Source organism: Camponotus vicinus, unplaced genomic scaffold (assembly GCF_025532165.1).
Source record: "Camponotus vicinus isolate PSW18456_S1 unplaced genomic scaffold, iyCamVici1.0 SCAF_5, whole genome shotgun sequence".
Taxonomy (NCBI): Eukaryota; Metazoa; Arthropoda; class Insecta; order Hymenoptera; family Formicidae; genus Camponotus; species Camponotus vicinus.
The window spans coordinates 18,626,421-19,627,768 of record NW_028141977.1 but is presented as its reverse complement, the minus strand read 5'-3'; the positions used below and the strand labels follow the sequence as shown (position 1 = coordinate 19,627,768).

The window sequence follows — 1,001,348 nt, the reverse complement described above, 5'->3', positions numbered from 1 at the left end:
ACGCGAGCTACCCCCTTCATCATAATACCTGAGAGCGCAAGGGGGGAAGGGGGAAAGAGAGGGATGCGCGAAGATAGGACACTTGGCATCTGTGGTATATCGTTAATTCGAAAAAACGAATTTATCTCCGGCTATTTTTTCTCTCGATGGATAAATGTTTGCGCAGGTACTCTTGCAGCGCGTGAAGTTGATCGAATTATTGGAAATAAGTTTTCCAATCGTCGAAATCGATAATTTGTTGTAAAAATATCAAGAACGGCAATAATAAATATCTATTTTTTTTGCAACGGATGTGATAAACTTATTAAAACTTTATACGTAGTTTAATCGAATGCATATTAGATAAGTATATAATATAGTTACATATTTATTAACTTTTTCCATATACATCGTATGTATAAAATATAAAAAGTTACTCAAATATGTGCATATTTTACGAAATTAATTAACTCTTATTAATTTATATTTATCGCAAAACATTTATTATCAAAAATTAAAAGTTCGTGGTTAGAGATGGAAGAATCGGATCAGGAGATGAAACCAGGAACTGGCTAAGAATGCTCTCGCCAAGAGCCATCTAAAGAGCCAAGAGAGAGAAATTTCACTCTAGATCCTAAACTGTGGATCGTACTAAACACTTTTCTCTCTCATGGCCCCTTACTGGCGCTAAAGCCACCTCCGTTCTTACGAGTATTCGTCCTAATAAAAGTAACCGTTTGGCCGGCGAATCTCTGCCGACGCGCCGGCAAAAAGTCGTCGAAACTCTCGAAAAGTTTTCCACCTTCGTTCAACAATATATTTCATTGTCGGCTGCCATATAAATTGTGAGAGATCTGCGCGGTGTAAGGTTTAGCTTGTGATATAGGAAACGTTCCGGACGCGGCTTTCAAGAGAGATCAAATCCCCGGGAATCAACGGGGTACTCGGACTTGAAGATCTCGGAAGTCCCACGTGATTTAGAAAAGTTTTCAGCTCCGCCGAAAGTTTTTGTATCTCCGACTTTTCTCTCGAAACTTTTTCGGAGCCCCTCTCCGCACGCATCCGCATACCAAATGCATATCACGTACATTCATATGAATATCCGACCGACGTATATAATGGTTCCGTGACGTATTTGGATAACGCAAGGAATGAAATAAAATCAGACGTTTTTCATCGAAAGTTTCTCGTGTCAGGAATATCAGCTTCGCGATTATGTACGACCTTTTTTTTTCCAATTGAATATTTTGCGTCAATTTTATGCAATTTGTACATTCGCGAATGTTTACACAACTTTAGTATTTTTTTATCGCAAAACAACTAACTATTTTTTGTGAGACAATCGTGCAATATTAGTTTATTGTATCCTTTTGTTGTGTTGTTTTTTTTGTTGTTAAAATTTTCATCTCGATATTTTTTATCTGTTAATAAAAAGGAACAAAATATATGTGAAAAGTTTTATCGTGCAATTTTTTATCTGTATGTGTGTGTTTATAAATTATTACAAAACGCATTTAAACGGATTTATTAATTTTTTATATTTTTATCATTTATTTTATCATTTTCATTTATTTGTTTGAAAAAGATTTCATATGAGAGATAAAAATTTGCAATATTTAATAAAAAATTTTAGAATTAAAATTTTAGAATAACAATTTGCAACTTGACCGAACTATTCATCAAACATTAAAAGGCTTCCTCGCTTTTCGATAAATAAACATGCTCTAAAAGCTTCGACATATGTTTCACGGTGTTTACATTTGTTCTTTTGCTTTGTAATCCGAGTGACGTGAGTGTATGTGAAAGTATATAAATCGGGAAAGTATATATAAATGACAACAACATGGTATTAGTCCGTAAATCACAACGAGTGGGATAAGTTTGGAGCATAAAGGAAGTAAGTTTTTGCGAAAAACATGGAAAGCTTCTCGAAATTGGTGATAAATTCGTGACTCGCCGTTTGTTTGAACTACTCATATGCAAAGACATCTTATATACACAGCTACGTTACAATGTTTTGCCAGAGTAAAAACATAATTGTATACGATACGCATAAACTATACTTCCAGAGATTATATCAGAAATTTATCAGCAGACATGATTGCGATTTGCAGCACATGAGAGAGAGAAAAACATGCATATACTTAATTTATATACGAGATATAATAGTACGTGATGTGGTACACATCATCAGACAGGTTCATTTTTATGCATGAAATCTTGTAAATTCATTAGTCGCTATCGATGAAGTATGTCAAATGTCAATTCGATTCGTTTCATGCTTCGCTGATTCTTTTTCTTTAGTTACTGGTCCTTTTTTTAAATACCAATTAGTTTTTCCTAAATATTTTGTAAAAAAAAGATACACAAACATACATTTTCTTCGAGAAAAAAAATCAAGATTTTATATTAATATATAATATAAAAACACACAATATTCATTTGCAATTTCATTGCATTTTTAATTAACAAAGGCAGCTTAAATGTGCAAATATTTAACTAATTTAATTAATAAAATATGTGCGCATTTAAGCGGCCTTTATATCATGTTAAAGCATATTTGCGATACTAATTACAGTATATTTTATCAAATAAATCACTAATAATACTACTAGATTTGAAGGAAGGAGTTAGAGATTAAAGTGCCTTGCCTAGAGCATTAAAAATTGATATTTTTACGCAGACGATATGGTGTAAACAACGTATATGTATTTTATTTCAGACAAATATCTCAACATTGAACATTGACTAATGTATAAGTACATCGTTTACTCGTTTATGTCGCAGTGTGTGTGGTAGTGTGATATATTTTCGTTTAATATGTTATATATTTCTCTATCTATCGCTGATCTCTACGGGTTCCTTTACAAACTAATCGCTTAATATCGATTATACGCAATAATGATTTTTATCCCTTATGTAATATCTTTATCATCCCTGTATGCAGTTATTTTTTTACTCACGAGATAATCTGTCTCTTATCTACTGGTAGGATCGTCGTTGTAATCCGCGTCGACGATCATTATATCGTACGTAACGTTTTTACCTACTAATTAACTAATTTCTTTTATCACAATTACGGTATTATTATTAAAGCCGTTAGAGCGCCGGGCGAATCTTGCCGGAACACTTTGATGATCCGTTTATTTCTGTATGAGAATAATTATCGAAGATAATCACCTCCCCCCTTTCCCCTATACGCTCGTCTAGGGGTTTTATTCCTCGAGTAATTTACTTTCGATTGTTCTTAACAAAAATTTCACCGCTAACTTAATTGATGAAACGTTTACAAAGGAGAAAAAAATTATAAATGCTTCTTTATAAAATCTTAGATATAAACAATAGAAGATTGATGTCTAATTAAATTTAATTTTAATCAATTAGATTTATTAGACTTTTAATTTTCTATGAATTTAAAAATTAATAAATCTTAATTTAAATTGAATTAATTAAATGAAATTTAATTAAATTTCGTTGAATATAATTATTTAAACGCATAAACATGAAAAATTGAAAAATATCATGACCAATACCTGAATCGCAAATTTTCTAAGAACAAAGATTTTCTCGATTGCAAATTTCTCGAAGGACAATATTTTGCCATCATCTTTGTATCATCTTTTTCAATCTGTATATTGTATTAAGAGAGACGTCATTTTTTTCTATAGTCACATAATATTAACGTCTATAATGTTTCTTTCGCTGTCGTTATTCCATCTTCTAATATTGCTTTAAATATTTTTTTTTTGCATACAAAGCAAGCAACGAAATCGGCATCAAAGTTTCTGTATTTGCGTATTTGCCGAATCGCTGGCGCCCGATCGGCGAGCGCGATATTTAACATCTTGGATCACTTTCTTGGCGCTTTTTCATTAAACAATAATATATATTTCATTAATTAACAGTATCGCTTATTGCTGCTGTTTCGTGCATTGACTTGAAGGTGATGCCTTTCTGAGAACGAACCAAGCTGCGTATCGTGGTAATCTACTTGAACTTAATTAGAATCATAAGATGATAGGTTCAGATACAAATAGGTATTATTTTACAGATATACGAATCAAAAAGAAAAATAAAATTAAACAAAATGAGACATTACATATAAACTAACAATATACAGTAATATATATAGTATATATAAAATTAAACAAAATCTTGACATTATATATAAACTAACGATATACATTAACATATATAATATATAAAAGTATATCTAAATTAGAAAAATTTACAATAGAAATATATATTTAGGAAAGATAAATATATAGAACTCTTAAAAAAATCAGAGGATCATTGGTCTTATTGTATAGATCTCTTTCCTTCCTGATATATTTCTAATTGAATACTTACGAGAGGCAGTCTGCGCTTAATTCACTTTTGATAACATAAATTACGAAAGCTAAAAAAGAAGCTGCAGGAACTGAAAATCTTGGGATCGAACGAAAATAAAGGTAGACGTAGAAACAAAATAATTCATGGATTTATTAAAAATAACACAGAAGTTCGAAATGACACAACAAATCAGAACAATAAGCCGCGCTAACGGATTAAGAAGTCTGACGATTATTATAGCGTATCACAATCGCGGGATCATTACACGAAGATCGATCAGGTGGCTCGATCTTTGAGAAATTCCCTCGATGATATTGCCAACGATTTCAAGGAAAGCTTTGCGTCACGTGGTTCACGGTTTTCGATCGCTATCGGAATAACACTTTCGAGACATTTATGTAAATATATTCTCTCATGCCCACATTTCTTACTTATTAATCTATTATTGCATAAATATGTTTCACTAGCCGCTCAGCGGAATATTTTTGCATCGTTGAATCTATCTCTAAGGGTTATAGTGCACATAAATCGCATTCACCTTTCACCACTTATCTAGCTAAAGCAATCCCTGAAAAAGTGTTCAAAATAGATAACATGTATCGTATAATTTGCCAAATGAATAATGTCTCTTATTAATTCCTGTACAGAAGAGGATTGAAAAATAACAATGATAAATATTTTTCCGGGGATTTTTTTAAGTATTAAATTACAATTTTCAAAACTGAAAGAAAAGAAAGAGAATATTAAATTTATCATATTTGTAAATATATTGTGTCGCATAAGATAATTCGCGATTTTCGCAATTAGAATTTCTATTATAAATGGTAAACTAAATTCGAATGACCTAAATGAACGAAATATTTATTGCTAATTAAAAGTATTACGATACCACGTGACGCTACTTTTCCTGGCGAATAGTCTCTTTGGAAATCTCAGAAACTGTTGAAATCACACACAGAATCTCTTGAAATACTCTTAATTCTTTAAACAAAATTCCTTAATAACGATTGTATATGGCTCTCTCTATCGCAATTTTTCAAAGAATTTCCAAAAACTTGTTCGCCTCGAAGCTACGAGTATGAAATAATCTACGAGGGATTCAACCCTAAACAAGTGTAAGATTCTGTGACCGGTCCTTTTCACTTTTTACAAAACAAAATTTTCACCGCAAAAGATAATATTTTATCAATTCATATTTTTATCCCCTCTATTGTATTCATATAAACATATATATACAAATACATAAATAATATATTATAAATAAGCAAATGAAACTTGTAATGTCCAAACGCAAATATCGTAAAATTCATTTACATCAACAATATAAAGTCATTTTTACCATGTATGCAAGGTCTGCCAGTCTCTCTTACACTTTCTGTAAGTAAAGTATATCATTTAGGGTTAATATTTAACGAGTAAGGTCCGCAAAAACAAACATCCGTATCCAGGATGACTTACCGTCTATCATGAATTGTGTACCTAAATAAATATTTAACGTTCGATATATTTTCTCGCTATCGTTTTCACAGCTTCTAAGGACTACGCGTTACCTACGGGAGAAAGCGCTCGATGTGTTCTGTTACACGGTAACCGTAAGAATTGCGATTATCTTTGGACAAATTGCTCATAGTTGATGTTGCGCGTGTAAACATAGAAGAAACATTGTAATGTCAACATTTATTGCTAAATTGCTCAATTAATCGCATAATCCAGAGAGACATTTGCACTGCAACCACTTCTAATGTAAATTTGATTTGACAGAAAACCGATTCGTCGCACATTGTGGAGATCTTGAAAGATCTAATTGGAAATACTAATATCACTCGCGTTAAAATAATTTAACTCTTAATACAATTTTTTAAAATACAATACGCGATCTCCAAGTGCAAATGACTGACGAACAATCTAACACTGAAAATAAAACGGGAGTGCAAAGATGATCCAAAGCGTACAATCCTACTCCCTCCTCCTCGAGATTACTTCGTCAGCCCGTAAAGCAATTAGAAACTACACCAAATCACGCAGCATCGTTCGACTTAGCGGCATCACTTTCCCTACTACATTTTTAGGGATGCTCACTACTCGCTACAATTTAAAAAAAACAAAAGCGCACGATGAATGAAACAAATTTTCGGATACTGGTAATATCACTGACATTTTCCCCGATTTTTGTATTGTTTTATTTTCTCTCTTTATGTTATCCAATCACTATATTTTATTTAATATTGTATTATGATTTTAAAAAATGCCTCTAATAGTATATATAAATAAAATTATCAATTCGCATGGAAACAGAGTACACAAAATTTGATGAGAGAATTATTAATTTCGATCATCATGCGCTTTTGGTCGTCCAGATATTGCGATTAGCGGTCACTTGTCATCTACAAAGTCACGCACATAACGCTGGGAAAATTCATAAAACGCCGTCTAAAAATTTGTTAATCTCACAAAGCTCTACTATTTCTTTCTCTCTTTCCCTCTCTATGTCATCTTCAAATGGTATTACGATGAATAAACATTTTTTTTTGTTTCATTTTAACAATCTACGAGTTCCCATCGCCAAGTGCGCTAGAACAATACGGTGTCTCTATAGCTCTTACGAATAATTCGCTAATTAAATAGATCTATCTATGCTTACGCATACTTGTATTATCTATTATTATAAGGCATGGAGTATATTATACTTGTCCAGTCAACCCTTTCCTTTCTTACACATTTTCGCGACTTTCGCTCATGCTCTCTCACTCTCTCAATTTCTTTCTCCCTCTCTTACTAATTTAACTCCATCGTGCGATACCCTTTTTTTCGTTTTTAAAATTATTCCGCGAGTTATCTCTACGTGTAAGTGTTATAACGATTCCGTTTCTTTAATATTCTTCGTTGGAAACTAGTTTCTTACTTACGGTATGCTTAGCACGCGGATAAGTATGCATACGCTACCCTCTCGTGATCCGAAAAGAGAATTAGACTCTGAGAATTTTGCACACGCCTCTATGTATTGGCACTATCTTTCTTTTTGTTAAAGATATTTTTTGGCCGAGGTTCCCTACAACCTCGTATGAATTCGACTCGCTTAAATTTATTCCGTTCCGAAATTTTTGCGCGACTAAAATGAACAGCTCGTGTCATTTCCATCCTTGTAGCTTGCACAATGCGGTCCATTCTCTGTTCAGAGCGACACGTATTAATAATCGTAGGCGCTTAGTAAGATGAGGGGCTCCGCTCGAGAGAGGAACTCCTCTCCTTTACATCTCCTTTCACTCTCGTAATTATCGTACATTACCACATCGTACGTTAACATTCGATGATTATTTACAAGCTCGTTTATCTACTAGGATGACTATGTAAACGATCGAAGAGTCGAAACGCTAAGCATGTAAATACCTCTATGTTGTCGCGTGTCTTTTGCATGCGCGTATGTAAAGATACGAAGTTGCGATTCTGTTCGCGAAAACGACAAATAAGATAATGCGTTTATAAAATAATGCAAAGAAAAAAAGCTTTAAGAAATCAAAAAAAAAACGCACATTGTTGTAAAAAGTAAACAGCATTGTTGGAGCGATAATGTGAAGTATTAAATTGTGTCGTCTTTCTCTGTACTGGTTTTGACATTTACCTTGATCGCGATTTTTCCCGTCGTCAAGTACGATTCGCGATGTACGTAATAATAACAGCAATCGATACATTTGATATTTCTTAAATAAACGTTTCCGCGATTGTTTTTTTGTAATTAGAAAAAATCTTTTTTTTAGCAATAATCACAATTTAAAGTAATGATGTAATTTTATTTTAATTAATTAAGCGGATCAAATCTATCATTGAGAAAATTGTCGGGAGCCTATCTTGACTTCGCGAGCTAAATGAAAACGAGTATCATCTATTGTTCTATCGATGCGCAAATTCGTAAACACGAGGAGTTTGCTGCGTGACTGAGTGTACGTATGAATGTGAGTTGTATTGTACGTTACGCGATGTGCATGCATGAATACATATATATTCATCTATACACATGCGCCGAACGGATTTCTGCAAGAGACTGTAGTGAGTATCGGTAATTAAGGCCGATTCAGTGTTTCTCGCCTACTTTTCTCCTTCTCTCGCTAAACGATACATATCTCTGTCTCGTAATATACTAAATTAAAACACATTAATTGTGTTAAATCAAATAAATTTTTTCCTCTCTTTTTTAGTCCACATGTGGTTAAACGAAAAAACGACTATGCCGTGTAAATAAAATATAATTTCACTAGCAAACTTAATAATTCTAAAAAAATATCATCAATTGAACCCGTTATATTATAAGTAACGTTAGGCCAGCAATAAAAGAATATATTGCTCTTTCATATTAAATGATTCGATTAATTACGATTACATAAACGAGCAGTAACAAATTACATATGTACGTTATACATACTAATAATAAGTTTAATATCCCCTTCTAAATTAAACATTAATACCGTTCATTAGGAAATTTTTATTAAAATAATGATACTTAATTTCGTGTTTTAATTATTTCTTTTCCATCGCTGTTGGTTATTACTAGTTTTACGAGTACATTCCTTTTCACTTTCGTTGTTGATGAAACGAAAACAGGTAATCTGAACCGAGCTTAATCAATCGACCAATTTCGTAACTTAATAAATCGCAATCGTAGATCGCAGAACAGGCTGTTTCAGGCCAGATGAGAGAATCGATAAAAATCACCGTGTCTTAGAAAATAGATTTTGCAAAATCGCACTTATCGAACTGCTCCGATAATGATCAGATCGATAATGAGATGCGATTGTGCGAGAACACTTTAAATGTTTCGTATTATATATATCGTCATTAAAATTTGTATGCGTTCATGTCCATTCTTCGCTGTGATTCTTTTTTTTCGTTTTCTTTTTCGAAACGCTTTTATAGGCCGGCCTCTCCATGCCGCGCGCGCGAACCTTTATAAAAATCATATATATTATTATTATACATATATATATATATATATATATATATATATTTATCACCAAATCAACAAATAAATATCCTAAATATATTAAATATGTGTAATATATATATGTAATATGTTCTCCCAACAAATAATATATATATATATAAGTTCATCTATTTCGTTAATAATATAGTTTTTAATATATATAGTAATACATGTATGTATATTACTATATATATATATATATATTTATTTATAATATATTTATATATTACTTTTCGTTTATATATACATGCACATATATATATATATATATATATATATATATATATATATATATATACACATATATGTTTATATATTAGGCATACTCTATATGTGAAAGTCTACCCTTGTATCCCGGTAGGATCAGACTAATCCGTCCGACCTTGCTATTTTTTAATAATATTTCTTTCTTTCTCCTTTCTTCTTTTATAATATTGCCTTCTCACTATTTATCACTCACCTTCACTCTAGAAGGATACGTTCTCTTTCAATAGAACCACACGGATCTCCTCCTTAGCATGTGGTCGTAGCTCACAGCCGAAACCAAATAAATTCAAATGCATTCTTGCACAGAATCGTTCCTTCGTGACGCGTCTCTCAATGCCTTTGTATGCTTTGTTTCTTACGCATAAAAAATTCATATTATCGCACAGACGAAAAGAGATGCATTATTTATCAGAAGCACTTATATTTATAGAAGGAACGCATGTATACGAAGGAATGATTTTTTTTCAGGCAAGAACGCATCCACTAATAATCCCTCGTCGTGTTAACTTTGTTATCTCAAATATTTATAAACGTAATAGACTTGCCATTACAATCAAATGTCCATACTGTATAAATTAGTTGAATGTCCGTAAAGTAAACTTCTTCTCCTACGTTTCCTTTCGTCTGTTACGTAACCACGCTCGCTATTAGAAGAAAAGGAAATTTAGAGGAGAAACTTTACGATAGGGAAATTTACGATAAATTCACAATGTAAATATAATGTACAGTCTAAACGTAATAGCCTGATACTGATGATTTTTTTTCCTACTCAAAGTATGAAGTTTTATGAAGCTGTTAGTCACGATCCATTTTAATACATGATTAATCTTGCATTAAAATTTTACCAATCACACTTGTTTCCATCCGTCTTAATTTTTCTTCTACTCTCGAAACGCTTCTATTATTTTTCATGAACTTGTTATACACGTTCTACTCAACAGATTTATCCATCACGCTTATCCTTCGCTTCCATATCTTTTTTTTGTATATGTAAGCATGTTAAATCTTTCTTTGTAGAACATTTCAGAAAAAAATCAACCATCCCCGCCATTAAAATCTCCGCGATTTTCATGACAAGAAGGAAATAAAGAAAGTTAATGAATATCCTGAAATATCGTCTAAATCGTGCAATGAAACGATCAGAAATATTTCAGTTCTTTTTTTTATCAAACCTTGTCTGTCATCTTTGTATTGCCGCCCTACCCTTGTGGGATTACATCTTCTCGATCGATGTGCAACTGGTTAAACCAGTAATTAAATGTATGAGGCCGTCGCCGTTCGTAGGGTGGAATGAAATGCGCCGTGAAGCGTGTGCAGAGGCATCAGCTTTTCAAGATCTGCCGGCGCGGATAACGCGGGAGACAAATCGCCTCCGTGCCCTTCCTCGTGCCTGCGTCGTAGATGCACGTTGACGCACTGTTTGTCACTATTATTATTACGATAATCGCCACGATCTTGCTGCGAACGTTGAGGCGAGTAAACCGTATTGGATGGAGGGTGCGGGAGGACGCGACGAAACTGAGAGGCGGGCTGCACCCTGCACGCACCCTGTACCCCCTCTCACTTGTCCTCGGACTCACCCCGCGGTGACGTGTCCGTATCCTGTCTATCGCTGTTATCAGATACGGAGAGAGTATAAAGAAAAATCGTTGTAATTTTTTTTAGTACGCAAAACTTTATCCTTGTATACGCGAATGATCATAGTATGATAAGAATTCGTCAAGACTTACCATATGTATCGTATAGACTTCATCTTGAGAGCCGTGGAGTTCTCTTTGCATTTGTATGCTAAGACCTGCTTCACGCTGCTGACGTCCACTGACGGAAACCTCGACGTCACATAAGCTGTAACAGCAAAGACAAACTAATTTAATTTACAAGGAAATGAAAGTTTATAGAAATATGTGCATTTATGTACGCGTCGTGCTAAAAAGGAGCATTTTCTAAATTATTCGTCGAAGTATTTTCAATGTTTCATCGTGCATACTTACATATAATGGCTTGAACCTTAGCCTTGTCGAGGGCAGGTTTGACAGGACGTTCGGTAGCTGTGCCGGCGCGGCTCCAACGTTGACCGGTGACGGAGCACGTCGCCAGCTCTGTCGGGCTGAACAATATCGCGGCTAATCCGCGTGTCAACTTGCGATAATCACTCCATTTAACAGCCCTCAGTTGCTCCTCGCAGACAGCTATACCCTCACCCAAGTGGACCTACAAGAGAAACATGCCAAAGTTATGACACCGTTATTATTTACATATTTTTGAGAAGAGAGTTTCTTTATAAAAAAATAAGATATGCGAAGACATTTGCATGAAGAAAATACTGATGGATAATTATGGGAGAAATTCATTGGTACTGACCACACCATCCGACGAAGACTCTTCGAATCCACGGAAGGCAGGCATCGCAGTTGGCGGAGTCGTTCTCATGTCCAGGGGCAGCCAATCGCTCCTGGAGGGCGAATTTCTGCGAACGGATGGCGACGGATGTTTGCCACCTCTGGTTCCGAGTCGCGGTCTACCGCGACGTACTCTTCGCGCTGCAATCATCAATCATGAAAACGTATGCGTTTAATTTTATTTTTTTTTCAGCATCGTATGAGAAGCCTTGGAGAAGAAATGTTGAGGAAATGATGTGATTTGATCTGTTACAATATGCAATTATTTTTGTAACAGACATTAAATTTCTGACTTTGAGAAACAAAAAAAAAAGATTGCTATTACATAAACAATAATGTCATTATATTTATTTTATGAAAAAATATATAAATGATACATTTTTATAATATATAATGTATGAAAATAAGTTAGAAAAGATATATGTTATTCAGAGATGCTCTAACAAGAACAAAGAGTATTATCAGCTGATTAAACCTTTTCGGACATGAGCCGAGTATACATACAAGTTTGTTCTTCGAAAGAATACGTTTATTTCTTTTATTATAAAAAATGACAAATCATATTCGTTTAACCTAAAATTATATAATATTTTCAAAAATGTGGAAATGTGGAAATGACAGTTTTCAATTCAATACATAATAATACTTCATGCTCTATTATAACACTTTTAAAAATTGTAGGAATGATTGTGTACGAATAAAATAATTATTTTCAAAAAAAAAAATTTGGCCACTGGAGAAATATTCCCTTCATATAAAAGGATATCGGTAACATTGTCACAACAATCTCTTAATCGCTTATTGCAATTATTGCGCCGATTTATCAGTCTGCAGATATACATATATAGAGGAACTTGAATAAAACACCCCAAACTTTCCATTAACTATCAAACATTCATAGAATCCAACTTGGCTTTCTAAGAAAACGATCGTCTCGCAATCCTTTCTCGTTCCCATAAATTAAAATTAGTAAATTCAATAATCTCTTAAAATTAATAAATTCAATCAAGCACTCTCCTTCCCTTATCAATGACGTGATAATAATCAAAGCTATTAATTCTTTCTATCGATATATCATTTTAATATCAAGAATGGTGTTGCTCATTGTGCTCGTTAAAAATATCCATCTTCGTCGAAGAAACTCGCAAGTTGACTCGTCCATATGATATTACGATCCCAAGAACGTCATTTTAACAATATCCCCTGGCATTATCATCATAGGGCATCTGATGTATTGATAATTTGATAGAATCAAGATTATGATCCAATGACCTCCTCTTCTGAGGAGGAAGGGGATTCGGCGAAGAACAGGGAGGACCGCAGCACCATGCTTTTCCGTTGCAGCGATGTCAGCTCGAGGAGGTCGGGAGCGGTCGCGTGGGCCGACCTGAGGTGTCTCCGTAGATTACTGTTGTTGCTGTAGACGCGGGCGCAACGGGGGCAAGGTCGCGGATTATGCCAGGTGCAGACCGCGGCGCTGGAAACACTCGATATTTTTAACGTCGACGACGACGATGGTGATCCCGTTCCCTCCGAGTCGGTGGCGGCTGCAACATACCAGCCGACCAATCTAGATTAGTTTCTCCATCCGTCCGTCGTCGTCAGCCAAAAATCACCCTTTTCCGCCTCCTCTCCTATCCCATTTCTCTCTCTCTTTTTTTTTTATATTTCCTCCGTCCCTTTCTCATCACATTCTTGACCGCTAAGACCGTTCAAGTTTACGGTCTATAAAGCCGATTTCCCAATCGTCCCGACAATTACAATATGAAAATATCTTGAGGTGATGTGCTTGGAGAATATAAATTGAAGATCCAGCTAAAGATCGTTTTAAAAATCATTTTTTCTCTGGGTATCTCCATCGTTATTGCATTTTAATATAGAATTATACTATTTCAAACATGTTCCTCTATATGTGCCGTCGAGTATCTCGACATATTATCTTACGTATGCTTAAAGATTATTATTATATGGATTTATTATATATAATATGTATCAGTGGGGTTGAAGATTGATTTAATGCAGCATATCCGATTTGCTCCTTCGCACAATCTCGTATAAAAATAACATAATACATATTCCGTACAAATGTGAATTACTTTATTCAAATGTGTCGTTTGACAAAATTTCGGATACAGAACGAATCGCTACGACGGGATATTGCGCTCTAAGCCAGACGAAAAGTCTCTCGTATTCGCGATTGCAACAGGAATTCGTTTTCGTAGCCGAAAAAAGTTCGCGTTAAGTTATATCTTTTCGTAGTCGAAACGTACAAAGGCGCGAACGTAAAATAGGAACGTCGCTATTATGGTAGGATTACGCTTTTAGTAAGTCGCGTGTTTTGCATGGTTTTGCGAAACCCCGTCAACGAGTATAACGATGACGAGGGCCTCGTCGCACATTGATATTGCAATTAAATAGTGAGACTCGCATGTTGCGTCTACGCGTCGCAACAACGGGAGCGGGGGCGAGGAGCGAGGTGAGGAAAAAAGCACACTCGATTACAGATCTATGGCTACTTGATTGATGCATCTGTCGCTAGCGAAATTAACGCACGTGTTTGTTTATATGTGTATAGGTTCCTACGTGCTGCGCGACTCGACAATGTCGCGCGATCCTTCGCAAGCTTCCTTCTAATTGACCATTTGTGCACTTCTCCGGACAGATTCAGATTTCCCAATTTAGAGTAGCAACGGAACAAAAACATTTTTTTTTCATCAAGCGATAAATTGTAGCTCGGCTAATCAATACGTGCTACTTTCATTTTTTAGATAAATGTTTAATTCCAATAATTTTCTTATTCGTTCACATATTTAGTTCATTATTAATTCACATCCCGATTAAAGAACGATTATTGGCCGATCGTGATATTTTTCTTCTGATGTTTGCCACGATTATTTCTTTTAAATCTTTTAAATCATATACATCTCTAGAAAATAAAATTAATACGTTTAATATTTGTTTATGGAATTGAAATATGTTGAGATGTATTATAATTAATTAATGTATGTTATTATAAATAATTAACATCAGTACACACAAATGTAATCGAAATAAATCAGCCACGAAGAAATGGACGGCAACATATAATACTATTTACCTTTGCAAATATTATAATTCTCCGTGCGCGAATATCTTATATTTTAATCCTTTCTCTCTTGCAGTCTCTCTCTCTCGCACGCGTGTGCGATAATGATTACATTACGACTTCAAAAATAAATGTAAAAGTCTATCATAACGAATAATGATGCGAATAAAACTTCTAATACAATATTTCACGATTTCACATTCATTTGATAATTACGGGGATTTTTATTCGCTGGGACGCGAATAGTCGTGATAATTTTGGAGAATATCAAAGAGAAATTAATCAAAAAGTTATTCGCGGCATTCATCATCGTGCACAAAGGTTCGAGTCTTGCTCCAGATAATTTCTGATAAATTAAGTGCAGCGTATGTGCAGTAAATTGCAAGCGCACTCGATGCAAGCTTAAGCTACTTGTAGTGTTGGGCCTCGGATACATGCGCACACGAATAATATTTTCTATATATGTAACTATGTCTAGACATTTCCATCAAAATGACAAGTCAGTTTGAAATAAAATAAATGAATAGAAAAACTTATCATAAAGGAACACAATTGTATCTGAAAAAAGTATTGTTTCTTATATATGTAATTTAAAAATTAAACAAAATTAATTATCACATTATTGAAAGTAACAATTACACATATTGGCAAGTATATTTTCTTACAATCGATACAATATAATAATTCAACGATTAATTTTTAATGTCCAACGTGAACTTTTTGGACAGAGATCCAAACTTATAAAAATATTAAAAATAAACATAGATTTAATATATTTATAAAAATAAACATAGTTTAAATAAATTTCAAGAGGGTAGTGCCCGCACATGTATCCAAATACTGTCATACCATTTTGCGCCCACCACTTACTGCTAGTCAGTTAAATATAACGCAGTGCCGCATATAATAAATAAATTACCGTGGCGTATCAAATGTGAAGAAAACATTGTGGAAACGTTAGCCGAAAGTAAAATATACGTCTCTCGATAAATGTTTCATTATGAATTCGAATTCTTTTTTGATGCAGAGCTCATTCTGTCCAGATAATTGTTTGTTGAAAAAAAGTCTATATACCTTGAAGCATAAATCAGAAAATTTGCATTATTTTCCGCCAACTTTCTAACATATTTATATTAAGCCAATAATAAGTCACTTTCGTGGAGCCCACAGCTCAGTCTAAAAAGAGCACTTTATCAATTTTTTTTGTTCTTTTAATCGGTTTTGTCATTACAAAATTGATATGCTTGATCCTGATAGAAATTAACAAGAGCATCTCTATTTTTAAACGTTAAACTTGCATCATTCTTGAATAAATATAACAATTGAAGCGATTGCATTGTCGTAAAGTTTACCCGAATGTCTAATAAAAATTTATTGGATCAACAAAATCATATATACACATTTCCTGTATTATCTAATTTAAATTGTATAAACTATTAAATATAAAAATCGAAGAATTTTGACATGTTAGAAAACTATGTGCAAATAAAAATTTGTATTCTCTCTATATATTAATTTATATGTAAATTTTATTTTATGAATGACCTGGAAATTTCTATCAGGAATTCCGATAGATTCCTTCTTGCACGTGCAATGCATATATTTTTCTCCACGCGTGACAAAGAGAGACATTCACGAAGCCAATACGCGAATTTTTTTTTCCATCAATTATCTGCTCAGAAATTCCGCCAAGTACAAGGTACTTTACTTTCCTGTTTTTTCTTTCATCTCTCTTAGACGCCTTAATACAGTACATACCGCGCATACACACACACACATACACACACAAACATACACATTCGCACTCATTGAAAATCAGTCGTATATATACTTTTTTTGCAATGCGATTGCCATTATATAATATGTGGGATAGCACGAGACGCTATTGACCTGCCCGTTTATTTAGAGAATAAGTTACTTCGGATACGCCATGATTCGAATAAATATCATACGTAAATATTAGCGTGTGATGACTACATCAGAAGCGAAATATTCGTATTCTCGATACAGTCGTATTGGAAAAATTGCCCCGCTATTTACATCGAAAATTTCGCACTTTTGCTTTTCGCGCATACTAAAATCTAACACTATCTTAAGCTTATATATTTTTTGAAAAAGTACACTCGGAAAAGATCGACACGTCGATCGGGAACAGAATTTACATAAAAAATTATGTAGAATATATTGCGTTAAAAAAATGCGGCTTCTCACTCGAACGAAGAAACGATGCCTCTTTTTGCGCTGCAATATTTTCAAAAAATTTCACACAATACTTTTTAATATATATATTTTTTAAAATATATAACTTTTCAAATAGTTATTATTATGTTATGCAAACAATTCTATCAATTACATCAAATTTATGTTTTATTTTTTTTTTTTCCCAACACGTATAAGATTAAGAGTTTATTTTAAAAATTAATAATTCGATCGTATATATAATAATAACAAGATAATAATTAAAAATATTAAGTACTACGTATTCTTTCACGCTAAGCTTATCTCTTCTTAAATCATATATATAATAATAATACATTAAAAATATATTTAATAGTCAGAAGTGTATAATTTAAAATCATAATACGTATTAAAAAACTTTTAAAAAACATATTTTCTTAAAATAAAAAATAAAAAACGAATTTTAATACTGTGTTTCGACCTTTCAATTATATAAATATTACTTTTAAAACTAACACTGACTATACATAATGATACATCACGTTTTTTAACAAATAATAATACAGATTACCTCAACTGCATAAATAATGTTATTTTTATTGACTAGATTAAATTTTTCATTTCGAATGATCAAATAAATAATAATGTAAATCAAATGAAAAGTGCGAAATATGCCTCGCGATATTACGTATATAAGAATATGTCCATCGTTCAAATGAGAAACCATGTATATTACCTTCATTTAAGGTAATATTTCCTATAGCTACACCTATATATTAACAACTAGCGATCGAATATATGAGTTATTTTTTGTAATGTGACGCGCGTACAAATTACATAATAATTTACATATATACAACACATAATTAAACGCGCTAAAAGATACTGATTTTTATGAAGAAAGACGACGCACAAGCCGAAAGCCGTACGACGCGGGAAACCGAAATATACATCCTCTTTCGAACATAAAATATCTTCGAAACAGCAGACGCATACATGCATCCAAAGTTTTAAATTAACGACGGCAATAATAGTTGTAATTGTAGTAGGAGAATAGTAATAGTAGTAGTAATAGAGTAGTAGTAGTAGTAGTAATAGTAGTAATAGTAGTAGTAATAGCAGTAGTGTGGTATTGATAATAAGATTCGATTGATAATAATAGCGATAGAATAGTTATCGTAATAGCAATAATAATCGTAACAACGCATAATACAAATGCTAAAATCGCAGTTTATAGGATAAAGTTAAAACTTATTATCGCAGACAAAAGATACTTTTTCAGTGAGCTTTTCTGTACTTATTCATCAAGTTCTTTTGGAAAAACTGGCAAGTACTGTTGGTATTTTTCATCACAAAGAGATACTTTTTACGACCACGCGATGTATGTCTGTCGATATCTCTTTTCATTTAATTTACAGTAAATTGTGTATTGTTAGACCCAGAAAAAATACTAAAATATTGCGGGGTTTTCTTCGAGTATTATTTCCTATAAGCTGTAAGTGTGCTTGTTATCGATAAAACTGTCGTTTTCTATTTTTCTCCTTTTCTTTCTCTCTTTTTGCTCTTTGCTGTCTCCGTGCAGAATTACGGAATGTTTGCACACACCATTTCTGAATTCGTAATAATATAATCGTAATTATAACAGTGAATGTTCGGAATTGTATTGTGATATTAGCTATGTAACCGGTTTTTAATGCCCAGCGAAGTCCGGCCTGTCAAATGATGCTTACTATTATGTGACATTCTGTAACACATCACTCTGATATACACAGTATATGGGATCTCAGGCAAAGGATCGAGTAGACACTAAAATGACTGAAAGCAAAAATATCGAAAGTAGCAAAACTTTTATAAATAATATCAATAGCAGATCTTATTAACACGATAAAAACTAAATGGAACAATAAACATGAAAATCTATTAAATAGTGTATCAAAAAAATAATGTACTAAATCTACACTTCTTATTCTACAAGACACTGCATTGTAAAATTCAACAGCTGAATTTTCACAATTGAAAATTATATATAGTATTATAATGTGTGAAAAATGTACCATTATAAGAAATTACATTACTCTGTATTGGTGAGAGAAGCAGAATGAAATCTCTGTATATGATCCAAAGCCTGAGAGTTGATGAATGTAACACTGCTTGACAAATGTATAACAATATTATAATATGATATGCAACATTTATAATCTAATCTTATTTCGGTACTAATTGTCAGTTGTGCTGGGCATCCATTCATATCGTAAACGAAAATCTCGAATGTACATTCGTAGTACATTTTTAACGTGTAAAAAAACATTGCAATCACTTACCAATGTAATAACAGATAATAAAAACCGTTTGTATAATATCGGCAATCTGTGTTCTGGCAGTTGCAGTTGTTGCAACTTTTTCCAGTACTATTGTAAATTGTATTGTATGTAAATATATTATAATATATAGCTGCATCTGTTTAGTAATTTGATTGTATGTGAGGTAAGGAGCCTGTTTATATGAATGGTACGACTTAAAAGGTTACGATTCTAGAGGACATATCCTGTGCCCCATTTACTAGAATCGCTATTATAAATCGTACTTATGGAACTATTGTCATCTGTAAAATATAATATAAAAGATCCTGAGTTGTACTGTGTGGTACTATGGCTATGGAATTGTGCGGCAGATATCTGTGCTGGTTTATTTTTATAGAAGGCTTGAATTTAAATGTTTCTAATAAAAAGATAAAAGCAAATTATGGCAGAAATTGTCAAAACTCAATATAGCAGAATTGATTATCGACATTATTCTCAAAAATAGTTAAAAACTGTATAAGTGCTAAAGCTATGATATAAATGCATCTGAAAAATACAAGATATATTTCTGATAAAAGTTTATAAAAAAAAATATAATTAATTATTGCCAAAATATTATTGCCCTTTTTCTTTCCATAAAGATATAAAGATATACTATAGAGTTTCTCTAGTAAAACTGTTGCTACATGTATGAATTTTACATAAAATGCTATTGTATTTTTTGACACTTTAAGAATTTTTTGTATTTGAAAATTAATAAATATAAATTAAAAATATATACAACTTAAAAAAGATATATGACTTATATATAAATTATATATAGATATATGATATATATAAATTATATATAAACTATATATAATTAAGAACTATATCATTTAAGAACGTTGTTTGAGCATTATAATCTTTCTACACAAGAATAGTGAAATAAAAATATCTTTATAGTATTGTCATTAAACATATGTATCACTGAGATAGAGCAAAACACTCTTGCACGGATATGCTTATAGACAAGAAACCAGCAGAGACATTGCCTTCTTATTATATATTGTTAAATTCAATCTGCTGCATTATTGCGATCACGGTTTGTTGATAACTGTTAATAATAAATATTATTACTCTGTTGAGCTGTCAATTGGCTGTATATTGCAATGTATGCATGTGAAAAATATATCATGTACGAGCTATGTCATTGCACATTGCGTTGCAATAATAAAGTAAATATAATCCTCTGTAAGAATATAATATTGTTGTAAATATCTGTAGTCTGTATAACACTGTATAGCATTAAATAAAACAACAAGTATCCGGCTGCAGAATTATCAGTACGAGGTGGGATGGCTGCTCCACCATCGGCATTTTAGTCGTTCTCTCCCTCATCATTAGCGTTCATCTTTACGATGAATAGGCACGGGACTTTATATGTAAACTAGTCTCCCAAACCTATATACACTGTCGACCTTCGTATGAATTATCATTCGAATGATCTTTATAGGCGTCTTATTACGGACGAAAACAATCAAGTGCGCGACTGTCAATCGTATTTGACTTCTTGTCTTCCATTCGTGTTTGTGCGACAAGAATTGCATACACGTTTCTCAAAAAGATTTAAAATTATAAATTACACCCGTGCACACACATACACACCACTGTGCACAGGATCTGGATTATTAAATACAGAATCAGCCTTGTGTCGTAACGTTATTTCTAGCTACTTGTCGGTCAACTATGAAGATACGTTCCCTATTGAATCACAAGTTCACTAAACAATAAAGATAAACTTGATTAACTATAAGAAATTAGGCTCTGTATATTGAAAATATAAACTTAAATTTAAACGGGCCATCAGAGCTAAACGCGGATGGTAGTGCGTAAGTTCAACGAGAATTAAGTTTTCGTTGAAACTTTATTTGTGTGCACGGGGCACAAAATTTTCTTGGTACGATACCAAGCGAATTTAAATAATTTTCAATTCGAGAAATTATTTAATTATCCCTCTTTTCCCCCCGGAAAATTTAAGTTTATATTTTCAATATACAGAACCTAATTTCTTATAGTTATTTAATTCACGCCGGCGGAAGATGGCGTTATTCCTTAATTTAATATATATTTGTAGGCGACCGAGAAGTATCGAGTTGAAGGGTCTGAATAGCTCAGTGGTAAGAGCAGTCGCCCGGCAAGCGAAAGACTCGGGTTCGATTCCCGATTCAGCGACTTTCAGCCCGATATTTTTCTCGCCTACAGAGGGGTAAAAACAAGTTACAATATAAACTTGATTGTTACTATATCACAAAATGATACAACAAACTGGGCACGAGATATTAGATTAAAAAATAAATAAACATCCTGTACACATTAGTGATACGTAGCATCGAATTGCAACATCCCACTAGCAAAATGCTTTGAATCACTAATCTGCGCCACCTCTACCGAATAAGCATTATCGCCAGCTTGTGTCTGATACGATCTGAGCTTTGGTTCCGTGGTGCCACCACCACCACTGCTAGCCCCACCTTCCTCGGTGATATTCCGAGAAGATGGAGCAGGAGCTGCTAAAAGCACCTTATTATCCACCTGAGTCTGAGCTTGAATCTGAGCTTGTGTTTGAGCCTGAACTTGTGTTTGAGTTTGAGTTTGAGTCTGAGCTCCTGCCTGAACCTGCGTTTGTCCCTGTCCCTGTCCCTGTCCCTGGACCTGAACCTTAACTTGATGTTGGTAGATTTCTTCCTGACGTTGCCTGTCTGCCACACTGAGGTCGTGGAAACTGACCAGGTGACGCTTCAGGTACAGCTTGGTCTTGAATGGCTTGTTACATAGAGGGCAAGTGACACTCTGAGGGTTGTGGATGAGGCGCATGTGCTGCCGCAGGTTGGACAAGTTACTGTACATGCGGTTGCACACAGGACAGGGGCGTGGGTCCAGCGAGTGCAGTTTACGCAGGTCAGCTGCAACACACACACAACTTGCTCTAACCGGTAGCAGCCCACAGCATTGCACGTTACCACAGCATAGCACCACGCCTTTTCACACCACGTATAATATCAGAATGATACCACCCACCACAGGACAGCAACAACCAGCAAACAACCCTATTTTTAGCGCTACCCAATTTTTGCTGCCTGCACGGTACAGTACAAAAAGAGTACCCCCCGCAAGAGTATCACTTGCAAGGATGCAATGAGTCAAATATGTTTGGCAGACAAAACAATGGTAATGCAGTAAGAAAAAACATATAGTTTGAAAACAATGGTAAGCATGAATCGATGAATGACAACTAGTTAAAATCTCTTGTTTATATGTTTATTGTGTATTTTTGTAATTTTGTTTTTATGTAGAACAATACTTTTCTTTGCAGTAGAAGATTAAATGTGTTAGACACAAATTTGTTTTTATATATGACATATAATAAAACATGATAAAAATTTCTATTCAAAAATTACTTTAAAAGAGAACATATATAGATTTTTATTAATAATAAGATTTGATGTCTTTATAGTTAGAAGAAAAGATATTGATTAAAAATTATTTTGTGTACAAAAAAAAACAACATCACTATGATTGAAACAACATTATTTATAGAATGTGAAATTTATTATAATTTGGCACATTATTCATATTTCTACTTTTTTATTCATTAACAATAATTATAAATTAATAAATATTTATTAATAAATTCTTTAATGCAATTATATTGTGCTTAAAAAATAAATGACACCACATAAACATATTCATATTGTATTTAATCCAAAGCAATATGTACAAGCCGATTTGAAAATTTGTCATATGTATGTATGGCATTTATAATGAATAAACGAGAAAGCAAATGATTAAAAGATAGTCTTTTTTATTTGAGCGTTAACTTTTTAATAAGCAATTATCTTTTATATTAAACACTTTTTTCAGAGTTAGATCTAATTCAGTGTATGTATGCTTAATATACACATATATGTGTATATGCATTAATATATACGTAAAGCAGGAAAACAAAAGATTATAAAGCATTTTGGGATGGGGTTGTTTCTTGAATATGTACACGCAGGACTTAATTGTTAATGATTCAAGTTTTTCCGGGCTATTTCGGTAACGTTCATACAACACAGCTGCTTAACTGCAAACTGCACTCTGTGGACTCAGGCCTATTGCAGCCTCCGAGTGTCAAATGTCTCCTACCGCCTACCAAGACCTACCGAGCTACACACGAGCTTACCATTTCAAACCATCAAGATTCCTTTCTGCTTCCTTGTTTCTATTCACATTTGACATTTGTGATGTAATGGCTAGGTTGTTGCTGTTTGTAATGGTGCTCGCACTACCAACAAATAATAAATTCTGACTCACCTTGCTGCTCCTGGTTTAATTCCGTAGTCCCATGCGATGGACCTGGCATTCCTCCTTCCACATTTTGGTTTCCTAAAATAGAGATGTTAATATGAATTTGGATTTTTTTAAATAAAGATGTTAACATGAATTTTAGCACAATTTAAGATTTATATTATATGATAAAATTTAAAAAAAAAGAAAAAATTTATACATTTAGAAGATTCAATTACATATCGCAAAACAATTATATAAAATGTTTAGTTTTAAATTTTAACATTAATTTTTAATTTCAATTTTTTCAGAATAAACACATTTTGTAAAATGATTACCTTGATAAGATGATGGATAAGATGGTAATACTTCCATACCACTATCCAAGCTGAGAAATCCACTGGGTAATGTATTAGCTTCTGGTTTAGGTGAGCAATCGTCATCACTGCCATATTCAGGTAATTCTATTTTTGGCTGAAGGTAAAAAAAGTTAAAAATAAATATCATAAGAATCTTTATATATATGCAATACATTGACATGATCAAAAATATTTATGATATAATGTGAATAAGAATATATACCTCAACAACATCGAGATCTTTATAACAATCGAGCTGAACTTGAGGCTCGATAAGCGGGCGCGAGCGAGGTGCAATAGTAGCACAAGGCGGTATAGAGGGTGTTGGACTAGAAATTGGAGGTGAATCACTTTTTTTACACAGCCTTTTCAGTGGTGGAGGGCTTGAAGGTGGTGGAGTTCTACTGCGTTCATCGTCAAAGCTCGGTGAGATCAGACCACGGCCATTTGATGTATGGATGTTATTTGTCTTCAAATGCTGCAAATTATTAAAATTATACATTACAATATATGCATTACATGTATATATGAACACAATGGCACAATAGGAGACATATATTGTATATCCTCAAATTTATATCAAACAAACCTTTTCATTGTTGTGCTGATTACTTTGGGAGTCGGTGAGGCCACGAATTTGAAGAGATTCAGCAGTACGTAGAAATGTAGGTAATTCGGCCTGCGAGATATTTACCTCTCCGGCGTACATAAATTCCAATAGCGACTGTAGATGTTCAAACTCAACATCTCGCATGAAAATTATTGGATGCTTGCAAGGATTTGTCTGCAAAATAAATTCTATGTAATACTATTAATTTTATACTACTTCATTATTACTTATTAATTACAGATTTTGAAATATTTATAGAAGCAAAAGAAATCAAAATAACATATTAAAAAAAATGTTCTCTCTTTATTAATCTTTTTTTATTTTAATTATCAAGTCTATATTATTACAATTTTCCTTGATAAATTAACTGTATTTATTTTACAATATCTATCTTTCATAAATAATTGTAATATTACATAATAAATATATAAATGATTTTTTATACATACATACATACATACATACATATATATATATATATATATATATGCATCACGAGAAAAGCAATGTTTTTATTATAATAATACAATTTTAGAGATATTTAATTTATTCTCCTTTATTTCAATTTTTTAATTAATACTTATAATCGTGCGAGCGTAAAAAATTATCGATATCTTTAAAATTCATTATGATTATGATTCTTCTATTTTACAAGAAACATATTCATATTTAATTATAAATATCTCATTTAGATAATCGAATTTCTTTTTCTTTTTTTTTTTTTTTGAAAAAATGCACGAGAGATAACGGAGTAGATTACTGTTGCATAATTTTGTCTGTGAAACGCGAGTACGTTTAATTGAACAAACATATACGACGAATACGTCATCCATTTATCGACCTCCCCCCCGGGTCTTGGCAGGCGCGTTAATTGCCGGTCAGCAATTACAAATTTTATTCGGCGCGGTCGCAAAAGCCTGCGGCGATGGCGATGGCGGTCGGGAGGCGAGGGAGGGAGGGGAGGGGAGGGGGAATCAACCGAGGGTGAAAAATACATGCAAATATCATGACGTAATCGCGAGCACAAATATACGCCTCGCTTTGAAATGAGGCGCGACGAAAAAGATAAGACGCGTAAGAGGTCGTCATGTAAATAGGTATTGTGTAATTTTGGAATTATTCATCGCGAGATGAGACGAAGGAAATGCATGTACGTGCGCGCACACACACACGCACACACGCTTGTCGCGGATGGAGGGGGAAACAGAGCGACAGAAACGAACAGGAGGAGGCAACAGAGACAGAGAGAGAGAGAGAGAGAGAGAGAGAGAGAGAGAGAGAGAGAGGGACGAGGAGCAGACGGGAGAGGACGGACGGGGGAGGGGAGGGGGAGGGCGGCCGCCGCGCCGGAGGACGCGAAGGGGGAAGAAGGCTGAGGGGTGCAGAAGAGGGGAGGGAGGACGGAAGGCGGGGAGGAGGGGGATCACGACGTCTAAGGTGGGGAGCGAGAAGAAAATGGTTTTCTAACCTTGAACAGCTCCTTGAAGTAAGGGCTGCACGCGGAAAGGACGACCTTGTGCGCCTGGAGTCGCCTGCCGTCGCACGCGAAGGTAACGTCGACGAAGTCCTCGTCATCTCGCAGCGCCTCGAACTGGCTCGTGATGTTCGCCTGAAAGTTATTCCACCGCAAGCAAAACTGCTGCTGACTATCCGTCATTCTCTTCGCACGCTCGACTCCCCTTCAACAACACCTATGATCACACATGTGGGGGCTAACTTAGAGTACCATACGCCCGTGGGAAAAACTTAACTCTCTCATTACTGTAAAAATGTAAAATGTAAAAAGAGTGAATCGATGACTGAAGAGGAAACGTACGATATAAATAATGACAATCGATATCCAGGTTGCCAGCTGTCGGGCAGAAAAATTCTCTAGGCGACGAACGGCGGTCGCGCCTCTCGCGAGGCGCGAGAAAACGCCGTGATTCGGTACTCGCGGATATCAATTCCGCCAGTGATTTGCTTACGCTTTTGGCGTACAAATTGCACAAGGACATTGTGAAATTTGATGAATAATATTTTTTTATATAAATTCAAGGAAATTCTATATATTTATCAGAGATCAAATAATTTTAAAATTTGTCTATTATTTATATCGTATAAAATAATGCGAATTTTAAATATTAAAAGTGTCATCAAATGTAGATGGCCATTCTCATTTTCATCCCGGAGACAATCGAATCATTATTCTTAAGTGCTTAATTTAAAAAAAAAATAAAAATAAAAATCTGGACAAAAATTTTGTTTTTTCAAATGCACACCTCATTTATTCGATTCGGAATCAGGAATGAAAAATGATTAGTTTCTCAATCAAAGCAGATTTCAATGTTAATATACGGCAATTGTCTTTCTATTCATTGAGGATAACAAAAATTAGCGTAACTTACATATTTATCCTTAAACTGTATTATTCGCAATAACAAAAATTGAAATAACACCTTTTTATGGCACGCGTATCGAAAACGAAATGCACAGTGATTACCCGTGACATGAATGCCCATTTCATATTCATGGGCGGCGAATACGTCGTACATTGAACGAATTATCCCTAGCCGTCTCATCCAGTTACGAAGTTCGGACGGCGCATGCGCCGTCGACGACGCGCGCTCTCGCGCCGACTGTCGAAACTGACGGCGGACGAAACGGATATCGAATTTTCGGAAATAATAAGCTACACATGCAACAATACTTCGATCCTGCTGCGAGTACACATGTGCATGCGTGTTGCGTAATTACGAATGCTCGTTTGTGGTATATGTGCGATGCAAAAATATGGCGGCTCCGTTGCGGAAACAAAAAAGCATATTATCAAATCGTGCAATGATTAATGCAACACGAATTATAGATTAACGAGAGATTTTGAAATAATAATTAAAAGATAAAAAAAGAAGAACATTAACATTCTTGCTGACAGAATAATGTTTAATTTTTCTTATTTTAGGGAGGTGTATTTTATATATATATATATATATATATATATATATATATATATATATATATATATATATATATATAAAATATAATTTGAAAAGAAAATGTTTGGAATATTCAGCGAGCGTGCATTTAAAAATATATAATGTTAAATAAAAAATTCAATATTTTTATATTAAAGAAACAAAATTATTTGAAAGATTATTATTCGAGCACTTTATTAGAAAGAGAGAGAGATTTGATCAAGTAGTAAAAATTATAAAATCTCGTTCGAAAAAATAATATAAATATTAAATAATTAATATATATTTGATCATATTAAATGCAACATTTATTTTTCTATTTAATATGACAGGGGCCACCGCTTGACCGAGCGTTGGAGTTGCTCGACATGAAGTTAGTCGAAAGAACGCTCGAAAGGCATACGTACAATTATATCACCCGCGAAATTTGATACCCGGCATGATAAAGCGGCGTTCGTGCTTCGATACTCATCTTAAGCGAGGCATTTTTTAATCGAATGCACCGTCTAGGTATTTGTGCACCATGATTGATGAATTAAATCAAGTCCACAGAAAACTAATATTTTATCGATCAATTTAATATCGTAAAACTTTGTTATTCATCTTTTACAATGTATATTCAATTTGTCATGTGTCAAACAGTGACTCAAAATGACAGTCAAACGTAAATTACATCGTACTATACGTCGTATATATACGCGAGTATGTATTTTGAGTCATAGCGCACATAATACCTAAGTACGACGTCGGTTCGATCCACCAGCGGCCAACTTCAGACTTCGGATTCTCCGTCTGAATGCATAAACGACGCCGAGTATACTCTCGGTCGTGTGCGCATCCCGTGAGGCGCTCGTGGATCTCTCGTAGGCCGCACACGATTTTATCCTATATTTAACGCGTTCTCTCTCAAGTCCGGACTGACGTCTCGCGTCTTATCCGCGTGCGTCTCCCTCGAAGCCGCGACTCTCGCTTGACTTCGCGTCGTTCTTGCTCGCGACGGTACACGACGGAACGCGACACGCGGGAGTGCGGTGTCCCGAGTTTACGGAAAATATGTCAGTGACGTGAACGTGCACGCGGTAGCCTCTGCATCAAGCTCCCTTGCGTTTCACGAGCAACGAGAATGTGCGCCAGGCATCGACGCACGGTAAGAATGGATCGAATCCGTCTCCGTTTCTCGTCGCGATTCCGCCTTCCTTTAACCTATCCCGCCCTTAGGCTCTCTTATTGTCAGGTTACTGCGGGAATATTCAATCGATACGTACATTAAAAGAGGCACTCGAGCGACCTCGAGCTCGGTCACGCGAATATATCGCGCTCGGTTCGATGCACGCGTTGCCGATTCGCGACGTCAACAGCTGATCGGATCCTTTGGCCCGATTCGCTCTCTCGGGCTTTATCACCTGTGCACCCGTGCTGTGATACGCAAAGGGAGGGGGCGGACAGGTGTATCTGGGAGAATCAAAGCATTTAGCGTGATCACGCGTACCTTGTACTTTGCACCGGGTTTTTTTTTTTTTTTTCCACGAGATATAGCGCTCCTATAACCTAAAAGATGAACTCCAGTTACAGTCGCAGGCTTCCCTCCGTCATATGTCCCCTCCCTCTCCTCATTCCGCTTTTTATCGTCTATGCACTTTACTCTTTTTCTGCAGAATTTCTGCATTATAGACTGTTCGATGATTTCTTTATGATGCATGATTTATGTAACGCCGATATGGTCACTGTGAGAGAATTCCTGCGAGATATGTGTGAGAATGGTCATTGTGTCACAATGACCATTCTCACACATTTGTACTCTCAACAAAGTAGATTTGTTTTTATTATATTGATATGGAGACATGGAGAATGACAAAACGAGGAATAGCAATTCTATGAAATAATTAATAGAGAAAAAGTAAAATAAAAAAAGAGGTGTAACCATTATGAGAATTGCATAACTTGTGAATTTTAAGATGGTCTCTTTAATAGTGTGCAATCAAATATAATTTAAAATCAATAGATTATAAAATAATATATATGTACATAAAAAAATAGAAAAAAGTTTTAGTGTAAAATTTCTCAACAATTTATATTAATTTATATTTTTGTATGTGATTTCAGTATCTGCACAACTTCTTTCATTGGTGATTGTGGTGGTTTCCCATAGTGGAAACCAAAAATTTTATACTACGTTACGGTGAGTAATTTTTAATTTATCTTTTGAAAAAAAAAATATATATATATGAAATTATTTATTTAATATATTTTCCTAATTGCTTCAAGACCTAGTTAAAAATCAGTATTTTCAGCCAATGTTGCACAGCCTCTATTTTTTTATATTAATATTTGTAATATTTAAAAAAGTAGTTATAAAAATAGATGAATATAAATCATATAAATTATTCCCTTCAAAATTCTTAATTCTCAAAAATGTAAATTTTTTTCATTCCTATCTGGCTTTCCTAAAGATGACACACTAATCTTATCTCCGTTTAAATAAACAGTGTTAAACATGTGCGAATTATACGACAAGGGATGATAGGCTCGTACCTTTTTACGATTCCAAATATTACTCTAAGGCTTCATGAATCTCGCGGCCATCCAGCGGAAGCACCATAGAGCACTGAAAAGACTACATAACTATTGTATCATATCAACCGAGCATTACCTTAATCTTGGTAGGAGTCGAACGGACTTGGCAATGTACAGTCTGTGCAGAAAATGACACGATCCAAATGAGTATCGGTTCTGTTAATGAGATGTTCACTTCTCCGGAATTACTTCATTCCTATTCAGTCAGTTTGCTCTTCGTTCTTGAGACTAAAGTATGCTCTTGCAATTACAATCCATTCTAAACAATGTAAAGTATCTTTTTCAGCAGGGGAATTAAATTACAAAAAAATTACACGTGTGTCTATGACAATAATAAAAATTCATATTTATCAACGATAAAAAAAACGTGCAAGTAGCGCTTCTAGAAGTTTAAAAGTTATTTATCGTGTGTGTAAATTATTTTTATTCCATTTTAAAAAATTATTTATATCTACTTATTTATTTCTAGTGATTTTTTAAGTGAAAATCCAGAGATAAGTACAATTATAGTACAGCAATTATAAGTACAGAACAATTATAAGTACAGAGTTACATGTTGCAAGTGATTGTGACAAATATATAGGATATTTCACATAGGTGTTTTCTTCAAAACTTGACATTGTTCAAAAAATGTTTTAGATAAAATTGATAGGATTTTGAGAGAAAAGAGACATTTAATCACCTTGAAAAATGACCTTGGTTAAAATTCAAGCTTATCAATTTTTTTCCTCCTCAAAATTCTATCAATTTTGTCTGAAATTTTTTTTGTATAATGTCAAGTTTTGAAAAATATACCTTGTTTATAAGTATTTTACATAAAGTATTCTGTATAAAATAAATGCTAATTCTTTTTTTATCTTAACTACTATGTCTACATAGTTACATTGCATTTTTTGCATTAATCTGCTACATGTGTTACATGTATTATCTAGAGATATTATTGGATGCTTTTTAATAACAGATTCTCTGGCTAACTTGAAGGCAATTTTTCTTTAATGAAAATATCGAGGAAGATTATCACTTTTTGCAAGTTTCAAATTTTTTCCATCATGCATTTTTATTATTTATTGTTTCAAATTAAAATTTTGTTAAACTTTGCTTAAAATTAAAGAATATAATTTTATTATAAATGCCATACAAATTATTGTGCGAACAGCTTTTTTTCTCAATTATAATTATAATTTATAATTTGAAAATTATCGATACTTTGATATTCTTACTAACAATAAGAAAACACCATCTATTTGGTTATAAAATTTGGAAAATATCTGATTAGCTATTAAAAAATATCTGATGATTTTGAGACACTTTGTACAGCTAAATAAGAATCGCTTGCATAATAATAAAGTGTTCGATCTTAATCATGATTTTAATAAGGAACTTATATACTCCAGATTTATAATTTTCACATAATCTCTAGGAATATAATTTATACTTGGATATATTTTTCTAAATCCATGCAACGTACTTATTACGTTACGATATACATAATGAAGAATATGTGTACAAAGTCATCTGAGACCTGCAATTTTAAATTGCTTGATTAAATGCAAGAGTTTTGCAAAAAATGTACGTGCAATTTAATATACAGGATAAATAATGGATGAAAAAAAATCTATATGGATTAGTATCAACCGATACAAAATTATTAAACATTGCTTTCAATCAATGAGTAATGTCTTTGATCAATGATGATAAAATGAATAATGATGTATATCAATTTTTTGTGTCACGACATTTTTTGTATTTACGTTGTTGTAAACTATGTACAAATTTGCATGCAAAACATTGCTAATGAGTTTCAAGAAGTCTGATGCAATCTCGTTATCAGGAAATTTGCAACAAATATTTAAACAATAATATTTGAAATAATTCACATATATCGAATAATGCAAAATAGAATCAAATGTGTAAAAGCGCATTTTACACTTTGTTACTTGGGAAAAATATATTATTTTTTATTACAATCATAAATCTCTCCCTTTCTCTTCTTTCATTTTTTTCTTGCATTTAATATAACATACAATAAAACATGCATTTCGAACGAGTATTTTTAGCAAGATTGTACCACTTGTTATCAGTCAGAGATAAGAAAAAAATTCATATTGCTTATATATCGGATCGACGTACATCCTGCAGAACCTAATCAAGTTATCCAAGTGAAGGATCGAATTCGTGACTTTGCGTTTTGCGAATTTTCGCACTTCATCCCGCGTATCGCGAATTGCAATTTCGACAATTGCAATTTGCTCGATTCGCGTCTCGGCGTTTTAATGTTTAAATTACATCAGCTGTACAATTGGAAGCACCGCGCGCGGTCGAGCAACAGCTGCTCTTTATCACCGAAGGCTGAAAGTGAGAGATCGCGGCTTCTTTATTTGCTTCGTGATAAACGCTTTTCCGTCTCGGTTTGACGTTTGCGGATCGCGCCCGCGATGTTGCTGCGCGGAATTGCATTCGCGGAGGCGCGACGTAATTCGGCGCGGCGCGTCTTCAAGAATCGCGACAAAACGCAGAGCAGCAACGGATGCGAGAGAGACGTCGCGTCGGATCTCTCCTACGATGGACCATTGACGCGACATATGCGCACGATGACAATGATGGTTCGGCAGTCCCCGGAACAGCCACTGTCCCCCGTTTCCCCGCTCCCGTTTGTAAGTTGGAAATAAATGTAAATTGAAAATTGGGGGGATAATAAATAAGATACACGTCTTAAATAAGAAGAATTCATTATGTCTGTGCATAATTTCGTATATATACATATATTGAGCCGATGTTATTGCCACCGGTTGCGTCAGCGACTTAGATTACGTCACATTGTAAGGTTTCTGAATTTTTTAAATATAGAATATTTTGTTCATTTTTAATTTCTCAAATAATTTGTATTGAATTACGAGACAGAATCGCAATTAATCTGGTCGACGATGAATATGAAATTTCCATTTATGTACATTGAAATGATAATAAGCGAACCCGTTTCTCCCACTCCGTGAAAGCTGCCATTCACATCTCAAAGAGATTTTCTTACCTCACATCTGAATTTAGTAATGGAATATTGATCACGTTGAACTCATTTAAAGTACGAAATACAGTGTGCGATCAATGCTCGTGTAATCGATTGGTTTACATTTGAGATAGACGAAAGCTACACCCATTGATGATTTTTTATTTCGCGAAATTAAACCAAAGATCTTTCAATATTTTATTTGCTATTACTCAGAGAATTTGCCGTGAATAATTGGCTTCTCAATTTCAGTTCCATCTCTTAAGAATTAAAGTATTTAAAATAATTGAAGAGATTGAAACGTTTGAAATAATTCGCTGTCAAATATATCAACATTTTCGTGGACTTTTTAGTCTTCCTTTACTTTTCAAAATTCTCTTTTAGCTACGTCGTCAGAATTATTATTCATTACTGGAGTCATTAAAATTTGCACTTATTTATATTTACATTTAAAGTGTGCTTTTTATTTGTAATTACTTAATTAAATTAATTAAATTTATTAAATTATTTTTTTCTTTATTTTTACACATTTTGTGCGAGAGTAACTTTGTTCGCAATCGTTTATATTAATCTTTGAGGAAATCATTAATTGAGGGTAGAGTCGGCACAGATCGATTATCTGTCTATGACATCTTCACGTTTCGCGTTTTTCTAGCGTAGGATATAACATTGTTTTTCATTCAACCTTGCATCACGTTGCATTGTGAAGCTAGAACCGGCCAGGAAGATCGAAAAGTGAAATTGACGACGAAGCACTAACGAGCCTTGACTGACATGTAGAAAGAAAATGTGTAAAATGCGTTTCGGGCCACTTCCGATCGCGCAGCTGCACCGTGTCTATTATAACGTTGTTCATAAATACCTTCCGCAAATTTACATAACGCCCGCGTTTACCTTCTTTTTCTAGACTTTATTGATTGCGATCCGCGTAAATCAAAGGGAAACGCATCGCGAAATTAAACGTCCTCTCCGATGTGCCAACTCTTGACGATAACAATATAATTCTGATTCTATACATGTTTGCGATTGTAGCTGCAATATAATCGCGATTAGAATTATCAACGATACGGTTATCGCACTGATACGATATCGATGAAATGAACTATCGAGAAAAAGGAAATGAGGTTGTTATAAAACACTTATCAGCTGTTTCTGTTTCTGCAAAATAAATCATTTATTATGTTTATTTATGTTATTATATTTGATTATTTAATTAATTAATTTATTTTATTATATTTTATTACATTTATTATATATTTATTTTATATATAATAATCATCTAAATTTATTCTCACTTTTTTATTTATGTGCACATAATATCGATTCTGGGATTTTTTTTCAATAGAGCCTGAGTTTTATTGTAAATTTAATTCTTGAATTAAAAGTCTGCATTGATCTTTCAAATATTGTCATTGATACAATCAATGCGATCTTTGTTACTGCGCGGAACACGGTAGACAATATTGTTGCAGGAACAGTCGAAATGATTCGTGCTGTCTCGAGTCAGTGTCCTGAAATAAACTCGATAGAACCGGAAGACGAGCAAAATGAACGCGTCCGCAAATGCGCTACCGGTCTAAATAAGCGCGATGACTTAAATACGTGTACCCCCCACGTGTATTTAAGTGTTGGGGCTCGGTAATTGCGAAATCTTCCCTTCAAAAACATTCGCACTTATTTTAACTCTGACATACAAGAAGAAAAAATGTGTCTTGCTCTTTAAAATTATACATCTGTCATACAATTCAGCTGTAAAGTTTACTTAAGTCATAATATATATTAAATCACTGAAAAATTTATTTTTTAAATTAAAAAAAATGATTTTATAAAATTTTGTAGGAAAAATCTCTCTAATCTGTAAAAGCACTTTACAAAAAAAATTAATTAAAATAAATTTTAGGAGGATCCCTCAAATTTAGGAAGATTCTTTTTAATTAAACCAATCAATATTTAATTTCAGGAAAGCGAGGCGATATCGTTCGTCGCCACAGCGTCCAAGCTGGCCACCGTGGAAGATGTGGGTCCAAAGCGGCCCGAAGGCCCCATCCGACCATCCGCCGCCTCCCTAAAGGTATCACCCACGGCCAGGGCGACTCTCCAGGCGATACGGTCACCGAAGAGCAAGCTAGTCATTCCCGTTAGTACCCGCGACGCTGAGACCATCACGGGTAAGAGAGAAGACACATATATTTATGTACGTACCAGCTGTGCTGCTTGGACGATGCTGTGGGACAGTGTTCAAGGTTCGATCGGTTTTTTTTTCTTGTTTCTTTTCACAAGATATCTCTCCGATTATACTAGTTACACAAGAGAGTCACAATGTCACGTACGCTTAATGATAATTACAAATGGTATTTACGATCAAAATAAACACACGTGCAAATATGATGATAATTTTAATCGAATGGTGATTATTTGAAATGAAGAGAACGAGAACAAATTTTGTTTTCAAGAAGAGAATTTTTTGTAAACGAACGTTTATTAAAAACAATTTGCGCGTTGATCTTGCGATCTTTTAAGTATCTTGGCAAACAGGATATGCACGGATTCACTACATCTGACGTTGAAAGCGTACGAGGAGAAACTGTCTTTGACGATGCTAGTACGAGGAGTTTTATAAAGTGCTCTACGACTTACCTGTTCCAAGCCTCATGGTGTTTCCCATTGGCCTGAGCTAAATGATGATTACTCCTGCCCGGCGGATAATACGCCACGCTTCATTCTCGTCATCATGATCGTCATCATCATTATCGTTATAGTCATCATCATCATCATCATCATCATCATCATGAATTTTTGTTGTCAGCATCATCATCATCATCATCAGCATCAGCATCATAATCATCATGATGGCTAAAATGATTATTGTCGTTACAATTATACTTGCGTTATCAAATATATTTCTGATACGTATTGATTGTGACATCGAAAATGCGTTCGATAAAATTCTCGGAACAACTTTCAAATGAATATTATTATATTTCGCGATCCGCGGCTGAAATATCGAGAACACATTAATGCAAATCTAAAAATAGGCGACCTACAAAGGGCTAGTTTCGTAAACGTTTCTAAAATTTAAGCCAAGATTTTTACATTAATTAAGTCATAGTACTTTTCAATCAGTCAACATGCAAAATTTTGTGTTAATGATTTAGCTAATACGTAAACGATGAAGGTCTCTCGTACGCGCAATTAAGATTTATATTATTAGACATTACTAGTTTATTTTTGTCCATTATATAATGCAAATGTATGCGTACTTGCGTTTTTTTGGGGAGGTTTAGTTGACATCGTGTCGTTTGCCAGCAACCTTGTCGAGATTTACTGCTACATTAAGTGAAGATATAAATGATCGATCGTTTGTTCCATCTGAAATATCATTTTATTTTAAGAACTGAATAAAAGATTTTTTCCTCTTAATAATTTATTATCTTTAGTTTATGCAAGTGTCGAAGAAGAATCACCATAATCATTAATATCGTTATTCTTAGAATATATTTTTAGATACGATCTGTTAGAGAAAATCTAGGAGAGAGATATCAATTAGAAAAAACATTGTTTTTTCAAAAAACAATTAATCATAGATTAATTACATGCATAAAAGTTTTCCTTATGAATAATATATATTATTTTTAAATTTACCCGACAAAGATTTAGCATTTTAATTAGACTTGTTTTGGATAAATGTCTCGATCGCAGGAATCGAAATTGGCCAAGCTCCAACTATACCGGTCGCTGCTATTTTCCTCCATCGCAACGTCCGTTCGAAGGAGTTGTTCGGCGGCTCGCGACTCAAAAAGAACGTTTCCCGAGTTTGCGAACGATCGCCGTCGATGATAGATCGCGAGGAGTTTCGCTTGTCGTGTAATCGTCGAAAATAAGAATTGCCGGACACCGGTGTCGTTCGTTGTGAATTAGCTGTCATGTTAGAGCACGTCATATGATCGTGACCAATACTGTCGATTACGCCATCCGTTTCGCCATCATTCTGCGCATTGATAAGGTGGACTCTCACGAACGGTTTAAACTTAATTCTTCGCAGCTGTCGGGATAAAAGAATTTTAAACAAATTCTCTGGAATCTCATTCACACAGATGACGCATCGCAAACACACTCCATGAATTGTTGGATCATATGTTCTTATTTCTATATCGATAATTAAATTAATTTAACTCGAAATGCGACGCTTTCTCCTATTTGCTATATTACGTAAAAAAAAACATTGACTTTAATACTGATATGCTACATAATTCAAAGACAAGGAACTTTACGAATTATTTTGTAGGGAAAAGTTTTATTTGCAAAAAGGGAAAAGATTCTTTGTGTACATCTTGCGAAACATTCTGTGTCATTACACTCATAAAGCATATCGCACTATCGGTTATTAAGCAATCCGGATCGTATAAATGTCTCGGAGGTCGTTGTCTCGGCAGTTAATTACGCAAGCCTCTTGGCACGTCGATTTTCAATTCAATCGGACAATTTGGGCGCTCGCAAAAGTCGAGAAACTTGAGTCGTTGATGCCTCTAGTGGATCACCGCCAGTTCGGTTTTACGTAATTCATGAGTTTCGGGATCGAATTTCCTGAATTTCGCGGACGGAAAATTCGAGCTCGCCGACACGTACAGCGCTATAAGGCCTTAATGAAGACAAGAGGGCGGGGAATTTGGCGAGTGCCGGACGTGAGATTATGTACCTAGGTGGGAAGGAGATGAGAAGGCCCAAGGGCCCGGCGAAACTCAAAGGCATTCTCGAGAAGCGCGACGCCATCCTTAGCAAGTGGCGAGATGGTAGGATATTTGCTCGTAGTGTTCTTATTCGAATTTTGCGTGCGAATTATCAATTCTTCCGCTATCAGCATATTAAATCGTCTCGTGTTTTTATTAGGTGGGCGAAAAAAATAAAACGTTATTGAAAGCAGGATCATTTTAAAAAATGATGAATAAAGTATTTTGATTTTTTTTTATTACGAGAGAGATTTTTGGTGAGTTAACAACTGATCGATTCGATTGGGTATAATTGACTACTATTTGTGACAATTAATTATTAATTATGTGATTAAGTAATAATTTATTGCCAATTATCATAAATATTAAATAAATTATAATACGTATATATTTAAATAAATTTTTAATGATAAAAGTTATTTATATAAAATATATATAATGCATTATATTTACACATTGTATTCCGCATGCAAATTATATTATTTTTAGATTTATTAATATGAATATTGTGGAAATACGGCATACATATGAATGATATATAGTTATATGTATAAAATTGAGATATATAATATTTTTTTACGTGTCTATCAATATTTCATCTACGTTATCAATGCAATCTGCAGTTGGTAATATCAACAATATTAAATATCTATTATCTTCTGCAGTAGGTATGTCGGTGATTTATCTTCTTACGTGTGATGGCCGATGTGTGGCAGCACGTGTTCTGCATTTAAGCTATTCTCATCATATGATCAATGTTTTCCCACACAGCTGATACTGAGAAAGTCGGATATAATCTCACGTGCAAGAATTTTAAATTAACAATATTTTTCTCTGGTCACATACCCAAAATATAGAAAAGATAACGGAAAGTGATAGGTATAAAATTTAAATTTCATATTTTATATTTATATTTCATGCTCTTTTTTCGGCAAAACCAACAAGATTAACTATAAAACATTGATGCGAAAGAAATTGTATGAGAACAACATCCAAATAATTTGCGAGACAATATTATGTGTAATAAAATTTCCTCGCATAATATTGATGATTGTGAATCGCAAATAAAACTTTTCATTTCGCACAAACATTTGATACGAGCAATCCACTCGCAAAAGATATCGATGCGCAAATATAAATCATCTTGTGTCTTCGATTAATTATATTATTAGAACTAGAATTATATTATTAGATTATTAGAACACTTTATCTACTTTCGCATGAACTCGTCCATTATATTTGAGTCTAATGCGCGAGAAGAGAAATATTTCATCTACGCATTTTTTATTATTAGAACTAGAATTTTTACTATTAAAACTAGATATTTTTATTATTAGAACTAGAATTATATTATTAGATTATTAGAACACTTTATCTACTTTCGCATGAACTCGTCCATTATATTTGAGTCTAATGTGCGAGGAGAGAAATATTTCATCTACGCATTTTTTATTAGAATTAGAATTTTTATTATTAAAACTAGATATTTTTATTATTAGAACTAGAATTATATTATTAGATTATTAGAATATTTTATCTACTTTCGCATGAACTCGTCCATTATATTTGAGTCTAATGTGCGAGAAGAGAAATATTTCAACTACGCATTTTTTAAAGCTCATTATATTCTTGTTCGACATACTCTCAATGTAACTCCGCATAAAAATCTGCCAGATACACAAGTCCCACATGCACGATCCAGTTTCCATAATTCAATTCGAACGAGGGTGTTGAGAACCAGCTGCGCGAACCTAACTGTCTCTCGTTAATATAATCTGGGAAATTTTCGCGAAAAGCGCGCGGCTCGCGCTCGACTTGGTCGAACAATCGCGAGGGCATCGTAATCGGAGGCGTCATCTCGATTATGTGTTAAACCGCGATAATTCTATGCGAGGCTCGATGATCCTTTCCGCACGGGTCATCTCGGTCTCACGAGAGACGAAAGTACAAAGTTCAGGCGAAGCGAGGTCTACGTCGCTTCTCGGTGCAGTCAGTATCAGCAGTTGCGACATTACATAGGCGTTGTATAGATTATGCCGTGCTTTCCTGAGAAAAAAAATGCGACTTCGCCCCTCGCAATTTTTCTTCATTCGCCATAACATGTTTTATCGCCATGTGACTGCCATGATTATCTCTCGCTAAGAATCCGCGCATATAATATCAGGTTAGTAGTGTGACTTTGTCGTGAGCTGCAATATTATATAATTGCAGTCTAGTTGCATCGACAAATTTTAATGACAATCGTAAAGTGCATCTTTTCTTGAAAAAACATTAGACGTATTAATTAAAGTTTCAATTAAATTAAAATTTCTTTATTGAATTAAATTTTTGAAGAAAGTAAATTAATTGTAAGATGGCATTTAAACGTTAAATTGATATTTAATTGACATTCGCTGCGATATATATAGGGTTTTTTAAAAAAAAATTAGAATTGCATGACATGGCAATGTTCCCTCAAGAATCTGCGTATAATATCAGGTGATCTGATTTTATCGTGATCTGCAATATATACCGCGCAATATTGTATAATTGCAGTCTAGTTGCATCGACAAATTTTAATGACAAACATAAAGTGCATCTTTTCTTGAAAAAAATTAGACGTATTAATTAAAGTTTCAATTAAATTAAAATTACTTTATTGAATTAAATTTTTGAAGAAAATAATTAATTGTAAGATGACATTTAAACATGAAATTGACATTTAACTGATTTGCTGCGATATATATAGGTTTTTTTAAAAAAAATTAGAGTTGCATGACATGACAACGTTCCCTCAAGAATCCGCGTATATAATATAGTTGCATCGACAAATTTTAATGACAATCATAAAGTGCATCTTTTCTTAAAAAAAATTATACGTATTAAAAGTTTCACGATAAATTAAAATTTCTTTATTGAATTAAATTTTTGAAGAAAATAATTAATTGTAAGATGAGATTTAAACGTTAAATTGACATTTAACTGACATTCGCTGCGATATATATAGGGTTTTTTAAAAAAAATTAGAGTTGTATGACATGACAACGTTCCCTCAAGAATTTTCGCTTATTATCGGGAGACGTCCGGTTTAGAATCTTGGGAGAATCTGTTATTAGAGTTTACTGCATACATGATGCATGATGCATGATCGTCAGCTTCGAAGCGCATCTACATGCGCGCCTCGCGCATTTATGCTCGTTTTCCATCAAAGGGCTCCTCTCGTCTCTCGTTTGCGGTTAACCGCGAATCTCCCTCTCCTCTTGCTGTACCGTAAGCGACTTTTTGTCACCCAGGTCACGTACACTCATCTTACATCGCGCAGGTACAAGATTTTAACGCGTGATTTTAGCACATTGAAATAACTTTACAACATATGTAACGTTATATTGTTCTGTTATATAACAGAAATATAACAGAATATAACAGATATATAATAGAAATATAATAATAATAATCATAATAAATCAATATAATAATATGTATATCTCGTGTGTCATGTGCGTCAAAAAATAATAATTGAAAAAATATAATTGACAAGTACAATATAAAATTCACACGCTTGCACGCTGCGATTGCGCATGTGTATTTACGGAATTTCACCTGCTCCTCTCTCTTATATCATTCCCTTTCATGAAAACGAAGTGCTTACCGAATGTTTTTATCGCGTAAATTCGTTCTTTCTCGCTTCTCATGACAAACTATTACGCCAACGCTATTATTAAATCACACTGTCACCATCCCGACACTCGCTCGCAACACGAGCAACGACGGAGAGAGTGATATCTCGCGATTTCTCGCGTTCTGGCCGCGCAGTGAGCTTAACGCAACGAGGAGACGCGTACGCGTTTCGTAGCGTCGTAATTCGAGCATACACGTTACGGGTCGACGCGCGGGATGACGTTGCGCGATGCGTATGTACACGTTGTATATATAATTATGCACGCTCGAGTATGTGCGTGATTGAAACCGGAACGGCAATTTGTAGCGCGGGCTATAATTGACGCCTTCGTACTTAGTAACGCCATGGTGGATGCTGCTTAATTGTTACAGACGTATGCAGCGGAGAAGAGCTACCAGAAGTCGAGATAATCAGTCTGTTGGAGGAGCAAATACCCAGGTATCGTCTTCGAGCCGACACCTTAACGCAATTTCAAGGTGAGCTGTCTGCTTCTTCTTTTTCCTCCTCTTAAATAAGCTCGTTACGTCAAACTTATACGTTTAGCATGAAGCAAAAAAAATATACAAATAGCGTTCTAAAGATCCGTTTTATTTAAAATAAAGTTTCGTAGCATTTTATTTGAATATTTCAGATAATGTACATTTCTTAAATATTATCACATTGAATTCATATCACATGAAATAATTTATCCGTAGCAATAAAAAGTAACTAATAAATATTTCAATAATGATCGATGAATATCAGATAAATTCGACAAGTTATATCAACGGTTCGCGATTAAATCGACAAGGAAAGTGTGTGTATAACCATTTTACATGAACGTTATTCTCGAGAGGTCTCTTGATACACACACAATTTTATCGATATAATTTTATCGATAATCTCTCTCATATGTTTCTTTCTAGTAATGACGCATTTGATATAAAAGTACATGATAGTGAAAATCTAAATGAATAAAGAAAACCTTAGAATGCTAAAGGGGGTGCATCTCGTGCACCCGATCGAATGTCGTGCATTCTAATTAAACAAGGAAGCCTGTTACGATGACCGTACCTAGAAGAAAAGTTTAACAACATCATTGCGGAACTTTGGGGTTTCGTGTACTGAAAATAAGGGTTTCATCAAGCATGTTAATTTTGCGCTACTAACTTATATATGCATTTTACTTGTCCATTTAATCGACGCAAAACGTTGATATAATTTGTCGAATTACTTTTATAGATTCATCAATCAGCTGATCATTATTGATACGTTTATTGCAATTATTTTTATGTTGCCATGAATAAATTATGTCAATTATTACGAATATGAATTTAATAAGATAATTGCGAAATATTTGCACTAAAAATGAGAAAAGTTCCATGTAAAAAAATATGTTGGAAATGAAATAAGCATAAAAATGAAAAAGAATGATAAACAATATTGTGGAGAAGTAGAAAAAAATTTATTCGTCTACTAAGGAAGTGCAAAAAAAACACATAGTACATCGGACGTAAAGAATATCATTATTTTCGCATCGTTTTCCATGAACGCGTTAGCCAAAGGATGCCGATTGATTAATCATTAATTTGATCATAATGACCCGTACCGTGTGTTCCGTCAATAAAACAAAAGGTACGCCTCCCTCCAGGGCCGCGCCTAATGCACGCGTGTATTTACTAATTAGCTACAGCACATTTAGCTCGCCTCGCGCGAATCCATAACACGCGAGCAAACGCGTTTTTTCGTTACTCGTCTTCGGAACGAATATGATTAGCGCATTAATTAGCACGATAATACGTTGCCCTCGTGTGTACGCTCGATGTTTTATCATAATATGCAGACCGAGGCGTTTAACACATTTTTGCAATCTCCGTTGCAGCGGATGGGCAAACTAGATTGTTGCCCGCGAATTCGGAACACGTCGATTCTTCACGTAACTTAGATTAGGCTGATTACGATAAGATGTATTAAAAAGAGGGTATATTTACAGGATACGAGAACGCCGATTGGTTCATTCCGTCACCTGCGCTCAAATCGGAGGACGTCGATTTGAAACTATCGCCGGATCAGATCCGGGAGACTCTTAACTACTTCAGTAAGTGCAAGTTTCAACTTTATTTATATTGATGTTTGTGGAGTTTTTTTTTCTATAGATGGTATAAATGTTGAATATATAATAACATATGTAAATCGAACAAATAATTCAAAGCAGAGAGGCCGGAAATGCGCGATTATTTTATCGTGTATGAATTAAGAGCAATTTTTTCAACGCTTTAATAAAAGATCGAGTCTTTCTCTCTGTGCGCATTTTCGACGCAAAAATGCAATTTCTGTTTTTATTACTAAAATAATATTTTCGTAATTGCGTAATTATTCGTAATTTCACGCGCTTACGCAATTACAATCTAATTACACTGCATTATCATAATAATTAAGACATAATAGGGTAGAAATTGAAGAGATACTGTAACGTGAAAAACGGAAATGAAGGAAGTAGAATCCATCAATCATATACAGCAGATCGCATATTAATGCAATAAGCCTCCTAATCGAAAACCATCGACGCACGCAGGACAAAGGCAATCGCTGTTTGTTCGCGCGAGTGCAATTCCACGATGCGTGGAAAATGCACAATGCAGAACGCGAAGAGAGACGTACATCCTGCTAAACGGGATGGAAAAATGAAGAATTATCATCGGGTGGGCGTCCAGGTGTTGAATCGCGCGCCTCGATTATTACAACTCGCGGAAACTGACTTTGCGGACTTTTCTCTCCTTCGTAAACAAGAGAAAGAAAGAGAGAACAGCTTGACATAATTTTCCCGCACGAGCGAGAAACAATTCGCTACGCGATGCGGGTGCAAGTGTCGCGACGAGATATCTCGCGTGTCACTGATTACCACTGTCTCTCCATATTCCTGAAGCACATGTAGAGAAATAATGTCGCGATTTTATTTTCATTTACATGCTCTAGATACCACGTGGAGAAGTAACATCTGATTATCGAGCGATCGCATTGTACGCTATAAAATCACGTTTAATGGGGGAATTTGCATTTGTGTGCTTTATTTTTTCCGCGACAAGAATTGTTGGGGGTTCTCGGAATATTCATCATTTAATATATTCTATTTCTCGCATATATAATGCGTAAGTATTCTATTTAAATATCTTACATGCATGAAGAATTAAATACTAATTTTATTCATAATTATGTATTCATAAATATGTAATGTTACGCGAAATTCACACAAACGTTTATTTTTAAAATTATTTAACTTTGCTCAAAGCTGATATTCTCCTTGGCAGTTTAAGAGAGATAAATCATTTTGCGACCTTTCAACTTCTTCACGGAACATCTCGTTCCGCGGAAGGAGTCGATATTTATGCAGCCAGGTCAGACGTTCTTATGACTATCGACGAATACAGGAGAGAACGGTAATCTAAGATGTACCAGTCTATTTAGTAATTGGTACGCGAAAGTATCTCCCTTTCTCCCTATCTCTATCATTCATTATTGAGCCTTTCGTCCGTCTCGTTTCTTCTCACACTATATGTCTATTTATCAAAATTTATCGATATAATGAAATATATTTTTCTTTTATAATTAAAATTATAAAATCATGACAAAACTGGATTAATAATATATGTAAAAAAGGTGATATTATTTATGTAAATTATATTCATTTCTTATGTAATCTTAATGAAGTTTTATATTTATTTCTTAAGAATAATCGCGATTATATATTTCATTGTATACAATAATTTATAATAAACGTGCATTTAATGATGCGATTTACTTTGAAAAAGCAGTATTCAAGAGCAATAATAATAGGAAGAATGTGAAAAAAACTAGCAATAACAATAGAGACACACCCAATATCGATTAGATTCATCCTATAGGGAGTGTCTAGGTTTATTGCTACCATCAACAAATATTTTGCATACATATTTTCTCTCTCTCTTTCATGAAGTTATTTGCAAAAATAATCATCTATCCATTCATGCGCCCTTTATCGCTGGACGAATTTATTCGCGCATCTCTCTATCGAATGATAATTAAAACTTCTTGTTCCGCCTCTCTCCTAGTCTCCCACATTGAATTTAGTTATATTATCATCGGAGGCCACCCCATTTACACAACTAATCATCGTTTTCCGTGTTATTAGAAGATAATAATGAGAATCCTCTCACAGTTATGGGGTGGAAGAACGGGCGAGATTTCATTGTTAGCGCGACACACGTGACGCATCCTCTAATCGTTCCACTTTTCTTATTCTATTTTGCATATACGTCACCTTTTCCTCGAGCACAGCATAAAATGGTGAAATTTTAGCAGACAGAAGAGGAGAATGATACGACAATTTCTTCTCTCGTTTCTCGTTCTTTTTCGGTTCTCACGGCAATTCCCTCATTCTTGCCTTCTGTGACGTCGCGCGTGATTTCTCCATTCAACCTTTCGTCGCATCCGATGTAGAAAGTTGTTTGCAGGTTTGTCGTTTAATTGCAGTATCAGTTGTTATCCCTCCTTCCCTTCCCTGTCTGGTTCTCCGATTGATTGGACACGCCGCTTTTCTCATCGGTTGAAGAAACAAGGAAGTCAAACATTTCTAAATATTGCGACATTAAACATAGAAAATATTAATGCGTTTGTTAAGTGGTTAATGATTTTATTTGATTACCTGTCATTTAATAATCAAACCGTGAAAATATCTCGGTTTTTACCGCAATATTTCTTTTCCGGTAATAAAGGAAAAATCAGCCTCGAGTTCTTTAATGATAGGAATGGTAGATTTCTACTATATTGAATGAGAAATGTTATTTATATTAGAGAGTAGAGATAAGATGTACAATGAGCTATTTAATATAATTACCTACAAGATATCACTTCCGACGTTATTCCTCCAATCTCTTATTAAGAAGATTAATGTGCTTTATTCAGAGATTTTTATAATTGTATATAAATAATTGATCATATTTTCATGTATTCTAAAAATCAAATATTATAAAAATTATTAATTGTATTGTATGCAATTAATAATTTGGAATTATTCCAAAAAATTTAATTCGGAAATACTGTAAGCTGTTTATACAAATATCGTCACATGTGATAAGATTTATCGTTTTAAAAATCTCTCATATAATATTTAAATAAGAAATAAAATATAAAGTATTAGTTTTTTTGTTAGATAATATTTATATAATATTATATTAGATAATATTTATATAATATTATATTATATAATATTTTAATATAATATTTATTAATAAATATATTTTTTATTTAGTAATAAAATATATTATTTATATATTTATTAATAAATAATATATATACATATATATTAATGGATATATTAATAACTAAAAATGTTTTTTTTAGTAAGTGAGACTCGCAGATGCCATTTGCACTTTAAGGGTCACAATTATCCGTTAGGTTGTTCAGCAAAGAGCAATGCTTTCTCAAGCAATATCTTTCAAGCGCACTCACAGTATTCTAAAAGATCATGTCCTGAAAATGTCGGATACCCCTGCGCCCACCTGCACTTAATATTTTTTATCATCAATAGTCGAACAATGCAATTTCTTTTGCCAGTCACGATTGCTTTACTCAGAAAGGATTATCGCTTATCGCAAAATATAAATCAATTTTGACTTATTGTCAAACATTTTACATAGTACAATTGCGCATTTAAAAATAATTACGTAACATATAATCATTATTATCACACCTGCTGAAGAAAAAATATCGATCAGAAAGTCAGATATATATGTAAATAAAAAATATATATATGTAAATAAAAAAAAATATATATATATATATATATGTAAATAATAAAAATAATATACACATATATTAATATTTTTAATAATATATAAATATTGAGGAAATTCTCTGAGAGAAAAAGAGAAAGAGAGAGAGAGAATATTGTTGTCATCTGTAATTGTTGATAATTAAAAACGATATACTTAAGTCATCATACACATTACAACGACACGATACGACACAAACCTTGATCTAATTTTCCTCATGTGATATCGCATGTCGCTGTCTCGCCGCATTGCGTACATATCTACGCGCATCTTTTCCCACGAATTCGCAATTTTATGAGTTTTTTTAATCATAATTAAGATGAATATCTAATTTTGTAGATCTTACACATTTTCGATTCATCAAAAATTTCAACGAGCATTGATCTTTACGTATGTTTACGATTTTAATTCTGGATTTAAAAAAATATATATATATTTAGCTTCAGATTAATGATATCGAGCGCGTACGTGCTCTGATAATATTGTCCTCATCTTATCACCGTCAGTTTGCTTCACCAGAGGGGTCGCGATCAACTCGCTCCGTTTAATCAAGCTCTCCTCGCTCGTGCTATCCACCTCGCACGTTCAACGCACTCGACGGACGGACAGGAGCGGCCTCGGCCAATCACGTGGCGCGACACTTGAAAACGAACGCTCGCCGGCCGCTTCACGTCAGTCGCGACAGCCGCGCGTGGCTCAGTCACGCTCGTGCAGCCGCGACGCTTGCCTCGCCCGTGGCGTTTGGCGCGCTCGCGTCGTCGACTTGCTCACGTCCGATTTTTCGCCGGTGAGGTTAAGTGCGCGAGGCGACCACGTTCCCCGGATTACTTGCGCCGAGAGACGCTTGACGCAGCGACGAGAGCATTCGTCGGTCCATAGTTGCGGTACGTCGAGCATGCGCGACAGAAGCCGTTCTCTGGTAGTCGCCACCCGTATCCGGATTCTGCAAGATCCTCCGAGAGTCCCGCTCATCCGCGCGTAACGGAGGGAGGTTCCTTCGAGGCGCGAGATGCGTCGCGACTCGATCGCGTTATCGCGTTATCGTCCACGCTCGAGCATCGTTATCGTTGACCTTCCCTCGGCGGACGAGCGGAAGCTGGATTGCCGAGAATCCCGAGGCCCGGCTCGAGCTCGACGATCCGGTGCGTTGCCTAGGTTAAGTCGCTCCGGGAGAAGGAAATTGGCTGCGAATTGGATCTCGAATCCTCTCTTTTCCATCGTCGTAGGTACACGTGCCTCCAAGAATTGTCACTTTCATCGGGAGATTCGTGCCACGTGCTCATGATTTTTCGAGAGAATGAAATGTGAAGGAATGCCACGAGGTGTGGTGACGAAGAATCGAAGTAACGATCGTTTGCGAGCGAGCATCGAAAAATTATCGCCGAGAGCGACGAGTGAAAGTCTCGCACTCCTTTTTCATTCGCCCAAATTTTATTAATTATAATTCCATCGGCGAAGGAGGGAAAGGGTCGGTGAGTTTTTACCAAGGAATAGAGTCAACTTTGCTATAAACTGCTTCTAAATTATCATTATGCTTCATTTTTATAATTATTTTATATTTTATAGAGATTACATTACTTTCTTATTACTCTTTTTATTTCTAAAAAATCGATTGTTGTCTTTATTTTCCACGCAAAATTTAAGGCGTGTTTATCTCCGCGTGCATCACGATTCTCGTAAGGGTTGAGTCTCGCCGATTGCAGGGGATAATGACCTTCGCTCTCAAAATATGAGAGAAACAGACGACGACGACGACGATCTTTCACTCGGACTCGCGTTGCGCTTTTCCATGAAATTCTATTTCCGTCCTTCTCGCGAGGCGTCACGAAAGTGCGGCCTTGAAATTCTCACAGGGGATGACCTAATCCTACCCGACCCAACCCTTGGATAATTTATTCCTTCGGAAACACGTTACCTCAGATTTCATGCGAGGACTCGGAGACGCAATTCTCGACTCTTTCTTTTTCCTTTCTAGACCGCACGATTATTAATGAAACGCGATTGATTCCGCTGCCGCTAGATGTTAGATAGCATTCCTCTCGCATCAGCGATCACGGCTAAAAGTTAAGCATTGTTACCGTTACGCAAAGAGTTCGCTGCTCCTGCCGGCCGCAATGCGTAATTAACGTTGCACACGTCGATATCGCTCGTATCCTGGCACTGATCGATCGAAATTCCTCCGAGCCTAATTGATTCTTAGCATTTCTGATTCACGCAATTTCTATTTGACACATATAAAAGTGGATATTGCCAAATAACATATTTTTATATTCTCTATTTATCTTTTTTAAATTTTATTTAATTCATTCATTCATTTTATTTTATTAATTCGAGATAACTATGAATTTGCACCGAGCATTTAAATGTCAAACGATTTTATCGATTGATAAGAGCAATCTATAATCCGAAAAAATCTTGGATAAAATATCAAACAGTATCATCGAGTAGTTGTTTTTTTTTCAATATTACTTTTCAATGTTATGTATGCGTTAAACACACGTTAGTTGACTATGCTAACAATCGTCAACCGAAGGAGCTGCGTATATATTTTACATTTCCATTAGCATTGCTGTCACGTGTAAGGGGAAAAGGCGTAGTTACGAGTTAACGATGCGTATGGCAATCAAAAAATCCTCGTTATAATACAATCAAATATTGTATCTCTCTCTCGAAACTATATGAATTTGTATATAAATATTCATTATAGTTTCTTTTGCATTTATTTCGTAGCAATTATTCTTCAAACATACCGTTAGAGAAAGTGGAAAAATGTAAATAGCTTTGTGTACAATCATTCTCTATCTCATTGTACTTATACGGTGCTCTTATCGGGAAATTTTTTCCTATCTATCGCTGTTTGATATCAGTTTAGCGTCTCTCGATTACGCAGCCGTTTAATCACGATGAAATGTTTCCGTCGCGCGATTTTTCGTTCTTATCTTTCGCATTGTTTATTCTTAAATTCATTTTCCAAGAGAGAAATCGTTATCACCGGCAATTCTGTCGTTCATGATCCGTGATCTCTACCTTGACACGAGTTTTATACACGATAAACAAACATATATTACGCGATGCGTACGATAATAGTCATCAATTGTATTTTTTTTGTCTCCATAAAAAAGTCTATTATAGATTCGAAATAAATTTATTTTTCCAATAATGGGGGTCCAATAATGGTGAAATCGACCCCCCGATTTTTCAAATAATATTTTCGTTGCTTTAAATGACAGAATTCTTTCTAAAGTGATTATGGAGATAAATACAATTATTTAAAAAAATGCAATTTTGTGACTATTATCATACTCAGAATTCTAATTTTTTTTTTTAATTTTAAAAATGGGAGCCTACTTCGCGAAGGTGAAGTTCCCTCTTCCTCTACTTTGTCTGAGCTATTTGACACTATCTCCAAGAATATCGCTTCAAATTATTTTTAGAATTGTACGACGTTATACTTTACTACGCACATAGCGAATAAATTTTCTCCGTGCATATGAATGTGGAACGTATATTCGCTTGCAAGTTCATGACAGAATGACCGTTTTTTTTTTCGCGCGAAATTATTGCTCTCCGGCAATCATTGCGCAATGAGACGTGACGATGACGATTAACGTTAATAGCGTATATCGTTTACGATCCGTTCACCTACGTTCACCTGCGATCGCAACAGGACGCGCAAAATTTATCCGACACATTTAATCTGTAACGATTTTTTGCTAACTATTTTTTCTCTTTACTTTTTACCTTTTCATTCAAGTAACAAGTATGTTCCAAGCTCGTAGCGAGTGTAATTTTGATCGGACATCTGCCTCGAAGAGAGCGGATTTTCCCTTCGTCTTCCCTTCGTACTTTCTCCGATTCGCGCTATCCTTAAATTCGCACGTGCATTCGGCAGTTTCGATAAACGAATCCGTCGCAAAAAAAAAACCTGCTCGCCTTCGAGCGGCGAAAGCGCTCTTCGTCGAGACGATTTAGGGCGATCGATCTCTTGGGCTGAAATTATCGCAAAAGGGGATCGCTCGATACCGTCCGTTATGCTATATTCACAAAGTTGAATATATACGTAGCACTTGTTTCTCTTTCGGATTATACTTTTCGAGTACATCCGCTCATCATTAATGCCCGGAATTTTGTATTTTCATGAATATCATAATAATAATATCACAATAATAATATAATAAATATTAATGAGAGCTCTCTTTCATCGCGAATCGTTTTACAAGTTTTATTATTGTGGACGCTTTCAAAAAAAAAAAGTGATACTAATTGTTAAAATTATTCGTGCCAATTTTTACATAAATAGATCGAGTATTTTTTTTAAATCTCGAAAAATGAGATTTCTAGTTTCTAAAGATTTTTTTTCAATGGAAAATATCCAAGATGTTTTACTTAACGATATAATTACGTGCGTGTTCTTATATGTGTATATAGAATTTTTATTTATAATATACAATGTATTAGGACAATCGATTGTCAAAGAGATTTTTTTTTGGAACATGCATTGCGTCATTGCGTTGTTATCCGTTTTCTGGCGTCTTGAACCTCGAAACGTTGTGAAATGAATACTGATCGGTGACTCACGATCGATTTCGATGCTCCGTTTAGATAAACTTTGCTTCTTTCTACCTTTGCCACCATGTCGAGAGAACCTTTCTTTTTCACCTACTTACATTATTTGATGGGTGTTATCGTTCAATAGCACCGCAAACTGTACATTTGAATGTACAGCGTGACATAAACAATGTTTAATATACGAAATTCTCGATTTTGTTATATAATTATAATTAGATAATTGTTTTATAAAAATTTTTAATCCAGGAATGGGTAAAATTTGACCGTCTAATCTTTCACGTAAATCAAAATAGCGGTTCATTCCTTCGCAGCCAATTTCCAAGCGACTCATGCTTGTAAACGACGATTTGCTCGTATTGCTTATCAGACCTTGAATTTCTAATCTGTGCTAAAATTATTTGTGGCTCGAATCAAGCGTTCTCAGTTTTATCGTACTAAAAATTCTAACCACTAAATATGTGACGTAAAATTTTGCGGAAAAATATTTTATTATAAAAAATATTATACGTCAAAAAGAGAATTCTATGAAATGACAAAATATATATATTTCTTTTTTTTTCTTTTTAGTTTTTTTCTTTTTATCATGAAAATAATTGGAATTCCTGAATTGACTCTCCTCTTAATCTCCGGAAATGCTTGACATTCTAATAATAGATCATTGCATCATTTCCTGATTCGCGATCGAGTCAAGCAACTACCGTCCATCAACGATAAAAGTGTAAAAAGTGCAACGACATGGACTAGTTTAATGAGGAAAATGCAACCTATGACGTACATGTGCAGGTTTATATGTATGGACTCCAAAGACTGGATAAATCTATATGTGCTATAGCAAAATTATGTTGACTTCTTGTTTTTCCAATAAGAGACTAGTATACATGTGAAACGTTCGTAGAAAAATACGATAATAATCGAACCAGCGTAAGATAAAAAATTTATCAAATGAGAACATGAAAAAATTTATCGAATGAGAAGAAACATCAAATTATAAACTTCGATAATTTTATGGAAAATCAAGATTTGGACAAAAGTGAAATATGTCTTTTTTTTAATTAGAAAACTAGATTCATATAAAAAATTAAACAATGGATATCTCCGCGTTTTCTTTGGGATATTTACTGATACATCTGGTACATTTGATTTGCTGACAACAATATTGGACCAACGGAACAAGATCAAGATAGCGAGGAAACGATTTTCATAAAGCATTTTGAACTTGCTATTCGAAGGAGCTTTAAGTCTCCCAAAATCTCGATCGTTCATGAACAGGATCATGTGAAGGTCATGAACAGCTCGACCCCCCTTCGTGCAAACAGCGACGCATCTCCGAGTCCTCTGCATTCGCCTTTAGATCAGCATGATGAGGCTACCCCGTCAACCTCGAGAGGGAGAAGTATCGGTTCCATTATCACTCTCGGCGAATCAACCTTCGATAGTCTCGCATTGGACGTTTCCTACGCTGGTCTCGACGTATCCGGAAGTGATCTTGTTGATTTTGGCAGTCAACGAACGCGACTGAAAGATTCCTCGCGAGAGAATGCGTCGAATTCGCCGCAATTTTGGGAAGATATTGGAGTGGTCGATTATCTCGACAGGAAGCTGGGTCGTCCCGACGACAGCACTCCGGAAGAACGCGTCGAGACGCTCCGGGAGATCCTCGCCGAGAGGACAGACATTCACGAAGGCGATGGCAATCTCTCGGATTTCCTCTTCCACGTCGCGCGGACTAAACACGGCAAGATCTACATAAGAGTTATCCGGACCTTGCTGTTGAACAGAGGTAAACACAGATTTAAGTTGCGCCGAATCTCTATCAATTGCGTTCTTGAATATGCGACGTAGCGCATGATCTTTTGTCAAAGGGTTATTGCGTATTTGAATCTGTTTTTATATTCAACGAATATTTAGTAATTATCTTATTATAATAGCATTTTTTGTAGTCAATTTATTAAGCTTATAGAATCTGAAGAAAGGATATTTGATAACAATATTATTTTTTTTATATTCCGCTATTTTTGCGGATGACATTTTCAAATTAAAAATATAACACTAAACTTAATTAACGAAATACAATTATCAAACTACATTTTCATAAAAAGATTAAATAATCAACAATACAAATAATAAAATGAAAATATAAATTTGAACAATCTTTAGTTTAAAAAAATGATTTCTTTCTCTCTTCTGATATTAAATAAGTTATTATTAAAATATAAAAAATATAAAAATAACAAAAAAATATAAAAATATAAAAAATATAAAAAAATAAATTACTATTTTCTCTTATTAAAAATTGGTAAAAAGAAAAAGATTTCTTTTACATATACTTGTATATATGTATAACGCGTATATGAAGTATCGCGATGTTTATCGAAAAATCGACGTTCTTTTATTATTCCTTTCATTTCTTAATCGTGATTCTGTTGTTTTCCTATACATCGATTCAATATACGTTGCGTAGTTTCGGGAATTTCGCGATTGCATATTAGTGACGATATCCTCGAGTTCACCCAGTATGTCGGAAATAATTACGCAAACTGTGTCGAAAACGGACGATGATGATAATGATTGTATCATCAGTCTGGAACTCCTTGCCGATCCTTGCGGCAATAATGCGCAGATCCCCTTCGATCCTAAGAGCCATGGACTCTCCGCGGATTTTCAGTTAACGAAATTCAGCGATCCGCGAAGGAAGAGCTTGCAATTGGAGCGACAGGAGAGGCAGTCGCTACTCGACCTTTTTCACGGAAAAGAGGTGATTTTCTCGATGCGGAATAGCATTGGTAGGGAAGGATTTTTGCAATGGAAATAACTGTCAGTCTTTATTTAGATATTTTCGTCAATTAAACTCTTTTACATTTACAACATTTATTTATCAAAAATTATACAATCTGTCTGATAGTTAATATTTTGTAGCTTTAATAGAAGCTTGTTATTCGTCAGAATAATTATGAAAATTTATTTAAAAAGAGTATTCTGCGTTACTCTTGCAGTTACATGCATTATATCTCTCCTATATTTAACGAAACGTTGCGGAAACGACTTCGAAAAAAGCTTAACTAGTCGTTTCTTCACTCTCTATAAAAGTTCCACAAACTTCTTGGTACGTGCAGAATGAAAAAACGAATCCTTACTCTGCGACGTGCATTCACGAGAACACTCGCGTGACAAAGTTGAACGAAGCTGGCGGAATGATGCTGGTGGAAACGTTCAACGTTATCCCCGCAGTCGTCGATGACCCATACGTGATGGGCAAGATCGCTTACGCCGTCACCCATGGAGGTATTCACTCGCTGGGTCTCGCCAGATGCTCCAGCAGTAGGATGATCCTGGGCGTTTCCGACGTTATGAAGGACGACGAGAGGAAGACGGTGGCGTCCATAGCCATACACGGTTACGCAGACGCGGCAAAGGTGGACATCAAGGATTGTCAGGTCTTCCACAACCCGTGGTGCCTGTTCGGAGGAACCGCCACGGTGGTGTGCCACCCTTACGAGATAGTCCAGCCCGTGGACGCAACCGTCGGTGATGTCATAGTGCTCACGAAGCCACTCGGCACGACGGTGGCACTTACCATATCAGAATGGATGAAGCAGCCTGAAAAGAGGAGTAGATTAATGTTGACCATCACCGAAGAGAGCGCCGAGAAAGCTCGCTCCCGAGCCATCGACTGCATGATCAGGACTAATCAAATCGCCGCTATGCTCATGCGAAAGGTTTGCCACTTCAAAATTTAATCGGATCTTCTCAATCTGATGCGATATATGACATACGTTCTAAAGGACTCTTGTTGAATTAATAGACAAAGGATATTAATACCAAAACTCTTCTTTAGAAGTAATAGATTAATCGTTAATAGATTGATAGAATCTTCGATTTTAGGAGAAATCACGTGAAAGTGTCATTTAATTACAAATTGATTATTTACTATTAATCAGAGATTAATATCTTATCGAGCATGTGTCACGCGATTAGTGTTTCATTCATAATCTTGATAGCTTGAAGGCGAACATCAGCACGTACAACTCATTAATCAATCCTTGAATGTCAGTATAATGCGCACGCCGCCTGCGAGGTAGGATCCTACGGTATCCTGGGCCACGCGAATCTCCTGGCGCGACGACAGACGAACGACGTCAGTTTTATAATCCACAACATGCCGGTGATCGCGCGGATGAACGCGACGTCGAAGATGACGGGGAACGCGTTGCCTCTCCTGCAGGGTGAGATGCCCGAGGTGTCGGGAGGGCTGCTGGTCGTGTTACCCCGGGAACAAGCCGCCGCGTATTGCAAGGCCCTGGAGAAGCTGGAGCGCAGACAAGCGTGGATCGTCGGGATCGTCGAGAGCGGCGATCGCACCGCACGAGTGATCGAGAGACCGCGGGTGATCGAGGTGCCTGCTAAGGATAACGGTGTCTTCTTATGGTAAACCGCCGAAGGATCGTGAGATATCGCTCGTTAAGAACGAAAGAAAAAAATCTCGGTCGCTGAGATACAATTTTACGTTCTACTCTTTACGGAATAGAGATATTTTTCCTGAATTATGTGGAATAGATGGAGTTTAATACAGTAATAGAGTAGCTCTACTTAAGGCAGATTACGAGATGTATTTTACAAGTTGAGTAGATTTAATAAAGTTACATATTTATATAAGATATATCTCTTACACTTTTAATGTATCTGGAGTATAATAACGGGTTAGAGGATATTTATAAGACAGATTACAAAATGCATTTTCACACACTGACAAATTGATCTAATAAAGTTACGTTGGCATGTTTATATAAGATATATCTTGCACTTTTAATACATTTGAAATATAATAACGGGTTGGAGGATATTTAATAGAATTTCAATTCAATTCTCGAGACATGAGGAAGTGAGAAGTAATCTCCATATTTATTCGCGACAATAAAAATATAATTAACGTAAGGCTTCGCAAACTTGTCGGAGATTGAATTTATCGAAATTGCAAGAGTCTGAATCTTGCTACATACACTTTACAGTTATTTTCATCTCGCGACTGCGTTAAATCGCGATGAAATGCGACCGTTCGTATCACGTGCGTCTAATAGAGACATGTAATTAACAATAATTTGCGGTTAACGAAGCATTAACATCTTCTTATGCATCGTCCTTCCGGTTCGCGGGTCATGTGAAATCCGTGAACTCGTCTCGTACATTTACGCGCGTCTATCTTTTTATCTCTTCCCACAATTACTACTTTACATGGCACTTTGCACGCGTATTATATAGCGCGAGTTCCTTGACGCCTGCCGCTCTTGATTACAATGTTATCATTTTACGCTCGATAATTTTACATCGATTTATCTTATTTTTCCGCTCTAGGATATCTATCTTTTTAAAATAACTTTATCTCATTTTTCTTGATTAATCACATCTTTCACCAATATAAATGATAGAGATTAAATTGATTTATTTTTATCGATTCTTATAATTCTTTAAATCATAACTTAATAATACTAAACAAACTCTCTCTCTCTTTTTTTTCTCTTTCTCTGGTTCTTTCTTTCTACTTTTTGATTACATAAAAATAGTAATTTGCAAATTTATTTATTTTTTTTTCGATACATTGAAAGAATTTGATTGCAATGTTATCATTTTACTCTCGATAATTTTATATCGATTTATCTTATTTTTCCGCTAGGATATCTATGTCTTTAAAATAACTTTATCTCATTTTTTTCTTCATTAATCACATGCTTCACCAATATAAAATTTTAATAGAGATTAAATTGATTTATTTGTATCGATTCTTAAAATCATAACTTAATAATTCTTTAAATCATAACTTAATAATACTGAACAAACTCTCTCTTTCTCTCTCTTTCTTTCTCTTTCTCTGTTTCTTTCTTTCTACTTTTTGATCACATAAAAATAGCAGTTTGCAAACGAATTTATTTATTTATTTTTTTTTTTCGATAAAAATAATCTGAAAGTTATTTTTTGACGACAAAGTTAATAAATCCGAGAAACATAATATATTCGTGTGCCATTTCTCATCTCTCTGAGGTATAGACGGGAACTTGTTTTTTTTTTTCATCTTTTCGTCGGCGAGAGCTGGAACCAGAACGCGCGACCTCGCGTTAACCTCGAATTGTCAGCGGTCGTATTTTTTTTCCTTTTTTAAAACTCGCGAAGTATAACGCCGCGCACGAAATATTCGACACGCTCGAGAAATCGATCGGATCTGCGCGACTTGCGGGCGAAAAGACCGCGTCGAGACTGTGAAAATTTGATTTTCATGGTGTATTATCCCGCTGATGGGCAAGGAGGAGGATGTCGAAGAGGAGGAGGAGGAGGAGCGTTTCTCTTCGCGCTACTTCCAGCACCCCGTTTCGTTTATTCCGCGTCCTCCGCAACAGGATGCAATTTTGCAAAAATCGCATAGCGCACGATATCGCGCATAATAGCAGTATTATCGATCTCCAACGGCCACAGGATATAATGTTGTATAATGTTGCGCTAACATGTAACGCAACACGATCCCGTTTCCCGAGATGCGATTTGATATTCACCCGTGAAATATTCGCAACGGCTGTCAAAATATTGCAGAAGCTAGCGAAGAGAGTCGGATTATCGGCTACTTTTACATGGCCACCTTGATGTTTATTATATCGTCGTTCGCGTCAATATGCCGTGAGTCTGTTAAATCTGTTCGCTTATTCGTGGAAAGGTCAAAATATCAATGTCGAGTCGCTTTCAAATGCACAGATTCCCTTTAATATCACCGATCATGATGGCTTCGTTTTCCCTTTCATTGCGTCATCCGGGCTTAAACTTCAGAAACAAATGATATCGCGCATTAATATGACGTTCACTCAATTTCCAATGCAGGTTTAGTTGCCAAACATTTTCCGCGTTTTAATCTCAATTATATTTATATCAGATAACATATATATAATATACATAATAATATATATATTATTATTATTATTATATTTTTATTATATAATTATATATAATATAATAAAATATATAAAATATATATTATTAAAATCACAGGCGCGTGTGTTCCATAAAATAAAAAATTAAAAATAGCAATTAATATTTTTTTCGCACAGATTCCGCAAATTGTACATTTTCTTAAAATATCTATATTTTTTATTGCATATTATTATATATAATATATATTTTAAATTCACAGGCGCGTGTGTTCCATAAAATAGTTCCATTAAATTAATTTAAAAAAAATAGCAATTAATATTCGCACTGGTTCCGCGAATTTTCTTAAAATATTTTTAGAATACTAAATAAATAAAAGAAATTAAAAAAAGAATTGCACACGCACGTACATACGCATTCACACAAAGCCTACATACATAAGGAGTGTCAAAGCGAGCCCGATTGTCGGATTAATTAAAGCTCGAAGCGCATCGCGCGCCAAGGTCGAGGGGTGCAAACCTTCGAGGGTTCGGATTTTTTTCTCTCTTTTTATAGTTGGCGGGGTTGCGCGCGCGCGTCCCCCGTCCGGTCGGTCCCATTCCGCGTTCCGCGTCTCGTTCCATCCCGTTCCGCCCGTCCGGCCGCTCCTATTCCGTCCGCGGCGGCACGGACGCTTTAACATGGCGCATTGATCCTGGTCGCGTGACGTTTCCGCTCGTCGTTCCGCGATCTCGGCGCGAATCGCGGCGAATCTCGCGCGCTCCCGGCCAGATTGTCTCTTTTCTCTTCACCTAGGACTGCGCGAATCTGTGCGGAACGCAAGACGAAATCCGTGATTCGCGATGCACTCGCGTCTCGCCGACGTCGCCGAGTCACGCACGCTGAGGTGAAGTCTATCGTAACGTGACGTCACGCTCGCCCGCTGCCGGCTTCGCCTCTATCCGGCGGAATAACGCGTTGAATGGTAAATATATTACTATACAAGGCTGCACGTACTACCTACATCGCTGGCACAGGCGTCCATTAATCGTTCGGACCGCGACAGCTCGCATCGCGATTGGCTGCGTCGAGGGCGAGAAATAACGTCGTGTCGCGACCCCGACTAGACGTTTGATATCGTGCCTGTCTCTCTGTCCCTTTCTCACAGTCACTCCGTTTCTTTCTCTCTCCTTCTCTGTCTTTAGTTAGCGTCGCGACCGCGTGATTATTACGATGCATTTTGCGTCGTTTAACACTTTTTACTCGATATCTTTTCTTGGCGAAAAATTATTAGGAAAGAAACAATTTAGCGAAAAGTATGCTTCTGCATATTTCTCATGAATTATATATTTTCATTCATACACGGTTACATTTGCACGTATTTTTAACATTCATAGATATTAATAATTAAAATAAATGTGACTGAGTTTTATTCATATTTATTTATTTTTTTTTATTCGATGTTATTTCGAAATTTATTGCATTGCTTTATGTTTTTTGCGATATTATAAACAGTGATAATTGTAAATTAATTTATACGACTCAGTTTTACGCGTAATCCAACAGTTTACATGCAAAACATTCAAAATCTCAATAATGTAACTCTCGGGTTTACGTAACATTCCGATAAGACGGATTCAAATTAGCGTCTTATGAGTGTGTTAAACGTTTGTTTCACTTTTTGCGCACAATATTAATTCAAGGTCGCTGATAGCATAATATCGAGTTCAATAAATCATATGGTATATAAAGCATCGTTTTAATTATCGATCTGTCATTCTCGGTCTTATTTATGTTTGGATTTATTGGAAAATAATATTCGCACATTCACGAACAAAGTTGCTTTGCCAAGTAAAATAAAATAATGAAAACCAATGCCCGTGAGAGAATAAAAAGAACATAAAAGTCTCTTTAACACAACTTGCAATATTTAATGTTTGCTGTTTGAACTCTCTTTTAATTTTAATATTTTTCCTAGCTAATTCCTGTAAACTAATATATTATTTTTACGAGAAGATTTCTTACAAAAGATAGAAATAATTTTTTTTTTTTCATGTAAGAAGTATTTCGGTGTCTTACTGTGAAACAAGCGCGAATGCGGTAAATAGTTGCACACGAAAATTACACATCACCGTCTTGAGCATTGCAAGCCGCAGAAATGGGACATAAAACACAATGAATGGCATTGATAACAGAAACGCAGGTTTCGTAATCCAATTATTTTACAATAGGTACCTTGCATTCGTGTCGTACAAGCAGGAAACTCAAAATGATACTCATTATACGATAATCATCGAGAGCTCTAGGACTGTGGATCTTTAATTTTTTTAAATCTTAAAAGCGCACGTGCGATAGAATATATCGAGAAAAATTACAATAATATTATAAAAATTATAATGTATGTTTTTGAAAATTAAAAACACATAAGATGAGACAAAATTAATAAATTCTTAAAAATATATATCAAATACGTTACATGATATATGATGCATCAAGAGAAACATATTTCATACAAAATTACCTCTGTTGATTCTATTATATAATACTATTTGTTCGCTGTACGCATTTTTTAAGTTCCGCAAGGTTTTGTAGATCCTCTTATCTGCAGATTCTTATGCAAGCGCGGTAAGAAAATCAATAATTACCTGCTCATCTTTACCCTAAGTTGCTATACTAGCGCAATGTTACACAACCAATTTTTTATATGAGCTCAAAATGTTGACACATTATCTTTAATATTATATATCCTGTTTATTATTTTTTGTTTAATATTCGTTTTCTGAAAAATTAGAAAAAAAAAACATTTAAAACTCATTCATGGATAGTTGATTTGAATGAAATAAAAATTAATATTGCGTAATTATTCATATATATATATATACAGGGTGACCCATTTTAACTTAGGCAGCCAAATAACTCGAAAAATAAGCAAGATAGAGAAAAATGTTTTAGACAAAAGTTGTATGGTTTCGAGGGGGCCATAAGATGGTATCATTGGTTTGACCTTGAAGAGTCATTTGAAGGTCACGTGAAGGTCACTTCAATTTTTTTAAATGGAATACCCTATATATTTTTGTACATTCTTGTAGCTTATTTCGAGAGCTTTCCAAAACACTATAATTAAGTACCTTTCCGTTAAGTACTTTTTGAGTTATGATGCTTGAAATAATTTCTTAATTTTACATAAACCGTAAAATATCTTGTAAAATATTCATTTTTCGATTACCTTACCTTAATAGTTTTATGTACAAAATAATGAGAGGAATCAATTGGTGTAAAGAAAACACATAGTTGTTTCGAAGAAAAAATATGTAATTTGCAATTAACAATTCCATATTTTCTCTTAAAAACAACTATGTGTTTTCTTTACACCAATTGATTCCTCTCATTATTTTGTACATAAAAGTATTAAGGTAAGATAATCGAAAAATGAATATTTTACAAGATATTTTACGGTTTATGTAAAATTAAGAAATTATTTCAAGCATCATAACTCAAAAAGTACTTAACGGAAAAGTACTTAATTATAGTGTTTTGGAAAGCTCTCGAAATAAGCTACAAGAATGTACAAAAATATATAGGGTATTCCATTTAAAAAAATTGAAGTGACCTTCACGTGACCTTCAAATGACTCTTCAAGGTCAAACCAATGATATCATCTTATGGCCCCCTCGAAACCATACAACTTTTGTCTAAAACATTTTTCTCTATCTTGCTTATTTTTCGAGTTATTTGGCTGCCTAAGTTAAAATGGGTCACCCTGTATATATATATATATATATATATATAAATATGAATAATTACGCAATATTAATTTTCAACATCAGTGAATGGTAAAGATAGAATAATGTTTGTGTCGATTTGTGTCGCTAAATGGGAAGCACCCAATGTAATTATAATATATATATATATATTCACTGATGTTGAAAAAGGACAGGATGACAATGTCGATTTGTATCGTTAAATGGAAAGCACCCATTATGTGCTATTAAAATATCATTTCTATATTATTTGAAATGTGTAATTAATAATTTACAATAATTTCTCTCGAAAGCTTTTTAATGTCAATTACAAACAAAATTAGAAACAAAATATCCAATAAATGTAAAACTATTGGATTAAAATTGTGACATCAAATTTTTGTTTGTATACTAAATTGATAAAGCGTTGGAAAATGATGAAAAAAATTAAATGACAAAAATTTAAAATCTCCAAAAATGTAGTCATAATGCTATTCATTGTGTCGTAAATGAATTTAAATATTTCAAAGTGATTCTGAGAAAGAAAGTCAACGGAGATTAAAATCATTACGTTGCGTAATTTACGTAGGAACGATATGAAAGGGAAAGCACAATGGGAAATGGTAACAAAAGACGCTTATCGATCGACCGTAATTAGCGATCAAAAGTTACGGATGACAGAAACGTTAATTCGAATTCCGTCATGCGGAATGTGTCATGATTTTGAAATGATTTCGATTGCTTTGATCACTAATCAAAATGCACAACCGAAACAAAAATTTATTTCTATTTTTTAATTATTTCTATTTTAATTATTTCTATTATTCAATTATTTCTATTTTAATCATACACATTTTTCCCAAGTTAAAATTTAATACAGCCTCCATTTCTCGAGATTACGCATAATACACGATACAATATTTCATAGCAAAAAAAGAGTAATTTATTTATACGTAATAAATCGCCGTCCGAACGGATGTAGACGTGGCCCATTAGACGACAATCGCAAAGACTATTTACGGCAGCTCTTGGTCCCGGAACCGGTCCACGGACCACGCGTATACCCTGGAGGAGGACACCGCGGCCCGTGAAGAGAGCACGCCGACGCCGGACGTCGTGGAGCCGGGGGAGCCCGGTCGCGTGCACGACGATCCGCAGGAGGATGATCCGTACGAGTACGACGACGACATCAGGCTGCCGACGACCTCCGGCGAGCGTCGCGACGTCGATTCCGATGACGACGACGAGCGTCTGTCTCTGTTCGAGGCGGCGAATTACCTCGTCTCGACTTCCTCGGTGCCGACCACGAGAGTCGGTGCACCCTGTTGGACGTGCAAGAGCTGCGCCGTCGAGGGCTTGCCGTTGTTCCTCCTCGGCTCGCCGACGGCGGAGGCATCCCGCACGTGCACCTCCTGTCAGTAAATCCGCCTTGTTACTGTAATCGATGTGTCGTTCGCGTCCGCACTGCGTCTGGATTGTAGCGTTAATAAGGATTGATTTTTCCGATGACTCAATCATTAAATCGTCTCTTGTTATATCACAATTTTAAAATCGATACTAGCATTTTGAATGCGCACAGAAAAAATGGACATTCTTGTTTTGAAAATATCTTTAATTTTAAGATGAAAATCTTGAAATGAGATTATATTGCGTTAATTTAAAAAAATTTAATTATTTAAATAATTGCTTGCTTGAATGAAGTCATTTTATATAGTTCAATCAAGAAAAATATATTCTTATGATTTAAGATTTAATTTTCTTGAGTGAGAAGGAAACAATATAATATTTTAAAGTAGAATTAAATAATTATATATTCTTGAGATGACAATTACAATATTGAAATAAGACTATAATATTGTTGAAATTTAAAATTATTAAATACTTCTAAGAAGATTATAGATTGTCGCGTATATACGAAACAATGAATGCGTTAATTTAAGTATATAAGTTTTGATTTGTTTTTTTTCTGTGCGAGATTCGAATTATTATGAGAATTAATCGCGTAACATATATTTTGATATAAAGTTACTTTTTAGTTTATATTTGTTCTATCCATTCTTTTTCTATCAATTTTTACAATTTGTTACACATTTAATTAAAGAATAAAGTGTCATCTCACGTCCACTTTTTAAATGTTATAAGTGCTTGATGCGCATATAAAAAAATTATAAAATGTAGATATTATTTATGTGGAGGTAAAAACACAAGAGTCTAATAAACTTATACTATAGAGTTTAAAATTGACAGATGTTTCTTCGATCAATCTTTTATGTTTATTGACGGACATACGTCGCAAATTATATAACTACTTTCTCTTGACATTATAAATGGATGATACTTTGTATTCTAATCACTCTGATTGTTGCGCGATGATTATGAAATATACTTTTGTAATATTTAATAATCCAAGTCCTCCTCTTTTCATACACACTTGCATGTCAGTCTACATCATATTATGTCTACACACATATACCTGTATATCATATCTACACACATACACATATGCACTCAATTAGTTAGTTAGTTTCTTTATTCTTCAGCTTTTGTGCCAAGAAGGGACTTGATTACAAAATTTCTACTCATTCATCCGTCCATACCTTTTACATCTAAAACATAAATCGCTAATTCTTATACATTTCTATATTTCTATCTTTATACCTTTTACATTTTCTTTTTACATATATATTTCACTTATATTTATTTATTTAACTTATAACTTATTATTTCCTTTATACTTTATTTATTTACCTCGTTATTATCTTTATCTATCTTTTATTTTCTACTTCCATTTCTTTCCTACCCTCCTTTTTTTATACACACATGCATTCATAATTGTGAGATATATTTTTGTAATAATTAATAATTCAAATATTTTGAGATTTTTTTTTGTAATATTTAATAATTCCTCCTTTTTTCATTTTCTACACACATATGCACATTACTTTATACACATACATGTGTGTGTGTGTGTGTGCATTCGCAAAATATTTAGCGAGTCAATATTTATCCGACGCAGTGTGGACGTTTCTAAGTGACATCGTCGTCATCTGTCTCTCGACGTTGTGCATTCCACCTATTTTTATATTCTAAACTTCGTCGCACCGTTTTCCGTGCTGCTTTGAATTTTATTTTCGCCTGATCACTCGCTTTTGAAAATATCCGACACCGAGATTTCGAAATTATATAGCTTATATACACTATAGGCTATAAATTATATATAATATAATATAATCGTATCTTTATTTATTATATATAATTATACACAATAAATAAAGAGCAATGCACATACCTTAGATAAGGTACATTAGACATTGATCATAAAGGATAAAATTGTCTCGATAAAATTAGATAAGATTTAATCCATCTAGATGTGCAATCTTTCTTGCGAATATTGTGACGCAGTTAGTTTTTATTACAAGTGCAAGCTGCTTTTTATTATCACATCATGTGGAGTTATTTTATGATTAGCTATGTGCACGTACCACTAAGTTTGCTTTAAAATGCTTTTGTAGAAAAATTTACTTTAAAATTAGAATATTATTATTCTTATATTAAAATTTACTTTAAAATTAGAATATTATTCTTATATTAAAATTTACTTTAAAATTAGAATATTATTACGAAGACATTTTTATTAATATATATATTCTAAAAGATCTGTTGGTGTGTATATTGTCAAGTTAGAAAAATTTATAGTTTTTTATTAGCTTAATATATTGTGTTTTTCCCCGAAATTCTGCGAATATTTAATAATAAACTCTTCAGGAAATGATGAATTTTGTCTTTATATCCGGGAATGAATTAACGCATATAGGACGCTACTTGAGCGCATCCTCGTGTTTCTTCAGCATCGGGAGGGAGGGAAGAAAAGTTTATCTGCATTCCGATCGTACTAGATCGACGAGTCTGCCGTAGTGAATGAAAAAGAAGCACTCGAGACCGATTTTAAAGTCCTGTATAGAATAATCATATAGTATCAATATCAATATAATCTGATGTTATAATCTCATATTCGATATTTTTGTTAAGTAAAGATAAAATATTTATTGTTATGTAAGAGGAGTAAAGAGAAACTCACGATTAAAACAAATTTTATAATCAAATCTTATTCTTAGTAATATTGCTTTTCATTGAAAAGTTGATTAATTCTTTATTTATATCTCGTCACGTAACTGGAACATAATAAATTATCTAAAAAAAGTGACAAACATTACCTCTTCGAGAGATATTATAGATCAATATAATTTAATCTATGACATATATGAGTTTTAAAAGCTAAACTACAAAAAATTTACAAAAGAAATTTATAAAAGTGGAATGTTGATCAGTTTAATTTCTGAGAGGCTCATTAGCATCCAAAAAAAGTAACAAAATTATAATGAAATAGAGAAAACATGTTTATTATTAGATTAGATATTTTCTGTATTAGATTGAGTGAAATTACTAGTTGCGTTCAACTGTATCCGTCATCAAGGATAACAGGAACGCATAAAATCACGTGGTCTTTGAGTTAGCGGTATTTTAGCCACATGGTCTATGATTTCTAATCGCATTTGCAGTAAAGTAAATATTAAAAATATCAAAAATGTATTGAGTTGCAAACGTTACACTTTGTTAACAAGAATATTCGATTTCATAAGTTTTCTCGATCATCTTTTCATAATAAATGAAATGCTTTTTTATCAAAGAAAATATATACAAAGAGAACATGATGCAATCATTTAATTAAGGAAAAACATCAATATTTAAGGAAAGAAAGTAAAATGCATTTTTAAATTATATACAGATGGTGGAACCAGATTTAAAGCATAGAATTTTATTTGAGAAAACATTTCTCTTGATAAATCTTTTTTTGATGAAGCTTTTTATCACAGGCAAGATTTAGAAACTAACGTTAAAAGTCCTTGTAAATTTTCAAAATTCAACAAATCGAGGAGAAAAGATAGAATTGCAAGTCGACTATTGTTTCTCAGATCGGCCCGAGATATTTTAATTCCTATATTCTTTGCTCGGTAGGGAAATTGTCTTGTCGAGGAATTTGCGGCACTTTCTGAAAACTCACTCATCAATCATTGCGATCAATTGGCCATGAAGGTGTCTGTTAACGTAATTCGTTCGTGAAGACATCTCCGTTATGAAGACGATGACGAAGAATTCATTCGAAATGCAGTGATGGGCATCGAAGCGCGCGTCTCTCGTTAGAACTGAAAGTGGCCCATTATTTTCGTTTAGTCTCGCCTCTTTGATTATACAGTAACTCCAGCCACCCCTTTCAGTAAAGAAATAATCATGAAAATCAATTATGTAATGAAGGCAGGCGTAAAGTTTGTACCTCTCGTCGAGATATTACAGCTATCTTATTTATTTCGCTTACGTCATTCTCCTCTCTCTCTTTCTCTTCCTTATTATTGCATTTAATATTTTATAACAACCTACCACAACTGAGAAAAATCTATGTAACATTTTAGAAAATAAAAATATTAATATTATAAACGTTTCTCACGAGGTGCGTCCCGCTTTTCTTGTTACATGATTGATTACATGACAAATTATTAATTGGTATAATTTATAATATATCAATTTTAAACTAATAATAGTTTAGTGCTAAATTAAACGATCACTTTAAGAGATTAATTCATAATAGAACTGAATACACATATGATTAAATATATAGTTTCAATATATTTCTTTTGACGTTTAACCTGGTGGTTACATTTCAAAACTTTATTGCAAAGTCAATTCTTTTCAAGTATTTCCTTTGAAAATAAAATTCTCGTTGCACGAGAGGAGAGCTTCGAAAGCGAAACGAAAATTGCGTCTGCGCTTCTAAACAACCGGCAAAGTCGATCGATAGGAGGGAAGCAAAGGATTCTATTCGACTATCTTATAAGAACGAGAGCGACATTTCGTCTCCACGCTTTCCTCTTCTTTTCGTTCGCGTGCCACATTTTCTCGCTGCTTTCATTATATATCGCATCCCGCGACATAAGACACGCGATGTCGTGTCTCCTGCTATTTTCTCGCGATTTTCTTCGCAAAGTCCATCTCGCGCGCGGAACCAACGATCAGTTGCTGGGAATGCGCGATGAGCATCCGCTGCCTGTTGCTTTTTTGTGAAAGATTGAGAAGAATAGAGTTAATATTACAATCTTTGTGTTGTGATTTTGAAAAAGATTATTAGCGAAACATGGCGAAAACATCGAGTGCATTAAAATCAGTTTATTTCATTTACATCTTACATCAGTTTGAATTCTTTTATGTTGGGAATTTAAGATAAGAATAGGAGATAATTTATTTATATAACATAAGAATAGGAGATAACAATTTATTTATATAAGATAAGAATAGGAGATAACAATTTATTTATATGGGCATGGATAATTTTTACGAAAATTAAAATTGAATCTAGTGAAATATTTCAAGCTTAAAACTTCCACATTTTGAAAATATCATGTTTGCACGTACTTTTGGCGCAATCATATTGCGAAATCACGAGTGTATGAAATATACCGGAATCCTTTAACTTGATAATATCAGGTAATTTATTAAATATTCAATATTATCAGGTAATTTATTAAATGTTATATTAAAGAGCAGAAAATATTAATATATTTTAATAAATAAAAGAATATTATGACATCTCTATATATTTCAAACATTTTTTGAAACAAGAAGCACAATGATAACATACATTTTACTAAATAATATATTTTTGAAGAAAAAATTATGATTTATAAAATTATATTAATATAATTATAATATATAAATATAATTATAATTTTATTATAATTTATTATAATTATAATAAATGATAATAAAATTATATTAAATTGTTATTAAAAAACATCATAATATTAAAATATAAAAATATTAAAACTAGCGAAATAATAACTTAATATTTAGAGGAAATAAGCAAAAACAGATTTAAGCGCATGCAGACGTATTTTTGATGAAAAAATAGTTCTTAATTAAAAATTTTTGGACTAATAAAGTTTAAAACTTTATAAGGTTCATTAACAAGATTAAAATGTATTTCGCTTGAACTAGAATGACAATATATCTGCTTGTACTGATTCTTATTGATAAAAATTAAATGAGTTCAAAGAATACAATGCGTTTTGCTATTCATAACAGAATCGCTACATTTTAGATATCGGGATTCGGGATACTTACCAATATATGAAATTATAAATAGCAGAAAACCGATTATCGGCAACAAGGTAGTAGTATAAAAAGATCTAACGTTATTCTCTCTTTAATTCTCGACTTGTTTCCGGGACGAGTAAAATCTCAGTTTCTAATACAACAATCTTTTTTCATATCGCAAAACAAAATTCAGATTGATATAATTTTAAGTTCAATTCTTGATACGATAGGTAAAAAGAAAAATCAACTTTTACATATCATTTATCGCGAATGATCGTCGAAATTTTATATACCATCCTGAAATTTTAACTAGTTGAAATTACACCCAAGTTTCAATTACTATCGTATAACGCATCATCGATACGTAAATAGATCGCGTACGAAGCATCATTCAACGAAAGAAATATGATATCATATTCATCGAATGTGCGTGCCATAAAAATCGTAGAAGACATTGTATCGCACACAATGCGATCTTATACGTTACTTAGGCGACAGTATGAGGGGATAGGAAATTTTAATATTAAAAATTAAATATAAACGATATATTTATATAACAAATCTTTAAAATGTATAATATTATAAAAATGATTTATATGCGAGATTAGAAATGTATATAAGAAAAATATTATATGATGAATAACACGTGTATTTATAATAAAATATAAAACACATTTTAGACTGTGATATTTTTTGCGAAAATAAAAGAAAATACACAGGTATAAAATGAAGTCTATCCAGTGTTGTTTTTACAGAAATGTAATTAAATGTAATCCAGCCTCTCTGCTATATTTCTTCATTAAAGTGCTATGACATCTTTTATTATCTCATTTAAGTTTAATAATAAAATATTATTCGACTGTTACAGTCTTATGCAGCAACCGGGTGAGCCAAATGACCAAGACCTATAATGACATAGAGGCAGTTACAAGGCTTCTAGAGGAGGTAAGTTTGATCGAGGGATACAAAAGTTAAGCTAGTGGAAACTAAGCTCCGCGACGTGTATAATATCGTATCGTTAAAGTTTTACGAGTCGTAATGCCCGCATCTAAAAAAACATTAATGAGACGTCCATAACAAATCGATAAGTACAGAGAATGTATGTCGAGCTATTAAAATTTATATTTAAAATTTAATTCTGTTATACTTATAGATTACATTTAAAAAAAGAAAACTTTTTTTAAATCTTGCTAATTTACAAATAATTATTAAAATTCTTTAAATAAAATTTTTATTAAGGCAATGATAAAAATACTGTGTTATGCAAGAAGAAAGCTAAGTAATAATTCGACAATAAATTAATAATAATTGTATACAAGAAATCTCGAGTTAGAATAACGACGAAAGATTTTTTTTTTGTTGACAGAAAGAAAAAGACTTGGAACTGACAGCACGTATCGGCAAGGAACTGCTGGCACACAATCAGAAACTCGAGAATACAGTGAACGCGTTAGAAGCTGAACTCAAAGAAGCTAACGAGAAAATCACCCAGTTGAATCATGAGGTATTGAAGAAGACCGAGCTGATACAGATACTAACTAATGATGTGGATGAATCTAGTTCGGAGGCCGGGACTCCCACCGGTCTCCGTGGAATTAATTTGGAGATGCTGCAGAGGAAGGTTGGCTCTCTGGAAGACGAAAATAAGCAGCTACGCAACGAATTCGCCAAACTGGTGCATGATACCGACAATTCCGAGAAAAAGGAGGCACGCCTTGTAGAAGACATTGCAGCGCAATTAGGTATATATCCTTATTTTTACACAAACCATTATTTGTGTTTGTTGAAAATTTTTTGATATTAAATAAAGCGTGGATCAATCTTTTTGACACAAAATTAAACTTTAATAGACAATATAAAATTATATATAAAATTTTATAAATATCGAGGAGTACATTCAAAAACTGAAAATAATAATATGATTTATATTTTTGAGATGATATATTTTTATGATTTAATATGTTTTTGAATAATAGCAAGTGCCAATATGGAGGTAGATGGTATAGCGGATGAACTTGGTCGCCAAAAGGAGGAAAATCGATTGCAGCACGAGCAAATAGTCAGCCTCACTGCAAAATTAGCTGAGACGGAGCTTAGGCTCGCTCAGCTTACGGCGGAACACGATGAGGTGGGAACGACTCTAGTCATTACTAGGGATAATCAAAATACACTTGCTAATGAACTAGCCGAATTCAAGGAGCGATATGCGGAGGTACGTTTTTTCTAAAATTAAACATATAAAACAAGATGAGTATAATGAACTATTCTTTAAAGTTTCATGTGTGAAAAAATCATGAATCATAATATAAGATAATATATATACGTACACTTAAAATTAATGAAGTAAAATAATCTAAATTATTGTTTCTTCCTTGTATAAACCCATTGAGAACGCTGAAATGTTGAAACGCTTCATATTATTTGTGTGCACCAGGTTGTGAACCTTTTAGCTGAAACTCAAGAACAATTACGAAAACAGAGGAAACGCGGAATGCCGACTGTACGCGGTGGATCGCTGTTTCCGTCGATGGGCGCAGCACCTCAACCGGATTCTATCGCTTCGGAATTGGAATCGTCTCTATATTCGGAATTGAGTCTTGATTCTGGAATTTGTACGGGCGACAGAATGTACGTTACAAAGTTTTGCTTGATCCTCTATTATCCTTAGAATTAAAATTATAATCATATAAATAATACATTCTCGCATAATCACAAGAAATCATCAGAAATAATTATTTCAATATTTATTTAATAACGAAACAATTCGTATTACTTTTGTTCTATAGATCAACTTACAAAAAGGTATTCGAAACCGTTCGTACCGCATCCCGAGCATCGTACGCGGGTATGGATCCGAATCAATTCCCTAGGTTAGGCTCTATGACGACGTCGACGTTATCTAGTAGCTCTGCCGGTCCGCGGATGAGTTGTGGACAAATACGGCCGCAGGCGTCTACATTTCCTAGCTTGGATTCCACCGGTCACAGTGAGAGCGAAGGCTCTTTACTTGCCGAATCGGAAGATTATCCGTATGTATTTATTTTTTGTTTTATTTCTTTACAAAAATATATTTTATTATAGTCGATTTTATTTTTTTATAATCTTGATGAAACCTTCTACGATGTTTCAGGGGGCCACAACGAACGGGTGTTCCTGGTGCTCCTGGTGCAGCTGATCTGGAAGCCGCCTTGCGGCGTCTGACGCCGGCTGAGGTATTGGCCAGACGTGCTTGTCTTAGTACAGGCGCAGGTTACAATTTTGATTACGATGGTGGCATGTTACATTCCCCGTCAACCTTCTTGCCATTCGACTGTCGCACACCCGACAGTATTATGTCGACCGGCAGTAGCGGTAATCTAAGCGGTTTTAGTGGTAACGCTTGGCGTATCCCACAGAAACTGCAGATAGTTAAACCGATGGAAGGTTCTCAAACGTTGCATCATTGGTCGCGATTAGCGACGCCGACGCTGGGTGGATTATTGGAGGACAGGCCAGGTGTGAAAACCAGAGGTGGTCGCGCTCTCGAGGATCTTGGTCTTGTTACGTTTACTTTAAGCGATCTGGAAGAGGACGAGGAATACACAAATCCCGGTAAACCTTTCCAAGATACCGGTTCTGTTTACACATTTACTAACAGCACTGTAATGCATCCGGACGATCATACCACTAGCAGCGTGACACCGAGCATCGTCGGCAGCCGCGTCGCTACTGCACCCAACAGCGGTATGAATTCTGGTATGAGTACTCCTCGCACTCACAGTCGCCGTAATTCAACGTCAACCTTCTCTACCACGCTTGGACTAGCCAAAATGTTGAACGAGAGAGGAATCAAAGCCGTTACGCCTTCGTGCGTAGCTACACCTACTGACGAGCGAAATTTCTCGCCGACTGCCACACCGTGCAATAGCCCGGATGCGAGTCTATCTCCTACGAGATCGTCATCGCCGCCGCCATCATCGGAAAGCGGTTCTCTAACATTAGGATTGCTCAGCAGCGGCGCGGAATTATTGAGGCGTACTTTCAGTTACGAGGTACCAGCAGCGCAGTCTAAGTCTAAGAAAAGAAAGTCAACGATTACGCGCTCCGATAAGAAGGCTCTCACGGGAATACGTCTGGTCGAGAAATTGGAAAGAATCGGAATTGATACGATTATGGCTACCACAGTTAGCTCGTCGATCTCGCCGCTAGCTCTACAAGGTGCTTTATATACACGTCGTTCGACTGGAAGTCCAATGGCACAATTGACTTTCCTCAAAACTTCCATGTCCTCCAGTACCAGCCAAGAGAAGCTAATATCTCCCTCATCTTCAACATCCTCCGCCAGTGATGAGTCTCCGTTGGGCAAACCGCTATTACCGGGTAAACGGGACAACAGCAAGGAGTTCGAATCTAGTGTGCCCGGTTCCAATTTGGCATTTAACTCAAGAGCAGCGGGTCAATCGCCGGATCGACAACGACGATCAGGTGCTAAAGCGACGAGACCCGATCTGGGACGAGTTAAGCCGCCAGTGTCAACGCCCGTTACTAAAGAATCTACCAAACAGTCGGCATTAGGAGCTATAAGCTCACTTCTTTTTGGTCGTAAGGGCGGCTTACTATGAATATTTTATAGAATCTGTAAAAATGAATTGATTAATTATACCGGATTAATTTTTAACAAAAATTTGCAAAAAAATGTACATTTTTTTATTACATTTTATTGAATGCGTGATATGCGCCTGTTGTCAGTATTGTTGATCGTCTGCATTTTGACTTATTTGCTAATTCGTATAACACAATTTTCTTAAATCCATCGTTATGAATTATAGAGACAAGAATGTTAAATAATCTTGATGATGAATGCGATAACTTCAATAATTTTTCATTCAATCAGGTTACTTGTACACACAATAAACATATCTTATTTGAAATTTTATTATAAAAATTAATAAATTAAAAATGCAAATATAAAAAAAAATGGATTTATTAAATAGGGAGCCTGAAATTATGTCCTAAGTTTGTAAATTAAAAATCTTGTAAATTAGAAATGAAACAGATATACATACAGGGAAAGCTGGACGTTTTGATAATTTGTGATAAATGAATGAAAACGAAATCTATCGAAAAAATAAAAAGAATAAATGGGATTATGCAAACTATTAGCTCAAAAATGGAGATACTAAAGATTATTTTAACCTGTGATTGCGTTATAAAATCTTTGACTGTGTATCTATAGACTGCTAGTTTTGCTTTCACGCACCTTATATTCTAGCAATACAACAAACTAAGAGCTAAAATGTGTATATTATGTATAATTTGTGCGCGTATGAGTGATTCATAAGATTTGTAAAATTAAAATTTAAAAAAATAGCTTAAAAAAAGAAGAATGTTATATACAAAAATTAGTATAAATATTTAAATATTTTTTAATAGGTATTTATTATTTTTGTATTTTTTTTGTTTAAAAGTGTCAAAAAGTAATGATTATATTGTTATTTATATTAGAAAACTATTATTTTATATAAAAAAGTATAATACAATATTTTATAATTTATATATATATATAAAATAATTATATATATATATATATATATATATATATTTATTTATTTATATGTACATACATATAATTCATATATATATAATTTATATAATTATATATATATATATATATACATTTATATATGTGTATATATATATATATATATATATATATATATATATATATATTTATATTTATATTTATATTTATATATACATACATACATATAATTCATATATATATATATATAAATTATAAAATTATATTTATATGTAAGATAAAAATCGGCAACAAGATGGAAGATTCACAGCTTATAATTAATATAACTTTAATTATTGCATTTATTTATTTTTTCTTTACATTCAATATCTATAATCGAAATAAATATCTAAGTTTTACGCAAATTTGATACATCAAACATCTACTACATTTGGAAACACTGCTAAATTTTGCTGTAAATGCAATTCTTTTAACATGTGCAGTTTATATTTATACAGTTGAAGGTTGAAAATATAGATATTTTTAATGATATATAACGCGAGTTACAAATTAAAGAAACTATATAATGGCAGAATAGATAATAAAATGAATATCATGTATTTAAAATTCGGAGTAATGATTGTGAAGAATATATTATTATTATTATTATGTGAATATAATATAAATAATACACAAAGAAGAAAGAATGCTGAGAATATGATGCGTTTTGCTACAACACATTTTATGCAATTTAGCACGAAGTCAATCAAACTGGTGCTTTATTTATTTTTTTTTAACGATTATTTAATGTTGTAGTATCATCAATACTATTGTCAGTCTTTGAATGTGGAAGATTGTACATTTAGTATTGATCATCAAATACTGTACATAATTGGAATGTAGCAGAATAAAGGGTTTTTTTTAAGTATGCAGTAACTTATTGCAGCTTTTTATTTCTCGTAAGTGGGACTGAATTTTATGTAAAAAGATTGTAACGTGTATTATAGAAAGGAAGGATATTTAGCTCGATGCAACTTTATAATTGCATTGAAAATAATTGTGTTGCTATCCTACTGTTCGCATTTTCTAGTATTTCCTTATATTGTTCTTTTGGTCGTTTGAAAGGCCTAGTCGGAAAAATTATAACAATGTAATAATTATGTGCGTTATTGTAAATAGAGCGATTCTGAAGCAAATAAAAACATTATGTTTTACTGCAATTACACATTGTATACTAATATATGAAGAATGCAGTTTCAATGAAAATATGTTTGAACATATTCTGATAATGATTTATTCCCGCAAGTTAGTGTTGGATATTTTAGAGATGTGATTCTGAAGAGAAAATTATTGAGCTTATCTTATTCATGAAAGGTGAATTATGAACAAGATGAAAATAGATATACTGCATGAAAGATTTAGAGTGTATTAAAAATGCATTTAGATAGTTTGTAGATTTCTCGCAAAATAGCAGATGTATCATATCTTCATTACAGAGTGTATTACTAAGAATCACAGTAATTGCGGTAAAATCAAATAAATGTACGACCATTTAATGAAATGAATAACAAAGCATTGCAATATATATAAATTTAGTCGATTTCCTATGAAAACTGATAAAATCTATAGAAACTACACATTACATGAATGATGTAAAATAAGCAAAATGCAAAAATAAAAAATTACACCAATTTAATTCATTGAAAGTTTTTACACAATTAAATAATCTGACAACCAAAATAGGTTTTACACTTCAGTTTTCACAGTAAACAGACAATACATGTAATATAAATGCAATGTATTTTAATGAATCGAGAAGTGTAGATTAATTTTCGTGATTACAAGAATTGAAAAATTGTGTTGTTTCGAGAATGTCACTCTGGAGAAAACGATTGTTGGAGCTAAGTAAGACGTCAATGTATTGCTATGTAATGATCATGTACATTGATGTCTGTTAGATTTACTATAAATAATGAGGCCTTAGTACCTGTAAAGCTTTTGTTCAATGTCTGATATTTTATTTCAGATTGTGATATCTTTATGTCTGGCATGTACTTGAATTTCATGTACTTATCAAATGATTTGCGTTGATTCGATTATGTTTACGACAGGAAGCCCTTTAATGAAGGTGCTATGTAATCATTTTAGGTAGTAGAGATATGTCGTACCTCCAAATTGAACAATAAATATATTTAAATACTAATGGCGCATTCTTTCTTACACAAGTATTATTTATCTCAAATTTTACGAAGATTTTTTTATAACACCTTTGATTCTTTATTTTATTTATTTACAAAAGAAATCCAATTCACTCTAGAAGATTTAATAGTTATATAATAAATTGTTATTCATGCTCATATATGCAACTTTGCACCGTATATGTCTTCAATTTTTTTATTTAATCCTAATTAATTCTATTTTATTTCAAATAGATAATTTTATCAAATTTATCATATTTTTAACGTAATATAAAAATATATTTTTTTATACGTTCACTATACATAAACGATTTGACACACAGAATTGTCTAATTCAAAATTTTTTCAGGGAAGTTTGTATATCTCTTCAGGATAATTATGAAATTATACGCCAAGTTGTCTTGAAACTTATCTAGCTTTTGGGCAAAAAATATCCAGAAAAGACAGTAATATATAGAAAAAGATATATATATATATCGCCACCATAAATTATCTTTTTATGTGTATCAACAGTTTGCTGACAATCCAACTCGTTAGCCTCAAGATAAAGAAAATATTAATAATTGTTAGGCACAACATTAAATGCATCCATACGTAACATTATCCTTAGTATTGCAACTTCTTGGTCATCCTTTCTGTGATACATCCGAATCAGATGTGGATGAATCTTCTTTTATATATGTATTGCACAAATATCTTAGATCTTGATTCAAATTGTATTCAATATTCATTGCATGCCATATATTAATAAATATTATAAATTAAGACATCATTATATCTCATTACGTATTTTTATTTACTAATTAAATTCATCAGTTAGATAAACTTTTAAAATAATATTACATATATAATACTGACAAAATATCAATCCTCTATGGTCTCTTATACCTATTGTAAATGTATATCTATTTTTTTATATGTAAAGTTAAAAATCTTATATCGCTATGCGCTAGTATGTGTACAAAAGTTGTTTGAAAGATAAAAAATTAAAAAATGTATATTAATATAATTAAAGTCAAAATATTAGAATTTAAGTCAGATATTATCCTGAATATCTAAAATAAACAAATTAATAGCAATAAGGAAAAACATCATCCATAGAGTATTAATCTAATTGTGCATACAACATTTTTGTTACATAATTTATAATTCTCACACATCGATACATATTTATTTTAATAATTTTAATTATTAAATTAACAAAAATATTTTATGTATATATATGCAAATATATATACATATACATACATACATACATACATACATACATACATACATACATACATACATACATACATACATACATACATACATACATACATACATACATACATACATACATATATATATATATATATATATATATATATATATATATATATATGTAATAAAACATATAAATATGTATCAACGTATTATATTTACACACTCTATATGTATCATAAAATAAAATAGATTAAAAACCAAACAATGACTTAAGATCATTGAGAGTGAGTTTTGTAGCACCATTATTTTTGTCGCCACTTAGCACATTGCTTGCTATCTCAAGTTTTCGATCTTGCAAAACCTTTATGCGTTCTTCTATTGTATTAACGCAAATGAATCTAAAATTAAAAATACAATATTAAAAAGAACAATGCACGAGAAAATTAAATGCAAAATGTACTAACTTGTAAACATAGACATCTTTTTTCTGACCAAAGCGATAAATCCTGTCTTGCGCTTGTGTCTCCAATTGTGGATTCCAATGAATGTCGAATAATAATAAATGATTAGCACCTACTAAATTTAATCCTACTCCACCAGCTGTAAGTGAGAGCAGCAAGATTCTCGGGCCGGAATTTCGGCTATTAAAAGAATCTATTATATTCTGTAGCAAAAAAGATTACATATAAATATCAATTTTTTTTAAATATAATAAAAATTACATGCTTAAATAGCAATTTCTATCATCTACAACATACTTGGCGATCTTTAATGGCGACATTTCCGGTAAATTTGCTAAATGTAGCACCTTTTATTGAAGACAGGTGCGATGCTATAACGTTTAGCAGAGCAGTCCATTGAGAAACGATAATAAGTTTATCCTCATCCTTTTGTAAAATTTCTTTAACCATATTAAGCAAAGTCCTCATCTGAATTATATATCACATTAATTGCAAATAATAGCATAGATTTTTTTATAAATTATACTATTGTCACTCACTTTAGAACTAATACGATCATCATGAAATATCGGATTTTCAGCAGTAAGTAGATTCTCAGCTATTCTGCTATCAATATCAACTTCCTTTTTCTCTTCCTTATCGATTTCATTAAGCGATATATTGCTCATTTGTGATAATAAATCAGAATCCACATTTTCTATATCCGTTATCTCATTATGTCTTATATCATCCTGATCCAACATTGCGTGGATCAATGGCGGATGACAACATAACTGACGCAATCGTAATAAAAGCACCAAAATCTGATGCGTTTTTACATCGGCATGCATCGCTATTAACTCATTTTGAGCTTTCGAAAATTGCTTATCTTTAAATAGAAAAACAAGGAACAGGTAATAATTGTATGCATAAAATGTATTGAGAATTTTTAATATTTATATAAGTATTAGTATCTTACTTCAAATTCAATATTTAGCTTACTTGGATTTGAAAGATAGGCAAGTCCATTATTTCCACTATACAAATTAGACATATGTTCTTTCTCTGCTTTTTGAACTAAGAACTGTGCAAATAGAGTACGGGAATAAATTAAAACTTTTTCGTATACAAGTTGTTCCTGTGGATCGAGTTTTACTATCACCTCTTCGATAAATTTATCGGGTAAACTTTCTAAATCCCCTTTTTCTATTAATTCTTGTTTAGTTCTTCTCAACATCAAAGACTTCATAACTGTCGCCAATCTTTGATTGCCTGCAGCATTTTTGTTATCTACCCATCGTTTCCAGACACGTAAATCATCAAATGGTGAGCATTTGAGAAACTTTAAAATAGAATACAAGTCCATTGCTTTATTCTGTATAGGTGTGCCAGTAAGAGCCCATCGTTTATTTGCTTTAAGTTCGCAAACAGCTAATGATGCTTGACTCTTAGGGTTCCTTATTACATGAGCTTCATCAAGTATCACTCTTTTCCAGTTAATCTACAATAAAATTTTTAATTGTTAAAACTTAGAATAGATTCCTTTGATTTATTTGCATTGATATAATTTTTTATATTTTTGTCTATTTATTATAAATAATATTTCTAGGCTTCAATATACCTTATATAATGTAGATCTGGTTTTATGTTCTCGACCTAATATATTGTACGTCGTTATAACTATGTCATTTTTCGATAAGCGTTTAGGAACACTCTCTCGATTGCTACCATGATATATCTCGACGGTTAACAGACCGCGTTTGCATCTGTTTTGCACTTCATTATCCCATTGAAATAATAAAGATGCAGGACATACCACTAGAGTACCACCTTTATGATCTGCAGATAATAATCAAATACAGTTATTTTAATAGTATATAATAATTAATATAAAAATTAATTGAATTATATTAAATACTTATCTTATTAATTTAAATAATTCACGAAAAAAAAGAAAAACAGTTATTTCAAGAAGAGCAGAAAATATAGATTTTTCTCTGCTAAAATAAAGTTGTACATACATAAAGGTTTATGATCATTGCTCCATTCATCATCATCACTGTCATCACTTTCATCTATTGAGTCTTTTTGAGCCAGAGTAGCCATAATCAAAGATATCATAGTCAATGTTTTACCTAAACCCATATCATCAGCTGTAATAAAAAAAATTCAAGGAAAATTTATTTTCTCTGACAATAGAAATATAATAAATAATAGAATAGAATAAATCGCTCCTTGTTAAATATTCACCTAAAACGCCACCAGCCGGCCTCTGTTGTTCCCTCCACAGAAGCCAAGCAAGAGCATGTTGTTGGTGTGGCATTAATTGTACTTTTAATCCTCTTGGATCCTTTGCTTTTTCGTTCTCTGTTGGACGAGCGACAAGTGATCCATGCAAATCTTGTAATCGTTCGACCGTTAGAGCAAGCTCTCTATCTCTTGTAGCTTGTGCCTTTTCGCCCAGTTTTCTTAATTCGGGAGATGTGGTCGGTTTCAATGGTATGTTATTAATGTCCAAATATGAATAATCAGAATGATCTGAGTATGGTTCATCTTTAATGGGCAATGATTCTTTTTTTGCCGAATGCGATTCTTTGGATACTTTATTTTCTTGGATATTTAAGCTTTGCACTAAAGGTGTTTTCTCCAATTCCAGTGTCAACTTCTCAATTTCTGTTTCTTGTTCACGTATACTTTTATGTAGTCTTTCTCCTTTATCAGGTAATATTTCAATGTTTCCTTGAGTAAGTAATAACTAAAAAAAAAAAGTTTTCTTTATATCTAAGAAAAATGTTTCTTTTTTATATACAGAAATTATTCATAATATTTATTTTATTAATTTAAATACACAATTACATATAAAAATAGTTGTTTCTCTTCTTTCAATATTGCTATATTAACTATAAGTGAACTAAATAAGGGAATTAAATATTTTCTTATATTTACTTTTGTTTTAGTTAATTGATTTTTAAGCTGTTCTAATTTGCAAACCATAACTGCTCTTTTTTGTGCTACTAATGGATCTATATTTCCAACACCAATTTCTTGTTTCGCAAAAGATAATGCTACTTCGGATTCACTGTTTCTTTCAGAACTGGAATCTACAAATTACAGAGTTATATAAAAAAATTAATCTAGCCTTATATATATATATATATATATATATATATATATATAAAATCAATCTGTATATATTTGATATTAAATAAAAATACCTGTATCATGTACAATAGTCACTACATCATGAAACGTTTCAATTTGCTGCACTTCATGATCTGATATTTCATGATCTGATATTTCATGATCTGATATTTCATGACCTGATATTTCATGATCTGATATTTCATGACCTGATATTTCATGATCTGATATTTCATGATCTGATATTTTATAATCTGCTATTTCATAAATAATTTCATCATTTTGCTTATGTGAATTATTAACAAGAGATTTATTAGAATAGTTGAGTTTTAATCCTTTTATTTCTGCTTTAGTGCTATTGTGAATGTCTTTCTTTTTACTACCATTGTTTTCAATTGGTGAATATGAAATAGAGTCTATAAAACAGTATAATTGAGTGAAAATACATAATTCTGTGATATTATTTTAAAATAAATATCTTTAAATATCTTAAAATATATAAAGTTGTAAAATATATTATATTGGATAAAATACCATAAATACCATAAATAATCTTTACCTGCAAAATTTTCTTTATCTGAATCAGAATTATGCAAATGGTTAAATGTATGATATTCTTCTTCGCTATCATCAGCACTCTCATCAGAATCTATTATTTTGATCTTCCTCTGAACTACACGTTTGGTTAGAGAAGCAACTGGTGTACTATAATCACCAATAGATTTATTTCTGTGAACATATATTTGTAAGAAAATATTCATCTTTATCAATATTTTTTAATAATATAAGATAATAAAAGATAATATAAGATTTTAATAATATAAGAATTTAACATATGATTATATTTATTACGTGTAATAATAGATATAATAAAATTATGTCTAAAAAGAATAAAGAAAAAAGACATAAATTTTTATAAAATGGTATTAAAATAAGAGTGATAAATATAAGTAATATAATATGAAGAAATATATATATATATATATATATGAGAAGAGGCAGAATATAAAATGATAGAATATAAAAATTGTAAATGAGTATGTATGCACTATTTGAAAAGTCAAGTAAACATTACGTAAAATCAGAGGCTCGTTCTGTGCCTGTATGTGTTAATGTATTATAGAAATATTATAAATAAACTATATATGTATATCAAGAAAGATAAAATATTAAAATTTATACCTAGCAAAAATAATTCTAAGGATAATTCTATAAAGATAAATGGAATAGTATGATTCTTTATATAGTAACTTCTTATACTAAATATAAGTCCAATAAAAATATTTATAATTTTTTTTATATGTAGAAAATATTTTTATTTAAATATCTATTTATTCGAAAAGATAAATCTGGAAAATTCAATCACGCGTAAACTTTTAAAGTGCAATATCGTGCATTTCTTTTTTAATTGCCATTCCTATTCTTACGCGGACTTCTAAATATTTTGATTTTTTATTTGCCCTTGTTTTTCATTTTATCTATTATTTATCAGTCTATATATAAAAATCATCTCAATGATCAATTGTGATAACGGACAAAGCGCCCTTGAATTTTTAAAATCAAAAACGGAGAATCTTTATAAAGAGAAAAATTATTTTATAATTTGACATATATATCGATTGCATTATCGATCGCTGAATCAATACATAGTTCGTCATCGGTGTTTGATCTCGAAAGAAAGAATAACGGACGAAATATCTCACTGTTTTGGTGTCGAAATCCCTGAAATATCGGTATCCTCGTCGCAACTTTCGACGACGACTGCACGTCTGTTACTTGCCACTGTAACGGAATTCTCGACGACGTCCTCGTCGCTGTCGGAAATTACGATGGAATCGCCGACATATCGGTCTTCCGAATTATCCCAATTTTCAAAACTCTGATCCATTGTTGACGATTACACGCTGCAAATTGTATATAAATTAATATCTTAAATTTTAAATTTAGATTTAAGAAATTATAAATTAATACACTGCACTGTATGTTCGTTGTTCCAAAATCTTGACTTACAATCGTCTTGCGGTTTCACCGACTTCTAAAATTTCTAATGCTGTCAATCCCGTTCGCTTCTTGCTTCGCCAACTAACATCACTAACATGTACGCGACACGCGGGACAACTGAATTCTGAACAATTCTGAATTTTGAATCTGCTGCCAACCATTTATATTCGGGACATAAACCACAGTTGACAAGATACGCTTTGACACTAAAAATGTCGAACTGTTTAATTGACCAATCAGAGGAAAAAGCTCGTTGTCTCTTCATTCTAATTGGGTGCATCCAGAAGCACAACCGCTCACTGAGCGGCTAAGTAGCAATTGAATGTGATTGGTTTCTATCTTTGAATTCACCAATCACAGTCGAGTGCTACTTAGGCCCATATTCTGAATCCTCTTTTATCGATAAAAGTGCCTCTAAAAGTGGCATATAAGCCTTCTGATTGGCTACAGGCCGCTTTTAGGAGCACTTTTATCGATAAAAGAGGATTCAGAATATGGGCCTTAGGTCCGAATTCATAGTCGTTTCTCAAATCTTAAGACTAGAGAATTTCTTAAATCTATCCTAATAGGACCATTTCATTGGTTGAGCTATCCTATTCAACCAATGAAATGGTCGCATTAGGATAGATTTAAGAAATTCTCTAGTCTTAAGATTTGAGAAACGACTATGAATTCGGACCTTAGCCGCTCAGTGAGCGGTTGTGCTTCTGGATGCACCCATTGGTGTCAATCGAGGAGAAGTTCTTGGTCTAAATATTGGCCCATATTCTGAATCCTCTTTTATCGATAAAAGTGCCTCTAAAAGTGGCTCATAGCCAATCAAAAGGCTTATAAGCCATTTTTAGAGGCACTTTTATCGTTAAAAGAGGATTCAAAATATGGACCATTGGCTTTATAGTTCATGTTCACGTTTTTAATATCCACAGAGGGCGTATGCGCTGTGATGGTGGGAGATCGTTCTCATGCGCGCATAAACTGCGCATGAAGTAAAATGGAACGATTCTCATGTTGCTCATGCGCATCATACGCGAAATGGAACAAACGGAACGCACTCTAGTTTTCATCGTAACATCGTGCCGCGTTAATTCCATCTTTTCTCTTCATCATGGCGGTGAGTTTTCTTTGCCCCGAAATGCTTACTTTGATCCGATTGTATCTCTTACATCGTTCAATTCTGTTAAATATCATCTTATATGGAAATAGCTCATATCAATAATAAATTGACGATTATGTTCGTTTTTTGCAAAAGCGACGATATTACAAATAGTCGGTGTGACACATGGATGAGATCGCACGCTTGTCTTTGATCGAACATCGGCTCGTATTTAATTTATTGCTGTTATAAGCTTGTTTAATAATAAATTTTTGCTTCCCTTAATGAATTTTTCTTTTAAATAATATTGTTTTTTTTTAATTCATACACATCAATGATTTACTGAAAATACGTTTTATCGATATCGATTAGATAGGTTAGGAGAGTACTGGTCCACGTATGATAAATTTTATGTAATAAACTATATTGTTTTACTTGTAGGATGTGAAGAAAGTACCCGAGAAGAAGGTCGAAAAGAAGACCGACAAAAAGGTGAAGAGAGAACCGAAAGACGCGTCCAAGAATGTAATGCGCGAAGTACGAATCCGCAAGCTCTGCTTGAACATTTGTGTCGGAGAGTCTGGTGATAGGCTGACGCGCGCTGCCAAGGTAAGTTTTACAAGCGATTTTTATTTTAATTGAGATATCTTTGATATATTTAATTATTAAAATTAATCCTTTATACACATAGGTCTTGGAGCAACTGACTGGTCAACAACCTGTGTTCTCCAAAGCGAGATATACAGTACGTTCTTTTGGCATAAGGCGTAACGAGAAGATAGCTGTACATTGTACTGTCCGTGGTGCAAAAGCTGAGGAAATTCTCGAACGCGGCCTAAAGGTGAGTCGAGGAATCTCTCTCTCTCTCTTCCCCTTTTTTTCTTTTTGTGATTGTAATATTATTTGATTACAGGTGCGAGAATATGAACTGAAAAAAGAGAACTTCTCGGGCACTGGAAATTTTGGCTTTGGCATTCAAGAACACATCGATTTGGGAATCAAATATGATCCCAGTATTGGTATCTACGGATTAGACTTCTACGTTGTTCTTGGGCGTCCAGGTTAGCAATATAACTTTTTAAACACATATTAGACATTAGCACATTATCTGGTATCATATAGATATCTGTTTTGTATATAGCGATATCTATAATTATTAAATATGTGCTAGAGGAAATGCTTCATATTTGCAACTCATACCCACTTCATTTTACTGGGTGTGTTACTTAATTGATGCTACAATTAAACAATATTTCTATAAAATTATTAATGAAATTTAGAAAGTTTCATATTCTTTTTATAACTATAAAATACAAGTTATTGAATTTATATTTAATTTGTAGGATTTAATGTGGCACATCGGAGAAGAAAAACAGGCAAAGTTGGTTTCCAGCATAGGCTAACCAAAGAAGATGCTATGAAATGGTTCCAGCAGAAATATGATGGAATCATTATAGCAGGAAAAAAGTGATATTTCTGCATAATACTTCATCTTTTGCAAAATCATTAAAAACTTTAACAAAAATCTTACTGTGTAATAATCTAAATGCCCCTCGTATTATAAAGCCTTGATCATACTTTCAAACTATTCAAGATTCTAGATAATTAATTATTTAGTAAATTAGCATGAAATTTTGAAAGAACAAATGCATTATATATATTAATATATATATTTAAATTTTTTATCTTAACTTTTCACATGCTATTACAATACGATCAAAACACTAATGTGAAGCTAAATTAAGAAGATGTAATGTTCCTGCAATGCATAAGAACAATAAACAAGAATAAAAAGATGGAGTTTATTTTGCACTGTATGTAATTATTAAATTCGCAGAAAAAACTTATAAAAAATCATTTTTTAAATTCTTAAAAAATGAGATTTTTTTTAACATTTCAAGACTTGTCTCTTGCATTATCAGTAACATTTCTGATGGAATGACATATTGGAATTTTATTATAGTCAAGCTTATTTAGGCCTAAGCATCATAACATTTGCCAAAGGAACTTTATTACAAGATGAATATTATCTATGACAAAAGTTTTCAGAATTAGAAATATAATTGCTTACACTTTATATGAAATTAGATTTCTTAACCTTGGACGTTTTGATATAATATTACTGGCAATATTTCTGTTTTTCGATTTATAAAATAGTGTAGGAGAATGTAGCTTCAAAAAGCAATTTATATGTAGTATGAATATTCACATTATTATTGGCACCTCAGATATGCGTTTTTTTTCTTCAAGCTAATTATGTGAAATTATAAAAACAAACTCTAGCTTTGAAATAATTTTTATTTTTATCTATAGAGACTAAAATAATATTAAAAATTGAAGAAATAAAAATTATTCATTTGGTTTGAATAATATTCATATTGCTAAACACCTAGCAAAAATTTTAATTATTAAAGTAACTTTAAGCTAATAGTTGATGCCACAATTATAAATCATAATCATAATCAAACATTCGTGCACAATAATTGACCAACTGCCCGACTTATTTTCAATTTTAATTAAAATACACGAATCTGAGAAATGAATAATTATAATTATAATTGTAATTACAGTAAGATAGGAATTGTGCTTATTGAGAAGTTTACTAGTAGTTGCACTTGAATATCCTTTTACAAGATCTACTTAACTTGAAGTTACAAGCAGATAAAAAGGCAAGATATATCCTTCAGTCTCTATGTTGTTACTTTATCCGGACGTTATATCACCAGACTTTGATATAGATAAGTATATGCAGGATGGTTTGGAGTTACTATGCATACAAGACATAAGTACAATTAAATCGTGTTTTTAGTTATTTCAAAATCATGTCTTTCCACTTGAAGATTTGAAAGATTAGTAGAAACTCCGATTCATCCTGAATATATATGTATATTTGTATATAGATATATATATTCATTTTTATTTATAACAAGTAAATATATAAATAAATTTATTAATCTATGTTCTCGGGAATTACGACGTAATAACGAGAAAAATATATTCAGCTTTCGTACTCATACATGGGCACATGCATTTCAAATAATTATATAAATTCTTGAAATTTAACTTTAAATTTCTTCTTAATCACTTCTTTCACCTGTATCACATATTTCTTGCTCAATTTTGGAATACTTGTTATGATATACACAATGCATGCATTAATTATATTATTGAAGTAAAATATATGATTTGCAATAACTATGCAATATATATTCTTTCAAATATAACTAGAATATACTTACATACTAGTTTAGAGCATGTAAGTTGCACGCGTGATACGCGTAATATTAAATTTGTAATACATGGCCATTGTACACATGTAGCATCGATGTTACATACACAGTTGCAAATAAATTCAGTCGCTACCCAAGCCGCATATACATATAATTTACGATTTTAAATCCCCTCAGAACTTTAAATATATATTAAAAAAATAAAAGCAATTTGATTTGTCCGAAATCGTCAACTATCATGTAATAAAAACATGACATATGTGTGCGAAAGAGAACTATAAAATATTATATATTCCTAACAAAATTGTCATACTTAGATTTCCCGAATGTTTGGTTTATATATTTGTTTCATACTATTATAAAATGTGCTTTTTTTTTTTAGATCTTTTGTACTGTACATAAATAACACTTAATGAGAAAATATGTAAGGTGTGTCTGCCAAAGATTTATATGAACTTTATGATTAAGTTTGGAAAAATTGAGAAGAATGAAAATTGTAAATCAAAAAATATAATAAAGAAAAATATAATTTGTTTTCTCATTATGAAATTATAATATATAAATTAATTTTTACGATAAATTTTTTTTGCGTTGCTAATTAAAAACTATCTAAAGTTGATATAAATCTTTTAGACACACAAACTAAAAAGTTTATTTTAAAGAATTTATCAATAAAATGAAAATGTTAACATTCGGGTGTTAAATCTGATAATGTAACACCTTTCGTCAACAGTGATATTATTTTTTAATATTGAAGAATTTTTAAAAAGTATTACTTCCTCGCTGATCGATAAAACCTGTCGATGTTATGCTTCTCCGTGTCTGTGAAGCCTAGGATACTTTCAATAGCATTTAAGTGACCGTGTTGATTCTCCTTATCAGTTAGAAAATAATAGATCGCCGACTTTAGGAACTGCAGGGTAATTTCTGGATCGAGAGTACCCTGACTGCTTCTCGCCTCTACAATACGCCGATACATTGCCTAAACAAAATAGAATGACATTATTAAATAATGTAACTAGAATATTGTGACATGTAAAAAAATATATAGAAAATATATAAATGTTTAAATATATATGTATATGTTATATGAATCAATTTTGAATCCAGATACATTCATATTTATCATTTTTAACGTTTGCAAATATCAAGAATTTTCAATGATTAGAACACATGTGTATTAATATATATGTATATATGTATAATTGGAAGTTACACACATGTATGTATTTTATATCAAGGTACAATAACACCACTGACTTTAAAATGTCAACTGGAATCAAAACAATTCACCTCAACTCAAAGATATGATATACACATCTTATACGCAATAGTGGAGAAGCGTGCATTGGCTGTAAGCACGTGCAAACTTACATTGACCGAAGGTATAAGAGGCTGTTTCTTCCAGGTGTACTGGATAATATCGCCCGATCTAAGAGCAACCAGTATGAAAGTATCAACTATCTACATTTGTGCCTCATGATTCACATGCAATTGTTGCAGCAAAGCATTCACTAACGCGAATGTAAAAGAAAGAGAGATACGAACGCAATTGTATTCTTTCCACACGCCCATATCAAGAACTGAATGTCGCCAACTCGCGCATAAGATACATCTTTGAAGTTTTAATATATTTCTTAATAAGTTATAGAATAATTCAAGTCGAACAAACAAATTACAAAACAATTAATTGATTACTGTATCTCTAATTAATTCTATTTTCAACTTAAAGAATTCTTATAAAAAATTTAACATATAAGAGTTTAATTCTTATAAAAGTTTATGTAAGAGGAAGGACTATAGCGAACATTATGTTTATATCGGAATATCAGTTCTTGATATAATAAAACACTGATAAAAGATCGGTGCATATTATATGAAGAAATGCTACATTTACGGGCGTTAAAAAGTGGAAAATTGCGTCACGTGACAATCGAATTAAGATACAGACCTTACGTGTGCCAAGGACCCAGAGAGAAACAGCCTCTTGAGCGCTTAATAAACTTTGGCTACGTTCGGCTGAAATGTGAGGTTCAGGCGAGTAGCTTGTGTCCTGGAGTGTGAGCGGCGACCAAAAAAAGTGGCACATCGTTAGTACAAGAGTATCGTGAACTACGAGAATGCTCGAAATGTGATGTACGTACGCCTTACAAGTGTGTGATAATGTAAAAAAAAAATGAATAAACGATGTGTCTCTGAGAAACAAATATAAAAGCTGATTAGACTGCGTAAAAAAACACTTCGAGATTCAGGCATGTTATTGTGTTAGCATGATTAAGATCGCGAGAAAATCTCTCTTTCGCAAACGTGAGAAAATCCATAAGATTATGAACGCAAATTTCAGATGTTATGCCTTAAGTAAAAAATGCATATCTACTAGAAAAAAATACTAATGATCAAGCGAGAGAAAGAATGCAAATGTCAAACTAATAAAGAACTCTAATTACCCAGATATAATCAAACGTGATTAATCATAATTAATCATATTACTGTTATGTTGATTAATATGATTAATGATATTACTATACATATTGCCAACAATAATACAACAATTGTTAGCAACATGACAGCAAATTCACAGATAATTAACTATCTAGGTAAATGTAAATGTTACGATGCATTATGAAAGCTTAATGACAACAAAAACGATGAAAAATTGTTGCTGAAAAAAAACTGTATTAATAATAATCTCTAGATAATAATGTCTCGAAACATTTAATTCTGTATATTTCAAATTAATATCAGTTTAAAATAATTTTGCACAAAATATACGAAATAAAATTTTGATCAAACTGCAACATTTTATTATCCTATTGATATATTTGTTTAGTTTTAAAAATAGAGTGCAAATAAATTACGTCTCACCTTAATATTTTCTAATTCAGCTTGTGTAACGGTTAGTTGTTGAAGAAGTTCTGCGACGGTAACTTTAGGCGGTGATTGATGTGCCTGCACGAATATCTGTAATTTTACGAAAGAGATTGAAATAGTATCAAATTTAGTTATATATATAACTAAATTTGATATTTTATATATATATATATATATATATATATATATATATATATATATAATACATATATATATATTTTTGTTTTTGTTACTTTATGTCGTACCTGATCAGCTTGTTCCATGCGCGCGGCTTCTTGACCTTTGGCATACATTTTCAGGTACATTTGCTTATTTCTTTCCTCCTGTTCGCTTAAGAGCGCTTTCTGTTCATTAAACTCAGTCTTCACAGCCTCCAATTCCGTTTCTAATTCACGTACACGAGCCTCCGCAGTATCTACGGCTGGCCGCACCTCGCAGTAACGTGTGTTGACCTCAGATAATTGATTGAGCAAACTTTCCACCTGGATAATAAATTTGTTACCAATACCACGCGTAAAATTGTACATTCTTTAAATTCATGTGATAAAACGAGAAAAGAAATTGCATAATGTGTCTATCAAATAAAAGATCTTCACCTTGTCATTGTGCTTTTGCTTGACATCCTGCAACTCGTCAACGTGCCGTCTATGCATATCTTCAATTCTATTTTCATAATGACTAACCAATCGACGTCTCTCCTCATCTCGTTCGATGCTCGTTACAGGAGTTACAGAAATTGCATCGGAAACAATATCGCTGGATGGTACTCCATTAGGCGTACTGATAACAATCTCCGGCTGCGGCTCAGGCAGACACACAGAGTCTTTCGAATGGACGGAACCATCTTCGAAGTGACCGGAATCAGCCAACGACGGGGGAAGATCTGTGTGTAAACGCTTCTCCGGCGTTTCCGGACTGGTGACAGATTTCTCCGCGATACTCTCATCCGGAAGATCTTTGCTCGGTGATTCTGGTGAGAAGGGATTGTTCTCACGCACAGTGAGAGCGTCGCTGCTATCTGTTCGCTCATCCGGACTGTTCAGAGAAGCCTTGTACAGCCTCAATTCTACAACTTCCTTCGTCAATCGCAAGAGCTCTCGGTCCTTCTCCTCGATCTCTTTACGCGCTTCTTTCAATAGAGCCTATAGAGACAGATAGAGATGCAAACAGCTGCTTAATTTCAACAAACGAAAAGAGAAATAATTTAATTATTAAATATAGAATGTCTCAAGACTATCAGATATTCTTTTAATGGACTCTCGGTGATTTTGCGACATACTGTGCGTGCATAATTAATTATTCAAGCCAAGTTTTCTCACCAATTACAAATTTTAAATTTAAATTTAAAAGATTTATAAAAATTATATTCTTCAAGACTCAAATAAGATATTATTAATCGGGGAGATAAAAAATATATCTCGTATACCATGTTCAACATCAGCAGGGAGCTAATGAAATAGCGTGTAAAAGCGAAACAAACAATAGAACAAATATAACTGCAAATATATCTTGTTGTTAGCTTAATTACCTGAAACTTCCTGACTTGTCTAGCCGCTCTTTGAGTAGGCGTGAGATACTGTTCATTGTCGCCGACGTTATTTGAGCAGTGCACAACATATTTCCGCGATCGACCGGACCAAGTGGTGCCATTCAACGCGAAGGAGGCGTGCTCGCAGGCGCTCGCCGTGCTGCAAGCGCTACTATAACTCTTCACACTCTCGGCATCGCTGTCATCGACAATTCCTGTCGTCGTTCCTCCAGAGGCCGCGTGACCTGGCCGCGGCCTCACCGGTGTCAGTGAGAGACTCTGAACGGTACATCATTCAATTAACTCATCCGTTAGCGTGATTCATTTAAAAACTGAGCAGACAATGCACATTACTGTTAAATGAATTTTGACAGAATACAATCATTCAGTTGAATGAGAAAAAAACAATGGTTCCTTTAAGAAATGTATAAAGAAACTATTCATAGGAATTCAGAAAGACATCATGTTTATGTATAAATATGTTTTAAAAAAGCGTCTTTTAAAAGAGACTATATATACATGAATCATTTATAATAGTAATAAACTTGCTTCAAGTCAAGTATAATATGAAATTTATGAGATTAATTATTAAACAAGTATAAAAAGAGCTCTTCAAAGCATTAAAAAATTATTTGCTAATTTTCGTTGAAAATTCGCATTGTCAATTTTCTTTAGACTTTTTAGGTTCTTAAAATGAAAAGAATAAAAAAAGATACAAGGTAACTGATGTATACGATAGTTCACGATACGATAAAAGTCGATACGTGGGCGGATTTATAACGAGGTGCCTACCTGTTGGATTATTTCTTATATTGCGCACTTAGGGATAATGACACTTGTCCGGAATATATCTGTCACGCGAGGGGAACAGATCCGACTACTATGACCTACCGTGTAAATTAGCTTGACAAGTCAACGGAACTTCTAAGTTACGGTTAGCGAAGGTAAAGGTAAAGATTTCCATACGGATTCCGACGTATAACCGCATGCAAAAGTCAGAGATCAATTCCTTCGTGCTATAGACTTTGTCGAGTACCTTGGCGGATCTTGGAAAAACGAGAGCGGCGATATTCTTCGTTCTAGTAGCTCTAGCAATAATTACGCTTTCTATTACATCGTGTAAACGAATATATAAGACTCAAATATTTTTTTTATCGAATGTTCAGGATAAAATATTCAGCATATGTACTTTTGTGCGTCGAGCAAAGTGCGCAGATCAGTCTCGGGTCGTTCAATTTTGAATGTCAATCAGGACTGTCATTCGTGCTTCATCATCTTTTGCTCTCGTTCTTTTCGCGAAAATTATCGCTGCGTACAATCGTAAATGTCAAACTTGACTTGAAGAGGAGTCCGTTTACAGTGCGACCGATCTACGTCTAGTGTGCGATGATATTGACAGCGTTTGGAGATAACGCGACCTTCCAAAGCAGCCGGATGGTACTCACGAGGGATCGTTGTCGCGGCGAGTCGGTTCCATTCTCCGTGATGACCGGGAAGATACAATGATCCGGATGCTGATGCTGCTGCGACGATTGCAGGAGGTGGTTGTGACGACGGTGATGCTGTTGGTGGCCGATCAGGGCCGCGGCGGTGGTGGCTCGCGGATGATGTGGTGGTAGTATCCGTTCGCCGCGCACGCGCAAGCTGGCGGCACGACGCAGAGCCGACGGCGATGGCCTCGGTATACGGGAGTCCAGCGAAGACGGCGGCGAGGTCGCGGCTACTCCACATGCGTGATCGTTCCATTAATTATTATGTCGTGGAAAATAAATGATTGCGATGGGTAGCGGCGCGAGGATAATTGCGGGGGGAAATCGTCGTTCTGAGATCAAATATTTTGTAGTTTGTACAAGTTTTGAAAATAAAAAAGGATTCGATAATCTTTGATAGACTCGTTTTAGAAATTTGAGAAAGAGCTAGATTTCTTAATTACTAATTATTAAATTGGGTCTTTTCTTTTTTCAACGAACGTAAATCAGGATAAAATTGAACAATAAAACCAGAATACATTAATTATATGTCATTGTATGTATTTCTCATTTTTATTCTTTGTGTACTTATCATGGAACAGCAGCTTTTAATTTTTTTATTATGTTCCGATTTTAATTGTAAAAAATTTTTTATTGAGATTTTATTCTAATCATCACATCTTAATCGTTTATTTTATTGATAAATTCTTGAATTCAGTTACAGTGCTTTAATATATAAAATATCACATAAAATTTCGATAGCAAATTTCCCACAAAATTTCTAAATTTTCTCGAAATTATTTAAGCCTTTCAAAAATTATTTGTTAGGATATTTATAAACACGCGATATACTAGAAGTAAATAAAAAAATAATTAATGACCTTGTGGATGAAAAGATACTTTAAGATATTATAGATAATGTAAATTACAAAAACAAACAAAAGGAAACATGAAAAAGAAACAATAAAACTGATATGTAAAAGTAACATTAGTATCGATACAAGATTAATCATACAAAATAATAGAAGAAAGTCACTTCTGTGGATAATTTCATAAATCAAATGAAATGCCAGCGATTTAAAATATTCGAGAAATTAATTTCTAAATATCTATTAATTTCGAAATGGAATGAAATTTCAAGAAATTCTTAACTGTTTCGAGAAAGTGCATTTCAAATCAACTATATAATTTATATCAACTATTTATATCAACTATTATAATTAAATATCCTCGTAAACTTTTCCATCGACTTACTAGGACTGCCAGGTGATCCGACACTTGGCACGTGGATAGCACTGGTGGCAGCGACCTTGGTCAGGGTGATAGCGCACGTTGTCGTCGGCGTTGTGGGAGACGTCGAGGCGGCAGCGTGAGTTGAGTGACCGGGGTACAGGGAATGCAAGGATCTCTCGCTGCCGTAACGAGCCATTCCGTCCATTCAGTTTATCTCCGGCGCATCACACGACGATTGTCACCTGATACCACACACGTTCCAAAAATATTCGATTACAAAGAAATATTTCCACCACAAATATTAAGTGATCGTTATCGAAGTGTCTTATCTGACAATGAGATAATATTGCACTCCGATATATATAATAAAGTATCGTTGATTTCCAAAACTTGACAATTAAATGACACAAAAGAGCATAAATATAAAATTTGTAAACTGAGACTTAAAAAAATATGCAAAGCATATAAGTTGAAAAATTTACCATCAATATACCTATGTTTTACATAACTGACTATACCGTCAATAATAATACCGTCTACTATACCGTCAATACTAATACCGTCAATATACCTATGTTTTACATAACTGACTCGATTAATCAAATATAAATGGAATATTTTAACCAATTTTATTTTGTCTTATCGAATGAATTATATGTTATCGCATCACGCATTGAAATTTTCTGGCTTTAATTTCGCTTAAAAATTTGGAAAACAACTTATTTTCCCAGAAATGCTCGTAACGAAATCATTCAAGCAAGAAAGAAAGACATTAGCCAGGGTCGAGGACGTATCGATTAGATGAAGCGCTGTCTCGTACGCTGAACCTAGGTCAGTTGTCTCTCGAAATGATTGTTCCTTAATTTCAGCGTGATATTTTCTGCGTGAACTTGGACGAGTCTCAAAATTCGTTTCCTCTGAGGACGCGAGATTGAATTTTATTTAAATTCCCGACCATGGAATGCAAGATATTACGATCCGTTGTGCAATAAACCACTTTGAAATCGATGAAAAAATTTTTAAAAATATAAGAATATAATATAAGCGTAACAACGATTATTTTTAATTATTAATAAATTACATTCTGACAAAAACAGAGGAGAAACATAAAAATGCATGTCGTGCGTTGCATATAAAAAATTTAAAAAAAATCAACTGTATCTCTTTGTCAATTAAAAAATTCTATTTCTTTTATATAAATTATTTTTTTATTCTACCCTCTAATTAAAAGAGAATATCTCGCAAATAAATGATAGAACGGAAATTTGACGTACATGAAATCGCAGACATCTACAAAATGGTACGACCTCGACATTATTCGCACAATTATCAAGTGCTTTAAAGCGTGCTCTACGCGGTTGTTAACTTCGCGTGTATTTCGTCCTTGTACGCGGAAGCCGGATGCGAACCGTAATTTTATGGCGCTCCTTGGAATAAATACGCAGAATTGCGTAAAACGATTTCAAAGTGCAGTTTGTAAGTCCCGAACGCACCTTGATACCTGACTCTTTCAAACGATACAAAAATATCGTAAAAAAGCGTACCCAACGCGAAATTACAATATGCAATTTTCACGATTATTTTCAACGCAATATAATTTCAATGTAATTTCAAATTATAAATAAATTATATAAATTGTAAAATAACAGTTCGATGATGATTACTTCAAATTACTGTAAATTATTGTAAATTACATATTTTGACAAAAATAAAGGAAAGTAAGGCTCGAAAAATCGTTCGCTTTGATATATTTGTCAAATTTACATAATTGTAGAAAAAAATCTGAAAAATATTATAACAGGAAACTTTAGCAATTATTTTTACACATGAAATTTGTTATATATAATTTACTATTAATTTTTAAATTATACCCATACATTTATTTTTAAATAAAAATTATTTAGATAAATATAATATACGTAAATGTTACATACGAAGAATGAATTCATCTATATTTATTTCACCTACGAAAATTTCTTTTGTGAAATTCCAAGCTATTTTCCATATATCTTTTGAAAAAAATATCTATAAATTTCTTTTTTTAAAAAAACAAGATTTTAAAGTTTATAATGAAAATAATTGAACACATTTCGCAACATTTAGAAGACTTATTATGTAAATACTCGATAATTTCGACAGCGTCCAGCTGACGAAATCGCCAAGAATGACTTGGAGTGACTGTAATAACTGTAATGATCGTAATAAGCGATAGCAAGAAGACGAAAAATCGAAATGGTTGAAATGAAGTGAATGGCGCGAGGAGGAAACTGCCGCTTTTATCGAAATAAAATAATCGATCATGTCCACGTTCTATTTCAAGGATATGCTGCGGCTTTATGCAGCGTTTACACATCGACGAATCACATCGACACGAAAATTTTACGTCAATAAAAGAGAGATCCGCGCGATATCAGGTCTATAAATATCTTCATGTAAACAATTATATATTTGTAAACATATATTTTTGTAATATGTAAAATTATTCATTTCTTTCTTACTTCCTCCGTAAAAATCACATTGAGATAAAATTTTAGTAACGATTCGTATTTTAGTAGAGGACGAATAATAACAACATTATATTTCTTTTGATTAGATTGTGTTCTATAATTTCGAAAATTTTTATATTTTAGTAGCCAAAGCGACAATGCTTTAAATGCAATAAAAGATGACACATGAATATTTTCTTATGTATATTACTCTTTCATATACGTAAATAATTGATATGGTGTGCGACAAATATTTTCAACAAAAGTCTCACATCGAACAAATAAAAGAAATAAATCTTTCAAAAAAAGGTTCAAAGATTACACTTTACACATACTTTTAACCGGTCAACTATTGTGGACATAGCGTGTTACATAACACAAATAGATAAATTATACATAAACCGAGGGGTTAATGAGTTAGGGACTCTACGCTTGAAATTTATTTGTCGAGATATGCCAAGAGCATTAATATTTGCGCTGCGCAAAAGCAGATATAATTATCGATACTGATGTTTATTATACTTAAATCTTTTGTGAAAAATATCGATACACTGTAGACGATTGTGTGTGTATTGGCCATGTATTTTTAATGTTCCACGATATCTCGCGATAATACATTATACATTTAAGCATTACACTTTTGTTTTTTTAGCTGTATTATATTACACTTTCGAAATAGCCATCAAGCGTTGGAAGGAAAAAGATAGAGATTGACAGGAGGAAAAAAAGCAGTTGAAAAAAAGCAGACCTATTGTCAATTTCCCGCGAACAATTCGTCCTTCTCATCGCATGACATTCGAAAACATTTTCGCGGCGTCTACGCTTTCATCTCTCTCTCTTTTTTTTCTCTCGAACGAGCACCGCGTACGTAACATATGCACTTGATCACAGATCTAAAGACTCGAAAGGATCGAGAGGATCGCGGGCACTCACCTCGGTGAAAAACATCGATATCGTAGGGACCACTATCGCTCGTTTACTCGTCCAAAACTGAATCTCCCAACAGCTGCTCGGTAGCTACGACCTGTTCACAGCTAACGATATCGTCCCCCGAAGCAGAATGATCGGCGAATGAACGACGGCGCCTGACGAACGTCAATCCTCGTACACTGACGGACAGCCACTGTCAGATATGGACGGGCCACGTGGGCTCTCGGTTCCTTCCGGGTCGGGGGATCCGTCTCCCGCCTTCGAACAGATGAATTCGAACGACGTGAACGGTACCGAACGTAAAATTCACGCGACAAACTGTCGCGTCGAAGGCCGTGACACGAATCACCGCACGTGACGTTAGCGAAAAGTTGCGATGATGTATGTATCAGAGCGATCTCTTGATCCAATTCGGACAATAGTGGACTGCACGCGGCATCTGCCGATCACGAAGCGAACGTTCGATGGCGTGATTTATCTTTTTTTTACATCGTCAACACGCGATATTATTTTTCCAATAATATTGTAGGTCGAGGATATTTTTATCCTCTTTCGTTACAAAGCAATAATAGATTGCAATTGGGTGATAAACATTGTTTATCATGCGAGCTAATTATAATTATATATTGTAATATACATTGTGACGTCGATATATAAAAATATTTTTTGCATTCCTTGCTGACAGTGTGTTTAGAAATCTACACATACCTGAAACAGCGCAAGATGCTATCAAGGATCACGTGTGTTAATGATTGCGTCCAGAAAACAATGATTGTGCAATCGTCGATGAAGATCGCCTGCGATTGGTGTCTGGATCTACCAATCGGATCAATTTTCAAAAACAGGTTGCTCAATCGTTGTTTTCTGAACGTAGCCATTTTATTGCTATCTATCCAGTAAATTTCGCATTTCGGTTGATTAAAGTTGGCTAAACTGATTGCGTAACCGTAGACATGGCTGCTTCCTTGATTAGGACATGTACGGAGTTCAGGTACTCATTTTTTTAGTCAAAGAGACGATGTCATGACGATTAAAATCGTATCTTCAAAAATTTACTGCGAAATCCGTCCAATACGTCAATATTGTTAGAAAATACAAGTTCCTTAAGAAATTAGAAACATAACCTATCCTATTGTATATCCTATGATAGTCTGCTTTAATTATCTTGTATTTTTATTATATAATTTACAGTTTACTGAGGCAACAACTCTACGAATTTGTCAGAAGTGACAATGCAAGGAAACATGTCTTGCCCACTTTATTTTTCACATGTATGCAATGCCAGCATTATCATGTGACGCTACAATACTTCAAAAATGCACCAAAACTAAGGGTAAATTTCCAATTTTTTATATACATTATTTTATTCAATTACTACTAATTCAATTTTTTTAATATTATATATATATGTATTATATCAAAATAGAAATTACTTATAGAACCAGAATAGTTTCACACAATTGAAGTCAAAAAAGAAATTGCCAGTTGTGGATGTATGGAGCAGAATGACAGTATCGGAGCTGGCGGAATCTGCAAAAAAGGACATAGATGATATTTTTGAAGCAATTTTTATGTCCGATTCAGTTAGAAATTATAATAAAAATACTGTCATAGAAGATCAGAATGTATTGTATAGTGCTGTACGGAAACTTGGGGCAAAATTTAGAGTAATTTCTAAACCAGATAACAAAGTAGAAAAGGACAAAAAAGATTATGATGCAGTCAAACGGTATTAAATAATAAAATTAGAATAGAATTAATCAATCAATAGGATAAAAGAGGCCATATTATTATATTATTTATATCTTACTCATCAGGTCTCTACCAGATGAATCTGTACTGATAAAACGTCATCCAATAGTAACAATTATGGGTCATGTTGATCATGGAAAAACTACATTGTTAGATACATTACGCAATACATCTGTTGTGGAAACAGAATTTGGTGGTATCACTCAACATATTGGAGCCTTCAATGGTAAATGCGATTTTGTTTATTATTATGTATAATGTATTAATAATTTATTACATCATATATGTGCAATTATATTGTATAATAAATTTTCGCGATTTTATTTTTGTAACTTGTAACCAACAGTAACATTAGAAACTGGAGAAAGAGTTACGTTTTTGGATACTCCCGGACATGCTGCGTTTAATCTTATGCGAATGAGAGGCGCGCAGGTAACTGACATTGTGGTACTTGTGGTGGCAGCGGACGATGGTGTTATGGAACAGACTGTAGAAAGTATACAAATGGCAAAAGCCGCGAATGTTCCAATTATTGTGGCCATCAATAAAATCGATAAACCTGAAGCTGACATTGTAAGTTATCGCCGGTTCATAAAGAACAAGAAGCAGAATTAATATAGTTTACTATCTGAAAATGATAATGAAAATTGTAATTTATAATGTCTATTTTAGATGAGAACACAAAATATGCTGGCACAACAGGAAATTCAGGTAGAGGCATTAGGTGGAGATATTCAGTGTGTTAATATTTCGGCGTTACATGGGACTAACATAAATACTTTGACAGAGACTATAGCATTACAAGCCGAGCTCATAGAATTAAAGGGCGATCCGACAGGATTAGTTGAAGCTGTTATAATCGAATCCTCTGTCGATCATCATCGCGGAAAATTAGCGACAGTTTTAATTCAACGCGGCACTTTGAGAAAAGGCGCATTACTTGGTAATGGGTATTTCAATCTAAAAAAAAAAAACATGTATAGAATTCAGAAAGGAATATAACGCATGAATTTTATTGGAAAAAGTTAATTATTTTTAAAAACAAATTTTTTTCTGCTCTTTTTTTAAGTTTCAAATATACAATAAGATAAATTCAAAACGGATAATGTGTGAAACATTCTACAAGTTTGAATATACAATATAGTTTAAAATTTTACATATTTGATTACTTTTTTGTTCAATAATAGTGAGTGGGTTAGTATGGGCTAAAGTGAGAGCCATGTTCGATCATTCCGGGAATCCAGTTGCGGAAGCTAAATTGTCCGACGCAGTGCAGGTTATTGGTTGGAGAGATTTACCTTCTACTGGAGATGAGGTGTTAGAAGTTGAGAGCGAGAAGAGAGTACATATGGTAATGCGATATAGAGAAGCCCAAAAAGCTACGCAGCTAGCGCAGGAGCATAAAATTGCAGCAGATAAGAAGCATGAAGAACATTTGAAAGTAAATTTCTGTTAACAAAACTTTGTATAACTAAATTATATTATGATAGAGATGTTAAGATCGCCTTATTTATCTTATTATCTGACTATTGTAGGAATATAAGGAACTTCGAGAAAAGAGAAGATCGCTTGGAAGATATTACAAATTAGCAAGTCCTGTTAAAGTAGAAGAACCTGACGGAATACCTAGAATCAATATTATCGTAAAAGGCGACGTTGTCGGTTCTGTAGAAGCTATATTAGATGTTTTTAATACGTACGGAAGCGATGACAAATGTCGATTGAGCGTCGTCCATTATGGCGTTGGACCTATCACAGAGACAGATTTGCAAATAGCAGACGCATTCAGTGGTAAGAATATATCTCATAAAGAATCGGCTAATATTATCTCTTTTATAAATATCAACATCATGTGAAATCTTTACAGCCATCATATATCCTTTTAATGTGGGCGTATCGAAAGACTTGAAACAAGAAGCTGATAAAAAAAATATATCGATCCGTCCATACAATGTGATATATAAACTTATTGACGATGTTAAAAAGGAAATAAATACTAAATTACCGCCGTTAGATACTGAAGAAATAATAGGTACGAAAAAAGTATAAACAATTAAAACAGGTCGGCTAAATTTGTTGCCATAAACTCGTTTTGATTTTTTAATCTCTCTGTAGGCGAAGCAAACGTACTGCAAGAGTTCGAAATAACAGAAAAGAAAAAAAAAGTAAAGGTTGCAGGTTGTCGGTGCACCAAAGGCAGTCTAAAAAGAAATGCAATGTATCGATTAATACGTGAACAGGAAACTCTCTGTACTGGTAAAAGACAATATTTGACTGAAAATTGTAAAAGATAGAAAGCGAGGAAAAGAGAGGAGAAAAAAAGGAAAAGCTGAAATAATATTTATCTTTTAGGAAAATTGGCATCGATGAGACATATGAAAACTGAAACAGATACCATCAAGACTAATGTAGAATGTGGTTTGAGATTTGAAGATCCTACATTGTCTTTCAAACCTGGAGATGTTCTCGTTTGTTATGAGATAGGTCAGAAATCGCAAGAGACTGATTGGGATCCTGGATTTTAATCTTAAAAATTATAAAGCTAAATCAGGTAAAACATGATCATAGAGTTTCACAGTCATTGCCTTGCTTACCCATTAAGAGAATGAAATATTCTTGAATTAAGTACAAATTTTTATTTATTATTGCCTGAGAGAATCTTTTTTTTCACATTCTTTTTACATCTTTTACTCATACAGTCTATAGTAATTTCGCTTTATGAGGAAGATATCAAATTCTTGAATGCATCTTATGAAATTAAGACGAATAAGTTATACTGTTTAAATTTGTTTAAAAGAATTAAAATCAACTTTGCTCTGCTTGCGTTTTAAGTGGAATGAACATTATGTGCATTCTTTAAATTTTTTTCTTTTACAATATGCCTCAAATGATATGCAATAACAATATATGTACAGTCAATCAAATTTTGAAAGGTAATCTGCTGTAATCTTTCACTGTCCGCAATTTTCAATAATGTAAGATTAAATTTCTTTAAAATTTCCGCAGTTCCATCTTTACTCCAATCCAATGAGTCCGTGAAAATTTAATTTTTAATTTTGGTTTGGCAATATAGATCACCTTAACAAGATATCTGGGGGAATCACGTGGAGTATATTAAGATGCATAAGTTTCGCGAAATCGTCGTTGAAGATGCTGATACGCCGAGAGAACACTACGTTTCTTCTTTTGGAGACGGCAAGGGATCGATTCCTGGTTGGCTGTAGTGATGTTTGTCTCTAACGGTTCGATGGGGACATTATCGTCCGGGTGTACAAAAAAGGCGACGGAGTGACGACCGCGACTGCAAAGTTCTGGCATAACGACGCGATGTCTAAGTGCTGGAAGCTGTTCATTAGTCCAATGCGCCAGTAGTTCGCCAGTATTCACCAATATGGCGCCTGGCAGATGGCCCACTCTAGCCCATCGTTCTCCATCGTTCCCATGTGGAATTTGTATTTCAAGACCGCCTTCGCAATCCTTGAAAAACATTTTATTGTTATAAATAAATTATTGAATGTAATCACAATGATACTAAAAGTAGACACAATTTGTATATATATGTATACATAATATAATATTACTTTTATATTGACTTTACATTTCATATTTCTTAATCGGGGTCTTCATATCATATATTACGTATGCATCACGTGTGCAATTATCTTTATTTTAATGTTTAATAATTATTCGTTATCTTTTAACACGCACGTGCTTAATATGTCTTTTTCTCTCCTAAATATTTTCATATTTTAACGGTGTGGAGTTGCTTATCACAAAGTGATTGTGCGTTGTATTATGTGAACAATCGTGTCGAGATATCTCTCAGTTTTGACGAAATTATAAAGATACATAACATTTACGACATTTTTTTAGACGTGAAATGTGTAAAGTATATGTATTTTGTAGAATATGATTTGCGATCGTGTAATCATCTCTCTTCAATGACGAGACGGCTATATTAAGAATCGAGCTTCAAGCATGTAATGTAATGCTGCAATCTGCATACTTGCGCCAACAAAGTGAAAGTGCCATAGTCGCAGTGAGCGCCGCATCGGGTCAGGCCATGTACCGGTGCACCGAGTGGCGGATAGTAAAGAAGACGTAGGGTGGACGCGTTGCCAGGGCCGAGCATATGCGCGTGCTTGGACAGCAGGAAGTCGTGGGACTGTTCCAAACCCACAGATAGAGCCTGCAACACGAACGGGACTTTTCAATGTTTATTGGTTCTTCTGTACAGATTAGATTTTATTATCGCGAGTCTTATGAAATCTCGTTGAAAATTACAATGTACTTCCGTTCAAAGGTCAAGAGTGTGGAATGGATCTTCCTTGAGTGCGGAAAAAATGGATAGATAAGGATGTGAAGTAGAGGAGTATTTCCAGGGAAAGATAAAATAATAGAATGAATCTCTAAGAATGTTAAATTCATAATGAGAAGAGATATATGCACGCGAAAAAGTAAAATATAATAAAATATATTCGAGAATATATTTAATTAATAATAACGAGAGAATGAAATACAATAAATCAAGAATTATTACAGTAAGAAGCATGGAGGCCAATTGCTTGAAATCGCGTGCCAATTCCTCTACTGCTGATCTAAATCCATGAACCTCATCCTCCGGCAGAGTTCCTTCATATCCGGTTACATTGAATGCGTGACGAAATTCCATCTCGTCTGAAAATCTAATTGCATAAGACAATTAGATTAGAAACTATAAACACAAACATGTATGTGAAAACTTGAATAAAACAATATTTACAAATCATAAAACAAATCTTAAAAAAATATATGCAACACTAAAAGAATATTTAAAATAAAGATTCATTTATAAATACATATATAATCTCTCGTTTGCATTTTAGGGTAACATTAAATATATACACAATACATAATATATTAATATTTATAATTACATAATTATAATATAATATAATTAAATATAATTCTATTTTCTATGATTCTTTCATTAAATAATTTCAGCAGCGTACGGTTAATATAATTATTTTAAATAATTTTAAATAATTTTAAATTATTTTTAGGAGTTTTATCATAGATTAAATTCAAATGATATATATTGTTTTTTGTACTATCATCATATTACAAATGGCAGTCGGTTAATAGAACATTCATCAAGTTGAATTGCAATAAATTACGGAAATAATTTGCAAATCTTTCAACTTACTTTTCCATGCCTGGTTTAATGTAACCGTGATTATCTGGCGAAACGCGCTCGTATTTTGCTCGCGTGTCATCTGGTAGCTCGCAAAATGTATCTAGAGCTCTGTAAGCAGCCTTCATCTATAAAAATATGGAACACACAATTTTGACGAAGCCAAAGCGACAATGTATAAAGTCTTTTCGTGCGCGTTTTCATATCTGTTATTGAAAACGCAACGCAAAAATAAATATCTACGTAATGATAAGAAAATTTGCCTTCAACAAAAATTATCATTCCATGAGAAAATGGAAATTTTTCTTTCGCGTATCTCATATCTCGACATCTATAATCGCATCTTTCACACTTCATGATATTCTTTCGAAGATAATGCGTAACACTTGGAGATATTGTAAATGTACACACATCCATATAATTCCGGTAAATCGAAAATAAACAATTTTGCGAATAGCGAAATAAATATTAAATATATATTGCCTAATAAAAAAAAATTTCGCTCGTCGACCGGGAATAAATCGCACAGAAAAAAATTGCGTTTCAAAACAATATTTTCGTAAAGAAAAATATATCACAAGTCTCAATTTGCCATATGTCTCTCCATCGTCACATTTGTACAAACATTTAATATGAAATGAGCAAACAATATCTGTAAGCAGTTTTTTATACACTTTTTTTCTAAATGTTTTTCACATGAATAATTTTATCTTTAATGTGTATTTAATAATTTAAAATGAATTGCAAGAATTGCTTGATTGAGTCAATATTTTCTTAGTGAAAATTTAATTGGATCTCTCCTTCTTAAAATCATATTTACAATTTTTTAAATATTAATCACACGTGTCTTTAGATAATATATACATTCTAGAGATAAGACTTTATATTGCATAAGCACGATACATTCGTGTTTGCATAGTTTCTAATCTCTCGAATTACAAGGTAATTTTGAAAAAGGGATATCTGAATAAGAGGACAAGGAATGATTCACACACGCTGACGTATGGGTCAGATGTCGCGTGTGACGCCGCGACGGTTTCTTTACAAACATATTTTTACGAGGATGATCGAGTACACACGCGACGTGTATTCTAGCACTATCGATGCTGTAATATTGCATGATTTCGTTATGTAATGTTAGAAAAGAACCGTCGCAAAGGAAAAAACCGAGAATGATCGCTCTTCTAATTCTGCGAAATAATCGTATCGTTGCATGCGCGAGTGTCGTGTATGTGTGCGCGTGTGTACGCGTGTGTGTCGCTTATCCGCGAGCTATTTTAATGCTGGAAATGGAAACCAATGCAGAACAAAGTATATTATTGTCATATAATAAGCATAGTTTCATTCTAGTATATTCCACGGTTTTTTTATTGTACAAACTACAACAATTTATCGTTTCATTGCAAATTATACTAACAATCTCCAGGAAAATTATAGAAGATGCACGAACCCATGATTCTTTTGGAAAATTTCTGATAAATTTCAAAATTTCACCTTATCTTATCGTCGAAAAAATATCACTCAAGATATGTCAAAATAAAACAAGAGATAGAATCAAATTAATTTCATTTTCGATAAGATTTAATTCTTTAATTTTTCTTTCCATCTAGAAAAAGTATTAAAATACTCACATTATTATAATATAATTTAGGCGTTATCGATTGATAAAAATCGAATCCTTAAATTAATCGACAAATACGAGGTGCATGCTATTTAACTCAGAATTGTCATCATGTGCATTTACTTTGCGATAAGCGATTATTCATGCTTTAATGAACCTTCTGGTTTACGCTGATTAGTACTCAAAGACTGAATTAAGATCTCGCAGTTTCACACACTTGGCAACTTTTATATAACTATCCTTGACAAAAATCGTCTTATTTTGATTCGACCGCACGCATATTTTTGTACACATGTTTTCCGCTACAAACGAGAATAATATTATTATATTATTCTCGACACGTAGTCCTGTTACTCATCGAGACATATGTACGTCATATATATAAATTCGGTTTTATATATAAATCCGTATAAGTCTAATATTACATTTGTCGCACGACAAATTTTTTAAGCATATTGATTGGCTGCGGGATAGAAAGTTTCTAAAGATTCAAAAAATTATTATCCCGCAGCCAATCAATGTGATTAAAAAATTTGTCGTACGACAAATGTAATATCGGCCTAAATCACAAGTCAAATTGCGCGAAACTGCAACATACCGTATCGCGGTATCGCCCGCAAGTTTCCGATAACGGCGTACAAATGCCAAGGTCATCGCGAGCAATAATATAAAAAAAAAACTCGACCATTCTCTAATCAATATGCTCGAGATATCGAAGCATGTTCGATAATAAAAGAGAGAACAATTATTATATCAGTGTAAAATTTGATAAAAGAGTTTCATTTATAGAAATTTCTCTGCCATTTAAAGAAAAAAATTATTAATAATAAATTATTATTAATAATTTTATAATAATATTTTATAATAATATTATATATAATAATAATAAATTATTATTGATGTCATTGAATTCCATGAAATTACAAGGGCTCTCTGCCACATATTCTCCCTTACGTCAAAGTAACACATTACAGACAATTCAACTTTGATATATCACGTTTCTTCTATCACACTTTAATTATTTTGACTTATATTTTGACTTAGATTTCAACTAAGATTAAAATCATAAAGATAATCCAATTGAGACTAAAGATTATGATTAAAGTGAGCAAATGCGTTTTTTTAATGCGACGAAAATTTCTTCGTAAAATTTTATAAAAGAATATTTCATTTATAGAAATTTCTCTGCCATTTAAAGAAGAAAATTATTAATTACTGATGTCATTGAACTCCATGAGATTACGATGGCTCTCTGTGACAAATTCTCCCTTACATCAAAGTAACGTTACAGACAATTCAACTTTGATATATCGCGTTTCTTATCACACTTTAATTATTTTGACTAATATTTGCAGATTCCTATTAAGATTAAAAATAATAAAGATAATCCAATTAAGACTAAAAATTATGATTAAAATGAGCAAATGCGACGAAAATTTCTTCGTCCCTTAAAAAGATCTCAAACAGTTGATATCCTCAAATATATTTGCACAAAACAATTCGTGATTTTTTAGCATATTTTTTCTTTATAACGCCATTCATTTTAACGTTATAAAAACGCCGCGAGTTTAATCGACCCACTTTCGATCGGTGTGCCAAATTATTCGTCGCGACATTAAATTGCGAGAGCGCGTGATATCGTCCACATTTATAGCGATGGAAATCGGCAAGACCCGGTAATACCGGCGCCTGATCAATTAAAGGAAGCCTCGAGACTTAATCATTTTCGCACGCAAGGGAACCTCTCCCTCGTTCACGTCGTACCTTGCACTCTGGAATGCCGTGGTTGACGAGGAAGGCCAATCCTTTCTCGGACAGCGCCCTTAGCAGTTTCGAGGCCACCTGCTTTACGACTCCCTTCTGGGGGCATCTCTCTGTACCTATGATCACAAGAAACGTAAATATAATACAGAGAGAAAGAGAGAAAATGAAGAATACGCAGGAAGAAGTTGCTGTTTTTTTATATATTTATTTTTGAAAAAAAATTGATTTCATTGACTCAATTTTCAGAAATTTTTAAGCGCAATCGATTAGCTTAATGTTCCCCAAAAATGCAGGATGATGTCAACTTTTATTTATTGTCGCGATCATCAAGCGCGATAAATTTATCAGTTTAACATATCGTGTGCAAATGAGAGGCTTCAGATTTCGCGAAAGATTACAACTAAATGTGCTGATTGTGTCATTTGAAGGATTAAGGAAGTTAAGGTATTTAGTATTAAGTTTCTCGGCTCTCTTCTCTCTTTCTTTCGAGCGATACGCGACACCGATGTCAGCTGCACTGATGATCGATCGATTATGCCTTTCGCTCAATGAGCGTTCATTGAACGTTGAGAGACCGAGATATCGTGATAGTGAAATAAAAACAAAACCGGCAGATAGGCTCTCATCTTTCTGTCTTATAAATGATATTTATATTATACACGGAATTGTAATTATAACTCATGATTACAATTAAATGGTATTTAATTTCTTATTTTTTTACTTTTTATTAATACTTGATAATAAAATTAAATATGTGTAGCTATATCGCATTCGCTACCATAATACATAAAAATGCTCTCTTATTTAATACATTTTCATAATAATATTATGTCGAAATAGGAAATTAGTATTATTATTATTATTAATTAATTATTAATTATATATCGAAATAGAAAATGCTGATAATTTTTGCATATGCATTCATAAGAAGCAATTTTACTATGCGTTAATCAAAAGTCAATAAAAACAAACGCGCGCGTAGGAAGTAACGTTAAATCATCTGCGTTGTGTGATGTTACGTTGTCGATTTAGGTGAGCGAAAATCAAAAATGGTTAACGGCGCACACAAGCCTTGGATCATAACGCGAGGTCATGATTCTCGAGAAAGCCATCGTCCCCGAGCCTTTCGTGTCGTAACGAGATCCGTCCATGAGCGATGAGGAGAGAAACAAACTGCAGATTTATACTCTGCACGCGCTCTTATCACATGACACTGACAATTATTACGAACGTAGTACTCAGCTAGAATTCCCTTAGATTAATTTTCGTTTCCGGGTAGACACTCTCGGCACAATTATCTTCAGCTCCTCAACAACAGTCATTTAGAATTTTTCGCGTATTTTTTTTTTAATCGATCGATCGTAATTAATGAAAAAGTTTGGAATTTTTTTACTTTAATTTTTCTAATAAATATTGATAATATATATAGATAGGAAATGTCATCTTTAATCCTGCAACGCATATGGTATTTTAATTTTCCTTTCTCAAATAATTATTCTCGTTTATATTTATATTCTTTTATTATTATTTTTATTTTCTCGTTTTTTTATTATTATTTTTATTATTCTATTTATTATTCTATTATTTTATTATTATTTTTATTATTCTCGTTTATAATTATATTCCTTTAAATAAATATAAATAATTAATTAAACATAAAAGCTGTGTGATATTAAAGGAGAAACATCATTTTTTATCTTTTATTGTGAATACGACTTTTTTACACATACTGATTTCTTCGTCGACAAAAGTATTGAATGTGATGCAATATTTTAATAAACTTTTCGACGTATTTCACGCAGCTGACGTCTGCGGGACGTTCACTCTGTCTACTTTGTACGCTATTTTGGCGACAGCGCGACGTCACGATGACGACAGAAAGTCGGCAGAAGACTTTCGTTTCCTCGAAATATATAACATCGGTTACGGGCACTGCGCCAAAATCGCCTTGTGCGAAAGATGAGAGTCAAAGCCGACAGAAAAATCGTATTAATATCATGAAACAATGAGAGAAACATTTTTCAAAACGAACCTGAAATGTGTTTAATCTCTCGATCAAATCCCATAAACGATCAGCTGATGATACTTAAATTATTATCTAATCTATTCGTCTGTTCTAATCTCTCGATTGTGCTTACAAAAAAATGATATGAAATATGATATGAAATGAAACTCATCTTACCACGTGGCAGAAATATATACAATCGAACCGCAACAATGAAAGATTGGTTTATAGGATCATTCGTGAGCTATATCGGGAATAAGACTCAAAGAATTATTTTGGTACTCTTTATTTGTGAAAGCACGCTTCTCTTCCTTGTATATTTCGAATGATACTCTCTGTGAGATCAAAGAGTTTTTTTCCCTCGTTTTTAAATATTAATCTTTCAATAATTAAATATCGCTCGGATTGACATTCCTTTTCTCATTGACAGATAATGGTTTCGAAAGATCCAGTATCATCCGATATTTTCTCTAAAAAAAGAAAGTCAAAATCACAATTACTGTTAATTATTGTTTCAATAAATGTTTCAAAACGTTTTTACAGCTTTTAAAATAGAATTATCGAATGAATAAATTTGATTAAGTGCCGTTTGATTTGACTTTAAAGTATGCGTGCTGATACGCAATCATCGCCGAAAGCATGATTTCATGAGGAAAAGAAGAATATGCGCTACCAAGAATTAATGATACGAAAGTAAGGGGGATATACAAGGCTGACGTGTGACGTGAAACAAATTTTTAACGTACAAACAAGGCTCGTGTATCTTGCTACGTCGATACGTAATAAATACAGTTAAAGACTCTGTAAAGAAGACGTTCGTTTCTAGGGTGTATGTATACAATTGAATAAGAGAAAATATTTCTTAGAGTTTCTCCTGGTAGCGACAGACTGCCCCCTGATACTTTCGCCTAGCGATCGAATACACCGTTACCGGACATCGACTCTAAAGGTGCGCGATATACAGTCCATTAGCACAAGTGCGACACGTCATTAAATACCTATGCAAATATATTTTTGTTAGACGGAGTATTCGATTCATGTACTGAGAAAAAACAGTCATTAACTTGGCTAAATGCGTTTTTAATTAACATTTTTTATCACATCCCTTTAATATAATTAATTTAAATATTTAAGTCACACAAATCATATTTGAATCAAATACTTGAATATTCCCTAAAAAAATGATAATCGATTAAACGCGTTCAGTCGAATTAATCGATTTTCTTTTCAATGTATAGCGTCATTATTATTTAATTTCATGTATATACTCCACGTGTAAATTAACAATCCATCTGATATAATGTTAATACAGCTTCTTAGAATTTTCTTAAGATTACTTTACCTATAATTTGTGATAAAATTCAGCAAGAAAAGTTCCATTTATGATGTTATATAATAATGTAATACGCAAAAAAACTGAAAGAGAGAGAGAGAGAGAGAGCAAAGTATTCATATACAAAACAGAATATACATCGAGATATGCAGCGTATAAAATTATAAATATATACGCTTATAATTCAGAGATTCTGATCAGTACCTGCTAATATTGTTTTGTATCCGTCATGTTTAGGTGTTTGCGTTGCATAGGCTCGTGAAAAAGAGAATGAATAAACTCATGAAAATTACATAAACGAGTTTTATCTCCGCGTTTCGTAAGTTCTGTGAGTTTCGAAGTATTCGCCGGCGAAGAGACCGCGTTTCGTGGAAGTTTTCCTGGTGCGTGATCGATGCGTGAAAAAGCCGCGATGAGTTATCTTCATAGGCGAGAGGAAAAAACAGTTTTAGATATAGCGAGGGCGATAAGGAAAGATCTCGACGTTCGATAATTCAAAGTGCGATGCATCGGGGTCGCGTCGATTTACATTTTCGCGTATTTAACAGCTGATTTTGCGGCGTGGCTTCTTTTAATTCATTGCACGAATAAATCGCACGTCAAGATTTTATTTTGAATCGCGCTTGTGTACGTGTGTGTGTGTATGCGTATGTGTGTGTGTTTAAACGGATATGTAGCGATCGGAAGTTTTCTTTCTATTCGCTTTACTCGCTATAATGCAATTTCCGGCGGGTTTTTCGTCATTTAACATTCGCACAATCTCCTACGCGAGTGCAAAGTTAATACTTGCGAAACGAGGCGAAATCGCAATATTTTTTTCCAATGTGCGTTATCAATTCAACGATGCCAAGGTCGAGTTTTCGACGTCATCGCGCGCAATAGGATGTTTTGCAATTTTCCCGTATCTTTTCTTTGTGGACTTCATTTTGAGATTTACGCCAATTAAGTATAGAGCTTCTCTAAATCACAAGAGTAAAAAAACTAGCGAACTTTAGCATTTGTGTTTTTTTCGTCTGTAATTTTTTACATCTCTATAAAAAATTTAGAACTTTTAAGCCGGATCGCGAATGCGTCTCTCATACATTTTTATTATCTCTCGTTAATTTATATCTGCTTCATTGACATTTTCGATCGTATAAAATACTCGCGTTCTCACAGATATCTCTCGAGTCCGTCTCGTGCTTAACGTGCACATATTCATATTCGCCTGACATCGAGATATCAACAATCTTGCAATCTTACACGTAGCTTGTAGCTACAATCCCGCAACTTCAAACACACACGTTTCGCGTTCTCGGCGTCTCATATTTCTACTTGCCACAGCTATCCTATCGCGTCAGCGCAAATTTCGTAGGCCTTGAGGTCTTGCCTATCGCATCAAAATTTCGTAATCCAGCTGGCATGGTCATTAGCCTGACGCACGTGTGTACATACATGACGTGTGCGAATTATCAACGTACAGATATGACAATGAAATAAAGGAAAGCGGTAACCTTCTCCCTCCGCTGTACGAGATAATCTGTTATTAAATTCTCTAAAAGCATTCAGCGAAATGGAATAAAGTGGAAATTAATTGGATGAAAATGTATTCGCGTTATACGAATAAATTAAGTTTCTATACAATTTTTTAAATTATTTTCCCTCTATAATTATTTTAATTTACATAAATAAATTAAAATATGTGATACTTTAATTTTTTTTAATACAATATAATAAATAAAAATAAAGAATATAACAAATTATATAAACTGTAATTATGTGAAAATAAGCTAAAATAAATTATTAGGAAAAATAATATAAAAGATAAAAAAATTTATAGAATATTAATTGCTATCTCCATAAATTATTAATTTCTGGGGAAAGAGATTTTTCGCGTATACGGAAATATATGAAATAATCCGAAGAGTGCAAACGTGGAAAAATGGAGCGTAAGACGCGCGTTAACGACGAAAGATCGCGGTCAGATATCGAGATGCGCACAAATACCGCGACGCGCTTTTCTCTCACGCAATCTCGCTAACTATACACGCGGACCATTATATCTGCAACTCTCGTTCGGCGCGCTCACGAATCATTATTAACACCGTCGCGGAGATATTTTATTGGCGTGCGTGCCACCGTGTTACATTGCTTTAAATTGCTACTTAAGACGCGTGCAAACTTTCGGCCGCACGCACGGGTGTTCCATTTTTGTTTCGCACGCGATAGCATTAGCGAGACTCTTATCGCGAATGATAAAACACGCGTGATGATACTTAAAAAATATTTAAAAATACCGGACACCGAAGAAGATAAAAAGGAAACTGTGCAACGATATGTGTAATTATGTGGCAAAATAAATTAATGATCACATTGCAAAGCGATGAGAAGAAAAATGGAGTGAATATTCATTTAATGATCGAAATAATAGTGTAAATTTTTTACATCGCGGGAAAATATTTACTCGGAACATATTATGTACACGAATGAGGAGAATGGTATTTCTCGATATACCTAAATATATCTATGGATTATAGAACGTACGTAACTGTTAAATTATAGGTGATCAAAGTGTAGTGCGTAAGTGTCGGTTGGGCAAAACGCGTGATATTTAAATGGTAACGAACATTATGACAGATACATGATTTGTTAACTTTATTCTTATATAATTTAATAAGAAGACACGCTACACAGAAAAAAAATAAGTGTCAAATCAAAATTTATATACTTAAACTAATGCGTTCATTATTTCGTATATACGTAACAATTTATAATCTTCTCTTAGAAGAATTTAATAATTTTAAATTTCAACAATATTATAGTCTTATTTCAATATTGTAATTGTCACCTAGAATATATAATTATTTAATTCTACTTTAAGAAAATTATAATCTTTGATTTAAAAATGTTATTTTCTATTCAACATTGTTTCTTTTCTATTCAAGAAAATTAAATCGTAAATCGTAAGAATATATTTTTCTTGATTGAACTGTATAAAATGACTTTATTCAAGTAAGCAATTATTCAAGCAATTATATTTTTCTTTAATTAACGCAATATAATCTCATTTCCATGTTAAAACTAAATATATTTTCAAAACAAGAATGTCCTTTTTCCTGTATAATCTTAATGTATAACGTTTCGTTTGAAATTTGGTGCATATTAGGCAAAAGTGGGACATTATTTTTAGCTCAGACATATCCGGTTAGATTCTATTACTGGTCGACTTAGAATTCCGAGGGCTTCACTAGGAATGGTATTTAAAAGTCTCCAATGATGCTTAATTGATCCTGCAATTTATATTATTGAAAACATTCCAAAATAATTATTAAACATACACAGAAAAAAATAAGTGTCAAATCAAAACTTATATACTTAAACTAACGAGTTCATTGTTTCGTATATACGCAACAATTTATAATCTTCTCTTAGAAGAATTTAATAATTTTAAATTTCAACAATATTATAGTCTTATTTTAATATTGTAATTGTCACCTCAAAAATATATAATTATTTAATTCTACTTTAAGAAAATATAATCTTTGATTTAAAAATGTTATTTTCTATCTAACATTGTTTCTTTTCCATTCAAGAAAATTAAATCTTAAATTATAAGAATATATTTTTCTTGATTAAACTATATTAAAATGGCTTCATTCAAGTAAACAATTATTCAAGCAATTATATTTTCTTTAATTAACGCAATATAATCTCATTTCAAGATTTCCATGTTAAAACTAAATATATTTTCAAAACAAGAATGTCCTTTTCTTCTGTGTAAGCGCATTTTATTTTGTGATAACATCTGACGATAATAAAAATAATCGAAAATTATAGGATTATTAGGAGGATTTTTCTCAATGAATCACTATGTTGCTGTTTAACATTCTCGCTTCGTGAAATGGTGCTTAATGAGTAGCTGCAAGTCGACTCATCGCGTGTTTACTCAACTGTGTGTGTACGCGACTTTATATGCTACTTTCGTATACAATCGCCACGCCGCCCATTAACGGCAACTCGCGACGAGGAAGGAAAAAAAGGCGATTTTTCACGCCCAAGGACTCTTGCCGCTTTATAGGAATATTTAACGTACAAGTGTCTCTAAAAATATACACTACAATACATAAAAGCGAGAAAGAATAAACGAAAAGAAAATAAAGAAGAACCCGATTGTTGGGAAAATAACGTTGCACTGTAAATTCTTCCGCAATAATTACTCAGCTAAACAACATCAGGATGTTGTTCTAACATTTTAGCATAACATTTTTGCCGTGCAAATTAATCCAATCAACGTTGTTTTCTCGGTAAACTTTGCACATGAGATCAGTCCGCAAGTCCATACATTTGTGTGTCATAATTAATTTCTACACAAATGATTGAATAATATAAAACGTGTTTTATTCGCCTCGATTAAATTGGTTAAATTTAACTTGGAATCGAAGCTCTCGCGGAGCTAAAATTCGAGAGCATCGAAGCGAGCGAGTTTGCCCGACTTCGAAAGGATGATGCACCACGTCGCGAACCTGGTGATTGTGTCGCACGGAATTTCGAGGATTCGAGAAAGAAAGAAAGAAAGAAAGACGACGGTTTTACGGCTGCTTGGCAACGAGGCCAGGCACCTAGCCAGACAAACCAGCCAACGGCAACCGGAGGCGCCTACCGCGAGTCCGACGATCCGTTGAGGTCAGAGCCCCTCTCACAAAGAAGGGCCCCTCCCTTGGCGCCCTCGAACGTTTATACAGGGTGTCCTACTACTGCCGACGTATTACTGTCGCCCCGAGACGCGAAATGGTACATTTCGGTCATTTCAAAACTCGCTCGACCGAGTCAGCTGATGACCGCAAACAAGTTTACTGTAAAAATTGGGGAAAATATTTGACTAATAAAAAATGTTAAGATTATTTAGGTTTATTTTCGACAGCACATCTTGCTAATTAATAAGAAATACTATTCGCATAATATTTCGAAATTAAATTAAGTCTAAAGTGATAAAATAAAATTTACCTTTGGAAAAATATTGAAATCTGAGAATAATTTTGAAAATATGTTAAAAAAAACATTGCAAATATACCAGTTTATAATGAATAAAGTGTGCTTAAAGCGACTAATGATTATGGATAGTAATTATGGATTGATTGGAATTTTTATTAGATGTGACGGTAAATGTTTACTTTACGTCACACAGCTCGAAAAATTTTTATTTTCACATATGTTGCCGGTAGTCCTCGTTGTGGACCTCGCTTTACAACTTACAGCATATATGCATTGTGATTGAACTCTTCGCAATGCGTCCCCTACCGGCGGGGTGGTTGCGGGAGGGGGGGCCGAAGGCCCCCCTTGCACCCCCGCGTGTGTGTGTGTGTGTGTGTGTGTGCCTATATTTCTTCTTAAACATACATGATGTGGTAAAATTATATTGTATTCTTGAAACACATACATTTGTGATATTTCTATAGCTTAGACATGGAAGTCACAACGAGCAAACGTAAACAAAAAAATATAAACACACAAGGAAAATATAATACGAAACCGTGTTGAGCAAATGTAAACAAAAAATGTAAACACATAAATAGGATATAACGAAAAGATGACATGAAAGTATGAAACTTCAAAATTGTATATCTCAGGAACGAAGAGAGAGCGCCACAAAATTCAAACGGTGTATTACTTAGGAATATATCCTCTACAACATATGTGAAAATAAAAATTTTTCGAGCTGTGTGACGTAAAGTAAACATTTACCGATATGACAATAAATAAATGCTACTTATTTTATCATGTAATTGTGAAAAATCGTTTACATGAGCTGATATAATTATCGATGTTCCTGTTGTAAAATAAAAAACAAGTAGATTTCATGTAAAAAATGACAAATACACGTCATTCAAACCTTGTCGAAAACCTCAGATCTTATCATAGCACAAATATATGTTACGATACGCGATATGCCAATAATTGAATCATTCGCTAGATTTCTAGATAAAGATTGTGACAAATAAAATAAAATAAAGTTGAGTCATAAGGTTCGATATATATGTATCTCTTATACATATATGTATATATATATATATATATATATATATGTGTGTGTGTGTGTGTGTGTGTGTGTATGTACCTCCTATAAAAAAGATAAAACTTTTTTTTCACGATGCGAAACATATATATTTCTGGTTTCAAAGTGCAAATTGAAAAGTCATTAATAAACAATGATATAAAAAAGTAAGGCGATTTCAGAGTACAAGGTCGGAGTATTAATAAAGAATACTAGCATCTATCATATACACATACACATACATTTAACAATGATTTCAATTTAGGTTTATGGTCGTTACGGTATTAATTTCTTGCCCAAGGTTTTTGTCACGAATATTACTATCAATTTAATGAAATATTACTATACTGATTATTAATAATAATGCATTATTAGGCGAATTAATGCTCAAGGTTCCGATCGGAGATATATTCAAGCAACAATACGCGCGACTCTTGGCACGGATCTCGAACTGTCAAATGCGTTAAAAGCGCTACGCGTTCCCTGCGTTTGCCGCACAGAATTTCGAGGTACCACCACAGTCTAGTTTTGCCACGCTACGTTAATTTCGTCATCGGGGAGACGACCTATGACCGACTTTGCGACACCCAGCAACGACATGTTTCGCGTGCCGAGGCCGAAGCCAACTTCGCATTCCGCGATCGCCGCGTCGCTTTACGACGACCCGCGAGTGGGAATAACCGTTTATCGCTCGTAAACAAATCTCGAAATGCCGTTCCCGGCGAAACAGGTCGGGCCGTGGATGCGGGGCCCAGTTTTACGATCGAATTACGCGAAGCGAATACGTCGACGGTTACTGCCGGCGTCTCTCGCCGAAACCGCGCGCGCGCGCGCGCGCGCGAAGCATGCGGATTTCAAAAAGAGAAAAACTCCATATGCTCACCCATATGAGCGAGATCGATGATCGGGATCTCGCACTTGCTGACAAGGGTCTCGCAGGTCTGCGTAACCATAGGCGCACTGGTGCAGCAGCTCATGGTGACAACCGTCGAGTCCTCTTCTCGGAAATCAGTCGATCCTTTGAACAAACACTGCGCGCCCTTTCCTTCTCCCCCTCGTCCACGACTCTGGTTGTCGTATCGGCCCGACTCTCGACTTTCTCTATCTCCCTTTTTTATCGCCGCGCACAGCCGTTAGCGATAGATCGAAGGAACGAGCCGTTACTTCGAGCGCGCGGTCGACTCGGCCACCCGGTATAGGGGCTCGCTACGAGGACTCACTGGAATATCCAAGAGATCATACTATCACCGCACACACGATCATCCGAACACTCTCGACGGGCGCGATGAGTCAAAAAGAAGCGACGCTATTTCTTTATCACGAAAGCGCGAAAGTGAGAATCGCGGAGATATGGCTGTTCGTCTAACGGTAGCCGTAAGAGACGAGTTTATTGCACGATTGACGATGCGCTAAGTAGTATACGTGATTCCGGACTAGTGGGCACATGCTACGACGGCGAAATGGCGGTCGGAAGCAGTCACTCGGCCCTAACTCGAAATACCGTAAGTGAGAACCGAACTGTGCTAACGCATGGCTGTTCGCGAACTGACAAACGATTATTCAAGCGGCGAGATCGGGCTGGCGCGCGTCGTCGAACGGACCCGACTAGGCCCGAGCGCTCCCGAGCTGGCCCGAGCGCTCCCGAGCTGGCCCGAGCGCTCCCGAGCTGGCCCGAGCGCTTCCGAGCTGGCCCGAGCGCTCCCGAACTGGCCCGAGCACTCCCCAGTTGAAGCATGCTGAGACTTACGAGAAATCCGCGCGCGAAAAATGTACTAATATACATATAAGCAGATTATCCGCCATCTCTTTTATGTTAATTTTCTTAAAGCGGATCTGGCACCAAAGCTGGTTTTACATTAAGACAATGAAGCCTGGCAATTATACGTGCGACGAATTATGCGCGATTACCGCGTCTGAAACACCTCTGACAAAAGCGATTTTTTTCAGTTTGTATCGTTGCGTCATCTAATTACATTCGATATTATGTTTAAATTGATATTAGAAAATTTTTTTAAGCGAGTGTATTTGTAGGAATTTTTTTTAAATTTTTGTAAATATCTTTTTGTAAATAAAAATATGTTTAAGTTATGTAAATACTCTCGTTATTCATTTGCTTTAACTATTTTTTTTATAAGTCTATTACGAAGGGAAAAGAATTGGTTATATGCATTATGCATCTAATATTAATATATGATGTGATATTAAGTAGTTAAGAAGGAAGTTATGTTAAGTGTATTTTATTTTATTTTGTTTGGTTTATATTTCTGATTTTGATTGCGATTTTATATTTTATTTAATTTTGATTTCGAATTTGTATTTTGTTTCGATTTTGATTTGATTTTATATTTTGTATTCTGGTCCTGATGGACTTTCGGTTGATAGCTTTAGAGATTAGATATTAGACTTAAGTTTCTAGATTTTAGAATTTAGATTTAAATTTAGAATTTTAAATGTTAGATTTTAGATTTTAAGAATATTAGAATAGAATAGAAATATCAGGAGCATTAGAATGTTTAGGGAAATAAAGAGAATAGGATAGCGTATAGCGGTATAAAAGAAAGTAAAGAAGAGAAAGAAAGAGAAGAAGAAGTGAGGAATTGTAAGCAGAAAAGAGTGAAAGAAAGTAACGATAGAAAAACAGTAAAGCAAGGTAGAAAAAGAGAATTATACAGAAGAAGCACAGAGAAGAGAAAGAACCAAGAATAAAAGAGAAAAATCAGCAGAATAGGAAGGAGGAAAGAAGATGAATCTAAAAAATGGAGAAGCTAATAGGAGACAAGAAGAAAAGAAATAGTGAACAGAGTACAGAAGAAAGCAAAGAAGAAAAAGAAGAAGAATGTGGAATTACAAACAAGAAAAGAAGGCAAAATAATTAAAATAGGTAGTAGAGATAAAATAGAAATGATTAGAAATGACTAAGAGAAGTAGGAAGAGATAAGGATAAGATGAGAGTGGAATCCAGGTAGCACACGTCATTTTGACATTCCAAATTGGTCATATTTTGTCATATGTCGTCAAAATGACTAATTTGTTATATAACTTTATATTGATGTCTTGATATAACATTATTTAGACATTATATTTCAGTCATGAACTGGCGATTATTTTATTATTAATGTGATTAGTTAGTACATCGATCTCACAAAAAAATCTTTTAAAATTTTTTATATAAAATGACTCGCTATCAAACCTTAACAATTTGTCTTTCGACGCGTTTATCTGTGACTCATGTTGCTTAATTATTCAAGTGTTCATTAAATTAGTGCGCAGTGAAAATATTAGCTACTATATCAATCGAGTGTAATTAAAGTACCAAAAAATATACACATTTTTTTATGATACAGTTGATTGGCAAAATATATTTTTATAAAACGCAGGCAACGGAAGACATTTTATTTGTTGAAATTTTATATGATATTAGAAGTAAGTTTTTATTTATGTTTAAATAAAATAATAATAACAAATATAAAACTTGTGACCTATTTTCCTATCATATTTGTGTTTCTCAGCGTTTTCAAATAAAACAGTTTAATCGATCCGAAATTCCTCTGAAGAATAGAATGGCTGTAATTATTCAATGATGCTCTCGAATCGGTTAATCTAATTTATTCGACAACGCTATTAAATACATAATTATACTAAGAAAAAGATGTCAAAATATGGTACATTTTATGACGTCAAAATGCGATACATGTCATGACGTCAAGAATAGTCAAGAATCTGTGACATTAGACCGTCACTTTTATGTCATAGAAAGGTCAACTCGTGATGTCAAGAATAGTCAGTGAATGACCAATTTGAAATGTCAAAATGACATGTGCTTGTTACTTGGGAAGAATAAATGAGAATAAGAAATGTATTATAAACCAAATCCCATCCGAAGTCAAAAGGCATAACTTACGAAATAAATAAAAATAAAGTATAATTCTATTAGTTGATACGAACATTGCACTCACATAATATATCTATATATTTCTATATACACATTTAATATATTTTTAAATCCGTTTTATTTTTAAATCTATTTGAATGCACTATATTAACAAGGAGGACAATCTGTAAATTGACATATAGCTTATTTATCTGTTTGTTTCTTTGAAACATGCGTAATACGGAAGATTGTTGCTAGACAAAACAACGTCTTGTTATTATTTCTATAATTGTCCGTCATAGAAATTTCACTAATGTTTTGCATCAAAGTTAATTTCTTCTCTTTACATACATCTATTTATATACGAAAAATCTGTTTTATAATTTTTATGTTCTTATTCTTCATAATTTTTATTTCAAAATTTAATCTTTTTTAGATATAGTAATTAGTAAAAGTATATGGCTTATCAAGAAATTATAATATATTTTTTTTATATATACGTTATATATTTAAAGAGTTTGTTTCAGAATTAAATGATAGAATGTAATATAATAAAAAATGTAAATATTAAGCTAAAATAAATTATTTAATTTTTTTAAAGAAAAGTATTGAATTAATAGCATTTTATCTTATCATTATTAATTTATCAAAACTGTGAATTCTATATTTGATTGTGTTGATAATTTCAAATTACGCACGAATCATTTTTTCCGGGAAATTTCAATTTGTAAAAATTGATTACTTGCAAAAGAAGGATAATAAGTTTATGCTATGAGATATCATTCTATTACATTCGCTAATCCATAAAAGCGCAACAAAAAATTATGTGAGATTAACGCGTGTCAAATCGCAAGTGAGTTTCAAAAATTATGTGTCAGCATCTAAACTATTAATATATTCAGGATAAAATAACGATTACATAATTGTAATTCAAATTTAAATAATAATTATATATTGTGTTTTAAATAAATATAAATTTGTAATAAAAAATTTCAAAGTGCATTAATGATAAAATGTTATTAATTATATACTTTAAATAAGCAGTATTAAATGAAACGAAATTATCGTAAATATTAGAAGATACAGGAAAGATATTGTTGTTTGAACAAACCTAACAAGCAGATACGCGGTTGAGTTACAAGCACTTAAGTAGCAATAAGGTTAATGACGAAGTCATTTGTTACCATTTAATGTTTATAACTGCACTGAGCTTCTATATTATGTAGGTCAATAACTTTTTAATTTAAAAAAAAAAGTTATCACGTATTATTTATTCCTAAGCCGCTCATTGTATTGTGCTCATTGTATTGTGTGTATATGTATGTGTGCATATGCACAGTGATACGACTTACCTCTAATCATTGTAATTAATATTTTACCATCATTAATGCGCAGTTTATTCGAAAGAACTGCGTTGCTCTAATGGCTAAATGGATCTATGAATCATTAGCACAGCAGGAGTTTCAACGTGTACGTTTGTTGCGAAGACACTTCACAGATATTCTATGCTCTTCGTGAACGCTCGGTTTAATCTTTGCCACGTCCCAAGTATTGCTGAGCAAAGTACTATCTCATTACTTTTATATTTGCAATCACAATTCTATATCATATAATTAAAGAATTAATATTACATATAATTTTTATTCGGAATAATTTCTTATTATAAAATTATTTTAAAATAATATTCTTATTATAAAATCTTAATCAAATATCTTGTTCTTATTATGTATGATATTTTTATGGTAAAATTTCTTATTCAAAAATATTTCCGATTCTTGTCAAATTACACCTATCAAATATACACATATTAATTCGATATTTAAATATTTAAAAAAATATTTTTGTATGAAAAAATAAGCAATTGCATTAAAAAAAGATTATTGAAAAGTTATTTAATTAAAAAATTGATAATATATAGTAAAATTTATAGTAACAATATATATGCAATTCCATAGTTTAATTATATTAAAAGTTATATTAAAAAAGTTTAATTATATTTTTTCTCTCACCAATTTCTGTAATTCAAAATAGAACTGCTTCTTCTAAGTTTTTTGTTTTCCTTGATATCAACGTCATTCGTGGACAATGGACGACGACGCATCGTTTTTTTACGCCAGATGGATTTCTCAACCGAAGAAAATTGTTGCACATAAGGCCTTGGAAGTGTGTCTATAATGGTGAATGGCGCAGCAGTACATCTTATCCGGGGAGAGGACGTTTGGAGAGGTACGAATCTGCAGACCATCTGTGACAATAAGTTTAATATGTTTGAACTATTAAAAGAATATTTCGTCTTATACAGGATGATTCCAGAAAAACTATAAATTTGTAAAACTTATATAATAATTATTTTCCTTGTTTATTTTTTTTTTACAAATGTATGTAATTTGATGACCAAAGTGATTATATAAAATTTAAAATTAAATCCATAGATCATGAATATTCCATTCCGTTGCATTTAATTTTACAGCAAAATCGCATTTTTAAATAATAATATAATTAAATATTTAAAAATAATTATTTTTTATACATTTATCATTTTCTTTTATAAAATGTAAAATAAATTATTCATTAAAGAACTTCAGATGCGGCAATACTCATTAAGATATAATCTTTGTTTTGTAAGCACTTGATGAGGATAAGATTAAGTAAGATAACGCACTCTAGTAATTAAAAAGACCAGTAACACTTGTATAATGATTAAAGTGCTAGTCATGACATAAGCGACTATGACGATTCTGAGAAGAATGGGGCTGATAACTTCCGCGCAGCCGTTCACATTTATAGTTTTGTCATCTGTTATTTGCATGTGCATACAAGGTGCCACAACGCGTAAATTACAGCAACTAAAAGGGACTGCAAGATCTCTATAGTCCTCATCCGAGATTCTGCTTTGTCCTGCCATTTCCTCCCGAGACGCGTAATCCACCTTCTTTTATCGAAAATAATATCACCTCAATATTATTTGTATATATATATATATATATATATATATATATATATTCTTTCTTCTTAAAAAAAAGAAAAAAATATATATTTAGTTATTTATTTATTTATATTCTTTCTTCTTAACTCCTTTTAAAAAATTTATTATAGAAAAAAATATTAAATAAAAATATTACATAAATTACAAAATAATATTAATCAATTTATAGATATTTCGCATAACATTAGAAATTAACATAAAAATATTATGAATTTTACCTAATAAAATTCTTAAAGATATTAAATATGATAAAATGTAATATTACAAAGTGATATCAAACTACCATAATACGAATGAATAAAATGGGTCGATTATTTATCGATTTATTTAGTTAGGATAGTTCTGCGAATCTGATAGTTGCAATCGAAGCAAAGAAAGATATGTGAAAAGTTTACCTGCCAATCGAAGAGAAACCAGTCAGTATAAGAAGTGTGACCGCAACACTGTAATACGAATTGGATTTCATCAATCGCATACTTGTACGACGCTACACTGACGTACAGGCGCATGGATGTATTGAAGACGTCGACTAGCGTCTTTTGCCTCACACTGACATGATACCCTATTGAGGCTAAGGTCGCTGTGTTCATAGCGGTACATATAATTATTATTATCAAAAGACATCTTAGCACTAGCTTAGTCTTCAAGCGAAAACTCGGTAAGTTGCGTCTGCAAAAACCGTTTTTTTTTATTATAATTCGCAATATTTTATCATAATTTGTATATCATAATATCAAGAAAATACAAAAAAAAATTATAACGAGGATAATTAATTATTAATATAAGTATCTATCTTATTATTAATATAATTATTAATTAATTATTAATATAATTATCTGTCTTATTTATTTCTCCACGAGATATATAAATGGCTTGTTATGAGATTTGATTAAGTGAAAGATGATATATATATATATATATATATATATATATATATACAGGGTGTCTGATTCGAGGGACCAAACGAAAAGTGATGATAGATTGGGTCAAACTAAGAAGAAAAGTCCTCTACCATTTTGCAAAATTCGCAATAATTATTAAGTAATAAGCAAAAATGTCCCGGCGCATGAGAAGCGGTAAACCGCTTGTAGTGTGTGATTATTAAGTGATCAAACGAAAAGTGGTGATAGATTGGGTCAAACTGAAAAGAAAAGTTCTCTACCATATTGCAAAATTCGCAATAATTATTAAGTTATAGGCAAAAATGTCTCAGAGTATAAGAAGCGGTAGACATCGCTTCTCATGCGCTGAGATATTTTTGCCTATAACTTAATAATTATTGCGAATTTTGCAATATGGTAGAGAACTTTTCTTTTCAGTTTGACCCAATCTATCACCACTTTTCGTTTGATCACTTAATAATCACACACTACAAGCGGTTTACCGCTTCTCATGCGCCGGGACATTTTTGCTTATTACTTAATAATTATTGCGAATTTTGCAAAATGGTAGAGGACTTTTCTTCTTAGTTTGACCCAATCTATCATCATTTTTCGTTTGGTCCCTCACGAATCGGACACCCTGTATATATGCAAAAAGAGAAAGTGATACGTCTTACTCCGATTATTTTTCGTGTATAATTCTTAAACTTATTTATATATCGCTACTGAATAAATGAACGTTACCTGCGTATGGTGCGTACTGTTATAAGGGCGCATGGCAATCCCAGAGCCACCTCCGCTAAGGTGAGGGCGACCGGCTGGAAACCACCTGCGAATCGGATTACCTGCCACTCCGCGAATATCTCCAAGGCGAGCACGAGGAGACGTTTCACCTCGAAGACGGCCAGCGTAAATGCCACGCCGTAACCGAACTTTACGTCCCATCCGCAGGTGCAATTTGTATTTTTGCGGTAAATTGGCCTGCGACTGTCTTCCGTTGTCATTCAAATGATGCCGTGCCTATTTCATTTGTCGTCAATTTTTTATTATTCTCTTAAAGTATCTCTCTTTTTCACGCATATATAAAATAATATATGAAATGCGCTCAAATTTTAAACTATAATATTATTTTATTTGCGGTAATTTTTTATTAGATATATGCATATTAATAAATCAAATTAATTAATTAAATTTATGAATAAATTTTACGATAATAAATAATTTTATATATTTTGTCCTCGCCATACTTTTTAAAATTTACAAATTTATGTGAAATATTTTACATTTTCTATACTTTTTTTATATAGAAAGCAAGATTCATGTGTAAATAAAGTGTATTTTTTTTATATTTATATCAACTATTTACATCAATATAATCTCATTACGCAATTACAGCTTCATCTATTTAACGATAATGTTTTGGTGCATAATATTAGTTCGCAATATCGAATTGTTGCCGATATACATCGTTCTTTTGTGCGCCGTTCATTAATCATCGCTGTTACATATACCGGAAAAGGTACACAAACGGAAAAATTGTTTTGACGAGATATAATTAAACGTGCTGTGGAACTATAATTATTGTGGCATTTTAAATGAGTCACGTTTGCAAGTGTCTCACTATGAAATGGTTACAATATATATAAAGTAATTCATTCTTTTTTAATAAAATATACCTATAAAATATTATATTATTTATTTCTAGTTGTAATTTTGTTAACTGTACTAATTATTTGGTGATGTATAATTTAATCTAATAAATCTAATAAATAATAGTATAAATAATTAACTTGACAAAAAACTCTTAGAAGTACTTTGAATTATCCGTTAATGTCATCTCAATCATCATTACATTAATTATTATATAAAAAGATTATATTTAAAAGAAAACTGTATATATTGTATGTAAATTAATATGTTATATTTTTAACAATATATATATTATAAGTATTTAATATCATAGCCATAACTTAATTCTTTTTAGCGCACTTAACATTGGATATCAATTAAACGATTGAAAGATTCAGAATCGACTTTAAATTTTAAAAAATGTTAGAGGGACCTACCAGCAGGCATCGTGTATTAAGACGGAATGATTTCCCGAAATTTCAAAAGAAATATTTTTAATCGTTACAGTTATGATTATATGGTTATTGTCGGAAAATATAAAACGTATAACGTGAAATGTGTCTAACGTAATAATCATTGTTTTCGCTGATATCGATATCTCGATATTTTGATATGATTTTAATATAAAATACAATATATGTGTTGTATATAAGAATATTTTTTAAATTATAACTAAAATTTAGACATTATATTAATCAATTTAATTTATTTCTTTTTTAAGTTTTATTATAATTTCAGAACCTTTTACGCAGAATTTTTATTTTTATTTTTTTGATGTTAATTAGAGATGCAAAATGTCTTTATATTGATTAAACTGTGATGACATATTTTTTGCAAAGTAGAAAATTTTATAAAAATAATTTTATAAAAATAATTTTTTTTTCTTATTAGTAGATCACATTTTAGAACATATATTTTATGCATACACAGACAAGCTTCTTTCATTTTTACTTATAAAATATTGCATGTACAAGCAAATTTTCTCTTTATTTTTACTTATATTTTAAAATATATTGTCCAAATATATTTATTTAATTGAAAAATATTTTACATAAAAAATTATATAAACCTATATATATTCTATACATTTTTAATAATCAGATTCAAAAGTATATATAATAATTTGCTTATTAATCTTAATCATTAAATTAAAAAATTTAAAGTAATAACAATATGGTTTATGATTAAGCACCGTAAAATTATAAAAATATATATTTTGGACATTGTGTTATGTATGTAACATCTGAAAAAATATTTGAACTATTGCAAGTGAGTGTAACTAACATTGTCTTGAATATTTTTTTTATTTTTATATATTACGCAGTTATATTAAGTCTCAATATAGTTTATCTTAATGATTATAATTGTATTGTTAATTCAATTATTATAATTACAAGTCTTATTACGTTACTGGCTGCCTTTCTTCTCATATTAGCTTTTAAAGGCCGCAATAATTCTTTATTTTTTTCCAATATCATCTCGATCATAATCTCAACACGAATGTCGACATATACATATATATTTTTTCGTTTTCTTTCTTTTTGTATAAAAAATATGATTTTTCTTGATGAGCAATCTTTACCCTGTTTATATACGTATATAATACTAAATTAACTATTATTATATACATGTCATATCATAGATCTTTTTTTACATGGAGTTTCATAATTTGAATAACTATAAGAAATTAGGCTCTGTATATTAAAACATACTATAAACTTAAATTTAAACGGGCAGTAAGAGCCAAACGCGGATGGTAGTGCGTAAGTTCAACGAGAATTAAGTTTTCGTTGAAACTTATTTGTGTGCACAGGGCACAAATTTTCTTGGTACGAGCAAATTTAAAATAATTCTCAATTCGAGACTTTATTTTAATTATTATCCCTCTTTTCCCCCCTGTAATGTTGTAGGCGAGAAAAATATCGGGCCGAAAGTCGCTGAATCGGGAATCGAACCCGAGTCTTTCGCTTGCCGGGCGACTACTCTGGAGGCCTGCCCCGGCCCTATCTTAGGGTCCATCCGCCACTGCTATTTGGTACAGTGGGGATTTTAGTATATACTAGAGGGATCTTGGGGGATGTGGTCACTCTACGGCGTTGTGCTCGTCGGTGCCGTTTCATACGGAAGGCCAGTCGGAAGCCAGCATGCACGCGAATACCTCCACCGGCACTTATTTGGTCAGCGAGCGACCTTTCAGGGATCCTCCGTGGCAATCGGCATTGCATCCATCGAGTGAGATACCAACATCGCTCTGGAGTCGCATATCACTGTGTTAAAAAGCAGCATTAGGTCTGGATAGCTCAGTGGTCTAGAGCAGTTGCCCGGAAAGCGAAAGACTCGGGTTCGATTCCCGATCCAGCCACTTGCGCCTCACATATTTTTCTAGTCTGCGAATATTGTTTTCTAGCAATTATTCGTTAGGCTGAAGAATGTGTGAATGCTCTCTCCACAGGATATGCGTCAATGCCGTTGCCACGGATGGATTCTGTCGCTCGTTGATCAAATGGGCGTAAAGACACGTCCGACCTCCTCCCACATACATCCCTATCTTTCCCTATCTTTCATAATTTGAATTTTATAAAACTGATATCCTTCTTATTATTTCGATTAAGTATTCAATCGAAGTGATAATGAAAAATACTAACATTAGCATATTCCTTTCCAAATTTCCAATAAGCGAGAAAGGGATATTTTTCCAATAAGAAGATCGATAAACGCATTAAACCATTAAAAAATGCGCGGAAAATTGAAGACCACCAAGCACTAGGTCGCATTAAGTATTTCAGCACAAAGTGTTGCAGATTGAACAGGTACCAGCTGTAAAATGGCATGGTCGAAGTATCTGAAAATATATTTTATGTTATTGTTGTGTAAATGATACATTGTATATATCTACAATGTTAGAAATTTATCGTCTCTTATACTTAAAATCAATACTATTTATTTTTTAGTTATAAAAAACCCCTTTCTGAAGAAAGAGTATGTATGTATACTTTAGTGAACTTTTTTGTTATTTATTTCATTTTCTTAATTTCACATACTTTTCCAAAATTTAAAAATTTTATTTGAGCTTGAAAAGAACTACCTATTTCGATAGAGTGATTATTGTTACGCGCAGTCGAAGAGGCCAGATAAAGTGTGAATGCTGTGAATGCTAATGGTTCAATATTGAAATTGATGGGCCAGAGGCTCTGCAACATCGCGTTGCCCATTTCTTCAAAGTGCTCATTCTTTTTCGTCAGAGAGGGCATGAACACATCTTCCAATACTTTTTGGCAAAGAGCGCGAGTTTCTTCAACTGTTCCCGTGCAAAGGTTGAATCTAGAAGAACAAAAAAATGTTTATGAACATCACATCAATATATATATATATATATATATAATCAATATATATGTGGGTCGTTTGATAAGTTTGGTAAATTTCCGTGAAATTGCGTCACAATCCATTTGGTGACTTGTTGCTTGTAAAGTTCCCTTTTTCGTACCCCTCCAAAAAAAATTTCAAGCAAAAGTAACGCGTTGTTTACGTTCGATAGTCATTTGAAGCGAGTGGTTTGGCTGTTGTTACAAAAATGGAAAAAAAAAACAAAAATTGGCAAAATTACACGAATTGGATTTCGAATTAATTCCTCATCCACACATCCTATTCTCCGGATTTGGTTCCGCGCGAGTTCTTCCTGTTTCCAAATTTAAAAATTTAGCTCGGTGGAAAGAAATTCTCGTTGAACGAGGAGGTTGTCGCCGTCAACGAGTATTTTGCAGGCTTTGAGACAGTCTATTTTTCCGACGGTATTAAAAAATTGGAAATTCGTTGGACCAAGTGTATAGACCTCAATGGAGACTATGTTGAGAAATAACGTAGATTTTTTCCAAAAATAATGTGTTTTACTTGCTTTTTCAAACTTATCAAACGACCCTCGTATATATAATAATATAATAATATAAATTATATATATATATATATATATATATATATATATATATATATATATATATATATATACAGGGTGAGTTTTATTTCGTGTGTCAATCTTTTTATCATGCGGGAGATTATCGACGGCATAATAAATTGATCGGTACATAAATGTCAATTATTTGGATCGATCGTATCAAAGGCTCGAATATAATGTGTAAAATTAAAGCAAATTAAAAGCTGAACTTATGTAATATGGATTTATTATTATTATTATTATTAAAGCTACGTATTTATTATTATTATTATTATTATTATTATTGTACACATTATATTCGAACCTTCGATACGGTCGATCAAAAAAATTGACATTTATGTACCGATCAATTTATTATGCAGTCGATAATCTCCCGCATGATAAAAAGATTGACACACGAAATAAAACTCACCCTGTATATATATAATATATCACATCATTATATCACATCAATATATATATAGAAGCGAATAATTGAAAAATTAAATTATTATTAATATATATATATATATATATATATATATATATATATATATATATATATATATACAGAGTGTTCTAAAAAGGTATGTCAAAAATTTAAGGAGATATTCCTCACACCTGAAGGATGAAAAAATGTTATATGGACATAGGTGCGGAAATGCTTATTTCAGGAGTTATGTTGAAAATACTGTTAGCTGTATTACTTACACAAGGAAAAATTTAGGATTAATTATTGTAGACGACAATCGTTTAATTAGGCTTATTTACATTTGGTTTTAATGTGACCTTGAGTATGTTACAATAAATGTTGAAAATGTTCACCATTTTCCTGAATGCAGTGCCACGTCGACGCATCGATTCACGGACACGTTCAAAAATGCCTGGCGTACAGCGGATTGTCTCGCAACCTGCAGTGATACGGTCACGAAGATCTTGAATATCACGCACTGGTGTAGCATGTACGATTGTCTTTAAATGTCCCCACAAATAAAAGTCTATCGGATTGAGATCCGGGGAACGTGGAGACTACAAAGTAGATCCACCTCTTCCTATCCACCGATCACCGTAAGTTTGATTCAGAAAATCACGACTAATACGGCTGAAATGAGGAGAAGCTCCAACATTAAAGGGCATTTTTGAACGTGTCCGTGAATCGACGTGTCACTGCTTCTATTCAGGAAAATGGTAAACATTTTCAACATTTATTGTAACATACTCAAGGTCACATTAAAACCAAGTGTAAATAAGCCTAATTAAACGATTGTCGTCTACAATAATTAATCGTAAATTTTTCCTTGTGTAAGTAATACAGCTAACAGTATTTTCAACATAACTCCTGAAATAAGCATTTCCGCACCTATGTCCATATAACATTTTTTCATCCTTCAGGTGTGAAGAATATCTCCTTAAATTTTTGACATACCTTTTTAGAACACCCTGTATATACATATATATTAATAATAATTTAATTTTTCAATTATTCGCTTCTGCTTACATTTTCATTATCTTACTGTACGCAATAAAAGACAAATAGAGATACCGACTTATCGTCCATCCCAAGCATGCTCCCGATGACTCTCCAGAGGTGTACTACGCCTTCCATTTCTTCAGAAGTAGTTTTTATTCCTAAATATTCTCCGCTTATCATAGTATATCCGATGAATCCGAACTGAGCGAGTGCCATATCCAATTGCGTTGGTTTATGAACGCCAGCCTCAGTACTTTGCCGGAATGCAACACAGTGTTTTCTCCGCACGATTTTCAAGGACTCCAAGAATCTACAATGAGTTCATGATACTATATATACATATGTACCATAAAGGAGGTAGAAATAAATTTATAAGTACATTGTATTGTGTACTATGTTAGAAAAATATTTGAAAAGATATATATAAATAATATTATTTATTTACATTAATTAATAAGATATATTCTCAAAGAATTATTCAATATCAACGTCTAAAGTTTAATTCAAATTTAATTACTCGAATACTTGTTTAAATAATTGTTTAAATAATTATTTAAATAATTTGCTACATAGGTTGAAAGTCTCACATTTATATAAAGTTGTATTTTTATACAATTCCAAATTTTTGTCAAGATAGATGTACGCAATCTCTTTTTGAAAACGTTAATTACTTTAATTATTTTAATTCTGTTTATTTTATATAAAACTAATAAAAATTATAATTATACAAATTTTATAAAAATTAATAAAGTAGATTTATATGTGTTTATAAAATTATCGTATCAACAGTTTTCATTATTAGCAATTTTATAAATTTATAACTTTATAATATATCGCGTATGTCTCATATTCGAATCAGATAATTTTTATTTATTACTTTTATATTTTAATATAAATCTCTTTCTTTTGTTTTTCTTGTATTGCGAAATTTCATGTTCACTTATTTGTCTTACGTACTCGTTGGGTTTTCCGTGAGGATCCTTTTTATGCCATACAATTGTGTGAAGAACTGTCGATGCATATCTACGATAAGCCAAACAAGGAGTTCCGCTTTTTTTGGTGAACATAACTACGTTAAGTATGGTCGAAATTGCCAGGAGAGATACTAAACCGCAAAGTTTCGCGATCATCATAGAAAAGATATTATTGTAGAAGGCTTGCTGCCCAAGTCGAAATTTTTTCTCATCGTAGAACGATGGTAATTCTGGTTTTACACATTCGAAATTCATCGGAGTCTCAGCACCTTCCTTAAGAATGATGCGCATTCGTTTCTCTGCTACGTCTAGAAATTCATCGAAAAAATTATGCTTTCTAATGAAAATTAGAACAATCTAAAAATTTAAAACAATCTAGCAAAAAATTGTCATATTCCAAATATTATCATTTATAAATTTTAACTCACGCATGTGCATATTCGAACATAATAATCCCATACAGCACAGGTAGATCCTGAATATGTACTCAGTATATCGCAAACGTAGATTGTGTATATCCCACTAATATTCGATATACGTATTATGATATTTTGAGAATGTACAAAGGATGTTCCTATGTCTGCCTTAGAAATCTAGTCAATATATACTCAGAATATTTCTTGGTATATTACGAGTATATTTTTAGAATATCTTAAGCATATTTTTACATTAATAAATTATATACGAGTATATTTTTAGAATATCTTAAGCATATTTTTACATTAATAAATTATATACGAGTATATTTTTAGAATATCTTAAGCATATTTTTACATTAATAAATTATATATGAATATAGAAGACAGTTGGATTGTATGTAGAATAAAAAATAGATTCTTCATGTAAAAAATAAATAAAAATGTGAAATTATTTACTTTATAAACAAAGCTTCAGATAAAAATGTTATTTCTAATAGATAAATATAAAACGTTTAAAAAATACCTATTAGTGTTTATTAAATGATTCTTATTGAAATATTTATCTCGATAATCTCGAATATGTACAATTATGTAAGTACACTCGGCAATAGAAATACTTTAATAAACGCAGTAAATGGATTATTTCTCACTTTAATTTTAAATAATTTGTTTAATATTCTGAATTCCAACAAGGAATCCAGATTATTAGACAAACTACTTTAAATTTAAAGTTTATTATAAATTAAACTGACTAAAAAGAATAAAAGAAGAAACTTTGGAACTTATGTTAGTACCAGTCCTTTATGTCTATTTCATGAAAAATTGAGTATGAGTTTGGTAGCGCGCGTAGCAGCAAAAAGAAGAAACACATGCAATATTATAGAGTATCCTGAAAATATACGAGAAATAATATACTAATAAGAGATATTCAAAGTATATTCTGAGAATATATGAGAAATAATATACAACAAGAGGATGTTATGGAAATGTTCTCAGTATGTTACATCTGTAACGTATGTTCACAGTATAGGTGTAGAATATTCGAATAATATCATGTGCTGTATGAGATGCTAACAAAAATATGCTATTTGTTCCCAATTTGTAGATTCTGCCAATATTTTTATTTAAAAAAAATTAATTTAAATATAAATATATTTTTTTGACCAGGCATTTTAAAGGGATTTCTTTCGAATCACCCAGTGTGTGAATCACATAATGATATTTCTAAAAGCCACGCTTGGCAGAACAAGGAGGATGCGTGTAACGAGGTTGTACGATCGCGATAACACAAGTCGCGATTGAGAACACGTTTTGCATGTAAAAATGCCGAAATCAACGTTGACATTTGTGGATGTGCACGTGAACGGAATCAAAACAACTCAGAATTTTAACAATCTGACATAACGCGTACATCCTATGCAATGTATATGGCAAGATATGATTATTTCTCGGATAACAATTAAAAATAGAATGAATTTAATTACCGTGCAAAAATAATTATAAAACTTACAGTCGTATAACTATCTCTTATTAATGTTAAAAATATTTAATATTATCATACATATATTTTTTTTTCAATAAATGTTTTAAAAGAAAGTAATATATGTATAAATCTTATAAAAATTTAAAAACTTATTACTATAGCTTTATACTATATTACTACGTTTATTACTATATCTTATTACTACATCTTGATTTTATTACAGCCTTAAAAACGTTAAAATGCTAAGAGTTGGCATTGACGAATCATCCAAAAATTTACATCAATTGGAATATATTTATATATATAAAATTATAAAATTATAATTAAATAATACACTGACATTGAATTTTTCTTCAGCATTTAAATTTTCATTTCTCGAATGGAAACTTTACTATCTAGATATTCTACTATTTGCATATATTGTGCAATGTTTATCCATAAAATAGAATATTATCTTAACATGAATATATAAGGTCAAGACTATGCGATTCTTCATTTCAAAATACTTAAGGTTTTACATGATAAATGAGAATGAAATTAATATATATAATTGATATATTCTGTATAATTAACAAATTTCTTGAACGCAGGATTTATAAACTTATAAACAAATCTTATAAATCTCTATTTTATTCTCTCAAATAAATAAAGAGTTCAACACGAGAAAAATAATTATTCTAAAATTTACTTAGCCTGTATTGATATATCAATATAAACATATTAAATAAAATATCATATAAATATGCTATTACAAGTTTACTTAACCCGTCGACCGCAATCGACGATCGAATTCTTTTACTTAATCAGAAATATAATAGTTAATATGATGTTGCAATAACGTTGAAAAGCAAATGTTACATAAATCAATATTGACTCTGATAATAAATGTTATATCATAAACTCAAAAAATTATGACTTGCAAAAATGGTTTTATAAAACCAGTCATGGTTTTATAAAACAGTTTCTGTTAATTCACATAATTGGCTAGATATGCACACACACACAACGTGTAGAATATTTAATAAAGCTTAAAAAAATAGTTTAAAATCAATATTGACTCTGATAATAAATGCAAAGTACACTTAAAATTTAGTTTTTATTTCAGTTTATAATTTGTAAGAGCAAATATTTTGCAATTTACTATTAATTTATGCAAATTTTAAGTGTACTTTGCATTTATTATCAGGGTCCATATTGACTTTAAATCTATTTTTTTAAATCTTTTCAAGATCCTTTTCAATGTTCAAAAAGTCGTTAGAAAATAAACAAAATTAAAATTTAAAATAATAATAACAAAGCGCGATTAAACAAGGATAAGCGCGATAGGAAACAAATAGACCTTGTGTACAATAATAACGGTCGCAAAATTTAAAACGCTAACAATTGATGTAACGAATGAAAGCGCATAGACAGTTAGCAAACTAAAAAACTAAAGTCTGGCCATAAGCTAAATTTTCTGAAAGAAGACCAACGCTCACCTCTTCATCAGAAAAAAGACGCAATAAAACCGCATACGTGAAAATTATTCTCCACAAATTTGTATTATGTGACGATCCCCCGATGAAAAAAGTCACCAAATCTTTTCAAATAAGTCATGAAGTCGTAAGGATAAAATTGAGCTTGATCAAAAAATTTTTTTAAAAAATTCAGGAATCTCTCCGGATAGAAGATCCACAAAAGAGTCGGTAGAAACAAATTGAACCCCTAATCGATGAACGAGGTAGATGCCTATGTAAAAAATACAAGAGAAAGAAAGAAAACAATACATATCAAGAAACAAAGAAACACATATCAAGCATAAAAGTAATCACAAAAAACCGTTAACAAAATTGAAAACATTAGTTATAGAAGCGAATAATGTACATAATATTATGCAAAAGACATGGGAACAAATTAATTTAGAGCGGAATCGAGAGTCTAAGCTAGATACTTACAAAGATGGAAAACAGAGAATCGAGATAAATCCAGGCAAAACCATGTCTAAAGGTGAAGCGTTGGCCTTCTTTCAGAAAATTTAGCTTATGGCGAGACATTAGTTTTTTAGTTTGCTAACTGTCTATGCGCTTTCATTCGTTACATCAATTGTTAGCGTTTTAAATTTTGCGACCGTTATTATTGTACACAAGGTCTATTTGTTTCCTATCGCGCTTGTCCTTGTTTAATCGCGCTCTGTTATTATTATTTTAAATTTTAATTTTGTTTATTTTCTAACGACTTCTTGAACATTGAAAAGGATCTTGAAAAGATCGAAACGTACGTATGTATTTTGATATCTAACTGATTATTAATATATTATGTATCTTACTTAGAGTCTTTTATTATTACTTCTATTTCTTACGCTCTAACATCTTGCGCCACGATCTTTTAGCCTTTCTTTTTTATTGCGTTTTGTTATCATCCGGACCGTATATTGTTTTTGTCATTTTATTTCATTAAATATCTTTTAACTTTCAAAATTCAAAGTTATCCCAATTAAGAAATTTTTCCAATTCTAATTAAAAGAGTTAGAGTTCATCGAATTGTTTTCATTCGCAAACTTAAAAGAATTCATAAGTTAAAAGAATTATTCATTGGATCAGCATTTTCATTCACACTTTACAAGTGTGTGATTTCTTTTAGCATTCCGTAATTTTAATGGGACAAGTACTGCAGCGATAAATACCAGTCAATATAAATTGAGGTCGCATTCTATTCGTACTTTCATTAGACAAGCTGTGGTTCTTTCAATGCAAGATGAAAACAAAAGGGAAATCTTTTTTACATAAATTCTTACTGTTGTACCTGTGTCATTAAACATATATCCTGTAGTAAATAAGTGACTTTGCGCGTATTAATTCCATATTAATTTTCTAAATGAATATTTTATAATATAATATATTTTTTATAAATGTTCTAATAATCATCTAATTGTTTTCTCTAATTAAATTAAAACAAAATAATGTAATAATTTTTATCATTTTTTTATGATTAGTGCGAATTATAATAATAATAATGCATTGTTTTGCACAAATATATATAATATGTTTTGATATTTTTTGATAATTCCGAAGAAAAAGCTTTTATTGTATAAATTTCGACATTTATTCGATCATTTATTATATAATTTAGCATACGATTCGAAAGTCTTATATAATATTTCATAGTAAATATATAAAAGAGAGAAAAAAACTGTTTCTCTGAACCTCTTTCCATCTACAACCTTGTCTATTACAACTTTGAAATAGAATGGTGAATTCTAATGATATTTATATTAAACTTCTTGTGTTACTTCATAATTAACATTTTATTATAATTGCTATGTTTTCTATTTCTTAGACTAATAGTTTTCTTTCTTATATATTGCATGCATGTACTTATAAATATAATATATTCGTAGATATACAATTAAAATTATATAAATATATAAAATAAATATATAAATATATAAAATAGAATCTCACACAAATTAAAAATCTAATAAAAAAATTTATTTTAATTTAAAAAAAATAGAATTAATCAAAGAAACTAAATTATTGAAATTAATGTGTCATTCTAAGACATCTCGTGTAATAAAAAAATTGAAAGTGGCCGATAAATCTTTTCTATCGCAATTAAAAATCATCTCTTTTATACAAAATAACTGACCTTCCACAGAAACATTATCCGGTAACTTTTCTGTCATTTTGGTCACTTTTGTTTTGACATCAGAGCACTATAATACTTAGGATAATACTTGGATGATGATTCTTGCAATGCAGCGCTGACTTCAATGGATAGGATAAAAGATGATTAGATGAATAGAATAATAGAACAAGATTTCTTGTGCGCTTGCGAGATGTTGTTCTTGCAAGTCTCGATATTGTACTAACTATATTTAGAGTCCTTGCTACATAGAGGAGCTCTCTGAAGCAGGTTTTTAATCGTACCTCCTCTGGAGAAAGGCACCCCTTCCACTTTCTCTTTCCCTTCCACATACAGTTCGTAATGGATGCTGTCTTATACAATGTATTCTTCTGTAAAAACAAAATATGTTTCGCACGATGAAAAGAGATCAAATTTAAAATTCTTACAAAATATTCTATAACTTCTTTTGTAAATTTTCCAAATAATCTTTTTTGATGTATATTTGACTTAGAAAAGAAACTATTTTTTTTCTTTAAAAAAAAATAATTTATATATTATAAATTATAATCCGCGATTGTGAAACAAGTTAAAAATTCGATTTTTTATTTACAAGGTACTTTTTACATTTACTGGTATGAGAAAGTCAGTCATTAAGACACTTAGCACAGGTTTTTGGATCATTTAGCACAATTCACTGCAACATGCGATTTGTAAATGAAACCTTGTTTATTTTACGTTACATAATGCATGTCCAAATCTATTTTCGAATGCATGAGGTAGGAGTGGCACGTGATATCACGACACTTTCACAATAAAACACGGAAGATATTTCTAATCGTCGAATCGGATGTAAGTGTCGCGCGAATGCACTCGCGGATGTGTCTCGCGTTAAAATTTCGTCACTTTCAATCTCGCTGAAAGGAAGTCTAGACTCTTGGAATTTTTGCACTTCACTATTCACTGACGATAAATTATGATTGCTCATATAAATTGCCATTGCACACCGGAAAAGCCCGAGTCACTGTTGCAAATTGACCAACGTCGACAGATGGTCGACGAAAATCGACTTCGTTTTGCGGGAATAGAACGTACGTCTAGTGAGTGAGAGTTATAGCATGGCTCGTTTGACACAAACGGAAGAGAAAAGTCCTCCCACCTTCGTTCTTCCCACACAAAGTTTCTCTCTCTACACGAAATTAAGTATCGAAATGGTCCTTCCTCATGTTAGTGAAAGCATAATTGATCATTACATTACAAGTCTGCGATATTTTTCGATCTGTTGATGTAATCTGTCTATTCATTTTCACATTTTTAAAAAATATAAATATAAGATTATGAAGCGCGTGAATATGAATTAGTGTTGTATTATGTATTATCTTTCGAAAAAATTCATTTTCATCGAGCAAAATTTATATTTTATAATATCAAATATATTATATAATATATGAGCCAGGTCATACATAAATTTGTGTACATTTATAGACATATGAATGTATATATGTATTCACAAATGTTTATTATATAATCGTATTATATAATGTATTCACAAATGTTTGTATATAATCGATTTTTATAATATTATACATGAAATAAAAATATTGCCAATAAAATTGCAAAAAGTTATTGAATGGAAAAATATGTATCATTGCTTAAAAAATTAACTGCTAATTTATTTCAAAAAATATGCATGAATTTCTGATTGATGCAATGCAACACACAGCCAATATTTATATATGCTAATTTCAATATGACAGATAACATCTTCTCGTGACATCTTCATTAAAAAAAATTACTTTTAAATTATCTTAGGATAGAAAATAAGAAAATAAATTATCAGATCACTATTATGAAAAAATGAATCGGTTCAGTTAAACTGTAAAATTAAGCGGATAAAACGAGCAATGATACTAGATAGACTTTGAAAAAATCATATATTATAGAATAATAATAGAGTACAATGTTCGTGGCAATAATAATATAATAAATCATAATATATTTATATGTACCTGACAATATAATAAGAATCTAAAATAACACAAATACTGAATACATATTATTAACAATAATCAGATAAGAGGCGGCGTCAAGGAAGTTTTGGCAGAGAAACGGGCCAGGCCGCTATAGAATTGTAATTAATTAAAAGAAAAAAAATGCCGTGATAAAGTCATAAAACTGACAAAATTTGTGTCGGCATTTGAATGCGCTGCTTTGTCTCTCTCTTTCTGAAGACTTAAAAGAAGTACTTAAAATCACGCTGTTTCAATATCATTATTAAAGATCTGTAAGACATACGCAAATTTAAATACGCAAATTTTATCTAAATAAACTTATAAATAAACTTCCGCCAATACACACTAAGCGCCATCGTGTATTTGAATAAAAAAGAAAATTGAAAAAAAAACAAACATTTGATATTCACTTTCATTGATAATCAACAGAATCAAAATTACATGTAGTCAGAAATCATCTACACCTGTGTAAATAATTTCATATGAGAATAAATCTCATTTTTTTGTTTAAAACAACACTTTTCTTCATTGACGAAGCTTGGTTTTTCGCTAGAATTGCGAATATTTTGAATTTTAATAAAGCATATTCATACACTTAGGAAGAGAAAGAGAAATGCGATGAAAAACATAAATCGCGTCTTATAAATTCATTATCGTCATTCGATCTCTGATTTTTATACGATTATCCCATTTAGAATTTTATATTCAATTGTGTAAAAATTGCGCGCGATATAACACATTGATTCGCTTGCCATAGCTCGACTTAGTCTTCGCTTATTAGAAGACGCTTAGTGTGTACTAAATAAAACAATACTTATATCATGTATAGAGAAGGGACTCAGGTCGCAATATAATAATTACACAGCCTTATTCCCACATCGTTTCCAGGAGAATTCAGCCGATTGTAAAATCGCAATTTTCCACAGTAATCGAGGTATTTTCGCATCACATTTTATGTGACATGTTTCATCTTCTCCCCTCGCTTTTATATAATTTCATGTCTCTCTGCGGATTATGGTCCTTTCCACGCTACCGTATATAAACAAATAACTAATCACGCGAGCTGAGATCTTTAATATTACTAACAAAGCACCTCGAGAATACGCTGAACAAACATGACTAATGTTTGGAAATAAAATTCGAGAGTAGGCGGTTCTTCAAATAGTTGACAAGTACATTTTAAAATATCGAAACATGCGAGGATCATGATAAAAGTGCGGTTCGCAAATTTAAATAGTTGCAAAGAGTCTCCCTGTAATAATCCGAATCGGATCTCTTAAAACTACTAATATATGATAATATACCTAGATTATGTATTCAGAGAACGGTAAAATTTCCGCGAAGAGGATTTCTCCGGTAAAAATGCCGTTTTCAAATGCCATTAACTTGCTAACTCTCGTATATAGGTGATATTCAAAAATTATATTATTAGTCTAAAAATATAATCATACTTTTATAATTTTCGTTAATAATTATAACTAGTTTTTAAAAGTTTTTTATAATGAAAACGCAGTAAAATTGCGCTTTTCTTTAGAATAAAAGTTACCAAAATATTGCGCACGCATTTAATATCTGTATTCAAAAGTTATAATATATTAGAAATTAAAGATGTGTGCAAATAAAAATAAAAAATAAACTCATAAATTAAATAACATAATTTATAACAAAAATTGAAAAAATATATAACGTAATTAATAATAATAATAATAATAATAATAATAATTTAATTTTGCACTGCATGGTAGAAGAATTTTATATTCATGTTATAATCTTTTGTGTTTGAGTAAAAAAATAATGCTTTTTTCTGAGAATTATCTCACAATTCCTAAAGTTATATTCTCAGCTGAAAATCCCCACTAGAAGTATAAAAATATATTTTTAATAAAACATCGACCTTGAAGTGACGCGTAAGAGCGGTTGGCAAATCTCGTTAAATACAAATATCACTTGTTCTTATCACAAAACTAGGAAATCAAGTGAAGGAAGGCTCATCCTGAATTATAAAGTTCAGGAAAAAGAAGAAGAAGAAGAAAATCGACTTGATCGAAATGATAATTAGATTTAAGAATTGATTATTACACATTCGTGCACTATTTGCGCGATTAAAAATCGACTCTTTCCAACTATTTCAATTTAAAAATGGCAGCTTTATCCGCCACTCTTATCGTGGCAGCAATTGTGTGAAAACTGTTAGAATATAAATGACAGTTTATCGTCTACAATAGAGGCCAAACACTATTTTTATCCTTAGAAGACTGTTAGCATTAGGTGGCTACTTAACGCTTTAAACATTATGTTTCGCTAAAACTGTTTAGTTTTTGTTCATCTTTCGGGGACAAGGTCGCTAATGTGCGATGTCACTTAACGCATTAAATAGGAAAATAATATGCGCGACCCAGTCTTAACTAATCGAGGGCTAATTGGGCGATTATGTTTATAGGCGCAATAATTGACCGATTAGTCTCGATCAGACCGTATGTGATGCATATTTCTCTTCTTAGGCTGATAAAACTGGCAGAGTATCCAACTGAGAAGCGTATTTCTTCAGATGGGTTACTTTACGATATCCCTGTACACTCTTTCAACTATAAGATTATACGGTGAGTTTGTGTGATGGCAGATTTTCCGTCTTCTGTAAATTGCATAATTGGCTTTGAGTATTTGACGCGTAGAAGACGATCGTTCAAAGTGAAAGATGAATGAATCGAAGGAACTGAAATGCAATCAATTTGCAATTGAGAATTTAGATGGAAGTTTTTTGATCATGAACGTGATCAGCGAGTCATTGTCCGATTTTTTTTCGGAAATTAATTATTTCGATAAAATATTAAAATGTCAAAAAATTGTTCGAATTAAATTCTATAATATATATATAAATATAAATTGTGTAATATACAAATAACAGATCCTTATTAAAAGATGTGATATTTCTTGATAACCAATGATAGATAAGATTAAAGAACGACTCTCGCTGACTGTACGTTCTTAAAGGAGAAGTTATACAAATTTTGATAGGAACTTCTCCGATTGCTTTGTAGGAAGATAAGTACGAGCGATGATCAAATTATACATTCTATGATAAAATGCTTCTTTCCTCGTTAATCTACGGCAACACTCGTTTCGCAATAATTACACGTTATTCCGGCTAAAATCTACCATCTCTCCCTAATGGTAGATTGTCGGCAATATCGCTGCATACTTAACGGAGCTGGGTAAAACATTGGTTCACACGTTTCAATCACAGAACGAATCTCTAAATAGCTATTGGCGATGAACTATCACATGATCCGTTAATCAGCGAAAATTCCCAATATCATAGAAGTAATTTCGCGTACATCTGTGATTATATCGGATGTTTCATCCCGATGATTTATCGAGGCGATAAACTTCGCGTCACAATATTCGGAGACCGCTGTTCTAAATAGCACACATGTATCCACTCGCTCATCTATCGCGCTTATTTTAATCAGCTTTAGCGCTCAGTCAAATCCAAAGCGAATCTCAATTCATGTTCGTGCGTAGAGACGATGCTAGGCAGCGTTCCAGGTTCCAGATTATCTCATACACTTAAAAGTATTTTAATATCACTCTCTTTGTTTATCCGACTACCCTCTGCCGAGAGATATTGGAAGCAGATTATTAGATAGATGGAATTCAATTAACAAACGTGAGCTCAAAATGATTCGTTGCCATAGTGGGTACAGTAATAATATACAGTAATAATATCAAACAAATCATTTAGTTTTGTTCAGTTATACACATATACACACAAATACACACATACATTCATTCACTCACTCATTTTATATATATATCTGTTTTAAATCAAAACTTAAACATTTAACAAATTATGTGTCATCGCTTTATATAAGAGATAACACTTATTTTTCTATAAAATCTAGAATAGAAAGAAAACTGAATTCGTCATTTAATCGGCTAATTCAATTAAACAAAAATCTAATAAATTCCACCGTATGAATGTCTCTCGACATTTTGGAATTTTTTGTAACATCTTTGTAGTAGTAGCTACAGAGATATTACGAAAATTATAATTGAATTATATTGAATTTCTATTAAAAACAAAATAGAAGAAAATAATCTATGTTTTAAATATGGCCATTGTAAAAAAAGTGATTAATTAATCAAACTATACATTAAAATTCAAATTGTACCCAAACGAATGGCTTTCTTGACATTTCCATAGTCGACGATAGCTGATAAATAGACACGATGATTTTACTCTAGTACTGTTACTCTAGTATGATCATATACACTATGCTTGCAACAGTTTTCACAGCCTGCTGATTAATTCTTAATGATCCACTTTGCTATCTTATTTCTTTCGAACTCTGAACTTACTCCAATCCTTCAAGAAGCATAAATTCTTTGAAAATAAAAGAACTTCAAAGTACATTATACGATTATCTCTGAAAAATTGTGGATCGCCAAGAATTAAAATATCGACTATCGAAGTGTCTCTTGTAGATGAATGTTTTCAGATACCGACTATCGAAAAATTCAACGGCATTGTGACAATGATTCGTCGCATATGTAGAATTACACACACTATAATGTCCATAATGTTAGCTATTTGCGCGATGATATCTGACCGTCAAAATTTTCCCAAAGGAAGACGCGTAGATTCCGAATGAAAGGACTCGAAATATTTCTTCTGTAAATGTTTCGATCGTCAAAGGCAGGTCTCCTCCTTTCTTCCTCTCTCTCCAGTATCTTTCATTTTCTTGTGACTTCTCTATCGAATAATGTTCTATTTATTTACATCAAAGCTCTCGATCGCGTGACAGCACAGCTGCGTACCAGCCGTAGATCAGGCTATCACGAGAGCACGGGACCGACTTCGGTCGCGTCCTTGCAGTCTTGAATGGATATCTGAGCAATCTCGCTCACTATTTCCTCCTGAGCCTCCTTCTTTAATATCGTGTATCCTTGCCCTTGTTCCTCATTCTCGCACGTTTTACCATTAGCTGTCTTCGTTTGACCGTTTACTTTTCTTTTGTTGGACGTTTCTTCACCAGACCCGCTCGCATTAATCTTGAACACGCTCTTGATAATGCTGTTCATCGTTGGCTGCGAGCGCTTCGGACTATCCGATACAAGAGAATTATGCTTATCATTTTTCATCATTTTTCGCGTTTTAGCATTGTTTCTGGCAAACTTGTTGGGATTCTTTTGAACAGTTGATTGTTGCATTGCTGGCGCTTCTGTCTCTTTTATTTCTGAAGGCTTATCTATTTTTACAGGATTCTTCTCTTCGCATGGCGGCGGATCATCAATGGTACATGCCTTTTCTGGATTATCGAGATCTTCTTTTTCCAACGTATCCACAACCACATTTTCATCTTTTTTAAAATCCTCATTTAGATCTGTCACTAAAGCAGTCTTTGATTCCTCTGTTTTTTCTGTTGAAACTTTATTATTCTCCGTATGATTAGTTATATCCTGCCGCTCCATCAGTGTTTCTCTTTGGAGAACTTTGACAGGACTTTTCGGTTTCGTGAAGGATTGATCTTCCTTTGTTTGACAATTTGTACAAGAAGTGTGCATAGGTGAATTCTGCCTTTTAGTAGCATTGTTTTTCTGAACTACTCCCATATGCGGTCTACCCGTCCTGTGCGCATTATTTTGTACATTGAACGACCCAGGCTGTTCGTGCTGTGGCTGTACAGTATTCAAGTGCATTTGTGATTGCTGCTGTTGTTGTTGCTGCATCCTGCGCATATCAATGTGCATTACGTTGTCCATGCGCGGCTGCTGTTGCTGTTGTTGCTGATAAGGGGCATATGGCTGAAAAGGCTTGATCAGGCTCGGAGGATTAATCACTGGAGGAGTATTTGTAGCTGGTCCGTATGGCAGATTCGAGTTTGGATGCATATATTTAGTATTCACATACTGCGGCCATGCTTGTCTAGGTTGAAACTGGTGCTGCGCCGTAATAATATTTTGCACGATTTGATCTTCTCTACCATGTTCCCGATAATTATAACGATCAAGTGAGAGTACTTGAGGAACTTTACCATGATACTGTTGTGACATAATAGGACCTGATATGAAGATCGGCTCGTTTTTGGAAATTATCGAACTCTGAGGCTGATGACCGTAATTGTCATAGTGCATATTTTCATTACCAATAGTTCTGCCATATGCAATGCTCGAATGATACTGTGGCGGTTGTGGGGTATACTCTTGTTGCTGCTGTTGTTGTTCCGGATACTGAGGATATTGCGATACAGAAGGTTGAGCGTCGATCCAGGTTTCCTGCTGAGGCGGACGCTGCTCGCTATCACGAATGGCTAATACGGCGTTCCAAACTTCCTTCAACTCGCCCGTAATATCTCGATCTTTTAAAATTGTATAATGACGACTGAAGAAAACTCCTGTGTTCATTGCTTCTACAAAGTCTAGTAGTAACTCGATAAAGCTCATACGCTTCTGTTGGAAAAAATAACATATGCAATAAATGAGTCATTGAGAATTAATAAGAAATAATTGTAATAGAAATTTCATTATTCTCCAGATAATTTTATAAATGTAAAAACATTATTTACCTTTGGATCCTGAGCGTTCTTGCCACTCATTCGTAAGACTTCTGGATTAGCCATTACAGCAAACACAATGGCTTCTGTTTTTGTGCGAGGTGGTGGCACTCTCATACCTCCGTAGAGCGGCACGGGCAGTGAAGGCTTGCGAGGCATCGCAATTTTATCCCAAGACAGTACGTTCACGTAACATGGTGCAGTAGTGCCCTTGATGGAGAAAATTAACATTTATATAACATTCGTGCTATCCATTCCAGCACGCAATCTAAACAATATATTCTTACAATAATCGTACTGCTATTATAACAATATAATACCTGTATAAAATCTTGTATGCACATATGCGGCTGTGGAGGATTCTTAAAAAGTCGCGCACCATTGCGCTTCATTCTGGGCACACTACCCTCTGTCATTTTGCAGCTGAAAAATAAGCGATCGGATCATAAAAATTCCATACAAGTAACTTTTCACCTGCGCTGTCAAAATGCCATTTCTCTCGCATAGAATCTTCAATGTCAGCGATACGATCGACGAATAGAAGACAAACGATTGACTTCTCTCTCATAATTATTTACTTCAAATACAGTCAATACGGCTCACAATTTTCATCTCCGATAACGCGTAAACATCTACGGATGAAACCATTAGACCTCAAAATTATTTTCGAATCGATGCAACTTATCGTACATATCGCATGTGCACTTTTCATCGCTCAAGATTCCGTGTCTCGACAATTCCTACTTCGCGATCCGCGGGATTCGCCGACAAAACTGCAAAACACTCGAGAAACACGGATTCGCAGTCATAAAAACACTTTGCTATCAATATGGCGCGATACCGAGCGGTCGGAATATCACGTTATGACAGATCGCGAATCCCGGGGTAAGCCATAAATGTTCGCTCGAACAGACGGGCGAACAATTATGTAACGCGATACGAAGGGAGAAGGACGATTTTGCGAGCGTTTCCGACCAATCGAGGTCGTTCGCGCGCGGCCAAGGCTACGCGCGCCTCGTCGACATAACCTCAAAAATCGCGACGACACTCGCGTCTACTCCGAACTGTCGGCGTTCGAAATCCCGAGTCGCGGTTTTCGAGCGGCCAGATACGGCACATTTTCTCGCTTCCTCGTAGTAGACTTACCCCCGTGGTGGTGGTCTTTCGTTCAAGTAAAAGCTCAAACAACCACGAACCCGACGAGACACATTACCGGACAGATTCACGGGAGACGATCCCCCATCGTTCCTTTTGTTTATTATCTTCCCGGAGGCTTGCGCGCGGATCATGCGCAGATCGGACACCGCGCGCCCTCTTCGCGGCTGCGACGCGATTCAAGTTTCAAGATGGCGCCCGACGTGGCGGCACGCACCGGAAGCACCTCTCGCAGAATCAGCTCGCAAATTCCCTAGAACGCGTGTAACGTGCGCTTTTACGATTTCGGCGGGACAAGTTGGTCGCGCGCAACTTCGGATCGTCGTCGGTTTGTTAATTACGCACGCGAATTCCGTTAATTCCGCGTCATTGTGTTATTTCGCCGAGATTGTGATCGATCACAATGGAACGATGTAAACACGATGGATCGCAAACACGGTAATTGTTGTCCTTGTTTCTTTTTTTATCAAAGATTCTCGCGCAATTGTCTGCAATTCTGGAATCAAACATCAATTTATACTTGATTCCAGTTAGAAAAAATATGGCGGATGTATCATATACACGCACAATATTGAATGAGAAAATCCGATATTTATTTATATTTAGAGAGTAATATTATAAATCATTGCAGGTGCCTACGAGAGGGAACTATACGAGATTGGAGGCTGTATCAAGATTACAGAATCTGCGACATGATTCACCTACAAATGTGAGTAATTTTTAAACAATAGCATATATTATACACAATATATATGTGTACTAATAGTCCGAATTGAAATTTTTCCCCTACTTCGATCTCAATGTCAATCTAATGTCAATCTATACTTTGACACTTTAAATACATCAGCATATACAAATATTACCGTCTTTAAAATTATTTAATCTATATTTACGTCGAAAACTTTTTTTTGAAATTTTCAAATGGACAACTGTTTGTTTATTATCTATTTGAGTAGAACGTAAAGAGTAAAAGTTTAATTTCTATATAAATCTATCGAAATTCGTTAGAATTTATAAACACGAGAAAATTGATGTTGAAAATAGGAGAAAAATTTCGAGTTTAAATACAAAAATTCGAAACTTGTCAAAGTTTCAAAAAACGATCGATTTACATTTTAAAAACCTATTGTTTCTATAAATTCAATCGTGCAATTTTACTCCGGCTTTGATAAATCGCAGATATGTATAAATTGTGTTTAATAATTATTTATCAAATAATACGAAATCAGAAAATTACGACGAAAATTTTTTTATCGAAATCAAAATATTACGTCGAAAATTTTTTTATCGTTTAACAATTTCACGCACGTATATGTTTATCCTTGACAAAGACAACAAAAAACAGCGTCAAAAAAATTCGCTAAATGTAAAAACTCGAAACTTGTTCGTGGAAAGACACTCGATTATATCTTAAGAATCTATTGTCTCTATAAATTTACAATCGTGCAATTTTATTCCGGCTTTGATAAATCGTAGATACGTACAAATTGCTCGACAATTATTTATCAAAAAATACAAAATCAAGATATTACGGACGAAATTTATGGACAATTTCGCGCTCGCGTTTATGTTTATCCTTGACAAAAGCAACAAAAAAAATAGCGAGTCGAATAGCGTTAAAAGAGAAAAAAAGTAATAAACAAACGCTTGCGAGTGACGGTCGAAGAGAAGCGCCTGAAACTTGCTGTAGAACTTGTAAGAACGGGCGGCTCGGAGGACTGTAGTTAGCGACTATTAATATCATCGATCGGGATCGATAGTTCTGCCTGCGAGGCGTCATAATGATATGGTGGATGGTGCGGACCTCTCTGATACTCGGCCGATACGTCACGTACACCGGTAACGATGTACAAGTGGCGTCAATAATGCTCGCAAACATCGCGCCCTGTTGTACAATCTGTTATCGTTAACTCGCTCTCTCGGAAACCCCGTCCGCTAATGCCCGCCGCTAATGATCCGATATTAAGAAATAAAAAGATGGTGTTACAACGACGCGATATAACATTATTGGCGTTAAAATCCTCATCCCGCGAGAAAATATTCATGCCGTAAACAAGTTTCGCAAGTTTCTTTTTTCTCTGAGACAGAGAAACCGATAGGTATATAAATTTGTCGAAATATATGACGTTTAATCTAAACTTTACATCGATTTTGTTTTTGACATGTAATTTCAAGTAAATTTTTCATTAATAAACTACTATTTAAAGGTTCACTAAGAATATATAAGAGCGCGTGCAAAGTTAGATTTCAATATCTATAGATTTTCAAATAAATTTTTGAAACTTTTTTCTTTTGTAAATTATTCAAGTATATTTGAATATGAAATCTCATCTATTTTAAAGAGAGAAGAAATTATTTCGTTTAAAAATGCAATTGTTTTATAAATAAATTATCTCGTCAAAGTTTTTCGATAAATACGAAATCTCATTTAAAATTTGCTTTACAAAAGAGAAAAAGTTGTAAACTTATTTCTCGTACTTTTTGCACGTGCGTTTAAAAACGTGGTTGTTTTAATTTGTAAATAAATCTTCTCGTCAAAGTTTTTCAACGATATTGCGGAGAAAAGAAAATTGGAAAGCATGTTATATCGATTGTCGTGTGTCGCGAAATTTGTACGTAAATCGCGCGAATTCTCGCGTCTTTAATGCGCGCCTCGATCGTTCCGCTCGATCCGCACGACCGGCACGATCTTACCTCTCGTAAGGACCCTGTAATGCGGAATAATGGGTATCCACCCACTCGATGAAAATTACATGAGACGCTCGGGCCCCTCTCGTTCGAGCGGGCACTTTCTCCATCTGAGGGGCACGTATCGCCGGGGCGCGAAAAACGCGAGGGAAGAATTAAGGCGCTGTAGAAAGAGGATGCGCACGTACAATACACATACGAGACTGAGAATAATTGTTTACTAGGTGCAAACACTGTAATTAAAATCTAAGAGGATACAGAGATCCGAGATAACAAACAGCTTTGTATTGCCGCAAAATCGGCGCAGGTGGTGGAACATTCGCACATCTGTTTTACGCCTCGTGCTTACGTCATTCATTTTTTTTTAATTTTTTAATTTTTTTAATTTTTTTTTTGCAAAGCAAAAACTTTGTTGTCGGGTCAAAACGTAATGAAAATCTTGGAAAGGATTTTGCAGTTTAAGTTGGATTAAATAACTTTAAATGCAAAAGATGAAAAATTTACATTTATTATGTATTTTATGTGAAATAGAGAGACATAATATATATTTTTAAATATAATATAAATTTTTATAATCTTTCACGCACGTATTTGCATTCGCAATTGCGAAATTGATATTTTTATATTTTCTGTTGAAGCTGATATTTATATACGTACTAATAGATTTTTACGAAATTTTTACTCACATTTAATATTTGTGAGGTATGTTTAGATACATACACATGTTATATAAATATTAAAACGTATGAATTTATATAAATAGATATCTATATTATATTTATAAATACATTTTATAATGTACGTGTGTAAAGAATTCTCAGAATTTACACTTCGTTGCACATTCTTGTTGTGTCGTAACGTGAATAATAATAGGTAAAAATATGGGTAATATATGATATATATGGATATATATATAATAGGTAAATATATTTTGAGAAAAAGGAAATCACCAGGTGCGTTGTTACACGGTCGGCCCCACATGGCTCGTCATTTAAATTAGTCAAGAGCAGTCTCCTTTCGGAAATTAATTGACGTATCGATTGGGCCGCAGGCACATTGTATCGATGTCGGTGATGCCAAGGTTTCAGCTCATTCTATGTATCCACCGCATATAAAATGGTTGAATAATGACGTCGCGTTTTTTTATTCAACCATAAGATGCATAGTATTAAAAAAGTGGAAATTATATATATTCTCTCTCTCTCTATTCAATTATATTAATGAAAAAAAATTATAATTATAATTATCTTATTGTGAAACAAATATTATATTTAAATATTATATTGTCTGTAATAATTTTAATATCCATCGAAGCTAAGTTTCAATTGCAACTGCGACATAGGAGTATAATGCAATGTGATGAATGTGAAAACATAGTGACATACACAGAATCAACTATTTATCTCGCATTTCGAGATAACCGCAAAAAAACCGGAAAAAAAAAACAACAACGAAGCGAATCCTGTATAGTGCAATTTTTCGACCCGTCATGCGACGCTTTTGGCGACGAGGCGAAAAGAAACGTCGCTCTCGTTGCCTTCGTCCTTCGTCCTCGCCGGCAAAAATGTCGAGCGCGCGACTCGGTGCGCGATTGGGACGCGCCGGATAATATAATAACGAACGCACAAGGTAGACACACGCGCGGATATAAAAATAAATGGCCGTGGGGAGAGAGAACGCGGCAACACGACGCGCCACACGCAGAGACCGCGCGCGCGAGACGTGTTTATAGTAATGAGCCTTGTCGTTATTTGTCCAGCGAAGGGGATTTATCGAGATACCTCGTGAGATCTTGTTGCTCGATCTTCCTCCCTCGATGTCCGCTTATTTTCTCCGCCGTTCTCCGCTCGTTCTCCTCGTTCCCGCTAGGTTGTTAACCCTCTCGTGTCTGTATAGAAAAAAAACCAACGAAGGGTTTGATTTTATTGGTGACGAAAAAAGTAAGATTTGTATGGAGTGTCGCGCGATATATCTCCACGTCTGACAAATTTTTATGACGGATTCTTCGGTCGAGTTGAAGATTAATATTTTACTACACAGAAAAAAAATAAGTGTCAAGTCAAAACTTATATACTTAAACTAACGCGTTCATTGTTTTGTGTATGCGGAACAATTTATAATCTTTTTAGAAGAATTTAATAATTTTAAATTTTAAGAATATTATAATCTTACTTTAATATTGTAATTGCCACCTCAAGAATACATAATTATTTAATTCTACTTTAAGAGAATTATAATCTTTGATTTAAAAATGTTATTTTCTATCTAACATTGTTTCTTTTCCATTCAAGAAAATTAAATCTTAAATCATAAGAATACATTTTTCTTGATTAAACTATATAAAATGGCTTCATTCAAGTAAGCAATTATTCAAGCAATTATATTTTTCTTTAATTAACGCAATATGATCTCATTTCAAGATTTCCATGTTAAAACTAAATATATTTTCTAAATATATTTTCTAAATATATTTTTTAAATATATTTTCTAAATATATTTTCTAAAATTAAATATATTTAAACTAAATATATTTTCAAAACAAGAATGTCCTTTTTTTCTGTGTAACTAAAAATGTCGAATTATTAATACAAATCTTTTTTAGTTAATTGAAAAAATGTAAGGCTTTTAAACGATGCTTGTATGCCGAGTTTTCAATCGAAATAAAAGGAATATAATATGAAGATAAACGTGTGAAAATAAAGAGAGAAATTTTGTCATTTCCATTAACAACTGATTATAATATTTTAATTATCCGTAATTATATTTGAAAATAAAATGTGTAATCTTATCGCGTAATAACGTTAATCGAGCGCATAATTCGCGATTTAATATCCGCATGATGTTTTTGCAACAAATGAGAAAGCTTAAACTGGAACATATAAATTATTTGTCACGCAGCTTTTCGTAACAAATTGCAATAATATTTGTGAATCCGGTTGTTTACAACGCTCTCCGCTATTTATTGACCTTTCTCATTCGGTGGTAAAAATAAATTAATAATTTCATAAAATGTGATTGTACTTTTGTTGTATATTTATGAGAAATAAAATATCGCGATATTTGCCGGAAGGTATTCGCCGATTTGCGAGAGTATCGACTATAAAATCGCGGGGACTTGGCAAATTTCAACGATCGCACGGCCGAGCCCTGAGCATCAAAGATCGAGATGCGCTCGCTCGATACGAGATTATCGTTGCAATGAATTTCGCACGCGATACACTTGTGTATCTTACCCCCCTCACCTCGGGAAAGAAAAACGGCAAGCGCGACGTAAGAAATTATCGGCAGTTTAAAAGATGATTTTGCGTTCGACGCTCTCTTAGCCTCGATATATACCCTGCACTTTTAGGATCCTGGCTGTTATGATTATCTCGCGAATCACTGTAATACGCCTGTAATGTGTGACATTCCGATGAGCTTTTCGATATGATATGAAGTCATTAATTCGCCATATAACGCACGTTATTTATCGTTGGCACGGAAATTAATTCTTCTTTTAGATAACTTTTCAACTGTCTAAATATTTAGTTTAAGCGAGAAGATGCGAAAAAATTGATACAAATATTAATAATTTCACGTGGCGGATAATTAAATAATTATTGTTTTAATTCTTGAAAAATGTCTTAAAATTTTATACATTTTTATAAAAGCTTTAAAATTTTTTAGATTTTATTACTAAATAATTTATTAAATGTGATATTTTCTATCATCATATTTCTAATATATTTTAGTTCCTTAATTCTAAATAATATATTTAATATATTATTTAGAATTAATGAACTAAAATATATTAGAAATGCGATAATAGAAAATATCACATTTAAAATAAATAAGTGAAAGATAATCTTTAAGATACTTTAAACAAGAGATGATTAAGTTTAGCAAAAATTATCAGCAAAGATAAAAATACAAACAATAGACACATGTAGCTTTTCTATATAAAATTCCATTGTATCTTGTTTTATTTAAAATAATTCATATTGAATATAATTGATTTTTCTAAAATACATACTAAATAATTTGAAATAAAGCAATGAAAAATCGATGCGAAATGTTTTGCTTATCGAACAGTCCTTGACAATTCTTTGTCTGACAGCTCGCTATCGTGGCTTATAACCGCAAAGTTTCAATAAGGAGGCGAACCGACACAGGTCGCCGTGCATGCACGGGATATCGCGCCTTATTCGCGAATAAGGTGCACGTCAACGTGACTAAAGAGGCCTCGTTACCATAATCGTCCAGGCTCGAGGTGTATTCTTAAATCTGGCAAGCCAACACCTAAACACGGTCATCATCGCTCCGCGGTATAATAAGATCACATCGCACTAGGCCCAAACGGTCCTCCCCTCGTGACCCTTGTGGCCCAAGATACGCGTCAGGTCGATTCAGTCGGAATGACTTCTCTCTCTCGCGAGCATTATTTTTTGCGAAAAACTACATGCACTAAACGGAATATCGTCAACGAATTTTTCTGCCCGCGAATATATCACAATTTTATTGGAAATTGTTCAATATATATATTTATCGTTTTAATTATCCGAATTATTTTTTAATATCCAAATTATTTTTTGATATCCAAATTATCCGAATTATTTTTTGGAGGAAAATAGATTTAATTCTTAATGCAATAAGAATTAAACTTGCACATTTTGAATCGAATAAATTTTATTTTCTTTCATTTTTATAAAAGTATGTCCGTAAATTTTAATTAAATTTGGATAGTTGGGTATATGAAAATTTATGACAATGCACATGATACGCAATACAATGATGATATCAATATTGAATAATTAAAAAATTAACATATTTACATATAAAAAAATTTGTTAATTTTCAAAATTACAACCTGAAAACTTGCTAGTTTGGGCAAATATTCGGGCAAATTGTAAAAATGTATGCGCGAGTTTTATTGTTATTCCCGAAATTTGACTTTTCAACGGTATATAAAGAGAGAGATGTAGTCTCTGGATCGGCCCAACGTTATTTGAGAGCGACGAGATGGACGAGCGAGATGATTACCAGCGGTTTAAAGACGATCCGCCGATCGAGGGACGCCTACTCGGGATACCTGCAGTTTGCTGCGCGCTTATTAAGATTATCCTCCCGTCGGATCACTGTAATACGCTCGTAATGTGTGACAATTCGGAGATGATTTGCATCCCTGGATACGGAAGACATAAAGCCATCAAGCGGCTCGCAATCTCGCAGCTCCATCGTTCTATGAGGCGTCTTTGCAAAAACTGCAAGACGCACGTGTGTGCTCGATGGGTCGAATTACTTGCGGGTATTCCTTTTTTTTCCCCTCGCTCGCGCACGAGTTCCTTTTTTAATTTCATACATGCGTCCACATTCACGGAGGGAAAAAATTGATTCGCGAACGGGTAGACGGAAGACCCGAGGGGCACACTATTGGCTTCGCGAAAACGACGGGGCTCGTATAATAATGATCAGACACGAAACGCCCGGAGTTACGTGCGTAATTGTAAATTACTGTTCTCTCGGAATAAATAATTCGTTCCGTGCGTCACAATAATGCTTCTCTCTCTCTCTCTCTCTCTTTCTCTCTCTCTCTCTTCTTTTCCACAAAAATAATAATACTTTTTAACAAAAGGAAAAAAGATATAACAATTTTAAATGTGCCATGATTTATTAAATTCTCGCTTGTTTTTATATTACATCAATATATATAAATCTAAAAAATTAGACATCTGACAACTATCTCCTTTTCATCTATCAAAACAGTTTTTATCTATTAATAAGGAGGCAGTCTCGTTTTAATTATTTGCAATGTCAAAATTTATAAAATTTAATCGATAGAAATAGATGCATTTTCGCAAGTAAGATACTTCCGATCGAATCCCGTGCAAAAGCCGTCAGCTAACAATGAGCAGGAAAGGTGGTGTCGTGGGATTTCTCACGAATTGTCGAGACATAACTGGTCATCGTATTGGCCGGAGGAGGCGTTCGAAGTTGCAGGTACGCGCAGACGCGTTAATGGCAGCGAGAGAGGAAGAGAGAGAAAGAGAGAGAGAGAGAGAGAAATCTCGATGTCATTTCTTGTTTGCGATGTGTTGTTGCCGGCGTGAGATATATCGGGCCTAATGACAGGCCGCTTCGCGCCGCCATCGGTATCCCCACGCCCTACGAGAGCGTCCGGTTTTTTACTTCCCATCCGCAAAATTTTCCCTTCCGTTGCCCACCATCCGAGCTTCGAACTCGTTACTCTGCCTCTGAGGAAGAGCAATGTGCATATATAATTGATTTAATTACGAGAATATTGTTTTGAATAATAATTTATATTCCACGACGGTCGTGTACACAAGCCATAATTTATTCAACGATCTGAGGAAATCTCGATTGATTTATTTACGCAATAATTCTAATGCTATTGAGAAATTTGATATAAATACAGAGAGCAGAAAGAAAGTTTAATCTAAGAAAGAACTGCTTGTATAACAAGGTAATGCGCAGTACTTATGGCGACAACGAACATAAATTAAGAGTAGTTTCTGTTCACGTCGACGCACCTCCGGCGTACTAAACAGCGCTCGTTTATATCCCCTGTCGCTGCTTCGAAGAGTCAACGCTAAATGGATGTTCTTGTAATGAACGAGGATCGATTGGATTGTGTTCAGGGGCGGACCGAGGCGTTTGATGCCTCCAACAGGATATACAATGTCGAGCACAGCCACAAGCAGAATATCTATGAATATATATGCATGGAAATTAATAAAGAAATTGAAATTTAGCGGAGATGACGACCTAATTAAATCAAAACGTCTGTAAAAGAAAAGAGATTTTCAAGGCAAACAAAATTATTTTAGTTTTAAATATTTGCGTATAACATGTTATATGATAAAATAATATAACGCATTGAAAATATTGAAAGTCAGGCAAATTTTCAAATATATTAAGAGAGATTACACGCACGCACACATAGATTACATATACGTCAATAAACATTTAGTCGAGCACAGCCACAAACAGAATATCTATGAATATATATACATGGAAATTAATAATGAAATTGAAATTTAGCGGAGATGACGACCTAATTAAATCAAAACGTCTGTAAAAGAAAAGAGATTTTCAAGGCAAACAAAATTATTTTAGTTTTAAATATTTGCGTATAACATGTTATATGATAAAATAATATAACGCATTGAAAATATTGAAAGTCAGGCAAATTTTCAAATATATTAAGAGATTACATGCACGCACACATAAATTACACATACGTCAATAAACATTTAGTCGAGCACAGCCACAAACAGAATATCTATGAATATATATACATGGAAATTAATAATGAAATTGAAATTTAGCGGAGATGACGACCTAATTAAATCAAAACGTCTGTAATAGAAAAGAGACATTTTCAAGGCAAACAAAATTATTTTAGTTTTAAATATTTGCGTATAACATGTTATATGATAAAATAATATAACGCATTGAAAATATTGAAAGTCAGGCAAATTTTCAAATATATTAAAGGAGATTACACGCACGCACACATAGATTACACATACGTCAATAAACATTTAGTCGAGCACAGCCACAAACAGAATACCTATGAATATATATACATGGAAATTAATAATGAAATTGAAATTTAGCGGAGATGACGACCTAATTAAATCAAAACGTCTGTAATAGAAAAGAGACATTTTCAAGGCAAACAAAATTATTTTAGTTTTAAATATTTGCGTATAACATGTTATATGATAAAATAATATAACGCATTGAAAATATTGAAAGTCAGGCAAATTTTCAAATATATTAAAGGAGATTACACGCACGCACACATAGATTACACATACGTCAATGAACATTTAGTCAAGCACGCCGTAATAACGGCAGCGCGTATCGGGAGCGAGGGAAAAAAATGCGCTCTTTAATGGAAGTGGAGAAGAGTGGTATGAATGTTAAACCGGCAAAGTATCACGTCGGTGGAGGTAAGTGGCAAGGGGGAGTGCAAGGCGAGGAGAACGAGCGAGGGGCGCGTCTCGGGCCCTCGGGGCCCGTCATAAACAATAGCGGAGGAGTAATTGATTCTCTAATAACTTAACGCGCGCCAGCACGAGTCGGCCACTAACAGCCTTAGGTAGGCATAATGTATTATGGCCGGCAACGGCTCGGCTGCCACGCCGGGAGAAGGCTCCGACGAGGAGCATCACAGGGTCTGTTGCGGGTGTGGGGCCCCGGAGATTTAATGCCGCGCGCCGATAATAAAGCAGCCAGCCCTCGGAAAATGCCGTGCTCTCGCTCTCGCGCGAGGAAACCACCTCCGCTCGAGATATACACGATCGGAACGATCACGGATGCGCCTCGATCGCGCTAATCTCCCATTTTTCTCGCATTTCCGAGTCAGTATGAAGAACGTGTATGAGGAGAATAAAAAGAATCTAAAAAGTAAAATATAACAATGTAAAAATGGTTCAAACGATGCAAATCGAATAAGAAGCAAAGGAAGGCTAGAAACCAAAAAACGCAGTTAACAGTGCGTGTTAATTAAACAATGTATTATGATAAAAAATTTTGAAAATATTAATAATACATAGCAATAAAAAGCACAAAATAAAAATATAAATATAATGTCGGCGACGAAAAAGAATCTAATTTTTATTGAAATTATAAAAATGATGACGATTTGAGAGATATAGAGAAAAGATGTAAATATTTACTTTTAAAAAATCGACATATATTTCTGTTTCTGAATAATTAAATACTGCGTTTTATTAGAGTTAATATGAAGTTTGGCTTGCTTGGTTCGTTTTATCCCCAGAAGTCTATAATTTTTGCATTTATGGTTTGTTTGTATGTGCTAAGTCAATTTGTATCGAAAATTCTAATTCTCAAAATTCTTATTTTGTTCCCTATAACTGTCTTCATATCTACTCTAAACAGCAGCGCAATATCAAAGTTTTTGATATTACATTTTTCTACATGTTTGTAGATTTTTCTAAATCTGTTTCATTTTTATTGTTATTTTTTTTCTCCATGATTTTCACTATCATGTTTCTATGGGGTAGGTTTTGGGAACCAATTTTTTTTCGTTTATTTTCAAAGAGATTATTTACGAAGAGAAAGAAAAAAAAGTTTGAAACAGTATTATCAAAACTGTGATACAAGCTGCTGCAGAACAGTCTGGTAATAAATATTTTTGAGTACAAGTTTCGATCTTCAACTTTCAGCTAGAATTCAAGAATAAAATGTTATTGTTCTATACGTGAACCACCAGAGAGACGATATTATTAATTAAATTACTGTACATATATTAAAAATTACACTAAAAAAACTGGCATAAAATGGAAAGCAATTTTAACGTACGTTAAAAAAAAAATCAATTCTCCGCGCGTCATGACCCTCCATTGTCCATAGATCTCGTCGTCTAGATCGACCTCCCTTTCTAATTCGACATCTCTAAGCGATCCTCAAAGTGCAATCCTCGAGCCGCACTGCGACATGATCGCACGTCCGTTGCAGCTCTGCTCCGGACACGAAAACCGCGGCTGCGATGGGTGGTCGATCGCGCATGAATGTTTCATGGCTCCTAACTATCCACGAAAGATGATCGATGGCCGGTTAGCACTCCACTCTCGCCGACCCTCGCGAGCGCATCCGCTACGAGGCGAACCCAACACACGAGAGCGCGTGCGGGTGTGCGCCGCGCCTGCAACCAACAGGCGTAGTTCATAAATACGCGGCCATTTGGTAGTAAATCTTGGTAGCCACCGGAGAGATCGGTGGTCTCTCTCTCGTTCTCTCCTTCTCTCTCGCTCTCGTCGATTCTCCGCGGCGTTTCTCGTTGTTAATTACCGTGTTTTAACACCTAGACCCCACACTACCTTTTCGCCCCGAGCTCTTCGTCTCCTTCTCCCCTCTGCTCCCGGTTATTCTCCCGCGATTTCCCTCGCCAAGGTTGTCTATAGGTGCGGACCTCATTCAATGTACGGACTTATACGGCCTCGTACGCCTGGAGTTCCCAACATGGAATTTTACATGGAATTTCACGTTACATTTAACCTGATGTTGGATAGAGCGCGTATGTTGATGTATGTTATGCTAGTTTATTCGATTTTAATACTATGAGCGACTTTGATTGCTATTTCATGAATATCTTAATAGTACACAGTAAAAAATTATGCGTCCATATGTTAAAATTTTCTTGTGTTATCACGTTTTGATTTAGTACTTTAATGTAAAATTAACGTACGACTTATGTGTTATTATTTTTATAACGTTTTCATGTGTTACATTTATGTCAACTTCATAACTTAACACTTTGTATATGTCTTAAAAATGGAATATTATTTTGAGTGTTTTTAATATAATCATTTTAAACAATCAACATGTCTCAAAGTCAGTTTAATATTCTAAAAAAAGTTAAAGTAACACTTTTAGTTTGTCAATAAGTAACATACGACGAATCAGTTATTTTAACTTAAAATTTAGAGTGGATTTTCTGGGTGTGAAAAATGTTATAATTAACATTTTATTTTTTTACTGTGTAGTAATATCTTTGACAGAATATACACAGAAATATGAGTTTGCAGAAATTTATTAGTATAATTAAAAATATATTAATGATCTGCATTTATTAAGAGAAATGTAAAAGAAGTTTTTCTTTAACTGAGAATTAATTTCTCTTATGTTATCTATTATATGATATATCGCGAATAAAAGATTGCGGAATATGAGAGATAGAAGCAGATCGGAATGGAAAGTGGGAGAGAAACAGAGATTCACTCAATTATTCACAGAATAGTAATTAAACTTAGTCGTAACTCGCGTCTGACATTTTCGGTAATCGATATTCCCTCGTTAGAAGTATCTTTGCTATTCGATATTAACGATCATTTCTTGTTTCACATATATAATATATTCATTTGATTACTGATTTGCATGACTATCTGCCTAGTGAATGTCTTTACTACATTATATCTGATCACAATTTATAGAATCCCAATATCTTATATCTTATATCGATAAAATAGAATAAAAAAATAAAGAAAGAGAAGATAGACTTCCATAAATATAATTTTATCGTGTACGTGTCACATATTTCAATTAATTATGTACACACACATATTCAAGTAGCATGATAATGTTGTGTATATAATTAATTGAAATGTGTTACATCGTATATTAAATTAATTTACGTATTCAGAAGCTCTTTGTATAACTAAGTGTTTTATTTATATATATTTATATATGTTTTTTTTATATATATTGACTACCATACTGATGGTAGCGATCGAAGGAATCAATCGTTATTTATCGTCATTAATCAAAGGAAGCAATCGCGTTCAATGAGTTTCGGTTTATTTTTTCTTTTCCTTTTTTTAAGGAGGGCGCAACCTCATTGTACCACTATTAATTATAAATTTTTGGCAAATGTTATTACCTACTATAAATCCACATTATCATAAAAAAAATCTTCAGACGATTGGATCGAAATATTCACAAATTTTATCAGTTGTAAAACAAGCCGCCAGTCGATTGTTTGTACGCAGTTGCCTTACAGCCGATAGTTGATGTATTTTGTTTTCCAATGAGTGCGGAAAATAAAATAACGTGCAACGTTTTTGCAGATCTGAACTTGTGTGAAAATATATTTCAGGATTAATCTGCCTATTTTTTTCTAAAATATATCAATAATTAGAGAAAAAATTGTAACAATAACGAAGAAGATAATTTAATTATTATATTTAGTTTTTCATATTATATCATATTTAAGAATATGTGGTTATCTATTTCTCCAAAAATTGCACTTATTAATATGTATTTATTCTTAGCCATCCTTTTAACAAATAAAACTGTTTAAGAGATTATACATTTTTTCTGTTTTAACATTTTGAAATATAAAACTGGTTGGTCTAAAAAAAATAATTGTATTGTATACAACACTATTATCCGACCAACTGTATTCGTAACATATTTCAACTATTTACAATCAAAATCCGCAAACTGTTTGCAAGTATTTTTTGTATTATATAAATTAGATTTTATGTTCTATATACGTAGAACTATTTAATTGAATGATAAAGCAAAATTGATATATACATCTTAATTTAAAAATTATATAATAAATATATGTCTTTTAATTTAAATTTTTTAATGATAAATATAAATGAAAAAAAAACACAATATTTCTCCACAATTAAAGACAAAAATGAAGATAAATTAATACAACCAGAGAAATATATATATGATCGAATAATTAAATAAATCATACAAAGCACAAATATAGCAAACGTTGCAGTAGACGTTGCGATAAACATTCATCAATTTCACGTGTATGATGAAAACTCTGGACTACATCGACCCGCTCCGCGAATTTTTGCGGATACTCGTGAAATTTATGGCGTAAAATATTTCAGTTCGCGCAATACAATCCGCGGTAGGGTTTTGAATATATTAGATAGAAGTTGTACGCGGGGGTTGGAAGGGGGTGAGTATTGGCCGGGTGTATATGCCACATTCGCCATATTGCCGCCACGGTCGACAGATAATAACCGAGCGTCTCGTATCTCTCTAATTACAAACGAAGGACGTAGTGCTGTAGGCCTCCCTTTTTGGCGATCCCGCCTCGCGCCGGATAAGAGATAAACATCGATGAAGGTTGCGAGATGCTAAGTCCGCCAGCCACTTTAGTCGATCTCGTGCCTCCAATTTGCATTTGTAGTCCAAAGTATCCGTTTAACTTACACTCTAGCTAAAGAAATCGAGGCACTCGTCGAAAAATCAATATACAATTTATTAGAAATTTTTTAAGAAAAAAAAAAGATTAAATTCTTTTCATTAACAATATCCAGAAACAAAATAGATGAAATCTTTTGTTTTAATATGATAATATAATTATAAATTAAATCCTTAGATGCAAATATAATTTGATTGTTTCTTTTCTGATAGTTTTAAATTTAAAAATTATGATATATATAAAAAAATAGAATAAGTAATATTTACGAATTAATTTATAGTCAACTGGCATTGAGATGAAGTATTAAATCAGACGAGAATGAAAATCTATACAATGATGATAAATCATTTTGTAACAAGCATGGTATATATGAGAAAATAAAAATCACCACATCCTTCAAAGATTTAATAAGTCGCGCCAAAACGGATCTCGCACGATCTATCGATCGTGTCGCGCACAACGTCGTCAACACCGTATATTTCGAGAAGCCCCGTGAATTTCCGGTCGTATCTCGGCGTAATATCTCTCTCTCTCTCTCTTTCTCTTCGTCTTCGCCTCCGCAGTTCGCGAAGGAGAGAGAAACAGAAAAGAAACACGCGCTACACACCCTATAAATACGAGCGAGTAATTGATTCAGTAATAACTAACTCAAGCGAGTCCTTCCTCCTCCATCGTCGACCTTTCTCACCCTCCTCCACCTTCGCGCATAAATATGTATGCAGGCAATAATATAAGCAGCGTTTCAGAAGAGACGCCTTCCAGGACCCCGAGGTGTACTATACGTCACATTCTTTTTCTCACGCGTCACGACGCCGATGCTGTGCATTTCTCACGTATTTACTTAATCTATTATCCATTTTTCCTCTCTATTCTCTTAAACTAAAATGGTCACTGCTTAAAATAGCGGTCGCAAGATTTCATCGATGAATGTATTACTGATGTGTTTCGATGAAAATTCTCATATTTCGCCTGTTCGATCTATGTTCCATATTTAGCTTCAATCTTGTCGTCATTTTTCTCTTGATCGAAAAATTAAAAAATGCGACAATTAAATCAGTCCGTAATTTTCATTTATCTTAGAATTATTTCACTCTCTTCTTCTAACTTTTAACGTACAATATCTAAATAATTAATTAATTTTACGAAATCGTCCAATCTGCGTGTCCTGCGATATATCCGATTTAAGTATCTGGCGATAAACAATCGAATCGGGACGCATAAATTTAATAACAGTAAGTCGGGATGAGAGTTAAACGCGCACGACTCAGATCTATCGCGAACCTGTCGCGTATCTACAAACACGGCGAGGGCGTACGAGGACGGAAAAATTGTTAATGCGTGCACGGAAGTTTTCCGTAACCGATACCTGGCTCCGGTTCTCCGGTTACCGGAGAAGCGGAGCGCACTTGGTACCGTGAATGTCGTCCGGTTGTCCCGCTGCTCGAACGTGCAATTTCGCGGACCGATCCTTCTCTTCCGCCCCCGATATCTGTCCTCGATATTCACCGTCCAAGTTTGACAATTTCTCTCTCGAGCTCGTCCTTTGATCATGAATCAATACATTGATACACAGCTTCTTGTTGCGGAATTTTTCATCCGACATGAGTCACAGCTTCTCCGGAAGCCATTGAGATTTTATATCATTTTTATATAACTCTTATTATTTTGAAAAATTTAAGAAGAGTTTCTTTCAAGAAAGAGACAGATTAATATTTCTCTTTGAAAGATGATTGATAATTAAATTGATATAATTACAAAGAGCAAATTAATAAGATGTTTATATTGCATAAAAAATTATAATTATTTTACAGAAAATTATATAACGTTAAAAATCTCATGCGTGTTCTCAGATAGGAATTTCGTTCATCTCAATTTTTATTCTCTCGTACGAGCGATGTGAGAGCTTTTATTAGTAATTCGACGTCCGCTTATGTACCTAGCAAGAAAAATAATTAATACACGTTGGAAATAGCCGTGTTATCTAATTGTTAATTTACACGCGTAATGCTCGAAACGGGAGAAAAACAAGACGAACAAATCGCGAACAATTCTATTGCGTTGGATTAATGGCTCTCAACGGGATGACCGGCAATAACGGCGCAACGGCGGGCCGACAGGAGGCAAAAGGAGGCAAAAGGAGGACCACCGCGCCTCCTTCTCGCGCCCCGAGTAAGTAGGTAGCCCCGGCTATTTATGACTATTGCGTCCTGCCCACCTCGTTTCATTACCGATGCATTGCCGGATGCCAGTATTGCCAGCGGCGGCGTGCCGGTCCCCAAAGTCACGCGACCATAATGCGCCGACTCGTAAATGCGCGCCGCGACGCCACCCTGGAAATTGGATTTTAGATTACGATTTTGCAAATCTCTCTCTCTGAGTGAATTTCGGTTATTCGTTAAAAATTAAATCGAAATTGGAAAATTAGAGCCACAGCGCGGTAGTTGGAGCAGGGAAGCAACACTTCCTTTTCTCTGATTGTATATATTTTAAATTAGAAATATTAATAAAATTATATTAACAAAAAAACGTTTTTTGTTAATGTGTAATTATTTTTAATTTGAATCAGAAAGAAGGAAGCGTTGTTTCTTCTGCGCTTCAACTATCGCGCTATGGCTCTAATTTGCCAATTTTAATTTAATTTTTAATTATTATTATTTGAGCCAAATTTCAATTTATTTAATTTTTGATTACTCGATTTTACATGGAATGTATAAAGACCGCGAGATTCGAGTACGCAAGATATTAATAGCGCAATAGACACTTAAAAATATATTAATGCGTTAAAAAATAAAGAAGAATGAAGTTTTAAATTAAATTGTAAAATATATTTGAAACATGTATATTATATCATGAATGTCTATTAAATTGAGAAGCGCATTTATATTTGAATATGAAAGGGATTCAATATATAATAAAAATGAATTTAATAAGAAGTAAAAGAAGGCTAAGAATCAAAAATGCAGATATGATAGTGCGTGATAGAGTAATAATATATTATGATAGAAACTTTGTTATTCAGCTTACATACGATAAGAAGCAAAAATATATGTTTAATAAAGTGTGCTGTTGACGACGTTTCGATCCTGCTCTGGATCCTTTTCAAAGTCAAATAATATTATTTGACATTGACTTATTTCTTTTATTATTCAGTTAGCTGATTTAAATAATATTATATTTTTCTTATTCGACTTCTTTCTTGCCTTCTTTTACTTCTTATTAGATTTGTATCATTTGAACCATTTTTATACATATTAAAAATTTTTACTTATTTAAAAATTTTTTACATTTATTTCATAATTTTTTAATTTATTTCATAAATGTAAAAAAAATAAGCAGATTTCACGAAGAAATTTCTCATATGTATATTTATAATTTAACATTTACTTTAAATTTACATTTTACTATGAAAATAATTTTTAAATAAATAGAGTCACACACACACACACACACACACACAAATTATTATTACGCTATATTATTATATATTAGTGCGTATTTCTATATTTCTCTGTTTAAACATTGTAATTAAAAAACTCAAGACTGCTTTATTCCGATCGCTATGTTTCGATACGAGACATTGAAACGTGTAGGATGTACATACAAGGTGCGTAAGGGATATACTCTTCCGTGTTTAGATCGTGCAAGAAGGTGTCTAACGGGGAAGTTGGACAGCGTAATGGGAAATTCGCGGCACGTGATCGACGCGAGAAGCACGTGTCGGCGGCCCATCATGAGCGATTTGGGTTTTAGATACCACCGATACTCGGCTGAATGGAAGGGTACCGGCAGGAGGAAGCCACGTGGTACGGGCACCGACACGCGCTCAATCCGCTCGTCTTAATGACCCCCTCATTATTGTGTCTCGACAAATTAGTCTTGTTATTCCCGCACCGAGTGCATGATCCTTTCTCTCTCCCTCTTTCTCTAGCAAGACTATCCTTCAATCTCTCGCGCGTCAACATTGATATTATCTCGAATCTCGAGGGAAAAAGTAATAATCAAGAATAACCTTTGGGAACTCTCGGCTGTCTCGTGAATTTTCAGGTAATATCTTGTAATGCAATCAGAAATATCAAGTATATGAGTCCAAAAGAAAGAGAGAGAGAGAGAGATGTTTCACATGTATAATTATTTTATTACAATTTATTTATACCTCGCATGTGATATGTTGTAAGAATAATTCTAGTATATTGTGCCCCTCTATTTTATTTATATTTTATCAATTCGGATTCTCATCTTGTTTTACCTGAGGAGGAGTGGCAGAAGGGGAGAATTATAATATATAGTTGCTAGAACAAGATGATTAATCGAGGAGGATTATGATGGTGAGGAGGTTACCTTTCTTGTACGAGACATTTTCTCGGTGCCGTGATCTTGTTACGCACGCGACACCCTCCCGTGTATTTATCATCCTTTTACAACCTCCAGCGCGGCATGATCTATGGGAATACGGTGTGCACGCGGATTGTGCGTAGATGCACGTGGATCAACACGTGGCTAGAGGCGACGGGCCGATAATAGGTTCGGAGAGAGCCTGTCGATCATAATCGTCGATGGGCGACAGACTGATAAACTACGACTGCTCGCTAATCTGTTTTATGATTTTCTATCCGCGATGAGGAAAAAAAAGAAAAAAAAGAGAGATGCAGAGATAATTTTTTTTCACTTTTATTTATTTAATTTAAATTTATTTTTCGTTAATTAATTAATTAATTTTTGAATGTACTTTTTTGAGATTTTTTTTTTAAAGAGATAAAATCTTTTATTGAATTATTGTATTGTGGCGTTAATTTTATAAAGTCAAGGAGTAATTTTGAAAATATCGTGGCAAAATCCACGCGAAACTTTACGCTATTTTCACGATAATAAAAGTCGAAACTATCAGGACCTGGCAAAGAGACTTTTAAAGAGATAAAATCTTGTATTGAATTATTGTATTGTGGCGTTAATTTTATAAAGTCAAGGAGTAATTTTGAAAATATCGTGGCCAAATCCACGCGAAACTTTACGCTATTTTCACGATAATAAAAGTCGAAACTATCAGGACCCGGCAAAGAGACTTTTATCCATCTTACTCTCTTCGAGGCACGAGAGGAGCTTAACGAGAACGGAGACCGTAATTCGCGAAAAGTGCACTTGGCGCGCGCGAGAGGCGACTGGTGCTCATCCCACGCGGACATAATTGAGTCCTCTCCTCCGTCTCTCGCGGACCTTCCTTCGTCGACGAGTGCGCGTGGAGAAAAAAGGAGATTTGTCTCTCTACGCGAGCACTCCGGTGGATTCGCGGATGTGTCCACGGGAGGACGAGCCGACGAGGTTGGCAGAGGGGGTGGCAGCAAGAGGGACGGGGGCGAGTAAAGGGGCTCTCACGTTACCGACGCTGCGGCCGGGTGTCGGGTTACCTCCGACCTCATCTTCCTCGGTGCCTCCGCGAGTTTGCCACCATCGATATCGTCCGTCCGTTCGTCCGTGTGTCCTCGCGTCTACCGTCCGACGCTCCCGACACCGATTTTTGACATCCCCCGTTGTTTTTTTCCCTCTCTGTCCAAAGCGCGGATCTGTGTGAGAACTTAATGAAACTCAAGCTCCGGGAGCCCGAAACTCTCTGTCCAGGTGGCTCGCGGAACAATCTCATTCGCAGGTGGAATTATCAGTTATTAGCTACGAAAAATTATTATCCGCAATTTATAGAAGTAAATGTTTTATTCGAAATAAAAACAGAATTTCCAATAATTTTAGAATCTGTTTTGACGTTCGAAAAAAAATGTTAACGAAAATATATGTCGAAATTAAAAATACGACGAAGTACGCCCTTGATTGCACGTATCTATATCCGTCGCATGCGTATCTTATCGGTTCAAATAACGATTACGTATTACGTTCTGATCGACTTGCAACGATTACGCTTATCGCGTAATTAATTATCTATGACGCGCGCGCGTTTATTACGCAAATGAAAATCATCGCTGCGCATCTAGGTTACCCCTGTGGTTGTTTACGGAAGGAAAATGTATGTATATTTAGGGGATACGCGTATTGTCGGAAAGGGTGGGTGTTTCCCGTTATGGACACCCCTCGATGTCAGTATCGATTATACACCCTCCGACGTATTACGGGGGTACGAGAAGCGCGCGCGGTGAAGCGCCGAAGAGAGGGACCGTTTTAATTATCTACTGAAGTAATTATATATAAAAGGGCTGCGCGCGTATGCGTGTGTACGTGTGTGTATACATGTGCGCGCGCGCGCGTGCGAATCGATAAGTCAAGGGCAGGAACATCGCGAAGCCGAAAGTTTCCGAAGATACTTGTTGGGGGTTGCCGTAGATCATTCGTCGAACAAAAGAGTTGCGAGGGGAATCGTACTTAAAGATATACTTGTTAGACATTTTTAGACAGATTTTTACGGATGTAACTGGGATGGACTTGTCAAGATTTTTGTCTTAGGTTGTTTGATAGTTTTTAATTTCGCTAGCTCTCTCGAACTCTTTTCTCTTCAGCTCTTATGATTCTCTCCATTTCGATATATTTGTATTAAATATGATGTTCATCAGAGATGAGTTTTGATAGTTATAAACCATTCTGACGTTGTATTATTGAAGCTGAAAATTAGGAAGGAATAAGACAAATCTATAATTTAATAAAGTGTAAAAATTTAATAATAAATATCACATCAGATATGAAGAGTCTCATATCTCTACTTCACTCTTGAATAAAGCTCTTCAATTATTTATATCTAAAAATGAATATTTTCAAAAACTGAGAAAAAGGTAAGATTTATTTTTTCAAAAATTCTCTTTTATATTACATAAAAAAATTCACTTACGTGAGACAAATAGGAAGTTCGATTTGTCGTCGCACTTTTCGGATATAATCCCATCGACGGAGAAACCGAGAGACGCATCGTAGGAAGGATGCAGCGGGGGAGGAGTGGAAAAAGTGAGCGAGACAGAGGGAAAGAGAGAGAGAGAAGCACGGGGTAATTTAACACCGGAAGCGTCTTGAGCGTGACGCCACCCTGAAGGTGCAGGATACGCGGCATGGATAGGTAGGCAGAAGGTGGGGCGAAGAAGGTGGAGACGACGGCGATGGTGCAGCCAGCCGGTGGGAGTCGGTCGGTACTCGAGGCCGCCATGCAAGGCGAGCTTCCTTCGTATTTCTCTTCTATATCTCACCTCCCTCCTCTTTCCCCCTTTGTCGTTCCGCACAAGCTTTCCCTCTCCACCCTGTCTTTCGCTTGATATCTCTTTTTTTCTCCTCTTTTAATTAGAACAAGGTGATTTCTCTTACTGTATACTCGGTATTTTCTCTCCTAGTTCTAGATTTCTCGACAATTCTTTTTTTATTTTCCTTTGGTAAAACACGAATCTATTCTTTTGATAAGAGAGAATTGTAAGAAAAAGAGACATTGGTGCAAAAATTCATCAATTTTCTCGATTTCACGATTTTTCAATACATTTTACTTATTCTAAAAATTTAATATCTTAATCTACATTCAAATCCTAGCATAAGATGCTTATTAGACCGAATAGAACAAGCAACTTTGAATAATCGTATCAAACAAATCTCTAACAAAAACTCTTTTAACATATTAAAATATATCTAAAATTGTCTCGTTTTTATTTTATCCGAACCAATTCATCTCGTATGAAAAGAACCATAACAAATTTAACTTTGGTTTATTTAAAAACTTGAGGACGTGAATTATACGATTCGTTTATACGATAGCTGCCGTAATCGATACTATTATTTGCATTAGCTCGACAGTTACCGGATCAACAATCTACACACAAATCCTCCCTCCCTTTTTTTCCAATTAGCCCCCTCCCGACATCCAGCCTCCTTCGTTTTAGATCACCGCACCGACGTCGAAACACTTTTCTCTATTCTCTCCCGCTGTCCTCGTCCTTTTGCACCGGTGTGTGGCCGGTCTTATAACGTACATGCTCTCACATAAGTACGTACGCACCTACCTACGTCCAGGAAGATTGAATTACCACCGCGAGCCCCTATGTGTGGCAACTCTCTTACTTAACCTACCGTCTGTCGGGAACCGTATCGGCACATTTTTCCTCCACAGGGTGTCCCGCAAACGGGCCGGCCTTCTTTAAACCGGGTACGCAGCTTGTCGCGTGCGAATGCGCGATCGTTTCATGAAAAACTAGATCTACAGACATTACGGTCGATCAGGCTAACGTATAAAATCAGACGTCTAATTTCATGTCTGGAACTTTTGGCGTATCGCAATTTTACAGATATTTGTTTTTTTTATTTTGAAATTTATTGACGAATTTTATTTGTTTTTAAAGAAAGATTCTTCTTAAAAATTAATCAAGTTTCAAGAAAATAAATAATCGTGATATATAGAGTTCTATTATCCTTTGAATTTCGGGAGGATTTTATTTCCAACGATTGCACGGGTGTTTCGGCCTATGAAATTACGTTTTTCACCAAAAAAAATCGATCATCGAGTTTCGCAGCTTGTCGCGTGCGAATGCGCGATCGTTTCATGAAAAACTAGATCTACAGACATTACGGTCGATCAGGCTAACGTATAAAATCAGACGTCTAATTTCATGTCTGGAACTTTTGGCGTATCGCAATTTTACAGATATTTATGTTTTTTTTATTTTGAAATTTATTGACGAATTTTACTTATATGTTTTTAAAGAAAGATTCTTCTTAAAAATTAATTAAGTTTCAAGAAAATAAATAATCGTGATATATAGCGTTCTATTATTCTTTGAATTTCGGGAGGATTTTATTTCCAACGATTGCACGGGTGTTCCGGCCTATGAAATTACGTTTTTGACCAAAAAAAATCGATCATCGAGTTTCGCGATGCATTCGCGCGAGAGGACCTCTGATGCATCGCGTGCACACTCTGATGTAGGCGACACAGTGCGATGGGTTAAGGTGTCCCGTGCAAAGCGAAGCAAGGTATATTTTTTTATACCCATGGGGGGCCACGCAGAGGGGGATAAAGGGGGAGGCCCGCCCACATCGCAGCGCGAGGGGGGCTCCCTTTCCCTTTCCTCGCCAAAATCTTCGATCTGTCAGACTCGATAAGAGACCGCCGACCGGATATTTATTATTTGTAATTTACATGACGAGGTACGCCTCGTTAAGTCGCTAAGGGACTAGAGCGTGTGGCGAATTTCATGCGTGTACGCACACGCACGGTACAATCGCTCGATGCAAAATTTAAATAATTTTTGTCTCGACTTTGTCTTGTTGATCGAGGTGATTTCGGATTTGCCATACATCTTGCCATAATTCTTATTCATTTGTAAAAGAATAATCTATCTATACTAGAATTCTTTTTCTATTTATATTAAATATGATATTTTCATTCCAAAAATAATATTCTGATAAAAATAGATTGTCTAAAATGAGTAAAGTTTAAGCTATGTAATGATATATAAGCGTGCTTTGAATGTCCAAGACATGAAATGCAATCAGATAAAGAATTTCACAAAGAATCATATTTTTCCGAAATATTTAAAAATAAATATAGAATTTTTTAAATTAAATAAAAGATGTACGAAATTTATGTATATATCGAAATACACACGTGAAACATAAAATGAGAAATATATTTCTATTTAAAAATCTGTCGGGAATTATAAACCGTTTAAAGTAGACTTTACATCACACAAAAACATATTTAATAGAGTTATCTCTCTATAAAGTCAGCAGAATCTCAATTTACAGCAAAGAGAAAGAGATTGCCTTTGCGATGTTGTCATTGGCGAGGGAAGGATGGGAGGAGGATTACAGCCTATCCATTGATGCTAATAGATTTTCCCGAGGGTGTGAGAAAATCTGAGGGAGGGGGGGGAGAGCTGCATCCGAGGCGCTGGCGCAGAGAGAAAGGATAAAAAGTCCAAATGAGATAGAGAGGAGAGAGGAACAAAACGAGACAGAGACGCGCTGTCTGGCCACTCTATAATTTGTCGGGCTGAGTTACCGCCCTTGTCTTTGCTTAGCGCTGGGCGTTTGTTCGGTTCTCTCTCCGGTGATGCTATCGGTGCATACCTCGCTAGACAGGTGGCCACCCCGTGACACCCACATATACACGCACACGCGTACACGCTTGACGCGACGCATCGGTGTGCATCGCCAGAATTCGGCGCCCTTTATTCCGCATGCGCGACGAACGGCGAGTGATGCGTAAGGGCAGATAAAACTGACTCGTTCCATTCGTCCTGCTGTCACGTATACATTACGTAATGCGCGAATTGAACCTCGCACACGCGGCCGATCGTTGTCCGACGTTTAAGAATAACTTTGTTCGCCGTCTAATTTGTAAGATTTTAATGGCCCTGTCAATGAGATGAAATTCACTGAATTTTTTTTCCTATTTGAATAAAATATTAGGCACCGAGTTGGACATCTATCATTTCGTGATTCTCGCGATTGAAAGAAAATCCGCAATTATAAAATAGTAAAGAGTCAAGATATATAACTTAATTCAAAGTGTATATATTTAATTAATTTTTCTTAAGCTGCTGTGTTCATTATTTAATGAAAAATCTATTGTTAAGTAATCTATATATCAACTATTAAAATATATGACTAGACAGAAATATATACACTTTGAATTAAGTTATTCACTTTGAGTTAAGATCTCAAAAAACATAAAGGTAATATATTTTTGCTGTATCATATTCTATTGTATTCGGAAGAAACATGTATATTTTATACTTAATGTCAGCGATTTTAAGACGAATTCACTCTATCCTTTTCAAGCGACAACCAAGTGGCCTGCCATTACCTCCTCCGAGGAATCTTTTATTAAGTTACGGAGGAATTGCTCGCGAGAGAGAGTTTCCATTTCAAGTTAGCGCGATGCCTGTCGCGTCTGCGTTCGATCGCCAGGCGATAGAGTTAAGATCGAGGGATCCAGCACGGTAGTTCGCACCCGTGGAAACCGTCTGTGTGGTCTGCATGGGTTCCTACCATCCGTTTCGAGCCCCCCTTCCCTCTCGTCCTCTCTTCCGAGTGCTTCGCCAACGATGACGTTAGTAATACGATATCCGCCCCATCCGCGGCCCCCGCAGACGGCTTCCATACGGATGTTCCAAAGGGAATAGGACCGAGGAGGTGGCGTAGCATTATCCGTTTATGGAACCGCGGTGACGCCCAGTACCGATAACGGTAATCAGTTTTGCCGTACGCGCGACGAATCGGCGACAATTCGATGCATTCGCGACCGTACAAGAGCGATATAGGGTTGTGTACCGGCAACGGAGAGAGCTGACGTTAACCCAGGTTGACCCTAAACTCGCAAGGTAAAACTGGAGGAACAAACCTTTTGAAATTATATCGCGATGCAATTTACTAAGCGGTTTTTTTTCTACTGTTCCGCTGCCAAATTAATTCTCTACATATTTTATTCCGTTCGAGAATTCTAATAATTCGTTATATGAGGGTGATTGATGTAAAATACTTTGGATACTGTTTTCTCGAAAGTTATTAAGCATGTTTTTATTTCAAGTTTCCTTGAGTCTTTATTTTTTACAGAAAAAATGCATCATTCAGGGAAGTAAGAGAGAGTAATTCTCTTATTTTCTTGAGTGAAACATCTTTCCTTACATAATCTCTTCATCATTCCGCGTAAAATTGAAATCGCGAGAAAATAAATATTTTATGTGGGAATTGTTTTATATTCACACCTTTCGATCTTGGTACTTTTACACGTAGGAGAATCAATTTACGTAAGAAAAAGCAGACACGCGGTTCCGTTTTAAAAAATGAGGGAACTGCGTTTCCTCGAGTTCCCCTCTTGCCTTCTTGCCCTCTTTCAAGAGTCCAGCAACGCAGAACCCTATTTGTTCTATGGACCTTAAGGAACCTAACCAAAGAAAAATGTTGTCGCCATCCCTAATAATTTCCGAGAAAACAGCTTTACACGTAATGCTTTACGTGGACCACCCTGCATGTCCTCGGTCCATCTATTATCAATGCACGTGCCGCGCAAGAAAGTACGCGCTTTCGCTCGTCATTGATTGTCAGGGCGATAAAGGGCAGAATGATCGTCTCGAGAAAACATTATAGATATGTATTCGAGCCAGGAAGGGGGTCGGTTGACTGAATTCAAAGAATGCTCGCGATTCTTGGTAATGTTGAGCAGAAGCCAGGTAAGAGAGCGAGAGAGAAGGTGGAGGAGAAGGTGGAAGAAGACTTGGAGAGATGGAGGAGGAGGGCAGACGGCAGACAAATGAGTCGGGCCGCGAGACCCTGCGACTCGTTTAATCAAAGTTTGGGATGCGTGCCGCTCGGTTCCGAACTAACTACGTTCGATCATGCTACGAAGCCAGGCCTTGCTATATACACCGCCTCGTGCCAGACACTCGTAGACGTTACCGTGCAAGTCTACCTGCGACTCCACCTTTGGATTTAGTTCCTTGGCGGAACCTCGATCCTGTCTTCTCTCCGACATTGTTGATTTTCATCGCTGTTTTTAATCGCAATAGAGAGTAGCTAACTAAAAGGCTATTTAAACCCTGCCTAATTTTATCTATACGTTTCTTCAAAATATTTTGCGACTCTATCATTCACGATATATTTATTTATTTATTGACAATTTATTTATTGACAATATATTTATTGACAATTTTCTTCACGACTCTAATAAATTAATGTTTAATGTCTTGATTATTTTAAATTGAAAACAGAGATTGAATCTCCTCACTCTTAGCTATTTAGAGAAAAGCCTGTTGGATTAAATTGAATTTTCCAACGTTATCTCTCGTATGTGATAACGATGAAAGATATCAATTCCCGAGCGCGGGAGGAGGCGCCACCGGAATTCCCCATGCGACGATAGAGAGAGAGGAAAAAGGGTACGATTTGTATACGAGGCTCCTACCGACGATAAACGTTCCAAAGTCGAGTGATGGGCGAACACGTGAGGACCGCGTTACAGCGCGTGTTTCGTGGGGCGAGACATAAAGTAAGCGGATATAGCCCGGTCCCGGTGCGTGCAGGCACCTCGTAGATAAGCAATTACGATGGAATCCGCAGATAAGACGACAAATTCGAATTCCGAGATTCGGGGCCCCGATACGATCGACACGGGGCGTTCTCTTGGTTGCCTCTCTTTCCCTCACCGTCAGATTCCACAGGAGGACTCCTCGTGTCTCGCGAATCGCGCAAATTTGCCAAACGATAAATCGCAAACGTTAAACGACCGATATCGATATCGAAGATATCTCTTTGAGTTGAAGAAAATTTGCACATGCTAGAAATTATAAATCGCGGGATATACAAGATTAAAAAAAGCGCGTGAATCTTGAAAACCAGAGATGGAGTTAAATATATATTCGGATAAATATTATACAATAATTCTGTTATTTATTAAATAAAATGTATCTGTTAAATAGAATCAGTGGTATTTTCACTGATTCAGTTTAAGAAAGCAAGGGGCAAATTCTACAATGTAATATTTCTCTATTTTTATTATTACATAACACAAATATATCTCTTTTTTTTCTTTCTTCAAATAATATATATTTATAATCTTATAATTATAATTTTAATTAGTTATAAGTAATAATTATTATATATTAATTTTATTATATTTATTATATTTTATTATATTATATAATAATCTATCAATTTTTTATCTTTAATAATTTTATATTTAATAATAATAATAATTTTCTTTTTATATAGAGTTTTTGTCAAGAGAAGAATCGTTTGAGCCATTTCGAGCGCGCTTTCCGACAAACTCGGAATGGCTTACGAAAACCATTGCAAAAAATCGCTGCGATTTGTCTTATCGGGAGTGGAAAGCCCGGGTGGACTACCTCTCGATTTGATTTTTCGATCGCGGCGTCACGTGTCGCGCCGTTTGTTTTTAGCTAATGTAAACGGTGTTGTTGTCGTGCGAAGCGATTTTCGTAAACTACGCCAGCGCGACGATGCGTCGCGTCGTCCGGATGTCAATCACGCACACGCGCTCGCGGCGTATATCGCGCTGATGCGTGCTAGTTGATTTCGCGTGCACGCTCTCTGCCATCCGAAACTGATAATGGGCGTTGCTCCCACAGGTAATGCGATACGTTTGTGCGTCGTACGCGTTATGTACGTATATGTGCGTGCGTGTGTGTTTTGGTTGCCGCGCATATTTAGTCATAAGATCAAACTCAAACGACTTTGCTATTATTTTAAACTCCAAACGCGATGCAGCATCGCGCGTTTGTCGCGGATTTGAAAGGCACGATACGTATGTTATATATATATTACATGTATATATTACAAAATACGTCATGTGTTTGTATGACAAGGATAACGATTGAGAGGTGATGATGATTACACGCCGAATTATATAGGACTGCGTAACGCTTGATGAAATTATAATACGATTTTATATGAAATATTATGTAAAAAAGAATCTCGATATCACGTACACGATTATACAAATTATACAAATGATTATATTTTATTTATTGATCAACATTATATTCCTTTTTCCCGTTTCATTATTTTCTACGTATTTTATTTTACTTGTTACACGCAGTTTTACAGTATGTTATAAAATATATAATATTGCATAATTACAATACGTTACAAATATCTTTGCCGAATTGCAGTTATAGATTGACAGTATCGAATATGTGCGTAAAATTACAATTTTACGTGAAAAAAAAGAGAATCGAAATATCTTGAGATTATATTTTGTTCAATAATCAAGATTATTTTGGTTTTATTATTTTACAAATATTTTATTATATTTATTGCGTGTAGTTTTAATTAAGAATGAAAAGAGAGAAAAATTAAAACTTATATTTAGTAGCAAGATTTATCGCGCTTCAAGTGTGGCTCCGATACTCACGCCCACAGTGACAATAGATTATCGCGGTATCTTTATCGAGATCACTATGCATCCTATGTTTAATATCGAGATTTATGAATTATGCAAACAAGAAAGTTTCTCATCGAAATTGAAGAAAATGGATCCGCTCGTTTTCCTTTTTTCATATGTAAATTAATTTTATACAAGTCTTATTTACTCCTTTTTAATCCTTCTTATTGCCTCATGAGAGAATTTAATTTACATCATATGTTATCAAGACACTAATGGATATTATTGATTATTTATGATAATTATTTAATATATATATATTACACATATATATAATTTTTTAAATTTATTACTTAATCATTGGTGGGCAAAGTTGCATGTTTAATGATATTTTATATCAAAATGCATCTTATATAAAGAAAGACAAATTATAAAAATCAACGATAGAGCGCATAATGAATTTAAGTAGGAGAGTCACGATATTATACAAAAATGAAATATCAAGCATATTTGGCATATTTGAAAGATTACGAGTTACGAATAAATAAATTATGATACGATTGGTCGACCGCGTGGGTGGCAAAAGCAGGTGCGCCTGTCCAAAAAGGAGAGTAGCCTCTTCGCATTGGTCCATCCGTGGTTTCCATGGACGCGAATAATCGATCTGTTCGCCGCTGACGTTTGTCTCTTCCACAGAGCATGCTCCAATGAAACTCGGCTCTCCTCGGTCGAGGCATTGCGTAATCGTGTTACGTAATAATATGCACTACATCTAAGACGCGTACAAAGTAATGAGTTGGCGATTGAAAAAGTTGAATTTTAATTTTCTATCTTGAAATTGACCCTAGAATTAATTTCAAGCGGAAATTAGTATAAAGATTTCTACCATCGAGTGTAAAAACAAATGTGTATTATTATGATTGAGAGAAGGATATTTTTAAATTCTTTACGCAACAATTACCATAATATTTATAACGTCCGAATATATTGATATATATTGACAATTAATATTATTTATAATATTTATTATAATCCCCCTTAATACACACAAATAACAAAATATTCATTTACTGTCGTATTATTTACGTTAATTATTAATTTCGTTATTGATATACTTGTCGTTTAATTGCACGAGTGCACGTGCTCCCATGTATACCAGATTACATTATTATTCTTCAACTCTATTTATGTAACGTTCTCCGGCTCGATATGTTACATACATGCATACATTGAAATTTATTCGTAATTTAATTTTGCCTCGTATAAACCCAGCTGTGCGCGGACAATCGGATGCGCCGACCGATTTTGTTTCGGGCTTGCTGTCAGATCGCTCACAGGTAGCCTGACTCCGTATTACGTTACTCGCTCTGCACTCGCTCGATTGCGCCCGTTCGCTCGCACTGCCGGCTTGGACACGTCACCTGACTTTAACTTTGTTCCGAATTAATCGAATTCGAGGCGTCCCTCTTCGCGCGCGACCGTCGTTCGTTAAGTTAAAATTGATTACACTTGTATCGCGAGCGAGCCGAATTACTATTAAATATTGTTGAAATACGCCAATCAAACAAATCCTGAATAAAGATTGATTTTTTTTTACAAAACGAATAATAAAAAACACAATTTCTTTATTCAATGATCCAACCGTTTTTTGATGAATTAACGTCGATTATAAATGAATCAGTGATCGGTTGATTGCGCTGCTTATTTTAATTTTGCTAATTAATCTTGAAATCATATATATATATATATATATATATATATATATATATATAATATATATATTTATATAATATATATTTAAATATAATAAATATTATAAATATTTAAATATAATAAATTTAATAAATATTTAATATATATTTAATATATATTTAGAATAATACGTTGATGTTTGTTTTCAGAAATCATAGAGATCGCGGTGAAAATATTTGAGCGCGAGCACGATCGTGTTTTAAATCCTCGTTTTGATACACGACTTTCTCGTGCAACTTGGTGCTTTCGTCCCAACGTTTTGGCAAACTGCTTCGCCAATTCTACTCATTAACTATGTTGCGCCGTCTGCAACAAAGTGCGCGCTTAAATTACTCGCCGCGAGTATCAGCCGTCAACGGTGAGAACTTGGCTCGTTAATGCGGTCGGAAACGACGTAGACCAAGTTCCAAGTTCTGCAACACCCTTACACGGATTAAGTAACGCTTCGTTGATGTACGCTTCTACCTTTGGATGAGCGGTATTGTGCAACGCGGCGATTGCAGCGTTCTACTCTTCATAAATGACAGCATACACGCGATAATGCGCATGCAATATGAATTTCGTGTTATTTAATAGAGTGTAGATAGAATACAAAACGCGCGTGAATCATTGCAAAGAAATTGTACGCAAATGAAATTCGTCCATCTCTTTCATTCTTTAAAAATCATGCTTATAGTTTTATAAATGCACATCTTTGTCTAAATATTAATAATACATATATTGATATGTATGTATGTATTATATATCATATTTTATATTAGGCTAATGTTACATTTGTCGTACGACAAATTTTTTAAGCATATTGATTGGCTGCGGGATAGTAATTTTTTTATTCTTCAGAAACTTTCTATTCTGCAGCCAATTAATATGTTTAAAAAGTTTGTCGTACGACAAATGTAATATTAGAGATAAATAATGGAAACATGTACATCTTGAAATTTCGCTCGTGATTTGTTTTGCAATGTGAAACGATGGAGCATTTTTTTGGTTATAAAAAAAGTGAAAAAATTTTTCCGAGGTTACAAGTTATATATATCTAATCTAAATATATTAGACATGAATACAAGTTGGATCTATGCATCACAAAGATTGCTTCCTATTTTCAAGAGATTTAATAGATCGCTTTCCATCCTCAAAAACGCCACATTGGTAAAAGCAATGTTAATTTTATGTTTCATTTTGATAAACATTAAAGTCCAAAGAATTTTTCGAATAATTTTTTTGTCTCCCTCTCTCTCTCTCTCTCTTCCTCTAGATTCATACGCGTGATAATAACAAGATAAAGTTACGAGATCCATTTCGCTCGATTTTCGATCAATGGAGAACGGTCAAGAGCGAATACTGTTGGATAGAAGTTTGTGTACCGCGCGAGTCCTCTCATCAAAACAGAATCAGAACCAATCAACTGTCGCATCTCAATGCCAAGTAAACCTCAAAACTCATTAATGCCAAGAGCAATCTTCTTCCACCAAGATAAAAATTCTTATCACGAGTACAGAATTTTAAAATTTACAATTTGTAAATTATAGATATTCTGTGCAATTATAATTTTTCAATATAAATTATAATTTACGATAAAAAGGAATTTTATACAATTTTTCGATAAATTACGTATTTATGATAAATGCAGGGTGAACTTTGGAGTTCGCTGCAACAGACCACGTCCGACGATAGCGCGAAAGATGGCGATGGATTCGCAAGGGAGGAACATTCTGGCGAACATCACGAGGCTTTGAAGTTCGCGTTTCCCAAGAAGGTCAAGGCTCATGGAAGAAGAAAAGCGAACGCCAGCAAGCGTAGAGTCACGTTCGCTGATCATTAAACTCGTTCGCGCGGCGAGCATTGCATTACATTACAATAAAAACTGCAGCAAATGCAGATATTGTATTACATCCGTTCGTCCGACGTCCGATCAGATTTTCCCGCGTAATAAGATTTTTCGATCAAAGGTGCGAGACCGGATAATGCAGTTTCATTGTCAGAAAATTCTGTAACTCTCTGATATTTGTTAAATGATATCTTTGTGACCCATCGATCATTAAAGAAAAGATACGAAATTATCATCATTAGTGTTACTTATTATAAAAATTATAATAAGATAAAGATGATAATGACTAGAAGAGTTATTTATTATTATATTTTTTACTTCTCTATATTTGAATATCATATTTTATTATTCGATATATATTATTTGACGTTAGCTAGATCGATGGATTGTCGATTGTCGAATGCAATATCACTTTTCGAACGATCTGCTGAAACTTCAGATTATTCCTGACATTGCAATAAAATTTTCCGATATTTCGGTTCCTCAAAATTTCAAGTGAAATTTTATATTTACATACATTTTAATTAAATTTATATTGATTAAGCAAGCATGAATGGATTTAAGATATTGGCGTTGCAAGATCTATCACACAGACTGCCTGTTAAATGTCTGCAGGTATCCATCAAGTTCATTATAATCATTATAAAAATTAATTGTTTAATTATAAATAATATATAATAAAATATTAGAGAAAGAGAGATAGAGATATGTTAATAATATAACATTCCAAAAAATTTTGGTATAGTTTGTATTCATCTTTAAAATTTAATTTAACAATATATGTTCTACAACTTATATATTGAAAATAATTAACGTTTTGTGTAAAATCTCGTATTTTTTAAATTAACGCACAAATAAAAAATATATAGAGACAAAGTTAAAAATATATATTTTTTAGATTATGTAAAAATATGCGTTCTCAGATTTATTAACATTTTTATTATGAAAATAAATTAGCATGAAATACACATACTCACGAGCATAATTACACGTCATTTTTGGAGCTTACTCGACTCTTCTCGTAAAGAAAAAAATGCTCGTGAAAGCAGGAGAGTCAATTCATTAAAACTTTCCAACGATGTGAAATCCATCTTTACGACGCAGATGACTTCATCTGAAATCGCGGCGATAATTCTCAATACTCGATCGCCCATGCACTTTTTAAATTTCGAAACGCATACGAAGATGGAACGTCCGAGAGCATTGATGGATGTAAATCCAGCTAGTAATTACGGTCTTATACATGGCGACAGAAATGTAACTACTAATAAAGTCTACTACGATGATTGCGCTTCAAAAGTTTCCACGCTTCAAGAAAGTCAAGAGCCTGCAATTGATGATACGATCGAGCAAGTGCAGACTGATAATTTGTCGACCGGTATCGCTTCGAGAAACGTGGATTCCCTGCCTCCTGTAAAATCGGAATCGAAAACACCGGAGATCAATCAGCAGCGATCGCGAGACGGGTTCAAATTACCGGACGATCAACATTTACAAGAATATGATATATCGTCGCAATCTTCGGAATTGCAAGATTACACGCACAAAGATTCTGTTTCGTATACGGATCGACTTCAGCAGCAATCGCGAATTACTCGGTGCATCTTGCGAATGCTTGCAATCATCTCCAAGCCGTTATCACCTTCATTTCAAATACTTGAGGAGGCAAATACGACAAAGAGATGGCAAGAATGCGGGAAAAATTCTACAAAATCATCCCCGATATTTGCAGAAATAGGTAAAGACGTTTGCAACTTTAACTTACGCTAATTGATGTAATGTGAAATATTACATAATTTATATATTATAGATATACCGCGGAATATTTCGTTGAGATCTTCCATGAAGCAGCCATGTCCTCGTCGTGAATATCACACGTGGAAAATTCCTGAAATCAAAAATGACATGAAATATGATGATTTCGTTGCTTCCAATACTCGAGCGATACAACGAGAACAAAGTGCATATGGATTATCTCGATTCGATGAGTTGATTCGTTCCGGAAGTTGGGGAAATCAAGAGTCTCGAAATCCTTTATTTTTTGCACGTCGCGGTTTCTCCTCGAAAAGTTGCACCGCGATCCAGAATTCTGTTCGAAAAATCGAAACTTCGGAGAAGGATTTGCTTAACGCGAATCTATCGACCATTCGCTTGAGAGGTACGCTAGAAACGTTTTAAAATCCTAGATAATGATTGATTTAAAATCCTAGGTAATGATTTGATTTCTGAAACTTATAATCTAAATAATTTTTAATTTGAAATGACACATGTGACATATAGAATATATTCAATTTTTTGTTCGTAGATATAATTTTTCTAAATATATATGAAAAATTAAGATGAAAAATGGCATCTAATGAAAATAAGTACATTCTAATACATTTAGCTTGTAATTAATGTCACAGACTTGAATAATCAATGAATGCCGATTGCAGGTCCTGTATTTCTGGCAAAATTGCGATCATTTTCTTGCGACGCTTCGAAAAAATCCTCGAGAGAGAATGATGAATGTAAATCGCAACAAAGATGCAAAGACGAGAGCGAAGACCGTGGCTCGTGTTCTCGGAAGGTTGCCAGGAGTCGTTGTGGAGACAAAGACGAAAAGAAGTGCGAGAAAACGCGCTCGCGACGGAAAGACGCGTGCGGTCGTGATAGCCGCGTCTCATCTCGAAATGACAAGACGTGTGAAAAACAAGAGGAGAGCGAATCCAAGCCATGCGAGCATTACATGTGTCCCGAAATGCACAAACGGAAGTGCATTTGGGAGGAGGAATTGGAAGATCCTAGTTGTTTGCGGAAACAGGATATTGACAGATGTAGTCAAAGTAAAGTGGAATCCCGGAATTACTTTATTATACTGTTATAGTACCGTAGTTATCTTAATTCAAACTTAATTTTTACACGATGTGTCTTGTACAAAAAATAGTTTAAATCAAAAACACAAAGCAATAAAGGCAAAGAATCCCAGACAGGTGGTAGTGTGTGAAGGAATTTTTTTAACAAATTATAAATTGTATTAGAAATATACAGTTATATACAACCCTTCGCATATTACAAATTTTCAATTCAACATACAAAATATTATTATGATAAACGTTTCAACCTCATCACCAAGTCCTTTTCAATGTCGACAAGTTAATGACTTGACGTGAACCTGGATTTGGGGTTCTTTGCCTTTATTGCTTTGTGTTTTTTATTTATATCATATGAGCCTCTCATTGCATTCTCTTATTTATTTTATTAATAAAATATTTTAAATTAATATCTCAGATTCGCATAAAATAAAATAGAAATTATTGTTTCTTTTTATCGCTATTCGATTTTAATATGGATGGAGTATTTATTTGTACATTTCTTCAGTTTTTCAATTTTTCTCATTTTGCGTGTACTTGTATTATTTTATCTGACAATTTCGCGTTTAAAATGTACTTCTATCTTTAACTCTCCGATATGTCAATCGTCAGAACAACGAGCGAAATCGTGCACACGGCGTAAAGATTGCGAGGAACCGCCGCGCGTGGTCTGTAAAAAGAAAAAGAATTGTCAATCAAAATCCGATAAGAAGCGATGCGTAAAACCTGAGAAAGAACGGCCAAAGTGCACCGGGAATAATCAAAAACGATCCGAAAGTTGTCGAAAAAGAAAGCTTTCTCGAAGCAGCGATAAGAACTGCGGCAAGATAGATGGAAAACGACATTACTCGCAACAATCAATTTTCTCCGTTTCGCGAAATCATAGATCTTTCTCCACCATGATTCCCAATATCGTTCTCTACACAGATGCGAGAAAAACGAAGGCATCTAGCTACGACAAAAAAAACGAGAAAAAGGATCCAAAGCAGAGCTTATCTTGCGAGAAACCAAAGAGAAAGTGCGAGACGACGAAAAAAGATGAAACTAAAAGGAAGTGTGTGAAAGGTCCAGCCAAGTGCTTGTCAAGAAAATCGATCGCCGACAAGATGCAAACCTGTCAGTCTACGCAAAGAGGTAAAGATAAAGAATTACGCGAACCCGAAAAATTGTGCAATCACGCAGAATACTGTGCCAACAGAAAGTTAGAATCTATTACAATAGGTAAATATTCTGTGTGTAAATTATAAGTTCCTTCCTTCTATTTATATATATTCTTAATTAATTTCAATTTTTTAATTTTTCTTTGCAGACAAGAAACCGACAGAAAAATTAGCGAAAGAAAAGGCATCGGTTACCGAGAAAGGTAGTCTATGAATTTTTAATTATCTCTTTGTATTATATATCATAATTTACAGAAAACAAAAACCTCCATACCAAATTACTAATTAATTTTAATTTTTTTTTTGCAGATAAAAAACCTTTGGCAGAGTCGATGAAAGAACAAATAGATCGCGAATATAAAGAGATAGATGAATGTAAAAAAGATAAAGTGAAAGAGAAAAAAGAGAAGAAAGATAAGACAACCAAGGAGGCTTCTACAGACTACAAACCAACGGGCTTGGATCGCGTAATCAGTCCGTGTAAACAACAAGAAACAAAAGATGGTAAAAAATTAACAAGTACGCCGAAGGAGCCAATCTTTTCTCATTCTATGAAAACCGCATACAAGATGCTGAGCACTCGATCTGGTATCATCAATAGCGAGATTTCAATTATCCCCAAGTTAGTATTTTAACTTAAATCACACTTCCATAGTTACTATCTCTTTAGAATTCAAAAATCAATTTAAAATTTAGAGAGAGAGAAAGAGGAGATAAGAGAAATTTATGTTAAATATGTACATTATATAATTATAAAGATAAAAATACATAATTATAAAAAAATAGCTTTACATTAAAAATATCATACATACACATACATATATATCTTTTAATATTTCATATTCTAATTTCTGATTTTGTAATTTATAATTATTAGAATTTTAGAATTACAATTGTTGCAATTATTCATATTATATTACAACTTTTATATTATTATTTGCAATCAATGATCCATTATTGTTTATAATAATAAGTTATTTCATACGATGCAATTAGGGATATCAAACTCTTGAATGGGATGTTTGATCGATCATTCTCTGTCACAAAAGTGAGTTATCAGGATGATTTTACTGTCAAGCAAACTACGGGTCATAATAAAACGGTTCAGAATTGTTCTGCAAATAATAGCGATTTTATTCACGGGGATGAATTGCCGAGTTATATCGAAGTAGAAGACAATGAGGAAGAGGACGAGTATGATTGGATCATTGGTCGACCGACTTTTGGAATCAATTGAATTAAAGGTCAGAATAAATTATATACATATATTAATATCATATTAAATATAGCGCAATTATAAATAATAAATTTTGTACGTGTTAATATATATTCAAGTAATATAAAAATTTATTATATATTTTATATCTTTCATAATAATATATTTGCAAAACAGTGATGATTCAATAAAAGATAAGATACAGGCAAAATTTGCATACCGCATAATTTGAGCATTTGCGTCTATGCTTTCCTTTCTCTTTCTTGTCCCAAAAACTCGAAAACTTGCTTCAAATATTGCGACATTCGTAAATAATTTTTTCGTGATGAAAGAATATAAATATATTTTCTTAATTTATGATATAAATATATAATGATATTAATAAATATACATTTAAGCGCGAAGATATCTTGGCGAAAAAATATAATTCTTCTGATACAATAATCAATTATTCCGCGATACTTGTTTGAGTCACCTTGCCTTAGATGATGGTCGATTGTTCCCCGATATTGCTTAACTCTGTTTCGTTATAGATGGTAACTCAATTATTCTTCGACTCGGACGAGCATTCAATTATTCCCCAAAGGACGAAAGGACATCGTGCGAGCAACGCGCCTCGCGTAGCCTCACCGGGGTGTTCTCGCGCGCCTTCACGAGATGTCTTTGTAGCACGACGGAGGTGTGAATGGCACGGTGGGCCAGGAGGCCCAATTACGAGTTTATTCAGTCGTCGCCACGGGGTATCGCGGTGCCGCTCATAGGCACCTACCTGGCGCCTGTCCCTTTATCTCCAAGGTAAGAGCGAGAAAGAACAGCACGTCCCGAGTGAGTGAGACTGGGGGAGGGGGGCAGGGGGCGGGAGGGGCAACGTTGAAACGCGGAACGGGGGGTAGAGAACGTGAGGACGTCTCTGCGGGATTCCCGCCGCCACTTATGGGAATGTGATACGAGCTTTTCGTCGGATGCTCTCTTGCGTTTTCGCATTGTTACGCAACCGTCCTTCTCGCGTCCGCGTCACCCTCGTGCACCCCGACAAAGGGAATCAATGTCAATGCGCGCTGCGCCTTGCCGCGTACACGACGACGGGAGAATGCGGAGAGGGAGAAGCGCCGAAATAATGATCGCGAGCGTGTAATAAGCGCGCAAATGCATGTGAATGCAAACCGAATCGGACCGTTGTATGTATGTTGTAATGATTGCGCGAGGCATCGAGAGTTTACGTCTCGCGAGCCGATCAATTTTTTAAAATCGTTCGGTGAGGTAAAATTCTTATCATTTTACTATCATGTCGCTAGATTCTGGAAACTGCTATATTTATTATCACATTCCCTCATCTCGAAATATTAACATTTGTTTAATTCTAATCATTTTTAATTAATTAAATTTATTTAATTAACTATATATACTGCTTAACTAATCTATCGTAATTAGTATTGTATTCTTTTGCCTCCTTATCATAAGATATACATATATATATTTGAAATAAATAAGATATATTTTTTTTGTAATACTTTCTATAATATTTTTTATATAATACTTTTTTAATGAAAATTTGATCACTTTGTGTTATTAAGTTTTGTGTCTGCTCTTCTAAAATCATTTTTGTCTTGCTAATATCAATTAAATTGTGTTAAAAAAATATAAAATAATTTTACATGTCCTTGCATATGTATAGGTATATACTTTTTAATCTCGATTTATATTTCCCTTTTTATTCATTTTTCATAAAGCTGTTTACATCGTGTTCAATCAGATACGCGAAATAAACTGACGATAAGTCGGAACGATTACAGATCGACGCGGACTTGTCCCATCAGCAAGATCGAGCGGTCGATTTGGTAGCTCTTTACGGCGAAATCCCAGGAGAATCCCTTAGACATCGCATTATGGTGTCAACGACTTCATCGTGGACCACAAACCGCTGGTATCCGTGTGTCGGGGATGAATGGCGACACGCCACGGGTGGCAGGGAGATGCGTACAATCCGAATAAAATGTGTCAATTCCGTCATCGTGATGCCGGGCTTCCTCAAGATTCGATTGTGATGCGCTTTACGAAGGAAGGAAGTCTCGCGCAACGGACTTCTTTTGATTATTACGTGAAGAAAAACTTGCGACACAATATTATATTGCTAAACTCCGTATATAAGTATAAAGGAGGATAAATATGTAAATTACACAACGAGCGAGAATATTGTTAAACAAATCATCAGGTGCAAGTGATGTATACATTTTTGTCTAAACAATTATAATCATATCGATTTAAATCTCCAATATATTTATTAATAATATTAATGAGGAAGAATCCGAGCATATAAAGATTACTCTCGCGTAAGAGACAATCCGTTTGAAGTTGCATCCGTCGGTGTTGCACTGCCGTCGGTGCATCGAGATGATGCAAGATTCTGCATTACAAGATAGTTTCTTTACATCAGATCTTCTTCAATAATTCTTGCTTTGTTGATTGTCATTCAATGCGTCGAATTAACGTGTCTTTGTAACGTAATACATGATTGCAAAACGATTGCTGTAACTGGAAACGTCAAAGTCGACGGACAATTTCAAAAGGACAGATTTTTTCCCCGACGCGTTCGCATTCGTCTTTTTTCAAGTTCCAATGTTGTCGATAGCAAGGGCCGCGAAAAGGGCGGAAGGGTTAGATTAGGTTCCACCTTGGGCACTCTGACAATCGACGAATGTCAATCTCACGTCAGGCCCTTCTTCGCTCATCGTGCAAGCCAAATGGCATTCTTCTCTCAAGTGCTCTAGGTATGTGGAAAAATCTGTCACACATGCATTATTTTAAGCTTGTTTTTCCAAAAAACCCTACACCTCTGAGAAAACATGACGTCGCGACATTTTCCTGCTTGTTCTACGTAATTGTTTACATTCGTTATATGATTTGCCAATGAATGGCTTCAATAGAGAAACCGCAGGTTCTATATATTTTAAAATGCTGTCAGATCTCTGTATTTTGAAAATTTTTAGCTTTTAGAGAATTTTATTCTAATTACAAACCGCAGAAGATCTTGTTTAAATAATATTTTATTCATTTCTTGACAAATTTATTTTCATAATTTATAATTAACCTAGTGATCGAAATTAATTATAAAAATAATCATTTTTAGGAAATTCAAGAAATGATAAAAGTTTATTTTTATTTTTATAATTTATTTCAATTTCAATTTTTTCTAATTATTTCTAGAAAAATTCAAGGATCAACATGTTTATTTCTGTCTTATTTTTTCCAGGTTTTTTTCCGGATACAAGAGAGATATTGTAAAGAGTCGCACCTATTCGCCGTCGTCGCTTTCTTACGTTAAATCGGACGAGGTCGGCGATTTCGCTGCAGCAAGGAGACTGCGGGACGTGTGTTATTCCAGCCCGAATACAACGACGAGCGTACAGTGCCTTAAGTAACGCAAAAACGCAAGCGAGCGCTCTGTCCGTGAAACTTTATCCAACTTCTGTTGTAAGTAGCTTCTAAGCGACGTACCTTTCTTCCGTGGGGGCGTTCATAAACCCCCGCGAGTGCTATATAAATCGATTTTTCCCCGGGGAGGATAAGCCGTTGCCTTCCCTTCCCTCTCTCTCTCTCTCTCTTCGCGCTCCTCTCTCAACCCTCTCCATCTTCCTTCTCATTCTTACGCCAACGCGCCCAATAGGTCGACGCTAATAACGAGATCTTTAACGTGCTTCCCATTTATTTTCTTACGCGCGTCCTTTTTCCTTGTAATTCGCTCACGTAATGAATAATAATGCCGCGACATGACAGCTCGTTTGACTCGTGACAATGTTTCTTGGCAGCGTGATGGCGTCATAAACGATTGTTTTATCGGCGCTATTAATTTTATAATAGATATAAATTTGCCACGATGAATCTGACTTGATATTCTCTCGCTTGGACAAATCTGTTTTCTTCCAAATATCGCACTCTATCCTTTACTATACCCTCATCTCTATTTTATCTCTCGTTTAATCTCAGCTGTAATAAATCTCACGATGCAAATATCAAACTGCGCAACAATAACGACGATACGTTGTTTAATTCTTAGCCCGGTCACGCTGGTTGGCAAGCAACACCGGATAACGGTGAAAAACTGTTTTGTACGTCATCGCGTAATTTGGAGATTTATATTCGGATGTAACATTTGCCACGCATATCGACGTAAAAGTCGTCGTCGTCCCGGCTTGCGCGTCATTAAGAGAACAGACATCCAGAGAAGTCCGGAATTTAACGAGCTCCTCGGAAGGATCCGCGGTCTGGATGCAATTCGCTCGCGTGTCTCCTCTCTCCCTCTCTCTTTCTCTCTCTTTTTCTCTCTACGCGTTATAGCACGCTCGCGCCGGATGTTCGTAACGAGGCTCATTTGGTGGCGCGCGCGCGCGACCAATGGCGCGGCGGTATGGTGGCGGTATGGTGTCCAGCGTCCAATAGCGTCGCGCGTCATGCAGCTGTCAGCGTGGCCACGCCCCTCGCCAATCCGCGCTGCACCGCGCATGACGCGCTCGGCTCGTCTCGCCGACACGCCGCATCGCCAGTCCCTTCTGGTGCGCGCGCGAGGAGAGTGTCTCTCTCTCGCGTGGCTGCGAGAGAGACAGAACGGCCCATTGATCCGCCGCCTCGAGGCTGCCTCTCGTCCCGAGTGATCTGGAATCGCGATCGGAATCGCTTTGAAAGACGATCTCGCGCGCGAGTCGAGTAGTCGTGCGTTCGGCAAATTCGAGAACGAAAGAGAAGTAATCGCGAGGAGCCTGCTTTCCCGAGCATCGTCGGTGTGTTTTCTTCTCTCTCTCTCGATAAGGTATACTTTTCAAATCGCGCGCTGTGCGTGGCCGAGTGTCTCGATCGAGTGAATCGTCGAACGGGTAGAATTTTCCGGGACACTTTGTACGAAGCCGAAGGCGCGGTCCTGAAAAAGACTACAATTGAGTCTCGCTTGAAGATTGGTCGGACAAGATTATCGGCTTCTTAGATCACGTTGAAAGTTTGTCAGAGTGCGACAGAGTTTCTCGCGTAGTGTACAGAGAATATGAGACTTCAGCTACCGAAGAATCGTCTTATTAAGGAAAGAGCGAGAGAGAGAGGGGTATTGTGTACATGAAATTCTGCTTCTCTTCAACGTATAAGCGGCGTTAAATTGTCGAGAGGTGTTCGAGAAGGTGGCAATCGGAAGGTGCGAGCGATTTGATGACATTTTCGAAAAGAGGCGTCGATGGGATTGAAGGAGCGCGGGGGGGACGCTCGTTAAGGCGCCTCTAATAATAGCGGCGCGCTCGCGAGTGTACCAAGCGATCTATAAATAGCGGTCTCTGGCCCCGTGGAAACACGAGCCCGTGGATTTCACGGTGCAACCTGTGTGCCGACAGCGAAAACGGGAGAGAGAAAGAGGAGGGAATCGCCGAGAGAAGAATCAGTGCGGCCGATTTGGATAGATAAGGCCATCGAGGACTTAATGTACGGATTGATTTGTGAAGTTGAAGAGTTCTCGAGAAGAGTGTGATTTAATCGGCGATATTGTGCGACGAGTATTTCGGAGAATGATCCCGGATCGCTAGAACCCGAGCTAGAACGAGAGACGAAAATCGACAGAGGCAGAGATCGTCGTCCAGGATGTGATTCAATTTTCGACTTGTGGAATCCACTTGTCGCAAGCTACAATACGTCAAACGATATCTAATTTGAGACGAGAGAAATGTTCGGAAACAATCCACAAGGTTGGAATCGTTTTATTTATTCTTGATTTTTCAAGACTGACTTGCGTTGGATCGGAAATCAGTGAGAAAGACAGAGATTCTCTTGAAGCCAGGGTGAATCGGCCGTCGGCTGGAAGCTAATCGAGACTGATATCAAGACGAAACTCTTCCGTGGAGCTTCCTATTTTACTTTTTCATCGTGACATCTCAGTTCAGCTGGTGTGATCCAAAGATATCGTACGCTTCGTGAAAAGTTTGACGCAGTCCTGGTGAATGCGATCATCCGAGATCGAAGGGACATCAAAGTGCAACCGTCGAGTATCGATGCCTTGGAACAACATCCGATCATTTCGACGCAACCGACACAACCGGTTTATCAAACGGAATGCGAAGAAGCTTCACAGTGTTTTCTTTCCTGCTTCGAGTACAGTGCACAGTTTACATACTTAATATTTAAAATTTATTTAGCATGATTTAATTACACGTGCAACACTAGAAAAGTACATTTTACGCATTAAACTGGTGATTAGCTTTGACAAACGACTGATAATAAATGTGCTATTGGACTACTATTAATATATACTCGGATCATTGAGTTACTCTCTCGAGTTGTTTACGTGGGTTTGATTCCATCGTACGTGCTCTTCATCTTCCACCGTTGACACATCATTGCAAAGTCGCAATTGCAGAGCAAGACTGACCCGAAACTCTAATCCGAGTTATCCATCTTTTTAGTCTTACAGTATTTATATTAAAAAAAAAATATTTGTGGACAGCCAAGTCTCTCCAAGAGATCCCAGATCCCTCGCGATGCCCTCGTCCGGACGCTCCAGGGACTCGCAGTGATACCGCGGAGGGCGATCTTCCACCCCAGCGGAAGATGAGCGGCGAGTGAGAGGAAGAGGCTGCCCCCCTCGAGCGACGGGGACCGTCGGGGATCGACATCCGGTCGCGAACGCGAAGCGGGTAGGACGCTCGCGCGGGGTCAGCGGCACGGTGGAGAGCGGTGCCACGGTGCGGGGGGTCGTGGTGGACCCCGGCGATGACACAGCCATGATGGCCTACGGTGGCACCGCTGGTAACGGGGGCGCGATGGGCCCCACGGCCGGTGGCGGCGGCAACGCCGGTGGCGCGGACGTTCTCGGCACCGCCGCCGGCGACTACAGCCCCCAGAGCACGCCCACGCCCTTAACCGGGCACACGACGACGAGCGGCTCGGTGGAGAACGCTTACACCCCCGGCACCACCGGGGCGGCCAGCTACAGTCCTCAGGACAGCCCGGCGAGCTCCGCCGGGGGCAGCGGCAACGGCCAGCTGCCGAGTTTCGGCTTCACCCAGGAGCAGGTCGCGTGTGTCTGCGAGGTAAGTCGTGTCAGGTCGCGCCTCGATTTTTCGAGAGAGCCCCTCCGGTGAGATCGCGGGTCGAGTGACGTGAGATTAGAGATGAGAAGCGGTCTCTCGAGGTGCCCGAGGTATCTTCGAAGAGACAAGCGCGACCTTTGATTTTTAAATAATTAAAATGATTTGCGTCGTTTGATATTTAAATTCGAACATTCTTGGCTCGTGACTTATCGGAGGGTCTCTAATATCGCTTGACTCGCGCCTGTTGCCATCAGCCGCTCGATGCTGTCACGTTAGAAAACGGTCCATTGACATTCCGATTAAAGTTCACACAGTTCGAGGTATAAACGTAATAGTGTTACACTCGCGATAAACACTAAGATACCAATCTTGAAAATAGTAATATAAAATGTAACATGTTTTATATAATTAAACTAAATGTATCATTCACGCTGCAAAAGAACAGCATTGCTTTTACAATTTTATTGCATTGTATGAAGAGAAATATAAAAGAACTGTTATAATTGAAAATATATATGTTTGCGATGCATAGTTGACGAGCGGTTGATGGCGAGATGACTAGCAATCGCTGTACTTTTCTCGGCGAAATAACACCAGTCGATTTGTAGCCCTCGCCAAATTTAAGAGCAAAATTATACATGTAATTTTATAATTATTCGCGATGAAAAACGCGCAATGAATATCGCAGAAATTTCATTTCTTGTTTGCAAGATTTTTTTTTAATGTTGCACATTCAGATCATTTTCTCGAACACAACCTTCCACAATCTTTTGTCATCATTTTTCTAAATATCTTGTTACTATAATTTTGCGTTTTTTTTAAATATTTTTTTATTTAAAGCCAATTATTATCTTATAATGATCACATTATTTGTTTTTATTTTTTTATATTTTGTTATATGGCTATTGTAGTATATTTAAATGTTCGAAGGAATGCTCTATCGCGTAAATATTTCATAAAATATCTATTCAGTAAAATTACACGTATAAAATACATCCATGCTGTCATTGCGTTAACTGTCATTTAAAAATGTGGAAACGCCAAAGATCTTATATTGCCGCGATGATGAAATTGTCGCCGCGACAATGCAATCGTTATATCGCCGACAATGTACAGCGTTATGCGCCAAGATTTGCTTGCATGTCGCACGCTTAATGGAATCTGCACGATTTTACTGTAACCATAAATTGTTTTGCGCGCGACGTTTACGTCCCTCATATCGAACGTCCCACGTATTAATTCATCCTGTTCGAAAGAGAGAAAAAGAGAGAGAGAAAGAAAGAGATGATTTTCGCGAAGACGCTTCCCGCATACGTTTGGCAAAATTCTCCATCCATTCTTTATTGCACACTTATCAAACTGCATTCTTTGTCAAGATGCAGTTTCAAATTGTTCATTTACGAAAGTCGTTATTAATATATGTATAATAAAATAGTAAACTTGCATAGAAATATCTTATCCAAATTTAATAAATTAATTCTTACGTCAGAATCGTTTGTATTATTAACATTGAAAAATACAATCAAGATTTTTTATTGTAGTGTTATATTTATTTTATCAATTATATATAGACATTGTTTGGCTGACGAAATTTATACTTTTTAATCCGACGAAAAACGTTTAAAATGTATCTCGAGTTTTGAAATGGATATCTTCTAAATTTTCGAATTATTTACTTTATATACTTAATTTTGGACTTTTTATATCGTGAGTGTATATTAGAAATTTATATTTATGTTTATTTATTTTTATTATTTATATTTATTTACTAAAATTAATTTTTGAATCAGGCACAAAAAAGTGAAAGTTATTTGACGATAACTAAATAACTTTCACCTTTATAAAGGTGAAGTTTATTCGTGAACGATTGTAACGATGTATGATGATTTCCACACGTGGAGTGCGACCATTATAAGATAATAATCGACCGTGTGTGAGGAAAGATGAGTTTGCCAAACGCGAAAGTAATCGATCGCACAAGACGTTTTTGCACGTGCATACCCCTCTGTATGTGTGTGCGTGTGCTAGCGCTATAATTAATATAATTATGCGGCTAGACTTTTAACTCCTTGCCCACGTCGCACAGAAGGATTACGATGTAGAAATTTTGCGAGTGAATTTTATAGAATGCGAAGATCCTCCTCGTCTAGTATGAGACGCGAAATTGGGTCGCTATCGCGTATCGATCTGTTCAAAAATATAATGATTGTTGCCATACTTTCTGTGACACGTGGGCGCTAGTTGTCTTGTATCATTCGAGGTATTATATCTATCGATAGATCTGTTTTCGAACCATGAAAGAAATCGTTTCACCGAATGTCGACCGAACCTGAATGTCGCTCGATCTGAAATCCCGAGATCAATCGTATATTTGAGAAAAAGAGAAATCGTAGAACCGAATAATTTTCCCCTGATTCTGGTTAAATTATTCTTGAATATCAATTTCGCTCCCTAGTTTTAATAGCATTAGTTCAATGTATTCAATTTATAATTCGGATCTAATATTTTTTTCCTTTATAACTCTATTAACTTTTTAAATGTCTACATTCATTGAATATCTGTATAAATTATTCGTATAAATTATATTCGAGATTCAGTGGAAAGATTGAGGATATGATGATACTTTTCAGTAAAATCATCTAACAAATCTGAAATGAGGGGCGCGGAAAAATTTCTGGTTATATGTCCCTTCCTTTTCGTACATTTATTTTTCAGTATCACATCGAAAAGTTATTCGGTTCTAGAAGAAAATGGAATGAAATTGCATAATTTCTGATGGCGGTAGCTGCATTAAATTGCAGTTAGTTCGCGCGCGCGCGCGCTCGCAATCTCGAGATCTATGTCGTACATTTCTCTTCACTCTCGGTGACGCGACATTCATTTCTCATTATGCCGCGCGGCCAAGATTAATCGGCCATACCGCGGAAATTCGGCGACATCCGGCGACGACGGCGAGCAGACAAAGATGACAGGTGTACAGAGCTCATATTGCCAATTAAGCGGTGATTAAAGATCCATCCGCGTATGATCGGCGATGTCTTAATTGCATGTCGTACTTTCGCTGCAATTAATTTTGCGCGCAAGAGATAAACTCATATCGCTTCTGAAACAGTCGGTTAATCGTAAAGTAATTTTACGCGTCTTGCATTGTTTGCACGAATTTTTTTTAGCGAGGAAAAAAACGAAAAGAGTAAAGAAATAAGAGAAACGCGAAATTTGAAGTACCATAGTATGTGATAAATTAAATTCCTTCAAGCAGAAAAATATAAAGGATTTATATTTTAAGTCATGAAAATTTTATTACTTATAAATTTTATTATTAATATTATTGAAATATAAAAGGATGCAATATGTAATGAAAATTTATATAATTTATATTTGAAGGACGAATAAATGACACAGTTTACGAGTGCATAGAATTTCTTTTTCATTATACGTATAAAGCTCATTATTTATTGCAACGTATATATATTGATTTTGTACGATAGTATCGCGCTTTCAGAAATTAATCATGTGTAAATTAAAAATACCTAAGACGGTATCTAGACTGACAATGTAAAATATATGGAGCTTGATATCGAATAAACGTCACGACATATGCATATAGATATCGGCAAATAAATAACTCATTTCTCAAGCAGAATTTACGATGGTTATTTATGTCATCGCAAAAAATAAACAAAAAAACCTAACACAATTTGTGTTGATGAAACAGACTGAAGTATAGAATGATATATCGACGTATGGTTTGGCTTAAAATCATATTGCACAAACGTTTAAATTCATTAGTGATTATTTTGAGAAACTATACGAGGAAAATAAACGTAAAAGATATACACCTTAAGTGTTTTACTTATACTAGTAATTAAGTTTTACTAAATTGGAATTTTTGAAATTAAAAACATAATAATTTTACAGATTTTCATTCAACCGAATTTCATATTAGTAAGATCTTTTTCATTCCGTAGTTTTGAATTATAATTTTACATACATTTATATTTGCAAAAGAAATTCTATAAACTAAATATGCAAAATTTTCACTTGTAATTATTGATTTTAACATTATATTGATAGAGGGAATTACCGATTGTCTGAAAATGTTCATGTGTATGTTCCATGAAATACATGTCGATTTATTTTAATCGCTCTGAAACACGAAAATCATTTTTGCGTGCTCGCAGAAATTCGATTAATTGAAACTCGTGATATATCAGCATAGGAAATAGACATCCTGATTTATCCATTCCTTCAAATTTAATATTTGATACTTTAATCCCGATTTAATATTTCTCATCCGGTTGAGAGAAGTCCTAAGTAGATATTCATTCATATTTTACCTTCTTAAATTATAAACAATATATTTTATGATTTAGCAATTCTAAATTTATTTTGTTTTTATAAAAAAGGTACAATACTCTTTTAAGAAAAAATATCTACAAAATTTAAATAATTTCTTTATTAATATAATATCTCTTGAAAAATAACTAGCGCTGATTTTGCTAAGAAAAAAAAAGAATCGTTAGTAATGTAATAGATCTTCACACTCTAGTTACTTTTTATGAAAAAAGTTATTTCAAGACTATAGAGTTGAACAAAATTTAATCTGAATAATCATCGTTTCAAAAATGATTAAAGTTTTAAATATAAATTAGTTTCATCTGGAATTATGACAAGATCAATTTAAAAATTCACCATCTTTTAATTTTCCCGAAATTTAAAAAAAAAAATAGATTCTTGCGCATAGTCTATCAATTTTTATATCTTCATCCCAATCCTTAATTCCCTCAGTCACGCGAAAATAGTCGCGATTGACTAATCTGCTAGATAATCGCTGTCCGAGTTGTCTTTCTCGAAACAAAACGCTCAGCTCTGAGAGAGGTGAATGCGAGACATATACAAGATACACTAGAATAAGAGGAGACCCGGGATGAGTTTTGCCGACTAACAGTGTGCCCCCCCTGTCTATCGTCTTCAAGGCGATGGTGTCGAATGTCCAGGTTCTCCAGCAGGCGGGCTCCGTGGAGAGGCTCAGCAGATTTCTCTGGTCCCTACCGGCATGCACCAGGTTGCATCGGCACGAGAGCGTCCTCAAGGCAAAGGCGATCGTCGCCTTCCATCGGGGCCAATTTAAGGAGCTCTACAGGATCCTGGAGAGTCATACCTTCAGCCCCAACAATCATCCCAAGCTACAAGCCCTCTGGCTCAAGGCCCACTACATCGAGGCTGAGAGGCTACGTGGCAGGCCCCTCGGCGCAGTCGGTTAGTAAGAATCTTTTAACGATCTTCTCATTTTCTTTATGGCACACGCGAAGAGTAAGATCAATCGAAATTATTCACGATAAAAATTTGAAAATGTATTGTCTCACAAATCATTCTTAATAATATCAATTCGATGAGGCATCTTTCATTTTTAGTGATCATTATTAGACTTGCAATGGAAAAGTATTTTCGTAGATAGACTGATACTAATGAGAGAGAGACGTAAATTGAATGCAATTCTCTAAGTGTAGATAAATTAATCGTGCAACATTAGATAGATTAAGGGATTCTTGAAAGTACAAGCAACTGTTTAGATCGATTACGTTATTAAAGAAAACCCAAGAATAAAATTTGTAAATATAGATATTAAATGTTTATCGAACTTTCCACATGTGCGAGTACATTTATCGAAGATACTAATGCCCGATTTCATCAACCGCGTTTAACTTTAATCTTAGTTCAACTCACTCTTTGTCTCTTTCTAAAGGAAGAATTAAAAGTGAGATAAAGAGTGAGTTAAACTAAGATTAAAGTTAAACGCGGTTGGTGAAATCGGGCATTAGTGTGTTAATCATTTTAGGATATGTCATTTTATTTACTTTCTATCTGTTAAGTTGTAAAATTTCTAAACAAAATTTATATGGTATACAATATTATATTGTATTTTTTTATATAATTTGGGGAATATAATTACTAAATATACTTGGATATTTCTACTATCTTTTTCTTATATTATCGCACAAAATAATGTAAGAGGGAAATATATATTGAAATATTATTATAATTACGTGACTTCTCCGCGTGATAATGGAAATTCTCCATTATTTCATGCAGCCCGCGGCTTGATCATTCGTTCATTATGATAGCTTATACGTTATTTATATATCTGTTATTCGAAATATATATATATATATATATATATATATATATATATATATATACATAGAATTGGCGTGAAATATTATTTCGCAAATGAAACTTAAACAATATCGGCGAGCGGCGTTTAAATCTCACGTTGCGTGGGCGCCACGTTTATTTTCGCGCTTAATGTTTATTGCGCGCGGCGATTAATAACGCGCGCGCGTTAGCAACGTAACGTTAACGGACGGAGTAAGTTAGCAGCGAGTGCAATTCGAGCTAATGAGCGGTATAGACTTGGCCCTATTTTACTCGCTCGGTCTTATTTGCGAGCGACGCGCGTAGAAGCCGTCGACGCCGTCGACCCGTTGCGCTCGTCCCAGAAACCAAATCCGTCCCTGAAAAAAGACAAGCTGAACAACAAAGCGCGCCTCTCGACTCGCATGCTAGCGGAATCAAAGTGCACGCTCTACGACGCCGCTTCCTCTTCCGTTCGTCCCGTAAATTCGACGCGATCGCCAGACGATGTCTCATTCATCGAGATATACAGATGTTTTATCAAAATATATCAAATTTTGAAAATGTTGATTTTCTTGACGATCAATAATCTTTTTTATCTTGAGATAAGATAAATTGTTATAGGTATTAAAAATGTTGATTTTTTTTTAAGACACAAAGGCCCGGTTGCACCAACATTATTTTAGCTTTAAGCGAAACTTAAATATATGTCTGTCTTTATTTATTTAGAAAAAAAGATAAAGATAGACATATATTTAAATCTCGCTTAAAGTTAAAATAACGTTGGTGCAACCGGGCCTAGTAGCCTCGCAATGACATTCTGGATCTTGAGATAAGGATGAAATATGCCAGCGAGATGTTCAAAATTAATGCTCTTGTTAATTCATTCTTTTGATGTTGATTTATCGAGAGATCAATGGAAATTATTTCTCCCTTTTCAGGAAAGTATCGAGTGCGTCGTAAGTTTCCGCTACCGCGCACTATCTGGGACGGCGAGGAAACGTCTTACTGCTTTAAGGAAAAGTCCAGGAGCGTTCTGAGGGATTGGTACGCCACCAATCCTTATCCGTCGCCGCGCGAAAAGCGAGAATTGGCGGAGAGCACTGGTCTCACCACCACGCAAGTCAGCAATTGGTTCAAAAACCGGAGGCAGAGAGACCGCGCCGCCGAGCACAGGTGAGTCTTTGATGCGTCAAGAGCCTTCAATTTCTAGTTTTAATTAATCGTCAACGATTCTTTTCGAAAAAAAGAGAAACATAGGACGAAATGTATTTTATATTGAAAAAATTCTCTAGAGCAAAGACGACAATATATATGATCAAAATATAATTATTTAATAGTGATAATAAATAGCCCTTAAAATTGAACGTTTCTTTTCTGTTGGACATATGCTCGGATTTTCACTATAAAATTTAATTATATTAAAAGTTGTTATTATTGAATTACTTTACTAAATAAATCAACTGAAATAATGTTAAATCGGGGGGTTGAAGCGATTCTCAAAGTACAAATGCGGCTGATTTAATCACAATTAGTGATTAAAAAATTTAAATTAAAATTCTTGACGGTAACAAACAGCTGTTTTATTAGACATTTTATTTAGACATCCGAGCGATGAAGTTACTCGAAGCGTCCGACGAAATAATCGTATAATTGACGAACGTTAGCGCGTGGAATTTTCGTCCGCGCGCGGAATAGGAGCGCCCGCCCGTAGGAAAGTCCCCGTGTTGTTTGGAAGGTCGTTGCTCTACATCCGATTTTAGAAACGAGCGGAGGCCCCATAACTATGTACGTAACGCGATGCCTTCCGCCGCGTAGCATCGTGTCGCATGCATTCGTTCGCGGCGGGCCGTCCTCTTCTTCTCTCTTCACCCGCGAGCGAATAATAAATAAATAACTATCAGCTCGGCCATCTGGCCACGCTGACAGAACCGCCGATCTCTCGTGAATTCTTTCGCGTAACTTTGAATTGCGAAACGATGGAAATCCCTTGGAAGAGTCGAAAAATACGGTCGGATGCTAAATAAGTGAAATAAGATATATAAATCTTTCAATCTTCTTAGTTTTGAGTGTCATATATTAAGATATATTTTTACAAATTTAAGTTACAAGTGCAAAACTTTTTTCCAAAAATAAGAAAAATTATAATTTTCTAATGAATCAAGTTAAAATTCGATATTAATAATAAATAATTGAATAGTGTAACATTAGAGTCTAAAATTCTTTCAAGAGATCTATATAAAGTAATCCGTTATAATAATTCGAAAAGGCAAACATGCGAAAGAGTAATTAAATGAATAATATATTGAAGTGATACGAAGACGTAGATGTTTTGTAGAATTTCCTGTAATTAATATGCGGCGAACGATACGTCTATATTTGCGATAATACCCTTCTAAAGCTATCGGATAGATCTATAGCATCTGCCAACTCATCTATAGGGTTCGTAAATATTCGTAAATTTTTGGATACGAACTTTATTCTGGAATTAATATTTCGTATATTCAGCGAATAATCGGTTGGATTTGCGCAGAGCAAACATTTCTTACACAAATAAGAATTTCTGCCAAAGTAAATAGTAACCCACAATTTTTTTAACCACGAAATCAGTAATTTCATTTGATTCAAGTTTCGATCGTTGAAAACGAATATTACGTTTATTCTTGACAAGAATACAATTGTTGCACAATTACAATATTAAAAATTTTTGGATACGAACTTTCTTCTGGAATTAATATTTCGTATATTCAGCGAACAATTGATTGAATTTGTCCAAAGCAAACATTTCTTACACAAATAGGAATTTCTGCCAAAGTAAACAGTAGCACACAATTTCTTAAACCACGAAATCAGTAGGTTCATTCGATTCAAATTTCGATCGTTGAAAACGAATATTACGTTTACTCTTGACAAGAATACAGTTTTCCAAAATTACAATATTAAAAATTGAATTTTAATTCGTCGACGATCTCGAACGTCACCGCGTTTTGATTCTGCGAACGTTAATTCGCGAACATCTCGTAGACGCGCACGCATCTCTGACCTCCTGCCTCTGTCCATGGGAATACACAGAAGCCATAAGAAATTCGATATGTTCCCCATGGCATGACGTGTGCCCTGCCACGGTGGTGCTTCCCACTTCCTCCCTCGCGAGAAGACGTAACCACGATTCGTATGGATGTATGTATCCTTCGATAAAGATGCTCTTTGCTAACGTTCTCGTTAACATATGGTCAGCAGAAATATTGAAAGACGTATTATTTTGTGGAATACTTTTCTACGGATTCATTTCTAATTTCTGATAAGTCTCACGTCAGTCGCGGGCAATAAAGTGATCATTTTTATAAAACATAAAATACATTAAACGTAGTCGATGTATTCATCTCATATAAATATATATACTTCAATTATTATTATTATTGAGTTGTTTGGCAAGTTTTCTTAATTGTTTATATTTTTTTATCTCATGTATATTTTATAAATAGAAATAAAATTATAAAAGTCTTTCGGAAGAATGTAATAGAATATATTATTATTACAAACAAATTCGCTAAAGAACGAAAGGAAGTTTCAATAATTTTGACGTTAATTGCAGATTCACTGAAACAGATATTATGCGTAATACGAGTTAATTATTTATTTATTACTTCGATTCGCGTCCTGTCAGGCTTGACTAAAAGATAGTGAAAATTCTCAGACCTGATTCAAAAAAAGCTTCTTGTGTTTCTATTTATTTCAATATAATATTTATAACAACGGAATATATAATGCACGCGTGAATAATACGTTAAAGGGCTGTAATTATTTGGCTGCTTAACGTCCGCACGCTGTCGGAAATTAAGTCGATCTCGCAGACGCAGGGGCGGCGTTTCCCCCCCGGGGACAGGGGCGTCTCGTGGGCGTCTGCGGCAGGCAAAAAACGTCAAATACGGGACCGTAGTCCTCCCCCGGGAGCTGTTATCGAACGATTTAACTACCTCGTTTCAACACGATATAACGCGCACGCTCGACGAAACGCAGGCTATGATCGTAAAAAAAGAGCGAGACAAATTAATAAGAGATAATGAATTAATTATGTATAGTTTGCGGCAACGCGTAGCGTCTCACGCATTTATCAAAGCGATGGTTGATTTTTGATACGAATTCTGTCACGCCATGAGGGTCGTGAAAGGATTTGAATAGCAATAATAAATACACAACAATAATTAATAACAAAAATAATATAAAAATATAACAACAGTAATTAATAACAAAAATAATATAAAAATATAACAACAGTAATTAATAACAAAAATATAAAAATATAACAAGAATAATTAATAACAAAAATAATATAAAAATATAACGAATAAATTAGCGATATTAATTTCCGGATCGTAATTTAATTCGCGTCAATTTTTTCCCTTACAAATTGTTTACGTGTCTTATCGCATAATTACAACGATGAACAATTGTATAGCAATTTGAGAACAATGCGTGCGTTCTACTGCGATTCATCGAGTGAACAGTCAAATGAATTAGTATCGGTAATCGATCCCGATTACAGATGCACGCGTAGCGCGACAAACTCGAGCGGAAGTATATAAGGTCGAAATCGCGTTAAAGATAAGCTCGGATCCATATAAACACCGTGAATTCTCGAAACATCCGGAACACCGTTCGCTCTCCCCACGACTCACGTTCTCTTCCCGTCGTAACGGACTTTAAACAATGAAACGTCAATCGAGATAAATCCTGTGGACGGTATGTTTTGCATACCGAAAAAAAAAATCGTCGATAAGAGGGAGGAAGGGAGGGAAGGTGACGGGCTCTACCCTTCTCTCTCTCTCTCTCTCTCTCTCTCTCTCTCTCTCTCTCTCTCTCTCTCTCTCTCTCTCTCTCTCCTCCCCGATCCTACTCTTAATTATCAGCGCGATTATTCGCGCCGACCGAGGCAGATACAGAATCGTCAGCATCCTGCGCGCGGCAAAGTGCATCCGTTGCACTTTGAGAAACGCACGATGCGCAAGTCAAGACGGGGCGACGTGTCACCGATCGACGGGGGGGGGGGGGGGGTGCGACGGCGTCACCCGTTGCAGCCGCATCGCTGCCGACGATAACGGAACCGCTGTCGCTGTTCTTGGTACTCGGTGTCCGGTGACGACGGAACGTGCGTGTATCGCCCAAACGCGAGATAACGTGCGTTGATGCTGATTAAGATGATCGGCGCCGCCGCCGGATAATCCCCCCCGGACTTGCCCCCCTCGTCGCGTCGTTTCTCGAAATTTTCCGACGAACGTCGGTATCGCGTTGCAATAGAGCGAGGGGGGGAAGAGGCTGCTTCCGCGCTACTTGAATTCGCTGAAAGCTTACCTTGATCCCGGGCTAAAAATGATATAAATAAATGGGACGGTCGCGCACATCGTCTCGTAATTTGACGTATTCTTGCGTATTTTAAGGATCTTACCTAAGATACGGAAAGGGTTGCGATTATGCCTCGCGATTAGGAAAGTGAAATTCGATAATACGTGTATCGAGTTTCCCTTAATGAAAGTTACTTCTTCGAGCTTCTCCCTTCGAGAGAACGATAGAGAAAAAATCGGCCAGCGTGGTTTATTGATTGTAACGGATATAAAAAGTGCCAGTATTAAAACTGGCCGTGTTGCTCTTGAGGATTGAAAAGCATGTTTTTTTTTCCTCCTCTTTTGCTCGAGTATCGATTTTATTGCTCGGCTTGAAAAATAAATGCCGCGTGTTTCGCGTTGGATCATTTTTTCCGCCTCGTCGAAAAGCGCCGCGCTATATGTCACTTAAAATGTGTCGATTTCGATCATCGAAACGAAAAACAAAAGGAACATGGAGAAGAGAGGGGGGCGAAGGGGGAGCGGATGCTGGTGCATCCACGAGTGCATTGTGCCTTCATTCTTCACGGTCGAAAATAAACTCCCGGCTGCACGCGCTGGTCGCACCGTGTATATTTTTTTGCTCTTTCTCTCTCCCCCTCTCTTTCTCTCTTTTTCTGTTTCTCTAGAGAGCGACCGCGTTTGTATATATGGCGCTTAAAACATCTTTATTACTGTCGCGCTGGTCCCGTTGATGGAAAGTCGCACCATCGTGATCTTCGAAGGGCTCGCTCTGAAGGACCAAGGACAATAACGCATGGTGCTGGAAATAAATAAGGAGCAAAATGCATGGATATCTTCCCTTTATGGTCGTAAAACTCTTCTTCGATTTATCGTTTCTCGAATTTATTATTCTTTGACCGAATTATTTAGCTGAGATTATTGGCAATTAAAACGAGAGTGTTTGAGTTACCGAAGCATATTTAGATATCAAAACGCGATCTTTCTGATGAATGCTTTTATTTTCTCCTTTACTCAATAAGAATTTATTATATAAAGCACGCGGCAATGTTATATAATTGTCATAATCGACATAATAGAAGCAAAATTAGCTTGCGAAATTGTAAAAATTGCAAAAGTTTTTCCAAGGATTCTGAAATTTATATTATAATAGATCTGTAAAAAATGAAATAAAATATGAGAATTAAAAATTATATTATAATAGACTTGTAAAAAATGAAATAAAATATGAGAATTAAAAATTATATTATAATATTGTAAAAATGAAATAAAATGTGAGAATTAAAAATTTCAACAATAATTTTACGAGACATAATAACGCGTTTCGATAATATTATAAAAGGAGATGGCACAGTCGCTTCGATGGCTGGGTTTGCCGTCCGCTTTCTCGATAGATCGAAGGGCTATATCACGCTGGCAGAAGCCAGTAATGGCTTCGTCGTTGTTCTCCAATGTCAACAAAACATTGCTAATGTACCAACCCTCGAACGCTCGCCCTCGCCCTCATCCTCGCCCTCGTCTTTTCGCCTCTTCCCCTTCATCCGACGACGCAGACAGAAAAATGGAGAGAGAGAAAACGGGAGAGACGTTATTTCCAGCCAACCCGTCTTATCTCGTGCGATCGATTTGTTGTTAAAATTTTAAATCGTCTTACAAGGACCGATCTAAGCGATGACTCCTCTCAGTTGACCTCGATTCGATCGATCGATGCCATGAAATATAGAAATTATATATACTTAGATACTATAAATTACATACTTAAATAAAGTTTTTACGTTGTCTAGAAATTAGCATCGTTGCGATTAATTTTTCACGCATATATAATTTTAAGTAACTTAATAAAACTTTTCAATCGTGCGGAATTTAAAAGCATCTTGTTATATTTTACATATATATATATATATATATATATATATATATATATATATATATATATATATAATTAGACATTTAATAATTTTATAATATTTTTTAATTTTCATGCTGTTTTTTTTATACACGAGTTTCATATACGGATGATAAATTTATTTACAATTCAAAGGATGGTGTATAAGAAAAGGATACCTACCTAGTTTCGGCTTATTACGGATTAATACGTAAATTGTAAACACAGCGAGATTGTGTTCCATGGCCGTCGCTTGGAAACTACTGGCAGGAAGATTAACGTCTCTCTTATTCGCCGCCGGTACCGTCAGATTGTCCACTTTAGATTAGATTAGATTAGGGGCGGACGTTTTATTCGCGCGCCGCATAAGCGAAACGCACGCCGGAGAGAGGAAGGCGCCCCGGCTGCTCACCGCGTTTGTTTGTGGCGACGTTTTATCGGGCGACGTGTGCGGTTCTTCTGACGTTTTCTACGAACTGGACTCACTCGATGATCCGCCGTATCATTGTCGTAAAATTCTACGCGTGAACAAAGAAGGAGCGGCGTGCATAACGATTAAATCTGTATATTTTAGAAATATAAAAGCTGTTGCGAGAGAAACGATAATTAATCGAAGGCAATTGTAATATTAAATGTACCAAAGAAAAAAAGACAACTTTCGACAGATATTTATCTGAAACTTAATTAGTTTCATATTTTTATAGTTGCAATCGAATAGTTTTACAGAAAATCAAAGAGAGAGAAAGAAAAGAGATCTTTATATTTTAATTATAATATTATTAATTTAAAAAATCTTTTAATTATAATATAATCATAACGTTATTTTTCGCAATGTATTATAACTTTAAGTTTTTAAGTTTCAAACAAATAATCAGATAAATATATATATTAATAGAAAATATATGAGATACACGTATGATTGTGAGCATATTATAGGGAAGTAATTAAGAAATAATAATTATCAATTATTATTGAATACTAGTATCATAATTATTTCTCGATCGAGCTTTTATCATTAGAAAAAGAGTAGATAAAAAAAATGCAAGATAAAATTAAAGCAGACTAAAAATAAAATTCAAGTTAAAATCATAATAGAGTGCACGAGAGATATTTTTAATAGATAATTTTTAGCAATATTTTACATTTCTACAATTTTGATGATAAAATTTATAAGGATTAAGTTTCAGTAACTCCGATGCTTTTACTGTATAATGATGTAAAAATACATATCAATAACGCGTTGCACTTTTTCCAAAGTTACACAGTATTACAATATGGAATAAAAATGAAATACGATACGATTTTATGTTTAATACGATTTAATGTTTATTTTATTAATATATTCTTCACCTCATTGTGAATAATATGTATATATTTTATTGAAATTTTTGCGAGTATAAAATTTTTAATCATTACTTTATTAAACAGAATAATAGGCAGACTCGAGGAGCGAATGTGTTTGTGCAATATATTAAATAAAAATATTAAACAGTTCACCAGAATCTTAATGAATTATAAAATTTATTAAGAATAATACTTGTGACTAAAAATAAACGTACAGCAAATTTGTCATTATTTTTGTGCGATTTGCGACATTTTTGTTTTTAGTCATAAATATTATTCTTATTGAATTTTAATTTGCTGAGGTTCTTGTGAATTGTTTACATAATTTTCTATTTCATATATATTGTGCATACACCTACTCTATTTGCTTCTCGAATCTGGATATTATGTTGATTATTTTCATCGGAATCTTTTTCATAATCCCTTTATTACTTGTGAAACATGCACCGTGTTAAAGTTTAACGAAAACAATGATTCTTACCGTCGTTTAATCCGATTAATTTCGATTCATCCGTCTCACTCACATTTCTCGGTAATATCTATTAATATTTTTAAATGGCATTCAAATAGCACTTGGCTCATATATATGCATATATATACTTTCTCATTCTAGATATATAATATTGATGACATATGTAATATCTACATTCTCGATTCCTAAGATGGAAAGTAAGTTCGCGCTTAAGTTTTCATCCACCGTTAAACTTTAACGACACAATTTCGCTTATTCGATTATCGTACGGTTGATTAACCGCGCGTAGCTATCGATTCGCGGACAAGGGAGTTAAAAATAATCGAAGTGGCGGCTTCTCCTGGAAGGGACAGTATGCCTTTGGCCGGATGTGGAAAGAAACAGATGGGGGAGTCAGCGTCGAGGGGGCGTAACGGCTGCGGGGGTGGCCGATAAGGGTTAGACACGGGGGTGGCTGCGCCAATATTGACTGCTTCTGAAAAGCAGAGACTCGCCGGTGACACAAAAGAGGGTGGCGCTACTTTACTTCGCCCTTCGTACAACTCCTACGTATTCTTTCGGCTTTCGACATGGCGTCTGACTGGCTAACTTCGTCTGTCATCATTAATCACTCCAAGCTTCGAAATACTCTCGAGAGGACTTTCTCTCTTTCAAGCGATTAAATCGATATCGGACGAGAAAAAATCTAACCCTGGATATTTTTTTAAAAAAGAAGAAAAATTTGATTTGATTATCTTTGACTTTAGGTATATATGTAATGTAAAAATTTCGAATTATAGATCTACGTAATTATAAATGTAATTAATGCTCCCCTAAATTAATGCTCCAATTAATATTCCTCCAAGTCATATAAATTATATTATATAAATTATATCATATAAATTATAAATTAGACATTGATCTTTTGATATTCAGTTTTACATAATCCACGCAATATTGAACACGATCTAATATATGCATGATTTGTTTTATTATTTGACATCTTCAATTTCGCTAATAATAAACATAGGGTTTCGACCGATATAATTATGAAATATATTTTTCAACTAATTAAAATCCACTTTGGATTCATTCACGTTTGATAACATTTTGTTCGCGCAGCTGATTCATAAACGTCAGTCGCGATTTGGATGACAGCAGTTTTTATCGCCAAATCCTCACGGGATTCGCGATGATATATCCGATGGGGGATCGACGTTTGGTTGAGGCACGTGAATTTTTTCGACATCGATCACGCGAAAGACGAACGCGAATTTTCGCGCGCGAATAAAGACGCTTTCGGGTCAAGCGGAAGGAGACACTCGTTTAGATTGTAACGCCGCGACATGGCCCCGAAATAGCCGCGCGAATACTGGTACCATTCCCCGGTTTACGGTTACAGCGGGCACGGTGTCTGGGCAGCGCGCTGCCCGTGTCTGTAACCAGAGAACCCATTTCAACGCCGTATGCCGTCGCCGTATATCCGCTTCCGAGATTTCTTGACTACAAATGTCAAATTCTCGGCGTTGATTAATCCCCCCGACCACATTATGTCGTAATTAAAACGACAAATTGCATCATAAAAATTCGCGCATCGCGGCAAAAAATCGGTACCTTGCTCCTTAAAATTGTATCGTGATATATATTTATTTTGTTAATTGTATTAAAAATAATTATACATATATCTAATGAATATTCGTTATCAAAATTGTCTGATATTGATCATTTCGATCTCCTCCGGTCGATGTTACTCGATCTAAATCCTCCGCTACTAGCGCGTAGTTCTGTATTCGTTTATATTTTTGCATCGATTGTGTAATCAGAGACAGCTCTCGAAAGAGCGTGGTAAGAGAGGAGAAGACAGACTCAAGGAAATCGTTGAGACGCCGAGCAATTTTCCGCGACGAAGCGTCACTTCCATGTCATGCGGGAATTGGGCGCGGCTCAACGTCGCCAAGGTCGAACCAAGATACTTGGCTTATGCAATTTTCACGATATAAAAATGTGTTTATTTTCCCGAAACTATGTTGACACCAGTCTAAAAAAGAGACGCATCCGTTGTACTTGTAGATTGAATTTTCGGGAATGTATCGACATTTTTTTATATTTCTTTTTTGTCTCTTAATTTTTCAATATTTTTTATTTCTCACTTCCTTCAAGGTCTGTAAGGATTTTTCTATACTTGTCTCACGCTTGATTTTATGATGACAAACTTTTCGACAAGAGTGGGATCGATTTTTTCAAGATAAATTTTAAAGGATCAGTATTTAATTTTTATAATTTTATCTATATAATTTTGACAAAACTGGAAACACTTGATAATGATTGATATCAAAGTATGCAAAGCCTTCCTCCCCCACAAGTAGGTGATCCGCCAAAAAAATATCAAGACATTTTATTATCATACCTTATTATATGTCTTGTTTCTGAATTAATTCAGTAGATATTTTATTAACAATAATTTTTATTAATTTTTAATTACAGCGAAATTTATTTTATGTAGAAACATATTTCCTCGTAATTTTTTTCTCTACTTCTCTCCTAAAAACTCGTACATATATTTTTTTATTTTTAAAAAATACGGAAAAACAATATAATTAACGAGAAAAGAAAAACCTACAACAATAATATTGGCATTTTTAAAAATTTTCTGTGCTATTACTATATAATATATAATATTTATTCCACCATTTCTTCGATTCGATTCGTTTTCCGGCGGATTCACGTAGTGAAAATAGTCCTATCCTCTCCGCCATGTCCTTCCATGCGGACCCCCTCCAAGGGGCCCCATGCGTGTAGCGGACACATTCGCACGCGCGTTGCATTCTGGGAATGCGTGCATGAATGAATGCCCCTCTGTCCCCCACGGTTCTGAACAAGAAGAAGAGGAAGAGACGAGGGATCGCGGGGGGGTGCGGAGGGGAACGAAGGGGGATTCGAGCGGCTCGTTCTCTTTTTCAACGGCAGCGGGAACGAGGCGGGCCCTTTCGGCCCTTACGTGCCCACATGTGGACCCTTCCCGCGAGCTGTCAGATTTGACGTGGTCTTCTTCAAAGCGGTTTTCACCGAGCGTACCTCCCCCTCCCCCCTATCCCGTCTTTTTTCGTCCCCAAAAATGGCTGAGACGATTCAACATGGCCGTGTTCGTCTCTTTCTTTCTCGCTCTCGCGTGTTTTTCCTTTTTTCTTTTTTTTTTCTTCGGCAAAAGGGCGGTCGAGGGGCATTGCGCATTCAGTGGCGCCTTTCAATCTCAGACGAATCCTTTGTAGTGGTTTGCGGTTGGGCGTTCATCCTCTTCGATCAGCGCGCGAGCGTGTCCTTCGAGAGAAAGGGAATACGTATCACGTATAATCGGCCAAATTGAGATGCACGTTCAATTCGGAACATATGACGAAATCAAGTAATTCTAAACTTTGTTTATTCTCTTTTTTTTCTCTCTTTCTAAAATAAGAATTCTCGTTAATAAAATATCCACCGTGAATTAAATCAAGAAGACGTAATAAGATCTCTGTTATACTTATATTTTTAATTTTTTTTGCGAATCATCTATTTAGGATTTTGCCTACTTTGATATCAAATCATTATCGGGTATTTCTAGTTTTGTCAATTGTACACGTGATAATAAGTCTGGAAATCTCGAGGATTCGTGCTGGGTGTCCCTTTGGGGCTTCTTCCGGAATTAAATCCGGGATTAATTCACACACGACGCCGACGGATTGACGAGACGAGATGATGACAGAGATCCCCATTCGCTCGTGTGTGACACACTCGCGGTACATCGAAAACTACCGGCGTACCGGCAGGTTCGGCGTAATCCGGATTAAAAAATCCCAAAACAGCAAAAGCGTTTTAACTTCCTAATACGAGCGCGGGGACGCGTCCCCTATCTGCGGGGATCTCGTCGATCCGTCGTAAATAACGGTGCGTCTCTGATAGATCTATGGAAAATAGCGAGCTGGACCGGCCACCGAGTCGACGACCACCACGGTTGGTGGCGCGTTCAAATAGAGAAAAAGAAATGGAATGAACGGGCTTTCATTTTTTATCGAAATCTTTTTTATGCCGTACAAGGGGATTGTTCCTTTTAATACGGACGTGGAAGCTTCTTTAGTGTAATAAGAATTTATAGAATATTAATTTTATATTACAATATATATTTGTTACAATAATAAGTAATATACATTGTAATATACTGGATGTAAGTCTTTCTTTTGTCGATGAATTCTTCATAATAAACAATTAGGTAATAGAATTTTTTTTCAAATAATTTGTCTAGACTTCTCTTTAATAGAACCTTAATTCGAAGATTAATCAGAAAAATATTTAATATAAAGAATTAGAACCTGGATATTTAATTCTGGAAATAAAAATTGATCAAATTCGTTTAACTTATTATTATTATTATTAATATATGATTCAATGAAAAAGAGTAAAAAAGATTATATATAATATAATATACTATAATATTATAATATAAAAATAAAATTAGCTCCCTATTTTTCAATCCCTTAAAGAAATAATCGCTTTGTTTCGCTCTTATTGCTAGAATAATTAAGAGTTTATTGCAAACGATTTAGCAGAATTTATGAGTTATCCATTACATCGCAAGACAACATGTGTTATGCTGCAAAACTGGTACAATCTCCCCCAATATATTGTTGATTTTTGAATTGAATTTAGGCGGATTTCAAATTCGTACATTTGGCACGAGAACGTGAATTCTTTGGCACATTCTTTACGATGCATTACGTTAAATTAAATCAAATCACGATAATTAAAATACTATGATGTGCGTCATTTATCGAAATAATTGTTGACATGCACTAATGAATGTCAAATCGTAATTCTTTCTTATTTAATTTATATCCTTTTTATACGAGAATCTTTGCTCTTCGCAAACAAGCATTTTGTTAGAAGATTATCAATTAGAAGCTATGAACTAAACAAACTTTATAAATCTTTCGCATAATAATCTACCGACGAAAAAAATTGACTTTTATTATCGGCATAATAATTCTAGATATCTTAAAACAATAAAATATAATTTTAATTACTATTATTATTAATCTTAATGATTATTATTTTCTGGCGAATATACCATTTTTTATTTAGGAGAAATTGATTTTGTATTTACATATCATAATAGAAATATCGTCAACCTCTCGATTATAGTTTGAGATATTTATCATTTCCATTACCGGAAATCGAACCTGTCGAAATTGCATCATTTATAATCCCTGACGGATTTTTTTGCGCTAGTGAATTTCGTGCAGATGATCCCGTGTCCGCGCGAGAAATTCACCCGGACAGATTCGAGAGTCTGCAGGTAGAGAGAAGGCGAGAGCCATAGTTTACAAACAGAGGCTCGTACGGTGTGTACACGGTACGCTGCCTCCCATTATTTTAGGCCCGGGAAACTCTCCTTCCCTATCTGCTTATGGAATCAGCTGCCAGTAACTTCCTCGGCGCGTTCACCTGCCGAGAGGAGTGGACGCGGGATCCTTCAGCCCCCGGAGTTTCCACAGGAAAATCCGCCGTTTCTTTCCTCGAGATTCCGAGGCCGACAAACGAGTCAGCCGATCTTCAATTTGCTCTCCACGGGCCCCGGAGTTTGCCTTTCTGCCTTCCTCAGCGAGTTAAGTAATCCCGGAGGCAAAACTGGCGGTCTCTTCGAGAGCGAAACGCGAGGGTTGCGTGGGATATTTGGAATGCGAAAAATAAATTTGGAAATTTCATAGAAGAACACGCTAATTTAAACTGACTTGTAGATTTAGAGGTTGCTGGTCCAGTAAAATTTTTCTCACGTACGTTGCAAGATTCTCGATATATCACATTCGGCTCTCGAAGAATTCAAGTCCCTATTTATTTGGATACTATTAATGACACGGGAAAATAAAAAGAGAGAGAAATAAACGGAGAGAAAGAGAAAGGGCTCGTTATGACTCGGCAATCGCACTCTGACCCAAACTCGTTTCTACGGGAGAGAATATCGCACGTAGGCTAGAATAAAGTGTGCGACAACACAGAGGCGACAGAGCCGATATAATCTGATTTTATGAGGAAACCATGGCATAGAAAGAGAGAAGGCGAGAGGAGGGGGAAGATGCTATCGGGTCTCGTATACTGGTCCCAAGCGATATAAACTTAGACACGCGAATTAGCGATGCCGCGATAGCATCTCATTTCGAGGCGAGCGTGCGATCGGGAATTTATCGAGAAATTAAATTAGAAATTATGCTAATTTGCGACGGCCTATATATATACGTGTAAGTAATACTACACATAGACATGGCCCTTTTCTCACCCCGAAATCGATCGTCATGAATGAGCGGCTGCGGCGTCGCGTTTCCTTAGTTATTTATACGTGATTTGCGCTACTCAATTAAAGACAGCTTCTATAAGATCGCTCGTACAGTATGCGCGATGTAATTTCGCTCGTTCCTAAAGTTTGCATAATGCAAATTTCTAAGACAATTTTATCAAAGTTAAAAGGAAATGTGAGACAAAAAATATGTATTTACGGATTTTATATGTAATCTGATTAGATAGATTAAATCTGTTTATATAGATTATCGATTAATTATGTGGAATAAATTAAATTATATTAGGTATGTTCAACTCAAACGACTGAGATATTGAAATATATCATAATATTATATCAAATATAAAATAGATAATTGAAACAGTTAATAAATTAATAAAATTAATAAACAAAATAATTAATAAAAGAGTAATTAATATTATTTTATATGGATAATCTAAATTTGCCGTAAAAAATTTACTCGTGCGATTATTTACTTTCTTCAATGACTTAATAACCAGAGTCGTCGATCTCAGATTTGACGAAGAAGATAATGATCGGCGAAGGCGCGGCTATGGTTTAATCGGCCGGTTTGTAAATAAGTATTTACTTCGAAATTCCGCGGCGGTCGCCAAGATCGATTCGTTCATTTTTCGTGAGACAACGGCAACTCACGTAGAACCGTCCGCAGATAAAATCTCGTCGCATTCCTGGCATTTTTTATAATCCTTGACATTGATCTCGACGTGGTCGCGCGCGCAACAGAAACATAAACGGAATGTCCAAAATGAAAAATTTATTACTTTTGTATAATAACGCAATATTATATAATGTACGCTCATTAAACACATAAAATATCTCTTATTTTACTTAACTAATTTTAATGTAAATGTTTTCATTATAAAATTTATTTCCATTAATTGGATTTAATTAAAAGGAGTATCCCATTAAAATGTAGCTTGCAACGTTTTCAATTAAGGATCATTGAAATTGATTAACGCTGATTCTTTATGATACTTTGTGCATTTCGCGCGATCGATTATTTTTTACGATAACGAGATGCTTGATTAAATTTAAATTTAAGATTGATGCCTATCGTTATGTAAAGAATTTGAAGAAAATAACTGATACGAGGCGATTGAAGAGACTCGCAAGAATTTATTTAAATATGATAAATTGCATAAAGATAATTATTAATTATTTCCTTCGGAGTCGTATCAAGTCGAAACATCCAACATTTAAAAGGCCCGCAACCTTTCGATCCTACATCGCGCCGAAGAGAAGAAAAAGAGCAGAGAGAAAGAAGAGAGTCGATCCGGAGACGTGGAGTAGGTGTCACGGCTTGAAAATAAATGCCTTTTGCACGCGATGAGTCACAAATTCTAATGAAAATAATAATAACCCCGAAAGATTCCGTTCTTTTTCGTGGCAACGCGGATAAATTTACTGCGCGATCCACGGACAGATAAGGCATACCTGGGGACACCTCCATCCGGTTATAGGTTCCACCATGTAACGGGTGGTACGAAAAAAGATCAATGCGATAGACTCGGTCCTGTATCGTTTCGGAGTGTCCGGGGAATCTCGTCTTAATGCTAGAATACAAAAGGCGACGTCTCGACTAATTAGACATTTTATCTCTCGCGTGCAGGAATTGGAAACCAGTACATAATTACGATCATATAGATAGCATCTCGTAACGGGTGGTATGAAAAAGATCAACGCGATAAACGCACTTCTAAACGTCGCCTCGGTGTGCACAGAAAATATATCTTTTTCTTATCATATACGTATGACAATATTATAAAAATTGGAATTCTATTAATTAAGGTCTTGCATCTTTATATGAAAATTTCGATGAGTGTAATTTTCATGTAGTTTGCGTACGTATAAAAATATAAATTTTACATTAATATCACAATTGTTTTCTCTCATTCATAAAGATATTAATATTAATATTTAAAGATTATTAATAAAGATATTAATAATAATTATTATTAATAAAGATATTAATAATAATATTTTTTGTATCCAACATTTGAATTTATCGAAGCATTTTAAACTTGCAATATGTTGACTTTAAATCCTTACTTTTGTATATTAATAAACTTTTGTAATATCTAAAAAATTGAAGTGTATAATATATTTAAAATTATATGCACGTGTTTATATTTAAATGTCACACAACATCTGAATCTATTTACTTTATCTCAATTTTATGTAATTAAGTATAAAATAATTAAGTATAAAATAATCCGGAAAGTTTTTGCAGTGATATAATTTTGCTGTACAATGTTGAGAGATGTCTCTTCCGTGTTCTCTTATCACTTCGGTAGTTCCTCTCTCGTGTTCGAGGACCGGTTCTCGAAAACACCCCGTAGAGACAAGTGTCACAGCACTTGGCTCGAACGGTGCGATATCACCGGTCTCGCGTCTAAACGACTTGTAAAACAAGCGCTTAACGATTGCTGGGTACCTGGAGGAGATAGACAAAGAGGGGGAGAGAGGAAAAGGTAGAAAGAGAGGTAAACGAAGGGGGAAGCTCAGCCGGACCCGTGGGTCCCCACGTGCTTCGAGGAGGTCCAGCTTGCTAAATTGAGTTTACGAGACGCCAAGAGCGTCTTTCTCTTTTCCCTCTTCTTTTTTTTTCTTCCGTCCTCTTTTCCTTTCCGTTGCGCGCCTCTTTAAAACCCTACTCTCCCTCCCCACACTCGGTGTCCGCCCTTAATTCACAAGTACGAGAGAGACTGGATATACCCTTTTCTCGGTACTTTACGCGCCTGTGCTGGTGTTATCTTAGGCGATATTATTTCGATTCCCCAGTCGATCGACGTCGCCGGATTATCGCGAGGCGGCGTTTTAACGCGACGCTCGCGAACGCAATTAAATCGAGCCCCTGAGATGTCTTTATAATGAAATTATGGAGAATGTGTGGCTAATAAGGACTGATCGATGACGAACGTATATTAATATTTATGTCGACTTCGCTCGACAGATATATATTCGATGAGACAACAAAATTCCGCTTGAAATAATTAGGAGATTTAAGCTAATAATATTTTAATTCTTTCACAATGAAAGGGTAATAATTTTTCAAACATAAGCGGTAGCGTGAATAAAAGAGAGAGGAGATAGATATATGAAATGACCGCTAAAGATTATTTATTTGATAACGTCGAAATATAATAGGGTGTAATTAGCATAACAACTTAAACGCGATGTATGATAATGATATAATTAACATAAAAATTTGTTTAAACCGGCTTGTGTCCAATCGGAGGTCTTTGTCCGCAACTTGCTTCGCACAACGCGTTTTCATTTATGCAAAATATAAATCTTCAAAAGAAAAGAGAAAGAAAGATTAGCTGTCTTTTTTTAAAAAGCAAACACCGATTTGCTGTTTCAGTGGACAAAGGGAGGACAAGACTCACGGCGGGGGTTTAGGAGACTCCAGCAGCGAGAGCGGCGACGAGACGAAGCGACAATCCGGGCAGCAGCCGCAGCAACAGCCATCCTCTTGCGCTGTTCAGCAGCAGCAGCAACAACAGCAGCAGCAGCAGATGGTGGACCACCAGCAAACCTCCGGCATGTACCAGCTTCCGCCTCCGGTCACGGTCTCCAGCCCGCATTCGTATCACCAGAGTCACGGCACGTCCTTGAGCCACCCGCACATGCAACACCACGACACGAGCAGCGAGAGCGGCGATGACAAGAGGAACCTCCATCATCAGTTGCAGCATCATCTCCAAGTCGGCACCCACAGTGCCCACGGTCTCGTTCATCCCACCGCTACTTTGCCACCACCACCGCCCAGCTGCGCTCAACAGAAGAGCCAGCTGGATTACATGCAGTACTACAGCCCGCAGGTAAGAAATATTTTTTCATGTTTGTTTCAATTTATGTTCGTTATAACAAAGATCTCTCACATCTTTTTCCGCGCGCGTGTTCTTAAAAAAAACATTACGGGGTTTGTCTTATAGGAAACAAAAATATTATATTGTTTTATAAAGAAAATTAAATATTCAAAGATATGAAATTTTAAAAAATATACTCAATATTCAAGAATTTACAAATATAAGGATCTTTAGATTCTTCTCAAGAATTTTTAAGAATTTGAATACATATATAAACACACGTGTCCTACATCTCACGATTATCCTCTCGTGGAAACGAATGAAACAAATATGAAGAAATCATTTTTTTTTTCTCCGATAGGACTATTTAATCGGCACGCCGACCTCCGCGGATCTGCAAAAATCCTTGCCGCATACGGCAACGTCGATGCAGATGGGCGCGATCGCGCCTTCCATGGGTGGGTTGAGCCCGATGGGTCCTTCGACGATGCTGTCCAACACCATGCAGGGTGTCAACACCATGAACACCATGTCGATGAACGGCATGGGCATGGGCGCTTATCAGGGCATGAGTTCCATGGGGATGTCGACGTCGCACGCGAGTTACCATAGCGGCCTCGTGTTGGGCGAATACCATTCCTTGTGACCTTGGGCCCCAAGCACCCAAAGCAAAAGGAGCCAGGAGAAGACTTAATGCACATCGGTGAGGCGCAAGACTTCCGGTCGATCAAGGTATTCTTGAATGGTTTGCTGTGATATTATTTGGATCGTCAATAAATTATTATCACCAAAGAAAGATAAAAAATATTATCTTGATATTGAAATTTGCTTAACGTATTATAAAAGGATACGAAATTATTAAAAATGTTAAGAAAAGTCATTATTAAATACAACCCAGTGAGCGATCTCAAATTCATTGTTTTTTAATGCAATTATTATTAAATAATGAATTTATTAAATAATGAAAGAGCTTTAAGTCAAAAATATCTTTTTTATCGCGATAATAATTCCTTGGCGACCCAGTAATGTTCAGATAAATAGGAAGGAGAGTTCTCCACGGATATATCGTTTCGTTCTCCGTGAGCTTTTCTCGGTGGGTATTTTAAAGCGTATGAAGAGCGTCAAAAATAACTGTCTGTTAAACCGTCGCGTCTGCCTCGGCGTTCAGAAACATTTTTTAATTGCGTAAATAAATACCTTTTTTTATACACATAAAAAATAAACGTAAATACGTATAATTAATTATACGTATATTTAAGAAAGCAACTTTTTTTTAATATACTAGTTATATATTTAAATAACTTTATAATATGTATTATAAAATTATTTAAATAAATTAAATACATAACTTTTAATATGAATTAGTATATTGTGTTTTAATGAAATAATCAAGATTTGAAGAAGGAAAAGAGAGATTTGTTTAATTAAAATTATTCGTTTAATTTTCAACAACAAAAAAATAGTTTTTTATCTATATATAAAAAATTTCATTTTCTATGAAGATTCTCTTCAGATCTCTTATTCTAACAATATCCGTGAGAATCGGTATCAAAGGATACCGAGGCGACGATGACGTTTCCGAACGAAATATAGCAAAAGACATATTAGCATTTTACTTTCCCAGTTCGTAAACTCTCGTGGCAAGCCGGCTAGACCGGCTTGTGTTTACCGCTATTTCCATAAGTAAACAACGGGGCGAAAAATCCTGCGTCTAGTTTCTCTGTTTCGTATACTTGGCGCCGTACTTTTCCGTTTTTCTGCCCGAGCGGAATAAAAGATTGCACAAAGATGTTTATTTTTTTTTTCTTTTTTTTAACACACGCAGAATACAAGCGACAGAATACAATTCATTTCCACCCTACCATCCCCTCCCCTGCCTCCCTTAATTCATAGATTTGACTCGCCTACTAATTAATTAGCCGTAATCAACTACGCTCCTCTTACACCGTACGCTTTTGTGTTTGTCCTGTATGTATATATGTATAATACACACGCATTCGACATATTATTAAGTTAATCTCGTCCTTGTTCGCTGCCTACCGGGTGTTACCAAATGTTGATTGGATTTCGTGATTAAACAATTACGAAATTTTAGATTTAGATATTTTAGCCATTAAAGTTAATCCATAATTCTCATGTTCGACAATTTGAAGAATTCTGATTTAATAATTTTCTTGGCAAAAAGATACAGAAAATTTCTAAAAACGAACAACGAGACATGGACAAAAGATAAAATATTTCAAATTGCAAGATGTTTTATTATTTCTGCAGCTCACATTCCATAGATGCGTGGTTTGTGCGGAAAATGAGAAAGTATAGTTATTATTAAAAAAATCTCATTATCACCAAAATATATATTATATCAAGAGTAATTATTATTGATAAAAAATGTGATATCGCGTATAATGTTTAAATTGAATAACAGCAATTAGGGATGAAGATGAAACTTTAGAGTACTCCCAGTAGACAGTGAATGCTCGTCGCATCATATAAGATAGAGCGCGTAAGTTATCATTTATTCACAGTTCGCAGTCTGTACATAAATATATCTAAAGACAAAAAAATGAGAGAAAGAGGGAGGATGTATATGTTGCGCGAAAAGAAAAGAATGTAAGAGGGAAGAGGACGGAGAAAGGTATTATGCGAGCGTATGACAGAGAAAAGTCGAGATATTGAGATGAATCGTTAATTTGTTATTCAGGCGAAAAGTATATTAAATTGCTTTCTTGCTCATAAAAATGTTTTTTTTTTTATTCCCAAGCATCGTGATTATTTTTTTACGATGCGATTTTTATTTTTTGATGAAAAAATAAAACTAATTTTTATTAAAATACGCTTAATACTTTTTGTTTATAATAATTTGTATTACGTAGAAATTACGTATTACATTTAAATAATTTCTATTGAGTAGAAAATAATGTAGAGAAATTACTGAAACTTGTATAAAGTGCTGTTAGAATAGCGTTTTGATTCATCTCGAAAATGTCGACTTTTTATTCGTAAAGTATCTCGCGTGCCTGATGTCCTGAGTATTCCGTTAGCTGCGACATTGCCTTGTAGATTCTTATCTAGGATGTCAAGAAGAGAAAGGATTTCCCTTACGAGAGAGTCCTCGGGACGAAACAGGGTAGGGGATAGAATGGAGGTGAAAGGAAAGAGATAGACGTAGGGTGAAAAATAATAATATCTTCGATCTTATGGCACACAATACCTACCGTCATTATTTTCATTTTGCACCTTTCACATTCATCGCGTTCTGCGTGTTTTTCATTTTTACAAAAATAATCACGCACCCACAAAACTACATTATAATATTTATTCGACAATTCGAAAGTGCCACATTACGCGTTACAATAGAGAGAATATTAACGACTCGTAAAACGAATCGATTAGTATAGAATGTATCTGAGTGAAGAGAGATAAAAGAAACACACGTAACAATAATTCTAAGGATGCTTCCGCTATTTGACAGAATTCACGACGCAATTAAATAACTTCGTGTATTCGGGGCAAAAATTTTTTTTTTTAATTATTCGGAATATTTCTGAAATAGAAAGATTCCTTTTTTATTCTTTTTTAAAATGATTTGTGTTGAACAGTTTAAAAGCTCAAAGTTAAAGTCAATTTCGCTAGATCGTACGTTTTATCAAAGACATACATTAGATGTAAGGATCAATCGAAAGCATGCAACAAGCCATCGCTCTTTTGCAGTTTCGCGTTCGTAAAAACACGATAGTTTTAATCAAGCTTTACGTTAGTGTCTTATACAATAAGCCAATTATGCTCTCTTAAACGGACAAATTATTGATAAAATTATAAACTGTTTTAATGTGTGTGTGCTTTTTGGCTGATGGACGCTGGGCAAATTAAAACTGGAACGATTATTATTTTGTTTTCTCATTTAAAGTATCATTCAAGAGTATCCACAAAAGTATACACAAGTTGGTGCACAAATGAGTAGATACACTGACTCTTTCTCAATTCTTCCTTTTTTTTTTTTTTTTCTTCCGGAGGTTGCTTTTCTTCCATTTCACGTATTTTGTCGTTACTTTCGAGGTATTCTTTTTAGGCTGGCAAAGCAGTAATAATCGAAAGTTACTTGAGAAATTTTCTACGAAACGAACGCTGCGATTCGACCAAAGTTAAAGAATTAATTTTTACTAATAGGATGTTAATCGTAATGATGAGACTCTTGCACAAATTACGCACTCGCACGTAACTCGCGCATATAAGCGGAAGAGCGTTGAAGGAGCGAATGTAATGAACGAGACGAGAATCGCGCGCGCGCGACGCAAGGACGATTATTAATGATCATTATCATCCATCTTGGTCCTCTCCAGTTTTCATTCGTGTATTTTAGCGGACAAACCTAACGTTGCACAACTAACTAAGACGAATTGCCGAGAATGAATTTGAACGTCGTTATCCATGAGCGTGTTGTGTATGTGTGTGTGTGTGCATCAGCGAGCTGTATGTGTAAGTGTGCGTATGTGTACGTAAACGCGAGAGAAGATGGAAAGGGAGATGAGATGATGCGTAAGTAGATATAAGTTAAGAGATCACGATGTACGATCGAACTGTAATCGAGTAAAGTTGATGTTATTTAAAGTAATAACAGATGCAAATGTTATCTGCGTTTATCCTCTTACAATATCCTGTATCTTTTGCTCACAAATTAGATGCTGCTGAGTTCTAAAAGGGGTAAGTATCACGTGTCGCGATAGTACATTTAATCTACAAAATAATAAAATTATTTTGCAGACAACAGGTACTAATTAATAAAGTCTAGATATAACTCTCGATATCTTTGTGAATAAATGTGTAATCTGTTTCGAATATCACATGATATATCTTAAAATTTGACCGTTTACCTCTACATTCAAGTTAATATTTTCGGACTTATCCACATGTTCAAGTCTGCATTTATCACATTTACATCCACGTATCTACGTTTCCTTCCAAATTCAAGTTATATTAATCCAAGTGTTTTGTATAGATATTTAAGTCTATTATTTTTATATTCACATTTAAGTTCACGTTTTTGTTCTTGTTCATCTCTAAATCCATATTAAAGTTTCCGTCTTCATCCAAGTCCATTATTAGATTTATATATAAACATTCACACACACACACATTTAAAACATGCACACTACGTTTATTAAATCCATACTTCGCATACAATTATATTCCTCCGAAAATTCTAATCGTTGTTACTACTTTATCGTCAATTTCCAAAGATCCTGAATTTAATACAATAATTGATGAAATAATAAAATCTGTGATTTGAATTTATATTTGCCGAATTTATTTTTTCGCGTTATAAACATGCGAAAGTGAATCTTTTATCAGTAACATTGCAACGAATAAATGGAGATAAATTTTCCCAACGAGGAGATGCAAATTTCACGAGAATATACTTTCAGTTCCTAACGAAGAATCGCAATAATAGTCGCGATATAATGCAACGATATTGAGTAAAAATCTTTTCCAAGATTACGTTCTCGTGATCGGCGCAATCGTAACGAGAATCGTACGCGGGCAAGAGAGCGCGATGTGAAAAAGGCAAGTGTCTGAAGATCGTTTTCCCCTCGCTGTTGGCGCAGCGCGCTAACAAGTAGCCATTGTGAGCCCCGTGTCAAGATGCTACTTGACAGTATACTCTCTTTCTTTTTCTCTCGTTCTCTCTCCGCAGACCCTCTTCAACGGGGGCCCACTCTCGCCCCCGTTCCACCACGTCACGCACCGGCGTATGCTGCGTATACGCATACAAACGCGTACACACACGTGAATATCTCTGTGGGGTCCGTGCTTAACTTTACGATCTCCGAAAATCCCTTCGGAGCTTAGGGCCCCGTCGCGCGCGGCTAATAGAACCGAAATTATAACAGGCCGATGAGCATGCGTCGACTGCTCTTATTCCGCCTCGCTGACGGATTCAGAAAAACTGTGAGGGAGGCCGCACCAGAAATCAACGTGAGGAAATGATGAATTTGAAGAATTTTATTCCGTTTAACGTCTTATTTACGATCTTCTTCTAAACGATGATCCAATTTTGTAGGAACATGTGTGATTTTCATATTACTCTTATCATCGAAATAACAATATATTAATAAAAGGGTTGATTTTTCTTAGAAAATAATTTCGTGCATTTTTTTGCAATTTTCACGTAAAATGTTTACTCATTCAATTTTTATCGTTCATGATTTAATTATTTTGTATATATATATATATTCATATTTATTTTCTTCACGAAGTTGGAAGAGATATAATGACTCAGAAAAAATTAGAAATATTAATTAGACTTGTATAAATTTAATCTCTGAGCGAAACGTCAAAGCGTTACAACTTTATAGCGTTCCGATGAATTCGATCGAACTCTGGCTGCGATCATCTCCACGATAAGAAAGAAATCGAACACAAAGGGACGTCCGGTCACGTGGAGAAGCCAGATGCTCTCTTTCAGGCTCGAAGAGGATATTATCTGAAGTACGCTGGTAAATATCGACACAAAAAGGAGGACAAAGATCTTATCTGCTTCATCGCGATCGTTGATAGACCTAATAGCGAGCCGAAGGACGGTCGTTTTGAAATAATTACCGGTTCGTATCCGTAGCACCGATCTTTCCGGGTTCATTCGGATATATTGTAAGATCAAAGGACGATGTTCTCTTCTTCGCCGCTATCTCTTTATTTTGCGGAAAAAAATACTGTTATTAGAAAAATTTTATACTTATATACATTTATATATCTTTCTCTATAAAATAATTTTTTTAAATATCTTTGAAACTGAGCAATATTAAATTTTTAAATTATATGGATAATTTATTTTTGAATTACATATATAATTGAAAAATGTTCACACATATGGAAAGGCACGAAGCTTATGATATATCCAAATATACCGTTTTTTGTCTTCTGTGGCGCATCCCCGTTAGAGTGAAAATAATAAGTTTTATTCTGTTACAATGCGATCATTACACGCCGGTAATGACGGTGCATTCAGGCACGAGAATTGCAACGCACCACCGGCCTTTCCTCGCATCTGCTCAATTGTAACAATGGGTGTGCGATACGCCACCCCACGAAGTTTCGAACAGTATGCGATGATGTTCTCGAAACATCAAGTCCGAATCGGAAAAAAGTTCTACTCACATTTATGTAACAAATCACACGTTATATTTTTTTACGACGGTAATTTTGTCTTTATTTTACCATTCGATAAAATTATCTCTATTTTCAAAGCAACCGAGAGAGCTAAAATTATTCTTTACTATTCTCATCCTTGAAAGTCTATTTATAAAATGAATAAAGTTGTAAAACAACATTTTGATTACATGTATAATGCATTTTTTTTTTCAAAAATTTATTCAAAAATTACAGAAAAACATACAGAATTTAATTAAATTAAATTATAGTAATAATTTAATTTATAAAAATTATATATATTAGATATAAATTTACATTAAATGATAGTAACTCTCTAAAGTAATCTATTATTCGCGTAACAAGCACGAATGAAAAATACTTGTGTAATCAATGATGAAAACATTCTTCTTTCTATACAATTTGTACAAATTTCTCTTACACGACGGAGAAGAAAAACGAGTTTCGATTACGGGATACTTCTCGAGCGAGCACGAGATCGAATTTGAGGATCATTGACGCGGCGTATAAATCCATTAAGTCCGCCACTTATGGGCGATCGATGTAAATTACGACGTCGGTTAACGCGCTTGTAAGCGAACTTAGACGGGCGCCGCGAAGACGAGCGGTGGAGCGATTTCGAAGGGGGGGGGGGGGGGGAGGGGAGATATTTATGGGCAGACCGACTGAAATTAATTTATGCAGCCGCATAGGCTGCCACGTAATTTATTCGCGGGCCTCGCGACGATCACTCACTCTCCTCGCGGGCTTTTGTGTGTAAGGAAATCCCGGGCCATTAGAAACGGGCACGAAGAGCCTCCGCGTGTCGATCCCTCTTCGGGCCCTCCTTCCGAGTCTCGCTGCTCGATCGAGTTCGTTGTTTCGCGAGCACGACTCGTCCGGCAGTACCCCGGAAAACGAGCACCTGGTTGGGGAAGTGAGAGATCTTCGTCGAATCCTGCGTCTTAATATCGCGATTCAATCTATATCGCAGGATCTCCGTTAGATAGTAGAAAATATCGCGTTGCTATGTCGATTTTATATTATTATTATTATTATTATTATTATTATTATTATTATTATTATTATTATTATTGGCACAATCTAGGAAGATATTATTATTTAAAAATAAAGTGAGATTAAGAAGAGATTCACAAGATATCAATCAAAACAAATTGCAGAAGGCTAAAAACCAAGCGCCGATGTAAAAACGTAAAAAAAAATATAATTATTATTAATAAATCACATTAAATATAATAAATCAGAGAAAAGATCGAAATACATAATATAAAATAGAAAAGCGTGACAAACTTCGGTCTACTCCAGGCCCTTATCAATTATTACAAAAATAGTGTGAGCGAAAATAAAATTAAAATAAAATAAAAACATATGTCAAAAATTAGAAAAAATGAGAGACATGATCAACGGTAAGAAAGTTGTAAAATTATAAGCAAAAGTCAATGTATGATCGCAAAAACGAACGCATAAAGGAACGCAAGAAAAATAATAATGTCAAAATTGAAAAAATAATTTTAAAAAATTGCAATTACACGTCGCAATCTACGGAACAGGCAGCTTACCTTATTATTATTTTCATTATCACCATATTATTTTTTTTATAGCCTGTTTCGTAATCTTGTAAAAAAGGAAAATTACTATTAAAACAAATAAGTAATAGTATCTAATCGTGTAACATCCTTGTAGTGTGTATTATAATTGTAGAAATTTAGATTCATTCTCTTAAGTTTCAAGTGCCTTAGTTTGAAAGATCTTGAAGAGATCTTCGGAATCGAGTAATAGTGCGTGGCGACGTGTCGTGCATTCACAACGACGACGATGCGGCCGCGTTTCCACCATCGGGGCGAGATCCAGGAAGGATTCGCAAGCAGCGCGCGGCTGAAACAAGAGGGATCGCGTCTCAAGGAAGGCTCTTCCGAGGCGAGGATCTCGCGGCGAGATCTGCGATGCACCCGCGTTATGATTTGTGGGCATCCAGATCGTGATCCTGTCCTGGCCGGGCGGTTGGTGGAGTAGAGTAGAATAGAGAGAGGGCACCCACGCTTTCCAAGAACCGTCCGCGTGGCGCGCGAGGAAGGAAGAGCGTAAGATCCGCACGGGAGAGATCAGCCGGTCCCGATTACGCCGAGGGTGTAATGGACAGACTAATTTGTGAAATTTAAATTCCGTCCCCGACGTTTTGCCGCGAGGCGAGATGAGGCGGAGGCCGGGGTCGCGGGGAGAGAAGGGGACCCGGGGGAGGGAAGAGAGCGAGATAAATCGCGGCGTCCTCCCCCCGGGGGGGCCGATGGCGGATCTTTCTGGAAAATCGTAGGTGGATAGGTACCTCGTGTCGCGACACGTTTCATGGGTGGCGTAGAGATGTAGATGTACGTGCGCATCGCCAAAATAATTCCCGGTGAGATTCAAATCGGATAAAAAAGACTTGTGGAAAAGGCATTGGGGCTTTAAGAAAATAATCCGCGGTGAGATTAAAATCGGTTAATAAAAATCTCGCTAGAGATGGAATCATGTTTATTTTTTATTGTTTAGATTACGTACGTTATTGAATAAAGAAATCAGTTGTCTTTTTCTTTGATTTATTATTTTGCTACAAGCACTTTGTAATTTCTCGTTAAACATGTACATTATTTTCAAATCCTCACACGATCATATTTTTCACATCATCAATATTATAGTCATTCATTATTTAAAGTGTAATTTCTATTACGTATTACGTGCAACAAAGTGTTATTTAAAATTAAAAGTCCTAAGTCTACAATCCACTCATTTATAGACATTTTTTATTCAAAATAGCGATATTTTTTTCTGTGCTATTTCGATAGAAAAAATATTTAGCTGCTCTAAAAATACAAATTTTTGCAAAAGTTTCATCGAAAGAAAACCAAAGTAAAAGAAGACAAAGACGGAGAGATAATGAGCAAGATGTTTAAGCGGTGGCGGATTAGGGGCAGCTTCTCGCTGCTCGGTGAGAAGCGGGAGGGAGAGAGGTCTATTGTCGGGCCGCATAATACGGTTATGATTTAGTTTGGGACGTGAGGATGCGAGCGAACGAATGAACGAACAGACCATGGGGGCCTGACTAGATGGACGGGGGGAAGAGGGAGGAGGGAGGAAGAGGGCCATTGGTGTCAGATTACCGGGGCCCGGGCCCCGTCTGGAACATCCACACGTCCGCGAAAGGACTCACACGCAATACTGGGCCCCCTTTAAGCGTACGTGTGCGTGTATACGTTCTTTTTTCTCCAGAAAGATTGTCCCCGCTTTACTCGCTCCCCTTCCCGGCTCTTCTCCTCTCTCTCTTTCATGTATATCTCTCGCGCGGACATTTTTTTATTGTTTAAAATATAGTTTGATCGCTGCACGCAATTGTCCAAGAAGATATCGATAAGGTATCTTTAATTGTAAAGTACAATAACATAGAAAATAATGCAAAGTTGTCAGAAAGGAAAAGTGTCAGAAAATTATAATAGTTTGATCATTCATTCTTTTTTATATTTAGGATTATTTTGTTTAATTATTATATGTGATGTAATATTTTTATACTTTGTTTATATACGAAAATCTGAAGTGTATAACTCATTATCATATGATAAGATATCAGTTATAATTTCACATAATATATATCGATATTTTCAATAGATTCACGAGGATAAAATACAAAGGTAAAGAAGAAAGCTAGACACCTGTAATTTATGGAAAATTGAAGATGTAATCTTACGATCGTTGTCGAAAGCATTACATCTTTTGTAATGGACATAATTTATTCTTTAAAAATTCTAAATCTTATTCTATGTCATTTATAGATATAATAAATCAAAGTTTAAAACGAAAAAATAGTAAAATAAAAAAAAACATGTTTTCAGTCATGCGCTAGATTTCCCAATCTTTCTCTAACGTCGATGATTAATATATACATACACCATAATTTATCAAATAACTCTGTCTCTCGCCGGAGCGTCGAAAATCATTCAAACATCTTGGACTTTAATATTACAAAAGAGGCGACCACCATCTTTCGGCGGCGGATCTTTCTTCGTCGCGAACTCGGACGCGGGTTCTGCGAACTCGCGAATTATGAATATGATTATCTCGGACGTGCTCTTGACGGGAAGCCAGACCTGTCCCGGAGGTGTCACCTTACACCCTTTCCCGCCCTCGCATCGGATCCTGACTTGGCGCCCCGACACATTGTTCCCCGTAACCGAATCTCGCGAATAATTGGACCTCCTTCCGATCGCGAGAACGTCGACGATAAATAATAAAGCTGCTATCGATCTTACGTATCGAAGGAACCGCACGCGTCAGGCGCTTCGTAAATTAGGGGTTAAAACCCGATATATAATTTCATTAAACTCAGATGCAAAATTCGATTAAAAAAGTATTTTTTTTTCTTCTCTCATTCGTGCAAAATATGATAAATGATGCAAAGAAAAATTCTCTTTTTGTAATATGTCATTAAAAATTACTTTATATTATGGAGATTATATACATGTACCGGTTTCGTGCAATTCTTATGCCATAAATCGGTAGCGAAAACCAGTTCCACCCTCTTATTTATTCTCTTACAGCGAAATGGAAACGCCAGCCCACTAAACATATGTCGAACATCTCGAGAACCCTTTGTACAATGACACCCTGAATTTTTGTGTTCAGGGATTGGCCGGGCGATCCATCCAATAGAGTTCGCCCGTAGACAACTCTCGGGGATTGACAGCTTCCATGGGGTCGGAGTCTATAGGATTAGGCCAAGCGGTGACGCAAACGTAATGTCATTACGACAAATTGCGAGCCTCCCGTGGGATAAACGCTGAAGCCAATTGGAATATATCGGATGAATTAATAGGATATTATTATAGCGCACGAATATGGGGAAAACATGGAAATCCCATAATGTTGGCTATTAATTGATTATTAAAATTAAATTTTTGAATTGGTTTCATCGTTTATAATTCAATTTTTTTATCATTATTTTTTAATCATTTTTAATTCAAAGTTTCTTGCATAAAATTCATAATATACATGTCATTACGAAATATTTATAGAAAAATATGTTTATGTCATTATAGCAACATAAATTTTAAAATTTTATAATCTTATGTTAGAGAGAGAAAAAATTAAAAGCTATAATAAAGATAAATATAATATAAATTTTAATACTAGTTGATTTTAATATTACTAGTCAATAATAGAATAACAAATATCAAATGGCATATAAAGGTAACTCCTAAAATAGACTTGGTGAATTTCCGACATATTATGTAATAAATATTATTATTTCAAATCGTTTTCACTCGACTTAAAGTTGACAAGAGAGTAGGAAGAAGAGAGTACGTACTTCGGACGCTTATTTCGCTCTCCTGGGGTTGCTAAGAGAGTCGGCATTAGCTACGATATGGGACTCTCGCCCTTATCCGCCATCTGTATACAACGGGGTGTTGGAATTCGATTCATAAACGTCAAACGTGACTGTTTACGCTGTTCGCACCTCCATTGTCGCCCTTCGATTTCGGGATGCCGACCTGCCGATCGTTCCGCACCCCGGGATACAATAAATACATCCATCTCCGTATCGTATAATGCGCGAAAGGGGCCCGCGCGGCCGAGTGGCTCTCTCTCTCTCTCTCTCTCTCTCTCTCTCTCTCTCTCTCTCTCTCTCTCTCTCTCGTATCTCCGATACGATCGGTAGTTACTTAGCACTTCCACGATGCTCGATGGTTCGATGCTTATCGAACCGGCCCTCGTTGAATTTATTGCGAGCCCCTGCGGAAAAGAGGCTGACGGCCCATCTGCATCTTCTCCTCCTCAGCACGATCTACCTCTTTTTTTTTTCGTTGGCCAGGATCAGTCGCTCTATTATACCTCTTTGCGATACTTGCAGACACAATGGAGGAACGGTAATGTCGCGGAAGATTACATCGTCTCACTTCGGACCGATATAATGGCAGAGAATTAATTTTCATTTTGACATTTTAATATCTTTTTATCGAATGCGTGAGAGAAAATAATATAATACAAACGCGATAATCATTATTAAATAATAGCACCTTTTGTTTTATTATATGCCTCAAAGTATGAAAAGATTGTTAATTTATATTACATAAAGAGGTGATAATTATTCTCCTTTCTATAAATTAGCTGAGTTTTAAAATTATAATTAAATAATGCAAATTATTTTAAGACAAGTTTACACTTTGAGTACGACTTTCCATGTTAAAACAAGAGTAATTATCTATTTCCATAATCATTAAATCTTAATATGGAATTAAATTTTTGTCAAGTATTTAGGTCGAAATACTTAAAGTAGACTTTGAAGAACACTTGCTCCAATTTTGAAAGTTGTATCGCATATCGGAGCAAACGGAAACTACGACGAAATCGGTTCATTCAGAAATGTCAGTCAAGGAATGTTCTTCTACAAGGAATTACACGCGTGTGCACACGTATACGACACTCGCGCGGCGTGACCTACCCCACTGAGAATCGTGTTTCAATACAGAAACCGAAAACCATATCATTACGTAGAAGCTCCGTTTCGCGCCGGTGTTGCATTGTCAAGAACTGCATGTCGTTTCAGCGGCCGATTCGCAAATTGTTTCCAGGGTGTAGAGGGGGAGAAAGAGAGAGAAAGCTATCATTTTACACTCATTTTGAAGAAGATTGATCATTTTTCATTAAATTCTTTTTTCCATTTCGATAATGTAAGGTACTTGTGTTTTGCCAATAGAAGCGAATACATATTTTGATTATCCTTTTGGAAATAATTGATTCCGACATCTCCAGAAGATTGCGGCGCCTCAGGATCTCTAGAACCCCGTTCAAATTCCTCCCTCTATTTACATATATAAATATCTATTTATATAAGAATTTTAAATTATCCCTAAATATAGTATAAATATTATAAGATTCTACTCATGATTTCAAAGAAGACTATTATATTCATCATGTAATATAAAAACATATACATGAATCATTCGCAAGAAAGTATCCTTAATCGGTATAATTTATCGCGATTGAAAAACTAGTGGTAGAAATTTTGCTGGATTATCGTAGAAAATGATTTTTCCATGTCGCGAATTAACGAGGATCGCTGTATTTATATAAGAATTTTAAAAATTATCTCTAAATATAATATAAATATTATAAGATTCTACTCATGATTTCAAAGAAGACTATTATATTCATCATGTAATATAAAAAAACATATACATGAATCATTCGCAAGAAAGTACCCTTGTTAATCGGTATAATTTATCGCAATTGAAAAACTAGAAACTTTGCTAGATTATCGTAGAAAATGATTTTTCCATGTCGCGAATTAACGAGGATCGCTGCATTTATATAAGAATTTTAAATTATCTCTAAATATAGTATAAATATTATAAGATTCTACTCACGATTTCAAAGAAGGCTATTATATTCATCATATAATATAAAAACATATACATGAATCATTCGCAAGAAAGTACCCTTAATCGGTATAATTTCGCGATTGAAAAACTAGTGGTAGAAATTTTGCTAGATTATCGTAGAAAATGATTTTTCCATGTCGCGAATTAACGAGGATTGCTGCAGAATACAAAGATTTCACGTGCAATTTGTGACGTGAAAAAATCTGAAATTTCGCTATGCGATACAGGCGCAAAGTTCGGCGTCCTAAATGTCCGATGAAATGTACGGAGGAAGTGAAGTCTCGCGCGGAGGGTTGGCGACAAGTTAAAGTATTAAGTAGCCCGTGCGTCGCCGCGTCCGCTGTCAGTCTCCGCTCTAATTAATCGTAATTGACGGCCGCGCGAAGCCTCGCACACATTGCCTCCTCCTCGTCGTAACACTGCATAATCGTACACGGCAGGCTCTTCCGTTGCTCGGAGAAATCTGTCGATGGAATTTCATCTGCGCCCGCGCTTGCACTTGGCCGAAATATAAATGCTATTTCTTGTTTAAACGAAGAGCAGTCTCGTCTGATGACAAGTTGAGTCTCTTAAGATACACATAATGTATGTTCCTAAGAAACGCGAAACACATGTATTTCAAGATATTTTTTAGATATTTTTTTTAGAAATTCTTGAGATTTTTATCTCTGAGAGATATTTGTGCGATCCGCTTTCTCTGCGTCGAAAATTCAAGAATATAAATTTCTTTCCTCAGGCTTTTACGTTTCGCGTCGAGTTCAATTTATCAAAGCGGAAACAGAGGAAATATTGAAGACAGCAAAGGGGAAGGGGAAATTCGTAATGCACTCCATTATTTGTAGCATCGTTACGTATTTCGATATTTGCTTGTAACGATAATGAATAAAAAGCGATAATGAACATTATCCCGCTTACGTAACATATGCAACTAGATAATTACGAGTGTAAGGTATCGGTTAATGACTGCGATCGTGTTCGCGACGCGCAAACAAAATCAGTTAATTATAATAATGATAAAAACATGCGTTATACGCGCTCGAGGCGTGTCATTTAAATGCGTCGGTTATCAGTTGCGGAGAAAGAGACTCGTGCCAAGTCAACTTTTATACAAATTGACCCACAAATTCGATTAAAAATTCTATTATTCAATAGCTCGAATAAAGTAGCAAAAAAAAAAGGCTGACACGCGTAAAGATGGAACGGGAGTTGCGCAATTTGTCGAGCAATTTGCATGATTAAGTTCACCCATTTTTTTTTCTCCCCTGCTTCGGTCTGTCCGCGCACCAGATACTGGATTCTCACGGTACGCCAATTGGAGTCAACTCATCTAAATACCCGGGCTACCCGGTCGCCGCTATTACGGACGCGCGAGAGGAGGCCCATTATGTAACCGACGTGGACAATGTTGCCCCGCATTCGCCAATTGGCCCAACGTCGCGAACCTTTTTCAACGAATGTCCCACTTTAGAATTATGAATGAGAGTCTCGTAAAGGCGAGCGCTAAATCTATCGCGATACCATACTTATCTACGTTGCTGACAAATAATAATGAGATGATTTAATAATTTAACGTACTTATATTTTAACGAATTAATTTTAGATGTAGCTAATTTTTCTGTTACTTCGAAAAATTCACTCTTATATTAAATTTTAAATTTTATAGATTTTAAGAAGTCAATAAAATCGACGTAAATGGAAATTAATGCGAGAGGTGCGATTGAAATGTCGATGGAAATTTATTGCTTAATAAAGGAAAAAATATGCATCGCAGAATACATGGAAAATTTTGAGATTTAACGCGCAGCGATATTTGAATGATTCTCCTCCACCTCACTAATAAAGCCATTGTCTAGGTCCGGTTAGGCACGTCTAAAAGCCTAATGACTGTTTCCTAGAGAGACGCGCCAGTCCGAATACAGAGCGAATTAGAATAATTCGTTCCGTCTGGCTGCGTCACTATGCCTATGTATCGCGTAAGATTGTCGTCGTTGTCGTCTGTTGATTGCAGTGCCTCCCATTGTATATAAACACAGTTTTCCACTTGAATATTCATGATACAGATAATTCATTTTACGCTCTGAAAAAGAGTGCTTGTCATTTCGCGGAAAATTGAAGCCGTCAAGCGCAAGATCGCGCTATATTTCACGCTCTAGGAATCGTTCATCTCACAGAATGTCCGTTTTACTGGAAATTATTTCGTATCAATCGAGTTTTACAAGTGTATCTCATCCGTATCTCATCCAAGAAAGACTAAGTTATAAGAATGTTAAGAAAAAATGCCTACAAAAAGTTTTCGCAAATTTAAGGACCATGTAATTTTGTTTGCATGTGCATCTTGTGATTTCAAATGTCATTTCAATACTTATTCTGCGTTTAATTATTTAATGAATAATTTCTGATTAACCCATCCGTCAGTAATAATAACATAATAATACTTTATTATTAATAATGTATTTAATAATGCGATTCCAAATAAATTTGATGCAAATGTGAACGATGATATCGAATTGATTGCATCGCGAAAATAGTATCGGTGGAGAAAAAGAGAAAACAGATTCTGATCTAAAATATGAATTTCCGTGGGAAGAGCAGGCTCTCTTCGAAAGAACGAAACACTCTTCCCGACAGAAAAATTTCTATTCGATGCCCACGCCAGAAGGAAATCGTTTTTTCTACATTGGCGCAATTTGCCATGTAAATTCGATCGTAACATGATTACACGCCTTGGCAAACTATAACCGGCCTCGTCGCCGCCGTCGATTGTCGAAGCTAGACGTCGTTCCATCTTGATCGATCTTGCGATCGATCTTTCGATACGCATATAGATATAGATCCTACCGGAGATCGTGCCAGATGGCCTATGGGACGGGACCAGGCCATTATGCGGTCGTCCGAGAATCCGTAATGAAATTAGAAATTAAAGAGAGAGAGAGAGAGAAAGAGAGAGAATCTCCGAGGTCGATCTGAATTTTCCTGGAATTTCTCGGCCGCCTTCGTATATGAAGAGCTTTGATAGGATAATCTTCTCTTACACGATTGGCGATAGCTAAAGAGAAAATGGTAAAAAATTGCGTGGGTGATTATTAGTTTAATTTAATGTGTCGTAGAGAGTTTATAGCGAAGAAGTATAATATCTGAAACGTAATATTTAAAACTATTTCTGTATAAATTGATCTCCGGATTCAAAGAATTCACTATAAAATTATTTCCACATAAAACTTGCTTTTTATCTATGATTGTCTACCTATGTTCGTAGACAAATAGCCCGAAATAAAAATTCAAAGAGAGAAAGAGAAAAGAAGGTAAAATCCAACAGAGACGAAGTCTGAGATAAATTCTCGATTCTTAACTTCAACGTCCTTATGATGCATTGTCATCTCGCGTCGCTGGATTTAACGTTTGAGAGCAGGCCACGAGGAGAATAACATTGTACGGCGATCAAATGTAATAAAAAAAAGTCGTTACCGGTTGTCACATGTCGCGGATAAAAAGTGTCGGTGCCGCAGGAGAGAGGAGAACTCGCGTACACAAAACCCCGACGCGCACTGCGAGCAAGGCGTATACGATCGTGTTCGGTCACCCGTTAAGAAGGAAGCTCTCGAGGGGCCCCGATGTCCAAGATAAGACGGACGTTCCCCTCACGCCGTAGTTTCGGGGACCAGCGGCCACCTCACGTAATCCACGAGTACGTCGCGACGAATTTGTTCACCTGCCCAATGAGCCATGATGCGCCCCCACGATCCCTCCTGGACCCCTTCTTCCACATCACGACGAAGAAGCCGCGAAACTGGGCCCGCGTGCTTCAAAATGGCTACCGCATCATTGGGTCCGATCGATGGGCGAAGGTACATGAAATTAAAAAAAAAAACGATTACGGAAAAATCTATGCGTCTCTCGCGAGAATCTTTTTCCCATGCGATATGTAAATTTATATGTAATTATGAAACCTTTGCAATTAGTGAGAATCGAACAAACGCGCACAAACTGTATACGTTACCGTAATATTAATATAAATATATCAACAATGTTTAATTTATATAAATCAGTTTTCCATATAATGTGATATTTATCGTTGAGAATTTACCTGGCAGATATAACGGAAGAGAGGGACGGTATACCTTGCGATATCGATACTTATCGGAAAATATGAATCGTGACGCACACGCTGGCGAAGAAAATATTAACAAAACGTATCATGCATTAGTAATTTTTACACGCAATGCGAAAATTCTGCGGACGCGGCCAATTAAATGAACGAGTTGCAATATTTAACGAAAATATACAATATACGTCGAAATATCATAAATAAGATAAATTTACATTATTATTACATTCCAAATAATTTATTTACAGATCCTTGATTTCTTATCGATTTAATTTTTATCTCGTGCATCTTTTATCTTTAATGTTATTTATATGTTATACGATATATTATATGTTCTACAATACGTCATAATTATTTGAACACCTTTGAAAAAGATTTATTTATTGAATGTTTAAGCTTTCTATAAGGATGACCTTGTTAAGCGCGGATTCCTGTTTGTCACACGTGTTCGAGGTAATTGACGCACCGGGGTCATTTGTTATCGTGCAAATAAAAAGTATCGAATCCGGCCCGAAAGCGCGAGGCCGTTGGTGTGTAATTTGTCGATCGAATAATGCGATGTTAATAGAATGGTATATTGGGTACAGCGACCTCATAAATCATTGTTAATTTGGCAGAGCCTCCTCCTATTCAATCGCCGAGCCTCCTCCTATTTCCCTCTCTCTCTCTCTCTCACTTCTTCTTCTTTCCTCGCCGGCGATCCTTCGACTGTTCCTCTTCGTACCGGCTCCTGCCGGTTGAAGGGATCCGAAACGATCGTAAAAAGCGAGGGCCTCTTCGATGACCGCTGGTGAATGTGGTCGTCCGCGAAATTGCCCCTCTATTTTTGTAACCTACCTACTGCACACGCTCCCGTTCGCCTTTTTGTTTCCGCGCATTTTGTTGGCTGACCTCCTTTTTTTCTTCGCAAAATTCACCTTCGTGATCATCGATATATTACGCAATTAATAATCAACGGATGACCATCTCTTACCGCTGATGAATCGATGATGTTTACTGAGATGTTTATTCATGCGAATATCATTAAATATCTCGAAATGCGATCCAAGCAAATAGATTGTACGCGATAATACATAAGAAGCCGCATGATATGTATATTATTGCTTAAATTAATAAGCTAGCGTGGCAGATACATTAATTAAGTAATACATGTAGTCACTAATTAACGATTCTTTAGCAAACAGATAATTTGAGTAGGATCTACCTGCCAAAAGCTCGAAGGAGAAATTAGGTTGCTACGACAGCGCAAATTAGGTGCTTGTCGGTCTCGTCTTTGTTCTTGCCTTACAAGAGAAGAGATCTCTTCTTCTTAAGAATCTAAATGACGTATCAGGACCCGATGCGAACTTTCACCAATCGATAAGTCAGCGGACGAGTCGGACACATTCAACATTGTGCGTCGACTCGCGGTTGAACATGGTGGAAACGGTTATCCCGAATTTTTGCACCATCGACCTGCGAACGTCGAGCGACACGATTGGCGGAATCATCGCGGTACTTTCATACTGGAAAAAGGTACGCCGGGAGGAAGGGAGACATTGACGAGGAGGATGCACGGATGGCGAACGCGAGGGGGAGAGAAAGAGAGAGGAAGAGAGATGGAGACAGAGAGGGGAAAAGGAGAGTACGAGGCTCGTGTTTCCGGCCGGGTGAACAACAATGCCCGCAGACAAATGAGCATCCCGCCTCCATTGTTCGCCTGATCGGCACGGCGCAGCCTCATCCCGGTTCCGCTTGCGCTACTCCGGACCTCCCTATGTCGTCGTCAGGCCCATGTCGTCCTCCAACACCCGGTTGGGGGGTCCTCGATCAACCTGATGCGGGCCAACACCGATTAAACATCGCTGCTTCGTCGAATCCCCGTCAACGGGAATCTCCTCGTTCTTCTCCTTCTTTTCTCTTTCTCCCTCTCTCTCTCTCTCTTTCTCCACCCCCGCTCTCTTTATCTCTCCATCCATCCGATTCCTTCTGCTTCTTTTGTACTATCTCTTGATCATTCTCTTACCTGCTTTTGTCTCTATGTTCACTCTCTCGTGTCCTGCGTCATTCTTCTTCTATCAGCGCGTTTATTATGCTCCAGGTGGTGCGGTGCCATCGCGGGAAAAGTACAGAAACCGGGACAAGTGACGACTCTCGTGTGACATGCCAGACACCAGGATTATGTGGACTGGTTGCGAAAATACTGTAAATTATAAAAAACGGTAAATGTGATGAGAGAAACGCACAAAAAATATAAAGATGCAAAAGTAATACGAGATAAATAAGAAAGTTTACGCGGTTTCCTTTATGAAAAATAATACATTGAAATAATGAAAATGTGAAATAATTATAAAGTCATGTGCAGCAATCCTTAATAATCTGCACAGTGTCAATACTGTTATGTCATAGACTATATTGTTATAAATGTATTTCTAAAACACCGCACAAACTTTTATACTTAATGAAAACATAAAGATCTCTTGAAACTTTATGTCTAAAATATTCTTATTGCATCTCTTTGTGTATCTTACATTCCAATCATATTCTATATTTCTATGATTATAATTTATTTTTTATAGCTAGTATATATTACATGATTTTATGCGCATCATATTTCTTGTTTCTCTTTTCAAAACGATGTGATATCTTTGATTAAAATCGTTATCGCCCGTAAATTATAGAGTATCACCGTAGCAATAACTTAAAATTTAATTATCAGTCGTCCTTGGTCATTATATTTAGATATGTTTCGGGATATATTATCGAGAATTAGTTCTCCATTTGAGAATATTATTCAACTAATTACGGCTAGACACGTTCAATTTAGCTCTCGCGTAAATAATTACTTCAAAAACCAATAACGGTATGTGCCAATATTCTGTTATAACTTATCGTTAGATCTGATGATATCTTACACTATCATATTTACAGTATTGTATTATTTATGTACATCGAACTTTGGCGATATAGAGATGAAAGGCTATTTCACAAAACCGCTCGACCCTGAAATAGTTATCGGGTCACTTTTATGAGATATTATGGATACGCATTGCATCGCACATACACGACGATGTACGGGTGCGGTTTCGATGGTCGATTTCCGGCGCGGGGTCCCCGATCGAGAAACTTGCGAGACAATGGACCATTCGTCCATCGCCCCGGAGACAAATGGTCCGCGTGTAATGGCATGAGCGAGAAAAAAAGGCAGATCGAGGCGAAACGGAAGAGTCTCTCTCCCTCCTTTCTTGCGACGCACAAACGATCACTTGCGATTATTACCCATGGGAAGGTAAATGCTGACCGAATCGATAGTTGCTTGACTGAACCGGACTTCCGGTTGTATTTTGCTCGAGGCTGTCGATACGATACGATTCGATCTATTTTTCGAATATGATACTATAAAATATATTTTCGATTTTTCTCAATAAAAAATAAAGATATCGTAAGAGATACTTATGTCAAATTTGACTTTGCTACTTATTGTCAATTAATATATATAGAAAAATATGCGAATTATTGAACAAATTAAATAGAAGAATATATATAAGCGTTTTTAAAGTAAATGCGATTTCTATCATAATATGATTCAATTTTATAGCTATAAAATCAGAAGACTTTCATCATTTCATTAAATAATTCATTAAATAAATATTCTGATACGCATACCTTTTTTCTAAATATTATTCGATTTAAAATAGATAAATAACACAAAAGAATTTAATTTTAACGAATGATGAGAAATATTGAGAATATAATAATTAAAAACTAAGTTGATTAATTAAACGAAACACAACACTTGAAAAATTTAATGCAACAATGGACCAAACAATTGTTTTAAGAAACTAATCTTTTGAGTCTCGAGCAAATTCGATAAACTATTTATCACAAGTCCTTAGAAAAAAAATAGATTGGACTATCGCTATATTGTACTCTTCAACGATAAAAATATCTTGAAAAAGTCCAGCGAGGTTCCCAGTTGACACAAAGTATCTCACTTGTACTTGATCAACTGACAATAAGAAGATGATGTCGTCAGTTGGAGGAGGCCAGATGTCGCGTAAGGATTCAGGATCCGCCGATCCATTCACAGCAGCTCCCGTAACGCAGCGCACCTTGCTCGAAACAACGTCGACCTCCAGGACTAAGGAAATTCGATACACCACCACAGTACCCGGAGAAATGTGCGCTACCCTACTCATCTATATTCTGGCCCGCTCCAATTCCATTAAACAACTGACAATCTCGAAACGGAGCTTGGCCTTCGTGTGTTGCGAGTAAACGTTGTAATTGCTGCCATCGACTGATGTATTGCTTATTTTCGAGCAGTTTAAAAATGTGTGGTCAGATATTATATGTTATATCGAGACATCTTGCACATTATCTATCGTATGATCGACGTGTCCTTATAACATATTTTTTTTTTATAATGAAAAAATCACGCGATAATTTTTATAGATAAACGCGTGTGTAATTTTTTTTATTGATTTATGAATTTAAAATTGAAATCGAGAAATTAAACATTGACGGAATCGTCGAATACGTTTCACGGGATGCTAGCCGATGTGTAAGTAACGATTATTTTTTCGTTTTTGCATAATAGGAGTTGCATTGATTAAATCTATCTCCGGCATAAGGTGCTTCGCATTGATTCGCGCCACGACTTTTCTGACGCTCGTCGAAAGCCTTCATGTCGGCGTTCAATTCCTCGTACGGCTGCGTCACGGTATCGGCCAGATCCTCGCATCTACGATCGTTTGAAAAGAAATGATCTCGAGCTGTTCATTTCAATAAATTAAGTCGTTTCAATAAATCGTACCGAATCGTTTTGTACATCTGACAGGGTCGACATCTTTTATCAGCCGCGAGTGCAGTCTTATCCAGGCCGAGTTGTTGAAAGACCTTCAAGCCTTTCCGCCAAATATCCTTTTCTTTCATAGCTTCATCCACACTCGATACCGGCGATTCCGCTTCCGACGACGATTCATACTCCAATGTACCTTTGCAACAACATATTTCATCTTATGATTAGTTTATATTTTCGATTAATTTTTCATTCTGCTTTTATACATAATTTTATATAACAAATATAAAAATGAATTTGACATAAAGCACGTCTTGTGTAAATAAGTTACTGTAACGAAGTTTTCGATATATATTTTTATACAAGAAATAACATTTAACACAACACATACACACACATATACATGCAATATCTTATTAACTTTATATATAATCGATTATAACTCTAAATACATTTTTTTTATTACATTATAATAACACAATTTATGAATTTATGGCGTATTAAATCTTTTACAAATTATGACAGATATCATATAGTAAAATGAAAAAACACATTTTGCCGAATATATATTATAATAACCTAATTATTTATATGTATCTCATCTCGTACCTTTGTGAGGTTGCAAGCAATTCTGACCGTCTAAAAATTTCCAGAACGCTTTCACCTTTTCCTGTCGACTTGAACTCTCTTCTCTAACAAATACGAATTTCATACAAGATTCTTCATCTTCCGATAAATTCATGTTGAAATCGCGCGAAAGCGCGTACGATTAATTTGATATAACTACGCCATTGACGTCACTTCCGCTCGTTCAAGCGCAGCCACACGTGCAAACTGACACGTCTAGTAACATCGAATATTGATCTGGTTACAGATACTACTCGATCGATAAATAATTATTTTTTATTAGAAATTGAGCATCGTCGTTTATCTTGTTTTTCATAAAACTAAATATAACATTCCCTTTTATAAATAAAATCTGATAATGATTTAAATTAAATATATACACGTAATAACACAAATGAATTTCATCTCGATAGAATTGGCGGCAAATTCAAAATTTTGATCCGCGATTCATGTCACACGAATAACAAATAATACAAATAAACGGTAAATATTTTTATCTCGTGCATCGTCTATTTTCAGTCAAAATATTTTGCAAACGTTATAAATAGAAGCGCCAGGAATTTTAACTCGGAGAATTATAACCTCATCTCAAGTTCGATACCGAAGGAAAAAAAACAACAAAATGAGTCTTACGATAATCCTGCGACATTTGACAATTGAATCTGCAGCGATCGTTATAATTGTCAATTCTAATTTCCTCGGATATTGTATACCTGTCCTCGATCTCTCCGGTCGAGCAAATTGGATGACGGATGATGTCATTGCCCCCCGAGGTACCGTGCGCATCGTTGACGCGCAGCCTCTCAAGATGGCCGTCACGTACATCTGATCGGAGGTGTGTGTGCGAAATTCGACGCCGATTTGACGTGATAAAGGTTGAGCCATGCACGCTGGCGCCTCGCGTCGCTGGCAGGATGATAGCGCGTTAGTCAATTAATCGGCATCGCTATCGATGTGGACCATCTCCTGGGCGCCGTCGTGTCGATGGTTGTTCCTGTCCTCGCGGCCGCCGGCGGCTCGCATTGAACCATGTTCAGCAAGAAACTTCATGTGGACGTCAAGAAGTCGACGCTCAAAATCCAGGATGTTAAGAAGGACAGTGCGACGCGATTCAAGCACCTCAAGATCGTGCTAGGTGAGAAGGCTAATCTCTTCACGCTTTAGTCCAAGTCGCGAATAATCGGCGACCGATCGGTGAGGGAGCTTGTCTGGAGAGAGGATGATTGTGTGATGTGTGTAAGAGCTGACCTTTGGTAGTTAGCTTACTCCCACACGCTCGTTGAGGACTCTTTAAAATGGAATCTAACGATTCTCGTACGAGGAAGTGTTGATACTTGTTTGGCTTTGTATCGTATTCTTTGACAAGTGACACTTCTCACTCCCTGTACGCTTATATGAATCTGGGAGAGTAGATATTATTTTTATATTACTTTTTGTTGCTAAAAGAGAAATATAATTTGCTTATTATCATTAAAATTTATCTAACTTTAAGATATTAAGAACGACATGAAAAATATGGCTATCGTTAAAATGGAGTATTTGAATTAATTATTAAGTAACAATAATACAAGGATTTTTTAAAATTATAATTTTTATGAGTCTCTCTTTCTCCAAATGTAACAGTATTATAAAAATATATTATGCATGTGTACTTTACATATGCAATGTCAAATTTTATGTATGTTTTAGAAATTTTCCAAAATGCATCTCATATAATATTTGATAATTTTAAAAACAAAAACAAGAAATAAGTATATTTTTTATACTCGGATCTTTGCAAGAAATATGGTTTACATCATATTTGCGTGTCCTAATTAAAAAGATTTTAATCCAGTCATAAGATTGTGGTCTCTCAATATTATGAAAGATAGTCAGTATCTAATCACCAAACCACATGACCACATTGACCAACTTCTATGGCCTCCATCTCCAGCTAAAGTTACATTGTTGTTACTAGTTTCATGTATCTTTATATATGGAATTATATAAATACAAGTTCCATATATCTATACGTGTCCCTCTATTCCATTTCTTATTATTAAACTGCTGATAAGTTATCTATAATTTTAAATGTTTCATATATAATTTTGATATTTATAGATATAGATATTTTATAAATATTGTAAATATTTTATTATATTTACAGAACAAATATTTCTGTTGTATTATTTGTTGTGATTTAATTTTTATTCTATTTATGTCTGGAATGTCATAATATGTAATTATGCCATATCTATCTGTTCCTTTCATAATAAACATATAAGGAAAAAGAAAAGAAACTACTATATAAGTACAGGTGTCCAATACCACTTATGATGTAATAGCATTTCTACATTTCTCTGTATAAGGCACATCATGAGAGAGAAAAATCTCTTTTCCTTATTTCAGTTCTATTCAATTAATATAGATTATGCCTTTAAATATTTCATAATATATTATTTTATTTCATAATATGTTACAAGACACATATATTAATATGTGCATATTTTTATATTGAAGAAAATGTGGATACTGACGAGGCAAAGGGCTTTTTTGAGGGTAACTTCAGCCATGTGTACTTCATCTTGTATGATTGTTTCGTATCTGCTGAAGCAAATCTTCGACAACGTGGTAAGTTGAAGATAAAACTGATACTAAAATAATATAAGTACTAAAAAAGCTATCTCTTATCGCTATATAACTTTGAAAAGTTTCATACTAAAGTATATATCATATAATTATATCACATGCAACTTAACATTAAACATATAATATACCTCATTGCTTTTAAAATTATAATAAATTTTTTTTATTAACCGTGCAATACTCACACATTATTACTTTATTATCATCTCTTTCATTTCTTTCCATTCTGCTGCCAGAGCTTTCCTTCCATATTGGTAAGTCATATATTATATTATTCTTAGTTTAGAGGTTTTATTACATTCTATTGGTTTCTTAGATATAATTTAAAATTTTTAATTATTAATTATAATGTATAATTATTTCTTTTAATTTATAATTTTCTTTGATTGAATTATACAATTATAAAAAAAATTGTGCAAATAACGTTCTCACATTGATTGTTTTATTTTTATGATAATTTCTACAAAATATGTGTTTTATATAACTTGAAGATAAAGAACAGTCTATTTTTTGTTTATAGTGCATAAAGCACACAGAGAGGAGTTAGAACAAGTATTGCAGCTTCTGGAAAAAGTTTTAACTCTTCTTCCGGAGCTGCTCAACAGACGATGGCAGTGTCATAGTTTAGCACGAATTCTGCAGAAGCTCTTACATCCTGGTAATAGTTGGAAACTTCGTAGACAAGCCATAAGGTACATAGTAATCGATCTCTCAAAGCGTATTACATATATTTATTTAAAATGATGTATTTATATATTTAACATATATAAATGTTTTAGGTACTTTGTTTTGTGGTATCAAGCCCTTGGCGAAAATGCTCCCGAGCATATACATCAGATGTTTGCCAGTTTGGTGCCTGGATTTCCACCGCATCAAGCGTCGCCTTACAAATGCGATCGTAAAACAGAGGGCAAGAAAGAAAAACTCGTGAAAGCAGCTAATTCGGAAGAGAAAGACAAGAGAGAATTCTATGATACACAACTTGGACAAAGTACTTTTCATGACAATGGATCAAATCAATGTCCTATCAGCCAAGTTGACGGCGGACCTATTTTACCACCGCAAAGTGGAGAAAAGCCGCTCGATAATGAGACTGTTAGGTTTTTGGAAGCGTTGCTCGAATTTATGGTCACTCAAGTACTCTATTCATTTGTCATTCTTTAGAAATATTTCACTAAAAATGATTATTTAATAATAATTATTTTTTTGATATTTATTGCTTAATAAAGTTATTCATTTATTAATTATTAATTACAGGTAGTGAAAATAGAATGGCGAGATAAATCCACGCGACAATACAAAACTTTTCAATTTTTGCTAGAACGCTTCAAAGCAACGTATCTTCGTCACATTTGTCCGGAATTCGATGACAATTTTTCGCTTTACAAACCTAATCTGGAATTACCTACAATGCGGAAACCGATGAATCAAAATCAGAATAACTATGTGCTCTGTAAAGTCGCTGTAATCAAATGGATCGCAAGCTTCACTCATGTTGCTAGAAAAGATGGGCTTTTTGCACACCTTTCGCAAAGGTAATCTATTCTAAAGGCAATATATCATATTTCTGCACAATTTTCTAATATTTCCGTGTAATTTTAATTCTTATCAAAATCTATAGTACAACACCGAATGAGGAAAATGTCGAATCAGAATTACGCCGTGTATCTGTTACTCAAAATTCTACAGACTCAAATTTACTATCACCCGAATCGACTATGTCTCAGCAAGATAGTCAGAGTCAAGAAGACAATACCGTTTCGGCGATTATGTTAGTCAGAGAGGTTTTATATGGGAATAGAGATAATGTGAACTTTGTACACGAATTGTACAGACAGGCGTTTCTCCTGGATTTTAATCATGCAGCAGCTATAAGAAAAGCTATTGCCGTTTATAAAGATTGGATTCAAATGAACGTGAGTTCTGTAAACACAATCTAAAATAATATATCTCATATATAAATTTGTGTGTATAAATTATTTTATCTCAATATACTTTTATAGGAAATCCCTCCGTTTATGTTGGAACCGTTGGACACTCATAAGGATCGGGACGCAGAAGAGAGTCAAAGAAAGGATGCCAATGAAACGGAGAAAAGTCCTTCCGAAAGTTATCGACAGACAAGATTAAGAAACGATTCTTATCTTGGCGCTATACATCGGGAGAATTTATTTATTAGAGCAGGCTTGCAGAATGTTTTACAAATTTTCATCACTCAAGCATCAAATGTATTTTTCTTAGAGAATTCGGGACCTAATGCGTCTCCAACATTACTCGAAGAACAAACGGACAGTTGTAAAAGAGTCTTAAATGTATATCGTTATGTTGTTATGCACTCCAGACTGGAACCAGCAACTTGGGAACAGTTACTTAGGTATATTCACGATTTAATTTCTCTTTCAATTTTCTCTTTCACGATTCAAATTTGTTCGCAACGATTAATTTCGATTTCTTGGCTCTATCAGAGTGTTACTTCAAATTACATCGCTTGTATTGAGCGAGAAATCGTCTCGTCGCAAACATCAAGAAACTATCGGCGGAAAACTTGCTCCTGCGATATTCCAAACTTTAATCGTTACATGGATCAAGGCTAACTTAAACGTGATTATTTCTACGCAATTGTGGGACCAGTTTCTAGAAGTGTTAACGTCGTTAACACAATGGGAAGAACTGATTCGAGAGTGGGCGGTAAGTAAGTGACGAATATATCGCGAATTCTCATTCGTGAAACTTGTGAAATAATGTTTCTTTTATATATTCATATAGAAAACTCTGGACACGCTAACGAGAGTGTTGGCGCGACACGTGTACAACTTGGACTTGAACGATCTACCTTTGGATAGACTCAGCGAACAAAAATCAAAAAAGCGACGCGGAGTCGGAAGTCGTGCGGCATCAACAGGAAGCGTACAACCACCTCGAAAAGGCAGTGTCGATCAAGAGAACAGTGCTGTGCCGAAAGAAAGCATCGCAGGTGTAGAAAATATACATATATGTTATTTTATCTCATTATTTTATCTCGCACAAGATAAGATTTAACAAAAGAGTTTCTTGACTTTTATCAGATCATCCTCTACGCGACATGAGGAAAGTGCGACCGTTGCCGCGCAGCGCGAGCGACAACACTATATACAACGGCAAGACTCGTACAAAATTACACAGACAACGCACGCATACAATGCACAGCGGCATTCCCGGTAAGTAAAAATTAGCACGATTAACATAGTTTTTGGTTTTTATTTTTCGAAATTATATCTCTGCCCTCTGTGTTGCTGTGTGACAGTGTGCGCAGTTTTATTTATAACCGTGTCCCTGTCTTTCTTTCGCTTTGACGCTGACCGTGCCGAGTTAAAAATAACTTGTTCTGGTACCATAACAGACGGACCTAGCAGACAGACGAAACAGTAATCTTCGCATCGTTCTTTCTCATAGATCTATCACATTTGTAACTGAGCGCCCATTGTCGTCGCTTGTTCTAATATTCAATTGTGACATGCCGTTCATAAGATTGATTTTAACTAAACAATACATTCAAGTACATCTCCGCAGTGTCTGTCCTACTCTTGTTTGATTAAGTACGAACAATTTCCACACGTGCAGTACTCCCCCTATCGATAGAACAAGATATGGCGCGGTTACTATCAAGCAGCTCGTCATCGGCGACCAGTCGGAAGATGTTACCCAGCAGACGTGCCAAATCTTTGGATAGCATTGTTATAGTCGATAGCGAACCACCGTCACCACGATGCCCATCGCCGACACCCAGCAGTGGCGTCGACAGCAACAAAGATAGCCCCATACAGATAGAAAATATTGATGGTAGCAGTATCGGTATGTATGGTCTATCATATATAATATTTATGTAATATTACAAACGAACACGTACACAAGTTTGTTTTATAAAGTGTTTGGACATTTCCAAAAAATTGTTTTGTTATATATTTGTCTTACACTCTAATAACCACTTTATAACATCTCATATTAATATCGAATGTTTTATTAATAATACATTACGCTTTAGTGTCCGCTCGTGCAGTAAAGGCCAGATATTCTAAATGATACTGAAGCATCAATAAAATATTCTCTTTATTGAAGCCTCTGCTTTTCAAATATATAGTTTTCTGCTTTGTGGATTTATACCATTGAATTAAATATTGAGCTTGTAACAATTTTGAGCTTATAACAATTTTTCTTGTTGCACAACATTAGAAGGTATAAAGCTTGATTTTGCACATGGCAATTTTATAAATTATCAATTTAATAATATTTAATTCTATTTGAATCTTGTATACATTTGTATAGCTAAAATTTTAATAGATTTATTATATATATGTACACATATACACATACATATCTTTCTACAGATATTATTGTTTTGCAGATACAAATGATGCATCTGAAAGGAGATCAGTTATGGCAGGTGGAGGAGTACGTGGATGGTTACCAGATGTGGCTGTTGTTTTATGGCGACGTATGCTGTCGGCACTAGGGGATGTCAATAATATTCAAGATCCTGTTTTACATGGCCAAGTGATGGATTATCTCGTGCAACTCACACAAACATTGATTAAGGTAAAGAAAAAACAAGGACTACTTTAAAATATTAAATAATTATATTAAAATATTAAATAATATTAAATATTAAAATAATTATATTATTTATCTGATTTCTATTTAGATACGTTTAAACCAAGGAGTATCCGGAGATAATCAAGTAACACCTCCAGCACCAGAATTGATTCCACCTTTGACAGTCATCGCACCTTGGTGCTTTAAGGTACATATATGTAAAGCACAAAGTATAATACACACATAAATCGATAGTTTTCAATATTTATCTATGTATTTTTTTGCAGGCGATTCAACTTCCCGAGAAATATGAAAGTGGCAAATTGGCCGCATATCGTCTCATATGTCTCTTAACTGTGCAGCCGTTGGATATCAGTTTACCGAAGCAGCATCTTACGCTCTTCTATCGCGCTGTTCACAGTGGAATCGCTAGTAATGACGATAAAGTATTGCATGTACTCGTGAAGTACACAGGACCCAGATTATTTAGTTTGAATCTACCTGGATCGAGTCTCTTAATCCTGGACTACATACATGCCGCTAATGTGATACTTAGCAGTCAAGACATCGAGGTATTAAATTTTGATGTAATTTTCTCTCTTTGAAATAATCTAACGTTTATTCTTTTACCTATATCATTTTTCAGGCTCCAAGGACAGAAGCTGTTTCTATTATCGGTTCGTTGTTATCTCTACCCGTTGCAACGGTCAAACTACCCATGTTACAACCAAATGGACCTGACATTGTAACTATGACGTGTCCAGAAGCAAAAGTAATACTATCATTGTGTATGATTTAATGGCATAATTGATCACTTGTCAGAAATGATAGATTTTTGTAATTTTATGCCTATTTTGGGTTTCAGGAGCATATTGTAACGATACTCTTGCGAAGCTGTCGACGAGAACCCACCGGGATTGCGAGATGCTTGGCCTTATCAAGTATTGCGATGTTTGCATATAAAGAGTTGTCTTATAAAACGCAACATCCAAGAGTTCCAGAAGCTGTCACAGTTCTTCTTCTTGCACTTAGAGTAAGTTGAAAATTTTTCCATGTAAAAATTATAAATTTTTATTAGATGTCTTTGTGACAGACGATAATGCGAAATCACAAAAATAGCTAAAAATGCATTGGTTTTAACAAAAATGCCTGTAGAACTTTGAATATATAGAGCATGATGTAGAAAATTCTTTATTGAGTTGTTTGACAATCTGCACTTGGAATATTGTCTCGAGTTAAACAACAATATATAAGATGCACTGCAACTTATTTAAATGTATATTGTTTTAAGAATAAGACCTATTTAATATTTTTGAGCTAAGCTAAAAGCAGGTGTGTTGCGATAGTAGTAGTAAGATGAAAGCAAATATCTCTTTCATTGAGTGTCATTGGCAGCAAATGCAAGGAACGGAGCGTCGCAGAACTGGTTTCTGTTTTCCTCTAATGGATCAGGTAGTCCTACCAATTTTTTTGTCTTAATGTACTAGCTGTGTCGGCCATTTATTATGTGATGTTGACAGTTTTTGGACTGTTGCCTGCCTGATATCTTATGAGGATATCGTTGATTTTTGCATGGCCTACCGCTATATGTATGTCTGTAATAATAAAACTGTTTCAGTCTGCAATGGTATCCTTTTACCTTGACATTCTGTATACCTGCTAATGAGCAAACTCTTTACTTGTTATTAACTCGATGTTGATGAATTATATAAAATCATCTTCATAAAAAACATATTCTGTACTTGTCCAGAATTGATATTTAATGATTTTATCTACCTTCTGTCTTCAGGCATCGCACGTCACGGTTGCGCAGGTTGCGTGTGATTCTTTGTTACTTCTCTGCGATAAAGCCGATGTGCTGCTAGAATTGTATCCTAATGTGCCATCTAAGATAATACAGGTATATTAACAGCTAATATATTCTATATTAAGAAACATTTGTTGGTCTAAGAGAGTAACGAGAGTTTTTATTGTTTGATATTTAGATCTTATCGGATACACTTGGGCGAATGACAACGCGAGAAAGACGCGGATCATTGACAATATCGATGCTATTTTGCTTGGGTGAATGGGCTATGCACTTAGGACCGACAGTATTATTACAGGTGTTTCAAGGAAAACCTCTTCTGATGACCTTATTCACAGTTAGTATATTATGCCTTCTTATATAAATTATTTTGTCCGATTTCTACATCGTGTTTAATTTTATATTATGTATAGGTGTTAAACAATATAGTGCAAAATAAAATTGGAAAAGAATTTATGAAAACCGCTAAGAGTAATCCAGAAGATGATGATGATTTTGATCCTAACATTACATTGGATAATTTAGTCAATGTGCCCTCCTCGAAATCGCCTCACAAAGGAAATATTCAGTCTGTACAATTGGCAGCGAAAATGGTAAGCTTTGTAATCTATTATACCTACATAAGCATGCATGTATAATTTACACGATATCTTAACACATACAGGTAATGATGCATTTAATCAATCATCTGGGACATTTTCCGATGGGTATCGGAGCCGCGCGTCTCTCGTCGCTGGTCGTCGAGTTGGACGACGTTCCTGGAATCGATGGGGATGAGTTGTCCTCCGCTATTTTTCAAGCGCCTAATATACAGCTCTTGATGCTCTCTAATTCGATCATAATGTCGCTGGTAGAATTGGCAGCACTAGATGCACCCGGTGGAGGAGTCACAGCTGGTTTGACTACGGCGCCTTCCTTGGTCAGGGTCTTGTTGCGCGATCTCGCTGGAAAAGCTTCTTGGGACAGTTCTATCTTATACAGCCAACCCTTTGTCGAGGACGATCTACCGTTGCCATTTGCAAAACCTGGTAAATTAATAATAATTTATACAAGTTGTGATAGTTTTTCGGCTAAAAAGGCAAATTATAATGTATATCATCTCTTACTCATTTCAGTTGATTGGAACGCGAAATTACATACGGACGATTTGAACAGTGTCATCACACCTCATAATTGTACACCTAGACATACGATACGACATCGTGAGCCTCACATATTACCGACTTTTGCAAATGCCGCAAGCGATATGGACAACTTGGATGATGTGAGTTATAGCAAAGTTAACTTATTTTTTTAATTTATAATAATTGTTATTAAATAGTTTTATGTTCTTAGCTCCTTCAGTATATAGGACACACCAGTCCAGAAGTTTTGACCAACCCGGAGATTGCTCTCAATGCGCCCGCTAATCCACCCCAGGGACACTATCTCGAAAGCGAGACTATCGCGACGATTCTGAATCAAAGAAATTCCGAGCAAGAACACGTGAATAATTGGAGTCAACACATTAGGTTGCGTGTTCTACCATTTCTGAATTAGATTAACGATCGATCGCAATTAAAGTACTTTCGGGAGACTTATAAAATTAAATTATATTTAATTTTAATGTTGCAAATTTCTCTCAATTTCAGTATGAGCGCATCGGCAGTTAGCCCGCCATCGTGCCACCCACCTCCGGCGCCGTTTCATCACTGCCGCCTTCTATTCTCGCATTTAGGCCTGTCTGGTTGGGAGCTGCGCAAAAGATTGCATTTGCTGGCGAAAAATGAGAAGCTCGTACGTGAGCTTCGTAATCTCGATAGCCAACGATCCAGAGAAACGCACAAGATAGCAGTGATTTACGTCAGCCAGGGTCAAGAAGACAAGAACTCCATTCTAAGTAACATCACTGCCAGTAAAGAATATGAAAGTTTCATCGCGAGACTCGCTTGGGAAGTTGAACTGGAATCACACACGGGTTTTCTCGGCGGCCTGGTGCCCGGCAAAGCATCTGGTGTTACCGCGCCATACTACGCTACATCGTTCACCGAAATCCTCTTCCATGTTGCTACGAGAATGCCATCGGACAGTCCCGAAAGTTTATTGCAAAAGGTATATGATTTTCGATAATATTTATATAAGAAACATTTCCAGAATATTCACACAATCCTTGCTTTCAGACGCGACATCTTGGCAATGATGAAATCCACATAGTCTGGTCGGAACACTGGCGAGACTATCGTAGAGACATCATACCCACAGAGTTTTGCGATGTTTTAATAGTTATTTATCCACTACAAAATAAGCTATATCGAATACAGATCTCACGAAAATCGGAGATTCCGTTTTTTGGACCTTTATTCGATGAGTGCGTCGTGGAAGATAAGGTATTGCCAGGTTTAGTAAGAACGACCGCATTGGCGGCGAGTAGAGCTAAACGGTCTACGCTTACATTATATCAAAATTAGTAAGTAACCTGTTCATAAGTCGCAATATTACAAGAGAAAGGAAAAGAGTAGAATATTGAATTGAATGCTATTAAATGTAAATTTCAGTTACGAGGAAAGAGCTCGATCCATCGATACCGTTATGAGAAATCATAAAGAACCTACAACGTTCGAAGAATTTGCGGCTAATGTTTACTCACCGGTACAACCGCCGAGCCCGTTCAGCGGAACTTCATCTGTCTCTGGTATATAAACTATTTAAGGCACATTAAATCAAAGTATTATAATTATCGTATAGTTTAATTTATACAAACAAACTTTTTGCTTTTTCACTATCTCACGTTTGCCTTTTAAGTATGCATATAGAATGAAAATGTTATGCGCACGATTATAATATTTTCATTCTGTGCTTGTGCCGTTAGACTCACAAAGTGTTAAGAATATGAAGGTTCAATTATATTAATTTTCTAATTTTTATTCATTTTTTACAATGATTTTTACACGTGATGCGCAGAAAGTTATGTGTCTCTTTAGAATTCTGCGTGTATATATGTTATTACAATATAATTTATATTTACAAAAGTTATTATTTTTATCGATATACTATCAGGCTCTACAACAAGCGTGCAATCCACAGCATCGTCAAATCTTGCGGCAGCGCTTATTGATTCGCATCAGGGACGTTCCGGTCTGCGCAGCACTTCGACAGCGAGCAGTGACAATCGTGCGAATAGAGGTGACTAATTCAGTCCACTAACCCCCATCCACCTTGTAACACCATTGGACAAGGTAGTATTATTAGTTTATTTTATTATTTCCATGCTGTTTTTTCACAGCCTCTTATCTGACATTGTATCCTACGTCTCTATCTATCTGTTAAGTATACGTCTTACAATCGTCTTATCACGATTCAGACAGTGATATTCCGTGAAATATCCGCTACAGGTTGCTCGGAAGTAAATATCTTGTAAGATGAAAATGTGTAATTTTTTTCTTTTTTTCATAATCCTGATTCCAACTTTTATGTTCGATGCTTTATTGTACATGTGCAATAATAAAACAGTAAATAGAATTGCAAGATTTAATCTGCTGAATATATCACGTGACGAAATATAAAAATTTCAATCAACTCTTTCTTTCACATTTCTGTGTCTCTTAATCAACTCTTTGTTTGGCAGTCTTGCAAAATATATTCAGAGGTAATCTTTCCAATCTATGAACATTTAAGATAGCATGTTTGAGTATTTCTTTTTTTTATATTTACATAAAATATGTTTTTATATGCCGTGTTTTAAACATTGCTTTGAAGGAAGTTATATACAATATGCGAAATATGCGATAACGCTCTTTTTTTTCAATTGCACGCTTAATTTTTCTAATAAAATATCTGCCTAATATATCACAAGCAGCTACTTCCTAGCTAAAATTTTCTGTATTCTCACTTCTTGATCGATAATATATGAAATTATAATTAATGAATAATTTTTGCATTTGTTTTCAGTTTCCGACGGAAGCAGAGTGTGGTTTAGCAATGACACCCCCGAGAGCACTACACTTCACGGAATTTCACCGAGACCCGTAAAAAAGATGTCCTTTAAAACTGGACCAAAGCAGAGAGCTAATACGCAATCTACTCCACCGGATAGTCCGAGATACAAATAAAAGGTTTTTTCATTCACATCGGTAAAAGTGCTCTGCGCAACTGATTTTCGGTAGACTCACCGAGCGTTACACTTTAAAGGAACTTATCGGGTAAAAGTTAAAATAACAAATAATTATATAATAAGATATTCCACTGTTAGTATTTCGCGCGTAATGTGAATTAAAAAAAAAAGAATATATATATATATATATATATATATATATATATATATATATATGTATGTATGTATATATATGTATCAACAATGATTGGCAATTCGATAACTTTTGCCAACTGATTACATTTTATTCACAGTGGAGATTGAATATCCGATTAGCGTTTTCTGTTTTCCGTCCTTAGGTTTAATTTTTATATTAAATGTACAGATCGTTGTTTTATTTGTTGCAACGTGAATATTAATTTATTGGAAAGTGAATATATAATAAATTTATTAAATCATAGATATATACAATTAAGTATATTTCTTATAGAGACTTATCGATGTCGAGAGACAGCTATTTACATATATATTGTACAGCACTTTCTCAAAATTGATTTATCCTACTTCAACATAACTTTGATAACTAGGATAATTCTCTGTCTGATGAAAGAGGGGGGGAAGAGGTATCTAAAATATGTCTGTCTTAAATGAAAAATAAGCATAGAAATACTAACATTGTCAGAATGCTCTGCGATACTGCTACATGGCCTTGTAACTATCTTATTTATCACAATATACACATAGAGCAACTATTTTATTATTAATTGGCAAGAGATAAACGCAGGAGAATTTACAATTAAATGTTATTCGCGATAAAGCTTATTAGCATATACATTAACATTACTATGGGACTAATATAAATATGATAATTGCTTTAGCCTGATTTGAAGCAAAACAATAATGATTATTATGTTTGAATAAAGCGATAAACCAGGTTTTTTTTCCTCATGAAAGAACACTTAAAAGTTATACATTCCATGTGCATATATCATTGTGTTTTTAATCTATATTAATTTGCATTATATAAAATTCATTTATATATTTATATTACGTATCTATATATAAATGAATTTCTGTGAGCCATTCCATTTTCGAAGTTATATGCACCTACTTTTTATATGTTTTATAATATATCAATGTAGAATCTCTTTCATTTTACTTGATAACATGAAGAGATTGCAATCGCCGAATCATTTTATTTTCATACCAAAGTCGAAGATGCTTGATATTTTATAATATGAGCGAATTAAATATTTTGTATGATAATATAAAACAGAAAATATATAATTACAACAAATCTCCAGCCGAGATATAAGAGAGAAGATTAAATTTGAAATTGAAAGTAATTTAATCCATTCTTTAAAGCAATAGCAATTTGTTTTATACAAATCACATCTTCTCTATATCTCTCTTTCTCATGCAGTGATAATAATCAAAGTATTAATATTATCTATTAACGAACGGCAGACTACAATATGGGATTATATTGTGGTAACGACGCGGTATTTGAAATGAGATTTTTCTAGAGGTATACACTTCGCGATGGTAAACTCTGTGTATAAGTAGAATTTTTTGACTATTTTGAAGACTATTTCATGAAACACATTCAAAAACGTAGGTATTAGCAACGAAGAGGTAGTTAATAATTACTGATGCGCAGATCATGGCCAAAGCAGCATTATTTTTTCACTAATTTATAATAAGATAGAAACTGTGTGTATGTATTGTATATAAATTGTTAAGCGTATAAAATGGTTCCAAAGTCGTTTAAAATTATTCCAAATGTACGTCATGTTATATTGCTATATCATTATATAATATGATATATTTAATTAAACATACACACACATAACACACATACGCGATATACATAAAATTCACTTATTATCATCATATACATATATATATATATATGCTTTTACTGATTGTATTTATATACATACATAATATTGTACTTAATTAAACACCTTCATTAGTATTGCTACTATTGCTATTATTATGCTATTATTTAATTTTTTTAAATGAATTGCTCTTAATATATTAGAACATTTTCTTGTATTACGTTTAATTTTGGCAGATAAAAAGATTAGTGAATTAATAACAATAGTGCACAAATGTAAAGATTTTTTGTTGAAAGATGAACTTGAATAATTCTTTTCTTTTTTTAAAAAAAAAGGATATATATATATTCGAGAAGAAAAGAAACCTAAAGAGAATTATACCAATGCCTCTTAATTGTTTCTTGTACAAGAGTAAAATTGTATTCTATATCTACCTATATGTAAAGATATTGTGCAGATGTTTACATATATTGATATTTGTACGGAATAACATGTAAAATGATCTTATAGAAAATATTTCTCCATTTGCAAAGAAATTATTTCCAGGAGTTAAAAATAAGGCATATATAAGATGTCTTACAAATGCAGTGATTCTATATTAATAAACAGAAAAAAGGAGAAAAAAAGAGTATTGATACTAATATATATTATTTTCTACAGAAAAGCAAACTAAACCGAATGTATATTTATCTTATAATTATGTATAATTATCTTTTTATCTATGTAATTGATCTTACATTGTATGATAATAACTTTGGCTAGGCTCAGCTTAAAGAGCAGTTATATGTGTGCATTTTATTCTCAATATTTATATGATGTATAAAAAATTCATAAAATTTGAATTTTAGCATCAAATTATGTACAGCGTTATTATACAACTTTTGAAGGAAATACCAATGATTTTCTTGCACAAACTTTACTACATAATCGACTCTTCTCTAAAATTTTATGCGGTACAGTAATTCAATAATTGCATTTGCTTCGATATCTGTACAGCATTCAAAGGTGTTCGAAAGATGTTATTCTTCTGCCATGGAAATCTCTGTTATTATACATATTAATTGTACACATTTCTGTAATGGACTGTACATTTTACTGCACAATAAAATTGTGATGAATTACAGCGCGAGAGAGAAAGAAATTGAGAGTAATTTTCATTTTTCTATTTATGTAATATATAAAAATATTCAAATATAATTTAAAAAACATAACGATTTATAATTTACGATTTCAATTTTTAGCTTAATGCTTCTGGTAAATTGTGTATATCGAACCTTTTATAGCGTATGTCATAAATGGATATTTAGAGACGTTCTCGTCATCGATAATTTTCTTAATAACAAAAAATGTAAATATAGATGTGATAAATATTTAGCTGGATCCATTAGTTTTAAATTTCGGTTAAATACGCCCGTTCTTTTGTGTAAATACGAGGATTTCCACGTGACATGAAAAATGTAAAATTTTCCTGTCGCTTTAAAAAAAAACGGATCTTCATATAAAATCTATTTAAATTAGCTACCGATAAAAAAATGATGATAAAACAAAATGCTAAATACGTGTACTTTACAAAGTTTCCATCATTGACACGAGAAACTTGTTAAGGCTTATCCAGATAACCGTATAAAAAAAGATCCCAGAAGAGCCCAGAGGAATTCACCAATAACGTATCCAACGTGCCGGATGCCATATTGCCGTATTCTTCATGTTCGACACGTGACTGGTTGATTTTTCCGTGCCAAGAGACGTACGTCCAAATGCGTAATCGAGCGTAAAATCAAGCCACTTGACGCGATATCGAGCATACGACAGACGACACACGATACGCGCGTGTATATTAGTCCCACGATACTTGTCGGAGGATAAGGAGGAGGTGATGTAGCGTGGAGCGCATCGTCTTACGAGTAAGAGGTGTTTATATAAACATCGACAGGGTTCTCTCTTCGCTGCGAAAGTCGATTTACGTTAAAGCGAGATCCCTGACATTGGGCACGCGACGAAAATAACATCGTCGTAGAAGGGAGCTTGCGACAAAACTGGAGCACATATGATCGCTCTCGCGATACACATGTAAGTAGCCACGGATCTCTTTATTCGCTATAGAAAGTCGTCACGCATTCAAATGCAAATGCGAAGCGATAAATGCCTTTGTTATTCTCAACCGATTCCTCTCCCCCTCGTCCCCTAATATTATACGTCCCACTAATTATACGTCCTTTTTTACAGTTGAAAGAAATTGCAACAGTCCTGCCGGTAAATCTCAAAGGCGCGACTTGTGGCGTGTAAGAGGTTAGGTAGAATGTCAATCGAAGTATATCTCGTCGAGATAGTCGTCTAACAACGAATGCTATCGTGCAGTCGTGGGGAAGATACGTAGAAATATGATACGATTTTCGATGTCCCGGGATCGCGAGTTGACACGAACAACAAATCACGAACTCGGGAGACGAAAATCTCGTTAATTGATATATCGGTGCAATAAATAATGTACACTGTCGGAGGAGATGTGCGGTGTTGATCCGACATCACACGTTCGCCTTATTAAACTGCCAAAGATAGTGCGGTGCTAATCTGTGTTTCTCTCCTTTTTACACGAGTTTGCCAAAAAACGGTGTCGAGATATCGGGCAGACTGTGATGAGTTACACCAACTTTGGCCGAGGAAGGGGCTTTGGGCCACGAGGTTCGCGAGCTACCGCAAGTTCGTTCGGTAGACCCCGATTCCTACCTCCACCCTTCCGACATGTAGGCCCACCAAGGCCAGGGCGTCCATTCATGCCCTGGCAACCGAACAATATGTTTTTTCAGCCCCACTTGTTACGTGGTAATCCACAGTTCAGACCAGGTGGTAGGAGAAAAAATTTCTGTGGCTACAATACTCGATTACCCGCTCCCAATAGACTGCCCGTGCCTCCGGATTACGAGGATGTCATTATTTCACCGGATTTAAATAGTCTGCAGATAGAGAATAATCAGACCGAAGCTACGCCGCAGATTCCCCTGCCTGGTTCTGAAGAAGAGCGACAGCAAAAGATAGCGGAAACGGCAGATCGATTAAAGCAAAAACTATCTTGTTTCAGCAGCAGTGAAATGAGAAATATTTGGAGCGACGACAAGCCGTTTTCGTCCAACGTTGCGGAAGACAATTGTACAAACAACACAAATATTGCTGCGCTCAGGTATCAACAAGTTGAACTCAATCTGACATCCAATGATCTGACAGATATTGAGAAAATAAATCCTGACGATTCAAGACTCGATAACACGCAATATATATCTAATGATACTAATAATACAAATACCGATATGGTAATATTAGAAGAAAATGAAAATGAATCTCAACTAGCAACGATACCTAACAATCAAATGACAAATTTGTCTGTCGAGAATGAATATTTGGAAATGGACAACTGGCTTCATGAGTCAGTCGATAATTTGGAACAATCAGATTTACATAAAGATCACAATGTTGAAAGTGGATTATTAGACTCGGATCTTCAGTGTCAGTTTAATACACCTTTGGTTAATATTCCGCAAGATTGTTGCGATCAACAACAGGATATCTCTCAGGGAAATGAAATATATCCCACAAGTGCTACGATAGAACAAGATGTGTCTAAAACGTCAAGTTTACAGGATATACCACTTCCAACTTATTTGACAGATCAGGATATTTTGCAAACAAATGTATCACAAAGTGAACAAGAACTAGTGACTACAAATTTAGAAGTTCAAGAAAACATTTTAGAATCCCAGGTTCCCACAATAAGTTCAAGTAGTAATAATTGTACATTATCACAATCAACAGTAGCTCATGCATCAGTATTAAATAATATTACATCGGATAATCAAGTGCCGAAAATAAAGAAAAATTCTTTTCATAGTGGACCACCAAAATTATCACCGCATATCGAGCAAGGAGAATTGCCAGTTGATTTTGATCCAAGTACTCCGCCACCGATACTTGTGAAGCAAGATGAATCACGTATTATGCCTCCGCCTCCAGTATCTGATGTGTTACCATTATTTAATCCTACAGAACCACCACCGAATATCAGACATTTATTACAATCAACATCTAAAGGAAAAGAAATTCCCATGTGGAATAATATAAATGTCCAAAATTCGGCACCTATCACTTATAACAGAGAAACGCATACAGAATTAAATACAAATGGAGGATTTATATCTCAACAATTACCACTAGAAAGCCAAAGTAACGTTTTTTTGCCACCTCATATCGATACAATCCAATTTTCTCCACGATTTTCTGTGCCGTCAGGCAGTCGTCCTGTCATCAATCCAAATGTTTCATCGCGTGCAATATTTCCAACACGTGCAATGTCCCATAATACTTATGCACCTTCATCTCCTTCGTCAGAACTCTTACCGCTCTCTGATTGCAATACGAGCAAGGACGATGGTTTAAATGACATGCAGGAAGCTTTGAAATTTGCAAAACAAATGACCAGCATAACGGAAAAAAGAGAGAAAGAGTCGAGTTCTAAATCTCTTTGTGAAAGTAGTACCATAGTTAATTCAATTAGCAATGTAGGGTCTATATCTTTGCCTCCAGGAGAACCAAAAACCAAAACTACGTTGAAGAGAACAAAACGAAATGATATTCATAATAAAAAAATATCTCAGGAACAAAAAGTGTCAGATCATCTGCCATTAGAAGAAATGGTGGTACAAGATGCGAGATCTGTGGATATGTCACTGATCAATGAACAAGAGCGTCCTAAGGTAGTATTTAATTTAAATAATAAAACGAAAATAGTAACTACTAGGGCTGGATGGCGAGAGAATACTGAGAAAAGAAACGGCATAAAGCAATTTATGGAATCGGAGAAGACGCCTTCAATTTCTAAGAAAAATTTGGAAAGTACATTAAAACGAAATAAAGAAGAGCGAAAGAATTTAAAGAAGAATGAGAATAATTCAGGAAATACAGCATCATCTAAATCAATTGCAAATCAAAATACTGTATCGTCTCATAAAAAAATACAAAAAAATGCTAATGTAGAAAAATCTCTTGCTAATATTTCATTGTCGTCGAAAATCAACATGCAAAAATCAATGAGTTGTGCAGAGAAGAACGAAAATTCTACTTCGGAAACTTCTTGGAAGAACAAAATCATCAGCCGATTTTTGAAGATGAGTAAAAATGACATCTTCAACATGGTGAATAATACTAGTCTTCGAAAGTTTGATGTTATAATGAAGCGTCTAGTCAAAGAAAAAAAGTCCTCATTATCCTTGGAGATGAGACACGCCGAGAACGAAAAGATGAAGCTGTACGATCAGCAGGAGTTTATAAAGCAGTTGAACACGATGCTGGAGACTGATGCCACTGTATCTGTTACAGATCTACCTACAGAATTTATACATCATTTAAACGAAGTATTACAACTAGATGTACAACTGGACAATCAGGTCGAATCTGCAACAGCAGCAACTTCGAGTAGCCAGAACAGTCACTTGGAAGATGCAAATCATGTATTTAGTCCCGTAACATTATTTATTTCAGAATACCCAAATAGAACAACAGCACATAATTATATAAATCAAGAATGCGAGAGAAATAAAAGTCATATGATAAGAACGGGACATGACAGAGATGCGCAGATGCATCATATTAGCAGAAGTAACGATTTTAATTTGAAAGACGACACTTGTAGTACTATCGTATCCAATAAGTCTAGCATTAGTAGTAAATTATCGGCTTTACAACATGATCTAGATGATATATTTTCAGAGGTGACTAAGAAAAATCAAACTCCCGCGGCAATAAAGGAACGTAAGTATTGTAGCGTGAATCAACGAAATGCAAAGAAATTTGACGATGATGCAAGTACAAGGAGCGCGGAGAACGATACGCCTTTGGAAGATGACAGAATGCATAAATCGGAAAATTGCGCACGCTGGATCGAAAGATGCGATAAGTGGAAGAGAAAGGAACGAGAAGATCCACATGCATACAGGAATCTTACCAAAGAAGAGTGGGAAGCGAAATATGGAACCCAAGCAGACTCGATATCTTCGTCTTCTTTTACAAGAAAAATTAATACTAACAAGAATCCATCACACAGAGGGCGTAAAAAATCTTACCCACGACGCCGTCATTCATCTGAATCTTCAAAGCATATAAGAACCACAAGACACAGAACTTTGGAAAAGGACAAACATAAAAGGTCTAGGCGACACAGTGATGATAGAAGACATAGTGTAGGATATTCGGAATATAATAATGATAATAATGATCGCAACGAGGATAATACCAGCAGCAGCAGCAGCAATAGTAATAATAGCAGTAGCAGAACCAGCAATACCACCAACAGCAGTAGCAGCAGCAGTAGCAATGATAGTAATGGCAACACGGAACCAAATGTTACAAAGCTGTTGAGAGCGATAAAAGAGAAAGAGAAAGTTGCCAAGAAAATGTCGTTGAACGAAACGATAAGAGATGAGGTGAACGCCGAGATAGAACGGGAACGAAAACAAAAGTCAAGGAAATCACGAAAATATAAAAAATGGCGAAAAGAAAAAAAATTGCATCATAAGAAGAAGAAGAAGAAACAACAGCAAAGTAAGAAGACAACAAATTTCTTTGATTCCGCCTCAGATAAAGACGACAATGAGGAAATAACAAAATTACTGACGGAAAACGAAATTAAGAAAGAAATTGTGGAAAATGAAATTACGCAAGAGGTGATTGTTAAAGAAGAATTGGACATCAGTCAAGAGAATACCAGAGACGCTGAATTTGCGAAAGCTTCAAGTCACGTGGAAAATAAAACGATGCGTTCGCTCCCAGAATCTAACGATACACTAGAATCTTCTCTTTTAACAACACAAGAGACTCCACTGACAATTGTCAATCAACCTCACGTTGAAGATAGACCGCCGACAGCCTCTCCGACGCAACCGAAAACTAAAGCACAACTGAAGCAAATGCCAGAAGCGGCTGATACGAATGATAACAAAATTTTCCTCAAGATATTTACGACCCTACCAGAGGATTGGAACACGATTAGTCCAACGGAATGCTCGGAGAATTTGAATAATTCTTATCAAGTAACTGACATCAACTATAATCGGGATGAAACTGAAGTTCCGGCAATTGACAATTTCGCGAGCAATATAAAAAATTGCGAGCATCTGCGCGAAAGTTCTAATGAAAATGCAATATCCCGAGAATCGGATGTATACACTTCTAGCGACTCGTTTATCAATCCTACTAAAATAAAAGGTGATACTAATATCTCTTCCGCTAACATATCAAATAAAGCGGCGATCATTGCCGCGTCAACATCAGCTATTGCATTAGATGTACCGATTATGAGTAACGTAAGTCGAAAATCTAGAATGGCTTCGAAAAAGATCGACATAAAGACATACTATGAGCGCACGATACAACGTCGTATGAACGTGCAAGAAGAATCGAAGAAATTCGCAGAAAATCCTACAACGTCGACTCAAGATTTATCTTCCACGTCTAAGATTGTCAAGCCAGAAATTCCAATCAACAAATCTACACCCATACTTACGTATGACGGCTCCATTCAGGATCCACGATTATTTTCGGCGGCAAGATTAGCCGCTATTTCCTGTCAAATGAATAGTAAAGATAACGAAATTGCATTAAGAAACGATGTTCGGCAAAAAGAGAGACAAACAAGGAAGACATCTAAGATCGCAAAGATAGCATCGAAACCTGTAGAAGAAAATTTGAATCGTGTCACTGATACCGGTAGTACTGTTGAGAAAATTAATCAGGATACATCGAAAGATAAACATCCATTTATCGCTAACACAAATGTCAATGTACTGTCTAACGTAACGACTAACACCATATCATCGGAATCTAATACAGGAAATGTAATGGATAAAAAATTGCAAAGCAGAGTTGCGTCCGATTCTAAAAAATTTAAGAATATTCGATCGGAAGGAAGCAAAGAATTGAAACTGAAAAAGGAAATAACAAAGACACGAAAAACGAAAAAGAAACCTGGAATAGCATTAAAATCCATTAGTCTCCTTCCAACAAAAATATACTATCCTTTGGTGAAGACAACTGAGAATGCGAACGAGGTGAGTGAAGAAAAGAAAATTGATAATGCAAGTGACAACAGAATGAAAATTGAACAGAATCCTTGCGAAAGTAAGGTAAACAATAATGGTAGTAATAACGCGGAGATGAAAGTATCCACAATTTTTTCGGAAAATACCGATAATAATAACGAATCGCAAAGCGTTGATGAAGCGAAAGAAAGTTTTTCGAGCTTAGAATTTATTAGAGAAGAAAATACTGAAAAAGATGTAGGCAGTAATATTGAAAGCACTGATTTATCTGAGACGATGCGAAATGAAGAAGCTCATAACGTAGAAAGTGCAAATAATACAGCAAGTATCGAGATCACGAATAAAGAAGAGCAGAATATGGGAGAAATTTTTAATGTCGTTTCTAAATCCGATGCTTCGGCAGCCTCTATCGAAATCTCAAACGATATTGTAAAAGTAGTTCAAGAGGATATCTCTACGTCGGATAAAGAATTTAATGCAACGAATGATGCAACGGAGTTCTTGGATCAAATTCAAGTTGAAAAGTCAAATAATCAAGATCTATCGGAGAGCACGGATAATCCGGTCTTTGAGGATACGCTCGAAAAAGGCGATATGAGCAACATTCCTGAATTGGATATGGCATCTCGACCGGATATTATCGACGATAGCCGGAAAGATCAGCCATTAATAAATACAAATGTGGTAAATGATGTCGAGATTAATGATAGTAAAGAAAACAATATGGAATCGATCGTAATGGACAGCACGTGCAAATCTGTGAGTGCGGAGGAAGATAATTCTCTACCTAGGAAAACCGTCGAACTGTCGTCGGCTTCGATTGAAAACTCAACACAGCAGCAAGATACGGGAAATAGCGTCATTTCTCCTGAAAGCGTGGGTAGTCCGTTCAAAGGTTTCCTTCCAGAGACCATGATAGATTTTGAGCAGCCTGATTTGTTCAATCTAGAATTACACGAAAAGGACAAGTTATTCTTAAATGATTGTAATGTAAATCACGCGACGCGTGAAGAGAAAGCGGAGATCGCAAAGCAACAGAATTACGAGTCGTTAGAATGTAATGCTAATAACATGAGTATCAACGAGAACTTTAACGTCACTTTCGGCGATACTTTACTTGCTTCAGATAAGGAACGTGCGACGAGCGACAAATCTGGATTAATGGCGGATGAAAATAGACAAGGACAAATGGAGACGTCTTCGTGCGAAATAGTCACCGCTACGTTACACGAGGACGACAATATCGATACCGGCGAAGGTGATGAAGCGGATAAAGGCTTAATAAGCGAATCGCAATTAACTATCAAGGATTCCATGTTCATTAACGAGGAGGAGATGATTCAGGATGAAAATGGGTCAAAGGATCTTACGAGTAAACTCACGACTACGACCGATCCTAGCTTGTCTGACGCCTTGGACGATGCTGCGATTTCGGACGACGCATTGAGATTAGCAGAAACTCAGAGCGCGGAGCATCTCAACAATCATAATATGTATTTAGAAGCAAATATATCTACGGAGAAAATCTCTTGCGACAAGCTGCCGGGTTTCGATTCCGATGAACACCTGGACAACGACATGTTTTACTTGGACGATCGTTTGCAAAGTGCTGCAACGTTCGATAACAAGGATGAGGCGTCCTTTTCTATTCATCAAGAAACGAGCCCTCGGTATGACATTATTCCACCAACTGTCACTCCAGAACCGACAATGATAACATCTTGCGCGGATTTATCGCCCGATGAGATACAAGAAGAACGATATAAATTTGATTTGAAGCATATTTCGTCGACAGACAATTCAGACTTACTCGCGAGAGTACCGTCGATGGAACATTCGCCGATTGTAATTGATACACCGCCAAGAACGTTAAACATCCCGACCAAAGCCGCCTTGAAAGAAGCTGCGACGAATCATTTTTTGAAATCTCCTAATAATTCATTGATCAAGGAAACGACGCAGGGGATATTGGAGAAGACACAACAAAGCGAAACAGACAGTGTGAGTTACCAAATACCAGCGTGGCATGTGGATATATATCAGGGTACAAAAACGCATTCTTTAGACACCCACACTAACAACTGTGTAAATGTAAACACGATATCGTCGACGCAAAATAATACGCACGACGAACGCGTTCATACGAACATCGATGTCGATCAGAATAAGACGTCAATAACATCTCCCAATAACGAAAAGTGTCTACGCAGCAGTGATATGCAACATAATCCGGTTGTGGAGTTAAGAAAGATGAAAGAACTTGACTCGAGAATGATGAATGAGAAGAAGACGCAAGAAAAAACGAGAGAGGACGTGTATAAAGATCGAAAGAAGCGCAACGGTACGCTATTGCATAAATTGAAAAATAAACGGCAAATGAAGTATCGAGCTCAGAGGATTGATCTGAATAGAAATAGTTTAACGAGGAAGCTTAAAAATATGAAACACTTTACCGGCGCTATAAATTCGAGAGAAGCGATTCTGGCTAGAATGTTGGAGATCGATCTGGAGATGCATAAGCTGGCCACGGAAAAACTAAAGTTGCACGAGTTGTTGCAGAGTAATGTTGAAAGTGCTGTGACGAATAATGAGGCAACGAGAGAAAACGACGTGATTTCTGATCAAATTGGAGTAGTCTCGACATTAACGTCGCAATTACCGCAAAACACCAAAATAAACAGTGCCAAACGAAAGAAACACCATTCGTCATCGTCGAAACAATCTCTGATTAAGCGGAAAAAAATCGTGTCTCGCAGTTCGGAGGATGATGAGATTACACGTTACACGCAGAAGAAAATGCCTGTAATTAGATGGAAGAAAACACCGCGATTAGAATATATAATTAACAGACAGGAAGAGGATCTCGAAGAGGAGAATAATCTTGATGAGACAATGGAACAGCCCTTGACGACTTTTGCGAATAAAGAGGTAAACATTTCTTCGGTCTTGGACACATCTGAAGATGCTACGATACAGAAACCTGAATCGAATACACCTGAAGATGCTACGATACAGAAACCTGAGTCGAACGCATTTGAAGACGCATCTGAAGATGCTACGATACAGAAGCTTGAATCGAATGCTATGATAGATCATGATGTACAAGTGCAAGAGACTACGGAGAACCACGAAAAGGCTAATTGTGATGTGATCGATGAATCTTTGAAGCCTACGATCGATAGATCTAGTCTAGATAAAAGTGCGGATAATCATACAGAGGATTCTACTGAACGAGAGCACGCGGAATGCTTCGATATCGATAAGAGAAATGATATTTCAATACCAAGCAAGGCAGCAAATTCTCAGCCGGCGAGCGTACAATTGCGCAGTACACCAGAATCTTTGTCTATATATTCTGATGACAGCACATGGGACTTGGTACAGAACACCGCATCGGAAATGCAGGAGAACAGGAATGTAACGGGCCTCGTTCTACTAGACGAGAAACTTAAGAAAGAACAAGCCAGGACACGAAAATTGAAGGCGATTGTGCGCAAGAAGAAGAAGGAACAGCTGAACAACTATCTGAAGAGAGTCAATAACTTGACGATGGAGGAGGAAGAGCTGCCCTTGTCTAAGTTATACATCAGAAAATTGCAACAGAAGCGAGATCTGCTCGACTTGCTCAGTCAAAGAAAGGAAGACGCGAACATAGATGTCGATCCGGAGGTCTTAAAGAATGTGGACGAGGTGATAAACGCGGTGGCGGAGAACAGAGTGGAGGGTCTTTACGAGCCTCAGACGCAGAACGTTTGTGACATTCCGACGTCCAATCTCTTGTCGCAGCCTGAGGAACATCAGTTTTACGTCGACGCCGAAGCGGCCAATTCGGACTGGCCCTGTCGAGAGAAGGAAAATATAGAGGAGGCCGCGGAACAACAGCAAGACAGTAACAATGCACCCACTAACGACGAATCAAATCATGTCTTTAAAGTCGTGAATCAGAACAAGACTCCTTTCCACGATGAACATAATGTAGAGCCTGACAGCAGCGTCACTCCTGAAGAAACTTTAATCGAGAGCCATTCCTTGGATTGCGAACATGTCCCGCCAAAGGATAACGTTGCGTTGCGAAATTTCGATATTAAAGTATCCGTGCCTAAGATTTTGATAAAAGATGATTTCAGTTTAGGATTGTTGCAGAAATTTAAAGACACGGAGGGCGTCATCGGCACCGAACTAGTCGACTCTACGACAAATGTGCTTGCAACTAACGCTGAGAAATCAATTGAGAAAAATGAGGATACTTCATTGATTGCCAAGTCGATCCAAGTCGTGGAAGAAGATAAAAGAAAAGAGGAGAGTGAAACGAATTTAATCAAGGAGAAGGATAAACAAGCGGTAGACGTGAGTGATAGGCAGAAAGTGTGCGAATTGCAAAAAGACGAGACAATTAATAACGTAAAAGATACACAAAATGCACCGCAATCAAATACCACAAAATCCGAATACACCGATACTATTGAGAACGAAGATACAAGTGATAGCGTCGCATCTAACAATAAGATAACGATGGCAAATGTAACGCATGACTCGAGTGTCTCGGATCCTATCGTAGAAAAAGTCAATGCGAGAGAGAAAAAATCAGATACCGAATCCGAGCAACTTTCATGCGACGCGATTGCTCTGAAACAAGACTCCCGGGATGCGAAGAATGCGAACGCTAAAGAAAAAGAAAGAAGTGATAATCCTGAAAGCGGATCACGTATATTCGAAGCGATTATGGATAATGATCAAAATACCCGCAGTTCCATTTCGATTGATCGAGCAAGCGAAAAATCGGAAGAATCCACCGACACGTCCGTTGATCAGAGATCTAGTCTGGAACGCACTACTACTACCGTCTTTTTGTTCGACAAGATAACCGCGAAGAGTATGGAAACGAGTAAATCACGGTCTCGTAAAAAATCCGGCATGTCAGCACCAGTACGTAGAAGCACTAGGTATACCAATGAGAATGTCAAGCCTAATAAAATGAGCGAAGTTGATTCTAATTCGAACAGTAGCGAACAATTGAACGTTCACGAAAGAGATCTAATAACGCAATGCAGGAGCAGATCGCCTTCGTGGACAATGCGCGATGAAAAAATCTTAAATAACATTAAAAGGAATCGTGCTGCTCAAAAAACGCAAACCACAGCTAATCGAAAAGTATCGATTATTGATTGTGAAACCAAGATTGAGAATCAAGCGAAATCGCGTCTTTCTGCTGAACCCGCATCGTCGAAGAACAAGACTCCGATAAAGAGAAAACACACGGAATGGCAAATGATGAACTGTAAAGTGAGGCTGATCGACTGTAAACCTATCCTGTTTAAACAAAATGTCAATCGGGAGATTTTAGATAAACTTGGAATAATCGCTATCGATCCCTCCGTATCAAGTGATATATCCCATGTGCAACGTGCCACATGCAATCAAGATATGGCAGTAAATCCTGCCGCGACTTCAGAACAAAGCTCTCACTTTCTTTCGGAAAAATCCTGCGATAAAAAAAATACCGAGATTGAAATCTTGGAAGAGAGACCAATTAAACAAAATAACGACGATGATTCCGCTCAAGGAGCCGCTTCGATGGAGATTGATGAACAAGAGGAAGCAATGAAAATGCAATACACAGTCCACAAAGGTCCTATCTTAGATATCAAGGTATATACTTTTACATAAGATATACTTTTATATAGATTAGCTAAATAAATAAATAATTTTTATTCTCGTTTTTTCTCCAGATCTTTGAAAACTCTTTCCTAGCAGCAAGTGAAGACGGCAAGATATATAGATATAGCCAAACATCTAACGGAATATTGAATATCTACAAAGGTCACAAATCTGCGGTTACTTGTCTGCATATCTACAAATCGGAGATTGCAGGCGCTAACAAGGATGTAGTTATGTATTCCGGTTCCTTAGATGGCACTTTGCGTTGTTACAATATAATGGTAAAATTAATGTTTTGAGCTATAAACAGTGTTATAGCTATAACAAGTGTTTATTGGAAAACTAAAAAAAATACTGCTGTTTTTCAGACGGGTGCATTGATAAAGAATCCAGTGCAGATAAACAGTCCGATTCAGTGCATGGATCAATCGTGGGGAATGATTTTTATCGGGACTAAATCTGGACATGTTTCGCGTTTTCATATCAAGGTAAAATACGTGTCTTTGTTTTAATTCTAAAACTATTTTTCTTTAAATGCAGAGGAATTGAATAATAATGAAATATTTGTATGAAAACTATTTGTAATATTAACAAATTAAATTTATATGTTTAATGTACTTATGTGTAAACGAATTTTTTTTACACAGACTAGTAGTATTAAAGGAAGCAGTATAGGGTTTTCGGACAAATCTGTCCTTGCTCTTAAAGCGACGAATGAAGGCGCGCGAAGAATTCTCATCGTAGCCTCTCGAAATCAGCCGATAACAATACGAGACGCGCAGACCGGCTTGTTTCTTCGTACGATTAGCGGCCAAAAGAATCACACGGTTTACAGCTTGATGCGTCATAATAATCTAATCTATTGTGGTACGAGTAGCACGTCCATCAATGTTTTTGATTTCACGGTAAGCGCGGTGTATAATAATTTTATTAATTTTACATCTTTCAAAATAGGGTTGAATTGAATTGTCATTCATAAAATATATAATTACAGACGGGTGAACAAACAATTCAATATGATGCTGGAGTCGGTATCGTATGTATGCGGCTTTACGGACAATTATTGTTTGCAGGCTGTTACGACGGCAATATCTACGTTTTTGATACAAGGGTAAATGTTATATCGCTTTTATCGCAAATTATATAATTAATTAATTACAACTGATCATGCTCTATGTCATTTATATTCAATTAAATCTGTTTACAGAACCACAAATTAGTATGTAGTATACCTGGCCCAGGAAATATGTTATTAAGTATAGAAGTTGTAAATAATAAGGTATGTATAAAAGCTTAAACTATCTCTTGTTACAACCATTTATCTCACTAGTATTTTTTCTTGAATTTTTGTATTATTTTTCTTTTTAAATTATGTTTTTTTATAAATCAATAAAATATTTATTTTTATTATATATATTTTTAATTATATTTTTATTATATTAATTTTTAATTAAATAAAAAATATAGTGTATAAAGATAAAATGCTATTAAATACGTATCAATCGAACTATGTTATCTTTCAGATTATAGCAGGAAGTAAAGACAAACGTTTGTATTCGTGGCAAATGCCCATTCAAGTGCGTGCCTTACTGTAAAAGATATCATGCATAGCATGCCTAGGAATTCTCTACTTTGAAAATAATTATGTTGAAACTGAAAGGCAGTCAGTTAACAGCCCAAATAATACTAGATGGAACAAGAGATTCACTTGGCATCGAAGATATGACGACATAACAAATGTGTGTGTGTGTGTTTAACTTTTTCACTATAAATAGCATTATGCTATTATCACATTTCCTGAATTGCTTTTATTTATGTGTTATACATTTAGTGAATATTTGCTAGATTTAGAACATGAAATATTAAGTAAAATAATTTTATTTATCATTTTTATAATAGATTCACAGATTATGACACAGATGTAAAAACTATTTATAGTGGGAAAGTACTGGCTGTTACGAAATTGTTACCAATTATATGCTCTGTATGAAAGATTACAATGTACACAACTTGTGTAAAAGTGTAAAATGTACATTTGTAAAGAATTTAGATTGAATTGACGCAAAAATGAAAATTATGTATGTCTTGTGCAAAAGCAAAACTTTTAGTTTTATGTACGCATTCAAAAATATCGCGACACTTAAGATTATGCATAAAATGAAATTTTTTGTCAATAAACGTAAACCTTTTAATAAGCAGTTTAATAGCAGTTTAAATATATGTGGAGACTGGATACACATTGAGAATACATGCACTTAATAATTTATATGAACTGTTATGCTCTTGTTCATTGTTGTGTTTCACAAATATTCGTTATTCTGTATTAACAGTTCTTAGAAAGCTACATGATTTTTACAAAAGTATCAATTTTAATGTTTATAATGACAATGATATTGCGCTTAATTCAATATTTAATTTGTGATACACATTTTTAAGATATGGAAAAAATACATTATCATTTTATAACATTTACTTCATTTTTTGCCAGACATTAAACATGTTTATGTATTTAAGAAATCGTACCCCAAAATGTGCGATAAGCCATAATCAATGTGAAATTAATCAAAGAATAGATATATGTTTTTGCGCGTACATGCAAATGTTAACATGAGGAAATAAACAAGAAAACTCGTGGTTACATTTAATAAATTTTAAACTTAAGCTTTGAGGCAAATTTCTTATTATTAATGAAACAAATTATTGTTTTTATGATTGTATTATTTTTATGATAATGAATATGTTATATTGAGATTATGTATATGCGATAATTATTATGTATAGATATAATAATTATATCGTGCATATTTTATTTCTGTAAAAATTAAGAAATGTACACTAAATTAGGGAATTACTGCCATTACTTAGATAGTGATTTGACAACATTAATTCTCCATTGTGCAAAGTTTTTTAATAGATCGTAATGTAGAGATTTTATGATTTTTTTTCTAAAGGAGAGGTGAGAAGGTAATAGATGGAAAATATTAATTTTTCAGTTTTGTCAAACAAAACTATTATATCGCAATAAAAGCTTAAAATTGTAAGTGCAATTTTAATATATTTTTCGTATTTAGAGGAAAGAATGTATATTATACATATGGTGTTCACATATTTACATATTGTAAATATAAATATAATAGATTTAGAATCTATAAAAATCTTTATATTGTACTGAAATTATAAGCTGTGAATAAAATTACGATTTTAATTGAGGCGTCTAATTGCAAATTTAAATAAAATTATTAGAGGAAATATAAAAAAAGAAAATACATGTAAAAATTATGAAATGTTTAAATAATTTTGAAATACTTTCAACTTTTGATAGTGTCAAGTATTTAAATAAAACAAAACTAGTCCAAATTAAAACATTTTTAAATGTTCGATTTAACGAATTTTGCAACTGCACGCCTTAGTTACCATTGTCAGTGAAACTATATTATTCTGGCGGTAAACCTGTTAAATCAATAGTAGTTTGCTGTCTTCTATACAAGTATGCGATTCTCTCCTATAAATGTGAAGACTATAACATATATAATATATATATATATATATTTATTTATTTATTCACAGTCAGACGATTCATAGTCTTAACGCAAAAAGTGAGCGATATTCGACGGAGCTTTAAATACGAAAAAGAAATGTGTCTCTGCCTTGGACCATTTAAATCGGGCAAAACTCTCTTAATGAAAAGTCTTCAAGGAGACGAGATCGATGATGCGACTTACACTGTACCTACCAATGGGATAAATTTGTTTACTGTAAAAAACGATACTGGGGAATTCGACATGGTAATCAAAGAAATCGGAGGTAGCATGGCACCGATATGGAAGCATTACTTTGACAAGGTATCGCAAAATAATCGCGTCACAATAAACTCGCGCATGATACAATTTAAAAATAATTGTTACGATACATTGTTGTTAGATTCATAAAATAATCTACGTAGTAGATACGAGTAATCTTTGTCAAATAAGCGCAGCGGGTGTATTGCTCTATTCCTTCCTGGTGGAACCGAGATTACGAAACGCAAGAGTCGCGCTTATTTTGAACAAGATGGATGTTTCATACCGTCAAATGAGAAACGAAGCTTTGTTGATGCTGCAATACGCACGTTTACAAAAAGAAGTAACGCAGAAGATTACCGTATTGGAAACCAGTGGAATGACGGGTCAAGGTGTAGAAGATCTACGCGGCTGGTTATTCGACCCGGAAACACTGAAAGCTACGATCAATGCTAATAAATGAGCAATTATTATGTCGTTATGCGATGAGAAAGAATGTTATTTTAAAGTGCCTCGTCCTTCTTTATTTACACTCGATCTTACAAAGTTATAAAAGTATACTACAAATTCGAGTACTCTTTAAAGATAATATATTAACTCGTGTCATCATATACAGTCTACGTCTTTCATGTGCAATTTTAAAAGAAAATATTGTTTGTCATTAAGGATACTAAAAAACGTGCGATAAACGAACGATGGAGGAATCTTAATTTTTTTCGCAATCTTTAACATCGCTAAAACAACATTGGTACCGTACTGTATATATTCGGATGTATACGAAAGGATATAGAGATCGCGAAAGAGAAGATTTACGTTATTACTTACATTATTGCTTCTGTAATGCCGTTAAATTGCTATCAATGATAACAAAGATAACTATATAAACGTTTGCCTTCCCGCTTAAATCGTCGTTTGACTATCTCTTATATCTTCTCGTATCCTTACAGATACTTTTCACAGAGACTTATAATATTATTTATTTTTTAATGTTATTTATTTTTGTTTACTATAACATTTAATGTATTCTTGTGAGATCCTCTACTATTTTTACAAGATCGTCTACTGTTGCTTCTTTCTTCATTCCACTGCCATCATCCATCTATGAAAAAAATATAATAAATATTTTAAGATATTTTTGAAAATTATTTTGAAAATTATAATCTATGATTTATTTATAAATATACACTTGAAAGGAAACATAATATTGAGTTACCATAAGGCCCATCGCAACTTCCGCCATTTTGTCGTGGCTTAAATCGAGGAAAGATTCTATTAAATCACCATCTATAAATCCTTCGCATTGCTCAATTTTTAAATCCGTCTTGAAACTCCTCCAAAAGTTGTGTTCTATTTTGCCTACGCTTTTTATTACGCTAGTTAATTTGTCCTCCAAATTACGCAGAAATTCGTAAAATCCAAACGGAATTTGCGTCACAAGACCGATCGCACCGCTAACAGTCCCGAACAATACGCAACCTTGGGTAGGTGTGCTTGATTCTCCCAAATTCTGCATCACTAATGAACCATGCCGAAAGACATTGACCATGTCACCTAGATGAAACTGACCTACTTCCTGCATTTGTTGTCTCTCATCTTCTGACGTCGCGGCACTAAAAACAACATTATATTTGTTGCCTATTAAAAGTCTCATAAACTTAAATATTTTTGTAAACACAATAAGCACATACCTATCCTTTTGACATATAAAAAGATTGAAACAATTTTCAGCTCCTAGGAAAGTATCGTCATCTAATATCTCAATAGAAGTCATCCAATTGGGATTGTAGTCTCTAGCTATCTCCTCGAAACTGCCTTCCATAGTTTTGTACTGAAGTAATGTGAGGGATCTCATAAGATCACCCACCAAGACAAAGTCACTCTTAGTTTTTAAATAAAGCGCTATAATGTTATTGAAGTGGCTGCATTCCAATCTGAGCTCTTTTTCTGCGGTCCATTCGAACAATCGTACTGTACTATTGATACTCGCTAAAAGTTTCCCGTTAAATTCTACTAGAGAATAACAAGAACCCTTGATTTCCTTCTCTGCAACCTGCGAGAGCTTTCCGTCGCTCCAATGAAACAAAAGTATTCGACCCATTTTCGGCTCAGTCTCGTCAGGATTTATAAACGCAGTTCCGACTACATAATAAGAAGTCGAATCTTCGCCCAATCTCGTCGAGATCAGTGATAACGCGTACTCGGTCGGCATTAGTGTATGAGCGTGCAGGACCTCAAAAGTGTGCTGGTCGATAATGAGAAGATTATGTACCTCGATCTCTTGGCCAATCTCACTGGCTGTATGTCCGCTAGGTTTGTTATGCGACGCGATGCCACTGGATAGGGAAGCTGCCTGAGTGGATGCAGAATGCCTGACGATGCTCACACCGCTGCTCTCTTGAACGTCGACGCGCATTGTAATGACGCCGAACGTTTGAGAGCTTTCTTGATAAGCGATTCTCCTCGGAGACTCGCCGAGTGGAACCGTTCTTATGTGCAATTTCTGAATTTCGTCGATTGTACCAATCGTGACGGTGCTATCTGTTGCTAATGCCAGACTGTCGGGATACGATTCCGCGTTCAGAGAACACATATGATTCACTTCCTTGAGATTGACATTGCTAAAGACAAGTTTGTGATTTGAAGAATAAATTACGGTGGGTCTGTCTGAGCATGCGAATACATTCGTCGTTGAGAGCGATCGAAAGGTTCTGAGAACCGTAGGCTGCGTTCCTAAAGTGACTCTCTTTTTATCCGAGAGCACACCGTTTTGTTTGTACAGAGTGAAATAATACATGCTGCCATCACCCAGGGCACAAAGTAAGTACGTGTTGCCCTCGAAACAAGTCATTAAAATAGATCTGGGTATAATTTCACCTCCAAGAAGCTCCTTATTGATTTCTTCTAAACCAGGAAGAGTCAAAATACGAACAGATATGTCTGTCCAAAGTCCAACAGCGACAATCTTGGCCTCATTTACACCATCCAGAGGGGAAATATCTAAGCATGCTACTTCGTGCTGCAATGTGGCAAATCCTTTGGGTACAATTTGATTGCATGAAATTTCCATATAAAACAGATCATTTCCTGTGGCGCAAAGAACTTGGGTGCCATTGCAGGCTACTACACTGATGGTTCTTTTATTTTGCGGTTCCCATTCAGAAACTACCATTTTGCTTTCATGCGAGATCAATCTAGCGGATGTTGGAGTTATTTGAATAAATAAATCATTAGTGACATTGCCTGTATGAAATGTTTGCTCATCTGCAACAAAACCTGGTATATCTGTTTCTTCAACTTCTTCCCCGTTTAAAGTCAAGATCCTAGTCTGTCCAACAAATGATAATACTAATGTATTATCAAAATTGCCACCACCAACTTTTAGAGCCCACATGCCTTTAATTCCTGGTAAGTCGATACTTGCGTGTTCTTGTATGCCAATGCCGTTTCTAATAATTCTAAGGGAACCTTCTTTAAAAGCGCCCGAACAAGTTACCATCTGTCCTTGGCCCTGTCTTTCGAGATCTACTACAGCCATATCAACAATAGGTGCTAGATTGGTGAAAGTTTCCATAGGTACACAATAAGATCCATTTTCATCTGCTTTTGTAATTAATTTGATCAATTGAGAATCACCTAAACGGCTACCGACATATATTACGCCATTATCCAAATAAGTTATGCATTCTGGTATACTGATTTCGCCTAATAATTCGACTTTTAAATCTTTCACCACTTGCGTCCCATCGGGCTTCTTTTCTAGCTCTAAAAATAACATAAACAAATGGCCAGCCATATCTCCCAATAAATATCTTAATCCTTGATTATCCACTTTGGCGTAGCAAGTAATAGTGCTTTGCTTTATAATTGGTGGTACTACGGCAACATATGTAGTACCATCATGATATAAAATACTTTCCTGTCCTATTATGATGGCACCACATATAGGTGACGGTACAGGAATGACCATCATAGCTTCTCGCTCTACATTGTCTTGTCTCCATGGTATTTTTGAAAATTCTTTTTCTCTTAAGTTGATTTCATGTGTTTTCACATGTCTACCATTAATATCTTGATGAATTAATATTAATGTAGGATTAGTACATCCATGAAGAAAATTGACATCTTGCACTTGTTGCTCATCCATACGAATGGAAGATGCTTTCAATTCTGGATTATCTTTGTCCAAGGGTATAATTTTAAAAAGACCATCGTATAATCTGAGACCGATAACTCGAGCTTTCGGATCAATAACAGCTTTAATCCCAGTTTCAGAAGCTTTTCCAATACGATCTGCCACATTTCCATGAGCCTTTGTTATAATTTCTATATCTTCTCCTTCGCCCATACATTCCAAGATCATAGCATTGTAACTTGTCGTTAATAGAAACAGGAGATCTTTCTTTTCATGCTGTTAAAAAATAAAAATTTTATAAATATTATAATGTAAAATTTAATCTTATACTGAATTAAATTTTCTAAACGATCTTTAGGAGACAATGTTATAGCTATGCACAATTGTTTATATAATAGATTTTTATATATTTTTTCTCTCTCTTAGAGAGAAGTTTTTCTATCCATGTTCTCTTTCTCATTAAAAATATATAAAAGAGTCTAATTCATACAAATTGCTGAAAATTGAAATAATTATTTCTTAAATTTTTTATTTCGTAAATCTCTTATTAGTAAAAGAAAGATGAAAAAAGATTTGATATAAACAGAAAACATAACCGATATAAATATGAGTTTTGATACATATACATACACACACACACACACAAAACATCGTACATAAAGATAACCTTACCGGCGGTCTGAAGAATTTTATGACTGCTATTTTACCATAGATACCAACTTCTTTTAAGGGTCTTAGACCTTCTGGTGTTACAAGATATATCTCCAAACGTACATTCTTAGCCAATATCAGATTCAAGTCAGTAGGCGAAGTAAAATTACCTTGTGAAGTAGAATGCAACGAAAGGATTACAAAAAAGCTGTATCAACTTTCGCCCTTTAATTTCATGGAATTTATTAACTTACCAGTCACGCAGGCAGTAACAGCGGTTGGTTTGTGCGCCGTCACTATGTAATGATGGGACATTGCTTTCATAATATACGGGGTCTGAGAGCCGATACTCTCTCTAATGTCCGATCACAAATTTCAACTGAGCGCTCTCCCTTTGGTCGTGTGCTTTTCGATTTATCGCACCATGAAGTTGGTCACATCTCAAGCGTGTTAAGCTGTTTTACAACGCATGTCCGTTGAGGATGCCAACTTAAGGAATAACTGGACAGATATTTGTAAATCGCGGAAAATTCTGAAAATTTTTAAAATAACTTTTTTCTTTATCATAAAAATTTACAAGCATTCCGATTCGATTGTCTATTTGATATAAAAGCTATAAATTATTAAAATTTGTTTTAACGTTGCATATAATTTGTATATTATTCGATGTAGATTGATATTTTAGCTAAAATCGAAAAAATCGTTTTTACAAATATACTTTTTTACTACATTTTTTTTCAATAATAAACTTGTTTCAATTTCGGTATTACAAATCACACTAAAGTTAATCTTTAAAATTAAAAATCTCAATATACAACATGATTTATATAACATAATAAAAAATTATTCCATTTCACTTTTATTTATTTTTTCCATTTTTAGATTATAAATTACTCTTGTATCATATAAATTAAAATTTTTATTTTTATGAATTTTTGCGTCATATAGTTAAAATCGTAGTTAGTCAATATAAAAATGATAATATATAGATATATATGATTATAATATTTAGAATTTTGAGGTGAAATTACATACAGAGCAAATCTTTACTTTAACAAATTAATTATTAATTTTATATTTTAAAAGATTAAAAGAGTAAATTGTACAATGTTAAATTCACAAATCTCGAAATGCATTAGATTTATTAACTTCTGATATGACTGATTATATAATGACCGTATAATTCATCCTTAAATCCGATTTTCAAATTCAAAAGTATAAAGCTACACTTGACGCTTCAAAATGAAAATAGCATCAAACAGAATGCATTCAATGTCATATATTTTATAAATAACAATCATATAATAATTATTATTAAAATTACTATATATTATACTCTTTTTTTATATATAGATTTTCTAAGTTAAAATTTAAAAATTAATTTATATATTTACTAATTCATCACTTTACTCGCGCAAATTTTTTTGATGTAATTATTCACGTACTGTACTTTTTATATATATCTGATTTATTTCATTCATATTATATATCTAAGAATGTTCACATTTTCATTTTCATTATATTTGCTGACAAAATATTTGTTTAATTATTGATTGTAAAATGGAAAAATGGACACAGCATGCTTATTTTCCATTACACTGTTATGTATATTAGATTTTTTCCAGACTTTTATTTCTAGAAATATATGCCTATGTAGAAATAATAAAATCACTCATTAATGTTACTTTCACAGAAATTTAAAAGAATCAATCCAATCAGTTTAAATTTCGTATGCAAATATGATTATCTTTTTTAGTTTTCTAATATTTCCAATAATAAATTTGTTTCAACTTCGATATTTAGTCAATTTACTAATTCATGTTTTTTAACTTGTAGGAAAAATTTTCATTTCATTACAATTCTTTGACGGTTAATACAATTAAATTTAATGAATACAATAATCAATCCTTTTCTTAGAATTTTCTAAAATAAATTGAAATATTTTATTATATACATATTGCAAAATATTTCAATTTATTCTGAAAATTATTATAGTATTTTATATAATGTTATGAGATTTTCAGTTTAAAATCAAGCTGTGTCCGGTCTCTAATTTGAGAATAAAAATATATGTATACATTAGAGTAGAACTTAAGATTTATTAAAAATCTCGGAAATGTTGTAAAACATATTTTTGCATATCTTACATTTTCAGACCATAAACTAACATTTTTTGTCTTACTTTCTAAAACTATACAATTGTACAAAGATTTAATATATATTTTTAATATATATTTCTTCTATAATATAATTTTCATCACATATTTTCAGTATATTACATATAATACATATTTTTTTAATGAATAAAAAAAAGAGAGAATTGTTTTTATGTACTCATGTGCATATATGTACATAAATCTGTGTTAGTTGATGGTCTGTAGACCGCCTATTTATAAACTTAGCATTTGTAATTGGCAGTATGCAAAAAAATAAAATCAGGCTGAGGAAATGTAATTAAAGTGCATTATATGTGATACTAAATTGGAGAAAAAAGCAATACATGATATATATGGTAAATATTTTTTAAAACAAATAAGAAAAGAACAAATAGATGCAAAAGTAATTTTGCAGAAGATAGAGATTAGGTTCTCCTATTAATCCTACATTTATCATTGTTATACATATGTGAATCCATATAACTGTATATGTATGTAAGTATATATATATATATATATATATATATATATATATATATATATATATATATATGTATATATGTATGTATATATATATATATATATATATATATATATATATATAAATATATATATGTAAGTGTGTATATATATATATATACATACATACATATATATGTGTATATATACACACACACACACACACACACACACACACACACACACACACACACACACACACACACACACACACACACACACACACACACACACACACATACATATATATATATATATATATATATATGTATGTATGTATGTATGTATGTATGTATGTATGTATGTATATATGTATATATGTGTGTATATGTGTGTGTGTGTATATGTGTGTGTGTGTGTGTGTGTGTGTGTGTGTGTGTGTGTGTGTGTGTGTGTGTGTGTGTGTGTGTGTGTGTGTGTACAGCATACAGACATACACAGTCTTAAAGGAAAAAAGAGCGTGAAAAGCAAATTACAATAAAATATTAAATAATAGTCTAACCAGATTTAGCAGATATCAGAGAGAGATTGAGAATGCTGTTACAACAAAGTTTACTGAAAACTTCGCTATTTTTAAATATATATGTAAGGTACATATATTGAATAAATGCATACAATGTATGCTTCACTATTCATAATTTCACAATATTGAATGCAATGTTAATATACATTTAATTGGCCGTATATAAATACAGATCTGTTGTTTGCTGATTCAATGCATTTTTTAATTTGATTCAAGAGAAAGTAGAATTTATGTAGGAAAACTACCTGTTTCATTCATAACTACGTGCCTGTTAGAGAAATTAGTAGGTGTTATAGATGTTCTGGGGCTTCCGCTTTGGCTAGTATCGCAGCTATCGTTTTTTTTATCTGTTCTTATATTATTATCTAATCTAGGTTTGTAAGTATGCTTGGGAGATGTTCCTGGACTTGAAAGAGAGCAACTACATCCACTTTGGTTGCTATTGCTAGAACTGTCGCTGTCGCTTTCACTATCGACACTAGACTCTGAACTGCTCGCGCATAATCTTTTTTCAGTACGTAACATTTCGTTTTCCCGTCTTAGCTGCTCGTTTTGTTGTATTAGATCATCAATTCGTTGTTGACATAACTTTAATTTCTTCGCTATCTCAGAATCTGTAGTAGATACGTTTTTACTTTCCGAATCTCTTTCTTCTATTTGATGAATGCTCTTATTACGTAATCTTTTTGTTAATGAATCCATTTTAGCTTCTAAATGTCTGTATTCTTGTATTAATTCTGTTTTTGTTAAAGTGCTCAATCTTTCTTCGTGAAGGTCTTCGTATGCAGTCGAAAATTCTTTTGTTAAAAACTCCTCTTCATCTTCTGGAGATGAATAAAAATAATCTTCGTCGGAATCTACACTAAAACTGGAATCACGAGTGCGCGGCGGCGCTGGTGGTTTCTGAAACATGGCAGGTACTTCCAATGATGCCGCTTCTGATAATTTTTGTTCAAGATCAGGTAGATCACTATGATCATCCATAAGGAATTGTGTAGTATTATATAGAGCTGGTGGTTGTCTATTAGTTTTTGCAATTCTACCGATACACCTGTTGCTCCGCAACTGTTGCTGATAAGATAATTGTTTCAAATATGGTTTTAACTTCCTGTGCTTAGGTTTACCCCTGCGAGTTTTCCTCTTTTTTGCTGCGATATCTTCATGTTGACCGCCGTCTTGATCACCGCTACCGCTACCGCTTTCCAATCTTCCATAGTTTTTTATAAGTGATGTTTTATGCTGTAAAACATACAAGAAACAAAATTATCATCATCATTAGATGAATTTAACACGAATATAATAGTTAAATCTTACAAATGTTTGCTGTATATTTATAATATGTTCGAGATAAAAGAAAGCATAAACAAATTTAATAAAATAAAAAAATTTCAAAATATTTACATTTTAAATTTAGACTATACTACACAAGAAACTGTTACTAGATGCAAATTGCTATTATTAATGATTCATTATTTGTCATTCGTGATGACCGTCATTCATTAATTATTCATCAGTCAAGATAAAAGAAAGCATAAACAAATTTAATAGAATGAAAAAATTTCAAAATATTTACATTTCAAATCTAGACTATACTACACAAGAATAAACTGTTACTATACGTAAATTTATTAATTATTCATCAATCAAATATGTCGATGTTATTAAAATACAAAACAGTGATTTACACAGGGTACAACATTTATCCATAAATTATAATATGCATGAGTAATGTAAATTATGTTTAATATGTCATTTATGTCAACAATTAATAATTTATGAAATATGGTTTATCAGAGATGTTTTGTTTATGTTATATATGATTTAAATATATAACAAGGATATACAACAATTTTATAATATCCAAAAAATCAAATAAAGAATTTAACTTGATTTCATACTGATAAAAAAAATGTACTTATATTATTATATTGTATAAATATATTGGAACCTCGCTAAAGTAGACCTACGAGGCTTTCATATATTCTAATGAGACTATTCCCATTATGTTTAGGACTATAGAAATAGTTTCACACAATGATTAAGACTCTTGCACAATACTAGGCAACAGGCAATAGGAATAGGGAATAGAAAATATTCATCAATAGAAACAGAGGATAGATACTATTTTCTCATTGCTTATTGCCTAGGATTGTAAAAGGGCTCTTCGCGAGACTTGCATGAACATTTTTTTTCTACACTGCCTAGGAGTCCAGGAGGCGGTATTGCGCCCACAGCTTTACACAGCTTGCTGAGCTGGACCATTACCACTTCCATGTCATCATCCATGTGGGGGAGTGGCTTAGCACACGGTTAAAGAACCGTCTATAATGGAGGTAGTAAGATCAGAGTAGGAAATAAGGCAGTTTTACTGGAATAAAATTAGGAATAAACCAAATGGTTCCCATTTCTTATTATCTATTGCCTCATTGTCAGCTAATCAAAGACTTATCCTAATCTTTGATTTTACTACCTCCATTGTGGACGGTCCTTTAGCGCGTGCGAGGGATGCTACCCTCACGCTTTACTTTTATAAGGCTTCAATGTATTATATTATACTAACACTATTTTATAACAGTTTTGTAGCAATTATTCTCTTTCGCATTGTGACGTTTAATTTAGAATAGTTTATATATTTAGATGAAAAAAAGTTTACGTGAATTATTTACTGCGTATGTAAGAATCACATAATCAATACATAAATAATTCATAAACATAATTTTGAAATCTACGGCAACCCTGGTTTCACACGTCAGCGATGAGTCTCATTTATCATCAGATGTTAATGACGATAGTTCCTTACCTTATTCCCGTTCGAGCGATCCACGTTTGGTTCGCGTTCCGCGCTGCCGCCGACAGATCGCGGCACCCGTCCGGAAAGTGGGCGTGATGACGTCGCAGGCGTTGGCTCCGCTATTACGGAGTACACGACGCCCTTCGCGTCATATATTCCGCTATCAATACCAACGCCACCCGACGCTTTTTCCGTCGTCGTTTCCGCCTCGCACGTCTCCATGCTCACGATATCCAGCGAAATCCGTCAATTCACGATGGCACAAGCGCGCTCCGCCGTTAGAAAGTCCCTCTCGTGCACTGGTACACGCCGCCAGAGCGCTAGAAGCCGTCTGCTCTCACCGTAAACAGCGACTGAATCGCCATGTTTGATCTGTCCGTGATTCTCCGCGCGATAGCGAGGCGGAACACGCTGACGTATGGTCCCTACTCCGGCCCACCTCACGACTCTCCTCCTCTCCTTGCGTTTCGTACAGCGCAAGGCAGCGCAGTTGCGTTCCGTTCCTCCCAATTCGCGCCGCCTCATCTCGCGCACGGCGCACGTTGCTTCGATCTCGCTGGATCGCGCGGTCCGCGCTCTCCTCGTATCATTTATCATTAATATAATATGTACATACATGTATTAACACATGGTCTCTCTCCTCTTAATATACATCGCACACATTTATCCATTATAATGATTATATCCTGCAATTTATGTCGAGATAGAGTAACAGTTTTACAAGACCATAAACCGGTGGTTTCCATGCCAGGACTTTTGCGATATATATATATATATATATATGCGATGTATATATATTTATTTTATGAAGTTTAATGGGCCATAAAAAATAAGTAATATGAATCTAATTTTGCGTGACGCGAGACTCATTAAATTAAGATATATATGTTTTAATAAATTAAATATGTTTTAATAAATTAAATTATTGTATTTTTGATTAAAAAAAATTGCTAAAACGTCGACTCTGTTATTATGCATACGGTATACCGTTCGTACTGATCGAAAGATATACCACGTAAGTGCGCATTGCCTATTGCCTCATCGTCCTTGCACCCACGAACGCAGACGATATAAAATTTTTATTCCGCGATGATCTCTCTGGTATTATTCTTAATCCTCGTAAAAAAACTGATTTCGCTTTTTCTCGAGGCAAATAAGTCTATTCTTAATCTCTCGAATTTTCTGAATTTATACTAATAAAGGTATATTTATATCGTTCGCTCATTTGTAAAGATTACAAAATTATACAACGTAACGCACGTGTTTGTAAAATTACGTGTTGTTAAGTAATAATCTACACTCGAGACCCATCTTTTCATTTTGTTCACGTGCTCAAATTGTCATTATATTCGGTGACTTTGTGAATCGCATAAATCGTACATAAAAGAACGTTCATTTTACAAGCGAAACCGCTCCATTAAATCAAAATGCGCATTACACGTTACATTGACTTGGTGTATGCACCCGAGCCGTGGTAAAACACGACTTTCGCAATGCCAGTGTACAACATCCTTTATTGTAAAATGCAATTTCACGTCGAGTCATCGTACTCTGTTATCTTCCGCGAATCGATGATCCGCCCCCTGAAAAAAATGAAATCATTTCTCGCAAGAACAACAAAGGGGAACAATAAAGCGATAACGCTCGCCGATACAAGATCCAACGTATCTTTCAATTAAACAAAATACAAAACGTACGTCAATTTATTTATCGGTATCGATAATATTCCGCCGATATTCTTCGGTAAAATTGAAGAGAAATAAGACAAGATCATCAGTCGCGAGAAAGAAAAAGAATCTCTTGCGAGTAATTTTGAGGAGGAGGAAAGACGGACGATATGAAAACGAAACAATAGACTAAATGTCCTGACCCTCGCGTCGACTGTCAGGGGCCTCTCGCGTCGTTAGAGAATGCATCCGTTTATTTTAACGTACATACAAGAGCGCGTAACATTACGTACACCCGTTACACGATTCGCGAGCTCGAACACACATACAAATATATATATATATATTCCTGGACAAAATTAACGCATAATTTTTTTTCATTTTTCTTTAAAAGCTGATATTTAAATTTTAACGAAAAATTTTAAAGAAAAAGTGAAAAAAAATTAAACGTTAATTTTGTCCAGGAGTATATATACAGGGTGTCCCAGAGCACTATATACAAGCGCTTGTGAGGAGATAGAGACCAGTAAACTGAACAGAAAAGTCTTATATCATTTTACAATTTTTGCAATAATAACAGAAATATTAAATATTAAAATCGGACGAATGAAAGGAGCGCTCGAGCGGCTGAGTGCTCCTTTAATATTTCTGTTATTATTGTGAAAATTGTAACACGGTGGGCCGTATTATAGCTCGAACGGCTGAGCGTTTCTCATCCGATCTTAATATTTAATATTTCTGTTATTATTGCGAAAATCGTAAAGCAGTATAAAGCATCGTCTACAATGGTCGTAGCATAAGGTTGTAAGGCCGTAGTCGTAAGAAATTGACCAATCCCAGTTGAAGTTCAGGAGAATAATCAACTGGGATTGGTCAATTTCTTACGACCTTACAACCTTATGCTACGGCCATTATAGACGACCCTTAAGACTTTTCTATTTAGTTTACTGCACTCTACCTCCTCACAAGCGCTTGTATATAGTCCTCTGGGACACCCTGTATATATATATATATATATATATATATATATATATATATATATATATATGTATGACCGATGCAATTCGCCACGGGAGCAACGCGGGGACTATAAATACGAGGAGTCGACCACGTGGGGGAGTCGCGTATCCCATCCTTGTAGTTTGTTTCTTCTTTTTCTTTTCGGCTTCTCTTCCGTCTCTAAATGTGCCGATGCTATTCCTCGCCTTCCTCCGAGGGGTATTTAACTTCACTCTCACTCGTCCGTGCGAGCGAGCGCACGCGCGCGCGCGCGCGGTCGCGCTATCGGAGGGACAAACAAAAGAGAGACGTTTATGCCCGTGGGACAAGCATCGTCGCGCGTAAAGTGCACACAAGCCCGTGTAAACATCTTGAGCCATACATGTAAACACGCTCGGCGTATAAATACGCGTATACTCGTCTCGATAGACGCGACGACTCGTATCGAGCGCGCGTGTCACGCTAACCTAACTATTTACGTGTCCCGCGTATGTCAATTTCATGGTCTTAAAATGGCTGTGTCGCACACGAATCTAGGCGAGAGTGTAAGTATCGTGGCGTACAAATGTGTCGCGAGACGACTAGAAAGGAGAAACCTCGGCATAAATGTTGCAAAAGAATACGATGACTTTTGTAACGACAATTTTTCGTTGGTCCCAAACGTTTAATGCGGACACGCTCTTTCGCGGCCTTTCGAGAAGGTCGCACACATACACACACACATACACAAGTGTGCACACATATATAAACGAATAATCGTAGCAGATGAGAACATCTATCCTCTCTCTAAAAATTCTGTCGACGTAAAATTCGGGCGTGCGTTAATTTCGAGCGTCCCCCACGAAAGTTGAATCTCCGTGATATATTATATGCACGCCGAGAGATACAATACATGCTCCCGCTCCTCGATTCGCGCGTGTGCCATGGTCCACTATGATTTTAAATCGCCAACGGGCGCGCGCATCCCTCGCCCCGCGCGAGGTGATCATCATTCGCGCACACATCCTCGTGCTCGTTCATCCGTGGGTCTACCACGCGCTATCTTTTCACGCAGAACCTACTTTTCGCTCTCTATGTGTTTGCATATGTATGTATGCGTGTTTATGCTGGCAGTCTCGCAGCGCAGATGTAATACATTTACAATAGCATCGGGCGAGTGGATAGAACGATGCGGCGCACATTTTCCCTCTTCGCCCGATTTTGGTGAGGAAAAATCGGATGACCTTATATGATGTTTCCTTCCTTAATAGTGTTAGGAAAAGGGACGAATCTGACGAAATTTCACGTGCCGGATTCTACTTTCTTATGTCAAAATATGATGGAGCCTTTTCAAGTAACAGGTAGTTATTTTGATGTAATTTGACGTTAAAATAATTACTTTTGCTACCTGGATTATGCTCGAAATATGACAGTTATGTCCTAGTGCAGCGATTACTTGTGTTTCTGATTCATAATCTTATTTATAATACAAAGCCAGAGATCAGAACCAAGATATACATGCAACTTTAGAACGAGACGAAGAAATGCACTTCATTTTAGGATGTTACTGTCACGAGTAATAAGATATAGAGATAGCGATCTCTCGTAATTAGGCAGCTACGACGGCATTTGAAAGTATTTCGCCTTCTTCAGGATTTTACTGGAGATCAGGTTCAACGGCAACTGATATTTATAAGCGTACGAAATGCGCCTCGTGTATTTCGCAACACCATACACATTCGTTATACACATATACATATACATATACACATATACATTCACACATATACGAATGTAATCGACCAATGTACTCGCGCGCACCTGGTAGCTCTTGTAGTCGCGTCTTTGCATGTGTACACTTGGTACAAAACTTAAACACTTGATAGGAAAAAAAGGTTGAAGAATCCGTGTGCCCTTCGTTCGACTTCTTTTAATGACATCGAAAAGCTGAAATTCAAAACGACACGCAAATAACATCTAAAACCTGAAATCAACCGACATTGAGCAACGACCATCATCTATTTTCAGAATAAAGTTCTCATACGTTATGTCTCTGTATAATTGTTTATGTATAAAGAACTTTCTCGTGACATAAACTTTCGATTCACAAAACATCCATCCGTTTCGGCTCTACTCTCTCTATCCTTATTTTTCTCTCTATTTAAAATGTGAGATACGTCGTTCTTTTCTTTCTCTTTTCATATACAAAAAATTTCAAAGTTTATCTCAAGTATATCTAAAAGAGATAGAGCTCTCTGTTTTCTTCAATGCATTTGGTTTATATATTTTACGTACATGTTTTATTACACACCTTATATATTTAAGATGTAACAGGGATATTTTCAGCAAAGTTTAAAAATGAAAATAGAGATGAAAAAACTACATGAAATAAATCTAATACATGTACAAGGGATTCTATAAAATTCGATAAAAATCTATGTAATGTCTGAGAGATGTATGCAAGGTCGATAATGCAGTGTAACAATCTTATCACGAACGATAATCATCTTCAAAGACAGCAATAGATGGAGCGAATGTAGCTCGTTAGCACGCTACGAAAATATTTTTCGTCCCGGTGTACTACGTACAAAATTACGTCTGCTGTTTTGAAGCTAAATAAAATGGTAAGAATTCTTTTCAGACGATTTCATCGAGAAGTATCTAAAATTGTATTCTGTATATTGTAAAAATGTAAACTAAATTTCTATTAAATTTCTATTCCTTCGAGAAATATAAAAACGGATAAATTCAATGTCAAGACTATCGAAGGTATTCAAGTATTTCATCACTTTTTTATGTCAATAAACATATATTATTATTGTAAAATAAAAAGAATTTTACTGTGAAAACAGCTGTACAGTTTCTATTAGATGTTAATACTGATATAGCGTTAATAATTTTAAAATTAACAACTAAAGGTTAAGTTTATGATATATACTTGTATCCTTTATGATATATATTTTTGTTCTTTATTAAGACATTTTATTATATTTGCGACTTTAAATTTAAAATGTTACAAAAGCTCATTTTTCTTTAGGCAAGTACTGTTGTGGCAGCAGGTATTGGCCTTGCTGCTGTAGGCTTTGCTGGTCGTTATCTGCTCAAGAGAATGCCAAACTTATCGCAGAAAATGGCTGAGACAGTGAAAAAGCTAGATTCGCAGGTAGAAATGCTTATTTTTCTTAACTAATTTTATAACTATAGTTGCATGCACATGAAAGTATTGACACTGTTTAACATTTATAGTCACTAGCAAGCAGCAAGTATTATAAGGGTGGCTTTGAACCAAAAATGACCAGGCGAGAAGCTAGTTTAATCTTGGGGGTGTCGCCTACAGCTAGTAAAGCAAAAGTAAAAGAACAATTTAAAAAAGTGATGGCTGTAAATCATCCAGACCGTGGTGGATCTCCATATATTGCTGCAAAAGTTAATGAAGCAAAGGATACACTTGAGAAATAATAAAAGGAGATCATGTAGTACACATTTGTAATATATCTGATGTTTACTTTAGGAAAAACCAAATTTTAATGTACATAGTTATTAATATTATTTTATCTTATATCTTATTTATCTACTCTCGATAATAAATAAACTATTTTTTTAACTGTATTCATTAGACCAGTTAATTTTACCATGTAATTTCAATATCCTCGATATTCAGATTAAAAATTTTGCAAAAAGCTTGTATACATAAACAAAAGTATATATATGTATATAAACTTGATATTAAATATAATAAAATATTAAGAGAGGAATTGTTTTTTTAATTATTTAATTAATATTTCTATGTCATCTCTCTCTAAAATGTCACAATTATATAATTTTTATTATATTTTATATCACAATTATACTTTATATATCATTGATAAAGTATTTATATTTTCTAGTTTTTTATTTTATATTCTATATACAATAATAAGCTAAAATAAACATAGAATAATTGAGAAGATATGTTATCTATAGTTTCTTACATTGCTAAATAAATTTCTTGTATTTACAGCAATAGAGCATAGAATAATTATGCAATAACAAAATATATATAATACAATTTTACACGCATTCATTTTGCAAAAGATGCAAATGAATAATGACTAGAATATTTCGGTGTATTGTGAAAAAATCGGTCAATAATACTATCGTCCTAGCTTATCTTGCTTTTGTTCTATACGTTGTTGCGTTACTTTTGTTCTTAATTTTGTTATTGTGTTACCAGGCAGTGATCCAGGTACTTTAAAAATGCTCTGTGAAATGAAAAAAAAATTTATCAATATACATTTGTTTTTACTCATATAGCTATCTAATAATATTACACAGCAAAAAAATATTTGATTTACTTATTTATAATAAGTCTACCTAATCAATATTTGAGTTACATGCACTGTACAATGCTATATACCTGCATAAATTCGTGACATCGTAAAACAATACTGTCTTTTGTAATTTCCTTGAAACATTCAGCTAATGTTGTAAAATCTTGGCAAGCTAACAGATTAGATCGGTTCCTTTTTATAAGTGTTAATGCAACACGAAAGATAATCTTGGTACCCTCATAAAAGAGGCAGTCCCAAATACGTAGAGTAGTCTGAATTTAAAAGCATTTAATATTTCCAATTATGCCACAAGTATGTTGGAAAAATTTGTGTATGTATTTTTAAAATTATATTCAATATTTTAATAATATACCTCTATAGGTAAGACTTCTGCGAATAAGCACACAAACCACTTTGTTGTAATTACTGCCCAAGGCAATCCTAAGTTTGTTACATGTTGATAAACATCAGGCATTTTTATCCTATATGCATAAATAATATACAGATACATGTAAATATTATTGACAAATGATATTTCAGTACATTTTGTTATGTTTTACCTTACTAATTCTGCAAGCACATCAATATCAGTAAGTAAACCATCCATAGTGCGCGTGTAATAATCTGGTAAGATTTTGTCAATTAACACTTTTAATAACCAAAATGCTGTCTCTTCGCTTTTTGTTACAAGTAAAAGTAAACCTGCTATATAATTTAAACCCTAAAAAATATAAATGTACTATAAAATAAGATGCAATAAGCAAACATTTTGCTTGAAGCTCTCATTATAAAACAACTTGTATATTTATTTGTTTTGAAAAGTATTTGTATTTGTATATTTGAGAGTGCGCATTTTGGATGTTACCTGACAATATCCAACAGTTTTATTTTGATGAGCAAAAGCCAACAATACATTGTATAATTGATGCTGCTGATTCTCTGTATTATTAAAGAATATATTATCTGGAAATGTCCTTGGGAGGTCAGTTTTTATAATTTCAGCAATTTCTGTATTATGCGGACCTTGCAATAATTTTTGATAGAGTTCCGGCGACACATTTTTTATTCCTTCCCCGCCACTCACAGCGAGCCATACCTAGGATTCCCAATTTATCTTAAATATTTAAATTTGAGGCACAATAGATGAAACTTTATAATATGTATTACCAATCCTCTATGTTCTCCTGGAATACCTTTACGAACATATTTCTTTATAGTAATGCTTCGCTGTAACGATTTTCCTTCGCCAATAATTTTTGCCCATTTCTTGGCCATTTTTGCGAGAACCTTAAGGTACTCTGACATAAAATCTTCATAAGTTTCATAATCGAAATCGTGTGGTCGTTCAAAACCATATTCGTCCACATCACTAGGAACAAATGTATAAGATATGTATTTCAAATCTTATACAATAAATAAATAAATAAAACTTTACAATATAATTAATCAATATATTGATTAATTAATTGTAAACAGATGATAGAACAAGTAGACTTCTCACTTTCATGTTGCTTTAAATATGATATAAACGATCCATATAAATTGATATATAACAGGGAATGGAAACAATGAAAAATATATAAATTTTATTAAATAAAAAATAGAAGAAATTAATAGAGAGCTTCTCCTATTCAAATTCGTCCACACAAAGGGGCGTGTGCACAAGAGAAATCTAACCTCGATAAAAGGAAAACAAAATAAAATAGATGCGATATTTTCATTGCATTCGCGCAGAATTTATCGCTGATGTTCACAGAATACGATCAGCGCAACGTGCATGATATCGTTGAATAAAATTAACAAATAACACTCACCTGAAGCATGAACTTGCCATGCCCTACGTAATTCGGCAGGTGTCAAGTGGATCTGCGTGATCGCATACAACTCCGTCCATAGATATTCTACGTACGTCTACGAAGCTATACGTTTAGTTGAGCGAGCATCGATCACAGAAATATTTCGGAGCACTGTGCGTTGCTTTTATCACTCGCGGAACACAATACAATGCACGATACAATGGGTCTTATGGCGCGCGCGGTTCACTCTACCACGCGTATTTCGAATAACAATGAGACAGATTTTGCTCGTTGAGTCAGGCACAACAGCTTTCTGTCAGATTACAGAAATTTACTATCGCGATATATATCGTATAGCCGAAAAACAACACATTTAATATTTCGTAACCATGTTTCTAAATATAGAAATCGTCCCTTGTTCCTCTTGTAAAGTACAATCACTTATAACGAGATGATACTATACGATTGATATATCGAATCGAAGGTGCGGATTAATCATGCAAGTGGAGCGCGCGACTCATTCGTGATATATTTCGCGAATCACCGCGCATCAAAGTATTTTCGAGAGTCGCGTCCTGTCAGTATTCAAATATTAATTTGAAAAACGCGTCGATCGATCGCATATCGAAGGGACGCGTGACATTTAATTTAATGTAAATATTTAATAATTAATAGTAAACATAGTTTATATATGAAATGTTCCTGTAAACAATATATAAACCGTAGATGTGATATAAACAATTCATGTAAATGTAATTTCGAAAATTTCCTTGCAACTGGGTTGGACATGCATTGAATTTGTCACGATGCGATCGCATGTGCCGGAAGTGCCCAATTTCAGATCATAGTCGTACGTAGTAGTAGTAATGTCGACGATACCACATGGTAACGGTGGTAAGATGGCTTCGCTGATTCCCTGCGTTGCTGGTAAGCATTTTCTCAGGTTTTTAGGTTTTATATGCGTTTCGCGAGAGTGTCAATCGTTGATCGAACGTACGATCATCCGGAGTAATTCCCTCCTCAAGGATGCGCGTATCCATTTCCAACCCCTGTTACACGACGTTCCAGATAGAGCACTGTTTCTCGCGATAAACGTGTTGGACATGTGTCTCGTGGCATCGAATAATTTGGATGTATTTAGGGTAACAGCGATGTTCAAACGAATGTTGACATTATAATGTTTGTAAATAATAAACGCGCGGCAAGATGCACAAAATCTCGAAATACTATATTCTAACCTGTAACTGCTGACGTGTTACTTTCCGAATGCCAACTGTTGATGCAAGTTTTGCGAGAGCAAATAAGAAAAAAATTATTGGATCACGTTTTTAGCTTGATACATTCATTTGTGTCACAAAAGTTTATAAATTTGATATTTTCCTTTGGAAATTCTATTCAATAAATATGTACAAGCATATGTAGTCTAGTTATTATTTGTATTGTTATCATGTACAAGAGGAGAAAGATATTAATGTTTTTTTAATGTATAGTGAGAGGGTCCACTGGTATAAATCTAGCCCAAGGTCCACCGTCTTACGAACCGGTCAAAACATTTCCCAAAGATGACAGCAGAACCTGTAAGGCTATGCTCTTTAGTCCAGATGGCCGGTACTTTGCGTGGATTAATGCGGTTGGTGTTAAAATTGTATTATGCGAGACCTGGAAAGCTGTTGCTGAAATTGCAAGACCTAAGATCTGCGCTATTCAATTCTCTACTCGTAGTACATATCTAGCAACTTGGGAACCATCTTTTGGTAATTAATCTCAAATAATATACATGTATATGAAATATATAGATAAATGCTAACTTCAAATGCTAATTTTATTATAACTAATAGTGAAAATATTGTAATATATTTTCAGTAACGCAAACAAATCCTCAGGGAACACAAAATCTTCACATATGGAAGTCTGAAAATGGTGAATTAGTTCACAGTTTTGTGCAGAAGAAACAAATTAATTGGTAATATATCATACATTTTATTTATATTATAATCCTATTTCTTTTTTATTATTATATAAATTTAAAGAGTTAGAGTTTAATAACTATATGTAATAATAATATAAACATCAAATGACAATCCACCTAGAAATACATTGCTGACATTGGTATTATTAAATATATCTATGATCTATAAGAAATAATTTCAAATTTATTTCAATAATAGGGAACCACAGTGGTCAAGTGATGAGAAACTCTGTGGATTATTGAGTGGTGTAAATGTTCTTTTATATGAAGATAATAATTTTGATAGATATGTACACAAGATAAGTGTAGCCAAAGTTGCCAAGTTTAGTATAGCACCTGGTAATGCTCCCTACCATATTCTCTGCTACATGCCTGGTAATTATATTTATTATTATAGTACAATATTTTTTTTCTATATAACAATATATATAGTCAGTATTAATTATTATATAATAGGATATTAAGTTTGTGAAGATAATTATATCTATATATCTTAAAAATATATATAACAGTTTCATAAAATAATTGCATTCATTGTTGAAACATGATGAGAATATTATAATGAGACATAAATAGTATTATATAGAAGAAATTTATCTTGATAATATTTAGTTAAATGAAATGATTTGGAAATAATACAATTGCATTGTGATTTCATTATGCTATAGCTTACAAACTTCTACTTTATTTCAGTTTTACTTGTTTTAAGCATATATGTATTTGATAAAAATATAGTAAAGTGAAGATTTGAAAGTAATTTTCTGACCATATATATTGTTTTATGATATTAAAAAAACAACAATAATAGACACACATATTGACATTTTCCCAAAACACTCAAGTATGAAACAGGATCTACTATGGAAAATTTTCCTAATTATTATACAGCATACGATTTGTAAGTATTTTCTTTAAATAGAAAAATTATATTGCTATATGTAACAGAATTGCACCATGTGGTTTCTAAACATTAAACATTTATCTAAATTCATCTAAAAAATATTCAAAATAATTTAATTTATATTTATATTGAATCATATATGCTTATACAAGTAAATAGCGCAACAAATAAATACGATACAATTATAATATAAGTAATGTAATATAATTATATTACACATCATCACTAGTTATACTTATTTGTAAATTCAACAAAATGAAATTTATGCATTGCTATTGTTATTACTAGCACTTTCCATATAATATCTTAATATAATAATTAATAATAATTAATAATTAATGATTTGTTATTTAAAAATGTATTTAAAAAATTATTAAATATGTGTATCTTTAAATTAAAACCATTGATGTTGTTTCATAAAATTTTAAATATGTATTTAAATTAAAGAGTTTTTTAATATATATTTTAGGAAAGCCTGGTCAACCCTCATTTGGAAGATTATTTCAATATCCAAAATTTGAGATTGGAGAAGCACTTGCGAGCAAAAGCTTTTTTCAGGTAAATCATTGAACGTATCTTAATTGTACAAATATTTGCATATGTCTTCTCCTTTTATTCAACATTACTTTGCGATTTTTAGGCAGATAAAGTTGATATCTATTGGCATCAACGAGGGACAAATGCATTATTGATGGCAAGTACTGAAGTTGATAAGAGTGGTGCATCATATTACGGAAAACAGACATTGCATTATCTTAGCACAAAAGGAGATACTGCTATGGTTACGCTCAGTAAGTTCAAAAAGAATTATTCTTTTCTTGTATTAACAATTTATAATGTCTAAAACTAATTTGCATAACAATATTATATTAATGGAAACTCTTCTAATTAGGTAAAGAAGGTCCTATACATGCGGTAGAATGGTCTCCCAAAAATACAGAATTTTGTGTGATATATGGTTTTATGCCAGCTAAAGCAACATTGTTTAATGTTAAATGTGAAGCCATTTTTGAGTTTGGAACATTACATAGAAATAGCATATATTACAATCCATATGGAAATAATATCCTTTTACTACTTTAACATGTATTGATAAATCCACATATGTCTCATCAGTATTTAATTAGTATTTGTAATAGAAAATCATAATATGTATTAATTTCCTTGACTACTGTGTACTATTGCTTTTGGCCGGATTTGGCAATCTCAGAGGTAGCATTGAATTATGGGATATTGCTAATAGAAAACTTATTGCTAAAATTGATGCACCAGATACTACACTACTCCAGTGGTCACCAGATGGTGAACATTTTGTGACAGCAACTACAGCACCTAGATTACGAATTGGCAATGGGTAAAAATAAACGTATAAAAAGAGATTATGTTCAATTTTAAATACATTGTACATACTGTAAATTAATGGGCGTGTATTATTAGATTCAAGATTTGGCATTACACTGGCTCATTAGTATATCAACGACCTTGGAATAACCAAGAGGAATTATGGGAGGTGATTTGGCAAAACTTTCCTTTGAATACTTTTTCACCAAAACCTATTAGTTACAAAGCAGTTGAGGGTATTATCTCTAATCCTAGTCAATCGCAAGGTAACTTATTTTTATGAATATTTTAAGAATAAATAAGTATACAGATCTAATTTCAGAACATATATATATAATATCGATTTGTTTTTTTAAAGCACCGAAAGAAGCATATAGACCACCATGTGCCAGAGGACAAAATATTACATTTAGATTACACGATGATATAGAGCCACCTTCCAAACCTACCGTAGAATGTAAGTATGTACAAACACATATTAAATATTTCATTATTATCTGAAATTTATTTGTAGCAAATCCATCAAAAGCTGCACTGAAAATGAAGAAAAACCGGGAAGCGAAAAAGGCTAAGAAAGAATTAGAATCTAACAATTCCACTGTTAATGGACAAGTTACAAGCGCAACGACAAGTATAAAAATGGAATTAACAGATGATCCTGAAAAGAATAAAAAAATAAAGAAAGTGAAGAGTGTAAGTATATATTTAATAGCTATTTTGTTTTTTTTTCTATTATAACTAGAAAATAAGAATTTATGGTAATAATTTCGATTTATGTCACAGAAATTAGATCAAATTTCTAAATTAAAGGAGCAATTAAAATCGGGAAAACAATTAGAAATTAATCAACTAGATAAGATCAAGAAAGAAGATGAATTGCTAAAAGAACTTGAAGAACTTACTTTATGATAAACAATCTCTAGATATCAAACAGAATTAACTTGCTAAACAAAGAAAAAAGAAATTGCGAGCAAATTCTTTTTTTTTTAAACAATTGTAAAAAAAAACACCTACGAGTGTAAATCAAATTTATCCTGACAACCTGAAAAAATGGAGAAATTACATATATCACATGCGTGATATCATAGATAAAAATAAGCGGGAATCTCTCGAGATATACATAAATTGAATTGATACTACATCCACAAAGATTGTGTTCGCGCGCATATAAGAGTAGATGATCATATTCATTTTAATAGCAATCTAATAGTATTCTATCAAATATTATTAGAGAAATATGTTTATATATTCTTATATACTTTATGATTTTGCTAAAAATTAATAATGATAGACATAGTAGCAGTGTTTATTATCAATCTTAGTAAGAAATCATAAATGATTGTGTGCAATCTAATAATTATGATCAAAATAAAAACTGTCTACTGTGTAGTAGACAATTCACTACTATAGCTAACACTTTATCAGATCTTTTCCGATAGAAATATGAAAAATAAATGTAAAAAATGAAAATATTGGAAATGTATAATTTATTTATTTTATTTTTTCTTCTCTATAAAAGATTATAGTTTTAAAACATAAAGTAATCTAATATTTTTATAGCGCTGTAAATTTTGCATTTAAACATGAGATTGGCATTCTGCACAAAACTATTATCTAATATAGCTTTTCATAAATTATAAACTTTAGATGTAGAGATTAATCTCTATAATATTTCAGGAAAATAAACTTTAAATATCAGTTTTTAACAGCATTTAATATTTAAAATTTTTCTATATATTATTGTTTTAATTATATTTAATATTCAATATTCAATATTATATTCAAAATATTTTTAGGTGATTCAAAAAAAATTAATTCCTTTTTATATTATATACGATACAAAATCAAGATATAAATTTTCTTGCAATTTTTAAAGAAGTATATGCGTATGAATAAGTTTAATTACATAATTATTATATAATTAGTATAAAAAAATTATATAAAAAGCATAGAATTTTTTTTTTTTTCAAAAAAACGAAACTTGTTCAATCGAATGAAATAAGGTCCATGTAAGATTGTATATTTGTAGCGTGGTACGTGTGTGTGTATGTATGTATTTGGATATGTGTATATGTAACTGCATTAAAGAATATATGCAAATTACGTATCTCATCGATTACATAGTAAGTCTATTATGATATAGACAGGAATAGTAAAAGCATAATGTACGGATGTTATGTACAGTGACATGAAATTTATGGAAATAAATTATTAAAGAAAACAGTGCTTGTATGGGGATACTAATATTGATAAATATTTTGTGTGTGTGTGTGTGTATATACATACCCTATTATTATATCTACATTTAAGAAACATGATTCGCATGCAACAAAATCGTCTTTTAATTTAATATACCAATATAAAAAAAATAGCGTCTACTTATAAAAATTTAGAATTAATCTTCACACAAAGGAGTTAAAAGTAATGATCTTGAATTATAAATTTTTTATTGTGTATCTTCGCAAAAACGGAGTTATTTATATATTTTATTTGTTTTTTTTTTCTCCCCAATCGGGAAGAAATCTTTACTAGCGCAGAAATGTACTTTGAAAAGCGTGAAAATATGAATCTTGGTCTTATGTTGTATATACGCGATTTGCTTTAATTTGACGCGAAAAAAAATTCCGAGGCAATAACAAGTACAAATTTGCCGATCGTTCGTAATTCTTTTCGCGATTGGCGCGTGAAGGTTCTCGCGGCCAGTCAGCAGCGTCGGCGACGACGGACGACGGGCGATGGTGCGACGTGCGGTCCAATCGTAGCCGTTGCTCGTCACCCTGTCGTGCACGCACGTCGTCTCGGATGGCATCGCAGCGCCGCGACAGTCGTGTTTACAGATTTGCTAGTTGAGTTCCGTAACGTCACGTCAAAAAAGTGCAACACACGAATTTCTACAACGTTTACTATGTAAAGGTGCGTTCCCCGGTGATGGAAATACGACGCGCCGATCGTTCCCCGGTGCGGTGCGATCGTCGGCGCAGCTTGACGCCGCCCGCGGACGGTTATCGGGCCGAAATATCGGCGCTTTCGTTAATATACGGCAGTGCCAATCGTTAGGATAGTCGCCATTTTGTCCGGAGAGGTAGCCCGGTCGCGGCGAACGTGCAGCGAAAATAGGCGCTGCCTGGACCCGCGAGGATTATCGCGACTTGTGTAGGTAGCGGACCGCGTGATCGTCGTCGTCGGGCGTCTTCCGACGAGCGAGAGATCGACGTGTCTCGACGATGGTTCATCCCCCCGCGACGATCCGAGGTTCCAACGAGTCTTCCCCCGTTGTGTGCGAGCGCTCGCTCGTTTCGTTTGCTCTCGTTCTCGGTCGCGGGGTAGACTTTTCGTTCTCTCTGCTAGACGGTACGCGCGCCTTTGTCCTCGGGACTCGATCGCCGGATACGACTTCTCGGCGAAGACGTTGCGACGTCTGACCTGTCTCGGGCGACCGGCGCGGCGGCCGCTCCCCGTCATCTTCGTCGTCGCCGTCGTCGCCGTCGTCGTCGTCTGCAACGATCGCGACGACCGCGACCGCGGCTCGCCAACGATTGACAGCTCGCGCTGCGTGTCTACGATGCGGCGGTGACTCGAGATCGTAATCTTGCGCGATCGCACGATCCTGAGAATATATACACCACTCGCCCTGCAACGGCAGGAAAATTTCACTCGTCTTGTCCGCCTCCTAAAATCGCGTGACGCTACGTTAAAAATGCTCGCTTTATAATGCGCGTCGATGCACGAAGTCCTAACGTGATCACGCTGTCATGCGACTTCCGCGGATGTATTCGGATACACTCGACCGACTATTACATCGAGGAATTTTACTGACTGCGATGGATACGTCGATTTATTGGCCGATCGCATCCGCGACTTTCTTTCTGGAAAATATAGATAATAATTATATTAGAATATGACTCACGAATTTATCATCTTGCAAGCTGTCATTTTTGTTATAACTTGGAAAGTACATATTTATGTATTTTTTGTTATACAGCTGTGAAATTTACAAATTCTTTTATGCTTGAATCTCGTAAGCTGAATTGTCATTGTTGATGGCATATGTGCGCTACACAGGACTCTGTTAATTATTTCTCAGCAAATTCTTAAGAGTGTAACGTTAAGATTGTGCCCTCTCTTTGTTTCAGATAATGTAGGTATAGTTTATTAAAACAAGGCCTTTAGGATACAATTATATTTAATGTCAGTATATAAGCTGGATGCTTGTTATTGGTGGTGTAATCATTGGACCAAGAGATATTCAAACAATTAAGGTGTAAGAAAGGACGTGTAAAATGACGATTGCCACTAGGGGCCAGGGAGTTGGCATAGACCCTCCCGACAGCCAGCAAAATACACAAGTATGTGTATAAATTATAAAATCATAATAGTTTAAAATACATCTCGATTACATTTAATAAAATGTATGAAAAATCTGCCTCGTGTAGATGCACAGTCCACCAGGTCCGCAACAATTGGCTGACACCATGTCGGGACTTCAACTCACTGAGAATGTGGTACAAACAGAATGCAACAATGACGCTATTGCTACAGTGGAAGATAGCAGTCAGCTTCATGGAGAACCTGATTTTCCTATTTCCAAACTTAATATGCTTCATGAAAAGATATCTAGTCCACGATGGGTTGTACCAGTTCTACCCGAACAAGAATTAGAGTGCCTGTTACAAGCCAGTATCGAACTTTGTAAAAAAGGTAATATATTGCTTATAAATTTTTCACAGATATTTATTTATTTATATGTATTATATGTATTATTGTATTTCTACATCAATACAATTAAGCATTTAAATCATATAATAACATTTGTTTTTTGCTATATGTTAGGATTTTGTTTATAATAATTTTTTTATGTTTGCTATATTGCAGGAATTGATGTACAAAGCGAAGCGTGTCAACGCTTTTTTCGAGAAGGTCTCACAATCTCATTTACTAAGATATTAACAGATGATGCGGTAAACAGTTGGAAATTAAATATTCACAATTGTATTAATGCTAATTGTGCACGTTTGGTGGAACTATGTGTCCTAAAATTAGATGAAGATTGGTTTCCTCTACTTGATTTATTGGCAATGGTTTTTAATCCTAGTAATAAGTAAGTATTTTGATTCTTTTATCGATTACGAAATATGAACTTTAAATATGATTATACTTGTAAAAATTTATTTTTCTAGATTTCACACATTTAATGCAGTAAGAGCTTCTGAAACCGTTCCTCCTGGTAGCGATATTCCTGATGAGGAACTTTATGCTCGCCCACCACCCGATTCGCGTAGTCCTCGTGGTTGGCTAGTAGATCTTATAAACAGGTATATTTTTTATATACATATGTACAAATGTGTTTTATATTTATAAATTAATATAAACCCTTATTACAGATTCGGGAGTCTCAATGGATTTGAAATTTTGCTCTCTAGATTTCAGAGTGGACGTAATTTAACAGTGCCAGTTATTTATGCTTTAATCAGACCTTTTGGCTTATGTTACGAACTATTGACTATTCATACAATAGTTAAATATTTGATGCCTATTGTTGTAAGCATTTCCTCTTCATTTATTATTCATCATTTATTATACAAGTTTCAAAGAACATTGTTATGTATAGGAAATGGTACCTCTTATTTTGAATAACTTAACTGATGATGAGTTGAAAAAGGAGGCGAAAAACGAATCAAAAAACGACGCAATATCAGCCATAATCAAAGCCGCTAAATGCTTGGTGTCACGAGTACCTCATCAGGAAGAGATGATAAAGAACTTGGAAATACTGAGACTGAAAATGATATTGAGACTCTTACAAATTTCTTCTTTTAATGGGAAGATGAATGCTTTAAATGAAGTTAATAAAGTAATATCTAGTGTTAGTTATCATCAGCATCGTAATACAATAGTGGAGGAGGAAGAATGGCTTACAGCAGAGCGTATGGCAGTAAGTTTTGCCTAAAACTCGACATAATATTATATATATAATTATATATCTTATTTTAATATAATAATGCTTAAATTAAAGTAAGGAATAAGTGTATCATATTAAATGCATGTGTGTGTGAATATTATGCCATATTATAAGTTTGACAATTATATTATAAATTTTGTAAAGATTTATAAGGATTATTTATTTGTGATAGAAATGGATTAAAGACAATGGTGTATTGGAAATTGTACTGAGAGATTCATTGCATCAGCCGCAATATGTCGAAAAACTGGAGAAAATTTTACGCTTTATCATAAAAGAACGTGCACTTACATTAGAAGACTTGGATGCTGTTTGGGCGGCTCAAGCTGGTAAACACGAGGCGATTGTGAAAAACGTTCATGATTTGTTAGCTAAATTAGCTTGGGATTTTAGTCCTGAACAACTTGACCATTTATTTGAGTGTTTTCAGGTATTTATCACAATAATGTAATGATACTCTATTACAAAATTTAAATTGCATAAAGTTTAACAATTAAATTTGCAATTTTTTTAGACAAGTTGGAGGACTGCTAATAAAAAACAACGGGAAAAATTATTAGAATTGATTAGGAGACTCGCGGAGGATGATAAGGATGGCGTTATGGCACATAAGGTGAGATGAATCTTAAGTTATATATATATATATATATATATATATATATATATATATATATATATATATTTATATATATATATATTTATATATATATATATTTATATATTTATATATTTATATTTATATATTTTCATATATATAAATATATAAATGTATCTCGGAGATTTTGAAATGCTTTTTTATTGTTATTACTACTAGGTGTTGACACTTTTTTGGACTTTGGCTCATTCCGATGAAGTCCCTACAGAAATTATGGATCAGGCGTTGAATGCTCATGTAAAGATTCTTGATTACTCATGTTCGCAAGAAAGAGATGCGCAGAAGACAATCTGGCTGGATAAGTGTGTTGAAGAATTGAAAAATGGCGATAAGTGGGCTCTCCCTGCATTAAAGCAAATTCGTGAAATATGTTGCCTTTATGAACCAAATCCCAACTTGGGTCATAGTCAACGTAGTCATCATTTGCATTACAGGTTTGATTTATATATTACAGTTATGCATATATTATATATATGTAGATACAAATAGATAATAGATAGCAAATATATGTAGATACATTGCATTATTATATTAATTATGCTCTTGATTATTACTATATAGGCAAGAAGTAATTGAGCGTTTACAAAGCGAACATTCAGTAGTGATACTTGTAACAAATAGCTTAACAAATTATATGGATAAAGTGCGACAATTGGTAAAGGAAAATCCTGAAATCGATGCGAATACTTTTATGCCTGATGGTCGATACAATCACATTATGCAAGTGCAGGAAAGATTGAATTTTTTGCGTTTTCTTCTAAAGGTACATTCCAGATCTTGGAATAATAGATAAGAGAAAGAGAGAGCATAAATGTTAAAAAATACATTGGATAATGTATGAATTTTCCAGGATGGGCAATTATGGTTATGCGCCGATCAAGCGGAGCAGATTTGGCAATGTTTAGCCGAGCAAGGTGTATTTGTTTCGGATCGTGAAGCGTGCTTTAAATGGTTTTCCAAGCTTATGGGAGACGAGCCAGATCTAGATCCAGCAATAAACAAAGACTTTTTCCAAAATAATATACTGCAATTAGATCCGACATTACTTACAGAAAGCGGTATTAAATGTTACGAGAGATTTTTTAAAGCTGTAAATTCTAAGGAAGGAAAATTGAAACTGAAACGTAGAACATTTCTCATGGATGATGTGGATTTAATTGGGACTGATTATTTGTGGAGAGTATGTAACACTATATTAGAATTTATATTTCCAATTTTGATATTATAATTCTAAAGGATTTTCACATTTTTCCGTCTTATTTTTTTATATGTATGTATATATTTTTGTGTAACAGTGATAATCTTATTTATCTACAGGTAGTAACAAATAGTCCAGAGGAAATTGCAAACAGAGGCATAGAACTCTTAAAGGAAGTGAATACCAATTTAGGACCGCGACTACACTCGTCTGTTTTGGCATTTCATGAAACATATATAGCGGAATGTATGGACAGACTGAAAGCTCATTATGATACTGTGACTGTTTTAAGCAGAGTATATTTGGAGGGAAAAGATGAACGTGAAGAACAAATGACAAATAAAATTAAAATGGAAGCCATAAAAATGTGTCGCGTTATGAAAGTTTTGCAGGAATATATAAATGAATGCGATACAGCTTTCCCAGGGGAACGGAAAATATTACCATTGCATAGGTACAATTATAGTTTTATATAATGAGAATGTTTCTTCAAACACATACAGCACAAATGCAGCATCTATTCCGATTACAGAGCAGCTCGTGGCAAGCATCTGTCACTTGTCATTCGTTTTGCGAGTCCCGGACGAAACGTCGATGACATAGATATCTTCACGCATAGTAATGACACATTAGCTTCATTGAGACGTCAGATATTACGTAGGATTAAAGCAAGCGGGACGAATGTGAAACTCGATTTATTTATTAATGGAGATTCGCTGGAACAGTCCGATGATAGGAAACTCCTTTCTCAGATTCCATTGAGGGACAAAATGGTGAATATTAGTAGAAGACAAAGTTTTTAAAAAGTTTAGTGTATAAAAAATGTGCGATTCACATGTTTTTTGTTTAGTTGTTATCTGCAAAGCTAAGTCAAGTAAATAGCAATATGCCGAGCTCACCGGATAGTAGCTCTGATAGCTCTACTAGTTCCCCGCACCATCCATACGACGGGTTGAATGTAGAGGCAGAGAACAGTTTGCCCGGTGTGGTAAGTTTATTAATGTAAAATTTCTAAATTTAGTTATTGCATCCCGCATTTTATATTCTTCTAATGGTGTAATTTCATTCTCAGGTTATGTCGCAGAGATCGCAATACGCGACATTCTTTTTTCAATTGGCAGATCTTGGCTGTTCGCTTCCACATTCGCAATTGCGTGATGGTGCGCGAAATCTCTTACAATTGGTGCCGCCAGATACCTATACTGTAACAAGATTACAGTGGTTATTTGGTCATTACAAAGACGACGAAGCTTTACAGAACCCCTCTCAGTATCATTGTAACGAGCAGAATACGACGGTAGATTCTCTATTTTTTACTGCGAGTCCTAGCCAAGTTTTATACAATTTAGAGGTGAGCGTGCGTGTTTTATAAATTTTTATCCTTTTGTTCTTGTCAGTAACACTACCTTTTTTTTTATTTTTAGGTGTTGTATACTTTGTTAATGCCGGCTCTCGACCCTATGTCGGATAGAGCGTTTGAATTTCAATATAATTTCATAAAAAGTGGCGAAGCGGGCGTTATCCTCGATATGCTAACCAAAAACAAATTTTTACCAAATGCGGATGAAACTACGAAACGCTCGGCGTATCTAACGGTGCTGAGACTGTGTAAACTGCTTCTGACAGTGATGGGTAATGTGATGGCTTGCGTGATGGACGAGGTTCAACAAACTGGAACTCCGGAGAATCATGACAATCACGTTAACAATCGCGGTCGAGTAGCGGTACTGAAACAGGCTCTTCAGAGTGTACCGAATCAAAGTACCGAGTACATGTTGAGAAGCGTAGCGGCTAAACTGGCGCAGCCTCTGTCCCATCGAATGCTATCTGGCGGGCCAGAAGCCGATCGATGTCGGCAGCTCTTTGTGCAGGCCCTTTCGTGGGAATTACCGGATGTGGCTACTATACGTGCCATAATTAGATTAGCGTGGGCCGCATCCACGGGTAACTTGAACAACATTAACGCATCAAACGAGGTTCTTCACTCGATGCACGAGATCAATCAGAAAGAACAGAGAAATCCCGATAATAACGATGTTCTTGTGTGTAAGGAAGCGCTTGAAGTACTGACAATCGCCCTTGTGTTGAATCCATCGGCGTTAGAAACATTATCGCGTGACAAAATATGGCATACCTTCCTGATAGATCTGGTGCTACTTAGTACGTCGAGGGCCATTAGAATTGCCGCTGGCGAACAGTTTTTTCTTATCTCGACATGGTGCAGTGGCGGACATCAAACACTATTAGTCACCATAACTCTTCTCTTCGCCGTTTTAAATACCATCGTTACGGAAAACGCGAAACAGAGTCATGAATATTTTCAGCTTTTGTGCCGGCTATTGAACTTTACGCATATGTCAGGTTGCTCTTTGGCAACCGCGGAAACGTTATTAAACGTAGAAATTGCCTGGTTGAAGAAAGTTCGGGACAACATGAAAGAAACTGGAGAAACTCAGGTAGACGAAGCCTTACTCGAGGGTCACCTCGGTCTAACCAAGGAACTGTTGGCCTTTTTGCCATCTCACCAAAAATACGAGATCGGCTCCGACGAAAAGCACGGAATTAACTTGATCAAGGAGTTGGTCGAAGACTTTGTGTTCCCTGCGTCTCGCCTGATGCTGCAGCTTCGTAGTACTGGCGAATTGAGCCCATCGCAAGCGTGTCCGGTTTGCAGCACTCCTCAATCGACTAGCGCCGCGTTCGACTTGCTCGTAGGTCTTTGCGTAGGCTGTGTATCCAACATGAAACTTCTAGTCACAATGCTCACCGACATGTTCTACTCTGAGAAGGACGAACCGTTAGCAGAATGGGATTATTTACCGCCTGTGGGACATAGACCACTTAAAGGCTTCGTAGGCTTGAAGAATGCGGGAGCAACTTGCTACATGAATTCAGTATTACAGCAATTGTACATGGTGGAGAGCATTAGAGTCGGACTTTTGGCAGCGGAGGGCGCGGCGACTGATTTAAATGAGGATTTCTCGGGCGAGGAGAGGATTGAAGGGGAGCAAACAATCGAGACGAACGACAATGATACGAATGAAGAAAAATGCGGTGCCGATGAATCTAGAAAAGAATATAATATCGGTATATTAAAACAAGTACAAGCGATATTTGGTCACTTGGCTTATAGCAAATTACAATATTACATACCTAGAGGATTATGGAAGCATTTCAAGTAAGAATAAATACAATTTTATTTTTACAGGTTAAAAGAAAAATTAACATAATGACTTGCATCTATTATAAATGTAGTTTTACAAACTTTGATGTATTTCATATGTGTGTTAAATGATTAATAAGAGAATTTGATCTTTATAGGCTTCAAGGAGAACCTGTAAATCTTAGAGAACAACAGGACGCGGTAGAATTTTTCATGAGTCTGGTAGAGAGTTTAGACGAGGCATTGAAAGCCTTGGGACACGAGCAGATAATGGGCAAGATTCTTGGTGGCTCGTATAGCGACCAGAAAATCTGCAAAGGTTGCCCTCATAGGTACCTTTTTAGTTCTTACATTTTGCTTTCTTCGGTAAACTGTAATACCGCATTACATTTTCTTCAGATATTCCAAAGAGGAACCATTCAGCGTGATAAGTGTGGACATACGGAATCATAGTAATTTATTGGATTCTCTTGAGCAATACGTAAAGGGTGAATTGCTAGAAGGTGCAGACGCCTATCATTGTGATAAGTGTAACAAAAAAGTATGATTCTGTGCGATAATATTTCTTCTCACGAAAATAAAAATAAAAATAATATATAAATAATATATAAAAGATCCTTTGAAAGTAAACTAATGAAAATAATTTGTCCAAAGAGAGATATAATGACATGATAATTTATCAGCCTTAGGAATATTATATTATAAGGCACAAACAACGGATCTTTTGTACTTAAAAGCAAGCCAAAGGCAAAGTTTAACTCGATCAAATTTGATATATTTTGTGTTTTATGTTTAGGTCGTAACAGTGAAAAGGTTGTGCGTAAAAAAACTGCCACCCATTTTAGCGATTCAATTGAAAAGATTCGAATATGATTTTGAACGCGTATGCGCCATAAAATTCAACGATTATTTCGAGTTTCCGCGAGATCTGGATATGGAACCTTATACTGTTTCTGGTTTAGCCAAACTGGAGGGAGAAGTCATAGATTGTGATTATGAGGAATCTGTGAAAGGAACATGCACGAAATATCAATTAACTGGTATAGTGGTTCATAGTGGTCAGGCTAGCGGTGGCCATTACTACTCTTACATCCTGCATAGGTATTTTAAATATGCGAAATACGTATGTACGTGTAATAGACAAATGAAAACTATATTCAATAATTTTACAGGTTAAACGATGGTACTGCCAAGTGGTACAAGTTCGATGATGGCGATGTGACGGAGTGTAAAATGGAGGAGGAGGAAGAAATGAAATCTCAATGCTTCGGCGGTGATTATTTAGGAGAAGTGTTTGATCATATGCTCAAGCGGATGAGTTACCGCAAACAGAAACGATGGTGGAACGCATACATGTTGTTTTATACAAGACTAGATGTAGAAGAGAATTCTCTAATGAAGAGTGTAAATGAATTGTCATTGTGTAAGTAATCGATAGACTCTGTAAGATTGATCTCTCAGCTACCGTATCGTCTCTATTATCGCGATCGTTTCTTTTCAGATACGAAACTAGGAGTTATGAAAATGCCATCGGCGATAGAATATAGCGTGCGGAAGCAGAATATAAAATTTATGCATCATCGAAATCAATTTAGCGCCGAATACTTTCAATTTATCAAAAAATTGGTATTCTGTAATCCACATAATATTAACAGACAGAATCTGAATGAGAAACTTGTAAGTATATGACGCATATATACATTTTCTTAACGGATTTCTTCATTTAATAATCATCATATTCGCATGCTTTTAGAGTCCCGATGCGGAAGAACTTGCGATGCTGTCGATTCAATTAGCATCGAGATTTCTTTTCTATACAGGTTTTCACACTAAAAAAACATTACGCGGAACGGCGACAGATTGGTATGACATTATATGCCATCATTTGCGAAGCACTAAATCAGTGCGTTCTTGGTTCGCCAATGAAGTATTATTTAATCATCCACATAGGTAATTCAACAGATTTTTCTAAATACATAATATGCACAGAAAGATAGAGAGAAAAAGAAAATGAAAGGAAAACATTTGGATTTTAATAATATTAATAATTTGTTATCCATATAGATTTTGTGAATACCTCTTGAGTTGCCCGAGTACGGAAGTACGCACTGCTTTTCTCAAGATTTTGGTATTCCTTGCACACGTTTCTCTACAAGATGGTCCATGCGCTCCACCTAGCCTAAATGCACCGAGTGAGTACTGAAACAGAAGTGATAAATACGCCACTTTATACGTTTTTTTATAATTTGTGAACATGGTTTTTTTTGTTAGCTATACTCTTGGATCCGGTAGCAACGCTCAGCGATCATCTGTTACACGCGGTACTATCGTTACTGCACCGCGAAATTTCAGATCACGGGCGTCATCTTCCTCATTATTTTTCCCTCTTTCACGCCTATGCTTCACTCGGCCTTGCCGAGAAGGCGCAATTGCTTAAGGTAAAAAAAATATAGATACATATTAGATGTATAAACCACACACACATTGATATTATTATCGCGCAGGACGTGTATTTAACTTTAAAATCAATTTTTCTCGTTGCAGCTGAATGTCCCAGTTACATTCATGTTGGTTGCCATTGATGAAGGACCGGGTCCTACTATAAAGTATCAGTATCCCGAATTGACTAAACTGCATCAAGTGGTAAGCATGTTGATACGGTGCTGCGATGTGTCGTCGAAAGCGCATTCGAGTCAGACGCAAACCCGTGCAGAACCCTTACCGAATCCGTACGGAGATCCCGCGTGTCAATCAGAATATCTTATGCCCATCCAACCGCAAGCAGCTGATATATTGTTTGTTCGTACTAGGTGAGAATTCATATTTTTAATAGCGAAAAAAATAAAAAATATGAAATTTTTGTACAACTGTATGCACTTGTTCTGTCCTGGAAACAGTTACATCAAAAAATTGATCGAGGACGCTAATGTGACTGAAGACACTATCAAATTATTGCAATATTGTTGTTGGGAGAATCCACACTTATCGCGAACGGTGCTTAGTGAACTATTGTGGCAAATAGGTTTTGCATATACTCATGAGTTGAGGCATCACACAGATCTGCTACTTACGATATTATTAATGGAAGATTCGTGGCAGACACATCGCGTGCACAATGCGCTCAAGGGTAAGTTTGTTCTTTTGCGTGAAATATTAAAGTTAGTAACACCAAGACTTTTTTCAGGAGTTCCTGATGAGCGAGAAGGTTTATTCGAAACGATCCAAAGAAGTAAAAACCATTATCAAAAGAGGGCTTACCAATGTATTAAATGCATGGTACAACTTTTTAGTAAATGTAGACCTGCTCATCAGCTTTTACATCACAGTCCAGAACTGAAAAGAAAATGGAGTCATGCCATAGATTGGCTCCATGACGAACTCGACAAAGTATGTGACGCGAAAATTAAATAGTAGTTTAATGTACAATATTATTTAGATAATTACAAAAATCGAATAAATTATTTTCAGAGACCATATGCCTCCACGGCGCCTTATACACATGCGTACAATAACTGGTCTCCGCCAGCACAATCCAATGATTCTGCGAATGGGTATGTCCTGGAACGTAGCAATAGCGCGAGAAAGACATTGGAGCGAGCGTGCGAATTATGTCCCGATGATGAGCCAGAAGTTGAAGACACGAGCGAGGATTGCGCGGAAGAATCTGATAAATGTGTGTTGCAGAATATCAATTCATATAGAATGAATATTTTTCCCGAAGCAAAATATTCCGAGTCAACAAAATATTCATTCCATTCAAAATATACATCCAAAAGGCGTAATAACAGAGCCTTAGGATGGGCATCTATGGAGTAAGTTGTATAAGTATAATATAAACACTTATACACGCACACAGCAGAAATTTTTACCAGATCCATCCTGTATAATAAATATATATATATATATATATATATATATATATATATATTTATATGTATATATATATATAATAAGGGGGTAATAAATAGAAAATACTTTATTTACATATATAAATTTCTCTATATATATATTATAAAAAAATATTTAACATATTGCAACTTAGAATTTATCAATGAGAATGCCTTAAATATTGAATTTTATCTAACAGCTTTCATTTTTATAAACAATATTGTTATTTTTTATGAGACGCAAATTTACAATTGCTTGTTTTCTTTTTATAGTTATCCCGATTTTACCGTAATTCAACAAATGCAAGAAGAACAACAGCCCCAACCAGGACCTTCTCCAGTACACACACCCCACTTAGCGCTTCAAATGCATAATCCGCAAAACTGTGAGTCGTCACAAAATACCAGTCAGGATCCATAATGAATGTTGAACACTGATGTTCTACCAAGTTGCTGCCTCAGTGAAATGATTTCAGAATACTTAGATATTACTGCGCCAGAAGCTTGGTGGCGAACAGTAGCAGCATATGTACAGATATAACAAGTGAGGGTTTGTCTTTTTTTAGTGACCTTTAATAAATTCGTGCTAATCTCTTAGTTTCATTGTGGGTAGTTATTTTGATAATGTGACGCGCTATAAATGTTCGAATCGCAAACGAAGAAACGAAATGGGAAACGATTCCGACTGAGAACTGAATTAACGCATGCTGGTTGAGGCAATCAATTCTCAACAAGGTTTTTTCTCCTTAATCTTGACATTGTTCATCATTCTGTTTGTGTCTCCCGACAACTGTTTGGCTTCCAATTCTAGAAGTGACAATTTGACAAAGGAAAAGAAATATATAAAGATGCGCGCGCTTTCTCTCTCTCTCTTTCTCTTTCTCTCTCTCTCTCTTTTTGAGGGAGTTCGATAAAACTAGTACAGCTAAGAGTTTCATTTGCCTCGATTAATGCATGTCGATTCAAGCTTAATGAGTACCATAAGATTGTATAAATGTATAGCATAGTGTTACGAATCCCATTCTCTGCCGATTAGAAAACAAGAATATAAACCATAATTTTCCGTATGCCTATGTAAATTTGTTATTAATAAAAAGAAAAGTTGAAATAGAACTTTCTAATGATCGAAAGATACAATTACAAAAAATAAAAAAGAGAGAAACGAGCTAGTATATTCTCATCTTATTCAAAGAAAGCACAGTTTTCACGAAGCTATGGTCTAACATATGTATGTATGTATATACATATATATATGCATATATACATATATTTTATATGTATGTATGTATGTATGTATGTATTTATGTGCATATAGTTATGTGCTATATATGTATAACATAGCTTTTGCTATTTAATCTTTTAATAACAATAAAAGAATTCTTCTTGTACTTAATAAACTCGAGCATTCTGGAAGAAAGACACTTATCTGGCGGCCTGCCGTGCTGCTAAAATTTCAACAAATGCCAATGATGCCTCCTGTTGTGCTTTCTTTCAGTTCGACCGATTTGAAAGAGTTGTGCCTTCGACATTGTGCGACTCCATTGTACTTTTAGGTAGATATTTAAGAATCAAGTTGTTGCTTCAAATTTAAGTGCTTATACTTCGCTTGTTGAGTTGACTATGAAAAAGAAAGGGAAAAAAAAACTAGAAGTTTATCAGGAAATTTGCGTGAGACTCGATATAATATTCATCGAGAGATTAATACAATCGTTAAAACGTATTTCAGAACCTGAAACGTAATTGCTGTGGGCAATTTTAATTTATCATGACGCACGCATATACGTTAATAAATACGATATCGAGTTATTCAAAGGATAATTGTTTAAGAATGAAAACATTGTCCTAATTCGCAGCGCAAATTTTTACGAAGAAAAGGAATTGAAAAAACCCGTGACGCAAGTAATAAGACGCAAAGAGGATATGGAGCAAACAAATAGCTAGTTTGTATCGTTGTATGGTACGACCTATATCGTTGATAGGACGATGTGATCTTTTCGCAAAAGTTGCGAAAATGATCATCGTTTTGATAAAATCGTCCGGCATACTACAAGAGTAACAGAAAAGTATTCTACGAGAAAGAATAAGAAATATAGACACACGGAGAACGACAAAGTGACGAACGATCTTTGAATTTATCAACTGGCCATTGCTCTGACTTATTGAATAAAGAAAGGAACGTGTGTGTGTGTATTATATATAGAATATTATAAAAATAATCTTAAAACAAGAAAAAAAAAGAGAATTAAAATCACATGTAACGTGGAAATAAACAAGCAGTGTGTATAATAAGATTTCGTGCGAAAAACCAACGACTATGTCAAGACACCAGGAAATAATGAAACGTATTGATTATTATTGTTCGTATTTATCGAATAACCGAGTTAAACACAGTGTACCAAATTATATAATAGCTTCTATTAGTTAAAAATAATAATGGTACCTAATCTTACTCAGACATGTACATATATAGACATTACACAGACAACCGCTTTTTATATGTGATAAAAAAATTATTATATTCCTATTATATATACATTGAGATTTAGAAAAACGCTATTGTAAATCCTGGTTTTTGTACACAGACTGTATGCTAAGTTCAATTTTGTTAACACGAGATGTAGTCTAATTATTTAATATTTAATTTTATCCCTGCTAAATAATAAGCGCGTATAATATCGTGTATAAAAGATATTTCATTTTCTTCTTTTTTTTAATTATTCGAGAGATTCACAAAAACTGGAAGTGTCATGATACTAGTGTCATTTATCTTATGCGTGGTATAGAAATAAGGGAGACAAGCTGTGTACGATAGCCGAGCGCATATTATATACGTAATATAAAATCGTCGTCGGAATCGTCGTTTTTGCCATCAGATGAGATAGCGCTCGGCGTTGTAATATAAAAAAAAGAAGGAGGAAGAGAGATACGCAAGGGACAGTAGAGATTGCGACGGAATGTCATTTTCCTGCGTACATATATCATTTAAGATTAGTGTAATTTCACTGAATACATATTTCGAGGATGCTACAGACACAAAGCGAAAAATCGTCTCTGCTTGTATTTTTGCGAAAATAATGAAACGTATTTATATTGGAAATTTGAACTCACCGAAATTATACTGATTCCTACAATGCTTGTGTACGTAATAAAGTAAAGGGAGGAGAGGAACGAAAGAAAGGATTGTGCACCAATTTTATGGTATGCGTGATCCTATCTTGCAGATATAATTGACGAAGCATAAAATTTACTATTAATTACGTTATTGTTCGTATGTGTATTAACACGGCACACTGCGACTTTACGTTCGTTTTCGAGAGTCATCGGATAAAAGTCAAAAAGTTCAAAGGCAAATGCGTGGACTGAGCCATGCACTAACGGAAGAATAGTGTGGTCGTTGTTTTTAAGACCGCGCGTTTGCTCGTATAAAGCTAATTCTCATAAACAGAAAAAAAAACAAAGAATCTGTCTCATCGACGTTTCTTTAGTTTTAGTTTTAAAGGTAATTTTATTTGTATTTAGCGCGAATAACGCTCTAGTCAATAAAATTACAAATAAAGAAAAAGATTTACTAATTTCATTCACATTTAATATGATCTGTGGGATGTTCTCAAAGCGTCCTATAAGATTAATAAGAAAAATAAAATTAACACCGCGACAAAAAATTGTACTCTGTCGTCATTGTCATTAATTTTTTCATTAACGTACTGAACCGCGAACGTTTCTGTAGATTTTGATGCGTTCTCTGTATTTTCTCATTTGCCTTTGACATGTGAACGACTCGTCATTTGTAAACTACCTCGACTACTTGCAAGTAGTCAATATATATTTACGCTATGCTTTGTTTTAGCAATACCGCCTTGTGGAAGAGACACGATCGCGAGCGCTGGTGCATTGAGTGCACTTTCTTTTTTCACAATCCCATTGTTAAAAAATATTTCCATATTAAAATCCATTGGAAGAATTTGTTTAAATTTTTTCGTCATATTTAATAAAATTCTAAATGTTTTAAAGAAAGGAAAAAGGAATATATCATTTTCTTTTGATTAAACATTTAACAATATTACTTTATGCACTAGCGTGATCGTTCGAATCGTCACAATATCGCTTACGAAACTATTTAATTAGTTACCATCTAAGGAACACGAATTTGTCAAACAGCGTTGGTCACGAGATTGCGTTCAGGCTAATGATTAGAATTCACCGAAGTGATACGGGTTTTAAACTTAGACATGAATCCTGATGCACGATCCTCGGGTCAGTCTGTGTTTCGTAAACATAATCCTTACCAAAGTTAAATACGAGATGCATATGTTTTCGCACTTTTATTCGCATGCTGTACGTTTAACATTTGCATAAACATCTTTTTATACGCTCGTAGATTTTTTAAAGACGAGTGCAGATCATATGATTGCGCTTTCAACACTGAAAATACGTTAATTAATTTATCTCTTTCGCTGCATTTAATAAATGCTAAGTATTTTTATTCCAAGCTGTTTTTGATCGTGTATCTTTGAAAGTTTTAAGAATGAAAGGAAAGTAAAACAAAAACTTACATCGAAAAAAAAACTTTAATCAAGATTATACAATATTCTCAAAATGAGAGAAGCTCTAAAAAAGCTTCTCTCATGGCTGGTTGATTTGATCACACATATATACACACACACAATATTCCCAAATATATATATATATATATATCTTTTTTTGTCCAAAAGTTCCATTTAATATCATCAATTTTGAAATATATGATCAAAATATATCTCTCCTATTTTGAAGCGATTGTGTTCTATTAATGCGTGAAATATTACACAACTTATGTTCGTGCATATATATGTGTAACAGGTTTGTCCCGTTGCATGTCTCTAGTTTCTACGCTTTCTTCACACGATACCAAATACGCATAATGTGTTTTTGAAGAAAGAGAATGAGTGAGAGAATGAATGAAAGCGAGAGAGAGAGAGAGAGAGAGAGGAAGAGAGATACAATAAAAGTGTAGAAACATGTGCGACACCACCCACGAATAAAAAAATTAAACCGAATAATTTATTGTCTCGGACTCTCTTTGAGTTTGAATCGTGTCATGGCGAAAGAGTTAAAGAGTAAAATCTACGTGAATCGAGCGTGCAATTAATATAAATGCCATTGCGCTATTATTTTCACCGTAGCATCAATTAATCGCAATGCGATAAAGAGCTAGGAAAATAATTATCTATTATACATAGTATACATTAAGAAGCTTCTAGTTTCCGTATACTGTTATTTAACGTTTGCCCCAGCGAAACTTTGGAAATTGTCATTCCGTTCAATTTAATACTACGTGAAACCTGAATTAGACGCAAAATATATAAGAAAAATGATAATGTGTATACAGAACGTGATTATTAAGATGGAATCTCATTGAAGGGACGCCATTAACCGATAAACAATTTCGACGGCACGTTAATAATACTAGATTTAACAGAAAGGAAAAAAGGCCCGATTCGAAGCCTCCTCTTATGGATATGACATTTATAATATTGGAATTTGGTTGGATAGATGTTAGCAATTAAAGAGAGAATTTTTGCGCTTAGGCAAGATACGGCAGGACAAATGCACATAAATGTAAGGAATTGTGCAGGATTATTAACGTGTTTACTGTCCACACGACACACGAACGTGTCCTGTGAATATGTCATATGGACGCATACGATTCATGGACGTATCGCTGATAATGTTACCTATACGTTTATGATCACGTATGTATTATTAATCAATCTCTGAAATAAAAACCTTTTTTAGTCAAATACAAAAATCAAGATAGACTGTGTGATTGGTATTCGAGTAAAACAACATAATGAATGCGGTGGGCTGTGTAGAGAGCTAAAATAGATGGACAGTAAATGTGTTAAGGATACGTCGCGTGCGATAGCGAGAATAACAATGCTATCAAAACTTAAGAAAATGAAGTAAATGTAAAATTAACGCAGATGTCGCAAAGTCGCCGGAGAATGTCCACTACACTTTTGGACGTTTTTCAAACGTCTCTTGGACGATTTTTGGACTTCTGTGTTGTTTAGGATGTTAAAGTAACAAAATACGCTGAAAGGCAATGCGATTTCCGATCGTTTTCGAATCGACTCATTTCCCATCCGATTTATTTGTAACAGATGAGAGAAATATAGCATAAAGAGGTCGAGAAAAATCTGAAAAAGAAAGATCTGTTAATTTGCGAACTTTCGGCTCGAGTACCTATACAATAATAAATAAATACCACGGATAAATATAGGTCAATGTATTTCGACGAAAGAAATTTCACGCACTGTTAGTTTAAATTGTTCTAATAGAAAACACGAAGAAAAATGACAAGACTTTTCGAAACAATTCGCGACAGATTTTTAAGGAGGAGATGAACGTTGCAAGCGTATGCATAAAAAAAATTTTTATTCACATATATTATTCACATACATTATTCTTATGATGAAAAAAAATAACATTGTTTAAAATTATTACCATCACATATTCAATTTAATTTTACTAATTTCGATATATATATTTTTTTTATATTTTTAAGAACGTTATTTACGAGATAATCAGATACATTCGCGTGTATTGCGAATATTTTTGTTGGATTCTTCATTTCGTCAAAAATCATCAGCCGTTTTGCGATACAAAAAAATGAACCGGGTGAAGAAATTACGAAGTTTACGTTCTTGCTCATGATTTTGTCTTCGCGTATTTCCCAGATACTCGATTGAGAGGCTTGTCCTTTTAGAAAACTACAGGACGACGCGAACAATACAAAAATCCAAAAGACGTCCGGAAAACGTCTGAAGGACGTGTAAGAAAGAAATACTAGGATTCAAGTGTATCTCACAAAATATTATAGGATTTAATAGATCCGACAATATTAAGATCGCAGGAATTATCGGTCCTTTAGACGTCTTACCGAGGATGCCTTCTTCTAGTTCGTGTTGTTTGATAGGCGAGAATAAAACGAGAGATAGATTTGTCTCGTTGAGATGAATCTCTGCGAGACCGGAAGCCCCAAGTGAAAGAACAGAAGCGCTCAGGTCACCCTACGCGCTACATATCCATAAAAAAAAAAAAGAAAATGGCGCATTTATGCAGGCATTTTTCATTTAAACTCGTCTTATCGAGCTCGTAAACAACTCGCCAACCGATCCTGCGACCCTTCTCACGCCGCTGACCCGCGCGATTATTTATGGTCCCTCGCAGACTCTCTCTTTCGATATACATATACATATAAATATAAGTATAATTATTAAGATTGTGTATATTCTTAATTAGATGCTGGCGTGCGCGCGTGGTCGCTGGGTGACTTCAAATGAAAAAAAAATGCACATACACACGGCATATATAAACACACATATGTACACACACACGTAAATACATGAACACCGGGGGTTGCGGGCGACGGTTTGCCAATTTTCGCGGGGAGCTTTCACTTACGAACGAGCGATACCCGCACGTGTGTCCTGCGTGTTACGCAGTAAGGAGACCTCTGCTGCCTGCGGAATCTTTTGTGTATTATTTCTAACAGAATGTAATAAAGTAAAGTTTAAACAGAGATATGCGATGGCTGCGTTTCATTCTCCTTCCTCTTTTTCTTCGAATTTTCTTATTTCATAAATATACTATATTGATGTAAGTATTAAAATATAGTATCAATATGAAACTGCAAGTTTCTATTTCGTAATATTATAAATTTCGATGACAAGTTGTAATTGGAAATGATCAAGCTTAATAAATTGTTCATATTAAGATGCATACGTGACGTATAATATTAGATAGTTTATATTTGGCAGTTTGTTTGATTTGAATTATATGTGATTAATTATATTCGATAATCTATTAATGACGTAGAAAAATGCATGATTTCTAATGTACGATGACTGTTGTCGGAATATTACCATAATTAAACATTGAAAGAAGAAAGACGGTCGAAGAATTCGATACAGATTCAGAAGGCGCACAGATAGAGATAACCGATATTTTGTAAAAATTTTATCATATGACCGAACTGCTAATGTATATGTGTTCTGCCAATGTATATGTTATCTGTAATATCAGTTTATGTGAGAACAGTCAGTCGTCTGTTGGTGATCGGGATGAACAGATGAGAACAGTGAATTATTTGGACTTCGGTAAGTTTCTTCGATTTTTCTAATTTTTATGAATTTCTTAATATGATAAAGTTGATTCGTTTTTTTATTTGCGAATACTTTCGATCGAAACTATAATAATATTGTATATTGCATTATCAATAAAATTAGAATTGTAATCAAATAAAAATGACATTATCTGGACTACTACGTTGCATTACATGATATCTCGATTGTATGATATGACGATTACATATTATCTCGAGCTCTTATCATGCTATAAAATACCAATCTATCTATTAATAAATATAATAATTCTTTTGTACAAGATTTCTAAAATGATCGTATCGATACAAAAATTATAAGATAAAAGCCCAGATTATAAATTTACCAGAAGTCCCTGTATTTTATTTTTTAAAAATATAGCTTAATATATCTAAGCCTTATATTTTTACGTTTTTAAAACGTCACAATATTATTGCAATTTTGTTAAAATGATGTGATTTTATGTCTCTGTAATATCTTTATAATATTAAAATAAGAATCATAATGTAACTGAAAGATTCTATGCTACATATATAAGGCATATCGCTAAGTCATATTTGGTTTATCTCTAAATTTTCAGAAGTGCGCGCCAGCTATTGACATAACAAAATTAAAAAATGATCGAATTTATTTAATCATTGAAATTTTGATCTTTTATACATATTTTATATAATCTTCAGCGTGATTAATTATAATTAACGCATATTTATTTATCGATTTCTCTTTTACAATGCACATTCATTGTGTAACATTATTGCATGTTTGCAATGATATTACACAATAATATTGTTATTTTATACTTTATATACTATTTTAAGTATCAAATTTTTTTCTTTTTCTTTCTTTCTCGATAAATACTGATGAAATAAATCTTGTCTATGTATGTGAAATATTTCTAAAATTATCTTACTGATGTAAATTAAAAAACGAGAACATATATGTTAAAATTCATAAGCTTTTATAAACAAACTTTTCATAGCTCCATTTTTTTCAAGATAAAATATAGCAATATTTTTGTTTCAGATTGCAACAATATTAATATCATTTTATCCCAATAAAATGGCAATGTATGTGTGTGTCAAGGATTATGAGAAATATGCTCTGGAACATTTGCCTCCCTCCGTGAGAGATTATTACAAGAGCGGTGCAGGAGATGAGTATAGCCTAAAATGGAATAGGAAGGCTTTCAACAGGTATAAATCTAATGCTTATCTCAGATACCAATGAAAACTTTTTCGAGAGAAAAATAAAAGAGATAATTTGCAAATAATTGGAAAATATTTACAAAGTTGTACAAAATGCACAATTTATCTAGATATCTTCATATTGGATAATTTCTCAAGTAGTACTTTTATGTAAAAAGAATATATAATAATATATATATATTTCTAACATGTAACTCTCATGTAATGATTATTCAATTTTTAATTATTCACAGGTATAAAATACGTCCTAGATTTTTACGAGACGTGTCCAAAAGAGATATAAGCACAACGGTATTGGGACACAAAGTTTCAATGCCCTTGGGAGTCGCACCTACCGCGATGCAACGTATGGCGCATCCTGATGGAGAATGTGCTAATGCAAGGGGTAAGTAGGAATTTTACGAAATATTTATTCAATATCAGTATCAGCATAAGATTGTTGATTAGAGTTATAACTTTATTGCGTATATTGTTTCTTTATCATCAGATTGACTTATATTTATCGTAAAATATATATAAGGATTTAATGCAAATCTTTTTTCTATTAAAATCATATATAAATATGCTATAAAAATAGTAATAATAATGAAAGATTAGCTCAATACCAATGATCACAGACGATATCTCTTTTATGCAATTATCACTTCACATTTGATCCATATATGCTCAAATATAAACAAGTATATGTATTGATAAATAGAAAGCAACTAAATATATATAGTTTAAATACTCTTGTTATTTCTGTTGCAATGTCTGATAAATGCTCCGTCTTCAAGTTTGAGTATATTTTTAAATTTGAATCCTCAGTTTTATTATAAATTATAAAAAGATTTTTTAAGACAAGACCACAAAGAGTGTGTTCAATTAAAGATAAACTTTAATGAAAAGTAAAACTTAAAAAATATACATATTTTAAGAAATACTAAAAGAGAAAAACATTCTTATGCATATTTTTATGTTTTTTGTAATTTGTTATATTATAATATCTTTTTATTGTAAAAAAAATATGTCGCATTTCAAGCGACATATCGCATTTCATATTCTATAATTTACATGATGTATTAAAAGTAAGGAAACAATCGTATATATATCTTCTGACCAAAATAAACTACTTATCGTTAGATAAAAAAATAATTCATAATATAATATTTGTTCAGATATAGATTATGATATATATAAAATAATGTAGAAAAAATTATATGATTATTATCCGGTGAGTTACATGAAATATTATATAAGCTCCTTTTTCGAAAACTTAAAGATAGCAAAAAGAATTTTTCTTTAAAATTTTAAAATTTAATGAATTCTTTTGTGTAATATATAGGCCACTACTGTTCTCCTTTTTCCTCTATTAATGAGAAGAGAATTTAAAATATTAAAAAAAAAAGGAAGACTTATCCTTCTCTGCTCTCTCTTTAGAGGTGCCAATTATACATTCTATATATCACACAATGAAAATTCTAGAAGTCTAACGAATAAAAGAAAAAAAAATTTGTCATCTTTCACATCTTCGAGAAAATAATGTAATAATTTATATAACTCATTCTGTATTAGTTTCCGGTTTCTCTCAATAAACTATCTAAAACTTTGTTAGTTTTGTTTCAATAACTTACATTATAATAAACGAAATATATCAGTCCTGCTTAATAAGCAACATATTTTTAAAAAGGATATAATGACTATCGTAATATTTTTTAATTTGTGATTTTTTAAATCAAAATTTAAATATTAAGATTATGATTCGTATTACATTTTTGCATATGGCTATGTAATGTAAGGCACGATAGAGCGCTTATACGATATGTATAGATACATCCGCCGATATAAGCTTGATATCCAATCTATATATCTAAAGGAACGAAAACTTCGCTTTACACTACGTGCAAAATTACTTTGATTGGGCGATGATTCTTGTCTGTTGTCGATTAACACAAGCGCAATATGTTTGTCCAAATCGAAATTTGTGATGACTAGTAACCAGGAATAAAGGGATCGTTCCTTTCTCTATGAATAGGAATCCGGCCTACCTGTCTAAGAAAATGGCAGTACAAGAGAAAAGATAATTCACTTGAGCTTGGGTCCTATGTTTTCCCAATTATTAATGGCCTTCATGTTAACTTGCTCTATCCGCCACTTTTGAGTGGGCGACGATTTATCGCACGTGGTCACGAATACTCTCTTGCTGCCCGGATCGGTATCCAGGCACCTAGACGAATAACCGTGCTGCAACCACTGCTTTTCGATGTCGTAGCGCCACAATTGATTACCCTGTTTCCCGTGGCAAGGATACAAGCTTACAGGCGCTTTCTCCTCACCTCGGGACACATCTAAACAATCTGTGCGATCCTTCGGCCTGATATCCTTGTGCCATGTCAGTCGGAATTCTTGCTCACCCGACACTTTCGGATCGTCCTTCACGCAAGTATCCACCACGACAAGCTCGTCTCTTTTCCGTTTCTTCGAATCCAAACATAACTCGGTTGCGCCCATGTTTCTAATCTCTCCATAGGCGAAGTCGTCCGGCTCGATGGGCGGGTAAACCTCTACAAGGTCGAAGGCTATGTTTTCGATGAACCAGTTGAACGGTTTACAGTGTAATTTCGCGCGCAGGGCCTTCTGCTCCGATAAATCTCCCGGATCCAGCGCCCGTAGATGAGGTCGTCTTTTGTAGATGTATTCCGCGTATTCATCCATCCATACCTCTGCGACCCTCTTGTAATTCTTTCCTAGAAAATCGCCACGGCCGGGATTAGGGAACGGCGGAAACTTGCGGTAAATGTGGCCAACCCTGGAGCACGGCGCGTCGTACATTTGTCCACCGCACTGCCAGATTTTGAAAGATAGTTCATACTGCTCGCCGCCCCATATATCCAAGCCTGGGTCGTAACCGCCCAACTCCCAAAAGAACTTGGCACTGATGGCGAACAAACCGCCCGCCATTATAGGGCTCTTAAACGGTTCCGCGGGTCTCTTCAGGTCTTCCGGAAGCAACGGAAGTCGTTTGTAATACAACTCCCAATCGAATGCCCCTCGGGCGCCTTCGTCTTGTGCCCTATATTCGAAAGTCTCATAAGCTATCACGTCGATGAACGGACAAACGCAGGTTTTATAATTTTGAGCAATAGGCTGTAACAATGGCGGCAACCAATTGACGTTAGCCTCGCTGTGCGAGTCCAGGAATACGAGAACCTTCGCTCTAGCCGCCTTCGCGCCTGCCAATCGGCCTCTGATTAATCCCGAACGTTTTGCTAATCGTACAATCGATACTTTTGGCAAGTATTGTGCAATGTAATCGTCCAACTTCTTCTTCAACTCCACTTTCGTGCTGGCGTCGTCGACCAATATAATTTCCTCCAAGAGAGAGGGTGGTGAGCGATTAATCACGCTCCAGCAAGTTCGCATCAATGTGCTAAAGTGTTCGTTGTGAAAAGAAACTATCACAGAGACCGGATCTAGATTTTTCGAGTATTTCTTCTTCCTACAATCTGGATGGCGGATATCAGGCACTGAACGATTCAATGAGATCTCATCACTGAGAGCGGCATTGAATCCATTTACTTGATATAATTTTTCCTTTCGTGCATCGAGGGATGGCGAAAGAAAGGCTGGTCTTCCGTGTTCTCCCATTCCAGTTCGTTTCTCCTCCTCCTTAATCTTTTTGTAGTCATGCCAATCGATTTTGTCATCCTGTGAAATATAGAAATAATTACACATCAATAATTACACATGATTATTTAGTAATAGACTAATTTTCTCTATTTAAATATGTATTTAATAGATATTTATATAGATTAAAATTTCAAAAAATAATTTTCAGTTTTCCCTTATGTTTAAAAATACTATGATGATTAAAAAAGTAACAATGTAATCTATGATGCAAAGTATGTTAAACATCGATAAATGAAATTTTTATCATCACAAGAAAAAAGAACCTAACCGGTCTGGGTGCCTGATAATCTCCGTACATTCCTGGTCACTAAGAATGCAAGAGAGACCAGTTGCAATCAAACTCGTTTTCTAACTGTTGTAGAAAGAGGATTTTCGAGATGTACATAAGATTCTATATAATCTTTTCGGCATATAATCGATGAAAAAGATATTTATCAACATCGATATAAAATAGTTATTTTATCAGTTGATAAGCTACTGATAAGCAATTTTCTTTTTCCGCGTCAAATTCAATATTATACGCCAGTTCCAATTCTTCACTTGACAATTAACATAAAATCTGTTCTGATTTTTTTATAAAAAGAAAAAACTAAATTAAAAAGACAAGATATCATTTTTTTATATCTACTTGCGAGTTATAAATTAAAATCCACTTGGCCACGATGTCTCCAAGAGAGTTAAATCCCTGAATATGAGAAATTACCGATTTCAATTCCACCTGTCCTGTTCCTACCTGATCCAGATGTTCGTCGCTCCCTCGACTCTTCTCCGGACCGATGGCGACCGCTGCCGCCAATACGTCAAGCGGCGTCGTGATTTGACGGTTAGGCGGCGAGCGCATGTAACGAAACACCACGATGGTCAGGAACACCGTGAGTATCGCCAGGAGGAGAAACTTGATTAGGCTGATCACGTTCCGTCTCATCTTCGCGAGAGAAGCATGTCGCGGGCCGGCCTCCCGAGGACTTAACCTCGACCTCTCACCTCTCCTCGCGTACGTGGCGGACGAGCTCGCCGCGATGTGACAACGTCATTTGCCCGCGTTGCGGTCGGCAATCAAAAGATTTCAGCGACCGACACCTCCTCGTTGACTCTCTCTCCTGGTCCTGGCGACTCGGTGAATGCGATATACCCTGATAAGAACTTTTGTTAGCGCGATGCGTACAAGCCGTAAACATCAAACTTGACAATCCACGCGCAACTGCCACGCGATGACTGAAGCGGATCCGCGGATCGCAGATCGGAAAGTATGTTGGACAGTTGGACCCAGGCCGGTTTTTTCACGCATGCGCGTGGAATGCGGTAAAGAGTGTCATAAAAGGACTTTTTTTATTAAAAAATTAATATACATAACATATAAAAAGTTAATTAAAAGTTTATCAGTAAGGAACATAGTTTTCCTTATGTCAATTTTATAAGAATTATTTAGCACTTCATGTTATAATAATCATATTTACATGTAATGTTTTTTATCTAATTTTAAATTGCTTATTGATCATGATAAACTTTTAATTTTCAAAAACGACCAAATATCGGATCATATGGGATCCGTTTATAATTTAAACGAACGCTTTTACCGAATCATATAGATGAAAGAAACCAGGCTGATCTAACAACGTTAATCGGGAATCGGCCAAGGATCTCTCTCGCGCGTGCACTAGAAAAAACCTCGTTCTCTCGGTTCTCTCTATTGGTTAACACGCGCGTGTTCTCCTTTGACGCATTTTTGCGCATTCTTACGATCTTAACGGTTCTCTGATGCCGATCGGCATCAATCACAATCGAGGTAATATAAGTGCTAAATATAACATAAATTTAATGAAAATTATTATATATATTATATATATCTATATTATATATATTCACACAACTGAGACACATTCGTGTAACGGAAAAATATTTCTTATCGGAAAGAGAACTCAAATGATAATTGCTTTATAAAAAAAAAATAATATAAAATTCGCGGATTCTTTTTTAATGAATATTTAATTCGAGCTCTTCCAATAATTCAATGAATATATTTTTTTTTAATATTAGTTAATATATTTGACGAAGAGTAATTGATAATTATACTTAGAATTTCTAGATTTTTAATCTTTCTATATAAAATGCTTGTATGAATAAAATGAGTTTATTATAGAAATTATAGATACACGAAAGAAACAGATGTGTTACAGTTGCTATTATTTTTTTAGAAAGAGGTCACCCAACAAGTGTTATACGAATGATGCATGTAATAACAGGTCGCATGTTGCATATTGCTCGTGATGTAATCACACAGGTGAAATCGGTTGGATACTAAAATTAGTTCATAAATAGCATAGTACAATTGTGTGTGTATACATATATGTGACATGCGATATAGCGTTACGAAAATTATAGAAAAGGAGAGTAAATTAAATTATACTAAATAAAACTAAATTTATACATAATTAACTAAAATTATTTTTCTACAAGATACTAAACAAATGAAATTAATAAATTTAATTTTTATCCGTTAGATTATTCAAGCTATTCTCATGCCAAAATGTTTACATCATCTTTTTATCGCTTTGCAGCTGCTCAAGCAGCAGGGACGATTTTTATTCTTTCGACGATATCGACGAGTAGCATAGAGGAAGTGGCGGAAGCTGCTCCGAATGGTATAAAATGGTTCCAGCTCTACATTTATAACGACAGAAATGTTACCCTGAATTTGATAAGACGCGCCGAACGTGCTGGTTTCAAAGCATTGGTTTTTACTATCGATGCGCCGTTCTTTGGCGATAGACGCCCTGATATAAAAAATAAATTCGCATTACCGAGTCACTTGAGGTACCTGATCCAGATGTGTTACAGAGAAAATTGAATGCAAATATCTAAAAAATACAAAAATATATAATTATAATGAGAAATAATGAAATTTACAAAATTTACTATTAACTCTGAAGAGAACAAATAATGCAAATGAATGTATGATTGTTAAAAGAAAGCTAAATTATATTTTCAATATTTATAAAAAGAAAAAAGAAAATCAAAATCATTTTGCATATTTAAAATAAAAATTGTGAATTTCTATTATGTTATGAATTCCATTATATTTTAAATTATTACATAAAATTTATTATAAGCATACATAAATATATGCAATGTTTATATTATTTTTTAGATTTGCAAATTTCGAAGGTGAATTATCACAACGAATAAACAGCGCAAAAAACGACTCTGGTCTTAGTGAATATGTTAACTCACTGTTCGATGCGACCTTGTCCTGGGATGATGTAAAATGGCTTAAAAGGTATTCGTATCACTAGTGGAAATTTTCTTATCTTAACATATATATGGCATGTAACATTTCTTCATATTTAAGAAGCCATTTTCATATTTGATTTATGCAGAGCATATTAAATGCAAGGATTATTCTAGTTGTGTGTGTGACTTGTTGTAGAATTACAACACTACCGATAATTCTCAAAGGAATTCTAACGGCAGAAGATGCACATTTGGCCGTGGAAAGTGAGGTCGCCGGCATTATTGTTTCGAATCATGGTGCACGTCAAATAGACAGCGTTCCAGCAACGGTTGGTTTATAATTCTTGCTGAAAAAAATTGTAGGAATTTATGGGAAGAGTATTAAACAATGAAATAAAAAAATATAATATATATACAATATATGAATTTATCAAAATAATTATATCCACAGATCGAAGCATTACCTGAAATAAGCAAAGCCGTAGGAGATCAAGTCGAAATTTATATGGATGGTGGAGTGACTCAAGGTATCGACGTATTAAAAGCCTTGGCACTGGGCGCAAAAATGGTATGAATTTATCGAATGGCAGATACAAGATTTGCGCGAAAGTATTTGAATGGTTTCGTTCAATTTATGAATTAATATCGTTTTGTGATCAAATGTAATTTTTTTAATCACTGCCAAAGTTTTTTGTGCTTGTACCTTTTACATTCATCAATTGATCGCGTCCTTTTTTTTCTCAGGTATTCTTTGGTCGACCAATGTTATGGGGTTTGACGTACGATGGTGAAAAAGGTGCCTACCAAATTCTTGAACTTATGAGAAGAGAAATCGATCTAGCATTTGCATTAACTGGCAAGTCAAAACATAATTTTTAACATTTCTTATTTTTTGACCTTTTATGTTTCTTTTTTAATTTAATGAAATCTTTTTGGCTAATATTTTTCCAGGCTGCACATCAGTAAAAGATGTTACACGTGACATGGTGATTCATGCATCGTATTATAGCCATTTATAAAAATAAGTTTTATTTATAATGCAATATTAAAAAATATAATATACTTAAAATATAATATTTCTATATATGATATCTATAAATTTCTAATTTCTTAACATTTTTGTAGATATAGAATATTTATATATTATATTGTGCATTATAAATATCTAATTAATGGTAAGAATAAATAAACATTATATCGTTTTTATATTATAGATAAATGAAGATTTTGATATATGGCAATGTCAAAATTTGTATACATATATAAATGTCAAGTATGATAATGAAAAGATTAATATTAAGATAAATTGTTACCAGATTTATTATATTAACTGTGTAACAGATTTATATATAGAAGCAAAGTATAATCATTATTTAAAACTGAAATATTATTATTATATGCCTAATTATACTTTAAATATTAATAGCACAATTCTGTTATTCATTATCATGTATATTTCTTAAATCCAGAATCAATCCTAATAACTCCATACGCTTCTTTGAGACCATTTCTGTAATTATACTATAATCACAATCACTTATTTTTAAACCTTTTAGAACATACTTGGATATTAAATTTGCTAAACATAAGACAAATAAACCACAATCATAGCAATTATTTTGTTGTGGACAATCCATTTCAATGTATCTTCTTTCTCGCTTATTAAGAAAATATTTGATTACATTCCTAGCAAATTTTTCTGCGACAGATCTGTTAATACTGTTTGATGAATCATAATGATAACACATCTCATCTTTACGAGAATATATCAATAAACTCCAATGTGAGCCACCTGGCTCATTTCCATCGCAATCATTCAAAGGAAAAAATATAAAATCATAAGTTGTTGCTTCAATAGGATCAAGAAATATATTATACTGTAAAGGAGCTTGCATCTTTAATAATTGAGTCACTCCAGGATCAATAAATAATAATTGTCTCTTATTATCCTTTTTATATTGTTGATCCAAATATTCAAAATAAAACCCTATCACGATATCATTGAGCCATGTGTCATTTTTCTCCAATAGCGCAACATCAGATGATCTTACCACATAATTGTGGTAACTTAACACAATATCGTTGTCTTCCGCTAGATTCACCATATCAGCGATTAAGTGCTTTGGAAATTCAGGCAAATGCATAATACTGAAATCAGAAATTATTTAAAATCTAATATAAATTTTAATAAGTTATAATTATAGAAAATAAATTTACATCAAATGCTCGTTCAAGTTAAATATACATCAAGATGAATAGTATTATAAGGGAAACTGTAAGTGCCTGTTTTTCTAATTTATTATTGTTGTGTTTCTTTTAGGATACTTTTCTATTTTTTCTATTCTTCTATTTTTTTTCTATTCTTCTATTTTCTATTCTTTATATTCTTCTATTCATCTCTTTCTGCTGTTTTTTTTCTAATCTTCTGTTTCATTAATTTTTTTTCTTCTACAATAATATTGTCAAATATTAAGACAAGATTTCAAATATCTACGTACACACTCGATGTCTTATTGCATGAATTTGTATTTAACATATATACACATCACGTCTTGATATTTATGCACATGTGTTATGATTACACTGACTAAATATTTTTTTTTCTAATTATACTTTTTTAGGCCCAGTTCAACAGTGGCCAGTTAGCTTAACTCATTGAACTATGGGTGCGTTCCAAATTACGCATGAAGCGCGTAGACTGCATAGAAAATCGTTCCGATTTAACCAATGCGCGCATTGGTAGCGCTTTAGTAGCGCTGAGAATTCTCTAGATTGTACTAACCGTACTAAGGTCCGAATTCATAGTCGTTTCTCAAATCTTAAGACTAGAGAATTTCTTAAATCTATCCTAATGCGACCATTTCATTGGTTGAATAAGATAGCTCAACCAATGAAATGGTCGTATTAGGATAGATTTAAGAAATTCTCTAGTCTTAAGATTTGAGAAACGACTATGAATTCGGACCTAAATTCTTAGCACCCTTCCAGCGCATTGACTGCCTCTACTCTCGACTTGAGGCAGTTGATGCGTTGATGCGTTTATGCGATCTATGCGTTTTATGCGTAATTCGGAACGCAATTACAGATAACAGATTCTTTGTGACGATGGAAAAACAACAATTATATGAATTTCCAGTTTTAATTGAAGAAACTAATGCAATAATAACTTTGTTTTTAAATAAAAATGATATGGAGAAAGCAAGCCAAGCTAATATTAATATATTATTTTACCTTAATTTATTATTTCATTTTATTTATATTTATTATTTATTTATATTTATATTTATTATTATTAATATTTATTTATGTTTATATTTATTATTATTTATTTATATTTATTATTTATTTTTTTATTTTATTTGTATTTATTATTTTATTCTATTCTTATTTATTTTTTTTACTATTTTACCATTTTCAAATCGTATTAGCGCATAGAATGCGCAGACACCGTTACGAATAATTAAAGCGCTTCATGCGCATTGATAAAACGAAACGATTTCGAAGCGCTGCGCAACAGTAATGCAGTCTATGGTCCATATTCTGAATCCTCTTTTATCGATAAAAGAGGATTCAGAATATGGACCTATGGGTGCGTTCGTTTACGCAGTCGCTGCCGCACACACACACAGATGTCATTCATTTATCTATAGTGTACGTGATGTAAACTATAGATAAACAAATACATTTGCGGCAGCGACTGCATAAACGAATGCACCCTATGCGTTACATGCGTAAATCAGAACGCATCCAGTATCTATTTGGTATTGCCGTCTCTCTTTCATGTATTACCTTAGCTAAAAATATACATCTGTGCATTAAAGTTGTGTACAGACTTTTTTCACCAAAAATTTTGCAAAATAAAGCATTATTTTATTTCGTTTATTGTCGTCATTATATTTCCTTAAATAATCCATTTCATTACAATAATATTTTTTATATATTCATTGTTCGAACATATACTGACTAAGGTATGGGCACAGATAGTACGTCATGAAACTATAGGAGAAATATACTATAGCATGTTAGTGTAACAGAGAAAGCGATTCCAAATAGCGATGGCCTTCGTCGCACAGGCAGGCTCGGCTCGTAACAAAGGAGCGCTCATTCCAGTTAGTTCTATAGTTCAATGGCTTAACTAGTAGTTAAGTAGTGATGCCAACCACTGAAACAAAATTCGGTAAGCTATTTACAAGGTTAGATTTTGACAAGTTTACTCGTCCAATATCTTTAGCCAAGCCTCTTCTTTGTCTCTAACACTCACAGCATCAGTCCGCTTATTTTCTATTATCAATTTGTATTTTTTTAATGATACAAGTACCAGTTTTTCCTCATGACAAAAATTTGGTGTTCGTATACGATTTGTTTTGATATCCATTTTCGTTTTGCGATGAGGTATCGTAATGAGAACGAAGCTGAATATTAATTAAAATAGCTTGTAAATAGCTTACCGAATTTTGTTTCAGTGGTTGGCATCACTACTTAACTACTAGTTAAGCTAACTGGCCACTGTTGAACTGGGCCTTAGGCCCAGTTCCACAATTTAAGCCGACGGCACACGGTACGATTTTTCGTACTGGATTTGATAAGATTTAGTAAAATACTAAAAATGCACCAATCAGAATGCAGCATTTCTAATATTTTACTAAATCTTATCAAATCCAGTACGAAAAATTGTACCGTGTGCCGTAGGCTTTACTTTAACCGAAGTTTAACTCGTTAAAGAAGGATTTACATTGCGTTCAATGTCCGATGTATGACGTCTGATTGGATATAATGGGACGCAATGTAAATCCTCCTTTAACGAGCTAAACTTCGGTTAGAATAAGTTATGGAACTGGGCCTTACTGTTTAATTTTTAACACATATAATCTACGTATTATTACTTTTATTTGCCTTATATAGGGTCTGTTCTTTTTAGTCGCACTGCTGCACTAATGCAATAAGTTAGAAAGAGACAAACATACTTTCTTTCACTCTAACTAATTGCACTAGTGCAGTAGTGCAGCTAAAAAGAACAGGCCCATATTTAACTCTTGAGTCATGGTACATAAATATCTAGATATGCGTATCTCAATTACGTCCTGACCGCATCTGACTTCATGCGATAAAGAATCCGGAGAAATTGACCAATCACGTATGTAGTAAAGGATATTTATAGTCTTTGTAGATACGATTCATGATTAATTTCTCGCGAACATTATCGCGCAGATACAAATAAGAAAAGATATCTCTCTCACTGTATTCGATTTTTAATAATATATAAATAATGTTATAAATATAAGAATATAAGAAAATAAATTTTATAAGTACTGTTTGCATATTTTTAATTAATTTTTATAATATACAGATACTTATTCTTATATTATTATTAATTAATATGTATTATTCTTATAATAGAGAAAAATTAATCCCCTAGATACCATATTATAAAAAAGTGTCTGAATATTCACAAAATTATTGTTAATATGTAATTCTTAATTTAACATTGTATTTATTTAAATAGGTGTGTATGTATATATATATATATATATACACAAACATATAAACAGATGTATAGCAAGTTTCTTTTACTATGTATATATTTTTTAATATCTTTCTATTTTTTTATAAGATAAATTTGCAATGTCATCTTCATCACTCTATATTATATCTTTTTAAAAATAATTCATAAAAGTTATTCATAAAAAGTTAAATGTCTATCAAATATCTTTCTTTGATAGTACAAATAACAAGAGTAAAATATACTCCAAAAAAATTATAATTGTGACATATATAATATTTTCTGGCTAAATAAATTTAAACATATTCAAGAGTGCTTATTATATTATTTTTCATCGCGGCTTTATAGTAAGATATACACCTTCTTTGGACGCAAGTGTAAAGGAATCTCGATCGTAAGTTAGCGGGACCATAGTTCGGGGATCTAGTTCGAATTTGAATTTCGACAGAAGATTTATAAGTCCAACCTTGGTTTGCAAATAACCAAATTTCGAACCTAAAAATTAATAATAATAATGAGATGTAAGATTGATACATTGATAAGATAATAGCGTAATACTTCATATAGCACAGAACATTGCAGCAATATTGCGGCAACAATCTAGTTGCAATGTTACAGCAATATTTATAATATTGCTGTAATATTTTGCGGTGTATCGAACTGATAAGATATATTGATAAGGTAAAGATAATTCACATTTGTGTTATAGATATTGCATAGTAAGATGTTACACAGATATTATACAGTAAAACAATTGATATAATTTATATATAATTAAATATAAATTTTTTTTAGAATTTTTTAAAAATATTTAAAGTTAATAGCATCTCTAAATAAAATATAATCAAAATATATTTATAATATCTTAATAAATCATAATCATAAATAATTATATACAATTTATTCAATAACACTATTATAATATACATGTATTATAATATAAATGTACACTATTATAATAATAAATGAAACTCTAAATATTACAATATAAACAATTCAAAATGAGACAAATGAGAACCACAGCGCTAGGTAGAAAGCGCTAAAAAATAATTATATAACTCTTCTTAAATTAAATCATATATATTTATTCATTAAACGTTTTGATTCTGTAATGATTCAATAACTATATTGCTAAATTAATATCACAAATAAATATTAAGGAGAAAAGACTTTTGAAAAAAAGATTTAAGGAAATATATTATATTTAACTGTAAATAAAATATTTAATTATTTAATTAGATGTTTTGAAATATATGTATTAATCTATACGTGTGTTTGTTTATTCCCCATGATAATTTAATAAAAAATTACTATAAAAATATATTTTATATATATATATATATAAAAGAAGTTAATAATATAAAAAATTTAAAAAATTCGTAAATGATGAAAAAACAGATTTTATCAATTAGATAGAAAAGACTTATCTCTTTACACTCACCGATACAAATTCGTGGTCCTTCTCCAAATGGCAAATAAGTGTAAGGATGTCTGGCTGCTACCTTATCCTCGTTAAATCGTTCAGGATCAAATTTATCAGGATCTGGATATATCAATGGATCTCGATGTAATCCGAGTACCGGTATACTGATAAACATATCTTTTGGAATATGAATATTTGTCGTTGGAAGATTTATTTCCTCGGTACAGATGCGATTCAAAACAGGTAGAGGCGGATATTTTCTCATTGTCTCTAGAATATATAAAAAAATATAAAAATAATACTCCGAAATATATAATCAGTTATTATTAGCATGTTTACTTATATATATAAGAAACATCCCATACAGCACAGAACATTACACAGAATATTGCCGCAATATTGCTACAATGTTCTGTACTGTATGGGATCAGTGTGTATGTGTGTGCAAACTCCCAGTTATAAATAGACTTTGTAATCTGTTTGTAAAGGAACCTTGATAAAAATGATTCCGATGATTTTACGATATAAATTATCAACTTGCCGTTTATTACTTTGTGAAGATATGTCATTTCGTTCACAGCATTATAAGTCAATTCACCATGATTTTTTAATATTTCATCGATTTCATTGCGAAGTTTGTCCTGTATGTCTTGATGTTGAGCTAATTCGTATGAACAGAATGTTGCTGTTGTCGAAGAAGTTTCGAAGCCAGCAGCGAAAAAGACGTAAGCTTGCGCAATCGCTTCTAACAAAGTGAGCCTATTCATGCTTGCTGTATACACAAAACATTTTATTGCATAACAGGTTCAATATAAAAAATATACTCTTTTATACTAATAGACTTAGGCCCATATTCTGAATCCTCTTTTATCGATAAAAGTGCCTCTAAAAGTGGCATATAAGCCTTCTGATTGGCTACAGGCCGCTTTTAGGAGCACTTTTATCGATAAAAGAGGATTCAGAATATGGGCCTTAATGTTTCTTTTTTAGAATTATTCTAAAAGAACCCTAGTAGCACACTTTATTGGAGCAATATTGGCTAACAGTATATATCCAATATTTCCAATGTTGGTCCAATATTGCAAAGTACCCAGATAGCAAAGTCTGTAGAAAGCATATCATGCCAAGTGTCTGCTATCAACTAATGTTAGCAAAAAGGCTACAAATTTGATACTGAAGTTGTTATTACTAATTAAGTTGACAAATTGATGTCAAAAATCGAGCAGAGCCTGCTCACAGAATCTGACGCAGATTGGTGGCAAAAACCAAGCTTGATATCAGATTATCAGCAAAAATCAAGCAGAATCTGCGTGCGCGCAATTTGACTGCAGATTGATAGCAGAAGTGCAACAGGGTTTGCATGCGTGATGGCAAATTGGCAACAATCTGCATTTGATTCGATAGTTCCTTCGCTTACTGCTATGTGATGTATTTTCTCGCAATCAAATTTCTGTCAGAAATATATATAAAGTCGCGATTTTATTAATAAAAGATCAAAAATATAGTAACTATTTCTATCACTTTAAGTTTTTGATATGTGAGTACAAGTAGATAAGATTCAGAATATTAAACTGATTGGAATCAATAGGATAAATGAAAAATTATTCATTTATGCCTATTTGAAGCATAAAGGAAGAATTTAATTCTAAATAAATTATATCTCAAGTTTTATAAATTAAATTTAATTATTTTCACCATTTATTTTATTATTAATTTAATTAAATTGAACTAGTCCTTTACCATTAGATATAACTACGATATAATATATTACATATATGTTGTATTAGAAGAAAATTGTAATTAACCGATAACTCGCCGATAGTCTTATTTAGCATCTGTAATAATTAATTTTATTGTATTTATATTACTTATTTATATGAATGATCAGAAGCTGCAGATTCTGCTCGGGATCTGCTGCTAATCTGCCGTCAGATTACGCGCGCGCAGATCCTGCTCGGTTTTTGCCGACAATTTGACGTCAAGTGATGTTAGCAGATCCTGCTCGGTTTTTGCTGACAATTTGCTGTCAGATTCTGTGAGCAGGTTTTGCTAGCAAATCGCGCGCCTATTGCGGACATAACGGATGCCAATCTGCTAGTCCCACTCTCGGGTTAGGTGTTTTCCTTTTCGTCACCTAGTGCCCTGGCGAAAATAATTATCGGAGCGTAAGTTGAATGTAAGGAAAGAGTAACAGAAGTGTAAACGAAACTTCTAGGAGGCGTAAATTGAAACAACGAAACGTAAACGAAGTGTTAACGCTTCATTTACGTTTCGTTGTTTCAATTTACGCCTCCTAGAAGCTTCGTTTACACTTCTGTTACTCTTTCCTTACATTCGACTTACACTCCGATATTTATTTTCGCCAGGGTGGCGACGCGCGAAGCTCACATATAATGTGTGAACGTGCAATATTGGTATTATCATGGATGCAACCATATTGGCAACACATTTATATTTATTTAGTAGCCAATATTGGTCATCATGGGCACTGCAATATTGGCAGAACACTTGCATTTTGTTAACAACCAATATTAGTTTTACATTGGGAAATATTGGCCAAGACATTTCCAATATAACCAATATTGAGCCAAGGTATACCAATATTTTGCCAATGTTTTGTGCTACTAGGGAATATTCTAAAAGAATATTCTAAAAGAAACACTAAGTCTTTTTATATAATTATTATATACATACATATTGTTGTCTATATTTAATTAAAACAAGAATTGTATGTATTATGTTTAAAAACGAAATTGATTTTAAAAGACAAGATAAATACGATAAAAAAAATATTTAAAACAAATATATACATATTTACAAGAGTTATTGATATCTTTCATATCATCGGATTCAACGTAGCCCTTCTCCATAAGTTGTATGAGCAGATTCATAAAATCATGCTTGATGATGTTATGACTTTGCCTATATTCCACATTCTCTCGAAACGTTTTTATAAAAAAATCGTTGACACTTCGTTTATTGAAAGGAATGGAAAAGAAATTCATAATTTCGGGCATGGACACAGATAAAGCGGTCCAAAAGGGGTGTGTTTCAAAGATTTTTTTTCCCCAATATCGAAACTCATTGTCGCCTTCCTCTATGCAATTGGATTTGACTCCAAAAGCTACCGACATAATTATATCCGTTGTATATCTACAAATACATTTTCAACAAATTATTACGATAATATTAAAAAAAAAACTTTCTTTATATGTAATTTTTTTTTTAAATAATCCTTGTATGTATATATATATTCATACAAAGATTTTCTCTTTAAAAAATTTTACCTTCCAAACCAATCTTTTATATCGATTGAATCTCCTGTTTGAGTCACACTTTCTAAATTCTTCGCAAATTCATCGCCGCACATTTTCAAAATCGCAAACATTTGCTTTATTTTTCCGGAAGTAAAAGAGGGTGTCAACTTGACGCGCAATTTCCGCCACTTCTTCCCGGGCAGTACAAACAAATTACCGGTCATTGGATCAATCTTCTCGTTGTAAAACATTCCGCGATCATGGAATTTCTTGAATTCCTTTGTAAGCACTATTCGAATAAGATCAGGATCAGTAATTATCAGAGTTGGCTTGAAAAACCCGTATATTCCAAAGGCACGATGTTCCTTATATTTTACGTAGAAATCGTGGAAGAATTCGCCTGTTAAAAAAGTTTTTGTTCAATTTTACTAGTTTTCGTTTCAAATAAAATAAAAAGAGGGAACAGGGAAAAAGGAAAAGATACTAGAGATAATAAAGATTGCTTATGTAGAAATAAATATTATTAATATTATAAGAAAATATACTTGCCTATTGATACTTTCTTAGTTATTAGAGCTCCGAGATTACCAATTGGCACAACAGGTTCAATATAAAAAATATCTCTTTTGCGCCAGTAATTGAATAACACATACTTATAATAAGTATACACAATAATCGAAGTAACGATGAAAACCCCAATTAATTCCGCGATTAACATCGTAAGTTTTCGTCTAAAATAAATAAAAATAAGCCATTTCATTATATTTGATTACAATCATAAATCATATTATTTGATTATCAAGTCATACAATCAAATTCGATAATTTGATTAGAATCATAAAAATGTGAAATATATTTAGGCAGATGTAAAGCCAATAAAAAAAATTAACATATTGAACATTGAATTTATTATTAGAGAAATCAAAACAATTGATTTTTATTATTTTCTTCCTCTTGTGTGGATTATGAGAAAAATATCATATTAATATAAAAAATGTTCTTTAATTTTTGTTTATAAATCGGTTTTACTTTAATTTTAATTTTATAATATTACTTGATTGACACTTAACTCGATGAGAGTATTTAAATATTTAGATATTAAGAAATCAATAGGCAGAAAACCACAGCGCAAAGATAACAGTACGCAAAAACAAAAAAACAAAAAATTGATGACAACTAATAATTTCACAATAAAAAATTATATTAAAGGAAGGACAAACGTTTCGATCCGGTTCTGGATCATTTTCAATGTCACGCAAATTACAATAAGATAAGTATCAAAAAAGATCGTACATAAAGCAATTAAGAAAGAACAGATTAAATTAAGAAATTAAATTAAGAAAGATCAGATGGTCATGTCAATATCTTACAGAAAAAAAGGGGAATGCAAAAATCGCAGAAAGAGTGGTGACATTATAAAACGCACGCATAATTATAAATTTACAAATAAAATTCGAACATAAATCTCGCAATAACGACGGAATGACATGCAATCACGTGAAAGAAGAATGTGCAAAAACATTTAACATTTAACATTTGGAGCTACATATCTGGACCTTTTTCCTCTCTATCATGCAAGAGGTCCATTTGCACACGCTTCTTTCACGTGATTGCCTGTTCACCTTTTTTGCAGCCACACTCTCTACGCTTCTATATCATAGGTGAGCGACATGTCATTCCATCGTTATTGCGAGATTTATGTTCGAATTTTATTTGTAAATTTATAATTATGCGTGCGTTTTATAATGTCACCACTCTTTCTGCGATTTTTGCGTTCCCCTCTTTTTCTGTAAGATATTGACATGACCATCTGATCTTTCTTAATTTAATTTCTTAATTTAATCTGTTCTTTCTTAATTGCTTTATGTACGATCTTTTTTGATACTTATCTTATTGTAATTTGCGAGACATTGAAAATGATCCAGAACCGGATCGAAACGTTTGTTCTTCCTTTAATATAATTTTTTATTATGAAATTATTAGTTGTCATCAATTTTTTGTTTTTTTGTTTTTGCGTACTGTTATCTTTGCGCTGTGGTTTTCTGCCTATTGATTTCTTAATATTTGATTTATATCTTACAACCACTTTTGTATTAATATTTTCTTTTTTAAATATTTAGATATTAAAACTTAAAAACTTATGATAAATAATATTTTTGCATATTTATATTAAAAATTGACTTAACAAATAATCTATTATTATAAAAATATGCAAATTCATCTGAAATATTTTGTATATGTTAAATTTAAAAAAATTTATTACAATTATCACAGTATTACCATTTTTACATAAGAAACGTTTAAATTTTTCCGTCAAAAAGCAATCAATTGTTTGTGAGATATATTTCTGAGTGTCACGGTCACTGTATAAGTACGACCACCTATTGAATGTATATACTTTTATCAATATTTTTTACTAAAGTACTGAAAGATATCGCGGATATGCTTATATATTGAACAATTCGTTATATTATTATTTTTTATTAATATCGTATATAAAAAATATTAAAGTGCATGTGCAATAACAATACCGAATTATCCCAGAGAGCACAAAAAGACCAAAAGATGTCTTAAAGATGTTTAGAGGACTTTAAGACGTCTTTAAGTCGTCTTTTAGATGTCTTTTGGACATGTTTTTCTTCTTTGTCTTGATGATATAATATATTCATACCGACAAGAAGAGTATATGATTTTCGGATCGCCCGCACGATTCTAATGAATAAAAATTATGTTTTTCGTGCTTCTATGAATATCATTGACATCTGAATAGATAGACGGAACCTTTTGAGAGGGGTAACTGATAAATGCAGTTAGGGGGGAGTGCATGAACTTCGGTTAATTCCGTCAACGTTCGACTATATTCGGCACAATTTGACATTACATGACGATTCCATTGACATCATCGATTCTCAACTAGATTTTCACAGAAATGTTTAAAAAGTGTTTATTTAGAGAAAATCGCTAACGCCGCTAAATATAAAAATAATATGAAAATATATAATAATATTAAATAATATATATATATATAAAATATACATATACATATATATATATATACAGGGTGACCCATTTTAACTTAGGCAGCCAAATAACTCGAAAAATAAGCAAGATAGAGAAAAATGTTTTAGACAAAAGTTGTATGGTTTCGAGGGGGCCATAAGATGGTATCATTGGTTTGACCTTGAAGAGTCATTTGAAGGTCACGTGAAGGTCACTTCAATTTTTTTAAATGGAACATCCTATATATTTTTGTACATTCTTGTAGCTCATCTCGAGAGCTTTCCAAAACACTATAATTAAGTACCTTTTCGTTAAGTACTTTTTGAGTTATGAGGCTTGAAATAATTTCTTAATTTTACATAAACCGTAAAATATCTTGTAAAATATTCATTTTTCGATTACCTTACCTTAATAGTTTTATGTACAAAATAATGAGAGGAATCAATTGGTGTAAAGAAAACACATAGTTGTTTCGAAGAAAAAATATGTAATTTGCAATTAACAATTCCATATTTTTTCTTAAAAACAACTATGTGTTTTCTTTACACCAATTGATTCCTCTCATTATTTTGTACATAAAAGTATTAAGGTAAGATAATCAAAAAATGAATATTTTACAAGATATTTTACGGTTTATGTAAAATTAAGAAATTATTTCAAGCATCATAACTCAAAAAGTACTTAACGGAAAGGTACTTAATTATAGTGTTTTGGAAAGCTCTCGAAATAAGCTACAAGAATATATAGGGTATTCCATTTAAAAAAATTGAAGTGACCTTCACGTGACCTTCAAATGACTCTTCAAGGTCAAACCAATGATACCATCTTATGGCCCCCTCGAAACCATACAACTTTTGTCTAAAACATTTTTCTCTATCTTGCTTATTTTTCGAGTTATTTGGCTGCCTAAGTTAAAATGGGTCACCCTGTATATATATATATATATATATATATATATATATATATATATATATATGTATGTATGTATGTATGTATGTATGTATGTATGTATGTATGTGTGTGTATATATATATATATATATATATATATATATATATATATATATATATATATATATATATATATAATATTATGTATATATATATAATATTATGTATATATATTATTTAATAAATAAAGAAATAAAGAAATAAATATATATATTATATATTAAACAATATTAAATATATATAAATTTAAAAATAATATAATAAATATAAAAATAATATGACATTAGTCACAACACAACTTCGCACAATACATGTGAGCTGAACTGACGTTGACGTCAATGATTAGAGTTGAATTATTAACCGATCATTATCGGGAATAACCGAATTCAACCGAAGTTCATAGAGTCCTCCCTTACCGCGAATATCAAAGCCTCCCTCGTCCTAATCGATAGCTAATGCTCCGTCTATCTATTCAGATGTCAATGATGAATATCATCGTGGCTTATGTTTTGTCGATAAATCGGACAATTAATTTCATTCATTTATTTTTATTCATTTATTTTTTATCACTTAAATGTGTTTAATTTTTAAAATAATAATTTTAAATCTAATTTTGTGTGTCATTATATGTATTATAATTTCATTTTTATAATCATTTACCCATATAGCACAGAACATTGCAGCAATATTGCAATGTTGTTGCAATGTTACAACAATATTAATAATATTGCTGCAATATTCTGTGCTATATGGGTAAATGTGTTTAATTTTGTAAATAACAAACAATTTAAAATCAAATTTTGTGTGTTGTTATATATAATTTTTGCCTATTCCTATTCATTTTCAAATATTTGAAATAATAAGTTAATAGAAAAAGTGCGTCTTACAAATTAGTTATATAAGTTACTACACACTCCCAAAAATAGTTTCATTAAAATCGAAAGTCATCATTCTCCTTGTGAGTCATTTAAGATTTTATAATAAAATTATATAACGAAAAATACTGCGCAAAATATTTTCTCATTAATGTACATAACTTAATTCGTAGTAATAGCAAAGAAAAATACATACATACAAATTAATCGTACTCCTAATTTGTTTTGCAATAAACATATAAGAAAATTAATAAAAAGTATAAAATTATATTATTAATGGATTTTACGAAAATGTGAAGCAATTTATAATTAAAAATATTTAATTACATTTCATATATTTGATATAGATACTATTCTAAATTTAATTTTAGATTTACTTTATGAGAACTACGAGTGTTTATGATTCACATATTTTGCGTCCGCGGAGCGGTCTCAAAATATATCGATGCAATCGGCACTCGAACACTCGTAAATAATAATACAACTGTTAAAAGGATTTTTAAAGGGAATGTTAATAGGTATTTTAACAACGATTTTATACAAGACCTCAATAACTTACTGAATAATCACAAAACGGGCACACAAATAAACACGCGTCCGCACAGCTTGATAGTTGGCTCCAGACTTACAATCAGTGATGCCAGATTCCGGCCTTTTGGTAGCGTGCGGTAGCATGGAGGGGATAATAGAAGGAGACAAAACATGATTTTCTCTCGCTCTTCTCTGCGAGAAAATCATATTTTGTCTCCTTCTATTACCCCCTCCATGCTACCGAAAGGCCGGAATCTGGCATCACTGCTTACAATTAGACGAGATCAGATCACTATGACTACGTTTACACGGCTTCGATTTAGTAACGCTGATGTAATAACTCCTAAAGTGAGTTGCGTTTATACGTTCAAGTTTATTTTATCCCCACCAAGCTAAAATAACTTAATAACTTTCGAATGAAGTGAGTCCAAGATTTCCAGTAGTATCAATATAAAATGACGAAAAATTAGATGCTTGTTTATGGTAGGATTGTGATGTGAAAGAAGTCAAGTGATGTGTAAGTGAGTCAACAAACAAAGTGAATTTTTAGGTAGGTTACATTATGAATTTGGAAATTATTAAATATTTATTTATTCAACTAAAATGTAATATATAATTAACACGTGAAATTAAAATTTTAGATTATTTCAATTTTGAATTAAACGGAAAGAATATGGAAAAGAATATGGAAATCGCTCGCTTGTTTGTTGCCGTATACTTGAAAATTATAGAAAACATGATTATGCAATGTACAGTACACATCCAAAATATTTTAATTAAATGACGAAGACATCTGAAAAAATTATATCACAACACTTATTAAATTCAACATTACCAAATTATTTGCTTGATCTCGGACCTACCCAGATAGCAAAGTCTGTAGAAAGCATATCATGCCAAGTGTCTGCTATCAACTAATGTTAGCAAAACGGCTACAAATTTGGTACTGAAGCTGTTATTACCAATTAAGTTGACAAATTAATGTCAAAAATCGAACAGAGTCTGCTCACAGAATCTGACGCAGATTGGTGGCAGAAACCAAGCAGAATCTGCTAACATGACTTGATATCAGATTGTCGGCAAAAATCAAGCAGAATCTGCGTGCGCGCAATTTGACTGCAGATTGACAGCAGAAGTGGAACAGGGTTTGCATGCGTGATCTGATGGCAAATTGGCAACAATCTGCATTTGATTCGATAGTTCCTTCGCTTACCGCTATGTGATGTATTTTCTCGCAATCAAATTTCTGTCAGAAATATATATAAAGTCGCTATTATTAATAAAAGATCAAAAATATAATAACTATTTCTATCACTTTAATTTCTGATATGTGATACAAGCAGATAAGATTCAGAATATTAAACTGATTGGAATCAATAGGATAAATGGATAATTATTCATTTACTGCCTATTTGAAGCATAAAGGAAGAATTTAATTCTAAATAAATTATATCTCAAGTTTTATAAGTTAAATTTAATTATTTTCACCATTTACTTTATTATTAATTTAATTAAATTGAGTCCTTTACTATGTGAGATATAACTACGATATAACATATTACATATTATATGTTGTATTAGAAGAAAATTGTAATTAACCGATAACTCGCCGATAATAGTCTTATTTAACATCTGTACCCAGTGAGAAATGATAAGTCGAATAGACGTCTAAGACGTTTAATAGATGTCCAATAGACGTTTATTAAACATCTTAGACGTCTAACAAACGTCTATCCGACTTGTCATTTCTCACTGGGTAGTAATTAATTTTATTGTATTTATATTACTTATTTATATGAATGACCAGAAGCTACAGATTCTGCTCGGGATCTGCTGCCAATCTGCCGTCAGATTACGCGCGCGCAGATCCTGCTCGGTTTCTGCCGACAATTTGACAAGTGATGTTAGCAGATCCTGCTTGGTTTTTGCTAATAATCTGCTGTCAGATTCTGTGAGCAGGTTTTGCTAGCAAATCGTGAGCCTATTGCGGACATAACGGATGCCAATCTGCTAGCAACTTTTGTGGAAATCTGTCGCCAATCTGCTGGCAAATTGCGCGCATTTTGCTTACCGGGTATATTACAATTTTCACGAGAAAGGAAAATATGGATGAAAAAACGAAGTACTGATTGGTGGGATCGAATTGTTAACGATCACTTTAAAGAGGAAGACTGGTTAGAAACATTTCGAATGACAAAAACAACTTTTCTCTGGTTATGTAATCAATTACGAGAAAAACTTGCTCCAAATTTAAATAAAATAGGAACCGAGAACCAGTATCAGTGGAAAAGCAAGTTGCTATTTGTCTATACTTCTTATCTAGCTGCTGTGAATATCGCATAATCGGAAATAATTTTGGAATTCATAAGACTTTGTATATATATATATATATGTATATATGTATATATGTATAAAATTAAAATTTGTAATGGGTATTTGACGAAAATCTGTTCTAACAGATTTGGCTATCTGGGTATATAGGCCATCTTTTTCGATTAATGTAGTCTCTATATCCATCACTAGGAGGAAGAATAGGGATATGCGTCCCATCAATTGCTCCAATTAATTGTGGAATATGCGTTTTTTTTTTCGAAAGCTGCAGCTATTTTACGACACTCATTATTGTCAGGCATGGATATCCACAAACTCATTAATTCCGTATTAATTGCATCGATTACTCTGTGAATACATTTCCACACAGAGTCTTATGAATTCCAAAATTATTACAGGGTGTCCCATTTTAACTTTGACAATAAAATATCTCAAAAACTAAGCCCAGCAAACAAAAATGTTTCAGACAAAAGTTGTATGGTTTCGAGGGAGCCATAAGATGGTACCATTGGTTTGACCTTGAAGAGTTATTTGAAGGTCACATGAAGGTCACCTTCAATTTCTTAAATGGAACCTACTATTGGTCATTGCATATTCTTGTAGCTTATCTCGAGAGCTTTCCAAAACACTATAATTAAGTACCTTTTCGTTAAGTACTTTTTGAGTTATGAGGTTTGAAATAATTTCTTAATTTTACATAAACCGTAAAATATCTTGTAAAATGTTCATTTTTCGATTATCTTACCTTAATACTTTTACGTACAAAATAATGAGAGGAATCAATTGGTGTAAAGAAAACACATAGTTGTTTTGAAGAAAAAATATGTAATTTGCAATTAACAATTCCATATTTTTTCTTAAAAACAACTATGTGTTTTCTTTACACCAATTGATTCCTCTCATTATTTTGTACATAAAAGTATTAAGGTAAGATAATCGAAAAATGAATATTTTACAAGATATTTTACGGTTTATGTAAAATTAAGAAATTATTTCAAGCCTCATAACTTAAAAAGTACTTAACGAAAAGGTACTTAATTATAGTGTTTTGGAAAGCTCTCGAGATAAGCTACAAGAATGTGCAAAAATATATAGGGTGTTCCATTTAAAAAAATTAAAGTGACCTTCACGTGACCTTCAAATGACTCTTCAAGGTCAAACCAATGGTACCATCTTATGGCCTCCTCGAAACCATACAACTTTTGTCTGAGACATTTTTGTTTGCTGGGCTTAGTTTTTGAGATATTTTACTGTCCAAGTTAAAATGGGACACCCTATATATATATATATATATATATATATATATATATATATATATATATATATATATATAGGGTGAGTTTTATTTCGTGTGTCAATCTTTTTATCATGCGGGAGATTATCGACTGCGTAATAAATTGATCGGTATATAAATGTCAATTATTTGGATCGACCCTATCAAAAGCTCGAATATAATGTGTAAAATTAAAGCAAATTAAAAGCTAAACTTATGTAGTATGGATTTATTATTATTATTATTATTAAAGCTGCGTATTTATTATTATTATTATTATTGTACACATTATATTCGGACCTTCGATACGGTCGATCAAAAAAATTGACATTTATGTACTGATATATACAGGGTGTCCCAGGTATCTTCCGTCCAAAAAGAAAGACAGATTCTCTGGCCAATTTAAAAACGATTTTTCCTCAGCGAAAATGTCGAGGGAGATCATTATTTTTTGCATATTTCCAATTTTTGTCATCATGTATCTTTCTAACTAAGCCTTAAATTAAAATTCTATTAAAGTAAACTCTACCTAAAATTAACTAAAGAATGTGACTTTATTAATATTTTATTCCCATAAGCCTTAGTTTGCGAAAAACCCTTTAGCTTCAATCGTTTATAACTCGAAAACTATTAGTGCCGCGACATTTTCGCTGAGGAAAAATCGTTTTTAAATTGGCCAGAGAATCTGCCTTTTTTTTTTGGACGGAAGATACCTGGGACACCCTGTATATATATTATATATATATATATATATATATATATATATATATATATATATATAGAGAGAGAGAGAGAGAGAGAGAGAGAGAGAGAGAAAATAAAAATAATGAAATTATTCTAATCAAACCATAATTTTGTTCAAAAATTTAATGCGTAAAATACGTAATATATTAAAGACTTTTAATGCATAAAATATGTAATAATAAAATATGTAAAATATGTCTCTTTAAAATAATCAACAATTTCCTAATATATATATATTTAATTATAAGATACAAGAATATACTTTCTATACTAAAAAAAGGATATGATACAAAAAATTATATTGTACAAGATTATACTATAAGAAAGAAGAGTATTTGTACAATCATAGTACTTGCTCAATTTTGATGGTATAAGATATAGATAAATATAGCAATATATAGAAAGATAGGCACACATAGATCCAAAAATTCAAATAAAGTCAAAGAAGAGTGTAAGCAATAAGAAAAAGGGAAATTAAAATAGAAAATTCCTCGTAAAATTTGCAGAATTTCTTTTATGCGCACAATCTATTAACTTTAAAAACATTGCATATGCTACATTTCATACAAATTTTATGTTCTTTTCAAATATATTTATGTGAAATAAAAAAAAAACTATATTGTTTCTTCAATTTGTTCGACTATATGCCTCGCAACAAATTGTATATAAATTGAAACCTCTCAAACATATATCTCTAAAGAGTGTATTGCATTCCTTCGCGTTAAATCATTCTCGAGTATAGAAATAACAGCCGCGCAGCAAAAAACAGAATTGCGGGCGCAATATCCTTTTCCGGTGAAAAAACATGCAAATCTCGCGAGTAATCGTATGAAACAATATCTTCTATGGTTTTGAACGTAACATCTTGTTATAGTATATCAGAGATATATCAATACCCTTATATATGGTCTACTTTTAAGAGATTCCATTGTATTATTTACATTATAATTAAATAATTATTATGTATAACTAAACCATATTATAATATCAAAAATAATATTATATTATATATTAAATACATTAATATTATATTATATATTAAACATATAAATTTCTTGTTTTAAATACACAAAAAAGATCGTATATAAAATTTTCTCGCAATATGCGTAAGGAATAAATAAAATTTAAGGTTTTCTCATGTTATCATATTCAATGAATTGTAAAATATCGCACTTGTTCACTTTTTTATCAATATTTAGCTAATTATTTTGATACTTGATATAATTATACAATAAAATTATTCATTTAGCAAAAAAAAGACAACACATTTTATAAGGTCTATAGGTGTTTTGATAAAAAAGTTAAAAATACAAATGATTGATTATCGAGCCTTAATTATCGTAGATCGCATGGATAATGTTTTGCCAACATCTCGTTTGGTACATAATAATCCTTTTCAAATTTACAAAAATATCGACCAATCTCTTTATGTTTTATCGGAGCTGGAAAAGATTTCTTCTCCAGAGCATCTGTAGACAAAGAAGTATATTTTTTTATACATTATGTAGATAAGATTATAATAAATATACAAACATGATACGATATATACAAATGCATCAATAAAATATACAAATATATAAATATATAAATATATAATATATAAGGTGTTTTTAATAATTTGATTATACCTTCAATGGCGTAATACGCTATATCTTCGTCACAAAGAACTTTATAAAATGGTTGTGATAGAGTATTCGATCCAAGAACAGGACGATTATATAAAGGTCTGCACTGCATCCATTCCACTTCCACGCGTGGATTAAATTCCTCATCCCACCCAATAATTACACCTGACGAGGAGCGAGATGTGACTTTATTATGACATGTCACAATCATTCCGACCTTGAACATCATTTTCTTTGTTCTTTGCTCTTTTCTTTGTTTCATCACAATTATTTTATTATAAGACTAGAAAGAAAAATATATAGATTAATATCAAAATTTAATATCTCTTTTGCATTTGATACAAGATGCATTCAAGATAAATAGAATTAATTTCTATATCAGCTTAAAAATTATAGATAATTAGTGTGATTATAAATAATACAAATCATTAATAAAACTGCTTTGCTAATATATCTGTTCGACATGTGCCAAACATGCCAGTATTCATGCCAAGCATTAATGAACTTAGGAATACATATATAAAAATAACAATATCAAACAGTGTGTAAGATTAAATCTTGAATTACATATCTCTTTGTAAAATACCAATAAAAAATTCTTCAATTTTTTAATGTATAAATATTAATGATTATTATAATACAGTATATATTACCACAATTATTTCTGTATGTTTCCTGAACTTATCCAGTACCATTTCGGCGCGTCTTATTTCTGCACATCTAATATTCTTACAGTTAATCTGTAAATACATACAAATACAATATTTATTTAAAAATATTTTTTGCAACAGACTCTATTTGTGCACGCGTGTGTGAACGCACATATATATATATATTTATACAAGAATGTTTATATGAAAAACTAAAAACAATATTTTTAAGTATATCACTATATTATTATATTGAACAATTATCGCATTGTAGAGAATCAAAAGTAAAAAATCTTAGATCTAAAAATTTTTTTGTCTATATATAAATTCATTCATGTACCTGTATTTTTGTCAATTTAACCATGAGATCTGATAAATCCAAGTGATATTGCATATAATAGTGACCTAATTGCATAATCGTATCTATATTATCTGGTTCTATCAAATGTTGAAGTTCTAATAATGAACGCGTTTCTGTATAATGATGTACTTTTTGCAAATAATTGATCATCCGCAACATTACCTTAAAACAAAGATATATATATATATATAAAGCTAAGATTTACTTATAAATAAAAAATATATATTATTTTTTTCTAATTGTCTATGAAACATTCATTAATTCAGAATATATTTGCTAATCTCTCTCTTTCTCTCTCTCTCTGCAACTAATTATTATTTCTATCATTTTTATTAAGTATTGCTAAACTTAATAGAAATTATATGTATATATGTATATATATATATATATATATATATATATATATACATATAATTTCTAATATATATATATATATAAATCGCCAACCTCTATAGCACTAATCTTGCTATATGTATTGAAATTTTCTACAGGACACTTCTTAGCACCGCGAATTTTGGGACAATCATTCCTGCTTAGAATAGATCCACGATGTAGAACATCAATATAGAAGCATTCTTTATCTTTGGAATTTGTTGTATTACTGTAAACACACAATAAGAATATATATAAAATAAAAGCCGAGAAAAGTGAGATGTTTCATGAAGATTAATATTATGCTTACTATTTTGACTTCCAACTTAAAAAGAAATGACCTGGGAAAGAGCTTATATCACACCGTACGCCAAGTCTTCTTGCTACAGCTTCAAATATTATTGCCAGGGATATAGGATTACCAATTTTTCTTTCTAAAACCTATGGATTAGAAATCACAACAAAAAGAGGTTAATATTTATGAAACAACAAGTATAGAGTTATTTACAGCATAACAATATAATCATAACATTATAATTGTAATTTATAACTTACATGATCTATAAGGATATATTTTGGAGTGATCTCTGGATTTGCTAATAGTGTTCCAGAAAAACCCATTTCATCAAATAAAACTTCTCGAAGCGTATCTATAATCTGTTTCCCCTCTATGCTATCCCATTGATTATCATCAATATTATTATATTTCCAAGAAGAAAACAATTCAGTGGGCGTCGAGAAAATTGAATGCGCGGGATGTTTTCTTTTAAGACATTCCAATACTTGCTGTGCAATATTTTCCAAAGATACTGTTATATATGAGTAGGATACATATTTTTTGGGTTGATACCATTGAGTTACAAAAGTAGCTGCTTGCTCTAAAAGCTGTTGTTTATCAGAGCTATTTATAAATTTTTGCCATATATCTTTTAAATGACATTGTCGCAGGTATGGAACAAGTTTCTTGATGTAATATTCATGTGTCAAATTAGTGTCCCTAAAAAATATGCATATTAACTGTGCAATAAATCCAAACTTTGATCTAAAATATGTAAAGAATTTAAATTTTACCTTGAAGATGATTCAAGAAAACTCATTATCTCATCTGTGATGAAATAATAATTCATATAATATGTTTTTTTATTTAAATGGAACAATGAATTGAAATCCTTCATATCACTATCGGAAAGATCATCTTTATAATAATGCAATTCAGACATTTGCTTCACATAACACCATAATTCTTTCCTACATATTATATTTGCTTTTACTTCTTTTTTAAAATTTATATGTCCTTCATATTTTCGTTTATCATAAATATTCTTCAAATTAGGCCATCTAAAATTAAGATATAAGATTAATATTATAATTTTTTGAATATATAATATTATTCAGAGTAAATAAAGCAATTGCATCAACAAAGATTTCATATAAGAAAAAATTATATATTTCAAACAAATTAGAAAAATTGTATAAAATAATAATTTTCTTTTCTAATGTACAAACATTTTTTCGCGATATGATTAAATCAATAAAATATGATATCAATAAATAAAATATCACTTATATTGAGATAATGATTGCTATATTTACAAGATTGCACCATAATGAGAAATCTAATAAGGAAATAACAGTGTATCTATCATTATACATATGATACATATATGTGTAAGTAATCTGATTAATAAAATAATATCAATATTTATACAATCGTTTGTCATCATTAACAAGAAATTTAATGCAAGAATTTTATTCAACAATTTACCATTTTTTTTCTAATCTATTCTATCTTGTAATCTTATTTGCTGAATGGAAAACTGTCTTATACATATATAAGTCTAACATATACCTGATGGAAGATAAAAAATACAATTCATTACATTCTATGTCAAATAAATTGGTTAAAGCATATAAAATAATTTTTTTTATCTATACAATAGATTTAGTATAAACAATATTAGAACAATAAGAGGACGATAAAGATTAATACCTTTGATAAAGCTTGTTTTGCCAAAGTATGTTGTCCTCGTTGATCATGCTGCGAAAATGCTTACATGTGGAAGCAAAACTTATAATGTCCTCAATGCTGATATTAACATTTCCCAGGATGATGCTGATCACTTCGTCAGATAAACAAGTTATCGTAGCCATTGCGATATGTTTGACAAAGTGCGCAAAAACGATTTGCAATCTACGTTAACTCCCAGGATATGAAGACGGATGTGTCATACGTTATCGTCATATGACTAATTACGTGTAACACTTGCAGTACTATATAGTATTATACAATATTTCTGAAATATCCGAGATTAACGGCTATTTATCGTATATCATATATACAATATGTATATACATCATCTTGATCTGTTCACTGGTGTTTATACTGGTGGGCAATATCATAGGACATAAAATACAAAATACAGAGATGGAAGATTAACTGTTGACGTTGAATCATAGGTAAGGGAGGGGGATAAAGATAGATGCATCGAAATTGCGAGATCTTCTTCGGTTCCTTTCGGGTAAATTCGGTTATACCTATACTTATGCCCCTTATCACAAATCTTCCTCATCACTGAAAATAGACTCCGTTTATGTATTTTCCATGTCTGCCATGGTTTGGCGATTTGTAAAAATAGTTTGACAATTATTTGATCAATTGACAATATCAATGGATTTTTCATTTTCATTTCAGATATCAATTTTGATCTATTATAAATGTCAGATTGACAGAATATAATATAATTTTTTCATCTTTTATTGCATAACATTGCCAATTCTTTTCAGAATAGTGGTAAAAAAATATTATATAGATGCGATAAAGTTGCAATAATAATAATATATATATATATATATATATATATATATATATATATATATATATATATATATATATATATATAGTAATATTACAGTGTTTCAGAATTCTTCAAAATAAGGAGATTGTCTTTCTTTTTATTCTACATACAACGAACAAATTATATCTTTAAATATGGAAGTGGATGTTGCATTAATGTGCGTTGTGAGGACTTTCCTTGAACCATCTTCTTATATTTACGAAGACGAAAATGCGAGCATTCTACAATTAATTATGGAACAAGATTTACTAGGAATTACAGATACTGTTTCTATAACAAGAGATTATCAACGGACTGAAGACTATGTCGAACATATAATTCCATCACTTAGCAGTGCACAATTCAAATCTCACTTTCAGTATGTATTAATGTTATTGTGTATTTGTTGCATACTGTCTTAATGAAAATTAAAAATTTGTGAAGAGAGTCCACTCATATTATTTACAATATGCATTTATTTCATGACAGGATGCTACCATCAACATTTGAATTTATTCTGGATGAGATTGGAGAGAAATTAATTCGCACTACTGATGGAAATGTAATGGTGTCTGCAGATAAGCAACTGCTATTGAGTTTGTGGCGTTTTGCAACTACAGATTCATATAGGCAAGTATTGCAATTATTTAGATCGTGATATTAAATCTAAATATAGCTACATATGAAAAAAATATTCCTTTTCTTTAGTGCTATAAATCAACGATTTAATGTGGGTAAAGGCACAGCTGTACGATCCGTGCGTCGTGTTGCTAAAGCATTACGCGAGCTTTCCTCAAAATATATCGTGTGGCCTACAGGAGATAGAATACAGAATATTGTGCATGGCTTTTCTTGTGCAAGTGGTTTTCCTGATACCATTGGCGCAATAGGTGGTACCCGTATTAATATTCCTTCATCCAAGAATAATCCAGAGACTTGTGCCAATCAGAAGAGCCATTATTCAATTCAACTTCAAGTAATATCTTAATATAATACTTTTATAACATGATTACTTATATTATTTATTATATAAATTGTAACCATTAATTTAATATTTATTGTGACAAAGTTATTTATAAATAATTAACAAATTATATATTGTATTTTTTGTAGGCTATTTGTGATCACACAAAATTGTTCACACATGTTCTTGTAGGAAATGTAAGTTCAGATCATGATATTTGTGCTTTCCGTTTTTCCGCTCTTCAAGAATATATCAGTGATTCAAACAAATTTCCAAATAATACACATTTAATTGGAGATGCTGTTTATGGATTGCATGAACATCTTATGGTTCCATATCCTGATGACGAAAATCTCACAAAACAACAAAGGAATTATAATTTATGCCATTCTTCTGGCAGAATAATGATCAAACGAGCATTCGCTCTTTTAAAAGGACGTTGGAGAAGTTTATTACACGTTTTGGCAATAAGTCGCATGGATTTTACATCTGATCATATATTGGCATGTTGTGTATTACACAACATTTGTTTGCTAAAAAAGGATGAATTACAAGGGCAATTGATTATTTTAGATGCGGAAGAAACAGAACTGCAAGAAGAAAAAATAGAATATGATGATACAAATGTTGCAGAAGCTAAACGAAACGATATATGTGCCAAATTATGTATGAAAAATGTATGAATAATTAAGATATTGCAGTGTGTGTGTACACACACACACACACACACACACACACACACACACAGCTATATTCATACACACACACACACACATAGTATTCATATATTACACATATATTCATATTTATATCAATTAAAAATTTATATATATATATATATATATATATATATATAAATTTTTAATATATATATATATATATATATATATATATCATATATATATATATATATATATATATATATATATATATATATATATATCATATATATCATATATATATATATATATATATATATATATATATATATATATATATATATAAATTTTTAATATATATATATATATATATATATATATATATATATCATATATATATATATATATATATATATATATATATATATATATATAAATTTTTAATATATATATATATATATATATCATATATATATATATATATATATATATATATATATATATATATATATGTATATACAAATCATTTATAAAATATATGAATAAAACATGTTTATTAAATTTTATTACAATATGTTTTGTTAAGATAAATTATTAATTTTTCAGAATAAGCTATAAACGAAAATTTTTGATCGGTTTTTTTGATAATCCCGAATGTGTTTTCGACTGTCTTTTGAATATCTTAGGCCGGGTATTCATAGTCCGTTCTTATATTTAAGATCGTCTTAAGTTCATCTTTAGATATTGTATGTATCATTTCATTGGCTATGGATTATCTGAAGATGAACTAAAGACGATCTTAAATATAAGACCGGACTATGAATACCGGCCTTAAATACTTTTGCTTATCACCATTTCCGTGGAGCGGCGCTCTAATTAGCGCTATCTAAAGTCACTAGTGACTTTAGCGCTATCAACGTTGTCCTAAAGTACGCATGTGCAGAGCTGTGTTCCAAAAAGTTACTTCTTGGAGAGTAACGTTTGACCAATCAGGACAAAAGTTTCTTTGTCCTGATTGGCCAATCGAATGCTATTCTATTCTAAATTCTAAGGATGGGGTCCCATGGAGCGTATTACGATACGCGCGTATCGGGCATATTGAAAATCTGACCAATCGCAGACGTAACTTTCCCGTATCACAAACAGCGGAACGTCTGCGATTGGTCAGATTTTCAATACGCCCGATACGCGCGTATCGTAATACGCTCTATGGGACCCCACCCTAAGGAGTAAATTTTGGAACGTAACTCAGGGACACGCATAATTTATAATTTAATATGGCGGAAACGTTTTGACGAAGCTCAATAGTATTATTTTGTGTGCGTGGAATATATATTGATTGACAAATTCGGAGTTAAAAAATAAGAATATAAACTGTTGAAGTGATATAATCATATAATAACGGACGATAAATTCCACAGCGGCTGTTAAAAAATCATTAATATGGGCTCCAATAAACGTCATAAAACCGAGAAATCCCGCGACGCCAAGAAGAAGCGTCATCGCAGTCGTTCTAGGAGCTATACACCCGATCGCGACAAATCAGAGAAGCACAGGCATCACAAAAAACACAGGAGGAAAGAGCGCAAGGATTACGACAGCGATGGTATGAAATTCGGTCCAAAGAGTGTTTATACAAGCTTCATTATATTATATATTACCAGGAGTATGAGATCTTTTTCTTTCGTTTCCAGTTGAGATTGTTAATGCTCCACCACCGCCAAAAATATCGAAGTTATCGCATCCATCAACGCCTCCACCACCAGAAATTTCTAAACAGCGCAGTCCATCTCCTGCTAAAGGTGGAGCGTCGCAAGCTTCATTATCTATTGAGGAAACTAATAAACTTCGTGCGAAGTTAGGATTAAAGCCATTAGAGGTTGACAATGCACCGAAAGATGATCCTGATAAAATCAAGGATGATTTGGGGGAGTTTTATCATAAACCTGCACCAAATAATAATGAGAAAATAAGAGCACAGAAATTAAGGGAAAAGATAGGTACTCAAAAAGAGAAGAGACAGATTGAAGCAAATTTGTCAAAAGTGAAAAATTTGGGTGAATGCGACTCTGATGACGATACTCGAGCATGGATCAACAAATCTAGACACTTGGAGGAAGAGAAAAAGAAAGCAGAACAAAGGGTAATATCTTAATATTTTTCATAATACTTCTCTTAATTCTCGTAATTAGTACTTTTAGTATATTAGTATGTTAGTGCATAGTGCTATAGTGCTACAGTACTATTAGTATATATATATACTCACATATATATATATATTTATATATACATATTTTATAAATTACAGTTTTATTGAAGTCAAATTATATATTCTTTATACAAATACTTTATTTTAATTTGTTTTAATTTAAGGCAAAGATGTTAGATCAATTGGATGAAGAATTTGGAATTGGTAATTTGGTTAAAGAGGAAATACATACTGCGCGTAATACAGCATATACAGAAAAGGATTTGAAAGGCCTTAAAGTTGAACATCATATTGTAAGTATTAAATTAAATTAAATATATATAATGTTATTAATTATTACGAATAGAGTTTAATTACACAAGTAAATTTGGATATATATAAATTAAAAAAATCTAAGCTGTATGTTTATCACTGTTTTTTTTTTTTAATTTGTAATAAATTTTAAATAAACAATATTTTTTCTAGGAAACATTTGAAGAAGGCAAAACCTTAATTTTGACATTAAAAGATCAAGAGGTATTAGAAGAAAATGCTGATTCACTTGTGAATGTTAATATGGTTGATAATGAACGCTACAAGCGTAGTGTTTTAAATAAAATTAGAAAACCTACATATGATCCATATGCTGATGAAAATTTTGATGAACATGGATTCCCAAAAAATAAGATCTTGGAAAAGTATGACGAGGAAATCGATGGAGAGAAGAAAGACAATTTTGTATTAGGTACTAATAATGCAATAGAATTGAAACGACGTCAAATAGAGACAGTCAAGCAGCGCTTAGCAAATAAAAGACTAGAAACGCTACAGATGGCAGAACCGAAATTAGCAAGTGAATATTATAATGAAGAGGAACTTGCAAAGTTCAAGAAGCCAAAGAAAAAGGTAGAAAATTTCTTATATTTCTTCATACTCATCAAAATAGTTGCCAGAAAACAATTGTATATTTTATATTTATAGCTTGCTTTTGAGAAATGGTATTCTGTGATACACTATGATATAAAATATATGTTTTCAGATCCGAAAAATTAGAACAAAAAAGAAATTTAAGGTTGATGATTTGATACCTGTTGACAATGACTATCTTAGAGATCTTGGAAGTAGGAGAAGGAAGAAACCAGAAGATTTGAAAGATAATGATGCTTTAGATGTCGATGATTTAGAAGGTAATTATACAATTAAAGTACCCTATAATTTTATTGAAATTATTCGAGATAAATTAATTTCTTTGAGCATTAATCACTTGTAAATTGTAATTGTAATTTAAAACTTTAAAGTAAAACATTAAATTACGTTATTCACTCTATATATATATATATATATATATATATATATATATATATATATATATATAGCGTGTGTGTGTGTGTGTTTGTGTGTATATTGTATAATATGCATACATTTTTCTGTTTGTTTAAATTTTTTTTCTCTGCAAAGATAAAATATGATATATTCTTTTTCTCTCTTTTTTATTTAGCTTAAAATTAAAATTTTATACAATTATTGTGTGTATTAATAGCCCCTGCAGAAGATCTTACTGGAATAAAACTGGAAGAAGATGAAAAAGAATTGGAGTTACAATTAGCTTTAAAGAAAGCACAACGTTTAAAGGAAGGACATATAGCTGGTATTCAGAAAACTGTTGAAACAATAAAACAAGAAATTCTTAACTCAGAGGAAAATCAGGTTGGAAATATTGTTCTTAATTCTACTGCAGAATTCTGTAGAACATTGGGTGATATACCTACGTATGGACTTGCTGGAAATAGAGAAGAAAATGGACAAGAACTCATGGTATGTTGAATATGACATTATTTGATATTTATGTATTTTTGTAATCGTTTTGTGATTAAAATGTTGTAGGATTTTGAAATGGATGGAATTAAAGATGAGCCACCTATGAATGAAGATGAAGATGATGGTCGTGGCGCTTGGAATACAGTACATTTAGGTATTTTATCCTATATATTAGTGTTAAACTAATTGTAAATATACATTATAGATAAATGTAAAGATTAATATAAAAATTTATATATATATATATATATATATATATATATATATATATATATATATATATATATATATACAGGGTGGCCCATTTTAATCCATCTAGTCGAATATCTCGAAAACCAAACCCGGGAGAGAAAAATGTTTCAGACAAAAGTTGTTTGATTCCGAGGGGGCCATAAGATGGTACCATTGGTTTGACCTTGAAGAGTCATTTGAAGGTCACCTCAATTTTTTTAAATGGCACCCCCTATTTTTTATTACATATTCTTGTAGCTGACCTCGAGAGCTTTCCAAAACACTATAATTAAGTACCTTTTCGTTAAGTACTTTTTCAGTTATGAGGTTTGAAATAATTTCTTAATTTTACATAAACGGTAAAATATCTTGTAAAATATTCATTTTTCGATTATCTTACCTTAATACTTTTACGTACAAAATAATAAGAGGAATCAATTGGTGTAAAGAAAACACATAGTTGTTTTGAAGAAAAAATATGTAATTTGCAATTAACAATTCCATATTTTTTCTTAAAAACAACTATGTGTTTTCTTTACACCAATTGATTCCTCTCATTATTTTGTACATAAAAGTATTAAGGTAAGATAATCGGAAAATGAATATTTTACAAGATATTTTACGGTTTATGTAAAATTAAGAAATTATTTCAAGCCTCATAACTTAAAAAGTACTTAACGAAAAGGTACTTAATTATAGTGTTTTGGAAAGCTCTCGAGATAAGTTACAAGAATGTGCAAAAATATATAGGGTGTTCCATTTAAAAAAATTGAAGTGACCTTCACGTGACCTTCAAATGACTCTTCAAGGTCAAACCAATGGTACCATCTTATGGCCCCCTCGAAGCCAAACAACTTTTGTCTGAAACATTTTTCTCTCCCGGGCTTGGTTTTCGAGATATTCGACTGGATGGATTAAAATGGGCCACCCTGTATATATATATATATGTATATATGAGAAAGAAAGAAAGAGAGAGGCAACAAAAATTTACTCTTCGTACTATGTATAATTAATATGTTTTTCTTAACGAATTCTATGTAAATATAGATGAAAACACCTCAGAACCAGTTGTAATGGAAGCAGCAATTTTAGACGCTGAACCGTCACTCGGACACGGAGTAGGTGGAGCTTTAAAGTTAGCTATGAGTAAAGGTTATTTGCAGAAAGAAGATAGCAATCGACCTTCCGCGTCACGATTTGCACATTTGCAAGCTCAGAATTATTCAATAGAGGATAAAACATATGGGTAAGTAAATCATATATTACCGCGATTCGATATAAGATAATTTCTTACCTGTTTAAAATATATGTATATATACATATTGTGGAGAAAACATGTAAGAAATGATTCTTACGTCGAATGCGCTTCCACAAGTATTGTGTTAGACAAGTCTCTAGTGAATTTCTGAACTGTCAGTTAACAGTTTTAAATAGAGCCCGGAAATCGGTGCTCGGAACGGGTGATCCGCTACCACTACAAGAGTTTACCGCTTAATCGGAGGCGATAACAGATGACCTGAGAAGAGAGTAGGATTTGTTAAGGTATGTTATGCGGTTCAATTGCTGCAAATCGTCTTATGATTTTGAACAAGTCTATTTGGACTGTGAGAAGATCAAGATCTGCAGACGCTAAATAGCAGAATTATCAACGTCAATGGATGTTTAGAAAAAAAAATATTCTTTGTTTTTATATGATACAGTCATGATTGTCTTATATATAATTATAGAATTTGCATGTGTTTAATATAAACCAAGACAATAGACCATTTTATAAACTAGTTTAATAACTAGTTGTTTTTTATTAAATATTTAAATTATTTGAAATTTACTTAAATGAATGAATTTAAATGAATATAAAGACATAAAAAAAAAAAGAAATATTTATATACATATTTTTATGTGCATGGACATTAATATATATATATATATATATATATATATATATATATATATATATATATATATATATCCATAACATTAATATATATCCATTTTTATATTTTTGTATTATCATTATATATTATATAATACAAATTATTTTTATTTATATTTATACTAAACATGCATTGGTAAATGGTAATCAATATAAAACTTAAATAACTCAATATATTTAAAAGTTGTGTATCAAAAAATTCAGTTATATTACAATATCGATAATTGTTACTTTCAATAAGTAACTTGTTTATTTTAGTTCAATTGCTTACATAATGTAATATATTGAGGACTTATGAGTATCATTTGTAATAAAGAGTATTGATACTGGTAGTGGACACAAGTTTCAGAACACCGCATTTCAAGGGCTTTAATTTTTATCTTGCTTCTATAACATTAAGACCTAGTTAAATGAGATAATAACAGAATATAATCACGTTTTTAGCCGTTATCTTTGAAGAAAGTGGAACAATTGATAAAGAGCTTATAATTTGAAATGTTTATTTGCTCGTTCATGTTTCTTTTTGTTTCAGGGATGACGATAAATTCGGTAGAAGAGATCGTTTTAATGGACCGACGTCTGATTTTAAGGAAAAGGAAAGTTTCAAGCCAAATGTGAAGCTTGAATATATTGATGATGATGGTCATGTTTTGAGCGCCAAAGAAGCTTTTAGATATCTATCGCATAAGTTTCATGGAAAAGGCCCAGGAAAAAATAAGGTTTTTATATTAAATTCTAGAAGTTCTAAAGAACATTGCATGTACAAATTTATTAAATTGTAACATTTGTTAAAAATTTGTTTTTAAATCAAGATCAATATTCATAAAACTGTAATAATTCTTCAATATGTATATTAGGTGGAGAAAAGAATGAAAAAAGCTGAACAAGAAGTTTTAATGAAGCGAATGTCTTCAACAGATACACCTTTAGGTACACTAAATTTATTGCAAGCAAAACAGAAGGAAACTCAATCACCATACATAGTACTCAGCGGCAATAAACAGATGCAAACGTAAGGATACTCAATAAATTTATGTAATATAAGAAATAGTGATTAAAATCAGTTCATTATTTATGCTTCTTAATACATATGCTTATTTTTTTAATAATTTTTCTTTTTTTGATCATAGTTGGAAATTGATGGAAATTTTAATGTAATAAATATATTCTTTGCAGGACTAGCATAGCAAAAACAAAACATTGAAGAATAAATGGAAACAAGGATAAAAATTGTATATAATCTTACATAGTGTAGTTTCAGGAAATAAAATTCAGTTCATATAATTTCATGTAACAAGGTTTATAAATTAAGAGGGATAGAAGGGAACTTTGTATTTTTTTTAATCATTAATTGTGGATTAAATTGTGTCTATGATAATAAAGCAAATATTCAGAGATTCACAAATTCGATCAGTTTTAAACTTGCACAACTTATTTGGCTCTACAATATATTCTTGAACAAAAAACGATGAGAACGAAAGTAATGATTTTATAGATATTGCTTTATAATAAAGCATACTTCGCAAATATATGAGTATATTTTTTGATGAGTAAATATGTTTTACAGCATATTTCTAAAAAATTGATGAATAATGGAGGAAAAATTCAAATAGAAAAAAAAGGAAAAGAATAATAGTTAATAAGTCATTTCACTTAATGAATTAATGGAGAAAGCAATCACTTTGTATGTTGTTCCTTTAATTATTATTGTACATTGTGTACTCCATAAAACAATCTCATTTTCATTATATATTTGATATTTTTATTTGTTATTGTAATATAACATTAGCAAGTCAAAAAAAAATCTGAAAATCTATGTATTAAATATTTCTTGGCTCACATCTCAATACTAATACAAAATATAGTCTATTCTAATAACAACATTCACGATAGCAATAAACAATGGAACATATAGAATACTTTTATTTTTGTCATAAGATATGACTATACTTGCATTACTTTGTTACAAATTGATACAGTTATCTATAGTTACAAATAATAGTCATTAATTACTAATAGTATATTACACAGGTTCGAATACTACAAAATATAATTTTATTATGTTTATAGATATATTCCTATTTGTCAAAATGCTAGCAATTTTAAGTATCTTTTATGGAAATTGATTGATTTTAACTATTTGCTAATTTACAACATTTTTGATATGAATGTTACATGTTACTAATGCTATTTTCGTATTAACGATAGTAAAACTTCTTCATTATAAAGAACAGAGTGAGTATATGTATATATACTGTTAACTATCCCTGATATCACAAGGCTTGTTTTGTGCAAAAATAGTAATACTTATATAATTCTTTGAATCTTACAGTGCATAATAGCCATTTTAATGGCTTTCATAAATATGATTTTTTTTTCAATAACACAGCTGCTCTACGCGTATGTGTATGCAATATATGTTTATATGCACATACATATATATAACTATACAATTAAAATTGTTTTTATTTTACTATAAAATGTTTATTCTAACACAGAGAAAGTTTGGCACTTTCTTTGGCAATCTGAAACTGGTTACGCATATTATTTTTTTACCTATTTCTTTACATATTTTTTCTTAGTACCTTATTTCGATATTTATCTTATTTTCTGGATATGAGTGCAGTTTTAATGCATCTTTATAGTATGAGTCCATTCTTTATACATCTTTAAGTATTTATCTTAAGTATTTATTTGTAATCAATGGATTCTTTGTCGGTTGTATACGATATTTCTAAATGTAATATCAAATACTATACTCTTTAGTACACTTTGGTTAACTCTCATCAAGTTGTAAAAAAATTATCAGATCTCAATATAAACTAAAAAACATTGTTTCTCTTCTCTAATTAAACGAATTAAAAATTAGTTTTCAAATTTTCCCATTCAAAAACGCAGAGATAAACAATCAAATACAGATTGTATTAAGTGTCTCTACTTACCAATATCGTTTTAAATATATATTTTTTATAAAGATTCTTTTTGATAAAATACTCTTCGAAGATGCAGTCGAAAGTAATTGTTATCTATTTAAAGGATCGGAGGTCCTCTGGTCAGGCTTTTGTTTGTCATTATTACATTCTTCCTGACAACTTGGACTAGATAATCTAATAGGTTTGATGCACTTTAGTTTCGTGGTTCCGCCATATCGGAAATTCACGTCACTACAAGTGTCGAGTGGATGTACAGTTCCTGTTAGATTTGTTAACGAATCATTGCTTGTAACTTCGAGCTTGCTGGTGGGAACTTTCTTTACAGATCCTAATTCGTACGCAGACTTTGATGACTTCAACTTAAGTTTCAATGGCAATGATATCGATTTCTCCAAATTGATAGCAGGAACTTTTAAATTGTTTTCGTTTTGCGGTGCCGGATTGTTAGCCAGATTCATAGTGTCCGTAATTTGAATGTCAATGTTGCCCGTCTTGGGATCATTTTCATCATTGTTGCCCCTTACCGCTAGTTCCGAGTATTCGTTTCTGAGAGCAGCTAACTGTGCGCGTTGCTTTTGTATATGATTGTGCGAATTCGAAAAGAATGAAGAAACTTTCTCTAATTTTGTCACTAGATTAGGTTGACTCAAAGTAGATTTTAAGGGAAACGGCGTATCCATACTATTATTTCTGAGAAGATTTTGAGATTCTCTACCAGTGGAGTTACTTTTTATCATTCCATATTTGTTGTCTTCGATAACTTTTAGAGGATATGACTTGATGCCTGTGTTTCGTCGTTTCTCTACCATACCCAGCTGCGCAATTATTCGACGAACTTCACCCGGTACTTCAATATCAGCACGTGTATCCACTAATTGCTGAATAAACGCGCCTAATGTAGCTACTGTAACTTCAAGACTGCGATTCTGAGATTCGAATCTATGGACAGTTGCTTGTTGCATCGAGCGTGCCGTTTCGAGCCTGTGCAAGTTGCTCATAGCAATCTGTAACATAATTTCAATATTATAATGATTGATAGAAAACAGAGAAAAAATTAAAGAATACAACAAATAATATAATGCAAAAATGATAAATTTATAAATTCTAAATTTAGTATGAAGTTGTAACCGATATAAGAAATGTCATTAAACAACACTTAATATATTGTAATTTTGCAGCAGATTGCAATATATCCTAAAAATATCGAAAATACCATATCTTTCAATTATAATAGACGTTACTTTTTTTATTACCTCAAGTTGTTCGCTAAGTTGCGCAACTTCTTGTGTGAGTTGCTTGTTCTGTAATTTAAATTTCTCCAAATTCTCTATTTGTGGCTTTACTGAAATCATTTCCTCTTGAAGCACTTGGTATTCCACTCTGTATTCATTCAATTGTTTTGAGATTTCCAAATCAGGATAAAATACACGTTTCATTATGCGATCTAAGCTTTGTTTGTCCACCGCTGGCACACGTGTCTAAATTCAATATAATAAAAAAATAAATAAAAACATAAAAATTTATTTTAGAATATAACTTGTGATATATTCCATACCTTGAGATATTCCATAATTTCTTCAAAGTTATCGCAGTATAACAATTGATCCTGATGTTCTTCTAATAGTGCAACTGATACCCGAAAGAGGACTTCGGAGTTCTCCAGAAAAAGTAAATCTTTGAAAAAAAAAAGTCAATTATTTCAAAAGATAAAAAAAGAAATAATTTTATAAATTAATTAAATATAAATAAAGTTAAAGATTTATAGATAAGTTTATAGTTAAGAAAATATTATTCTTACCAAAAACTCTGGTGACAAAGCCCAAAGGAAATTGACTGGCAAACAAAGTTAACAACCATGGAGCAGCATATAATGTAGGTGAAACTTCATGTTTATCAAAATGGTTATAAATTGCTGGTAAGCGATCGTGTAATAGTCTAGAGAGCTGATACAAGTGCAACTGCAATGCTGCCATATCTGGCAAGTACAGTTTCCTGAGTCCTCGGCGAAACATCAAATGTCGTAATAAGAAAAAGGCTTGATCTTCTGCCATCTAATAAGTTTAAAAAATAATATTCTGTATATTCTATAAAAACTGATTATTGTAAAATAAATATAAAATTATTGTAGAATTGAACAATGCGAATTAAAATTGCACTCACATGCAATAGAAGTACTCCGGCGACGAAACTGAGACCTTGACAATAACCGACTTCGTGATCCAACAAGGAATAAGCTTTCAATAAATTGAAGAGCGCTAATTGACCAGGTCCCAAGGGTGAACTAAAGTACGGATGACTCGGAAACGTTCTCCCCAGATCGATAAGAATGGCATGTTGTTGAGATGTAAGTTGCTTCAGGAGCAATTCATAAGGTGTATTATAATTTGGAAAATCTTGAGTATCTATGGGCGGTTGTTTTAAGCAAAATTGTTCGGCTAGAAATTGCCAAACTTCACCTCTCTTCCCTTTCGGTACACCTTTAAAAAAATTTATAAAATATAGTAAAAATTAAAAAAGGATGTTTTTTAAATTTTAGAGAGAGAGAGAGAGAGAGAGAGAGAGAGAGAGAGAGAGAGAGAGAGAAATATTATATTTAATTATTGTTGAAAAATATATTGCATTTCTAGTTACCTTGTTTGATAGCGTGCAACAGCATTTGATTATCACATTTAGTTGAAACTCGCGATTCCTTGCTAACAAGAAGATCCCAAACTTCTATCACTTCACGCGCACAGCTACTGAGCTCGTCATATTCCAGTTTAATCCTTTTTACTGTTGCCTCCTCTTGACGTTCTGAAATTTCAATAGAAAATTTAGATAATGTAAAATATCTTATTATATATGTATAAAACTAAAAAATTCGCACGACATATTTCAAGATATAAAAAAAAAATTTTACCTCTAAGCTTTGCGTTTTCTTTTTCCATTCTTATTAGTATTAGTTGTTGATTAATCGCTTTCTTCCACAAGTCTCGTAATTCTTGTTTTGTTCTATGTTTAACGGACGTTTCTAAACTTTTGATGATACTAACGTTCTCAATTTCTGTACTATTATGGTCTTTACTCGGCGTCACAACTCTATTTAGTATCGTTTGCCGCCACGAACCATTGGCTTGTATCGTGTTGTTTCCGTCGGTCTCCGTGGGAGATGTTTTCGGTGAGTTACCAACTTTTAAAAAGCTATATATAAGAAATATAATAAAAATATAATAAACGGTATAATTATATTTATAATTGTATTTATATGAAAATTGACAACGCGAGAAATTGAAAATACAGTGATACTGACATGTCCATCATAGAACTCTTTGGTCCGTTATTTATAACTATCTGCTGTTCAGGCGAGACACGCAATGATCTTGGTCTACTCGATTCCGGCGAGATATCTAGTACAGATGATTGCCTCGAGTTATCTGGGCTTTGACTACCATTCTTTTGTACCGTTGCATTCAGATGATTCGAATCTCGCAATTGTGGTCCAAAACCAAAATCATCACGCGAACCTTTTCTCTTCATAAGATTGTCAAAGCTATTCGTAAGAGAGCGTTTTGCCTTCATAAAAATCGTACTACCAACGCCGACGCTTAAATATTGATTGAGAAATTCACTCCTGTAATATATAAAACATTTTATGCCAGAATATCTCGTAAAAGACATTTACATTTGTAACAATAGAAGATTCATATATAGCTGACGATGCATTACCTATTCTCAGCCGTATCATGTACGTGTCTAGCTTGTTTTAATTCGCAATGAGCACGCAACAGTCGCATTAAGAATTGATTTTGACTCATGGAGTTCGTACCAATGTTACCCGCTGCTTCGGCGCTCTTATATTTGCTCACAACAATCTCCTGCTCATCCTCCGGTAATAATTCCATACGCGATAAGATAATGCTTTGCACTTTTTTATCATTTTGTCCTAAAAATACTTCGTGTATAAAATCAAGTATACAATTGAATATTTCTCTAGAGCATAATCGATATAAATATTTTACCTTCGATTTCTTGACATAGTTTATTGTACCAGTACATAGGGCAATGTTCGCAAGAAAATATAGAGTATTTTTCTTTTCTGACAATGTTACAAGTTGTAACAAAAGCTTGGCTAATTGCTGCAAAAAAATCGAAAAATTATTATTGACATAAAAAATTAGAATTTTGATAATAAAAATGGTTCATTATATTTTATCATATTATAGAAAAATTAAAAAATCTTGCCTGCGACAAGATCATCCGCGACTGATTCGGATTGACATTTGAAAACGTATCCGATGAAACATTCTGGTTCTTTACAAATGAATCCAAAGTGATCCGGATTTTTTACACCTTGCGCACAACTGGCTATATCCTTTAATTGCTTGTGCAGAAGAACCTGCTTTCTGTCCGGGCTAATCAATCTCAAATCAAATCGCCCTACCTGAAATATAAAATTTACATATACTGTAAAATTTACTCAAAAGTTAATCTAAAATGTGTTTTTTTCTTCTCTAAAAGCAACTTTCTCTATAAACAACTTTTAACGTTCAAAAAATAATTAATGAGAGCAATAAAAATAACTAATAAAAGTAAAAAGTAATAAAACAAAGACGTTTTCATATTTCGTACTTGAAAAAGCATGGTACGATTATGATCATCGTTTCCTTTAACGGCAGAATCTCTTCTGCCATTTAAAACGCTGCCGGTAGATGCAGCGCGACTTCGCATAACTTCAGGTACAGTGATATTAAAATTAGCGACAGATTCGGATATTTGATTTCCATCGCGTCCGTCATTTTCCACAGGATTGGCGCTTGTTCTGGGAAAAGTTTCCACGGAGCTGCTTAAAACTGACGGAACTCCAAACGGATTAACGTTTGAATCTATACTGTTTCCCGACACGTTCTCAATACTGCCTGATTCACTAGCGGTAGATTCCTGAAAACGTAACGGTATACTTCCATTTTCCATAATATACTTGGCAAAGATGGAATCAAATTAATTCGTATTAATTATGTGATATAGAGATATATAAGAAGTATTTCTTGATTATTCGTCAGGAAATATCAATGTTAGAAATTTAATATAATAAAAATTTATAACACGTATCTTAATTCAATATATATCACAGAGAGGTGTAAGATAGCACAAAATTATATAACTGAGAAGATAATTACCGTACTATTTTTTCTATTAATGGAAGACATTAAAGCTTCTTGGCGTTTCAACCGTTGACAATCTGACAGAAGATTACTCGTCGAAGACCTGGATTTTTCGAGTCCATGAACGCGAAACTTTATTAGAGCCTCATCAATGAAAGATTCCGGTACTTTTGAGTGCGATACTTTTATTTTGCCGATATAGAATACCTGAAATTCAAATAATATAAGATATATAAAAATCTTTCTAATTTAGTATCAAATAAATTTTTGTCGCATAGAATTTCGTCATTTATTAAAAGTCCGATGTGCAAATATTTTTTATGAGAATAAAAAAAGGGGATAATCACCTCGAAAAATTGGGAAGAACTAGGAGATATATCGGCTATAGATGTCAGACTAGCCGCGCTGCTTTGTGATCGCTGCGGCAAATCCTTCTCTCTCTCCATTCGCTGAGCTGCTGAATGTTCCTTCATCTCTCTTTCGTCTCTTAAAAATTGTTGAATCTACAAATAAAACGAACATAATAACATTACGTAATTGCGACTAATCGTTCTGATGTCTTCGCTGTTACAAAAAACTTGTATTTATTTGAAAGGAGCCACACAAATTATCGTAAGAAAAAATTATTTACAAAAAGAAGCAAATATGATTCCTCTGTATCTTTGATTTCCTTGTTACTTCGTTAAAAGAGCTTAACGTTAAATTCCGTTTAAATTGATCAATTAGCATGTATATAGAATACATATTTTTTAAGTTATGCGTGTAATATTAAAGATATTTACACACATATCAATTGTACTGTTAAGTTTATTATTTATTATCAATAATTCTTTTTTTTTCCTTTCTTTACTATTTTTTATCTATGCAAAATCTAGGAATGATTTTGTGATAAAAAATTTCTAAAAAATATGATTCTATTATTATAATTTTTATTATTTTGTACGAGATATCAATTCGTGTCATTAACGATGCGTAATGCAATTTATTTTGCGCGAGATATATTCCCTCGAAAAGAATGTCCAATTTTTTAAAAATAATTCAAACTGCAACATTTCATACGTGACGGGATCATTGATATATCACACTAAACAGATTTCGCAAGAAAACGTGCATCGAACGTGGCTTACGGCCGTGGACCAAAATAACTCATTTCAGCAGCACTCGTGGACTGCATGGCTCTCATTCTCCGTCTTTATTAGTCCTTTCTTTCTCTCTCTTTCTCTAGTTTCTTCCAACATCTGTTGCTCATTATTTTTGTGACTTTGTCCGAAATTTTAATTTAATTCTAGAATGCATAACCAAGATGGTATGAAAATTAATAAATTAAGGTAAAAAAATAACAAACTGACTTTGGGATAAGATAGTAATTTAGATAAACAACTTAAAAAATTGATTAAAAATTATAGATTATGAAATAAAATAGACATAAAATTATAGACAATATATTATGTGAAAAGACATCTATATTTAGTCTTTTCATATAATATATTGTCTATAATTCTATGTCCATTTTATTTCATAATCTATAATTTTTAATCAATTTTATAATACAGAGTATTTAATCAATTTTATAATACAGTATGTGATTACAAAGATTCTATTTATGCATTCTAAAGTTAAATATATCTTGTTTTTCATCTACCACATGCATGTATTGCAATTTTTATTTGCAGGTTCCAGGATCTTTATTTCTATCACGTAAAATTTTAATCTTCTTATATTAACTGTAATAAAGATTGCGCGTGAAATGCTGATTTTGTCGAATTTGTGTTGGATTTCTTCGCGTTCAATGTTATTCTTGAGTATTATTTGCATTCCCATACCGTGTTTCGACGTGGGAATGAGCGCGACATAATTTTCTAATGAGCTCTTTCAACCGATGATGAAAATTATAGAGGACAAGACGATACGTTTGTACTCATGATAATGATGAAAATGTCTGGTTTTCTACAATGTTAATCGTAATCTTCGTCAACGACGGTGTCGCATATAAATGTCACGGAACGATAATCCATTCGTAAAGTTATCTCGCGACGACCATGAATATTTGACTATTTACTACGAGAAAGCACGACTATGTCTGGCGGCACAGAATGTAGATAGTTGCTTAATAGAAGGGCTTCTCGTATCCAATTAAGATACGTGCTTTATTGTGTTCCCTCTTGCGTTTCCGTAATGTTGTAACATCGTTATTGACATTCGATATATACGAACATGTGCGGTTCTTCGTTAAATTGGGCAGCTCTGTTATGTCTAAATAGTTTAGAAAGTCCTCGTTATGTCGTTATGTCCAGATACAGCATTAAAGATTCTTTAATTAGCAGATTAGAAATAATGTAAAATAATTAAATTATTGTGTAGAGCAAGAAGAAACTAAAATTTACATCCTGCTTTATAATATAATTAGACCTCCTTCATTAATGTACTCAAATATTATTATCTTTTATATCCATTTGGTGTAGAAAATACATTTATCACCGTAATGTATATGTTTAAAATTAAAGCAATGAATAAATCTCAAAGAATAAAGGCAATCAGTTCCTCTCACGCAGGCAAGTCGTGCACATATTTTTTTTTTAATAAGAACAATTCGTCAAACGCTGAAAATAGACATTCGCCTCTACTCGATGCTATTTTCTTCTAGCACTTGGCACTTTGCGTGCCTGTATACGTTCGACTTTGTCTCTGATCCCAATTGATCGAATTAAATTTGTTGGTGTACGTCATCTCCGATGATGCACGAATCGATGTCGTGAGCGTGGCGATTAGATTCACGTGCGAGGGAGCAAACTTAATGCGTGCGTGAAGCCGAGTTTCGTTCCAATTGAGACGACTGCACGAGGATACTCGGCCACTCGTTTACGGGCACATTCCTATTCAAGGACGAGAGCGCAATGTAAATTGTGCGCAAAAATACGCGAAAAGAATTAATTTCCTTCTTCATCGTTTTATTTGATTTATTTTCATTTTTAATCGAAAAGTATAAAAAAATTGTAAAAAAATGATTTCAATATATTTAGCAATTACGTAGAATAATAATAATACAAGTTAAAATACATTTTTAATTTCTAATAACCTCTCGATAAAATAAGTTTTCAATTTGTTGCTATACTATATTAAATATTTATGCATCGTGGAAGAATTAAGATAATTATTCTTTAATTATTTAAGATAATTCTTTAATAATAGTTGAAGTATTTTAATATTAACAAGAAAGTTGCTACTAATATTGCATTCTCATATTTGGTAAAAAAACTGACGTTAATAATACTAACATTCTATTAGGATTACTTTTCTAGATTAATTAATATAATGTTATCATATGCATACATACATACATACAACATGAAGGAGATTATCTTAGGATGTATATGTGCAGGTGTGTCCGTCCAGGGTCACTCATAAAAGACAACAAGAAAGGATTTGTATTTAAGTGCGATAAATTAACGATATCAAATTTAAAAAAAATTAATTTATATTTAAAACTAACGTGCGTATTGGACTCTCTGTTTCAAATATCATTATGATATTAATGTTTCAAACGAAAGAAAGACTACATAAACTTAATCAGGATCGATAAAATTGTTTTGCGAATGTATAATAATGTATTTAACATAAATATCCGATCATATTACGCAAACTTCACACATACAGAGTTATAATGCATAGAAGCAATACACAGGAAATAAGTATTTAAGTGGAAAATAATTATACTTCTTTAACATGATTCTTACTTCATCTCGTGTGGACAATTACTATTATGTACTTTTCATCGAAAGAGCTTGCTGCATGTCCTACATTGACAATCATTGTATACAATATATAGCAGAAAGGTCGAAATGCGAGGAGCTAATTTATTCCTCGTGCGAATCTTTGCCAGTACCGAGGGACGCGAAAAAGAATAATTATTGTCTTTCTTTCTCCCACGAGCGACCTCCGGCTATATGTATAATGCCTCATTAGCAGTCTCACAACATGACTATTATGTAAATGAATATTCTGGAGATGAGGATAACAACGTACTATTAATAATTAACGATAATAGGATAAGTGTGTCACTTTCGATCGACACTTGTCAAGCAATCTTTAAGATGGGATTCCCGTTTTTGTATTTTACAGAGATAGAATTTCGCAAATGTTGCAGTATTGGCAAATAGCAATTAATAATTGTCGATAGTATCAAAATTTCTGTCAAAAGGATGATTATTGAAGATTATTCGTTTTTCTCCTTTTCTTGCAAATACAATATTTCGTCCCACATTGGCAATTGATAAAGATTGTCGATTAGTGATAACACAAAATATCAGCATTGGAGATGTATCTGGGTATCTTGTGATTGACAGGAATTAGAGACAGAAAACATCTGCTTTTAAAGTAAATATTAACTCTTCGCGCACATAATTACATCCAGGTAAGTTGTCCTAATTCATTCCCGAATATAATCGAACTTTTATTTGCGAGTTAGCAAAGTTATTTGAACATTACGAGCATGATCGATGTGTACATACGACTGTATACGATATGTATACATAAGATATGTGATAGTTTCATGTTACGAAATGTTTCAGTGATATTCGATAAGTACAATTATTCGTATGCCAATATTTCAATCAATCAATCAATTAATTATTCATTATTTAAAATTGTTTTCGATGAAACTTTTAAAAGAAATTAACATAATAATATCTTTGCATACGACAGAAAAAATAAATTATATATCTTAATATTACACACTCTCTTAACTGAAATGCCTTAATTAAGAAAGTTTATATATATACACAGTCTTTATATAATTATACAAATTATAAATCAACTGGATTTCAAAGTTCCCTGAAATTAAGTTCGCATAAATCACAATATATTACATATTGATATTATGTAAAGTTGATTTCCACTGCAAAGAGGATATTAAAAAATATTCGAAGCAAAATTATAAATAGATTTGATCATGATGATAGCCGCGTTATTGAGATGCAAAATAACAATACGAGATAAATATGCGCGCGCCGGAAGGAAATGTATTTTTTATATTTATTCTACCGAGAAGCGATGTTCTTCTTGGCGCATATTAGATGAAAATAATGAAGTTTCCCAGAAAATCTCACGTAAGATGGACATAACGTAAATGTAACTTGTACGTGACCGGCGAGCTGCAACAGTGCAACAGCAAACTTACAATTAGTATAAATGCGATCTCGGATAAAAAAACTTGCTATGCTCCATTATCTACTCTCATTTGCATAAAACGAAGTAAACACGAAGTTGACGAAACAAAAAAGAAAAAAAAAGATATTAGCCTATGGCGCAGTATTTCTCAATATTATCGTTTCTTTCTTTAATAATTCTTCGATTTCTCTCTTTATGCTATCATTTTCTAATTTCCTTTGTTATCTTAATCTTTTCTCATAATTTCCCTAAATAGATACTTTCATTTCTTTCTTCGATCTTCTTCTAGTTTTATATTTCTCTTTTCACATGCTTCCATTTTTCTAACTTCCTTATCTTTTTCATTCTAATTTTTTCTCGTAGGTGTAAATAAACACTTACAAACACTTAATGAACACTTATATTGTTGGTAGAAAAGAATATTATTTACTTAAAAGTTTTTTGCATTGAGTTCAATTAAGTTCATTAATCTCTTACATTCTTAAAAACATGCGTAATCTCTTGAAAGATCGTATGACCAATGTTGAAAGCTATTATTATATTATTGATCACACACACACACAAATTATACCGTTCGATTTCATTCAATTATTTTATTATTTTACTTTTTATTATTTATCAGATCATCATTCGCGTTATTTACCGCGTTCCCAAGAACGATATACGGAGATCACGTCGAATTGACGTCACGAATGCGTTGATTCAACAGTGCAGCTTCAGTTGCTCCCAATAATTGATACGCAAGTTAAAGTTACTGTAGATTCTTAGAACGATAAGGAAGTAATAATCGTCGAATTTTTTTTTACAGCGATTGTCAAGAGACACGTGTTCGCTTATTTGCACGCGTCAAGCTTATTAAACATCGCGCATGCAACTGGCACGCTCATGTGTAAAGGTTTTAATTATAATTAGGCTCATGTAAACCATTTTAGCAAGGTTCATTATCAAGTTGATTTTTTAAGGATGTAGAAATATGTTTCATATATACGGGATTACGTATATATGAAAAATAATTTCGTCTTCAGCGTTAGTCGAACTTTGGACTAAGACTTTGGCCCAAACTTTTGGCTAGACTTTTTGGGAAATCCGTCTATGAATGAAACGACAAAATAATATTAGAAACGAAATTTTCAGCGTTAAATCGCGCACTAAATGCGCGTCATTAAATTCATAGCGTTGATTATGTAAAAGAAAAAAAAACGCGTGGAGAATCGGCAATTCGGAAAAGAAACATCGATTGGCAGAAACTTTTGTGCTTCTTACAAGGGAATCAGAATACGGTCAGTCAACGGTCTCTGGCATGCTAGCTTGGGATTTCACATCGCTTGTCCGGCGATGTAAATTTAGATCGCTGTATGCTCGGTTTTGCGAAAATACGCCTTTCTTACTAACGGAAGAAAGGGAGAAAGAAAGAAATTCTTCATAAAATTGCAACAAATCTAATTAAAAATGAAAGAGTAATTGAAGATAATTTTTAAATCTTTTCGTGGGACTTGAATTTTAGTCAAGTTTTAAGTAGTTTCCGACATTATTCGCGCTTTATCTTCTTTTGCGAATCTCGCAAATTAAAAATGCGTAAAAATATTTATATGTTTATATTTGCTAAAACAAAAAAACCTATAAAATAAAATGTGAATTCATGTGCCAAAACAAAAAAAACTATAAAATAAAATGTGAATAATTCATGTGCTAATAAAATAGCTTTGCAATTAGTTTTTTAATATTTAACGTTGTGAATTGATGAATATAAGTAAATTGAAAAAAATACTCGAATTTTCAATGCCATTCGTTAAATGGTTATTCAATCTTAAGCAAGGATAAAGCGATGAAACGAACAATAATGACTTCGAACAGATTCACTCAGAAGAAGCCTACGATGACAAATACACGATGAGGGAAATTAATAACGTCGTCATTCGTTGTAACGTATCGAAGTGACACGTTTTGCTCATAATGGCACCGACTTAGCTTTAATTAACCCTTGCCGCGCGTGTCATCAGCAACTATGGCGAAATCCCTTGATGAAGCACAACAAGTAAACAAGATTTTTAATTCGTTTTATGCAAATATCATAATTTTAAAAAAGTATCAGTGTTATAGACAATGTACAACATATACAGAATAAGACATTTAAAGGACAATCAAAAAATTATCTATTTCATTAAAAAGATCTTATTAAAAGCTAGCATTCGAACAAAATTGAATAAATATAAGATATAATAAGAAAGAAAATTCTTTTCTAATATTAATTTTTTTACACAATTATAAGTATACAAGCAATTAATATGTTTTTGCACATATATTCCTATATATTTTTAATTGTTTTATATATGGATATATATATATATATATATATATATATATTCATATATGACAAAATTATAAGTAATAAAATACGTAAAAGAGATATGTCGTTCTATTTAAAAAAATTAAATTTATGGACAATCTTTAAAAAAATAATTTAAAGTTTTCGTTTAAGTCGCATATATTATAGATTAATATGGTAATTTTTATTCGACATATTGTTTTATAATTTTTATATAAAAAAAATTATATGATATTATATAATATAAATTATATTATATATGTAATTTTTATTCGACATATTGTTTTATAATTTTTATATAAAAAAAATTATAAAACAATATGTCGAATAAAAATTACCATATTAATCTATAATATATGCGACTTAAACGAAGATTTTAAATTATTTGTTTAAAGATTGTCCATAAATTTAATTTTTTTAAATAGAACGACATCTTTTTTACGTATTTTATTATTTATAATTTTGTCATAAAGTTTTATGAGAAATTCGATAGAGTTGTTTAAAAGATATGATGTTTAAGATATGTTAAAGATGTTTAAAAGATTGTCACTTGTGTTATATTTAGGTTGATTTAGATGTTTATTTTTAGATGTGAGCGGAAAAATAAAATAATTCTATTAAGAAACTTTATTACTATTATTTTAACAAATTCTATTATTATGATTATTTAAATAAATTCTATTATTAAAAAAGATAACTGAGTGTATACCCTTGTATATCAAACACATTGTACAAAATACTTGCTGTAATAAAAATTTCGAAAAAAGAAACATACGTAAAGGAAATCATCTCAGGATTATTCTCTTACTACTTTAGAAACGCCACGTGTTTAAATTAAAGCTCGGGGAAAAAAGAGTTTCCCTTTAACATTGTCAGCTAGTATTAATTAGTTTTTAATGAAGAAATGATAAAAGACTATGGAAGCACTCATGACTCCTTTGCCTTTAGAGAATTGCGGTGAAACAAAATTATATAAAAATGACTTTAAGGAGTCTACGATATGCGATCAAATGATTCGCGAAATGCAGTTTCGTTAAAACTATCAATGACGACGAATAAGTATAGCTATGTACAACGCTAGGTATAAGATGTTAGCTATCAGTTGTGCGCTCGCTTATATAATTACAAAATTTACGTAACTCAAAAATACACCGAAGATCGTATCAAATGCGAGTTGAATGCGAGCTTTAAAAAAAAAAAATGTGTGGCTACGCTAACGACTTTAATTAGTCTCAAGCGAGTAAACACATGTTCGCGCGGAGATATATAGCGGAGAATGATCTACGGATGCACTTACCAAGGGCTTTTTGACAATTGTACTGGTGTCACTGTAGGATGTGACCTTCACATAGGGACTGGAGACTGATATCGGTACCGTTATCATTTTAATTTTTTAAGTTTTTGTCTCACGATGAATGAATTCTTAAGAGCTTATTTTACTGATTTCATATAAGATTGATTTACACACTTTACTCTATATTCAGTTATTTGTGTATTTTTTCAACAAGTGAAACAGCATGATCTTCACAGTTGATGGTCGAGATGTCATTGACCGTAGTCACGGAAACGAATCAATCTTGAAATGAGGCTCTTTGAGATTATATGTGTCGCGTTATCTTTCGCTTAATAATTTCTCACTCCGATATCGCTTTAATCTCCGATAATCTCGATTGTTTTTTATTGAAGTTACATTTTTCAAGAACAATGTCACAGAGGGTCGTGGGAAATGCCTATAGAAGTATTTTCAGAAACGTAAGCCAATCTGTTCGAGAATATGTAAATGTACGATCGCGTGAAAGTTTGATTCCAATGAAGCTAATCACAGACATCTAAAACTTTGACAAATCAATTCTTTCAATTATTTTTACGCGAATGTGTAATGCGTACGATAGACAAATCTAACTCGCAAACCGATTTAAATCGAAGTGCCTAATGCAACTTGCTCTCGACAAAAAAATTCAGCTTATTAATATAATTAAATTGCGATGATACTAATTTTTTATAATTTTTTATAATAATTTTAATCTTCCATTAAAACTCGTGCAAGTCGAAAGTTTAACCGTATCACAATCGTACGTTTTTCTTCTTCTCAATCTAGTATTTACGTCAGCGATATTGAGATTCAATTTCGAAAGAGTTCCCAACAAGCGCGACCCAAAACTAATCCTGTTTCCTCGCGTGGCACTTGCAAAATATGTTGTTTTCGCAGTTTGCGTTAATACGCGTTACGTCGCTCGTCTTTGCTGACGGTCGAGCAAACATAGACTGACATATGAGAGCGCCGCGACGCCACGAGACGAATGAAACGCTCGATTGGTGGTTGCGTGCTGTCAGGTAACGCGCGCGGTCCCTGTTTAGCATACCCAATATTCCTCAAACGTTTTCACGTATGTGGAAAGACAGTAGCGTAGCTAATTCGACTCCAATTCGCTCACGAAGGAGTCAAAAATCGCGATTTCGCGGAACAATTTCCCAAGCGAAATACATATATCTCTGACATTTTATTTCAGTGAAAAAAGAATTAGCGCTACATTAAAACCGGCACACTTTTTAATGCAAAGTTGTTGATACCAGTTTAGAATTAATAAATTTTAAATGCCAAGGTTCTCTCAGATTTATGATAAAATTACTAAGTAGCTTAAATTTAAATCAAATTTTAATCAGGAAAATTAATAGCGTGGTTTTCAAGAAACAAAGATAGACTTCTTGAGGGTAGCATTAAGTTTCAGATACGTGCCGAGTTTAACAGACGTTTGTACGCGCGTTATCATATGTTCTCTTGTCTATTATGCGGCACCTCGTCGCGATTTACATATTTGTACAATCATAGCGGTATGTCTTTCGTTAGTCGAGATGAAGCAACGAGACGATAGCGTAAAGCCCCTTGCACAATGCTAGGCAACAGGCAATAAGAACAGAAATAGTATCTATTCTCTGCTCCTATTGGCGAATATTTTCTGTTCCGCGTATTTATTGGTGAATAGTTTCTATTCCTTATTTCTATTGTCTGTTGTCCAGCATTGTGCAAGGGGCTTAACACTTGCACTAGGTGCAAGCGACACATAATCGGTTCGTTTCACTAAGCGATCGCGACTGTATCTGGAATGAGGCGATTCCTGTCTGGAATAAGATAAGAATATCAATTGCGTGCCGGTGAACCATGAAAGGTCCTTTCATTTCTTTCTTATACTTGCGTAAGCTACTTTTATGTAGTACATTACTGTTACGCTCTCGAAGGACACAATTCACGTCATATTTAGTTACTTATGCACTCAACGTTGAAAAATAAGCAAAAGTGTGAAAAATTACCTCAATGCCGTTTGAAACTAGGATCAAAAAAATTTGAAAAAATATTCGAGACTACATTATTTCGAATATTTCTATCGAGGATCTATATGATTCGATCGTGCAATAATTAATTATATTTTACTCGTTAAAACATGTAAATTGTTTAATATACAGGGTTTAGCAAAAGTGTGGAAACCCCTTAATATTTCGAAAAATACGCATTTTAAAAAAAAATGTTTCATACAAAAGTTATAGGGTTTTATGTGGCGCATTACACAGCAACATTATTATGACCTCGAATAGCGTTGTCAAGGTTATGTGAAGGTCACCTCCAACTTTTTAAATGGGACACCCTATATGCTTTTGCATATTCTTGTAGCTTATCTCGAGAGCTTTCCAAAACACTATAATTAAGTTAGTTTTCATTAAGTACTTTCCGAGTTATGAGGCTTCAAATCATTTCTTAATTTTACATAAACCATAAAATATCTTGTAAAATATTCATTTTTCGATTATCTTACCTTAATACTTTTATGTACAAAATAATGAGAGGAATCAATTGATGTAAAGAAAAAACAACTGTGTAAAATTAAGAAATGATTTGAAGCCTCATAACTCGGAAAGTACTTAATGAAAACTAACTTAATTATAGTGTTTTGGAAAGCTCTCGAGATAAGCTACAAGAATATGCAAAAGCATATAGGGTGTCCCATTTAAAAAGTTGGAGGTGACCTTCACATAACCTTGACAACGCTATTCGAGGTCATAATAATGTTGCTGTGTAATGCGCCACATAAAACCCTATAACTTTTGTATGAAACATTTTTTTTTAAAATGCGTATTTTTCGAAATATTAAGGGGTTTCCACACTTTTGCTAAACCCTGTATATTCCTGTTTTAAAATATTTATATTAAATATTTAAATATTTATTTTAATATTTAAATATTTATATAAAATATAATATTTATATAAATATTTTATTTTAATATTTAAATATTTATATTGGAAATTTATATTGGAATTTAAAAAAATTATTTATATAGTGAAATTTAAATATTTATATTTATATCGCAGCTCAAATTGGAATACACATTTTATCACAATTGAATCATTACAATTGCAAATATTTTTTTAACGTAGTCATTATGCAATCCGGAAAGAACGCGATAATGAGATAAAAAAAGGAATCATCAAAAGAATATTCTTAATAGGTTGAAACTGAAAAACTGAACAAACGTGAATAAGCAATGTACCTGGAAAATTCCGAGGATATAATCCTCTCTGATCACGTGCATTGTCCGTAAAAACCTTGCGGTGTGGCCAACACCAATCGCAACAATGAAAAGGATACGTAACATTGAATCAGTACATCGATTAAAGACTGATTAACATCGCATTTATCGACCGTCATGTAAAGCTAAATATTGTAATGGCACTGTGTTATTGATTCGAGAACGCTATCTTCTCACATCGATTGAAATCGTTGTATGAACGAGAAACTTATATGATATCGTCTTGCTTTGCTAACATTAAAAAAAATTAAATTAAATTTTTTTGGAATAATTTTGAACAATAGATACTTCAATAATTGTTGGTATTAATGACTAAATATTAATTGTCAATATATAATATCGATAAACATATTTTAATTATTTAAAACACAAAATGAAAAAATTAAATATTCACATACATAAATATATAATATATAATAATATATAAAAACAAAATATTATATATATGTGTGTGTGTGTGTGTGTGTGTGTGTGTGTATAAGATCGCATGCATAAAATATTATGATACTTCAGAATTTTCTGTTCTGTTTGCAGAAATATATAATAAATTAACCAAAGAGACGATAAACTAGTCTCTCCGTTAAACAGATATTTGTTCTCTCCGTTGATGCAACAGATCTAATTTTATGTATAAAAAGAAAATAACATACGTGTATTATATTCAGTTCATATTATTATCTTGTCGACAATGACTCATAATGAGACATCAAGAGATACGTTTCTGAAAAGTTCATTATGTATAAGTATTATAATGTATATATTGTATTGTTATATTTGATTGATTTGTTTTCTCAAACATAAAGAACTTTCACTTTAAAATCATATATATATAATGAATCATACATTCTTTATACATATAAACGATCCAACAAAATTATATTACATTACATATTTATAAGAAAGAAATTCGAAATAGATTCAAAAATAAATTTAATCCGATATTATTGTCAAAAATAATATAAATATGGTGCTATTTGTATATGAATCTCGCAATTAATTAATCTTTTTAACTTTATTTGTAATATATAAAATACGACATAAAATATTTATTTTCTGTAATCGACAGTATACGATATGCAATTTTAAATTTATTTAATGTTATAAATCCGTTTTGTGCAAAAAATACAATATTTATTTCTAAAATATTTTTAACTTTATTTTTTCGAGAAAAATTTATAATGTCGAATTGTTTTCTATAAATATGTAATGTAATCTAATTTTGTTAGATCGTATAAAAAATGTACGACTCATTTTATATGTATGATTTTAAAACCTAAATAAGAAAAAAAAAATTCCAGAAGTTATTTTTCCTCTTGTTTAATTATTTAAATTGCTTGTAAACTATCGTTTGAGTTTAATATGCGTGAATTAGTGTTGTTTATGTGCAAAATCACTTATAACTGATTTGATTTATTTATTTTTATTTTAGCTGATGAATAACAGGGCCAAAGGTAAAATAAACTTAATAACAAGCACATTATATATATAATACTGTTTATCATGCGTAAATAACACTGCGTAGCTAACGAAATCATAAATAACTGCGTACATTAACCATGTCTATGGACACTCTTTCTAAAGAAATAAAAGGATAAAACTTGCGAATGAAAATAGTAATAATGATAAATAGCAATAGAGTTCGATTTTTATTCAGTGTAGAAACAAGTATAGTTTAAACATTGGCTGCGTTCAGCAGAAAAAGCTGCTTTGCAACTGTTGTAAAATTCGTGAGCCTGATTGATGTATGCTCTTAATTTTGACTGAATCTAAGAGCATACACAAGAGTTTCTACACTGAATAAAAATCGAACTCTATTGCTATTTATCATTATTACTATTTTCATTCGCAAGTTTTATCCTTTTATTTCTTTAGAAAGAGTGTCCATGGACATGGTTAATGTACGCAGTTATTTATGATTTCGTTAGCTACGCAGTGTTATTTACGCATAATAAACAGTATTATATATATAATGTGCTTGTTATTAAGTTTATTTTACCTTTGGCCCTGTTATTTATCAGCTAAAATAAGAAGATAAATAAATCAAATCAGTTATAAGTGATTTTGCCATTTAGAAAGAAATTTGTTAAGTGAAAGTCAAAGGATTTTAGTACTCCTATATTTCAACATATATATCAATGTATATTTCAATTGTTTTTTTTAATATTTTCCGAAAACTATTTTTGTAAATAATATTGTACATACTTGCATACATAAAATATGAATAACATATAGCAATATATGCAATATGCATCTTGAGTTTTTCACTCGATTAAAAATTTGTAAGAATCGTGAGCCGAGGAATGAATGGTCGCATTTAGCTATAAATGCGAACGCACAAATTTTTGCAACGTGATTTATTTTATCAATTAATCATTGACGGATGTGCGAGGGTCACTTACCGCGAAGATGCGCCTTTGCGCTCTTTCTCTTTCTCCTTTTTTCTTATCCAAAAATCAAGCAGTCGACTTAAAGTCAAACGAACTGCTCTCGGTCGACTTTCACTGCGCGAGCCGCGAGGCGAGACGAGGCGAAACGATGCGAGACGAAGGAGGCATTCGATTTTCAAAGGCTATCTGGTCGCGGCACGTGATACGAAAGACGCGACGTGCAACTCGCGCACTGACAGCTAATGATCCGCGGCCGATAATCCTGACGATCGTTAAGGACAAACTTAATAATAGTCACGGTGAACAAACGATATATGGCACTTGTGGGCCACGATTGGCTGCCCGGCGAGTAGCGATTTCTCGGCGATTGGCCACTTTGGGAATATGTCACGATCATCGACAGCCGGAGTAAGAAACTTGCGCGCATTGAAAGAAATTAGAATGTAAAATCTATACGCGTGAGAACGACATAAAAAATACATGCATAAACATCTACGAATCTAATAATAATTTACATATGAGGGTTCTTAGAAATGTGATAAATATTTCCTCAAATAATTATATTAATAATAATAGTAATATATGTCATGTTTTATTATTATAAAAAATATTTTATAATATTAATAATAATAATAATTATAATTATAATAATAATTATTATTATTATATATGATATGTCACAAATGAAGGCTTAAAGCGTAATTCCTTCGGGACTTGTCCTGCTTCAATATTTTGATATCTGTCAAATGCTTTGAATATGCGAGTACTTTTATCGATTTTTATATAAATCTACTTCAAATTAAACGTAAATGTGAACAACTCATTTGCATAGACCTTTTCGAATATATTAATATAAAATGTCTTGCAATACCGAGCGATAACGAGCCAATGTCGCCAGCGACTTAAACATGTTCCATCGATCGCAATTACAGCGCAATCATAACGATAACGATCGCAAGTTGTGGAAACGTTTCCTGTTTACGTGTTCTACGTGCACAAGTCGCAATTATCGAAGAACAGCGTATAATCTAATAAAGCTTCAAGCGCACACGTCGTGTAAAAACATAACCTAATTTTGAGAGAAATTTCATCGGAAATTCTACTCCCTTATTATCGTGGGTATTTGACCCAAAGAACGAATGAGACGAGGTGAAAATCCGCTCGTGATCGGAAAGAGGGATAAAAGAGAGATATACCTTCATCAAGGTGTCCTTACTTTTCGCGCGAATCACTCGCCAGTAGCCGCCGAGTAGTAACCGAAATACTCCACTTTCGCGGGGAACCGCTCGATACCGGGTCCTCGTCCTTATTCGTCGTTATGTCGTTTCGTCGTCGACGATTTTGCTCTTCTCCACGTCGTCCACCGTATCCCACTGGTCGCGCGGCGCATCACTTAATCAGTCGCAGGACACAGGACCTCGTCGGATCATCGGACGCGAAAACGGAGACTGACGGAGGGACTCTAGTTACGTATCACACACATACGACGCACACCATCTTGATAATACCGTTCTGTCACTGACAAAACTCGCTTTAGCGTTTGCTGCCGCGACCGACTTGCTTTTGTTTACTCTCCGCCTCCTGCCTGTCAGCGGAGAGGAGAGAGGGCGAAGGAAAGGAGGTGGGGGAACGTCCTTTCGTGAGAAAGCTCTCCGGCATACAACAGGTATATACATAGATGTCTTTCACCCTCTCTAATCCAGGGTCAGGTGGATAGCTGGATTATGGTAGTTTTGCAGGGATGCGAAGTGATTTTGGAAATGCTCCGAGATTTCCAAGCTCTAGCTAGAAGAGATCGCGAGGCATCTACTCGATGTGTATTTGAAGATCTTTCTTGCGAATTTTCGATACTATAATAAAAAGAAAAATCAAAATTATAGAGGATTATATTATTGTCGTTTTTAAAATTGCAAGAAAAAATGAAAGAAATCTTGAAATTTTATAATTGAGAAAATTATAACAAGATTTTGTATCACGAGGCTCATTAGCCTTTTAATCCATCACTGTGCCATGTTTTTTTTTTCAAATCTTATTGCATAATGAGTTTGTCATCAATTAATACTATGTCAATAATTATATAATTTTATATTAGCCTTACCATATGAAAGGATAACACTAGTTGGATGTTGTTAATGTTGAAATCATTTAATAATAATTATAGTTTATAAGTAAATATCATTTAATAATAATAATAGTTGCGGGTTATTTTACTTGTGTATTTATGCAGAATTGTAAAATAGGTTGAAACTTCACAACACACACACTAGTAAACATAAAATATTGTAAACAGTGTAATTATCCAAAAATATATGATACGTAACATATAACATACGTAGAATTGCAGAAAAATAAAATCATCAAATCTTTAAACATGTCACGTTGCCCCCTCTTGTGACGAAGAAATAAATTTCTAGTTTTCCGCGCGTTATTCAAATGTACAAAATAATATTTAAAATCTACAAGAATTAGGATAGCTTTTGCGACAGACAAATTTATCATATTATTCTTTTCTGTTAAAATAAATAGCAATAAATACATATAAATAATAAGATTAATATAATTACTAGATTATATATATATATATACACACACACATAAATAAATATATATATATATATATATATATATATATATATATATATATATATATCTTGTATTATATGTATATATCTCATCATTAATAACATATATTCAAAATATAATTATAAATTAAATTATTCCTATCTATTATTTACTTTACATTTATATTGTTTAAATTAAATTTTTTTGTTTCCAAATTAATTTTTATCCTATTTAAAATACTAAAAACTAATCTTGTTTTGTAATATAAATTGGATTCAAGACAACCATATTAAATATGTATGATTTTATAATTATAAACAATAAAATTTATTTTATTTATTTATTATATAAGCATCTTAGACATATATGGGCCATCAAGTTCATATCCTAATTTTCTATAGTAATTACGCGTGCCAACACCTAAAAAAATAGTTTGTCATCATGAAAATTTATAAATATTTAATTAGAAATTCATGCTCAATAATAAGTGTAAATATAGATATGTAAAATATAAAGAAGATACTTTTTATATATGTATACCTGAAATTACAGAAATTTTATGAGATTTATGTTCTTCTTTTGCAATTCGTTCAGCTTCCTCCATTAATAGAGTACCAAATCCTTGGTGTTGAAACTTTGTCGGATCACGTGCGCTTACAGGCACTACACTACCATAAACATGTAGTTCTCTTACTATAGAAGTTTTTTCTTTTAATTCTGATCTACAAGAAATTATACATAATTAATTAATATATATATATATATATATATATATATATATATATATATATATATATATACTCTAGTGAATTAATCTTTTAAGATATATTAGAATCATACCTAAATGTATTATCAGAGCATTTCCTCAATCTGAGTAAACCAACTAGAATATCCTGCATAGTATCTTCATATGATAGGAATGTTTCCCATCCTTCATTAGCAACATAATCACGTCGTATAAGTTCAACTTCGTAAGGCTGCACTTTATGATGAATTTCTTGAATTCCAACTTCACGTGTCCTAACATCACGGCAATCCGTACCCAAATCCTTCATTCTGGCTAACGCTAACTCACGTAAATTTCCATGTTCTACACCAGAACTGTTTTTTTTTAAATTAAAAAAAATACATATATCAATGTATATTTTTTCTGCATAATTTGATATTGTAATATATTATATTATATTTACCTTACTAATGGCATAGGTATATCACGTTGTACACGATAAACACGTGTCCACGGTGGTATTAAGGATAAAATGCGAGCTATAAGATCGACGAGTACACTTGGCGCATAACTTTTATACCTTCCAGTTTTCCATAATTCATACAAACCAGTGCCACGTATGACAAGTGTGGGATATATTTTTAACCCATCTGCTCGAAACGCAGGATTTTTGAAAAATTCCTATAAATTTATATGACAGTATAGAAATGAGGAAATTATTATATAAATTTAAATTTAGTATAAAATGTGTATAAAAACTAGAGAAACATTACTTACAATAAACTGATAGACGTCTCGTTCAAAATCGACGTTTGGTAAGTCTGGCATCATGTGAGCTATTACTTTGAATCCAGCATCTTTAGCTAGTTGAAAACTTTCACATACAGCACGTACCGTATGTCCTCTGTTAGTATCACGTGCTACATCTTCATATATGGACTGGACACCAATCTCTAAACGCGTGCATCTGTTAGATTGATTCAATTTATTAAACTATTTATGAGTTTCGAGTATTATATCGAAAGCAGGCATACCCATAACGTAACATATCTGAAAGATGCCTCTTAAGACAATAATCAGGTCGAGTTTCAATAGTGATGCCAATACATTTTGTGTGACTACATTCAGAATATTTGACCGCTTCATCAATATTACTGCTTGTATGGCCAGATAATGCATCATGTAAATTTCGTATAAAATAATCTCTATAGTCATCTGGCAAGGACATAAAGGTACCTCCCATAACAATAAATTCAACTTTATCAACACTATGTCCTAGTTGCTTCAACTAAAAATATAACATAAAAATATATTCATAAGAATCATATTTTTTGGAATACTGAATATAAATTGAAGTTTAGCTGCAAATAAATCATAGGAAAACATACTTGTTCGATACGATGTCTAGTTTGTAAGAAAGGATTATATCTCGCACGTATTGCTCTCATTGATGTTGGTTCGTATCCTGTATAAGATTGTGTAGAATATTCAAAATCAGAATCTGGTCCTCCAGGACAATATACACAAATATTACCCGTCATATTAATATGTGGGCATCTATGTGGTTTGCACATTACAGCTACAACTGCAATCTACAATAGTTTGATTATTTTTTTCTCCTATATTACAATCATTAGCATCACATTATCAATATACAATAATAAAACACTGACTCCGCTAGCAGTCCTAACAGGTTTTGCCTTCAACTTTGGTACAAGTATATGTCTAGCATCGCTAGGCACAGCTGCAATAATATCGACTAATCTTGGAGAAGAATCCAAGCCATATTTGGAAGCAATTCTTGTTTTCAATTTGTTTAAATCGACATCTCGATTTTCGTGATGTGCCTTTAATAGATCTTGTATAATTTCTCCAATTGTCATCATCATACGTTCCTCTTTGCTCTGCTCAAACTCTGAAAAGATATATTAATTTATATATCATGTATACATGTCACATGTTATGTTTAATATAAAAAATAATGTTTCGAGAGAGAGATATATATATATTTAATATCTATAGATAATAATATATAATACTGTAAAATAAAATATATAGATAATATATACATTAATATATTGTATTAATAGATATAATGCAGGCTTACCGATTCGCTTTTTTACCATGATTGCAAAACGTATTTAAAAAATAAACACTATTTTTATTTTTTATTCTATATGTCGTAAAACCCTCGCATGCAAGTTGCACGAGATTTAAGTATTTTGGTTAGAAATATACGATTGTGTTCGGAAAATGTATTCATTAGATAGAGCAATACTAGATTGACCAATCAGCACGCAAGCCATTTCTTTCTTCCGATTGGTCAGTCAAAAGCTACTCAATTGCGACGACAGATTTCCGAACAAAGGTGAGGAGGGATTATTCCGCGCATGCGTAATTTTTAAGCGTACATATTTTATTTCTCGAGAAACATCTAGGCTCATCATAAGAAGAAAAATGAAATAGTAAGTATCTTGTAATAAACTAATAATTCCTCATATCTTTTACATTATCATTAACATGAGAAAAAACATTAAAATATTAAAAATATGCATAGATCCTCCAAAGTGTTTGCATCAAACACGAGTTTGTCGAAGGCAGCCATGTAATCAGGAAGCCGAAAGATCCCGCCAACTGAAAGTCTCGCACTTTGCTACAAGAACAATTGTGCTGTAAGAAAAATTTTCGATGTATCATCACGCAACATAATCAGTATGTATAATTATTTTTTTCTATCTATTATTAACATTATGCAGTAACTGATCAATTTTCTAAAATTAAAACACAAGAGCATTCTGCTAATTTCCAAGTTACATATAGCACATGTTGTTTTTATAAACATTTTTAATAACATTTTTATAAACATTTTTTTAATAACATTTTTATAAACATATTTAATAGTATTAAATAAATAAGGATATGTCTATAAAATCAATATGTGCTACCTGGGTGACGCTAAACACTACGATTATTTTGAAATTCAGCTATGATTTATCTTTATTCGAGGCTAACCTAACGTTAACCATAACCGCTGTTATATGCGTTCACTCAAAGACGCATTAATTTTATAGTATAGTTTTTTCTCTCTTTCTCTAACGCTTTATTATGAACTTACTTTCTCTCGCATATTGTGTGTTAAAAAGTACATAAAAAATATAACGTTAAAAAGATATTGAAAATATAAAGAAGCCATATTATGGAAACTAGAAAATTTTAAATATTAATAAAACTAAAATGGCTAATGATATCAAATAAAATTTATCTCTCTGAAAGATTATTCCTCTTTAAATTACCATTGTATAAATTTCTTGAAGTATTCATATATTTGTATATATTAGTATAGTTTATCATGAAAGCATTTTTGATTATATTTCATTGCAACAAAAATATAATCGATGAAATATTTCAATCATATGATAAGCACAGGTTTTGCACTCGATAAGGCGATTCATCGTAAGACGTTATCGCTTTCCACGATTGATCCAAATCAAAAAGCTCCTAATAGAACAGTTAATTCAAGCGGTTTCATCCGTCCCACTGATTGGACCGTCGTAAAAAATTAATCGAATCCGTAGATGTGGGTATGCGGTGCAATATCAAGGGAGCGGTTACGTGATGCAATCTCGTTCTCGGCCGATCCGGCAACCTTATGGAAAATCGAGTAGACGCGCGTACGTGTGCGTGTGTCTCTGTGAGAGATTCGGTATTTCAGCTTTGCGGTTTTACGATATTTTAATCGTTTCTCGCATACATCGACCAATTATATCGGATGCGCGGCGAGGCGACCGCGAAATGAGAAATTCTGATTTTCATCGCGATTATTGCGGTTCTGAGAGATTGGTTATTACACGTTCGCACTTTGATAAAAGAGCAACTTTCACGGTCGTGTATGTGTATATGTGAAAGCATTAATTTAATATGAAATTAATTTATAATATTTGATAATCGCATAGAAAGTATTAATTTATAACATTTGAATCGATTCCACCTTGAGAATCAGCTTTTAAAAACTTTAATAAAATTATGCTTTTAATTCGAGAATCAAACTCGTATCCGTTCTGCGCTTTATTTCGAATATAATAGCATAGATAATTTAGTTACAATAGTGAAAACGTAATTGGAATCTAAAATTGTTGTATTAATAAGATTAAAAAATACAAAATACAAATATAAAATCTATAGACAAATTTGACAGAGAGAGAAAAAGACAAAGAGACGAGAGAGATAGATGATCAATTTTCACAGATTTTATCAGCGATTTTTCTCCAGAAAAGAGGAAAGAGGAAGGAAAATACGAGGGTTACAAGAAAGAAAGAGAGATAGGATAGATTCTTTTTTTAAGACGTCAAAGTTGACGGTTTTTTTCGCATTTGATCAGGGGGTGCAACTACTGCTATCAGCTATCGGTGTTATTAAAGCCTCGGCTCCATTTTCATGCAGCTCATCGCGAAGTTGCCGATCCAAATGGCATCGGGGATGATAGGATGGAGGTCGTAAGTTACAGACGGGAAGAGGAGGAGGGGGAGGTATATCGCTCGCGGTCGGCTAAATCGGGGCCAGGTCGTATCCGACGAAGTAGTTAGAATATCGAACGGGGTCGAAAACGAGGGTGGGCCCGCTGTCGCGATTAAGTTCATGCACCCTTCTCATGTCATCTCTTCCTCCTTTCTCTCTTCTCGTTCTTCCTCTCTCTTTTTCTGCTTTTCATTTTCTATACGATCCGTACAAAGTCGTCAGAACAAATTGCGTCACGTAAGGAAATTTCTAATCGATTTTAAACTTAATGAATGAAATATCCCCAAAGCAGAATCTGAAGTTTGAAAAAACATATGAGCAAACACGGATAAATTGAATATATGATATATTAAATATATTATATAAATATATTAAATATATTATATTAAATATATTATATTATATAGATATATTATAAATATATTATATTATATAGATATCTTAAATATCTATATAAATTATATCTATAAAAAAGTATATGATTTTATGTACATATTGATCTTATATAGATTATTAAGGATATTATTATCAAAAAATTGCTATTATTATTATTATAAATGTATTATAAATGTATTATGTATATTTAGTATTTGTTGTGAGGCGGCGACGAGCAAATTCTAGAGTTGTTCTTAGTTTGTATTCTTAAAGTGTCTTCGGAGCCTTTGAAAGCTCCGAACAATATCATTAGAATCCTTTGGGACCTATCGCGAGGGAAAGATTTCCTTCCATATCCCTATGCATTCCCTATATATATATACGCCACCTTTACACCGCTCTCTTTTCTCCTCTCCTCGTCGTTTTCCTCGTCTTCTTTCTCGCACATATTCCGGCATCCAAGACGGGAATTTATGATACGTCGCACATTTATATTCCCGCGCCTCTCATAAATTCTGCTTTACGCGCATGTAAGTGGCTCCACTTTTGTTCATAGATTCCTACGACTGTCAGATTTATGCTTGCGTACGTGGCGTATGATTCGACACGCGAGAAGCAATCCAAGATTGCGGAAAGAAAGAGAGAGAGAGAGAGAGAGAGAGAGGGGGGTGCATCAGTTGAAGGAAAAATGTAGGACCAATGCAACTGCAACGAGTTTCTCGTTCATCTTCAAACCCTGCGAAGAGGGTTAATTTCTATTTAAGTTAAAATTGACACATTAAAACACACATTTATAAAACATTTATCTTTTAGATAATAAAAACTTCTTGGACTCTTCCTACGTCAGGTTCCCTAATTTTCTCGATTGGTCGTGCATCTCGACGAGCGTATCTTTCGCGCATCAATTGAGCAGATGGGATTTTCGTATGCGAACATCTTCGTGGGTGATTCCGAATTCTTTTTTCCTTCTGTCGTCGCCTCAAGGTTCGTCTGGACGTCGGGCAAGCGTCGATATATTGATGTGTACGTGTACGTGCGCAGCCGAGGACGATAGCCCGGGAGAGAAATTCAACGTCGTAAATGGGAGAACGACGGGGACCCGATATTACGTACTTCGCGATACAAGCTGAGCGAAAAACGCCCCCGGGTCTTACCGCCATCGTCGTCGCTGTACGGCACAGTAGGCTGGGATTATAATAATTCGCGTCACTGCGTCCAATTTCGATCTGGACGAGCAGGATGTATCGGCAGGAAGCAGGACTCGCCGCTTCGTTAAACGAACCCGTCACGGTGCGAGCTTTTATCACGTACTTCGTAATATATAGGTATTTTTTTTTCTGGCGATAACTCGGAACTGTGCGATATATCGAGCTCGTAACGAGTTAAAATAGAAATTATCGATTCGAATAGACAGTTTTCCCTTTTTTTTTATCTTCTACACAAACCGTCATTTGATTTAATAAAATATTAAATATTTGTGATTATCGTTACTTAACCAGAATGCAAATTCCTGATAGTAATGGCAAATTAGTGAAATTGAATCTTAAAAAAATTCTCTCATTACAGTTCACTTTCCCTCTTTCATTTCAAGATATTTTATTATCTCGTTTTATATTGTTAGGAAGCACACTTGCTTATATAAAATTATATAATTTAATATCAATAATTTAATATCAATTCAATATCAACAAATGCATTATTGATTTCTGAAAGAGCTCTAGTTGTTGCTTTAATGAGCGAGATACAAATAAACACATTATGCAGACTTTCGTTAAGACACTTGAATAAATAACGAAAACGAAAATCTCGAAGTAACAAACTGACTTGTAAATCAACTAAAGATACAAGTCATCTAAAAATATATAATTAATAGCACTGAATTATATATTTTGTGATTCATCATGTACCTAACATTTTAAATTATTGATTGTACATTGAAAAACATATCAGACATGTCTGTTTGTATGCGTACGTTTATTCGTGAAGTTATTATTTAAAAATTATTTAAAATTTTTCCTGTTAAATCCTTTTACATTCGTTTGTATGCCAAGATTTTTGCGGGAAATTGCTGCGAGTGCGCTTTGTGCGATCATCATTCTCTATTCAGGAATTGAATAGCATTCGATGTATTTGTTTATCGCTGAATTCAGCGGTGACAATAGAAATGGGAACACTCAACGGCGAACTTAATGTTCGTCAAGCATTGTGCGCAATAAGTGTTAGACCCTCTTCGTCGCATAATCCTCCTCTATGGGTCTCTCTCTCTCTCTCTCTCTCTTTCTCTCTCATTGTTACACGATCGCACACGCGTACGTCGCATGTATTTCCGTTCCTTGGAGAGTGAGTGTCCATGGCGTACGACAGGTGAACGGTCTATGGAATAAAGCCCCTCGCTGATCCCGTAGAGCGGAGATCTTCAACCTTACTGCACGACCTGCTTTACTGCCGGCCATTCTGCGCTTCCTCCGTCCTTTGACGGCGGAAGCTTGTGATCCTCCCCCAACGTCGTGATTCTATTTCTAAACACGCGGCGATTGTTGCAGCGAATACGTGTGTAAATATTTATCAATTCGGCATCGACGTTATTTTAAATATTGCAACGATAAAATTGTAAATAGATGTATTTCCTGCCACGAATTGTTGTCAAAAATATATACGTACAACATAAAGATAACTGTAAAAACATTTTTATAAATTACCTGGAATAAATTATCGAAAGAGAAAGAAATAATGAATTATGTCATCAAAAAATTATTTTCTAATAATATGCTATAAATTTAATAAATTTAAAGCGTTTAAATATATTAATTTCGTTATCGATTTATTTTCTAAATCTTTTTGATAAACAATTTAAACTATCTGTTAATATTACTATTAATGCTTCGTGTGATGATTGTATGTAATATTCTTCACTATGGAAGAGGGGTGTAAATTGAAAAAATAAATTATTCTAAATTTATAAATTGATACAAATAATAAAGTAAAAATATATTAAAATTAAAAATATATTAAAATTAAAATCTTTTTTTACAGCTCTGGTGAGAATGTGGGAAAATGGGTCGCTGCACTAGTTTTATCCGCGGGTAGAAATATCGTATCCCAAATGAACGCGTTGCGTTGCAACGCATTGCGATGCATCCATGCGCATGGTGGACCGGCAATGGCGTTCAGGACGACACACAGCCGCTATGCAACAATGCGCATCCATCTATAGCTTTTTCCTTTCTGGTCCGCGGTATCATGACGCTCTTCTAACTGTCACGATACTATGGCGCGCTGTGTGCATCAGATTTCGTCCGAGAGGTCCGGCAATTTTCCGGCTTGCGGTTTAGCTTTAATCCCCCACCGACGTCAAATTTTAATACACATACTGAAAAGCACGTATACTGAAAAGGGAGCCGAGAGCGCGGCGCTCCGAAAGAGCAGAATGCAAATGAAAGGCGTGTAACAAAATGCATCTATCTGCGCGTCGGAATCTCCCCGTTTATCTATACGTCCCTCGCGATATTCATTTAAATTTGCCATATCTCGCGTAATTATAACTTTCGGCCGGCACTTCTGTTGCGCCGAGTTTATTAGCGACAGCTGGATCCGTTAAATTACGTGTGTGATTTAATTAAATTTTCACCGGCACCGAAGCGCCGCGAGAGAAAGAGAGAAACGGAGGGATAACGATCGATATTTTCACGCTCGACGTTCGTTAACGCGGAGAAGTCTTTCCCGACGAGTCCGCGCGATCAATTTTACGGCGATTATCCGAGATATTTGTACGAGGAAATTGGACTGCCGCCGAATCTCCATAATGCCTTGCACGTGCGTTTAGTTCGCGACGCGGTTGCACGGCTCGATGGACCCAAGTTACGTCTCTTACTCTTTCGAGAATGACATTCACGCACGAGCGCACGCGACTCGGTCAACTTTAATCGATACACGAGTATTCCTTGCCCAATCATTCGGCAACACGCTCGAAATATAAATACTGTTTATATCGATCGGTTATTTGGCAGCTTGAGAATAAAATATATCGCAAAAGAGGGATGGAAAGTGCGATCCCGAGAAAAAATGGATATAATATGTTCAGATATAAATATGCATAATTAGATGCGAAAAGATCTGATGTATAATTTTATATGATTGCATATAATAATATCCGAAAATTGGCGCGATATGATTTTATATTTATATGATCATATTCGACCTGTTTTCATATATAATTAAATCTAGCTAAATATGATTACGTAAAGATAAGATCATATTATGCCAAATTTCAAATATTATTATATATGATCATATAATATATATTATTAGATCTTTTCATAACCGATAATATAGATTTACATCTGATAATGAGATCTAGCCAAATGTGATTATATAAATACACAGAGTTGGGAACGTTACTTCAAAAAAGTATCGCGTTACCGTTACCGTTACTTTTCATGAAAAGTAACTCGTTACCGTTACTCGTTACTAATTTTGAAAAGTAACTCGTTACTGTTACCGTTATTAAGAAAGTAACGATTCGTTACTTTTTCGTTACTTTTTATAATACAAAAATTAAATTAATTTATTTTAAAATATAATTATTATTTTATAGTATTTATTATATATATATATAATTTATTTTAAAATATAATTATTATTTTATAGTATTTATTATATATATATATAATTGATTTTAAAATATAATTATTACTTTTATATATTCGACAATTATAAATTATTCCATCATTGATGTTCTTCATATTCAATTTTTCATTTATTGTAATTTAGAAATTTTAGATTTATGAATACAGAGAAAAACATCATGCATGTATATAATTTTCAAAAATATTTGTAAACTGTTTTGTAATAGGAATAGATTTTTCAATTACTAAGGGGATACTATCCAGGATTACAGAATTAAAGTAACGATAAAAGTAACGGTTAAATTCGTTACCGTTATTGTAAAAATGTAACGACGTTACCGTTACCGTTACCGTTACAGACAGAAAAAAGTAACGATCGTTACCGAAAAAAAGTAACGGTAACGGTGACGACGTTACAAGTAACGCGTTACTTCCCAACTCTGTAAATACATGACCATATCGCGCTAAATTTCGGATCAAATTTTATATGGCCAATTATATGATATCTTATATAATTACATAAATCCATTTTTTCTCGGGATGACTTTTTCAGGGCATAAAAGTGACGCGAAGCTATTAACGCGCACATTTCTGGAGATATATATTCTACAACTATATAACACACTCTCTCTGAATAATTTATATTTTTGCAGCGCGTGTTTCTTCAAACAGCACTGAGATTATCGAATGTGAATTTATCTAACGCGATAGGTATACGTGTGCGCCGCGAGCGCGACTTAATTTCCGTTGTCAGGCGATCATATGGGCTGATGCATCGTCTACGAGGCGATATCTTATTCCACATCGTACCCTTCCCCGTTTGTACACAGCCGCATTTATCATACGGCGGCACGTTGTGTGCGTGATATCGGTATCGACGTGCTTTCGCGGCCGCGCATGCACCGACGACGATGCACATATCCCGTACTTCACTTAAGCTAATGATATCAGTCACCAATCAATTTATGCACTCCACGAGCGAGGGAAAAGCGATAATTTTGCATTTCCAGGAACGTTGCGTGAACACTTATCGCGAATGATTATTATTATATTATTGCACCTATGCGCGCTCTAATCAGCATATATTATACAATATATAATTATATATAATATACAATTGCATATATATAATTATATATTGTAATATACAATTATACGTAATTATCAACAATTCTTCGTTAATAATGTTATATATTTAATTATATATCATACAATATACATATTATATAACAATATATTACAATAATATAAGTAATATTTATAATAATAATAATATATTACACAGGGTGTATAAAAAGGGATGGGAAGTACCGGAACGGTGAAATATCTCGAAAACTAAGCATTTCAGAAAAAAATATTTCAGATAAAAGTTGTAGGATTTCAAAAATCCTAAAAGTAAGAAAACACATAGTTGTTTCGAAAAAAAAATATGTAATTTGCAGTTAACAATTACATATTTTTTCTTAAAAATAACTATGTGTTTTCTTTACACCAATTGATTCCTCTCATTATTTTGTACAGAAAAGTATTAAGGTAAGATAATCGAAAAATGAATATTTTACAAGATATTTTACGGTTTATGTAAAATTAAGAAATGATTTCAAGCCTCATAACTCGGAAAGTACTTAATGAAAACTAACTTAATTATAGTGTTTTGAAAAGGTCTGAAGAAGGGCTACAAGAATATGCAATAAAAATAGGGGGTCCCATTTAAAAAATTCTAGGTGACCTTGCTCTGACCTTGGCGACGCCACCCAAGGTTAAACTCATAGCGCCAGTAAATAGATCTTTTGAAATCCTACAACTTTTATCTGAAACATTTTTTTCTGAAATGCTTGGTTCTCGAGATATTTCAACGTCCCGGTACTTTTTATACACCCTGTATATTATATGTTTAATACAGTAAATAATTGTGACTAATTGTATAATCACTCACGCGAGAATTAAATATATTCATCAATATTTATCTCAATTGTGAAATTATCTCGTTCGAGGTTCACCGATTCTCCCCCCTCCCCCCTCTCCCCCATTTATTCGCTCGTTTGGAGGAGGCTCTTTAAGGTACTCGATGACGACGTTTCGCACGCACTAAAGCGTAAGTGCTCGCAACAGCCATTATATCCGCTATATTCCCCCCGCGATATAGCCCTATATCCGCGAGGGAGGGAAGGAAGGGTGAGGCCGCACGGCTGCACATGCATTCGGGCAATATGGTTACACGGCTCGCTAAAGTTAAACACGTTCCTTGCATAACAACATCTAGCGCGGCGCGAACACACGCGATATATAGGAACAACATGGATAACGCGACGCACACGAACACCCATCGGGTCGCGTCGCATCGGGTTTTCCTTACGGAGGACGCGTAACCGGGTGGAAGGGAACGCGCTTGGCGTGATGCAGCGCGGAAAGTGCCGCAGCAAGCCACCGCATCCGCTTGTCAAGTAATTGCATTACGTATTGACTTAGTTCCTGGAGGAGGAGGCCCCGGGTTATAAGCGAGCGACGACGGCAGACCACACGAGGCTAGCTTGAATATTAATTACCTGGTAATTTCGAATGGCCTCCGCTATCGCGCCACTTTTGGCCAGTTTTCAGCAATCTTCCCTCTGCTCGGATAGACGCGCTTCGTATCGATGGCGGCTTTTCTTCAAGATTAGATCGTTTGATTATTGTGTGGATGCCGGAAACGAGAAGGGATGTTTGAAAAAAATGTAGATTCCCCGATAGGTGAATTTCTTTATAGGAAGTCACATTTTTATGTTTTGCATTAAAATTGTATCTTTGAAGAGGAAAGTGTAGATAGTAATTGATCAGAATGTGATACAGACGAAAGATTATATTATTAATGATATGTAATATAACGTGAATGATATGTAATTATTAATGATATGTAATATAACGAAATGTGAAATATGCGATATTACATCTAATAACTGTTTATTATCGAAGCAAATTTATAAATTTGACATTTTATATACGTGTTACAATAATTTATAAAAGTTAATTTTCTGCCAATAATTTTGATATTTTTGTTTTCCAATATTGCACGAAGCAAGAAAAAATTGGTAAAAATTTATAACATTTGCACACACACACACACATGTGATATTTTAAAGTTAATTTTATACCTATAATTTTGCATTCCCCAATATTGCGCAAAACAAGAGGTAAATTAATAAAAAAAACAATATTATCAATAAAATGTAGGTACCCCTCTCTATAATTTAAATGGAACGATTAACTGTGTCATTTCGCGAGAGCGATAATATGGCAAACTAAAGGGAGCTTATTGAGCTGTTATTTAAATAATCGCTTCGCGCGAGCGATGATCGTTTTATCTCATTATGAGTTTATCAATTCGCGATAAGCCGTCGCCAAAAAACTTGATTTGGTCGATTTTCATGAATAAATAAACTCCTCGTCAATATGTTATGCACGATAAATATTCGTGACTTATTCAGTGTTATATTCTTTAACCTTGTGCATAATTTGTGAAAAAAATATGGGAGAGAAGGGAGGACGATGCGTCGATTTCGCGCACGTCGAACGGCGCTTTTAACGCGCGGCTGCGTTGAAAGTTTAATGCAACACAATTCGTAGCCATGAAATTTTCAATCAACAGACTTTCGTTTTATCCGAGACAGATTGTTTCCCCGTCGCAGAAAACGACACGCGCCCATCCCGTCGCGTCGATAAATCTCAATCAACACGCATTCAACGTACACAACCGTGTCCAATCTCTCGATCTAATACCGAGTAAGTGCTGCAATTTACGACGACGCGGTGCTTTATTAGAAACTTCCAAAATTCTCGAATAAAATGCAAAACCGGTAACACGGTTCTCCGAAGTGCAATCCCATTTGCATTGTATTTGGAATTGTGAATCGAGTATATATCATGAAGAAGTACTCGTGTGACACGATCGATCGATATTCTTTTTGAGTTTGTGATTATAAAGAATTTTTTGCAAATTAAGTTTCACAAAATTATTAGTGAGCGAAACAAAACTTTACTTTTTAATCAATTTTCAGTGATCTTTATTTTAATGAAATTTTGATATAGATAATTTGATTAGTGAAATGTTTGGCAATTAAAAATTAACGAATTATAAAGCATAGTGTCTCATCAAGTTATTGAGAAAGGAAAATCATAAAAGACCTGCTCAAACAGTTTGCTTTTAAAAGCAAATATTTACGTACATTAATTTAAAACATTCTATCAAGTAAAAAAAGCTCGCTATTAATTACACGTTATTTTTACTGTATACTGTTTCCATCAAAGAATTATTGCATACAGTGTATCGAACGCTAAAACTATTTTTAATTTTATCGTTTAAAATAAAAAAGAATAAAAAAAAGAGAATAGTGATCGAGGATATTTATTAATTTTAATTTTATTTAATTAATCAGATAAGTTTGTCTAATTAATGATACGAATCATATCATGTCTAATTGTAGCATTTCGTATTAAAAGAGTATTAAAGAGTATTGAAAATACTTTCTGAAAATGCCATGCACAATATTTGCCAATTTGTAATTATTACATTTAGATAAGAAATTAGTTACACGAAATTATGGCACGAATTTTTTTCCGTAGCTTCTTTTTTACGTAGAAAACAACGCGCCTGTAGAAGAGATATATGCATACCTATCGCATTTTCTCCGTGATATACATAGGTTGTGGCGAATAATGTTCTGGTCCGGGGAAAGTATATTTTACCAACATCGGGGAAATCCGTGTAGCTATTATCACATTTCACTAATTTTCTTTTTATTTTTCCGCGACGCTACGGCACCGTCTGTACTTTTTAGCGATGCATATCGCATGCTTTTGTCTCCGAATAACGTATAATGTGTAAAGCCCAACTTTCTTGCTCGCATTTTAGAACACTTTATGAAAATGTTCTGTAATATTGTGATTAACGGGATAACGAGGTGTATATATAGAGTGAAAGTTCTTTTTTTCGCTTATGCAAAGAAACGTCGCGATACGGTACAATAATTCTTTTAATTAAAGGAAAAAGTATTTATTGGAGCGAAAGCAACTAGTCTAGGACGAAACAACAATAACAATACAACAATAATAATATCACAATAATTGATATTGTTATATTTAGATGTAATGTTGCAATATATATTTTTCGATATAAATTGACAATCATCCGTTAATTTTACAGTATTATCAAAATATATAATTTTATAGTATTAACGAAATACATAATTTTTAACTATTGTATAATTATTACTAAATTTGTATCTCATTAAAAAAGTATAAATTCCAATATCGTATTTGTTCTGGTTACAAGGAAACATATAAAAAACAAATTTAAATGTTTTCCTTCACTTTCTTCAAATAAATCGCGTAAGAATTCTCTTTTTCTTATAAAATCGTTTCTATTTTTAAATTTAGCTCCTTTCATAGTGGGAGAATCTGCCTTGCGAAGCTTTTCGACCATTAGGGAAAGCCCTTCGACGGATTGACGCGAACAACATTCCTTCTTCAGAGAGGAAAAAGACACGGAGCCGGAATACAGTAGACGTTGGTAGATAGCAGTCTTTTGAATTTTGAACTTCTCATCATTCTCTTTTTCACCATCGATTCCCGCTTTTCCCCCGCTCCACCGTACTTATATACAGGTGAGTAAACGTTACATATAAGATATAGCGATATGTTTTTGCACTTCTTGCGTTGTGCCGAAAGAATGCTACGGATTCATGTTAATAGAACGAGTTTCTTTTACACATATTCCGGCGCGCAGTTTAATGCATATTTGATATCGATTTGTATACAGAATACTGTTAAATAACGCAAATATATATTAATGTGCAATAATATAATTAAAAACACAGTGTATTGCGCAATGTGTTCATTATAAGAGAAAAACATCACATATTAATATCGGGATTACGATAAAACAGTTGCATTAAATTAACGAGATATATCATTTAATTCCTTAATTTCTACGTAGTTTGAAATTTAAAATAAAATTAATTTACGTTCTAAAGTAATTATCTCTTCCAATTACATCATAATAATTTAATTATATTTCTATCGTAAATATTTAATTAACAAAGAAATGCTAGATTGCTCAGTAAAGCGATCTCTTGATAATTGAATTAAGTTTCTCAAGTTTCTTGATTTTATTATTCTGTATACGTGATCGAATAAAAAATCTGAATAGGAATAAAAGGAACTGTAATAAAAACAAATAATTGGAAAAGAGAAGGAAATAATCTTATTATAGCGGATATAGTGAAAGCTATTCTGATATTCTACTGTCCAATAAAGCAGAAAAATATTATGGGATATTAGCGCTTTGATAAATATGTATATTCAAGAAATATATATGTTTCCACCGAATGTTTTTTAGCGAAAGAAACAGGAATTGAATGATTAAACGTGGCTGTACTAATGTTTGCGTTAATAAAACGTATCAGCTTTGCGGAAAAAAACTTGCTTTGAGTCGCAACGGATATTAATACCCGGTTTGTGAACGAGCTGTGAAAAGCCTTACTTTACTGGAATATTTATCGATTGTTTTCGCGAGGTAATCTTCTAGCATAAAAATATAATAACACGGCGATTCCATTATCCGCTCTTTTGTACAATTGAAAATAAAACAGAATAGAAATTAATACGCGAGGGATTTAAAAATTAAATAATCTTCGTATAAACACTATTTCGAGAGTTATACGAGTGAGAAAACACACATAATTTAATCAGCACGATGCGTAAGCTTCGCGTCGGTGTTTAAAATTTGTCGCGATATTTGTTAAGCAGTAATTGAATAAATGATAGACCCGTGTTTCACGTTCGCGTGTTCGGCGCGCATGCGAGTGCCAAGTTCCGTGTTTCCGGGGCGGCTTCATTTCGAGGGTAATATATTTATGGCGGGGGTTGTCTCCCCTCTCATGCGCGCACACGTGTGCGTTTATTTTCGGCGAATGACGGTGTTTCCTTCGCGCGAAAACACCGATAGATGCACAATGCAAGCCGAGGGCTTGCATCAGCGAGCCGAGAAACGCCAGAAACGTCGGCATAAAACTGCGAAGCGAGAGACCGGCATCGTAATTTACTCTTTACGGCCGGACTTTCCCAAATCCTGCTCTCTCTAACGCGAACACCACTCGCGCCCATCGCGACGCTCGATTTGCGCGCGAGTGTGGTCAGGCATGGGAACGTGTACACGTGCGATGCAACCACCAGCCGGGATGTGCTTCCTGACCCTCTCTCTGATGTGTGTTGCTGAAAATTTTCCAGTAGCTATTTATCGTGTTTACGTCCCGTGTACATACAAGTGTGCGCGCGCGTGTTTGGTTACGTGTAATTTGCGATCTTCTCCGGTGCCCGCGAAATCGTGTTACTGTTGCTTATGTAAGCGAAATGGAAAAACGTCACGTACCATCATATTAATCGGCCGTGATAAATAACATTTTATAAATGAAAAAGATAGAAAAAGATGTTATAAGATATCTTTGAATTCGGAAATTTCTTCAAAATACCTAAACGAGATATTAAGAAGAGATATTATTTAAAATATTAACAATTAATAATAATTATTTAAGAGAAAGTCATATAAATTATAAAGATAAATTTCAGTAATTTTGTAATCTCACAAATCTTCATAATTTTCTATACTTTTAAAGCGTTTTTCTTCAGACTCATTAAGATATGTTTCAGTGTTGGAAGGTTGAATAGGTATCTAAAAATACCTTGTATCTAATTAGGATAGATGGTCGGATATCCTTAATGCAAATATTAAGTCAACTTTACACAAATGAAAAGAAATTTTGCTTGAAATAAATTGCAAGTTCATGTATATTGTATATTCAATATTGTTGAAGCAATTCAAGAGGCTTTGTAAGGTTTCGAGGCGAAAGAGTACCTCGAAGAAGGTAAAGGGTTTCCGGTACCGATTTCACAAGTCATTGAAAGCTTCGCTGTACCGCTATTATATTATTTATTTTGGAGCTTGGCAAGTGGAGAGAAATGTATTCAGAAATAATTTTATTTATTGCAATTCTTCAAATAATAAATTTTATAAAATATACATTAATTCCATTAAAATTTGAATATTTCTTATAAATATTATAACACATAGTTTGTATATTGTTGAATTGACAGTTATTAAAAATTTAGATTTTTTGCGAAGCTTATGCAAATCTTATGTAAAAAAACCTCGAAAAGAAGATATTAAAAAATGATTTAACGTAAAAAAAGATATTAAAAATAATTTAACAGAGTGACTATTTTTGATAAATAATTCGAGAATAACATAATGTTTTGCAGTTTTCTAAATCTTCCGGGTCTATTAAAATAATATGAGGCACGTACGCACTGTTATTCGCATCTCGATGTTTGCCAACGCGCCAGGTTTTAAAAGTCATATCCTTCCGCCGCACTTCGCGTATGTGCTTTTATTATTTGAATACTGCTCCCGTGGACGAGCGAAATAAATTTTGAAAAGAATACAGAAACGGCTATAAAAATATTTTTCCATGCGTACTCTGTTGTTATTCGCATCTATGCTGGCGAAAATAATGTCCCTTCGTTTGTGAAGTAGCGCATAAATCTGTCGTTTGCGTTGACAAAATTGTCAAATTATTATACAATAGTCACGACGAATGTATAATATTTCCTCTTGAAATAACTTGCAGATTCCCTGCAATGTTTTGCGCCCAAGATATCGCTTGTTTTCCCTTCAAAGTAAAATCCCCATCGCCACTTTGGTAAAATTATCCGAACTGTAAGTCGAGCCGAGATTAAAGTTCGTATCGAACTGAGAAACTCGCTGGGAATTGGCTTGAATTAAGGTTAATTAAGGATTAAGAGCAAGGAAGCACTTGTGTAAGATATGGGCAAAGGAGCGCGACTAAGTCTTAAATAACAGTAGTTGCATCGATAATATTGTATGCATTTTTTTAAAGGACCTCGACGTATTGTCACGGCAGTGAATATTGTCAATCCTCGAGAATCGCGTTGAAAAACTCTTTATGGTTCGTTAATTTGCGCGAGCTGCGTCATTATCGAAAGTAAATATCGTTTCGCGTAAAGGAACGATAAAAGAAATCTTTATTGCAAGAAAAGATATCTTTATTGCATACTTTTCGCAAGGAAAATATTCTCAAATTGATCTATATATTACAAAATATTCTTTCCTCGCTTCAATCGATGGGGCACAATTATGTTTCTCTCGTTTTGTGTATCGCGTTTCGTCGAAAAATAACGGACAAAAACTATTTTTAATTATGGCGATTTGTCGCAACGTAACTAAAAGTATCGTACAAGAGAGAATCTTTGATCAAAATAATAAAATTCTCATATTTCCTCTTTTTCTCTCTTACGAGTGTTTTTTTTACAAATTTATAATAAATTTAATAACAACAAATAAATAAATAAATTCACGGTACACAGTCTTTATGTAAAATGTTTGATGATAAATTAAATGTGCTGTTGAAATACTACTCCTTTTTACGTGTGTCGCATCGGCGTTCAATCGTTACGTTTATTTTTCACTCATTGCAGCAAATCGTATAGAAATACGAAACATGCTCAATTTCAAACTCGATCGCGACTACGATCAAATATATTGCGCCGTCTGTCGCAGTCTAAACAGAGGAGGAGGATATGAATTGATTGATCTCCCGACTTTGAGCACGGGACACTGTTTGCTTGCCTGTGGTATTCGCAGTTACTCGGTACTTCATCGGGTCAATGCATCGAATTGCAGTATCGAATTTCGGCCACGCAGCCGGCCACCGCGGCAACCATTAACCTGCCACACGCGAATATTATCAAATTTATACAGAATATTGTGTCGTAAACGACACATTTCGAGTATGACGTGTCGCGCTAACATATTCCGCTCGTATAACATTAAAATTAATTGAAACAATTAAAAAAGTCATACTTCAATAATAGCTTATCGTGTATGCTTAATAAAAAGTGACAGTCTTAATAAATTAACAAGAGTTTTATGAATCAAGAAATGAATGAAATACTTTAAGGATGTTTCGTACCTATTTTCAAAATATTGAGAATTTAATGAAAATTGTACAGAATGTCCTTACATATGTTTAGAATCTTCAGTACAATTTTTAAATCGATTCACTAAAGCGTTCACAAGTTATAAGGATTTTAATTTGCACCGAATTAACATGTGTTCTTATGGAAAACGTATAACCACGTCGATTCAAATGCCAAAAACACATGGAAATAATATTCAGAATTTGTTTAAAATTTGCAAAAGTGTAGTTTAGATACAGAGGAAATATTTGGTCAAATAATATTATACAAGTACTAACTGGTTAAAAAGATATTAAATATAATTCAATGAAATTAGCCATGTATCTGACACAAGGCGAAATTATCTGCCAAAAGTTAATCATTTCGATTAACAAAATTCGGAATATTTCAGTAAAAACGCAATAAATATTAAAAAATACATCTCTGCACTGTAGCTAAGATCAAATTGTAATATTCGACGCAATTTCTCATATTCAAAATACACCAAAAGTGGATATATTCGTTAATATTGATTTTCAGCTACTTTTTGCTGGGATTGTACATACAAAGCATCCTTAATAATAGCTTATCGTGTATGCTTAATAAAAAGTGACAGTCTTAATAAATTAACAAGAGTTTTATGAATCAAGAAATGAATGAAATCTCGTAGTGAGAGATTAATAAATTCTGCTTTCATAAATTTATGGATTACATTCTTTAAAAAAAATATTACGTTTATCAGATTTACAATTTTTATCAGATTTACAATTTTAACTTTAATTTTAACAAAAACTTATCCAACAAGCAAACAAGAAGTCGCGTATGTCAGACGCCAATGATTGCAAGATGAAATAACAATGGGAGCTCGCGATTAAGCTCTTCCGCTGAGGAATAAACATGCGCGTCATTTAATTGAATAGTCAATTAAATTGTTATTTAAAACAACAATTCCTCGTCGTCGACAATGATGTCATCTAATGATGTTCAGTTATGTTTGCAAGCGCGTCCGTCGATGATGAGTCACTTCGCCTCGCATAATTTAGAGTCGAACGCCATTATCCACGCGACGGCTTAACGATACACCGTGACGTAGATAATACTAGTTCTAAATCCGCGAGTAAAACTGCAAATGCCCGGCCATAGACTCTGCCACGCGCGAATACGTACATACATACAATCGCGCAAAACTGCGCCGCGGATTTGAGGATAAAAACGGATTGGCGTCCGCTTTATTTCCCCCGCTTTAAACCGCGCGAGGAAGCATGGGAGGAATATTACTCTATTATCTATAACGGTTTTTACAGCTTATCGCATTTCCCATTCGTGTGCTTTCTTCCGGCCGGTACAACGGAAAGACCACGAAGAGAGCGCGACGGATTTGCGAACGAAAATTGCGCGAAGGGTGATTTTATTTCATCGATGTCACCATGCAATTCGAGGCTCTTATAATATACAGTCGCGACTATTTGCTTCGCTATTTGCTTCACGGTTGTATATGCCTTCAGCTATGGGGATTTGCGCGAAACAAAGGGAGAGCTATAATACATCTTGAGAATAGATCAATTATTAGTTGACAGTTTGATGGCGTCAGTAATCAAGTCTGATTCATTCTCAATTATTGATTGTTTCTACCTCCTCCTATTTATGATACGGATAAAAGAATTTACTTATTTGGTCAGTGACAACATATATTCAATCAATTATTAATCACGCGAGGGAAAGCCATAAATATACATTAAAACTCCAAAATTCAAATTATAAAGTATACGAGGCGATATAAAACAGGAAATTGTAATTATAATTCGACCGAATGCGAAACACACAGTGTTATATTTTTCCATTTCGTTGGACGTTCAGTGTTTAATATAAAAGTGTGAACAAAGCGCCGATTAATTTCCTGATCGAGCCGGGGGATGAGCGGCAGGAGGGAGGCAAGGCTATTGTGTTGAACGTATCGACACTTGAAGCCGAAAGGATTGGGATGCGTCGGTTTCATCGATGCATCGTGCATGGGAGGACGGTGACAGAGAGAAAGAGGACTAGAGAGAGAGAGAGAGAGAGAGAGAGAGAGAGAGAGAGAGAGAAAGGGAGAGAGAAAGAGGGAGGAAGGGGAAGAGTATACGTATATACCGGCATACGTCGTCTATAGGCAAGCCGCGGTGTGACGGACTATTGTGTGGTTTCCTATGGCAAATATCGCGCACACACGAGGACACGGATAAACACGAGTACATACGTGTACGGGAGTAATACAGAGATAGAGAGAGAGAGGGAGAGAGAGGGAGAGAGAGACACGCGTGCGTGCGTACGCAACTGCTCGGTGTTAAACCAGCGTTAACAAGCCGGCGTTGGATCGCGCGCTTTGTGCACGGTACAGTCCTCGAGCTATCGATCGCGACCATCGAATACCATCCCATGAAATCCACTCCTGAGCCTATGACGCGAGCCGCACAATCGCGCTGCATTTTTTTTTTAAATTGTCAACATTCCGGCAAAATCATGACGCGCAGTGCATCATGACGTCATGTCTCTTAGAGAGATGTTTAAACACTTTCCGAATCGATCGTACAAATATTCTTAAGGGTTGAAATTGTGATATTCGAAATGGAAAACTTTTACATTGCTCAAGTGCGAGATGAATTAGATCCTCAGTGTATTATGATATATTAGAAAAGATAGATTTTACAATTAAATTTAGAAAAAAACGATTTAATATTCCACATAAAAAATTTAGATAAAAATTTACTTAATATAAGAGTTCGAATAAATCAAAAATCTTTAGTCATCTTGCATTGATTCAGTAATATTGAGTAGTACTTTACTCTGCATATAATTGGAATATGTCGAAAGATATCAAGTAAATTGTAATAAAAAATAATTTGTCATTCTCGCAATAAAAACCACATTAGTCCAATAAAATCGCCGAGAAGATATATACAGGGTATCAGGGCAATCTCTTCCCAAAAAGAAGCTGTTGTAGCTTACCTCGAGAGCTTTTCAAAACACTATAATAATGTAATATATAATATAATTTGCAATTAACAATTACATATTTTTTTTTTCGAAACAATTATGTGTGTTTTCTTTACCAATTGATTCCTCTCATTATTTTGTACATAAAAGTATTAAGGTAAAATAATCGAAAAATGAATATTTTACTAGATATTTTATGGTTTATGTAAAATTAAGAGCTTATTTCAAGTCTTGTAACTCGAAAAGTACTCAATGAAAAAATACTTTATTATAGTGTTTCGAAAAGCTCTCGAGGTAAGCTACAAGAGCTTTTTTAGGGGAAGAGATTGCCCTGACACTCTGTATTTATATATATTTCAGTGTGTTTAGAAAAGATGTACAAACTTCAAACGCAGTCTGCAAATTTCTCTGTTCATATCGCCGTGTACGTTCCCGAGGCGTAATTCGACGAGTATTCGGTCGAGTAACTTCCGAATGTCTACGAGTGTCCGCGTTTACCTTCATCGAGCAGGAAATGGTCACGGGGAAACCGTTTTGCCACGGTCCCCCGAGTGGCCAAAACCGATTTTGCACGCTCGGCGAAGCAATCGGCTGGCGATTCGCAACCAACGTAAGCACGTAATTTGACCGGAGACGTCGGGTCCGGTTCAACGTTATTTATGCATGCATATGTATACGTTGTAATATACTCGCAGGACGCGCCCCATGTCGCTGGCACTTGTCACATTTGCGCGATGTTTCCCATTGATAATCGCTACTATTTGGCTTACATCGCGTCTCGCCGTGAAACTGCAGCATCGCGTCCGCAATTTTCTATTACCTTTGCAAATATGCGGAATATTTTACCTTACGCATATCGGGATCTCCGTGAAATGAAGATCAAAATGTGGGCGACAATTAGCATATCCCTACGAAAACAGTTTCTACGGAAAGCAAATGGAAAATTTAGCCGAAGTTATACTAGTCTAGAATCATTCGCGAGTAAATTATTAAATTAATTACGTGAATATAAATGTGTGCGTACGTTTGCGATATTTTAGTTATTTGCGAGATAATTATTAATTTCATTATTGAAAATTTATTCTAATTTATATATATATTTACTAGCGGATTCTGACATCGATAATGAGGGGGGTTTCTGCAAAATTATTTGATTTAATATTTTTGGTTTCATGCTTACAATTTGCTTTTACTTCAGGATCAACGACGAAAACGTGATGAAACTTCTAATCCCATTTTTACTTAAAAAAATTTTTTTTTTAAATTTTTAAATTTTTAAATTTTTAAAATTTTTCATTTTTTACATATTTTTTTATTTTTTATATATTTTTATTTATATATTTTTTCTTTATTATTTAAATAAGTCTCCTCAAGTTCTGTTTAGCTAATTCATTATATTTTCATTATATTATATTTTTTTAAACCGATTCAGCAAAATTAATTTCTTTTAATTTGCAAGGGGAGGGGGGTTTAACCCCCCCCCCCCCCAGGATCCGCTAGTGTATATATTTATATCTTTCGATTTGAATCGACGGTTGGAATTTTGCACTTTTATTTTAAACATTTGTTCCTTCATCTTCGCGAAATTCATCAACGAAACGACATTACTCGTTTCTATAATTTACTTCGATTTTGCGAGTATTCAACAATGTTCGCATTTCGCGAAATCATCTACGGACAGATGCCGAGAGGCGACGACTTTTTTTCGAGAAGATAGAGACCTGTGTCACTTTAGAAGAAACTTTTCTCATTTTTCTCGTTGATTCTAAGTAATGCGTAACTGGCGAATTCTTTAGCGAAACAACGCGAAACGGCATTGAGAAACGGTGTGAGAGATTATTCCACTTTACGGGAAAGACGAGGCAGCAAAGTCAAACAAAGCAAAGTAAAAAGAAGTCTAAACGGCAATAAAGCAGAGCAGACGCGCGCGAAAACTCGATACTCATGATCGTGACTCTCTTTTTGCCGCGAAAGTGTTTTTCTATGGAAGAAGTTTCTTTCGCGCCAAAGCTTGACTTTCTTATTCCTGCCTCGGCATCATCCGGAATCGTTCTTAGTATACAAGAGAATGTTGGGATAAGAGCATTCGATCAAACTTGAAAGGTACATATACCGTGCTCTCAATAATACTGTTTCGCACGTTAATTTCGATCATCGAAAGTCGAAAATATTTATTCCGTCTAAAATATATAACATCTCATTACATTATTGTAATAATATATCACTCATGGCAAAAAAGTAAGTTAATTAAACTCTCAAAGTTATCTCGAAATCTTTCTAGTAATGTATGATTTTAAATTATTTTTCATTTCCTTGTATTGTGCAAAAAATCGACTTTTATCGGGCCAAACAACATTTTTATTTTTGTTCATCGATCTAAAGGAAGAGTTTAATTTTTATCATATAGATCGTGAAATGAAATATAATTTTTTTATAAGAACAAAATTATATATTTGTTTTAAATAATTAAAATAAACCTTCCCGTGCGTATAAATACGATTATCCCGGGATGCGTAATCACGCTTTTGCTTATTTTCCATCATCGGCATGCATCCGTATTCCCTTCGATGTTCGAATCCCCATTATCTTTCCCGTATAGAGCAAAACAGACGCTGCCATGTCAGAAGCAGTCAATACCGCGATAGAGTTCTGTCGCCGGACGAAGAGCGAATACCATACCCTATCGTACCCAGTGTATCGTGGTATCTCGTACCCCCGGGGGACGTATAGAGAGGGGTGCAAGTGGCGGGAAGGATTCGCTCGTCTCCTCCCATTACGTCGTGTGACATCCAGGCTAATATCCTTCCACTTCCTGTCATTCCATCCTCGCGCGTCTATCTCACCCGCCCGTAAGTGCAAAGTGCATATGCGTGTGCGTGTAAACGGCGTCTATAGCATCATATGCCTTTCGGGGAACGTCGGAAAACCGTGCGGAAAAATGACACTGTCGTTTGTACTTATGTACAACGTGACTTCTTTCTTCGACGCGAATCGATATTGGTCGTATATTGGCGTTTAAGAATTTAATTTGAAGTGTGTAGGCATTTTTTTACTCAAAAATAGAAGCTCATGTAACTTTGAGCGTTACTTTATGTATTATATAGATGTAGAAAAAGAGTTTAGGATAATTGTTATAAATTGTCAATTGTCGCGAATAAAGATAATAATTATTCTTAGATATATTCTTTCAATAAAATCTGCATTTTTTCATAATTATATATACCAATTAATTTTTTAAATTTGTTTTCTAACATGGTTTGAGAAAAATTGATATATCTTTCATATAAAAATTTCTGGATTATAAATGCGATTTTATTCATACAAAAAAATGCTTAAAAGAAAAAATATGCTAAATATATAATTTAACTGCTTCACATATTGCAATATATATATATATGTTTTTACGGTTTTGCAAAGAAGAAAATCTAATGTTTTATATTCCACAAAAATAATTATTTATAAAAAGCGAGATGCAGGAAAATTTCAAATTTCTCTTTCATTCATATTATTGTAGTTTCTTATAATATTTGATTTTTGAGAAGAACGCGAAATAATTCAACATAAATAATACTTCTCACATCCGATTTCAGTTCACGTGCAATATTTCAACTAATTTCAGGCAGCCCGTCTACCCAATCTAATTTCATGCTTTGATCCTCGCTTTGCATTTTAATGATTCATTTGTCTAACCAGTTTTAACTTACCCCAGTTGACAATTGCTTGTGAGACAGAAAAAAGTTGTACAAGGAGAACAATGCGTAGGACAATAAATTAAGTAATTTGAAACATTTAAGTATATTTTCGATTTTTTTTTCAATTTTTTCAACTTTTTTCTCTCTCTTTCTTCCTCTCAATAAATTTCGTATTCTCGTATTGTCGTAATTTTTTTCTCTCTCAATTTCGCTTACATTTAAAAATATATATTTATATAGCGTTTAAATAAATGTATATGTAAAAATATAACTTTTGTACAGATACTGTTAAATATTTAATGAAAATAATATTGTGTTATATTAGTAGGAATTATTCCACTTTTTATGTACATATGTATAAACATTTTTGGACAGTCTCTTTTGGAAGAACCAATTTGCTCGTCATATATTTTCTAAAACAAAGCGCACGTATTTTTTAGTCTAATAATCGTCGAGTTTTTGAACTATTAACAAACATTATTCTCAATGTCCGGATTTTGAATATGTACACGTATAATTTGCACTCATGATTAAACGTGAAATTGTACAATTGTCGCGCATTCGGGTAATTTATGATGTTAATTAATATTGCTAGATGCTTCTCGTTTGTGAGACAATTAGCAATTCGATAGTATACTTGTTACCGCTATTTAGAAAAATTCTTTCGCTAAATATTCTGTCAAAACATTTTTTTATTTGGACTTCAATTCATTTCAGTACAGTCGGTGAAAAGAAACAATACGCAAGAAACGCGCTTTTTTTAATTTAAAAAAATCACTTAATTAAGAAAAAATAATTCTTCATCTTTTGAATAGAAAAGACTAAACAATCTTTTTCAATATTGGTTGAGAAATTATTTCTCGACTTTGAAAAAAGTAACTTAAGATAGATCATTTCTTTTATATATTATAATCATTTTATAAAAGAGATCAAAAGATTAATTTATAAATAAGATTAATTTATAAATCTTTCTCGGATAGTTCCTGATTACCTGATATTCGACCAAATTAATTAGGAATTACATTAATTATGTTAATTAGATTATTAACATTGTGTTTGCAAACAGGAATAATTCGTGCACCAAAATATATGAAGCAACTACATGCGCTATCATTACGTCGAGGATTGTTTGATAATGCGGATCCCGTTTATTAATAATATCTTGTGATATCCCTGCGTTATACATGTTTCTTCATTAATAAAAGTCACCGCTATTCGTCCCTGTATTCGTATTATCGGATCCTACATATGTAGAATTTGCCATTAAAGGGGATTTCACAATAATTATCATCTACCATAGAAGAACAAGGGTCAAGTCTCCGACCTTAATTAGTACGAATCGACATTTCTCATTTTCCAGCCAATTGACCGCGTCGCTCGTGTAACACAACTTCAGGCTCATTCAATAGAAAAAGCATCGTCTGTTAAAGATCTCTGAATGTATGACATTAATTGAGAATTCGGAAACTGAGCCGTTTCGTGAAACAATACTACAAGATATTTTTCTCGTATGGTGAAAACAAAAGAAACATTTATAAAAGAGGAGCAATATTTTTTTACAATTTAACTTTAAAATATAATTTCTAATTTAAATTTCTATAATTTACATATCTATTATTATAGAGATAATATTTCTATATTTCTATAATAAAAATATAATTTTGAATTCTTATCATAAAAATATAACTTTTATATATGTATTTTAATTATATTTTATAAAAATATAATTTTATTCTCTAATGCAATATTCCTGTTTTATTTTGATATTTAATACTTGCTTATTTCTTTATAAATAATGCAAAGATCGCGTGTTAGAAATGAATATTGGGAAGTAAGACGAATCTAATTGCGGATAAGCAGCTTGGTGAATAGCGTTCGTTTAGATGAAGTTGCTTCATTTTCATATTTCCATCGCGAGCTCGTGGTGCAAATTTCATAATACGGTTAACTTTATAAAAGCCTCCGAATAAATAGGATTTCGAGACAAATTGTGCGGTAGCAACCGTAATTAAATCATTTCAATTAAATATTTCTTCTGTATCTAAAATAGAATTATCTTTATTCGAAGGAAAAATAAAAAGAGTGAAAGATTAATTAAATGCAAGCAAATAATTAATTAGTAAAAAACTATATCATATGAAAAACTGAATAATAACTAAAAATTAATTAAATACTTCATGATATTCAACTAATATCCATTAAAAATATTCACGTAAATAAAACTTATCCGTTAATATGTGATATACATATAATATATATTTAAATATATATACAAATAATATAAATATATATAAATAGTATATATGTACATATTTACATATCATGTAGAAGAAATTAAAAGTTTTCTTTTCCTGAAAAATATACATGATTTGTAATAACAAAAATTTATAAAAGATGCTATAAAATGATCGCTTCTTGCAATTACATTTGCTGAAATAACCATTTCATATTTTCCCTTATTCACCGCATGATTGTGATATCGATTTTTCTCATGACGCCAATATCATCATATTTTCTGATAATGATGAGATATCGTATTTCTTTCTTAAATTTTTTCTTGTTTCGTATTTCTTTACTAAAACAAATAGTAGAGTAGTAGAGAGTTCAAATATTGTTCCTTTTATCGTTTCGAAATATTGCGCTGTCTGTAATACGCAAGACATTTTCATTCTGTTCGCTTCTTTCTCATTGCCTCGCTCAATATCTCGATGATCTCGCGATATTCTTGTAAAATGAATCGAGAAATGGGTTCATATCGTATTTAACGATAAGGTGTCAATTTCTATATTATAGAAAAATAATTTGTTATGATTACTGCCCAAAAAAATTACATTTCGTCGCATTTTTCTCATAGATTGTTCGATATGCGTTGATTTCAATGTTAAGCTAAATAATTTGCATATGAATATCATAAAGGCAGGAAAACTTTTTCTTACTTTCATTGACTAACAAGGGAAGTTCGGCAAGTCGAAAATTCAAAAAAATCTGAAACTTGGCATAATTTTAGAGTAATATATCCTAATAACGAAACCATTTTTTGTTGGTGCTAAAAGACGGGTTTAGGGGTATAACCAACCGCTAGAAAATCGATTTTTGCGTTCCGAAGCGAATATCATCGAAACAAATAGAAATATAAAAGATTTCTATGTTCAAACAAATGTTTTATGGCTTTAAATGTACTTTACAATTGCGTACTTGGATTTTTTAAAAATGATAAAATTTTTAAAAATACCCCCACCACTCAATAATATACAAAATAGTGGTGGGGGTATTTTGAAAAATTTTATCATTTTTAAAAAATCCAAGTACGCAATTGTAAAGTACATTTAAAGCCATAAAACATTTGTTTGAACATAGAAATCTTTTATATTTCTATTCGTTTCGATGATATTCGCTTCGGAACGCAAAAATCGATTTTCTATCGGTTGGTTATATCCCTAAACCCGTTTTTTAGCACCAACAAAAAATGGTTTCGTTATTAGGATATATTACTCTAAAATTATGCCAAGTTTCAGATTTTTTTGAATTTTCGACTTGCCGAACTTCCCTTGTAAGACCCGAATACGATTAGATAAAAATAATTGTTAATCAAAGCCACACACATAAATACGCTCACAAGCAGCGCGTTAGAGAAATTACGTTGTAATTGCAAATTCTAGACAATCGCAGGGACACGTATCGATTGAATTAAATATATATTAGATCGGGGATGAAGTTTCTGCTTAGGTTGCGAGGTACGTCGCGTCGTTCATGTCTCATTCCAGCTGTCGAGACATAGTTAAGTAAGTAATAACTGGAAGTGGAAGGACAGCAATTTCGAAGGGTCGGACGGTACATCGAGGAAAGACGGGAGACAATACCGAGATGTCCGTATGCATGACGCCGCGTCGGTATTCGTCGCGAAGATGTCGTGAAATCCCGTTAGAACTGAGTGGATGGCCATTTACGAAGGCAGGCATTCTCCCTTTGGATTAGACGAGACGTTTGACTGCAGATAATCTATTCACGAGCGAGAGAATGTTCATCGAATTAGAATTCGCTTTGACGATTTGTTTTATGGTACATATTTTACGACATCAGACTTTTGATCATTGTAATTTGATTTAATTAAAATTGCCGGAGAAATTAATTATTCTAGATTAATGGAATTATTCCAAATTTTATTAAACGGTGTTATGCAAGCATGTGAATTATTTCACCATAAATAGTGCTTTTAAATCAATCAAATTTAAAATACGGAGTTTTATGCTGCTAGTTAATTTCGTTGAGCTTACCTAAAAAGTGTAATTCACTTGTTTGTATTATGTTATCATTTATAAGTCATTTTTTGCACTATATATCACATGATTATCACATAAAGTTACAATTGGTGGGATACATTTAATTACTATTTTTTATGCTATGTATATTAAAAGACACAAATAATAATATGAATATTATATAAATTCTAAATAGTCTAAAGTCATAAAAAGATGACACATTAATCATAAACAAATATTTTCATTTTTAACAGATACTTGATATTTAAAGAAAAAATTTGATGTGGGAAGAAAAATAGCAAGTTTAATATATAGTGTTTTTCCAAGTGGACTGTACTTTAGTCTTCATTTCGCCAGTGCTTTTATTAAATATTAATTATTCATTGAATCATCCATCTCCAAGATTACACTTTGGATTGCCTTAATCCGTCAAGCTGTAATCTTCGTGGCGAAAAATGATAATTGAATCGGAAATAAAACTTCTTTTGTTATTTTTTTAAATAATCAGTACAGAGAAATCTTTGTCATAATTATTGTTTCGAAAACAAACTAATTTATTTTCTATTTTTCAAGTATTTGCTTGCATATGTTTTTATTTTGGAAAGAATTCAAGAGAAAAATTATTTTATCCGAAAGAAAGAACAAAAAATATAAAGAAATGGATTAATTGTATATCACGTTTGGAAAAAAGATAGAAATTTTAGATCTCAAATTAGAGGAGATAATCGAATAACAAACTCTCTTGAGAAGTTATAACCCCTCACATTTTATACATTATATTTCTCTATATTTCGATGAGAATTAATTTGTTCTAAGAACGTAATCTTGCTGTCGGTTTTTGAATTATTCTCGAGATGCACTAGGAAATTTAATGTCGAGAGCGCAAACGCGTGGCATGAGTCGGACGTTAAAGTCAGAAACGCGCATCGTCGCTACGACTTCGCATTCCTAGAAAATTGTGCTAGACGAGAAAAGGTCCACGCTTTTCTGGCTAATTTATCATTTCTTCATCTTGCTTGAGCGTTTTATGCTCGTCGTTAAATTGTTCGTCGTTAAATTCATTTTTTACATATTCGAAATTAATATGTGCGATGCGGAAGACAAAAGGGAAATAAATTTTCTTCCGTGTTAAATTTCTCAACGCAAGATAGAAGTACGGATATACGAATGCACGAGATGTACTTATTCGGCTACAGAATCCTCTTAATTTCCGCAGCACATTTGACGAGCAGCGAACCTTTGCGCGCGCTGCACCCTCGAAATTTATTAAAGTCTAATATAACGATTTACTACTGTGCACAAAGAGCAAAGCTGATGCGAAATATCTCGTGAAAAGTTAATTAGTCGAAGCTAGACGAGATCCATGTCCAAAATATCCTTCGTTTTCATCAACATCAAATTTATTCTCTCTTTCTCTTCCGCGCATATAAATAACTTATGGATAGCAATCCACGAAATATGGCAATCAATCAAATAGAAAAGATTTTATACAGGAATATTTTTTCACAATTGTCCTAGTTGCTTTAATAATGTATTTCGAAGATTAGAAAGTCAAAAATTTTTCAATATGAAAATTCTTATATTATAGTATATCGTGACAATCAATTAATCTTTTCCAGGTTAAACAATCAAATGATGAGGCGTTAAAAATATTGAGAATTAATGAAACAAGCGTTTCTTTGACGTATAGTTGCATCGTGTATCTGTGCATTCATGCTTATAAATTTAAAATCCATCATCGGATATTCGGCATTTATTAAAGCGCGATATGTGAATTCAAGTATGATACAATCCTAGGAAGCGTACTGTGGAATCTTCTTACGCCGTAACGTTAAAGGGTTAAACGACTGAACGTCGAAGGATAAGGTAGAAAAGTGGATCGTGCTTCGTTCGCATTCCGTAGAAATTGAGCTTGTGGAGAAACGCCGACGTTTTTATTAGCTCATTCTCGTTTTTCTTTCCGCTACTTTTCGCCATCCCCTACCTTCCTTCCTTCCTTCCTTTTCTCCCTTCTGCACATTTATCGTGTTACAAGCTTATCGTGAATAACTTTCGACTACAAATAATAGAGTATTATCGCAAATACAAACGTATCTTTTGGAGAAAAAAATCAAACATATGTTTAAAACAAACGATTATATAAAAAAAACAATATTATAAGAACTTTTTGAGAAAATCGGGTTTGAAAATTTAATGCTTTTGCATTTTTTCTTTTAAGAAAAGTACATCTAATATGTAATACAAATACATAATCTGAATATTTTTTTTAGAATACATTGCAAAGGTAAAAGCGTAATTGTATTATCCAGCTCCTTATATCTTAAATAAGTCTTTTTCCTCGGTGAACTTTTCGATTCGTAAGAGTACGTGTGTGTGATTATTTATAAATTGTTTTTATAAATTGTGAACTTTCTTATTCAGCATTGTTTTATTACGTAGACTTTCCAGAGTTCCCCGGGAAATGGGTGCACTGTAATCCCACTTCTTCGTTACATTTTTCTTTTTCTTCTGTTTTTTTTTTGTTCTCGAAGCAGAACCCACGATCGCTTCAGGGAAGCGGCGAGTCCTCCCGTCGTGACTTGAACTCGCATAGGTTCACCGGGCGCGTTTACTCGCTCCTTCATCCTCTTTTTCCTCCTCGGCGAACTTCTCGGTAAAGTGCCGAAGTAATATCGACGAATTAGCAGCGACCGATAATATCGTTCCTCCGTAACCTTTCATTGGCACCCGCGATATCCCGGAAGTCAATTTTGACTTTCTCCATTTTGACGATAAACGTCTGCGCTAAGTTCGATAGTCCGTCACGCGACGCTGAATTTTCCTCTGCGAGATATGCAGTTGCGATTCAGCCCGGTTGCACCCGCGGAATCCTCCCTCACCCTTCAATCTAATTTGGCGCGGTGCGAAAGTATCTTACAATCAGGGAATAAGATTTTTATCCTCCCAATCAGACGGAAACTTGAACAAAAGCACCCGCTCCCGAATAGCGATAGTTTCTATAGACGAAAACCGATTCATCGATCATAACTTGGAGATTATTATTCCTTCTTTTTCTTCTTCTTCTTCTTCTTCTTCTCAAGTCTAAAGCATATTGCCTTTTTATCTTTTATTGCAACAAGTAATTAAATAATTATTACCATCATCAAAATAATAAGATAAAATACGTGAAAAAAATTTTGAAAAAGTTATATTACTTTAAAGTAAGTTTTATGAGCAAGAATTGATATATATTAAATTTTTATTAATTAATAAACATTGTTTTCTTTCGTTCGTTATAAAAAAACATATTTGAACAACTTATTACATTGACATTAAAAGGAGACTTATTACTCACTCGATCGCGAACTCGAACTACTTGATGCTGAAAACTAAATCCCTCGGACAATGGTTGATTCCATTCGATCACGTGAAAAAAATTCAATCAACCCACAGCAACTCAATCAACTTTCACGATAGAAAATAAAGGTATCAAATTGATCGGTATATTCCTCTTCCGACAAACTATACCAGAGAGTAATGTATAGAAAAGCTTCGTTCGGATTTAAAAGCGCGAACTAGCATGGAAGTATTGAAGCGTATTTTACAGAAGATTAATTTCACAGAGAGCGGACGATACAAAGCGATACGACGATGAAATTAAGGCTGAAACTTTTAGCAATAATTTTTTCTTATCAACAAATAATAATAAAACTAAGGGCTAGTGAAATGTGTAGAGAAAGAATGAATTATATCTATATATATTGTCTAAAAGTCGAAGTTGCCTTATATTTAAAAAATACTGGAGCATTTGGATCAATGTGTACACTTGATAATTTAAATCATTTGTCATCATCATGCTAGTATATTTTCAAAATAGCTTTGATTAATAAAGCCACATTTATTCCTTTTGACTTATTGTTAATTATCAAAAGCGGATGGCAAGAATGACATCTACACAGGCAGAAAAAAGAGCGAAAAAGCTAAAGTAGGATTCAGCAAAAGCCGGAATAACGATGTCAGTTCGGTCGAAACTAGTTTCCAAATAGTTCGACCGGATTGCCAATTGGTCGTTAGTCGTAGGGGAAAAGACTCAAAGGTCGGCTTTGGAGGGATGTACATATGTACGTACGAGACTACGAACTATGGTGACCGCCGATGTGTGAAATCGGCGTAATTTAAGCAGTTTCACGCGAGATGAAAGGGGTTTTGGCTCGCGCGGGGAGGGAGAAAGAGTGTAATTACGAAATTCCGTGAAATTAGCGGTTTTATGCTTTGTCAGATTCTACATGTGGGATGTGATATTGCGCGAAATGACACGAGACATCTATGATGAAAAGACGTTTTGAATTGCACGTTCTCTTAACTCGTTGATATTGTATAATCGATATATCTATACCAAAAAAATTTGAGATCTCTTTTGTATTCTTTCTTTTTTTCATAATATTCTTCCAATATTTCACAATAATACACAAATAACTTTAATTTTTTTTCTTTCCTCTATAAATTTAATATAAAATTATTAAAATACTATCAAAAAATAATTTCCTTAACAATCTATGTTAATTTTATTAACAAAACGTATTATAAAATATTTTAATTGTGAATTTATCAATCAATCTGGCAGTTTTGTTCTAAATGTCTTTTTTATTATATTTATCAATTAATATTTTAACAAACTGTACCTCATTTGTTGAAAAAAAGATATTAATTATCTATTTGAAGTAATATTATTTTTCACGTGTAGAAAAATTGATATTTTTACTTAATTTTTTAAGTAAAAATTGGAAATTGCTAGCATTTTCCGCTTTTTTTGAAACAAAGAATCCGAGACTTTAGAATTGATAACGAAGCTGAAAAAAGGCATGCGGTTTTATGCTGCTGACTACGTCAAAATAATATTTCATTTCGCTTTTATAACGAAATATAACGATATATAACGAAAAGTTGTACTTCTAACTGAATCGATTATGTTTTCACCATGTTCAAATATATAGATTGTATATCATGTTTTCTTCAATTATCTAATTAATATAAAAAAATCTAATTAATATAATGAACCATGCTTGCGAGTGAAATTTCATGTTCAACAGGTATGGTGTTTTAAATAATGATGATTTATTAATAATTAAGAATTTCAAGTTTTTATGAATAATATAAATTCTATTGAATTTAACGAAATTATGCGTTTAAATTAAAGAAATTCAAATTTTTGTATTTTTTTCAAATTAAAATATATATAAAGCTGTATCTATTTGCATGTGTGTGAGTTTGTGTGTTTTAATGCGGCCTCGTTTGTATCGCTAAATAAAGCTTAAAATTATTAACTTAATTAAAGAGTAACATGTTCAAGAAATAAATTTTATAAAAAGATGGGAAATATCCATATATTTATACTTTTATAAACTTAATTCTTTTACATTTAATAAAATTTACTCCTTTACATTTTTGCAATCAAGTGAATTTTAAACTTTGTTATTTACGTCTCGCATCTGTCGGTGATGTAAACGGCGTCAGGTCAAAACGCTATTGCTCTCACGTCGAAGTGAATGCATTTTAGATGCAACGTAAAAGATATTGCGCCGTAAATCGTGCTCACTCTCTGTCCACCAATCTCTTTCGCCGCCTTGAACAACCGCAGAAATTCCCACAACCTGTTAGCGAGGTAGTAAGACGGCAAAACGGTAAAGGGATGCATATTGGCGAGCTTCTCATCGACGTTAATTAAGAAGCATTAAGAGACTCCGAGAGACGCCAGTCAACTGTAATATCTGTCGGTCGACAGCCTAAGCGCGCCGATCTTCCTCCACGAGACTGACCCAGATTTCATCCTGCTTTTGCTATTCATAACGCATCACCTTCCTACTCAAGACTCTATTTACACGCGTGTGTATATCGCTCAAAAGCTTGCCAAATGGATTCTATCTAAGCTTTGCTTTAGAAAAGATAGTTGTTTGTTACAGAAACAAAAAATAATTATCTCGGAGTTTTGAATATACAATTGTTTAAAATATTTGTTATAAATAAAAATACTTGTTAAAATAAAAATAAAGATCTCGCAAAAATACAGTTTTATGATTTTTGGTTTTTACATATTTGTTAAAATAAAAATGTAATTTTTTCTCGATATATTTTTTTTTAAGATTTACATTTTATAAACAAATAAATTTTATATATTTGTTAAAATAAAAATTATTATTTCGATGATTTCGACACAAACAGTTCTTTCATCGTTTGTTTGAATTACTAACGAGATATTTACGATTTGGTTCACTAATACGTAAAACCAATATTTAATTCATATCTTTACCTCCGCTAATGCACATTGGAAAACCAGCATGAAAACATAATATAATATCATTGCGGAATGGAAAAGTAAGAGAAGGTAGAAGAGAAAAGGAGCAAGGGGAGATTAATCGTCTCCAAAGCGGTGACGCGATTACGAGTAAATTGGATCTTTCCTTTCGTTCCGTTTATCCTGTCTCTTTCCTTTTTTTAAAAGTCGAGGACAAGAAGGGGAAGAGGCCGCAAACTCGATTGAAGTGGCCATTAAACTGCCGGGAAGTAACCGCTCGGACTCGACTTGTTTCGCGAGTTTCCGACAGCCTTTATAAGCGTTTCTGCGCAGATCGAATGGCAAATGACATTAAAGTTCGACTGACAATAGATAGATATTAGAGCACAAACTAACAAAAGTGGCGATTGTTTTAATAGGGTAACATCTCGATATCACTCCGTTAAAACATGCACAGCTATTCAACTTTGAAAATTCGAAGGTTTTGGGCAAAACGAGCCTCGAGATTATAATAGAGAGCTTCTCGTGAAACTTGAGAGCAGTTCATAGATGACAAAACTTTATTCTTCGGTTAATCTTAAGCGCGCTTTACTTAAGGAGAATCGTAAGTTAAAACTTTGTTACTTTGTTGAGATAATTAATATTGAATGCTGAAAAAAAGTTGCAAAAACAGGGTAAGTAATCAAGTTTTCGTTGGTGAGAAAGTCAACGTTGGATTAATCGAAGAATATGATTATGCAGACATTTTTCGCCGACAATCTCAGATGCGCGCATACGAATTTTATACTTGAAAATATTAAATTCTTATAATCTGGACAAAAATGAGATGTAATTTTAAGATTTAAAGGAAATACCGTGCATCGCCAATCTCTAATAAAAATTTCGCCATTCAATTGAAAGTTCACGTCGTGAAAAAGTCAACTGTATATAAATAGATGTTGAATATCTTCACGGGGATGCAGTGAGGCTGAAAGAGCGTGGAACGTGCGGAATTAAAGATTAAGGTTGAGCATGTCGACCTCGAGGAGAACGAAGAAGGAGAAGGGAGAAGGGAGTTTACAACCTACAATTCACGTCGTGGTATTTACTGATCGAAAGAAAGACGAAACAGGCTTGTTTATTCTCGAGCTCGGATAGGAATCCCGGGAGACATGTAAATAGAACGGAAACACCGGCGCGTTCCAGTTTGTTCGGCGTAATTCGGAAACGATTACGGAGGTCTGAGATAAGGCAAGATATATGAACACTTTCTCGTTTAATTCGTACGATTAGATCCGTCCTGCTACAAAATTCGTCGGTTAAAATGCTCCTGTTGGTTGCCGCGGAAAGTCTCTAGATATTCAACAGCGAAATCGGAAACATGTTTATGCGAGGAGGGAGAAGGAGAGGAAGAAAAGAGGGAAGGAAGAGAGACGATGCTACAATTTCCGTGATTGCTCAACCGTTATATTAATTCGAGACACTAATATTGACGTGTGGATTACGTACATATTGCACAGAATTTATGGAGCATTCGTATTCCAGTCGGATTTTACGCTTGGTTTGAGCACGAAGTGGAACATTTATACCGAAAGTTTAAGATACAAGAGAGGCTAAAGAGAGATGGAGATAGAGAGATTTAATGATACAATAATGCTCAAAATTTAAACGAAATTTTAAACTACTTATTAAAACATAAAATTATATAAATTTCGAGATTTAATAGTAAAAATAAACTTTGCATCATTATCATGAGTTTAATTTCGCATTCACCTCAATGTTCGTAACAAGAATGAACTCAAAAATATAAATATATATTACAATTTTGTTTTTCTATTAATAAATTGTCAATATTTATTATTCGCGTTCCGTGCGCCTTCTTATCGTTTAATTTTGATGGACATTTAATTTTAAAGTTAGGAATATTTCACTCGATGCGACATCAGAAATTGATGGCACGATCAATCGACACGCGAATAATTAATAGAGCCTCCTGGACTATTCCAATGTTCATGGATTAATGCCGATTCTGTTTGCAAAGCACGGAAGCGCGCTAGATAAATCAATTGCATCTCATCCCGCGTCTCTCGATCTCTTCCGTATAATATTTATTAACGATAAAGCAAAGAACGAGGGAAACTGGGTTAAGACGGAGTTGAATGTTTTATCAGGATGCCCAATTACTGTAAGAAGGTCCCAAGGAAAAATCCAGCTCGCGGGGGAAATTGAATCTTTCGAAATACCTCCCAACGTACCGTGCTTGGACAATTTTTCATGCCGTCGCGGTAATATTTCGTCTCTCTCTTCTCAGATTCGCGGCGCGAAAAGAGTAGATCGGCGTGTGCTCTTGCACACAGCAACACAAATCGTCGCAACCGTAACGACGTCCGTCGCGTAGCGGCGTCTGTAGTGGAAAATTAAATTTACAGAAGTGCAACTGAAAGTTTTATTCCGTCGACGACGACGACAACGACGGCGACGAAGGGGCGCATTAAACCACCGGTGGCTTTTGAAAAGACTCGCGTTCGCCGGCAAGAAAGATAGCGCGATCCTCGGGACAAACGCGGAGGGGAGCATCGATCGGGACTTCTGGCTGGCAAAGTTTAGAGCGAGTACTATAAGAGCGATTATCGTAAGCGGAGGGGAGAGGAGGGACCGGAAGTGATCAACGTGTCGGTGGCACCGGCCGACAACGCGTCGGGACGGCGCTTACGCGTTTTCAGAAACGCACAATAGGCGGTCACAAAAGGATCGCGCGCTGGTGAACGGAGAGCCTTCACCACCAGCAGACGTCATAATTTTCCGCGGAGAATTCGCCGCCATTCGCGGACAACGCGGCCATGCTCTCCTTTTTCCTAAGCTAGGTTCTCCATTTGTCTCGCTTTTATTAGACGTTTGGAGCATTTCGCAATATTGCGCTAACTTGGCGCGGATGTTTAATCAGTAAACATTTTCTCGGGGAGCAAATTATACAGAGTGTAATATGAGGATCTTACATTAGAGTCGTCTTTTATTGCAATTTGAAAGGGAGAAAGAGAAAGAGGAAATTCGCTCATGTAAGGATTTTATTTTCCGAAGTTAAATATTATGGTACAAACATTTCACATAGTGCCTTTTGTTATCTTGGACGTTCTACCCTTCGCAAAGTGCGCAAAAACAGACGGTTTAACGTAGAACGTAAAAATCAATGATGTAGGAATGAAGCAATACGCTCCCGGAGAGAGATAACGCTCATATCTATGTTTCTCTGAAGTAATAATATTTTTCAGACTCATGCAAATGGAATGAATAACAAAAAAGAAGCTACATCGAGTATTATGTCCCATATAATTTTAAATATTTGGTATATTTTTTATGTATTCCTTCAAATACGATTTGCGCGTTTAATCTTAATCAAACGTCACTTTTCTTCAGATTGCTTTAAAAATGTTTATCTTTTGAAATATTTTTTGTGAATATAGGAATATCTATTATTTTATATTTTTTTATAATTTTTTAAAAGGTATATAATTAATATTTAACAAATATTTTCAAAGAATAGTTTACACTCATCATTAATATTGGATCATATATGTATATTGGACAAATATAATTTTTTCTACAAAAAAGGGTTTATACGTTTTTAAAACATACATTATAATAATCCTGAGGCGAGAGATTTGATATACGTTCAAACAAATTGCTAAAAAAGTATTTCGTGTTCTTTTATCTTTTTTCTTTTTCCAATTTTCGATCCGCCTGATCGTTTAATCGACCTCAGGAATATCGATGGTCACGTCATTTCAAATAAATCGAACTCATCTAAAGCTCAAAGTACACGCATATTTTACTTCGTTGAAAAGAACTGGGAGTGTTTTTGCAGTAACAATTTAAAATTTGTTATTAAATTTTTTGACTATTTGATATTAAATAGGCTAGTAAAAATAATTTTACAAATGAAACGATAAAATTATGATAAATAAATTTAATGTAAATACGGAAGAAAAGGAAGAAAAAATATCGAAGTTCCGAAAATATGATGAAAAATAACATGCAAAAACGGGAAATTGTTAGTACAGTTTTAAAAATATTTTTTTTTAATTTAAAAAAAACGCTTAATAGCAGTAAAATCTGTTTAGTTTGAAATAAATTTAATTTAACACTCACCGATATGATACTCCGTCGTTATTTGACACCTGCTTGGGCCTCTTCTTCTTCCTTTGCCGCTTCTTCAGAGCATTCACAAGACACTCGCGAAACACAAGTAATTTAATCACGCGCGCACTAATTAGCAATATGTGACAATCGAGCGGTACTTTATACACACTACCGAAATTAATCACGCCCAACGGACGTTTTATTATATTACGAAAAACTACAATATACAACTATTACGAAAACTATACAATATTCGAAAATTGGATATCGCCCGACTAAATTTATACTAAATTTATATCCCACTCGTTGCAATAATGCTATTTTTACTACTATCCTACATGTTTTTTAGAATAATTTTACGTCTCGAATTTACATAATATAAATGAATAAATATAAGTATAATTATGTAAACTATATGAAATGAATAAATATATAAAATCAAAGATAAATATCCACAGAATGCAATATTCGAAAATATGTATATTATCGCTTTGCCGAATATTCGCATGATTCCGATCAAATAAATCTCGCGGAACAAGCGTTTTGATAAATTACATTGATGTATAAATGCCGAATATATATATAATTATATGGTTAATAAAAATTAAAATACGCAGTTAATAACGACGGTATTTATTAATTAAATACGTCACAATGCCATTCGACAGCAGAAATCGATTCGTTCCGTATTCGAAAATGACATTGGTAATCTCATTTTGCGAAACTACGATATTATGAGAGTCGAATTTATAGCTAATTAGGGACGCGATGTCGAAAAAAAATATGAGAAAAAATATATCCAAGCATATTTAAAAGAATAATTATCGTAATAAAATAATGTTCTCTCATAAGTTTCATTATTGTTGATTTGATCCTTGTTAAAAAAATATTTATATACGCGAAATATTGTTTCGATAAATAATCATCGCACGATATCCAATATACGAATTACGCATTAATTACAAGAGTTATTTAATAACGCGGACTGCTAACCGTTAATTATAATAAACATTATCATATCTAGCGTTTCCCGATACGTTTGATTTTTCGCGATCACGTTTCAAGATATAATACGACGATATATACAAAGCGTCTCGCGCTGTGCGACCTTCTTGATCGAATCTCGCCGTGTGACTGACAAGCCCAAAGCTACTATTATTTGTTATTATTATTTTATGAAAGGGAGGTGGAAAGAAAGTGATTGTAAGAAAGAGAGGTGGGGTGCGTCATGCTACGCACAAGATGAATGAAGAAGGGGGAAAGGACAAGAACCAAAGGAGACGAAAGTATTATTATTATTCAGTTAATGTTTATATATTAAGAAAGATGTATGTATTGTATTGTCCATCAATAAAATTCTTTTATTTTGACCTTTGAAGTGAAATTCGATACATTGAGTCTTTTCATTAAATTAATTTTTCTTATACATGTTATAAGATAAATATACGAGATATTCTGAATTATATTTCAATTGTCAACTATTTTCTCAATTTCATCAATTATTTTCTTCATAAAAAATATTGATAAAATTATAATCTTTTCGTCTCTCTGCGCATTTTTTCCCCTTCTCCATATCATTTTATTGTAGTAAGTTTTGTCAACAAGTATATGTAAACAAAAAAACGTACGTTACTATTTCTTACAATTTTTAAATATAATATTGGGCGAATGTATATCCTTTTAATTTTAACTTATATTCACACTCTTAAGATCTTTTTAATACATGAAATTTTCTTTTATCGCAACATGACAAAATCACATGTTAATGTTGAGAGCACTGTACAATCCTAATCATTAGTATGTGAACATAATTAATCGTATTTTTGCGATTAAATGATAATGACATTCTAAAAAAAGCAGTAAAGGAAAAATAAAAACAAGGAAAGGAAATATCGGGCAATGATTAAACAGTCGGAGATAAGCAATTTATAATTTATTGAGCTTATCATTTATCACTTTTATAAAATTACTCTTTTATTTTCGAAAAAGATTTTTAATAGAAAAGGAAAGAACCAAAAATAAAACATTCAATTTAAAAAGAAAATATAAAATATATTCAATAAAGATATTTATATGATAATAATTAATTTTTCTGCATAGATGTATCTAAAATATATTTTAACATTATTTAAGATTTATAATTATTTCAAGTATTAAAAAATTAAATTTAATATATTTATTCATCCTATTTTATAAAAATTTCAATATTTTTTTAAATCTTATAGATATACATGCATTTTACAGACCATAATGTTGTTTTTTAGATTTTTTTATTGATTTACTTCAATTTATAACATTGTTTATCGTACAATAATTTGGTTCTTTTACATAGCCTTTTTTACATAGCCACTTCTATAAGCTTGCTTATTATAATCGAATTTTAAAATTTTGCTCTTTCAAAATACTAAAATTTTAGTGGTCATCATATTTTTTCATTTTTCTTTGTATCTCTTCTTTTTTTATCTTTTTATCTTTTTCTTTGTTTCTTTATTGATTCTTCTGGATGCTTTCGACCTCGACCTTTCTTTCTATATTACAAACTAATCCACGATTCTGGGCGATAGGAACATGGAAATCGAGCATGGAAGCGAGCCGATTGAGAGGTTTCTATCCAAATACCGCTGTTTTATTTGACTAGAAACTGCGTCGTCTGTGTATGAACAAAAAAAAAGAGAAAATGAAACGAAAGGAGATTGAAATAAATCGGCTTGTAAATATCGATAACGAATATCGTTGAAACTTTGAAATTGGAAACTTAATAATTTTTATATAAATTTTGACTATTATTTGTTGTGTGTGTGTGTAAGGGTGTATGAATATTATTAATTTCTTTTATTATCTCGTAACACATGTCAGCCTACTGACATTTTCGTTGATGAGTATTATTGGCAGATGGTGAAATTTTTTTTCTATAATATATCTCGATATGACTTACCTTTGACGGGAATTTACCTTGTATTTTCCAATTTTGTATCACATATTGATTTTATATCGTTCGCCGCTTTATTGCTGCCGACGGGGTTGCGAGTTCATAATCTAAATTGGACGTCGTGTCCTCTCATCTTGATTCCATATGCAACGTGTTATAGAATTCCGATGCAGTCGGCCGATTATGACGACGATTTTCCGCGTTTCGGCGCAAACGGAAGAAATCGCGGACGGAATATCAATTTTAACGAAATGCCGATATCTCTTGTTATTTATTGTAAAATAAGATGATATTTTTCCTCGGTCGCTGTCAAGCTAAATTCACTCGCTCGTTCGCTCGCAGCAAAATTATTTGTACAGAAAAAAGAAGGGCGGAAAATTTTATCATACCTAGAACAATGTCACCATGCACGATCAAAGAGAATCGCAAAAGAGAAAACAGTAGCGGTACATCAGACTGACTTGCACGTGGAAATACATTTGTCTCCTGTACTTGTTGTACTGATAAAACGCGAGTGAAAGTTGAAAATATCTGTTTGAATATTACGTTAGTGCAGTGCACTCACCATTTCCTGTTTTCAGAGTAAATGTAAGATATGCAAACCAAGTATATTCGTCTATGATATTGCTTTTATGAACATGGCCTTTTTCGAATAAATCTCCAATTTTCTTTAAAATATTATATATTATATATATTTACAGAGCTAAAAAAGATATTCTCTTAGCGTTATATTTCTACGTAACATTTAGCGCTCGCTTCGAACTCAATCTTGATACGATGATCTATCATTTGTGCAATTTTGCAATTATGTGACAAAGAAAAAGAAATTAATAAATTTTGAATAAAAATATTTTTTTAAAAACATTCATTTTTAAAATTTGTTCTTATATTTATGTACATTTATATATTTTGTCATTAAAAAATATAAATATATATTAAATAAAAAACAATCAGAGGCCAACGCAGATTTTATGCGCACGCATTATGTAATAACAAATAAAAAGAACAAATACAATGTATATAATTTATTCTAACATCGTTCATTTAATAAACGCGGACGTTTCGGCCCTTTTTTTGGCCATCTTCAACGCAAATGAAACCAGACAGATATACAGATAATGTCAATCTATAAATTCAAGCTGAAGTAAGACGTTCTGACGTTATTAATGTCTCTCATTATATAATTAAATTTTTCCGAGACCGAAGGTAAAAAAGGCACCGCAAAATATCCAACCGCTCCGTCACCCATGTTATCCTCGATCTTGTCTTTATTATTTGATTTATGAATTAAAAACTTTAAACGTTCGCGTATGGTCTGAAATATAAAATTTAAGGGGTAGTTATTATTTATAAGAATCTGAACAATAAGATTAAAATTTTTCTGATGGAAATTAAGATGAGACAGAGAGAAGGCTCTATCCGTTAAACCAATAATCGTGCCCTTCTTTTGGCAAAGAGGATGCTGTGATAAAAAATTGAAATATCTACCAGAAAAATGAAAAATAATATTTTTTAAATACAATGGAAAATTGGAACATATACATATAAATATATGTTCCAATTTTCCATTGTATTTAAAAAATATTATTTTTCATTTTTCAATGATGTCAATAGAAACATGAGAAATTATATTTAGTTCATGAAGCTTTCATATTACATGCCTATTCACAACGATTTCGGCGATTATGACGTAGAGCTGTTTTAAATTTGCACGATTGTACATCAATAAATACAAGTTCAGGAATACAATTTCGATTGGAATGCAATGACAAGAAATGCAACAAAGAAAGAGAGAAGGGGTGGGCAGAGGGTTGTTGCGACGAAACGAAGAAGCAAAGCAGGATCATGAGCTGCGCGCACGGGAAGAGTAGGAAAAAGGGCAGCGATTACACAGGTGGATGAAAACGCGACTCTGACCCGCGTACATGTAGGCAGGAGCTCTGGGTTAGTCACATATTTGCCGATGTACGAACGACTAAAAGCTTTTCACTCGCGGCTCTATTTTCGACCCGTAAATCGTGTTCCGTTACCGCTCTCTCGTACGTACGAAACAGCCGCGGCTCCGTTGCGTGCGAAGCAAAAAGACTCGTTCTCTCTTCCTCCTTCTCCTCTACCTCTTTCTCTTTCTCTCGAAAAAGCTCCAGATTTCAGTAACATACACGACGAGTTGCTTCATGTGTGCAAGCACTCGAAACTCGGTATTTTCGTGAATATCTCACCGCACACGCGCTGACGTAATGACAGTGGCAGGCAAACAATTAAGGTACTTAGGATCGATTACGTCAACATCGGTTAGCTTTAATCGTAGTTAGTTTTAACCATAGTTCTCATTCTCATTCGTTTCTGATCACGGTTTTTTTTTCTAGAGAGAAAGGCAGCGAATTATCGAACTTTATTTAAAATTAATTGAAGGAATCGGATTTTGAAATTTTCAGATTGACTTTAAAAGATACACGATCAAAGGGATTAAATAAATTTAAATCAAAGGAGAATATTTGGAGAAGAAAACACGCGGAAAAGAATATATTATTTCCAATATAATTCATGAAACTTTTAAATGCAAAAATAATCTCTTTTCCTGTCCTTTTTCGTTCCTTTTTTGAGGCAAGAAATACGTCTCTTATTTGTTGGTTGATATTCGAGATGTGAGTAAATATAAACGCCAGAGAAAAATATGATAACATGTAATGTAATGTACATACGAATTGTAAGCATAACTTTCAATATTGATGATGAAGAAGGTAAATAGAAATTTTGATTTACTCGCACACGTATATCTCCGAGATTCAATTCGTATGCGCATAGATAGATTTATAGAGAAAACCCGAGATATTATCTCTTTGCTTGGACATTTGTAAATTAGATCACTGATTAAATTGCTGCAATGGATGTAATGGAATTTGCGGTCCCAACATAATCTCGGAATATGATACACCCTTCGTCTCGTGAAAAGCATCCACATAATTTGTCGAATGGCATAAAAATGAAAAGAATGATAGGATTTATCTTGACCCAATTAGAGAAGTTATAAAATATCCGCATACCGATTATATACGAAATTCCAATAGTTTTTTTTTTAATTATTTTTCAGGAAGATCATCGTTTGTAACACGGTATATTGAATTTTTAATAAACTAGTTATTTATCGATAAGTAAAAAAGTGTATTAAACATCAACTATAATTAAAGGTGTAAATATTTCTCATAACAGGTATGCAGAAATAATATCTTTCAATTAATACACAATAAAAATTGTGCGTCCATATGTTAAAATTTTCTTGTGTTACCACGTTTTGATTAGTACTTTAATGTAAAATTAATATATAACCTATATGTTATTATTTTTATAACGTTTTCATGTGTTACATTTATGTCAACTTTATAACTTAACACTTTGTATATGTCTCTTAGAAATAGAATATTATTTTGAATATTTTTAACATAATCATTTTAAATAATCAACATGTCTCAAAGTCAGTTTAACATTCTAAGAAAAGTTAAAGTGAATCTTCAAATAATCTTGAACTTTGACATACAAAAATTATCAAATTTACTAAAATCAAATGTTTCTATTACAAATAATTTAAGTTAAAATAATTACTATTATATGTAAATGTCCTCAACATTTCTTACGAGTTATTGTAACTATTTTTCATGTAATTTTTAATTAATTTGTATGTTATTTTTACATTACACTTAAAGTTACAATAACAAAAATAAATGTAAAGTATTGTGTCAATTATTTAACATTTTTAGTTTGTCAATAAATAATATACGAAAATTAATTTACGAAAAATATGAAAGAATATGCTTATATATGCGCGATGAAAAAAATTAAAAGCACATGTATATTCCGACAGGAATGTGAAATAAGAATAAATATGTGAGCGAATTAGATTATGTTATTTCGGCGATAATACATAGAGAAATATTTTTAAAAATATTTTTTAAACTCACGCACTCTCTCATTTTCTCTTTGAGCCATGTTTTATTTAATTAAATTATTAATTTATCCAAGGCGTGTGTCACGCGTATCCGAATTATTCCCAATTATATCATTTTAGCGTACTAAACGTAGTAAACGTGCAATTTTGGAATTTCATTTTAATAATCCTAAACGTGAGGAAAATTTTGTGCGCGCTCAGGGGCACCGGATAAGTCGCATATTTGCCGACGTAGGAAGTACTAAAAGCTTTTCACTCTCGGCCTTATTTTCGGTTCGTGAATCGGATTCCGTTACTGCTCTTCAGACTCGAATTAAGATAGCGTCCGATGCACCGTCGAATTAAAGAGCGTTGAAACGTCAAAGAAGAATGATTATAATATTTTTATATTTCACTTCTCTCTTATTTTATTTACATGATATTGCACATAGAATATTACGATGGAACCCATGCAATAGGGACAAATAATAGGGATGTAAAATAGTGCGATAGCGTAAAGTATAAAATAGTATAAAAGCCCGCGATAACCATTTAAATATTCGCAAAGCCATCTGTTCTTTGAAACGTTTTTAGATAAATATTCCCGCTTTGAGCAATAGCCGCTTTGAGCAGCAACTGGATCAGAGTCAATTTATGAAAAAAAAAAAATGAAAAAAAAAGAAATCATCGCGTGATGCGAAAATATATACATGTCTATGTGTGTATGCGTATATATATATTCGCGGTTCGCGCTATTATATTCATAAGCGCGTGAAAACGCTCGGAAAAGCACGGCAACGGTAGGTCCGGGAAATTAAATCGAGTTCATGCGGTGCTCGAGGACGAAGCTATATATGGCTCACGTCGGATCGCAAATTATATATCGTGCGTGGAATCGCATTAAAGCGCGGCCAATCGCGAGTGAGTGGCTACGCCGCTCTTTTTTTTTTGTCCTCTCCCGTGGATCATTTCCAATCGAGAAACGTAGCCCAGAGTCTCTCGTTATTCGGGCGAACGCGAAATCGCGAATAAAAGCCGATCGGACCGGAGTTTCGCGAGCAGAACGATCGCTCGCAGTCGAAATTGAAAAGGACGCGGCGAGCCGAAAAAGAAAGAAAAAGAGGAAGATTATTGTCGAGAAAGAGGAGTGAGAGAGAGGGGGGGGGAGAGGGAGGGGGGAAACGGTGCGAGCAATTATTCTCGCGAAAAAGACAGGCCGCGTTATTAAATCGTGCAATTTCTCATCTCTCGGCGCATGTCCGCTCGGACAGAAGCCGCGGAAAGAGAGATAGATAAATAGGAAGATAATGCCGTGAGATAAAGAGGGAGACGAGAGGGAAATTAACTTTTTCTTTCTCGCGATTTTCAGCCGAGGATCCCCTCGATTCTCGCCACGCGTCTTTCACTTCTCTTCCCGGACTTTTCTGTTCCCCCGGTAATTTCCCTATAAATCCTGTCCCGTTTAATCAGCGCGCGAACATAACTTCACGTTTAGCTATCAACCACGTCTAGTTATTTGCTAGCTAAAGGGTAGGAGAGGAAACGTCGAGTCTCGAGTGTCGAACGAAAGTATCTACATCGGAAGGCGCTGAAGGGTTAAAGCTCTCACACTTGCAAATTGTTTTGCGAGTGTTGGGGGTTACGCAGTGTCGTGTTCATAGCGTAATCATCGAACGCGAGGGCATCGAATTGCAATCTCGGTTTCCAACCCCCGGTTCCATTTCCGGTCTCTCGTACGTTGTACGCTTGACGTTACACGAGAAACGCGCCATGTGTGCGTTGCGACGTGCGTGAATTCGCATTACTCGCTAGCGGTTCGAGTGTAGCAACGATAACGGGTGCACTGTCGAAGCAAGGGTAGATTCTCGGCGTTCTTCGTGGATGTTTGAGAGAGATAGTAGGATGTATCAGCAGGCACGAACCGCCAGTCTCGCTTTGGATATTCATTCTCGAGGCTCTAATCTCGCATAATGTACTGGTGATTTAATAGCGGCGCACCTCCTGCGGCATCGCATCGCGATAATCGCGTTTGCGACATCGGTGGGACGTACCGGAGACAGAGAGCGGGCTCTGATGGGCCCAAAAACGTACATCGTAAACGTGATGAAGGTCGTACTTAGGACTTCTAACGGCGGAGATGAAGGATGCGGGAGGTTTAAATAACATTACGTGCACAAAGATATGATATCTACTGCGATATTCAGTTTTATGTAATCTCATTGCTCACGAAAACGCTTCTGTGGATAAGATTGGGGATGCAATATCGAGCAAATGAGATAACATAATGACTCTTCTCAATCACGAAATTAATTTTTACTCTTTGATATAATAATTTATATTCAAATATTAAATATTTATAATAGTTATTTATAGATAAAAAATATAATAGCTATTTATAGAGAATTTTTTTTTTATTTGTAAAGACTGCAACAAATAATAAATTTATCCTAATAAAATAATATGATAAATTTATAATAATAATAAGAGAGAGAGAGAATGTATAATATCTTTTATCATTAGAAATTCATTGTACATTATCCAATAATGTCAATTATCTGAAAATGATCTTATCTTTTATTATCGGATCTTTATTGCTATCTTAATGTTCCAAACTGGTTACAAATTTTCGTGACATCTCGTAATCCGATAGCGAATTGTCTTACGTATATAAAGCAAACGTTAGATTCACGTTGACAGCCGCGGAGTAGAACTAGATATATTCCGCGACACTTTCCGAGAACCATCGGCTGTCCTGTAGGGGAAGCGCTCGCACCCCCAAGAAGAGATTTTGAGCAGAAACGAAGTTCTCGTAATTTAGCGAGCTTGTGAATATCGACAGGCGCATCTCTCCTCTTCTCCCTCTTTCTCTCTCTCTCTCTTCAACTTCTCCACTTCCACCCCCTCCGCTAGTACTCTCATAAAGTTCGTGGCTGCCGCTTCGTGTCGCAGTTGACACAAATCCAAGCGGACGACAAGCCGGAAAGCTTTTTCGTATGTGTGTCGAATCGAGGTTAGATTCGATGCCTCTGGCTCGCTATTAACGAGATCGGCCGGATACTACCCTCCCGCTCCATCACTCTTCCATCCCGCCGCCATCCCGTTCCCTTTTGTCCTTTTTCGCGCTACCGCGCGCGCATTCCTCTTTTGCGCGTCACGTTCGCCGGATGAATGATAATTTACGCGTGCTCGATTCACCGCCGGTGGGAAAAGCTTTTTCTTTCCATCCCTTCTCTTTCGTCCATCCGCCATTTCGTCGGTAGCCACGCTACAGGGATGGATCAATGTGAAAATTAATGAAATATAGCTTCGGGACATCGTCAAAAGGCTCAAATAATTTTGTTTGGGAACATTTTTCAATATAATGTTATATATTTTTGAATATATGTGTAAAAAAAAGCTCTTTCGAGAGAGAATTAATATATTTATAGATTCTACAAATTTTAAATTCCAGATTAATTATATCAGTAATAATTTAATATAAAGAAAGAATCGTTTGATAGAGTCGTTTTTTTATTATCATATATAGTTAATAAAATTTTTAGGTGCATGAGAACTGAATTTTTTTAGAGTTTTCAAACATATCTTCATTGTTCCCAAAAGAAAGATATCAGTTTCATCGAATCTTGAAAAAAAATCACCATCCATCCCTAGCGCGATATGATCCATACATGCGTGCTATAACTTCGAAAGTGATTCATTATCATTTTGCCTGTGCTCTGTGAATGCAATTCTTTTTTTCCTCCATTCAACTGGAAAAACCGCGAGACAATTCCTCGAACATTCGAGCTAAAGGGTATTCGCGCTTTTTCGCGAGATTAAAATTATAGAAACGAATTGCACGCTTGTCAGTCACGCCGAGAATTTACGTTTTCATTTCGAGACGAATATCTGCATAGTGTTTTCGAAAAAGAATTATATCGATAGGATCTTATTTTAGAGATTTACTTTATTTAAATCCTCTTCCAACAAGTGTTTTTTGTTGAAACAATTATTACTTTTTATGCTGATTTATAATAAGGTAATTTTCAAATTTTTTTCTTGCCCAATCTAAAGAGTGATTTTAATTTTAATTTTAATGGTTTTTAATTTTAATTTTACCCTTTGTGCTAAGCAACAGTATAATCTCATCTTCCTATATTTCTTAGTCTTTAATGTAAAAATATATGAAAGTATAATATTAAATAGCTCGATAATTAAACTTTAAATTAAATTCCTGCTAAGAAAGCGATTACCTGAATATAACTTAAATAAAAAAGATGAGATTCTATCTTATTCTACAGTCGCTAGAATTTTTCAATAATCATATTTCTGACTGACTTACTGACATTCTACGTCACCAATATATTGCGGCAAATGCAAGCAGTTTGCTCCGCGTCGAGTTGAATGTCCCGACTTCGTCTTTGATGGAAGATCTGTCCGTGGTAACCGTATTGAAGAGCGAAACCTCCGCACGAGATTGAAAATTATGAAAACCTAGGGCAAATGATGTGCGAACGCATAAAGAGAAGGATTTTGAACCGACTTGGCGTATACATAAACTCTACGAAAAGTCGTTGTAACGCGCATGTTTCTTCATTGCATCAGCTATGCCTTTCTTAGATTTAACTAGATTTATGTGGCCCCGTTTCCTGGTGTTTCTTTCACCGCGAGAGCTGAAAATATATGGAAGCTCTCGCATATACGAGCTGTACAGCATGACGTGGAGACTCTTTGTTCGGTGCATGATTGAATAAAAGCTTTCTGCAGGAAGTTAAATTAACGAAGAATCTCAAAACGGAAAGCATCATTAGTATTTAACAGGAATTTATCGTGATCTGGAAATAGCATTTTTTAAATATAAATATTACATTTCATGAATTTTGTAAAGAAAACTGTCAGATATCACAAAAATGTAAACGAAATTTCCTTAAAAGATACAAGCAAATAAGAGCATTGTTACAAAAATTAGGATTAATATAATATTAATGTTGATATAAAAATTAATAAAGAAAACTTTATTTGCTTTTTATTTACTTTTTATACAGTACGCTTGTATTGTTTTTTTATTATAATTGCGATTTATCATTTAATGCGAATGAATTTATTAAGAAAATTTGAAAAACTTATTTTGACTCTGTAAAATCTTAGGGAGGAACGTGTAAAACGAGTTATCCCATTCTTCTCGCATTGTTATTTCGTATAAAAGCGAGACTCGCTGTTTCGATTCAGTCGATAGGATAAAAATGGCGCGGATGTGTCGTCGCAACGTGTGTCGGTATTTATGTATGGGTGTTTGCAACATTTATATGGCCAACTAGTAGTTATTGCGGCTTAATCTAATGTGGAAAATAGAGTAATCTATGCGGACTATTGGACTATGATAATTGGGATTACGGATACGCACATTTGGATGCACGTTGCGTTGCAGTACAGTGAAATTCTGTAGTTAACGACATGTTATTATAACGCGCGCATGATAAATCGACTGGCAGAGTAATTGCATTTTGCAATGCTTTTCTACGCGCACGTCTAAACGCGTGTCATGCGTTGAAAATCAGCTTTAGAAATTTATGCAATTTTTATCGCAAACTTTAATAAAACTGATGCTTTTAATCCGGAATATCGAACGCCAAGAGATTAACAATAATTATATATTGACGTGCATAATAATATAAATTATATATAGCCAGATATTAGATTAACTATCTATAATCTAACTAAATTATCTATAATCTTTATTAAATCGCATATTGCGATAAAATTATCGCAATATGCGATTGACTTGACATTATAAATTGGATTTTTTATATTATTATATACATCTCAGTTTATGTATAAAAAAATCTCGATTTTTTTTATAGATATCCCAAATTATTATATAATCTCAAATATATGATAGAATGTGAGATATAATCATGATTGAATGAAATTAAGAGGCCAAGTGCGATACTCGTGTAAAACTTGTGAATTAAGAAAATAAGCGTTATCCTTAATCTAGGAAAACGCAAGAGTTTCGCGAGACCAATTTTATGTATCTCCGAAACAATGACGCAGGTAAAAATAAATCTCCGCTTTTACTATCAGCGTACGTGGGGAAGGTACGGAACAAGTGGTTCACTTACGACCGCGAGTAAATTAATTTCCGCAATTCCGAGCGTTTGTCCTTTTTCGAAACTTGGTTGCTCAGACATTTCGTCCGCGCTTTCGCCGTTTCGAATGAGCCACCGTTTTCTCCTCTCCACTTCGGGGAATTTGCTCGTATTTTATGAGATGCTCGAGTTGGAAGTCACGTATTCGCGTAGTCGCATCGTATCGACGTCCCGTGGAGCGGTATTAAAAAGGAAAAAAAACAACAGAAAGAGAGAGAGAGACAAGAGAGAAAGGAAGAAAAAGAGAAACAAGTCCGGGCATTAACGACCCCTTCTTTCGCGGAGGCCGCATTTCAGCCGTGCACGTTTACACCGTACCTCTTATTAATTTCCACGATGCGCATAATCCAGCCGGAATTTCCTGCCTCATTCTTTATTCCTTTCTCTCTTTCTTTCTTTTCGCGTCTTCTTTCTTGCTCGCTGTCTTGTCTCTACATTTTGTTCACTCGCGAGAGATTTGATTCAACCTACAGGCCTCTTTAATTAATAAATTAGAGACTTGGGAGCGAGGAGCGAAGATTAAATATAAAGGCTAAAGTAGAGCTAAAGTGCCATGACAATGATTTTGAAATAGTTATCTCTTGGATATAGTACGTATGCGCGCGTTTTTTTAATCATTAATTCCATTTGCTATTTTTTTTTGCATTTTCAAATTTTCGATTGTCAAACATAATCTTTTTATTTTATTTTTTATTAGAATAATTCGCTTTGTGTAGTTAAATAAATTTTTACCATCCTAATCGATTTTTCCTGAATAATCCGCTTGTCGTTTACGTTCACATATGCACAGGATATATAAATGAGAAGGGAACGCGATGACAGTCTGTCACATTGATTATAGAAATTTGACATTTCCGTAGAAAGCTTATGTATCCGTGAATAAGGTTCTTGCAGCATCAGCTTGTTTGACGGCGATCCCTTTCAATCATTTGGCGATCGTTATTAACTTGCTAGATATTTATCTACGGTGGAACGCCGGTACATTTTTTCCGCTATACATAAGAGAGATATTAAACTCTATCATCGATTTTCTACTTTTCTATTTGGTGCCCATTGAAACGCGCGGAAAAAAATAGAAGCGCAAATGCAGTCTGAAAATTGCATACATATATATATTGTGATTCGATAACGATAGAATAATAAAATAATAATTGTGGGCATCATTTTTATATATAAACATATCGCGTGACATATAAACTCTACTAGGAAAATAAATAAACGTATCAAATTTATGATTGTCTATACCAATTGTTACATATTGATGTTTGCAATTTATCTCGCAGAGCAGATTACTTGATTGTATGGAAACAATAGTTACTATAAATAATGTTTACAATACGTATAGTTATGGATTTGTCAGTTCTTGCTTTTCTCTTGTTATTAGGAAAATTGCTTATAATACATTTAATTTAATTTTACATATTTCAATAATCTCAACTTTCATCCGTTTACGAAATTTTTTTCCTTCGTGTAAATATGTTTCCGCTTTTTTTTTATTTTTCTTAAAATAATTTTAACTAATTACATCTTGAGATATACTTTTTATACGAAGTTACTTTATTTGAGTTATACTAAGTTTTTAACACGTATATATGTATAGCAACATTCTCTTTCACTTTAATATCAATTTGTTTGATATTAATTAATTAGCTATCTTGATATATATTTTTTATCACATATTTTTACGTATATATATTATATATTTTAACTATATTTTTCCTCGATATTTTTCGCGAATACATAGCACCCGCGCGTGACGTATCTTGTTATAAGAATGTTTCCATCATTTTTTCCGTTAAAAAAATTTTTCCCGTACAAACGCAAAAATTTGCCCCTCTCTCCCGCCCACCCCTCCCACTCTTTTCATCGACGACCGCGTGACGGCGTCTCGCTCGCGCCGACTGCGCGTGCTGTTGACCGGTCGTCATGGCAACCTAGCGACGAGTCTACAGTGGCCCAAGGTGGATGGACTGCGGGCTGGCGCGCCTGAACAGACAGAGGAGAAGTCAGTGCACGCGCGGACGCGGAACCGGACGTGTACGTTCGTACGTTTGACACACGCTCGCTTCTACCGTTCTCTTTTTCTCCTCTTCTCTTTCTTTCTCCCCTTCTCTCTTTCGCGCAGTTCTCCCCCTCCTCCTTTTCTCCCGATCGCGCCGCGATTCACCCCGCGTACGTGTTCATGGTGTTTGTGGTCTTGCATCCAGCCCGTCTCCAGACTACCAGAAGGGAGGCCGTAGTCAGTCGCTGACAGTGATACTATGGAGTGATTCGATCGACATCGTAGCAGGTGAGACTATATGGTTAAAAAAAGGGGTAACGAATTGATCAACGTCCGCGAGGAGCTAGATTGCTAGTCGAGACGATTCGGGATTTTGAAAATATTCTTCGTACGTTTATTTGTATAGATAATGACGTTAATAAGCGTAATAAATATGATTCAACGCGTATCTTGATTTTGATGAAATGTAACTCATCTAGCTTTTTGCGGACGATGGTGAATTAGGAACTAATGATTTGGCTATTGAAAAAAACGTGCCATTCTTTTAATTCAAGTTTTAAAAACCGTGTGATTGTCAAACAAGTCTAAGTTGCACATTATTTATCTAAGTGTTCGAATATGTTTACATGCATTGTTCTTCGTAACAAATGCGAATATGTCGTTATATTTAAAATAATTATATAATATAAATTAAAATAATTAAAATAATTATATAATAGTAACTTTTCATATTAAAATAATTTTGACATATGACAGCGTACTGTGTCTGACTAAGGAAATAAAATAAAAAAATTTGTTTAGCAGAAAGATTATTTCAAAAATAAGAGAAAGAGGGATAAAGGGCGTATCATGAAAATTATCTACGAGAAAGGATAATTTATATATAATTTAAAAAGCTATTTTAGCCTGCGTAGAGCTTAAGCAAACAGTTTGCATAATTTACACGTGAATGTTTTTACTTGCAAATGAAAAAGGATACTTCGAGAGAAGTGTTCTTTGCTGCCGCCAAGTAGATATAGTCAAATAAAGATCAGACACGCTCTATACTCGCGTGTAAATCGCATCGCTTCGCGGAATTTTAAGTTGCTTTACGTCGCGAGATTTTCGTCTTCCGCTGTTGTTTTAATAAATATTCATATCTCATCCAAATATGCTATATGTTAGGAACGTTGCCGCCTGCGATGTTAAACGTAGAATTGGTTTAATAACGATTGATGAGCGAGCTCGCGCTTCGTCCGAATGATGACTACGCATGTTGTACATAATGTTTTGTAAATTCTCGCACATAAAACGCTATATACACAGTTGTATATACACGGAATAATGTTGGATAAAAAAGAAATTTTTTGATACATGCGCGTTTGTCGCTCGCAACGGCACGTTAAATTGCGCGAATTTATCGACGATAGAATAATCCAATTATTTAAACAGTCAACGCGTGTTACGAAAAGTTTATGAATAAATTCACACATGTCGATTGTCAAAGACTCTTAAATGAAATATTATCATTAAGTTAAATGATTTACAAAGGTATACATTAATATCATTGTTTTCGAACAAATTTGATAAAAATGAAACATGGGAAAGAGATAAAAAAATTTATAAAAAGATAGGAAAATTTGATAAAAAGATCAGAATATTACAAAAAATATATAATCGATTTTGTTTATTATGTAAGGGATAAAGATTTATATATGATAACATATATGTACATTTTTTGTTTTTCACAATATTTGTCGAACGAAATTCTAACGTTTTGTTACATGACGTAATGGAATACGCGTCCACGATTTTATACGTGTAGAAATAGAGTTATTTGCTCAAATAACAGTAGTACCTCGAGTTTGCCAAGTAGTAAAGCAAGTTGGTTTTTATATAAAATGTATTATAAGAGTTCAAGTTAATTTTCAAAGAACATTTATAGCTAATTATTCGCCAATTTAAGTATTTTTATTCCGTATATTATTTTATTTAAATAGGCTTTTATTTAGTCAAGAATATAATCTTCACAGTTACTTCTTGCGTAATAAATTAATTTTAAGTTTCATTAATCATTAAAAATATTGCTATTTAAACTTTTTTCAAAAAACAGTCTTGGTCCACTATATTTTAAAATATTCGAATATCAAATTGTGTACCTGGAATTTGTAAATATTTCGCATCCTAATATTACGAAAAAAATTCAAATAAATTTGGCAAAAGGCGAGAATAGTTTACGTTTTTTGTATCATTTGGTTTGAAAAAATCGATAGTGGACAAACGGATGAGAAAGTTGCATTAGTGTTTGGAAAAGTTTAGCGCGTAAAATAGTGCGAATGATGGTTTGCGATTGCGCATTTGGCAAAGGCGAAAGATTACTTTTGATATTGCGGTCGGGTTCGATTTCAAGCCACAGCGTGGGAACTTTATCCGCTCGAGCCGGTGCCGGACTTTCAATGCATAAACGAGGTGAACTATACACGTAGCTTAGGGCTTTGCGACGCGCACGCGAGCGTGCTCCAAAGTCCGAGTTTGCTCCGAGTTTTATTGAAGCTAATGACAAACACATGGGAAACAAGTGCGATCGAATTCTCTTGATCGATATGACCTAAATATATATATATATATTTAATTACGAAATTTTACATTATCCACAAATTTCTTTATGTATATTTTATATTTTATATCTCCTTTTTATATATGTATATTTTATACATTTGAGAATTTTCTATATAATTTTAAATTATACATTACGAAATAGAGATATGTTTTAAACGCGCGAAAAGGACCAGTTATAATTAAAGGAAAATTAAATAAAAAATTAGTCATAAGTATAAAATAAAAAATAATTAAAATGAAAAATTAAATTAATTAATTAATTAAATAAGTTGAATTAAAATTAATTTAAGTTAATTAAATATTTGTTTAAATGAAACAAGACTCAGACATCGGTAAAATGGAGCGATACGAAGTAACAGAATGGAATGGTTAATTTTCTTCATATTTTTGAATGTCAAAGTTTGCAATTGCAAAAACTACCGCTTTCTAATATATAGGTATCTCGTTTTTCGCCAAGCTGCTGCTGTCTCTTCCATCGTAGTAATAAAGACCGAGTAAAGTGATACCGGTATTTGCATGTTTGCACATTTGTTGCGCGATTCCGCTGTATGCATTCTCTCCGCTGTATGCATTCCGTAAGTCACAGAATTACGTGTAGTCCCATATAGTCGCGCAAGGTGCTTCCGTAATATTAATTTATGATTTCGCATCGCTTGATCTTAACCCGTAAGCACGCACGCGGGATAACTAAGAGCCCCCAGCGTTCCCATTATCTTTCGGCAACTGCGAGAGTAGGAATTTAAATAATATATTATTGTAGAACCAGTAGAAATGTGTTATGTAATATGAAGATAATTAGTGCGAATTGAAACAAAAATAAAAAATGAATAATTTCAACTAAAAAAATTAAAATTAATTTATATAAAAGAATAATATAATTTCTCTCAAAAAATCGAAAATGTACCTGCACACATGTCAATATATGGAGCACAGGTGGTTTAACGTAATGTGATATAAAATGTAAATTGCATATTTTTTCTCTCCCCTTTTTCCCTTTTTATTGAATAAATATTAACACACATATTTTTGCATTTTAAAATTGAGTTTATACTTTTTCTGGAAGAGAGAGAGATGGAAATTCCGAAAAACTAACTTCATTGTGCAAAAGATAATTTTCGAGAGAACACTTTTAAATCTTTGTCTCGATTCCGCCATTTTTTTAATCGATTACATAAACTACGTTCGCGTTATTGATTCGCGCAGTCACTCGGTCGCCTTTCGCGGCGACTACTTTGCTTAGATTAGTGAGACAAAAGGACGATCTTCTTTTAGTCGTCGACAGAGTTTAAGTGGAAGGAAAGTCGGTGCGCACTCGTCTTCTTGTTTTGCTTCGAAGGTCAAAGGGAAGAAGCGCAACGGTTCCGGCTGTAGTTCTTAACACCTTTTCCGCTTGCCTCTCCCCCGCCTGTACTCGCTCTTTTTTCGCTTCTTGTTCTTGCTCCGGTCGCGTCGACAAGAGGATGCGAAAAGAACATCTCGGATAGCGTAAAAGCGCAATTTGTCCAGAAAAACAGTCGCTTTTATTGCGCCCATCCTTGAGTCATCCGCGGATTGAATCGGATTTGTCATTTACCTGATGATCGAAGAACTGGATGGTCTAATCTATCCACGGTTCTACTCGCGATTTACTATAAAATCGATGCTAAAACTTGTGGATTTGACTATCGATTTCTTTATAAACACGCTAAACTTAAGATAGATAGATAGATAGATAGATAGATAGATAGATAGATAGATAGGTAGATAGAGAGATAGAGAGATAGAGATAGAGATAGAGAGAGAGAGAGAGAGAAAGAGAGAAAGGGAGATAGTGTGTATGTGTGTGTGTGTGTGTCATCTCACTGATGCAAATATTTAAAGCGTGTTGGTCGACCTCGCGTATTCGCGCCAAGAAGCTACTCAACCAAGTTTCGTGGGAATAATACAGTCTCTTTGTACTTGAATGTGGAACAATTGCTTTGCAAAATTGTAGATATATTTAGTTATGAGAAATATTACTTTAATGTAGGAGAATAATGTATGATGTAACTGTGATGAGACCTACTAGCGTCTACGTGCTAGTTTCTTGGAAGTAACGGCTAATACGGTTTTAATAAATTCTGAGGAAAACTTAAGTTTCATTATAATATATATTACAGAGTAAAGCATACGGAATAATTTACTAATTTAACGATATGTCACGAATTATGATTACTTGACATATTAAATTATACACGCACACATATATTAAATTATATAAATTATATAAAAAGATGTTATATTAAATTATACAAAATTAAATTAGTGTTTGTATAATTAGTTGAATTAATTACATTACGCGAGAAAAATGTCTCGCTTTTGATATGATGTAAAAATGTTAATATTTCGAAATGATTCGTACACATGAAACGAGATATTCGTATGAAAATTCAATTATTTTTTTCGTCAACTATCGCGATTGTTTTCTCGTATATTTACATCGACCCGGAAATGCATACTCGGAATTCGAAAGAAATATAACCGCGAATATTCTCTAACGGATTGTATAACGAATTTGAAAGTATATCCGGACCGACGATTCGACGTGAGCTTCTAGCGTATTATTTGCTGGGAGGCGGTAGAAAAGCTTTAAGCCCGATCTGGCATCGAGCCAATTTTCCGCCGATGGTAACCCGTACACGTTCCGCGGGAAAAAGAGGAAACGGACGTCGTGAATAACCCCATTGATGTGTAATCAGTACGTGAAAATGTCCTACGGCGCTTTAATAAACCAATACTCTAGTTGGTTAGATCGGGAAAAATTCGTTTTGGCTACTCTGATTCAGAGGCTTGATTTCAAGCTTTTAGCTTCGACTGATAATATTATTCTGCGCGAATTCGCCACGAGAGCGTTTCAAGCGAATGGAAATGTATTACGATAATCACGAATGTTTTTTTTTTCACGATCGAGATAAATTTGTGCATCCAAAATGCAAGTTGCAAATCTCTCCCCAGATATTTAATGCATAAACAGAACGGCAATGAAATTCGAGGTAAACGGCAAATCAGTTAACGAATGATTGTTGAATTACATGAAAGATCGACTACACCGAATAAGAGTTTTTTAAACTTGTTCATTTTGAGAAAAATTTCTTTGATATATGAAAATTATTTAAAATTTATTAGTATTATTATTAATATAATTATTAATATAATAGTATTATTATTAATATTGTATTATTCTATAATTCTTATGTTGTTAATAGAGAAAAAACTATTAATTTATTTTTTAATTACTGCTAATATCTCTAAATATTATGTAAAATTAATATATATATTTTTGCCAAGCGGCTTATTTTTTTATTTAATATTTTTAATATTAATTTTTAATTTTTAATATTAAATAATTTTTTTATTATTAATGGTGCTATAATTAATTTTAACGTACTTTATGAAAATCTTCGTGACCAGAAAAAGAGGAAAACGTTTATGGAATTATAAATCTTTATCTTTTGCAACGATCCTGACTTGCCTTTCCCAACAATTAGTCGTCAGTGCTGCAGAGGTTTCATAAGAATCCTCTTAAGACAGGGGAGATTTCGCGACACGTAACCACGAAGGGTTGGCTTAAGCTCGAGAGACATAATTAAAGTGCCTTCAAGTTTTCCATTTCGCGTTAATTCCAGCTTTTATCAGTCGCTTTCCCGCCCTCACTCGCCAAAATACGTTTTAAATATCTCGGAAGAAGTTTTCCCGTTAGTCGCGCATATATATAATAACTTCGTTGTTGATGAGCACATGAATGTCGCAAAGATTTCTGCAACTTGCCTGTATAGTGGGGATTTATTTTTAAAGTTAGTTTATTAATTCCTATTATTATGATACTTTTGCGATTGTTTGTCACTTAAGAAAAAACTAATTCAAATATTTATTCAGATGTTAATATTATTTTTTACGATAATTGGAAAAAAGTATCGAAGTATGTGACACATTTCAGATAAAATTCTGTTAATTTCTATAAAGATTGCTTTTTATAGAGAAATTTGAATATTTATAATGTATGATTCTATGTGCATGATTTTTTATCTATCCTAGATTTATGACGATAAAGTTAATTGTTATTTATGTTTCAAGCGATTAAATTTAAATCATAAGTCTTTGAGCCGAGCTAATCCAAATGGTAATTTTATAGTATAATGTAGCGGAACGATAATTTGAATAGTAATTTTGTTGTCTAGAGCACATAGAATAGAACACTAATTTGAAGTATGCGTATGCGTTGAATGAATTTGCAATTCGACACGCTCCTATGCGCAGATGTTGCGCAAATGACAACATGTATAAACTAAACTTGGCATTTATAATACGCTGGAAGTAAAATGATCTACATTGGATATAAAATGACATTAAGAATTATCAGTCTCTCACTCGGTCGCGAAGCAGCTGTTCTTTTATTAACAGTTATCTTTATTAAAAAGTTCAAGAACTTTTTATGTGTTTAATTAATCTAATTTATTGATAAATTTTATTATAAAATTGAAAATGCTGAATGTTCTTAAAAAGATTATTAATTGGAGTGAAATGACATTATTTTTTTATAGATTTTATTATTTAATTTATTGTTAATTATATTATCTTTACATTACTTATGCCTTAATTCTTTTATCTGAACCATCAAATTGTTCACATTTGAATTTAATTTTTACAATAAAGATACTTAATATAATTTTTAAAGTGGAACTTTTTTCGATTTACTTTTAAATGCGAGTTATTTCATCAACAAATCGCGTTCGAAGAAAATCGTATTTCTTAATCTAACTCCCGATCCTTGTATCTACGATCGCACTACACGTTAGTTCAAGGAGCAGAAGAATCTTCGAGATTCCGCGTTGCCCTCTCCAAAGGCCATAGATACTCTGGGTAAAAGGTGCAGAGATAAAAAGGGGATTAAGACGCGGCGGTTGTAGCTCGAGCCATCCTCTCATTCTCTCTATTTCCTCCCATCCCTCCACCCCCTTCTCCCTCTTTCTCTTTCTCTTGTCCCCTCCTCATTCTTCCGTGTAATTGTAAACTTACACTCGCGCACACCATAAATTTCTCGCGTCTTGGCTTACTTTTAAAATTTAGTATTCACGCGAACCGCCTATTCCCCGAGCTGCTACCCTCTGCTCATTGTGTGCACAGGGAGAAAAGTCTAAAAAAGTTGGAGCAATTCCGCGCCGCCGTTGCTGCCGCCCCCGCGCGTACCTGATGTATTGATAAGAAAAAAAAACACGCTCCACATCCGGTCTATTGTCTTGCGCATTCTTTTATTGCCGTCGTAGCACTTTATAATATCATTCACCGTTTCTGCTGTTTTACGTGAAAGCAACTTCTCGATTATTTGCAATACCATCTGCAGTTATTATCTTTTTTTTATCCCACGTTACCTATAAAGTTATAATTTAATCATTGTTTGAACTTGTAGTATTACATCTTCTAGTATTTTTTTACCTCTCTATTTATTTCATTTTTTTATTGCTTAATTCTTTGAGTACACAATATTGTTTAACATTTATTGTTTGCTGTTGCATTATCGATTTTTGGAGGACACTTGTACTGAAATGTACATATAAATCAAACTGCAAAGAAAAATTCTCTAAAGTCAAAAGAGAACCTATGTTTCTCAATATACGATTTCTTTATTGGATCGTGAAGTTGAGCATATTTTTGCGTGATTTTTTACAGAATATTGAATTCGCGAATTTATAATATAAGCTGTTCTTTTATCTTATCTTGTCTTTTAAATAAATGCTGCAAATTAATATTTAGTAAATTTTGCTTTATCTATAGAATAATAATAATAACAACAAAAGATGTAAAAGTACTCTAGCATTAATATTTAATAATAAATAATATTCTCTTATATAGAGAAATGTGACATACAAAGATGGAAAAATCTCTGATATGTATTTACGAAATCTAAGGCTTAAAAATAATTTGATCTCGAGATGTAGTATTACGAGGATTTGAATAAATAATCAAAAGTTCGAAGTAAGCTCTAGGGAGACATTTTTTTATAAGCTAGAAACCTAACTCCTCTCCCAACGAAGGGATTCGTTACTTTCACTTTTCGCCCTCTTTTCGCACTTTCTTTTTTCGCATACCATATGTAGGAAAGGAGATTACCACCGCAAACATAATTTTCACTTCTCTCTTATTCCTCTTTCTTCCTCCTCTTTCGCTACTTTTCTTTCCCTTTCACAGATCCTGCTTTTTGGAGAGCTCGGTCTGTCTCATTTTCCGGCAAGCCCAATCCGATGAAACGAGTCACTCTCCCTCGTGTAGAAACTTGCGCATTTTCTATTCGCTGGGAAAATGAGATCATGCTGAATGACGACGAGGGTGGTATAATTTTCAACAATCCGCTTGTCCTTGTATAGGCCCCTTCCAGAATGGTATGAGAATAATATGTTTTTCTTTAATATATTCATAATATATTCATGCAAACTCGCGAACCATTTTTGCTAGTCATTTATTCGCAAAAATTTTGTTGCTGTTTATGTGATTTAAGTTTCTTTCTTCGTGGCTATATAAATTATGATACATTCTCGAAAAAGTATATACATTTTAATTATTCTGGGTATGGTAAATTATAAAACATAATTTAATGTATTTTAATTACATATAAAGTGTATATAATTCATCTGTTAGAATAAAGAATAAATTTCTACGTAGATGTGCAATTTTATATAAATTTTATTTTGAAAATATATAATAAATTTTATTAGTAAAAAAAAAATAAAATTTATTATATATTTTTACATCAATTGATTTTCATCAGTTAATTTTAACGTATAAATTTTACAAGTTGTATTTTACGTGTTACAGATTTAATTATTGAATTATTTAATATTTCAATTTTGTCACGTAATTCACAGTTGTGAATTCTATTTTACCGCGTTTGAATAAAACGTTATTACAAATAACTTCTGAATATAATGATACATTTTATTCGCTTCGTCAAACGATTTGTTTTAATTTGAGATGTGACGTAAATACAAGACAACGATAAATGCGAGGACTATACCGCGGTATTATACCGCCGCGCGATGCAACGCATAAATAAAGATTTATTCATAAATAAGAACGCGATGTAGTTTGCCGTAAGCAAACTTTGTTCGCGAGACATAATATAAAGTTTGCCGGTAAGCTTCGGCCGTCCATTCGACAAGCTCCACCACCGCTTTTTGATATCGACGATGCCGAAAGAACTGGGCGGAATCGTCCATGGAATAAATGTAAAGCGTGACTTTAAACTTGTAACCGCAACGCGGACGGACGGTACGAAATGTCATCCTTCGTATCGAGCCACAGCCCCGTTGCCCGCCTATATAGATTTTTCCCCGACTATGGGGGATTTCCCTGGAGGACAGGCGCGTAAATATCGAAAGTATGAAAAATGTACCGGGCGATGGAAAAAAAAAATTTACGCTATAAATAAAGATTTGCTTATCTCGTAAATAACACGGACGATCGCGGCGATACAAGGACTTCAAACTACGATATAAAGAGTTCAGGGGGTATCTTAAATGTCTCACCGGCAACGGGCCATATTTTTTGATACGAAATGCCTCCTCGTATGCGACCTCGAAAGTTTCCGTTGAATTTTTCCCTCAAACATAAATGATGCGAGTCTTATCTTCGAATTTTTCTTTACTTCCAGTGACAAGTCATAATATATAACCATGTGGATTTTTTCTATAAAACAAGATGACCGTGAATAATAAGGACAGGTGATTAATTCACCGTGATTAGAAAATTTTGCTTGGCTTTAAAATATTATTTCGCCGTCAGTTATAAAACACAGAGACGCGAATACAAAACTAGTATCGCGCGTTTATTTCACGAAATACAAAATCTCTCGATAGCCGACGAGTTTTCTGTATAAACAAAAAGATTTATATATGCCCTCTATAAATAAATATGAATATATCCATCCGCAGGACGGATGGGGATGGCAACAGATTGTCTTGCGCGACGTTAGCGAGTGTACCTCTGATGCGAACTCGAAAGACTCATCGTAAATTCTGTTTGAATAAATGGAAAGCCCCATTTAGAATTTCGACGAGCTCAGATGGGCCAATAGAACGTTACTTCCGGATGGAACTTTCCAACTATACTCGCCGCCACTCCGCGCTTCCTGCGACGCGGCAGCAGATTCTCCCCAGCAGCGGAGAAAATACCACCTCGAAAAGATACCCCCTCGACGATGGCAAAGGGGACGATCCAACCTAACTTAGCTACCGTGCGGCTGTATCATAGCAATAAACATTCTCCCGCAGCGCGCGAGGGTGCGAAGAAACGCGAGGAAACGCAATTGCTACTTCAGCTACTCCTCCTTTATTTCGGTACTCTCTTCTCCTTTCCTTCCAAGAAAGGGTAGTTGACCCGCCGTCGAGTTTTTTCACGAGTAAAAAATTCTCCGTTATCATATAACTAAAATTATCGCCGTCCAAACCAAGTTTTTATGGGAATTATCTCACGTAAACTCTTCTCATCTTATGTTTCCTGATAAGATAACATTTATAATTTTCATTAAAATATCATTACCAGATATTATCAAATATAATTCCATTATTTCATAATAATAATATCATTATTGAATTAATATTTTAATTATATAATGTAGTGACATTTTAAAAATTTTATACAAAAAAAAAACGATATCTGACGATAAATTGAATGCAATAGCACACAAAGAATTTGAATAGCTGATATTATCAATGACATGCGAGTAATTTAGATTAGAAGTATGTGATTGAGTTCGATTGAGACGTACTATCATTAGTGTTAATAGATAGGAAATTGCGCCCGTGCGCAGAATCCAGTAATTATTCACCTTTTAGTAGCGAGCAAAAACTGATATAAGGATAAGGAGTTTCTAAATGCAACGAAGTTGGTAACATCGCGCAGTTGCAGGTACTTTAGTGCTTCCGTTTTTGTAGCAGCCGGATGCGCCGGATATGTTTGCGAAGTTCAAAGTACGGAAAAAGCCTTTCTAGCGTGCGCGCTACGAGAAACGTTCTAGGACTGCTCCTTTTTGGCTTCCCGAACGTCATCTTCCGCAGCCAATCGACTTAAACTGCAATAACTTAGCACTTCCTATCGGTCTTAAATAGGATTTCCGGTGATGAGACGAAAACAGCGAGCGGGGCTTTGATATCGTCGCAGCCAGTTGCGATGATTCTATTAGCAAAAATCTATCGTGAAACTTTTTTTATGCTCGAATCATATTAAACAGAACAATTAATTTAAAAAGAATATTTTATAACGTTCTCTTTTTGCTTCGAAATTAAAAAGGATCTGATTTATCGATACAATTTTTATACTTTAGCAAAATTTTGGTTATAAATTTAATTTAATTTTAGCGAAAAAATTAAATTAAATTGATTAAAATTTGTAAATGCTATAAAAAATATGGGGGAGCAAATTTTGCAACAATTGTGAATAAATGTAAGGATTGTACGCGACTGTTTCTCGTCGACATCGAAGCTCGCAGGAGACGCGTATATCGATTTCAATGCCCGATTCGCATGTTTATAATCTTCGGCACGATTCGTCGAAAACTGCGTAAAAGCGATTTGCCCGTGAAAGAGTCTCGCTTCGGTATAACTTTCACGTTTATGAAGTTAGAGATACGGAAAGTTTTCCTCGCGCCGAGAGAAGAAGCGTGATCCCCAGAAGTTTCGCGGGGGAGCTTTTGTCTTCTGACAAAGTACTTTCGATGGCAATTCGGATTTTCATATCCTCCATACACAACATATTTTTATACGCGAAGTGAGAACATGGGGCTAGACACCCCGCGGGTGATTTACGGCGGAAAACAATTGGAACGACTCGACGGACAAAGAGCTGTGGCCTACGTTAAAATAAGAGCTTTTCGAAGATATTTGACATCGTGGAAGGAAAAATGTTACTTTTTATTTCTTACATTTATTACCTTTTGTTCAATATTACATGATGTATAAAAAATATTTCTACAAAAATATACCTTTTATTCTATATTATTATAAACATAATTTCTCCGGTTCTCTTTCTCGGCTGCTTATTTGATTATCCTTATATTTTCCATTTATATCGAACCGATCGAGATATTATATAATTTATTTTACAAAGAATAAAAATATGAGAATTAAAATATGTAACCAAAAATAAGAGAATGAAGAATAAATAATTTTATAAAAACGCGTGAGATTAATATTTTTTCAATGCTACAAATATAGAGTATATTTTTACTTTGTTCAGCGTAAAAGCAAAATTATCATTCCATCTTGATGTAAAATATCTCGATTCCGTTTCAAAAAACGAGAAAAAGTATCAATAGAGGAAGTTTTCGCCAAGCAAAAGAATTGGGAACTCTTGTCTTTCGACGATCTACATCGATGTACGAATTTTCCTATGGAGCGAATTTTCACATTTCAAAGAAAATACGTTAGAACAATTCAATATTCTCCAAGTTGGAGCGGTGACTGTAAGAGCTTTCAACGCTCGAATTCTCTTCCAAATATTCTTTTACATCGATCGCGCATACACACATGTCATATCGACTCTCAAATAAAGTACAATCTCGAGTAAAATAAATTAATCAAAAAGCGTTGTAAAATCTCATTCACGAAATCTTGAAAAATTTATCGAGAGATCAAGAAAGACTTTGATTTTTTTAATTAAAAAAAAGTAGAGCATTACGTAAAAAAATGTCGTTATAATCATATGTAATAATTAATATGTAGTATACAATTTTGTCCCACGGTTTTTTCTTGTTTAAAAAACGAGATATAATCTTAAATCCTTTTCAAATATACTTGAGATTATCTCAAGCGTGTTACGTTTGCTTGGAATGAAAGGAAAAACCGTGGAATAATTTACTTACAATCAGAACTGACACATACCTGCCGTATCCATATTTGCTATTCCATCGAGGACAATTTCTGTTTGCTTCCAAATTCCACGAAGAAGCTTCGTTCACATAAAGATTGCAGAAATTCACTCACACGATTATGATACGCGTTTATATGAATTTAGGCGATTTTATATATTACACTTGGGAACCTATTTTTTTGTGTATTTTTGCCGCGTATTTACTTTCGACGAAGGACGCATGATAATTTCCAGATCAAAGAGTGGCCAACAATATATTTTATTTTCAACGCATGAATTTAATATTCGTGACGCTAAATATCATGCTTTGTTTATCAATTATTAATCACTATATCGTATTAACGGAAGAGAAAATCCATATCGGATATTTTATCTAATATCCACTCATTCATTTTTCACAGCTGAAAAAAGAATTTAAAAACGTTCTCGGAACTAATTCGCACATCTGTTCCTGAAATTAACTTGACACGCACGAGAAAATACAATAATTAATATAAACATGCTTCCTTTATTCGAAAAACACGTATCGCGAAATGTTATTATGTGCTGGGAAAAAAACACGGAAACACTCGCCACAGATGATTCTGGGAATTAACGGAAAGGAAAAGAAAGAGTGGAAGCTACAACAACATCGTGTATCTGCCGTGATCAGTCTATTGAACGCGCGCTCCCGATATAGTTCGTTTGTCCGTAGAAAAAAAACTCGTAGTCTAATAATATATTATTTTTCAATCGACGGAGAGCACTGATATTGATCTATCTAGTCCATTTAATCACGTTCGATCGCCGTATCGTTCGTGTTCGATCACCGAATTTGGCAAACGATTGGCAGGTTTGTGTGGGATTCATGTACGTCATTCGCGAATGACGTATGAATTTCTCTAGAATTTTTCACGCACTTTTTTCACTAATCGTGTGTAATATTAATCAGAGATACGTAAGAGTCGGAAGAGGAAAATTTCTATTGTTAAAATAGATTATCGGACACACAGAAAAAAAAAAAGTGTCAAATCAAAACTTATATACTTAACTAACGCGTTTATTGTTTCGTATATACGCAACAATTTATAATCTTCTTAGAAGAATTTAATAATTTTAAATTTCAACAATATTATAGTCTTATTTTAATATTGTAATTGTCACCTCAAGAATATATAATTTAATTCTACTTTAAGAAAATTATAATCTTTGACTTAAAAATGTTATTTTCTATCTAACATTCTTTCTTTTTCATTCAAGAAAATTAAATCTTAAATCATAAGAATACATTTTTCTTGATTGAACTATATAAAATGGCTTCATTCAAGTAAGCAATTATTCAAGCAATTATATTTTTCTTTAATTAACGCAATATAATCTCATTTCAAGATTTCCATGTTAAAACTGAATATATTTTCAAAACAAGAATATCCTTTTTTTCTGTGTACGTCATTCGCGAATGACGTATGAATTTCTCTAGAATTTTTCATGCACTTTTTTCACTAATCGTGTGTAATATTAATCAGAGATACGTAAGAGTCGGAAGAGGAAAATTTCTATTGTTAAAATAGATTATCGGACACACATACACACAGAAAAAAAATGTGTCAAATCAAAACTTATATACTTAACTAACGCGTTCATTGTTTCGTATATACGCAACAATTTATAATCTTCTTAGAAGAATTTAATAATTTTAAATTTCAACAATATTATAGTCTTATTTTAATATTGTAATTGTCACCTCAAGAATATATAATTTAATTCTACTTTAAGAAAATTATAATCTCTGACTTAAAAATGTTATTTTCTATCTAACATTCTTTCTTTTTCATTCAAGAAAATTAAATTATAAATCATAAGAATACATTTTTCTTGATTGAACTATATAAAATGGCTTCATTCAAGTAAGCAATTATTCAAGCAATTATATTTTTCTTTAATTAACGCGATATAATTTCATTTCAAGATTTTCATGTTAAAACTAAATATATTTTCAAAACAAAAATGTCCTTTTCTTCTGTGTACGTCATTCGCGAATGATTCGGAAGAGGAAAATTTCTATTGTTAAAATGGATTATCGGACACATACATGCACTTATTTCAATTACGTCGTAATTATTGGAACTTTAATTATCAGAATTATAATACATGATTGGACGATAATTGCGCGCGCGTGATTGGCTTCGAGATTCACCACGAAATCCTTGCCGATAGCCGTGTAAACCATTTGAAGTGCGTCGCGTTTCCATTAGTCGTCGAATGACGGGCGTCGCGAGTAGCTGAATCTCGATAGCGTCGACGGCAAATCGGACGGCGATCGTCGTTATTTTTACGCGAAGAGTCTATCTTTCGGGAATGCGGTCTCGATTTAATCGACGCGCGAATCGCAATCGAGATTCTGCGACGGACACTTTAATATATCGCGTACGCGCTGCTTTAATATCGTCTTCGTTAGTTGCCGAACGGCCGCCATGACACTAGACGAATTTTAAGAGTGCCGAAGAAAATGTCGGATGATCACGATCGCATCGAGTGTCTCGCGAGTGATGATGATCGATATTTAATCGCAGAAACTTTATCTTTTCTCGATGAACGTCCTTCGTATGTCTGATTATCAAAACAGAAAGAAATTGTAAAATAATTTTTTCATCGTCACGAACCTGAACGGATATTTGCTATCCGATTCGATTTTATTTGCTCCGAAATTCCATGAAGAAAATAATTGCGAATATACACATGGATATATCGCCTGAATGATTCCTTTATAATCGTAAATTTACACGATATCCGATTTTAATATTACATATTTCCGAAGCGTATTTACTTTTGAACGTGCGTTTGTATCCTCCAGCATATTCAATTTCGACGCGAAAAATATCCCGATTATCGTGAAAAATCGCTCGTAATATTTCATTTTCTACACGTCTATTTAATATTTGTAAAACGCGATATATTTATATATCGATAAATAATTATTTATTATTATTACGTTAGAAAAATATCCACAATTTTTATCATTACGTACGTTTCACTGGTTTTCAATACTTGAGAAAAGAACAAACATTTTATCTGGAATTAACTCGACGAGGATACGCGCATATAAACATTACTCTTTATTCATCTCGATATAAACATTGTTTGGTATTCGAAAAACACGCGTACCGCGAGGCAGTGGGAAAAAAACACGGAGAGGCTCAACGCGATTCCCCGAATTGGCGGATGTGGGGTGGGAGGGGGGAGGGAGAAGGGGAAACACGAGCGCGCGACGTCACTAAACAACGTAGTTGAGTTTCGAGCGTTATATCGAGCGCGCGAAATATCGGGCGATCGTTGATTTCGTGGGAAGGTCAAGTCCCTCGCGAATAATAAGGTCGATATTGACTCGTCGGGGCGTGAGTCGCAGTTACCTCTGTCAAACCTTGGTACGTCAATTCCTCGCACGTCCATCCATCTGTCAGTCGTTAAACATCTGACAATCGTTACACGTTGCGATATTACGCGAATATGAATCGCGAATGAGAACCACTGTCGGCTCTATTTACGTTGGTCGTCGAGTGTCGAATATGCGAACGATAATGCGCGAATTTTGGAAACGCTGAGAAAAAATGTCAAGCGAAAATGTGTATAATACATATCGCGAATGCAAGCGAATACATAATGTGAGTGGAATATAATGACTGTAAAATACAAGAATAAATCCGCCTATAATGGATCGACTGTCGTCGGGAGTGCCGAATAAATGTATCGGGCGATTATTGTGGTTGTGCGAGTGCTGCGAATATAATCGACGTTCGATCGAAATTATATTAGTAAAATGAGTCGCGGGAAAATATGTGGTTTATATCGGAGTAAATAAATATATATGCAGAGTGTCGCGAAAAAGTATCGTGGCATCGTCGAATTTTAAGTATCGCGATTATCGTGAGTGATAGTGATTGATACTCATTGACTGCCAACAGCTTCAGTTGCTTGTGTGATGGATTGATCATCGAAGCTTCGAGACAGGAATGCATCAGATGATGAGAAGAAAACAGAGAGACTGGTGAGTCTATAATTATGACGATAATTATATCTCATATTTAAAATTCATATGCAAATTGATACGATATTATATATAATAATATAAAGATATAATATAACAATCATTATATTATGTAAATAAAGTGATACATAAAAATCCCATTTCTTTATGAATATATTACTGAAAAATAATGTGACAAAAATTATTTCCACGATGGCTGTCAAAAATGAGATGGATTTTTCATATTTTACATATTTTTTTATACATTACTTTATTTACATAATATAATGATTAATATATGGATTATATTAGCTTATACCGATGTATTAAATTTTGTATTGTGAAAGATGCGTACAATGTGGCATTTCTAAATTTTATAAAATTCTAATTAACAATGTGGAATCATTTTATCAAATATTAAACCGTTATATATCAAATATATTGACAAGTGTGGCGAATGATCAATCCGATTTCATTAATAGTAAATATTAATTTACTGCCAACATTATTTACTTTTGCTTTGTAAACATAGTGTATTTTCATGTTTTGTTTATTCGTGTATAATGTATATAATAGTAATTGAATTATTAATTATATGAAAAAGCAAAAGAAAAATAAAATAAATTTTATTAAATTAAAGAAATAAATGTAACAGCTGGGAACATATGTCAAACGAATGTAATTAATTTTATTCAAAAAAATCCAATTTTTTTTAAACTATCCTGTTAAACTTTGTTACCAAACAACAAGATCAGGTTGGTTTAACTTGCGCATGATTACAGGCCTCGTTATGTTTATGGTTCCCAGTGTGCGTCGAGTTAGCTTGAATTAGGGAATTTACAAAGCAATTCCTATTATCGCTGGCTACACCGCACTGAAATAATTATACTTCGATGAATATATCGCGGAACGTCGTGTCGTGCGAGCCATCGTGGCCGAAATCGCTCGCGAACTTGGTCGACGTTAATAGCCATGCCCGCGCTATTTATCGTAGTTGTTTGTCAGTATTTATGGCGCTTTGCTCCACCGATTTTTCCCGAGAAAAATAATTTATTACGCGGAAACGTCGAGCCGCCCTTTCTCCCGCTTCTCCGCCCTACTACTGTTGCGACTTCTCGAGTTCACGTTTTTACGGCGCTATCACTGTTACAGTGACATATTGGCACGTTTTCGTTTTTCAAAAAATTACCTGCACATCGCGATATTAGATCCTCGACGCTCTTTCAAATATCGCGTTAGAGGAGTAAATAGAAATATGATGTATGTGATGTATTTGGGGCATTCCACTTTAAATAAACTAAGTTTTCGACGCATGGAATGCGTTGTTTTGTTTGCAATTATTTGTGGTAACAGTAATTTTACCCGTCAAAGCCATGGAAAATTACAGCTTACGAAAACAAAAGGAAAACTCAATTTTAGGAAAAAGATAATCTGATTTCAAAATAAAACAGTTGCTGATATATTTAGAATCGTTTGTAAAAATTTGATTTTTCTTTCGCGTTTGTAAATGTACCGTTTAAAAGTCACATTACATATATTTACATATTGACGAAAAACGCAACTTTATCAGTTTTCAAGATTATCAATTTTAAATCTGCTTGCGCTATATTTTTTAGAATTATTTTTAGTTATTTATAGCGATTTTTTTCGTTTTTAATTAATTTATTTAAAATTTACAGCATATTGACAATAAGCCTAACAACGCTATAAAATTATGATGTAATTATTTAATTCAAAACGAAAAGAGAATTATTATATACAACTATAAATAAAATATTTTCTGTATTGGAAACTTAATTTATTAAAAAAAGATGTTTTCCAAATTCACCTAGATAAAAATAAAAGGATTTATGTTTTTTATATATTTATTATATTAATTTAAAATTAGACAATATTACGTGATTATAAATATAATAACAAATTACTCTTTCATAGTGTCATTATGTCGCAAATTTTTTCCTATACTCGACACATGATGCAAATGTAAATTATCTAAATTAAACAAAACTTGTGTAATTTAAACAAAACTTGTGTAATTTAAAAAATTGTAACATATGCACATTTTTTAAAAAAACATTACACAAGTTTTCAACGTGTGATAATTTAAATAATTTACATTCACATCAGTGTGAAATGTGTAGGAAAAAATTTGCGACATAAACATTACGAGTGTAATTAATTAATCGTCTAATTTTAAATTTACAATACATTTAATCAATTTTAGATTTACAATACATCATATTTGCCATGTATTATTACAATATGTGTCAATACATTTTATTTTAAGAAATATTAAATAAAGCACGAGTAGAATTTGGATTACATAATGAAGCACGTGCGCGACGTCATGACGAATAAGAGCCAGAAGGGGGGAGGAGGCGAGAGGGGGCAAAGTAAGCGTGCCAGAAAAGTTGAGCTAATCGAAAAGTCGTCGTATCTGGTTTACGGAATGAAGTTCGCATTTCTCGCATGCACAACAGACATCGCGCATCGCGAGGATATCGCGTCGAGCTGTCCCGCGCAACTTTCGTGTCTCGTTCGTATTCGACGTTAGCGCGACACAAAAATTTGCAAGTAAATGAACGAGATCTAAAACAAGTCTGTCTCTATCTTTCTCTCTCTCTCTCTCTCTTGGAGCCGCTGGTACCTCGACTCGAGTTCGTGCCAAGTAACAAAGACGAAGCTTTAAACAAAGAAGAGCGAGGGAGAGGGGGAAACGGTGAAATCTCCTGTCACGGCATTAATTAATCGTCTAAACTTTTAAGTAAATCGTCGTGCGGCATCCCTCGCCTTTCTCCTCCCCTCGCCTTTGTCCTCGCCATTCCGCACGTCACCGACCGGCATCATCGGACTATTTATTATTCGAACCGCGACGAGAATGTTTCCAAAACATAAATTTCTACCGACGTGGGGCAACTTTCGAAAAGCTGGTCGTGACCAGCGGCGACGATAAATCCCGCGATTCCAGAAATGCAGAGAGATAGGATTAAATCGAGGCAGGATGAGATTAGAAGGATAAGAAAGTATGACTAGCATTTTGGTAACGTATTGGATAGGAATTAAGAGAGAAGAAAATCTGGTCAATTTAGATTCTACTGTATATTGTTATTTAACTCGGAGAAATGCAGGGGCGTAACCAGGTAGAAATGTTAGAGCAGGCAAGAAAATTAATAGAGAAGTTTCACTGCCCGATGAGGAAAAAAAAAAGAAAAAAAAAGGAATGATATTTATGAAAAAGTATTATTGTAAATAATACAATATTACAGACAACTTGCAAATATTTGAACAAAAATTAATAGAATTAATAGAATTAATAGAAAATTATAAATTATAAATTTATAGAAAATAAAATTAATATTAATAAAATTAATAGAATTTTTAAATTGCTTGATTTTTCAAGAGCAGGCTTTGCCTGCTCTTGCCCCCTCCCCTGGCTACGCCCCTAAAGAAATGTATATTATAAATATATCTGTCTCGTTATTTATGTACAAGATCAAATTTCTCGTTAATCAAACATTAACTCTGCTTACTTGCGGAAACAAGAAAAGAATTAATGCGAAAGCATCTGTTGAGAGTGAAGTATAGCTCGATGGCAATGTAAAAACATGTCGACTGTCGTTCTCTTTGAAATCCGCGGGACGATCCTATTCTCAGCGATGTAAGAAACGGAGGGAAGGGACATTAATTTCCGGTCTCTCGTTCGCAACGAGAGCCTCGTTTTTACGGTCAGCTTTATACCGCACCACTCAAATAAGCTGAAAATTATGTGCTGTGTAAGTGGAGAAATGGGGAACTTTTCCCGAGGCAGTTCGTAAGAAAAGCTGAAAAGATATCGCGGTAATTTCATGCCGTAATGTAAAGTCAGGCCGATAAAGATAACAGAGAAGTCTATTGTGTACACAGAGAGTAATTGAATATTTCTGGAAAAAAAAGAGTTGTTCATTTCTTCCGAAATTTATTATATTTGATTAATAAAAAGTTTTTTTATACCTGAATATATATATATACAGGGTGTTTCTTAATAAGTGCGAAAAAAGAGAGTTATCCACCTAATTTCTTTAACTTGTTTCAAATTTGAGAAAAAAATAAAAACCTAATTTTTACCCTCATTTTGGGAGGAGTGTAAAGGGAGGGATGTAGGAATATATATTTATATGAAAAACCTCCCTTAATTTTCGACAAAGAATCTCCTAAAATTTTTCGCACTTAAGAAACACCTTGTATATTTTTAATTACTCAATTTTTTTCTCGTTTGCGCGTTTTTATTTCACTTAATTATCGAAATCTGTGATGTTGGTAGTACAATGTAATTAAATCAGTGCATTAATTAGATGCATATTCCCAAAGCCAATAATATTAATTATGTAGGCAGATAGAGAGAAAGCGAAGGGAAAAGGGGAGAGAGAGGGAGAGAGAAAGTGTTTATACGCGCGCTGTTCGATATATAATTTAGCACGCGATCAAGAGACCATAAAGGGTTCGGGCTAAATATCTTTGAACATACGAACAGTTTCCAAACTATTAACTCGCGCGACGAATAATAGATATTGTTCCACTTATAGTTGTCGCGCGCCACGTAGGAGTTATCGACTCCCCTGACGACTGTAATCGCAGAAGTAGTTTCAAGGATCCGTTTTCAGCGGTCGACGCTAATAGTAACGCGATATTGAGTTTCCGTTGTATTTACGAGGACCGGTCTTTGCCGCGAGGATAACATAGGTATTCCTGAGTCGTTAGGTTACCGCGACTGCGATTCCACAATGCAATATTATGCCCTACTTATATTGCGAGCGTGCCAAGTGAGCTTTGCGAATAGCGGTTTTGGATTAATTAGTTTTGGTTTAGCTCGAATCACATTCCTGTTACTCCTGTATAAGCGCGATTAATTCGCTAATGGTAATTTAACTTCCATTAATCTACAAGTTAGCGCTCTATCTAATCTCGATATAACTGGTGAAATTTCTTCTCCCCTATGAAGGGATTTTAGAGTTTCGTTATTTCGAAAAAATTTTGATAATTAAGTGTAAAAAATAAGTCTAAATATGAAGATTGGTATCAATTTTAATATTCTCGTTATATCGATAATAGCTTTTTCTATCAGGATCGATTTCCATTTTTGATAGATTGAAGTATCATCCGGAAAAAAATGCTAGATTCCTAGAAAATATTTTAATCAATGAGAATTATTTTAAGACATTGTGCATGAAAGTATAAATTATAGATGGCCTTGGCAAAAAATTTGGGACGAAATTTTTAATCTATTTTTAATTTCTTCTCTCCTATAAAAAGATTTTAGAGTTTTTTCGAAAAAATTCTAATAATTAAGTGTAAAAAATAAGTCTAAATATGAAGATTGATATCAATTTTAATATTCTCGTTATATCGATAATAGATTTTTCTATCAGGATTGATTTCCATTTTTGATAGATTGAAGTATCATCCGGAAAAAAATGCTAGATTCCTAGAAAATATTTTAATCAATGAGAATTATTTTAAGATATTGTGCATGAAAGTATAAATTATAGATGGACTTGGCAAAAAATTTGGGACGAAATTTTTAATCTATTTTTAATTTCTTCTCTCCTATAAAAAGATTTTAGAGTTTTTTCGAAAAAATTCTAATAATTAAGTGTAAAAAATAAGTCTAAATATGAAGATTGATATCAATTTTAATATTCTCATTATATCGATAATAGATTTTTCTATCAGGATTGATTTCCATTTTTGATAGATTGAAGTATCATCCGGAAAAAAATACTAGATTCCTAGAAAATATTTTAATCAATGAGAATTATTTTAAGACATTGTGCATGAAAGTATAAATTATAGATGGACTTGGCAAAAAATTTGAGACGAAATTTTTAATCTATTTTTAATTTCTTCTCTCCTATAAAGAGATTTTAGAGTTTTTTCGAAAAAATTCTAATAATTAAGTGTAAAAAATAAGTCTAAATATGAAGATTGGTATCAATTTTAATATTCTCGTTATATCGATAATAGCTTTTTCTATCAGGATCGATTTCCATTTTTGATAGATTGAAGTATCATCCGGAAAAAAATGCTAGATTCCTAGAAAATATTTTAATCAATGAGAATTATTTTAAGACATTGTGCATGAAAGTATAAATTATAGATGGACTTGGCAAAAAATTTGAGACGAAATTTTTAATCTATTTTTAATTTCTTCTCTCCTATAAAGAGATTTTAGAGTTTTTTCGAAAAAATTCTAATAATTAAGTGTAAAAAATAAGAATCTAAATATGAAGATTGGTATTAATTTTAACATTCTGGTTATATCGATAATAGCTTTTTCTATCAGGATCGATTTCCATTTTTGATAGATTGAAGTATCATCCGGGAAAAAATGCTAGATTCCTAGAAAATATTTTAATCAATGAGAATTATTTTAAGACATTGTGCATGAAAGTATAAATTATAGATGGACTTGGCAAAAAATTTGGGACGAAATTTTTAATCTATTTTTAATTTCTTCTCTCCTATAAAGAGATTTTAGAGTTTTTTCGAAAAAATTCTAATAATTAAGTGTAAAAAATAAGAATCTAAATATGAAGATTGGTATTAATTTTAACATTCTGGTTATATCGATAATAGCTTTTTCTATCAGGATCGATTTCCATTTTTGATAGATTGAAGTATCATCCGGAAAAAAATGCTAGATTCCTAGAAAATATTTTAATCAATGAGAATTATTTTAAGACATTGTGCATGAAAGTATAAATTATAGACTCGACAAAAAATTTGGGACGAAATTTTTAATCTATTTTTAATTTCTTCTCTCCTATAAAAGGATTTTAGAGTTTCGTTTTTTCGAAAAAATTCTAATAATTAAGTAAAAAATAAGAGTCTAAATATGAAGATTGGTATCAATTTTAATATTCTCGTTATATCGATAATAGTTTTTTCTATCAGGATCGATTTCCATTTTTGATAGATTGAAGTATCATCCGGAAAAAAATGCTAGATTCCTAGAAAATATTTTAATCAATGAGAATTATTTTAAGACATTGTGCATAAAAGTCGTATAAATTATAGACTCGACTAAAAATTTGGGACGAAATTTTTATAATTTAGTTTACCGCAAAAGAAACATTTAAAAAAGTATAATAATATAAAATACATATCAATGATGAGTGCATATCATAAATAGAATTATTATAAACAGAATTTATTTTATAATTATAAACAAATAAAATTAGAAACAGAATTTATTTTGTAATTGACTTTTGTCCCAAGTTTTAAATTGTCTAAGACGGTCTATTTTTAGAATTCGTAATATTATATAATTCGTAACATTATTATTTATTTATATCTATTATTAATCAAATATAGTTTGTTTATTTTTTTATAATTTTCACGCTAAAATAGTTTGTGTTACATTTGTTGTAAAATCATTTCATGTACAGTCCTACCGTTCGAATCAACACACCTGAATAAATATTGATCGACAGTGCATTTCTCTTCGTAATCTATTGAGCTAATATTTTTATTTGCATACGCATCGTATACATATTAATCCGGATTGTAATACGCGCGATCGTGTTTATTATTAATAATACATACGCAATACGTGTGTTATAATATCGCGGTTGTTAAAATCAATAATATTTGCTGTGTGAACTTGGAGTTAATGGATGCAATAATGGACCGAGAGAGCAAGTTATTCAAATCATCTGTCCACAAGTTGTTATTGTGGCATTATAATGGTATTAAATGTGTCGTAAACTGTCGTATCGATTGGTATACAGAGTATCCGTATCTCTTTTTCTTCTTTCAAAGAAAATACCTTTCATTTTGACGTCTATTAAAACTTCGTTATTCAATGTGGTCTTTTAACGGTGTTTTAGCGATGACATAATTTATCTTTTTCAATGATCGTCTCGATCATTATTGTCCCGCCATCTTATCAATTTCTTAAAATTTAATCATAAATCAGAAGAAGAAAAGATATCAGGAAACAGAGATAAAAAAGGACGACTAATTGGCCACTTGATTTATGATAATTATATACACTTATGATAATTATTTCTTTTATCTTATAAAATATAGCGAGTAGAAATAATATCCCTCAAGTATACTTTAAATTAAATAATGTATATTCGCGACAGACTGCTATCTAAATAATTTTCTGTTAATATGATTTATATCAAAATATTTTTAATGTTATATATTTTTGAAAATATATGTATATTACAATACGCGGCACACGTGGAATTATAAATAAGATTCTATACAGAATTCGTTCGAGATTTATAAATCGTCTAAAGTGAGCTTTAGAATTTCGAGTCTGTTCAGGTGATGCAAGGAAGAGTAAAGTATGTTAACAGAAGTGATGTTAGAATGCACCTTTGCATAGTCAATTTTTGTCACGTTCTCATGTATAAATGTACGTAGTTCGCGCAAAACGGAGAGCTGGTTAACTTTTGGAGCGTTTCTCGAACAATTTTTAACAGGTGCTTTTTTTCCTTTTTTTAATAATAATGCAAAAAGAAGGAAAAAATGTAGATAAAGGGAGAAATATAGATCGGAAAATAAAAATATAACAGCCCGCGGAGAGCATTCGATTCGATGCATCGCCCGTTAAAGTGATGACAAGCCAGCCTACAATAGCAGCCTACAATAGTCTCTCCGGTTCTCTACTTTTCAGTCCACTCTACCTTCTTTCAGCATCTCTCTCTTTCTCTCTCATCTTGGAATACCGCGCGTATTTCGGTTTTCTCGCTGTAACTAGAACCAGGTATCGATAAATATATTTTATTTATGCTATGAAAAAAAGATTTATATTTAAAATATAATTTTCAAGTGCTATTTAAATGTTATATTGTTTAAATTCTATTTTATTAAATATTAAATATATTGAGTTTTTCAATCAATAGATTGTTCTAGATATTCAATAAATAATCCAATAATTATAAATAATTATAAATAAAATAAATAAATAAAATTATAAATAAAATTAAAATAATTATAAATAAAAATGATAGGAGAATACATACATATTTTATGGAACAGGTTTATCATGTAAGATTATTCCCCTCTCGCCTCGATCGCTCCCGCTTATTCGATATAGTTCTCCCTTGATATGTATAATGGCACCGCGATCATTCGGCACATAATTTAATCCCAATGATCGTCTCGATCGTTAATGTCCCGTTCCCGCGGTCTCGTTAATTCTCCGGCTTGAGCCTTTATACGTCGCGCGTGCGGATGCGAGAGGAAGGAGGGGGGAGGGGGAGGGGGAGGATGACGGTAGAATTGCGGAGGCGCCATCTGTGTGGATGGGAGGACGGGGAGGGCATCGGAGAGAGAGATAGTCACTATCAATTTTCCTCTAATGGGAGTGCAGCGCCGTAACGAGGTCGTACGAGAGAACCGGGGGTACAGTGTCGCGAGCGATCGCACACTCGCGGTAACGAACTCACGACATATTGCGTCACCGACATTAATGACGTAACGAGAGAATTGACGACGCCACGCTGCTCTCAGACGTTCCAGCTTGGAAATTTTCCGAAAATTCGAGTCTCCTCAAAGATCCTCTCTCTCTCTCTCTCTCTCTCTCTCTCTTTTTCTCTCTCTTTCGCTTTTATGGTGGCCCTTTCGGGGGGAAACTCAGAAGCCGGATGACGATACTCTTAGAAATCTGGAATTATATGCGCGTTTGTGCTAGGTAATACCGAAGAAACTTGTATCAAACTTTTCTTATTAGATCTGTCATTCTAGCGCGGAGGTGACAAAGCCTCCCGAGGATGCAACTTTTATTTTTTAAAAGGCTACGTGCTCGGGCCTCTGCGGAAATAAATTCTGATTGCAAAGTACGATCGATATTTTAATCTGATAAATTGTAACTTAATTAAACAATCGTTCAGAGAGAGTTTCGGATATAAATCTTTCGGATATACAAATTGGACAAAATTATTTCTCTAGAATTTTTATCTCATATTACATGTAATAAATGTGCATAGTTGAACCTTTTCCGTTTCATTAAATGCGTCGGATGAATGTGTCTTTTGTTAGACGCGCATTGTCATCGCGGAGATATGCGAATGTGCGTACTTACGCGTGGAATTTCAGTATTTGCGTTGCGGCTGGCATCGTGTCGCTTTGATATAGGGATTTACGTGATGTTTACGGAATCCAACTCACAGTTGGTGTCACGGAAAACGACTAGTAGAATTGGAAGCTGCCATTAAATCATTGACTTACCGAGTGCAATCCTTCATTCGACTGTAAGTGCTTTTACGGTAGCACGTTTCCCACATGAGAAAGATAGAATTACTTTCTTGTGTGTAATTATGACACGCACGTTTTATACTGTATGTTATATGTATAGTTTAAGAAAATTAGAGAGAGAGTATTATTCAAGAGATCAATGTATCTTAGAGATTATGTGTGTAGATTTACACAGTAAAAAATAAAATGTTAATCGTAACATTTTTTACATGTCCCAGAAAGTCCACTCTAAATTTTAAGTTAAAATAACTCGTCGTATGTTACTTATTGACAAATTAAAAATGTTGAATAATTGACACAATACTTTACATTTATTTTTGTTATTATGACTTTAAGTGTAATGTAAAAATAACAAATTAATTAAAAATTAAATGAAAAAATAGTTACAATAACTCGTAAGAAATGTTGAGGACATTAACATGTAATAATAATTATTTTAACTTAAATTATTTGTAATAGAAACGTTTGATTTTAGTAAATTTGATTATTTTTGTATGTTAAAGTTTAAGATTATTTGAAGATTCACTTTAACTTTTCTTAGAATGTTAAACTGACTTTGAGACATGTTGATTGTTTAAAATGATTATGTTAAAAATATTCAAAATAATATTCCATTTCTAAGAGCCATATATAAAGTATTAAGTTATGAAGTTGACATAAATGTAACACATGAAAACGTTATAAAAGTAATAACATATAGGTTGTATGTTAATTTTACATTGAAGTACTAATCAAAACGCACGGTAGCACAAGGAAATTTTAACATATGCACATTTTTCTACTGTGTAGTGTACGATATGCGATAATTAAGTATATATTTTTAAAAATTTCTCAATAAAATGAAGCACGTATTCTTTCTAATACGAAAATTCAGAAAGTGAATTTAATTGATATTTATATATTATATCGAGAAAACTATGATGCCAGATGTGTAAACATGAAAAATGAAAAATTGTCCATCTCGATAGTGATTTATGGAAATCTGTTTTTTTTTTCTTTCTCTCTCTCTCTCTCTCTCTCTCACTCTTTTCCTATCCAACATTTGGTGAACGGTTGTATCGTTCGATGTAAATGCATTTCATGAATATGCATGCATGCTTTATACGCATTTCCTAATTATCGTATACACAATTTTGCTAATCGATAACATCGAGCTGGCGTATCGCAAAAACATTGTATTATATCCACGTAAAATTCGATCCTATTAATTTATGCTAATCAGTTTTGCGATCCGTAATGATATACTTTGGAGTTGGAAAAAATATATGAAGACGCTTGCGATACTTTTTTAAAAATATTTTTCAACATTAATTAAGTATTTCGATATTTCATTTTAATTAACACGTGAGATTATATTGCAAAGTAATAAAATCTACAAAATTACGATGCAAAACACACGGAAAACTCTTGGCGAAAAATTGCGAAAATTCAAAAAATCGTCCTCTTTGCCATTAACGACCAGTCATTGTAGTTTTCGTCGACAAACGCACAAAATTTCTAATTTTATTTCTATCGTCGCGACGCGCGCTTTCTAAGTCATTGTCGTCGTCGTCGTCGTCGTCAACTTTTCCGGAATTAACGAAGAAATTTTCGTAACTCTTTCCGCACACTCGCAGCGAAACGAGGGTTGGAGGACTAGCGATGAGAAAGGAGGGCCGCCGCCCGCCCCCAACCCCCAACCCCGCGGAGGATGAAGTGTCGGCTAATGGCGATAAGCCGTCCGCCGGAAACGAGCATTTCTGCGGGAAGTTGGCGAGTTCAGCGTTTTCATCCCTATCCTCGGCGCATATGCGAAAGAGAGAGGGAGAAGGAAAATGCGATCTGAAGAAAAAAAAAGGTGATAAAAACGAGCTACGCGGAATGAGAGATTTGACGAGGTAGCTGAAAACTCGCGGCGAGGAAAATTTTCAGTACGCGTCCGATGATGCTTTTTCATCGGCGCGTAATTCAGATCTTACGGTTGTTTTAAGTTTCACAACGGCTTCCTACGGAAAGAACGAATTCTCGAGGCCACCAGCGTGAATAGTTTGGCGAATATCGGGGGGGACGAGTGAGGCGAGGGCGGGAAAAACGCGGATCGCGTCGTTCCCGACATGTGGAAATTCTGTATGTGGGTCGCGCATTTTTCTCAAGAATGATAGAAGCGCCATGAATCTCGGCGGTTTCGATAAAGTCACGGCGATAAAGATCGCGTGTCTCGTAAAGATAATTATATCACATTTTAAACTTTAAATTCTCCAATGTCCCGCACATGTGCTACGTAGCTATAGTATAATAATGAGGAACGATAAAGAGAGAGAAGTAACGTAAAACGAGGATTTATATTATTCGCGAGCTTCCATACGTCTCGATAAAATTCGAGATATTGTGCGGCGTTATATCGTGGCAGGTTACGACCCAAGTTTTCACCTTTTGATTACTTGTTTCTTCCTGGCGGCGTAGTTTTATTGGCCGCACGTGACGTTCGATAGTGTGACATTTGGAAAACTTGCAAAAGAAATTACACCTGTGTCGGCGCAATAACGCGTAAATTTTTCGTTTCGACAAGTTTTCGCTGGTACGATGGCATTCTTTGAAAACTCATCGAGATAAGTGACTTGCTTTGATGCGGTCGGACCAACATTGCGGAGAATTAACGTCCGTAAAAAGAATCCAGAAGAAAAACGCTATATTTATCGAGAGCTGTCAGAGTTGTAATTTGTCGCAAAATTCACAGAGTAAATCGCTCAGAAAAATTTTGTTATATTTGAAGAAAAAGAGAGAGGAAGAGAAATATTCATTTAACTATTCATTTAATTAATTCTTCTTAATAGATTCTTATGTGCTGACCGCATGAACAGCAGTTTTGCTGATTAATTTGTTTTACGCCTGAATTTTAAAAAAATTATTAAATTATCTGGCACATTATTTATTATGATTAAAATTAGACACGATTGCACCATATTTTTCGAAATTACTATGATACTAATAATAATAATTAATAGCATATTTTTTTGGATAATGATATTTATAGCGAATATTTCTCTTTATGCTTTTATGATAGAGAAAAAATTTTTTTATTTATGAATTCAAGTTGGATAATTATGCATTTTATTAAAAGCACGAGCGATAAATTGCACCTTGGGAATCCGACTTGCTGACTAAATGTTAGATTCCGAAGGAAAAGTACGATCCCCTTAAGAAGTCATTAATTATTCTTATGAAAGTGTTACTGGGATCTTTGAGACTTTCTGCGCTGCATTTGTGATGATAGCAAATGGAAAGGAAAAAAAAACTTTTCACATTAAATATTTTCTTATTACTTATTGATCATGTTTTTAATGAGTAAGCTCGATAACAGGAAAGAATAAATTTACTCCAGAAAAAGTAAGTAGCCTTAAAATACTTTATAAGTATAATATATATAATGTTTAGAGAAAAATTTCGAAGCGTTACCAGCATAGTGAATTACCTTCAAGGAAATACAAAGCAGATGGTAATTAATTTGTCCCAAATATTCACATGCGTATATTTTTTACTCTATTATTTCTCTCTCTTTCATGAATCACAATTTTATCATAAAATTGCGATTGTTGTACATCAAAAAGTACAATGTGTCAAAAGTTTAAATATAATGTAACAATAAAAGTACGTTTTAAAAATGTTGTTTTACTATTCAATTATGTTCTGCGAAATAATATAAAATTTAAAATCTCTTTATTTTCTCTCTGCAACCGTGTTGCGTAATAATTTATACATCGAGTATCGCGAAATATCGCGGACAAAGTGCAAGATTTCGCGAAGAGGAAACTCGAAAGCAGACGAGAGTTGATTCCTCCAAAATTTATCGGAGTGAAACTACCGTATGTCGAGGTCGAGCGGAGGACGACGTCCGAAATTCACGGAAATTCGCAGTATTCCGAGCTTTTCGGTTCAACGTGACGTAAAAGCGAAACGGGAAGAGGGGGTGCAACGGGCTTCCTTTTTTTTTCGCGTTTTCTCTTTCTCGGCAGCTGACACGCGAACTACGCGCGTGGACGCGATTATTTAAGGGCGAATGTATGCGTCTACACGAGAGGGAAACTACATGCACCTCGATGTAGATGGTGTAGCGCGGGGAGAGGAAGGAGGAAGGGGGAAGGAGGAATCCGCACAAGGGAGACTGGTAGATCGGCGAAGGGAAGACTTAGTTATCCCGAAAGGAACGGCGGAATAGGATTCTCTGGTTTCCAGGCTACCCGTCGCGCGAATAACTTGCAAGGCGCACGTACCTTTTTCACGAGCACCGCTGTCGAGGTAGCTCGAGGCGATGAAAGCGCGATTGCGGGTAGGTAGGTTGACTCGCTTCGAGTGGAATTTCGCTCGCAAACGAATTATTTTACGGGAGGGAATAGCGATTGTTTGCGACCGTATCAGAGCGTTATTGAGATCCACGTAAGTAAAGTTTGTTGCCGTTAATGCGAGATAGTCGAGATTGAAATAACGATACAGCCATCTTGCCATGGGCGAAAGAATAGCGCACTCCTAAAATTTGGTCGTACTTGAAGAAAAAGAGAAAAAAGAGAGAGGAAGAGAAATATTAACTATTCACATTTAATTAATTCTTCTTATGTGTTGATTGCATGAACAGCAGTTTTGCTGAATAATTTTTTAAAAAATTATTAAATTATCTAGCGCATTATTTATTGTGATAAAAATTAAACACGATTGTGCCATAGATATTTTCTGGCTGGTCAAACTTTCTATCCTACTTTCCAACACCATCGTTTTGTTGACGCGAGATTGTCATCTTCTTTCACGCTCAATTCGGTGTCAATTATCTTTCGCGACGCGATGTCCCCGCCGACGTCTCCCCGGAGGAAAATTGAGGAAATGGAAATTCCATAAGGAATGTACAAGCGTTGAAGGAGTGGCGGCGTTCTCTAAATCCACCGTGGGAAACTGCAATTTGCGCAGCGTCGAGCGTTATCGCGTTACGATCCCTCTGAATGCTGTAACAGCTGCTTTCCGGCGTATCCGGCGGAATCGAAAGCGTTATCGGGTAAGAGATTCGTTATCGTCGCTGTCGCCGTAAGAGACATCCTCGCCTCCCTGGCGTCGTTATATCCGCGATTCGCGTCGTTACAACGAGAAAATCAAGCAAACGGCGGTTTCCGCGGACTCGGCGCTCGAGAAACGGTGGAGAGAAGCGGATAGACGGATAGATGGAGAAAGAGATGGCGCAGGAAATTCGGGAATGGCGTTTCCCCGTAGGAGCAGTCGGCGCCAGTCAGACAAACTTGTCCAAGCCGGAATAACCGACCCTTAAGAACCGTCGAGGCGACGGAGACCTACCTACGGGAGGGGAAAGACGGGTTTCCATCACTACCTCATTGTTTCCGCGCGATTCCCGAGGAATTTCTCGAATTTCCTCGCCCCTGTTCGAGGATATCGCAAAATTAGAGCATCGAATTCCGAATGATGCATGGGACCGTGGTCCCTTCGACCATCTTGCCGTTGAAAGTGTACGGAAACTCGGAATTTTAAAATATCGTTCGAAAATTTCGGATCGAGCAGCTTCCTCCCTGCAATTTTGCTTCGCGTTAAAAATGAAATATACGTCGTAGATAAACTGAGAAATAAATGGAAAATAATTCGATTGCTTTAAAAACATATTTCTAATAAATTACCGTCATTTATTGACGAGTCAGAAAAAAGTGATATGTCAATTATTTCTTCGATTGAATTTAATGTATTTAAAACATGCAAATAACCCTTTGCAGTGAAAGTAATGTGTATAAATATTTATTGATGATATATAATATAAAAATTTATAATAAAATAAATAAAATAAAATAAAATAAATAATTTGATATAAAAGTATTTTTTGATAAAAAATGTTTTTCTGTACCGAAAAGACAAAGATAGTAATCTTTTTCTTCTTTTGTGAATTCTAAATAATCGCGGGTGAAAAATCCTCGGCCTGATACATTGTCGCATTTTTCACGCGAATTTCTTTTCTTTCCGGCCTTTGGGCCTTTATCGCGCACTCTTTCCTCTTTCTTTTCCTCCGGTTTTCATGCTTTATTTCGCTGCAACTTGACCTCCTCCCAACAACCGCAATGCCGGAAATGTAAATATTTATACCAACGGGCCGACAGTTTCACACGATACTGTATCATTTTTGACACACGCGCCAACCACATAAATCTGACGAATTGATTTTCCATAGGTCCATGCGCGATGAAAGTGGAACGTGAAAAAGAACAAAAAAGAGAATAATATTTGTTCTCTATATTTTTTAGAAAATAAATTGCTCTTATAATAATCCGCATTACATTTTCAAGAATTAATAAGAAAAATATTGCAAGATTTATTATATTTGTTTTTTAAAATACACGTACGCGCACAAAAATAGATATAAACTTGTATTTCATATTTTTTCCATAAATTTTAATGCAGCAAAAAATAATGCCAATTATACATACGAACATATGACAATGTGAAATCTTTCTAACAAATTATATATTTTTATTGTAAGGAATGAGGATTAAAATTCTCAAGATCTGAATAATTTTTGGAGATTTATTTCATTTAATATTATATATGTCTAAATTTATCAAATATAATATTTGTTGTAAAAAATATATATCTCTTCTGCTATTATTGTATCTAAAAAAAATATTTATAAACGCATTGTAAGTTATAGAAAAATTGAAATTTTTTAATTGAATAATCGCATCTTCCAATTTTTTTGGTTCAATATCTATTTCCGCGTGTCTATTGTATCTGGCTGCAACAATACATTGATTTATTTTTCTCTTTTTCTAAATTAAATAAAAATTTAGCGAATATGTTATTCCGCGCTCAACTTTTTAGAGGAACGGCACACTATTTTTTTCTCCTTTTTTTCAACTCCTTATTTTCACAGACACTTGACATCCTTAACAAGTCCATAGTTAAAGCGAACTCTTTTCAATTCTGGTTTCGAGTGTCAGCAACCGTCATAATCCCGCTCCCTTACCTGTGATCGTTTTCCATTCCACCTCGGCTTCTCTCGTCATCCGAGAATGGGGTGGGATATTCGTCCGTTGGGAGAGAACTAATCTGGCTTCATCGAAGTCCTTCGATATGAAGGGTGGCGACGAGAGAGTAATCTTCCTTTAAAGTTAACGCCTTCGAAGAAGCGGGAAGGACGCGGGTTTCGCGACTTCTTTCTCAATCTCATCTCTCAATCTCGTGATTGCCTCTCTCGAGTCTACATCAAAAAGTTCCGTTTTAACTACCAAGATCTTCAATCTCTGATTCAAGAACTTGTCGATTTACATTATTTCATTTTCCTAAATTACATTGTGCTAGGAAAATTATTTATGTTGATAAATTAATTACTTAGTGATATATGAACTGGAATAATTTATATCGAAATTTATGATAAATATCATAAGATTTGTGTTATAACACTTTGTACGTATAAGATTAATCCGTCTCTAGAGGATCGTATCCAAAACTTTTCCTCTTATTTTTGTACAAATATCATCTTGTAACAATTTCGTAACAATTATTATTTAGAGGAGATACGGATCAAATTATTTGATTTATTCGAGTAATGAAGGGAGTTTGTAAATGTATGATGAATCTATTTTCACTGATTCATCAGATTTAAGATTCTTAACGTCATGAAAAGATATTCTTTGGCTTTTTCGTATCATACGAGTACAGCAGGATATTCTCTTATTGAAAGAAGTTTAATCATGCTTCATCGGAGTTTTCCGACGTCAAAAATGCCTCTTTTGAAATTAGCACCTTCGTTGAAGAGGGATAATAAGATATAATCTATAATCCACATCCTGCTGAAATCGTTTAACCTGGCGATTGCTGGTAACTTTCAGCTCCGTTTCCAAAAGTCTTTCCATTAATAATTTGAAATTAGATATTCATTCCTCTTTGGTTTAAATATAGCGATAACGAGCAAAATTCTAGTTTATAAAAGTAGATTGCAAACAAATTTTTTTTAGATTCTAATTTTTTATTATTTAGTATTCCTTTTAAAAGAGGGAAGAATACTAATAATGGGAAGAATTTACGTACTTTTGTCTTACTTGGAATGATGATGAGATCTATTATTATACGGAAAACCAATCTATCTTTATCGAAGTTTGAAGGATGCATACTCTTTTTGAAATGAATACTTTGTGAAATGAGGAAAATTTTTTATTATTATCTTACTCTCGTCATCTTTTAACTGTCTTTAATCCCTAGTTTTTTTTTTACAAAACTGCGTATCACGTTATAACAAAGATTGAGAGAGAAAATAACGAGAAAATGTCTGGATAAAATCTTTTCAAAGATTGTTCCATTATTCATATTTTGTTTTAGCTGTACTTTGATTCTCTTTTGTCCATTCATTATTAATATTAGTGTGAAATATTGTTATTAATGAAGATTAATGAAAAAACACAGCTTTTTTGCACGTTAAAAAAAAGAATTAATTTATATATGTTTTATTAAATACGTAATGATTATCTCTCTCTTAAATTTCTTTAATACGTATCCGTATTGATTTTTAAAGAAAGAAAGAGAGAGGGGAGAGGAAGAAAGAAAAAACTTATAAAATTTCTTTAATTTATTGATGATATTCCAAAATTCTTGCATAGCTTACTTGAATTGAGGAAATATGGCTGTAAAAAACAGATATTAGTCACATTAGATATTATTTTTATTTTATCTTACAAAATTACATTTGGATTTATTTACAACTTCCTTAATCATTAATAGAGTTTGTACTGTCTTTTCAAGTTAATTCATATAAATAACTTTTACAAAATAATTTACATATATATATATATATATATATATATATATATATATATAAAATATTTTAAAATTATTTTATTTACATTTCTCACATATATATATTAGTTATTTTTTTATATTTTTTCTATCATTTTCAGTAATTCAGCAACATGATATATGTTTTGGTTTCAAATCTGAAATTTTTTTAAAAAATTTGCAAATTTTTTTTGCTGCTTAAAAGAATTCGGCTTGATAAAGGAATTTGCCGAGAGACTAAAAATTCACAAGCAAGGGCAATTTCGCCGAAATTCCTTCATCAGCAGAGGGTTCTTTTCTGCGTGTTGCCGCAGCGGCCACGCGTTCATATTTCCTTTGAAGCGGTCATTAGATCAAGAAGATGCAGTGTGTCTTCGTCAGGAATCTAATCTGGCTTCCGGGAAGTGCTGCCGCGGCCTCCTTTTGAAGTTAGCTCTTGCGTGGAGAAAGAGCAAAAACCGAGCTGTTCCAGTTTCTAGCACACGCGATTTCTTTATTGCGAGAATCATCGGTTGCTCTGAGGAATTCGAGAAACTTTAAAGAAGAAGCTCTCTTGATTACTCTTATCTGCGAAAGAAGGAAGCGGAAACTTAATTGAAAACAGAATTAGCTCGGTCTTTGCTTTTTCGAGAAAGTTAAGATGCGAGACTTTTTTTAAAGAGCATTTGCAATCTCATACGATGCCATAAAACTGCTTAGAATCTTTTATTTAGAATATTATTACAATTTTATTTGTTGATTTATCATCCTTGTTGAAAATGCAATTTTTGCAATTTTTCTACTGTGACCCCGTTGTAATTTTCCCAGATTTGTTATTATCAGGTCAAGGACTCGCGAATCCTTTTAACGACATGCTTGGTATAAGAATGCTTTTGGAAGACTGCCAATCTCGAATCAGGAAGACGAGTGAGTCAGTCTCATACTGCGGTATATCGAGTTCGAAAAAACGGACTCACTTGCCGCCGGGCTTCCACAGTCAATACGTAGCCTCATGCCAAAAGGAAACCGTTTTCCCGTTTTATCTCGTTGCTCTAAAGAACGTTATGAAAAGCGTATTCGTGAGAAAATCCCGGATCGGCCCGAAGAACGTCGGTAACAAAATTGTATCTTTACGAAAAGAAATCTAGATGTACGAGCGCGCGTGTCATATTTATAAATGTGTTTAAGAATTAATATTAATTCAATATTATATAATGTAAATTTACCAGGGAATTTGTGAAAATTTTAAACATGTTCAAAAAATTTATATACTTTGAATAAGATACATGTGCAGTAAATAGTAATAATCTTTATATCTCGCATCAATTCATTATAATTATATGATTCTCATTAATGCAAAAATCTACCATTTTTTGCACACAAAGTTCATAAATATTAGAGGCGTTTAAATATATATATATATGTATATATTTTTCGGATACTGTAATATTTCTTTTTTAATTATGAGTGATTTATGAACACGACAAGTTTGTTTCGTAAAATTGATTCGTAAAATACACTGATTCAGAGCGAATAAATACTAGTATTATTGTGATAATATAACGGTTGACATTCAAGGCCGCTTTCGTAGCCATTCATTGGGTACGGGTTCCTTCTGGAGCATCGCCAACGGTCGATTTTCGAGGGATTCGCTCGACGATCTTTATAACAGTTTCCGTAAAGGAGCTTTGCAAAAGAAATTGAAGAAAAAGATGAAGGAGATAAAAAATACGGGTGCGTGTTCGTGAAGGCAATCGTGGCCAATGGGCGACCGTTCCACTTTCCGCCGACGAAAAATCGCCCTGCCTGTGCGATCGGAAAATTCGGGGGCGTGTTATCGGTTACAGGTATCAAATGAGCTGAAAACGTGACGAGAACATTGTCAACGCTCTCGTATCCCCTTCGTATCTTTGATAGCATCGCTTTTTATGATGATGGAAATCTCGGTATTCCTGGAGAAGTTTTAAAACGCGCGTAAAAAAATTGCGCAATATCAGAGCGGAACGTCGGTTTATAACGACTTCTTTTTATAACTCGTTCTATGACTCCCTTGGCAATTCACATTTATATGATCGATAATTTGCGATTTATTACCGAGCGAGCTTTTACTCGAGCAAAATATCATATGTCATTTATGTAAGATCTAGATATCAAACTATCAAGCGTACACAATTATTTATGTGAATAACAATATTATATTAGTATATTATATATCTAGAAAAAGTTTGATAAATTTTTTTATTCATATCGTTTATATACATATATTTTATTATTATTTATTATACTTGTTGCTAATGCAATACATACTTATTGCTTGATATATTTGTGGATGCGATATATATTTTCAATTTCATACATTTTTTAAAAAATATTTTAATATTTATATTTAATTATTTTAATATTTTTTTATATAGAGCATTTGATGTAGATTTTACGCGACAAATGTGCTATTCGTTATTTACGTTATCACGGGATGCATCGGTGCATCTTTTTCATCACCGGGAATCTAAGTGATCGTGGCAAGCTAGTCGGTAGCTCGTGGTAAATCCCTCGGTACCGGTGCACGTGCGCCATGCCTCATTCTCAGTCGATGGCCTCATCGGAACTATCCATCTTGGAAATTGCCGAACCTTAGTAATCTAAAGTGCCGAAGGCTGCCTCGACCAACGTTGTGAGAAATAGGAACGCTTTACCCGAGATAGACTTTTGCGTGTTAGTGTGAGCGAACATCGGCGACATAGTATAAGAATCAACTTTGACCCGCGATATTTCTGTATATCTATGTTTACCTGTATACAGGATCACGTTTAGAAATCGAGAATTCATATCGCATATATGTTACATCTTCACGTACAATTTCGGACGGAAAAACATCTTACATAAATGTGAAGCAAATGTACACACATGTGAAAAAATTGCTATATTATTTTGCAGTCGCAATTGATATTTTTTATTTACAGACGCGGCATGTATGAGAAGGGATTTTAATTACTATTTTCTTCAAAATTATTATTACCTTAATGTCTCATTCCTCTTTCTCTCTAGATTCTTCCAGAGCTTGCATGTAATAAAGAAAAGTTGTTCTGTGCAAGGTACATATAAAAGAAAAATGTCGACTGTCAGTAGCACTGCCAGTAATGCTGGGCACACATACCGTTGCCCGCGCTACAAAGTATATGGTAATCCCAGATGCTGGGAAGATTGTCGTAGGGAAGCGTCTGGTATCTTTTGCCAGGCGCATGGAGATGACTGCAATATATTAGCGTAACGTCTACGAGAATTTTCTACGATCTCGCTACGTTTTACTACACTTACCCTCTGTCTCTTTAGTCGCGCCTCTGATAATCTTTTCGTACATATATAACGTGGTTTCTCGGTTGGTTTTGCGGTATTTTCTCCAAGCTCTTAATATAAATTATATTACATATAAGTTACATCACACACGAACAATTTACATCATCAAAGAATTGCTTTTTTTTGTTTCAAGAATTAATTATATGTCATACAAACTTTTTTTAAATAAAAATTTTTAAAGCAGAAATGTAAGCATATAAATAGAAATTAATATCTTCCATTATATTTTAATTCCATTATTTATTTTATTATTCGCATATTATTCACGTAATTTTAAATTCGCAGGCTTAATTATATGTACTTCAGTACGAACAGTTTCTTTCGTTATTTTTTACATAATTATTCGATTATTACCGCCTTCTATTCGCGACGCGACGTGATGTGACATCACGTCGCAGCCACCGTTTGGCTTGGACAATCTCATCCCGCCATCGAATGAGTTTACTTTCTCGTAGACACGTGCATAGAGCAATGCATACATGCCAGGTACATAATGCAGTATGCAAATTTCCGAGGCCAGCTAATCCCCCGCCGTCTCATCCGCGCTTCTTCCGCGTTATTAACTCGGCCTAAGGTCCGCGACCTAGTTTTTGCATCGCCGAACAAAGGAGCCCGCGGATCTATTAAGATGCCGACGCCTCGGTGCTCCGGTAACTTTTGATGCATCTAGCCAACGGCGCATCTATGCACCTATAGACCCGTCCAAGTCACTCATCTTCTCCTCGACGCATTTAAAGCTTCCCTTCTCTTGCAGAGAGCGTCAACTCATCCGCTATTCACACCGCGTTTCTCGAGGAATTTTCTATTCATCGTACTTTACTCTCCGATAGTTATCACTGGAATTGTTTACGTGTAATTTCGGCTCCTTTAAAATTGGAAGAGACGTGTTCTACTTTACGGTAGAACTTACTTTTTTTCGCGCTCTCATCGCTCCTTTGTCTCGCAATCCCTCATCATCCCCTTTCATCTCCTTAAAACGTGTCCGTTTCTCCTTACTAATTTTAATTACCTTACACTTTTATTTCGAGAGATTTTACTCTCGAGCTTTCCTTTGATTTCACGAACCGTCTTTTCTCTCTTCGTCTCTGCCCTTTGTTCTGTTATTTCTTTCCTTTTTTTTTTCGATGATAAATCGTATTATCCCTGTTCGCCCACCGTAAGTCGGAAAATACGTTTCTAAGAGAGGCGCGGATATGAAATCTTCAATTCGCTCCCGAGGATTCGTCTTTGAAGTTGTAAGAAGAGCGATTCTTTAGTCAGTCTTCGCTTGAATTTTTATAATAAATCATACTTTACCGATTCTTGAAATTCCGTACATATTCCATTCGGATGAATAAATAGCGGTAGTTTTATCGCGATCTTTTTATTAGCAAATAAATTTCAACTTGCCGCTCATATTTATATATATTATTATTTATATATATTATATTTAGATATATTTAATCACAAGATTAACACAAAAGTGGATTACAATTAAATTGCAGATGCTAATTTTTATCTTCAACATTTCGTTTAAGATATTCTTAAAATATGTATCATTTTAATTTGAAAAACTGATTGGTGAAAAATTAAGAATATCTCCCTCTTCAAGTACAATGTTGGCTATCCCTTTCTTATGTTATATAAGACGAGAGAGTCAGCATTGTATCTGATATCTTTACGATCCTCTAGTACCACAAAGCCGCATGAGAGTCGTACACACAAAAGTCACCCGCGTAAACTTGGCCGCACTTGTTCCGTTCTTTTGTGTCTCTATTTCATTCTTTCTATTTTATTTCGAGTTCGCGTTCCTTTTGAGCAATGCCATTCACCTTAACTTCGACATATCCACTCGTTTCATTCTCCTTTTTGTCATTTGGGGTAGCAAATAGCCATTGTTAGTTTTAACATATCTCGACGTATAAATAAATAAGAGAGATAATAGGATGTATTATATAAATATCTCCATAACTAAAAATTAATTTAAAGAAATGATCTATTTCATGTTTAATGTTGCGCTTTACAAGTCTTTTTACATTTTTAATGTGTTACATTAAAATTCAATTTTCATTTCGGTAACGAAGTCTACGTGAGATAACAGATACAGATAATAATAGAATACTATCTGCTTATCGGCATGATTTAATTTAATTTATTTTCTCTTTTTCGTTGGTCCATTTTAGTTAACGAAATTTCTGATCGCGACAATATCTCATTTACTGTAATGTAAAAAGCCATGTGGACCCAATTCTATTTTCAGCTTGTCTCCCGGTTCGTTTCGGGTTTCTCGGCTTTATTTTCAACTTCTGTTGCTCGGCACGATTCTGTTTTTTCCTCTTCATAATATTTTTTCAATTAACTTAACTTGATACACACGTGTGCCGCATATTCTCTTCGGAGAGACAATATTGAGGGTCCTTCTCAATAACAGATACGCCTCGTTGTACGAATTTCTATTTTCCACTTTATCATTTTTCATTTCACTGCTTGTGCTCAAGCCTCTCTTATCCTGTTTTCTTCTATTCGTATATTTGATTTTCAAAAAAAAACAAGATAGTATAAAAAAATTATCTGAAATATTTTCATTGTTATTATGATAATTCCAACAAACATTTATCGACTTTAAAAATATTGAGTTCTCAAATACACAGTTGAAAATCAAATATACAACAAATAAATTACCACATAAGCGATTTAATTTGCAGCTCTTATTTCATTCAGGTGGCGTTTTTTGATTAGCTAATTCTTCTCGGGTACCTTTATTTTCACTACTAAAATAAAATAATACCTCTACTTATAAATTCCGGCTCTTAATTCTCCATTTAAGCTAGTCATTGTTTCATTTGAACGTTTCGCTTGAATCGATTATTTTTCCTGCTTCCTTATTTTTTCTTTCCTCTCATCTCTCGATATTGCAAGGACGACACAGTGGAAATCCTCATTTCATCAACCTCTCTTTCTCTCTATCGACAATCTCGCGCTATAAAGCTACGCGAAAATCCTGCAACCTCTCACACATGATCGTAACCTCACATATTGGCGCTATTGCCCTCTTTCAGTTTATTCTCCGCATCTCCTTCTTTGATTGCCGTGTCACCTCCTTATCTCTCTCTCTCTCGTTTTTCGCTGATCTTTTTTAGCGTGTCCGTCGCGTCTCTTATTATCGTAAAAGACCGCGTATACCGCGCTATAGTCGAGAGATGCTTTTGTCGCAAAAATTGCAACCGATCATGTCACAAATATCCGCGATAAATCTTGACACGAGAAAAACGGGAGCAACAAGAATTTGCATTTTATGAAAAGTCTTTTAAAATACATGCTTCGAGGATACATCAGGGGATCGATTTCTTTCATCAATGATATTCCTGTGCGAGTGACGTAGTAATAGGTAAAATATATATGTTTCACATATTAAATATTTTTAAATATTAAAAATTTGTTTAATATTAAAAGAAAATTATATATATGTTGTAATAGCATTTTTTGCAATGTAATTTATTTTATGTTATATTATATTTAATATTTGAAATATCTCTTTCTTCATCAATTTTATACATGTTTTATTGAAATAATAATTAATGATGCAAATATTGAAATTTTTGAATATTTGACGAATTTTACATTATTTTTCACATTCGATTATATATGTAGCTATATATTAGTAATATCTCTCTTTTCATCCATTCTATATACATTTCTTATTAAAATAATAATTAATGATGCAAATATTGAAATTTTTGAATATTTGACAAATTTTACATTACTTTTCACATTCGATTATATAGCTATATATTAATAATATCCAAGATTTTCTCTCCCGACTGCGTTTAATCTTCCGTGTTTATCTTCGTCGGGCCTAATTTCATTTTTTGCTTTACCCTGCGGCAAACATCGGTAAATGGTGCGCCGCTCTTTACTCTAGTGGTTTCATTTCCCTCGCATTTGTCGACCCTCTCGCTTCGCTTTACCCTACCGCATCTTGGATTGTTGACCCACCTTCGGGCGATTCTCATCGAGAGGAAAATAAACGAGCCCCACTTCATTCGTGATTTTGTGACGAAAATTTTATTGGCGTTGCGGTTTAAACCGATATTTCTTCAATTTCGCTTCTTTCTTCCTCGAGGATATAAATTTTCTTATATTTATCTCGCATTTACTTGTATCGAAGCTTTTTCTATTTCGATAGCCATTGCTCTTGAGATTGTTAATCATTGTTGATCATTGCTATTCCGCACATCCAAAACTAACATACTTTGTTGTTGTAATGACATATAAGATGTTGACACTTGAAAGAAAAAAAAATAATTTTTAATTATTAAGAAAATATGCGAGATGATAAAATTACTATTACTAATCTATCTTTAATTTATTTTGTTTCAGGTAAGATAATCATATCGCAAACATCGCCGTCAGGTTTCACCGAATCAAATTTCTGCGCCATTTGATTTTGATGTGCATCGTTTATTAATTTACATGCACGAAACTCAACAACTGTAGAGAGAGTTTACGCCGCTATATCCGTAAATCCTTTACACTATCTACGATAAATTACGCAATTGTAACGAATCTTGGGCAAAGAAAGAACTATGGAATAATCCTCTTAAAAAGATTATCGACTTCGATTTCCGGAATTCGATGCGGAAGCTTTACGTACGTATTACTGGTATAATTCTTTTCCGAGAGATATAACTCTCTTCCATTATTCTGATCACAAACAAATTCCGATATTCGGCAAAAGCCAGTGTATAAATTTTCCCTGGCTCCTCCATTTATTTTATATATAAACATGAAATATGATGAAAAAAATTGTTTTCTAAATTGGTTTCTTAAGCATATACGAGAAAATTTGTTCATCATATTTATAACAGTATAATTCAAAGTCAACGAATTCCGTGCAATTTTAAAACTTAAGAATATTTAAAAAAATTTATAAATTTGAACATAAAATCAGAGGAGCTTTGTTTTCTGTATTTATATTCATAAGTTTTATTTATAATCTATATAAATCAATTGATTTATATATAGAGAGAGAAAAGAGAGAAGAGAGAGAGAGAAAGAGAGCTCTTATTGTTTAATCTAACTGTAAATCATTTTATAAATTTACGGAGCATGAAGTTTATACAATATCAAAGCGATATTTATTAAGCAGGAAGATATAAAGTTTATTGGAATTGCGCGTGTACACACAAACCGTAATTACAAGTATCTAATTCGCTTCGAAGTACGCGTATTTACCGTAATGGAGTGTTAAATGTTTCAATTACTCGAATCCGTCACGCGTTAACATATTGCAGCAATGTAATTTGTGTTATCATTTTACGCGATATCATGTCACTTTATCGTCAGTAAAATAAATTCTGCAATTTCTTAGTGAATTAACACTATTGTGTTGAAACTGTTATGTTAACAGAGGAACATATTAAGATTAAATTATGTTTGTATGCGTGTTATCAAAGTAATTAAAGGTAAAAGCGTAGCAATTAATTTATCCAATAGGACAGTAATATATGTAATATGTTATAGTTACACAGTATAAGCTATTTTCTCTTTAGATATAAAATAATAGTGAATATATGGCCGAATTAATATCCCCTTATATTTATATATATTTATATAATATATATAAATTATAAACGTAATGAAAGTTCAGTTTCTTTTTTGCAATATTTCTCTTCCTTCGTACAAAAAAATAAAAAAAAAATAATAACAATAATTATTATTATTATTATTATTTTGTATGAAAAGAGAATTAATTTGGAAAAGAAAGTAAACTTTTATTTTTCGTTCCAGAAGGATTGTATCTAAATAAACAAACATTAAAATTGTATAATAATAAATATTATTTTCGACTTATACCACGCGCTATTCGATCTCACACGTTTTAATTACAAATTGCATTCGTATCCGTTGCAAGCGAAGAATCATACTTTTGCATTCATTTGATCCTTTAGTTTCTTGTTGTACTGTATAATCGATACAATAGAGCATTATGTCATTTTCGAGTTATTATTTATAATGCGAAACCACTTTTTGCGAGGTAAGAAAAGCTGGACATTGTCTGAGAGTGATGAGTCTTCTCCGGAAACGATGATCGGGAGCGGCAAAGTCCATATAGCTGTTTCGTATTGTACGAACTTTTTGCGGGCAACGCGTAAACGAGATTATAGCGAAGCCTGCGATTTATTTCCGTTACGAGAACGCGTCTCGTTTTGCGCTCCTTCACTGTCGCTTCGTTATTCGTTGATCCGACAGTTTCGTTTCTCGTTTCGTTCCTGCTTCTCTCTCTCTCTCTCTCTCTCATCGTACAGGCACCTTGACTTGGTTCTTTCTTTTTTTTTATTATCGAGCATTCGTTTCTCCTCGCGAAGTCGAGGGGATTTTGAAGTGCGCCAAAGGCGGCTGCGATCTATTGGCGCCATTCGTTAGATTGACAGCGTACGACTTCCGGCGACAGGGTTCAGGCCAGCGCTCCGAAGAGATCTTCTGGAGCGACTGGAAACCGAAATGGATTTTCCCGGAGATATTCGGGGCATCTTGTATCCGAACTAATATAAATGATCGCGACGAAGAGCACCGTGGTGCGCTTTTCGCGAAATCATTTCATTCTCGTCATCCTAAATTTATCCCTAAAACTCTAGCTTTTCTTGGCACCTTCGATGTAATTGAATGCAAAAATATATATTGCATCTCCGCAATCCGAGAATAGAAATTTCTAGTTCAATTTCACGAATTCGCTTAATATTACGTTACGCATGTGTGATTATGGATTACGTTTCGCCCGTTTCAGATTTCTTGGAATCCTCGAAAACTACGTTCGAAGAATTTTAATTAATTTGAAGAATAATTGGCCCAGAGTGACAGTCGGAATGAATATATGCGCGCTTAAAGTTAAAAGTGCCGTCTCCGCTCAATTACAAAGCGTGAAAGAAAACGATTTATCGAACGAGGCAGCGCTTCTTACTTATCTTCTAGTTAAGTAGTAAATCACAGCGTACTTTTATTCATTCAGGCTTTATTATAAATTCAAGAGTTAACTGGCTCCAGCGGACAGACTTTCTTGAATTCTATTACTTTTTAAACGTCGAGCTTCTATCTTCGGTAAAACGCGGACTTAAAGATTTATTCCCTTACTTAAAGCTTAATCTCTTCCGGCTTGAATCTCGCTTCCGGATGTCACATCGCTGCCACGAAGACAAAGATGTATTACATTTTTGTCCGAACGATTATATATAACACGCGTTCGCGATGCTGGATCGCAAAGTACGATTGGTATCGCGGACGATCAGAAAGTTCGTTGCTTTTAGTCGAGGACTTTTAAGCTTGCCCAGCTTTTGGGATTGGAAATTACTTTACACATTGTAGATCTTTATCCGTTTGTTTAAAGTCTGACCGGTTTGTTATAAATAGAAATTTTTCCATTTACTCTGTACATTCGCGTGATATAGATGCGACTTGTTAATGCAAGCCATTTCATTAAAAGTCCAGAGAAGCACTTTTTTTACTTTCATAAATGTCTACACACATAGAATATTAGCGAAAAAACACGAGTTTGTTATTACGAGTAAGAAAAACTTTTCTCGATATTATTTTGGAAAATTAACATTTATGTATCTCTCTCTTTATATAAACATTGCACGCACATTTACGCACAAAATGCAAATTGTATCGTCGAATGTCCTCCATGGCTCGTTTCATTAACTGCACGCATTCGTGGCGTGCGCGTACATTGACCCGCGAAATGCACACGCATATGTGTATAGATATATTGCACATGCGTGTATACCTGTGCGAGTGGGAGAGAGAGATGGAGCGGAGTGCATGCGTTTACATACGTCGACGATGTGTAAACGGCTTAAGCTATTGCATCGGCCGCGGCCAGTCGGCACGTACGTCAGTTAATTCGCCTGTATCCCGGTATATGATCCTAGAATTTACATAGTCCTCGTAGAGAGCCTGCTTGTAACGTATGTTCACATAAGTGCGTAACGCCGACGCACCGCGACCGGTACCTGGATACGCACATGTCACGTATTCTCTCGTTACCATCACGCGCAAGAGAGGAGAGAGTGCGTGTGTACATCTCGCGTGAATGGATGCATAGATAATTATTATTATGAAGCGCTTCCCGTCACGAGCGGGATTGCTTAAAGGGGATCACGCTGCGGAGAACGATTCTTCGCGAATTATCTCAATAAGCGCAGGCGCACCCGCAACGTTTGCATCCGCGACTGTTTGTTCCCGATCGATTGCGTGAATCCCATCATGCGTAATACTTGTCGCGAATTTCATCGTCTTCCGCTGCGTTGTCTATCGCGTGCGGTTCGGATTCCAGGCAGGAGACGAAAATCATACGCGATATTGAAGCGCGATCAGCGTTTATGCAATAGCAAATTGTTGAAATAATAAGAGAGAGGTGAGACTTTGCGAAAAATTTGATTCATCTTCTTACGCTTTTTTATATTTACTTGAAAAATGGAAGTCACACTGAGAAAAAATCTGGTTGCATTAATTAGAAATCTGATAGATGTCTGCTGGAAAATGGACGAATCAGAATTCCTTTAGGAATTATCAGATGAGTATGATTAATTTTTTCCTGTTAAATTTACCAGATTTTCTTGGTAATGATACTAAACTTGCAACAAAAATGACATGACTGTGTCCATGTTTAATTAATATAACAAGAATAGTTTTATAGATCCAACTAGAAAATACTAATCAAATCCTTGTAGTAAAGTCTATTTCTAGTTATAAGAAATTGAGTCTTATCGTGATAACTAAAATTCTGCTTGGTTTAATCAAAATCTATCAGATACGTCTTGTTGATAACGATTTTTCCCAGTGCAGGATTATTTTTTTGCATATGCGTCTCTCCTTACTTGATGCGTAAATTTGTTCGACATTTCCATATCGCTTTTATCGCTCGATAATAAGACTGGAAACAAAATCGTGCTGCACATTCTGTAAAAGCAGCACGCGCGCGACGGATTTATATTTCGACCTCGTGCTTTCGCGCGGCCGTGTAACCGAATCACGATTAAGATTGGATTTAATTCGAAATAATTGTCGCACATTTGCATAATCGTTCTCGTCGAGTGCCGAAAGCTGATACAGCAATCTGACTTTAATGGCACGTCGTGTCAATATTTCTGGCACGTTTCTATGTCGTTTTACGTGATCCAAAAATTGCCGTTTACGGTGTGGGTATTTGCCTTTTGTCGTAAACGTAAGCGTGACACGTTTGCGTTTGCGTTTTTGTTTGCGTGCCGGCGTGTGAATACGCACGATCGGCGCGGATAATTGTCATTTTACGGGGACGATCGCGTCGTGCATCGTTTAAAGGCGATGTGCAAGCACGACGAAGCAACATGGTGGATTAGAATTGACTGGTCCGCAGGTGAGGGCTTATACGCCATATCGCGGGATTTATCGGTATCTGTCGCGTAACGTTTATAGGTAAATAAAATTGGATTGCGCGACAGGCAGATTCCGCGGAGTTTCGATCACAAAATGCGAAAGAAATTCACCAGGCGATTATGTGTAACGTAAAAAGTTTGTCGTACACGTGACTAAGTCCTATATATACAATTTACGCTTTATCGTCGTTAAACCCCAACAGTATCTTTTCATTTTTTTGAATTTTTGAGCTCTCGTTTTAATCTTGTTAGATTCATAATTTTAAGCTGTATATCGATCCAATAATACTTGCCAATCAATAGAGTATTAAATGTAAAGATTCAATATTTTCTATACATGTACGTACATCCTTGCAAGGCATAATGACGAAAATTATTAGCTGTTTGAAAGCAGTTTATAGTAAGACATATTTATGTAAAGCGCAATGTATTGCTAAAGAGAAATATTGATGTTGTATTTGAAATAATTTCGAAATGTGTAAAACTCAATTGCATAAGGAACATTTTTTTTGTAAATTTAGCACAATTGTAATTCACAAAGATCAATTGTTTTATATCTTTTAATTATTTGTTACTCTAAATATTCTGAATCTGTTGTTTCGAATTATTGTTTACTTTTTTTTTAGAAAAAAGATGTTACAAACAAGAAAAAATCAGAGGTAAAAACAACAAGTTTATATAATAACGAGAGAGTATATAATTGATGGCGAGATGATGGGTGCTCAAATTCCGGAATGAATCCTACTCGTATCGTGTATGCATATATGTAAAATAGATCACACGCATTCTCGGATTAAAAAATAATATATTTTATATTTCACCCAAGATATACGATCTTGTTATTGCGTATCGCGACTTCACAGACCCCCTACGTATATTCACCGATTTTATTCGCCAATGATTTTGAAAATATATCACGTTGACGTCATAGACTGCGGGATTAAACTTGCGAATGTATAAAGCACGAAGATCTGTAACATAAATGCACGTGTATAAAATAGGTCATACACTCCCGGATTAAAAAGAATATTTTACACCGAATTCCAGACACACATGCATATATGTATACGATCTCGTTATGTATTCCGTGTCGCGATTTTAGGGGCTCGCTGTGTATATTTACCGATCGGTTTTGAGAATATCACGGAGAGACATCGCACGGAGAGACCCTCGGGATAACGGCCGGGTATCGATGTTGACTTGGCGAGCACTCAAGTTGTTAGTTTGGCCTCTCGAGTTCAGTAATCCCTGCGTCTACTTGTCCTTTACGGAATGTAGTTACGCGGCACGCGCGTGCAAGTGCAACGTGCTGCTAGCGGCGACAGGATCGCGTTTGAAGAGGAGCCTCGCATAGTGCGCTTTAATAGAGTACCACTCCAGAATGCACTGTCGAGATCTTGAGAAAATAAAGTTAATTGGATTACAGCGAGATAAGCAGACTTCTCTCTCTCTCTCTCTCTCTCTCTCTCTCTCTTTCTCTATCTCGTGAGTATGCTCTTCATATTTTGTCTCGTTAAAGCACTCGTAGCGTCAAGTCGTTGAAAATGAGCTGCTTACAAATTTAAAGTAATGAGATAATTTATTGATCGTGTTTGCTGTTCAACCTGGACATATTACCGTGCAAACGAACGAACGAACGAACGAACGAACCAACGATAATAATGTAAATTTTTCGATAAATTAATGCAATCTTGCCTTTAATTGAACGAAATAAATCCCGGACCGCTTGCTAAATCGTATCATACGTTAATTACGTTACAACGAAATTTTCAACAACAATGATCGCGGATGCGCCGGTAATTTCATTATTACGATTTTAATGGTTGTATATCGCTTTTATTTATTTGGCGTATTGCATATAGATGAGATATCACACTAGGGTATATCAAGTAACATTTTATATCACGCATATTACGGGGTGAAATAAACGAGGATTCTTTCGAAAATTGCAAAAGCCTTTCGCGTTATTTATTTATGGGCCGTATGAAATAAATTTAAATAACAGGTCTAATTATTTATCAAACATATTTAAACTTCTTAATAAATTTCCATTTATATGTCGCCCATTACATTTTTCAATTTAATCAACTTATTCAAAGGTAATTTCTATTAATTTATTTAAAATCTCTTTAGACTTTTTTTTATCAATTCTAATTTAATGTCATAGCCTCTCATAAATGATAAAACGATTTTGTAGATATCATTGTGATATAGAGAGATAATATCTCTAATAATCTCATAATTATTAACTTATTCTATCTTCTCTTTTCACGGTGGCTGTCGTTACAGAATTGGTTAATACACATTTAAGAGGATGCAGAGTTGTCACTTGCAGCCTCTTTTGTCGTGAGTCTGCGTTATAAAGTCTAAACGAACTGTACGGAAAAAGAGAAAGAGCCTTCTACCTTCCTCGGATTTAAATTGGCGCGCTCAAAGCGCGCATCTTGTAGTTGTTCGACGGACTTCGAGAAAAAAATCGCGACGAGCTTTGTTAAGTGTTTATGCTCCGCTCACCGCGACCGACTAAATCTCGAAAAAAGGCTCAAAAGAGCCTTTCATCTTTGGTTTCTCTCGATCTTTTTGATTTCCTTCAACGTGTATTTTATCGAAATAATAATGCTTTGCTCTATATAAATATTTGCACATGTTCTCATTAATTAAGCAATTGAATATAATAAATGTAAATCTAAAAATTCCATTCTTTCTAAAAAAAAATTAAAAATTGAATAAAATTTTTTAGGAAGAATCTTAAGGCAATTTAAATGATATAATCTAATATAAATTTCTAGTGATTGTAGATAACGATTATAGTTCATTGGATAAATATAATGCTTGTGAAACAAAGAAAAGTAACGCGCAAGTAGAAGGCAAATATTATGAATATGTACATATAGATGATATTAAGTGATGCTAAATTAAATTCGATATTCATCAACTTTGCGATAAAACGAAACACTGCTTCCTGCGAGGCAGAAATAACATTGAAATCGAACTCGGATACTCGAGCAATTATATAGCGAATATGTTTGTTGGGGTTTCAATCAGTTAGCCAGTGTATAACGGTTGCATAAATTAATCATTCGGTACGGTAATTTATTCAATTACACGATTATTGCGCCAGATCGAGTATACGATACTCGAGATACCACTCGTGAATTCTGAAGAGGAAATGCTGCGTTAATATTAATCTAAGAGAGAAAGAGAGAGAGAGAGAGAGAAAGAGTCTTTCATTAGTTTATCATTTATTCTATTTTCTTGAAACAGCAGACGTCCCAATAAAGGAAGAACGATATTCCGATAATCGTTGACTCGTGGTGATATATCTCGTCGTCCTTTCGTTTCCTCCCGCCGTTTCTTTCGATAGAGAGAAGAAAATCAGGAAAAGAAGGTTATTAATCACGGGAAATTACTCTCTCGCGATTTCTCGGTGACTGAAGGTGTCGATGAGGTCTGCACTAGAAGGGACAGGGAGAATGAAGGGAAAGATAGAGGAGAGGAACGCAAAATCTCTGCCCCCGAGCTAGGCAAGCAGTAGCCGCTAAATTAGATTGGAAGCTTCTGAAAAAGAAATCATCATTTTTATTCTATTTTTACAGACTTTTTTTTAAATTTTACTCGCAATTATAAGAACAGTAAGTAATAGAGCGATGGATGCAATAAAAAAGCTTTGTTATCTATAAAAATAAGAATAAAAAGATCAATCTTTATTATTTTTTAATAACTCTTTATGCGGTGATTATTAAATATAAAAATTAAATATATAAAATATTAAATATAAAATTAAATATAAATCTTTTTATGAGAGAATATGACGTCCTTCGAAATTATCCTTCTCTCATCTTTGTATTTCACGAAGGAATGCCTAAGAGAAGCTAGCGTAAATATGACAGGATGGCGAAGGCTTCTCGTCGTCGAACGAGGAAGCCTGATTGGATTATTTGCTTGCTACCCTCCAGCATGCCCGACTAAGGGCGTACGTGCATATATGAGGCCTTGGCAAACGGGCAATTCCTCGTTTCCCACGGAATTTCAACGATAAACGGTCCCGTGGGCATGCTCGAGCTATACCGGTGAAAGCATCGGCGAAAATGGTCCTAATCTCCGCGGTACATCCCGCAGGAAGAAGACGCTGGATTCTGATACTAAGGACGCGGCAATTTCATGTGTGTGTCGTTCGCCTTGACTACTTTCTCAAATATTATTACGTTATCAAGAATAACATTCGAGTCGCGAACTATTTCGCCGAGATACATCTAATTTCACGTTGTTATCGTGTAAAGAGCTGCTTGAGAATTTTTCGAAGGACACTTCAAAGAGGGAGTTATATCATGATTCTGTGCTTTCATGATTATCTAGGCATATCAAAAAATGAGATTTTAATTTTAGTAATTTGTTACTGTGAGCACACATTAATTTAATAATTGCATCAAGTCACTGGACAAAAGCGTCCTTTTATTAATCTAACGATGAATATCATTTATCGATAAATGTTACCGTGTTGCACCGACGTCCTGTTCATAATTATCCCCGTCATTCGACGGACCCACGATTACGCGGTTGTCTAAACACCGCATAAAATCGAAATCAACTTTTATCACTTGATTATCTAGTGATGCGTATCACGTGCGCACGTGCAATTGTAAATCGCCAAATATGTTACTCAACGAACCGAGACGACTGTCATGATCGAATGGTCCCGCGACTAAATGCGCGATTGTGGCCGATGATCGGAATAAATGCGACTGATCGCGCGACGAGCATTTATTATACGGGCCGAGCTCGTTTTCGCGTTGCATTAAAAGAGAAAAAAAAACCGGGGAGTGTCCCAGACGCGCGCCATAATGGAATTAAGCCGCTCGGCGAGTAGCGCGAAATATCCGGGGACGATTTTTCATAATTTGCCGATGAAAAACGGGCCGTCTCCCCTCCCCTTCCTCTCTTTGCGACACGAAGCACACTGTCCCCCGGGTACTTTCTGTCGCTTGATTTAGCTAGTCCCCCTCGCGCATTAATTAACGAAATATTAACGGGCAAAACCGTTTGGGTGGGAGAGGGGTGGGAGGGAGGCCTTCTCTCGTGCATCCAAAATATATCGTTGGCTTCGTCGTCGTATCGACACGATAAATCAATTATGATAATTGGCCGGCAATAAATCGCTTATTACTTTAACGAATCGTTATCTCCCGTTAATGCCGACCGCATTATTGGCTAACGTTACGTGAAGCGAGACGATGGTGGTGCGTGGTGGTTTTTGTCGAATGAAAATACGCATGGACGAACGAACGTGCGCCGCCAGCTGTGGTCGGGCATTAACCGACTGTAAAAATAATTTCGGATTGCTGTTGTCGTCTTTCTCCCCGCGTCAAAAATTTCACGACATATTTCTCGTAATAAGCGCGACAGGGAAATGCGCGAGCGCGCAAAAACCGCTTCGTCGAGATAAAACGGCGAGCTTTATTAATCTGTACGCGCGCGATGCGCCTAAGTATTTGCGATGACAATATTGTCGATGATAATGAAAGCGTACGTCTCTCATCGGCGAGCTTAATGGATCGGAAAAAGTGTTATTTCAGCTGTTATTTTTCTTTCTTTCTTTTTTTTTTATATTTTTACGAGCACGGTTGTTCCATTAATGCGGTAAAACTCGTTCATCGTGATGGAAATTGCGTCGAGTTGCGTGAAATATAATCGTCGATGAGAGATAGGGAGAGGGAAACGATGTTTTAATTATATTTCGGGAGAATTCCATAAACGCTTCGCGTTTATATGCGAAGTACGGGGAAGGAAGGGGGCGAATACATAGTTTCTCCGCGCGAATCTTGCGAATTAATGCTGTTTTATTCGACGCGACGTCTAAATTGCATTTATATAATTGCATTTATATTTGACTACTGTATCCGGCTTAAATTTCGTCAAGTTTCATCTCTGAAGCCGGAGGGAAGGGAGGAAGGGAACATGGAGTAAGCGCGCGCGTAGGTGGAAGATGGTTTCCGTAACGATAGAAGCGTAAAGCGTACAAATCACTTTACAACTTTAACAGAATAATTCTAAATTGTAATACACATAAGGTAATTATTTCTGCTGCTATATATATATATATGTGTGGCATGAAATTCGAGAAAATGATATTTGAAACTTTTTATTAAGATATAAACTTACATTTAACTGTACATTCGCTAGAAGAGACATTATCGTTAAGATTAGAGATACGAATCTTTATTTAAATTTAATTTATAAAACGATAAATTATCGTACAAAGTCTTAAAACTATATTTGTATTATTCTATTTGTTTTATACAGGGTGTTTCTTAAGTGCGAAAAATTTTAGAAGATGATTCTTTGTCGAAAATTAAGGGAGGTTTTTCATATAAACATATACTCCTACATCCTTCCCTGTGGAGTTATACTTCTCCAAAAATGGGGATAAAAATTAGGTTTTTATTTTTTTCTCTCAAATGTGAAACAAGTTAAAGAAATGAAATTAGGTGGATATTTTCTACTAGTAAAAAGGTTATTTATTAATATTTTTTTCAGCCTTCCGTATTGTTATAAGGGGATGAAACTAGCAACCCCTATTCAATTTTTTATTAAAACTTTTTAATGTTTATATGAAAAACCTCCCTTAATTTTCGACAAAGAATCATCTCTTAAAATTGTTCGCACTTATTAAGAAACACCCTGTATAATCTACGATCCACACAACTATGTATAATGAAGCGGAAAAAGTACCTTCACAAAGAGAGAGCATCCTTGCTAGAATTTAGCTTGAACCTTGTCTGCATCGCTCAAGTTAGTTCGGTCCGGAGCCAGTTTAGAGCTTAAACACAATTCTCTGGACCTATCCAGTGCACTAACCCCCGATAGTTTCGCCTAATAGTTTAGTTACTCGCAGCGTTTTCACAGAGACTCAGAGGGTCTTTTATCTCAGCAGCACCTACCTTCGCGCGTCATTGCCCAATTTTTTGCCTTTTTTACCACGATTATTTATTCCGCATACATAATTCACTCGTCCCTTTTTCTCACTGCTCGTGAGGGGTGTTAAAAAAAAAATCTGCTCAAACAAAGCCGGACGCTTGGACGCGGGAAAGCGCAGGTCGGAAAACTCGACGATGACGAGGGTTGGCTACTCGTGAAGTCGCTCTCGGATATTTGAGATTCGTGACTCCCTTTAACACGTCGCTTCGCGGACCGTAGATTTTTTTTTCGGCGAGGATAACCGAAAAACGCACGCGAGAGATGTAGAATTTCATTTTAGTTTCGAGTGCGAAATGCTCGAGAGGGGAGAAGGGGGAAAACCAGCGACCGGAAGCTGTCCCGCCGGGTCGATCGGTGGAATAGGAAACCGGATGAAGACTCTCGATCCAAAATCTTTTATTTCGCATTTCCCGTGTCAATCGACCCGTCGATGACGCAACTTCTCGTCGCCAATTTCTTCCTTCTCTCGGCAAAATAACCGATTTTACGAAAGGCTGAGTGGTTGATACAATTTTCATTGACTATTTTTTCTTTTTTTCCCTCGAAATGATGCGTTATTTATTTATTTATTTTATTCTCTTGATCCGACTTCGATATGCTCGATCGCCCGCAGCAGCTGACGGGGTAAATTGGAATTTAGTGAGATAGAATTTTTAAGAGAAACTCGGGTCTCTCTCGAAGAGTCGCGTCGAGTGGGACACGAAAATTAAGAGGAAAGTTCTAAGGTTGAGATGCAAGGAGCGAGAGCCGAGGGTGAAGAGCTTCGTAAAACCTATTTTCTTTTCTGTATAAACCGACCAAAGATACGTACGAGAGCCTTCTTGATTTCCTTCTCTCTTTCCTCGCTTTCCTCTCTACGTTAAAAGGAAGAATTCGGAGCAATCTTTATTGGCGGGATTCTGGGGCATCGGGCTCTTTTATTTTGTTCCCGATCTTCGTTTAAATGTGATCGTCGTTCGTAATGTATCGAACCTTTATTTACGACGAAGTACGGCCGAATGCTCTAATCGATCGCTCGTGGAAAAAAAATATATACGCACATACAAGAGATATAAAATTTTCCGGTTACAGTCAACTTTAATAAAACATTTTTATGCGCGTTATGAATATTTTATAATAAAATATTTCATTCAAAAAAATATATACATGTACATATTTATTTTTTTTTTAAAGATAACAGACGAAATCACGGTGTTGCCGAAACGATAATATTTTGCTTACTGTAGACTAAACGATCGTTAATGAAATGAAGATAAAAAATAAAGCGCTACATAATGTTCAATTATTATGGCGATTTTATAATTGCGTTTACATTTTTTATAATTATACATAAAGTGAACGACACGCGAGCACGCGATAATATTTTTGTATACACATGTCGCGAAGTGTTGCAAAGTGAATATTTTTCTCGTAGCGATTTCATAGGGTAAAAAATATCTTGATATAAAATCATGAGCCTTTTCTTTAGATAATAAACGGCAAGAGCTGCTGCGTCTTTTCCTCCCTCCCTCCCTCCGTTTTCTCCGACAAACGCGCTTAAGATGCAAAGTTGTCATTTTTATTTCAGCGAAGCGTTATGGAACGCAAACAATGTGTACGTGCGGCAGATGCTATGCTTGAATTAACATTCTATTTTACTATCTTTATGCAGGATCTGCCGATATTTCATGTCTTATTTTTGCGAGAAGATACGATTTAAAAAGAAAAAAAAAACTTTACTCCGAAAAGAATCTTAACGAAAACGAAATTCTTTCCGCGATTTTTGAGTTATACTTTTAACAGTTCCGTAAAGTGTTAATTTTTTAGGACAGATTTTTTTAATCAACGTGAAATCAACTGTTTCTTAACGAAAAGGAATGTCGAAAGTTTCGAGATACTTAGTTTAAGGTGATTTCGTTCCGGTATCGAGAATCTTTGCGATATTAGCTTTCCTCTTTTTGCCGACGACATCGTGTTGCGTTAAAAAAAAAGGAACCTAAAAGCACTTTTATCGACAGAATTTTCACGAGCGATGGGTTATTCTGTCTTCGAGCGTAGGTTTAATGTTATCGATCTTGAGCGATGTATATTTGAACATTAAGATCGTTCTAATATCGAGACTTTATAACTTTTAAGGATCTGGAAAATGGTTTTATATTAAACGGAAATTATAGTACAATAGTGTATATGCAATTTAAAAAACTTTGCACTTTATATGCCACTCTTTTAAATAAAATAATTAATTGGTAATGCATCTATAGAAAATGTAACATTATGCTAATAAATTAATTTTAGATAAAAAAAAGATGAGATGTAAAAATTTGAGACTCGGATATGATTTTGATTACTTCCAAAGGAATGTAAAAAATTTTTGAAGATATGATGTCCATATTATTGTGTTAATTAACACAATACACTAATTTTGATAGAAAAAAATATAATAAAAATCTTACATTATCATTTTTCCTTCTAGTAACTGCGATCTTAAAATACGTACAATTTCGATTTAATGATTGTAAAATAATTTACAGATATAAAAAATATAATAAAAAAAGAGAAAAAAACATAAAAAACAAGTTAATAAAAGCATATTACAGATTTATTTCGTAAGTAAAAGTTAAAAAATAGGAAGGCAGGAGTCGGGGAACAAAAGAAGTATGAACGGTAAAGGCGTAAACTATGGCATCATGAAAACTTGAAAACTTTCTCGATTTTTACGGTGCAATAACGGCGGCGATGCGTGTAGCATTTATTTCGGCTTACTTCGTTCTCACTCAACATTAATGGAACTTTTATTAAAAATGCAGAGCGAAAGAGTATAATTTTCCGTTGGTAATCTTCCGATTTGGCCGTTACGATATATAGAACAGCACTATCTTCCGAGAGTCTATATTAAAGGAAAAGCAACAAGACAAAATAGCTTTATCGACTTTATCGGTCTTGTTTTTTAAATTTTATTGAGTTAATTTTGTATCTCGATCATGTGACGAAGTGAAAGCCTAATTATTTTAAGGAGAAATCATGCAATATTTTTAATTGCATTTTTCGTTTGACATTTCATCTGTATATTATATTCATCTGAAATATAGATTGAGATTTTTTTGTAGAACGACGATTTAGTCTACACGTTTCAATTAAACTTATCTAATAATTTATTAATAATTATCTAATAATTTAAACCTATCTAATAATTTAATTTATAAATGATTATTATTTAAACAAAAGAGGCAGACTTTGTAGTTATATTGATTCGAGATTATCGTGAAAGATATTTATCTCAAGATTACTCCGATTTATTTTGCGCATATTATATGACGCGAAGTCTACAATTCCATGCATACACACGTACGCAGAGAGAAAAAAAGAAAGGGAAAAGTGAGACAAAGAAAAAGAAGAAATTGTACGCGGCGCCAAGTTCCCCCAGGAATAATTCCTACGAAAGTAAAGCCTCCGGGCTGAGGCAAGTGTGCTTCCCTGAATTACGGTCATCCGTTCCGCGTGCGCTCGCATGGGGAAAATAATTTTGTTGCAGGATTGTGTGTAAATGTTGAATGAGAAAGAAAGACACGTGGGAAGACTCGACGTTTGCGCGCGCAAGAGCGTAAACCTTAAACGCCCGCATTTTTCCTTCTATCTCGTGATCAAGAAATATTGGGACGAGACCCGCCGCGATATTTCGTTGATGTATGGCGCGCCCGCTGCGTTACGCACCATGATTTATCGCCTCTGTAACATGCGTTTACATTTTGTCTCTACCTCGATAAATATTTGAGAGTTTTTTTCGATATTTATGAATATATAATATGGTTTTATGGTTGCTTTTATATTATATATGTCAAATATAGAAAAAGTAGAGTCTATTATATAATCTATCATATTATCTAATTTATCTATAAAAAGCATATCCAAGAATAATATCTTTTTATAATTTATCATAGCAATTTATTATATCGAGGCATTAATCTATATTATAATATCGATGTAAATTCAATTTTATGTAAATTCAGTTTTATGTAAATTCAGTTTTAATATAATAATTTAAAAATTGTGTTTTCTTATATGGATTTTTAATTTTGAAACTTGGATTGATTGCAGTTGCATCAGAATCAATCTTGATAATGTCGTAACTTGAAAGTATTTCACAACAGTTTTGTATTTTAATATGCAAACGCAACTTTGAACACTACTCGTATTCATAAATATATAATCTAGCGCGATATACTGGAGGAAATTTCAAAATACAGCTGATACAAAATTCAGCTCGGTTTAGCCGCGACATTTACTGAATTGCAATAATTTTTGAGGATTTTATCGATACTTTTTTTTAGGGTACGCACATTACCATAATTTTAATGTAGCACGACAACCGCTTATCTTATCTCGAGACGAAATGGACTCGTGCTCTTTGTCTACAGTGGATTTGCCACAATTGTTCTGGCATACAAATGAGCTCTGACTTTAGCATTTTTTATGTTCGCGACATGTTTTATATAATCCCCGGTCCTCCATTATGATACTGTTATAATCTTGCATCACACTGAGTGAATTTGCGAGTTCTGGTTAAAACGTAATCGTTAAGCCAGCCTTTTCCATTTTTGAGGAAGCAACGAAATGGATTTATGACTCGTTCCATTAAGATTTTAACTAATTGCTTTATTATTTATCCCACACATTGTGTATTTATAAATAAGCGATAAATGATGGCGATGAAAGCGCGCGGATAATGAAATAGATTTCGTGTATCTTTGAGCGGAATTTTTAGGCGAATTAATAACGAAATTTGCGTCGGTCTTTTTACGCATACGTTTGTTAGAAATTCCCATTTTCTCATGAATATTCCGTCCTTTTTTTCGCGATTATCAGCGCGTTGCATTGAAAAAGTCCGCACGGTTGTACGAGAAGGTAAGTTTTAATTCCGCTTCGCACGCGTAATGAACGTTAACACAGTGGAGAGTAAACGGATCGAGGTAATCGGATTTAACCAATTACTGCGTCCTATACCAAACTCTCGAACTTAATGTTGTTTCATCAGCGGGACATAGGGCCACAGCCATTTGCGGGCTAACCGACTATGCAAAATTTAAAAAGGGACAATCAAATTGTATATAATAAATAATGTACATTTTTTTTTATTAATTTTTAATACTATATATAATTTTATCGTGCTTTATCGAGCTATCCGAAGCTCTGAAACTTGTCATTTTCACCAAATTGAAAAAGTGGCGTAAAACTTGCCATTCAAAGGGGATCGATGTGAAATCTGCGAGATCTACAGGTATTTTCGAAATAATTGTGTTTTCGAGGAAAGACGAAATTTGCGTATCTATCGGTGCAAAGCCGCAATTACATCGATTCTCATTAGGGCGATTTGCGGCGAGGACCCGTGAAATTAGCCCCCGCGAAACATATCGACCTTCCGGTCCCTCTCGCCCCCGCCGTCCGATCTTCGACCTACAGCTCGTCACGCATGACTACACCGCAAGATACATCGGCGGAATGCACCCGGGTGCGCCCGATCCACCCCCGTGATTCTTTCTCGTCTTCTCGCTCCCTGTCGCCGTATCCGTGACGTGCACGCGCGCACACGTGTACACGTCGAGTCGGTTCTTTATTCCGCTCGGGCACGTATATCCGCGCGAGGGAAACGTGCGACGAAAAGAAAACGTGTCGCCGCGACGCCGGCAAATTCTGTCCCGCTCACGTCGTTGGCGTAACGGCTCTTACACGATGGCGGAAAAACGCGGGACAAAATATCTGATATGTGGCCGAACCGAGTTAGCGCCGTCGGACGAAATGTATTTTTCATCTCGTATACGAACACGATTATTATCGCGATGGACCTTGCCGTCGATACAAGATGGAAGACTCGGTAGAAGAATCCGTTCCGCAAAGATTTTAATTTTCTTTGTTATTGCGACAATTGCGTCTAATTGTTATTACGCAAATACTTGTGTGATGTTAAAATTTATTATAGTATTATATTACAAATTTATTGTAGTATTATAGTATTTATTATAAATTTATTATAGTATTATTATAGTATTATATTATAAAAATCTTATATACACAACAGATACAAGATAATTGAAAATTATTAAATGATTTAAGCGATATTGATATATTTTAAATGACGTAATTTCTTGTTAAAAAATTACAAAACAACAATCTCTTTATTATTATAATATCAAAAATTGAATTTATGCCAATGTTATATTATCGATAATTAATACCTAACATTACATTATTGAAATAATTTATAAAGACACTTTAACACACACATTACTATTTAATCTACTATTTCTAGTTAAGTAGATAATATAATAGATTATTAATTTCGCGTGATGTAATATACAAGTACAAAGAGATAATATGTGTGCCTTTGTCATAAATTAGCGCAACGATATAAAGTTTTCATACAGAACTGCGTTTATTATGCATACCAAGAGTATTAAATTTTTCTTTGACCGCGTTCAACAATAGGGGTGGTCGAGTGTGAACGATGATCCCTTGTGCATATAATCCGGTACACATCGCGGACCCAGGTGTGTGTGGGCGAAATACAGGATAGCCGTGCATACACAATCGCTCGAATCTCGTGTACGTACGCGAGACGATATTTCATTAGGCGGATAGCGCGGCAAATGCTTTTATTAAAAAGTACGAACCCCCCCCCCCCACACACACACATACCCTGTAAAAGTCGCGGTGGATTTATAGTCGGGAAAATCGAGGAAAATTCCTGATCACCCCGCTCGCATTTCCACGTCTTTTCATTCGCAGCCCGTAATCGAGATACGCCCCCCGCAATATACTTAGAACTCTCTACGCAGGTTTTTTTTTATTTTCGGTTTCTTTTTTTATCTCGAACGAGTTTTACCGCATTATCTCCCCCCCCCCGCCACACAATCTCCGTGATTTAATCGTGTAGCAAACTTTTAATCTAGAATAATCTCTCTTAGATCGCGAAATCTATCTACTCTCTCTCTTTTCTTTTTAACCTTCTGCTTATTTTTATTTTTTGTTAATTTTATAAAATTATATAATATATATAATTTAATTATTTATTTATTTTTTTAATTAATTATTTATTATTTTATTATTTTTTTAATTAATTATTTATTAAATATTTAGTTTATAATTATAGTTATATAACTGTTTTTTTAAATAAAAATGGATATCTTTGAATATAGATAATAATTTAAATTTATATATGTACATAAAATTAAGCTATAGTTTGGATAATTAATTAGCAAAACTCGATGAGAATTCTAATTATAATTTTATATTGTATCATGTATAATACATAAAGTATTTAAAACATACATACATAAAAATACAGATAAGAATACACACATGTGAAGCATATAAAATTATAAATAGAACCTCCCTTGAATTTTGTCGCTAATTATCGTTTTAAATAGGTTTTATGAATTTTGTAAAACTTGTTGTTTATGTTATAATTTTTTCAATATTTTTCTTGTTGTTATCCGTCAATTAAAATAATTTTTGCTTTTTACTATAAGTTAACTATGATGGATATTTTATTAACAAAAACTAGATGAGCAAGAAATTTATTTTATTCTTTTCAGTTTAATAATTCCCTTGTCGTGTTGTTATAGCGTTGCTCGCTTTTCAGACTTTGTTGTTACAGCAGAGGAGCTATGAAAAGCCTCTCGCTTAGGTCGAAACTCTCTGATTATTATGAATTCATTTGAATTTTGCGCCAGCGGCAGTCCTGTTTTGTCGTTACCCTTTTTTACTCCGTTCGTCCATGCGTCAGGATGCATTTTGATGCGGCGCAACGTTGCATCCGTCGCTGCGGAAATATCAGTGGCGACACGCTGCGACGTGCATAAATATAGCGCATATTATTCGTTGGATATTAAAAAGAAATTTCCTTAAAACGCGAACAGAGAGTTAGCGACTTGTACAAAAATTCTTTACCGTTGGATATATTTTTTTTTATTTTTTCTTTTTTCTCCTCTCTCTCTCTCTCTCTCTCCTTTTCTCTCTCTCACGATGCGCGTAATGAAAATTTTATGAAATTCATATATATTCTTGATATCCGCTGTATAATTTCTTATGCAATTCTTCATGCAATTTTGCACGTAATTATTCAGTTGAAAAAGAGGCAATTTCGTGACGCGTGATATGGCTTTGCGCGGGAAAGGTACGATATGAAGCTGGTTTAATTATGAATAACCATGAGTATACGCGTTTCATACTACGTCGTGCGATAATTTGAGTGCTCGATATAGTTAAAGTGTCGCAATTAGCTTTATCATGATGCAAGTCATCGAATTAATGGCGATTAAATAACTCGCGATTACAGTTAATTGCGGACAGTTAAAGGAATACATTAAAACTGATGCAGTTGTATACATATAACATGTGTGCAAAATGTATATCTTTATCGTATATATTACTTTTCGTTATATTTTTACAGTTAATAAGAATTGAGACTTGTGTAATATTCAATAACAATTTGTATTATATACAAAGGAAAAAATTAATTACGAAATCAATAAATTATTTATAGACTCAGAAGTAATACTTAATTGCATATGCGTATCGTATTCTAATAGAAATAGTTATATACATATAATTTATATATATACGATTATCATATTAATTGCAGTTGCAATTAATTATTCAATTATTTTGCGACTCGTTTGAAGTTTGATCGAAAGGGACAGTGAAGTATCCCGATGAAATTTGAATAGTCGCGTTTCTGCGCGTTGCGGTGAAATTCCGTCGGAAAAATATTTTTTCCATGAAATCGTCGGAGAACGTGCATTATTTTTTTTCCTCCTTTTCCAGACCCAACAGGCTCTCCGTCCGGCGACATTCTCCAGATTTTTACTTCGTTTGCTTCCGAACCATCGATCGACCGTCCATCTCGTTGCCATCGACGGTGAGAGCACCGTAATTCTCGTTGGAGCTGCAATTTCTCTTGTTCCGGAAACATTTAAATCTAACCCGGCTCTTCTTTTTTTTTGTAATTCTCCCCGCTTGTCGTCGTTATGAATATTCTCACCTGCCTGGTACCGGCCACACGTACACGTTCGCGTACGAATGTGTGCGTAATTGTGTCCGACGCCGCTGTCGCCTCTGACGTATGCATTTCTGCGCAATATTTTGACAGTGTTTTATTTCTGTTTGTTTGTTTCATTTAATTTCAGTATCACGCGACCGCTCTCCCATTTCTCGTTGCAATTGCGTAATTCGCGGCGGCCGCTTCAAATCTCATTAAATGGCGTATTGCATTTACCTGGACACGCGTTCTCTCGTGCAAACTATCATAATACTTTACACTTGGAATTGAACTATCTGAAGCACACTTTAGATGATTTCCAATTTGCGATACAATTTGAGGGGCACAATTCTATTTATCAATTTTTATACATCCTACAAAAAATACATTTGAATAAGAGTGAAATACACACGTATACGCAATACACATGCATCCAAATACGTTGATGCATTGAAATATTAAATTATAAATAAGTTGTCTGAAATTTTGTTGTAAATTTCAGATCGTCTTAAACGGATTTAAAACTTGCCACGCATACATATTGTATAAAATACTATTATTATACACTATTATTACACTAAAAGAAGAATAAATAACACGATGTTGCTCAATTATTCTTTTTGTCGCAAAGATCTTGCAACATTCTCTTTAGTTTTATTTATAATGATTTAATAGATGATTTAATAGAAGACAATCTCGAGTGTAGAAAACAAACGAAATATGAGTTTGAGATGCTAAATCACAATTTGATGAAGCAAATGCATACGAATCTGTCTTTAACGAAAAGCATAATATTATGCAAGGCCGATATCGATTTTATATATTCGAATGAAACGAACGTGTGTATGTTACATCTGATGTATATTCAAATGTAAATAAATCATTTATGCATATCCGAACGGAAAGCACATTCGATGAACAGAAAGCCATTTTAGAAATTTATACGATAATACTGCATATCGTGTGTGCGTGAAAGGAACATATGCATTCGCGGCAAGAATTTCGGGATTAGTAAATTACTTGCTTCTCGAAAATGTGTTTCGTACAGGAAATATCGATCCGTAAGTAAATTCATTCTCTTTGAAACGGAACTGTTATCATTTATTGAAATTACACCCATTCGATAAAAAGCCAATAGAAACTTTTTAATCAGTATTCTACTTTCTTTGTAACTTTTCTTTAAAATGGATAATGTAAAATCTATGATTTTTAAAAACTGTGTGAAAAGTTTGAAATAGTTGACTTCAATAAGCGGTTATTATTAACTTCGGCAGAAAATAGAAAGAGAGATAGATGGACAAATAATGGAAAATACAGAGAGAATAAAATGCCGATTTATTTGCAGGAAAATAAAATAAATAATGTAAATCAAGAGATATAAAAAAATATTACATTTAAACTCCAATTTACTTTTTCAGATATATACACGTATAATCTTTTTTAAAATCTGTTATTACGAGCAGTAGAGCAAATATTATACAAGAAAACGCAAAATCGCACTCGCGCAATCGCGAAATTCGGTTAACGGATCTAAGTTCGCGACATACTTTCGCGGGGACAGCTTTTTTTTTACAGACATCGAGAAACTTGGACGAATAGTTCGCGTTTCGATAACATAAATGTCCTCTTTTCTTTCGCTCTTCCACCCCTGTAAAATCGGTACGGGGGAACATGTGCACCTGTACCTGCAGCTGTCGCACTTTGGAAGGAGATTCGAATAAGTTTTTTGAGAGGGAAAAAGAGAAAGACGGTTGGAGCGGAGAGGAAAGCGAATCGAGCGCGTATGTCCTATCCTTTACCGAAGTGCCAGATATAAAAGCGAGGTAGGTCGTAGAGAGTAGTGGCTCGTAAAGTCCGAACTCTGGCGAATATCCCGACTGTGATTCAACGAAAGAATATGCCTTTCGTATTATTACTTAAGAGCCGAACGATGCTATCCGAGTTCGTGGCCGGACTCTGCGCAGATCGATTCCTTATTTCGGGGCATCTGTTTATAAATAGCACCGGACAGCTAGAATGAAACATGATTCACATACAAGGTCTTATATAACGTCCTACTTTACACTCGATGCGAGCAAACTTCTAATAAAGTAGCAACTCGATAAAATGGGCCAATAAAATTACATATATTTGGAATATATTTATATATTTATCTAATTTAATTATAATATATAAATTTATCTAATTTATTAAAATATATAAATTTATCTAATTTATTAAATTTACCTGATTTATCTAATTCTTATATTTCCTGAGCCTTCGATTAAAAAATCTGATAAAAATTATTATAAAAAATATATTAAATTTTCTATGTATAATTTTATCAGATTTTTTCATCGGAAAGATCGGAAGGTATAAGGATTAGATAAATTCATGATTTATTGGGCTCACCTTGAATACAAACCCGTATCGTTCAAATAAATCTCCCGCATTAAACAAGTTTATCACAATTTTGCATCGGTGGTTACATAACGGGCGTCATCTAAATGTGGGTTAAATCAGTTCTCTGATGCGCGTATAATTGTCGGGAAAAAAAATTCTCGAGCCTGACGCCGTAAATCGAGCGTATCTGATAGATCGTAAACGCGACGCGTTCGCATTGGCTCTCTTCTAATGCGCTCGCCACCCTTCTCATCCCGACGGTGAATTGGATTTTGTCAGAATGGGTGTATTCCGCTGATAAATGAATTACGTGATATTTATCTCGGATCATCGTTCAATTACGCTCGTGCAATCGCATCGCTCGCAAATTTACAATTACGACGAGACGCATGCGCGAGCATAAATACACCCTGTGGCGATCTGTTTGTTTGTGCCGAATTTTGTTTGCCGTGTAATCGATCTCGTCTACTTATTGTTGCGTTACCGATCGATCGCGCGATATCGATGTTCGTGACCCATCGCATTAGCGTAACCGATCGACATGGCGCGATGGCGAGTGGATTTTATTACGATGATATTTTACCATCGAAATACACGAAATCTAATAATAATGATTGCTTGAATATAACATAACGCAAGATTATCGCAAGCTTTTAAATCATTCCAAAGATGACATACGACAAGCTATTACATGATTATCTTATACGCAAATAAAAAAACTCATATAATTATAATTTTATTTAAATAATTTCAAAATTCCTGATTAATTCTAGAATAATTGATATTAATTGCTAAAATTTGTACGAAAAAAATCAATATATTCATTTCTCGAATGATTGAAATATCTATTTTTACCTTATAACGCAAGTAAAAAAACTCATATAATTATAAATGTATTTTTTTTAATTATAATGTATAAATGTATTTCATATATAACAGAAAAGAATCGAAGAAAATAATGGATTTTGTTGCGATGATATTTTACCGAAATACACGAAATCCAATAATAATGATTGCTTGAATATAACATAACGCAAGATTATCGTAAGCTTCTAAATAATTCCAAAGATTTCAAAGATACGACAAGCTACAGTAAAAAATAAAGTGTTAATTATAACATTTTTCACATGTCCCAGAAAGTTCACTCTAAATTTTCAGTTAAAATAACTCATTCGTCGTATGTTACTTATTGACAACTAAAAGTGTTAAATAATTGACACAATACTTTACATTTATTTTTGTTATTGTGACTTTAAGTGTAATGTAAAAATAACATACAAATTAATTAAAAATTACATGAAAAAATAGTTACAATAACTCGTAAGAAATGTTGAGGACATTAACATATAATAGTAATTATTTTAATTTAAATTATTTGTAATAGAAACATTTGATTTTAGTAAATTTGATTATTTTTGTATGTCAAAGTTCAAAATTATTTGAAGATTCACTTTAACTTTTCTTAGAATGTGACTTTGAGACATGTTGATTGTTTAAAATGATTATGTTAAAAATATTCAAAATAATATTCCATTTCTAAGAGACATATACAAAGTATTAAGTTATGAAGTTGACATAAATGTAACACATGAAAACGTTATAAAAATAATAACATATAGGTTGCATGTTAATTTTACATTGAAGTACTAATCAAAACGTGGTCACACAAGAAAATTTTAACATATGGACGCACAATTTTTTACTGTGTATTATATGATTATCTTATAACGCAAGTAAGAAACTCATATAATTATGAATGTATTTTTTATATAAAATAAAATAATCGAAGAAAATAATTTTACTTAAATAATGTCAAAATTCCTGATTAATTTTAAAATAATTGATATTAATTGTTAAAATTTGTATGAAAAATCAATATATTCATTTCTCGAATGATTGAAATATCTATTTTTCGAAATATCTATACATCGCTAAATAGCGTCGCATATTAATAACGTAGCTTTGTGTGGAGTAACGATATTGGTTTGCCGATGACACTACAACATGGGGGAAGAAATATCAATCGATCGGTCGGGAAACGTAAATTTTGCGGATACCACGAACGTCGCGTGTCTGCCGGACAAAGTCACGAAGCACTTCGTGACTGTGCAAGCCGATGCAGTCACGTTTGCGCTTGTAACGGCATATATACTGCAAGCAGCGATATTGATGATATCGATTCCATTACGCATAATCGAGCGCATCATTGAAGAAGAACGCGAATTCCGGGACGGATTTGTCGCCCGCTCCAGACAGATATAATATTCATATCCGCAAACGCGCGCTTATCAGTAATTAACTTGGCTCGTAATTAATTATGCATGAATCTTGGTGCCGCACGTTGACGCCCGAGCATTTCCCGCAAGTTTCGACGTTTGTGTATATTTAATCGATGTATTATCGCATCAAATCATCGCTCTCGAATTTACATCTCTTATTATTTTTCAAATTTGACATAGTTTTGAATATTTAAATGATGTAATAAGTGTATAATATGATAAAATAATAAGAATGTGCCTGAAAATTACCTTTACGGAGCAATGAAAATTCTACTTATAAACGAACAACGCAAACGCCGAATGAACGTGGCGACAAAATGGCAATGTAATACACGCTAGTGTACTATAATGGTGCAGTATAATTAAAATGCACGTCAGTAGAGTTATAGTATAAGCGATGACGTAGCAGACCGATATGTGGTGACGGCTGTTGCCGGCGTTAGCACGCAGTATTGTAAATTTGTAATGGCTTTGCAAAATTCACGTCAATCGCATCTATGGAATTGATTGGAGCGATGACGTATAATGTAATGTTGGATTTACGTTGGAAAATATCCATTTTAATAGTTAGAGGGGGACGCGACATTCGGCTTTGATATTCTCGCGTTATAGCTATATATTTGAAAATCGACGTACATAAATTTACGTAATAATATTATTATCGATTCTTGAGAGCAAGAGACACGATTTTGAATTCAAAATCGGAAGGATGTATGTATATTTCGCGCACAGACCGTTTATAAATCTACCCCTTCACGATATGAACTATTTCGTACAATTTTCGTACGCGATTCTTGCCTCCTTTCAATTAATCTTCCACAAAAGTTAGATTAATATAAAGATTATAAATTTTAAATCTTCATTAGGCGTACGTATGAAAATGCTAAAAAGAGAGAAATTAAGTAACATTCAATTTGAATAGAATTCAGTGAACGCGCATCGATAATACGTGCATGATTAATTAAAATACCTATCGGGAGAGGACGAGGAGGGTGTACGTATGCGCGGAAGAGCTCTTGGTGCGCGCGCGCGTGCGTGTTAATGTAAAGGCCATGCGGGTTGAATCGCCGAAATCGATTTGATTACGACGAATTTGATCGAATGCAAATTAACGCGCTCGCGTATCGGAGCTATTCGAGGGAGCTTGATCCTCCGGCGGCTGGTTTTCGAGATTTCACCTCGATTCCCGATTCCACTTCTCTTCTTCCCCTCTCTCTCCCCTCTCTCTCTTTCTCTCTGTCGAATTGCAATCGGCGGTTGAAACTGCGCTGTGATGCGTGTAATTTCGCCAAGTCGAAACTGTGTGGTCGAGCCGAGTAAGGATGATATCCAGGATTCGAGAGATGAAGAAGAGAAATGGAAAACTCAAACGAGGCCAAAGAAACATTCTATTCTATTCCAGAATAAAGCGAAACGTACATAAAGTTCGAGGTTCATATATTAGCATTATTATTTATTTATCGTTACAGATAATATTCACGAAAGGATGACAATTGTCCGAAGAGAAGGAGCTCTCGCGAAGCTTCAAGAGAGATTATGTAATAAAGTACGATTAAAAAAAATGTGAATCTGTTAGAGATGGAAAAATGATAAAGGGAGGAAAATGGGAAGGGGAAGGAGAAGCGGCAACGAGGAGAAAGAGTCAGGGAACAAGAGAGACCTTTTTTAATCTGTCGATACTCTCGCTCCGCGACAAATTACTGCGGTACCGTCGCTCCCGAGGAAACCGTGAGGCAGTTTTACCATTTATCGTCGATAATTACCGCAGCTGCGCGCGGCCGCAGTATTTTTACTTTCGACGCTAATCGAGTTAATTATCGCCAGCCGTTTCAGTCGCATTACCGTTTCCCGCGAGATACATTTCACCCAGCTACAACATTTACAAAAATAATTCATACATTTTAAACTACCTTCTCTATCTCGTTATCGATTACTTTAAAAATATAAGTTTGTTGTTAATACATTGCAAAAGTGCGCTTGTAATAAAGTACTTATTATCGAATTAAAAAAAATAATTGTATAATGTATGAGTGTAATAATTAACGAAATTTTCTAGCACATTTTTTTCTTATTAATCTTTACTTGTTTGTTATTAATTATAAATTATTAAATTATAGAAATTATAGAAATTATTAAATTACGATAAAAATGATTTATATATTATAATAATTGACGCACATATTGATGCGCGATTTTTATGATCTATTGGAAAAAGAATGCGCGCAGTCGAACAAGATTGCAGTTTGATGAGAGAAATTGACGAAAATGTAATAGCCGCTGTTACATGTGTTCGGATATTTATTGCACTTGGATGCATGAAGTGCAACGCATCGAACGTAACATATTGATTCGGCGTCACGTCCTGTTGCTGTCAACAAGTAATCACCATTTGACGTATGGCACCGATTTTCATGGCCGCGGTAACTCGTTTTTCCATCGGTAGATCGTGCCGATTGATCCCTGTTGAGCTTCGTTGAATCTAATCGATATTGATGGTTTCAAGTGTAACAGGAAGTAAAAAGGCAAACAATTCGCGCGGTAGAAGAACGTAATACGTCAATCGAATGTCAAACAGACGTTCATAATTCATCCTCTTTCTACTTGAAAGCGTATACATTCTACAATAAATATTTATTAAAATCGTAAAATATTTGCGCGCACTATTTCAGCTTTTATTCGAAATACGAGATTTAATATATTTCGGCAATATATATTAAATAAAAAATTAAAAGAATGCATGTTTATATATATTAAATAAAAAATTAAAGGAACGTGCGGTATTTGCCGCGATGCCCGATGGCGGCGGGAAATTGGCGGGTGGAAAAATTTTCAGTCGTAAGTTGAATTTTAGATCGCGGCTTGTGTAAAATCCGACCGTGCTCCGATGATATTTATTACGATATATTTTACCGCACCGACCGTATCTTAGGATGAAAGAAAAGCTCTCAACGCCGGCGACACGACGCCAAGTCGCGCGAATTCGTGGACTAAGGCGCGATTTTTATAGCTGAGCTATCGCTGTTTCTGTCATGATGAAATATCACGACGGAAAAACTTCTGGTACAAATGCTCAAAGCGATCGTAATGGCATTCGTGCGCTATATCGTGTGTATTTCAAGTTTCAATTATTCATAAGAAATATCTAGCCAATTATCAAATCAATATGACATCTCTGGCTTTCGCCATCTGTCACCGATAGTTGTATAAATATATCTATATCATAAATCAATTTATCTATTAAATTTTAGGAAACATTTTCAGATTAAATTATCCTTTGAAAGAGAGAAATAATTGATAATAATCAATTCGTGTAGTTAAATTCGAGAGAATTTATTCATTAATTAAAGGCTCTTGTAATGTACGTCAACAATAGCGAGCACAAATAGCAAAAGAAACAACGTGAGAGAAAGTTTCGAGAGATCACCTCTCATTGATACATTCTTTGTGTCCTAACCGGAAGCCGCAGTTTCATAAAGTCCGGATGCTCTAACGAAAGCTCTCAAAAGCGGCGAGAGGACGACACGCCGGAATTCTCGGTTTGCCAGATCGCGGCGTAAAGGGCAATTTTCGCGACTGCTTCTCTCGCTTCCTTCGGTATCGACTGGATATTCCGCGACACAATGGCGGCACACGTATATATCACGATCTCGCGGATACAATCGCAGGAAAAGCCGCATGCGGACGGACACGTCCTCTTTTTGCTCCCCTTTCTGCACGGACGGATGATGGAGCTTCGACGGAAAGAGAAGAATCTGGAAAAATATCACGGCCGCGAGATCAAACGGAATGGACGGTTTGCTTCTCATCCCCCGTTACTTCCATCTCCGGGGCTACCGGAGAAAAAGACAGATGGTCGGGATGAAAGAGAGACCGGATCCGCGAGGAGGAGATGGAAAGATCGGGATGGAAAGAAAGAGAGAGACGTTTTCAATCTATAAATATAAACCATCGCGCCAATTCCAGCTGCTTTCTGTTGTCTGTATTGGATGCCAATTCCAAGTCTACACGCTGGAGTGACTGTGCACGATTTTCGTCCGCACGTCCGCGCGTCTTCTCGGTACCGTCCTTTTCACCAGTCCAGTCGTCTATCGACTTTGTTATCGTTCAACCAGGGCAAAAGGACGGTTAGGTGATCTCTCGCGCTGCATATACTTTGATTCTTTTTTCAAAAGCTCTTTCTGAAAGTTGAAACCTTTCACCTTTCGAAGTCCCGGGAATAAAATCATGATGTCGTGAAAAATGGCGAGAGGACAAATCGCGGCGTTTTGAAATTAAAAGCTGAATTTAAAACGCTCTAAAATCATTTTTCCGTTTTAATATATATTATCGATAGATTTAACGACTTGTCATCGAAAAAATATGCAACTCGATCGCATTTAAAATAAAATTTTAAATTAAGCTTTAATTTAAAATTTAAAATTAATTTAAGTTTAATTTCTCTTTTAATAATATATTATCCTTTTTCGTTGCTACGAATAATAATTATATACTATTATTGTTCTTATTATTAATATTACAAGATTTGAATTTTAGTTTCTATTATACTATTTGAAATGTGATAAATTTAATACGTAAAAATATTATTATTACTACTAGAGTTATTTAGATGTACGTTTGTACTTTTTTCATCATGTCCCTTTTTTATTTTTCACAAATTCAATCATATTGCCATCTTTTTGATTGAGATATACAAATATACATTTTTGCGCCGATGGGACGACAGCTGCGCTCTATTTCCTTTATTGGATGTCGATATCGACTGGGAATCCTCGCGACGCGGTTTTCTCTCAGGACTTCTCTTCACTTGCATTCCATCGAAACTTTCTTATCTTTCGAAGCGTTCGATGTCACACATGCGTGATAACGCGATGCGATGCACACAAGCGGAGTCGAAAGTTACATTTTTTCGCGAAAGTATCCGAGATAAGACCGGCTTCGTATTGAAAACTTTTGCACATATATTTATTGCAACAAAAAATCAATATCGTACACCTGTATTTCAATTTTTCCCCCCTCGCGATTCTTTCCTCTTTTCAATCGTTAAATAGACTAGACCATCCTGGAAACAGAGAAACCATAATTAAATTTTTCCTTTGCTCATTCTCTTTTTTTGCTGTCTTAATGTAAATATCTCGAATCTACCTAAGTAAACTCTGAAAATTTGAGTAATTCTTTTGTTGAAAACGCTAACAAAAGCAGTAGAAAATTTCATATTTTTATTCTTCGTCTTCGCTACCTGTTCTCTTTTACAAATTCGTGAAAAAAAAAACAAAGCTTGCGTCTGATTCCTAGTTTTCCCGCCTGGATGGGCGCACACTCGTTTTAACGAGAAAAAAAAGATTTGGCAAAGGAGAGAAATACAGATTCGGCTGCTTCCTGCAGGCTACAGTGCTAATTGAACCTTAAATCCGACGATTAGCCGTAGCGTGTAACTGTGAACGCCCGTAGGATATGCGGTAGCTAACGTTAATTTAATTAAATCCTGCTATCATGCACCAAGAATATCCTGACTGCGAAAAGCTTGAGAAATTCGCAATCTTGCGCGGCAGCTCTTGCACAGGGATTGAAATCGATGTAATTTCTATCAGCGAGATTATCCGTAATGTTGATACAATGGAACGCATACAGCTTACATCAATTATAACGTTTTCGTTATCGCGAGTAAAACTAAATAGACATTATTTTTGTTTATATGTTTGTATACATAGTCCCGAATTTAAATATTAAAGCTTTTGGAGCATGTGGGGAATCCCTGAACTAAGAAAAAGATTTAGAGTTTTCACTTTTGCTTCATTTTGGAAAAAATTATAAAAAAAAATAAAGTTGTTCATGTTTTCATTCTTATTTTATTACTTATTTATTTACATTTATTCATTCATGCTGTCAGTTTTTAAATAAAAGTATCATTAAAATGTATAAATGTAAAAAAAATAAACTAGAGTACAATAATCCCACACATTTATTTATAATTTTCTAATTTTATTTTAAAAGGATTTTAATTTATTCTCTTTCTTTTAATTCCATCCTTCACAATGATTATTTTATAATACTTTTCGATAAACTAATAATTTGAGTGTTTTACATTTTTTTGTGAAAACGTTTTTCTTTGATTTTTTTCAAAAATGAGCAAATCACTAAAGAATTTTTTAATTTATCGATCCTTATATAAAGTTTTGATATTAAAATTCGGGACATTCGATATATTGTATAATATAACAGAAATATATATATTACACTGAGAAATTATACTGACTTCTAATTTCGGCTTTTGAGGTTCTAGCGATGCATATGATGGAAATCTTGCTACGGAGAAAGCTCACCCCTTTTAATTGAATGCTTAATATTTAACGATGGCCTTATTTGTAACGGCCCTTGAGACCAAGTAGTTTAATTTTTTAGAGCCAAGGTTTAAGAGGGCTTACGTGGCGTCTCTCAGCTGGATGAAATGGCTACGAGCACGCCACGAGATTTTCAAATCTCAGTTTTAAATAGAAATTTATTCTTGTATTCTAAGTGTCATATGATTATTAATCACTATCATAACATTATGTAACGTATGACATGTAGCATTATATAACACATGTCCCAATTTTCTTACAAAAATATAAAAATTTCCATTTTAAATATTATTAAACTCTGAGGGAATTTAAAAAAACTAAAGATTATAAGATTAGAAAAAATACATATGGAACGCATAATTTAATCAAAATTTTATAATAATATAAAAGCAAAATAAAAATATGCGTTTTTATGAAAAATAATAATAATTCTTATTTTCCGACATATCAGAATATAATATTAAAATATTGTATATATACATATATAAAATATAAAATATTGTATATAAAAATCTTCAAGTAGAAAACACAGAATAAAACACAAATATATATTTTATGATTTTTTAATATGATTTGGACGATTCGAATAGATTTCTTCTTTTAACATTACTTAAAAACTCGGAGTGCATTTCTGTTTCAAATTTCGCCGAATACTAAGTAAGAAAATGAAGTCGTTCCATTAACATTAACGGAGCTTGTCGATTGATGTTTGCAAATGAATCCTCTCGAGAACAAAGCGAGCAGGTAAACTCGTATTAAAATGACAGCGGAATCGGCTTATTTCGGATTAAAATCTCAGCGAGACTGGATTATTGCGAGAGCATTGCAGGGCGCATTTTTCACGACAAACGTACCTCGGCCTTGTATTCCGCGACGGGAAAGCGTCGGCGTCGCAGCGTCGAGAAATAAGAGGCGAGAGCACGGGAATTCTTTTCGATAACGACCGCAATTTAGGCCGATAAAGGGAATCGACAAGGACCGCGCTTTATCTCGGTGTCTTCCCGCTCGGCGGTAATCAGTGTTTGTCAAACTGTCGTCGTGAAACGCCGCAGTACCGGTGACTGCTCCTACGGGAGCCCCCATATATAAGGAGAGGAAGAATATAAATTCTGCGCGATTTTCCATGTCACCAGGAGCGTATAAGATGAAGAAGGATTAAATTAATGGCTCCCCGCGCGAAAAAACGCGCTATTCTTTTCCTTAATATAAATAAAAAAATATAAATGAAAAAATAAACGTTCGAAATTAATTTTTACGTTTCGCTGCACGATTCGTATCTTGTGCTAATGTTGCATTATGCGCACTTTTTGACGCCCAATTTGCAGGATATATTTATTATTAAATCATAATAGCAGAAAGATAGTTTCTATATATTCTTAAAATAAATTTAATTTAATTATAAGAATCTATTTGCGACTCGATACACACGCAACGATTTATTTCAACTCGTGCAATCTTTTGAAATGTTGCCACTTGCGCTCGAGAAATTATTTTGTTACGATTTTAGCAATTTCCTTTCTTGTAGAGTCGGTTGTTATTAATTGACACTCGTAAACAATAATAAACTATAGGATTTCTGTATAATAAACATTTACTTGGGAAGCCCTTGGGGCACAAAATCCATCGCTAACCACATTTCGCTTCATCGCGAGGAGGAAACTTGCCGTCGTTTGCGCTAATCCGATTTTTCTGTCTCGCCGAAAATTTAGCGGCACCCGAGAGGAGAGAGAGGAATCGTCGTCTCCTTCCCGAGAACCGCGTTAATCGATTTCTATTAGCGGGAAACGCCGCGAGGCTGCCGCCACCTCCGTCGCAGTTAATGATAATCTACGTGATAACGGCCAGGAAAGTGTCTGGAGCTTCATTTCAGTTTAGGTCGCGCGACGTTTATCTTGCGGGGATATCCGATACCGCTTTCAGATATCTGACTTGCTGCGGATACCTCTTACCGCCGCGTCGATTATCGAGATTCGAAGAGTACACGAAGAGGACGCAATTAAATCGATTGCACGCGTAATCAAGGATTGATCAGAGCGCGTGACCAGAGACTTTTGACTCTAAGAGAATCGATAAGATTAATCTTATCTGTATTGGACGTATATATTATTGTTTTTTCTATTAGCTAAATATGATAGATTCGCGATAATGTCTCAAGAATATTTCATTTATTACATTATACTACAAATGAGGGGGACATAATAAGTTTGTGCGAAATAAGTAAACAGAGTCGTGTAGATATTGTAATAATATACAGGGTGTTTCTTAATAAGTGCGAAAAATTTTAGTAGATGATTCTTGGTCGAAAATTGAGGGAGGTTTTTCATATAAAAATTAGGTTTTTATTTTTTTCTCAAATTTGGGACAAGTTAAAGAAATGAAATTAGGTGGATATTTTCTACCAGTAAAAAGGTTATTTATTAATATTTTTTTCAGTCTCCCGTATTGTTATAAGGGGATGAAACTAGCAGCCCCTATTCAATTTTTTCTTAGAACTTTTTAATGTTTACATGAAAAACCCTTCTTAATTTTCGACAAAGAATCGTCTCCTAAAATTTTTCGTTATTAAGAAACACCCTGTACATATCTATTTTTATGAGATTAGCATTTCTGGGATTCTTTAATATGATTAATTCTTAAGCGACCTTGTTTTACTCTCCACCAATTTTCAACTTTGTTTCTGAATGTCAATTAAAATATCAGCTTTTACGTCAGCTGTAGATAACTGTGCGCTCATTGAGATCTCAATAAATGGACTAAATATCCGATACAAACGAAAGGGAAAAGAATATTTATAGAAACGGTTATGAAACACTCTAATTAGTCAACATCGCGGTGATAGGCGAGAAGAGAGAGAGAGAGGCAAAGTGTAATCACAAATTGAGCGTTGTTACACGCTCGATATGTGGGCGAGCGTAGAAAATACAGGTAATTAACGCATCCGCTTGAATTCGCAAAAGCGATCAAAAGGGAGGGGCGGAAGGGTGGGGGAGGAAGGGGGCCTGCAACGAGCGGAGCTATAGCGGCAAAACGACCGTAAATTCTCGTTCGCAGAGGGGGAGGGGGACCGCGTTGATAGCATCGGCGTCCAATGACTCGCATCGCATGTCTTTTCCAATCGGACGAAAAGCTCTCGGGGACGGATAATGAAACGCGCGCGGGTGGACGTTCGAAAAAATAAAAAAAATAGAAAAAAAATAAAAAAAGGACGGGACATAAATTCCGTACTTTCGCGCACGTCCGAAATGATTGACAGCCGGCGACGCTACAGCTGTTGTTTATCTCCCGCTACCCTTCCTTTTTTCCGGATAGATAGATGAATATGACAGATACGATTATTTATTATGCGCCATCTCGACGCCCGATCGAAACGCGCTGTAGGCAACGAACTGGAATAAAAAATTGGATCGACAAAATCTGTCGAAGTGTCGTCAATAGCGTCCACTTTTTATCTTCGTAATATATGATTGTTTTATCTTGTCTTTTCGGCGATTATGTACGAATAGAAATATGTACGCGGTATCTTTTGATGGCAAATGATAGCTCCCTTTGTAGAATTGTAAGGATGCATTAATTCATCCAGTGTGCATTCGCAAGAATACTTTGTGAGACAGTCATGCAATTTTTTTGCCAATAAGAAATGATAATAATTAATACGAAAAGTGTAGAATAGAGTATAAGAAATATATTTCTTTAATGTTGCCGAGAAATTTGATTAAAAAAGCGCACCATTATTATTATAATAATATTATTAGCTGCGCTCGATTATACGTGCTAGGATTAATGTGCATGTTTACCATTGTTTAATGATTGTTAAAGCAGAAACTTTGATAAATGAATTTGTATATATTAATATGTATATGTATATGCATGTATTAATTTTGCATCATTATTAATACAATATAATAATTATTAATTACAAAATAAAAGGAAGAGAAAACAAGCTTTCATCACTTCGAGATGTGCCTCTAAATGCTAGTAGATGCAAGTTTAAGCATTTTCGTAACACGTAAGTGCAATAATTTCTGAGAAAACGCGTAGAAGGAAAATTTCTCCTGCATACTGCAAACATAAATAATGTCCATTTAAGTAGCAGATTGTGTGACACACGTATGTGAGTTACATGATATGAGCTCCATGACATTCTATTATAAAATTCTCTTGTTTTTACGCAATAATCGATCGAAAAAAATTTTTTTTTTACATACAATCTTATATAAGAATATTATCTCTTTTTTTTTAAATCCTCGACGTGGCATATCTGTGCGTTTGTCGTAACGTTATCACGATAACGTACGGTCCGCGCGGTATTAATAATGGCATTCGATACGACCGAATTATCAAATATACCTGCGCAGTTAAATTATCCGTCACTATTAAACGCAGCGGGACGCTATCAGTCAATTTGTTTAATTTCTCGCGACGTTAACGCGTCACATTCGATAAATTCGCCGCTTTGCTTCGTTTAAACGTCGTTCTCTCGATCGAGAAATCGGAGAGAATGATCGATCGAGGAACGATTGACAATGTATCGCGGTGCCACCTGTTATTTTCCGTCTCTCGGTATCCGGAAACTGGTAGCACGCTCATAAAATCTGATTATTCCGCGTCAGGAAATTCCATTTAATTCTAAACTAGAATAGGAGCTGCGACGAAGCGTCATGGACGTGATACGCAACGTGTCTTTACGTCAGTCGGTCATAAAATTTATAATAATATTAGCAATGACGTAGGAAACATTTGTAATCACGAAGTAAGTCTTTCGTATTTCTAAATCTATGTTAATTTTTCGCTGTAACTACACTGAAAAAAAGGTTATAATAATCCAAACTTGATAAATGTTACCCACCGCTGTGGTGAAATAGTTTCAATTAAACGTATAGGTGATTAAGACGAAATTATTTAATTATTTTTAATATTTAGTGAACTCAATTAAACGTAAAATATTTATAACTATTTTTGGAAAATGTTTATAACTATTACTAAATATTTTGTTATTATTATCATACTTGATGATAAAAATTAAATATTTCAAAAAATGCATTACTAAATGCATCTCATAGATTTACCCAGAATTTTTTTTTCAGTGTAATCATATAAGTTCCAACATATAAAGTATAAGTGAAGAATCATTATCTTAAATGTATATATATATTATTTTGATATAATAAAGGAAGTATTGTTGCCTTTACGATACAACAATAAAGTCTTATTCTGAACATTTCGGTCTAAAACAAATAAATACATCCTAAAAGTGAAGCTTTTCTTTTCACGACACGATGCGTCAACGTGATTCTGCATTATTTTATTAAACTTGCAGATTTATCGGGCGTTTTTTTACATGTATAATGTTTCATATCGCGATTGTGAAACTGTGATTTTTACTATTTCGCCGCGTGTCGAAGGTATCTCATTGCTTAATAGATAATGACACTTATGGCCTTTTTGCCCTACGGAATGAATCGGTAGCCGGTTTCACCTGCGAATGGGATTTCGCGATTTATAAGTAGAGAGGCATGACAGAGATATCATATTAAAGGGTACAAATGCTTTGAACTCCGATACTTTTCACCTAAATCTAGACTACAAGTTGATATCCGCTGTGTCGAATACTCCCACACATGTCGCATGAATGTGTCGATACTCGATTTGTAACGATATCGGGGCTCGACGACATCGTTTTCGTGTTCGTTTCCATTCGTTAAACGTCGATGCATCTCGTTATCAAACGCGACAGAATTATACATGATACTTTGTCGAATTAAGCTTTTTTTATTTACATTTTTTTATCACAATCGGTGTATTATTTTAAACGATAAAAATAAAGGAGGATAATCGAAAAATAAAACATCAATAATAAAATACACATCTTATAGAAATAAAAAATATGTAGACTAATATAAATGCATAAATAAAAAGATGAGAATGATATACTACAATATTTGCATCTTGTTAAATACGTAAATAATTGATGGCGAAGGAAATTATTTCATACAGACTTCCGAGAATTAGAAAAACAAAAAATAAATTTACATAGAACAACTCATTGGTTCAAGAATTAACTATATTTTTTCATTATTAATGAATTAAAAATATTCTATAAGATAATAATAGAAATAGTACATTAGTACTATTGTACAATGAAAATAAAAATAAAAACAAAATTTGAACATTTTGAAACAATGTAAATATTTCGTTTAAAACGTGATAAATTTCACAAGCATGCTACTCTCCAGTTCCAAATATAAATAAAATCGTTCTGCGATATTTGAACCGAAATTGGGACCGAGATTGGCAACTGCTCGTTCAAGCAAGAGATATCATTTGCTAGACTAGGCAAGAGGATACGGGAGCTAACTAATTAACATGATTATACGAGATGCATGGCGGTTCGATCGGATGGACCAAAGCGTTTCCCAGCATCACCGAGATCCGAGCAAGCGAAGGAACTCGTCGCATGAGACACTATCACGTTCGGATATCTTCGATATAATATCATCTTACCCTGCATTATCGTTTTCAACTCGATAACGCTATGTTACATCAACAAATCGAATAATTGTTAGATTGTTACTAACTTTACGATCTCAAAATGCGATATAACTATTCACAATAGTTAAAAGAACAAAGTCTTATATATTATAATATTATTATAATATTCTAATAATAAATTCTTCTAATGGAAATATAAAACAAGTACGTTTTAATCTCTATAAATACGAAAATAAATATTTTTACAAATATTACAAATTAAAATATACAATATAGGGTGCAAAATAAGAAACAATCTTTTGATACATATATATACTATATAGGATAAATTTTGTATTTTTCAAAAATGTTTATATTATTCAAAATTAATGATATAAGATTTTTAATATTGGCAACATTTAAATCCCCTGTCTTAATTAACATATCAAGAATGTACGAATATAATAGATGGATGGCAATACGTTTTAGCATCATTCCTCCTATCTATAAGCATCGCTCCTCTATTTGAGAGCTGTAATTCAGAATGGCGGCAATACGAGAGAGAAAGAGAGAGAGAGAGAGAGAGAGAGAGAGAGAGAGAGAGAGAGAGAGAGAGGGAAGAGAGGGAGGGGGGTAGAAATGGGTAATTAACACGAGTATGCGTAAGGCGTGAAGACAACGAGCCCGCTGGCGGAAACCGAACGTCTATAGATTTCCGCCCAGCCGTCCGTACTAATGACCACATGCTAGTGGCTGGTGCATTTCACTGACCGATGAACACGTCCGGACAAGGCTTGCACCACCTCTCTCTCCCGTTTCCTTCTCGCGCCCGCCGCGTTATATCATTTATCAGGGGTGCGAGGATACTTTGCTTCGCGGAAATTAACCGGCGGAATTAATTAAAAATGCCGACGAAGCCCGAGTGTTCGTCTCGGAACGTTTGCGCTTCAATTATGTTATTTACAGCGAGGAGAGATCTATTGCGGCAGGACGAAGGAAAAGGAATTTTACATTTTGATATCTTGCTAATGTAATTTTGATGCCAAAATGGGACGTCAGTTTTTATCGCGACGATTGATATATATGTTTCTGAAATAAAATTGTCGAGATTAATATCGTAATTTTTTAATTTAAAAAGAAATTTTTCGAAATGTGCATACTGCTTTTTTGAGGTACTATTGAGATATATTTATACATACATGTATATATTGGAGTTCGCATATATGAAAGATGTAACGTTTTTTATCGTATCTTATATTTATATGAGATGTATATAAATCTCATTGTTGAAATTTCGCGAAATAAAAGTTTTGCATGTACTATTTTTCCAGTTTGATGCATCATGTAACATTCAGAGCACACTGACACAAACTAAAAAAACGTAAATGTAAACTGGATCTTCGGTTTGGCTAGGATGTTTTTAGTCGATGTAACAAATATCGTCACAGCTTCCAAAAAAGGATCTGTGAAAAAATAGCGTATATTTGCGATACAACGAATACAGTTGCATCTATGCACATTGTATGCGTGTGTAGTAATATGATGATATTGATAATAATTAATAATATTTGTTTAAATATATTTTATCTATAATATGATTAAAAACAACTTTACATTTAAAATATTGCCAAATAAAATTCATCGATTTTTTTAAATATTTTCTAAAAGAATCATTATATGATTTAGAATCATTAGAATCATTATGTATAATTAAGTGATGTTATATTTTACCTATATTTTAAAATAATATAATATTATAACATAAGTTGATATTTATTTTATTAAATATTTTTTAATCGTACGTTGTACCATAACTTTCCCAAAAATAATACAATAATCAATAATTAGTCTCAGATAAGTTTTAATATCTAAATCTTTCCAATATAAAAGTTTCTTCATTTTATTATTTACAGTTTTTTCAGCAAGCTTTAAAACTATTCTCTCTATATCGATTACTATAGTGTGCCTTAATGTTTTTGAAGACAAAAGTTTTAGATGGATCAGATAAAGTAAACCCACGATTAAAATAATTAATCAATGTCAGAGAAACCGCTCCTACATTTGTCATTCTCACTAATGAGAAGTATTGCCAAAAAGCCCGGCGCATTCGCAAAGATTCGCGTGTGCGTTTCTGCAGCGCGTTACAGAAAATTTATGGAAAATATTTTCCGCGTTGCAAGCGGCAGCGCTGAAAGCGACGACCGAAAGTGTCGTCGATTTTTCTCGCGCGTCAGACATCCGAGATAATTATCGGTTCTCGCGAGGATCCTGGACAAACAGGGCTGTCGCTCTCGAATCTCCTTTTTGTTCGAACTACCACTGCTACTATCACTCGGGACTTTTTCCGAGAGACCGCTGGAAAGAGGAAAGCGTTAGAAAGCATCCACGATTAATAAAACGAGCTTGATATCATTATCTCGAACTTGATTTTTACCGGCAGATTTCTTAGCGATCGATGATTTTATGCGCGCGTTTTATCGTGAAATTTAATCTTTACAGGAAACAAAAATTCTGTAAATCTATGATTGCGAAGGGAATATATTTCTGAATATTATATCTCATTTTATGAATATTATATCACTTTTATATCTCATTTTTTTTTCAGTTTTACTCCGATCACACAAATGAAATTGTGGATATAAAATTCCCTTCCTATCCACATACATGTAATTGTACTCCCGTGCAAATCTCAATTAAATTAATCTATGTGTTTCTTTCAAATCGAATTAATTTTCATTATTGTTTAACGTTTAATTCCGCGTTTATTCTTTTCAAGCGGAATTATACGGAAATCACGTATACGAAAGAGAGAAACAGAGAATCCCGCATGACAGTAGAATTACTGCGAATCGAATGAATTAGCACTTTGTTACAATCATTAGCGGATCTATTGAGTTAATTAGCGTTTGTTCGTGCAGCCTTCACCGCTAAAACATCGAGCTTTAGCAGTTAGCCGAACGGAATTCTCGCGATATTGCGTTCGCGGAGCAAATTAAAGAGCGATTACGATACATCGAGGAAACATTGCTCGCGATGGATAATATAATCAAACTCGCCGACGATCCGCGCGTGCCTCGCGACCATAGTCAACTTATGACGCAAAAGCCGTAGCAAGTTTACGAGAATTAACAACGACGAGAGACTCGGAGCGAAAATCTTCTCCCCGGGAGAGAGAGAGAGAAAGTCGAGTAAATTAATAAGTTTGGGAAGTTGCCAAGAGAGGAAGGACCGGAAGCACACGCGTCGCCAGATGGGAGAGCTTCTCTTACTTGGGCTTAGCGGTAAGAAACTTAAATGACGATTCGCTTTATCGCCATCAGAAACGGTTAACAATCGCAACGCCATAAAGTTCAGACGATAAGCATCGCGAGATCAAATATATCGAAGAAAAATTTATATAAAATACACATCAAATTTATCTGCTAGTGTATAATATCACGTTTTATTTTAAATCCTTTGATCGGTTTTGAATCGATTTCTTCTTAATCGAAGATTTCTTCTTAATTGAACTATTGATAGTCTTTAAGTGATCAGTATTGAAATATCAACGATAATAAATTTGATGTGCGCTGTTGAACGTGAATCACGAGACGTAAAGTGAAGACTATCGTTTAGAATTATTTTATGACTTTTATCTCGAGTTGAATTCCTTGCTTTGAAATTTTCCCGGAGTTTCAGGAATCGCGACATCGATTGCGTCGCATCTCGAAAATGTTCTACGAGACTTCCTAGATAAAGGCGTAACGCAATTACGACCCTTTACAAACAACAATGCAACAAAAGTGTATCACGCTGAAAGCTCTGTCGAACTCCGGAAAATGCTATAAATTGCGGTAAATACGCTACTCTTCTCTACTTCCCTGTTAATCAATGGCGAAAGTTGAGGACAGTAAACTGCACGACACATTGTCTGTATTCTTCCGAGACAATTTCTTGTCGTGAAATCATCATACGTTAAACAACAGTGAAAATTAATTGAGTCGTAAACAATGTGATTGTGTCTGAATTTATCACAAGCGACTAGAAATGTTGAATGCGGCAAATATTGTGACGATTAAACAAATTGATACAATCTCGATCTATTTTATGTTCCGCTTAACAAATTTGCATAATGTGATACTTATATTTACTATTTATCGATCAATTTATATAAATCAATTTATATAAACATCGTTTGCATTTTATGTGTGAATTCACGCGATTTATACGTAATATACAAACATTTGTATTGGGTATTTGTATTCATAGCGAATGTAAAGAAACTGTTCCTATTTGATCTAAGGTAGTTTTAAAACGTTTGCTTTATTTTGACGAATATAAATATATGAATAAACGATCGCGAATATACAAATATATAATTTATACACATAGAAACTTTGCAATTCTGAAATGCGGTTGATTTCTCGCCCGAGAGAAATACCATTAACTAGTCTTGTTTGCGCGACTGTACCTCGTTAGAGTTCCATCTCCCGAGAGGCATAACTCATTTAATTTTCATATCGAGCCGACCGACCATCGTAAATCTTACGCTTCGCGCGCATCCGCGTATAAAGTCCCGTTCGGAAATGCGTTTTAGATCCGCCGTGAGAATATATTTGCGAAGCGCGGAGCCTGTTTCGCGTCAACAGCGCGCATCAGACGACGCCATCGACGATCATAAAACGGGGGCTTCGATATTTTCTTCGCCGGCTCTCTAAAGGCCTTTAATGGTACTCGCAAGTTAAATGCTCACCACCATGAAAAACCATCCCGTTTCCCGGGAGATCACGCGGATGTCTCCAGGCGCATCGCCGATAAATGTAAGGAAAGTGCTTCTAAGAGAAAGAGTATAATGTCCTACGTTTTCCCGCAGGACGATGTCATCGCCGTTCTTGGAAACATTTTCTTTGCACGCGAACGTTACGTTAATTGCGAGTGTCTCGTCGCGTATACTTGCTGCTGCGATTAAGTTAATTTTTACGATCGACGAATAAACGTTTGAAAAACATGTAGATTGTTATCACGTAAAAATTTGGAAAATAGATTAATACAGAAATTTTGATTGCCTAATAATCGATATAAAAATTCGTGTTTGCAAAACTATCTTCTATCAACGAGTTGATGCATCTTGATCAAAAATTGTCAGAGAACTTTACGTGTTGCATATTTATTTATTATTTTTTATTCTTTTATCATTCAGTATACATGTATATGTCGCACTTAATGAAAACGACAATTAAGACACGGTGGGGATGCGCTGGCAGATCGAATTGAAAACTTTTCGCGAGACGTATTGCCGTTTTTCGCATCGAATATAGAAGGCGGAAATTCGCGACTACGTATCGCGGTGTAAGTACCGCGTTGCTCTCATGTTATTCAAATTTGAGAATAAATCAGAATCGTCGATACCCGGGCACTGCTTACAAGTTGGAATGTAAAGTTTTCGAACGTAAATTTCTCTCCGTTCCACCGCCATTCTGATGGTTCCATATCGATCGTCGATGAAATATTGCCGCGCGTCGTAATTGACTCTTCGTTAGTAGTACCACTTTGGCAAGAGCTGTGCCAGCAATCGAGTAGCGTCTGATGGCGTTTTCATAGCATTATGTCGAAGTTTAAAGTTCAATATTCGATACTTTTGATTGGTATTACGTGATAGTTTTAAAATATGCCGATGATTTTAATGATTTTCAAGAGTTATTTTTTAAAGAATATTAGAAATTGATCGTTTTGACGTTTTACATATATATTTTTGTTAATGTTTAAATAGTACAAATAGTTGATATTTTTTTTTGAATATAAAATTTTTTTTTGTTCAATATAAACCTCATGTAGTGTATTTAAAAATGACAATGTGAGATACTGCTCCTCGTGTGATTGTCTGAAGTGAAAAAATTCGCAATCTAATTTTTTATTTCGTATATTTTTGGAATACTGAACTTAATTTTACTAGAAAAAATTGAGAAAAGAAACAAAATAGTGTCATTTTAAATTTCCATATTTCAATCTTGCTGAAATTTTTTCATTTCTCGAAGATCAAAAAAATATTAAATATTAATTGTTTAAAATTCTAAATAGATTCCCAAAAATGTGCTATGGAATAAAACTATCGAGTTTGTTTTTTTATTTCAGATGAGATGGAACATGTCACCATTTCTTTTAAGTGCAAAAATTTGTATTGGACAAAAAAAGTTAAATATCTAAGGTTTAAAAATACTGATGTGTTATTTAAATATCAATAAAAAATATATGTAAAAAGCCAAAAAATCAATTTCTACTATTCTCAAAACACAAACAAATATCAACAATTTTTCACACTATTAAAAGTGTACTGGACCCAACTTGAACAGCGACAATGTAATTATCTGATGAAAAATATTTGAATCTATAAATGATTTTTCGAACACCATGTAAAGGTATCTATATATTAGAGTAATATATATTCCCACAATTATCCACCAATTTGCTTAATCTATTCCAGCCTGATTTGTCAATTTTGCGCGAGGATTATTGCAAGGATTAACCCTCGGAAGGGAACCGAGCCGGGCGCATTTGATCGTACGGTTTTAAATGGCGTAATTAAGCGCGACGCGCATCGATGATGCGGCGGTCCTCGCTGCGAATGACAGAAATAAAGGCCGAAATCGTTGCCTTGACACGAGGTAAACGCGCGCGTCAACTCGGCTCCCCCCTCGGTGATAAAATCAGCGAGGCGCGCTCTCCCTTTTCCGCTAATATTAATCGCGCATAAAGTGTTTAGCCATTTTATACGGGGGTGCGCATCAATGCGCCGGCGGCGGGCAGGTCGAAAATTACTTGCATTAAAGCTAAACAACGTAACGGCTCGCGTAATAACAATGTGTGCCTTTAGCGCTGTTGCGACCGCTCTAAAGGCACAATAATGTAGCACAGTCATGAATACTAAATGCAAATGTGTTACACGCGAATGAAACGGAGAAAGGCCGCCGCCGCCAGCGCGACACGAAACGGAGGCGAAACAGCAGTCTTGCGGTAATTGCATTAATTTTGGAGCCCTGAGACGGCTAACGCGAGTACACGTCGTGTCGGTGAGGAATGCCGAGGATCTAAATATTCCGTCGGTCGGATGCTGGTGTCAAGTCACCGGGATCCGTCGTTGCTTCGGCTGCTGCTTGCTCGTGTAAATAAGGCTTTTCTGACCTTTGTCATAGCCGCCGAAACGCGAGCACCTAATTATTTCGCTGACGCACGGAGCGTTTACCTGAGAAAGGTTTTTACTCGCTCTCTTTTTTCGCGTTTCGTTTCGAGAGAAAATGCTCTGGAAAATTGCAGTTGAGTTAAAAAGACCGCAGTATCAGGATGTTAAATATCACGTATAGAAAAATGTAAGTAATATGTATTTTTAATTTAATTTTAATTTAATTATTCTATATAATATTCTTTAAAAAAACGCAGTTATATAAGTATAAAGTAGATGATAATTAAAATAGTAGAATGTCAGATTATTACATAGGAAAATGCAATATTTTATTGAAATTTTATTCCACTAATTTTACTTAATTAAACACGTTAATTCGCGCGTGTATCTTTATTTAATCACAATAAAAGTATTATCTATTTCTTTTTTTTTGAAAAAAAATTGACAAGTCGAGTAATAATATTATATTAAAAAATTACTCCTTTTAATCGTGTAATAGTTTATATAATTTTAAATATTCAACGAGAGAAAAATCAATAAGACGAAAAGTCAAGAAAGAAATCCACGTTAAAATGTGTATTACCACTACATGTGAAAGCGCAAATTCCTTGTCGTTCGAACTTGGACGGAATTGTATTAGTTGTTTTAAACGACCTGACTGCGGGGGAGGAGGGGAGGGACTCTTTACCGGGACTTGGCCCAACTTGATTTCGCTAGCGTACCCTCTCATCTCGAAAGGAAAGTTCTTTTCCTGGAGATGATGACGATGACGGCGACGAAGCTCGCTTATAAGCCGATTCTCCGACCACGAAATTCATGAGAATTCATTTAAATCGGAAACTAGCTCCGCGGAAAATCGTCTTGAAATATTCTGGCGCGATTTACATGTTTGCGCGACGATCTGTTCTTGCACGGAACGGGAAGCTTTCTTATAGCATTTCCGTTTCCGGGTTCGTCAATGTCTCTCCACTCTTCTTCTTTCCTCCATTTCCGATTCCTTCCTGAATTTTCACAGTCGGATTCAATATCTCTTTTTCGACAAATAATACAGCGTAAGAGATATGGGTTTTTACTGCCTTTCAAATCTTTCTCTTTATAAAAATTGAAATTTCTTTATTTAATTAAATATCTCGTAAGACGATATTAATAGAGTAAATTTTACAAATTACCAACTTGAGCCACTCTCTTTGCTTTGAAGGTGAATAAACAAGAAAAGAAAAAAATTACACGCAAGAAAAATCTGGCAAATAAGAAAAATATTTCAGCAGCTCTCGAGGCGCATCCGTCTTTGAACGAAAGAAACGGATTGTCCCGGATGCTATAATGGACTTTTCGTCGCACCGACGATGACAGATCGAATGTAATCACGTTGTCGTGTGCCATGCCACGAGTCGGAAAACACGCGAGGCGGAAAAAAAAACGTAGGGACGGATGCCATGTAAATTCCGTATAACAGCCGTTGAGACGGTCCATGATACACCGACGTAGACCGAAAATTGTACAGCTCGAAATAGCGCCGTAATCGAGACGCCGAATCTTCACGTATACCTTCACGATGCGCCGTCTGTCGCAGTTAGATTTCATAATTAATCGTCTCGTCCTCGGCACAGACGTTTGTCGAGTTCTTCTTCACGGACGAATTCTACAACTTGGCTCGGATAGAGTTTCCGTTCTAAATCGTCAAACAAGATAGTCACACGCCCGGCAAATTTCGTTCCCGGCGAACGCATGAATTTTCGAATATCACGAACACGACTCGAGAATGTGTGACAAAAGCTTGAAATATACTCGCGCTTACGTCTTTCTTCCGTGAAGAATAAACGGATTACACGAATTGAATGTACATGGAACGCAACAATTCAAGAAATATTCGAAACAACGTCTGAAATAATCTTAAAGATTTTTATTCTTATTATTAATTTTCCCATCTTTATAATCTTTATAAACTTATATTCTTGTTATCAATGCTATATTATAATGCAGTTTGTTAATACATGTGTAATATTATATATGTATAAGAATTATTTTTTATATATAATAAAAAAATAATTGGAAGAAAAATTTTGTAAAAAAAATAGAAAAATTTTATTTAAAAAATAGAAGAATTAATGAAACTCTAAATTTCCTGAATGAAAATTTCGCTAACTCTTCACTAATCTAATTATGCGACTTTTTCTTTAATTAAAGAATGCCTCGAAGAAAATATTTGAGAATATTTTCCCGTCGTCGAAACGCTAAATAATACGCTAAACGACTGCTTTTAGCTGCCATGCAATTATTTTTCCAACGAAAGACCATACGTAGATCTCGTTACAAGCATAATAGCTTTTCCTTTTGTCGCTCCAACTTATCCGAAATAGCTTGACGAGCACAATGTCGGTGCGCGATTTCATGCAGTTGCAATTTACAATTATGCATAGATTAATTTCAAGGCAGCGTGACTCCATAAACGCCGGAAGACCAGTCTTATACAATTGCAAATGATTAACGGTGCAAGAAAATCTTCGGTCCAGAAAATCTTATTGTTAGTATTTAATGAGTAGAGAAATATTTATACTGATATTTTACTTCTTTTTGTTGTAAAAATTTAAAATATATTTTGTTATCGTGATTACCAACTGACCAAAAATACGTTGCATACGTTCCTGGTTGAATAGATAATTGATAATTTGCATAATGTATTAAATAATTGGTTTTTAATAGGATAATCAGAATCATATTGAAATAACCTCGCGATTTATGCACTGCTAAATATTCGCCGAATACGCGTATCAGTTTTACAGATCTTTTCATCACACAAACTTTGTTATATAATTATAATAATGTAATCAATTTATAAACCTTTTAATTTGTATAATAATATATAATTAAAATATAATATATATTTATAATATTCATTTTGCAATATGCGATTTGCATAATACAATGTAGTTAAACAATCAAACTTTCGTTTTACTCGATTCTATATGCGCGCTCACGTGGCAAATATGAAAATAGTAGGAGAAAATAGCGCACAAGCGACGAGAAAAATAATAAATATAAAATACTGCGAGTATATAAATTATACGAAAATTCGTTTGTTTTATTTATAAGAGTCATCAGATGTAATTATATTAAGTACATGTAAAATGTAAATTTTTTTATAAAAAATTGGAATGAAAAATTGAATTGGAAAGAAGCGTAAAATATTTCTAGAAATCTCGTCAGCTTTTTAACGAGATACATATTACAAACTTTCATATATTGCATCGTCCTTATATCCAACAGGTACGTTTCACATATATATTCTCCGAGAGAATAAAGCCAATGTTATTGCAACATGGCTTGACATCGTAAAATTGTTAACGATTAACTTCGAGCATTCGCTCATAACAATATACTCTATGCATGTCTCCTTAGTAATATGTCCTCGTTAGGAATTATGTATAATAATATTTGAGATTTATATAAAAATCTATTGCGTGTCATTTTTTTAATATTATAAAAATATTTAATTTCAGTGCATTTAATAAAATTATATATATTGAATTACTACATGCATATAATTTTCATAAATATTTATATAATATTTATGAAATATATGAATTATATAAATCTTTAGAAAATGTGTATAAAATATTATTTATACATGTAAATTACAAAACACTTTTTTATTTGAACGTTTTTACGCGTTTTTCTTTTTTCTTAAAGAGATTAAAATTATAATTTTTATATTCATATTTTTTATTCGTATATGAAAAAAATACACAAATATTTAAAAAAGATTATCAAAATTATATCCCTATCAATATTATATCTCAAATGACCAATTGCAAATGATTATTAAAATTTAATCTGTAGTTTGAAAAGCAATACAATGCATTCAATTGAAGAGATGGGAAAATTAATTATGCTTTATTATCTGGTTCGTTCAACATGGATTAATGCGAGAAAGAATTTATATTTAGATTTTTTTTCTCATTTCACGTTTTCGAGTCTAAACATGCAATTAAGCAGATAGCATACAATAAAGCACAGAAATGTAATTTACTTCTATGTGCGTCGCTGCAATACACTGAATTATTTAGAAATTTACCGAATAATTTACGCGCTTTATATTTCATGTCGAAACAGCATCTTAAATTGTTCGTAGATAGAGAAATATGTTTAATAAATTTCTGCAAATGCGTAGTAGCGAGAGAGAATTATTTTCTGTAATATCTTTGACATTACAGGTAAATTATTCATTACAGGAAACTAATGAACGTATATAAATGAATATAATATTATTTTGTTTTAACTTCAATATAAGGGTTGCATTAAATATTAATTTAATACTTTTCTAATGTATAATAATTATTTAATTCTATCTATGATGTAGATAGAATAATATAGATAGAATTAAATAAGTATTATATTATACATTATAGATAGTTTATCGTATATATAGATTTATTATGAGATAAATGATAGTTAATATATAATTTTAATTTTAATTTATTAATGGAAGAAAGATTATAACATTTGTTTTGATCTTTGCTATTGATATTATCCATTCTAATCTTGTATTTTTATTTTTATTACAACATTATTTAATCGAAATGATTTAATTATCAATTATATGCGAGATATTTAGCTTTATATGTATTAATATTAGGTATGTTTAAATGAAACATAGACTTTTATAGAACGACTTTTTTTAGTCGACATTTCGACATGCTATTTACATTAGAACATACTATATATATTTCTATTATATCGTGCAAACAAGATTTTGTGTGAGAAAATTTTTAAAATATATTGGTGAACATATGTGTGTGTGTGTGTGTGTGACTATATAAATCCCTTTAATCAGCTCTAACGCATTGTCGATGGTTTAAGGGTAACGTGGGTAACTTTTTCGATGTGTATAAAGTTGATTTAACGTAATTAAATCTCGCTTCAAAGTCGATCACTTTCAAAATGTTCACGTAAGTGGAACGACAAAGGGTTGCAACTTTGCCACCTTTTTCCAGTTTTGCGTTTACCAATTAATTTTCAGGGAACTTCATTACGCTTCAACAAAGACGCGTGCGTTCAATGACTTTATATTCGAGACTTTAATACTCGAGATCATCTAATAAATAATCATAATTTTAATCAGTTTTAAATATTTGTTTTATATCTTTATATTTACATTTTGACAATAATCTTTATGGAAATTGCAAATTATTCTGATTATACGAAAAACACATGTTAATAAAATAAAGATTGGAAGAAAAATTAATCAAACATGACAAATTAATAATTAGATAAATAATAAAAGTAAAATATGATGCATTTTATCATTATTCTAATCCAGAGAATTAAAAATATTTAATATATCTAAATTCAAGACAATTTAGTTTTAACAATTTTAATGCGTTTTTTGCATCGCTATCTGATATCATTGTATCTTTTGGTTTTCGATTTTTGTTGTAAAATAACAAGGTGTGCTATGACGTTCAAGTATCTCGCTGTAAAATGACGAAATTATTCTCTCGCGCGATTTTATTCATGCTTGCACGCTATTTCGTACACGCACATACATAAAATTTTATAATATATCAAATTTTATTTTGACACCGTGCGCTATTATATAATGTATTTCGAGCGCGCACACGGCAGTTTCATCTGAAAACTCTGAACGCATAGTATAAGTGTACACATATATCGCACTTTACCATTTTGTAATCGTGTGATCTTATATCGCGCATAGCAATGCCGTCGATTCCGAACGAGATTGTGAACTTTCCGAAAATCTCCATAAAATGATGGCGATGCTATTTTCGTTTCCGTCTACTTGAAACAATCGATCGCTTCGTAACATTTTTCCTGAACGCATTGCATGTTCGCGGTAAATTCAGAAATCATTTTAGGACACAACACACACACACACGCGCAGTGCTTTTGATTTGTGGCCGACTAGACAGCGACGCGGCATTTTGACACACGTTCACTGTACGATCGCCGGTAATGTCGCCGGGATTTCGGAATATCAAGGCTTCCCGACAGAAAGTCAATATGATGTCGCTGAAAATTAATGAGCCAATCGTAGGTATGTAACTGGTACTCACGCTACCGTGGAATAATTAATGATGCGAGTTCGGCTCCTCGCGAAACTTTCAACGTCGCAAACTCGCAAAAGGAAGTCGCCCCTAATCCCTGCTGACGAGAGAGTACATATTCAAATATTTCTCTCGTACGAGATGTACCAATTAATGGGGACGTAAAACAGGACGTATAAAAATGTATAAAATACGTTGAATAAATTCGAAATTTTTTAAATGAAAATATATTTGATATATTTGATGAAAGAAACATTTCTGCGGCGATCAGCGACGGAGGCTTCCTTTGACAATTATTGTACAATTCAACTAACTCTCTATGCGTAATTTAGAATTATCACAGATGCGAAGAGCAATCGTCAGTAATGCCAAATTAATTAGTCAATATTATCTCTGATATGTAGCACGATCTGACAGATTAACGAAATCCTGCTTCTATCTCCGACAATGCCTGCATTTTAGTTATCAGTATGATAAACAATGCCTTTAATGTGCATTTATCACTCCTGCTGTAGCAGAATATTAGCCCAAAGAACATTTAACGTGCGTATGTGTTGCGATTATTTGTTAAATAATCTACGTTAATGATTTAGCGATTAGAAGACTGTAATATTTCTACAATCAAAGCAAATGACTAAATCAAAAGATTTTACGTCGAAATATCCTGAGACAGATAATTATTAAGTAACTGGAATATTTATTACACGTACAATAATTAATCTAAGATAATAATTTTATTCGTGTGAAATATATCCATTATAAATAAAAAAGATATAAAACTTTCTTTACAAAGAGAAAAGTTTTGTCTATCGTTAACTTTTTGGAAAAATTATTTTTGCAAATATTATTTATCGAGAATTACTCGAGATGTGAAAGACTCTTAGAAATCAGCCAGCAGCAAAATAAAAGGAGCTCCGTAAAGGGATGCAGCGCACGAGAGAATTTGTGCGCTAAGCGCGGCGGGAGATCAAGTTACGGTGAATTTCCCTCCTCCATTATACGAGCGATAATTCCGGAAGTTCTATACGTTCTACCCGGGTCATCCAAGCCCATCGATATTCGAGCCGCGTCTTGAGCGGCCACAAATATCGACAGGTAGGGAGATAACGCGAGCACACACCTCTGCCCCATTGTTCTTTGCGGCGCGCGAGCCTCTAATTACGACGCCGGGCTTCGCTCTCGGCGTACCGCTTGATTTGCTTGGGCCACGGACCGATGGCGGCGTTACGTTAATTACACGCGGACAGGTACACGGTTTTGCCGGACACGTCAATGCTTCATTAAGCCGTACCTCGGATCCCTCGGCTGCCGCGCGTATTCCGATGAAGTCCAAGTTTCGTCGGCGATTAACGCCCACCGCACGGCTCAACTTGCCAAACTACGTCGTCGCGAAAATATATTTCGCATTCAACGAGCGCGCGTAGTAATGCAAGTTTTCATGCATGTCCGAGAATGTCGAGATCGACAACACGTCGCGTTTAATAATATGTATAACTTTCCACGAGCACGTGTAATTCAATAATTATCGGGAAAAATACGATTTGATGAGCCAAAGACGATCTAACTTGCTTTATTTTATAGAAGAGTTAAACAAATAATCTATGCGATGCGTTAAAAGAATTTAGACATTTTAATATGATAATACAGGAGTATATGTTCGATAAACAAAAAATTAATAAAAAGATATATCCAGAATTATGCGAAATATTAATTATAATTTATTTACCTCAATAGAAATTTAAAATTAGACTCAAGATTAATTTATGTTTTAGTAATATTTATAATGAAGTAAATATATCAAGATATTTTTAATGATATTAATTTGTGCAAATTTTTTACAATATTTTAAAATTATTTTAAAATTATTTTATCATTATATTTTAAAATCTACTACACCAGGCTTGTCCAAATCGGTCGCGATCGACGGTGTGATTCTTAATCTAAGAATATGCAATGAAATGTTTAATTTCTATTTTGCATATTTATGAAGCTTCCTCTTATTTAAACGCGACCAAAATTTCTCCACGCTGTAATTTGACACATGTAGAAAATTCAATGACACAAACTCTTATACATTATTCATCCAATTTTCAACTTTTAATAGATGAAGTCAGGCGCAGCCATCTTATTAATTGCAAAATAGTACGAAACTATTTTTGCAAATTTAAAAAAAAATAAATTATACGATGCAATGTCAGTCCTTATTTATTTCCTCTATAATGAGTTTCTCGTCTTTTAAACCTTAAAAAAAAGAAAAAAGTGCAATTGTCGATCGGTCATGAAAGTCGATCACACTTTAGTAAAGTTGGACAGGTCTGTACTACACAAACAAGACAATCGATAAATAACGACTATAGTGAATATAGAACGCAATCTTAGACCTTATATAGACTTTCGGTCGTGAATTTCTAATATTATCCAGTTACAATTAACCGGATTATTTACAGTTGATACAATCTTATTTTATCTTGCATCGCACCATGCAATATCGCATAAATTTAACGAAACGGCGGAAGCATAACAAAGCACCACGGAGAACAACGAGTTAATATCATCGCGCTCTGGCACGACGATCTATTTTCCCATTCAGAATTGATATTTCTGAATTATACTCGGCGGCGGGCGAATTATCATTTACGATGTCGTCCTCGCCATGGCTGTAAACATGGAAATACCACCGTCGTAGATATTATGGACACGCTATGCACGCACGTACGCACGCATGCTCACCGCACGCGTTCACGCAGCCAGATAACCACAAGCGAACATTCATTGACCTGCGGTCGAAAGTGCATCGCACGTTTCCGCTTCCGCGGCTTCGCCCTGCGTTGTTTGCGTCCTTCCTGATTAATATGCAGATGATATAATCTTTATTAAAACGACACATCTCAAAGACATAATATATAAGTAAAGCACTTCGCATAGGAATTTGGTAAAGTTTGGAGAATCGCCTGCGTCAAAATTAATATTGCTTAATTATATTTTTTTTACGTTTACTAAAATAAAAGTCATACGTGAGATTTTAATTTAAATAATGGCAACAATTGAAAAGATGCTAAGATTTTATTCAATTCATATTTTTAATCGTGACGCTATAAATTATTCGATTCAAAAAGAAGAACAAATGGAATTGATAAATAAAATTTTTTTATTTAAAAAAATAACGTTGCAGCCTATGCAAAGAACGGTTTAAAAAAATGAAAGAGAAGTAGGAAAATATAGTATTAGAATTTGACGCTATAGAATTTTTCAGAAAAAAATATCAATATATGCATAATGATTTATACAATATGTACTTGTATTAATGAGCTGTTTTGTGTTCTGAGAAAAAAAAATAATTCGGCGATAGTTTTTAATTACAATATGTATGAAGAATTACCTTTCTGATACATGATATTACAGCAGATTTAGATTCACAGTTATGTATTCAAATCACTCGAATGGCTGCGGAAAGCATATGCGCGAGTTAATTAGAAATTACAGCTTTTTGCGTGGGCATTTCGCGCAAGTTAATCCAAGGCGATAATGCAAGAAGCTAATAATACCCTTGCCAGAAGCTGCACCGAGAGTAATACAGTTGGCTCGAATAGCAACTCTACTACTGCACTAAAGAAAAGAAGATATAAACTTTTTCTTGATATAAATGATTCTCTCTTCTTCTCTTCCTCTCTCTTTTATCTCACCATATTTGATGCGCGACTTTATAATGAAAAAAAATTATATATATGTATTGTTATTATATAAAAATTACTTGTAGAGACAGAGAGAGAGAGAAAGAGATGAAAAAAAATTTGATGTAAAGTACGAAAAATGTTATAAAAAGAAAAAAAAAGAAAAAAGAAGATATAAACGACGATTACCATGTAGAAGAAAAAAAAAGATTTAAATTATGATATCACTCTCACAATATATATTTGTATAAAAAATTTACTGCGTGATCTTCTAATGAAAAGAGAGAGAGAAAGAGAGAGAGAGAGAGGGATACATAAAATTAATTGTACTATAGTTTAATATTTAATTAATAATTAATATTTAACTAGAAAGATAAAAAAAAGATTTGATTCAAAATAAAGAATTTTGTGGTAAAAAAACAATGACAGATCTCTCTAAAAAAAAAGAGAACATTTTTAACAGAACACTTTACGCTTCAACGAGCTTGCATGCATTTATAATACGATGCAGTTATATTGTATATGCATTCATTGAACGGATATGGCATACGCATTCGCCGTGCATCAGTAAATGAGTTGGTTCGACAGAGACAGACGAGCAATATAGCGAAAGAGATGGACACGATATGCATGCCGTTTGGACCACCGTAGAATGCGGATAGGGATGAGGGAACGGGTGCCTCCCTCTTCTCTTCTGCGTGTGGCGTTCACTTCTCGCGATCTCTTTGTCCGATGGTTAGTGCTCCTTTGTTCGGCTCGTGTTTTCGGGTCATCCTAGAATTTGCCGCTGAATTGTTGGCTCGCCGAGTTTCGGTTCCTATGCCACACCACGAAACCGGCGGACGCCCACGAAAACCAGCGATTTCGGTGCAACATCGTTTGTTCTCTCCACCGTTTGTCGGTCGTTTCGGTCCAGGACGCATGAGATCGAGTTTTAAACCATGGGTTAGCTATGGGAATAGTCGACTAGATGGCTTTAGTTTGATTGCGGTATACGGTTACGAAGAATTAATCTTGGAATTAATCTTCTTTCACCCATCCTCTTTTTTTTAAGTTTTGTGTAACTATGCAGAATTTGATATACGTATGTGCGAATGTTACGCACAAAAGAATGTCGCCAATGATCGCGAAAATAATCATTGAAAACACAATAAAAGACGCTATTAATAATAAAAACAATAACTCCCAAATCATCATCGACTCGAAGTTGATGAGATAATACTAGCGTGAAATTACTAACGAATATTAACGCGCCAGTTACAATTGCAAACCAATCATATAAAGTCACTCAACGTCGCATTTATAGCTAATAACGTGATCCATCGGTGCGGTATCAGCTATTAAATTCGATATCTTTTACGATTCTGATTTAAAAGCCCGTCCAAAATCGCTTCGCGACAGTTGGAGCAGAACGTAGCGTGAAGCAGCTTGAATCAAATTTTTCTCGAGGTGACTTCAACAATCACGTCATGGGATCCCAACGAGCTATTCGAATTTTCTTGCTGCTGATGGTGATTCAACTTTGCTGCGAAATTTTGCTAGCCAGGAACAGCGAAAAACATTCAAAACCTGATGTTATAATCGGAACATTAATAGGAAAGTCTAAATATTCGGGTAGAAAATATAACATAGACGATGATACAGAAGATTATTATGATACGCAATATTTGGATGATGATGACTCTGATGCGCACACAATAAAGCATTCGAATAATACGGCCAATTTGAGACTATTGTCGGATCATACAGTACATTCGGATTCTGATCCACATGTAACCAAAGTGCCGGCAAGGAGATCTCAATTCTTGGATAGCGAACACAGAGACAATTTAAGACAGTTGTCGAATAGGATGCAATATTCGGAATCTGAGCCACATGTAACCAAAGTGCCGGCAAGGAGATCTCAATTCTTGGATAGCGAACACAGAGACAATTTAAGACAGTTGTCGAATAGGATGCAATATTCGGAATCTGATCCACATGTAACCAAAGTGCCGGCAAGGAGATCTCAATTCTTGGATAGCGAATACAGGGATAATTTAAGACAATTACCGAGTCGTAGGAGGCAGTATTCGGATTCTGATCCACATGTAACCGAAGTGCCGGCAAGGAGATTTCAATCCTTGGATGGCGAATACAGGGATAATTTAAGACAATTACCGAGTCGTAGGAGGCAGTATTCGGATTCTGATCCACATGTAATCGAAATGCCGGCAAGGAGATCTCAATCCTTGGATAGCGAATACAGGGATAATTTAAGACAATTGTCGAGTCGTAGGAGGCAGTATTCGGATTCTGATCCACATGTAACCGAAGTGCCGGCAAGGAGATCTCAATCCTTGGATGGCGAATACAGGGATAATTTAAGACAATTACCGAGTCGTAGGAGGCAGTATTCGGATTCTGATCCGCATGTAACCGAAGTGCCGTCAAGAAGGTCTAAATCCTCGGATGATTTAGATGACTCGGATTATTTAGAACAATATTCGGACTTTTCTCCGATTTTAGACTTGCGTAGCAGACAATTGCAAAGAAGGAATCTTGAAATATCACCAAGACTTAAATCTAAACATTCCGATATCGAAGATACGGTCGTTCTAAATCAACCTTCGGATCATGAAAGACGATATTTGCATCCTGAAGCTGCGTATGTAATTGGTCTGGTTTCAGCAAGAAAGTTACAAGCGGCACGAAAATCTTCCTTCCGAACACCCGAATATCCTGATTCTGATTATGTTCAACAGTCAAATACTCGAGAAAACCTGAGTCCTGCGGTAGAATCTACAAAATTAGACGCGAAGGATATGGCTTTATTACCGCAAGTCTTTTTTGACGATCCAAAAAATTCGAAACGTTTTCATGAAGATATAATAATTGCGTGTCCTAGAGGAACGCAGTTTGTAGTCGATCGTTGTGAACCGATTTTCTATTCTGAAAATGTCAGTGCCAAAATCAAGAACATTATCCGTAAATCTGATACTTATTTAGACGATTACGATGAGGATAAGTAGAGATATTGCACGGATAATCCACTGTAAATAAGAAAGATAGAAATATTGTAGAGTTACCAAGATTTCGAAAAAGAATGATCGTTGTAGAAATATTGTTGAATTAAAAGTAACTAAACACTACATTTCTTTAAAATTAAAACGATAAAATTATATCTATTCTCTCTCTTATTTCTACTTTATTATAAATTTACTTAGAAGTTAAAATTATATTTAACGATGCGACAGATTAGAGAAATTTTAGAGAAAACAATAATTTCATATTTTGTACAATTATATTTTTTATCACAAAATGAACTAATGAGATAATAATTCATCGATAGTTACCGTATACACAAATTTTATTCCATACTTTAACAAATAAATAAAAAAATGTTTAACTTACATGTACACACACAAATTATTTTCCCATTAAAATATGAAATAATAATTTAAAGTAATAAAAATATTATATTATAGTCTATAAAAATATGTATATGTAAAAATATTATATATTTTATTATAAGTATTATATAGTAATAAATATATTAATAAATATATTAAAAATATTTTGTATAAATTTTATTATATTATCTTATTCATTAATTCTTACTGATATTCTGCAAATATCTTCCTCTTTCTTTCATAAAATCGCTCGGTTCTATCATTACTCGGTTTATGCAATATGCTACACGATGATAAGTCCCCAATACAAACATATCGTTTCAAGATTAATCTGCACATGTAAATGTATTCGGGTGTACACGCCATTCTGCAAATTGCTTCACGAAGCATGTCTTTCGCGCCGTTACGGGATTTGCGGCTGAATTATAGAGGAGAAAGACGAGGAGGAGGAGGAGGCTTCCACAGGAGGTGCCGAGGAGAGCCGGCGATATCTGCAAACTGCGAACTGCCGAAAGGCGACTTTATTACAATAGCGCGGGAGCTGTAAGAGAACGAGAATCGTAATCTTTGGATCGTAGGACGACGTGTCACGGCTTGGTGATTGTCGTTAGATGAAAGAGGATCTTTATAAAAACGAGTTCTTTTCGTAGAGTTATCCGATTGAACTCCTACTTTCTCGACTTACTCGGATACTTCCGCTCTTCTTCTCTCTTTTTCCTCTCTCTCATCTTGTTCTTTTGCCAGAGAACTTCCTACCGCATTCTCTTGTCCGGATAAACAATACGTGTAATGCACTTCTTTGATTCTATTATGTGGACGTTTTCTATCACGCAAGTTTTATAAGTGTTGCTAAATTAAAATGATATTAGATCTGGATATTTTTTTTAACACAACTGCAATATACAATTTTCTATTTAGAAAAGATTTTATGAGTTTTACTATTTCGAATAAATCTCTACATTTTCACAGAGCTCTCAAAATAATTGTGGACATGCATTTTAATATATATATATCTTGTTAATTGTATTCTGTATTTAATCCTTGTAATACGCTGCGTATGAGATACATATTTTATTATTTATATTTTATTATTTTAAAATATAATAAAATATAAATAAAATATAAAATATAAATAAAATAAAATATAATAAAATATAATTTTTTTTATTTATATTTTATGCAAAGCATATCGATTTGCATGTAATGATTTTGATTATCTTTATCCGTTTAGCAGGTATGAAAATGGACGCCGAGGCAGCATTGTTGGAAAATTCGCCGACTTTGTCGACGATCTCTTCGGATTCCACGGACGCGACATATTCCGGACCCGGCTCGCCCTATTCCCCGGAATCACCGATCATTGTCACGTCCTCCTATAAAAAAAAGCGTGACGATGAAGTCACACCTAGACCAACGCCCAGACATCTATCCAGGAAGCCAAGCTTCCGGATACGACCGCCCTACCTCATGATCTGCATCAGTATCATCGAGGTGAGTGAATGCCGGATGTGATAAATAATAATGTAATTACGAGATGGCATAATAATTATCGACATATCATCTACATCAGCATCATTGAGGTGAATGAATTCCGGATGCGATAAATAATTACATAATTGACGTAATAATTACCGATATAACACAGGAGCATCTTGTATCTTTAAATCACACTTGATGATAGTAATTATTTATAAAAACTTACCTTTTCTTTTTCTCTTGCATTAGGTTGTCTCATGCATTTTGTCTTTTTTTTACAACGTCTTCATATTTCTATTATGCTCGCGCAACTGCTATTCTAGCTGAAAAATAAAACTCGTGGAAATATATTACAGACATTCCGGCGGATGCAAGTCGAGCGGAAAAAAAATGGTCGCAAAGCGTAAGCTTGAGGATTTCTCATTAACAGAACCAACCGTGTCGTGTTGAGTTCTCGAGCGAGGACGAAAGGAAAGCGCAATGGGAATCCTTCCCAATTATACGCGCGAATTCACCAGAGAATATCCCAGAACGATATCCCGAGAGATATCTGATGGCGAAAACTCCAAAAAGTGCGGAATCTCTTCGTGGCCTTTTTGCTCGATAATAATCTCGGAAGCGCGCGCGCTTCATTTTGCATTTCAGCTGGAAAATGAATAAGCAGCTACGGGTACGCGCAATAAAAATGCGCGAATTTAAAACCGCAAAGTTATGCCGCAATTTCTTATTCGTTTTACCGCGGAATACGACGAAAGTTAATCACTTAGCTGCATTCTTTTTTCTTTTTGACTCGTTGCACGGGTCGCCGCGGAACGAGATCAAAGAGAATGTCCATTACAGATGCTCCTACAGTCCAAACTCATTTTGCAAAAAGATATGAGAAAATTAAGTATAAATATATTTTTTCATGCACACAATTTTTGGAGTTTGCGGTTTAAAATTTATACTGTATCATAAATGTTATTTTCATGTTTAATTAATATTATTGAAACAGTAACGTTATAATTTCGCAATCAACAATTAATTCTTTTGTGAAAGCAATTATTTTAATTTTAAAATTAATATCATACAGGCTGGTATAAAACGCTGAAAGCTCGAGACAATAGGCAAATATAATTTTGTAGAATATTTGAAAAAAAGACCCAATTGAAATTAATAATTTTCCGATTGCTGTATTGATATAAAATATAGAAATAATAAATAAAATAAAATTAGATGCGATAAAATTATCTCTGATGCTCATATAAAAAGATAATCTTGATTAAGAAAGTTTAAAAATTTATAGAAATTATAGAGAAGAGTATAAAACGGAATATACATACAAATTTTTCGTTCCTATGCCAGTATGCTAAAAAATATCATCATAACTCTCTTAAAATTTTTAAAATTTGACGTAAAAGAAAATTTAATATAGATTTATATAAAATAAAATTGTGATAATTAGAGAAAAATAATGTAGTAGAAAAATATTTTTAGATGAAAATATTTAAGTATTAAATTAATTTCTAATTTAATAATTATATATATAAAATGTCTATAAATATCTATAAATGAGGAACATGTTATGAACAGCGAGTTTCAAAACGGCGCAACGAGCCATCTCCACGTATGCTTTTATAGAAAGAGAAATGAGAGAGAGAAAGAGAATTTAATTGCGCACTTTGTGTAGTTTAATGAAGTGCTGAAAAAGTAGCGATACTCGAAAAAGAGATTGATTTTTTTCAGACTCGCATATACATCAATGTCCGAGCTGAGAAATTTTACTTGCGAAGAATTATTCGCGAACACGTGCGCTAAAGTATGTAAACCTAAAACCACGGAATTAAAGGTGGCTACTAATTCACGACCGCAGTCCGTGAATTTCAACTTTATCGCGGCAATATTGTCTGGTGAAAACTCGCTTGTTGCAAGTGGAAGATATAATTTGTAATATACGAGACAGCGTGTGTAAACACACGTTTGAGAATACACGTTGAGGCGCTTTGCACTAAGGATAGAAACAGAGAGCATCGGTGGCGTTTTGCGCGATAAAAAGGAACGAGCTGCAATATTTATCGTCTCGACGCGATTCGCCTTCGCGAATCGTTTCTCAAAATTTAAAGGACTTTGCATTCGGAATGCAGCACAAGTGTAGAACAATAAATGGAAAGAATGATAAAGCTATTACATTTCATCTCTCTTGAATAGAATTTATATAAATAATCTGCGTATGTCTCTATAAATAAAAGATTTTATATATACGCATTTTGATGTGATAAATAGAAAAATAATTATCTTTTTTAAAGAAGAAAACAGCTTTAGATGTCTTTTAATTTGTAAAGAAGATTAATGAGTTTTGGCGCCAAGAAATTTCTGATAATTTTATATAATCATACTATTATATTACTTAATCGAAATCGAGTAATATAATAGTATGATTATATACTCCTGGACAAAATCAACGCATAATTTTGTCCAGGAGTATATATAATTATCAGAATATGAAAAGGAATAGAGTGACCCGTTATCAGTAGAATGATGGCTTTCGTGAATTTCATACAAGTTTCCGTAATGATATGACGGAGCATTAATTGGCGCTTCAAATGCATAGACTCAAAATTAAATTCATTCCTTGTATGCGCATACGAGCCCGCAGAAACTGCTCTTCTGCTCTTAACATGACAAGGCCGCCAAGTATGTTAAAGGAAGATAGCATAGGAGAATGTAACCGGATAGATAGATGATGGTTCTTAATGTGTAATGAGTTCGAAGTGAGAAGCAAAATGGGACAATGAAAACAGTAAATTCCACTCCATAATATTCTCCAGATCACCGGAAATAAATGTTTAACATCGTGATTATAATACACAATGATATGAATATAATATTGATTTTTTGCGGAGTTGATGTTTCAGTTTTTAAATAAAAAAAAAAAAGAGAAGCAAAATTCGAGGAAAATATGTTTTAAGAAAGGGAGAAAAGAGACGATCATGCAATACACACGTGGTATTACTACTTAAAATGTGTAAAAATATATTTAAGATACTTAAATAACTAAATTGATATTACTCGAAATATTAAACACTTACTTGTGCTAATTTCCGGCTTATAACAAAATCAAAAGATGATGCTCGAAATTTTTGTTAAGAGAAAAATGCATCAGATAATAACAGATCACATGACGCGTTCAAATTGACAATATTCTTGCATAGAAAGGATACGATTTGAGACACGATTTGACGACGAAATCGTGAATCGTGAAGCAAACGCATATTCGCGGCTTCTCGAATTCGATTCCATGTGAAACAAAGTCTTCTTTATGTTTAACTTTAGGTGACGTGAACGTATTTCTCACTTTTACGGGGAATATCGAGATTCAACTTGGAACCTCCCTCGTGTCCCACACTTTATTGCACTCCGAGTTCCGAGTAGACGATAGCTGAAACTCGTAAAACAAACCTCTGTGATTTGTGTACCGCTTGTTGTCTGACACAGTGATCATTCCAAACAGGTTATCCAGGTTCAATCAAACTTTCTGGTAAACCATTGATTTGGCATTCTCTTTCTCTCTCTTCAATACCGTAAAAATGTCATAGTATTTGAATAGAATAAAAAAATAGTAAAAATAGAGAGTAACTGTAAGCTTTCTTACGTAATTTAATTAATATTCTTGCAATTTTTTTATTTTTATGTATCTTAAGGAATTTAATTTTGCAGACAATTAATTGCGTCAGATGTATACAATTTTGCAATTTTACAAACATTTTATACATATATATATTTAATATAATTAAAAATATTATATAACTATCAATTTTGTATATACAATTTTGTGTTTACATTTAATTTAAATATATTTGAGTAAATATTTATTTTTATAGATGTGTGAATAAAACGTTCGCGCAATATTTTAATAAATTTATAATAATAATTTTTTGATATTTATTTTCTTTCTGTTTATATTTGAAAAATATTACATTAAAATCCTGTTATACTTGGATTAATATTGCAAAATAAATTTAATTAATATCGCAAATATATCGCAAAATTATACTTCAAATACTAATCAAATTTCTTCGCACGATATATTCCAGCGTGCCGCGAATGTCGATATTCGCACCGCATCACGTGAATACTACGGGAATATTACGTTCTTCTTTTCTCACACCTTAGGAAAATGAAATTCCAATGTTGTAGGGGATGCAGACATCTCTATAATTACGAACTTCGACCAGAGTTTCCGAATGCACTTTACACACACACACACACACACGCATACACAGGCAAACACATACACACGTCATACAACCAATTATACGGGCTGCTGCAAACATTTGCTTAGAATTCAGAATTAGAACGCCGTATTGGACGAAATCACTGACTGTGACCGCGCCAGGCTGACACATGGTGCGCTTAACAATAACCATCCGATGTTGTTCGCCCTTCGCTCGAACAATCCTCCTTCATTTTAATTTGCAAGGGAATTTGGAATGACATAATTGAATCATCATTAAATAACAAGACAACTGAAATAACGTAATGGGTTTAAAATAAACAGTTATATAATTTTTCTAAAAAATTATTATGTTTGAATATCTGTTTGAATATCATTTATTTATGACGTTTAATCATAATCCGTAACATAATTGAAATAATATTTCATTAAGTCGGTTGGAAAATTATATTGTTCTATTTATTTAACAGTATATGTAGTTAACTATTTTCATACCGATATTTTATTAAATCTTGGAACATATATCATTGATCAAATAATTGAAAGAGAAATATTTTAATGTTTTAAAAATATTTTTTACTTAGGATATTAGCGTCATTGTTATTTTCTAAAGTAAAGCGCGATATAAATAAATATTTAGTTTCTAGATTTTTATATTATTTATTGCTTATAAAGAAAATATCGTGAAAAGAAATTGTGAATCCCAGAGTTAATAGCATCGTGCAGCATAATTTCACACTCGCGAACGAACAGAATTTAATCAATCTCATTCGGCTGTGCGTGTAACACAGACACATTATCAAATGAAAATATTGTTACGCGACAGATGTGATGGAAAACGATCATCTGGCGCGAGGTAAACGCTGCTGCTGCGTTTTAAACGCCCGAAAGAGATACCCGTCCGGAGATGGAGAGCGTAAAAGCGCATTAAGCACGAAACGGCGCCGAAATCTAGACGGAGAGGTCGTAAAAACTGGGACCGCCGGGATGGGAATAGCCGGGCAGAGAGGTATCCAGAGCCAAGCACTCCACCCGAAAGAGCGGCGCACCTGCTGACACGTGTGATTTACCGGCGGGAATACCCTCCCCCTTCCCCCCTCCCGCGCGTGCATTCTATGCAACGTCGTGGTACATGCAAGAGAAAAAAAAGAGCGACAGTCGTTAAGGTATTATTTCCGGTCACTCCTGCGCGCGCACATGCATCCGCCGCTCTTTATTACGATTACGATAAATTCCGGATAAAATCGGATGAGCAAGTTATTAAACGCGCTGATAAATTGCACGCCCCGACCTACGTCCAGGTGACAAATATTTTGCGGAGCGTGCGATTAATATTGAACAGAACACCCGATATCGATGATGAACATACACAGGGGCCGCTTAATAGGCTCGCTGGATCTTCGTAAATCATTGTGATCGATAATGCGATTGATCCGGTATTTGGTACGGCTCAATCGCAAGGTGTTATACGATATTGTATTATGTACATTATTGTACAGTTTATCACATACGGTGATATGAATTTATGATCGTTTGGAAAGTTTAGGCAAATTTATTAAATTTTCGTTCAATGTTTTAAAAAAGGCAGAGTTTATTTTATGTAAAAAAAATATTAATTAATTAAGCAAGATTAAAGTGTATTTTGAGAGAATTGCATAGTTTAATTATATTAATTAATACGCCGTGCATTTTTAATAAATTACAAATAGAGATATAAACTTTATAATCCTTTTTCTTTATTCAAAATAAAAAAAATATTGAGATATATTCTTATAAAAATATAAAATTAAGTGTAAAGAGCGTGTGGTCGAATCAACAATTACTTTAAATTTTATGTGACTTGCTTTAACTGTGAAGGCAATCATTTTTTTTCATTTCGGGCAGTAAGACTCCCTAACGATAAAGATACATGTAATACGTTTTCTATCTCGACGGAGGAAACCAGAGAAGACCATTTTATTTCCCAAAGAATTAAGTTTCGTTAAGGAAATACCTGGCGCACCAGTACTTTCACAGAATCTGAGATAATGTTTAATTTGTGTGTTACTGTATCTTTTTATTTAGCTTCTAAATACATACTAATCTAAATCGCTTCTCTCTAGAGGATTATGAGAAATCTGGGTGACATCAAAAGGCGTACACAGTATAATATATATTAAAACACAATTAAACATTATATTAATAATATCACAAGCTCTAATTTAATGATAAAAACTATTTTAGCAATAAAAAAATTATTATATATATTATTACTCAATTCAAATATAAAATAAATAATAAGATAATAGATAATAATATAAAATAATATAAATTAAATGATAAAATAGATATTACATTATAGTGAAAAAAATGCATAAAGATTTACGTGTAAGTGCATAAGATGATATTTGGTAAATGTATACACACACACAACGAATATTTCATTACTGCGCACGTAATAGAATTTAACGGAAACATCGTCAATCACAATTAATTTCATCTCTAGCGTCTCTGGCACGTCTGTCCACGGTGACGTATAATTATTTCCGTATCCTTGAATATTGCGCTCTTTCGCCATACGAGTTTTCCGCATATTCCGCGACAGAGGCGAGAAAAGGCACATTAAACGTGCTTTCACTCGTAACAGATAACCGTCCACTGCCTGGGAGACGAGGCGACGTTACGGAGATGGCTGGTCTACGATCCCCGTCAGAGGGTGCAGGGTTGGAGGTTCGCCTCCTACATGCTACTGCACTCGAACGCACTTCACCTCGCACTCAACGTGGTCATTCAGCTGGTCTTGGCCACTCCACTCGAGGTGAGCTAATCAAGTAAATTGCGGGAACGTCGTTCAGCTGGCCGATATCGAGACACTGCGTTTAAGAGACAGCGAAAACCTTTCTTTTCGATTGCGAACCTTTTTATCCGCAATTAGATCGGATAATATTCGTATATTGACAGATTAAATCGCTCTTATCGTACGCGAAATATATTTCGAAGCAGTTAAATACGCGAAAGCATATTTTTAGAAGATTTTTTTGAAAGATAATGACGTTTACTCGGATATAATTATATGATTATGATAAGGATAATATTTTGTTAACGATATATGAGCTTTACGAAAATTTCTTAATTTTAATTTCTTTATTATCTTTAATTAACTATATTTTTTATAAATTTTATAGTTATATATCTCTTAAAAGTTAAGAAATTTGCTAAAAATGGAGTAGATTAGCTTGATTTTCTGATTGACAAGTTTATATATATTTATTATATCAATACAAATATTGATAAAAAAATATTTTGATAAATTTTAAACATATATATTGTTATTTTTTATGTTGTTACGTAATTCGTACCAACACCAGTTACGCATAAATAAAATTCTCAAATAAGATTTCTATTACTTTATCGCGTCTGAAAATATTTCCACCAGCAATTCAACAATAAATTATTTTTGTGAGAACTTAAATAATAGAGGTTGTCATAATTTCATACTTGTAAATGGACAAGAGATTTTTACACAAGCAGATAAGGAGCGTGAAAAATTCATGGTCGCAGGTGGAGCAAGGACGAATAGGGGTAGCAACAATCTATTTGGGCGGCGGAGTTTGCGGCGCCCTGGGAGCGTCGCTTCTGCAACCCAGTCTTTACTTGGTCGGCGCTTCGGCAGGCGTTTATGCACTGCTCACGAGTCATCTTGCTCATCTTTACCTGGTAAGCGCGACAAAAAGTTTCTCCATCTCTAAGAACACGAATCTCAACTCACATAAGCCGCCCGTCAACGTCCGCCTGCTCGCTAAAAATTCATTGCGTGTGCGGTATAAAAAAATGAAAAAAGACTGAAGACTACAAAAGATGTTATATTAAAAAGTGTTGTTCAGCACGAGAAATGTTTTCGCTCGAGATATTCTATTTAATAATTGAAATCGTGAAAAATGTGATAGGAAAATCTCCGATAAAATATTTACATTTAAAGTTTTTTTCGATTACACTAATTGCTTCAAGAAAGTATTGGAATTATATACTTTTTTGAATTCATTAAGACTGAAATTTACAGATTTTTAGCTTATATATACTTATATAACTTTGTATATTTGCGACTGCATATATAATTTTGGGATTTTTTGCTCAGACTTTTCTTTTTTAAATGTCCAGTCTATTTTAGTATGAAGAATTGAGAGAGATGATTTTTAGAAGCTTTTGGAAGAATATTAAAAATTGATGTTTTTAGCATTTTGTTTTTATTAATATTTAAATAGCACGTCTATATTTTTAAATCTTGGATATTTATTTATTTATTTTTTTTTTCTAACGAGCCAACGTATTCAAATGTGACGGTATGACATGCTGCTCCTCGTGTAAATGTCTGAAATAAAAAAAAATCGGTCTAATTTTCTACTATATTTTTGGGATACTGAATTTAATTAAAATTAAAAAAATTAATATCGAGTATTTTTCCCATCTTCCAGAAATGAAACAATTTTAGCAATATTGAAATTCGAATATCTAATTTTGAAATGACATTGCTCTGTTATTTTCCAATTTTTTTAAATGAAATTTTATTCAAATTAGGTACAATTATACAAAAAGTATCATATCATATTGTCGAACTATGCACATTTTTGAATGCGCCACGTGCAAGAAACTCATATAATATACAAAATAAAATTAAATATCCAAAGGTTTAAAATTTCAATTTACTATTTAAACATCAATAAAAACATAAAACGCTAAAAGATCACACAATTTTTAATATTTACAAAAAAATATTTCTAAAAATCATTAGTTTTTCATACCGCTAGAGTAAGTTAGACCCTTAAAGAAGAAAAGTCTCAAAATTACATGCACACCCGCTCGTATACAAAGCTACACGAGCCGATCGTGTGGCATCCTTTTGTTTCTCGTTGATTTCAGTGCCACGGCGAACTACGCTACGCGGGTTGGCGTCTCGGCGCCGTATTGTTGTTGGCCGGCGCGGATGTCGCGTCGCTGCCCATCCCGGCGTTGCTCGGATGCGGCCGGGTCGGCTGGGCGGCACACGTCGCGGGCGCGCTGGCGGGTCCACTTTTGGGTCTGGCTGTGTTCCCGAACCAGAGCAAGAAGGACGCCCGTGGCCGCAGATTCGTGCGATACGCGCGGCTGCTGTCGGCCGTGAGCGTGATGCTGCTGATCGTCGGCGCCGTCCTCGGCAACGTATACCTAATCGCCCTGCCGCAGCTCAGGAAGCCATCCTGACAGAGGATCGAGATGCTCGTCAAGCTCTGCAGACGGTCCTTCCTGATCGTCAAGATCCGGGAGGCCGCCGAGAGTGTGTTCGAGTAGAGGATCTTAAGGACCGGAAAAAGGAACGGATAACGTGGAAATGAACTGAACGTCGATCTGCCAGGTGAATCTTTCCGCTCTCGAATCTCGCAGGGATCTCGTGCAATCAAATCTCGTCGGTCTATTACGAACGCGATCGCGATTTCGGCAGACGCGCGTGAAAGTTTCTCCGGAAGGGAATCACATGATCGATACGTCAAGATGCTCGTAAAGAGACTCGAGTGAAAATTCGCGCTCGGCAAGTTGGTAGGAGAACAAATACCAAAGATCAACAATTTTTCGTCGAACTCGTTCATGCTACTCGCTGCCATTAGAATCTTTAGACTCTCGAAGAGTCGCTCGATGAAATGTGCGGTAGAACGATGGGGCACTTTAAAGTGAATATAAATTGTGACTCTTCGCGTCTCCGATAACTTTGATAAATTTGATATTACAGATACTATGGAGGTAAACGTCGCAACTTTTTTACGGACAGGTAAAACGTTTAAAACTGCCGATTGTAACTTTTCGATAGGATCGAATTGTATATGATTAATACTTAGCGATACGATATGTAATAATTTCTCGTTATGTCAATCTCGCTATTATTGGCGAAAAAAAAGAGACTATGAAAGTGTGACATGCGTGTATAATAAAAATAAGAGTAATTATATAACACACAATTTAAGGTGGCTGAAACGATATGGACGCGTATGGACGGTGCAGGTAAGTTTGCCCAGCGATGGGGACGAATTAAATTTTATTAATAGAATGTGAAGAGCGAATTTATTTAAATAAAAATAGAGAAATACAGGATATTGTTATGGCTCGCGTGAGAATAAGAATCACGATTCCGAGTATATTAATGCTAGTACATCGCTAACAATGTTGAGAGAACAAGATGGAATACCTTCATCCTTTCTATTATTCATATTAACGATTTAGCGTGTACGAGATATGTAAGAAGGTGTATAAAAAAATAAAGCGATCACACAATATTATTAACGTAAACGTGTTACGATATAACGAAGATTTTAATAATGGCAAGATAAATGTATCGATCGTTAATAAAGCAAAGTTTAACAACATGCGACTGACTTTAAAAAGCGAAATTACGTAAATCTCGAATAAGCTAATTTCGCTGCTGTAGAGATATACGACATCGTAATCTTGAATTTGACGTTATCAGCTAATGTAGAGCGAGAGGGTAACGAGATGTGCAAAATAAATTTCTTCACATTAAACCACAGTCCTGCCATATTTCCCGATAGATGTCCAAGAGCGAGAGCCAATCTCTTTTATATAGCGATAATCATAAAGTAAAGATAATCGCGTTTCTATCTACGAAGCTGTAAAACTTGCAGAATATTTCTAGCGTAGTGTCTTTGTAATCACGATGTGAAGTGGTCAAGGATTCATGTGTGTTCAGATTCAGAAACGTTCATCAATTTTCTACACCCCCGTGCTGTTTTTCTCCGCTTAAATTTAATGATTAATGCATCGTACCGAGCGATAATAGATATCGTCGTTAAAGCTTGAATTAATACACAACTCGATTAAACTCGCTTAAACTCGTGCTTGTCGGAATTTTTTAACAAGCAAATCGACGAAAGTAAGGAACTTGCGATAACGCGTCGTGTCTCGTTTCTTTCGAATAAAAATCACGTTTAATAAGCGATATAATTTTTACTCGATTCTTAATTGAATATATTTCCAATGTGTGTGGGGTCGTGCATTTTTAAAGAGATTCTGTAACGTGTCGCATTTTTTGAGATTTTCAGTATTTCAGATATTAGTGTGAAAATTTTTATTGCGCGCGCTATCAAAGAAATTTATTGGTGCAGAGATGGATTGTGGCGTGCAACGCACGCAAGCATGTAACGATATAGAATGAAAAGAATTATATACATGTGCGCGGAGAAAAAATAATGTGTTCTCCTTCAGGCAATTAGTAGTATACCTACTTGTTTATCAATGTTACGAGGCAAACTGGCTGTGATTATGTTAGTGTTGTCGACACAATTACATTATGGAACCTTGTAAATAGGAATTATTAAATATATAATTACGCACATATACATACACACACACACACACACACACACCTTCGTACTGTGATTCGCCGCGAGTACATGTAATGAGGTCCCCTCCCCATTATTTCCATTGTATATCGAAACAACCGATTGCCTGCAATAAAGTCGAATGAATCGTATGATGTTTCATGATACGACCTGCAATCTCCTATCGAAATATTCTCCTCTCTGCGTTCGCATTATTAAAACTGTTCCCATTCAATATGCGCCATTATTATTCCGTTTAATAAACGAAAGCATGATGTTTCAAAGATTAAAGTTAATTAGATTGGCCATTATTTTGCGTTAATTACGATTAAACAGCACACCGCCCCTTTTACCAGAGATATTCATCTTCCCAGGCAATTTCCGATGTGTGTATATTAATCATATATATTTTAATAACATAATTGTTACTCAACATTATACTTAACATGATGTTTGTTTCGCATTAAAATAATCTTCATAGAAAACTTATTTTTTTCAAAGGCATTGAAAAAATGTTACATTTATTTGAAAAACTAGGTAAATTCATGTTAAATATGTCCCACTATACTCTATGAAAGAAAGAGGAGTGAAAAGAAAAAATAAGAAGCTGAAAATTAAATTGTGGGATGATGTATAAAAGTTTATTACATTGGGTTATATGTATATGTATAAAGTACATAAAGCCTCTATGCGGCATTCAAAATGGAACCTGTCAATTTTAAAAAATCGGTTTAGGTAAATAGTATATTATCGATAAATATAACGCGCGATGTTTTTCTTTAAGAAGAGCGAAAGATTTTATTCTTTCGTAAGGTTTGCGATAAAATTTTTACGCTCTTCAAAATGATATATAAGAATATATAAGGAAATCGCGAATTTTCTCTTCGAGAATGTGAACGCTTGTAAAAATATGTTGTGACACACATATAAAAGAGAAAACTAATACTAATAAAACTAATAAAACTAAACACGAAATATTTAATAAACGTTTTATATAAATCACAATACACCAAGCAATCTTACGACTCTCGATATAATTATAATAGTTATAACGATAGTTACAAAATACGAAATTTAACATACTTGCATTTCATAACATCTGCTTATTATTTTTAATGTTCTTCTCTCTATCGTTTTATATAAATCACAATACACCAAGCAATCTTACGACTCTCGATATAATTATAATAGTTATAACGATAGTTATAAAATACGAAATTTAACATACTTGCATTTCATAACATCTGCTTATTATTTTTAATGTTCTTCTCTCTATCCCTCTCTCTCTCTCTCTCTCTCTCTCTCTTTAACTACGGCGATTCAAAAAATAAACCTAAAAATAATGCATATAATATTAATTGAAACAGAACCTTTAAAATTACTTCAACATCATCTTCGTTGTTAACTGATTCATTCTGCTTACATATATGTATACATAATAGGCGATAATATAATTGTTCAATCAGTGATGCTATTGAGATCGTTATCATAACTTAAAAACTAACATAAGTATTCTCTCTTAAATTGTTATTCAGGTTCACATTTACAGAAAATTGCAAAATTCTGCACAAGATAAGTTAGCTCTTCTAACATCAAATAACTTTTCCAATCAGATTCTAATATTTATTTGTGTTTGAAAGGGAAAAGAAAAGATCATTTGATTCGAAGTAGATTCAACTCGTGTAAATCCACTTTTCTCTTTTGTCAACATTTTAATTTTGTATAAATGTTTATAAAAATTAATTAATAGTCGGCGTACAATAGTACACACCACAAATCTCATTAATCTACAAAAGACGTGTAATTTAGCAGAATAATTTGAATTTTGCAAGAGCATTTCTCTCTTTCCCTCTCTCTCTCTCTCTTCGCGTCTCAAATGATTATTCTTCCTTCTCCCCTACTGCCGTAGTATTCCACAACCGGGTATCTTTTGCATTCGGTTCAGTGAGATAAATTACGAAGATAAATCAAAACGACACCCCCACCTCCTCGCCATCTCTCTCAACCTGCGATATAGACGGATAATTCCCATTAAAGAGGAAAGACGGTCGGGGCGAACGAATACCGCGCTAACTTCCGCCTTCATCCACTTATCCTTCGAGGCACGGAAGAACTATTCCTCACAATTACATCCTGATCGATCCCGTCAGAACGTGGATTCTCCTAAGGCTTGCGTTTATGATCGTCGCGCGACGTCCCCGGAATAATACTCGCCGATACAAGGGAGAGAAAACGACAGACACGAAGGAAATTAGAAAGAGGAATCTGGGAATCCCAGGATAAGACGACGATCGCGGTGAACTATGGGCCGGATTACGGGCGATACCTCTAATCGAGGGAAGGATCAATTATGTGCCCGAAGAAGACGGAGGAAAATCACAAGCTGACATTAATCAATTGATAAAAAGTCCCGAAACAAGCGATTATTAAGAAAAAAGTATTCTCTACTTTCGAGTGTAATATCCAAGTTTTATTACTACTTCTCGAGAACAGTGCTATGTGCGTATTAAAACTTTGCATGACCGAAGGCCACTAAATCTCTCGCGCAACTTATACTTTTATTCCGTTTTAAACTTTGTTTTAAACGATATAATTCGCGACAAAAGTTGTATTTATAATTTTATATATTGCGTAATGCACAAGGCAGATTTAAAAAAGTACAATATACGCAAAATATACATCAGGAGTTACATTAAGATGTAACGTATAAAATTATAAATAAAATTCTATTTTTATCGCGAATTGTAAATCATTCGAAGTAGGTTTTAAGTCGGACTAAATTTTTGAAGTAAACTCTGTTAAATATATTTTTGAAAAATATTTTATCCCCAAAAGAGAATTATTCTGTCGGAATACTCTATAGGAATACTCTTCCATTAACAATTCCTCGGATCTAACGCTTGAGCTTCATTAGTTTCTATACATAAACTCGCCTGTGCGCATGCAACCGCATTCGAGAGGAAAACTCGGAGACTACTGAGACTACATAATGATCCAACCAACGCGATACAAATACGCGCGGATATTACATCCAGTTAGAGTAATCTGACCACGAACATCGGTGTCTCGTTATCGAGGGTCATCGAGACCGAGTCTATCGGTTCTGCCTGGATAATTACATAGCCCAAGTTGTCCGAAGTTTTGGCCGAAGATTCATCGCACTGTCAGAGTGTCTTAGCGGAAGATACAACAGCGAACCGTCTTGATAGTTCCAGATATTCGTGGTTTCGGACAGCATCTCTAATTATACCAATAGTGAAATATATTAAATTCTGCGGTCGCAGTAAAGGTCGAATCTTGGAGAGAAACTGCAAGAAAAATTCCTATCAACTATCTTTCTCTAATTTCATAAGTGTAAGATATAAAAATAAATGCTACAATGATCCTTTGTCAATTCGTGTTTCGTAATAAAGCTACTGATTTCATCTGGCAAGATTCATCGTGATAGATTTTTTAGACTTTTGAACTTCAAAATTTTTTTGCGAATGCATATTAAATTATTTATATTTAAATATCGTTTTTCTTTCCAAATCTTAAAATATAATTTTCTATAAAGATTTTTTTTTTTCACATACACACACACGCACACAATATATTTCAAATATTATTTTGATCCCAAAAATACTGAATTTTTCATTATTATTAATCTTTATAGATTTCAGAGTTAAACGAAAGAACGAAATTTAAAAAATGCAATTATATTGTACTAAATCATAAAATAGCTTTTTCATCGGAAATATCCTGTGCAACATATATGCACTTTCAATATTTTCGACGGGACAGTCTTATTTTATTCTCGAGTATTCGCGAAACGTTTTCTTACGATGACGTCGTTAAATCGGTACTCGATGCACGGAGGGAATCGGTGTCCGATCAACATTCTAACTGTTTGCACTGGACACCAATTTCCGTGCACCTGCACTCCATGCAAGGACTCGAGAGCTCCGTGATGATTCTACCGACGCGATACATTCGGCCGTATATATTGCAGCCCGCCAGCTTCAGCAAACTGCCCATGGACATTGGTATCTCGTTGTCGAGGACCTTCGAGGATGTCTCGACAGTTTTCATCTCCTCGGTTAACTTCTCCGCACTCGTCGATGAAGCAACAAGAGTCTTCTGACCCTCTCTTTCGCCATCCACGGAAGAAACATGTGATGTCTTCGTGGTTTCGAGCAGCTTGTTGCTAGAACTGCTATTCGAGGAGAATAGCAGCTCAAGAATACTGTCCAATGAAAAGATGGCGTCCTCGGTGGTCCTCTCGTTTTCACTCAGCGTATTATCCGACTCGGTATGATTGTCGTACTTCGTGGTATGATTGTCCACTTTGCTGGTAAAGTTTCTACCGTCGATCTCGGTTACGTTTTGTTTCACGAATTTCTGCTCCGTGATGTTACTCCGATGGAAATCGTTCTTCGAATCGTCGTTCGTACGATTTAACTTGATCAAGTGCATTCCGTAGCTGAAGACTCCTGCCATGGGATTCTCGACGGGTTTGCGATCCATGATCTGATTCTTGGAATCGTACGTTAACGAGACGATATCCTTCGAAGGCACTTCACGATTCGCTCCGTACTTCGTTTCCGGCAAGAAAGAGGAATCGACTGTTTCCTCTCTATAATCGAAAGGCAGCTGTACAAGCGACACTTGCTCCGTAAAGTCAAAGTTTGGCGGGCGTTGTAATCGATCGTCCACCAAGTTCTGAACCGATGCTGTCATAGACGTCGGTCTGGGCGTTGTGATGCCGCGTTCAACCAGGTAGGGGATCATGTCTTCGATCAGAGAAGGTAAGTCGGGGGCTGGCTCGGTCTTGATGACGTCGCGAAAGGGATCCGGAGACACTGTCGATTGTCGCTGAGAAGGCGCCGTGGCATCGGCACGATCGAGCACTACCGTTGGTGACTCGTCGGCTTCAACTATAATAGTGAATAAAATATATCATAAAAATGTGAAGATGTATATTTCAAAACTCTATATTCTTGATAAGAAAACAATTCTCGTGAATATGAATGATTTATGAACTTGACATACATTTTAGTTCTCGTGTAATATATTTTAGTAAAAAGTGTGATTGTGTCATTAACGTTTTGTTAAAAAAAAAACTATTATTATCATTAACGTTTTGTTAAAAAAATTATTATTTATTTATCAGAAAGTTTTTGATAAATTAATACCTTGTATCTAGTTCACACGTGCGTAATAATTAATTTATATGAGAGATCAGGTGAAAAGCGATTATTATAACGGTAGGAAGAATAATGAAATATATACCGCAAATGATTTTTCCGCAACATCTCTCTTCGGAATTGATCCTATGACAACCAATTTTTAAGGGGGGACATTTCTCCGAGGAACATACGACTTCTCCGTAATAACACATGCAAATTATGCAGAGACCGGCTCGTGGCAAGATCTCACCGTGATGGTACTCCATATTTTCGAAATGACATTCACTGGATAAGTCTGGTCAGGTAAAACATGTCAATTGGCGATATAAAAGGCTGTTACTATTAAAAATTTGATAGATTAACAAAAAATATCGTATATACCATGGTTTTTTCGATATGGCTTCGTAATCTGTGCTGGAACCACAGTAACTCCAGTACCAATTTCAAGATTTAAGTCTGTAGAGTGATAAGGAATATCGAAATACGGCGGCTCTCTAGGCACAAAACCACCTATATAAAGAAAGTTCTATTACTCTTTCAGATTATATTGTGTGATTAATCTTAAATTAGCAAAGTGACAGTACCAAATTTTTTTCTTCAAATACAACATAGAAAATAGCTTAATAAAAAATAATTAAATTTCCTAGAGAAGCAAAAAAATAGATATATGAAAGTAAGTATATTAAAATTTATTCTCTAATATAATTTCTCCATAAATCTAATTCTCCTTTTCTCATTCGTATGTTTTTGCTATCTCCTCATTCATTTGAGATTCCACGTAGAAAATCGTAAAATACCTTCGGTCTCTACCGGTGGGCTAAATCGGTTCTCCTGGGTTGCAATGTCGTAAAAACCGGAAGTGACGGTCGGTCGTAGCTCAGGGGACACTACTACCGAACCAGGCGGATATCCAGTCTCAGGCGAAGGTACGTCCTTGTCCTTCACCAACGCATCTGCCGCCACGAAGGGTATTATCCTACAATAGTGAAATTTAATTTTTCTGCTAGCGTGATAAATACACTCTCTAAAGTAATTTTAATTGCATTTTGGAATTATTATCGTGAGAAAAAAATAATAGATTTATAGTAAGAAAGTAACCACAGTTTTCTTTAAAGAATTATTTTTCGTATTATAATCGTTTATGTAAAAATGTGTAATAAATAAATTTGACGTAAAAAATGTTAGAGTCGCGAACAACCGAATTGGCGTTGCACATTTCCTGCCGTTGAAGCGGTAACCGCTATAAATCGGTATCAATCAGTTGTTTTCGACAAACGATTCCAATTTAATTAAACGGCAATATTCTCCGGTCAGAAAAACTCATAAAAAAAGCAGTTTCGTTAAGCGTGAAAAATTGATTGCGCCGACTAATAAAAAGAAATATATATATAACGCGCTATCGATCACATTGACCTCAATATTTCTACGCTTTAAAAATACATTGCAATTATGAAATTCATAAAAACAAAAAAAAACATTTATTCTTTCTTCGCATTCGCGGAAGTTCCAGTCAAATCACGGATTAGAGAGTGAATGATGAATCGAGATGTAATATCAGTCTCACCTGACGTTCGGCAGTGACGGCGGCAAAGTCTGCTCGCTGTAGTCGTAATCATAATCCTCGCCCTTTTCTCGATGAGTGATGTTCAGAATGGCCTCAATGTCCGGCGGAATGGCTCTAATTGGATTTATCGTGACACCTTGTATATGGCTCACCGAGACATTCGTCTTGACTGTCACGTTCATCACGAGGATGTCGTCTGGCATGAGTATCGTCGACGATGGACTGTTGACGGGTCTCTTATCAACAGCCTCCATTCTCTACGCCATAGGTGCTTAATCGTAACAAATTTACTTGCTCTCCATTCATAATGGTAAATTTTTAGTGAAATATATACATCCGGTCAATTTGCTAAATATTAGTTTTAAAGCAAGTTAAAATGATTAGTTAAGATTTTAAAATAATCAGTCTTAAAATTTTAAGTTTTCGATTTTGGAGAAGATAAGCCAAGCCCAAGTTCAAAATATATTTATTCTTCTTATTTATTTTCCTCGCTCATAATTCTAGAAGTTTTTTCATTATTAAAAGAACTTCCGCAAAGATACTTCGGCATTTCGTGATAATTTTGGAAATGTTCGGATAATATGCAACATTTAATATAGAATTAATGTAAATATTCGGCATAATCTATGTCCATAAAATAGCTCGAGAATTTATAAAAATCTCTGATCTTTTCTTGATTTTAAGAAAAATATCTCACTGATATCCACTATTTTTGCATGTATGAAAATCCTTATTCCTGCCCTCATCGTTACCTTAGTGAGCGTAGAGTTCTCGGACAATTTCTCGTCTGGGATAAGCGCGTTCCCTGCATCCGTGGAAATCACAAAAGGATGCGTCGTAGCTTTGTTTTTCTCAATTATATCCGCTTTTTCTCCCGCCTTCGTTCCCGCTTTGGTAGTCTTGTTCTTATTCCGATCCTCGTTTTCTCTCGCGTTTTTATTTTCATTGTCGTCGGTATCCTCGTTTTCATCGTTTCCATTATCGAGCATTAATTCCGTCGTCCATTCCGACGATGAGATCGTCGAACCATCCATGCTGGATGGATCCTCCGTTGATGCAATCGTGGAATCCGTAAATGTGTTCGTCGAGCACATCGTGCAGGAATCAGTGACAGAATCAGCGTCTTTAGTGGATGCCAGCGTCGACTCGAATGCTGTTGTTGATTCAGTATTACTCGATAACTGTCGAAGGGGGACAAAATAATCGTTAACGCATAAATTGATTTATCATATCAGGTTTACTGAAAAATACAGTAAACCTAAACGTTAAAATATCAAAAATTAAAACATTGTTATTGAATTTTATTAAACTTTATTAATTTGACACTATCACAATTTTTGATTGTTAATTCAGAATTATATTTATAAAATATACTCATGTTTATATGTGTCGATATATCAATAATTCACTTAAATTATCTATATTTTTGTTTTATAATACATTTTAGTATATTAAATATACTTTTTTGGTATACATATTAAAATAATTTATCAAAACTGCGTATGAATTAAAGAAAAATTTAAAAGAATAAATAAATATGTGCCTATAAATATTTATATATATATACATATGTACATATTTATATATTTATTTACTTGAAATTTTTTTAATATATATATTTTTATACTTTTATTCGTTCAAAAATTTCTCAGCTGTAAATTGTATTATAGTAATTTGTAATTTTCACAAACCGACTAAAACACTTTTGTATATGAATTATATATTATCAAATTGAAACCTCGTTTGTTAAAGTCGCCATGGTCGTCACTTCCAAGGTCGATTTGTAGTCCACCGTCCCTATCAAGATTTCATTGTCCATGATGTCGGTTTCCATGGTCGAGGGCCAAGCAGTAGAATAAGTGGTGACAAACGAGTCTTCCTCGAGATCGATCGTACTAGTGCTAATCCGTTCATCGACCACTCTGTGACCTCGTCCCTCGACGGGTAGATTCGTGGATTGATCAATTGCAGGCTAAACAATTAATAAATTCCGTACCATAATTTGGTTAGAATTATTTTACAGGGAAAGAGAAAGGAAGAGAGATTTTTATAAAATTTTATTTATGCTGGCTCCATTTTTTCTCCTAGTTATAACTCGATCGATTGAATTAATGATCTCTCAATCTCAATTGCATGCGAAATTTTTTCGACATTGAACAATTATCAGAAATCGATAATATAATATAAATTTCATAAATTGTTTAATTGTTAAAAAGCATGAATTTATATCACATTTATACACATGCAATAAGTGTTGAATAATGTAGAATTTTAATAAATGCATAACAACATCGAAAGTGAAAGCAAATGAACAAAAATCGAAACATGTAGGATAGAAAATTTTTTCGAGTAGTTAAAGAAATTAAAAAATTGCAACTTTAATAAATTAAACATATGAATACAATATTTTTTGTTTATACAATTCTTACAAAATTTATTATACATTACATATAGTGTTATAATAATAGCTTCAGAATATCTTCATGATTTCGAAGTAAGAATTATCAGAGATCTCTTTAACTCGCGATTGACGTACCCTCGCATTCAAGAATTGCGACGAACCTCGGGATCCACTGCAGTCGTCTCTATTGTCTGAGTAGATTCCCGTGTATCTCGCGAGATTCAAATTCCCCTACATAAATGGCATTCTGTACTAACGACGCTACCCATTAATAATAACGCAATACGTCCATAATAGATACATCGTCTCCCGATCGGCAACTCGTATCGCGTATTACATGATCCAATAAGGTATGCCTCATCCCTAAATTCCTGAACTAAGTCGAATGTCTAACGCGTTTATAACCAATGTTTCGGGTAAATTTCATTGATTAAATTCCGCCGACTGCATAAATCACCGTCCCTTAACTTCGATCCCGCGCGAGTTTGTTCCTACTATTTAGTAAACTTTGAGATATGGAGAATAGCGTACAACCTTATTTAGAATAGTTAGTTAGAATTAATTAGTTTTATAGCTCGAGATAGAAAAAGATGATAATTTAGATAAATATATAAATCGTAATAAAATGTAAAAACGTACGAAAAAGTTGGTCTCCTTGCGGAATTTAGCGTAGTCCTTGCTGATGAAGGCGTAGGATGCGTAGTTCTGGGTGGCCTTTACTTCGATGTTGCCGCCTTGAACGTTTCATCTCTTAGTTTATAGAACATTAATCTTTCTCTCCCTCAAGATAGGACTTTTGAATGGTAAAAAACATGCTTATAAAATAAAGACAGAGAATACTAGTGTTAGAAAAAAAATCCGGCTTGTGTTTCCCTTAACAAAACATATTGTATACTCTATTTATGCATTTCGACTAAAGAAAAATCAGACGTATCGTATCGATTTTCACAAGGATATATAAATATCCTTGTGAAAATCTGAAAAAATCTGTTGTCTCTGCTACTATTTTTTTATTATTACATAAATAATAGGCAGTATAAAAGTATACGAGGACTAAAAATATAAGAAATCAAGTATTCTAGTCGACGTACATCATATACAAAAAAATATTTTACATCATTCAAATTAATAAAGGCTAAATGAGTAGTGTTTGCATAAGACAACTGTGTAATTACAAATATAAAAATTTTTTACGTAGTGGATTTTTTTTAAACAAGACGCGATGACATTTGTTGGCGGCAGTGTACGAAACATGCTTTTAAATTATAATTTATACGTGGCCAATTTTATTCGATAGATATATATTTCTATTCGCCGCGATATTAATATCGATGGCTATCACGTTCGCGGAGCAGCCATATTGACTATCTCGAATAAACGATCCCTCGTGCGGAAATTAAATCCCATTTTAATTTGCAGATGTTTCTCGCTTCCAAGGATCGACGCGTTTAATTCGCTTACGCGCATGCAAAGCCCAACAAAATATTTTATTTTCCTTTCGCGAGTGGAGAGATATCCGGTGAAATATTTTTAAACACGGAGACGAGACGCTATTTGTTGACGGCAGCGTTCGTTATTCTCCTGCAACGGCACATGCATCAAATAAATATTTTCGCTTGCCGTCAAATATTTTTAGACTTAACCGAGCGATACTCCGACTCGGCGTTAGCCACGATCGGCTTCCATTACTATCAGCCGCGATGTTGAAAATTATGTGCGTGTTTCGAAAATATAAAAATAAAAAATAACGTTTCAGTTTCTTATTAGATAAGTGAAGAAATTGATTTTATATAATTACATAACTAACAAGAGGTTTTCTACGTAGAATTTTAATGCGAAATAAGGAATTGAAAGAAGTAAAATTCGCAGAAAATTCTGCGTAACAAAAACCCCGCAAATATTTTTATGAAAACTTAAGAGACAAAAGTATTTTTTAATTATAATATTACCGTATACATGTTTGTCATCTTCTTTTATTTATTTCATCATATTTTTAAAGGGAAAAAATCATCAGAATATTCGAAATAATATTATTTGCGATATTAATCGTCTCATATTTCACAATATACGCCGCATTTTTTTATATTTCAATCTTTAATAGAGCGATTCGAAAAAAAACATAGAAGGGGAGTCAATATTTGCGATCCCAAGAATTTCGCGATTAATTTAGGAAAACACAATCCGACCATGCGAACCGTGCGCGAACACGCCGGATGTTGCGTGTGCGGCCAGCAGGCCTGATGCGGCTTGAAAAAAAAAAAACTTGCGTGAACTCACTGCAGTTGTAGGTGGACGGGCAGCATTGTCCTTCCCGGACGATCGGGCTGCAGCCTTGAAGTGGTGGCGCGCACGCAAGCGGAACGCATCGTATGGCGCCCATCGCGCAGAAACAATTGTCGCATGCGGTCTTCCACTCGATGTCGCGAACCATCTCGCCCTCGGCGTAAGTACGCTCACCCACGCGACATCCTGGATGATCGTCCGAACCGTGAGAACGCGAAGATCTGGCTCCCGCAGACGGGACGCGATTCTCTCTCTATATTCTTGACTTATCGTCAAGGATATTAGAGGGAGATGTCCCTCGAATGTCCGGATTTTTGGAGATTTTACGGTACAGGAAAAGGAGTAGAATTATTGGTTTTTTGTCGGAATGTGCATACAATTATAGCGTAATCTATAAATCGTAATTATAATTATTATAAGGTCTAATTTCTTAATTTTTATTCTAATTTTAATCTCGCACATTTCTACATTTTCTGCAGTTTTATTTGAACAAAATTATATTTTGATGGTGATAACTGTGCTCTTTTGGTATCGTCCTATTAGACCGTAATATCCTCTTTTTAACGAGCAAACGAGACGACTTGGAGGATGTTTGTTCGGCGGGAGAATTAACGAGTGGTTGTGTGTGACTCGGGATCGTTATTTACCGACTTTTCATGATCAGTCGTTGGCGGTCGACGAGGCCCGCAACCGCCATTTGACGAGGGTGGTTTCCCGCGCGTGTGCTCGTTTAAAATTAAGTCGTCCCCGCGAATGTCCCGGCAGCCAGTGACAGCCGTCGCGTAGCGGCCGAGACTTAAGCCCGGCTTAAAATTTAAGCGGCCACGACGAAACCGGGCGTTAAATGAACTTCCGCAATCTCGGCAATTCGAAGCGTCGCAGCTTGCCCAGCTTCCGTTCCGGAGCAAGACATCGGACGGCACTAACTGACTTCTCTTTATCGCGGTGTACGGTCCTCTACCAATGTCGGGCCTCTTAACGAGAGGATCCAGGGACGATGCTCGTCCCCCGTCTTCTCTCGGGATGTTTTGAAGTCTCGCATTGTTCCCGAACCGCAAATATCGACGCAGAAATTGAGAAAAACGACGAGACACACTTTTCAAGTTATAACTTGAACGAACTAAGAAAATTAAAAAATAACGAACTTTTAATCGTCCTAGTTAGTTTTAAGTGGATTTTACTTTAAGGGAAAATTTTAATACAAGGCTCGTTAGCGCTCTGTTTGTTGATGGAGATTAAACACTTGCGGTAAAAAATCGATACTTCAAATTTATAAAAAAATCTCCAATTTCAAAGTTCTTAATTAAAAGATTTATAAGAATACCTTCCTTCTCGCTTTAAAAAAAATTATAATGCCGTGTTTAATTTAAATAATACACATTATTATAGTATTTTCTTGAAAGTTACAGCTTAAACCATACCGATGAGACTACCGAGCATTAAATGAACCTCGTCGGTTATCCGGAGGTAGGATCCTTGTGTCGTGAGGTGATATAACGTTAGCAGTAACTCTTCGTTATTAAGTTACACATTTCATCACAACTTTCGAGAGCGCGCTTCGGCGGAAAGCTTTAGTCGCATGGCGGTAAATTTCGGAATAATCCCTAATAGCCCGATTTTCTTCAAGTTTTCTACTCCCGGAGGCGAACTTTGATAAGTTACCTGCTCGTATACACAATGTCAATATATGTAAAACAATCTCCGTTTACTCGCTATTTATCATATTAAGCCAGCTCTACTAGCGTTGAATTTGTAAATCGAGAGTTTCATAGAACAAGGCTCTTACCTCAGTATCGGAAAAATTGCCAGGTACTTTTCACTTCAAAAACTTCACATCTCAAAATATTTTTTCTTCTCAGATTTGCAAAGAGAAAAGAAAGAATCGCAAAGTAAACTTCTCTACGTAAGCAATAGAGCTTGATCGAGTTTCCGGGAAATCTCTCGTCAAGCGTCATCCGCTTTTCTAGAATTCAGTTAAGAGAACTGCCTCGTAAATGCGACAACAATTCAAACTCACCGTTTCCCGATAGCGGCGCCATTGTGGACGGATGGTGGTCTTTAAAAGAAATAAAGAGGGCCATTGGTAAGATGATTTAAAGTAACTCGCGCGTCTCGCCGTGATAAAAATACACTCACGTGTGCAGTTATAGGCGACCGGGCAGCAGGAATGGGGCGCGTACAACGGGGTGCATCCCGGCAGTGGCAGCAGACACTTGGGTCGGACGCATCTCCTCGAGCCGGATATGCAGTAACAGTACTCGCATCTGCGCGAGCCCATCATCGCCGATCCTAAGCCGTATCGAATGCCCTCGTGCAGACATCCTAGTATATTTCGAATTTATTTTTCGCTTTTTTTAAATCCAACTTTAACAAAAATTATAAATATTAGTTGCAACAAAGACGGATCAAAATTTGAACGCGACAATTTTAGTAATAAAAGTCTACGTACCAAGTATATTTCTATGTAAATAATATTTTTATGCGACACCCGAGACTTCTCATCTGTCGGATAAAATCTTCAATTCTGTCAACTTACATCTCTGCTCTAATTATTTTATTTCGCGACGTGATATTTATAACGACAATCATTCGTGTGTCTTAAAGAGGGATGGAAACGTCAATATATACAATGGTTAATCTTTAATTGCAATCGAGCACTGAATGAAGTTTTTTTGTAATTTACGTTAAATTGCTCTCGTTAAGATCGTTCCTGTCTGTGAGATAGCACGTGAACTTCTCGTCGAAGTTCGGCGAAGTTCTCGGTGCCCGGTAATTTATTTAACAATGCTTTCAAGAAAGATGCACCAGCTCTATACATTTATAAAGTAATGTAACGTTGTTGTGTTTCGGGAGAAAATGCAACTCTGACGAATGCTCTATTGTATATTTTAATATTCAATATATAACTTCATCAACTTGGGATTTTTTATTTTTGGTAAACGAGAAAGGATCGTTATAAACTTTGAAGAAAAATAAAGAGGTGCTTAATTCATTGACACGAACAAAAGAATAGTACAAAAGTATTAAATAGAAATTTACAGATTATCAGCTAAAACAATCATCTTCATTATTTAAAATAAATAAAGTTAAAATGATGAAAAAATCACAAACATTGATTTAATTGCAATATACATAACACATATAAAATTTCTATCACATAGAAATTATTACTTAAAATGTAGCAATACTGAATTTAATGTTGTATCGTGGAAAGATGAAGGAATGTAAACCTTGCGACAGTAAAGAAATCTTGAATTAATTTAAAATTACTTTCGTTTCAGCAGTAACGAGCCATTTTAACCCCTTCTGTGTTATGCCCGAGTGTTCTCTACCTACCTCAATTTATTTACCCAAGTTTACTCGGGCGTAACGAGGCTCATTTATTTACCACAGAAGTAACCCAGACGCTCTTTCCAGAGATGGAGTTAGGAAGGAAATTATTAAAAATAATAGCGCACACACACCACGCGTTACTAATTTAATTAAGAATGCATTATTTAATTAGATTAGAAATAAATTATTATTTATACTATATAATAAGTTGAATCAAATTGCCATTTTGTGAAATAAATACCGTTTATGTGTTGTATATGTGCGCGCGCGCGAGTACAACTTTAAAAAAAAATTATTTGTACAACAAATACACCACGACATTTTTGCCGGAGGAGGTAAATAACAAAATATAAAATCAACAGAATAGAAATACCTTCGTGAGGTTGAGCGTGCTCCTCAGCTTCTATGTTCGTTGGTATATTGGCTGTCCGTAACATATTCTTGATGTCGCCTGTACGTCAAATAATAAATTTAAACTCTTGCTCATCACAATTAACTCTTTAATCTGCTTTGCCACAGAGCCGAAACTTTTATGCGTTTTAATGCAACGGACTCTATAAAAGGGACGAGATAAGTCTATGTATAAACACAGACATCCCCAACCAACTTCTAGTATAATAATCATTTAATTCCCTGAACAATTAAATCATATAGTTTAGAGAATTCATGATGTAAAATTTATTTTTAAAAAATGATTTATATTATATTTGAAATGAAAAAATATAAGTATGAATGTAAAAAAAAAGCCATATGCTGTAATATTTTTCTACAATTTCTTGAATTCATTCATTCATAGAAAGACCCTTCGGTTCTACAACATTTATTGATCGTAAAGGGATTACAGTATTTTCTCATTAATAGAAAAATGCTCGAAACTGATCACTGAAACAGCGAACCCGTTCTTTTTCCATAAATATTCACGGTAGTTTCCCACGAGTGGAAGCGAGACGAGAAATATATAAGAACGAGCGAGAAGGAATAAGAACGGATAATGATTTTAGCGAAGCTTGAGCAGTGGATGCCGGAAGGGGACAATTTTCTTTCTGTCAGCGAAGCGAAAAGTCTTTCCACCAACGAGATAATCCAGTAGCTATAAGTGAGATATTATCTTACTAACGTTGCTCGCCGCATACCAGCTCGGTGCAACACGCATCCTCGGCCGACGAACGAACGTGACAGCCCGTCGGTGGTGGATTCGGCAATCGCGGACACACCCGTAACCGGCATCTCAATGCGCCTTCGGTGCATCGGCACCGCAGACAGGGCTCGGATGTATTCACAGCCGTCCCTTCCTGATATCGGCGACCCTGGTATCTGCATCCTGCGATCGCAAGTATAAATTTCTCGTTGCGTAATGAAACTTTAATTATAGTGTGTCGACTGCCCCCGGGTTATCGAAACGTGCGTAGGGTCTTCAAAATTTCGGCTCTTACACTTGCGCTCTCTTATACAGGGTGTCCCAAAAGTCCCGGAACGGTCGAATATTTCATAAACTATGCACTTTAGAAAGAAATGTTTCAGACAAAAGTTGTATGGCTTGAAGGGGGCCATAAGATGGTGTCATTGGTTTGATCTCGAAAAGTCATTTGAAGGTCACGTGAAGGTCACCTTCAATTTTTTAAATGGGACCCCCTATTTTTTATTACATATTCTTGTAACTTATCTCGAAAGCTTTCCAAAACACTATAATTAAGCTAGTTTTCATTAAGTATTTTTTGAGTTATGAGGCTTGAAATAATATTTCAATTCTACGTAAACCTACGTAATTCTACGTAAATAAAATATCTAGTAAAATATTCATTTTTTGATTATCTTACTTTAATATTTCTATGTACAAAATAATGATAGGAATCAATTGTTGTAAAGAAAACACATAATTGTTTCGAAGAAAAAATATGTAATTTGCAATTAACAATTACATTTTTTTTTTCGAAACAATTATGTGTTTTCTTTACACCAATTGATTCCTATCATTATTTTGTACATAAAAATATTAAAGTAAGATAATCAAAAAATGAATATTTTACTAGATATTTTATGGTTTATGTAGAATTGAAATATTATTTCAAGCCTCATAACTCAAAAAGTACTTAATGAAAACTAACTTTTGGGACACCCTGTATATAAATTATTAATATTGTTTTTTAAACAATTTTTATGACGGAAAATATAACGTTACTCACATGTATTTGATAAAAAGAATTAAATATTTTTTTTCAGCTTTTCATTATACTTTTCGCGCTTTTTTATTTATAATAAATTCCAAATTTTCGTGCTGATCTTTAATCGGAGTGATAGAGAATGTACGATTTATATTGCTTCCTAGATGCAATTAGCAAAGTTTAATTAAGAAAGTTAACAATAAAGTTTAACGCATAGATTTAAATATCTAGAGATACACTCGTGCATAAAGAATTAGGCGCTATTTTATTTGGCGCTATTCTCGATGTACGTATAAATTTGTGGCTCGGTAACAACATTAGATCTGGACTGGTTAAATTTTTTCTTTTACTCGGTTCTCGTACCATCTCGGCAGTCAAGTCATGTCTCGTGTAATGCATTACATTAATCCGGGAAGATGCACAGCGATCCGCACGTGCACTCTCCATTAACATAGACAAAGCAACACCCGGTGAATGCACGGCAGAATCATAATTAATAAGATCCAATTAGCAGCTAATTAACGATCGCAAACATTTTGCGTGCGATACAGTCGTCAAAAATTACATCGATTAAAATAATTACTGGAAAGGACCTAGTCCGATCGCATAGTCGAAGAAGCGTTTAAGTTTTTAGTAAAAAGCAATATTCCTCCGAAACACAACAAAAATTCAAAAGATTACTCGAACACATAAAATTTTATATCTTATCGAAGTAATACGAAAATATACAAAAACGCTTTTTATAAATTTATTCCTTTTAAATTCATCAGTTGACTCTTCTCGATTTGTTTAAGAAACAGAAACTTGAAAGATCTTATATCGAATTTTCATAAGGAAACTTGAGGTTCGTCGCTGGATTATAATACAAAGATTTATAGAGCGAGATTAAATTAAATAACGCACTTCAATTTTCAAGTAATTTAATTATTCTTTTCTTCTCAACTGTACGTTTTTCATATTCAATTTCAAGATGCATAAATAAGCATTTTCAACCGCGAGTAAGGCAAGTAACAATTTTAATCGTGATAATTTGATTCTGATTCAAACAAAGCGCGTAGAAAATACCGAAAAGCTCCACTTCTATTCCAAGCGCGTACGTCGAAAATGCTACGAAAAAATCGCTACAACGTGAACTTAAACGTCGGAAATATTTGCACGTTCGCCCATGAGTGAGGAAGGCCCTTCCGAAAATGGAATTTTCAATATAAATTCCACTGTACACTCACTTCGCAACGAAAGTGCCCGAGGGTCATCAGTCAGAATTGACATTGATATCATCCTGCACATCGAGTAGCTAGAAAACAATGTTAAAAAACAAGCGACATTTAATCTAGTAGACATTTTTGAGAAAAGGCGGATATTTTGCATGTAATCGACTATAATCTTACAATTAGATGATGGGAGATACAAAACAAATTAGATGATGGGAAATAGAATAGCGCTAGATGTATTAGAAATTCACGAGAGCGTCGTAGAAGAGCCATCATCGACCAAAATTGATTGGCTTGGAAAGCTCGCAACTTCCTGTTGAGTTACTCTTCTACACGTACGTGTACATTCTTCATTTTTATTTCATTTTATTTCATTCTTTTATCTTATTTTTTTCTTTTTTTTCTTTCTTTCTCCATTTTTATTTTTCATAGTAAATTAAAAAGAAAGATTAAATTAATTATATTAATAGAATATTAATAGAGAATTTTTCTTTTTCTCATAAAGAGTTTATTCTATACTTATTGTTTTATATTCAGTTCCGAGTAACAGACAAGAATTACAACGCGATTATATATCAAAGCACGTTCTTGTATCACGTAATCGCTGTGTATATCGCGTATTTCACGGGAATGTCAAATTATCGTAATGGTATCCGAAAGCTCAATTTTCTCAAAAGATCGATTTCAATACGCGGCCTGTCAATTATCATTTTTTTACTCTATAGTTTATTGTGTGACGCGCGTTCGTTCAAAAGTGTAAGAAATTTTCTCTTTAATATAAAAAGGTTTTTTTATTCAAAGATAATTTTATTAAAAATAACGTTTTTCTCACATATAAAAAAAAATCACAGTAGAACGTTCTATAATTGGATAAACTGTCAATAATTAATTTTGGAGGCCTTTAATCTCCGCCTCTGCCATTATTTCGCCGTTAGATTGATGCATCGTGAATGCGTCAAAGAACGTGCCTAATAACCGGCTCCTCTATCCTCTCGCTTATGTCTTTAACCCTCTCGTTGCATTCTCGAGGATCGTAATGCGGATGGATGCAGCGTGCGCAATGTTGGAGCCGTCATTAGTCCCGGGAACGTAAGTACGGCAGTAAAGGATACTCCAGGCTTGGCCAGCAGAAGCCCGCACCAGGCGGAGAAACAAGCCAAGTTAGTTAATGGCGCAAAACCGGAAGTCCTCGTCGTCGAAGCAGCGAGAAGGACGCTTCTCCGAGAGGATTTTAATCCCGCTACATTGGGCAAGGAGATACTGCAGCGCCGAGATTTTGTTACGGACACTTCTAGGCGAACGTGAGAGAAAACGCGCGTCGTCGAAGCGACTGTAAGCCGCCCTCGTATGAGAGTGTTTCTGCAGATTAATTAGCGCATGTATCGTGATGTGTATCATGACATTCGTTGAAATACAAGTTGACATGTACGTGCATTAGCGCGCACGTCATTAGCCGTTATTATCCTATTTTCTGCTAATGGAAAATCACTTTCAATCCGAGTTGAAAGTACGAGAAATAAGCACCGAAATGAATTTTTGGAAACGCATGTATAAAAATGATTCGTCAATCATCTCTTTTATATATTTGATTCCTCTTAGTTTCTATAATTTACATTTAAAAAAAATAGAAACCCCTTCCTTTTAATATTATATTTCATGTGTTAATTTTTTCGAGCCGATTTATTAAACTGTGCTTTGTTATATTTATATATTTATTTTCTCATAATTCTTATAATTTATCCTCTCAATTCTTTCTTTCACATTTGTTTATTAAATTAGGAATCTTTATCATATTCATATATATTTTCTCATAATGCCTATAATTTATTCTTCCAGTTAGGCTTCTTTCTCACACTTTTTTTCTTAGTCTCTGTAATTCACAAGTTGCAAAAGAATTAAAAAATAGAAATCCCTCTCTTCATACATATATTCCTCGTGTTAATCTTTTTGTATTTTTCACTAAATTACGAATATGTCATACTTATATGTATTTTCTCATAATCCACACAATTTATATTTTTAGACACAATTTAAAACTCATACAAGAGACTTTAATATTAAAAGTGTATTGTGTGTGTGAAATTATTTTTATTAAAACTCATGTTTTCAACATCTTACAATCTCCTGTAAATAGCGTAAAAAAATGTATTTAGCCGATTGCACTTTCAAGCAGAAAGAGAGATTCGTCTATTTCCGAGCGCGCGAGAGAAAATCGTGAGGGTCACTGCATCGAGGCATCTCATTGTATCTCTCTCCGTTTCTCTCTCTCTCTCTCTCTTTTCCTTTCTCTCTCTCTTTCTGCACTCACTGCCAAGTGCAATGATGCGCTGCCGACCGATCACGTATGTACGTGCGACGGTATGAATGGAGCGAACTCTGGCCTTACATCTCCTTTCCCTCCTTCCTCCAAATCCATATCTTTCTCTTTCTCTTTCTCTACCCATGACCCTTCTTGCCCGGTTCTACATCCCCCGATGGAATAACATAAGTCGTAACGTAACCATTACATGCACGCACTTCGATCCACAGTAAGCAGCGAACGTAGGCGAAAGAAGAATTGGCGAACGTCGTGGAGGCTACTGCCGTACAGGATAATCTTTGTTTCACTCAGGCAAAATTCAAAGGATTCGAATAAATAGTATGACTGATCTTGGATCGAAACGAAAATTTAATTGTTCGAATGTTGGGATTATTAAAGAAAACTTTTAAATAAAAATAGTATTCATTGCAAAGTAACTTTTATTTGTTCTTCATATTTGTAATAGGGAATATATAGGGAATGTATTGCATGAAAATCAAAATTTGAACGGGTTTAACTATTCAAATATACCTCCAGTCCCGAATAATTTAATTCATTTCGAGCTTGAAATTCAGACTCAAACTTGCGCTTTAAAATTCCATCCAATAGTCAACAGGTCGATATTTAAGATTAAATTTTCTCCCCTTTCTTTACTCGAAGTTAAGCAATAATTACGCATGCTTCACATATTTATTCGTCATATATTATTCTAAAAGTGTACAAGGCATGCTTCTCATATATATTTAAACCCGAAATACTTCAATTATGATATCGGAAATTATTATTTCACACAGATGTGGAAGGATAAAAGAGAGAGAAAAAAAGCAAAAGAGAAAAATTCGAATTAAATTATGATAACAGGTGAAGTTTCATCATAAAGGTGATTTATTCGTTATTTGAAGAAAAATATCAATAACTCAAGAATTTATTGCATATATTTGACAAAGACCGTCGATATCTGCCGGAAGTAATGACAGCAGTTTTATCGGATTCGTTGTTCTTGAGAATCGTAGCAAACGTAAGCACACTTGATGTGCTTGCGCGGCAGCTTTTGTTTGCCTCAACCGGCCGGACATTTATTTATTTGTTGAACCTCTCCTCGGAAAGCGCGATTCAGAGGCGACTATTCGCCATGAGTAAGCAACTGTGATCGAAACGAAAGCTGATAGCCTCTCAAATACTTCGTTTCTGTCGAAAAGGCGAATCTGTTGGCGAAAACAACTTTTCAAATATAAGTCATGATGAGAATGTGAGAACAATATTTTTAGCGACAACTTTATTATCTCGCGAGACAGAGATGTCTTGATGTAAAGAATAACGAGTTATCGATCGCGGCCTGTCATATTTACTCATCGAATATTGCTTTGCTATCGTTTACGCGCAAATAAACATTTCATATTTTCAAGCCGAAATAATGAATACAAAATACAATTATTAAATGTAAAATAATAATTAATTAATTGTTAATATTACAACTTAATTTTCATTAATTCTTTTATCACTTGTTATATTAAATAATAAAAATATAAGATTAAAAATTATAAAAACAGGAATTAAGATATAAAATGCATAAAACCATCAAAGCTCTCGATATTTTTCTCAGTTTCATATTTTGACAATTGGATAAAGCTTACCGGCTATAAATGATTTAATATCGACATTTTAAATAACTTGTCTTGATAGACGACTAAATACGGTTAAAATATAAATTGACATAGAGTGTACGAATCCATCGTGTATTGCAAACAGAGTGCATCGCTGCACTCGCAATCCCGTTCTTTCGGAATGTCGCGCGAGTGAAATTGGCCAATCGGTTTCTGAATCGTGTCGATCTCCATTCGGGCCCGTGCCTGGGACACACTGATAAATCGGGTCCTCCCTGATAAATCAGCTCGTGCATGACGATAAATTCGCGGTGGGTCGACGTATCGCGAGCAAATATCGCGTGATCGCGTCCAATTAATAACCGCGCAGCTCCCCGAGATTCTTTAAAGCGGATGCCACATGTTTTAATAACGACAAATATGGAACACCTGCAGAAAATGGCATATATACATAAGGCTGTGTATGTGTGTGTGCGTATTAGAATATAATGTAATACTAAATGTGGCATTCGAATTCTTCTTTTGCCTAGATATATAAGAAAATAATGTGTTATGTATATCAAATGTCTATGTATTTTATTTAAAATTAATTTAAGTTAATAATATATTAAGTTAATATAATAATTTTAGTTATAAAAATAAATATAATAATTTAAGTTAATATATTAAATAATTCTATATGACATGTATAGAAATAAAATTAAGCAATAATCAATTGAGTCATCGTAAGCTGTTTGCTTCATAAAAAAATATTACATGATATGTTTACTCTTCAAGTTACTACATAGACATTTAAATTTAGTTTGTTGTGTTTTGCATGTGTTGGCTCTTTTTTTAAATCTATTGCTGAGAGAGAAAGAGAAAGCGAAAAAGAGAGATACCCATTATTTATTTTAAAAATATACAGATAGAAAAAAGAGAACGCATATCTCAATTAAAAACTGATTTTATAAATATTATTTTTTAGAAGATTTTATACAATCATAATATTAATCTATAATATTGGAAAAATGATAGAAAAAGATAGATAATGTATTTTTTGTTGTCCCTCTCTTTCTTTAGAAAATAATAAAAATTGTATCATTTTTCAAATAAAAATATTCTTTTAAACATTTTGAAACAAACAGGACACATTATTGCCCGGTTTAATCAAGCAAAGTTCGTTTTCGCTAAAATAATTCTATCTCGGAAAACACAATGATATATTTGAAAAAGAAATCGATGTGTGCAAAAATTTACAAATGCCAAAGTTCTCCCGAAAGCAATTATGCTGTTGAGTCACGATCGCAAATAGCGATTCGAGGAGGGATATACCAGCGGCGATACTTTTTTTTTCTTTACTTTCGACGGCACGACCTCCCTGATAAAAGACCTTGGCCTTATAGGAAGCCGAGGAGATTGTCTGACAGGACGAAAAGGCGAAAGGCGGTGGACCGAGCAGGAAGAAAAAGATCGGGCCAGGAAGAGAGGAGAGGTGAGTCGCGGCCTACCCACGACTTTTGACTCTGCTTAAAGCCACCTGGTAACCGGATACCGAGATTCTTACCGTTGGAAAACGTTGAACGACGGCGAGAGGGCTTTCGAGTAGTTAAGTAAGAGGGCAACCTATAATTAACGAATCCGCGATATGTTACACGCGAATAAACGAATGAACGATCCACCTCTGCGATGAAATTGTATTGCCCGTTACCACAATTTAATTCGAGATCTTTGTATCTCTTTCGCTCTTCTTCTTTCTCCGTCTGTTCTTTCGAGCATATCTGTGCGAAATAATAATTTTTAATATCATAATTTAAATATTTCGGCTCCCCCCCCCAAATATGTAAGAAACACACTCTAAATTAATGAAAATAAATTCATGAAAAATGTTAAAATAAAAATTGATAAGTTTGCGGAATATTAACAAAATAATGTAAAATAATCGAAATATTTATTAATAACATATATTTATAAACGAAAAACGTGAATTTAAATACATGTCTTGAAGAAAAAATATACTGTGTCGTTGTTTTGTGAATATTGATTATATATATAATTACATGAATGCAGATAGTAACTTATAATTTATGTGACCAACTTTGCAAAAATTCTGATCGCATAGAAAGGAGATTCCTTCATAGAATTGTGAACATTAAGGATTAATGTTCACGTTTCCGAGTTCTCAAGCATCGCCGACTTTGTTGACTTGCTGCCTGCATCTCAAAGCTTAAAATGTGTTACGAACGACTACGAGGCACGTAAATCGGCTTTTAAAATGTTTGCATTGCATTCGCCAGACTATTGTTAACTATATTCGAACTGAATTCTGTTTCTGTGCAATAATCAAGAATATTCAACGAAATTAAAATTAGAAGACTTATATACACATAATTTATGTGTAGTTTAAAAAATATTTTTTTTATAGAGTTGTGTCTATTTTTTTTTGCTTTCTCTTGAATTTTTATTCCTTTTTGAGAAATTGAGAAAGTGATTTCTAAAAGTGAGGAAGATATTTCTAAGAGCTTAGCTTATGTATGTGTACTAATTTTTGAGAACAATTTCTATTAACATATCAATCTTAGAAACAAAGGAGATAGAAATATTTAATTCAAGTAATAGAAAAATTTGTAAAATTTCTTGCGAAATGCATCTGTCACTGCGAATAAACACGTGACAGTGACAAATCGTCCGTCGCCAGAACGACGATGAAGCATCCTTAATCAAAACAGATGCGTGTACAAGACAAATTTCAAAGATAACGTAGGCAAGACGTATCGTTTTAGGCTATGAGTGTAACCACGTGTTACTATGAAAAATAAAAGAGAATGTTTAAGCTTACTGCTTTACTCATATCTGTGAATTATTCCTTATAATTTATTTCCAGTCTCTTTTGATAAAATACTACATAATTGTAAAAGGCAAGGTTAATTAAAAAATAACTTTTTCCATAAATTTTCTATTTAGTCTTTTTTTATATTCAAAGATTAATTCTATTATTTGATTTTAAAAATTGAATTTAAGGTAGTGAAATAAATAGAGATCGGATCTGAATAAGAATTTTAATTACAAATTCGAGTATTATTTTGAAAATGCTGAAAGGAGAATATAAAATTTAAATTGCAAACTTCTGTCATTATCATCTTCGCGAGATAAAGGTAGTCTATTGATACTTGCATCTTTGTTGCGATCCGTGAGATGAGATATTACTCCGTTTCTTTTGTTTCATTGATCGGAGAAATGGAAAAGATCGCCAATAGGTATATGTAGATCATGAGGGCATGATTTTTTGTTCTATACTTCTTCGGGTAAAATTGGATGAAAATAACGCATACATACGAAATAATATCGTTCGTTTCGAAAGAATTAAAGGGGACACATGACTTTTACTGGCGTCATGCATGATTGTTTTATAAATATAAATGCACTTAAATTTACATTTATATATTACTTTGTTAACATTTATATAATTATAAAAGTCACATTTTGATATTTAAATATGTTTGTAAATTTAAATTATTGCGTACATAATACAACAAGAATTATATTATTAACTATCTCCTGCAAATCAATAACTAAATTAATAAAACACATGAATTTTCAATACTGTCATATTTGATGATTATATCTCATCATTCTTTTATTAATATCTTTTTAAAACCACATTAAATAATAACTAATCTTTTTAAAACCTCATTAAATAATAACTCATGATAAAATTCAAAACAGAATTCTACTTATAATTTTATGCGTCACATATCAGGATGTACATATATTAAATATATTATGTACATCCTGATATATGTATATTTTGATTTGTATGTATTTTATGTATTTAAATGTTTCCTTTACATTACACAATACATAAAATTCATAAATAAAATTCTCGTCTTGAATTTTAGCATAAATTAGTATAGATTGTCTAAAGAGTTCCTTACAATATTTGTATGTATTGAAACTATAAATGTCACAATACAACATATTGACATATGTTATAGCCAATTTAAAATATACGATTTTACATTTTTATTATTTATATAGAGAGACATGGGTTTTAGAAATTACATTATAGCATTTAAATTATTCGCTGACATTATTAAATGATCGAGACAACCATGGGACAACGTTGGTCTTCGAGGCTGGTCCTGCGGTTAACGAATAACTTGTCACAATCCAAACAGGAATTGCAACTATTTACCACAGTCACAGCGGTGATATATATATATATATTGCGCTCATGTGTGTATCGCAAAATATTTAAATATGCTATCGATATCGCAAAACAAGTACAATCATAGCTCAATCAATTTCAAGCGATTATTTCATCATTTTGTTTAATTAATCATTTAATTAAGTATTAGAAATTATATTAATAAAAATTGTTAAGAAGAAAAGAAATTTCTTATTGCCTTGATCAGTATATTTATCAAATCTTTTATTATACTTCGTATCTATAGATAATGAAATATAAGGTAGTATTATGCAAATGCAAACTTTTTATAACGATGAGTAATAAATTATGAACCAATATCCCTTTCAAGCTCTTGACTAAATTCGATCATTGCATTTATCTTTCGATAAAACAATTATCTTTCGTTTTTGAAAAATAAAATCCATTTCAACGTTCGTTATAATCGCGAATAGACAAAAAAATCATTTTGCGACGAGCAAATGTACATTCGCACTTACGCCATTGCGTACGTACGTAGCTACATCTCTCATAGCCCGTCCCACGAGTCACTTTCGAAGGTATATACGAGCGAGCGGCGATGAATGGACCGGAACAGGTTCTGAATCTTATGCAATGATAAATGAGTGACCCCACGGCACATCAGCTTCACCTGCACACCTGGACGAGGCAGACTCAGCCGCGGATGGGGGGACCGCGTGATCGTGTTCGTGCGTCTGTGACGACCCCCCTGAAAATGGTTCCGCTATCACTGAATGAATCACGCCGGCGAACGAAAAAAACCCACCGTCTCTCGATCGTTCAACGTGATTTAATTGTAAATTCGTAATTAATAATTAATCGCGCTCTCGCGAAACTTTGCTTATGATTTTCGATGTGATCTCTCTGTCTTCCCGTTGAATTAATATTATCTTATAAATGATAACTATTGAGAATTTTTCTCTACCATGATAATATCGTCAATACATGAAGAAATCCTTTCCATTTCGAATGTTCGATTTCTAAGTTTAACAAGCTAAAATATCGCTCTTTCATATATCTTTCCTTATTATTATTTGTATTAATGCGTTTGAATTATTATCTCGCGAATCCATATGCAATATTAAATTAATTAAAAGAGACTTATATTGTCATAATCAGCCAATTATACGTCAATTAATAATTTATAACCATATAAATTAATTATTCGCATTATTCATCAAATATATCTGGAATTATTTTATCTCTGATACCAAAAGAAAATATTTCGCAAAATATTCCCGTCTGTCAATACGTTTCTCAGATGACGCATTTTTATTTCCAATTTTCGCCACTGGTGCTTTTTTCTTCCGTTGTCGTATGACAGGTTTCGCATTTCATGAAAACACACGTGCATCTGTCGCATAGCACTTATAAAAAAATAGACAGAGAGAGAAAAAAAAGAGAGAAAATAAAAGAGAAACAGTACTTCGGAAGAATGACAGAACGAATGACGGGACATGCGGGAGAAAGAACGGAAACTCGTCGGCGAGGCCGTTAATTTTTCACATTGCCGTGTAACGGAGCAGCTAATAGTAGCTCTCTCGTTCTCTCTTCCCTTCGTCTGGCTAGGAAGTCTCCCTTCGGCTTTCTTCTTTCTCATTGAACAATCTTCGACCTCGGTTAAGTTGCAAGGTGAATTATTCATGCGACGAATAATTAGACGCTTTATACCAACACGTGACGCGGGACCTGAATAACTGCTTGCAACAGAATATTGCATCCATATTCGCGGTTAAATTCGCATTGTGCCGTTCGCGATGGGCGATTTCGGGCAGACGGGATGCTCGAGAAAGGTTTCATTCAACCCTGACACATTTGTTGTTCGTGCCTTTTATATCTTCGCGAATTGCTGCGGCAACACCGTTTTCGAGATTCCCATCAATCTTATAATCTTATTTTCAGCTACGGGAATATATTCGTGGACCATAATTACAATATCGCTTATTAATTTATTATGAATGGAATTATTCGTAATAAATTAATATCGTAATCTCACAAAACAAAATTTATTCAATTAATAATAATTATTTAATAATTATTGTTATTAATTAAATATGAAATTTATTTAATTATTAGACTATAAAACATGAATTTTATATTCTACAAATCGTGGAAAATAGAAAACAAAAAGAAGGACAGATATAATGCAGATATTTAAAATCTTAAATGTTCAAGTGTAATGGAAACATCTATTAAAAATTTTTTAAAACTAGTAATTTATTAATTAAGACGTACTGAAAAAGTGTAATCATTTTAAATTATATTGTATATTTTTTCTTGTAAGAATAATTATATATATTCCTAATGAGAAACGTTTTATATTTCATATGAGAAATGTCTTATACTTCATATGAGAAATGTTTTAATTATTTCCGTAAAAAATATATGTATAATACATTTATATTGTACATTTTTTATAGGAATAATTAAAACATTTCTCATTGGTTTATCGCATTATAGGGACCCGCTACAAGGATAATTCTAGGTATTGTGGAGCGCTAGTTGTATACAACAGTTGTATACAACAATCGATAGTAAAAACAGGGTTGATGGATTAACCGAGCACAGGCATCACTCGTTACGGGCGAAGCAACTATAATTTTCAAGCCGGTAAATGGGACTCGCGAGGCCAAACTTCCTTCCGTTTCGAACTCCAGGCGGCATAACAAACGATCGGCGATCGAGAGCCTCGCTTCGACGGAGTTGAACTTTCTTTCTCTCCTCCCTATAATACCAAACCCCCGCCGTTCTCGTCCTTTTTTTCGCCCGCCTTAATTACATGTTAATGTCAGGATTATCAGCGTAGCCGAGCGACACGAAGTGGGAAAGTTCGTGCGGCGGTTTAAGCGTTTCTAAAGTAGTTAAACATTTTTCTAATCGACCTTAATAGAGTTCTTGCCGATCTTTTTAACTACCGCGACCGTGCGGAATCTGCCATAGTCCCCTAAGTAGCGTCTCATAACTGCCTCTTTATTTCTTCATTAACCGACCAGCTTTGAATTTACCACCCGCAAAAATCGCAAACGATCCTGATATTCCTGATATTTGTTGCAAACGCTAAGCGTCATTTGAGTGTCCTTCCGTAATTAAGTTATTTTAATTATTTTCTCTATTGGATCTATCTATTTCTATCTAATCTTTCCATCGTAAAAAAACATTCTTTGTCATGAAATATTGTAATACTTCGAATATGTGTTGTGTCGCGATATACATGTCGATTAAAGGATGACCGAAAAAAATCTTTGGAAATTAAATATATATATAAATTATATATATCCACTTTTTAACACAATTACAAAGAAAAAAAAGTGAAATATGAAACTGTAGATTTGCTTAAACATACTTCTTAAAACTTATATATTTTAAGCAAATAATGGCACGATATTAAAACTAATATTTCATCGATTTTGAAAAGTAATATATTTAGCTTCTCTCTCTCTCTCTCTCTCTTTTATAAATGCTTTTTGAAATATAAATCGGATTAAATCCGATATTTAAATTGCTTCATTTATTAATATCGTATCTTAATCGCTCCCATCTTGAACGATCTCGATCTAAAATCGATCGGAATACCTTGCATAATATATCATAAAGGGAAAGAGCGAATAATGACGGTATTGTGGAGGAGAAGCGCGCAGATGGGTCTCGAAATATTCCAAGCAAAGTATTTCAGCCCGGCGTATCTGTGTCTACAGGCGCATTCTGCTTCCCACGTTCCACGAATGCCACGACTTGTTGACTCAGGTCAGCCTTAAGGTCTTTGAAATTATACGACGGCCATCCTGTGGATGTCCCGTGACTATTCACGAAGCCGTAACCGCCGTCCGGCAGAAGATAAAGCCGGAAAGAAATCTTCGTCCGAGTTGGTGACCCACGAAAACGACACGCCGAGATAAACAATCGGCCGACGTACGTGCGCGATACACCGCACGGATTTATATCTCAACAGGGTATCCCGAACCGACCGGATGTGTTTTTTTAAAAGGGATCAGATTCCTCGAAATTTCGGGAATAAATTTTAATCGGATAAAAAAATCGTGCAACCATTATATTATAATGAATAATCCTATAATTTCACGTTAAAAAAATGTATAAATATATTAAAAAAAAATAAATTAAATATTTTAAAATTAAATAAATTTAAATTTAGCTTCGATGCAGTTAGCTTTAGTTAGATACTGCACCGCGCGTTCTTAATGAACACAGACAGCGACCAACACTTATAAGGATAATTGCAACTTAATGCGAGCGCGGATCCTTCATACCGAGGCGTTTCGCCGAGTGTTCCATCTACGCATCGTGAATACCAAATTAACACCTAGTTAAGTTTCGAAGAACACAGTCATTTGCATGTTAGACGCCGTCTATCTTTTTGTGTGCGCGCACAATTTACGGTAGGCATTAACAGTTACTGTGTAAGGATTATACTCTCTCCTCGGGCTTCTCACGAAAATTCTGAATTACGTATACACTGCGTATATATCGCGTACATGTACTTATGCGTGTCTTCGTACGTGTACGGATGTGCGATAGATGGTTGTGTTCTATTTGCACGCGTATCTAAAAGAACCGCCGTTACAAATTATCTCGAGTAACAAGAATAATTCCCCTTGCACAGTTTCGCGATGAAGATTAGTTTCGTCATTACTCGCGCGAATTACTCAGAATGATTCCAGCTAATGACGTCAACTTATTAAACTTAAACGTCTTAAAGTTTTCAAATAGAGATTGTTTCATGTCGAGTTTCGTTGACTTGCAACGCGCTTCGATAATGTCAAATTAAATATAAATAAATTCTTTACACGTGCGTCCTAGATTGATTGATTTAACCTATTAAACTGTATTCTTCAAAGAAGAGACATTAACAAGAACAGTAAAACTATTTGTCCGTATTAACGCACTAGGCAGGTGACAACGATATTTTATGTACGTGCTCTACATGTATTGCATTATTACGCAGAGTTACTTAATATGTTGTATATAAATAATGTATATTATCATCACATTATAATATTACGATTAAAATTATACAATATCAAAGAAGTTAAATGGAAAAATTTTCATTTATATTTTTAGAGCAAAAATGATTTAAATAATAAATGAATATATAATAAATAATTAATAAATAAAAATAAATAGATAAAACTACGAAAAGTGTGTATAAATTATATTCTATTGTCTATTATACTTATGTATTACTTATAAGATTATTCTATTATTATGGACACAAATTAATAATAATAATAATGATAAAAAAAAGAGAGATAGAAAAGTGGAAAATGTGTAATTTTGCAATTGCATAACAACTAGAATTGCACAAATAAATTCATAGCCTACGCTTACTGTAGAAATTACACAATTTTCCTCGCCATGAAAAAATAGTGTCGTCTCTATTAAGTCATTATGAATATTGAACAAAAATTCCGATCCTGCGAGCGAAAGGTTAGGCAACCGTCGCGGAATTCTCTCCATCACAATGAGCCGGGTAAACAATGTAAGCGAAGACTTTATGAATATTCACTCGACGTTATATACACTCTTCCTCGAAGGCGTACCGTAAAATTTCCACTAACGTGATTCTAACATTTCCATTCTACCGTTGCACCGGTGTCGAGGAAAACGTATTCTTTTCATCGGAAAAAAGTCGCAGAGAGATACGAGGGAAGGGAGAGAGAGAAAGAGAGATAGGGGAAAAAAAGTACGCAGTAATTTCAATAACATCGATGCAAGATTGTTATGAATTTTCATTGAATCCCGTTGGGGAGAGATTCCGTTACAATAACGCATCGCATGTTTGTCTCACGCGAATAAAATGACGAAAGAACGACAATGTTACGTGTGACGAAATTTCAAATCCCGGATTTTTCCGCCGAAAAATAATACAAATTCTCGTTAAAAAGAATGCATTTTTATCATTTTTTATCGGAAGGTTTCAACAAAGTAATCTCTCAAAGCGATCAGCGGAGCTTTCCCACCTGTTGTCAATGCATATTACGAAAATTGCAGTAGAGATGATGCCTCCGCTATACAAAAAACACAAAGCAGCGAGCACAATGTGGCATAATGTATCGCTAATCCAAACAATATCATCACGAATTTTCATTAATTTTAGCTTCAATGCACTATGCGCGCGAGCATCATTATTTTCACGAAAATGTGATACAGTGTGTTATAACAATATTAATTATGCTTGTATTACGGCATACGGTTATGTAATTTTTGCTTCTTCATTTACATAGAGAAGATTAACTCTTGCTATAAAACACGAAAATGAAAATATAATCTAAAGCATATAAAATAATAAATGATATCGATTTGATGCTAATATATTCAACAATCGATCTTTATAATTAATAATTGCGACACGCTCTTCTTTACAAAGACTCATATATTTGTTTTAAAATCCAACATGCGATCTGTGTATTTAATTAATTTTTAAATCATACTTCGCAAAGAAAAAAAAATCCGATAAATTCCATCGTAGTCAATTTTTTTTAATTCACTTTATTTATTATATTCATCAAAGGATGAATACTATCAAAATTGTATTCATCCCGCGTTTATGCTTTTTATATACGTCGAATGTGCGCGTCAATTTTACGTTCGTTCGATGACTTCAGATTTTGCATTAATCGAAAAATTATTGTGTATGTCAATTTTACATTCCGTGATTTCAATTTGTCGCAGTTTGCACGTTTGTAACTCGCCGCAATAACTGCTTGTTGCTTCGCTACGATAGTTCAATCACCTCACTTCTCATAGCAGCAGCAGCAGCAGCCATGACAAGTAATAACTCAAAGTGCATTACACCTTGGGACGCGCAATTACGGGCAATTACTCCTTGAAGTAACCCGGCAAGCTGCTACCAAACATTACCGGATGCGAATAGCGGAGGTGAGCACTCGACCATCGATGCCTATGGCAGCTGCCAACATTTAGTCAGATATGAACCAGAAGAAACTCATTCGCCGCACAAACATGGGTGGAGTTGCCTAGAGTTAATCGAAATTCTAGGAAAATCCCAACAGCTCAAGGGGTTGGTATATTTTGGAAACCTTTTAATTATCCCCAATATTATAGACGTGAGAAAATGTTTTGCACGCTGATGCGTTTCGTATTATTTGAATAATAAATTTCTTTGTACCTTTATACATGACATCCGAAATTACTTGAAATTATTTCAATCTTAGATTATATCTTGATTTGTGTTAAGTGCGCCTAAAAATATCTAACGTAATTTCTTTTCTTATCGAAAAATATTTTGTCTCATCATTTTTTTCTTTTCTTCGTAGAACATCCGCGCGAATTCTTATAAATATACAAGAGATTTTACAAATTTTCCCCGATAATAATCTGTCGTAAAGTCCGCCCCTGTGCACGAGAGCTCGTCGGACGATACGACGAGCGTTCACCGGGAAGCACGACAACTTTGTACTAGTTTTTCCAAGTCGATCAGCCGACATTATTATGTTTTCTCAGTAGGGGTAATTAGGGTGGACATCGGGAGAGCGCATACCGGGCACGAGGAAATTACCCGGGTTTACGACGAACATCGGGATCGACGATGTTGCCAATGACGCGAGACTTTTGTGGCGGCCTTCCGATATGAAAGGCATATCGAGAAAAATGTACAGCGTGGCCCCCAACGCACATCAATCTTTCATGATAGATTCTTCGACGATATCGGAGTTGATTTTCTCGTAACGAAAATACTGCGGCATCAATCATTTTCGAGTTATTAGCATGGGAACGTGAATAGGTTTTCAGGAATTAAGCTTCTTTCTCGAGTACTTAATTTCCAAGTATTTATTATTCGAAGCTAAAAATCAGCGGTCACGCGCTGAAAGGTGACGGCATATAAAATAATTATAAAATAATTATGAATTAAAATTATATATAAATTATATAAAAAATTATATAAAAAAATTATAAATAAAAAATTATATAAAATAATTATGAATAAAATTTTTCATTCTTTCAATTTTCTCTTTTTAGATAAGATAATACCATACAAGATATATATTTTGGAGTACACTTGCAATAGTTGATAATATTTTAAGATATTTAATTGGAAACAATGAAAGACTGACGATGCATACTTGGAAAAGATAATAAACAAAAAGCCGGATAATTGAATCGCTGTTATTTTACTGAAATTTCTCCGCAGATTCATTCGCGATCGCGACCATTGCCACATGTAATTTATCACGCAATCACATTGCGTGTCGCCGTCGTGGGATCGAAACGTTATTTATCTTAATGTTTTTCGTTATTTATGTATCAGCATCTACGGTTCGCGCAGCGTCGCATCGGTAGCGGTATAATTACTGCGTCGGATTAAATACGGGGGAAATTGCGAAGCTCCTTTTGATACTCCCCCGATGCTATTTCCCAGCGTGTCGATGTACCTTGCACATGTAAATGCATTCCTGCGGCGAGATTGGATGCCTCAAGGCGAATAAAATTATGCGAGTAGAATATTACGACTTATCCCTTTCATCTCTCGATAGGCATTGAATAAGTTTCTTTCGCGATAATTATATTTTAAGACAAAGAAGCTCTCGTAACAATAAGATCGGAATGTTCTTTCATCGCGCGAATATAAAGAATTATCGCTTCACGGGCAATCATTACGAGCGCGCGACTTACATTGTGTGACTATTATTAGCACCTGCGAAAAATATTCTTGCTTACACGCGTTATTTTTCCAGAAAGGAAAATTAATTTTCTCGAGCGCAATCTGGCTCCTCTCGAACCTGGCCAACGCGATACGTAATAACTGATGACGTAAATCCATCCGTTCACGCTTCCGGCCAGTAACTTCATCGAACGCGACAGCATGTATCCGCTTCGGTATGAGATGAAAGAGAGAGAGAAAGGACGAGATATTAGAGCAGGTGCTTGGTCGCATATGCGACATCCAATAAAGCAGGACAGTCCTCATATCGAAGTGCGGCAGCCAAGAGTTGCCAGCGGGATGTAATTTAACAATGACAACGATGAAACTGCAGCATCGCGTCTTTATTTCCGAGGGCTCGGACGGGATGGGAAAACTGAGAGGCGCCATCGCCACCGATTGGAGTTATCTTTTCAATTGGCTCGTGACAAATGGCTACATGTTGTATTACAACACATTACAATCGGTTACATACTCACGTGTGTCGCCGCGAGTGCCGGATCGAGTTAGTCGACTGCGCTCTCTCGATGATCCTTCGTTGATGTCTCTCGAGAGATTTATCGTTTAACGGGCGATCGCGAAACGCACACAAACGTGACGTTCGATAGCTCGCATAGTTTCCCCCGGGTGATGGATCGCCGTTTTAAGATTGTGGCTTTTGCTACTGCTACCTTATTCATTGGCCCTCTATTCACTCTTACGATACTGTCATATTTCTCTTGTTGAACAATAGTGGTTCCTTCTATCAAATCCCTTGTCTCAGACATTACATTGGCTGCTTATATAAAAATTTTCCATTATCCGTTAATTGCTTACGAATATACGCGGTCTATTAAGACATTTTTATCGACTAATATATTTTCATGTTTTTTCGCTTCAGTTGCGTATCACATATCAATGAAACATCATTACATTTGATTATGATTGTAATGCATTTTCTCTGAAAATTTGCTTTTTAAATAATAAGAATGTAAATGACATACGGGCGAAAGAAAATATCGAAATATATACGAGATATATTTTCAATATATATGCTTGCAAACATTTAAAAAATATTTTATATTTCTTCTTATCGAGTTTTAATAAACGACATGATGGTATTATACAATTTTATTATTTTTTGCATATGTAACATATCAATTTAATTGAAAAATTGTGAGACCTGTCAGCGTGATAATAAATGCGTAGGGAAAGGCTAATGCACGGAACTTGCTACAATGTGCAGTCTAACGAACGATTTTCATCGGGATGGCAGACGCTCGCAACTAAAGATCGTTTAAAGATTCTCCTCCGTCATGGCGCAAGATGAGCCAAACATTTTGGCACAACTCAGTAATGGCATTGCATCAATACTGTTTCATTTTGCCAAGAAATTCTTGCGCAAGATATCAAGGATCTGGCACGAGGTCATGTCGGCGAAGGGCGTGGAATTTTCTAAGAGGGATGATATATAGAACCAGTCAAGCCTGGACATCCATGTAAGATCCATTCGACAGAAAGTAAGTGGGAAAAAAATCACTTAAATGATCTGAGAGTGAGGAAAAGAAAGAGAAGGAAGAAAAAATACGAGCAAAATTGAATTGAATAAACGAAAACAATTTGGGAAAAATTTCGAGTAATCGAGATATTCTAATAGAAACAATCAAAATTGATTGTTTCATTTATATTAGTGATCTATAATATATTATCTATAATATATAATTATGCATATATATGTACATTTGATATATAAAATAATTTAAAAAATATTTATCAGTTGTCAGAAGTCAAATATATATAAGTTTCCTGAAATTGTTAAAAAGATTTTATAATCTGGCATTTTAAATTAAACGACATATATTAAGCTATATATGTATAATTCTTAGGATCTAATACATTTTTTCTAAAAAATTATAAAACTTAAAAAAAGATTCTTTTTATATATTTTAATATTAGTGCATTTACATACACATACAAATTGAAAGAAAATTTAACAGGAAAAACATTTTTATTACTTTACGTAATATAATTAAATTTTTGTGATAAACAGAAAAGTTTCTTTTTCTTGGCAGTAATTAAGCAAGAGACATACATAATGTTACTGCAGAGGTTTCCTTTTTTCACGGTGGAAGGTCGGCTCTAAAGAGAAAGGGAACGAGTTCCGAGACCGCTAAAGTGACGCGAGATAATAGATGTAAGGCAGGAAAAAGCCGAACAAGGATGGAAATCCGGCCGGGCGGCCGCGACCGAATGAGAATCCAGGAAAATCCGTCCACTCACTCTGGTGGTACGATTAATCAAAGCCACGCGACGAAAATGAAGGCCATGCAATTTAGAATGTTCTTATTTTAAAGGTAAATGAAGGACGTAATTAAATCGAAAGATTTCTTAAATACTGGAATGGTGCATGCATATTTTAATATGATAAAAAGAAATGTTGTGAATTAAACATTTTTAAGAAAACAATGACAACTAATTAAATAAATGTATCTCTTTATGAAATTAAAAACAGATAGACAATTAAAAATGGATCATTATATAAATTATTGTCAGAATAGTTGAATGCATAAATTTTATTAATATTGTTATATAAAATTAAAGTAAAATTAATCGTAATTCGATGCTCCAAAAGTCGGTGCTCATCGTGTATTAACTCTAGCCCTATAGTTGCGCAAAAGATGATCCATAGATCTCTCGATCGAAAACAATGGTCGTTAAGATAGATGTTCTCACGACACATGGGAAAAAGTATCGCTTGAGACTCATGATTTTTTAAGATATAATACCTATAGGATCATTATAAGATTTATAGACATGCATAATGATAACATCCAACGCGATGATGGTAAAGTGTAATGCAAATTTTGTTGTATCAAATGTATGTCGTTACATTTGCATAATTTGCATAAAATATATATTTCAAATCGCCGCTAAAAATACTTTTCGTTATTTTCAAAAATATTTCAAGATTGCATTGCATTTATAATTAACATATATATCTCTTTATATTCTTCATTTACGATAGCTTTGATAATTTAAAATGTTCGCGTCCACAGTATCGCAATAATTATTTTTCATTACAACATAATCAAAAGTGAATCTGGTAAAAGCTTCGTTTGAAATATTCACATTTAAATTCATACTTACACGAAGATGATAATCTGATTCGAACGGGAAAACTCATGGCGACTGGAATCGCTAATGGGGTCTCTAACGAGTTAAAAGCATGCAACCCATCACCGCACCGCTCACCTGGCTTGATCTCGCGGGGATAAGCCTGCGCCCGCGATTCATCCGCGACGAGCAGCAGCAACGGCGGCAGCACGAGGACCACCGAGATTCTAACGACGCGCCCCAAGGTCATCTTCTTGGTCCCGGCGCCGATCGAGCTCCGCGTTCTCCGGTACTGTGAAGGGTCCGGGCACGCACTGATCATCGCCGAGGCGAGGCCCTACGGCGCCCGTAGGGGGATCGGGACAATCGACAAATCAGAACCCGATACCGTGCCGTGAGAGACGCGAGTGATGACCCTCCCAGATCTCCGCACCAGAGGTCACGCGTTGGTTGCACCTGCGACCTCGAGACCTCTAAAGTCGCTGGCGGCGACGACGGCGAGATTTGACGGTGTCTGTATCGGCCGTATACTCTCGGTGCAACACGAGTATCCGCGGCAACCGGGCCGGACGAGTGAGCGAAGATCGAGTGAGTGAGGATGGACTGACAGACGTGCGGGCGTACGCACGAATCAATGAAGTGAGTGGTACTTATCCGTATAGGAGCCCTCACCTTACCCAACTCGGACCACCTCGCCACCTCACCCCGCTCCTCTTCTCTCGCACGCACGCCTCTCTTTCGCTTCTCGTGCCCGGCTCTCTTCTCCATCGTCTCTCTTCCTACTCTTCTTCTTTTTTCCGTCTTATTCTTCCTTATCCTTCTCCTACTACCGCTCATCTTCTCCTCCTCCTCCTCCTCCTCTTCCTCCTTGTCCTTCTCCTCCTTCTCCTCCATCGTCGTTTCCTCCGCGTCTCTTATTCCTCACCTCCTTCGCTTTCCTCTCCCTTTCTTGCCTTACATTCGATTTACCGTTAATTGGCGAATATTTTACGAAAAATTTCACTTCTAACGCATCCGTTTGATCGGATAATTCATAATGTCCTGAATGATTTCACTTTTCGAAATAATGTAATTAAATATTCACTTTTAATTGGGAAGATTAATTGACGTCTGAAGAACTTAAGAAGCATATTTGTATTAGATTCGTGCAAGATTATTTCCCCCTTTAATATTTTGTATCGTTTATATAATATCAAACTATATCGTAATTATGCATTGAATCGTTAGCCTCTTTCCCTCTCATTCCTCCGCAGTCTCTTTATTTCGTCAAGTTACATAGATTGCACGGACTATCAACGGAAAGTTTTCGTAAAAGCGCAACACAAAGAGTTCCAATCTCGACAGCTTCTGCACAGTCGCCTTGACACCCACTTTTATCGCGAGTCAAGAATCTTAAGAGTAATTAGCAAACTTCTCGGGCGACAAAAAGTGCAACATTATACAATATTAATCCTGCAGTGCACAATTTGATTATTATCTTTTAAATAGCACATTTATGTGTATACGTGCAAAAATTATGCATGATATTAAACGATGATGAAAATACGATGCGTCCTTTTTTAAAAAAAATTTGAATTAAATTTTTTTTAGTTATTTTTATTTTATTTGATTTTTATTTTATTTTATTTTATTTTTATTTCTTTGAGTTAATTTTATTTTATTTGATACCATATATTATACATGGCTACAGTTAACGGATGCAATATTATATTTTTTGTCAATATTATATTTTTTGCAATATTATATTTTATATTAAATAAATAATTTTTTAAATAGAAGACTATTAATGTACAAATAATAAAGAAATATACATCATTAATTAAAAAAATAAACTGCGTACATATCTTATGCCAAAAGAAATTTCTTAAAGACATATTTAAGCTTATAAACTAACTCGCTACTATTTTAATTGCTTCTGCATTTCTCGAATACATTTAACTTTATTCATATTTACATGACACACATACATCAAAGAAGATTTTTTATATTTTTACGAAAACAATAAAAATATAAAATATGCAATACAAAAAAGAGGAAAAGAAATATACAAATATTTGTATATATTTACATGAATGCATATTTCATTTTAAGATAAGTATTTTAATTATAATTAAAAAAATAGTAGAAGAAAATTTCGATGGTAAAAGTTGAGAGATTTTACGGTGAATTTCCTGCAGAAATAAGTCCTCAGAGGGGAATTGGTTAATTATAACTCAAAGAAAAAATTTAAAGGAGGACGCGGCGTATTTTTGGACACTAGCAGGTAGTGTTCTTTCGCACATTTTGCCTTTTTATTCCGGCTCCCTCGTTTACCCACCTATCTCCATCGCGTTGTGTTTCTTAGCATCCGCCGCGAGATGTGTTCCCACACGTTTAAACCCCACCGGCCACCTCTGTTTATCCGGTATCTCTCCGGTATAGAATCGCGCCGGGTAATCCTTCGCGTGCAAACATCCTCGCTCCATTCGTGCCATGGCTCTCGCACGTGCGGACGACACGCGATAATTTTATTCCGGCGCTACCTCTAAATAGCTTCGTTATTTTTGTCTCTCGAAACGAAAACAACATCTCGTTCCATCCCTTCGCGATCTCCGCCACCTTGTTCCCGTCCTCGCGCAACCGAGATTTTCCTCTTCGCGGATTTATTGAAATTTTACCGGGAAAGAACGAGGGACAAGTTCTTCTTCTCTTCTCCCGTCGTCTTTTCCCGTCCGCTTTGTCTTTTCCATGATGCAAACGCAAACCCGAGACGTCGCCTTTGTCACTTATTTCCCGCTTTTCTCGGCACAATTCCCGCAAAACGTCGCCGTCTGTCCTTTCGACGCAAAGATCTCGGACTCATTTTCCACTACTTAATTTATATAAGTATTCCTTCCTCTTTCGCGCTAAACATTGCGCGATATTTTTTCCTTGTAATTATGCCACTGTAGCCATTAAAACTATTAGAAATGTAAAAACATGAATTATTCTTCTGAAATTAAATGAAGCGCATAATCACAATCTTTAAATCAACGCAACAATTTTCCGATATAGTGGAATTAAATATAATAATATAACACATAACTAAGAGGAGGTCAATACTGGAACCTAACCCATGTGTTAAAAGAATGTGAGGCGACAAGGGATAAAATACAAAGTGAAGATTTGCTGAGCGAGGAAAGTAGAGGATTAGAAATAATGAGAAAGATAGAACGAGAAAAGAGAAAGAAGCAGGAAAAAGAAGAAAAGGACAGACATAAGGAAGCGCAAAAGAAGGAGTTCAAACTAAAGAGAAACAGGCGGAAATTTGAGACTGAAATTTATAGAGTTATGTAGTTAAAAGACTTTAAGTTTGTAAGTTTTTGAGTTTTTAGAGCTCTTGAATTTTTAAATTTTTAAGTTTTTAAGTTTTTGAGTTTTTAAGTTTTAAGTTTTTGAGTTTTTAAGTTTTCAAGTTTTAAAATTTTTAAGTTAAAATTTTAAGATTTTAAAGATTTTAAAGATTTTAAAGATTTTAAAGATCTAAAATAATAAAGACTGAGTTTATAATTTAATTACATTGTAAAATTGGTATAAATATACTGCAAAAATTGATGTATTGAACAGGAAGTCTATCCTAAGCCGAAAGACAAAGATTAGATATAAATAAATAATAATAATATAATATATAACTTATTAGAAAAATTATTTACAAAAAAATAGATATCGCTAAATAAAATAAGAAGGCGAAGCGGAATAGTGCTTCAAACATCAATTCGCATATCTAGTGTGTCGATTATATTTTCTGAGGACTCCTCCCCGTAATGGATGTCGCAATATTTTACACGTGCTTTGGCTCTCGGCCAAATATAAGTGTATTCGACGTTTTCCTCTTGGCTGCAATACCGCGACAAACTACATTGCGTTGTAAAGGCCGCACTATCAGCCGTAAAACTTTTCGCGCGAGGCATTCGCGAAATATCGATTCCTGCTGAAAGCAGTTTGGACACAGCTGAGACCATCACGGGGACGCGGATACATTTTTCCGGCGAACGCGGCGGCGCACGCATTTTCACAAATTTTCTATAATGGATAGCACAATGCATCGAAATGGCGCGCCAGTGCTTTTTCCTCGCGCGTCAGGAAAAGCTATTGTGAATAAAATGCATTAACTAGAATCGCTTCCACATGGCTTTTCGTTTACTCGCTGGGCCAAAACAGATCACTTCCAACAGTACGAGAGTCCAACAGTCCGTTCGAAGCAGGCAACTGGTGGTTGACGATTGAAAATAGAGGTGTATTGTAATTAATTTATCGGAGGAAAAATTATCAAGAGCATGTCTACTTTTTTCATTATGTAACTTGAACGAAATTTTACAGAATCAACACTCGTTTATCCGAAAGAGAAATTTTAAAAGTGCCTTGAATATATAAATATGCAAAATAAATGTTTGTGCACAAAAACTTACAGAATATTACGATAGTCGTAAAAATTTTAAAAATTATAATAATCGTACAAATATGTCATGCATATAGAGAAAATATAAATAAAATTTTTTTTTAAACTTTTACTTTAGATATTAGAATTTTTGTGTAAATCTTGCTCATTTTCATATGATATTCAACGCTACAGAAAATTTGTTTACAACAATCAATAATATTTATATCATTAAATTAATTAAACATGGCAATATCATTTTATGTTAAAACTGATCAATAAAGTAAATGTCTTTCGTAAATAATTTGTCTTTCCAAAGAAGTATCATGGAAAATATGTACATTAAAAAATTATTGGATTTTTAACATCGCTTATGCTACTTTAATTAAAAGAAAAAAAATAAATATGAGATCTGCAAAAATGTATTAAAAATCGCTTTCATAATAGGCGAGCATTACGTGAACAATTGTGACGCGAACACTCGCACATAGAATGACCAACGAGAGAAGAACTCGAGACCATAGTACGAGAGAAAAGCGTGCCATAGACAAGTCTATCCATCTTGCTCGCCTGACAAATCTGGGGAAATGGAGTCTCGAACGCACGAAGCCTCTCATAGGGCTTAATAGCAAAAAAAAACACAGTTCACTTGTAATCCTGGGAGCCGCGAGATGCCTGAATGATCTGCTCGCGCAATCATCAGCTCTCGTTGAAAAACAGAGCAACGGGCAACTTTATACAAATAAGAATATTACAATGTTGATCTCTTCTTTTAAATTTCAACTTGTGCTACAAATTAATAATATCGATCGTTAGAGCACAAATGACAGCAAACATTTATCGCTAAATGTATAGTGGATTAAAATTCACACTCTAGCATTTATATTATAATTATTATGTCTATGGTATATTAATTAAATATATTTTTGTAGGTAATTTTATATATAATTTTATTTATTTTCCCTATGTGTACATTATATTTATTTATATGTACGATTATTTGAAGTTTTTGTGCTTTTATGATTACTCTTATTTTTGTACAAATATTTATTTTATATTTATGTTCTCAATGTATTAAAAATATATGTTTAAACGAGAATAAATGCAAACATTGATCGTTACATCTGTTCGCACCCCTGTACGATTCCTCGGCTTGCAACTGCGTCTACCTATGAAGCTAATTGTGATGTCGAGACGAGAGTGAAGAGATCGTTACATCGTAGATCATCCATTTATGGCCGCGTAGCTATCTGGTCGTCCGACTTCACATGAAGATAGAGTCGTTTCAAACGAAAGCCGACCTCCCGTGAGTATCGAGTATTTTATAATGAGATGGAGGTTCATTGAGCTTTGATCGAGATTACGATTAATTTTCTCTTCTCCTTCTTTATTTTTCTCTCCGCTCCGTTCTTTTTCAGCATTCTACTCTTCTTCTTCAGTGTCATCTCAAGTTGATTTCAAAGTCTTGTTACGAAACATACTAGTTTTTTTGTACAAATATTTTCTCATCTTATATCCTCTCCAAAATGGTCTCTGTATCTAGAAAACTATATCTTGGAGTCGATTCTTTTCTTCATTGATACAAAAGAAAGATAAAAATGTGAGACAATAATTAAATTAAATCGATAAAATTACCATTTGATAAATATTTATTGTGTCCCCTCATATCGATTTTCATCGATCAAACAAGAGTCGCGCAGACCTTCTGTAATTGGTTCTGTTCGACGTTCTAGGTCGTTGTTTTCGGAATGTCAAAGATGCGAATAACTTTCGCAATCTCGTCGTCTCCCACCGAAGTAGGTGTCCATTGATCTATGCACGCGGCCTCGAACGAGAATTCATTGACTGAACGAAGAACTTCGGAGAGAGGGAAAGAGAGAGAGAAAGAGAAAGAGAAAGAGAGAGAAACAGCCGAACTCTGCGACGAAACGACTGGATTTCCGATTCTGAAATTGCAAACTTCCCACGCTTCTCGCAATAGTTGGAAGTCGGCCGACTGATTTTATGCTCCCGCGCGTTTGCGGATAGCACTTTGCTTCATTCTCTCTCTACGTGTCATTAACGTATGGAGTATGCGAAAGAGGAAGTTAGATGAGCGACGTGAATTATTTCGGGAGCCAACTGCTTCGAAGGATCTTGTTAGAAAAAATGACAACCGGAGAAACTATATTTTGAACGAAAATAGCAAGATGAAAAGTAATAGCAATTAAGAAGCTTATTAAGATAACGTCCATGATTAATAATATTAAGAATATAATAATATGATGTCAAAATAATAATAAAAATAATAATAAAAAAAATAATGATAAAATGCTAAATTTGATGGAAATTTTGCGGCAAATTTTCTCACTTGGAGATGCATCAAAATAATTGTGTTATACAATTATTATTGTTGAACCGAAATTCATACAAGAGCACAGGTACCATCTTTCATCGGCGAGTGCAGAGCATGTATCGGCGAATGCGCTAATTTCCGTGAATGCACCAGCGCCAGAAAAACGATTTCTTGTCGCGGCACGAGATCTGGTAACAGGTGGAGAGGCACGGGGAATTCCGTCGCACATAGTCACGTCGGTGATCACCGCCGACGACGACGCAGGCGGTCGGCTTCTTTCGTATAACTTCTTCGAGGGCGACTTCAGATCCATGTTTCATGAGTTACTTCGCGCAGAGAGGGATAAGGCCGGAGAGGGTTAAGGCCACCGCGGAGCAAGAGCCACGTTGGCCACGATCTACGTGGCTCCCAAGACTTACCCTTTCGTGACCGGGGAAAACTGAAAATTTCACGGAATTCTATCGAGACGTTTCCAAATGTGTAGAAAAGAATCAATCTCGATAGAATCTTTATATTCGATCAAGTCAAATTTTTATAATGTCAAGATTTATAAATATCTATAAATAAAATAATATACATATAAAAGATAATACAAATACGTATTTAAGAAAAATGAAGAAAACAATGAACAAATATTCTTAACGAATTTTTTTATTCAACATGAATTAAGTAATTAAATATGGCTGTCACTAATATTGTCAATATTGTTATAATATTGACAACTTATTTTTCGTTATAAAAAAATTTAAAGTTTTATTCTTTTCTTAAAAAATATAGATTTTTGAAATTCTTTCGTTATCATATTTGGTTCGAGTGAAATCATTAAAATTATGTCAACTGCGAAAGTTATCAACAATGCATATTAGATTGCGATGAAAATTTTAAAGAAATATTAATATAGAATTCGATATATATGTACTTATATATTATAGAAAAACAGAAAAAATGAAAATTTTGTAATTTTCTCATGATATTTACTTACAAAATAAGATGTGTACGTAATAATTGCGGATTAGGTGTAGCGGAGGGTAGTATATCTAAATTACATACCTCTAATGTCTACCCATTTAGCGAATTTATCAAGACGAAGTATGGCAAAGTTTAACAGTGCCATGTGACGCCGCGGGATAGTAAAGATTAAGGATGTCGCACACAGTGGCACTGGTGTCATTCTAAGTGCATGCAGGATTTCAAAGATGATAAACTTCAAAGGAATTTCAAATTAAAGCGAAAGAAAGTCAGACATGCTCTTTAGAATTCGCTCGAAACGCAACGAAACGAAATCATATTTAAGCTCCTGCGAAATTGGGTCGCGGGTAGTTTCGGTTACCTCGCTGAAATACATTTTATATAAAACACCGTCAAGTAAGATCTAAATAAGTAAACAAACATTGAGTATATTTTAAAGTCATTTAAATTGCACAATTCTGCGTAATTAACTTGGAATTATGCTAAATAGAAACTTCTTGCATGAAAATTCTTCGGTAAAATTTCTTTCGATGCAACGAGTGAGATTTCACTGAATCTCTTTGCTTTTCTAGAAGCAAGACTAAAGACAAATTTTTTTAAACAATGTCCTCGAAAGAACGAAAAATATAGAAATAAAATTTTCAAAAATTAAAGACTATGAAATACATAATAATTTTTGAAAATCCATACAAAATTTCTCTATATACGAAATAACGGACCCTTCTCGAGCTATTGAAAATCCGTAAATTTAGGAGGACGCAAATACTCGAAATTTCCGATTCTCCCTATGAATACAAATGTCCGCGGAGGGATCGTCTAATGTAATATCTCGTGCTTATCTCGCGCGCAATATTCCCGTATCGTAAGTCTCGTCGGTGTGCGGCGAGCTTTAAGCTCGGCACTTACCGAGGGAAGTACTGCTGCTCTGAATCACTGGCAGCACACGGCGATATTCTTTCTGATCGATGCGCTCGCGACGATACGGCGCCTGCAGTCCGTCCTTTCAGATACACGCCCGGCATTTCGAGCGAAAGCCGCATAGATGCGCACCGGAGAAAACCGGGGTAGGACTGATGATGATTAAGCTCTACGCGTCGGGTTGGTCGGACCGATCGATCGAGAAATGGAGATCTCGTTGTTTTTACGAGACTAGAAAGATCGAACGAGGTGGGACGAGTACTGGGAGAAAATGCGTACACACGAGGGAGATTAAAATCGAAAATTGAAATGCAGCTTCGTTAGGACGAATTTTCGACAAGTATGTGGAGCAATGTCTTAAAAAATACCCTTTTTTAATTAAAAATATGTAAATAATGACAAGAAAATTCGCGAGATTAGATAGAATGATAAGATGGAACGTTCGTGCAAATATTCCACGCAATTTCGAGAAATCTTTGATACGTTAATTGCCAAAATTAAAAAGATATTGCGATAAATATGTATTAAAAATGGAAATACAGCTGTTAATATCGTGTTGTGTATTAACAATAGAACAATAGAAGGGAGGAAATGAAATAATAAAAATATTGAAACGCAGAGAGAATACATGACACATTAAATTTGGCTCTAATCGTTTACTATCCCAGTTTTCCATAATGGATTTCTAGTGTAGCGGATTTAATAGACGTTTTGATACCACATGACATCGACATTGTTCCGCCCGTCAAAATGCTGCAGCAAGAGAAAACGTACCAGCTGCGATATAATAAACTTCTGCGCGTACGTTCATAAATATTGACAGCCGGCCGACATAATTATTAATTACCACATAATTACTCGCACATTTTATTGGGGCCAAATTTGCTTTGTGGAAAATAGAATGTGACAAGTAACTTATGAGCTTGCTGCGTGCATTAAAATTCTTTGACGATATATTATGCGAATTATAATATTGCGATATTATAATAATGGCAATATACTTATGTAACATTGTAATTTTATGCTTCGTATGTGCGAATAATTAAATTAAATCAAAATTAAAACAATCGACGATAAAATGCATCGTTGAGAATTGTAAAATAATTGAGCGAATGCAATTTATCTACATTTATTAACGTATCTTTAATAATATAATACAGAAATGTAAAGTACAAAATTCATGTACTAGTAGTTTAAATAAATATAATTACGATAAACACAAATTTTTCAAGCAAAAATATTGCTTCTAGATATGTCATTTATGGAAATCTAGTTTACTATATTTATATTATATAATCTTTTATATTTAAGTACACATTTACTTTCTCCAAAATAAAGATTTCATTGAAAATGTTAAAATTATAATACTAAATAAATATTGCTTAATAAATATGATATATAACTGTATCGTATTCAAATTTCCAAATTTATTAAATAATGTTTACGCAGTATCATAATTTTGATATTTTTAATGAAATCTTTGTTTTAGAGGAAGGTAAATGTGTATTTATTAAATATAGAAAATTATATGATAAATATGTAAAACTAGATTTCTATAAATGATATATGTATATAAAGGTAACATTATTACTTGAGGAATTTGATGTAATCTTATTTATTTAAACTAGTACAAGAATTTTTTCTATATTTTATATTATTAACTTTTACATTTTATTATTGGCTTTCTATTTTAATTATTCTAATTGATCGAACCATTCTAAAATCACAGAATATAACTTTTATAAGTTCCTCGCATTCCATAATTATCGTTTTTTTTATATTTCATTTATATTTCATTTCATTTCATTTATGTTTCATTTATTTACTACAATTTACAATTATTTCAAGTTTCAAATTTATTGTCAAAGAGAGATGCAAATAAACTATTTTCCAATTAATTTCACGATTATTAAATATGTAATGGAAACTACAAATTATTTAAATATATATCAGTATATAATGAAAAAATTAATATTAAAATGTAAAGAGATCTTTTCTTGCAGCATAAACTGCAAGAAGACATTATTTAAAATAAGAAGGATAAATTATAATATATAAAATCTCTTTTCAATACAATAGTCTTAAAATTTTAACAGCGGTAGAAAATTGCCAATTAATATAACATGCAGATATTGCTACCAAAATGATTTATTATTATCATTTACGATATTCACAATATAATTTATAAAAAATATGTAACCGAAAAATATATTAGAGCTGTATAAACAGCGCGTAGATAAATTTGTTCGCTTTTTAAAGATAAGTAAAGTTAGATAAGTAAAGAGATTATAAAAAAGAGATTAGGATGCTGGAACGAGACATGATTAAACGCGGCCGGAACATCGTCGTCTCTACAATACGTGGACGGAAACTACGGGGTAGATTTGAACGGAAATTCGCATTAATCCGCGACATCGTGTACTTTTCGTTTGCCGCCGCCTCCCTCGTCGGTCCACTATCCGCTTTTCGCTTCATTTCTCCGGCTCGCGTTATGATACGGCAGTATTTACCGAGATGGCATATGGCCAAGCGGAAAGGGGGAGCAGGGGTGGTTACTACTTGGCCATTTTTGCCCGATGCGCCACGACTGGACATCGGAAACGCGAAAAGCTATCGTACATCTCCCAGTTTAAATGGTACATATAACTCTAAATGCGACTTCGACGCAATTCTCTTCTCGCTTGTACGTATATAACTCGCGCGATTAAATTCTGCGGAAAATAATTTACCTTGCACGTGTCTCGCAGTCGTCGCGCCATCCCTCGATTCGTTCAATTGGAAAAGGTCTGCGTTTCTGCGACCAACGATGAGGACTTGCTCTTTTATTTCGCCATCTTTTCGAATATTTTTTTTTATCCAAGATTGCATCCATCACTTTTATCAGCTGGCATTAACTATAACAGAAAAAAATTACAATGTCTCATTCGCAAAGAGAGTGCTGGATAAATTGTTATTTTGTTATCAGTTTATATGTTATATGTTTATTATTTCATACATCGTCATTATAATTTATACAAGTTTATAAATACTGTAATATTTGAAGCGCAAATATTTACTAATGATGTGTATAAAATATCGTACATTTTCCGTAATTTTAATCTTTTACATCTATTTATTTATCGTAGAAATGTATTAGTTAATTAAACAAAAACAATCAACAACGTACCATCTACTTTTGCGTTATTAAATGTCATGCAAAGTGCTGATATTATTATTTTATTATCAATTTATTATATTTATATAATATTAAAACGTTATATACATTTAAAAATGTTGTTATCAGGCGCATGGTTTATTTACACATGGTTCATATTTATATTATTATTTCATATATCGTCATTATAATTTATACAACTTTATAAATACTGTAATTCTTGAAGCGCAAACAAATATTATTTACTAATAACATATAAAATATCGTACGTTTTCCCTAACTTTAATGTTTTTCTTTTTAACCTATTTATTTTATCGTGGAAATGTGCTAATTAATTAAACAAAAATTATCAATGTACCTACCTACTTTGCGCTGTTAAATCATGAAACCGCTTGAAATGTAGGATCAATCTGCACGAAACTTCAACGATATCCATTATTGCATAATTGCGCGAATGCAAATTTTGCGATAAATTGGTAAGCTTTGTTATCAGATACGTGGCAAAATTGATACTAGATACGCGTAATGTTTGATGTAACATCAGCGGAGAATATTCTGGCGGGAATCTAAGAAAATTTGCGCGCAAAATTATCGCGCGAGCGCTGCCATCTGGAGGAGAGAACGTGGAACTGCGTGGATAAAATAGCGAATCGCGCGCCATCTAGCCGCGGTTTGCGTAAAACAAAATTATACAACTTTTTAACCTCAAATTCGCGCGTGTGATCGCACGCACAAGTCCAGGGCAGTTCCACGATTGTCCAACATTTACTTCGCAAGGAAAGGGCGATGAGCGATGCCGAACTCCAGGAGGAGGAGAGAGAAGTATTACTCTCGATATATGACGGCGATCCGGCTTTTAAGCAGTTGACACCCACGACATTTCAATACAAGGTGCGAGAATCGCTTTCGCGTTTCCTGCTTAGGATAACTTTGTCATGATTAAATATTTTTGTATCCTGAGAAATAATTTAGCGTACAAAGAGATGGATGTAAAGGAGATTCCATCCTTTGCAACTCTTATTTCTACTCGATTATAGCTGTTCATTCCTCTCTTCATTCATAGTTTCAATATATGCTCGCTCTATTTTAATTACAGAGTAAGAAACAATTTTAAACAACATAAATGTATTTTACTTAACACGTTCAACTTCAATCGCGTCAAAATAAATATTATTATATATAGATTGTTTAGATAATGTCAATAATTGTTACGCAGTATGGAGAGGATAATGATATGAAATCATTCCTACTGGAAATATCATGGGGTGCGACATATCCTACAGAGAAACCAACCATCAATATGGATACATTTTACAATAAACATATGTAAGTGCAGACAAGCAGCCGCTCGATTATTCTTACATTCGATTACTTTGATTAAAGATGAATAATTGGAATATACAGTGTGGAAGAGGTAAAGGACAGGGTGATGAGTCTCATAGAGGCAGAGGCTGACCAATGGTTAGGTAGTGCTATGACCTATACGTTATTTCAGTCTGTCCAAGAACATTACGCAGATTTAGTGTCTATGCAACCAGACTCAGTCGTCGATATAAATTTGCATACTAGTAAATTGAAGATTACAGATGAGAATCAACAGGTATGTAAATATATATATATTGTGCAACATGTTAATATATTGCTACTAGAAAGAGTAAAGTAAGATACAGTAAAATGATGTGATCTAAGGTCGAGGAAACAATAAAAAAGCCCAAAAAGGAACATTTAAGTAAAGCACAAAAACGTAGACAATGGAATAAAGCAGATGGCAAAGGTGAAAGACCACGTGGATGGAACTGGGTGGACATAGTAAAACATCTATCACAGACTGGACCAAGATCAGAACAGGAGTCTTAGTTTGAGTCATCTATATCATTTTGTACAGTAATAAAAGGCATGTTATATTTTCATAAATTGTTGGATATAAAATCAATTTCCTTACATTTATATCTCCTAAAGTCTTTTTTTTTGTTATCAATTTCCTTATATTTATATCTCCTAAAGTCTTTTTTTCTTATTATCATATCATTAGTTTCTTACTACAATATTATGAAAAAGAAATATTATTTTAATATAAACAACATACTCTCTTTTCAGAGTTAATTATTTTTATATATTATCTTTAATAAGTTTGTATTTCTATTCTCCTTCAATACCCATGGAAAATTTCCAAGCGCCAACTGCTAACAAATTTGTATCCGTTTTCCATCCTGGAATTATTAACAATTATATTATATATGCTTATAATAGCAAATAAAAAATAAAATAAAAAAAATGCAATTATGTATATATACCATTTATGTTCAGATTCTCAAGGAATGTTTTATATTCATTAGAGACAATTAAATCTGTAGCACAGATACTTTGGATAGGTATCGACAATTGCGTATTGCTATTTGAATCCATAAATTTTTTATAAAGAATATATGTATTCAGCAATGGGTATGATGGTTCAGATGTTTCAGATTTCAATAATAAATCCTTTGTAACATTAAAATATTTATATAATAAATTACATTATACTATATTTATAACAAATAAAAAACTAAATATATATGAACACTTTTGCTACTTACAATCGGGATTTTTTTTGCTATACAAATGTAAAATCCACACATGGAAGCATAAAAATATGCTTCCAGTATTTCAGTGGCTTGTATATCCTTTTTAAGAATTACAAATATATTCCTGTTTTTGACATCTATTGCTATCAAATATTTTCTGTCCTCAAAGAACTTTAACAAAAATTCCATTTCCATAGATGAAATTACATTTTTCTTCAAGATACTTGCAAATGAAACACCAATTTTGATATTAAATCCGCATATACTCTTGGCTGAAAATAATATTCACAATTTGTTACAATTTTTTTATATGATGAAAGGGCATAGTTGTAATATCTTACTAGGATTGCTAAGTAGAGATACTGATTCTTCTTTATTTAGTCTCTTTGATTCAGGAATTCGCTCATTTATCATATAATTTTTAATGATTAAGGCCAGGCGATCTTCATTAAGTATATCTAAACACAGCACTTTAACCGCCGAATAATTCGCATAGAGATGGACTGCCACCAGGAAGAGATACAATTCTATTAAGTATCTATATGTATATAACTTCATCATTATTAATAGCATAATAATATAATAATAAAATACATAAATGTATACAGATACATACTGTCTATCATGGAACAAAGATAATATAAAGATTCCAATGAATGATGCTATTAGATTTACACACATCTCTTGACTCCCGTCTTTTGCAGCGACATCAGCCAGATTATTTCTTATTGCCTGACAGAAAAATAATATTAACAAAAATTATAATGTTTGAATTAATAAATTATTCACCTGATGTTGAGTCAATGCTACTCTCGTAGCTCCACCAGCAACACCGACCACAGATTTCATAATGGTGGAAATACACAGAATTACAACGGAATATGATGAAAAATATGACACAAGTAATTCCATTCCAGCTGCCATGTCATTCAGAATATCAGCAAATAGCCTCCATTTTTTGCATTGTCCATCTAATTTGGTTCTATAATAGAGAAAGAAACATTTTAATTAAACATTGATCAAATTTTACAATTATAAATGTATAACAAAAGTATGTACTGAAAAGTATCCATGAATCTATTCATTACCCATTCCACCATGCAAACATTATACTACCGACCATCCCTGCACCATTTTTCAAAATCCATGTTATTGCTGCTGCCAAAGGTGTAGCGTTGGACTCTCCAACTCCTATTCCTATCATTATAGAATGAGTTGCAAGTGTGTTCATTATAGTACTCGCAGAAGCCTGTAAAATATAAATTCAGTCTTCATAAATCATTGATCATATTCCTCACTGGATAATATAAAAGAGAGAGATTCTTTATAAATTTCTATGTGATAGAATTTTATCACTTTATTATTGATGCATTGAAACATATATCAAAAGTTTACTTGATTGAATTTGAACTAACCTGTATTGTATCCCATATCTGATATGCCGTGTAATCAGAATGCACACTGTCTGGGTATCCTTGCGGCAGAAATATCTCTTTAACAATGGACACGATTCGGGAACAAATGGATTGCTTTTCAGTCGAGTTAAATCTCACCTCATTCACTCCAGAACCATCTAACCAACAGGTATCATGCGGATTAATATACGATTAGTCGATGTACATATAAAAGTAATTTTCTTGATGTTTTAGAGAGAGAGAAGGTACTATGAACAAATTTTACCTTCTGATTTTACATAAATCGTTTCTTTTTCATTTCCGTAGCTTTCTCGAAATAAGACATGCATGTTTATCAAGGAGGGATTATCACACTAAAAATTTGTTGCTTGCTTTTGCCGAAATTTTGCTCTCTCTCTCTCTCTTTCTGCTTGTTATTTTTAAATAATCCTTGTTTATCACCAATATTTCATTTTCACTTCGTGAAGATAACGAATAAGCGGATAAATTAATGTAAATTGTCTTTCTCTTGAAAATTCTTTGCGGCTCATGCTTCACATCTGCGATCAGCTGTTCATCAGCTGTTCAGCTGCGCTTTTTCCCCGCTACCAAATATTACACAGGCATCACCGATAATTCCATTTAATTCAACGATGCACGAATCTAATCTTTCTTTCACTTTATTCGCGATGCTTTCTCTATCAAAATTTATAATTATTTTTTTCCGTTTCAAATTTATTTTACGATCAAAAATATTTACATTCTGCTCATGCTCGCGTTTACGAACGCCATTCATTAAATTATTTTCGAAATTGCATTCATCAGTCTCTTTTTTATTATTTTCAGAATCATCAGCGATATTGAAGTTACGTGACGATCTGTATTGCTGCGCTTTTGGATTATCATTACGCATTAAAGCTTTACTCGGCCACAATTTTTTAAGAGGATTTATTTTTACTTTACGATGATTTTTCGGATTGTTATTTTTTTTTCGTTTCTCATTGCCATCTGTATTTTGTGATCGTACGAATAATATTTTATGATTCATTCCACGTGCACAAATAATATTTCCTATTTTCTTCATACCATTTTCAAACCTTTCCTTTTTCGTATCTGTATCATTTAATTTTACATTACGAAATTCGTTGCTAATTGCTGTCGCATCTAACGATTCGTTCGCTTGGTTTCGTGATCCGATATAAAATTTCTTTTTATCCGATAGAGCTTCCTTCCTCTCCATTTTTTGCGTCAAATTATATTTCTTCGCATTCGATTTCGATCCGAAACAGCTCAGAAGAAATTGCTTGGTGTGGTTTTGACATCCGATCAAGGAGTATTGTACGCCTCTGGAGATCCTTTTCCTTTTAATTTTTGATACAGTAACATTCGGAGTGTCATAGTCGCAATACATATTATTAACGATGTCATTTTGATGCTCGTTGGGTCTCTTTAATTTTTCATCGGCAACGCATGAAATTCTTACATCCCCGATATCTCTTATATTTCTCGATTTCCCATCGATTTCTTTCCCGAATTTTTCTGCGTCCGAAATGGACTTTCGATACATTCCCGTCGCTTCAGACACGCGCGATCTATTTGGCCGTTCATCATCTTCGATTGATTTATCGTCACGCGGATAATCCTCTTTAAATACGACCGCCTCGTTCGTCGCTTTTACTTCCAGCGCACGTTTCGTGAATGATAAACGAGCGGATAAATCAGTGCCGCCTGGCGAATCGTCTCCTTTAAAATTTCTTTGCAGCTCGTACCGCGCACCCGTTCGTTTTCCCACGTTTTTCGTCGAATCGTTAAATTCCGATGGTGTCAGACTAGGAAATCAAAACGTTTTTCATGCATTAATAGATGATAAAACATGCACGCATGAAAACACATATGAATTGTAGTTTACCTCGATGATTTTAAATGGAAAAATTCGACAAGATAAAAAATTTAATCATACTTTAAGAATAAAATTAACGAATGATATTTTCGAGATTGATTTTTCAACAAGAGAGAGTTTGAAGTTGATTTTATGAAAACTATCTTAAATTTTAAACATTACGTCTAATTATATATTATTTTTATAATTATTTATATTTTATATCAAATATATTAATATTTATTTATCCGTATATTTACAAAAAATTTTGTTGGCAAGAATATTTTTTTAATTTCTCATTTATTACCTTGGTAAGTTACTTGTTACGGTTAAATAAATTTCATTTTCGTTTTTAAAAGCAATAATTTCCTTTCGTAATTGTACAATTCTGTTGTTCAATTCAGCTACAGCGATGGCGATAGTATCAATGTTAATCTCTGAGTTCTCAAATAAATGATACAGGTTGGAAGTTGTATTACAACATGCATCCATCAGTTATTTTTTTATGGCTATTTATTATGCGATATATCTAAAGGAAGAAAATAAGTAATAATAATATAATATTTAATATTTTAGTGCACACTTATATCTATACGTAGGTAATAATATAAATGATAATGAATATAAAAGATAATGACATAAATAATTTTATATTTTTAATAATATATCTAAATAATATATCTAATTAAGTATACTTGCACATGTCAAAAAATGTTACTAATTTGAAAGATTGATAGGAGAGGCTATGGAAACCTCTATTAACGGTTAGATTAATTTCTTATAAATTATGATTAAAATACAATGAATAAAAAGAAAATTCTTGTCAAAGTTTAATGCATATTTTGTAATATTTTAGTTTATTGTCAATTGTAGAGGGATAAATTGCGAAATCGTTACATATTTTATATTCGTCAAGTATGAAATATTATTTAAGTACAAAATGTTATTTTACCAAGGACTGTACGGACTCCACATTTTATTAAAAATCGCACATAAATTATTATTTTTTGTGTTGAATTACTATGATCTTAGAATATAAAAAAAGGCTATGTGTGTACATTATATATCATTCTCATATGTTTATAATTGAAAATAAATGTTGAGAATAAAAAATATATATGAGCATGTTTTTTAAGAAACTTTTCACTAACATTGCGTAATAACTCATTTTATGATCTTGCCTTGCGTCATCCAGGTGATTGTCCTGCATAATTTTTATACTTTCGCACACTGGATTCAGGATCATAATCTCGAATGACACATCAGCAACGAATCATCATGAATATGTTTTCCGATTGTTCTTTTTCTCATATAAAATTTTTTTTAAGATGCACGTTGTCATAATATTATCGATTAATTTATAGATGATTGTTAAATGCTTGTAACAATAAGTAGGTCAGCCCTACCAATAACGGATGAGTAACTCTTTACCGTAAGTCCGCAGTACGTCACGGAGTTCCTCGAGTCCACTAAGGAAACGTGAGAAACGTCACGTACGATTGGCAATCTTAAAGTGTTGTAACTTTCTCGTTAATCATATTATAAACATCGTTTCTGACATACATAAACATTAGAGACCCTCTAATAGAGAGCCTTTAATAAACATCATTCTTCAGTGAAATCTCAATTGATCGGAATTAGTATAATTTTAGTGACACTAAAATTTCGCGATAAAAACAAAATATTTAACATATATGAATTAATGAATTCATAACGAAACGATTCATGTAATAAAAATTTCCAAAATTGAGCTCATCTTAATGGAATTATAAATAAAACTTACAACATGATTGCATTGAGATTATCACAGAGTTTAAAGAAATTTCACGTATATTAAACTTAAAAAAAAAAATTATGTATACTTCCAGAGGAAATTTTTTTTTGTTTCCAAGTCTTAAATTTATATTTCAAATTTGACTATTTAATTCGGAAGCGTTCTGTTTATACATATACACATATATAAGCATGTATATGCACAAGTTCTTTCCTTTGGGAAAAAGAAAAATTTCAAGAAAATTAAGAAACAATTTTTTCAAAAAAAGAAACCTACTGGCAAGAGTGGTAACTATCAATTTATTCGAATTATTTTATTTCTATTAAGCTCTCGCATTCCAATATCTCCCACGTGTTATTATCCAACTGAAACCGCGGTTTTCTAAGAAGGTGGGTAGGGAACAGCAATGGGGAAACGGGACCAAGCAGGCAATCAGAAGGAAGATCGGTTCACCGATATACACCGGACAAAGAGAAAAATCGAAAGAGAAAGAGAGAGGTGAGTCGATGACCGTTATACGTCACATCTATGGAAGAGTCTGGAAACCTGTCTGTGTATACAGCCGATATACCATTGCAATGAAGTACAGGCGAGTCAAGGCTGAAGCAAAGTCATGGTCAGTGTTACTCTATTCTTCAAGTTATGTGATTCAGACAATTTGTCTTTATCGATCACATTTATAAACATTTTCGTCGATCGATCGATATCATCTCGTGAAGACATCTCGTAATTTAAATTGATGTAATTATGCATTGGAAGAATCATTTTCCTTTCCGAATAATCACATTTTTGCTCGTCAAAATTTTTTATTGACTATATTGTTGATGGTGTAATAATGTCTACGTTGGTATCGTTAGATCCATTTCCAGTGCCTTAAAATATAAAGAGAGCAGATTAATCTTGACACAGTTTGAATGAGGACAGGAAAAAGAGGTAAGCAAAAATCTAATTATGGTAAATACGATGTACGTATACTTGTTGTGTGTATATGTGTGATCTGTTTAACGTAAGCATTTTACATTGCATTTCAGACATGATTCTTTTAAATGCATATAATGACATCATTTATATTAAAGTTATAACATATTTTTTTATAATCTCTTCGCCATGTTTTAATTTCTACAATTTAATTAATTAAAATGTAAGTTATGACTTTCAATAATAAAATTAACAATTATCGTTTTTATTTTGTCATAAATTTCATATTAATAAACATTTTCGTACTTTAAACTTATGTTGAAACTATTTTTCCCTTCCAAAAAAATTGATTATTGAAAAAAAAGTTAAAAATGTAAGTTTTATTTATACAATTTTGGAAATACATGTATGTCAATTATAATTTATTTCATATATTTATAATCATACACGTAACACACTCGTGTAAATATATACACACACACACACATATGTATATGTATAATTAAAGATAAAAAAATTTCACATTAAGAGATAAAAATGTGAAATGTTGCTTGTAGAGGAACAAACAGGTTTCTAATACAAACTAAATGATTTTAGAAGAAGAACTAACTGGTTTACTTGCTTCCTGAAAAACGGTTATTTTACTAGTTACTATTTATATAATTAATTCCATTTATAAAATTAAAAATATATGATAATTTTATATACGTATAATCAGTTATAATAATGATTGTAATTCCAAAATATAGATTTATAAAATTGGGATAATTTATAGAATTTCCACTATCATATATTTCGCATTTTATAAACGGAATTAATTATATTATTATTATATAGCAATTATATAGTAAAACAATCGTTTTTCAGGAAGCAAGTAAATTGCAGTTTTTCTTTTCAAATCGTTTAGTTGTATTAGAAACCTCCCAAGTAGCAAGATGACGTCTAAAGACGTACTTAATGACGTACTATGACGTCCTTAAAACCATATTAAGATGTCATTCTGCCACCTGGGCTGTTTAATCCTTTACAAGCAACATTTCACATTTTTGTCTCTTAAGGTAAAATTTTTTCATCTTTAATTATATCTTAATGATGTCTTTCTGATTTAAATAAACTCTATATTTAGAATCACTATTGCAATAATTTACTGTGAGAATTAACGTATGTTCTTATATCATCTTCCCGAAACACAGATTAATTTTCCAAAATAAACATGCATTACTTATAAACTAAAAAAAATAATATAAAGTCTAAATTCAACAAATGTGAAACATTGTGGTCAATATAATTAAAAAACAATTAAATTATTAAACTAATTACCAAACAATTAAATTATTAAACAAATGTTATCGATTATTATTTGTCAAATAAAAATAAAATTTTTCTATAGAATGAAAACCTAATGAGATTGTTTAAAACACTGTCAAAGAATCCACGAAATGTTTATAAAATACTAATCCAATTGCATTTCACTTGTTTTAAATGCCATTTAAATTAGAAAGAGTTTAGATAAATAAGAATAATTACTTAATCCATGTGAATTGTTAGAGATAAAATGTATATCAATCGTCGAATTCAAATGTATTATAAAATTACTGAATATATTTTTGATCAGAGGCAAAATTCTATGTATAATTTTAAATGATAAAGCAGTGATTTTTTTTAAACTAAATTTTAACTATAATAGTTAAAAAACACGAGGGTTTGAGGCATGTTCTAATATGCACCTCTCTTTGAAATGTAAATAAAAAAGAGAAATTTTTTGTATAAATACAATTTTTAAACATTCTCATGTGTACGTTAAAGTTAGTTTAAAATTATTTAACAGTTGAAAGTTCCACGAGTAATTGATATTCACTTCGCATCGAGATCGTTCAGTCTGAGCCAGGTGGGTTGGCTCTTCGGCAATTTCTAATATGTGTGGTTGCGCACCTATCAGTTTCATTTCAACAGTACAGTGAGTCGGTCTATATTATGATCTGCCTGTTATGATATGAAAAAGACACGACAATAGTGTTGATGGGAATACATGTGAAGAGGTGCTAAAGTTATCTGGAACAAATTTATCCCGATTTTAATGATGTAAAATATTTACTTATGTGTGTTTATAATTTTAAATTCCAGCTCACTAGTCCAGTGCACTAGTAAGAAACGTTACAGTAAAATAGAATGGGTGTCGAAAGCATTTTAGCAGGAAGTTTGGCTTCAGCCACCAACGGGCTGTCATGGTTCTTTCCAATTCTTGCTGCAGTACTTGTATACTTCCAATACGAAGCTTTAAACGATGAAGCGCCACTAATCGATATGCCATCGGAGGTGCTATTGCCTTCGTATCATTTTATAGTAGTAGGCGGTGGTAGCGCAGGTGCATTCATCAGAAATTTTCATCATTAACACATAATTCCTAACATATAATCACACGTAAATATCTTCTTTTTCATGGTATCAGGAGCTGTAGTTGCGAGCCGTCTATCCGAGATCGAAGATTGGAATGTATTATTACTGGAAGCGGGTGGTGACGAAACGGAGATCTCAGATGTGCCTTTACTTGCCGCTTATCTTCAGCTTAGTCAATTGGATTGGCAGTACAAGACGGAACCACAGGGTGATGCCTGTTTAGGTAATTTCCGTAATTTTTTCATTAATTTTTTCTCTTCTTTTTTCAGTAATTTTTTCTCTCTTTCTTTATTAAAATTCATTTCTTTTTCTTCTTCTTTTTCATTTGTATATTATTAAATACTTTTAGCGATGGAGAATAACCGTTGCAATTGGCCACGTGGCAAGGTGATAGGTGGCTCATCAGTGCTGAACTATATGCTCTATATTCGTGGCAATATGCGTGATTACGACATATGGAAGCAGCAAGGTTGCACCGGCTGGGGTTCACCCGACGTCTTATACTACTTTAAAAAGAGTGAGGACAACAAAAATCCTTACTTGATTCGCACTCCGTATCACGCCAGCGACGGATACTTGACAGTGCAAGAGGCTCCGTGGCACACACCTCTGGCGACAGCCTTTGTTCAGGCTGGTCAAGAGATGGGCTATGAAAATCGTGATATTAACGGCAAGTATCAGACCGGCTTCATGATCGCTCAGGGTACCATCAGACGTGGCAGTCGATGTTCAAGTGCGAAAGCTTTTCTCAGGCCGGTCAGAATGAGAAAGAATTTGCACGTGGCAATGCATGCACAAGTGACTAAAGTGCTGGTGCACCCCGAATCAAAGCGTACTTATGGAATAGAATTCATGAGAAACGGCAAGATGTTTCGTATACGTGCTAGCAAAGAGGTAATCTTATCTGCAGGCGCGATAAATTCACCACAAATTTTGATGTTATCCGGAATCGGGCCAAAGGAACATTTACAGGAGCTTGGAATTCCCGTGCTTCAAGATAGCAGGGTTAGTGCAAGAATTTTAATATTTTTTTTTAGATTATTTTCTATTTTTAAAATATTCATTATAATTTTACACTATATTAAAAATCCTCCTCCAAATTTTTCCAACAATTTCTATTCTATTTATTGCAAATTTCTTGCTCTTCTAGGTCGGCTATAATCTCCAAGATCATGTTGGAGTAGGTGGACTCGCATTCTTGATCAACCAGAAAATATCTATAGTGCAGAATCGATTGCAAAATATACAAACAGCGATGCAATATGCTATCCTAGGTGACGGGCCCCTGACGATATTAGGCGGTGTGGAAGGTGTTGCTTTCGTAAACACCAAATACATGAATGCCTCGTTAGATTTTCCCGATATTGAACTGCATTTCGTCTCTGGCTCGACTAACTCGGACAGCGGCGTGCAAATAAGAAAGGTGCATGGTTTAACGAAGAAGTTTTACGATGCAGTTTTTGGGCCGATCAATGACAAGGATACTTGGAGCGTGATTCCTATGTTGCTGCGTCCAAAGAGTCGTGGGATGATCAAACTACGCAGCACGAATCCGTTTGATCATCCCCTCATCTATCCGAACTATTTTAAAGAGCCGGAAGACATGGCCACATTGATCGAAGGAGTAAAGATCAGCGTGGCTCTGAGCAGAACCAGTGCCTTCAAACGATTCGGAAGCGAATTAAACTCGCGACAGTTTCCAGGATGTAAACACATTCCCATGTTCACCGATCAGTATTGGGAATGTATGATCAGATTTTACAGCGTAACTATTTATCACCCTGTTGGCACTTGCAAAATGGGACCTTATACGGATCCCGAGGCCGTTGTCGATCCACAGCTCAGGGTCTACGGTGTGGCTGGGCTTCGCGTAATCGATGCCTCGATCATGCCGAATCTTGTGAGCGGAAACACAAACGCACCGGTAATCATGATTGGCGAAAAAGGCGCTGACATGATTAAGGAATATTGGTTGAAAAAGAAGATGTTTAATAAATGATAAAATATCTTGAGATTATTTATTGAATGCGTGCGCTTGTATTAAGTCATCAATAAACGAATATATTAAAGAAATTATAAATTAATTAGATATTTTATAATAAAACGATCAATAAACAACAACAAAGAATAGCTTAGAGTTGCTTAGATATTTAAATTATGAGATATTTAAATTATAAAATATTTAGATTTTTTTGCAATATTCACTCTCAGATTATTGTAAAATTTGTGTAAAAAAGAAAGTTGTGTAAAATGTACTAGATATATAAAATGTTATTAAAAAAAAAGAAGAGAGCGAATGAATGAATAAATGAATATCTAATACAGCGTTGTAATACAATGTTAATTGCATAAAACGTTAATTGCATTACATTCCATGACGTATATAGATAAATGTAAATATGTTATTTTAAATACAAGCATTAATTATACGTTTTTATTATTTATGAAAATATAAATATATTATACGTTTCTATTATTTACGAAAAAATAAATCTTATAATTAATATTAGTAAATGCTCGGCTATTTGATTGACTCGGCTACAAGTTTTTGTATTTTAATCTTAAGTCTATTTTATGTAACTTAAAATATACGAGAATACTTACTTTCGAATTATACATCGCATTAAATATACTGTAAATTAAATATGTGAAATTAGAATATTAAATTGAACTTTTTTATATATTTCTATTTTTTCAATGTCTTCAAAACTATTAATATAGAAACAATAGAGATTACTAATCGCTAATCGATGACATGCCTCGCCTCGCCAGCAAATAACATCGCATCTCGCTTAGTGTCAAAATGTGAATGATCTTCACACTGAAGATCGTTCGACCGCATTTTGTGAAAGGACTAAATTTTCAAGAGAGAAAATATAACATCTAATATAAAAATAACATTCAAGATGTAATTGTGTATCATCGAAACTCCGAAATGGCCAAAGATAGTATCGACGATATCCTGGTGCGTCTCGACGAGATCGAAAAGCTACAAGCGGAACTTCGGCATTTGGTACCACGAGTCACGAGTAACTCATCCAGACATGTCAGACACCAGGATTTATCCCGCGATACGTCCGCATCGATACGCTTTCCATCCCTCTTCACGTTCCCTGTAATTTCGAATCTTACGTCGTCCTCCAGAAACCAACACAAGTCGGCCGCGCAATTGAACTTCAATGACAAATTGTCGAGCGGTAATCAATCCTCGACAGTGAATCTGAAAAACGCGCGGGTATCTGATCAACGCGAATCATCCGCAAGAGGAACAAATATCTTTAAGAATCTATTAAAAAGCACCGATAAAAATGTTGCGAGATTGCGTGCGGGAAACTCTATGGCCTCGACTTCCGTAGCAAATTCGCAAACGTCGACGACGCCGACGAAAGGCACGAATCGCGTGGCCAGGGATTCGCAAGAAGCAATTGGAAAAAAATTAAGGAACAGGGCATCGAAGATCGTAGCTAGAGATAAAACGCAGCGTATAAATGGCGAGAGGTCGAGCATGCGGCTATCTGAAAATGAAAGTACTATGAATTCAGTAAATGGTGTAGAATCTATTTATTTTGATTAATTCATTAAATTATTAATTTTTATTATTTATGTAATTGTTCATATATATGTTATTCATATTAATATAATATTAAATAATTTATTTTATTTTATTGTAATTAATAATATAATTATTTTTAATATAATTAATTGATAAAATATAATATAATTTTATATATATATACACACACAAATAATATAAAATGTGTATATACATAATATAATGATACAATATAATAAATAAATATATCACAATATAATGAAAGAAAAATATAAAAATTTAAATTTCATTGATTTTTGAAGCGCAATTTTTCTTAGTTTCTTTCAATTCACAGTACGCTCATCTGTGCAGACACCCGCCATTCAAATTCACGTGGCAGAAACAGCGAAACCGCGAGACGTACAATTATGCCTAAGAAGAAGACGGAGTAGCGATAAAAAAGAAATATTAATGGGGACGTTTATCAAGCGAATTATGAAGAAGTTTAATTACTGCTTTGTGAACGATGACAGAGTGACCGTTCCGTACCATTATCCGGGGAATGGAAAACCCAGAAGAGTACAAGAAACAAAATCATTATTCGTAGCGAAAAGTTCCATCGATATTAAAAAGCAATAGTTATTTAAAAAAATAATTAAATATATGAAATACAACATATGTTTGCAAGTAAATAAATAATAGAGTAATTTTAAATTTTTTAACAATTAATCATAATGTAAAAATATTAATATTCTAATTTAAATACTTCTTATTAAATTTGATTGATCATTTTCTGTCATATCATAATTATTATATCATATGTTATGGAATTACCTATCTTCAACACGTAATTTGATAACATCTTTGTTAATAGTATATCGTCTATGCCTAAACCTGGTTGAACGCATCGTATCTAGATATGTATATCGTCTATGCCTAACAATAAGATTGAACGTATCATATCTACGTTTTGATGCATACATCGTGATTGTTGGCGTTTATCATGGGAAAGATAGTGTTTGACAGTGTGTAATTTTGAGGTTATTTAAAACTCAAAACCATCTATGTTGTTATTTATAAAATCGTGCTGTATTATATTGTGTCATATAACGTAAAAGTTATTACTATTTCTTTTAATGAACAGTATAATTATCCGAAAATAATGTACTTGTGATGCATTCATCGATTATCAAGAAGATGATGTTTTCTTTAGCGAACAATGTCTTTTAGAATAAATTTCTTATATTTTGTGTAATGCTATAACTGCATTTACGTTAACGAAAATGGCACTTGTCAATATCGAAGGAATTGACCCTTGGTAATTTATAAATTACGTATAATTATCCTTATACATTATTATATATATTTAGCTAATCTATTACATTTTTTTGCAAAAGTTTTAAATGACAATATTATCTCTATATATATTTTGTGTAATTAATTATTATAATTTTATTCTACATTTAAAAATTTGATTAAATTTACTGTCAATGTGTCAAATTAGGCTTACTGAATATGACGCATGTGAAAAGTTGTTCCGTGAGATTATGGAACAGCTTACTCTGCGTGAAGGAGAACCAAGGATATCAAAGCTCTATGCCAGCTTGTCTGCTAATATAAGACTGCGTATGAAACAATATACGCGGGAAGTTCAGCAATTAAAAAGCAAAGTGGAAGAAGCTTCCAAATTGAGAACAATGTATCCTTTTATTTGTATATGTAATATATGTGTATTAATTTTTTCACACTAGACTGTTTTGAAATAATTTTGAATTAATAAACTCCTTAAAATGCAATTATACGATAGAACACTTGAGGAGGCTGAACGTAGGACAAGACAAGTGGAACAATTACAAAGTAAAAACATTCAATTACAAAAATTGTATGAACCGCATACAAATGATTATATATCGTCGCGTGCTAGTTTATTAAGAGCAGGTTCGTCAGCTTTTGCCGATGGTGGCACAACTTCATGGGCTGTTGACGATGATGATGATGATGACAAACCATTAAATGTACAGGTATCTGTTTGTGACATTATGAATCATCAAGAGCAAATATTGAAAGGTAATAATAATTCTTAAACAAAATATATAATATTTCTTAAAACAAAAATTAGTCACTATATACTTTTCCATAACTTACATTGTTCAATTTCTTATAGAACAAGACAAGGGCTTAGAAGAGTTATGTAAAGTAATTGCTCGTCAAAAGGAGATTGGACAAACTATTAGCAATGAAGTGGATCATCAACATGGTAAGTAGTAGTAAATCTTGTATCGAGATAATATGTTTTTTCATATAAAAATAAATCTTTTTTAAACTTATGTTCATTGTAATATATAGAAATAATTGATGATCTGGCGGATCATATGGACAGGACTGACGAGTCTTTGATCAACAAAACCCAGCAGGTCCGTAATATTCATTCCAAAGATCGTACATGTGGTTATTGGATTGTGATAATTTTACTTTTTATCGCTATTGTTGTTGTTGCTTTAATATAATAAATTAGATATTCAGTGGATTATTTTGTCTATATTTAAAATGTACGAATTAGAAGCTTGAATATTTATAAATAAAATAATATCAATTTTAAAATAATCTCACAATTGTTCAATCGGATATTTAATATCGTATACAAAATTTTTAACATACGCTTTTAATGTTACAAATAATAAAATATGAAAGCAAAATGTTAATGAAATATTTATATTTTTATCGTTTATTAATATTAGAACCTTTTGATCGTTTATTAATATTTTTATCGTTTATTAATATTAGAACCTTTTGATTTTATAAATATATTATTTGGTATGTTCATTTTTTATATATTATATGTCGATAATATTTTAATTCTGTAAAATATTACCTAATTATAAAATTTTCAATTAACATTAAAAAATATTAATCACATAGAATTTTATAAGAATGTAGAGATATAATAAGAGACTAAGGAAGAAACACCTGTCAGATGTTGGAAATAGGAAATAAAAAGACAGTCTCAGAAATGTGGTATTACATATTTTGCATTTTTGTTTTTTATATCATAAATATCTATCCTGAATCTCTGGTTCTCTCTCTCTCTATGCGAACTTTCTCGGCGCTAGGGATATAAAGGAAAATTCTCTATTACTTCTCTGCTTATATAATCCGCGTTTAAATTAAATATATTAAAGAACTGCTTTTCGCGTGCCAGATACCCGCTTTCTCGGTTTCATCAACATCTGCAATAGATAGTATTTCAACGCTTGTTTCGATATAATATGCCATTGGTACTCGAAAGAAATATCGCTAAAACTCTTTCTTTTCTTTCTCAATCCAACGCAAAACAAAAATTGAATTACTATTGTAAACGCAGTGTCCAGCAGTTACCTATGTTATTACGAGACATGATATTTAATTGAATTATATATATATACACATTGGCGTAAAATTGTTCTCCTTTTCAGCGGATATATCACATTGTTTTGGATTTTACAAAACCGTCCAATTTTTCCCTCTTGTCTCGCAAAATTGATTTTTAATAGTTCTACTAATCGCGCCGAGCATATGTCGCTCTCTCTTTCATAACATACAGTGAGATCTCGTTACAACGCACCGCGTCGAAAATCTCTGAGCTGATATTGTTGTACTGGAAATTTCCTTACATCGAAATGCTCATGCATATTTTGGAACATTGCCATCGAGTTCAATAAAACTCTGCTCTGTCTATATTTCTGGTTTACAACAAAATTGCGCCGCGCTAGCTAGCTTGTCACTAGAACTTGGGATTTCAACACAGAAACCGCTACGAACGTTACATCAATTATGCAAATTTTTGTTACCGTGAACCAAACAGTTTCCTGATCGTATATAAGAACTGTTCTACGAATATCTGTCTACATTAACAGCCGATTAAACATTTATGCAACAGGGGATCGTTTCGCTATAAACATTAGTTAAAGTTAACTGACGTTTAAGCCGACTTGCTCTACCCCCTTTCGAAGACGGAGAGCAAGTGAAGGAAAAAAGAAGAGATAAATCACGTAGCTAAATCTCAGTTAACTTCAATTAATTTTTACGATAGCTGTTCACACACAGTGCAAAGCAAACGCAATAGAATTTTCCCCAAAGCATCGGTTGAAAACATTCAGAATTTCTCAACAAGAAACACGAGATTTTCCTTTACAAGTTGCTGTGTATAATTATACTGTAAATAGATGCACACACCGATAACGTAGCGTACACAGCGTTAATTATGTGGTTCCGTAGCGAGACCAAAGTGGCTTGTGCGCTGACAACTGCGTTAAGACCAATCATTGGCTTGTGTCTCATCTCAAACAAACTCTCTCAATTTTCTCTCTCACGCTCTTTCTCTCTCTCTCTCTCTGTAATTGATAATATATATATGTATATATATATTAGAATATTTTTTTGTAATGTGTCAAATGGGTCCCATAGCCGCTAATCACTTCACGTTTACGCCACTGGCCCTTGTTAGATGCGTCAACTCGTGTTCTCAATGACGTGCTCATTTCAACGAGGACGACAACTTTATGTAGCTAAAAACATTGAAGAACATCGAACTACTTATGCGTGTTCAAGTCTCCCTGCAGTCAGTCTGAATCTAATTGACAATGTGTATACCGAGGGTGTGTGTCTCCTTGTTGTGCTGCTTGCTTGAATTTGTCCCTCCTTTCTTTTTTCTATCTTTCATATCCTTTTCTCTTTTATTCAGTTTACTAAATTGCTACTATCGACTACATGTGTGTGTAAGTAGATATTATGCCGATACCAAGCGTACGATTTTTAGCGTGAAGAAACCCGCTAGTCTCATCTATGGTTCTTATATGTATACTCTAAATAAACTCTACATGTGATTCGTGTAGTTTTATAGAGTATAAATATATTCGGGGGGGGGGGGGGGGGGGGGGGTATAAATATGTTCCATCATTATCACAAAAACCGATCGATACTCACATACCGTCTTTTTCTTATATTTTTTATATTTAGTATTTAAACATAGATTTTCATTTTATTTTAAATGCAGAGGATATATATATATAATAGAAAAAAATACAATTAAAAAAGAACAGATCGAACAATAATTTTTTTAATAAGAAAACAAAAAAAGAATAAATTTTTGTATAACTTTAGATTAAATCGCATTTAAAAGTAATTAAAAGAATAGAATATCTTATATAGTATTTATTTATATCTGATACTTTTAATATCGAATATTTCCATAATTAAATTTCCATTAAATCTTTGTATGCAAAAAATGATTTCTAATTCAAACACATTACTACATCAGATTATATAAAAAACAAGATGGTGAGTGAAATGGAACACCCTATCCTTGTATATCAGGCTACAGTTTATCATTCTGCAGTTTGGACACAGAAGCATGAATGTATTCGCTTAGAATGCATGATAATTTTGTTCTTCTTTTTACTTTCAAGTAAATAAAATGATATTGCGTATATATTTCATCTCTAAAATATTTATAATAATAATTCATTAAAACGCATTTTTTTAAAAGAAGTGCATAATGCGCCGTGACATTTCTCTCAAGTTCGTCACACTATTCAATTTCAATGAAATAGTGTCATTAATTTTTTCCTTTCAGAAGATATAATCCGCAGTAAAATTGTATAATCATTTTTTTAATGATTTCTCGTAAGAAATCTAGTCTTAGAAATGTAAAATATATATACAATGTGAAAAATGCCAAAATCTCTCGTTACAATTAGCACTTTTTAAAATCCCGTTTTGGTACATTCAGTGGCGGATCAAAATATGAAAATGAGTGCCAGGTGATTAAAAAATCTCAATGTTTCTCTTTTAAAACAAATTTCATTCATGTAATTATCAAATCATATATTATTAAAAAAAAGATAATATTAAAATTTTTTCATTTAAAACTAAATTAGCAACACACGTATTAATTTACTATTTTTTTTAAATTTGTGAAATTGAATTATCACAAGCATAAATTTAATAATTGTACACTTGCGAAATTTTCTTATAGACAATTACCACATCAAATAAATATTCCGCCACTGAGTACACTTTAATTTACTTCTAGAGAAGCAATATCGCTTGTTTCTTTAGATAAGTCTGTATTTGTCGCGTGTATTTTTAAATTACACAAGAGACGCTTCGTGGAAGAAGAAAAGTATCGCACCCTAGAATGATAGCGAAAAGTGTCACTCACATTAATACATGGCAATGTACGATATCGACGCGTGTTTGCAATAATGGCACACGATTAAACACTAACAGTTATTAATTAACAGATCCAATATCTGTGAGTGTAAGATAAAACTTATAAATATTTTCATCGCTCTTTTGAAAGATCTCGTGCATACATTGTTACAAATTTGTATTTATGTTACAACTCGACGATTGCGAATACAATAAACGAAACATAAAAGACGCGTGCAAAACAAAAATAAATAATCAACAGAAAGTTTATTTCCCCTAGATATACTTAGTTTTATTTTTTTTTACAATGCATTAACATCTTGATTTTTTACATTAAGGCGAGGGTCACGTGAGTACTCTTTTTTTTCCTCAAGCATTTCATTTGGCTTATCATTATCGTTATCTGCCGTCGCAGATGCACATACTTCGCTTCTTTTTCGCTTTCGCGTATATAATAACTACTTACTCTTTTCACACTCTTTCAAATCCCCGGTGAAAAAAAAAATTGCTCTGTAGATTTCTCGAACAATGTTCCCGCTGTCGCACGCGCGCTTTGCAATCAAGGAAGCGGAAGAGGAAGGACCTCTATCTCGAGGGATATGTGTGTATGTGTACGTGTGGCACGTGCGCGCGTGCATGCGATGTCGCACGTGCAACTGTGTGGTACCGTCGAAGCGATCAACATATCATCTTTTTACGAAAGCGCAATTCTTTTTTTCCTTTTTTTTACTTAATATCACAATGTTACGCCTAAACTCTAATTTATGCTCTAAGCAACGCTAATCGTATGTAACGTGTTATCGTGTTGCACGTTAAAAAGTACGGTTAAAATTCAAAATTATCCCCCTAATAAGCCATAAGAATATTTTGTTTGTGCTTCGTCGAACTCACGAGAATTGAGACTGTTGTAATCTCGATAAATCGAAAGATTTCGTTAGATCTCGCGCATGCAAAATGATTTGTTTATTGTGGACTCTCTCTCACGATTTGATTGGCATATATAGTTTACTTTTTTAACGTCTATGTCGTGTCTATTTCGCATTAATACAGAAAATAAGATTCGTCAGAATCGTATCGGTCTCAATCCTAGATAGAATTATTCTTCAAATATTCCATTCAACGATCCAATCGATAGTTTTCATTGCATGTTTGCCGCTTCTTTTCTTTTAATTCATCTTATAATCAGTGCGCGAATACTTGGATCGTTCTTCTTTTGGGATATTTTAGATCAGCTGCTCAGTCTTTCGAACTCAGTTCTTTGATGACGTTACATCAGGAGAAAAGGTATGTATGTGTATATGTGTGTGTGTGTATTTGTGAGAGAGAGAAATAGATAAAGATAGATCAAAAGTTTTGTATTTTATTGTGCTCACATGTGTTGTTCAGTATAATAAGCACTCTTGGTCGTCGTTAAGCGCCCCTGTCATACGGCAATCAATCAACAGAGGAACGCCCTTGTTAAGATTAAGAACATCCGAAATCCGAAGTTTATAGAAATGATACAACGCGTGGCCGCGAAGTACAAATTTTATCTAGAGTAATTATAGGAGGGGGAGAGAGAGATATGGCGGTATTATTATTAAGTCTACGTGGTATAAAACGTGTCGTGATTCATTCAAAGTCGCGATGTGGATCACGACGTGGCACGCGCCAAGTGGGCCTTCTCAAATGATTGCAATTCAGCACAATAACTTGTGACTTAACGTTCTAGGAGAGTTCGTCCGATCTCGCGCGTGTACAAAATTTTGTTCCTTTTCTTTTTGCAAATCGACGAGGCGCGCTAAATAATGACGAGCGAGTTCACACGTTCGATTATCTCGAAAAACACTCGCGCTTCCTCGCGATATTAGCGCGATAGAGATTATAAGCTCGGACAGTGTACGATTGTGTGTGTGTATACGGTCGTACAAAGTCAGTCTAAATTTAAACGAATGCGACGATTTCTCATCCGTTCGGGATATGCTATCTCTACGACGATCGATCTTTTTTTTTTTACATCAGGGAATTCGTACGCTGGTAGTAAGATGGACTCACGCTTGAAAGTATTCGCTTCAGTAATCGCGTGGTACGTTTAACGGAGGGAGACAAAGAGAGCGAAGCAGGCACAGGCATGTGTGTTCGTTGTAGTCACTCGTGACTCCAAAGCACATTTACTAATTACTGACGACAAGATTCACGAATACGCTTCGACTCGATTCAACTCGCACATCATTGACTTCTCGTCCGCCGGTTCCTTCTAGTCCTTCTCTCATTATAAGATTAGCACGAGGTATCTCTTTCTCTGACTAAGACTATTTTATATTCTCAGATCATCCGGTTGCGTGAGAGCAACGCTTCCCGTAATCTGTGTATCAATCCCCATATGTATGCATGTAATATGTATATATGCGTGTTGTGTACATTCTTCGTGTTAATAAACATCTGCTTTATACATGACGAGCTACACAGTGTTCGGCAAAGAGTTCTCTCTACTATTGTATCGTCGAAATCAATCATAGCAATACAATCATAGTGTATATATATGTATGTATATATATATGTATATATATATAGATATATATATTTATATTTACATTTACTATCTACATTATCTACACATCAACAAACTGTTAGTTTTAGCATTTTCATCGTGTGTTGAATTGTAAATTAGATTTTCTTTCAAACACTCTATATCTCTCGCCTCGCGCATCCATATCGTTGTCAAGCATTCACACTTTCATTCTTTCATCATTATTATTATTATTATAATCTGCATTATTATCATCATTATCATTTTAATTATCATCATCATCATCATCATCATCATTATTTTTATATTAGTGTTAGAGGTGTCATAAATTCACGACTAGTTCGAAGTAACGATTATCGTATAAAGTAATCATAATTCTTCGACTCTCGGCCCACTTACAAAATCAAATTAACGAGCAAAGATCATTCGATAGAATATAAAAAAATAGAATAAATACGCAAATTTAAAAAAGACAGAGGAGTGAGGGACAATTAACGATAATCAGTAGCTACGTGATACCTATATAAATCTGCGTGTAAATGGCACGCGCTACGATTGCATAATTTCAGATGACAACCTCTTTCTTTTTACCGTCCGCATCCCTTTTGAGGCTGCTTCTCGTCAATTTCACCATCTTCAGGCAATGTCATCGTTGTCCCTTCGTGTCGACACTGACGATTCATTCTTTTCTTCTACGAGAATCATCCTGTCCAACATTGAATGAGGATTCCCCAAATGACGATCGAGATAATCGATATCGTGACAACGATACGATTTAACTTATCTGACAATCTCTTAGAATCATTAGTCTTCCTCTAATCTCTCCTAGACAAAGGGAGGGGGAGTGAAACCTTCGTGAGGCTCACGAGTTCAGGTTAAATTAGGCTGCGGTGAGGGCGAAGGAGCGACAGGTTGGGGGAATGAGGCCATGTCCTATATGAATGCCCAACATTCCAATGTCTTGACGACAAAGTCTTCGCGCGGTGCCAATGGATCGTTGCCGTACGTACTGCAGGACTGCGTTCTGCCTTGGTACAGGTCACCATCTAACCAGAGTCCGAATTTGCCACTAAAAAAAAAACCATAAAATGTACCAACTCTCAATCAACAAAAGAAGAGAAAAAAAAATGAGAAGAAGTGAAAGATGAAAAATACTTACTCTCCAGCACCGATTGCTAAGCTTTCGTTGTTGCCTTTGATGAAGTATAGATTATCACCGGTCCAGTTGAAACATTGGAACCTTGGCGTAAACCTGAAGAGCAGGGACTCGCCGGTACCATAAAAGTGATCGCTCACATGTAAAGCGCACGAGGTTAATGCACCGAATACCTGTAACAAAACAAAGTGACATATGATGTAAAATCGAAGAGAAAAATACTACATTGCGTTTGTTCGATTTAAAGAACTCGAACAAAGACCTGACTGAACCAGTGGAAAATCAATTTGAACGGATATAAAACATTCATAAAGCGAATAAACGCGCAAGCATATAATTTTGTGTGTGAATGTTTCGTTAAATGTTTCAGGTTAATTATGATGACTGCAAAGCTTTCTATCTAATTAAGCGATTGATCTCAACTTTCACTAAACCTTGTGAATGCGTCGAGATTCTTTCTATATACAATATATATCTATATATAATTGATTTTTATTATGTTTTTGATAGAAATACAAGAAATTATTTCCGTTAAATAATTACAATTTATAAAAAATATGAATATTGCAAATTTTTAATATGATATATAGAGAGAATATTATGCATACACGTTTTAACGCCATTATATAACGTAAAATATAATGTACAAATAAGTGCTCGCAGAGTCGCAAGCGTATATATTACTCTTGTATCGAGACTAATTTTAAAAAACTGCTCTCTCGATCAAATTAAAAAATCAATAGGCCTCCACTTCTCTCATTTCTATAATTTAAATTAACAAATAAGAGACTCACGTTGCCCTCGGTGTCCTCGATAACTAACAGAATCGGACTTTCGATCTTTGCCATTTTTCGATACATGCTGTTGAGGCTGAAGCCGTGCTGGCTGGTGCTGAAGACGAGAGTCCATTGATAACCTTCCGCCCTCGCGGGTAGATGATGACAGAGCTGTTCCCTATGCTCGTCGCTGAGTATTTCCGTCGTGCCAATGAGATCGGGCACGATGATGTCATTGTCCAGGGAGATGGCACTATTCGCGTAGAGAACTCGCCTCACTTCTTCGCTCATAGACAGTACCTACGAAAATTGATCATGTTAGTAACATATTTCCGAATACAATTTTCGACAATGATACGTGTACTAATCGCTAATTCTAATCGAGGAGGTAAAAAGCTGAAAATTTTCTCCAATGACGATTCTAAAATAATCATGATAGAAACGGAACTGTGCTCAGCTTTCTTTGTGTTCTGTCATCTATATAAATGTCGTTGACATTGAAGAGATATGTGTGAAATGGAAAACTCTCCTCATATATCGAATAGAAATAAAAATCATAACAACACATAATGTTTACTTTACTCTATTGTTCAATATATATGTATACGATAATAAAATACTTTAATGTTTTCTGAAAGTCTATGAAAATCATGAGGAACGTAGAATAAATTGTTATAATTGACATAACGGTTAATTATAACAATGAAATAATATGATATTGCGATCTCTAACTGAGAATACAATTGATAAGCCATTGTTTCTTACAGTAATATAACAATGTATATCCATTAAATAATAAAATATTGCTTTAACTAGACATTATTATTTTGTCTGATTTAAAATTTTGAAAAATTTTAATTTTTTATTTCTTATAAATATGAAAAAATTATATACTATCGATACAAAAAATAATTATTCTAACATCCCTTCTGCTTCTGACCTCCTCAGTTCAGCTAGCATCTAAGCACATTTAGGGCACATCCAAGTGTGTGTCGTGTTGTACTTTGTTAACATGATCTCACGTAATCGCAATGGGTGTCACGTTTATTCAAGTGAATTGCTGGATAATTACTAACGTGGGAGACCGCACCGTGTGAAATGTGTGCCGATATTGAATTACTTTTGTTCATCGACTGTCACAGAGTGATTTTGCGCGATTATGCGATACACGCGCGAGAGAGAATGCAAATTCCTCGCGGTACATCGATACGAGAAATTCGATTGAAGAACCCGAGAACCATAGAAGCTACCATTACCATGGACGGCCTTGTGGTAAATCGTATCATGTAGCGACGATTGAATTCCATTTCTATGCCGAAATCAGATACTGAATCTGAAAATCGACTAAAGCGTACACAAAAGTAGATTGTTAAATAGATAAAAAAATCTGTGAAGATATTATAATAAGAATTAAAATAGAGTAATCGCGAATGTCAAAACAAACTTAGAGATATTACTCTAAATTACTAGAAAATTATAGATAAACTAAAATATATAATTAAATTAAATAATTACTCCAAAATTATAATATAAATATTTATTCGATGATTTTCATTGTTGTCTAATTTTATATTGTCTCAATTATTTTGATTGACTTTATACTAGAACATGATGTCACACGTCAATATTTCCAATATTATGACACATACTCTTTATCTCTTCGCTCTAAAAATTTTTATTAATAAAGAAAAATTAAAAATGATAATATATACATATAAATAACAATACAATCAATCAGGCAATAAGCTTTTAAGAACACGATTAAAGTTATGACCAATTTTCACAATCATCCTCCTCATTGTAATTAATGCGAAATCACGAAAGATTCTATGCATCGTAAGATAAGAATGCAATTGACGCGGACAAACACCTCTGCGCATTATATGTAATACATGATGTTATCACACGTTGAATTATCGAGACTCTCATTATCAATTTGAATATATTTATAGATTTGATCACATGAAGATAAACTCGATAACAATTTTTTACATACGTGTCTTACTGCTGTCTCTTATATTTTATTTTATCGTTGCATTGCAATTCTTATGAAATTGGCATAATTTAATAATGATAATTCTCGATATGATATTGTGTGTTATGGCAAAATATGTGTGCTTCTGATAACTATACTTTATATTGCCCAATATAGCTTGAAGATGCAGAGACATGTGAAAGATACGTGAATGATTTAATGATCGATTATTGCTTACATTCAATAATATTCAAAGAGTGCATTATAAATGATAAGAGAGAAATAAATAAATGTATCCTTATACGTCTTCATACTTGGATGAAAAATCTATCGCGCTCGCATATTATTCTCAGATATGCGTTATTTATGAAGGAAATCTTCCTGTTTAATTCTACTCTCAATCAATGTAACTTTCGAAATTTATTTAATTTTGCTGTAATAAAGTTGCATGTACCAGAGTTTTGTTCAGCTTAAGACAGACTTCGAAATAAATCGCAAACTTTTGTTATTAACTCTAACGTTTTATTGAATATTGCATTTTCAAAGAAGATCTGAATGATGTCAAATAAAAAATAAATTGACCACTTTTTATTCATTCGATATATTCATTCGTGTTACAAAACAATACGGATCGTGCCGTGATAAATTAATATCAAATTTATATCATGGATGTAATAAGAATATCAGATGATATCATTATTATTATGAATTGTCTCTCTTATCATTTTCATTGTATTATCTATAAACTGAAAAATCATGTGCAAGAAAGATGGTATTTGTCAACATTATCAACTATTATCAAGCAAACTTGTAAAAAAAAGAGATGGAAAAAAACGATTCCGATAACCTCTGATCTCATCGTGGAAGAATTTCAATCTCTATAGGCATTTATTATTAATCAAGTTGCCTTAACTTTACCAAATGATGTTATTCTAATTTTTAAGAATCTTATGCAAAATTAAATTTAAAAATCTCTACAAATATGTAGATGCAAGTTAATAATATTAAATAAATCACTTCCCCCTCGGTCTGCCGAAGAAAAGAAAAGAGAGACAAAATCTCGAGCCTTATGCTACTTCTATATGTTTCTGTGCGCATGCGAGAAGAGAAGCCAAGTGATTTATTTATACGCAAAGATTGTATCATAAGATGCCTATCGTGCTTTTGACATTCGTCCCTTTCGACAGATATAAAAGTATCATTGCCATTCGATCGTTCTTATTCATGCTAGGAAATTTTTTAAAAATTATCGACTACTTTATCGAACGTATTGCATTAATTTGATAGCGATACGTTCCCAGATGTTCTGCGCAAACAGCTTGTATAATTATCAATTTTCTAATAAATTAACCGGGAGAACAGGGTCGTATCTCGTCACAAACAATTTCTGAACTGTTATTCGTATGAAATATCACGAGAAGATACGTCGTACTTTTATGGGAAAATTAATGGTTGAGTTTTATATTACACATAATGACTTTCTCAGTTTGTGATATATTTAATCATATCGTGAACTAATATGACTTTTCTTGCTCCAAAAAATGAATATTAAAATATTTTGGTTTTTAAAAATAATGTTAGAGGGATAGAAACAATCGTATCCGATAATCAGATAATCCAACAAATTGCAAGTTCAATCAATGTTAAAATGTCTTATATATAAAAACATAAAAACTGGATTTTCAAATGAGAAAATAATGGGTTTGTTTTTGTAATCTATACTACTGCATATTACTTAAATATTACTTAAATTCTTAAGACGAATATGAACAAACAAAATGATAAGATCGCGTGTTCTTATTTTACATACAAATCCATAGCACATAGTATCAATTAACGTTTCGCGATTAATACTCGTCTTTGCGATTATGTCGAGCAATATAACGACGTGTCTGAAAATCCGAGAAGTTTTCATCGATCTTTGTGAAATCTATATCTCTCTCTCATTATAAAATATATTAAAAGAATCTTCTGAAAACATAGGATGTCTTAAAACCATATTACTTTTAGCAATATCTTAAATGGGTTAAGAGTTAAATTTTTTCATTACAAAAATTAGGTGCTAGATATATTTTATATAGGAACATTTAAAAATATTAGAGTTAATCAATAACATCTGAGAAGGAGAATTCATCAAGACCTTTAAATAACAATTTTATTTTATAAAGAAAATGTTTTATATTTCATATATATGTAGGACATATAGGATTCTATTAATAAAAATTCAATAAACAAACATTTTTTGATTCTTGTTTTCTTTACTCTTCACTAAAGACAATAAAGAGGAAAACAATTTTATAAACAAGATGTTGCATGTGGTACATCATAAAAGGCGGAATTTTTTATATGCTTATAGGAAAAAAGCTATAAAATCATCTTTTGACAAGAATTCTCTTTTAAGAGCTAATAAGTCAAGTATCAAAATAGGACACAGAAGAACATTCCTTCGACAGTTTAACGATCATAGGAAACCTATTAGTAAAGTAAATTAATTGTGATTAGATTTTAATAACTGCAAAAGTCAACATCTTAAAAATAAAAATAATTTTCTTTGCAAAAATAATAATATATTAAATTCGACAATATACTGCAGTTATAAGAAAATCTACGTAAATGCATATCTTGTTTCTAATGTATTTTCGTTGTAAATTACTTGCTAAAAAAACGTGAAGAATAGTATCTAACTAAATTTACAGACTTATGAGAATGATTGTACGTTCACAACGAGCGCTTTTAGCTTGAAGGAAAATCCAAATGTGTAGATTTTAAAGAAGGTCACACGATATAAATCTCTTTCGAATCAGCTGGTCACAGTTGATTTGATCGAGATCGAATAATAAAGTTAATGTTATTGCGACGTTAATCACATTAATTTTATTTAATAAAATCTAATCTATATGATAACAACAAAATCACGATAATATAAATTATTTTTGCAGCACTCATCTTGCTATAATCAAAAAACAATAATTTATATTATCATTATACGATGAAAATCATGAAATCTTTCGATAGATATCGATGCATTCGATTTTATAAAGAATGTCTAAATCTATGAAATACTAAATAATCAAAGCTTAAAAAAATATGCATCACATTGCTTTAATATATTTTCTTATGTTTCAATATTGTGCAAAAAGAGAGAAAGAGAGTATTATTACTTTCTTTACATATATATCATAATGCAAATATTTTGTATTATAAAATTATAAATAAAAGATGAATTAATATAATTATTTATATTAATATAATATTATTAATTAATTAATTAATATAATATTAATATAATATAATTATTAAGAGATATATGCTCACCGTAAGCATTCTTGATGTATGTTGAAAAACATAATTAAGAATAGGACATGGATCTACAGTCATGATCAATGTAATAAAGTCTAGATATGTGTTTTCACTAATAGTTTATCACTAAATAAATAGTTTATCTCTAAGCCTTGAACTTGGATATTGTCGATAAAATATAAATATGTACTCAATGTTTACTAATAATTTCAAACCAGTATAACGTCACAAAACACGCTCTGTTTTGATATTAAACGCGCTGAAATTGATGATATAGGATTTTTTACGAAAAAAACTTTTAAAAAATTGAAATAATATCTCGGGAAAGAGAAGATTCGCGTAGAAGTCACGTTTTCGCTTTCATATAAAATTCTATATACGCAATTTTATTTATGATTCTGTACTATGTCTGTTATTATTTTCGCTGTTCATCAGAAAATCACACACGCGGCAATCTCGTGAAGCTCTTGTGCGACCGGCAGGACGAATCGATTGAGACTAAATAAGATTGGATTCAATTTCTTTCATTGTACGAGAATTTCGCAAAAACCTTTCATTCGAACCCGTCTCTCCCTTCTTCTTATTTAATGCCAAGTACACATAAATTCCCATCGAATGTCCGCGTCGACCTCGAATACATTATTCTCAAGTGCGATTGTCCTTCGATCAGCCGTCTTGATGCGACTAACAAACCAAAAGTAGAAAAGGAGAAACGCTGACGATGCCATTCGATTTGCCAAAAACGCTTTTAATGACGCCGGCGTTTTAATAACACTCGTAATAATCAACTTCCGTATGTCGTTATGAGGTTTCCGATATGAATTTCCGTGTATTTATCTTACAAATTTCAGATAATTTTCTTTCTTTTTTTATGCAAGGACACAAGATAATTTATTTGCCGAGAATTGTTTTCTGTTTATCTCTCTTAAATAAAAATATTCTTGTTATATATTATAAATATGTGATATTGGCTGCGTTCAGCAGGAAAAGCTGCTTTGTAACTGTTGTAAAATTCGTGAATCTGATTGGTGTATGCTCTTAGATTCAGTCAAAATTAAGAGCATACACCAATCAGGCTCACGAATTTTACAACAGTTGCAAAGCAGTTTTTTCTGCTGAACGCAGCCATTATTGTTATATATATTGTTATATATTATACTATATATTATCATAATATAAAAGTACAAATATATGTCAGGTTTCCAGTTAATTTAATGATATAGGTACATATAATAATATTATTTTTAAGATATATAACCTAGTAATATTTTTATAAAAAATCAATATTAATATAAATAAAATAAAATATAATACAATGGAATGATAGTGCGTATTTAATGATTTAATTATTATTTGGCAATGTTTCATGTAATAAGTGTGAAATGAATTTTGTCAAAAGGAAGTAGTAAATGAAGAGATTCTATTAATTTAAAAATAGACAAAAATAAAAGCTTAAATATAAATTTGATATTGTCTTATCGATATCGAGAAACACTATTAGATCTAGATTAGCGATTCCCAAAAGAGAACACATTACATTAATAGATAATTATAAATATCCCAGCAATATATAATATATGTGATCGCTTATCTCGTGTGTCCTTTTATCTTTCGATGAAGATTTTCCGCGATTAAAAAGAATAAATGTTAACTTAAGGTGGATTAAAATGATTGTTCGAGTGTATCGTAACTATATATTCACTTCGATTATTGTGATACGAACATGATTGTGTCCGACAACGTTTACATATGTTAATTTTATGCGTAATTCGCTCTGTACCAGGCGAGACAAGCCGCCATCAATCAGAGATGAGAAAAAACATTAAATGCCAATTTTCGTATCTGTTGATGAAGATTTCAGTATAAAATATTATGTATTCTTCGTTATTTATTATTACAGGAGAAGTAATCTGACTGATTCATGTGTATCTAATAGTTTTTTAATTGTATTTTAATTAAGATCAAGGCGAAGCGGAAACGGAATCCAGTGACTACGCAGCAATTACAAAATATAGATCATTTGTTATGGGCGAGCCTACAAATTGATTTCAATTGCGAACCGGCTACCAACGCAATACGCTAATCGAAATTTTCCGGCAGTTCGAGTAAGAGAGGAGTGTCATCGCGGAATATAATGCGTGGGACAGCGGACATTTATGTCATAAGTAGGAGTTGAGCAAAATTATATAATTATATAATTTCAATGTTACTTAATATTATGTAAGTCCAATATTTTAATGACATATATACGGAAATGTATGTCAAAACGTTTAAATGCATTATATATATAATTTTATTATTATTTTATTTATATGTTAAATTGCATAATTTTGCAAAATGTAATAATTGCATATTCATACTTAAATATAAATTATCACTCGTCATTCACATAACTTTATATATATTTAAACATTTCATTATCATAAGATTATTTAAGCTGTGCGATATATAATCGCGATAAAGCTTTCTTCTTCTTCGTGCAATTATCATAAAATACATAACGTATTTTACGAACAAATTGCTATTTGACGATCTGAAATAATTCTTTATAAAAATTTGATGATAATACACAAGGAAAGTTCGTAAAAGGCAATAAAAACCAGTCGCGAATATTAGTTATTCAAGGCGATCGGGAAATGGCTATCGAAAGATTGCGAAGGGTGACTGCGATCGTTATTGACAATCGCACGGTGTGAAAATGTCCGCCGGTTTCCTTTTACAATGCCGAGATAACGGACGGAAAATAAATATGAAAGTTAATGAGTCTGCGGCTATGAAAACTATTGAATGACAGCACCCGAATGCCGTTTCACGCTGAATGTACTGTTTTTATTATGCCGCGACATTCCTAAACAGAACGCAGCTATTATGAGATTTAATTATATAGCTTACGTCATTTTATTTTTCTAAATCGAACACAATTGCATCGGAATCGTATAATCTTTTCTATAGCTTTGTATACGTTAAGAGAAGTATTAGGTTTTATTTTTCTGCTTTATACTCATAAATAAAAAAAGATAGAATTTTTTTATGAAGAGAAATATAAAATTTATGTTTCTTAAAAGTTGTTTGTTCAGCCATAAATATAGAATGTTTAAATCACAACATCTACATGACTATATGAACTAATGTTTATATGATTATTTTTGATGAAAAAAAAATAGTAATCGCGTTATTATTGCATGAAGAAAAACATAATGGTTCATAGTATCGTTGAAAAAAATAATTAAATATTATCTAGAATATTAAATAAAAATTCACAATTTTAATTAAATCTTCCGATACTTCTCCCTTCCGATATATTCTAAGAAAAAAAAATATATAACGGATTCTTTTTTTATGCAAAATAAGTGTAATATAATTTCATTAAATTGAAGATATAAAATATCAAAAAATTATCTCATAAATATTCATAAGAATTTACAAAAGTAATTTCCGTAAATTTTAAACACAATAATATAATATACCTAAAATAATAGACATATGTTTAAATGTGAAAAGAGAAAGTATCGTATACAATTGTCTACAATGTAGAAAACGCATATCAAGAACCGTTAAAAAAGAGAAAGACTTTTAAAAAGAAAAGTTAAAAATATAAAAATAAATATTTTCAGTTTACATAAAGGGTATAAAAGTAGTGCTTAATGTGAATATGATGAGTGATTGTCATACTCGTATCGAATAAAAGTCCAGTTTACGAGCTATTAATTAAGCTAATGTAGAATAAAGTACATGTGTACGAATCGTTCTACTTTCAAATATTTTGAAGTCAAATATTTTGAAGCAACATAAAAGACCGATGTAATTAACACTAATCCAAGATTGTAATCAACTTTTTCCGTCTATATTATAGATAGAACTATACACTAGAAAAAGATTAATTTAATTAATTAGAATAAGTAGTTTTGTTGGATTATTTCGACAACTTGGTTAAAATTTTTTGTTTTTTCACAATTATTGATTCTCAAATTAGATTTAACAATAGATATAACAACAACAATAATAATAGAATATGCATTGTTAATTTTAATAATATTAAATAAATTTATATGTTCTAATACATTTGTTAAGATAGCAATTCAAAAAAAGTCGATTTTTAGTATATGAGAAGTAAGTTGAATACTATTATAAAATTTATTATTTACTTCTGTATTAATCTGTCATTCATGTGCAACAAGAAAAAGACTAAAGTGTCGGAATAAATTTTCCACGAAAAACCATTTTTTACGATTTAAGCAATAATGTTATTTGTGATTTATACGCATATAATCTTTGTCCAAAAAATTTTGAGATTAAGCTTATCGCAGATAAACCAGTAATACAGTTTGTTTTCAACGGTAATACGATGATAACGAAGATTCATTCCTTTAATGCTGTACGAATTATTTATTTAGATGTGCTTTTGTGTATCGTCTTGTCAAAAATTTGGTTATCAATTTAATTGCATCAATGAACAAATAAAGAATAAACTTTAGATTTTATATGAAGTTTATACCCAGGAATAGCTTCACGAACAAATTGTTATGATACAATTCAAGAAAAATTTTACAAAATACTATAAAAACAGTCAAGGAATTTTTTTGTTTTCTTATTCAATAAAATGCAATAAATCATTTTTTTTACTACGAGAAAACAAATTCGAAATCTTAGTATACGCTCATTGTAACTTTCAAATGTTAGCTTTCTCTTTTGTGAATTATTCAATGTTTTAAAGAAAATGCTCCATTATTTACTTGCACCAAGAAAGAAATAAATGATTCTTTGAATATAAGGAATAAATGGGATTTTTTCCGAATAATACCTGATTGTTTGCAGATTAAAATTTCTTTTCCAAGACAGAATTCACAAACATGGTCAAATATGTAGAATAATGGAGATTATGTAAAAAAAAATAAACAATGAATATTTCTTATATTTATAAAGATTTTCCTTTTTTCAAAATATCTCTTTACTTTTCGGCTTAAATAGTCTTTACAAGAATAAGCACAAGAACAGGCACTTTTTTCAAAGTTATATTTTATATTCCCATCTGTCTAAAATTGAAAAAAATAATATTGGGTAATAAAAATTGAAGAATTATTTATTTTACTGTTGTTTTACACCGAGGGGTAAACTGCTGAGGGCATTGCGGTGTACAGATTTGAGGCATTACTGGGCATTGCTTGGGCATTACTTGGGCGTTATTAGGTTTTATTGAAGTATTAATGCGTATTATGGACGTTATTAAAGTATTATTAAGTCTTTTTTTCCAAATAATAATTTTAAATTTATTAAAATTTAAATTATTAAATTTTAAAAATTTACCAGTAATGCCCAGGAATTGGGCATTAGTAGGCATTAGTGTACATAATTTTGATCAGCGGTTTACCCCTCGTTTTACACAATAAAAATATCTCTGCATATTTAAATAATACTATCTATCAAATTTGATAATTAGATTTTTCCTACACATTTAACATCAATTTTAACATATTTATTATATGCATTTTAACATTTTAACATATTTATTATATTTCTCTCTCTCTCTTTTTCTCGCTTTCACAATTGAAATTTATTTACTGTAGATAAATCTTTTTTTAAAATCCATTCGAATTCTTCTATAGTCTATTTAAAAAACCGATTTCACAAAAGAACAAAAAATTTAGAAAACTTTTTAAATCTTTTCTACATATTTTTCCTTTTCTCTTTGAAAAATTTTCTAAGTTCTGTCCATCTATTTAAAATATAAAGTCATTATATTGATAGATATATATTACTGATTTATCACAATTGCGAATAGATGCTTAAGTAAATGCTAATTCTAATCGGTACATTTCGCAGTAACTCTTTAGTTTGGTGAAAGGTGAGTTTATATAGAGTCAACTAAAGATCAGTTGTAAATACACACCTATAAATATATATAGTTGCTTTTTCAAACTATTAGTGTATAAATTATGTGAAATAGATCGTAAATGAATGCACGTGAATATGCATTCATAAATTGTTGAAATTATTTCTACCGTAAACATTATGCGAGCAAACAGAATATCATAAATAAACATTTGTTTATTTTGATAAATTTTATTTTAAATCAAGAACATTTGCAAATATATCAACAAAATAAATAAATTAATATTTTAAGTATATATTAGTATATTAGTTTAAAAATATAACAACCATATATATATATATATATATATATATATATATATATATATATATATATATATATATATATATCTTTCTTCTTTTTGGCAATAATAATTCGATTCATATCGCACATGATTATCGCAGGATGATTTTTCATTTCAATAAATATGATAGAAAATTACGATTTGGAAATCTTAGGCGCCAACAATTTAGATCTCAAGTTGTGATTTTACCCGGTACGGGTCAATGTAAATTAGATATTTCGATATGGCCGGGCTTCCAAAGAGAAACATGTTTACGTGTTACGTAACTATATATATAAATATATATATATATATATATATATATATATATATCTTTCTTCTTTTTGGTAATAATAATTCGATTCATATCGCACATGATTATCGCAGGATGATTTTTCATTTCAATAAATATGATAGAAAATTACGATTTGGAAATCTTAGGCGCCAACAATTTAGATCTCAAGTTGTGATTTTACCCGGTACGGGTCAATGTAAATTAGATATTTCGATATGGCCGGGCTTCCAAAGAGAAACATGTTTACATGTTACGTAACTCTAAACTGCATTCCTGACAATTCCATAATCAGACACATTCGCTCGGCGTAAAGAAGTGAGCGCGATTAAAAAGCGCGGTTATATTGATTTCAACTCTGACCTTTACCTTCGTTTGCTTTTTCAAGAATCTCTTGATAATCTTGGAGAGCGGATTTGGCATTTTTGACTTCGGCATCTTCGCTATCTTTGATTAGCACTGAAAGTCACGGATCGATGCACTTTTTGTCGCTGTCCTTTCTTTTTTTCGTTTACAAAATGGAAGACCGTGAAATTTGTTTACATTATGTTTTAACACTCGAACTGTAACTTCATCAAATTGTGTGCAAGAAACTTCTCCGAAGAAGCGAAAAATGCGACACACACGAGCGAGTCACAAAAAGAAGTAATTTATTTTCACTCTCTTATATATAATCACAATTCTTTAAAAAAATACCATTTCAAGCATTCGTCTCTACTGACTCTTTAACTTCTTGATCAATTTTTGTTAATCAATAAATTGTTAATCAAAATTGCGTTAAATCACTTAACGTGGTTACCGTGATCTTAACGATATTATTTACGTATTCTTTTTATACGACTCATTTGACAACACGAGCTTTACTTTGCGAGGACTACAGCCAGACTGGAGCTTTCGAAGTAAATCTAATACATTCATATAAGCGACGAAGAGCAAAAGGAGAGGGAGGAGAAAAAGAGCGACGCATATTCTTGGGCAGAGGCTTCTCTGACGATTGCGCATTCTCGATTGCGCAGCACGTGCTCCTAGCACCGTTCTAAACCTTTCGTACCTATAAATCTATTCAGCAAAGTGGACATTTCTATCTAGTATAGAATAGTATAGAAAAATGTCATTTCGGAAAATATCACCTGCTCATGAAACTTTCCCTTAAAAACTTTAATTTTTTAGAAGAAAAAAAATATTCAGTTAGAGTTGATCGTTCTTATCAATAAAAATCAGTCAATCATATCTTTTTTTATTTGAAATTATAAAATTATTGTATTTATTTTGTTAAAACGTATATAAATTATTCATCTTTCTTTTTTTAATTTATTTAACTGGATGAAATTTTTTCCGACTTTTTCCTTTAATTTTGAGAATAACTTAGCATATAATCATTATTCATTTTGAATTATTTGATGTTCAAAATTAATGATTTTTTTTAAGCATGTGGAAAGTTTTGTACATAATATATTATGTGCATCTTGTACATAACAATAGTTAAGCGAAATTTGAGCTGAGTCAGATTTTTAAGTGGTGAATTATACCGTGCTTTGAACGATGAACACCGCGCGAGACATTTAAAAATAAACGAAAGCACGTATTTTATTTTTAAATCATCAGATCGCAAAGTATTTGAGGGCAGAAAACTTTTCCAATTGCGAATATATAGATTATTCGCTTCAATTACATTAATAGAGTAACGCGTCATTTTGTCATTTTTTAAAAAGTGTTTTGAGGATATTTATAGATTCTTTTGCATTAAGTTTTAATATTTTTATCAAATCTGAATTATTTTTAATATATTTGTATTTTCTGCTGCATTTAAAAATTAGTTTCACATTAATATTGCATGTTCTGACGCAATTCCCATTATTTATTCTTGCAACTTCATACTCTTATAATAAATCCCAAGAACTTTTGTTATCTGAAATCGATATATGATTATGATCGGTATACATCATATCTTTTTTTGGTTGACAAATTGCTTTCATCCCGAGGTATTTGTGAACGCACGAGGAAATGTAATTATTTACTTTATTTTGTACCAAAAATTAAGCATTTATTAATTTCTTTTATTTATCTTTTTCGCAAAATGCGATATAAATAATAACCAAAAATGAGATATTTTCTCATCTGTAATACATCAGTTTAATTTCATCATCTGTAATACGTCAGGACGCGATTAAATTGTTCATCAACTCTTAAAATGTAAAAAAGCGTGTGTTCTGTATGTCATAAATAACAAGTAAGTGGAAATATTCTCTCAAGAAATATTATATCTACTACGTCTGTGTCAATTTACACCGACTGTGTCAATTCTCATCAATAATGCATCGTAACATTATGCAAGCGCCGGAACAGTTCATAGAGTATGACTCCTGCAACACAAGTTGGTTTACATTATTATATTTCACAAGGCATACCCACAAATATGTCCAAACTTCATTCTTTCGCGTACACGAGTACTCGCAATATTCGTCATAGATCGTTCCATAAGAAAATATTAATATTAATGGCCTTTTAATGTGTGATACACAGCAGAGAGAGAATCAAGTCCTATTATCCGGATATATCTTCTTTAAGAGAATAGAAACGCGCTTTCCACTTCTTATGCTAACAAAGTTTTCCGTTTCGAGTCCAGACGTATATATCAATAATGCAGTGTTGGTCTATTAGAATTACCATCTCGCCTTGAAATCGATAATTCTCATTATCTTTGACGCGACATCGATTTGCATGAAATCCTGCTCGTCGTGAGAATCGACTAAATATGGAAAGTACGTTCTACGAATATTTAATCAAATCGTGATAGGAGCTCACGAGAAGTCGTAAAAGGAAACACTGGAACGTATGGTGAGAGAAACAGAGAGAGAAGAAAAGAGAAACGGTAATAACAATGCGATAAAAATATTATGTGCATGCGCGAGTAGAGAGTATCGAATGAGTGCATGCTGCACATTCATCTAGATTCTAGTCGAGTATATTCTACATCGAGAAGGGGGACAGATGCATGCAATCTATTTTCGACAGTGGTGTGCGAGATTCATTATATAAGAATCGTAAAACAAATCTATCTCAAATAAGGCTCAACCGAATTAATCGTTATATAACACGAAATTGTTATTAAAGAGGAGAAAGTTTCTCTCATATTATCCATTTATCAGTGTTCCCACGTTCTTGAGAATGTGAATAAAAAAAAATTTTAAGGAACTCTATAAACAATTTTCTTTTTCGTGACAACTAATGTACGTAAATCGTGATCGAATGCACTGATGTACGAACCATCGAAGCGAGTAAAGCGGCTAAAAAAAAGGGGGAAAAGGAAAAAGAAAAACACAAAACGGTAGACACGGTCGCAACATCGCGTGACAACACGTCAGGTGCACCCGAGAGTTCTAACAAGGGTCTAGGGTGCGGCAATGTTATCTAAAAGGTGCATTGTTCAACATCGAGCAATTAGGGTGCCTATGATAGATATCGATCACCGGGCAGGAGGTAGGGATAATCGATACCTCCGAATCCTGGATCTGCTCGGAATCGGCCGATGTGCTCGAAGTCTTCAGGATGCTGTACAGCTTTACGTAGGGGGCCTTGATCAACTGTCGGCCAACCAACAATCGGCCGTCTTTAGCAGATGTTTTCGATCGCGATATCGTCGAGGTTTAACGGGCCTCGAGCGATCCTCGCGTCGAATATCGATAGAAACCGCGCATTTCAACGCGCCGACGACAATCGCGACTAACATCGAGCGAACTTTGATGTTATCGTTAACGGTGACTCATAATTCCGCGAAATATTTGGCGTGTCTCAGCACGATATGTGATAGCCGGTCGACACGAGGATCGGGTTATTAAAGAAATAAATACGAATGGTGTTGCAAAAGTTGCAAGAAAACAAAACATTGCGATTTAAAAAAAGATCGAGAATAACAACTTTTTTTCTTCAATAAAAATTATGCAATATTGCAAAGATCATAATCAATGATATATAATACATTTTATATTGAACTTGAAATTAATTTTTCTGTAAAAATTTTCGATGAGAGCTGGCAAAATTTTTGCGGTAGCTCCAAAATTCTTCACATTACATATTTTTGTTATGTGAGAAACACAACTTAAATTTCTAATTAATAACTTCAGCAATAATTTATATAATAGACTTATATAAACTATATCATAATTCAAAAAGATAATAAAAATCTACTATGTATATTTGTCTATTATATATTCATTTATCACAGACTAAAAAATCCAGAATTCTTAATTTTCAATTAAACGACTTCATAACAAACTCTATCTAGTGTTATCTAAAAAGGATCTAAAAGAATGACCAAATCTTTCTATTTTAAATTTCCGTCGCTCTATTCCATCGATATCGCGTATTGTGACATCCCAGATACGAAAAGTACAAGGTACTCACCTCCCAAGACTCCCTTGTCAATTCGGTAATGTCATCGCCTTGTCCATCACGAGCTTTACTTTCCTCCGTGGAATCCCCACCTTCGCCGCTCTCGTGGGGCGACAATTCCGGCGACAGGTCCGTGTCGGTGTCAGACAGAATGTAACCGCGTTCCAGCCAGTAATTCTCATCCAGTTCGCCGTAGAGATTCGGTACCCACGCGTGAATAAACCTATAGAGATCGTCCACTCTGTAAAGAACAAAATAAAGAGAATATATCAATTTCATATTAAATATCGAAAAAGCGCAAATTAATGTCCTTTGAGCGCAAACTTGTCAAACGTGGAGCGTTACCTGCGATGCAGGATAGGCATCGCGTTCGTCACCGCTCTTCTCACGTATCCGTCGTACATAAAATCCATCATACCGCTAAACGCGTTCATCACGACCGCGTTCACCCAATTCATAGCCACGCAACCACACGATACGTTAAAGGCGAGAGGGACGATAACGTGCGACACGAGAGAGATATAATTCCTCGAGGACGTGACAGACGACGCGCGTCAGCTGATCGCACGACGGAACGCGACAATTATCCGCGATTCACGTAAAATATCGGAGCAGCAGTCGTTATCAACTCAGAGGCCGATTTCTAACCTCCCGACAATATTTTTAGAAATTCCTGCTGCTATCGTCTGATCTTTTTTTGTTTAACTCCACGAGACCGTGTGCTAGAAATTTATATTAAGAAAAGCTCTTCCTCTCTGCCTTTTGACAGAATACACGTGGCAGTCTGAGGCGCACAAATGTGCGGGAATACGCCGAAAAATGAGCGAAAAACGTGGAACGAAACTACCAGATACGTCGCAAATGTCGAGGCGAGACTCGTTATACATGTCACGTGCTGATTTGCTCGCTTGGTACACCTGCACTCTTGTTGTTTCATATATATGCGCCACGAAACATATATGTATATATCGCACTCGCATATCGCGCTGACTGAGCATGTCTCACCCAGTACGAAGGCTTTTTTTCTTTCTAAAAGTTTTCAAAACAAAAGCAAATTCTATTTTCATTCTATTCCGTCATATATAAATAAAATAAAATAAGGTAAATAAGATAAAATAAAACAAGATAAATAAGAAATTATCTCTTTAATCTGTTTTTGAATCGAAGAGTTATTCTCTGTTTACGTCAGTTACTAAAATAGTACGATACAAAAATAAATTCTAACATTCTGTTGAAATTTATTATCAAACGTTATTATTAAACGATCTTACACGAATCATAATTTCTAAAGAGGATATTAATCGCGATAATCTGCTTTCTTATGCCAATATTGTTTTATTTGATTTCACATTTTCTATCACATGGTTGAATTTTATTTATAAACTTTTATCTTAATCTTATCTTAGTTTTATTTTAAACTATGCTCGCAGTTTATGTATAAAAAAGGCAGAAGAATATAATTTTAATTAACAAAAATGGTGTAATAATTTGTTGTAAATTAAAAAAATTAGTAAACAAATAAGTATATGTTTACATATGAATAACTATAACAAAAATATGTACATACAGAAATAGAAAAAATATATTTGATATAAAATTTATTAATTCTCTCTCTGTTTATAAATATTTTTATTATTTTTTTATACAAAAAAATTAATAAAATTTCACAGTAAAACGCAGAATTTCTCATACAGCGACAATCAGTTATTTTACTTAGCTTTGCATCAAAAGAATGCATCAAGAATTTTCTATTCTAGAAAAATCTTGGCTCATAAAATTAAAACAAATATTTCAAATCTATATAGTCCAATTAATAAGTTAATAAAAATATTTTTTTTAAGGATAAGATATATAATAGTATATAAAAAAGTATATTTTTTAGTATCATTTTATATATAAAGTTAGATATTAATGTTTTATATATAAAGTTAGATATTAATGATTTTCATTGAATCTATCACATTTAACATTATCAATGGATCGATTTTTTAGAAACACTTGTAGGAATTAATGAGATTATTTTCGACAACTTTATAATTTATGTGATAATAGGATATATAAGAATATGATTACCGAGAATTCATACTGATACGTGGAAAAACCAGGTCGCTCCCGCGCGATAAGTCTTAATCTGAGTACTCAACCAAGAACGGTCTTAATTGTCTCGATAGAACCGCGATACTGGAGAGTGATATTTGATATTTGTAAACAAGTGGCACCTCGAAAAGGTTGTCAACGAGACTTATGCGATATCATGAAATATGTAAATGACTGATTCGAAATTCTCAGAATCGCGATCGCTATCTTGATTAAACAACAATTCTCAGACTATGTAAATTAGAGATTTTTTTCTTTTTAAATTAAAGCCATAATGCCTTAATTTTTTTAAGATATAAAATAGAGATTATGTAAAATAAAAAAGATTTCAATATATAGGTCACGTATTATTTGTCCAGAAATTATATTCTTTTATTTCATTGATATTTCACTGATACAAAGTACTCACATTATTTCATTATTCTAATGATTTTTGAACACACGTTTAACACAAGTTTAAAGCAAGGAAAACACTGGTAGTCAAAATTCAGTAAAGCTTGATCAAGCATCAACGATCGTATAAATAGAAGATCCGGTGGCAGAAGCGAAAATCTATTTTACGACGTGAAGCATGTGTCTTGGTAACGTATTTTTGGATACTACTACTCTTCGCGAATGTATGCATAAGTCAACCATACACACAAAAATAATACAGATGAGATTTTTCGCTCGAAGGAAAATTACCGGCATGTTCCTACTCGAAAAAACAGCATTCGGCTGTTATATTTACTCTGGCACGATCAAGTGATTACTTATCGCAAACAATACGGTGTCTGTAACTCATCTTTTTGGCAACAACTCATTAGTTAGTAAACAAGAAAAAATATATCAGTCTCTTTTTTATATAAATGCAGATTTCAGGAATGTACAAAGAGAATTCTGATTCTCTTGTTTACACATGCATGATAACCTTGGTGATCGCCAGAGCAAGAGGAGCATTAAAATCATAATAAGTCGAAAGTATTATTCCATGATTTTTAGACTTTTTCAAAATTCCTATAGATTTTTAAAATTTATTTTTATATTTAAATTTTTGGAGTAAAATTATAACTATTAAATATAAATATAATATAAATTTTATCTGCAAAAAATTTTCAATAATTAATTTATTCAAATAATCCAATATTATTACAAGATATTGTTTAACTTTTTATACATCTTAAGATTGTAAAATTTATTACTGTTTGAAAGAGGCTATAAACACTGTTAAAAAATGATTAAAATCAAAAGTTTAAATTCGAATCCTTTTTCAACTTGTAACATTTGCATCCCTCCATTTCTCTTCTGTGTCTTACAGGAGAATTACAACAACTAAGATCGAAAGGTCACAATGTGAGAAACAATTACCTGTTGCGTGGCACGCTGAACCAGTATTCGGGACGTAGTTTCTTTTTGCCATAGCTCATAATTGGCGTCGATCGAGGTATTTTTTTATCTTTCGGTCTTCCAGTTCGTAGCCTCAGGTATAATGGTGGATCTTCGCAAGAACGTGCAGGCCGTGGAATTAATTCTGCGTAATGCGAGAAACATTTATGAATATAGATCGAGTATTCATTAATTAAAAAGAATTGCATAATTGGCGGATTTATCTTTATACATTCGATAATCCGCGAATATAGACAACATATGTGCGATTACATTGTAATAAACAAGTTTTGTTATGATAAGAAGTCTGAATTTCTTCAGGAACTAGATCATCAAACACGCAAATACACAAATATGTAGATCAAAAGTACAAATAAGTTTTGGAAAACGAGGCAAGCACATTATCACAAACAAAGGTGGAAAGATAGAGTGTCAGAGTAAGAATTATTCTGTGAAAAAAACGTTAATAAATGATGAGATAGACATATGCATGAATAGTGATTGTATAGATAGTGATTGTATAGATTGTAGAAGAATCCGAGATTATATTTATACAAAATATACGTGCAGCAAAAGATGGTGATGAAATAGAATAATAATCATTACAGTGATATAATATAATAACAGTTACCACACAGTGTAACCGCCGTGTGTAAAGTTGCGCAAATCATGTTTAATGCATGACAGGAAATAAAAAGTCGCGAATAGACAAAAACATGTTAAATATTCGACGAAAGAGACAAATGAAAAAGTGGGGATTCGTGACACGAGGAGAAGAGCAAGCTAATACTGTATGAACCTACCCAGGCCTTCGAGTTCGGGAAAATTAGGTGCTTGGACTAGAGGGACAACAGAAACAAATGACATTACTGCATTAGTATGAACCTATTGCTATCTAAATAATGAAACCCGTTGTGCTAATCTGAAATGGATGAAATATTACGAAGAGAAAAAGATAGAGAGATAATTGAGCAATCAATACAGAGAAATATACAATGACATTACTACTAAAACGTCCATAATAATCGAGCATATCACATCTTGCAGAAATATAATTTAATTTAAAATGATTATCCGATTATCAGATTATATATTAGAAGAGATTGATATATAAAATTTAAAACTCTACGCGCTTGAAATTGCAATTAAAAAGATATTATTTAAATAGTGCAAACAAGATGCGTTCGCTACATGCAATGCGGCACAAAGGGTTTCAAAATTCTAGAAATGTATTCATATGTTCTGTTTGGAAAGAGATATGTTACAAAAGTGCTTGTTGAATTACATCTTTCCATTATAAGACCTGTTTGTTGAAATATATATATTGAAATAAATGTATCTGAGATATATAGATCAGAGTTTATAAGTTAAGATTATTGATTATCAATAAAGAGTTAATTTATATAAAATAAAACATCGCATTATTTTATTACTTTATATTATTCTCCCCATAAATATTTGAGAATGTCCTATATATTTTAAAAAATAATATATAGTTCACGATAGTTAATTTCACAATCAATAAAGTGAGATACAGAATTGACAATGATAAACAATGATAATCTAAAACAATGATGAACTACTTTTTAACGTACACCAAGGAAAGCGCATTTGGTTATCAATTCCAAATCTATTTGATGATATAAGAGTTTAGAATTTAGAAAATATAAAAAATCATTTTTTGCACAAATCTGTAATAATTTATAGCCAAAAGCGCTCGAAATTTTGAGACGGGAACAATAAATTGACAAAACAACACTATTTAAAAAGCTGTCTATGCGTTTTCGGGCGAGTGCAGTGCATGATACACCTACTAATCCCGTTTATCATCCTTATCACTTATTAATTTCTTTGCATCATATATGTATAACTAATCGTTACTAATATCAATGATATATGAAAGTGTAACAATAATGAGTGTATTCTGTGTGAAAGGAATTTCTGTTGGAGTATGCCTTCACGATAATTAGACTATCCATTCCAATAAGAACATGAAATAGATTATGGATAGGTCTCTATATGTGCAATAGCGATACTTACTGTCGAAACTCACAAATAATTCTGGCATATCCTCGACCGAGACCATACTGCGATAATCCAATCGCGGCGCCATTGTCGAGGTTTTGCTACCTCGACTGCTATCGACGCTGCTGCTGCCAGAGGATGTTAAAGGTTGCTGTCTAATAAAGGTACCTACGGAAGAGCGTCTGAAAAAAAATTTGTAAAAGACGAAGTTATAAAAAAGAAAAGAAAATTTCCTCTCAGAGAACGTTACAAAAATTTTTGAACGACAAGTATATGTTAGTCAGCTATCAAAAGTGTTCTATTAAGTTCTTATATTATATTTAATTTGCACATTCTTGTAGTTCAAAAGTAATATACATATATATACATATACATATACACACATACATACATACATATATATATATATATATATATATATATATATATATAAAATACACATATTATAATAACAATAGGAATTAACAATCAGAGACTGTGTCCAGTATATATAGGAAATAATAAATTATGTGTCAGCTTGAGGGTACTAACATTGTGTTAAATTGATCATGTGGTGGCTGTAAGCGATCTGGAGAATAGCAATAAGTGTCTATCGCTGAGTTTTTGGCAAACAGTATAATTTACCTGAAAGCAGGAGTCCTCAATCCCGGAGTATCTTGAAATTTAAGAAACAATGGAAAAAAAAGAGCGTGTAAGAAAAAAAAATATTTTAACTGTAGAATCCTCGGAATATTTGTGAAATTCAGATAATTGTTAGAAAAAAATATGTATATGTATATAATTTTTTTTTTATATCTATATCAAGCTTAATCAATGCAGAATGTTTAACAGTTACAACATTGAGAGAGAATTCTACAGAAATAAAACATTCACGAATCGATAAGTATAGACATGAAAATGGATCAAGTAAATCGAATAAAAATAGAAAGGATTGCAGGAACAAGGAGATACAACAATGCAAGGTCATGTCGGGTCCAGACTCACCCAATGAGGCCTCCTGGACCAGGTGAAAAATTGCCGAAGTCCTGAGAGAGAGAGGAGGCGGTAAGCGGAGGAGTTCCACCCGCTCTACCGCCACTCTCTTCGCTGGGGGTTTTAGCAAACAGGCCGGAGCTAAAGTCACTCACCAGGTTGATCGGCGAGCTTTTTTCCACCACCATACATATTTTTTGTTAGTTATATAAGAAATGATATTAAAGCGTTAATAAGTATCTATATTTATATCGCAAGCAACGTAAGCATAAATATCTTGAAGTTTCACTCTCGTCATAATTGAGCAGTAATAATTGCCAATTTTTTTTTGGAATACTAGATTGATTATCTCTTAATGTACCTTCATACTTATATATTCCTTCCACGAGTTTTGTATCCCGTAATGTTTCATACGTGAAAAGCTCTTTCTATATAAGTAGCTAATATGCTACAACAAATGAGGCTATATTTGTGCCATAAAGATAAATTTTTAAAGTTTATTTACAGCAAAGAAACATAACATATAATCTATATAAGACACAACTTTCTACTTAGGTGTGAGTAACCTCATTTGTATTCTATATATTATTCTAAAAGTCAGCAAAAAGCAAGTTAAAATAAAAATTAGCGCGACGATAAGGTTGTTCTTTTTTCAGTAAATGCACTTCCTTGCAGAAATGTTACTCATTCTTAACACATATAAATAGAAGAGTGAAAAGATAGAAGCTGTTATAAAAGTATCGTATATTAAAAGTAACTTTTGAAGTAACGCAAGGTCTTTTTGTCAATAAATATCAATGTAATGTAATAGAATTTTGTTCACCTTGAGAAAACTTTGCTGAAAACAGAAGAGTGATGGGAATCCGCACTGTTCGGAAGGCTTGATACCTTGTCAGAAATAGATTTGCTGCTTTCATCTTCTTTTTCTCCGGTTAAACCTTCCATCCAGGACAACGGATATGATAGACGTTTCAACATCTTAAAAAAATGTTAAATTGAATAAATATATCTATAGAAAATATTACTTTGCATTGTCGCACGATGCAAATGTTAAATTTAAACATACCTTGTTCCTTCGAGTTTCTTGTTTATCATCTTCCTTATGTTCTTCATCCTTTTCAGGTTCTTCTATATTACCCTCCAAACTAAAGGATACCGAGCTGGCTTTCTTTCTGCCATTAATAGGAGTAGGACCAGCTTCTAACGAGCTTGTAACATTCGTTGGTGCTATCGTTATCGGAGGAACCCAATCTGACGATAAGACAATGTCTGCATCTGAGTACACTTTTTTCGATGGTATAGGCTGAACTATCGGAATAGGTGGATTAGGATCACGAATATCGATACCAGAATCATGGCACGACAATTTGACTAGAGATCCTTCTTCGTCCTCGGGAATGGCATTTGTTTTAGCTGGTTCCACCTGTTGCAATAATGATTTATTTTGGTTTTATTTAACTGTAATTACTTACATATAAATTTGATTAATTCTGTATACTAATTTCTGTATACTAATCCTGTATACTATTATATTAAAAGTGATTTTATTTAATTCTAGTTATTTATAAATTAACTATTAACTATAATTAATATTTCTAAAATTAACTATTTATGTATAGTAATTCTGATACATTAAAAATATTTTAAAAAATTACCTTATCAGAATTTAATGAATCTTGTTGTTCGTCGTCAACGGAAAATGTTCGATCTTTGCTAGGAACTGCCCAATGATGATCAAGCATGGAACGTCTGCGTTCTTCTAATGTTCTACTAGCTTGACCGCCACTGCAAAATTCTTTATCATTACTATCTTTCTCTTTCTCTTTATCTTTGGTAGAATTTGAATTCTCCTCCTATAACAAATATAAATAGTGTATTTATTGATAATGTTAAAATATAAAACTTCAATACTTGTCTTATACAATAAATATCAATACTGTTGCAAAAGAATACGTACACTTTGGAGATTGGTGGGAGTTACAAGTTCTCTCTCAAAGGCCTTTGGAAAAGCATCACCATCTCTCTCTGCGCAACTACATACACTCTCACTATCATCACCTGCTAATTCAGGAAAATTCTCATCCTTTCCTGGAGATTGACATTTACGATTATCTATTTGGGGTTTTTTCATATAATAAATCTCGGGTTTTTTGTCCAAATGTCCGGACTCAGTATGAGAAACTCTCATATGTGCAATGTCATAATAAATTGCAGCATTAACTACAAATTCCATTGGAGCAATCACTCCGTAAGATTCAGCACCATGTTCAATAACAAGAGGATCAGATACATTAGGATCAAACATGACTGCATTTGGCGTGACTAACAATACACCACCAACTACACCCTGAAAAAATATATAAAAATATATAAAAATATATATTAAAATATTCAGAGTTGTTAAAATACTATCAAATAAAATTTAGATATTTTAAAAAACAAAAAATATTATACACACCTGGCCATCTGTGATATGCCTAACATTGATTTTCAGAAATCTTTCTCTAAATGGTTGCTCATCATCATCTGTAGTTCCACTGGAAGTTCCAAGAGGTGTCTTTACACGCTCCATATGGCCTGGTTTTGGTGATACTGGTCTTAAATTGTCCAAAAGTTCTGTAAAATCAAATAACAAAAATAAGCGCAAAGTAGACATATGTATTTTATAAAAATATATTTTTATTATACAATATATTTTTATTATATATAAAAAAAGTGGCACTGAGAGACATTTTTATAATTCATAGTTCAATAGCTGCAGATTTTGTGTTATTTATAATCACTTTTAAAAGAATTACAATAACAAGCATATTTCAATTAATTTTATCTTCAAGCTAAATAACTATTGACAATAATAATCTTGAAAGAGAGAAAAAGATATTTCCAAAGTCTTTTTAAAAGATACATAATGTCAACTATCTAACAATGTTTTCGCAGAGACGTACGTCATGATGCTTCTTTCCCGCCTGCACATATCAGAGAGAGGTCAACCTAACCTTACATTCAGAAAATTCTGACATGACTCGTTATTTGCCGCAACGCAAGGCATGTGCATGTATAATTTCGATGGAATCAGTAATTTCATCATCTGTTTCATCCGCCACGACATCGCGGTCGGACATTATTACATTAGCTTATAGCTTATGTTCGCACGACAACGCGAACCATATGTATACACGCGCTTTGCTCTGTGGGCGATCAGCTGATCGAGTATCATATACCAGGTGATCCGTATTTTTGTCGAATTTTCGAAGTTTACGAGTTTCAAACTTAATAATTATTTAAATAAATACTTATGACAAAATGACAACGAAAAATATCATGATAAAGAATAAAAAATTAACAGTACTAAAAATGAAAAATTAAAAGCAGGTTTCTGGTTTAATTTAAAATAACATTTAAAATAATACAAAATAATATAAATTAAAGTAATTTAAAATAATTATCTTTTATTTTAAGTCTTTCTCTAGGATTATGCTAAAAATATTTTATCTCTATTTTTCTTCTCTTTTGCAGACGATCAATAATGAAAAATATTCTTACATAAAAACTAAAAGAAATTAAACTTTTAACAAAAAAATATTTATAATAATATATAAAAACATGATCTCGACAATATATAGTAATCGTTCTTATTTTTTTCGTTCTTACCACTTTATCAATCTGAATAAAATAAGTCATCCAGCTGTTTAAGGAAGAATATTTCGAGATAATTCCTACATACAATATATATTGTGCAACGTGCACACACATGTGACGCGTTAAGTTACCTTTGTGATGTAATTGTGTTTTTCGCGGTGCGTGTCGTGTCGACCATTCGAGTCGCAGATTACAGAAGATGTAAGTCCAAAATGTAAAACCGCGATCGCGCTCGGTACCGTCCTCTTTCCTCCAACCGCATCGATTTCGCAAAACGTGACAACCGGTGCATACGTTGCACGAATGTTGCGATCGCGTGTGCATGTTTCGTGCTGCGGTATAACTAGTGCGATGCGGCAACGGTGACAAAGCGCGATTCCACTCGAAGAAGACATAAATAAACCTCAAGTTGGAGTAAGTGTACGCGACAATTTGCTCTGTCTATTGTTCCCGCTAAACGGACCAACAGCCAAGTAATAAATTGCAATATTGTGTAACGTCAGAATTGAGTTTCGTATTCGCTATTAAGCGTTGAACAGAGAGAGAAAGAGAAAGAGAGAGAGAGAGTTTTCTGCCTTGCATTTACGTACAATATAATTATTAATGTGAATAATTATGAATAATTATTATTTATTATAAATAATAATTAATGTGAATAATTATGAATAATTATTATTTATGAATAATTATACATCAGAAATGCAAATTACGATTATTTATGTCTGAAAAGTTTTTCTTATATTAATTTTTAAAAGTGTATATTTGAAGTTTGTATTTTAAAAAATCATTTATTATTGTATTAATTATATTTATGCAAATTTTCATTAGTTAAATATAATAAATAATTTCTCTTGAAAATTAATTCATTTTCTCTCTTACAAAACAATATTATCTCTATATGTATATGTAAGTATATATTTAGAATTCAATTAAAAATAAGATAATGTTTAAAATATGAAAAATAATGTGCAATATTTTGACAAATTATGCGCAGTTTCGAGTTCTAAATTAATCTTTAGTTTACGCAAATACATCATAATAAATGAGTGCCTCCGCTATCTACCTTCGGTGATAATGAAAGTAGGTGGAAGTTTCTCATTCTCGGAAGCAACAATGCAAAATAATGCAAACAACAAAAGGCAAGCGTGTTAGTTACAATAGCACTACGTATCGATTTTTCGAAGACACGTAGCGCGATATGGTAACGCATCAATATTCATTCAAGCGGTTGACTTCGTTTATACATAGGCAGATAATATAACCGATATCCCAATTCTTTTCTCTAGTCGAGTGAGTCAATTTCTAGAGCCTATCTCGCGCGTAGCTGCTCTCCGGATCCTGCTGCATTATTCATGTCGCGTCGCTACGCATGTATTAAATCTGTCTTGCACATTAGCATAATGCGCAACAGGATACAGGATCTTGAACGGATATCGAATCAGCTAAGTTCAACGGGAAAGAATAAAATCACCAATAATTAATTGCACGCCCTCGTGCGTTACGTCATAAACGAGGAAAAAAAGCATTTCGTCCTTCAACAGCTGGACAGCTATGTCAACCCTGTACCTAATGTGAGCGGCCACTTTAGAGGTCATCAACAATATCTCTTCTCTTATTTCGCAAGAGCAATTAAATGATGAATGAATAGAACGAATGCAGAACGAATCATTAATTTACATCTTTGTTCTAAAGCTTGTTTCTATTAGTACATAGTTATGAAGTGTATATTGCGCGCATAATTCGTAATTAAAGTTCGCTTTATTATTTTGCATTAAACAATAATGTATCTTCTCTAGAGATTTATGGTACTTCTTCGAAAGGACTCTTCAAAATTTTCAAAAAGTTTAAAATTAGGACCTCTCCCTCCTCCTCCCCTGAACTTTAAATCCGTAAAGTTTTATGCTTGCGAGGTAAAACGATCAAGATTTATAAATTTATAATTTATTATTCATTAGATTTATAATTTTATAACTTTATTATTCGTTAAATATAAACTGAGGGAGATTTCAAGAGTCTGAGTGAATGATCTATGATATTTCAACGGTGCTAAAGAAGACTGAATAAAATGACGCCCACCTTTCTCCTCGGGTGGTAAGTCGTCCTGAGACTCATGATCGTGACAAGGATCAGGACTGGGCGCATCGGCGGTCGATCCGCCTCCAGGGCGTCCTTCTCCTTTCGTTGGAACCCATAATTGCTGACCGGAATAGATGAAAGTACTTCCGAGCCTGTTCAATTTGCTCAGCTCGGATGGCGTCGTATCGAATCGCGCCGCCACTGACGTAAGTGTGTCTCTGTCGCCCACCTGTAATTACGAAGACAAACATGTCATTAAGCATCTCAATAGTGATTGTTCAAAGGAATTCCTTCGCGTGTCTAACGTGCTTTTTTGCGTCTTGTGCAAGCAACGGAAAAATGTCATTTCTTTTCAACACGTTGCGTTTACAAATCTAATTCAATGCTTTTAATCGAATAATAATCAAAATCGATGGTAGATAAATAGAAGTGATTAAAAATAAATTTATTATTGTGTGAGACGAGTGAAAATAATTAAATTTCATTAAAATTTAATAAATATTGCAGATATTTCTAATGAAATATATCTATTCCAAAAGAATGTATGTTTTTATTTATCTCTAAACAAATCCTCTTTTATCGCTTTTTTCGCATTCACGTAGATTAGAGAGAATATATTTAAATATATATATATATGTATATATATGCTCGAAACGAACGTTGTGAGAGAATCACTCGATAAAATCTGTTATTGGGCGCATCTGAGCCTTCTAATGCATTTTGCCGCACACACGTGTCCGCGATAGCGCGCACGAGGCCATCAGCCTCATTTACATAAACTGACAGAAACGCGTTTGAGAGAGTATTGGACGACAGAAAATTGAATTCCCGGAAAAAGAGCCTTGTTATGCGGCTGCGGAGGTCACGCTCGCTCGTATGTCTTTTATGCAAATTCGTGTGCAACGACCTGTACACGAGCGATGTAATACTGTTGCGCGTACTAATCGGGCTATTTGTCGCGATCGCTTTCTCCTTGAACAATAGCGGCGGGAAAAGGGTCGGCATAAATCAATTAAAAAGCTCGTCTCTTCCCGTGCGAGCAGCCGCTGATCTCACCCACCTCGCGGCCGGTGAGTTCGCCATTTTCCACGAACATCGGCGGAAAATAGGGTTTCCGACGCTTAAAACGCGATTTATGTCCCGCCGGGAAATTCGTTAATTATTCCGCGACACTTCAACCCTCTCTCCAATTGCGCGTTGTCTACCGCTTCCCTAGTGCTCTCGTAATTCCATTAGGCGCCATGACACGGAAATCTTGCCTCGCTATTATCATTTTTCAGCGAAATTCCCCGGAGCTTAAGCTAGTCGCGCTCCAACAATTAAACTATTTATTTTCAAAGCATTTCAAATCTACAATTTTTTAAGAAAAATTATATACGTTGCCGCCATATGTGATAATGTTTTATTTTCTTTATTTTCTTAAATGAAAAGTGTGGTATAAATATATATAAAAATGATTCTTTTTTTCATTTCTTGACACGTGACACTTATTACTCTGAAAAATATTTGGAAAATTTTTTGAAAAATTTTCATTCAATAATCTCTGAACTTCAATGTTTTATTCCTCATATTTTTACAAAAATTTAATTATTAATTAGACAACAAATTAAGTTTCATTAAAACAAATCTCTACCCGACATAATTTTATTTCGAAATAATTTTTATATTCGAAATAACAATTCGTCATTTTTATAATTTTGATCTTAATTATTTATAATTTATAAAGAAATGATTGATTAAAAACATAATATTTATTTGAAGCATTTAATCGATTATTGTTTATTATATAACATAAAATATTAATTGATTATACATTTAATCGATTATTATATATTATTAAATTTTTCATTATTTATATTAGGTATTTTTTATTTACATGGCAAAAATATCTAATTTAATAGACTATTTTTCAAACACTAAAACAAAATATCAACTGTTTTCGTTTCTTAATATTCTATTTTTGACATTTTTCATTTCAAGTAAGTATAAAAACCCCAATATTAAGCAAGTGATATAAAAAACCGTTACTTTCATAAAGCAAGGCTTTTCCTTTAATTCGCATCCCATTAATAGCAGTGCAACCAAACAAGAAAAAAGCGGCCATTCTTCTGGCAGAGATTAGACGCGTGGATGACGGTTGGAAGAGGAAAGATCGATTAAAACGGGTAAAAAGCGAAAATCGCAGTGATGAAACTACCGAGAAAGGCAAAGAAAAAAGAGGGACGAGACAGAGAAGGGATGCTTTCTAAAACCGCGAAGAGCAGGAAGGCGAGCGAGAGATGGCTATTGTTTCAGCTTCCGCGTCTTTTAGCCGCGGCTTTATAATCTTCATCATCGTTTTCGTTGAACGAGAACTGCCAGACCACAAAAGATCTCTCGCGCGGGAGAAGCTCATCTTCGTGTGCCACTATATTTTTCTACTCCTCTTTAACTCTCTCTTTCTCTCTCTTTTTTTCATATTCCCCCGCATTCGTTTGCGTATCTTTACACAGTTAGAAGATTACCGAACAGTCTGCCTCTGATGCTACATTTCGTGATTAAAAAATAATCTTTTTATACAATTAATTTAAGCATTTAAAATTATTTCGCCATCGAAATTAATATATTTTGTAATTATGTAAGACTTTTTATTTAATCACATTAGCTAAGCTACTAGTATATTGAAATAATTAATTATGCCGAGATGATATATTTCTATTAGATCTATTAAATTTTTACTATTCACATTTTTACATATTTTACTGTGTTAAGTTGCGTGGTAATTTTAATTAAAAAGTTCCAGTTAAAAACTATTATCTAACTTTCAAGTAAGAAAATTTACATCGAAAATTTGCTTTGATAAGTTAAGTGGAAACACAAATGCGTTTCTACAAACTCTTTAGATGATTTCTCCACAACTAATTCCCTATATTAATCCTATTGTAGCTCATTCTCAGAGTTACAGTAACGTTAATATGAAGACGAAACTTCTTGCTTTAGATTTTCACTTGAAAGTTGATAAAATGATAAGCGTAAACTTGGAAAGTGTTGTTGTTGTTTAATGTACGCGAGCGTCATTAAGGTCGCCAGCTCGAGGAAGATAAGAGAGATTGTCAGATTACAGACGTTAATCGATCAACAGGATGCAAGAGAGCCGAAATAAGCGACATAAGCTAGGTTCTAATACAGCAGGGATTGCAGCTACCATGATTATCAGGACACAAGGATTACGTTACGACGTTAGTGATTTCGCTACCGTCAAATAGGATAACGTCAGACTGCCGGATAATGATGACCTACCAACAGATTAACATTACGTAGCTCATGAAAAGTGCATCGCTAATATCATGTGTGTATAAATATGTGAATCAAAAATTTGTAAATAATTCTGGAGATAATTTGCTCTCAAAAATTAATATAAATTTGTTTCTTCCAAGTTCTAAAATAGTTTTATTTTCCACTTATATTAATTTATGTTAATTATTAAAGAACATTAATATGTACAACGATACGATAAATTTTATCGATAAAATACAACCATATTTTATTTAGAAATAATCATCAGTCGAATCGAGTCAAATTGAGTAAATTGAACAAGATGTACATCTGCAGAACAATTGCGTATATTTACCGTTATAGATATGATAATTAGGTCAAATTTTTGTAGAATGTATTTCAAAATGCTGATATCAGTTCTTTAATCGCGTTCCAATCAAATTTTTTAAATAACTAATAATATTTCGTTCATTAAGGAAAACAGAATTTCCATTGAAGTTGGAAGAGAATGCAATGGAATGTCATGGCATCAAGCTAAACCGGTCTCACGGAGCTTCACTTCGCTCTATCCGCTCCGAAGGGAATCAGGAAGCTGCATTTTGTGCAGCAACTTCATTTCCTCATCGGATGAATGTCGCGCGGACTTCCGGTTCCCTGGAGCGAGCCTTTCACAAACGCCGCATTAGAAAAAGATTAGGATTAGATGAGAGAGAAAGGTAGGAGAAGAGAGAGGAATGCTTTCTTTCTAGAGCGCTGTTCGATCGAGAAATTTCCCCGGAGACTTATATATCTGCGCGAAATCGACAATCGACATGATAGTAACATAGTAAAGAACGCAATGTATCACACGATTATCGTGCAAAAAGACACATGAAGTAGGATATCGGAAACTTGTTAATATATATGTGTCACGTTTCATTTCATGCTTGAGTTATTATTGTTTTTATCTATTATTTGATTGCAGAAGAGCTTCGACAAGTAAGAGATAATCGAGATCCTTTAAAATAAGAACCGAAGCGTCTAAATATCGGATGTGTCACAGAAACGGGAAGATTCAAAGATCGAAACTCAAAATTATGCACCTATTCGACGCAAGATGTACCGGCCAGTAAACGGGTGTCGTCTCGAGAATCGAACGAGCCGCGATCTTTGCATGTATATGCATCGCTCTAGAATTCCAGCGATGCATCCAAGTTGCCATCTCGTGTCGTCCCGCGTCTACGAAGTTCCGAGAAAACGTATACCGGATGTCCACGATCCTTGCGAACTCGGGGCGAGCTTTCCCCACGAACGCGACCCACGAGGAAGGAACTATTTCGCTAACGAGAGTGTGTTGACTCCAGGCGAAGTAATTGGAATTCATGTCAAAATATCTCGTATCGAGAAACACGCGTTCGCGCTGATAACTGCGGTTTGACAACCGAAGCACGCGGCCAACCCAGATTCTCCCGTTAGCATTTTGTACAGCTCCTTTTGGGACAATTTTGGCGCAAGAGTTTGCATTGAGTTCGATTAGATTCGCTACGTCATTTTTAGATATGTTTAGTATGAAAAAATATTTCTTCAAACGGAATGATATATTTACAGCGATATTATCGTTAAAAAACGTAGGAAAATTTTCGGAAAATTATGCAATCATCTTTGCAGTCACATAACGGTTTCAAAAAATACCGTACTGGGGAATTTTAGCTTACGTAAAGAAGATTACGTTCTTTGAAAGATTTATGATGTTACGCAACGCTTGTTATTCTATGTTTAATTTTTATTGACGTTTCGGTTATCGACTTTATGTAAATGATCTTTTATATGATATACCTTTATATTGGTAAACTTTTGTAAGTGGAATAGATAATACAACAGAATCGGCTATGAATCTTGAGGTATTTTCCTTTGAAATGACACGGAAACAATTACGTTAAGTTAGTTCATGTATAAAAAGGGATATTTATTCGTTCGAGCAAAGGTCACGTTCGCTCTCCTTGGCATCTAATCATCTTGTCTCGACACTCGATTGCCCGTTGAAATGGTGCAAGTGCATGGTTGCATATCAAAGCTTAATATGCACTCAATTATGGCGTTTAACGTACGTATAATGTAGATATAGGGACACTTACCGTGTAGGCAATGGTGTTGATGGGCTGCGAGACGCGACCGTGCTTCTTCTCCTGCGTCGTGGAACCATCTTTGCTCTCGTTATCGGAATCTGTGCATAAAAGGCAGATTTAATCGTTATATCCTTGAACAGCATGTTGATAAACAAAATGTCTCTGGATGTAATATGTGCATTTATCTTGACTAGTTTGAGTTGCGTAGATACCCCTATCATAAATATGTCTCTCCCTCTCTTTTACGACTAATTAAATTCATTTATAAAAATTACTTTATAAGAATTTTTATAGGAATACACTTGATTGATAATTTTATAAAAATCTTGAGAGAAAGAAATTCAGACTATTTTAAATTATTCATGATATTAAACTTAAAAATATGCAAGAATATCAAAGAAAAAATATAACAGATATCTATTTATATTTTTCCTTTTTTTCCAGCAAGTTCAGACAATTTTTAATTACTGTGTCAGACATAATATATTATTAGCATACTACGATAATACACGATAGCCACATAATGTAATAATAAATAAATTTCACTTTGACAAAATGCATAATAATAATAATATAAAATAATAATAATATAAAATAATAATAAAATAATAATAATAATATCTAAAAAAAGATATGCGACGTTATAAAAATTAAATTTGTCCTTGACGAGAAGAATGGCAAATTTTTTTCGAGTTTTGACGCGATAGAGCCAATCGTCGATATCGATATCCTCGTCAGAAAAGAGAAAAAACAACCGTGAAACGCGAGATAATGAATTGTTCAACATATTTACAGAGATAAGAGCGTATTAAATTTAATTTTTGTGGTCCGCCTATCTGATTGCATTACTCAGCGCCGGTGCATCGCAGTGACTTAATGATAAACGAAGCGGCAAACACGTGTCAGTTCGCGCAAAAGTCATTCCAGGGGGTAAACTTGCTGCGCGCCAGACAAACGCGGTTAATCATTGTCAATTTAAATACTCACAGTTCAGTATCAGAGCATCGCGACCAGAATATGCGCGACAAAAAGATAATAGAGCGTGATGCTTTTGCCGTTTTACGTTGCATTTAAAATTTATTTTATCATTTTTTTAAAAATGAATGCAATTAGTATTCTCTCGATTTAACGTAGCCGTTATTCCGCAAATGTAATACTGTTAAAAAAAAACTGTGTTCTTATTAATATAAAATTTACGAATTTCAGACAAGGTATTTTACTGAAACTGAAGTAATTATTTTTCAAAAATAAATGCAGAACATGTGTTTCACATGCAGATACTTTGGGTGTAATTAGTTATAATTACAAGAGTTATTAGAAACGCCAATGTCAGATTATTCACATATCATAATTAAATGGCCGCGTTTCCTATTATTCTCAGCAACGATCGTGAGAATTAATAAATAGATTTTCTCTATTGTGTTTCGCAAACAAACGTGACAAGAGTAACGAAGAATCGTGCGACGAGAGCAATCTGAAAGATTTGTTTTTCTCCGTGGCCTTCGATAAATGATTCAGACACTTTGCTCAATTTCAACTGGCATTCAATTCCTGCTATTGCGTAATAATCTCCAGGCTGACTATGGAATGTTATTTTATCCAGCCCGACGATACGATATATGAACTTGACACTTTTACAGGTTTGCACGTTTCATTGCATCTCTCTTTTTTTCTCTCTTTCTCTCTGTGCAGAGAGCGCAGATATAATTTCAATTCACACGTGTGAAATTAATTAATATTGATCGAAGCGGTTGATTGAGAAATGAGACGTACGTAAACCAAAATAACTTTTTCACTAAATTCTTAAAAAGCTTTCATTCTTCACATATGTAATATATTTTAACTCGCAAGAAATTTCTGAATATTTTAAAATCATTATTTAATTTAACGCTGTTTGAATTTAACAACGGGAATTGTGTCCATTTTGTAAAATTTTTGGGGAGAAAATACATACTGCTGTCATATGCATTTTTTCCTTCATGTCTCAATTATATCTTGATATTTATTGCATATTGAAATTGTTTTGTCTTCATTTTTAGCAAAACGTAATATATTAAAAAATAAAATTTTAATTGTTTCTTTTTATAATACAATGAATCTAGCAAAGCGTTTTAATCAAATATAAAATAATTTATCAATTTAATTATTATTACAATTTAAAATAACCGAATAAAGTACATATTATTTTTACATTTGCTAATTAAATATAAATCAATTTTATATACTTTTGTTAAAAGAGAGATAAGATAAAATTTACAAAAGACTATATTTGAGATAGAAAAGTCCGAAAAGTTAAAGAAATTTTTATTGCACGGATAAACAATTGTGACGTGGAATATCTCGTACACCCCTTCTTATAAGTATTTTTCGCTAAAGTTTTTTCGCATTTTTCGAATACCTGTATCTAAGAAATTCTGCAAATAGAGCTGTGAATCTTCTTGCGCCACGTAATACACGACATAGTCATGGAACTCCTTCTCGTAAATATGAATGTTATTTGGCTCGTAGTCCGCATATTCCCACTGCGAGTCTGTCATGGTTGGAATGTTAAATTCCATCGTCATCAACATCTCCGGAACATTTCTCGTCTCTTTTTAAAATCACCGGAAAACGAATACTGTTTGTCACTCGATCCGCTTGCGCGAGTGCTCTGTAATATTCGTTTAATATGCCTCGATTGGCCAGTGGAATAATGTATGTGCTTCGTTTTCGTAATTGATAGATATCAGTTGTCGGAACCAAAGTCTAATTGGCAGATAAGTGGCAGATATATTGTTGACTCTTATTTTCTCGGCTTCTCGCAAATTTTATCTATACTCAAAGTTATCTCTCACTTAATAACTAATACACTTAATATTCATATAATTCAAATAAAAAGTAAAAAATATAAATTTAAATATTTCATTTGTTAAATATACATGTATCATGTAATATATTATAATTATATGCTTTAAATATAAAAAATATAATATTATAAAAACTAATAATTTTTCTCACAAAATTAACATATTCGTATAGCAAAACATTTTACAAAAGTTAATTTTATTTTCTCTTAAGCTTTTTATAAAATTAAGCTATTGTTTTGTTAAAAAGCTTGAACTCTTACAATCAGAGTTTCAAATAAGGAACTTTCTCTTATCTATACAAGCGTGCATGCAATGACAAGCGTTGTCACCGATGATACATAAAAAACTTGTATGTTTTGAGTCGAAAAAAACTCAAAATTGTCTCGCTCAATAAAATAAGCTAAACGACAGTGAACAAAATTTTTATTCAAAAATTTTAACGTTTTTAATATTAAACTTTAAATTGATTCGGAATTATCAAATTTTTATATTTATATTCTTTTCTACACTCCTATATCTACATCTTTTTCACGATATTATCTTTTGATATAGATAAAATACTATGAGTAAAGATAAAATATTTTTCTTTTCAATCTTAATTTTTTCATATATTTTAAACAAACGCGAAAATAATATAAAAATTATTTTATATATAATAATATAAAAATTATTATATATATGTATTATTTAATTATGGAATCGGAAGATACTTGAGAATAAAATTATATAGATTGATAATGAAATAAAAAAAGCACTTTGCGCAAGAAGAATCGATAGTTGACTCAACAGCTGACACTTATCACACGAAAATGATAATTAAAGCGAGATAAGACATCGGTTTCGACATCGGTTGCTTACGATGATCTCACGACTTTCGGCCGAGCGAAGCAGAATCGTCATCCGCGTTCGTGGCTGAAACTGCGCGAAAGAGGTCAAATGTGATTACGCGAATGATTAATAAACACGCGCGTACTCTCGAAAAAGTTATGGGAAGAGTCGCCGATCGAGACGATGTGTGAGAGGAACGATCGCGATGTAACTAGTTGTTCGAGTTCGAACGATGCTGACGATGATCGGAGATACACAACTTGACGCGCACTTGACAATTTACGAATAACCATAAACCTCGATCGCGGCTCCGATCCGCGCAGCTGATCGCCATGATGGATCTGGTTGACGTCACTCTTGGCGGGACTATTCAATCGCGTTTCTCGGAGCCGATAAATCGCGTAATTGATTGCGAGATTTATTTGCGAACGGTTTCTCGAGTAGATCGATCATATTGCGAAATGACTTCGCACAATTCAATATTTACGAGTATTATTATCGTCGCAATGAATTGTTTATCAATTGTCTATCAATAGTTAAATAGATTATTATAAAATACTTTAATAATTTGGTGATTTTATTTTTGTCAATTGATCGAATTTTCGCGCAAACGCGACTATAATATAGTTATGTAATAAACATGAAGAATTTAATGTCCTATAAATGAGTGTTTAGATAATGCTTTTGAACCACCCAAGAGTCATTAATCGTCGCACATGGCAAATAAACTACTGAACTATAGTGACAATATATGAGAGAATCAGAAAGAAATAAAATTTTTTATTACACTCACATTTAAATTCATGCACGAATGAATAATAATCAATAATAATTTTACGAGACAATTTGTAATAACAACCTTACAATTTTACAAGATGAAATGTCATGCATGATTATATGAGTTTAAATAATAATTAATTGTTTCTTAAAAAAATTATTATTGATATTATAATTTTATAATACATATAAATAATTTTTTAGTAATTGTGACCTCTTCCTTGAAATATTATATTTGAGTTGTCCTTACACTTTAAATATGAAATTATATTTTCGAATTAATAAAATAAAAATATGTCATATTAACTTGTTGATAGTCAAATTATTGACATTTCCATTGCAATGATATCTCAAAATTGCTAAAAACGATCGAATATATCGTATATTTGATCTAGTCATAAAAGAGATTCTGTTTTTTTTTTAAACTAGAGGAGAAAAAACAAAATTTAAACGGGCTAAGTAAAGGTTAAGACTATATTCGGCGAATTTGCTTGTTAATCATGGCGAATGTGTTTGTTAATACGAATAAATTTCTGTCGGTTTATTCCTTCGTTGTTCCGGTTTCCGAGAAACTTTCATAGCTTCGCAGATTTGATGTTCGTGCACTCGGTATAATCACAAATAAATGTTTGTACAGCCTATGTGCAACCAGTGTCGTTACAATGTAAACAGCTCTGCACACATATGTGCATATGTACTCCCAGAAACGATTCCAATAAAAACGTCAATGTAATCGACAGCTTGCATTGCGTTCGGGATATCTCGCCACTCTAGTTTTCCTCAATTTTTTTTCTCTTATGGAATCATTTTGGTGTATAATCGTATCTTAAAAATTAAATATGTAATCGATATTGTAACATTAAAGCATTAACGAAATTAAATGATTAATCTAACAGGAAATATTTAATAAATATTGAACAGGTGGTTTACCTTAAGCTGCTATAATCGGATTAATTTAATCCCATGAAATAAAATTTTCAATAATAATAATAATAATAAATTTATGCGATTTTCCGAGTTTTATTTTAATATCATACGGGAACGTTGTATTACTTTCAGCGCGGAAAATTAGACTCTCTGTCGACCGAATTATTTCTCAGACGTATAATTCCGCAAACGGCTGGCGCGGGTAATGAGATAAATTTCTAGCGATAGTTGGAAACAATTGTCCCTCTTGGTGAACCCTCGGCTCCTATTAAAGCCACACCCGCGCGTGCGCATATGTACGGAGAATGATTTAAATGTTCGCACTAGTATCTGGGTTATTCGCATGCTTGAAGCGAATTTAATAAACTGCTTGCGGGGCCATCGAGACAGAATCTAAATTTTCAGTGGCAATTTCATATACGAGAAATAGAGCGTGGCACGATGAGGTGATTTGAAATGCGCGAATGTTTCTCCATACGTGTCATAAAAATGTAAATATAACATCATAAATCAATTAAATGAATATTATAAACATTATACGCGCATATAAAAGCAAATAAAAATTAAATATAAATCATAGTCCCATAATAAATTTCTAATCTAATGTAATCTTATTATAATAAACGTATATAAACTATTATATTAGTATAAATATTTACAAAATTGTTACAAAATATTACAAAATTTTTCATTTTTCTCGTAATAAATAATAAATTTATAATAATTTCTTTTTCATAATGATTATATATATCTCGATAAATGTAGTACATATTTCGACAATTATCAGAGATGCTTTCGAAGATTAATAGTATATACATTCTGCATCCTGTTCGATTACATTAAACTGAATAAATAAATTATTCATTATTCCTGAATTATTCATTCCGATTAAAAATTAGCCGCGGGCAACAACCTACACACCCGTATTTTGCCACTGTCCATAATTTTATTCATCTTTCACGGCGTACTGTTCATCGAAACGCTGCTTCATTAATTACCATACCATTATACTTTATCCTTAAATTCGTGCGTCAATTAATGTTCATTAGATTCTCCGTTAAACGCACCAGTGTTGGTAACACGTCGATTTGAAGTACATGCGGGATATGTAGCGATCGATCACACGTGGCACTCGTGCCACTTTGAGAAAAGTAAGTCAATGTAACTCGCCCGAGTAAGGTTGCAACAGCGGCTCGAAACAGCCCGGATTCCCAACCTTCGTCTGGTCTAGAACCATCATGGTCAGCCTCTCCGATTCACTGATCTGCCCGGAACTTCCGTATCGGATCTGTCGCGGATCATTGGACGCGCGAATCTTCTCTTTGTGACATTGACGGATATTGCATTTTATTAAACGATCTCTTTTCGATGGAGCGACATTGACTTGAATTTATCGGGGAAAGAGCATATTTCACGAGGAGGCATATCGTTTGAAGATAATAAAAAGCTGTCGCGGCTACTTAATATTAAATCCACCGTGCAACAAAAATTATACGATAGATAAAATACGATCTAGATATAGTCTTGATCGTCATAAACACTTTCAAGTTTAGATAATATTTTTATAGATAATTTTATATAGATAATATTTTTCTAGAAAAATATTTAATTAACTTATAATTTATTTACAGAAAGATTGATTGATATCCTTGATAAAATGATTCCATCTTTTTAGTAACGTTTGTTTAGTTAAATGAGATAACATATGTAAACCGATAAGATTCATTCGTATAGAAAACCGACGCAAACATTTAATTATGCTTTAATTACTTAATATTTAAAAAATAACGTATGCTCACCTTTCGCGAGCTTATCCACAGATTCGAAGCGTCCTTCAACCTTGTTCCGCAAAGAATCCAAATCGAAGGGTGCCGTAAATCCATGATCCACGCTACGGCTCTTGCTCCTGTAATAGAGTAAACGTGATCGTTAATTCCTTCTCGATTATAATCTGAGCTCGTTGTGCAACAAATTTGATTAAGCAAAAAGAAATTTGCAGAAATAGATTGAAAAAGATATAATAAAACGAGAATAAATCGAGATGCAGACAATCTATTTCAAACATTTTTTTAAAAATCAATCTCTCGTTATTTCCACAAAATAACACAATATATTAATTTTTAAAACATATATATATATATACACAGGGTGTTTCTTAATAAGTGCAAAAAATTTTAGAAGATGATTCTTTGTCGAAAATTAAGGGGGGTTTTTCATATAAACATATATTTCTACATTCCTCCCTGTGGAGTTACACTCCTCCAAAAATGGGGAAAATTGTTATATATAAAAATTAGGTTTTTATTTTTTTCTCAAATTTGGATATTTTCTACTAGTAAAAAGGTTATTTAATAATATTTTTTTCAATTTCCCGCATTGTTATAAGGAGATGAAACTAGCAACTCCTATTCAACTTTTTATTAGAACTTTTTAATGTTTATATGAAAAATCCCCCTTAATTTTCGACGAAGAATCATCTCCTAAAATTTTTCGCATTTATTAAGAAACACTTTGTAAATATATTTTAAAGAAACTATGATAATTTGTAACATCGTAAAAGAATTTAGTGCAATGAAAACAAGCACATAAAATACTCTATCCAATGAAAACATATTTCCACTTACAATTTACGTTTCTGAAATGTGGAATCAAATCGCTAATACATTCGAAAATAAAGTTGAAAGAGTCCATTCGCCGCGACTTATTCTCGCAGAATATATATTGCGGGACGTATGCGTAAGTGGCTAGAGATAGGTAGATAGGTAGACGCTAATAGTTTGGCACGGCACTATTTGTAAAATACTCAAGTGTAAAAGCAATTTTGCTGAGCCATAACAAAACGCGATTCACGCAATTTCACGATGCAACGAACCATGCGAATCGTGCGAATTACCTCCATAAGTTGAGTAGTTTGCGGACGCGTGGCCGACAAAGATAAAATCCGCTAAAATTTCTGCGAATAGACCTGAATATATAGCGTAATGCTTCGCGAAATAAAAAGAGAAAAAAAGAAGACGAACATGAATGAAATATCAATATATGAATCTGATGAATAAACTTGTATTATGCTGTAAATAGCAATAACTCATTCGTCAAATTTGTCGAAATATTCCAATTAATTTCTTCTAAAACCGTTCATCGGTTAATATTTGCAGAACGCGTATTTAAAAATGCGTGCACTTTAATAAAAATATCAAGAGGTGCACATATCAATATTATCGCTAGATAGATTTCTTACCGTATAAAAAGATATCCTCGAAAAACTCATTAATATTTAATTTATTTATTTATCAATATTTCTTTCAATTATTTATTAATATTTTAAAGAGAACTTTATTTTAGTTTCTAGTATTTTTTAAGTACAATTTATATTTTTTTATTTGTAAAAATATTCCGTAATGATATACTATAATCTAAATATCAACAATATATAATAGTGGATCAGAATTATTTACGATACTTACAATTAGTTCATACTGTCCAAGTCCAAAGAAAATGAAATAAAATGACGATGAATGTGCGTGTTTTGCGTACCTGTAATACGACATTGAGAGGTTCTCCGTTGATTTCGAAGTGGTGACATCCTGAGACATTCGCCTGGACCTGGAGATGCAACAAACAATCCAAAACAAGGGTGGTGAGAATACATGCAATCTACATGCGCAGCAGAGCTTAAAAAAATTAAATTATAATTAAATCAAAAAAAGAAGGAAGCTTGCGTATGCTTAAAAAGTAATTTTTTTTCCCGAAGAAACAATTTTCCACATAGAATATTTAAAAATATTTTAACTTCTCGCGGAATTTAATAAACTTTACATGCTTGATATTTTTGTAATATACGAAGATGCGATTATAATATGTTTTTTGCAGTTTAATAATTTTTAATTTGCTCGAAAAACAAATTTCTATTCGTTTATGCCAATTTTAATTAAATTACACAATTCGAAATTCTTCCTTATTAAATAAAAATCCGCATTAACACTGCAACGTTACTTTAAATAAAATATTCGCTTTACCGTAATAACATTGTCATTTAAATGAAAACGTGAATGTTTTTTTTAGCATACGCAAAAACTGAAATTAAATTAAAAATAAGCATGGGTTGCGTAAAAAGCATTTTCCGTCAAAAGAAAACTCGCAGTGAACAATTAGGCGTATATAAATCAAATTAATCGCGAAAATGATATCGATCGAATTATAGCAGTGCAACATTCCATTGGATGCACATGCAGTTTCGTTAGGTTTCGTTCTTGAGGGGTATGAGCGTGTTATCCGTGCGAATCACGAAAACGCAATCACTTTGAACGACGGCAACTGCACTCGATTCGGTCAATTTGAGAGAAGTAACAACTGCGTGCACTTGCGTGCGCTCATGGGAGGTGCTATGTCTCTGCCCGCGCTAATTGCATCCGACATTTTAATTTGATTACATTGGCGCGGCCTAGCAAGTTTGCTCGTTACCAGGGACGCGCTTCGAAACAGCGTCTCTCAATTATCAGATGCCAGAAAATTCATTCCCTCCTCGAGACAACGTATATTTGCACATTTCTCGCAATAAAATATAACTTATAGATTTATCTTCGATGTGTAATCAACGTAAATTTTTCATTCATGCTAAATTCCGACTGATCTTTAATTAATACAAAATAAATAAAAATCATTTTTTTCGTTTTTAGAATTGAGATTTAAGGTGATTGCTCCCAAAAGTATCAGACGAAAAGAAATAAATAAGAAATGCTTTTATTAATCTTCTAAAAAAAGGCTTTAATTATTGAGTAAAATTGGCAAGTAATTTTTATTTTAATTTTAAAATGAGAGTTTCCGCCAAATTATTATTATTATACAACTGTCAGATTTTCCTGCATTTTCGATGTAATTACATTGCGAGGAAGAGAAGCGCGAGAAAAAATATATTGTCTCCTTCAACATCAGATGAAGAGAATCAAATTATTGACTGATAAATGAAGCGACGAAAATTTGGATTCTTTCAAACTGCAAACTTGTGTAAAAAATTAAGAAAGCTTTCAGAATCGCGGTCATCTCAGCACTTAGCGCTAATGCAATATTTTAGCTTCTCAGAAAAAACTCGGTAGCAAAAGATGAGCATAAGATGCGCACGTACACATAAAAGAAAATTGAGAAAATATTTCATCTTTTAAAAAGTACAAATGTCGAAACTTTATATGACGTGTATTTGGATACGGAGACGAGCCAAAAATAACTACGTATCGTATATTGTTCTTTTATATGTAATTTCATCGTGAAACAAAGTTCGCACAAAGTTGCATGAACCCTGTGACTTGTCGACGAAAAGATATATTTCATTGATGCAATTTGGCAATGCAAATTGCATTACTGCGCTTGGTCGCGCGATATGTCAATAATTAGCCAAAATAATCCGAAGGCCAGCAAAATTAATATCACCGCGCAATATTTTGCGTGGGAATAAAATGATTTATTGAACGATATTTAATTGGGCGACCTGACGGACGCGCGACGTTTTCGTCGATCTGGATAAATATATAGGTGGACAGGTATAAATAGCTTTGGCACAATTTCGCGATGATTCTTGTTTACACGCTCGCCGCTTTCACGCTCGCCGCATTACTTCGCCAAAAAACAAATATTTGTGTAATACTTCGCGATGTTGCGCGGGTAATGTTCGCGATTTTTCGCAGCAGGAGTTGAAAGTCGCCAAGATGTTTGCCGAGAACATACTCGGTTTGCGCGCGATGAGATACCGCGTAATTCACTCGTGAAAATCGATGTGGGAGTCGAGAAACCGACAATTAATAAACCGCTATTGCGAATTCTCGACCATCGGAGATATAAATAATAAACCGCGAAGGCCAAGTCTTCAATCAACCAGACTTTCAACCAAAACACGACGATTGAGACGCAATCGCCTTCGGAAATATTTACTCGCCGATACGTAAATTCGAAACCTCTCCGACCTTTTTAAGAGCATGAAGAGCGGGAAATTTCTTCAGAGTGCTGTTTATTTAAAGAATTTAATAAGAATTCGTACAAAATCTGCAAGTACAATATTTTTCTAAAATCTTCTTTTATTTAATTATATAAAATTGTTTGTTAGAATTATATGTAGCGATATAAATAATAATAATAATGAATGAGTAATAATAAAAGTAGTAATAATATTTAAGTGAGTAATAATAATAGTAATAATAAAAAAAAATTAAATAATGCAAATAATTATGTAATAAATCTCGATAATATGATCTCGATCGATATTTCATAAATACTTATTGATTTATCTTGCTTCGATTGTCACAATCGATTAATAGCGCCTAAAAGTAGGCAATTGCAGACAAATGCGTACAACGTAACCGACAGAGTAATATTTTTGCAGGCGTTCATTGTTAAAATTTTTAAGCTTGATAGAGTTTTATTCATATATTGTGGCGATAATAAAAGACAGATTGATAACAATATACATTATATCTATCATACTGATAAGAGAGCAACAATAAGATATCATCTTGATAATTTTTAATTATATACATCTTTTTTATTAGTCAAGTATTTTCTCAAAAAAAACTTTAGAATTTATAAATATTGCGTCTCTTTTTCATTTTCTCGTGTCGTAATTCAATATTACGTTAGTGAGAGGAACTGGCCTCAAGATAACCTCCTTGAGACGCGTATTTCATCAAACGACTTTCATGTACGCGCGATAATCCCAAGACGTCTATTCTCAAATCTTATAAAAAATATTCCTTGAAAATTCCCTGAAGTTGTCCTATTATCGTCCAAATCTCCTAGATAAAAAGAATATTTAAAAAATTTTTTGGTACAACTTTTTAAAATAAATTTTTTTATAATATGCGTTTTTTAATCATTTTTATTCGTACGAAGAAAAAAGACAAAGCCATTTAACTCATGCTAGATTTGCAAATGTACTGAATAAGGTAAAACAAATATTTTCCTTCATAATATTTTTAACACTTGCATAATATATTTTCATTTTTTTAAAACACTAAAATATAAAGAATATATGCTGAATATTTGCTTCATTGAGTATATAAAGGTAAATATATATATATATATATATATATATATAAAATTCATAATTTTAACAGTAGGTTGCCGAGATTGCTTACAATATCAAAACACTATTAAAAAGAATTTTTTTAAACAATTTCTCGAGTTCCAATAAAGTTTCATGAGAATTCCCTGATTTCTCCAAGTACAAAGGAAATGAAAATTTCTGAAAATTCCAGATTTTCCATGTTTTCCCAGGGAGTAAACATCCTGAGTCCGCCACTGTTGACCCGCCACAGTAGTAACAGACGGTACACACTGGCGAACAATTTCTCGAGCTACGCATCAGTCGCGTCGCGTACTACGTGACCGAGATCACGCGCAACGACTAGCGAAAAAAAAAACGAGGCGCTTCTGCTATACGCGATGGAATTTTAGACTTCCATCGAAAGGGAGAAAGGTGGCACCCAACAGCACGTGTCACATTTCAACATTTCCTGCGATCACCCGTATCCGCCGTATTCTCCGGATGACTCGCCGTGCTTTAAACGCTATCGGATACGCAATAATCAGATACGGGGATCTTTCCTATGACCGTACTCAATGTGAGGAAATCGCGAGGACGAATCATTGTCGATATTAATCGAGTGACGTAATAAAAACGATGATAATCACAATTAGATTTAAGCCAATTGCTCGAGCGGAGAATCGCGCGGGAATTATTTTGTAACGCGATGTAATCGCTCATTTCGACGAGAGATGCGTGACACGTCATTTATCAACAATGAGAAGAAAAAGAAAGCGCGATAATATTAAAAAATGACGCTTTGCTCATATTTGCATCCTTTGAAATTGATATAGACAATTTTATCTCGTGCTTTTTTCGAGAAAATATATAAATTGTATGAATGTATATAATCAAAGTAGAAGAATCGTGTCGCTAAAATGCATCCTCAGAGAGAGGGAGAGAGAAAGAGAATGTCGAGAATTGGGTTTACCCAAATTACACATTTTAATTCTTATCGAAGCGACGCATGAAATAGCGCAACTGGTGAGCCGTGTGCGTTTATTCCAATCGTATAATTATAATAAATATTATAATAAATATGCCGCTGTGTGTAATAAATCGCCAAGTTTTATACGCGTGGATTGATTTTATTTTCCTATTACCATATTTCATAATCCGCCGCGTCGCCAAATTGGCAAGACCGTGGCATCGCGCCAAAATGATTTTCCTTTCGCGACACATCGCGCACCTCGTCTCGTGAATCCGAATCGAACGTAAAATGCGATCCAAATTCGCGGCATTTTACGAGACTTCATTATGCACCTTCGTTTTCCGCAAATATAGGCAATCGTAAATCTTTTATTATTCCAGACGCGCGTTATTATTTTCCGGGAGAGAGAGGAGTTTCTTGCAAGATTTATAGGCAATAAACAATATTCCACCGGTGGACGAGATAATATCGACCATCGTCGGGAGCGATAATGTCGTTATTATACGGTTATATGATGTTTCTTCTTTTCTAAATAATAGCGGCTTCGTAATGTTCCTTTGCAGCCCGCCGATCAATCGATATCGTCGTCCATGTTTTATACGATATATACCTCGTGAAGCAACGTATTATTGCGCATCCGCTATTCGCTTCTCCATCGTTGTTTTCAATATGTTATCATACGTTTAATTATTATTGTATCGAAAAGGTGAATCGTACGTTTAATTATTATTATCGTATCGAAAAGATGAATCGTACGTTTAATTATCATCATCGTATCGAAAAGATGAGTTGCCCAAGTTTTAACAATAAGATGGGAAATGTCATTAATCGCACTTAATCGTGATGCATTTACGAGATTAGAAATTCGTTACTGGTATGTACCGATTCGATTAAAACCAAGACAAGGATTTCCCCTCGTTGTTCGCTAACGAGCCAGCAAAGCAAATACGGTGTTTCCGTCGAGCGGGAGGAAACGTGTTCTTCCCCTTCGTTCGACTCGTTTAACGATCACTTCGGAACCGCAAGGATAAAATCTCCGGGGTCCTCAACGACGACGGATCGATATATGTACGCCGCAAACTCCGGCATCGGAAGACAAACTTTAGGAAGAAAAATAGAAAGAGAGAGAGCGGAAGTAGCGTGTACGTGTGTGTACGGAGCAATCGAGTTGTTCGGGACAATGTTGCCCGCCGAGATGGAAATTTCGCCGGCTGTCGGCGTTGCTTTAACGAGACCGGGCCCCGAGAATTCGCAAAGGATAAACTCGATTTGTGCCGCTTCGTATACCGCCAACTGCGTTACTTTATGACGTAACCGCGCCCGTATAATGTAATTCGACGTAATGTACCGTACTCTCGCGAAATGCTATTCGAAACGTCGATCGTTCTATGAAAGATTGATTAAACTATTACGTAAAAATTATTATTTTCAAAACAAGTTGCCTAATCACGCACGGCTGCAAAAATAGGATACGATCAAACATTACTGTAAAAGAATTTAAGTAGACATATTAGTTAATTAATATATAATTATATATTATTAATTTTTCATGAAAAATAGTCCAAACAAAATAGGCATATATAATTAAAAAGGGAGCAATTAATTATGTAAAAAATAATAATATTTTATTAGAATATTTTACGGAACAAGTACTTCAATTCACACGATATCAAATTGCTTTCTAATCAACTAATCCTATTCTAAAATGCAATGTGTTCTTATATGGCTATTATTTTCTCATACATTACAGACAATTCTTTCGTTCACAATTAACATTCTAATCTTAAATAATAATACTGGCACGGGATTCCTTGTTGATTACCTACTGTGACTCAAAGTAACGTGGAAATTCCGTTGTAAATGGAGCGTCAGGCGTGTAATGTACTCTTCGTGTTATCGTCTTACAAATTAAGCAGAATTGCCGATAATCGTAAACGGAAGAAGAGAAGATAAATGAGAAACGCAACAGGGGATTTCATTCTCACGGAGATACCAAAGATCTTCTTACATTGAAACTTGATTTGTACAATTTACATTCTATGTATAATGCGTCAGCGTCATTCAATATATATATATAATGTAAGTCGATAATTCACACTAATTGTTTTCGATTATATACACGTGCATTACTCTCTCTCTTAATAATTGTAAATTGTACATTTTCAAATAAATATTTTTTGAAAATAGGACGCCAATAATGATTCTCAGGGACAAGTCTTGAAAAAATAGTAGTATATAGAATAAATATTTAATAAAGCTTATTTTTTTCTCCGGTATTTCTCCAGAATAGATCCTCGTGTAAATTAGGTGCGATCGTTGAATATAAATAAACAAAATGAATTATTCAAATCGTGTATTATCAGTTTCTCGTTGAAGATATATAAATTTCCGCTTTGAAAAACAACGCGAATCAAGGGCATCTTAGCTTCCTAATCAACACCAGTTCAATTAATTCAAGAAGAAACTGGCAAACGAGGTCAAAACAACACTCTTCTGTTTGCATCGGAAGATTGTACGAAGAAAAATATCATTAAGTAGAAACTATTTCGCCACGCACATTGGACTTTTTGAGATAATCAAATATTTTTTCTTGTCATACGTGAGAGAGACGTGAACTTTTATTTCTAGCTACAATAATTACGTAATTATGTTATTTTCTATAAAATGTATCAAGAAATTAAATGTAATAACTAATTAAATTAATTACTGTATCATTATATAAATGAAGTTTACTGACAGTCGGTTAATTAATTAAACTCTTGAAATGAAATATATAAAATGCATTATTGATTATAAGTATTTTTGGAACATTAATTATTAATTAATATCGCACAAAAAATAAAAATTCAAAATTTATTATATTAAAAAATTTTTTTACAAAATAATTTTAATTTGAAAGATATCAAAGTTCAAAATTATAGCATTTCCTAATTTTGGGAATTTTTCAAGGATCTATTGAAATGTATCTAGCCATTTCACGATAAGACGATATAATTTCAAGGACGATATAATTTGAAACAAAGAAATATTCGTATTATACGTATTCACAGCGCGTATGTCGACAAAGATGCGCAATTTAAATGCACGTCTCATTATATCGTTAACCAACGCGCTTTATCGATCCGTAATACCATCTACAGTGAGCAATGCTTTGAGGTGATCGACTTATTTGGCGTGCGCGATTTCCGGCGGACGGTTCCATGTATATCCACTCCGTTGATTAAAGCCCACCCGCCAAAATCGCGGCCTTCATCGATAAAATAGACTATTAAATTGGAATGGCAATTAAATCCAGGAATTAATTTCCCGGCTACGTTTTACGGTGCGTATAGCGCAAAGTCACGTGCCGTGATCATTATGCGATAATAACAAAATCATAAATCATAAACAATGCGCGGTGCACTCGTGTGTTGTAATATTGCTACAAGTGTATGAAAAATTTAAAAACGAATTCGCGAAAAATTTAGAACGACCAAAAATTAAAAACGAATATATTTTTTACACGTTGAATGACCTAATTTGAGGCACAATATGATCTAACATTTAGCTTTTTGCACATGATAATTTATAGAAAAAAATGAAAATTATTTTATCGTGAAGAAGAATATTTTTAGTTCTAATATAATTAAATATATATAAAAATTTTATTCTTATATAATTTTTATATTTCAATATAATATTCTTTATACATAATATTATTTAATGATCATATATAAAAAAAAACTAATATTAATTAATTCTAATATTAATTATCTTATAATATTTAATTATAATAAATTAGCAATATTGATGCAAAATATAAGGTACACCATGAATTATAATTAAAAAGATATTCAATATGTTACTTTAACGGTATGTATATTAAATTGCACTTTTTCATTATTCTTGCGAAACAAAAGTTCAAAGATCAGCGCTAAATTATAGTGCTATCAATAATGAAATAAAAACTTTAATATGATTATACGACAATCCTTCACGTGTGATAATTACTCCCGTGCTGTCACCTCCTATGCCGTGTAACAATTTTTTAATCTCTTCTTTGACAGCTCGTCAAACATTATTAGATACATAATTATTGCTATCAATCGCTGACTCACTTTCTATCTTACTAATCGACGACGTTTAACCGTAACTTCCGCGTGCAAAATAAATGATTTGCCGCGAGCGAAAAGTGAATGTATTACGAGACATAATGAAGTTACTGCTATTCGCTTTCGTTTTTCATTTGCCAGATATCCGGAAGAAAGAGTAAGATTTTAATACCGTTTGCACGTTTTTTTTAGAGCTTAGTCCGTAGAAATTACTCAATTTTTTGTTGTGACTCTTCAGAAATTTACGTCGCGAGATATTTTCATTAAACGAAAATCCAAATGCCAAATTAAAGATCAAGAATTTGGCGAGCGAAAGAAGATGTGATAAATGTGGAACTTTCTATGTGTACAATGTTACACAAAAATCATCGATTCAAAGATATGTAAATTTTGGTTAAAAAAAAATTCGATTTGAAATATATATAAATATCGATATTAAATGGAATTTTAGTTTGCATTTTTCATCATTACATCGAGCGATTTATAAAAAAAAAAAAAGAGAAAAATCTCGTGTCGAGCGAAATATAGAGTTACGAGGGAAAATTCCATTTCTCGTTTAGAAAATAGCGACGGCGAGAATGGAAAACGGATTAAAACTCGAGAATAATTGCATCTCGACGCAAAAGTACGTTCGCGTCGCAAACGGCGTCGTAAACTCGTTCTCGTCGAAGGAAGCCATCCCGTCGACAAACGCTCTAACTGCTCGACTATTAAGTAACAAACAGCAGCTGTTGCGTTGTTTTGGCGCCTTATTCTCGACGTGCCGTCTCCGATCGAGGTATCGGTTGCCAAGTATTCGCGAGATGCGAGGAAAGATACAGAGTCTGGGTCGCGGCCAGGTTTAACGAACGCTTTGCAAAACAAAGCCAGACGACGAGGAATAGCCATGGATATGCGCGCACAAATGCGTGTAGAAATAGGATATAGAAATAGCGGCTGTCGTCGCGATTTACAATCTGCGGATGGCGCGAATTATCGCTCGCGAGAGCGCGATAATGATAGTGTTTAGATTAATTACCGAGATCGGTCAGTTAACTCGCACAATCAATGTCATCTTGCGGTCCCTTCGACCTCGAACAGTTTCCCGTTGTTCTTAATTGACTAAATTGTTTATCATTTGCAGCTTTGCATACAGTCAACGGTTTATCGAGCATTCTCATCTAGATTCTTGCTTGCAAATTCCATGATCAACGTGTCAATCCGGAAAAATAAATTGCCTCACCGTGAGAAACATGTAGAATATATAACAAATTTTTAAATATAAAATTATAATATCAATATATACACATTTCTGAAAGCGTTGCGAAAGCTGAATTACTTCATCCTTATTATTGAAACAGCGAGACCTATTCGATTCCGGATTTACTCGGTCCGACTTTCGCAAGAAATCGCAAAACGATTGAGTAAGTACCGTTAATCGTTAGCATTTATCGGCAAAGCTAAACCATGAAACACAAAAGTCCATTGTATTCTTATGCGCATTCGCAAAATTTCATAGCAACGCACTCGCAAAATTTCGCATTTTCCCCTTAAATTTTTTTCGGCACGTTGCTAGAGAGAAAATAAAAAATCAACGCGGATTTTACATTCGCGATAACATCATGATTGACGTCATCAGTTTCGCGTTTTTTTACGTAAATACCGTGAGTTAATCAACCGCAGGGAAAAATTCCATCGACGTTCTCATTTATATTTATAGCCACGTACCGGTAAACGCGAAATTCACGCGCTGTCAAACGAACGTGCCGTTTGTTACCGATGACGTCATCCATCGTCATTATTCGATTGCAACAATGCACCATGTGTACACGCGCTCTCATTATTCTTCTTTGAATTCGCAAAACCAATTGTTGCGCATGAAACAAGTACCAACAGGAGCAATGCTAATAATAATTCTTCATTTTAACTCGAAAAAAAATTATTCATATTGTAATAACGATACTTTAAATTTCAATTTGACGTATCCTTAAAATATCACTTGTATCGCATATTCGACAAATATAAATATTTAGATCCCTTAAAATGAATTTTGTAGAGACACTTCTCCCATTATTCGCGAGCAAACTAATTCCCCATCTTCTTCAGCGTAACTTTTCGCTTTTTCCATTTTATGACGCGGCAACTTTTCGAAAAACGACGACGACGTATTAAATAAAAACGCGCGAGGGCGGACGAAAAATACGCGAGCGAGAGCGAGCGCATATTTCCCGCTATATAGTTTTTTCCCTCTTTTTTTAGCGCCCAAGCGCGAACGATTTCGTGGCAGCGACGCGTTTTCCCGAGCTGCCATTCGTTATGAAATTCGCTCGCTCGGAGAGACCCGCGTGTTTCGCCGCATTCGTAACAGGCGGCTCGACTTTCTAATAGTCTCCGCAGTCGGAATCATGCCGGTGCAAACCAGGTGCAGGGCCGAACTCCAACGCGATGCGGTCTGCCTATTGTCCACGATAATCTCGTTCGATTATTGACGCCGATATACTAAATGCATGCCAGCCGAACGCTTTAATCTAAATTAAATCCCGCGTTTTTTCATCACGTTTCAGATATCGATTACACATATCTGAGGATAATTCGTAGTAGGAGTCAAAATTAATTAACGATAAGAAGATCGTATTGACGATTCTTGTTAAAAATTCTATTAAAGATTAACGATAAACAGTGGAATTGCGATTAATTATGTTCAATCTGCGACAACAATATGATTTTGATCCTTCCGATAAGACACTCACGACTTATTCTAAGCGCTAATGTGTTGCGTCACAAGTAGAACGTTCGAGTGGCTTGCAATACGAAATATAAAAATTATATTCAGCGGATTATAAATTATATAAATGTTATAACACTCTGAGAGAGAGGTACACACGGTCTTTAAAATAATGTTTGCCGGGTGACTTTGCTTCTTTTTATTTACGCTTTCCCTATACGCTTCCTATTTTATTAAATCGGCCGTCTGTTGTGCCACGTGTAATCTGCGTTTGTCGTTCCAGTAAAGTTGCACGTTATTACACGTCGTTGTAAAAGCACTCTCTCGTCGCAACTGCATTTTTAAAGCGATAAAGCGCCGGGATGAGAATCATGTTCCGCGTGTCTCGCGGGGATGCGTCTCGCGGTTTACACCCGTCCCTGAGAAAGTCGGCCTGCGTCCAACGTGTAAAAATGAGATATCGCGTAATCTCTTCGTACCTGCTCGTTCTACCGGTCGCGAGACACGTGAGAGAGTTTATGTATTTCGTTAGCTCGCGCCTCTTTTCTTCGGTATCTTCTCTCATCCGCGCTCGATGCAAATGCAACCGCATTTCGCGCATTCATCATAGCCCGAAACTGGTTCCGAGCCGACTCGCAAAAGAAAGGGGCAAAAAACTCATCAAAAATTCAGTGAGGTTAATTACAGGTGCGTACAGGAAATGATAATGACTTTGACGAGACTGAAAATAAGTTATTTAAAAGGAAGACATAAATAAAAATTTTTTAAATTATCATATGCATAGAGATAAGCATGTATAAAAAAAATGAGTTAAATTCAAATTGAAAAAAAAAATAAATAAAACAATATTAAATTAATATAATTATAAATAATTTAATTAAATTAAAATATTATATAATAATTATAAAAGTTCAAAATAAATAACTATAAATAATTATAAAAATAATTTTATATAATATAAAAATTGCAGTATCTTTTAATTTAAGTTGCAGTTTATCACAGCAAGATATGTTCAGATTCTCTGTCCTCGATAGTTCTTGCTACTTCTTTTGCTGGCTTATTTTCTATCATCGACCGAAAACATCTGTCGTTTCTAGGATGCAGATGCCGTTACGAAGTTTAAACGCACGCGAGGCTCTCTCTCTCATCTCTAATGATTAAGCGGAGCGGTACTTAAGAGCGATTTTACTTCCGTGCTCGCGCAACGCTCTGACCTAAATTACCAATTCCTCGGAGAAAAATAACTTTTAGTTTGTTACGTGCGCCAACAAACACTGATGACAATTTCGTCCGGCATCTCGCGAGGATTGGTTCTTTCTCCAGTGCGGATACTCGCGTCAACGTGAACTCGAGAAAACGCCGAAATTGTTAAAATTGTTTTATCGCTGCTGCGATATTTATTTTTCGTTGAAACGTTCCGGCTCTATAAACCGTTCAATTTGAAAACGGCAGGAAACGAGTGGATGTTGCGTATGCATTTATCTCTGTATATTCGACTCCAAAAATTTTACATCGCTTTAAAAAAATAAAAATCATTACAGCTATTATTAAAAATCCCCAATATTTAAAAAATATAATATTAACGTACTAATTTTGATCATTGCCAATTAGTAACTACAGATAAGATAATTATCAAAATTTATTAACGATTATGTGCGCTTCGGTTCGGACGTGTACAAATATGATGGAATCGCGGTCGATATAACTTCCGTATGGAAAGTTTAATCTGTTCATGATGTGTTACGCGCTTTATGTGATTCGCGACGCTGTAAAATTCGCATCCGGTGAAATAAAAAAGGGGGCAAAGATAGCCGAAGAGACTACCAACTTAAAAGCCGTTATCGGATGCCTTGTACTTGCTCGGGTCGCCATAAAAGACGTCGGAATAATCAGAAATGGTGGAATCAGAGCGTAACGGCGTGTCCCGTCTCACTCAATTGCGTCGCACGCACTTTACGCAAGCGACTGGCGCATAAGGACACACCTTGCGTGCTTAAAGGAGTCTCACGATATAAATGGGACAAATGCTTAAGATAGCATTGTCAATCGCTCGTCTATCCGTCAAGAACATTTGTATTTCGTGTTATAAAATGTGACAAAAAATCGACCATTTTAAAATATAATGTAAGAAAAATTATTAATGAGATTTTTTTAGCTATTTAGCTCTCTCTTTTGTCTATCGAGATCTTTATAAGAGATTAGATTTTTTTTATATTTTTTTAATAATTTTAAATTTTATTGATGATGTGGTGAGCTAAGTTTTCAATAAATTATATACTTATGCGCTATGATTAAGATCAGAATAAACAAATAGAAAAGATTTTTGCAATTTTATTAAACTAATTGCATATTAGTAAAAAATACAAAATTATCCTTTTTATTTAATCTCAAACTTCCATTTAACAAACGCTCTTCTTTAATAATAAAATTTAATTTAAAAAATTTCAGAATCATATAAAGATTATTAAGAAAATTGTTTTTAACAAAAACATAAAAAATATTCTATCTTTTATGTCTACGAAATGCTTCATTTTCTTTTACCGAAGCGACTACTCGTTTCGTCGAATTCAGCACTGATACTTTGTGTGACAATAATCGTTGTCGTTTGCATAACATGTGACCAAAGCGCGATAAGATCCTCGAATAAAATACATAATCATCATCTAAAGATATTAGAGAAAGAAAAGTAATAGTCGATTGTAAACACGATTATGCAAAACCTTTTCTATAAAATGCAAAACGGGATATGATACTCGGTAATTTCATATCGATTTATAAAAAGACGATTGGAAGAGCTTGCAAATTATATAAGATCGCAATGTATTTAAATACATGTGTAACATCTGCCTTCAAGGTTCGATATCGTATTCGCTTTTATGTACGTAATTTAACTACTTTGTATAAGTAATTACTACATAAATATCCGATGCATTCATGATATCTTTGATCACATATTTACATTGCGAAAAAAATTGAAACAAAATTTCGAGAAATAAGATGTCTGCGTAAATTACTGCTATTGTACGATCAAATGTTCCGCGACTGTTTTAATTAAAATAATAATGAAATTCAAAAGTAAAAAAGCACGTGATAAGATAATGGCTTTGGAAAGTTATATATTGTGCCATCCCAAAAATGTTGAATGTTGTATTATTTCAAAGAAAAAGAATGATTACATATAAAATATAATTACATGCATCGAAATGTAATTAATGCAATTAATGAGAAGGTATTGAAGCCTAAAATATTTCGTATTTGAAAAACATTTCTTTGCTTGAAAAGAGAAAAGCGGTGAGGAGCCACGAAAGGAAAAAAAGATAACGAAAGGGAAGGCTATTTTAAGACATTCGCGACCGGTTTGAGCGACTCACAAAGAGGCTCGCCTGTATCCTTGTTCGAGTGATCCATCTTGACATCCTGACGAGTTCGAATTTTTTGAATTGCGCGAGTTTCATTCACGCAAAAAATGTTAAAAAAAGAAACACGTTAAATGATCGCGTCGAAATTAATATTTTTTTCGAACAATGTATAATAAACCGAAATATATTTCTTTAATTTCTTAGGCAATTAATTTCTAACTTTTAATCAACGTGTCAATCGAAAAGTAGTTTTAGAAGATTAAAAAAGTGCATGAATTATCTTATTATTATAAAAAAATATAATTATTTCCCCTATGTAAAAATTACGGAAAAACAAATCTAATTAAAAAAGCCGCGATTTCTCGAATCTTTGAAGTTTAAGCTGTTTTTTAACGCATAATTTTAATGTCGGTAACAATGCGTTAACAATGAGAATCGTAATGAGTTGTATATAAAACAAATGTCATCAGTATAATGCTGATTAAATAATATAAATTTATAGACGTTGTTATCAGACGATGTGTTAACGGAGTGTTGACAATTTAAAAAACGATGACGAGAGATTTGAAAGTGATTATTGTTTCCGGTTCTATTGTACAGGGAAAAACGATATCGAATGCTATTCGCGCGGTAAACAAGGATTGTTTATGATTTCTGAAAACTGTTATCGCGTGAAATATCCCGCTTTTATATTTTAGCGTTTCACTAGAAATTTAAGTGCATTTCATAGTAAATGTATACACAGTAATAAAACGTATATAAAGTAAATACAATAAAAACGGAATATGTGTATAAAACTTTATAGACACATACATATTATTATGTGCATAATGTCTTTAAAAAAAATCTTAAAATTATTTTTCAGCTTAATTAACTATTTTGCTCCAACTTAAAAAAAAATAATCCCAATACACAATAATAGTTAAACTCATTTTTAAAAGAAAAGAAATGAATCGTTAAACTTTTTATGCGAGGGAGAATTTAATTTAGTCCATCAATCAAATTAATTTTCTCTTCAAAAAAGAAAGGTTTAGACTATTTTTAAAATAGAATTCCTGCAATTAATTTATAAATAGAATAAGATCTATTTTTTTCAAGTTTGCGTAATATTCGAGAAATCGCACGTGAGTTATGTAATGCAATTAAAATCGAAACTTTCTACGTTCGATTATTCGTCAAGTATGTTCATCGGAGTAATCGTTCGGTTCCGCAAGCTTGATAAATTTTATAGCGAATTGTGAAGGCAAACTGGCGGCTCTTTTCACGATGACTTCCGCGAATAAGTCTCTCGTAGAGAAATCGCGAGATCGCAATGCAACGAGGGAACTTTCATGAAATTTTCTCGGACACTGTGTGCGTGAAGATATTAAAGTGTCGAAAATTCCATTTACTCGTAATAAAAACGTCACGTTATTTTCAGTTGGAATACTGAATGAAAACAGGATGACGTCAGAATTTAATCTCGATCTAATCGGAACATCTCGAAAATCTTATTTATTTTTATTTTACAATTAATCCCTTTGTCATATTTCTCATTCGAAATAACCGTGTTTTTGCTAATAATATTTTTCACTCTAAATTGTAAAATAAATCAATTTTTTACCCGGTATTCCTTATCCGAAAGAGTATATTTTACGGAAAAACAGATTAAGCGCTTAAACATGTGTATTCAAAGTTTGAATGCTGGTTTAGTTGTTTGGATTAAAAAAAATCTTATAATACTCTTTCTTTAGATAAGTATGATTTTTAATCGAAATTTCTCGAAATTTTCTCGTGCTCGTGCGCAAACATCTGCGATTTGTCATTATTCTCGCAAAATACCGTTACGACGAACGTGCCGTTATCTGAAACGGTGATGCTTTCTCATCGTCTGGTAAACGACAAAAGATTTCTTCTAGCCCAGATAATGATTTCGATGTGATAGCGACATTCCCAAATATTTACTTAAATAACACTTTTCCTTTCATATCGAATCGCCTACTAATATATATCAACAAACAATAATTATATATCAATACATAATAATTCCCAAAAATTTACTTAAATAACACTTTTCCTTTAAAATCGAATCGCCTACTTATATAGTATATCAACACACAATCAAAATACTGATGAAAATGTAATTTGAAAAATGAATTACGAAATTACTTATATCCACCTGATAATATAACGACGATTTGACATTATTGACGATACAATATTATTATTATAACACGATGATAATCTGAAATTATTCGGTGATACACACAAATTAATTGTAATATTATGGTTTAAAATTACATTGACATGAAATTGTGGAAGATGTAATTTTCATGGAATTATTGAAAATTATTGAGAATTAATTCAATATCGAGACTGCACGCTATCTTAATTGTCAGAATTGGAGGCAGAAACACGTACAAAATATATCAATATGAAAGTCATCGTGAATTGGATATTAAATATTTGAGAGAGATTATCGCTCGAAATATATCGGTCGTTTACAGCATTTCGTATCATTTACTTGAATTTTATCACACAATTTTTTTGCTGTTGCGAAAAATGAAGTTTTTACGTAAATTACGGCAAAGTAATCGTTTCATAAGTATTAATTACAAACGAATAAATAATTCGTTGAAATTAACTACGACATTTATTTATCAAATAATTAAATAATGTAAATATGAAATGAAATTCAGACAGTAATATTCCCCACGTGCAAATCGCAAATTCCTTTTCTTTCTTTTCCTCTCTTATTATCAAATATACAGGGTGTTTCCTAATAAGTGCGAAATATTTTAGGAGATGATTTTTTGTCGAAAATTAAGGGGGGTTTTTCATATAAATATATACTTCTATATCCCTCCCTGTGATTACACTCCACCAAAAATGGGAGTAAAAATTAGGTTTTTATTTTTTTCTCAAATTTGGAACAAGTTAAAGAAATGAAATTAGGTGGATATTTTCTACTAGTAAAGAGATTATTTATTAATATTTTTTACAGCTTCCCGTATTGGTATAAGGGGATGAAGCTAGCAACCCCTATTCACTTTTTTCTTAGAACTTTTTAATGGGCCGGGATATGATCATCTGTAAATATGTATTAAAAAGTTGATTTATTTAGAAACTTTTTTATTTCTTTTATTTTTTCCATAAAATCAGTAGTTTTCAAGAAAAATAATAAAATATGTTATCGTGCACAGTACGATGCTAAATAGCTTCGAATTACGAGTTGAACTTTAAAATAAAAATAAAATTAGAGTAAATGTTGGGAAAATTGGGACAAAAACAAAATTATAATAAAAACCTAAAAAATAAAAACCTAATTTTTATCCCCATTTTTGGAGGAGTGTAACTCCACAGAGAGAGATGTAAGAGTATATGTTTATGTGAAAAACCCTCCTTAATTTTTGACAAAGAATCATCTAAAATTTTTCGCACTTATTAAGAAACACCCTATATAGTATGTATATGTACTAATAACATTCAGAATTTAATTCACACTTTTAATTATCATCTTTTCATGTGCTTCATTTTCTTACCTCGATTATCCTTCGAAAACGAAATTACACCGGACTTCCAGAAATCGTTCCAATAACTACGCGATTATTCGTAAAGCAACGGGTATTCACTTTCCTAATAATGAAACAACAATCGCGAGATAAATAAATACCTGACAACCGAGTCCGGTACAAAGATGTTCCACCAGGACGGTCTCTTCTGACGCGAATAATTCTGCGAATAAAGCCCCTCTGTGCTGCCGGTCTGCGAGGGAATACCGGATACGCCCTTCCTCCTCTTCCTATCCAACTTGGGCGGCTTAACAAGCGGATGCCAGGACTTGCGGCGTCCCTTCTTGGCTTCCTGGACCGTGCGGTCGCAATTCTCGTTCTCCGGAATCTCCTGATTCTCCTCCAGTAGATCCTCGGACACGTAGAACACGGAATTCCTTCTGCCACTGTCGCTGCTCCTCCTCTTGTCCTTCGGCTTGTCTTTCGCATTATTGTCCTTGGCGTTATCCTTGGCGGTATCCTTGGTATTATCCTTGGTATCATCCTTGGCATTGTTCTTGGCGATGTCCTTAGCGTTGTTGTCCTTCTCGTCGAACACGCTGGCTCGACGAGCCCTCTGAAAGAGGCTGTCCCGTCGAGCTTTCAGATCCTCGAGGACGCTGTGCCGACGACTCTTAGAGGACTCCCGCAGAATCGCCGCGTTTTCGCGTTGCCTGCCGACAGCCCCGAGGATTCTCGCCAACGATGACTCCTGTTCCATCATCGCCGGGATGGAATTCGTCGAGGCGTACTTGGTGGTCGTGTGACCGTTCTGCGGCTCGTTGCTGATGTACATCTTGGCTGTTTCCATTCTAACGGCCAACGTCGTCCTTACGACGAACGAGTTCACAATCTGCGCATCGCAGAGAGCGTCGAGCTCTCGTATCTTGTATCGGGGTCACGTCGAAGGTCGACTCGCGTCTAGATTAAGTATTTACTTGACTACACATCGACCGGCGTTGAGCGATGTTAATTTCCCCGTTGATGCTCGCTAATGCCAGGCTAATGTCTTACGGTCGCGAGGTCATCGAAGGTCAGAGGGTAAAATGAATCCGCATCGAAAGGATCGCTCTCTTTCGCGAAGTCGTATATATCTTGTACACCAGCAGAGGATCGAAGAACTGTGTACAGGAGTACGTATGTATATCCACTGATTTTACAAGATAGTTCTGAAGATTTCGTCGCGAAGGCGTTGACCGAGTTAGTCGCCCGGAGATAATGCTTCTCACAGATTAGATATCCACAGATCGGGCAACCGTAAGCAAATCTCAGTGAGATTTTAAGTGTACGCGAACGAACGAATACACGCCACGAGTGTCTTGCGGTTGATTCAATATTATACAATTCAATATTATTATACACTGACGAGGTTGCTGAAGGTTACGCTGCGGTGTCCGCAAACTTTGAAAACACCAAAGGAAATCTCTCGCGGCACTCTGTCGATTTTCAATATCGTGCAGCGGATACTCGGACTATAAGATGCAATATTCTTATCGTAGCCTTTCGATAATCGACTTGGAGAAATTTATTCGATGATGATTACCGACGACGGACGAACGCCATTTTTCACAAGATGAAGAGGAGAAAGAGAAAAAGAAGACACGGACGACGAAACGGAACGTTAAAGCGCGATTGCCAGCATCAATTCCACCTGGCGCGCCTCGTCGGTGAAAGCAGCCAAAGCGGTCGACCGCCTTTTCACTCCCGACGCCGGCGACGCCGTCGACGCGGTCACTCTCGTAAAACGCACGCTATCACGTATACATGCGTGCATGCATTTTTGTGCATGTGCTCCGATCGGCGGACACGCCCGTAGACAGAAGAGCACGCGGATGGATCAGCTGTTTATCTATTTATCCTGTATGTATTTAATCTGAAGCGAACCGCTCCGTTTTTTGGATCATCTAGCGATCTAATTAGTCGATAAAAATCTTCGATGACCCTCGATTAATTATGTTCTCTTTTCTCCGCTCTTGTTTCTCTTCAAACATGTACAAGTAAGTACGAGGCCGGGCGACGAAGAGTGGCTCTTTCACGGCGTCCCCCTTTTTTCCTATTCCTTTCTCGACTCGCTCTCGTTATCGGGCGAACGGACACACACGCGTGCACAAACACGTACGCAAATACGCGAGCTCGGGTTCGCACGTCGAAAGCGCGGGAACGAAAGCGTCGAATGAGACTCGAAAGGCACGATGACTTCGATCAACGGCCGTCACGTGGATCGAGTATCGCAGCAACTAAGCGCGTACGGACGCGACCGCTTGTATTTATACGCGTACTGCCTGCCTGGTGCCTGGTTCTCACAGTCCGTCTTTCTCTTTCTCTCTCCCCTCCCCCCTCCACTCTCTTTCGCGCCGCATCCCCCACCTCAATGTCGCGATGAACACGCGTATGTACGCGGACGGGAGGATACGCACGAGATCCCGCTGATCCTGATGACGGTTCAACGTCGTCTGTGAACCAGAAGAAGCAGTCCACATTCCGCGTTTACGCGACCCTTCGAGTTCGAATATCGTTTACGCGATACCGTTGGTAAAAATACCGCGTAAAAGCGTATCGTAAAATTTTTTAAATGTTCCGCAAACATCCGCACGTGTCCTCCGACGGAGCTTTTAATGTGTGCGCGTCGGAATATTAATGCGCATCGTGCTTCCAAACGTTAAATGTCTAATTAAAAGATAAAAGTCTAATTCTCGAGGCTTTGCTTCCCTCGTGCGAGTGAGAGAATTGCAAACAATGTTAACTTTAGACGCACACGGTCATCTTTTAGCGCTACGGAATATAAATATAGTTCTGTAAATATTAAACTTTGAGAAAGACGACGAGATTATTAAAAATTTAATTGCTTTCCACATGCATCCGCTTGTATTTTCTGTGCCTAAAATACACGCGAGCATATATGGAGAAGATTGAATAAAAATCGATGAAAACTCATCGATAACTTTGAATGAAAAAAACTATTATAAATTTTAAAAAATTAATAAAAATTAATAAAATTAATAAAATAAAATAAAATAAATTATTCTTTTGCATGCATGTACACACACACACACACACACAAGATACAAATGTATAAAAAGGTACAAAGGAAAATACTGAAATAAAACAAAAATTAAAATATATATGTATATTTAATATAAACAATAGTTATACAATAAGTCCTGTCAACAGACTCAAGTTAAAATAGACCTGATTGCCGTATCTGTAAGCATATTGCAAATTTCAATATTTTCTAATGTATTTTTTATTGTGTACTTTTTTTATAGCCTTTTCCAAACGACCTTAAACTTTCAATCGAAAGTCTCGAGGATCACGTTGCGAGTTTGCCTTAATAAGATAATCTATAACCGAGTTAATCAATCCGATATAATAACCCACCCAACGATAGGACAAGGCAAGAGATAATAACGGCGATCATCTGGCAAAGAGTTATCGATAATTTCATTGAAATCATTGTTGCACGAGAAATATCTGTTTTCCGAGAGTAAATGTAAAAATTCTGATTGCATCATTTATGTTATCTTATAACGCAACATTTGTAGTGCTTTTGTAAGTGTAAGGAGATCTCAAGGGAAATTCAATTTTAGATCGCAAAATTATAAAGAATAAATAAATATTTATAATATGTACATATAGATTCATTATAAATATAATTATTACAACATCCTGATTAGTACTGTCTCTCATCACATGTTCGATTTTTCCTACGTCCAAAAGTGATAAGATTATTAATCGATATTAACGATAACGATCGTAAAATTCATGATTTATCGACGTTTAAGGGCACGTGAGTTCACCGATAAACAGATAAATAATGCCTCGTGTAATATATTTGTAGGGAAAAAAACAAAGCAAAAAAGATCGTATAAACGATGCGTCATTAATTGCGACTAATCTAGCAAGGGATAAAATCGTGACAGAAATAGAAAAACGGATTCCGAGAATCTCGATTGTGCATTTAACTATCGAGACTCGAGTGTCTCAATATTCCAGATATCGCGTTCGAGCAACCACTTAGATTGATTACGCAATTCGCGATATCGGACAGCCGTTTAATTCATGGTCGACTGCGAGATATTTTTTCCGACGTTCGCCCATACATCTCGGCGCCCCGCGCGATCTTGACCCGTTTCCGGACCAACAAGAAAATGACTACACCGTTGTTTATGCGAAACTTTCTTCAATTTATTTGGAGCTGCTCTGCATCTCGCGAATCATCGCATCGTAATTAAACGAGCGGAGCATTCTGCGTCTAAACAATGTCTTTCCTTTTTATACGCATGCTTCTTCAAAAAACAAACAATATTGATATTTTATACGATCAGAATTTTGTTAATATTATCATTATTTTATTTATTATAATTTACTTTAATTGTAACATTTATTTTATTACTTAATTGATAATTATTATAATTTTATTTATTTTATATCTTTTTATTGTAAAAATACAAATGTAATCTTAACAAATGCGCTAAATAAATGTTGCTAATAAAATTAATGAATGTGCTACATATATCAATGTATTGCTAAATTTAGCCAATTTATTTAATTATTGATTCTAATTACTTACATTAATGTCGTTATCGTTTAGCAACTTTTTTAGTTTACTCTTATGTACTCTTATTTTGTAGAATTAAATTTAAAGGATATATAAAGAATATCAAATTAATTTTGAAGAAGAATAGGGGAGAACAAGAAAAAAGGGATTCTGTAAAAGTACAGTAAATCCGACGTTTCCACAAATTATACGCTCCCCCAGTAATTATAAAAAACTTCGGTGTAGTTTTTCCTCGTCAAATATCAAATTAGAAAATAAATTTTTGATAAACATCAGAGCTTTTTCCTTATTAGATTAAATTGTCAATTGCACAACAAGGAAGCATTTTGCAAGGATCTTTACGCGAAATTACGAGTTTGACGAGTACTTTCATGCTATATATCCCATGTCTATTACTCAAGTTTTAATTGCAACTCAGACCTGCTCCCGAGAAAGAATTCAACAGACGGGAAACTTTGTTAATCAACTATATTTCGGCGATAGCAGTTCCGTATATTCAGTGCTCCGGAAGAACTTGCAGGATGCGAGAGAGACGTCACTCAACAACGAGCGATGCTGTTTGCCGCAGAAATTTTCTCTCAACGAGCGAGACGCAAGAAGCGTATTCAACCCTCTACAGACGGACAATGAGAAGATTCTAATTGGCTGAATCGAATTAAGAGTCCGACCTGGTATTTTCATCATTGCCAATTTCGTAATTGGACACGCGGTTGAATTGACCAATTGTTTCCACCGCGCTGGACATCTATCCGGTCTCTCTCTTGTTAAACGGAGCCTTCGTTAGGAAAATGCGCGGACGCGCGATGGAAATTTCGCTTCGACGGGCGAGCGACGAGCGGAAATGTCATGAAAATGTGCTATGTCTCCTTGTGGCGGCCTTGTAACTAGACAGCTGATCGCGCAGTGACATTCCCACGCTTGACGATCGATCGCCATGCGCGTGCGAAACCGCGATGTTAACTTGCTAGAAAGCGAAAGACGAACAGAAAAAAAGAGAAAAGTAGAAAGAGAGAGAGAGAGAATGCTTGAAAATTATTTTTCAAGAAATCTCAAAGATTATCTGGAGAAAAATTTATAAATTCTATATAATAAAATATAATAAAACATAATTAATACTATTTATAGTACTATATATACAATTATATAATATTTTATACAATTTGTAAATAGTATTAATAATTAATACTATTTACAAATAATTGTATAAAAATTATATATAATTGTATAAAAAATAATTTACATAAATAAAAGTAAGTATCTTATTTGTAGATATAAGGCAAAAATTCTTATAAATTGTTACAATTTTTTAATTATTGCAATAAAATAGAACAAGAAATATTATAAAAAAGTATATATGAAAAATAAGAAATAAATATATTTATTAATATATTAGGTTTTTAGAAATAAAGAAAATGGAGTAATATTTTCTGAAAATTAAGCGAATTATACTTCTGTGTGTAAAATGTTCAATGTGCAAAATAGTTTTATAATAATTAAAAAATATTGGAATTTTTATGCAACTCTCTCTTGTTCTCTCTCTTTCTCTCTCAGACTTAATCAGATCTAGTGAAAAATATACAGTGTTATCTTTGTTAAATGCATTCATTGAGACCACTCGCAGATAAATGCTTCACGGAATAATTTTGCGCATTACAAAGCTAAGCTTCTATCAACTGAGCACACCTTATCAGGTATATGTATACTCACGCGTATCGCACAGAACAAGACAGGTTTACGATAGAGCTACTGAAATCATAAACGAGACTATCTGTTTCCATTCGAAACATGACGAGAAACACGAAGCTTCTTCTTTTTATATTTAAAATAAAAAATGTTTATCTCTTTTTCTCTTTCTCTCTCTCCCTTTCACACAATAGTAAACGTATATAAATTATAGAAATAATTTTGATTTATGATACAAGTTTTATACTTGAAATGTTCGTTTTAAAAGACATTGATTTAAATAATATGATTTAGTTCAATTACCAAAGTGTTATAATTTAAAAATTGTTAAGAATCTGTATCATATTCTAAATAAAATGTTATTAATAAATTTTAAATCTGCATTATATATAATAAAAGTCGAAAACAAAATTTCTTCTTATCACCAAAACTTGTCTTATTTAATTATAACTCAATATAATCACTATATCGATCAAGAAATCGTAACAGATGTGTCCTTGATGAAGATATCTGATCGAATTAAAAAGCAATACGTAAATCAGTTATGTCAAATTTCCTGAAAGCAACAGCGTCATTTGCCAATTTCGACCGATAAGTCACGAGCATATTTTGGTGGAGCGTCGCGATAAAAGTCGCTTATTTTTCATCGCAATACGTTACCTGCACGTTCGTCGTTTCACAAATTGGAGCATGGCAAATTGTACCTACCTCGAAATGGCAAATTGTACCTTCCTATGCGGCCATCGACATGTTCGATAAACGTACCACGCTCGAAGGAGTAAACTGATGAGAATGACGAAAATAAATCGATCTATTTGTTAAAATGTCTTTTCAACTTTAAAATATACGTACATATAAATTTAAAAATAAATTTAATAATCAAAAACTCAGATTAAATTTTGTATTTAAATTCATTAAAAACAAACGCCGAACTTTTAATATCCAATTATGAAAAATTTTTATTGACTTTGTGAGATACAATGTTTTTACGATCATAAAAATTATTGCAGATAATCCAATAATAAAATAATATAACTATCACCTTCAGAATTTATATATACTATTTATACTATTTTAATTTTGAATTTAATCACGGATTTGGAAAAAAAGTATAATTTTTTTTATGGATAACTAAAAGTAAATATATATTTTCAAATAAGTAAATATATTATAACGCATTTTCCGATCATATAAAATCGTATCAAGTTGAACAAACAGAAAGATAGAGTAACGGAAAACTAAAAAAACGTAAAAAATGATATCTTCCGTTATTATGCCTACGTATTAAACGTCATTCTGGGGATATTATTGGGCAGACCTTCGTGAACTTTGTCTGTAGGTAGGATAAAAAAGATCGGTAGAACTCGTAACAGATCTGCTTGGTGCATCTCGTCATAAAACGGCGATTTACGATTCGACGGAATTATAAACTTTCATCTCTAAAATTTGCGCGAATATGTGCACAGTCGGATAAAAGGATATTTTTTCCAATGGCTTTTCGTGATTAAGCGAAAGTTGACATTTTCATTGTTATTCAAATATATTATATAATATATATAATTCCAATATAATTGTTAGATTATCTTTCACATATATACACACTTTTTTATTAGTATATCTAGCGAAATATTTTCAAAAGTCATGTAAAAATGTATATATAAAAATTTGATTTCATAAAATGTGTATTTACTTACGTTAATTACAGAGGTTGTGGGAATTATATTGATTTTAATCATTAATGTTGATACAAAAAGAGAGAGAGAGAGAGAGAGAGAGAAGAGGAAAAAAGGAGAAGAAAAAGTGCAATAGGTCAATATAATAATACCGATTATATCGTTTACCATCGATTAAATAATTGAAAATCGATAAAAAAATCATATATATGTTAGTGAAAGCCACTAATAAAAAGGGATTTAAATTTGTTTTGCTAATTGTTAAATTTTTTATCATATAATCTTCGTTCATAATTATACTTCAATAATATGGATAATCGAATCCTCAAAATCCACTCTCGATACAATTTTTCTTCTGTACGCTATTTAATAAAAATTGTAAGAAAAATTGTTATCTATTATTATTGGCTTGATTGAGTGATTATACACATACACATATACCATTATTATATTATTAATTGTCAAAGAGAACAATGAAAAATAAATAATATTAATATTATTATACATCTCTCCTCTCTGATTTAATAAATATAATTGATTCTAGCTTCGAATTTACGTATCTTAAATAAATATATTTTCCAAAAAAATATTACATATTACACGAGCTTAAAATTAATTATCTATAAAATTTTATATATAATTATATATAATTTTATATATCATGAGACAAAAACTTATTTAACATTCTGCAACGTTTAAGATAACGTTTATATACAGTCATCTTAATAGATCAAAAAATGTGTTCTTTGAGTCACATGATAAAAACTGCGTCATTCCTTATGATATCACATAATAGAAAACCACTTGTAAACATTGAATGGCAATTCCAATGTCTCATTAAGATATTGCCATCCCGCGGGTGACGCGCTGTTTGCAATAAACGAAGGGTGAAATCGCTCGTATTTACAATCGGAGACTGCTTGTTCGTGTACGTACAAAGAAGAATTCGTTGTCGCTACCACTTCTGGAGACCTCGAGAGAGAGAGAGAGAGAGAGAAGGAGAATTCCTTGTTCGGATTATCAAGAGTCCTTATGTTAGTCGATAACGAAATAAAGACAAAGAAGCATCCAGCTGCTTGAGAAAGCCTGTACCAACTAGCATCGCTTTCTGCTTGACATTCCGCACGTGCAACACTTGTCGAGGAATATTAATGACAACGCATCACACAAAAGTATGAAAGGTGTGCATTATAATGTTGCATAACAAAAACGTCCAGCAAGACCTTGTAATTATTAGCAGTATCAACATAACGCTCATTGATGAATCCACGCAATAAGAGAAAAAATTTTAAAAAAATGCCGGTAACTCTTAATTCTTCTATAATCATCTCTATCGTAATTTGTAAAATTATCAACTGTCATTAGTAATTACGGGTATTAACAAGTTAATCTCTATTATTTTAACATGTTTAATCTTAATCGATTGTTTGTATAAGATATGTTTTGTATATGATTATATCGAACTGTATCAATTTATAGTAATTTATTGATAGCTAATCTCAATGTACAGCACTTAAATCTTGTTTCTAATAATATTTATGACTAAACATTTTCTCACGATTTCGCTACGTTTCCCTTATGTATTTTAGTGCACAGAAAATAACATATTTTGTAAAGATTGTCTGGAAAGATATAAATACAAACTCAAAAATCACAATTCATATAAAATATAATTCATAAAAAAATTCTATTCTTCGAAAGAGATAAGATATTGTTCTTATCATAGACATTATATTCTTAAAATAACTGGAACTTTGTGTTTCACTATAATACTCAAGTATATAATAATATATAATTCTTAATAAACCTTCCTTATTCTTAAAATCGAAAGTACAATCTAAGTACTAATTTAGATTTCATCTAGACAGCGATTACTTCAGCAATTCTTATCGTATTTGCTACTGATAATTAATCTAAGAATGACCGTATCTTTTACACGCAATTTGTAATATAACGCAAATATGAAAAATTTTCTTGCTCGCGTATGATTTATATCTTCATTTATTTGTGCAATCAACCGACAATTCATTCAGGTAATGGATTTAAGATTATTAGGATAGATTTCTCTTATTATATGGTTGTCACGCATCACAGCAAGTCCAGTATATTTTTCTTTAATAGCGTACACAATACACCACATACAAACATGCAAATTCCAAAATAGTATTTAAAATATTAATTATAAAAAAATTGCTCACTTGAGATATTCACTTTTTCAAAAACATGTATTTTTTTCCTACAAATTCCAGGGAAAATTTTCCATCAAATTTAATTTAATTTATAAAAAAAGATATAAAAACTTTTAAATGGAAAATATTTTTAATGAAAGGAACGATTTCAAATAAGAAATTTCAAATTTTCGAGTATTTTTAAAATGTATATGTAATTTACATGTACGTATATATTTTTTAACGAATGACTTTTAAATATTTTACGAAATAGCTTGCAACTTTTTGTTTTTGCATATCATCACGTCCGAGAAAATATCCGTATTGTTTGACGCGTAAACAATTGCTTAGGATTTTCAATCACCTCCTCTTTGAACAACTGATTACAATAAGTATGCTGGTCACATAATATTTCATAAAGTATTCTAACCACAGCTTATTCCAGACGAACGACCGGCGTTCGCATTGCATGTGTAACCACGCAATCGAATCTTTCCACATTATTTATTATACTTCGCATAATTAATGGCTCCAGCGCCGATTGTTTTATACGATTTTGATGTCGATGTGATTTATTTCGATCTTAAATATTCCGCCGGTTTTGCCTTCCATTCCACTTTAATTGTCGACGCGGATGCGACGCGAGCATAAACTAATGCTGATTGGCAATGTGCCTGATAGGAAAATCTTAATTGCAATATTATATATGCATGGTATGCTACTTTCGAAACCACCGTGAAATTACCTTTAGATACAAATTTCAAATATTCTAAAGCAGATTATGTGGATTAGTAGTTATTTAGTTTACTGTATCCAATAAAACCAAAATGTACGATTAGACTTTACTAGAGAATCATACATCGATTTCTAATATTAATTTTGAAACAAACAATTTATTTTTTATAAATCAACTTTTAAAGAGAATTATATCAATATATTAAATTAATTTAAAAGATATGTAAAATAATTTATCTCATATGTTCTTATATATATATATATATAGTGCATTGTTTTCAATAAATATATAAATATATAAATGTATATACATATATACTATAGTAAAACTAGAATTATTTTTGTAAGAAAAATGCTGATTTATCACAATTATTGGATATTTTCTTTTTGTTAATCATTTTTTTATTTTTATAAAAATATTCTGTTTTTAACTATACGATTAGAGCGATAAAAGCAACGTGACAAATGAAGATTATTAATTCTTACAAAAAAATTAGCAACATCTGACACGGATATTATATGCAGGAAAATATTTTTAATAACACATTATACATAACGCGTATCATATATCGTGCCACTATGCGATACAATCTAAACTTGTGTTAATTTAATCATCATGTTACGAGCTAATTAAAACATAATTGAAATTGACCATATAATTATTCGTACCGTACTGTAAACTTTCGCCAACACCTTTTTGCGCGTGTATCAAAATTGCCAACAAAAGAGATACTCGCAATTTTGGTCCCAAATTAACGACACGCTAATAGAAACTTTACGTACGTAATTAAATACAATTTATAATTATAAGGGTCGGTTAATTTCGGGAAGGATTTCCCTGTTTCCATCGCGATGATTCTTTTTCCCGACCGCTATTTTCCTAATTAAACGCAAATATCAAGCTGCGCGTGCTTAATTGTTATTTCACAATTTGCCTTGATTGCATCTTTAATGCCAGAACCGAATAAAAGCCAATTAAATAACGTATTTGCACTCAAACGATTGTGTAATAATAATCAACGTCGATTTCGTTATTCGTTTGTCGATATCGAGCTGTAATTATTATGGCGTTTAAATTGCTGCATGAGCGATGTGCCGTTATAAAATTTCGCTAAATGTGATATAAAAATGCGAGAGCAAAATGTATATATCCTTAAATTAATAATCCTTAATTAGTAAATCCTTACAGTAATAATCCTTACAGTAGTAAATTAAAAATTAAAAATCAAGCGAACTAAAAATATGGACTTCCCAATTAATTTCCTCCGTAACTTTTACGTGTTGATTCGAATTTAAAAAATCTAAACTACGTGTTTCAAATAACTCTCGCATAAACTTTACGATGGATCTCTGAAATATTTCTTATTTTGACAGCCTATAAAATGCTTGAGAAGGATTGCTCGAGAAACGAGATGTTAAACTTCAAAAGCTTCTATAACAAACAATGTTTCAATTGTAAGTCGATCACGAATATCGTTCGACAGAATGGAATTTTATATAACTAGCCGATGCGATGCTCCCTTGCTTTCCTTTCAAGGTTGATAGCACTTGCCTGAATCGATTATCGCTCAGTACGCTTCGTTGAGTGTGAAGAAGATTGGCAGATAGGATTTGTATTAGTATGCAACGAGAATTCTCGTTCTCTTCAACGAGAGCGATAACGTAAAACTCAAAATACTCGATTACACAGTGACCGAAGAATTTGCTATCCAAAAAAACACATCAGTTTTACGACGTTTTCAGACACTTGAGAAATTTTCCCGAAGAAGAAACAATATGGACAATACAATCCCTAAAAAAATCAATAGGCAGTATTAAATATAAAAATATATATTCAATAGAATATAAAGCGTTCGATTATGCGCTTTAGAAAAAAATATTACAATAAAAAAATAATTCTATTCAATCGCGTAAAGTAAACAAGTCATTCCAAACTGCATCTGGTAAGATTTATTATGCATCTCGAAGATGAATACGTGTCATGAAAAATTAAATGGGTTTCAATTATTTCTCAGAAGATATATTTGCAGTGTCGTTTCAGAGAAATTTGTCTATGTGTCTAGTTGAAAACAAAAACAAGATAGTTCGTCATAGTTGCTTGCTCTATGTTAGCTATTAATTAAGAAAATTTCTAGGTAACTTTGCTGGATGTCGCTCTGTCGATAATGTCTGAAGAAATATTCGCAAACCAACGAGATGATGTAAAATGGAAAGTTTGGCGCGGGTAAAATCGCTTTTAGCGAAATACTGATGGCACTTCGCAGCGACTTCTTTGATAACAAGATGTCAAAAGGAGCACGTTTGATAGTAAATTATGGACTAATTATATAAGTATGTAAACATCATGAATTTATGGGTCAAGGCCTCGCTTATCATTCACTGCGATTTGCAATGCGATACTTTTCCATCGTTTGGAAAAAAACACGAGCAACATGCAGTCTCGAGGCTGCTGCTCGTGCCAACAACGGGAGCGCAGATAGGTATGCAGAAAAAAAACGCATATTGTGCGTGCCAATTGTGCATTATCATGGACTTTCTAATTCCAGTCGATGCGATCGCTCCCTTCTCAACTTTATTATCGAACGCGAGCTTGTTACGTCTATGATGTAATTGAATACACTATCGATCTTTCGTTAGAAATAACTTTGTTAAAAATATTCGGCCATAGGAATGTACGAAGAGAATTTATTTGTTCGTCCAAAAAAAAAATCAATAAGCAAACCCGGCGGAGCCAACACAGACAGGCATCGAATTAATCTTAATCTTCGGTCGACTTTACGACATCGAAATAAAACTTTCGATTCCCGTCTGACCTATTTATCGGACTCAAGGCGTTCGTTCGGCTGCATTAGCCGCTTGCAGTCTTAAAATATTGAGCGCACCTTTCCGGATGTTGATAAACATCGACGGTATTAACGTCAGTCCGGCCGCAATCATCGACTTTAACAAGGGGCTTATTCCTGCGATCTCTTGCAGTTTTCATGGAGCACCAATGTTTGAAATCATTGGCGGAACGTCGATTCGAACGCGAACGCGTTCCTTCCATTGTGTCGAGGAAATGAGCTATCGTCCAAGAAAGATAAATGCCTCCTTCCACCCCCTTTGCTTCTTTCCGCCTTCGTTGTTTCGAAACTTTATGGTTAAGATAGCCATCAGACTTCTTGGACCATATACTATCGGATTGCGCTTTTGTGTGATCTACAAAGTACCAGAGGTTTCTCGGATGTCTCGAACACTCTCCAAGCTAAAAGATTGAAAGAAAATTTCGAAACAAGGGTTGACCACGTTCATGATTCGTAAGTTTTATCTCACATCTGATTTTATGTTTTAAATCAATCTTGTAGAAGTTACAGATTTTTGAAATATATAAGATAAAATTCAGAGCAGAAGTAAATTAAACGTTGCCTCTTATACGAATATCTAACTCACTCTTGCTCTAAATAATAAATATCTATACTAATAATATACTAATAATATTGTATTATTGTAATTCTTTCTCGTATTTGTAAGCATAATTATTTAATTGCATAAACATGTTTGCAATATTTTCAATTGACATCGAAGAAAAAATTGTGTATTTATACGTCAATTATATTTATGAAAGCAATACATCACGAATATAAGAGAAATTCGGAAGTTATCGTGTTTTACTTCGCTAGACTAGAGTGATACACGACATTGCTAAGGATATAGGCCTAGATACTGCTATTTTCCGCATTCCTTTCATCAGTAGATATTTATATGAGACGTAAGAGATGGTACGTAAGAGGTTCCAAGCTTGCGATCATAATACGAAATGATCTCATCATTTAATGTACCGGTATCAATTATAGAGTGGGACCGAATGAGATCGAAAATAGATCGATGCAGTCTGCCAAAATTAAATTTATGAAAACTCAAGCAACCCGCATGACTTTGCTTATACGTTACAACGAAAATACGATTTTCTCGAATTACGCGATCCGCGCAGATTCCTATCGCGCCGAAAATATATCGCCGTGGACGATTTGCAGAAACGATATCCAGCAAACGAACAGTTTATCGGTGAAAACGGTTTGTTCGATCGCGCTGCAAGTTCGCTCGTATGTCTTGTTCGATTTCATTTGTGCATGTAAGCGAAATCTCCCGTTTGGATGAAGATGTTTACGCGCATTTTGCCAAAAAGGTCCCCACCTTTCATAAACGCGATGAAAACTCGGCGCAATAAAAGTTATTGATCCTTGTGTATATTATTCTCAAAAAATAGGTCGACTCTTCATCAAATTATAGTGGTTGAATTGAATCGTCGTATCGTATCATAGCAACGTATGTTTATACTTTCTGGAAATTAAGATTGAACTTGCTTACTAAGTATATCATAAAAATGTATTACAAATCCGCGATACACACAAGTGAACCCACACACAAGTTATCTGTGTAATATAAATTGTTTGTCTTCTATTGGAGAATTTATATCTACTATCTAAATATTATCTTTCGTTTCTAAAAGCAACATTTATTTATACATCGCAATTTCATTGTTGCGTAAAACACACTTAGTTCAATAAACCTAGTATATTTTGACCTACAATAAGAATTTATAATCTAAGAGATCAAAACTCTTGTAAATTATAAAACTCATTATAGAAATTGGTTTTTTTAGCGCGATTAATCCAGTTTAACTATCTTAGCATAATTTTTATTTAAAAAAATATTTTTTTTGTGTTCAAATGTATGCTTTTAACTAATCGATTTTAAGTACGTGCATTACGTGCGCTTTTTATCACAATAATTACCTCATAGTTGAAGAACTTACTACGTGAAAATGCATAGATTTCAATTGTAAAGAATACTTACATGCAACATATCGTTCTGCTTAGATAGATATGAAGAAACGGCATAAAGATTACTCACCTGTAAAAATAAGAGAGACGAATTAAATAATTATACATATATAAGTAAATGTATGATATTTTTTAAACAAATAAGTAAATATTTAATATTTTGTTAAATTTTTTTCATCTAAATATATCTACGTAAAAATTAATAGTAAATACAAATTTTCCTTATTTTTCTTTCGATCACCAAACTTTCTCAAAATAGATGATTTATTTTTGACGCTTGACATTCAAAAGGATTAAAAGTCGCCGTGCGTGGTAGCATTGAAAATTTCCTATAAAACTTTTTGCACTCAAAGCCTTTCGTATGCAAGAGGTTAATTAGAAAAGTTAAATAGAACAAAATATGTAAATTATGTTTAACTCTTGGCAGTAGCGCCATTGAAAACTTCTGATAAAACCCAAAGTTTTACAAGAGAGAGACTTTAAATTCCTCTCGCACCATTTAAATTTTATGCGTTCTCGAACACGTTTCTTACAATATAATTCTTTGCATCTTTCTTCAACTCCTACGTGATTGTTATGCTCTTTATTAGCCTTAGATCCTTAAAGGAGAAGAGAAATATGCGTTGAATATTTGAGAATCTGCGAGAAATGTTCGGAAACGTTCTCGTTGCGATGCAAGGCAGATCGATAAATCGCAGAGCAATTGTTTATTGTTTGCGCGACGTCCATGACTATATTTGTTTCTCGCAATACAACGGTTTTCGCAGCCACGTGTCCGTCTCGAGCGCGCAAAACACGAGCGCAGAACGTGCGTTATTGTCTCCTGCGAGGTATCGCGCGCGTGTTCCCTTTATTTTTGTCGGTGCTTTCGCATCGGAGATATGCAAGGAAGTTATTCGCGTCCACCATTCATCCTCCCACGCTCTCGACACGGCTCGAGCCGGGAAGCCGAACGGAGGAGGAAGAGGCGGCGCGAAATCATCCTGGTTTTTCGAAGGAGAAAAAGAGACATTCGATCGTCCCTTCGTTGCAATGTCCAACTGCGCTGATAAACGCTTCCGATCGCGCGGATAAAAGCGCAGTAGTCGCCATCGTTTTATCCCGTCACTTTGTATTCATAGCGCGCTGCTCGCCGTTTTTCGGTCGCTTCCGTTCGACGCGCAGAAGCGTGACGAATTCCATGAGTCGGAGAGGCGTCGAAAGCACGATTTGGATTCATTGGCACGGTGATAGAATTGAAATTTATGTTCGAGATAACGCTATTGCTAATCGTAAGATGATAGTGCGCTGGAATAATTGATGAAGAAAATATTTGAGTATCTAGATAAATTGATTTTGAGATCTCATATTTTAACTCTTATATATGATGCGATAAATTTTAAATAAATTTTAAAATGTACATACAATACCGATAAAAAGTATTGCATCACTCCCAAAAAATACAGAAAATAAATGAATAAGTTTTATATCTTTTTTTCTCTTAGCTGTTTTGTTTCATGTTCATAAAAAGCATGAAATATAATTTGATATTTATAAATGTTTTTGTTGATTATAATAACGAGAAACCTTTCTATTTCCATAAGTGATGCAATACTTTTGGTCGCTATTATATTTTCGAGTATTATAAATATTACGTTTTATTAAGAGATATTTTTTAAATATTTTTTATATAAAAAAAATCTTTTTAATCATTTTGACAAATGTCATACTCGCTTTATTTTTCGACTATTATAATAAAAAATATATTGTCATCCGAAAAATTCATCGATAAATGTGTAATTTAAAATAAAAACGAGCTCTATTTTACTGCTTATAAATGTAATTTATAATAAAAATTGTATTTTATATCACTTATAAATGTAATCCACAATAAAAATAAACTTTATATTCTATATCACTGCTAATTAAACTCATCACTTAACGACATATGAGCACTATTACACCAGCGCTAATTAGATATTCCTCTAGTGATAGTAATCCCACAAGGCCTTTAATTCTCCTTTCTTTGGTAAATACGCGAACCGCTTATCTTTCCAGCGAGCATTTTAATGTTCTTCGCAAAGAACGAAAACAAAACAGCGAGAGAGAGAGACTGCAAATCCTAACAATGCATAAAAGATAATGTTATTCCGGTTTTCTTATGCGGTAGAAGTCGCGCTGATATACGATACAGCGCTATGCAGTATGCACGACAAATCGCACAAAGGCCTGCTGGTAGGCCTGTTTGTCGCGAGAGTACCCTTGAATGGCAAGTCTCATCCGCCAAGCCGGATGAAAGGGTTGTTCGAAATTGGAGTACTTCATCAAGCCGACTACAAGAAGGTCGCGGATTTTCGCGATTATCCGGGCAAACTACTACTACTACTACTACGGGACAATTATCGACTGCATCGGAATTCTTGGCGAAGTCGACGAAGAGCCGATCGACGACCGTGGACGAAGAAACTCATCGGGACGACGAGCAACGACCGGCCGACGAGGCGGAGCTTTCTTGCATGCATGATTAGACGAGACTTGTAAAACCTGTTTGAAACCCCATGGACGCGTTCATGCGAATTAAAGAAAGAGAGACGGGGAGAAAAAGAGAGAGAGAGAGAGACTCGTTCATTCAGGTGTGTCTGGCTATAAATAGAATTCCCGGAAGGCGGCCGCAGCAGCCGATCTTCTTCTTACAGCAAAGCGCTTCTCAAGCGACATGGTTTTACACTTTATACACGATGCTTAATCAAAGATTGTAACTCGGTGACAGCGATAGAACTTTGGTTTTCCCAAGTTTTAGATGTAGGAAAGTATGCTTAATTTTGATAATGGAAACGTTTTATTCAATACAAACTGCATTTTTTTGCGTATTTATGAGACATCAAAATCTATAAAATTACACTAATTTCAATTACTATATTTCATATTAAAGAAACTGAGCACATCTTAATTAGTCGCTGACAAGAAGACAAAAGAGAAATTTATTTCCTTCTTTTTTGTCTTTTTATCAGTGAAAATATTTATAATTCGCTGTAAAAGAACAGCTTTTCACGTCACATCATATACTTTGGATCAAATAATAATGATGATCCTGAATAGGATTTTTCAAATGATAAAAATAATTCTAAATAAATTTTTCCTAAATACACAAATCCTCTAAACTATTTTCCTTTAATATTAAACGACACGATAATTCCGTGTCGCATTATATATGTCGGCCACATTATTTAACTGCATGCGATATCGTGTAAGATAAAATGCATTGCATTATTTAGTTCGTACGGATATAAAATCAGCGCGCATGCAATCGCTGCACGCGATTATCGTATTAGCGAAAATCACCGTAGTACGACAAATTGTCTGAAACGTTCGCGCATAAACAAAATCTGCGATCTCAGAGAAAAATATTGTAATACAGCCAAGTAATCGTCATTGATGATCCGCTCTGATCGGAATCAGAATCCGACGAGAAGATCGAAATGCTTAGAAACGGGATCGCGTGATCAAATCGCTCGTAAACCACTTTTAGAAGAGTCACACGGCTCGTATGTATTCTGAAAATTGCGTAAAATCCGCGACCATTAATCGCGACCGTTATTGTGCTTGGCCAGCGAATCGAGAGCTGTCGATGAAAAATCAATAGCTTCCGAGAATCCGAGAAAAAATGTTGGCGTAAAAGAAAGTCCCATTTTACCCAGAAAAATTCCATTTCAAAATAAAAATGTATTTTCCTTTCAAAGAAATGCACGAATGCTTTTCCTTGCAAAATAGAACAAAGAAGAGAGAGAAGTATGTATATATTTATCTCGCTCGTGCGCTCTCTGGACAATTTCTTTTATAAGCGGGACGATAAACACAAAATAATACTGCGATAATATAAACTTGATGGTACAAAAATAGTATCACACACAGAATAATTTGAATCGGAAAAAGATTCTCCCTCTCTCTCCTTCTCTTTCTCGGAAAATAATACTAAAACAATTCGCGGATTGCGTAGAAGAAAAATAACGTGGCAGTAATAAGTAGAAATAGGTAGGCAAAATATGTACATGTGTAAAAAGGAGAAAATATTTTTTATGGTGGTATAAAAAAAAGTTTAAACAAGAAGAGAGAGAGACAAGGAAGACGCGTAAAAAGTGGGAAACCGGAGGCACGGAATACGAAGTACGTCGGACCGGTTGAATCGCTCAAGAACAACCGCATTCCAGAGGATTTCCACAAGACTGTCGGCTAATGCAGCATCCCCTTTGGTGCATCCTGTTTGCAAGATCGCGGGCAACCGCGAGCGAGCCTCTCCCGAACTCGTCCCAAAATAACGAGGACTCTCCTCCGGAAAACTATTTTCGGCGAGCCCAGTAACGGAGCGCTTTTGCGACGAGAAATTGGAGCACGTCATGTTTCAAGGATACGTCCTGCACGTTCAATAGAAGCGAGATCGAACGTCGTAACACACGTCCGCATGCAGCTGCGTTATTGTTAGGTGCCTGCATTATGACAGGCGGCGTTCTTATTCGCCGACGTTGATCTCTATATTTGACATTCCGCGTGAATGAAGGAAATGAGATTGTGTGTCGGTACAACGTGATCGAATTAATTCAATTGATTGACAGTCGTTTACATCTTTCGCGCGTCAACCGTTCCCCCTCCTTTCCACCCCTCCTGCTGCCTTCTCTCACGCTTAGACAGAAAATTTCGAAATCAAATATCCGATCCGCGAATTGAATCGAGAAGATCGGAATCGCGATGCTCTTCGCTTCGCGATTTCGCGAAGACAGATCTTTCGGGCAGATAAAAATCGCATCGACAATTTTGACTTTGCGGACGGGATACGATATTAGAACGCGATGTAGGCGATGAATTTTAATTTTTGTCCGCACGTTAAATATTCACTGGCCTCTCGGCGGAATTTGCACCGCGACGCGGTTTTCGCTTATATTTTATTTATACCGCGATTTGGCCCGCGCTTCCCCGTTTCGCCTTCGTATTTTTCGAATAAATAAAGCAACAATCCTTCACCTCGTTGCTAGCGCAAGGAATATCCCATAGATAAATCATAGTTACAAAACGCGTAGCCTCGTACGCGTAATTTCGTAAAAAGGTGACCTATTTAGATAAAAGTTACATTTTTGAAATCATGATACATCAAGATTAATATTTTCGTATATTTATAGAAAGATATTTGTAGACCGTAGTTTTTTGTCAATGCTGCTTCTAAAAGAGACAAAAGATTTAAACGCGCATTTAAAATACCTTGTACAATTGCACACGTTACACATATAATTATTCTCGACAAAAACAACTAAATGAAGTAGGAAAATGTAAAACGCCCCACGTACACGTGCCACGTGCTGTGGTTTTACAAATTGCAACAAATTATCGAATTATTATATAACCCAATAGTCCCATCTGTTATAATACATATATATTTGCAACCATCTTTCTATGCATTGCATACATTTTCATCATCCTATCTCACAAGTTCATGGACGCGAATGGATCACGCGCGAGGGCGCGTTTAATTTGTTTACGAGCTCGCGACGCTTGCGAATTGGCGTGTTCGACAATATCAGCAAATTATGCAGCTGCATGTCCTGTATATGTACGCGTGTGCGTGCGTATACATGTGTATTATTATATGCAACGTGCGTCGCAGCTCGCGTCGCATGCCATTTGCGCTCGTCTCGCGAACGACATGTGTGCACCGCGTTAATTGCGTCCGATCGTTAATTCACGAAGACAGATTCGAGATGGAATAAACTTGCATCGCGAAAAAAAATTGTTTCAATTAAATTTATTTTAATCCTGCTTGTTTAGCGCGTTTAATTTTTTATCACATCTTATCTTCATTTTTAATATTTTATATCTTTATTTTGTACATTTATTTGTATTTTTAACATTTCATCTTTATTTTGTAATCTTTTCTTTCATTTTTCTCAATTCTGCATACACACGTTTTAAATAACAATAACATCAAAAATTTGTATTGATAAAATATTATTTCGTAAATAAAAAAAGATGAGTTTTTTTTATGAAAACGAAATAGATTGTAATCTATAAAATTATTATTCCATTAAATTAATTTAAATTAATTAAATCCCAAATGAAAAATATATTATAGGAATCTCAATATATAATATAAACATGATATAATGTAAATTTTTCTACAGAGACTGCTTTACAATCTTATTATTTTTACTAGAAATGCGTTTCAGTATTTTATGTATTTTTTCACGTTAATAAATTCGTACCTCGAAGAGAATTCGCGCTCGCCGCTATAAAATCAATCGCATGTCACGTATGATAGCAATTCGGTCGCGCTTTAACGAGGCTAATTATCCTCGTTAAACGATTAAGCCGTCGTAAAAGAGAGCTTGCATCGTCCGACTAGTAGATAAGATCTAAACGTTTCCGTCACATCAGTGTCGGTCCTAACTCACTTATATAAGAGTTTATTGCAAATTACAAGACACGCGTCCAACTGAGTGCCGCAACTTGCCATCGCTCATCTCGATGCAAGAAAGTCGCATTCTGTCAACATCGAAGACAATATTGGAGCTTAACAATCGTTTATATAATTCAATAGCGCGCGATAAAAATAAAATTTTCGTATTGTTTATTTTGCTCTATTGCTTATAAATCTTTTTATAATATAACTTTGATTAAATTTTAACGTCACACATTTATAAAGACAAAGAGCTAAGAGAGATAGATAGCATCGAGAAACAGCGCGTTCTCATCGTATAACGATATTGACCGCTTTTGTCTAGTTCAATGTTAGGTCGAGTACTCGACCTCAATGAGTCTCGATCGTGACTTAAATGCCTGAGGATCTCATCTCACTTCCGGCCAATCAATGATGAAATAATGTCACCGTGGAATTCATGAAGGTCTCGAAAGCAGCGTCTATGCTAAAGCGAGACAAGCGAATCGGTTCAAACGATGGCGACGGAGAGGCTCTTTCTATCCGAATACGGCCCGGCGATCGAGAAAGCCGTGTAACAGAATCGAATTTCCCGTTGTAAATCTACATATTTATCGGACACAGTTGTATCAGCTGATAACAACAAATAGCGGTCTTGCCATCAAAGCCAGATAGATCGAACAAAATTCCTTCACGCGATTCAAATTATGCAGAAATTCTCGTCGATTAATTTACTGTTTTATCTGTTACGTTTATAAAAACTGAGACTAAAAATAAAATCGTTTTATGGCGACATATTTATCTGTAATAAAAATTTTACGGATTTATTTATGCATAATAGAATATTTACATGCATTATATGATCTTTATTTTATATTTATTGATAAATTGTAAAATACACTATTAATATTATATTTATTATTGTATATTAAAGTGTTATTAAAATATAAAGTTCTTTCATCTTATAAGTCCTATAGAATATATATTTTACGTTGTTAATGAAAGTTTTAATTACGGTAAATATATTTGCGCGAGAATACCGTTATTACATCGGCATGCAAATTATGTAGCTTTGTTAATAAGCCTACATGAACGCTTTGCCAAGAAACAATTTTATGCAAATGTATATGCACGGCATAATAAGCCACTGACCCATATTTTCCCACGGTCAATTGTAAACTCTAGAGATTACGCTTCGTGGTTAGATACACGTGCGCGAATATTCTTCCAGCTTCCTCAATTTTTACGCTATTCCAATATAGAAAATTTAGGACATAACCGAAAACAGAACCGTTGCAGATGACACGTGATCAGCATCCATATTCGAGTTATATAAGTTTTGGATAAAATAAAATATTATATTTATATATATGTTTCGAAATATAATTCAGATTACTTTAATAAAAAGTAGGAAGAAGAAATAATTTTGCAGTATATATTCATTTTTTATTGGATAATTTAATGAATTAGTTAATTATACTTTTAGCTACAAAGGAATAATGTCATTAGAGAGCAGTTTGCTACTGAAAACAATGTAACAATTATTTTAAGCATTATTATTATTATATCATATTGGCTTTGACTGATATCATTGCTTTGATTTTTCCAAGCAAATCAATCAAATCTTACATTTCGTATCTTATCCTTATTTCTATTTTAATGAGTTCATTAGCTTCCTGTACTCTAATTGCAAGGTAGAAGAAGGAAAATGCGCAAAGTTACGGATCATATATTTGTTCACGGAATGAAGAGCGCGCATCAATGCGTCAATGGGCCGTTAAAATGGCTTCTCGTAAAAGTAGTGGAAGGGTCACATTCTCGCATGTGTCTCTTCTTTTTTACACGCTACCATAAAACAGCCGACAACTATCCGGGATTATCCTTCGGGACACGAGCGTTTTGTCGTATTTCTGTTCAGCGCGAATGGCATTTCTTTACGACCCCTAGCGAGATTCAGCAGCGTCAGTCGGAGCGCGTATTCGATTGAGGAAGAAAACTGATGGAAAGATGTCCGCTATGATAACGTCTTGATTAAAAATTGAAATTGATATAACAAGATTTAATTTTTGATGTTACAAACAGAAAAGAGATTTATTATCCGACACAATTTGCGATAAATGCATTAACATAATAAAATTATATGCTTTTCTCAAAATCATGATGTCCCGATAAATCTTTGTAAAGAATAGAAATTTATAGTGTAATAATATAACATCGCAATATTATATTGCTTTATTATACGCATATATTATTATTAATATACGTATACATATTTTTTTCATATCACATTAATTATATTTTATAATAAAACATAATAATTTACGCCAAGCATTGTTTCCTGCATCGTTCCTTAAATTATAAATAACATTTCACTTTATTTGTACGCTTTTATTCACGCGAGCTCTCTTTTTCACGCAAGACAGATTCGTGTTTTTTATTCGCTCTCCTCCCTTCTCTCCCCCGAATGACTGGACATTTGATGAAATACGAGGACATTCGGCGGACGTTGCTCTCTCAATAATCTTTTTGTGCCGAGACGACAGACGCCGTAAGAGATGAAGTATCACGACGAACGTCTCTCTCGTGTGACAAGAGGAAGGCCGACACCGCGTGGAAGGCCGAGATGTTTCGAAAGTTAATAATAACAAAGCACAGATCCAAGAGCAGAGCAAGTACGTCCACTCTTTGAATCCTTGAATCTTTCATTGACCGGCCAAATTGACCTTCCTCTGGACCCCTAAGGACCGGTTTCCTGCTATTGCGAAATTTTTGATCCTCACGAATAATAATTATTTACGTATAATGCTTATGTATAATTAAATAATGAGTAAATGTTACTTTCTCTCGCTCTCTCTCTTGATTATAAATAGTTTAATAAATAAATAATTCAACTTTTTTTTATCTGTAATATTTCATGTAGAAGTAAAATAAACCTCTTAAAATTATCGATAATTATCCAAAGAGCATGTAATGATATGTATAATGAGCTGTAGCACTTTATAATATTCTTTACAATTAATTAACCATATTATATTAATAATTAAGATATATTAAAAATTTTAGAGAAATTCTCCTGAATTAAATTTCCTATGGATTGATTTAATGATTCGAGGAAATTTGTTTTTATAATACTGAAATATTCATTAATTATATATTCAATAATAATTACGTATTAATCGTTATTAACTTGTTAAATATTAATTACTTTTAATCAATTATAAATAAATTATAATTATTAATAATTAATTATGAATCAAAATATGATAAATATTTCTAATAATATATCGATTAATATATTTTACATAGATGATGATATTAATATGTCGATATTAAAAAAATAATTGCTCGAGTCACGACATTAAGCAATACGAGATTTCACTCCGGGAAGTTTCTACTCCAAAATGATTTCGGAATAACTCTCACTTCATCTTATTTCTTGCGGTTTTCGTCGCGCGATCCAAGGGAATTCACGCAATGTTAGAATCGTTTCGCGAGTCAGCGCAACATGAAGCTACGCAACGCGGAATGGAATGCAATACGCTCACGTACGTGCGTGACTTTTGCGATTGTAAACTATGTGAGGATAAACGCGTATACTCTCCGCGATATCTAAACTAGTTTAATACGTCCAATTAATCTAATCGTGCCCGATCATTATTTACCCCGTGCGAGCGCCACTTTACGTAATACGGAGCAGAATCACCAACAATGCTCTCCGTTGCTTGTAAAGACACTAAATTGATTGTCAAAACCATCCTTATATTCTGAAATAAGTAGAAATCTCGATAATTTTACGATCATGTGTATAATAATCAAGTCTTAATTTCTTAATAAACTTTCTACTCTCAATAATCTTGTTATCATCGCTTTCAGAAGTAACATATTTTGCTCTCGACGAAGGAATATTGGAATCATTTTATAAATCATCAAAATGCAATCTTTCTTGGGATAAAGATATAAATTATTTAATCTTGAATAATTTAGCAAAAATGAGAAGCTCGAAAAATAATATGTAGAATAAATATGAAGAGGCAATTAATAAATAATTCGTATTTTTTACGCGATTTCTACCTCTGTAGATTTCGACATTCTCGATTCACTTTCATCTCTCTCCTGATTTACGTTGAATTACGATATATATGCTCTTTGAGTCTGTATATATCGGTCACGATAACATAGGTCACCATTGGAATTAAGAGGACTTGAGCAAAGCCAGGCGTAAATTCGTAAATGGACGTAAATACAACCGCGTGCACATTGATGCTTCACAAACGCGATTGCCTCGTGCAATCTGCATACCTAAGTACACGCGGCGAGTGCTTGTAAACCTACTTGACCCATTTACCCGATGACCTCGTCGCAGACGAGGAGATCCCTGAAGAGAGTATCTACCTAATGGTGCAGGCGAACTTGTTCCTCTTCGATTCAAGAACTCCAGCCGATTATCCCGCCTTTTTCTCTCGTATTTTGAGAAACAATGCTACAACAGATTCATGGCGAACGAGAGTGCACTTCAGAATTATGTATTATACATACTATGCTTCGCGAGCGACATTACTTGGACTGTAAAACAAAGCAAGAGTTTACATGTATTATTTTACGACAATAATAATGAAAGTTTGCCTCAATAGATCTAAGAAAATAATTTTTTAAAAACAAAAATTTAAAATAAAATAATAAAAAAATATATAACAAAAAAATATTTAAAATAAAATATAATAAAAAAATATATAACAAAAAAACATTTAAAATAAAATATAATAAAAAAGTTAGAGGGTTTAATAAAATGTAAAAATCGAGTTTAATAAAGCACATTTTTTCAAATTAAAATATGATATCAGAAATTATATCGTACCGTACAAATGTACGCACATAAGTTTCGACATAAAGTCGACCTAAAAGTTTGTCTGCGCTGGAACTTATAAAATTAAGTGCAAGTTCGCGTAGACTTTAAAGTCACTTGCGAGACATTTCTTACGTTCGACACTCTTAATATTGTTGAGGATAGGTAGATTTCCGGCGAATCTGTTAGAAATAGGTAAGTAGGGTATGACGACGTCATATCCTTCTCACTGTTTCTCAGTAAATCGGTCAGTCAAATCGATTCCACGGGCCAGAGAAACGTTCCATAGCTTAAGAACACGTACAGGAAGTATGAAACGAACGCCCGATAATTTAATCAAGAAAGTTCCGCCAATAGCAATTTATGCATTTCTTGCAGAAGCATCATGTGGGAGATAATTTCATGGAGATCTTAGATACATATCTGTAGTGTAATTCCCAGGACGTTCCCAGAAGCGAATCTCTTAGACTTGATACAAACAGAATGATTATGATGAAGACTTTTTAATCTATAATTCGAATTATATTCATGGACACTTATTTACAAACAAAAATCCAGGGTGAAATATTTCTTATCAGCTAACTGAAATTCTTTTTATTAAGAACAGAAATAATTGATCGTCTCACAAAATTTTATAAAAAGAGAAATATAGACAAAGATAACGCATTACAACATTAATCACTTCTAAATATTAATGATATGATAAATAATGCTAATAAATTGCGAAATATGCAATCTATCACAAGACACTATGTCACTGTTAAAATTAACATATCGAATAATAATAACTTTAATATTCGACTTTTACTGAAAGGAGAAAAATAACCAATCGCTTAAAATAAAAAGGAAAGAAACAAAAGGAGAAAAATGAAACATATCACGATAGATACTGTTTCATCTCATTCGTTTTTTAATCATTCGTTTTTTAATCATCATCATTTCGTAGGGACAATTTTGCAATACCACAAGAGGCGGTAGCGATATTATTTCCAGACAGGATTCGGTCGCCCGAATGTTTTCGCGAAGGTGAGGATCTGGGGAATGTGATCTAAATTTGCGGTCATCTTGTATGCATCATCGTGTATATTGTGGAGAGTATATGTGCGTCGATATGTATCCACGGTATGTAACATACATACATATGTATACATACGTATCCGATAGCAGACGGCAACTACTCGATAACATAGATGCACATCCCGATCGTCGTTGCTATGCATACATGCGAGTGCATAAAGGGCGGCTGCTCCTTTGTTTTTCCTCGATATAAGAGAGGCCTACCAGAACAATCGATATGTTCGTTATAGATTCAAACTCGAGATTTTGTTCGTAACCTTGATCGCCATCGCGGTAAACTTCTTCTTGAGAGGCGAAAGAGGGCAAAAACTCGTTTTTTTTCTCAATATAATATATCTATATGCGAGAAAACAATTTCAATTCTTTTATATAATTAGACGATTGTGACAAATCAATCTTTTTTTTAAACAATAAGTTACAACAAAATAATAAAAATAAAAACAATCTTTTCTGTCAAATCTTTAAATCCTCAGTCTTTGACATGTCCTACGAGACAATCCTGCAAAGTAGTCGATGTCTATAGTAGAAGTCTATTGCGCGCATTAATCAAAGTAATAGAATCGCAACTTTACTAAAAATAGAGAAACTTTTTCGCATGATTTAATACTTTATAAGCTCACAAACGGTTTATATATGAGGCATATATCCGTTCGAAATAAAAATAATGCGAGTCCATGTAACTAATCCAGCTTTGAATATAAAATTACGTATAAAGTGAAGTTTTTGCAAAAATTATGAGCAATTTTTCTTCCGAGTAGTTTATTCGACGAAATACACGTTGTCAGTGGCGAATTAAGATACTTAAGTATATCGAGAGCAAACTTAGAGAGTCATGAAATTTTAAATGCACTCTCAAGAGGTAGCTTTAATAGTTATTTTTCTCTAGATTATTAAAAAAGCAATTCTTATAATTATCAAGGAATATTTACTAAAATAAAATAGAAGCAAAAAATTTAGGTTTAGAGACTCCGAGCGTGCGATAATTCGCTTCTGGCACATATGTATACGTCAAAAAGTGAAATTGGGTCATCGAATAATTATTCCGCGCTAAGAGACGCATCGAATTATTTCATCCGTACGTTTATCAAGCGTTTCCATTCATATCAACGATAAGTGCGCTACATCCACATCAATCGCAACGTCTATTCAAAGTGACTATTTTGTTGACCGAAATTAGGATACGAATATGATGTCTCGGTCGTCTGTTCCCCATGTGTCTCTGTCGTATCCATGACACGATTCGGAAATCCATAATGTATAGTGTATAGAATTATAAACGACCGCTATGTCGCGGTTTGTTACACATTGAATCGGTAGTCACGATAGTATAATTGATAAGATAATAAAATACGCTAACATTTGACTCTCTCAATAAGTCTAATGCATTTGAGTGCGAAAGAAAAGATCATTCGATATTTTTAAATAGACGGCAGAGATTCTTTTGATCAATGACAAATATAATATTGGAAAATAAAACGAATGACGTACGTAAAAGATAAATTTATCAATATTTATAATATTATCATAATTAATGCTTATAATTATGCAACGCTTGAAAGAGAAAAAAAGTCAATATCGTCACTCGAAGATGAGATTACGCGCATAATATTCGACAACAATAATGAAAATGAAGAAGAAACGGCAAAACATCACGGATCGAGACATCGCAAGCTAATTAATTCTTATAATCAACGTCCAAGGGCGACAAAGCGAATAATACGAAAGTAAACTACTCGATCAGTTTATCCGCGCAGAATTTTCAAGTGGAAAAATAAATCCAACGCTCTGTAAAGGGGAAGTGCGCTGTTGGAGACTGCGAAAATGAAAAAAAAAATAAAATAAAATAAAATAAAGCGTACGGATCCCCTGACGATAAAGCAAATAAATGCGAGTCTGGAACTCGAGCACCGGATAATTTATGGTATCGGACGCGAAACTGGCCCAAATCCGACCACTGGCGATTTATGGCGAGGGGTCAGGGTCGTCAGGGGGCGGAGGAACGAGTTCGCCGGCCGCTATATGGGTGATGGCTATTTAATAACTTTCCCTCTCATTTTGCATGGTGAAAAAAAGAAACTCGATCGCGAAAGATTGAATAACGAGTCGCGCGCACGCGCGCGTCGAATATAATTATATAGGCCTGGAGGGAGATAAATCATTAATTCCACAGATTGCTGCGATACTTTTGCACGACAAAAGTAAGACTTGAAAAATCCCCATGACAGCGCTTAACGAATCCAAGACGAATGATCGTAATCATGAAACTTTGAGCCTACGTAATAAAATTAATACGAAAAGATGCACTTTTATCCTTGCGTCACTCTTGTATGTATTTTGTCCGAAAACAATATTTTCAACTTTTAAGCCGCTTTAACGCGATATATCCTGATTCGTTAGATATCGTCGGCTCTTTTGCAAGTGTGCCGATATAATAAAAGTGAATGATAATCAGAGTATCTACGATCGCCATCTGCTGGGCACGCTTTATACTATGCAGAGTGCGGTTTATTCTGTCTTATGGTAATGGCGATTTCACGCCGCTAATTTATTAAAATGATCGATAATCCTTACTTTTTAATATAATATGCGCCATACACTGAATTGGATACGATAATCCGTCTTGAAAAACGTATCGAGGGAAATTCTCGGGTAGAAATTATACACCGGAAATCGAGCTTATAAAACTTTCTACAGTATTAATTGCTTCTTTTTTCGACGCAACGTTGCGTGAATAACAGCGCGACGTTAAGCAGTTACTATTTCTGCAAACAATATGACGTTGCATATCGCGGAAATTATACATTAAATATCACATATAAAATGCTTTCATTGAATGCGAAATATAATGTATCTGAATAGAAAAAAACAAGCAAGTTTCGATTAAGCGCTGCTCTTCAAAATTACAACAAAATCGTGATCCAAACAATGTCTATTAATTCTCGTCTTCATTCAAGAATAACTTCATTGCTCGCCCTCCCCCCCTCTCTCTCTCTCTCTTTCTGCCAATTTGGCAAAATGTATAAGCTTGTAATATTAGATGATAAATAGAAATTAAATTTTTTACACGCTGATTTTTACGTAAATTTACGCTTTTATTAAAATAATCGATTATTTTTAATATTATTTATAAAAATAGAAATAAAAAATAAAAAAGAATTAAAAAATAAATTAAATAAAATTAAAGAATAAAAGAAATACGATCATACATACTCCTCAGCTATCGTTTAGCATTGCAATTCTTGTAACTATGTAATTGTGCCCGTTTAATGGTATAATGGAGTCAGTAGCGTTTAATAACAATCTAAGCCTAAACGTAAGCAATGTGACAAGTAAAATGTAATATGAGGGAGAAAAGATAAATCTAAATTTCCGGCCGTCCTGAAAAATTACGCCAAAATACTCACTGCCAAGCGAATCCGCCGGCGATGCCTTCTCGCAACCGATCCTTGAGACTCCGTTGTCTGGAAGGGACGGGCGGCTCTTCCGGTTTGATGGGCGGCGCGCCGCCACCGCCACCGCTTCCACCACCGGAGAATAACGCCATTCGATCCCGATAACGTTGATCCTCAAATCTGAATGACACCCGCGACACTCGTGATCCTTCTGATCCCCCTACGTCGACAGTCTCATATCGCGCATCGAGGGATCATGATTGAAGACACTGATCTCGAACCGCCTCGATCGAGTTTCAAATTTATTTAAAACCCGTCCTTTCTCTCTACTTGGAGATTCGAGTATTTGATATTTCGATTCAATCCGGGGAAACCGACTCCCGGTTTTCGATCGATTCGCGGCTATCAAAAGTTCCTCTCGAGGATATCGCGAAAGCGCGAAGCGTCAATGATGGTTGCACATCGGAATCATATGCAAGTCAATCGATCCGCGACGATGAACGGGTCGATCGGACCTCACTGACATTACTCGACGACGACGATGACAAGTGTATCGGCGGCACAGACAGGCACGGGCGAGCGCGAACTATATCGTGGCCGAGACGACATCTGATGATGACCGTTGGCAAACGACGTCACTCACCTCTCTCACGTTTCCCTCCGCGTCGCCGGTGCCTCTGACATCGCGCCAATTGCCGCGAACCCCACGGCACACCACGAGTCTACAGGAGCGACCAAATTCGGTTAACTCCTTAATCAGAGTGAAGCGAGATAGCGGATTCGCTTCATGTCATCTGTCTCTCAGGACGCGCGAGTCTCGTTTTAATTATTTGTAAAATTGCTAAAGTAAACGAATCCGTTATTATTCGTCTGACACATAAATATTTAGACGGTTCGCGAAGCTCTGAAGCATATTTAAATAGACGAAATAGTTTATGAGCAATAGTGATAAATTATTTCAAATGTATATGTATGAGAAAAATTTTTAGATATTAATTATATTAAAACTATCTCTTTCAGTATTACTATAATATTCATGATTTAGTTTTTTCCTGATATATCCTTTCATAGATCTAAATATCTTGATTTATTGATGATAATTTTGGAGCATTATTTCTTTAATTAAATATCCCATATTTTTCTCTAATTAAATATATCTTACTTAATAAATTATAAAGTAATTAGAAAATGAGAAATTTGCCGATGCATATTTTAAATCACGACTATTATAACTAATACTTAAAGATATTAATCATTAAAACTAATATCCTTAAATATTAGATATAATAATCGTTTAAAGGTTTTTCCTGGTATATATTTCACAAATCTAAATATCTTGATTTATCATGATGATAATTGATCATTGATGATAATTTTGGAGCATTATTTCTTTAATTAAATATCCCATATTTTTCTCTAATTAAATATATCTTACTTAATAAATTATAAAGTAATTAGAAAATGAGGAATTTGCCGATGCATATTTTAAATTAGAAGATTTTCTTCCTTTTATGAAAGTTTTATAAAAGGCTTAAGAATATAATATCTCTCTTTCTCTCGCGCAAAATTTATTCTCTCACTCGCATAAAATACAAAATTATTTTATGTTGACAAAATATTTGCATCTCTCTTTCTCTTTCTTCCGTTTTTCGCTTGAACATTTGAGAAGAAAATTTATTAAGCATTTTTTTTAACTTTATCGTGATGTGATCTCTACAACATTAATAATTATTATAATGTTTATAACTAAAAATCGAAAGCAGTCGCGAAAAGGACACATATATACGATACACATGAATCGATCTGTATAGAAAAATAATAATGTGATATGTTACAGCGATATTAAAAATACCAGCATCGTAAAATACTCGCATATCATCGTGTATTCTAATCTTTGCGTTATCTCGCGTCGCCAACGCAAAAACTGCACACTCATCAAAATATTAAACGTGTGTCGAAAAATGCATTAATCAACACGGTCAGAAATCAGCAAGTATGGTTACAAAACATATTGTGTTTCGACAAACATTACATTCTTTTGAACACTTTGACGTTTTTAATTCACATCAAGCAAAAAAAGAAACACGTGCTGCTTCGTATTAAAAGTATTCCCAAATCGCTTTCAGATATGTACTTGTAAATTCCGAAAAAACTAATCGGTTTTACAAATATGATTCACCATCTGTTGTCAAAACGCATACTTCGTTTTTTATCGTCGATTCTTCGCAGAAATATACGAGCGATCGAAGGTGGAGAGAAAAGAAACGAGGGCGAAGGAGTAATGCATAAAAGAACTGTCGAGAGACAGAGAGAGAAAGAAAAAAAAAAGCGAGAACCTGTCAGGAGAAATTGATCGCTGAAGATGGATCGAACACCCTCGTAAACGAAGCGACATCGCGAACATTCGCGATAATCAATCAATCGATCCCGTCGACGGACAGCTTTACTCGCAGGATAACATAACGATTTACAGATGTTCTTACAACTACTACGATATGAGGCTTTCAAAGGGAGAGTGAATTGAGTTTACGATTGTCAATCGATAAACTGCGATAATACCATGCATTTTTTTTTAACATAAAGTTCCTTACTTATGTAGTCATCTTGGATTGTTTAAATTTTAATTAAACGTGCACTAAGACTAACTATTAATTAAACATAGACAGGTGCCATTTTTTTGTAAATTTAGTATTATTACCAAGAAAATTTAATAGGAAGAAATTAATCATACTCATCTGGTAATTTCTAAAGGAATTCTGATTCGTCCATTTTCCAACAGACATACTGATTGAATCTACCAGATTTCTAATTAATGCAACCAGATTTTTTTCTCAGTGTGACAATTATATAGATTTTTCTCTTGCCCTGAGCGTTTCATATGAGGGAGAATTTTTGATGCATCGACGTATATATGGTCATCTCAGCTCTGGCACGATGATAAAATCAAGCGTAACGACTTCGCTTAAACTTTATTACGTCGAGCTGCGCACATAGTCAAGGCCGCAACGATGATAACGGTTGATCTTAATTATATGGAAATCAAGCAGTCTTATCGTCGCGCAACAATTCCCATTGAACCAGCCGCTGATCCAAATACAAAAATAATGACTCGAATTTAACAATAAAATGATATTTGATTTATTCATATCTAAAATGTACCTATTAAAATATACTAAATATTAATTTAATTTTGAAATATTAAAGCAAATGTTCATCGAAGCAATCGTGTTATCATTTCAACGATGTAATAATTTTATTATGAGTCTATTAGTTCTGAGATGGAGAAAGAGGGAATGTAGTATAAAATAAAAAAATAATTTTTTACAAGATACACGATACTCGTAATTAAAAATTTTGATTGCGCTTTGCGCGATTTAAAATTCTCATCTGCATTTATATACATATATATATTAAATTTTATAAAACATATTATATAAAAAATTTAGATGACCCAAGAGTATGATCAAAATATCTAGCGCACCTTCAAAACGTTAATTTCCGCGTGTCACGTTTCGATTTATAAAGAAAGCTTATCAAGCATGTCCAATGAATCAGAACGAACAGTTTCGAAGTAACTATCTGCTTTCAGAATCATCGTACGTTTGTCTACCCTATCCCAGGGTACCTACGTCAGCGTTTCGAGAGCCGCTTCAATGGCCTTGTAACATATACAAAGGGCGACCTATAAAATCCGCCGATGGTACGGTCGACGTTATAGCGAATGCTCGTCTCTACAGGGAGTTAAATGTGGCTACGAATTTTCCGGCGCGGAAACTGCCGTCGTTGCCGATACCACCGACGACGACGACGACAAGGCTTTTGTATCTCGCTCAAGGGTGTTATTCAAGGTTAAGGTCACAATCAAGGTCGTGTCAGTAGCAGCGGTTAATCCCGGTTCTCGTTTCTCGTGGAGAACACACCGGCCTACGCCTCTCCATGTCGAAAGCCTCCCAGTATTGATCTTCCTTCGCCCACCAAACTCGACCAATCCCAGCTGGCATTGCATGGTAACCAACACGCTCCGCCACGTTTTCCGAAGAACCAACCACCGACGGTGTCCCTACTACCTGAGCATCCGAAAAATTCCGTGATAACCGATACTAAAACCACGATTTTCTCTCCGTGTGTATCTCCGGGCGTCGTCGACCTTCGCCAAAATCGCGTGACGATCATCGTTAAAAATACTTTCAATTTACGCTCGGCACATGTACTGTTTGTGCAATTGTGTTTACTACTTTTTGAAACGGTTATTATTCTTTTATTTAACTTGTAATTTGGTAATTTAATTGAATTAAAAAATTATATGTGTAATATGTTCTACAATATCATACTCTATATAATAATTAGATACGCGATATTATTTTTTATTGTTAACTGTAGGAAAGAAAATAGAAATATGTAAAACATAAAAAAATTTATATAAAAAAAATAATTTTTTTGAAAAAATGATATAAAAATATTATAAACTTATAAACTTAAAAAATTGGAATAAAAGTAATTAAGATATATATGAAATCCGAAATATAAATATACAATGAATGCGGATTTTAAATTCTAGCTTCTTTAATTATCTCTTAAATGTAAAATCGAACCAACGTAAAGACATTCAAATTTGCAACATCATCTTCTATACAATTAATAGAAGGATACATAGAAGGTCTGCGTGCAAAGTTTCGTATCAGGCAAAATGCGAGGTAAAGTGTGACCTTGACGGCATCTGGAGCACCGAAAGCGGGTCATTCTCACGCACCCCCTTCAAGCTCCCAACACTTACGATTGGCCCACCAAGATGTTCTAGACATTGTGCGATTGTTTCTGGAAGTAGGCCATACTCGGTCTACTGCAATCGTAAGGACACTGCGCGTCGCAGTTTCACGTAAAGCTGTTGAACATGCTCGCACTCTTTTACAGCAAAATTTTATTTGGCCAAAATTTTGCAAGATTTATTAATCAGGTTTATACACAAATTTCTCTCAAAAAGAACGTCGATATTTTTCAATAAGATTTGTATTTTTTCATTGATAATTTAAATTTAATTTTATCGAAAATTTAATTGCTGCTTAATTGAAGATTAATTAAAATACTTTTAGCTCAAATAGGTTTTTATGCTGATTTATGCAGACATAATGATGTGACAAGCAAAAGATTAGCTGTAGCTCTTGATTTTTGATTTTTCTATCAATTATTAATTGCTCCAAATTTGATGCGAAACGTTAATTTCCGCGACTCGCGCACAAAAGAAACGAAGGATTGGATTTATGTTTATAATTTCAGATTTATCAACTGAATTGTAATCTCCCTCCATCTCTTGCTAATCATAATTATTAATTAACATACAATAGAAACATTTATCTCGCACAATGTCCACAGATCGTTATGTTGCACAGACCGTGTGCAACGTTATTAATAATGCTATCGAAATATAATAGACAGAGCTGTATAAATCAAAATTTAGATTGTAACAAAAACTTGCTCAGTTTGCTGATAATATTAAAACAACAGTCTTTTTATAAATTAAAACATGACCAGTAAAAATACTTTCGCGTAATATCTACTATAAATAGTATTTAAATAAACATTTTTCTGTATAAATGTATATCGTATACAAAAAAGAGAATCAAAATGTACCATAACTACATCATAAATTTGATAAATGTGAATACACATACTAAGCTCTCTGTACACCATAAAAAAACCACTATAGTTCCATTTCAATTATATAACTATGTATATAACTCACACAATTTAAAAGGATAAATGGAAATATCATACAATATGCATGTTGCGTTATATTAAAATACGTATTGCATATTGAAAACTTCACAAATACGTGCGTATGTATGAAGTTGTAAACTTCTGCTACTGACAATAAAAAAGCGACATCTACCCTCCATTCCATTAAACAACATTTTTATTGTTAACTTTTTTGTTGTCGCGACTTTATATGATTTTATTCAATTTTCTCTCTGTTTTAAAATCGCATCTATTCTATTGTATACGGCACACCAAATCGCAATAGAATTGAGACTTTGTTATGACAGTGCAGATAAGAACTTTCCTTAGCTATCGTGTAATAGAATTCTAGTGGCTTATCTCGTATCTTGGTTTCGTATTAAGCCCACAAGTATTTTGTCCTGCGAATAAATCGCACGCAAAGCTATCCTTGGGGAAATTACTACACATATATACACGCATACAAACCCGTCTTATAATCCAAAATAACGAATTAAGAAAAATATTTCGTGTAATATAATTTTCCGGCATGTTAAAAAATAAACAATTAAAATTTTGGGAAAAAAATATTTATTGTTAGTATTATTTTTTATTATATTAACAAAATATTTATATATAACAACTTTCAGAGATAAAATTTTAGAAATAATTTATTGATTAAAAACGAGTACTAAATATTTGATTGAAAATAATGTTTTAACGATAACATAATTGCAAGAAACTAATATAAAATATATTTAAATAAATATATTTTGTAAATATTGTAGATTTTATCAATATTTTAAGATTTGTCTCTAATTCGCGCGCGTTGCAAAGATTAAAAAAAAAATTAAATTTTTTAAACATCGACTTATATTAAATAAGAAGCGAGCCTATGTGATATAATTCTCTATTGAGAAGAGTATAATATGATCGTAAAATAGATTACATCAACAAACTTTAAAAATGTATTTATATTAAAAAAAATAACTGTGCCCAAACTTTTGTCAAAATCGAAATGCTAGTTGCTTCGCATCAAAAGCCGATACATGAAGCGAATCCCTCAGGAGTTTTCAAACATCTCTCAACATCTAGTTTCATGTCTTCAATTACACCTCTGCTGTATATATCATAGTAATATCAGTAGTAATTACAGTAATAATTACAGTATAGCAATAAAGTGTACGTAATAATAATGACAAATATTTTATGTGTGTGTGTGCTTTTCGCTTAAAAGCATAGTTAAAAAAATGGGAAAGAAAAAGAGAAATGAAATCGAATGCTTTTATCGCAACGATAAACTTTGGACTCATATAAAAATATACAAAAAAAATTGGGTCATAGAAATATATACATGTAGGATTAAATAATTCAGTCGTTGGTATCGCTATCATTTACAATTGCCTATCATCCCATCTCGCGTCTACATAACGCGAACATGTCACAAATGTATCTGGGCGCGATGCAATGTTTCAATAGCACGTAGCGCATATTAGATTACAATGAATCCTCTTACGACGCGGTGCAAAGCTCTCAAGGTTGCATCGTGACCTTTGCCATTATCAACAAAGAATTGCGAAAAGGTAAGCCCTTTCTATGTAACTCGGTTGCGAGGAATCCTCGGAACTTCGTCATCTTTCTTCGCGTTTCTCGTCTTATTCTGACTCGGCGCGCTGCGAAAGTATATTCCGAATATTGCGTAGTCGAATTTACTTATGACCGTTAAAATAAGGTAGCTTATGCGAGCACAAATATCGACGCAAACAATAAATATCATTCATGTTACATTATGAAGCGATTTATATTATTAGTTGTATATTTATCATAATTTTCCTTATTATATTACTATTAAATTTATTATATTAATTAAGCGCCAAGTCTTCCTATTTCACTATCATCAGTTATCAATTATAGCTCGAACAATATACGAATGAAATACAATGTTAATTTGAAGGTATTCATTTTCATTGGTCACGAATAAAACTTTAAGTATAATCTCACATTATTGATATCCAGTATTTCCTTTTGGTCCCCGGCTTTTTATCGTCGAACTCGTCAAATTCGCGCGCAGGAAACAAGCGAAAAAGCATAACTGATTTTACGCGATGTGCGAGTCGACTTCTAACGAAATATGGAACGAACGTTCCTGCAGCTGCATCTGCTTACACGCGGACGACAAGGTTTATATGTAAATGCCCTTCGTTATTATACGAGATGTCGCGACAATATAAAAATGTGACGCAGCTGCATCCGTAAAATCTTTCCCATCCATGCCGAACGCATCGGCAAAAACAAAAATAAAACAAATGAAGAAATGAAGCATTTTTGGAAAAATAGCGTGCCGAATCGCGGATTATATTTTATCATTGTTGCATTAACATTTATAGAAATATATTTGCATGTTGCGAGTCAAATACAGAGAATCCATGTGCGGCATACATATATTTTAATATTTTTTTCTTCACGCACAGAAAGTGTGTTTTCAAAAATGAAAATTTAATATTTCTCTTTTACAAGAAATTAATTCTGATAAATTGTGGAAAGAATTTTAATTTTTCAAATAGAAAATTTCCAAGATTGTTATTATTACGAGTAAAAAGTTTTATCGGCGACATCTCGAAGATGTTTTCATTAATTTTTAAATAAGTCTTGCTATACCATTACTATCTGAGCAGAAACTTGGCTCTCTTTCTTTCTCCATAATATAGTATAGATTAAGTTGTATTCCATGATATAGCTGCATTATAATATCGTAAAAATTTTTCGATTTAAAAAGTTAATAACGAAAGATAGATTGTAAGCATTATAAGGACTCGCGTTTCTATCCCGACGTTGTATATATAAAATTTAATGCTCGTGAAAAAAAAAAACGTCATGTTTTTATTCTATATGATTATCACGCTTGACAACTCATTTTTCACCGACCAAAATCACATGCATTAATCGACATCGTCACGATGCAACGCGCCGCAATATCGACTCCTTTGTCTGCAGTCGATAAGAAAAAAAGAGACGGCAAATGCGGACAAAATGGAACGCGTTAATGAATTTCCTTATCAAATCAAAACACCATCGTGCCACGAGTCGCTATTATTATCTCTCTCATCGATCAATACGACGTATAGCCATGATGCACGACTTACAAATAACATCAAAACAGCTCTGCGCGAGAACCTCATTCATTTATATCAGTGTTTTGATAAAAAAAATAAAATAAAAAATCCAAAAGAGATAGAGGATACCTATTTCGTTCGCGTTTTTAATTGGTATCGAAAAGGGGAAAACAACGAGATGGAGTTCCGTACATTTCCACCACGCGCTAAACATGGCTGTCGGTTTTTCGTTTTTTCTCCGACATCGAATATACATTTTTCACGATAGATAAATCTCAGAGCACTGCATATTTCGATGCAAAAGAGCTCGTAAATATAAAAATTATTATTTGTCTAAAAAATAATCCTTCACAAATATTGCTGTGAGATCCTAGCGGTATCTATTTTTTTTATCCTTGTTACTTGACAATATTTATCTCTCTTTCAGATAAATTTCATATTAAGCATCAATCATACTATTTTTTGCGTAGTGTATAAATTAAATTTCTCGAAATTATTTTTTTCAAATTTTAATTTCTAACATTCAATATGCATAGTCATTAACACTAAGATTAAGAATAAAACACTGACACTTAAAACAATTTCACTGAAACGTTATACGATTGTAAAAATAAAAATTCAGACCTACGTTCATATGTTACTTCCAGCAGACAGAATCTCACTTAGAAACATCTGGACGGATTAATCATCCGAGCAGGGCGGCTTCATTAATCGCGATAATTTCGTAAATGACCGCGCCTACGCTAATTTCCACAGCCGGTGTTTTTCTCAGCGGAAAATCTCATTAGTTGGAAGACATATGATGTAGACCACGAGGCAAATCGAATGACATTACGTTCGAAAATTATAAAATTGTCGCTTGAAAATTTCACTCAAACCTGGTGCCATTCTGTAACTTACATAAATTTGGTACTTTGTTAAACCAATCGCAAAAATAAAAAAAATTAAGATAGCTTTCTACTATCAAATATTTCGGATGTATCTTTTGTCAATCAGTTTTTTCGCTTTTGCGCGCAATGTTATCATATATATTGCTATGAGCCAAATATTTCTGCAAAATTCTTTGTTAACGATAATCATCATTTTTTTTCAAAAGACTCCATAGAAACGTCGAAAAAAGCGCGTCAAGTGGACTTTTGAATGTTGCCTCAGATTATCTCGACATTGTACCCCGATTTAATGAATTTAATTAATTTGATCTGGATAGTTCTCGTTATCGACAGATATAAAGTGACACGAGTAAAGGCTACAATGAGAAGACGATTTTCTGCTAATGAAATATTTTGTAACTTAAAACTTACGAGCGAGGAAAAGAAAAAGTGTGTTTTATTTCGTTGGTGTAAAAATTAAAAGCAACGAGAACAACATAAGTAAAACTCATTTGACATGTTATTAAAATTAACATATTATATTAAAACTAATTTAGCATATAATATTATCTGAATATATATATGTATATGTGTGTGTGTGTATATACATTACAATAATTCTCATCTACAGAGAACTACGAGAAGGATAGCCTTGCGTCTCGCGGGCTTCCATAGGTGCACTTGATGCACTTAGCCCTTCACAGTCGAAAGCTATTAACGAGAATCACGTATACCATCTGCGCTGCGTAAAGGCGGTTTAACTCGCCTTCCAATTAACGTTGGATTCGTCATTCCGCTTTATCGAAATTGCGACGTAATTCGCAACAAATCTGTTTCTAGGTGGATTAGAATAGGAAATTGCAATGCATAGTTTTAATAGATCGAATTGTAGTCTTTAAACATATGTAGGTATGTATGAAATAAAATTAAATGAAACAAATTAAAATCTAAATTATATGTATATATATACATGTATCAAAATTATTGTGCTAAAGCATTAATTCTTTTAACATTGCGGAATAAATTTATCGAGCGCCATAAATTTAGAAATTATGTAACTTCAAGAGTAACAGGCCATTTTTAATCATAGTATTAATTCTCTTTATTAAAGTATATAAAGCATGAGAAGGAAACTCGGGAAATATTTTATACGTGTTTGAAGAATGCGATATCTGCGCGAAAAGGAAAGCGAAAGCACACGTTTTAAATTGACGCCACGCGACACGATGCGTTGCATCGTTTTGATTCGACGTTAATGCAAAGCGTTTGAGTGATCTCCGACGAGGGTGAAGGTTATTATCCTTCGTTGGCAGGATCCCAACAGCCGGGTGCATTCGAGAAGAGTACTTAACCCTCGGTAGATTGAAGAGCGATAAAGCTCATCCTCCCCCTTTATCATTCGTCGCGACAATGCGCGCCTCAATGAATCCTGTTATTCAATCTCGGAGAAATCGACTCGGTTCTTTATCTCCCTTCTCTACCGTGACCAGTCTCAATAAAGTTTTTCCGTGGTACTACTACATCATGTCTTGTTCGACGAGAGAAAGAGAGAGAGAGAGAGAGAGAGAGAGAAAAAAGAGAATAGATTAAGAAAGAAAACAAACCAAGTCGAAGATTGTCGGACTAATCCAAATACTATATACACAGGCGGTATTTTATGCCAAGGTAAACTAAGCACATTAGATGCAATATATTGTACTGGCTTTGTTTATCTCTATTCTTATTTAGAGAGCCCTAAAAAATACACATAGCTGAGATCCATTAGAGATTTAGAGATCCATATATATCAAATAAATAAGGATAGAGATATACGTCGCATGTGTTCTCTCAATATTTCATCTAATGTGTTTGTAATATATAGTTATTTATTTAATTTTATTAATAAAATTAATTTCATTAATTTAATTTTAAGTTAAAAAGTTAATTTGCTTTATTAGGAAAAATAAATAAAATGTAAGTTCTCAGAACTTCCTGTGTTTATTATCATTCCTCTTTTAATTTTTATTTGCGCGATAAGAATAAAGCTCATCTTCTTTAAAGTATCTTTATACTCGTTTGTACTCGTATTTTCATCCAGATAATCTTTACTCTTTGGTAATCCTATCTTTATATGTTCTATCAAATATGTCTTCAAAAATATATACTTTTGTGACGCTTTCTCCAAACTACATTAAAAAAAAAAAAAAAAAAAATTTATAAATTTATATATTAAAGTAATTTTTGAGCAATTTTTAGCAAGCATATATTAGTAACACATAGAAAAAATAAATAACTATCTCATAATTAAATTAAATTATTAATAAATGCAAATAGATATTTGCCTCATTTTTACTTTAAAAATAATTATCTGCGTCTCTCTTTTTAAAATAAGATAATATATACGTAAAAAACAACTACAGATAATTACAATAAAATAGGTCGAAGTGATTAACCCATTCCGTTTTCGCTCATTCTCCACGAAATTCCTCGCCTGCGACATGCATTTTTTTGAAGCATTTTATCGACGAGGCGTAAAAGTCAATGAACAAAAGTCTGCGCGCGCGAGCGCGCGTGAGTGATTATCGTCACCGTAATTGCCCATCGTGTCGGCGTGGAAATCGTTTTTATCGGTCCCGCCATCGCACACGCGCGCGCGTAACAGCTTGTTAACGCCTATTTAATCAAGAAATACCTCGCTTCTCGACAAAAGCCCTGTTTAGACCGATCTTTTCAGATTTATTCACGTGCGCGTCAATGATGCGTCAGTGGTACGTCAATAGCGCGTATCAATGCTCTAGTATCATTGTTTACATGCAAATATGTCCCTTCGGTTTTAACACTTCAGCGAACACTTCCGATATGTACGCAGCTCTTGAGATATTATTAACGACTTTATTTTTCTCTAATAGAGATGATTAATGTAGATATTTTTTTTTAATATAAATTAGTAAAATAATTTCTCGTTATTTCAATTTTATCGAGGATAATCAATATCGAATCAAATGTACCATAATATTGTGACTACAATTATATGCGCGTCCGCTACAACAGAAAATTGCAATTGTAAATGCGAGGAAGTTAATTTTAATGGCAAACTCTTTAGCAAATTTAAATCTTCAATTAAAAAATCAACGTTCCAAAATTCTCACAAAATATTCGCTGGTCGCGAATATGCAAATTTAATGTAAAGATTTACTAGCTTCATGAATAAAATAAATAAATCTCATGCTTTATAAAAAAATAATAGAATAAAAAATAAGAAAAATAATAATGAATAAATTCGCTATTCAACAACAACAAAACAAAGTTATATATGTATCCAGTTTAACATTCTCATAACTCGATTTCTTTATCTCTATTATAAATCTCTTTTCAAGTTGTAGAAAAAATCATATGCATTTAGTATACGTTTTTATGCATATTCTGTTTTATATTTAACTTTCCATAAAGTTACGTGCATAAAGTGACAAATTTCTATTTCTTTCAAGATTATGACATTGAAAACTTTAATCAATTACGGACATAGTTAAATGACGCTGAGGAGAATCATACGCACATTCAGCATAACCCTTTCCTCATATCTGTTTTCCAGTTAGTATTGGAAGCGGAATAAAATTATCGGAGAGACAAGTGACTTGGTGATTTCTTTCAAAATCGTAGCACAGTAAGGGCTAAAATTGATCAATTTACGGATAAAGTTAACCCCCGAAGAGAACTTGTAGTTATAAATGAAAGCCCGACGTGCGATCGAGATAATACGCGGATCGTGCGCGATTCGGGCAAAGTCCTCGCGGAAGGATCGTCGCGAGGTAACTGACGTTTCACCGATGTTCAAACGGAAGCGCGCACCCTCCGCGCTTCGGGGGCACCCCTCCCGCTCTAGAGCGAGGTAACCTTTCCCACCCCTCGGGCCGAACACGTCACGGCCTAACCCACCCTCGGCGACCCCAGGACCGTAGCCACCCCACCGAGTGAAGACTCCACCTCCCTTCGCTGCTTGTATGTCTCGTCCACCCATCCCTCAACGACGCAGATAGACCGGATCTGTTGTCGACTTGCCAACGGAATGGACTCCTCCTCGTCCACCCGCCATTGTCTTACTCGTCACTGTCGCGACAGTGCATCGAGAAAAAAAAAGGAATAAAAAGAGGTCGTTGCTAATTCTTGAACGAGTACGTTCCTTTACCTCATCGTGAAAAACTCCGCCGTCACTATCGATATATCATTGTTTCAGCGGCTTCAAAAAAACGCATTAGCTTACGACGAAAAAGCGGAAATTACAGTATGCTTTAAGAGAGAGAACTTGGACTGAATGGTAGAAATGGTAGAAATGGTATCTTTAATGCAAAATCGAGAAACGAATGAATTCAAAATCAAGATGTCCTTCGTTAACGAAAAAAGGGGTCAGCATGCTTCTGATCACATCTTAATAGACAAATGATTTTCCGGTATTAAAGTCTTGCAAGATCCTACATGTCACGTGTAATACTTTCAGTGACTGGATTTACATTGATTTTCTGATACATAAACATTATTCAAGCTATAATTTCCTACATTAGCAAATGCATCGACTAATCGATAAAACTTTCCGCATTTATTCAATGATCAACAATGTACGCCCATGTGCATCGATGATAAAAATGACATACCGCGAGTGATGCAATAACGGGAATATTAAAATCATTTGAATGACACGCACAGATACTTAATTCATTCCGATTGATAATACGAGTACAAGGATCATCTCATTTTCTCGGCTGAAGGCTGAAGGCTGAAGAGCCAAGCAGCGTTGAAGGGTGGTAAGGACAAGAGAAGCGACAAAGAGAGGCGATAAGAGAGTGTAAACGGAGAAGCACTGTACATAGACTTGAAAAGCCAAGAGAAGAGCGGAAGGTTGGTCGATGCCGCAAGGTCGTTCGATATCGACGGTTTCCCCCGATCCTCCCCTAACCCAGGGTGTCCCGATCCAATCGACGTTTCGTTACTCCACCACGATTCATTGAGGGCCGGCATGTGTGACAGACATTTCTAACCATCGGTATAAATCACGCACGATGCTCCCAAAGGCGCAACTACGTCCGCTATCTTCATGTTATCCTCTTTTCATGCCGAAGCCAAGACATCGATATATTGGATCAGAGATAATTGCGATATTTTTCAACGAGATATAAATCCGATAATTGTTATAAAAATATTAAAAAGCTATAATTAATTTTTTTAGTAGATATGAAATCGTAAGAAAATATGTGACTAACTGCTAGTTATATCATTCAAAAATATCAAACGCAATTCTATAAAATATATTTCAACAATTTAATATAAAATGTTGCACTTCTTTCACTTTCTATAATTTTTGATTTAGCAAAGAATTCATGTGTCATAAAAATGTTAAAAAAAAACAATATAAAGAATAAAAAAAAATGTGAAGCTAATAATTTAATATAAATCTTTAATTGAAATTTTCAAGACTTTCTCCGTGTCAAGAGTTAGTCCTAATATTCCGATTAATCGACATAGAAACCCGATAGAATCAATCTTGAGTTTGATGTTTCATCAAGCTCGATATTAGAAAGCTCATCAGCTAATCAACCAATCGATAGTACGCATCGTTGTATAATTAAAAAGACACATATCGCAATAATCATTTGCGTAACCGGCCAGTAATAAAGTCTTGCTCGATTGTCTATTAATAGTGGAATTGCCATGATACTGTCGCATCATTATCATACAGGTGTGCATGCACCTTTGTCAATGTCAGCTTATCCATAACCTCTCGCCGCGAGTATTATTGACGTGCAATCATCCAAAAGTATAGTATTGAATGATGAATTAGCAATTAACCGAAATGATATAAATAAATGTATACATAATAGATGCGTGCATTGATAGAAAGCTAACATGTGTGCGTGTACACATGTATACATATTACACATACATTATATTTGTGCTCGCATACACGGAGACAGTTTATTGGTAAAGCATATTCTCTATACTATTATAGTAAATTTCGTCAATTATTTTATAGACAACAAAAAGAAAACTTGTGAAAAATATTAATTTTATTTGTTAATAATAATTTTGTAGGATTTACAAAAACGTGAATTCGCTATAGAAACAAATCAATTTCTATTGTGCCATGAGAACGGCGATATGTTTTTACAATAGCAAAAAAAATTTATTTGCCGAAAGCAGATTATTTTGCTTCAATAGGGAATATTTCGCGTTTGGACAAATAAATTTATTCAATCAAATTTTTGCATTCTATAAAATCAATTTTACTGTAATATCGAATAATAGCAAAGTTTTTTCGCTTTTTACATGTAATACACAGCAAAATGTTTTGCTGCGATAGCAAAATTCTCTTCCTCTATATGTATAGTTCGCAGTATAAATATCCCTGTCTAAGTATATTTTTTGCCGAATACCTATATCAGTAAATACATAGTAAAAATAAGTTAACATATGTATGTTAATGTATGTGCTTTTTACATCATTGAGTAAGGTGGTATACGTATACTTTATCATACGACGTTCCGATTGAAAACAGCTGCGCGTTGCTATTGATCGTTTATCGGTCTACCATTAGCCGACGAACGACTAATTATAATCATACCATTGAATATCTCGCGCGAGTTTTATATAAAAGCGTATCTCACGTTTCATAAAAGACCTTGGACAGCGCAACCAGGGGATATAATGAAAATATGAAACTCGGCGAACTAAAAAAAGAAAAAAGAAGGGCGTGTCGTGAGACGACAAGGCCATCTTTAATGAGAACTCGAGTGATTTTTTTCGATCCGCGTCCCGAAATTGCAACTAAAGTTCAAAAACAGAATCCAATTCGAAGAATTAATTGATTATTTTCTTGCTTGTAAAATGATTGCTTTATCCTAATTTTCTCAATATATAACATACCTTTGATAAAGTTTTTTAACAAATTATTTTATATATAATATTTCACAGATTATATTATATAATTTAACACAGATTATATAATTACTTTATTTTACAAATTTATTTTACAAATTATATTATTTTTTAGATTAATAATCATTCACAATCCATAAACTTCCACTTCTTATTTCATCAATAATATTAAAAATGTACGTTTATGTAAGATTATTTCGATTAATCTAGCTATTCTTACTATGAGTAATCAAATGAGTATGTATGGTATAAGTGCTATTTTTTATTTATTTGTTTTAATTCCGGATTTATCAAATAGTATAGAATTGATAAGCGAACAATTTTATTTGTTATAAAATAAATAATAAATTTGAAAAAATATAAATTACTCACCTTATAGTTGCCATATTGTGTCCAATGCCTTCTCTCCTCTTTTCTTATTTATCCTATATTCCTTTATGACACTCAAACGATACTCACTCGTGAAAACACTGTTAATTTCGATTGCGTGTGAAAAAATACAAAAATCACGGTTAGACGAATTTATTAAAAGCACTGAAAAGTCGCACAGCCAAATACGTAGAGTTTTCCAATATTTTACTAATTAACTTAAACACATTTCAATAATCGTATACAAGTTAACATTTTCTTCGAGAAGTAAAAAATATAACGAGTTAATATGGAATACGCGCGCGAGAGAGGCAGTTCCTACTATCTAAGGCCACGTCATGCGAATGACAACAAGATCACCGTAGGTAAACAACGTGCTACACATCGGAAAAATTCGGTGGCGCGCTATTGTTTACATACGGATCTTGTTGTCATTCATGTGACGAGCAGGAGCTGCCGCGTGTTTCAATACGTATTATTTCGTCGTATTATCTCTTGAAGAAGACGTTAAACGCGATTATTTTCTACGAGTATTACAGGTAAAATTATTGATTCGTGTGATTAATTATTTTTTGTAATTATCGCGTCTCAAGTCTCCATTAATTCCCATAATATCAAGGTAAAATTGTCGATGTCGTTTTCAAATTTCTCAAAATATACAACATTTAAAACGAAATAACTCGAATATTATTCGAAACGCGTTTAATTAATAAAATTAATCGCAAAAACTATATGCAAGTAAACATAAAAGATAGTAAACACAATCATTTGCTACGATTATTATAATTAACAATTATGAACCCGCGCGATTAATTAATTTTCGCGATTATCGCATCTCAACTAACTATTAATTCGTATAGTATATCCGCGCAGTATCAGGATAAAATTATCGATATCATTTTCGAATTTCTCACTCATTAATAAAATATCGCGATATAAAATGGATTGATTCGAGCGTTATTGAAACGCGTTTAATTAATAAGTGTAATCGTTATTGACCTCGGTATTTTAATATTTATTAACTGCGTATCATAAATTCGGTGTACTAATGATTTATTTGATCAAAAATCAATCGGTTAAGTCAACAAAGTGGTAGAATATTCTTGTATATATCTCATTCTGCAAATATCTATTTTTAATCTTAATTTGTATACATTTATTTAGTATATTATAATGAAAAGTAGAATGAAATGCATGCTATGTTATTAGTAATAAAGATAGCATTCTTCAATGCCAGGCGAATCGTAGCTTCGTGTAATTATGATTTTTGCATTCTTCCTTCACAACGTGAAATAAAATACACATCGTGTGCGATTAAGTCAAGAATGTTATGTAAAATTGTTGGGCAATCATATTCTGATTAGTACGCGCGCGATCGAAATTAATAGTGTTTTCGCGTGTGAGTGCCATAAAGATAAGAAGAAAAGAGGCCCCGGACATCAGAACAGCATGGAAACCACGAGGTGAGCAAATCATAATTTTATTAATTTATTTGTTTCTTATAAAATTAATTGCTGATGTATTATCGCAATAATAAAACGCTTGCTCTTTTAGCGTTGAAGCTGTTGCGTTTTAACTTTGAAATGTTAAACTGAATAAGTTTGCTGCTAAATCAACAAGTTGGCAATAAATTAATAAATTATACACCATACATCCGCATATAATTTCTCATATCTTCTCAATGCTAGGTTAGTGAAAATTTTCCATTGGTATTTATTTTAAAAATGAGAAAAAATCTAAAAATTGCAAATATTGAAAAATAATATAAAGCTTATATAATATTTGCTGAAGCAAAATAAGCTCGTCAATGTTATTCGTAGACTTTATCAATTAATTATAATTTATCTCTATTTACTTCGTTTTGCATGATCTATAATGCAAGTTGTAAAAGTTAGAATTATTTATAATTGAAATATATAGGTTTATATATTTAAAGTAGATTTATCTTATAATTTATAAACTTGATCCAATTTAGTCCTGAATATCTTACATAACGTCGATCAAACTATCGTTTTTTGTAAATTAATTAATTGCGACGGAAAATTAACGACGATAAAATGTCGTTTGTTTCATGTCGTACGCAGATCATCAGGTGAGATCGATCGATAAGAATTACACAACGAGAAGAACCGGTTCGCAGAAAAGTGGATACGATAGCTTATCCGACTGTGGAAACACTGTGGTACATATCCTATACACGACACGTGCGGCTTTTTGCGGCTGCACATAATGAGCCACGTATCTAAGCAAATGAACTAAAATCCACCGTTTTCACCGCGAATGCCCGAGTGTAATGAATGCGGTAAACAAACACACAAGACAGGTCGTGTCTTATCTCTCGGCCTCTTTTTGCCCCGACTCGTCTTTTGTCACGAACTTATATATCACTATGTTTTCGATAATAACTGTTAAAATTTTGCACAAATAATAAAAATAAAATTAAACGCTAAAATTTTAAAAATTAGATATATTATTTTGGTACTTTTTCTTTCTCGTTTCACATAATTTATGTAACTTTATTAATATTGTAACAATATTGGATTTATATATATATTGAAAAAAGCGGTATTTCAATGACACACGTGTAATTTACCAATATCAATTTATAGAGTAAATTTCCTAGATCGGAAGTTTTTGCCTTGGCGAGCCTTTGATACGAGATTGTTACTTTGGAGAACGAGTGGTAGAAGGTAATGTAACCTAGATCACTTTATCACATGGCATATATATCGCGATGACAAACCCCAGTATCGTTCGAAAGTCGGGATAGGTTGGCCGCTTGATCGTTGCGGCTGCACTCGCGTTAGGTTGGCTCCAGTAACCTGGCATTAATAACTGTTACACACATTGGTGCACTGTATGCGATGCACACATGGCTCGCCCTTGCATAAATCAAGCGGAATGACCGCGTAACGAAAAATCGCTTACGCTTTGTCCTACATGTCGATCCGCGTCGCGTCGTGGGTTTGTGGGCGCGATAGAAAAGTATTTATCCATCGCGATGTCGATAAATCGAAGGAAATTTTAGGCAATCTCGTAGCGTGCCATAAAAAACAATATAATCTCGGTGAATTCAATTTTCAACGCCATAGATTTCCCAACGGGAAATTAAATCTTATGCTATTGTCGCAATTTTATTGTCGCGAATGAAACGCAGAGATAGAAGTATGCTTTCGTGCATGTGTGATTGAAATTATAGATCTAATATATCTAATAATAATATAATGATATTATTTTTATTTCAATTACGCGACAGTAGTGCATGCACACAATAATTAATTAAGGTTTGTCAGAAAAAAGTGCATAAAATAGCTCATCCTTTTATCCTGCTTGCTAATTATTCAATGAGACTTAGAAAAGCGAACAGCAAAAAAGAATATTCTCAAATGTAATTTTATTTATTTAGAAAAGGTTAATATATATAAATTATTTATTTATGTATTTATAAATGCAATTATTTTCCTTCCATTTTATGCCGGCTTCTAAATTAATTCGACATAAATCTTAATGACCTTCCTGAGCCGTCTAGCAAAACTCTATGAAAGCAAATTGAACCAAATAGAATTATAACTTAATCATATCATTTATAGAGAAACGATATCCCTTGCCTCATCTTTCTTCGTTTTAAGTCAAAACGCATAAAATGAATAAATTTCAACGTTGCTTCAAATTAAAAACTGTATAATTATTAATAATTCGGAAAACGTTCGGACAATGCGATACGTGTCTTTAGTGCATTAAAAACAATTATATCAATAAGCTAGTAGCTAAAGTAGCTAAGCGACAAAATCATTAGTATGCATCTCTTATGCACTCGTTGAGCGCACGAAATCGCGTGTTACTCATACATTTAAATATCCATTAAATTCATGCTTATGTCTCTTTCCTTCACGCCATCGTTACACGAGTATGGACAATGTAATAATTTAAGAAGCGTAATACAAGCATGGATAAAAAGAAGAATCCTCCCTCTCGACAAATTAAAAAAAAAAAAATTAATGTAAACATTCTTTCGCGCAAACTTTCTCGCACAATAAATACTTTCTATAGAAAGTGAAACACAAAATGCGACACAAAAGGATACAAAATAAAAAAATAAAAAATCAGTGAGAAAAGTGGAAAATAAATAAATTTTTTTTTATTTTTTTCATCGATCTGATGTATATCATTACATCGTTCTCTTCTCTTTCCAATCCGAACAATTAATTGCTCCAACATTTTTGATAACTTCCCAAATTAGAACTTATCGGTTTTTGTTAATCAGAGAATGAACATACATATACTTGAAAATTCACTGATAAGCGATGGCAGAATTAGAACGACACTCGTAATTAACGTACAGTAGCTATACAAGATAAATGGCGTGAACAAGAAAACAAAATTTATCGACAATTTTAACATTTTTTCTCTGGTAGACATGTGTAATGAATTCCGCGAAAAAACAATTTAATCTTCAACAAAAATTTCTTTGATAAAGCATCATCTGTGTAAATAAGTATATGCAAACAAATTTTGAAGTAGAAAAAATTACAAAAAGAGATAATATCAGGATGAAAAGTCTCTTAACATTCAATTTAATACGACTTTTGATGATATAGGCCAGGGCTACATGTGGTTTCGAAAATATGTTTTCCGAATTGAGTTAATTATCAAGTCTGAAGAAAGATGTTAATTATGTCTACATTAACAAAATCGATGTGAATAATGCATAAAATTTACCATGTAAATATATGTTTCTGATATATTTATAAAGTAAAATAAATTAAGGATAATTAATATATTAAAAATATTATATGAAATTTGATAAAAATATTCAGAGAATCGTATAAAATAAGATAATTTATATTGTTAATTTACTTTTGATACGATTATAAATTACTTAATTATTATTTATAAATTACTTAATTATTTTTGATACGATTATACATATATTTGCGATGACGAATTCGTCATCGCAATATTCGATATGCAAGAATCATCCCTAACACGAAACATCTCTTGGCTCTCAATATTGCATCGTAAGACACCCGGTATATTACATGTCTCGGTATCGTATACATCTTCCAAGAAATCTAGCCCAAACATCGATCGCTATATAAAGTCCATACTTGCAGAGCATAATATATAATGCGATTCGATATATATCGTAAGATTTAACGATTATTTCGTTCAAATTCGCATAAGTAGAAACTTGATTTACCAAATCAATAAGTAATGTATTTGCGCCACAAAGGGATTCTAAAAACTCTTATCAATTATTACGAATAAAACATAATTTAATGACTTGATAATCAGATAATCGAACCGCCAATAGATTGAAAATTTATTCAAACATATTGAAAATCTCTTTCTTTCTTAAGAATGAAGGCTTCTTTTATTTGACGCATTTTACGTCAGAAAATCGTATATCAATAAACGTGGTACCGTATATCACTACCGGAGATGCGAATGTGCAGCAAAATGCAAAGTGCTGAAACTACCTAGAGAACGACATTTATAACAAAATGTCGTTTCAGATGCTACATTACCGCGTATATACGCGAACTACAGAAAAGTGCATGCGTATATGAACCAGTAAAACGCGCACATAGCGCCATGATCGTAGCAAAAGATAGGTGTGCGCCTTCCACACATCTGTATTATATACCCCATCCACTATCACAAGTTGTAACTTACAATTATCGGTAAAAATAAGAACTGGGAAAACTTTTTACGATACAAAATTTCTGAACAGAAAAATCAACTATAAAAAAATTACTTTAAATTTAATAAACAAAAAAATATGATTATTAATTATCATTTTATGTTAATAAGTATAATAAAAAATTAAAAATCCCAAATATATTATATATATATATGTGTGTACAAAATTCTTTAATTTTATCTTTGCTTTTACTATTTAAAAAAATTAAATAAAGTCTATTTCGTTCGTTCATTTGTGTTACTGCCATGGCATTTAATAATATTTATATTTCTGACAATACGTACAATTTCTTTTAAACTTTTTTCGTGTGTGCGATATCTATTTTTTATACACTATTGCCTCAGGCCCAGACTTTTTGCAACCGATCCTGCGAGCAAGTACCCATAATTTCGCGCTCATTACGTGGGCGTAGGAAGACCGCGATCCTTGTACAGAAGACGCTTCCAACCAGCTTTCAACAAGAGGCGCCTGTACAAATCCGAGGCGCTTTTCAATCCGCGATCGCGTTATTCTCATCGAAATTTACAAATAGAATTATATTATAATATATATAATAATATCGCGCGTGCAAAAGATTAATTTTATACGTTACATTTTTATGCAAAACCGTTCTAATAACGTCAGTTAAAGTTAACTAAGATTTTTTTTTTGTCTGTAATAAGCAATCAATTCGGAATAATAATCTAATTGAAATTCCTGCAAAATTCATTCAATTAGATGCTCGTAAAATGTTATTGATACTTGACATTACTTTCATTTTTATTGATACGTTATTTTCATTATGATATTTAATATTACGGGCAAAATATGAAATATATATTACAATTAAATATATCATTTAACAATTTTTGTCAATTTTCATTTAATAAAAACTTATTAATTTAGCAAAAACTTGTTGAAAAGAATTCTGAGATATATACATCACATACATATGTATAGTTACAAATAAATTATCATTATAATTAATATAATCATGATATTGATTAATATGCGCATTACGAACAAAAATGACGATATCCCGATGACGTTAACTCCATATATTGTCAACTGCATATTTTATACTGTTATTATTTCCACATGCTATTAGCTGCATATTTTATAGTGTTGTTATTTATATCTCGGCGGAATTACTCTGTAGAATTATCGAGTAGAATAAATTGTTTCGATCGAACAATTTTTTTTTCTCGAATTGCGTCATTACTTGAAATATAATACAATGTCAGATAAAATTACACATAACAAAATTTCACATGTGTGCATTTACGCATCTGTTAAATCACATAGTTAGGTAGTCAATTCATTAATCGAATGACAGATTAATTTTGTTGTCGAAGCGAAGTGTCAACTTTCGACACGACATAGAAAATATCTCACTCTTCAAAATTAATTCAATGACATATCGATGTGCACCATATTTTTATATAAAAGATCGAAACAACTTGGAATCGGTATTCGCTTCCGATCGCAAATAAATCAAAGTAAAAGCATTATAAAAATAATGATAAAAAAATTAAATCTCTGGTGCCAAATTGGCAAACTTGACCGTAATATTTTGCGTATTATTCCCACATCGCCCTGACATTTCTCCCCTGTCAAGGATAATAACGTTCGTCCCAAAGAACATTACGAATTTGGAAGCTCATTTTACAATCTATTTCACCAATGTCGGTGAAGCTTGAATAAATTTAAAGAAGGAAATTCTCATCTCTTTTTACAGCTAGAAGATAAGAAATGTCAATAAATTTTTAAGATAGTCTTATATTGTTTTCAACAAGTGACATTATAATGTTTCAAATTCCCTCAAATGTGTTGTTTATAAGAAACATTTTGTTAGAAAAATATTTTAATGCATTAATACGCTTGAAGAAATTTACTTTACCGGAGAAGTTTAATTTAAAAATTATAAGCCTTTATCTCTCTCTCTCTCTCTCTCCCGGTGTCATAAATAGAACGTTTGATTAAAAAAGGGGATAATATAAAGGATAATGATTTCTAACCCACGAGACCATTTTTAAACTAACTTGCAGGCTTAAACTATGGTTAATGCGTGGAAACCGACGTTAATGTATATGTGAGTGATGACATTGATTATTAATATCAATCAAGGAGCACCCAAGTAGTCGATATCGCGACTACAAGTCTGGTTCAATCGCACGTACCAGCGTGTCTTTTTCGGCCAAAGATTTTGCAACGCATAGAGAGATAAAGAACGCAAAAAGAGGAAAAGACATGCTCACATTTTGCCGTGGTCTGCCATGCCCGGTTAGTCGTATCCTCTGTTGGTCGCCCTCTCGAGCCCTCTCGACGATGTCGAGCCACCTCCGCCTCCCTCCCCTCCCCTCCCCTCCTCTCCTCTTCCTCCTCCTCCGACGGAGCTTCGACGCCTTTCGGCGTTGCACCCTGATGACGGAGCTTTTCCAGACGGTCGCGGATATACGGATGAACGAGGACCTCGTCCTCCGAAGACGCGATAAAAACCCGCGACGATCACGCGGTAAAATCGCGTCGCGGTTGCATAGAGCCGGTTATACACACGACAAAACACACCGCGCGACGCGAATAATGAGGGAGAACGAGCGGATAAGGGGCGGAGGGGAAGGAGGGGGGGAGGAACGGGGACGACGGCGAAAAGTGACAGGAACGCGCCGCGCGTGGCGAAATTTCTCACGATTTCGCGGCTCGATAATCCGCGACTCGCGGCTCGTAGCACACGATCGAAATATCGCGGAATCGCAACGCGATCGCGACACCAGGCGACACGCACAATTCGGCGGAAACCGAAACGCGTTTACGCACCGGTTAAAATGCGATTATACGGGACGCCTCGCGACCACTCGCGACTCGCGCGGCACGAACCATCATCGATTGTTGACGTGCGGTCCGCCTGCAACGCCAGCGACATCTGTCCGCAGCCGTGGGAACGAGCGATGGACGAGTCGATAAAACTGCAAGGAAAACGAAACACGTAAATAGTACCAGATGGTATAATCATGTTGAGAGTCAGTAATGATCGTTAGTTATTTGTTCGAATATAAAAAATTATTTAAAAATTTTTATTGTATACATACAAATTTTTATCAATTAAATATATGTAATATCAATACACACTGTGCATATTGTTGAAAGAATTTTTTCTGAAAATAGAAAAGAGTTGAGAAGTATGGGTGATGTTGAATAAATAATAAATTTATGTTATAATGAGAAAAAGAGAAGGAAAAAAAAAGTAATTGCGAAACATAAAGTAAAATATCGGTAACATCACACACATGTGTATTTACAGTTGGTAATTATTTTCTATTGCGTATTTTTTTCTAGTTATCAACTCGTGATAAGCGAATCAATTCGAACGTCTTGAACAATTCTTGTAAAAATTTCTTGTAAAAAAATTCTTGTACAAATTCTTATAAAAAAATGATTTTTTAAAAAAAATTTTATTGCAAATTTTATTCGATTCGTATTTCTGTACTTTTTAAATTGATTATAAAATTTTTTTATCAAGTAACTTTCCATCCTAGACAGCACAAAAAGGCCAAAAGACGTCTTAAAGACCCTTAAATCATCTTTTAGACATCTTTTGGACACATGTGCTGTCTGGGATTTATTATTATTACGTAGGCTTTATGATTATATGTATTCTGAAAGAGAGATTGATGTACTTTTTTAATTTTTTTAGAAGATATTCTGATAAAATTTTCTTATATAAATAAATATAAGAAAAAAAGTTCAATACAAGATCCATTTAATTTAATTTAAATGAATCAATTTGATAAACATAAAATATTATAATTAAATATCTAGAATGTGTGGTATTATATGTATAACATTTCGAAAAATTGGTATTAGCAATATATTAAGACAGACTCCTTGCAAACGAATCAAATCGTTCTAATTAGTTCAAGGTCGTTACATTATTCCTAAGTATTATGATGATGATTATTGCTCACGTACAAGAATATATCGGATTACCTTTGCATCATGGATTTTTCTGCTATCGTAAGGTGCGTTTGATTTGCGTTGGAAAGGATGTGTTTATCTGTTCATCTGACGATAGTTCTCAGTTGTCAGAAAAGAAGACAGTATGATGTAAAACGTGATAGATCGTGCCTTATCTCATCTTGTATGAACAAATCTTACTCATACTTGATAATTACGTGAGAGATTATGATTCTAATATATCTAGTTTATTGATGCAATTTATTTCTTTAAATTAGAATCGAATTTAGAGAGAAAAAAATTGTAAAAGTAATAAAATGAAAATGAAAGAAGTTATATATTTTACAATTTAAAATATATATATTTATATATAATATATAAATATATATTTTCGTATATTTTATTCCACTCTTTTCTCTCTCTCTCTCTCTCTCTCTCTCTCTCTCTTTTATTTTTTCTCTTTTTCGATTTTAAAAAAAAATTATGATAGATAAAGGTATATAAACATAGCTATATTTGTGGAAAAATCTATCTATTACACTTGCAATAAAATAAATAGTAAATGAAAGTAAATAGTGTATCGATTGAAAAATCAATATTAGTACATATTATGTTGGAACATAGTATGAAGAAAAATAAAATAATAAAAATAAAGAGAAAAAAAGTTTAAAAAAATAAATTATATATGCGTAGTTTAATAATATACAATTTTAAACTTTATTTAAAACTACATACTGCCTTTGATAAATTATTTGACCTTTATAATCAAAATAAAAGATCAAAACTCGTTTTTTTCTTTTCATTTCTTAATTTTTATTATCGTCCAATATGCCTTTCAATAATCAAACTTTTTGTAACTATGCAAGCGGTAAATGGAAAACGAATCTCGATATTGTCCCGGTTTGTAGCAAGTTGTCATCAAGGTTGCAGGTGGAAGACAATGGAATTGTCGAGTAGCCGACGGAAAAAAGGAACAAAGACATTGTACCTGGGAAAATACTTGCTTTGAAAGTGAACACAGGAATGCAGATTTTTCAAGGTTTTCTCGATTAACTAAAGTTGAGGTGATTTTAAAGTGAAAATAATCGTTTATTATAAGATGCGAATTTAAATCCTTTCTTTTTATAAAATTTTATTTTCCAAGTTTTTACTCGAAATTTCATAATCATTTGGAAATATACATATATATATTTATATTAAATTCTTAATTTTTCAAAAAAAAGTCTTGTGATATATTATGTAAATTAATATGATACTCGTTAATTACTTATTTAAATATGATAAAAATAAAGTAGTATTTTCTCATAATACATGTAAAATGTCACAATGTTTATGAATCAAATATATGAATATAACATGTTCCATCGCAGAATTAATAAATTTAAGATGACACGTCCAAAATTTTGTCAGCCTGCATTGTTATTCAGAAAAGACGAAGCTAAGAAAACAATGGGACCGCGGCTCTTTATGTGGCCCAGGGCCTAATTCAACAAGGGGCCCATTGTATGTAAAATACTTGCCGACAATAATTTAATATTCCTATCTATACGCAAGAAATTGTGACTTTGTCGCAGGCAATACTTATTTAATAAAACATATATACTAATGAACGCATTAAATTACGTATTCGCTCATCAACGCTGTCACATGGGTAAGTTGAGAGAATTTGCAGAATTTGAAATGAGATGCCAACTCTTTTTCTTTTTAACTGTTTACGAACGATAATATTACGCCGTCTGATGCAATTGATTCTTGCTACCATATCATATAGGTTTTTTCTTCTTTTTTTTTAAAATAATGATAAAAATATTTTATATATATTTTATATATATTTTATATATTTATACATTTAATCAATTTAATACATACATGATGTAACATGTAATTTTATGATTCCTTCATGTATATTTTTACTTTGCTACGTAAACAGCAACAACGCAACTTTGTTTTTTAGCTTTTAAAAGAATAAACAAACAATTTTAAAAAATTATTTTTCACAAATTTTTATTTCGATATTATTATCTGAGAAATTTTTTAATTTTTCTACTTTAAAATTTAATAGGAAATATTCCAAATATATTCCATGTATGTAATATTATTCCGTTTACTTCTATCTGATCCGCTTTACTTTGTGCTCGTCGCACAATGAACCGAACACGCACGTGCGTGTTTTCGGAAACAAGGAGCGTTGCCTGAGTCACATTTCGCGCAATTTCCGCGTAAGTTGCGGTTAGCTCTCGCAGCTGTGAGAGCAGAGTCCGCTCGAGAGTGCGACTTCGCATATATCGCTCTGCTTCCTTCTTTGTCCCGCTTTGTCCGAGAAAATATTGCAAAATCAGCAGCCACGTGATTTGACCGTCGTAAACAGTAGAAAAAAAAAAGAGTTCCGTCCAATAGAATAATCGTGAAGAATAGTGCGTATCGAGAAGTGAAGACCAGCACTAATCAGCGGTATTTATCACGAAAACATTGATATAGATGTTGCACCGGTTGTTTATACTTTTCATCTAGAAGCTATATATATATATATATATATATATATATATATATATATATATATATATATATAATTATTTGACTATTTAATTTAATTTAATTTGTATATATATTTAACAAATTTAGATACTCAAAATTGTACGCATACTAATTAAATAATATATAATTAATATATAAATTAATAAACATTTGAATTAAATTAATTATTTACAAAGAAAAATCTCTTTATAATGTGTGTACATACACACATATTTAATTATAAATAATTAAATTCATAGCACTAGGTATTTTGAAATTTATATCACTCCGGGTATGCTAACGAGGAGGAAAGAACATTGATTTATTACATTTCGCTTTGTCATACTGCGCTGTTCGTTATTATTAGGTGCAGTTTGTACGTACATCTATGTGTGTGTACGAGCGACAGAACTCTTTTATCCAAATCAAATGTCGATAAGATAAAACCGAAAGCCTGTGTGCGTTATGCCACCGATGAGGCGAAGTTGTTGTCGCTAAAAAAGAAAAAAAAAAGAAAAAAAAAACCTTTCCATGTAGGTCTTTGTGGATCTGGATCGCGAGTGATTGGCGATTTGTCAACATAGAGAGATTAGTTTTTAATTGCTCGACATAAGACCTTTGTCTTTCCGCGCAAATGATATGATATTAATATACGCGATAAAAATAGAAGCATACATTATGTATTAATATAACTTTAAAATTATTATACATGAAAATAAAAAATTCTTTTTTTAATCATTACTAAAAATAATCGAGAAAAAAATTATAAAAATATATTATTGTGTGACTTTTTGGTCATTTATTATCATTGGCTCGCTCTTGTTGAAATGTCTAAGAGAAATTATAAATAATATTTTAAGAATTATATTCACACGAAGCGAGTATATTGTATTGCATACAAATTTAATTAATAATTATTGTATTATAGAAAATTCTCTTTTTTCTCAATCATTATTGAAAACAATCGCAACAAAAGATTATAAAAATATATTGTTAACTTTTTATTCACGCACTATATTTTCTCTTATTGAAATATCAAAGAGAAATTATAAATAATATTTTAAGAATTATATTCAAAGCGAGTATATTATATTATAAATTTAATTTAGAATTATATAATACTTTTAAAATTATATAAATACATTTTTAAGTTTTCACTTACTATGTTCTCTCTTATCGAGATATTTAAAAGAAATTATAAGTAATATTTTGAGAATTATAGTCAAAGCGCAATTATATTCAAACATAATTTTGAGAATTACATTTATGATATCGCGTATAAATTTAATTTAGAATTATCATGACTTTTCGACGCGGGAGTTTTTGCTAGCTAGCTTACAATTAGATTCGATCGTGATAGTGCGATTTCAGCACAAGTGCGCAGGTGAGCGCGGCGCACACTTGGATGCACAAAGAGTTTCCCACTGAAATTTGCACAGTGCCGCGTACTTATGTTTCGCAAGTGGCGCGCGTTCGCGCTCTCTATTTTTGCAGCTGATGACTCCCCCTCGCACATGTCTCGTGACGATACACGCATATACACACATGCAGGACGCGTGCGTATCGTAGCTAAGTACGTATGCACAAAATGGCAATGACATTCCGTAGCGTCGTCCGTTTTTTTCCAATCGGCCAGCATTTGACACGCGATATCGCGGGCAGCTTAAGACGGGGCGACCTTGGCTGCAAGCAGAAGCTAGCTCAAGGATGACGGCTGCCTGTCTATTCGAATTTCATCATGGTGCGAAGCTAAGCGGGTGAATGTCAGTCTCACGAGCTTCATTACGCGCCCGTAACGAGATGTATCTTTACCGTATAAATTTGTTCCGCCGTTGCTCTTAGGCGATCTTAATTCTAGGTAGCTTGTACACCGCGCGAATTTAGATCCCTATCTTCGAGCATATGTTCGACGCGTTAAAGGGTTATTGCTCCATGATGTTTTTACAGAGTCTAACACGTTACAAAGATACTTGGAAATCCCAAGAGAATAAATTTAGACCCTAATTCTTTCGAGGAAGAAAACATATTTAAGCTTCTACAAATGATAAAATTGACAGAATAACAATTGATGATTGTATGAAGAGATGCGAGAATTTTTTTATATTGAAAAAAGCAGGTATATTAATAAAAAAATATATTCCTTTTATTTATCATAAAGATAGCTATTTTAAAAGTCGTCGCTAGATGTTTTCGCTAGAGTTGTACGAGGCCTTGAGTGGGTTAGCAATCCACGTGCTACACGTTTTCCTCGACCTATCGTTTCCTCTATTTTAATACTCTTAAATGATATCAGTGGTTTTAATACTTTTAAATGATATCGAGAGATACGAGTACGAACACTTGGGAAGCTCGCGCATTTCCAGTTACTATCGAAGCGACTATTATGTATTGTTTACAAGTTTGAATTACCAAACAAGTGTATCTGTACATATATATATATATGTGCGTGTGCGTGTGTGTGTGCGCGTTAATTATCTCGAACAATTGGACGGATTTTTCAGCCAATTAAAACCGATCGCGTCGAAATACATCTCGACTGCGATAAATAATTAAATTAAATTGTCAAATTGAAATTTCCGAGTAATTTAAGTGTCCTCTATTTTTTATAAATACTTTAACACTATATAAATAAATTGCTTTATTGATATTAATTATAACTGTATATAAATATTTTTAATCATGCTAGAACAACAATAAGCCATAAAGAAAATTGAGATGTATCTAAAAAATTATCTTTTTAAATTCTAATTTTTTTTAAATTTATAATCTATAATTTATATAATTTATATAATTAATATATAATATATAATGAATTTATAACATATAATTTATATAATATATATGTATAATTTATATATTTATAAATATTACTCATTTACCGCATGTTTTCTTCATATTCACATCTGGTTATTCTAACAATAAGTGAAAAGTATTCGCGCGAGCAGAAGTGATAGACCAATTTAACGAAGTTCCTTTTTTTTAACGGACGACATTTTGATTTCCCCCGCCCCCCGCCCCCCGCCCCCGCCCCAACGCGTCGCTATTTCTCTGTCGCTCCGACACATCACTCACATACACGTACATACACACGCACATATTGATTAGAAAAATCGTGACTAATTACAATCTTAAGAAAAAACGCGGGTCAATTAGCGCGACGCGGCTTTACTTACCGATCGATGTGTGTGTGAGACGTGTCATCTCGGTCGCTCGCTCCATCGCCTCTCCCATATTCGTTCACTTGCCGGGGCGACTCGAATTAATGCGATACGATAATCGTCCGCCACTCGATACAACACTCGCGGAAACACTTTGAGCGAATAAATCACGCGAAACACGACGATCGTTCGTCGCATCGAACGACGTACCCGACACATCCGTTACCCGCGAGCAGCACAAGATTTTTCCTGTGAAAAATTTGAACCGTGCGACAACTTCATATCTGATGCCTGATACGTGGATCGTCTAGTTTCGCTCGACGTCACGAGAGGTACCAACCGCGAGCGACCCCTTCCCCCTAAGATTTTTACTCGTATATTTGGAAATGTTCGTAAGTCACCATCAAAAACGCAAGGGAAGATAAAGAACGGACTGCAATCTATCAATCGTGAACGAAAAGGATAACGTTACTTAAGGGGTTATATCTAGTCAGCAAGTCGAAAGAAACGTATTTTTGGGGAATTTAAAAAAAACTGTTAGGTATTTTTATTTCATCGATTCTTTATCATAATATATATCTATCAAAGAAGTTTTCATAATTTTTTCAATTAAAAATATCGAGAAATGTAGGCACAGTAGCTATTTTCCAGAGACATCTTTTTTCGGAGGCGCTTGGCGGTGAGCAAGATTGCTCGGAGCTGGATCATCTGAAATAAAAAATTCAAAAGGATTTAGCTTTCGTATGAATTGATCTAGTCGGTGAACGAAGGGATTTTAATTTTGATGAAACCTTTTTTTTTTATTAACAAAAGAACGAAAAGTTTTAACACGAAAAATTCGTATTTTTGCGTCAAACGTCTGTCACATTGTCAAAAGTCAATTTTTTGTAAAATCCTTCGTTCACCGACTAGATCAATTCATACGAAAGCTGAATCCTTTTGAATTTTTTATTTCAGATGATCCAGCTCCGAGCAATCTTGCTCACCGCCAGGCGCCTCCGAAAAAAGATGTCTCTGGAAAATAGCTACTGTGCCTACATTTCTCGATATTTTTAATTGAAAAAATTATGAAAACTTCTTTGATAGATATATGTTATGATAAAGAATCGATGAAATAAAAATACCTAACAGTTTTTTTTTTAAATTCCCCAAAAATACATTTTTTTCGACTTGCTGACTAGGTATAACCTCTTAAGAGTTTGCTATTTTTCTCTAACGGGCGTCGGTTCTCTAGAAATGTTTATTTTTTCTATTTTTGATAAGAAGAGAAAACAAGACATAGTATCGTCTACAAATCTGTCCGCTTTTCCTAGATCTACTCCATTTTAGAGGGTGTCAAGTTTGCAGCTGCTGGCGAACAGGTTGGTCACCCTCGGTCTAGCAGGTTACGAGCACGAATTTTCGACATATCAGATCGATGAGTCACGCATCTCGTTCGATATGTTCCGGCTACCCCATTCGCAACCGTAGGCTCGCGCCCACGCGACCAGCCGCGTGACTCATCCGTGATTCTCGGAAACGCGCCGCCGCTCTTGGGATCTCGCTCGAGATTTTCGCCGGTGCGTTACCGGTTTTAACCGTTAGCTAGAAATTCTTTCGAGGTTCACAAGCGCGAACTATCGCCGCTTTCATCGACAAAATTGAGGTAAAATACTGAATTTTTTTTATCGCAAAAAACTAAACATGTGACGTTTAAATATATAATCTTTGTGAATAATTTTATAATTATATTTTATTGATACGAAATGTAATAATGCTAATATCTAATAATTGCAATTGACTTAATTTATTTATTAAATGTAAAGGATAATTATATAATAATTATATTTTTTATTGACAGGAAGAAATATAATAATGTTAATATCTGTGCAATCATTGCAAAATAACCTAATTTATCTATTAAATGTAATGGATCTGATCACAGTTCGCTTCTAATAAAATATGTCACTTGTGTCACGTTTAATCAATCTATCTTGAGACGCGATCACGCGCCGTTCCTTCGATTTGATAAACATCGAGCAAGCACGTGGCAATATTTTTATTCGCAAAAAGAAAGGCCGATGCAATTGTTGGCTCGCGTGAACAAATCACGAAGCTCACGTGTACGACCTCTTAATGCGTCCTTCACGGGAATGTTGAAGGTAGAAGATTATCTCGTGAAATGACACAACTCTCTCTGATGTAGCTTTGATTGTTTGAAGTATTTGATACATTCGCAGAAACATAATAATATTAATTGGAAAATTTTATCGTTCTCGTATAAAGTCCTTTTTATAATTTATCTCTATCTTTTTCATCATCTCCATTTTAAGAAGGATTAAAATAATACAAGAGATCGCGGAAGATGATTGGAGAAAGTAATAAAGTATCAACGAGAGATATAAAGATTTCTCAGAATTCAACCTGTTTCGAAAAAAATGTAGAGCGCCTGTTGGTCATCGTCGTATCGATACAAAATGATCGCAACTTTCGTCTTTAGATATTCGACACACACGTCAAGTTACAAATATACGATGTTCAATGTATCATAGTATATTTGATATTTAAAACATCTAAAATATTTTTAATATTTATTCGATATTTTTATATATGAAATCTTCTTTCGTAATTAATAAAGAGAAAATTAAGGATTAAATATATCTTAAATAAATATTTTATCCTTTCCTAAAAAAAGAGAAAATTCGCAACAATAAAAACAAACTCTTTTATTACGACTATACGAATAATCAATTTTCCATTCTTGTCCAAAACCTCGACAACTTATCGTTACATTTATGTCTTTATATGCAGAGTTAACATAATTAAAACATCGAGAGTCACCAGCAATTATAAGGGCTAAGGAGATGAAAGGCGATTTAATAATAACCAGGCGCCGCGCGATAGATAAGCTCCCTTGTTTCATGCGATAGCGCCCCGTTATCGAACATTGTGACACGGTACTGGCGCGCTCGACCGGGATTGGCCGACCGGGAATAGCCCATGACGTCATCCGCGCTCGAGAGACCTCGAGCAGCCTCGACTCTCTCCGCTGTTCGAACGCGCGCGCGAGGTATTCCCCCACGGTATGAGTCATCGGGTGCAGTTTTGCACAGTTTCGAGCAAAGGGACCTGCGATTCGTGCGTGTCGCCTTCGAGTTCCACGTAGAGTCCGTCGAGACCCGGCGCGATCCTCGCGTCGGTTTTCCCTCCTCCTCTCTCTCTCCGCTTTTCTCTCTCTTTCTCTCGCGCGCCGATTATCTTTCTCGTATTTCTGTCGCGAGAGACAAGTTGTAACCGAGAGAGGTTATAAACGACGACGTGCTCCGATTCCCGGTTTTCGGCGGGTCCGCGAGAGTGAACGGCAAGATGAAGCTGGACGTCTCCGACGTGCTGTACGACAGCTCCAGCGTGTCCAGCGACAGCGGGACCTCGCAGAGCTCCCGCGTCAGCCATGATTTTCTCTCCAGCATCGCGAGTGCAGCCGTGCTGCCCAATAACGTAAGTACCGAGCAAGGAATGTACATGTGCATGCGTGTTTCTCCTTTCGCGTCGATGATGATGCGAGTGCGAGAGCGATGCCGATCGCGAATCGTCGGCGATTACGTCGCCTCGAATTCCAACGATTCGACGTCTCGTCGTGGCTGGCGTTACGTAACGTCGCGGCAGTGTGACAATAATGCGTTAATGTTTTAAAGCGTTTATCCGCCTTTATCGCCTGCACCTGACGCAAGTGCCTCGATGCTCGATGGAGAAGACAAGCTCGCACGCGCGCGATTTACTTTTCTCTATTCTAATTCTCGCGAGTATACATCATTTTTGGAATTATGATAAAGGAGGGAAAGATGTAGGTCGATTAAGAAACTAGCATTTCAGACATTAAAGCGTAATTTAAATTAGATGTAAATTATATATAAAAAATATATATAAATTATATATAAAATATATATAATTAATATTATTATATAAATTATTATTATTATAAATTATATACATATATAATTTTTAGAAATATAATATGAAACTTGGAAGAATATGCAAAAATGTAGACAAAAATGCAGTAATTATATTGCATTGCTTTTTTATCTCGTTTACAGAACTAATAAGCAATTTAAATTTATTTCTTATTAATGTTTCTTGAAACATTAAATTGCTCATTACTTCTATAAACGAGATAAAAAAGTAATTCGATATAATTACTGCATTTTTTGTCTACATCTTTACATATATTTGTCGAAGAGAAGGAAAGGATGCATAAGATATCTCTATTTAAAACATTAAAAAATAAGAATAAGGTAACATAAACGTATCAATGCAATTTTAAAATATAAATATAGATATATATCTAGCCATGCCACATTCCAAATTTCTATTTTATCGAGAATTTAAATTCTGCTTTTATCGATTTATATCTCTCTTTCTTTTTTACTTCTCTAACAGTATGTCATGGATAAATAAAGCTTACGATAATTACTGTTGAAGTCATTCGAGCAGAAAAACATCGAAATATTATATCATTTTTAATTTAACAACTGTGTACCGAGTTAAATTAGCTCATCACCGAAAATATAGCCACGAATTTTAAAAATTCACCTGATCAAAGTATATTGAATGATAAAACGTTATCGATAACTTATGCATAATCGCAATTTTCAAGTTTGAAGAATTGATTGTTATTATATAAATCGGATGATCACAAACGATTATTTTTATAAATCGATTAAAAGTGATGCACACGATTATATGAATATATAAATGATCATATATGCATATATGATATAATCTTTATATTATTTTCTGTTAAATTTTAGCGGAATCGCTTAGAATTACGTAAAGTTAGTGGTCTCTATTACTTATAAGCTATTATATGACGCATATCAATCGTGCGCACGTCTGGAAAATGCATACTATTTCATAGAAGCATAAATTCTTAGACAAAATGTACAAGTGCCGCTTGTCAATACTGCTCGCGATGATTCATCATATTAGTGGTTTTACACAATATAAAATATGCATGATGTATGCTCTCGAAATCGATTTCAACGAAACGTGTACATTAAACGCGAACACGTATGAAAAATCAGATAAAATGTTAATATATATTATGCAATGGGATGTTATGATGAACGTAATGAATTAATTATTATGATTTTATATTTATGTTTGGATTTAATCAGTCTCTTTGCAATATTTGACAAACAATACATTATAAAGGACATTATGAAATGTTTTGACTATATTTTTTGCTGTATTTAAAGCCATTTAAAGGATTCGTAAAATTTAATCGGTTGAAAATTTTATTAATGCTATTATTTTATCTCTTAAAAATTTATATAATTCTACTTTTATATTATCGTTTAATTAAAAGATTTAATTTGTTCAATTTTCTAGAGTTTAATACAAGATTTAATATAACATCGCGTTATTATACATGTCATTATACACGTACGCATATTTTTCAGCATACACAGAGAAAAATATCATTCTACTGCCAAGAAAAGCGATTACTCAGTTTATTTTTTTTTTTTTAAGTAGTAGTTTTCTTCAACAAAGAATATATTCTTGATAATAGTCTTAAAATATACTCATCACAAGTGTTAGAAAATCCCATTATCATGTACTCAAAAGAATTTATTTTCTCTTCAAGAATATTGTAAAGTTGTATCAAAGAAAAATCAAACTTACTTTACATCAACTATGTAATAAGCAAACCAAATTTTTGTTTTAATTTAATATTCTTAACTAAAATACTGCACTTACTAAAATTCAGAATATATTCAATTAAATTTAATGCTTGTGATGAACTTGTGATATATTTGCAGATATACAAACTTATGATATATTTAAAATAAATAATATTTTTTTGAATACACACAGTATACATTTTTTTCTGTGTAGAGTTAAATTATTTTCCAATACACACACATACATACAATGCATTACAATGCAATACAACATGTCAACCATGATCCCCGTACTTTGCATTCAAGGAGCTTCTTTATCCGAGAATATTAGAAGCAGCTCTTGCTGCTAAATTTATAAAGCGCGTCATCGCTATAAACCGAACTGCTCGAGTTCAAATGAAAAACATTTTCGCGTGCCACGAATGTGTGTATGTGTGTGTGCGTGCGATCGCGCGAAAATGTCACCAACGTTATCAACAGCAAACTGCATCTTACACGTCACAGGCACGCAATGTCTATAGGTACAGAAATATTTTATTATCTAGAGATCCATAAAGTCAAGACCTACAATTCTCAAGAGACTCCAGTTATCTACAAAGAAGTGAAATTCTTGCAAAGTCTAATAATAATTAAATATCTAATAATAATCTAATAATAATTTTATTTAAAGAGATCTGAATAATAATTTTATTTAGAAAGATCCGAAAACTATGATGATCGTTTTATATAAATAATTTTATAAATATCTTTAATTCTTATTGTTATTACTCTCTATTTCTAATTCTAAAATTCATATAGACTTCGCAAGTAAATTAAACACGCCCCTACATCGCATAGATAAAGTACAACTTTCATTCCGGTTCTGCATGCATGTCCTTTTAAGGTGCATACTACGTGCATCATGCCGATAAACCTCCGAGTTACTACGGAACGATCCAATCGGGCGTTATCTTTCTTATTGCTGCGTCCATTCACCGATCGGGAGAGATCAATGGTCTCTTCAGGTCGCCAAGTGTTTGCATTTACGAGTGAGTCTTCGCGCGAACTTTAAAACGTGAGACGATGAAAGATTATTTTCCTTCCTGCGAGCTATATCTTGCGAATTACGAATGAGTCATTGACACGATGTGGTTCGATGATCAGTCTTGACAACTATAAAGGAACGTGCGACTTTGAACTGTAGACAACGAATTGTTTGTTTTTCTGGTGTCTAGACACGCCACAAAGCTTTAGAATTTCATGGAAAGGAATTTGACTGTTTTCCATAAAAAATAGAATATTTGTATATGTATAGTATATATAATATTTCTATTAAAGGAACGGAGATTATTATTGACAATATAATTATTTATCGATGTGCACTCACAAAACACCTAAGAATCGTATTTATGCATTTTTTTGATATTACAAAAGTTTTTACGTAAAAAAATAACAATATTCATAATGTTATTATCTTTTAAATTTTAATATTTTATATTGAATTTTTATATTTCACATATATGTAAGTTCTGTGATATATTTTTTATTTTTCAGAAAAATGCATGTTTTTATTATATATTTTATTAAAATTATATATATTTAAATACGCGTAATTTATATAATACAATTTAAATAGTTAGACAATCTAAAGAAATCAAATATAGAAAACTTTTTATCATATCTTACGCTCTTTGATTCGCAATTATTAGTTGTTGAGATAACTAGTTTTCTCTCTTTATTAGTTTATTTCTTACGATATCTACAATTTAGCAAAACTACACGCAAGTTCTATGTAAAAATGTTTATTAAGCGTGTTGTCAATCGCGCCATTATCTTTCCTTATAACGTATACTTATTTAATAATAACAGTATTTACTTCTGCGTGATTTATTACGACGTTATGGCATGTATATTTATAGATGCAGACAGGAAGTAGAAAATTCTCTTTGTCGCGACGGACAATATCTCTATGGCATCGACGAGGGTTAGTGGCAGTGCGTTTGTCTCTCTCTCCCTTATATAGGGTGTCCTAAAGTTGACGAAAAAAGTGAATCTATTCATTCAAATTATTATATTTCTATATTCTCTAAAATCAAAGAATCCTATGTATACTATATTGCTTAAAATTTGCAGTTTTCTTAGTAAAACATTGAAGCAAAGAATAGTTTCAAAATTATTTAACTAGATGCTTATGTTTTTCTTTTTGCTCAACTTTTGATATCATAAATATCGAAAATTAGAGGCTTTCCTTGATTAAGTATCAAAGCAGATGAATATTGCAATATTATTTATAATCTAAATTGAAACAAATTTTATTTATATATTTCTACAAGACTTATTTTGTGGCGATTATACATTGAGAAAAAAAATTCGTCAACTTGACTAAAATACATATATTTGAGATTTAAATCAAATACTTGAACATTTCAACTAAAGAAACCAAAGAAAAGAAAAGCCAACTAAACTAAACATATTTGATCAAGTTAACAATTTCCTTTTGACAATTGTAACATACAAAAGCACTTTCTAATAACGATAAGTTGTACAGAACGATAATTGTTCCTTGAAATTTCCGATAAGATAAAATTCCAAATTTGAAGAAGAATATAACCTTTGTTAATATAGCCTTTGTGTCCACGTTTCACTAATTGTGCAAGACACCCTGTACATTCCCCGCGTGTAAACAGGATGGCGATGGTATTGATCTAGCTAGCGTTTCGTTCGGCGTGCTCGGCTTTGGCTGCCTCCAACAGCTGTTTTGTAAAGAGCCGCCGCGCGCCTCGTGACAGCTCGATCATTTAAAAACACGCGTGCGGCGAGCACGCATACGCGCTCGGCGCGCGCGACACGAATCACATTCTACTGCTACGCAATAGCGCTTATGCTGCCAGATAATAACTCCCGCGCCAGCTGTTGTTATCTAATTATCTCTCCTTCTACTAATTACAGAGTTCGTACAGAGAATCGAGCGATAAAATGTAAATAATATTTATAACGAGGGGAACGAAAGTGCATCTGGCTGTTAAATTTTTTTCAATTTTCACTCGCGTTGAAGAAAATGTATACAATTGCTTCGTAAAATTTGGTAAATTCGTGTAAAAGTTTTTCCACCTCCAAGAGAAAGTTTGAAAAATCGATTGTGATTCTTGGTCTACCTCGAATAATCAATTTACGAGAGATTAAAGATCCTATCGTGGATTTTTTTTCGTGCGGGTAATACTTAAGACACAGGCACGCAGCACAAAAAAACTAACTGATTCACGGCCTTTCGCCATTTAATTTATTCCGCATTGTTCTCTTTTGAATATCGAAAATGTCTACAGGTCCTTCCCGGGTAGCGCGGTGGGATTGAAACTTTTTTTCTCGCACGAATTCGGCATCGTTTGTTAACCGCGCACGCGCGCAAACGTCGGCAGCTCGAGCGACCGAGCCGCACAATCTCCCTCCTCATTAAAATGTCTCTTTGTCGCGTGAACAAAGCCGATCTTCCGCGGATCTTCGTTCTCGTTACCCCGTTGTGCTCGTTAAGACGCATTAGGTCTTCGTTTGCCAACTCGCGTCAAGACAATGAACTTTCTGTTCCACAAAGCAAATGAACACAAACGAGAATCTATATGATGTGTATTTTAACAATAGATAATAATAATATACCGTTGTAATAATTATGACAATAATATATCGTTATAATATTTATGACAATAATATATCATTATAATAATAATTGTCATCACAATTACATATGTTTGATCATGTTCAACGTAATAAATATTTCAAAATTGAAAATAAAATAATAAATATTTCAAAACGAAGTTTCAATTTCACTCTGTTTCAATTAACTTATATGGTCAACTCTTTCTAAATTTAAAGTAAATAAAAGAGAGATTTTGTAGGACAGATAACGGTTGAATATTATCGTGTAGTAAGTTTGAAATGCGATAAGAATTATCTGGACAACAGGTTAGATTAAATGTAATTCTTTTCAAATCTCTATACGTATTATTATCGTATCCAAATTGATTTTTATTTAAAATTAAACTCATTGAATTCTTCTCTATTACAAAAAATATTTTCAAGCTATTTTTTGATTCCGATAAAAAGCCTTATTTATTTATACTCTATCTTGTATTATTCCGTGATACAGAAAGTTTTAGTCCTTATCAGTTAAAAAAAATTATTTTTGACTTATCTTAAAGAGGAATAAACTCTTATCTCTTTACATTAAATCAATATAGATCTTATTTTAAGTTAGTTACAAATGATATTTTTTTTAAGAACATGGCCACAATATATCTAATGCTTTGATTTCTTATTCAAATAATTTATTTCAAACTTTTTTTAATCCTTTAAAAAATTTTTAATGTTATCTTAAGCGTTGGTAATTAAAATATTATAGCTATCTGGGGTGAAATCGGATTTCCATTAGTCGGAGCTGTCTTTATTAGGCAAACAATTAAAATGCAATCAGGAAAAGTAAATGTTTCATAAGGTAACTAGGTCGAGACGCGCTATTGTTAAGAGTAATTAGGTGAATTGATATATCACGACATTTGTAAACTAAAAATATATTCGAATTATTCTCAATTTTTCTTCCTATGCGATTTATAAAATATTATAATTTTTTCCCCTCTTTCTCTCTCAAAATATTAACTTTGAAAATATTAAGAAATATGTGACACTTTATTAATTTATTTAGATAAGAAAAGTTCTCTTAGAACTTAATAAAAACTTGAAAAATTTGTTAGAAGTAGTATGCTTAATATAGAGAAAGCACACAATATCATTATTGCCAGAAATGTGCATAGAAAAATTTAGTACAAAGTGCATTTGATATTCCTTGAATATTTTCTAGAAGGTCGCTTTTCGTTAATAAACGCAGTTTTTATCTTTGTTTACAAATCATAAATCTTTCAGCTGAAAAAGCCATATCAATTTTTAAACAAAAGAGTTTCTATCGGAGTCTCTTATCTAGGAAACCATTTGAAAGCGTGTAAAAATAGGTAAAACATAATTTTTTTTTATGATTTTAAACGATTGGTGGACATTAATATTAATGACTTGGAATATTTTCCGATAAAGATATCAAGAGTTTTTGTTGCAATTTGTACGTAATTTTTTAGCAATTAAATATTTTTGTAAAAAAGATAAATAAAAGAGCCAACAATAATTTAATATAATTTATAACACAGCATGTTTAATAAATTAATCATTGTGTATAAAAACTTGCAATTTTAGAATTTATTTTTATTCTCTCGAGCAACTAAAATAAATTAAATTGTCGAACATGAATTAGTTCTACATTCTCAAAAAAAAATCCTATTACCAGTATGTCTTAAGTATTTGAATTATAAAAAAATAAATATAACTCGTGACCAATAAATAAAAAAAATACTAAATTTTACTAACAAATCGAAATCGTATCGCATAAATAAAATATATTTCACGCAGCTTGTAATTATCTTGTTATTTCATACAATACATAGTCTCTCATACTTGCAAAGAAATTAATTGAATTTACAATTCGAAGAACACGTGGAGCATTCGGATTGTTTTCAGTACGTCCGAAACTGCGTCGCAAACATTAGACATAGTTCCTCGCTTGCATTGCAAACGAACGCAAGAAAGCACTCGTTTTGTTGCACAAACAGATCTGGCGATATGTTGTCCCGGATAAATAATTTTTTCCCTCCCCTTTCCCCTCATCCCCCGTTCATTGGTTTGTGATTTTAAGAACGAATGTATATAACTCGTCGGGCAAATATCCACCGATCGCGTACAAACAGCTTGTAAATTACATTCGTATTCTATGGAGAGTACGTACCTTTTTACTCACGAAAGGTTCGTTGCACGCAGAAAGTGCAGTTGTAAAACGCGGCAAAGAACAAAGACGCAGAGAGAAAGAGAGAGAGAGAGAGGAAGATTGCGCACGTGCGGATTGTTTTTGTTAAACATGGTTTCTGCGATATAACGCATTCGCACGCCTATTTTAAAAATTGCAGTCAGCATCAGTGAGTCATTGCTAATCATCGCGTAATACGTTATTTGACGTAGGGAGTACTCGTGTCACGCACGTTTATAAAGAGAGACAAGCTCTAGAATTTATAATTCACAAGACGTCAAGAATCAGATCTTTCATTAAAAGGGGAAAATTCCCATCGATTCTAACGCTAATTATTTTTTATCCTCGTCACATTTTGAAACCTTAAATTTCGAATCACCCTCATCGATTCAATCAATTTCACCAACTTGCGCACATCCTGAACGTGCAAATTGCGGATCGTAATTTGCACGCTTCCGGCGTCCCGTCAAAAATTCCCCCAATCCCCCACAAACCCCCCCCTCCCCCATTTATCGGATTATGCAAGTTAGCCGCGGCACAATCGCGCTACCTAGAAAAGGGGATCTGGTTCTCCGTGCGTTCCTCGATTCCGTGAAATCGTCGTCGAAACGAGCAGCGACGCGCGAGGCTGCGTTGATTGGCCGCTCGCTATCGCGCGAATCAGCAATCAAGATGGCGATGACGTCACGCGGAGCGCGCCCGTATGCAAAGTGGTGGGGGGCGAGCGACGGTCGGCTTTCCTATATAGTTACTCAGTCACGTTGGCGGGCTCAGTCGACAGGCGTACGTAAGCATGCGCGATACTAAGTGAGCGATTAGAAGAGAGGCTTACACCGGATACGTCGAACTTTGTGACAGTGTCGAGTTGTCCGTCGTCGCGTTAAGATATCACCGAGTGTGACATTTTTCTCTTTCTCGGACGGAGTTTTCTTTCGAGTGCGTTCTATATTCGCGAGAATCGGTTAGTCACCGAGAACATCGATTCCAAATGCAACTAGCCGGAACGCAAGATTACATGATGACGCAACGGGTGCCCAGCGCCGGCTATTACGACAATATCGTCGAGGATCACAGCTACACGACGTTTTCCCTGTATCCGCCGGCCACGACTGTCGCGGATCACTGGCAGCTCACGAAGGAGGAGAATGTCATGGTAAGAAGGATGCTATCGATCGCGAAAGAATCTCGGCCGGGCAAACTATCAGATACTCTCTCGCGTGTGGTGCGATATTGTTTACCGCGATTTTTTGCTCATTATTTTTGTTATCACTTGACATTCATTGCTGAACGATACACGCAACACAGACCTAATATATGTATATCTTTATTTTGAAATTAATATAATGTCGAACGGAAAACTTGATTTGGAATTTTATCTGTTTTCGCCGAGGGGTCAACCACTATGGCAATCATTGTACGTTTCATTAGAAATATATTGCGGCAGTACAGTAAATATAATTTTAGAAAATATTTGTTTTAGAAAAATATATATTGAAATAATACTTGCAATATAAGAAAAAGAGTAATATAAAAATTAGAAATACTTTTTAATTCTGCAATACTAGCAATATTAACAATAATAAAATATATATATAATATTGATAATAAAATAATAGGAATATATACCAACAATACAAAAGCAATACAATGGTAATGTTAACAATAAAATGAACTGTATTGCTACAAATGGTAATCACTACATTTTTTGACTCGGTTTTCGTGCGAGAAGCGAGTCTTTCATCCTCAAAATATTAATATATTAAAATACATGTATAAAATATTTTAAATAAATATTTTATTATTTTCTTTGATCGATATTTCTCTCGATATACATATATATAGGAACGTTTTAAATATTTCATAATTTGACATCTCGTTATAATGAAGTGATTCGTGACATATTTTAACTTTAACGTATTTATATGAAAATTTTATACGTGATGTTTAATACGATTCTGCGATTATAATCGCTAATTCTATTCAAATAATTACTCGCGATAAAATAAATCATATGCTACGCGTGAATAACGGCAAACGAAAACATGATTGATTGTTAACGCACACAAATCATCGATTACGCGTTTCTCGTGCAGGTGTCACATGAATCGCGGTTGACTGAGTTACAGTCGATGCATTCCCTGCACGTTTTTCAAAGAAAAATAATTAATAATCAGAAAAATTAGCTTTCTTTCAAATGTCTTTGTCCGAGAAGCCCGTCTGGCGATAATCGCGTCGAACGTTTTAAGCGCGATTTTCTTCCTGTACATTTATTAAACGAGGCATGACTGCGAGACAATCTATGGTGCTCGACATCGACAAAAATAACGCACTGATTAGATAAATGTAGTGTATTGTTAGAGATGATACCGATGGATAGCCACCCGCTAAGTAAAAACGCGTGTCGAGGATATGAACAGGTTTATATCTTCTTTACATTGTAATTGTATACTTTATGATTGATAAATAGGACATATAATAGGATAGAATATTTGAACAAAGGAACGAGTAAGACTGAAAATTAATTAAGTGTCGCAAATGAGTCTAATGAAAGAATTTTTAGTGTTTTATTTTCACAGAAATATAATTCATTAATTTAGTTTCTTGACAAAGTTCTTATACAAAGTAACAAATTAATAAATCGTATTTGACAAACTTTGGCTTCTCTTTCTCTCTCTCTCGATATTTTAATTTTGTTTTTCTACTTTAAATAAGTAAAAAACTTTCGTAAAATTTTACATTAAATATTTTATCACAGACAAAAGATTTAATTATAATGACTGTATAATCATTTCTAACATTTTTTAAACATTGTAAACATAAATAATATACATTGATTTTTTTATATATTTACTCATTTAATGTTATTCATATCATAAATTTAATTCTATTAAATCGAGAAATACATACGATTAATCGCAACTTGTCATTGATATTCTTTGAACTGATTACCAGCTATTTACTCTTTCTACGAATAATCTACCGTTAAATACGTTTAATACGCACGAGTGGACAATATGAACAATCGTATAAGAAACAGTTAATAATGCGTACTTTTTATGTCGACGAATAATATCACAAAAACAGAAGGAGATAGAGAAAAAGAGACAAAGTTTTATGTGATAACGGTTTACGATTAAACTAATAATCGAGGTCATGTTTGTATGAAAACATGTTTATTTTAAGTTTTCCAAGAAGCGAGATAAAGAGATAGAGAGATAAATAGATAAAGAGAGAGAGAGAGAGAGAGAGAGTTTATCGCATTGATGCGTGCGACGCAATGGCTCTCACCTGCCGATCCCACCGATTTCATTCGACTCAGAATTCTACGAATCTCGATTCGACGTACGCATCATTCGCTCGCTTTATCGCTAAATGACACTTTCTTATTCGCCTCGAAAATATCTCGGACAAGCTTGACAAATAAATAACGCGCGAAAAAAAGAATTATTTCAATGAATACGTGAAAAAAAGAAAACATAATACAGATGCGTTTATAATCTTTCCAAATAGATTGATTCTTTTACAATTAAACTATACATCAAAATATAAATATTATTAATATAACAATAAAAAAGTAGATATTTTAATAAAATATATATTGAAAGAAATATAAATATACATGGCTATTTTAGTTTATTTACAGCGATTACAAAGAAATTTATTGTTAGCAAAATTCTGGAAATAATAATAGAAAAAATTATGAAAAAGACTTAAAAAAAATCTTTTTTTTTTTTTTAATTTTTCTATTCCATAATTTATTTTACTTAAAAGAATTTTTAAGTTATTTAAAGAAATAGTCTTTAGAACGGTACCCAAGTATTCTAGACTATTTCTTATCACTGAATATATTTTTACCGTAAATAGCATTTTCTACGACTAAGGAAGTAAGCGAAGGTCTTCCTCGAAACTGATGTTTATCAGTTTTAAGCCTGTTATGCAAGAGGTCTGCCAAGCTTTCGAAAACAATTTCCGCCTTTTGAGGAAAACGTACTTTCAGTCCTTGATCATATATCTCAGGACAATTTGGCATTATCTGTTGAAATAATGAAATCAGCTGATTTATAGAGGTTAATTTTTAAGAAGCTTTTATGAAAGAACTTAAATGTCACCTAATTTCTAATTAGATAATATTAAATAAAAATTCAAAGAATGTTATCTTTTCATTAAATTTCGATATATGTATATCGTTAAATACTAATCTAAAATATATTGTAAGATTATGTTGTAAAATGATTGTATAGAAATCGACAAAAATGCTTCCGCTCTTAATAAGTCATTAAGAGAGAAACTTCCTTTTTAATAGAAGGAATTCTTGCATATGTTGTCTGCAAAAAACCGAAGAAAAGCGGTTAAATCTGACAGGAAGCGAACAGTTAACGCTCGTTAACCCACCAATTAGAAGGTTTCGTTAAAGGCAGGGTTAAGTCTAGCGAGAGCAATACGTATAGGTCATAAGGCAAGAGGTGTCATCTTGCTCTTAATACTGAGGAAATACTTGTTGGGTGTTTCCTTATCATTTGTCTCTTTTTAAGATGCAGCTGTCGGAGATAAAAAGAGTGCGTTATTTTCAGTAGCAATTTGCAAATTTAAATATGTAGATAAATTTTCTATATGCCTCTAAATGTGCGTATTTTATATTTTCTGTCATAAACTCTATTAAGACTCTCACTTTTTTTTAGACTGAAGAGTCATAGTTTGAAAATTCCTATTTTCGATATTAAAGCATTTCTTGTCAGCGGCAAAATTTTTTCTATATATCAAGAAACGAATAAAAAATGTATTCACATTTATTTTACATCAGTTAATTAAGTAACTACATTAGTCTTTCGAGATTAATGTTTCATACATGACAGTCTATATGTATTTGATATTTTTTCTTTTCAATATGGATCCTGCAAAGGCCGGCATTGAAGAAAAATGTCGATGGAAATTTCCGGTATTTATTACTCTTTTTATTTTTAATTTTTATCGTGCTTACCTCAGTTCGCGTCTCGCGAAGAGGCGGGGCACGGATGAATCATCGCGCGTAGTCCGCCAGCGATTTATGAATGAAAATCCACGCACGTGTCGCGTGCACGTTGCCGCCTCGTAGTAGTGACATGCGACGCCCGCCATGATTATTCGCCAGTCATAAACATGTCGATTGTGCTCGAGCGCGAGATAGACCGATACCGGGAAGAAGGATGTACCATCGAGGCTTGCACTTGTAACGAGCTACGCCGCAAGTTCGCCTTCGCATTCCGGGAAGTCGATCGCTTCGTCGAGGAGGAAAACTTGCTCAAGGTTCTCGGCAAAGTAGTTTCTTTGTCTTTCAAGTCTCCAAGTAATCTCTCTTTCTCTCTCTGCCCCTCCCGCTCTCCCTCAATCTTTCTCTCTCTTTCTGTCTCAACTAAATACGACCGTTACTTTGACGTCAAAGCCAATCGGGTTACAAAATCAACTTTTTTAAAAAACAGAACTGTGTTTTTTATTTCCTTTTTCTCTAAAATATTCGCGCAAAGAGAATTGATTTTAAAGATTTATTTTAGATATAAAAGAAACAATTTAAAAATAGAATCTTTTCTCTTCGAAAAAATATCGTTTAACGATTCACTTCGATCTATCGAGATTCTCTTTACGTTCTTCGTTACAACACTGCGCGGTCGATTTGTTTTATGGCGCCGATTGCGAAAGAGGAAACGGCGCGCGCGTGTACCTCTTCCAAGTCTCTCTTGTAAGGATTTTTTTTTGCAGAGCGTAGCGAACTAGTGATCCGGTGTGGTCGACCTCGAAAGGAGGTCTCGATTCCGCAGAAAGATATCTTGCATATGAGTGACGTCAATTGGCTTAACACTTTCCCCCGAGAGAACGCTGGACCTCTTTGCGTAATCTTGCGAACTTTCCTACATTCTCGAGAAGTACTTTCTTATCTTGCAAAATATCGCCCAGATGTTGAAATACTTTTGCAAATATTGCCCAGCGTTAAACATGCATAATTCATATTTCTCTACTTCAATGGAGAATTCAGTTATTCTCGTGTATTCTGAATAAATGCAACACATGAAAAGGTAACAAGTGCCTTAAGTAATATAAAAATCTTTTCTTTAAATATAGTATTTATACATTATACATGTACAATATATTTAAAAAAAATGTAAAGTTCTCTCAACCTCAATATTTCAACATCAGCAATTAATACAATATTATAAAATATAATTATATCTCGCGAATTTCAAATATTAAAAATACATATCTTTAGATCTTTCACTAACATATAAATTCTTTCGTGTGATATATCGATAGTATTAAAAATTTTTTCATTCCTCTAATCAAATAATAATAATAATAATAATAATAATAATAATAATAATAATAATATCAATCAGTATAGAATAAAATAGTTCCAAAATACACAGAAGTCGGCATATTTTATACGGTGCGCCGACCAAGTTATATCGCTCACAATTCTTGCTTGGAGAGCCAATTTTTGCGCAAAGTCATAACACCGTCGATAATACGTCACTTATGTTAAGCGTGACGCGATAATAATGCTTGCTAATTGCGCCTTGCTTTACCTGAGAACGACGAAGACGATAGTAGTATGTGGCCGATTAAAGTAATAATATTATTACCGTTGGGTGCACATACACAGATACACACATTGGATTATAGTAAGCCATGCTCATGCGTCACACATTCGGGATTATATCTTCTTATAATAACGTCAACCGAGAGTCCGCCGTTTCTCTCGTCGTTTCTGGTACAAATGAGTACCGCTTTAACGAGACGCGATATCAGAGAAATATTACAAACGTGAAATAAAGATAAAAAATTTGCGAGACATTGAAACGCGAAATTTCGAGCATTTTCACCAAAATATGCAAGGGTTATTTATATGTGTATATATTTTTATTGAAATATGTTCAAGAAATTTAAGATATAAAAGATAATAGCCGTAACTCTTTAAAAAAACATTTAATTTAATTAATTCTCATTTAATTAAATTATTTCTGTTTAATTAAAAAAAAGATTTCTTATATGAATATAGATAATTTTTATCAGAAATTATTCAAGCAAATTTTTTACTATTAAACAACGATTAGAATTAATTATCATTGACCCATATATTCATATGTTCTCATATTGCTTTCCACAATTGTAATATTCTAAAATTTTCCAACGTCACGCTTCCTACTCGAGTGATTTACTAATGAATATCTAATGCGGTCGTTTCCACATAATAATCCGTCATAGAAACGACCGGCTATTATTCGCTGTCTAATGGATTCTCCTTTGTACGTGAAAACGAGGTATATTTCATAGAGATAAGATCTGGATTCTTTAAAAAAGAGAGAGAGAAGTTTACATTGTCGAGGAACGTTAGTAACACTTGGCAAGGAAAGAAATAGGTGAATCGAGGAGTTAAAGGGCCATAATTCAAAGCGAACTCTCCCGAATATATGATGGCATGATAAACTGGCCCGGGCTATTCGGGGCGATGCGCTCGCGAGTTCAAGAGGTCGTAGAACCCTGGGGGCCCCTTTTTTAAAGAGCGCGTTATGACGCGTGGGATAAACGTATCCAATTTCGTGGAACTATTGTCCGCGCTATCGCGACGGACACGAGGGCCACAAAAACTTCGAAGACGACACAAAGGACCGACCTGTCCGGATATCGTCAAATGGATTAGTGTAAAAGCCGAAACGCACATGCGACGTGGGAGGAGATTACAATACGGTGGGAATTTAATTCTATTGTGTCACTAGCGTTTAGGAATTGTATAAATTTTACGAGTCTCAACACCATTACAATATTAGAATTTTAAGATTTATTATATAGTATATTAGATTAAAATATTAGATTAAATTCTTTTGATTTAGATATTTTTAGATTCTTAAGAATAAATTTAATTCTTACAGTTAGATTTTAATATTAAATTCTTGACCAAAGAGGAAATATTTTGTAAAATAAAAGAGAATTTTACTTTCTTTTAGTTTTTATAAAATTTTTAATTTCTTTATAATATTTGTGTGATAGTTTTCTTATTTATTAAAAAGAAAAATAATGAATACATCAGAGTTGAATTTTCTTCTGTTCTCTCTTTCTTCTTTTAAATGTATGTACAATATATGAAAAAATATAACTATATGTAAATAAAAAAAGACTTAAAAGGAGAATAACAGGATTCTTTAAAAAATATAAAAATTAGTTGTAATTACGAGTATGTTGTATATTTTAATACAGAAATTGTCACATATGAAATATATAGTTATTATAGTCTCATTTCTCAAGACTAATCGGTATGTAATGTTACCTGTCGTTCCTGGGAAACAAAGGAGATAAAGTCAACACATGTGACAGAGATGTGAGATATGTAGTTCGTGAGAAACGAGCAAAATTCAATAAGCAAAAACAGGCACGTAATATAATTCGAAATTAGGCAGAACAATATGTTACAGACTCCGAGAGTGAAAATACAGAGACGCAAAAATTTTTTATGCGTAATAAATATACTTGACGTGAAATTTAGCCTATGATTTTCAGGAATATAGGTGAGTTTTATACAAGGTAGATAAAATCGGGCTGTGGTTGCTTTGATTAAAAACATCTTTCACATCAGACTTCTAAGAAAGAGGAGGACGAGTCGCGTCTCGAGGTCCATCTCGCATTATATACGCGATTATGTAGATATTCCTCTCCAAAGAGAAGTTGTCGAAGAGTGCAACCAGTCGGAAATGCCTTCATGATTACATCACTAGTTAGGAATTCACAGACCGTTGTGCCCTCAAAGTATTTTCTCCTTCTATATAGGAGATCGTCTTTTCTTTTTTTTATTCCATCTCCTCATCCTTAAAGCTCATCATCCTAAGGATATTTCCGAAGTCTCTCGACAGGAAGATTGATGATGGAATTTCCGAGAAGCAATACTAATTGATTTTCTTTATGAGTATATTTATTGCGATAATCTTTTTTTTACTTTGACATTTAAATTCTTTTTTTAGACAAATGCTTTATGAAATTGAAACCGATGCAATTTTATCAAGTATAATTTTTATTGCTATAAATATACAAAAGTGAAAATGTAAGTTTATTCGTCGCTGAAAGATGATATTGACTATTTGTACCATTGAACATTGGATTCATTAAAATCATATATTTTAAAATTTTTAAATTTTTAAAATTTTATTAATAACAATTCGATATTATTATTAATATTGAATTAATATTAATAATAATATTGAACTTTCTTTTATTACATTATTAATCGCTAACGCCTTCGATGATTTGATTCCCAACATCAATATCGAATATGAGAAATGAGATTGCGAGAGTATTGTGGAAAATGATAGACTTGCCATAATCTTGACAGATATTATGATAATTGCAGCATGATTTAGCAAAACAGTCAATTACTCCATATTACGCGACGCGCGTATGTCGACGTCAGCGAATTCAATTTAATCGATCATCCTGGGCGAAAAGTGAGCAATCATGCAGCCTTGAATCGGTTTCATCAGACTTCTGCATCTTTTACATCGCAAAAAATCGATTATATGCATATTATCTGCATATTATCTGCAGTGCTGGAAAATAAGATAATGAGAGATGAGAATCATCCATATAAAAATGTCAATCTGTATACTTGTTAGATTTCTGTCTCGAAAAAAGAAATTATGTTTCATATTATGAAAATACTTTATTCAGATTAATTTGTGTACAAATCATTTTTAGAAGCACTAAATGATTAAATTTGAGTCACGTCAGGCATAAGAAATAGGAGTAGGAGATATTCTTTTATGTATAAATATTAATTAGAATAAAGAATTGCGATATTTTGATTTGCAGTGAAATCGATTAACACATTAATATTAATATTATTAAGATTAAATTTTTTCAGGTTTAAAAATATGTCTTTTCAGGTTTAAAAATATGTCAGACTTAATAATTTTAACAAACTGAGATGACCGAGATGAAAGTCCGAATTGTCAATCGTGGATTCGAAACGTAAAATTTCTGTAAAGTAGACCTTGGTTGTCTCTGGAATATTTTAACGGATCTGTTTAGTGAAATCGTGACATCTTTAGCGAGATGGCGAAATCTTGGCGCAAGATTTCGCCGACACAGACAAGGCCATGGCGCGTCGCTCGCGGAATTTCCAAAATTACGCCGAACAAGCGACTCACTCTTTAGTGTCGTTCACCTCCGATCGTGACTCTGCAGCATCGTAGTATTCCGCTGGCCTTTGTTCTCGGTCTTAGTGCTAAAAACAGTCGGTGTCGAGCCATTCCAGGCTTATCTCGGTCTTTATTGAATACCGACGGAATAGTTTAGGCCATAACATTGTTCGCCGTTACGTGAGTGCTGCGTAGAATCTACTTTACATAGAAGCTAGTACAGGCCTAGAAAAATATTAATCTTTCCAATTTCGAGATTTTTTTTTATCCATCTACCATTAAAATTTTGATAGTATGCAAAATTATTTAAAAATAGATGAGAAAAAATTTACTCGGAAACCTTACATCATTTATATCCAAAATCAGCTGTTAATATTAAAAATTTATACGCAATCTTCTCGCATATTATAATACACGATAGATTTACAGAATTTCTCCAAATTTTCTCCCTTTTCTTTACTTTCTGTGTTCATTAAAAATAACGTAATAAGTACGTTCTTTAGAGAGCAGTATAAAAGATACATGGTTACAAATCTTTTAAGCTATATCGTTATGACAGAAGGATGGCGTGTGACCCACAACGAGTCGCTGTTCTCAATGATAATTATTAATCGAGACTCGGGAAAGGCCAGGCTTCAATTAGACACTCTAGGCACAATCTCAAGAATCCGTTGTGTCGAAATGATTTGAATGAGATTTGAAAAAGCTGAAATAATGGATTTAATACCCATTGATTCTACAGTGCGATATTTTTTTCATCTCTTACTTTGTCTTATTGATCTCTTATTAATTATTCAAATTATTTAATATTGTTCTGCATGATATTTGAATTTATTTCTCTTGATGCACTTTCCTTGCAAAGAAATAAAAAATTGCACGCAATCATTAATAATATTAATGTTAAATCTTGCGTACTTTCCCAACGCGACAACAAGCAAGAACTAATTCTGCTCCGAAACGCATCTCGCATCCATCTACGAAATGCATTCATGAAATGTTAGTTGATAGCATAGGATAGTTACACAGGAAGTAGTCGGTGTATGTGACGCAACGTTTCACGTTCAATTTTGCATTTCTCGGTACCGATGATTCGTTCGCGACACGAAGAAGAAACATGAATCATTCGCACCGCTGGCGCCAATCGAGATCGCGGATATACCGAGCGGATGTCTCGGATCGGTACGCGCGACAAACGCGTTTTTCCACGCGTATGCAAAGTCGATCGGCAAAATAGCTGTCATCGCTGTCGTTTGGTAGCGGCTTAAACGCGACACAACGAGGCTCCGATGAAGTCATCCCTTCAGTATCTCCTACCAGCGCGGTCGACAACGCGCGCCCCTCCCCCGCCCCCTCGCACCCGCTGCAGAGTCGAGGAGCTCCGGCGCGCCGAGCTCTCTCGACAGAGAGAGAGAGAGAGAGAGAGCGAGAGCCGAGCGCGGCCGAGCGCGGCCGAGAACAGCCGAAGCGGTGGCGACCATGTGGCGATAGCACGATGATAGAGGCACTGTCAGTGTCACTGCGACTGTCGACCGACGTGGTCGCGCGTGAAAATTTTACGTCGCGCTCGCCATTGGATTCTTTTCGCGTCCCTCTTTTTTTGTTGTCTTCTTCTTCCTCGCTCCTGCTTTCCTCTCTCTCTCTGTCTCGCCTCGTTCTCGGGGACGGCCTGTCGAATTCGCCGCAAGGTCGACAACGGTGGCGACGTTTTCTCGCACGCGCTCACGCGTGACGTCAAAACGATTGTCAGAAAACGCGCAGGGAACGTGCCTCGCTTGGTTTCTGTGAAAGGAAACACGATCGGCTCGAGTTAGGCGGCCCAGGGCCCCGACGTTAGTTTCGCGAATCGCACGAGGTCGTCCATCCGCTCTTCGTGCAAGGTGAGTCGAAAAATCATTCCCATTTTAGGTCGCTGCGAAATAAAAGCCTCAACGGCGCGTCCTTGCGCGACTCGATTTGCTACTGCGCTCTTGGTCGAGTGTCGATAATGAAGCTTATTCTCGTACGTTTAGCGGAGGCTTTCGATCGCGGGACGAATTCAATTCCGAATCGTTGCAACTCGCCGAGATCGCGCCGAGATCGCGAGATTTCGCTCTCGACCATCGTCATTTTGCGCTTCGCGATCGCGGCGGAAAATTATCGCGTGTACTGGGAAATTCCAAGCGTGCCCGATCAATCTCCATTTATGCATCGGCGAAAAAGATAATTATTGCTTGTGTTTTTCACCGTCTTATCGTCTCGCTTGCGTTTTCCTCCGTCCGCACTTTAGACTCGATTTCGCGCACGTCGTTTATATAAACATGCTTTTGACTAATTGAATAGCGCATATACGTCTTTCTGTCTCGGCGATTTTTTACGCGTAACCACTTTATAAAGTTTCGCTGCAGCCGCGAGTAATAACACACTGCAGCGTGCGTGAAAAAAAGAATATAATTTGCATAGGAAAATATTTTTTGTTATATTACATTTTTTATTTACACACTTGGCTAGTACCTACGTGCAAAAATCCAATTTTTAATTTTGTTTACACGCGTTATTGATAGAAAAAATTATTGCTCTATCAGTTCATGTATCAATGTTCGATGGGGAGAAAAAGAGGTAAATTGCATATTGAGTTTATACGTCAATATTTTTTTTACAGTGCAGATGTGCGATTCCGCGGTGTAACGTTTACTGTCGATTTGAAAAACAGCCGTATGACGACATCGCCACGCTGATTGACGTCACATCACGCTAGATAATCGCAGCGCATAATGACATATCTCACGTACATCTGCGCGGCATGTCAAGAGTTACATTTCATAAACGTTGCACAAAACATTGCAGCGAAAATTAATTTTCTGGAAAAATTATCTCGCGGAAATGTTCGACTACTTCGAATCGTGACGTTAGCCAACAGTTATGTAGATCTCGGGCAGTTGGGCCAGTAATGGTCTTCCGGGAAATCCCAATCGTGTTGTAGAGATCTGTATTTTTCTGTATATCACGTAAACATCTCGACAGGGTCCCTTTCTATCCTGAACGCGACAACTGTGGCTGGACATCATATTTTTCACACGAATCTAACGCAGTATCTGTCTCTCGCTTTCTTTTTTTCTAATATATTTAATATTTTTTCAGTATCTTTTATTCGTTTTAAAATAGTTTTGTCATTTGTTTTCTCTTTCTCTCTAATTTTCTTTTTTTTTCTTTATTCATATATTTTTTTTCAATTATGTATTTTAATTTTCACCGCGTAAAATGGTTCAATTTTCTGTCTTTCGAGCGATACGCTTTTCTATCTGCACACGTTGCTATTCGCACGCGCAAAAAATACAGAGGGCCGCGCCGTTGCGATGCATTCGGAACACGGCCGTTATCATGTTTACATTCTTTGTTCTTGACATGCCACTGGCATCGACACGTTCGCGCCGTTGAAAAAAAATTGCTCTTTTAACTCGCGGAAACTCGCCACACAAACACGTTACACAACGCGCGCGTGTATATTTCCTACAGAAATAATCCATTTATCGGTAGAAAACTTGGAATTTTTCCTCCATCGACGAGAGAGTGATGGGTATGCGTGTGAATAGCGCGGAATTACGTTACTCGAGTAATAAAAGTGTTTTCCCTTATATGGATAAAAAAGTCAGTACACAGGCAGAGAAAAATACGTTTACATTCCACTTATCGCTTCTCATTATCTTTATTGGGAACTTATTAGCGAGTTTTTAAGATGGCACACAAAGGCGAACGGAAGCGTTAAAAACAGCAAAAACGGAGGACGTGAAGATAAAGATTTCCTTTGTTATCCAAGGTTGCAGTGGCTTTCGACCGCGCTTTTTCCGGCGATTTCATAGAGCATGCTATTCTGATGTATATAATGGTACATAGTTATTATTTGCCGCGTAATATCTAGTCGCATGATTAGCCGCGTGTGCGAAGGGTAATGAAAAGAGAAGGAGGAGAAAAAAGAGAATGTTAGACGTACAAATAAATAATATATACTGCATTTGCGATTCTCGGTCCATATCGATTTACCAACTTTGTTACGCAACGTGTGCTTTATTATATTAAAATAAGCGTAATCCTTCCTTGCAAGCACGATCTGGCAAAAAAACTCGAGCCAATAACGGAAATGGGTTTACGCCTAGAATGGATCATATTCTTCGTAGACATGCATGTTTAAAAATAAATGCAATATTTTAGAATTACATTGTTATTTTAAGCATAGAAGAAAATAGAAATGGAAAATGTCGCAAAAAAATAGAAATGGAAAATTTATGAATGATAAATTTTTTAATATAAAGTTTCGATAAATTTGATTTTAAATTATACAAGTGAAACGTGTCGTCAAAATATCTTAAAAGTTCATTTGTTTTTCCTCAAGCGATCTGAAAAATTCTGAATATCGATTAAAAATTATTAACACATATGCCGTTGAATTTTTTTGGTAACATAATATAGGATACCAATCTTTCACGTACAATGGTCGTTATAGCGGCGTGTTTAGTGTTGGCGAAGCCTGTGACAGGCTCGGCTGGTCAAACACGCGGATTGTTTATCATAACCTGGTTGCCACGTGTTTTCATATCAAGGCGCGATAAGATGGTTTTAAATGTCCATATTATGTTAATAGACTCTCCCTTGTGAATAACACAAAAGCGAGTAGATTTTCGACGAGACATATTGATGTTCTGATAAATGTCAATCATGCACGTAAAAATTTTGCATCATATTCTTAATTCTCGAAATTTAATGCAGAAATTTTTATTTTCTTATCCGAGTGGGGATTAATTTTATTATTATATTTATTATAATATTTAAAAAAAAATTGTAGCTAATTTTAATAGATTTTATTGAATTGCTTATATACCGACACTTATAGTATTAAATCAATTTTTAATGAGAGACTGAGGAAGAGAGAGAACAATAAAGTTCGAAAAAATATATATTTCTAAAATAAAACTCGCTATCAACATCACGCACACACGCGGTGCTACATCACTTCTTAACGACGTGATACAAAGAGCCACATCCTGGAAATGTCCAGCATGATAGATAAACAACTCCATCCAACGTGACGTGACCGTTTTAAGCCTCCGTTTCTTCGTAAGTTTCTTCGCATGAAGAACATAAATCAAAAGAAAGTAGTCTGCACAAGAAAATACTATTTATAATTTGAGAAATATAAATTTTACATTTTTTAAAATTTATATTTTTCATATAGGTTTTTTTTTGAAAGAGATTTATGTCCCTTTTTTAGAACGTTTATTATATTTTTAATATTAATCAAAGATGTCGAGCATATAATTTTTGCGTTAATTGCACGCTAATTATTTAATAAAATTGATAATTAAATCTTTGAATGGGATCGTTAGTTGATGTAGTCGAGCAATTTCTTTTAGATACGAGTATTGTGCGAATACGCGATAAATGTATCGATTATTAATTAACACGTCTTCCTAATCTCTCGAGATTGAAGCGTTTCATGTTTGAGATCGTCGTCGAGGTGAGAGATCTTTTGGCGCCAATCCAAGTCGACGAATTCGCGGGTGCCGGCATCGACGACAAATGACTTTACACAGGTGTTAAACTTAGAACTCGGACTAATTAAGGCTCTCTAAACAGCGGCTGCGTAATAGGGAATTTCGCGAACTGGGAAAACCTCTGATTGGGGGGTCAACGTTGTCAGAAACGCCATGTCATTTTCGAAATTTTCTAACTTAAATTATAAATGATTAAACTCCTGTTACATTACATGGAACATACCTGATGCTCGATATAATTATTATTAAAATGTACATAAAATATAAAACAAATATAATCTAGTCGTGAAATATGATTAATTTTAAAAATAATTATAATTATTTATAGATGTGATGAAAGTACCTTTCTTCTTCTACAATCCGTAATTACATGTAAATTACAATCAATATAATTTTTCCATATAATATTCAAAAATTTTGCGAGCGTGATTTTTTTTAGCGGTCAATGGTCCATGCACAAGGCTGTAAATGTTATTTCTCCCCACACATTACTTCCCTCTCTCTCTTTTTCTCATCTCGTGTTCATCGCGGGGCGTACATACTCGAAATTCGAAGGTTATTTTTAGGATTAGTTTCGTCGTCGCGTAAGGCCACGACGAGAGCGGCGTCGACGTCGTTCGCTCAGTATTAAAGAGGCGTCGGTGGAGGACGCAGTGGTGACGACAAACTCTTCGACAAGTGAAGAAACGAGCTTTTTTTTTTATGCCGAGTGCGGTGCGGATATAAGGGAGGGAGATAAAGATAGAAAAACACACACGAAGCGCACACCGACGCCCTAACGATCCTACGAACGAACGATCGACTGAGATATCATTCAATTGTCATTTATTCGCTCGATTCCGACACTTTCTCAATCTCGATTCTCTTATCCTCCTCCTTTCCCATCCTCTCATTTCTTCGCCCTTGACTTTTCTCGAGATCTTCTACCCTCCGCTATATCTCACCTCGTTATATTTTCGACGTCGAACAAACGAACACTGAACGAATAACCGATCTCTCGAGCTATGGCAGCCACCGCCATGGACCCAGTCGACATTGCGAATATACTCGCCCAAGAACTGCTTTATCAGCAGGTAATGATGGAAATTATCTCTCGGAGCACAAATATCTTCCAAATACCTTCGCAAGACAAATTGCAGATTTTTTTAAAATAAGCGAAAGCAGATGATATATTGAATTATTATCATTAACACATGGAATATGATTACATAAAGCAAGTTGCATGCTTAGACTTGATGGTATTTTTATTCTCCACGGAAAAGATTTCTTTCATTACTTAACGAGATGCAATTTTTGATCCATTTCAATTCCAAGCAATCAAAGAAATTGGAAACTAATTATTTTACTCTCTACATGTTCTCACTTACTTAATGTCTAATATTTATTCTGTAGATGATCGCGACGCATCGCGATGTAGTCTAGAAAATTTATCACATGCGACCTGACAAGTTCTTGGACGCGTTCGACGAGGACGATATTCGATCTCATTGTAATCATGCGGCGCGAATAAAATGGCTCTTTGTCGACTCTACAAAGGCCTTTAAAGATGCAGAGAAGGATCTTCTCGACGATCGTTTCTAATCTGAAAATAAACGCGACGGCTGGCGCACGTTTGAGAAGCGCGATGAGAGAGCGTTCATTCATGGCGCGTTTGATTAATTTCGGCGGGTCGCGGTAGGGCTGTCTTCGGACAAGATGAACCGTCATCGTATTCAGTCTCGAGTCGCCCAATCGCAACTAAACAAACCTACCGGCGAATCTATTGGCGCGATTTCTGCGTATTTGCAGGAGAGAAAGCTCGTTTCGGAGCGCATTCGGCCAAGTCCGGCTTATGCGGGATGATGATTGCGATGTGAAGGAGCGGGGAATTGTGCAATATTGTGCAATATCGTTGGAAGTTCCACCCGCCTCGGTGAAACTATCGCAAGCGTATCGTTTACGCGACTATTTGATAGCGATAGTTTAGGAGGAATAATAAAATATGAACATCGAATCCATCGCTTGTGATCAATTTTGGGGCGAAATCAATTATTCATTTGTATCCGGGTTTCTCTCTTCTCTATAAACTGTCAGATACATGAGCTCACTTTGATATTGTTGTAATCTCAATCATATAAAAAAATGAAACTATATTTAGTTTATACTATTAATTTTTCCAAAAATTATTAAATATCCACGTATATTATGATTTGAGATGAAAAATCATTACGTTGTTTTAGTTTTTTAAATTTTGATCTTTAATGAAACTCGAATCGACGATATTTGAGATGGACGAAATGCGATCCAAGTTATTAATTTTCTCAAGAATATCTATCTATCTGGAAATATGTTAAGGACTTGATAAAATTGCGAAACGTTTTCAATTATTATTAGATCTACACACGTGAAGGCCATTAATCTGCATGACAGGACATTTCTAACTAAAATTCTTCTAAAATATCGCCAATTAATCCGACGTTGGCATGGTTACAAATTATAACAGTAATAAATTCTAAGATTTTATTTCACTTTTTCAGCTATATGTATATAAAATTATATTTTACATTTAAATTCTGTAGAACAAAGATAATAGGATGGACGATGTATTTATACATATATTCATGCATGCTGAATATTTAATAATTTATTATTAAGTACACATACACATATAATTAAAATTGATATTCTTTAATAAAAAAAGGAATCAAGAGTTTGTTTTATCAAAGAAATCTCGAACGCGATAAAATCGCACGATATCGATCGCGCAATTAGTTCTCGGTCTGGAAGCGACGCTCTATTTTCTATGGATCTATTTTCCGTGGTATAGAATTACATCGGCGGTGGTTCTCGCTTTCGCGCGTTTCCCCCGGCGTTTCGGAGCAAATCGAGCAAGCACGACCGTGGCCCATTATCTGGATGCGCGTTTCGCAACGACTTTCTGGTGGCTGATATCGCCCTTTGTCCGTAGACTCGCAACGCGCGCTCTCAGGGCAGATTAGAGAGAGAACCAGCGAATACGCATTTATTTATAGAATCGCGGACCGCGTGCGCCGTACGTGTCCAGCATACACGTGTGCGTGTGTTGTATCGTCGCATATGTGCGTATGCGTGTGTGTGTGTGTGCAACGCTTTGCGGAGGAGGAAATCGAAGGAACGAGCGAGCAAGAGTATCGCAAAACGGAAGACGCGTGTGCGAGCCAACTAGCTTTGCGAAAAAAAGCGCGACGTCTCGCTCCGTCGCAGAAGAGAAAATTCTATTAAAGCGCGATTTAGATAGCGATTCACGAAATTCTCTTCGTTTCGCGTGAAATGAGTGTAGTTTTTTCTTTCATTTTTTATTATTTTCATTATTATTTTTTTTTTATTTTGGTGATTATAGCAACGGCTCAATATTAGCTTGTCGGATGTAAATTTGCATGGATATAGTATTCTATAACTTGAAGCTGACTCTGCCTTAAAAGGAATTTTTATCGGATGTGATATTTTTCTAGATTTTAGTATATTTTGAGATATAATAGCTTCTCCAAATTAATATTTTATTAATATACATTTCATTAATATAAATATTATTCAAGTGACATTTATTTTTAATTTTTATTCGTAGAAAGATTTTTAAACTTGTTCGAAATTTTACTACTAACGGGATTTTTTAGATTTTGATATGTTTAATATGTAGAGATTTTAAAAAAGAGATTCTAACACCTTACTGCCTTTGAATCATATATTGAAATAATAAACCTGTCGAAAGGGACTCGTCGCGTGTGATACGACAATGATTCACGTGCGTTTAAGTTTAAGAGAAGACTTGTCAACACGTGTAATTTATGCGCATATGACTTATTCGAGCGAAATAATTCCATGATGAACAATACGAGTGTGAACAGTTCGAAGATCACTGAGAATGCTAGAAACTGTCAGTTCAACGACAATCATAAAAATGGAAAGACATTTCTCTCTTTTTCTCTCCTTTCCTCCCTCTTTTTTTCTCTCTTTCTCTTTTTTCTGCATTAAAAGATGTCTTTATTGTTTCTTCTAAAATTGTATATTTTTACTAAATTTATTTTTTATTTAGAAAAAAGCAAAGAGAGTGCAAAATCCTTCTATTTTTCTCCTGTCACACGCTAGAAATTACGATCATCCTATCGACACATGTTCGATACCACACCTTTCTCACGTGATATTTATTTCATTTTCGGTGATTAGGGGAAGCAAACAGTGTCCAACGATAAGCGTATTCGCTTTCGAAATTTCTCAAGATTTGTCTTCTTGTAATAACTTGTAATCTTTGTCGTATAATCCATTTCTGTGATTGTTGTAAATTTTCTATTGCGTCAAATCATAAGATGCTCGCGTAAAAAAATATCGCAATAAATTAAATTTTTTAGTCTGATTGGTCGAGATCTGAAAAAGTTGGCTAGCAGGACAATAAAAAAATGGTTAATGACTTTTCGATGTAAGGCAACGATTGATTATTGATATAATCATTAATATTATATCGCGAGAAACAGAAAAACCAATAATAAACCAATAATATAATTTTAATTATAATATTAATAATTATGATATAATTCCAATAAGCCTATAGTTATACAATTGATAGAATGTCGCGGTACACCTTTCTGAAGAATCTTACAAGTTTATAATACTCATATCATTACGCGAAATGTCAATAAGACACAATCTGACAAACGAAGAGATATCCTTCGGCTATTAAATTCGAGAAACGATCTCGATCGATCGATCGTCGCGGGCAATTTCCATAATTCCCAAGATCACCTTCGGCATTTTCTCGCACGGGACGGCGAGAAATTCCAGTGGCCGTGACGCTGCTACGCGCACGGACATGATTCGGTAACGCCTAAGTTTAACGCACCGGACATTCCTCGAGTTCCCGCGCGATGGTTCGTGATGGGTGAGAAGCAGCGTGGCCGGTGGGTGGCCGAAATCGGCCGTTCGGAGCTACGCTAACATAAGTAATTTTAGCGATGACACTTGAAGCGCCCGCTTGCCTACGGTATTTTCCTTCGCGGTGTCTGATCTCGCCGAATGAGAGATGCATTAATCGATACCGCACACACGACGCGCGCGCACTTACGCACACGTACACATCGCGAGAAACAGTCTCTCTCTGTCAACGTGGCCGGTTTTATATTGCTTTGTTTTCAAGATGATACAAATTTCAGTAAAAATTGATAGTTAGGAATTTGGCTCGAATAAAATAGAAAATTGATCAATTTTTGATTTAATTTTTAAATTTCAGTAAGAAAATATTGCTCGTATGTTGCATCCTTGATCGACCAAATTATTGAAAAATAGGAAAATATATAATCTTTTTCTTTATTTTCAGTCTCTTTGAAAATAAAAAGAAAACACTGATTCTGGCCTTTTTCATCGTAGTCGATGAATCGTCCATCTGTCTCTTTCTCTCTCGACATTACGTTATATGGTACAGATTGAGTCGTGCAACCCCGACATTCTTCATCGCCGGGAGGCCGAGACGTCGGAGGCCTTCGTTAACGGCAGGGATGGCGATTTGTAATTTTAGAAATGATAGCGAGCCGCGCGGCGCGTCTCGCTGCGAAAGAGAGAGAGCGAAGGACGCGACTTGTCCTCTCCTTTCTGCGTCCTTTTGTGCTTTCTGGGAAACGCGCAATGCGTATAGATTACGTCCCCGACTGGCGATTGGACGGTGCGATAATGGTGAGACTGTCGCTACGTGAGCTGAGATTCGAGATGCTCGTTAAATATCGTCGTAACCGAAGACCGACTCGAGCGGTCCGTTTCTTTCCTTCTCCCTCTCGCAATGAAATCGCATTCGGTTGACCGCAAATTTTTTTCTCCTTTATCGCAGCGTAATTTGTGCCGCGTAGAAACGGCGCTTTTAATTCGAAGCGAATTATACAGCATTACGTAACGTCGACGCACGTGTTACCGCGCTTTGCGTTTGTAAATTGCCGCCTGAGGCGAGAAACAACGAGGAAAAGACGCGCGAAAATTTACGCGAATTAATCGCGATACCTTGTCATGATTTCAATAATGATACACGTCCGTGGAATCGTAACTCTAACGATTTATCTGTGACTGCGGCGCGATGATACGTTATCGGCTATTGGATCATGGATATTTTTATCGGCATCTTGGCCAGATTAACTGGCTGATATCGGCTTGGAAAGTGGAAGATAACGATGCCTCTCCTATGTTAGTAGCAGGTTCTTTTCCGCAAACACAAAATCACTTCACCAGAAAATCATATTTCTATGAAAGCTCGTCATCTTCTCTTTTTAGACAAAGAAAATTTCCTCAATTCTCTATCAATTTTTGCCGATATTTATGCAAACAATTCGCATAGCTTTATTATTTTGTTTTTGATCTAAACGCATAAAGCTAGAACAGGATTTTATAATGCATGTTATTAATGTCATTTGAAACAATTTTAATATAAAACCAGATTCTCTCTTTTTAATTAATTTAATTAGATTTTTTATGTATTTTTATGTTCTCTCTTTTTTTAATTAATTTTATTAGATTTTTTATGTATGACAAGTTTTATGTATAAATAATTCACAATTTCATCATTTTGTTCGTTTATATAATAATATAAAAATAAATTTTATGATTAATCTTAATAATCTCATTATTGCAACAGTTTTAGTATAAAATCAGGTTCTCTCTTGTTTGTTTCATTTATTACACAGATAAACGTGTTTATAAAGAAAGATTTTAGATATTCTCTTCAATCAACACCTTTGTTATCTCTATGTTACAGTTGGTATCTTTAGACGGATTGCATAGCGGTGTACCGACCAGAACGACGCCGACGTTGACGCCGACCACCCTCCGCAGCATCGAGCAGACGTTCTTGGAGCTGACGAGCGAGTCAGCGACGACGCACGGTCGCGAGGCCGGCTTCGTGCCACCACTGGTAGAACCGTCACAGCCGACCCCGGCACAGACGCAAAATACGACAGCGGCGCATCTTCCGGCACCGACGACGACCACTCTTATCGAGAGCCAGCAGCAAACGCAGCCGCAACAGCAACAGCCAGTTAAACGCAATATGGGCGGTAGAAGGCCCACCAGAACGGTCGGGATGACCCCCGAGGAAGAGGAGAGGCGACAGATCCGGCGCGAAAGGAACAAGATGGCAGCGGCGAGATGCCGCAAGCGAAGAATGGATCATACCAATGCCCTACTTGAAGTAAGTGTTCATCTATAAACACAAGTGCGCACGATAGTTGCAATATTTCGTCTCATTCTTAGCGAGAAATATCGCTTCACAAATTATGGATCTCCAGTTGTTAAAATAGCACGAGTGTCTCGTTGATGAAAATAACAAGAATATTGGTTTTACAGGAGACCGAGGGTTTGGAACAGAAAAAGCAAAGCTTGCAGGATGAAATAGAACATCTGAATCAGGTCAAGGAAGAATTGGAATACATCTTAGAAACACACAGAGCTGTCTGCCGTCATTCACTGCGCTCTTCGTCCCCGCTAGATGTGAAACCCGTGATAAAGCCTGAGCTTCCGGCTGAGAATCACTTCGCCGAACCCGTCAAGCGCGACACGACAGTGGCTGCAGCAACGAGACCGAACAGACCTAATTCACTGCCGGTCGGGTTGGATAATAACAACAGACTGAATTCTTTGACGATGTTTGCCGAACCCAAAGAGAGACCGGATACGCTTGCTTTTAAAACGGTGGAAACACCGTCCTTTATGAAGCCGTCATTGGACGTGGCTGGTATGCCGATTACTACTCCGACCAGCGGTATACCATTTAACTTTGAATCCCTTATGGAGGGTGGCACCGGTCTTACACCGGTCTCGACGCCTCTGATACCATCGTGCTCGACGCAACAGAGGAACAATCTGTCAGCCGTGGATCTCAGCTCCCCGGATGCGAATCCACCGAAACTCGTGAGCTTGTGACGCCACGATGATATAGCGAACCATGGATCGAACGAGAACGATCCCGAATGAGAATGGAAGTACCATGACGCGAAAAAAGTTTAATTTTTTTTAGAAAACAAAAAGAAAAGCAAAAGTGTTATGCGCGTGCTCTTTACAACGAAATTTTTTATCGCTCTCAAAAGCTCTTTCACGTGATTTTGCTTGTTAGAAAACGTTTCTTCAAAGCATTTTATTGTGACAATTTGTCAGTGCTTATGATTTTATGAAATTTGTAAAAAATACGCATTTGTTCTTATAAAAAAAAATATATATATATATAAACATAAATTTGTTCTTGGAAAAAGAAATAAAGTAAAAAAAAATTTTGTCATTGAGACAGCGATTATTTTCATATGATACTCTGCGAATGCATTGATCTTTGATAGAAAAGAAAAAAATTTATTGTATTTAGATTTTAATGACCCTGGGCATATGCAGTCTCAGTATTTTACCCATGCGATGACAGGCCAATAGATGAGCCAATTTGAAACTTTGTATTGATCTATGATGAGATAATTATTTCCTGTGAAGATAAATTGTAGAAAAACAAGATAATCTGAAAAGAAAGAGCGCCAGATATTTGCGCCCTAAAGAAAATTATCGCAGATTTGCCATCTGCATACAAGTGATATATTTAATGTTTAAAATAATACATTAGGAATATATATATATATATGATATAAAGATTTTGTCATTTTGTAAGCAATTCAACAAAAAATGAATGAAATTTTATACTATAATTCTATACTGAGAATAGAAATTTAGATTGTAAGGAAAAAAAACAAGTTTTTAGCTCAAAACCTCTAAATACGTTAAGGAATCGTAAAAGCTCTTCGAATTGAGCGCTTAATATTGATCAATAACACAGTTCGCATAATTCAAAGGTATAGTTAATAGAGCGAGAATAAAATTAGATGAATGCGAGAATTCCTATATTTTGTCCAACATTTATAAGCTGATATTTTGTAAACTGGTATGTATAAAATGAACGATTATTGTCTCGCTTTTGTGCTATCCGCGTTGATATGAATAAGTTTTTATACGCGACTGTCGGTTTTTCCAGTCAATCTCACATTATAACATTTAATCCCTCCATATGATATAATATATATACATACATATATTTTACGATATATGACATTTTTGCATGATCTTAAGCAATATTAATATATTATGCGCGACTACTAGTGATGTATGGAAGTCGTAATAATAACAATTATACAATATTTAATTTAATTATATATTATATATATTATACATAATTATATATGATATATAATAATTTAAATACAGTTAGTGAATGACTACTCCAGCTGATTAATGAAATTTGATTGACAGATTCCCATCATACTTAGTGGTCGTGATTGAGAATCGTATATGGAGATTGTAATGCACCAATGATAATGTTGCAATATATTTTGATTAGATTGAATAAAACAAAGTGAAATTGTACTATATGTAATATTTTTTCATTATTGCTTGTAATTATATATTTTAAAATCCTTTAAGTTTCTCAATTGTTTTGTCCTCGACAGCGGCGATCATTGGCTGATAATGACTAAATTCCATTGAAAATGTAGCGGTACCCGATGTGATGATTCTCAATGTTGTTGAATATCCCAATAATTCAGATAATGGTGTAAGAGTTTTGATCACCTACAAGATGTAAAATATGAGTACCTTAATATCTAGTAATTTAAACAGTTATATTTTGTTAGGAGCAAGAGGCAAAGAATTTATATTCACCTTATTATTGCCACGCATGTCGATTTGCTGTATTTCTGCTCGTCTACGAGCGAGATCAGCATTGATACTCGGGAAATATTCCTCTGACGCAACGATTTCCAATTGCATAATAGGTTCTAGTAACATACTATTTCCATTTTGGAGCAACTGTATATATATAAAAATATTTATATTATTTAAATATCTTCAAAAGATATATAGATAATTAAGAATGTTTGATCTCTGTTTATTTATGTTGACAAGTTTATGAAGATTTAATTTTTTCCATATTTATGTTATTTATGTCTGTATCTGCATCAATTTCAATTTTCATAAACTATAATTGAATTCGTTAGACAATCTTAGACATTGTATTATTTTCTAAAAGTAATCGAATAGAAGTTTGAGATAATATCAAACAATAATAGAATTAATTTAATTAAACATTAATAGAATTAATTTATGTATATAATTTTAAATATAGACTCTGACCTTTCGAATGCATTGCGAAGCAGCGGCGGAAACTATGGTGTCCGAAGTATTGCGTCCTACCTCTAGCCAGTGCAACTTTACGCCAACATTAATTACCGGACAACTTAACTTGGTGCCGTGCAACAAGGCAGAATCAACTCCATTTTTTATTGCATTTAGTACTCGCGGATGAATGTTATCAATATTTGATGCGTTTTCAGGAGATCTATCTAGAAGCAGTTTCTTGTTTCCTTCGTAATTGGGTATCAAGGACATAGTGATATTAACTTGGTGACTTGTCTGGCCTATCCTGTGTTCCATAATTAGCGTGTCTTTAACGGCGTCCTGAATCGTTTCTTTATAGGCGATTTGCAAAGGACCTAAATCTACGTCGATTTTATACTCTTTCTTGATTCTCTCTTTAATGATCTCTATATGCAATTCTCCCATTCCCGCGAGAACGATCTGTTCCGTTTCCGGATCATTTCTTACGCGCAGACTAGGATCCTCTCTCTGCAATTCCTCAAGTGCAGTCTCTAAGGCAGACTGCGCTGACAAAGAAGGTGGTTCTATAGAACAGAAAAAGACAGGATCAAGGTTCGCTCCAGACGCGAAGAAATTATTCACGTAGTCCGGTCGGTTTAAATTCTCCTTCAGCATAATATTTTTAGCGCGACTGCCAATGGACATGCTCGTCGTCATCAGGTCGCCTGTGATGGTGCTTTTTAATCCACCTACAGACGCGATATTGCCAAGACTTACTTCGGCCACTTCTTCATAATCATCGGCGCAGGCGATGTATAGACGAGTACACTGTTCGCTTTGTTCGCGCGTCATATTATACAGCTTCTGGCCCTTCTTCATACTGCCGGAATAGATTCTAAAGAAAGTGATCGGACCTCTCTGCTTGTCATGAACAATTTTGAAAACTCTGGCTGCTAGATTGTTGTCGAAATATTTATATGGATTTAAATCTTTTATATTTGCCGGCGACGGCAGATATAGAATGACGCTATCCATTAGAGGCTGTACTCCCATATTCTTGTAGGAACTTCCCAATATTACAGGCACACCTTTCTTACTTATGGTGATTCTGCGTAACGAATCGACTAATATTTGCGATTGCACATTTTCCAGGGATTCTTGTTCTATAATGATATCAGCTAGTTTATCATCCAAGCCTGATAATCTATCAGTCAATATTCGTCGCTTTTCACTGACTATGTCCCATAGTCTTTTATCGTTATCAGTTATTTTTGTTTTTATTAGATTCATACCTTGATGTTTCTCATCAAATGTCAACTTTTCCATAGTTATTACATCTATGATACCTTTTAAGATCCCTGCTTCCTTCATGGGAATTTGAATAGGTAGTGTTTCTATGTTTAATTTGGATTCAATAGACTGTAAACTCATGTCAAAGTCAGCATCTGCTCTATCCATTTTGTTAATATAGATTATGCGAGGAATATTGTACTTGTCTGCCTGTCTGGAAACTGTTAGGGTCTGGGCTTCCACACCAGCGGAACCATCCAAAACTATAATTGCACCATCTAATATTTGCAAAGTTTGTTCAACCTCCATCGTAAAATCAATATGACCTGGAGTATCTATCAAATTAAACCGATAATCTTTCCAATTAAATGTAACAGCAGCTGAAGTGATGGTTATCCCACGCTGGCGCTCTTGCTCCATATAATCAGTTACTGTATTGCCATGATGTACTTCTCCCATATTTCTGATAAGACCAGAATAAAACAACATCCTTTCAGTTGTAGTAGTTTTTCCTAAAAAAAAAAAAAAATATATAATTATATTATATTTAAACAAATCAAGTAAATTTTGTTTATAATTAGCATAATGGAAATACTAACCAGCATCAATGTGCGCCAATATGCCAATGTTTCGTATCTTTGCAACATTACATTCTTTATCTTTAAGCTCTTCTTTTGAAATAGATGCATTTTTGTGCATGTACCGAGTGCGTAGTTTACACCACGATGTCCTTAATAAATTATTCTTTAACATTTTCTTAACGCTTGCACTCATAGAACTGACAATATTTTATAAATTACATTCTCTCTGTCCCTATTTGAACATAATTATTTTTTAAGGTACAATATCTTTTTGTTTTCTCAAGTTCTGTTCTCTTTATATTTTACTCTTTATATTATTCTCTTTATACTTTTCTCTTTATATTTTACTTGTTACTATTAGGAAAAAATTTTTAATAGTATAAATTAAATTTTATTCTATATAAACAATTGCTGTTTTCAAAAAGCAAATGTGTATTTAAAAATCGTCTTTTGTTAATTTTATTAATATTTTATTAATTTTATAATATTAATAATATTAATAATTTTAATAATATTATTATTTAAAAGAAAAATTATATACAAATATAATACATTTAATAATAACCTTGTAACCTGAAAGCACTTATATATTATTCGAATCTAAAAAATACATGTGTTAAATTTAGAATTATTGCATTTATTAGATAATCGAAACAAAGCATCACTTTTTTTTCAGCTTTGTAAGATACCTTTTATTTAAAAAACACGTAGTAAAACATAAAAGAGACAGAGAGCCACTCAAGATTACACACGTCTCTTTCTAATTCTGTGGTGATTTTCTATAGGATAAGGCCGATATTAAGCCGGATCTACATTGGTATCGTAAGGTTGTAAGGTCGTAGTCGTAAAAAATTGACCAATCACAGTTTATTCTCCTGAACTTCAACTGGGATTGGTCAATTTTTTACGACTACGACCTTACAACCTTACGATACGACCAATGTAGACCCGGCTTTACATTTGTCGTACGATAAATTTTTTAAGCATTGATTGGCTGCGGGATAATAATTTTTTGAATCTTTAGAAACTTTCTATCCCGCAGCCAATCAATATGCTTAAAAAATTTGTCGTACGACAAATGTAATATCGGCCTAATACAGAGAAAGCTCCCTCCATCCATGTTGTAGATAGAGAGCTCAGTGTGAGCAGAGAGAAGACTGAGAGATGTCATGGCCCACTTTTAGGTGATCCCTGGAAGCGATACTCCCTCTGTGGACATTAAAAACGTGAACATGAACTACAAAGCCAATGTCCACGAATGTTCTCAGAGGGTAACATATATGTCTCTCTGATAATATAAATAATATAAATAAAAATATAAATAATTTAATTAATAACAATTTATTACATAAAAATATTAGTATGTTCTCTCTTTTCACGCTATTATTTATTTATTTATTTATGTGTCTTCTTTTTTTTTCAACATTATTTATTTAATTATTTATTTATTTATTTAGCTCGCTATAAGTCAATCTTTTAAAATGCAAAACTAAATATTATAGAATTTGACTTCGGAAAAGCTCGGTAAAATAATCGAATAAATTCAAATAATTAACTCCGTGATAAATTGTTTAATAAATAATCAATTTTAATCAATAAATTAAAATACTTCCATAATTTAATATTCCACGTTAATGTGTATTTTATAATATATAAAATATTTCGGCAACGAATTATCGATAACACGGCGTTCGACTTTGGCAATATAAAATATAAACAATAGCGCGCTATACGTTACCGCTTTATCATCATTCGCACAGTGACTCTCGAATAATAAAGTAGTGGTGAGAAACGCTTCGAATATTGTAATTTTTTTACTAAACACAACTACGATTAGTATCGAAACATAATTTGCTTTAAAAATTAATAAAAATTAATTAATTAAAAAATAATTAACGACATGAAACTGTATCGCAACGATAAATCTTTATCGAATCGTAATGTTTCATTACCGCGATTAAAAATTGAAACAGGGGATACATAAAAGGGGATAAGAGATTTAATTATGTAATGATCTTTCGATCATTGATGCTAATTATAATATTTCTTTAACAATATTAGAAATAAATATATATAAATATATATTTAAATATATTTCGAACAATGCTTTAAATTTTCTCAATCCTTGTTAATTAAACAATATACAATTTAATCGAGAATCGATTAAATTATAGGAATCCAAAATATTAAATAATCACTTCGATCGTTGCGATTTTTACGGACAATAATTATTATTTTAATATTTAGTCACAAATATATTTCATCCGTTACTTTATCGTTCTACTTGACAATCTAAGTATAATTTGGATTGTGAGAGAACACGAAGCAAAACAATCGAATTATAGATGCAAATAATTAGCATAAGGAAAGGCTCCGTGATAAATTGTTTAATATAATAAATAAATAAATTGTTTAATATAATAAATAATCAATTTTAATCAATAAATTAAAATACTTCCATAATTTAATATTCCGCTTATGTATATTTTATAGTATATAAAATATTTCGGCAATGAATTATAAATAACATTATGTTCGACTTTGACGACGTAAACAATAGCGTGCTATTATCTGTACGTTACGGTTTTGCTATCATTTGTTCGGTGACATTCGAGCAGTAAAGTAATGATGGGTAATGCTTCGTATGTTAATTAATTGTTTAATAAATAATCATTTAATTAATCTATAAATTGAAAAACTTCTACAATTTAATATTTTCATGTATAATAGTACATGTTATAGTACGTAAAATATTTCGGCAACGAATTATCGATAACACGGTGTTCGACTTTGGCAATATAAACAATAGCGCGCTATTATTAATATGTTACGGCTTTATTATCATTCGCACGGTGACACTCGAGCGATACAGTAGTGGTACCAAACGCTTCGCATATTATCGAATTTTTTTTCTAAACACGATTACGATTAGTATCGAAACATAATTTGATATAATTACTAATAATTAAAAACTAATTCACTTATGATAAATGATATGAAAATGTATCGCAACGATAAATCTTTATCGAATCGCAATCATTAATTACTGCGAATAAAAATTGAAAAAGGGGATACATAAAAGGGGATAAAGAAATTAATTTTATTATGAGCTTTCGATTATTGATGCTTATTATAATAATTTCCCTAACGATACTTATTAGAATTAAATAAATTTCGACCAATGCTTTAAATTTTCTTAATCGGCAATCACTCGTAGAATATCTCAACGACGAATTATAACAATAACATAGTATAAGTCGATCTTGGCGATATAAACAGTATCGCGGTAATGTTTTTGATTTACGATCATTCGCACAGTAACCTTGAGCAGTAAAGTAGTGACGTTTCATATATTATCAAATTCTTTCTTCACATAGTCAACCTTGGCGATATAAACAGTATCGCGGTAAAGGTTTTGATTTACGATCATTCGCACAGTAACCTTAAGCAGTAAAATAGTGACGTTTCATATATTATCAAATTCTTTCTTTACATAGTCAACCTTGGCGATATAAACAGTACCACGGAAATGTTTCTGACTTACGATCATTCGCTCAGTGGCTCTTGAGCAGTGAAGTAGTGATGTGAGACGTTCCATATATTATCAAATTCTTTCTCTAAATACAATTGTAAGTGCAACGAGGAATTTTTCATGAATGAGTGTAAGTGCAACGAAGAATTCAAATGAGTGCAACGAGGATTGGAGTGCCACGAGGAAAAAGTGAAGAAAACAAAAGAAAAAAAAGGAGGTCTTGGAAATGGATGGATCAATAAGATATGATGTAAGTCATTAATATTTTAATTATTTATCACATTCATTATTTATTATATTGTTACGTCCCCGCGTCCCATCCCCTGGATGTATTCGCCACCTGTTGAATTCTTTCGGCGGAAAGTACGTCGACGGAAGATCATTTTCGCGCGCGTTGTCAAGATATTGTTATAAACAACGACTGTCAGAGAGTTTGAGCCCAGCTGTCAAGCTGTGCCGACGCGCGTCTATCTGTGATCCGTTTTACGATTATTCTGAATTCTTGTATGTTACTCGTGGTTTATTAAAGTTCTTATACCTTAAACCGCGTTATTATTTACTGCGCGAACGTCAGCGTGTGCCAATCGATTGTGTCGCGCACATTCGGTATATATCGTTCCGCGAACGCAACAATATATAAATTATTTATCAATAGTACATATTGTTGTATAACAACGATGGTCAACTGAGTCGAAGAATAGCTGTCAAGCTATCTGGACGCATTTTACATTACGGGTCGTTATCGCAAGATTTCCCCTGTTATTATTTGTTGTTTGTGTATTCTGTGTTTCTAATTAAAGTTCTTAATTTCCGTTAAGAGTGTCTTATCTTATACGCGGTCCGCGAGTACCCCATTGTGTTGAACGCGCTTCGATATCTCGAAGTCGCCGCCGCGGACGTAACAACATTCAAAATATACATATTTCTCGTTTCGTTTTATTTCTTTGATTGTGATTCAATAGTGATTTTAAATTGTGTAACATATATAATACATATACTTATAAAAAATATTCCATTTTATTTTAAAATAATTATAATATTTATAAAATGTTTATTAATTAATATTTTCAGATACTTCTTATATTTTACAAAATATTTCATATTAATATATTTATTTAAATACTTCATATATAAAAAAATAGAAATTTTTTTATTTATTATATTTTTAAAAGTTTATATCTAAGAAATATAAATTATTTTGTAATTACGCGATTTATTAATATTAACATTAAAATATATCTATTTAAAAGTAAAAATTAATTGCGCGCAATAATTAGTTTTAAAATCAATTATTTTGAACATTGCTTTATATAATAGATTTTTTCTTATCTTTTATATTTTTATTTATCGTTTATATTTGCGAATTAAAATTTATATAGTATATTACAAAATAAATTATATATTACATTATATATAAAATTATATATAATATAACCCTCCCATGGGGTACACCTTGTCGTGGTGGGAGGGCTTAGTACTTGGATGGTGCCTTGAGGTTTGTCTTAAATTTTTCTATTTATGATAAATCTTAAGGTGTCTGAATGGGAAGCTAAGTACCCTTTCGCGGCGTCGGTGCCGTCAACGTGCCGCGGACGGCAAGCGCTTCGTTACCGCGTTTTCGCGTTGTAATATTCTCGCGTCGCGTTTTCGCGAAACTTTTGGACTTTTTCATATAAAATCCCAATTTCATTTATTGTCACGAGTCTCTACTTCCGATGCCAACTAACTGAGATGTTTCGAGTTTGCACACGTTGCTATACAACGTACACTCGCGCTTCCTGCTTCGTGCTTCGTCAAGTGATTCGGCCCGAATTAGTTAGAACTCGATCGATTGCTCGGAATGGTCGTCAATGGGTCCCTTCTCTTTGCTCGTCTACAGCCACACGCACTGCGTGTGTAAACCCTGTCGAGGAGTCGAGTGGATTCCCCTAGGCACGATTTTCGCTCGGTAAAAGGGGTTGCCTCCCCATTTTCTAAATTGCTGAATGTTAGCATTTAAAAAATGTGGGTATCCTCTTCTTTTGCCGTCTACCAGCCTGGTGTAGCCATGTCCTGCAATCGCGGGAAACTTTATGTTCCGGGCGAAGCACCTGAAATCGTGCTTAGCGGGTCCAGGTTCGATATGAGATAGGATAATTATGCGCGAAAAAGAGTTGGTGAACTTCATTTTCCTCTATTTCCGTCAATCGTTTCGTCTTTTTTCCGGTTCGGGCCTAGTCGTTGCTCGTTGTATCGTTGCGTTCCCGACCTGTTGACTTGAAGTTGATTCTCGTGAAATGAAATGGGATTTTCGCTCGTACCGAAACCGGGAGTGCCGTTCAAATTATATACATATTAAGTATATACATCGCGCGATCAAATAAAAAATTTTTAATCGCATCGAAAGTGCGGAAATCGTTAAGTATCGCGCGTAAAATAGCGGAAATAGCGATATAAAAATATCGCTCGTGAGTGCGGGAGTGCCGTTCAAAGTATCGCGCGTCAACAACATGAGAGGAGGAGCAGGCCTGGGAGAGGCATCCTGCACCGGTGGAACAACCTGATGGTGAATATTATTATTTATATTAATTATTATATCACATACACATATTAATTTGGTTCATTTATTTGAATGATTTAACAAGAAAAATAAAAAAAAAGATTTTATGTAAATCCTATAAAAGTTGCTATTTAAAAAATAGTCTTTTTAGAATTTAAAAAATTATTGCAGATTTATATATTTGTTTATTATGCACGCATCGGATATAAAATTGCGTACAATAATAATTGAATTATAATGAAATATAATAAAATATTAATTATTTTAAGAGATGCTATAATTTGAATTTTATATTTGTATGTTATAGACAACGTAGCTTCAATATTGACAACTCCGCTGTTGTGCATCAGTGTCGGTGAGTGAAAAGCTTTTATTTAATTTTAAGGTAACGGAGCTTTTGTAGAGCTTGTAGATTGTCCGTTATCTTAAAATGGATGGGCTAGAACAAATTAGATAAATTACAAATTACATAACTTTTAATAGTTTTTTTCAATATATGTATATATTAATACAGTATATTACGAATGCAAATTAAAATTAAATGAATATAGAAAAAAATTTCAATTTTTTTATTATAATCAATTATTTATTTTATTTAATAAATAACGCGTTAATAATTTTATTAATATTGTACATAATAATTAATTTTTTTTATAATTCATGCTGATTTTATTTTAATTTGTTGTAGTCCATCCGTCTTTGTAGTGTAGTGTATATGCATGTCGAAAACTTTGCTTTGACTGATATAAATCTAAATTATCAATTACATCATATAAATATTTAAAAAAATTATTAAATAAATAAATTAGTATAAAGAAAAAATATAATAAATAAAAATATAAAAATGAATATTTAATTAATTTTATTTTATTACAAATTTTATTTATTTTATAAATATTATTATATATTATATATTATATAAAAATATATATTACATATAAAAATTTCAATCAATCAATTTTGATTGATAACTTAGCATTATATATTAGTTAAAGCAAAGTGTGTGTTATATTAAAACGACGTACAACAATGATCATTACATATTATGATCATAAACGAGTGTAAAATTACACTCATGCATCAAAAATAAATAACCTGCAATGAAAGGAGTTTTTCCTCCTCATTGACTTCTAATAGAGAAGTCGAATTTTTTGGCTAAAAGTAGCCAAATTAAACGCGACCGAGATCAGTAAAAAGTAAGTTTGACTTGATCCAACGAATAATTATTTTAAACAATACAGATGAGAGACCAAAATATTTATCAAAAGGCGTATAAATAAAATCTGAAAAAAAAAACGAAAAATATATATACATTTCTACGTGCACAATGGCATATAATAAAATAAACGTATAAAATAAACGGGGTAGACATAAAATAAATAATAACATTTAAAAAATAAACAGAGACGCGAAAAATAAATGAAAAAACGCTATCGACTCGCGAATAAAATCCTGATTAAAGCACATTTCTCAAATCTTGAGGAATCGCGGATTTCCGCTGGCATAATTAGTAAATAAAAGAACCGTTAGGGCTGATCGATAGGACTGTTAGGATCGGTAGGATTATTAGGATCAGAAGGACTATTAGAATCGATGGGGTTGTTAAGATTGGGGCTGTTAGGATCGATAGGATTGTTAGGATTAATAGGGCTGTTAGGATCGATTGGATCGTTAGGATTGATAGGGTTGTTAGGCTCGATAGGATTGTTAGGATCGATAAAGCTGTTAAGATCGGTAGGGTTGTAAATTGTTAGATTATAGTATTTTATATAGTATGATCGCTATATAATATACTATAAAGCATTCCTTTCTTAAAGTATAAGATTATAATTTAAGAGCGCACACTTATATGTTACTTTTAAAAATGCTGTACAATCAAGATTAATGTATGATTGATGTTTGACATCATTCTTGATTTTTTTATAAACATTTACATTACGTATATAATGTGAATTACACGTAATATGAATGTTTAATAATTGATTGTATTGTAATTACATTTTTATATTGTATGAATTTTATATATATATATATATATATATATATATATATATATATATATATATATATATATACAGGGTGAGCCATTTTAAGTTACCCATCCCAATAACTTTTTTATTTTTGAATGTACAACAAAATGTTTCAAATAAAAGTTGCTTGACTTTGAGGGGGACAGAAGATGGTGGCAAAAATTTGACCTTGGATAGTCATTTGAAGATCACATAAAGGTCACCTTCAATTTCTTAAATGGAACCTACTATTTTTCATTGCATATTCTTGTAGCTTATCTCGAGAGCTTTCCAAAACACTATAATAAAGTATTTCTTTATTCAGTACTTTTCGAGTTATGAGGCTTGAGATATAATTTCTTAATTTTATATAAACCATAAAATATCTAGTAAAATATTCATTTTTCGATTATCTTACCTTAATACTTTTATGTACAAAATAATAAGAGGAATCAATTGGTGTAAAGAAAAAACATAGTTGTTTTTAAGAAAAAATATGGAATTGTTAATTGCAAATTACATATTTTTTCTTAAAAACAACTATGTTTTTTCTTTACACCAATTGATGAAATATATTTGTGACTCTAACAATAAGTATTGAAATAATAATTATTGTCCGTGAAGATCGCAACGATCCAAGTGATTATTTAATATTTTGGATTCCTATAATTTAATCGATTCTCGATTAAATTGTGTGTTTAATTAACAAGGATTGAGTATCTCCTGTTTCAATTTTTAATCGCGGTAATGAATGATTGCGATTTGATAAAAGTTTATCGTTGCGCTACAGTTTCATGTCGTTAATTAATTTTCAATCAATTAATTTATATTACTATTTAAAGCAAATTATGTTTCGATACTAATCGTAATCGTGTTTAATAAAAAAATTATAATATACGAAGCGTTTCTCACCACTACCTTATTACTCGAGAGTCACCGTGCGAATGATGACAAAGCCGAAACATGGCGCGCTACTGTTTATGTTTTATATTGCTAAAGTCGAATACCGTGTTATCGATAATTCGTTGCCAAAATATTTTATATATTATAAAATGTACATTAAATTATAACGCGGAATATTAAATTAATGAAGTATTTTAATTTATTGATTAAAATTGATTATTTATTAAACAATTTATCTTTTCATTATGCTAATTATTTGCATCTATAATTCGATTGTTTTACTTCGTGTTCTCTCACAATCCAAATTATATTTAGATTGTCAAGTAGAACGATAAAGTAACTCGGATGGAATATATTTGTGACTCTAAGTATTAAAATAATAATTATTGTCCGTAAAAATCACAATGATTAAAGTGATTATTTAATATTTTGGATTTCTATCATTTAATCGAGTTTCGATTAAATTGTATATTGTTTAATTAACAAGGATTGAGGAAATTTAAAGCTTTGGTCGAAATATAGTTAATTCTAATATTGTTAAAGAAATATTATAATAGGCATCATTGAGCGAAAGATTATAAAATAATTAATTCTCTTATCCCCTTTTATGTATATCCTGTTCCAATTTTTATTTACAGTAATGAATGATTTCGATTCGATAAAGATTTATCATTGTGTTACAGTTTCACGTCGTTAATTAATTTTTAATTAATTAATATTTATTAATATTTATAGCAAATTATATTTTGCTACTAATCGTAATCGTGTTTAGTAAAAAAATTACAGTGAAAAATTACATATGAAGCGTTTCTCATCGTTACTTTATTACTCGAGAGTCACCGTGCGAATGATGACAAAGCCATAACATATAGCGCGCTACTGTTTATATTTTGTATTGCCAAAGTCGAACATCGTTATCGATAATTCGTTGCCGAAATATTTTATATATTATAAAATCCCCTAAAAAAAATCTTATAAAGGTAAGAAAATACGCCAAATACATAAAAAAATCAAAAAATCTAAAAGAGTGATAAAAATAAAATATTTAAAAACCGATATGAGATCAATACTATTAGCCAAGTACAATAAATTATGTGATATTAATTCGTAATCGATACTAAATGAGTTAAGATTACTTTAATTCCTAAAGCATTTTTTATATGATGTATATAATTTAAAAAAGTTTTACACAAATTCTAAATCGCATAAATGACCTTTAGGTCGAACTAAGATATGAAAACTTGGCGTGCCCCGTATTTAAATCATATAGTTTAAAACAGGAAAAAGCTAGATTTTTTGATGGGCCCAATGTAAAATTTAAAATTACACTACGGACCGCGCACGCGCGTAGCTAAATTTCGAACTTATATATCTTGTTTCCTCTGTATTACCTGGAAATCATCACATAGAGATTAGGCAAAGTCTCTTTTTTTATGAGTTTTTTTATTTTCTCTGCAAGTAAAGTTTAATTGTTGTAAGTCGGATTGAAAAGCTTCGCAGGTCGTTTCTGACCCACAGGCTGCACATTCGTAGTCTAAAGCTTATTTTATAAAAATGTAAATTGTACTTACTAAATGAAAGGATTAACAAATATATATTGTATATATGTATATTGTATAATCAAATTTTTTATTTTATTCAAGATATGTAAACGACGGAACGGGAGGGGGGTCGCTAAGTTTTCATATCTTACTTCGACCTGAAGGTCATTTATGCGATTTAGAATTTGTGTAAAACTTTTTTAAATTATATACATCATATAAAAAATACTTTAGGAATTAAAGTAATCTTAACTCATTTAGTATCGATTACGAATTAATATCAGATAATTTATTGTACTTAGCTAATAGTATTGATCTCATATCGGTTTTTAAATATTTTATTTTTATCACTCTTTTAGATTTTTTGATTTTTTTTATGTACTTGGCGTATTTTTTTACCTTTATAAGGTTTTTTTTTAGGGGATCTCACTGTTTTTTGTAAAAAATATTATTTCTACAGAAAATATATGTTAGATTTTTTAAAGATATTTTTTTATATACTTGACGTATTTTATTTTACCGTTGTAAGGTTGTTTCTAGAGGGATATCACCACCTTTTTGTAAAAATTTATATTATTTCTGCAAAAAGTATATACGCATTTTTAAAAATCTCTACTAAGGGTAAGTCGCGTATTTTTACAAGGTTTCATTTTCTAGATATTAGAGTTCACTCCCAAGGGGTGGTTTTTGAATATTGTTATAATACGATAAATTAGTCTCCTTAGAAGTCTTATCTAACGGCACAGTTTTTATATTTTTGTGATACCGTTTTCGAGATAGATTAGATTTTATCCCCAAGAGGTTTTTGAAAATTGTTATGCGATAAATTAATCTCTCACACGTATACACACACATATACACATATCACACGTATGCACACACATGTACATAAATGGTTTTGTTTCTTAAAGCATTTTTGCACACTAAAGCGAATAATCATATATACGCGGTATGAACGCAGCTTGAGGGACAAAATCGCTTTGAATGTGTGCGTGCGAAGATACGTTCATGAGTCTGAACCTTATTATGACGGAAAATGAAAAATGTCACAATTCTGACATGCGATTATCATTTCTCGGGATTGACTCCACCGATTTTATTCAAACTGGTCACAATCGAAAGCTTGTATTCATATTATATAAGAAAAATGCCGTTAGATTTTTAATTACGGCTTTAGTTTCTAAAATATTTCAATCGAAAGTTTATGTGACGTCATTCAAACGTAAAATTCCGAATAAGCTACTTGATACCCTGGCGAAAATAAATATCGGAGCGTAAGTCGAATGTAAGGAAAGAGTAACAGAAGTGTAAACGAAGCTTCTAGGAGGCGTAAATTGAAACAACGAAACGTAAATGAAGCGTTAACATTTCGTTTACGTTTCGTTGTTTCAATTTACGCCTCCTATAAGCTTCGTTTACACTTCTGTTACTCTTTCCTTACATTCGACTTACGCTCCGTTATTTATTTTCGCCAGGGTAGCACCGCGTCGAGAACAGTGACTCTCAATGCTCGGATCCAATTTTTTATCAGTTTTTTATGTACTTGGCGTCGCGACGCTACCGCGTCGCTTGATATACGCTAACGCGGAATATTAAATTATAGAAGTATTTTCATTAATTAATTAAAATTGATTATTTATTAAACAACTTATCACGGAACCTTTTGTTATGCTAATTATTTGAATTTATTCGATTATTTTATTTTCAAAGTCAAATTCTATAATATTTAGTTTTGCATTTTAGAAAACTGACTTATAGCGAGCTAAATAAATAAATAAATAAATAAATAAATAAAAAATAAATAAATGATGTTGAGAAGAAAAAGAACACGCATAAATAAATAAATAAATAATAGCGTGGAAAGAGAGAACATACTATTATTTTTACATAATAAATTATTATTAATTAAATTATTTATATTTTTATTTAATTATTTATGTTATCTACATTATCAAGAGAAGACATATATGTTACCCTCTGAAAACATTCGTGGCTTTGTAGTTCATGTCCACGTTTTTAATGTCTATAGAGGGAGTATCGCTTTTAGAGATCATCTAAAAACGGTGGCTATGGCCGGTATTCATAGTCCGATCTTATATTTAAGATTGTCTTAAGTCTGGTCCGAGGTTGACTTAAGACCTCATTCAACCAATCAAATGGCTGCGTAGCATTTCAAGCTCGAACTTAAGACGATCTCAAATATAAAGCGTTGTCTACAATGAGATTTTAAGGAGACTTAAGGCGTAAGACTTAAGAAATTGACCAATCACAGTCAAGTATTAAGAGAATACTCGACTGTGATTGGTCAATTTCTTAAATCTTACGCCTTAAGTCTCCTTAAAATCTCATTGTAGACGACGCTTAAGATCGGACTATGAATACCGGCCTATGTCACCTCTCATCTCTTCGTCTTCTCTCTGCTCGTTCTCTCCTCCCTCTACGCTATTGGCTGCGTTCAGCAGAAAAAGCTGCTTTACAACTGTTGTAAAATTCGTGAGCCTGATTGATGTATGCTCTTAATTTTGGCTGAATCTAAGGGTGCGTTCAGGGGAGACGCTATTAGCTCTGTGAGCATCATTTTGTCTTTATTGCACATCGAATATCAAACAAAGATAGAACGATGCTTTCAGCACTGAAAGCGTCCAAAACGAACGCAGCCTAAGAGTATACACCAATCAGATTCACGAATTTTACAACAGTTGCAAAGCAGCTTTTCCTGTTGAACGCAGCGATTCAAATTCAACAATTTATTTTGACAGTGTTTGACAGTACGGTTAGATTAAAATAATTGATCAAATGGACAACAACAATGAGGTATATTTATTTCTGACAGGTTTTACTTAATATAAAGACCAAAATAATGCTATAAATTTTATTATTAAAATTATACTAATATATTAGTGATATATAAATTATCAATAAATAGATATAATAGTAAAATAATGCATTAATTATATATTAATTAAATATAGGCGACATCACTTTCATACAATGACTCTATTTCTGCTGTAACTGGAATCATGAAGTGTCATAGTGAAAATATGTCTGCTGAAGAGAGTTTGTTGCTTCGACACTTGCAGAGGAGCATTTCGGAGACAACAGAGGAGAATATTACATTTACAAAAGAGATTACCAATTTATTATCCAAATTACATCTTGAAATTAAGATTCTACCCAATGATATAAAAGAAGGCTTGGAGAAATTGTCTTTGATCTTAAATGCAGAAAAGTTGTTTGAATTTGATGAAACAGCACTATGTGTAATTAGAGAACGTAAGATTATAGAAGAGGAAAGGCGACAACAAGAGGAGAAGCGGATGTCAGTGATACATGACAAATTACTTAGAAATTGCATGAGATTACAGACAAAACTCAATCATCTACAAGATGCAGTAGATTCTCTCCAGAATACTATTGACACTGCAGAGGAGAAGGATAATTTATATTGTAACAAGGTTTTCTTATCTACAAAATTGAAAGAATATCAACAAGCTGTGGAGAAATTAGAGACAGATTTAAGTGATATGCAAGTTGATGAACTATATCCCGAGAAAATATTAAATAAATATAAATTATATTTAGAAGGTACAAACAAATTGGCAGATGTTAATCAATCGCTCGCTCAATATGGTGATTTGCCACCTAATTTATTGCAGGCTAAATTATTACTAGAAAATAAAAGGAAAGAGTATGAAAATTTGGATCGACTGTTTTTAGAAAAAACTCAGTGATTTTGGTTTTTAATCTTAAACTTATTTGTACATTTCACTATCTACGATACTTTTCTTTTCATAAATGATCAAATTGTAATTATTAATATAAGACACTATACATAAAAATATAAAAATTTTTACAGAAAATCCTTTTCTTGTTCTTAGAAACCATATTTTGATTTTGCTTGTTTCCACGCCATTCTATTTTGAGACCATTGATTTTTCAGTTCTAATTCCATAGCTTTTGCTTGATGCGACAAATAAGTTATTTGATGTTTCTTCTTGGAGTGCAAGTTAATTCCACAGCTTTGCATAGATACTGGTCTCTGCACAGACTCCTCCGTCAACGCTTTCACCATCCATTCTCTTTGATCTGGTTTTATATCTTCACCGTTTATTTCGATTATATCTGCTTCCTTAAGCTTTTTGCGTTTTATACCTCGTTTTCCACAAAGATATTCAATAGCTTTTACATCAAAGACTACATTACCTTGCGTATCAACATTATATTCTTGTTCAGGAACTGGTAGTTTTGGACCAACTTCTGCTTTGTTTTTCAATAATATTTCTTCCTTAGGCAAATTTATAACATTACTTATTAATGTTTTGCTTGAGTTACTTGATTGATCATTTGTTGAAATATCAGAATTAATGGAGGAAGGATTATGTGTTGTACGATCTAAATGTTTTATAAGCGAAGCTTCCTTAGCACTTGATTTATATATGAGGTCATCTGAAGGCAACTCTAGTAATGCTGATACCGAATTGTCTGATATATTTTTATTTGTATCTAATCCAAAGAAATCTATTGATGCATCTTCTTCATCATCAAAATTTGATTCATCATACGATTCATTTAAAGTTTGTCCTTTCACTTTAGAATCATTCTGATTTGCACCAGATTTCCTCGTCATGTTTGGCTGCTGGATATTTGTTTGTATTGCTGCATTCTTAACAGTTTGAGGTATTAAAGATTTCCTTGCAAGCTCCTGTTTTGGTAATCCTAAGATTGCAAAGAGTCCACAACCTTTCTAAAATAATGAATAATTCATGAATTTTGATCTTACTTTATTTGAAATTTTATGCAAAGAAATTTTTTAAAACTTACTTGTGATGGCTGTATAATCCTAGCAGGTTTCTCCTCCCTCTCCTCCTCAAGATCCTTAAACTAATACATCAAATAATATAGATGTAATTTAATAAAGTAATTTATATTTTCTATATTTTATATGTGCTTTACCTCTGATAAAGAAGGAACCGATATCTTCACAGTTTGCTTTTTTGTTGACTTTATGAATTGATTTTCCATCTTATTTTTCAACAAAATATCATCCACAGACTGTCAGACGGAGCATGAATCATGAATTGCCATCTTAGGCAAGGGGAGTAGGTCGAAAAGCAAAGGGGGAACTGTGGGTGAAAGTGGGGAGAAACCGATGCACCTCGGTCCACTTCGGCTCCTTTCGGATATATTCGGTAAAGTTGATGCGCAGAGCGTTTTTGTCTCTCTTTCGTCTAATGACCGAATATATCCGACAAGAACCGAAAAGAACCGAAACGAACCGAAATGCATCGGCTTCCCCCTTGCCGCTACCTGTACCTTCCCTTCGGAAAAATGCTCCGTCTGGGAGTCTGTGATATCATCAGAGAGAAACCTGAGAGCCGTCATCTCGCTTCTTTTTTTTTTATTTTAGAGTATAAAAAAAAAGTCTGGCGGTTACCCATCCAGCTAAAATAAATATTTCCATAAAGTTAAGCGTAGCTAGGTGAATAAGGCGGTAGCGGTAGGAACGCAGGAACCATAGTTCGATTCCCGACGTCTTTTTTTCCAATTTTTTTTATTAACTCATTATTTCAAATATTTTAAAATGAAATATTAAAATATTTGAAATAATGAGTTAATAAAAACTCATTTTAAAACTAAGCAAAGAAATATATTTCTTAATAATGAAAGAACATGTTTTCTGACGTGCATATCAATTTCGTGAATTGAAGACAATGAGGAGGGATAATTGTTTCGTCGTTGATATATTACTGAAATCATTGCTATCGAGAATAGTCTGGAAGATCCAGGATTGGTTCCCTCCTACAGTGAAGTTCCCGACGTTCAATGGATCACTTAACTTTTCTTCGCAGATTGATCTTGCGAAATTTGATGTAGAAACAAGATGTTAATCGTTCTCCATTTTTAAGATCGCTCCTCTTTTTATCGGATATTTTTATCGGTATGTCACTCGCGTATCTCATGGCTCCGATTATTATATTATAAAAAGTATGCGCAATCGAATATTTGGAATATTATCGATTTATTTATTCGTCGCGTTTTATTGCGAATTTTAAATCGCAATTTATCTTATAAAAATTCGGAAATAAATCGGTCGGTGAATTGTATATTCGCAAACATTACAGACCTCAAATGTTTGTCGAAATATCTTTGATTTTCTATATTTACGTGATAATAATTATATCGCGCTCGTGTCTATTGAGAGCTAGGATTATTATATTATAAAAATTATACGTATCACGATCAAATATTCCACATATTATCGACTTATTTATTCGTCGCGTTTTCGCGTGAATTCAAATCGCGATTTCTCTTATAAAGATTCGCAAATGACTCGGACAGTGAGTACTATATTTGTAAACATTACAGACATCAAATTGTCTATCAAAATATTTTCGCATTTATGTGATAATAATTATATCGCGCACAATATAATAATGTCTATTATATATATCTAATGTAATTGAGGGCGCTTCGATTATTATATTATAAAAGATATACACACACGTATCGCAATCGGATATTCCGAATATTATCGATTTATTTATTCGTCGCGTTTTCTCGGGAATTTTAAATCGCGATTTATCTTATAATTTAATATTATCTTATAAATATATCTTATAATATTATCTTATAATTTAATCGTTGACTTATACATCGAAGCTTTGTCTATCTTTCCACGTCTTTGAATATTGTCTTTAATAATCCGCGTAAAATGCACTAATAATATAAATATTTTTTTCTATAATTAAAAAACGGTCGATAACTTTATTAATGACTGTTTTAATCGTGATTGTTTACACTAGATAAATCTTATTAAATTCTATTATTACATCGATTATTAGAGGGACGTTGATAAAATCATTCAATTCTCTATTAAACGTGGCGATAACACGATTTTTTAATTATATTTTAAAGCTTATAAAGCTCATTTTATCTTATTTAGCTAATCATGCGCAAGATAGGATATGTATTTTATTCTCAATCGCGAAATTCGTATAAAATCGCGTATTAATCACAAATAAATTGAACAGTGAATTTTATGTTCATAAACAATACGGACCACAAATGTTTATTAAAATATCTTCGTGTATCATCATTTGTGTGATAATAATTATGTCGCGCGCGTATCTATTGATGGTTTTGATTATCATATTATAAAAATTATACGTATATTTCTCGTAATCGAATATTCCGATTATTATCGATTTATTTATTCGCGTTTTCTCGCGAATTTTAAATCGCGATTTATTTTGTAATTTAATTGTTGATTTACATCGAAGGTTATTTTATTTTTCCGTATTTTGAATATTTCCTTTGATAATCTACACAAAATGCGCCAGTAATGCAAATACTTTCTTCTACAATTGAAGAAATGATCAATAATTTTTATTAATGACTCTTTTAATCACGATTATATATATTTACGTTACATAAAACTTATTAAATTCTATTATCGCATATCGATTATTAATGATAAATGTTGCGTAATTAATCATCGCTAATCAGGCTTGTCTGGACTATATAAAAATTTTTAGTAAATTTCATATTATACGTATATTTTTGACATTGTCGCGTAATAAATTATTCCATGTAATAAATAAAAATTACTTTGTATTAAGTTTCAAATTATATTTTACATTCACTTTTGTATTAAACCCTGTATTGAAAGAAAATAAAAATAAAATTAAAAAAAAATTTTTTCCTCCTCGTATCTCCACTTTAACGGAGGCATTTGCCGGGTGAGGAGGTTTGAGTACTTTAATGAATCTAAGAGCTATGCCGGCGGTAACGTACGCCGATATTCATATAGACTATTTTTATATTTAAAATAATCTTAAGTATCTTAGATCGCGTCTTGAGATTCCGTTCAGTTAGTAAAATAGTTGTATTTTCCAACTTACTTAAGACGATCTTAAATATAAGAGTGAATTATGAGTGCCGGCCGTAATTAGATAGGATTACCCATGCCGGACAGATCGAAGGGAAAGAGTCAGACTAAGAGAGATATCGAAATTATATATATATATATATATATATATATATATATATATATATATATATATATATATGTTATTTTTAATTATATTAATATTTTTGAATAAAATGAAAGAAAAAGAGACAGTAATTGAGAAAATAGAAAAAAGGCAACTACAGTGATTTGAATATCTCAAACCCTCTCTCCTCCTCTCTCTCTCTCTCTCTCTCTCTCTCTCTCTCTGAGTGATTTGAATATCTATACCCGAGAGAATAAATGTCCATAGAAAATATTTCGATGGACTCCATAGGAAGGAATAAGCATGACAAATGATGGTAATCCTTATGATTTTAACACAAAGGAATACAATAAACCATAATAATCCAAGAACTCGAAGAAGAGAATATATTGGATAGAAATGCATAGTGATTGGAAATGATTAGAAACTAAAAGACAGTATAAATACAACCTATTTATTAATAGTAATACTATTTTGTAATTATATTAAATTTTATAATTTAGTACATTGTATTATATAAAGTATTAAGCATAAAAATATTATGCTGGTATAAAAATTATAATAAAAATATATAAATAATGTTGGCTATATTAAAATGGAACATATGAATTCTTTATATTTTATATAAAGGAAGAGACATTTAAAATATTTTATAACATCTATATTTTTCGAATCTTAATTATAAAAACTTTAGAAGAATCAGTGATTAATTTGACAAATTTTATACATGTATTAATAATTAAATTTTTAAATAATTAAAAAAATTATTAATAAATATCAAAGATCAGTTTACTGCTAATTAAGATTTATAGAAATCTTAATTTAAAAATGTTTTTATTCCACAGCAGACATTTTGTGTTTTGTAAATAAAAATATATAAATATGGCAATGAATATAGAAAAATATTTATTTCATCTTTGAACATTACATTAGAAGATTGCAACATCTTTCGCTATTGAATAATTTATTTACTATCAATTTATATCCATAAGTATCTTGTTATACTCTGGTGCTACCGGCATTTCGTGCACATAGCACGGAACGAAATCAGAAATTGTGCACATTATATATTATCCTCTGAGAACATTCATGGACATTAGCTTTGTAGTTCATGTCGACGTTTTCAATGTCCATAGAGGGAGTATCGCTTTCAGGGATCACCTAAAAGCAGGCCATGACATCTCTCAGTCTTCTCTCTGGTGTGTCATGCGTTTACCTCGATAACGCGCATGTCTGTCAAGCGTCGTGTAAGCTCATTCAGAAAGTCCAGTTTGCGGTCATCTGTTCGCGCTCCGAAATTTATAAAAAATTTTGTTTTTAACCCCAACACTTGCATTAAAACGTTTGCGCGAGAGCCGAATTTTTTCGTCCGTTCGAATATTTTATACTTGCAAATCGAAACGCCAATCGAAAATTTATCATTATTCGTACATTATTGGCGTGAACGATCAGTCGCACGTGAATCACCGGAAAGATTTGTTAAGAGGAAAAAGCGTAGCAGGCCCAAGGTCCTTATTATGTGCGCGAAAATGGCCTTTCAACATCAGCCGGGTACTGCAATGGAGTGCCTAAGCGTATGTATCCTTAAATTCTGTAGATGTGTTATCCTGACATAAACACCTTACTAAGGACACCTCAGGGGCTCACTGTAGTGAGTATGGGCTTTAGCGAACCTAAGGTACCCGAGCTACTAAGGGGGATATTATTTCTTCTAAATATACAGTTTAACAGGCAGCATTCTTCAAATAGTAATGCTTGTATCATTATTGTTCATTGCATAATATATATGTATTTGTTAATTAATTTCAGATACCAATCACGTTACATAAAGAAACAGAAATTAATGAGAATGGCGAAGAAGTGATGAAATGTGGTTTTAAAATTGGTGGTGGGATCGATCAAGATTTCACAAAAAGTCCACAGGGTTATACAGACAATGTAAGATATTACATGATTTAAAATAAATCGCTTAGATACAATTTGTATTATTTTAAGAGAACATAAAAACTTGATATTAATTTGCTTTTCTTCTCAGGGTATATATGTAACAGAAGTACACGAAGGATCACCAGCTGCAAAAAGTGGTCTTAGGATGCATGATAAAATTTTACAGTGCAATGGATATGACTTCACAATGGTAACTCACAAGAAAGCAGTTTCTTATATAAGAAAGCATCCAGTGTTAAATCTTTTAGTAGCTCGTAAAGGTGTCACCAGTACTTAAAAATATTGCCAAAAGAGATTTTTATCTATCAATATTTATTTCCTAATAGTCTTAACTTTAAAAAGATATTTGCCTATCCAATCTATCTTTTCTGCCAAATAATATAGTAGAAAATATATTTTAGAAAAATCTTGATTTAATTCATTGTGAAGTTATTGTTAAATCATGTAGCTAAGAAAGTTTAAGTTTTTCTGTTTATTTTAGAACTGAGATAAGAAGTCATACTAACTTGATATTGTTAGTTAATATTGTTAATTTAGTTAATTTCTTCTAATTTAGAATTATCGAGATCGAATATTTCCTCTATTCCCGTATTTTTCTTCAATTTCCATTTTAATTCTAACGGCACATATGTATAATGTTGCGCGCTTTGTCTTTTACTTTCATTCACATGACAAATGTTTTGAGAAAAACGGCGAAAGAAAGAGAATTTTATTTTAGAAGAAAATAATTGAGTTAAAATAGAAGTAAAAATTAGATCAAAGGAATGCTAGATAAAAAAAAATCAACTATATCCTTATAGAAAATGTTTGAAAAGAGAAATGCCAAAGTATAATAAAATTGCATCAAGTTATATATATCTTTGACTACAGAAACATGAATTATTGACTTTTTCTCATAAAAGAGTACTGCCAAGGATTTATAGATAACATATTCTACATATGTTATATTTATTCATTCCTGATGCACTTTAGTCATTAAATTTAAATATAGCCACTCTATAATTTTTATAGTCAAAGATATACATAATAGGTACATAATATTCACTTTTATAACTATATATTCTTTAAGTTCAGCAAAGAGAATTGATATTTGTGTAGAGAAAAAGATACTTAGGAGAATTCCAAAACTTTCCAAATATTTATACTATAAGAGTTATTTGCTCTTCCTTCTAAAGTACGATATTTCTTAGAAAAATCTTAGAACAATTCAGACATGTTATTATTTTATTACATTTTTCTTGTCCATATTATTATAAAACATTATTGTGATAAATTAATCTACTCCTCTTAACTTGTATATCTAAAATTAATGTGGGGTAAAACATTCCAAGCTATTTGCCTAATACAGTTATGCATTTAATGTTGTATCATTGAATATCAACAAATCTCTAATTCTCTCCAATTAGAAACTAAATTTGCCGACGAGATTTTATATTTTTTGCATATCTTTTTTACCTACTCAACAATTTCAATTATTATGAAATGTCTGAATATGTTGAGGAGTGATAGAAATTATATATTCATATAATTTTTTTTAATTTTATATGAAAAAGAGATTATTATACATTTATATTGCATTTTTAACATTGTTTAAATAGCAAATAATCATGCTGCGAAATAATGTAATATTATATGTAAACAAAAATACCAAACATCTTTTGTACTTCGTCTCTTTGTTTTTATCCAAAGGACGAATTTTTATGTATTTTGTAATTTTTGATACGAAATTTATGAAAAGTTGAAAATAATTTTATATTTTATCTCTTTTTAAGATGGATTTTAAAAAATATTATAAAGAATCGAGAGTTCCTGCATGATATATGTAAAGCACATAGCTTTGGGAACATTATTATTACACAGTCTTATAAAATGTCAAAATTGTTTTTTATATATATATATATATATATATTATATGTACGATGGACGTATAAAATGTACAATTGCAAAGCGTATACATACATACATATATATGTACACACGCATACATACATATATATGTGTGAGTGTGTGTATGTATATATGATGTATGTATCTATATATGTACGTATCCATTTGAATATATATGTACGAATTGTAGAATACAATGTTATGAAAACCAAAGAAATTGTTAAAACCACTTTTCTTGTTATTTTATTTATCCTAATCTAAGGAGATTACTCAAGAAGTATAATTACTATTTATAAATGTTAAAACTTGGAAACAAATCTTTTTATATATGTTCAATGATAATTGGATAAATCCATTTAAACTTCATTAGCTTCAATATTGATATATGATGATAATAGAAATAACAACTACTAACTCTATTATAGTAGTAATTGATATTTTGGATCAATAGTATTTATAATGTGATTAGTTTTCGATTCAAGTAAATATCTTTAATTTCCAGTCACAAGATGCATATTACATTATAGAATAGTAATAAGTTTTATAAATATCTTTTTATTATTCAAATAATAAATTTACATATTATCTATTTCTTGCTAATAATATACTACATACACTCTTCATACATACTAATTACACAACTACATTCTAAAACAGCAATTTTTGTAGATTCTGTTGTGATGAATAACTAGTAAACTTTACATTTTTAACTTACAATTAACTATTTAACAAATATAACTGATTGATCATATTATTATTACGTCATGCTATTCTAGAAAAAACACATCTACTTTTTTGTTCATTCTAAAAATCTTCATTTGAAAAATACATTTTGTGTTTCTTTAACTAGACTCTTTGCAATTAGTCATCATCAAGACGGAATCTGTTAAGAATACATGGGAAGAATATTTCTGTTTACTGATATAGTTAATTATAAATATAATTTAAATAAAACTTATAATTTTACAAATTATATCTTAGTGATAAGATAATTTTTTATAAAAGTTTTCTCTCTGTGTGTATTTTTATAGAATGTTTTTTATCGAAAGTATGAATGTATTCCTTCAACACATTTTCTCTGTTTGTATATTATTCATTCTAACTGACTATATTTATTATACAATATATATTTTTCTCTGAGTATTTTTCATTCTGCATTTTTTAGAATTAATTTAACTAATTACACTTTATATTAATATTATTCTATATTATTAAATAATTTATACATATATTATGCATACAATTAATGATTTTTGTAGACTATCTAAAAATTAACAATAACATATTAAAATATTTTGCTGCTAAAACTTTATTCATATTCAATGAATATACGTTATATTCTGTATTAATATATTATAATTTCTCACAATTAATTTTATGTTTAATTTCGTTAATTCATTCCATTGTATTAAAAGTATTCATTAATTTTAATATTTATTGGCACATTATAAATTACTAAAAACGTATTACATGTTTCCATTAATTTTTAGATAGTTAATAACGCAGTTAGTGTATTTAACTTCTAAACATATATTAATCTAAACATATATTAATAATAAATTAATATACTCGATATATTAATTTATGTTATAACCCTACAATTTATTAATCTTATTACTATACTATATTAAGATCCTACAACTTATTAATCTTCTTGGACACTACGTTAAAAGACTCGTGGAAATATGTCAAAAATAATTTAAATATATGTTCTATCATTCAGATCAATGGAATGTTTTTTAATATAGTATAACATTACTTTTTTTATACATATTTCTTGAATAATTTGAGTAAAATGTAATCTTATGAGGGAAGAACATTTTTCGTTACCCGTCTTTATCTATAAATGTATGTGTATGTTTATATAAATTAATATTAAATCACAATTCAATTGCACAATTTGTATTACCGTCTACTTCAGAGCTGGAAATTATAATGTGCTCTTGCAACGGTGTCTTTAATCTTTATATTGCAACATGATCTATATAAAATGTACAAGATCTTATTTTGACTAAATTTCCTCTATATTTCATTTTTATATGAAAATAAAGTTTAAGTAGATAACATTATTATATATTGTATTACTGTTCAACAACTATAATTTGTCATTGGCTTTGTAATTGTCAACGTGAGTATTTTAGGCTTCAGAATTGAATTGGTGATGTATACACATAAGCAACAGTGTCAAAGAAAATTAAAATATCAGATTAAAATATCAGATTAATTAAAATCTAAATTGCATTTTTTAGCTTCCTTAAACACAAATGAGAGATTTTATAACATCCCATAACAGCACAGAAGTTTGCATCAATATTGTTGCTGTATGGGATATATTACTAAAACATTAAAACTAAAATGATTTCATGTCTCTTGCAATTCAGCATTCACTTCCATCGCTTTTCATCTAGATAATGATGAACTAGCCTCTGATCTTCCACTTATAGCAGACTGCAAACTCATCATTGAACCCCTAAAAGAAATCAATGAAAATGTCAATATAAAAAATGTTGTTCTAATAAATGAAAAATATGTATTATGTGCATTTTATATATATATATATATATATATAAAATGCACATAATACATATTTTTCATTTATTAGAACAACATTTTTTATATTGACATTTTCAATATATATATATATATTTGAAATAGTATAAAATGCAAAAAAAATATATATATATATATATTTTTGCATTTTATACTATTTCAAATATTTTATGCACCTGTAATGTGCAGATGGCAATGTTTCATAAAAATACATAAGTTGAGCCTTATGAGAACTAATAGATGGAAGAAATTCGGCTTGGTCTTCTTGATTATGCCACTGTAGTATGTAAATACCAGTATCTTGCATGATATGCGTTCCCTGTACAAGGATTAATAATTTTATAAATTATAGAAATACTATAGAAATACTATACTATAGAATCATTTACAAAGGTATTTAGGTAAATCACAAAAAGATAAAAATGTGAAGTATACTCTATGATATATAAATATATCTGTTTGTACTATTATACAAGAAACAATTATATAATTTAGATTATTTTAATTAAATTAGTACAAAAAAATTAAAACTATAACAAAAATATATTTTTTTGTGTTCTTGTCATATTTTCATCAACGATTTCACACATGTATGGAGCTATATACTTTCTCATATCAAATATCAATACATAAATTATGTAAGAGAATACATACTTGGATGCTTTCACCATCGTGACAAACTATACTAGGCTCGACTTTAACATAATTATCTTTCAATTCTTTTGCAACAATGACTTCATGGTCACCACTTATTGCAAGTTCTGAGATTTCTACAAAAATAATCAAAGGTCTCTTAGCACTGTAATATGTACGTTATGTCTCTACTTTGAGTTGTTTAAAAATGTTACTTATGTGTGATATGTAATTTCATAAATTTGTCTCTAATATTTTACCTGCAATAGCACTATTTTCGCTATTTCTTGACTTGTGAAGTACTGTGAATATAACATTATGCCGCATTACATCAAAATCCCATGTCAAAACAGCACCTGGATCATCTGATTCTATGAACACACGATGTGTTTGGCCACGGCTCAAACTGATGGAGTGGTATAAGCTATGTTCATGTTCACCAGAAGTACCCTCCAAGTCTTTGTATAAATTTTTCGGGACTACCCCACCTTCCATTATGTATGTCTGACATTTCAATAGAAATAAAAAAATTAGATATACTTATGAAAAATTAGATATACTTATAGTTTATATTATATCTTTGTTATGGGATATATACATATAAATTTATCAGATATTTAAAGTTTTCATATAATTAATAGCTAATCAAATTTCAAATACTTTGTGATTAAAAACTTAAAATTTAGATTTATCTATGTCATTTATTAATTATATACTTGGAAAACTGTTTAAAATATTTTGAAATTTAATTAGCTAGCACGCAGAATTACTTCACTTTTCATGTGCCTTGTGTTGTTCTATACTTCTTTAATTAGTGCTTGAATTTGCGTGCATTACATGGGTTTCTGATTATATTTAATGATACACATAAATAATGTCTCAATGGATTACTTTTGAAATATTTCTATGTACATTATAGAAATAAATAAAAAATAAATAAAAAAAATTATAAAGACAGTAGATGATTGATATACAGTCTGGTTTCTGATGTAGAATGGATTTGTATATAGTCTGGTCTCACAATCAGATATAGTTGATATATGATAGAAAGATAAAGGAATATACAGATGTGACACAGACAATGTATCTAGCAACTGCTAATATTACATTTAACAATTTTTCGACCAATGCTTCTTTGTTATCAAAATATAATAATGTGCATTTATAATAAATATAGACGTCACAAATAAGAATGTCACATTTTTTATCCCAAATAAGAACGTCACATTTTTTAAAGCCAGTTAGCTGCAGAGAACAACTTCTACAACATATTCAACATAAATTTTGTATCATTTTCTTACGCTGTTTGCAGTTGTGTCGAAAATGTAAAATCTTCGAGGTACCATACTATAGACTTCGCATATATTCATTTCCTAGTATTTAACATGCAATATATTACTCTAGCATGAATATTTAAAAAACGGCACTATTGTATATTTTTCAAAAAGAGAGAATGTTGAAATTCTTTTATAAAATAAATATTAAATTTAAGAGTGTTATAATAATCTGGTGTTAATTTAATTATGTATTATAGTATATATATTGCACTATATTTTGTTTATACAGTGCATAAATTATATTGGAACTTATTAACTTATATTTTTATGACATTTATATTGCCATAAAAGCATTTCATTATTATATAATAAAGTATAATAATTATATATTAACAATATATTTTTATTATTGATATGTGGAGTTTAATAATATATACAATATTTGCAATTGTAAATATTGCATCAATAATAAATATATTGTTTATATATCTTAATTTTTGCTGATATTATTGTAGTCTTACCTCTGAAGAACCACCAAGAAATTCAGGAATAAATTCTTGATTAATGTATTCACTAAGACCTCCAGAACCCTGTTCCTGATAGTCTGAACCACAATAAAAGATAAACTTTTTCCTAGTATTTTCGTCTACAATTTTAATATATATATAATTAGTAGAAAAGTAGTATTTGTAATAATTAGTTTATACATTTTAAGTTTTAATAATTATAAAATCTTACTAATAAAAGTACTGATAAGTGTCCATAAAATAGGAAAGCATCTAGGAGCACGTATGATTAAAACTCTTCCCATTGTCTCTGGATAATTTGCCTCGACTATTTCTATTATTCTTAATAATGCCTGGAGCAAATTTAAATTATTATACTTTAACAATATATAATTATTTATAAATTACATAAATTAATATTCTAGTTATAAATTATATTTGTTTCATATTGAAATATCCATACTTTTATCCCAGGTCTCCATAAATGTCTCATATTTAAACCTTCCAAATCTATCAACAAAGTCCATTGCAAGACTGGATGTTCCCAAACAGTAGTAGCTTCTTCCATCAAGTGTAAACCTTCTTCACAGATATGTAACGCCTATAGAAAAATAAAATCGAACTCTTAACTATCACTCCGAACGATTTTTTAAAATATTTTTCAAATATAACTTACTAGTAATAACAATTCATCTTCCCCAATCGATTTAAGTAGACCTTTGACATCCATTTGACCCAGTCTTAAAATATATAAAGGTCGTTCATCTATACATCAAAGGATATATAATTACAAAAAATGGTATATTATACATCATTTTATATATTACATATATTGGCATTATATTTTTTACAGCATAGATCAATGTATGACATTTGTAGCAGTTTTTTTTATTGAGTACCTTTATCAAAGTGATGCCAGCCACCAGGAAAGTAATCTTTAACTACTCGTGGCATTTCATATTCATCGAGGAGTTTATCGATTTGATGCTTTTTTCTCCAATGTAAAGACTGTGTTAACATTTCTCTAGCTTTTTCAACCGAAAATTCAGTAGCCCTCAGAAACCGTAGGAGCGTTGCATAACCCGGTACCGAGCTTCCCCTCAGTTCTTCTATACTATGTCTAAGTTGCACTAATTTGCTTTCCTGCATCATATCTAATTTTCCTAAATATCTCTCTATATAATCCGAAGATAGTTGCATTTCTGAGAAGAATTGAAGAAAATAAAAATAAATTATTACATATACACTCTATTATTTACCAAAATATGTATTAAAAAAGATAATATTCATACCTCTGTTGCTGGGCAGTTTACTGTCGACATTACATAACTCTTTGTCACTATATAACTCATTATTTTCGACCACATTTTTCCTACATAAAAAAAGTAACCATTGCAGACCGAAAATAATTGCTCAATATAAATTGTTAGTATGAATTTAGGTAAAATGTGTTAAATGTTTACTGCTGGAATTAAAATTGCAAGACGTTACAATTAGAAAGATTCTGAATATTATTTTTTTACACAGATGATTACTTGTGCTCTTGATATCTGAAGTGCTCATCCATGATGATGCTTCCTTACAAGCAATGTAAAATTTATGCAACCAAAAAATGTATAGACTCTAATATATTTATAATTTAATTTTTAATCACAGAGATATACTTACTTTTCTTCTTCAGAAGATCCTTCTTGTGGATCTTTCCAAGGAGGAACATAAGTAATGCCTTCTTCTTTCAAATCATTTATAAAGTATTCGATAATTTCTTTACCCTTTAATTATATATAATTACATTTTATATGATAATAAAATTGATATACTGTTACTGTATTATAATCATTATATCCATCATTTGTATAATAGAAAGTGTTATAAATGTGCATTACCTTAGCAATATTTTGAGCATATTGCTTCATTGCTAATTTTTCCATTGAGTTTTCAAAACCAAAAAAATTTTTAATATCTAAACTTGCTATTTGTTCAAAACAAGTCCATTCTGAATTTTCAGGATGAATCTAAAAAGAGAGAAACAAAATTAGAATCTAATTATTTTTTATATAAAGTTAGAAAATATACAATACAATACTTCTAACATATAAAAAAGTAAAGTTTTATAAAATATGTATGTGTGTGTATACGCGAATAAATCTATATCTAATACTTACAAAATATCTACATTTTTCAATAACTGTTACTCTGGTGGCGAAACTTTCGTTGTATGCTTCTATTTCTAAAACATTATTGCGTCTATCTAAAACATTCCTTTGAATGAAGTATACAAAATCTACACCAATTATCTGAAATAACAATATATTGACCATTATTTCCTGATGCATAAAAACTATTTTAATAAAATAATTTTTAATTTTATAGCTACTAATGTACAAAATCTTCAAAATCAAATAAAACTAAAAATTTCAAGTATTTTAAATCTAACAGTTAATATTTGTTAATAGTAATAATAATAATAAAAACAAATTTTTACAATAACTAAATGACAGACTGAATGTCATAATATAAGATCACCCACATATGGACAAACCTTTTTTAAGATATAAGGTGCATCGACATTTAATTTACATCGTCTTTCTGTAGTTCTAATAGCACCGTCCTCGCTTTCTTCATCTGAAATAATTTCACATCCGATAAAAACTGGTATCTGTGGACATGTTGGAAATCTACGCTCGTATGCCTGTAAACAGATAAAATGTATTCTTGTTTGCCTTGTGCATTATATAATATGATAATATGATAATTGATCCATTTCGCGAGAAAAAAATGAGGGCAATTAAATGACTTGCATGTTTAGACGTAAATTAGAAAGAAAAAAAAATGACATTTATAAGATTATCACGCTTTCTTATATGTGATTTAATATAGGTATTCATCTGATTCGACTATTGGATCGGTTTATTGGATTATCTGGGATATGCACATGTGTGCCGTGAAGGATATAGAAACACGGAGTGTTCAGTAAATATTTTATGACGGCCAAGTTCGAAGGTTGTGTAATACATAACAAACATACCATCATGACAAGAGCGAACGGATGCTTGTAAACTCGTACAGGCGACTGATATTGTTGAACCATGTTTGTTTATTTTCTTTACGCGTCTTCGCGTATTTCGGATTTGCACTGTGATTATGTATTGATTATGATATAATTCGATCACGATATATACACTATAGCCATTACAGCTAATCAATTGGTAGACGGAAGGAGACGGAATACTCTCCGAGTATGGTATAGAGAGCACTGTCGCTGTTCAGCGAGAAACGGGAAACGGGTAGGGTAGAAGCTCGCGGGCGTAAATGTCAAACGGCCGCTGTCAGTGCCGTCTTGTGACTTGGGTGCCGCAACTATCATAAAATACTGCGCAATACGATACATCTTGGTCTATATTCTGAATCCTCTTTTATCGATACAGCCAATCAGAAGGCTTATAAGCCACTTTTAAAGGCACTTTTATCAATAAAAGAGGATTCAGAATATGGACCCTTGTCTATTTATACCCCATGACTAAAACGCCCCTCTTTCCATTAATTTCGGAACGCGCAAAAATGTCGAATGTCGACATGTAAAAATATATATTTGACAGACAGGGTGTTAGTCTTGAAGAATCATTGATATATTTATAGTTCATTCTGATATATTATGTACATATATGTAATATTTTTTACATGTAGCGAAATGATTCTTCGATTTTCGCGCGTTCCAAAACCCATCAAGTAGGAATTTGTTGTAATTTTTAGGTTCTCGATTGTAGATGTATCGGTGTAATGACTGTGGAAAAACTTGGTCATATATATCACATAGTGTCTCCCATAAATTTGATTTTTCACAAATCTCGCGGAACCGCTCGATAATCTCGAGTTACAAGTGATAATTTGGATATCGGGAATCTCTCCCTCATGTGATGAGCAGCGCATGTGAGGATTCGTGTCCTTGGACGAATTATTTGCCGGAGGCGATCAATAAATGCGTGCACAACCTGTTATCGTTACTTTCGTCGACTTTTGGGCTAACCTTTAATTCCAACGATATCGTCAACTTCGATGATGATACATCGTCGAAGCTACGAGAATTTTTTCACGAACTGATAGCGTTATTAGCGTTCGACGATTTTCAGCTTCAGCTGCTCAAAGTCTTCCTGTTGACATTCCTGAGCACGGTGGCATTAATCTTTGTTGCTTGGCATATTTACGGCACTAGAATTACGGAGCAATTTATGAAAGCAGGTAAGATCGTCTGAATAATATCTTATCTTTTCTATTTTTTTTTGTCTATGATAATAATTACAAAGATTGACACAAAAAAGTAATATCACTTAAAGGTCAAAATAATGATAAGATATTATTTTAGGTACAGCTGAAGATTGTAATACATCAACTGAATAATATATTGGATATTTGATTATTATATTTTATTTATATAAATTGCAGCAACAATTTAATATCTGATAAATATGGCTGATAAAATCAAGTCTTTTTTCCAAAAAAAGAAGACAAGTGCAAAGTTTATGAAAGCAGGAAAGGGATACAAGTAATTGCAATTATATTATATATTTTTGAAACAAGTTTAGTGATAATATATTTAACAATAAAGTTTAATTATACATTATGATTTTTTTGTATATAGATTGACAGATTCTACTAGCATATGTACTGCGAGCGAATCTAAAGAACCAATTAAGAGAGCGGAACCTACAGAAGAAGCCAAAATAGCAGGTCAAGCTGCCTTAGCAAGATTAGAAGCAAAAAAAAATGATAAACCAAGATTTAATACGTATGTAATATTAATAAGCTTAATGAAATTTTTGCTCTATTAAAGATAAACTCTATTAAAGGTAATAAGATAAACTCTATTAAAGATAATAACTCTATTTACAGATCATATGCTGCTATTCAAGCACGTGTTAAACGTGAATTGGAATTAGAAAGAAAAGCACAGCAAAATTTACAACAGACAGAAAATACATCATTGAAAGAGAAAAAAGACAGAGTCGAAGATCCTTCCATTTTTGCAGTTACTGATGTATTCTTTCGTTGTCCATATTTATCCGATGAAGTATTGCTTCGAGAGGAGTGGAAAAAGAAAATTAGAGAATTTTTATACGAGCAAGTAAAAGGAGAAGAAGCAGGATTAACAGCATGTTTGATTATTCAGAATTGCAATACAGGAAAAGAAAAAATTGAAAGCTGTGTAGAAACACTTGGCAAATATTTAGATAATATCATTAACAATCCTGATGTTGAGAAATATTGGAAAATCAGGATGTGTAATAGAATATTCCAAGTAATATATTACATTTTTTTAGTTAATTTGATATAAATAATCTGATTTAAATAAAATAAAATAGCTTTTATATATAAATATGTATATACATACATCCACAAATACATAAATGTACATTTTCAGGAAAAAGTTTTGCCTATTGAAGGAGCATTAGATTTCTTAAAAGCAGCTGGTTTTGAGCAAAAGAAGTTGTTACATAATGAGAACGAAGAAGATTTCTTAGTATGGAATCCTAATAATTGTAATATTGAAAACCTTATAATATTAGATGAAGCATTGAAATCTGCAGAATCTATTCCTATTGAATTGGATAGGAATCTACAAGTATTAATGCCTAGCCAAGCTCGCATGAAAAATGAATTGCCACCTAGTTTTTTCACTATAACTCCAGAAGAACTAAAAAGAGAACAACAATTGCGGTAAGTTACATATGCTTTTGATATGATAAAATGAAAAAATATCAATGTAATATAATTAAATGAATTATTATCAGATCGGAAGCTGTAGAAAGAAATCAAATGCTAAGAACAAAAGCTATGAGAGAGAAGGATGAGCAGCGCGTACTTAGAAGATATAAATTTGCCGTACTTCGTATTAAATTTCCAGATGGAATAATATTACAAGGTACCTTTTCGGTACATGAGAAATTCCAGAATGTAATCGAATTTGTTGATGAAAATTTAATTGACGATAAAGTGTTCTTTTCTTTGGTGACACCAGACGGAATTAAGCTAATAGAAGAATGTTATGATAAGACACTTTTAGAATTACGATTAATTCCCACAGCTATATTGGAATTCTCATGGAATATTACTGATAAGGAAAATATGCCTAAGGGATATTTGAAGGAAGATGTACTGTCTTATATACAAGCTGTTTGAAAATAATACTATATTCTGATGCAGATAATAAATTAATTAAAAATGCATTTTTTAAACATAAATTTTCACAATAGCATTTTGACAAATAATAATGGAAATATGATTATATTATCATAATCACACATAGTTTTGTGACTATTCCAGTTTTTGGAAGATTTTTCTGATATTACATAAATATCTCAACTTATTATATATTATTATTTATATTAAAACCCCATGTATGTTAAAATTTATTAAAGTACATTTATTAGAGCTTTAATGCAAATAAATTTACATCATCGTATATATTACATTATTTAAAAATTTATCTATTACATGTAAATAAAATGTAAAAAATCATTTTATTTTATTATACAATTTTAGTATATATAATGTATGTTTTAAAACATTATTAACATATATGTAAATAAGTACTAATAATATTTAATTCTATATATTTTTTTGCAATAGGTTTATTTTCTCACTTGAAATAGACTTACTATATTATTCAGATATTAAAGAACAAAAAGTACAGATGATAAGTATATATATATTGATTCTTATCTGGAGTAAACAAGATTATGTGCATGCCGTTTGTGTATGTATGTGTACCAAATATCAGATTTTATGTTCAAATCTTATATTTGTTATATTTTTTTCTTTTACATTACACTAATATTCCATCCACATTTTAGCGCGCCTTTAAATACATGATACTGAAGTGTTGTTCTGTTTTCGGGGAAACCGGTTGTTCGTACAGCCATACTAAACCACAGACAGTTTTATGTCCCTCGGCAATTACTTAAAACCAGTTTGAACATCACCTCTACCGCCCTCAAAAGTATTTAGGCGTGGAATGATAATCTCTCTTTTTCTTATAACGGTACCGTGACAGTAATGTTGCATACAAAAAGTATATGGATATATGTATACTTGGGTGTACGATTCATAGAGAAAAAAAATTGATATGTTTTTATATTCGGCAAGCAAGTCTGTAATGATTAATACATTTGTTTAGCGATAGAAAATACTTGAAATTGAGAATATATATAAAACATGCATGGCAAATGAAACGTGTAAGTTTAGCGATCGAGTTGGTCGATTCGCACGCGATTTTACGAGTTGACCCGCATGTCGTGTGCAATAATCGACTGGCACTCCCAAATGCGTGCAACGCGTAAAATGCAATACGCACCGGCTGTCTCGCGGCTATTGTTGTATTTACGCTTTTTCAAGCATATTGTTTGAACCGCTCGCATTTCCTGTTGCGTGCCAGAATGGGGCTTAACGTTGCATTTGGGCGCGTGCGATTCTGCACGAGGAATTTTTGCCTTTCACAAACATATATGACACGTGGAAATCGAGAAATTTCGCAATATCGAAAATATATGATACGATTGTGTATCGCAGTCGAGAGATTTCTCCTCTTTGCCAGAATCCAAGCGATGTATGACTCTCTTGCATCTTTATACTTTCGATTTCCTGATATATTGCCAGAATAATTTATTGCAAATTGAAACTGATATTCGTAAAAATTGTATATCATTACTATTGGATTTTATAATTTGTTATGTCATATTTTCATTATTCAAAATTTAGTCATCATTGTTAGATATTTAATTTATGCTAGAATTATTGGCTCATTTTGCATTGTATTTTGTATTATATTTCTTTTTATAGGAAAAATAAATTTCCGCAGGAACTTTCGTAATAACGCAACAATAGACTTTCTTGCCAATGTTCCGCATTGTCTTTCGATTTACCGCAGTCTCGTGGTCAGTTTCTGGTGCCGATCGGCATCACGCGTTGCGGTTGGATGTATCGATGGTTCTCCGATCTGTTTTCATCTCAAAAGTGTGGATGTCGATTTAAAATACGATGAATTTATTACAACGTGTAAATGTAATAAGATTATTACACGAAAAAATGCCATTTCAATGTTTTACTTTTCCTTAACAATCTATATTTCATATTTAAATTTATATATTTCTTTATTTTTATAATAATTATTATAGAACAAGTAGCGCTCAAAAATTCAAAAATCCAAATATATCTGAAAAATAGACAAAGAAATGCAAAAATGTAAATATATATTCTCCTACTTATGTATTTTCATATTTTAAATATTACAAATATAATATTTTAAATATTATAATTAATTTTATCGATCATATCCCTATTCGTATTCTTGCCAGCTAATAAGTTTAATAATTTAATTGATAATAGTAATTAAAAGATATCGTAGCATAATCACATTCTTGTAAAAAAGATGTAGGGATATGACGATGGTAATTTTTCTATGCAAAATACGCTTTTAATTACGCTGCGCGATCGGTTGTGGGAAAATTGCGATTTAACGCGATCCGTAATGACAGAATATGATATGTTTATGATTTTCAGCGTCCGTTCGATTGTGCGATGCAATGGCCATGTAATAGAATGTGTGCGTGGCCGCGGGGGATGCGTTTATATAAATGCTCCCGTGCTCTCACGAACGTGTGCTTGTTCATATAATCTCGCATGCCGTGAATCGTCGCCCTTTTACAATCCACTTAACGATCTTGGCACACCTGTTGCAGAAACGGGTGGTAATAATTGCGAGTAAGTTTTTCTCAATTAAGGAAGAGTGATATCGCGGACGCGGAATTTCTGTCAAGAAAAATAAGAAAAATAAAGAAAAATGAGTGCTCTGAGCTTTCTCGTAAGAGCAAAAAAACTTTCAATTGCACAATAATTATATTACTCTTTATATTCTTAAAGTTTCTCTAATTTAAATTTATAGTATTAAAGCATGCAAAATTATGGAATTATAAAAAAAAGTTTATTATAATAAACCCTAATTTGTTTTTTTAATGCCCTAATTGTAAGTCAGAATTAATTAAAATTAAAAGTATTCGAAAGATTTTTTTCAGAGATATTCTGTGTATAACGGACACCGTCATTATACGCACGATGATGTCAAAATGTGTGAAACGATGAAGTTCAACGAAGGTGATATTTAACTTACACGCGAAGGAAAATGAAAAAGAATAATCTCGCGTAAGGCGTCGCCGCGTAATTGCGATCGAATAATGAAATAAAAGAGAAGAAGCTGCGCATCGGAAGCGAATGTTGCCTGAGGCGAGAGCAATCGTAGAAGGACGCGAGATGGAGCGATATAGAGACAGATAGAGCGGATTCGAGCCCATCCCTCTTAGAATCTCGCCTACCGGAAATTTGCAGTTACCTCGCATTCCTTGCAGGGTCGAACGCCCTGAAGATGCTTCCGATCTGTGAGGATCGTTAATCGCCCTGAAACGGGATTTTCAATCCGTTGCGATAATTTTCATTCATCGGGAAAATAGATTTGTCGATCAAAAATGGTGTTGAATGGTCATGAATAATTATTAATGAAAGTAGTTGCGAAAATGAGATTTGAAAATAGTAATGTTGCATTTATTTATAACTCAACTCTCTTAATGTTAACACATCACGGATAACATTGTAAAGTTCTAATTTCCATTTTTTATTCAAAATATCCTTTTTAAAAGAGCAAAGTATATAATATTTTGTTAAACTTATCCTCTGCTGCACATATTTTTATTTAAAAATATAATAATAATATTAATTAAAAAATAACATTATTATTAATATATAATAATATTAATTAAAAATATAATAATAATACATAATAGTAATATTTTTATTTAAAAACAACGTGAAACATTCGAAAGACGTGAGTCGTTGTTTCTCAATACTTAAAAAATTCAAGACATTGATTCACAATGTGTTAATATCGATAATAGTGATGATAATACTTTTATTTTATCTATTCATTTTACACTTGTAAAAAGTTTCAAAATATGTGAGTTTGTAAATATACATATATGTATATGTATTCGACATGCGACCAATGCGTGCGCGCGCCGGCGGCCATCTTGCGCGGCCTCGCTTTCGCGCCGAGTCGCGTGGCTCTCTCCGCGGCTGCATTCAGTGTGCGCCGACTGTCGCGGCTGATCGTATGGTTAGAGATTGACGCTTTTCGCTGCGGTCGACTTAGTTCGGTTTCCCGGTTTGATTCGCGGAGAAAAGTTCGCTAAAATCGATCCGTCAACGATGACAATCGGCGTTCGAAATTTTTAAGCGCGAAAGCGTCGTTTACTTGTCAGTGACAGTGACGATTGACATCGCGAGAATCGATATCGACATTCGTAAAATTCGGGACGCTGTTTCACAACTTGTGTACGAATTCGCGCGGCTCATCGATCGATGCGCGCGTTTTATCGATCACGAGACGCAAGAGTTTAGTCGTGGATTGAATTGTCGGGCGAAAACGGTACTGCGATTGTGGTCCAGCCAGTTTGTCAAGCCAGTTTGTCCACGACGTGTCTACTTGTCAATCAATCGCTTTATCGACGGTGATTATCGATGCGACGCGGAAGCTGTATAACGAGAATCGCTTCCTCGAATTCGCGGGATGAAAATTCACTAAAGGTAAGCGTGTCGTTTTCTTCAAATTGACATATAATACTATGCAAGAAAATTCGCCTATTCGAATAACTTTGAGAATAATAGAAGAAACGTATTAAATATTAACAAATATTCTTGTTTATATTTTGTGAAGCAACTTGATGTATTTGAACAAATTTTTAATATAATAATTTTATAATTAAAAATTTAATTATTAAATTTATAATTATTTATAATTTTATAATTAAATTTATTATTAAATTTAATTTAATAATTAAAAATATTTTTGATTAAAGTCTATGTATTTAAGTATGTAAAGCACACGAGAAATACGAAAGTTTTTCGTTTATACAAGTATAATGGCTGTAATTTTGTAATAAAAGATTGCATCGTTATGTACTTGCGTAACGAGGCGCGTTAATAAGGACGTAACCGCGTAAACAGCGAGGGCTACCTGCGCGCGAAAATGACAGGAATTTAAATCACACGATGATAAGCGACCTTGATTACGTAGAACGACAATGACATCTTTGTAGGGCAGAAAACATGTTGCACGTAATTTGCATTGCGTGTTTGGCGCGGAGAATTGATTCAACTATTATATATCTTATTATTTTCGACAAGATACGAATTGTCATCGTTCATTTTTTGCTTGAATATACGATACGAAATAGCTATATATAGAAAGAATAAAATTGATATTTTGAGCCTGAAAACAAAAAAATACGCTTGAATTTAAGGATTAGAATTTATTTTTGGAAATAATATCTTTAAAAAAGCTGTTTTGATATTTTAAAAAGACTTAGTTTTATTAATAATTAAAAAATAATACTTTAATTTGTAAATAATATTATTTACACTTTAATATATGTATATCTAAATCTTTTACGATTTAGAACGTGTCACACTTTCATCAAAATATCTAATTCAAATTTCAATCTTTCAATCTCAAGATTACTGTCAGATAGTAATGCAATTATAACCGGTTTATTACGCGGAAAGAACTCCATTAGCCCGCGGTCTGTACAATTAATGCCATAATTGCTTGATCTAACTATGCGTATAATTGTAGTATATCTAAAAATAAAATTTGTTATTTGTTCAACTGTCGTTCATAAATGATGGATAATTAGCAAGCGTATATCAGCTTTCAGGATCACTTAGCATATAAAAACATAATAAAAAACGATGTGTTAAAACGGAAGCGTGTAAATTATTTTTTAACAATAAGATGTTAAATGAGCCTGAAAATCTCTAAAAATCTATCGTGATGCAATCATTTGTATTAATCTTATTCTATTTTATAATACTGCCAACACATTTTATGCAACTTGAAATATCCAATTGAAAGGATAAACGTAATTTAAAACATCTGATTAAAAACATATTCTAGACGTTTTTACGGAGAAAGAGAGGTAGCAAAAATATAAATATTACAGATAGTATCTTTTTTTACTTTACGAGATATGAGTACGAAATCGCGCGAAATGACCGTCTTTTCAATCGATACAAACTTCTTTTCAATCTTTCGATTCATTGTCGTCGAGAAAATTTAGTCAATAATTTTCCTACGCATCATTGTTTCTTCTCGAAAACAATGAGCTGTTTAACGTGTACCACCGTGTACTTTTATTCGTTGTTTGCATACGAAATTCGATGAATGGAATTTATTTCGTAAAGACATAATAACAGTGCCTCAAATCATATGCAAATCATTTATTCTGTTCAATTATACGATAAAATCTGTTTTATCTGAACATTATATATTTCAGATATGTCGACAAATTTTCTATGAGTTCAATAAAGTTTCAATAAAGATATATAGATTTTGCTTGGCTTTTTACATCGTCTTTTACATCTTTTATTTATAATACAAATAAGTTTGAATAGACGGTACTTTGGTATCTAAAAGCAATATCTACTTTGATATATTTTTAACTTTTTATATATATTCGCTTCTCTAACTTTTCTCATATTTTCGCAATGTATCGCAAAAAGATTTCAAACGATATATCGCAAGTTTGACGAACCGTCACAAAAGTCTATTATTGCGAAAGTTCTTGAGAGATATAGCGATGTACATTCTTTCGAAGCAGAAGGAAAATTTTTATAATCATACATTGAGTCATATTGATTGCAAATAAACGTTCCATTTTAAATAACATACTTTTGTATTTCTTTGCTTTACTACTTATTACAAAACTGTCGATGTAGTATTCTTTTTGTAAACTCTTTGATATGCTTCTTTTGATGATATCTTGAAATGCTTTCTTGGAGGAATTTAGAAGAATTTTACTGAATTACGAAAGTGCATTTCTCAGACTTTAGAATCATATAGTTTGACAATATTAATCTCTTGCATTTATTATACCATTTTATTTCATGTGTATATTGTAATATTTTTTTGAATCGTAATATATTGACGAAAAAACTATAGTTACTTTGTTAGAAATAACTTTTCCTCCGCAGTTATACAATATTAATGCTATGTATTTTTTATCGTTTATCGTTTCTCGCTTATTTTTTTATTTGCTCTTAAAATACTAGATTGTATTCAATGGAAATTTTATGAAGATGTCAAATATTGAAATGTTTTAGAGTAGAAAATAAAAGAGAATCGTTTTGCTGCAAGGACGACATTGCCTTCATTAAAATCTAATTAAATCAAGCGAGTGTGTATGATACTCTTATCGCTGTTATCGCGATATAATATTTAAATGTCGATAAGCTCGGTTTACTCTTAAATTATTCTACAAAGCAAACGATTATGGATATTGATTGAGAGAGAAAGAGAGATAATTAAGAAGTCGGAAATTGATAATCAAAGGATATGATAATTTAAATTATTTGACCTTTTTCTATATTCTTTAAATTAATAATTACGCTTTGACATTTATTATTTTTATGGAACTAAAAAAAGGTATAATTTTTTTTAAGATACATTTATTAAATAAGATGTAAATATTTTAACAGTTATCTATATTACAAGACTTACTTAGTTTTAATGAAGTAGGTCTTAAAGATTAAAAATTTATTAAAATTGATTTGATAAAAATGTTTAAGTGCAATTTTGAGTCAGACCTACATATGACTATAACGAAGTACATGCATAAACAGTCGCATGTCGAAATATTCATGCAGCATCCTTTCCATTTTCTGCAGTCTGACTCATGCTGAACATTTTTTTAAAGTAAAGAATTTGTACAGGGTGCTCCATTCTGTGCACACTCTGCGTTTGCATAGAGACGCCGACGTTCCTTCTGTATGTGTGTTGTCTCGTCGCGAAACGCCCACCCACGCGTTGCTTTAGGCTATGGGTATATATACAGGGTGTCACGAGAGTGCATTGATCGTTGAGTATGGCTTTTGATGAGAGTGACGCCCAGAAGGCTACTGTTTCTTACGAGATATTAAAGATTTAGTTCTTCGTTACGCTCGTCGATTTCAACATAATCCTTCAAAAGCGACGTTATTTTAAGCGCGAGCAAAATTATTTAAATCGAAAGAAACGTGCACAAAGCCTCTTTCTCTCTCTTTATGACCTACATTTTCGTTTCTCGCTGTTATACTTAATATTGAAGTACAATTCTGCAGTTGCAATTGTTAAAGTATTACAGGATCTCTTTTGTTACACGGTTATTTTATTTCACGTTTATATAGTCAGAAACAATTTAGAAGATTCTTCACTGACAATGCCTCTATCTCATTCATCGCATAATAGCGGGACATTTCTCTTGAGTTTTAACACACGCCGGAGACATACATCAACTTTTTAGTCGTTCTAGCGACGAAAGATTATTCATTTCTTCATACAAGCTCCTACTGAATGCATAAATCGTTTCTCGATTCTGTTGTTTCGTCGCAAGACGCGGTGCATTAAACATAATGCAAGTATTTAATTTCAATAGTGGGTCATGTGTATGACATAGATTTATGATTTCAGTATCAATGAAAATAATAAAAAAATTAATATTATATATATATATATATATATATAATTTTACTTTTTGTTTATGATACTTTTATTCTTTTATTGATAAGATCAGTATGATTAATATTGTTTTCTATAGAAACTTTAGTCTAATTATTTTTATATTTAAAATGTTGATGTATAAAGTTCTGATTTTGTCTGCGGATGCATGTAAACACAAAAAGGAGAAGGATGTCGAAGAGAACATAACTTGAGGCGGGATCTTTCGGTTATGATTTCATTAAAACTTTCTGAAACTTTATCCAACAGAGACGATTTTGTTACCTGTAATGATTATATTAAACTTGATTTGGACAATAGTTAAAGAAAAAGAAAGAGAGAGAGGGAGAGATCGAAACAAAAGATTGTATAGATAAAAAATAATATATAATATATATATAAATAATATATTATTTCTTTTTTCTCTATTTTTACATGAATATTATCTCAACATTTTCAAAAATTTTTCGCTTTTTCTTTTGTTTGTTATCTATTTTATTTCGCTAAATAAGAATGTTTTGTTTACAAATACAAGTAAATTTCAAATCTAAAAAGCTTTCATGTGCATATAAAAGTTTTATATTAATTATTTTTAGTAACAGCTGCTTGATTTTATTAGAATAAAGTATACAACGCGCGGTCTGCAATCCGTTATCATGCAGGACGAGATGGAAGTTTTGTGTAAGATTGGCGCCGTATTTCCAAACTCATTATCTACAGCGACTACGCACCCGGATAGAAATTTCTTGAGGCTTTTCAGACACACCCGCACTTGATAAAACATTTCCCGCGATGCGCAAGTGCAGGAGTTTATCGGTGTTTGGATTAGCGAGCGTGAAAATAAAGGCGTTGATTTATATCGAAGGAAGTTTCATAAATTTTGTTCATGATGTATTTGGTAAAGTAAATATTCTTTTCTATTTTATAGCGATCGCGATTCTTTGATCATAGTACAAAACAATCATCGTTTGTCTTGAACAAAAGAAAAAAAATCATTTTTTAAAACTTTTATATATTTATCGTCAGAGTGTTATCTTTGATAACAAAATTTTTGTTAGCTTGTATTTTTATTTTTTAAACTAAACAGAGTGCAACGTAAAGAAGTACGTTAGGTCGTCTTTTGCCGGAAGGTTAATAATTAAGACGACGTACACACATACACATACACATTTCGAGTGGAAGGGGACGTAAGTCGAACAAAGCTTCGGGTGTTTGCGGTCCCTCGTCAAACTCGATGTTGATCGCAATCGATATAGTAATGCTGCTTTTTTTGACAGCAAGCGTGAATGAAGTTTCTATCCACATCACTCGATCGTTTCATTCACACGTTGTGTCGAATGTTACGTTCATTTGCATTCATCCATTCCACTGGCTATTGTAAATAATACGTCTCTATCGCTCTTCCTGTATCTCCCTACTCTCTCAATCCTTACGGTATACTTATGCATATGCATATATGCATCTGCACAATGTCGATCTTAGTAATTCTGATTCGATTTTCGCTGCGCGTTGAAATACGCTTCAGTAAGTTTCATGCATTTTATAATTCTCACGTCTTTCCAAGATCTGAAACAACAGGACAGAGTGCTAAAAATGTATTTTAATGCAGTTACGAGACGGCGGTGGCTATTGCTGTCACTGCGTTTTTAAATCGCTCGTATATTTATAGAACACGAATCACAGACATCGTCGTGAGCAACTCGCTCGTAACAGTGTTGCGAAATTTGGACGAACAAGGACGAGCCATCGTTCGTAATTTAAGCTTTTTAAAATAACTTTTTTATATGAAAAAGAAAAACCAAGATTTTCGATATCATGTGTTTACAAATAAATCAGATACTTGTGTGATTTAAAAAAAGAATTGACATAGATAATGTGTGGCATAAATAATGAAGAAAGTGAGATGCTGACATATGTAGCAACATTTCATTTATTCCACTCATTCTTGTATCATATTAAAAAAATAACGTAAGTATTTGTAAACAGAATTGTTCAATTAAAAATTAGAAAAATGATACCGAGTGACTTTAAATTTTTATAAAATTTTCTATGACTTTCTATGTATATTTGAATTTTTTATATTAAAAACTATTTTTTAAATAGTTACAGTGATATTGAAAAAAATATTATTTACTGCAAAGCGTATATATTTTTCGTTTTATTTTTTTTCGTTGATAATTTTAAGTACTAATATAATCAATTTAATGTTTATTAAATTTAATGTTTATTATATTTTTTAATAATTAATTTATAATATATTATATACACATCGAAAAATAATCTTTTTTTTATTATAATGTAAAATTTAAATTTAAATTTACGAAATTGAAATTGAAATTTACGAAGCTTAGCTGTTTGCAAAGTGCACATGTTTAGAAAGAGTAGATTTAGCTTATTCATCAAACCGGAAGTTTCTGTTTAATCGTTCTGGCTCACTGGTTTCCTGGTTCTTCGTGATCTTCCTTTTCTCTGGAGCAACGACATGTAAAACATATCTCATATTAGCAATATATACTTTACATATAGATTACTTAGATAGGGAGAGAAAAACAACATATTGCTTTTAGTTTTCTGTAAATTTTCCTAAAAAGAAATTATTGTAAAAAATTATTTTGTTTCTGAGAATTTGTTATTAATATTTACATTAATATTTACATTTTTTGGAAAATTAAATAACTTAAAAAAGTTTGATTAACTGCTCAGTCTGTACGATTTCTCGGGATAAAAATCGTGAGATTAAAAGATACAGTTATATAGATCTAAATTATTCCTTTGAGACGATGATTAAAAAGGATAATTAGCACGCAAGACACTGTAATATCACTTAAACGTGAATGGACTTTTACCAACAATTCGATATTATTTTTTTAATATTACAGCCCGATTCTTACAACTGTCGGCAAATTTCGTTTGGATGCTACAGTCAAGGAGGGAATACGAAACGAAGTCGTGAGAGGAATTCCTAATCGCGAATAGCCTAACAGATAGCTTGATAGCTATAAACACTTCAAGGTTTTATCCCTGATTTGATAAATACTTCTCGTAAAAAGGAAATGCCGTGTTATAGCTGAATGGATTTGAGGAAATGTTTTTATCTGAATCTTTTAAATTTTAATTCAGTGCACGCATTCAATACGTGATATAAGATCAAAAATATTGATAACTCTTAAGCTTTAACTTTATAGCTTTTCTCTTAAAAGATTTATTTATTATATATTTAATGCATATTTTATGATAGATATTTTATTAAATAATATCACAAAAATTTAATATTTAGTACTGCATGTATGGATAATTAAAAAGCAAAAAAATATATCAAAATATTTGTTATAATTTACATAAAACGAAATATATATCTTTTTATCTATATAAGTATATAGATAAGTAGGGCCATAAGTACAATGTGTATGGTGGTTCAACTTTTGCTGTTGGAAGAGAGACTTCAAAGGGAACTAATTTGCATACAGAGAGCTCAGTGAATTCGAAAATTTGTGTGCAGACTCTGCACGCGCGTCTCTTCTTTCTTCCTTCATGAGAGCGGATGTGCTTGCTTATTGCACACGTGAATTTTAAGTTCTTCTCAGGAATAGTAAATTATTCAAAAGCGCGATAAAAGTAAGAAATCTTGGAAGAGTGTATAAAATAGATTAGACGAGATGTCCAAATGGAGGTGTACTTTAATGTATCGTTATATGTCGGAATAGCTGTAATCTTTGTCTGTTCTTTGTCTCTTCTTTATATTATGATGGAAGTTTCATGCCGTTGACAACGTAGCATTGTCTGCAATAGAAGAAAAATTAAATTTATTTAATAGAGAGCGATAGCTAAATAAAATAAATAGATAAATTAGCTAAATAAAATAAATAAATAGCTAAATAAAATAGATAAATAAATAAATAAGATAGCTAAATAAAATAAATAAATAAGATAGCTAAATAAAATAAATAAATAAATAGCTAAATAAAATAGATAAATTTTCAGTGATATATTGCATTACTTCAAGTGCTTGACGAAATTCTTTCGATGCTATGAAACATATTATTGGCAGGATCATCGGATATATTTTAACCATCGTATAAACTATCTCTATCACAGTGTCGTTACAGCAAAACGCTGTCGATGTTAAAAGACCAATAGCTCTCACAACTCGATATGGTATCATAGTTATAAAAAATCCAATAGTAATGGCACCTGTAACGTAAATGTTACTTCGAAATCTATGAATGCTTGAATAATGTTACTTATATTTTAACATTAAAGTGAAATTTCTACTCACTTAGAAAGATGAAACATTCGATATCTTTGCTTGGCCACGTTCCGATTATTAATTTTGATATTACTAAATCATACAAAATGAAGCCGTCAAGCATAATAAAAATAAAACAAGGAAATATTAGAAACATAACGGTGGATGACACGTAAATGTCGTATACAATTTCTTCTTCATAATAATCATAGAGGTTTAATTCCATAGCTGTCACCATGATACACATTATCCATATGAATAAGATGCCTTTTATAGCTGTTGAAATTTTCACGAGCGATTTGTGAAGGGGCCAACTTTTCTGACAAATAGTAATGTACGCTTCGATATTCAATATAATTATTGTCAGAATGGATGTGCCGAAGCTCACCAAAAATATGTAGTCGAGATTCATCATCAAATTTATATGGAAAATCCAACGAAATACTTGCTGAAATGGTTCGAGTAGGATTGTCAGATTCGATAACGCCAAGCTCATTATGTAGCAATTGGCGGAGGTATACATGGAAGAATTTGATACGATAATGAGACCCAGCAAAGCATTCAGGCTAGTGCCTGCCACCAGCAACGTAAAATCCATGATATTACGCACGGCCTCGGGTATGATTGGTATAATGATGTTCATTTGGGTAGGATTCGTCGTTACAATAGAATCCGTTTGAATTCGCGGAAACCGACTCTCTAGGTATGTGTGAATGTCCTTTATATCATGCTTGTTAAACATAACGTAATGTTTATGTAAATTTATCACGTGATCTCTTATCACAGACTCGCTATTATAATCTACGAATTGAATTTTTTTTTAATCAATCATGCACTTTGAAAAATTCTACATGCACAAAACTTGCTTTTAAGAAATTTATGCACTTTTTTTTAAGACAGCGTTTGTAACAATAAGCTTTCTACGACTTATATTGCTGGAAGAAGCAGTGAAAGAAGTGAACGACAAATTGGTAGCACATGCTGCTTCAACGATCTACGCGCATATTACTGACTGACGCATATGACAAAACGGTAGTTTGTAGGATCACCACCTACATATTTATCTTCCCCTATGGGAGTGTGATGCCCTACATCATAGGCAAACACGAGCGAGTAACGATATTATACAATTTGCCGACACGCAACCATTTCATTTAATAGAGTGGCTCTTTAACGAAGTGTAAGTTGCGTTTCACCTTAACGGTGCTTATATGTATTGAATAGTCTGTAACTATGGAATAAATTTATTATTTTGACAGATACATATAACATTTACAGAAACTATTACTATATGTTTTGCTCTAAAATTATAAATACGAGTCGAATTTTATCGATTAAAAAAACGAGAAATTAAAGTTTACTCAATTTTACGCAAATAAATACAACATTGTTTAATTTGTATACATTAATAATATATTGCTGTGAGATTCAGATTTTGTATAATAAAATATGAAAATAAATATAAAAGCATGTCGAACATCTCTTGCAAAGAAGCTATGGACTTCCTTATTTACGAGAAGGAAGCGTCCTTGAGGGCTCCGCTTTCTGGCTGCAAATAATGACCAGCAAGTAGCAAATAAAAAATGATGGTACTTGAATAAATCGTGCTTTTTACGACTCGTTTATTCGAACAAGAGAAGAGATGAACAGAATAAGAAAAAAGAGAGAGAGGGAGACTTCTGCACGCGACTGTATAATACAATAAGATTTACAGGACGCCTCTGGCAAGCGGCCATGAGCGCGATATCGGTCAGCTTTTGCCGCTGATAGATTTATCGTTGGATTTATAAATCCAATTCCTTTGGCACATCGGAGTTTTGTATCTTCCTGCAAAATTGAGCGAGACTATCTGGTGCATTGTGCGCTTCGAAGATGCTTTCATCGACACGTTATCGAGAAGAAAAGAGTTGGGTGTGACATCCATTCTTATCGAATTAAAAATTGCGCGGGCGGAGTCGGATCGACACGGCAAATATTTATCGCATTCTATTCGCGACGTTAATACCTATTCAATTCCCGAATATTATAGAAGCTATATTAAGCGTTTAAGTTCCTTAAGCGAAATTTACATCGCGACGCACAGCATCATGTATTATTTATAGCGTTTATGCACATAGTAATATTCGCTTACATGTTTATGCAATAACGATTATTTATAGACTTCTTCTTTCCTCCGATGTAGATGATAACTAGAGGCATTTATAAAACTTTGCAGCCGGTCGGAGCCTCTTTTCCTTGCGGCAAGGAGTTCTGAACCAGTTTGACTACGTGTTTTCATCTTTGGACCAGGTGCGAGGGAGCGCGCGGTTAATTTTTGTGGGTTCCTTCGCGCCCTTTTTTCTTGTTTTCGTCTGCTTCGGGATCGGGTTAGTGATAGAGGGTGATCTCGGGGCCAAATAAGTACGGTGGCAGGGCCGAAGGACCCCGAGGCCACAACCGGTTCGCCGCCTGAGCATCATTACGACGTAACTCGAGCGACCCTGAGGAGGCTTCGAGCTTCACAATAATCAGCGAGCTGTATTATCGCTGCTGAATAACAACATTCCAATGATGATCTCGAAGGTGTAAAGTAGTCGTACTTCGAATGTTATATGAAGAGATCTAATAAAAGATATTATCATGTTACTTGATCACAATTGAAAAAATAAATTTACAAACAATTTAAAAAATAAATTGACTAAAGTAGGATATTGGATATTGATTATTTTTTATTATTATTATTTAATTGTTCTTATTTTTAATCTTATGATTTTTTATCTATTCGTAATTATATTGTATTTTTTTATTAAAGTTTTAAATATCTTTTATTGATTTTAAATCACAGTTTTATATTGAAATGTGTTTATGATATAAATATTTAATTAATGCGATCGGTATTTCATTTATATCTCCCAAGCTTTATCGCTCACTACACAGAAAAACGGTAACTAAAAATATACATCATATTGCGTATTTCAATAAATCTTCTCTTTTCAAGCCTCCAAACGAGAGTCTATTTCAATTAAAAATGATGATGAATTATAAAACACATTATATTCAAATATTATATCTTGATTTATTTTAATATTTATTTTAGAAAAATAAATTTTTTTTTTAAATAATTTCTATCCTGACTGTTAATAAATTTATATTAAATAAAATATATTATGTCTAATATAAAAAAAATATTTTTAATCATCTTTATTTCATTTTCCTTAATTTGTCAATATGCATAACAATTATATTGCGCATATTTTAAATGTGATCGCAAATGCATGTGCACATATAGGAAATGTATATTGCTTTAGTTGGCCATCGACCTGACGATTCGTGCAAAAGTTCATATTAAGGCCGGTTAAATGTTAGATATTAGACACGTGTGACGCACCTTCTGTCACACCTGTTAAGTTCTGTCGACCTATTTCGCACGAAATTATGCGGTCGACCATTAGTCAAAGCCAACTATGCCGTGACATGATGTTTCCTTTCTATGTTTATCATATAATCAGTCATATTGCAGCGTACTATTACGCATTTTTTCCTACGTCTGTATGATTTATGAATTAACATACCACGCGAATTAAATCATCGCATTGTGCTGTAATTTTATAGATGAATATTTGCTCGTACAGCTAGTGTATAAAAATTTAGCATATGTTTAGATATTTATTTACGGCGTTATTTATGAATCTAAAGATGTTTTTACTAAAACAGGAGTATAAGAAAATAATTCGCGTTACGTAAATTCCGCATTGCGGTGATATCATAAGAGGGTAATTTATTAAAAGCGCGTACGCGTTGCACCGCAATCGTGCGTACTTCCAAGTGTTCTGCTCCTGTTGCTCCTCGTGTCAATAGACTCGCATTTTACGATATTATGACCAGTCGGACAAGTTTTTCCGACAGGAGACCGCAAGCACGATGCACAACTTAGTTATATTCGATACTTTGCACGCAGGTGCATCGATGAAAAAATGTGCGTATTTATGCGCGAAGCTCGCGCTCTGGTTGCAGCACAAAAAATGATTAGAAGATAATGTAATATATCTTAAATCTTTCGAAAGAAAGAGAGAGAGAAACAGAGAGAGAGGGAGAGAAAGGAAAGAGTGCAGACAACTGTTGCTCAAAATTTTTCCAATTCGAGATTGGATTTCATTTTTGACTTAAAATCGACGATGCATAGATTACGAAGTTTTCGGTTGGACCGAATTATTGTTTAATTTTCATCCCTATATATACATAATAATATTTTTAAACAATATATATATATAATTTTTGGCGTATTTATAAAATTCTTTAAAAAAATAATCTTAGATCTTTTCGACAAAAATATCTATAAAATATATATATAATTTTTTGTCTGTTTTATTTTTTGAATTACAAAGCACAAAAAGATATAGAAAAAAATATTTTGATTTATAAGGATTTACGATAATTTTCTAATATCTGTATTACACGTGATCGTGCGTGCGATTTAATGTGTTAACGATCGCATGTTTCAATCGGCAATTGCACGTTGCAACATAAAAGTAGCCTTCTGAGGAATTCGGCTGTGAATTACGGGTAATTTTTGAAAAAAGAGAAATGTATTAACAAAGACGTGCACCTGTGCGAGCACTCTAAGTAAATTACAATAATCAGCTTTTTCGAAGTCGTTTGGAAGCACGAAGAAAGAGAGCCGGACGGCTTAAGTCTTTTTTCTCGTACGAAAGATCAAATTTACCGTGTTGGACTGTGATTGGACCGGTTTCGAAAGACTCTTATCATTTAATTGAACGCAAAAATCAATTTTGTAAAAATCTATAAAAAACTATGTATAGTTAAAATATTATTACTATACAGTACAAGTAAATTATATAGACATTTATATAAATTATTTGTTTACACATTAGAAACTGAATCGATCCCTTTCGACAGCTTAAGCTTTTAAATTTAAGATTTGATAGATGCGCCATAATTTGCAGTTTATCGATTAGTTTGCGCGTTATTGGCATAGAAAATTTCGACACCGCAAAAATCACAGAAAATCCTTAAATCTTTACGGTGAAGAGAGAATGACCGGTGAAATCTGAGATTATTACGTCAATCATTTTTAAATGAGATGAGCATCTCTTCTAGTGTCTAAGCTTCAATTTTCCCAGCTTATACAATATTTATGTTCTTTTTAGAATATTTTTATTGTAACTTTTTGCAGGGAAAAAGGCTTTACAATGGGAATCTTTGTTTTACAAAGTAGCATTTCTCTCGTTCTACATTCCGTACAAGGCTTTACGTCCATTTCAGAACCATTACGTCCATTTCAGAACCATTACGTCCATTTATTGTTCGTTTTTCTGTCTGATCATACGTGATATTTTCCTATCGATCACTTTACCATCTTTCAATTAGCGCGTTGATAATTTTTCTTTACTCTTTATCTTTGATTTTCTGTTTTTACATAATTGTGGGATATCATGTTATGAAATCGCAAAATCGTCGTTAAATTAATGATCGTTATTATACGTTAATTGTTGTTAAATGGCTTTTTAAGACGCTTTTTAAATTTTTTATTCGTTTCATGATCATTTTTTATTTTTCGTTAGAATCTCATTTATTTATTTTACTATCATTTTCATCTTTTCAAGACGTTCACCGCTGTGACGTCTATTCCCGTGTTACTTTGCCATGTTCGCATAAACGTAAATATAAAGTCATAGTAATCGGCGCTTTACAGGAGAGCCGCGCATATAAACCGGGAACTAACTCACGTTAACTTGCTTCACACGGTCGTGAAATACAATGCGATTCATAATTAATTCGTAGGCGTTTACCGACGAAAATACATGCGGGTTTCATTCCCGGCATAAACGTAACTACGAAAGCTCGGTTGAAACGAAAAGTAGCGAGTTACACAAGGATATTTCCGTGCTGTGCAACGTCTAGCGGTTAAACTGACATTTATGTATAATGGAATATAGGATGTAGATCTAAAATCTTATCTTATTGAGCCATCTCTTTCTGTAATGTATACAATAATTATTCTATAATGATAATTCTATAATAATTAAACAACCATCAAAAAGAAAAGTACATTTCTACGTAATAGAAATTCTTTCAAATTACAAGTTGCAATAATCGTACGGAAAGCGATCTAACGAGATCCTTCATTCAATACGGCATCATCAGATTAATGTCCGATTTCTGCAAAAATTATTTTCTCCCTCTCATTATTTCGCATCTGCCGCATAAACCGCGAACCACAATCGAAAAGAGAGTTATTCCCGCGAATGAGGAGCGTCGCGTTCTTTCCCGTCGCGACGAATATCTCCGAGGCTTTCTTTCTTTCGCGGCGAATTCTGCCAACTTTCTTTTTCCGCAATGTTCATGTATTGTTATTTGCGTCGACTGCGGTCGTTGCTGCGGGAACAAGTTTCATCGCGCTATGCTCGCAAAAAACGTCGCAATACGTCGCGATAATACGCTGACTCGGAGAAATCTATCTTGGCGGGAAAGAGGTGAGAAATGAAAGAGGGGAGAAAAATTAAGCAGCGTCTACACAAAGATTTTATATATTAAAATTTTATTGTATTGTCTCGATGACTACTGTAAAAATTAAAAAGCAGGAATGTTTTGCGAACTCAGTCCAGGGGTGCAGCCAGGTAGAGATGTTAGAGCAGGCAAGAAAACTGACAGAGAAATTTCGCTGCCTGATGGCAAAAAAAAGAGGATGATATTTATGAAAAAGTATTACTGTAAATAATACAATATTACAAACAACTTGCAAATATTTGAACAAAAATTAATAGAATTATTTTTAAATTGCTTGATTTTTCAAGAGCAGGCAAAAAACGCAGGCTTTGCTTTTACCTTCCCCTGGCTACGCCTCTGAGTCGGTCGATCCATAATCTTTATTTTCCAGTTCGTTTAAACAAACAGCTTTTACTGTGCTATTTTATTTATATATTAGACAGTCAGCATGATATTCGTCAAACGGCTCTAACTCGGCGATCGACGCAATTTGCGTATTTTTCTTTCGACGGAATGGACGTCGCAGCGCTTCCGGTTTCTTCTCTTCAGCATCTCGGGGCGGGACCATGTCGTGAACGAAACATCAACGAAAATAACCGCGCGATAGCAACGCGTTTAAACTTTATGCCATAATTCACGACGCTCCCTCTTCCCTCATTTTTCATCTTTGTCTTTCAGCACCAAGAGATCTTAGGCGTCTCTTTTCTTGCCAAGTTTATCTGCGCGCAGCTATAGTCTTCCCTCCATTTTTTCAAGGAAATTGCGTACCGTTATCACTATCGCGATGTTTGTAGGGAAAAAAAACTAAAAAGTTTTGCGTGTCTTGGATGCGAAAGAAATGAGTATAAGTACGTCGTTGCACATCCACAAGTATGCTTTCGTGCATTGTTATACGAGACGATAAAGGTGTGTTACATTAGTACGCATAACACGCATACGCAGGGAGGGGAAGGAACGATCCTTGTCGTCCAGAAAATTTTTTCTTCGGAACCTGCAAGGAATGGTGTAACATTCATTACAGGTTTCAACATATGCAGCTAACAAAGATTATAATAATAGTTTAAAATTTACATAAAACAAAATGTGGGCTTCAACAAGAAATCCTAATTTTTATTATTATTTTAATTATTATTTTACGATATAATTACTAGATATTTTTTTCAGTCATGCATAAGCAAAAATATTTTATTAAAAATTATTTCTTTTATTTCTTGAATATATATTTTTCATGATTTCTTTCATGTTAATATTTATAAATGATTATATTATTAATTATTTAAATGATTATATTATTAATTATTTAATTATACTTATAATTAATTTAAAATTTATTATATCTAACTTATAAGGAAAATAATGCTATTTTAATACAGATTTTTTTAAATAACAATTAATCTGTCACAATGTTAAAAACTATGCAAATTTTTCGATACCTTTGATTGTGACATTTCTTAATTTAAATTCTAAAATATTTGGTCTAAATATATTATATATTAAATTTGAGCAAAAAATATACATTCCGGTACCGGGAATCGAACCCGAGCCTCCTGGGTGAGAGCCAGGTATCCTAGCCACTAGACCATACCGGAGTATGGAGGCATGCTCAGTCGTGCATCTTGATGATTCTACAAGAGAAGCTGCATTTCCCTGTCGCACATTCTCACTATTGGTACCCATTGCATTCGTAATCCGGTATGGTCTAGTGGCTAGGATACCTGGCTCTCACCCAGGAGGCTCGGGTTCGATTCCCGGTACCGGAATGCATTTTTTTTGCTCAAATTTACTGTAAGATTTATGCGGGGCAAAACAGTCTCATTTTATAAATTAAAAAAAAAATATATTAGTTTGCATTACATTATGATATAACAAAGTTTTGAATAATGAATCAATAAAATAAATTTTAATTGCAAGTTGAAAACAATTGGAGAATAATTGCTGAATTATTAATAATACGTTTTCGTTAACGCTTTCGTCAAGTGTGAAAAATTACTACGTTCGATGCATCGTGATTTATATATTATATTCAGGTAGAGTGATTTAGATCCATGAGAATTAGAATCAGGTAGAGTTATTTAAAATTAAATCCATGAGAGTTATGAATAATGAATTAATAAAACAAATTTTTTAATTGCAAGTTGAAAACAGTTGGAGAATAATTGTTAAACTATTAATAATATATGCTTTCGTCAAGTGTGAAAGATTATCACGTTCGATGCATCGTGATTGATGTATTATTTTCCAGGCAAGGTGATCTAAAATTAAATCCATGAAAATCCATAAATAATTAACCTATAAATAATTAATCAATAAAGCAAATTTTAATTGCAAGTTGAAAATAGTTGGAAAATAACGTTAAGCTATTAATAATACATCGATGCTTTCGTCAAGTGTGAAAGATCACCACGTTTGACGCATCGTGGTTAACATATTATATTCACGTAGCGTGCTTATCTAAAATTAGATCCATGCATGACAATGGCTCAATTTTGGTACACGCTATCGCGCAGCGACTTCGAAAGGCGTAAAACCGACCGTGTTCTTGGTTAACGCGTCCCGTGTCGCGTAAATGAAAATTCCTTTTGCGCATCGTGCCAAGGACAGCAAACGGGGGAGGTCAACCAGTCGGCTTCTTTGCACATGGTCAATTGAAGATAGAAATATCGTTCGTCATAAATTCCTCCGGTATATTACAAGCGTGGTAAAATCACGAAAGCGTAAGTTTACGCTTGACTTATTTTATCAATGCAGCTTCCATTACGAAAAGCGACGTATCAATGTAATTGTCATCATCATTGCGCTTCATTTCCTGAATCTTTTGATGGTTTCCATTCTATTAAAACACAATACGACAATGCGACACAATGCGACCTCGTGATAGATGTGGCTCTCAACTTTTTGCTCGTCGACATTTCACGATCAGGACTATTTTGTTCGATTGATGATCTTCGACAATTTAATGCTGTCTTTTCGGAAATTTTCAATATTACTGAACAACAGGAAAAAGTGTAATATTGCTCATTATTTGATTTATAAAAAAACTCTTCTTATATCTACAGATTCTATATAAATCAGAAATTTAATAAATAAAAATACAAGTGGTGTTGTTAATTAAACAATTTATTAAGCACTTGTGTAAAGGATAATCTTAATTATTAATAAATAAATTAGTAATAAACACAATTTAGAGTTGATTGCGTTTGAAAAAATGCAAATTATTAAATATCAAATTTATAAGTTTTCGGAGTGCATGATACTGACGATTCTTTCATCGTTTACGAATTCAAAAACATAAATATAGTCAAGTTACGTCTGGTTTCTTTCTCGTAATAAACATAACACCGAGTATGGTGGAACCTCGATGTCGGGAGAGAAATGTGACCAGAGTATTGTATCCGGAGTCTGAAAACCAAGACGATGGGACTGGCGCCAGGCCTGCTCTCAAGCACGTATTTGCTTCGACCACTTTTCTCGACTCCTCGAAATTAACATCGTTCACTCAATCGTTCTAGCATTTAGCTATTATGGCACGGTTCTCTTTTTCTCAGCGCGTTTCATTCTTCATATGGCTCTTTCATGATGATTTCATTTTTTTTCGTAGCACTTCAAATAATATTTGCCTCCTCAGCCTCATGAGTCGATCTTGATGTCTCATTTTTTCTAAAAAAAAAAAAAAAAGATGTATCAAATTCATTTGAGAATTTTCAAAAGAATTGAAACTGTAATAAATTAACGTTCAATCAATGTTTTCAGCGATGCAGATCATAAAATTTTACAGCGGATTTTTATATGTGTGTAAACTGATTTTTTCGATTTTCTCCGATAATTATACTTTACAGCTTCCTTTTATTAATTCCCGCACATAATATGATTTCAATTCACTGCCACAGTTTAATACATGATAAAGAAAACTATCTTTTGCGTGTACGCAATGTAATAAGATTTTGTATAGATAATATATATCGAAAATACATATATATTTTTTAGCATGATATGAAACGCTTTATCATTGTTAAAAAAATATTCTTACATTTTTATTTTCGCACTTTATTATAAAAAAGATTTATTTTACGACATTGTAAATTATATCAAAATCTACTTTCCTAACAAAATAAAATATTGTTAGAAATGAATATATTTATTGCAAATGTTTCCAGATGACTCTACTTTGAGATCTATCGAGTATGACTTCTACAATGGGATTGCAGCAGCAGGCTGCATCCCAGGATACGGTGGATTTTGCTGGTTATTTGCAATCTACACAATGCCATCATGGAAATCAGGCGGAAGGACAGGTGCAAGGTTGTCAAAAATCACCGCATCGAGAGCATAACAGCAGCTTCACCAGCACGAAAGGCCTCCTCAATGGGCCTGGACAGAACAATTGTTTCCTCAACAGTGCCGTACAAGTAAGAAAAAAATCACAGTAGAAAATTTGCATCTAAATATCGAATATCACAAATCTTGATCCATCATAATTAAAATATTCTATATTTTTTTATTAAATTATGTTTAAAAAGTATGAATATGTCTCACGAGAGATACATATAGCTTGTGTATGTAATATTTCAATATTATCAGCAGAAAATTGAGAAGAAATTTAGAATATAACGTATATATGTGTCTATAAAATATAATTAATTTTTTTTACATAGAGTTTATTTTGAAAATAACTTTTTTTCTTTCTCTCGAGTTTATGTGCATTTTTAAAGATGAACGGGCGCCTTAACGTATGCAACCCGCTGCTCTAGCTTGTTAGTCCAATCTTCTTAGAACAGATAGGCGCGAGCCTTTTAAAGTTATATCGTCAACTATTTCTATTATTAATTACAAATAATTCGATTAATCAAATAAAAGTCGATAAACCCGATTATCAATTAATATTCAAGTAGAAAAATAAAAAAAAATTAAGATAAGATTTAATTATCTTTTATCGATGCTTTTAAATTTGAGTAATAAAACAATCGCAAAAAATGATCTCAGATTTGCAAGTAATATAAATCATATTTAAGAGTAAAGTCAAATATATATATTTGTACAAATAAAATTATGAGAATCTGCGGTCTTTGACATTCGAGAGATGCCATTTTAGCGAGAGGTATTCCTGTTGAGGTATTCCTCGCTATTTTCTCCAAGACTTTTACGAGTCTCGTCGTCTCATTTATGAGCACGATTCATTACCAAATCTTTAAACTTGCTATCCTAAGGGGTCTTTGAAGCATGCGTAAATATTCATGACTGTTAAGTGACAGGATATGTGGAATCTTTTTTTTTCAAAACGATTTTTTCAAACGATCAGACTGCTTTTAAGTCTTTCGTGAGCACATTGGCTTACCCTTCAGTTTAAACTTCTCGCTTCTTAATGGCGCGTTTCGCAATGTGTGTAATTACTTTATTCAATTAAAAACATCGATCACGAGTTTCAATACTGAGAAGAAGAGATCATGTTTGTTTGTGTGGCGCGTTAAGAAGCGGTTGGAAGTACCGCGTTAAATATGATTTATTGATCGAACAAATTTGAAGAGACAATTTTTTCCAGAATTACAACGCTCGTGTTGTTACAAAGTACGATCAAATATTTACTTTTATATTCGTTACATCTATTTATGAGCCAAAAAGAAATATATTTAATTAGCTTTCTAAACGAATAAATAATTTCTTGTCATGTCCGATTAGAGCTTATTCTCGCATGTGGTATGAGTATCATAAGATCGGTTTTATTTCGAAAAAAAACACAAATGCTAATGCATCAATAAGAGAACTAGCGTTCTGTTAGCGAGGTCGCTCAACATGAGGCACGCGTACCAATACCGTGGCTTACGTGACACGTGATACAAGTGTTTTAAACGCAAACTGTGCACACGGCCAGGGTGTGGTAACTGCTTTGTCTCGTGTTACGAATAGAAAATAAACGACATCGACGCCCATCGGGGAATTCTCCTCGTGATCGTAGTAATAGTTTTACGATATTTGCGGTCGGGACGGTATTTGCTTTATTCATTAATTCGCGATAATTGATTAATCGTAAAAATATTTTGTCGTTGTGGTATTGTAATAATTGATAGACAAATACGGATTTATGCGATTTATAGGAATGCGGAGTAGAACTGTTTATTGAATAACTAGAACTAGATGATCCCCTCTTCGGACCGCAATTTTCCTCTACGCGATGTTGATAGACCGTTTAATCGGCTTGTAAAGTTCCGAAACAGATTAAGGGAAGCTGTAGGATTATGTGTATCCAGCGTACCCATCGTTGGCGCGAGTTTACTGACGAAACGACGATACGAAACTTGTTTTGCCGGATTATCGCGATGCTTGCTGCTCGCATAACAGCCTGCTGAGCGTTTTCGATTTCGTCTAACAATCTTTAAATACCGGCGTTATCATCTACGGGCTGACAGTCATGGTGAATAACGCTCGTGATAAAAATGCATATGTATCTGGCGTTCCCATCCTCTAACGATGTAGTCACTAGCACGAATAACGTCACGATAGCACGAAGCCTGCAAACGATAACGTCGTGTGAGCGAGTACTACATGCGTTCCCGACGTGTTTGTTTTACGGCGATTATGTTAAACAAGCGTTTCTTGATGAGTATTATTAATCTTTAAGAGATAATTAGATAATCAATGTATGCGTCTATTCTAAAACTCGTGTGATTATTCTATTCTTCCACTTTCTTTCAAAATTCTCTCGATGATTGTTGTATTTTTTAATTTTAATTGTCATATTGTTAATTATGTAAAATCGACACTTTATTCGGAACAAAAACCTAACTTGAGATTTTTGATTGATTCATACTATTCTTGCAACAATGGTAACTCTTCTTGGACTGTTTCATCGAGGACGTTGAATGTTTTGCGGTGCACGGTCATAAAAATCCTCGACCAATCGAGGAATCACCGAGCGAAGAAGCATTTCATCGTTGGACGATCACAATCGTCGAGACGCGCATAAACTATTGACGACCAGAGGCAAATCATAAGTTACGACATATCCGAGCATCTCTCGCAATAGGTGTAAGATATCTTCCAAGTTCTTTACGAACCTCTAAGTTCAAGGTGACGCGATATTGATTTACGCTTCTTGCTTATCCTTCATTTTGTGTGAATAGAATTTTACTTAATCGTATTTTCATCTCTTGTAATTTATTGTAAAATTTAAAGATATGATTATTAAAAAATCTTGTCCACGATTCTTGCACATAAATAGAATTTGCAAATAATTAGAATTCCTTCTCGCAGTTTTATCGAACTCGCTCGGAGATTCTTCGAATAGTCGGGAACTTTTAAAAAATTTTGATACAATTTTTTTGTCATCGAAAAATGAGATGTTAAATTCATACATATATGTATAATTCCGTGACGTAATGTTAAAATTGCAATAGTGAGCAAAATGACAGTTCGTTTGTTTGGGAAAGTTGTGAAAAAATATATTTCTTCTTGTTGTTAAATTACTCGTGTATGTCTTTCCGTTACAAAGACTGTAGAGAAAGAATTAGTATGAGAGAATAGTCCTGTTTTTTTTAGCTGTTTATCTTGATTACCGTACGTAACGGTGTGGTGCGATGTCCAACGTTACTTTGTCACTGGTTTATATATTTTTGTATACTAATTTACTTTATTATTGTATTTACTAAAGAGTTCAAGAGATGTATTAAGGAAAAAAGCGCGCTTATTTTATATAAATTGAATATTTCGTTTTCTGCAAAAATAGTTGCTACGGTTGCTGTCAACCATTCGTAAATACGACGTATGTGTAAAACGAATGATTCACTGAGAGTTAATACTAACTCTATATATATACGTGTGCAGTAGTAATGGCATATGTAACCTGTTATTATTTTCGTGGCATCTGTCATGAAAGGTAACAACTTGTCGATCCGAGCAAAACTTCCGGAAATTATTGAGCTCTTTTTGTATTTGGAGCTGTATTCAGCTGTGCACGAATTGATTAATGCCATCTGTCTTAGTAAATGAAAAAATATATTTATCATTGTCGATTTTCAAACATTTTTAAATAACGCTATTTCTTCGTGTTAAAAATTTTAGTTTGGATTTGTATTTAATTAAAATTTGTATTTAATTAAAATTTAACAAACATCGTAAATAAATAAACTTTCGTTTTATTAGCTATGTCGATATGACGATTGTAAGCAAGTATAACAGCAAGTATAACAGCAAGAAGCATTTATATCTTTTATCTTATTTATCTTTTGAGATGATCCATGTGTCATTGTTCTCGCGTTCGTATTTCTTGCACCCACGTGCCAATTAAAGTTCAAGGTTTCTCTCGCGGTCATCTTTTATAAAGAGTAACGTAGCTTTGATATTTATCACACTGCCAATCATAAGTAATCGCAAAAAACGCGATATTGACTTGGCACGCACGTTATTTATCGATTAACATCTTTGCCGCGTTAATCCGGAAGAGCTACCCCCCTCACATCCGTATAAACGTTATCGTGTTAATTAATTCGTTCGGTTGAGCGAGTTTCCCATTCTAATTGGTTCAACACGGTGCCGTAAAAGGGTGGAAAGCAGTCCGCGTGATCCTAATGTACACACTTAATACGTTTTACTCTGCTCGCGTTACAATTGTTCCCATGGTGTAAAACACAATGGACTTTTCTCTTTTACTATTTGTCGCCGATTGTACAGCGTTTCTATTTTACGCGCTTTTCGTACATACAATGATCCGATTTCTACATTATAATTAGATCCTTTACGAGCCATTAAGATAGTTAAATCTACATGCAGCTTTTTCAAGCTTACATTACATCTCGACTCTCATATAAAGAACTTTAAACTGGTGTGGATAAAGCATTGATAATTATATAAATTATATGAATTTTAACAATCCTTCTTTATCAGTTTCTCGAAATTTATACAGTAATATAATTATTGCATAATGATGCGAATTATTATAAATATGTATATTTAATTCCTCGAAAAAATATTTTATTCGTCTCAACGAAAAATTAAAAAAAGAATCATTTCATGATATGCTTTAAATAACACAATGATTGACCACAAAAATCTATTTGAGGAGGTAAAAACGTTGTTATCCGAGATAAAAAAGGCGTATCTTCCAGCTGCCGGCACGTGATCGATGTACACCTGACCCGATCTCTCTTCGGGATTTACCCTTAGAATAAAGGTATGAGAACACTGACGCGTGCCATGCACCTCGGGACACAGCTGTTTCGCGATCCACGTGATGCAGATGTACGCCTCGTGGTGTCGAATTAAGAAGATTCGTCGGAGACAACGATCAGTTGCAATTTAGCAAATCTTGATTATTTTGATTTATCAGTTTGATCTTACTTTCACCAACTACATTGGCGCGCTTCTCTTCATCTTGATCGAATTTGGCTAGGTTTGTCTCCCATATTTTTTTGACAACGAGCAACAAGTTAAACACGATCGTGTCAACAAAGCAAGACGTCGTAGAAATAGGAGTGCCCGAAGGTTCCGTGATGTCACAAGTCGCTGGCCCATGAATCCGGGACTCATTTCGGTGACAATGGAGGAAGACGCGGAGCACACATTTATATCGAGGGCATACACAAATAGCGTCCCGACCCTTGAGGGGAGAAATACACATACACGCATACGCATACATACGTGACTAATGGCGGATGGAACCTGCTACGCGATTCTGACAGCAGGTGTCTGGGAAGCGACTTTTCTGACTCATCGCCAGGTGATATCTGCTCGATGCAAGGAAGGAACCGGAAGCTCGCCCGCAAAAGGCGTACCGCCTACTTCGCTTTCGTTCGTGAAGGAAAACGAAGCGCGCGTTTGCTCGTCTCCAGCTTTGATTTCGCGATCAAACGACCGTATCGTTACTTGGCGCATCCTTCGAACTTCATCCGCTTCGCCACGGCTTATTAACTTTACTTTGCCGATGTCGCCGCAGACTGGTTTAATATACGATTACTCGGCATATTTTATGGTCATTCGATGATTACATGACTCGCTGCTCCAGTCGATGTGAACGATAGCAAAAGTTAAATCGATATTAGTATTTATTACACGGAATGTTCTCGGAATTATTAAAATAAATCTGCCATATATTCTTTTTGTTTCAAATTTGATTAAGGAATTTTGTTTAATTTTATCGCGTTTTTTAGAATTATGTATTTATATGAAACTTACAGAATACATAAAACTTCGCGAAATAATAGTATCTGTATTTTACTAATGCTCCTCAAATTTTATTAACAATTATTAATTAACAATTTAATTGTCTATCTCATCTTGTATCGATCTGATCTCTCTAGATAGCTTCCGATTATAGATTGCGAATAAAAGTTATGCAAAAACTATATGAAAGTCATACATGACCACGTTTGCGCAACGGTTGCTCATTCGAAGAGGACGAAAAGGAATAACGAGAGAAAGAAATGGGAAAGAAATGGGGAAGTAGAGAAGACGTGCATATGGAAAGGGCAACGGTGGGGATTAAGACGGTACGAAGCCGACCTAGGAGGAGAACAGAAAAGGGAGCTCCGTGTCTAAGAACCACGTGTGGGAAAAGTCTACGATGCGAGACTGAGAAACGCGTGCGTTCGATCGTAAGTTCGCACGTGCATATGTGTGTTGCCGTAACTTACACGCACACGCAGACGCGTAGGGAGTACGCGCGAATGTGTCTCAACCGCCTACGCACGGCTTTTTTTCGCTCGGACCGTGACATATTGTCCTGTTCGTCAGACAGCACATGGAAATTGACGTGTAGTAATTGCAGGAAGCGAGAATAAATTAGTTGTTGATTTTTTAAATTGATGCAATAGGATTTATAATCCTGTTTTTGTGAATAATCGTTAAAAAAAGAAAAGCAAAACATCTCTGAAAATAAAATCTAATTGTAAGTAAATTTATAAAGGAAGAATTGTGATTATAAATCAATTTATTTTTTAATTCTATCTGCAATAATTTTTATTATTGTTCCTCTCTTAATTAAATTTGTAAATAACATGCGGATAATATTTTATAACTCTCGATTGGAATGATTTAGATATATGTGATGTATCTTGGCCATTACTCACGCACGGCCTACTGTGTTAATTTGAACTGTCTTATGGTAGGGCCTATCTAAGTTCCTATCTTTTTACTCGAGCGATTTCTTTAATGTGGATCAGCCTGTGAAATCTAACGCCTTCGACGCTTCGATGAACTTAAGAAACACTCGTCTGTTAGTGTATCTGTATTACAGTCTTGGTTTTAGTGAACCAGAACCGTTTCGCTCATCTCAAGTTCTGGGAGCTGAGAAAACCTCGTCTTTATAGAAGTTGCAGCGTTCGCACGTTTTATCTAATACTAGTGATAAATCTTGTCTCGCTGATAAACCTCTCATATGCTTGATACTTTATACATGAGGAATTATATATTATTTCTAAAATAAAAACCCACTAATATAACAGCGTAAATGTATTTTTTATCTGGATTTTTACTCTGGAATTAATTTCAAAATTAGATAGCTGCTTATTTTGCACAAAATTATACAAATTTAATATTCGAAGAGAAAATCAATTCCGTTTGTATTTTTAACACAAATTTAATTCATAACTTTTGTGATACAAATGATACATTTCGTTTTTTGGAGTTTCGTTAGAGATGTCGAAAGCAAAGCAAGCATTTATCAACACGTTTATTTTTACATAATCCATTCTTGAATGTCATTGGGATTATAATCGGCTTGTTCGTATAATAAAGGACATGACAGAAGACACGTCAAGACATATAACAGTCATTTGAAAGAATGCCGTTTAACATACGATTTAATCCACGAGAAATTCACTCTAGCGTAAAATTTAGCGCCTCTTATTTCTGACGCTGCAAATGACATCATCGCGTACTCCCACATCATCTCGATTTAGATCACCGTGATCCATGAGCGGTCATTTAGAAGAAATCGCGATATTACACGACATGACTCATGCGTTTCGACATTCTATATCTTTGAAAAATCTTTCACGTTGCCTTTCATTTTTATTGATAAATTGGAGTTTCGAAGAAACATGACGCGCTGAAAATACAAACGCTAATTTTTGCGACGAAAGGAAAAGAATATGTTAAGAAACAAAGAACTATTATCGCTTTTTTTCTATTAGTAAACGACATGTCCTGTGCGGCGGTTAACGCGCCTTACGCGGGATTTTAACGCTAAACGGGAGCATTGTGGGCGCGGTCGTGTATTAGAGTGAAGTGGCGAGTTGCAGAAGCCGGGTGAAAAAAAGGGGAAAGAAAAGAGCAGGAGTGCAACCGGCGGTTAACTGCCGCCGATAGGCGCCCGGTTATCCGTTCTTGCGGTTCTTCTAGCTACGCTGCTGCTTCGATGCATTCCCGTATTCGACAAGACACGCAAATGGAAGATATTTCCTTCTATTTTCCGCTGATCGTTATTTTTCCTCCGCTTCTTTTTATTGGCAGAGCGATTAAGCAATTTTCTTGCCTGCAATTTCCTTACATTGAATATACCTTGCGCGTGATTATTCCTCCTGATTTTTATTCGTAATGGATTCTCAGTTTTCTAATTATACTCGATATAAGTATTAATGATTAGGTTGCAATGCATGATTAGGTTCGAATGGTTGTGTTACATAATTCTTTCATTAGAAAAGTGCTCTTTAAATATCGCGCAAAAGAATATCTATAGATATATCTATAGATTATGTAAATAAATATTCGTAAATAAATATGATTATAGAATAATCATATTTATTTACGAATAAATAATAAATAATATAATATATAATATAATAATAATATTATAATATTTATTTACGATTATAATATAATAATAATATTATAATATTTATTTACGATTATAATGATAAGAATTCTCTGATTCGCGTTACACGTGCGGAAACTGAATTGCATGCATTGAAAGAAGGGAATCCTGACGCCTTCGGAGAACGCTAAGAATGCTGTAGGAAATTAGCGATGTCTCTTTGGCGTTTTTCTTCTGTAAAAAGCAATGTATTAATGATGATGATGATTTGAAAAGCTTCTCTTATTCCGAGATCGCGTCGGCGAGTAATTTGCAACGACGGGATAAGAAAGAATGAGCCGGCTTTTCAAGGAACCTGCCTTGGAAAACGCCTCTTGTATAGTCGTAAAATGCGGTTAACGCGCGTTTTTAAACTTCTTTGTGACTAAACTGTAGGTTCGAATTTTTCTAAGTTTTTTCTCTTTGAATGTTCGTCCTTGAGCGATTTCTAAAAAGCAGTAACGACTTGAAGGATTACGACGTGGTCGAAATATAATCCTCACATAATATAAGCCGTTATTTAGCTTCCTCTACGCATTAAAACAAGATTTGCTCTTTTATTTTTATGTAAATTCGCGAATCTCACATGATTATGAAGTCAATTTAATTGGAACATCCGAAATATATCCCGTTTATGATAAAATTGTAATTATATCTTCTTCAATATCTATCTTTATATCAATTGCTCTATATAATTATCGAACTGTTCGAGTTGAGAGCCAAGTTGTTGCGACTATTGCCAGGATACCTTGCCAAGAACTTTCGTAGATATTTATTTGGAAATAAATATGCTGTATCACAGCGTAAACTCCTTCACACGAAGGAGATGCATTAAAGCGAAGAAAAGGAAGTAGCCAACGCGGTAGCAAATACGGGGGCGAGTTTTGTTCTTAGTCTACTCAGGAGGAGCCTGGGCGGGTAAATATGCGTTCGTACGAGACAGTCTCGTGGGAATCCTCATGCTGAGAATCGTTAGTACTTGAATTAACGGCGGACAGGTAATCATCGTTGTAATTTTGTTGCTCTCACGAGTCAACGCAACGCGCCGTCGCTTCGCTATTACTAACGATTTGGTAAGGTAATGTAACGCGATAATGCGCACTGTGATAATATCATCACTAACAAGGGTTGCATTAAATCATAATTCTTGTTACGAATGCGTTATCGGCAGCAGCGATCGGCGAGATGTTTGGCTAAAATTCTAATTGTCATACATAATATTATAATATATGATGTCAGTTGTGTGCAATTGCGCCCTCAGTGTTTTGAATAAAATTTATGTTGTTCAGATAAGAACATTCTCTTTCTCATCCAGGTTACTTGAATAATTTTTTTCGTCGCGAGAACATTAAAATTTTATATGACGTTGGAGAGATTATAATCTCGAAAATTTTACTAATTGTAAGTTTTATGCTGTGTACTTTATTTTTGAAGATACATTTTGTGCTATGCTAGATAGTAATTCACGAGAAATACGTTGTTATCCATTGATCAATCTCAGGAATAAAGTTAGTATCGTGGACACGGTAGCTGCCTCGCGTGGGAGGATGTCTCAAAGAAGTCTGGAGTCTCCGAGTCTATCCCTAAAAGTTACTTCCTTTGATTCAGCATGACTCATTGCAATAGCACAATCTCTGATTTTCTGCCTGTTCCTAATCTTAAATTTAATTTAATGGGAAATTGGAAATCAATCGAAAAATAGATTTTTTAAATGTACATATCTGTTATTAATGTGACATTTATTATAGACATGTTATTGTATAATATGTATAAATTTGTATATAAAAAATCCACAAGAGAAAAATTACAATAATTGTATTGTAATAACAATATTGTAATAACAATAACAGGATAATTTTCTTAAATCTTAGTTTTCTTTAAATTTAGATAATGCTATCTGCTCGTAGAAAATTTACACTTTTTGATTAAAGAAAAAATGAGTAAAAGCTTGTAAGCATGATAACCTCGTTCTTAATTGAGGTTACAAGAGAGATTTTCTTTTGTAATAAGATAATGAAGGAAAATATAAAAGCGAGATCATACGAAGGAACAAGCGGCGAATTAAAGTGGAAAATAAGGGAGGCGCCACACAAACTTTTTATGCTAAATAATTCAACGGAAAAGTGAAAAACTCATCAATTTTATATGAAATTAAATCTTACATAGATCATAATTATTTATCATTTTTTAATAAATTTTCAACACATTTTACAATCAACAAATTATAATTAATTAATGAATAACAATTATTCAATAAATTTTAGAAAATTAAATTATTTACACATAATCTTTTTATAATCAAGTTGTATGAGTAAAGCATCAAGTAAAAAGTCAAGTTGATACGAAGAAAATTGCATTACGCCAAATTAAAAAAAAAATAGAGTTATACACACACACACACACACACACACGAGTATAGTGAGAGGGGATTCCACAAGAGTATATCACACTTTTATACTGTTTAGCATCAGGGCCAATCAGAGTACATATATGCCAGGGACCCCGATATTATTAAAGCACACTTGAGTTTGGTCCCACGTGGCTCAACCACCGTGACCACGTGGTAGGCAATGGTATAGTAAAATGCCCACGAGATAGGAAAGATGGTGGTTGAATGGGAGACTAAGTCGAAAGGGGAAAGGGGAGAGTGTGGAGGTCAGGTTGAACCGGAAGCCGCCACCGGAACAGCTTCTGCTTCGTAGGTTCACATGGCCGACGCTCACTCGCAGAGGTCATGATAATTTTCTCGTGTCAGTGCAAGTGTATTCGCATCAGATAAAAAGGTAGTTTCGTGTCGATGCCTATTGTTTCTACCATTCTTTCCTTCGAGTGCCAAATTCGCTCACGTAACACTCGATTCGTCTTATTAGACTTTCACAGATTATCTTGTTATCTTGTATGTTCTAGTTTCATATATATTCTGATTAAGTTTCTAATTAGTTTCTAATTAAAATGTATTCTTTTAATATCCTATATAATTATTGGCAACATTTTTAAATATTTAAATTGTTCTTATTTTGTAAAAATAGATAAATAAATAAATAAATTCATTATATTTGTGACATCTTAATAATATTCTTTAAACTTATTATTTTTCAAAGAAGATAAAATTATTATTCCTTAAAGATTATTGTTTAAAATGCTTAAATATAAATATAAGATAAAGAAATGAAATCCAGAAAAGATAAAATTCATGTTTAAGATAAAATCTTCAGTATTTTTTAGCGAATGAATCTTCCTCGCGAATGAATCTTTCTCGCGATTCATCGGTCAAAGAATCGTACGGTCGTCATATGAATATGTAAGAGATAGTAATATATAAATATGTAAATGAGGATCAAAAGCAATGTCTGCACGTACATATTACAATTCAAGACTTTAACTCACGACAGAAATTGATCATGAAAATAAATTGAATACGAATGATTATGTTGATTATGCAATGTCTAATTGTGAGATAATTCGAGTTTGATTTTTGTGTATTTATAAAGATATCAAAAAAATTATATATTTTATGTTATACTGAAGATTTTGTATTATATTATAATTAGCGTATGAAATAGTACACATACTATATAATTTGTACTGTATTATTAATTAAAGATGGATATTATAAGTAATTATATTAACTTAATTTTACAAATAATATATGATTTAAAAATAGATATTTAATTAATTATCATTTAATAATATTTTTCTCTTTAAAAAATTTTTTCATTTTTTGTTTAATCTATAAGAAGGCGAATTTTCGATAGAGTCAAATAAAAAATCGATTTGTTTCGACACTTAAACACGATAATGTGAAAAACACATCTCTTGCCAGATTTATAAATTTTAAAGGTAATGATTTAAAAAATTGTTACGGTGAGTGAAGACGTATTTGTACTGCCATCACATAAGATTAATTCAGATAAAATATTTTCGAAGAGTTTTTTAGATAATTCACGAATATAAAAACATATACTTTAAAGAAATATTTTTATACAAATAAATTTCAATACATATTTTCACACGATTACTGGAATTTATCCTTGAAACATTTAGGTTAATTAAACTTTTGAGAGAGAAGACATTAAATTAATATCCCGTCTTGTATTGAAGTAGGTCGATTAATTCATAGTAAAAAATTCTCCCACCGAAACTTTTAGAGATGTGTTTTTTTTAAATATGTAAAATTAGCTTGAATTAGAAGAACGATCGTCTCTCTCGATGGAGCTGTCTAACATTCAGCGAATGTTAATTTAAATGCTTCGTGGCGTGCCAACAGGTGTATTCGAAGATTTTAAAGCTGAGCCGGCAAGTGTGTTTTGTATTAGTAAATAGTTGATGCTGACAAGCATTCTATACTAAGTAGGTATATTCTAATCTATACTATAGTGAGTAATTGGTTGATTCGGAGAAATAAATCTATTCGTCAAGAAATGCAAAAATTGTGTGTATTACTTTGCAATGAAAGTAATAGACGAATTAATTTTATTAATAATAATAATATTAATTGCGCAAACACAAAATGATATTTTCAAAATAATTGATGGTATAAACAATTTAATATATAAATTTTAAAAAATTAAAAAGGTATTAATTAATATAATTATAAAACGCGAATATGATAAAAAAATTATATTTTACACACAGTGAAAATTAATTTTATTATTTTATTTATGAATAATTATATTTCTGATAAGTTGATATATTTACTTTGTAACTTTCTTATTGTTCTGATTCTCTTCGGATTCAATGACAATAGCTTGATACGTAATCTTATTATTGCTGATCGATTTATGTGTAATGCAATATTGATTAGCAAATATCAGTGATAAGGTACACTTGAACGCAGTCACATCTGATGCATGTAAACAATGCGCAATAATCGTAAATTATTATAATTTAGATACAATTTAATTTACCATTACTTAAACTCTCTTTTTTTCAAAACAAAAGTTCTTAAAAGGATATGATAAATTCGAGTTATATTTGCTTTACTGTTGTTGTAATAAAGATACTATAAGTTAAAGGAAAACCTCATATTATATATAATTTTGAAATTATAGTTATTCAAAGATTTTTTATAATAATTTCTTCTACCTTTTATCGAAAGAAAGATTGAATTAATTTTTTTGAAAATATCTAATAAGTTACAAGTTTGTAAGTATAAATTTATGTATGTACCACAATATGGAGACATAATTTTTTGATAAAAACAATCTTCCGCGATACGTGACTCGATATCGAGAGACGCGCACGTGCTCATGCGCTCGTATACGTCGTGCATGAGTAATATTGAGGTACCAGCTGTGAGTGTAGTACTACGATCACGTATCCCCGTGATTCAAAATGGCGATGACGGGTCAACATCCTCCCGCCCTGGAGAACGCGGTTCTTCGGAAGGCGCTTACAGCCATCGTACGGTGGCGCCGCCGAGCAGATCTTTTTAACGGAAACTGGTTTGTGGATGCTGCGACCGTGGACCACTCTCCCTCACGTTTCGTTTGACCTCGGTCCGCTCGGTCTACGGAAGAACAAAGAACCGCTCACTCGTGCTAGCCAGGAGAACTCCTTCGAATACTACGTAGTGTCCTAAATCTCCATGCAAATGATGGAGAACTACGCTTTCAGCTTGAAATTATTATTTCATAAAATTCAGGAAAAATTAAATTTTAGCACAAAATAAATATTATGCTGAAAATGGAAATTGGTTTATATTTTTTGTAAAAACAGTAACGATTATATTAATTATAACAGTAATTAATATTATGAGTTTAGACGAATGGCGTTTTAATATTCGCTCGTAAATTTTGTATTAATATCATCACGCACACATATACACAAATAAGATTTCTAATTAATTAAAATCCTTGTATTACGTTAAATAATACATTACACGTGAAATTAAGTAAAGCAATGTATGAGAGAAGATAATAAAGGATGAAAAAATAAATACATATAATTACAAGAATTAGAGAGAAATGTTAAAACTTGATTCGGTGAAAAACACTCGAAAGAGAAATATTTTTGTAAGAAGATGATTTTCCCCTTTAGCGAGGTGTGGGAGAGACGATAATAAAGAATAAAGAAATAAATACATATAATTACAAGAATTAGAGAGAAATGTTAAAACTTGATTCGGTGAAAAACACTCGAAAGAGAAATATTTTTGTAAGAAGATGATTTTCCCCTTAAGCGAGGTGTGGGAGAGAGATATTAATGTTGAGAGTAAATGCGCTTCTGATGATAATAGCATCGTGCGCAGCATGGCCGCTTCCAACAGGCCATCTTCTCTCCACGATGGTCGGCGTTGAAATCACCCTTAGTAAATTCGCAAGAACCGAGCGCCCAATGGGAATCTTTCCCGCGCAGCCTTTGTCCTTGGGCATTTTTTCACGAAAAGCAGACGCGGTGGTAAAGATCATCCCGATGGAATTATCGAGATATTCGTTGCCTTTTGCAGTTTTTGCTCACTGTACGATGCGCAATAATGTTCCTTGCTATATTCGTGGACGCTATATACGTGAGAATATATTTTTATGATTTAAAAAAATAGATATTTTTAATTATGTATATTTCTTTTTTATTTTTTACTCTTGTATATTTAATTTCTTTATTAAATTTCACATTACATTTCGGTGTAATGTATTACTTAGCAAAACGTGATACGACGATTTTAATTAATTAGAACTTTATTTGTGTATGTGCATGATGAGATTAATTAAAACAAAGTTTACAAGCGAATATTAAATCGCCATTCATCTAAACTCGTAAATATTAATTATTGTTAATTTTACAATAGCTCTTTTGTTAAAATCGATCTCGTGTTTGATCGAAAGCAACCGCGAGTAAACTTTCAATCGATTGATTTGACGGACAATGAATGCGAATAATCGTACAATAAGATATCTGATTCTTACTGTGAAAAAAGAGAGCGCAGAGTCCGATGACGCGCGCTCGAGATAAAATTTATTTCATGATAAATATCGGGTTCGGCTTTCGTTCAAACAATTTGGAACGAAACCATGAACAGCTATATCATATTGTGAATGATAATTAATGCTTAATAATCCTGTTTATGTAATCTCTTATATACTTTGCAAAAAAACTTGATCCTATTTATATCTTACATTTATTTTATTTACAAGGAAAAGGAATCTTAATGAAAAGTGATGATAATAATTTCTGTTTGAAAGAGGATAATGAGTCTAGTCTGAAAACTTGTTCACCTTTTATTGAGGAAAGGAGCGTCTAAATGACGACTCATAAAAGATGTTCCAATATTTTTATCTCGAGAAAGATCTCAAAAAATAATATATAATTGCACGCTATTTTAAAAACCATTTATTTTTAATTAACAAAATAATTCCTATTTTTTTATTTTTGCGTAGTCCCTTTTTACTGATCGATAAATATGTTTGTTTGTAGTCTCGTCGTATGTCATCATTCGTTTGTAGTCTCATATGTCATCATTTATTTAGAATCATAACTATTTCTGGGCCACCTACATATTTCAAATTGTAAACATGGAAGTGCGCGGAACAATTTGGCGAGCACATCGTCGTCGACGATGCAATACACTTTTACTCCAGTTTGAATCGTGGAACCGGTTTTCTCTCTCGTAACAGGCCACGCTGGCCTTCTTTACTACTCATATATACAACTCCACTTCGTCGCTTGCTCTTCTTACCCCTCGTAAAACCGGTTCTCTGTCGTTCCTTCTCTAGCATGTCATCTTTTCTTCTCTCTTTCTCTCTCTCTTTCTTTCTCTCTCTTCCTCTCTCTTTTGCTTCTTTCTCTTCTGGCCTTTCCACTTCTTTCTCTCCATCTTTCTATTTTTTTTCCAAGTAGTATGGCCTCCTGCAGGCGATACGAAAACAACGGGTTTTCTTCTCTCACTGAAGACTCGCGATGCGATTGTGGTTCCTCTTGCACGCGGTTAGAATGCGTGTCAGTTGTATTAACCCATCTAACGAGTACATTAAGCTCGTCCTCTTTACGTCATTTCGATATGATTCACTTCTACTTACGGTACTTTTTTTATTTTATAAAAATAATTTTATTTTATAATAAAATGCTTTATTTTTTTTAAGGATAAAAAGACAACCATAGAATGGATCGTAGATAATTGAACCGGTATGAGAACCGGTTACCATTTTAAATACATCCCATGCTTTTTATATCTTTATCAGAATGCCGCAGAGAATTAGTGCTTTCGCGAAAGTAATTTAATAGAAAATCTATGTCACATTAATATACAATGAATTCTAGTTGCATGTTGCACGATCGTGGTCGACTCTAGCGAATGCTGGAGCGGATATATGTACGTTCACTGGAGATTCCGCGTGAACCGCGCTCACGTTACGGTTGCGCATTGCAAAATTGTTTTTGCGCAATTTCCGCTCTTTCACGCGTTCGATTCACACATTTTCTCGATATCGCCTCGTGCTGCCATTAAATCAAACGATGATTCCGCTTTAATCTCGATGTACCGCCACGTGTGTGCGTTGATGACGTCTCGTGGACCATCGTAACAGCGTCGGGAAAACCAGTTTTGCTTTCGCGTTGCCCGCTCTTTCGTGCCGTCTCTTCGTGGCATTTTGTTTTCTTTTTTTTCATCATCACATCTTCGTCGTCGTCGTCTTCTTCTTCTTCTTCTTAATGCGGTGAACGGCGCACGTGCGAGTAGCTTTGGAAAGTGGAGGCTCCACTATAACACTTCGTATAAAAGGAGGGATAAACAACGGCGGCTTTCATGAAAGCCTTCGAAACTCACAGGTACTAAAATTGTAATTCTTGCTCACGTCTCTTTTTTCAAAAATTTCTTTAATGATTTCTCAAAATCTTGTACGACATGTACTATAGCACTTCGTATAAGAGGAGGGATAAACAACGGCGGCTTTCATGAAAGCTTTTAAAAAAGCTGATAAGTAATAAAATTGTAATTCTTACTCACGTCAACTTTTTTTAAAAATTTCCTTAAAAATCTCTTAAAATTTTGCAAGACATATACTATCAGGAAATAAATAAATCAGGAAACAACTTTTTTTATAGTTTATAATTTACTTATATAGCGAGAGTTTTTACTGCTACTTTAGATACTTATATTTGCAAATTGATTCATATATTGCGGTTGAATTCAATTTAGCTAATCTTTTAGGTTTAGATTTGCAATCAGGATATTTGATGAATGCTCTGCAAATACTTGTCGGTTTGATGATAATCAACGATTTTGTTGTTTTTCTCAGTGGTAATTATGTCGATTACCTTGGGCTCGTCCTCATCGAGAGGAATTCGCCTACTAAACCTTGTAGGAAGCGACTCAGCTGCAGGTGCACGCGTATGCAGTGATTGCACTTTCTTCTTACCACCATACAATTCGATATCGATATGTTTATGTATTCTCCTTACCTCTCTCTTATTTCTGTTCGGAGTAGTTATAGCACGTGCGCGTTTCACAATGTGATAAAATATTGACATCGGCGATACATGTGACTTTCAAACTGTCAGAATCTTCTTAATATATCAATGATTGCTATATTTATTTAATTGTTAATTTTTAATACAAATACTTTTAACAAATTATATTTATAAAAAGATCATATAAAAGCAACTGTCCTTTAAAAGAATGAACAATTGAATGAAACACACCAATAACAAATAAAAAATGAAAGAATTTTGGATGAAAGAAATATTTTTCAAAGTGTGTGAATAAGTGTATAAGTTTCTAAAAAACTTTATTTTACGCAGATGGATTTTAGGGAAATAATGACAAATGTCGAAACTTATTTACGGTGAGAGAACATATCGGATGTTAGCGGTATAACTTTTCAAACTGTTATCTTGTGGGAAGTGTCCGTGCATTCATTTGCCTAACAACTTTCCGGAAACAGCGAAACCAGGCGAGCTATGCAATCTCGGGTCTACAGTTATAGCAAACATCGTGCATATGTATTTTGCAAGGTTCTAGTTCGTCTAGCCTATTTTGCAATATTCACGTTTTCTCGTTTTATTAAGCATCAAGAACTAAATCAATTCTCGTAATATGATCTGCATTTTTCTATGAAAAAATTGATAATCTTCCAGAGAGAAAGAGAGAAGGAGAAGAGATTCAATTTTTTATTATTATTTTTATTCTATTGTAGGAACAAATTTATCCTCGATATATCACGGCACTCATGTATTGAGAGATTTGATAATTAGATAATCATATTACTTTGTTTTATTCGAAAGATTTATGATACACTGAGTTGTATTTCAAATTGATAAGATTACACTCTTAAGTTGTCATTCGTGAAATATAAACAGGAAACATGTATATTATCTGCTATGATTGTATATCTTCGCTTTGATTTTCGATCTGTCTATTTTCTCGCCTTATTCTTAAGCAAATAACCCAAGCGCTTATCCTACACTGCTAAATAATTCTGCAAATAAATTTTGTAAAAAAATATTTCTCTTTGACCGACTTTTTAATATTTTAAAATAATATGTACACGTGCACTGCTTAAAACGTCATTCTTCTCTTGTCGTTTTATGCGACAAAAAAAATAGCTTCGATCGTTGTTTCAATCGTGTGTTGTTTGAATTCGTTTTTTATAGTCTAGATTTTGCTGGATAACCATAACAAGATGATTGTGGAACGAATGCAAAGCGTTCACGGGGATAACTCCTGCATCATCTTCAATGAGGTTGCATAAATCATGGAAGATGAGTACAACCGCGCTGGCATTCGCGATGCACGTGAAATCTTTTCCTTTCACCGCGTTATTCGATCATGAAGATCGAGAATGTGTGACTTCGAGGTTGACATTTATTCGCTGCTCTGTCATTCGAAGACACCTGCAACTCGTCTTGATGATTTAAAATCGATCATATTCGAGACATTCAGACACAAATACATCCTTTCTCATTATTCATAAAATATTATAATAAAGAAAGATCAATAACTGAACGATTCCATAAAATATTGAAGCATCACAGACTTACTAAGCAAATTATAACAATTAATTGTTGAATTAAATTAATTATCAAATAATTAATCCGATATTGCTTTAATCAGCTTCGTATAATATTTTTTAAAAATAATGATTTATTCCTGACTCATTATTAATTATTTCTATAATAATTTATAATAGATATGAGGATATTTTTTTTCTGAAGCGTCCCGAGAATTAAACGACTTAAGAAGTCTCGCGGTCGCCGACTAAGAGTTTTTATCCGATGATAAGCGGGCGACTTAAGATTCCTCTAAAGCTGTCTCTCTCAAGTTGCGCACTCGAAACTAAACACCCGGATGCAACTGGAGTCCGTCGCTTGCGCCAGGGTATCATCTCAAATGTAAATACTTCTCACATGTGGGGTTAAAAGCGGGTCGTCGGCTACGAAGTCACACATCGCTGAATACGAATAGATGATCGCTTCCTCGATCGGCGCACCTGAGACTCCGTCTTGATCCATTCCGGCTCAGCAGTTTGGACAACTTATCGACTTCAGGTTGTTCAAAATGCAGCAGGTAGCTCGGCCGACCCTTAGCTTCGTGCTCGAATATCTTTATACCTGTTCCTTTGTACCTATTCACTGGCTTAGCCTCCCTTTCAATTCACTGGCTTAGCCTCCCTTGGATCGTGTGTGTTTAAATGAAACAGAACTTTCGTTACACCTGCAGGGTTCCACTACGTTCTTTCAAAATTTTAACGGAAAGCTCTTAGCTTTTTTATTCTAAAATTTGCAAATAAAAATGTGATCGTTCGATATTGAATTTATTGATAATTTCTATTCGGTTATGGTTAATAGAACTTTTTATTGCATCGAAGAAGGGGGAAATATTCTCTTAATCAACGTACGGCGATATTTTATTAGTTACCACCTGCATCGTAGGGTGATACTACGAGAAGGCAGATGCACTCGTGAAACCTTACAAGATATGGATCTTGGATAGCAGTTGGACTATTATCGTACTTTTGTATTTTATGTAAAAACTGCAGTAATTGTGTTTCGACGAAAATATTAATTATATATTAGATTTAAATATTAAATTTCTCACCTTAACATTTTCAATCAATTATCAGTGATGAATAGAATTTTTTCATTTTGCAGATACACTGACAGTTATTTTAGCGCCTTTACGCCCACATGAACATTTTTCCGGTGGGAAATTAACGTTCGATGCGAAGTTGTGTTTCATGCTTTGTCTCGAACAATAGAGTCTTATGCGATACGCTTGCTGATGCAAAGCGCGATGATTTGAGAACGTCTTCAAGTAATGGATCGCTGACATTTTAAAGATGATTTACTAATGCTTTCTCTTTGACGTCTTTGTCTGCAATGGAAAAAATACGACATATAATAATTCTATATTATTAGATAAGAAATATATTTCTATCATACGAGAAAAATGGAATATAAATATAAATATATTTATTCATACTTAAAATAAATCTGAGAAGTTTGTATCTCTGAATCAAAAAATCATTTAAAGTTTCTTTTATTGTTTTAACATGAAAAAAAAAATAGAGATAACAGGACGTAAAATGTAAAGCAAAATATTTCTTCAAAAAATTAAAAAGTAGAGATCCGAAAATGTTTAAGCTGGAAAAGCAGGTGTTCTCTCGGAAAATCTATGTTTGGCGTAGTCATCAAGGACGAGATTTACAACGGTCTTGCAGTTCTCTTCTTTTTTGTATCTTGTGTTTCTGAAGAAAGTTCTTCATTGTTGCCGCTCTTGACAAGTGGAGTCTGGAAAATTTCAAGCGTCTGGCCTCTTTTGTGCTTAAGAGTGTTTTATGCTAGTTAAACCAAACCGACGTTGAAAAAATTATTAGTTTGAATACTGCAGTTTTTTTTAAATATATCTTTAAGAAACAAATCGTCGAATTATAATGATTTGATATGATATTTATTCGTTACCGACTTATAATTACTAAAGTATTCGTTTATGTGTGAGTAATAGAGAGATGTGTTGCCTTCTTTTGTCACATCGAGCACCTTGTAATAAATTTACTTGAACTTTTTACATAAATCAATCAATGTCATGTTTATGCAATCTTGTGGATAAAGCATTTTAAGTTCAATCACAATTCTATTTATTCGGCACGCAATCAATGATTTATGATGTAAACGTAGTGGCGATTGTGACTCGACTAGTAAATTTCGTTCTTTTGATTACCACTATTACCATTAATATATTTTATACTTTTTATTACCATTTATTATGGATAAAAAGGTATATATTTTCACGTGGAACGCTGCGTATCATATATTTATTGCGCTTGCGATTATCGCAGCATTCTCCACATGTGACAGTTTAAGGTATCTTTGTGCACAATGCAGTTATGCTACCATGGGCCAATATGTGCTCTGTTGCAATAACTGGTATCGTAATAACTCCCCGCCTTTCTCGCCATTGTAGGCACTCGTATTGTATAGGTATTCGAAAAAAATTCGCACGCGGGTATTAATCACTATTGAAGGTATGGCCATGCAAGCGCATTTTATACTGTAAAAAAGGATCCTTATGTGTTATGCACTCTGCCATTATGTGACAGCGAAGAACTCCTCTGCCGACAGCTGCTCTCGTAGAATTGCGCAGCTAAAAGGTAGTATTTTATTGACAAATATTATGATTGCGCTTCGATAATTGTCGTATTTAAAGTCTTTATTTTAATCATCGCGAGCTCATAAACAATAACATATAATTTTGAAGTTTTCTCTTTCTTTTCAAGATTAAATGGATTGGATCTTTAAACCGTCCAATGTACGATGTGCAGTTCAAGTAACGATTTAAGAAAATATATTCTGATATATTTAGAAAATAAATTTTTATAATCTTTCATTAAATCAGATTTAATAAATCTGTATACATTTGACATTTCATATTGTTATTAAAAAAAAGAGGAATAAAAAAGAGAGAAGATATGCTATAAAACTTCATTTTTATTTTATTCTTCCTCTTAATGTATTTTTTATCAAATTTCAGATTAAATATCAAATCTGATTAATAAAATAGATAAAAATTAATTTTTTCTAAATATTAGAAAATATTTTTATAAATCATCATTTAAATCATCCATTATATACCGGACGAGTCCAAATCCATTAATTTTTATTTCATTCTTCCTCTTAATGTACTTTTTAGGGATAAAATATCAAAATGTATGTCAGATGTATGTCAGATTTATTCTGATTAATAAAATAGATAGAAATTAATTTCTTTAAAGTATTAGAAAGTATTTTCTTTAAATCGTCACTTAAATCCTACACCGGATAAGTTAAAGATCTAATCTATCAAAACCTGAGGGGAAAGAGAGAGTTCCCAAATTATACATGCCCGTTCATTCTTTCCCGAATCAAATTGCGTAACGATCTCTCGTAGCAGCGTAGCGTAACGTAAAACGTTGTCCAGTCCCATGATTCCCTCTCCTATTCTGTCTTATTCGCCATATCCCCCCACTCTTTACATTTTCGTCTTCGTCCTCTGTCCCTCACCGATGCTTTATCTCAGTATTCTACGCTCGCTGTTTCCCCTTTCCGCTCCACCGAAAACCTGGTCGCCCTTCTCCGACGCCGTTTATCCTCTCTTCTCTCCACCAGCCGACTGATCCCAGGCCTCTCACCCACGCCGCAATCTCGTAGTAAAAATGGCCGATGCTTACATAGACTGTAGTAAATGTTAGGATCGGATCTGCCTGGCATTAATCCTAGATAAATTGCATTAAATTATAATATTAATAAGATAAATTGCATTAAATTATAATATTAATATTATTAATAAGATCTCTCTTGTACAATAATTTTATTTTAATTTTTATTTTTACTTTTATTTTTATTTTTATTTTTAGTTTTATTTTTTATTTTTTATTTATTAAGTTACGTTTTGTCAAATTACCCGTGTAATATATTAATATGTAAATTTATTACAAAAATACTATATTGAAATCAATATTTAACTTTTTACATTTCTATAATTATTAATATATATATTTTTTAGGAATATATATGAAAAGGATTGAAAATTAATGTTAGAGACTCTATTTTATTTGCTCTGATATTATTTACATGCTTTCTTCGAAAATAATTTCTTGAAACACAATTAATAAATAAATAAGAACTAATATTAGATAATACACACATTCATCAAGAAAATTAATATATTATATTAATATATTAATATTAAATTGAAAATTGCTTTTAAAGGGACTCACACGCAGGTGCCTTTCTCGATGCTCACAAAAGGGGCATCGCAGAATGCGTCCCTGAAAGAGCCCGAATCCCATCGTACTACAGCGTACTATACATCGTACTATAAGCTCGTACGAGCATAATACGAGCGTACTATAGTACGCGAGCTATAGTGGGCCCACGACCACGATCACCGGTCCCCGTTCGCTTTCGTACCTGCCCGCAGGAGTCCCGCGTAGCGCTGTCATCGTTGAACTCTCCCGGCCCCGTCTGGGCATTGTTACATCGACGCCAGCTTAAGAGAGTACCTTGCGCGACCGCATCGCGTTCTGCGTTCGCGTTTCCTTTGATTATTCCGGAGTACAGTGCATAATGTACGGTGCAATTCACGATCGACACGTTTATCGATGATTCCCGAATGTTTTCTCGCGAATTTTCGTGACGAAATAGCGGTGTGACGGATCGTTCTTTCGCAAATTGGAGTAAACCGACCAATAGTTATGAAGCAGGATCAGAGGCCGCGGAGGCAGGCCCTCTTCCAGATTGCCAAGGTTCGATCCTATATTTTTTCCTCTTTTGTTGTTCTATTTATTAGGAACTCTCTTGTTTTCTAACAATGTTAAATTGATGAACGTTTGTAAGCATTGTAAGTTGCGGTTCAGTATCGCACGATAATACCGCATACCGTTATACCCATCCTACCTGTTGATTCTTATCCGTAGCGCGTAAATCATCTCGCGATTATTACATCGATATTCTCGCATTATAAAAAAAATCATGAAAATTGGCATTATTACAATTATTAGCATTATATATTTTTTTTGTGAAGAAATTGGTACGTTGATAATGTATATATTGTGTTGACAGTTAGGAATATCGTATAATGTGTAATGTCAAATTTTTCAACACGATATCATTTTCAATATAATATTAAATTGCTGATTATTATGAAGAATGATTTAAACCTTTTAAAATATTTTGTAACATAACGAGATAAAAATATTATCATCTAATTTACAGAAGCTATTTAAAAAAATAAGCCAAAAGCATTTTATCTAATCAAATATAATGAATTAAAGAAATTGTTCGCAATATCAAATTAACAAATATTATTTTACAATTTCTTGATATTTACTTTGCAATTCAAAATACTTTACAAGATAATGCAGATATCCATATATTTTTATTGAAGAGGGGTTTAAGGTCGATCTAAAGAGAGCACGGCAAACCAGTGGATAACTTATTTACGTAACTTTCTGATAATAACATTGCGGCACTTCCCGTTTGTTGTATTGCAGAAAATTCTACATGCATCGTGCGTTTTTTTTTCTGCTATCAATTCACCAGATCTAGCGCGTACCGTGCGATTTTACATGCGCGCCAATGTGTGACGCCGATCTTTCAAACTCATTGGTAAGGCGCAGAATAATTTCATATTTGATCTATCGATGAAGTCGACACGTCATAGATTAGATGATTGTAAAGAAAGTTTTGGGTGAGGCTTTCCAATTATTGTAGTCGCTTGAGGTCAGACATTTGCGGTTGCTGAAAACGCGGCAAAGCGGTTTCTGCATAGCGGTTTGTCTTTCATTATAGGATAGGTTGTGTAAGATTTTGAGAAAAAATTATCAAAGCACTAATCAAGATAGGCGCATTATTGTAATTAATAAAAAATTTTTGCATTATTTTTATCACTTTATTTGTAGATGTAGCTCATATAAAGCTTTGTAATGATAATACCGTGGAAAATATCTCGCACGATCGTCACGCAGCAGTAACTGGGTATTTGGAGCGCTTTGAAATTCTCATCAGACACAATTCATACGATCGTTGTTGAATTTTTTCTTAACGCGGTCGGGTGAACAGTAAATTATGCGAAGATTGGTGACGCACATCTTAATCATGTGCGTTTTAATTACATTTTAATTATGTACAATTATTACTATTTTATAATTAATTGTCAACAATTATATTTTGTTACGCCTTTGTTGTTGCATTGATTTAATGGATATTGTCATAAATCTCCATTTTTTTCACATTTTTTGTACAGAGTGATTATAAATCATTGATTATGCGATATGCTTGATAAACAATTGTCGGATTAATAAGCATTAACAACCGTTATTGCCAAGCCTTTCGCAATTTTTGCCGCTAATTGGTTCGTGCATCAGGTAGAAAACCAATTAACAAGTATCAAAGCACGCTTGAGATGAGTGTGCTCTATAAAATTATAACTTTACGGCAAAAATCCAGAAAAGAAGAAATATTAATTTTTGAACAACAATATAAGAATAGCAATAAGGGAACAGTATGTGTGTGTGTATTGATTTTCTTAATAATTAGTTATAAAAGTATAGGCGCGTATAATATGAATATAATATAATATAATATAAATATAATATAATGATAATTTTATATATATATATATATATATATAAATATATATATAAATATATAAATAACTTAAATATAATCAAAATATGAATACAAGAAAAATATAAGACAAGATTATATATAAATTCTATTAATATTTATATAATTTTTATTGATACAACTACTATTATAAATATTATATTGTTTTTAATGACGCATTTTTTTCTATAGAGATTCCATTCAGACTAGATTGTCCATATTTATTCTAAAGAAATCTCTTCTCTTCTCTTATTTTTTCAATCTCATAATTCTTTCAATATACGCCCATTCAATAAAAACACTTCCTGCAGAAGTATCTGCTTTAACGATGATGTAATAATAAAATAAATTTTAATTGTTTATGGTATTATATTATTATTAGAAAATTTACATTTTAGAAAATTACGTTTAAATTAATAACAAAATTTGTTTTCTTGCAGTGGACATGTACAGCACGCAATTGTAGAATATATTTTACTATGTAAAGTATGTATACTCTGGTGTAAAAATTATACCATAGAATATATTATTATGAATATTAAATTTATAAAAATTATGTCTGCGGTTTTTTACATAAAGGCTCAAATTTGATGTTATTCTCAAAGGCATCGAATATTGTTTCACATCGTAACGCAGGAAAAGGGAAGTTATGTTCCGCTATGCGGCAGAGGACATGGGCACGGAAATCGTGATTTACTTTCCCCCAGTATAATAATGCGCTCATGATACAGTGGGCTACTGTCGTATATGGGTGTAGATCGATACCATATAAAGAGTCCGACACATTTACGTTACATTATTCGTTTGTGTTACGTGTACACCCACGTGTTGCCTTTTTTGTCCCGACGTCGCACACATTAATGCAAAGGATACGATAAATTTTTCATTCAGAATCGATGCCGAAATTTAATCATGTGCATAAGGACTAATAGCGTATAATTTGATGAATAGACATAATAACGTGTAATTTGAAAAAGGAAGTAGTACATATATTAATATACATAATTGCTAAAGTTGTCACACACAAATTATAGGTACGATTATATGCATGCAGATTTTCACACAAATCTTTCGAGAATAATAAATATTATAGAAATAAATTTTTTAATAGAGAGAGAGAGAGAGAAATATAACTTTATTTTATAGACACAAAATATTCATTCTTGCTGGACATTTTCTGAAAAATTTTTATTTGAGTCAGTATAATTGTATGAAAAAATCATCATAAGATTTTTTTATTTTATTGCAGGTTTTATGGCACCTTGACATTTTTCGACGGAGTTTCAGAGAACTTTCCGGACATGCTTGCATGCGAGAATCTTGCATCTTTTGCGCACTCAAGGTAAGCGAATAAAAAAATTGTAAAGAAATTAATCTCTAATATAATTACTACCTTTTTCTATTATTATATATATTTTTTATATGTAATTTTTAACTAATTTTAGAGACTATTGAGACAAAAGTACACAACAGAGAAGTTGCTTGTAGAACTTGTAAAGCTAAATATTCATCAGCCGCTTTTCTCTTTGTCCTCCTCGCAATTATAACTTTTAGTTACAACGTACTACGAGATTGATTACAGTAGTTGTGCCTGCAACGACAAATGTCCTAAGCTGTGGTTTTTATAATGCGCTACCTTGACACTTTTACGTATCGATGAGTTCTTGCGGCTTCGCATCCTAACAAAGGGAAACAAAATAATTTAAATAATTTTCGCACAAAGAAGAAACTGAGTACTTTTTTCCGGATAAATTTTGCCCTGTATGAAATTCAAGGAAAAAATTATCTAGAAATAATCTCACAATAACAGTGAAAATGAGGTGTGATAAAATATCCTGATGTGTTTTGCTCGTAAAGAAAAGGCAAAGCTAATTATCTTCTATTCAATGCGTAAGCTATTCTCTTCGCGCTGAAATATTTACAATGAATCTGCGAGGCAAACGAATAATTTACTCGAACAATATTTACAACAAAGAAATTAACTTTGCATTAATCTGTTCATTGTTTCCTATAATTTCCCTACTAATTTTATAGCATCATTCAATTTTTATAAGCATGTTTGAATTAATATTTAATATACTAAGATTAAGTATATGAAATATTATTAACAAACTTTGCGAAATAATGCAATAGATGTTATTAATATTTATCAAAATGCAAAATGCAAATGTCTGTATGTAATGCAGTCAATTCAGAAATGTTTAAACCGGAAGTGGAAGACTTAATGATCATTTTATATTTCTAGTATGTAGCATCGATTTTTAATTGCTTTTTACCTCTAGTGTTGCACAGATCGAAAATAGAAGCCATGATTTTATTTGCTATTTATTTTCTCTGTCGCGTTCTACGCGATCACGTCGAAATATGGCTAACCATTGTAACGGGATCTATGCTTCACGGATTTTTTTGCCAATGTTCTTTCTGTTTTTGTCCATGATTGACGAGGAGCGCCGCAGGAAAACTGCGCGTTGGTCCATCGTGGCAGACGTTGTCTGTTTTTATCATGGAAGGTCAGCTTCAAAGGAAGATCCAAATCCATCACGAAAAGGAGCGAGCTATGAACTAGACGGTATTCGGTAATATCGCATATTCGAGGCTACTCGAGAAGTAGATGGAAATGCAAGTTCCTCACCGATCTTCTCACGAGGTTAATTAGCAATCTTGAAAGATAATTGCTCGAGGCGTAGGATACAGGCACGATTCGCGAGAACAATCACCGGTCGGAATACGCCTCATGTTACCAGATTCGTCTTTCAAGCGGTGCAATTTCGCCCAAAATTACCGCAATTCGAAACTATGTAACACTGAAGCTCATTTTCTCGCTCATTACAACACTTGACAATCTTGACATAAGCGTTACACAATTTATGATAACTCATTTGATGATAATTGTGTGATATGTAAATAATGATAAACAATCTTTTCATGAGAACATTATTTTATTTTAAACCTTGCATTGAATGTAAATGTCGTTTACTATTATTTTTTATTAAATTATTAAATTATTTATTTATGTTATTAATTAATTTATTTATGTTATATAATATTTGGAATATTTATATATGCATAGATATATAGACAAAGAAAAATTTTTTTTTAATATTTTGAGATAGTTTTGTTGGGCGCGCTTGCATCTTAATGTCTGAACATGTCGAGGGCTTTTACGCAGATAACTTTTAGGATCTATCTCTAAACATCCTAGACTCTCTGCACTACACAAACTAGTAATTATGACTTTCATAGAAAATCTACCTGTTACACCTACTGTATCTACCTGTTTATCGGTACGAGACAGATTTTCAAAGTATTATGGCTGAACACTTTTCGAAATAAATGCCGTGACATCTTTCCAAAAGGCATTTAGATGGGGATTAGATAAAGCTGTTTTCTTATTAAATTGTCCAAAATTTCTGGATAATTATTTCTATAGTACAGAAAGATAAATTTGTTTGTAAACAAATTTGTTTGTAAACAGATTCATGTTTATTGATATACCTTAAAATTAATAAAACAAAAATAAGAAACTAAAATCTACGAAACTAAAATCTTAAATTTTCAATATTGAATTCTAATTAATATTAAACAAAATTATTATATAGACGAGAAAAAAAATTTTTTGAATAATAAGATTACGTCCTCGCATACCCATGTAAAGGTCAATATCTATACTCGAGAAGAAATTTAACCCCAATGGAATGTCTAAAATGATTCACCACGAATGCATTTTGAGAGAGGGGGATTCTTTAATGCTGTGAGATTCCTTAGTCATATGGCACGATATTTCTCCTTATATTAATTTTTAAATAATGTATATATCAAGAAATATTTGCTGACAAAATTTTGCAACTTTTGTTAACTATGTTTGTGTGTTTTTATTTAAATTTATACAAATACCCTCAACAATATTTCTTATCAGTGGCTGATCCAATTTCCTTCAGTTAACCCAGGAAGAGAACAGAATTTCTAATGTTGCACAAACAATGTAACTTACCTTTATGATTATTTATGCGACGACATTTCTCCATAAAATATTTCCTGTCTATTTAACTCTACAATTTCTAAAGAGCCGGAAAAATGTTCAAAATTTATACAATTCTTATACCATGAAATTTAATTTCGATGCAGCTGTGTGATATGAACCGTACAGTGTCTCTAATAGCACAGATCATATCGGCAGTGTTTACGAGCATAATTCTAACATTTTTGCATGTTTCATGTTTCTGAATACAGTTAGTTAGATGGTAATGATAAATGGTGACTATACTCATAATTTTGAGAACCAATTAAGATCATTCGCTAAATAATAAACCGTCGTAATCAGTGTAATTTCCTGTATATATTTAATAATATTTTCTAAATTTATATAATAATATCCTGTATATTTAATAATATTTTATAAATAATATTAAGTAAAGTGCAAACCGTTACGTTTTCAATATATATATAATAAATTTTGCTGAGAAAAGGTGCAATTTGCAATCTTTTTTCCGTTGTGATAATTTGTCACAAAAATACATGTTATAGATTATTACTTTAATTATGGATATCCGAGATAATTTCTCGTTATTATAGAATCATTATTTATGTTGATGCCAATAATTCCTTGGAATTCTTATGTCTCGGAATATTTAGCAGTGACTTAAACTACTTTTTCTCAACTTTCATTTAATGTTATATTTTATATTTAATAACACACTCTTTTTTTATTTTACATTATTTTATTATCTAAATTAATAAGCTCAAGATACTTTCTCGCAGAAATTATTGGGGAAATTTAATTCAACTGTTGAATCTTTTTACACAACATCACATCGAAAGTACAAGCAGGTTAGCGTTTAAATATTCATTCAAAGTCGAGCGCTTTAAATAAACCTTGTCTCGCAAACGAAGGAGGTAATGTTCTAAGCCTACGTAAGTGGCTACTTCTCTTACGACAAATGCCTACACACTTCTCGATTAAATAATACCGTCAAGATTTAATCGGTGTAATTTCCTGCTCGATATTATGTGACATTAATCGCCACAATATTATACAAGTAATAATTAAATAAAGTATTCTGGTTTTTTTCTAGTTGAAATTCAAGCTTACCATTTTCGTGATTCGATTTGCTCTCGATATTTCGTTGTCAAATCTGATATGTACATATATTTGTTATGTTAATAAGAATATACACAATAGCGAGGTCGTACTTGTATCTTATATGGCAATGTATTACATCATATTTTTTTCTAACTTATTAATATTTTGTATGTATATTTATACAACCAAATATAGTCGTTCCTCAGGCCTTTCATAACTCTACTAGATGAATATCAGGAATGGAAGACGAATGTTCGTCTACGAAGGATGTTGAATTTGACAATTCGACTTGGGTGAATAAATAATTACATAAGGAAGCATCAATATTTTGAGATTCCCAGTGGAAGAGGCGAATTTGATTAATTTGAATTTCTATTATGCTTTATATATTAATCGAGAAATAACAGCATCAATATATAAATTGCATAGAAAAATGAATTTAAAACTAAAGCACATTATAGTAAATTACCACGTAGTAATGATTTTTTTTTTTCAAAAAGAGGATGCAAATTTTCACAGAAACGACGAATTGACGATTTATCATCTATTTTTCCGAAAAAACGAGTCATCCCTTCGGGATTTCAAGAAATTACAGCCCTGATTGGGCAGCTGGCGTTCAGGTAGGTAGGTGAACGTAGGATAGCTAAGCGGGTGACGTCATTGGCTCCTTGGATCTATCTGAAGGTGGGATGAAGAGAGAAAGGGGACACCGTATGGTTTCTTAGAGAGAAGAGAAAGACGAGGAGAACCAGGAAAGAGAGTGGGAGACATTTGCCAGTACACTGTGAGTCGCTGGCTTCAAGTACGGGTGCACGGCACCGCGTGCGGGCAGGTAGTTCCGTGGTCTTTCTCCACGTTTCACTACGCGATCGTGTTGTTCAAGTTACGAAGCTGTGCGCAGGAAAACGTTTCCATCCGCGCGCTTCTTCGTGACCCGGATTTGGAATGGAAGCTGTTAGCAAGGAAAGAACCTGCGACATAATCTTGTTCCATGATGATGTATCGTCTTTTTTGTGCATAAGTGTTGCCTAGTTAAATAACAATAGTGGACAGAGTAGAATCTTCATTGAATATTGAAGCACAAAGATATGGAGCAGCAATGGTTGTGATAAGAAAGTTGTTTCTCGTTCGATTGAGAAGTTAACGCAGTGGAACGAGAGAAGCACGTGGTATATCGAGATGGAACAAGGTGATTTTATGCCAATCTTCAATCCAATCATTAATTTCCAGAAGAGTAACTTTATTTGAAGAAGTAAATTTTATTATAAAACAAATTATTATAAATATTAAACGGCAAACTATTCTGCCTAAGATACGAAGAATCAGATCGTGTAGAGAAATCCTAATATAATCTTTATAAATATTCAGCGAGACTTGAAGAGAAACTTTTCTGAGCAAGCTCTTTGCCGTATCATTGCTTTAAATTCTTCCAATGAAAAATCCTCTCAGAGTGCGCTCCGGCAAACGTGGACGAGCTCCTTAAAAATATTATTTACAGACTCACTGAAGATTCTTGGAACTGTGATAATAAAAGAAACTGCGAGCTTATCACAATAACGCTAAGTTTGCGAATTGAAAGGATGGCTTTACCGGCTAAACAAGTGTTTAATCGATTCATCTGGCAACGGTTTCTACCAACTAGAATATCCGGCATGCAATTGCTGCATATAATTCTTTATAAAGAGGCATCTGCCTGACTCTCGCCTAAGATATAACTGCTTGCTCATCAACCTTCGCGTCTCTCTCCTTCGTTTCATCTTCTTAAACGCTCTCTTGTTTATTTGATCCGCTGCGATTGCGGTTGCAACGTTATTACGCAAAGTAAAATAACGTTTGTAAAATTTATTACGACATCATCTAGGAATCTAAAATAAAAAGAAAATAATATTTCAATAAAAAATAGACGGGGGACAATTGAACGCAAAAGCGGTCATTGTCCTTAATTTTATCACATATGTACTATACACAGCTTGTAAGGAATACTAAACCATTCGAGACGGCAAACAGAAGAGATAACAATGTATATTATTGCCTAAAAAGAAGGAAGATCGAAAAGGGAAGAGATTAAATACAAGGGAAAGTACAGTGTAAAGTTACAGCAAGTGTAACCAAGAGATATTATCAGACTGACATGTAATGTGTAGACATTGCAAACAACGCTATCGTGCTAAGGATCACGAAGAGTTTTTTGTTGACAATGAGTGGAAGTTTGTCTTTAACCTGTCCTGGAGGACATTTCATCTTGCACGATGTTTTTATTTCGATTTTGAAGTCTATTGACGTTCGAATGGATGCATAAAATCTTTAGAATACAAGTTTATTCGAAGATAAGCGCGTCGTCTTCACAGAATCGTAGAGCGAATCGATAGAAGGCGACGAAATTAACGTTTGTATGTAACTTTGAGTGTAGAATGAAAAAATGTTGAAGTGGATAAAAGTTCGTCAAAATACGTCGGCAACGACGCCCGTATCGGCGACGACGACGTTGTCCGTATCTCGGGAAATAAAAAACAATGGGACGAAAGTTGAAGCTAAAGTTAAGAAAGAAGAGGAAGCCGAGGACAGCGGTATGGAAAGAGAAGACTCGGTATGCAATATCGAGCTGAATGATCTGAAAAAAGTACGCTTTGTTGACTCCTTTAATTTATTAATTCATAGTAATCAATTTACAGTCGCGCATTAGAATTCTTCGAGGATCGTAGATATTCTTAATGACAAGTATTCTTAATGACAAGTAACTCTAATTAATTTAGTTACAATGAATCACTGATAATGAATATAATCATTAGGTCGAGTTAAGACAAGACTTCTGAAGATAATCCACATGTATAGTTTCTCTCAAATTATTATGTACTGTAGCTTGAGAATGCTTGATCATGCGAAGATTTCAACGCACGTGTGTAATTATAATTTACTCTCTCTCCTTCATCTAACAAGCACATAAAATATTAATGACATTGAAAGTTATTCGCTATTTTCTTAACGACTATTTTTTTATAGAATTCGATTTTTGTGATGTTTTATTTTAAAATACCGTAATAAAGAGTTTCGAAAAGTATACGACTAGAATTAATGACCGATGAAGTCGATCGCTTTCATTTCAATACAATTTCTGATGCATCCACTAAAACCGGTCGGTTTCTTCCTCGTCGGACGTCAAAGTTGTCTCGGGAACAGGTGCGATATTCTTTCCTTCCCGATATGTACACGAGACATGCCGTTACTATCATCACTTTTACGTCGACCGAGGCACGTAACACATCTGTCACTACCGTCATCGTTACCCGTACACGATATGCAGTAACTTTCATTGAAGAATTTCACTGTAGACACGAATTGACATAGTGCTAGGTCGCCGCCTCGAACGTAATACAACATGACTGATATGAACTCCGACTGAGCCATTCAAACCAGATTTTTATAGACGTTGAGTCTTTTTTATGCGTTATTCTCTATCCGTTTCTATTCATCATCCATCAGATTTTTTTATAAAAATGTTATAAAAACAAATTTGCAACTCATATCGTGATTTGCCCTGCTGTGCTTTATTTTTTTCGCGTATGATATTTTTGAAATACTGAGTTAAGCAAAACATCTCGAAGTGCTGCACCGACTTTCTAGACATGTAACCGCTGCTCATCAATCGCGCAGGGAGTTACGAAACCTGCTAAAGCCCGGCTGCTGCCAATAGATCGCAAATTACGACCGGTCTGCGTAGCATTTCTATTTGACCTCTGCCATGCATCGTAATGGCATACGACGACGCAAAACTCGAGGTAACGTTGTACGGTTGATGTCGCATCTTCAGGCCTTTACACGTCTCCCTCTCGTTGCAAAATCGCTTGCGCGGAATTACCTATGCAGAGTCCGATTATCTCTGGATATGTTGATTAGGGAAACGAAAGAAGCAGAGCAATGCGGTAGGTTTAGCGTTACATGTGATTTTATCAGAGAACCAACGGTTTTATCGTCGATGACGTAAGGACTCACGTAATTCCATGTAAGAGAATTTAAATTAATCTCCCTCTCTCTCTCTTTTTCCTTCTCTCTTTTTCTCTCTCGCTCTTTTTTGTTTATTTATAAAATATTTATACAAATCGTATCTACGGTTACATTTGCATCGTCGAAATTCAAACACAAATTTATTCGCTTAAAGTGACTAACAATAGTGTTACTAAAAGCATATAATCTCATTATCCAAAGCAAAAAAATATTCTATTATAATAAGGTCGATTTAAGATCATTTTATAGATATCAATTATTAGACATAATTAACAATTGCAGCGTGTCCGATGCTGTATTTATTAGCCAAAAAATAATCCCTTCATTTTCTGTAATGTGATGAAATTTATTTCACCTATTAATTCGCTATATTCATACCTACAGATACTTGTAGCGACTCATATTAAAATGACAAAGATATAAATAGACACATAAAACACATACTCACAGTATTAAGATTTGAATTTTTATTTTAGTTAAAAAGTGTTCTATTAAACGTTAATAATAATAATAAGCTTATTATATATGCATATAAAGATATAAAACCACACACGCAAATATATTTATATAATAAAATGTTCATTACTTATGTCATCTATTAAAGTATATATTTATGTTTCGCGATGATTTTTTTAACGTTGACGAGAAACCTTCCTTGGTAATTCCCGCATTAAATCCTCGTCACATTGTCTTGTTTCAGGACTTGTTTTCGCAGCTGCAGTTTTCGCAAGAGAGCGCTTTGCCGCCCGACACGTTGCGCCGCGCGCTCGCCGAAAGTTTTCTCGATCAGCAGAGATTTCAGCTGGGTTTCATGGACGACGCGGCGGAATGTTTCGTAAGTACTAATATTTCCAGATTCCTTATTGAAGCAAGATATCGATACGCATAATGCAATCCGTCAATTGCCAAACGATTAGACTAGAACGTGCTAAAGTTAAGACGCGCTTCTTACTCTCATTATTTTCGATAAATCACGTTCTCGATAGATGAAGCAATTTTTCAAACGACACATGGCGAAAGACTCGAGGTATAAGTCGATAATACATCTTCGACCAGGGAAAATTTATATAAATATATTCTATCAGAATAAGAAGAGAGAAATCGAACTTTCTTCCTAATAATGCAGAAGTTTTAATGGCCCAGAAACAAAAGTCGAGCCGCCAAACGTAGCTAAATTAAATCAAATCGATCTCAGATCGATTTCTTCTTATTCTACAAGAAGGAGAAAGCCATTATTTTCGTTATTGAATATTTCGAATGTTGCTAATGGTGCCTCGTTATGGACGAGATTGGACTAGCAATAATGATCTTAACTGAATCTTACCAGTACCGCTGGTATACTACTTTCTCGTTTACACAACGGTCACGTTGGACGCTAATATGTCCGTATGTATGTCAACATTAGTCGGCTTGAATAATATCACTGCAGCTTGATACTTACACAACGAAAACGCGCAGAAACAATAGATGCAAGGACGGTAATATAATCGTAGCAAACTGTTGTTCTGAATATTCTCAAACGTAAGTTTCTTATCGAATTAAACAACAGCTTTAGCTACTGTATTTTTATTATTAATTAAGTTAAATTAATAGTTTCTTCTTAACATTAATTTTTTTATTTTAATAGCGTAATTTATCTTCTATAATTATACTTATACGCACACCAAAGGTGGAAATAAATATACCCGTTTAACTTGACCTTACAAGTGCGACTATTCGAGCAGCGACAGAAAATACGAAGGAATGCACGCTCGTTAACGCGCAGTTTTCAATTTTAGGAAAACATTCTCTTACGTATACATCTCCATATTGCAAGCGGTGAGGCTGAAGATATGTGCAGTGCGAGGCATTGTGTGCCACATCAAAAGTTTGCCATGACGCTCGTCGAGCAAAGCGTCTGTGGAGCTTGCGGCGCGACGTCGGAGCCACTACCTTTTACACAGGTTCGTGTAATTACCATTACACAGGTGGTTAATATTATGCTCTCTTCTACATCCGTGCTACAGTATTACATATGAAAGAACAAAAAAAATCGTATTTGAGTAATGGGTGCGTTTTACAATATGTTACATAATATAAATAATTTTTATTACATAAACAACTTACATGATTTACAATTTAAGTTTTATTACATGAACAATTTATTATTTTTTATTTTCTGTGAAAGTTTATCTTATATATATAAAACTTTTAGATTTATACAAGCATAGATTCTTCTTATGGGGTGCAATAGTTTTGAGAAAGATATATAAGAATAAATCGCAAATGTCATCTTCGTTTCTTCGAGATGACACGTCAAATTTCACACTTTGATCGTACCTTCGAGTGATCTTTTCGCTTTTTACTCACGTCACTTTTCCACGTAGCATCGATACTGTATATTTGCACATCGATTTACCTGAAATATACATGCATAGAATTTTTGGCTTTTCTTTTCTCTTATAAATATCGATGTCAATTTACTCTGAATCTTTTTTCTATATTATTAGTTGCTATATTATTATCTATATTATCATTAATATATATATATAAAGTGACTTGATACAAAAATCCGATACAAAAACTTATATAAATTTACATTTAAAAATATTTATAGAATTATATTATTATTCTCTTTTTTCGAAAATTATTGTTTTTGATTGCTAAAATTCTATTTTGTAATTTTATTACATAATAATTGATGATTATTAATATTAAAAAAATAAAGAGAGAAGATATTCTCTATTAAATATATTTGTCTCTATAATGTTTTTTTGTTTCTAAATAAAATAAAAAATGAATGATATAGTTTGATAATCATATATACATACATAACATTTGCCATTTTATTTGTTATTTTATCACTATTGAAATATTCATATTTTCTTGTTGTCATTTTATTATAACTTACGTTGCACAACGGAAGCGGACCAACATAATACCCATATATAGTGCTCTCGTGGGTGAAGTTGATTTTTCTTAATATGGCATCGGGCATAATTGACTAGCGAACCGTAAAAAGCATGAAACTAATTGCTGTTATTTATTGAGCAAAATATTAATCTTATACATCGAGTTTAATAATAAATTTGATTCGAATATTGCATACAGATTGGTATCAATTGCATCCGCAATAAATTTCTAGCAAAGCAAGTGCATATAATATGATAGCAGAATGGACGACAGAAATCGAGAGCTACTATTTCGTAATTATTTATATATATATATATATATATATATATATATATATATATATATATTAATATTAGCATATTGACCAAGTTATTGATATCAATTTTTAATATTTCTTTTATTTGTACTTACACAACTAAATAATAAAAAAAGATATTATTATTTTGCATGCTAAATTTTATTTACAATTAATTAAATGATTACAACAGATCTCAAATGTGCTGTTAAATGATATTCGATAGATTTTTGTTTTTATCATCAATCTATTGTTATATTTAGAATATCAGAAAAGTTTTGTTTGATTTTTATTTTAATTATGAATATGACATAAATCCATCATCAAATTTATTAGCTTTTGACAAATTTAATTATTATAATATCGATTATGGGTTTTTATCTCCATTTAGAAAGAAAATTTGAACTTTGAATGAACTTTTGTTTATTATTTTACAATATATTTATAATTTTTTCTCTTTATACACATGATCTATTATATTTATAAATATTTTTTCTTAAGTTTGGAGTTATTAAATAAAGAAAAAAGAACAAATATATACATTATTTTCTCTCTCTTTATTTGCAGATGGTTCATTATGTGTCTGCATCAGCGTTAACATCTCAGGCTCATCAAACGTCGCTGAATTCTAGGAATAGTCCAGATCTTTTTGGACAACTTCTTCGAAAAGCGGGCGGAATGGGCGATATCCGAGACTGTCCGGTAAGCAAGACTAAACGAATATACATATTATACAAAATACTTGATTGAATTGTGACTAACATACTTTCAATTGTGACTAATAGACTTTCTATTTGGAGTATTATATTTTGTTATCAATTTTGTTATCAATTTTCCACTCATAGCGTTGGATTTTAAATAAGATTACGAACGACTGATTCATACAATCCTTATGAATATACTTTTTCTATAAATTTGTATCCGATGACTCTAAAACTTTCTCTCGAAAATAAAAAATCGAATAAAATGTGCACGTAATTTTAAAAATTATTTGATTACTGAAATTGTAGACAGAAAGAATAGACGATAGAGACGTTTGTATTAACAATACGTTTCCTTTCATTTCTTTTCTTCAGAGTTCTTGCGGTGCAAAAATTCAAATATGTCGGACTCTGATGAATCGACCGGAAATAGTCTCTGTCGGTGTCGTCTGGGATAGTGAACGACCATCATTGGAGCATATCATGGATGTCTTCGCGACCGTGGGCACGTCCCTTCGACTTAGCGACGTCTTCCACAGTGTGGTAGACTCTCGATGGGGTGCCTCTACCGTGCATAATCTCGTAGGAGTAGTTACCTATTATGGGAAACATTATTCTACCTTTTTCTTTCATACAAAATTAAAGGTAAGCGTGACTTAATTTTAAGTTGTTAAGCTTGCATTATAATCTGTGATTTAATTATGAAAATTTAATTTATAATACGAGTAAACAAATTTTTTCAGGTCTGGATCTATTTCGATGACGCCACTGTCAAAGAAATTGGACCTCGATGGGAGCAAGTCGTGGAAAAATGTAGGAGAGGTCGTTATCAACCTTTACTACTCTTATATGCGACGCCCGCCGGTACTCCAGTTAATACAGAGAACGCTCCAAAGACTGTTATCCCCTTTCCGAATAGTAATGGTTTAAAGACGTCCCCAAAGAATAGCGTTCGCCGTTCGATTACACCTAGTCCTGAAAAGCCATCCATCAACAGCACTGCCAGACGTGCCATCACACCCAATCCCGACAGTCCGCCCCATCTCTACACTCAACGAAGCATTTACAGTGATTATCAGAATCTCACAGACATCCAGAATAATATATTTGGCAACCAGGTTTGTTATAATAATATAAATATTTATTTTAATTTATAATATGTATAATTATTTTTTAATAATTTTTTATAAATTTATATTTTTTTCGAAAAATAGACTTATAGACTTTATGTTCTTTACTGACTTCAAACTAATATTGTTTAGAACGTGGATACGGTTGACGGCGATATAGAATCGAAATATATTAGTCGTCGCGCCGTGGAAAGTGTAATGCAACAACAGAAGAAACAACAGATGCAATTGACACGTAGTTTAAGCGTGGGATCGACTCCGCAAGACGGTATCAGCATCCCTGACCATATGAATGTGCCTCGAAGACGAGATTCCGGCAATTGGTCCGGTGATCGAAACAGCGCATCATCGAGTTCGTCAACCACGATGGACAATACATATTTATATATTGTTAATAAAATGCAAAGGAACTCAAACGTACCCAAGAGTCCTATCAAATCTGGAGAACTCTCGAGCAGCAGCAGCGGTCATTACGATGCTGGCTACGACTCATATTCTTTGTCCTCTACGGACAGTCTTCCACTTCAGCAAGGACTAAAACATAATTTACAGGTTTGTGTTTCAATAAATTTGTGTTTCAATAAAACAATATTATTATTTATTTGAAAATAATAATATTATTTTGCGAAAAAGAAAAAGAGAGCGGAAGGATATGTGTATACAAGATTTTAAATATTAATAATTTTTAATTGCTACAAGATATGTATCTACGCGCCTTTGTTAAGTTAAATGTTGTTGTTTATAGCTTGCTCAAATACCAGAAGGTTATCAACCTTCTTCCGGCGATGATTGCGAACGGTTGTGCAAGGAAACGGACGCGTTGCTGGATAAATCCCGTGCCGCCGAAGATGCTGGCGATCTTAACACTGCCGTAGCATTGTGTAATGCGGCCAGCAGTAAAGCCAGAGCCGCGATGGACGCACCGTATAATAATCCTCACACGATTACGATAGCAAGAATGAAACATAATACTTGCGTCATGAGAACGAGAAGTTTGCACAGGAGAATGTTACAAGAACAAGTGGCTGTTAATGGTGACAAAGAAGGTAAGATATCGATAAATTGTTTTGTCGAGACATGCAGAATAGAAGTATTTAACATTGTATTTTTTCTAGAAGGGATGCCTGAAGGAAGACACTCTCGAGAAAACAGTAAATCAAGCCAACATTCGAGACAGAGTTCGCGAGACAAAGGTAATCATTCTCGACAAAATAGTCGAGAGCTCCTAGTGAACACACCAGCGACGGTGGATAAACCTACCACGAAGAGTATCGAGATATATGCTACTTTACCGAAGAAGAAGACTCTACGAAGTAAAGCAACGGCAGTCAATGTTATCGAAGACGAGGAATACATGCTTTATGATCGCCCAACACAAAGGACTGGTTTGTTTAGTCGTACGAAACGCTGCGACGACGATAAGAAGGATAAGAAACGCGCGAGAAGCGAAGAGAGAAACAAGAATGTATTGAAAGATTTTTCGATTGCACCGTCTCGATTATCACCGTCTCCGAAAGGAATAAAAATTGAAAAACCGAAGGAAATCATTGAAACTAATACAAATATCAGGAGTACGCAGCTTAACAATACAACTGCAGTAGAGCAAAAACAAGGTAAGAAACAGCATAAGATACGCAGAAAATTGCTCATGGGCGGTTTGATCAAGAGGAAAAACAGGAGTATGCCAGATTTACGAGAAGGACAGGATGGCCAGACGAATGTGAACCCAGAAGGATCTTCTAATACCTTACCAAAACAGTCATTGGATGATTCCAGTGTTGGTTTAAAAGGCAACGATGTAAATCAGTCATTAAGCGGTTATTTATCAGAGGGGCATCTGGAATTTGCTGGAAACGGTGGATCTGGAAATACCAGCAATCCGAATCTCGAAAGAAGTCGTCTGATGAGAAAGAGCTTCCATGGCAATGCCGGTAAAGTGTTACATGTTGCAAAAGTACCTCCACCTCCTCCGCTCAGGACCACTTCTCAACTTAGCAAATCTAAATGTTCGGGCGAAATGCACAACGAGCAACAATCCGACAAAGTTGTATATCCTTTGCCGGATAGTCGATGCGCGCTTAATTCGTCGCAGGATCAGAACAATGCTTATTGGAATCACATAAATACGAGCAACTCATCAAATGTGGCAAACAGAAAATCAGATTATGCTGATTACTCCTCGGAATCTCATTCTCTTCCGTTTATACCGTCCTATAATGAGCAGAGCAATAATAATTCCGGGACGTGCCAACCAAACTATAATAACAAACCTAGAATTCAGGATGACGTTGTGCAATATGCTAACGGCATACTTTATGAACCGACTTTCGTCGTTACTCGTGCGGACGTACACAATGAGCAGAGTTCAGTTAAGCAACAATTTCAACTGGATTCTTTGCCGCCCTATCCCGAAAACAGTAATATTTCGCATTCGCGGCAACCGAGTGAAGATTTTCCACCACCGCCATATCCATCAATCCATTCGGTGTCGCATTCGAGACAAGCTAGCGAGGATTTTCCGCCGCCACCTCCACCGATTGATGAGCCAATTCCTCTTCAAGAAACTCAACAACATCAAATTTCTGCTCAACAACGTGCGCAACAATATGAAGCACAACAAATTAGCAACTTGTTAACGCAGTTACAAAGTAAGAGAGAGCAAATATTGACTGACTGTTCAAATGAAGAGAAACGACCAGAAGAGCACGAGGACGAAGAGAAATCATCGAGCGAAACATGGTTGAGAGAATTGCAAGCTAAACAGGCGGAGAGGAAAATGAAGAGGCAAGGATCTTTAAATCAAGACATTCCAAAAGTGAGGACTCCATCGATGCCGACGATTCAAGGACCGACTATCGCTAGGAGAACCAGCGATTTAATGATGAACAATCTCGGACAGGGATACGATCAGGGTCGTGATGTTACGGATTGTCCAAGAGTCGTTTCTTCGGTGAAAGATATGGCTGCTAGGTTTGAACAGATTAAGCTGCAACCGATAGCGAAGTCAGAAGCAGACGTGAAACCTCAATCGAAGAATGTGAATTGTGTTTCTCCAATACTAGTATCGAATATGCCTCAAGAGACATCATCGATGGAAGGAACGAAATCGGTTAACAAATTATCCTCCGAGAATTCTGTAGTCTTTACGAAGACGGAAACTCCAAGTTCTCAAGCTGTTTTGAAATCTAATTATGACTCGAATTCCAACCAGAACGCTTTTGTTGCGATGCCACCGAACAATTCCAACGTTCAACAGAGTGAATTAAATGCCGCGATATTATCCATGTCCTTGACCCTGCCACACGAGAATGGTTTGCCCACTGATAGTCCGGAAGACGATATCAGCGAAGTGGCGATGCAGAACACTATACAGAACACAACGATATTGCCAAGCGAAGAGGACATTGCCCCGAGAAAGGTGAAACGACGGATAGGGAAGAAGAAAAGCGTATCATTCTGCGACCAGGTGGTGCTTGTTGCAACAGCGGAGGACGACGAAAAGGACTCGTATATACCTAATCCTATTTTGGAGAGAGTTTTACGTTCTGCCATGAACAAACCTGAAACTGCTCAGGTGCTGCGAGAAATTAGAAGCCTTCAAGAAGCGGAGACAAATCGTGAAAATACTATCGCAAAATTTCAACAACAGACTCTTCCTTTAAAAAGTGAAGCTGATAGTATACCAGCGACACCTTTCCAGGATCAGCTGAGAAGCATTAATCCAATTCCAGATACTATTAAACCTACGTTTGGACGGCAGAATTCAAGCGATTCTATTGGATTATTAACGGATAAGAAGTCTTGTGGGAATGAAAGCAAAGACGTCGTCGATGGTAGAGAGACATATGCTGGTATCCCTGTCAACACTTCGAAAACTTCCACGTCTTATTCACCGCAACAGAATATCAGATACACACAGAATGTATACACGCAATATTTACAGTCCATGTATCCGCAGACTCAAGCACCCCATCTGAGAACTCAAATGATTCCTTTATCTCAAACCCAAAAACCAGCCAGTCCTTATCCCACGCAGATGCACGGACAGTACATACAAAATAGTATGCAGCAGACGAAAGTATTATCCCAGAAAAACGGTTACGGAACGTATTATCAACTGGAGCAACAGCATAATCAGATGAACAAGCAGGTGAGCGTTCAATCGCAACAGAACACTCTGAATCAAAGGATATCGTCTCACAACGCCAGTCCGATAACCGTTCAGCATTCGCAGCAACAGTTTTCGTATCCGCCTAATCAATCGCCGAGTCCATATCAAAGTCAATACTCTCAAAGTTCCTATCAGGGTCATCCCTATCAAGCCGTTCTTCCGCAGAATAGAGCGAGTCAACCATTACCCCAGTATCAGTCATCGTCTAGTTCACCCGCGTTTTATCAGCATCAATTGCAACAACAAAATGCACAGAATTATCAGCAGAGACATGATAATTACCAGCGGCAATTAGCACCTCAGAAAATAGATCAACAAAATTCCGTGATGCCTAATCAGACGTACCCCAAGACTCTGCAGAACGGTCAGATACAGCCGAATGTAAAATATCCGGCCTATCAACATCCTCCACTTTCCAAACAGATGCATTTTGCAATGTCTACCGCGAAAGTCGTTCCCATGGTGACGCAGCCGATAGTAACGCAGTCTTCTTTACAAGCATCGACGACTACTGTAAGAGCATGTGTGACACCCTGTAATCTCTGTCGGAAGAGAAATGTGCTGGAGCCAACGCTTTATTGCACGGACTGCGACTTTTACATGTCTCGCTTCCGACCGGCTAACAAAACCACTTGAACCGTTTCTCATTAATTAGAATTAAAAATTGAAGCGTCTTCTTTGACGAAGGAATAGCATATAGCAATAGTCATCTTCTCGTAAAAATTTAATTAATTACTGCGTCAATAAAAATAGTTATTAATGTTCACAAAAGTCCAAAACGTTTACATTTTTTATAGCATACACACACACACACACACACATACACAGAATTGTATCACAATTTAAATGATTTAGTTACAATCGCAAAAAATATAATAAAAATTAAGATTATAATGAAAATTAAGAGTGTAATATTCATGCCTCGCATGTTTAAAATCTTTTGCATACAGTTCACCGATTCTTTAAGTAACTTACACGTAAAATTAAATATTATTCCATACCATAAATAGTAATAATTTTTATTAATTTTACGAATAATAACTTTCGATGAAATAGACATAGATATATTATTCATACTGTATAAATATTAAAATTGATTCTTTCAATTGAGACCCTCATCGTGCAGCTATTATTTACACGTGCAGCTATTATGTACAATATTACCGATAATTTCATTTTTATAATTTACATTAGATATAGAAACAGATTGTACTTAATACTACATTATTTTAGGCATATTATAATGCTTGTTGAAGATTATTACTATAATGCGCAGGCTTTAACATAATTTTTAAATACATCCATTATATGTTTATATTATATACAATAACGAACTTAATCATTTGTATCATTGAGGCGTTCATGTTTGCACTATTTCTATTTGTACATAGGTGAATTTCATATCATGCTTCTTAAAATCAGCGAAACCAATAACTCCATTTTATAAGTTATATAATAATTCATTTTATAAGTTATAGTTGAGCGAACTCCGTATTTTCTATTTTTGTATACTTGTATGCTCTTTGTGCAAATTGTATTTTATTGAAAAGATGTGGATAATTGTGGAATTGTGATACTAGCCATGCTACGTATAAAACTTATCTCGTTAAGATAGAAAATATATTACAGATTGCAAGGAAAGAACTAAATAGGTAGCAGGTGAAACTTGATCTCTGAGAATGCGTGGAGTTTATTTTACGTTAATAATTCAAAGTTACATCTTCTTATGTATTAACATATATCATATGTTACATTGTACCACTTTCCAAGTGTTAGTTAAATGTACAAATGTCTGATTTTATACTTTTTGTATGTGAGTATTTTGTTTTAAAAATACTTTACTTTTATTGTACAACACATTAATAAAGCTCTACAATATTACTTCGTCGAAATTTACTTTGACCATTAGTCAAAATTGATAAGCAAAATTTACACACACATTTTCTAATTTTATAAATATATCATATCTCGTAACTATTTTTTTGTTACTTTTGAACTATATATTGCTTCTTTAAAAAAAATAATGTAATCGGAAAAATAATATTTATTATTAATTGTTATTATCTTTACACTACAAATTGCCAGTTCTATTTGTCAGTTCTATTATTTTATTTTTGATTCTATCTCTTCATGCTTCTTGGCCTCTTTGCTTTTATGATATGCTCCGAAAACAGTTTATATTTCATTGTAATCGTAAGTTTTATTGTAGACATCTCGAATTTTTCATTCAACTAAAATAGATTTTAATAAAAATTAGCTTCACACAAGAATTAGTTTTTGTAATCAGTTTATAGAACTTATGTTAAAATAGTATGGTTAAGAACAGATTAATATGTCGCCGGTATGATTTGACATATCCATATGCATATTCTTACGCTTATTAATTGTTATTCGAAAAGAAATACAAATACCATTAAATTAAGTTTAATGTTTCGGATTAGGCACTTTCATAAATAAAAATATTAAATTCTGAGACATAACAATGGGACATAATCCATTATCTAGACACAATGCATTCGATCCGAAAATGGCGCCAGAAGTGAAAGGTATTAATAACGTCTAATATATATACCTAAATAGAGATTTCCTATCGTTGTCTGCCCTTTTTAATATAAAATTCTTGTATTGTTTCTCGAAACAATTCAACTTTTTCTTATTAATATTTTTAGTTTCGTTTATCAATATAATGAACATTGCTATTTTCATCGAAAAGTTCTTCTACACGTTAGATATATTTAAAGTATATAAAATAACAGTTTTAATATTTTATAATCATTTCTCAAAATGCATCATTATTCCAAAAGCATATTCACATTCTCTAAAAAAAGTTATCGTGCCATAGTTAAGAAAATTATTATAATAATTACTTAATAAATTATTATAATATTGAAAGACCAAATGCGCACAATAGAGGAATTTTTTTCTTGAGTTTTGAATTAATAATATTTTATATTTTATACATTTAGAATGGTCTTTCATACAATTGCGGTCTAGTTGTATAATATATGTGTCTTATAACAGCGGATATAACTAAACAAAATTAAAATAAGTTTATTACATATTTGTAACATATAAATTATAGCACGTCGAATCTTATGCAATTAAATAAAAGATTTATACATTATAATGAACGAATAAAAATAATGAATGTCAATATTTGATTTTCCATGTAAGTATAATATTTTTTATATTATAACATTGCATTTACTAGTGTAATTGATTAAAATTAGATAACTTTTCTTTAAAAATCAGTTTTTGAAATACAAAACTAAAAATTATATTGTAGAATGATTTTGTGTGTGTGTATATTTGACGGAAAAGTGTAGCAAATCAATCGAATCGTAAGTTCAAGCATAACGAAAAGCTCCGTAATACATCAATTGTTTTATAAATCATTTAATTTTATAATCTTATCAAAATTAAAATATTTAAACACTTCTATAATTTAATAATATAAGGCATATCATAGAACGCGTAAGATATTTCGGCAACGAATTATTAATAATATGCTCGGCCTTGACGCGCTAATGTTTATATCTGACGGCCTTGTTATCATTCGTACCGCGACATTCGAGGAATAAAGTAGTAATTCAAAATACTTTCTATATCATCGAATTCTTGTTCTAAACGCGATCGTGATTAATATGGGAATTATATGGGATAATATAATTTATTATAATTATTATAATTAATTATATTATTAATTATATTATATTATTAATTAATATTATTAAGCCTTTGATAAACACGAAACTATTCCGGCCATAAACTTTTATTGAAACGCAATCATTCATTATTACAAATAAAAATTGAAGTAAAAGGGATAAAACAAAAGATAAATTTCGTTACAATGCTTCGATTATCGATATTTACAAATAATAATCATTTATCTAATAATTCTTGTTAAAGTAAAATATATTTTATTTGATATTTTGACTTTTAAAAAAACGAGCATAAATTAATTAAGTAAAACAATCGAATTATAGATGCAAATAATTAGCATAACGAAAGACTTTGTGACGAATTGTTTAATAAATAATCAATTTCAATCGATAAATTAAAATACTTCTATAATTTAATATTATTCCATGTTAGTGTATATTTTGTAATATATAAAATATTTCGGCAAATTATCGATAACATGGTGTTCGACTTTGGCAATATAAAATATAAACAGTAGCGCGCTATGTTATGGCTTTGTCATCATTCGCACGGTGACTCTCGAGTAATAAAGTAGTGGTGCGAAACGCCTCATATATTGTAATTTTTTTACTAAACACGATTCCGATTAGTATCGAAACATAATTTGTTATAATTATTAATAATTAAAAATTAATTAACTTCTCTTAATTATTTCTCTAAACTAATTTAATATTTCGTGTATTCATGTCATAATATATAAAATATTTTTACAACAAAGTAATAATAATTCCGTGTTCGCGATCTTTGCAACATATAGCGCATGGATATTTACGTGATTTTATTACCATTCGCACAATGATACTCGAACAGGAAAGTGACGCGAGAAGCTCCGTCAAATTCCTTTTTTAAATGCGATGGATTTGGTAAGTACATTGAGAAATAATTTGATACAATCGATACTTAATCGATACTTAATTTCATATATATGTTAAATAATACGTAAAATTACGTGTCGTGGTGATAGATCTCAAAACATTATTTTGCGATGTATAATCGAGAATCGATTAAATTATAGGAATCCAAAATATTAAATAATCACTTCGATCGTTGCGATTTTTATGGACAATAATTATTATTTTAATACTTAGAGTCACAAATATATTCCATCCGAGTTACTTTATCGTTCTTGACAATCTAAATATAATTTGGATTGTGAGAGAACACGAAGTAAAATCGAATTATAGATGCAAATAATTAGCACGAAAGACTTTATGATGAATAGTTTAATAAATAATCGATTAATCTTAATCAATAAATTAAAATACTTCTATAATTTAATATTCCGCGCGCGAATATTTTATATTACAGAAAATATTTCGGCGAGAGAATTATCAATAACACCGTGTTCGACCTTGATAAACAGTATCGCGCTATTGTTAATATGTTACACGACTTTATTATCATTCGCACAGTGACCTTGAGTAGTGATGTGAGAGACGTTTTACATATTATCAAATTTTTTCTTTACATAGTCGATCTTGGCGATATAAACAGTACCGCGGTAATGTTTCTGACTTACGATCATTCGCTCAGTGGCTCTTGAGCAGTGAAGTAGTGATGTGAGACGTTTCATATATTATCAAATTCTTTCTCTAAACACAGTGCACGAGCGTCAGCGTATGCCGATTATGTCGCGCGCGTTCGATATATATCGTTCCGCGGACGCAACAATATATAAATTATTTATCAATAGTATATATATTCAAAATATACATATTTCTCGTTTCGTTTTATTTTTTTGATAGTGATTCAATAGTGATTTTAAATTGTAACATATATAATACATATACTTATAAAAAATATTCCATTTTATTTTAAAACAATTAAAACATTTATAAAATTTTTTATTAATTAATATTTTCAGATACTTCTTATATTTTATAAAACATTTCATATTAATATATTTATTTAAATATTTCATGTATAAAAAAATAGAAATTTTTTTATTTATCATATTTTTAAAAGTTTATATCCTAGAAATATAAATTATTTTATAATTACGCGATTTATTAATATTAACATTAAAATATATCTATTTAAAAGTAAAAATTAATTGCGCGCAATAATTAGTTTTAAAATCAATTATTTTGAACATTGCTTTATATAATAGATTTTCTTTTATCTTTTATATTTTTATTTATCGTTTATATTTGCGAATTTAAATTTATGTACTATATTACAAAATAAATTTCAAATTATGTATTATATCATATATAAAATTATATATAATATAACCCTCCCATGGGGTACACCTTGTCGCGGTGGGAGGGCTTAGTACTTGGATGGTGCCTTGAGGTTTATCTTAAATTTTTCTATTTATGATAAATCTTAAGGTGTCTGAATGGGAAGCTAAGTACCCTTTCGCGGCGTCGGTGCCGTCAACGTGCCGCGGACGGCAAGTGCTTCGTTACCGCGTTTTCGCGTTGTAATATTCTCGCGTCGTCGCGTTTTCGCGAAACTTTTGGACTTTTTCATATAAAATCCCAATTTCATTTATTGTCACGAGTCTCTACTTCCGATGCTAACTAACTGAGATGTTTCGAGTTTGCACACGTTGCTATACAACGTACACTCGCGCTTCCTGCTTCGTGCTTCGTCAAGTGATTCGGCTCGAATTAGTTAGAACTCGGTCGATTGCTCGGAATGGTCGTCAATGGGTCCCTTCTCTTTGCTCGTCTACAGCCACACGCACTGCGTGTGTTAACCCTGTCGAGGAGTCGAGTGGATTCCCCTAGGCACGATTTTCGCTCGGTAAAAGGGGTTGCCTCCCCATTTTCTAAATTGCTGAATGTTAGCATTTAAAAAATGTGGGTATCCTCTTCTTTTGCCGTCTACCAGCCTGGTGTAGCCATGTCCTGCAATCGCGGGAAACTTTATGTTCCGGGCGAAGCACCTGAAATCGTGCTTAGCGGGTCCAGGTTCGATATGAGATAGGATAATTATGCGCGAAAAAGAGTTGGTGAACTTCATTTTCCTCTATTTCCGTCAATCGTTTCGTCTTCTTTCCGGTTCGGGCCTAGTCGTTGCTCGTTGTATCGTTGCATTCCCGACTTGTTGACTCGAAGTTAATTCTCGTGAAATGAAATGGGATTTTCGCTCGTACCGAAACCGGGAGTGCCGTTCAAAGTATATACATATTAAGTATATACACATCGCGCGACCAAATTTTTAATCGTACCGGTTTAATAGTGCGGGAGTGCCGGTCAGTATCGCGCGTAAAATAGCGGAAATAGCGATATAAAAATATCGCTCGTGAGTGCGGGAGTGCCGTTCAAAGAATCGCGCGTCAACAACATGAGGAGGAGGAGGTCTGGGAGAGGCATCTTGCATCGGCGGAGCAACCTGATGGTGAATATCTTATTTATTATTTATATATCAATTGTTATAAATCGTTATAAACGAACAATAAATCGATCTTATTATTTAAATGAATTAAAGAGAAAATTAGAGAGAAAGATTTTTATAAAAATCATACAAAACTTTTTATTTAAAAAACAGTCTCAAAAATTTATAAAATTTTTCCAAACGTGTTTATCTGCTTATTATTTTACACATCGGATATAAAATTCCTCACGATAAAAATTTTTTGAAATATTGATTGCATTTTGAGCATTATTATAAATGAATTTTAAATTTGTATGTTACAGACAACGTAGCTTCAACAACTCCGCTGTTGCGCATCAGTGCCGGTGAGTGAGAAAAATTTTTATTTAATTTTAAGGTAACGGATTCGTAGAGATTGTAGATGTAGATGTAGATTGTAGATTGTAGATTGTAGATTGTAGATAAATCCGTTGCCTTAAAATGGATGAGCTAGGATAGATTAAATTAAATATCTTTTAATAAGTTCTTTCGAGATGCTTTGTATCTATTACGAAAATATATTAAAGTATTAATTAAAAAAAGAAGATTAAGAAAAGATTTTTTTGTAAAGATTTCGTCTAATTTATTAATTAAAGAACACGCATTAATAATCTTATCAATTTTATCAATTTCTGATGCTATATACTTTATTTTTATAACTCGCACTTAACTTATTCTAATTTCTTAGCTCATCCATCGTAGAATTTGTTTGTAGATATGAGTTTTAAACTTTACTTTAACTTAATATAAAGCTAAATGATTAATTCATTAAATAACTTGTAACATGATAATAAATGACTTATCATATGGCCGTGTTAGCAATTTAATATAATATATAGAAATTTGTAGTTTGGCTTTATTTTAGTTAAAATAAAGTTATATTCAAATATTTAACGAACGATGGTAAAATCGAACGATCGTTGCGATGAGCATGAAATATTTATGCTCATTTGCCGGTAATTAACCGGCAAAAAAAGGAGTTTTTATCTCCTTTTTCGAGCTTTAATTAGAGATCGAGCGAGAAAGTGGTCAGGATCAACGAAAGGTAGGGTCAACTGGCCTGAAGAAAAGCTCGCATGCGGTTAGGATATGCGGTTAAGGAATGTAATTAGGGCATTGATTGAAATATATATGATTGGAGATAGGCTCCCCAAATCTCGAATAATTTTAGTTAATCAGGAAGTAGGGTTGTTAGGACTCATAGGGTTGTTAAGATCATAGGGTTGTTAGGACTCCGGCCGTAGTTACTGGCAGAATCACTCATGCCGGACAGGTCGAAGGGGAAGAGTCAGACTAAGAGAGATACCAAACTTATATATATTAATATATATTATATATATTAATTATATATATTAATTATCATATGTATATTATATATATTATTTATATATTAATATTTTTTAATAAAATTGAAGCAAAAGAGACAGAATCGAGAGAATATATTAAAGAGAAACTTCAATAATTTGAACATCTTTTAAAAATTCCTGAAAATAAATGGCCATCATATTCCGATTCCACGAGAAGGAAGAAGCACATCGCTCGATCTTGGGACGAAATACGACAGACTATAATTATCTAAAAAAATCTATAATAATTTAATAATAAAAGAAGAAAAGGGTATATGTTAAAGTAGGAATGCATGGTGATTGAAAACAAAAAGGTAATTTGCAGTTGTATAAATTTTATAATTATTATAATGAAATAATGTAAAGAAACATTTAGTATATTAGAATAGAACATTTAAATCCTTTATATTTTATATAAGGGAAGAAACATTTGAAATATGTTGCAAAATCTATATTTTTCAAGTATCTTAATACTTTATATACATATAATACATCCTTGAGAAGAATTAATTTATGATTAATTTAATAAATTTTTATACATGCATTATATCAATTAAATTCTTATTTAAATTAAAACGGTGTTTTTTATTAGACTTAAAAATCTTTATGCTATCAGTTGAGGATTTTAAATTTATACATGTTTCTTTTCATTGAAATAGTGCGTTATTTTATCAGCAGATGGTGAGGCGCATTCGTGAATGGTAAACTGTCTTGATTCATTTATAGAACAGATCAATGAATTTACATGTTTCTTTTCTTTGAAATAGTGCATTATTTTCTCAGCAGATGGCGCATCGTTAGTGAATGGCGGACCGTGTCAGTGACAGATCTCCGCGTGTTGTTATTCACTCTGTTGAAGCGTTATTTATTTATAATAATTTGAACAACATATGATTATATCGTCCAAGATCATATCGAGATGGAACCGCAGGATATTTATTATAACAAAGCCGAATATGTTGAAACGGTAATAAAATTAGCTATGCAGATTCAAGTAGATATATTAGTTATAAGATACATTTATTTCGAGAATATCTAGTAAGTCTTGAAAAACAGAAATATTACAGTTATTTTAAAAATAATGCTGATAAAAGTAATTTAACTTAATCAATTTTATTTTCGTGATAATATCGCATTTACAAACGTCGACAATGTAATAGATAACCTCATTCGTTCGGCATTTCAGGCTTCAGGAAATAAAGTGAGCAGGCTGACAGTACTATGCGGCTCGCAAAACATTGTATTACACGGAAAAGTAATAGTACAATCTGACGCTATCATTAGGGGTGATCTGGCCAATGTCAGGACTGGTCGCTATTGCATAATTAGCAAGAATGCAGTCATCCGACCACCTTTCAAAAAATTCAGCAGAGGGTGAGTCAAATTTCTGATTATATTTGCATTAGCAGCTTTCACTTACTTATTGAAGCACATCGCAATGCCAGCAAACATGTATATCCAGATGTATAATAATAGTTTGCATATCGCAAGCAAGCATATTTCTGTAATCGCATAAAATTTTAAGTACTATCAAAATATTGTTTTGTTATAAAGCGATAAACCCTTTGATTAGGGTTGCCTTTTTTCCTTTAACGATGGGAAACCATGTGTTTGTGGGAGAGCGAGCCATCGTAAATGCAGCACTAGTTGGTTCTTATGTTTACATAGGGAAGAACGCCATAATTGTATGTACCATAATCCAGTGCATGTGAGTACAAGTGCAGTTCTTTCAATCTACCATACTTGTCTCGCTGTAGGGTAGGCGATCGGTCTTAAAAGACTGTTGCTACATCGAAGATGGTGCGGTTGTGCCACCTGAGACTATTGTGCCATCCTTCACTCGTTTCGCTGGCAGTCCGGCAACATGTGTCGAAGAGCTGCCCGAGTGCACGCTGGATCTCATGGTAGACTTCACGAAGAATTATTACGAGCACTTCTTACCGGCGCGAGTTTAATCGCTTGTTCAGCGATACACGTATGGTAGTCAAAAAGTTTGTTCTTTTCAACCTATGATGCACACAGTGTCATTAAGGAAAAGATCTATTTATTACAAATATACATTTTGCTATACACATAATACACATAATACACATAATACACATAATACATATTTACTTATAATAATTTGAATAACACATGATTATATCGTCCAAAGTTATATCGAGATGGAAATGCAGGATATATTAGTATTTATAAGTAATTTATTTCACGATGTTACATAGGAAATGTTAAAATAATCTTTCTTTTAAATTATATATATAGTTTCTAAAGTAACAATTTTTTTTACACTGCATTAGTGCTCATTTAAAGGATTGGTTCACGATCTGCTGTTGCAAAGATATGGAAGCATTTAAGAAGTGAGAAGAAAAAAATTTCTTATAAAATCACTTTTAAAATCTTCTTATAAAATTAATTTAGTATATAATAAGTAACAAATGTCTTATATAACAAATCTATCTCTTATATAACAAATCGTTCTGTGATTTTTTTATAAATATACATTTCTGCTGGCATTTAATCAGAGTAATCAATGATTTTTACATCCGATATTTCTTCTGTCGCATATATATTTTGCCTATAAAAAAAGTGTAACAATAACATATTCGAAGACAAATAACGAAATTTCAATTATATTTTACTTTTTATATCACTTTATAACTCAAGCGCAAATATGATTACAATGAGAAGCATTTCATAGTCCATTATGATCAAAGGTAAATAACATTCCATAACATTGATAGTGATGAAGCTACTAACTCTGACTCAACTACGTTGACTTTCTTGTATATAAACGACATTTCACACGATATTTGAGTCTATATTCTTCTAATTTCAAAGCATAATTTTAAATTTTAAGAACACCTTTTCTGTATATTGAATTACGTAATATTAAAGTGACAGTAGCATATTAAAATGATGAGCATTAAATGATTCGAAACGAGATTCGAGCATTTCATATGCAAATCCTATAAAAAACAAATTTTATAAATTTTATATTAAACAAAATAATAGGATTTAATTCATTTGATCTTCGAAATAGTAAATTTTTGATTAAATTGTTTGAAGATGAGATTTAATCTATGTTATGTAGATATAAATCTTAAAATATTTTTATTATTCTTGAATAATATTTAGAAATCAAATTCAATGATTATATTGTCGAAAATTATCTTTTATTAATTAATATTTTCAAATTTAAAAAATTTTAACATATTAATACTTTTTAAGTAATAATTTTTTAGAAGTGTAAAAAAAAATATTTAATCTAGGTTCAGAAAAAACTACATACTATATGATAAAGGCTTATTTTTTTATTAAACATTTTTTACGTGTATTTATACGATGTATTGACAAGCAGAGAAAATTAAATAATTATGTGTTACGATGTTTGAATTAAATAACAAATATCAGATGAGAGGATCAGATTCTCAAGCAATTAATTACAGATGACGTAATAATCATCAATTTTTGTCATTTGTATGAGATAAATGACTTTATGTCAAAGACATTTTATTTAAAAAAAAAAGTATTTTATTGATATTTATTGATAGTGCCTTGTATACGAGATAAATACATAGCATTTAAAGTACAAATATTGTCATGCACGATTTATTTAATTACGCGAGCTTTATTTATACTATTTTATCGTTCATCATTGTTTGATTGAAAATGATTTGCAATCATTAGAAAATTGTTTTTGACGTAGTATACCATAATCGCTTAATTAGTAACCTCGTTAATTAACCTTGAAATTGAATTACAACTTTATTACGTTGTTTTGAGTTTTGCATTCCTTGCATTTACAATTTAAGAGTGCGTGAGAATATTCGCCAATTATCATCGTTGGCTTTCTAAGGAAAACGAGATATTAAAATATTTTGATATTTTTGTAATAATATCGAAATCGACTCACATTGCATTTATTCATTAAATGAAGCATCTATATCCAATTTTTATGATAGGATCTATGGATTTATCTTCGACGTCAATTAGATGATTGGTCGTGTTGAATCAGTTATCTGTCTCTCATTGCAATAAATATTATAAAAATATATTTATATTTCCTTTAGGTATTTATTTTTACTTTATATCAAAGACATTTTATTTAAAGTATTTTATTGATATTTATTGATGCCTTGTATATCAGATAAATACATAGATAAATACATTTAAAGTATCATGAGAGTAGATTTGAAAACTGTCTTGAAGATTTCTTCTGTACCTGTAATTCAACATCAAAAATTTTTATTCGTCATTTTCGACCATCTAATTCCCATAATTTTCTCATATCACACCTTGCTGTGAGTTCGGTATTCGGACATTAGTTAAAGAAAATTACCATCGAACTTTCGAGCAAGAATAACATTAGTATTAGAAACGATTAAACATTCAAAGACTTCCAATATTAAGTTATCGTCAAAACTAATTTGATATTATTATCGTCAAGTGATAGACAGGGTAAATCATTAGAAGCTATTGATTTAAAAAAAATAAAAGAACGTTTATTGTAAATCTGTTGTAAAATATCAGAAACGTAATATTCGTAATAAATATTCGTAAAAACGCAATCGCAATCTAAATTTAACATGTACATGTTTTAATATTCTAAATTGTCATAAACTTTCGAATTCTTTCTAAAAATTATGAATGCTATGTATCAATCGATTATTCAATAGTATTTTCAGTAATTTAATTGTCTTATCTACGAAGAAGATAACGGAATTAAAATTAGGATCCCTTAAGTATTTTTAGAATTAAATATTATTTTATTATTTAAACGCTTTATTTTTTATAATAAGAGCTGTGAAATTGTTACTGCATTATGCAATATAATTAAGTTTTTAAAAATTTTGTATATAGGCTGAATATAACTGAAAATATTAATGTCGCTAAATTAATCAATCATTTCATTTTTATTTTTATTAGTTATATAATGTAACAAATTAAGAATTTTGTATTTGTTCTCATAAATGAGAATTAATTATTTCGACATAGAATAATCGAATATGCTATCTATTTTCACCATAAAAAGAAAAGAAAACAGGGAATGAATGTGTGTGTAGATTTATAAATTCGTCTTTGTAATGGTAATTTTAAAAAATCTCTTTCTCTTCTCCTTTCTGTACGCTATGTACGCTAAATTTTTTAAACTTTTTCTTTCTCATTTAGGGGGAAAGAATAATTTTTCGAATAAGTAAGATAATCTTTCAAAAGATACTTATTACTGTTTAGCTTTCTCTTGAAGGATTATTTGTCGAAATTTTAATTATTCAAAGATGTCTTTTTTTTGACATATACATATATATTGGTGTTTAATTTCAATTTATATTATATTATGTATATTATGTATCTTAAAGAGAGAGAAACAAAAAATGGAGAGAGAGAGAGAGACAACTCGAAATTTACATATAATGTTAGTTATAAAAGTTTTGAAAATTCATAAAGCTGAAATTTGAAAATGGAGACAAGTTAGTATTTATTGACATAATTATTATAGATTTACGTCTACATTCTGGCTTTGATTGACTCTTTCCTCTTTCTGTTAGGATTTATAATATCAGAGAGAATCTTTTTTTAATTTCTTTACCAATTTATTTCGTTTTCCGCAATCGCGATTAGTTTTCATCTATCATTGTCAAAAATTTCGATTTATCATTTTTTCGTGATCGGTAATTAAGTCTTGTCGTAATAGATGCATAGTTATAGAAATATTCAGGACGGATGTCACGTTGACGATAAATCTTACGATAACATCGTAATGATGCAATTGATCACGTGATAAGACGAAAATGTGAAGGATAATTATGACCATCGCGATTGCTTTTACCTCCGCAGACCGACGACAAAAATCTTCTTTGGGATTGTTGATTTAATATCGATTATATTCGTCTACACTTCTTATTTTTTATCGTATAATTTTTCGATATAGGAGTAATTTCGTAACATCATGAATTTGTGAAGAAATGGGAAGCAATCAATAATATCTATCATTATTTTGACTCATGAAATGTTCAGAGATTATACGATGATCGTTGAATTAACGTAATATCGTGTCAACCAGATTATCTTTCATTTTCAAATCTTTTGATAATAAATTGCTTCGTAAGACTTGATTCAGCTATAACTTTTTTTCCTTTTCACGTCTCTTAGCATGCACTACTCAAGACGATAATGATAGTATAAAAAGAATTATATATAAAGAATTGATATTGTAAGAGATTAGATTATCTTGCTATATTCTTTCTTATCGCAATATAAAGATTCGCGTCTGGTCGTTGTGCTTAACATTGAATGCGATCAACATGTTAAATTCACGTTACGTTAAACGTTGTATTATAGTTAAATATAATAAAGTTAGATATAAAAAAAGCTTTTGATTAAAAGAATATTCTCATTTATTATATATGTTCTTATATATTATATATGTTCGCAATATTAATTATTGTGCTTTTCATATTAAATAAATTTAAAATGAGATGATTTTACTTAATGTTAAAAATATGTCAGGAATTTTTCTGAAGTAGTTCAAGTAATGCAAGTTGTTTTTCCTGTACTTTTTTTAATTTATTATTTGAGCGCTATTTGGAATAGATGTATTTTAAATTGTATTTACAACACATGATACTTTCTGTATAAAATTAACCTTTTTTTTATTTAAATATTTCTTTGTGTTAAATATATTTAACTAGTGCTCATCTTTATCCTCGTGCTGATATGCAAAACGATAATAAAACGTTTTATTTTCTCTCGTCTGTACATCTGCACATAACACGGTCATAAAATGATAAAGATATAGCGAACAGTTCATATAATCAGTCTTGAAAACTTCTGTTCCATGTGTATTCAGCATGTCTTGATTTAATTCTTCTAGATATCGAGCTCTCATCACTTAATTATATGAAGGATTAATACGTTGGCACAATTACTTTATATTTATACCCACGCTTTTTGTATTTAGTTACTACAGAAAGACATCGTTAATTAAATTTTTTCGAAAATTAAATGTTGATCAAGTATTCTCCAGAATAAAGTTATATTTATGTATAACGAGAATTTAACGATTACGAAAATAAGTCAACCGAACAATCTTGAATATTAGATTTTTATTATAATAAATTGTCAATCGAGCAACTTTGCAAATATGTCACGTGCGAATCATGTTTGCTTGGGGATCGTGCAACATGCCATCAATTAAATGAAGCGTTGTAATAGTCGCACACCCAGATGAGAAAGGCGCGGCAGAATCGCTCATGCAACAATATTTCACAATATTTCACAAAAGATAACAATTGCGTGACAATTCGATTTGCAATACTTGAGCACTTGAAAAAAGAAGGTTGCGTCACGTATCTCTGAATTACTTCTCCATTTTTATTAAAATTTGTCAATATATATTTAAATCTAAAATATATAAAAATAAATACTAATAATAAATAAGAATAGATAAATATGTAGATAAATGTTTAACTCCTTAGGATTTTTTCTTTGCGACCGATGTGGACTTGACATAATTTTTCAAATACTCAAGGATTACATGTAACAAATATGTGTGATATTATATATGTACATATATAATTGTGTTCTATATGAAATATTTAAAATAAAAAAATGACTATTAAATTATATAAAATTGTCTCCAAAAATAAAAAAAAAATTGATTATTAGCTTTATATTTTTATTGTAATCGTAAGGAGTTTGTAAGTGCTTTTTAACGAATGGCCGCTCGCATTGACAGCTCGCGTGATTAGCTAGTGATTGACACGTGAGACGAGCCTCCTATTGCTTCCTTATCAGCGCTTACTCACGAGATCGGTATCAGTAACATAGTTCACGACATGCGTATAGTCACGGCATCGTATGCAAATCGCACGTGCACCGAATTACTCGTCTTGTGATTGTGTCTCATGATCCGACAATCAGTTTTATTGTCGGATATTAAAACGGCTTGCGAATGTAAAACGTACGAAAGAATATTTATAATACTACTCGCGAACGAGATAATCCATTGCGCAATATAAGATGTGCGATTTCGATCACGAGAGTCGACTCGAACATCTAGGATATGCTTCTATTGTATGGAATTTCGTGCTTATACAAATTATCTGTCACGCTTCTTAACTTTATGCGAAAGCGATTGGCAGGACCGTTTGATATATTTAGTTTAGAGATTGTTTTTTCTTAATAAATTTTTTAAATAAATAGTCGCTTTTTTATATACACATTACGAAAGGATAATTTTAATCGGATCGTAAATTTATCGGCATCGAAAAAATTCTGTATTTACCGGGTATTTATTGGTCGCTTATCGATTTTATTAAAACATTCATTCTTTCTTCTCTCTCCAGAATTTAAAATTATTATTATACATATATTAAATACGTGCATTAATTCTATATCGAAATTTTGGTATGATTAATAATTAATCAATTGTGCATATTTATTTCGTTTATTAAATAATCAGTTAATTAATTTTATATTTTTTAAGATATGATTATGTATTCTCTGACTATAAAGACAATTATTTTCTATTTGGAAAAGACAATCGTAAACAAAATTCGGTCTCGCTCACTGGAAAAATATTTCGTTACATATTTACTGAATGATAATTAATAAAATGATTAGATTACAAAGTATGTGTCATATAAATTGTCTAAAGAAGAAACAGGAATCTCATTAGACGTTACACTTTCCCGCCTTTTGAAACGTTGACCCGGTATAATTGCACGCTTTCGCCGCGGAAACTTTTTAGTTCCAGTAAATGATGAACAGAGAATCATTTCCATATAAAACGCGCCGAGACCGTCGTAAATGTAATTGGCGACGATTCAACACGATAAAACACACAAGCGATATCGCGTCGCCGCTGGATTTATTGCATGAGTCATTGAAATAATCGTAACGTTAATGGAAATATATTAACGCGAATTTTTTTTCATAATTCTCTCTTTTTCTCTCTTATTGAAGACTTTAAAATCGGCAATAGAATCGTGGAGTATAAATTATCCGAAATTAAAAGATAATTTATTCGTGTGTGATTTTTAATATTTGATCTTTAATATTTAATTTACGAGATTATATATATATATATAATCTCGTAAATATTATTCTTTCGTAACACTATGCATATAAAAAAGGCTATTTATTAAAAAAATTTATTAAGAAAAATCCAGAAATCATTGTTTCTTTAAAAAATTTTAGTAATCATAATTTACAAATATCAATTAAATATTTATCAATTTCTTTATGAAAGATATTGATTTACATAAAGATACACTCTGCACCGAATATTTTAATTAATAATAATCTTAATTATATATATATATATATATATATATATATATATATATATATATAATTAAGATTATTATTAATTAAAATATTCGGTGCAGAGTGTATCTTTATGTAAATCAATATCTTTCATAAAGAAATTGATAAATATTTAATTGATATTTGTAAATTATGATTACTAAAATTTTTTAAAGAAACAATGATTTCTGGATTTTTCTTAATAAATTTTTTTAATAAATAGCCTTTTTTATATGCATAGTGTTACGAAAGAATAATTTTAATCGGATCGTAATTTTATCAGCATCGCCGAAAAAATTCTGTATTTATCAGATATTTAGTAATCGATTATCAATTTTATTAAAACATTAAGATTAGAAATAAAGCATTTAGTCAATTTTTTCATTACAAATATATCACTCGATTCTCGATTCTCGAGTGAGCATGCCATGTAGTATTAAATCTTTTTATGGCTTGTATGTCATTTGAATTGACAATGTTAAGAACCGGAATAGGCGGAAGTGGAAAGGAATTTATATAACTTGCTATTCAGGAACCGTGCCAGTTTGTCGACCTACGAACGAGGCCGCAGTGATGGGGTCTGTGGGTCAATTCGAAGCCCCTCTCCTTCCCGTTTCGATGACGATGACACGCCGTGAAGCTTCGGGGAGCGCCGCGAGAGTCATCACATAGTGAACAAGTCCTCTGTGCCGGGAATGAGTTACGATTCCGGTGTAGAGACGAGATTTACCGTGCGAATTTCTGTCCGATGATGTAGCGAGTTTTAGCGCGCGATTATCGATTTTCTGCGGAACCGGTGACGTTAAAATCGGTGATTTTCTGTAAACGCTCTTTGGCACGTTTTGCGCACTTCAGAGAAATACTTGACAGATTATTAACATATTTGTTTCGATGATTTACTTTTTCTGAGACTTTTCTTTGTTGCATTTGCGAATACTTTCTGACTTGTATGATTACCTGAAACTGTAATGAATTAAACAAAAAATAGGCGGTTCCATTTAAAAAATTGAGGGTGATCTTCACGTGACCTTCAAGTAACTATTTAAGGTCAAATTAATGACACCATCTTATGTCTCCTTTAAAATCATATAACTTTTGTCTGAAACATTTTTTCGTATCTCGCATATTTTTCAAAATATTTGCCTGTTAAGATTAAAATGAATCACCCTGTATATTTGCAGCGTAGTCATAATAATAAATAATACAACAATGATATAACATAATGTGAGAGAAATAATCTTCTGCGTAACCACATAATTATGATTATATAGTATTTCTGTAATCATAGAAGTTTATATATTTACTGCGTAGCCAAGAATGATTGTAGAAATATCATATAATCATAATTATATGGCTACGCAGAAGATTATTTCTCTCATTATGTTATACATATTATTTATTATTATGACTTTGCTGTGAATAAAAGTAATTATTATTAATAATAGAAAGAGAGAAAAGCTTACCTGTTTAAGAACATTTTCTTCAGATATATCCATATTATCCATGTTTATTTAAACTTTTTTCAATAACTTTACAATTTTTCACAATAATTTATTATCAATAATCAACAATAATAATTTGACATGTAGGCTTATGTCAATTATTATTACCGCCATTACTTCGAGATGTCTCCAACTATATTTTCCTATACGGATGCTTAGAACGAATCTTATTGGTGAATCATTTTTGCTTCTTAGATTCACTCGCAGCCAATGAGAGCACGTATAGACGAAATAATATTGTTTTTCCGCTTTTTATTAATAGAATAAAGAATGATAATTATATGTTCCAAACCATCCTTGGTTAATAAAAAATTGATGTGCAAAAGATGACACCGAATTATATTATTGTTATCGAGAAAAGCGGTAAACAACCGATTTGAGCTCGGTGAAACGCATACTCCCTCCGTCTTTTGCCAACCGTAGGTTGGGGCAGCAGTCGGGAGTAAAAATGATATAGAAAGAAAATAAGAATTTTATTTCGAAATTTTTACTCACTAAAAAATAGAAATTTATATCTATCATATCGATCTGTCATTCTTGTCTGACATATTAGATTTTTTAAGAGATTTTCGATAAGTATTAATCATAATCTTGATACCGTTTCAGTTAAATTCTCAGAATATATTTATGATGTATTTGTCAAACAGTACAATGTTTACAGAAATTAACAGAATTACAATAATGTTAACTTCGTTTTTTATTTATATATAAATTTAATTGATACAAATAACAATGATTGTATATCAACTTTTGTATATCAAATTATGTAGGATTAATCACAATTATTACTATCACAAAGTCAATGATTTCGGTTTATCAATCCTATTTGCAGTCAACAATCAATAAGCAGTAATTTTTTTACGTCTGTGAATGTTTGTCATTTATTTGAAAAAAAATGGTAAAAGCATACAATCAACAGAAATAATAAAATATTCTAATAATTTTTTGGACAAATAATTGCGAAGTAAATTTTTTAAAATTTCTCGATCAGTCAACCTTGGCACTACAAGTAGATTTGGCAATGTATGCGATGTTAGTATAAGCTCGCTAATATCGATCGTGACTAGTAAAGTGATTACTATTATTTTTTCAAGTATAACTGAACGCGGCTTGTCTTGCATACTTCTTCATTGTTCGTTAGGAATACATAGTGAACGAGTCCTCTGTGCCGGGAATGAGTTTCTTTGTGGGGAATTGTTCTTTGCTTTACCGCACGGTGGTTTACATATTAATTTTTCTCTCGAGACGGCTCGCATAGTTTTAACCAATATTTTAAGAAAAATATTGGTAATAAAATTATTGGAGAAATTACAATATTTAATAATCTTCTTTTAACATTGTGCGTTATATGTGTATATTTTTTTTAATTTTTTTAAATTTTCTAATACCTTTTATTTTTAATAAGAATTTAGTTAAAGGCGCAATCAGCTTAATTATATAAATAACATTATATCTATTTTAGATTATTATTTAGAATATTTTTCGAGATATTCCTGTCTTGCTATTATACAAACTGGCTTTAAGCCATAAAATATTTTTGCAGGAACAATTGCGCTGTGTTGGCAGACGTATTAGTCTTATCTTAAAGAAACGTGAAGCTTTTTATATCGAAATTAATTCAGTGATAACCAATCAAGCACTCGATCGTTTCAACTTACATTCCTGCTTCTGAGAAATATTGTTTATTTAATTTGAAGTGGATATTTTCTGTCAAATGGATATTTGATCAGTTTACATTTGAACTATATGCGTTATCTTTAGTGTTTCGATTCGATTTTAAATATAATATATAATCAAATTTTTTATTTACTTTATTATTATGTCGATAGTCGCGCTGATACGAGATTTCATGGATATTTTTGAACATTAGAGCTACTCGTTCTTCTTCTCGAAGTTTTATATATACGTGAAAGCATCAATTAAAGCGTTCAATTAATAGAACAGATAATGGGACGATATTGCTGACGCATGTACGACATTTATTTATATTTCTTTTTATCTAAGAACACGGTGTAATAATCTGCAATAATTTTTTGCGGTTACGTGCTTGATACGTACTTAAACTTTTTTAATTTTATAACTTGCTGATAATTAAATTAGTTATCAATATATATATGTGTATATATATATATATATATATTCTTGAACTATATATATTTTTTTTATATTTTTGAATCGATTGATTTAAATTAAAAAGTATGATTTTAATAAAATAAATTATTAATAAAACATTATTATTATAATTTATTTTATTAATATTTAATAAATATTTAGTAAATATTTATTTTATTAATTTTTAATTTTTAATTTTAATAAATTATATACTATTTATATATTTATTCTTATTTACTCAAATAGAACAGTTTATATTTTAAAGATTATTAAAGAACTATTATAGAGATTTATTATTTTGTAATATATTAAATGAATATTATTCTTTTTCACAATTTTATAATCTTGAAATGTACGCGCGCACATGAATTCTCTAACAGAGATTAAGATTCTTATGAAATAAAGACCTCTACAAATTAATCGGATATGTACAAAGTATATTATCTATTTATGATAATCTATTTTTTTTTTCCTGATTTACTCGGAAATGCACAAAATTTTATTAGATTATAATTGAAAAATAATTCTTAAATTACGAACGATTATAAATAAAATTTTCGAGATTGAAATTTAAAAAATACAAAATTATATAAATATATGAAATTTAATATTTTATTTTTAGTGGATTTTAGATAGATTTCTAATTTGAAAATTAATTATCAAGAATATTTTATACATATATGTTACAAATTTAAAATTTGTGTGACAAGAAAAAGAGAGTTATGAAATTTTAACAGAGAAAAATTTAACATAGATATAGGTATTGTTATATAGATTAATAAGACATTTTAATGAAAAAGAAAGATTTCTTAAAAATGAATAATCAAAGAATTATTAAAGATTGATTTATAGGAATATAAGAAGGAAAAACATAATTTTTTTAAATTAAAAATATTATAAATATATATTAAAATACAAAATATAAAATTTTTCTCGATAAAAATTCAATTTCGCATCGTTCAAAGATCCACAAATAAATAAAATGATAACAGCTCCTGTCTGCACATTGTCTCCGTATCTTGTACTGCATATTGATTTAAAATCTGAAACTTTCGAAGTATTTCTTCGTGTATCATTGACGTAAATTATTTAAGAAAAAAAATCACATTTTCCAAGTACGGATTGTTCTTTCCAGAAATTTCACCGCATTTTCTTTCTTTTCTCTTAATCATGTAGATACAGACAGGTGCGGGAATTCGGGAAAAACGCACCTGCGTGGGAAAGAAGGGGTGCCGCACCGGTGGGGTCTCGCTTCGTGATCTAATTGGCCGAGGTACGCGAGGTGTTCGCCTCTAAGTGTTGCGAGTTCGACCGTGTTTGTGACAGTGGCAGAGTGACCGTCACGCTGTGTACTGTACACGCGATACGAGACCTCGACGTCGATTTTCCGGACGAGAGCCGCTTCATCTCGGAGATACTTCGAGAGCCGAAGGATTCTTTTTTCTGCCAAGCGATCGCGATCCACGTGAACGACAACAACATGGTCGAGAACGGTATGACCCTGGATCGAAAGAAATCGGAGATTAAGAGACCCGAGGTTTTCAACATTGAGGTCCCGCCTCCAAAAGGTAAGTAAACAAGCGTTTCTTTCTATATGATCGCGAATTAATTTATTACCCGGAGGCGCAACTGAATTTCAAGTAACTTTCCAGACGGATCGAACTCGCAAATAGGGTAAACAAAAAATTAATTAAGTTTAATCTGTAATTCTGTAAGAACGCACGAAGTATGAATATTGTACGCATTTATTTATTACATTCTAATTGTTACAAATAAGAGGATTTTTATGTGTGTGATGCATATCGGAATCTGCGTTTTTGTTGAGATTATGTCGAATTTAATCTCTAAGACTGCCGATTTGTATAGTAAATAGGTTCTGCGTTTCGAAATTTGCTAAAAAAATGTAAACAATAAATAGATATTGCGTGGTACAAAGTGTAAGTTGACTTTCAATGTGTCGTGAATAAGTCTATGTAGAGAGAAATTAAACCAGCATAAAATGACAAGATTATATTTTTTGAAATATGAGTTTGTAGAGATAGAATCTTAATAACTCTCTGCTTCTGGGCATTATAGTATGATTATTTTAGACTAATACGTTCGATTCTTATAAAAAGGCACATTTCTAAATCTTTAAATTAATATGTAAGAAAATTAGGAAAAATAAAGATATCTTGAAAATTTTCAAGGAATTTGTCACAGATTAATTGAACAAATCAAATTATTGGTTTAATATTAATGTGAGAATTTTAAGTATCTTAATAACTTATATTGAGCGTCCGACATTTTTTCGTAATAGAATAAAATCAAAATAAAGACTTTTAAGATATATGTATAATTATAAACATTAAGTAGATTAATATTAATCTAGATACACTTGAAAAGATATTTTAGTTTCAAAAAAAGTCGAAACCAAGTAATAATAAATGCTTGATTCGATATATCATTTCGAATTCATATTAATTTGATCAACATATATTTTAAAAAAACCCTATTAATTTATTTTCTGTATTGTGCGGATATATAGACCGATATTTGCTTCTTTTCAGGAAAACTAATTTTTTTTTAACACTGTCTTACATCTAGAATATAAAACTTATGAGAAATATATTGTCTAATATATATAAAATATATGTAAAGTAAAATTATATATTTAATCCAGATAATTCTATTTATTCCTAATAAATTAGGTAATTTTTAATATAAGGAATTCTAATAATTTCTAATTAATTTGTCACAACCTGTTAGACACAGGCTGCTACATAAGCTACTCTTGTTTTTGAATACAAGGTCAATGTTAGAATAGCTATACTGTTGAAATAGATAATTAACGAGTTCATTAATTCTGTTGAATTTTGCGAGTTATTTAATGCGATCGATCACGAATTATGTGGACTCGGAAGTGATTTCTTCAATTAAAGATTACCACGAGATTACCATTTTTACGATTAAATCCTAGTTATCTACTTCAACTGATAGTGACATATTATTTTATATATCATTTATTATGTCTCAAATATATATTAAATTGCTAAATTTTCAACTAATGCCATACATCACATCATATGATTAGGGTTCATAGAAATAAATGAAAGTGTGCATGTGTGTTTCTGAAATATATTTATCAAAATTTATTGTCTATTTAAGTTTATTGTTACATAATCGATTTTTATTTTTTCTGTTTTTCATAATCGCCAAATTATTTAATTGTTTTTCGATAGGTCCATGAAATAACATTTACAATAATCTAAATTTTCTAAGCAAGAATTGATTAGATAACTAAAACTAATTTTTTTCTCTTCAAATACAACTTTACTCTTAACACTTAAATTAATTTTGACTCCATCAAAATTTTATCTTAAGGTAAATGTTGGTTAACGGCTGTGTCAAATAACGGTATCAGCATTATCTGTCTAGATTTTCTCTTTAAGAATCAATCTCGTTAAAATGAAAGTTGGAGATGAAGCTTCGAAAGGAAGAGTAGCACATAGAGTAGCACCTGCATATTTTTTTTATATCTTATGTACTTTTATATCTAGATTTCACGATAAATTAAAACGAAAAATTAAAAAGTGTGCAAAAAAGCATATCTTTTTCGATGCAGATTTCACGAGATAATAATCAGCATTTGCAATTAATTGCGAATAATATCGCGAGATATTGCATTTCTCTTTTTTAAAACAAACGAAACTTATGATACAATCTGGTTTGCGCTCATTACAACACGACCGGTATGGCGTTTACATAAGTCGGTCGATGCGAATCACTTTGTTCGATTCGCGCATAACTAATCCGGAAGTGATGGGATCACGTGACGGCATTCTCCGTGGCTGATGGGATTGCCTATAATGACAGTTAAAGCCGGCTCACTGGCGGTTTTACGTAAGATAATTACCAGGGATTCCAATTAACTCACTTTCATTACATAGCTCTCGAATCTCACGTTGTTTGTGGCTTTCAGTGAAATGTGACCCCCTCTTTTTACGCAATTCTAATTGTGTCGTGTATTCTCTCGTCGAAATGTATATCGTGGACTCGACAATGAAATCACGAGTAGGCAATGCAATGAGCTTAGACGGAGATAACAATGAAGTCGAACATTGCGTGAGGTAGTAGATATAAATTTTCTTATCGAGATTTTATCGACATTTATTTCAATTTTTTGGATATTAATTGTGTTTTTTATTTTGTAGCAAGAAAAATTTATTTGTTCTTAAAATAATAAAATTTCATTATGTTTGTATTGAAGTTTTTATTATATGAAGATTAACTTTCTACAGTTCGCAGTAATTTCTTAAAATTTAGATCGAGACCCACTTTATTGATAATTACGTGAAAGTCTTTCTTATTTATGATCAAAACTTCTAATTGTAAAAATATTTAATTTTGTCTAACGAGTAATGAAGAACAATACATATTTTTACAAAATATTTTCCTGATTAATGCAGCTTTGTGGACGTTCTTTTGTACTTTTCTCATTTCTAATGAGAAAAATACAGAAGTGGAAGCCGTAACGAACGGTGAAGAATAGCGTAACGCTTAGAAATCGTAATTGAAACACGGACAAAATTAAAAATATCAGGATACAAGATCGAGATTCACTTGAAATAATAACAAAGTCGATGTAGATGCTTTTATTTTCTATATTTTTCACAATCCACTAAATTGTGACACTGAGATCTTCGAAATCTCTTAAAATTTATTTTTATTTTTTTCTTCTTTCCATTCTCGCACCTTAAGATAATTTTCGATTTCCTTTTCCCTCTTGTTTCAACGAGCAAAAAATATTCAAGATTATCTTAAGAATCCACACACGTCAACATATATTTTGAATTCTGTCCGAATTTATTTTCTATACGATCGCTATCAGTCACGATTAAATGTTATATATCCCAACATGCATTATGATATAAAATTTATTGAAAATTTACGATGATATTAATTTGAGGAAAAATAATTCTTAATCTTCGATTAATCAATTATTAGATTAGATTTCACACGTTATACCTCTCTTATCTTTGATTATTCTTTTTATATTTTTTATTTTTTTTAGTTCGAAGTTCGAATCGATTTATTAATGCTTCTTTTGTTTTTATTTCTTCGTGAACCTACCTTAGTAAAGACAAAATGAGTGTTAACTGGTATTATTGAGAATAGCCATGTTCGTGCACGAAGATCGCTCCTCAATGAAAACAAGTGGAACGACTGTGTGAATTGGAAAGTGGTTAAAAAACGCGACAACCGTTTAATCTGTTGCAAATCAAGTTAATTTCGCGTCTTCCGGTCGAATCCTTTAATATCAAATAGACGTTGAACATACGCGTGTATTGAAGCAGCGTTTTTGAAATTAATTTGAATTGAATCTAATTATAAGCGATTTAACATGCTTGAATTACGTTCATCGCTAATCTAATCCATTAATATTCTAGACAACAAGTACAAGGTTTTCTCATTAGCAAATAATGATGTAGCGATTTATTAATCTTAAAAATAATACTTGTCAGAGACTCTTTAATTTTTATTAAAATCACGCAGTTAAAGGTGAAAAGAATAAAAAATATCGATTGGATTCCAAGAATAATATTCTGAATTATAAAAAAGATTAACTTGGCATGTTGAAAAACTTGAGACATTAATTTAATAAATGATATTTACGCCAATATAAGATGTGAGATTGATGATGTTTTTATATAAAAATATCACTTTTTAAATATTTAATCTAAAATTTAATTTCCGCTTTTTCATTACACTGAATATATCTTACAAATGCAACGCTAATATGTAAACATTGCATTTGTTTTGTAGTGACAGGAATATGTGTCTTTTTGAAAAATTCTATGCAGCATATTTATATGTGTAATAATTTAGTAAATGAATCAGTCATTGTTATAGCATACTACACGCATGCCATGTGAAATAAATGAAGGTCTCGAATTCGTCACCACATATTTTCGCATCTGCTAACTAAACTCTTTAATATGTATCTGTAGTATCTTGGAAAAACTTCCTAGCCAACATAGATTATACATCAAATCTTTTGTGTGTTATACTCGCCAAGTGATTACAAGATGCATACCAATTATTTACTTAATTATTCGTTATGACATAAATCTATATAAGATTATGTAATGCTTACATTGCATCGTTTTGTTTGTTTCTGCAAATTGGTAAGATAATCAAGATTTAATTGTTAAGGTATTTCTGCAAACAATACTTGAAATAAAGTCGGAAATAAAAACTTTTCTCGATAAATTGATGCATTTTACGATATACGATAAATTGTACTTAAAAATATAGTTTTAATTGCCAAATAAAAGACGCGTTTTAAAAGTTACATCCATTATCGAATGACTTTTTGTAAAATTTTTAAAAAATTATGCTAAATCATATTAAATCAATATTATTATTTAACATTATTTATTTTAAGTTATTAAATTTTATGATGTAACATGTAATGCCGTATAACATGTAACTGCATAAATTGTAACTGTTTTCATCTTCTGTCTTTTATAAACTTTAAATATCTCGTAAATATCTCATAACAATCTCTTGCCATTCAACTTAATGTCTCCTTTTACATTCTGAACCTTGAGAACAAATAGGAATATTAATAGGAATGTTAATGTATGCTCAGTCATATCTGTTTCTATGAATAAAGATGTTTATTTATTGCAGTCAAGTCGTCTAAAAATTTCAAAGTTTCAATTCTCTTTTTTTTACATATTTACAAGGTATGAAAATTTATCTAACCCAGAGCATTTTGTTTTTGATGAAATCTCTTTCTCACAATCCCATTCTTCCAATTTCATTTGAAAATTCTTTAAAAGCATAATTTAAATTTGTGCTAGAAGTATATTTAGATTAGTTTAGAAGTATATTCCTTAGAAATATAATAAATTTATAGAGAGAGAGAGAGAGAGAGAGTATGTGTGTTATATGTTAATATTTTATATTTTATAATAGTTAATATATATCACAATTTATTAATATGTGAAATTTTTGAATTTTTCGTAAAAATAGTTCCAAAATTCTTTTTGATGTGTGCGAAAATTCTTAGAGATATAAAGAATTCATAAAAAAAAAACGGGAATTGAATTGACAGTTAAAAATTATTTATTCTTATATTATATATTTTTTTCCTTTACAATTAATATCCTTTTTTCCCATTACAATTTAAAGGCTATCTCTCTCTCTGTTTTTTTATATTATTATATTTAGCAAGTCTTCTTTTTTTTAGCAATTCATGTTAGAGAATTTATTTTGTACCTGCGAGTTGTTTCTTAATTATAAATTCATGGAAAGAGATTTCTCAACTGCAATCTCTCATGAGACTGTACGAATATATTTTTAACTGGACGAATATATTTTTATTTTCGTTAAGGCATGTTACCGCCTATTAGTTTATAGCATTATATCAGCACTTTTTGTTTTTATCAAAACGACATTTAGATAGGATCTCACTATAGAAGTTTATCTGTGTTTTTATTATCATATAATCAGTTTTACTTACATAAGCAATTTAAAATTGAGTACGTAGGCGGATCTCGTGCTTTTCTAATCGCGTGCATCATGTCGGTTTTGATTGCGATTCTCTTATAAGTTTATTAATTTTCTTAATGGGTTGACTAATAAATTACGATTCTGCTAATTATATGAATTATTATGAACTCGAAGGAGATAATTTTTAGTAATTTTTAATCGAAATTATAGCTTTACTATCAAGAAAGAAGAGTAAAATTACTTTAAATATATTTTAAATGATTTTTAAAATCATTTAAACTGTGTTACATCATCTACATTCGTGCAATTTTATTATATTAAAATATATTGAATATATATACATTAATATTTTTTTGCTGAGATTATGAACAGAAGAAATGAAAAAATACCAACGTTTGCATCAGATCGATTATTGTTTTTTGTTGCAACATAAATAATGCATGGATACATAGTTTTCTATGCTAACGTTACATATCCATAAATTAACGGAATGATTAAAGTGAGATCAAGTTTATTAATAAAATCGAAACGTGTTCAATTAGTTTGAAATATATAAGGAATTTAGAATCCGTGAATATTTAATTATATAAATTCGCAATAAAATTTGCGAGTATTATACGGAATTGTATTGCATTGTTTCTCACTAATTTTCATAAAGATTACGTGTTTTCATTAATATTACATTTCTCTCAAAGTTCTCACGTTCTACTAATGCATTTTACATCGATACTGGAAATAATGCATTTTTTATCGTCAAGTGCACTTCTACTATAGTTAATTAATTGATTACGTTCACGTCATAACAATTAATTATAGCGATAATAAAATAATAAATGCTTTGTCATTCCATCTACCACTTCATATGGCATTTTTTGTTTCTTGTTATCAAATTAAATGATAGTTTGACCGATCGACTCAATCATTTGCTATATATAATAATTTTAATCGATTTTAAAATAAAATATTTATATACGCTTAGAAAATTTTTTGAGAAACTGAAATATGAAAAAGGCTTTTCGAATATAAAATATTTATTTAGGATAAGAATAAATTATGTATGTATATGTATGTATATTATTATAATTAATTGCCGATTAATTACAAAATACAAATGAAAGTTATAATTGATCATGAATTTATTAGAGATTCAAATAGAATTAATATAATCAATTGATGCTGATATGATACTGTTATAAAATACTGTTGATAAAATAATATATTGATAATTAATTGTGTATTCTTTAAGATATGAATTGATTCGTTAAATTTGATTACAAAATTACGGCTATTTCTAACTTCGGGAACATTTCAACGCGATGATTAAACATACTTGACATTTGAGTTGCGGTGCTCGAATATCAAACCTTGATTGATAATAGGGAAGGTGTCGCTGACACATTTATCTCCTTCGCACTAATTACGCATATAACGAGCTTATAGTAAATAACATATAATTATTACGCACTGGTAGAATTTTATCGAACCGAGTGATACCAGTAGTACGGCTTATATAATTAATTACAATTAATGACGCGAGCATAGCAACCGATCCCAATGATAACTTTAACATTGGGCTAGTTACTATGTTTTTTTTGCGCACTTGGAGAATATTATATTATAACGCGAAATAGTTCTACGACGTAGTATCACCAGTGACTCAATATACAAATTATAGTGTGGAAGAAGCTATGTGTAATTATCACTATATTTTACCACTGACAAGGATCATTATACTATACTTAATGTTTGTTTTATAGTTGTTGCTGATAAAAAAATAGTTATAATTATCATAAATATATAATTATTTTTAATGGCAACTTTTAAAGTTATATAGCAATATTTAAAGTTATTATCACTACGTACAAGGTTATTATCATCAACATTATAGTAGTAATAATTAATAAAAAAATAGAAATTTTAACTATAACTTTTTTATTGTGCAATTGCAGTTGGCCCTATTTTCAGTAAGTTTGAACACTCGAAAAAGTTATTATTGTGCGAAGATGTGATAAAGGACTCTTTTTTCAAAGTATGTTAAGTATGCTTGAAATTTTTTCTTGATAATGAAAATATATAAAATACATGATATTTTCTCTTTACAGTTTATGCATAATATGATCAACTTATACAACTTGTTTGCAGGATTATGCACTAAAATATTGAAATTTTTTTAAAGTAAATTTCAAATAAAATTGAGTTAGAAATGATTTATAATTATTTATTTTAATGAGGATTTACAAAAGCCAGTGAGGATTAACAAAAAGCCAATTAATTATTTTCATTTTATAAAAATTATGTTTATTATTAATGATTCTTGTGTTAAATAAAAAAAAATTGAAGATTAAAAATTTACGTCAGAAATTTTCTCTTTAAAATTTCCATTATATTTTAGTAAAATATCCAATGTAAAAATTTAACAAGTCAAACTATTTATTGCATTCTTGACAGACATCAATAGACGTGTAATATAATGTTAAAAGTGGTGGACGCGTTGCGATTGCGCGGTTGAAATTCCCCTTTCAAATTTTTCATTTGCGGTTTATGAATTAATTGTAAATCAACTGCAACTGCATATGATTATGTTAAAAAGATAGAATTAGACAGAGTCTCTAATTTTCGTCCAAGAACTTGGACCTTGGATAAATTGCTGGAAGGATCGCTTACACCTTGCGTCATTGTGAATAATATATGTCGCGCCGTGGCTTTATCAGTAATTCACATTTAATCTGATATTTGCGACGTAAAAAACATCAATTTCGTTGAAATTTTTTTTCCCAGATTTCTCATTACATCAAGCGAGTTTTATCTCGCCGCAAAGCAACCTGAGAAACGATTCGCATGATGTTTGCATTTCTTGCAAAACCGCAAAACGCAATTTTGAAAATTTTTATCGAATTATAATATAAAAGGATGGACATTAGACACTTGAATCAACTAAGCGAAACCACAGGATGTAATTTCGATGATGTAATTTTTTTTATTTAATGCATGAAGTTATAAATATTTCAAGCAATGAGATTTTTTTATCAATGTAAAATCATTAGAAAAATCGATTGATGTAAATTATTTCGTCTAAAAAAAGGAGAAAAAAAATTTCTCTCTTACTTTTAATTTAAAATATTTCCGCGATTACAAAATATTCATGGAATGATTGATATTTTATCTTTTTTTTATGCACTCAATTTAAATTATATATACATAAATCTCGGGATATACAAAAATTCCGGGCATTGGAATCAAATGGCTCTATCTCATCTATACTATAGAATATTATTTGCGTATAATTTTGAACGTTCAAGATGTCGAATTATTATGCGTGATTAATGATTCTTTTCTTAATTTTTAGACTGCCGGCATTTTGTCGTTAAAATAGTGGTTTTTTCCCAAAAATTTTTCTATATAAATAACACATACGCAGAATTTCGAGATTTGTTCAAAGTCACAAAAAAGTGGCTTTCCGGACAGTCTAAAGGTTAATAATGCGCATATTGATGCGTGGTGCTTATAAAATAATTTTTTTCTTCGGCTTTGGCGTAGCATGGTACCATTCGGTTCTGTTACACATTACATTGTGTTTTTCTATTGATCTCTCATCACATTGTATTCAAGATATACCGCATTGCGGCTAATCGTAATTTGATGAATATTCACGATGATTGTGTTAGATAATTTTTCTATTGCTTGTAAATTAATTTACCTATAAAATAAATTATACTGATATACAAGATAATTTAAAATGAATGCCTTGAAACATATTTATCTAGATGAGTCTCATTAAAATCTATACACGTCTATATTTCTATTTCTGTATCATAAATTATTTCTTTGTTGTTATTATTATTATATTTATTATTATTATTATTATTATTATTTTAGCATAATTTATACTTTTCGGCTTTGGCTAGACTTCCGGTTGTATCACTATGCATCTGTTTGTAGCGCATTATTACATATTAATACAAAACAAAACATACCAAACACAAAAACCACCATATCTTCATAAAACTCGCATTAGATCCGTAACTAATGTAGTAGTAAAACTGAACAATTTGCCTTTTTAATTAGAGTAAACTTCTAAATGAATTAGCTAGATATAATATACACATAAACATAATACATAAAACATAAAACACATGAAACGTAAAATATAAATTATAAATTATAAAATATAAAATGCAATACAGCATAAGCTCCAAAACACTAAACTTAGACTATCGAAATCACGTTAAAAAAAATTCTGTAAATCTCCTTAATTGAAGACTGAAAACAAAGTTGAAAATATAATTGCATTAAAACTAAAAATTAACTTAAAATTTCGTCTGTCTGATCTATACTTAAATGAAATTAGAAACTAAAAACTAAAAACTAAAAGTTATCTGCTACTCTAACTAAAAACTTACAAACGAACTAACAAAAACGAAAAACGAAAATAGATGTCTTAATCTGCAACTGTAAATCAACAATTCAGAAATTCCAAGATTAAACGAAAACTTTTACCTCTCTTCTCTCTTCTAATCTTGCACAGCCTATTCTCTCTTTCTTCTTCCATCTTTCTTAATGGTTTCAGTCCCTATCCATCTCTATCTAATCTATCTACATTCCTCTATTCTCCATACTCTTACTCTCTAAAAGTGAATCAGCGTATTATCACTGAAAAACAGTAAATAGTCACTTATTACAGCAGTTATAAGTACAGCACTGTAAATCAGTGATATTTTATTAAAAGAATCAGTTAATAATTTTGACTGTTTCAATCAGTAATATTTCTCAATATTAGTAATATTTCGTTCGTTATTGTCAGTAATATTAAATTACAATTCATCTCTCTACCTGTTTCATATAAACTTAAAAATTTTATTTATATTTACTAAATATTTATTATATTAAAAATTTTATTTTATTTATATATTACATGCATATTGAACTTGTTATTTTAAATAAATAACGAACGAATAATTTTCATTAAGTCGCCAGACATTTATTTGTCCGACTTATAAAGATCGATTTAATATCTGAAGCCTCTCTATTGAGATTGTATCAAAAATTAAATCGAAGTAATACTTCTAATTTTAAATGTCGCTTTTTGCAAACTTTATATAATTCTTATGACTAAAATTAAATACGAGAGAGATAGCGATCATAGCGGTAAACGAACGAACTAGCGATTACTGGTTTTACAGTAAAATTTACTGGTTTTATAGTAAATTTTATTTTAACTGACCATAATCAGTGAGATATAAGATAAAATAACAAAAAAGTAAGCGTTTCCACTGAAGATCAGTAAAATACTCACTGATTCTCAGTGAAATCTTATTTTACTGTGATATTTTCACTGATTCACTTTTAGAGAGTACCCTCCTAAAAATCTCTATCTACCTGCCTTTTATATCTCTTCTCCCCGCTAATCTTCCTCAGCCGCTTTCTTCCTTTCTCCCTCTATCTTCCTTAATGGTTTCAATCCCTGTTCAATCCATCGTTCCCTAAAATTTTTCTATTTCCTCTCCTTGTCTTATCCTCTCACATTCCTTTAGTACATGCCATAAACTTTCTATTTCCTCCTTACATAGTCTGCATAATTTTTCCTTCTCTTCTTTCCAATATATATATATATTCTCTTTTTCTCTCACTTATTATTATATTGTTATTATTATATATTATTATATTATATTACTATATAATATATAAGTAAAAATATGTATGTAAAAGATAATATTTGATAATTTGATTAATAAAAATAACTTGACGCAAACATTCTATTTACAGAAAAGCTAGAGATTAAATGAGAAAGAATTAAATTTCGTTTAATTAATTGACGAGTTTAACAAATAAAGTTTGCTCGATTGAATTAATTAAATTCTTTTAAAAATATTAGATTTTGCGGGGCGACGTAATAAAAATATCTTATATTTACAAGAATAAATATTATTATTTTCAATCATGCCAAATATTGTTAAAGATAATATTTAAAATTATTTTTGAAGTTATATCGTACAATCGCGGATAATAAATCATACGATTTAATATCTTTTAAAAAGACAAGATTATAATCTTTATTTAACAAGGATTTATCATCGTATTGCGATACTAATGCGATATTTTATCGAGAAATGGCAGATTAGCGATTAATTGCGACACATTCAAGCAACAACATTGATTTTTAACGAAACGAGAAAATCTTTTTGAAGACATTATAAAAAATTTGATAAATTTTTCGTATCATTTTGTTACTGTCTAAATATACACATGTCTTAGCGTGTGTCGAATTGCAATAATGATGGTTGATAAAACCAAACAAATTCCACGAGAATTCTCAGAGAGAGTATTGGCAAATTCACGTCATCAGCTAATCGAAAAAGCGAGTTATTGTAAGAAGAATAAATGATCGTAACATATCCTAAATTTACGAATAAGATTTATAGTCTATTCATTTGTAATTTTTTAATTTCTAACTCTGAAAGTTAAATTTCTACATTTTAATAAATGTGTCAAGAACTCGATGTGGAATACATCATTTTAATTCATAAAAATTTCAACATCGATGAATTAGAGTTTCACGTGCTTCACTTGATATCATTTCATGCTAATGCGTGTTATCACACATGATTGACGAAAATTACTTTGATCGGCAAAAATTAATATCCGATCTATCATTGTTATCTAAAGTGTCATTAAATATCTTAATACTGTATTAATGAATCGTATTTGTACGTAAAAAACGTGTTAGGTTCAATGGAAACACATACGTAACACGTCGAATTATCTTTACGAACGCGGAAAAAAAATATTCGAAACTTGTAACAATCGTGTAAATCATTTTTAATATCAAAGGAAAGTAAAAAGCATCGAAATCTTATGCCGATTCGCCTTTCCTGATATATCTAATTACGTTTTTGAACATTGTGGATTGTTTTTTTCTGTGGTCGAATCATTTGAAATCTTTAAAATTCTTATAACAGAGGAAAACGCGAGTTATCTTTTTATAAAGTAGTTTTGTTGGAAAGAAAATTTTATTATTTTGCAAAACATAAATTAAAAAAAGGTAATAGAAATTTATTTGATAGTTATATTGCAAATTTTCGAATCGAAATAAAAATAATTGATTGCAATTATATATCGGTTTTTTTTCTTGCTATTTTATTGTAATAAAGTAACAACAAGGAAAATAATAATAATAGGAACATGATAAATATATTGCGCTATTAATAGCTAAGTCGTTTTGTATTCTTTCACAATACGAGGACGAATTCTGGAAACTTAAGTTGCGCTCTCGAACACGGCCTCGCGCAAAAATTGCGGATATAATATGACAAATTATTGACATCATACCTTGACACGGATTATTTGTATAGTTAAAATCTTTGTATATGAAACGGATATGATGCAAGCAAATTATAATGTGTAATTTTTCGTTAATTATAATTTTTTGAAATTTTTGAAATTATTTCAAAATTTATAACGGCAAAATATATATCTCTTTCATCCTTTGCATAATGCATTTCTTTGTGCTTTGCATATTGCTGTATCTTAGAAAAGAGGCACTTTGAAAAAAAAGTAATCAAAATATTTTCTTCTATTAAAATATCTTCACAATTTTTAAAATAATAAAATCTCCATAAATATATTAATGTATAAGTTTTTATTAATGTGAAATTAATTTTCACGCTTCTTAAACATAGATCTTTTTAAATATTTTTAAACAAAACTAAGACTAGTTTTGTTTAAAATTAACTAGTTTGATGATATAGTTTTCAATGTTTTCATTTAAGAAATGAAGAGAACTTTAATTATAAAACGGAAAGGGAAATAAAAGGGAAATAAAATTTCACATGCACTTGGATTTCCTGTTGCACTTTGTATTTCCTCGTGGCATGATCAGAGTTATTTTCCACTTGAATATAGTGGATAACGAGTTTGAGGGCTTTTACGTTTCCTGTTGATGGTTTGAAACTTGAAGCATTTAAGGCCGAGTATGGTGTGAGACCCGTCCGGGTATTAAATAATGTAAAGGCCGCGTTTATTATAACTGTCCATGTGTCACACATTCACGTAAGAGGGAGCAATCAGAAAATCGTCGACATCCTACTTCCACATTTTCAGTACTCTTCCTGAGACAGGAAATATTATATTCTCTCTGGGAACAGATTTATATGTTAAAGATAAATTATTTTACGTGAGTACATTGCATTCAATCGAAGGTGGCGATGCCAGAAACATGAGAAGATTGAGAGAGAGCTAAAAAAAGAACTAGAAATGATACTTACTACAATGATTATTTTATTATGAAAAAAAATTATATCTACAAAAAAAAACAATAATAATTATTAAATAAAAATTATTTAATGATTATTTTTAAAGACATGTATGTGCAATTTATATTTGATAATTTTTATACACACTTATTTATATAATCTCAACATAATTTTGACATAATTTTGTTTATAATTTTGACATAATTTTGTTTATAATATGAGATAAAAATCCTTTCTTTTTATCGATCAATATTTTATCTTTAGAGATAATATCTTTTATTGTAGATTTCTATTTTACTGCAAAAGAGGTTAACTCGTATGATAAATAATTTAATGGAAAGCATGTTTAATTATCTATAGTAGATAGTGTATCTTCTTTATCGACGCACTCTCGCCGTCAATAAACAGAATATCTATATTATCTATATGCAGAGTACTAGCTCATCATTATAAATTAATTTATATGATTAAAAATATATATATATATATATATATATATATATATAATTAATCATATCGAATAATATGTTACATTCAATGATAATAATCGTCAGAGATAATATCCATGCAGATGGATTCACACACACATGTGTTAGAATATCTTAATACATAATTAATGATGTATAATATCGATTGTTTTTGTTATCTTAAATAAAATGTTGGAAAATTAGATTGACCACTTGCAAAATATGATATTTGCGCTAATTTAATTATACACGTCAGTAATTTAAATTTGAAAACTATCAAAAACAAAAAAGAAATATAGATTGAATTAGTTTTGATGAGAAACTTTGTTTACAAATTTCGTAAATTATTTATATCAATTACAGAAGTGTGTTGCCCTCATTGTGTTAATCAAATTTATCAGTTATATATGTAATTGCTCATTGTACATGTTTTACTTGGGAAATTGCGATTCACGCCACATGAAATTGAACGATATGTGATTCACGAACAAAAGAAAATATGCTGCGTCATGAAACGAGTCATCGATTGCACAATTAAGTGCATGCTCGAAGATCATTCAAGATTACGCTTTGTGCAATCGTTTAAAGGGAACCATTGTAAAATAATTGGCGACGATTTCTCGAATTTTGACCGTGATCTTCGCCAAAGTCATCACGATTGGAAGTTTTGTCTTTTTTCGGATTTTATAATATTTTATAATCGCTCTTATATAAGGAAACACATATAAATATATACAATAAATAAATAAATAAATAAATAAATAAATAAATAAATATATATATATATATATATATATATATATATATATATATATATATGTATAAAATTATGTGGTCCGTGTCTTTGAACGATCGGAAATGTAATTAGCTCAGCTGAGAATGTAAACACACATGAATGTATTTTTCGATGAATCATAAAGATGATTACACAAGTCGCGAATAAAAGGTAACACTATAAAAAGACTCGATAAGCCTGATTACACAATAAAATTGATGAATTATTTTTCGATGGTTCCTTTTTATTTGATTAACTTCTTTGGTGCTCGAAACACTTGTAAATCGATAAATTCAATTTTAAATTGGTTATATGATATCTTTATATCTTTGCGAATAAATGCACGATATCATAAAAATCATTCAATTATAGATTGCTTGTATTCTTCTTTTTTCTCCTCCTCATATCTTATATAAAGAGAGAGATATTAAATATTTCAATTATCACAAATCGAAATTTTGTTAAAATTTCTTTTTAGATTAAATTAAAATTAAAATCAATTTTTAAAAATTAAAAAAATAAAATTGTTTATATAAATTTAGAGGAATTTGATACAACGCGCACGAAATTTTGACTTTTGTATTCATACTGTTAATTCTTCAATAATCTTGAGGCAAACTTTTTGATTTAGTCTGCAGTCTATGGTTTCTGATAAAGACTGATAGTAATACCGAGAAATAATTGCCCGCAAGAACAAAAGGGAGATAAGCGTGGAAGAATCAGTTAATTAATACTTATCAACTTCAATTATTTAATACTGATTAAAGATAGAGAGAGAGGAGGGAAAAAGATGATGCATTACGTTTTCCACATTCCGGCGATTTCCTTCTCTGATTTGTACGAATCGCACTGTACTTTGAATAACAACATTCTGGACACATGTAGCAATCAAATCAATTATAGGCAACCAGTCCATGATGCGACACCGACGTCGCACACAGCAATAAGCTTCAAATCAAGCTTTTCGTTGCATTCTCGATTTACAACGATATACTCTTTGCAACGATATATCTGGAACGCGTATATCCAGCAGTCAACAAATATTTACTTATATTTTTGCAATTTTGGCATGGAAAATCCTGTGTATCTCCTATCTTGACACTTTGATACCCGCTGCAGATCAGAGCAAAGTTCCCGTAGATGCGAGAACATTGATAGTTTCGGTTAATTAATTTGGCTCGGTGATACTTTTCAATATTGTGAAAAAATATTAGTAAACTGATTATATTTTTCATATCGTTTGTTATCATTTCGCGCAATGATTTTATTGCCACATCGAAAAATGTAAGATTTCTTACTTGAAGAATATTTTCAAGAGCGAATTTCGCAACATTTTTCTGAGCTTTTAACTTTCAGAGAAAAGTCGATTATGTAATTTATGCTCGACGAATTGATGTTTATCTTAGAATTTATATTAATTTTAATATCGATAATTTTTCGTGAGAGATAAATGTGAGGAGATATGCTGGAGCATATCTCTTAATTGTTATCGGAAATATTAATAAAAGAAAGTGTCTTTCCAATTATGTACATGTACATCATAATCGTCAATCGTTAAAAGATGACGGAAAATTTCGTAATCATAGATAATCAAGGCCTTGAGATAAAATACTCTTTACCGGACGCAAATAGAAAATGCCTACGCATCGTCGACATATTGAGATGATTATTGATCATCAGCGGTACTTCTTCGATGTGATCAAAGCGCGATTGCATCTCGACATACGTCATATAACTCCAACGCTGGAGAAGCATGTAAATGTAGTTTGTTTCGAACGTTTTGCGAAACGATAGCCAGAAATAAAATTGCGTGGTAAGTTATTAATAACTGATCAGTTTTTAACGTGCCAAAAATCCTACGCGACTTGACGCGTATTTTGTCCCTATCTGATCGATGTCTTTTCTAATCTGCCTTTGACGGCCAGCTCGTGAATCGAAATTAAATTACATGAAATAAGAGAGTTAATTAAATTTAAATTAGCATTAATTGCGATTAATTATATTTTTCTCTTACATATGAGATGTTAAATACTGTAAATTATATTTTTTTCGATCTTTAAGAAATAATTTGCAATAATAATAATCATAAAATTCTATTATTTTATTGCAAAACTTTTAACATTGTCAAAAAAAGGAGAAAGGAAAAAATTGTAAAGAAGATAAAAAAATTAAAATTTTACATTATAATAGTTATGTAAACAAACTATGTGTTATAATTCATAATGACATAATACAGTATCAGTTTAATGGCCTTTTTTATTCATTAAAACTGTCTCCCATATAAAATTTTTTTATTCTCATAAATAATTTATTTTGATCTGCTTCACGATGAATGAAACAGAAGCTTCCAAGAGATTTTAATCAAGTATGCGAAACACTATGATACTATCTTTACAGTAACGCAGTTTTTCTTCCTTACGATATCAGATGTAATCAGGTGTTTACAGGTCTATCTTTACAATGACTCAGTTTTTCTTCCTTACGATATCTGACGTAATCAGGTGTAAATCGGAGATGTAATCTTATGCAACACATAATTTTGATTTAAATTAATTTCACCTATAACTTTCTTTTAGTTTATAAATCTTGAATTGTATCTCATGCAATTTTTCATGGAAAAATATTATTAAATAAGAAAGAATTTCCAATTTGCAGAAAAAAATATAAATATTCCTGTTTATCGTGTGAATGAATGGTAAGAATTTCCTCTGGATTTTCCTTATTTACGTTTTTTTCGTGCGAGAAATGCGTATAGAAATATTCTCAGAGTTCTCTTGAGTGAAACGCAATCTTAGAAGAATGTCTCCTATTATCTTGATACTTCTCGCTGGATGAAATTATATAATGTTATGTTGTTATATTATGTTGAAGACGCATGCCAATTTCATTTTTTTTCTGATTTTAGATAATTTATATTGATAAGCAGCGTGGAATGAATGAACAGTGATACATCTGACACGACAATAATTTACTTAATTTTCGAGTTCGTAGATCAAAAGTGAGTAATACGGTTTCATAATACGCAGATGCCTTTGTTGGAATGAAGCCCGATAGATGTTCGTTATTCATTATTCGAACTTGCAGCTCATATACATATTATCTCTACACAAACAATTGTTAAGTTATTCTTATTTTTAGTGACCTTTAAAAAGCCAACAAGTCATCTATTTATAGTACTCATTAAAACAAATCTCGAAAATATTATTAATAAAGTTATTGAAAAATTAAAACTTTTTCTTTTTGAAAATCGATTAAAAATAACAGGTTTAATCGAGAGAGAGTATTCTCTTTTTCTTCTTGGAATTAAAAAGAGAGATGAGTAAGCAATTAAACCTCATTGAATTTTATTCTATATATGTAAAATAATCTTTAAAAAAAAAATCTATAATTTTACATGTTAATATACAAAAGATGCTTTTTTTCTTCTCTTTTCATAGCGTTTTAGCTCTTTGTAATGGATTGTAATTTTTTTCTAAGATTTTATTATAACAAGAACTGCTGCTAAAAATTAAGATAGTAATGTTCTCTAAGAAACAAATGAATTTTAAGAATTATTAAGATGTATAAGCTTCTCGTTATTGGGTATTAAATGGAACGTAATTTCACTTTCAAATTCACGGAAGTGCAATTGATTTCATTAACAAAGAGAATGCGAAATACGTCGTGCAGATTTTCCTCGTCCGCACGCGTAAGTTGAATTTCGCGCCGGCGGTTGTGACTTTTGCCGCGCAGCGCTCCGATTGGCCGAGCGGTTGGCGCAGCCGGCCCGCCACGAGTCCAATCGCTCGCTCACGACCGTCATTATCGTCGTAGCAGCTAGCGAGCGACCGGCCGGTCCCGGAGTCCCGAGTCCTCGATTCGTCAGTATCGTTTCGTATCACGCGGCGACTTCACCTCGTCTACGCGCCCTCACCCTTGCCACCGTGTCACGCACGCGAATGTCGCCCGCCGTTGCCTTCCCCGACGCCGTCGTCGCCGTCGTCACCGCCATCGCCATCGCTATCGCCATCGTCGGCCGACCGGTATAAAAAAAGAACGCAGGCGCGCGCTTTCGTTCCTCGGCGCTTTTCGACTTGAGAGAGTGTTGGAGAAGCAGTAGTTTGCGCGCGTGTGAACAGTCGGCTGTTATCGCGTCAGACGCAACGTCAACGTCCGTCCGACGAGCCAGTTTCTCTTTCGTGCGTCGAGCGAGTTTTTTTCCCGAGCTTGCCCCTGTGCTTCCGAGATGAGCGGCGGCAGGATCAGCGAGAACGGGGGTCGAAACGGTCACGTGCTGGTGTGGGAGCAACCCGGGCTCGACGAGGAGGATCGGCCTGCGCGGAAAAGAAGAGGTACGTATGCACGGCCACGCGGACGTTTGCCATTTCGCGAGCGATTTCATCGACGCGATGCCAGGGAACGAGACTCGCGAGCGGGACGACGAATTTCGAGGACGTTCGAGAGTCCCCCTCGAGCTTCCTCGTGTCATTTTCTCCGCGTTTTCCTCGCTCGAATATATATATTCCGTCATTGACATCAATTGTATAAGAATAGCCGTGGCGATTAAGCGAGATTTCCACGCGTGTCTTCGTTGAATTGTGACCTTTGTAAAGGCAAGTAAAGGAAAATGGAGCATTCGTAGAAATTCGTTCTGCAATTTTCACGTAGACAGGGGGAAACGGTGTAATTCGAGACGAGACCCACGCGCGCGCGGGCGACATTTCATCAAGACGACAGAGCGTAACGACAGACCACGTGCTCGATCCGGCTGTGCGCGACATGTTTGCGCTCTTGGCGTTCCTCTCCACGAGGCCTGCGTCGTTTGAGATTATGAAGTGGGGCTAATCTCGATTCTTCGAAGCATCGAAGAGCAACGGTTATCTATATAGCCTTGTGAAAAGGATACACTGTATTTCTCTAATGTATAGTTTATTTTATAATGTAATAGATTCTATGAGATAAATTTACAGAAATTTTATATCTTAATTGCAATCTAATATATTTAAAAAATTATCAAAATCAAGCTATATCGCATATTTCGAGAATTTTAAATTTCTACTCATCTTAAACATTAAAACATCAAATTTACATTGTTTAGAATAGAATATTTTTGAAGGGAGATATATTACAATTCTGTACAGAAACACACATGCATATTCATGAGGCAAGCGTTATGCATTGATTTGTGTTTGTTGAGATCGGTATTTTCAAGTAAAATTAATTTAATAATAGTTTGAATAAAATTATTTATATAAAAAATATAAATAAGGAAATGTGTATAAATATGTATATAATATATATTTTTGTATAATTCTTAAATATTCTTCCAAAGCACGTTGTGTTTTGCAAAGTTAAGTTTTTTAAATTAAATTTAAAATCTATAAAATTGATCCAAAATTTAAAAGCTTTCAACAACATTATTATTTATGTTGCAAGTGTGCCAAATTATGCTAGCCCGGGGCACTCACACATCTTCCGGCTATACTGTTACCGACTGCTTAACATGTTTACGTAATTGTAACACACGATGATCAGCTGCTTGTCCATTTTCCCCATTGGCGGCTTTTTTTCGAATTTTATCATCTAGACATGTTTCAAAATTATAGATATTTAAATAATTACACATACCATATACACGTATTATTATAAAAATCAAATATATATAATAAAGGTATATTTTACAATTAATATTTATTAAATTAAAAGTTATTCGTAACAGATCAGACATGCATATGTATTTATCTTGTGACTAAATTCTTAATATTTCGCAACTTTTTACATACATATATTTGCATTAAAACATAGCTTTTTATTGTTCTGCGAAAAATAAACAAAAGTATGCCAAAGTTTCGTGCACTCGCATGGCTGATTGTGAATTTTAACGTTCGCTCGTTATTGTTCAACAAATATTTGTCCATCCCAAGTGTTTCGGAAATATATTTTTCAGATTTTCGCCGTTTTAATTTAATCCAGAACCCTCATTATGTAATAATATATTCATCTCGCAGATTTAATGAGATCTATATTATACCTCTGTGATAAAAATAAAACGTAGTACCACTAATACGTAGAATACCAAAATAGTCGGGATTGCAGAGCTATAATTGTAGATTGTTGTAATTATATAAGTGGTACATTCAAAGTACGAGTTTTCTCTCATTAATGAATACTTACTTACTGATATATTATTCCGCGTTCTCCTCTCGGAACAATACTAACCCGAAACTATATAATGCAATTCTGCATTCATTCTTTCTTCGACAAAAGTGTCTTGCAAAGATGCTTTCCTCAGACGAGAACAATAGTTGTTTGCTGATTTTTTGCACCAACGAACCGTTTCCGACAGGGATTATCATCTGTGTAAACAGTTACATAAATGCTCCTAATTTTTTAAGATTATAAATTGTGCTTTACAGTACAGTACAAATATGCGAAAATTGTACAGGAATTCTATGCCGCGTATTCCGACAATAATTTACAAAAAATCAAATTTATTTGACGAAGATAGTATTATAATAAAATATTTAAATTTGTAATTATTGATCTGATGCTTATGCAATATTATGCATTTTAAAAAATGATAAAGTTTTATTAGTAACAAAAAGGAAAGGACTAGATGAATGAGTATCTCGAGAAATGTGATGAGTTGTTATTTTAACGAACAACGTGTAAACAGTTATAAATAGCAATGCTGTAATAATTATTAGTATGAAAGAGATACAAAAGCGACAGTGTGGCTGATGAAAAAAAAATGTGCAGCATTTGCGAAAAAAAATTTTTATAAATGTAATATATAAAAAAATGTATATCTATCACGTTATCACGAATGATTAAATTAGCTTACATCTAGGCGACTCAAGTGGACCACCAGAAGGCACATAATGATAAGAAACGTGACACTCGCTGTCGCGAGATGATGACGCATGGGTGAGAACGACCGCAATTTGGATTGAGGTATAATGATAGATAGAAACGTAACGTTGAGCTTTATCGCGACATCCCGAGCGTAATCTGTTTGTCGGAGTGAGATTTTTCCATTGCAGGATAATCACAGCGGAATTTTTCGACATACGCGTATAAGCAACATTCGAAAACGCATGAGCGCGTTTTTCTCGTGATACGCGTCAAGGCCACCGAATGACTCGTACATTTACAATTAGTCGTTATCGCCGTGAATAATGTACAAATATACAATGCACTTACATTTAGTTCCAATACTTCCGGCATATCGATCTATCTATTTTTGTGATATAATTTAGAATTTATTTTTCTAAAAAAAATCTAAATTAGCGAGTGTTTAGATGGAAATTAATAAAGAGAAAAGATTACAAATTTTGAGGAATTTCACAAATATATGTGGAAATAAATTTTTTTTAATCTTTTATTAAATTTTCAATAAATTCAATTTTCGCAGAATCAGTTTTAATCTTAAGAAAGATTATGGAGCTGAGAGATTCTTGACAAAATTAAAATATTGGAGAAATTTTTTGTCATGATAAAGTGATTCCATAAATGAAAAAAGGCGTAAGATTCTCAACAAGTATTCTGTATGTAACGCCAATTTTTTATCGCTTTAGGGCGATTACGATAGCTTATTGCCTATCAAATTTATCGAAAGATGCAACAGAGAGGCGATAGATGACTATAAATCACCGTTAACGATAACGAAGCTTAAATCTGTAGCGATATTTTGGTCAGATCAAAGTTCAATCTTTTTCAAAAATTTTTTTCTTTTTTCTTAATGATATTCTTAATGATCGTTATTTTTGCTTCTTTTACTTTTCGTAAAAAATCATTATCATATTTAACAAATATGTTTTGTTACAAATTTTTTTCTGTCTCAAGGAATTATACTTCAATTTATCGTTACCTGGCATGGAAAAATTTATATTTACATATTTTAACATAAAACTATACGTATTTTTTTAGTGATTATGTATAATATATGTGCTATATACTTATATATATATATATAACTACTAAAATATATTTTATATTTTATTATCTCCATCAAAATGTGTGAGATGTTCTCGATATTGCTTTTTTAAGCGAGTTGCTGAACCTTAATCAATCAATATAGTCATATTGAACTGTGATGTCAAAAACGTGAAAAATTGCGTAAATTTTTTGTCTTCCATTATTAAAATATAAAATATTTTTGTTCGTATGTCATGATATACATTCAGCTCGTGATATAGTTGTTGAAAATTTATATCTATTTATTAATTCACAATCTGAAAAAAGAGTATATTGCAAGTGATGACATGTAGAAAAAGCTAATCTGTCTCGACGTATAACGCAAGAAAAGTTTTATATAATTTCTCGCTTTTGACGTCATAATTCGATACGGCTGCAACGAGAGATCCAAGGATCTTAAGCACTTCTACTGTATATCGGTTTCTTCGTTTCTACGTTTCTCAGATAGGCCTTTATCGGACAGATTACGTTCCTCCTACATGATGAACTGCTACCTCGTATCATTCTGTCGCGATTACGTGACACTAAGTGTGCGTGTAGAAGTTTTTTCTCGCTTAATGAGCTTTTATCATCAATCTAGTTATTTATGACTGTTCGACATTTGGAAAATTTATCTAAAAGTCTGTTTATCTTGGATCGTTAAATTGAAGTATACTATGTGTTGTTTTATCATAAAATTGATTATTATAAAAATATTTTTGTTGTGATGCATATATCGTCCATTAATATTACTATTTATTGGAATGCTAAAAAAATATTTCGTGAATATTTATTATTTGGAACGTACGATAATATGTAGCAATTCAATAGAATATATATATATATATATATATATATATATATATATATATATAATATATAATTTTTTATTATACATATTTTTTTTACTAATATTGAAAATTATATTTAGTAAAAAAAATATTATGTACAATAAAAAATTATATATATATATATATATATATATATATATATATTTATTTATTTATTGAAAATTATATTCAGTAATGCTATTCGTTTTGAATGCCCCTTTATGAGATTCTCCTTCGTATTCTGCAAGCTCTTCGCTACTCGCGTAATCGTCGTGCCGACATGTAGCGCGGCATGCAAGATGCATACTTTGCTGCTTGTTTGCATTGTTAGGGATGCATAGAATACATATCTTGTTCCTCGATATTAAATATGTACGACGCCTCGTATTTTATTACTACAAGCAGCTCTCTTTAATTTGATACATGTAAATATGTATCTGTGAATAATATAAAATAACAAAAATTTAATATAAATATTAATCAAATAGCATTGATTAATATATACATATATTTCTTAAAACAGATGCGAATAAAATTCGTATAATCATCGTTTTTTAGTAAGATAAATTTACTCCATTTCATAATAATTTTTCTATAATTAGCCTTGATTTTGGATTCTAATAGTGTATTTTTACATGACATAGAAACTTTCTCAGATGAATTCTGAATATCTGCATATATACACCGGCAGCTGACGCATCGCACGCGGTGCGTGTTGGTGTGTGCACGGCAATCGTGCTCACACATGTCACGAGCGACCGTCAAACGCTTCACGTGCACGAGACACGGCTATTACACCCTCCCCTCTTCCCCTGTCCTCCTGCCAATTGTCGCGGTTCGCCTCGAGTGATGCTCTCTCGTTTTGCCCCTCTTTCTTCCCTGAAGTTTTTTCGAGTTGCTCTTCTCTGTGTGCGTGTGTTTCGCGCGACAATGCGCGTCCATTGAACATACACACGCGCACACACGCGAGCGATCCTTTGTAAGATCGTAGTATGTGTCGGAGCTATTTCCACCGGCCCCACGTGCTCGACGGCTGCCGACGACGACGGACGCCGTAAGCGCCCGAGGACAACTTGGAAGTGCCCGACATCATCGCATGTGTACAGGCACTCATACTGATTGACTTATTGATCGATGTTAATCCCCTGCGCGATTGTTTCTTCTTAAGGCGGCGCCATTAGCCAGGATAACTTGTTGCGAAATCATTTTCGCGAATGACACATTCGACAAGTTTTGTTATGGGAGCCTCGAGTATATTGATATACCATTAATTTATGTGAGAGATAATTTGTAAGATTTTTTTTTATGAAAAGCAATTTATACAATTATATCATATAATTTTTTTAGTGAAATCATTAATAATTTTAATGATTAAGAATCATTTTTCTCTCCTCCCATGATAAAGTTATTTAATTAAAAATCTAATCTTCTACAAATATTTATAAAAGTTAATAATTTTTATTATATATTAATACTTTTGACGATTAATACAATTTAAAACAAATTTGTTTATATAATTTTATACGCCACATTTTTAATGCATATCCCGACACATATTTTATGTGTGTATTTTATTTCTCCACGTATCATACAAAATTATAAATGATGCATAAAATAACAAATGGTATTTTGTGAATTGCAGATCATTTAAAGCGAGTCTTGAACAAAATGCCAATTGTTTCCTTATTGCATACATACTTTCCAAATATGGTGCAAACTGATATGATGAGTAATACAATAAATACGCTCAATGTCAACAATGTCGGTATATTATCTTTCACGTGATCGATATCAATGAATGTCTCTTTCTCTCTCTCTCTCTTTATGCGAATTCTTTCTCATGCCCGATAACTAACGCATTGATCCTTACATAGCAATATTACGCCTAATAATCCATTGATAAAATTTGAAGCAATTGATTTTCCAAAATATTGCTGATGTTAATTTTTTATGCCTGCTACCGCATTCGGATGCGCTGTAAACAGGAAATTAATATGAATAAGGTGTCAAATATCGCTGAGTTTGATGAATTGTAATGTTTTTGATTCAGATGGAATGTTATAATGAATACCGTTGTAAAGAATTGTCATGCACATGTCTATGTATTGTCAAAGTTTCCTGCATTCAGCATCCAAGAGGTGACACTACGCATTTTTTCCTGATTGTCCGAGTGCAGGACAAAGTGCAGTGTATCGCAGAATCTAGAAAATTTGAAGCGGACGCTTCTTTTAATACGGAAATGACCTATCAGAGCTAGGTTACGCGCCAGAATAGAGACAGAAGCCTAATAATAATATCGAATAATACGTGACCTGTCTCTATTTTCGCTAAATGGTTCCATTATTACGCCAACGTTCTATCAGCGTCGTTTAAAGATATCCGGTTTTATGCTCTGTTTTATGATCTGTCATCATGTCTTTAAATCTTCTTCGCGTGTCACGTATTATAAGTACACAATTCTTAAACAACGAGATCAATTGAGATGCAAATAAAAATGTTACGTATAATTTTACGTAAAAATTAATCTTTTTTTATTCATTCTATTGTAAAATTTTTTTACAAGGAATAAATATAAAATATATAGATTGCGTAATTATAATAATTATATAATGATATTAATAATTATATTATAGTGATATTAATAATTAAGAGTAATCAAGATGATTTTGTTGACGACATTTTGAAAACCGAAAGAAACTCGTGCATTATTAAGTATGTAGAACAAGGCGCGTACAGATTGGACCGAGATGCCAATGTATTTTCATTTATCTGCGTACACTTATCACTTACCATATAAATGTCGCCATAAATGTCAAGGATCTCGCTTCGTTTCAATGTCTCTTTTTATAAACAATCGCTCGATGTCGATTATTATTTTATTTGCGAATTCAACACGCGTTACTTTCATCGTGTTAATTATAGTACCCGCTAATATGTCGCTTTATCGTCATTTAATTCGCTTCATTGCCGTTTCTTTTCATCGTATTTAATATAAAGTCGCATTAATAATGCAATTATGGAGATAATTGTAATATAATTATTTAAAAAACAATATTTTATTTTATTTACAATAAGCTCTTTTGGAAACTGAGCTCTTTAAAAAAATTACGTAATGTATACATATAAATATACCTTTATTTATATCTTTGTATTAAATTAAATAATAAATTAATTTTATAATTTATAATTTTGTTCAAAAAAATATATTTATAATTTCGTTTAAAAAAAGTATTAATAGTAAGAACAAAAAATATTTCAGAGAACAGATATTTGGCATTTAAGCGTAAATATATTTAATATTCAAAGCAGATTTCTCTGTGATATGATATTTATTGCGGACATTATGGGTCATCTATTCGCGTGTTGGGCTGTCATCCATCAGATTTTCATTTTGGCTCTTTTTCCTCCAATTTTGAAATGACCGATACTAGATACAATTAATAGTATGAGAACGTGTTTGTGAAGTACGCAAAAGAGTGCATTCAGTGATGTGATCACGGATAAAACGCGATTGGATCTGGGCCAATAAACTCTTCGTGACTTGGCTTTCATTTTTACTTATCAGCGAACATTCCTAGTCTTGGCTATTATTTGTCAATGATTAATATCCGCTTATTTCGGCGCGCATTTATCATATTCCAACAAAAAAGGATCCTCGCGTTTACACAGAAATATCTTATTCCCAATCATGTCAATATCTTGAAATGAATTCGATTGATCAAATGCAATAATGACTTAAGATATTTCATTACTATTACATTACAATTACGTAGTAATAATTAATACAATTAGTTAATTTTTATATAAATACAAGAGATATTTTCGAAAAAAACGACAAAAATAAAATATATCTTTCACGTTAATAATAATAATTTCTCTTCATCGAAGTTTTTTTTTAAATTAAACGATTATTCTGTTGAGTGTATTGAAGTTTTATAATAATTTCGAAACCAAGATATAATTTTAGAATTTTATTCGACAAGTAGTGTGAAATTTTATTCTTTACTTAATTTTTCGAAGTTCATGTTTACGAAGTTTTATTAATTTAAAATTTAATTACTGAAATATGTATAATGTTTATAATATTAAAAGTTCCCAAAAGGAAAAGTTGTAATAGAAGAAAAATATCAGAAAATAGAAGAAATTTAATTAGTGAAATATAAACGTATAATATTTGAAATTTCCCCAAAAAAAGTTGCAATAGAAGACAATTAATCAAATTTTTTTCGGAAGAATTGTTTCAAAATTTTGCCGATAAAAGATACTATCTTACTTAATTATCATTATATATCTTATTTTATATCGTGGTTTTTCCAGTTTCAGGTGATTTTAATATAAACGTGACTTGAAATAAACAAATAACTGTCACTGCTTTAGATTTTCATAATTAATCTTAATATTCGTACACACAATTTTTTAGAAAAGTTTTAAACTGCGAAAATACTGATTTGAATGCATTATATTTTTTTCAATTTTTAAGAAATTAATTCCCTTGAATCATTCATACTATTTTTTTCTATTATTGGATGTCACAAAAAAATTACAAAATACAATAAAATGTGTTGGATATTAAAATATGTGAAACTATTGATCTCACGAAATTAAAATAAATAATAATTTTTATAGATAGAAAAAGAAAAGTGATGAAATTAATGATAGAGAGAGAGAGAAAGAAAAAACAAAAGTAGACTGATATAACTCAAATATTTTTCTACTACATTTATGAATTATATCCGATGATTGGCTTTGACATGTTTGAGGAAAATTATAACAATATTTACTTGAATTTTTATCCTTGCGATTAATCAGCCTTAGCTAATGATTCTATGTAATTACGCTGACGTAACTATGTAAAGTCAACCAGATAATAGGAGATCGCTTTCGAACAACACTATATATCGATTCGATGATTGTCTTCAATTGAAGTGATATGCAAAACTGAACGCAAAAATTTCTCGATTATAAATAAACACGATATATATTCGCACACGCACTTCTTCAAGATAAATCGCTCGTGCAATCTTTCATAGAATTGTTGATTGTAAAATGTATACAAAAGAGTCAAGAAATTTTAAGTATACAAAAGAGTCAAGAAATTTTAAGTGGTATTTCTCGTCTGTTTAATGAGCATATTTTTGTTCTAGGAATATATAAGTACTTATTCTTACACGGAATTATTTTCTAATGTGTCGCATAAAAGACTCAAAAATTACACGCGTTTTTAAATAGCATGGTTACCGAGCACAAATTTACATAAGAAAAGTGTTTTACAATCATAGCATACAACTACGATCTTTTGTCATAATAAATAAAATGAATAGAGTACACAAGTGCAATTTTTAAGAGAACATTGGACGAGAGCAGGTTTAGAAGAAAAAAGGGAAGCGGACACGTATCATAGTAGGTTTGGATAATTTATGCGTGAGCTAAAAGAGAACTGATCGATTAAAACGACAATGTCGTCCGATGTCAATCGACTTAAGCAGGTTCGACGAGCGAGAGTACAGACTTCAAAATTTATTCCTAGAAATACTTGCGCGAATTAAGGCGAATGAATCCAACGCGTGACGAGCATTTCGACCGATTCTTCGTCGATTGTTCGTCTTCTATCTTATTTGCTCTTCCCAGGAGAGCACGCTAATCTCGGAGCGTGATAAGAGAAATAAGTCGAGTGTAATTAGTTGTAAAAAAGTTTTGTAACATCAAACAAGAGGAACCGAAAGACAGAAAGAGAAAGAGAGAGAAAAAAAGGAGGAGTCGCGTTTGTTTTGTGAGTCTCGAAGTAATTGCTAATTCTTAATAATTGCTAACATAACACATGAAAGTTAACATAAGACAAGGTATACACACGTGGTATAGCAATAAAATGGTCACATATAAAAACACTTATTCGCGAAGCGTTAACGGTTCTCGAGGTTTTGAGAATCTCGCGAATCAATAATTATGCTTCATTCAAAGAAATTCAAAAGTCGCGGCTTTATTTTATAAAATTTTAACCTCTGACGTTTAGATATTATATCAATTATCTACTATTCAATTAAATAAATCAGAATTAAAAAATCAATTAAATAAATCAGAATTAAAAAATTTTAAAAAGAAATAAAATACTAAAACGAATGATTCTTAAAATTTTGAGATTTTTCAGGGAATTAATTTTCTATATAATTATGGCACATATATATTATATGGTGTGTCATAAAAATGTGTAATTAACAAAATTCATCTCCTAGAATAAACGGTTACGTTATCTGCTGTATGTGATAAAATGTGACTCATTGTATTAAATTGGGAAAATAAACATTGCGATGTGTTCTTTGCCAATTTGTTTAAATAAAAACTTTTAATTCTCTTCGTAATTCTTTGCTAACGTTGTTAGCTTTATTATAGATAATTTGAGAAATATTTTTCGAAAAGTTTCCGTCTAACAAAATCGATTGCATTTATGAACATTTATTTGAAATTGATTAGATAAAGTAAGATGAACTTTCGCTTAACAATCAGTGATCTCAATTGAAATAAATTGCAACAATCTTTAAATAGCAATCATATAATTAAATAATTTCTGCAAACAATAATTGTCACAGATAGTATCAGAACTATTTATTCTAATTTTAATTCAGATTCTTTATCTAAATTGAAAATTAATTTTTTCTTGAAATATATACGATAAAAATTATATTTTAATATAATTATATACTCAGTAAAAAAAATTACAACAAATTTTTACGCGCTTATCTCTTTAGACATATATCTCATTAAAGTAGATTGAAATTATGTTATAGTTTATGCTATAAAAAAAAGATACGCAGATAATAACGATGATATTGATAATGCATGACGTAAAATACATATATTTATTAGCGTGAAAACGTTAAGCGGAAAGAATCATCGTGAACCCGAAATGGTTTATTAGTTATATCATCGTTGACACGATTTCCAATTCGTGTGGAAAATTACTGTATCGAGACCGTTCAGTGACCTTTAATGTTTTCCTTTCACGGAAACTTGCCATGGCACTTGTGAATATATGTGAATTACATGCACTCCTTGGACGTCTCTATTAATTGTCCAAAATTAATAGTCAATTACACACTGATAACACGATGACTTCGTCGTTGACAAAGTCGAGCTTCTTACATCGACTTCGATTAGATGCGACGTATAGTTCGTGATTTATTGATATAGACAGATTATATTATCAGACTTCTCTCTGTGTACTTTGCTCTTGTGTACGCACAATACGTGCCCGAGCATAATTCTTGATAATTGTCAACACTGAAAGCAACAACGACATTTATATAACCGTGTATACACGTTACATCTGATTACGATCTAATGACTCATCCGTTTCATTGATTATCGCGCGTTAAGCTCACCTGCTGTGTGCATGACAAAAGTTTCCAGATTTGCGTGACATACGTGCAAATTTTGTCGATTCAGCAGCCTGGAATTCAAACTGGTGTCATACATGACTTGACTATAAAAGAAAATAAATATATATGAATAGAGGATTTTTTTATCTAATAAAAATTACGAACTGACGTCGATCTCTTTTTCAAAATTGAGAACTAATATTTGGTCATAAATTTGAATGTGATTCAAAATGGAAAAATTAGCTTTAATAATATTCTGAAAAAAGGGAGAAAAATCGCTTATAGGTATCTTCAAAAATAAACTATTTAAAATACATCCAAGTGACTAAGGCGCGATGTCTTTACATGATGTTTACGAGTTTTTATTAACGACGCTCTTCCGTTGATAGTTTGCCGCTTTCAATTGACTCGAGTCGTATCTCTTGTGTAACCCTCACCTCGGCATTGGTCCCGTCACTCGTCCTTCGGTTATTTCCGTGAAAATTTGGCAGAGTATCTGCTAATACGCGATGGCAGGACACGTTCCGGCAAATATCTTAAGTGCGCCAATTAACGATGTCATAGTTATTTCTCATTCGATTTTATCGCAGTCATATTTAGGAGATACATCGAAGAAAGGCACGTGTACTTTAAAATTACTGAAATGAGATAACGTTATATACTCAGGATAATACAAAGTTCGTCATTCAAATCTAATGACAGATTTCCAGATCAATCCGGAATCGATATTTCTTAATTGATTCCAAATTAGGATTGCTGAAAATTTTAACTTTTTAAAGTTTTATTCCGATGCTCAATTGCGTACATATTTTAAACAAAGATATCTGAAAATTGCAATAGAAATATATAATAAGAGTTTTTGAAAATAAATTCTACAGAAGAAAAATTGCGTGACTTCAAACTGATAATTAAGATTAAAGATGTTATTACAAATGTTTTTAGAAATATATAAAGGAATATATAAAGGAGTATCAGGGAAGAGAGATTTATTATACGATATTTCATCTCATAATTAATATTGCATTTGTGGAACGATAATTTATGTTTTCTTTTTTTTTTCAGGTCTGATGGGAAAACGTCACATAGTGACATTCATGATATTCCTTGGTATGGCAAATGCCTACATAATGAGAACCAACATGTCCGTGGCTATCGTCGCGATGGTCAATCATACGGCCAACCAGGACAGCGAGAAAGTAAAGGAAGCCATAAATGAGTGCGGAAATCTCATCACTAATGAAACCAAAGCTGAAGTAAGTACATAAAGTTGTGCAATTCTTTCTCTACTTCTCAGAGAAATATATGAGAGTTTAGAGAAAGAAAGGAACTGGAGAATACTCTAAGCCTAATAAATTTTCGTCCTTGTAGAACGCCGATGGACCCTTTTTGTGGAATAATAAAGAGCAAGGCTATCTCTTGAGCTCGTTCTTCTGGGGCTATGTTATTACGCAGATACCGTTCGGTATACTTGCCAAGCGTTATGGCGCCAAATACTTCCTTGGGGTTGGCATGCTGATTAATTCGATTTTCGGGCTGCTGGTCCCCGTGTCCGCGCACTGGGGATATTGGTGGTTGATGACCATTCGCTTTATCCAAGGTTTAGGAGAGGTAAGTAATGTTTCGAATATCCTTTTACCGTTCTATATCACGATAGTTTGATTGAGACTCAAGAAGAGAGAGCGAAGATGAGAATGTGTGATGTTTCGGGATCGGTTATCTATTGTTTGCACACATACATTTTGCTATTTGCAAACTGAAGTTTCATTCATTTCCTTGTAAGTATATAGTTCTAAATTTATTTATTGAGAAATTTGATAAAAAAGAATATACATTCACATTACAAGGGCCCTTGTGTCCTTATTTTAGCTCTTCTTCTACATTGAAAGATTTTTATGATTAATAATAAAAAAAAAGAGAGTCTCTCTGTTTATTTGCAGAGATAGAGATATCTATTAGCGTGTAGTGTTAGTTTTAAGCTTATAAAGGATTACTGATCCGTTTGAGTGTGAACGTTTTTTGATTGTACGGGTGTATTTCCTTTCCCCCCATAGGAATGGATTAATCCCTATTGCAGGGTCCTATTGTGCCTTGCACGCACGCACTGCTGGCGAAGTGGATACCGCCTAACGAACGGAGCAGGATGGGTGCCTTCGTCTATGCTGGTAAGCTCGTTCAATGTGATCTTTTACGTAGCGATTTATCGAGCGCGTACCAAGTCGAGAGCTAATCCGCCGCGCGAGTGTGTCTTCCTCTCTGGAGCAAGTTCGATGCATCAGGTTGCTACTGTGTTGTGTGTACGCGCGCTTCTTGCTGCGACGGAACTTGTGGACCAGATTTTTTTCGATTTTTCGAGTTATCTTTTTTTTTTCTTTAGCACTTTTCTCCCATTCTATCTCGCTCACAAGGTTTTCTTTCATTGGTAAAAAAGAAAGAGATAGTCTGAAGAGAAAGTAAGATTCAGGCCTCTGATAACCATCACTAATCATATTTCTTTTGTATTCTTGTCTTTTTTACGACATATAGGTGCACAGTTTGGTACGGTAATTTCCATGCCGCTGAGTGGTCTATTGGCCGACTGGGAATTAGTAGGCGGTTGGCCATCTATTTTCTATGTATTCGGTGCCATCGGTACCATCTGGTGCATCGCGTTTCTTTTATGGGTTTATGAGGATCCTGAGAAACATCCATCCATCTCGGAGGACGAAAAGAAATACATACTCAGTTCTCTTTGGGGTAGCGCCGGCATATCTGTAAGTTTCCGCCGATTTCTTCGTCTTTTTGTGATATTGCAACCGCTCGAATGTTTGTCTTATCTTTAAGTTATGTAAGTTAACGATGTTTTTTTCTCTAGTCTTCGCCTGCCGTGCCATGGAAGTCCATTGCAACTTCGCTTCCATTCTGGGCTATTTTGATGGCACACATGGGTCAAAATTACGGATATGAAACGCTGATGACCCAACTGCCGACGTTTATGAAGCAGATTCTTCATTTCAGCATTAAAAGTGTAAGTAAATGTTTTCGGTGAGCGAGATTTAAAAAAAAGTAATTAAAAAAAAACAATTTTAAAAATAAAAAAAGACAATTTAATTTTTCAAATGAAATTTATATTTATATTTTGTATTTCAGAATGGTGCTTTTTCTGCACTTCCATACCTCGCTATGTGGCTCTTTTCTATGTTTATTTCGCATGTCGCCGATTGGATGATCTCCTCAGGAAAATGCTCTCATACAGTGACGCGTAAGATCATCAACAGTATCGGTCAATATGCGCCGGCCGTGGCGCTGATTGTTGCCTCATACACCGGTTGCAATCCCTCGATGACCATAGCCCTCATCACAGTAGGAGTCGGTCTGAATGGCGCTATTTATTCCGGCTTTAAAGTTAATCATCTCGATATCTCACCAAGATTTGCCGGACTTTTAATGTCCTTTACTAATTGTATTGCCAATCTCGCTGGGCTTCTCGCGCCAATCACTGTTGGAGAAATCATCGATGATTCGGTAATTAAAATGATCCTTTTAAAAAATCGCTAAGTGATTGAATAATTAGAATTGATCAAACAATAATTTACATGTTACTGTTTTATTTTGCAGCCAACGCAAGCAAAATGGAGGATTGTATTCATGATCTGTGCTGGTATTTACATGATATGCGCAACATTCTATGTAGTTTTCGGTTCTGGACAGAGGCAAGCATGGGATAATCCAGATAAAGATGAAAGAAGTGAAAAAAGGCAGCTGGATGGGATGCAAGTCGCTGAAACTCAACATTGACAAGTAAATATTTTATCGATAAGATATTGTGGATACGAAAGAAAATCACTATCGATGTGTCCATCTGGCCGTTTCTGCCTGCGTACATTCATTCCCTTCCTAATATTTAACAATTCAAAACGATTGTACATTAAGATAAAATATTTAAGTTAATCTCAAAATTATTTTTTCTTTTTTATTATAAAAAGATATAAAATTTTTCACAATAGGGATTATCGCAATCATACTGTAGATTTTCATACTTTTGTACGCAATTGCAAAAGTTATATATCAATTGTTGTAGTGTTGTAGAATGTATGTTTCATGTAAAGGACGATTTATATATATGCGTGTGAGAATGAGAGAAAGAGAGAGAAATATATTATATATATACTTACAACTAAGCTATTATAAGCTTAATTCATTTGTCATTTAATACATTTTATAATTTATCATTTTTTACATAATTTCGGGGATTATGTAGAAAAAGTCGCACTTTAAGGATTGGCATATTAAAGGAAGAACGGTAGAAAAAAATAATTCTTAAAAAAATAAGAAAGAAAATGAAAACTATTGCTTGTAGATACGCGAACTTTCATATACTTACCTGAAAGGAAATGTCATGACAAGGTAATCAACACAGATATATTGCAAAAATTCATAAGAAATTATTTCTTTAAATTAACTTACTATGAAATTATATACATGGATGTTTAAGTCGAATTCAATATTGCTTTAATTATGTAAGTGAAAGCGAAATAAACATTAAGCTCTGACAGCATGACATCAAATTTGTTTGCAATATATTTGGTAATACTTGTGTAATATTACGATAGAACACTGAAATACACATTTCATATTTTAAAACACAAATTTTGATTTGCATAGTAAACATTTTATTAATTTATCAGACATCTCTTTGTTAGCTTCACGTTTCAAACAAAATTTATCAATCTTCGTCTTCCATTCTGTAATAACACACTTTAATATTATAAAGCGTATTGAAATTCGCATACGAAATAAATTTAAATAAATTTATTACAAATCATGCAAAAGAAAAATCTATCATAGTATTTCTCTTTTGTTACGCTTATCTTCAAGTTAAATAGTTTGTAATTTGACAAACTTGTGGTAGCAGTATTAGAGCGAAGATCCCTTTATTGTTCATTCGTTTTTGTTACATCATTACTTTTTATTACAATTACAGCCATTTTGTATTGTGCGTGTGGCTTGAATGAAAAAAGTATGAAAGGAAAGTTCCCATCCTCGTCTGGGAGATTCTCGAATCTAGTTGCGCTGCGATCAGCAGTATGTGTATAATACAATAATGGTGTTTATACATATTGTAGATATTTGCGCATTGTGCGCATAAGTCTTATATATATACACATAAGATATAAATATTAGATGAGTTATAATATAGTATAGATATTTATATAGCGTTTATGAAGGACGGAAAAAAGATCATTAATCATTTCTCGATTACCAAGAAATAGATGTTAAACAAAATGATTCTGCTTATACAGTGGAATGCATTTTTTTGTTTGTAATCGATAAGTCTCTCTTTTTCCTATAAACAACTTTGACGATGATTGTAAATTTCGTCTTGTACAATTTTGGATATATCGAAGATATATTTGTTGTAATCGGCATTATTGTTGATGACTTGTCGATGAAATACGTAATCGCGCAAAACGAATTCCTTTAAGCTTAACAAACACTTTGTTCTATATTCTATAAGTTTTTAAGTTTTGTGAGAAAATGAATAAGAAAAATGCTCTTTACACACATTATATTCAAAATTCTGAAATTGATTTACCTTAAAATTAAAAACATTATTAAAGCATATTTATGTTAGAAACATTTATCTTGCGACGTTATTTTATATAAACTTTACGTAAAAGCGTTGGAAATAAATTTAAATAGCAATGCATGTTAATTGCAAATAGAGGGAATAGTAATCTAATGTAAGTAGCCTCTGTGATTGTTATATTTAAAAAGTGCCTTCAACAGTTGCGTTTTCTTTTTCATACATAATGTATTGTTAAAAGAGATTTTTCGGACAGAAAATATACCAAAATACCTGTGAAAATTATTCAAATATGTTATGTGTATAAAAATCTTTATGTAAGAGCTTGAACAATTGTAAATTACTTTATTATATTTTCGACATGGCGATAAATAATTAATTATAATTGTAAATCAATTCGAAGAAACAGATTTATCAGAAGATTCATACAACGATAAAAAGTTACCTAATATTATAATAAAATCATTCAATACACAAAATTTTGCAAATCTATATTTTTATACAAATATTTATACATAATGTACATAATATGCGATCTTCTAGCGATGTTACAACATTAAAAATATTTTTATTGTTGGGATTGTAAAAAAAAATAAATATATATATATGTGATAATAGAACTGCAAGAGTAAATAAATAAAATAACGTCTAAAATACAGCCGTGATAAACTGCTGTTTTGGTTTATATATTATTTTGAAATATTTTTATTAAATCCTACACTCTCTCTTTTCTTAATCGCTACTGTTTTTGTAACAAAACATTTGTATCTTTGTACAAGCAAATGTGTGTGTTGATAATACGTCAATTTACATATGTATAATATATATTACAGTATAAATATATATGTACATATGAGTGCATATGGAGCCATTAAATATGAAAATAGAAAAGAATAATTCTAATAATGATCGATAAACTATATCACTATTAATAAGATAAAATTTGTGAAAATGCTTTGTACAATTTCAGAAATGGATGGTATTGAAAAGAGAAAAGATGTCGCAGGTACTTTTACATATGAATTTCACATATATAAATAATATTTTTTCATCCTATCGTTTGCAATAATTGTTCATTATTTAATCATCTAATTTTTATCTTTTTAATTCTGAAAACTATTGATATTCTGAGATGTATTCTGATAATTATATTCTGAGTCCTATTTTTTTTCAAATAAATCATTCGTAGAAATTTGCGAATTAGTATATTACATGTTACCTATCACAATATATATTGCTATATACGAGATATAAAAGCAAAAATTAAAAATTAAAATCACCAATGTTTGTTTGGAAAAAGTTTTTTTGATGTTACGCGCTCAAAATCGTATCTCGAATGCTACTTTTTATTTTGACTTTTGTACGGATGCGTTCAGAAATTTTATTCGTGGGGTAACATTGAATTGACCAATCAGGATTAAGAATGTTTGCTCTTTTTCTTGATTGGTCAATTAAACACTGTTTATCTTGGTAGGATTTCCGAACGCCTCCTAATATGTGTCATCAGCTGTTAGATTATGGTCAGATATGATAATTTATAATATTGCGCGATATATGTACATTTCTTATAATATCCAAGGAAGACATAGAATTTAGGTTAGTGAAATTTATAAATGTAAGTATTTAAAATTTTTCCATCTTATAGAACTTTGTACACTCGTAAACAATTCTCTCTCCTATACTGTTTTAGGTTAAGTATAAATTTGATAAAAGAATCTATGTTCTTTGTTTATTATTACTCATCGAAATTGAACAAAATTTGTTTAGAATTTTATTTTGATTATACACTCCTCTATGAAAAACCTATTATGACATGTAATTATGTACGTCATTTCGGTAAATCTTTTTTTATAATGTTAACGTATAACTAAGTTGACAAGTTGATTTTTTTATATCTTTTACATCTTTAGCTTAATATCATTTTTAAGATCCTTATCATTTCGAAATTAATACTAATTTGAACCATAATGTAGAAGTAGACTCGATATAAAAACATATTTATTATATTATATACTAGAGAAAAATAAAATATATTTCAGACTTATTGTTTCATTATTTTGATATTATAGGAATCTTCTATATCTTCTCTGATTAATTTTTATTTCGTTTTTATTTGAAATGAATTATTTATTATTAAGTTTTAGACAGCACGTTTATTACATTAAATGTCATCAAAATAATATTTTATCGCTTAAGCCTCCTTATTTTTAAGGTGTATAATTATTGCAGGTCATTCATTGGAATGTAAATGATGTTGTCGATTCGAACATTGGTCTATCTCATCGTGCTTGTCACGGTGGCAAGATGCAGTGACATAACACCTGCCGTGTTCGGTAACGTGTTGGATGGTATGCCGGCAGCGTTCGGCGACTTCAATTCTGATGAACTGACAGATGTGTTTATGTTGCGCGGGAAACCGGGGGATAGTCAGAGGACGGTAGAAATATTCTTGGCGGCCGATCAGGAACCATTGTTGCGGCCTGCGCCACATCTGAATTGCTCCTTCAAGAATCTTGTAACCAGCGTAGTGCCGGGCGACTTTGACGGTGACGTCTTCATGGATATCCTAGTGACTACCTTTAATCGCACGGAAAAGCTCACTTATGTACACATACTTTGGGGCGGGAACGGCCACCTAAACTGTAGCAACGAATCGTTACCTCTTATAAAGATGCGCGACCAGCCGTTGGCATTGGATTACAATCAAGATATGATAATTGATCTTTTCGGAGTGAGCGAAGATAACAAAAGGGTATTCTGGGTATTCAACGAGGATAGAACTCCTCCGCAGGTCATTGAGATGAAATGGATCGAATCGAAGCCAGAGTCCGTGAGAAGTCCGCATTCCAACGCTTTTCTAGATCTAAATAGTGATTTTCTGTCGGATCTCGTGGTAACCACGAAAAAGTCCTTCGAAATATGGTTAGGTATCGAGGGAGGATTTGAATTCTCTCACCACATCCATCTTCCATACAATTCCTCGAACGGGCAAAAGGAGAATGAAGGAGAGTTTGGCCAGACTCTTTATCTAGACATCGAGCTAACCGGCAAAATGGCTCTCCTTCTGCCATTGTGCTTCAACAAGGAATGCACCAATTGCACAATAATGATGTATCAGAACGGCTGGCATAATCTGGGAGTAAACTTCCGCGATCCTAACAATGTGATGTGGGGTTTCGTGAAGCCGGATGGTCACCGTTACACGGAGACCATTACTCTTCGCGGCGGTGACTTTAACATGGATGGCTATCCGGATTTGTTGGCTACTCTGCAATCTTCCTCCGGAAAACAGTCATTCTTGCTGCAGAACGTGGCGTGCAAGACTTGCATCGGTTTCAATCGCACCTTCGAGGTCAAATGGCAGGCGCTAAATCCATTCTACAATGAGACCGCGATGGCGGTATTTTACGACTTTTATCAAGATGGTATCCTAGATGTGATACTGGTGGAGCATGATAAGACGAGCAATTCCTATCGCACTGCGGCGTTCAAGAATAGTTTGGATTACGATGCGAATTTTGTTAAGGTGATGGTACTCACCGGACGCACCAACAGCATGTATCCAATTTCGCCGGGCTCGCTTGGCAAGAAAAAACGGACCTACGGCACCAATCTGCCGGGACCATCAATTGCATACAGAACCACTACTCAGGACGGTAGTCCTCGTAACGCGATTGCAGCGCAGTTACCACAAAGCGCACATTTCTCGCTTAATTTGCCATACACCACCTTCGGTTTAGGAAGAACGCCTAATTTTGTAGATGCTCTTACGATAGGGGTACGTGAGAAAACGAAAAAGTAGCTTGATTCTTAAGGCTATATAATTATATAAGTGTGAATTTTGAAGTTAAATCGAGTTTAACTAGATTTCTTATTTTCTATCTTATAAATAAAAAAAAATTATATTTAATATTATATACTTGATCACTAATTTAACTATGCAATTCAGTTTTTTAGTAGAAAAATCTCGAGTAATGTTATAACATTTGAAAAAAATTGTGTTTCTAGGTTGGTGGTAAATCACGAGAATGGCCGCAAATCATACCCAATTCCCAAATGGTCGTGATACCAAATCCCAGAGCCGAGCCGTCGAGATGGAAGGCTCAACTGTTCGTTACACCTAGCAAGTTGATCTTGCTAAGCGCTGCTGCATTAACCGGCACATGCGGTTTGATCACAGCCATTATTCTCGGTTTGTATTGGAAGGAGAGGCGAGAGGATAAAATAGAGAAACTGCAGGAAGCGCACAGGTTCCACTTCGATGCGATGTAAACGAGTTGACACATGTGAAGGGGTAAAGAAGGTGAATCGATAATTAAGACTTATTTAAGATATTGATTTATTGATATAATAATAATTTAATAAATAAACCGCGCTTATAATATATCCTCGATCTCGCGTAAATCTTTATACTCATCTTTTCATGACTTTGACAGCAAATCATGCAACGTGTCTTTCCTTTTCGTAGAATTTTCACTTTCAATACGAAGATGTTGCTGTCAGATAATTAACGATTTTTATCGATTCTTCCGTGTCATTTTATAAAACAATGATGGTAGACACTCATCGGTGTTTACCTCTTCTCGCGCGGCAATCACTTCATCTCGAGCATATATAATATATATGTATATATATTAACAAACGATCTTTGCCAGTGTGTCTTCTTCGCCTTCATTTTTTGGTCGCTGCGCATCATATACGCATGCTAATGTTTTCGATCGATCTAAATTAAGAGGGATGATTCGCTATTGGCATCGGTCATTCTTTATGGCAGGGTTCAAGTCGTGGAAGTATGGATGCGCCATCGCTTCCTCCGCCGACAATCGTAGAGCCGGATTACACACTAATAATCTCTATACATCAATCAAAAATTAATATATACGACATCGATCAGTCTTGATATAAAAGAATATATGTCGTAATTTCACAAAACCGTTTTTTACAATTTTGCTTGATTTATATTTGTTATAAATATACATACATACATATATATATATATATATATATATATATATATATATATATATATATATATATATATATATATAATATATATATGTTTGTAACAAATAAATCAAGGGAAATGATTTTGTGAAATTAAGATGTTATGTATAAGTTTGTTATTTTTGAAATTTGTATTTGAATGACAGTTTTAGTTTTTTTTCTAAATCAAAATTTGATCTGATATATTGAAACTTTATCTCACACATATATATATATATATAAAATAATATAACTAACAAACTATCTTTAATTATTTATGATCAAAATATACTTTGATAATATTTTAAATCATCTGCATTCTAGTCTCATTATAGTTTTTTATTTCATATTGCTTCTCGCTCGATTAAATCGTTTGTTATAGATTTATTAAAATTAATTGTTAGATAGTGATGGAAAATTTTATCATGTATATAATTAGGTATTATTCTAATATTTTCTATATTAAATAGAACTGCATTTGTATGTTACACATTTCTGCTGGTTCAATAATAAAAATAAACAATGCGATTTACCTGGAGTAAGTCTTTGCCTCTTGAAGTGAGCTTGGGTGTAACCTGTGATAGTCCTTGTGAGGGATGATATTGTGGGAAAGGCTTATAATCGGGAAGTGTTGTTAAATCTGGCCAGGTTTCCTCGGTCGGTGTGCCCAACATTTTGAATATTCTTTTCAATTGGTCATCCACATCCGATCCAGGAAAGAGCGGTCTGCCGGCATTCGCCAATTCTGCGAAATTATATCGAGACAAAATATTTGATTTTAATTATAAATCTATATATTAATATAGATGATTGTGCTATTAAGAAAATTAGGAATATGTATCGAAAGGTTTCAATTATTCCATTTTTTTTTTAGATAAAACTATAAGTGTTTTTGATATCATATATAAATTGAAAAGGAGTTTTATCAAAGATTGATTTGAAATTTTTAGAGAGAGAAACCATCGGATGATTACCGGCAAATATACATCCCGCGCTCCACATGTCAATGGACGTTGTATATAATTTTGCTCCGAAAAGAACATCCGGGGGACGGTACCATAACGTAACAACTTCCGCTGAGTAACATTTTACAGGAATACCAAAAGCCCTTGCTAATCCGAAATCGGCAAGCTTCAACTCCCCGTTCTACAAACAAATTCTCTAATTGTGATTCAATATTCTTTTTTAAACAATAAATCAGATGAATATAATCTTATGCGAAGTAATAATTTTTTTCTTACAAAAATATGTACATACAAGATTAAATATAATTACGCACCTTATTGATGAGTAAGTTCTGTGGTTTGAGATCTCTGTGCAAAACATTCCGGCTATGGCAGAATGCTAGTCCTCTTAGTAACTGATATCTGAAGGCAAATAGATTTATGACAATTTTGCTGATAATGGAATGAGTGGATTTTTCAAAAAAATTAAAGCATCTTACAGGAATGATTTAACGACATCCAAGTCAATCTCTCCATTTAGACTGTCAAAGTACTTTTTGAGATCCTGGTCGCAGTGCTCAAACACCAAGGTGAGCTTCTTGTCGCTGTGCAACACGTCATAGAGGCGAACTATATTCTTATGCTTGAGTTCCTTCAGTAGACAGATCTCCCGTAGAGCCGACGACGGTACACCCTTGAGCAACGTAAAGAGCACACGAGCGATAAGACACACTAATATCAAGGAGAACTTTGCCTTCGGCCTTCGTCGAAGGGAATTATTTTCGACGCGGCGCCAAGAGAGCGCGTCGCTTTATATATAAATAAAACACGAGCGATCGATTAATTAAATTAATCGGAACGCCGGTGTCGCGGCAAACAGCAAGTGGGGAACGAAGGGGTGAGATTACGTGTAAAGAGAAGAAAAAAAAATATATACATATACATAATATATTATATATATATATATATATATATATACATATATATAAACGAGGTATAAAATATCGGCACAAGCACCACCTACTTCATCGTCATCGTCCAGTCTCACCCGCTTGAGCGCAACGATTTCGTGTGTCTCGCGATTCTTGGCTTTGAACACGGTGCCATAAGTGCCTGGAAAGAAGAAAGAGCGAGAGGTCGTATGTACGGGAGGCGAGGCGTCGTGTGTTGACAGCACACAACACGCGAATGAGGGGGAGGGGGGGAGGCGGAGGAGGAGGAGGACCCCACCGGGCGGCCGCGCGACGCACACGGGGCACGACGACGCCGCGTCGCGTCGCGACGACGCCCGATGACGCGCACCGCACCGTCGCCCCACGGGCCCACAACACGGCTCACCTTCTCCTATTTTCTCGAGCTTCTCATACTTTTGCATATTTTTGCTGATACCACGGGCGGAACGCGCACGCACGCACGCACAGTCGCGCACAGTGTTTTTCGCACCACTGCGCGCGCCCGACGAACACTCTGACGCGCAATCATGCCGCCAACCTTACGTCTTGTCCCGAGACAGGCGTTACCAACGTTTGCGGAATTTTTACCCATCGAGTACGACCATGGAGCTTGCGATAGTGAAGAGGTCCTGACGAGGGAGGAAGATCAATAGAGGTGGATAGGATATGAATTCCGCGTCCATAGATATATTAAATATAGAGAGCTTTTTATTCCGTCTAGAAATCCCTACGTCCAAGATAATTAGAGATAAATAGTAAATTTTTTCCTCTCTTGCGCACGCGCATTCGTACGTTTCTCTTGGCGGACGCGCGATCGCGCGAGGGAGGATTATCACATTTATTTTGACACGCAGTAAGATATATATGTATAAAGCTCTGTGTATATTTAATATAATTATGATTTTACCTCGGCTATAGACGTAGGAAATTTTATTCTTGTAATTTTTATTATTTACTTTATTCCTTTAAAAGTAAATTTATTTTATTACAAGTTTTATTGAAAGTAAATTTTATTCTTTTAGAAATTTTATTTATTTTATTATAAGTTTTATTTTCTACGTCTATAATCTTAAATGTGTGAAGGCCTCCTACTCCAAATTTATATTACTAAATATTTCGAGATAACAATTAATTGTCATGCATTTAGCTATTGTTTTTAGAGATGTCGATATCGAAAATAAATTAATTTAGAAACTAATTAATTTAGAAATTAATTTAAAAACTATTCTTGTTAATATTGAATCAATAGTCAATATATCGAATAATTATTATTTCTTATATAAGCTACAATAATCTTTATTATGATTCTTTATCTTTCTCCTTCCAACTAGAGGGAAAAAAATAAACTTTGAACTTTGAACTAGTGCAGCTAGATAGACCAGTTAGATAGACAGACGGATCTTTAAAAACATTCATAATTACATAATGCATATGCGTAAAGAAAATTGACCCAAATTTACTATTATGTTACATATTTATTATAATTAAATTAAACGCATCTCTCTAATCTATCATGATTGAACAATTTCCTTATGTATGTGCATTATGCAAGTTTATTTGCATCTCTTTTAAACTTATCGATCTTCAAAAATATTCATTTTTATGATTGTTTCAATTGTTCAAAAGTATTCATTCGATATTTTATTCATATTTTTTCAATTCGATATTTTTATATCGAAGTGAAAAAATATTGAATATTTGATACTATAGTAGGGCGAGACACTCGATACATCATCGAATTTTTTTCCAAAACTCAATCGCGACAAGTATTAGGAAATAATTTGATACAATCGTTATATTTAATGGTTAGTCAACTTTCGATAAACAACATGTAGCTATCGCATTGATAAATCTATCGAAGCGTATTTCTTGCGTATTTCTTATTTATTTATTATTTCAAATACGAATAGAAGCGAAAAGAATTTTATTTATTAATGAAAAAGTTTCAAATTATTACATCGTTGCGATCTTTACCAGTAATAACTATAACAATGCTTAGAATCAAATGCACATTTCAACTTCACTTTAAATTTTTCACCTAAATTTAATTGCCCAGATTGAGATTGCGCAGTAAATCGCTAAATCGAGTGATTAATGTAACAAAAGGCTTTGTATTAATATATAATATATTAATCGTAATTGTATTAATATATAATATATTATAATATATAATATATTAATAATATATAATATTTAATCAATAATTAATATATGTATAATTTAAATATATTAATATATAATAGATATTATATAATATATAATATAAAATATATTATATAAAATATATATATTATATTTCGTGCACATATATTTTAGTACATAAAGTATTTCGGGAAAACGAATTAACTCGTGTTCGGCCTTGACACATATAGCATCCTATGTTTATATGACACGACCTTGTTATCATTCGTTCGTCGATAGTAAAGCACTCAAGAGCACTAAAATACGGATAACGTAACGTTAAATATATTTCGATATTTTAAACATTTCACTTATTAAATGTAATTTGTTATTTGAATTAAAAAGGCGCAATAAACCGGAATCATAGGATCGAATAGTAACGAAAAATCTTGATGATAAATCGTTATAATTATTAACTAATAATTTTAACGATTAATTTATAATTATCAATTACCAATTAATTGCTAAATTTTCAATAAACGATAAATCGCGATGACGAGTTTTCATCACATACTTTGTGCGATTTACTTATTCGAAGTAGAGATTTATTATTTCAAATAGAAATTATAAGTTATAAATTAATAAATATTTTGTTACAATCCTTAATATATTTTATCTGATGTTCACACAATTTTTTCATAGGTCTAAATGTAATTTCGGATTGAAACTCTATAATAAAATAAATAAATATATTTATAATTACCACATAATTTATAATAAATAAATTTATTATAATTATTAATTATTAATATTTATATTTATTAATATTGATTATATATATATTCAATTTCTCGCTATAATTCGTTTTTTATTATCTTCACTCAACTTCAGTTGAGTCTGGAATTTTTGGCAGATCATTACATGAGAAAAAGAAAATTTCTGAGCCGTCATTTCTTGGTGTTATTTGAATACGATTTTAATAATTAAATCAAATTTTTGCTTAAAATTCTTTAATTGTAACAACGATAATTATGTATCTGATATATCGCTTTTTTACCAGTGTAATTTTTGCAATAATAAATGCGACTATCGTGTTGTATATGTGTCAACGCGTAAGTTGCAATCATTTTCATACTTCAAAATTGTAAAATTTCTGAAATATAAGAGGATATTGTATACTCTTTTTATTGAGATAAAAACTGAGATCTAGATTTATATCCAAATAAATTGAAATTGTATATTTTAATAGTAATGGATAAATTTATTTAATAAATATACTTAATATTTACAATAATGCTTGGTAATATAAAAAGTATATGTAAATATTCGTGACATTTTTCAGTTTTATCGAGTGATGAGAGCACATTATCAAATTATGGCTGAAGCTGAGAAATTCAATTCGATCGTAATACATATTCTACCAAAGCAAATGATACATTAATTTCTCTTTAATTTAAATTAAGATTAATAACGTATATTTCAAGTAATATTGAAATAATGTTAATAAATAATTTTATCAATCAATAATGTTAATAAATAATTTTATCATAGGTTTCTGAATCACGCAAGAGTCTCGATTATATCAGCTTGAAAGTATCTCAAGGAATGGATCAGGTATTTTAAATTAAATTATCTCTACAATTGAAAGAATAGTACGACACAGTAATATTTGATAAAATTGCTTGTGCAGATGAAGGAGGACATCGCCAGAGAATTATCCATTACCGATCATTTAACGAAGCTTGGTTCGAAAATAGGATTGCTGTTGCAACGTTATTTGGAGTTGGAGGAAGGATTGATCGAGGTATAAACAATAAACACAGAGAAAAACATTTAAGTTTTCTTTTCACTTTGAGAAATAAAAGAACCTTCCTTAATAATGTATAAACTTTAAATAAACTTTAAGTTATAAACTTTAAGTTGTAAACTTTAAACTAATCTAAAATTTTAAACTTTACATAATTATAAAATATTGTAAAACGTATACACACACACATTCCGGAAAATATTACAAAATTATTTGATTAAACTATATATTATATATAAATAAATTAAATTAAAATAAAAATTAAAATATTTCCTTTTACAATTTTTCTTTTAAAAATTTCATTAATTATTATATTTTAGCTAAGTATTATATACTATATATATATATATATTACCGTTATTTTTAAATCAAAATTATCACGAAAAGTAAGGAATAAAATTATTTCAGAATCCATTCTCTCCTCAGCTATTTAAAGAGGTCATATATTTAAATTAACCCATAATCTATGTTATAGCTTAATTAACGATTCTGTGTCTCTTTGTCAGTTGGTGCGAATGGAGCACAACACTAAGAACGCACGAATCGAGACACCAACTGACATCAACGAGGAAGTCAAGAATATCCTTGCAGCGACAAGGAAGAAACAATCTCAACAACAGCAATCCGATCATCCGCGAACGCCGAGGAAATTGCGGATCTCGACAAATACTTCTATAGGATTAAAGGAACCACATAATCCAATCGCGGGTTCAAAGTTCCTCACGTCGTATGATATTGTCAATCTTTCGAACGTAACGATGTCTGAGAAACAGGAAAGGCCACGTACGCCCATTTATCCGGAAGTGCAGTTGTTGAACGATTCGAGACCGACAGAAACTTATACAAAACCCATTGGCTTCCGGCCGTCCTGGAAATGCGAGACTTAAAGTCGCTAGATAAATTTGTTTTTGTATTCTTTTAGTTTCTTTTCCCGGTGATTGTGTGTGTCTGCGTTTTAAAAACAATAAACGCGCAAAAAATTATATAACATAAAATATAAATAAGTAAATAATATAATCTATTCGAGAAGTCTTAGTTTTAATTCTTTTAAAAATCTTGGAATTATATATATGTGTGTGTATATATGTATACAGGAATATGTGATATGAGAGAAATAATGATGATTGAAGACGACATAAAAAGATTGTAAACGTCATAGTTTTACGAAATTATTTTTTATTAAAAAAAGTTATCTAATATTGAAAAATATATACTATGTTGTATCACATAGAAAATAACTGCATAAAACTATGGATTTTATTTTTTTTTTTCAAGATGAAAATAAGCTGTCACTGTTAGAGAAGTAGTATTTCTTTTGAGACCTTCTTATATACATATTTAACATTAGCAATCTTTTTATGTTGTCTTCAATCAGCCAGTTAATTATCTTTCTTTATTTATTTAGTTTTCTTTATTTAGATAGCACATTTTTACAGAGTGACAGTATACGAGTAGAGAGGACGAACCGCGTAATACATTTTATATGATCTTTAATCGACCAAATTTCGTCAAACTGACGGTTTTAAATTGTTTTAATTTAGAATTAATCACGAAGAAACATGCTTTTGCCGAGTCACATGCTTTGCACATAAAGATTGCGTGAGTATTTTTTTATGCCATCGAGACTTTCTCAAATTTATTCTCTCCAAAAAGTATCATGTTCCATTACATTTACATCTCTTAAACTCTTAGAATCTGAGTATTTATTTTTGCGCAATATAATTCCACAATCCATACATTGATTTGAGAATTAGTATATACAATTAATTACACAGTAACAATATATACACGCCGTACATATCAGAATGTAAATTAGTTATATTTTGCGGCACAGCGTGTTCCAAAGAGTCGTCGAAGATTACAATAGCAGGAGTGTATATAAGAGCTTCTTTGGAATAAAAATCCGAGTATATTAACAATTATTTCGCAATCAACAAATGGCGATTAATTTTTTTCGATTCATTTTAAAAATTTATTCAGTAAAATCTGTTATAGATTTAATCAAATAAAATAAGCCTTTTATATATTTTTCTATTTTTCGTTGGTCCATATATTTTATCTATAACTGACAGAATATGCATTAGTTTCAAAACTAATGCATATTCTGTCAGTTATACATTTTATGATAAATATAAACTTGATTTATATTTAATGAAATTTTTGTAATAGGCCTTCAATTATCGCAAACATTGAAATTTTTTGCTATTAGAAATATCTTAAGGACATACTGTATAGTATTAAAAAAAATATATTTTCTATAAAAATTTAAAATTAATCGAAACACATAAAAGGCTTATTTATTTATTTTCAGAATTTGCAAAAATTTTATAATTTTTTAAATATTTCAATAAGTTATTTCAATAACTATAAATATAATACTTTTCAATGAAATAATCGCCATTTTTCTGCTAATGTAATTTCTGGAATTTGTGATTGAAGATACATCCAGTAATTCTAAACAAGGAAACTAAAAATTATATTATATAACGATCTTTCAGCTGGATATCCAATGATCAGAAGAATATCCAATGATGTCGCGAGAAAAACAATCTGACGAATAATTATATTTCACATCGATTAAATTCGTTCTTAAACGTGCAACCATTAAAAGGCAGCAGAAGAGATGATTTTAATTTGCAAAGTTGAGTTAATTTTGTCGAAATTTCACGAGTTGAAATTAAATGAGTTCTCTGAAAAACGCGGAGCGAACGCGCGCGATTCGCGTGTCAGCAATGTCTCTCGCGTTTTTCCTTACCCTTTACCCTTTCCTCGCGCCCTTTCATTCCGCTATTCTCCCCTCTCGCCTCTTGTATCCCGCGCCAATTAACGTCGCTGTCTGTCCGCAAAGTAATTATTGAGCCTCTTGACGAATCCGTTCCAACCAACTCGATCGATCTCGTCGATGTTTCGTTTGAAGAAGCTATCGAACGCGGTATCGATTTCGTCGATATTCCTCTTGGGGAAACGATCGAACACCGATCGGTCGATCTCGTCGAAATTACCTGGCCGTATGTTCATCGTGCCGAGTCGCCTGCAATAATGTCATACAACAGCATGTTATGTATATATTTGTGAGATGTAACTTGTTTATTTAAACATTTTGCTTTTCAATTGGATGTAATATAAGAAACAGAAATGGATAAATTTTTTTATTTTTTAAGAAAGCGATAGAATTTCAAAGAGATATATATATTAAAAAATACAATTTAAATGGAATTTTATCGGAACACACTTTTTAAATCAGAAAAATAGCTTAAGGAAAATTATAGCATTCTATATTTCTTTCAAGATTTATTTAATAAAAATTATTATTTATAAAATAGCGCGTACAAGTAATCTTGCAATGAATACGGCAAGTAGTTATGATCGGAAATATTCAGACGAGGAGTTATCGCCGGAATTGATCAGACATGATGAAGGAAATATCAACTCTTGTAGTCAGACGCGAGAACCGAGATATAATCGCTACTGACGTACAATTCTTTTTTTTTATTCTTTCAGTGAGATCAAATAAACGTAATTGAATACTTGCAATGGTATTCTGATATCCGGAACTTGTGAAATTGGCGGCATTAAACGAAAGAGCGGCAGATAGTACAAAAAATTTTATCGGAATATTATCTGAAATAGCGATAATTCGAAAATTGGAAAAGGAAGAAACTTTTACAAATGTGTGGCAATAGAGAAACTTTTACAATTAGAGTATTTTGGAGGCTAAAAATGTTATTTAATATAAAAAAAAGTCTACTTATAATAGGATATCTTTTTTTTAAGTTTTTCTTTTTTGCCATAAAACTTTTTTGAATAAAACTTTTGTTGTAGCGAAAAATATTATAATTACGCGCATTTCCTGGTCTTCTATCTTTTTTTTTGCTAGATCAGGTAATGTAATCGAATATTTATAGCGATACCCATCGCCTGTGAGAACTTGAGCGAAAAGGCAATGATCAAGTTTACGTTTGTGGTACAGAGGCGATCAAAAAAAGCGAATTTAATAAGAAAAGTGAACTCTTGCGCGTGACCCTTCAATAAATGACACGTGGCACTTTTACCATCGGAGCATGTAAAAAAATATGTAGAAAGGCGACGAGGGATCGTGAGGGGAAGAATAAAATGTGACGAGCTCTATGTATATATGTAAGTCGAACAACTGGCAATGTAATGGTTATTTTATTTCATCGAGAATAATCTCGATCGAGTAAGGAGAAATCGTACTGCAGTTGAAAACAAAGTGTGGGAATAAAAATGATATATATACGCGTAAAAATAAAAAACTGAAAAAGATATTTTTATTCAATGAAGTGCATTCGAAAACACAAACTCAAAAGTGCATTCTACATAGAAAAAAATCATGTCTCTTTGAAAGAGAAATAAAATGTTTTTTTTTAATGCGCAACACATTTACATGCTGAAATTAATACAAATGCGTAAAATATATAAATCGAGTTCCTATTAATTCGCGATTCTAATTTATAAGTTTGAATTAATTCTGTGAAATAGATTTTCTGTTTAATTTATAGCGCAAATTATAATTAAATCTGCATTATATTCCGCTTAAATAGTTTTCTTTCGAGAAACCGTTTTATCTGTTTGATTTTCCATATTTGTTCTTTTGGCAATCTTTGGAACTAATTTCCAGTTAAAATATTCCGATTGTGACTTGAGGAATATTAATGTAGACAAACGTGCACGGAAAAAAAATTAACTAATTTTGGTCATAATTTTGATTAAAAAGAAATTAATACATACAAGTAATTTCTGTAAAGAAACTTATATATATAATCCTTTAACGTATTTTCTATAAAAAAATATATATTATAAATTTAATCAAGAAGTAATGTCTTTTCATTTGATTAATTATTTCATAAATCCTGAAATCTTTTACAATCTAACGTTTAATGAAATACGGGACAGATTAAAAATTTATTCAATGAAAGCCTGTCGCTTTTACATGAGTTCGCATTTTATCATCAGATATAATATATGTGAATCAATAATAAACTTTACCTGAGAGGTGCGTATCTCTTGTTTTCACCAAAGGTTGCCCCAGATAGCGAATCCAACCCTCGACGTGTTTGCCGCAGTGGATGGCCATCTAAATTGCGACTGCCTGCATCTTGAACATTTTAAAAACCTGTACTAGGTTTACGTTGACTTTAATGAAAGACTGGATAAAATATTATAGAAAAGGCACGAATCAAACGATTGGAAAGAGTATACATCTAATTATATGTACATATGTAGATAAAATTTTTATTATTCTTTCTGCTGTATATTTGATAATATAGAAAAAAGATTTAAAAAAATAATATCAATATTTGAATGCTTTTCTGTAAAATAATCAGTTAGTCATTCAAGAGATGTTATGACGAGGTAATATATTTGTCACGCATTTGTGAATCAAATATGTGTATTCAAATATGCTTGAAATCGAGTGGTTTTTAAAAACAACATACAATTTATATTTTGAAAGAAAAATATTTCTCATCTCTTTTAAAATAATATAAATTAAAAGTTTAAGCTTTGCATATTTTTTCATAATATATTATGGAACATATATATTTGAATTCAATATTTTATATATGAAAATAATTTTAAAATCTGCAATTCTATTGTAATATATATAAAATTGGATATATCTTGTTTCTATAAAATATATGTACATGTGTGTGCAAAAAGAGAAAAAAAGAAATGTGATAGGAAATGTAATGGAAAAAATAATTTTATTATAATGAAAATAAAAAAGATTAAGTGAAAAAAGTTGAAAATTGACTTGTGCAATTAAATTCGTTTTACATTTTTCATACGCACTCTCCTCTTCTGAACTTAATTTCTTAATCTATTATTATTTTATAATTTGTTTAATTTTTTAATTATATCAAAATTGCATTTCTTTTATATGCATGTTTATTAAATATAATTGATTGATATCAATTTCTTACATAAAATATAATTACATAATTCTTGAATAATTAAAAAAATTAAAAGTAACAAAGGATAAATATAGTCATCTTTCGCATTTACGACCATTTTTAAGCCTACAAATAAATTCTTTTTCTTCATCTCATGTAGATTTTTTAGCTTTAATCCAATCAAGCAAAATCACTCCTAACTTCCCACAAGATTTTCACTATCGATTTACTCCATGTTTCTCAAGAGATTGTCGTTCCTGATTCGTTCCAAATTCCGCGCTAATTGTAGCTTTCTCGAGACCGCAAGCTGATCAGCGCTTCGCTTTGTTTCTGCATTCGAGTAATCGACATTTCTAACCAGATGCCCACCGCCGATTTGATCTAGATTCCTTACAAGATGCCCACCGCCGATTTGATCTAGATTCCTTACAAGATGCCCACCGCCGATTTGATCTAAATTTCTCACGAGATGTCCACCGCCGATTTGGTCCAGATTTCTCACGAGATGTCCACCGCCAATCTGATCAAGATTCCTCGCAAGATACCTATCGCCGACCTGGTCTAGATTTCTTACGAGATGTCCACCGCCGATCTGATCTAGATTCCTCACGAGATGTCCACCGCCAATCTGGTCCAGGTTTCTCACGAGATGTCCGCCACCGATTTGATCGAGATTTCTCACAAGATGTCCACCGCCGATCTGGTCCAGGTTTCTCACGAGATGTCCGCCACCGATTTGGTCAAGATTTCTCACAAGATGTCCACCGCCGATCTGGTCCAAATTTCTCACGAGATGTCCACCGCCGATCTGGTCCAAATTTCTCACGAGATGCCCGCCGCCAATCTGATCCAAATTTCTCACAAGATGCTCGTTGTTAATCTGATCTAGATTTTTCCTTCCACCGTCTTCTCTTGCATTGTTCGAAACATCGCGATTGATAAGCTGATCCGTGAGTAATTCGTCACGATACCGATCAATAGAAATTCCTCCTTGGCCGATTGCGTCGAGTATTTGTTCATCATTGGCGGAATCTGAATGTTGAGTTAAGCGATCCGTTAATTCACCTAGTAAACGTCTGCGTTGATCATCAATATCTCTCACAAGATATCCATCGCCGATCTGATTCGCATTTTGTTTCGTGTCTTGATTCATTCCTATAATAATAAAACAATAAAATTAATATTGTTTTTCATCGAATATTAAAACCAATATTTATTTTGGCGAATGCAATTTTTAATGTTAAAATATTCATTATAATGTTAATTACATCGCAATTTTCAATACTATAGATGCATTGTACTAAATAATTTATTGTACTTAATAAATATAAAGGAAAAATAATATAGAGAGAATATCTCTTTTTAAATTTTATATTAAAATGCGAATTCACCAAAATATCAGGTTTCAATCTTTGTTTTCCATTTATTCGCGATATCAATTTACGATTATAATTCATGAAATTATACCATAAATCGTATAATATATAAATATATAATATATAAATCGCGTTATTAATTGGTGGAAAGCTACGTATTTATTGGAAATTAAAAATATTATTTAAATATGACAAATACATGCAAAATTATCATATTGATTAATATAATCATTTGACGGTTAACAATCAATCTCTTTCAATATTTGTTAGAAAAAAAAACACATCAATTTCTTCGATTTTCTTCGATATGCTATGCTGTTCTATTTTATAATGCATGCGCATGAGTTATGCATGCCATTAAAGTCATCGAAGAATCGTAAGGAGAGCGAACTTTATCGTGCAGCAGGAGTTTGAGTGAAAGTTACGACGGAGACCTGAGTGCAAAAGCATGCAAGGCAAACGTTGTCGTGGCATGCGCGAAGGCAAGTGATTTTAACGGATTTTCATGCTTAAATTGCTATTACACGCTTACCTTCCATCGACATCGGCTCGTCGATGATCTTATCGACAATTCGCGTCAACATTTCGCACGTGACAATTATTTGCGCGTCTGACACTCACACGCGAATTTTTTTCCCCGTCGCACAAATTACGTGGACAAATTGATTGATCACAAATCTCCTAAGTGTATCAATATTCAAGATCGATTCTAGTATCTATATGAACTTTTCGTCCGATTGTTCTTGAATCGCAAGGCACGCTGTGTTTTACATAGATAATTAATTGGCACAATCTAGTATAAAAATATAATGATAAATGCGCTGATAAAGAACAGTTACCAGAGGGTCGAAAGGGTCGAAATGACAATGTGAATAAATGATGTGGACTTTGTACAAGTTATTAAGTTAGGAACATATGGTCGGCGATCGTATCAATGTTTCATATTCCTCGTTTGTATATTAAATATTAATACAATTCTCTGGCAGAAGGAGAGAGATTTTATCATTATTTAGTTAACGTATATTCCCTCAGTCGAGTAAGGATATTTGCGTTGTAATGATTTTACAGAAAATTAAAATCAATTAAAATCTGTGTATAAATCGATATTCTATATATTTAATTCTCTCGATATTTATTTTTGATCTATTTAGAAAATGTTTGTATGTATATAAATTACTTACTTCCACTTGGGTTTTTTTGCCATTTTTTTGCAAGAGAGTGCGTTCAGAAATTAATGGTAGATTAATAGTAAAGTTGTATATAATTATTTTATTAAAATATCCATACATATTGCCGTTTTTAAATTGATTAAAGTTTAACACTAATTGAATTTATATGAACAATCAATTTAATTATTGTTTCCCATGTTTTATATCCAAGTAAATGTAAACAGGATAATTTTATACTTGAATCGTAACGCGCTTTATAATCGAATCATAAAATGCAATCAGAGGGATGCATTATGATAATCGCGTCAATAAAACTGCACTTCATTTTCTATCTATGAGAAAGCGTGCGATGATTTCAAACATGCTCCAATATTTATTTAATCTTAATAACTCGATTTCATGATAAGACAATGATTGGTTAATATAATGTAACCGTTGACGTAACGTAATGCACTCTATGATCAAGTGTTCTATCGTATAAATGTATTCGAGCATATGAAATAAAACTGCGTTGTCCATGAGTAACATAATTCGTAGAAGAAATTTTAATTCAACAGCATTTAATCTTAGAAATGTATTAAAAAGGAATTTATCGTATGTACGTATCATTTCCTTTCAGCCCTTTATTTCTCTTTGCGCCTTAAAAAGCTTCAACTTTTAACAAAATTTATTCTTCATTTCTCCTTTTCTCGAAAAGTATTATACGAAAGAGATAGAAATATACACTTTCCAAGTAGATTTTTTCATATCTTCTCTATAATTATATATATCTGCGAAACAAAACATCCGACGTTTAGTAAAATGAAAAAATTCCTTTTCTTCTTTTGAAAATTTTTTCTCTTCTAATGTTTTCTTTCAATTATATAGAACTTTTTGTCGATATTAATGTTATATAGTACTTTTCTTGATATTACTTAATATTAATTTTAATTCATTTTGTAATTTTGCGAGATCAAGCTATTTCAGGCGATGCACTGACATAATCGGTCGACACTCTTATAATTAATTGCAGTGAGTGATAATGAATATAACAACAGTTCATGTGGGTAATTAAATATATCTTGATGTACAATTCCGTTCATAGACCGTATAACATAAAAGTGATACATCAAAGGGCAAAGGATCACTGTTTACGTATAGTAGCCTCGGCGTGGTATCGATCACGAACCGTTTTTCTCCCTGGGATAATATATAATTCACTATAATTAGTCGATGCGTACACTCGTCAGTATGTGTTTAAAATGAAAATAAAAATTAATAATAGTGACGAATAACTTAACGCGTCAGTCGCGTGCAAAAGGTTTTTGCAAAAAGTTTACAGCGATAAAATGTTTCTCTTTGAAAGTAGAATCACCTATGTTTTTCGCGTCTACTGATGTCGCGTGATAACACAATTTGGATTTTAGACAGAATTTATTTATGTATTTATTGTGTGTACTAAAAAGAAAATGAGGAGATGCATCTGATTTATCTGTATGTATAATACAAAAATTATTCTACGATACATTTAAAACAAATATTTGCAAATCTTTATCTTTTTCTTTATATATTTTAGTTCAATTTTGTCATCAATTTTACTTATAAATTTAATCTTTCAGTGAAAAGAATAAAAAAAATTATTATTTATGTATATATTAAAGACAAACACGAAGCGCGAAACAAAATGAGAAAAAATAAAAGACTGTGGCTGTGTAAAAAATAATTTAATTTAATTTAATAATCATTAATAATAAATAATTAAAAGAAATATAATTAATAATCAATAATTAATAAATAATTAAAATTTAATCATTAAAATGTAATAACAATTAAAATATAATTAAAAAATTTAAAGATAAAAGAATTGAAAACATTATTCGTATTATTCGTAATAATAAATTATTAAATTTATATTTTTTACTTTGAGTAAAAGATATGTATTTTAATAACTATGCAATATTTCAAAAAGCTAGAACTTTGATATTTTAAACAATGAAATTTACACGATATATTTTTCTATCTTCAGATATTTTCTCTCCTCTCTTCCTAATGAACGAGTTAATTGTTCTTTTCTTTTTTTAATAATAATACTCACTGCGTTCTTCCCAGTATCTTGCCAGCAGATCCGCCAACGCTGGTGATCCGTATTCGTCCCGTTGCAGCGTGTTCGATATACCCTGTAATCAGAAAATGAACAAAACTTTTTAATTATAGCCACGGGCAACTTGTTTTTGTTATTAATTCAACTGTGTTGTTTAAAAATTACATTTTACGTTATTAACATTCATTACATATAAAAAGGGCAACAACAAACAGCAACATTACACAATTTAACTTTATTATTGATATTAAAAAGTCGGGAAATCAAACAGATAGAAATCACTCGGGGAAGAAATTTCACGTCAATTTGATTTTAATTTCACAAGAAAAATATAAAAATTTCAACTTTTTCAGAGACCAAAAAAAGTAAAAATTTAATACATATGTAAACATAATATTAATACAAATAAAATTTTGATAAAATTTTATCTCAAATATAACAGATATTTCTCTTTTTATGATTATTTTAATATCATTAATATCACTATAATTATATGTATATAAAATTGTATATTTGAAATTATAAATAATTTTTGATGGACTCCTATGTATCTTTTAAAATATATTCATTCGTCTTGTGACGTACAGAAATCATTTTAGTTAAAAATATATCGCAAAGTATATCGCGATATATATTCAAATGTCGCGAGTTTACTAGTCGCTTCTTTTAACACTGATTTAGTGTATTTAAATCTGGATCGAAAGCGTAGGATTCTATTTATCCGCAGCAAAAGCACAATTATTTATTTCATTACCTATATTTTAGTATATTTACTCAACATCGATAGGATCGAAGGAACGTTGCGATATGTTGCTCAAAGAAAAAAGAAAATTGGCTCGCATGCGTGCATAATAAAGCTTGGGATCACGTCAAGAATTACCGACCACGTGCTAAGTCCGTTCTTGACGTAACGACGGCACATGTTCGTCGCCTTTTTCGCGATAGCTTATCGAGCAGCTTGCAACGGAGTTGTAATGAGGACTGCATTATGCTAATTACAATTTCGTTCGTCGCTTCGGCACTTGGCCTTATTTCCCCGCGGATCGAACCTTCCTCGCGATAGATATATTATTATAAATTCCCAGCATAGCTGTCTTCTAGCTTCAGTTAAATTAAAAATGCATTATGACAATCCCGTGCATTCGACGAATGCTACCTATCCAGTTGTCACGTTATATTTTAAACGTTTCTTCGCGATAAGCAGTTATCGATAACGTTTCTCTTTCACATTTTTCATCTCTTTTCATGAATTTACTTGATTTTACTTTATTCATAAATGAAGTTTAAATTGAATTTTGTTACAGCGGACATAGAAAAGCAATCTATTCATAAAATATCTGGAAGAGGAAAGAAATCTTTTTCTGTCAAAAATCATATGTTAATTAATTATATAGGTTTCGCAGATACCTTTTACTTAGAATATCTTTTAAATTAATTTTAATATTGATACCGTTTTTTGCAAGACTCCAAGTAATAGTTAATCCTTTAGGTCGACCCTGAATGCATTCTGTTATATTTGCAGATCGATATGTTACTGCTATGACTTGTCATTTACTTGTTAAGCACTTCGCATGATCAATTACGAGTGTTAAGGTCGACAGTTTCGTATCGAACGTTTCATCTTGTCGATGAATAGCCTGCTTTTCTATTTTGATTAACAAGTTTTCCATTCTCCGAATTTATCGATTATTCGCGACATCAATAAAACATTCAAAATTGAAAGCCACGCATTGATGTACACACACACTCTCTCTCTATTTTTCTTTTTGAAATATGTGACGTGTTTTATCGGTATTCAATTGAATTTGATAAAAAAGCTTTTCGTACTCGCCTACTTCAACGCCTTCCGGAGCAGCTGCGTATCGGGAAAGGATGGAAAATGAAGTTTCACGTGCATCATAAAGCGCGTCGAAAGATAGAAAATTTTACGGATTTAATTTTCCTCTTAAAATCTCGAATACCGCCGACGGCGATGGCGTGGCTTCGATCGTACCCTCGATAGAATCGCGTTTCTCATCACGCACCATTATTTGCAGCGCGAAATACGTACATAGTAATCGGTAAGTTGCAGTTCATAGTTGACCAGGTTAATGAAGTTTCGACCCATTTTAAATAAATAACGAAGGGAGTAATCGACGTAATTAAATGCGAAGTAATTAAATGCTTTTCAGGACAGCACGATGCACTGCCAATCTTATTTACGACGATGAAGCAAAAATCGCGAAAGTTTTCGTGCAGAATGTTGACGAAAATTTAAATTTTTCAAGAAAAAGTCTACTTCTACTAAGTATACAGGAAGCAAACTGCATCTGCAAACTTGATGAAAGATATGATATCGTCATTATATATTAATAATGGAATATTAGATTATATACCTTCGAGGAAATATTTCAGAAATTATGTAAATCTAGGGAAAGAAGCTGTGTGTGCGTACAGAAAGCATACAAAAAGCTTGCAACTACAAATTTCATGCAACATATAATATCATCATATATAATATAGATTGTTATAAATATATAAAATATTTATAACACGTATATTTTTTAAAAAATCTCTCAGAAACTATATAAATCTAAAAAGAAAAATATATGCATAGGAAGATATACATAGATATATAATTATTAATATTAATTATTTTAGTTGTTAAAAATTAAGTAAATTAACATGATATATATATTCCTTATTTCTCAAAAAATTTAACTTAATTTTTTTTTAAGTTTCTTATACTTTTCTTAATTTAATAAATTATGAAAATTCACAGTTTTTTGTACAATAAATCTATTTATAACATGTACAAAAACAAGCTAACTATATTTCTAGATATTTATTTTCGTGATTAAAAAATTAACAATTATATATGCTATATTCTCAAAAAGTTAAATATACATATTTCTGTACAAATCTGTATAAATTCCATTGTGTTCATGTATGTGTATGTGTATGTGGCATTGCGATTATCCATTGGTGCTTAGTGTCATCGCTCAACTATAAAAATGTAAAAGGCAAATTTCTTTTTATGAAGAGCGTTAGATATTACGGAACATACACATGCATCGATATTCTTGCCTCGTCTTTTTACAAGGCGAATCGAAATATCATCCTAGCTCTATATGACTGCCTCATGGGTACCATTAGTATGCATGGGAAAACTTTTGCATACAGAAACGCATATATGGTCGTGACATATACTTCCAAGCTTTAACCCACTCAAATTTGGTTGCTGAGTTCGTCTCGCGAACATCTCTCCGAATATCTCTCTTTCATGTAGCCGACTACCGCGAATGTCCTTGCAAATTACAATCTCGCGTGTACGCCTCGCATACTTGCTTTAACAAGTTTTTGCATTAAACACTATAGCCGATGGTATCGTCGAGTGAAATATGTAGAAGAAAGAGAGAGAACTATACAACATTCTAAAAGAAAAATATATTATTTTCTCGATGTCGGTCAAAAGAATTGTCTCGCCCTGGTCAGATTCTACTCTCTTTACGAGATAAATGTCACGAAAATAAAGACAAACTCTCGCTACAACGAGATTCGAACGATAGTAATACGGAGCTAAAGTCAAAAGTCATTTTTTATTTTTATATTTTTATATTTTATATTTTATTTTATTTTATTTTTACTTAAATTTTATATTTTATTTATATAGAAAAAAAGTGATATGTCACCATTAAATGTATAGAAAGTGGCAATTAAATAAATAATTATTAAAAAAAATAATCGATACGTTATCCTTTCTGTTCATTTTTGTGGAAGAAGAAGGTACGATCGTAAAATAGATCCGAGAGTTTTATCTTTGCATACTCTCTCTTTTTACGATCGATCTTCGCTTATTCCACTTGATGGCGGTTAGAAAATACGGTGATTCCACTTTTCGCTTCTATCGAGAGATTTTGCCGAGATCACTTCAATCTGCGGAAGTGCAAAATGAAAGTGGCAAAGTGCAGCTTTCCCCGGTATGCCGCGACTTCACGGCTCATCTCCGTAGGAGAACAGGAACACAGGGTACCACTGAGCACAGTAATCTCGCGCGGATAATGCCGCGAGGAAAGGTCATGACTCAAGAATAGAGTATGCGAGAGAAGACTATTTGGCGCCGTAAGGCAAAGAAGAGCTCACTTTGCCGAGCGGAGAGCAAATCCGGATGCAACAAGTTGCGAATGCAACGAGGCGCATCGCGCTCCATTCTCCCGGTATTATCGGCGACAAGAGTAAAAAACCACGACGAGAGACAAACATCCGAGCTAAGGTTCCCCGAAGGGGCTTAACAAGAAGGATTAATATAAAGCGCGGACTACACAGGTAAATCTTGGAAGCGAAGGCGGACTGTAATTATATCGCGGACACCCTGTAAACCTGTGTCTCTCCCTTATTGCGCGCGTTCCTTATAAGAAAAGAATGAATCTCTCGCAATAAATTTCCGACCTTCCTTTTTTGCGGAATAATTTTTAATTTGCGCAGCCATTGCTTGTTGCTGGAAATTAAATATTGTTATCGTACGTAGGTAATTTTTTTTATTAAATTAATGTTTTCAAGTAATATGATCTTAATCATTTCTTATGAGAATAATTTAATACTCTTTGCAATTTAATTAATTATATCCTTGTAGAGTTATATATAGTCAGTTTATATATAATTGTAGCGTTAGTATAATAATAATTTAATATAATTGAATTAGTAAATATACTGACTTAAATTATTGTGAATTTTTGAATACAACTTTTTGTAATCTTAAAACAATGTCAAATAATGTCAAAAGATTTCGGATTCCATCATGTTCAAAGTAATGTACAGTGTCACGTGTTTTATCAATCAATTATGTTCGCTATAACGTGACGAAATTAATTACAGCTACATACCTTGCGCGCAGTGGCGCAAAGTCAAACACGATTCAATCTCGTTTGCGTATAATATGTAATTGTCGAAATCAGCAAACAAATAGCCATTCTAATGTAGTGCTCATTCGTGTTATTACTCGCAATTATAGTGATTGGCAGCGTGAATGCGCCTGTTGCACGCGCTTGCCGTAAATTCAAGCGATGAATCTCGCATCTTCCAATTTAATCAAAATTGAAATTAATAAATTTATCTTCAACGTAAATTTGCAATAATTTCTTTCGTGTAACGATAATGAAATTTAAGAAAATACATTTATACTTGAAACAAATTACTTTTAATTAAACTGTTAATTTCATGAAATAATTTAAAAAACAAATGAGAATTGCTGTAATAATACAATAAATTAATATTTATACAGGTAAATGTTATTGATGTGTAAATTTTCGTGTTTAATTTTTGAATTTCTAGCATTGTTTATCGTTGGATATTGTTATTAGCGAGAAAGTAAAATTTTGGTGTTTTCATTTTGGTTCCTTTAATTATTCCGTGATTTCTTTATTATGCATGTGTATATCGAATTCTTATTGCACAATAGAGAAAATGCCGCGCAGATTTTTAGTTAAAATATCCATAAACACGCATATGTGTAAAAAATTTAATTAATATTTGTAATATTCGAAATGTTTTCTTTATACATTGTATGAAATATTATTCTTACGTAATTCATAATCTTTTTTGTATGATAAAATTAATTAACTGTGAAAAACTGATTACACTTAAAACTTCTGTGAAATGTTGTTTATTTAACGTTTTCAATATGGAAAGTTTTTAAGTCCATAGATGTGCTCTCGAATAAATTTTTCCGAATTTTTTTAAATAAAGGATTTAATTAATAACAAAAACATATTAAAGAAACAAAAACATCTTTTGGCATATCCACAAATATAAAAATAATATGAAATTCATAGAAATAATATGAAATCCATTAAATGTATAAAATACTAGACTCTAACAGTTATATTTAAAGATTTTATTTTACAGTCGAATAAAGAGTGCAATTAGAATTATATCGTGACGTTAAAAAAACACGAATAAATGAAAGGTGTATTTTACCTGAACAGGTCCGGCCGTAACCGCGTAAGCGGTCACGCCGATGAAAACGATCGCGATCGATGAGGGAAACGCCATCACGCTGCGAGGTCTGGTATGCCTCTGGTATCGAAAGGGATGCTGAGAGTGGTTCTCCAGAGGAAAATTATGATCGGTCGCTTGGTATCCTCCGTAACCCGTGGATGTTCGCGTCGTGAAAAACGCGTGGAGTGCCCCGAGTCTCGTGCTTCCATGAAATATATAGAGGGCTGCATTCTCCTCCTATTTAGGAAGGGGCGCAAACGTCGCGCAGACGCGAGCACGCCGTAGACTTTGACGGCGATTAGACACGTCTTTATTTCTGTTTTGTGCGAAAGACGATTGTATGTGAATCTATAATGAATTAATAGACGACGAGAGACTTGAATAAATAAGTAATTTTAGATTTCTTTTCAGGGCAACACAAAGATACGAAATAAACTGCGTATTTATTCTTGAGATGAAGATGAAGATGCGATGATATGAAATAAACCTTCTTAATTATGGCACATTTAATGAATTAATATAATGTTTTTTTCAAGTGTATCAGTTTTGTAAAAATTCTCTTTATACATATATATCTCTTCGCTTTTTTTCCATTTTCCAACAATAAAGTGACAATCTAACTTTATGGAATTATTCTAGTATTAGAAAAATAATTGCTATTACAATATATTTTGTTTTTATAAAAAAAAACCAATAATTATCTCTTGTCAATAAAAACTATTTTTTAGATAATGAAAAACTTTTTTTCGACGTTTGTTATATAAACTGTTAAGAAAGATTACAAAATTTTGTCCCTCTAAGAATAACAGGATGATAAAATGGCGAGTTTAGTTCTTCTACTATCAATCTAGGGAAGAATATAATAATACTTTAATAAACTTGTCAGTTTGAGCAAGTATTCTTCATCATATCGTTGCATCCCGATAACTTTAGCGCTATACATTTCAAGCTGTCCAGACAAGTAAATGATTAATAATGGTTTATCAAACCTGATGTATTTTCTGACCATTAGTAATTCTCGTTAAATAAAGTATTTTTCGATAACGCATCAATTAATGTCAAACTCCGGCGTTGCATCTAAATGGCGTTTAGAAGGTTTGAAAAGGAGATTAATAAAGAGAGAGAGAGAGAGAGAGAGAGAGAAGTAAACAGTACGTACAGATTAATATTACTTAGGTTAACAAGAGATAATTCTTCGATGTCCTTCGTGTGATCTGTTGAGTATTTACTAAAAAAATCGAACAAGAATTTTAATAACACCCGAGTAACACATCATGTAGGTTCTTTCAATGGATTCCTTCATCAATCGTTTAGGCTTGTATTTCAAGATGATCGTCTTTGCTTTGTAACCATATGCCTGTGCGCTTCGTTTCTCGATTATAATTAATGACTCCCCACGGATACGAAATGTTATACAACTTTGGCAAGATGTTAGCTGAATTACAAGTTAGTTACAAGAATCCTTATCAAGCATGAAGAAGCTCCTAATGTCGTTTGCAGTGATCTTATCTCTAAGGAGTTGTAAAGAACGTAATATATAATGAAGATAACATTGATTATATTAGACATTAAATATTTTACATGTATAAAATTAATTATGAATTTGATAGAAAATTTAAGTCACAAGTTTTAAATACCGTTTAAAGAATGTTTAATAAAATTTCTATCCATATAAAATCCGATTAAAATTAGCAAGTTTTTTTACTATTAAATTTTATTTTTGAAATTTAATTCGTTAAAAGTATTTTAATAATGATTTTAAATAATATCTTTTACGATCAGTGATTAAAAAATAAATAATAGCATAATTCTGAGATATTTTGTATATGAATTGTTCCAAAAATACTGAATGTCTCTTTAATAACAGATTTTTTGGTCAAATTGGAATCTACTTTTGTTTAGCGAAAATATCAAAAGAGGTCATCATTTTTTGTAAATTTTACAATTTTTTCCACTATATATTTTTAAATGAATTTAAAATTAAACTTCTATTAAAGTCTATCTATAATTAATAAATAAATGTTTTGTTAATCTTCTGACATCGCATAATCTAATAAAAAATCCTTCTTTTAAATCCCTTTTATAACTATAAGAATTATGAATGCCTCAATATTTTTGCTAAAGGAAAACCATCTCTAATGTTTATTTAAATTGTGCATCAGAGAGAATGAAGAAACGTTTTTTTTTCAACTTTGTTGCGAGAACATCATTTTCACGATGATCGATGACATTGTTGGGAAAATGAATACATATAATTATTTTCGCGATGCATTGTCGTCGCAGCATGATTGATCTAATCGGACGATCCAGTGCACGCACGTAAACGGGGAAACCGCGAACTGCCAGCAGAAACTGAAGGAAGAGAGGGGAGACGTGTACCTGCGATCGATCCCGTTCTCGTATATCTAGTGCAGAAAATAATTCTTGGCCATATAAGTTGCGTGCATCGCTTATATGTTTGTCGCGCGTAAACAATGCAAAAATGATTCAGTGATTATGAAACGAGATTGAATTATAGTAGTCAACTAAATCGAGAATATGATACATGAAGATGTGCCAAAAAATGCATGCTCTTTCACATTTGCAGAAATGCATAATAATTTATTAACGTCTAAATATTATTTAGAGAGAAAAAGAGAGACTCTGAAAAAAATTACATTGTGCAATTAGTAATCCAAGTAATAATAAAAATATAAAGTACCAAAAATATATCACCTTTATGTTTTTTAAAGATAATTTAATTCAAAGTGCATATATTTCTATCTAGTGTCACACATGTTTTAATAGTAGGTATATAAATTACTGAAAAATAGACTTTTCATTTAATAATGAAAATTGCAAAAAAAATTAATTAAATACATGCATTTTGAATTAGTTATCCTCAAAAAATATACAAGTAATATACTTTTAACCGTATACTTTTATTGTACGTGTAATAATTAATATTTTTTATTAATGCACAAAGAAAGCGTCAAAATATAATACACAGCTGATACTGAAACCGATCTATTAATCATGTAAATCTAAAATTATTCGTGAAATATACGAAATGTTAAGAAGTTGACCAGGTATCTCTGTATATTTATATGTGCATTATTTTTTGAATGATCTTCAACTATTATTTTAACCATCGAATCTCAACAATTTAATGCTATATTCATTTAACGACATATACCTTGAATAATGGTATTAAATTCTATTATCATGCATATACCATTGTCAATATAATAATACGATAGTCAATAATCCCTTCAAAGACCTTTTGTCGATATAATCTCTGCGACCGGTAAATTGAAAGGTATAAACGAGTTTCTACGTCAGATTACGCAATTCGTGCGATTCCTAAACGTGTTACGTTATTTCGTTGCGAATCTCGCGAACGCTAATGGACGGAGAAATGTGCGTTTTCATTACCTCTCTGACTGCGAATAGCGCAGGATAATAGCAACATTTCCGCTCTCAGTTAGTTTAGTTACATCCTTTCAAAGAGAACAACCCGTTGTTGTTTTATTGATATTCTGGGTCGTCGTTAAAACTTATGACGAGCTCGTTAAAAACCGGCTCTGATTCTTGCGCGTCGGTAGTCATATAAATTCCATTCCGGTGTTCGTCCGAATATTGGCGTGACACACCGGTGATAATCAAATACACGTGAAAATGACGTTACGTATCAGTTTTCCGCGAGCCATCTGCGGCAAATTAAATCTCAATTAAAATCGCTCGCCATATAATACCGTACATCACTGACTTTTGGGGAAATTGAAAAAAAAGTTAAATGGCTCAGTATATGATTGACTATTTTCGTTAATATCATTTTACGATAAATTACACAAAACTGTTGTTGCGTAATTTTATAGAATTGGAAGAGAGAAAATATATTTTGCATCAAGTTTCAATTATTAAATATGCAATTGACTTTGATATTTAAAAGAATCAAAATTTTTAAATAAAGTACACAGAAAAAAAGGACATTCTTGTTTTGAAAATATATTTAGTTTTAACATGGAAATCTTGAAATGAGATTATATTGCGTTAATTAAAGAAAAATATAATTGCTTGAATAATTGCTTACTTGAATAAAGTCATTTTATATTAAATACTTACTTGAATAAAGTCATTTTAGAATTAAATAATTATATATTCTTGAGGTGACAATTATAATATTAAAATAAGACTATAATATTGTTGAAATTGTCAAACAATTTGATGCAAAGATAGTGATGAAATGAATGAGTTTCGATAGAAGTTTCTAACATATGTGATGATTATACGTCATATACATGACTACTGAATTGATATTCGCAAAAAAGTCTTCCGCAACGTTAATAACTTTCAACTGTGCTTTACGAGCTTAACGTACTTGGTCTGCTTGAAAACTGTAAATAAATTTTATTTCGCAAGTCATTTCCCTGCGCTCCCAAATTTGTCAATTCGATGGTGCACATTTTGCGTCACGACAGCAAACAACGGAATTGGAATTTTATAGGTATCTACTAGTCAAATTTATTACGCAACGTCAGTCGAGACAAATATTCCAAATGAAATTGACGAACGCCCTTACATGCCGCGATCCCGTCTTGGTGGGTCGAAAATTCGATTCTCTCGCAGTCCGAAGGAAAAAGAACTCTTATTTATGGATATGAATAGAGACACGCGAGAAAGAATGAGACAAAAGAGGATTGCGTAGACACGGTGCGAACAATGGCAGCTGAAATCCACGCATCCTCTCCAATGGATATCGAGTGGCATTAATGGCATCTTTTGGTGACAAGATATAATGGGATCTCACCTATCGTCTCGAACTATAGGGCCACGCTATTATTTTCATAATTTCGTATATAAGGAGCGAATGTTAGAGATGTGTCTTCAGTATACGGTGACGACTTGTGCGAGACGTATCCTAGGAAGGATGAAGCTCCTTATTCTTTGTGTAAGCTACCATCAGATACGAGCTGTGTGTCGACCCTTCTACAATTTATTAAAACGTATTTGCGGCTATGTGAACAAAATACTTGATATATCACTTGACATTTATTTAAGGCTACGTGTAAAGAAAATTAGACGAAGAAAGTAGCTAATTTTTCTTTTGCTTCGAATTTCGTGGAAATTGCAGTCACACAAATGACAGATTCTATGATAAATTAAAAATTAAATTTTCCTTCGACAAAATTTTAACGGATCATTTATTAAAAGTTTCTTTCATGTTTACTATTTATTATTTTTAAAAGATTAAATCTTGTGAATTGAATTTATAAAGAGATATAAGCTGTTTAAATGTGTGTGAAATTTTATCGAAAAAAAAGAATATTACAGAATATTCTACGAAAAGTTGCTGACATTAATTAGCTATAATTTTAAACGCATGTAGAGAGCAGAGAAAATAAAATATCTTTTACTAGAGAACATTCTTTTATAAGCGGTATTATTAAATGATAAAAATATCTTCGATTATTTTTAGTCCATAAATAAATAAAACTGTGTTCTCTAAGATTCTCTAAGAGAATTATCTCTATTAGAACATATTTTCTTTGCTTTCTAAAAGTGATAGCTTTGATTAGTTTCAGTAACTTCTCGTACAGGAGCACCTTGAATAATCTCATCTTATGATAATATAAATGGATTTCAATCTAATTATTTTAATTATGCAAAATTAAAATGTACGAAATCAGGTAATGGTCCACGGTTTGCTGGCGGAGGGTCCGGGACAAGTCCTGTGGAAGGAACAGGTCGTCGCGCCGGAATTTCTGCTGGACGATCGCGAGGACATCGCGAGTAACCGGAATGCTTTCTTCTACGAGGACAAGCGCAGCTTCCGTCCCGAGGGGCTCGGCGAGCAGGTTAAACGGATCGCCGGTGCCGAGGATGTCGGTCTACAACCGCGTCTTGTAACGAGAGTACGTTTGCATAATTTACGAGAATTTCTCCCTCTTTCAGACTTTTTTTTTGCGAGCAAGTAACGTCTTCTTATACGACGCTGTCGCGTCTCAGTCGGAGTAAATTACAAATTCATCATTTACACGATGAGACCTGCGATGTAACGCAGAAGAGTACTTGACTGTCTAGCTAAAGCGCATATTTTATTTAAATAATCCGAAGAGCAGAATAAACAAATGGTATATGTAAAGTTTGAGTAAAGTCCATTGTCCATTGCATTTTTTTCTCCTCGTATTTTTGTTATTTACTAAATGGATATTACACTCTAAATTAATGTTATTAAGCAAACATTTTTTTTGCATACGTAGGATTGTCGTAGCGCGAATTAAAATATCAAAGGTCATTTCGCAAAATAACAATTCTAACTGCAAATAATGTTTATTTTTTACGCGTTACGGAAAAATTGCGTTAATATTTTGCTACAACAATGGCAAAATATTAACGAACAGTTAGTCAAATGCAACTCGAGTTACATAAAGAGTACGTGGGAGAATTTCTACATTGGCTATTTATTTCACAGATTTTACTTTGTAATACATAAACCGACAATGAAACAATTGTCAATAACCATGTGAAAAATAACGAGTTCCCAATGTATATTGAAATATATCATTTCGTAAAATTTAACTGGCGTTGAAAGGTCGAAAATAAAAAAAATTTGTTGGAAAAATTAGCAACGTTCAGTGAATTCCACGTTGCATCGCTTCGTATTTTTTCAGTTAATTAATTAATTTTATTACAAATGACTCCGTTATTTTGATTTGTTTTATCTGTCCCATTTTCGTGCTCGCAATATAAGAAATAATATCTCGAGTCATTTGGAATAAAATTTAATTTGACATTCTTGCATACGTTTCCCATTTATAATTTCGTTGATGAAAATATAAAATAACTCCGAAATACAAATAAAAATCGCGTCTTTTTTTATAAAATCATAGTAAAAAGAGTGCGTGCGGGCGTGTTTCGAATCGCAAATTATTTTAAATATCTACAATTTAGACGTGAATCTGTATTCGCTTTATGTACATATTGATATAAACTTTTTTATCAATATAAGGAAAAGATAAGGAAGAAATGAGATTAGAACTATCTCACCTTTAGCATATGATTTAGTTAAATTATATGGAATAGATGGGTTTATGAGAGTAGAGATGAATCATATTTTGAAAGTTAGATTTAAAATAATTAAAAAAAAATGAATTATAAGATTAATTTATAAGAGAGAAAAGTACAGATATAGCTTTCGAATACATAAATGACATAAAAAAACAAGTTTTATAATTATTTATTATTAAATTAATCCAACTATTCTTTGCAAAATCACAAAATATTAATCTTAAATAGCTATTCTAACAGCTGAATTATTGTTTTAGCCAAAACCTTCTAGGGAAGGGGTTAACTAGTTTAAGATTTAATGTGTAATTATATATAATAGACACAAGAGTTTGCTCATTAATTTATACGAATTTCATTCTTGTCTCATATATTAATAATTTGAACTCTAGTCTACGTCTCAATTAACGATCCACTTCGCCCGATATTACGATATAATGCAATAAAAATCATTTAAGAAGACGTCATCATTATTCGCAGTCCCTGCAATGCACCTGCGAGACGCAGTACGAAATAAGAGACCTAGGCGAGGGACACTATCCGAGGTATCTAACCACGTCGCATTGCAAGCCGAAAGCCTGCCAGAGCAAGTTCAATTCCTGTCGACTGCTTCACTACATGGTAAGATTGCGTGACAATCCAATCGATAATCCGGGTATAGTGTAAAGTAGTGTATTACCGCGTTAGGTGCATCCGTCGCCTAAGTGGTTGTCGAGTACTGTGCAAGTATACACAACTTTAATTAGCGCCGACCGCGTAAGCTCACCGGCTTATTGATCAACGAACTTCTCACCCCGACGATAAACATTGCCGTGGTAGCCGCAATAAGTTACGTTGTTGCGTGATCGAACAATGCGATACTAAATAATTGTCCATTACAGTTGTGTTATACCAAAGTTTCGTTTAATTATGCTTCGTGCGTTCGATTTGACACGCTGAAGCTTTGATTATATAGTATTAACCTTGTATCGCAAATGCACGATTATACGATTGAATCTTATTTCGTCTCTCGAATCATTAGAATGGTATAAATTGAATACCGCTCCTCTGTCTAATCAAGACACGTCACAATTATTTGCATGAATTAATAATGACGTTGCATCGTGACGTGACCTAAATTATTAAATTACATCGCTAACGTTTATAGGTGAAAAGATATATTGAGAATAATACGTTTAGTTACTATCTGCACATCTTTAGCTTTTATTTTCTAGAAAAAAAGTACATTTATTAAAATATAAACAATATGACAAAATATTTGCTCACTTTTCATAAGAAAAACATAAATAGAAGGGTGGACAATTTGCAGTGGATTGAAAACAAAAATATATAACATACATATTGGTTCTTGCGTCGCCTACGTTTTTCATCTCTCAAATAAGCGAAAATATTAAGCCGGGGTGGAATAACATGTAACAGTGGAATTGAAAATAATTTTATTAATTAGCAAAATACGCAATAATTGTTATTAATTAACAATAAATACGTTCGTGATTTTACTGTTGCTTGCGAAAATTAAGGCAAGAAGTTGAAGCAATAATATCGAGGATAAATAAATCCGTGCATAGATGATATCCTTGTTACAATTCGTTCATGACAGAATTCGGCTGCCGGCCAATCCTAATTAACTGCATTAATTTACATGTGCGTAATTACTCATCCGGAAACTGTTATGGAACAACGGTGCAGTGAATTACAAAACGACACGGCCGAATGCATGTTAGAATAATTGTTTGCAACCCATTTTCTCCTCTGCATCATTAATTATCCTTGAAATGAATCTGAAGATTAAATCAAAGCTACGGCATTGACTATTTTTAGTGAAATTTTTAGTGAATATTGAATAAATAATGCAGAATATTGCGGGTAAAATTGCAAAAAAAAAGCTAAGAGCCGCATTTTCCCCATCATTTTTCCTCAAAAAAGAAAATATATATATATTATTTATTTTTATATTTATTTATTTATTATATTTATTATTTATCTCAAAAAAAATATTTCTTAATATTGTAACATGCATTATTCAACATACATATGAAGCACAAGATCATAAATATATTATCGCGTTTATTATCGAAGTTAATTGTCTGTAAATGCTTATAAAAATACCGACATATATATTGAGACATATAAATATACGAAAAGATATATAAAAAATTTTTTTTCCTCTTATAACATTCGATAAACCAAAGATTGAAAGATAATAATTATTTCATCTTGTCCACATACAGGTTCACATACTGAGTCAACGTGATTTGAACGGATTAAGCGATGATCGTTACTCGGATAATAGCGAGCTTTCAGAAACGCCGCTTCCGGAAGCTCTCCGTCACAAGTGGCAACTGAAGCCAATGAAGATCCCAGTCGCGTGTGTGCCGGCGACAGGATAGAAGAGATTCATGTACATGGCCATCTCGGATGTGCCAGCTCGATCGAGGAGATAGGATCTAGCAATCTTCGTCGACTGCGTTCTTTTTATTTCTTTTTTTTTTTTTTGGAGAGATGATAAGTATCTGACGAGGAAATACGAGTAATATATTGAATTTTATGCTTCCGCTTCCAATATGACAAAATGTGAAATATGCAATCGATGAATAAATAATTGGATTGTAAACTTCGAATCGAGTATAATTCTCACACCTCTCGTTAAATCCGTCAATATCTCAACCTGTGAAAATATATATAGCATAAATTTGCAGTCCTTCAACTGTCAAGTGTAAATAAATTAAACGAAATTTTTCAAAGCAATCTATCAAATATATATGCTTCTAATTTAAAAACTCAGAGAATTATTAAATTTTCTTCTACATCGAATTTTGTCCAGATTTAAAAGTATACACATTATTAGTAATTCTTTTCAGTACACTTATTTTTTTTTCTCTTTCCATTACAAAATTTTTATCTTGCTGCTAACAATTTTTAATGAAAAACTGATAAATCACTTAAATAGTAGACGTCGTAGACGTAAATACGTATATAATTATACGTCGAAAGAAGCTTGCAACTTCTTTTTCTTAAAAATGCATTAAATATCATGACGACTCATGCTGAAGCAATGCACTTGACGATGCAATTTAAATTAAATTGGGCAGCAAAAAGATAAGATAAAAGTCAAAACAATAATAATGTTACATATAATTCACTTTTCAAATTTGATATGAAAATACTCTTTAACTTGCTTTTTTAAAAAACATTAAAGTTTAATAAAAAATTACTTAATTTATATATTTATACATATAAAATTACAGAGATGCAAAAAATTAATTACAAAATTTACATTAATTTATCCTTTTCAATCCTCATTATTTTATATAGATATTTTACAAGAATAACAATTTTCGCAATTTCTATATGTCAAATGCATACATATTCAATGGTGACCTCGCGCAACAAGTTTTCATTCGGCGCGTAAAATAATTTAAAAGGCAAGATCGATCACTTGTATTCTGCGTCGGATAGAGAAATAAATCTTGGTATTTTCGGTCGTTCTAGAGTTACCGAAGCAATCAGCGGCATAAAACCGAACGCAATGAAATTTGCAATGCAAAGACCCAATTCTCCGTACAATTAATCGCCCTGTAAAATACCTGATTAAAAATGGGTATAGCTCATTTTAACGACAGCATCCAACTTTAATCCCGATTTAATTTTCAATTACGGCGCCACAATTGCGGCAC

The 1,001,348-nt window shown here is 33.3% G+C and overlaps 56 protein-coding genes, 9 long non-coding RNA genes, 2 other non-coding genes and 1 pseudogene across 196 annotated transcripts; 38 read left to right on the top strand and 30 right to left on the bottom strand.

The window, feature by feature from the left end:
* Positions 1–4,441: 4,441 nt before the first annotated feature.
* Positions 4,442–30,366, bottom strand: LOC145972074 (uncharacterized). 8 transcript variants are annotated; one of them, XR_014439041.1, is made up of 10 exons: positions 26,264–26,843; positions 24,775–24,969; positions 24,409–24,663; positions 24,165–24,300; positions 23,854–23,925; positions 11,915–12,093; positions 11,545–11,764; positions 11,284–11,398; positions 9,747–11,165; positions 4,442–9,248 (listed from the first exon to the last, which is right to left on the bottom strand). XR_014439041.1 is itself a non-coding variant. In XM_083100328.1 (9 exons), the coding sequence occupies exons 1-9, from the start codon at positions 26,450–26,452 to the stop codon at positions 11,114–11,116; spliced, it is 1,413 nt and encodes a 470-aa protein (XP_082956454.1). In that variant the 5' UTR covers positions 26,453–26,843; the 3' UTR covers positions 9,704–11,113. The 8 variants fall into 8 exon arrangements, 4 of the variants coding, with proteins under 4 accessions (XP_082956454.1, XP_082956455.1, XP_082956453.1 ...); XR_014439040.1 differs by lacking the exon at positions 4,442–9,248 and having other exon boundaries at positions 9,704–10,197; positions 10,399–11,165; XR_014439042.1 differs by lacking the exon at positions 4,442–9,248 and having other exon boundaries at positions 9,704–10,528; positions 10,726–11,165.
* LOC145972077 (uncharacterized) lies at positions 28,373–31,037 on the top strand. 2 transcript variants are annotated; one of them, XR_014439047.1, is made up of 4 exons: positions 28,373–28,896; positions 29,853–29,928; positions 30,236–30,526; positions 30,613–31,037. It is a non-coding gene; the product is annotated as an uncharacterized LOC145972077 (long non-coding RNA). The 2 variants fall into 2 exon arrangements; XR_014439046.1 differs by having other exon boundaries at positions 28,402–28,896; positions 30,236–31,035.
* A 1,706-nt stretch (positions 31,038–32,743) lies between these two features.
* On the top strand, positions 32,744–75,324 carry Milt (trafficking kinesin-binding protein milt). 14 transcript variants are annotated; one of them, XM_083100311.1, is made up of 10 exons: positions 32,744–32,977; positions 35,288–35,495; positions 42,084–42,188; positions 43,685–43,789; positions 70,710–70,786; positions 71,208–71,583; positions 71,818–72,053; positions 72,276–72,469; positions 72,628–72,870; positions 72,972–75,324. In XM_083100311.1, the coding sequence occupies exons 1-10, from the start codon at positions 32,759–32,761 to the stop codon at positions 74,440–74,442; spliced, it is 3,234 nt and encodes a 1,077-aa protein (XP_082956437.1). In that variant the 5' UTR covers positions 32,744–32,758; the 3' UTR covers positions 74,443–75,324. The 14 variants fall into 14 exon arrangements, with proteins under 14 accessions (XP_082956437.1, XP_082956436.1, XP_082956445.1 ...); XM_083100310.1 differs by lacking the exons at positions 32,744–32,977; positions 35,288–35,495 and adding an exon at positions 35,552–35,570 and having other exon boundaries at positions 72,972–75,322; XM_083100319.1 differs by lacking the exons at positions 32,744–32,977; positions 35,288–35,495 and adding an exon at positions 37,363–38,117 and having other exon boundaries at positions 72,972–75,322.
* On the bottom strand, positions 34,623–37,316 carry LOC145972076 (uncharacterized). Of its 2 annotated transcripts, XR_014439044.1 has the most exons (4): positions 36,970–37,316; positions 36,588–36,696; positions 35,965–36,180; positions 34,623–35,551 (listed from the first exon to the last, which is right to left on the bottom strand). It is a non-coding gene; the product is annotated as an uncharacterized LOC145972076 (long non-coding RNA). The 2 variants fall into 2 exon arrangements; XR_014439045.1 differs by lacking the exon at positions 36,970–37,316 and having other exon boundaries at positions 36,588–36,745.
* LOC145972078 (uncharacterized) lies at positions 45,989–48,321 on the bottom strand. 4 transcript variants are annotated; one of them, XR_014439049.1, is made up of 5 exons: positions 48,002–48,321; positions 47,701–47,911; positions 46,565–46,679; positions 46,373–46,489; positions 45,989–46,300 (listed from the first exon to the last, which is right to left on the bottom strand). It is a non-coding gene; the product is annotated as an uncharacterized LOC145972078 (long non-coding RNA). The 4 variants fall into 4 exon arrangements; XR_014439048.1 differs by having other exon boundaries at positions 47,701–48,321; XR_014439050.1 differs by having other exon boundaries at positions 46,569–46,679; positions 47,701–48,321.
* Positions 54,428–56,723, top strand: LOC145972075 (inactive selenide, water dikinase-like protein). Its single transcript, XM_083100330.1, has 3 exons — positions 54,428–54,825; positions 55,184–55,786; positions 56,122–56,723. Exons 1-3 carry the CDS (start codon positions 54,586–54,588, stop codon positions 56,497–56,499), a joined length of 1,221 nt encoding a protein of 406 aa, XP_082956456.1. The 5' UTR covers positions 54,428–54,585; the 3' UTR covers positions 56,500–56,723.
* A 3,602-nt stretch (positions 75,325–78,926) lies between the features above and the next one.
* LOC145971695 (transcription termination factor 2-like) lies at positions 78,927–84,502 on the bottom strand. 4 transcript variants are annotated; one of them, XM_083099637.1, is made up of 14 exons: positions 84,337–84,502; positions 84,030–84,230; positions 82,886–83,055; positions 82,536–82,742; positions 82,401–82,505; positions 82,132–82,286; positions 81,436–81,940; positions 81,207–81,338; positions 80,807–81,024; positions 80,188–80,686; positions 79,746–80,074; positions 79,504–79,674; positions 79,210–79,409; positions 78,927–79,143 (listed from the first exon to the last, which is right to left on the bottom strand). In XM_083099637.1, exons 2-14 carry the CDS (start codon positions 84,212–84,214, stop codon positions 78,996–78,998), a joined length of 3,024 nt encoding a protein of 1,007 aa, XP_082955763.1. In that variant the 5' UTR covers positions 84,215–84,230; positions 84,337–84,502; the 3' UTR covers positions 78,927–78,995. The 4 variants fall into 4 exon arrangements, with proteins under 4 accessions (XP_082955763.1, XP_082955760.1, XP_082955759.1 ...); XM_083099634.1 differs by having other exon boundaries at positions 82,401–82,742; positions 84,298–84,502; XM_083099633.1 differs by having other exon boundaries at positions 82,401–82,742.
* Positions 84,503–85,298: 796 nt separating this feature from the next.
* Positions 85,299–87,225, top strand: Rpl11 (ribosomal protein L11). Its single transcript, XM_083100538.1, has 5 exons — positions 85,299–85,438; positions 85,862–86,029; positions 86,112–86,261; positions 86,334–86,481; positions 86,764–87,225. Exons 1-5 carry the CDS (start codon positions 85,433–85,435, stop codon positions 86,889–86,891), a joined length of 600 nt encoding a protein of 199 aa, XP_082956664.1. The 5' UTR covers positions 85,299–85,432; the 3' UTR covers positions 86,892–87,225.
* Positions 87,226–87,405: 180 nt separating this feature from the next.
* Positions 87,406–99,945, bottom strand: Qtc (GRIP domain-containing protein quick-to-court). Of its 5 annotated transcripts, none has more exons than XM_083100515.1 (10): positions 99,876–99,945; positions 99,171–99,425; positions 95,773–95,993; positions 94,495–94,772; positions 93,050–93,328; positions 92,118–92,663; positions 91,767–92,003; positions 91,516–91,611; positions 90,602–90,703; positions 87,406–89,632 (listed from the first exon to the last, which is right to left on the bottom strand). In XM_083100515.1, the coding sequence occupies exons 3-10, from the start codon at positions 95,954–95,956 to the stop codon at positions 89,423–89,425; spliced, it is 1,932 nt and encodes a 643-aa protein (XP_082956641.1). In that variant the 5' UTR covers positions 95,957–95,993; positions 99,171–99,425; positions 99,876–99,945; the 3' UTR covers positions 87,406–89,422. The 5 variants fall into 5 exon arrangements, with proteins under 5 accessions (XP_082956641.1, XP_082956643.1, XP_082956639.1 ...); XM_083100517.1 differs by lacking the exon at positions 99,876–99,945 and adding an exon at positions 90,025–90,082 and having other exon boundaries at positions 99,171–99,572; XM_083100513.1 differs by lacking the exon at positions 99,876–99,945 and having other exon boundaries at positions 99,171–99,571.
* Positions 99,946–100,056: 111 nt separating this feature from the next.
* On the top strand, positions 100,057–104,512 carry Mif2 (mitochondrial translation initiation factor 2). Of its 2 annotated transcripts, none has more exons than XM_083100511.1 (12): positions 100,057–100,158; positions 100,359–100,500; positions 100,607–100,896; positions 100,985–101,145; positions 101,266–101,492; positions 101,592–101,862; positions 102,107–102,360; positions 102,455–102,710; positions 102,787–102,951; positions 103,035–103,175; positions 103,272–103,470; positions 103,993–104,512. In XM_083100511.1, exons 1-11 carry the CDS (start codon positions 100,121–100,123, stop codon positions 103,442–103,444), a joined length of 2,118 nt encoding a protein of 705 aa, XP_082956637.1. In that variant the 5' UTR covers positions 100,057–100,120; the 3' UTR covers positions 103,445–103,470; positions 103,993–104,512. The 2 variants fall into 2 exon arrangements, with proteins under 2 accessions (XP_082956637.1, XP_082956638.1); XM_083100512.1 differs by lacking the exon at positions 100,057–100,158 and adding an exon at positions 100,180–100,251 and having other exon boundaries at positions 100,594–100,896.
* Positions 103,541–120,380, bottom strand: LOC145972176 (uncharacterized). Its single transcript, XM_083100537.1, has 6 exons — positions 119,730–120,380; positions 109,478–109,593; positions 106,105–106,220; positions 105,460–105,604; positions 104,926–105,108; positions 103,541–104,396 (listed from the first exon to the last, which is right to left on the bottom strand). The coding sequence occupies exons 1-6, from the start codon at positions 119,821–119,823 to the stop codon at positions 104,034–104,036; spliced, it is 1,017 nt and encodes a 338-aa protein (XP_082956663.1). The 5' UTR covers positions 119,824–120,380; the 3' UTR covers positions 103,541–104,033.
* On the bottom strand, positions 119,924–128,833 carry LOC145972175 (uncharacterized). Of its 5 annotated transcripts, none has more exons than XM_083100531.1 (7): positions 128,651–128,817; positions 127,329–127,604; positions 126,099–126,372; positions 125,380–125,649; positions 124,727–124,962; positions 124,070–124,271; positions 119,924–123,070 (listed from the first exon to the last, which is right to left on the bottom strand). In XM_083100531.1, exons 2-6 carry the CDS (start codon positions 127,586–127,588, stop codon positions 124,181–124,183), a joined length of 1,131 nt encoding a protein of 376 aa, XP_082956657.1. In that variant the 5' UTR covers positions 127,589–127,604; positions 128,651–128,817; the 3' UTR covers positions 119,924–123,070; positions 124,070–124,180. The 5 variants fall into 5 exon arrangements, with proteins under 5 accessions (XP_082956657.1, XP_082956659.1, XP_082956658.1 ...); XM_083100533.1 differs by having other exon boundaries at positions 119,924–120,065; XM_083100532.1 differs by having other exon boundaries at positions 119,924–120,065; positions 124,097–124,271.
* A 457-nt stretch (positions 128,834–129,290) lies between these two features.
* On the bottom strand, positions 129,291–141,431 carry LOC145972173 (uncharacterized). 11 transcript variants are annotated; one of them, XM_083100520.1, is made up of 7 exons: positions 140,702–141,431; positions 140,394–140,480; positions 135,015–135,061; positions 134,570–134,894; positions 133,689–133,922; positions 131,299–131,534; positions 129,291–131,055 (listed from the first exon to the last, which is right to left on the bottom strand). In XM_083100520.1, exons 1-7 carry the CDS (start codon positions 140,770–140,772, stop codon positions 130,829–130,831), a joined length of 1,227 nt encoding a protein of 408 aa, XP_082956646.1. In that variant the 5' UTR covers positions 140,773–141,431; the 3' UTR covers positions 129,291–130,828. The 11 variants fall into 11 exon arrangements, with proteins under 11 accessions (XP_082956646.1, XP_082956653.1, XP_082956652.1 ...); XM_083100527.1 differs by lacking the exon at positions 135,015–135,061 and adding an exon at positions 140,113–140,231 and having other exon boundaries at positions 129,293–131,055; positions 140,709–141,426; XM_083100526.1 differs by lacking the exon at positions 135,015–135,061 and adding an exon at positions 140,113–140,231 and having other exon boundaries at positions 129,293–131,055; positions 140,716–141,426.
* A 574-nt stretch (positions 141,432–142,005) lies between these two features.
* Positions 142,006–149,932, bottom strand: LOC145972172 (uncharacterized). The gene is made up of 4 exons (XM_083100519.1): positions 149,801–149,932; positions 148,975–149,077; positions 148,667–148,864; positions 142,006–148,550 (listed from the first exon to the last, which is right to left on the bottom strand). Exons 2-4 carry the CDS (start codon positions 149,068–149,070, stop codon positions 146,937–146,939), a joined length of 1,908 nt encoding a protein of 635 aa, XP_082956645.1. The 5' UTR covers positions 149,071–149,077; positions 149,801–149,932; the 3' UTR covers positions 142,006–146,936.
* Positions 149,781–182,518, top strand: LOC145972178 (uncharacterized). The gene is made up of 3 exons (XR_014439081.1): positions 149,781–150,247; positions 150,441–150,518; positions 181,911–182,518. It is a non-coding gene; the product is annotated as an uncharacterized LOC145972178 (long non-coding RNA).
* A 181-nt stretch (positions 182,519–182,699) lies between these two features.
* On the top strand, positions 182,700–183,829 carry LOC145971486 (uncharacterized). Its single transcript, XR_014438890.1, has 3 exons — positions 182,700–182,910; positions 183,017–183,186; positions 183,392–183,829. It is a non-coding gene; the product is annotated as an uncharacterized LOC145971486 (long non-coding RNA).
* Positions 183,830–183,998: 169 nt separating this feature from the next.
* Positions 183,999–191,076, top strand: LOC145971484 (uncharacterized). Of its 5 annotated transcripts, none has more exons than XM_083099193.1 (10): positions 184,002–184,204; positions 184,694–185,327; positions 185,400–185,747; positions 186,025–186,414; positions 187,054–187,662; positions 187,751–187,804; positions 187,911–188,223; positions 188,598–188,845; positions 189,351–189,612; positions 190,611–191,076. In XM_083099193.1, exons 1-8 carry the CDS (start codon positions 184,139–184,141, stop codon positions 188,836–188,838), a joined length of 2,655 nt encoding a protein of 884 aa, XP_082955319.1. In that variant the 5' UTR covers positions 184,002–184,138; the 3' UTR covers positions 188,839–188,845; positions 189,351–189,612; positions 190,611–191,076. The 5 variants fall into 5 exon arrangements, with proteins under 5 accessions (XP_082955320.1, XP_082955319.1, XP_082955317.1 ...); XM_083099191.1 differs by having other exon boundaries at positions 184,003–184,204; positions 184,547–185,327; XM_083099192.1 differs by having other exon boundaries at positions 184,004–184,204; positions 184,547–185,327; positions 187,054–187,575; positions 190,611–191,075.
* Positions 191,077–193,374: 2,298 nt separating this feature from the next.
* So (SIX homeobox 1 protein sine oculis) lies at positions 193,375–225,817 on the top strand. 3 transcript variants are annotated; one of them, XM_083099190.1, is made up of 5 exons: positions 193,375–195,875; positions 200,882–201,134; positions 202,952–203,186; positions 220,740–221,199; positions 221,549–225,817. In XM_083099190.1, the coding sequence occupies exons 1-5, from the start codon at positions 195,567–195,569 to the stop codon at positions 221,831–221,833; spliced, it is 1,542 nt and encodes a 513-aa protein (XP_082955316.1). In that variant the 5' UTR covers positions 193,375–195,566; the 3' UTR covers positions 221,834–225,817. The 3 variants fall into 3 exon arrangements, with proteins under 3 accessions (XP_082955316.1, XP_082955315.1, XP_082955314.1); XM_083099189.1 differs by having other exon boundaries at positions 200,873–201,134; XM_083099188.1 differs by having other exon boundaries at positions 200,852–201,134.
* A 3,687-nt stretch (positions 225,818–229,504) lies between these two features.
* Positions 229,505–232,126, top strand: LOC145971795 (uncharacterized). Of its 2 annotated transcripts, none has more exons than XR_014438979.1 (3): positions 229,505–229,757; positions 230,091–230,432; positions 231,991–232,126. It is a non-coding gene; the product is annotated as an uncharacterized LOC145971795 (long non-coding RNA). The 2 variants fall into 2 exon arrangements; XR_014438978.1 differs by having other exon boundaries at positions 230,076–230,432.
* Positions 232,127–240,081: 7,955 nt separating this feature from the next.
* On the bottom strand, positions 240,082–243,130 carry LOC145972167 (uncharacterized). 3 transcript variants are annotated; one of them, XR_014439075.1, is made up of 4 exons: positions 242,909–243,130; positions 241,871–242,047; positions 241,070–241,370; positions 240,082–240,782 (listed from the first exon to the last, which is right to left on the bottom strand). It is a non-coding gene; the product is annotated as an uncharacterized LOC145972167 (long non-coding RNA). The 3 variants fall into 3 exon arrangements; XR_014439073.1 differs by having other exon boundaries at positions 241,070–241,320; positions 242,909–243,085; XR_014439074.1 differs by lacking the exon at positions 242,909–243,130 and adding an exon at positions 242,795–242,815 and having other exon boundaries at positions 241,070–241,320.
* A 669-nt stretch (positions 243,131–243,799) lies between these two features.
* LOC145972166 (uncharacterized) lies at positions 243,800–246,216 on the bottom strand. Of its 2 annotated transcripts, none has more exons than XM_083100508.1 (4): positions 245,906–246,216; positions 245,255–245,488; positions 244,661–244,841; positions 243,800–244,588 (listed from the first exon to the last, which is right to left on the bottom strand). In XM_083100508.1, exons 2-4 carry the CDS (start codon positions 245,385–245,387, stop codon positions 244,420–244,422), a joined length of 483 nt encoding a protein of 160 aa, XP_082956634.1. In that variant the 5' UTR covers positions 245,388–245,488; positions 245,906–246,216; the 3' UTR covers positions 243,800–244,419. The 2 variants fall into 2 exon arrangements, with proteins under 2 accessions (XP_082956634.1, XP_082956635.1); XM_083100509.1 differs by having other exon boundaries at positions 245,986–246,216.
* LOC145972163 (putative Rho GTPase-activating protein CG5521) lies at positions 246,064–261,324 on the top strand. Of its 9 annotated transcripts, none has more exons than XM_083100497.1 (29): positions 246,064–246,407; positions 247,772–247,882; positions 248,134–248,151; positions 248,418–248,589; positions 248,677–249,025; positions 249,155–249,432; positions 249,519–249,813; positions 249,901–250,271; positions 250,363–250,585; positions 250,664–250,871; positions 250,963–251,094; positions 251,474–251,728; positions 252,279–252,469; positions 252,576–252,674; positions 252,754–253,038; positions 253,113–253,238; positions 253,332–253,499; positions 253,862–253,918; positions 254,256–254,366; positions 254,452–254,610; positions 254,687–254,866; positions 254,938–255,301; positions 255,389–255,537; positions 255,609–255,784; positions 255,905–256,364; positions 256,433–256,719; positions 256,808–256,944; positions 257,310–257,435; positions 258,201–261,324. In XM_083100497.1, exons 1-29 carry the CDS (start codon positions 246,302–246,304, stop codon positions 258,359–258,361), a joined length of 5,754 nt encoding a protein of 1,917 aa, XP_082956623.1. In that variant the 5' UTR covers positions 246,064–246,301; the 3' UTR covers positions 258,362–261,324. The 9 variants fall into 9 exon arrangements, with proteins under 9 accessions (XP_082956623.1, XP_082956626.1, XP_082956625.1 ...); XM_083100500.1 differs by having other exon boundaries at positions 248,677–249,034; positions 251,516–251,728; XM_083100499.1 differs by having other exon boundaries at positions 248,677–249,034; positions 251,498–251,728.
* A 514-nt stretch (positions 261,325–261,838) lies between these two features.
* On the top strand, positions 261,839–277,383 carry LOC145972162 (uncharacterized). Of its 2 annotated transcripts, none has more exons than XM_083100493.1 (8): positions 261,839–262,253; positions 262,410–273,916; positions 273,997–274,206; positions 274,294–274,413; positions 274,573–274,830; positions 274,920–275,036; positions 275,133–275,204; positions 275,449–277,383. In XM_083100493.1, the coding sequence occupies exons 2-8, from the start codon at positions 262,820–262,822 to the stop codon at positions 275,518–275,520; spliced, it is 11,946 nt and encodes a 3,981-aa protein (XP_082956619.1). In that variant the 5' UTR covers positions 261,839–262,253; positions 262,410–262,819; the 3' UTR covers positions 275,521–277,383. The 2 variants fall into 2 exon arrangements, with proteins under 2 accessions (XP_082956619.1, XP_082956620.1); XM_083100494.1 differs by having other exon boundaries at positions 261,840–262,253; positions 263,266–273,916.
* On the top strand, positions 275,533–278,819 carry LOC145972165 (ADP-ribosylation factor-like protein 16). Its single transcript, XM_083100507.1, has 3 exons — positions 275,533–275,664; positions 277,493–277,767; positions 277,847–278,819. Exons 2-3 carry the CDS (start codon positions 277,561–277,563, stop codon positions 278,165–278,167), a joined length of 528 nt encoding a protein of 175 aa, XP_082956633.1. The 5' UTR covers positions 275,533–275,664; positions 277,493–277,560; the 3' UTR covers positions 278,168–278,819.
* Positions 277,459–282,965, bottom strand: Pic (DNA damage-binding protein pic). Its single transcript, XM_083100506.1, has 5 exons — positions 282,742–282,965; positions 282,509–282,657; positions 279,393–282,112; positions 278,918–279,314; positions 277,459–278,803 (listed from the first exon to the last, which is right to left on the bottom strand). The coding sequence occupies exons 1-5, from the start codon at positions 282,809–282,811 to the stop codon at positions 278,720–278,722; spliced, it is 3,420 nt and encodes a 1,139-aa protein (XP_082956632.1). The 5' UTR covers positions 282,812–282,965; the 3' UTR covers positions 277,459–278,719.
* A 2,835-nt stretch (positions 282,966–285,800) lies between these two features.
* LOC145971499 (uncharacterized) lies at positions 285,801–289,035 on the bottom strand. The gene is made up of 2 exons (XM_083099220.1): positions 288,486–289,035; positions 285,801–286,924 (listed from the first exon to the last, which is right to left on the bottom strand). The coding sequence occupies exons 1-2, from the start codon at positions 288,696–288,698 to the stop codon at positions 285,914–285,916; spliced, it is 1,224 nt and encodes a 407-aa protein (XP_082955346.1). The 5' UTR covers positions 288,699–289,035; the 3' UTR covers positions 285,801–285,913.
* Positions 289,036–293,621: 4,586 nt separating this feature from the next.
* LOC145971501 (mitochondrial import inner membrane translocase subunit TIM14) lies at positions 293,622–294,730 on the top strand. Of its 2 annotated transcripts, none has more exons than XM_083099223.1 (3): positions 293,622–293,745; positions 294,159–294,284; positions 294,368–294,730. In XM_083099223.1, the coding sequence occupies exons 1-3, from the start codon at positions 293,743–293,745 to the stop codon at positions 294,578–294,580; spliced, it is 342 nt and encodes a 113-aa protein (XP_082955349.1). In that variant the 5' UTR covers positions 293,622–293,742; the 3' UTR covers positions 294,581–294,730. The 2 variants fall into 2 exon arrangements, with proteins under 2 accessions (XP_082955349.1, XP_082955348.1); XM_083099222.1 differs by lacking the exon at positions 293,622–293,745 and adding an exon at positions 293,752–293,890.
* Positions 294,731–294,911: 181 nt separating this feature from the next.
* Positions 294,912–297,821, bottom strand: LOC145971500 (growth hormone-regulated TBC protein 1-A). The gene is made up of 7 exons (XM_083099221.1): positions 297,246–297,821; positions 296,599–296,800; positions 296,297–296,527; positions 295,992–296,152; positions 295,805–295,913; positions 295,518–295,703; positions 294,912–295,362 (listed from the first exon to the last, which is right to left on the bottom strand). The coding sequence occupies exons 1-7, from the start codon at positions 297,263–297,265 to the stop codon at positions 295,255–295,257; spliced, it is 1,017 nt and encodes a 338-aa protein (XP_082955347.1). The 5' UTR covers positions 297,266–297,821; the 3' UTR covers positions 294,912–295,254.
* Positions 297,822–298,044: 223 nt separating this feature from the next.
* Eif2a (eukaryotic translation initiation factor 2A) lies at positions 298,045–303,661 on the top strand. The gene is made up of 12 exons (XM_083099219.1): positions 298,045–298,154; positions 298,718–298,981; positions 299,091–299,190; positions 299,396–299,571; positions 300,567–300,655; positions 300,738–300,888; positions 300,990–301,160; positions 301,277–301,451; positions 301,535–301,704; positions 301,797–301,895; positions 301,953–302,131; positions 302,222–303,661. The coding sequence occupies exons 1-12, from the start codon at positions 298,094–298,096 to the stop codon at positions 302,345–302,347; spliced, it is 1,761 nt and encodes a 586-aa protein (XP_082955345.1). The 5' UTR covers positions 298,045–298,093; the 3' UTR covers positions 302,348–303,661.
* A 539-nt stretch (positions 303,662–304,200) lies between these two features.
* Faf (ubiquitin carboxyl-terminal hydrolase-like faf) lies at positions 304,201–323,864 on the top strand. 2 transcript variants are annotated; one of them, XM_083100986.1, is made up of 30 exons: positions 304,201–304,351; positions 305,572–305,784; positions 305,872–306,136; positions 306,311–306,536; positions 306,616–306,750; positions 306,820–306,976; positions 307,047–307,370; positions 307,570–307,827; positions 307,912–308,010; positions 308,212–308,486; positions 308,614–308,815; positions 308,903–309,232; positions 309,370–309,704; positions 309,783–310,023; positions 310,101–310,238; positions 310,323–310,601; positions 310,675–312,428; positions 312,572–312,745; positions 312,813–312,954; positions 313,210–313,514; positions 313,586–313,836; positions 313,915–314,090; positions 314,167–314,363; positions 314,478–314,605; positions 314,685–314,851; positions 314,958–315,223; positions 315,311–315,540; positions 315,598–315,800; positions 315,882–316,225; positions 316,574–323,864. In XM_083100986.1, the coding sequence occupies exons 2-30, from the start codon at positions 305,719–305,721 to the stop codon at positions 316,719–316,721; spliced, it is 7,815 nt and encodes a 2,604-aa protein (XP_082957112.1). In that variant the 5' UTR covers positions 304,201–304,351; positions 305,572–305,718; the 3' UTR covers positions 316,722–323,864. The 2 variants fall into 2 exon arrangements, with proteins under 2 accessions (XP_082957112.1, XP_082957113.1); XM_083100987.1 differs by lacking the exon at positions 304,201–304,351 and adding an exon at positions 304,404–304,591.
* A 309-nt stretch (positions 323,865–324,173) lies between these two features.
* On the top strand, positions 324,174–333,638 carry Hao (Hydroxyacid oxidase). 2 transcript variants are annotated; one of them, XM_083100988.1, is made up of 9 exons: positions 324,174–324,441; positions 325,468–325,637; positions 325,883–326,034; positions 331,877–332,132; positions 332,467–332,595; positions 332,746–332,878; positions 333,001–333,117; positions 333,294–333,405; positions 333,501–333,638. In XM_083100988.1, exons 2-9 carry the CDS (start codon positions 325,504–325,506, stop codon positions 333,566–333,568), a joined length of 1,101 nt encoding a protein of 366 aa, XP_082957114.1. In that variant the 5' UTR covers positions 324,174–324,441; positions 325,468–325,503; the 3' UTR covers positions 333,569–333,638. The 2 variants fall into 2 exon arrangements, with proteins under 2 accessions (XP_082957114.1, XP_082957115.1); XM_083100989.1 differs by lacking the exons at positions 324,174–324,441; positions 325,468–325,637; positions 325,883–326,034 and adding an exon at positions 329,919–330,190.
* On the bottom strand, positions 333,562–335,588 carry LOC145972412 (sentrin-specific protease 8). 2 transcript variants are annotated; one of them, XM_083100992.1, is made up of 3 exons: positions 335,515–335,588; positions 334,767–335,335; positions 333,562–334,697 (listed from the first exon to the last, which is right to left on the bottom strand). In XM_083100992.1, exon 3 carries the CDS (start codon positions 334,691–334,693, stop codon positions 333,986–333,988), a length of 708 nt encoding a protein of 235 aa, XP_082957118.1. In that variant the 5' UTR covers positions 334,694–334,697; positions 334,767–335,335; positions 335,515–335,588; the 3' UTR covers positions 333,562–333,985. The 2 variants fall into 2 exon arrangements, with proteins under 2 accessions (XP_082957118.1, XP_082957117.1); XM_083100991.1 differs by having other exon boundaries at positions 335,048–335,335.
* A 2,761-nt stretch (positions 335,589–338,349) lies between these two features.
* On the bottom strand, positions 338,350–343,447 carry LOC145971400 (putative cytochrome P450 6a20). Its single transcript, XM_083099009.1, has 6 exons — positions 343,279–343,447; positions 342,760–343,129; positions 342,291–342,625; positions 340,014–340,244; positions 339,491–339,742; positions 338,350–338,544 (listed from the first exon to the last, which is right to left on the bottom strand). The coding sequence occupies exons 1-6, from the start codon at positions 343,445–343,447 to the stop codon at positions 338,381–338,383; spliced, it is 1,521 nt and encodes a 506-aa protein (XP_082955135.1). The 3' UTR covers positions 338,350–338,380.
* A 9,480-nt stretch (positions 343,448–352,927) lies between these two features.
* LOC145971751 (F-box only protein 21) lies at positions 352,928–358,016 on the bottom strand. 2 transcript variants are annotated; one of them, XM_083099747.1, is made up of 9 exons: positions 357,432–357,993; positions 356,513–356,779; positions 355,997–356,438; positions 355,752–355,882; positions 355,517–355,670; positions 355,049–355,231; positions 354,712–354,798; positions 354,062–354,341; positions 352,928–353,902 (listed from the first exon to the last, which is right to left on the bottom strand). In XM_083099747.1, exons 1-9 carry the CDS (start codon positions 357,590–357,592, stop codon positions 353,769–353,771), a joined length of 1,839 nt encoding a protein of 612 aa, XP_082955873.1. In that variant the 5' UTR covers positions 357,593–357,993; the 3' UTR covers positions 352,928–353,768. The 2 variants fall into 2 exon arrangements, with proteins under 2 accessions (XP_082955873.1, XP_082955874.1); XM_083099748.1 differs by lacking the exon at positions 355,049–355,231 and having other exon boundaries at positions 357,432–358,016.
* On the top strand, positions 357,593–360,035 carry LOC145971752 (uncharacterized). Of its 6 annotated transcripts, none has more exons than XM_083099754.1 (5): positions 357,593–357,898; positions 358,362–358,654; positions 358,765–358,905; positions 358,984–359,251; positions 359,389–360,035. In XM_083099754.1, the coding sequence occupies exons 2-5, from the start codon at positions 358,431–358,433 to the stop codon at positions 359,920–359,922; spliced, it is 1,167 nt and encodes a 388-aa protein (XP_082955880.1). In that variant the 5' UTR covers positions 357,593–357,898; positions 358,362–358,430; the 3' UTR covers positions 359,923–360,035. The 6 variants fall into 6 exon arrangements, with proteins under 6 accessions (XP_082955880.1, XP_082955879.1, XP_082955878.1 ...); XM_083099753.1 differs by having other exon boundaries at positions 358,354–358,654; XM_083099752.1 differs by having other exon boundaries at positions 357,593–357,960.
* Positions 360,036–361,133: 1,098 nt separating this feature from the next.
* Positions 361,134–367,465, top strand: LOC145972339 (U4/U6.U5 tri-snRNP-associated protein 1). Of its 3 annotated transcripts, XM_083100897.1 has the most exons (12): positions 361,134–361,217; positions 361,320–361,504; positions 361,593–362,041; positions 362,272–362,400; positions 362,573–362,992; positions 363,126–363,273; positions 363,627–363,901; positions 363,971–364,058; positions 365,183–365,381; positions 366,601–366,787; positions 366,926–367,080; positions 367,245–367,465. In XM_083100897.1, exons 2-12 carry the CDS (start codon positions 361,342–361,344, stop codon positions 367,270–367,272), a joined length of 2,241 nt encoding a protein of 746 aa, XP_082957023.1. In that variant the 5' UTR covers positions 361,134–361,217; positions 361,320–361,341; the 3' UTR covers positions 367,273–367,465. The 3 variants fall into 3 exon arrangements, 2 of the variants coding, with proteins under 2 accessions (XP_082957023.1, XP_082957022.1); XM_083100896.1 differs by having other exon boundaries at positions 361,164–361,504; XR_014439139.1 differs by lacking the exons at positions 366,926–367,080; positions 367,245–367,465 and adding an exon at positions 365,553–365,677 and having other exon boundaries at positions 361,164–361,504; positions 366,601–366,737.
* Plx (PTB_TBC1D1_like and TBC domain-containing protein plx) lies at positions 366,222–391,071 on the bottom strand. 6 transcript variants are annotated; one of them, XM_083100893.1, is made up of 16 exons: positions 390,701–391,071; positions 389,799–390,452; positions 374,490–374,645; positions 374,158–374,349; positions 373,610–373,918; positions 373,223–373,421; positions 373,000–373,116; positions 372,707–372,923; positions 372,291–372,611; positions 371,901–372,181; positions 371,633–371,794; positions 371,162–371,478; positions 370,800–371,052; positions 370,557–370,675; positions 370,255–370,479; positions 366,222–370,005 (listed from the first exon to the last, which is right to left on the bottom strand). In XM_083100893.1, exons 2-16 carry the CDS (start codon positions 389,802–389,804, stop codon positions 369,091–369,093), a joined length of 3,789 nt encoding a protein of 1,262 aa, XP_082957019.1. In that variant the 5' UTR covers positions 389,805–390,452; positions 390,701–391,071; the 3' UTR covers positions 366,222–369,090. The 6 variants fall into 6 exon arrangements, with proteins under 6 accessions (XP_082957019.1, XP_082957020.1, XP_082957017.1 ...); XM_083100894.1 differs by having other exon boundaries at positions 389,819–390,452; positions 390,701–391,069; XM_083100891.1 differs by lacking the exons at positions 389,799–390,452; positions 390,701–391,071 and adding exons at positions 382,932–383,364; positions 383,711–383,917.
* Positions 391,072–391,464: 393 nt separating this feature from the next.
* Elp3 (elongator complex protein 3) lies at positions 391,465–404,610 on the bottom strand. 3 transcript variants are annotated; one of them, XM_083100877.1, is made up of 10 exons: positions 404,538–404,610; positions 403,953–404,054; positions 393,565–393,806; positions 393,280–393,483; positions 392,926–393,179; positions 392,669–392,858; positions 392,355–392,572; positions 392,005–392,265; positions 391,705–391,886; positions 391,465–391,584 (listed from the first exon to the last, which is right to left on the bottom strand). In XM_083100877.1, exons 3-10 carry the CDS (start codon positions 393,778–393,780, stop codon positions 391,508–391,510), a joined length of 1,602 nt encoding a protein of 533 aa, XP_082957003.1. In that variant the 5' UTR covers positions 393,781–393,806; positions 403,953–404,054; positions 404,538–404,610; the 3' UTR covers positions 391,465–391,507. The 3 variants fall into 3 exon arrangements, with proteins under 3 accessions (XP_082957003.1, XP_082957001.1, XP_082957000.1); XM_083100875.1 differs by lacking the exon at positions 404,538–404,610 and having other exon boundaries at positions 403,953–404,078; XM_083100874.1 differs by lacking the exons at positions 403,953–404,054; positions 404,538–404,610 and adding an exon at positions 393,999–394,141.
* Positions 394,305–564,335, top strand: Rho-6 (serine protease rhomboid 6). Of its 6 annotated transcripts, none has more exons than XM_083100886.1 (8): positions 394,305–394,356; positions 394,449–394,603; positions 406,819–407,045; positions 465,124–465,206; positions 551,919–552,175; positions 559,000–559,170; positions 559,914–560,069; positions 561,270–564,335. In XM_083100886.1, the coding sequence occupies exons 5-8, from the start codon at positions 551,921–551,923 to the stop codon at positions 561,588–561,590; spliced, it is 903 nt and encodes a 300-aa protein (XP_082957012.1). In that variant the 5' UTR covers positions 394,305–394,356; positions 394,449–394,603; positions 406,819–407,045; positions 465,124–465,206; positions 551,919–551,920; the 3' UTR covers positions 561,591–564,335. The 6 variants fall into 6 exon arrangements, with proteins under 6 accessions (XP_082957012.1, XP_082957011.1, XP_082957014.1 ...); XM_083100885.1 differs by having other exon boundaries at positions 551,916–552,175; XM_083100888.1 differs by lacking the exons at positions 394,305–394,356; positions 394,449–394,603; positions 406,819–407,045 and adding an exon at positions 447,680–447,994.
* LOC145972507 (uncharacterized) lies at positions 548,581–550,303 on the top strand. Its single transcript, XM_083101219.1, has one exon. It carries the CDS (start codon positions 548,762–548,764, stop codon positions 550,301–550,303), a length of 1,542 nt encoding a protein of 513 aa, XP_082957345.1. The 5' UTR covers positions 548,581–548,761.
* Positions 564,336–564,342: 7 nt separating the features above from the next.
* LOC145972330 (uncharacterized) lies at positions 564,343–602,534 on the bottom strand. Its single transcript, XM_083100873.1, has 14 exons — positions 601,836–602,534; positions 579,583–579,786; positions 578,839–578,916; positions 577,269–577,454; positions 577,150–577,188; positions 575,127–575,318; positions 573,489–573,583; positions 572,187–572,420; positions 571,201–571,629; positions 570,449–570,705; positions 569,682–569,860; positions 569,266–569,394; positions 568,988–569,179; positions 564,343–568,632 (listed from the first exon to the last, which is right to left on the bottom strand). The coding sequence occupies exons 1-14, from the start codon at positions 602,017–602,019 to the stop codon at positions 567,590–567,592; spliced, it is 3,441 nt and encodes a 1,146-aa protein (XP_082956999.1). The 5' UTR covers positions 602,020–602,534; the 3' UTR covers positions 564,343–567,589.
* An 11,633-nt stretch (positions 602,535–614,167) lies between these two features.
* Positions 614,168–615,383, top strand: LOC145972336 (RWD domain-containing protein 4). The gene is made up of 4 exons (XM_083100889.1): positions 614,168–614,360; positions 614,686–614,795; positions 614,874–615,069; positions 615,159–615,383. The coding sequence occupies exons 1-4, from the start codon at positions 614,256–614,258 to the stop codon at positions 615,324–615,326; spliced, it is 579 nt and encodes a 192-aa protein (XP_082957015.1). The 5' UTR covers positions 614,168–614,255; the 3' UTR covers positions 615,327–615,383.
* On the bottom strand, positions 615,345–617,997 carry LOC145972333 (RUS family member 1). 2 transcript variants are annotated; one of them, XM_083100881.1, is made up of 9 exons: positions 617,714–617,997; positions 617,449–617,606; positions 617,122–617,282; positions 616,823–617,015; positions 616,650–616,765; positions 616,375–616,571; positions 616,046–616,305; positions 615,764–615,950; positions 615,345–615,679 (listed from the first exon to the last, which is right to left on the bottom strand). In XM_083100881.1, the coding sequence occupies exons 1-9, from the start codon at positions 617,775–617,777 to the stop codon at positions 615,609–615,611; spliced, it is 1,407 nt and encodes a 468-aa protein (XP_082957007.1). In that variant the 5' UTR covers positions 617,778–617,997; the 3' UTR covers positions 615,345–615,608. The 2 variants fall into 2 exon arrangements, with proteins under 2 accessions (XP_082957007.1, XP_082957008.1); XM_083100882.1 differs by lacking the exon at positions 617,714–617,997 and having other exon boundaries at positions 617,150–617,282; positions 617,449–617,600.
* A 5-nt stretch (positions 617,998–618,002) lies between these two features.
* Positions 618,003–620,778, bottom strand: LOC145972332 (uncharacterized). Of its 3 annotated transcripts, XM_083100879.1 has the most exons (4): positions 620,738–620,778; positions 620,458–620,606; positions 619,614–619,835; positions 618,003–619,256 (listed from the first exon to the last, which is right to left on the bottom strand). In XM_083100879.1, exons 3-4 carry the CDS (start codon positions 619,796–619,798, stop codon positions 618,005–618,007), a joined length of 1,437 nt encoding a protein of 478 aa, XP_082957005.1. In that variant the 5' UTR covers positions 619,799–619,835; positions 620,458–620,606; positions 620,738–620,778; the 3' UTR covers positions 618,003–618,004. The 3 variants fall into 3 exon arrangements, with proteins under 3 accessions (XP_082957005.1, XP_082957006.1, XP_082957004.1); XM_083100880.1 differs by having other exon boundaries at positions 620,488–620,744; XM_083100878.1 differs by having other exon boundaries at positions 620,458–620,743.
* A 1,022-nt stretch (positions 620,779–621,800) lies between these two features.
* Positions 621,801–626,484, top strand: LOC145972181 (glucose dehydrogenase [FAD, quinone]-like). Of its 3 annotated transcripts, XM_083100559.1 has the most exons (6): positions 621,801–622,013; positions 623,827–624,037; positions 624,123–624,363; positions 624,448–624,618; positions 624,745–625,400; positions 625,546–626,484. In XM_083100559.1, the coding sequence occupies exons 3-6, from the start codon at positions 624,168–624,170 to the stop codon at positions 626,392–626,394; spliced, it is 1,872 nt and encodes a 623-aa protein (XP_082956685.1). In that variant the 5' UTR covers positions 621,801–622,013; positions 623,827–624,037; positions 624,123–624,167; the 3' UTR covers positions 626,395–626,484. The 3 variants fall into 3 exon arrangements, with proteins under 3 accessions (XP_082956685.1, XP_082956686.1, XP_082956687.1); XM_083100560.1 differs by lacking the exon at positions 623,827–624,037; XM_083100561.1 differs by lacking the exon at positions 621,801–622,013 and having other exon boundaries at positions 623,822–624,037.
* A 677-nt stretch (positions 626,485–627,161) lies between these two features.
* LOC145972182 (uncharacterized) lies at positions 627,162–628,643 on the top strand. Of its 2 annotated transcripts, none has more exons than XM_083100562.1 (2): positions 627,162–627,922; positions 628,283–628,643. In XM_083100562.1, exons 1-2 carry the CDS (start codon positions 627,331–627,333, stop codon positions 628,564–628,566), a joined length of 876 nt encoding a protein of 291 aa, XP_082956688.1. In that variant the 5' UTR covers positions 627,162–627,330; the 3' UTR covers positions 628,567–628,643. The 2 variants fall into 2 exon arrangements, with proteins under 2 accessions (XP_082956688.1, XP_082956689.1); XM_083100563.1 differs by having other exon boundaries at positions 627,165–627,922; positions 628,300–628,479.
* Positions 628,644–628,835: 192 nt separating this feature from the next.
* On the top strand, positions 628,836–630,454 carry Syx8 (syntaxin 8). Its single transcript, XM_083100564.1, has 5 exons — positions 628,836–629,245; positions 629,432–629,626; positions 629,735–629,994; positions 630,092–630,184; positions 630,274–630,454. Exons 1-5 carry the CDS (start codon positions 629,211–629,213, stop codon positions 630,432–630,434), a joined length of 744 nt encoding a protein of 247 aa, XP_082956690.1. The 5' UTR covers positions 628,836–629,210; the 3' UTR covers positions 630,435–630,454.
* Positions 630,455–630,938: 484 nt separating this feature from the next.
* On the bottom strand, positions 630,939–763,057 carry Mtd (TLD domain-containing protein mustard). 18 transcript variants are annotated; one of them, XM_083100545.1, is made up of 19 exons: positions 743,846–744,082; positions 730,629–731,338; positions 681,115–681,183; positions 679,380–679,486; positions 672,212–672,300; positions 666,843–667,071; positions 663,586–663,743; positions 663,085–663,474; positions 662,783–662,980; positions 662,194–662,550; positions 661,951–662,105; positions 661,140–661,298; positions 660,171–660,337; positions 658,113–658,275; positions 654,681–654,909; positions 653,774–653,860; positions 638,576–638,857; positions 637,785–637,954; positions 630,939–637,694 (listed from the first exon to the last, which is right to left on the bottom strand). In XM_083100545.1, the coding sequence occupies exons 2-19, from the start codon at positions 730,766–730,768 to the stop codon at positions 637,559–637,561; spliced, it is 3,285 nt and encodes a 1,094-aa protein (XP_082956671.1). In that variant the 5' UTR covers positions 730,769–731,338; positions 743,846–744,082; the 3' UTR covers positions 630,939–637,558. The 18 variants fall into 18 exon arrangements, with proteins under 18 accessions (XP_082956671.1, XP_082956679.1, XP_082956675.1 ...); XM_083100553.1 differs by lacking the exons at positions 681,115–681,183; positions 730,629–731,338; positions 743,846–744,082 and adding exons at positions 755,527–756,234; positions 762,910–763,057; XM_083100549.1 differs by lacking the exons at positions 730,629–731,338; positions 743,846–744,082 and adding an exon at positions 755,527–755,625.
* Positions 664,836–670,771, top strand: LOC145972185 (uncharacterized). Its single transcript, XR_014439083.1, has 3 exons — positions 664,836–665,180; positions 669,939–670,170; positions 670,574–670,771. It is a non-coding gene; the product is annotated as an uncharacterized LOC145972185 (long non-coding RNA).
* A 1,061-nt stretch (positions 763,058–764,118) lies between the features above and the next one.
* LOC145972184 (uncharacterized) lies at positions 764,119–765,505 on the top strand. Its single transcript, XR_014439082.1, has 3 exons — positions 764,119–764,539; positions 764,735–765,035; positions 765,207–765,505. It is a non-coding gene; the product is annotated as an uncharacterized LOC145972184 (long non-coding RNA).
* A 478-nt stretch (positions 765,506–765,983) lies between these two features.
* On the top strand, positions 765,984–799,429 carry Kay (transcription factor kayak). Of its 3 annotated transcripts, none has more exons than XM_083101149.1 (3): positions 765,984–766,371; positions 796,794–797,225; positions 797,381–799,429. In XM_083101149.1, the coding sequence occupies exons 1-3, from the start codon at positions 766,240–766,242 to the stop codon at positions 797,954–797,956; spliced, it is 1,140 nt and encodes a 379-aa protein (XP_082957275.1). In that variant the 5' UTR covers positions 765,984–766,239; the 3' UTR covers positions 797,957–799,429. The 3 variants fall into 3 exon arrangements, with proteins under 3 accessions (XP_082957275.1, XP_082957274.1, XP_082957276.1); XM_083101148.1 differs by lacking the exon at positions 765,984–766,371 and adding an exon at positions 775,139–775,522; XM_083101150.1 differs by lacking the exon at positions 765,984–766,371 and adding an exon at positions 790,663–791,121.
* On the bottom strand, positions 798,895–802,820 carry Mrrf2 (mitochondrial ribosome recycling factor 2). 3 transcript variants are annotated; one of them, XM_083101147.1, is made up of 5 exons: positions 802,782–802,820; positions 802,048–802,261; positions 800,195–801,960; positions 799,724–799,870; positions 798,895–799,633 (listed from the first exon to the last, which is right to left on the bottom strand). In XM_083101147.1, the coding sequence occupies exons 2-5, from the start codon at positions 802,220–802,222 to the stop codon at positions 799,472–799,474; spliced, it is 2,250 nt and encodes a 749-aa protein (XP_082957273.1). In that variant the 5' UTR covers positions 802,223–802,261; positions 802,782–802,820; the 3' UTR covers positions 798,895–799,471. The 3 variants fall into 3 exon arrangements, with proteins under 3 accessions (XP_082957273.1, XP_082957272.1, XP_082957271.1); XM_083101146.1 differs by having other exon boundaries at positions 802,719–802,815; XM_083101145.1 differs by lacking the exon at positions 802,782–802,820 and adding an exon at positions 802,595–802,732.
* A 4,192-nt stretch (positions 802,821–807,012) lies between these two features.
* Positions 807,013–905,161, top strand: Ec (ubiquitin specific peptidase echinus). 5 transcript variants are annotated; one of them, XM_083099462.1, is made up of 12 exons: positions 807,013–808,106; positions 808,408–808,455; positions 858,809–859,060; positions 886,259–886,351; positions 894,792–894,926; positions 895,870–896,034; positions 897,846–897,980; positions 898,355–898,624; positions 898,723–899,097; positions 899,242–899,661; positions 899,855–900,155; positions 900,225–905,161. In XM_083099462.1, the coding sequence occupies exons 3-12, from the start codon at positions 858,836–858,838 to the stop codon at positions 903,914–903,916; spliced, it is 5,811 nt and encodes a 1,936-aa protein (XP_082955588.1). In that variant the 5' UTR covers positions 807,013–808,106; positions 808,408–808,455; positions 858,809–858,835; the 3' UTR covers positions 903,917–905,161. The 5 variants fall into 5 exon arrangements, with proteins under 5 accessions (XP_082955588.1, XP_082955589.1, XP_082955587.1 ...); XM_083099463.1 differs by lacking the exons at positions 807,013–808,106; positions 808,408–808,455 and adding an exon at positions 839,473–839,976 and having other exon boundaries at positions 900,228–905,161; XM_083099461.1 differs by lacking the exons at positions 807,013–808,106; positions 808,408–808,455 and adding an exon at positions 839,473–839,976.
* On the top strand, positions 814,979–816,413 carry LOC145971866 (uncharacterized). Of its 3 annotated transcripts, none has more exons than XM_083099937.1 (3): positions 814,991–815,061; positions 815,253–815,367; positions 815,526–816,413. In XM_083099937.1, the coding sequence occupies exons 2-3, from the start codon at positions 815,350–815,352 to the stop codon at positions 816,282–816,284; spliced, it is 777 nt and encodes a 258-aa protein (XP_082956063.1). In that variant the 5' UTR covers positions 814,991–815,061; positions 815,253–815,349; the 3' UTR covers positions 816,285–816,413. The 3 variants fall into 3 exon arrangements, with proteins under 3 accessions (XP_082956062.1, XP_082956063.1, XP_082956064.1); XM_083099938.1 differs by having other exon boundaries at positions 814,994–815,091; XM_083099936.1 differs by having other exon boundaries at positions 814,979–815,367.
* On the bottom strand, positions 816,277–817,950 carry LOC145971865 (uncharacterized; annotated as a pseudogene). Its single transcript, XR_014438990.1, has 3 exons — positions 817,507–817,950; positions 817,375–817,434; positions 816,277–817,297 (listed from the first exon to the last, which is right to left on the bottom strand). The product of XR_014438990.1 is annotated as an uncharacterized LOC145971865 (transcript).
* LOC145972041 (tax1-binding protein 3 homolog) lies at positions 821,757–824,610 on the top strand. Its single transcript, XM_083100241.1, has 3 exons — positions 821,757–822,121; positions 822,357–822,485; positions 822,583–824,610. Exons 1-3 carry the CDS (start codon positions 821,777–821,779, stop codon positions 822,769–822,771), a joined length of 663 nt encoding a protein of 220 aa, XP_082956367.1. The 5' UTR covers positions 821,757–821,776; the 3' UTR covers positions 822,772–824,610.
* On the bottom strand, positions 824,917–832,742 carry Retm (real-time). Of its 2 annotated transcripts, XM_083099467.1 has the most exons (15): positions 832,376–832,737; positions 831,890–832,039; positions 831,513–831,644; positions 831,234–831,362; positions 831,016–831,119; positions 830,640–830,719; positions 830,247–830,549; positions 830,024–830,112; positions 829,811–829,948; positions 829,580–829,700; positions 829,363–829,487; positions 827,825–828,068; positions 827,586–827,701; positions 827,108–827,250; positions 824,917–826,851 (listed from the first exon to the last, which is right to left on the bottom strand). In XM_083099467.1, the coding sequence occupies exons 1-15, from the start codon at positions 832,436–832,438 to the stop codon at positions 826,782–826,784; spliced, it is 2,007 nt and encodes a 668-aa protein (XP_082955593.1). In that variant the 5' UTR covers positions 832,439–832,737; the 3' UTR covers positions 824,917–826,781. The 2 variants fall into 2 exon arrangements, 1 of the variants encoding a protein (XP_082955593.1); XR_014438901.1 differs by lacking the exon at positions 827,586–827,701 and having other exon boundaries at positions 832,376–832,742.
* Gint3 (GDI interacting protein 3) lies at positions 833,448–836,144 on the top strand. 2 transcript variants are annotated; one of them, XM_083099468.1, is made up of 6 exons: positions 833,448–833,586; positions 833,711–833,890; positions 833,987–834,133; positions 834,238–834,643; positions 834,767–835,062; positions 835,137–836,144. In XM_083099468.1, exons 2-6 carry the CDS (start codon positions 833,814–833,816, stop codon positions 835,522–835,524), a joined length of 1,314 nt encoding a protein of 437 aa, XP_082955594.1. In that variant the 5' UTR covers positions 833,448–833,586; positions 833,711–833,813; the 3' UTR covers positions 835,525–836,144. The 2 variants fall into 2 exon arrangements, with proteins under 2 accessions (XP_082955594.1, XP_082955595.1); XM_083099469.1 differs by having other exon boundaries at positions 833,449–833,586; positions 833,791–833,890.
* Positions 847,218–849,154, bottom strand: LOC145971918 (uncharacterized). The gene is made up of 3 exons (XM_083100015.1): positions 848,199–849,154; positions 847,920–848,113; positions 847,218–847,702 (listed from the first exon to the last, which is right to left on the bottom strand). The coding sequence occupies exons 1-3, from the start codon at positions 848,908–848,910 to the stop codon at positions 847,658–847,660; spliced, it is 951 nt and encodes a 316-aa protein (XP_082956141.1). The 5' UTR covers positions 848,911–849,154; the 3' UTR covers positions 847,218–847,657.
* Trnae-cuc (transfer RNA glutamic acid (anticodon CUC)) lies at positions 856,172–856,243 on the bottom strand. The gene has a single exon. It is a non-coding gene; the product is annotated as a tRNA-Glu (tRNA).
* Trnae-cuc (transfer RNA glutamic acid (anticodon CUC)) lies at positions 856,343–856,414 on the top strand. Its single transcript has one exon. It is a non-coding gene; the product is annotated as a tRNA-Glu (tRNA).
* A 7,305-nt stretch (positions 905,162–912,466) lies between the features above and the next one.
* On the top strand, positions 912,467–914,218 carry LOC145972455 (dynactin subunit 5-like). 2 transcript variants are annotated; one of them, XM_083101086.1, is made up of 5 exons: positions 912,467–912,658; positions 912,878–913,065; positions 913,265–913,376; positions 913,449–913,666; positions 913,989–914,218. In XM_083101086.1, the coding sequence occupies exons 1-4, from the start codon at positions 912,611–912,613 to the stop codon at positions 913,644–913,646; spliced, it is 546 nt and encodes a 181-aa protein (XP_082957212.1). In that variant the 5' UTR covers positions 912,467–912,610; the 3' UTR covers positions 913,647–913,666; positions 913,989–914,218. The 2 variants fall into 2 exon arrangements, with proteins under 2 accessions (XP_082957212.1, XP_082957211.1); XM_083101085.1 differs by having other exon boundaries at positions 913,449–913,671.
* Positions 912,927–964,499, top strand: Picot (putative inorganic phosphate cotransporter protein picot). Of its 2 annotated transcripts, XM_083101082.1 has the most exons (9): positions 912,927–913,065; positions 925,788–926,179; positions 958,803–958,993; positions 959,109–959,348; positions 959,815–959,902; positions 960,264–960,490; positions 960,592–960,744; positions 960,867–961,241; positions 961,335–964,499. In XM_083101082.1, the coding sequence occupies exons 2-9, from the start codon at positions 926,092–926,094 to the stop codon at positions 961,512–961,514; spliced, it is 1,542 nt and encodes a 513-aa protein (XP_082957208.1). In that variant the 5' UTR covers positions 912,927–913,065; positions 925,788–926,091; the 3' UTR covers positions 961,515–964,499. The 2 variants fall into 2 exon arrangements, with proteins under 2 accessions (XP_082957208.1, XP_082957207.1); XM_083101081.1 differs by lacking the exons at positions 912,927–913,065; positions 925,788–926,179 and adding an exon at positions 945,403–945,933.
* A 262-nt stretch (positions 964,500–964,761) lies between these two features.
* LOC145972451 (T-cell immunomodulatory protein) lies at positions 964,762–969,502 on the top strand. Of its 2 annotated transcripts, XM_083101079.1 has the most exons (4): positions 964,762–964,918; positions 965,533–967,081; positions 967,312–967,606; positions 969,237–969,502. In XM_083101079.1, the coding sequence occupies exons 2-3, from the start codon at positions 965,552–965,554 to the stop codon at positions 967,573–967,575; spliced, it is 1,794 nt and encodes a 597-aa protein (XP_082957205.1). In that variant the 5' UTR covers positions 964,762–964,918; positions 965,533–965,551; the 3' UTR covers positions 967,576–967,606; positions 969,237–969,502. The 2 variants fall into 2 exon arrangements, with proteins under 2 accessions (XP_082957205.1, XP_082957206.1); XM_083101080.1 differs by lacking the exon at positions 969,237–969,502 and having other exon boundaries at positions 964,773–964,899; positions 967,312–968,291.
* Cdk5 (cyclin-dependent kinase 5) lies at positions 967,619–970,728 on the bottom strand. The gene is made up of 7 exons (XM_083101083.1): positions 970,569–970,728; positions 970,255–970,343; positions 969,731–969,924; positions 969,566–969,653; positions 969,261–969,432; positions 968,820–969,031; positions 967,619–968,156 (listed from the first exon to the last, which is right to left on the bottom strand). Exons 1-7 carry the CDS (start codon positions 970,603–970,605, stop codon positions 968,049–968,051), a joined length of 900 nt encoding a protein of 299 aa, XP_082957209.1. The 5' UTR covers positions 970,606–970,728; the 3' UTR covers positions 967,619–968,048.
* Positions 970,729–973,191: 2,463 nt separating this feature from the next.
* On the top strand, positions 973,192–975,140 carry LOC145972454 (uncharacterized). The gene is made up of 5 exons (XM_083101084.1): positions 973,192–973,416; positions 973,647–973,709; positions 973,856–973,918; positions 973,995–974,108; positions 974,618–975,140. The coding sequence occupies exons 1-5, from the start codon at positions 973,336–973,338 to the stop codon at positions 974,996–974,998; spliced, it is 702 nt and encodes a 233-aa protein (XP_082957210.1). The 5' UTR covers positions 973,192–973,335; the 3' UTR covers positions 974,999–975,140.
* A 354-nt stretch (positions 975,141–975,494) lies between these two features.
* LOC145972457 (uncharacterized) lies at positions 975,495–990,855 on the bottom strand. Its single transcript, XM_083101087.1, has 5 exons — positions 990,604–990,855; positions 984,643–984,724; positions 980,465–981,178; positions 979,119–979,206; positions 975,495–977,142 (listed from the first exon to the last, which is right to left on the bottom strand). The coding sequence occupies exons 1-5, from the start codon at positions 990,676–990,678 to the stop codon at positions 976,935–976,937; spliced, it is 1,167 nt and encodes a 388-aa protein (XP_082957213.1). The 5' UTR covers positions 990,679–990,855; the 3' UTR covers positions 975,495–976,934.
* Positions 990,856–995,473: 4,618 nt separating this feature from the next.
* On the top strand, positions 995,474–1,000,282 carry LOC145971897 (prothoracicotropic hormone). The gene is made up of 4 exons (XM_083099991.1): positions 995,474–995,554; positions 996,294–996,518; positions 998,152–998,292; positions 999,903–1,000,282. The coding sequence occupies exons 1-4, from the start codon at positions 995,474–995,476 to the stop codon at positions 1,000,059–1,000,061; spliced, it is 606 nt and encodes a 201-aa protein (XP_082956117.1). The 3' UTR covers positions 1,000,062–1,000,282.
* Positions 1,000,283–1,001,348: the final 1,066 nt, after the last annotated feature.

Excerpts from the sequence above, each read along its gene's own strand:
- LOC145972451 (XM_083101079.1), top strand. The coding sequence starts at position 965,552 with ATGATGTTGTCGATTCGAACATTGGTCTATCTCATCGTGCTTGTCACG. Across the intron at positions 967,082-967,311 it reads TAGATGCTCTTACGATAGGG|GTTGGTGGTAAATCACGAGA; the intron begins GTACGTGAGAAA and ends TTGTGTTTCTAG.
- LOC145972330 (XM_083100873.1), bottom strand. The coding sequence starts at position 602,019 with ATGATCAGTGCGTGCCCGGACCCTTCACAGTACCGGAGAACGCGGAGC. Across the intron at positions 569,180-569,265 it reads GCCATATCGAAAAAACCATG|ACTTATCCAGTGAATGTCAT; the intron begins GTATATACGATA and ends TTACCTGACCAG. Across the intron at positions 568,633-568,987 it reads TTGCGGAAAAATCATTTGCG|TTGAAGCCGACGAGTCACCA; the intron begins GTATATATTTCA and ends TCACTATTATAG.
- LOC145972333 (XM_083100881.1), bottom strand. The coding sequence starts at position 617,777 with ATGCATGTCTTATTTCGAGAAAGCTACGGAAATGAAAAAGAAACGATT. Across the intron at positions 617,016-617,121 it reads ATGTTTGCATGGTGGAATGG|AACCAAATTAGATGGACAAT; the intron begins GTAATGAATAGA and ends TCTCTATTATAG. Across the intron at positions 616,572-616,649 it reads TCTTTGTTCCATGATAGACA|ATACTTAATAGAATTGTATC; the intron begins GTATGTATCTGT and ends ATATACATATAG.
- Qtc (XM_083100515.1), bottom strand. The coding sequence starts at position 95,956 with ATGGACGGAATGGCTCGTTACGGCAGCGAGAGATCCTTGCATTCCCTG. Across the intron at positions 92,004-92,117 it reads AGCAAAAGCACAATGACAAG|GTGGAAAGTTTGCTCAATCA; the intron begins GTGAAGATCTTT and ends TTTATTATCCAG. Across the intron at positions 89,633-90,601 it reads GGGTCCTTGGCACACGTAAG|GCAATGTATCGGCGTATTGT; the intron begins GTCTGTATCTTA and ends TATTTTGTTTAG.
- Rpl11 (XM_083100538.1), top strand. Across the intron at positions 86,030-86,111 it reads GGCTGACGCGCGCTGCCAAG|GTCTTGGAGCAACTGACTGG; the intron begins GTAAGTTTTACA and ends TTATACACATAG. Across the intron at positions 86,262-86,333 it reads TTCTCGAACGCGGCCTAAAG|GTGCGAGAATATGAACTGAA; the intron begins GTGAGTCGAGGA and ends ATTTGATTACAG.
- Mrrf2 (XM_083101147.1), bottom strand. The coding sequence starts at position 802,222 with ATGAGTGCAAGCGTTAAGAAAATGTTAAAGAATAATTTATTAAGGACA. Across the intron at positions 801,961-802,047 it reads ATTGGCGCACATTGATGCTG|GAAAAACTACTACAACTGAA; the intron begins GTTAGTATTTCC and ends TTTTTTTTTTAG. Across the intron at positions 799,871-800,194 it reads CTTCGCAATGCATTCGAAAG|TTGCTCCAAAATGGAAATAG; the intron begins GTCAGAGTCTAT and ends ATATATATACAG.
- LOC145972339 (XM_083100897.1), top strand. The coding sequence starts at position 361,342 with ATGGGCTCCAATAAACGTCATAAAACCGAGAAATCCCGCGACGCCAAG. Across the intron at positions 361,505-361,592 it reads CAAGGATTACGACAGCGATG|TTGAGATTGTTAATGCTCCA; the intron begins GTATGAAATTCG and ends TTTCGTTTCCAG. Across the intron at positions 363,902-363,970 it reads AAAATGGACAAGAACTCATG|GATTTTGAAATGGATGGAAT; the intron begins GTATGTTGAATA and ends AAAATGTTGTAG.
- Cdk5 (XM_083101083.1), bottom strand. The coding sequence starts at position 970,605 with ATGCAAAAGTATGAGAAGCTCGAGAAAATAGGAGAAG. Across the intron at positions 969,925-970,254 it reads GACTGGACGATGACGATGAA|GGTGTACCGTCGTCGGCTCT; the intron begins GTAGGTGGTGCT and ends ACGTTGCTCAAG. Across the intron at positions 969,032-969,260 it reads CGCGGGATGTATATTTGCCG|AATTGGCGAATGCCGGCAGA; the intron begins GTAATCATCCGA and ends ATAATTTCGCAG.
- LOC145972075 (XM_083100330.1), top strand. The coding sequence starts at position 54,586 with ATGTCGGAAATAATTACGCAAACTGTGTCGAAAACGGACGATGATGAT. Across the intron at positions 54,826-55,183 it reads ACCTTTTTCACGGAAAAGAG|AATGAAAAAACGAATCCTTA; the intron begins GTGATTTTCTCG and ends TGGTACGTGCAG. Across the intron at positions 55,787-56,121 it reads CCGCTATGCTCATGCGAAAG|TATAATGCGCACGCCGCCTG; the intron begins GTTTGCCACTTC and ends CTTGAATGTCAG.
- LOC145972175 (XM_083100531.1), bottom strand. The coding sequence starts at position 127,588 with ATGACAACGGAAGACAGTCGCAGGCCAATTTACCGCAAAAATACAAAT. Across the intron at positions 125,650-126,098 it reads GGTTTCTCTTCGATTGGCAG|AAGGTGGATTACGCGTCTCG; the intron begins GTAAACTTTTCA and ends TTTCGATAAAAG. Across the intron at positions 124,963-125,379 it reads TGGTCTTTTTAATTACTAGA|ATGGTCTGCAGATTCGTACC; the intron begins GTGCGTTATCTT and ends TTATTGTCACAG.
- LOC145972332 (XM_083100879.1), bottom strand. The coding sequence starts at position 619,798 with ATGGATGCATGTTGTAATACAACTTCCAACCTGTATCATTTATTTGAG. Across the intron at positions 619,257-619,613 it reads GTAACAAGTAACTTACCAAG|TCTGACACCATCGGAATTTA; the intron begins GTAATAAATGAG and ends TTGATTTCCTAG.
- Mif2 (XM_083100511.1), top strand. The coding sequence starts at position 100,121 with ATGGCTGCTTCCTTGATTAGGACATGTACGGAGTTCAG. Across the intron at positions 101,146-101,265 it reads ACATATTGGAGCCTTCAATG|TAACATTAGAAACTGGAGAA; the intron begins GTAAATGCGATT and ends TGTAACCAACAG. Across the intron at positions 103,176-103,271 it reads ACAGGAAACTCTCTGTACTG|GAAAATTGGCATCGATGAGA; the intron begins GTAAAAGACAAT and ends TTTATCTTTTAG.
- Rho-6 (XM_083100886.1), top strand. The coding sequence starts at position 551,921 with ATGAAAATGGACGCCGAGGCAGCATTGTTGGAAAATTCGCCGACTTTG. Across the intron at positions 559,171-559,913 it reads TCTTGGCCACTCCACTCGAG|GTGGAGCAAGGACGAATAGG; the intron begins GTGAGCTAATCA and ends TCATGGTCGCAG. Across the intron at positions 560,070-561,269 it reads ATCTTGCTCATCTTTACCTG|TGCCACGGCGAACTACGCTA; the intron begins GTAAGCGCGACA and ends CGTTGATTTCAG.
- Ec (XM_083099462.1), top strand. The coding sequence starts at position 858,836 with ATGACTTCTACAATGGGATTGCAGCAGCAGGCTGCATCCCAGGATACG. Across the intron at positions 859,061-886,258 it reads TCCTCAACAGTGCCGTACAA|GTTTTATGGCACCTTGACAT; the intron begins GTAAGAAAAAAA and ends ATTTTATTGCAG. Across the intron at positions 886,352-894,791 it reads GCATCTTTTGCGCACTCAAG|GACTTGTTTTCGCAGCTGCA; the intron begins GTAAGCGAATAA and ends GTCTTGTTTCAG.
- LOC145972455 (XM_083101086.1), top strand. The coding sequence starts at position 912,611 with ATGGAACCGCAGGATATTTATTATAACAAAGCCGAATATGTTGAAACG. Across the intron at positions 913,066-913,264 it reads TTCAAAAAATTCAGCAGAGG|GGTTGCCTTTTTTCCTTTAA; the intron begins GTGAGTCAAATT and ends CCCTTTGATTAG. Across the intron at positions 913,377-913,448 it reads TAGGGAAGAACGCCATAATT|GGTAGGCGATCGGTCTTAAA; the intron begins GTATGTACCATA and ends GTCTCGCTGTAG.
- LOC145972166 (XM_083100508.1), bottom strand. The coding sequence starts at position 245,387 with ATGAATTTATCGGAAGATGAAGAATCTTGTATGAAATTCGTATTTGTT. Across the intron at positions 244,842-245,254 it reads TTGCTTGCAACCTCACAAAG|GTACATTGGAGTATGAATCG; the intron begins GTACGAGATGAG and ends GTTGTTGCAAAG. Across the intron at positions 244,589-244,660 it reads CAGATGTACAAAACGATTCG|ATGCGAGGATCTGGCCGATA; the intron begins GTACGATTTATT and ends AAACGATCGTAG.
- LOC145971400 (XM_083099009.1), bottom strand. The coding sequence starts at position 343,447 with ATGTTAATCGCGGAATTAATTGGGGTTTTCATCGTTACTTCGATTATT. Across the intron at positions 340,245-342,290 it reads GAAAGATATCAATAACTCTT|CAAGCATGAATAGGCTCACT; the intron begins GTAAATATGTAT and ends TTGTGTATACAG. Across the intron at positions 338,545-339,490 it reads AGGACCACGAATTTGTATCG|GTTCGAAATTTGGTTATTTG; the intron begins GTGAGTGTAAAG and ends ATTAATTTTTAG.
- LOC145971501 (XM_083099222.1), top strand. Across the intron at positions 294,285-294,367 it reads TGAAAAAGCTAGATTCGCAG|TCACTAGCAAGCAGCAAGTA; the intron begins GTAGAAATGCTT and ends TAACATTTATAG.
- LOC145972507 (XM_083101219.1), top strand. The coding sequence starts at position 548,762 with ATGGGATCCCAACGAGCTATTCGAATTTTCTTGCTGCTGATGGTGATT.
- Syx8 (XM_083100564.1), top strand. The coding sequence starts at position 629,211 with ATGGCACTTGTCAATATCGAAGGAATTGACCCTTG. Across the intron at positions 629,246-629,431 it reads ATCGAAGGAATTGACCCTTG|GCTTACTGAATATGACGCAT; the intron begins GTAATTTATAAA and ends GTGTCAAATTAG. Across the intron at positions 629,995-630,091 it reads TCAAGAGCAAATATTGAAAG|AACAAGACAAGGGCTTAGAA; the intron begins GTAATAATAATT and ends AATTTCTTATAG.
- LOC145971484 (XM_083099191.1), top strand. The coding sequence starts at position 184,139 with ATGAATGGATTTAAGATATTGGCGTTGCAAGATCTATCACACAGACTG. Across the intron at positions 187,805-187,910 it reads GGCATCGGTTACCGAGAAAG|ATAAAAAACCTTTGGCAGAG; the intron begins GTAGTCTATGAA and ends TTTTTTTTGCAG. Across the intron at positions 188,224-188,597 it reads GAGATTTCAATTATCCCCAA|GGATATCAAACTCTTGAATG; the intron begins GTTAGTATTTTA and ends CGATGCAATTAG.
- LOC145971751 (XM_083099747.1), bottom strand. The coding sequence starts at position 357,592 with ATGGCTACGATAACTTGTTTATCTGACGAAGTGATCAGCATCATCCTG. Across the intron at positions 354,799-355,048 it reads TTAAATTGACAAAAATACAG|ATTAACTGTAAGAATATTAG; the intron begins GTACATGAATGA and ends ATGTATTTACAG. Across the intron at positions 353,903-354,061 it reads AGCGTATTACGCCATTGAAG|ATGCTCTGGAGAAGAAATCT; the intron begins GTATAATCAAAT and ends CTTTGTCTACAG.
- LOC145972173 (XM_083100520.1), bottom strand. The coding sequence starts at position 140,772 with ATGATCCAAAAACCTGTGCTAAGTGTCTTAATGACTGACTTTCTCATA. Across the intron at positions 140,481-140,701 it reads GTAAATGTAAAAAGTACCTT|AAGAATACATTGTATAAGAC; the intron begins GTAAATAAAAAA and ends TTGTTTTTACAG. Across the intron at positions 133,923-134,569 it reads CCTCACGGAAAACCCAACGA|ATTCTTGGAGTCCTTGAAAA; the intron begins GTACGTAAGACA and ends AACTCATTGTAG.
- LOC145971500 (XM_083099221.1), bottom strand. The coding sequence starts at position 297,265 with ATGGCAAGTTCATGCTTCAG. Across the intron at positions 296,153-296,296 it reads AAACTGTTGGATATTGTCAG|GGTTTAAATTATATAGCAGG; the intron begins GTAACATCCAAA and ends TATATTTTTTAG. Across the intron at positions 295,704-295,804 it reads CAGAAGTCTTACCTATAGAG|ACTACTCTACGTATTTGGGA; the intron begins GTATATTATTAA and ends TTTTAAATTCAG.
- So (XM_083099188.1), top strand. The coding sequence starts at position 195,567 with ATGATGGCCTACGGTGGCACCGCTGGTAACGGGGGCGCGATGGGCCCC. Across the intron at positions 203,187-220,739 it reads GACCGCGCCGCCGAGCACAG|TGGACAAAGGGAGGACAAGA; the intron begins GTGAGTCTTTGA and ends TTGCTGTTTCAG. Across the intron at positions 221,200-221,548 it reads TGCAGTACTACAGCCCGCAG|GACTATTTAATCGGCACGCC; the intron begins GTAAGAAATATT and ends TTTCTCCGATAG.
- LOC145971695 (XM_083099634.1), bottom strand. The coding sequence starts at position 84,214 with ATGGATCAGAGTTTTGAAAATTGGGATAATTCGGAAGACCGATATGTC. Across the intron at positions 82,743-82,885 it reads AGATAAAGAAAATTTTGCAG|ACTCTATTTCATATTCACCA; the intron begins GTAAAGATTATT and ends ACTGTTTTATAG. Across the intron at positions 80,687-80,806 it reads CCAGATCTACATTATATAAG|ATTAACTGGAAAAGAGTGAT; the intron begins GTATATTGAAGC and ends ATTTTATTGTAG.
- Faf (XM_083100986.1), top strand. The coding sequence starts at position 305,719 with ATGACGATTGCCACTAGGGGCCAGGGAGTTGGCATAGACCCTCCCGAC. Across the intron at positions 307,828-307,911 it reads ATTTATTTGAGTGTTTTCAG|ACAAGTTGGAGGACTGCTAA; the intron begins GTATTTATCACA and ends CAATTTTTTTAG. Across the intron at positions 310,239-310,322 it reads AGAACAGTTTGCCCGGTGTG|GTTATGTCGCAGAGATCGCA; the intron begins GTAAGTTTATTA and ends TTTCATTCTCAG.
- LOC145972165 (XM_083100507.1), top strand. The coding sequence starts at position 277,561 with ATGTGTCTCTGCCTTGGACCATTTAAATCGGGCAAAACTCTCTTAATG. Across the intron at positions 277,768-277,846 it reads GGAAGCATTACTTTGACAAG|ATTCATAAAATAATCTACGT; the intron begins GTATCGCAAAAT and ends CATTGTTGTTAG.
- Gint3 (XM_083099468.1), top strand. The coding sequence starts at position 833,814 with ATGGCTGATAAAATCAAGTCTTTTTTCCAAAAAAAGAAGACAAGTGCA. Across the intron at positions 833,891-833,986 it reads AAAGCAGGAAAGGGATACAA|ATTGACAGATTCTACTAGCA; the intron begins GTAATTGCAATT and ends TTTTGTATATAG. Across the intron at positions 834,644-834,766 it reads TGTGTAATAGAATATTCCAA|GAAAAAGTTTTGCCTATTGA; the intron begins GTAATATATTAC and ends GTACATTTTCAG.
- Milt (XM_083100311.1), top strand. The coding sequence starts at position 32,759 with ATGTTGCTGCGCGGAATTGCATTCGCGGAGGCGCGACGTAATTCGGCG. Across the intron at positions 35,496-42,083 it reads CGACGCTGAGACCATCACGG|ACGTATGCAGCGGAGAAGAG; the intron begins GTAAGAGAGAAG and ends TAATTGTTACAG. Across the intron at positions 70,787-71,207 it reads TTACAAGGCTTCTAGAGGAG|AAAGAAAAAGACTTGGAACT; the intron begins GTAAGTTTGATC and ends TTTTGTTGACAG.
- LOC145972162 (XM_083100493.1), top strand. The coding sequence starts at position 262,820 with ATGAGTTACACCAACTTTGGCCGAGGAAGGGGCTTTGGGCCACGAGGT. Across the intron at positions 275,037-275,132 it reads TCTACGTTTTTGATACAAGG|AACCACAAATTAGTATGTAG; the intron begins GTAAATGTTATA and ends ATCTGTTTACAG. Across the intron at positions 275,205-275,448 it reads TAGAAGTTGTAAATAATAAG|ATTATAGCAGGAAGTAAAGA; the intron begins GTATGTATAAAA and ends GTTATCTTTCAG.
- LOC145972172 (XM_083100519.1), bottom strand. The coding sequence starts at position 149,070 with ATGACAGAGGGTAGTGTGCCCAGAATGAAGCGCAATGGTGCGCGACTT. Across the intron at positions 148,865-148,974 it reads GCATACAAGATTTTATACAG|GGCACTACTGCACCATGTTA; the intron begins GTATTATATTGT and ends TTCTCCATCAAG. Across the intron at positions 148,551-148,666 it reads AGAACGCTCAGGATCCAAAG|AAGCGTATGAGCTTTATCGA; the intron begins GTAAATAATGTT and ends TTTTTCCAACAG.
- LOC145972336 (XM_083100889.1), top strand. The coding sequence starts at position 614,256 with ATGAGCGATGCCGAACTCCAGGAGGAGGAGAGAGAAGTATTACTCTCG. Across the intron at positions 614,361-614,685 it reads CCACGACATTTCAATACAAG|TATGGAGAGGATAATGATAT; the intron begins GTGCGAGAATCG and ends ATTGTTACGCAG. Across the intron at positions 615,070-615,158 it reads TTACAGATGAGAATCAACAG|GTCGAGGAAACAATAAAAAA; the intron begins GTATGTAAATAT and ends ATGTGATCTAAG.
- LOC145971499 (XM_083099220.1), bottom strand. The coding sequence starts at position 288,698 with ATGGAGACGTGCGAGGCGGAAACGACGACGGAAAAAGCGTCGGGTGGC. Across the intron at positions 286,925-288,485 it reads ATCGCTCGAACGGGAATAAG|CATAAAACATCACTTATAAA; the intron begins GTAAGGAACTAT and ends TATGTTTTACAG.
- Plx (XM_083100890.1), bottom strand. The coding sequence starts at position 383,018 with ATGATAACGGTACCGATATCAGTCTCCAGTCCCTATGTGAAGGTCACA. Across the intron at positions 370,676-370,799 it reads CTTTGTCACCAGAGTTTTTG|ATTTACTTTTTCTGGAGAAC; the intron begins GTAAGAATAATA and ends TTTTTTTCAAAG. Across the intron at positions 370,006-370,254 it reads AACTTAGCGAACAACTTGAG|ATTGCTATGAGCAACTTGCA; the intron begins GTAATAAAAAAA and ends ATTATGTTACAG.
- Elp3 (XM_083100874.1), bottom strand. Across the intron at positions 393,180-393,279 it reads CTAGACATCGTATCGAACAA|TTGAAGCAACTAGGACATAG; the intron begins GTATGTTTTCCT and ends TTATATTTTTAG. Across the intron at positions 391,585-391,704 it reads TAAAATTTCTGTAATTTCAG|GTGTTGGCACGCGTAATTAC; the intron begins GTATACATATAT and ends CTATTTTTTTAG.
- LOC145971918 (XM_083100015.1), bottom strand. The coding sequence starts at position 848,910 with ATGTTTAACAAGCATGATATAAAGGACATTCACACATACCTAGAGAGT. Across the intron at positions 848,114-848,198 it reads CGAATGTTTCATCTTTCTAA|GTGCCATTACTATTGGATTT; the intron begins GTGAGTAGAAAT and ends TTTACGTTACAG. Across the intron at positions 847,703-847,919 it reads AATTTCGTCAAGCACTTGAA|ACAATGCTACGTTGTCAACG; the intron begins GTAATGCAATAT and ends CTTCTATTGCAG.
- LOC145971752 (XM_083099754.1), top strand. The coding sequence starts at position 358,431 with ATGGAAGTGGATGTTGCATTAATGTGCGTTGTGAGGACTTTCCTTGAA. Across the intron at positions 358,655-358,764 it reads CAATTCAAATCTCACTTTCA|GATGCTACCATCAACATTTG; the intron begins GTATGTATTAAT and ends ATTTCATGACAG. Across the intron at positions 359,252-359,388 it reads ATTATTCAATTCAACTTCAA|GCTATTTGTGATCACACAAA; the intron begins GTAATATCTTAA and ends TATTTTTTGTAG.
- LOC145972041 (XM_083100241.1), top strand. The coding sequence starts at position 821,777 with ATGTCTGTCAAGCGTCGTGTAAGCTCATTCAGAAAGTCCAGTTTGCGG. Across the intron at positions 822,122-822,356 it reads CTGCAATGGAGTGCCTAAGC|ATACCAATCACGTTACATAA; the intron begins GTATGTATCCTT and ends AATTAATTTCAG. Across the intron at positions 822,486-822,582 it reads CACAGGGTTATACAGACAAT|GGTATATATGTAACAGAAGT; the intron begins GTAAGATATTAC and ends TTTTCTTCTCAG.
- Picot (XM_083101081.1), top strand. The coding sequence starts at position 945,828 with ATGAGCGGCGGCAGGATCAGCGAGAACGGGGGTCGAAACGGTCACGTG. Across the intron at positions 958,994-959,108 it reads CTAATGAAACCAAAGCTGAA|AACGCCGATGGACCCTTTTT; the intron begins GTAAGTACATAA and ends TCGTCCTTGTAG. Across the intron at positions 960,745-960,866 it reads TTCATTTCAGCATTAAAAGT|AATGGTGCTTTTTCTGCACT; the intron begins GTAAGTAAATGT and ends TTTGTATTTCAG.
- LOC145972074 (XM_083100327.1), bottom strand. The coding sequence starts at position 26,452 with ATGACGGATAGTCAGCAGCAGTTTTGCTTGCGGTGGAATAACTTTCAG. Across the intron at positions 24,664-24,774 it reads ATCAGCACAACAATGAAAAG|CATTTGAAGACAAATAACAT; the intron begins GTTTGTTTGATA and ends AATAATTTGCAG. Across the intron at positions 24,301-24,408 it reads AAGATCTCGATGTTGTTGAG|CCAAAAATAGAATTACCTGA; the intron begins GTATATATTCTT and ends TTTTACCTTCAG.
- Kay (XM_083101148.1), top strand. The coding sequence starts at position 775,358 with ATGCAACTAGCCGGAACGCAAGATTACATGATGACGCAACGGGTGCCC. Across the intron at positions 775,523-796,793 it reads CGAAGGAGGAGAATGTCATG|TTGGTATCTTTAGACGGATT; the intron begins GTAAGAAGGATG and ends TCTATGTTACAG. Across the intron at positions 797,226-797,380 it reads ATACCAATGCCCTACTTGAA|GAGACCGAGGGTTTGGAACA; the intron begins GTAAGTGTTCAT and ends TTGGTTTTACAG.
- Mtd (XM_083100539.1), bottom strand. The coding sequence starts at position 700,075 with ATGGAAACAGCCAAGATGTACATCAGCAACGAGCCGCAGAACGGTCAC. Across the intron at positions 681,184-699,386 it reads GTACCGGACTCGGTTGTCAG|GTCCAGGCGAATGTCTCAGG; the intron begins GTATTTATTTAT and ends TTGCATCTCCAG. Across the intron at positions 661,299-661,950 it reads TTCAGCAAAGTTTTCTCAAG|CTCGCCGATCAACCTGGTGA; the intron begins GTGAACAAAATT and ends GGTGGAAAAAAG.
- LOC145972457 (XM_083101087.1), bottom strand. The coding sequence starts at position 990,678 with ATGGCGTTTCCCTCATCGATCGCGATCGTTTTCATCGGCGTGACCGCT. Across the intron at positions 981,179-984,642 it reads AAGATACTGGGAAGAACGCA|GAATGAATCAAGACACGAAA; the intron begins GTGAGTATTATT and ends TTATTATTATAG. Across the intron at positions 979,207-980,464 it reads AAATTTAGATCAAATCGGCG|ATGGCCATCCACTGCGGCAA; the intron begins GTGGGCATCTTG and ends GTCGCAATTTAG.
- LOC145972454 (XM_083101084.1), top strand. The coding sequence starts at position 973,336 with ATGTATCTGATATATCGCTTTTTTACCAGTGTAATTTTTGCAATAATA. Across the intron at positions 973,919-973,994 it reads TATCTCAAGGAATGGATCAG|ATGAAGGAGGACATCGCCAG; the intron begins GTATTTTAAATT and ends TTGCTTGTGCAG. Across the intron at positions 974,109-974,617 it reads TGGAGGAAGGATTGATCGAG|TTGGTGCGAATGGAGCACAA; the intron begins GTATAAACAATA and ends TCTCTTTGTCAG.
- LOC145972176 (XM_083100537.1), bottom strand. The coding sequence starts at position 119,823 with ATGAGCTGCTGCACCAGTGCGCCTATGGTTACGCAGACCTGCGAGACC. Across the intron at positions 109,594-119,729 it reads CATCGATCTCGCTCATATGG|GTACAGAGAGATGCCCCCAG; the intron begins GTGAGCATATGG and ends TTGTGATCATAG. Across the intron at positions 106,221-109,477 it reads ACGGCATTCCAGAGTGCAAG|ATGAAGGCTGCTTACAGAGC; the intron begins GTACGACGTGAA and ends ATATTTTTATAG.
- LOC145972182 (XM_083100562.1), top strand. The coding sequence starts at position 627,331 with ATGGCCAAAGATAGTATCGACGATATCCTGGTGCGTCTCGACGAGATC. Across the intron at positions 627,923-628,282 it reads GCGGCTATCTGAAAATGAAA|TACGCTCATCTGTGCAGACA; the intron begins GTACTATGAATT and ends TTCAATTCACAG.
- LOC145972412 (XM_083100991.1), bottom strand. The coding sequence starts at position 335,085 with ATGTTAAATACAAATTCATGCAATAAGACATCGAGTGT. Across the intron at positions 334,698-335,047 it reads TGCAATAAGACATCGAGTGT|TATTATGCATTTGCCTGAAT; the intron begins GTACGTAGATAT and ends TTCTGATTTCAG.
- Retm (XM_083099467.1), bottom strand. The coding sequence starts at position 832,438 with ATGGTTCAACAATATCAGTCGCCTGTACGAGTTTACAAGCATCCGTTC. Across the intron at positions 830,720-831,015 it reads GGATCTTCTGAAGAAGAAAA|GAAAAATGTGGTCGAAAATA; the intron begins GTAAGTATATCT and ends TTTTTTATGTAG. Across the intron at positions 826,852-827,107 it reads TTGCCATCTGCACATTACAG|GGGTTCAATGATGAGTTTGC; the intron begins GTGCATAAAATA and ends GATTTCTTTTAG.
- Eif2a (XM_083099219.1), top strand. The coding sequence starts at position 298,094 with ATGTCGACGATACCACATGGTAACGGTGGTAAGATGGCTTCGCTGATT. Across the intron at positions 299,572-300,566 it reads TATTCTCTGCTACATGCCTG|GAAAGCCTGGTCAACCCTCA; the intron begins GTAATTATATTT and ends TATATATTTTAG. Across the intron at positions 301,452-301,534 it reads AGATTACGAATTGGCAATGG|ATTCAAGATTTGGCATTACA; the intron begins GTAAAAATAAAC and ends GTGTATTATTAG.
- Hao (XM_083100988.1), top strand. The coding sequence starts at position 325,504 with ATGGCAATGTATGTGTGTGTCAAGGATTATGAGAAATATGCTCTGGAA. Across the intron at positions 333,118-333,293 it reads TGGCACTGGGCGCAAAAATG|GTATTCTTTGGTCGACCAAT; the intron begins GTATGAATTTAT and ends TTTTTTTCTCAG. Across the intron at positions 333,406-333,500 it reads TCTAGCATTTGCATTAACTG|GCTGCACATCAGTAAAAGAT; the intron begins GCAAGTCAAAAC and ends ATATTTTTCCAG.
- LOC145972181 (XM_083100560.1), top strand. The coding sequence starts at position 624,168 with ATGGGTGTCGAAAGCATTTTAGCAGGAAGTTTGGCTTCAGCCACCAAC. Across the intron at positions 624,364-624,447 it reads AGTAGGCGGTGGTAGCGCAG|GAGCTGTAGTTGCGAGCCGT; the intron begins GTGCATTCATCA and ends TCATGGTATCAG. Across the intron at positions 624,619-624,744 it reads ACAGGGTGATGCCTGTTTAG|CGATGGAGAATAACCGTTGC; the intron begins GTAATTTCCGTA and ends AAATACTTTTAG.
- LOC145971897 (XM_083099991.1), top strand. The coding sequence starts at position 995,474 with ATGTTAGAGATGTGTCTTCAGTATACGGTGACGACTTGTGCGAGACGT. Across the intron at positions 995,555-996,293 it reads TGAAGCTCCTTATTCTTTGT|GTAATGGTCCACGGTTTGCT; the intron begins GTAAGCTACCAT and ends GTACGAAATCAG. Across the intron at positions 996,519-998,151 it reads AACCGCGTCTTGTAACGAGA|TCCCTGCAATGCACCTGCGA; the intron begins GTACGTTTGCAT and ends CATTATTCGCAG.
- Pic (XM_083100506.1), bottom strand. The coding sequence starts at position 282,811 with ATGAAAGCAATGTCCCATCATTACATAGTGACGGCGCACAAACCAACC. Across the intron at positions 282,658-282,741 it reads TGTTACTGCCTGCGTGACTG|GTAATTTTACTTCGCCTACT; the intron begins GTAAGTTAATAA and ends CTACTTCACAAG. Across the intron at positions 282,113-282,508 it reads TAAAATTCTTCAGACCGCCG|CATGAAAAGAAAGATCTCCT; the intron begins GTAAGGTTATCT and ends ATTTTTTAACAG.
- LOC145972163 (XM_083100496.1), top strand. The coding sequence starts at position 246,302 with ATGTTCAGCAAGAAACTTCATGTGGACGTCAAGAAGTCGACGCTCAAA. Across the intron at positions 249,814-249,900 it reads AAGATTGGATTCAAATGAAC|GAAATCCCTCCGTTTATGTT; the intron begins GTGAGTTCTGTA and ends ATACTTTTATAG. Across the intron at positions 253,500-253,861 it reads TTCTTCTTCTTGCACTTAGA|CAAATGCAAGGAACGGAGCG; the intron begins GTAAGTTGAAAA and ends TGTCATTGGCAG.